The sequence below is a fragment of the Penicillium chrysogenum genome (assembly GCF_028827035.1).
Source record: "Penicillium chrysogenum strain IBT 35668 chromosome Unknown utg000001l_segment0_segment0, whole genome shotgun sequence".
NCBI classification, from domain to species: Eukaryota; Fungi; Ascomycota; class Eurotiomycetes; order Eurotiales; family Aspergillaceae; genus Penicillium; species Penicillium chrysogenum.
In genome coordinates, this window is record NW_026622749.1 from 4,848,763 (window position 1) to 5,769,639 (window position 920,877).

General features: G+C 49.3%; 364 protein-coding genes across 364 annotated transcripts; 158 read left to right on the forward strand and 206 right to left on the reverse strand.

Annotated features, from left to right (window-relative positions):
- Window positions 1-5,350: 5,350 nt before the first annotated feature.
- On the forward strand, window positions 5,351-7,270 carry N7489_001919 (putative serine/threonine protein kinase; the record flags this gene model as incomplete). Its single annotated transcript, XM_056707674.1, has 1 exon — window positions 5,351-7,270. One exon carries the CDS (start codon window positions 5,351-5,353, stop codon window positions 7,268-7,270), a length of 1,920 nt encoding a protein of 639 aa, XP_056571976.1.
- Window positions 7,271-8,193: 923 nt separating this feature from the next.
- On the forward strand, window positions 8,194-10,800 carry N7489_001920 (Sad1/UNC domain protein; the record flags this gene model as incomplete). Its single annotated transcript, XM_056707675.1, has 1 exon — window positions 8,194-10,800. One exon carries the CDS (start codon window positions 8,194-8,196, stop codon window positions 10,798-10,800), a length of 2,607 nt encoding a protein of 868 aa, XP_056571977.1.
- A 446-nt stretch (window positions 10,801-11,246) lies between these two features.
- N7489_001921 (Spo12 family protein) lies at window positions 11,247-11,677 on the forward strand (the record flags this gene model as incomplete). The annotated part of the gene is made up of 3 exons (XM_056707676.1): window positions 11,247-11,392; window positions 11,444-11,533; window positions 11,590-11,677. 3 exons carry the CDS (start codon window positions 11,247-11,249, stop codon window positions 11,675-11,677), a joined length of 324 nt encoding a protein of 107 aa, XP_056571978.1.
- A 911-nt stretch (window positions 11,678-12,588) lies between these two features.
- Window positions 12,589-14,170, forward strand: N7489_001922 (uncharacterized protein; the record flags this gene model as incomplete). The annotated part of the gene is made up of 4 exons (XM_056707677.1): window positions 12,589-12,663; window positions 12,742-12,987; window positions 13,085-13,297; window positions 13,364-14,170. The coding sequence occupies 4 exons, from the start codon at window positions 12,589-12,591 to the stop codon at window positions 14,168-14,170; spliced, it is 1,341 nt and encodes a 446-aa protein (XP_056571979.1).
- A 425-nt stretch (window positions 14,171-14,595) lies between these two features.
- N7489_001923 (ribosome biogenesis GTPase LSG1) lies at window positions 14,596-16,608 on the reverse strand (the record flags this gene model as incomplete). The annotated part of the gene is made up of 1 exon (XM_056707678.1): window positions 14,596-16,608. One exon carries the CDS (start codon window positions 16,606-16,608, stop codon window positions 14,596-14,598), a length of 2,013 nt encoding a protein of 670 aa, XP_056571980.1.
- A 575-nt stretch (window positions 16,609-17,183) lies between these two features.
- N7489_001924 (ribosome biogenesis protein LTV1) lies at window positions 17,184-18,742 on the forward strand (the record flags this gene model as incomplete). Its single annotated transcript, XM_056707679.1, has 2 exons — window positions 17,184-17,203; window positions 17,254-18,742. The coding sequence occupies 2 exons, from the start codon at window positions 17,184-17,186 to the stop codon at window positions 18,740-18,742; spliced, it is 1,509 nt and encodes a 502-aa protein (XP_056571981.1).
- A 163-nt stretch (window positions 18,743-18,905) lies between these two features.
- On the reverse strand, window positions 18,906-19,631 carry N7489_001925 (HAD family hydrolase; the record flags this gene model as incomplete). The annotated part of the gene is made up of 1 exon (XM_056707680.1): window positions 18,906-19,631. The coding sequence occupies one exon, from the start codon at window positions 19,629-19,631 to the stop codon at window positions 18,906-18,908; it is 726 nt and encodes a 241-aa protein (XP_056571982.1).
- A 201-nt stretch (window positions 19,632-19,832) lies between these two features.
- On the reverse strand, window positions 19,833-21,581 carry N7489_001926 (CDP-diacylglycerol--glycerol-3-phosphate 3-phosphatidyltransferase; the record flags this gene model as incomplete). The annotated part of the gene is made up of 3 exons (XM_056707681.1): window positions 19,833-20,835; window positions 20,885-21,237; window positions 21,294-21,581. The coding sequence occupies 3 exons, from the start codon at window positions 21,579-21,581 to the stop codon at window positions 19,833-19,835; spliced, it is 1,644 nt and encodes a 547-aa protein (XP_056571983.1).
- Window positions 21,582-21,682: 101 nt separating this feature from the next.
- N7489_001927 (complex I NDUFA12 subunit family protein) lies at window positions 21,683-22,491 on the forward strand (the record flags this gene model as incomplete). The annotated part of the gene is made up of 7 exons (XM_056707682.1): window positions 21,683-21,733; window positions 21,792-21,812; window positions 21,897-21,903; window positions 21,964-22,041; window positions 22,107-22,170; window positions 22,239-22,376; window positions 22,443-22,491. The coding sequence occupies 7 exons, from the start codon at window positions 21,683-21,685 to the stop codon at window positions 22,489-22,491; spliced, it is 408 nt and encodes a 135-aa protein (XP_056571984.1).
- A 304-nt stretch (window positions 22,492-22,795) lies between these two features.
- On the reverse strand, window positions 22,796-26,496 carry N7489_001928 (uncharacterized protein; the record flags this gene model as incomplete). The annotated part of the gene is made up of 5 exons (XM_056707683.1): window positions 22,796-25,153; window positions 25,209-25,825; window positions 25,885-26,211; window positions 26,265-26,388; window positions 26,491-26,496. 5 exons carry the CDS (start codon window positions 26,494-26,496, stop codon window positions 22,796-22,798), a joined length of 3,432 nt encoding a protein of 1,143 aa, XP_056571985.1.
- A 298-nt stretch (window positions 26,497-26,794) lies between these two features.
- Window positions 26,795-29,169, forward strand: N7489_001929 (RIX1/PELP1 family protein; the record flags this gene model as incomplete). The annotated part of the gene is made up of 2 exons (XM_056707684.1): window positions 26,795-27,127; window positions 27,187-29,169. The coding sequence occupies 2 exons, from the start codon at window positions 26,795-26,797 to the stop codon at window positions 29,167-29,169; spliced, it is 2,316 nt and encodes a 771-aa protein (XP_056571986.1).
- Window positions 29,170-29,282: 113 nt separating this feature from the next.
- N7489_001930 (wax synthase family protein) lies at window positions 29,283-30,869 on the reverse strand (the record flags this gene model as incomplete). Its single annotated transcript, XM_056707685.1, has 1 exon — window positions 29,283-30,869. One exon carries the CDS (start codon window positions 30,867-30,869, stop codon window positions 29,283-29,285), a length of 1,587 nt encoding a protein of 528 aa, XP_056571987.1.
- Window positions 30,870-31,527: 658 nt separating this feature from the next.
- Window positions 31,528-32,429, forward strand: N7489_001931 (SDR family NAD(P)-dependent oxidoreductase; the record flags this gene model as incomplete). Its single annotated transcript, XM_056707686.1, has 3 exons — window positions 31,528-31,583; window positions 31,650-32,080; window positions 32,158-32,429. The coding sequence occupies 3 exons, from the start codon at window positions 31,528-31,530 to the stop codon at window positions 32,427-32,429; spliced, it is 759 nt and encodes a 252-aa protein (XP_056571988.1).
- A 540-nt stretch (window positions 32,430-32,969) lies between these two features.
- Window positions 32,970-34,365, reverse strand: N7489_001932 (uncharacterized protein; the record flags this gene model as incomplete). Its single annotated transcript, XM_056707687.1, has 4 exons — window positions 32,970-33,214; window positions 33,274-33,862; window positions 33,930-34,055; window positions 34,120-34,365. 4 exons carry the CDS (start codon window positions 34,363-34,365, stop codon window positions 32,970-32,972), a joined length of 1,206 nt encoding a protein of 401 aa, XP_056571989.1.
- An 834-nt stretch (window positions 34,366-35,199) lies between these two features.
- On the forward strand, window positions 35,200-35,692 carry N7489_001933 (RidA family protein; the record flags this gene model as incomplete). The annotated part of the gene is made up of 3 exons (XM_056707688.1): window positions 35,200-35,251; window positions 35,328-35,401; window positions 35,468-35,692. 3 exons carry the CDS (start codon window positions 35,200-35,202, stop codon window positions 35,690-35,692), a joined length of 351 nt encoding a protein of 116 aa, XP_056571990.1.
- Window positions 35,693-36,208: 516 nt separating this feature from the next.
- On the reverse strand, window positions 36,209-37,009 carry N7489_001934 (HpcH/HpaI aldolase family protein; the record flags this gene model as incomplete). Its single annotated transcript, XM_056707689.1, has 1 exon — window positions 36,209-37,009. One exon carries the CDS (start codon window positions 37,007-37,009, stop codon window positions 36,209-36,211), a length of 801 nt encoding a protein of 266 aa, XP_056571991.1.
- Window positions 37,010-37,786: 777 nt separating this feature from the next.
- N7489_001935 (uncharacterized protein) lies at window positions 37,787-39,292 on the forward strand (the record flags this gene model as incomplete). The annotated part of the gene is made up of 1 exon (XM_056707690.1): window positions 37,787-39,292. The coding sequence occupies one exon, from the start codon at window positions 37,787-37,789 to the stop codon at window positions 39,290-39,292; it is 1,506 nt and encodes a 501-aa protein (XP_056571992.1).
- Window positions 39,293-39,495: 203 nt separating this feature from the next.
- Window positions 39,496-41,616, reverse strand: N7489_001936 (uncharacterized protein; the record flags this gene model as incomplete). Its single annotated transcript, XM_056707691.1, has 1 exon — window positions 39,496-41,616. One exon carries the CDS (start codon window positions 41,614-41,616, stop codon window positions 39,496-39,498), a length of 2,121 nt encoding a protein of 706 aa, XP_056571993.1.
- Window positions 41,617-42,257: 641 nt separating this feature from the next.
- N7489_001937 (DEAD/DEAH box helicase) lies at window positions 42,258-45,289 on the forward strand (the record flags this gene model as incomplete). Its single annotated transcript, XM_056707692.1, has 4 exons — window positions 42,258-42,585; window positions 42,660-42,847; window positions 42,902-44,262; window positions 44,320-45,289. The coding sequence occupies 4 exons, from the start codon at window positions 42,258-42,260 to the stop codon at window positions 45,287-45,289; spliced, it is 2,847 nt and encodes a 948-aa protein (XP_056571994.1).
- A 1,900-nt stretch (window positions 45,290-47,189) lies between these two features.
- N7489_001938 (uncharacterized protein) lies at window positions 47,190-47,381 on the reverse strand (the record flags this gene model as incomplete). The annotated part of the gene is made up of 1 exon (XM_056707693.1): window positions 47,190-47,381. One exon carries the CDS (start codon window positions 47,379-47,381, stop codon window positions 47,190-47,192), a length of 192 nt encoding a protein of 63 aa, XP_056571995.1.
- A 180-nt stretch (window positions 47,382-47,561) lies between these two features.
- On the forward strand, window positions 47,562-49,181 carry N7489_001939 (Zn(II)2Cys6 transcription factor domain-containing protein; the record flags this gene model as incomplete). The annotated part of the gene is made up of 3 exons (XM_056707694.1): window positions 47,562-47,629; window positions 47,679-47,684; window positions 47,753-49,181. 3 exons carry the CDS (start codon window positions 47,562-47,564, stop codon window positions 49,179-49,181), a joined length of 1,503 nt encoding a protein of 500 aa, XP_056571996.1.
- A 917-nt stretch (window positions 49,182-50,098) lies between these two features.
- Window positions 50,099-51,635, reverse strand: N7489_001940 (uncharacterized protein; the record flags this gene model as incomplete). Its single annotated transcript, XM_056707695.1, has 2 exons — window positions 50,099-51,346; window positions 51,399-51,635. 2 exons carry the CDS (start codon window positions 51,633-51,635, stop codon window positions 50,099-50,101), a joined length of 1,485 nt encoding a protein of 494 aa, XP_056571997.1.
- Window positions 51,636-53,099: 1,464 nt separating this feature from the next.
- On the reverse strand, window positions 53,100-57,181 carry N7489_001941 (putative SNF2 family helicase/ATPase; the record flags this gene model as incomplete). The annotated part of the gene is made up of 3 exons (XM_056707696.1): window positions 53,100-53,669; window positions 53,716-54,913; window positions 54,978-57,181. The coding sequence occupies 3 exons, from the start codon at window positions 57,179-57,181 to the stop codon at window positions 53,100-53,102; spliced, it is 3,972 nt and encodes a 1,323-aa protein (XP_056571998.1).
- Window positions 57,182-57,861: 680 nt separating this feature from the next.
- On the forward strand, window positions 57,862-59,462 carry N7489_001942 (glutathione synthase; the record flags this gene model as incomplete). The annotated part of the gene is made up of 2 exons (XM_056707697.1): window positions 57,862-58,163; window positions 58,220-59,462. The coding sequence occupies 2 exons, from the start codon at window positions 57,862-57,864 to the stop codon at window positions 59,460-59,462; spliced, it is 1,545 nt and encodes a 514-aa protein (XP_056571999.1).
- A 127-nt stretch (window positions 59,463-59,589) lies between these two features.
- N7489_001943 (uncharacterized protein) lies at window positions 59,590-60,787 on the reverse strand (the record flags this gene model as incomplete). The annotated part of the gene is made up of 2 exons (XM_056707698.1): window positions 59,590-60,122; window positions 60,166-60,787. 2 exons carry the CDS (start codon window positions 60,785-60,787, stop codon window positions 59,590-59,592), a joined length of 1,155 nt encoding a protein of 384 aa, XP_056572000.1.
- Window positions 60,788-61,163: 376 nt separating this feature from the next.
- N7489_001944 (uncharacterized protein) lies at window positions 61,164-62,539 on the reverse strand (the record flags this gene model as incomplete). The annotated part of the gene is made up of 3 exons (XM_056707699.1): window positions 61,164-61,250; window positions 61,327-61,400; window positions 61,459-62,539. 3 exons carry the CDS (start codon window positions 62,537-62,539, stop codon window positions 61,164-61,166), a joined length of 1,242 nt encoding a protein of 413 aa, XP_056572001.1.
- Window positions 62,540-63,346: 807 nt separating this feature from the next.
- On the forward strand, window positions 63,347-65,236 carry N7489_001945 (bestrophin family protein; the record flags this gene model as incomplete). Its single annotated transcript, XM_056707700.1, has 7 exons — window positions 63,347-63,601; window positions 63,702-63,849; window positions 63,911-63,995; window positions 64,060-64,185; window positions 64,245-64,594; window positions 64,646-64,819; window positions 64,884-65,236. 7 exons carry the CDS (start codon window positions 63,347-63,349, stop codon window positions 65,234-65,236), a joined length of 1,491 nt encoding a protein of 496 aa, XP_056572002.1.
- Window positions 65,237-65,864: 628 nt separating this feature from the next.
- Window positions 65,865-66,431, reverse strand: N7489_001946 (uncharacterized protein; the record flags this gene model as incomplete). Its single annotated transcript, XM_056707701.1, has 2 exons — window positions 65,865-66,204; window positions 66,286-66,431. The coding sequence occupies 2 exons, from the start codon at window positions 66,429-66,431 to the stop codon at window positions 65,865-65,867; spliced, it is 486 nt and encodes a 161-aa protein (XP_056572003.1).
- Window positions 66,432-66,597: 166 nt separating this feature from the next.
- N7489_001947 (DUF167 domain-containing protein) lies at window positions 66,598-67,061 on the reverse strand (the record flags this gene model as incomplete). Its single annotated transcript, XM_056707702.1, has 2 exons — window positions 66,598-66,762; window positions 66,846-67,061. The coding sequence occupies 2 exons, from the start codon at window positions 67,059-67,061 to the stop codon at window positions 66,598-66,600; spliced, it is 381 nt and encodes a 126-aa protein (XP_056572004.1).
- A 237-nt stretch (window positions 67,062-67,298) lies between these two features.
- N7489_001948 (sugar porter family MFS transporter) lies at window positions 67,299-69,625 on the reverse strand (the record flags this gene model as incomplete). The annotated part of the gene is made up of 8 exons (XM_056707703.1): window positions 67,299-67,967; window positions 67,994-68,112; window positions 68,167-68,622; window positions 68,693-68,886; window positions 68,947-69,126; window positions 69,226-69,429; window positions 69,507-69,530; window positions 69,591-69,625. 8 exons carry the CDS (start codon window positions 69,623-69,625, stop codon window positions 67,299-67,301), a joined length of 1,881 nt encoding a protein of 626 aa, XP_056572005.1.
- Window positions 69,626-72,897: 3,272 nt separating this feature from the next.
- Window positions 72,898-74,259, forward strand: N7489_001949 (uncharacterized protein; the record flags this gene model as incomplete). Its single annotated transcript, XM_056707704.1, has 3 exons — window positions 72,898-73,394; window positions 73,449-73,773; window positions 73,846-74,259. The coding sequence occupies 3 exons, from the start codon at window positions 72,898-72,900 to the stop codon at window positions 74,257-74,259; spliced, it is 1,236 nt and encodes a 411-aa protein (XP_056572006.1).
- A 1,439-nt stretch (window positions 74,260-75,698) lies between these two features.
- Window positions 75,699-77,357, forward strand: gatA (4-aminobutyrate transaminase gatA; the record flags this gene model as incomplete). Its single annotated transcript, XM_056707705.1, has 4 exons — window positions 75,699-75,949; window positions 75,999-76,034; window positions 76,086-77,248; window positions 77,311-77,357. The coding sequence occupies 4 exons, from the start codon at window positions 75,699-75,701 to the stop codon at window positions 77,355-77,357; spliced, it is 1,497 nt and encodes a 498-aa protein (XP_056572007.1).
- Window positions 77,358-77,869: 512 nt separating this feature from the next.
- On the reverse strand, window positions 77,870-78,481 carry spt4 (transcription elongation factor SPT4; the record flags this gene model as incomplete). The annotated part of the gene is made up of 4 exons (XM_056707706.1): window positions 77,870-77,903; window positions 77,974-78,026; window positions 78,147-78,344; window positions 78,404-78,481. 4 exons carry the CDS (start codon window positions 78,479-78,481, stop codon window positions 77,870-77,872), a joined length of 363 nt encoding a protein of 120 aa, XP_056572008.1.
- A 342-nt stretch (window positions 78,482-78,823) lies between these two features.
- ppt1 (protein serine/threonine phosphatase PPT1) lies at window positions 78,824-80,561 on the forward strand (the record flags this gene model as incomplete). The annotated part of the gene is made up of 5 exons (XM_056707707.1): window positions 78,824-78,973; window positions 79,076-79,156; window positions 79,249-79,684; window positions 79,734-80,464; window positions 80,526-80,561. 5 exons carry the CDS (start codon window positions 78,824-78,826, stop codon window positions 80,559-80,561), a joined length of 1,434 nt encoding a protein of 477 aa, XP_056572009.1.
- Window positions 80,562-80,772: 211 nt separating this feature from the next.
- Window positions 80,773-82,507, forward strand: N7489_001953 (damage-control phosphatase ARMT1 family protein; the record flags this gene model as incomplete). The annotated part of the gene is made up of 6 exons (XM_056707708.1): window positions 80,773-80,794; window positions 80,842-80,912; window positions 80,976-81,106; window positions 81,171-81,283; window positions 81,355-82,214; window positions 82,277-82,507. The coding sequence occupies 6 exons, from the start codon at window positions 80,773-80,775 to the stop codon at window positions 82,505-82,507; spliced, it is 1,428 nt and encodes a 475-aa protein (XP_056572010.1).
- Window positions 82,508-83,362: 855 nt separating this feature from the next.
- N7489_001954 (uncharacterized protein) lies at window positions 83,363-85,551 on the reverse strand (the record flags this gene model as incomplete). The annotated part of the gene is made up of 2 exons (XM_056707709.1): window positions 83,363-85,435; window positions 85,504-85,551. The coding sequence occupies 2 exons, from the start codon at window positions 85,549-85,551 to the stop codon at window positions 83,363-83,365; spliced, it is 2,121 nt and encodes a 706-aa protein (XP_056572011.1).
- A 983-nt stretch (window positions 85,552-86,534) lies between these two features.
- N7489_001955 (DUF4267 domain-containing protein) lies at window positions 86,535-86,930 on the forward strand (the record flags this gene model as incomplete). The annotated part of the gene is made up of 1 exon (XM_056707710.1): window positions 86,535-86,930. One exon carries the CDS (start codon window positions 86,535-86,537, stop codon window positions 86,928-86,930), a length of 396 nt encoding a protein of 131 aa, XP_056572012.1.
- A 519-nt stretch (window positions 86,931-87,449) lies between these two features.
- On the forward strand, window positions 87,450-92,521 carry cpcC (putative protein kinase (Gcn2); the record flags this gene model as incomplete). The annotated part of the gene is made up of 7 exons (XM_056707711.1): window positions 87,450-87,629; window positions 87,688-89,751; window positions 89,804-90,133; window positions 90,186-91,188; window positions 91,242-91,666; window positions 91,723-92,158; window positions 92,223-92,521. The coding sequence occupies 7 exons, from the start codon at window positions 87,450-87,452 to the stop codon at window positions 92,519-92,521; spliced, it is 4,737 nt and encodes a 1,578-aa protein (XP_056572013.1).
- Window positions 92,522-92,860: 339 nt separating this feature from the next.
- On the reverse strand, window positions 92,861-94,552 carry cwc2 (active spliceosome conformation promoter CWC2; the record flags this gene model as incomplete). Its single annotated transcript, XM_056707712.1, has 8 exons — window positions 92,861-93,325; window positions 93,389-93,425; window positions 93,482-93,607; window positions 93,657-93,724; window positions 93,798-93,826; window positions 93,888-93,913; window positions 94,013-94,090; window positions 94,173-94,552. 8 exons carry the CDS (start codon window positions 94,550-94,552, stop codon window positions 92,861-92,863), a joined length of 1,209 nt encoding a protein of 402 aa, XP_056572014.1.
- Window positions 94,553-94,772: 220 nt separating this feature from the next.
- N7489_001958 (uncharacterized protein) lies at window positions 94,773-96,403 on the forward strand (the record flags this gene model as incomplete). Its single annotated transcript, XM_056707713.1, has 10 exons — window positions 94,773-94,801; window positions 94,852-94,880; window positions 94,936-94,950; window positions 95,009-95,033; window positions 95,089-95,410; window positions 95,475-95,639; window positions 95,704-95,785; window positions 95,842-95,899; window positions 95,971-96,135; window positions 96,196-96,403. The coding sequence occupies 10 exons, from the start codon at window positions 94,773-94,775 to the stop codon at window positions 96,401-96,403; spliced, it is 1,098 nt and encodes a 365-aa protein (XP_056572015.1).
- Window positions 96,404-96,595: 192 nt separating this feature from the next.
- On the reverse strand, window positions 96,596-97,960 carry cpa1 (carbamoyl-phosphate synthase (glutamine-hydrolyzing) CPA1; the record flags this gene model as incomplete). The annotated part of the gene is made up of 1 exon (XM_056707714.1): window positions 96,596-97,960. The coding sequence occupies one exon, from the start codon at window positions 97,958-97,960 to the stop codon at window positions 96,596-96,598; it is 1,365 nt and encodes a 454-aa protein (XP_056572016.1).
- A 905-nt stretch (window positions 97,961-98,865) lies between these two features.
- Window positions 98,866-99,702, forward strand: N7489_001960 (nuclear transport factor 2 family protein; the record flags this gene model as incomplete). The annotated part of the gene is made up of 2 exons (XM_056707715.1): window positions 98,866-99,400; window positions 99,461-99,702. The coding sequence occupies 2 exons, from the start codon at window positions 98,866-98,868 to the stop codon at window positions 99,700-99,702; spliced, it is 777 nt and encodes a 258-aa protein (XP_056572017.1).
- A 162-nt stretch (window positions 99,703-99,864) lies between these two features.
- On the forward strand, window positions 99,865-101,760 carry N7489_001961 (putative C6 transcription factor; the record flags this gene model as incomplete). The annotated part of the gene is made up of 1 exon (XM_056707716.1): window positions 99,865-101,760. The coding sequence occupies one exon, from the start codon at window positions 99,865-99,867 to the stop codon at window positions 101,758-101,760; it is 1,896 nt and encodes a 631-aa protein (XP_056572018.1).
- Window positions 101,761-102,596: 836 nt separating this feature from the next.
- Window positions 102,597-103,821, forward strand: N7489_001962 (putative DnaJ domain protein Psi; the record flags this gene model as incomplete). Its single annotated transcript, XM_056707717.1, has 3 exons — window positions 102,597-102,744; window positions 102,802-103,460; window positions 103,525-103,821. The coding sequence occupies 3 exons, from the start codon at window positions 102,597-102,599 to the stop codon at window positions 103,819-103,821; spliced, it is 1,104 nt and encodes a 367-aa protein (XP_056572019.1).
- A 324-nt stretch (window positions 103,822-104,145) lies between these two features.
- Window positions 104,146-106,029, forward strand: N7489_001963 (uncharacterized protein; the record flags this gene model as incomplete). The annotated part of the gene is made up of 4 exons (XM_056707718.1): window positions 104,146-104,295; window positions 104,369-104,511; window positions 104,576-105,138; window positions 105,218-106,029. The coding sequence occupies 4 exons, from the start codon at window positions 104,146-104,148 to the stop codon at window positions 106,027-106,029; spliced, it is 1,668 nt and encodes a 555-aa protein (XP_056572020.1).
- A 789-nt stretch (window positions 106,030-106,818) lies between these two features.
- Window positions 106,819-107,082, reverse strand: N7489_001964 (uncharacterized protein; the record flags this gene model as incomplete). Its single annotated transcript, XM_056707719.1, has 1 exon — window positions 106,819-107,082. One exon carries the CDS (start codon window positions 107,080-107,082, stop codon window positions 106,819-106,821), a length of 264 nt encoding a protein of 87 aa, XP_056572021.1.
- A 3,828-nt stretch (window positions 107,083-110,910) lies between these two features.
- On the forward strand, window positions 110,911-112,069 carry N7489_001965 (alpha/beta hydrolase; the record flags this gene model as incomplete). The annotated part of the gene is made up of 2 exons (XM_056707720.1): window positions 110,911-111,320; window positions 111,385-112,069. 2 exons carry the CDS (start codon window positions 110,911-110,913, stop codon window positions 112,067-112,069), a joined length of 1,095 nt encoding a protein of 364 aa, XP_056572022.1.
- A 200-nt stretch (window positions 112,070-112,269) lies between these two features.
- Window positions 112,270-113,664, reverse strand: cp1 (putative carboxypeptidase S1; the record flags this gene model as incomplete). The annotated part of the gene is made up of 1 exon (XM_056707721.1): window positions 112,270-113,664. One exon carries the CDS (start codon window positions 113,662-113,664, stop codon window positions 112,270-112,272), a length of 1,395 nt encoding a protein of 464 aa, XP_056572023.1.
- Window positions 113,665-114,491: 827 nt separating this feature from the next.
- On the reverse strand, window positions 114,492-116,713 carry N7489_001967 (putative poly(ADP)-ribose polymerase PARP; the record flags this gene model as incomplete). Its single annotated transcript, XM_056707722.1, has 5 exons — window positions 114,492-115,001; window positions 115,271-116,013; window positions 116,091-116,357; window positions 116,420-116,533; window positions 116,623-116,713. 5 exons carry the CDS (start codon window positions 116,711-116,713, stop codon window positions 114,492-114,494), a joined length of 1,725 nt encoding a protein of 574 aa, XP_056572024.1.
- A 567-nt stretch (window positions 116,714-117,280) lies between these two features.
- On the reverse strand, window positions 117,281-117,885 carry N7489_001968 (YbhB/YbcL family Raf kinase inhibitor-like protein; the record flags this gene model as incomplete). Its single annotated transcript, XM_056707723.1, has 2 exons — window positions 117,281-117,684; window positions 117,765-117,885. The coding sequence occupies 2 exons, from the start codon at window positions 117,883-117,885 to the stop codon at window positions 117,281-117,283; spliced, it is 525 nt and encodes a 174-aa protein (XP_056572025.1).
- Window positions 117,886-118,268: 383 nt separating this feature from the next.
- N7489_001969 (uncharacterized protein) lies at window positions 118,269-118,794 on the reverse strand (the record flags this gene model as incomplete). The annotated part of the gene is made up of 3 exons (XM_056707724.1): window positions 118,269-118,394; window positions 118,457-118,567; window positions 118,663-118,794. 3 exons carry the CDS (start codon window positions 118,792-118,794, stop codon window positions 118,269-118,271), a joined length of 369 nt encoding a protein of 122 aa, XP_056572026.1.
- Window positions 118,795-119,376: 582 nt separating this feature from the next.
- On the reverse strand, window positions 119,377-120,071 carry N7489_001970 (BTB/POZ domain-containing protein; the record flags this gene model as incomplete). Its single annotated transcript, XM_056707725.1, has 2 exons — window positions 119,377-119,977; window positions 120,028-120,071. The coding sequence occupies 2 exons, from the start codon at window positions 120,069-120,071 to the stop codon at window positions 119,377-119,379; spliced, it is 645 nt and encodes a 214-aa protein (XP_056572027.1).
- A 1,381-nt stretch (window positions 120,072-121,452) lies between these two features.
- On the reverse strand, window positions 121,453-123,657 carry N7489_001971 (lipid-binding SYLF domain-containing protein; the record flags this gene model as incomplete). The annotated part of the gene is made up of 1 exon (XM_056707726.1): window positions 121,453-123,657. The coding sequence occupies one exon, from the start codon at window positions 123,655-123,657 to the stop codon at window positions 121,453-121,455; it is 2,205 nt and encodes a 734-aa protein (XP_056572028.1).
- Window positions 123,658-125,373: 1,716 nt separating this feature from the next.
- On the reverse strand, window positions 125,374-126,444 carry N7489_001972 (electron transfer flavoprotein subunit beta/FixA family protein; the record flags this gene model as incomplete). Its single annotated transcript, XM_056707727.1, has 3 exons — window positions 125,374-125,530; window positions 125,589-126,237; window positions 126,394-126,444. 3 exons carry the CDS (start codon window positions 126,442-126,444, stop codon window positions 125,448-125,450), a joined length of 783 nt encoding a protein of 260 aa, XP_056572029.1. The 3' UTR covers window positions 125,374-125,447.
- A 1,388-nt stretch (window positions 126,445-127,832) lies between these two features.
- Window positions 127,833-129,927, reverse strand: tah18 (NAPDH-dependent diflavin reductase; the record flags this gene model as incomplete). Its single annotated transcript, XM_056707728.1, has 4 exons — window positions 127,833-129,327; window positions 129,389-129,487; window positions 129,537-129,712; window positions 129,769-129,927. The coding sequence occupies 4 exons, from the start codon at window positions 129,925-129,927 to the stop codon at window positions 127,833-127,835; spliced, it is 1,929 nt and encodes a 642-aa protein (XP_056572030.1).
- A 512-nt stretch (window positions 129,928-130,439) lies between these two features.
- On the reverse strand, window positions 130,440-131,344 carry N7489_001974 (DNA-directed RNA polymerase III subunit C31; the record flags this gene model as incomplete). Its single annotated transcript, XM_056707729.1, has 3 exons — window positions 130,440-130,813; window positions 130,887-131,133; window positions 131,237-131,344. 3 exons carry the CDS (start codon window positions 131,342-131,344, stop codon window positions 130,440-130,442), a joined length of 729 nt encoding a protein of 242 aa, XP_056572031.1.
- A 300-nt stretch (window positions 131,345-131,644) lies between these two features.
- N7489_001975 (uncharacterized protein) lies at window positions 131,645-133,588 on the reverse strand (the record flags this gene model as incomplete). Its single annotated transcript, XM_056707730.1, has 1 exon — window positions 131,645-133,588. One exon carries the CDS (start codon window positions 133,586-133,588, stop codon window positions 131,645-131,647), a length of 1,944 nt encoding a protein of 647 aa, XP_056572032.1.
- Window positions 133,589-133,648: 60 nt separating this feature from the next.
- Window positions 133,649-135,154, forward strand: N7489_001976 (COP9 signalosome complex subunit 6; the record flags this gene model as incomplete). The annotated part of the gene is made up of 3 exons (XM_056707731.1): window positions 133,649-134,096; window positions 134,164-134,640; window positions 134,703-135,154. 3 exons carry the CDS (start codon window positions 133,649-133,651, stop codon window positions 135,152-135,154), a joined length of 1,377 nt encoding a protein of 458 aa, XP_056572033.1.
- A 554-nt stretch (window positions 135,155-135,708) lies between these two features.
- Window positions 135,709-137,561, reverse strand: N7489_001977 (OSTA/TMEM184 family protein; the record flags this gene model as incomplete). The annotated part of the gene is made up of 6 exons (XM_056707732.1): window positions 135,709-136,479; window positions 136,545-136,694; window positions 136,763-136,888; window positions 136,948-137,242; window positions 137,318-137,468; window positions 137,522-137,561. 6 exons carry the CDS (start codon window positions 137,559-137,561, stop codon window positions 135,709-135,711), a joined length of 1,533 nt encoding a protein of 510 aa, XP_056572034.1.
- Window positions 137,562-138,428: 867 nt separating this feature from the next.
- N7489_001978 (SAP domain protein) lies at window positions 138,429-140,222 on the reverse strand (the record flags this gene model as incomplete). Its single annotated transcript, XM_056707733.1, has 1 exon — window positions 138,429-140,222. One exon carries the CDS (start codon window positions 140,220-140,222, stop codon window positions 138,429-138,431), a length of 1,794 nt encoding a protein of 597 aa, XP_056572035.1.
- A 790-nt stretch (window positions 140,223-141,012) lies between these two features.
- aguA (alpha-glucuronidase) lies at window positions 141,013-143,520 on the reverse strand (the record flags this gene model as incomplete). The annotated part of the gene is made up of 1 exon (XM_056707734.1): window positions 141,013-143,520. One exon carries the CDS (start codon window positions 143,518-143,520, stop codon window positions 141,013-141,015), a length of 2,508 nt encoding a protein of 835 aa, XP_056572036.1.
- A 909-nt stretch (window positions 143,521-144,429) lies between these two features.
- On the reverse strand, window positions 144,430-144,986 carry N7489_001980 (60S ribosomal protein eL30; the record flags this gene model as incomplete). Its single annotated transcript, XM_056707735.1, has 3 exons — window positions 144,430-144,525; window positions 144,708-144,862; window positions 144,917-144,986. The coding sequence occupies 3 exons, from the start codon at window positions 144,984-144,986 to the stop codon at window positions 144,430-144,432; spliced, it is 321 nt and encodes a 106-aa protein (XP_056572037.1).
- A 300-nt stretch (window positions 144,987-145,286) lies between these two features.
- met2 (homoserine O-acetyltransferase) lies at window positions 145,287-146,838 on the forward strand (the record flags this gene model as incomplete). Its single annotated transcript, XM_056707736.1, has 2 exons — window positions 145,287-145,323; window positions 145,376-146,838. The coding sequence occupies 2 exons, from the start codon at window positions 145,287-145,289 to the stop codon at window positions 146,836-146,838; spliced, it is 1,500 nt and encodes a 499-aa protein (XP_056572038.1).
- A 124-nt stretch (window positions 146,839-146,962) lies between these two features.
- N7489_001982 (uncharacterized protein) lies at window positions 146,963-147,181 on the reverse strand (the record flags this gene model as incomplete). Its single annotated transcript, XM_056707737.1, has 1 exon — window positions 146,963-147,181. One exon carries the CDS (start codon window positions 147,179-147,181, stop codon window positions 146,963-146,965), a length of 219 nt encoding a protein of 72 aa, XP_056572039.1.
- Window positions 147,182-148,022: 841 nt separating this feature from the next.
- On the forward strand, window positions 148,023-149,474 carry N7489_001983 (uncharacterized protein; the record flags this gene model as incomplete). The annotated part of the gene is made up of 1 exon (XM_056707738.1): window positions 148,023-149,474. The coding sequence occupies one exon, from the start codon at window positions 148,023-148,025 to the stop codon at window positions 149,472-149,474; it is 1,452 nt and encodes a 483-aa protein (XP_056572040.1).
- A 525-nt stretch (window positions 149,475-149,999) lies between these two features.
- On the reverse strand, window positions 150,000-152,651 carry N7489_001984 (beta-glucosidase; the record flags this gene model as incomplete). Its single annotated transcript, XM_056707739.1, has 3 exons — window positions 150,000-151,845; window positions 151,920-152,526; window positions 152,582-152,651. 3 exons carry the CDS (start codon window positions 152,649-152,651, stop codon window positions 150,000-150,002), a joined length of 2,523 nt encoding a protein of 840 aa, XP_056572041.1.
- A 746-nt stretch (window positions 152,652-153,397) lies between these two features.
- Window positions 153,398-160,497, reverse strand: N7489_001985 (putative THO complex component (Rlr1); the record flags this gene model as incomplete). The annotated part of the gene is made up of 2 exons (XM_056707740.1): window positions 153,398-155,606; window positions 155,669-160,497. 2 exons carry the CDS (start codon window positions 160,495-160,497, stop codon window positions 153,398-153,400), a joined length of 7,038 nt encoding a protein of 2,345 aa, XP_056572042.1.
- A 644-nt stretch (window positions 160,498-161,141) lies between these two features.
- Window positions 161,142-162,285, reverse strand: N7489_001986 (putative nucleoside-diphosphate-sugar epimerase; the record flags this gene model as incomplete). The annotated part of the gene is made up of 3 exons (XM_056707741.1): window positions 161,142-161,941; window positions 161,999-162,204; window positions 162,266-162,285. The coding sequence occupies 3 exons, from the start codon at window positions 162,283-162,285 to the stop codon at window positions 161,142-161,144; spliced, it is 1,026 nt and encodes a 341-aa protein (XP_056572043.1).
- Window positions 162,286-162,693: 408 nt separating this feature from the next.
- On the forward strand, window positions 162,694-163,098 carry N7489_001987 (GFA family protein; the record flags this gene model as incomplete). Its single annotated transcript, XM_056707742.1, has 1 exon — window positions 162,694-163,098. The coding sequence occupies one exon, from the start codon at window positions 162,694-162,696 to the stop codon at window positions 163,096-163,098; it is 405 nt and encodes a 134-aa protein (XP_056572044.1).
- Window positions 163,099-163,366: 268 nt separating this feature from the next.
- Window positions 163,367-165,250, reverse strand: N7489_001988 (retromer subunit VPS17; the record flags this gene model as incomplete). Its single annotated transcript, XM_056707743.1, has 3 exons — window positions 163,367-164,235; window positions 164,301-164,754; window positions 164,825-165,250. 3 exons carry the CDS (start codon window positions 165,248-165,250, stop codon window positions 163,367-163,369), a joined length of 1,749 nt encoding a protein of 582 aa, XP_056572045.1.
- Window positions 165,251-165,689: 439 nt separating this feature from the next.
- N7489_001989 (mitochondrial elongation factor MEF2) lies at window positions 165,690-168,461 on the forward strand (the record flags this gene model as incomplete). The annotated part of the gene is made up of 1 exon (XM_056707744.1): window positions 165,690-168,461. One exon carries the CDS (start codon window positions 165,690-165,692, stop codon window positions 168,459-168,461), a length of 2,772 nt encoding a protein of 923 aa, XP_056572046.1.
- A 348-nt stretch (window positions 168,462-168,809) lies between these two features.
- Window positions 168,810-170,377, reverse strand: N7489_001990 (GTPase-activating protein GCS1; the record flags this gene model as incomplete). Its single annotated transcript, XM_056707745.1, has 4 exons — window positions 168,810-169,214; window positions 169,291-170,067; window positions 170,206-170,274; window positions 170,336-170,377. The coding sequence occupies 4 exons, from the start codon at window positions 170,375-170,377 to the stop codon at window positions 168,810-168,812; spliced, it is 1,293 nt and encodes a 430-aa protein (XP_056572047.1).
- A 705-nt stretch (window positions 170,378-171,082) lies between these two features.
- Window positions 171,083-172,406, reverse strand: N7489_001991 (uncharacterized protein; the record flags this gene model as incomplete). The annotated part of the gene is made up of 4 exons (XM_056707746.1): window positions 171,083-171,436; window positions 171,510-171,713; window positions 171,789-172,089; window positions 172,204-172,406. The coding sequence occupies 4 exons, from the start codon at window positions 172,404-172,406 to the stop codon at window positions 171,083-171,085; spliced, it is 1,062 nt and encodes a 353-aa protein (XP_056572048.1).
- A 1,809-nt stretch (window positions 172,407-174,215) lies between these two features.
- N7489_001992 (DUF2985 domain-containing protein) lies at window positions 174,216-176,319 on the forward strand (the record flags this gene model as incomplete). Its single annotated transcript, XM_056707747.1, has 5 exons — window positions 174,216-174,558; window positions 174,591-174,905; window positions 174,964-175,359; window positions 175,412-175,486; window positions 175,538-176,319. 5 exons carry the CDS (start codon window positions 174,216-174,218, stop codon window positions 176,317-176,319), a joined length of 1,911 nt encoding a protein of 636 aa, XP_056572049.1.
- Window positions 176,320-176,746: 427 nt separating this feature from the next.
- N7489_001993 (uncharacterized protein) lies at window positions 176,747-177,637 on the reverse strand (the record flags this gene model as incomplete). The annotated part of the gene is made up of 1 exon (XM_056707748.1): window positions 176,747-177,637. The coding sequence occupies one exon, from the start codon at window positions 177,635-177,637 to the stop codon at window positions 176,747-176,749; it is 891 nt and encodes a 296-aa protein (XP_056572050.1).
- A 2,032-nt stretch (window positions 177,638-179,669) lies between these two features.
- On the forward strand, window positions 179,670-180,163 carry N7489_001994 (hydrophobin family protein; the record flags this gene model as incomplete). Its single annotated transcript, XM_056707749.1, has 2 exons — window positions 179,670-179,964; window positions 180,018-180,163. The coding sequence occupies 2 exons, from the start codon at window positions 179,670-179,672 to the stop codon at window positions 180,161-180,163; spliced, it is 441 nt and encodes a 146-aa protein (XP_056572051.1).
- A 920-nt stretch (window positions 180,164-181,083) lies between these two features.
- N7489_001995 (uncharacterized protein) lies at window positions 181,084-182,710 on the forward strand (the record flags this gene model as incomplete). The annotated part of the gene is made up of 2 exons (XM_056707750.1): window positions 181,084-182,213; window positions 182,293-182,710. 2 exons carry the CDS (start codon window positions 181,084-181,086, stop codon window positions 182,708-182,710), a joined length of 1,548 nt encoding a protein of 515 aa, XP_056572052.1.
- Window positions 182,711-183,298: 588 nt separating this feature from the next.
- On the forward strand, window positions 183,299-185,031 carry N7489_001996 (MFS transporter; the record flags this gene model as incomplete). Its single annotated transcript, XM_056707751.1, has 6 exons — window positions 183,299-183,406; window positions 183,477-183,497; window positions 183,554-183,611; window positions 183,669-184,339; window positions 184,390-184,492; window positions 184,547-185,031. Coding segments are annotated over 6 exons (1,446 nt in total), but the record flags the coding sequence as incomplete, so codon positions are not given.
- Window positions 185,032-185,357: 326 nt separating this feature from the next.
- N7489_001997 (agmatine deiminase family protein) lies at window positions 185,358-186,566 on the forward strand (the record flags this gene model as incomplete). The annotated part of the gene is made up of 1 exon (XM_056707752.1): window positions 185,358-186,566. The coding sequence occupies one exon, from the start codon at window positions 185,358-185,360 to the stop codon at window positions 186,564-186,566; it is 1,209 nt and encodes a 402-aa protein (XP_056572054.1).
- A 1,232-nt stretch (window positions 186,567-187,798) lies between these two features.
- Window positions 187,799-189,273, forward strand: N7489_001998 (type III PLP-dependent enzyme; the record flags this gene model as incomplete). Its single annotated transcript, XM_056707753.1, has 4 exons — window positions 187,799-188,006; window positions 188,103-188,498; window positions 188,562-189,128; window positions 189,182-189,273. 4 exons carry the CDS (start codon window positions 187,799-187,801, stop codon window positions 189,271-189,273), a joined length of 1,263 nt encoding a protein of 420 aa, XP_056572055.1.
- A 573-nt stretch (window positions 189,274-189,846) lies between these two features.
- Window positions 189,847-191,412, reverse strand: N7489_001999 (putative clock controled protein (Ccg-8); the record flags this gene model as incomplete). The annotated part of the gene is made up of 2 exons (XM_056707754.1): window positions 189,847-191,063; window positions 191,172-191,412. The coding sequence occupies 2 exons, from the start codon at window positions 191,410-191,412 to the stop codon at window positions 189,847-189,849; spliced, it is 1,458 nt and encodes a 485-aa protein (XP_056572056.1).
- A 1,294-nt stretch (window positions 191,413-192,706) lies between these two features.
- N7489_002000 (RNA dependent RNA polymerase) lies at window positions 192,707-197,050 on the reverse strand (the record flags this gene model as incomplete). The annotated part of the gene is made up of 3 exons (XM_056707755.1): window positions 192,707-196,582; window positions 196,630-196,770; window positions 196,826-197,050. The coding sequence occupies 3 exons, from the start codon at window positions 197,048-197,050 to the stop codon at window positions 192,707-192,709; spliced, it is 4,242 nt and encodes a 1,413-aa protein (XP_056572057.1).
- A 663-nt stretch (window positions 197,051-197,713) lies between these two features.
- Window positions 197,714-199,590, reverse strand: N7489_002001 (putative amino acid permease; the record flags this gene model as incomplete). The annotated part of the gene is made up of 4 exons (XM_056707756.1): window positions 197,714-198,965; window positions 199,024-199,177; window positions 199,248-199,254; window positions 199,315-199,590. 4 exons carry the CDS (start codon window positions 199,588-199,590, stop codon window positions 197,714-197,716), a joined length of 1,689 nt encoding a protein of 562 aa, XP_056572058.1.
- Window positions 199,591-199,812: 222 nt separating this feature from the next.
- N7489_002002 (uncharacterized protein) lies at window positions 199,813-200,148 on the reverse strand (the record flags this gene model as incomplete). Its single annotated transcript, XM_056707757.1, has 1 exon — window positions 199,813-200,148. The coding sequence occupies one exon, from the start codon at window positions 200,146-200,148 to the stop codon at window positions 199,813-199,815; it is 336 nt and encodes a 111-aa protein (XP_056572059.1).
- Window positions 200,149-202,799: 2,651 nt separating this feature from the next.
- Window positions 202,800-203,084, forward strand: N7489_002003 (uncharacterized protein; the record flags this gene model as incomplete). The annotated part of the gene is made up of 1 exon (XM_056707758.1): window positions 202,800-203,084. One exon carries the CDS (start codon window positions 202,800-202,802, stop codon window positions 203,082-203,084), a length of 285 nt encoding a protein of 94 aa, XP_056572060.1.
- A 739-nt stretch (window positions 203,085-203,823) lies between these two features.
- Window positions 203,824-204,342, reverse strand: N7489_002004 (transposase; the record flags this gene model as incomplete). Its single annotated transcript, XM_056707759.1, has 1 exon — window positions 203,824-204,342. The coding sequence occupies one exon, from the start codon at window positions 204,340-204,342 to the stop codon at window positions 203,824-203,826; it is 519 nt and encodes a 172-aa protein (XP_056572061.1).
- A 9-nt stretch (window positions 204,343-204,351) lies between these two features.
- N7489_002005 (uncharacterized protein) lies at window positions 204,352-204,621 on the reverse strand (the record flags this gene model as incomplete). Its single annotated transcript, XM_056707760.1, has 1 exon — window positions 204,352-204,621. The coding sequence occupies one exon, from the start codon at window positions 204,619-204,621 to the stop codon at window positions 204,352-204,354; it is 270 nt and encodes an 89-aa protein (XP_056572062.1).
- Window positions 204,622-204,654: 33 nt separating this feature from the next.
- N7489_002006 (uncharacterized protein) lies at window positions 204,655-205,182 on the reverse strand (the record flags this gene model as incomplete). The annotated part of the gene is made up of 1 exon (XM_056707761.1): window positions 204,655-205,182. The coding sequence occupies one exon, from the start codon at window positions 205,180-205,182 to the stop codon at window positions 204,655-204,657; it is 528 nt and encodes a 175-aa protein (XP_056572063.1).
- A 1,046-nt stretch (window positions 205,183-206,228) lies between these two features.
- Window positions 206,229-206,829, reverse strand: N7489_002007 (uncharacterized protein; the record flags this gene model as incomplete). Its single annotated transcript, XM_056707762.1, has 2 exons — window positions 206,229-206,733; window positions 206,807-206,829. 2 exons carry the CDS (start codon window positions 206,827-206,829, stop codon window positions 206,229-206,231), a joined length of 528 nt encoding a protein of 175 aa, XP_056572064.1.
- Window positions 206,830-212,855: 6,026 nt separating this feature from the next.
- Window positions 212,856-213,752, reverse strand: N7489_002008 (uncharacterized protein; the record flags this gene model as incomplete). Its single annotated transcript, XM_056707763.1, has 3 exons — window positions 212,856-213,000; window positions 213,059-213,136; window positions 213,208-213,752. The coding sequence occupies 3 exons, from the start codon at window positions 213,750-213,752 to the stop codon at window positions 212,856-212,858; spliced, it is 768 nt and encodes a 255-aa protein (XP_056572065.1).
- A 1,325-nt stretch (window positions 213,753-215,077) lies between these two features.
- On the reverse strand, window positions 215,078-215,626 carry N7489_002009 (uncharacterized protein; the record flags this gene model as incomplete). Its single annotated transcript, XM_056707764.1, has 2 exons — window positions 215,078-215,413; window positions 215,588-215,626. 2 exons carry the CDS (start codon window positions 215,624-215,626, stop codon window positions 215,078-215,080), a joined length of 375 nt encoding a protein of 124 aa, XP_056572066.1.
- A 514-nt stretch (window positions 215,627-216,140) lies between these two features.
- Window positions 216,141-216,947, reverse strand: N7489_002010 (MSF1 domain protein; the record flags this gene model as incomplete). The annotated part of the gene is made up of 1 exon (XM_056707765.1): window positions 216,141-216,947. The coding sequence occupies one exon, from the start codon at window positions 216,945-216,947 to the stop codon at window positions 216,141-216,143; it is 807 nt and encodes a 268-aa protein (XP_056572067.1).
- A 733-nt stretch (window positions 216,948-217,680) lies between these two features.
- N7489_002011 (aromatic alcohol reductase) lies at window positions 217,681-218,953 on the reverse strand (the record flags this gene model as incomplete). Its single annotated transcript, XM_056707766.1, has 4 exons — window positions 217,681-218,058; window positions 218,133-218,459; window positions 218,520-218,804; window positions 218,870-218,953. 4 exons carry the CDS (start codon window positions 218,951-218,953, stop codon window positions 217,681-217,683), a joined length of 1,074 nt encoding a protein of 357 aa, XP_056572068.1.
- Window positions 218,954-221,159: 2,206 nt separating this feature from the next.
- Window positions 221,160-222,089, reverse strand: N7489_002012 (uncharacterized protein; the record flags this gene model as incomplete). The annotated part of the gene is made up of 1 exon (XM_056707767.1): window positions 221,160-222,089. One exon carries the CDS (start codon window positions 222,087-222,089, stop codon window positions 221,160-221,162), a length of 930 nt encoding a protein of 309 aa, XP_056572069.1.
- A 919-nt stretch (window positions 222,090-223,008) lies between these two features.
- Window positions 223,009-223,737, forward strand: N7489_002013 (uncharacterized protein; the record flags this gene model as incomplete). The annotated part of the gene is made up of 1 exon (XM_056707768.1): window positions 223,009-223,737. The coding sequence occupies one exon, from the start codon at window positions 223,009-223,011 to the stop codon at window positions 223,735-223,737; it is 729 nt and encodes a 242-aa protein (XP_056572070.1).
- Window positions 223,738-224,394: 657 nt separating this feature from the next.
- N7489_002014 (putative carbonyl reductase) lies at window positions 224,395-225,395 on the reverse strand (the record flags this gene model as incomplete). The annotated part of the gene is made up of 3 exons (XM_056707769.1): window positions 224,395-224,642; window positions 224,696-225,079; window positions 225,143-225,395. The coding sequence occupies 3 exons, from the start codon at window positions 225,393-225,395 to the stop codon at window positions 224,395-224,397; spliced, it is 885 nt and encodes a 294-aa protein (XP_056572071.1).
- A 1,592-nt stretch (window positions 225,396-226,987) lies between these two features.
- On the forward strand, window positions 226,988-229,651 carry N7489_002015 (uncharacterized protein; the record flags this gene model as incomplete). Its single annotated transcript, XM_056707770.1, has 1 exon — window positions 226,988-229,651. The coding sequence occupies one exon, from the start codon at window positions 226,988-226,990 to the stop codon at window positions 229,649-229,651; it is 2,664 nt and encodes an 887-aa protein (XP_056572072.1).
- Window positions 229,652-230,033: 382 nt separating this feature from the next.
- N7489_002016 (Voldacs domain-containing protein) lies at window positions 230,034-230,991 on the reverse strand (the record flags this gene model as incomplete). The annotated part of the gene is made up of 2 exons (XM_056707771.1): window positions 230,034-230,643; window positions 230,711-230,991. The coding sequence occupies 2 exons, from the start codon at window positions 230,989-230,991 to the stop codon at window positions 230,034-230,036; spliced, it is 891 nt and encodes a 296-aa protein (XP_056572073.1).
- An 821-nt stretch (window positions 230,992-231,812) lies between these two features.
- Window positions 231,813-232,405, reverse strand: N7489_002017 (uncharacterized protein; the record flags this gene model as incomplete). The annotated part of the gene is made up of 3 exons (XM_056707772.1): window positions 231,813-231,941; window positions 231,967-232,337; window positions 232,390-232,405. The coding sequence occupies 3 exons, from the start codon at window positions 232,403-232,405 to the stop codon at window positions 231,813-231,815; spliced, it is 516 nt and encodes a 171-aa protein (XP_056572074.1).
- Window positions 232,406-234,230: 1,825 nt separating this feature from the next.
- Window positions 234,231-236,049, reverse strand: N7489_002018 (Zn(II)2Cys6 transcription factor; the record flags this gene model as incomplete). Its single annotated transcript, XM_056707773.1, has 3 exons — window positions 234,231-234,344; window positions 234,405-235,205; window positions 235,264-236,049. The coding sequence occupies 3 exons, from the start codon at window positions 236,047-236,049 to the stop codon at window positions 234,231-234,233; spliced, it is 1,701 nt and encodes a 566-aa protein (XP_056572075.1).
- Window positions 236,050-236,492: 443 nt separating this feature from the next.
- Window positions 236,493-237,129, reverse strand: N7489_002019 (uncharacterized protein; the record flags this gene model as incomplete). The annotated part of the gene is made up of 3 exons (XM_056707774.1): window positions 236,493-236,513; window positions 236,574-236,760; window positions 236,867-237,129. The coding sequence occupies 3 exons, from the start codon at window positions 237,127-237,129 to the stop codon at window positions 236,493-236,495; spliced, it is 471 nt and encodes a 156-aa protein (XP_056572076.1).
- Window positions 237,130-237,285: 156 nt separating this feature from the next.
- N7489_002020 (SDR family oxidoreductase) lies at window positions 237,286-238,369 on the forward strand (the record flags this gene model as incomplete). The annotated part of the gene is made up of 4 exons (XM_056707775.1): window positions 237,286-237,487; window positions 237,545-237,792; window positions 237,843-238,046; window positions 238,103-238,369. 4 exons carry the CDS (start codon window positions 237,286-237,288, stop codon window positions 238,367-238,369), a joined length of 921 nt encoding a protein of 306 aa, XP_056572077.1.
- Window positions 238,370-239,592: 1,223 nt separating this feature from the next.
- N7489_002021 (uncharacterized protein) lies at window positions 239,593-239,922 on the forward strand (the record flags this gene model as incomplete). The annotated part of the gene is made up of 3 exons (XM_056707776.1): window positions 239,593-239,751; window positions 239,808-239,840; window positions 239,896-239,922. 3 exons carry the CDS (start codon window positions 239,593-239,595, stop codon window positions 239,920-239,922), a joined length of 219 nt encoding a protein of 72 aa, XP_056572078.1.
- A 477-nt stretch (window positions 239,923-240,399) lies between these two features.
- N7489_002022 (Dyp-type peroxidase) lies at window positions 240,400-242,228 on the reverse strand (the record flags this gene model as incomplete). Its single annotated transcript, XM_056707777.1, has 8 exons — window positions 240,400-240,644; window positions 240,698-241,066; window positions 241,130-241,239; window positions 241,290-241,400; window positions 241,458-241,550; window positions 241,601-241,866; window positions 241,920-242,142; window positions 242,191-242,228. The coding sequence occupies 8 exons, from the start codon at window positions 242,226-242,228 to the stop codon at window positions 240,400-240,402; spliced, it is 1,455 nt and encodes a 484-aa protein (XP_056572079.1).
- Window positions 242,229-243,628: 1,400 nt separating this feature from the next.
- N7489_002023 (putative galactose oxidase) lies at window positions 243,629-245,650 on the forward strand (the record flags this gene model as incomplete). Its single annotated transcript, XM_056707778.1, has 1 exon — window positions 243,629-245,650. The coding sequence occupies one exon, from the start codon at window positions 243,629-243,631 to the stop codon at window positions 245,648-245,650; it is 2,022 nt and encodes a 673-aa protein (XP_056572080.1).
- A 1,546-nt stretch (window positions 245,651-247,196) lies between these two features.
- On the forward strand, window positions 247,197-247,931 carry N7489_002024 (uncharacterized protein; the record flags this gene model as incomplete). Its single annotated transcript, XM_056707779.1, has 1 exon — window positions 247,197-247,931. The coding sequence occupies one exon, from the start codon at window positions 247,197-247,199 to the stop codon at window positions 247,929-247,931; it is 735 nt and encodes a 244-aa protein (XP_056572081.1).
- Window positions 247,932-248,293: 362 nt separating this feature from the next.
- N7489_002025 (uncharacterized protein) lies at window positions 248,294-249,446 on the reverse strand (the record flags this gene model as incomplete). Its single annotated transcript, XM_056707780.1, has 3 exons — window positions 248,294-249,076; window positions 249,132-249,286; window positions 249,335-249,446. 3 exons carry the CDS (start codon window positions 249,444-249,446, stop codon window positions 248,294-248,296), a joined length of 1,050 nt encoding a protein of 349 aa, XP_056572082.1.
- A 327-nt stretch (window positions 249,447-249,773) lies between these two features.
- Window positions 249,774-250,502, reverse strand: N7489_002026 (uncharacterized protein; the record flags this gene model as incomplete). Its single annotated transcript, XM_056707781.1, has 1 exon — window positions 249,774-250,502. One exon carries the CDS (start codon window positions 250,500-250,502, stop codon window positions 249,774-249,776), a length of 729 nt encoding a protein of 242 aa, XP_056572083.1.
- A 1,397-nt stretch (window positions 250,503-251,899) lies between these two features.
- On the reverse strand, window positions 251,900-253,659 carry N7489_002027 (DUF1996 domain-containing protein; the record flags this gene model as incomplete). The annotated part of the gene is made up of 3 exons (XM_056707782.1): window positions 251,900-253,214; window positions 253,267-253,423; window positions 253,485-253,659. The coding sequence occupies 3 exons, from the start codon at window positions 253,657-253,659 to the stop codon at window positions 251,900-251,902; spliced, it is 1,647 nt and encodes a 548-aa protein (XP_056572084.1).
- A 1,874-nt stretch (window positions 253,660-255,533) lies between these two features.
- N7489_002028 (uncharacterized protein) lies at window positions 255,534-257,670 on the reverse strand (the record flags this gene model as incomplete). The annotated part of the gene is made up of 3 exons (XM_056707783.1): window positions 255,534-256,887; window positions 256,959-257,094; window positions 257,193-257,670. 3 exons carry the CDS (start codon window positions 257,668-257,670, stop codon window positions 255,534-255,536), a joined length of 1,968 nt encoding a protein of 655 aa, XP_056572085.1.
- Window positions 257,671-258,031: 361 nt separating this feature from the next.
- N7489_002029 (serine/threonine-protein phosphatase 2B catalytic subunit) lies at window positions 258,032-259,967 on the reverse strand (the record flags this gene model as incomplete). The annotated part of the gene is made up of 5 exons (XM_056707784.1): window positions 258,032-258,083; window positions 258,146-259,065; window positions 259,128-259,385; window positions 259,443-259,774; window positions 259,850-259,967. The coding sequence occupies 5 exons, from the start codon at window positions 259,965-259,967 to the stop codon at window positions 258,032-258,034; spliced, it is 1,680 nt and encodes a 559-aa protein (XP_056572086.1).
- A 1,657-nt stretch (window positions 259,968-261,624) lies between these two features.
- Window positions 261,625-262,973, forward strand: N7489_002030 (serine hydrolase domain-containing protein; the record flags this gene model as incomplete). The annotated part of the gene is made up of 3 exons (XM_056707785.1): window positions 261,625-262,149; window positions 262,198-262,495; window positions 262,552-262,973. The coding sequence occupies 3 exons, from the start codon at window positions 261,625-261,627 to the stop codon at window positions 262,971-262,973; spliced, it is 1,245 nt and encodes a 414-aa protein (XP_056572087.1).
- A 164-nt stretch (window positions 262,974-263,137) lies between these two features.
- N7489_002031 (DUF1993 domain-containing protein) lies at window positions 263,138-263,650 on the reverse strand (the record flags this gene model as incomplete). Its single annotated transcript, XM_056707786.1, has 1 exon — window positions 263,138-263,650. One exon carries the CDS (start codon window positions 263,648-263,650, stop codon window positions 263,138-263,140), a length of 513 nt encoding a protein of 170 aa, XP_056572088.1.
- Window positions 263,651-265,574: 1,924 nt separating this feature from the next.
- N7489_002032 (uncharacterized protein) lies at window positions 265,575-266,162 on the forward strand (the record flags this gene model as incomplete). The annotated part of the gene is made up of 1 exon (XM_056707787.1): window positions 265,575-266,162. The coding sequence occupies one exon, from the start codon at window positions 265,575-265,577 to the stop codon at window positions 266,160-266,162; it is 588 nt and encodes a 195-aa protein (XP_056572089.1).
- Window positions 266,163-266,808: 646 nt separating this feature from the next.
- N7489_002033 (BCS1 and AAA domain-containing protein) lies at window positions 266,809-268,281 on the forward strand (the record flags this gene model as incomplete). Its single annotated transcript, XM_056707788.1, has 1 exon — window positions 266,809-268,281. One exon carries the CDS (start codon window positions 266,809-266,811, stop codon window positions 268,279-268,281), a length of 1,473 nt encoding a protein of 490 aa, XP_056572090.1.
- An 858-nt stretch (window positions 268,282-269,139) lies between these two features.
- N7489_002034 (uncharacterized protein) lies at window positions 269,140-270,741 on the reverse strand (the record flags this gene model as incomplete). The annotated part of the gene is made up of 3 exons (XM_056707789.1): window positions 269,140-270,295; window positions 270,346-270,449; window positions 270,511-270,741. The coding sequence occupies 3 exons, from the start codon at window positions 270,739-270,741 to the stop codon at window positions 269,140-269,142; spliced, it is 1,491 nt and encodes a 496-aa protein (XP_056572091.1).
- A 2,377-nt stretch (window positions 270,742-273,118) lies between these two features.
- On the reverse strand, window positions 273,119-275,266 carry N7489_002035 (uncharacterized protein; the record flags this gene model as incomplete). Its single annotated transcript, XM_056707790.1, has 3 exons — window positions 273,119-273,532; window positions 273,629-274,074; window positions 274,126-275,266. 3 exons carry the CDS (start codon window positions 275,264-275,266, stop codon window positions 273,119-273,121), a joined length of 2,001 nt encoding a protein of 666 aa, XP_056572092.1.
- Window positions 275,267-275,897: 631 nt separating this feature from the next.
- Window positions 275,898-277,010, forward strand: N7489_002036 (uncharacterized protein; the record flags this gene model as incomplete). The annotated part of the gene is made up of 4 exons (XM_056707791.1): window positions 275,898-276,228; window positions 276,281-276,610; window positions 276,668-276,777; window positions 276,837-277,010. The coding sequence occupies 4 exons, from the start codon at window positions 275,898-275,900 to the stop codon at window positions 277,008-277,010; spliced, it is 945 nt and encodes a 314-aa protein (XP_056572093.1).
- A 238-nt stretch (window positions 277,011-277,248) lies between these two features.
- N7489_002037 (DUF3716 domain-containing protein) lies at window positions 277,249-277,692 on the reverse strand (the record flags this gene model as incomplete). Its single annotated transcript, XM_056707792.1, has 1 exon — window positions 277,249-277,692. One exon carries the CDS (start codon window positions 277,690-277,692, stop codon window positions 277,249-277,251), a length of 444 nt encoding a protein of 147 aa, XP_056572094.1.
- Window positions 277,693-279,382: 1,690 nt separating this feature from the next.
- N7489_002038 (putative amino acid permease) lies at window positions 279,383-281,527 on the forward strand (the record flags this gene model as incomplete). Its single annotated transcript, XM_056707793.1, has 10 exons — window positions 279,383-279,496; window positions 279,547-279,567; window positions 279,632-279,680; window positions 279,737-280,003; window positions 280,057-280,091; window positions 280,148-280,268; window positions 280,319-280,615; window positions 280,722-280,843; window positions 280,900-281,302; window positions 281,352-281,527. 10 exons carry the CDS (start codon window positions 279,383-279,385, stop codon window positions 281,525-281,527), a joined length of 1,605 nt encoding a protein of 534 aa, XP_056572095.1.
- Window positions 281,528-282,153: 626 nt separating this feature from the next.
- Window positions 282,154-285,677, forward strand: N7489_002039 (putative nicotinamide nucleotide transhydrogenase; the record flags this gene model as incomplete). Its single annotated transcript, XM_056707794.1, has 6 exons — window positions 282,154-282,247; window positions 282,318-282,950; window positions 282,974-285,205; window positions 285,258-285,446; window positions 285,499-285,573; window positions 285,633-285,677. The coding sequence occupies 6 exons, from the start codon at window positions 282,154-282,156 to the stop codon at window positions 285,662-285,664; spliced, it is 3,255 nt and encodes a 1,084-aa protein (XP_056572096.1). The 3' UTR covers window positions 285,665-285,677.
- Window positions 285,678-286,852: 1,175 nt separating this feature from the next.
- On the reverse strand, window positions 286,853-288,310 carry N7489_002040 (uncharacterized protein; the record flags this gene model as incomplete). Its single annotated transcript, XM_056707795.1, has 1 exon — window positions 286,853-288,310. The coding sequence occupies one exon, from the start codon at window positions 288,308-288,310 to the stop codon at window positions 286,853-286,855; it is 1,458 nt and encodes a 485-aa protein (XP_056572097.1).
- Window positions 288,311-290,129: 1,819 nt separating this feature from the next.
- N7489_002041 (uncharacterized protein) lies at window positions 290,130-290,459 on the reverse strand (the record flags this gene model as incomplete). The annotated part of the gene is made up of 1 exon (XM_056707796.1): window positions 290,130-290,459. The coding sequence occupies one exon, from the start codon at window positions 290,457-290,459 to the stop codon at window positions 290,130-290,132; it is 330 nt and encodes a 109-aa protein (XP_056572098.1).
- A 786-nt stretch (window positions 290,460-291,245) lies between these two features.
- N7489_002042 (elongation of very long chain fatty acids protein) lies at window positions 291,246-292,371 on the reverse strand (the record flags this gene model as incomplete). Its single annotated transcript, XM_056707797.1, has 3 exons — window positions 291,246-291,568; window positions 291,624-291,906; window positions 291,961-292,371. 3 exons carry the CDS (start codon window positions 292,369-292,371, stop codon window positions 291,246-291,248), a joined length of 1,017 nt encoding a protein of 338 aa, XP_056572099.1.
- A 1,423-nt stretch (window positions 292,372-293,794) lies between these two features.
- Window positions 293,795-294,818, forward strand: N7489_002043 (cytochrome c oxidase subunit VI; the record flags this gene model as incomplete). The annotated part of the gene is made up of 4 exons (XM_056707798.1): window positions 293,795-294,138; window positions 294,288-294,333; window positions 294,472-294,589; window positions 294,669-294,818. The coding sequence occupies 4 exons, from the start codon at window positions 293,795-293,797 to the stop codon at window positions 294,785-294,787; spliced, it is 627 nt and encodes a 208-aa protein (XP_056572100.1). The 3' UTR covers window positions 294,788-294,818.
- A 737-nt stretch (window positions 294,819-295,555) lies between these two features.
- Window positions 295,556-296,928, reverse strand: N7489_002044 (glycosyltransferase family 15 protein; the record flags this gene model as incomplete). The annotated part of the gene is made up of 4 exons (XM_056707799.1): window positions 295,556-295,712; window positions 295,771-296,389; window positions 296,446-296,709; window positions 296,787-296,928. 4 exons carry the CDS (start codon window positions 296,926-296,928, stop codon window positions 295,556-295,558), a joined length of 1,182 nt encoding a protein of 393 aa, XP_056572101.1.
- Window positions 296,929-297,125: 197 nt separating this feature from the next.
- Window positions 297,126-299,751, forward strand: N7489_002045 (uncharacterized protein; the record flags this gene model as incomplete). Its single annotated transcript, XM_056707800.1, has 2 exons — window positions 297,126-297,203; window positions 297,265-299,751. 2 exons carry the CDS (start codon window positions 297,126-297,128, stop codon window positions 299,749-299,751), a joined length of 2,565 nt encoding a protein of 854 aa, XP_056572102.1.
- A 279-nt stretch (window positions 299,752-300,030) lies between these two features.
- N7489_002046 (tyrosine--tRNA ligase TYS1) lies at window positions 300,031-301,641 on the reverse strand (the record flags this gene model as incomplete). Its single annotated transcript, XM_056707801.1, has 8 exons — window positions 300,031-300,297; window positions 300,349-300,581; window positions 300,637-300,706; window positions 300,764-300,893; window positions 300,970-301,170; window positions 301,238-301,278; window positions 301,350-301,559; window positions 301,609-301,641. The coding sequence occupies 8 exons, from the start codon at window positions 301,639-301,641 to the stop codon at window positions 300,031-300,033; spliced, it is 1,185 nt and encodes a 394-aa protein (XP_056572103.1).
- A 411-nt stretch (window positions 301,642-302,052) lies between these two features.
- Window positions 302,053-306,135, reverse strand: N7489_002047 (phosphoribosylformylglycinamidine synthase; the record flags this gene model as incomplete). Its single annotated transcript, XM_056707802.1, has 1 exon — window positions 302,053-306,135. The coding sequence occupies one exon, from the start codon at window positions 306,133-306,135 to the stop codon at window positions 302,053-302,055; it is 4,083 nt and encodes a 1,360-aa protein (XP_056572104.1).
- A 2,685-nt stretch (window positions 306,136-308,820) lies between these two features.
- Window positions 308,821-310,633, forward strand: N7489_002048 (MFS transporter; the record flags this gene model as incomplete). Its single annotated transcript, XM_056707803.1, has 4 exons — window positions 308,821-309,274; window positions 309,328-309,931; window positions 309,986-310,317; window positions 310,377-310,633. The coding sequence occupies 4 exons, from the start codon at window positions 308,821-308,823 to the stop codon at window positions 310,631-310,633; spliced, it is 1,647 nt and encodes a 548-aa protein (XP_056572105.1).
- A 653-nt stretch (window positions 310,634-311,286) lies between these two features.
- N7489_002049 (TOM13-domain-containing protein) lies at window positions 311,287-311,746 on the forward strand (the record flags this gene model as incomplete). Its single annotated transcript, XM_056707804.1, has 2 exons — window positions 311,287-311,568; window positions 311,636-311,746. The coding sequence occupies 2 exons, from the start codon at window positions 311,287-311,289 to the stop codon at window positions 311,744-311,746; spliced, it is 393 nt and encodes a 130-aa protein (XP_056572106.1).
- Window positions 311,747-312,115: 369 nt separating this feature from the next.
- N7489_002050 (membrane insertase OXA1) lies at window positions 312,116-313,730 on the forward strand (the record flags this gene model as incomplete). Its single annotated transcript, XM_056707805.1, has 3 exons — window positions 312,116-312,202; window positions 312,261-312,998; window positions 313,053-313,730. The coding sequence occupies 3 exons, from the start codon at window positions 312,116-312,118 to the stop codon at window positions 313,728-313,730; spliced, it is 1,503 nt and encodes a 500-aa protein (XP_056572107.1).
- Window positions 313,731-314,061: 331 nt separating this feature from the next.
- On the reverse strand, window positions 314,062-318,037 carry N7489_002051 (uncharacterized protein; the record flags this gene model as incomplete). The annotated part of the gene is made up of 5 exons (XM_056707806.1): window positions 314,062-314,729; window positions 314,821-315,448; window positions 315,504-315,586; window positions 316,805-317,469; window positions 317,529-318,037. 5 exons carry the CDS (start codon window positions 318,035-318,037, stop codon window positions 314,062-314,064), a joined length of 2,553 nt encoding a protein of 850 aa, XP_056572108.1.
- Window positions 318,038-318,855: 818 nt separating this feature from the next.
- Window positions 318,856-320,349, reverse strand: N7489_002052 (adenosylmethionine decarboxylase SPE2; the record flags this gene model as incomplete). Its single annotated transcript, XM_056707807.1, has 1 exon — window positions 318,856-320,349. One exon carries the CDS (start codon window positions 320,347-320,349, stop codon window positions 318,856-318,858), a length of 1,494 nt encoding a protein of 497 aa, XP_056572109.1.
- Window positions 320,350-322,065: 1,716 nt separating this feature from the next.
- On the reverse strand, window positions 322,066-323,507 carry N7489_002053 (TATA-binding protein-associated factor TAF6; the record flags this gene model as incomplete). The annotated part of the gene is made up of 3 exons (XM_056707808.1): window positions 322,066-322,605; window positions 322,661-323,079; window positions 323,138-323,507. The coding sequence occupies 3 exons, from the start codon at window positions 323,505-323,507 to the stop codon at window positions 322,066-322,068; spliced, it is 1,329 nt and encodes a 442-aa protein (XP_056572110.1).
- A 75-nt stretch (window positions 323,508-323,582) lies between these two features.
- On the reverse strand, window positions 323,583-324,048 carry N7489_002054 (uncharacterized protein; the record flags this gene model as incomplete). Its single annotated transcript, XM_056707809.1, has 2 exons — window positions 323,583-323,699; window positions 323,959-324,048. 2 exons carry the CDS (start codon window positions 324,046-324,048, stop codon window positions 323,583-323,585), a joined length of 207 nt encoding a protein of 68 aa, XP_056572111.1.
- A 27-nt stretch (window positions 324,049-324,075) lies between these two features.
- sfh5 (CRAL/TRIO domain protein) lies at window positions 324,076-325,417 on the reverse strand (the record flags this gene model as incomplete). The annotated part of the gene is made up of 2 exons (XM_056707810.1): window positions 324,076-324,727; window positions 324,780-325,417. The coding sequence occupies 2 exons, from the start codon at window positions 325,415-325,417 to the stop codon at window positions 324,076-324,078; spliced, it is 1,290 nt and encodes a 429-aa protein (XP_056572112.1).
- A 959-nt stretch (window positions 325,418-326,376) lies between these two features.
- On the forward strand, window positions 326,377-327,481 carry N7489_002056 (aldo/keto reductase; the record flags this gene model as incomplete). The annotated part of the gene is made up of 4 exons (XM_056707811.1): window positions 326,377-326,528; window positions 326,575-326,839; window positions 326,891-327,218; window positions 327,279-327,481. The coding sequence occupies 4 exons, from the start codon at window positions 326,377-326,379 to the stop codon at window positions 327,479-327,481; spliced, it is 948 nt and encodes a 315-aa protein (XP_056572113.1).
- Window positions 327,482-328,327: 846 nt separating this feature from the next.
- On the reverse strand, window positions 328,328-330,004 carry N7489_002057 (uncharacterized protein; the record flags this gene model as incomplete). The annotated part of the gene is made up of 5 exons (XM_056707812.1): window positions 328,328-328,431; window positions 328,480-328,653; window positions 328,707-329,519; window positions 329,582-329,827; window positions 329,893-330,004. 5 exons carry the CDS (start codon window positions 330,002-330,004, stop codon window positions 328,328-328,330), a joined length of 1,449 nt encoding a protein of 482 aa, XP_056572114.1.
- Window positions 330,005-330,810: 806 nt separating this feature from the next.
- Window positions 330,811-331,846, reverse strand: N7489_002058 (PP1-complex regulatory subunit GLC8; the record flags this gene model as incomplete). Its single annotated transcript, XM_056707813.1, has 3 exons — window positions 330,811-330,919; window positions 330,978-331,698; window positions 331,780-331,846. The coding sequence occupies 3 exons, from the start codon at window positions 331,844-331,846 to the stop codon at window positions 330,811-330,813; spliced, it is 897 nt and encodes a 298-aa protein (XP_056572115.1).
- An 862-nt stretch (window positions 331,847-332,708) lies between these two features.
- On the reverse strand, window positions 332,709-337,340 carry N7489_002059 (uncharacterized protein; the record flags this gene model as incomplete). The annotated part of the gene is made up of 4 exons (XM_056707814.1): window positions 332,709-332,995; window positions 333,058-335,879; window positions 335,939-336,048; window positions 336,114-337,340. The coding sequence occupies 4 exons, from the start codon at window positions 337,338-337,340 to the stop codon at window positions 332,709-332,711; spliced, it is 4,446 nt and encodes a 1,481-aa protein (XP_056572116.1).
- A 1,125-nt stretch (window positions 337,341-338,465) lies between these two features.
- On the reverse strand, window positions 338,466-340,261 carry N7489_002060 (putative chromatin assembly factor 1 subunit A; the record flags this gene model as incomplete). The annotated part of the gene is made up of 3 exons (XM_056707815.1): window positions 338,466-338,565; window positions 338,622-339,748; window positions 339,806-340,261. 3 exons carry the CDS (start codon window positions 340,259-340,261, stop codon window positions 338,466-338,468), a joined length of 1,683 nt encoding a protein of 560 aa, XP_056572117.1.
- Window positions 340,262-341,494: 1,233 nt separating this feature from the next.
- On the reverse strand, window positions 341,495-342,580 carry N7489_002061 (uncharacterized protein; the record flags this gene model as incomplete). The annotated part of the gene is made up of 1 exon (XM_056707816.1): window positions 341,495-342,580. One exon carries the CDS (start codon window positions 342,578-342,580, stop codon window positions 341,495-341,497), a length of 1,086 nt encoding a protein of 361 aa, XP_056572118.1.
- A 2,868-nt stretch (window positions 342,581-345,448) lies between these two features.
- N7489_002062 (peroxisomal biogenesis factor 3) lies at window positions 345,449-347,329 on the reverse strand (the record flags this gene model as incomplete). The annotated part of the gene is made up of 5 exons (XM_056707817.1): window positions 345,449-345,644; window positions 345,679-345,929; window positions 345,955-346,649; window positions 346,701-347,053; window positions 347,172-347,329. The coding sequence occupies 5 exons, from the start codon at window positions 347,327-347,329 to the stop codon at window positions 345,449-345,451; spliced, it is 1,653 nt and encodes a 550-aa protein (XP_056572119.1).
- A 709-nt stretch (window positions 347,330-348,038) lies between these two features.
- On the forward strand, window positions 348,039-348,771 carry N7489_002063 (autophagy-related protein 101; the record flags this gene model as incomplete). The annotated part of the gene is made up of 3 exons (XM_056707818.1): window positions 348,039-348,126; window positions 348,185-348,535; window positions 348,584-348,771. 3 exons carry the CDS (start codon window positions 348,039-348,041, stop codon window positions 348,769-348,771), a joined length of 627 nt encoding a protein of 208 aa, XP_056572120.1.
- A 626-nt stretch (window positions 348,772-349,397) lies between these two features.
- On the forward strand, window positions 349,398-350,204 carry N7489_002064 (uncharacterized protein; the record flags this gene model as incomplete). The annotated part of the gene is made up of 1 exon (XM_056707819.1): window positions 349,398-350,204. The coding sequence occupies one exon, from the start codon at window positions 349,398-349,400 to the stop codon at window positions 350,202-350,204; it is 807 nt and encodes a 268-aa protein (XP_056572121.1).
- Window positions 350,205-351,047: 843 nt separating this feature from the next.
- yop1 (putative membrane biogenesis protein (Yop1)) lies at window positions 351,048-352,144 on the reverse strand. The gene is made up of 6 exons (XM_056707820.1): window positions 352,024-352,144; window positions 351,635-351,841; window positions 351,556-351,564; window positions 351,349-351,412; window positions 351,239-351,296; window positions 351,048-351,185 (listed from the first exon to the last, which is right to left on the reverse strand). The coding sequence occupies exons 1-6, from the start codon at window positions 352,075-352,077 to the stop codon at window positions 351,062-351,064; spliced, it is 516 nt and encodes a 171-aa protein (XP_056572122.1). The 5' UTR covers window positions 352,078-352,144; the 3' UTR covers window positions 351,048-351,061.
- Window positions 352,145-353,565: 1,421 nt separating this feature from the next.
- On the forward strand, window positions 353,566-354,656 carry N7489_002066 (uncharacterized protein; the record flags this gene model as incomplete). The annotated part of the gene is made up of 8 exons (XM_056707821.1): window positions 353,566-353,576; window positions 353,646-353,677; window positions 353,729-353,746; window positions 353,844-353,923; window positions 353,978-354,000; window positions 354,049-354,077; window positions 354,138-354,147; window positions 354,236-354,656. The coding sequence occupies 8 exons, from the start codon at window positions 353,566-353,568 to the stop codon at window positions 354,654-354,656; spliced, it is 624 nt and encodes a 207-aa protein (XP_056572123.1).
- A 721-nt stretch (window positions 354,657-355,377) lies between these two features.
- N7489_002067 (putative 3-methylcrotonyl-CoA carboxylase, beta subunit (MccB)) lies at window positions 355,378-357,179 on the reverse strand (the record flags this gene model as incomplete). Its single annotated transcript, XM_056707822.1, has 2 exons — window positions 355,378-355,672; window positions 355,729-357,179. The coding sequence occupies 2 exons, from the start codon at window positions 357,177-357,179 to the stop codon at window positions 355,378-355,380; spliced, it is 1,746 nt and encodes a 581-aa protein (XP_056572124.1).
- Window positions 357,180-357,686: 507 nt separating this feature from the next.
- N7489_002068 (uncharacterized protein) lies at window positions 357,687-359,271 on the forward strand (the record flags this gene model as incomplete). Its single annotated transcript, XM_056707823.1, has 6 exons — window positions 357,687-357,864; window positions 357,915-358,002; window positions 358,079-358,173; window positions 358,231-358,466; window positions 358,529-358,806; window positions 358,857-359,271. 6 exons carry the CDS (start codon window positions 357,687-357,689, stop codon window positions 359,269-359,271), a joined length of 1,290 nt encoding a protein of 429 aa, XP_056572125.1.
- A 138-nt stretch (window positions 359,272-359,409) lies between these two features.
- Window positions 359,410-360,472, reverse strand: N7489_002069 (uncharacterized protein; the record flags this gene model as incomplete). Its single annotated transcript, XM_056707824.1, is given in 3 exon segments — window positions 359,410-360,165; window positions 360,177-360,299; window positions 360,401-360,472. 3 exon segments carry the CDS (start codon window positions 360,470-360,472, stop codon window positions 359,410-359,412), a joined length of 951 nt encoding a protein of 316 aa, XP_056572126.1.
- A 2,849-nt stretch (window positions 360,473-363,321) lies between these two features.
- N7489_002070 (uncharacterized protein) lies at window positions 363,322-364,855 on the reverse strand (the record flags this gene model as incomplete). Its single annotated transcript, XM_056707825.1, has 4 exons — window positions 363,322-364,020; window positions 364,072-364,174; window positions 364,229-364,701; window positions 364,766-364,855. 4 exons carry the CDS (start codon window positions 364,853-364,855, stop codon window positions 363,322-363,324), a joined length of 1,365 nt encoding a protein of 454 aa, XP_056572127.1.
- A 1,262-nt stretch (window positions 364,856-366,117) lies between these two features.
- On the forward strand, window positions 366,118-368,372 carry N7489_002071 (acetyl/propionyl/methylcrotonyl-CoA carboxylase subunit alpha; the record flags this gene model as incomplete). Its single annotated transcript, XM_056707826.1, has 5 exons — window positions 366,118-366,269; window positions 366,324-366,522; window positions 366,591-366,688; window positions 366,744-367,716; window positions 367,767-368,372. The coding sequence occupies 5 exons, from the start codon at window positions 366,118-366,120 to the stop codon at window positions 368,370-368,372; spliced, it is 2,028 nt and encodes a 675-aa protein (XP_056572128.1).
- A 1,326-nt stretch (window positions 368,373-369,698) lies between these two features.
- Window positions 369,699-371,025, forward strand: N7489_002072 (uncharacterized protein; the record flags this gene model as incomplete). The annotated part of the gene is made up of 4 exons (XM_056707827.1): window positions 369,699-370,146; window positions 370,209-370,278; window positions 370,331-370,756; window positions 370,845-371,025. 4 exons carry the CDS (start codon window positions 369,699-369,701, stop codon window positions 371,023-371,025), a joined length of 1,125 nt encoding a protein of 374 aa, XP_056572129.1.
- A 1,105-nt stretch (window positions 371,026-372,130) lies between these two features.
- On the forward strand, window positions 372,131-373,059 carry N7489_002073 (uncharacterized protein; the record flags this gene model as incomplete). Its single annotated transcript, XM_056707828.1, has 3 exons — window positions 372,131-372,286; window positions 372,345-372,536; window positions 372,586-373,059. The coding sequence occupies 3 exons, from the start codon at window positions 372,131-372,133 to the stop codon at window positions 373,057-373,059; spliced, it is 822 nt and encodes a 273-aa protein (XP_056572130.1).
- A 1,522-nt stretch (window positions 373,060-374,581) lies between these two features.
- N7489_002074 (uncharacterized protein) lies at window positions 374,582-376,056 on the forward strand (the record flags this gene model as incomplete). The annotated part of the gene is made up of 2 exons (XM_056707829.1): window positions 374,582-374,690; window positions 374,744-376,056. 2 exons carry the CDS (start codon window positions 374,582-374,584, stop codon window positions 376,054-376,056), a joined length of 1,422 nt encoding a protein of 473 aa, XP_056572131.1.
- Window positions 376,057-376,667: 611 nt separating this feature from the next.
- N7489_002075 (MARVEL domain-containing protein) lies at window positions 376,668-377,405 on the reverse strand (the record flags this gene model as incomplete). The annotated part of the gene is made up of 1 exon (XM_056707830.1): window positions 376,668-377,405. One exon carries the CDS (start codon window positions 377,403-377,405, stop codon window positions 376,668-376,670), a length of 738 nt encoding a protein of 245 aa, XP_056572132.1.
- A 1,024-nt stretch (window positions 377,406-378,429) lies between these two features.
- Window positions 378,430-380,284, reverse strand: N7489_002076 (uncharacterized protein; the record flags this gene model as incomplete). The annotated part of the gene is made up of 4 exons (XM_056707831.1): window positions 378,430-378,965; window positions 379,016-379,321; window positions 379,376-380,146; window positions 380,221-380,284. 4 exons carry the CDS (start codon window positions 380,282-380,284, stop codon window positions 378,430-378,432), a joined length of 1,677 nt encoding a protein of 558 aa, XP_056572133.1.
- A 1,949-nt stretch (window positions 380,285-382,233) lies between these two features.
- On the forward strand, window positions 382,234-384,532 carry N7489_002077 (uncharacterized protein; the record flags this gene model as incomplete). The annotated part of the gene is made up of 4 exons (XM_056707832.1): window positions 382,234-382,814; window positions 383,049-383,456; window positions 383,511-383,770; window positions 383,826-384,532. The coding sequence occupies 4 exons, from the start codon at window positions 382,234-382,236 to the stop codon at window positions 384,530-384,532; spliced, it is 1,956 nt and encodes a 651-aa protein (XP_056572134.1).
- A 1,094-nt stretch (window positions 384,533-385,626) lies between these two features.
- N7489_002078 (MAPEG family protein) lies at window positions 385,627-386,301 on the reverse strand (the record flags this gene model as incomplete). Its single annotated transcript, XM_056707833.1, has 3 exons — window positions 385,627-386,130; window positions 386,177-386,225; window positions 386,288-386,301. 3 exons carry the CDS (start codon window positions 386,299-386,301, stop codon window positions 385,627-385,629), a joined length of 567 nt encoding a protein of 188 aa, XP_056572135.1.
- A 2,672-nt stretch (window positions 386,302-388,973) lies between these two features.
- Window positions 388,974-390,993, forward strand: hexA (putative Woronin body protein HexA; the record flags this gene model as incomplete). Its single annotated transcript, XM_056707834.1, is given in 4 exon segments — window positions 388,974-388,994; window positions 389,404-389,759; window positions 390,016-390,637; window positions 390,649-390,993. 4 exon segments carry the CDS (start codon window positions 388,974-388,976, stop codon window positions 390,991-390,993), a joined length of 1,344 nt encoding a protein of 447 aa, XP_056572136.1.
- A 644-nt stretch (window positions 390,994-391,637) lies between these two features.
- On the reverse strand, window positions 391,638-400,585 carry N7489_002080 (uncharacterized protein; the record flags this gene model as incomplete). Its single annotated transcript, XM_056707835.1, has 6 exons — window positions 391,638-394,919; window positions 394,974-398,554; window positions 398,608-399,031; window positions 399,079-399,191; window positions 399,245-399,368; window positions 399,416-400,585. The coding sequence occupies 6 exons, from the start codon at window positions 400,583-400,585 to the stop codon at window positions 391,638-391,640; spliced, it is 8,694 nt and encodes a 2,897-aa protein (XP_056572137.1).
- A 948-nt stretch (window positions 400,586-401,533) lies between these two features.
- On the forward strand, window positions 401,534-402,102 carry N7489_002081 (cell wall mannoprotein 1 family protein; the record flags this gene model as incomplete). The annotated part of the gene is made up of 2 exons (XM_056707836.1): window positions 401,534-401,857; window positions 401,914-402,102. 2 exons carry the CDS (start codon window positions 401,534-401,536, stop codon window positions 402,100-402,102), a joined length of 513 nt encoding a protein of 170 aa, XP_056572138.1.
- A 392-nt stretch (window positions 402,103-402,494) lies between these two features.
- Window positions 402,495-403,999, forward strand: N7489_002082 (uncharacterized protein; the record flags this gene model as incomplete). Its single annotated transcript, XM_056707837.1, has 2 exons — window positions 402,495-402,674; window positions 402,737-403,999. 2 exons carry the CDS (start codon window positions 402,495-402,497, stop codon window positions 403,997-403,999), a joined length of 1,443 nt encoding a protein of 480 aa, XP_056572139.1.
- A 148-nt stretch (window positions 404,000-404,147) lies between these two features.
- On the reverse strand, window positions 404,148-405,674 carry N7489_002083 (uncharacterized protein; the record flags this gene model as incomplete). The annotated part of the gene is made up of 5 exons (XM_056707838.1): window positions 404,148-404,335; window positions 404,423-404,588; window positions 404,658-404,956; window positions 405,014-405,342; window positions 405,388-405,674. The coding sequence occupies 5 exons, from the start codon at window positions 405,672-405,674 to the stop codon at window positions 404,148-404,150; spliced, it is 1,269 nt and encodes a 422-aa protein (XP_056572140.1).
- A 1,212-nt stretch (window positions 405,675-406,886) lies between these two features.
- N7489_002084 (Zn(II)2Cys6 transcription factor) lies at window positions 406,887-408,303 on the forward strand (the record flags this gene model as incomplete). Its single annotated transcript, XM_056707839.1, has 3 exons — window positions 406,887-406,947; window positions 407,004-407,458; window positions 407,524-408,303. 3 exons carry the CDS (start codon window positions 406,887-406,889, stop codon window positions 408,301-408,303), a joined length of 1,296 nt encoding a protein of 431 aa, XP_056572141.1.
- A 39-nt stretch (window positions 408,304-408,342) lies between these two features.
- Window positions 408,343-410,060, reverse strand: N7489_002085 (putative general amidase; the record flags this gene model as incomplete). Its single annotated transcript, XM_056707840.1, has 3 exons — window positions 408,343-408,458; window positions 408,509-408,593; window positions 408,645-410,060. 3 exons carry the CDS (start codon window positions 410,058-410,060, stop codon window positions 408,343-408,345), a joined length of 1,617 nt encoding a protein of 538 aa, XP_056572142.1.
- A 371-nt stretch (window positions 410,061-410,431) lies between these two features.
- N7489_002086 (M20 family metallopeptidase) lies at window positions 410,432-411,777 on the forward strand (the record flags this gene model as incomplete). Its single annotated transcript, XM_056707841.1, has 3 exons — window positions 410,432-410,521; window positions 410,571-410,956; window positions 411,018-411,777. The coding sequence occupies 3 exons, from the start codon at window positions 410,432-410,434 to the stop codon at window positions 411,775-411,777; spliced, it is 1,236 nt and encodes a 411-aa protein (XP_056572143.1).
- Window positions 411,778-412,061: 284 nt separating this feature from the next.
- N7489_002087 (uncharacterized protein) lies at window positions 412,062-413,602 on the forward strand (the record flags this gene model as incomplete). The annotated part of the gene is made up of 4 exons (XM_056707842.1): window positions 412,062-412,169; window positions 412,230-412,411; window positions 412,485-412,960; window positions 413,007-413,602. The coding sequence occupies 4 exons, from the start codon at window positions 412,062-412,064 to the stop codon at window positions 413,600-413,602; spliced, it is 1,362 nt and encodes a 453-aa protein (XP_056572144.1).
- A 1,785-nt stretch (window positions 413,603-415,387) lies between these two features.
- Window positions 415,388-416,923, forward strand: N7489_002088 (M28 family metallopeptidase; the record flags this gene model as incomplete). Its single annotated transcript, XM_056707843.1, has 2 exons — window positions 415,388-415,465; window positions 415,520-416,923. 2 exons carry the CDS (start codon window positions 415,388-415,390, stop codon window positions 416,921-416,923), a joined length of 1,482 nt encoding a protein of 493 aa, XP_056572145.1.
- Window positions 416,924-417,445: 522 nt separating this feature from the next.
- Window positions 417,446-418,660, reverse strand: N7489_002089 (alpha/beta fold hydrolase; the record flags this gene model as incomplete). The annotated part of the gene is made up of 1 exon (XM_056707844.1): window positions 417,446-418,660. The coding sequence occupies one exon, from the start codon at window positions 418,658-418,660 to the stop codon at window positions 417,446-417,448; it is 1,215 nt and encodes a 404-aa protein (XP_056572146.1).
- A 525-nt stretch (window positions 418,661-419,185) lies between these two features.
- On the forward strand, window positions 419,186-423,317 carry N7489_002090 (uncharacterized protein; the record flags this gene model as incomplete). Its single annotated transcript, XM_056707845.1, has 2 exons — window positions 419,186-419,230; window positions 419,373-423,317. The coding sequence occupies 2 exons, from the start codon at window positions 419,186-419,188 to the stop codon at window positions 423,315-423,317; spliced, it is 3,990 nt and encodes a 1,329-aa protein (XP_056572147.1).
- Window positions 423,318-424,246: 929 nt separating this feature from the next.
- On the reverse strand, window positions 424,247-424,921 carry N7489_002091 (uncharacterized protein; the record flags this gene model as incomplete). The annotated part of the gene is made up of 1 exon (XM_056707846.1): window positions 424,247-424,921. The coding sequence occupies one exon, from the start codon at window positions 424,919-424,921 to the stop codon at window positions 424,247-424,249; it is 675 nt and encodes a 224-aa protein (XP_056572148.1).
- A 1,298-nt stretch (window positions 424,922-426,219) lies between these two features.
- On the reverse strand, window positions 426,220-427,074 carry N7489_002092 (copper acquisition factor BIM1-like domain-containing protein; the record flags this gene model as incomplete). Its single annotated transcript, XM_056707847.1, has 3 exons — window positions 426,220-426,429; window positions 426,487-426,800; window positions 426,858-427,074. 3 exons carry the CDS (start codon window positions 427,072-427,074, stop codon window positions 426,220-426,222), a joined length of 741 nt encoding a protein of 246 aa, XP_056572149.1.
- A 742-nt stretch (window positions 427,075-427,816) lies between these two features.
- Window positions 427,817-428,843, forward strand: N7489_002093 (SRR1 family protein; the record flags this gene model as incomplete). The annotated part of the gene is made up of 2 exons (XM_056707848.1): window positions 427,817-428,336; window positions 428,488-428,843. The coding sequence occupies 2 exons, from the start codon at window positions 427,817-427,819 to the stop codon at window positions 428,841-428,843; spliced, it is 876 nt and encodes a 291-aa protein (XP_056572150.1).
- Window positions 428,844-429,594: 751 nt separating this feature from the next.
- On the reverse strand, window positions 429,595-431,501 carry bgt3 (uncharacterized protein; the record flags this gene model as incomplete). Its single annotated transcript, XM_056707849.1, has 2 exons — window positions 429,595-429,739; window positions 429,796-431,501. The coding sequence occupies 2 exons, from the start codon at window positions 431,499-431,501 to the stop codon at window positions 429,595-429,597; spliced, it is 1,851 nt and encodes a 616-aa protein (XP_056572151.1).
- An 834-nt stretch (window positions 431,502-432,335) lies between these two features.
- On the reverse strand, window positions 432,336-436,314 carry N7489_002095 (uncharacterized protein; the record flags this gene model as incomplete). The annotated part of the gene is made up of 4 exons (XM_056707850.1): window positions 432,336-432,511; window positions 432,674-433,360; window positions 433,816-435,283; window positions 436,255-436,314. 4 exons carry the CDS (start codon window positions 436,312-436,314, stop codon window positions 432,336-432,338), a joined length of 2,391 nt encoding a protein of 796 aa, XP_056572152.1.
- Window positions 436,315-444,718: 8,404 nt separating this feature from the next.
- On the reverse strand, window positions 444,719-446,924 carry N7489_002096 (uncharacterized protein; the record flags this gene model as incomplete). The annotated part of the gene is made up of 3 exons (XM_056707851.1): window positions 444,719-444,972; window positions 445,042-445,213; window positions 445,257-446,924. 3 exons carry the CDS (start codon window positions 446,922-446,924, stop codon window positions 444,719-444,721), a joined length of 2,094 nt encoding a protein of 697 aa, XP_056572153.1.
- A 1,843-nt stretch (window positions 446,925-448,767) lies between these two features.
- N7489_002097 (uncharacterized protein) lies at window positions 448,768-449,067 on the reverse strand (the record flags this gene model as incomplete). Its single annotated transcript, XM_056707852.1, has 1 exon — window positions 448,768-449,067. One exon carries the CDS (start codon window positions 449,065-449,067, stop codon window positions 448,768-448,770), a length of 300 nt encoding a protein of 99 aa, XP_056572154.1.
- A 1,356-nt stretch (window positions 449,068-450,423) lies between these two features.
- Window positions 450,424-451,967, reverse strand: N7489_002098 (DHHC family palmitoyltransferase; the record flags this gene model as incomplete). The annotated part of the gene is made up of 5 exons (XM_056707853.1): window positions 450,424-450,979; window positions 451,035-451,075; window positions 451,139-451,262; window positions 451,315-451,795; window positions 451,856-451,967. The coding sequence occupies 5 exons, from the start codon at window positions 451,965-451,967 to the stop codon at window positions 450,424-450,426; spliced, it is 1,314 nt and encodes a 437-aa protein (XP_056572155.1).
- A 1,437-nt stretch (window positions 451,968-453,404) lies between these two features.
- On the forward strand, window positions 453,405-453,851 carry N7489_002099 (uncharacterized protein; the record flags this gene model as incomplete). The annotated part of the gene is made up of 1 exon (XM_056707854.1): window positions 453,405-453,851. The coding sequence occupies one exon, from the start codon at window positions 453,405-453,407 to the stop codon at window positions 453,849-453,851; it is 447 nt and encodes a 148-aa protein (XP_056572156.1).
- A 2,473-nt stretch (window positions 453,852-456,324) lies between these two features.
- On the reverse strand, window positions 456,325-459,821 carry N7489_002100 (uncharacterized protein; the record flags this gene model as incomplete). Its single annotated transcript, XM_056707855.1, has 5 exons — window positions 456,325-456,542; window positions 456,728-456,968; window positions 457,028-457,719; window positions 457,830-459,185; window positions 459,248-459,821. The coding sequence occupies 5 exons, from the start codon at window positions 459,819-459,821 to the stop codon at window positions 456,325-456,327; spliced, it is 3,081 nt and encodes a 1,026-aa protein (XP_056572157.1).
- Window positions 459,822-460,466: 645 nt separating this feature from the next.
- Window positions 460,467-467,832, forward strand: N7489_002101 (type II myosin; the record flags this gene model as incomplete). The annotated part of the gene is made up of 4 exons (XM_056707856.1): window positions 460,467-460,898; window positions 460,949-461,092; window positions 461,153-467,332; window positions 467,392-467,832. The coding sequence occupies 4 exons, from the start codon at window positions 460,467-460,469 to the stop codon at window positions 467,830-467,832; spliced, it is 7,197 nt and encodes a 2,398-aa protein (XP_056572158.1).
- A 986-nt stretch (window positions 467,833-468,818) lies between these two features.
- Window positions 468,819-469,664, forward strand: N7489_002102 (pre-mRNA-splicing factor ISY1; the record flags this gene model as incomplete). The annotated part of the gene is made up of 2 exons (XM_056707857.1): window positions 468,819-468,821; window positions 468,915-469,664. The coding sequence occupies 2 exons, from the start codon at window positions 468,819-468,821 to the stop codon at window positions 469,662-469,664; spliced, it is 753 nt and encodes a 250-aa protein (XP_056572159.1).
- Window positions 469,665-469,833: 169 nt separating this feature from the next.
- Window positions 469,834-470,925, reverse strand: N7489_002103 (putative GTPase MTG1; the record flags this gene model as incomplete). Its single annotated transcript, XM_056707858.1, has 2 exons — window positions 469,834-470,589; window positions 470,662-470,925. 2 exons carry the CDS (start codon window positions 470,923-470,925, stop codon window positions 469,834-469,836), a joined length of 1,020 nt encoding a protein of 339 aa, XP_056572160.1.
- A 1,758-nt stretch (window positions 470,926-472,683) lies between these two features.
- N7489_002104 (acetate uptake transporter family protein) lies at window positions 472,684-473,686 on the reverse strand (the record flags this gene model as incomplete). The annotated part of the gene is made up of 3 exons (XM_056707859.1): window positions 472,684-472,998; window positions 473,078-473,240; window positions 473,325-473,686. 3 exons carry the CDS (start codon window positions 473,684-473,686, stop codon window positions 472,684-472,686), a joined length of 840 nt encoding a protein of 279 aa, XP_056572161.1.
- A 1,282-nt stretch (window positions 473,687-474,968) lies between these two features.
- N7489_002105 (phosphatidylinositol 3-kinase VPS34) lies at window positions 474,969-477,755 on the reverse strand (the record flags this gene model as incomplete). Its single annotated transcript, XM_056707860.1, has 2 exons — window positions 474,969-477,600; window positions 477,655-477,755. The coding sequence occupies 2 exons, from the start codon at window positions 477,753-477,755 to the stop codon at window positions 474,969-474,971; spliced, it is 2,733 nt and encodes a 910-aa protein (XP_056572162.1).
- A 246-nt stretch (window positions 477,756-478,001) lies between these two features.
- Window positions 478,002-479,540, forward strand: N7489_002106 (uncharacterized protein; the record flags this gene model as incomplete). The annotated part of the gene is made up of 3 exons (XM_056707861.1): window positions 478,002-478,401; window positions 478,463-479,308; window positions 479,359-479,540. The coding sequence occupies 3 exons, from the start codon at window positions 478,002-478,004 to the stop codon at window positions 479,538-479,540; spliced, it is 1,428 nt and encodes a 475-aa protein (XP_056572163.1).
- Window positions 479,541-479,752: 212 nt separating this feature from the next.
- Window positions 479,753-480,436, reverse strand: N7489_002107 (class I SAM-dependent methyltransferase; the record flags this gene model as incomplete). The annotated part of the gene is made up of 1 exon (XM_056707862.1): window positions 479,753-480,436. One exon carries the CDS (start codon window positions 480,434-480,436, stop codon window positions 479,753-479,755), a length of 684 nt encoding a protein of 227 aa, XP_056572164.1.
- Window positions 480,437-480,720: 284 nt separating this feature from the next.
- On the reverse strand, window positions 480,721-483,153 carry N7489_002108 (phosphoketolase family protein; the record flags this gene model as incomplete). Its single annotated transcript, XM_056707863.1, has 1 exon — window positions 480,721-483,153. One exon carries the CDS (start codon window positions 483,151-483,153, stop codon window positions 480,721-480,723), a length of 2,433 nt encoding a protein of 810 aa, XP_056572165.1.
- Window positions 483,154-484,015: 862 nt separating this feature from the next.
- Window positions 484,016-485,667, reverse strand: N7489_002109 (uncharacterized protein; the record flags this gene model as incomplete). The annotated part of the gene is made up of 5 exons (XM_056707864.1): window positions 484,016-484,579; window positions 484,650-484,724; window positions 484,786-485,074; window positions 485,139-485,249; window positions 485,327-485,667. The coding sequence occupies 5 exons, from the start codon at window positions 485,665-485,667 to the stop codon at window positions 484,016-484,018; spliced, it is 1,380 nt and encodes a 459-aa protein (XP_056572166.1).
- Window positions 485,668-486,918: 1,251 nt separating this feature from the next.
- N7489_002110 (uncharacterized protein) lies at window positions 486,919-489,159 on the reverse strand (the record flags this gene model as incomplete). The annotated part of the gene is made up of 1 exon (XM_056707865.1): window positions 486,919-489,159. The coding sequence occupies one exon, from the start codon at window positions 489,157-489,159 to the stop codon at window positions 486,919-486,921; it is 2,241 nt and encodes a 746-aa protein (XP_056572167.1).
- Window positions 489,160-490,220: 1,061 nt separating this feature from the next.
- Window positions 490,221-491,252, reverse strand: N7489_002111 (uncharacterized protein; the record flags this gene model as incomplete). The annotated part of the gene is made up of 2 exons (XM_056707866.1): window positions 490,221-490,958; window positions 491,028-491,252. 2 exons carry the CDS (start codon window positions 491,250-491,252, stop codon window positions 490,221-490,223), a joined length of 963 nt encoding a protein of 320 aa, XP_056572168.1.
- A 1,624-nt stretch (window positions 491,253-492,876) lies between these two features.
- N7489_002112 (polysaccharide lyase family 1 protein) lies at window positions 492,877-494,143 on the reverse strand (the record flags this gene model as incomplete). The annotated part of the gene is made up of 3 exons (XM_056707867.1): window positions 492,877-493,277; window positions 493,348-493,516; window positions 493,574-494,143. The coding sequence occupies 3 exons, from the start codon at window positions 494,141-494,143 to the stop codon at window positions 492,877-492,879; spliced, it is 1,140 nt and encodes a 379-aa protein (XP_056572169.1).
- A 2,574-nt stretch (window positions 494,144-496,717) lies between these two features.
- On the reverse strand, window positions 496,718-497,320 carry N7489_002113 (uncharacterized protein; the record flags this gene model as incomplete). The annotated part of the gene is made up of 1 exon (XM_056707868.1): window positions 496,718-497,320. The coding sequence occupies one exon, from the start codon at window positions 497,318-497,320 to the stop codon at window positions 496,718-496,720; it is 603 nt and encodes a 200-aa protein (XP_056572170.1).
- A 623-nt stretch (window positions 497,321-497,943) lies between these two features.
- pex20 lies at window positions 497,944-499,146 on the reverse strand (the record flags this gene model as incomplete). Its single annotated transcript, XM_056707869.1, has 3 exons — window positions 497,944-498,063; window positions 498,168-498,977; window positions 499,033-499,146. The coding sequence occupies 3 exons, from the start codon at window positions 499,144-499,146 to the stop codon at window positions 497,944-497,946; spliced, it is 1,044 nt and encodes a 347-aa protein (XP_056572171.1).
- A 324-nt stretch (window positions 499,147-499,470) lies between these two features.
- On the forward strand, window positions 499,471-500,752 carry sec13 (GTPase-activating protein SEC13; the record flags this gene model as incomplete). Its single annotated transcript, XM_056707870.1, has 6 exons — window positions 499,471-499,473; window positions 499,545-499,589; window positions 499,673-499,788; window positions 499,851-499,881; window positions 499,953-500,362; window positions 500,428-500,752. 6 exons carry the CDS (start codon window positions 499,471-499,473, stop codon window positions 500,750-500,752), a joined length of 930 nt encoding a protein of 309 aa, XP_056572172.1.
- Window positions 500,753-501,026: 274 nt separating this feature from the next.
- On the reverse strand, window positions 501,027-502,349 carry N7489_002116 (uncharacterized protein; the record flags this gene model as incomplete). The annotated part of the gene is made up of 4 exons (XM_056707871.1): window positions 501,027-501,428; window positions 501,485-501,576; window positions 501,640-501,940; window positions 502,002-502,349. The coding sequence occupies 4 exons, from the start codon at window positions 502,347-502,349 to the stop codon at window positions 501,027-501,029; spliced, it is 1,143 nt and encodes a 380-aa protein (XP_056572173.1).
- A 607-nt stretch (window positions 502,350-502,956) lies between these two features.
- On the reverse strand, window positions 502,957-504,806 carry N7489_002117 (putative MFS myo-inositol transporter; the record flags this gene model as incomplete). Its single annotated transcript, XM_056707872.1, has 4 exons — window positions 502,957-503,802; window positions 503,829-504,120; window positions 504,243-504,539; window positions 504,616-504,806. The coding sequence occupies 4 exons, from the start codon at window positions 504,804-504,806 to the stop codon at window positions 502,957-502,959; spliced, it is 1,626 nt and encodes a 541-aa protein (XP_056572174.1).
- A 417-nt stretch (window positions 504,807-505,223) lies between these two features.
- N7489_002118 (putative AAA family ATPase GCN20) lies at window positions 505,224-507,956 on the reverse strand (the record flags this gene model as incomplete). Its single annotated transcript, XM_056707873.1, has 8 exons — window positions 505,224-505,575; window positions 505,631-506,099; window positions 506,153-506,239; window positions 506,289-506,462; window positions 506,511-506,814; window positions 506,867-506,947; window positions 507,015-507,737; window positions 507,804-507,956. The coding sequence occupies 8 exons, from the start codon at window positions 507,954-507,956 to the stop codon at window positions 505,224-505,226; spliced, it is 2,343 nt and encodes a 780-aa protein (XP_056572175.1).
- A 3,482-nt stretch (window positions 507,957-511,438) lies between these two features.
- Window positions 511,439-514,618, forward strand: N7489_002119 (uncharacterized protein; the record flags this gene model as incomplete). Its single annotated transcript, XM_056707874.1, has 2 exons — window positions 511,439-511,456; window positions 511,559-514,618. The coding sequence occupies 2 exons, from the start codon at window positions 511,439-511,441 to the stop codon at window positions 514,616-514,618; spliced, it is 3,078 nt and encodes a 1,025-aa protein (XP_056572176.1).
- Window positions 514,619-517,214: 2,596 nt separating this feature from the next.
- On the forward strand, window positions 517,215-519,233 carry N7489_002120 (uncharacterized protein; the record flags this gene model as incomplete). The annotated part of the gene is made up of 1 exon (XM_056707875.1): window positions 517,215-519,233. One exon carries the CDS (start codon window positions 517,215-517,217, stop codon window positions 519,231-519,233), a length of 2,019 nt encoding a protein of 672 aa, XP_056572177.1.
- Window positions 519,234-520,852: 1,619 nt separating this feature from the next.
- N7489_002121 (uncharacterized protein) lies at window positions 520,853-522,118 on the forward strand (the record flags this gene model as incomplete). The annotated part of the gene is made up of 1 exon (XM_056707876.1): window positions 520,853-522,118. One exon carries the CDS (start codon window positions 520,853-520,855, stop codon window positions 522,116-522,118), a length of 1,266 nt encoding a protein of 421 aa, XP_056572178.1.
- A 788-nt stretch (window positions 522,119-522,906) lies between these two features.
- Window positions 522,907-527,093, forward strand: phoC (uncharacterized protein; the record flags this gene model as incomplete). The annotated part of the gene is made up of 9 exons (XM_056707877.1): window positions 522,907-522,955; window positions 523,471-523,591; window positions 523,663-523,747; window positions 523,807-523,932; window positions 523,994-524,044; window positions 524,108-525,372; window positions 525,428-526,593; window positions 526,649-526,818; window positions 526,881-527,093. 9 exons carry the CDS (start codon window positions 522,907-522,909, stop codon window positions 527,091-527,093), a joined length of 3,246 nt encoding a protein of 1,081 aa, XP_056572179.1.
- A 430-nt stretch (window positions 527,094-527,523) lies between these two features.
- Window positions 527,524-528,315, reverse strand: N7489_002123 (FAM210 family protein; the record flags this gene model as incomplete). The annotated part of the gene is made up of 2 exons (XM_056707878.1): window positions 527,524-527,675; window positions 527,742-528,315. The coding sequence occupies 2 exons, from the start codon at window positions 528,313-528,315 to the stop codon at window positions 527,524-527,526; spliced, it is 726 nt and encodes a 241-aa protein (XP_056572180.1).
- A 431-nt stretch (window positions 528,316-528,746) lies between these two features.
- On the forward strand, window positions 528,747-529,711 carry N7489_002124 (mitochondrial 54S ribosomal protein uL3m; the record flags this gene model as incomplete). Its single annotated transcript, XM_056707879.1, has 2 exons — window positions 528,747-529,530; window positions 529,605-529,711. 2 exons carry the CDS (start codon window positions 528,747-528,749, stop codon window positions 529,709-529,711), a joined length of 891 nt encoding a protein of 296 aa, XP_056572181.1.
- A 246-nt stretch (window positions 529,712-529,957) lies between these two features.
- Window positions 529,958-530,582, reverse strand: N7489_002125 (cytochrome c oxidase assembly factor 1 family protein; the record flags this gene model as incomplete). The annotated part of the gene is made up of 2 exons (XM_056707880.1): window positions 529,958-530,047; window positions 530,121-530,582. The coding sequence occupies 2 exons, from the start codon at window positions 530,580-530,582 to the stop codon at window positions 529,958-529,960; spliced, it is 552 nt and encodes a 183-aa protein (XP_056572182.1).
- A 169-nt stretch (window positions 530,583-530,751) lies between these two features.
- On the forward strand, window positions 530,752-531,413 carry N7489_002126 (uncharacterized protein; the record flags this gene model as incomplete). Its single annotated transcript, XM_056707881.1, has 3 exons — window positions 530,752-530,892; window positions 530,949-531,267; window positions 531,319-531,413. The coding sequence occupies 3 exons, from the start codon at window positions 530,752-530,754 to the stop codon at window positions 531,411-531,413; spliced, it is 555 nt and encodes a 184-aa protein (XP_056572183.1).
- Window positions 531,414-531,747: 334 nt separating this feature from the next.
- On the reverse strand, window positions 531,748-534,100 carry N7489_002127 (putative JmjC domain protein; the record flags this gene model as incomplete). Its single annotated transcript, XM_056707882.1, has 2 exons — window positions 531,748-533,759; window positions 533,833-534,100. 2 exons carry the CDS (start codon window positions 534,098-534,100, stop codon window positions 531,748-531,750), a joined length of 2,280 nt encoding a protein of 759 aa, XP_056572184.1.
- Window positions 534,101-534,918: 818 nt separating this feature from the next.
- On the forward strand, window positions 534,919-536,175 carry N7489_002128 (putative para-hydroxybenzoate-polyprenyltransferase Coq2; the record flags this gene model as incomplete). The annotated part of the gene is made up of 1 exon (XM_056707883.1): window positions 534,919-536,175. One exon carries the CDS (start codon window positions 534,919-534,921, stop codon window positions 536,173-536,175), a length of 1,257 nt encoding a protein of 418 aa, XP_056572185.1.
- Window positions 536,176-536,222: 47 nt separating this feature from the next.
- N7489_002129 (putative flavoprotein) lies at window positions 536,223-536,998 on the reverse strand (the record flags this gene model as incomplete). Its single annotated transcript, XM_056707884.1, has 2 exons — window positions 536,223-536,623; window positions 536,683-536,998. 2 exons carry the CDS (start codon window positions 536,996-536,998, stop codon window positions 536,223-536,225), a joined length of 717 nt encoding a protein of 238 aa, XP_056572186.1.
- Window positions 536,999-537,206: 208 nt separating this feature from the next.
- N7489_002130 (monothiol glutaredoxin GRX5) lies at window positions 537,207-537,903 on the forward strand (the record flags this gene model as incomplete). The annotated part of the gene is made up of 3 exons (XM_056707885.1): window positions 537,207-537,230; window positions 537,284-537,578; window positions 537,647-537,903. 3 exons carry the CDS (start codon window positions 537,207-537,209, stop codon window positions 537,799-537,801), a joined length of 474 nt encoding a protein of 157 aa, XP_056572187.1. The 3' UTR covers window positions 537,802-537,903.
- A 208-nt stretch (window positions 537,904-538,111) lies between these two features.
- N7489_002131 (ethanolamine-phosphate cytidylyltransferase) lies at window positions 538,112-539,628 on the reverse strand (the record flags this gene model as incomplete). The annotated part of the gene is made up of 4 exons (XM_056707886.1): window positions 538,112-538,435; window positions 538,490-539,264; window positions 539,324-539,441; window positions 539,502-539,628. The coding sequence occupies 4 exons, from the start codon at window positions 539,626-539,628 to the stop codon at window positions 538,112-538,114; spliced, it is 1,344 nt and encodes a 447-aa protein (XP_056572188.1).
- Window positions 539,629-539,988: 360 nt separating this feature from the next.
- N7489_002132 (uncharacterized protein) lies at window positions 539,989-541,006 on the forward strand (the record flags this gene model as incomplete). The annotated part of the gene is made up of 2 exons (XM_056707887.1): window positions 539,989-540,191; window positions 540,253-541,006. 2 exons carry the CDS (start codon window positions 539,989-539,991, stop codon window positions 541,004-541,006), a joined length of 957 nt encoding a protein of 318 aa, XP_056572189.1.
- Window positions 541,007-541,477: 471 nt separating this feature from the next.
- N7489_002133 (putative mitochondrial protein sorting (Msf1)) lies at window positions 541,478-542,113 on the reverse strand (the record flags this gene model as incomplete). The annotated part of the gene is made up of 2 exons (XM_056707888.1): window positions 541,478-541,897; window positions 541,961-542,113. 2 exons carry the CDS (start codon window positions 542,111-542,113, stop codon window positions 541,478-541,480), a joined length of 573 nt encoding a protein of 190 aa, XP_056572190.1.
- A 532-nt stretch (window positions 542,114-542,645) lies between these two features.
- N7489_002134 (thioredoxin peroxidase DOT5) lies at window positions 542,646-543,387 on the forward strand (the record flags this gene model as incomplete). The annotated part of the gene is made up of 2 exons (XM_056707889.1): window positions 542,646-542,928; window positions 543,038-543,387. 2 exons carry the CDS (start codon window positions 542,646-542,648, stop codon window positions 543,385-543,387), a joined length of 633 nt encoding a protein of 210 aa, XP_056572191.1.
- Window positions 543,388-543,633: 246 nt separating this feature from the next.
- N7489_002135 (oxidoreductase, short-chain dehydrogenase/reductase family) lies at window positions 543,634-544,721 on the reverse strand (the record flags this gene model as incomplete). Its single annotated transcript, XM_056707890.1, has 4 exons — window positions 543,634-543,821; window positions 543,869-544,113; window positions 544,175-544,613; window positions 544,661-544,721. 4 exons carry the CDS (start codon window positions 544,719-544,721, stop codon window positions 543,634-543,636), a joined length of 933 nt encoding a protein of 310 aa, XP_056572192.1.
- A 977-nt stretch (window positions 544,722-545,698) lies between these two features.
- Window positions 545,699-547,837, forward strand: N7489_002136 (rRNA-processing protein MPP10; the record flags this gene model as incomplete). The annotated part of the gene is made up of 1 exon (XM_056707891.1): window positions 545,699-547,837. The coding sequence occupies one exon, from the start codon at window positions 545,699-545,701 to the stop codon at window positions 547,835-547,837; it is 2,139 nt and encodes a 712-aa protein (XP_056572193.1).
- Window positions 547,838-547,922: 85 nt separating this feature from the next.
- On the reverse strand, window positions 547,923-548,737 carry N7489_002137 (uncharacterized protein; the record flags this gene model as incomplete). The annotated part of the gene is made up of 2 exons (XM_056707892.1): window positions 547,923-548,400; window positions 548,466-548,737. 2 exons carry the CDS (start codon window positions 548,735-548,737, stop codon window positions 547,923-547,925), a joined length of 750 nt encoding a protein of 249 aa, XP_056572194.1.
- Window positions 548,738-549,493: 756 nt separating this feature from the next.
- N7489_002138 (DUF1761 domain-containing protein) lies at window positions 549,494-550,065 on the reverse strand (the record flags this gene model as incomplete). Its single annotated transcript, XM_056707893.1, has 3 exons — window positions 549,494-549,628; window positions 549,687-549,991; window positions 550,050-550,065. The coding sequence occupies 3 exons, from the start codon at window positions 550,063-550,065 to the stop codon at window positions 549,494-549,496; spliced, it is 456 nt and encodes a 151-aa protein (XP_056572195.1).
- Window positions 550,066-550,987: 922 nt separating this feature from the next.
- N7489_002139 (uncharacterized protein) lies at window positions 550,988-551,710 on the reverse strand (the record flags this gene model as incomplete). The annotated part of the gene is made up of 3 exons (XM_056707894.1): window positions 550,988-551,012; window positions 551,066-551,574; window positions 551,651-551,710. 3 exons carry the CDS (start codon window positions 551,708-551,710, stop codon window positions 550,988-550,990), a joined length of 594 nt encoding a protein of 197 aa, XP_056572196.1.
- Window positions 551,711-553,080: 1,370 nt separating this feature from the next.
- On the reverse strand, window positions 553,081-555,053 carry N7489_002140 (dicarboxylic amino acid permease; the record flags this gene model as incomplete). The annotated part of the gene is made up of 6 exons (XM_056707895.1): window positions 553,081-553,520; window positions 553,589-554,077; window positions 554,137-554,525; window positions 554,582-554,742; window positions 554,798-554,804; window positions 554,860-555,053. 6 exons carry the CDS (start codon window positions 555,051-555,053, stop codon window positions 553,081-553,083), a joined length of 1,680 nt encoding a protein of 559 aa, XP_056572197.1.
- Window positions 555,054-558,745: 3,692 nt separating this feature from the next.
- Window positions 558,746-559,615, reverse strand: N7489_002141 (NuoB/complex I 20 kDa subunit family protein; the record flags this gene model as incomplete). The annotated part of the gene is made up of 4 exons (XM_056707896.1): window positions 558,746-558,840; window positions 558,899-559,254; window positions 559,321-559,519; window positions 559,573-559,615. 4 exons carry the CDS (start codon window positions 559,613-559,615, stop codon window positions 558,746-558,748), a joined length of 693 nt encoding a protein of 230 aa, XP_056572198.1.
- Window positions 559,616-560,256: 641 nt separating this feature from the next.
- N7489_002142 (uncharacterized protein) lies at window positions 560,257-560,911 on the forward strand (the record flags this gene model as incomplete). The annotated part of the gene is made up of 3 exons (XM_056707897.1): window positions 560,257-560,301; window positions 560,358-560,651; window positions 560,723-560,911. 3 exons carry the CDS (start codon window positions 560,257-560,259, stop codon window positions 560,909-560,911), a joined length of 528 nt encoding a protein of 175 aa, XP_056572199.1.
- Window positions 560,912-561,119: 208 nt separating this feature from the next.
- Window positions 561,120-562,163, reverse strand: N7489_002143 (ACP S-malonyltransferase; the record flags this gene model as incomplete). Its single annotated transcript, XM_056707898.1, has 1 exon — window positions 561,120-562,163. The coding sequence occupies one exon, from the start codon at window positions 562,161-562,163 to the stop codon at window positions 561,120-561,122; it is 1,044 nt and encodes a 347-aa protein (XP_056572200.1).
- Window positions 562,164-563,323: 1,160 nt separating this feature from the next.
- On the forward strand, window positions 563,324-567,473 carry N7489_002144 (putative nuclear pore complex subunit Nup133; the record flags this gene model as incomplete). Its single annotated transcript, XM_056707899.1, has 4 exons — window positions 563,324-563,468; window positions 563,572-563,612; window positions 563,685-563,754; window positions 563,824-567,473. The coding sequence occupies 4 exons, from the start codon at window positions 563,324-563,326 to the stop codon at window positions 567,471-567,473; spliced, it is 3,906 nt and encodes a 1,301-aa protein (XP_056572201.1).
- A 362-nt stretch (window positions 567,474-567,835) lies between these two features.
- N7489_002145 (uncharacterized protein) lies at window positions 567,836-568,506 on the reverse strand (the record flags this gene model as incomplete). The annotated part of the gene is made up of 3 exons (XM_056707900.1): window positions 567,836-568,085; window positions 568,145-568,295; window positions 568,407-568,506. The coding sequence occupies 3 exons, from the start codon at window positions 568,504-568,506 to the stop codon at window positions 567,836-567,838; spliced, it is 501 nt and encodes a 166-aa protein (XP_056572202.1).
- A 1,465-nt stretch (window positions 568,507-569,971) lies between these two features.
- rps1 (40S ribosomal protein eS1) lies at window positions 569,972-571,031 on the reverse strand (the record flags this gene model as incomplete). Its single annotated transcript, XM_056707901.1, has 5 exons — window positions 569,972-570,115; window positions 570,182-570,683; window positions 570,747-570,772; window positions 570,825-570,909; window positions 571,018-571,031. The coding sequence occupies 5 exons, from the start codon at window positions 571,029-571,031 to the stop codon at window positions 569,972-569,974; spliced, it is 771 nt and encodes a 256-aa protein (XP_056572203.1).
- Window positions 571,032-571,577: 546 nt separating this feature from the next.
- On the forward strand, window positions 571,578-572,326 carry N7489_002147 (transcription elongation factor 1 family protein; the record flags this gene model as incomplete). The annotated part of the gene is made up of 4 exons (XM_056707902.1): window positions 571,578-571,767; window positions 571,824-571,888; window positions 571,944-572,082; window positions 572,148-572,326. Coding segments are annotated over 4 exons (573 nt in total), but the record flags the coding sequence as incomplete, so codon positions are not given.
- A 306-nt stretch (window positions 572,327-572,632) lies between these two features.
- Window positions 572,633-573,577, reverse strand: N7489_002148 (uracil phosphoribosyltransferase; the record flags this gene model as incomplete). Its single annotated transcript, XM_056707903.1, has 4 exons — window positions 572,633-572,718; window positions 572,773-572,944; window positions 573,001-573,359; window positions 573,420-573,577. The coding sequence occupies 4 exons, from the start codon at window positions 573,575-573,577 to the stop codon at window positions 572,667-572,669; spliced, it is 741 nt and encodes a 246-aa protein (XP_056572205.1). The 3' UTR covers window positions 572,633-572,666.
- Window positions 573,578-574,205: 628 nt separating this feature from the next.
- N7489_002149 (WAPL family protein) lies at window positions 574,206-576,732 on the forward strand (the record flags this gene model as incomplete). The annotated part of the gene is made up of 2 exons (XM_056707904.1): window positions 574,206-576,392; window positions 576,454-576,732. The coding sequence occupies 2 exons, from the start codon at window positions 574,206-574,208 to the stop codon at window positions 576,730-576,732; spliced, it is 2,466 nt and encodes an 821-aa protein (XP_056572206.1).
- Window positions 576,733-577,354: 622 nt separating this feature from the next.
- On the forward strand, window positions 577,355-578,101 carry rhbA (Rheb family small GTPase rhbA; the record flags this gene model as incomplete). Its single annotated transcript, XM_056707905.1, has 4 exons — window positions 577,355-577,409; window positions 577,481-577,620; window positions 577,673-577,801; window positions 577,862-578,101. The coding sequence occupies 4 exons, from the start codon at window positions 577,355-577,357 to the stop codon at window positions 578,099-578,101; spliced, it is 564 nt and encodes a 187-aa protein (XP_056572207.1).
- A 610-nt stretch (window positions 578,102-578,711) lies between these two features.
- Window positions 578,712-580,447, forward strand: N7489_002151 (serine--tRNA ligase SES1; the record flags this gene model as incomplete). The annotated part of the gene is made up of 7 exons (XM_056707906.1): window positions 578,712-578,844; window positions 578,895-578,965; window positions 579,020-579,181; window positions 579,248-579,669; window positions 579,721-579,811; window positions 579,862-580,230; window positions 580,283-580,447. 7 exons carry the CDS (start codon window positions 578,712-578,714, stop codon window positions 580,445-580,447), a joined length of 1,413 nt encoding a protein of 470 aa, XP_056572208.1.
- A 2,502-nt stretch (window positions 580,448-582,949) lies between these two features.
- Window positions 582,950-583,684, reverse strand: N7489_002152 (uncharacterized protein; the record flags this gene model as incomplete). Its single annotated transcript, XM_056707907.1, has 2 exons — window positions 582,950-583,382; window positions 583,479-583,684. 2 exons carry the CDS (start codon window positions 583,682-583,684, stop codon window positions 582,950-582,952), a joined length of 639 nt encoding a protein of 212 aa, XP_056572209.1.
- A 2,789-nt stretch (window positions 583,685-586,473) lies between these two features.
- On the forward strand, window positions 586,474-588,207 carry N7489_002153 (D-3-phosphoglycerate dehydrogenase; the record flags this gene model as incomplete). Its single annotated transcript, XM_056707908.1, has 7 exons — window positions 586,474-586,754; window positions 586,822-587,129; window positions 587,189-587,778; window positions 587,832-587,874; window positions 587,927-587,985; window positions 588,044-588,125; window positions 588,179-588,207. 7 exons carry the CDS (start codon window positions 586,474-586,476, stop codon window positions 588,205-588,207), a joined length of 1,392 nt encoding a protein of 463 aa, XP_056572210.1.
- A 294-nt stretch (window positions 588,208-588,501) lies between these two features.
- Window positions 588,502-590,502, reverse strand: N7489_002154 (CDC2/CDK family serine/threonine-protein kinase; the record flags this gene model as incomplete). The annotated part of the gene is made up of 8 exons (XM_056707909.1): window positions 588,502-589,016; window positions 589,063-589,295; window positions 589,350-589,544; window positions 589,597-589,810; window positions 589,864-589,891; window positions 589,946-590,197; window positions 590,261-590,342; window positions 590,393-590,502. The coding sequence occupies 8 exons, from the start codon at window positions 590,500-590,502 to the stop codon at window positions 588,502-588,504; spliced, it is 1,629 nt and encodes a 542-aa protein (XP_056572211.1).
- A 273-nt stretch (window positions 590,503-590,775) lies between these two features.
- N7489_002155 (uncharacterized protein) lies at window positions 590,776-591,454 on the forward strand (the record flags this gene model as incomplete). Its single annotated transcript, XM_056707910.1, has 2 exons — window positions 590,776-591,266; window positions 591,325-591,454. The coding sequence occupies 2 exons, from the start codon at window positions 590,776-590,778 to the stop codon at window positions 591,452-591,454; spliced, it is 621 nt and encodes a 206-aa protein (XP_056572212.1).
- A 290-nt stretch (window positions 591,455-591,744) lies between these two features.
- N7489_002156 (uncharacterized protein) lies at window positions 591,745-596,739 on the reverse strand (the record flags this gene model as incomplete). Its single annotated transcript, XM_056707911.1, has 20 exons — window positions 591,745-592,031; window positions 592,092-592,240; window positions 592,293-592,443; window positions 592,496-592,541; window positions 592,593-592,949; window positions 593,016-593,147; window positions 593,199-593,281; window positions 593,337-593,669; window positions 593,735-593,888; window positions 593,937-594,243; window positions 594,296-594,403; window positions 594,459-594,604; window positions 594,668-595,017; window positions 595,064-595,195; window positions 595,252-595,318; window positions 595,372-595,506; window positions 595,554-595,895; window positions 595,948-596,490; window positions 596,549-596,588; window positions 596,648-596,739. The coding sequence occupies 20 exons, from the start codon at window positions 596,737-596,739 to the stop codon at window positions 591,745-591,747; spliced, it is 3,954 nt and encodes a 1,317-aa protein (XP_056572213.1).
- Window positions 596,740-597,935: 1,196 nt separating this feature from the next.
- nap1 (histone chaperone NAP1) lies at window positions 597,936-599,412 on the forward strand (the record flags this gene model as incomplete). Its single annotated transcript, XM_056707912.1, has 7 exons — window positions 597,936-597,982; window positions 598,063-598,142; window positions 598,205-598,290; window positions 598,368-598,911; window positions 598,970-598,986; window positions 599,043-599,309; window positions 599,362-599,412. The coding sequence occupies 7 exons, from the start codon at window positions 597,936-597,938 to the stop codon at window positions 599,410-599,412; spliced, it is 1,092 nt and encodes a 363-aa protein (XP_056572214.1).
- A 769-nt stretch (window positions 599,413-600,181) lies between these two features.
- On the forward strand, window positions 600,182-605,204 carry N7489_002158 (type V myosin; the record flags this gene model as incomplete). The annotated part of the gene is made up of 6 exons (XM_056707913.1): window positions 600,182-600,316; window positions 600,413-600,545; window positions 600,602-600,791; window positions 600,850-604,702; window positions 604,755-604,828; window positions 604,886-605,204. 6 exons carry the CDS (start codon window positions 600,182-600,184, stop codon window positions 605,202-605,204), a joined length of 4,704 nt encoding a protein of 1,567 aa, XP_056572215.1.
- Window positions 605,205-605,440: 236 nt separating this feature from the next.
- On the reverse strand, window positions 605,441-605,801 carry N7489_002159 (Aminoglycoside phosphotransferase; the record flags this gene model as incomplete). The annotated part of the gene is made up of 2 exons (XM_056707914.1): window positions 605,441-605,720; window positions 605,797-605,801. 2 exons carry the CDS (start codon window positions 605,799-605,801, stop codon window positions 605,441-605,443), a joined length of 285 nt encoding a protein of 94 aa, XP_056572216.1.
- A 406-nt stretch (window positions 605,802-606,207) lies between these two features.
- On the forward strand, window positions 606,208-607,037 carry N7489_002160 (non-canonical purine NTP pyrophosphatase; the record flags this gene model as incomplete). Its single annotated transcript, XM_056707915.1, has 6 exons — window positions 606,208-606,378; window positions 606,434-606,507; window positions 606,564-606,708; window positions 606,761-606,797; window positions 606,852-606,916; window positions 606,969-607,037. The coding sequence occupies 6 exons, from the start codon at window positions 606,208-606,210 to the stop codon at window positions 607,035-607,037; spliced, it is 561 nt and encodes a 186-aa protein (XP_056572217.1).
- Window positions 607,038-607,128: 91 nt separating this feature from the next.
- N7489_002161 (nucleoside triphosphates FAP7) lies at window positions 607,129-607,824 on the reverse strand (the record flags this gene model as incomplete). Its single annotated transcript, XM_056707916.1, has 3 exons — window positions 607,129-607,330; window positions 607,389-607,537; window positions 607,642-607,824. 3 exons carry the CDS (start codon window positions 607,822-607,824, stop codon window positions 607,129-607,131), a joined length of 534 nt encoding a protein of 177 aa, XP_056572218.1.
- Window positions 607,825-608,140: 316 nt separating this feature from the next.
- N7489_002162 (uncharacterized protein) lies at window positions 608,141-609,711 on the reverse strand (the record flags this gene model as incomplete). Its single annotated transcript, XM_056707917.1, has 5 exons — window positions 608,141-608,349; window positions 608,404-608,558; window positions 608,609-608,640; window positions 608,693-609,160; window positions 609,211-609,711. The coding sequence occupies 5 exons, from the start codon at window positions 609,709-609,711 to the stop codon at window positions 608,141-608,143; spliced, it is 1,365 nt and encodes a 454-aa protein (XP_056572219.1).
- A 321-nt stretch (window positions 609,712-610,032) lies between these two features.
- N7489_002163 (uncharacterized protein) lies at window positions 610,033-612,696 on the reverse strand (the record flags this gene model as incomplete). The annotated part of the gene is made up of 3 exons (XM_056707918.1): window positions 610,033-610,930; window positions 610,995-612,086; window positions 612,146-612,696. The coding sequence occupies 3 exons, from the start codon at window positions 612,694-612,696 to the stop codon at window positions 610,033-610,035; spliced, it is 2,541 nt and encodes an 846-aa protein (XP_056572220.1).
- Window positions 612,697-614,851: 2,155 nt separating this feature from the next.
- On the forward strand, window positions 614,852-616,632 carry N7489_002164 (aspartate kinase; the record flags this gene model as incomplete). The annotated part of the gene is made up of 4 exons (XM_056707919.1): window positions 614,852-614,979; window positions 615,031-615,111; window positions 615,187-616,436; window positions 616,535-616,632. The coding sequence occupies 4 exons, from the start codon at window positions 614,852-614,854 to the stop codon at window positions 616,630-616,632; spliced, it is 1,557 nt and encodes a 518-aa protein (XP_056572221.1).
- A 2,315-nt stretch (window positions 616,633-618,947) lies between these two features.
- Window positions 618,948-621,053, forward strand: N7489_002165 (forkhead box transcription factor; the record flags this gene model as incomplete). Its single annotated transcript, XM_056707920.1, has 1 exon — window positions 618,948-621,053. The coding sequence occupies one exon, from the start codon at window positions 618,948-618,950 to the stop codon at window positions 621,051-621,053; it is 2,106 nt and encodes a 701-aa protein (XP_056572222.1).
- A 624-nt stretch (window positions 621,054-621,677) lies between these two features.
- Window positions 621,678-622,277, reverse strand: N7489_002166 (BUD31 family protein; the record flags this gene model as incomplete). Its single annotated transcript, XM_056707921.1, has 3 exons — window positions 621,678-621,848; window positions 621,906-622,036; window positions 622,106-622,277. 3 exons carry the CDS (start codon window positions 622,275-622,277, stop codon window positions 621,705-621,707), a joined length of 447 nt encoding a protein of 148 aa, XP_056572223.1. The 3' UTR covers window positions 621,678-621,704.
- A 231-nt stretch (window positions 622,278-622,508) lies between these two features.
- N7489_002167 (Tim10/DDP family zinc finger protein) lies at window positions 622,509-622,976 on the forward strand (the record flags this gene model as incomplete). The annotated part of the gene is made up of 2 exons (XM_056707922.1): window positions 622,509-622,667; window positions 622,801-622,976. The coding sequence occupies exons 1-2, from the start codon at window positions 622,568-622,570 to the stop codon at window positions 622,974-622,976; spliced, it is 276 nt and encodes a 91-aa protein (XP_056572224.1). The 5' UTR covers window positions 622,509-622,567.
- A 759-nt stretch (window positions 622,977-623,735) lies between these two features.
- N7489_002168 (60S ribosomal protein uL23) lies at window positions 623,736-624,632 on the reverse strand (the record flags this gene model as incomplete). The annotated part of the gene is made up of 4 exons (XM_056707923.1): window positions 623,736-623,823; window positions 623,882-624,168; window positions 624,241-624,290; window positions 624,608-624,632. The coding sequence occupies 4 exons, from the start codon at window positions 624,630-624,632 to the stop codon at window positions 623,736-623,738; spliced, it is 450 nt and encodes a 149-aa protein (XP_056572225.1).
- A 365-nt stretch (window positions 624,633-624,997) lies between these two features.
- On the forward strand, window positions 624,998-625,849 carry N7489_002169 (25S rRNA (adenine2142-N1)-methyltransferase; the record flags this gene model as incomplete). Its single annotated transcript, XM_056707924.1, has 1 exon — window positions 624,998-625,849. One exon carries the CDS (start codon window positions 624,998-625,000, stop codon window positions 625,847-625,849), a length of 852 nt encoding a protein of 283 aa, XP_056572226.1.
- Window positions 625,850-625,907: 58 nt separating this feature from the next.
- N7489_002170 (putative transporter) lies at window positions 625,908-628,049 on the reverse strand (the record flags this gene model as incomplete). Its single annotated transcript, XM_056707925.1, has 6 exons — window positions 625,908-626,277; window positions 626,328-626,494; window positions 626,545-626,642; window positions 626,695-626,823; window positions 626,874-627,844; window positions 627,898-628,049. 6 exons carry the CDS (start codon window positions 628,047-628,049, stop codon window positions 625,908-625,910), a joined length of 1,887 nt encoding a protein of 628 aa, XP_056572227.1.
- Window positions 628,050-629,039: 990 nt separating this feature from the next.
- N7489_002171 (translation termination factor eRF1) lies at window positions 629,040-630,931 on the forward strand (the record flags this gene model as incomplete). The annotated part of the gene is made up of 6 exons (XM_056707926.1): window positions 629,040-629,160; window positions 629,215-629,264; window positions 629,323-629,694; window positions 629,749-630,505; window positions 630,579-630,728; window positions 630,786-630,931. 6 exons carry the CDS (start codon window positions 629,040-629,042, stop codon window positions 630,929-630,931), a joined length of 1,596 nt encoding a protein of 531 aa, XP_056572228.1.
- Window positions 630,932-631,283: 352 nt separating this feature from the next.
- Window positions 631,284-632,300, reverse strand: N7489_002172 (prephenate dehydratase PHA2; the record flags this gene model as incomplete). Its single annotated transcript, XM_056707927.1, has 2 exons — window positions 631,284-632,183; window positions 632,247-632,300. 2 exons carry the CDS (start codon window positions 632,298-632,300, stop codon window positions 631,284-631,286), a joined length of 954 nt encoding a protein of 317 aa, XP_056572229.1.
- A 261-nt stretch (window positions 632,301-632,561) lies between these two features.
- Window positions 632,562-633,688, forward strand: N7489_002173 (uncharacterized protein; the record flags this gene model as incomplete). The annotated part of the gene is made up of 2 exons (XM_056707928.1): window positions 632,562-633,246; window positions 633,312-633,688. The coding sequence occupies 2 exons, from the start codon at window positions 632,562-632,564 to the stop codon at window positions 633,686-633,688; spliced, it is 1,062 nt and encodes a 353-aa protein (XP_056572230.1).
- A 1,282-nt stretch (window positions 633,689-634,970) lies between these two features.
- N7489_002174 (uncharacterized protein) lies at window positions 634,971-635,390 on the forward strand (the record flags this gene model as incomplete). Its single annotated transcript, XM_056707929.1, has 1 exon — window positions 634,971-635,390. The coding sequence occupies one exon, from the start codon at window positions 634,971-634,973 to the stop codon at window positions 635,388-635,390; it is 420 nt and encodes a 139-aa protein (XP_056572231.1).
- Window positions 635,391-635,817: 427 nt separating this feature from the next.
- Window positions 635,818-637,479, forward strand: cbf5 (pseudouridine synthase CBF5; the record flags this gene model as incomplete). Its single annotated transcript, XM_056707930.1, has 6 exons — window positions 635,818-635,926; window positions 635,982-636,138; window positions 636,206-636,319; window positions 636,414-636,838; window positions 636,903-637,129; window positions 637,183-637,479. The coding sequence occupies 6 exons, from the start codon at window positions 635,818-635,820 to the stop codon at window positions 637,477-637,479; spliced, it is 1,329 nt and encodes a 442-aa protein (XP_056572232.1).
- Window positions 637,480-637,892: 413 nt separating this feature from the next.
- On the forward strand, window positions 637,893-639,420 carry N7489_002176 (FYV10 family protein; the record flags this gene model as incomplete). The annotated part of the gene is given in 5 exon segments (XM_056707931.1): window positions 637,893-638,087; window positions 638,146-638,577; window positions 638,592-638,684; window positions 638,742-638,936; window positions 638,989-639,420. The coding sequence occupies 5 exon segments, from the start codon at window positions 637,893-637,895 to the stop codon at window positions 639,418-639,420; spliced, it is 1,347 nt and encodes a 448-aa protein (XP_056572233.1).
- Window positions 639,421-639,510: 90 nt separating this feature from the next.
- On the reverse strand, window positions 639,511-640,957 carry N7489_002177 (25S rRNA (uracil2634-N3)-methyltransferase; the record flags this gene model as incomplete). The annotated part of the gene is made up of 2 exons (XM_056707932.1): window positions 639,511-640,481; window positions 640,732-640,957. The coding sequence occupies 2 exons, from the start codon at window positions 640,955-640,957 to the stop codon at window positions 639,511-639,513; spliced, it is 1,197 nt and encodes a 398-aa protein (XP_056572234.1).
- Window positions 640,958-641,732: 775 nt separating this feature from the next.
- N7489_002178 (uncharacterized protein) lies at window positions 641,733-642,523 on the reverse strand (the record flags this gene model as incomplete). Its single annotated transcript, XM_056707933.1, has 2 exons — window positions 641,733-641,942; window positions 641,999-642,523. The coding sequence occupies 2 exons, from the start codon at window positions 642,521-642,523 to the stop codon at window positions 641,733-641,735; spliced, it is 735 nt and encodes a 244-aa protein (XP_056572235.1).
- Window positions 642,524-643,231: 708 nt separating this feature from the next.
- gmtA (GDP-mannose transporter) lies at window positions 643,232-644,536 on the reverse strand (the record flags this gene model as incomplete). The annotated part of the gene is made up of 4 exons (XM_056707934.1): window positions 643,232-643,665; window positions 643,722-644,093; window positions 644,153-644,240; window positions 644,294-644,536. 4 exons carry the CDS (start codon window positions 644,534-644,536, stop codon window positions 643,232-643,234), a joined length of 1,137 nt encoding a protein of 378 aa, XP_056572236.1.
- An 800-nt stretch (window positions 644,537-645,336) lies between these two features.
- On the forward strand, window positions 645,337-646,029 carry N7489_002180 (uncharacterized protein; the record flags this gene model as incomplete). Its single annotated transcript, XM_056707935.1, has 1 exon — window positions 645,337-646,029. One exon carries the CDS (start codon window positions 645,337-645,339, stop codon window positions 646,027-646,029), a length of 693 nt encoding a protein of 230 aa, XP_056572237.1.
- Window positions 646,030-646,640: 611 nt separating this feature from the next.
- Window positions 646,641-648,188, reverse strand: N7489_002181 (SMI1/KNR4 family protein; the record flags this gene model as incomplete). Its single annotated transcript, XM_056707936.1, has 1 exon — window positions 646,641-648,188. One exon carries the CDS (start codon window positions 648,186-648,188, stop codon window positions 646,641-646,643), a length of 1,548 nt encoding a protein of 515 aa, XP_056572238.1.
- Window positions 648,189-650,435: 2,247 nt separating this feature from the next.
- On the reverse strand, window positions 650,436-650,994 carry N7489_002182 (uncharacterized protein; the record flags this gene model as incomplete). Its single annotated transcript, XM_056707937.1, has 2 exons — window positions 650,436-650,608; window positions 650,811-650,994. 2 exons carry the CDS (start codon window positions 650,992-650,994, stop codon window positions 650,436-650,438), a joined length of 357 nt encoding a protein of 118 aa, XP_056572239.1.
- A 1,154-nt stretch (window positions 650,995-652,148) lies between these two features.
- N7489_002183 (uncharacterized protein) lies at window positions 652,149-652,676 on the forward strand (the record flags this gene model as incomplete). The annotated part of the gene is made up of 1 exon (XM_056707938.1): window positions 652,149-652,676. One exon carries the CDS (start codon window positions 652,149-652,151, stop codon window positions 652,674-652,676), a length of 528 nt encoding a protein of 175 aa, XP_056572240.1.
- A 1,661-nt stretch (window positions 652,677-654,337) lies between these two features.
- On the reverse strand, window positions 654,338-655,735 carry N7489_002184 (uncharacterized protein; the record flags this gene model as incomplete). Its single annotated transcript, XM_056707939.1, has 1 exon — window positions 654,338-655,735. The coding sequence occupies one exon, from the start codon at window positions 655,733-655,735 to the stop codon at window positions 654,338-654,340; it is 1,398 nt and encodes a 465-aa protein (XP_056572241.1).
- A 773-nt stretch (window positions 655,736-656,508) lies between these two features.
- N7489_002185 (SCF ubiquitin ligase complex subunit HRT1) lies at window positions 656,509-657,043 on the forward strand (the record flags this gene model as incomplete). Its single annotated transcript, XM_056707940.1, has 4 exons — window positions 656,509-656,613; window positions 656,669-656,747; window positions 656,809-656,879; window positions 656,945-657,043. 4 exons carry the CDS (start codon window positions 656,509-656,511, stop codon window positions 657,041-657,043), a joined length of 354 nt encoding a protein of 117 aa, XP_056572242.1.
- A 280-nt stretch (window positions 657,044-657,323) lies between these two features.
- Window positions 657,324-657,769, reverse strand: N7489_002186 (signal peptidase complex subunit 1; the record flags this gene model as incomplete). Its single annotated transcript, XM_056707941.1, has 3 exons — window positions 657,324-657,521; window positions 657,583-657,642; window positions 657,722-657,769. The coding sequence occupies 3 exons, from the start codon at window positions 657,767-657,769 to the stop codon at window positions 657,324-657,326; spliced, it is 306 nt and encodes a 101-aa protein (XP_056572243.1).
- A 669-nt stretch (window positions 657,770-658,438) lies between these two features.
- On the reverse strand, window positions 658,439-659,667 carry N7489_002187 (homoserine kinase; the record flags this gene model as incomplete). The annotated part of the gene is made up of 3 exons (XM_056707942.1): window positions 658,439-658,783; window positions 658,839-659,137; window positions 659,250-659,667. The coding sequence occupies 3 exons, from the start codon at window positions 659,665-659,667 to the stop codon at window positions 658,439-658,441; spliced, it is 1,062 nt and encodes a 353-aa protein (XP_056572244.1).
- Window positions 659,668-661,092: 1,425 nt separating this feature from the next.
- N7489_002188 (magnesium transporter CorA family protein) lies at window positions 661,093-663,033 on the forward strand (the record flags this gene model as incomplete). Its single annotated transcript, XM_056707943.1, has 1 exon — window positions 661,093-663,033. The coding sequence occupies one exon, from the start codon at window positions 661,093-661,095 to the stop codon at window positions 663,031-663,033; it is 1,941 nt and encodes a 646-aa protein (XP_056572245.1).
- A 979-nt stretch (window positions 663,034-664,012) lies between these two features.
- Window positions 664,013-665,952, forward strand: N7489_002189 (MID1 family protein; the record flags this gene model as incomplete). Its single annotated transcript, XM_056707944.1, has 2 exons — window positions 664,013-665,234; window positions 665,288-665,952. 2 exons carry the CDS (start codon window positions 664,013-664,015, stop codon window positions 665,950-665,952), a joined length of 1,887 nt encoding a protein of 628 aa, XP_056572246.1.
- A 230-nt stretch (window positions 665,953-666,182) lies between these two features.
- Window positions 666,183-666,719, reverse strand: N7489_002190 (uncharacterized protein; the record flags this gene model as incomplete). Its single annotated transcript, XM_056707945.1, has 1 exon — window positions 666,183-666,719. The coding sequence occupies one exon, from the start codon at window positions 666,717-666,719 to the stop codon at window positions 666,183-666,185; it is 537 nt and encodes a 178-aa protein (XP_056572247.1).
- A 522-nt stretch (window positions 666,720-667,241) lies between these two features.
- Window positions 667,242-668,726, reverse strand: N7489_002191 (splicing factor ESS-2 family protein; the record flags this gene model as incomplete). The annotated part of the gene is made up of 1 exon (XM_056707946.1): window positions 667,242-668,726. One exon carries the CDS (start codon window positions 668,724-668,726, stop codon window positions 667,242-667,244), a length of 1,485 nt encoding a protein of 494 aa, XP_056572248.1.
- A 642-nt stretch (window positions 668,727-669,368) lies between these two features.
- Window positions 669,369-670,576, forward strand: N7489_002192 (uncharacterized protein; the record flags this gene model as incomplete). The annotated part of the gene is made up of 2 exons (XM_056707947.1): window positions 669,369-670,375; window positions 670,411-670,576. Coding segments are annotated over 2 exons (1,173 nt in total), but the record flags the coding sequence as incomplete, so codon positions are not given.
- A 914-nt stretch (window positions 670,577-671,490) lies between these two features.
- Window positions 671,491-673,798, reverse strand: N7489_002193 (uncharacterized protein; the record flags this gene model as incomplete). Its single annotated transcript, XM_056707948.1, has 3 exons — window positions 671,491-672,927; window positions 672,953-673,269; window positions 673,336-673,798. The coding sequence occupies 3 exons, from the start codon at window positions 673,796-673,798 to the stop codon at window positions 671,491-671,493; spliced, it is 2,217 nt and encodes a 738-aa protein (XP_056572250.1).
- Window positions 673,799-677,739: 3,941 nt separating this feature from the next.
- Window positions 677,740-678,111, reverse strand: N7489_002194 (uncharacterized protein; the record flags this gene model as incomplete). Its single annotated transcript, XM_056707949.1, has 1 exon — window positions 677,740-678,111. The coding sequence occupies one exon, from the start codon at window positions 678,109-678,111 to the stop codon at window positions 677,740-677,742; it is 372 nt and encodes a 123-aa protein (XP_056572251.1).
- An 890-nt stretch (window positions 678,112-679,001) lies between these two features.
- On the forward strand, window positions 679,002-679,775 carry N7489_002195 (uncharacterized protein; the record flags this gene model as incomplete). Its single annotated transcript, XM_056707950.1, has 1 exon — window positions 679,002-679,775. One exon carries the CDS (start codon window positions 679,002-679,004, stop codon window positions 679,773-679,775), a length of 774 nt encoding a protein of 257 aa, XP_056572252.1.
- A 1,319-nt stretch (window positions 679,776-681,094) lies between these two features.
- On the reverse strand, window positions 681,095-684,761 carry N7489_002196 (putative RNA polymerase II transcription elongation factor (Ctr9); the record flags this gene model as incomplete). The annotated part of the gene is made up of 2 exons (XM_056707951.1): window positions 681,095-683,833; window positions 683,907-684,761. 2 exons carry the CDS (start codon window positions 684,759-684,761, stop codon window positions 681,095-681,097), a joined length of 3,594 nt encoding a protein of 1,197 aa, XP_056572253.1.
- A 399-nt stretch (window positions 684,762-685,160) lies between these two features.
- N7489_002197 (lysophospholipid acyltransferase family protein) lies at window positions 685,161-686,475 on the reverse strand (the record flags this gene model as incomplete). Its single annotated transcript, XM_056707952.1, has 2 exons — window positions 685,161-685,548; window positions 685,616-686,475. The coding sequence occupies 2 exons, from the start codon at window positions 686,473-686,475 to the stop codon at window positions 685,161-685,163; spliced, it is 1,248 nt and encodes a 415-aa protein (XP_056572254.1).
- Window positions 686,476-687,079: 604 nt separating this feature from the next.
- On the forward strand, window positions 687,080-689,117 carry N7489_002198 (NADH kinase POS5; the record flags this gene model as incomplete). The annotated part of the gene is made up of 4 exons (XM_056707953.1): window positions 687,080-687,206; window positions 687,275-687,389; window positions 687,447-688,443; window positions 689,019-689,117. 4 exons carry the CDS (start codon window positions 687,080-687,082, stop codon window positions 689,115-689,117), a joined length of 1,338 nt encoding a protein of 445 aa, XP_056572255.1.
- Window positions 689,118-689,196: 79 nt separating this feature from the next.
- N7489_002199 (serine/threonine protein kinase CLA4) lies at window positions 689,197-691,775 on the forward strand (the record flags this gene model as incomplete). Its single annotated transcript, XM_056707954.1, has 3 exons — window positions 689,197-690,449; window positions 690,547-691,207; window positions 691,266-691,775. The coding sequence occupies 3 exons, from the start codon at window positions 689,197-689,199 to the stop codon at window positions 691,773-691,775; spliced, it is 2,424 nt and encodes an 807-aa protein (XP_056572256.1).
- Window positions 691,776-692,477: 702 nt separating this feature from the next.
- On the forward strand, window positions 692,478-692,891 carry N7489_002200 (uncharacterized protein; the record flags this gene model as incomplete). Its single annotated transcript, XM_056707955.1, has 1 exon — window positions 692,478-692,891. The coding sequence occupies one exon, from the start codon at window positions 692,478-692,480 to the stop codon at window positions 692,889-692,891; it is 414 nt and encodes a 137-aa protein (XP_056572257.1).
- A 530-nt stretch (window positions 692,892-693,421) lies between these two features.
- On the reverse strand, window positions 693,422-695,535 carry N7489_002201 (uncharacterized protein; the record flags this gene model as incomplete). The annotated part of the gene is made up of 2 exons (XM_056707956.1): window positions 693,422-695,329; window positions 695,413-695,535. The coding sequence occupies 2 exons, from the start codon at window positions 695,533-695,535 to the stop codon at window positions 693,422-693,424; spliced, it is 2,031 nt and encodes a 676-aa protein (XP_056572258.1).
- A 207-nt stretch (window positions 695,536-695,742) lies between these two features.
- N7489_002202 (glycine--tRNA ligase) lies at window positions 695,743-697,785 on the reverse strand (the record flags this gene model as incomplete). The annotated part of the gene is made up of 2 exons (XM_056707957.1): window positions 695,743-696,129; window positions 696,199-697,785. 2 exons carry the CDS (start codon window positions 697,783-697,785, stop codon window positions 695,743-695,745), a joined length of 1,974 nt encoding a protein of 657 aa, XP_056572259.1.
- A 378-nt stretch (window positions 697,786-698,163) lies between these two features.
- On the forward strand, window positions 698,164-699,459 carry N7489_002203 (rRNA-binding ribosome biosynthesis protein RPF1; the record flags this gene model as incomplete). Its single annotated transcript, XM_056707958.1, has 1 exon — window positions 698,164-699,459. One exon carries the CDS (start codon window positions 698,164-698,166, stop codon window positions 699,457-699,459), a length of 1,296 nt encoding a protein of 431 aa, XP_056572260.1.
- A 163-nt stretch (window positions 699,460-699,622) lies between these two features.
- Window positions 699,623-700,297, reverse strand: N7489_002204 (uncharacterized protein; the record flags this gene model as incomplete). Its single annotated transcript, XM_056707959.1, has 2 exons — window positions 699,623-700,165; window positions 700,283-700,297. The coding sequence occupies 2 exons, from the start codon at window positions 700,295-700,297 to the stop codon at window positions 699,623-699,625; spliced, it is 558 nt and encodes a 185-aa protein (XP_056572261.1).
- Window positions 700,298-700,380: 83 nt separating this feature from the next.
- On the forward strand, window positions 700,381-701,085 carry N7489_002205 (uncharacterized protein; the record flags this gene model as incomplete). Its single annotated transcript, XM_056707960.1, has 1 exon — window positions 700,381-701,085. The coding sequence occupies one exon, from the start codon at window positions 700,381-700,383 to the stop codon at window positions 701,083-701,085; it is 705 nt and encodes a 234-aa protein (XP_056572262.1).
- Window positions 701,086-701,448: 363 nt separating this feature from the next.
- On the reverse strand, window positions 701,449-702,647 carry N7489_002206 (amphiphysin-like protein RVS161; the record flags this gene model as incomplete). The annotated part of the gene is made up of 6 exons (XM_056707961.1): window positions 701,449-701,902; window positions 701,961-702,108; window positions 702,172-702,245; window positions 702,319-702,364; window positions 702,506-702,556; window positions 702,635-702,647. 6 exons carry the CDS (start codon window positions 702,645-702,647, stop codon window positions 701,449-701,451), a joined length of 786 nt encoding a protein of 261 aa, XP_056572263.1.
- A 2,200-nt stretch (window positions 702,648-704,847) lies between these two features.
- On the reverse strand, window positions 704,848-706,500 carry N7489_002207 (serine/threonine protein kinase SAT4; the record flags this gene model as incomplete). Its single annotated transcript, XM_056707962.1, has 1 exon — window positions 704,848-706,500. The coding sequence occupies one exon, from the start codon at window positions 706,498-706,500 to the stop codon at window positions 704,848-704,850; it is 1,653 nt and encodes a 550-aa protein (XP_056572264.1).
- A 4,898-nt stretch (window positions 706,501-711,398) lies between these two features.
- N7489_002208 (TRAPP subunit BET5) lies at window positions 711,399-712,162 on the reverse strand (the record flags this gene model as incomplete). The annotated part of the gene is made up of 5 exons (XM_056707963.1): window positions 711,399-711,416; window positions 711,482-711,570; window positions 711,637-711,782; window positions 711,864-712,062; window positions 712,126-712,162. The coding sequence occupies 5 exons, from the start codon at window positions 712,160-712,162 to the stop codon at window positions 711,399-711,401; spliced, it is 489 nt and encodes a 162-aa protein (XP_056572265.1).
- A 323-nt stretch (window positions 712,163-712,485) lies between these two features.
- On the forward strand, window positions 712,486-715,258 carry N7489_002209 (serine/threonine-protein kinase; the record flags this gene model as incomplete). Its single annotated transcript, XM_056707964.1, has 6 exons — window positions 712,486-712,589; window positions 712,672-712,741; window positions 712,798-712,947; window positions 713,025-713,819; window positions 713,870-714,007; window positions 714,059-715,258. 6 exons carry the CDS (start codon window positions 712,486-712,488, stop codon window positions 715,256-715,258), a joined length of 2,457 nt encoding a protein of 818 aa, XP_056572266.1.
- Window positions 715,259-716,991: 1,733 nt separating this feature from the next.
- Window positions 716,992-718,148, reverse strand: N7489_002210 (putative AT DNA binding protein; the record flags this gene model as incomplete). Its single annotated transcript, XM_056707965.1, has 3 exons — window positions 716,992-717,839; window positions 717,940-718,054; window positions 718,107-718,148. 3 exons carry the CDS (start codon window positions 718,146-718,148, stop codon window positions 716,992-716,994), a joined length of 1,005 nt encoding a protein of 334 aa, XP_056572267.1.
- A 2,248-nt stretch (window positions 718,149-720,396) lies between these two features.
- On the forward strand, window positions 720,397-723,300 carry set2 (SET and WW domain protein; the record flags this gene model as incomplete). The annotated part of the gene is made up of 4 exons (XM_056707966.1): window positions 720,397-720,793; window positions 720,913-722,525; window positions 722,582-722,662; window positions 722,737-723,300. 4 exons carry the CDS (start codon window positions 720,397-720,399, stop codon window positions 723,298-723,300), a joined length of 2,655 nt encoding a protein of 884 aa, XP_056572268.1.
- Window positions 723,301-723,953: 653 nt separating this feature from the next.
- Window positions 723,954-725,157, reverse strand: N7489_002212 (translation initiation factor 6; the record flags this gene model as incomplete). Its single annotated transcript, XM_056707967.1, has 5 exons — window positions 725,096-725,157; window positions 724,964-725,035; window positions 724,705-724,791; window positions 724,423-724,611; window positions 723,954-724,314 (listed from the first exon to the last, which is right to left on the reverse strand). Exons 1-5 carry the CDS (start codon window positions 725,128-725,130, stop codon window positions 723,954-723,956), a joined length of 744 nt encoding a protein of 247 aa, XP_056572269.1. The 5' UTR covers window positions 725,131-725,157.
- Window positions 725,158-727,513: 2,356 nt separating this feature from the next.
- N7489_002213 (uncharacterized protein) lies at window positions 727,514-729,954 on the reverse strand (the record flags this gene model as incomplete). The annotated part of the gene is made up of 5 exons (XM_056707968.1): window positions 727,514-727,655; window positions 727,706-728,301; window positions 728,356-728,460; window positions 728,513-729,816; window positions 729,867-729,954. The coding sequence occupies 5 exons, from the start codon at window positions 729,952-729,954 to the stop codon at window positions 727,514-727,516; spliced, it is 2,235 nt and encodes a 744-aa protein (XP_056572270.1).
- Window positions 729,955-731,881: 1,927 nt separating this feature from the next.
- Window positions 731,882-733,048, reverse strand: N7489_002214 (uncharacterized protein; the record flags this gene model as incomplete). The annotated part of the gene is made up of 1 exon (XM_056707969.1): window positions 731,882-733,048. One exon carries the CDS (start codon window positions 733,046-733,048, stop codon window positions 731,882-731,884), a length of 1,167 nt encoding a protein of 388 aa, XP_056572271.1.
- A 1,544-nt stretch (window positions 733,049-734,592) lies between these two features.
- Window positions 734,593-736,111, forward strand: N7489_002215 (putative UV excision repair protein (RadW); the record flags this gene model as incomplete). Its single annotated transcript, XM_056707970.1, has 7 exons — window positions 734,593-734,610; window positions 734,673-734,720; window positions 734,784-734,859; window positions 734,939-735,018; window positions 735,085-735,417; window positions 735,470-735,940; window positions 735,995-736,111. The coding sequence occupies 7 exons, from the start codon at window positions 734,593-734,595 to the stop codon at window positions 736,109-736,111; spliced, it is 1,143 nt and encodes a 380-aa protein (XP_056572272.1).
- A 1,002-nt stretch (window positions 736,112-737,113) lies between these two features.
- Window positions 737,114-738,981, reverse strand: smp3 (glycosylphosphatidylinositol-alpha 1,2 mannosyltransferase smp3; the record flags this gene model as incomplete). Its single annotated transcript, XM_056707971.1, has 4 exons — window positions 737,114-738,059; window positions 738,130-738,257; window positions 738,311-738,693; window positions 738,873-738,981. 4 exons carry the CDS (start codon window positions 738,979-738,981, stop codon window positions 737,114-737,116), a joined length of 1,566 nt encoding a protein of 521 aa, XP_056572273.1.
- A 1,011-nt stretch (window positions 738,982-739,992) lies between these two features.
- On the forward strand, window positions 739,993-740,697 carry skpA (SCF ubiquitin ligase subunit skpA; the record flags this gene model as incomplete). Its single annotated transcript, XM_056707972.1, has 5 exons — window positions 739,993-740,041; window positions 740,100-740,185; window positions 740,246-740,413; window positions 740,465-740,634; window positions 740,691-740,697. 5 exons carry the CDS (start codon window positions 739,993-739,995, stop codon window positions 740,695-740,697), a joined length of 480 nt encoding a protein of 159 aa, XP_056572274.1.
- A 2,047-nt stretch (window positions 740,698-742,744) lies between these two features.
- On the reverse strand, window positions 742,745-743,431 carry N7489_002218 (aminoglycoside phosphotransferase family protein; the record flags this gene model as incomplete). The annotated part of the gene is made up of 1 exon (XM_056707973.1): window positions 742,745-743,431. One exon carries the CDS (start codon window positions 743,429-743,431, stop codon window positions 742,745-742,747), a length of 687 nt encoding a protein of 228 aa, XP_056572275.1.
- A 3,071-nt stretch (window positions 743,432-746,502) lies between these two features.
- mdr1 (ABC multidrug transporter Mdr1) lies at window positions 746,503-750,504 on the forward strand (the record flags this gene model as incomplete). Its single annotated transcript, XM_056707974.1, has 1 exon — window positions 746,503-750,504. One exon carries the CDS (start codon window positions 746,503-746,505, stop codon window positions 750,502-750,504), a length of 4,002 nt encoding a protein of 1,333 aa, XP_056572276.1.
- Window positions 750,505-751,723: 1,219 nt separating this feature from the next.
- On the forward strand, window positions 751,724-753,375 carry N7489_002220 (Ytp1 family protein; the record flags this gene model as incomplete). Its single annotated transcript, XM_056707975.1, has 5 exons — window positions 751,724-751,837; window positions 751,888-751,965; window positions 752,036-752,866; window positions 752,932-753,061; window positions 753,125-753,375. The coding sequence occupies 5 exons, from the start codon at window positions 751,724-751,726 to the stop codon at window positions 753,373-753,375; spliced, it is 1,404 nt and encodes a 467-aa protein (XP_056572277.1).
- Window positions 753,376-753,711: 336 nt separating this feature from the next.
- On the reverse strand, window positions 753,712-755,037 carry N7489_002221 (E1 ubiquitin-activating protein AOS1; the record flags this gene model as incomplete). Its single annotated transcript, XM_056707976.1, has 4 exons — window positions 753,712-754,605; window positions 754,657-754,843; window positions 754,892-754,949; window positions 754,998-755,037. The coding sequence occupies 4 exons, from the start codon at window positions 755,035-755,037 to the stop codon at window positions 753,712-753,714; spliced, it is 1,179 nt and encodes a 392-aa protein (XP_056572278.1).
- Window positions 755,038-756,175: 1,138 nt separating this feature from the next.
- Window positions 756,176-757,626, forward strand: N7489_002222 (uncharacterized protein; the record flags this gene model as incomplete). The annotated part of the gene is made up of 3 exons (XM_056707977.1): window positions 756,176-756,181; window positions 756,237-757,027; window positions 757,089-757,626. 3 exons carry the CDS (start codon window positions 756,176-756,178, stop codon window positions 757,624-757,626), a joined length of 1,335 nt encoding a protein of 444 aa, XP_056572279.1.
- A 2,478-nt stretch (window positions 757,627-760,104) lies between these two features.
- Window positions 760,105-761,497, forward strand: ddiA (putative DNA damage-inducible v-SNARE binding protein Ddi1; the record flags this gene model as incomplete). Its single annotated transcript, XM_056707978.1, has 2 exons — window positions 760,105-760,714; window positions 760,791-761,497. 2 exons carry the CDS (start codon window positions 760,105-760,107, stop codon window positions 761,495-761,497), a joined length of 1,317 nt encoding a protein of 438 aa, XP_056572280.1.
- A 195-nt stretch (window positions 761,498-761,692) lies between these two features.
- On the reverse strand, window positions 761,693-762,632 carry N7489_002224 (EXPERA domain-containing protein; the record flags this gene model as incomplete). Its single annotated transcript, XM_056707979.1, has 4 exons — window positions 761,693-761,763; window positions 761,855-762,007; window positions 762,292-762,483; window positions 762,560-762,632. 4 exons carry the CDS (start codon window positions 762,630-762,632, stop codon window positions 761,693-761,695), a joined length of 489 nt encoding a protein of 162 aa, XP_056572281.1.
- A 1,224-nt stretch (window positions 762,633-763,856) lies between these two features.
- On the forward strand, window positions 763,857-765,052 carry N7489_002225 (TauD/TfdA dioxygenase family protein; the record flags this gene model as incomplete). Its single annotated transcript, XM_056707980.1, has 2 exons — window positions 763,857-764,853; window positions 764,919-765,052. 2 exons carry the CDS (start codon window positions 763,857-763,859, stop codon window positions 765,050-765,052), a joined length of 1,131 nt encoding a protein of 376 aa, XP_056572282.1.
- Window positions 765,053-765,379: 327 nt separating this feature from the next.
- Window positions 765,380-769,677, reverse strand: N7489_002226 (putative non-repetitive nucleoporin; the record flags this gene model as incomplete). Its single annotated transcript, XM_056707981.1, has 4 exons — window positions 765,380-765,991; window positions 766,048-766,826; window positions 766,892-769,351; window positions 769,401-769,677. 4 exons carry the CDS (start codon window positions 769,675-769,677, stop codon window positions 765,380-765,382), a joined length of 4,128 nt encoding a protein of 1,375 aa, XP_056572283.1.
- Window positions 769,678-769,989: 312 nt separating this feature from the next.
- N7489_002227 (uncharacterized protein) lies at window positions 769,990-770,581 on the forward strand (the record flags this gene model as incomplete). The annotated part of the gene is made up of 2 exons (XM_056707982.1): window positions 769,990-770,129; window positions 770,182-770,581. 2 exons carry the CDS (start codon window positions 769,990-769,992, stop codon window positions 770,579-770,581), a joined length of 540 nt encoding a protein of 179 aa, XP_056572284.1.
- Window positions 770,582-770,703: 122 nt separating this feature from the next.
- On the reverse strand, window positions 770,704-771,546 carry N7489_002228 (uncharacterized protein; the record flags this gene model as incomplete). The annotated part of the gene is made up of 4 exons (XM_056707983.1): window positions 770,704-770,991; window positions 771,039-771,217; window positions 771,270-771,384; window positions 771,445-771,546. 4 exons carry the CDS (start codon window positions 771,544-771,546, stop codon window positions 770,704-770,706), a joined length of 684 nt encoding a protein of 227 aa, XP_056572285.1.
- Window positions 771,547-771,853: 307 nt separating this feature from the next.
- N7489_002229 (5-formyltetrahydrofolate cyclo-ligase) lies at window positions 771,854-772,583 on the forward strand (the record flags this gene model as incomplete). The annotated part of the gene is made up of 3 exons (XM_056707984.1): window positions 771,854-771,941; window positions 771,991-772,416; window positions 772,468-772,583. 3 exons carry the CDS (start codon window positions 771,854-771,856, stop codon window positions 772,581-772,583), a joined length of 630 nt encoding a protein of 209 aa, XP_056572286.1.
- A 33-nt stretch (window positions 772,584-772,616) lies between these two features.
- N7489_002230 (small nuclear ribonucleoprotein E) lies at window positions 772,617-772,993 on the reverse strand (the record flags this gene model as incomplete). The annotated part of the gene is made up of 3 exons (XM_056707985.1): window positions 772,617-772,666; window positions 772,723-772,813; window positions 772,871-772,993. 3 exons carry the CDS (start codon window positions 772,991-772,993, stop codon window positions 772,617-772,619), a joined length of 264 nt encoding a protein of 87 aa, XP_056572287.1.
- A 146-nt stretch (window positions 772,994-773,139) lies between these two features.
- Window positions 773,140-776,408, forward strand: N7489_002231 (mRNA transport regulator MTR10; the record flags this gene model as incomplete). Its single annotated transcript, XM_056707986.1, has 6 exons — window positions 773,140-773,347; window positions 773,408-773,500; window positions 773,548-773,820; window positions 773,872-773,962; window positions 774,028-776,268; window positions 776,320-776,408. The coding sequence occupies exons 1-6, from the start codon at window positions 773,222-773,224 to the stop codon at window positions 776,406-776,408; spliced, it is 2,913 nt and encodes a 970-aa protein (XP_056572288.1). The 5' UTR covers window positions 773,140-773,221.
- Window positions 776,409-777,101: 693 nt separating this feature from the next.
- On the forward strand, window positions 777,102-779,429 carry N7489_002232 (putative C2H2 finger domain protein; the record flags this gene model as incomplete). Its single annotated transcript, XM_056707987.1, has 1 exon — window positions 777,102-779,429. The coding sequence occupies one exon, from the start codon at window positions 777,102-777,104 to the stop codon at window positions 779,427-779,429; it is 2,328 nt and encodes a 775-aa protein (XP_056572289.1).
- Window positions 779,430-779,683: 254 nt separating this feature from the next.
- Window positions 779,684-780,498, forward strand: N7489_002233 (uncharacterized protein; the record flags this gene model as incomplete). Its single annotated transcript, XM_056707988.1, has 5 exons — window positions 779,684-779,686; window positions 779,848-780,001; window positions 780,101-780,241; window positions 780,312-780,404; window positions 780,470-780,498. The coding sequence occupies 5 exons, from the start codon at window positions 779,684-779,686 to the stop codon at window positions 780,496-780,498; spliced, it is 420 nt and encodes a 139-aa protein (XP_056572290.1).
- A 209-nt stretch (window positions 780,499-780,707) lies between these two features.
- Window positions 780,708-781,238, reverse strand: N7489_002234 (uncharacterized protein; the record flags this gene model as incomplete). Its single annotated transcript, XM_056707989.1, has 1 exon — window positions 780,708-781,238. One exon carries the CDS (start codon window positions 781,236-781,238, stop codon window positions 780,708-780,710), a length of 531 nt encoding a protein of 176 aa, XP_056572291.1.
- A 568-nt stretch (window positions 781,239-781,806) lies between these two features.
- N7489_002235 (M3 family metallopeptidase) lies at window positions 781,807-784,024 on the reverse strand (the record flags this gene model as incomplete). Its single annotated transcript, XM_056707990.1, has 2 exons — window positions 781,807-781,999; window positions 782,070-784,024. 2 exons carry the CDS (start codon window positions 784,022-784,024, stop codon window positions 781,807-781,809), a joined length of 2,148 nt encoding a protein of 715 aa, XP_056572292.1.
- An 819-nt stretch (window positions 784,025-784,843) lies between these two features.
- N7489_002236 (stearoyl-CoA 9-desaturase sdeA) lies at window positions 784,844-786,269 on the reverse strand (the record flags this gene model as incomplete). Its single annotated transcript, XM_056707991.1, has 2 exons — window positions 784,844-785,973; window positions 786,032-786,269. 2 exons carry the CDS (start codon window positions 786,267-786,269, stop codon window positions 784,844-784,846), a joined length of 1,368 nt encoding a protein of 455 aa, XP_056572293.1.
- A 1,914-nt stretch (window positions 786,270-788,183) lies between these two features.
- N7489_002237 (nucleobase:cation symporter-2 family protein) lies at window positions 788,184-790,077 on the forward strand (the record flags this gene model as incomplete). Its single annotated transcript, XM_056707992.1, has 5 exons — window positions 788,184-788,275; window positions 788,327-788,493; window positions 788,543-788,722; window positions 788,784-788,832; window positions 788,892-790,077. The coding sequence occupies 5 exons, from the start codon at window positions 788,184-788,186 to the stop codon at window positions 790,075-790,077; spliced, it is 1,674 nt and encodes a 557-aa protein (XP_056572294.1).
- Window positions 790,078-790,245: 168 nt separating this feature from the next.
- On the reverse strand, window positions 790,246-792,367 carry N7489_002238 (MOSC domain protein; the record flags this gene model as incomplete). Its single annotated transcript, XM_056707993.1, has 2 exons — window positions 790,246-790,705; window positions 791,091-792,367. The coding sequence occupies 2 exons, from the start codon at window positions 792,365-792,367 to the stop codon at window positions 790,246-790,248; spliced, it is 1,737 nt and encodes a 578-aa protein (XP_056572295.1).
- Window positions 792,368-792,573: 206 nt separating this feature from the next.
- N7489_002239 (uncharacterized protein) lies at window positions 792,574-793,972 on the forward strand (the record flags this gene model as incomplete). The annotated part of the gene is made up of 5 exons (XM_056707994.1): window positions 792,574-792,637; window positions 792,694-792,886; window positions 792,939-792,988; window positions 793,042-793,595; window positions 793,649-793,972. 5 exons carry the CDS (start codon window positions 792,574-792,576, stop codon window positions 793,970-793,972), a joined length of 1,185 nt encoding a protein of 394 aa, XP_056572296.1.
- Window positions 793,973-794,697: 725 nt separating this feature from the next.
- N7489_002240 (uncharacterized protein) lies at window positions 794,698-795,678 on the forward strand (the record flags this gene model as incomplete). Its single annotated transcript, XM_056707995.1, has 1 exon — window positions 794,698-795,678. The coding sequence occupies one exon, from the start codon at window positions 794,698-794,700 to the stop codon at window positions 795,676-795,678; it is 981 nt and encodes a 326-aa protein (XP_056572297.1).
- A 336-nt stretch (window positions 795,679-796,014) lies between these two features.
- Window positions 796,015-797,097, reverse strand: pre8 (proteasome core particle subunit alpha 2; the record flags this gene model as incomplete). The annotated part of the gene is made up of 5 exons (XM_056707996.1): window positions 796,015-796,133; window positions 796,223-796,819; window positions 796,876-796,926; window positions 796,978-796,997; window positions 797,054-797,097. 5 exons carry the CDS (start codon window positions 797,095-797,097, stop codon window positions 796,015-796,017), a joined length of 831 nt encoding a protein of 276 aa, XP_056572298.1.
- An 18-nt stretch (window positions 797,098-797,115) lies between these two features.
- N7489_002242 (uncharacterized protein) lies at window positions 797,116-798,191 on the forward strand (the record flags this gene model as incomplete). Its single annotated transcript, XM_056707997.1, has 3 exons — window positions 797,116-797,361; window positions 797,677-798,000; window positions 798,051-798,191. Coding segments are annotated over 3 exons (711 nt in total), but the record flags the coding sequence as incomplete, so codon positions are not given.
- A 490-nt stretch (window positions 798,192-798,681) lies between these two features.
- On the forward strand, window positions 798,682-799,755 carry N7489_002243 (uncharacterized protein; the record flags this gene model as incomplete). The annotated part of the gene is made up of 2 exons (XM_056707998.1): window positions 798,682-799,313; window positions 799,380-799,755. The coding sequence occupies 2 exons, from the start codon at window positions 798,682-798,684 to the stop codon at window positions 799,753-799,755; spliced, it is 1,008 nt and encodes a 335-aa protein (XP_056572300.1).
- A 178-nt stretch (window positions 799,756-799,933) lies between these two features.
- N7489_002244 (amidohydrolase family protein) lies at window positions 799,934-801,018 on the reverse strand (the record flags this gene model as incomplete). The annotated part of the gene is made up of 2 exons (XM_056707999.1): window positions 799,934-800,648; window positions 800,717-801,018. The coding sequence occupies 2 exons, from the start codon at window positions 801,016-801,018 to the stop codon at window positions 799,934-799,936; spliced, it is 1,017 nt and encodes a 338-aa protein (XP_056572301.1).
- Window positions 801,019-801,302: 284 nt separating this feature from the next.
- Window positions 801,303-801,882, reverse strand: N7489_002245 (uncharacterized protein; the record flags this gene model as incomplete). Its single annotated transcript, XM_056708000.1, has 2 exons — window positions 801,303-801,461; window positions 801,535-801,882. The coding sequence occupies 2 exons, from the start codon at window positions 801,880-801,882 to the stop codon at window positions 801,303-801,305; spliced, it is 507 nt and encodes a 168-aa protein (XP_056572302.1).
- Window positions 801,883-802,148: 266 nt separating this feature from the next.
- On the reverse strand, window positions 802,149-803,922 carry N7489_002246 (cytochrome P450; the record flags this gene model as incomplete). Its single annotated transcript, XM_056708001.1, has 6 exons — window positions 802,149-802,747; window positions 802,805-802,853; window positions 802,912-803,202; window positions 803,266-803,354; window positions 803,407-803,491; window positions 803,545-803,922. The coding sequence occupies 6 exons, from the start codon at window positions 803,920-803,922 to the stop codon at window positions 802,149-802,151; spliced, it is 1,491 nt and encodes a 496-aa protein (XP_056572303.1).
- Window positions 803,923-805,592: 1,670 nt separating this feature from the next.
- Window positions 805,593-807,606, reverse strand: N7489_002247 (uncharacterized protein; the record flags this gene model as incomplete). The annotated part of the gene is made up of 4 exons (XM_056708002.1): window positions 805,593-806,255; window positions 806,314-806,364; window positions 806,422-807,176; window positions 807,231-807,606. The coding sequence occupies 4 exons, from the start codon at window positions 807,604-807,606 to the stop codon at window positions 805,593-805,595; spliced, it is 1,845 nt and encodes a 614-aa protein (XP_056572304.1).
- A 1,334-nt stretch (window positions 807,607-808,940) lies between these two features.
- Window positions 808,941-809,979, forward strand: N7489_002248 (uncharacterized protein; the record flags this gene model as incomplete). The annotated part of the gene is made up of 4 exons (XM_056708003.1): window positions 808,941-808,980; window positions 809,043-809,316; window positions 809,385-809,732; window positions 809,790-809,979. The coding sequence occupies 4 exons, from the start codon at window positions 808,941-808,943 to the stop codon at window positions 809,977-809,979; spliced, it is 852 nt and encodes a 283-aa protein (XP_056572305.1).
- A 1,098-nt stretch (window positions 809,980-811,077) lies between these two features.
- On the forward strand, window positions 811,078-812,931 carry N7489_002249 (bifunctional nucleoside/nucleotide kinase/histidine phosphatase family protein; the record flags this gene model as incomplete). Its single annotated transcript, XM_056708004.1, has 4 exons — window positions 811,078-811,125; window positions 811,500-811,572; window positions 811,624-812,210; window positions 812,266-812,931. 4 exons carry the CDS (start codon window positions 811,078-811,080, stop codon window positions 812,929-812,931), a joined length of 1,374 nt encoding a protein of 457 aa, XP_056572306.1.
- Window positions 812,932-813,355: 424 nt separating this feature from the next.
- N7489_002250 (putative vacuolar morphogenesis protein AvaB) lies at window positions 813,356-816,477 on the forward strand (the record flags this gene model as incomplete). The annotated part of the gene is made up of 5 exons (XM_056708005.1): window positions 813,356-814,853; window positions 814,901-815,716; window positions 815,767-815,875; window positions 815,927-816,361; window positions 816,420-816,477. The coding sequence occupies 5 exons, from the start codon at window positions 813,356-813,358 to the stop codon at window positions 816,475-816,477; spliced, it is 2,916 nt and encodes a 971-aa protein (XP_056572307.1).
- A 187-nt stretch (window positions 816,478-816,664) lies between these two features.
- On the reverse strand, window positions 816,665-816,940 carry N7489_002251 (uncharacterized protein; the record flags this gene model as incomplete). The annotated part of the gene is made up of 1 exon (XM_056708006.1): window positions 816,665-816,940. One exon carries the CDS (start codon window positions 816,938-816,940, stop codon window positions 816,665-816,667), a length of 276 nt encoding a protein of 91 aa, XP_056572308.1.
- Window positions 816,941-817,578: 638 nt separating this feature from the next.
- N7489_002252 (uncharacterized protein) lies at window positions 817,579-820,098 on the forward strand (the record flags this gene model as incomplete). The annotated part of the gene is made up of 1 exon (XM_056708007.1): window positions 817,579-820,098. The coding sequence occupies one exon, from the start codon at window positions 817,579-817,581 to the stop codon at window positions 820,096-820,098; it is 2,520 nt and encodes an 839-aa protein (XP_056572309.1).
- Window positions 820,099-820,527: 429 nt separating this feature from the next.
- N7489_002253 (uncharacterized protein) lies at window positions 820,528-823,215 on the reverse strand (the record flags this gene model as incomplete). Its single annotated transcript, XM_056708008.1, has 5 exons — window positions 820,528-820,716; window positions 820,821-822,529; window positions 822,645-822,758; window positions 822,817-822,964; window positions 823,030-823,215. 5 exons carry the CDS (start codon window positions 823,213-823,215, stop codon window positions 820,528-820,530), a joined length of 2,346 nt encoding a protein of 781 aa, XP_056572310.1.
- Window positions 823,216-824,298: 1,083 nt separating this feature from the next.
- N7489_002254 (ATP-binding protein) lies at window positions 824,299-827,168 on the forward strand (the record flags this gene model as incomplete). Its single annotated transcript, XM_056708009.1, has 3 exons — window positions 824,299-824,953; window positions 825,024-826,945; window positions 827,010-827,168. 3 exons carry the CDS (start codon window positions 824,299-824,301, stop codon window positions 827,166-827,168), a joined length of 2,736 nt encoding a protein of 911 aa, XP_056572311.1.
- A 373-nt stretch (window positions 827,169-827,541) lies between these two features.
- N7489_002255 (malate dehydrogenase) lies at window positions 827,542-828,732 on the reverse strand (the record flags this gene model as incomplete). The annotated part of the gene is made up of 4 exons (XM_056708010.1): window positions 827,542-828,135; window positions 828,195-828,439; window positions 828,496-828,613; window positions 828,667-828,732. 4 exons carry the CDS (start codon window positions 828,730-828,732, stop codon window positions 827,542-827,544), a joined length of 1,023 nt encoding a protein of 340 aa, XP_056572312.1.
- Window positions 828,733-829,586: 854 nt separating this feature from the next.
- On the reverse strand, window positions 829,587-830,473 carry N7489_002256 (golgi SNAP receptor complex member 2 family protein; the record flags this gene model as incomplete). Its single annotated transcript, XM_056708011.1, has 4 exons — window positions 829,587-830,030; window positions 830,086-830,267; window positions 830,324-830,423; window positions 830,471-830,473. 4 exons carry the CDS (start codon window positions 830,471-830,473, stop codon window positions 829,587-829,589), a joined length of 729 nt encoding a protein of 242 aa, XP_056572313.1.
- A 551-nt stretch (window positions 830,474-831,024) lies between these two features.
- On the reverse strand, window positions 831,025-831,683 carry N7489_002257 (uncharacterized protein; the record flags this gene model as incomplete). Its single annotated transcript, XM_056708012.1, has 4 exons — window positions 831,025-831,058; window positions 831,120-831,527; window positions 831,582-831,583; window positions 831,633-831,683. The coding sequence occupies 4 exons, from the start codon at window positions 831,681-831,683 to the stop codon at window positions 831,025-831,027; spliced, it is 495 nt and encodes a 164-aa protein (XP_056572314.1).
- A 574-nt stretch (window positions 831,684-832,257) lies between these two features.
- N7489_002258 (putative pyruvate dehydrogenase complex, dihydrolipoamide acetyltransferase component) lies at window positions 832,258-833,891 on the reverse strand (the record flags this gene model as incomplete). The annotated part of the gene is made up of 4 exons (XM_056708013.1): window positions 832,258-833,328; window positions 833,390-833,613; window positions 833,674-833,723; window positions 833,782-833,891. 4 exons carry the CDS (start codon window positions 833,889-833,891, stop codon window positions 832,258-832,260), a joined length of 1,455 nt encoding a protein of 484 aa, XP_056572315.1.
- Window positions 833,892-834,622: 731 nt separating this feature from the next.
- N7489_002259 (Arf family guanine nucleotide exchange factor SEC7) lies at window positions 834,623-840,549 on the forward strand (the record flags this gene model as incomplete). Its single annotated transcript, XM_056708014.1, has 5 exons — window positions 834,623-834,872; window positions 834,922-836,386; window positions 836,437-838,712; window positions 838,763-840,149; window positions 840,213-840,549. The coding sequence occupies 5 exons, from the start codon at window positions 834,623-834,625 to the stop codon at window positions 840,547-840,549; spliced, it is 5,715 nt and encodes a 1,904-aa protein (XP_056572316.1).
- A 162-nt stretch (window positions 840,550-840,711) lies between these two features.
- Window positions 840,712-841,550, reverse strand: N7489_002260 (bifunctional precorrin-2 dehydrogenase/sirohydrochlorin ferrochelatase MET8; the record flags this gene model as incomplete). Its single annotated transcript, XM_056708015.1, has 3 exons — window positions 840,712-840,841; window positions 840,904-841,385; window positions 841,458-841,550. 3 exons carry the CDS (start codon window positions 841,548-841,550, stop codon window positions 840,712-840,714), a joined length of 705 nt encoding a protein of 234 aa, XP_056572317.1.
- A 173-nt stretch (window positions 841,551-841,723) lies between these two features.
- N7489_002261 (ribose phosphate diphosphokinase subunit PRS1) lies at window positions 841,724-843,415 on the forward strand (the record flags this gene model as incomplete). Its single annotated transcript, XM_056708016.1, has 5 exons — window positions 841,724-841,982; window positions 842,040-842,049; window positions 842,106-842,226; window positions 842,281-843,332; window positions 843,385-843,415. 5 exons carry the CDS (start codon window positions 841,724-841,726, stop codon window positions 843,413-843,415), a joined length of 1,473 nt encoding a protein of 490 aa, XP_056572318.1.
- A 2,709-nt stretch (window positions 843,416-846,124) lies between these two features.
- Window positions 846,125-846,403, reverse strand: N7489_002262 (uncharacterized protein; the record flags this gene model as incomplete). The annotated part of the gene is made up of 1 exon (XM_056708017.1): window positions 846,125-846,403. One exon carries the CDS (start codon window positions 846,401-846,403, stop codon window positions 846,125-846,127), a length of 279 nt encoding a protein of 92 aa, XP_056572319.1.
- Window positions 846,404-847,482: 1,079 nt separating this feature from the next.
- pldA (uncharacterized protein) lies at window positions 847,483-850,417 on the reverse strand (the record flags this gene model as incomplete). The annotated part of the gene is made up of 8 exons (XM_056708018.1): window positions 847,483-847,497; window positions 847,550-848,098; window positions 848,177-848,637; window positions 848,698-848,958; window positions 849,005-849,626; window positions 849,686-849,838; window positions 849,895-850,295; window positions 850,357-850,417. 8 exons carry the CDS (start codon window positions 850,415-850,417, stop codon window positions 847,483-847,485), a joined length of 2,523 nt encoding a protein of 840 aa, XP_056572320.1.
- Window positions 850,418-851,726: 1,309 nt separating this feature from the next.
- Window positions 851,727-853,104, forward strand: N7489_002264 (RFX family transcription factor; the record flags this gene model as incomplete). The annotated part of the gene is made up of 4 exons (XM_056708019.1): window positions 851,727-851,742; window positions 851,821-852,523; window positions 852,578-852,895; window positions 852,948-853,104. The coding sequence occupies 4 exons, from the start codon at window positions 851,727-851,729 to the stop codon at window positions 853,102-853,104; spliced, it is 1,194 nt and encodes a 397-aa protein (XP_056572321.1).
- Window positions 853,105-853,133: 29 nt separating this feature from the next.
- N7489_002265 (transcription factor like protein) lies at window positions 853,134-854,504 on the forward strand (the record flags this gene model as incomplete). Its single annotated transcript, XM_056708020.1, has 1 exon — window positions 853,134-854,504. The coding sequence occupies one exon, from the start codon at window positions 853,134-853,136 to the stop codon at window positions 854,502-854,504; it is 1,371 nt and encodes a 456-aa protein (XP_056572322.1).
- Window positions 854,505-856,476: 1,972 nt separating this feature from the next.
- Window positions 856,477-859,263, reverse strand: N7489_002266 (sulfatase domain protein; the record flags this gene model as incomplete). Its single annotated transcript, XM_056708021.1, has 2 exons — window positions 856,477-858,808; window positions 858,944-859,263. 2 exons carry the CDS (start codon window positions 859,261-859,263, stop codon window positions 856,477-856,479), a joined length of 2,652 nt encoding a protein of 883 aa, XP_056572323.1.
- Window positions 859,264-859,817: 554 nt separating this feature from the next.
- N7489_002267 (uncharacterized protein) lies at window positions 859,818-861,017 on the forward strand (the record flags this gene model as incomplete). Its single annotated transcript, XM_056708022.1, has 1 exon — window positions 859,818-861,017. The coding sequence occupies one exon, from the start codon at window positions 859,818-859,820 to the stop codon at window positions 861,015-861,017; it is 1,200 nt and encodes a 399-aa protein (XP_056572324.1).
- A 1,778-nt stretch (window positions 861,018-862,795) lies between these two features.
- Window positions 862,796-864,471, forward strand: N7489_002268 (uncharacterized protein; the record flags this gene model as incomplete). Its single annotated transcript, XM_056708023.1, has 5 exons — window positions 862,796-863,308; window positions 863,357-863,735; window positions 863,792-863,980; window positions 864,153-864,214; window positions 864,280-864,471. 5 exons carry the CDS (start codon window positions 862,796-862,798, stop codon window positions 864,469-864,471), a joined length of 1,335 nt encoding a protein of 444 aa, XP_056572325.1.
- A 543-nt stretch (window positions 864,472-865,014) lies between these two features.
- On the reverse strand, window positions 865,015-865,605 carry N7489_002269 (uncharacterized protein; the record flags this gene model as incomplete). Its single annotated transcript, XM_056708024.1, has 1 exon — window positions 865,015-865,605. The coding sequence occupies one exon, from the start codon at window positions 865,603-865,605 to the stop codon at window positions 865,015-865,017; it is 591 nt and encodes a 196-aa protein (XP_056572326.1).
- Window positions 865,606-866,065: 460 nt separating this feature from the next.
- Window positions 866,066-867,845, forward strand: N7489_002270 (Zn(II)2Cys6 transcription factor domain-containing protein; the record flags this gene model as incomplete). The annotated part of the gene is made up of 4 exons (XM_056708025.1): window positions 866,066-866,227; window positions 866,282-866,800; window positions 866,880-867,014; window positions 867,096-867,845. 4 exons carry the CDS (start codon window positions 866,066-866,068, stop codon window positions 867,843-867,845), a joined length of 1,566 nt encoding a protein of 521 aa, XP_056572327.1.
- An 868-nt stretch (window positions 867,846-868,713) lies between these two features.
- Window positions 868,714-870,503, reverse strand: N7489_002271 (MDR family MFS transporter; the record flags this gene model as incomplete). Its single annotated transcript, XM_056708026.1, has 4 exons — window positions 868,714-869,373; window positions 869,423-869,849; window positions 869,900-870,279; window positions 870,342-870,503. 4 exons carry the CDS (start codon window positions 870,501-870,503, stop codon window positions 868,714-868,716), a joined length of 1,629 nt encoding a protein of 542 aa, XP_056572328.1.
- Window positions 870,504-873,654: 3,151 nt separating this feature from the next.
- N7489_002272 (uncharacterized protein) lies at window positions 873,655-875,567 on the forward strand (the record flags this gene model as incomplete). The annotated part of the gene is made up of 4 exons (XM_056708027.1): window positions 873,655-874,066; window positions 874,119-874,160; window positions 874,292-875,213; window positions 875,270-875,567. The coding sequence occupies 4 exons, from the start codon at window positions 873,655-873,657 to the stop codon at window positions 875,565-875,567; spliced, it is 1,674 nt and encodes a 557-aa protein (XP_056572329.1).
- Window positions 875,568-876,001: 434 nt separating this feature from the next.
- N7489_002273 (sugar porter family MFS transporter) lies at window positions 876,002-877,815 on the reverse strand (the record flags this gene model as incomplete). Its single annotated transcript, XM_056708028.1, has 6 exons — window positions 876,002-876,379; window positions 876,429-876,719; window positions 876,796-877,509; window positions 877,563-877,638; window positions 877,689-877,740; window positions 877,791-877,815. The coding sequence occupies 6 exons, from the start codon at window positions 877,813-877,815 to the stop codon at window positions 876,002-876,004; spliced, it is 1,536 nt and encodes a 511-aa protein (XP_056572330.1).
- Window positions 877,816-879,846: 2,031 nt separating this feature from the next.
- Window positions 879,847-882,100, reverse strand: N7489_002274 (uncharacterized protein; the record flags this gene model as incomplete). Its single annotated transcript, XM_056708029.1, has 4 exons — window positions 879,847-880,527; window positions 880,583-881,249; window positions 881,301-881,674; window positions 881,735-882,100. 4 exons carry the CDS (start codon window positions 882,098-882,100, stop codon window positions 879,847-879,849), a joined length of 2,088 nt encoding a protein of 695 aa, XP_056572331.1.
- A 726-nt stretch (window positions 882,101-882,826) lies between these two features.
- Window positions 882,827-884,382, reverse strand: N7489_002275 (MFS transporter; the record flags this gene model as incomplete). The annotated part of the gene is made up of 5 exons (XM_056708030.1): window positions 882,827-883,174; window positions 883,222-883,578; window positions 883,629-884,030; window positions 884,083-884,097; window positions 884,170-884,382. The coding sequence occupies 5 exons, from the start codon at window positions 884,380-884,382 to the stop codon at window positions 882,827-882,829; spliced, it is 1,335 nt and encodes a 444-aa protein (XP_056572332.1).
- Window positions 884,383-885,073: 691 nt separating this feature from the next.
- N7489_002276 (Concanavalin A-like lectin/glucanase subgroup) lies at window positions 885,074-887,958 on the forward strand (the record flags this gene model as incomplete). The annotated part of the gene is made up of 6 exons (XM_056708031.1): window positions 885,074-885,475; window positions 885,540-885,996; window positions 886,045-886,218; window positions 886,268-886,781; window positions 886,926-887,194; window positions 887,366-887,958. The coding sequence occupies 6 exons, from the start codon at window positions 885,074-885,076 to the stop codon at window positions 887,956-887,958; spliced, it is 2,409 nt and encodes an 802-aa protein (XP_056572333.1).
- A 448-nt stretch (window positions 887,959-888,406) lies between these two features.
- Window positions 888,407-889,546, reverse strand: N7489_002277 (uncharacterized protein; the record flags this gene model as incomplete). The annotated part of the gene is made up of 3 exons (XM_056708032.1): window positions 888,407-888,725; window positions 888,784-889,136; window positions 889,208-889,546. 3 exons carry the CDS (start codon window positions 889,544-889,546, stop codon window positions 888,407-888,409), a joined length of 1,011 nt encoding a protein of 336 aa, XP_056572334.1.
- Window positions 889,547-890,567: 1,021 nt separating this feature from the next.
- On the forward strand, window positions 890,568-895,320 carry N7489_002278 (uncharacterized protein; the record flags this gene model as incomplete). Its single annotated transcript, XM_056708033.1, has 6 exons — window positions 890,568-890,860; window positions 890,927-891,192; window positions 891,248-892,074; window positions 894,339-894,493; window positions 894,543-894,869; window positions 894,930-895,320. Coding segments are annotated over 6 exons (2,259 nt in total), but the record flags the coding sequence as incomplete, so codon positions are not given.
- A 609-nt stretch (window positions 895,321-895,929) lies between these two features.
- On the reverse strand, window positions 895,930-896,379 carry N7489_002279 (YjgH family protein; the record flags this gene model as incomplete). The annotated part of the gene is made up of 1 exon (XM_056708034.1): window positions 895,930-896,379. The coding sequence occupies one exon, from the start codon at window positions 896,377-896,379 to the stop codon at window positions 895,930-895,932; it is 450 nt and encodes a 149-aa protein (XP_056572336.1).
- Window positions 896,380-896,929: 550 nt separating this feature from the next.
- On the reverse strand, window positions 896,930-898,459 carry N7489_002280 (M81 family metallopeptidase; the record flags this gene model as incomplete). Its single annotated transcript, XM_056708035.1, has 1 exon — window positions 896,930-898,459. The coding sequence occupies one exon, from the start codon at window positions 898,457-898,459 to the stop codon at window positions 896,930-896,932; it is 1,530 nt and encodes a 509-aa protein (XP_056572337.1).
- Window positions 898,460-899,109: 650 nt separating this feature from the next.
- On the forward strand, window positions 899,110-899,712 carry N7489_002281 (copper homeostasis protein CutC; the record flags this gene model as incomplete). The annotated part of the gene is made up of 1 exon (XM_056708036.1): window positions 899,110-899,712. One exon carries the CDS (start codon window positions 899,110-899,112, stop codon window positions 899,710-899,712), a length of 603 nt encoding a protein of 200 aa, XP_056572338.1.
- Window positions 899,713-918,926: 19,214 nt separating this feature from the next.
- N7489_002282 (uncharacterized protein) lies at window positions 918,927-919,204 on the forward strand (the record flags this gene model as incomplete). Its single annotated transcript, XM_056708037.1, has 2 exons — window positions 918,927-919,103; window positions 919,154-919,204. The coding sequence occupies 2 exons, from the start codon at window positions 918,927-918,929 to the stop codon at window positions 919,202-919,204; spliced, it is 228 nt and encodes a 75-aa protein (XP_056572339.1).
- Between the last annotated feature and the right edge of the window lie 1,673 nt (window positions 919,205-920,877).

Sequence of the window (920,877 nt, forward strand, 5' to 3'; positions counted from 1 at the left end):
AAAGGCACTCGGTATATCCGTTTTCAATGTTAATTATTTACATAGTTATTCACTGCTGGACTAGACCCAACTCTAAGGGACATATTGTGAATTTGCCGATTCCTAACACGACCATTTTTCCCACTCACAGACTCGAAGTACTACGTATCGCCAAGTAAACACAGAGTCTAGATGCAAGCGGAGCTCAAATGAGTACCAACCGATTCGAAGTTCTCCATACGCTGTAAATAGAAGCAAGAAGTGACTCCCAAAGGTCCATTTGGCCATGCCTAGCGGGTCTCCACCCTATTACTCATTTTCCGTTTCAAATGGGTCTCTCTCAACGTCACTCAATTATGAGGACTTTCTTTTTTTTATTACAATCTGTATTTCTGAGTCATTAGAGTGTAACAATGATCCACCTTGAGCGAAAAGGGGCATGTCAGGGTCGAATGACGTTGACAGGTCCCGGTGGAATGTGGCATGGGATTAAGAGGCCGAGGACGGTGTTTTGTTTATGGCTGCCTTCAATGTTGTATACCTATCTGTTGCCATCTATAGTAAACAACATTGCTTGACCGGTATACCCGAAGTCATGATGGCTACGATGTTTTAATAGAATCTCCGAATATCACATATAAGGTAGAATAAAGTCGTAGGGTAAATGAACTACAACGGGGTTGCCGAAGGCAAATATGCTGCACATCGTAGTAGCCAATTCATCGACACGATTCCTCCCGCTGACAAGGCGACAAACTCGACCTGTAAGGCAAAAAGGGAGGGGAGACATGCCCGTGTTGACTCGGCAACGGGGACGAAGAACTCGACCTGTCGAGCATGAACATATGTTGTACTGACACAGCATGAAAGTCCCTACGCACGATGCGTTTGAAAAAAAAAGGCCTCAGGCAAGAAGGACCCTTGCATCGACCTTGAAAATTCCAATCTTTGTTTTCTTTTCCTGCAGCAGCGCGGAGTCACACACGGAGAAAAAGAGACCTACAGGAGGCTGGGATCGCCCTACAATGTACTCCGTACATCGCGCAATGCAAATGCATGTCGATGTCCTGGAGATGTATAGTACTCTGTACTCCGTACTCCGTAGTCGTACAGGCTATATGCAGTGTGCCAGTTCAACGTATCCTAGCCTCAAGTCACATTGAGCTCACACAGTCCGACTGAATGGATTTAGAATGTATAAAGCTTTGGCTCCAGTTCGCGTATATAGTGAAGGACAAAGAATGGCACGGCATAACTACAGTACATGTTTAGATAGTATAACATATTAGATTAATATACGAGGTTAGTCCAATTGAGGAAAGCCAGCTGAAACCAAAATCCGGGGAAGTGGCTCCTCAGTCTGCTAGGCTATCTCACCCCCTCTTTTGACTTGGCATGTCCATTCTCCCATTCTCATAGAATAGATGATAGACATGATCTCATTATCTGGACGGACGTACGTATGCTACTACGTATGTATACCAGTCCAATCCTATAACTGCCACACCAACTTCCATTATGGGACTTCTATAGCACTTGGACTATCATGACCCTTCAAATACCGTCTGACATGGATTCAAAATTCAGAACTCGTCCGGATATGATCATGGAATGACGATCGTGCGGGGTATGGCATGATAGTCTATGATAGTCCATGGTCTACGTATGATTCGGATTAAACCATGGATATCTTTGATCCATGGATGTTGAGAGATCTGGCTGTTATCGTCCCTATCGGAGGGTACTTCCTCCACTCACCCAGCAACGTCTTCGGGAGTATGCTCCGTCACTTGATAAGGCAACTCCTATCTCATATCTCATATCATATCAAAAATGCCGGATTCGGAAGATAACTCCCGGTATCATGTTTATCACTACATGTTACATTGTGTAGTCATGTGCGTACACTACACAGGCAAAACCGCGCAATCGTACCCCCGATATAAATTTAGAGAAGGGACACGTTTCAACGAACATCTAAGGGGGATAATAGGACGGTTGTATACAACAACACTTTATCGGGGTCCTTACATGCGGATCGCTTTCTTCTGATGCATGAGCAACATTAGATGACGAATGCTTTTTGGGAGGGTCTAATGTAGACTATACTATAGAGTAGGTTTTACATATACGCAGAATATCAGCATATCAACATATCGTGTACGGACGTTATCATTCATGTTATACGCTGTATTCGAGACTGCATGAAAGGGAACGGAAATGATAATCACAGAGCCAACGGCAATGGCTGGTGGCTGATGGAGGGGGAGATCAGGACCAGACATTGAGCCGTGCACATCGCCTTTCTGCAGATCTCACTGCAATACGGAGTACAACGTAGAGAGTACTATATTGCGTGCGATGTACAATATGCTAGGCACGACCCAGGGAACATTGTACCGAAAGGGGGTATGACCATATACAATGCACAGCCCAAGAATTCAATTGGGAGGGTTGCCATTTCCGACAGGAATGGGAATAGAATGGAATAGAATGGGGTGATGATAGACGTAAAATGGGTGTGGACGTCGCGTGATGCATAGGAGTTGCCGGACACCGAAGTCGTGCCACATATCCACATTAACTCTTTATCGTTTCAAGAACTCCGGGTACTATGTACTTTTGAGAATGCTTTGAATGGAAAAACTGTCTGTTACATTGAACGGAGTACCTATCAACATAAGACCTGCAAGGTTTGACCTTGCAGGTCGCAGGAGGCGGTCAAACCTGACCTAAGGCCAGACCTGGGCAGCGAGGGCGTTCCCCTTCACCGCTTGACAGGGCTGCGTGGGTGTCTGAAAGGTGGTTGGGACTGACAGTTAAAAACACGCTCCACTCGAAGTACAACATACAACATACGTGGCTTGTAGTTCTTGGGTTGAAATGGTTCTCCAACGTCCTTTTACTTGTACTGGAGACACATCAGTAACTGCGACCACTATATTGTACATATTCATGATGATCATATTCCTGATGATCGCTGATATACTCCGTAGAAGATAGTTGAATTTGCATCAAAACCCCGCATACCATGGATAATATCAAACGAATCTTGTCTCATAAATCCCGCGCGGCAAAAGATAACGTTAATAGTGCAGAAAGTGGTGCAACCGAGGATTATCAGAGAATCCGAACCCTTGGAAGCTAGTCCTGGTCCAAGATGGGTCCCGAAACGAGTCCCGCTGTGCATGAGTACCTGCGGAAGGGTACCCATATACTCCGTCCAGCGCATACAACACATAACCTTGGAAGAAAACATAACTGAACCGGCTGCAGTAGGTATCCGGGGTGAGCCAATCAGAAGAGATCACGCCATCCCACTCTTTCGCGTCATGCAGCCTGTAAATAGTGGCCAGATAATCTATTCTGATTGGCTCGTGGCCCCAGAATGGGCTGCGCAATTATACGCATTGGGAATAGCGCGCCACCTTGATCCGCCCTCGGCCGACGAAAACTCCCAAGGGAAAAGGGCTGCCCCTGCTGATGTCGACCGTCATTGTGACTGGCTTGTCTCTGATCCAGAACCTCGAAAGTTTGGGATGTTCGAAAGTCTGAAATCTGAAAGATCGGGCTAGGTAGATGAATAGGGTCCAAACTTGAGAATGAAACGGCAACCAACAATGGAATTTAACGTTATCCCGTTATCGTAGACAATGATTGCATTGAGCATTTGACAATAATCGAGATCACGTATGTTGTAGACGTTTGACGTCTTTGACCAAGGATAAGGAATGCCTGGAAGGTTCATGAAACTTGGAGAGACCGGTCGATTGGACCATCCGTCAATACAGGTATCCATTCCATACGTTACAAGTTTCCCCGGGAGACGGAAACGGGCCAAGGACCTTTGGGTGCCAGTCAAATGCAGTCAAATTTGGTGGGCAATGCAGATCACACGGATGAACCGCCCACGAGGGAAGACTTGTATTTTACTGTATCAAACGGTATGGCCAATCATTTTGCCTCTCCAATTCCCCTCACGCCTTTACAACACCTCTCCTCCCTGGCTCCTTCTCTCTGTCCCCTTATACCATCAACATCCATCTTCCCTCGTTCCCTTATCATCTTCTCTTTCGTCTCTCCTATATCCCACCTCCCCTTCCGCCTTTCCACCCTTCCGAATCCTCTCTCTGCGCGTCACTTATCCGTCACCTCTCTATCACTTCGAACGCTTCCCAAGGTTACCAGGATTGCCGTGTCTGCTTGTCATTATATCAAGACATCGCCAACCCTTGACGGCCTGTACTCTTCTATCGACAACTTCAAGCTTCGAAGGTCTGAACCCGATCTACCTTCAGCAGAAGAGTATTCCTCTCACCTCTCCGTCCGAAACCCCTTTCCCTCGGTCTTCCGGGTCCACCCTGAGCTCGGGTGACTCACTTCTATCGACTTGATAAAAGGAGTCCCAATCCCGGTCTGTCAGATTGCCATTGTGTGCTATCAATACCTCCCGCCTTCGTCACTTCAATCCACACGAAGGTGTTCCCTGTGTTGTGGGTAATTTTACGTTTCGTCGGTCGAGCCTTATCGTGAGAGTACTTCTGGAGTTTCATACCTCAGGGGCAACCTGGCATCGAGTATCTCTACTTTTCCAACTTGGATTAGAAGGGTGCTCTACCGGATCCCTCAATTCGCCCAGCCAATTTGTCCCAACAATACCATCTGGCCTCTCATGACTCATTAATCCCAATTATCTTCAACTTGAGTCACGGCCTTCGACCTTGAACCCGGTGTTCATAGGATCTTTTCCGTTTTTTTCTCCTATACATCTTTGACTTTTTCAAATTACGATATTACGCAGCGTTTTGTCTCAACACTCTTCGATTCATCCGGTATCAGGCCGACTTTCAAACACTTGTCCATCTCTTTTTTGACACATTCGTGTCGTCCACCTGGGACCCCTTCCCGTTAACCAACGAAAAACGACATACAAATGAGCACATAACGGTCTTTACCCATTTCCTTAGCGTCAACAACCCTCTCTGGGTTCATTCAACTACGCCATTGCGTCACCATTCTCTCCTCTTTTCATCTGTCCATCAACTTTCACCAGTACATTTTTTTATATGACAACCCGAGACGGTCCAGGACCACTTCCATCACAATCTCCTGACTACACTCGGCTCTTCTTTTCGCCCGTCTCTATTTACCTTGGGATCCCGCGCCTGATACTTTTCTTGTTCTTTAATCTTCATTAGCCTGGTTGCTTTTTGCTTATCACACTTCGACGCATTCTTGACCCGCGTGAGTGTTCTTTTGAGCGGCTCATAGACTTGTTTTCACTTCATCTCTTTGTTGGAGCATTACATCAGTCCGTTCCCCCATTTCATCTCATCTCTGCATTCGTCCCTTTTGGGTTCATCAGGCCAATATGTCGACCATGGAGTGCTCTAAGGAAGAATTCGTCGAAGGCCAACTTTTGGATGGTCGTTTTCGAACTGTGGCCCCTCTCAACCACGGGTCTTTTGGAATAGTATTTCTTGCCACAGATACCGAGACCGGCCAAGACGTTGCTATCAAACGTCTAATCAAGGCTTCAACGGGTTCGTCTGACGATCGCTTCGAAGAACTCGAGTGTCACCGCCGGTTTGGTTTTCATCCTAACCTGGTCAACCTGATTCATACGTTCGATACCGAGACTCACACATATCTTGTTTTGGAGTACTGTGCCAATGGAGATCTATACGAGGCGATCCGCCATAACCGTGGCCCACTGGAGACCGAGCACGTTCGGGATTTCATGTTGCAGCTGATTAGTGCCGTCGACTTCATGCATGCCAATGGCTTGTATCACCGTGACATCAAGCCGGAGAATATCTTCCTGACACAAGATGGCTCCATGAAGCTAGGCGACTTCGGTCTCGCTACGCAAGACTCGTGGTGTCACGAGGCTTGTGTTGGCAGCGACCGCTACATGGCCCCCGAGCAATATGATCCGACAACGACGGGATACTCTCCCGCCAAGGCCGACATATGGTCTGTGGGTATCTGCCTGTTGAACATTCTGTTTGCTCGTAATCCATTCGTCACCCCCACCGAGTCCGATGTACTCTTTGCGGATTACGTGCGCGATCGCCAGTCGCTCTTCGACATCTTCCCCAACATGTCTCAGGACACTTATGAGATTCTGACCCATGCCTTGACCATTGATCCTTCCAAGAGGTCTTTGTTGGATGTGCGTGATTGCATTCTCCGCGCGGTATCTTTCACTACCGACGACGAATCTCTCGATGAGTTTTGTACCGAAGACCGTGAGGTGGTTCCTGCTAGCGCTAACCGTGAACCACTTCGCACCCCGTCTCTTCAAAGCCCCCATGTCAACCAGGGAGATTCTTTCCCGTGGGCAAAGGCGCTCCAGTCGAGCCCTCCTCAGGCTATCCGACAACTGTCTGCCATTCCGGACAACGAGAGCTACAGCGAAGATCTGTTCCCGGCCTCCGAAGCCGCGGGAACCTCGTGGTTCTCGTCCCGCATGGAAACCCCATCAGTGGCTTCTGTTTTGGACTCTCAGCTCAGTGAATCCTTCGTCTTGCTCAACCTTCGCAAGCGTGAGGTGCCGTCTCTTCCTCGCTCTGATCCAGTTTCCATCACTGGATCACTGCCGTCTCATGCAACAAAGCCCCTGCCCTCTTTGTCGATGGTATTTGGAAACAAAAGTGCCGACAAGATCTCAAAGAGCTGGTGCGACATGTGGGACGAAGAGGAGTCTGAGAACGAGGATCTTGCCGTGGCCCAACGACGGGAGCAGAACTCTCGCAGCTGGAGCCAAGAGAGCCAGGGAGCTACCCTCCCAAGATTGCGCGAGCCGGACTCCGCTTCTGTCAACCAGCGCTCTCATGGCCCAGATGTCGATTCGAAGATGGAACCCAATATACTGGGGGATCTTTCTCTTGACGAAGACAGCGACTCGAGTACGTCGAGTAGCACGCCTCGCCCCTTGCGGAACTCTCCAGCAGAGCCATCCAGTGCTGATAAGTGGTCGAAGCTTGGTGACGTGCGACGCAAGTACAAACCCGAGGACGAACCGCGCAAGTACAAGCCTCGCAAGTCGCGTGAGGTGTTTGGTCCCAAGAGTGTTGCTGCGAACGCTCGGCGACACGATTGGGGTCGAGGTACTTCCGGATATCAGACCAAATCCAAGCCCACATCGCCTGTGGACGCTCGTCGCCGTCATTTGCTCGAACGGCAAGATTGGCGCAGCAATATCCCTAGAAGCCTCCATCCTCCTGATGAAGGAAGCATTGACGACGATCTCGATCTCGTCGGTGGGTGGCATGAAACTCACTTCTAGGGTTCTCGACATTCACTCGCACTTCACTCCACCCTCACCCTATTTCTCCCCTCATGTTGATGTCTGCTTGCATGTTTCGATTCAGTTGGGAAAAAAAAGTTCAAAATTACCCACGATAAATTAATGTTGCGCTTTCTTGTCTTGTGTCTCTTTGTTATCGGATTGAGTGTTTCGTCTGTTTCCGTCTGTCCTCAACGGGGCATTGCCACGTGCATTGCACCATCCTCTCTGGTCCAAACTGTTTCTTTTCTTCTTCCTGTACAATATCAGACCAAGGGTCCCGGACACTGGGCGGAGACGACGAATACGAAAAACCACAAAAAGGTTAGAAGGCTGGCTCGGCATGCGCTGGTGGATATTTGATTATGACGGGAAGCTTTCTTCGCACACGGACTACACGGTTGGCGTGGATTCTTCAGGGAAGAAAGTGGAATGAGTTGCGGTGAAGTCGATCCTGGTAGGATGACACGGTGGAATAACCGCGGCCGTTTTCTCTTGTGTTATACTGTAACTAGTTACGACAAGAGGGAAAATTGATCATTATCCGCACAGAATTTTTATCTATAGTAATTTATCGATTATACCTAGCCTGTACTCCGTAACTAGTTGTCTTTATATTGAATCATATACAATATACGGACTGTACTATTCCCGTGGTTAAAAGGCGGTCAGAGCTAACATGCCGAGATGCCACCGATCCTGCCATTTGTTCCATTTCTTTCTGGAGACCGCCATTTGTCGCTAAGCTCGGGTTTGCTTAATCGCAGTTTTCGCAAATATATGTTGTAGTGAAAACACGAGAAACTTCCCACGTCGACTGCTCTTACCCCCAGCCACGATGCGCATAGCACGCATATCGAATTCATAGCTTGAAGTCACTGAGGGAGCTATACAAGTACGACTATCTTCACCAACTCGACAGCATGTTGACCGCGGGCCGGTCATTGATTTCCAGGATATACCATGCCTCGATCCTTTTTGCTCTCTGCCACAACGCCCTCTCCAATGCGACCGCCCAGCCACCCCCGAACCGGGCGCAAAGCGCTCTCCCCACGAAACCGGTGACAACATGTCCAGCGAAGAGTACCTGGCAGACGGAGGCAGAGCTGTTCCACCTGCCGCCGTGTCTGGAGACGCGCTGGGGACCGGGTCGCGATATGTACATTACTTCGGCATCACCCGATTCAAGTGTGGCAGCCAACGATCCGGTCATCAATCCATCTGTTGTATCGAGCGGGACGTCAGAAGAGACTGTGAAAACGACCCCAGACCAGAACGCAGAACAAGACCAAGATACAGACTCACTATTGGACGGTGCTAGTTTCCTCTCATTTGAGGACTGGAAGAAGCAGAACCTGGCCAAAGTCGGACAATCAGCCGAGAATATTGGAGGGAACAGACGTGCTGCGGCAGCTGGAAAGGAAGACCGACGGCAGCCGACAGGAATTAATAATGCTTTGGATTCGCTGGGCGACGACTCCGAGATCGAGTTGGACTTCGGTGGGTTCGGCGCTGAGACGCCCGAGGCTAGTCCTACCGCTTGGGGCTCGCATATCCCGTCGCGTGAGGCCGGGCAGGCGGGGCACGTGGATGACAGAGGAACTGTGGATGTACATGCGCAGGGTGCATTCCACAGGGATGCGTCGCGCCGTAAGGATGCTGGCACTACTTGCAAGGAACGGTTCAACTATGCTTCCTTTGATTGCGCAGCCACGGTCCTGAAGACGAATCCTGAGTGCAAGGGTTCGTCTTCTGTGCTCATTGAGAACAAGGATAGCTATATGCTCAACGAGTGCCGCGCTCAGAACAAATTCCTTATCCTGGAACTGTGCGACGATATTCTGGTTGACACGGTTGTTCTTGCCAACTATGAGTTCTTCAGTTCTATCTTCCACACATTCCGAGTTAGTGTCTCGGATCGGTATCCCGCGAAACCGGACCAGTGGAAAGAACTCGGTGTCTATGAGGCACGCAACACTCGTGAGGTGCAAGCTTTCGCAGTAGAGAACTCGCTTATCTGGGCTCGTTACCTTCGAATTGAGTTCCTCACGCACTATGGACATGAGTTTTTCTGTCCTGTCAGCTTAATTCGAGTGCATGGTACCACCATGATGGAAGAGTACAAACATGACGAGAGCTCTGACCGCGTTGAGGTAGAGGAGTTGGAGGCTAGTGAAACCAATCGGCTTTCTGAAGACCTGGAAAATAAACCTGTCGAGGTGCCTGTCGAGAAATTCATTCCTGCGGTGGAACCTAGCCTTGCGGTGGGTGAAGTTTGTCCTAACCCTCTATTAGAGGCCGCGTCGCCTTTCGCGAAACACGGAGATGAAGACATATGCGGCATTAATGATGGGCCGCCTGTTATGACTCCGTCAACGTCAGCCACAACGGACCAGACCAAGCCGGCACCGAAACAGAACTCTACTGCTGTGGTTGGAGACAGTCCCTCCGCGACGAATGCTGGACCATCCGCACCCTCGAAAGCTGAAGATACTCGAAAGCAGGGGGAGCCTGCCAAAAATGTCGTAACCCCTCCAGATGCCTCAAGCGTATCATCGGAGCCTGCTCAGCAGAACGCCACATCTGAGGTCGCAGGGAAAGCCACTACCAATTCCAAAGAGGAGCAGAACAGCCCTCCTCCAGAGTCGACGAGACCTACAAACACTCAACCGCCATCTGCAAACCCCACGACCCAAGAATCTTTCTTCAAATCTGTCCACAAGCGGCTCCAGATGCTTGAGTCGAACTCAACCCTGTCTCTTCTCTATATTGAGGAACAGTCTCGCATCTTACGCGATGCATTTAACAAGGTTGAGAAGCGACAGTTAGCGAAGACATCTACATTCCTTGAAAACCTCAACGTAACTGTTCTCAACGAATTGAAAGAATTCCGGGAGCAGTACGATCACGTTTGGAAGTCTGTTGCTCTTGAATTCGAGCACCAGCGTATGCAGTACCACCAAGAAGTCCACTCACTCAGCGGCCAGCTCGGTGTCCTTGCAGATGAACTAGTTTTCCAAAAGAGAGTCACTGTGATCCAGAGCATCATGGTCCTTTGCTGCTTTGCCCTCGTCCTGTTCTCACGGGGGTCGGGAAGCAACTATATGGAGTTCCCTGCCGTCCAAAAAATGGTCGCTCGGTCCTACAGTCTGCGGTCTTCATCACCGATCTTTGCCTCTCCGTCGGGTAGCCCGGGGTTGACCCGCCCAACGTCGTCCTCGTACCATGAGAACAGTGGCCATCACAGAAATCTTTCTGACTCGTCGGACCAAGATAGCGCTGCTAGTCCGACCGCGGCCTATTCCCCGCCGACTCCTACGTCTTCTTCAACCGAACGAGATGCCGATGAGACGGACAAGGTGGAAGAACCTATCTCTCCGGAGTCTATGTCTGTGCCTACTCTGGCGACCCCACAACCCCGTTCTCAGAGTACGCCGCCTGTATTGAATGGCCGCCCCGTTGACCTGGATATGGCCTCATCGGCTGATGTCGACGTGGGTGCTGATAATCCACGGTCGCGTGAGCTGTGATCCTCCCTTTCTGGGCTATAATGACTTTAATACCTTTATGACTCTTGCATTCTCATCTTTATTTACTAGCGCTTTGCATCTGTACACTGTACTATGTACCCTATTGCGTGTATGTTTGGACGACGCGATGATTCCCGGTTTAATTTTGTACTTTTTGTTGTGAGTCTTGTTAGCTATTTGCTTTAGATCAAAATCATTAAAACTGTTATAGTTAAAACCCAATAACACCAAAGCCTTTAATACATGTACTCCGTGTGCGGTAGTAAGTAGTCAACAGTATCCAGAATATGTGGCGTCATACTCAGTTGCCCAGCCAACAATCGCGCATTTTTCCATAACAGCCCGTCAACGTTTTTCTTATCTTTGTTTTTTCTTCATTACTCTCAATCCTCTCTCCAATACTCAGAAATCATCTCTATCCCTTCAACTCTCTACACATTCACAATATGGACGTAACCACACAAGCTCAGCCTCTGGCCGACCGCTCAACCAACACCCACCTGTCTGCAGACAAGACCGACCTGAAGGGTTCCGACATTTCATCAATGGAGTACCACCGCCAGGTGCTGCAGGGCAAAGTAGTGAGCGAGGAGTGAGTCTTCCCAAGTATTATCCTCGGTGGGAACTTGACTTAACATAACAGACAACCAACCTCCTACGTCTCACCCTCAGACGATATCATGAGTCCCTGCACAAAGAAGTTGAGCGATATCAAGGGCAAGCGGTTTAAGAAGTATGTGATCTTCCAACTGTCTATCTACACTCTGGACCTAAGCTAATCTCCTGCAGTGCCGGCAAACCCCAGTCGCTGTTCGCTAAGCTCGGCAAGAAGAGCTACGAGCAATCTTCAGCCGAGCAGGCCCGGACCGAAAACTGAAAGGACTCCGGTCTTTTTGAGATGTTGAGATGTTGAGATGTTTCAGGGGTTTTTTTTCTATTCTTCTTCTTTTTATCTCCCTCTCGGACTTCGTTTCTATTGTCTTTCCTTCAATCTCTTTTACTCGGCGCCGGTCGCTGTGTCGGATGCATTGAGGAAAGGCAGATTTGAGATCTTTATGATCAGGTCTGGAGTTGGATTTCTTATGTTTTTCTTTGATGACCTGCAATGCCTTTGTTTTTTTGGTGTGTGTACGGGGTATGGGATGGATGGAACTGTAATTGGGATATCTCATGGAGCACATTGGAATCAATGCAACGTTTTCTTGATATTTTGATATTTTGATATTCTGGTATATCTATAGGTATGTACATTACCTAGGTATACGTAGTCTACAGTGTAATATGTAGTTCTATGCCTCGGTCCTTACTATATACAGACCTCGGGATACTGAACTGCCAATTTCGGACACTCGATGCTGAAGAAGTAGGGCTATCTGGATACGCTGGCTAAGAGCTGTCTAAGAGCTATCTTTCCTTTGGTATTGATTTTGCCCCTTTTCCTAAGGTTATTTCTGCTGAACTGCTAATGTTTCCTTTTTGTTAATATCTTGACGGTTATTAACTAGTTAGTGCCCGTGAGAACCGATATTGAGCAATTGAATAGCAATATTCTTAATCCCATACATTCTTATATTCTCATATTCTCTACACATCTATACAAGGTCTCGGAGATCTCGCCGTCGAAATATGGTGAGATACCAAATCTCCAAGTCGGTTAGTCGCTGAGCCGAGGCTCGACAAAACCCGTCGGCTTCTCCACCTTCTCCGCAATTCGATGGCCTGACTTCGTCTTCCCTTTATATTCGCTGCTTTCGGCTTCTATTTTGCTTCAATCACTCTTTTCCAAAAATGTCCGCCTCTTCCCGTATTCCACCCATTGCCCAGCCGTTCGTCAGCGAACACGCCAAGCGGACCCTTGACTTGGTAACTCATTCCCAACACCCTGCCCATTACAGCACAGGTGGGTTTGTTTTTTATTAATCAGCGCTAACGTGCCTCCAGGTCGAGGAATTCGTTGAAAAGGACTGCATCCCCGCCGACACCGTCTTCTCGGCCCAGCTCGGCGAAGGTGAGAAGCGATGGACCACCACCCCCGCCGTTTTGGAGGGCCTGAAGGAGAAGGCCAAGAAGCTCGGTCTGTGGAACATGTTCCTGCCCAAGAACCACTTCACTCAGGGCGCTGGATTCTCAAACCTGGAGTATGGATTGATGGCTGAATTGCTCGGCAAGAGCAAGGTTGCCTCGGAGGTGGGTTATCATATTCTTTGCCTGGCACATTGTTTCACTCGTCGGGAGACCCTACCAATTGATATCGATCGCTGACCAACTTTCCTTTCGTCACCAGGCTACCAACAATGCTGCCCCAGATACCGGTAACATGGAGGTGTTCGCCAAGTACGGCAATGACGCACAAAAGAAGCAGTGGCTTGCACCCCTGCTGGAGGGCAAAATCCGCTCTGCTTTCCTGATGACCGAGCCAGACGTCGCGTCCAGTGATGCGACCAATATTGAGCTTAACATCCGCCGGGAGGGCAATGAATACGTGCTGAATGGCTCGGTGCGTACCTCTCTAATCCCCAATCCGCAAACTAGTCCCAATCGACTCCTAACAACCCAACTATAGAAATGGTGGTCCTCCGGCGCGGGCGATCCCCGCTGTGCAATTTACCTAGTAATGGGCAAGACCGACCCCACCAACCCAGACACCTACAAGCAGCAATCCGTCATCCTCGTGCCCGCCGGACTCCCAGGCATCACAGTGCACCGCATGTTGACAGTATACGGGTATGATGACGCGCCCCACGGCCACGGCCACATCACATTCAAGGACGTGCGCGTCCCCGCATCAAACATGGTCCTCGGCGAAGGCCGCGGCTTCGAGATCATCCAGGGCCGTCTGGGTCCCGGTCGCATCCACCACGCCATGCGGGCGATTGGCGCCGCGGAGCGCGCGCTCGAGTGGCTGATTGCCCGCGTCAACGACGAGCGCAAGATGACCTTCGGCAAGCCTTTAGTCGCGCACGGCGTGATCCTCGAGTGGATTGCCAAGTCGCGCATTGAGGTTGATGCTGCGCGTTTGATTGTCTTGAACGCTGCTATCAAGATCGATCAGGGTGATGCTAAGAGCGCGCTCAAGGAAATTGCTCAGGCAAAGGTTCTTGTTCCCCAGACTGCGCTTACTATCATTGATCGGGCCGTGCAGGCTTATGGTGCTGCTGGTGTTTGTCAGGATACCCCGCTTGCGTACTTGTGGGCTGGTATTCGTACCCTGCGTATTGCGGATGGTCCTGATGAGGTACACTTGCAGCAGCTGGGTAAGAGGGAGAACAAGGCTCGCAAGGATGCCGTTACTGCTAAGTTGAACTGGCAGCGTGAGGAGGCTGATCGCTTGCTTGCTGCTTCCGGGTTCAAGCCTAAGAGCCATCTTTGAAATATAATGGAGATATAGTTTACGAATATAGTCTGCTGCTTGGTTCGGCTAAATAAGAATGCATGGACATTGCTCCCGTTTCTACTTGAGTTTTGACATTGAAGTCCATGTTGGAAGACGGTCTTACGGTAGCAGAGAAGTGACACGATACTCAAGTGAATGAATGACTGGTATAAATCGTTATTCAACTCGTAAAAACCTAACGCCAAAAGATGATTCCTGAACATGGACATGGACATGGACATAAAACATTCGATCCCGACATGACGTGAAAATCCCACAGGTAGGACCATTTATCAATTCATTCAACCCAAGCCCCATGAGCCCAGGAAGAGAGAGAGTGTGTGTGGTATGATCTCCCCCGACTCGCCTGCGAGCGCAAGCAACAATGCAACAAAGGAAATATAAAGAAAATAAATCACTTTTTAGTAGTCGTCATCCTCAGGGTTGTTGCGCTTGCCCTTGGCCAGGCGTTTGTTTGCCTTGAAGTGCTTCTTCGAGTTACCCTTCACCTCGGAGACATCCACGCCACGCTCAAGAGCAACCATCATACGCTCCTTGCGGCCTGTTGGCGCCTTGCGCATCTCCTGGCCCTGTTGGGTGTACCGAGACTGGAAGGGGAGGGTCAGACGACCAGCAGAAGGGCCGGTTTCTGAGCCGAAAAAGCCCGTATCAAGGTTGCGGGAGGTGCGACCGAGCTCCGGCTCGACGGACAGCTTGGCTAGGTCAGAGGGGTCCTCCAAGTCGACGTCGCCGGCGGACTCTGCAGTGGCCTCGTCTACTGCGGCATGCTTTCCATTTCCAACCTTGGCTTGTGTGAGCTGAAGTCGGCGTCTTTCGGGAAGATGGGCGAGATCGTATAGGTCGCTGTTGAACTCGACGGTATCATAAGGTGTTTCGTCCTCGCCAACGGGGGGAGGGTTGACCCAGAGAAGCTTTCCATTGACATAGTCCTTCAGAACGTATCGTGCAGCGCGGGACTCGTCGGGCTGACCAATACCCTGAGTAGAGAAACCGCGGGCGCGAGCGTACGCACGCAGAATCTCGCTGGCAGTGGGGACGCCAGTGCCACCCTCTTCAATGGGACGCATTCTGAGCTTCACACCGTACACCTGCTCAATGAAATGCTTGGGGATACGCTTGGCGACAATACCGGCGGGACCGGTGAATTCACGCTGCTGATCGATGGGCAGCACACCATTGACGACCAACTCGGCCTTAGTGGTGGCGAAGTTGGGGAACACGAGACCGGGACAATCGCACAGCATAATCTCTGGCGAGAGGTAGAGAGTCTGGAAATGTTTGGTCTTACCGGGGGTGGCAGAGACAGAGACCTTCTTCGCACCGAGAAGGGCGTTGATGGTACTGGACTTACCCACGTTGGGGTAACCGACCAGACCGATTGTGGTCTTCCGTTTGGGCTCGCTAGACTCATCTTGCGGTAGTGATTCTGGGGAGTTGGCCAGGAAAAGCTCTTCGAGTTCTTCAGTGTCCAGAATGTGTGTCCCAAGCGAGCGCTCAGGATCGGCAAGCTTAGCTCTTTCTTCCTCCACTGTATCGTCATCATCTTCATTGGCGTGCATGTTGATCTTACTCGCCGACTGGGCAAGTTCAGCATCGGAGTCATTTTCTTGCTCCTGCAAAGCGAGGGCTTCGTTCTTCTCTTTGGCGAGGTGGGCAGAGAAGAAACGGAAGTTGATATTGTTCTTCTCAAAATACTTCGCCCAGGCTTCTCTCTGCTTAAGACTTAACATATCCGCCTTGTTGACCAACAACAAGTTCTTCTTCCGAGGGTCAATCTCCTTGACGTAACTCTCCAGATCCTCCGAACGGAATTGCAACGGGTTGCGCGCGTCGACAATCTGCACGATAAGGTCGGACCGCTCAATGACACGCCACAGCTGACGCCAGACCTCCAGGTTGCGCTCGAATGGGGTCATCAGCAGATCGTGGTTCTCAATCAGCTCCGCCAGCCCTCGTCGCCAGTCCAACAGACTTTGTTTCTCCATCGTTTCTAGTTCATTTCGAGTTGTGGACTGGTCCCACTTGGGTCGTCGGGGAACAGTGAGGCGGTCCTTATTCTTCTGGTGCTTAATGAAAGCCTTCTTCTCTTCGGTGGGGGTGAGAAGGAAGGGGTTCTTCTGATCGGAGTGGATGATCTTGACGTTATTGATTTTTTCAGCGGTAAAGTCGGTTCCGGCCAGTTCGGCGGTACTCAGGAATTCGTCGAGCGCTGCCTGCTCAGTGATACTGCGCATCTTGACCCATGAGGCCTCCTTTGCCTCGTTGGTGACGTAGGTTTCACCATTGACACCTGTGCGCTGGATGGCATTGTTGTGAGAGACCTTCTTCTGAGAGGATGCTTTGCCCTTTCCGAACCGATCGTTCATGAGACTGGAACCGAGTCCCACGGATTTCTTGGATTTAGCCAAAACCATGGTGGCGATGACTTTAGATTCCCTAAAATTGAAAAGAGTTGTAGGAAGCAAAAAATCCAGCCGAAAGACACAACCCCCACCTGAAAAAGGGAATTTTGGATTATTCAGACGGATAAGATAACGCTGACTAAGCCCCCTCTATCGCCCAGAGCCTTTCAAGGCAAGTATATATAGCCATGGACTGTTTTGCAGGTTTTTAATCACTCTATTCATATTATTTTAGGTGTAAACTATATATATACGAAAAGTAAAGCATATGAGAATCATAACGAGGTCTATAACTAGGATTTATGGTCCAACGTGATAAAGTAGTACTATTGATGCGGGCCTCGTTGAAGCGCCGAGCCCAATGAATACCCAAGTCTCCAAGCGAAGCTGCACAATAAAATCAAAATTAAATGAAGCAGAGTGGAACTTGAAAAGAAAAGACGCCCATTAAACATCGTATACTCCGTACAATTCCAAGATTCTGAGGACCCCGGAGAACGAGGGGCGATAGATAAGCTACACGTGACCCTATCAATCCCACTTTTTCCCTTTTTTTCTGCGATACCAAAAAATTGACCAAATCAAAGATGCCGCCCAAACAGTGGATGTAAGTATCGCGCGAGAATGGTCAAGGCGCCCAAGCTGATATCTTCATAGTGACAAGAAGAACGCGAGCAAGTTCCAGCTCTTTCACCGGTCTCAAAATGACCCATTGATCCACGATACCAATGCGGACGACCGTTTCCTGTACCAGGTCGGAGGCCCCGCGCCCGCGCCCGCATCGTCTTCCGCATCGAACACCTCAAAGAAGACATTGCCAAATTTGTCTGATCTCCAGTCCGAATACGGTGACAGTGCTCGCAAAAATGAGGGCGAGGCTGCCAACTATGGCGTCTACTACGATGACACCAGCTACGATTACATGCAGCATCTTCGCGAGCTCGGAACCGGCAGCGGCGATGCGTACTTTGTCGAAGCCAAGACCGAGAAAGGCAAGGGCAGGGCCGGTCGAGGGATGAAGCTGGAAGATGCGCTGCGTCAGGTCTCGCTCGTGGATAAAGATACCTATGGCCAGGGCTCCTCCGTAGGCCCTAGCCTTTATGGCTCACAATATGGCGATGTGCGCTCAACTGCTTCATCTTTTGTCCGCAAGCCAACCTACCAGGACCAGCAGAATGTTCCAGATGCCATTGCTGGATTCAAGCCTGACATGGACCCCCGGCTGCGAGAGGCGCTGGAGGCGCTGGAGGACGAAGCCTTCGTAGAGGAGGGCGACGCTGACGGAATCTTCGGCGAATTAACAGCCGATGCCGAGGAAATAGACGAGGGCGACTGGGAGGATTCTCTGTTCGACCACGATGTCGAAGACGACGGGTGGGAGTCAGATGCTACGGAGAAAGCGCCCGTGCAGCCGGACAGCACTGACGCCCATCGCTCAATGGATGACGAACTACCGGAAGGGCCAGTGAAGCCACCAATGGAACCCGGAGAGTTGCCTGAACATGATAAGCCGGCTCCCGATATGGAGCCCACTGACCAGAGCTGGATGAACGAGTTCGCCAAGTTCAAGAAAGATGCCAAGGCTGGCAATGCTCCTGTGCCGGCTGCACCCACGATCGCCCCATCGCAGACGATGGCGTCAACCGTCTTCACTGCTGGCGGAACGCCAATTCGCCGCAAGAAGCGCAAGGGTGCTCTGACCAATCCGTCTGCGTACTCAATGACGTCGTCCGCTCTGGCTCGTACTGACGGCCACCGCCTCCTCGACGACCGATTTGACAAGATTGAGCAGCTCTACTCTCTTGACGAGGAGGACGAATACGATGACGACATGTCCACGATCAGTGGAATGACAGGTGCCACCGGCATGACGGGCATGTCCACCGCATCATCTCAGGCCCCCAGTCTGGTCGATGGTAACGGTGAAGCCGTGCACAGCCGCAGCGCCTTTAACAATGTAATGGACGACTTCCTCTCCAGCTGGGACCCCAATACCAGTGGACAGGCCAAGCGCCACGGTGCCAAGCATAAGCGTGGCAAGAATGGTAACGAGGCCATTGGCATCAGAATGCTCGACGAGGTGCGATCAGGTCTCGGCCCCGCTCGAATTCAAGGTGGGAAGGGCAAAGTCTCCGGAAGAGCTTAGATGAATATTTACACTGCATACGAGACGACGGGAATCCCAGTCATGACATGGCGTTTGGCTTTTATTATTTATTTTATTACGGCATTCCTGTGCGTTAGGGTTGATATCTCTTGATGGCTAGACCAAAAGTTGTGTTTATATCTCGATGCTCTATTGTGTATCCTTACTCTCTATGCACGAGTATCTTTCCTGCAACAGCCCACGAACCCACTCGTAATGTACTGACATCATGCAAGCAAGACTGCTGTTTTTCATCATAAAGAACAGCCAGGATCCCCTCCTCACGCGCAGCCTGAACATCGCGAATCCTATTGTCACCGAAGTATACAATATCTTCCGCCGCAATACCATATTTCTCCAACACAATACCAAACATCCCATCCACCTTAGACTTGCCCACCTCGTTCGTCGTCACAAGAACATCGACGTAAGACCGTAGCCCGAGTTCCTGAATCGTCCACTCCTGCGCATCCGCCGGGCCCTCAGTAATGACAATGACTTTCTTCCCCAGCCCCCGCAATGTCTGCAAAAGATGCAATGCACCCGCCTTGAGAGTCAAGTTTTTGCGTAGAGAGTCTTGATATACCTCTAACAGATGATCCAGCAGGGAGTCATCAATGAGCCTGTGCGTCTGGAGGAGACGCCCGAATCGTTCGCGTCGATACTCGCTTGAGGTCCTGCCATCTGTGAAGGCATTTGCGGTTGCATTGCGCAGGATGTCTTGGTATGTGCTCCTCAGGATATCCACGCTGGTCTTGCTGTTTGAGGCGTGGACTGTCTCGAAGACGCTGGCCGAGGCATTGGCCGAGGCTCGTCGGAATTCGTGGAGCGTGTCATCTAGATCGAAGCCAAACCAGTTTTTGGAGACGACAATTTCTGGGATAGACATGGAGGTATTTCAGGCCGTGGTCACTCTATGTGACTTTCGTGTAATCGAAATAGGAGTTGTCCACGGGTGCATTCATAGTGTATGACTCAGATGTTCTCGGACGGATGGTGTGATAGCCTCAGTCACATCAATCTATACCCCACTATATTACAGGTCCTCTATTATTTTCAAAGATATTTATACAAAAGACAAAGAAGTGGATCAGAAGGCGCCGCCAACCTTCTCTACAATCCACATGGAAAGTCTCACATTCCATCCGACTCGCCTTTCCGTTCGCATCAGGTCCTCCCTCGAGACAGGGCTGGCATCTTTCTGAAGCCGCTCCGTCTCTTCATTCAGCTTCTGCTTGAGATCAGGATCATTTGTGACGACCACCGCACCAGTCTCAAGGTCTAGGCTGTAGCTGCGCTTTGTGTAGTTGCTGCTACCGACGAAGGTGAGGCTGGGGTGTTCCTCGCGCGGCAGTGTAACCCACAGACCCTTGGCATGGTAGGTCCATCCGCCTGGCATGCCAACAGTGCCCTTGCGCCACTCCTTCAGTTGAACGGAGTCGGTGGCATGTGCATCGGCGACGCGATCAAGGAAGCGGGCAGAGAGATGTGTGTATGCGGCTGGTAGCATTCCCGAGATTCCAGAGGAGCCAAAGAATCCATTTGCCCAAGGCGAGGCCGTCAGAACGGTACCTTTTGTGGTGGTAGGAGTCCTTGAGGCGGTGGTTGTACTAGAAATTAGGAGGGAGGAAAAGACAGGGTGCATATTGAAGTAACCAGCTGTGAAGAGCCAGCGGGCACCGGCAAAGACTGATGAGCTTGACAGGAGATGGAGAATTGTCGTCACCGCAGGGTATTCGGTAGATGTGTCATCAGGTTGCATGAGAGAAGTAAATTGCGATACAGGGTATACATATGTTCGACTTGATGAGGAGGGAAGCGCAGGTTTGTTGTCAGAAGCCTGAATGAGCGGGCTCAGGAACGTCGAAGAATAGGCAATAAATTTTTGAGGCTCATCAAGAGGAGAAGGGGCCTTGTTTGTTGCAGGCCAGTCCAAAATATAGCTGGATTTGTTCTGAGGGTCTGGCAGCACCTGGAAGCTCAGGCTGCAGATTGCATGGTGGATCCCAGCGTAATATTCAGTGAGCGCCTTGGAATCAAACACATGGTATCGATCGAGGCGGCTGGTGAAGTATTCCTCGGATAGGTTTGCTCTGCAAATATATTAATATCTCACGTTTGTCCGGCCCGCAGATAACATACCCCGATAGAATGATCTCGTCGTCTATCCCGTACAACTTCATGTGTTGCAAGCCCCAGCCTTCGTTGATGCGGCGGGGAATCCACTTCTTTCTTAGACCTGTCAAATTGGGAGTATGAAACATCCGAATCTCGACTCGTTCAGGTCCGTACTCTTCAACCAACGAACATAGGAGTGATGCGCATGAAGCATTCGGTGTCTCCCGTGTGCCGCGCAGAGCATCGGTAAGAATAGAAACTTTGAGATCCGGATTTGCGCGGAGAGCCTCGCTCAAGGTGTTGATAAGATCATGTTCTGTCTTGCCGATGTACAGTGTAGAGAGGTAAATGCGCCGCCGGGCATTGCGGATTTTATTCTGCAGACCTGGGAGTTAGTTGCAAATTATTTTAAGACAAACATAACAGGACACACCTTCAGCGTAGAATAAAAATTGGCAGGAGAGTCAATGATATGAATCTGAGACGCAGGCACCTCGAATCGGGGAGCAATGCGGTCTAGCTCCGCGGTGATTCCTGCTAGAGGTGAAGGAGCGGGTGCTGCAGTAGTAGCGCCTGTACCGGTATGCGCAGAAAATTGGCGAGCGCACAGTCTCTGACGTGCGACTGGGCGACGTCCAGCGCAACGAAGCGTTTGCCCTCTAATGCGACCAAACATGTCTGAATATCCAAAGTCGAGGGTTTTCTGAATCGGGACATCCATGGTAGAGCGGAGTGCAAACAGTGCAAACACACCGCCCTCCTGCAACCTCAAATCGCCAATCTCTCGTATCCCATTCGCTCTAGCACAATATACCAGCAAAGATGTCGACTATTATGAGGACGCTGCGCAACCTTCGTCGGGTCGGCTTCAAGGTTCGTATAATTGCGACTTATGCTCTATAAAATCTCGGTTGCTAACATACTTGTACAGGATGCCGCCCACCAGATGCAGGTAGGTTACGGACGCCTCCGCCGGAACAGCAGGTCAATTGGATGGGCTCGAGACTAACCAGTGTCCCCGTTCGCTGTGGTATAGTACATCGGTACGTTGCCACTTCATCGATGTCTACCCAGCAGTTGACTAACAATACGCGCTCTTACAGGTGATACCAAGGCCGGAACTCTGATCGGAATCGACCGCTTCGGAAACAAATACTTCGAGAATCTGGAGGAATTGCCTCGTAAGAAGAGTCTTCTCATACTATAACATTGAAACATGGAGTTCTAACAGTACTTCCCCGATTAGTCCGAACACGATGGGTCGACTACAAGGAGGCCGAATACGACGCATCCCACATTGAGCCTGGCTGGTAAGCGCTTCTCTCGCTGCACTGGGTCACCAATGCACCTGCGATTATGTGAAACTAACCTAGTCAAGGCACGCCTGGATCTCCTACCTCGTTGACGGGCCCCCGCACGCCGACAAGGTCATGCAGTCCGGTTTGCGTCCCTGGGAGGAGTCTGACCACCGCCCCAACCCAACTCTGAGCCGCGCCGCATACAAGACTTACTCCACGTATGTGCTATGTCCCTGTGTGCGACATTTCCTGTCTTCTCCGTGTATCGACTAACATCACCCTAGCACCCGGCCCAAGATCGCTGCCTGGACTCCCACCGCTGCTCCGCGGTAGATTTATTTGCAGTAGCAGAATCAATCCACTTGTTTTGCCGTTCAACTGGTCCCGTTCTTCGATTTTCACCCATTGGCAACTCGTTCGTTGATTTGGGAAATGTATATAAAGACGTTTTGCGAGTAGTGCTCACTTTTTCTTTTTACGAAGAAAGTCCGTTTCTAAAATTGCGCCTCAATGAAATTTTAGTAATAGGTCCTCATGGTATAAACAAGGTATCTCGTCGACAAAAAGAAAATTCCCGTTCCTAGAGGCGGGGGCAAATGAAGTAGATACAAGAAGACACAGGATTTTTTTGCCTTTATTAAAGAACATAGACACCGGAGCCGACATTGGACCAGTGCCGGATTGGCCGCCGATCCTCCAGTTCGATGCACCACCAAAGCACTTCTTTCAGCTTTTCGACCTGCTCACCAGCCTCATATGCTCTCGACAACGCATACCATGCCTCGGAGTTGTCCCATGAGCTCCCGAGCTTTGTTAACGCGGAGAGAAGCCCATACGCGCGATCGCGGGCGGCGAGACGATGCAGTTGCTTAGGCTCGACATCATGTGCAGATAGAGGAGCCTCTTCCGGACCCGCATTCTCGGTCTCGCTTGATACCTTAAGATCGTCGGTCGAGATAGCCTTCGCGGACTTGGGATTAGGAGTCTCTGACAGCAATGATAGCCGTGAGACGTTAAGATCCACGTCGACGTTCGATGGCTCTGGGGCCAATTTCTGGTCCCAAATGTCCAAGAGAAGATTGGCCAGTCCAATAGTCGCCGTTGGGTGGTCCTGATAGCGCAGCAGCGCTTCCTCAAAGTGCCTGATGGCTTGATGGGGGCTCGATCGAGCCTGAGATAGGAGACCTTGTTCAGCGTATACATCAGCCCAGAGCTCCTCGGAGCTTTTTGAAGCACCCCAGCCGCGCTTGCTAAAAGACCGAGCCGAGGATTCATGCGATGCGACAAGTGCTTCCACTCGCGCAGCTTGTTTTGAAGCTTCTTCGCAAGCTTCGCGGGCATCGTCAAACAGAGCCGCTCGGCGATAAAGACCAGCGATAACGAGCCAGATTTTGATGAGAAGGCCTAAGGCGTGCTTCTGGGATTGAACTAGAGAAAACTTCGTGACGGCGCTTGTGGGGGAGTCGAAACGGTGAGAGGTTGGGAGCCGGATATCCTGCTTAGGTGGTTGTTCCTCGTGACCGGCAGGGGAAAGTACTTGTTTATAGTCCATGTTGTGTGCCATCACCGGCAGTGCTTGTTTGCCTTTGGTAGGTTGGATCGTGGACTCTGGTGTTGTGTTGCCAGAAAATGCAATGCCGACCATTTCTGCGGACGTTTCACCACCATTAGGAAGCGGGGGCTCTTCAACACGCGGCCTCTCGTTTTTATGAAAGCTTGAACTTCGCTTTTTCAATTTTTTGGAGTCTGCCCTCCCGATTGTTGGCGGTCTTCCCTGACGGCTGTGGGGATCTTCATCCGTGACTTGGATTGACGGGGCATCCGTCATATGACCATTGGGAATAGCTGGGGTGGGTGGAATGATGGCATCAGAACCATTACTACGATCTGGTAGCTGAGTCGTTCTGTTTCGGCCGAAAATGCTTCCACGGAAGCTCTTGGTAGTTCCGGCAGAGCTCTTTGGTGGTATTAGGTGATCTGCCTTGGCTTTAGTCTCCCCAGCCTCGAGGTCCAGGTCCTGGAAAAGAGTGCCAAAAAGACTCAATAACTGTGTGCTGTGGTTGACAGCAGCTTCGGGCCCTTCCAGAAGCTCGATAAACGCAAGCTGTGTAATGCGAGTTTGGACGATGCGCTCTTTTTCTCTACCTTGCAATCTTGTGACAAGCGGGCGCTGGTTGGGGTTTTGGGAATGCCTCGATGAACGCCGTTCGCGATGACCTTTCGAGAATAGTTCCCGGGGAAACTGCTCGAATGCAGCCTCACATGAACGCCCAGCGATCTCGAACTCTTGCTTCGCACTCAGCAGCAGCGCAAGTAGATGCCACAGAGATACCAAGTCACGCTCTTTGGAGAGATCATCTGAAACCGCAGTAGACGAGCTGCTTGGCGTCAGAGCTGACTTGACATAGTCAATTGCAGTGTCCAAATCTCTGTTCTCGGCCAAGACAAGGCCTAGAGTATAAAGTGAGGAATAGTTTGAGCTATTTCCCAATTCTGGAGCAAGACTCTTTTCGAGATAGTGAATCGCATCAGCTCTAATTTCATCGCGTGATTCGTTCACAGGGGTCCAGCTTGCCCAACAGGCAAGTCCAACACCGATGGCTCGGTAGGAGGAGGCCAGCACAGAGGGAGGGATGTTTGGCAAGTTAGTATAATTGCCATTGACCTGACCGTTTGTGGGGGGTGCATTGTTCTTCTCAATATACTCTCTTATCATTTCAGTCAGGTCTCGGGCTTTCTCTGCTTCTTCGAACGAGCCAAGACAGCCCAATAATGTGACTCCTTCAGAGAGCGTCTGCAGCAATATTTCATCCTTTTCTAACTCCCCGGACTCAGCAGATTTCTCTGCCCTTTCTTTGGCTGCAGTGACAATCTCGATGTAGGAATCGAGGGCCTTGACAGCAAGGTCGAAGTCTGCCAAGGCAGAATGGACGTGGAAGAGACGTCGGAGTATCAAATGAGAGTGATAGGTCTTTGCCGCTGCCCGGTACAGAATCTAGAACAACAAGTTTTAGTACATGCGATTTGATGACATCTGTTGTTGGACTCACCTCTAAAACATTACGACCAACCGCATTTTGGCCTCCTTCGCCAAGGTCTGAATCCTGCCACTCAGGCCCACACAAGACTTGCCAGTTACTGATCACCTGCTCCACCCATTCCTCGACCTGCGAGTTCTGCGAACTGGCCGTAGGAAACATGACTTCAGAGAGAAGATTGCGTTCGTAGATAGTCTCTACGCGGCGCAATTCACTGCAAAGTTGCGGGCGGTCCGGTCCATCATTGGGGCCTGTGTATGTAAGCCCGCTCTGTAGAACCGCTGTGAGAAACCTGTAATAAGCAGTCCATACTAATGCTCGGGGAGCCGGCCCGAAGGAATCCCCATTCGATGGGTTGTTAGCCGAGACCCCCTGCCTCACGGCAGGATGAGCCGCCCACAACCTGAACAATTGCAAGGCAATCTCCGCATGTCTAGGATTCGAATAGGGTGTATGTTTGGTTGCTTCGGCACTGGCCAAAAGGGCACCATTGCCCATAAGTGACTCGGACCAGTTCAGGAATTGCGGGGTGGTGATTGAAGCTAATTTGCCGCCGCTTAGCCACGGAATTAAAGATGCAAACGTCTCCAGCGCCTCATTGGTGTCCGCAGCGGTGGATTGTGCAGTTGCTGTTTTTGCTGTCAGATCTAAAACTGGCTACACCCGGAAGTAAACAAAGTAAACATACCCTTGATGTAGCATCCCTTCACTAAACAGACCTCGGTCCACGAAGTAGGTTGCTCGCCTCCACTGGCCAAGCTATCGAGTGTTGCCGCAAAATCCTTAGGAAGACGCGCTGCCGAAAGTCCAGGTTCATTCAAAGCCCAATGTACCCACCCCAGACAGACCTGCGCTTGCAATAACTCTTGTGGTGATCCGTCATTATTCTCGATTGTCATCAACAGGGCCGGAATCAGCTCGACAAGACTTGGCGAGGAAGAAGATGAGTCGCCGGAGGACTTTTGTTGAAGATAAGCAACCACACGCGATTCCGCTGTTGCGGTCTGTATTAGGCCTAGAGACAGTTCCGTTAGGCTGAGATCAATAGACTAGGGGCTGTTGGCGTACAAGTCTTTTGCGGTGCGTGTTTTGTGACTTTTCGGATCAATTCGGGGATTTCATCCCATTTGCCCTGACTCCGCGCCTGGTCCAAGGCCGCGATATAGGCCTGTCCCTTCTCGGCATTGCCTCCCTGGTTCGCACGTGTCAACATAAATACTGGGTGGTATCAATGACTTAGAAGAAAAAAAATATAGACTAGCAGACGTTGAACAAGACACAAGAGGATACTTACAGCCATGGTTCAGGAGAGTTGTGAATGATATAAAAGGGAGAAGATCAACCAAGCTTCGCCAACATCCCGAGGTCGCGAGTGTGAACATTGAGGCCTGACGATCGTCCAGGGGTGGAGAGCGATTACGTACGTGACGGTAATTTAACCTTGGAATACCGACAGCTGACGTTGGTCCGAGCTTTTTGATGGAAAAAAAAAGTTATCGATAAGACTTCAACCTTTTCAAAAGTCTGCACTCATTTTTCCTAGCAATTGGACTGGTTTTTCGAGTGAGCTCCTGTTATCCGGGCCTGTTCCAATCGCTATGTCCTCCACTACTTTGCGCGCCATCACGCATCGCCTGACAACCACTCCGGTCGAGCAATTACCCTCGATAGCTTCGTTCCTTGCGACTTCATTGACCGATTGCGCTGAGCTGCTCTCTACCCCTCAAACTCAGAAATCTGGAAAATCCGACTCCGATAATGCTGTTCAGATCCACAAACTGAAGACTAGACTGGCGAGTCTGTTGCAGGACCGCAGTGTTGAGGGAAGATGGACCGCCGTTATTTTAGTGAAAGCTACAGTCGAAGCCGGTCAATGGGAAATCTTGCGCGGCTATGAGCCTATTGTCCGCAGCTTGATCAGCATCCTCGCTGTATGGACTAATTTGGACCCCGTTATCTATGTTGGCACCATTGACTTATGCGTTTTTAGAAACCCGATCCAATCTCCACGAGAAAGATGTGTATTATCACACTAACTCGTATTTTCCACCTCACATACCAGTACCCAACACTTGTCCGTGAAATAACAACCCCGCAGCTTCCGGGATTCATTACTGCCGCCTTGAATTTGGTCTCTACCATCACGAAGACTTCCTCGGGCTCAATTAGAAAGCCGAAGCCCAACACTCCTTTCATGGAAATTGTCCTGCACGCCCTGTTGGAATTGATCCCAAGACATATTACCATCTTCCGTCCGTTTGGTGCCCAGCTTCGAACTCTTCTTGCCGAAGTAATTGGCTCTTCTTCGCCTGCGTATTTCCCGGGGAATGTGATCGAAGCAGCCGAGCAGCTGCTTGTCTCTCTCCACAAGTGCGCACCCAAGGATCAAGCGGGTTCCGGATGGAAAGATGATTGCAAGTCTACCATTTTGTCCATTCACCGAACCGTAGACCACGTTTTTCGAGCCGTTGTAGAGCAGTGGGAGTCTGTCGATGCGACTCTGATGCACACACGGCCAAACTATAGCCAAGAAATGGGTGATGGGAGCTCAGATGGTCTTGGACTTCCAGGCTGGAGCGGATTGCACTCGGGAGTCGATAGGTTGATTGCACTTTTGCAGATTCTTTCTGGTTTCATCTCGACGCCATCCGCAGCTGCAGTTGCCCTTCCCATTGGCTCTATCCTTGATCTAACCTCCCGACTTACTTCTGTCACTGTTCCGCCCAATGGCGCGGCGTCATCTCAATCTGGTATTCAATTCAACCAGGAAATCAGCCGTGACGAGCGAGAGGCACTTTGGATGGAGCTGCCTCGCATTCACATTGCATGCATGGGCTTGCTTTCCAACGTTGTCAGTACATTGGCAACCAGTGCAACCGCAGTAACCCAGACTATTCTAGAGCAGGCTGTGTGGACTTTCAAGGGCGAAAGGTTTAATAGAGACCTGCGTTCGGCAGTCTATGGTCTGCTTCGTTCTCTGGTGCCGGTGAACGGACCTGCGATAACGAAACAGAGCGTGCTGTCTCTGACGGACGTTCTACGCTCCTGCTGCAATGATATATTGCCGCCGGCTGGTGATTCCAGCTCCACGGCAAATTCGGGCTCTGACTCTAAATCAAAGTCAAAGGGCGGACAAGGGACAGCCAATGCGGACGCCTTTTTAAACCCTGATCTTCAGAAATCTCGCCAGACACAAGCGGCCTCTCCATTTTTGGACGTTCAGCAAAATGCATCTGGGCTTTTGCAGGCAGTGTTCGTTTCTATCCCCGCGGAGCTTGTTCCGCCCTCCATCAGGGCCGAAATGGACCGCTCAATTATTTTGACGTCTGACAAGGATGCGATGTTTGCTAGCGTACTAAACCCTGTTCCGGCAGTCAAGGGCCGTGGAGCTGGCTCGAGTATCATTCCATTCTTGACTAGGCCTTATGCTGATCAGGTGGAGGTGGAGGCTCTGGTTCGTCCTAGGATGCCTGTCCTGATGACTGCGCCCGAGCTTGACGCCTATGTCGATGAAGACGAAGAAGTAGAAGACGAGGACATGGCCGATGATTCATATAACGCCGCCCCAAAGACTGCCGAATTCCTGAAGCAACCTGTATCGGTGCCCCTGCAAGTCCCGAAGGCAGACCATTCGAAGGCTGCAATTCCGGTACCTACTTTCCACAAGCGAACCTTCACCGAGGAATCCACAGCCGAGGAGTCAACACCGCAGAAGCAGGATGTCCAAACTAAGAAGGCGCGATTCGACGAAATCATCCCAACCACCTCGAGCCAGCAGCCTTTCTCTCAGCCAGCCCCTGCAATTACCAAGACCGAGGCCCCAAAGCTTTCGACGCATGTGCCAACTACATCTACGACCGTGACCTCCCAGGCTCCACAGGAGGCTGTTGAGGATAGCGATGATGAATTGCCCACGTTGAATATCGAGTCTGACACTGATGAAGAGGATGACGATGTCACAATGGAAGGGTAGACGATGTAATTATAGGCCTTATAACAGCTTGAATCGATCATGTAATTTATTCCATGCACATGAAATGACTTCAAGGATCTTGAAACTAATCTAAAATTCTATATGTATCAATTCTATAACACCCGTATGCCGCTCCCCCAGTATGTACCATCACTCCAGTATCGGAACCAGGGCTCATTCCAGCACCACCAACCTTGGCCCTGTAGCCCAAATCCCAATGCGCGAAGTGGACTAATTGGAATAGGCTCCATCAACCATAGGCCACCCTTCGCAAAGTCATCCGCGATGAGGCCACCTGAAAACATCAACCAACAGAATACAAACATAAAGTTTGCTGTTCGTCTCAGCCATCTAGGAGTACGAGCAAAAGGCAACTTTGGCAGAACCGATGTCTTGAAAAACTGCTCTGCTATAATTGCAGCACCCTGCAAAGCGAAAAATAGGAATGGCCCAGAGATGGGGGATGTATCTTCAATCTGAGTGTGGCTTCCACAGGCATGCACAAAGCCGCTAAGACAGAAAGCCACCATCACGTAAGTGACACGACGGACTTGCAGATGGGAAGCCAAGCCGGCCGGAAGCACGGATAAGATCCAGCGTGCTGAAGCTACGAATCCGTACCGGAAAATTTGGTGCCACCAACGACCCCAGCAGCCCGCCAACCCTTCATCAAGGACCGGAGTGAAGAATGGGCCGAATGCATCGGAATACAGCCATGAAGCACCCAACGGTGCGGCGGTCAGGTTCTTAGCCCCGTTGGGGAATGCCAGAGATAGCCCCAGGAAGAATATCGGATTGAGTGATGTCACGAACTCAAGAGCAACGTACACGCTTATGGCACTGTATAAAAGATGACAGAGCTGGGCTACAGTAGGAGGCAATGTGATGCTTGTGAAGTAGAAAAATGGAAATGGTGACAGTGAATCAGCTGAAATGAAGCCCCGAAAGTAGGGATCTGGCATCAGGATCATGACTTTCAAGGCGTCCAACACAAGGTAAGATATGAAGAACTTGCGAAATGCAGCCTGCAGGCGGTGTTTGCCGCTAGGATATGTGGAGGGGTCATGTGCGTTGATTCTGCCCATGAATCCTGAATGCAATTGCTTGTGGATTGGTCGTGGAAGAGGACCCAGATGCGAAGCTCGCCAGTTCCATTCTGGCCCCCTCAGGTTGAATAGTAGCCCAGCGGACCACTCAAGACGATGCCAAAACTTTTCGGGATATGACCGCCAAACAAAAAGGTTGCTGTCCCGTTGTGTGCACGTTCGATCGTTCGGGTCGAGCGACTTTCTGACAGTACTAGTTTCAATCTCGGCGCCATTTTGAGACTTGATGTCCACGGGCTTCCGTTCAATGCGCTTGAAATCATGTTCAAGGTCTGTAAACACAAACAACGTGGCATTCCATACTAACCACCACGCTGTCATCAGGCCAAGCATATAGCCATTTCCTCCGATAACTGCCCGTCGGTTTTGTAAATTTTCAATTGCAATTGCAATGCAGAGGATGAAAAGGCCCTTTCGAACAAATTGTCCGCCCCTGCTGCGAGGAATGACCAGACCTATCAAAGGTAAAATGTTGATGATGACAACATGATATAGGAAAACTGGCTTAAAGATCCCCTGTTCTAGTAGGCTATCTAGTCGCCTCTCATAGTCCTTGGCTAGTTCCGTGTAGGAGCCATAGCGGGGATCGGCCATGTGGGACACAGGCCACTGTAATGCCTCGGTAGTACGAAAGTACCTGGGGATGCGCTAAAAATTCACCGACTGGGTATTTGAGTAAATAAACACTTTCCACAGACAAATACCCTTTAGTGGCCGTCGCGGATGGACTGAAGTTTATTGGATGTATGTTGGGCAGTATATAACATGAAAATATAGGTGACGTTCGTTAAGAAAAAGGAAATATATCATCACGTGCCTTAAAGTAATTACGTCTAATGCCTTAGGCCGCAATAAGTCCTATATTGTACACCCACCATACATACGACTTATCTCCTCAAAGAACTTGGAAAGTCGACGTGGATTAGGACCAATACTTTAGATAGATAACGAGGTTTCGAGGTTGGTTCTACATATATCTATTTTTAGGGCTCATAAAAGCGTTGGGAGGAGCTCCTTCATTGACAAACCCACTCTGCCCACCTGGGCATCTGGACTTTTCTTATTCCATGGAGTATACTCCGTACTACTCGTGGCAATAGACGGCCTGCAGCCTGACCAACAGGAAAGTTTTCGACGGCTGGTAACGCCGATAGGGTAATATTGGGGTCCCATGTTTGTTTAATATCTTCTTCAACGCCGTCTTTAATCTTCTTGCCGGGTCAGTATACTTGGGCTTCTTATATCCGTAAAAATGGCATTTAACGACATTCGAGGTAGATTAGCCGTGATCACCGGCGCATCGGGAGGGTAGGCATGATATTGGCCGTTTATACAAGGACATGAGGCTGATTTGCGTCAATTCTCTGGTTTTAGAATCGGAGCAGCTTGCGCACAGCAACTTGCACAACATGGAGTTCATCTCGCTTTGACATACTCGACCAATTTGACATCCTTGAACAAAATTGTCGCAGATATACACTCCAAGAATGCCACGCAGAAGCTTCGCATTTCAATCCACCAGGTTGATGTTGGGTCAAGCGATGAAATCGAGACTATGTTCCAACAAATTGATTTCGAGCATGGTCAACGGCCAGACATTCTTATATCAAATGCTGGATATGGCAAGCGAATTCCTGATTTGTCGAATATCTCGCTCGAGGAGTTTGATCACACTATGAACATCAACTTGCGCGCTGGATTCATTCTTGTCAAAGGCGTGGTAGAGCACATGAAGGCGCAGAAGTGGGGACGGATCATCTTCATGTCCTCCATCGCCGCTCATGGCGGAGGAATTAACGGTTGTCGTAAGTCAAGCCACTACCCTCCGTCAATTATCCTTGTATTTGTTGAAGGCAATTTCTGATTCAATCTTCCATTCTAGACTACGCAGCCTCCAAGGGTGGTCTTACGGGTATGATGAAGAACCTCTCAACCCGCCTAGCAGAGCACAACATTAGCGTCAACGACGTCGCCCCAGCTATGATCGGTGATACAGGCATGCTTTCCTCTGCTGCGGCATTCCCCGAAGTGGTAGAGGGTATCCCCTTAAAGCGGCTAGGAACTCCAGAAGAAACAGCTAACGTCGTTACTATGCTAGCGAAGACTGGGTACATGACGGGCCAGAGTCTTCTCCTAGCTGGAGGGTTGAAATAGTTTCTACAATTAAGGACAATGTATTTACACAACCTTGGACCTCAACAGCGGTGTTGATATCTTCTATGCCGGAAAAAAATAAAACTATTGTTTTACGCAGTTCTTTGGTGTTCACGAGATGCAGCGGTTGGAGATTTTGTTTCAGAAATACTACTTTCGAAGACTGGGACAAATCACAAGGTGAGATGAGGCACAGATGCCATGTCCCTATAGGGATGGGGGGGGAGAAGCCGTGATAGTAATTGGTTGGTCCATTTAAACTTCTAATATAAAAATACTGCAGTGGCTAGGGATGCTTAGTATTTTATGATGTGATTTGGTGATATTGAGTGACAGGAGTCCACCGTCGCTATACGTCTGGGTGGTCAGTTGCGCATTCAATACTACGTAAAATGTATGAATGTACCTAACGAGCTATCAAATTGAAACGCTACATATATCTGAATCTTGCGTACAATCTGTGCGCATAAATCATCCAGAAAGGCTAGGGGTAATTAAATCAAAGCAACAGAGCCTTCCAGTCATTACCTGCATCTTAGTTTAAACAGGCAGAACAACCTTGACGCCCATGTACTCGCGTTGGTGCATAATCTTGCCATCAATGATGACCTGGTCAGCACCGACTCTGTTGCGTTCTTGATCCGTAGGATCCGTAGCGGTAGCGATCTGTATTTCGCGCCATTGGCGGTTGGTAGGCACAAGCTTCCCTTGGGATGTGAGATTCTTGAACTCCTTGTAGACACCCTGTTCCTCAACGCAGCCCACTCTTTGAATAAGAGGAGAATCTACAAAAGATGACGTTAGCGTGGTCCTTGCCCATTTGCTTTGACCTCAATCTACTAACCTGTTGCAGGACCCATGCGCAAATCACCAACAGAACTGTTGAAGAGCACCAGCGAGAGACGCTCCTGCTGCAATTGATCGACAGGAGGCTTGTAAACACGGTGACGAGTAGCCTTAAAATGGCCGCCAGAAACAATCTCCAGGGTGTCACCGATGTTGATGACAAGCGCACCGGGTTTGTAGGGTACGTAGTACCACTTTTCATCCCGGCCCCAGATCTGGAGACACGAGATTGGGACGGAGAAGAGCAATGTTGTCAGACCAAAGTCGGTGTGACCGTGCATACGCAGGCCCTTGGATGCCTCTTCAGTCTTCTTCTGGACGGGACGGAAAAGTGCATGGCGGAAGTAGCCCTCGCCAGTTGGACAACCGTGTGACTGAACGTTGTTCCAGAGATAGTCGTCGGGTAACTCGAGGACGCGGGAGAACAGAGTCAGCAGGCGACGGTTGACGGACTTGGTCAGATAGTTGGCGAACTCTTCGATCTCATCCATAAAGGGGTGGAGGCATGTGGGCACACGGGTGATATCGTTCCAGTCCGGTCGGTACCAGTTGAACTGCTCAATACCGTCTTCGGGTCCACGCTCGCGCTAATCACAAAAATGAAGAGTAAGTACAGTGGCGGGTTTTCTCGATGCATGAAGGAGACTCGCTTACCTTGAATCCGTAAGGGTGTTTGTAGCCTGACCAAACACCCGTTTCAGGATCGAACAGAAGACGCTTCTTGTCCTCTTCGCTAATATTTTGGTATAGATACTGTGCAAGAGAGAATTGGCGGTGGAGCTATTGTAATGGATACGTTGTTAGCGACGTTGGTCTTCGAAGTTTCCCGAGAGCCAAGACTTACCTGTTCTAGGGAGACTCCGTAGTTTTCGAGGAAAAGAAATCCATCATCACGAATGGCAACTTTAACCTGCTGGACAAGTTTCTCGCCAACGGCAGGGTCGTCCGAGTCCATCAAAGAAAGATCAATGGAACTAAGCTCAGCAAAGTTCTCCTTTTGCTGGGTAACTGGCGGGGGCACCCATGTTGGGACAAAGGGTTTGCCAGGCAGGTCAGCCGCAGGAGGATTGAAGGGAGCTGAACGTGGCATGGTGATATGGTATATGTGCAAAGAATGTTCAATGTTGTGATAGATGCTGAAGACAATACATGGAAGATTGAATCTGATCGAGTTCTATATTTTTATACCAATCTGATGATGAGATATAAAACCTTATCTGTGTATCCGATATCCGGGGAGGTAAGTCTGGCATGCTTCATTCAGTTGGATTGAATGAGATGAGCGCAGGAGGGTTATCGACATCCGCCAGCAATTTTGGGCGTGATAATCGTCATGTTGGATGCTCCCTGTTGCATCTTCCCATTTCCCCCGATATTTCAGCTCATTGTTTGTTATCATAAACTGAAACTTGGGGGCTCCTCTGCCTTAGCGCATCCATAGTGTTTCCTAACTAGGTAAACCTTAAACATAGACTATAAGGTTGGCGCTAGACCCAGGTTGGGAAAGGATTTACACCCCATTGCCAAGGGTCAGAGGCGCAGACAAACCGTGATTGTGGCCACATGGATAATATTGATTACTAGGCGGGGATTTACGCACTGATAGATATTTCGAGGAACATGGCCGCAATTCTCTACCGAGCTAACGTGCTCCTCCCGTTTCTCACTCCTCCCACTCCTCCCGCCATACTGGAAGAGGGATATCGAATCAGCTAGTACCAGGAAAGACTGCTCCTCCGTACGATAATGAGAATTGCTCCTCTTCTTGATTGGCAAGATGCCTCGGATAGAAAGGAACGAGGGGTGGCTTGAGGAATTTAAACAAGCTTATTGCCTAGTACTTCTGCATAAATTCAAATTCCCTGAGACACTATTGAAACTGCACCACAAGGAGCTCCAATACCCTTCAAAAGTATTAACTAAGATGTCCCGTCAACTCATCTCGAGCGAGAAGTTCCCTACCAAGCCTCATAACTGTGAGTATCTGCACGCAAGACACCTTGCATTCTGTTGAGGGGTAAATATGAAAAATTACTAAACAATCCGATTTAGGCCCAGCTGTCAAAGTCCCTGGACTCGTCTTTTGTGCAGGCCAAACTGCCACGGGAGAGATTAAGCAGGCTACTGTAAGTTCAATTGCACAAGCAGTTATCGCCTAAGGCAATGGCTGACCCTTTGTTGCTTTTACATAGAGGATCGTTCTGCAGAACCTGAAGGAGGTCCTGGAGCTTTCCGGTTCTTCCCTTGAGCAAGTCGTCAAGTACAATGTCTACCTCGCTGACATGAAGGATTTCGCCGCTATGAACGAAGCCTACATCGATTTCCTCCCACAGCCCATGCCATCGCGCTCATGTCTTCAAGCGGTTGCCCCTGGAGATGGTACCGTCATTGAAATTGAGTGTATTGCGCAAGCATAAGTTATGATGTCATGGAAATGGCTAGAATATAGACGACAATCGAAACTATTTGTAAGATATCAAGCTTCCATATTAGGTACCTAGATCCGGGTAACCAATATACTATGTGATTGTGAAGTAGACCAAACTGGGATATAGTTAGTTACTATTTTAACCCAGCGCCAATATTCTATAGGAGTCAAATCCACCCCAAGTTATGTATTGTGTGCCCACCTAAGCTTCTGTTCATTAGATAAACCAGGTGAACAGATAGGGCGATGATTTTCTTGAGCAATGCGTATTGTCATGTTTCCCCTCCATTTCGGCCAGCTCGTCTAAAGTAAGAGAATCTGCTTTGGGGGGATGAAAAGGACTAGTGTCTCTTACTTTCCCATATCGAGCCAAGACATGGAGTTGGATCGGAGGTTCTCCGAAATTGAAGTTACATTTAATTGAGCACAAATGCATGGAATCCCTATTTGTCTATTTAAAATTTATATATGAATGTCTATCATAAGATACCACGCAATCGTCCTCTCATGAACGAGCAATATCAAACTCTGCCATGTACCAGTTTTGAATGGCCTTGGTGTCACCAGTAATGGCGACGGTATCATACCGCTCCCGAGCCTCTTTAGCCGCCGTACCATTGTTGACCATACGACCAGCCCACTTCCCATGTTTACGCGCAGCAGCAATAATCTTGTCAACAGCAGAAATAAATTCAGGCTCATCGCCGCGAGCAGGTGTGTATCCAAGCAGAGACTGGGAAAGATCGTTGGGGCCAATGAAGACAAGGTCCACGCCTGGCACAGCGCAGATAGCATCGACGTTCTCGACTCCGGCACGGGTCTCTATTTGAATCATGGTGATGATGGTCTCGTTGGCGGACTTCATATACTCGGGAGTTGTGAGGCCGTGGCCGATTGCGGGGAAAGCCGAGCCCTGGCCTCGCACACCCTGGGGAGGGAACTTGGAAGAAGCGACGATTTGTTCTGCCTCTTCAGCATTGTTGATCTGGGGAACCATAATACCATGGGCACCGGTATCGAGGGCCCGCTTGAGGATATCGTGGGCAGGGCCACGGATGCGGATGACCGGGGAGACGCCGAGGGCGGAGATGGCAGCGACAGAGTTATGCATGGCATCGTCACCAATGTGACCGTGCTCGCAGTCAATAATGATACCGTCGACACCGGTCAATGCAACGATTTGGGCCTGGCGGACGGAGGGGATGGCCATGAAGGTCATGAGCGGAAACTCGCCGGCCTTGATCTTGTTGAGAAGCCTCAATCGAGAGTTATCAATTGAGGTTGTGAGAGCGGTAGGGTAGGCCATTGTAATGGTAGAGGTATTAGAAAATAGACGCAATAATTTATAGTTGTTGGGGGCTTGAGAGTGAGACGGAGAGGACAGATGTCGATAAGAAGCCAGTTTAAATATTGTTATTGAATTACGTTTCATGAGACAGACCCCTCATTCTAGACTGAAGATGAATCAAGTTGAATAAAATGAGGAGCTTTAAGATGGTAAACATGAGCTCTTGCATGTAGTTAGGGCACGCTAGTGGGGTGGCTTATTGCCTAGATACAATTCGGATTAGCGGCCCTCCTGACATTTTCGGATATCGTAGGGGCCGATTCCCATAAATGTGGGATTTGTCTCCATGGCCGCTAAAACGACATCGGGCCCGAGAGTGGAGCCCACCTGCACCTCCCTCCCCAGAACTTCTTACCGACATGCGAGAGCTCCTCCCAAGCCTAGCTCAATGCACCCCAGATTTCAACCAAACTCTACATCCAGGCTAATTGATTACAATTGGACAGATAACTGTTGAGGCGCCCCTTCGTACGCCTATCTTGAGGGCTATCTACTCGTCTCTCTTATCAACTACGAATGACTGAATCTCGACCAATCTCGACCAATCAATGCCTCGAAATTCTTTGAAAAGGAGGTCAAAGGCAGCGACTGGGTTGAGTTATATAGGGGGAGCTCAAGTATTATCTAGGAAGCACAGCCTGCAACCTGCAACACTCCCTGTGCAACATACTCCATCGTATATACTTGGTGTGGTCTTCGCAATCAGCAGAAGCACTACCTCCACCCTGAGCCCCCATGTCCTCCCCTATGGATAAGAAAGTGTCTGTCCTGAAGGAAGACAATGTCTCGTCGACAGAAGGACAAGTCGATGCCTACAACCGCTTGCCAGAATCCCTTCGCACACTCAGCGACGATGACTTGAACAATCTCGACAAGAAGATCGTCCGCAAGGTTGACTTGTTCGTCCTTCCAACCATTGGCATCCTGTATATTCTCAACTACATCGATCGCCAAAATTTGGCAGCCGCTAAACTTCAGGGCATCATGGAAGACTTAAACATGTCGAATGAACAATTCGCCACGGCTATTTCCATTCTCTTTGTCGGCTATCTACCCTTCCAAATTCCCAGCAACCTCATCATTACAAAGGTCTCCCGACCAGGCATGTATATATGTGGTGCTGTGGTGCTCTGGGGCTGTATCTCGGCTTGTACAGCGGCGGTCACGACATATGGTCAACTCCTCGCTGTTCGAGCCATTCTCGGAGCTGCCGAAGCTGTTTTCTTCCCCGGAGCCATCTATTACCTCTCTGCCTGGTACACAAAGAGGGAGCTAGGGAAGCGTATTGCCGGGCTATATATCGCCCAGCAAGTCGGTAATGCTTTCGGCGGGCTTTTCGCCGCAGCTATCCTACAACTTGATGGGCATCACGGCATCCGCGGCTGGCAGTGGCTGTTTATCATTGAGGGCAGTGCCACTGTCGGAATTGGCATCATATGCGCCTGCATCATGCCAGAATTCCCCCACAACAGCCGCATCCTCTCCCAGCTTGAACGCGACTGCGCCGTGTGGCGTATCGAGTCTGAAGCTGGTGCTGCAGAGGGCACAGAGGACGAGAGCGCATTGAAAGGGTTTTCCAAAGCCCTTTCAGACCCAAAGCTCGTGTTGCTCATCCTTTGCAACATGCTATCCCAAACTCAGGGCTCCATCGCCAATTACTTTCCCACCCTCGTGGGTTCGCTCAACTTCTCCCGCACCCTCAGCTTGCTTCTCACGGCACCTCCCTATGTCCTTGCCGGTATCGTCTACTACGGTCTCATGTTCTACTCCGACCGAAAGAATACCGTCTACCCAATCATCCTCCTTTGTATCGCTATCTCGATCCCGATGTACATCATTCCCATTGCGAGTACAAACGTTGGTGCCCGCTACTTTTCCATGATGATTCTACCCTTCGCCTCCGTGGGTCCTCAGCTTCTCCTCTACAAGACCATCAACCTGCACCTTGCACGACCCATCTCGAAGCGAGCGGCCGCTTCGGCATTGGTTAACGCAATCGGTGGTACATCCAACATCTGGACCTCTTACCTATACTTCGGAGAGCCCCATTTCTATGCTGCATTTGGCACGCTTATGGGTGCTGCGATTCTCTTTGGATTCATCATTACTGTATACCGATGGCTCGTCCTGCGCGAGAACAGACGTCTGGACTCGGGCGACCCCTTGGAAATAGCCAAGGTGATCAAGGGTGGTGTCACAGAGGAAATGGTACAGCTCAACTGGCGCTACGAGATGTACTGACTACGTTGTTTTGTATTATATTACTCTTCTATTGCTGGGATCCATATGAGTTCGTGCCACATGAATGGTATATTCTAGCTTATGTAGTAAATGAATATAACAATGGAGCATAACTAGTTGAAAATGACTGGACCTCTCCAAACCTGCAAAATAAAATAACACAAGACACATATTCATGAATTTCTAAGAGGATAGGAAGTGGTTCATTTGTTTAACTCATCCAAGCATGACAAGATGAGTTTCCCAAGCTGCCATTTCTGCCTTCGCTGAAATACCTTTCTCGCCCACATCAGGGCTCCCTCCATATTAGCATCATGGACGCCCACTGTGTTCATTGCGCCAGGCACACCAACATGCATTAGCTGCCAGGCAATCAAAAAAGCTTTATACGCATACAAAGTAACCCATGGGGCTTCGAAGTCCAGTACGAGCGTCTCATTGAGATATCGTAGGAACCAGTTGACATGTGGCCGTATATCTTTTGCCGTGTTGATATCACACAGGAACTGCGACGGTTCTAGGTATGTTGAATGACTGAGAACGGCATCTATACTTCCTTCCACAATCCCGCCGGTATGAGATGGTGACCACATCTGCAGCTCGATCATGGCAGTCTCCCAAGTCGCAGCACATGAAGTCGCATGATTTGTTTGCGCTGTGTGGTGGTTGCTAGGGCAGATGAACGGGTTAAGTGCGATGAGGGATGCTCTTAATGCGCCGAATCGTTCCATACTGAGCATTCCCGTCATGGTAGACCATCCTGAGATTTCCCGGGCACTAGAGATCAGAAATTGTGCAATGTTAACTGCGCCGTATGGATCAAATGCTGGAAGGGATACGATGTCCTCATCAGAGGAGAGGAAGCGCCGAACAGCATCGGTGTATGTGACCGCGGGGCCGGTATTTCTTGCAACAAGTTGTCGATGGGCCCATTCGGCAGCAGAGGATGATGACCATTGGTCTTCTGGACAGGGCATATCATGCTTAATTTCAAGGTGTGAGATTGAGCGAGGAATGGAGAGGAATTGGTACCAGAGCGCGTCGATCTGATGCACTGCAAAAAGGGTCCGTTTGTGCGACTCAGCCTTGACAAATTCCCGCCATAATGACTCCAAATCTGCGGTCGCGCCAGATTCAACAGTCATCGGTTGTGTCATTCGGCCAGCGCGAGCCAGAGAGATCATGTGCGAATGCATCTTGAGACCGCATGCTGAATTATCGCCACAAAGGTACATCATGGCACATATTTGAAGGAGCAAGTATGATTGGACCAGAGTGGTGATCATTGTTGAAGCATCGGACATCTCTTCTTCAAAAGCAAGGAGAGCTCGAGCCTTATGAAAACAACGTATAGAAAAGCTTTGGCCTGAGCCTTCTTGGTCCCCACATTCTGGGTCCTCACCATATTGATAGGCTAGGCAAAGCATACTGAGCACCAAATGAGGAGCAGCTTGTGTTGCATCAAAAGTCGAAGGATGGAGAAAGGGGAGGAAGTGAGAGACTGAGGCGAAAAATATATTGCAGCCTCGTGAGATTTGTAAGGCAGTCGGGGCCCAATCGTCTTGGAGTTGGGGGATGTCATTTGGCGACAAACTATCCAAAATGGGATGACAGAAATTGTAGTCGGCTAGACTTGTATCAACCGGCTCGGCTTGTGGGGCGAGGATCGGATGTATTTGGTTGTCAAGGTGGCTGGTGTGCCTCAGAGAGGATGCCCCTAATAGGAAGTTCCGCTCTAGATCTGTAGCGTCCTGGACAATCTGATTGATGAGAACAGAATCGCTGGTTGTCAATTGCCGTTGTAACGAGTCCTTTGTCGGTTGTGTATCGGCTATCCCAGTCCTTGGCGTAGCAATATTTGGAATTTCCGGGGGATGGGCACGGTCAAACTGCTGCTGCTGTTGCAGCTGATACTGCACCACTGGGCGCCAGACCGCATCACTGCTGAAGCTCCTCTCATTTCCTGGACTTAAACGCAGGGTTCCGGGAGAAGGAAAACCACCAGGACTTCCTACAGGTGAGACTACTGACGGCGATGCAGAAGAATGCAGCCTATCTTGTCTGGGTGCTGTTTGGCGTCGTGTCCTCTTGGTACTTCGGTGCTGCTCGTGCTCTGGGTGTTTCCTCTTCATGTGACGATTGCGCAAGTCGGGACGGGAGAAGGTAGCGTGGCAAAAATCGCAGGGGAGCGACGCTTCGTCCTGAGAGCGGGAATGTAGCGTTGAATGTCGTTTGAGGTTCTCATGTCGAGTAAATCGACTCTGGCAGACGAGACATTGGAATGGCTGATAGGACGGCATCGCCCTGGCCTGCGGAACTGACATGATTTGTAACGAAAGACGTAGGGAAAGGTGACTGTCAATGCATCAGTGGGAACAACCTTCGGACGGATAAAATCCGGGGAACGGGCATACCCCACGCAAATCTCGGGATTGCTCCGCACAAGAGCTTATATCCAGACCGGCAACAAGTGTATGTATGAGATGGTATATTGCGAGGCCTTGGAATACCCATGAATATTTTTGATAAATCCTTGAGTTCCGTGATCAGCTCGTTATCGTGCTAGTTATATCGACACTAACCTTGGGAGGGTACCCCGTGGGGCTCTCGCCGTGTACTCCGCACTGAGCGTCCATTTAGCGGCCCGCGAGTTATCAGCTTATCTTCCGCGTGTCTTGTGCCACGTGACTAGCGGGCTTCTTATCGGTCACGTGTAGCCGTGGCTTGACGCGTCGGGCGCTAAGCCTAATTGGCGATTATATGGCGTAATGTGACAGCCCTGAAGTAACAATTTGTTATCTGTTCATTGTCGTCCTTTGCTACTGAAACTTGTAAATTGAGGTGATACTGTTGAGGAACAGCCTAGGGACCCAGGTACATTATCACTTCGCCATCAGTCCACAATACCCCTATCTGCATCATTGCCGAAGCTTGCACCAACTACGTTGGATGAAGCTGGAGAAACATGGCAGGAAAACGCAAGTCTGATGTCGCTTCCACCGGAGATGACTTGTACGCGCGGTCTGGGCCTGTGCCAAAATCCAGTCGCACAGATTCGACTTTGGACACCGAAAAGGCCAGGTCAGGCCAAAGATTCGGCGAGTCTGTCGACTACATTCCCCTGGACCAGGATACTAGCCCAGGCCAGAGATTTGGCGAGGCCGTCGACTTCATTCCACTGAATCAGTTGTCGCAAGTATTTGGCGCCGACGAAGAGGATGAAGAAGCGCTCAATGTGGTTCAAGGATCTCAGGAAGTGGATGAAACCTCTCTAACAAGCTCCATCCTCTATGGTATGCCCCCTTTTTAATAATGTCGGTTCGTACCGACGTATTCTCTAGAAATTATGCTAAATAAAACCAAATAGGTATTGTTTCTACAAATATCGTAGGTGTACGCTTTTACAGGGGCCGAGCTAACCCAGGAGAACGGGTCATCATTAATCGGGATGCCCATAATAAATATGATAGCAATGCTATTAGAGTTGATAATGTTATGGGCGCCCAAATCGGCCACATTCCGCGACAAATGGCAGCCAAGCTGGCGTCATACATCGTAAGATTCCCCGATCATATTGCTCCGAGACATTGCTGACGCTGGTTATCAAAGGACGCTCGCGATCTCATTATTGAAGGCACATTGACTGGCGTGATTGGCGCTTATGTGTGTCCGGTTGATTTGAAGCTGTTTGGTACGCGCGATCCTACCAAACGATCCAATCTGAAGCAACGAATGCAGAATGACAGGCTTCCTGTTCGCCAACTGAACGAGTTGGAACGTGAGGAGCGCAAGGCAGAGAAAGCAGCTGAGAAACAGCAGAAGGAGGCCGCAAAGAAAGCTCGCGCCATAGCTCTTGGCAAAGCTGCGTCACAATGGCAAGCCAACCAGAACTCAGAGTATGCGAACCTCTCGACCCCAACGGGACTTGGTGGCGAGCAAAATGAGAGCTTGGAGGAACTCCTGAGCCAGAGCTCCACCTTCAATCCCCGAGATATTGGCCAGGTTGTGGAAACGTTCGGACAGAAAGAGCCTGACATGGTCAATATGCCAATGGTCGATACTCCAGCGGGCCTTTCCACCCAGTTGCTTCCGTATCAGCGCCAAGGACTAGCTTGGATGATCAAGCAAGAATCGCCAAGCCTTCCTGAAAGGGGCTCCGGTGATATCGTGCAGTTGTGGAAACGGGAAAACAACGAATTCCTCAATGTCGCGACAAATTATGCCACGGCAGCGGAGCCAGCCCTTGCCAGCGGTGGCATTCTCGCCGATGACATGGGCTTGGGCAAGACAATCCAAGTCATCTCTTTGATTCTTGCAAATGCGAAGCCTCTCAATGCAGGCTCCTCTAAGACCACTTTGATCATTGCCCCTGTCGGTGTCATGAGCAACTGGAGAAATCAGATCCAGGACCATGCCCACAAGGAGACCGCCCCGAGTGTGTTGATCTATCACGGCTCTGGTAAGAAGGAAGCTGGGAACTTGGCCAAGTATGACGTTGTGATCACTAGCTATGGAGCCCTGGCCCTGGATTTCAATCCCAATGCCAATAAGGCGCCTGTTAAGGGCATCTTTTCGCTGCACTGGCGTCGTGTCGTACTCGACGAAGGCCATATCATCCGCAATCCCAGTTCCAAGGCTTCCCTCGCAGCTTGTGGTTTGCGTGCCGACTCCCGCTGGACTCTGACCGGAACCCCCATTATCAACACTCTGAAGGACTTGTATGCGCAAGTTCGTTTCCTGAAGCTTTCCGGCGGCTTGGAAGATCTGGGGATCTTCAACAGTGTCTTGATTCGACCCTTGACTTCAGGAGAGCCCGAGGCTCGACTCCTTCTTGAGGCTCTCATGGGGACCATCTGCTTGCGGCGTAGGAAGGATATGGGCTTCATCAATTTGAAGCTACCGGAGATGACATCTCGTGTCATTCGAATCAAGTTCAACGCCCATGAAAGGGAGAAGTACAGTGCTTTCCAGTATGTATCGATTGATCACCCACACAGTGGAAACACGTTTGCTAATAACAATCATAGGACTGAAGCCCAAGGTGCTCTTCTCGACTTCAAGGACAAAGATGGCAAGACCAAGTACTCTCACCTCCTCGAGGTTCTTCTCCGTCTTCGTCAAGTCTGCAATCACTGGGCGCTCTGCAAGAATCGCATTGACAAACTCATGGGCGTGCTGGAGGAACACAAGGTAGTACCTCTGACACCTGAGAACGTGCGTGCTCTCCAAGAGATGCTGCAGCTCCAGATAGAAAGCCAAGAAATGTGTGCCATCTGCCTCGACAACCTTGACCAACCCGTCATAACCGCCTGTGCCCACTCCTATTGCCGGGGCTGCATCGAGCAGGTTATCGAACGCCAGCACAAGTGTCCGCTCTGCCGCGCAGATATCAACGAAACAAGCACCCTTGTCTCCCCAGCTGTGGAATTGGGTGAAGACACCGACACCATTGAGGCTGACCCCAACAGTCCAAGCAGCAAGATCGAGACCCTGGTCAAGATCCTGACTGCTCAGGGCCAAGCACCAGGCACCAAGACCGTCGTTTTCAGCCAATGGACCTCATTTCTGGATCTCATTGAGCCACACCTTCAGCAGCGTGGGGTCAAGTTTGCCCGCGTAGATGGCAAGATGCAGTCTGTGAAACGCGACAACTCCATCAACTCATTCTCCAGCGACACTCAGTGTACCATTCTCCTTGCAAGCCTGAGCGTATGCAGTGTTGGTCTCAATCTTGTTGCAGCGAACCAGGTTATCCTGTGCGACAGCTGGTGGGCGCCTGCTATCGAGGATCAGGCTGTCGACCGGGTGTATCGGCTTGGGCAGAAGCGGGAGACGACGGTCTGGAGACTGGTTATGGAGGATAGTATCGAGGAGCGGGTGTTGGCGATTCAAGAGCGTAAGAGGAGGCTTATGCTTGCTGCTTTCCGGGAGACAGCGAAGAAGAAAGCTGAGGATAGAGGTACTCGTGTTGCCGATCTTGAGGCTCTTTTGCAATAGAGGTCCGGTGGGGTACTAGAGGTCAGATGGCGGCTGCATCTCTTTGATACCTAGTTAGTCGTTGACATAAGTGACAACAATGAAAGTCGAACAAGCAGGAGCCTTGAAGAAACAAAGTATCATTAGAAAGAAGTTCTTCAGGCAGCAAAGAGCTCCGTGGAAAGGCTCCAAACGTTGTTTTGAAGGAGAGCAGAGAGCAGAACCCCCAGAAAAAGTATAGTCTGTATCCGTAGAGGTGAAGTTATACGCCAAGGTTGTTTACAGAGTGCAAGTCAAACTACCAGTGCGGCTATAGAAGGAAGCATTTACAAAAGCATATTGAAGCGTAATATCAAGTTATATTTCAGTACTAGCTAAGAACTTGCTTGGTTTCACCATAAAGGCTACTTATCCTGAACACCGCGTAAAGGTGCAAGTCTTGTCCAGGTGTTGCACACAGGACCCGTGCAACTGGGTAGGATCAGGGGAGGGGGAAGGGAAAGGGGAGGGGAGGGGGAAGGTACCTAGGTAAGTAACAAAGACACAAATAGACAATAAAGAGAGAAGAGACGTACCTAAGTGACACTTCAGATCGATCTCCTGATATTAGTCAATGGAGAGCCTAGAAAAGTGCGGTGTGTTTCCGCCAGAGGTGAAGCCCAGGGCCTAATATAGTTACTCAGAGATTCCTAAGGGTTTCCCAAGAGCTCCGTTAGGTTCTTAGAGAAATCTTAGGTTTCCCTGAGAGGTTATAGTAGACACACGCTCCACGTACTTCGTGTCACACAGGCTTAACTAGACCCTAGCAAAGATCTATCAGTGCCCTCAGGGTATCCTTCACTGGACAACAGAAACGATATGTCGGAGATATGATTCTGGAGCTGAAGTGGACAGTCACCTGCCGAGAGACAGGGGGCGCCGGGGGGCGTGAGGACAGATGGAAGAGAGAAAAAAAAAGAAAAAGGAGGGATGGACGGTAGAAAAAAGAAAGGAGTGATGGCACTTCAGATCGATCTCCTGATATTGGTCAATGGAGAGCCTAGAAAAGTGCGGTGTGTTTCCGCCAGAGGTGAAGCCCAGGGCCTAATAGAGTTACTCAGAGATTCCTAAGGGTTTCCCAAGAGCTCCGTTAGGTTCTTAGAGAAATCTTAGGTTTCCATGAGAGGTTATAGTAGACACACGCTCCACGTACTTCGTATCACACAGCCTTAACTAGACCCTAGCAAAGATGCATCAGTGCCCTCAGGGTATCCTTCACTGGACAACAGAAACGATTCTGGAGCGGGAGGAGGCGGGGGTGGTAGGGGTGGAAGGGGAAAAAAAGAAGAGATGTGGAGGAGAAAGAAAGAAAGAAAGAAGAAGAGAAAATCTGGGGGGAGGGGGTATTTATACTTTTCCAGTGGCTGAAGGACAGGAAGGAACTGGGGGTGGGGGACGGGTCTTGACAAAAAGGGAAGGCACCACCCACGTACGTGATTAATTTCGATACGTACCTATGTAGGTACATAGGTACATAGGTAGGTAGGTAGACCAGATCAACTCAGTTACCTCATTGGATATGTCAAATTTGGAAACTTACTACTAATGGTAGTTAATACATGTACAAATGTTGTAGACGACTATGCCTATTTCCTAATAAGTCATTCAGTATGGCTCCCTGTCTCTCAAGTAGATCTCCGCTTTCTGAATCTTGTAAAGTAGCCAGTGATTTTCACCCATTCATTCCCTCCAGTGGGTAGAGGCTCTCCTATCGTGTTTGGCTCAGATCCAAACACGCTGTCTTCTCAATCATGTCTGCCACCTTTATATGAAACCAGGCTTTTGTGATACTAACAAATAATCTTGGAAAGTCGTATTAGAAGCTAAAGGAATGCCATTGGATATGCCACCCTGGTTTCAATTAAGCAGCACCCAGGAATTTCTATAGGGTCGCCAAGAGTTGCTTCCAACGAGCTCGTTCCTCGCGTCGCTGCGGCACATCCCGGGCCAATGAGAAGCGTGGCATCACCCCCAGAGCTAAGAATGCGGGGACTGAGGCTGGGTCGGACTCCTCGTCTCGAGATAGAATGCTCTGAAGATCACCGGAAAAGCAAATTATGGTCACTTGGACCATTTTGGAGTCAATCTTTAAAGGAACCATCCATAGATCACTGCAGGTGGGCAGTTTCGCCGTTCCTTAGTCAGCCTGCTGGCGCGCCCAGGTCTCGCCACACCGAGACGTTGCTCGCTGCGTTGATCACTCCCGACTTTCCCCTACCCGCACGAAACCCATCTGGACTCCGAGCAACTCGAAATGCCCACTGCTCGCTCAGCCGCCGTGAGACCTGGTCGCAAGGCCCGAAGCGGCTGCTTCACCTGCAAGTACGCTATCCTGAATTAATCCTTTTGGCCTACCACTGACAGTGTTTAGGTCCCGGTACGTGTAGTGCGTGTACACATCGAATCGAACAACAAGAGGTCCGCAAACTAACAATTTATTCTTAGGCACGTCAAGTGTGATGAACAGAAACCCTCCTGTCTGCGCTGCGTAGCCACTCAAAGGATCTGCGAGGGCTACCCGGCCCCAGTTAGCTGCAACCTGTCCCCTGATTGCCTGAGCGATGAAGAGCGCCGAGCCTTTTCGTATTTTCGCAGCCGAACTGCCCATCGGATTTTTGGCCATCGGGATGCCAGCAATTGGATTTCCATCCTTCTTCAGCTCGGCCATAGTGAAGCACCGGTCAAGCATGCCCTGACAGCGTTAGCTTCCTTCCATGAAAGTCAAGAACCAGTCGATGTCTGTGTCTCAATCCGCCGATCAGAAAAGCAGGCCCAGATCATGGCCCAGATGCTGGCTCTGAAACATTATACGGCCGCAATCAGATCTATTCAGACCGAGTCTCCCAACATGTCATCACGACCGGATATCACCATGACCCTCTGTCTCCTTTTCATCTGCTTCGAACAATTTCGAAGCGGTGATGCTGCATGTTTGCTCCATCTCACAGCCGGTTTAAGACTGCTCTATTGGTGGAGGTATCGCACCAACGCCTACAATAAACTGCAAGAGTATTCTCGCCCCACCGTTGACTTTATCAACAACCAAATAACACCGACATTCCAACGCTTACGGGTGCAATTCTCTATATGTATGGATTCTCGCCACACATTAATTAACCTTGGCGTTCCGTTATGTCTACCATCTCCCAAAATCCCTTCATTATATCCTTCCCTCGATTCCGCGCGGAACGATTTTGATCGAGAGATGAATTACGTCTTTTCCTACCTCGAGCGGGATCAGCAGACCTCAGATGGCCAATTACCATCGCAACCTCCTATCACCGTTTTACGTCAGTGGAAAGCAGCTTTAGACGCCTCCGACTTCTCGGCTGAGTCCCCGATCTTACGAGAATGCACACGAAAATTGCTAGATCTATACTTCTATACCTGTTCTATTATTGCCGAGACTTATAATTCGGAATTTGAGGGTATTTTCGATCATTATACCGACCGTTTCAAAAGCATTGTCGACCTCGCCGAGAGCGTGACCGAGATGTGGAAGAGAGAATCGCAGGCATTTAGCCTGCTTTTTAGCTTCGATCTTGGAATCACACCGCCAATGTTCCACGCGGCCTCTCGCTGCCGCCATCCCCTTATCCGTAGGAAGGCTGTTTCCTTGATGCTCCAGTCTCCATTCTACCACGGTGCTTGGCAGGACCGATATTCGGGGCTCTGTGCGCAGCGAATGATCGAGATCGAAGAGCAAAATGTCGGAATCATTGTAGATCACATCAATGTAACTGAGAACCAACGGATACGGAAGGTTTCCGCGGACCTTCAAGAGGAAGGATCCCAAATCATGATGCGATTCATTCGATGGCCGTTCGCGCCAGATTCTCCGGTATGCACCACTTTTGTGCCGTTGACATCTTGATGCCTGTCTGCCACCAGTGCAGGCCACCGTTGTGACAGCGGTTGCGTGGCGGATTATGAATAATAGGCGGGGGATGTATAGTGTGGAAAACAGGATTGGACATGCTCAAGACCGGATTATAACGATAGTATCAATATTGAATCAACATTGGATCGGAATTTACCATATTGTGCTAGGAACTTGATGCTAGGAACTTGGTCCATAGGTTTGTTCTTGATTCAAATTAGTCAAATAGCACGACAATGCTAGCTGTTGGTATGATCGGAGGTAAGATGAATGCTGTACTTCGGCGAATGTATCTTAATTGGCGTGAGACATCCTTGGCGATGATGGGATCGCATGATAACAGAAAGTGACCCACGTCCGTAGATCAGCGGTGAGCATGGGGCGCAATAGGAGGGCCCAATCCGGGAGGTCATGATAGGCTCGACATTATGCATTCCGCATCAACCAATCGCAGCCCTCGTTCACAGTTGAGTCCCGCCGGCTGGTGGAGTACGGGGATAATCCACCTATTCTTCTATTGGCTACATCAGTTTCATTGCGAACAGGCCAATAGAAGGAAGGTACTCCTCATTCCGGTGCCGCTAACCAAGGATATCACTTGAGACATTCTAAGATTGGAATCGGTGTCTGTGGAAAATACGATCATCCTCATACTTCGTGCATCTACGGAGTACACCTCATCGGGATAGGCGCCCTATACTTCTCCTAAGAAGTCTCTGCCTAAAAATGCACGGCGGACATCTGGAGTCTCTATGATATATGGAAAATCCCTCTAATTTTCAAATTTTGAGACTTAAGACAATTCGCACTTTTCTTTTCACACTATTTAGTAGACTATCAAGCTCTTCTTATGTCTATGTACTTTATAGATCACTATCCGAAAATCTAACACCATATTATTAGCGCTGTTGTCACATCCTATTTAGTTCCTCTTCGATCTTCGCCCAGGCCGAGGGCAGCAGGACTCCGGTCACCCAGTAGTTATCGTTGTTGTCCTTGCCCAGCACCACGAACACGTTCCTGGCTGTCGGACTTTGTCGCATCGATTGCGCGTGGTGAAACACCATGGTGCCGGGCGGGTTGCTTCTCGATTGGCCCGTTTCGCCAACACGCACAATTGCAGGGCTAAAGTCCACCACGTTGAAGAAATCCGCTCTTGTCCAATTGGTGAAGGGTATCAGTACGGCGTTAGACTCACCGCAGAGCAACGCCGGGTCGCTGCCGGCCTTGGATCCCCGTCGCAACTCGCGCAGGAAGGCCACCACCTGAGCCTCTCTTGATTGCTCCATTAAATGGCGACGGTTCTCCAGAGCGATGGGTCCTACAGGGCCCGTCGCGACCTCGGGGGACAAGAACGTGAAGGCTGCCACCGCCATGTTCTGAACGTAAACACCGGAGGCGTGAACCAAGGAGGAGAGCCGAAATCGTGCGTTTAGCGCGTGGAGTACCGTCACTGGCCGTGGTTGCGGCAGGGAGCATGCCACAGCGCGCGCTGCCCATGCCGTCAGCACGTCACCCTCGCTTATAAATGGCTTCACCTCTCCCATGTCCTGAACAGCCAAGTCGTCCTGTGCCTGGCGTCTCAACTCGTTCACCACCCTCCTAGGCAAGAAGATGGTGCGAGTCTCGACAACATGATTCCACAGCATATCCCACGCGAATCGAAGCGCGAACACGAGCATACCCCATCCCCTCAGCTGCTTCTCTCTCACCCGAAACTCCTCTAACTCATCGGGTTCATCTGCCGCTACACACACGGCGTCCTCTCGTGCTCCGAGCATGGGCGGCACTTCCGACTCCCGGCCAGCTAGCACAAGAGACCAGGCACGAAGGAGGGCCTGCTGACCCATGACATCCATAAGTGTGTGCGGCCATGAAAGACCCACGAGCGTCGCATCGTTGAATGAAGTTATGTGAAGCGACAGCTGGGGCGTGTCCTTGTAGATGAAGTCTTCGAGCGTCGCCGGCGCATCTTCCCGAGCCGCAAATACTCGATATTCCTGAGGCCCGGGGTGGATGGATGGCGCCTCGGTAGCTTTGGGAAGGGTCTTTGCCAGTGGATGGTCTTCGATGTTTACGGCTAGGACTTGGTGGGTGTAGTACACAGCAGGACGTTCCGCCGTGAAGGGCCGGGGGACATGGATCTCCAGCTCTCCATTCTACTAGCGGGTCAGCAGCTATTGATTCGTCGCCGATGAACAGCAAGCTAACCTTTAACCTCAGCCGACCGCCGAGTTTCCTCCAGTCTCCGATCTCCAGCAATTTGGACAGTGAAGCGTGCAGGCTGTCCACATTTAGCACATCGTTAAAACGCAGGGTCCATGTGACCACGATGTCCCGCAGCGTCTTGGTGTCATCTAGCATGTGAACGGGATAGACATCGTCAGTCCCAGCAAGTGGTGGTGGGCTTTCTGGTGGAAATGCTCTGAGGCGCCATAAGGCCGCCATTTTTTTGGCGTCGAGGGGCCTTCGCTGTTGATCCAAGTTCGATTCTCGCAACTACGACTTATGTTGCAGAGCTATTACAAGTCCAGATTGCATGTTTGCTACCCTTATATCACTATTCGTATCGTTGGTCTTTAGAGAAATAGGGGTTCGCGGTCTACTGTTCGGCTAAATGGCAAGACTACCCGTTCGCACCGGCACCGGGACAGATAACAAATGGGCAGCCAACTAGGCTTACGTAAGGTTCCACTCTTAGGAAAATAACTCAATTGATCACTGCCAGCTATGTTGTAGCTAGATTTGAGAGGGGAAGATGGGGGTATTTATGTTTTGGTTCATCTGCCTCTGCTTTCCGCCTCGAACTAGGATAAAAGAGTGAATCCTAGTCCGGCCCCTGACACTACCAACGCTAGGACATACGCGGGATAACGGGAACGGGCATATCATTGGTTGACCAAGTAGGCTTTTGCTTTATCCCCGTCTAGCAGGTTCTTAGCATGTTCTACGGCGTATTATTGCATGCTTTTATAAGGACATCGCTCTAAACCAATATAGTTCGGTGTTAGGAATTCAACGTTGGATAACTATCAGGCATCTGTTACAGAAATATACACAAAGCCATAAAGCTTCTTCAAATTCTCTCAAGACGGTATATATCGCATCTCACGATAATTTCTGACCACCGTCTGGACCCATTGGTGATGATGTTTTCTGTGAGGGGTGCGACTGTCATTGTTGACTGACGTCTTCTAGACGGAACTTGGAGATCTCAAGGGTGATATCGCTGGTGATCTGTATTGTGAAGGGAGTTGTATGTAGGTGACGAGTTTCCTAGGTGGAAGAGCAAATCATTCAGCACGAGGAAGCAAATATCTTCCGGCCTCATCCCCGGGCCTACCTAGGTACTAGGTAGATTCTCCCTCGCCCCCACTGTCAGAGTCACAGACATCCAAGGGGCTACGCAAGTTTTGGGCTCGTGTCGGTGACCTTAAGCATAAGATAACAGGGGGATAGGGAAGCGTGGTGTGGAAAGAGAAATATGTACATACATACACCTATGTAGTAACCCAAGCAACCGGCGAGGTATTTTCTCCATCCCATATCTCCGCATTTTCCAACAGGATAAACATTCTACCTTGGGCTATTGTCAATGATGTTCATGCGGGTTGCTTGCATATCCCATTATTTGCACGCACTGCACCCTTGTTGCCATCTCCGGGTCCCATATTGCAAGTTCGAGTTCGGGGCCTCGAGATACCCACATGTACATATTTTGTACATGTATGTGTAGTTAGGTACATTTACTACGTCTGCGTTTACTGCATACACTAGGAAAAGGGGGGATAAGAAAAATCTTACACATCATCGCTACATACATTTGGGTATCACTCGAACAAAATAGAAAAGAGAAAGAAGAAAAAAGCAAAGAAGGAAACGAGATGAGAAAAGGAGGCTCGACAGAAGAACTCACAGTTCCTTGGACTGTTCCTTGGAAGTAATACGAAGACCTCTCATTTTTTTGAGCCCATCCTCCACGGTCCTCCACTCTTCGGCCGTCAGGGTATCGTCGGGATCCCTTTCATGATCTACCTCCTTGACCGACAGTATGTACTGGGCGCACTTAGAGGATTTTATCCTCTCCAGTGTTCCCGGATCTTTAGCTAGCGCCTTGGGGCAAATTCCCCCTTGCTGGGCACTTTTCGACCACGGAACTAGGTACTTTTCTTCCGCCTTAGAACCCATGCGAGCAACGTGCTCATCATCAAGAAGGCGGCCGGCAAGCTGGCTCTTGAAAGTAGCCTTGCAAAAGATCTTCTCTTCGACAGTTCCAGCAGCGACCAACCGGTACACGAAAACTTTTTTCTTCTGACCAATGCGGTAGGCACGTCCGATTGCCTGCTCCTCCCATGTAGGGTTGAACTCGAAGTCAAAAATGACAACTCGGTTCGCGGTCTGGATGTTCAAGCCCACTCCACCCGCTTTGGTTGAAATCAGAAACACGTAGGTCGAGGGATCGTTGTTGAATCCCCGAACTAACTCGAGACGCTTAGTCGTAGGTATAGTGCCTTCAAGGAGAGCGTACTTTCTCTGAGTTTTTTTCCATAACTTGCGCCAGATAATTCAGTGTCGGAATACTGGACGAAAATACCAGGATCTTGTCCCCGACTGCGATAGCCTGGTTGATAATCTCATTGAGAATCATCACTCGGCTGGATAGGCTGGGATCCAGCGAGTCAGGAGCCTCCTTGAACGCATCATGCAGTTCAGGTAACATTGACTTTGTAATGTTCTTTTCGACAGGCACGTTAGACCCAAGGTTAGCACCGGGACCATCACTGCTGGGATCTTTTTGTTCGCCAGTTGAATTCTTGCTCTTCCGAGATTCCAGCTCTGCCTTGAAAATGGCGGGGTGATTACAGCAAAGCTTGAGAAGGGGCAGCCAAGACATAAGCCGCGGGGCGACACCTGCCTCCTTTCTTAGCGCCACACCTTGAACGAAGATGTTGTACAAAGATTTTTGAAGGCTTGTCAGCTCAAAGTAAACCGAGAACTCGTACTTTGGTGGCAAATCGACTCCCAGTACGGACATGTCCATTCGCTGTGCCTTGGACTCGGTGAGGCTAAGGAACATCGCCTGGCACAGGAGTGCCTTTCTTCTGTCCTCTCTTTTGCTTTCAATCTGCGAGCCATTTTCGATTGGCTCGATGAAATCTTCTTTGAACTTCTCAAAGCTTCCAAGCAACTGCGGGGCAACCCAATTAACCATCCAATAGTAATCCTCCAAACCATTGGATATCGGGGTGCCAGTGAGAGCAATCCGTTTCCGGGTGCGTAAGCGGGAGGCTGCCTCGGCAATCTGGCTTCCCTGGTTGCGCAAACCCTGGGCTTCGTCGACCACAACAAGAGTTGGGCTGTTCAACACCAAACTCTTGACACTTTCGTTGACCGATCGTTGTCCCTGGTCATTGTCCTTTCCCACATTGTCCTTGGTGAGCATGCGAAAGATGTTGTAGCTAAGGATCAGTATACCACCCTCGTCATTCCACCCGCGAATCTCTTCATTTCGGTCAAGAGTCGGTTCCTTTGCTGGAATTGAGCGAATCTTGCCGAGATTGTGGTTCGGGGGGGACCACATTGCGAACTGGTCACGCCAATTTTGGATCAGCGAGGCTGGGCACAGTATCAGAGTTTTAGACTGTCGCAATTCTTCGGGAATTTGACCATGAATTGCGGGATCCGGTGATTGCCCGGCGTTGGAAATTGTAACGAGAAGGGATATCCTATCCAGAAAGGGTTTAGCTAGGTCCTAGCGAATCAGTCAATATCACGATGATCATAACTCACACTTGCATGGTCTTGCCCAACCCCATAGTGTGGGATAGCAAACACCCTTGTCCACTTTTGTCCTCGACGATATTTCGGAACATGAACTGAATTCCAGAGAGCTGATGGGTTTGGACATATTGCGCGATGTGACGGTCCAGGTATATCCTGGGAATTCCGGAAGAGACGGGCTTCGAGGGATTTCCGGTATGGGCATGCCCGTCTGAGTTCATTCCGCCGGATCGGGGACGATATGGCAAATTCAACCATTTTCTGTACCCCCGAAGAAGCTCATTCAAACATTTGAAGAATGGGGCGAATTGGTTTTGCTCTTCATCTCTGACAGCCACGAGTGCAGCCTTGACGTCTTTTGCCTTTAAGGCGTCAATAGGGATGTGGATAACATTAACCCAGGACATAAACAAGGCGGTCATCAACATTGTACAATGACTCTCCTCAGGGTCCCATCCTTCCATCGCCGAAGAGTCTTCACACATGCTTTTTAGCGCATCTCGCGCATGTTCCCGATACACACAGGGCATGTACTTGGCCAGAAATACCGGAAGTTGGCGGAGACGATTCCTGTCCAGGTCCATGAGACCTTTCGCCAACAGGTGAATTCTGTTTCCACTCTCCTCAATAGTTGCCCACGTCATGGAATAGACGTCGTCAAAAACCAACACAGCCTCATCGGTTTCACCGTCGTCATCAATCGCCGGGTCCACGGAGTCATGTGTTTTGAGACACATCGGGTCGACAGGATATGTATTGGCCCCCATCTGAGCCTGTCCCTCACGCTCCTTCGAGGGTAGCGCAATGTCCGGGTTCAACGGCATGGTTTTCATCGCGGAAAATGGTGGTATTGGAGACTCTTGATCCAAGATATATTTCTCCAGACGGCGCCTCTTGGCCACTGGTGGCTCGTAATTTTCATCTTTGTAGAAAAGGTGACCAAGGTCCTCGTCTGAAGAGTAGTCATGGAACGGCCCGACTTGAGAAGCTTCGCGAGCACGTGGCTCCTCTTGGTCCTGTACAACCTGGTCCTCTTCGGGCTCAGAAATATCAGGACTCCGGACGAGACTGAGACCATCTTCCGATTGTTCCGGAGACTTGTGTTCCATTTCCCCGATACCGAGCGCGGACCCCGAATCGGAAGTGAGGGTTACTTCTCCGTCCACATTCACAGTGGGTCTCTCTGGTCGTGTGATGCGTGGTGGGCGAGCAAGTCTGGGAGGCGGGCTAATTTGCTCGAGAATGGAAAGCTTCCATTCATACAAGCAAATATCAGCCAGAGTGGGATCAAGGCACGCGCATGCTTTGACTAAAGAGGGGCGAGAAGAATGTCGTGCTTCACTAAGAGCTTTACGAAGGCTCTTAGTACGTTCCTCCAGGCGGGCCAGCTGGGTAGAAATCTCGTCCTTCAGACCCGGGAACTGTTTGCCCTCATTCCAAATGTGGAATGCTTTCGACTGCTCCTTTGGCAGACGAATTTCAAGGAACTGATTTTTCCGTTCGTCAACATAGTCGTCCACGATTTCATCAAAATCGGCCTCTTCAAGGTGCCCAGAAACATCTGGGGGAGTACCTTCGCGTGATTGCTCATCCTCTGCGAGTTCCTCGCGGGTTTCCGTGTCGTACTCCCCTTCGGAACCGGATCCTCCAAGGAGTGGGAGGCCCTCAGTATCGTCCGGTGGGTAGGTGCTCAGTAGACGCTCATAGAACCCATCATCGAAGACGGGCGCACGTGGTCCTTCTGGGGCGAGGGGCCCCGGGAGAGAAGGGGCGGACGGTCGTGCCGCGGTGGTCGTTCCTACCCGACGTCTCTTCTCCCCTGTTGGGGGCAGCGAAGAAGATACCGTGGGGTGGATGGGATGGTTCGAGGTTGAGTTGTTATCATTGACAAGTAGCCCCTGTTGGTCCAGTCGGTCCATTTGGTATTTTGGGGACCGTCGTTGTAGCCAATTGCAAGCCTCCAGAATGTACTGGCGCTGGGAGATGGGTTTGACACCCAGGTCCTCCTTGACATGACCATCGGTGATCTTCAGAAAACTCAGGCCTGAGACCAGATTCTCTCGGAGAGATGCCTCCAGCCTCACGAGATCTGGGCAAGCCAAATTGTTGGACCAGTCTCCGGGCTTGTCATGGCAGAGAAATTTGATGAGCTCGTCGACTGTCCAGTCTTTAGGGTCTTTGATTAAAGACATATTTTCTGGGGGGGGCTGCATTGGATTAGTGGGCGGTTCAGACGAGACAGTCACGCATTTATCTCGAGGACGTGACTGGACAAGGGTCAAGTGTGAGACGGGCATGTGACTTACCATGTCGAGACCCCCAGTGCAAGTCAATCGAGAAGTCAATTTAAACTCGAGTATGTAAAATAACCTGGGTTCAGAAGAAATGACAAAGAGTTGAAGTAACGATAGATGAAAGCGCAAGGTACGATGGTTAAAAGAAAGAAATAGTCTGGGTAGAAGGATAAGGAGAGAAGAGAAGAGAGAAGAGAGAAGAGAAGAAAGAAAAGAGGAGGGGAAAGAAGAAAAACAACACATCCACGTCCACGTCCACGTCCACGTCCACGTCCACGTCCACAACCCTCTTCCTTCCCACCTAGGCAATCCGTGTTATACGTGAAGCTCTTTTTTTGTGCCGGTATTTCAATAGGCGGTGAGCTATTTTAGGCTAGGTCAGGGCAATTAATCTCAAAATGGAAGGCGGAAGAACCGGGCGGTCTCACATTCACGTCTTATATTTCTGCCTCAGGTGTCAACAATTGCCCCGCCAATTACAAATCCCCAGAATTCCTTCGAAGCCCTGGAGCCTCGGTGAGGTCGGAATCTTTGAAAAGTCTACGCTTGCGCAACTTAGGTCATTGAGTGTGGTAAATCAGTTCTTGTTCACTAGAAATATGGCAGAATCAATTTATTCAAAATATCCGCCAGACCTGTCCCCAGCTCAACAAAGGTTTCTCGTCACAACTGTGAAAGACTGGGCTATTCAAAATGGTCTTGCTGTTCGACCATCCCCAGCAATTATTCCACCTGAGGCAGATTCAAATGGTGTGCTGGCCACAAATGCGCCAGTGACGTTGTTCCCCAGTCCGTTTCCCAGAACTTGCTTCGAGGAAGCGACTGCTCTCCAAAAGATCTACAATGAACTTTATGCTGCGATCACATGCAATGAAGAATGGTTAAGGGAGATTGTGGAAGGGTAAGGACCTATCCGCTCCAGCATGGTAAAAATTGCTAATTACTGGCCGTTGGCAGGCTCATTGAAGTTGATGACTTTGTCTCGAATCTGTGGAAGGTTCATCTGGATGTCCAAAAGGAGGGATATGTTCAAAACCTGTCATTGGGCCTCTTCCGGTCTGATTACATGGCCCATGTTCTGCCTACAGGTGTCGCGGCGCTAAAGCAGGTTGAATTCAACACGATCTCGTCATCATTTGGTGGTCTCTCAGATCTTGTGCGACAGATGCACACCGAGCTTCTTGCCTCGCCGCCGGGTTCCCCAATCAACTATCCACCCCATCCTCTGCTACAATCCGAGATTCCACCAGAGAACACCGCGGTGGAAACCCTCTCAGCAGGTTTGGCAGCAGCCCATGAGGCCTACGGGTTGTCCAAGTCCACCCCGGCTCTCCCTCTTTGTGTTCTCTTTGTAGTCCAGGAAACAGAACGGAACGTTTTTGATCAGCATGCACTCTCCGCACAGCTTAAGACAGTTCACAACATTCCAATCTTCCGTGTTGCCAGCGTCGACGTCTTGGATCATACCTCCATTCCCAGCTCAAACTCCTCGCGACCATTGTTCTACCACCCCCCTCACTCTCCCGACTCAACCTTCGAGGTAACAACGGTTTATCTCCGGGCTTACTATTCACCAGATGAGTACAAATCAAGCCGTGACTGGCTGGCCCGAACTCATCTGGAGCGCTCAGCAGCGATCAAGTGTCCCACCGTGCTCAATCAGCTGTCTGGCTGCAAGAAAGTCCAGCAGGTCCTAGCGGAGCCGACAGGACCAGATCATCTCTCAAGCTTCTTGAAGGGCATTGATACTGCGCTTGTTGAAAGGGTTCGAGGAACGTTCGCTCCGCAATATGACCTGTCGGTTAACAGTAAAGGCCGTGACCTAGCCCTCAATCCAGATACAGCCCTCAACCATGTGCTCAAACCACAGCGTGAAGGGGGTGGCAACAATGTCTACAAATCTGATATTCCAGACTTCTTGCGATCGATGCCCGAGGCTGATTGGAGAGGCTGGGTGCTTATGGAACTCATCAACCCTGCACCCAATGCCCAGAATGTTGCCTTGCGGAATGATGGCGAGGTCATCCGAGGGAATGTCATCTCTGAGCTTGGTGTCTACGGTACCATTCTTTGGGAAAATACTGGGAAGATTTTGCACAATGAACAAGGCGGGTATCTGTTGAGGACTAAAGGGAAAGAGGTGAATGAAGGTGGTGTAGCCGCAGGATTCTCCAGCTTGGACAGTGCTCTTTTGTTCTAGAGAATGCATCTGAAATTTCACAATATCCACTGTTCACTCATACTGCATACATGAGCTGAAGCCCCAAATTGGTAAAAGCTGCAGGACTCGGGAATTATTCCACCGTGTTATGATCGTATTTCTCGTACTACAGAGTAATATCCATGGGCCACAGAGCTGTTCTAGCGTTCTCAAGAAGACGCACAACTGCAGAGTGGCCTCTCAAACGGGCCCAGTCTAGCGGTATCGAATAATACCCATTCCTAGATGATTCATCATCCGCATGTAGAAAAGGAAAATAGCGAATGAACAGCCTTCGACCCACGTTGCCTCCGGCATCCAGGCAAGCTGGCACAATCTTCACAAACCCACAGGTGGCCGCCGAGTAGAGTAGCCAAAGCTGGTCATCCCCACTAGTAATTTTGCGTCGGACGTCGATCCTTTCCAACAGCAATTCCGCGGCCTTGACATGTCTTTTTTCTGCGGCAAGTCTTAGCGGCCATGGGATTCCGGGATCGGGATCGGCTCCACGGTTCAACAAGAGTTGTACCGTCTCGACGTTGCCGGCATCCGCTGCGTACACCAACGGGGTGTGGCCCCAGAGGTCTGGGTCGTTGACTGGACTTCCTGAGTCGACAAGGAAGCGCACGATTTCGAGATTACCGAATGAGTCATCAATTGCTAGTCTCAATAGCCCGGCATACTTCTATTTAACGTGCTATACCCATTTGGGACAGCCTCTCAGGAGAACTTGAAGGTCTCAAAGCCTTCAATGGTGTGTTAAAGTAGCCATAACCATTAGGTAAAAGCTTGAAAAAGTTGAAAAAGCGCTGCACAAATCCAGCATCATCAATCAAGACTTGCAGGACTTCCGCACGGTCTCTAACAAGTGCGGCTGTCCAGGGGGGCCAGTCTCGGATTGGATCAGACTCGGTGTAGTTCCAATCCGTTACGCCGGTCTGTTTTGTACCATTGTCATTCCAATCCCATCTTTTCATTGGTTGGGCTCCATGATTGAGGAGTAGCTCTACAGTATTCGCGTGACCAGCCAATGCTGCAAGGGTTATTGGCTCTGGTGATTTTCCTGCGCCGAAAGTAGATCCTTTCCAGGAGCCCTGCTCTAGGAATTCTCGAACGGTTGCTTCTCGACCGTGGTAGGCGCCCCAAGCAATAGCAGGATTGGGAGGGATATGGACGCTAAGGCGATAGAGATAAGGGTTGAGGAGAGCGTAAAGATTCCGATTCACTTGGGCCAGAGCGTTGATGTCTCTCCCGCACGAGTTGAGGCTCTTCAAAATGAGCCAGAAGGTCTCGAAGGGAAGATCGGTCAGAATTTGTGAAGACATGATGTCAAAGAAGCTGAAATCATCAACGAAAGAACGACCGGGGGGGTCGTCGAAAGAAAATGATATGAATTAAAAGCTAAAAGCTGACGAAACAAACGAGCCATATGGGACGGCAAGACGAAAACAGGTGGCAAGAGGATGAGGCGAGGGCACGAGGGACCAGCCAAGAGGAACTTTCAAGTCCTTGTGTGGAATATGGTATCTGAGAAGATCAGCTAGGCATCGCCGCTGATGGTTTTGCATACTAACCAAACTGGGCAGAAGAGAGACGAAACAGATCTCGAGGCAGCGAGACAAAATTTACGCAGAGGTCGGCCAAACTACCAAAAGGGTTTTTCTTTCACTGACCAGATTCCCCTACAGCAATTCAAGTATTCTACAGTTTCGGCCGGCTGGTTGTCTGGCAGGCTTCCAGACCAGATGGCCCATCGTAGATCTGTTTCTCTACCAGTCGAGTGTTTATCTAGATGAACATATTGATCAGTTCACTTGAAGTCCAAGGTACCAGGCTAAACAGCCGGGGCCACATGCAGACGTACATGTTGTTTCCCAAGTTCATCAATATTCTTCGCCCCAAGAAGTCGCATGCATGTTTTGGTCTCTTCAGTCAAAACTAAGTAAGATATGTCAGTAAGTCATTCGGCATAAACATTGAGTTTCGATGATCATACTTTGCAATGTTCTCTTTACGCCATCCACTCCACCGGCCCCCAAACCCCAGAGCGCAGCTCTTCCTATTCCAACGCCTCGTGCACCCAAACAGAGAGCCTTAACCACATCAGTTCCCCTCTTGATCCCGCCATCGACCCATACCTCAATCTTGTCGAAGACCTCGGGGCAGTATTTTCGAATTTCGAGCATAGTGTGGACAGCAGGAGGAGCCGTGTCGAGAGATCGACCACCGTGATTTGAAAGGATGATTCCTTTGACCTGGGGCGTATATTGTGTGGCAATATACGCATCTTCGTGTGTTTGGATTCCCTTAAGAACAATCGGAAGTTCGGTGTGCTTTGCCAACCACTTCAGGGTCTCTGCCCATGTAAGAGAAGGATCCATCCCCTTGAATACTGGGTCTTCAGTCTGGATGATTGGCCCCGTGTCATTGCTGTCACTCTGATATGGAGCCTCAGAACCGATGACGTTGCCGCTGCGCTCATCATCCTCTCTTTTCCCGGTCACGGGTGAATCCAACGTCAAAGTGATAAACTTGATCGCACTCAGTTTGTTGATTCGAGCCAGCATACGTTCGCTCTTGGTACGATCGTTCTGCACATATAGTTGCCAGCCAAATATTTGGCCTGGGGCGGCGCCCGCAACGATCTGTTCAGGCGCCATCGAGGCGCTGTTTGAAATGATCTGCAAGGCACCGAAGCTGCGACATGCTTCTGCAATTCCAGCTTCACCGGAGGGGTGCCCTAGCCGGGCCATAGCTGCTGGGGAAACATAAATTGGGATAGAGACGTGGTCATCAAGCAATTTCGTGTTTAAATCACATTCTGTGCAGTCGACAAAGACCTTTGGCCTCAATTGGATGGAGCGGAAGACCTCGGTGTTTTTGTACTTGCTGATCTTGTCGTCGGACGCCGAGTAATAATAGGCCCATGTCTTTTTGTTCACTATTCTAGTAGCAACATCTTCAATCTCATCTAAATTCAAAAATGCTTCGACTGACTTTTGTTCATCCATTTCCCTCTGACACCCGCAAAGTGGGAAAAAGTGAAAGACCGAGCCTCCGGGAAAACAGGGGTGCATACGAGCCGGATCCCTTTCCCTTGTTGGGATTAGTGTGAAGCTGTCAGCACCCAATTAGGAAATTGATATGCGACCTCGGGAAGTACTATAAAGCACGAAGGTCCTCCGTACTCCGGATAGAATATGAACTTGTGGACTTACGAGGTTTGCTGAACAATTAGGATCTGTAAACTCGCCACATGCGTGAGCTTAATTATACCCCTTCCCAGGTCATAGTCTAGAGAGAAAACTTACATTGGAGCACTTAGAACAACTAGTAGATGACGATCAATACCTCTGTTTCAAATTTCCTCTGTTTCAAATTTTATCCATTTTTAATTTATCTATTATTTTCGGACTCTTCTCTTTTCGTCCAACAGGTCTGCCTCAGCTAGGTTTATAAGGTTCTCCCTAGTACTCCGTACTCCATACTTCCAAGGTTGAATCTATAATCTGTAGCACTAACCCGAGCACAATCTCGATCCCGACGATTCGCCAGGAATTGCCCCGTGAAATCTGCATGGACCAATAGAAACACAGACTATTCCCAAGGTTCCCCTGGAGAGCTAAAATTAAACATGCGGACGTGTCCGTCGGCTCCAACAGTCTAGATCCCGTTGAAACGGCCCCTGTCAAGCGAACGCCGTTTCACTTTGACCTCCCCTGCTTTTTTTCCCTTTTTCCTTAATTTTGCTCTTCTTCTTTCCTATTCTACTTTCGCTTTTATCTTTCCTTTCTTCTAGAACCTATTGAGATCAGAACCGGCCCAGTTCCGGCTTCGTTCACCTTCCTTTTTTCCCTTTCATTTCTAATCTTCATTGTCTCACAATGACTGACGGCCACGGTGCCCCTCCATCTGATGCGCCGGCACCAGCAGCAGCATCAGACTCCACTGCTGCGCCAGTCCCTGCAGATTTACGCTCAAACGTCCATCACCACGCGGCAGCGACCCATGAGAAGGAGCAGGCCTCCTCCATTGGCCGCATGACTCCTCGACCAACCTTCTTGGAGAATCTGGCTACCTCTAGAGACTCGCAGTTCCAGTTTGATCGACGAGATTCGAGCGAATTGGACCGATACTTTGTAAGTCAATGGGATAAGATGGTCTATGTAGCAGACTACCAGAAGGACAGGAATATGGTATAGGATCATAGATTGGCAGGCTAACATAACATTGATTTAGCATGGCCCCCGGAACATGGAAAAGCACTCCAAGTGGCCCATCATGATGCGAATGCACGGCAGCGTCATGCCGAAAATGATCCTGCCGCTTTTGACTGTCGCTATTTGGTCGACTGCTATTACTGTCTTTTCGAAGAAGGTCCATTCCCGTGAGTAGTCCCAAGTGATGTATGGAAGAACTGTCTGTAGTTGCGTACTAACTCAAACAAGTCGGTATCAACAACATCCTGCTCACCGTGCTGGGTTTCGTGGTGGGTTTGGCTTTGTCATTCCGCAGCTCAACTGCATATGAGAGGTATACTATTGACTCACTTTTAGCATTTGACTCGAGTCATACACTAACCCGGCTTGCACTACAGATGGGCAGACGGGCGCAAATATTGGGCCCAGCTTATTCAGACATCTCGCAACCTCTCACGTACAATTTGGATCAATACCGCCGAGAGAGAAGGTGAAGAAGGAAGAGACGATGTCTTGAGGAAACTGTACGTGAGACCACTGCGGAGTGCATCTCGATATTGTGAATTCTAACAAACCCGTATAGCTCCGCGATTAACCTCATTTTGGCCTTCGCCGTCTCTCTTAAACACAAGCTTCGCTTCGAACCCGATATCGCATATGAAGATCTGGCTGGCCTGGCTGGGCACCTTGACACTTTTGCCCGTGATGCCCATGACCGCATGGTTGTCAATCCTCCACCTAAGTCTATCTGGAAGTCCGCAGGAGAGTACCTTGGTGTGTCCTTCGCCGAGTCAAACCCTAGGAAGTATGTTAAGCGGTCTAAGAAGCCTCTTGGGCATTTGCCCCTTGAGATCCTTAACCATCTGTCAGCGTATATCGATTCATGTGTAGCCAACGGTACTATGCTTTCAACACTGCACCAGGGACAAGCTAGTAAGACTTCCAACCCCTATTTTGAGATACTCCATCACTAACACAACAAAGTCACCATGATGGCCACGTTGAATGAGGTTTTGACCGGCACAGAACGTGTCCTGGACACCCCCTTGCCCACCGCATACAGCATTGCTATTGCTCAGATTTCATGGATCTACATCCTGGTACTTCCATTCCAGCTCTACGATGCTTTAAAATGGATTACTATCCCAGCATCAATTGGTAAGTACAACTGAATCATCCCACTTACACAAGTTTACAAGATCAATTCTAATGGACCCTAAAGTGGCTGCCTATATCATCCTTGGCCTGGCTACAATCGGCAGTGAAATTGAGAACCCCTTCGGCCACGATGTGAACGATCTTCCACTGGACACTTACTGCCGTCAGATCGCCGTGGAAATGGACATCATGACTGCCACTCCCCGACCAGACGTCGATGACTTCATGTCACGCGCTGAAAACCTCGTTCTATTCCCTCTTAGCCAGTTGGGATACCCTGACTGGCAACAGCGGAGCCTCGAGGATATTCGTGGCGCCCTTAGAACCAAGGCGGTTGTCGGCCCGTCATCTGCGGCGTCCGATACATCTACAATGGTGGAAAGCCTCCGCCCCAAGACCACTACATCATCAGTCTGATATTCCTTGCAATTTTATCATCAACAGCCAAGGGGGGATGCGAAAGGCAATCTTCTTCGCAGATGAGAGTGAAATGTGCATTCAAATAAACGGCATCAAATTGTTTGTGATAATTGACCAGCGTGTGAGTTATGGCGTTTTCAGCCGAGTCATGTTGACTCGCAAATCGAACCACAAAAAAAAGGAGTTCTTTCTTGTTTTGCAGTTGCGTACATATATTGATATTGGCTCCAAATCGATTCATTTCCTTCCTTATTGCACATGAACTTGCCAAAAGTGCTACATATCTTCAGCCGCTGATGTAGACTAATGTCATGGGTCTTATTCCATCCTAGGGGGCCTTGGATGACACAAGCTCAGTATCAAGCACTCGATTGCGGCCAGGCTCACCGTATCGGACGGAGGCAATCCAGTTCCATTTGGAGCTGGCATCGTTGTCGCATGTATCGTGGGGGTAAATGCAGCAGCGGTGCAGCTACACCTCTACCATGCCACTAGTCCCAAAGTCGCATGGGCTCTAACACAGTCAGATGTCAACCATTTGACAAAGAGTCAAAATATAGACTAGCCATAGTTCAAAATCATTTCCGTAGTACTCGCTTTGAAGCAGGAGTACAACCCACAAGCCCTAGGGGACGAACAAATCGGCCCCAGAGCCCGCAATCAGGGCGCCTAGGAAGTTTCCCTTGGCGCAAACCCTCCATGCAACATCCGCAGAGCCAGCAGAATTATTTCCGCCGCCAATCCATGAGCTCACTGCGCTCACGACGGCCGAGGCATCCTCGCGAGGAACTCGAAGCCACACAATATCGTGTTTCGTGGTTGCGGAAGGACCATTTTCGATCTTCAGGATGTCCATCGGGATGGCTGTTCCTGTCAAGCCGAGGAATTGCGACAATGCGGAGGAGAGGTAGGTTCGTGCGGAGAGGGGGTCGAGGGGCTGTGGTGCACTTCCTGGTTGAGGAACACTAATATTTCATGATTAGCTTGATTCCCGGCAGGGAGTTCAAACCTAGAGTCAAAATGAAGAAAGCCGATGGGTAGCTTACAGCTTGAGCTTGAGGTACGTCCAGGGTGGATTCCGCGACGTAAAATGGAGAGTCTTTGGCTTGGGCTCTGGCGCTTTGCGCTTCACAGTTTCCGTTGAAGGGACATTCGTGTCAATTTCCATGTCGCAGTGTGTACCCTGTGTCATACTGCTGGCTTTTCGGACTGTTCGGGTGGTCGGACGTTGTATGTTCGCTGGGAGCTCCGCCAAAAGAAAAAAACAGTGATGGGTCTTTGCGTCACGGGATCAAACAGTCGAGTTGTGTTAAAATATGGGCCAGCGGGAATTAACAATATCCAGTTCGAGGTCCTTGTTAGGAGTTTCGTATCTTGACAGCGGCCTTTAATTTCTGTGTCGCACGCTGCAAGTATGCTTGTTCGCCGTCGTCTCCGATCGCCAGGTCGGCAACACACAACGTCTTCTCTCGTGATTTCGCGCCACGAATAACTTCGACGCTTGATTTCGGAACTTTGAAGATCTAACAAATAGTCAATGGGAATTTGTGACCTTATTCCATAGACAAGACGGGAAGAAAGGAAACACATCAAGGGTAATTCCCACCTCTGCAAAGATATGCGACACTGCAATGTTAGCCGCCCCGTCGCGTGGAACAGCAGCCACGGAAATCTCGACATTATCAGCGCCCACGTTCATAATACCTGTACGGCGAGCAGAGGAGTTTGGCTTCACGTAACAAGGGATGTAGAGGTTGAACAATTTGCGAGAACACGGGGTTTTGCTTGCGACGAGGCGGAGGAAAGAATACGGGCAGGACATTTCTAGTTGCGACCAAGCCAATACTACGTAGAAGGGGGATGTGGAATAAAGATGAGAAAAATTGATTGAGAACTAAAAGCAATTGAATCGATAAAGTGGCCGAGGCAAGTCATACCCTAAATGGGCGAACCTCGCTGAAACCCACGGAAGGTAAAATCCCATATGCATACGGAGTACAAGAACGGGAAAATCAGGAATGATTTGATCTCAGATCATGACTTGCATCTTGAGCTGCGATCAAGCATATTCGGCGTGACGTTCATTCTCGTCGGCCTTCATATGCTTCTGTGGAACAGCAACGGTCTCGGGGGCTGCGGAATAAACCTCGGTGACCTGGTAAAGCTCGGGGCAGACCGCATCCTTGCGCATCAGGACATACTTTTTAATCCACCATGGTAGAACCTGGGTAAGTTGGTATTTGGCATGAGTTCGGGTCGGAACGCCAAACACATAGTCCAGTTCTTCAAGAGAGCGCTGCATGGTTTCTGGCATAAAGAAGAATATCAAAGCAAATGCAACGAGATTCAAGCCGGCATAGAATCCAAAGGCACCCTGCGGACTAAATGCTCGCAGCATCCATGGAAACGTCAGCGAGAGAACAGAAGCCCAGAAGTTATTGGTTGCAACTGCCCAGGCCATTCCAACTTCACGGTGAGACAACGGAAACACCTCGGCAGAGTAGGTGAAAGGAACAGGGCCCTCTCCAGGAGAATAGAAAGCGTCAAAGAGGTAGACGAAGAATGCAATCATTCCAATGTGCGCGTTGCTGCTTGTGGGAATCCAGAAACAGAACCCAGCTGCGAGGAGTGTCCAGCACATTTGTGGGAAGGTGAAAAGTAGCAATCCTCGTCTGCCAAATGTATCGATCGTCCAAACGGCGGGCCAGGCAAATGCGACAATCCTCGTCTGCCAAATGTATCGATCGTCCAAACGGCGGGCCAGGCAAATGCGAAATTGATAAGGCCGAACCCGAATGATGCAAGAAGTGCTTCGATGTTGGAAGCACCAGCAAGTTGGAAGATAGTTGAGGAGTAGAACGAGATGATATTGACTAGAAAGCGGATAGATTAGTCCAGTTCTTCCCCTGTGTCGAATTTTTACTTACTTCCACACATCTGCTGGGCGATCATCACAATGCCAGAGGCTTGGACGGCACGACGCAGACGGGGCACCGTGAACAATTCCACAAAACGAACGAACATGTTGTCGCTCTTGGAGAATCCGGACTCGGCAATCAACTGCTTCTCCATCTCCAGCTGGGCGTGAATCCGATACAAATCTCGAGCGGCCTGTAGAGGGCTATTTCGCAGTCTGAGAAGAGATGCAAAGGCTTTCTTGTGGTTTTTCTTGGTCATCAGCCACCGTGGAGACTCGGGGCAAAACCAAATACCAATGAGCAATGGCACAGCTGGAATAAATGCAGAGCCTAGCTGTAGTCGCCAAGCAATATCGCCAGTGTTGGCCACAATGAGGTTCGCGCACGTTCCGAGGAAGATACCAAAGGCCGTCCAAAGCTGCCATGACATAACCAGGCCGCCACGAATGTTAGTTGGTGCGTTTTCTATTGAATGTAGTTTAGTTTTAGTACGTTACTCATGGCTCCCTGGGATGTATAGATCAGAAGCACCTACCAGCTGAGTAAACAGGAACAGTAACTTCCTTGAGACCCATGCCAAGTCCGAGAAGAACCCGGCAGGCAACGAGCTGGCCCCAATTCTGAGTGAATCCGGAGCCCAGGGGAGCTAGGAGACTGAAGACCGCGGCCAGGAAAATTGTACCACGACGGCCGAGGATATGATTCAGGGGGTCAGAGAGCCAAGCAACACTGTAGAGTGACATAATACATTAGAAGATTGCTCGAATGTAGAACAAGTATATTACTCACAACAGACAGATCGTGATGTATGGGGACGCATTGATAAAACCAACGATCCACTGGTTACGCTTGCAGGTCTCCGGGTCAGGACATTGAGGGGAGTTATTCGGGATACCGAACTGGACGTCAAACGTCAGGTTAGCACCGTTTGAACCTATAAGAAGTATTAGTTGAGACAGGTCTGTACGCCTGTATGGAGTATGTTCCTGACCAGTCTGATCCCAGCCTTGAATAGCTGCCGAGATTGAGTTCAGAACGATGGTGTAGTACAATGCAAATGGGTGTTACCAGCGCCGAGTGTGCTCCGCGTAAAGGATACGGCGGTCGTCATCGTTGAGTTCGGAAAGGTCTTCAATTCCCGCTGGAGACTGAGCTACCAGAGCACCTTTCTTCAAGACCGGCAAGATACTCTCAAGATCATATTCGGTAGCATAAGCAGTCACATTCGCCATAAGCTGATCGTGGGGAATTCCGGCAAGGGGGTTTTTGATCCTATTCCATGTCAGTTTGGCCTGAAGTCAAAGACAAGAGTCACTTCAGCTAGCACAGATTCGTGCTACGTTACTTACTCCCCGGTGACATTCTTGGTCATTCTAGTTGATGGGTCAGTATCGTAGCTTCGGATAGAGTGTGGTCATTGTGAAGTTACATACCCCCCAACCGCGTCATTTCCAGTTGGATTAGGCATTTTAGTGCCTGACAGCTTTCTGTCAATGAGGAAAAGCGAAGCAGAGAGACTGGGGTCGATTCTTATTGCGTAATTCGATGAAATGCGATGAAGCTCTGAATCTGGCTCAAAGGGTGAGAAAGTGGAGAGAAAACTACGATGGATGAAGAGCAAACGGAAAGAGGTCAAGGACAATTCAGATGGCAGTCTAGATCAAACAGGGAAGTATTTGGGATTATGTATGCACCCATGTGCTTTTACCTACGCTACCTAGTAAAAGATTGGAGGGATTTGTCAGACAATCAAAAAGCCTCAACTTATTGGTAGCTACCTAGGTATATCGGCCCTTGTGTGAGCATGTAGGTGCTACATATATAAGAATCTGACAGTCGTCCCCAACGCCCAGCTCCTAACTACCACTGGCATACTCGGATTATTGTCTGAGATGGGTTTTATGCAGGCCGCTCTCGAAATAGCGCCACTGGGCAGAAGAACAAAGCTTAGCTGAAGACAGCTTTGAGTATGAAGCTTTCGGATGCGAGCCCAATCGATGGCTTTGGGTCGAAGGGTTTCAGTTTATACAGTCAGCAAAGAAACACAAAAGACTTCTGGAAGGTGAATACATTGCACCATTTAGAGAAGCATGGTATAAAAGCATTCCCGTAGGCAAGAGACCAAGCAATTTCAGGGATACCATGTGAGCCTTTTAGTGCGTGTCTTTTAAGCTAAAAGGTATACTGTTACAACCTTTGGGTGTTAACAGTATCGTCAAGGGTTCAGGGTCCTGCGGAGTACATGGTTGGCTAGGAAAATGCATGTTGCTCTTGACATGTATTTGTCCAATAATGGGCTGATCAGCATGCATATTCAGCCGCTTTTTAATACCTAGACAAATACAAGTCTATGCACCTTATCTCAAATGGCATACTAAAACAGCAGCGCGTTGTGCTACGCCATGAATTGGACCCAAGGCTGTGGTGAACTGTTCCACGGCAGTTACTACACTTGTTGCTCTAGACTTATACCAGGTACTGCCTGTCAATCCTTCTAAACTCTCGTTTGGTGTGCGCGTTTGGTTTCTGTCCAGGGGGCTTTTACTAGAGTCTATTATAGACAATCGAAGATATCAAGCGGCGGTGCAAAAAGCGATAAAATGTATACATCGTTGAGATAAAAGACATGTTTGGAGCATCCAATCGCTCTTTCTGCATCCCAGTCTTGCATATGAAATTTTCACCCTCGGTACATGGGTATAGATAGAGTAGATGCTCCGTCTTCGCACATACGTAGGTATTCAGCTGTCTGTTGTTTCTTACTTCTCGCTCTTTATCTATAACTGTTCATTTATCTCGGGGTTGATCTTTAAATTTAGAGATTGTCCGCCCTCCTCGTCTACAATGTTTCTTTATTCCTCGCACGGAGTGGGAGGGTGCTCGACTGACGAGAAATCACCTCACCTTCAAAAGGTATGATTATGTCAATATGGGAGCACCATCGAAAGCGCTCCAACTCCAACTGTAATATTATTTTCCTTGGTATCTAGCATGTATGCAAGTTGCTAAAATTGCTGTTCGCATTCACCAGGACTTTAACATGTACACTTAATAACCTGATATTGAGCCTTTCTATTTTCCTCCGATATTCCTGGAGACTCCTCGAATCGAGGTGTACAGTCTAAAAGACTCAGGATTACAAATTATCGATAAACTTTCAGGACTGCCTACCTAGGTAGAGCGAGTCCAATTGAGACACTACCTAGGTAATTATTGGAAAGTTCTATCAAAGTAACGGTCAATTAAGATTTGCTATCGCGAAAGCTTGTTACAGGACAAAGTTGAACTACCCAGGTGGGTAACTATATGAGCTCCAGGGCTAATCCACTCACTGCTCCAGGGCTCCAGAACTTTCGCTTGGCATTGACGGGCTTCATTTTTGAACACAATCAATGAGAGAAAAAATTTGAGACCAGAGCATGCCAGGTCTACAATTTGAAGTGCCATCAAATTAAAGCATTCCTAAAGACTTGCCTGGGGATAAGATATTTTAAGTATGCGTGAAATGGAATTCTGGAATTAACTATCTGTTAGCCTACGTAGACGTGTGCTCCACAAGCACTGAAGATCATGTCCAACTTTATACTCTCAGTTACCATTTTGGTCTCAATTTTTGGGTGGCGACCACATTATATAGGATGAAATTCCGGAGTCTCGATTTTGGGTACTCTAAAAAAGGCAAATAGCCGGGAAATTAGCGGAAGGCGATTTCTGCCGAGCACATTTTCCGCTCCTTTAGTGTCGGCCCATTGTTTTACATGTGCCAGGGATTATTTTATATTAAAATGCTCGTACTTATTTCGAGTCAGAGTTAGATGATATTGCAGTCATCCATGGATGGTGCGAAAGCCAAGTGGAGAACGGGAATCCAAACACTGAGCCCCGCACAGATGAACTACGGAGCTACGGAGTATATTGTATTTTGTACTCCGTATGTTGTATGTGCAAAGAGTAACTACATTTTCGTATACCTAAGTACTATTAATCCTTCGTTTTTTTCACTATAATTACTTATCACATCCATGAGTACAATTCTTGGAGTCAAATCAATTCAAAAGCCTCGGCTCACCTGGCCTCGGTAGGGTAAACGCGGGGTCAATGCTTTTTGACTTTCTTCTCAGTTTCATTTGATCCTGCCTGAAGCGAGCCGGAGAACTCTCGCATACAACATACCTAGGTACATACTTAACCTCTTAAAAGCCTCAGGTCCCAGATCCAAAGGCACCACGAGTGGGGCCGGAGATAGAACTATGGGGCTCTAAATGCCTATCATTGTCCATTCCACTCCGCAACCTTCGGCGGTTTTACCATTTTTGATATAAGCGGATTTTGTATTTAGGGCTCATCTTCATGACGAGGCCCTTCCAAGGTTCCTATATGGATCTGTTCTTGAGGCACTAAACTCTATCACGAATCATGTTGTGGTTTTCTCCGGAAAATTCCAATATTCCTCGATCAAGCCTACAGTTCGGTATTGGGAGAAGAATACGTCCCGGCAATTCCTATTATATCTGCCCCCCATGTCCCTAGTGGGGTGTATATTTTATTTCTCTTTCCTGATCTACGCAATACATACCCATATGAGTTTCCTCTCTTGACTCTCTTCATTTCTTGATCTTCGATTCGACTTTTCCGCTAGCTTGGATTATGGCGATGGTACCTGCCTAGGCAGTTACTTACTCTTTTTTTTTTGTACTTCGATACCCCCATATCATTTTTCTTCCTTGCGCAGATACGATTATGAAACTCCCCCCAGCAGCCATCGTGAACTCATGGCCAACCCCAAACTATATCGACCCTCCCACGCGCGGGCACGGCGTTCTCATCGTGAATATCGTCTGTTTCTCCTTGGCCCTCATAGTCGTCTCCCTCCGTCTGTACACCAGGCTCAGGGTCACATGCAGCGCCGGTATCGATGATGTCTTAATTGTCATCGGTCTGATCTTCGCTATCGCAATGGCGGTCGTCACCTCAATCGCTACGGAACATTGGGGCATGAACCGCCATGTCTGGGATATTGAATTGCTTCGACTCGTCACTGTCCAAAAGCTGAACCTCTGCTTCCAAATAATGTTCTCCTTGTCGTCTTGCTTCACCAAGATATCTCTGCTGTGGTTCTGTCGACGACTCATCGGGAAGGGCAGCTTTGTGCTATATAACTGGGCGTTTATTCTGTCCATGGTTTTTGTTGGGCTTTCTAGTTTTCTATTCACTATTATCAGCATCTTTCAGTGCTCGTGAGTGTGTCGTCTTGTGTCATAATGGTGGGCCGTTGCTAATGTTTCCTATAGGCCTGTCCGTGCGTACTGGCAAATCAACCCTACCGAGTCATACCACTGCATGAACGATGGCGCGATTGTTTTCTCCGCAAGTGTCATCAACATCTTCACCGATTTACTGGTCACAACTTTACCAATGCCATTGATCTGGAGTCTGAAACTCCCCGCTCGTCAACGACTCGCCGTTATCTCCATCTTCGCCCTCGGCGTGGTGGTTAACGTAGCCGGCTCTGTGCGAACCGTGTATGTATGGAAGAGTATGGTGACCGGCTATGACGCGACCTGGCTCGGATGGCCGGTGCTGGTGGCTGCCGCTGTGGAAATCAGCCTGGGACTGGTAAGAGGCCAACAGTCTCGCTCTTGGAGATATTAAATACTAATACTCGACAGATCTGCTCTTCCGCCCCAGCGCTCCGCCCCCCTCATTGCAGCCTTCCTTCCCCGACTCCTCAGCTCGACCCGCAACATCACCTCCTCCTACAACCAACGGACTCGCTCCCACAAGATCTGGTATTCAACCGGCCGCTCTCGGACATCCCGTCTCGTTGCCGATGATTTGCACCAGCCCAGTTATAACAGCGATCGGTTTGAAATTATGCGCACTGTCGAGATGGAAAGCTGGACTGAGTCACGACTCGCGAACCATGACAAGATGGGCCACGGTTACGATATCACGTCCGACAATCATAGCCGTCCTGTCACCCCCGAGGGCAGCATTGAGACAAAGAAGAGCATAGTTTATACCTCTCCAACGAGTGCTGACTCCTGTGCGTCTGGGCCGAGCGACACGCATTCTCCTTCAGATGATCGAAGGCTGCATTAACCGCACTGTTTTAGTACATACTTATTCTCTTCTTTTTTTATGTACGAACATTTATGTCACTTTATCCAGGATGCTTTTATTGTGCTTGAAGTAAACCCAAACAACGATACAGCTTGTACATCTAATCTTGAGACCGTCACTACATACTCAAATGACCACTTCTTTAACAGATGGACATAACTAAACCCAATAATTTCAATATGGGTTTGATGAAAACTGAAAATTTTAGAATTTATGAAATATCCTAAGACCAATTTCCCGGTCAGGTTTACGAAAGGGAAAAAAAAAGTTACATGTACTCAGCGAGGCGTCTTAACTGCCGGGCGCATGACGCAACAAGAGCAGTAACCCCGTCTGTGATACTCAAAAAAAAAAAAAAGGAAAATTGCACTCGATACACATGTATTTATAGGGAGACAAAAAGATCTGGACTCGCGGGGAATCGAACCCCGGACCACTCCCATGCTAAGGGAGTATTATACCACTAAACCACAAGCCCAGTTGATTGGTTGATTATGGGACATAGTGTACTAATAGCGAAAAATACTTTAGGCGAGTCGAGGTCAGGTCACGGACTATTCAGTCCAGACCAACATAAATAACATAGTTCTGATTATTAGTTGATCACATTATATTATGTTCTCTGTGTTGTCTTGATAAAATATGCGAAGGTAACTTTATATTGCGTAACTAGTGATTGGGATCGTCTATCGATATATATTAAATCCCACAGCAAGCTCTATTGCAGAACAAAACCTTTATAATCGATGGAGCCAAAATATTACCAAATAAAAAAATAATGTATTAAGTACTCCGTGTACATATACCTGCATTTATGGATGTACTACAAATTGCGGTGAAAACCCATTGACCTCTGGACCTCGACATAGTCAAAGACATCATACACAGGGGACTGTAGATAAGAAACGCCAAGACTCAAACTAGCTTATCGCAGATGGATCTACAACAAACGACCCTGACTTGCGCTTTTTGGTCATTTGCGCGTGACTCGACCCCAATTGAAATAAATACAATGACCGCGCCGGGACGTTCAAATGGAAACTCTTACCATATCAATTTGACCAAGAATCCACCAGCGTAGACTTTCTCAATTCGTCCAGATACCCCATCGGATGCTCGGCGTTTCGCTGTCGAGAACAGCCCCCGATTGGTCAATATCACCGACACAAAAGCTGCATACGCGGGGAGAAGCTATGGAGCTCCAGGATAAGACCGATAACATAGTCCAACTGCACTTGGTATAAAGCCGCCGCTGCGCCTGTCTGTGTTCCATTATATTTCATCTGTCCTACATCTGTTACTTTCTTCCGACTATATTGATCGACGAGGAATCCTTTCTCCTGCATCGGTTAGCTCATTAGACTGCTATTCCCTCCCCGCATCACTCATCCCGGCCCCCACTTCATATCAAAATCACAATGTCCTCGGTCTTCCGCGCCAGCACACGGCTGCGCTGCGCAGCTCGCCTCCCGGCAGTTCGCTCTCTCTCTACCACTGCGGGTCTCCGCGCAGCGGAGAAGCCTTACTTCCCCAATGAGCCCACCGCACCTTCTGTCTCGGGGACAATGCCCGGGCCTAAGAACCAGGCCGCCGCCGCCGAGCTCGACGAGGTCTTCGATGTTCGCAGCTTGAACATGTTGACTGACTTCCACCAGTCTGTTGGAAACTAGTATGGCAGACCCAACCCACCATCAAGTCTCAACTGACCGCGCCTCTAGCATCGCTGATCTTGATGGAAACAAGCTCCTTGATGTGTAAGTCACCAGCCTTGAGTCAATTGGAAACAGAGAAGCTGACCCCAGTAGGTATGCTCAGATCGCCTCCATTCCAGTTGGATACAACAACCCCCACCTCCAGAAGATTGCCGCCTCGTCCGAGATGGTATCCGCCCTGATTAACCGCCCGGCCCTGGGTAACTTCCCCTCCTCCGATTGGGCTCATGTTCTCAAGACTGGCGTTCTCCGTGCTGCCCCCAAGGGTCTGAACCAGGTTTTCACGGCCATGGCTGGCTCTGATGCCAACGAGACTGCCTACAAGGCGGCCTTCATGTACTACCGCCAGATGCAGCGCGGTGGGCCCGGAGCCGAGTTCACCGAGGAGGAGCTGCTCTCCACCATGAACAACCAGAGTCCCGGTTCGCCCCAGCTGTCCATTCTCTCCTTCAAGTCTGCTTTCCACGGCCGTCTCTTCGGCTCCCTGTCCACCACCCGCAGCAAGGCCATCCACAAGCTGGATATCCCCGCCTTTGACTGGCCCCAGGCCTCTTTCCCCCAGTTGAAGTACCCGCTGGAGGACCACGTCCAGGAAAACGCCGCCGAGGAGCAGCGCTGCTTGGCTGAGGTTGAGCGTCTCATCAAGGAGTTCCACAACCCCGTCGCTGCCGTGATGGTCGAGCCCATCCAGTCCGAGGGTGGTGACAACCACGCCTCGCCCGCCTTCTTCCAAGGTCTCCGTGACATCACCAAGCGCACTAACGTCCTCTTCATCGTCGACGAGGTGCAGACCGGTGTCGGTGCCACCGGTAAGTTCTGGGCTCACGATCACTGGAACCTGTCCTCTCCCCCAGACATGGTCACCTTCTCTAAGAAGGCCCAGACTGCCGGTTACTACTTCGGCAACCCCGCTCTTCGCCCCAACAAGCCCTACCGCCAGTTCAACACCTGGATGGGAGACCCAGCCCGTGCCCTGATCTTCCGCGGAATCTTCGAGGAAATCGAGCGTCTCGGCCTCGTTGAGAACACCCGCACCACCGGTGACTACCTTTATGGTGGTCTCGCCCGTCTCGCCGAGAAGTACCCCCAGCACTTCCAGAACCTCCGCGGTAAGAACCAAGGTACCTTCATCGCCTGGGACACACCCAAGCGTGACCAGTTCATCGCTAAGGCCAAATCCTTCGGTGTCAACATCGGTGGTAGCGGACCCTCTGCCATCCGTCTGCGCCCTATGCTGATCTTCCAGAAGCACCACGGTATGTTAACCTTCTCTCTCCCCATGCCCAAAAGCCATATACTAATGTATTTTCTCCTACAGCCGACATCCTCCTCGAGAGGATCGAGCAGATTGTCCAGAACCTCTAAACAAAATGCCGGCAATGACCTTCAAAAAGTGCCCGGGCGTTTTCAATTGGCTTAATGAGCGTTGTTTTCCTCTTTTATTCTCTTTTTTCTTTCTTCTGGAGGGTTCACCTTTCTCCCTCCGCTGCTACGACTTCATGTCACTACAGAAATGCCATATATATTCCTGGACATTGTGTCCACAATTGAGTTATCACTCACACCGAATCATCGGGGCCGGAGTAGGGACGCATACTCTGCAAGCCGTTTTTTATGAAGAAAGTGCAACTATAAACTCCTAAGAACTAATCCAAATCTGTTGTGTATGCCCCTGTGGTCCAATAAATATGAAGGTAGGTAATGCTTCCCATCCGAAACTCCGAACGACCAGCAAAATTGTCGAAACCACTCTCATATTGCATGTCTCAATTGAATCAATGGTGTGTGCGCGGTAGGGGTATCCAGAACCAAGATTGTATCGGCGAGGGTGGGTTCGTGTATTTCGTGTAGCGCTAAAGACTCAAGGTGTAGGTGCTTTATGCATCTTCCTCGCCAGTGCTTCCGTCTCGTCTGGAACGAACCGTTAGTATGGTAGCGGGGACATCTCGGAAATAGTGGAATGGATTCGAGTAACACGTACGGGACATATTTGATGCCGGAATCTTCCAGACTGTTGATAATGTACTCCGGAAGCTGTTAATGCAAAAGACACAATTAGCTATCCTGTGTTTCATCAGAGGAATAAGGGACCTAGGGAATTGAAAAAAAAGGGTCCCATATCTCCAGTAATAAGGCATCCAAGTGTGCACTTACTGTCCCTGTAACCTTGGTCGCATACGTGCCCGGCACATAGTTATCCAACCGTTGCCAACGAGCGACCCAGCTCGCAGCAGGATCCCGAACAGCAATCAAGCCCTCGAAGACCTGTGACGTGCATTCTTGAATAGCATCATTGTTTCCACGGAGTTGGAGAGTGCTCTCGCAATTTGGGCAGCCTTCACGCATGAATTTCTGGAATAATCGGAATCGTTAGAGGCGCCCGCGGAACGAAGACGGGAAGTAGCTCTTACATTGTGAATTTGGACGACGGAGCAGACCATACAGGCGCGCAGAGTGCGCTGCTGATTTGGAGGGGCGTAGAAAGACATTTGGAGGAAGTATGAGGATGTGAAGAGAGAAAGGAAGCTATGGATGGGAGTTAAGCGTCAAGTCTGGATGGATGCCAAGACCCGTTGCGATCGGGGAAAAAGAACATGGGAGAAGCAGGAACAAGACTCTCTTCCCTCTCCCTTTTTTTTTTCTCTGGGAATCACAACTTTGGTCTTTTTCTTTCTTCGCTCTTGGTCTATAGTGGATTTAGAGGAGTTTTATTCTTTTTATTTGACTGTGTCTCTGTCTTCCGGCTCGTATAATAGTCACGTTTTCCTCCGTGCCCTTGTTTCGCACCGATAATCGCTGTCTCGTGCCCCTCGCATTTTCTCTCCGCCTAAATGGCTACCGATCAGGAAGTGGCCACTGCGCTCAAAGTGCAGGGAAACCAGGCCTTTGCTCAGCACGACTGGCCCGTCGCAGTCGACTTTTATACCCAGGCTATTGCCAAATTTGACAAGGATCCATCCTTCTTCTGCAACAGGGCCCAGGTGTGTTCCCGACGATCATAAGTGGCACATTCCAAGAGTCGCGTGAATGTTTGCTAGGATCAGCATAGCTAACAGTCTTTTTTTTTTCGCTTGGTGTCACAGGCTCAAATTAAGCTTGAAGCGTTCGGCTTTGCTATTGCGGATGCCACCAAGGCAATTGAATTGGATCCCAACTATGTGAAGGTTAGTCGGTATTATTAGCCGGCAAGAGAGACAACTTGTGCCTGCAAATTGAGGATTAGTGGAGATGTGTGCTAAGTCCATATCCATCACAGGCCTACTGGAGACGTGCCCTCGCGAATACTGCCATTCTAAGCTACAAGGAGGCCTTGAAGGACTTTAAGGCTGTGGTTAGACGCGAACCGGCCAACCATAATGCCAAGCTGAAGGCTGCCGAGTGTGAGAAGCTCGTGCGCCGCAAAGATTTTGAGCGGGCCATCGAGATCTCGGACCCGCCTTCTGCTTTTGCGGATTTGGACATCGATGCTATCAATGTCGAGGACGGTTATGATGGTGTGCGCCTTGGCGAGGAAATGTCGCAGGAGTTCATCGATGATATGATTGAGCGCTTTAAGAACGGAAAGAAGATCCACCGCAAATATGTCTTCCAAATCATCAAGGCTGTTAAGGATCTTGTATACAACGAGCCTACCATGGTCGAAATCGGCGTGGAATCGGGAAAGAAGCTGACAGTCTGCGGTGATACGCACGGTACGTATTGTCTTTTGTTCGGTGAGTTGGGCAGTTGCTGACTGAACAGGCCAATACTTTGATTTGCTCGAGATTTTCCGACGAAACGGTGCCCCCTCCGAAACCCATGCTTACCTCTTCAACGGTGACTTCGTTGACCGTGGCTCCTGGTCCTGCGAAATCGCACTGCTGCTCTATGCATACAAGTGGTTGCGTCCCAACGGTCTTTTCCTTAACCGTGGAAACCACGAGACGGATGATATGAATAAGGTCTACGGCTTCGAAGGCGAGTGCAAGGCTAAATATAACGAGCGGGTCTTCAAGGTGTTCTCCGAGTCCTTCTCGGCTCTGCCCCTGGCCACCTTGATTGGCGACAAGTACCTTGTCCTGCACGGTGGTCTCTTCTCCGACGACAAGATCAAGTTAGATGATATCCGCAAGCTCAACCGCCACAACCAACGGCAGCCTGGCCAAGCGGGCCTGATGATGGAGATGCTCTGGACAGACCCGCAGACCGAGGCTGGCCGCGGCCCCAGCAAGCGTGGTGTCGGTCTCCAATTTGGCCCTGATGTCACTAAGCGCTTCTGTGAAAACAACGGCCTGGAGGCTATCATTCGCTCCCACGAGGTGCGGATGGGCGGTTACGAGGTTGAACACGATGGTCGTTGCATCACTGTCTTTTCTGCTCCCAAGTATTGCGATGCGACTGAAAATAAGGGTGCTTACATCAACATCGGCCCTGAACTCAAGCTTGCATATGAAGTATTCGAGGCAGTACCGCACCCCGATATCAAGCCGATGGTAAGATTACCTATGACCTTTAACCATCTACGTAATCAAGTTCCCTAGCTAACTGTCCCAGGCGTACGCGAATAACTCTATTCTTTCGGGGATGTGATGGCATATTTGATTTTCAAGCGCGGCGTTGCCCAAAATATCTACCTAGAATTGATGTTCCAATGTATTTATGTGCATGAATGATGTATTCCGAGTAGCTCTGACGTCGCGAACTATGTACTTCACACCGCTTTTGCCCCGCGTTCGTCCCCTCGATTCTGCCACTTTGACTTCTTTTTGCCCTCGGTCGAGATACATCTTGCAGAGTAGCCATGGAATTCGATCCTAAGACCCGTGAGTATTCTTGGTCGTCCTAAAATATAAAAGACTAACCTGGACAGCCCAATACCTCACCTCCGACAAGTCGAGCTTCGCCTCGGTCTCGGCCAAAGACCGCTGGCCTGTCATCATTGTGAGCTTGCGGCAGACAATCGATAGTCGGAGTATCAATTGCTGAATATTGTGACCATTCTAGACTGGCGCTATTGATGACCTTCACCGCACTGTATTAGGTGTCAATGATGATGAGAAGGCAAATGAAGGCAAGAGCATTATTGCCAACTTGGCCAAGTTGAAGTACGAGCTCCAGCATGACCGACAACTGACGTGAGTCCTTTCGCCGTCTATGCCAAAACCACAAGAGCCTTATCTAATATGAACTTGCGGCTAGTCCCCTGGATGATGATGGACACCCAGATATCGCCTCGTACAACGAGGAGCTGGAGAAGCGCGGAAACCCCCACTGGCACGATGTCGCCTGGCTTTATTCAGAGTGTTACCTCTGTAAGCTCAAGGTCCCCGTCCAACTGGAAATCGGACAAGCTACGACAGTACTAACCAGACGACTATCATAGACCGCCGCATGGAAGCCCTCTTCACATTGTCCAAGCATTGGAAGGGCTATGATGTATTTGCCCGCCAGAAGATGGATACATTCAAGTCGTCCCGTCCCGCCGTACTAGAACTCGCCGCGAGGTACCGTGAATTAGCGATGGAAGCGGAGTCGGGAAAAGCAAGGGAAAACAAGTCGCCGGAGGAAATCGAGCAGGCAGAGAAGCTTCTCTTCTCTGAGATGTGCGAGATCTGCTTGTGGGGTAATGCCACCGATCTGTCACTCCTAACCTCTCTCACCTACGAGGATATCCAGAAACTACAGGGCTCCGAGGCGCGCAAAGCATCGCAGAAGAACATCATTGTCAACGACCTCGATGCGGCTTTCGAGGCAATGCAAAGGGCCCGGAGAGAGAAGAAGGACGGTGAGCGCCGCGTGGATATCGTCCTAGACAACTCCGGATTTGAACTATTCGTTGACTTAATTCTCGCTGGATATTTGCTGTCCGCCGGGTTGGCGACCAGTGTCGTGCTTCACCCCAAGCGCATGCCGTGGTTCGTGTCAGATGTCACGCCGAAGGATTTCTCCGATCTCCTCAACAGCATGATCGACCCGCAGGCCTTTTACACAGCAGCAGATGACTCGGGCAAGACATTCCCCCCTCTTTCCGAGAAGGAGGTTTCCAACGTGCAATTCCTCTTTGAGCAGTGGAGCCAGTTCCACCAGGATGGTAAACTGATCCTGCGCCCGCACCCTTTCTGGACCACCCAGGGCGGTTACTGGCGCATGCCATCCGTGGCACCGGAGCTCTTCGAAGATTTGAAGGAGAGCGAGCTTGTTTTGTTCAAGGGCGACCTGAACTACCGGAAGTTGGTCAATGATGTAAGTCCGGGCTTCTTTGCTTTTCGTTCTTTTACTTTGGGTTTCTTGCTAACAATATCCAGGCCCAATGGGATCCCACCACTCTTTTCACAGAAGCTATCGGCCCGCTTGGCCCCAAGTCCGGGATCCGTGTTCTAGCCTTCCGTACTTGCAAGGCTGACCCCGTTGTCGGTCTTCCCGCTGGCGAGGATGAGAAGCTCCGCGCATTGCCCGGAGGCGGCGGCTCTGAGTCTCGTAAGTGGGCTTGGAGTGGGAAATGGGCCGTCGTCTCGCTTTCTGACGGCAAGGCCTGAGAGCGCACTAGGCACAACCGCCCGTGTTATACGGCAGACGTTGAAGTCCGTTGCACACTGGGTGAATATGCCAATATGGAACCTTTGTAGATGAACTAGGGTAGTAAAAGATCACAGCTGGAAGTAGACGAGTTAATACCTGATCTAGATCGTGAATAAAGGTGTGATATGATACAATATCTATGTGCCAATCTCTCTATGAGACAAGTGAAGAGCTTGCCATAAGAGATACCACTGCCCCAGTCATTGGTTGCTCGTGCTAGATGCAGGACCATGCGTGCTCGCCTATGACCCATTCCCTATTCTGTGACTGGCACACTTCCTTGCGTTGCGATAGGTTATTGACGTCGATATCTCCCGAAGGACGAAGGTTGGGTAGCTAAATACGTATGTATGTCATAGTGTGTCCGGATTTAGGATTATCGTAGTACATATAACTATAGATCTCTCTTCAACTTGAGTTGAGCAACCTTGGAGATAGAAATCGACTATATGATGTATAATAACACTGGGGAATTCCCCGTTCCTTACAAATACTTGACACATCAATTATATAGATTGTTCATAGGCCAAAGGATCGTCGCTGACACCCAGGGAATCAAGGTGGTCTGGTTTTATCAGGTACTGCATGGGGAGTTTGGAAACGAGCGGTGATCGAGAGACTAGAAGAGAGTTACTGATCGAGAAGAATTCAACAATTGTTTTTCGCTGAAAACGTAGATAGAAAGAACCTTGGAAGGTGATGAAAAAGGAATAACGCTTATCAACCTGAACACCATCCCATCATGCTTTAAAAGTCACTCCTTATTTGCAAATCAGAAAAACGCGAACCCAAACAATATGTGGCAAGAAACCTCAAGCATTCTCTTTTCCAAGTGCTTTGATTTTACGACTGTCCTTCTGCCTGAGTCGTGACTTGGCAGCGGCAATTCGTTCAGGGGAGAGAGCTTCACGCTGGATATCAGTCAACCCATACCGCTTGCCGACGCGTTCGCCCGCTGAAACGGTGTACCCTGAATACCGGCTGCGAGACGGTAGGCCTGACATTGAACCAAGGGTGGATTTGATGTGAGTTCGTTCACGTTGTGTCTGTCGGTTGCTGAGCCGAGTGTCATCGTCAGCGGGGATGATCAAATTCCGATGTGACCGCTGGCCTTCACCGAGTCTACGTCTTGAGAACGTGCGATTCAACGACTTCAGGGCTGAGATATCGGGAGGCGAGGAGGGAGGAATTTCATCCAACGCAGTCTTGTGGGATTCATGTCGCGGCTTCAGTAGAATTTCGTTCAGATAATGCGTGACCTCGTCGTCATCTGCAGCCATATGTCGGGCATTCGGCCTCGTACCAGGTGTACCCATTGTGGCACTGCGTAAAGCAGGCCGCGAATCGCGTACTTTCGAGCGTGGACTCGGGCTTGGGGGAAGGTCGATGTCTTCGCTGGCTTCTTCTTCAGGTTTCTCAGGATCCTGACTAGCAAAGTCAAACACCTGCACGCCTGTGTGGTCTTTGCGAGGACTGAGAAATTGCCGCTCTGTGGAAGGTAGTGCCGGGAAGCGTTCAGTAGAGCCAAGTCGCAGCTTTAGAAGGTCTATCTGTTTCTGCATGTGGCGGCGCTCTGCATCAGAACTATTTCTCAAATTCTCCTCCGAGGCACGGTGCTCTTGAGTGACCGTTTTGAGTTTTTCCCTGTATTCTTGGATCCGCTGCTCCAGTCTGGCCTCTCTCTGCTTCAGTCTTGTTTCTTTGTCCTTTCGCCGACCTTCATATCGGGACATTTCCTGCTTCACTCGGGCCAGCGTTTGTTTCAGAGTGTTGTTCTCTTTCTCGAGTGCTTGGGCTTTCTTTTCTGAGCTCTGCACGAGGTCCTGGAGGGAATTCAGTTCGGACTGTTGGTTTTTCATCTCCTCAATCTTGGCATTAGCTCGTTCCAATTCTTGCTGTGTTCTGCGAAGCTCGTCCGTTGGGGTGTTCGAAGGCAGCTCTTCCTTCTTTTGTGTGATATTTGCCGCATCGCTCACGACATCGTGTCGTTCCAAGGCGTTGCGCAGCGAGGTAACCTGCTGTTTGTATTGTAATGCAAGAGCGGTTTGTTTGGTCAAACCCTGAACCAAGTGCTCCTTATCGCCTGTCGACCCCTCCCCGACCATGGAAGAAGCAAGCCGTGACACCTGCCTTTCCATCTCGGCGACCTTTTCTTCTTCTTCCTTCAGCTTGTCGGCCAGCCGCATAGCTTCTGTATCCTTCTTGCGAGCGTAGGATTTGGCAATCGACCGGTACTGGATCAATTTCTTGATCTCTCGATTGGTTCTCACACGGTAATTGTCGAATTCGGTTTTCCAGTACTTGCCTGACTCTGAGTGGGGGTCCTCCAGATTGGTAGTAACGTCTTCATTGTCGAGGGTATCCTTCGACCCGGAGATTATGGCTGATTTCGCTTCTCCTGTGCTCTCATCAGACCCGGCCGGATCGGAGTTCTTGGACGCATTATCGCGTGCATTCATGAGTGTCTGGGTGAGTTTGCTCCTCGGCTTGCCACTTCCATCTGATGATCCGGACATCCACTGAGTACTGAGGGTCCCGGAAGGATTTGGTGGAGTCTTGGCTGGCTTACTGGCCGAGCCAGGGCGTTTCCCCTCATTGTCGATGACACTTTCGCCAAAAGATACGGTCTTACGACGCAACGCAGTTCCGGGTGTGACAAGTATGCTTTTCGTGGGGGATCCCGTTGGGTTGTAAGTCGCGTCGGCTGGTTTCGTGTCGGTCTTGATCTCTGTTGGCGCTAGGTTTATCGTGTCGCTTTTGCTTCGTTGGTGATCGGATTGATTTTGGGACGCGTTATTTTCATCTTCCTCTGCTCCTGGAGTACCAAACAGAGCGCTCTTGAAAGCACGAATCGCAAAGACATGACCTGGAGTCTCAGGGGGGTTCTAGCAGCTTGGAGTCATCTGTAGCAACACGTTAGAGGGATAGCTTCAAAGGTCAAAGTAATCAGCACACCTGTAGCCTGCGCGGTTTGCTCGTTCCCCTTGATCCAGTCCAGCATTTTGACTGCCAGGGTTGGAAGAGATCTCGAAATCCTTGTGACCAAGTTGAAAGTCCAATGTTTATGGTCCGGGCGGAAAAAGCAGAAGTGCCGATCACTTTATCGATAAGCTCGCGTTCCGCTTCACCTGGCTTTTGTTTACACTTGGCGCTTCCTTGGACGTTTTAAAATTGGGATATTGTTTCTTTTACTTTCTTTTCTGTTTCCTTTTTTTGGCAGGTTCGCTTGAAAAGTATTGGACTTGGTTGCCATAAGGCCTTGTTGATTTCCCCAGATCAGGTGTGTGTGTACGGAATACACACGTGCGTGTACGAAGGACTCTGGGGTTACGGTGTATAGCCGGCAGTGCGCCGTATCGTATCCTTGCCAGCAGAACATTTCATAAAATCAGCATTTGTATTTTATTGACTATATGTAGAAATTGATATTGTAGGAATTGAGATATTGTAGACAAGAACAGTGGGCCACTTATATGGTCGTAGTCTGGTGGCCTTCTTAGGTTTTTATAACTATATATTGTATCTTTTTAGTGGCCTGTTAGTTATATAGTACGTAGTCACCCGAGGTCCTTAGGTAGTCTTTTCAGATATCTACATATAGTTATATGGACTTTTCTATATATAACTTCTATAAAGATACGATATCCAAGTTGTACTCCGTAGGGACTGGAATAGGAAGCGGTGCGGAAGGCGGTCAAAGTTTAAACAGGGAATTACGATATGGCTACGGCCGTACTAGTACAATCAGCCCTGGAGCCTACAGCATTGCAGCCTACAATCCTTCGTGCTCGGGTTCTCACTCCTACTGACTCCTTACAAATATGCTTTTCTTCTAGTGTATAAGAACTCCCTAGATTCTTATCTTTCCCATGACTTCGAATTCTACACTGTTGTCCCTTACAAGCGCTTAAATCCCTGAAAATTTCAAGCCACTACAGATACTACGCAAAACATCAAACATAAAGACTGGCTTGGCACAGAGAGATGCCTCTTTCCCATTCGGTTGTTCTCCGCTTGGCTGCCACCGCCATTGCAACCACGTTTGTCGGATTCGGTATCAACGCTATCCTACGTCCAGACCATGCTCTCACTTTCTTCGAGTTCCAGCCACCTACCTCTGTACTGGACAAGCAGATGGTTGACAGTCTAATGGCAATCTACGGAGTCCGGGACATCTTCATGGGGGCGGCCATATATGCAGCTTCGTATTTCGGCACCCGCTCAACCCTAGGCTGGATCTTAATTGCCGCTAGCAGCGTTGCATTTGCAGATGGGTCTGTTTGTTGGACCCATGGCCAAGGACATTGGAATCACTGGGGATACGCACCAATGATTGCTGTGGCTGGCAGCTTGTTGCTCGGTGTCCTCGATCGTGTGTGACCGTCACAGCTGGAACAAAGCCAACACCACTACGGAGTAGAAATGATCGACTATTGCGGTGACAATGATTGCCACCCTTCTCGGTATATGCCAGCTCAGCACATCACCACCTCATGATATTTGGGTCCACTATTGGGCAGGGACAATGGTTCTTTGGCTTGACCATGATGATACACTCAATCTCCAGTCAATAGGCAAATGGGATATCTCGACCAACTTCGAAGTAAACAAAACACGCAAGAATCACGAAATACAATTAACTTCAAGTACAATATAAGCAGTAAATCTATAAATCCACAGTTAGACCAACGGGGACGTCATTTATACTGGGCATCCCCACTCTTTAAATGGAAGGGCGTATGATCTGACCGCCTGTTTATTCTCGCCTCAGAGGGGAAGGGAAAAAAAGACTGCCCAATTTCTTTCCACCTCCCATAACCCTTTCATCTTTTATCACCAGCCCCCATGTCGTACGACGCCCAGGGTCGCATGTAGGGCGAGCTTTCGCCACGCCCCGCGATGTCTCCCAAACAGAGGAAGAAACCCTCCCGCCAGAAAAACCAAACCTCCGATTCCTCCGTGACGTCCCCCATATTTACCACCAATTACCGAGAAATCCACCAGACAGAGGTGGAAGCTCTGCGTTCAATCTATGGCGATGACTTTGAAGAAGTAGAAAATAGGCGGTCGGCCTGGCAGGTGGGTGCACTCTTCGAGCCGTTCGAGCCCCTCATGGTCACTAACTCATACACTCTAGCAATCCTCCGACGTGACATTCAAGCTTCATTTGCGAGCCTCCTCAAATCCAGGCGTACTCCTCATTTTGCTGGTTGAACTGCCAGCTACATATCCTAAAACAATCCCCAACCTCTCACCGGGAAACCTCGATGGCTTTCGCGATGGCGCGCGTTCCCGAATACAAGACATTCTGCGTAACAAGCCAAAATCTCTGCTCGGGAGTGAGATGATATACGAGCTGGCGGTCTCCATTCAAGATGTTCTGGAGGATGTTGCTCAGGCACAGGCACAGGACAAAGACCTGCCCAGCCTCGAAGAGGAGCGTATGGAGCAAGAGGCGGCTGCTCTTCAACGCGCAGACCTTGAAAAACAAGAGGAACTTAGGAAACAAAAGGCTGCAGCTGCGGAGGAGGAACGCGCATTACAAGAAATGCTTGAAGACAAGATGCGGCAGCGGAACAAGGCCCGCATTTTGAGACGAAAGAGCCGAACTGGCGGCGCGGATTTGAGTTATGTCGATGACCTTGTGGAAAATACACCCGGTGCCATCTGCTTCGATCCTCCGTTGGCCGTCAATGACACCGATGAGCAGCCGCTGGTCTTCCGCGCCGTTCACGGCAAGACACTGCTGCAAAGCAAACAGTGCAAAAAGACCTTCACCGTCAGGCCTGTTGTGTCCGAGAACCGATGCCATGTGCCGCTGCTTGTTTTGAAGGAGCTTTGCCTCAGCGAGAATAATTCTGAGGGATTGACATTCCGTGAGCAGATGCGCACCAGTGAGGATAAGTTAGAGGGAATCAAGCGATTGCGACACCCCAGTCTTGTTGAATTCGTGGGGTTTAAAATCAATCGCCCAATTGGCCGCTTGGATCAACCCGATAATTCCTGGACCGTCCTCACGCTTTTTGAGTATGCAAATAAGGGTTCCCTCTCCGAGCTCCTGGATATCGTGGGCACCGTAGCTGTTGATATGCTTCGCGGCTGGATCATTCAGTTACTCGAGGCTCTGGAGTTCTACCACCGCAGCGGTTTTGTGCATGGGGACATTCATTGTGGTCGTGTCTTTTTGTTCAGGACTCCTTCTGGTGAAACTATCGTTAAGCTGCAGTCTAATGTCGAAGAAGCTTTGCCCGACGCTCCTTGTGCAAAGCCCTCTTTTGCGGCGTCAAAGTCGCCACTTTGGCTACCCCCAGAGCTGACACAGGACAGTTCTCCTCCCTCCATGAAGACCGACGTCTGGGATCTCGGAATTGTTCTGCTTCAGATGGGCTTTGGAAAGGATGTTCTCCTCAGGTACACCTCCGCCAATCAGTTGATGGTGTCTATGGGGCTCTCGCCGCCCCTGCAAGACTTGCTTTGTGAATTCTTCCGCCCAGATCCCAGAAAACGTCCGACTGCTTTCCAACTCCAGCCATCTGAATTCTTCCGGGTGGATGCGCCGTTAAAGATGCGAGAAAGAGCGTCGGGATCTATGTCTTTGCAGAGGCGGCCACGCCTCGACTCCTTTGGAGCCATGCCGGCTTTCTCGCGATATCACCAAGACTTTGACGAGGCAGGTCAGCTAGGCCGTGGTGGATTTGGACAGGTAGTCAAAGCCCGGAACAAGCTTGATGGTCGGTTATATGCAGTGAAGAAGATCTCCCAGACATCGGCCGCAGCGTTGAAAGACACGCTTTCCGAAACCATGTTGTTATCGCGGCTGAACCATTCCTATGTTGTCCGATACTACACTGCTTGGCTTGAAGAGGACTTCAATCACATTGAGGAAGAGGCTATGTCCTCCACCGAAGGTGACCCGTTTGCTAGCCAGGATCACCATGGATTCAGTACAGGAGGCCTTGATTTCATCAGCTCTAGTGGGTATCCGAAAATAGAGTTCGCCGCATCAGACAGCGATGATGAAAACGAAGGAACGTTATCCGACCCTGCTCACCCAGAGACTCCAGAGAGGAACGGAGTAAATGGTACTGGTCTTGATTCCGGAAGTGTGGAGGAAGCTGAGTTCAGCCGAGCGAGATCTGGCTCTAATGGCAGGCCCATTTTAACTACCCTCTACATCCAGATGGAGTACTGTGAGAAGCATGTAAGTGTTTTAGCATCGCCCTGCTCGTTGTTCTAGACTGACATTGCTCAAGACGTTGCGCGATCTCATAAGGGATGATTTGTGCGATGATACCGAACGTTCATGGCGTCTCTTCCGACAGATTCTCGATGGCTTGAGCCACATCCATAGCCACGGCATCATACACCGTGACTTGAAACCTGACAACATTTTCATTGACGTTGCAAATAATCCTCGCATTGGTGACTTCGGTCTTGCAACAAGTGGTCAATTCACTACTGCCGTTCGTTCGTCCGCAGCCGCCGACTTCGAAGGGGATTTTACTCGCAGTTTGGGTACAACCTACTATGTGGCGCCCGAGATGAAGTCAGTTGTCTCGGGGCACTACAATGAGAAGGTCGATGTGAGTAGTGGATATAGAATTGGTGCCACACATATATGCTCACGCACTCTAGATGTTTTCGCTCGGTGTTATTTTCTTCGAGATGTGCCATCCATTACCAACTGGCATGGAACGAGATCAAACTCTTCGAGAAATCCGAGAGAAGGACCACACTCTTCCGCCAACTTTCCAGCAATCTGATAAGTTGCTCCAAGGACAGATCATTGAATCCCTTCTGAGCCATACCCCGAGCGAACGCCCAACAGCCTCCGACCTTTTGTCCAGTGGAAAGATACCTCTTCAGGTCGAGGAAGAGACGTTCAGGCGGGCTATTGTACATCTGCTCTCGGATCCAAATTCACCCGACTACAAAAAGATTCTATCAGCCATCTTTTCCCAGTCGCCTAAGAAATTCGAAGATATTGCTTGGGACATAGACTCACATGCGGTACCCGCTGCCAACGAGCTGCTTGTCCAGGGCCTGGTCAAGAAGAAGCTAACCTCGATATTTCGAAGACATGGTGCTGTTGAGTCAACAAGGCAAATGCTATTCCCCCGATCCCAGCATTACAACAACGGGGCAGTACGTGTGCTGGATGCATCCGGCAATCTTCTGCAGCTGCCATATGATCTTACACTTCCAAACGCACGAGCAATTCCAAGACAAGACCATTCACTGGAGAAGACATTTGCATTCGGCACAGTATACAGAGATTCAGTCCATGGCAGCGAACCACGAACTCACCGCGAAGTTGACTTTGATATTGTGTCCCACAACACCCTGGATCTAGCCTTAAAAGAGGCAGAAGTGATCAAGGTTCTGGATGAAATCATCGAGGAATTCCCACCTTTGCGGTCTACTCCGATGTGCTTCCTTGTCAACCACTCCGATCTGCTCCAACTTATCATGGAATTCTGTCGCATCACGTCTACCCAGATTCCAAAGGCGAAGGAAGTTCTGAGTAAGCTGAATGTCGGAAAGTACACCATGCAAAAGATTCGAAGTGAACTTCGGGCCCCGGCAATTGGTGTCGCTTCAACTTCGTTGGATGACCTTGCCCGTTTCGATTTCAGAGGTACTCAAACTTACTTTCTCAGATCGGGGCCAATATGCTAATGAATGATACAGACTCGCTGAAAGAGACACAGCGCAGGCTGCAGAACATAATGGAAGGAACTGAATACGCAGAGCGAATTCCACCAATATTCGCTCGCTTGAACGTGCTCATGACCTATTTGCAGAGTTTCGGCGTGAAACGAAAAATCTATATCAACCCACTCAGCAGTGTTCATGACAAGTTCTACCGCGGTAGCATTCTGTTCCAGTGTATTTTTGATAGCAGACGACGCGATGTGTTTGCTGCAGGTGGCAGATATGATCAGTTGATTCAAGAATTCTCACCCAACGTCCTATCGAATCGACCACAAGCGCATGCTGTGGGTTTCAACCTCGGCTCCGATCGACTACGGTCATCGATGATCGATTACCTGAAGGCCAAGGCTCCGTCGAAAGATCCCGAGACAAGTGCGGATTTGTACTGGGCGACCCGTCGGGTAAGTAAACTCCCATTTCCCCTCGTTTGATGAGTTTTTGCTAATCTTCAACGAAGTGTGACGTACTTGTTGCCAGCTTTGACCCAACCGTCCTCCGCACAACAGGAGTAAAACTCATCGAAGAACTCTGGTCAAACAACATAAGTGCAGAGCTTGCAGTGGATGCCTCGTCCCTTGAAGAGCTTCTAGCGAAATACAAAGACTCCAATCACCGGTGCATTGTGATCGCCAAGCAAGACAGCAAGGAGCGTGGATTCAAAGTTCGGAACCTGATGCGCAAGGAAGAATTCGACATCCGCACCGCTGAACTTGTGATGTGGCTTCGATCAGAAGTACAGGCGCGTCATCGCGAGGGAACTGTTGACCCCCGCCAATCTCGTCAAATGAGCCAACAGGAGGCTCTCGGATTCCATGAGCGGGCAAATGATGTGCGCATCCTCATCCCCCAGCATAGAAGCAAGAAGACGAACCGAAGGAACATTGTTGAGTCAGGTATGTCCATGTTTGGAATCCATCCTCAATTTCAGTTTAATATACTAACTGAGGCGTTTTATAGCCCTACTTTCCTCTCGGGAAGTAGCCGAAAACGCCCGCAATGGCCCGGTCGCCGCCATCGACACCCGCGACGAAGTTCTCGATGCCATTCGAGGCACACGTCTGTCCGACACAGAGAGTTGGCGCAGCGTGATCCAGAACGCACCGCTGACAGAGCGAAAGTATCTCAGTCAAGTGCACGAGTTACTCATGGACTTGGCCGTGGAGAATCGCACAAGTGATAACACAGAAAGCTACACGAATGCTTTCATCTACAATTACCGTACAGGCTCCTGCGTGTACTATGACCTGGGACCCTAGCGAGAAATGAATTTACGACTGATTGATCTCATGGGGAGAAGAGTGACGAAGTGAAGTTAAGTTAAGCATAAGTCTCGGGTCAATGGGACTGATGGTGTTTGCATTTGTTTTATGGGTGGATGTATCTCATTTTGTTTGACACTTTCACTGCTGTCATTTAGCGAGCGCTCGGGATGGTACCATACATATATAGTGATGAATGACACCCAGAAATAATATTTACGGATATATTGTATGGAGAGAGAAATGAACATTTTGACAGAGGTATCGTTGCTGTTGTACATGAGAAAAAAATTCGGAATCATGATGGATTGAGGTGAGCACAGACTGCAACGTAAATCAGTCACTCTCATCGTCGCTGCCGTACGCGACTAAAGGTCCACCAGTAGCTTTGGGTGCCTGGGTCGTCACCCTTCCACCGGTAAGACCATGTAGAGCTGCAACAGCAGAGCTGGAGAAGATGCCATTACTCTGTGACTGCTGCTCCTGTGCCGGAACCGAAGCAGACTCGATCATCATCGGTTGTTCAGGTGCCTCGAGCTGAGCGGGCTGGCTCGCATCCTCCAATTGACGGGTTCTGGCATGCCACACATCATCTGGAACGTCATAACCCTGTAGTCCGAAAGTACCCTCGATCTTCTTCCGCTTCTTAGCCTCGGGGTCTCGGCCTTCAATCTCTGCTACAAAAGCTGCGGGAAGAGCCCGGCGCACGGCCTCGGCAGCTTGTTCTTCTAACCGGCGTGCCTCGCGCTTCTGCGCCATTGGGTTCGGGTCGACTGTTGCCCATCGTACGTTAAGAATTTCCTACTTGCTGTTAGTACCTTTGTATCATATATCGCATCTCGGAGGTTGAAATGTTGAACTCACCTCATGGTCCAAGCTCTGGTTTGCCATCGCAACTAGTCTTTTAGTCATGTATTAGTTCGGTACAAACATAGAGCCTGAGGTGGGGAATCTCACGCAAACTGCGCGTTACTTTCTGACGAGTAGGTCACAAAAGCCACGCCCCGTCCGGTAAGTACTCTTGTTCTTTCGATTTGACCCCATTCCGCAAAATGCCTTGAGCACACTTCCTCGATATCATCACTAGATATTGATCAGCAAGAGGATGAAGCAAAATTTTCGAGGAACTCACGTAACCGTGATTCGGCCAACGTATATCGTCCTATTTTGGCGCGTGAACGATCCTACTCCGGACATATCCTATTTGAAGTAGCATTAGCGATATGTTCATACCGAGAGCAACATCTCCGAATCACGAAGACACGATACGCACTTCCTTGTAATCACTGTGCTTGTCTCTCCCTATAGTCTGGAGTCAGTCGCCCGTTCTCAATTCATGAGCGAAGATTGAAAAGATACTAACCGAAGCAGTCCATGTTCGGATTGAACCTATAAATGACCTGATTAGCTTGGTTGTTTTGCATGCGATGACTCTAACAGTGGAAGAATCCTCGAGTCGTGTACGGCATAGGAATCAATCACACTAACATATCATGAATCGTCGGTAGACGATGAAGGTATTCACAGTCCTGACCTTTCACGCAAACACCCCGGGCAAAATGTATGCTAGGTAAGATGGAAAAAGGATTAGCAAATGTCTACTGCAATGCGCAACATGGCCATGAATTCCATGGGTATATTTTCTTACCAGAAAAATGAGCCTGGAATGCGATCAGCGCGAGTGTATCCTGAGTCACGCGCGATGTTGCAGCGACCAGGCGCAGGCTGGCTGAGGCCATATTTGTCGTCGTTGTCGCCGCTTTTGTTGTACCAAATATTATAATCGAGTCCGGGTTGCTGTGCAGGCTCCGCTTTGATGGTTGACGCGTCGACTTGTATCCTGGCAGGGCGTTTCTTCCTGCGAATAATCTTGGTCTTTTTGACCGGCTGGAGCTGCTGATCTCCTTGCAGAGTGTTATCCGAGGCGCCGGTTGTTGCCACAGTCATTTCTTCGGCGTTGGGGTCAAGGGTTTCAGGAGTGGTGTTGGAAATAGAAGCTGGTGGCTCAGCGACCGATGTATCTGTCATGGTGGTGTTTGTGTTGGAGAGGTGAAGTTGAAAGGTCAAGCTTGAGCTCTCAAAAAAAGGTTGACGTCCTGGACCGTTCAACTGAAGTGCTTACATAAGGCTTGGCAAGTGCGGCGGGCACATCGACGGGATTTGGTATTTCCCTCTCGAAGGCACAACGAAAGCACCAGAGAAAGAGATTTAGTGATTTCGCAGGCGACAAGCCTCAGCAACCGGCAAAATGGTGAACATAACGGAAAAGATCAAGGAGTATGTTTCTTGTTAATCGTTGAATCTGCCAATTTGCTGATCTTTTACAGGATCGAGGATGAGATGCGTCGAACGCAGAGTAAGTGTTCTTATCTTCAGACTTAAACATATATCACCCCGCTAATGACCCACAGAGAATAAGGCGACAGGTGAGATGTCATTTTGATCGAAGGGGAATTTGATCTAATTTTCAAATCTCGAAATCAGAATACCATTTGGGTTTATTGAAAGGGTATAGTCTTCCTCTCTTGACTTAGATTTCGAACATAAACTGACGACGTTTCCAGAAAGCTTGCCCGTCTAAGAGCCCAGCTTCTGGAGCCAGTAGGAGGTGCTGGCTCTGGCGGCGGCGCGGGATTTGATGTCAGCAAGAGCGGCGACGCACGAGTGGCTCTTGTTGGCTTTCCCTCCGTCGGAAAGTCTACATTCCTGTCTAAAATCACCAAAACCAAGAGTGAGGCTGCAGCCTACTCTTTCACCACGCTGACTGCTATTCCCGGAGTGCTGGAGTATGGTGGTGCTGAGATTCAAATCTTGGATTTGCCGGGTATTATCGAAGGTGCCTCCGAGGGCAAAGGCCGTGGTCGGCAGGTCATTTCGGCTGCAAAGGTCAGCGAGCTAACCTTTTTGCTGGGCAAGTGCGCCGAAACACTGACAAAATTTCTGCTTCTAGACGAGTGATTTGATCTTGATGGTCTTGGATGCCACAAAGCGTGCCGAACAGCGAGCCTTGCTCGAAGCTGAGCTGGATGCCGTGGGCATTCGCTTGAACAAGGAGCCACCGTATGTCATACCTTATCGGCAGCTTTGCGGGGACTCAAATACTAATACGGTCCCAGTAATATCTACTTGAAAATCAAGAAGGCCGGTGGCATGAAGATCTCCTTTGCAACCCCCCAAAGAACTTGGACGAAAAGATGGTTTACAACGTGCTCCGGGATTACAAAATTCTTAACTGCGAGGTGCTCGTGCGAGATGAGAATGGTATGTGGTGCTTTGATACAGCAATCAGGCCAAATTACTAATTTGCGACGTTCCAGCTACGATCGACGACTTTATCGATGTGATCATGAAAGATCACCGGAAGTACATCCGCTGGTAAGATTGACATTAACGATATCTGATACTAACTAATACATCCATGGACGCTAATATATCTCTTCCGCCAGCCTTTACGTCTACAACAAGGTCGACAGCATCGGCCTCGAATTCCTTGACGCCCTTGCCCGCGAGCCTTACACAGCCGTCATGAGTTGTGAACTTGATCTCGGCGTGCAAGACGTTGTCGAACGTATCTGGAAGGAATTGAGACTAATGCGGCTTTACACAAAACGGTATGATATATCCATGACTTTTAGTTTCACTGACATGCCTGACAGTTACCGTATTTATAGGAAGGGAGAGGATCCCAAGTTCGATGAGGCGCTCATCGTACGCCAGGACTCCACCATTGAGGATGTCTGTGACCAGATTCATCGTACAATCAAGGATACATTCAAGTATGCGATGGTGTGGGGAGCGAGCGCGAGGCATGTTCCGCAGCGGGTAGGATTGGCACATATGGTTGCCGACGAGGATGTGGTATCCATAGTGGCCAAGTAGAACATAGGGGGCGAGAGCGATGATGAAAATATTGACACGGCTACAACGAGCTTGAACACGAAAGTATGATTTTAATGCTGTTGATTTCATATACCATGTATGAACCTATGAACAAAATACAGAAAAGAATATTCACCTAACCAATTTAACTTTCGAAAACCAGAACTCCTACTGCAAGATACGTCGACATACTTAGGCAGCTCCGGCAATGGCACCAGCGGCAGCAGCGGCCACCACGTTCTGCTGGCCAATGGTAGGTTGAACACCCACACGCTCCTTGGCGAGCAGGTCAACCAGCAGAGGACTGGGACGGCTGTCACGCTGAGGGTAGAGGCCAGCCTGGTTGTTCTTGTACTTCAGCACAGAGTCCAGGTAGATATCGAAGAGGTAGGATGAGTCGAGAGGACCGCCCTTGGCCTCGGGGTGGAATTGGGTACTGAAGATGGGACGAGACTTGTGAATCATGCCTTCGTTGCTCTGGTCGTTCAGGTTGACAAAGTACGGCTTCCAGTCCGAGGGCAGAGTCGAGGCATCAACGGCATAACCGTGGTTCTGGCTGGTGATGTGGCAGCGACCAGTGCTAAGGTCAAGAGCGGGAATGTTGTGAGCCCGGTTTCCGTACTTCAGCTTGATGGTGCTGGCACCGGTAGCCAGAGCCAGGAGCTGATGGCCCAGGCAGATACCGAAAATGGGGACCTGGGAGGTCTCCATCAGACGCTTGAGGTGGTAGACGGTGTCCTGGCAGTGGGTTGGGTCACCGGGGCCGTTGGAGATGAAGACACCATCGAAGTGGTGGGCGACCTTGTGGATGGGGTAGTCGAAGGGAAGGACAGTGACGCTGGAACCACGGCCCACCAAGCTGCGGAGAATGTTCTCCTTCACACCACAGTCGATGACAGCAACGTGGGAGTGAGGATCAGCAGCAGCAACATGGAAAGGCTGCTTAGTGCTGACCTGGCGCACCAAGTGGATTTGCTCAGGGTCAGTGAAAGCCTCATCCTCGTTGGCATCATACTCCTCGCCGACAGTAATACGGGCCAGAGAAGAGCCTTGCTCACGCAGATAGGTGACAATAGCACGAGTATCGACACCAGAGATGGCAGGGACACCTTCACGGGCACACCACTCGCCCAGGCTCTGAACAGCGGTCCAGTGACTGTATTGCTCGGCGACATCGGCAACAACAACACCAGCTGCCTGGAGATTGGGGGACTCGAAGTACTTCAGGAGTCCATTGGTGTCCTTCTCAGCAGAAGGAACGCCGTAGTTGCCGATCAGAGGCTGGGTGAAAACCAGGATCTGACCACGGTACGAAGGATCGGTCAGGGACTCGGGGTACCCAACCAGGGAGGTAGTGAAGACAGCCTCGCCGGAGATGTTGGAGCGGGCACCGAAAGACTTGCCAGAGAACATTGGACCATCACGAATAGTGAAGGTGGCAGGCTCCATAGCGGCACGCTGACGCACAGTAGCCATAAAGCGAACCTGAACAGGTCGCTTCATGGAGGCGAAGGCAGAAGCCCGGGGAGGCATTGCCTTGAAGAGGTTGAAGATCATTTTTTATTTTATAAGTAACAATTGTAAATCAATAGAAAGCTTTGTGCTATTCAGTTGATGTTGGCTTTCCAAAGGTGGTCCGAGATATAGTCCTGGGAGGTGAAGATCGAGGGTGCCAAACACATAAGCGCGACTGAGCAGGTGGCAGTCAGAGTATGGTAGAGAGAAATGGGGGGGTTGGCAATTTAGCGCATGGAGATATTTTGTGTTGGGAGTCTGTAGAGAAATAATGGGGAAGAAAGCGGAAAAGAAGGGAAACAAGAGGTTTTTCATCCCCCGACTCGGTGGGCACGTGTTCTCACCGACTTTGCCGGTGTCGGCCAATCGGAGCGCGTCAAAATTCTGTTATCGCCTTAGGGGATCTGACTCATCCAATCGCCGGCTTCGGCGTGGACAATGATATAGGGCTATCACAAAGAATTATTCAACTGCTTATATATGGTTAGCCTTTTCAATGGGATCATCAAATTTACATAACTTCGAATTGTGATATACCTGCCTAGGTAGGTAGGTAATATTAATTAATCATTGAGGCAGCTTGGTCTGGATTCGGTCGGCTGTACAGTGGACGTGGACCGTACACCACACTATTATTGCCTCACCCTCTGTAACTTGCCCAAGCCATTGGCCACTAGGAGGTGCTCAATTATCGGGCTTCTATGTTGTATGCAGGAAACTCGCCGTTCAATTATAAAATTTCGGTACGTTCCATTGTGTCACACACGGGGTTCCTTTGGACTCAGGGTAACAACGTAGTGCTCAAGGGAAGCAACGGTGGCGACCAGGGGCAACATCACGGCACATTTTTGAAATGAAGGTAGCACCAGCTATAAGAACCAGTCTGAATATAGGGCAAAAGGGTCAATACAGGTAGCCTCTAGCCTTCTCAGAACAAGAACTCAACTATGATTTTGTCTCGGTATCTATCCTATGCCCTATTGGCATTCCTCCTGTCCGCGGCGACTGCTGGACGCTCCATTCTATCAACCTTTGGAGACATAACCCAAAGCCCACTTCTGAAGTCAGGATGTGATGATGGCACGGGACTTGTTGACCCAGATGGCAAATGCAATGGCACTGGACTTGTGGATGACCCAATGCCCCACGACCGAGAAGGGTTCAAGTTCGAGAACCCATCCACAGATTGCAAATATGCGTCTCAACCGCACATTTGGGACTCATTCAAACACCTTGAAAAAGACATGAGCAAGTTATTCACGTTGATCCACAAGAATGTCAGCTTCACCGTTGTTGGGCATCACCCAATCGCTGGCCGCTATCACGACCTAATGCACTTCTACGTCAATGCCCTGCGTCGAGTCAGCATGTTGTTTATTGACCACGCAGATCTGTTTGAAATCCACCCCCAGGGAATCTATGGCGGATGTAACGCGGAATGGTCGGTGGAGGAGATTCAGTTCAAAGGCGTGATGAATTCTGGTGAGCAAGGAGACCTCCCTACCTATCTTCAGCATTGCTGACTTCCCTGACCCACTACAGGCGACAAGTTCGACATCATCAATGTCTGGTTCACACGTTGGCATGACGGCCAGATGGTCGAGATCCGCACGTACATAGATGCACCGAAGATCATGGATGCGCTGCACAAAAACGAAATATGGTGGAATGGCACGACCCTCCGGGACAATCTACAGTATATGCCGGGGCCAGCAGGAATGCCAGATCTGAAGGAACTTGAGGGAATGATGGGATATCCGGACGGAAGCAAATACGAGGACTAAACTGAAATGTGAATGGCGGGGAGATGGGAAAAATTACTATGTGTACCTCGTACATCGATGTAGTTTCGTGTAGTTCAAATTGGAAAGGGGAAGATGTCTAATTTGCTTGGCACTGATTTAACCAATCCAACTCCCCGCAATGTTCCCCGTAGTTTTCCAAATATGTCCGAGCCAACGCCTCGCAAGCGCTCGCGTTTAGCCTGCACTTCGTGTCAGTCACGAAAGCGCAAATGCTCAGGAGGACAGCCTTGTAGCACATGCGCCCAAACTGGTTCGGAATGCCAATACAGTGCGCGCAAGAAACGCGCCAGATCCCATAGTCTGTACCGAGCGAGCCTGTCACTCAGTGAACGACCGACAGATGGCTGGTCCGATGCAGTTCCAAATACTATCAACGCTGCACCCAGCGCTACAATACAGGCCTCTCCTCGCCACGCAAGCAGTCCAGAGGGCGTTACCCATTCCCTACAGGCCAATTCTGGTGCCGCGTTTGTTCGCAAGCTTGGGCTCAAAATTGACCCAGCGCATGCACCAAGATTGCAATTGTTCGCCTGGAATGTCGGCGAGAGACGGATATCGCCAACGCTATCGTCGGCGCTTCCCTCGATGCCTGTCACGCCGATTCCGACGACTATCACCAAAGTCATCTCCCAGGAAGAGATGGGGCGGCTAACAGCTATTTACTTCGAGAAAGTCGATCCATGCTATGCATTTCTGGACCGTAAGATGATCTTTACTCGAATTGCAAAACGCTGGGGATCTTCTTCATCTCCAATTGATTCTGCGGAACAGCCCTATGATGCTGTACTATGCGGCGTGGCTGCCTTCGGGTATCTATTTTCGCGTCGCGAGATCATAGCAACGGAAGTCCGACTCATTGAGACCGCCCGCACTTTACTGGATAAGAGTGTCCTCGCGGCGGAAACGCCCTCGGTCGACATAGTGACAGGCTGGGTGTTGCGAGCTGCGTATCTACGCATGACGGCCTCACCACATACTGCATGGATGGCCAGCTGTACACTGATGCATCTCATCGAAGCTGCAGGATTACACCTTGAAACGTCAGATCCAGAAGCAGCAGGCCTGCTTCAAGCATCACCGCCTGAGACGCGCGGTTGCCAAGACGACGATATAGCACACCAGGGGATCAGCGACCCTGAAACCCGGCGAAAGCTCTTTGGGATGGCTCGTCACCTCAACACATGGATTTCCTTTGACCTCGGCCGCTCCCGCGTTGTCCTTCACGGCGCCACAGCCCTCTGCCCTACAAATAGACCCCAATCCCGCAATCCACCACAGCAAGCACCACGCGCAGACCTCTTTCATCTCCTCCCGCTCTCCGAAAACCTCGATCCAACAGGACCCTCACCACAAGATCTCCCAGAACTCGAAACAGCCCTCACCTCCGTTCTGGATATCCTCTACTCCGAACCGTCGCTAATATTAGTTCAATGCAACCTAATGCTGTGCATTTACCGCCGTCTCCGCGCTCTAAATCCACACGGCCCATTATCCTCTGACCTCCTTGACCGCGTCCTTGCACTGGCAGCCCGCGGGCTCTGTGCCGCTCGTGGAATGGTCGCCTCTACCTGCCCCTGGCACCAAGTTGCGAACGTCCCCTTTCAGGTCGTCTGCTCACTTCTAGCAATTGACAACCGGGCTGCCTTGGCGCTGCTCGCTGATGCGATGCGGACTCTGCGTGAAGTTCTGGCTGCCTACGATACACCTTCTATGCGTGAGGCATATTCTACGGCATACCTACTTATTGCGTTACATCAGCGGCGAAAGGAGGATGATACCCGTGCTCTTGCTGAGGTTCTGCGGGTCAATGCTGCTGCTGCGGCTCCACCGGACCAGAAAGATAGCCACACTGCAGCGACAGCGTTAGCCGAGCAGAGCCAAAGGCAGGAGCAGGCTGTGCCAGAGTCTCTGGTATCAGATGCGGAGTTCTCGTGGCTCGGTGACTTGATGATTGATATGCCCAGTCTGCAGAACTTTGATCTGGAGCAATTTTTAATGACGGATGTCCCATGGCCTTTACCTGAGATGGGGATTTGAGGTTCATGGGGTATCCTCGATCCTAGACCAATGCAAATTCCACTACTTCACTACAATTTCGATCGTTCTTGCCCTGCCTGGAGTACACAAAGCCGCTTCCTTCCTGATTTCAGGCCACGCCAAGCACTATAAACCCCCCCTCCCTCATTTTTCTCTATTTCGTCTTCATCTTCACCTTCTTTTTCATACCAGTATCTACTGTAAACTCGTGGAGGTATCCATGGTGATGGAGAGCGGGATAAGACGCAGTCATAGGTATCTCCGAATGCTATACCCCACACGGGAATATGGTGGAATTGAAGATCACATTCAAGTAGTCTACGACCTCAATGCCCAGTGCAAATACTGCGGAGCATAATTTATCAAAATAAGCCTCCAAATAGCATCTACTGTTCCCTGCTGTGTTTTAGTCGAATCGGTCGAGTTGCTATGTCGAAGCTTCTCGAAACTTCGATTGACCAAAATGTCACACGTCAAGACTTGATCCCTGACGTCACCCCCACCTCGAGACACCTCGGTCACTGACATTCAAGTACATTCAAGTCCTTTGCTGGCCTTTTGATACTTAACTCCTTCTCCAAAATCCCATGTTCTTGAATCTGTGCTTTTCAATATTCCTTTAGTTCTCATCCCCTCCATTGCGCTCGATCCGACTTCCCTTTCGAACCTTCTACATCATTCGTGAAGTACACCGCACCCTCTCTCGTTTCCCAAGCCGGATTATTTTCCCTTCATAAATCACCGTCGGTTCATAAACGTACTTCTCCGATTTGAGGCCCACGGTTTCTGAACTGCTTTTTCCTTTTTTTCCATAAAACCCAAATTTACCCCACACTATGGTTGCCGAGACCAAGCTCTATGACGCCTTGAGCGTCAAGCCGGATGCCACGCAAGATGAGATTAAGAAAGCATACCGCAAGGCAGCATTGAAGCACCACCCGGACAAGAACAAAGACAACCCTAAAGCTGCTGAGAGATTCAAAGGTATGGTACCCCGCATGCTCTCGGTTTACCACACATGACTAACATTTTTTTTAACAGATGTATCGCAAGCCTACGAGGTCCTGTCCGATCCCGAAAAGCGCAAGGTCTACGACCAGTTCGGCCTCGAATATCTGATGCGTGGCGGCCCTGCACCGCCCCCACCAGGCGGAGGCGGAGGCGGCGCAGCTGGCTTTGACGGCGGCATGCCCGGAGGATTCAACTTCGGAGGCATGCCCGGTGGAGGAACGCGGACGTTCCACTTCTCAACCGGTCCTGGCGGTGGCGGTGGGTTCAGTTTCAGCGATGCCAACGATACTTTCCGCAGCTTTGCCAAGGACAGCGGCGGAATGGGCGGCATGGGCGGCATGGATGACGAAGATTTTATCTCGATGCTCGCAGGAGGACTGGGTGGCGGCGGCAGCGGTTTCCGTAGCAGCCGTCCGGGTTACTCAAAACCGAAACGCGCACCTACACCCGAACCAACAATCATCGAGAAAGACCTGCCACTAACTTTGGAGGAAATCTACAGCGGTACTTCCAAAAAGGTCAAGACGAAAAGCAAGGCTTTTGACAGTATGGGTAAGCTCACTACGAAGGAGGTGACACTGGAAGCCAACATCAAGCCTGGGCTGCGTGCTGGCTCGAAGATCAAGTACAGAAATATTGGGGACCAGGAAGAAGGCGGACGACAGGATGTTCACCTGATTGTGAAAGAGGTATGAGAATGCTCCTGGCTGCAACAAATACACTTGAGGAATCATTACTAACAACCCATTACAGATTGATCATCCCAGATTCAAGCGCTCTGGCGACAATCTTATCACAACGGTTGATCTCAGCCTGAAGGAAGCATTGACGGGCTGGGAGCGCATTGTCCGCACCATCGACGGGAAGTCAATCCGCGTGTCTAAACCCGGTCCAACCCAGCCCGGCCATGAAGAGCGTTATCCCGGTCTAGGCATGGTGAGCTCCAAGAAACCCAGCGACCGCGGTGACCTAGTCATCCGTGCAAACGTCAGTTTCCCCACTAGCTTGACTAGCTCCCAAAAAGACATTCTCCGGGATGTGCTGCCTTAGAGGATTTGAATTAATAGCATATACCTGGCGTTTGGAGTGAAATGGGGCGGAATATTTAATGACAATGACACGAACACACTTTTATATGAGGTTTTTGATAAGGTCTTTCATTCGATACGCTACCTAGGTAGTCTTTAGTCTTTATACATGAATAACCACAATTTGCCCTGGACTGGTGAAGCGCGACCAAATAACGTAATCTACCCGTGGACATGTGTTGCAGTCTAACCCGATTAAGCGAATGCGGAGAAAGCAGTGACACCTTGGAGAAATCAAGCTTGGAATTCGTCACTTCTGTTTACCTTGGTCCGTTTACATAGAATCATGAAACAACGAATCACCTTCATCCAGCGCGTCGATGCCGGCTTCGACCCACAGCAAGCCGTACTAACCGCGTCATCCCTCTCCGTCCGCGGCCTGGACGCCGCGCGGGAGGATCGCATTACGGTCGGACTGGATGAGCTTCCAGAGGAGGTGAGAAGGGGTTGCCAATTGCAGAACCTATCGAGAACAGGGAAACGCTAACCTGTTCATTTGTTGTGTTTAGTTTCGTGCTGTGCTCGAGCAATCTCATGAGCTCCATCTCCGCTGGGCCTCCGAAAGGTCTTTTGATGCTGTCCCGCCATTCAGCAGCCGGGTTTCGCCTGGTCTGCATGTGCATTATACTCCACTCGAGTCGGAATCATCCTCGTGAGCTCATTCCGACATCCTGGGTTTGGGGAAAAGTGCGATTGACTGATTTGGTTATCGATAGGGAGGCGCTGTGCACGCTGCTCCGCACGGTAGTCGCGCCTACCAAAGACGCTCAATACAAGGATTGTTTGAAGCAGGAGGTATTTTATGATTATTCCATTCCATTCGAGGGTACTACCTGGATATGTTCTGCATGCGTTCGATCTGACCCGGAAACTGCTATACAGGATTCGTTCATTACACCCCCGCTTCGCTCGACACAATTCGCTTCGGCCTCCCTACAATATTACACATACCTTCCTTCCATCCAATCTCTGGTAAGGTATATACAGACGACTGTCTGTGGCCATAGTCGTGCAGATGGCCCCGAGTGCCACACCCGGGCCGATGCTCTCCTCTCAGCAGATTCGGTCGATATCGACTATGACAGCGTTTCGCGCGCCTTAACTGTGTCCGGGCTGTGGACTAGTCCACCGACGGGTGGCTGGACGGATCAGTTTCGGAAGCCAGCATCTGCTGCCGATCAAATCGAGTTCGGCCTCCTGGGTGCTGACGCAGGGCTTGAGCCAGAGGAGATCAAGATGGGCGGGCTGTTAGCGGTTGTTGGGCTTGACGAGAAGCTAAGTACGTGGCCTCTGCATTTCTTATATTGCTTGCCTTCTACCTCTAATTACCCGGAATGGCTCGACTAACTCTTGTACAGAACCAACCATGTTCTCATTCCCCTCCCGCCACCAATCTCTCCCTGAACCATCGACCTACGCCGTCTCATTCGCTTCCCCAACTGGTCTCCATCCAACAATGTCCATATCCACGCCCCGATCATCCCTCAAACGGCCCCCAGCTCCCAGTGACACAACCTGCGCTCTACACACATACCTCACCCTCCCTTCGACCATTTTCGGAGATCAATACCAGCTCGCAACAACAGATCCACTCTTTCTCGAGTCGCACAATCTTGTAGCCCTGCGTGCCTTAGCAGGCGAAATGGATCTGGAAGCCCCAGACTGGGTTGTTCAGCGCTGGGGCTCAAACTGGCTTCTCGAACTATCAACCCCCAGAGAAACTGAAGACGCGACCACCACACCAGACCCCTCAAATTGGACTGCCACTATTCCTCTGCACCTGCGGTACCTGCCGCCCTCTGAAACAGGCCACCGTACTGCCCATATCCCCTGGCCGGTCGTCTTCTGGGCCTGTACTGCCGAGGACGACACGAATATGGGTGTAAACCCCTTCGACCGCACAAATCTCGGTTGGGACAGTTTATTCCATCCGCGAACCTTATTCTACCAGCTTCAACCTGCAGGCGATCGTCTTGTTGAGGAGGTCGATGTGCCGGTTCTACGACTGGAGGGCGGGGATGGCTACTTCCAAGGTAAACATATTGAGCTTGGCACCTGTGTGTTTATCTCTCTTGGGTTCATGTGGGTGCTTTGGCGGCTTGCCTGTGTTGCTTGGTCGTCTGGCGTTGGAAATAAACGGACGAAGGGTGTGCATGATAAGAAAGAATAATTGGTTTATATGATACTGGATGCTTCATTCACTAGCGTTGACATTTCTCACTGTCCTTTTTACTCGTAGTTCCAGAATACTATCCTATCGGTTTCTTGGTGAGTGACCTTTAAACCTTCCAAGGTTGGAATATCCTTAGTAACATCCATGGATATCTAGGGCCACACCGATGATGTTTCAACTTGATTAATGAGAAATTCTGGAATGTAGTTCGCAGAATATACAAATAGAATGCCAGGTGATAGAAGGATAGCAATATTTGATTGAGATTCTGAAATGAGAGGTAATTGCATTTGATATCTGTGACTTTTACCAGAGGACCGAATGCAAGAGATATCACACTAGCTCCCAAGCTGTGGTTTCTAGATCTGCCATTCTCTCAAATGGTACCCTGTTGTTGAGAAGGGCCCCACAGTCAGCAAATGTAGATCCTGGAATGAGAATACTCATTTGCACAAATGGCGCTTCGTATAAGTCATGCCTAGCCCCGGGATGGTAGAAGTCTCACAGTCATGGTCTCATGATCTCATTTTCCTTTCCCAATGGCATGGTTGCTCGCCATTATTTGCAAGGAGACGGTGCGCATGGATACCTCAAAGCGCATCCCGGGTGTTGATACTGTCGGATGCAATGGTCGAGGTTGGGTTTGTCCATTTGTTTCTCGGGGTTTCGGGGGTCTTAGCGGAGGACTGGGTACCATTGAACAGGGCTTAACTGTGGCGTGGACCCGAATTAGCGAGTGTCGGTAGCCAAGCAATGAGTAGTACTGACTTGAACAGATTCACGCAGCTAACGTGCTGGCTCGTCCTCTCGTGGGTACAGATCTCCATCGTCGGTCCAGTGCTGATCATGAAGCCCCCATGTAGATTGAGATCCCCACATGAAGTCTAACTCAAAACACCACCGCAACCGGTCGAACAAGGGGCACTGCATCTCCGAAGTAATATTGTATGTCACCAACCGTCCGGTATTGCTCGAGCTCAGCCGGGGCTGTCGAGGAGTAGCAAATGGCGATGGTCTCGCGAGCCAGCCAAACAGGCGTGGGAATGCCATTTTGAGCGTTGTAATTTGTTAGCAGGAGGGAGGTATGTTGTCTATGATATCCAACGTTAGTAGGCTCCCACATGCATATGCTTGTCGATGTCTCATACTTCAGGAGTTGAACAGGGAGGGGACTGGTCGATAGGTTTGTGCACACTCACTGTAATGTAAGAGAGACCAGGTGTTTGTGGAGACCTGTGCCAGTTCGTCGTTGTAACGGGTGTTTGAGAAGACAACTGTTGACATAAAGCTGAGATCAGATTTGCAATTTCAGAATGTGCAGACACAATTGAGAGCATTTGTTTATCCTAGAGCAAGGTTGCTTACACAGTACATATTGTAGTAGGATACCAAGTTCTATTGCAGTTCTATATACTGGGACTTGCTTGGTTTCACCATAAAGGCTACTTATCCTGAACACCACGTAAAGGTGCAAGTCTTGTCCAGGTGTTGCACACAGGACCCGTGCAACTGGGTAGGGGAGGGGAGGGGGAGGGGGAGGGGGGGAGGGGAAGGTACCTAGGTAAGTAACAAACACACAAATAGACTATAAAGAGAGAAGAGACGTACCTAAGTGGCACTTCAGATCGATCTCCTGATATTGGTCAATGGAGAGCCTAGAAAAGTACGGTGTGTTTCCGCCAGAGGTGAAGCCCAGGGCCTGATATAGGTACTCAGAGATTCCTAAGGGTTTCCCAAGAGCTCCGTTAGGTTCTTAGAGAATCTTAGGTTTCCCTGAGAGGTTATAGTAGACACACGCTCCACGTACTTCGTGTCACACAGCCTTAACTAGACCCTAGCAAAGATGCATCAGTGCCCTCAGGGTATCCTTCACTGGACAACAGAAACGATATGTCGGAGATATGATTCTGGAGCTGAAGTGGACCGTCACCTGCCGAGGGACGCGGGGGGAGGGGGAGGAGTTGGAAGAGAAAAAAGAAGAATAAGAGAAAATCTGGGGGGGGAGGGGGTATTTATATTTTTTTTCCAGTGGCTGAAGGACAGGAAGGAACTGGGGTGGGGGACGACAAACAGGGAAGGCACCTGATGGGTGGGGGTCTCCTGCTTATAAGCCTCAGGATATCACAGCTTAGTATATCTCTGAACAGGAGTTTTAGCCCCAGCGCACATTCTAGATAGTTACATACAATATATCCTTCTGCTTCAAGTTTCAATCTCTGCCTCATGACTTAGGTAAGTGTTGTCTTATGCTTGACTCGCACTAAAAGATTGATTCTCCCATCTAATGAGAAGATATGCCAGTACTTGGAATATCCTGCCACCTCAGCTAAACAGCCCTTGCCTTGTTGAATCGAATACCCTTGCTGCCATCTCGCCGACATGGTCCGATTGACGAGGGAGTCCCATAATGATTTGACAGATTGTCACTCAGAGCTTCCTGCCGTCTCGCGCCTGCTTTGTGTGACTTTTCAGCAATGGACTGGGGGTGCGGGGTAGCTCATAGCTCAATACATTCACTGGAATTTGGATTGAGTACCCCCAGGCCACGCATGCATCCCTGAAGAGAGCTCCTGTTCGAATCGAATCGGGCCACTGGAACGACTCTGAATGCCTCATAAGACAACTTCAACCATTGTGGCCGTCGAACAGAATACGGCAAGAGAACCGTTTAACCTTCTCCTCTATGACTACCTAGGTATGCTCCCTATTCTGCTGGGCCTATGTATTCTGCTGGGATCAAAACCAACAGGATTATACTTGAAGACGACCAGGATAACATTGTGTTGCCATATTGTTTGGCGATGGACACCCTGCTAACATAACAAGTATCCAGACACAAAGGACCATGTCCGAGACTCAAGCCACCTTACGTCGAGACAACTAGGAGACGAAAACCTTCGAACTACCTGCACAGGGGCCCAGTTTTCAGAGTTGCCGTCCGTCGAATCGGGTGCCACAACGGCTCGGGCCGAACCCACATGACGCGAACCTGCATGCGATGCAACACCTATAGGGCTGTCGCATCTTGTGAAATCCCCCAGTCCGTCCATCCTGTTTGAAGTGTGAGACACATACTTATGTGTCATGACCGTCTCAAATTGGCCGAACCGTCACGCAACCGGCCGATCAGGTACATATGTATGTTTCGAGATCTGTGCCTTGGCGGGCGAAGAGCGTATTGAATACTGAACATGCGAGGACACAGTCACACAAGAGCTCAGTTACAGAAGAATGGATACCTGTTCTTTATGCACCTATGTGTACAAAGGTTTCCCTGGTGGGTGGAGCTTTCTTATCTGAGCTGGGGCCGCTTTTGCAGACCCGTTGACCCGCTAGATCAATAGGATAGGCAGTGACAGACATCCTCTCGAGGCCGGCGAAAATTATAGTACGTTTCTTTTAATGCATGTTCACGTTGCCAAATCCCATCCAGGAGTGAAATCAAACGGGTGTATGGCTAAGGCCTGCATCTGCGCGGCGAATTCGGATGTAAGGGATTTCTTGCACAGCGAAGAGAGTTGGGTATCCTGAGAGTTACGGGGCAATTTCAGGAGGACATTGTACCAATCTTCCTTGCAGTATAAACTATTATGAGATAACTCGTGTCGCTAATCCCTGTATACCTCATAGTCTCGTTTTCTGCTGGGGTCGAAGTCGCGCTTCATCCAAGCGAAACGTAGTCAACCGCCCTGGCTAGTTGGGACAAGGTAATGATACTCCTGGATGTGATCTGGCTCTTGAGCAGCCAGTTGGGCGACTACTTCAGTAACCGTCCTCATTACGGTGTGGTTTCTTCTGCTGGAAATTTTGGTGGAAGTGATAATGGGAAGGGGTGTTTTATATAGGGGATTGTTAACTTGACCTCCCAATGGATAAATCTCCCCGCCTGAAAATTTAGTCACCGCCTCCCTAACCGGGTAATCCACTACTTCAAATATCTTCCTACCGCCTTCCTCACCGCCTTTGAGCCAAACTACTCCCCCCAACACTATAGGACGACCGCAGATACCTGCAATTTGTACGCAAACGCATAGTAAAAACAAGTCATTTTAGTCTCATGTATGTTATAGGACTCGCTAGGCCAGCACCCAGGCCATCACCCAGCAACCGGTCTTCCCCGGATCCGTTAACCCAAGATCGTTCTATACACCGAGGTCCTTCGTTATAGGAGGACAGCCGAAGACGAGGACGAGGCCGGGGACGAGGATAGGGAGCTAATACAACTGTCACTGAGAGTGTTGGTGGTGATACCGCGACCGGAGGACGTGGATGGGGACGTGGAAGGGGCTAAAAACGCGTGCGTCGAGGTTGAAAAGGATAGATATCAATGTATCAAGTACACAAATGCTTAATTTGACAGAAATGTACGATTCCTTCTGATTAAATTGCATGTTTTTTTACCATGTAAACCAGAATTCCTATAGTGGTGGCAGAATACATGGCAGAAAACTCTGGTTTGGCAGAACATACGGCAGTATTATTGGAACTAAAACGGCGGTGACTGAATTTCAGGCAGGGAGGAGGGGCCTGGTTCAAGTTAACAATTCCTTTTATATAATACTACCAGACAATATATTTCCTTTAAAATGGTCTGCTACTATTCCATGAGATCGCTATCGAATATTGGTTTCATGATTTCATCATCCTTCCTGGGTGTCGAAGAATAGCTCTCAGGTCGGCGGCCGGCGGCCGGCGGCCGTGAAGTCAGCTTGGAAAGGCCCGAGTAAGTGCTGCGGCTGCCTGAGGGGATCCTCGTCACTAGCCTAAAGGTCACAATAGCGCTTGCGTAGCTCCTTTGCTGCCTGCATCCCTGACAGGGGTTGGGAGCCGAGAGAAAATTAGATAAATCGACCAATAGGCCCCAGAGCCTCGTGCTGAATGATTTTCTCTTCGTATTCACACTATTCATCTAGAAGACTCATCATCAATCTTAGAATTCCCTTCACAATGCCAATCACCAGCGATTTCACCCTTGACATCTCCAAGTTCCGCCCGGAGAACATCACGGAATCGACAAAGAAAGCCGCAGCTCTCGTAGAAAACATCTCCACCAATGGCCCCCGATGGTGGGAGGTAGGCATCGAAAAATATCGTGAGATGCGGGAGCTTGGTCAAACACCGCTACCCAAGCCCGTCTATCTCCCAGAAGCTCTCGACGGCACTGTTCCTTCGCGCGACGCTGGTCGTGAGATCCCCATCCGTATCTACAAGCCCGACAATGGCCAGCCCAGCAAAGGCATCTTCCTGCACTTCCATGGGGGTGGCTTCGTGCTCGCAACGCACAAACAGTGAGATTACCCCATCCACTGATTCCTCCCCTCCGACCTGCATAAATACTAACGTCTTCGGCAGCTCCGATAGCACCCTCCGAGAATATGCCAACAAGTGCCAGCTAACAGCTATCTCAGTCGGATACCGTCTGGCCCCGGAAAACCCCTACCCGGCTGCCGTGCACGATGCTATTGATGCCGCCGAGTACATGGTGGACCACGCGGTAGAGGAGTACGGCGCTCCCCTCCGCTTTCTCGGTGGAGAATCAGCAGGGGCCTGTCTCGCCACCCTGTCAGCCCTACAGCTAATACGGTCACGGCCATCTTACAAACTGTCGGGTATCGTTCTTCCTTACGGCTTATTTGATCTGACCCTCGGGCTTCCCACGGTGGCGGCTTCCACCAAACCCCTCATGATCAATTTGGCAATCTTAGAGCGGTTCAACGGCGCGTATGTGCCGGGAATGAGCACCGCCGAGCGCAAAATTCCTTCTGTGTCTCCACTATATGAGGACCTCAGGGCACTTGTTGCGGCCTCCGGAACATCGTTGCCCCCCGCTCTCTTCCTCTGCGGAACGGATGACCCGTTACTTGATGATACGATCTTGATGAGTTCCAAGTGGAGCATTGCCGGTGGCGAGGCTATCGTTAAAATATACCCTGGTGCCACTCATGGTTTTACTGTGTTCCCCGGTCTGCCTGTGGCTGATGAGGCAAATGCGGTGACCCTAGAGTTCTTGCAGGAGAAAATGAGTGACTCAGCGTGATCAACGACAATTATACATGTTCACGGAAGGGAGTGTATATAGTCAGACAAGTGCCAGGTAGCAATGAAGTAATGGGAGTCTTGGTCCTATTTGCGTCACTAACTAGTAGTTATCTAAATGTAATACAACCCCTCATTCCCTTGATGTCTCCTATGCTGGGCCCTGATCTGCATAGGAATTGCATAAGTCTACTTCAACATTCAACCCACAACAATATAATCACGAATAACAGCTGTGCCATTGACCACACTTGCAACCTGATCTTCAGTGCATGTCGACTCCAAAGCAAGAATATAGCAGACGGGATCTGGACTCTCCGGGACCTTGTTCTTAATATGCCAAGTAGATGGAGGTCCCTGTGTGGAATAAGAGGCATTACGAGCCGTATTTATCTTGCCTGTGGCCAGATCGCGATTGAAGAGCGCACGGTGGAAGATTTCGTATGCAGTCTGTGGCTGGTAGGCAGGGACTTCATGACCAGCGTCATAGACACGAGTGAAAGAAAAGTTGCCATGCTGCCGGACCTGGCCGCCAATGTACGAGGAGTTCGTGCGCAGAGGCGTGTATCCAGCAGACCGGAATCCAGAAGCACCAGCATGGTTAACGAGCAAGCTGGCGTCTTCGCCCCCGATCCAGTTGCAAGCATAGTCGCCGTCACCGTAGACGAGAGCAACCTTGATACCGGAGTCGAGCACGTACGCCAGGTCTTCAAGGTAGCCGTGCACGTCAGAACGCGGATAGTCTCCGACAGATTTGAAAGCGTTGTAAGCACCATTGCTTGATTCGGTGAAGTTGATCGGGACGCCCAGTGCGCCTTGTACCCAGTGCTGGTTCAGCCAACCTAAGTAGTAGGACGGTGGGAAAGGGTCTGGATTCCTGTGGGTGATGTCGTAGTAGCCGCGGTCTGAATACTCTATGTATGCACCTTCGACGTTATTGCTACAGACCTTGTCGGCGTTGTGGCACGCTTTGTTGACGGTTACATTGTTCCCGTACATTTGCGGATCTCCCTCTGCGGCCAGCGCGCGACAGTGCGTGATCAGGTCTTTGCATCCCCCAGGGCGACTCCATGCGTCCATGGCGAGATTATACACGGTCTTGTTAATGGCCTGGATGTCGTAGGTATTGTTGTATGCCATTACTGGATATGTCGGTTCCTGCACTAGGAGATCGATGCAGCCGTTGATGATGCCCAGTGTATCTAAGTGAATGTAGTGTGATTCTCCCGGGGTATCTATACTGCCATTCTTTATCTTTTCGTTTTGTTCCTGGAAGAAGGCAGTAAAAGACGGGCCGTAGCGACCGCCGTATGACTCGGTCCAGATGCTGACCCGCTCATCATGGGGCTTGTAATGTGGAAACTCGGTGAACCAGGTCTGGGCAAAGTGCCATAGTGACCGTGCGGAGTTCTGAGTACTATTAGCTACGGTCGATTTATCCTGGCTAGCTGTCGTGCCGACGTAGAAAGTGTTATTCTGTCTGGGGACACCGATCCACTCCGACAAGTCCCAGGCACCTTGAACTTGATCGAAGGTACCGTTAGTCGGGACATCATAACTGAAGCCGACCTGATTCGGCTGGTCAATATATAGCATATTGACATAGTTATTCCAGGACCAAGGATTGAGCTCCGTGGAATTAGAATCCTCGTTGACTATACAAGGGCCATTTTCCTGCATGAGGCCAATCATTGAGGAACTTCCTGGGCCTCCATTCATCCATATGGACAGAGGCGCATTTTTTGGGTTATGACGAGACTCAAAAAACCAGAAGAAAGTGTTGATTGGGTAGTCTTGATCAACATTCACATCGTCCAGAGAGCCTGGGGGTAGATGGACGTAACCCGAATACGATCTCACCCCTGGGGTTGTTTCACAGATCCCAGGCTGTACAATTTATCAGTATCGGAGTTTAAATAATTGACCATTTTACCTATAAATAGGAACTTCGGAGAGAATCGCACCTGTTTGTATGAAATCTTTACTCCCTTTTGATGCTGCGATTCAACTACCTTCAACCCATCTGGTACGGGCGGAAAATACTGCGCCGCAGCAGTTACTGCCAATGCGGTGGTCCACAAGTAAATCATGACCTGAACAAATTGTGGGCAACAAAAGAAAAACCCAAGAGAAGAGCTACAAGACCATGGATGTCCAAGGGTTGTAGATCCCAAGTGCAAGCGGGGTGCGGGGACCTCGGGGAGTGCCAAGACAAGACCACCTGATATTTAATGCCCTAGTTATCTTATGCCTATACAACATCATTCACATAACCATCTACTACGGGACGTAATGGAGAATATCGAATTGTATTGCACTAGCATAGGTTCAGATACGTTCAGAAAGGAAAAGTTCAACGTTCTGTAGTTCTCAATTTTCCCAAACCAAATCCCTCAAGCGTCTTCCCTAAAATCCTTGACATTTCAAACAACCTTGACATGGAACAAATACCGTTGACGAATCTGTGCTGGGTTCTTTACGACGTACTCACTGTGATAAAAGCCTGAGCCGGTACCTGTAGTCGTTCCGACGCGAACATCTGGCACCCGGAACCCCTTGAAATCTGCGTGGATGTATTCAGCATCACGCCATTTCGTATGGACAGTGCCACCAACATGGTGAACTGAAAGGGCCGAGGATTTGCCCAGCTCAACTTCACACAGCAAAATCAAGGCTTCCCCTTTCTGTTGGCAATATCCCGCAGACTTGGTGGATATGTCGGCAAAGTATACCCCAGAAACGAAGTTCTTCCCACCGATACTGACAATTCCATCGCCACGCAGTCCTTGACTCAATATCCCTGCAAAGTTGCTGGATGCTGAGCCATGCCACAGAAGTCGCCGGTCTCCAACACTAGCAAGGTTTTCCTTTTCCCACTGGGTAAAACGCTCTGCCTCGCCGGGACGTTCGAGACGGAACACGCCGATGACCCCCTAGGATGTGAAAGCGTTAGACTGGGTTTTTACTTCTACAATTTAGAGTCAGCTTGCCTTGAATTGATAATGGTGTTTGGAACTGGAAGATTTTTCCAAGTAGTCCCGGAGCATCTTGAACTCTGTCGACTTCTCGTTCACTGTCAACAAGGGATAAAGGTCAGATTGGTCTTTTTTCTCTTCCGCATAGCACTCAAAACCCAGAAAAGGGGGGAGAGAGAGAGGCACGAAGGATATGTACCTGGGGTCATCTTTGCCAGACCAAGTACTTGGGATATTTGGCTCATGGCCAACGAAGAAGACTGGGATTCTTTTTCCAGAATCTCGCTGGCATCGCGCAACTTGAGTAAGAGATCGAGGGATTCAAATTCCTGCCTGACGGTATCCTTTGTGTCTGAAAGAGTCAAATTTGTGAGAATCAGCCTTTCATAGATCGTGCACAACCTCTTTCTCGCCTTAGAACTATAGACAGGCGCCAGCTGAGGGTTGGTGAGATCCATCAGCTTGCCCAAAACCGCAATCCCAACCAGGAGCTTTTTCTTATCCACCTTGTTTTCAATCAAAACGCTGCGCCCGCGAGTGTGTAGCAGGCGGAGGTAGTTCGGCAAGTTTCCTGATGTGAATATAATCTTCAAAACATTTTCAACACTTGCGGGCAACGGGGTGGTCTTGCTGGTGAAGATCGGAGCCTCCCTGTGATGTGTTCCGAGGAAAATCCAGCCTTTAGCATTGGGAATAGCATGTCGGTCTTTCCAGGCTAGATGACTGTGTGACTTGAACTTCGCCCTGAAGGTACGCTTGGCCGAGTCCAAGGTTCCTGCCTTTCCAATTGAATTTGATTCCTCCGCTGATCCAAACTCGTACTGCAAGTCCCACGTGTGGAACGTCTGCGACTCGCCATGAACGAGAAGTTGGATGCGCGAAACTTCGACTGCTTTGTTCTGACCAGATCTGACCAATGTGGCGTCCCATGCCAATCCCGCGTCGTCCTGGTAAACGGAAAGCGTACCACCTAAGGAACAAAACGTCAGACACTCAAGCCTCCAAAAAAGAAGAAAAGAAAAAAGAAATACTACATATATCACTTACTCGGTACTGGGTATCTTTCGTCAACCAAAGCGATCATACTCTTGAGCTTGATCTGGTCTTCATCCTTCGTTTTCTTTGAAGAGTTGCCTTGGTCGTCCCCGAGCGAAGATTCTCGCGCACGCTTTTTGCCTTTGGGCTCAATGTCCGCATTCTTCTCTCGCTCGAGTATCTTTTCCTGGACGCTCTTCGGAATATCCTTTGCGATCTTCTGGAGTAACCAATCCATGTTCACAATTTGGCATCCTTCCAGTTTATCAGCCTGATCGACTGAAATGAAACCAACCTGTCAGTTGACGCCTATGTCAGATGCGAAACTCGATACCACTAACTCTTTTTCAGTTTCCTCTTGACATTTTCCTCGGTTGTCACCAGGTGAGTACAGTCGCCGATATTCATCGATGCGAACTTCGCACCACATTTTTCGACCATCCGCTTGATTTCTCCTAGGCAACAAGGTGTCATTCATCAAATGATATCTAGGATATGTCTCTCTATTCAATACGACTTTGCTATGACTTGAGTAGGAACATACCATGTTGATATCCAGGAATTGTACCACTTGCACCGATGACCAAACCCTTCAGATTATCGGCCAGTTTGTCTACCGGCTTTTTAGAAGCCATCCTTGCCGATGAGAGAAGATCCCCACTAATTCAAGCTCTATGAGGGCTCTATGGGGGAATCCAAAAGAGAACCAAAGACAAATTATCAACATTAAACCCAGAACATCATCGTGAGAGAACTGGGTCACCCTTTTAAACTATTGATGGTACTGTAACAATGACATTGTCAGACAAACAACAACCAACAAAGACATCATAAGACGCACCTTTCAAGCCCCAGGACTTCTCCTTTGAAGCCTAAGGCTGGGGGGTACAAGCTTACCCGAAAATATCTAGCAAATTCACAGTGGCTCGTTGAGAAGTCGAGAAGTCGAGAAGCCCTTTGTGCATCTATTACTGCCAAATACTAGAAGCAAGAGGAGATACATGTGGATGTTCCTTAATATTTACAGTATAGCATCTTACGTGGAGAAAGGAGAAATTGAGAGCTGTTGATTAATTTGATCAAAGCATAGCAACATCCATTAGCTGAAATTAGTGAGATCAGGTTGTCCCCATAAGAAACGCCATATCCTCCTCATTGAAACTCATCAAGCCGCAATTTCATTAGAACAGATAAAGATCCAGCTAGTTGCAGGTGAAATAGTTGAAAGCCAAGACAGGACCAAGCTTGACCTCCTCTGCCCAAGCATCAAGATCGTACCGCATGCGATTCGAGTTGCTAAGCTTCTTGCCACCAGCAGGTGCATGGGCCTTAAGATCAAAGTCCGCAGGCTGTTCGTACAGGAGAAAGATGTACCGATGGGGTGTGCTCATAGGAGGGGGAGCAGGGCCGATGTAATTGGCGATGAAGGGCGCATCGAACTCGAGCGCACCATCCCTGGTGACCTTGATGTCGGACTGTATCCAGTGGAGTATGGGGCTCAGAATGCCGAAGGAAGGGAAAGGTGCGTCAATGTCCAAGCTCACGACTAGATAGGTGCTGGAGGGGTTGGCACCGGGGAAGGAGAGCTTTGGAGGCTCTTGAGCTGCTGTGGTTTTTGTGAGTTCATGTTTCAATTGTCACACGGCTTTGGGGAGATGGAAGTGATGGGAATGAAACAGTCCGTACCTTTGCGGGGGAGCCATGTCCCTGGCTGCACGTTCTCATGGCTGCCAATGGTCAAGCCAAGGACCTTGGACTTGTCGTCGATGAGGGAGAGGCCCGCTTCGATGTGGCTATCCGAAGGCATTTTGGATGGAACCTTGATGCGATGAAAGAGAGATGAAATCTCCGACGTGTCCTTTGGACGTACCAATGGAATAAGGAGTCACCTGAGCAGTTGAGCAGGTCCTTCCCAAAATGAGCCTTGGAAGTTGCACAAGCTTTCGGACTTAACGCGGAGATAACTCTTTCCCTTTTGGGTATTCTTATATCGCTACCTACCTAGGTAGGTATATGAGGTATCTCCAATTCTGTTACAGCATCTATTCTTCCACTCATTCGGTGGGTCATAATACAAGTATCCTCTTTTCTTTTGGGCTCTTTTCCCTTGGAATTTGAAATTTAACATTGCATTCCGATGACCACTCCTCGATCACCTTCGTGACAGTAGCTTGCACACGGGCATTCCCCTCATCGGGGTATTAGATGCTCGCCTTTCGCAGCGACATGTAACCATCGGTCTGGGTCGAAGGTGTGCGGATCGGGGAAGATCTCGGGGTCCGTGAAAACGAAGTAATTGCTCTCACTGACAGGAGTCTACATTTGATCATGTCAACATAAATTCCGGGATTGGAGCTACTAGCAGTGGCTTCACATACTCCGGCAGGAATGGTGTGATTCTTGTAGACCAATGCTTCATTAGGTGCGACAAGAGCCGATCGACTCGCAATTCCGGTGGACACACGTAACGTTTCCCATACAACTGCGGACTATAAGAAGGAATCTGTCAGTTATTGTTAAGGCCATAGTAAGGCCAGAGATAGTCGCATCATCACGCCACCTGGGCATGGAAGAGAGGACTTACCAAATACGGCAATTGTTCAAGCTGCCTCCATGTTGGTCGAGACTCAGGAGTGGGCATCACTATCCACAGTCCTTCTCGCAGCTTGGTTTTGATTGGCTTATTCTTCAAGATGTGGAATGCCGCAATAACCATCGATCGGGCAGTTGGCCTTTTCGCGCCTGCGCTTCCTGGAGGCGTATATTTTATCGTAATAGCTTGAATCCTTCCAAGGTTGACATGGTTATAATTACTAACCAGGAGTCCTAAGTAAGCCAGATCTAACTAGCAATTACAACAAGATACTCGTAAGACAATATGCTAAATCAAGGACAACAAGAACTGAGACACAAGAAGGTAGCCTTACCTTGCAGGCTGGCTAGGAAAAGAGATAGTAAAAGTCACAACACATTGGTTCACAGTAAACTCGATTCTTAAGCCAAAGTTGTTCGGAACTTAGCCACACACAGTTATCAATGTGTGGCCCCGAATACCGTGACGCAAATAGCAGGCACTTGTGCACGAGTGCGTCAAAGCAATAGGCTACGAATTTCAAGGAATGAGAAGAATACAAGCATTGGATATTGGGAATCCCGTTGCCTCATCTGAGTCAAAGATAATTCATGAAGTTGGAAGTTGAATGAAATCAGAAAATCCGGCTGAGAATGATTAAATTTCCATACTTGAATAGCCATAGAGACCTGGAATCGGATCACAAGATCCTTGAGGCCCTCCGAGTCAATTCGCAGAGGGGTTCACATAATATTCAGATGCTTTAATCTTCTTTGTTTGGGCGGTTCGTTTCTTCATAAGACCTTCAACCACTGAATAGAGAAATTCCTTTGGAAGTTCTCTCGTCAGCCATCCGGCTTCCGCAGTATCCGTATACATGTCCACAAATAGCTTTCGAACTGTAGCAGACTCAGTCGTAATGGTGTAAGCATAACTGACCAAGGACGCACAGGGGTAATAACGATATTCATCGTGAGGATCAGGCGCAGAGCATTTCTCGACTATTGCATCGATAGCTGAATTCTGGAACTTGACGTCGAGCAACTTGTCCCCGAGCACATATGAGCTGACAAGGTCATAGTACTCCTTGTAATTATTGTTTCCTTCGTCGATCACTGGGATTTTGCCAAAATAAAGCCAGTGTGAATATAGCGCAAATGCCTGGGGGTCGTCTTCCGGGAGCTCAAGAGTTTGCTCCTTGGATTCTTTCCACGGTCCGGACATAGCCTTTTGAAAAAAAAGTGAAGATGTGCAGATGAGTGATTTGTGGATATGAAAAGGCGACTTTGAGGGCCCGACTGTGATTGTGACTGTCGGTCCTTGGATTCTGAGTTGAATTAGCAGCAGTAAACGAAGGTTTTCAGCCGCGATACTTACTTTGTGATGTCGCTTTTCTTGTTTCGCACAGAATTTCGAGCCATTTCTTTTTGTGCTTCGAATGACGCCCGAGAGAGTCCGAAGCCTCGGTTGGAGAGATCGTACTTGGTAGGACTGAAGTGAGGGAGTTCTCGAGGTTCTCTCAAACCGTGATATCATATGAAAGATGAAAGGTTTGCAAAGGTTAAGTAGTTGGAGGATTAAACATCGAGACATCGAGTTAGAACCTCTTGATGGGTTTGGAGGAGGGGGGGGAGATTGAGTGAGAAGATAATGGATGGAGAATGGACGGGGAGATGGATGGTGAAAAAGAGGAAGGGAAAAGTCGACAGTCTAAGAACTCAGTCACTTACCAATGGCCAAACAGCTTCACTGACGTATTACTACCTTGTCATTTTCTCTTATCGACTGTCCATTTTTTCCCCGTCTTTCATCGACTCAATTTAACATCTACATATTTCAGTGTCTTTGAAATACCTCCCACTTCTAGAAGACTTTTCTGTCATGACAGGAGCATTCCAGTAAAAAGCAGTATCAGCAATACGACGCAGCTATACAAAGGTGGTCTATGTGGTCTAGTCAAGCTGTTTCTAAGAGAAAGATGCTATGCTCCTCTAAATTGCCATAAGTTATCTGTCCCAATAATGAGGGGAGTCGGCAAAAGGAACTCAAGAATCCTTGAGTGCTTCTAAGAGCTATATATAGGACTACTTTAGTTTTCCCTTCCTCGGTGAGGAAGCATAACAGATTCGCAGGAAGTTATAGGTGCTTGACATGAGAGGTCTAATTCAGTTAGGGCTGTTTTCCAGTCCTCCGATAGCAAAACTACAATGACAGCAGTATGCCAAAATGTCAAACTAGAAAGGTTGGAGAGAAACGAACGTCTAAAGTTGCAGGCGACAAGGCACCAAGGCACCAGCATGTCGGACCCATGGGATAATGTTCAGACTACATATAACCATTTAATAGAACTGTACCAGATAATCGATGTAAAACAATTTAACCGACTAAAGTGGAAAATAAAATCCAAAGATAAATATACAAAAGAGTGTATTCCAAGTCCGGGAAACAGGATATAATGCAACTCGAGCGAAAGCTCTCCAAATGAAGGGCAAGGAACCCAAAGACCCATTCTCCGACCTGACCCAGGGGGAAAAAAACAAATACCACCACTCGCTAAAATGCAGACACGCTAAAATCAATGGCAGAAAACCAACAACATGAAACTCCTGGTTGGAGGTGAGGGACGGGGGATGGTAGAGGTATAGAAAGAGGAGACTGAGACTGGATGACCCAAGAGCCCCCAAATGGGTCAGATGTGTACATGACGTTGTGAGGTATCGTGGCAAGGTGTGCATCGAGAAAAAGATAAAATCGAGAAAGCCAAGGCAAGTGCAAAAAGGTTGTTAATCAAGATGTGTAAAATCACTCAGCCCTAGCATGGGGCAAGGTTGTATCGAGTTTAGTCCCACCAGGGGACTCGTCGTGTACTTCGCGGTCAGTTTGTGAATATGACTTTTCAGACTTCTGGCCTTCGGGTTGGTTGATCTCAGCTTCAAGCTTGGCTTCAATCTTGTCGAGGGTCTCTTCTACCTCCGGGGTATCCTCGATGTTGGGCGCGAGCTTGGGAACATCGGGAGTCTTTTGGAGTTGAGGAGATTGTTCAGGTTCGACTCCCTTCTCGCCTTCTCTGTCCGTTTCGCTCTCCTGCTCGGCGGTCTCGGTGCCAGTATGGTCTCCGAGGGTAATAACATTATCCTCAGTCTCCGACTCGCCGTTAGCAGAGTGGAACTCGTCCTTCTCAGCAGGGGCCTCCGACTTTGTGTCGACGAACTCCTCATCTTCGCTCGTAGTAGGAATATCAGGAGTGGTCTTGGCCACCTCCGGCGATGGAGGCGCCTTAGGGGATTTGTCCAAATGTTCGAGATTCTCCGCCTCAGTGACGTCTGTGGGTGAGGTGTTAGTGCTTGAATACGAGAGCGCCGTAGGCGATGACGAGGCACGGCTTGAGCCAGAGCCCGGGACGTGTCGTGGGTGCCGCGGGGGCAAGGTAGGTGGAGTGCGAGCCGGGATTGTGACCAGACGAGCCCGGGTGAAGCTCGGCGACGTACGCTTGGTGTCACCTTTTGTCGTCTGGTCTTCCACCTTCGTGGGCGAGGCCGGGACACTCTCCCTTGGTGTGACCGTGGCATTGCCAACCTCGTGGATCTCGAAGTGCTCGTCGTCATCCTCAAACTCGGGGTCGTCGTGTGTATCTTCGCAGGCGCTCGCTTTCGCTCTCCTATCCTCCGCCTCCTCGCCCTCCAATTGGCGGACCTTAACGTGTTCTTCATCACCGTGGATAGCAATCGTATCCCAGTGTGTGTCCTCATCTTCATCCCAGGTATCCATCGGTGGACGGCCAAGAGACGATCTCTTCGCGCTGTGAGAAGACGCACGGCTGACTGACGTAGGCTCAGTTAATGGGGTATCATCTGTCTGCGTGCCACGGTCGACACTGGCATAACTTCTGGAGCTCTGCACACTCGCACGCCAGCTATTGCGCGGCGAGCTATCCATGCTGCGCCGCGAGAAAGTGCTATAAACAGGACTGTCCAGGTTGGGCCGAAATTCAAATGTCTCGTAGCTTGGCCTCGCTTTCGTGCCGGCCTCACGGATGAAAAGCCCCTCCGCTTCCAGCGCCTTCACCCCGTACGGATCAGGATCGTCAGCAGCAGGCACGCCGAAGATGTGTTGCCCGTCTTCCGTCAGCTCCAGATCGCCAGGTGTTTCGCCCGATGGCGGGACGAAACTCTCGTCGACGTCAGAGTCGCCCTGTGCGGCCTTCAAGGTTTGCATGAGGGTTTCTAGCTCACGGGGTGGATGTCGGACTTTGCCGGAGAGAATCTCGTCGACGGATATCCTCTCGCCGTAGAAGCGCTCGTTCTCATCGGTTCGCTCAATGATGATCGTACCATCAATCGCAACGCCTGCGTATAGCCCTTTGCTCTTCATATATGTCCATATTGGTGCCTGGCGTTTGTGCACCTCGGATTCGAGGACACCACCCACACCTACAGGCCCTGCGGTTGCGCTGACCTCGCCGCCCAGCGTGCAGCGGAATTTCTTGAATGCGTCCAGCGCCTCGTATGTGTTTATGATGACCACGCAGTCGTAAATATCAACGCCAGCGAGGAAGCCTATTCCCGCCGTGTGTAACATGATACCAGATGGCGGGCTCCATTCGCCGGTCTCGGCGAGGCGACCGATCAGCACGCCACTACCGCCAGAGCCACTCATCCACAAACCTGTACGCATAGTAGTGAAGATGGCGATTCCCTTGGCATTTTTAAGGACTTGTGTTGGGATCTTTTGGATAACGCGCTGCTTGCCCTTGGGGCGATTGATCTTGCCATTCTCATCGGTGCCGGTTGAGGAATCGGGGGCATAGAAGCCATCTTTGCAGAAGCTGCGCAGGATGCGCGCGGCTTTATCGGCTTCCTTGTCGATTGTCATAGGCCAGAAGGCTTCGGCGCCCAACTTGTGCGATAGGCGGTTGACTGGGCCGCCGAGCTTGTCGACAGTGTCCCATGCTTTATCGAAGCCCTTTTTCGAAATGCTCTTGGTCTTCTCCCACCGGTTTGGGGCCATGGCGGATGGCTGTCAGATAGAAGAGACTATAATGCTATTATAGGGTAATTCAAGAAGTAGCAAAAAGTTGGATGCGCTCCGCGCCGCAAAAGGCTGAACAAGGGCGAGATCTATACACGGGGCAGTATCTGAAACACGACTTACGCCGCGAACATGAATCCCGGCAGATTCTTAATGTGATCGGGAATGTTTGCAGCTAGATCGAAGATTTGGGATCTGCGGTTGCAGCCCAGGAATGCGGGGAGGAATGTGTTTTGCGAACGTATGGAAAGTATACTCATAGGAATGTACCGGATTATAGACGAGGATAGGTAAAGATAAAAAGGATTTCCCGGAGACGGAAGAGTTTAAGAGGGCCTGGGCCAGAACAAAAACGTTATGCTCTTCCATGGTTCCAAGGTTCGAGGCAATGTCATCATCCATGGATCAGCTGGTTTTTTTTTTTTTTTTTTTTTTTTTTTTTTTTCTCTCTTCTTTTCCTTCTATTTTGTTATATACTGTAATGTATCGATGTATATGGAGTACTCTATACTATTATAGAAAATATTCTACTTATGATACTATTGCTTGTTACATTTGGAATACTATCTGAGATCTTGTACGTCTGACTCTCAGAAATGACCAGTCCAGATAATCACATACCTCACACCCCCACCTGGAAAAATTAAAAAGCCCTGGTCTCCAGGGCTAGAAGAGACCAGGGCTAGAACGCGTGTCAAGGCATTTGCTTAAACTTTTTTATCTATGTTGTACTCCGTATTCCATCCTAACAAATAAACACCCATATGAAACACATTGTTATTGTTGATCTGTTCCCTTTGACTTGGGTTGCATCTTCAAGCCCCAGTGGATCCCATAGATGACAGCTCAATCGAGGCTGAGCAGATCCACCACGCTATAGGCAATGTCCGCATTCATCGGCTCGGTTTTCCTTATAACTACTCCGTATCTGTACTAGAGCGATTCGATTTAAGATATCATTCAGCTGAAATCTTGCCAGCGCAAATCTAGTGTATCCCCAGAGTATAATAATGCGAGATCGTCTTTTGTGCTGATTTCATAACCCAAATACGCTAATGTACTTGGCCTGATAGGGAAACTCGAGAACTATGTGCTCTAGTCTTGCCTACTTGGTGTTTCGCAATGCTAGTTAATCCGTAAGAAAGTCCTTCAGGCTGTGAGGCTCTCGGAACATTTCATCACAGCCAATCGGGGAGAGTTGGGCTCCGTGGCTGATAATTGAAGTATATTATTGCCTCGGGCTGAAGTATATTATTGCCTCGGGCTAAGATGTATCTTGGGCGCTATAGAGTTCCGATTGGGTAGTTTTGCTAGGTTTCAATAAAGTGACCATCCAAGGTTGGGCCGAAAGAGCAATACATATATGTATAGCCATACCGATATGGGGTGGCTAGTACCTACCTAGACCGTAGACGAGATCTAGCCACTTAGCGCCGCTGTGGCGGATTATGACCCACGATGTTGCAGTAGTGTGGCCCCTTGGAAACTATGACTATAGATGCGTACAGAAAGCATGCCTACAACATAGTCGAGCACTATGCTAACCGATTGGAACTATTGGGCCTAGTACAAACTATCAATTATAAAGAATATTTTTTTTCATTTATATGAAGATCTAGTATCCAATACATGCACACATGCCTCGCCACGCAGCATAGCCATCAGAAACTGCGGGAGAAATGTGCAAGACGAATCCAAGTCTAGTGGGGTAAACATTTCAAAGGCAATGGTATAGAAACGCAGTGCAATCAAGAACAAGCTTAGCGCATTTACAACGCACCAAGCTCCTTAAGCTTGGAGACAAGGCCATCGACATCCTCGACCTTGCCACCACCCTTCCGTGGCGGGGGTTCTACAGAACATTAGCTCAATCCCACGAACAAAATAGCAGAACCACCAAAAACACATACCAGTAACCTTCAGAGTCTTCAGCCGCCGTGTATCTTCGACACCAAGATCGGCGAGAGTCTTCTTCTCAAGGGGCTTCTTCTTGGCCTTCATAATGTTGGGCAAGCTAGCGTACCGCGGCTCGTTCAACCGCAGATCCGTAGTGATAACCATAGGCAGCTTGGCGCGGAGAGTCTCAACACCACCATCGACCTCGTGGGTAATCTCAACAGTACCAGCATCATCCTTAATATCCACTTTGCTGGCCTGCGTAGCCTGGGGCCACCCAAGTAGACCAGCAAGCATCTGACCAGTCTGACCCTGGTCACCGTCAATGGCCTGCTTACCCAACAACACAAGGTTCACATTCTGCTCCTTAACGACGGCCTGCAGCATCTTGGCGATGGTGAGCGGCTCCGGGCCGCCGTCGCCCTTGTCCGGTACGTCAATGTGGAAGGCTCGGTCAGCGCCCATGGCCATGGCGGTGCGGAGGACATCGGGGCATTTCGGGCCACCAGCGGAAAGTGCGAGGATATCTTCGACCTTAATGGGGCCCTTGCGCTCGCGAAGGCGGACAGCCTCTTCGATTGAGAGCTCGTCAAAAGGGTTCAGCGAGTGCTTGACACCAGCGGTTTCGACACCGGTCTGGGTTTTGTTGATGCGGGGTTTGATCTATTTGGTTCAGATGGGGGTGTCAGTCATGATATTCTAATCCCACAGTGAGTGGCGGGCGGTTTCCATGACCCTCGTCGGTTGAGATCCAGCTCCGAGCGTCGGTCGCCCGGAGCTGCACTTGGAGGGGTCATGATGAATGGGTGCTTGACTTACCGCATAGTCAATCACGCGCTTGACGGGCACCAATATCCTTAGGCCGCTCATTCTGTGTAATCAATAGTCGAGCAACGGCCAATGAGTTGATGTAAGGAAGTTTAAAGGCTCGGAGGGAGAAAGCCTGCGGTGACGGAGAGCCAAGAAATCAAAAACGCCGACGCGGCCCGAGTTTAACCCTCGTCGCACCACTGACTCCTCATAACACAGTGCCCTTTTGCGGCCATCATAACAACAAGCGCTTGGGATCGGAGAAGGAGTGTCAATATGGTGTAAGTCTGCAGGTACCTTGGTATTCAGCATCGTTGTGATATTTGCGTTGCTAAATATTGATTTTTACTGAGTGCGGTTCGAAATCACCTAGCCTACCATTTTTGGCTCGCTCTTGTTATGTATACTACTGATTGACTATCTCTTTCTTCCATATACATCAACCATTCATGGTGCATTTCATTGTACACTTGCTCCCCTGGTAGACCGTGATAACCAATGTGGCTACCCCGGTCAAATAGGACAGCAAGGGTTTTACAGCACTAGAGCACCGAAGTAAGTTGTAGCATGTAGCGTACCTGACTAGAAATATATAACCATTTCTGTTCATAAGTCAATATCAAATTAAACAGGGGTTCAAGGCCACCACAGCAATTTAACTTTAGAACGACAAGGACAATGAAAGAGACACATGGGTAAGCCCAATGGGAAAGAACAAGACGGCAATTAGTTATGGGAGTATATAGTATGAGGTTGCTGATGGCCGCAATTCCTCATCGTACATACACCACCGAACCTGCCGAGGTTAACCATACAGCCTACATATATTGTGATAATGGATATTGTCTTTGCATTTGATTTGACTAGACTGAGAAGGAAACCCTGCTGTGATCTGTCGACTTAGTCATAAACTATATAGGTAACTGTTCAACAGCTTCGCTGCCCTCTCCATTATATAAATTATGCCCCAACAAGGCTACTTCCCCATGGCATAAAATGGATTGGGATGAGCTGAAAAGAAAAGTAAAAAACAAAAACAAAAATAAAAAGAGGGCTGCGACGCCCGCGAACGGAATTGATCATCAAGGTTCTGGTCAATCGTCTTGGACCACTCAACCAAAACGCGGTATTTTATTGTTGAATAGAGATGCATTAAATACCAAGTACTCGGGGTGAATGTCAAAAAAAAAGGGTAGAGCGCCGACGTCATCATGGCCTAGCTACCTACATAGTAACTAGGCAGGTTGTAGATAGATACATTTTTGAGACAATGATGTGCACCATATGATAGACTTAAACCCAAGGTGGCCATGCTAGTCTAAACCTTCAAATAGGATTGCGTCGTAGATGGCGACCTTCCTATGTACGTTTTCAAACTTTGCTGATATGTTCAGTACATGGAAAATATCCCATATTCAGCTGTGGTCAAAGCTAAGTATTCATACCGGTCACCAAGTTTCTTGTTTGTAGCGGCCAGTTTGCTCCATGCCAATGAGATAGCCCTCGGCCTGGGAACGGGTGAAAGGCTGCCCTGGTAAAGGAGCTCCTCCATGTTGGAAGGCTTCGATGAGAGCCTCGCGCACAGCTTGAGGCATGCGACCCGAAGAACCACAAATATAAACAGATCCCTGCATATCGTGCAACACCCGGAAGAAGAGAGGGAAGTTCTCGCGCACAGTATCTTGCACGTAGATTTTGCGTTGTTGATCACGCGAAAAAGCGGCAAGTACCTGTAGGGGGATGAGCTTGCTGAGCTCCGTCCACTCTTTCTCAAAGAAGAAGTCAGATTCTCGGTTTCGGCCGCCATACAGGAGAATAGTAGGCCCGATCGGCGGGTTGACGCCGGGGTTTTCCTCGCGGTAAGCCTTCACAAGTGCCGCTTTCTCCCAGAGCATGGAACGCAGGGGCGCAATTCCAGTGCCCGGTCCAATGAGCACGGTTGCTGCGGTCAGTTGCTGGACTGAAGATTTGAGACCGCCGGGCTGGAGCTGGACTCGGAGGGTGCTACCTGGCTGGAGGACGGATAGATATTTGGTACAGACCCCCTCGCGGATTCTCTTGATAACTGTTTGGTATTTGACAATGGCAATGAGCAGCTCGAATTGTGTATTACCATCAGCAGTCTGTTTGCGCTTTCCGCCGCTGGCAATGCTGAATTGACGGGCGCGCATGACCGGGAGAACAGATATCGCGTGTTGCCAGGGAATTTTGACAGTGTCGAACTCATGCAGGATCTCAAGTATACTACGTCGTGGGCGTGTCGTGTAATCCCATAGCTCGTCGAGATATTCGGGATTTGTGAATTCTAGTAACCGTTCTTTGTGCATTTCATCGTTGGTGTAGTGTGCGATTGCAGAAAAGAACGATCGGCGGGGTATCCCTTTGATATCGAGATAGTCTATGAGGAGGGCACGGAGGGTGAGGTTGGGATATGAGTCGAGGCCAAGAATTGGTGGTGGCGATGGAATATCTCCTGTTGAAACGAGACGGATTCGTCGATCTGCCTGGTCGTTCCAACCCATCAAGTCAATGAGTGTTTGAACATCATTCGAAGAGCTTTTCGGTGTGATGGCGATCATGTCTCCCGGAACGTAAGAGACAGAGTCTGGAATGGTCAAGGTAATATGGCGCACATCCTGCCAATGCTTTTTCGGAGTCACACGCCGATTTTCAGTCAACGTCGCACATAGAGCATGTGGGATGGGTCGGTAGTCATGGTCAAGATGGTGTAGCCCCGGATATTCATCCGTAGAAGGTTGATGTTTACTTGAGACGGCGACTTGGGGCATTGGGACAGAATCATCTCCCCCTACCAATTCCAACTTCCACTTTGGTGGGAGGCGCACATCGTCTGGGATCGGGTGCTGTCCAGCAGGAAGAGGATGTCTATCCAGTAAATGTTTTCGAAAATCCGTCATCCATGGTAGGAGGGTTCCCTCGAGTCTGTGTGTCATGCCATGTAAGTCGTGAACAGGTATCCAAGGTGAGGGGTCAGGAAACTTACCCTTCTGGATGTTGCTGGTCTGCTTCACCTGTGGGATAGATCTCATTTGCACCAAGTTGTAGTAGTCGTTTATAGAGCTTGCGTATCGCCCAATTGAATCTATCACAATCAGCCGTTGAAACCCACGACAGTAGAATAACTTTCATACTTAGGATACGAGCTATCCCCCAGCCCAAAACAAGTGAAGTCTATGCCTGTCAAAAAGGTAGCAGGTAGCTTCTTCAGCAAGAGCGACTTCCAAAAAGACCGCGCATTGACCGGCAAATCGCCTTGACCAGTGGTCGATGCCACAAATATGGTGAGTGTGTATGAAAAAAGAGATTCCTATCCATTGGTATTAGGCCTCTAGAGGGTCATTGTCATTACAGAAAAGTGCATACCGGCTTGCATTGATTCAACTCAGATACATGTGTCGCAAAACGGAGCCGCTCGGTCAAGGCGCCCAATTCCTCAGCCACTTCCTGCGCATTCCCCGTTTCTGAGCCATATAAAATGAGCACGGACCGTTCTAAGGGACGTGGACGTTGGCTGTCGCCCATTCTGTGCTCTGGTGTGGAAGTGTCTGAACAGTTCTTGCTGTGCCCCTCCGAAAATCGGCTGACGTCACCCAGAAACCAATCAATCTTATCCAACACCCACCGCCTTATATACCGCCTACCTGAGTTGACATTGTACGATGGATGCATTGTTCTGTGAAGAATAGGTGTTGAGGGAGATAATCTAATTCTGTGCTTATATTATGCTGAAAAAGTAGGTCTAAGAAGTGTGGATGAAACCTTGGATACGTGGCATGTGCTTTTCATACTTTCCATAGTTGAACAAGCATGTCAAAGGGACTAATGGAGGTGGTGCGTATATAGTTATGACGAGTGCGAGGTATCCTATGTTATTGGCCAATATCTACTCTGGGGCTGTTGGCTCAAAGCGAACTAAGTCCCTTGTATACTGCCTAATAGGCCTTAAGAGTTGGAAGTTACGAGCTGCTCGTCTCACTTGGAGTAAACATTGTAAGGTTAAATTGAAAGAATAAAGGGTATCGTCAATCTGCTTTTCAGAATTCATCGTCGCCGCCGCCGCCCCCACCGTCTTCATCACCAATATCATCTTCACCATCATCGAAGTACTGTTCGGCGTTGTAATCGCCGCCCATTTCGTCATCATCCTCAGAAAAGTCATCGTCCATGATCTCCTCTTCCTCCTCATCATCCCCCTCAAGCAATGCGGCTTCGTCTGCATCTGCGTCGCCTTCCTCTTCGTCTTCCCCAGCAGCCGTGCGTTTCACAGGCCCAGCTTCGTCTTCCTCGTCCTCAAAACCGCGCTTCACTCCGGCGACTGAAGCCTGGGCCTGGTAGCCATCCAGGGACGTGTCTGGTCGGAAGTTTGGCTGGAGGGTTTGCCATAGCTCGCGGGGGAAGAATTTCAGGACTGAACAGTCAAAGCATGCGAAGTCAGTAATCCACAGCGGTAGAAAAACCAACGCTAACAGGAAAGAGCTTACAATAAGATCGTCCGGTGATCTTGGGGAGGGTGCGCCGTTTCCTTTGATAACGGCCGGAATAAGTGGGCATGCCATGGAAAGCGTCGAAGTTGGCGCGTGCGGCGCTGCCTTTTTTGGCGCTGGAAGATGATGCATCAAGAACGGAGTAGAAGGGGCCCTCATGAAAGCTTTCGCGTAACTCCCGGTAGTAGTCTACCTGGGTTTGTTCTGCGGGGCTCAACTTCCGAGCAAAGGGGACAGTGTATTTCTGAGGATAGAGAGAGTTAGGCTCTGTGGATTTCGACATTATGAAGATTGGCGCATTGAAAGGGGACAGTTTCCTGGAGAGCCAGGCCAAGAAGCAAACATACAGGGTATAACGGTGTTGGAGCTGTGTCTGGCTCCCCGCCAGGGTCAGCGTCCCAAGTAAACTCGGTGCCCGGAGGCTTTTTGCCCTTTGGTGCCCCACGACGCGACATTGCAGTAATAAGACGTGAATTAATAAGGGTCAACGAATTTGGGGATCATTCTTCATGATATAACTGCGGACAGATGATAATGACTCCGGAAAATTACATTTCTTCACCGCCAACCCAAAACAGCACTAGGGCTGGCAGATTCCCTCAATGCTTCCCCGCGTGGACGCTAAGATAACAATGCGCAGATCTTTACCGGGTACTCCGTGCACAATAGACCATTGAACTTATTGTTTTCATTGAAAAAGAGACTACATAATACTCAATAAACTGCTTCATGTGCTTTTCCAATTTATTGTGACATCATAGTCCGGCAGTCACTACCTGGGTACCGCCAGATTGCACGGGTCCCCAGGGACCCTGGTTCACGCGCTGTTGTAACGTTTGCATAATGTCTTCGAACCCTTCCAGCTGGCCATCAGTTTCAGGCAACCGGCTGTGCAACGCGACGAGGACATCATGTTTCGCAGTGGCAACTTTCCAAACGACGCTCTGGGAATCACCTGCCCCACCCCCGACGAAGTCTGCGTAAGTGCGAGGCGGCTTGAAAAGATATGGAAGAAGGGTAGTCAGGGCAGGTGGGGTGAGAACTGCCCATGCTCCTGACGTGGGGAAAAATCCATTAGTGGCCGGAGACAGCTGACCCAGACCCTCTTCGGAGGGCAGCTGGAACCGTGACGGATTAACAGGTGCTGAAGGCGAAGGTTTCCAGTTCGCTGTCGTAATAGCCTTCATAAAATTGATGGCCGACAGGGCAACATCTTTCATCACTAGCACGTCGGCAGCCCCTACGACATTGTCCCAGAAAGTGGGGTTTTGGTTCACATAGAGGAAGTAGAGAATGCGCGCTGCAGCTGCTTCACGTTCCCAGTCAGTTGGAGTTGAGCCGGATGTGTTCAAATTCATTGAATCGGAAACCCCAGTTCGCTGAGGTCCGTGGAAAACATTTGCCAGAACATCTAGAGCTTCGCTGTTGGGAGGGTTTGTGGGAATTGCGAGAACCGGGTTGGCACCATGTTTTCCCGCTTCTACGAGAAGCACACGAGGCAGTGAAGCTAAAATAGCAAGGTGACCTGTGGGTACTTCACCATGTGCCCATTGCGCGCTAGGAATAGCGAGAGATCTGTTGATGCGGGAGATAATCCCATCAAGTAGGGTAGAGGGGTTCTGCAACAAGTGGTTGGGATACATTTCGGCGTACCGAGCCACATATGCCATCACTGGACCAGATAGGTAGAGAAGATCCACCGAGTCCAACCTGGACTCATCAAGGTAATAAGTCAGCACTTGGGAATGCAGTTTGTGTTCGACAAGGAAGTCGAGGGCAGGGGACGAGAAAGTGGAACTGGACTGCACAGAGCTTCGAGCGACGAGGCCCGGTCCATCGATCTCTAGCAGCTCGCGGAAGAAGTTGAGCAGCGTCATGTGCATCAAGACATCTGTCACTTGGACCATATGACAGGTTGCAAAATGCAGAAGACTACTGCTCTGGTATTTAGCCTCGATCTCCGGTACTTGGGCAGTTGAGATGATGTCCCATCGTAGTTTTCCGGCTTTTGCCAAGAGTGTCATTAGTCTGCCCTGTGCGAGCGTTCTTTCGCGTTTAGAAAGATCACCGGGGGCATCACTTTGGAGGCTACATAGCCCAAACAACAGACCGTAGACATCCTTATCGGTGAATACCCTCCTCCACAAGAGCCCCTGTCCTGCATGACTCTCGTCACCAGTGTGCTCATATTCACCGCTTTCCAGGTGATTAGCAACGTCGACCTCCAAAAGCGACCATAATGTGTCGAGTGCAGCCTGTGCAACTTCGCCCGAAGATGATGAAAGCCATAGCTCGACGAGAGAAGCCACCAAGTCTGAATCACCTGCAACTATGGCAGCTTCACTGTATTTTTGCCCAGCTTTAGCTAATAGGGAGAGAGCTAAAAGATTGATTGGTGGTGATGGGGCCTTGAAGCCAGCGACAAGATTGATCGGAGGATCGACAGATTGGAGATCGGTGAAGGTGAAGTAGGCGGTAGCTCTGATTCCAAGGGTTGTAATAGGTGTAGGGTCTTCTTGCAAGATGGGAAGGAGCGCGGAAATTTGCGACAGAATAGTGGTAGGAACAACACGATCGGTGGATTCGACTAGTTGCAACTTCAACTTGTCGATGAGAGGAATGTCCAAGGCGACGGAGGGGTTCTCCTGGACTTGAGCGAGGTGTGATCTCACTGCATCAAACGTCGAAGGGACTGACATTGTGATTTCTTGAAATATCTTCAGTTACAAGCGCCAGTCACACAGACTTAAAAAACTGAAATGGATGCCTTTGTGACAGGTGAAGCTGGCCCTTCGCGACGCCTCCGCCGCGGGGAAAGCTCATATCCGCCTCAGGCATCGACCCCAAACCAACCAAACATGACCGCATCAACCAAGCGTCTCTACTACTCCGTACCTCACCACAAGTTCCTCGCCATTCCAGGATTGCAACCTACAATTATGGAGCCTCCACAGTGTCTCGTTTCTCAGAAGTCATCCGATTCGGGTCTCCATATCCAGCTACACCCACTCGTTCTCCTCACTGTCTCTGATCAAATTACCCGTCACGCTGCCCGACAGCAGCATGGGCCGATAATTGGCGGCCTCCTAGGCCAGCAGAATGGACGGGAAATAACGCTTGAGCATGCCTTCGAGTGCCCGGTTACTTGCGGACTGAACGATGAGATTATTTTGCCGGCGGCATGGTTTGAGGAACGTCTTCAGCAGTGTACGCGGAACCCCTCACAAGATCAATTACATCTGCCCCTAGCGAGTAAAAACTGACCGTATAACAGTCAAAGATGTGCACAAAGAACCCGCTCTCGACCTTGTTGGATGGTGGTCAACCGCGCCATCGACCGGGCCGAATGACGCCCATCTCCCCCTCCACCGACAAATCCTCCAGGACTACAACGAATCCGCCGTCTTCCTCGCCTTCCATCCCTCACAGCTCCAAGATTCAAGTTCAAATGGCGGCAAGCTTCCCCTGACCGTGTACGAGAGTGTTCATGAAGGCGAGACCGCCCCCGATGCAGGCAAGGACATGCAGGTGGATGGCGAGGAGACGGTGTTGAATATCAAATTCAGGGAGCTGCCCTACTCGGTGGAAACCGGGGAATCAGAGATGATTGGTATCGATACTATTGTCCAGGCTTCGGGCACGGCTTCCTTGAATGCGACACAGGAGCCAACCAAGCGCGCACAGCAGACAGAACAGACAGAGTCAAATAAACAGGGCTCACAGGTTGAGCTCTCACAAGAGGAAGAGGAGTGTAAGTTTTCAAAGATTCCAACATAACTGCTGCTTGGATGTGATACTGACTGTTTCAAAAAGTAATCGCGAACCTCAGCACTCGTCTCAATGCCGTTCGCACCCTCGAATCCCGCGTCTCCCTCATCAAATCCTACCTCTCCAGTCTCTCAGAAGCGGATTTTAGCTCAGATCGATCAAAGGACAATACATCCGCCACCAAGCTGTCACATCCAATCCTCCGCAACGTCAACTCTCTCCTCTCGCACCTGTCCATCCTCTCTCCGTCAGAGCAGAGCACCTTCACCACCGAGGTACTCTCGCAAAGCAACGACGTACTATTAGTGTCGCTACTCGGTCAACTCGGCGACAACGTCAAGGCAATGCGCGAACTAGGCCGCAAATCTGCGGTTGTTCAGACAGCGCGTCAAGTAGCTTCCGCGCGCAAGGATCCCTCCATGCTTCAAAGGAGCTTCAATGAGGAGTTCTATGGCCAAGGTGGGCGTGGTGGTTCTGGCAGTGGGATGTATTCGTGATATTAGTCGCATGCAATTCTTGAGCGTTTCCACGCTCAGCCCATGAAAATACCCCCACAATTGGCAATATGCTGGATCTTGGGCCTAGGCTTCACTTGCTTTGCTTAGACAGTGTTCCTTTCCTGGCCCGTTTCAAGGCCGTTTAGACGAGATAACGAATTTTGATATGATTATTCTTCATTTCTCCTGTTTTACTTAGTGACAATAGAGGTCCCAGGTGATACTATACAAAAGTGCAAATCTACAGCGATGCAACGACGGGGATATGACAGATAAAGAAAAAGGGGAATGGGAATAAGAACACGTAAAGAATAAAGGACATAAAAAAAAACACGTCGCTATGCAAACAGGCGGGTATCCATACCTATCCAAACAACGGGACATAAAGAGAAATGTAAAAGCGCAAAATTTTCGAAGTGCTCGTGGGTAGCGTGAGGTAGAAATAGTAATATGTTTGCAGCTCAATCATAGTGGAAACATGCATGTCAAAGCAAGCCCTGTCAATATGAGAAGTCGAAGTCTACACCGAGTCATACTTGAATCATAGACATGGATCATGATTGACGGTTGCCAGGGTAGGGAGGAGGAGGATGGTAAGGATCGGGTATGGGCATAGGGACTTGCTCACGGAGAGGGCCGTCGGATGGATAAGGGTGGACCAGCGATTCCGAGTGCAAATTGTCATGACTATGAAGCGAGGAATCCTCATAGGGTGACGGGCTTCGCTCGTAAAATCTAGTTGACGGGTTTTGGACATGATCATCGAAGTCCGACGCATACGGCGAAGTGCCCGTGAGCGCGATCTCGGGGTTGGGTTGGGGGTGAGCTAGAAGCACATCGCCCTCTTCGTACGGCGTGTCGCCATAGCGGCCCGTTCGGCCTGCGGACATGGCCGTTCCAGCGCCATGGTAAGCCGTTCCGTGCTGGGTGAGCTCGCTGCCATCTTGGGGTGGCTGGAGACCGAGTGACTCGTCTTGCGGCTGATAACTGGGGTCCAGCATACGACTTTTGCGGCCGACGAACAGCCAGCGGGCACTTCGCCCAATGGCTTTGAAAAGGTCCAATGGGTTCATGGCATCAATCAAGGCCCTTATGCCGTACCGTCCACCTTGGTATACAGACTTTCCGTTACCGTAGAAATCGGTCACTTCACTTGGGTTGGCGAGGGTGTAAGACTTCCACGAGAAGGCCCAGAGATGAAGTATACCGAATATAGCCATCTCACAGTTGATCATCAACTCCGGGAGCCCAACTTTGAGATCGTTCATAGCCATTTTATCAGTTGCTGTGACAGCGCCGTTAGAGACTAGAAGGTTGATGAGTGTCTAAAAAGTGGAAACAAAAGTTAATAATCCACTTTATCGGATGATCCTAAACAAAAGAGACATACCGACTGCCAGAATGATAGGAAAATGACGAGCTTGATCGACAGGATCTTCAAAAATGGCTGATGTTGCTTGATGTCTTGGCTGGTCTGGTGGTAGAACTGGATCAGACAGTACATGGCGATGGTGACAGAGACCGATTCGATGACGATAGTCTATCAATAGGTTATTAGCGGATCGACGGGGGACGAAGTCAAAGACTTGATCACCACTTGAAACGTACCCAGATATGCGCAAACGCGGGACTCAGCGACTCCTCGCAATACATTCCAAAAGCCTGTGCGACAACTGCAACAATGGTCATAAGAACGCGCATGAGACAATATTGGAAAACCCCGACCCAGACAATCTGTACAATGATCAGTCCCGTAAAACTTCCTCAACATGCGCTCCAGTCCATCATCTTACATTGAACCATGTCAATCCACTGCGCGGGGTTCGCCAGATGCGCTCGCCACCACAACATTTTTGAAGCCAACTCAACGGCCAGAGCCATGGCTTTGGTTGAGTTCCTCGGAAGTAATCCTTCTGGCTGTGTAGATCCGGGGCGATATAGTGGCACATGAGGGAGAAGAAAGCGGAGATACAGAAGGCTTCGTAGCAGTCACCAAGGACCTTAAAGTAGACGGCGTCATGGTAGAAATATATGCTGAGCCATGCAACGAGGGAATAGACGGGGACCATGAATAGGATGCGGATAATACTGCGACGGAGATGAGGACCATGTCAGCAATACTGTTCATGCTTTAACCGCTACCGTGGAAAGAAGGAAACTCACTGTCGCTGTTCGATCGGCTTGCCGTAATGTGTGGCATGTAGAATAATGAGAGCAAAAGACACAACACATGCGATAATAGCGCAAGCGCCGCCCACCAGGAGCGCTAGAGCATGAAATGTAATCCCGCCATCCCAGAGTGCGACCTCGTCAACTATCTCCGGTCAGTCACTGCAAATCTATTCAAGGCGGGAGGGGCCAACACACTTGTTTCGGCCTCTGTGGTATTGCACACTGGCCAGCCCATGGTGGCTGCGTGATAAGGTGAAAATGGCAAAGAGTGCTGGAGGGCTGTTGACGGAGTGAACCTATTTTCTTTTTCTTCTCCCCTTTATCTTATCCGGATCGACAGGGGAAAGACGCCACCAAATATCAACAAAAGAGGAAATATTGAAGAAGCAACTCTTTCCATATGGAGTATGGAAAGTAAAGAATTGGCGTTCTCTTGGCTGATTATGCTACAACCTGTCAGGTCTCGAAAATCGGCTGATTTTCTTGGGGATCATCGGATGCCGAAAGGCTTAGTCTTTGATCTATTTTTATCTGCTTGGCTATTGGCTATTGGCTCTTGGCTCCTAACATACAACCTTGGAACATACAACATTGTATGTTATTGGATAACAGCATAACACTTCATATGTACCTAGGTTAGTCCTTATAGTTAGCTATTCATGTTAAAACTTTAGAGGCCGGCTAGGAGTCAAGCTCCAACTCCAAATATCTCAATAAAGCTCGTGGATTATGCGAATATCGGTTGGACAAAACTCACCGGTGCTGGAGGTGGTGGAGGTGCTATTACGCTTTTTCCGATCCGATGCCGAAGATCAAGTGGTTAACCACTAAAGAGCTGGAGCGGAAGTTCACTGTAGAAGGATTTAAGACATATGAAACTGTCCTAGGTGCCGACGGAGTTGGGGTGCTTTGGCCTGCTATATTTCGAAATGGCGATGGGGATATGATATCGCCCGGTGCGTAGGTTTGCAGAAGTGGCTAGTAGGAAGGCAGCTACTACATACATTTGATATTTTCCATAGCATTTTGCAGTCGCTAAAAGTCTATTGTACATGGCCAATAACAATGGCCCAACTGCAAGTTGCTTTCAACCTTCGAAAGTTCAAGAGCGCCATGAATCACCGCGCCGTCCCCCACGCCCCCGTCCACGAGGCCCGGGGCCAGAGCGAGGTCCAGGTCCGAATCGTTCTGGCCCGATGTCCACGAACTCATCGTCATCTTCGAAAGTAATTCGTCGCATCTCATCGCCACCGCGACGTGGGAATGTGCCCTTCCGAATGAGCTCATCAAATTGGTCCAGACGTTTGTCGGCAACGGGACGTGGAACGGGAAGGTAGTACAGCTTGGGTTTTGCAGTGGTAGATTCAAACAATTCATCCAGAGGTTTGAAGCCCTGTCCAGGTCGTGACGAAGGCGCAGGAGCCGCAGGAGCCGCGTTGGAGGGACGACGGTCAAACTGCTCCATATCGCGGCGAGGGCCCAAGGGGGGAGTGCGATTGAAACCTGATTCACGCCGCCCAGAGGGAGCGGAGCCCACCTCAGCGAGGGTAGCTATGGTTCCGTCATCAGATGTCTCATATCTCACCTCCCAACGGGCAGCAGCGCCAGCTCGGTCTCGGGATTCATCTTCTGTCTGAATCCATTCCTTGATCTTCTCCTCGGGGATAAAATCTGCTCGGAGATTCTTGCGGTTGCGCTCGTTGGGCCACACAGTCCCATGGACGGCAGAACGAACCCGTGAGGCTGCTGTGATACTATTGAAACTCACAAAACAGTGAGTCTTGATAGAATCGAGGTGGAAGTCAACGATGGCGTCGGAATCCGTGGTTCCGGGTGCACATGCGAGGCTGGCCAGGTGTTTGCGAAGAGCAGTCGGCTGGAGTGGGCGCATAAGGCCATCGATATAGAGGGCGGAAGTTGCAGGGTGCAACGCTGGGGGGGTGTCTGCATCCTGCATGGCAATGTCTCGTGGGGGAGAAGCAGGTTGGGAGGATGCACCAACAGGTGCAAATAGGTTGCGGAACCGGGCGTCTTGTTTGGTGGGGGTTTGGTGCGAGTCTGTTTGCGTCTCAACAGGTTGTTTGTCTGCGTGATCCTCCACTGTTTTTTGCTCTTCGGACTTTAACTTGCTGAGCCCCTCATCACGGGAAGCCGCCACCTCATCGTCTTTCAGCAACACGCGTGGGGTTGTTTCTTTTGCGCGAGCCTTCCTATTCGCAATCTCTTCTAGAGTAGGAGCCGGGCTCTGGCTGCGGCGTTTCCGTTTGCGTGTGTCCTCCAATGCCTCTTCCACCGGGAGAGGTGTCGATAACTCTGTGTCAACCTCGGAGGTCTGGGCAGCAGAGACCGATTTTTCTTGAGCCTTCACGGGCTCCTCTTTTTTCGCATCTTGGGCTGCTTCATCCATTTGCGGCTGGAAAGATGCAGCTGCAGACTTTTGTTCTTCAGGGGCAGTTGCCTCTGTTTGTGCCTCCTCCGCAGGCTTTGCGACATCTTCAACTTTTTGCGAATTCACATCGGCTGCCGAAACTGCTTCTCCCTGGGTCGAGTCATCTGCCTGCATTTGTCCATCATGAGCTGAGTCCGATATTGGGACGGGTGCTGTTGCCTCCTCCGTTTGTGAGATTGTTTCTTCCTTGGATTGTTCAAGCTGTTCATTCTCTGGTTGTTGGGGCTGCGGCTTTGGCTGCGAAGCAGCGTCTGGCGCAGATGGCTGTGATTCGGTGGATCCTTCAGCGGGAGCTGCAGCTTCGGTCGTTACCTGGTTTGTTTGTGAGTCAAGCTCAATCAATTTGTCAACGAACTGCTGCTTGAGGCGGAGGCCAGTCTGAGGGATGCCGCGCTTCTTGCACTCGGCCTTCAAATCAGCCACTTTCAACGATGAATAGTCACTCATGATGACAAACTCTCCACATCAAAGGTCGATATAAAAAGCGAAGTCGAATGTGACGAGATCGGTTGTTTATATCAGAAAGAAGGAAAACAATTGGTTGCAGCGCAGGGATTGGATCTGGGGACGCGATGGAAATGCGCGCCGATGATGTAGGACGCTAGCCACATCTGGACTAGCGTTACTCTTGTCTGAACAAATCGGCATGCAACCGGACACTACCTGCCTATGTAGGTGTCTCTTCAATCATTCAAGTGAATTATAGAAGAGTAAGATCTAATTGACAGAAGTCGAAGGGAATTTAAATAAGTTGTCTTGTCCAAGCACATAACTAACCATCTATAGCACTCCAACGGAGGCACAATCAGATGCGGCTGAAATAAACCAGCATTGCTACAACTTGTATTCAATGACAGTTCACTAATAGTCCGCAGCTGCAGCAATGTGATCAAGTTCACATGCATAGATAGTATAAGCAATATGCAGCAATACCATTGCTATCATCCAGAAAAAAAGGAGATTGATGCCAGACGGAAGGAGCTGTCTACAAGTGGGAGAATGGCCTTGACTCCAGTCTAAAGTCGGGACCGATGGAAAGTTTTCAGATGCTAGAATGAGATGTACATTATTTGCTTTGAGTAACTCACGATGTTACTTCTACCACCTTTATTACTGCCCTCTTCATTTATTTATTTTAGAAGATCGCTATACTAGTAAGCAGTCGGAGCCAAACACTGGCTTGGAGGCAGTCAACATAGATATATTCACAGTGATCTAGTCATTCAACAAGGCTGCTTTAATCCACAATCCCTGCTGGCAGCAGAGCCACGTAGTCTAATGGCGCCGGCTCATTGCCATTAGGCATACCGACAATCTTCAAAGTGTCACCCTTGTGAACTTTGACGCCCCGGAACTTGATACGAATCGCAGAATGCCCATCTAAATAGATGGAAGGCGTATGACTGAAGGTATCCTCACTATTGCCAATCCACTGGCCAATTTCCCGATTATTCAGATAGACCTTCCACTCCGACTGGCCACCGTATACATCGTAGTAATTCACGGCAAGGTCATAGGTTCCAGTGGGAAAGTTTATTTTGGTCGAAGCGGTGCCAGCTGTGCTGTTGGAAGTTGTAACAATTGCAACCGAGCCAGAGGCTGTCTCGAAGGGGCTGACGGTGTAAGTTTTGTAGCCCTCTAGCTTCATTTCTTCCGCCTCGATGCGCCATGGGTGATGGCCAACGCGCTTGGCCTGATCAGGGATTCCAGAAAGATTGTGATAAAAGGTATTGATCGCATCTCTCCATACAATTGAGTGACCGCTCTGGTAGTCTAGGAAATGGCGCACATGGTTGTATCGCTCAGTATCAATTTTGCCCTCAAGTGATTCCCACTGCGTGAGGAAGGTCTGTGCAGTTTCGGCACCGCTATAGTGTTCGTCATAGAAGTGCTGAATAACGGTCTTTCCCGAGTGCAGACGATGAGTGTATCCCACATGGTGGAACCATAGCAGAAGGTTGTCTGGTGTGGTAGCGATATTCTCATACATGGCAGCGAGTTCATCCGGATACTGGCCCGAAAATCCCGTGCCATTTGCCACCGTCCGGTCCATTCCAATGCTGTCTCGGTCTGCGCGGGTCCATTGGCCCCAGCCATTGTTGTCTTGAGATGCAGGGCTTGGGCCATAGTGAGTGTATATAATATCTGTCAATGTCTGGATGCCCAAGTTCCCGCTATATTGTTCGTAGGCGGGCCAAGATTCCATGGACATGCGAGTGATGGTGTCAAGGACCTTGCGGTCCAGCCCAAACGTCAGCTTGATCCAGTCTTGCAGAATGTCCTGGGCATCGTCTGCCGGGTTCCAAGCTAAGCGACCATAGGCATATAGGTTTGACATAGATAGGTGGCTACCAAGCCAGGTGGTGTTCGTGCCCACGTTGACAACAGCTGCTGATCCGCCTAGTTTGCGATTGAACCGTTTACCAGCCACGATATCGCGAACGAGCGATGGCTGATGGTCGACGCGGAGGTCAGTGTCTAAGATTGTCTTCCAGATGGGAGCAACATAGACCAAATGCGACTGTTGACCAAGGTATTCTTGCGTAACCTGCAGTTCAATGGCCATACTGGTGTTGAACAAATTCGCAAACAGCGGTGATGCTGGCTCACGGACTTGGAAATCAATAGGCCCATACTTGATTTGGATCACCACGTTGTCGTCGAATTCGCCATCTAGATCCTTGAAGAAATCCACAGCAGCATTTGCACGATCATCGGTCCAGATTGATTCGTTCAGCTTATTGTAGACGAACGCGCGATACATAACAATGCCACCGTAAGGCTGGACTTCTTTGGCGAACAAGTTTGCTGCATCCGCGAGGGTCCTGTTATACGTCTGGGGGCCTGGCTGTCCCTCCGAGTCAGCCTTGACGAGGTAGCCAGCCATGTCAGGCACTCGATCATAGACCTGGGCCGTAATTTTCGACCACCATTCGACGACAGATGCATCGAGGGGATCGAAAGTGCTGAGCCCTCCATAAGTCTGAGGGGATGCGAAATTGAGAGATAGGCCAACTTGTACACCGTATGGACGGAAGACATCAGCAATCCGAGCTACCCCATCGAGGTTTGTGGGACTCAAGAGGGTAGCATTCGCGTTGACATTATTGATGACGACAGCATTGATTCTGATCGATGCCAAAAGGCGGGCGTATTCAGCAACACGAGTTAGATCGTCGACGACTTGACCGTCCTTGAAGAAGATAGAGGGGCCGCCATAGCCGCGTTCAATTCTTCCATCCATGTCATCCCATTGATTCACCCAGCGAATAGGTGCAGAAGGATTGGTTGCATAGGCGACCTTGGAGTGGTTCCCCTGAGCAAGCATCGACAAGTATTCAAAGGTGCCATAGAGAGCACCCCTCTCGTTTTGCCCAAGGATCTGAACGTTTTTCCCCTTCGTGTCGAGCCAAAAGCCGTCTTCTTCCAGTTCAGGTACACCTTTCGCAGCACCGCAGATTTCCCGATATTGGTCAACTGTGCCAACAACAACAGAAGAAGATGCCTTGCACTTGTTGTGCTTCACTTGCACACGCTTTCCATAAACACCCTTGAGACCATTCTGCAGTTCCGTCCCCGCAACATACACCGGACTTGTCTCAGTCGTATTGAGGATGACGATACTCGAAGGGAGGTTGGAACGGCATTGACCTGAACAGGGTAATGATGCGTACCGCAGCCAGCCATTGAGGCCGTTCTCAGCGGCTACAAAGCCCAAAGAGGCAAAGAAGAGGAGCGCGCGCATTGTACCCAGAGTTTCCGGTCCGGGGGAGGCATATACCTAATCACTCACTGTAGATCAAGTCCCCCTTTATATGAACTCCCCGCGAACATCGGAAGGCTCGCCGGTAGCACATAGTTCGCGGAAAAACTTCAGGCTAAATGAGTGATCCGTCCAAGCCAAGAAATACAGGCTAATGTACTTGCAGCGCTTCCCCGCAAAGAGTGCGGAGTTGCGTGGGGGTTGACTCGGCACGGAGATCAAAGCTGATTTTCTTCATGCGTAATGTCGAGAAAGCCACCGAGAGGGAGAGTCTTAGCAAGAGCTAGCCCCAGTAGACTCGAGAAAAGCTCCGTGAGACCAGTAGACCCCCGGGTGCTAACAAACTGGGTTACCGAATCGGGAGGGAGGAAGATGGATCCATCCATGCGTCTACAGGTGAGAAGCCTTTCGAGATTATGTAGTCATAAGTATCATTAGGGCCTGTCGTGATTATAAATTTCAGGTGGGATTTCAGGTGTCTCCGAGCTCAGATTTACAATTTACAATTTATCCGGGCTTTGTCTTTATTGGTTTACCTGAGCTGCAAGCAATGTTATGATAGTACGGTCCTGCTGGTTACTGCCCAGGCGGGTGTAAAAGAGATTTAGATCAGCGCCACGAAACCCTATGTGGACTAGGTAAGACCTAGATTAGACACGGGTAGACTCATGATAATGAATTGCATTTTGGGTATTACATTTTAGGCTATTTCTATGAAATGGCTGAGTCCAAAGACGAGCGCACTTAGCAAAGTGGTCAAGGAACTTGGCACGCTTGCCCAGAATATGCCTAGTCCGAAAGATCCATAATTCATCATTATTCATGGGAGAAATTTTTGTTCAAGAATGGTTCAAGATTCTATTTTTTATGGCTCGCAACAGGGCGATACGCTTAAGCCTCACGGCTCAGGATGTCGGAGTCACCGGCATCGAGGATAGCCATGGCGGAGCAGCGGAAGAGCTTACCGCAAGCGGTACCGAGCTCAATCTATAGGGCGAGTTAGTCCAATTCGCTCTCCGGGACGCCTTGCGGTGATCCCTTCGCTGAGCAACTTCACTCTCCGAAGTGGTAGTTTTGACCACTTCTTCTCTGAGTAGTGTAGCTGACTCCGAGGTGCGGCAGCCAATTTTTCAGGCTGCCGACCCGAAGGAAGGGGGAATGAAACGTACGTTGTTGCCGTTGAAGTGGTGAACGGGGGTCTTGGCGAGCATGGCGTAGTACTCAAGCTCGGACTTGCGCAGAGGAGGGCAGTTGCCGGAGATGAGGACCAGCTTGGCCTTGCCAGAGCGGAGAGTCTTCATGGTGGACTTGGTACCCATGGTAACTGAGAGAAGTCAGCGAATTGCTCATTTGTGCGATCGAAAAATGACCTGCTTACCCTTGCCAGACTTCATCACAAGCGCAAGGCGCGAGGAGAGGGTGTCACCGGACTTCTTAGTCTTGACCATTTTGAATGTTTTGGGGGTTGGCTCGTAAGAAGTTTTGTCGGATGGTTGGCTACGGAAGAAGAAAAATTCGCACAGGTGAAAATAAGATCAAGTGTGGAGCGAGCCCTAACCACACGTGACTGAATACCACGTGACTGAATACCGCTTTCCGATGTTATTTTCTGCCACCGAGACCGGAAGCCAAGTTCTTCCAAGGCTGCGGGGGTTTTGACTCACTCCATTTTTATTACAAGTACACCCTGTTCTCCATTTCCATTCCTTCTTCTTTCCTTTATTTTGCATATTTCTGTCTTTTTCACAATGGCTGAAACTAGCAGTCCCCGTACTGCGCAATATCGTCAGTTTATCTCCCCCATTCTAACATAATGAACCGCTACTAAATCCCGTAGAGAGAGTCGATTCGCAACCTGAGAACCCTTATGCTCAGTTGATCGAGGACCAATCCATTGCGGTCATCCCTTCTTTCAAACTTGAATCCGGTGTCACCCTTTACAATGTCCCAGTCGCATACACCACGCGCGGAACACTCGCTCCCAATGGTGATAATGTATTGGTGATTTGTCACGCTCTTAGTGGCAGTGCCGATGTCGCTGACTGGTGGGGTCCTCTTCTTGGTGGTCCGGGTCAAGCATTCGATGTCTCTCGGTTCTACGTGGTCTGCCTCAACAGTTTGGGCAGCCCGTACGGAAGTGCAAGTGCTGTGACTTACAAGGATGGTAAGCCTGAAAACGGCTACTATGGACCTGAGTTCCCCTTAACGACTGTCCGTGATGATGTCAACATCCACAAACTCGTCCTGGATGACCTCGGTGTCAAGCAGATTGCTGCGGTGGTGGGAGGGTCCATGGGTGGAATGCTCACTTTGGAATACTCCTTTTTCGGCAAAGACTATGTGCGAGCTATTGTGCCCATTGCTACTTCAGCGCGCCATTCCGCGTGGTGCATCAGCTGGGGCGAGGCACAGCGGCAGAGCATCTATAGCGACCCGAAGTATGACGACGGCTACTATCCATTTAACGACCCGCCATCTACCGGGCTCGGTGCAGCTCGCATGTCAGCACTTCTCACTTACCGTAGCCGCAACTCGTTCGAGTCTCGGTTCGGTCGCAATGTACCTGATCCAACCAAGCCGCGTAACATCAACGGCACCGAGAAGCTCCCCACTCCCCCGAATGAGCACTGGGCCATCCACAACGACGGACACCGTGGTGGAGCAACTTCACGCTCAGAGAGCAGACAAGGCTCACCGGCTGCCGTGAACGAGGCCGAGGTCCAGTTCATGGACCCACAATTCTCCGGCACCAAAACATTTGCCCCAGAAGTCGACGCAAAGCCCAAGCTGACTGCATCCGGCCGTCCTCGTCCACCAACCTACTTCTCTGCCCAGTCATATCTCCGTTACCAGGGTGACAAGTTCGTCAAGCGATTTGATGCCAACTGCTACATCGCCATGACCCGCAAGCTCGATACGCACGACGTGTCCCGCCGCCGCGGCAATGCTAGCACCGACACCGAGGATACCGTCCTTGAGGCCCTCGGGCGCGTAGAGCAGCCAGCTCTAGTTCTGGGTATCGAGTCGGATGGTCTGTTTACATTCGCGGAGCAGCAAGAGATTGCGGCTGGCATCCCCAATTCTCGCCTCGAGCGCATTGATAGCCCCGAGGGCCATGACGCATTCTTGCTTCAATTTGAGCAGGTCAACCGCCACATTGTCGAGTTCTTCCACGAAGTCCTGCCCGATATCATGGCCAAGTCAGGTGCCGATGGTGCCGCTGCTGTGGCCAGTGTCACTAAGATGACAAAGAGCAGCACCTTCGGTGAGGCCGAGGTGGAGGATATCACCGCTTGGTAAAGCGTTGAAATCCGAAAAACAAAAAGTGTTGTCCGGCGCAGTTCTTTCTGCAGCCAATCCCATGCTCTAGTCTGGGTCCAGAATCCCTTGGAGGGGTTCGCGACCGGATAGATGTCATGGCGCATCAGGGGAAGTAGGTTGCCGTTCTTTTTTCCGTTTCGCCAGTCAGGGGGATGAGCATCCAACTGCCTCTCCCGTCTCTCACTTGGCCTTTGCCCTTGTCCGAGAAGACTGTCAAAGAAGCATCCAACTGCTCTCCATCAGACCCGCCCTCTGGGTCAATTTCTTCCGGGAGGATACTCCACCGGGGGGTGATGGGTCCGTTTTCGGTATTGATAGCCATTGGTTATCTTCGCGATAAGCACGTCGCATCATTTAAATACAAGTAAATAGAAAATAAGATCTGGATATATTCCTTTGCGAAACAATAATGAAGCTCGTAATGTGACAGATCCAGTTTATATTCGAATCGGATAGGTCCCCACGGCAACTGTGACAGAATAACTATCTTAAAAGAGATAAGTTAGCTGGAGCTGAATGGTCAGAAATAAGATTGGAGGTTTTAGGATAATTTATGAAACGTACTTGTATCCTACATAGGCTATGTACCTTAGGTATGTTAAATCAAGACTAGATAGTCCAAAAAAAGGTCAATTTGAGTCACACACTAGTATATGCTCTAACTACATATGTACTTGGGCGCTTAAGGCCTTTGGACTAGGGGATTGGGTAGTAATCTGGAAATTAATGCCATTGATGTCTTAGAAGGATATCCAATGTCCACTGTCTCCCAAGTGGACTTGATATGATCTAGCCCTATCTTTTTTTTATTTATTTATTTATTTACTTATGCAGAGCTCTAGTATCATCACTTTTTCTTTTGCTTGTTAAGCGCTGGCATTATTTGAAGACATTTTTTTCCTTCTTATCTCTTCTCATATAATGTGACTCTGGTGTACATTCCCCTTTCCTCCGCATACCAGACAGTTGTACCGACAACCGTTCCTGGTCCCTCTTCTAAACACATTGGGAAATTACCTTTGATCTGCAGTTGAGCTGTGGACTTCCCTCGGATTCGTGGCCATTTTCATTGTTTGCCTGCGCTCTTTCTTCCTCTCTCTTCTGATCTGTTTCATTGTCTGATTCCTTGAGACCATCGGAGCATAAACACAGCCATTTACGACATGGAGCGCAAGCTATCAGAAAAAGCAACTAAAATACGACGCCGTCTGACCTTCACCAGAAGCAGCTCCACGCGAGACCTGGAATCCACACTGGTATCGCCTATTGACGCCAGCCCATCAAGCAGTCGCCCTCGGTCAACGACGAATCCCGAGTCTCCCACGCACGACGAGCCAACGTGGGACAGCAGGGACCCCGACCTCGAAGGAGGTTACAGTTTCACGGACGAGCCAGGCTACTTCCGCCCTGCATCGCCGCTTATCGACCGCCAAGAAATCGAAGAAGACCTCGAAGCTGATATCAAGCATGCATGTGCTATGCTATCTCACAGCATTGACCGAGGAATTCCAACCGGATTGACCTACCAGAGTGCCGCACCAGTCCGAACAGATGGACAAAATCACGCTGGTCAGCCTAGTGGCGATGCAGCTCCTTCATCTTTAAATCAGCATGCCATTCTTCTGTCGGCGCCCAGACCAATCAAGCCCGAAACAGAAAGTACCACGAAACATGATTCCGGAGTCGGTACGAGCTTCCATTCTCCCAACCAGCCAGGTAGACCATACGACAACAGCGTATCGGGCACAGATACCTCGACACGGTTCTATAACAAGCAACCCTCCGCCTCACCACCGTGCAGAGTATCACCAGGACCCCGCTTGCGAAGCCAGAGCCTAGCAACAACAGTCGAAGACAACCAAATGGAGCGAGCCAACTCTTCAAGTCCGGCTCCATTCCCATACAGTCCTTCCCAATCCAACAGCGAGTGGATATCCAAGCCAACGACGCTCGACAGCCCAGTCAGCTCGCTCAATGAAAGCGAACAAAAGTTCGAAATCACCGAGTCCGAGCTCGAGACAGAGCCAGAGGCCAATGAACCTGAGACATCCTCTTCAGCCATACCACCACACAAAGCGCCATGCCTTGATGGGGCAGGCGGGGCCTGGCTTCGCGCTAGCAGAGAAATCCACCTCATCAACGCAGAAAACCCCACAATCGAATCCAAAACGACAAAGCCATTGACCCGCTTCTACAGTTCCTACAACCAAACGACAGGGTCATTCAACTCCTCTGAATGGCCGACGAATTTCCGGGAGGATCGGGAGCCGAGTGTTTACGGCAGGGTCTCACCAGCTTCACCACTAGGCGCTGGAAGGGCCACAGTGTCAAGGCCGCAAACAGGTAACCCGAGATTGGGCAGTGCTTCGACGAATGAGGAAGAATTGCCTGGCAGATACCCGTACCAATCATTTGGCGGGTCCAGCCGCGGGATGTCTTACTCGTCTTCTTGCTTGGGGGATAAGTCTAAGCACCAAGAGCGTGTTTACTCTGTTGTTATGCCCGGTTCGTCGCCTAAAAATAACCGGCGGAAGAAGGCTTCGCTTTTGTTGAGGAAGTTGGCCGGGTTGGGGGCGAGGAGGAAGGATAATGACAATGGGAATGAGATTTGCTGATAGGAGCAGGTTGTGGGCATCTGTGGGCGTTTGAATATGCATTACTGGAATTGGAGCAGTTATCTTTTGATTCCTTTACCTTGGCAGGCGTATTCATGTCTTTGATATAGATGTCTGTTCAGTTCTATGTATATACCCTCTTATCATATCTAGTGCTTGTATTGTTCTATTTGTGACCTCATATTAGCTAGTTTCATCCCAAAAGGCATCGTTTTCACCGAAGTTTCACGTGTATATATCCGCAGTCTGTATATATAGGTGTGTGGTTCCTTGGCATAGGATGTAAGACAAGACCACAATTTTTTCTTCATGGTTAAAATACCAGATCTACTTCATCAAATACTATCTTTATGAATTCACATGAATAAAATTGGAAATTGGATTCGGAATACCGAAACAATGTTGAATCAAAAATCCTCGTATAACCGGATGCCAAGCCAACCTACCCCATCCACAGATAAAAATAACATCAATCGTGAGACATGGTCCTATATAAAGAACACACATACAATACCAACCACGGCCCTACAGACCAAGCCAGAACCTCGTCTTGCCAACCTCAAACTCGCCATGCAGCTCCTCAGCCCCAGTACCAGTAACGAGAACCTGGTACGTCCCCTTCTCAGAGATCCACTGCTCCCGCTCCTCATCCCACCAGCTGGTAGCCAACTTCTTCTCAACAACCAACTGCACAGTCTTAGTCTCACCAGGCTGCAGGAAGACCTTCTGGAAAGCCTTAAGCTCGCGCACAGGACGGCCAACATCAGTCTTCGGGGGCACGATCCAGAGCTGCACGATCTCGGCGCCAGCCACAGAGCCCGTATTGGAGACAGTCACCGACGCAGTGACAGGCTCGCCAGACTCGGTGTACTTGGTTTGTTCAGGAACAGTGTCAATGCGTAGATCCGAGCGGGAGAAACTCGTGTACGACAGACCATGCCCGAAAGCGAAGCCCGGCGCAACATCGCTCTTCTCGAAGTACCGGTACCCAACGTAGATATCCTCGCCGTAGAGGACGCGGCCGCGCTCAGAACGGAAGTTCAGATAGGAGGGGTTATCCTGCAGGCGGCGGGGGAAGGTGATGGGTAGCTTGGCGGAGGGGTTCACGTCGCCGTAGAGGACGTCCGCGATACCACTGCCGCACTCGTTGCCACCGAACCAGGCTTGGACGAGGGCTTTGGCATTGTCGGCCCACGGCATTGTTACTGGTGTGCCGGACTGGATCACGACAACTGCGTTCGGGTTCACTTCCAGCACACGGCTGATCAGCTCGTCGCTGCCAGGGGGTAGGTCCATATGTTCGCGGTCGTGGCCTTCGGTCTCCCATTCCAGGGTGAGGCCGGCAAAGATGACGACTTGCTCGGCGGTTTTGGCTTGCTCGACTGCGTTGGCGATCAGTTCTTCTTGGCCCACTTGTCGGCTAGCGCCGAAACGGAAGCCGCCTGGACCGAAGGCGACAATTCCGCGTGTGTCTAGGTCTGAGGTTGGTGCGCTGCCGAACTGGAAGAGAACCTTGTATGTTTGGCCGGCCTTGAGCTCTTTGGTGCCGATCTCTTCGATGGTAGCTGTGCCGAAGAAGGCGGAGCCTTGCTTCTGGTTCTTGGTGTTGTCGACGACAACTTCGCCGTCGATGAGAAGTTGGCCTGTACCGACGACTGTCACGCCGAAGTTGTAGACCCCGCTCTCCTCGGGGGTGAATGTTCCCTCCATATCAACGTAGTAGGTCATAGACTTGACCTTAGGGTTGACGTAGTCCATCAGGAATCCGGAAGATTCGAGTAGATGCAACTCATCCACGGCCTGTCGGTCCTCGCCAGAGTTGGGGTGTTCATTATAGACCTTGAATGTAAAGCCAGGTTTGCCATCTGCAGTCTTCAGCAGTGGACCCAGAAGCGGTAGATCCTTGTGAGAATACACGCCCTGGCTGTACTTGACCTCTCCCTTGCTCTTGGCAGAGACACCGTCGAACGGAGTGACAGTGTAGTAAGGAGCCAGAGAGGCCGAACCACCGCCACAGTACGCAGCGATCTTAGCGTTGGGACCAATGACCAGCAGAGACCCATCTTTCTTAAGGGGAAGTATATCACCCTCATTCTTCATAAGCACAACAGACTCGGCAGCAGCGCGACGCATCAGAGCCTGGTCTTCTGGCCGGTTGAGGGCCTTCTCAGGTGCTCCTTCGGGGATTCCAAGTGGTTCAACCCAGTTCACCAGGTTGAGGATATTTCGCACTCGTTCATCGAGCTGGTATTGGGCCACCTTGTTTGAAGAGACGGCGTGCGCAAGAGCCTCGCCTCGCCAGCGGGTCTTACCGGGCATCTCAATGTCGAGACCGGCGACAATGGCATCGGAGGTACTGTAGGTACCAAACCTACAAATGAGAACCCAATGTAAGCCTCCAGATACACATAAAGTTAGCAAAATGAATCCATCACCGGTACTCACCAGTCACTCATAACAACACCCTCCCATCCCCACTCCTTGCGCAAGATATCATCAATAATAGCCTTGTTCTCACTAACATGTGTCCCATTAACCTTATTATAAGCGGTCATAATACACTGCGAGCGACATATCCGCATAGCCAACTGGAACGGCATCAGATAAATCTCACGCAGCGCTCGGTTAGTAAGAATACTGCTGACAGCCAATCGCTCATGCTCTTGGTCATTGCAGACAAAGTGCTTAAGCGTCGCAGCAACCCCTTTCTCCTGCATTGCCTTGCAGAAGTAGCCGGCTAGCGTACCGGAGAGCACACCATCCTCCGAAAAGGACTCGAAGCCGCGCCCGCCTAGCGGCGATCGCTGGGTGTTGATCGTTGGGCCTAGCACGACGTGTGTGCCTTTTGCGATCGCTTCTTCACCCATCAAGGCACCGACCTCCGACAGCAGCTCGGTATCCCAGGTTGCACCGAGCGCTGTTGCGCAGGGGAAGCATGCTGCTGGGATACCGTTGAAGAAGCGAGTGCCACGGACACCATTTGGGCCATCGGACATACGTAGTGCAGGGATGTTTAAGCGTGGGACTGATTCTGTATGCCAGAAGTCACGACCTAGTGGATGGGGTTAGTTTTGGATTGCATCTCTGGCAATGGAGATCGGATTTACCAGCTGTGAGGGCCACCTTCTCGCCGAGGGTGAGCTCCTCGATGGCTTTTTCAACATCAATTCGAGCCATGATGTGATGCAGTTCTCTTTTTGGGCGTATATTATCTGTGCTCCCTCTTGTTCAATTGCTTCGAGACAAGATGAAGCTGTTCTGTATTGAGCTTGAGCTTATTAATCTCACAAAAGCAGAGAAGGGATGCAATCTGTATCTGAAAGAAAATGGGAAGACCAGAATCAACCTTTTATACCCAGAGGAGAATCACAGGCTTTTTCCTTTTACCGATGTATGAAGTGTCAGATTGTGAAACGAACTCGTGTAGGCGGGGAAGCCGTGGAGTAATGTCCAATGACGGATGACCATATGAGATCAGGAGTTAGTTAAACAAATAATATTCCACGAAACTCCAAGATGTTCAATGGATAACCCACTCGCTATCTCAAAGGGCCACGGAGGTGGTTGCGAGACCGAAGTTTACCCGGCAGGGTAAAGGGCGGGGCAGAGGTGTCGGATGTCGGACCGACAGCCTGGAGAGCAACGGAGTACATATGGAGTACGGAGTAGGAAGGGCAATTATGGAAGATCCTTGAATATTGCATTTCTGTTACGTTCATTTAGAAAAGAAGAAATAGTACATATGAAGAAGTGAAGTGGTTTGTCCCCAAACACCAGGCAAAATGCAAAGACAAGATAGGAAACAAAGTAAAAAGTCCAGTGTAGGGGAAACTTGAGGTTTGGAGCAAAGAAAACATAAAAAAAAAAAAAAAAAAGCAAAAGTCCCATTCCTTTCAATAGGGTATCATGGTGAATGGTGAAAATCACGCTCCTCGACGAGGACGTTTGTTATCATTTCCCATTCTCATGCCGCGTCCACCGTCAGGGCCATCGTCAGGGCCCTGTCGACCACGCTTACGGTGCCCAGAGCCTCCAGAACCGCTGCCACCCTCGCGCTGGAGATCCCGGTCACGTCGGTCGCCACGGCGCTCGCGCTCGCGATCCCGATTGTCCGACCGGCTACCCCGGTCGCCAGAATTGAAACGACGCTCGTTTCCATCCGGCATCGGGGGAGGTGGAGGGGGAGGTGGTGGTGGCGGTGCATCCATGGAGGACGGGGGGCGCAAACGGCCTTCAGCCTCATGGGGCTCACTGCTACTAGGTGCTGGACCACTCATTTCCGACGGTCCATCCGGGCGATCACGTCGGTCTCGACGTCGCATCTCTTCGCGTGAGCTCTGAACCCGGCGCAGGGTCTCACGGGGTTCGCCAGCGCCCTTCTCGTCACGGCCTCCACCACTTCCTACATCGCTGCGGCGACTGCGTTCCCGGTCATTTCGACGGCCATCACGTCGATTGCGAGCGCTACTGCTACCATCACGGCGCTCAGCCTCCTTCTCGCGAGTAGGTTCCATTTCACGGCTGCGATTGCCAGTCGGCCCAGAGCGACCCGTGTCGGGAACGATATCATCAATCAGGTCACCACCTCGGCCACCGTTGGGACGGTTGCGGGGTAGGTCTTCTTGGGGTCCTGCGGGGCCCATGGGTGGTCGATTTGCTGGCTGAGGCGATGGTGCCTCCATGTTGCTTGATGGGCGATTGGCACCTCTGCCGCGAACAGGCGGAGGGTTCCCACCCCGGTCACCACCGCCACCACCAGACTGCTGGAGCATATTATTAAGGCCTGCGAAACGTTTATCGCCACGGCCACGTTCCCCGCCGAAGCCTTGTCCAGGCGGTCCAGACTGCCCAGACTGGGCAGAGGGTCCTCGAGGTGGTTGTTGTGGGCCTAATCCGCGAGGACCCGAGGGAGCAGCAGCGGGGGCTGCAGGTTCATTGACAAGATTCCGGAGGCGGTCCGGATGGACACCTGGGGCACTACTCGAGCCCACGGGTTGTGTTGGAACAGCGGGTTGCTCAGGTGCCCCACGCCCACTTTGTCGGGCAGGGCCAGTAGGTGTCTGGCGTTCCGGAGTGGGCAATGTAGCATTGCTCGAGCTGAGCATTGGAGGTGCCTGTCCAGGAATATTGCGTCCACCGCGTCTTCGAGGGCCTGCAGGAATCTCAGATGGAGGTTCCGGCTGCCGAAGTCGACCATGAGTCATATCAGGACCTGGTGCAGTGTCCCTGTGATCAGCTTGTCGATCCGTGCGAGGGGCCCGGGGAAGATCATCGATGCGGGAGGACGAAGGGAATCCGCCAGATCTGCGATCATCGGGCGGAGGGAATCGGTCGGGTCGGTTTGGCAGGTCAGCAGGTCTAGGTGGCGATAGAGGGCGTGGCGGATAGGGCCTCCGATCATCTTTCTCTGGTCTCTCTGGCCTTGATGGGTCTCCACGCCGAGGAATATCGACTGGTCGGTCAATGGGCTCAGGCAGGAGCTCTCCCCGCCCAGAGGGGTCGCGTCCATGGAACGAATCATTGGGTCCGGGTCCACGCATGCGGCCAGGCCTATCCATAGGCCAGCCATTCTCGCGAGTAGAACGAGCATCGCGAGGTGGTCCACGCGTGAGATCGTCAGGTGGAGGTCTTATGGGGAAGTCGCGATCACGATCGTTGAGATGCTCATTGAGACGTCCTCGAACATCGCCTAAAGAACCATCAAAGGAGCGGTTATGATCAGGACCACCATGACGACCGCGGGGTCCAAAGTCGGGATGTCTCTCTCGTCGATCATCCAATCCTTCAGGGCGCGGGGGGAGTCTTCCGTCGCTGTGTCGCGGCGGGGGACGAACGGGAGGATGAACTTGTTGACGAATATCAGGTCTTTTGGGAATATCAGGCTGGCGGGACGAAGTGGGGGCACGAGAAGTTGGTCGAGATCGCACACGGGGTTGTTCACCGGATGTAGCGTCTTGGCCGGTATCCCCAGTGACCACGGAAGGCGTGGTAGATCCGGCCTGAGAGGGTGTTCCGGTTGGCTTGGCTTCACCAACCTTCCCTGTACCCACATCGGTCATTTTCGCATCCTCGATTTCACCATCCTCGACTTCAGCCTTGCCAGACTGTTCCTGCTTGGAAATACTATCGGACCTGATGATGATGGAAAGATTAGTCACTCTGAGCACATCGAGGTGGTCAAGGTTGTCACTTACACTGAGGATCCAACGGGGTTAAACTCTGGGGCTGAGGCATTCAAGGGTGTGGCAGAACGTTGCGGGGTCCCGGGTTTTCCGACTGCGTCGGCAGATGTCTGAGAACCAGGCTGAGTTGCCACAAAATAGAAAGCCTGTGGCAGCATCCACTGCTTCTCACGCCGGTTGAGGTCACCGATCAAAGACGCGGCGGGAATTTTCACATCGTCTCGCTCATCGTTCTTGCTCAGGTGGTCAACGCAGTTCAAGATGTCGCGACCAATCCAGTTCACAGCAGGGAAATGCTTCACAACAGCCTTGAGCACACTAATTGCGTTTCGAATATGCATGTATTCGCCACTGTTGAGACAGCTCCTCAGCGCATTGGAAAATAAACGGTGCCATTTGTACAACAGACGGCGGAAGTCTTCGAATTCCAAGAACATCGCTGCCACACCTTCCCGATCGACATTTTTGGCGAAGCCAGGAAGGTCTCTCTTGGCACCGAATGCCTCTTTCTCGTAAACTGCCTTGTCGGCATGCCACCTAGTAAGATCACGCAAAAGCTCGTTCAAGAAACGGCCAAGATTGTCCGCCTCTTTGGATGTGCACAAGAAGATGAGAGCAGTGAGTCTCTGCTCGCGGAAAAGCTGATCGAGGAGACCAGCTGTCCGGAAGTTGGGGGTTCCAGAGCTGTGCAGGAACTTTAACATCTTGAAGGAGAAAAAGGCATCAAGAGGGGACAAGAGGAGCCTAGGAATGAAGCATTGCTCCAACAGAGCAACGTTGAGAGCGTCATGCTTGAGGCGCATGCCGGCGAACCACTTATCTTTCTCTTTCTGCAACCGAGAGCGCGTCTGCCCATATGCCTTCAGGTGATTCTTATTCTCATCCAGAATGCGTTCCTGTAGCTGAGTAACCTGGCGCTTCAGTTGCTCCTTTCGCGCCGTGCCCGCCATGCTAATATCAGATCGATCACTGTTGATAGAGACAACCCGCCGTTTGAGTCTATCAATTTCATCCTCGTAGGATTTCTGCGGGATATGAACATCATAAAGGGCAAGCTGCCAGAATGTTGCATAGAAGTGTGCGCCGACAGTCTCCCATGTTTCGGCAGGAAGAGCAGTTTTGACGTTGTCGATCAAATCTTGCATGACGGGGTTGGCTGCCAATGGTTCAGCATTGATCGCAGGAACGGGCATAGCATCGGGTCCTTCCATCGGAGTCGTAATTGCGGTTTCGTCCTTATCGACATCCATGGCACTGTCTGCCGGAGCGTCTTCGGACTTCGAAGGCGCTTCTTCGTCCTCGGCAGTGTCCATCTTGTCGCCGTTCGACTTCGGCGCAGAAGCTGAACGTTCTTTTTCTTGTCTTGATTCTTCGATGTCTGTGATTTTCCGGGCGATGCTGGGCCGCCGAATCCAGAAGGCGATTTCGGGCTGAATCCCAAACTCCGTGACGAGGGATGAGAAGTCTGGAACGAAGGAATCGAAATCGTCAACCGAGAGATTGCTGCGAAGCAGGTCAAGGTATTGGGTGAGAATGCGGTGGATCTCGTCAAAAATATTTCCGAGCAGTTTGAGCTCCGAAGAAGTTTCATTGTACACACAAGTCAGTCGTTCTTGGGCAATGGCAACCAACAGCTGACCGGCGAGTCTGGTGTGGGTCAATGAATGGACCAACCGTTTTGAGGTGGTCCTGGACTCATGACGCTTATCTAGTAGTTGCAAGATGGTCTGGGATTGGAGAACATCACCACCGGCCATGGCCTGGATTTGAGCGTCATTGAAGTCGTTGTCTGAGATGATGCCAGCCATTGACCTGATCAGTTGCTCTAGCACAATCAGATCGGTCGAGTTGTTGTGCCGCAGTTGCTCCACCACATACTGGAGGACTGGGGTAGGGTCCATCACAGAGTACCGTTTGTAAGTTCGACCGGCGAATGTGGAGAGGGCGTTCAACCATCGACTAGTCAATAGTCCACCTTCCTGGACTCGGCTTCTTCCTTTCTGGCCAAGGGAATTGATGAGAGACCAAGATAGGATGTCATAGCCAAGGTAAGTAAAATAGCGCGCGCATTCAACCACAACTTCGATAAGGTTTTCATACGACTCAATTTGGCTCATGGCGACATTAATGACGATTCCGGGATTGGCGTAAGCAATCTTGGCCAATGCACGGGCCATGGGTCGGATATTTGTCTTGCTGAGTCGTTTGAGGGTGTCCTTGGTCTCCGCCCTAGCCTGGTCGAAGGCCTCCTTGATGTCTGGCAGCCGGGACGTCTGTCCTGAGTACCACTCTGCGTACATGTTGTATCGCACATCTCGGGGGAAGAAGCTGATGAGATCAAAGACTTCATTGACCACACCAGGATTTGCTTTTGTTAGACTGACAGCGGGTAGGAGAAGACGCTTGCAAAGATCGCGCCAGCGTGTTCTGTTCTCCTCGGATCCGTCTTGGACCAAGCTTCCTTTGCCAATGCGTACAAGCTTCGCCAAAAGGCTCGCATCTTGTCCAATCTTGTGACCAGAAAGGTTGAGGAAAGACGAGCAAAGAGCAAAAACATCATCGACAGACTGACAAATGGGGATGTTATCGGCCCAGTCATCCCAGTAGAATCGATAGTCGGTGCCGTCGTTAGTGTCTTCCTTATCCAGTTGAGCCCATCGCAGAACTCGTCTCGCAGGTGGGGGTGTAAGTCCAACCTGCCCCTTCGCACTGGTTTGATCGGAGGTCACTATATATTGAGCTCCGGGGAAGTCACCGGTAGATGCCAATGGTCGGAACTGGGTATAGACCTTGTTCAAAGAGTGATGGAGTATGCGGTGGATGAACTCGGGAAGCTCGGGGTAAGCCTCCATCAACCAGGGGAACTTGCTGATGACGAAAAGGGATTCGGGAATGGCACCAATGGCGAGGAGACTCTTGAGGAGCAGTACTTTCTGGTCGGATGGGTCCGGTAACTCGTTTTCCGTTTTGGGTGTGCCCATGTCGGATTCTTGGTCTTTACCAGGGGTCGCCACTCGCGGCTCGTCGCGCAAGCGAGAAGGGGGAACTGTGTCGTCCGACAAAGCGCCGGCCATCATCAGAGCATTGATTCCGCCACCCGGTCGGCCAGCCTTCACTCTTTCAGCTTTCTCTGCCATTTTCTCAGTCTTCAAAATCTCCATGGTGTCGTCAGATCGCCAGAGGTGAGCGTAAAGGTCACGCAGAGAGATGAAGCCAACTTTGATGAGGAGGGCAGCAAGGTAAATGAGGTTATCGGGGAGAACATCGGCTTTGGTTCGAGCTGAAGAAGAATAGAATCGCAACTTGAAACCAAGCAACTGTGCTGCAACCCGATTGCCCTTTGGGGGTAGAGTGCCAGTCTCTTCAAGCCATGATCGTGTGGCGTCTTCTTCAAAGGATGAACCATTAGTTTCTGAAAGACTTCGTTGCCTTTCCTCCTCTGAGATCGGTTTTCGGCCGATCTCAAAGAAGGCTTGAAGTCCGATTTCCCTTACTCGATCCCAGAATTGGCTATCGCGCTCCTCATTCGCGCGCATGGTAGTGGACCGCTCCTCATCCGTTGTGACCCACCCAGTTGATCCAGGAAGTGCCCAATTCGGAATGCCGGAGTGGCAATGGCTTTGCGCTAGGTTGTGGAAGATGTCTTCCTTCGGCCACCAGGAGCTAACTCGCAGGAGCTTCACGAAGAAACGGTATTGCTTGACAAGAACTGCAGCAAACACATCCAGCGTGACGTCTAGCACACGGCCAACATCCATATCAAATGCGCCAATCATAGCCTTGACTCTTTCAAATGTATCCTCGACCACCTCGCTCGAGGGCGGTTCATTGTTGCTTGTGGTGAATAGCTCGGTGATCAGTTTTGAGTATCCCTCCGATTCTTCCCGGAGAAGATTGTAGTTCGACTGTCGGTAGAGGAGGTTGGTCTGCTTGCGAATTCCCATTCGCGCGAAGGTTTCGCGAACCAAGCCCAGAGCCTGCAACAACGGGGTCTCAAGTTGAAGACGCATCAAAGAAGGATCAATATCTGTCGCGAAGACAAGTGGTTTGAGAGCCGGGTTCGAGGTATCAGCATCAGTCACGATGGAAAGTGTATCGAGGAACAAGGATCGTGGATCGATTCCTTGAATCGTAGGCTTTCCAGTGTCGGCCTCCATATCCACATCCTGGGACGCAGATTCTTCTCCGATGATCTCTTTGACAGCATTTCCTGCATTTGATGGTTGTAGTCGACCATAGATGGCGGAGCGAATAAGCTCCTGGTAGACAGATGCAAGCCGAGCCAGATCCTGTTGCACGCGAGCCGCCTTCCCTTCTTCGACTACTTTTTGCTTGCCCGCTGAAGTCCATTCCTCAACAGCATTATCGGTCACAAATTCGTAATCATAAGGCGGGGGTGGGAGAGAGGGAGGGCGGGTGATAGTCTCCGAGCCAGCTCGAGACGGCGGGTTAGGTTGCGGCTGTGAAGCAGGGGTATTCGGCGCGGGGGAAGGGGTAGGTCGCGACGTGGTTGAGTCGCCATTGTACGACGCGGGTTCGGCAGGCTCTCTGGGCTGGTTTATTGCGGGAGGAGACATGGCGTTCGGTTCTCTATGCTGCGAATTCGAAAAATTCTGACCATCGTTGGATCCACGGCGGGAACCAGCCCGGCTGCGATGCGATTGTCGGCGAGATCTGTCACGCGTGTCGTTTTGCTCTCGGGGAGTGGGGGGATTGGTGTCCGGGGTTGGTAGGATGATGTGCCATGTTGAGGGTGCCAGGGCGATGGGGTGAAGGTCGCAGGTCATTGCTCCCTGACTCGCCGGACCACGAGCGATCAATGCGTTTCCGCTTGCCACCATGCCCGTACCCAGGCGCCATGATAGGTAGCCGGGTTAGACGCGAGGGGTTATGACGGTGGAACGAGGCGCTGAAAGGTTGCAACTCATGCAGTCGTTTCTGTAGGAGCCCGGAGGAATGTATGTCAGTGCTTGTAGCGAATTAAGCGGAGTAAAGGAAGAAGACAAATAACGCGCATAGCAAACTTACCAGCAAGGATCGTTCGTTGAAAGTAGGCGGCAAAGAAGTCAAAGGCGTGTAAGGTGAAGATAGAAGATGCTGATGGTCAAAGCTTGGTTGGACCCCAAGATGTCAATGGGTGCCTGAGGTGTCAATGATATATTCAGTTATTCACTCTCATTTACTACCTCAATCAATCACAACTTCTATTGTTCTTGCTATTGATTGGGAAGGGTGCTCACCATTGAAAAATTTTAATGGTGAGCAATAATATCTCAGATATCTCAAAGTTCTCCAAACACCGCTGGGCAATATGTATGCTTTGTATACATGATGCATTCCCGAATATAGAACAGACAAAACCAATGCTTCATTGCAATAGAACCTATTTATCCTCTAATTTGAAAGCAGCACAAAATAATGGGCTACTTAATAAATTTGTATCATATGGTCTTCTCACAAATTAACGGAAAAAAAAACTCGCCTTTCACAACAAGCCAAGAGCCTTAGCCTCACCCTCAACGATCTCAGGAATAAGATCAATCAACTTAGGCTTCCGGGGAGTCCAACCAAATAGCTTGTGTGCACGGATCGAGTTGCCACGAGAGTTCGAGCCCCAGGCATAGATTCCAACAGGAAGTACCTCAGTCGTCTGAGCGCCATCGAGAGACTCAACATCGGGAGAAGCAATAAGTTTCTTATCAAAAGCAGACTGTGCAACGGCACGCTCGATATCGCCCCATACAAAGGACCCATTTTCAGCGAGGTAGTAACCCTCATTATTCCAGGTAGCCTTGCCGCCTCCCACTGAGGCTGCCTCGCCCAGAGCCAGGTAGACATTACTCAGATCCTGGACGTGGACCTGGTGCCAGACGTTCTCGCCTTTTCCAACCAAAAAGCCCTGCTTGCGCTTCAGCACCGCAGCGCTGAGCAAGTAGGCTTGGATACTCTTCGTGTTACCAGGGCCACGGCCAGGACCGTAAATGGTAGGTGGGCATACGACTGCGACCTTCACACTGGCCGAGTTCTGCTGACCAGCTCCGATGATAATCTCATCCACGTTACGGTGGAAGGCGTCTGATGGAAGGTTGACCAGCTCACTGACGCCCTCCCAGTCGTTGTACTCCTTAGGTCGCTCAATGCCGTATGTGCCAGCACGCTGGTCCTCAACTGTCAAGATACCAGTGCCGGAGGTGTGGATCAGCCATAATGGACGCTCGGGAGTATGGTGCTGAGCGCCCTTGGCGATGGCCTTGGCTGCGGCAACATGATCGCAATCAGCGAAGTCTGGGTATATGTTGTTAGTAACGTGATAACTTGGTACATGGCGCGGAATAAGCATACGGAAGACGATGTCTGCGTTCTTGACTTCCTCTTCAATCAACTCGGACGAGTCTAAATCGCCGACCACAGTCCGAATCTGCGGGTATCTACTGATCACCTGTGTGGACTTTTCCTCGCTACGGACAAGGGCTGAAAACTGCCAGTCAGGATGAGCGCTGGCAATGGCAAACAGGCCGTCACCGCCGATGTAGCCAGTTACGCCAGTCCTGTAGAAATTTATCAGATGGAATACTCGGTTTACCAGGTGTGGACAACATGACGACTTACAAGAAAACCTTGGGAGTCATATTGGAACAACGGGAGGGGAAATATTGCCTAAACAGAGAAGTGAAGCAACGCAAGTGATGGAAGTTGAATGCTTTGAAATCAACAAGAAATTTAGCCCGATATTCAAGTGGGGATGAGGGGACTACCTAGGTATGTATGAATTTCCAACTTGTAGCCCAGATGTTGTACACTCCGGGCGGATTTTAAATCAGCCTGCATAGATAAATACATAATGCCCTACGTACGTATATAATGGAGGAAAATGTCCATCTTGACCATTTCCATGCCAATTTCCATGTCCGTTTCGTAGATGCTCAGGTGGATATAGATGCAGAGCTACCCCACATGATGTCAGGGCGGCTAATATCTTTACCTCTCACATCCCACAATTTCCAACTCTCTATACATTCCATTACTATCTATCGACAATGGCCTCCGGTAGCTGCGCTTGTCACTATATCAGTTACACGGCCTCTACTCCCCCAACCTGCCTGGTCAACTGCCACTGCACAACTTGCCGCAAACAAGCTGGCGCACCCTACCAAACCTGGGCATTCTTTGCAACTGACGATATCCGATGGCTTGTCAATCCCAGAGAACGGCAGTCAACCAACGTTTCGAAGCGTACCTTCTGTCCTAAATGCGGTTCGACTCTAAGTATGCTCCAGCATAGTGATCTGAAGAGGATCGCAATCGCCGCAGGAACACTCAATGAGGGGAAGACACAGATCCCGCCGCCAAGTCATCATATCTTTCTTAGTGAGAAGGCGTCTTGGTTTAAATTACCCGAGGGAGATGGTGCGAAGAGGTGGGATAACTGGGGGGGAATATGATAAGTTGTAGCATTGATGTGACTTGATAGCATTCGGGGGTTCTCATTTTGGTGCAGGAATAGATATCCACCACAGCGCTTTTGAAGTCATATAAAACAATTGCAACTATCAATTTGGAACCTTTGCATTGGCCAGAAAAGAGATACTGATTGTTCATAGGCTGAGATAACATAACAGGAGGACACGAAAAGGTTATAAGAGTAACAAAGGGGAATCACAGATTCGTGTCGGGGCTACATGTACAGACTTGTTGCATCCTAAAATCCGATCAGAAAGTGCTGGTGGCCAGTCGGCTTGCTGCATTTCGCGCATCAAGGCGGTCATCGTCTTCCTCAGCGATTGACCCGACCTGACTGGAAGCTCGGTTGCGTCCTTTACCAGAGCCCTGGCCATTCGCCTCATCATCGTCGTCAGGAAGTGAGGGGGCAGTAAAGCTGCCACTCATGCTACGTCCAACATTGTCATTGCGGCGAGGAACACCGCTCCACGAGTCACCCTTAGGACCCTGGCTCGAAACCATATTGGGCCGACGCGTCGCTGGATGAGACTCGCGACCCAGCCGGCTCAGACCACCAGAAGCGTCAATGGCACGGATGTCGGGTCGAACACTCTCCAAGGTGGCCAGAGTACGACGCTCGGCTTCGATCTGGCGGAGAGTGTACTCACGAAGGCTAAATAGAAGATCATGGGTGGTCCGGTCAAACCAGCGGCGCTTCTCCTGGAGAAGGTTTGATGTGACACGCTGGGTCCGCTTGGTCAAGTAATCTTCATGGTTCTGAGCCTCCTCGAGAGCGTTGATCGCTTCATCTACCTTATCGGGACGCACCGATGAGCTAACCTTCAAGCGGTCTGCCGCGGCACGTTTGCTCCGCGCACTTTGCTGGGCCTGGAGTAGATCACGCAGGAGGATATGGCGGTTGGTCAGGGTTTCCTTCACAATGAAGGCATCTGAAGAGTGATAACTCAACGGTTCACCGAGCGTGGTAGCTTCCGCAGTGGCCTGAACAGCGTGGTAATCGCCGACAGTTTGAACGATCTTGCCAAGTTTACGGTGAGCGGCACCCAGGCCGGGATGAGTCTCCTGTACGCTCATCTGACCGAGCTTGACGCCGAAATCAGCTTCAGCCAATCCAAGCCCTAAAACAGTCAGATCCAATCGGAACAATATGCGACGAAAACAGCTTGAATCTCCAATAACGTACCGCGACGGGCCTTAACAACTCGGTCGACCTTGTGGCTCGAATCCATTGATCCCAAGTAGAACATCTTCGCAGTTGGACGGGCAGCTTGCAATTCAGGTGTGTCATCCGGAGGCGGTGCGAACTGCTTCAACATTTTTCGTCGCACGCCTGTTGCAGGCTGCTTCATCCGCAGCACGGGGCTATACCCAAAGTCGCTCTCCACGAACAGCACAACCTCGTCGTCTTGGATGAGGACCTCATTGCTCAGCACAACATTGAGCCATCTCTGCATTGCCGATTTGATTCGTATTTCATCCTCCTCGGTGCCTGCACCGGCCGGCGTCACTGGCGATGGCACTGCAGGGACCAGAGCTTCCGGGTTGGCAGAGACTAGATGGTCTGCGAGCTTGACGAATTCGGAATGGGTCCGCCGCACATCGCGGTACTGGGTCGTGCGAAACTTGGGGATATTGGTCTGAGTTCAATGTAAAAGCAGGAATTAGCTACGGTATAGGCGCACAGGACTCCCCAAGGGTAGAACCTACGTGGATGTCGAATCGCAGGATAGGGTCTTTCTTCCCCGTCCTTTCCAAACCAGTGACTTTTCCTTGGATCCTATAGGTGGGGCCTGGAGGCCGCGAGTCTTGTCGTGCTCCGGTCTGATATTGTGCGGGGGTAGGAGATTGCTGCTGTTGGACGTTTGGAGACTGGTGCACACCGAACGGGAAATGCGCATCGGGATAGTCCGGGTCTCCTAATTGTGCGCTCTGCAGCTGTGCAGAGAGGTCTGGAGATTGGGGGTCTGCATTGCCGACACTGCCAACATCCGCCGATTGCTCCTGGCCGGGTAAAGGGGAGGACGGGATGTCATTGTTGGAAGTGGGGAAGGTTCCTCGCTCAGCACGCGGCGAGCCCCAGGGTGAGGTACCAGTGGGGTGATCCGGGTCGGTAGAGATGGCAGAGTAGTCCATCTTGGTTGAAGGTCGGTGTAAGGAGTATCTTCGCTGACAAGGGGGAGTGGCTGGTCATGGTAGGCGTCAGTATTAAACGGCTGAAGATCGGACCCCCACAGCAACGGCCAACCTTCATGGTAAGACCTACCTTGTGCAGCTTCAAAGCGAGAGAATAGCTAGGGTTATTTAAATTGACATAACAAAAACAGCAAAGAAACAGCAAGGGTATGAGCAAAAGGATCTGAGTAGTTGATGAGGCAGGTGTCGGAGTGAGCTACGTATGGAGGAATGCGTGCGCCAAGCCTCGCGATCCCCAGTCCGCTTTGCGGTCCGATTTTCTTTGCTCTAGAGCTTGTTCCTCCAACTGTATCAATAACAATAACATACAGCCCCAATGCCAATTTCAACATAATTTCTTATCCTTTTATTCCATATTACATGAGCGCGTCCCCTTGGAATGCTCGTGGCTCCGTTGTTGCGCTTTCCCCCCGGGGTGCGCTGTATGAGCTCCAATCTATATAAGACACCGAGCAATGCTACATGCAAAAATACATGCTCCTCCCTCAAAGGTCTTCGCTCCAATTATAGACAGCTCCAACGCTTTTCCACGACATCGGCATGCCAGGATGAAGCTTTGGACCGAACCCGGAACATCGGTATTATCGCCCACATCGATGCAGGCAAGACTACCACTACGGAGCGCATGTTATTCTACAGTGGCTTCACGCGGCGCATTGGTGATGTGGACGAAGGCTCAACAGTGACTGATTTCCTTCCCGCCGAGCGTGCACGTGGTATCACTATCCAGTCGGCCGCCATTACCTTCCATTGGCCTCCTGGAGAGGTAAATGCAGCGTCAGGCCCCCAGTCTGGCGCGCAGAATGAGCCAACTCCGCGCTCTGCTTACCCGCATACTATCAATTTGATTGATACACCTGGCCACGCAGACTTTACATTTGAAGTCATGCGGTCTCTGCGCATCCTGGACGGCGCCGTCTGCATATTGGATGGTGTTGCTGGCGTTGAAGCGCAGACGGAGAAGGTTTGGAACCAGGCAAGCACATATCGTATTCCCCGAGTCATTTACGTGAATAAGCTAGATCGTGACGGGGCTGCGTTTGGTAGAACGGTGCGAGAAGTCGCCTCTCGCTTGGGTGTCTATCCAGCAGTCTGCCAGATACCGTGGTTCCAAGGAGGCAACGGCCCTTTTATCGGGGTAGCAGATGCGATCCATCTCCAAGGACTACGATGGAAAGAAGGCGAGGATGGCCGCACTGTGAAAGTGGCCGACCACCATCAATTAGAGGCAGAGGAGCCGGCCCTGGCCGCAGAGCTGCGGCGGGCACGAATTGCCTTGATCGAGCTGCTTAGTGAGCATGACGAAGAAATCGTTGAGAAATTCTTTGAATGTGAAGAAGACCATCTCGCGGTCTCGTCAGCTGATATCATCGAGAGCTTGCGCCGGTGCGTGTTGGACCAGACGAGTCGGATTGTCCCTCTGTTTGCAGGTGCCAGTTTCCGGAACATGGGAGTCCAGCCATTGCTGGATTCTATCGTGAATCTTCTCCCCAGCCCACCCGAAGCTCCCGACGCAGAGGTGAGCATTGGCGGTGTCAAAGGAGGTCTGCGGGACCTGCTGTCAGGAGACTTAATTGTGGAGCAGAGCGAGAAGGCGTCCGCGCCCTCTAAAGGGAAACAACCAAAGAAAAAGAACTTGGCTTTGCAGACGAGCTCAAAGGATGCTATTAGCAAGCTCCAAAGCTGTGCACTAGCATTCAAAGTAGTCAACGACGCAAAGCGCGGAGTCCTAGTCTACGTGCGGGTCTATTCCGGCTCCTTAGATCGCAACAGCCTTCTCTTCAACACAAACCTCCACCTATCCGAACGTGCTCCACGTCTGCTGAAGATGTACGCCAACGATGCCGTGGAAGTGGATTCCATCCCTGCCGGGCATATCGGAGTCGTAGTCGGGCTCAAACACACCCGGACAGGCGATACACTCGTGTCCTATGCCGGCAACAAAGCAACTCCCCCGGAGCCACTTACAACTCTCCAACTCCGACCAATTGCCGTTCCACCACCGGTATTCTTCACCAGTGTTGAGCCGCACAGCCTAAGCGAAGAGAAGCGCATGAAAGAATCACTCGCACTCCTCCTCCGTGAAGACCCCAGCCTCCACGTCAATATAGACGAAGAGTCAGGCCAGACGCTTCTGAGCGGGATGGGCGAGCTGCACCTCGAAATTGCGCGTGACCGACTAATCAACGATCTCAAAGCCAAGGCCACAATGGGCCGCATCGAGATCGGTTACCGAGAATCCGCACTTGGCGCCTCCAACCCAATAACCAAGATCTTCGACAAGGAGATCGCCGGGCGGAAGGGTAAAGCAGGCTGCACGGCAGTCGCAGAGCCACTGGACGAAGACCTCGAGTCCCAAGAGGTAGACGAAGCCACGCTCCTGGTTGAAATGTACGACGGCAATCAGATCGTCGTCCGCGCCCCCGGTCTACAAATTGACCGTTCCTCCCGTGGCGAAGAAGAAACCAGTCCATTCCTCCCACCAGGCATGGACCTCGTTGCGTTCCGCACAGCACTGCACAACGGAGCCGTGGCAGCGCTTGCCCGCGGCCCTCAATTCACCTTCCCAATGCATAATACACGCGTCACACTAACTATCGACCCGGCCGCCGACCTCTTCGGCACCGAGACAACCACCTCGGCCCTCTCATCTGCCGCACGCCAAGCCACTGCCGCTGCGCTGCAGGACGTGCAGTTTGGCGCGGGGACAACAATGATGGAGCCAGTGATGAATGTGATTATCAGCATCGATGAGGCGAGTCTCGGCTCCGTCGTGCATGACATTTCTTCCTCCCGGGGTGGACATATCATCTCACTCGACGAAGAGGTACCGCTACCAGGTACGGACGCGTCGCCGACTTCTGCATCCGCACTTGAAGAGGAGGCGCCGCCCCCCATTGATCACAGTCGTGTTTATGCGCCACCCGACCCATTCGAGACGCCTTCTGTTGGAGCGGAGATCCCTGTTGCTGCGACTCGGCCGCGCACGATTACCGCAAAGGTGCCGCTTAAGGAGATGGTCGGATATCTCAAGCATTTGCGGAGTTTGACAGCCGGTCGGGGAACTTTTGTCATGAGTGTTGACCGGTTTGAGAAGATGTCTGGTCAGAGACAGAAGGCTGTGCTTGCGGAGCTAAGAGGCGGGTTTTGATTGCTGACTCTTTGGTGTCAAGTGAATAAACGTCGGATTCAGCTTGAGGATTTCTTGTATATCATCACGTCTCATAGTATCTCATCATTGTACCAATACACATGTATTCTTCTACTTTTCGGACACCTTCTATATCGCCGTGCCAACTGACACCAGGTCAAGCTAGTATAAGTATATGGACTATGCATCTGGCCTTCCCTTCACAGAAGAGGGAGATTCTAACAAGGTATATGCGTAGTGCAGATAAAAGGCAGGTAGACACAAAAGGGCAATACGGGACATAAAGTCATGGGACCTGAGTAGCGGTCCACAAAAAAACATAGAATATCGAGCAAAGTCGCTTATATACTACCAGTTGTCATCCCATTCATCCTTGCCCTTACCCGTCGTCGAAGCCGTCGTATTCTTACTCTCTCCTGTCTCGGCACCCGAAAAACCAGGTGTAGAGTTAGCCAGCGAGGAGGCAGTGGGTCCCTTGCGCATGGCAGCGGTTCCAACAACATCAGACCGTTGAGACCGTTGTGATGCGCTGCGGCGGTGGTTGGATGTCTCTTGGTCGCCCAATGACGAGAAGTCGTCCCAGAAGTCACGGCGCTCAGGCTCCACACGATTACGACGTCCGTCACCACGTCCATCTTCTCCTTCCACAAACTTATTGAACTGGTCTGCAGCGCCGCGGACCCCTGTCTGCAGGTTCTGGCCGAGTGTTGAGGCATGGACGCGGGCCTGGGCTGCGAATTCGGACTCGGCCAGCTGGAGATTCATGTCAGTAATTGCACCGAGAGAAACCACACGTTATAGAACTCTTCAAGCGAGGTCGTACACATACCTGCTTAGCCGTTGGCTGTAGATAAGCATCATTAACCTGTTTTGCGCTCTTACCAACCGTCGACGCGAACCACCCAAATCCTTTGCTGAGAGTGCCCATTGGGTCTTTCTGAAGATCTTCAAACGGCTGACCACCACCGCCACCACCCCAACCACCCAATCCCCCAAAGGGCGAAGAGCGACGCTCACTGGCAGAGGGCGCAGGCATACCACCCCCGAAACCAGTAAACTTTCCACCCTGTGACGGTGGCAGGTTGTCGGCACGACTGGCATTATCATTGCCCAGCTTCGCAAAGTAAGCCTCGTTCTGTTCCTTCTTGCTAGGCACACCACCCCGGTGGCTGTCACCGGAGCGAATGGATGACGCCGCAGGCGACCCGGCACGTCCGCCAGATATAGCACTCGCGCCAGCCCCAGCAGCACCGCCCAAGCTCAATGGAGTGCTCGAGCGCGAGGGATTATTCTTCTTCTCCTGACCCTGGACGTACTCGCGGCCGTCGACTTTGCACGATAACCGCTCTTTCCATTCCTCGCCCGACTCGCTTTCGTATCGTTCTTTGATGGTCGAGTCTTCGAATGTCCGGCCTTCTGAGACAGTAACTGGGTGTTCGTCGTAGAAGGACTTCCAAGGATCGTTGCCTCCCAGCTCCATGCGTTGGATCTCGGCGTGTTTGAAGGCGTCCATGGTGATGGAACGAACGAAGGAAATGTGCACGCCTAGCCCGCGATGTGTGCCGGCGCAGTTGAGGCAAATAAATGTTCCGAACTTCGGAGAGGCCTGGTTAATGTGCCCATGGCAGGCAAAGAGTTAGCAGGGTGTGTGGTTTGCGGGGTGAGGTTGTGGGTTGTTCGGGGTGATAATGCTTCTCGAAGACAATATCAGGGCGATGGGCGAGGGGAGATAGGTAACTCGTACCCATTGAGGCGAAGGGGCACCGCAATCGCAGCACTTGTCATTTCCATTCGTCTTGGAGATTTGGAGGAGCTGTGGCACATGCCTGTGTCAGTGACCATGTCGCGTTGCGGGATTTGATCAGCCAGCACACCTTTGTCCTCGTTTCCGGGTCGACTTCCCACATACGAGACATAGTGAGAGACTATACAAAGAAAAGGCGACCAGATGAGACGTTAGGGAACGCAATCCAAGGGAGTGCGCTAAGATGTTGTAGGATTTAGGTGACCCGAAGTCGAGTAATTTACCCCTTTTTCCTCGTTTCAATGAGTTGCGCGGGGATTGAAAGGTACTGAAGACACGAAGTTGATGCAATTCGCTCGATGGTAGAATAAAAATCAATTAAAGAGAAGTAAAACAATATAGATTCTATGTTTTGCCTCTGATCGGCAAGGATCGGACTTTCGCGTCATCCCCAATCGAATCGGGTACACCCACTTTGTATACACATGTCTATTGTATACATATGTAGGTGTGGACTACTCTTAAATCCAATATGCCGGGTGGCAGATCGTCATCATTTAGTAAATGTGTGCTAAGGTACAATACAGAAGGCGAAGTAAAAAAAAAAAAAAGAAAGTCGTTAAGGACGGAGAGCGCATCAGCTAAGATGGCTCTCCTGCATGGTCAACTGATCCATGTTGTCCGATAAAAAGTCATGAATCCAATCCCCAATTTCCCCCGCAATCGTTGAGTAGCTAAGATATTCACGGTGGTCTGTAGCTTACAGAGCACTATGATCATATCGATACGATCCTCCCTCGAGTCCTTCCCTTCTGTTTCTCAACTCCAGAGCCAATTAACAAGTACCTCATTCGGTCAAGTGGAAAGTGGCGGGCATTTAAGCCTGAGTAGTGACGGCAGGAGCAGCGTTCTCCTGAGCAGGAGCAGCAGGGGCAGGGGCAGAAGCAGGAGCAGTCTCCTCGGTCTCAGCCACAGCGTTGATATCTTCATCTTCCTTACCGGGGCTGTCAATGGCGACCTTCACAGCGATGACGCGACCATCAATGTCCTTGCCGTTCATCTCGCTGACGGCCTTGGCCTGGAGCTCCTCCGAAGCAAGGTTGACGAAGCCAAAGCCACGGGTCTTGCGGCGCTCGTTGCGAGCTTGCAACTTCTTAATCATGAAACGGGGGATCGGACGCAAGGCAACCTTGGCAGAGACAGGCTCGTAGGCAGCGAAGATCTCCTTGAGCTAAAGCGAGAAAAGGATGTCAGTCAATGTAACCCCAGGCGGAGAAAGGACGGAAGAAATAGATGTAACCCACCTTGTCCTCAGTCAAGTCGTACGGCAGGTTGGCAACCATGACCTTAGTCTTAGAGGGAATTCCATCCTCGGGAGGACCGCGCTGCTTCTGGGGGCGTGCGGCGCGGGCCTCACCGGCCTTGGAGGCAGTGTCCTTCTCATTTGTGGTGTCAGCAAGGGGGGTCTCGCTGACAGGGGCCTCGGTGGTTTCCTGGCCATCCTGGGCCTTTTGCAGGGTCAGCATCCATTTCAAAGTGTCGATGTGGGTTGACTCGAGGAGAGAAAGAGTTCGGGCACATACAGCACGGCTACGACCGGTACGGCCACCACGGCCGCGGGCACGGCCACGGCCACGGCCGCGACCACCAGCACGCTTGCGACCCTCGGCGCCACTGGCACCCTCACCGCCGCTGACGGCACCTTCCTTGGCCTCGGCGGGCTCGGGCTTGCGGGCAAGCTGCACGGACACCTTGCGCTGAAGGATCTCCTTGCCAGAGAGCGCCTCAATAGCGGCAGCAGCTTCAGCAGCAGTAGCAATATCCACAAATGCGTAGCCAACGGGACGGTTGGTGCGGGGGTTCACCGGGATCGAGGTGGTCTCGCTGAGAGATGAAATGAGTCAGAAATCGTCCAATAAATGATGGTTTCAAGCGTTTGAATGTTTGTACAAGGTGGGGTAAAACGGGTGTGGTCCCACAGACGCCAGAGTTACTCACATGGTGTAGGCCTTGAAGAACTCCTTGAGCTCCTCCTCAGTGGTCGCGTATGCGAGGTTCCCGATGTAAAGACGACGACCCTCATCTGCACTGGCAGCCGCGGCATCGGCAGCCTGGGTAGAAGGGGTAGCACCGTTGGTGTTGGGCTTATCGGTCAGAGTGGTCGCAGCCACGGAGTCAGCAAGTGCGTCGACGGCAGACATCTTGAAGGTTGAGATGTTGATGGATGAAAAAGTGTCGGGTTGTTTATTTGCCTAAAGCTGAAAGAGACTTGACGGGAGGTGGAGCGAGGGAAGGAGCAGGGTAGCTTCGTGCCCTAGATACCGATTGAAAGAGAAGATGGGATTGAAGTTTTTGATGCACTGGATCTTGAAGAGAGGGAGGAGGAGGATGGGAGAAGGAGATGGAAAGGGAAAGGAGAGGCGGTGTGGCACTAGCCCAGTGAGAGCTCGAAGTGACGGGACAGGTGCGATCGAGGTACTTTCCTTGATGCTCACCGCCTTGACCAGCCCCTAGCCAGCCCCCAACTAAACTAAAGCCCACCCCTAAATGGCCCCTAATCTTAGGCTCCGACCCCCCAAGATACTCCCCGAGCTCCTTCCTCAGCACCTTTTCCCCCGCCTTAGTTAGGAAAGTCTGACTCAGAACAGCTGGCCTGATGTCATTCTGGAGACCAATTGAACCAATTGGGAGCTGTTCCCAGCTCCCATTTTCCATATTATTCCACTCTCTACGGAGTATTCCACTACTTATTCCACTCTATCTATTCTTCACTGCACATCTGCATATCATCCAGATTCTGCATATATGCATATACCCGTGTGACTTGTCTTAGAAATAATCAGCGGATCTTCCATCTCATTTATCTCTTCGTATTCTCTAGGTTGTACGCCTTCATATTCATCTTGCATTGTGGAAAATAGTAGACATGGATATACAATTGTCTACTCCGTACCGGACTCCATCCTAACTTTCATATTCAACTAAGATTATCCAGTTATAACAGAATACAAGATCTTGGACCAGGCTACACAAGGTGAGACACAGTGACAATATCCACACACAATAGTTAACAGTTAACATAGTTGTCTAAGAAATTTCTGTTCAACGTGAGCTCAGATTTAGAAACAAACTCATTGCCCTGGGTTTATTTTCGTCAGTTCATTCCCTCGTCTATTCGGTTTGCGACAAAAACATTCGCTAGTCCAAGGTCAAAATCCTTCACGGACAGCTTTGGTCTAGTTTAGTAGCACAAAGATTCACTTTTCTGAACGTTGCAGAGTCAACTAAAAGATCCTTGCCTCGGTAGATACATATTGGTTTCATTCAACTTATTTATTTGACATATTAGTTCTCCTTGTCACCATGATATACTATTATTTAAATAATTCAATAACCCCAGAATGACCATGGAATGAATTAATCTAATTTCTTTTATGAACCCCACCCCGTTAATCATTATAGCCACATACGAAATACCTAACGTACAATGTAGATCTACAACATCGTACATGGGGTCTAATGACGTCCTAGCATCGCATAAGATCTCGACACCTTGATTATTAGGCGGACATCAAAGCTTGGCACAGCCGTAGTTTATTGTAGTAGTTTATTGGCTATAAGTCCGGACTTGCCACTGTGGGGAGTATATATACAATTGGGCCTCCTGACTTTCAACCTTGAAAAGAGACTTCTTCACAAAAAAAGGAGAGCAAAATAGAACCCTTGAAGTGCAGAACAACTCAATGAAGATCGACGGTTTAGCGTGATATTGACGGACTGCGAGCTCCACTGGCTCGTCACTGGCAAAAAACAAGATTCGGGAAGAGCTGAGTCAGCCTTGGATTTAAACACCCCAGAGATCCAGAACATCCAGGCCTGTTTTCCATGTGGACCAAACCGGGGGAGTTTGAGGGTCTTGGTTAACTTATATTTTCGTTTTGGTCTTGGAGGGCTACTTGTATTGTGCGCGATCTTGTCACTAACCTCCCGGAACTCGTCGCTCCAGCAATATGGATCGCATCGACCCGGTCGAGGACCCCAACGCCCCCAATGGGAACCCTCAGGGGACCCAACAACCCGCAGGGCAATCCCCAGAGTCCGGCCCCGTCAGGCCAACAGGTCCTACCCCGTTGCGCACTCGAGCCGACTCGCGTACGCGACGACCGAGTATTCGCCTGTCTCGCTTCCCATCTATCCCTTCGCTAGATAACGCCAATCAACCGGCGTCTCAACCAGAGAGTCAACCACCGTCCTTCGAGCCGCGGCCTATCCGATCCCCTCCCCTAATGAAGAGGACGAAGCATGGCTGGCAGGCCGGCGGCGCAGCAATTCGGAGCCAAATCAGAGACGATGGTCATCTCCTTCTGCTGATTCCCTATCGCGAGTGGCGACTCCCATGCGAATGATGCCTGTGACCGAGGAATCTTCACACCGAAGTCCAATACCACCCTCACCAGTAGCAATATTGCCAGGTCAAGAGACTCACTCCGATGGTGAGCAACTTGATCCGGAGCACGGCGAAATCCCTCCCGCAGCGCGACCGCCGGGCCGGCTTCGGCGAACTAGTCAGGCTGCGTTGAATCGTTTTTCTCGAAACCGTGCAAGTACAGTGACGGGAGCTGCACCAACTCTCGGCACACAGGAGGAGCAACGCCAGAATGAGTATGGATCTCACGTGGTCGACGTGCTGGACGTGATCGGTAAGCGCTGGTGTCAAGTGTGATACAGAAACCATAATCTTAACTTACCCGAATCTAGACCCCGAGGTATCTGCCCTTTCCACTCTCACCAATGTTCAAAACTCTCTCTTTGTGCCGAATTTGGGTGGGTTCATCAATCGCACGCCCACCTATACTATTACACGACCACAATACTCTTCAGATGAGGAACAGGGAATTACAACGGACGAGAGTGAACCGCCCGTTGGCGACAAGACTAAAGAGCGACCGACTTTAGAAGAACTCCGCACTTTCACGAGTATGTCCTCCGTGTTGCGTGGTCCCAAATATGCCGTTCTCCCAGAAGGGCAGGGACTTGAAGGATGGACAAGAGAAGACTATGCCGAACTAAATGACCATGTTCGACATATGCTTCACTCTCGGCGGTCCAAGTTCAAACGGTCCATGAAAGGATTTAGGCAATACGTACAGAAGCGTGAGTGATACTCCCCACCGCGACATTTTTGCTTAATACTGATTTTGCCTAGCCCTCGGCTTTCTTGTAACTCTATACGCGACTTTGATAACCCTGTTTGGTCTGGCCTGGGTTCTCTTCTTGATCGGTGAGATCGTTTGACGTAATTTTCTAGCCAGTATGCTAACAGTCACTTCAGGTTGGATCAATGTCGGTGGAAAACAAACGTATGTTATCAATGTCATAGATAACGTTTTGGTTGCCCTGTTCGCCATCATGGGTGATGGACTGGCTCCTTTCCGCGCTGTCGATACATATCATATGAGTTTCATTGCCCACTATACATTCTTGTCGTGGAAGGTTCGTCGGAAGCGAGCACTACCAGGCCTGAAAGACAAGAATGACCTTCCGTCGAAGCCGGAGAAAGCCGTCGACATTGAATTTGGTGACACGGCCAAGGAAGGCGAACACGAATTCTCTGTTCTCGATGCTCGCCAACAGTTGCGATTGATGCATCACCAAAACAAGTTCGCAAAGTCGCATACTTTCTATAAGCCGCACGAAACCATGACCCACCACGCCTTCCCCCTACGCTTGCTCATTGCTATTGTCGTCATCCTTGACTGTCATTCTTTGCTCCAAATGGCGCTTGGTGCCTGTACCTGGAGTATGGAGGACCCCCATAAGCGCCCATTCGCGCTGACGACGGTTATTCTTTGCTGCTCCATCACTTGTAACATCGCAGGTGGTGTGATGATCATGATTGGTGATCGGCGAACCCGAAAGAAGGATGTCGTCGAGCGGCTCTTCCGCCAACAGCTGACCGAAGAAGCCATGAAGAAGATGGAAAAGAAGAAGATCAAGGAGGAGCGCCGCAGTGCTCAGATTGAGCGGTCCAGTGCCCAAATTGAGCGGTCCAGTGCACAGATTGACCGCTCTAGTTCTCAAATCGACCGCGCAGTGCCGTACGGCGGCACCTGATCACAGCAATTTCCATGTTCCCACTTACGAACGTCATGACATGGGCATTAGGGACGTTGGTGCAGCTGCATCAAAGCCTTTCTTTAGTTTTGCCCCACGTGTACAGATCACTGGATGTTAATAATTATGGCTTTACATATGCTAGCGACGGAGTTTCGCTGGATCTCATATAGGGATGGCTTTCGCTTTTTATGGTCTTGTTCTCTGGCCTACGGCGGTGTTTCCATGGCCCCGTTGCTTTTGGCTGATATAATGCAGTGGCTGTGCCCAGGTGATATATGGTTGATCTTTGAATATACCAGATATTCTGATTACTTGATGTAAAATAAATGAAGCTTTTCAGCCATGTGTTCAATGGATATATGAATGATGTGACCCTCACACAGAATATGTATAAATTTCATAAAATTAAGAGAAGGCCAGAATCTCAGGTAGTGATAGTAACCTTCTCCCCAACCCATCTCCCCTCACCCTTAATAATCTCCTCAAAAATCCATTCACCAACTAAAGCCCGTGAAATCGTATATCCAATAGCAGGATTCCTCTCTGTTCCACTCCTCACTTTCCCCAGTCCCACCCCTTGACCCCCTTCGTCCCCCTCACAAACAGGAACCCGATGATCCCCCGTCAAAAGGCTAGGCCTCACAACAACAACCCCAGCAGCAAGCACCCCAGCATGTCCCAGCCCAACCTCCTTATCAAGCAATTTCTCCATCTGCAGCTTATCCGCATGCGGGATCGGCAAGAGTATAGAGTACATAGGCCTGAACAAGACCGGCACATCTTCATTACCAGGCGAATTCCCCGTCGTCGAGATTACAGTGACCCTTGGCGCAACATCACGATACGCCTCGAACGAGGCAAACCGCTCCGAAGCAATCTTGGCCAGCGCCGCCAGCAGCGCGCGCGTCGCCTGTTCTGTGATATGCGGGTTCGAGAGCTCAATGTGCGGTAGAGCAGGCATGCGCATCTGAATTGTTGCGCATTTTGATTCCTTGGTAAAGGACATTGTTGGTGTGCCGCCTAGACCGGAAATTATACTTGTCACAAGAGTGCAAGCCCCATTGGGTGTGCTGCTGGGACCGGAATTGGTGATGAGGGTTTTCGTGATGCTTTCTACATCTGTTGCGTCGCCTTCAATTATCTCCAGCTGACGAGAGAGGATCTCTTGTGTTATGCCAGGCTGTGAAAGAAGCAGCGTCGTGAGTTTTGATGGGGTGCGGGCCAGGGCTCTCGCGTTGTAGCCGTTGAGAAGCGTGTAGGTCAAGCAGGCGTTGGCACAGCCGCCGGTTGCTCCGAAAAAGGCAATGGTTGTCATTTCAGGGATTGGGTGTGCAGATCTCCGTGTTAAACTTGGAAGTTGTGGATTTTTAGATTTTAGCTTGTAGAATTGAGCCCTGAAGTTCGATTGTATTGCCTCGAGATAAATAACCCTAGGGATTCAAGGAGCCTTTATACTAGTGATCGGTATATACCAGTTTCCAATTGGAATCATATTGACGCTTGAATATCTGTCCGTCTCCGATTGGACCTAGATAAAAGTGAGGTTATAGTACGCACCTACAATGTTATAGGTAGGAAGAATGCGGCCGTGCAAACTAAGCCCGGGACAACTTGCGTACGCTAGTCCGGAAGTGGTTTAGTGGCGGGAGAACAACTCCCCGATGCGGACGACTCCTGCTCCATTGAACCTCGATTGTCAATGATCTGGATTGTTGGAAACATATGAACAGAAAGAAGCACTGCATTTTAATTCTTGGAGTAGAGTATATGCTATCTAAAGAGTGGAGTGTGGGTGGAATAATATCCGTGGTTTTGGCATCTTGTTCGAGATATATATCTACCCTGACATTAACTATAGCTCACCATAAATAAAGTAATCATTCCAACTACACAACTATTGTTTTGATCATCACCAAGTGTCATCAAATTGTACTTCCCGAGTTCATAACTGCAGAGACCCTAGAACACCAAGCGATATATGCTTCCGTGGACAAGATTCAGGTCAACTAACAACCAAGCTCTAGTTAGAACTAAACCTGTAGAAAAGAACTAGTTACAAAGTCTATTATTAACCTGGTCTGCTTTTCATGTAACTGTCGCATTCGACCCGGGCAGCAGTCCCAAATTTTCACATAATATAGGTACAAGCATCGACGCAGACACCAGACAAGAGTTCTTGGACAGGGAGTAGCCGTGGTTCAGCTATGATAAGGTACAATTTGAGCTACTCTCCACTACCAGCTCTTTACGGCATATAGTTCGGATCCTTCCAGATACCAGATAGAAGTTCATTAATCTCATCTGGAATCTCATCGCCCTGGGATTATCGGATCTGAAAACGTTCGATCTAGATTTGCATCGAGAAAGGAGAGTGTAGATCACCGGTTGCCCATCGTAACATTACAGGGTGGAAAATCTGAACTCAGCAGGATCGACGTGGGTCCGTCGATCTCGAATGCCCTGGGATTGAGACATAGGCGAACAGTGGATCCAAGTGTGGATAAGAGACTTAATGTAACAGGGTCTCTTAACTATAATGTGCGTACGAGGGCAAAGAGGCAATGATGTAGAGGGCGCCACAAAGACACGCTGCCCTAATCATGGTTGTAATGAGAGATGGGCATCGGACAATTTTTTGCCACCCGGACGCCCTAAACGCCTCAAAACGCCCTCAAGGTATGCTATTTAGCGATACAGTCATCAAATGATCACATTTTTGCGCAGGGACAGTTTTGAAACTGCAGGGAATTTGTCGGGAATGATGGTAGAGGCTGCCCTCGCCCTGACTTATAGAAGGACCCTGCATTCGGACATCTGGTTTACAACGTATGTGTATGGTTGAGCCTCGTTCAACTGGGGAACCATGTGAGGCTCGCACGGCTAGAAACTATGTAAGTCCAAATTTATATCCTAGAACTAGATCAGGGAACAGGGTATGTTGTAGTCTTGACAGATACCGTTGCGTTGACAGGGCGGAATGCAGGGACCATGCATCACCAGGAAGGGGGAACATCTCATTGATTGCAAAATTCCGGAATCAAGGGAGGGCCAATGATATTGCTAGGGAGGTAGAGATCATCGTGGCAAGTTCGGGACCAAACCCTTGCATAGGTACATTCCAGCAGCAAAAATGGGAGGGTTGTATTTGGCCTTTACCATGAACATGGATCACCTCGTGCCCAAACACTGTGACTTGAAGATAAAAGGCTCATCATCTCTATTCTCTTTTTATATATCATCCATCTCTCTACTTCTCTACCTCTCTCTGCCTTCTATCCTCCTAATCCTTCCAAACCCATTATACTTATACGTACAAGATTTTAATCTTTCAATACCCTATCTTCAAGATGCAGTTCACTCTCTCCGCCGCTGTCCTCGCCTTTGCTGGCCTTGCCGCTGCCGTCCCCGCTCAGCAGGCTGCTCCTCGCTTCTCCGTCCCTGACAGCCTGACCGTCGAGCAGGCCCAGTCCAAGTGTGGTGACCAGGCTCAGCTCTCTTGCTGCAACTCTGCCACCTACGCTGGTGACACCACCGATATCAACTCCGGCATTCTTTCTGGCGCTCTCTCCAACCTCATCGGTGCCGGCTCTGGTGCCAAGGGCCTTGGTATCTTCGACCAGTGCTCCAAGCTCGACGCCCAGAGTAAGTTCTCCCAACCAATATTTTGGCCGTATCCCTCACTAACTTTGCTCCAGTCCCTATCATTGGTATCGCTGCCCAGGACATCCTCAACCAGAAGTGCAAGCAGAACATCGCCTGCTGCGCCAACTCACCCTCCGAGGCCAACAACGACCTCGTCGGTGCCGGTCTTCCTTGCGTTGCCCTTGGCTCTATTCTCTAAGCGCGTCGTCCCGGAGCCAGTCAGCTTTGCACGATGGAAAAATTACAGGAGCTCTGTGGTGTACTTTGTTCCTGCACTTGTTATTTCGTTCGCAGTGTGATCCTTTTCAGAGAGTTATAATATCTCGCCTAATACATAAACTTTGGAATTCTCCTCATTAAGCTTGTTTCTACCGTGGCATGTTATTGTAGATACCAGCGCATATCCATCTTAGCGATCTCGGCCATAAATTTTACTGAGCGCAAAAGGACCTCGGGAGTATTTTCCAAGGTTGCGGAAGGGAACAAACACCTAAAGGAGCCACTACACCCTGTGTACGAAGAAAGCCGCTAGTTCTCTAATATAATATAAGGCTTTCTAGGGTGTGCCTTGGCTCCATAGAGGACTTTAATAGATAGAATGCCAGGTATTGTATTATAATGTAGTTCTTCAATACCGGAAGAGTGCAATATTGATTGAACGATCTTGGAACGATTAACGACTTGTATAGACCCCATACCAAATCTGGAGAAACGGACATGCCGTCTATCGCATGATAATTGCATATTGGGGAGTTATATTTGCGAAAGCAAGAGCCTTATGTAGTCTCATTAGTTGTTTTCTCCTCAAGGAGTGTCTCGTGTGGTCTGCAGGAGTCAGAATCCTATTGAAAGATCCCGTTACCTAGAAGGCTCGTTGGATATGTAATTTATATACATTATAAGGAAAAGTACTATAACTAGTACTAGTATAAGGGTGGATTTAGGAAGGCTTTAAGGTAATATGAACTCTTGGCGGGTGCCTGGCTTTTGATTCAATCATCACTCGATATAAAAGCAACCTTCGAACCATCTCCAGACTGTAGAATTAGCCTGCTATCCGACCTCTCTAAAATAAAAATAAAAATTTCAACGTACCTTGGAATTGCTGGGACCTCCGACATGCCTATCGAATGGACGGATGACTGGGAAGGCGAGACTCACCAAACACTCCCAAGATTGGTCAAGTCCTACATTGACAAAGAAGACTGCTCACACGCTGTTCGTGAAATCCTTCGTCTAACCGAACTTTTGATCCTGTCCAGCCACTTCACCGAGGCGTATTTGATTGCCTCGGCGGTGTTCACATTGGTAAAAGATTTTCAATTCACCGACAAGGGCGAATATCTTGCCTTGGAGATATGCACGCCTCCCACTCTAGAGGTGTTCTGGAGTGTGAACCAATCAACCTTCCCCCGACCCCAGAGGACACCTCCCTTCCATCGAAAAGACCCTGAAGCCTGGCTACCTAAGCAGCAATGGGGCAAATACCGGGAATGTACCCGTACGGGCGGGATGCTGGAACACGTTGGGCTCACCGAGCCAGAGAGCCCTTCTTCTATTTGGCGGGAGACAGATGACCCAGCCATGCTGGCGATGTGTGCACGACTGCTAGCAAAAACCACCGCGCCATGTACGTATCCATCCGACGACTTAGCACGGGAAGCACTTGAGGTGGCGCTGAAACTCTATGCAAAGCCGGATACACCGAGGGAAGAGTGCGGTTGGGGGCCCGACAAGCCAAAAAGACAGTCATATTTACTGTACCGGCGGCTGGCTGTCGAGCTCGCGATTCGCTTGGGTGAATTACAAACAGCGGCAGATATCCTTGGTCAAGGGCTCAGACAGGATTCATTTACTAACGGGGGTGACTTGAATGACTTTTTGATGGTGCCTGGTATCTACGGTGTCTTGCCTCTATTAGCCCGTGGTGGGAAGGAAAGCAATCCTTTCTTCATCCCCAAGGAGGATGCAGTGGTTATGGCGAGGGATATAACTGCTGCGCTGGTGCTACGGGCTGAGCATGGGAGACAGTGGGCGTTGCATCCATCTAAGGTTGGTTGGAGGGAGCTGTTGGATCGACTTGCTGAGGGGGCATGGAAAGCCCACCACAAAGAGTGTCAGGCCATGGGCATGAAGAGTGCCAAGGATATCTTGTATGAGCCTGCCACGGAGGAGGAAATCACGGCGGCGGAGGAGAAAGTCGGTGAATTGCCCGCTGATTTCAAGGAGATGGTTCGATTGGCGAACGGGTAAGTATTGCAGTCCCATCTCATGCCCCATAGGAAGGATGCATATGAAGGAAAGTCCATGACTGACTAGATCACTTAGATTCAAGGGCGGCTGGCACTTCTTCGCAGGTGGCATAGCGGGCGTTCAATCTATCACCACAGAGGGAGGCGGCTATTCAGACGTTGGCTATGAGCATTACTACGACGAGTTGGGAGACATCGATTATGAGATGATCCAACTCGAGCCGGGAAATGAATGCGATTCATTCGAACATTTCATTGTTCCCCCTAGGTATTGGAAGGAGGGTAGGATTCGGGCCGGAAAAGAAGAGGATGGCGAATATCAGTACTGGCATTGGGCATCTTGGTCAGGGAGTGGAATCCGTCACTGGGATTCGGTGCGGGACTTTGTTTGTAGCTGCGTGGAGGAGGTAGAGGAGATAATTGAGAAAGGCGAAGAAGAGGACTGGGAACCAAGCCCGTATGTGGATTATCCGGGGGAAGTTGATACAGCTTGAGGCGAGGCAGCCCGATTCACCGTTTTGGGGATGGGGTGTTTGCAGAATGTCTGGAGTTTGTGGTCGATGAGCTGATTCAGAAGATGATATTCCATAATTCAGGCAGCAACACCGAACATCAGGCCTTTCTACGTTTCACAGAATTCGTAGAGATTTCCGAATCTGTCCGACCTGGCCTTTGGAATGTTGCATTCAAGTTGATAATCGGATATTTCAACCAACTACTGTACTATTTCTATTTGTCTTAGAGACACGGCCATCCACTGCAACGATTTGCTTCAATATTTGAGATTGATAAATATAGGCATCCATAGTCGTCAAATCCATATGCTATGCAGCAACATCACCCACGCATCTAAACCAGTCAGAGATCAGCAGCGGTCCGAGGATCTCCCTTACAGCATCTACAGCTATCCCTCAACGAGGACCTTCACCGAATTGTGGTTAATGCAGACTAAATCTTGGACTGGATACAGAAGAAAACATTACGCAGAACCAGCCCATCCAACGTTTCGAGTTGGATCGTTCGCTTCAACTTCTATCTTCACACCGTCAAATATATCGCTACAGTGGTTGAATCGGCTCAGTGGACATGACTTGGTCGAAGCCATTCTTGAAGCTTCGCGACCAGCGGCCATGGCTGTTGCCGCTGAGGTCTTCACAATCCTTTATAGTGACAACGATCTCTCTGTCAATGTTCACGGTATTCACCCCGGTCTCCTGAGGTCTAGGAAAAGTAAATGACAGCTAATAAAATTCCATACAGGATCTCTTTCTCTATGCTATGGTACACATGTTCTGACTAAGACTTTTGATCCTTTCAAGGTTACCTGACTGCTGCAGATTGTGCCCGTCATGCCTCAGGCATTAGTCTCACGAGCTGGAGTAGCATTCGAAGATAGTACGAAAGATTTACGAAGATAGATACTCATCTACTAATAACCATCTCTTTTGATAGGAGAGTATTGGAACATCGTGCTCCTCATCTCCGAAGCCGTCTCGGCACTTACATGCTGTCCGATATTCGGATACATGCTGGACGTCTCTGGGACACGTCAGGGTCCATATCTATCTGGACTCGTGCTATTGTTTGCATCTATGCTCGTCTTAACAACATCACACTCAGTGACATGGTACATCATTGCCAGAGTCTTCCAGGGCGCAGCAACGGCCATGGTTTCGGTAGCTGGTCTTTCCATTGTGACAGACGCAGTAGATAGAGCAAGCCTTGGGCAAATGATTGGATATCTGGGCACCGCCATGACACTGGGATTTATGTCTGGCCCACTACTGGGCGGACTGCTTTACCAAATTGGAGGATTCTATGCCATTTTTGGTATGGCTTTTGGCATTGTTACTCTTGACTTCTTTCTTAGACTCGCTGTTGTCGAGAAGAGGATTGCTGAACGTTGGCTGTGTCTCACTGATGGCGAGCGCCCAAGTCAGGAGAATGGCTATATCCCCCAGCAGCCGCCATACGGAACTCTGGGGACTATACCCACTAGCAGTCATACTGCGGAAATTTCTAAGACTACTTTTGCGCTGGGAAAGCTTTTAAAGCAGCCGCGGATTCTTATTGGTCTCTCGGCAGTTACTGTTGGGGCTCTCGTGGTCTCGGCATTCGACGCGGTATGGAATTCAGTCTTTTATATTGGAGTCGCATTGACACTCCTACATAGACCCTCCCAGTCTTTGTGGAAAACACATTCCACTGGAATGTCCTAGGCGCAGGTTTGATATTCTTGCCAGGTGCTGCAGCGGCCATTTTTCAACCCTTTTTTGGTACGCTGACATGATTACCATACTTTGTTGCATGATCCTGACCTGCGTTTTTAGGATTCTTGTCTGACCGTCTTGGAGCGAGACTGATTACTTTCGCAAGCTTTGTCATTCTAGCCCCGAGCCTGATCTGCCTTCGTTTTGTCGAGGAGGACTCACCATCCCACATAGGTCTTCTTTGTGTGATGCTGGTTCTTGTTGGAATGTGCATCGACTTAAGCCAGCCGGCCTTGATAGTGGAGATACAGCGTGTGCTAGATGACATGGAAGCTGGAGACCCTGGAGTCTTTGGTGGTAGAGGTGCCGTGGCTCAAGCTTTCAGTTTAGAGAACATGGCACATTTTGGCGGGTTGGCATTAGGACCCATGCTAGGTGGATTTGTGGAGGTTCGATACGGTTGGAAAGCTATGACTCTTGCTCTAGGAGTTCTTTCTGCGGTAACTGCTATGCCTATGTTATGGCTCAGTGGTCCTATGGAGGAAGTCTCTTGGACTGAGTCTGCCGATGAAGAGATGGAACGTGAACCCCTGCTGACGGAGTAGTATTGCGTTAGGCTTATATGTAGCACAAATATGGCTTTTATTGCATTTGTTTTGAGATCAGTTTACTTTTCTTTCGCATCACGAAATATAATAAACGTTAAGTTGTCAGATGTACATGAAGCCGAACCCATGTCCCTCGGTGATTGAATGGGGAAATACCATTTTGTACCAAGAACGCAAGTTGACAATTGTGAGTAACGTTGAAGTAGTCATAGTTACACCAGGCGATGTACGAGAATGATGAGGACTGAGCAATTGAATTGCATCTTTAAGAAGGAGAGAAACTCCTTGACATGAGAAAGAGCGAGAATCTACGGACTATCGACATGAAGCTTTTTGAACGATTCAGCAAATTGCTATCGAACCTCTATACTACCACACGTACATGGTTCCAACCCTCCCATATCAGTGATGGAATCAAAGTACAAGGCAGTTACATCTTCCCGGCAGAGTCAGAGCCCCATGAAGCGACAATCATGGGATTACCATCTCGATGTTCTCTACCCCCCGATCAATATGATGCCATGTGCAATGAATTAGCTCAACTAGCGGCAGCGATCACTGAGTTCGAACCAGTTCGGCTGTACGTGAGGCCCGAAGAGATCCAATTGGCCGAGACTCTAGTCAAGACATTTGTGAAAGATGCATCAAAGATATCGATCATCCCATGTCCAATCAACCACTGCTGGGTACGAGACACAGGCCCCGTCTACGTGCGCGACATGACAGGCGCATTTCCGAATCGACGCTTCGCAATCAACTTCCGGTTCAATGAATGGGGTGGGAAGAGACCCGAAGACGACGGAATCTGCTGGGGTCAGCAATGGCCCTTGATGAACGAGAAAGCACTACAGGAAAACGCGGATTTTGCAAGGTGGGTAATCGAGCACGACCACGAGCCCAGCCCTGTTACGCAGGTCGAGACTCCGGTTCGCGCCGAGGGCGGCGGTCTCGTTACCGACGGCGAAGGAACCTTGCTTATCACGGAGAGTAGCATTGTATGCGATGTGCGCAACCCGGGAATGCCCAAGGGTGAGATCGAGATTGAATTGAAGCGGTTGCTCGGGATTGAGAAAGTGATCTGGTTCCCTGGACGGCGTAATGTCGACATTACCGACGTGCATATGGACGCTGAGGCGAGATTCGTACGCCCTGGTGTCATCGCTTACTCGAAACCCCATGCCATTGCCATTGACCTGTGGCAGGAACTGTCTACAGAGATCCGGGAGATTCTGGATCGTGAGACAGACGCTAAGGGTCGGCGCTTGCAGATCCACCCCATCGAAGAACCCGATCCACGCGGCTTGGTGAAATCAGATCACGATGAACTATCGGCGAGTTATGTGAATTTCTATTTTGTCAATGGAGGACTGATTATCCCCAAATTCGGTGACCGGGAAAGGGATCAAAAGGCTCTGGAAATGTTTCAGGCGTTGCTCCCTGAGCGGGTGATTCGGCAGGTGTATGCCAACGCCATTCCCCTTACTGGTGGGGTGCTTCACTGCGTCACTCAGCAGGTTCCTGCAATCAAGTGAAGAACCAATGAGTCAAGGACGTGGCATTGTGGAGGAGCACATTGGGTTTTCCAGTCAATTTCAAAATAAGATCGGTTTTCAAAGCTGTGTCAACCTGCAGAACCAATTCTTACTCAGACATCGCACAGCATATAAGCTATGGGACATGTATTTGAACCGGATATTCCATCTCCCGGTCATTCTGACTCTAACTAGTCCGTGAAACCAAAGACTTCGGGGGTCTGAGGAAGCTACCAGTGAGGATTCCAATGTTATGTACACCCTACGCCGGATGGAGAGCTGACTCCTCTAGACGTCAGAGGTCACAACTAGGTGGACCTCAGTCTGCATAAAAGAAGAAAATACATGAGTACATCCTAGAGAGCTTAAGGCCTCCGGAGTTCGACACTAAGTGTAACAGTATAATTGCCCGACAGAGCCGATAAATACAGTGAAAGATCGAGGACCGTAGCGGGATGATCTGGGGCATTGAAAACCACTCATCTCCAAAATAAAAGGCTTCAGGTGGACATTAGTTCAGCTGCGCCTCATTAGATGCATCACATCTGGAAGTGAAGTGGTTCCTGCATGTCGAAACCGGAATTGGGTTTCCATGACAAAAGTATTGATCTATACATCAGCCCATTATTATTTGATTGTCGTTCCAACATTGGGAAATATCAGTAGAAATTGTATTCTACGCTATTACCATATCTTGTCGCACTGTACATATCAAATTGTACTCTGATGTTACTCTACTGTATTGTACTTGCATTCAGCTCCAAGGTAGCTACCTAGGTATGTGCTCTTGAGCTGATCATATTCGATATATGGAGTACTTCATACCCAACAATCATGCAGAATTGCCTCGATCTAGTGATCTTCATCCTGCATATAAAATGTAAAGCTGGAAAACACATGTCAACTTGTTCAAATTGGCTTTCTCACGGGTTAACCTGGGGAAGTGAGGGCTTTATCCCGTGCGACTTATTGCTTATTCCTTTCCGTGAGATCCAACGTAATGCAGACTTTCAATTGCGTGCAAAACTTGTCCTTTAATGGTGTTTCTTCACCTGTTAGTCCATCCGAGCCTCTTCAATCCATCTGGTGTTCACCGAAGAACACTGTACATCACTCTAAGCCATTTATACACTCCAGGGCTTTGTATTATAGGCCTATCTTCTGTAATGCTGTTTCAGTTACAGAACTCTCCATTTGCCCCAGCTCTCCTCGATCGACTACTCTCCACAATCATGGCTCTCCTCCCTGCTCCGAGTGAAGCCGTAACCGGCAAAGTCATACATGGCGGATATCGAAACCTCCCACCAGATGAGCTAGTTGATCTCGCAATTGAGAGTCACATTGCCCGTATAGTCAAACGCTCTCTGGTTGGCGGCGATGAATCCTTCTTCATCGCCGATTTGGGCCAGATAATTCGACAGCATCGTCGCTGGACCCAGAGTATGCCCGGAATACGACCGTATTATGGTATAACACTTCCCTTCTATTACGTCTCCTGCTTTCGGAATAGAGAGAGTAACCCTTTTTATTTTGCAGCCGTCAAATGCAATCGTGACCCAACCTTCCTCAAAGTTCTTGCAGAGCTAGGGACGGGGTTTGACTGCGCCTCCATTGAAGAGATGCGCGCAGTGCTCAGCCTCGGCGTTGACCCAGCCCGGATTCTCTTCGCCAACCCATGCAAAGCACCCGCCGCCGTAGCCTTTGCACGCGAGGTAGGCGTCCTGCGAACGACTTTTGACAATATCGACGAATTGGATGCCATCAAGATACACATGCCAGAAGCTCAGCTGTTACTTCGGATCTATGCCAATGACGAGGGTGCGTTCATTTGTCTGGGCGAAAAGTTTGGTGCGCAGTTGGACACGACCGAGGAGCTACTTTCAAGAGCTTGGGAGCTTGGATTGAATATGATTGGTGTCAGCTTTCATGTCGGTAAGCATTTGCAGTACTTCGATGTTATACCTGGTCAGATTTATTGACCATTTGGAACTATAGGGACGGGTGCTACCAACCCAGCATCATTTTGCAAGGGCATCAAAGATGCACGTCTGGCATTTTCACAAGCTGAACGTCAAGGTTTCCATCCCAAGATTCTCGATATCGGAGGTGGCTTTCAAGACGATTGCTTTGAGTCCATGGCCCCCGTTATTCGGGACGCGATTCGATCGGAGTTCCCAGCTGGTGTCACAACGATAGCAGAACCAGGTCGGTTTTTTGCTCGTAGCGTGTATACTCTTGTATGTCGAGTGATTTCGCGTCGCCGTCAGCTTGGGAGTGCTGCCCTATCTGGTGTTCCAGACATGCTTTATCAAAACGATGGCATATACGGGAATTTCATGAATGTGATTATGGAGAAAGAGATTATGGTTCCTTATTTGGTCAAGAATAAGAAGGCCAGGGTTTTATTGCACAAACCAAAATCAGAGGATGCTTTGCAAGTAACAGATCATCGTTACTCGATCTGGGGACCTACATGTGACAGCACCGATTGTGTTGTGCGCGAGGTGACATTTGACTCCGAAGTCAAGGTTGGAGACTGGCTCAAATATAAAAACATGGGAGGTGAGTGTTGCCATTTTATACTTGGAGGTTCAACAGAACTGATCGTCTTCCAGCATATACAAGTACCACTGCTACTCAGTTTAATGGCTTCAGCAGCACCTATGACACGTTTTATATCAACAGTGAAACATTGCCTCACTATTAGCCATCTTGGTGTTTCCTTCACAGGGTATTTGTGGCCTTGGACCCATTAGTGTTGGGGTGGCTCAGTCTCTCGCTCAAAAAGCCCAGCGTGGATAAGCTGAAAATGGCATGATATATACGATGGCATATCAGCAGGCTTTTAGAACGGAAAGGCGAACATAGCCGTGGCCCATGAATGACAGCCTTCTTGAACATGTTGCCGACAATCGGAAAACACGTTAGCAGGATTTAGATCGCTTACACGATCTTCTGAAAATTCCAATTGTAAATTGATGAATAGCCTGCATTCATTCAGCTTGAGCGCGCAGCCTCTCGCATATATCTATACCGAAAACCATAGCATCCATGACTATAATAGTAGGATGACCGAGCCCCATCCCGAATGAAACAATAATCGCACGCTTAAAGAAACACCATAATTCCCGGGGGTTTTCAAGATAACAGAAAGGATATCAATCATGAGAAAAAGAAAGGAGGACCTCAGAGGACATAAGAGACTGCCGAAATAAGGGGCAAGAAGTGACAGAAAATTGAAAATATGTAAAGAAAGACGAGAGAAAGACCTTGGACGATGTCATACCTTCTCCATCCCGGACATCGGGACGTCGTCCTGAATCGCATTCTCTGGGAGGGACTTTTTGATATCCATACCATACGATTGGACATCCGAAGCAGAGTCGCCTTGCTTCTCTGGCATGTCGGAAGAAGCTCCGTTCTCGGGTCGCTTCCGGCCAAGCCGCTCGCACCAGTGCTCAGCACTGACCAACGTGTCATTGACAACGCCGCTGACTTGCGCCATCATGTCTAGACCCTCTTGGGCCAGCACCAAGATGCGATGAGCACTGATTGTGGCATCTGAGGAGGCAGCTGGAGAGTCTGGTGGCGGCTGTGAGGTGGATGCAACCTGGAAGCGGTGCGGCAGCGACGTCAGGTGTCGACGCACTAGATGGCGGGCATTCTCCGGCAGGGCGCCTCCTGCATATTTGGAAACCACATCAACTACTTGCTTCAAGGTCGATAGCACATCAGCCTTGACGGCTTGAATGCGCTGGATAAGCAACGAGGCATTATCTTCGCCACTGCCTCCTGCCTCGACATCCGACTGTGATCGTGATTTGTGGTTTTCCCACTCGTTGACAGCACCATGTAGTGCTACAATGGACTTGCCTAATCGACCGTTTGCCCATCGAAGCCAAGTCAAACAATATTGCAGACTACGCAGCGATTCCTCGCTCATGGCAACTCCAAGCCCAGAAGTCGAAATAACTAGTCGACTTTGCCACGTCGCCGAAGTACGTCTCTTTGGTTTCTCTTCATAGTGAGGAGATCTCATTTCATCGTACGGGGGCAGCGGCTCGGCCATGGAGAGATCGGACGAGCTCCGTGTGCGCGGTGGCTCAGCCGAACCGTCCGGTCCCTCGGCATTCATGGTTCTCGGCGACACATCTCCATCCATCTTTCGTCGCTTGGTGGAGTGTTTTGAGTCTTCGCTTGTAGAATCTCGTCGCTGCAGCGCCCAACGGAGACCGCTCTCGACGCCAGTCTTGCGGCCTACCGTACCGACGGTGTTCGCGACAGGTGATCCAATATTCCGCTCGATGAACTCAGCACCAGATTTGAATCGCGGCGAGTATGATTTCGACGTGGTGTAGGCAGAAACTGAGCCGTTGATGGCAGAGGAGATAAGTGGATGGGAAGAAGTTAACAGAGACAATAATGGCTCTGGCGGCGGTGGATCCGGTGAAGTTATGGGAAGGGATTGTCTCGCGGTTCGAGGAGATTGTCCAAAATCTGTTGTTGAGATTAGTTGAATGTCCGTCGCACAGCAATCCGGATCCAGCAAAAAACCGCAGTCGCGACACTCTTAGTGGGCTGGTTCGGGATATCAGAGCCACGTACCGGAGCGAAGCCCCTCCAGAGCTTGTGCGGCTTCGAGATCATCCATGGATAATACACTGGCAGCTCGACGAGATCGATCTTCTGCTTTATCGACATCCATCACGGATGGAGCATTATGATAAGGCGGAGCGGTAAGTGATGGGGCGAGGTTACTTGTAAGCGTGGGGAGCGAATTGGTCGTGAGACCTGTGGCGTCAATCTTTGCAGGTAGTTTTGGCCTAGCGGTTTTTGGGGGTTCCATGGCGGGTCAGTGATCGTCCATATAGAGAGAGAGAGAGCAATGAACCCAAAAGACGTCGGAGTTTCGCATCGAATCGTCTTTCACGTGAAAAAAGTGTCACTTAGCCACTAGTCCCAATCAGGAAGGAAGAAGGGAAGTGAGGTAATCACATTCTCACGGTACCTGCTCGGCCATACATTCCACTATGGTTGCCCAAGTACCTCTTCTCATCACATGTCAAACATCCAGTTGTCCCTCGCCCCAACAAACTCCTCTTGGAACTTCAATCTTACCCGAAAATGATGATTTGTCTCTGATTTGATACGAGTCTGGAATCACCGGCAATTGTGCCCTACAATGTAGCGAATGTGACTGTCGATAGGGCATTTCAATAGTCAATTCCTATTCCGCCCAAGTATGATGTACGCCCATTGCAACGCATAGTATTAGACGAAATAGTATGCGTTACAATCCTACGGAGAAGCCTGCATGCTCGGAAAGAGGCATTATGAACCCCTCCTAGGTCCATCATTTCCCTATGTTTCCATTAAATTCAATATGCATGTACCCCAACATGCGCTAAGATGTGCTCGATCGAGTACGAGAACGATTGTGATTACTCTTTATCCCTGACATATTTTCTCCACGAACCAGACGTTGCAATTCCGATTATGCATTGGTTTGGTTCGCTCGTCGGTTGCGCCTGTCTCTTTCTCTATTCGGTACATTGTACGCCTACAATGTGTTCCGGAAGACCTTGCTCCGTACTATCACATGTCTACATATGTACCTGAAAAAGTGATGTATTGATCTTTGGCCTTTTACCAGTACGAGATATACTTAAGAGCCCGCTTTCTCTTAAGGAAATCAATGTATTTTAATATGCACGCAGCCCAAATATAATCCTTTCAATTTATAGGCCGAAATTTTATATTTGTTGGGCCATATACCACCTATTTCGGCTCTTGAGCTCGGCATATGATGTGGGGGGCATTTTAGCAGTTGACATTTGGGGACTAGGATGAACTCTCTCTGCAGTATTTAAGCGTATTTAGGCAAAAGTCTGACGGTGCTGTTGTATGATTTGTTGAAAGTACTCTATCTTTAGTGACATGTGATTGGAGCGATCTACAACAATATCAACTCTAACATATGCATGCAACATGACAAGGTATCTACAGAGTATCTCATGCTATGTCCAACAGTCACAGGCAAGAAAGTATCGCTCAGAATCATAACGGGCAAATCAAATGCAGGGTCGTTGTCGTCATTCGTACCTCATTCAATGGACAATTGGTCCAATCCACCATCCCTTCTAAAAGGATAGCATGGCTTCAATGGCTTCTCCGTCTTCATACTCATCCGCAGCGTCGCTCTCATCCCCGGGCAATTCATTGGCTGCGAGATGTGACACCATTTTCTGATTCACTCTGTAGCAGGCAACGACCTCATTAGTGATAAGGCGGGATGGCGAGACGGACGCCTTGATCTCGCACAATGTCTCGCCAAAGGCGTGAAGGATAAACCGGGAGTTTGGACATCGACGGTAGGCGTACGAAGCTACTAACCGTCGCCACTCATTGCGGCTGTTTTGCCAGGTGTGGATGAGCGGATGTCTGCCCGCTTGGGGAGGAGCGAGTGCACCCGCATTCTCGGCGGCTTGACGTGATATGGCAGAGAATTCGTCACCGGTGGAAGCAGAGTGTCCTTGGTTCCACTGCTTGTATAGTTCGTCTATCGACCTTCGAACTTCACCGAGGGCATCTTTTAATTCTTGACTATGCGCATACTTGCTCTTCGATGCTTCATCGGCTTCCTTCCAGGGACGAAGGAGGTCATCATCGAGCCGATTTTGGATGTCGTTCTCGGGGAAGGCCTCGTTGAGACCCGACAGAATTCTGCAAAGCTCCGATTGTGCGACATTAAACTTAAGGTAATCGACGATGTTCGACGATTTCGACTTGCGCTCTGGATTTCGATACGCGGGAAGTGCACGTTGCTTAGGGCTAATGGTTTTGCGGTATTCTTTCCAAGCTTGCTCTGAAAGATGCACTCCACCTTTCCGGCCATCCACAAGATGACCCAAGAGACAGGCCAACTCTTTCGCTTTCGGGGAGTCAACTGACTCATCGTACGCCAGTTTCTCATGCTCGACGGTACATCGACCGAGGTTTGAAACGTTGAGGTTAAAATCGAATACGCTTTCCAAAAAGTCTTCCGTCGACTCCAGAGAGGCCATTGGGACGGAGTGTTTCGTCAGCCCATAATGCTCCGCAGAATATTCATCTGTGGGCATTGGGGAATTTTGGAATCTCTCAACAATCATTGGATCCCAGCAGATCCACGGCGTGTCACCGTCGTAATCTCCTCCGGATAACATACCAGCTAGAGGAAACTCCCCTGTGGTGGGAAAGACAATCACATCTTTCAAATGGCGTAGTTCACTCTTCCATACTGCTCTGCGCCGTTGAATATCAGACGGTAGATGGGCTGGGAGTCGGCCGACGAGAACATCTACCCCGTCGAGGAGGTTGTCTTCGAACTGGCCCTGTGGATCCCGCCAGTTATTCGAGAAGCCGAAGTGAACTTCGTCCGGTCCGAGAACTCCATATGGGTCGGCAATGCAGTACGCATAGGTTGAGAGAGGGACCTGGATTTTGAGTTCTTCGACATTCCGCTCAAGAAGCCAGGTCAAATATTGCCGGATCTTCATCCGGAGGGGAAAGAAATCGCGCGGGGCAAAGCCAGCCTCTGAGAAACGAATGATGGATTCAGCATCATTAGTCACCCACTGCTCTAATCGTCGGGCTTTGCCAGTTCCGTCCTCACCGGAGGGTCTGAGCTTCTGAAGCAGGGCTCGACAGACCACGGGGCTATTTGATCGAAGGACCTCAAGGAAGTCGTCATAAAGACTCTGCACACCATCACGCGTAAGCTTGGCAATGTACTCCTTCATGTTCCCTCCATATTCCAGAATTGCAAGAAGCTGGATATTAAGGTCAACAGGATGCAATTGCTTAGCCCAATTGACTACTTCGAACGTCAATTTCTCCTCGTCAACTGGGCCGACCCATTCCTGTGGATGAGGGTGTATTTTCAACTGCGAGTCCGAGATCTGAATCCAGACGTCATCGTCATTCATGGTAGTGATACTAGATTGGTGGCAATCAACCATCCAAAGACCCTTAGCACCTGCTATTCTGCCCTGGAAGCAACTAGGCGTGGCGGTTGTTATGCCCAGTTGATCACAAATTTGGTTTGCAAGAGTCCTCGACATCAAAGCACATCCGTCATTCATGACAGGCCGGGTTGGATCGTCCCTCAAGCGAAGTACTTGCGTTGGCTTCAATTTAACCGTTGCAAATGTCTTCGACAAGCCCAGAGAGATACGCTGGAAGAGCTTGCAATTGGTTTGATTCGCGTTCTCAGTCTTTGGCATATGCCATTCCAGCAAAGCATCTACACTCATCGGAGTATAGCTGTCACTCTGCTCTCGGGGAGGGGCCACCACTGGTGGTAACTGGTGCCCGTGATAAAAGTCGTCGCCATTAATGGCGAAGAGCTCGACCCGAAACCGAGGCTCACCCTTGGCTTTTCGCTTGGTCTTTACTTCTTCGACATAGAAAGCCCGCCACGTCCGCCCGAGGCAATGGTGATCATTCCGTGTGAGCCAGGAAGCAATACTCTCGCGAAGGACAGATGGGTAAGAAAGTTGTTTCTGATGGCTGGGGGGCCGATCCGCGGCTGGGATAGTAAGAGTCAGGAATCTATCTGATCCAAATCTTCGGTGAAATCGACAGGTCCGCTCTGGCTTGAGCGGGTTGAGTCTCAATTTGAAAATACCCGGCTCGGACTCGCCACACCAGTCCAAGTCTCCTGACAGTACTACCACCTCTGAGTGCTTATCTGATTTGAAATCACCAACAGCAGCATCCCAGGCCCGACGCGGCGATCTCTCTGGCAACGGGCAACCATAACGTTGACTAAGCTTGCTGACCCATGACCAGAAATCATCTTGAGTGCTGAAGTTAACACCGTCGCCAACAAGTATTTGTTTGAACGGGATTCCCCATGCACGTCCAATACGTTCCAGCTCATATCGAAACCGCAATGGAATTTTCGCCGGGAAGGACTCCCCCACCGAAAACGGACCGTAGGACAGGAGTTCATCAACAAACTCATGTTTGAGGGAATACTCCGTCTCAAACGGGTCGGCATTTACCGTCATAGAGATGGCAGCAGCGTCCACGCTCCGCTGCATCTCGTCGCTAGCCATGTACCCGACGACCGAGTCTGCATAGGTTGACTGGGTATCCATTGGCTCGGTCATGTCTGTCATGACCGAATCAAATGATTGCCCCATGCTAGAATCCCGAGACATAAAGATTGACGAAGTGACCGTCGTTGAGAAACTGGTATTGACTGACTGTGTCGTATTGTTGCGCTTCGATTCATCGGATGCTGCGCTAAGCTTTTCAAATAAAGTAGGCTTCTTGAACTCAATATCTTCCGGGGCAGCAGAAGGTTCTTTACCGGGGCTGTTGACAAACCCAAACGATCTAAGATCCATCTGTTTTAACGGTGACTGGGAGGGCGAATTGACTGATTTGAGCGTTTTGGATGGCGATCGGACAGATCCTGGGTCCTTCGCGAGTGATTGGGCACCCCTTGGAGTCTTCGCTGGCGACGAAGTGCTCGTCGACTTCCTCGTCGGAGGGGGAATGTTGTCTTGAGGCTTGGATGGCGGTTTAGGGACCACTTTCCTGGGGAGCGACTGGTGATACCCTTGGCCCTGTGCTGGTTGTCCCTTTGTTGGCGGAGGAAAGGTCGCCGAATACTTCGCCGGGGAATGGAAGTTCTCTTTGTTATTTACAGGCGACTGAACGGACACATTGTTCCTTCCGGGCGACGGGTGAACTTGGCATTTTGCGGGCGACGCAATTCCCATCGACGCCCGCGCAGGAGACTGAATTGCTCGATGATTGTTGACCGGCAAGTTCGCAGCCCCAGAATTCCTTCGAGGTCCTCGAAACGCAGCCTGCGCCATCTCGGGAAATTGTAAAGCTCCATCTCCATTTTCGCCTAAAGGGGACTGAGCTAGCACAGATCCCTTCACGGGGGAATTTGGTGCGGTGTGGAAGTTTTCGTCTTCATCTTCGTCATCAAACCTTTGTTTCTTTGGTGATAAGCCCTTGGCATCTCCAAAAGAATTAGCGGCTAACCTTTTTTTGTGTTTACAACACGGCCATTCGCCAGAAGATACTCCTCGTCTTCCATGAGCGCTAGTAGCTGCCTCATGCACATGTCCTTCTCAGGGCCGGAGAGTGAGAGCGGGGGGGGCCGGTTCCTCGCTCTGGTGTCGCTGGCTTGCCCGGCGACCTGCGTTGGTTTGATAGACATTGTTCTGGACGCCTAACGGCAGGTTCCCACGGACCCATTCCTCGAGATTGTCAATTAAGCTTCTCTTGTCAACCTTGTTATTGAAGAACAGCGGGCGGATATGCTTGTAGATATGACTTGGGAGGCTGGTATTTCTCTCTCTCACCGAAGGGGACTCAATTCCAGGGAGGGGGATCCCGAGGCCAAATTTGACGTTCACTCTTGTGATAAAAGTGCGGAAATCCTCTTTTTGGTGTTGTGAGGTAGTGAAATGATCCATGTTCACAAGAAATGTAGAGCACAGGAGCTCCCATTCAACCTTCCAGGAAAAGGAATTGGTTTCGTGGTGTTAGAGTGTTTGATGAAAAATAAAATGACAGGATTCGACTGCTTCTGAGGGTTCTTTGTTGGTCTCATGCGACGTGCATGGTGGGGGGGGCTAAATGAACAGCAGATGCATTGGGTTTCCTTATGCGCAGTCTTCTAAGAATGAAGAATTGAGGAGCTGAGAGGGATGCGGTTCTTAAATCAGCGAAAATGTCTTAACTTGACTCGTCAACCTTGCAGAAATTCAACCTACTCCGGAATACGGAGTAGGGTGGTTGCTGTGCAAGAGAAACTGTTTACCCGCGCCAACTTCGGGTAGCTGCTATTAGCGTCCCTCACTCCACCTGTCACCGTGACAACTGTACATGTTGTAAATGAGGATGGTGAACATTTTCAGGGACTACGATAGGTTTGTTCTCTGCAGAGAATAGTAACGTACCCGAAAATAAGTCTAATTATTACCTAAGGAGTGCAATGGAACCTTGGAAGTTGAACTTGCCCGCGAGTGCCCAAAGGTAGGTACAGAATGGACTTGGGAGAATAACTACTGTTGATAGGCATCTTGATCCCCAATGATGGAAACAGAGCGACCTATAGAATAATGGCTTCCACACGATCAGTTTCCTTCAGCTCTGTCCCTCTCCTCCCTGTCTAGCTCAATCTTATCTGTCCATAGATCAGCCTCCTTGGGGTCAACACGTTTACTGTGGACAGCGAGCTTGTAGCCAACCATCAAGCTGATGTAGACAGGAATGCTGATGTATGACGCAATGAAGGATTTCACGTCCAATGTTCGAACGCCAGAATCATCAAAGCTGAAAGAGTCAAAAACAATGGCGACAGAGATGAACAAGCAGAGAAGGAGAGCTAAGCACGTGCCAGGCAGACCGAAGCGAGCTCTAAAGGCAAGAGCTTTGTCGGGAATGCCTTGAGCCTTTCGCGCCCGCACAAAAGAAATATGGGTGACGAGAATGGAGATCCATGTGAGTAGACCGAGCATCGTGACCATATCTACGAAGTATCCGAACACAACAGTCGAATCTTGGCGGACGTTAAGATATGCCAATGTTGCAGTGGATGAGCACACAGCTAAAGCATAGATCGGGACGCCTCTCCGGGTAGTGCGTGACAGGAAGGCAGGAGCACGGTGCTTGACTGCGAGGTCGCACATTGCTTTGGTTGCTAGATATAGATCGTAGTCTGCGATCGACAGCACGAACAACAGTATGCATGCATTCAGCAAATCCGGTAGCACGGAGATGCCTGCCAAATACAGAGCTGCAACAAATGCCGATGCGGCAGCCTCGTGGGACGCATCGCTGGAAAATGCCACAGATACTGAGTCATGGGGGACAATCATCCCGAGAAGGGTGATTGCAAGCAGATGGAAAACCATGATTCGGTAAAATGTATTCTGGATAGCCCGTGAGGTAGCTTTTCGAACGTTGGGGAAGTGGGCCAAGCCAGACCGCTCGCTTCCGATGTATGCAAACGTGGCAGATGACATCGTGGAGCAGGTTATGTAGAACTTCTCCAGTAACCCGTGGTCGCGATGGTGTTGAGCGCCGAAAGCACCGGGGTGCGACCAGTATCGAAACCCTTTTGCCTCTTGATCCGGACCGCCTCCCAGAGCAATTACGGTGGACAGTATCATGAGTCCAAGCATGACGACAAGCTTGAATGAAGAGACGTAGAACTCGATTTTGCTCGGGAGGCGGTGGTTGACGAAGTTGAGAGCCACAATGATCGAAAGGAAAACCGTGATCCAGATACCAGGATTGACTCGCTCCGCACCCACCCAATAGGAGACTACCAGCGCTGCAGCTGTGAGCTGGTTCGGTGTGACAACAGCGTACTTCAGCCAGAATCTGCGGACACGGTCAGGAAACAAAGCAATTAGATGCAGATTCCGTGGTGGAGACTTACATCCAGCCCAAGCTGAATCCAAGTGCAGGATGACAAAATCGAACGGCTTGGTCTGCAACGGTATACGGTTTTGGTAGCCATGAACCCACTTCACCCAAGGCAGAGAGGACGAGGTAAACCGCAAATCCGACGATGGTATAGGAGATTATTATAGCTGCCGGCTATAACCGAAACCGATCAATATCTTCTCCGGTGAGGTTCTTGGAGAAAGTAGCATAACTTACGCCGCTCCTGTGTCGGAGTCAGCATCGATCCGCGTGGAAGAAACCCGCTTGGTATGAGGGACCTTACATGGACAATGCCCTTCCAGTACCAACCATCAACCCCGTTCCGATTGCCGATCCAATGGCTGCAGGCCTGTGTTAGTAGGTCCCCCGTACAAGGCAGAGGATACACACTGATGATGCTCACTTGACGGGGTGTCAATGAACCGTATATGTCGGTGAAGCCCAGGGCATGTTCACTTTGATGAGCTTCCGTGGTAGTTTGCGGAGCCGCCGGCTCAGTGCTGATGGGTCCTAGTTCGCAAGCAGAGGATCGCGATCCCGGTCGACGTCGCGGAAACATCTCCGTATTTTCCAACAAAACAGTAGGAATACCTTGGCAGTCGAGATTAGATATAGCAAATGAGTGAGGCACGAAACGTGAGTCGAAGATGGATTAGAGGTCGAGTACAAGGAAGGGCCCGGGGAACTTGGGATGATAGTGGTTAGGCAAGTGCTGAGTATGGGAAAGAGCGAGACACCAGTGTTTGGGAGGTCGGGATCACAGATGAGTGGGATATATTTTCTATATGCATGTTTTCTGTGCTCCGCAGATGGATTTCCGAACACCACGCTTCACGTATGCGTATCCTTCAAGCCCTTCTTCTTCACTAAGGGGGTCGTCGAAGTCGTCCTTGAACTCATCAAGCAGTCGATCCACAGCCTGGGCACGGACTTTCCCTTCGGAAATCGTCACTTCGGTCATAGCAGTGGGTAGAGTATATGCATCATTCTTGATATCGAAATCATTAACAAGGAAGTAGATCAAGTCTTTCAGAAACGGTAAAAAGCGACAGGCTCTTGTGTTCCTCTGGAAGTATTCCATGTAAGTCTGCACGGCTTCATCACTAGGAGTATCCATTATTTGCGTATTTGCACTGATGCTGTTGCAAGTTCACGGGTGTGGTGAATTGGCCCGATGAGGAGTAGAAGTAAATCCGTGCGTATCAGTTTTGAGAAAGACTGAGTGTTGAAGAAAAAAGATGCTCCGAGGTACCCTCGGTGTTGTGTTTCGAGGAAAGCGAGAGACGGGAAGGAAGGAAGAGAAGCTCTGCAGCACCAAGTTCATCTATCATTTCTGTCTAGCATTTTCATCTGTTTTTTTTTTTTTTTTTTTTTTTCCCGAGTTCCTGCAGCTCGGCTTTCTCTCTTCTAATGGTGTACGCAGGGATAGCGCCCAAGGGTTCAATCGAAAATAGATGCCTGGCCTTGGACTGGCAAAAGAATCATGATACCTTCGAGCTGAGCTTCCTGAGTCCACTCGTTTTATATTTGTCAGAGAGGTCCGCAGGGTGGGCCCTTAGGGCAGTGTCACATGCTTCCCTCTTGGGGCTTTTGCCCATCTCTCTCTTCCGCAGCTATCCATAGCTTCTTCTCTCTTCTTCTTCAATCTGGAGCATCGTCCCTCCGTAGGTCACCTCACAATGGTCCCAAATCACTACCATTACGGCATATCATCTGGCGGCAATGGCCCCCAAGGCCGCAAATAGCTAGGAAACTCGAAGTTGTCTGTCTACGGAATATAGTATCATACTTGGTGGTTCCATTTTTCTTAAGGCTAGTCACTACCAGCTTAGTTTTATTATCTTAGAGTACCTCTGGGGCAGAAGTGATATAGAATCGAACTTTCTCTAATATAGTGGGTTAACTGTATATCATTTTGTTTAGGACTCTATCTACTATGATTCCTCTAAATGAGCAAATAGCCTAGCTTACCACTTAACGCCCTAGAGGACCAGGTATACTTGATCCTTTCTACATAAGAACCTATAACTTCTTTCTATTACTATTTCGAGTGGGTAGGAAGGCATAGTATACCACGATATGATAGGCTTTGGGCTCTATCTACCATATCCGGAATACTGATGCCCTGTATTAATTTTCGAGCTACTTCAACTTCTATTAGGCCTAGTTCGTAAAGTTATAGGACGGAAGGAAGATATACGGCTAGGTTAGTCTAGTAGAAGTAGTATTCTATTATTAGGACCTGGTTTGCCATCATCTTCCCTTCGTATCAAGAACAGAGGTGAGTTAGTTAGTGGTCGTTGAACAAAAAAACGACACGTGGTTCCAGGGGGCCCCAGCTTAACGTTATTGGTATTACACTCTAACCAACTGAGTCATGGACCCCTTGCTGTAGGTGTCAAAATTCGAGCCACTATGATCCAAATCCTAGTTTCATCTCAGATAACCTACAACCCGCGGCCAATAGGACTTCTGAGCACGGCTTTTGCAGAGTCCACAGGCGTTTAAAGTCATAGGTAGCGACTGACCTTCCTGTAGACCTAAGGGTATATATAGGTTGCGGGCGATGTTAGCTGGGATTTCGTTGGGGTGGATGAGTCGACTGGAACCACGTGAACCACGTGTCGTTCTTTTGTTCAACGACCACTAATTCGCCTCTGTTCTTGGTCAAAGGGAGAGTCAAAATCAGTCTGCGGTGTAAGTGCATTGGTAGGTAACATGAAAAAGAAGAAAAAAAAAAGAAATCGTGGTTCCAGAGGGGGTCGAACCCTCGACTTTGGCGTTATTAGCACCACACTCTAACCAACTGAGTTATGGAACCATCTGTTGAAAGGTGTGGATATTTTCGCATTATATTTCAAAACAAATTCCTATGACTTCAAAAATCGATCTACAATTCGGGTTCCAGCTGGTGGGGACTAGAGAGGTTAGGAACTATATTATACCTCTCTTTTGTTGAAAATCCCAGTTAATTTCCATTAATACTGGTCATTTTCATCTTTACAACGCTAACCCTAATTCGTGGGGTTATCCTGCAGATCTCTGCTATGCAGGATTGGCATCCAGGCTCCTTCCAAAAGAAGCCTAGATCCATTAGCTGTATGCAGTTTGATCATGACATTGCTGTCTCCAGCATACAGGTCATTATCTGACTGCATCGATTTCAATTGAGACTGCCTTCAGTCATGTCTTTGGATATTCCTGCGTTGTTGTCACCGAGTCCATGTCGTTCACTCTCACCGACTCTTTCTGATCTGTCATGGTGGGAGTATACGAAAAAGAAGCATAAATAGATGCTTCTTTCCATGTATGAAGATGATTAGACAAAACAATCATTACTTTTCACAGTCTATTGGAATTTCCACATTCATAGTATTATTCATATATTATTTTTGATCTCACAATACATGCTGTACAGACTTTCATCTGTATAATCAATATATTTCAAGCATGACAAGACGTATTACTATTTACTGTTTTTATAACCTTTATCCTATGTTTTACTAAAGAAAATAGTATAAAGGAGGTCTATATTTTATCAATTCCAATTTAAAGAAAAGAAAACGATCAAAATATATATAGGGGATTGATACAGCCACCCCCCCTTGGATCGTAACACCCCCCCTGCCTAGGAAACCAGGCATTAATTTTACCGCCTTCCTGATCGGGTGCGACACCGAATTCTGCCATACTTTCTGCCAGTGCAGAGTTTTCTGCCATATAATTCTGCCACCACCATAGGAATTCCGGTTTACATAGTAAAAAAACATGCATTTTGATCAGGAAAAAACGTACATTTCTGTCGAATTAAGCTTTGTTTACACATACAGGTTAAATGAGCTTCTCAACCAGGTCCCCGCGCGCGCTGTCCCCGTCCTCGACCCCGTCCTCGACCCCGTCCTCGGCCTGCACTACCAGTTTCACCCTCCTCTGTCACAGTTGCTCCCCGTCCACGTCCACGTCCCCGTCCTCGTCCCCGTCCTCGTCCTCGTTCCTGCGCAAGCACGTGTTCGAATCCAGAGGGATCTCGCTGGGTGGATCGATCCTGTGTGAGGGGATCTGGTGACGATGGAATAACCTGAGTGATTTGCTGGGTAGTGATTTGCTGGGTAGTGATTTGCTGGGTAGTGCTTTGCTGGGTGGCTGACTGGGTGATGAAGTTTCTCGCTCCTCGTGGACGCCCTCGTCGTCGAACCTGGAGGGGATCTTGGAGTAGAAGGATAGGATTGATTGGTGGTGCAGACACACTGTACAAATGCCAATGCTGGTGGAATAACTCAGGGTCGAGGCTGTTATCCTCATCTTTATGCGCCTTGATGATATGAATGCATGGGAAGCCAGCCGTGTTCTTCGAATTGCAAGTGCATACTGGTGGAATTGGAGGTTTACCTTCCTGTCCTTCTGGAAGATATCTGTCGTGAACATCCTTAGTATGTTGAATAGCCTTGAAAGAGACTCGTCCAGGTAGTAGGCGGTATAGTTGTGAAACACTAGTTGGCCTTCGAATCTTGTTATTCTCGATCTCATTGACAATCTTAGCAAATTGAAGCTTAACAACTCGCTCGAAGCATTGTAGGATAATAAGAAGGTCATTGACTGACACTTATAGGTCCTGCTTGATTAGCCAGTGAGCTCCTTCTGTCCTAGAAGTCGCGACCTTATTGAGATGAAGGTATTGGGATGTATAGATATGGAGAAACCGCTTAGGGCAGTCATTAAGCCACTCCTTTTCAATGTAGTCAATTAATGGCTGGAAGATTGGATCGGCATACTTATCCTTGAAGTATTCCCACTACTGATTCATGACTTCGGGTGAAGTGGTATACACAATCCGGTTCCAGCGCTTAAGCATCTTCTTCCACCCTTCATCTACCTTCTGGGTAAGCTCCCTCTCTCGGTCCTTCTTTGTTTGATGCTGGGTGCTTGACGGCGTAGTGCTTGACGGCGTAGTGCTTGACGGGGTGGTTGATTCGATCCGGGATTTTGCGATCTGATCTCGAAGGATTGGACGTGCCTTTTTCAAAATATATATGTTGATATGCCAGATACAGATCATATTCTTTGTAGAAGGGAAGATAGTCTCAATGGCATTCATTAGTGCTTGTTCCTTATCGGTAAGGATCGTACGGGGAGGATCAAGGCCGAGCGATTCGTATACCTCAGCAAGACAGTTAAGAACGACTTCATAGCTATCATCCTTCTCATCTTTTATGAAGGCGAAGCCAAGATAGTAGGTTGATCCTGTGGCAGCAAATCCGACGATATCGAGCAATGGTAAACCGTACCGATTTGTCTTGTACGTACAATCCATGGAAATAACCTAAGGGTTTGTTTTGAGCATAGCAATGCTAGTCTTGTGTATACAAAACAAAGTGGTAATATGGTTCATGTTATCGACTTCGTATCGAAAGATCCAGTCACCGTCCTTAGGGAGTTCCATAAGTAATGCTTGGAGAGGCGTGCGGCCGGCGAGGAATTCCAAGTGAACCTTTCTCCGAAGATTGTAGATATCACGGGGGACAATGCAAGATCCTTCATCCTGGCGAACCCCAGTAACAATCTTACGGGTAGGAAGGCCTTGCTGAAACATTTCCTTTATCTCTTCCGACTTTTTAGAGACCTCTTAGCGACGTTGAAGTGAATGTGTTGATGCCGGCGAGGGTCCATGGTTATGCTCGAGATTCTTAATAGTGATATGCCAAAGGTTCGTCTCCTGATTCAGCCGAAGCGATACGGTAAAGGGACATTCAATTGCAAGCGTAGTGGTTTGTCGTTTACGCTCAGGATCACCATCTGGACGCCGATTTCGTTGCATACGGCCGCGGTCACAGTATAGGCGAACAGTCTTCCTAACACCTCGCTTTGTGGTTTTTGAGCGTAAGGTTGAGACCGCAAAGCCGTGCGGACGGGCGAGAAGGTTGATCGCATTGATTCCGTCCTCTGGTGTATCGTACTGTTGACTGAGTGGTGGGAGCGGCATTTGCGGGGTGCTTGGCAGCGCGGGAGGGGATTCGGGGACGATCTCGGTGCTTGGCAGTGTGGGTAGAGACTCGCTGATTGGTAGCGCCGGTGGGGACTCGGGGACGATCTCACAGTCCGAACCAGGGTCGGAATCCGACGAATCAAGGTATGCCAGGCCTAAAGAGGCCATTTTGGTTACTGAAATGACAAAAGCAGGATGGAAATGATGAAAAAAAAAGGATTAAAACTGATGATTTGGTGCAAATACAGATGAAAAAATGAGTTGGGAGAAGGCAGGTTAATGTGTGTAAACCAGAATTGCATTATCAGATTCATTGCTACTCGAGTCCTACAACATACATGGGACTAAAGTGACTTGTTTTTACTATATGTTTGTATACAAATTGCAGGTATCTGCTGTCGTCCAATAGTGTTAGGGGGCAGTTTGACACAAAGGCGGCCTAAAACCTTGAAGGCGGTGAGGAATGCGGTAGGAAGGTGTAAGTGTCGAGGTAAATGCGGTATCCAATTAGGAAGGCGGTAAAATTAATGCCTGGTTTCCTAGGCAGGGGGGGGGTGTTACGATCCAAGGGGGGGTGGCTGTATCAATCCCCTATATATATTCACATACACATAATACTGTACATACTATATTCTGTATGGAACTGTGATATAGCCCTCCTCTACACCGCCCCCATACCTTTAACTATATAACTAACTTGTGACGTGCCAGATCTACAAGCCAAAGCAAGAGAGTGCATCAATTCAAGATACTAAAGACAGGGAAGAAAGAAGGAAAGGAAGCAAGGGATCTGGCGAGCTCTCTTTATGAAAGCTTAATCAAACCGAGATCTAGTGCAAACGATGCAAACCCTGTCTCTTCTCGCTTAGCAAACAAATCGAAGAAAGCAAACTAATCTATCAGATCCAGATCGTAACATAACTAATCATAAATTTTTACCTGGAGTCAGGGTGACTTTTTTTTTTTTTTTTCTAAAGAAGGGAAAAAAAAGAGAAAAAGAGGAAAAAGGAATCGTGGTTCCAGAGGGGGTCGAACCCTCGACTTTGGCGTTATTAGCACCACACTCTAACCAACTGAGTTATGGAACCTTGTTGTGGTTGACGGCCAAATTTATGGCTCAATGGATCTATCCACAACGATTGCTCCTGATCATCCCAGGTACCAACAGGGCGGTAGGCTCGACCTCACTCTTCTCCACACCGCGGATCATCGGGCTAGTTCAAGTAGGTATGCAAAGAGCCGTGGAGAATTGACTCATCAACATCATCCATATCGAAGAGAGCGTCTTTATCTTCGCGACGGACGGCCATAGCGGCTTCCCACTCGGCTCGGCACTCCTTGACCTTCATTTGATAGCCAAGGTCAGCATCGTAGTGCTTGCCCTTGCCCATCCAGCGCCCCCAGATAGAAAGATGCTTGCGGTGGACAGCAGGGCCATGGTACTCATGCTCGCGACCTTGGCGAATATGCAACCAGCGACGCTGTTGTTCGCGTAGATCGAGACCGGTGGTGTCCGGCAGGAAAAGCTTAGTGAGCAGCATACCAGCCAAACCGAACCAAGGGACAATATAGTATTGTTGCTGGGTGGGATTGTATGATCCGACAACGGCGATGACTAGAGCACCGAGCTTTCCGGCAGCGGCAGCGAGGCCATGGGCAGTGCCACGGATTGGAGTGGGGAAAACCTCGGCAGCGATGAGGAAGGTGGTGCAGTTCGGGCTAAACTGGTTGAAAAAGGAATCGAGAAAGTATATCACTTGGAACGGAATGGATATGGGCAGATGACTCGTACTTTAAAAGAAAGGCGGGAATCATGAAGAGAATAAAACATATTTTAAAGCTAATAATCTACATCCCTTTTCGGCCGTAGAGCTTATTATCAACGAACTACGAAGCAGCCAGAGAAGCGGTAATACTCATCAAGTTCTAAAGCCCTGGAGCCAATCGGTTATAAGAGATGTAGAGTAAAGTCTGACGACTACGATAAACTTGCTCTGAAAGAGCTTGTTTCAGTAAAAGAAGACGTTATTAGTAAACCAATAACCGGCAGTGGCAACAAGACGAGAGGTGAAATACTTAAAGATCAACTTTAATAACTGAGTATCGTACCCGGTGATAGATACCTTTGTCTTCTCGGCATCAAGCTGCTTACTAGCAGCCGTGGCCTTAACATGGCAGGCACGGTAGTAGACGAGCCAGACGGTTCCGATAGCTGGAATGAAATAAGGAGACACGGTAGGTCCAGTTCGTGGTTGCGGTAGAGATATGAGGAGTCGTCAAGTCTAAGCCAGCCTTTCCTGGCGAGGATCCTAAGCCATATTCGAAAATAACCCATCACTTCGTTGTGACGCGAGAGAGTCAGCCTAGGTAGCCTGGGGCTGTGATTGCCACCCGGAATCAAGCAACTCGAGCAACGCCAAGCAAAACTTGGCCGACTTATAAGGAGAAAGCTCGGAAGCATCCCCCCAGGGCGCAACAGCTAACAGGCTATTGTTCCTTCGGCGCGAAGACTAATACGGGACTAGCGGTAAGTGAAAGTCTGGCGCACCACATAGGCGTCCCTTTTTCCCTTCCCACGGTGGAGCCCGGTCAGACACGAGCGTGTTGAAATCAGCGACTGGCTTCGAACGTATAATGGAACGTCCCGTCGGCCGATGGAATATATGCACAGTGCAACATTGGCATTCCAATTGGTCGATTTCTTACTTGCGTCGAGCCTCACTGTGAGGGGCGGAAATGCGGCCGAGATCCGAGCACCTTGAGCGCCCGTTAAGATCGGGAGATTGACCGCGCTTTGCTCGTGTCTCACTACCTCTCGCTTGTGCGTGCGCGCGGCTTGCTTCTTCCGGGGCCTGTATATCATTATCGCGTGGGTGCTATCTTGTGCAGTTCAAACAAAGCATTTTTCATCGTTGTGGACTCAATTTCCACTGTTCGCTCGAAAATACCGGTTTGGCATTCAACTTTTTCCTTCAATCAGTGATATACGCCTCGCGGCTTCTAAGGAAGCCTAAGTAAGCATCCCAGCTGACCTTGAGATCGGTAAAGGTATTTTCCAGAATCTGTTGATAGATACTATGATTGGTTGGGCAGAGCGATGTTCGAAGAGCTACAAACCACAGCTTTCGACATAGTTTTACCTGCCCGGATTTCTTGATTTGAAATGAACACATTGTACCATCAAGCCTACATTCCCTTGGCTTGGACGAAATGGTCAATCGCACTGGTGACTTAAGGTGATGGAGGTGAGTAGGGTGAGAACGAGACAAGCAAGTTTGCCTAGGTGGGATCCCGGGATACTGAGCAGTATCGAGCATCATATAAAGATTGGCATGTATTTCCTATCCGGTCATCAATCACTACTTAAATGTCGCGAGAGGACCTTTGCTTCAAAGGCAGGATACTGCATCGCTTGGGCCCCTTTATATTGTTACACTTGCTTCCAATTTTTGGTCAATTTAATTGGGAAAAGCGGCCCAGAGCGATGCTGCCGAGTTTCCAGCTGCATCTTTTGCACCTGAATGGGAAGCTCCAGCTGACTGGTAAGCACCAGGCGGAGCTTCCAGCTAAACAAAGAATTGTATGTTTTATGTTTTAGCTATGGAAGACATGTGACTAGATTATAGTTAACAATCGTTGTGGATAGATCCATTGAGCAATACATTTGGCCGTCGACCACAACCAGGTTCCATAACTCAGTTGGTTAGAGTGTGGTGCTAATAACGCCAAAGTCGAGGGTTCGACCCCCTCTGGAACCACGATTTCGATTATTTTTTTCCAAAATACAAAAAGCTATGACTTTAGGGAATTGGTAACTAGTTAGAGGGACACCTTTTGATACTAGGACACCCCATGATTTTTCAGTACCGCCTTCCTATTTTGGGTACCGCTTTAACCTCGACACCTGCATCTGCCTACCGCTGTGCTCACCGCCTTAAGAGGTTTTACACCGCCTTCATATCAAACTACCCCCTAACACTATAGGACGACAGCAGATACCTGCAATTTGTATGCAAACACATAGTAAAAACAAGTCACTTTTGTCAGCACCTATACCCACCTGGGCAGCACCATACCTAGCACCGAGTCCTAAGACGCGAATATAGACGTGGAAGGGGCCAAAAACACACGCGTCGAGGTTAAAAAGGATGAATATCAATGTATCGAGTATATAATATACATACCAATGCTTAATTCGGCAGAAATGTACGATTTTTTTCTGATCAAAATACGTGTCTTTTTACTATATAAACTTGAATTCCTATAGTGGTGGCAGAATTATGTGGTAGAAAACTCTGCACTGGCAGAATCCAGCGTTGGGCCCAATTAGGAAGGCGGTACTAAAAGATCAGGCAGGGGTGTCCCAGTAGTTATCCAAAGGGGATGTCGCTCTATCAATTCCCTAAAGTCATAGTTTTTGGTATTTGGAAAAAAATAATGGAAATCGTGGTTCCAGAGGGGGTCGAACCCTCGACTTTGGCGTTATTAGCACCACACTCTAACCAACTGAGTTATGGAACCATTTGTTGGTTTTGTCTGGCCATCAAGTGCAAAATATGAAATTACATTTATCGATGGTGAATAGTATCTTTAATGCTCATTTCTAGCCAAACTCCTTTTTCATGCTCAGTCGCTAGCTACACCAGCATGATCTTCATTATCTGAGGGAGACTAGACTACTCCAATAGCATTGATCTTGCTTCCCTTTGCCAAGCAAGATCTTTTCTGCCAATCAATATATACATCAGGGGCATTCACGGAAAAGTAACCTTTTCCTAGACAGGGCGCCTCGCGGAATACTCCCAATCGCTTGATCGTTTAGACTTCACAGTCGATTATAGAAGCGAGCTTAAGTTTAGACCAGGGCGTGGGTTTAGCAGAAGCCCATTCTCGGAACCCAACCATGAAGCTACAATTTGGAAAGTGCGTTCTTTCCAAATTGGGAAGGTACCCTTGTGGCAGACATGTGTAAATACCTAGATACCTAGGTGGTCTAGTTTCACCTTTTTCGTAAAGGATTTTTTTTTTTTTCAAACCACACAAAATGGGTACTCCTATGACCACAACGGACCTCCTCCTCGAACCTTTGCCGTCAGATGTGGAAGTGTTATGTCATCCAGGCTGATGCCTGCCCAGGTGGTTTCCTAGGTGTCAGGCCTCACTGTTTGCTAGCTATATTAGCTAGCTTCCATCTGTCAGAGAATCCATCTCTTCCTTTTTTTCTCCCTTTCCCCTTCTGGCTATGCTAGATCAGGTCATAAGCCCCCTCTCTTTCACAGAGCTTTCTCTGCTTAAAAACTATCGTTTTTTTCATCGTTTTCATCGCTTTTGCATAATTTTTATCATCGTTTTTACCATTTTCGCCACCAAAGGGCGCTGCAGTTCGCCTCATAAGTGGCTGTAGGTTCTGGCACCCGATTCGCTTCATAAGCGGTCACCAATAGCTTACTTAGCTAACTCGCCTTATAAGCGGTTAGCCGGCTCCATACAGCTCGCCTTATAAGCGGCTGTCTTATAGCTTAGCTAGTTCGCCTTATAAGCGGTTGGCCGGCTCTATACAGTTCGCCTTATAAGCGGCTGTCGTATTATCTCATTTTCAATATGACTCCTACCGTGGATGATGAATGGAGTACCCTTCTCGGTGAAGATGAAAACATCATCTAGACAAGCGGTCTCCCGGATCCCGGCTCGTTTACACTACACAAATTCTAGGATCCTCTCAAGAACAAAGGTGGCTTCGAAGTCTAGTATCTGAAAAGCTTCGACCTTCACCGTCTTATCGACCGTAAGATCCCCCGTCCACCGAAGACCGATCTCGCTATCGCGAGAAAATGGCAAAACACTTCGATCTGGATCACCGGATATCTCGTCACTAATATATCTTCCTCCTTCGTATAGTAGGTTAGGTCTTAGGGGGTGCGCGTGGAGCTTACGGATGAATTTATAGAGTAGGCTATTAAGCTCTTCCGAGGATATGGTATCTACGCTCTTAATAAGGCTTTCTAGAAACTTATTGAAATAAAGAAGCCCGATTTTAGCACTACTATAGAGTTCATTTAAACACTTTAATAGCGCTTTACACCGCGAATGAACTCGACCTAATTAGTACACTATACGTCGCTATAAATACCCTTTTTCGATAGCTTAACGGCGACGGCGACGGACATTTCTACCACTTTATCACTACCTATTATAAAAAGCTTAAAGGTTATAAGGACCCTTCCCGTACAATCACAGCTAAGGATTTTTACTAATACTACTTAGAGATTCTTTAATACGTAGAGCGGATTATAAATGACGGAATTGCATACAGCTCTAGCTTAGTGAATTTTAATAAGACTAAATTGCAAAACGTACCACTAAAAGGAATCACCGCCGAAGCTCACGTTGCTATCTAGAAAGCTCGTCCGATAACAGCTAACGGAGCATGCCAGTACTATATTTTTATAGGACACACACCAGCTAAATGCTACCAATTGAATCCCGAGGCTCGACCACCGGATCGGAAACCTCGACTAGGACTATGGTGCTACTAGTGGAAAGGATCCCGTTTCGAGGATTAGGGTGTAGTTGCACACGCAGGAGCAGGAGCAGGATCGACTCCCAGGGAATACGATTTCGGGGGGTGAGGTTCGGCCTGGGTGTGTTATGCCATCCAGGCTGATGCCCGGTTTCCTAGGTGTCAGGCCTCACTGTTTGCTAGCTATATAAGCTAGCTTCCATCTTTCAGAGAATCCATCTCTTCCTTCTTTTCTCCCTTTTCCCTTCTGGCTATGCCAGATCAGGAAGTGAAAACGGTCTGAAGGGCCGTTTTCAGGAACGAGTGGGTCAAACACTTGGAGCCATTTTTGATGCTAATGGCATCGATCTCCATTTTGGGGATTCTGGGTGTGCAACGGCCCCTCGAGCCACCCACAGACAAAGACCAGACATTACGACCTGAGCCTAAGAGTTCAACTATTTGAATTCGGAAGACAAGATGGCCTGCGCCACATAATTGGTAAGATCTGTAACCTACACAAGCCATAGACGTGTAGACATTTTGCAGGATGAGATGTTCCTATGCTGACTTGGGATATACAAATATAGGACAAGTGGCACGGTACATGGAAGTCTTTAATGTTCGGTATGGGTTCCTTAGCAACTACTGTCAGACTTTGTTTTTGCGGCAGGTTCAAGTTGGGGGAGTACGGGGTTTGGAGTATTCCCCGGTTATTTTTCACGGGGATCTATATGATGGCAATGGGCAAGTTACCTTGAGGCAGGCGTTCGTTCATATAGCAATGTTCTCGCTGGCAGACCCACGGCCTGCTGAAGGGGGTCTACGAAGTGCCTGGACAGTTCGAACCTAATTACTCGCCACGATCTTCCTATTTTTTAATTATACGAGTTCATGATCTCTAGTTCCACGAGTAGCTAATGGAAACCATCTCCGCTACCACCATAGCTGTACGCATGACCCTTGCGAGGATACTGGGCGTGGAATAAAAATACTATGGATGATGATTATTGCATTTACAATGGCTCAACAGCGTGTTCTATAGAGTCCGGCTGATGTGAAAGTCCTACACTGAAGTGAAATAGAAGGGAGACCTGATGTTGCCCTAGCCAAAAATATGTTGAGCGAAGGCCTGGCGTGGTTGTGTATTAGCAAGAGGCTATAGCGGGCTCCAGGGCTTTTATATTAGGTATGTTCGATACAGCAAAGGTTATAACTGGCTTTTTCTTCATAAGTCATAAGCATTTGAAAGAAAACGCCAAGAGGAGCGGTTTTGTTGTATTCAAACGTATCATTTTGCCTCGAGAGGACTAAATCCCCATGCACACAGATAGCCTCTCATCTAAAACTCCCAACTCGAAGTATCACCGTCCCATGTCGACCAGTTGAACTTCTCGGGTATTTTGACCAAACCGAACCAAGAAAACTGTTGTTCAGACCAGGGCATGGGTTTGGCAGAAGCCCATTCTCGGAACCCAACCATGAAGCTACGATCCATGTTAGTGGATGTAGCTTTGCGTGGGAATACGACCAAGGGAGTCATACAGAGTGTTGGATGTGGAATCCCAAACCAGGTTGCGGCCGCCAGCAAAAAGAGGCCGATACCCCAAGCGCTTAATCTTGCTAAGGGTGATCCACATTAGTACGTATACATGCTAGGTAGAGTAAAGGCACATAGCGGAGTATTGACTCACGAAATTGTCACTTTGAAGGCGTCGCGGACCCTCTTACGCTCATCTTGGTCGAGCTTCCAGAACGCTTCTGATCCCAGCTGGTCACCCAGCTGTGTACCGGGGACTTCCTCCCAGGCTAAGGAAACTATGAATCCGCCGGGGACAAGTCCCGACTCATCCTGTTGTTCTCTGCTCCATCCTAGGAGGCGAGGCGTGACGTCGGAGTTCCTGTCCGTCAGTTCTTTGTATGCTATTAGCTCTTCGGGGATCCAATTCGGTTTTGCCTGTTGGGCACGAATGTCCGGGTCATCAATTTCAGTCTCGAAATGCGGAATCTGCTTCCAAATACGGATGTATGCGGTCTGAGCTTTGTTGTGCCAGTTTTGGCAGCGATACTTGATGAGGGCATAGGAGACCTGGGAGACACTCTCTTCAAGCTCACTCTCCTCAAGTTGTGATGCTTTCTCGTTCACTTTATCGATGACTTTCCATTTAGAAGGGGCGGGGAGGTCAAACGAAATGGTGTAGAGTGGAGGCCCTCGAAACCATGAGCGATCAGAATCCATCCTGTCGGAGAAGGTTGAGATTAAGTGGGTAAGGTTCAAGGACAATTGAACAGGGAAAACATGTAAGAGTAGCAAAAGAGAAGAGATGATATATCTCAGGCGCCAATCTTGGAATAATGCTCCATTGACGCCTGAGGCATGCAAAACACACAAAAAAACAAAACAGTGCTGAGAGACAGACACGAGATGCTATTCCAGCCGAAGTCGAGAGGAAATCGCTGGTATTTACTGTCCTTCCCAAGTGACGAGCAGAACTTGACTTAATCTCGCTGATAGATTCACTAAGGATGGAGCAGCTACAGATCGATGTGACTGCTTCTTTTGGATTGGGGTGTTGGCGAAGGGGAGGATATCTGGGTTGAGAATCCTCAGAGACAAGATCCCAGGATGTCACATTAAGAAGACTTTCGAACCTCGAAAGTAAGGATTGTTCTTCCTTAGCACCGTCCCGGCCAAAGCCAGCCGAACCCTTCTTGAGCACTGAAGGGCTTGACTTCTGGGTGGAAGACTATCCGGATGATCAATAGGAGTATTTAAATGAAACGGGATATATATTGGAGTAAGAGGGCCTAAATCCTCTTTTAAGAGTAGGCCAAAGCGACTTGCTAGGTAAAGGAATTCATTCTTAAATACCCGTAGATCTAAGCCTTACTTTGGCCTCGCTCTAATTCCACTTTAGCTTTCTACCTAGGTACACACTGCTATATCTAATAGTAGACATCACATGGGAACTATATCAAATACATTCGTGAAGCCATCCTTTCTATCATCGTCAACTTGTCCCTACATATATGTAGAAGTTCAGCTTCTAAGAGAAAAACTAAAAGCAATACAAGTCTAGTACGTTGCCATAGACCGAAAGCTTTCAAGAATCGAGCTATTAGGCCCAACATTCAATATTGGACATCCTATCCCTCACTGCAAAACGAGTTCTCACTCTCAGGTATCAGAAAGTAATTAAAATCCCCTTCTCCTCCCCCAACTAGGGCTCGGAAATCCCGACACGAGCAGCAAGCACATCCCGAAACAACTCAATATTCTGAGTTAACTCAGCAGCCCTAGCCCTCTCATGTGCCAGACTAACGCACAGTCACTCCTGAACATTCATCAAGAGCCAAATCTCATCACCCTTCGCCTCATCCGGCTCACGCCAATCATTCTCGGCCTCCATAGGCCCGCGAAACGCGAAGTGCTTCGCCATGGCCGTAACGAAGAAACGCGCCGGGCTCTCCTCAAGGATTCACGCCGCGTGGTAGATAGTGGGCGTAGGGAAGTCCCCAGATAGAACGGATGGTTGGGAGGAGTTTTCCGTACAATGTGCGGTATTAGGCTTCTGGGAGGGGGGTTCGGATTTGGCAGGATGGGAATTGAGGAGCCGCATTTAGCCAGTCGACATCGGAGCTGATCTTTTCGAGCTCGGTCATTTCGACCCTGGCGGAAGCTGCGGCACCTTTGGATCTGTTGCTGCGGTTTAGGGCTTCGGTGGAGGGGCTGCGGTAGCTCTTGAGATGACCGTGCCGTAGAATGACGTTGCTGATGTGCTCCATTTTGGATTCGATTGTTTCGAGGCTGTCGCCGGGAACGGGGACAGTTATTATGACTGGGCCACGGCGGATTGCCACGGTGAAGTCCGGGGCGAAGTCCCGGCTTCGAATGGAAGGCTGGGGTGATGTAGTTCATGTTGAGTGAATGGAGAGACGATGACGAGCGTTCGACAGCGAAGGGCGGCGGTTCTTTTTTTTTTTTAAGTCCAGGAAAATGACTGTGGCCTGTATATCTAATATGGAAGGCACCGCTTAATTTCAGGAGTCAATCGCATTTCGAACATTTCACACTATCAGGCTCCTATTGTTCGAGGCGAGGAAGGTTTTCATCTGGGAACGATCCGCAGACCAGTGGCATCCTTTTCTCCGATTCCTATATCACGGCACCTGCTCTTGTGTGAGACGCAGCTTGACTGTGTCGACATAAAGGCATATTGTTGACTGCCAATTTAAGATACAAGACTCATGTAGCCTAGAACGACAACATGAACAGACAATTTAGAAGCTCATTCACCAAACAATAAGAATCAGAAAAAAAAAAAGGAAAAAAGGAAAAAAGTGATAGAGCTCCATGAGAAGAGATAAAAATAACAAGAATCATGCATATAGTACAATGAATGTCATCCTCCACATATGCCCAAGCACACATGCACACATCCCAGAGGCAAAGCCCCATGCAAAAATAGAAGATATACGCTATCCTCAAATATCAATAATCAGAAAAGAGGGAGGGAGAGGGTCAATATCCCAACGCCAAACCAAACTCCACGCTTGAAAACAGAATGCAATGAGACGGGCAATTGCAACAGCCCATAGATAAAAGAACAGGACGGAAAATCAAACATTATTTGCCGTCATTTTCAATGGAACGATCCTTGCTGTTGCCCTGGAGCCAGACACGCTTCCATGGACCATCGGGTCCGAATGCGGCCTCTCGATCCTGGCGCATGCCCTCCAGAACGCCAACAACACCACCACTGCGCAGACGCTCGAGGACGATGTTCATGCCCTCTTTGCTTTTCAGCACGGCCTCACGGGTGCGGCTGACACCGATGAGTTCAATGGTACGCTGGATACCAGCAGTGGACAGGGAAGAGAAGAATCCCTTGCGAGTGGCCTCTTCTTCGACATCGACATGGTCACCAGCCGTGTCTTGCTTCTTGCGTCCGAGGAGCTTGCCCTGGCCGAGCCTGGAGCGGAAAGTGACAGTAGTCTTGACAGTGGTCTGCTCAGAGACCTTGTCAACAGCCAAGCCATCCAGAACGAGACGGTCCTCCCCGGATGGCAATCGCTGGTAGTGTTGCTTCTCAACTACGCTGAGAATACCAGTCCACTCCATATTGCGCGACTCAGTCTCCATCCAGCCCTCTTTGGGGTCCACGATGGTCTTTTCAAGGATGTAGCTCTGGCCGGAATTGTCGGAGCCTCCCATACCCTTTGGTAGTAGCTTGAGGATTCCAGAGGGGATCTTTGACTTCTTCAAGTGGATCCGGATAGTGTGAAGACGCTGGGTGTTTGGATCGACGTATCGGTCGATGACATCGGTTGTGAGGACATGGCGAGAGTAGGGGTTAGGGTAGCGGAGGAAGTAGGCGAGAGAGACGGCGGGGAAGGAGTAGTCGTAGGTGAATTTGTTTTCGAAGAACTTCATGATAGCATTCGATTCATGGATTCATGAAAAAGCAAGAAGGGCAGGGTGTCGTCTGATCCAGCACTTTTTGCTCTGGAAGGCGGAGGTAGAAAGTGGGGACGGGTGATTATTGATCCGGGAATCGGATGCTCCAGATCACATGGAGGTCAGTCACGTGCACATAGAAATTGGCAAATGACTAGGCGGCAATAGCTCATGGTGATGTAAGCCTACCCCAGGCCCGCCTAAACTATGCTTATATAATACTCAGGGGGTGTGCTCAGTTTTACTCAGTGGGCAAAAAGCGGCATGGGGTGAGCACTAAAACGGAAAGGGAAAGCCAAGACTTGTCAGACATTATACTGTCTATATGCAGAAATCCCATCATGGGACAACTTTGGAATCGAAATTGAATGGCATAAACAAAAAAAAAATAGAAGCATTTCCCATGCCAGCTCCTAAGGATCGCCACCAAACCCGTCGAGGAGGCATCGGAAGTAGCCAGAGTCTATCAAAAGGCCAAAATCACAAACGCCCAAAACGTTGTCAACACCCCCTAAAAAAGCACCAGGCGGTTGCATACTGAGTTCCATGGCCCGTCAAATGGGGCCAGAGGGGGAGGAAAGAGATGTCATAAGTCTTTGTCAATATTCCCAGGCAGCAGTTCGGGATTGGCGTTTGTCGGGAACAGTCGCTTCCTGGGTGAGGCGGAGAGGTAACGCGATATACGTAAAAGGTGTTCCTATTCATCAGTTCATCGCGACATGAGCGAGTCGCTGGATTCCGTGCGGGGGAATATGCGGGTGTAGAGGGAATCGCTGGACTCGGTACGCGGGAAGTGTCGTTGGTGCTTCCTTGAGATCACACGATCGGTGTAAATACCCTTAGCCGAGCCACGGATAACCGACTCGAGATATTCGCGGAAATCCGTGGGTTGGAATTCGGGGTACAGGTCCTGTGTGGTGTGGTAGCCAAGATACTTGGCGTACTCGGGGTTGTTGTCGCCGCGGATTCCCCAAGACAGTTGATATTCAGCCAGATACCGTGGAATGAACTTGATTGGGTCGAATGGATAGGTTTCACTGGCTTGTCGGGCCGCCACGACTCTGCTGCAGATGGTTTCTTCGGGAACCTGTGCTCCGGAAAAAAGAAAAAATCGGTTAGCCACATTGACTCATTCCGGAGCCGGGAGTCTGTGCAACTTACGTAGTTTCGATCAATCTTCTCCTCACTGAGTTCCTCCATGAGCTCGTAGATCTTGTTTTGCGAGGAGACCAGGTTGTAGGCAAGGATCTTCTTGTTCAAAGTGCGGGGGTCGGAAATGATCATAGCCATGTAGCGACCGATGTCTCGCAGGTCGGTCAGTGCTGTGGGCATGTTGCCATCACCAATAATTTCATCGTTGCCGGATGTCATGGCGTAGTCGACACGGCCGGAGGGGAGGCGGGGGTAGGCGAGCTGGTACCACCAGCCGACATCAACGACGGTGTAGGGAAGCCACAGCTGGCGGATCTGGTTGTAGACGATTTCTTTCTGTACGTAATCAAAGCCTGGTTAGCAACTGTCTAAAGCATCGTGCCACATTCCTCATACCTCATCACGCAACCACATGATACCGCCCGGTGGGCAAACGGTGATGAAACCACAAGGAACGAATCGCTTCACACCGGTCTTTTTCGCTGCCTTGGCGAGAGGGATCTGGTCCTGTTGTTCGGCAGGACCGACGCAGCTGATAACCACATCAATGCCAGCCAACGCCTCGATGAGCTGCTCCTCTGGGGCCTTCAAGTCGCATTTCCGAATCTGGCATCCTCGATCCTGGAGGCGCGTGATAGCTGGCTTTTGGGCAGAGATTGGGCGAACAAGGGCGATGACCTCCTGTGTAGCGAAGAACGAGGCAATTAGTCTGGGGTCAATTGGTAGTTCGTGGAGGAAACTCTTACAAAGTTACCGGTATCCAACAGTCCGTTGGCGATGGAACCTCCGGTTTCACCCGCTGCTCCAACGAGCAAAACCTTGGTGGACATAATTTTATTCAGATTCAAAATGAAGATGGTAAGGTGATGGTTCAGATAAGAGGGTAAGATTTGATGGAGGGGAAAGATCAAAGGGAAGAAAGAAAGAGAGACAGGGATTGGGTAACAGGTTTAGGACCTGACGACGTTATAAATTCCCAAAGGCTCAACCCACTTTCTCATCCGCAGCAGTGGGTCAGTGGATGTTCGTTCCCCTCGTTTGAGGGGGAGTCTTTTTCCTTTTTTTCTTTCTTCCCCTTTTTTCGCCCTATGATATTATTACTCGTGACTATATATACATTATTAACATATATCATACTTCTATTCGAATAATTCTACGAATTTCAGTACATATTCTTACACCTTTTCTCCTTCACGGGCCGGTGATTCGGGGAAAACCCTAATAGGTCGGCGACGTTACGTCATATGTTACGGCTTCCCGGTCAAAGGAAATTCCATGGGATAATAATGATGTTTTGGGGGGTGGTTTAACAGATCTGGTATATATATTGTATTGAGTACATATGTATACATGAATTATTGTATACATAAATGGTACATTTGAAAATGTGTATATGTCTTTCTGATCAGGAGATCATTGACTCATCGGTCTAGTCCGAAAGTACCTCGGAAACCTCGTAGCTAGCAAGGGCCCCTTTATAGCCCCCTTGTTCGCCGTGCAGAATCTTGAATACCCACGTCACAAATCCCGATCTGCGTGGTCACAGCTCTGAAGTCAGGTTTCACGTCCCGTGGACAGGAGTGACGAAATGGCGAGGATTAGTCAGTGGGTTTCATTGGTGGCGCAGCGCCTCTTTTGGGAGGCCTTTGGGGCGCCAATCATGGAGGATTCATGGGGAATTCCAAGGGATCCTATATGGCGGATAGCACACGGGGCTAATTGCTTGTGACCACCCCAAGACCGAGCCTTGGAAGCCTTGGAAGTTGATCGCAAATGATAACCTTGTAATTAGCCAAGGAGAGGGAGGGGGGTCAGCCACAACCGGGAGATCTGTGCCTGGCGTATTTCCCCTCCTTTTCCCATGGTATCAAAAGTCCATAAAGTCCAATATTCAACTCTGCGACCCTTGGAACATATTAAACACATTATTCTCGTTGTTCGCCTGCATTTTAATATTTGGATTTGGTGGGGTAAGGTTGCTCGACTTTGGGGATTCTTCCTAAACAAGTAACTGTAGGGGATGATCTCGGGTCCTTCTGGTAATTTTCGCGGGGAATGCAGCATGGTGGGAGGGCCTAAGCATGATGATGTTCTGGGCCCCGAAACACCTTCTAACCAATGTCATCACGTCGAAGATTGATCGTCGTTATGAGCGGCTAGTTGAAAGAAATCGCGAAAATAGCGGAAGATCGGACAAAAGCTGGGCAAGGCAAACCAGGAGCATTCGAGAAAAATTCAATTGTCGAATCCCTTTTGACTTCCCGAGTAACATGCGCTGCAGACCAATAATGCCTCATAGCGGATGGACCCCAGCTTGGCTCGGGCTTTCATTGCAGCCGTTGCTAGTCCAGATTAGGGTACGGAGTACATACGCCTTGACTTCTTCGATGCGACAAGATTCCACTTCTGCACGTGAGCATGTTGGTTGTAGATTTGCTTGAAGATGTCGGCATACCTTCTGCGATAAGCCACTCTAACAAACTCATTCTGGAAAATATCTATTTTATGATTGCTTGGCGGTAATGGAACTCGCGATGATTTGATGCTGTTGGCCTAGAGTGTAAATAAGCAACATCATGCTTAGGAAGAACCTGATTATTTATAGCCAGCAATAAGTCTTCAACTTCTTCGTACGAATTTTTGAGATCTACACACCGATAGTATGAATGCCGAACGTCTTGGCGAAATCGACAAGGGCTAAGTATATCTTGGTTTTTTATATGGGTAATATGTGGGCATAAACAGGTCTCATCTCCATCTCTCATGACTCTCTACATTGTCTCTCCTTAACCTCATTTCTGTTTTACTTCACTCTTACTACATGCTCTCTCTCGTTCTGTACCGGCGCAGAAGAGCATTGTGGTGATAGTGATGAGCGAGAACACTTCTCGGTGTTTGATGACTGTTATACTCGGTGAGGTTGGGGGAAGTGGTGTCTGAGATTCGGGTATTTGATTAGCGTGGTTGTTCTCTTGAAAAACCAAGGCCCACTCAAATAAGTATACAGTAGGTAAGTAACATTCAATAAACCATCACTCATGTATCCATAGCATCCACGAAGGCTTCATAATGATCACCCCTTTGCGTTGCAATATCCATAATCTCCTTCTCTGTCAGACATGGTCCACATAGCTCATACTTGTAAGTCCTAACATGCTCGCCATTGAACAAAATTCTGGTTGTTCGTATTCTCTGCTTTCGTCTCTCGTCCTTGATCTCGGCCCACCGGGCCTGCACTTCCGCGAGGTGCTTCTCTCGCCCTCTTTCTCCCATCCGCCATGCTGCAATCTGGTGGCCGAGAGAATTGCTCGGCTCATGCACCCATCCCACACCCCAGTCTGCGAATTCTGTGAATGCGGTCTCATCTTCTACGGCGCTCTTCCATTGCCAGTGGGTCAGCGACCTAATATCATCCTTTGAGCGGCATAGATTGAGGATACTCCGGGGGGCGAGGTAGTGTTGGCGGATGTGGAAGTCCACTTGGTAGTGGGCGAAAAGCACGGTGGCTTCATCTATTGGCTTGCCTGACTCAGCCTCGGCCTTCTTGAGAATGGTATCGATTTTGTCGTAGTAACGCTGCTGTTGGGCGGGCGTAATATATTCCCAAAATGTCGTATTGTCATATTCGTGGGTTACTATGTCTGTGTCGGAAGGAGATATGTCATCATCCAGCGCGATTTTGCTGGCGAAGAAAGGTGGGTATTGCGACGTGATATATGAGCCTTTAGCAATGTCTGCATTCATCATATAGGGAATAATATGTAGGTCTCTGCATTGGGTGCATTCAAGGGCATCTTGTAGAGCTGCACTTTGTAGTGACTTTGGTCTCTCAGCAAATGGTCCACACAGTAGCTGTTCGGTGGTGAGGAACTGTACAATCTTTTCCTTGACAGCTTCTGTCCACTCCTTTTTTGTTGGAAGTCTGCACTTGCTAATGCGGGTCCTATCTCGCGTAGGGATTCCCATGGTGGATACTTGCGTGAGAGCACACACGGCACGGTTGAAGGAATAATTGGAATACGGTAGATGCAAGGTTTTGTGGTCTGATCGTGAGGTGAGGAAGATCTGAGGGGAGGATGATGCAGATTGGCATGCACTTATACAATGCATGAAAGGCCTTTGTGTCGATGTCGTGGACAAAGGAATAGAGAGAACAATAGATTCCATGATTCTAATTTAGATCCAGACAAACAAAAGATGCTTATTTCCCATTGATTCGAGTCAAAGAGAGCAGAGCGGGTAAACAATGAATCTTGGTGTTTCACTGCAAAATGAGATACTTGGATACATGTACCCTAAGTTCGAACGTGGGAGAGCTGTAGTATCAATCTAAATATAGGAAGCGTCAAGATGGCATCCCTAAATATCACCCCAATATAACACCTTCCAACGTTTTCAGTTCTGACGTGTGGGTGTGAAAGATCATATGGGAAGGTGCAATTAAGGGTGTGACCGGGCATCGTGAACGGACATCGTGACTGCGAGATCGTCGGGCCAAGGGATGCTTGTGAAAATTAGGAGGGTTTGCATGATAATTTACAATGTAACTTGGATTCTGTCTATATGTCGATGTCAGTGATCGAGTGTCAGGACTTGCTATCTTATTGTCCTTAAATTGATACCAGCTTATATAGGTGAGTAGACGTAAGGGAAATAGTCGACTCTCGCTGTTGAATGAGCCTAGATACCTCTTTTCTTTTGCCAGTTTGACAATTCTACCAACCTTTTGTTCATCAATTCACAGTAGTTGTTAAAAATATCGATTTGTGTTCCTTTTCAGCGTTGCTTCTTCTTCCTTTTCTCCTCCCCAAATCACACATGTATTCCTGTATCTCCAACATCGCTCCTTTACTCCCAGGAACCATTTGCGATCAACAAAGTCATCATGGCAGAAGCTTCTCTTGCATTTCCGGCAATTTGCCTGGCCCTTTCATTCCTCTTCGTTGTTGCCGTCTATAATGCTTCAATTATGCAGCATCTCCGTGCCTTCCATCGTCGTGCCATCCTCCCCGCGTACCAACAGATTGCTCACAAACTCTTCAGCCGTAATCCTGGCCGTCAAATCCCACCAAATCACATGTCCAGGGCAGGATACGAGCCAGTTAACCACGATACCAAAGACGAAGAAGAACAACATCCTCCGCCCCCCACGACTTCATCCATGTCACCACCTGACTACCATCGATACGCCGATAACCCTGCTCTCGACACGGTCAATATATTCCCAGAGAGTGACGATGAGATCCAAATCGATGGTCACGGCTTATCCACATCATATGCTGGAGGCCCATACCGTCCGCGACGCCGTCCCACCTTTGCGGAACTCGGCGAGTCCCCAACCAACAGCCAATCCCTAAGTCCTCCCGGATCCTCAGTCTCCTCCGACGAGTATGACTCTGACTGGTCCAACTCCGCTGTTGACGAGGCGGTCTTCGAGCCACGGAACCCAGTCGAGAATGTCCCCGTTTGGGAATTCGAAGTCGAGCGTCCTATTTATGGTATTGACCGCCAGGAACAAAGTGGACCGGTGGCTTGGTTGGATGAGGTTGTTGAGTGGACATCGCAGGGTGTTTTTGCCTTTGTTACTCCTGATATCCTTGAACAACGGGGGTGAGGAGTATATGAGGCTTTGGGGAATACAACATTCATGGGCTTGGCAGCATGCCCGAGCACCTGATGAGCTGAGCGATGATCGTACCCGTGGACTTTCCTATGTCATTATTCACTTGACTTGAAAGAAACGTCATTTCAATCTCCAAGTTCCACCCTAGTATACTCTCATGTTGCCGGTTACCTCGTGGGTTGTAGGTTCTTTGATTGAAGCAACTGATCGACTCGGTCACATCGGTCTATGAGCCCTGTCACGCGGGGGTAGATCGCATTCCAGGATGTCATTGGCGGGGCTTATCAACACTAAAGCGCCACGCAAGGGATCGTGCCATTTCTTCCTATGGTGTACAAGGATGGCATGGTTCCATAGCGTCATTGGCTCGGCAATCGCGCACAATCTGAAATTTGGCTGGTCGTGCCGGCGATGGGAAAATGCTTCCGTCGGGGTCTGGCATCGGTGTTTTAGACACCATTTTACCATGTGGGTGATTCTGGGCATGGGGAAACCTTGCAAATACAATATCTTATTCAGATTTGTCTATCTAAACTGTCTTTTATCGTTACGTTCGTCTACCGTAGCGTTTAGATTAAAACCGCTGACATCTCAAAACTTACGCTTCAAACCAAAGATCCCGCTTTTTTAGTTTGTATGAAAGAGAATCTAGGGGGCGCAGTAGCCACCGTCGACGATGAGATCAGCCCCAGTAGTGTAGGTGGAAGCATCGGAGGCGAGATAGAGATAGGCACCCTTCAGCTCATGGGCTTGGCCCTCACGACCCATGGGGATCTTGTCGCGCCAGATGTTCTTGGTATCCTCGGGCACGAAGTTGGAAATCTCAGTTGCGATGTAACCGGGGGATACGGTGTTGGCGCGAGCGTAGCGGACCCATTCGACAGAAAGGGACTTGCCTGGGAAGGTGTTAACAGTGCGATGGAGCCGATGGGTCTAAATTAAAACTTACACAGATGAATGACGGCAACTTTGGCTGCGTTATAGGCGGCCTGCATCTGGGGCAAGTTGACAATATGACCGCTCATCGAGGCCGTAGCGACGAAGCTACCGTATGTGAAGTTTGTGAGCTTGTTGCCGTTGGCATCGGTGCCCTCCTCCTTCTGGCGGCGCCAGTGTTCAGCAGCAGCCTTGGCACAGTAGAAGGTACCGTCGAGGTCAATAGCGACGACATCGCGGTAGTGGTCGAGGGGACCGTCGACCATGGGGCCCTGGGTCCAGGGAACACCGGCGTTAGCAATGAAGACGTCAAGGCGGCCATTGAATTCCTTGACGACGTCGTTTACGGCCTTCTCGACAGCCTTTGCATCGGTGACCTGAACTTGATATGCCTTGGCTGTGAAAGAAATCGTATTAGAATGACGTGGAACCAATCACAATGCGTGGATTCGTTACGCACCCTGAACACCATACTGTTCAGCGATCTCGGCGGCCCTTTTTATACACTTGGTGTTGCTATTGTACCACATGGCCACATTTGCACCAGCCTCGGCCAGACCCTGAGCAACGGCCAACCCGATACCGGCGCCAGCACCGGTAACAATTGCAGTCTTCCCCTTGAGGGAGAACATGCTCATGAGACTGGGGTGCTTAGGAGCAGTGGTGTTGTTGTGGACAAAGAGTCCATTCTCGGTAATTGGATGAGCTGCCATTGTAGAAAGAGGAGAGAAGGGAGGATAGAGAGAAAATACAAAAGTGAAAGAGAGAAGTAAGGGCAAGTCCGGGAGGTCACCTAAATATAGATGCTCATGAGGGGCAAATCTAGAAACCCCAAGGTGATAGACGGTGAGTGATGCGTTGGCGGGGAAATCGGACTAGACCATTGGCCTTCTCCCTTCCCTCCTATGTATACATACACCTCGGTAGGGAGCTCTCGCATTGTGTCTCGATGGCACTGGTTCATGTGGATAGTGGGTAATGGCACTATGCAGAAGCGTCAATTTGACAGGATGCAATGAGATACATCATAATTTGATATAATTAGATAGACCTGTAAACCTGTTTCCAAGGTCAGGTCTATCAGAAATTGGAAGAGAGGCTATTCTCACCTGGGGTCTTCAATGTTCCCACATGAGGCGGTGAAACCAAGACCTGGGGTAACGATCATCTTGGCCTGTTCAACGTGGAACTTGCACTCCACACTCTCCACTACAAATATACATAAGTACTGTTCTATCTTCAATGCGGATTTACCCTAGGATTGGAGGCTATAGGGAATAAAACATACCCCCAGAACAATACTTGGCCATTCTCCTGAAAATAGCGAAGGACGCCGAGGTCTCAGGATACTTGACCCCAAAATGACATCCATCCAGGTCCACGATCGCAGAAAGAACTGCAGATGCTTGAACTGGCTTTTTATGAGTTAAGACTGGAAATTGTAGACATTCAAAGTTCTGCTATCGGTAGGATCCAATTGTCTCGAAAGGCATGCGCCCAAGGGGTAATTATCCTGGCCAATGCATTATCACGGTACAATTCAATGCAAACTCCGAATTTATTAGGTATACTAATCTATATTCCGGCATTAACAAAGCCACTCAGTTAGAATCAAAATGGTTCGCTTATCCGGACATTAATAGGTTGGCCAAGCTTGTGCACTGATCTTATTGATCGCCGGAGTATCGTCAAAGGCGACCAGTGCGTTATCCCATGGTTGGACAGTTTCTTGGGGCAGTTAACCATCCATCTAAACATTAGAAATATGTCCAAAAAGGCACCCTAGATTCCACCGAACAAGGGTGCCAAATAAGACGTGGAAAGGGCACTCGAAAGATGGCGACAAGTTGGTGTCAAGTATAGACTGGATTCAGTTAGGGCACTCAACATCCAACCAACCTATACTGATTCGCAGATGTGTCAATGGCCTGCTCACACAATTATATTTGGTGGCGTTGTCATTGTTGAAACAAGATTGAAGGGGGTAGTGTGGCCGCCAGCATTCTTTGCACCGGGTGGTGATGAATGAGCATTCCTCGGCTGGAATCAATGTTCCCATAACAAATGGTGGCCCCCCCTTGATGGAATGCTAGCAACTCTTGTTGTTTCTTATTCCTGTGAGGTTTTGTTCCATGAGGATGAAGATCCAGCTCTGTGAAGCTTCACTGTTGCCGTTTTGATACAGCGATAATCCACAACATCGCATGTTCAAACCGAATCCGATACTCACGGATCGTCTCCGCCAATTGCGTTCTAAGCGTTCTAAGCCTCCGAGTCAGTTCATTGACACACCAGCGAGGTGATCATGCTGGCTCTGCCCGCCGTCATCGCCATAGCCGCTTGCGGCGCGGCCATCTTCATTGCCCTCTCGGTGGTCAGCATCATTGTCTGGGTCAGGTATCGCAAAGAGCGCCATACAATGAGGCTGATAGGCCTCACTCAGAGGCAGGGATGGAGCAGCGGGGGCTTGCGATCTGCCCCGATGGACACCTTGACTGAACTGAGCCGGGCAGAAGGGAGCATATTGAGGGCTCATGGGCAGCTTCCATATGGCAAACCATCAGAATGGGGCCAATTAACGTCGAGGGAAAGCTTGCATCGTCCGAAAAGAGACTCAGAGTCATCTTTTCCCTTCACTGAGAAGGCACGATCTCTCCGCAATTCCCTATCTCGATCTCGTTCGAAGCGCTTATCACGATCATCCCACAAACGTATGAGCTCATTGGCGACGTTGAGTGAATCGAATCATCTTCCTAGCCCGCCACCTAAAGAACCAATATCAATATCAAAACAAGACGTCCCACTTTCGGCTGTCGAGGGAGTTTTGGAATTATCAGCAGAACGAACTCCAACGCAAACACCAGATCCCAACGAAAATGATACTGGGTTCCATCTAGGTATGAAGCCTGTTTCACCTGGATGGCCTCTTCCAGCACGAGAGCGGTCAAGTGTATTTCCTGTTTCGAAAGATCGTAACTCGTCTGGGTTTGATTCAGCCGCAGAGTCTCCTACTCGTATTCGTGGGGGCAGTATCGCTAGCCAAACTGCCGGGGTAGCTCCTGGTCACCCGGTACCTCCTCCCCCGCCAACTGCATATCCCCCAGACCGACTTAGTTACGCTAGGAATGACTCTGTGATGAGACTTTCCTCCATGAGTCTGGATACTACCAATAGTTCAATTTTGGATGACGGTAGAAATGGTCCTAGGTCGGCTGACACTGATATGACCTCACCCGTCTTTCCTTCAGGCACGTTTGTGCCTTTCAGCGCTGCCGACGTTGGAGTCAAGGATGGTCGGAGGAGCTTCATTGCCACCAACACCTCCATCCCTCCTATGCATAACTTCCCTGTCCGCTCCTCCTCGACAACTGAAACTCGTCATAAATCTGCGCCCTTATCACCTCGACGAAGTTTGACGACACATCATTCGGGCCTCTCCAGTGATCGTCTTTCTGGTGCCCCACGTCGAACTGACTCCATGTCTTCATCTAATCCCCCTTCAAGACATGCCTCCCTGCGGTCTGGGACTCCAGTGGGACGTCTGGGATATCCAAATTCAGCACCCTCCTGGCGATCATCAGGCTCTCACATGCCCTCTGGACCACATGTCAATCAATTCCAAAGCTGTACGGACTACGAGAACGACGAAATTGTGAACGACCCATTCTACGTTGGCTCACCTGGGGGTGGGACTCTGTTCCAACCGGTCAGATCACCAGGCAACGCAGGCAAGACCGCTAAGCCACCAAGTCCGATGCAACGTACCAGTCTCTCCCTAAAGGGCAATCCTCCCTCTGCGCTCAAGGGTGGAAATCCTCAACGCAAGGGCCACCGACGGCAAAACTGTGTTCGTATTTCTATCCATCCACCCATGACGTTTGGGTCATCGACGTTTTCTCCTACCGTCGAAGAGGAACCAGAAGACTTCGACAAAATGGAGGAGCTGGATCTAAGTGAGTCCGCAATCAACAACCCACCAAAACCCTTGCCTTCGCTGCCGCCAACTCCACCGTCTCCTCTGTCCTCTTCAAGGCGCAGCAAGTACGGCAGTCGACATGGCAAGCCCGGACTAGGCTCTCTCGGGCCACTAGTCGAGGAGCCGCAGATCCAAATGTACGACGACGACAGTCCTTGCAAGAAGAAAAACCGTGCTCCATCTGGAATGGCTGGCAATAAGCTTCCATTCGAAGACTCTCGCGCTCTCCCTGAACTGTTCACATCCCTCCCTGTGTCTCACGGCAACCCTCTCACCCACACTCCCTCTCCCAAGAGATTACCACCTGCATGGGAACTGTCTGAAATTCCATTGCCGTCCCACGAGAACTCCCCTGCCATGGGTAGCCCACGACGCTCAGCGGTAAAGGGGCCTCGAAGCCAACCCGGCGCCATTCCAGCCCGCAGACAGACGACTTGCGCCCCCTTAACCTCCTCCCATCACACAGATAGTCCCTTGGCCTCGCCCAACCGCCTCCCTCTTGTCATGAGTATCACAGGGACAGAAGGCAGTGACTGGCGCAGATCCACAGACTCACTTCAACGCACTAAAACGGATGCTCCAAATCGCTCATCGCGGCGAGATCGTGTCTCAGTGTCCAGCATGGACAACGGGCTGGGTCCCATTGGCGGGTCTGCACTCTACGGCTCCCGCCGGTTCTCAATGTTCAAAGATCCCGTCACTATCTTCGAGGACCCCAACCAGACTACCTCCCCTTCTAAGACCTCCGTGCAGGCCCCGATTGGATCATTCCGCACGCCTGAGTCCTCCCCCGCCCGTGGCAAGAACAGTGTCCCTCGTTCCACGCCAGCCAATCAACAATTACCGCCTCATATGTCGAGCCACCATGCACCGCCGACTCCTACTTCTCCCCGTCGAGGGATGACTACTCCAACGGGCAAGGGGCTTGGACTTGGAATTGGAAGTGCCACGCCTGCTAGCCTTTATGACGGCGATGGGTTCCTACGGGAATAAGCTTAATTTTGCTTTCTTTTGTGAGCTTTGAAAGCGACAGTTTTCTTTTGATTCATTTTGATTCCTTTTTATCGTGCAGTATCCGATACTGATGTTGGCGAAAAGCTTCAGTGTCCTCTTCTTCTATCTGTCTTTATTTGTTTTATTACTTCTTTGCTTGTCGCCTGGTGGTCGGTTTTCTTTTCTCTTTTGTTTTCATATGTACGTTTTCTAAGGTTGATATTCATTAAAGAAATCCAGTCATTCTCTACTATGTTTCCTTGGACAATATCCTCAAGCAAAAAAAGCCCATTGGTAGTAAACTATGTAACCACCCAAGTATTTTGAACGCCAATCCTACACCGTGTATTTCATGTGTTCCTTCAAAACAGCCTGAACCAAATCAATCCGTCTTCCGCCACTTCGTCTCGTCCTCATCTCCATTCTCGTCGACGCCGTTCTCCCCCTCTCGAGCCCTAACAGTCCCAGCCCCAGGCCCAAGAGGGAAAGAAGGCGGTTCACCAGCAGCAATCCAGTTCCCATCCGCATCAAAAAACCGATCCATGTTGTCCGCAGTGATCCAGCCAGAGCTCCCATCAACAGGCGGGGGCAGATCACCGCTACCAAGCTGGAAGACTCCATCGTGCTCCTCAGCCGAAATGAACTTGGGTCCATCTTCCTCGTCATCGTCATCTCCCTGCTCAACAGGGTCAGGGTGCAAGTTGGAGCACGCCGAAACAGCGTTGTAAAGCTGCTGCGTAGGTGTCTCCGCCTCCTCCGCGGCCTCGGTGGACTCTTGTAGCATGGCGTCGGCGGGCAGCACCACAGTCATTGTAATGCATTCCTCTTCGTCGTCGGCAGAGGGCGCACGCGGCATCGCGACCTGCATGTAGAGACCCTGGACTTCGGCATCGGTGTCTGGGACGCGTAGCCGTTGGAGCGCGTGTAGTGAGATCGAGGGGTAGGGGATTGACACGCCTGTTGACGCGGTGCGGGAGAAGAGGAGGAATTTGCTGTTGAGTGAAGAATCAGTCAGTCGGTACCCTCGTTTCGGGATGTAAAGGGAATTGGTAGACTCACTCGGATGTTACCCAGATATCCACGTCTGAGATTGCGACCTCTTTCTCATCGCTGTCCTGCTGGTTTTGGCTTGCGGCGCTGTTGTTTGCACCGCCCTGGCCGTGCAGGGCACTCAGCGCTGGGGTGGCGAGTAGCTCGCGCTCAAGGATGACGATCTTACAGCGCTGGCTGTGGTGGTACAAGACTGGGGGTCCGGAGTAGAAGGAGCTTGGGGTGCGCGACTGGTGTTCGGCGAGCGGCACGAATGAGGAGGCTTCAGGGGAGCTGTTAATGGCCTCCATATCGTAGTGTATGTGTAATTGTAGAGAGAGAGAGAGAGAAGGAAGTTGAATGATATATGGAGTTGGGGAATGAAAAGAGCTTCCGGCGCGGGGTGGAGCTTTTCTGTGAGCTTGGGAGCCGCTCTATTATAATCCATTCTATAATTCTGGTACCCATACACTTTCTCCTAGGCTGTGAGAAATTTACCTGAACCTATTAGAAAAAAAAAAAAAAAAAATTCACACATCTCATACAATGTAGAAGCGACTGCCGTACTGAAGGGTCAGCTATATGCACCCTATAAGTTCTCACCTCCAGAGCACTGACGGTATATATTGCACCTTGGCCATGCGACCCTGCATTGGAGCAACATAACCTCCACACATCTGATGTAAAGGAGAAGTAATTTCAATAGGAAAGTCTACAGGTAAAACATAATAGTCATAATAGTGAAACGTTAAATTATCATCCGGTGTATCCCTGGGCTTTCTTTAGAACCTACTAAAACGAAAAACAATTGGATTTCTAGGGGCAAGATTAGTTATGGTTTGATATGACCTTGGAATGATAATCATTGAATTCGCTCAAGTGGTGATATCTTTAATAATCTTACTGCTGACAGTCAAAGTCCCACTGCCACCACGGCAGGTGAAAAGTGTCAGACTTGAACTGCTTTAAGGACTTAGAAGAGCCCAGCGCTGGTAAGGCAGCCTGAACCATATCCTTTAGAGACCTTATTTCGGACGGTTGATCCGGGGTGCCACGTCGAGAATTTGATTCCCAGGCACTCCTGTGATGTAAAGAGCAATGAGGGATTAATCCCTTTCAAGATCACCCTCCATCATTTCACGCCTAGGCCACCAAACGCTCTGTCCAACTCATCCCCATCATTCTGCGGTGTCATTGCCGGCAATTGGGAAGAGCTCTCGTCGGGGGCAGAGCTATCCAGAAGGCTTGGATGGGCATCGCCCTGTACGTCAGGGGGAGGCACTGACCCGGCTAGGCTGAAGGAGCTTTTCCTCTCGATCGAGCCAACCAGGAGCGACGCGTCTTTTTTCAGCCAGCTCGCGTTGCTTAATTGACTCTTGCCATTCGTTGATCGCTTGGTCCGCGTTGGCGCGAGTCTTATTTAAATGTTGTTCGAGGGAGTGGCACGTGGAGAGGATGTCGTCTGGGTGAGCTGCGTGCCCACCGCTTGGGGAGACAACATAACGGGCCTTGCCATCCGGGCTGCTTGTATCGACTGTCACTGAAGGAGGTAGAGATGAGGGGACAGATTTGTATGTGTAGGGTAATGTGACGGAGGTGGGGAGGTTGATGAAGGGTGAGACGGTCAGTGGGACCTGGGCGAGGAGAGGGTGTGGACCTAGAGTATTGTTAGCTATGTAGCCATATATAAGCATGATAGGAATACTGACGATAGGAGTCGTACATGGTTCAAACGTTGAGTTGTCGAAGATGAGGCTGAGTGCGGAGTAGCGGAGTAACGGATATGGCACATCACGGCCCCCGGAGCCGCAAAGCACAACACTACATGATCTACTACATAGTAATGATTGCCTCAAGAAAGGTATGCCAACCATGGACTTGTCTGTCGGAAAATGACCCCCCTAATTTGATCATTCTAAGATTCTAAGATCCCAACATCCTTCAATCTCCAATGTTACTGGCTTATATTACTCACATCCAGAAACTACCTGGGCGCCGAAGACTAGCGGATAAAATATCTCATCAGAGTCAATGCCCGGTTAAGATAGAAAAGGAAGTATTGGGGGGACAAGGGATTGACATTGTAGATATAGGCAGGAGACAGCAGCAACAAGAGACAACAATATGCGGTTTACATCCAGATCTCGTGAGGCTGGAATCCGTATGTGAGGCTAGAAGGCCAAGGTTGTTTACACAGAGTCAAACTACTAGCTACAGAAGCATATACAAAGACATCTTGAAGTAAAATACCCAGTTCTATTTCAGTTCTATATATCAGAGCTTGCTTGGTTTCACCGTAAAGGCTACTTATCCTGGACACCACGTAAAGGTGCAAGCCTTGTCCAGGTGTTGCACACAGGACCCGTGCAACTGGGTAGGATCAGGGGAGGGGGAAGGGAAAGGGGAGGGGAGGGGAGGGGAGGGAACCTAGGTAAGTAACAAACACACAAATAGACAATAAAGAGAGAAGAGACATACCTAAGTGGCACTTCAGATCGATCTCCTGATGATATTGCTCGATGGAGAACCTAGAGAGTACAGTCTGTTTCCGCAGAGGTAGAATCCCTGACACCAGTACTGGTACTTAGAGGATTCCCAAGGGTTTCCTAAGAGGTCCGTTAGGGTCTTAGAGAATCTCAGGTCTCCCTAAGTGGTCCTTTAAGGCACCCGGCCCACATGCTTCGTGCCATTCACAGCCTTAACTAGGCCGCAGCAAAGAGCCATCAGAGCCTCAGGCTAGAAACCGTCACTGGACAACAGAGGCCATATGTTGGAGATATGACTCTCTGGAGCTGAAGTGGACCGTCACCTGCCGAGGGACGCCGGAGGGGGGGGCGCGGGGGAGGGGGGAGGAGGAGTTGGAAGAGAAAAAAGAAGAAGAAGAGAAAATCTGGGGGGAGGGGGTATTTATAGTTTTCCAGTGGCTGAAGGACAGGAAGGAACTGGGGTGGGGGACGAGTTTGACAAAAAGGGAAGGCACCTGATCGAGGACGAGACAGCAGCATGAAGAGTGATGGCTCACTATCTGTTGCTCTAGATTCTCTCACTGATCTTATGTTCACCTTCAGGTGTCAACTTATGAGCTGCAACCTACAACCTAGGTGTACCATGAGACTCTCGTATCATATGCCTAAGAAGTTCTCACTGTAATCCATGTCATGGGTCATGGTGGTAGAAGAGGTTATGATTATGATGATGATGACGATGATGACGATATTATCATTTGCCTGGTCTATATACGTTGCTTTATATACACGTTGCGATGCACAATGGTTATCAGATCAGGTCCGTAGTCCATGATGAAGTTGAAGTTATGGGGTATCAAAGGAAAAACAAGGCAATATATGTATGACGATGATGTCGAGGGAGAACCAGCGCAGAGTAGAGGTTGGAGTATACTTCGGCGGTTCCTTGCGAACGTCTCGGGGAGTACTAGGTAGAGGGCCTCTCCTCCATAAGCAGGGTCGAGAATGTACAAAAACAGGTCATGCAGGAGTGCCGACAAAGGAGGCTAGGGAGTTTGGAGATATCGACTCTATCCAGCTTCACATCAGAGAAGAAGGATATTCGTCTGAACTTCCTCCAAGGTCTGGATCCAACCGCCAGGAAAAGAGCGTCGCTTGAACCAGACTCCTTCTAGGACCTCGAGCGCTTTGTCGACGTTCTGGATTGTGAGATATTAGCATTCGGACTGGTCTCTAGATGAAATTGAATTGCGACATACCCTGAAACCAAACCGCTTCAGCTCTTGCATGGTTTGGCGAACGTATTTCTGCTCACTCTCATTCCGAGTCTCCTGCCCGGCAATGAAAAGTGGCCATAGAAAAGCCAATTGGCCGATATCCTTTGGCAATTTGTAAGACAGAAGAAGAATCCGACTGACAAGCATGTCCATATACGTCCAATCGGTGATCCAGCCGACACGCCCAGCCCCAGCGACCTGAAGCAGGTGAACAAAGGTCGCCTTCTCGTATGCTTCAATGCAACCCGCATGTTCAAGAACGTCTGGATACGGATACTGAGCAAGGCTCTCGTCATCCAAATCGGCGAGCAGCTGTAGACAGGGCGGGGTCATGGCACGCCATACAACCAGCTGGTTGAATATGTCTTTATACATCGCGTCTGACTGGTCGATTGTCATCCACGTTTTCTTGTCATATGCAAATGTACTGATAGCTGCTTGCACTTCCATCAGACTTGACCATGCCTGCCGTAGCTCGAGCAGACGCGGGTTATCCGGGATCGTTGACAATAAGGTTGGTGTCCCGAGATTGTATTCCCATCCTCCGCCCATGGTCTTCCAGTAATTACCTTCTACCACGGTACCGCCGGGAGTTGCACATGCACCCGCCACATCGAGATAGGATAGTAGGGAGACGAGGAATGGACGGAGTGGGTGGTTCGTCTCGGCGACGCGTTGTGCTTCACGTGCCGAGTCTCCGGGTTGCGGGTAGAAGAGGATGTTGTAGATTTCGCGAGCTCCTTTGAGATGTACTGCCCAGTTGTGGTGTTGGGAATCCATCATCTGCAGAAATGTTAGTTAATTGACCACTGGCAAGTTCGCAGGAGGTGGAGAAACGAACCTCGAACAAGGAGAGCAATAGACACGTCGCGAAATCCGTTAGTCCAAGCTGCTGGCTGGGATCGGAGTATCGTGCACGGAACCCCTTCACCACCACACCGTATTTGCTCATTGCCTGCTGGAAATGCCTATTCCGCTGCGACCCCACCGATGTATTTGCGAGATGTAATGCGCCCAATGCCTGCATTGCATTGGCCATTGTCGGAGACGAACGGGCGAAATCCGGAAAATGTGTGCGGTAGGGATTGGCATTGTGCGGGGTGTTGTAGATGATCAGGAGAATTGATACCTGATCCGCAAAATGAGCGAGATAACGCTCCTCGGTACGCTGAATCGATTTCGCGATACTGGTGAAGGTCACAGGATCCTGGAAGCGGAACTTGGTCGCTGGTTGTGGTCGCGTTGCGGGGGCGATCATAGCCTGGCAAGTTTGCGGGCTGTCAGCATCTTCCCCTAAGGGAGAGGCCGTAGAAGCGTCGCTTGAATCTGGGCTAGATGTTGAGTTGTTGTTCTGCCTCCTCGGTGCCCTGGATAACTCTGGCGGTGAACTCATCGGTGTCTGGGAGGGTCCATAAACCTTGAAGGTCATCCGCCCTTGAGCGCCATCGCACTCGCGTCCAAGACGGACACAGTTATTACAGGCGGGAGACGCCTCGTCGCAGCGAACATGGCGGCGCCGACAGGTGGAACAGCCTGTAAATCCTCGGTGATGCCATCGGCGGATTCGTTTCGGGGGTCCTTGTGTATCCGTGTCTGACAACGGTGCGCCCTCGGTGCGTGTCTCCATCGGGCGCGAAACTCGGTAAAGTAATGGTCAGACATGGACACTTATGAAGATCAATCGGCCATGGTGGATGTGACAACCTATAAGGAGAATCCAAGATTGCCTCCGCAGGCTCTCTGGGTCTGTGAGGGGCGCTAACGGCAAAACGCATCAGCTCTGAGCCAATGGCTTGTCAACTTTTATATTAACCCATTTCGTCACTCAAAACTAAACACTTTTATATCCCTGCATATCGGTTTTCTAACGCTTGAAATCTCTTAGCTCGACTTTAGCGCCGAGGTTATCCATATAGGCTGAAGACAATGTCATTCTTCAAGTTGGCTGTTTCTTAATTAATGCCACACAATCAGGGGAAGACTCGAAGGATTCATCTCAGTAGCCTAAACCATTCCTTCTTGGGGAACTGAGCCCCCTACCTCGTGGGGGCCGTTTTTGTATGTGGACCATTACTGATTATACGCCTCAAACTTGAATGAAGATCAGTCTCAAATCTTCTATTAATAATAAGAGGATGCAAGTTCACTTACAATGCATTGTTCAAAAGGCACGCTGGAGTTTAGAATGGCCCCCATGGCCGCATGGGCAATCGTCACTGGCACCCCAATATGCACCGCCTGCTGCTCTGCCTGTTTGAGGACGGCCTCATTGCGCGAGGGGACGTTCACAGAAGCCCAGGAGGACTTGAAACGAGTCGCCTCGCGGACATATGCGGCTCTATATGAGTCAAGATGTTAATGTTAATGTAATAATTAACTAACCTTAGATCATAGGGTTCTAGATGATACGAAGCCAGAGAGGGCGCGGAGGCAGGAGTACAAACCGACGATTTAGAAGATCAAGTATTTGATCGTCGATGTCATCGAGCGCGGTGCGGATCTCGTCCAAAGAGTCACAGCACGTAGTTATCGTACCATTTAATGAGGAAAAATGGACACTCGGGGTGCCCCATGGCACAGGGCGGTGGTCCGCTGAAGGAGCTGAGCTCACATTGGAACCATAACAGGCATTGTTGACATTTGCATTGGCCGTTGAACTAATAACAGTGGACAGGGTTAGAAACCCAAAGAGAACCCGGGAAACCATGATAACAAGTTAGGACAAGGAGAAAGTACTAAAATTTCGAAGGAATAACTAATGCTAATGACAGCTAGATTTCCTTTTTTCTCCCCTTGATAGCCTACCTTAACGGGTTAGAATGATCATCATCAGACTAAGACTAATACGATATTTCCCCTCCAAATGTATACCTTCATACACCAATGCGGGGAAGTAAGCGGATTTCTCTCCGAGTTTCGTGCCGAAAACCCCTCTTCGGCTTTTTGGAATTACTTTAAAAGCAGTTGCCTTTCTATTACTTCTTGTCACTGTCAATTATCTTATACCTATCCTCCCAGGATGTCCCAAGGTTCAAGACTCCAAGGCAAAGTTGCCATCGTCACCGGTAAGACCGTTATTCTCCACCGTTCCCATTATAGACACTAATACCCACTCATTTTAGGAGGAGGCAATGGATTTGGCGCAGCTATCGCTCGACGATTCGGTGAAGAGGGTGCTAAAGTAATCGTTACCGATATCAACGTTGAGGGCGGCGAGAAAGTCGCCGCGCAGAATCCTTCCAACCTCATCTTTCAGCGCCAAGATGTCACCAAAGAATCGGACTGGAATATGGTGTTAGATCTGGCATTCTCCAAGTTCGGACGAATGGATGTGTTGGTGAACAATGCGGGCACTACCTATCGCAATAAGGTGAGGGTTTAACTTATTGCACGGTTGAAGCCTCGCTAATTTTCCTTCAGCCGACATCAGAGGTCACAGAGGAAGAGTGGGAACGTGTATTCAAGGTCAACGTGAAGAGCATTTATCTCGCCACAAAGGCCTTGATGCCGCGACTCATCGAGCAAGGCCAGGGTGGGTCTGTGATCAATATCTCCTCCACGGGAGCGACTCGACCACGGCCTGGGTTGGTTTGGTATAACGCCACTAAGGGGGCAGTCACTAACGTGAGTAAATGGTTGAACAGTGAATATGAATGATTAATCGCTAACAATCTATACAGGCCACGAAAGGTCTCGCCGCGGAGTACGGTCCCCACAATATCAGATTCAACACAGTCGCTCCTCTTCTTTCTGGTACTGGATTATTCTCAATGTTCACCGGTATGGAAGATACCCCCGAGAACCGAGAGAAGTTCATCGGAAATGTGCCACTGGGCCGCCTCACCGACGTGGATGATATCGCCAACATGTGCCTGTATCTGGCCAGTGATGAGGCTCGTTTTATCAACGGCACTGAGATGGTGGTGGATGGTGGAAAGTGTGTTTAATTGTTTGAGGGCCAAACAAGCAAACTCAATCTTTGTAATTGCAAACTCAACCTTTGTAATTAATATTTTGATGCCGATCTCTCCGCAGAAACATGTGGTAGAAGTAAAGCTAGTGGACGAAGGTCGAGGGTTGCGGAGGTTCGCGATGTATATATTGTTAGAGAGAGGAACCATTATGACAGTTGAACCCATCCTCGAACCCCCATATAACACCAATAAGAAACCGGTGAAAACCGCTATTGGGGCTGGATATCTGTGTACAAAAGTAGAATAATGTGGATTGCAAAAGCGCCAGATCCGATTATCGTTAGCAATCTCACTGGTCAAGCAGGGGATGAACCATCCAGATGAAACGTTGTAACCAAGGAAAAGTTGCACAGACACGAGCAAGGGACACTTACCGTGTTGGAATGTAGGTCTCATTGTGGATAGGTGATCATTTTACATGATATAGTAGTGTGAATCATACTAACGATCACGGCTAACCTGCTATGAAGGGAAGGCTATGGAGTAAGGCAGAACCTTGCACGATTCAAATTGATACATCATGGTAAAGCAGGGGTGTACCGCATAGTTGTATGGAATAGGTATCTTCGCATGCAGTAAGTACCCTCTAAACCCTGCCTTTTTGGCATGAAATGCTGAAAGAACAAGAAGCAAGGTAACTGTGTATGGTTGCACTAACAAGATATACCATGAATCGTGTATTTTGTATTTCTCCGGGCAGATTCTAAGCGGGATGTAAAAGAATATAATCTATTTTGTTCAGCTCTGGTCGTTAACCCGCCTCTCGAAGCTATTGTATCCAATTTCCATCATAAAACGATCAGCGAACATGAACGTAATGGCCAATCGACGTTAGCATTCTGCCATCTCCCTGCTTGTCTAAGCTACATTCTAAGAAGAAATATTGTGACCGCTCACATTGCACGGGTTTGATGCACCCGCATTGATACCGATCATTGGTTGGCTGATAGTAAAGACGGTGAAATATTTCAGCTCCTCATGTTAGGTGGTATGCACTTCATGCCTCCAGTCAATATGAAAAGGCACATGATGCAAACAATTCTGTTCTATATTCGAAGCTCCGGAATAGGACACATAGCTGAATGTATTACCGCGTATGATTTGTAACTTTCCCATATAAGAGAGACCTGCCTTCCTCGATCGCACGAAACTACAACCCTCTTGAGTCAATTCCACTCACTACCCAATACCTCAAAATGAAGCTTTCCTCCTTCTTCCTCGGAGCCCTAGCTTGCGCTGTTTCCGGCTCTTATGCTGACTCCCTCGGCCCTAATGCACCTTACTGCGCTCTCGGCGCCGCCTGTGAAAATACTCCGCAGGACTGCTCGGATCTGGGAGCAACTGGAACAGAGTTCGTACGTATTTCACTGCATATTGATGAGATTTGGAATATATCTGACATGACGGACAGACATCGACTCCTATTTACAATGATGCCGGCGAGGTGAGTCCAAATTTGCCTTTTTTGCTTAGAAGACCCAATTGCTCAGATGTATTAGGTTTGCTACCAATGCTGCAAGGGCTAGACGTTGTCGTTACCGGTGTCAGCTCGTTTTTTGAGCGCCACCTCTGGGTTAAGATAGCTGAAGAGAAAATAGAAACACTTTTTTCTTTTCTTTTCTTTTTTTCGTATCCGACAAGATCGTCTTGGGCTGTTCTTGTCTTGTAGCGTATATCCCATCTAGACAAGAAAGTGCTGGTTTCGTAAAATATCTATATGAAATGCATAAACAACGTAGTTGTAGATAGCTTTTTAAGTTTAAACGTAAACCAAGATCCGAGGATCGGTCCGGGACCGCTACTCGGGTCGGCTAAGCAAGGGGTTTTGGTGCACCTAGGTATGTGAACATGTTGCACCAGCATGCCCTTATACTTGACGATATTCTTTCCGATAATTTCATAAAAATTGAATTTGGAAAACTAAAAACAACTAAAAACCCGAAAATTGAGTGCATTCTGATAATCGGCCGGCTAAACCAGAACGATACAACCTTGTCCCTCTACTAGACACCAATAATATCCTTTATACCCGAAATAGAAGGAGCGAAGAAATACTCTCCACCCTCTGCAATGACACAGCGTTCGAGCTTCCACTTCTCCGTCACGCTGGGATCGTCGAACCTCGGCATGTTGATAAAATTCGACTCATCATCATTTTCGGCCCATTGACCGATGATAGGATCAAGCCCAGGCTCTGGCCCGCCGTTCCTGGTCTTCCCGGGAGGGAAAGATGTTTTGTTGGCCCATTCTAGAATATATGTTAGTCAATGCCTATGCCACATGAACCTTCTGGGAGCTTACCATTCTGCACCTGGCGGAATCCGTTGTGAAGGTTACTCTGATAGGACACGAATAGAAGGCCACGATCGTGCGTCGTCACCCCATTCCGTTTCTCTTCATTACTGGTAACCGGCCCAAACGAGATACCGCGACGGATCATGGCATGGGTGTCATCCAAGGTGCCGTCGGGGCGCATGAGTTCAGCTCGAGGACGCACTTTTCGGATGTGCGACGCAAATGGACATTTGTTTTGGTGCTGTATGTCCTGGAAATCGAAGTTGTTCGATGCCAAGAGCTTACGGTCTTCAGCGCTGAGTTGACCATCATCCTCGGGAAGAGCTTTGTCGGTGAGCACATCAGTTGGCGCTGGTTTCTCCTCAAGGGAGATACCTACAATCGACATGTGAGCCCAACCTCTGCACACTGTACTTTAGGAGTGAGAACCAAACTTACCGTTGGGCCATCTTCCCACTAGACGAGAGGACAAAGTGGAAATCACTCCCAATTTCAAGCCGCCTTCATTTGGTAGCTCCGCTTGTGGCCTAATGTTTTTTACCGCCCAACTAGACATTGCGATCAGTATCAATCCTTGCAATGCTTGCCTCTAACTTACTTGGTAAACTCGGGAACCAGCTGCTTCAGCCTGCGGAAGACCATGAAGCTACCATCCTTCGCCCAGTCGGGATGCGATTGAGTATCACCCTCTTCTCCGACGATGATGTAACTGTTGGTTAAACGTTAGTCTCCTATTTCTTTGAATAATCTACCTTCCAAATCTCACCCAGGATGAATGTTGCCAGGGGACAGCTTTTCGGTGTTCTCTGGATCTAATCCCTTGATCAGAGGCTGGGACACACCATCTTTCCATCCGAAGCTGAGACATTATTAGCAGCATCGACATTTATTAAACGGACGTCCACATACTGTTCAATGTCATATTTGTTCAGGACCGCGCCACTCTGAGTGAACAACCATCTCACGGTCTTAGAGAACCTAGGATTAATGCCGTCGGTCATCCAGTTGTTGACAGTGTCCTCTGAACTGGCGGCTAAGGTAAAAACTCCGTCAATCTGTCCCCGTGATCCCTTGAACTCACCCAGCCACTCAGCATCTCTGTCAAGTCCGTCGTGGACCATGTCATGATACATGCCACGTTTGAAGATAGAATCTCCAAGGTCTGTTTTTCCAAGCTAGAGAAATACCAATTAGCTGGTGAACAAGATCTACAACCAATGTAGCGTACTTTCTCGAGGCCAGCGGCAGAAAAGGAAATGTTTGTGCAAATCGTCTCGACCAATTGGCTCCAAAGCCCACACCACTTCGCCTCGTAGAGCCTGCCACGGAGGCGGTGCGCAGTTTCTGCGGTGGTGAGATGCTTCAAAAATACGCCAAGTTCATGTTTGAACTGCTCCACGTCGGTAATCTCAAAGAATAAGAATGTCTCATATTTCTTGGGCAGCCGGGGCCTGGAAGGCTGTCAGTTTAAGCATTCATTTAACTGAGGGTTTACACACCGAATATCACCCTGGATGTTTTTGATGTTTGGTGCCATTTGGAAAGGATAATTCTCGGTATTCCTTTACACAATAACTGAGAAGATGAGTTGAAATTGGGATCTCCTGGGAGTGTCTTTAGGCACCTTTATATCCCACTGTCTCGGTTGAACCCCACAATTTAATGGCAAAAATCGGTCAATATGCTACGTTGCAAAACACGGCTATCAATGTAGTACCATCAGATGGCCGGATGTGCTTATGCATTGCATTCGAACAGCATCTGAACACGGATTCGACAAGTGAATGACGGTGCGTATATGTCTCTGATATTATACGCCCAGACTCCCTATGCAACACACGTGGATATGCAGCAAGCACATCAAGCACAATTTATGCATCCTCCCTGATTGCATCGAGCATAATCGATGTTGCCCTAATGCCGAAACTGATTCATATTCCATGTGATAGACCAATCATAGCCACAATAATAGGGTCAGCGAAATTAGAAAGACGGGAAGTGGCATGCACCATTCTTATGTTCTCATTCTTAGGAAGAACGTGCACAGTACGTGAAAGCATAGGAACTTGATATTCTTGCTATTTAACAAGACAGCGCTGGAGGTCGTATGGACCATGGTTCAGTCTACAGGTAGTGACAAATTATATTCAAGCAATTTCAAAATTTGCACGAGTATCCACCCCCATGTTGCATAAATCTACATTATTCGGGCGGGATCTCATCGATGCCACGGTACCAGATCTATCATTTCTTTGTGCCGGTCTTTCCTCTCGCATTCCCTTGCATAATGCCTCTGCCGCTTTAGGAGGTCCGGGTCATTGGCAAGCATTAGGCGTACGACACTGGGGATGATGCTCCACTATACCTGGCCAGTTACATGACATGAGTAGGGCACAACTTCTGCAATGCTCCAAGGTTACAGTTATTACTTTCTTTTGGGGAGAGATCGGCGTCATTACAGATGCCTGCTCAATGGGGAATAGGCCATCGCCATACCTGCCTACGGAGTAGGTATATGTTGGTAATGCGTCTGACCCACCTCTGAGATCGGTAAATATCCATACAACGGACCGGCCCGTAGAGCGAACTTAATCAATTACCTAGGGCGAATACACCAACGTGCTTACGGGTAAGGCATTTTACTTCCACATTCCACATTCGTAGATAAAAAATTGGGCTGAGCTGAAACGCCTTCGGATCGTCAGAGAAATGAGAAATGTGCTGGAGGCAAGGGCGTGTGAACTGGGACGGACAAATTCCATGAGCAATCTCCCATTATCGAATGTTCTCCTTGCAGAAAGAATCCGATCAAGATTGTTATGATATACATTCAACTAAAACGGACCTTCGTAGTTGGCCTGTGGAGATATAATATTTAAGACTGCCTATGGTTAACCCTCTCTTGAGCCCGAAGTGGCAGAAACGATAACAAGCAAGATGCGCCTCATGTGGCTTACCGGATTATTGCTGCTGGGTCTGGCCCAGGCAGACAACGATAACTCAGTTATCTCGGATAAGCAAGTTACAAACCAAGATCACTCTGCCACCACGGATCCTTATGCTACAACCCAAGCACCACCCCGCGGAGAGAAGCTCAGCCGTCGCAGATGGTCTGTTACCTGCGACAGCAGCCAGCCAGGCAATGAGTGTGAAAAGCTCCTCGATGACGACCTCCAGTCGTTCTGGTTATCAGGAGCCGAGGGGAAAACCCATGAAGTCACCATCGATCTCAGTCGGGCTGAAAACGTTCATGCCATTTCCGTGGTGTCGCGCCAGGATGGCAAGACAGACGGCCAGATCGCCGCCCATCAGGTTTTCGTGAGCAGAGACAAGGATAACTGGGGCGAACCGGTTGCTTACGGGACATGGTATGAAGGCACAGGCGAGAAACTGGCCATCTTCGAGCCTAAGGAAGGTCAATACGTCCGCCTGGTGTCCCTCGGCAGCAATGTGGCTAGTATCTCGGAGCTGAACATCTATGATGGTGCCGACCCCAAAACCGTCCCCAACGGAGGTGTCTGGGGCCCTACCATTGACTTGCCTGTTGTGGCTGTCTCAGGCGCTGTCATCCCTGAAACAAACGAGGTCCTTGTCTGGTCGTCGTGGGCAAAAGACGACTACCTTCACTCTCGTGGGTACACCCTCACGGCCGTCTGGAATATGAACGACAACTCGGTCACCCAGCGCAAGGTCCAAGAGACACACCACGACATGTTCTGCTCTGGCATGTCTTACGACGGCAAGGGTGAATTGCTTGTCACTGGTGGCAACAACGATAAGTCTACTAGCATATTTGATCCAGCCTCCGGCAAGTGGACGGAAGGTAATACCATGATCATTACCCGCGGCTATCAAGCCTCCGCAACCATTGCCGATGGTCGCGTGTTTATCATCGGTGGCTCTTGGAATGGTGGTACGAATTACGACAAAGACGGCGAGATCTACGATCCTGATACCGAAAAATACAGCTTCCTAAAAAATGCTCTAGTGAGGCCCATGTGGACTGACGATCAGGACTCAGGTTATCGGCGCGATAGTCATGGCTGGCTCTTTGGATGGAAGAACGATACTGTGTTCCAGGGCGGACCCAGCAAGAATATGAATTGGTATTATACCCATGGAGATGGCGACCAGAAGCCTGCAGGGACACGCGCCGACGCCAACGATTCTATGTCTGGTAACGCGGTGATGTTCGACGCAGTGAATGGCAAAATCATCACCTTCGGCGGCTCGCCCTCTTACGAAAACTCGTACGCCACCACAGACGCCTATCTCATTGAGATCGACGAGCCAGGCTCTCAACCCAAGGTGACCGCAGCGAAGAATCCCAACGGAGAGGGCATGGCCTACGCCCGCACATTCCACACTTCAGTGGTTCTGCCCGATGGTGGTGTTTTCACTGCCGGTGGACAGTCATATGGCGTCCCATTCAACGACAGCAACGCACATTTGACCCCCGAGTTGTACGACCCTAAGACCAACCAGTTCAACGAACAGCAACCCAACAGTATTGTTCGCGTTTATCACAGCATTTCCCTCCTCCTTCCTGACGGCCGTGTCTTCAACGGTGGCAGTGGTCTGGGTGTCTCGGCCCCTACCAACCATTTCGATGCCCAGATTTACAGCCCCCACTATCTGTTCAATCAAGACGGCTCACTCGCTACCCGTCCCACCATCGACAGCGTGGCTAATAAGAACCTCCGTGCCGGCGACAAGCTCAGCATCAGCGCCAGTATCGATGTCAAAAATGCATCTCTGATCCGTTACGGTACGACCACCCATACTGTCAACACCGATCAGCGCCGCATTTCCTTGGATTCGTGGACCGCGAATGAAGGTTCATACGAGACTACTCTCCCTGGTGATAGTGGTATTCTTCTTCCGGGCCCTTGGATGCTGTTCATCTTGAACGACGACGGTGTCCCGAGCGTCTCTCAGACCATCCACATTCAGGTTTGAGGGCTTTTCAAATTGGTTGCAAGAATATTGCATAGCAGGGCCTTCACCATTCCAATGCATGGATGACTCTCTGATGAGTGATCGTGAAGTGATGCTTGGAGACTGGTTTTTTTTTTTTTTCTTTCATTCTTCTTGGCTTGTATTATCACAGTCTTCGGCGTGAACAGCCGTGCTTGACTCGAATTCCTTCAGTCAATTTTCGTGGGCATGTATCAAAATATCAAAATATCAAAATAGTTAGATAGTAACATGGCATGCTACGTGACATTTTGCACCTATCCCTGAATATAGCGTAGGATAGATACAACGTGCCCTAATATTTTCTCTTGAAAAAGAGATATCAACAAACGTACGTCATTACGTGGTATCACGATTTCCTCCGACAGAGATTTTACTTAATCTAAATAGTTAATCTATATGACACCAGATCGGGCTGATATAAAACTTCCGATCGGCATCGGCATTTTTGGCGTAAATGCCGGTGCGGCAGTCCCCGTGCGCCACTTCAATTTCTGACCGCCTGGCTTACCGCCGGTTTTTAGTTGTTTTCCGGTTACCAGTTCTGTATCAAATGTTGGATTCGCATGTACGAATCATGTAAAATTGGTGTGCTGATTGTATAGAATACTGAAACTGCACAATATATTGCCGGCAGAATACGAACTGCCGTGCGGGGATCGAATGACATGCCAAGGAAAGAGACGGGTCGGAAACGATTCGCTTATGTGACTAGCGCGAACTGAAACCAGTGCCCAGGTGATATTCAGGGACCTGCCATTTTGGACTACTCGCATGGAGATATGTATATACTACGTGGATATATCGTAGACACATAAACTTGGACATGCAGATCTGGACATTTGCCGTCTGTACCTGCATAACCTCGTCCGTATAGGGACACGGGCAGGGGCAGTACTTTGGACATCGCACATGGAATAGATATAGATCAGATAGATCTCAAGGTACCTTGGAAGTTTCAGGGATTCATCCCTGTGAACGATCAAGTCAGGCCCACTTATTCATCCCCGCAAAGTGGATTCGTCCACGGGTCCAAACAATCTTCCGAAATTGGAAGGAACCTTTCACCATATCCATGGATGTGTCCATGTGCCCATGGTACCGGAATTTACCTCTTTGGTGGGTACCATTCTGCTGCTGACGAGTCTTGATATTCGGCCTGCAAGCAGCATATAGACGTGAAATGCCCGATCTTGCGGATATGTTTAGTTATTGGCTCTGTATGGTTCATGGGGAAAAGGGGGGAGAATAATAGGCGCCTAACATATTAATTGCCACTCAAGTGCAATATAGACATACTACCATGTAGTACTTTGTACATCGGTATATAGTACCCCAGGAATGGGTGGCGTCGGAACAGTAAAGTAGTTTGCAGATCATCGTTTGAAATAAACACTTCAGCGTTTCGTCTTTATCAACTTCCAGAGTACAAGGTAGCACTCCATAATGGAATAAGTCTATATAAAGGGCCTTTCCCAACCCGACAGAGGATTTCATTCCACACAACCAATCTTCCCGAACCATCAAAATGAAGTTCTCTCAATCCCTCCTCTTCGCTCTCCCATTCCTCCAATCCGCCGCAGCCCAGGGTGGTGGCATGGTCGGCATCGGCTGGTCCGTCGAGAACGTCCCGGACGAGGGCTTGTCCGAGATTTTCTTCCCAATGGACATCTCCGGCGCTCCGCACGAGGGCGGCTTCTACTTCGCCCAGCAATTCAGCTTCGTCGACCAAGACGACGTGGGCTACACCGGTCTGCAGCCCCGTGAAAACGACCACGGTCTTCCCGTCATCCACGGCGTCTTCTCCAGCTTCCAAAAGGGCACCACCTCCGACGACCCCAACTGTTCCGACGGTGCTGACGGCGGTCCCGGCGTGAGCTGTGCTGTTGAGATCGTCAGCTCTTACGATCACCAGTACCAGCTGCACATCAAGAACACCGAGGGCACCAAATGGGTCGGCACTTTGGTTGATGTTGTCAAGGGAAACAGCACCCAGATCGGCTCTTACACGCTTCCTGCTGGGTCGAAGGGTATTCAGAGCTCCCAGATGGGCTTCGTCGAGTTGTACGGCTGGAACGATAACAAGAAGGAGCACGTGTGCTCCGATGTGCCCAAGCAGTCTGTTATTTTCGGCGCGCCTATCTCGAAGGGCTATGATGGATCCCTGAGTGAGCCTTATGAGTACGGTGACTGTGTTGGTGAATCCCAGTTCGAGACACACAGCCACTCTGATGGCAGCTATTCGGTCACTGTTGGGTGGTAAATGGAGGAACTCTTTCTGCTTCATCGGACATAAATTGAACTTGGACAAGCCTCAAAATCTCCATCTGTCAATTGATTCTCCATGGAGGACATCCATAATTTATTTCTCTTGTTGGATGAAACCACATAACGATGTCTTTATACCCTCAACTACATACAGAGTATGGGTGTACGGGATTAACTCAAACAACCTTTTTAGCAGCTTGAAAGAGATAATACTGGTCAAGTTCAATTCAGTGCGCACTTTTTTCCTATGTAGAATATCTAACTGTCTTATTTTAGAAAATATCTAGGTCTGACTATGAACGGTCCCTCAGAACTCAAGACCGCGAGCCTCAGAACAAACCCTTTATCATCTATTATCTAAAATCGCCTACTCTCAACGGCGGGCTTATTCCCAACAGCAACCTCAATCTTCTCAATAACCTCATCCGTCAACTTCTCCACCACCTCCAAAGCCCGAATATTATCAAGAACCTGCTGCGGTCTCGACGCACCGGTAATCATAGACGAGATATTCGGATTCTTCAAAATCCACGCAAGCGCCAACTGCGCCGTCGAAACCCCAAGCTCCTCAGCAACAGGCTTCAACGCCGCAACCTGGTCCAGCTGACGCTGCCACGTATCATCACCAACCGTCTTACGCAGACTCTTCACATAACCATCTTCGGACTCCGCCAACCGCGACCCAGCCGGAGGCGCAGCAGTATCATTATACTTGCCCGTCAAGACACCGCCCTTCAACGGCGAGAACACCGTCAGCCCGAGTCCGTGTGCCTCATACAGCCAGCGGTACTCCTTCTCCACGCGCTCGCGCACGAGGAGATTATACTGCGGCTGCTCGACGACCGGACCGACGAGGCCGAGTCTGTCGGCGATGCGCCAGGCGTCCGCAATCTCACTGGCTGACCACTCCGACGTGCCCCAGTAGAAGGCCTTGCCGTTGTCGATGAGGTAGTTGAAGCCGCGGACGATCTCTTCCATGGGCGTGTCGCGGTCTGGGCGGTGTGCGTATACCACGTCTACGTATGGCAGTGCTAGACGTTGTAGGGAGAGGTTCATGCCCTCGATGATGTGCTTGCGAGAGAGTCCGTTGTTGTTGAGTGGTTTGTCAGGGTTGGCGCTGTTGGCTTTGCCCCAGTAGATCTGAAAAGGGGTTAGTGGGGGGTAGAGGAACTGGATGGGCAATTGTGTTTCTTACTTTGGTGGAAATGACCAGGTCGTTTTGCTTCCAGCCGAATTTCTTGATCGCCTCTCCGAGCACAATCTCCGATTGTCCGCCTGAGTATACTTCGGCGGTATCGAAGAAGTTGACGCCGGCATCGTACGCAACCTTCATACATTCAAGGGCGGTTTCTGTTATCTGTTAGCTTTGATCAATTCTATTGATAGGGATGGTCGTACCATTCCCGACGTGGCCGCCATATGTGAGCCAGCTGCCCAGCGAGATAACCGAGACTTTCAGTCCGGTCCTACCGAGGAACCGGTACTGCATTTCAGGAAGAGCATCAGACATTGTGAACTGTGTAGAATCAAGATAAATCCAAGGAAGTGGGGAGTGAATTTCCAAGGGAGAAGACTTTATATATGTTTTGTAGGTAGACGGGCCGATGCGGGGTTAAGACACGGAATCCACCTCGTGTTTCCCCAATTGGGACCCCGAGAGGTTAGACCTTCCGTCTTTTAGGCTAATTACATCTGGAGCCCTAGGAATTGGTGACAATGACCTCAACAGTATGCTTCAATTAATGTTTACTACACATTACTTAGTTCTTTCAATTATCCCCCTTACTTTCAATAACATCAACGTTGCCCTCGTCAAACCTAATTGGAATACAGGTACTCATCGAGTTAGGTACTCACATCCAGTTGGATTAGCACCAGGCCAGTCGGGGTAGACTGGTGTCTGCGCCGGAGAGGCACATTGACAAAGATTGGCTTCCAGAGGTATATCCGAGCAAACGCCCACGGGCTTGGTGGCGCAGTACTCATTGATCGACACAGAGGTCGTCATACCCCGTGGACAGTAGCTGTACGGCATACAGAAGGTGTCATATTTCGACGAGCCTGGTAATAAGGTCATGCTGTACCATTGATTTGTGGCACAGGAGCAGGAGACACCTGCAAGAAGCGAGCACATCCAAAAGTTAGCCTCGACGCTCGAGTTTTTACCTCGTGGGGAAATGAATAAGAACGAAGACATATATAATGAATCATCAAACTCACCCCTGATCACAGTCGATTCTCCTCCCACCAACGTGCCCTGGTAGATGGTCGATGTCGAATACGGAATAGCCCCATTCGAGCACTTGGTGGTGATCCAGGGCTCGCTGAGAGGGAAACAGCTCGATTGCTCCATGCAATGATCTGGATGCCAAACCGACGGGAAGGATCCCTGTGGGCACTCGAGCGGAGGCTCCTGGCTGAAGCAGTACGAAATTGGGGTTCCCATTGTACAGTCTGTCGTGTAGACGGCAGTCTGTCCATCTGAGCACAAGAGCTCGGGGCCTTGGGTGATCACTGCCGGAGCTGCAGCCGTGGTGATCGAGCCGGTTTGTTGAGGAATAGCCATTGTGGCCGAGAGGAAGCACGCGAGAAAGAAATAGACTCGGAGGGGTCCCATTGTGATATTTTTCAAGTTAATCAAACAGGCATAGAAGAACTTGATATGAGAATTGCACTAGTGTGGTGTGTAGCAGCAGCTGTAATTGAGTAAGAAACAACTTCTCTTCGGAGCGTAGAGCTGGATCTTGTTTTATATTGTCGTAGATCCAGCAGGGTAGCCCGATCTGGGCTCTTGAGGTTCGAGGCTCACTCAGCTTGGCTGATCAAAACTACCACGGTAAAGTAACAGTGATAGATTTGCTGGCACGTCAGAGACAGTGAAGCTCAGCTCATACTACCTCGCCACTGCATGCAACCCTTTGATAGATAGCGTTCACTAGGTCGAGAACGCCTTTTCCAAATACCTCGGCCTAGCTAGGCATAATCTTATAAAAATAGCAGCGTACCCCTCGTCAACAAGGCAGGGGATCCTTATTCGGGAAGTCCATGACACAGAAAACGCTTTCGCAGTGACGGGGTCAGTGGTTACCGATGTCACTTCAGTGGCCAAGTATAACAAGGTCTTGAAATGGCACTGGAGCAGAGAATGGGTTTCCATGTTGCGCGATTTAAGTGTGCTACACGGACAAGTGGTCGGGGGGAGATAAACCGACGCAAGATACATAGTTGGTATCGTTGCGACGCTGACTTGACTTATCTTGGGCGAAGAGGCTGGATAGATGATTGCGAATATTCTCGTTCTTTGTCACCTTCTAGACCATCCGTTTTTGTTCTGTCTTGGAATTGGTGGTCTCGCCGCTCTTGTCGGGGCTCGTCATGTCCCATCTGTCCCACAAGGTTGTCGCACGGAATATGTACAGCATGGCTTTTGCCAACAGAGCTAAAGTAGGCTGGTCTTTGTTTTGTATGGAGATACTGAGACACCTGTTGGAAGGTTGAGTTGAAATGAAACATTGGAAAATGGTTAAAATGCGAAAGGTGGGAGCTCAACTGAGACCTACGTTGTACATTGCTGAGACCTGGAGATAACCAAAATGGTGGACAGGGATGGAATGCAGGCAACTCGCAAAGAAGCTTGCATGTTATACCTCGATTTATCTCGATTTACAGAGAGATTATTATCGACCAATGCGATTCAATTGTGTACCAGCCAGGACTATTTAAAACTTTATCACGAGAACGACAGTATGGTCAATGTACACCCTCCCCGACTGACTGGAGGATGTCCAATCAGAACAAAATAAATGTACATGAATCAAAAGGCTCCCAGGGTACAATCCAGCAAGTTCAAGATCCAACTTGATGTAGAAGCATAGGGTATATCCTCTCGGTCAAGGTGACGGAGAGGAGATGCGCTGCGTACTTTGCGCATGGGGTTCAAGGCACCCACAGAGGTTGTTAAACCTAGTTGTGCATGCGACCGTGACGGTGGTGAAGATGTCTACGGGCATGGCCAGCAGCCTGCACCGGTTCCACAGGTTCCGGGGCAGTGTCCTTCACATAGGAAACGGCCGTGGAGGTCTCCATAATGGTGCTGCGGGTAGTGGAGACAGTTCGCACGGCGCCAGAGCTAGTCGAGTAATTGTTACCCTTTCCATCACAAAGGACGACAACATCGCGTTCGAGATAGATGATCTCTTCGGTGAAAGGATCAACAACCGTAGATGTGACAGGAGTCGGGGTTGGCGAGGGTGTCGAAGTGGGGGTGGAAGTGGTAGTAGCTTGGGAAGTGCTGGTAGCCTGGGAAGTGCTAGTAGCCAGGGAAGTGCTAGTAGCCTGGGAAGTGCTAGTAGCCTGGGCAGTGCTCGTAGCCTCGGCAGTGCTAGTCGCACGAGCCAAGGTATTGGGATCAACCGAGATCTCAGGAATAGAAGGAATAGTAGGAATAGAGATACTGGAAACCAGGGTGTTGGGGTCGATCGAAATACCACCAAGGGAAATAGTGGGAAGCGAAATCCCATTGTCGGTGGTGGTGGGCTTCGGCTTCATCGAGGCAGGCTCAGGACCCCACTCGACAGGCATGCCGCCAGGCAATCCGCCGTGGTGCATTTCACAGTTCTCGTCCTTGATCTCGGATGGGATGGGGAACTGGCATTGACGCTGCTCATTTTCAGTCTGAATGTCGAAGACTTTGCACTCCTCAATAACACCGCTGTCACTGGTGCAGGTGTCAATGGCCTCCTGCAGCACATCCGTTTCCCAGGCCTGCATGAAATCACCGTGGTATCCGAATCCAGTGGGGTCACCGTTGGCCAGCGCGAAGTATCCGTCGTAGTCCTTGAATGCGTAGGTGTCCCAAATAGTCTCGTAGAAGAGCGATACCAGGCGAGTTTCGAAACCCTCGGGGCAAGTACCATCCATAACAAGCGACGGGTATGCGACGTGGGACTTGTGGTCAGGGGAGTCGGCATCCTTGCCATTCCAGCAGGACGGGAACATCAACTCGATACGGATTCCATCGGTACAATGCTCATCGAGGAAAGCCTTGTCGGGCAAGAAGTGGCGGTGGAGGGAGTCTTCAGCGGCAGTCTTGTAGTTCAGACAGTTGAAGCCAATGGCCTTCTGGCGCAGAGCAGCCTGCGAGGCCTGGTCACCACTCCACTCGGACTTGGGAGGGTCGGGAACTGGCCAGCTGAAGTTGCGCAGGAAGGGGTCACCCGCCAGCATGCGGAAGTCATCAGGGAAGGCCTTGATGTTCTCTCCATAGAGAAGATAGTAGCTAGCCGAGCGATGTTAGTAGAGCTCCACCACGAAAGCCAAATCAGACTTACGCAAGCATGCCTCCAACCTCATCAACTACCTGGGCACTGCCATTGGTGTGCATGAAGTACAAAGCGGGAGCCCAGTAAGCAGACTTGTCCTGGGTCACTGCGCACGAGGTGCAATCACCGCTGAGGAGCGAGCTCTGATCCGAGCTCATGCCAAAGCCTAACCACAGGTCAGCACATCCGTAGGTTACAATCGCAGCTTTGGGACAATGCGCGCTTACTTCCACCTCCATGGACCGCGTGAGCGTGACCTGAGATCTCACCCGGCTCCACAATGGGGTCCAGTCGGGCGAGACCAGATCTTCCACGGCAAGGAAGACGCCAAAAAGCATTCGTATAGCTTGGGAACAGCGCGAAGCAGGCCATAACAACGGCGGTTAGTTTAAGGTCCTGCATGTTGCGATGGTTGAGCCGCGTCCACGGGCTCGATTGGAAAAATAATATAAAGAATGAATGATCTCAGGGACACAATTGTAAATGACAGACTCGCCTACCGAATCAATCGGTTATAGCGTGGAGAAAGGAGTGCGAGAGATAAAGTGGACTAAGCAATATGTTAGGATGTAAAGTCAAGGCATTAAGCACAGCCCCATGCGGATTCAAGTATTCCATGCCAATCGTCATCTTATATCCCTTCCAGTACAAGGGTAGAGGAATGATCCCTTGCTTGGCTGGACACACCACTTCCGAGGGATCGAGAAAAGAAGGTAGCAAGGTATGCGACTTACCCGATCTGACGCGTTTCTCCTGACGTCAGTAAACAAAGATGATTTCTGGCGATTTGACAATGTCTGTTGCGATCCCTGATGCGCCCATTTTATCAGCCTCAACTCTATTCATTTCTTTCGATAAAACGCCCCCTAAAACCCTTAAAAACCCTTAAAAACTCTCAAAAAAGCACTTACTTGGATTCCAAGTATAGAAACGAGCGAAATAGTAAAAGAGCGACAAGAATAATGAGTGACTGACCCTGAGATAGGGCAAAAAGAGGAAGACGCAAGTAAGAGAGGGGAACAAAGGGAACAAAGGAGCGGACACGGGGATCAAGTACTTCAAAGAAAAGTTAGAAAACCGCCCAAGACCCTCAATAATGAGGCGCCAATCCCCCCTTAACGAGTTAGTGCTTGGAGAGGGGGCCTGAGTTTAATGAGCCGGCCAATCCCTTGATATATGGGATATTAGATATGGAGTATATACCTAGGTACTATTAGAATATACTCTTCCCCTGTCTATGTCCCTACTATGATACGATCGGATTTCCGGGAAACGGACCCTTTTTTTTAATATGGAAATATGGAATGTTAGAACACGAGGGAAAGGGGAAAAGAGAGGGGTCAGAATATTTTAATATCCTAATATTCTCCATCCCGTATATCCCGTGTGTTCCGACTGAAACGAACGGGCGCGTTCCTGGGCTAAATCACTAGCGTCTTGGAGAACCCCACGTTGAACAGGTGGATTGGCTGGAAGGGGAGATGAAACGACCCCGTAAAATTATACAAAATTATACAAAATTATATAAAATTATATAAAACTCTATAAATACCCCTATTTGGTCGGGAAATTTGACATTCAATAGTTCAATATAAAATTACATGTAATCATTCTCCATATACTCCGTACTCCATACGGATATATATGGTTAACTAGTTTAATGGTCAGACTACCCCAGACGATAACCGTTTGAGGTTTAAGGGAAATATCATTCCAATGCCATGTCCCGATCCTATAACCCGTAATGTCTCAGATCTCACACTGAAACGATGGACGAAACGAAGCTTTTTAGTATTAGTTACAGGCTCCGTAGTTCACCGGCACTTCGCTATTCGATATATATTCTAATAATAAAGTCCTCTACTCCGTAGTTACTTATGGACACATTTTATTATTAGATCTGCTGTGGGGATAGCAGTCTGGGAAATCCTACTAGGATTCCAGAATATATATCGAGTATGTTCCGGTTCCCACCTGGACATGAATGTTTGTTAGTGTCTGAGTAAGTAGACAAAAGATTTCCAAGGTTCCAAATTATCCTTTTGCGGGATACCTACTGAAAGCGTAGTAGAGTAGAAAGTGAAGATTCATTCAATGATTCTGATGGTCTTTCCTAATCGGGACCCTCGCATCGGAAAATCGGAAAGCGGCAGATGGCAACATTGGCGCTAATAACGAATATCATACAGATCAGAGTAGATTTCGAAGTTCTAGGGGTCTATCCTAAGAAGGCAATACATATACAGTACACTGTGTTCCATGTTGTACAACGCAGATTACACTTTCACCTCCTCGAATGCCTTTCTGGCTCTCGCAACGCACTCTCGTGCACGGGACTCAGATACATCCTCGACAACCTTACCGCCATCCCGCACAATACCGCGAAGAGCAGATTCAGTGTCCAGCAGCGATGTGCGTCCTTCCTCGCGGACCTCCTCCTCCCAGAAAGTACGGGCGACATCCCACCTCTTCTGCTGACGACGCAGAGAGTAAATCAACCCCACGGCGGCAAGGGTACATGACTCGTACACTCCGGCCGACGGAATAGCCACATACGTCAGAGCGGAGAGAGCAGAAGTCAGAGTCGTGGTGGACACGCTGAAAAGCACCAGACTCTGGGCGAGGGCTTGAAGGGATGGCACAGTGCTGGTGAGGAGCTTGGTACGAAGGTCGGGGATCTGCGTTGGCCAGGGAGGCATGACAGAATCCTTGGTGGAGTCAGGACTTGAAGATGAAGGCTCTTCCAACAGGCCGGCTTGCTGGTACTTGCCCACGGTCCAGATGACCTCCTGTTCCGCCCGGCGAAGGAATTTCTTTTCCAAGATCTCAGATGTAATCATGCTGACATCGTCGACGCGCCAGAAGAGTCTCCACCACGCAAGACCACGCCAGCGTGGGCTGGCCAGTCCTTCCTCGAGGGCACTGCGGAGCTCCGAGTGAGCACGCTCGGCCCAGCCAGTCACGGCCCGGTCCAAGTCGGACCGAACCTCTCCAGGGGTTAGGCCGACGGTTTGATCATGGAGCGCCTTGGCGTCTCTGATGATTACACTAGCGTCGGCTGCGTCGATAAGGGACTCCACTAGAGGGACCAATGCCGGATTCAACGCGTTTCCAGTGGATGCTTCCGTGGAAGTTGCAAGCCAATCAATGAGAGGTTGCACGCCACTGCCATTCCACCCACGTTCGTAGTCAGAGGCATTGTGGACGGATTCACGGAATTTATCCAGTGCTGTGCTGGCACGGTCAACATCTACTAGGGACACCCGCTCGTTTGTGGATTTTTGGTCTGCCACTGCAAGTTCAATGGCCCCACGCACTGAAGAGGCCTCGTTCTTCAGGTCTGACCGACCTATCATTGTGCTGTACGACAGCAGGCCATCCACTCCACGTCCGCATACGATCGTGCGGTGCACGGGATACCGAACAACATTATGCCGACCGGAGTGAGAGGTCTGAATGGTAACCGTGGGGACGAGGAAGGTGTCGGCGTGCAACGTAGGGGCGTGGTTGTCCGGCTCAGAGCCTAGGGTGCTGACTAGGATCTCTAAGTTGCCTTTCCTCAGGATAGGCGATGGCACTGATATCGTCGGTAGCAAGTCATTGGGGATAGATTGTGAGATTTCGCCATATCTGTAGAATACATCCTTCAAATCAGTTCTGGTCATGGAGGTTCAACACGCAGGTAGCAGACTCGTTCATACCTAATCAACAGTCCGCGGGAAGAATCGGCATCATATGAGTCGAGAATGTCTTCCCAGGTTTCTCGCGGTGACAATGGGTCGGCAAGTAGTAGTCGGACAAGTTTGCGTGCAGAGGCCGCATCATTCAATCCAAGAACTAGGGTCCAAATCGAGAAATCAGTGCCATTATTTCTTCGAAGGGCAAGATCCATTGCCGAAGAGAGGAATAGCCTGATCGTATAACCAGAAACTCACCAGCTACTCTAATAAGAGGCGTTTCAGACTCCAATCCCCGCAGTGCAAATTGCAGCCGACTCAGATTCACCTGTTCCAAGGCAGCATCCTTCACTCCCTCGAGGGCGGCATGCAGCTCCTTGAACCGCGGCGGCACGCTCTTCGCAGTGATAACAGAGGATGTGGTAAATGTCCGTGGAGCTGAGCTTGTGATGGTGTTTTGAGCTCTGGCGACCCGTCGAGATGTGTCGGCTTTCTCGATGCTGCGACTGGTGTTGGCGCGCGTGGACAAGGTTCGTCGCCAGATCGCGCACGAGGGGCAGTAAAATACAGCACTGCTATCCAGTGGACGCGACAGGCTCTTTGCAAGCGCGCTGCGCAATCTTGGAGCCATTGAGGCGCGGCGAAGCGAGGTTGTAGAGGGTGTAGTTATCGCGATGGCACTTTCGGTGGATGAACTTGGTTGAGCGGAAGTGAACGCGGGAACATGGCTTGGCATTCCATCACGGGCTTTATCGTCTTATTTTACATCTCAGACCATCAGATAAATTGGTTGAAATGAGATTGGCCATTATGTTAATATTTACAATCGAGTGAACCCCTCTCCCTACTATAATTTCAGATCTGGCTACAAAACGTGGGGAAAAAGCACACATGTTTAAATGAACTGTCCTATTTATCGCTAGAATTGTGAATTCACAGGTTAAATTGCCAGGCGAGGGGTAGGATCAAGCAGATAGATAGGGTATCGTATCGATCGTGTCGGGACAAAAGGCGTGTGCGCTGGAGGATAGGAAGAAGAAATGCATAGATCGTGTCATAATATCAACTCGGTCAAATCATAGTTTAATCAGACATCCTTAGGAGGATGGATCCCTCTGTCGAGAACGGGGGCGACCTGAGCCAGCAGACCTGGTGATTTCGATTAGTATGTGAAATGGGATGGTGGCAAACTCTCTCAAGCGAACACTTACATGCTGATCCGTCGAGCAACTGTGGCGAGTCCGGCATCGTTGGCAGCCTCATGTTCAGCCCGCTCCAGGGCGATACGACGACTCTCCTCGCTCTTTGCGATAACTTCTTCCTGGGTAGGAGGCATGTGCTCATTTTGGATATCAACCTTCCGGGCATCCTCGAAGTTGTGAATAGCCTGCTTGATACCTTCCGCACCCAGCATCAGGGTTCCAGCAGGAAGACGACCGCCAGCCGCCGTCTTCAGCTCAGTGACACTCTCGGACTGTTCGCGGAGAACCTGGAAGACACGAGAGAGGCGACCAATGGCAAGAATTTTGTTTTTGATGGCACGTCGCTTGAACTCGGTGGATTCAGGGTCCATCGACGGAGACGTGATTGAATCCTTATCCATGCTTTCACTAGCAGAGACGGGTGTGGGGGCCTCGTCCTCCAACTCTTCCTTCGAGCAGGTGTTGAGAATGGCGATGAGCATATCCGTAATTTTCTCACCAACAAATGGCAAAGACCAAGTGAAAACATCCATGAAGTTGGGAAGCCAATATGGGTGGGGGGTGCAGTTGAATTGGCGGATGTTCATCACATTGTTCTCATATTTGAGGACAGCCGCCTTGTTGTTGTAAACATCCAGGTAGTTGGGCGCGCTGAAAATAGTCATAACACTAGGGAAGCCGGTGGTTCGTGTCTTTCTGTACATGCGATATCCGGCATCCTGAGCCTCATGTGCTCTGATGACGGAGAGCAAATTGTTCTTCTCCAAAAACGCGCATGCCGCGGGATAAGAGAAAAAGTAGGAGCAACCGCGGACACTGTTATGAATAAAGAAATCGCCTGTCTTTTCTTGACCAAATTCCTCCAGAGGGTCGGCCCAAAGGATATCGCACATGAGCCCGTGTGTTGGAGGTTCGCGGAAACGATCAATCTATGTCTTGTAAGCTGTCTGCGAACACTATCATTCAAAATGTGCATAGGGAAGGTACATACAGCCTTGATATCCTCGAGGGTATGCAGCTCGGGGCTGAGACCACCGTGAATGCAGAGGAACTGTTTGTTCATAACCGCCGCCAGCGGCAGCGCACAGAAGGATTCCAGGCATGCCTCGTAGATCCGTTCACTATATTTGTGCTTACACTCCAACTTGAAGGTGAAGTAGTCTGTCAAGTGGCGACATTCGTGATTACCCCGCAGCAACCAAAGTGAATCGGGATACCAGATCTTCAATGCCCAGAGATAGAGGACGCACTGCAGAGACAAAGGGTTAGAGTAGTTCTATATTCGAGGGAACTCGGAATGACCCACCTCAATACTGAAATAACCACGGTCCACATAGTCGCCCAAAAAGAGATACCTCGTTTCTGAAGGGTCACCGCCAACCTCGAACAGCTTCATCAAATCGTAGTACTGGCCGTGAACATCGCCACACACTGTAATGGGCGCATCCATTTCGAGCAAATTTGGCTCAGCCTTCAAAACCTGCGTACCAGCGTGGATGATCCATAGTGCCTGTTCTTCTGAAAGACGACCTTCACGATAGAGGTGTTGCTTGAGGTACTGGAGATTGGGCTTGGAGGGATCCTCTGACGACCAAAACATATCATCCGGAGGATAGCTGAGAGCCGGCGCTTGGACCTCTAAGGTTACGAAAGGAAGTTAGCGATCCGGTTACCAGATCTTGCGAAAGCGATCGAGACCACTGCGGCATTTACCTTTGACCACCCTCTCCATTGTTGACACCTGCGTGTTGTCCTCCATCGTGTGTAATGTGAAATCGATCTCCGGGACCGGCTGTTTGTCGGTCACGGCGCGTGCTATAGCCCGATCCATTCTGGCAGAGACTGAAACGTAATTTGGTTTTTGAGTTCGGAGTAAGGGGGAGTGGGATGGAGAGAAGCGCGGAGTTGTGGCGGGGGTGAGGTGAACGCGGGATAGAGCTCCCACGACGAAGAAGAGTATAAGATTGATAGAACTCAGATCAAGTCGAAGTTTTGAAACCGAAAAAGGAGAACCGAGCCCAGAATGTAAAATGCTGGGGGTTGTGTGTTTTGGGGGGAAACGTGAAGTTGGGAAAAAGAGAAACAAATTGGATAAGCGGCTTCTGGGCCGTCCTTAGATTGGTGGGTCTCACACCAACCTTGATCGTAACTGTATCTGAGATTTTGACTGATTTTGATTTTTCTTTCTGGGGGAAGACAGTTATTGAGATCCGGGGATGACACGAGAGACCAGAATTACCAAGTTCAGCCTCATGTCAACGTGATTGACCCCGTGCCTAAGGCAACAACGGCTTTTACCCCACGCTATCAGATTCATTTCGATCCCAAATTTGGATTATTTCAACCTTTTCATCTAAACAGTGTGGGAATTTAATATTGCGAATAACTATTCAATTTTTGGCCTCGGCTTCGAGTTTTCATCTGAAGTTGCGATTAGCGTTTATTGCGCTTAGCCCCAATTTGCCTAGACCGCTGGTATATGCACGGCTGATGGTCTGCATGGGAAATTCTTCAAAGCTGCACCTATTGCTCTTTAATATTACCTGCTGTCTCGGTAAAATGGACTAATTCTACTACAATACTACAAAGCTCAAGATAAGCTTAAATGTGTAGAGTCTAGGCCCGAGGCACTGATTGGTTGTGATTACTGGTGACACTTAAAGGATAGAGAAACCTTGGAATATTCCCGACGGTCCAACTAATCTCAGTGTACAACAAGAGGCAGACTCAATGACTTGACCAGTGTCGCCTGCAACCTGACCAGGGTCTATTTGCTGGCTTGTCCTAGGGAGGGAATTCTAGTTGACATCACTAGCTCGAAAATGCTCTTCAGACATAAGCTTATACTTAGGTAAAAGTACAGAGGGACCTCTGAAATATTGGACCAAATATTGTAGTGCTATGTACTGCTTTTGGCCAATATGTAAGAGGTCCTAATAGATATCCATCGAAATTATGGCTTATCACGTGGAACTGACCTCTTGGTAACTCCTATGATCTACCAATAGTTGCTAGTGACCCTTACTGTTGTTAGTACAGGGTGATCTGATGGCTGAGCGAAACACCTTGCCCAGGTGTATGCATTCCTCCCGAGGTCGTATCATCACATCCTATGCTGCAACTGTGACTGGACCTCTTCGATAGCGGACCTCGGGACATCGGCAGCGAGCCGAGACATGAAACTTCCCTGTTCCGTACATTTGCGCAACTGTATGAGAAGGACTCTGGGGACCCTGCGATTGTTTGCCCTTAGATTACTCTAGTTTGAATACACGTCACCCTAAAAGTGGAGTATTCTTGGGTTGCGAGTCCCTACATGTAGGTAGGTAGGTAGGTAGGTACCTAGGTACAACATAGGCGCTACCGTTGACTTCCCCGCACACAATCCACTCTTTGAACCCTCTTTCTGTTTATTTTGGTAGGACCTTTTCCCAACACTTACACGACTCCCACAATCGCCTATTGACTGCTATACAGAAATCAAAAATATGTCTCTCAATGCGCAAGTCCATTCGCATATCTGTGATATTATAGACAAAGCCTGCGAAGACCAAAAGACCGGTATTCCCGGAACCACGGTCGTGGTCGTCGGTAAAGATGGCAATGAACTACTCGCCCATTCTGCGGGCAAGCGAGGCACGGGATCCAAAGACCCTATGACCTTGGACAACATCTTCTGGATTGCATCTTGCACTAAGATGCTGGTTGGTGTTGCTTGCATGCAACTGGTTGAGCAGGGTGTTCTCAAGCTGGATGACGCAGAGCAGACGGAGAGTCTTTGCCCTGAATTGAAGGGTCTCCAGGTTCTGCTGCCAGATGGTAGCTTCGAGGAGAAGAAGCATGGGATTACCCTGCGTATGCTGTTGACCCATACTGCCGGATTCGGGTATTCATTTTTCAACGAAAGATTGAGGCAGTGGTCGTACCCGGTGGGCATGGATGAGTTCTCTGGGCGGATTGAAGATATGAAGATACCTCTGCTATTCCAACCTGGTGAAGGTTGGGAATATGGTGTAAGTATGGTATATTCAGAGTCATGAGATGCATCGCTAATGTGGAAGGTTGGCATCGACTGGGCGGGAATCGCACTGGAACGTGCAGCGGGTCTGACCCTCAACGACTACCTGCAAAAGAACATCTTTCTGCCCCTTGGCATCAAGGACATGTCCATGATCCCAAGTCATGATATGCGCCAGAGGCTGGCGTACATGAATGCTCGAAGCCCCGACGGCACCCTGAGGCCCCGAGAGCATCTTCTTCGGGCGCCTCTGGTTGTTGACCCGGAGAACGAGGCTGAAGTCGCCAGAGTGTTTAACAGCGGCGGTGCGGGTGTATTTGCCAAGCCGCAGGAATATTGTAGTGAGTTGCGAGTAGCTAATACCGACAGGATTCCACATACTGACTTGTCTCCGCAGAGGCCCTTGCTGTGCTGTTAAATGATGGAACGTGCCCTAGAACGGGTAGCAAGTTGCTTCGCAAGGAAACCGTGGACGAAATGTTCTCTAACCAGATTCCACGGTTCCCCAACTACGGCCGTCAAAGCATTGCAGCTGCCAAACCGGACCTGACCAACCCCATTGCTGAGCAATACCCTGTCCCCGGGAACCCGCCACAGGGTTGGGGCCTCACTTTTATGTTGAGCAATGGCGGTGCGACTGGGCGGTCGACTAGCACAGGGCACTGGGCTGGCCTGCCGAATTTGTGGTGGTGGGCGGACAGGGAGAAGGGTGTTGCGGGCATGGTGTGTACACAGATTCTGCCATTTGCGGACGTCAAGGTGTTTGAGCTATGGGAAGCAGTTGAGGCTGAGATTTACAAAGCTCTCAGTGAGGCTTGATATGGAAGGTAGAGGATGACCTTATTCCAAGGTTGTTCCTTCCAGGATTGTTTCTCAGGCTCTGGCCTTGCCTTTATGAAAGTCCAGCGTACAGGGAAAGAAAGGTCTTTGTACATGCAACAAATTCTACAGTTCTGATTCAATCCCCTCTAAGGAGCGATACCTCAAGCGAGAAGGCGAGAAGAAAAACCGACATAATAATCACGCTTCCCTAGCGGAACCCCCTCCTTCCGAAGAATACCATAGGCAGTAGTAAGATGAAAATAAATGTTCGGCAAGGCGATGGTATGGGCATAGGTAGCACCACTGATTTCCGCTGCATGATCTGGGCCCATTTGAGTCAACTTCAGCTTATCAGGGTGCTGGTTGACGAGCTCCTCGTCGGCCTCTTTAAGGGCTTTTAGCACCTTCTCGATCCGCTCGTAGCATTCGGCGTATGTGGTGGGTTTGCCTTCAGTGATTACCGGCTCGCGACCGGTTAGTCGCGCGACGAGGTTTTCTGAGAATTGGGTTGCGAGGCGCACTTGGTCGGTCACTGGATACATGTCCTCACAGAGACGTGCGTCGAGCAGATCGGTGGCATTGGGGCGTTGCTCGGCTTGTTGAAGAAAGTGGGAGAGGGAGCCCAGGATGTGTTGAGCCACCACAATGGTTCCGTCGTAGAAGGTGTGGACCATGATGGAGTAAGAAGTTTGGTGTATGAGATCTTGAGAAGGGGAGAAATGAGGAGTTCAGACATGAGTGAGGCCAGTTTCAGTTTCACCCCGCGGAGGGGTCGGATCTAACGACCAGGTAAAATTTGGGGGCTGAAAATGCTGCCTCATTGATGTCCACGAAGTAGGTAGGATGCTGGTTATGTGACGAATTCTTTAAGTGTGTGAAGTGGTCTGAGGGGTCTGGTGCCATGTAGGTGGTTGGTAGTCCCAACGATTCTTGCCCCGACGATCAATATATCGATATCTGTTTCCGTTTGTCGTGGTATTTCGCGCGATGGCCCAGTGGGGCCATGTCGATGTCTACGGGCCGTCCCGCAAAAAGTTTTCGCAAAAAAGGAAGATTTAACGACGGCTGCATGATTCGAACATGCGCCCGCGAACGGAATTGATTTCTAGTCAATCGCCTTAGACCACTCGGCCAAACCGCCGTACTAATTGATGTTATGATCCGATGAATGATTCAGGAACAAGTCGGAAGCTAGTCGTACTTTGCGTACGTGAATACCTGCTAAGAAAGAAAAGTCTCAGTTAACCGTACATAACTAATAGGCATAGAGTGTCTCGCAATAGAATACAACAATTGACGTGAATGTGCCAGTGAATTCGATTTCGGAACATCTCTATAACAGGAAGCAGACTGCCAGTGGCTCACACCACAACGAACATCAACTGGCACCCGGCCTGAAGAGTCAGACATTGACACAGATACAAGCAAGTGCCGTGACAGGTCGCGTTAAAGAAAAAAAAAGTGCCCATTGCCGAGTGAATCCCAACACAGAAATATGAAGAACGATTGACCACCAATACAGTGGCAGTAGCATAATCCTCGTCATGACTGATTGAGAGTTGCGCCACTTATCTTCTCAATGGTGACTGATCTCCATCTTCCTTGCTTGTCTCTGCGGCTGGGTGTGGCAGTGCATGTAAAACTAAAACTGGCTTCTTGTTTCCAAGGATCGTCGACACGTCAGCTTGATGCCAACCGAGTCGTTGGGGAGAGATCGCCTTCATAGCGGCTTCTTTAGCCGCGAACCTAGTGAGTCTCCAAGAATCCAAGAAATGACATGGTTCGAGTGGATACAGCTAGCGATGGAAGGGTTCTCAGGATTAACCTAAGCATAGTTACGTGCAAGATGCACGATACCATATTCGTCTACTTTAGACACTTCTGAAAGATCCCTCGGCGTGCCAAAGCGGCAAGAGTAGTCGTGGGCAGCTTTTGGTCGCCGGTACTTGAAACCAGTCGCCGTGTGGCGCTTGGAATGAAGTTGCCTGGTCCGAGCAATTGCCTTGCTGTCAAAGACAAGTTTATTGACGAATTCGCTGTCTGACTCTCAGGCGGTGGTAGGCACCGATGTCAACGTCGTCAAGGGGTACTAAGCCTTATTGGGCAGTCTTGGTATCCTTAACTGGTGTATTCTATAATCGAATCAGACCGGAAGCGGAGATTGTTCGCTTTTATGGATATCGATTTATTCAGAGCAGCTAGCATAAACAGGCCACAATAGCTAGAACCGTAGTCATAGCCTGGATACTTCAGGCATCCTAATATGACAATACTAAGTAGACGTTCACCCCCTCTCCTCCCTTTCCTCTCTCTATCTCCCTCCTCTCTATCTCTCTTCCCTCTCCATCTCTCTTCTCTTCTATCATCGTTCATTCATCTTCCTTTCATCTCTCATCCACTCTCTTTGATACACAATACGAACTCACCTTTCTTTTACCAGTGTCATTCCTAGAGGTTACCTACATATGTAGGTACCTATCCTCTCTTTCATACTCGGAGCCTCTCCCGCACACTTTTCAAGGTTATTCTGATGCTCACAGTGGAACTCATACAGCCAATCACATACCCCTCCTTCAGGCATCGGATCAGCACTGAGCGATGGCGACCGACAACAGTACCAAACAGGAGTGTGACACCAAACCCTACTCTCAAATCACCAGCACTGGCCAACAAGCCAGCCTCCCAACCAAGTATCTCGACGCCAAAGACGTCGATTATGAAGTGGATAAGGCTGATACCAAAATCGACCTTCAAATTGCGGACACATGCCGCACACCAGAGACACAAGGGTCCAACCTACCCAAGTTGACCCAAGTCATGATTACGAAGGTGCCGCGTCGACTGAAGCACAACCCCAAGAACCCCGAGCAATGGGTTCTCCAAGTGAAAGTCGCACTGGCACAACTCCGACTAAAGCACCTAATCAACAGTAGTGTTCCCCGCCCAGCCAAAGGCCGGCACAACTACAACAGATGGGTGCAGTGGTCTTGTACTGTCGCCAACTGGCTATATCTCCAGGTTGACGAAAACATCCAGGAAAGGCTTCAGCAGCGCCGCAAGATATCTAGCAAAGCGGATGCCTTGTTCAACGGAATCATGAAGATGGTTCGACAAAGCGACAACGCTGTCAATTTAAGTGCCAAACAAAGTCAACAACCAGGACAGTCAAAAGAGATCGGACTTTGAGGCTGTCAGACGGTACATTGCGGCACATCAATCTCAGTATCACTTACTCGGTTCGAACCTACTCCCTATCTCTTCGTTGCGCTAGCAATATCGTACCTATCGGCTAGGTGGGTTATCAATCAAGACAAATGTCTTCGGATAGGCGGACTTCCATGGCATTTTTCAAACTGCTACCATTTGGTCACTGGACCGGCAGCTCCGAGGACACTATTATCCCCTTCCTGGGTGTACCCTCTTCCACCTGAGCAATTGGAACAAATGAACGGAGAGGAGATATCGGTTTGAAGAAAGCGACAACGGTTTGGTTGCAAAAGCAGGTGGAAGGGGCGAAAAATGATTATGTAATGTGCACCATGCCCAGGTGCCCAGGTGGAGCTTCTCATTCTTCTTCAACCCTTCCTCGTGTTTCTCGATTTACAATACTCAATGTGGAAAGATCTATCATACTCACCTCGTCTATGATCATGACGGTCTTCCCAGATCATGGCTGCGAGAAACTCCCAACACGCCGTTGGGTGTGTAGTGTAGGAATAGGTAGACGGTATACACAGAGCGGTCAAGGATACCACTGCTCCCCGTAGGGCGGTAAGTCCAATCGCATCTGCCAGGGGATATATGTAAGCTCCGTTCATTGCCCAGGTGCAGGATGTCCATGTTTCCCCGACACACAGTATCTGGTGTACTCTACACCCTTGTGGAATCCGCCCGGAACACGCTGAATGTGGATCCTGTTGTCTTTCTCAACTCTGGACTTGTTGTGGTCGGGCTCATCACTTCGCTCCGCTCCGCTGGGAATGTATTATACACCTACGCAGAAAAGACATGCTTGTCAACTGTACACGTGAGGGCGGAGGACCCCCTCTACGATGATATCGTTCGCTGGATGAACGATCATGCTTTCCAGCGTCGCAATTTTCTCTCAGTCTTGGCACAAACTACCAATCGCTCCGACAACGACAAAGCCTTAATACGTGCTCCGCTGGCGCATCCAAATTCCGACAGGCTGGTCAGCTATCGAGAGGTAGAGGACAACTCATTTTTGGAGCTCAAGCCTTTCCGTGGATCACGTCTTTTTCGGTTCAAGCGAACATGGATGCTTTTCAGCCACGCAGCGAGTAGCCCTGAAAGTGTTCCGCAGGTTGATACGAATCCCCCGTTGAAGTTGCAGTGCCTCAGTCTTTCACTCGCTCCAATCAAGAACTTTCTCGACGAAGTTCGTGCTTACAGTCGTAAGGTTTCTGTGTCTAGCATCACAGTCTATCGTACTAAGCCCAATTCCCGAGACCACATCCGTTGGAGCTCAGCCGCTTCGCGACCATCCAGAGACATCTCCACTGTTATCCTTGATAAGCAGAAGAAACAAACTATCTTGCGGGATATCAATGAGTACCTTCATCCGCATACGAGACAATGGTATGCCAACCACGGCATCCCGTACCGGCGTGGGTATCTGTTTTCCGGGCCTCCGGGAACAGGCAAGACGAGTCTTGCATCTGCAATTGCGGGTGTCTTCGGTCTGGACATATATGTGCTGAGCTTGCTGGATCCTACCATGACAGAATCGCAATTCAGCCGGATGTTCTCCGAGGTGCCTACGCGTTGTGTGGTGCTTTTGGAGGATGTCGATGCTGCAGGGTTGAGCAGAGGTGACTTGGGTTCGAGCGAAGATTTCAGTCAGCCAGGGTCAGCGACCGGAACATTAGCAAACACATCTGTATCTCTTTCTGGCCTGCTCAACGCAATTGACGGCGTTTCGTCCCAAGAGGGCCGCATCTTGATTATGACAACTAATTCACCGCAGCGGTTGGACCGCGCGCTGATTCGGCCGGGCCGTGTGGACATTCACATTCGATTCGAGCTTCCATCTCAAGAGGAATTGCGAGATCTCTTCTTGAGCTTATACAGCGATATGTCCCAAGACGCTGGATTCTCTCTAAAAGAACAGGAGACGGAGACGGCAAGGCTGAATGAACTGGCAGTGCAGTTTGCAGGGTGTCTACCGGAGAGGCAATATAGTCTTGCAGAAGTACAAGGCTTTCTTCTGCAGTATAAACGCCAGCCGGAGGAGGCTTGTGACAATGTCAAAAGCTGGGTCGAGGAGATGGAATATGAAAAATAGATGGTGTCGAAGAAATATGGCCCTTTTGGGAACATGCTCTTCCCTCTTTGTATCACAAGCATATGTATCATAGATAGACATTTTATTTAATTCACTCGATTCCCAAGTTTTTGCATGACGGACGGCACGGGGAACGTTACGGAGTCTGTAAGAGTCTGCATCCTTGGATCTATGCAGACCCGGCAGAGAGAGGGAGGTATCAGAATCAATAATAATAGATGATGATGATGATGATGATCTACCTAGTGCCATGAAGCTCACGATTATATGTCTTCATGGGACAAAGGAAACAAAAGCTCAAAGCCGGGAAAGATCTGCTACAAACTGCATACAAACCGTCACTACTGTCGAAGCTGGTAAAGTGAAATTGGATACGGTCCCATAAAATCAAAATCCAATGATATGATTACCATGACCATGCAAATGGAGGGTACTTGGGGTCCGTCCAATTGCGAGCAGGATACTAGCAGTACAGAGAGTCCTGTCCACAGGAAGGGGAGTGTCAGGCGTTCTGAATGATTTTGGAAAGAGAATTACTTCGATTGCTTCATTTGTTCTGTAGGTAAATAAGGACAACCCCTTGACTAGATCGGGGTATAAATTGATATCAAGGTATGACATCGCCCAGCACATTGTCTCGTCGAGTCGTCTTCTTCAAATACAACACACAATGCCGATCTTGCTAGATTTTTGTGAGTTTCCTTCTTTTGTTAAAAAAAAGGATGTGTTCTTCACAAATTCCCAGGTTAACCGAGAACTAAAAGATCGACATGGAGTATCGTCAGTTGGGGAAGAGAGCCAACCTTGGAAGCTTCCCATTTGATATATGGATACATGATTGATTCAACGGAAAATATTTCAATAGGCATAAAGAACATCGCTAGCACCAGGCAGAGCACCCCTGCTAATCTTTTTGTTTGTATTCTGCAGCCACCACCTCAACACCCAAGCACTTCCAATAGTTGCAATTCCAAAAGCCGTATTTGCCGACATTCCAATCAAGTAACGAGGCCCATCACTCTTCGGGTAGAGGTAGGCTGTGTAGATGTAAGATGCATTAGCCATAACGTTGATAAATCCAAGCGAAGCGGCCTTCTTCTCTGGCGTCTGTCCCAGTGTAGCAGACACCCAGCCCAAAATCACTGAGTTGACGGCGTATGCACCACTGGCAAAGAGGAAGCAAGCCACATATCTTGCACCTTTGTTGAGTGTCACGCAGGATATAATAAATCCTGCAACAGCGACACCCATGGAAAATGTTATGTGCCATGTCCGCTCATTGTATCGACCAGAGGTGATGCCAACGATGATACAGCAGATGCCGGAGAACACATATGGAGGACATGTCAAAACCAAGGTAACTGTGCTGCTGAACCCGAGACTTCCAACGACAGTCGGGAAAAAGTTGTTGAAGCCACACGCACTTAGATGCATGTTCTGCATAAAAGCCAAGAGGTACACGCGCGGGTCGGCCATGGCTTGCTTCAAACCATCGAGAGCACCCTTTGACTCCTCACTTCGGACTGTATCCCTCAGAATGCGGTCGTGGGCGAGCTGGCGCTCTTCCAGTGTCAGCCACCGTGTTGTGAGTGGGTGATCTGGCAGCATGAAAGTGCCGAGAGCGGCAACACCAAATGTAACCACGCCCTCAATGATGAAAAGCCACTGCCATCCTTTAATATTCATATGTTCGTCCAAGGTCGCGAAGGTTGCAGCTGCGATCAGGCCAGCAACAGCAGTGGCGACAATATTGCCAGTGTACAGGATGGAAATACGCAGAGCAATTTCCTTGCGTGTGTAGAAAACTGACAGTAGGAACAGCGCACCGGGATAAAATGGGGCTTCGGTGACTCCTAGAAAGAATCGGACAAGTAGAAGGCCAATATAATCTTTTGTTAAAGCTGTACAAGCCGAGACTATAGCCCATGTTGCCATGCATGCGCTCATGTACAGTGATGGTCGGAACTTCTTTGAAGACATGATCATGTTTGACGGGACTTGCATCAAGAGGTACCTGGTTTCCAAGTTAGACTAGGTCCCATTTCTTTTGCGCTATCAACATACCCGACGAACAGTATCGAGATACAAGTGTTGTATTGTGTTCCGACAAGACCAAGATCCTCTTCCAGGTTGTTGAGACGTGCGTTAGCGATAGCATTGCGATCAATCTTGGTTTTATTTGCATTAGTTTATGAGCTTGCAGTATGCGCAGGTAGGTAAAATGCTTACATAGTTCAGAAAATACATTGCCCACAGGATGGGCATTATTCTGAGGTCCAATTTGCGCACGAGTTTGATTTCCGCCGGGTCAATCTTGGCTGTAGCCCCGGAATAATCCCCTTGAGCTTTCTCATCTGTCACTTTGAGGGAGTCGACATCTTCAACATGAATATTGCGAGACTCTTTGTCTTCCAAGATGGGATTCGAAGGTGTTTTAATGGTCTTAGAAAAGATTGCCATGGCTCCGAGCTGGGACACCTCGAGCGAGGAAATGAGTAACAATAGCAAGAAATCAGGAGGAAATAACGGCAATACCCTCACTTGGCTTATAAGATAAACAACGAAGTCGGTGATATGCAACCATGATTCCACGATCTAAAGCCATTTATAGCCAATATTTCTCAGCTGAAGCGGATAAAGAAAGTCCGGTTCATCACTTTTATTGCCCCATGATAAGCTTCACAAGTGCCGAAAGCCATTGAAAAAAAAAAAAAAAATAACAGAAAGAAGAAGTATTGCCAAGCTACTAGGGACTCAAGCCCAACTAATCGGCATCATGTACTCCAGTCTCCGCTCACGAGCCCCAGATTTTCCCCGCATTTGACTGGGGTGTGTCCGGGGTAGCAAAAGCCGGAGATTATTGGATGGCCAAATAGCGGGCACATTTGAGAGCTGGTGCGAGATAGATGTGCCATGTCTTGGTGGGAATTAGTTCGGATCCTCCCGAGGTCTGTTTCGGATTCCTTGCGGACTATGTCAACGCCGAAGGAGACACCCGGACTTTTGGATGTCCGGCCTAGCGTAACAAAATGATCATTTCTTTCCAATATAGGTATAGGCTCCTCAAAAATATATTACTTGGGTCTACAACCTTTATTCAAAAGTTTCCATTATAAAAGCTGTTTCCTCTGCAAACATCCATGGATGTCTGTCCTGCTAAGTCACGTCTAATGGGTAACTACATACCTACATATGTAGTGGCCTCCGCAACGCTTTCATTGGGGCTGCCATTTTAGCAGCGTCGGCATAAGGATATATAGGGCCATGGTGCTTAACACAAACACGTCGCTCTTCAATTTCTTCTGTTGTTGTATGAACGTTGGTAGGAGTCTGTTTTGCCTCGCACACCAAAATGAAGAATAAAGGCATGCTCATGATTAAAATGATCCAGATATTGGATGGCAATAGATCTAAAGCTAGCTGGATTTCTCTCCACGAAGATTCTGGGGGGGTTCACTAACTATTAAGAGCAACCACTGCTAAAACAGACGTCCCGTCCTTTGTAGAAGCGGAGATCACATCCTCCGAGACTGCTGCTGTTCTGAACATCCCCAATCCCACAAAACGTCCGTTCACAGAATAGTATGTGCCTACACTGCAACTCTTGCGAATTTGGCGCCCTCCATCCCAGTACCACTCCAAGAACCGTAAGTTCAGCATTGGCTGCAGCATATATTGGGTCGTCAATAAATGGTTGTTTTTGTTATCCATGGAGTCTAGAATCCACTGCCATTTCTCGATGGAAAGATTTCTTCCTAGCAGATCTCGGCTCCGCGAGCGTCCCTGGAGGGTTTCAATATCTACTGCGTCGTACCTACGTACCATATTTCCTATGCCAGGTGGTACAAAGCTATGGTATGGTAAGGGTGATGTATTAGACTACCTAGTTGACTCTAAACTGGGGGCGATCATAATAGATAATTCAAAAAGGAAAGCGAAATACGTAAGAAGGAATAACAATAGGGCGATTAAGTTGAAGGTTCAGAAACCGGTCGCCGGATGAAATTCGTCCAAGAAGCTAAAGCCCGATGGAATCACAGTCTTCCTACACGGCTGAAAATACTCGACGATCTGATTCCTCGCGTTCTCTTCTGTGACGAGGGTAGGAGTTGGAGTCCCTTTGGCGGTGTTGATCATTGCTGCTGACAATTGTGGATGACCGTACTGATTCCGGGAGCAAAAAGCCAGCTTTAACAACCATGTCTTTCGATTTGCCGGCCATGCGATCGATAACAGAATAGCACAGAACTTCGAAGTTCTGAAAAACAATGGCCTTACTCGACTGGTCTGTTGGCCTTCCAAGGCAAAGCACGGACCCGGACCATCTAGTCGCAGAGGTAAATAGTTCGGTTGTTGTCTATAATAGGGACGCAGTTTGAGATCGAGCCGTCCGATCCCATAGGTATTCTGTACCTATGACTGTTGCGTCCAGAATAGCATTTGGATGTATAGTGCCCTGAAGGAGAAGCCACCTTCCGACGACGGTGTTCATCCGGACTGCGTACACGTTGGAGCCGGCGAGTGCAGCAGAGTAAGACGCCCATTCCGACACGACTGGATAGCCAGGTGGGCTAACAAGAGCAGGCAGGTTATTATCTGTGATCAGGCTAAGGTCATGGCTATAGCCAGCGGGGTAGGGAATGGTGGGACTAGGATTATCAAAGGTGTAGGAGATTGTGCCGATCTACATGAATAAGTCAGTGTCCTTCGCAGTGAGTAAAGAAAAAGTGAGGGACATACCCGCTTCTTCTCTATTGCTAACCACTCGTCACGGTAACACCAAGAAAGAAAAATTGAATAACCCCGCAAATTCAAGTAGACCAGGAGAGCTCGATACCTAGGTATCTCTGGCCTTGGTCATCTCCTTGATGTCATCGAGCAAAAAGTCCGCTCGAGTAAAGCTGATGATACCTTCCTTCTCAAAGCCCGCAAAAACCATCCCAATAATAACACTCTCAGTGCCCGTTGATGTTCTTCTTTTGTGGCTAACCATTGCCCCGGAATCCCCTCGCGCAGAGAAATGCTCTCCTTTAAGACCAATAATGGAATAATCAAGGGTGATGGCCGTGGTATCAACGCCCTCTTTCATTTTGGCTTCAATGTTGGCAACGGGAAGTCCATTGTAAACCCCAATACTATTCCCAGAGCAATATCCGTGCATGGAAACTTCATCTCCATGCATCTCTAGGCTTTGTAAAGTCGAACGCGGGGCGAAACTCTGGGGGATAACACGGGGACTTTGGTCGAAGAACTGGAAGGATAAAACAATAGTTAGCGGATAAAAGTCAAATGATGAAGGTGAAAGAGTAGAAGAGAGGGTAAGAATAATCTAATTACTGTTACATACCCTGTTGGATGGCTGGCGAGCAGGAATTAAGTGAACAAGGGCCCAGTCAAGATTGGTAGGATGATTTTTACCATCTTTCCTAAGGCCAAGGTCCTTCTGCTTGAAACCAGAGGCAGAAAAAACGTGTCCAAGCAGTCGATGGCCATTTTCGAAACGATCATGGAGGGTCTGAAGATCGGCTTTTTGCTTGTTGATATCGGACTTGAGGTTTTCATAGCCCCGGCGAGCGTCGCCACTGAGCATTTCGAGTGCATCATCACGTTCAAGTTGCTGGCACATCTGATACTTCTTCTGACCTTCAATTTCTTCAATTACCTCCTCCATCATCGATACTTGTTCTCCGTAAGCAAGTCGAGTTGGGTGATCGACGCCAAGCAGGCGGTAAATATCCGCGTTGGCGGTGGTTGAGGTTGGTAGGATACCATTTTTGTTCCAGTTCTCGATTACTTGGCGGTCATGTCAGTATCACCAGGGCTCGAATGTTAAAAGGTACTTACGCTTCTTATCCCCGTCAGAGAGACCAGCAAAGGGGGGCACCACCACATGCCAGCAAGTCAAAGCAAAGGTCCTCCACTCATCAGAGGATGGGTGTTTGAGACTCAGGAAGCATCCCAGAGTGTCACTACTGTCATGGTTTCGAGATGAAGCATTGGACTCGGTTGCCATGGTCCGGCTATCATTCGTCAGAAGTCCTTCGACAAGGCCAGTACTGATCCCTTTGCGGCCCGCCTGATACACCAGCCTATCCATAACAATTTCAACAGCTAGCATTTGGAGACGCCACTTCTTCAGAATAGAAACGACTTTCTCCCGGGTTTCGGTCCAGTCCTGGTTGCGATCGACCAGTATTAACAGGGTTGGTGAACAATTCAGGACCGTGGGGGCTCTGCCACGTCGGAAGCATCCAATGAATCGAATTGAAGTTAGGTCCAATCGAACTAAAAGTTCTTTCAGGAGAGGCTCCCATTCCCAGAACACTTTGTCTTTTTGGAGAACAGGATAAGTATTCACCGGCGTGAAAACCATGGGATCAACAATCTCCACCGAGCAAGAAGCAAGGTCATTGCTAATCAAGAGACCTCGTAGCTCTCTTGCGCACTGGAGCCAAGTGTCATCCACTGTCCCTCTCTTTGCGGGGACGTAAAGAGTCAGGCAGGGATGTGGTTCGGGATCAATAATAGACTGCCTGCCGAAGAAAGAAAACCTGACACCGACACCGTGTTGGTTGAGATGGTACTTGTCGATGATGTTGAGGATTTTCTGCCCAAGTTCCCATCCTTCATCCGTTTCGAGACACGTCAACCGGAATTTAACATGATTTCTGGGGACGACAACGTTCGCTGTAGGAATGGAACACAAATATGGCCCCCCGACGCGAAGATCCTCATTGTGTAGGTTGTCATGGGTCAGTGGGCCTTCATCGTCGCTACTTCCCCAAGAGCGACGCTTGCGTCCATCATCCCCAAGTTTACCGTCCTCATCATTGAAACCTTCACTTTGGCGCTTACTGTTATGCCTCTCGAGAGATTCTGTGTCCGGTAGATCTCCACGCATTCGGATGACCAGAGGAGATGCATATGAGAGCTCATGCTTAGAGCCACGTGAAGCAGATTGCGCGAGTGCAGGTACTGTCGCCATGATTTGATGGAAAATGTTGGTATTTGAAAACAGGCGGTTTGTGGGAGGAAGGTATGGGAAGGTGAAGGGGTGAAATGTGAGAAGTCCAAAAAGGTGAGAAATAAGAGTGAGGATTATGGGTGTCACGGGTAGGGCCGTTCCAGAATGGGATGCGGATGCGTTCCATACATAAGCCGTTCTAGTAGCCCTGGAGCCCTAGAGGATGATTTCGGATGCATCCTATCATGGAGATTCCAGGTTCGTCCTTGGTGAGCATAGTGTCTTGGGGAAATATTTAGCAATTCACAATGAAATACGGTGAATTGGTCTCAGCATGCGTATTTTCACCTAGCCAATCGTTAGGTATTCGGTTCGACTGTGTGTGTGAAGGAGAGAGAACTGGAAAGAAAACAAAGAGGAAAGGAACCTTAATACCGGAATAGTGATACCCGTCGTACCTAGGTAGGTACCTACCTAGGTACCCGTGGACCCTTGTCTATCACCCGCCCATAAGGCTGAAACCTTATTTTTTTCTGGAGAACTTTCGTTCTTCTTTCTTCCTATATCAATTGACCTCTCGTCCTACATCTTCCAATTCCATCACTCCTATCTTCTGCACCGCACTTAACATCGATACCAGCCATTTGCAACGATGAGCGGTAGTGCCGAGCGTATGGAGGGCGTGCTTAGTGCCGATAAGTCCACCGACGAAGCAATCATCGCCACAGAGATTTTCCCTAAGGAACGTCATAACCTCCTCCACCAGCTCCGATCGTCGGTCCGGAAGTTCCTCGATAAGGTGATCGACGAACGACAGCTGAAGACCGCAACTGATAAGGTCGAGGGCCGGATGAAACGCTACGATAGTGTCCCAGTCTCAGACCTAACCTTAAAGGAGGTTGAACGGTCTCTTCGGCTTGAATACGACGCCAATGACCTAGAGATAAAAAATGTTCAGCCGCTGCCCCTACCTCCCCACCTCGGTATGTGATATTAGATATAGAGTAGAAGGGGTATATAGCTAATCTATTATAGTTACCACACTAGATCTCATTGAACAGGCATTTGGTCGCTCGCGACCTACCGAGGCTAGTACTCGGTGGTTTATTGACTCCATCACCCTCCACGCGTACACGACAGCCATTTCGGATCTCACAAATGCCCGGCCATTGAATATTCAATACGAGAGGACCTATTCTTTCGGCCCGGTCACTCTCAATCATAAGCGGGTTATTCTCTCAGGAAGAATGGACTACAGTGTCTGGTATGGTGAGAGTGAGGCCTTATGCCTCAATGTCCTCATCGTTGAGGCTAAGGGCGGAGCGAAGTCCAAGGATCCAATCCCCCAACTCCTGGGATACATGGGTATGTATCTCGCTGTATGTGTCATACCTTTTTTCGGAAAGCTAATTGGTATCGAAGGGTGCATCCACCGGGGACGCAGGAATGACCAGAAGCGCAACTGCGGTGTGTACGGGATGGCGTACACTGGATCAGTTTGGCATTTCTTGAAAATCAGTCACGATTCGAAGGTAAGCTTATATTAGCCAAGAATATAACGTTAGTAACTCGGAATCCTAACATCTACTAGTGGTCAGAATTTGCTGTTGTCGGTCGTCAGACAGCTCTAGAGCAGCCTTTCGGGTTGCTAGTGTGGATGCTACAGAAGGCAGCTGCCATCTCCCCAGCCCGTTCAAAAGAGACCTCGGCAGAAACGTACGGTGGGATGGGGTCCGAAGAGATGGATATTGATCTCGCCCTTTGAGATGGGTCTATAATCCTCACCAAGCATCATGAATCGCTACCGACGATCATACACTCCCTCTGCCTCCGAAATCCCTACTTCTACGAAGCCCTGAAACCTCTCATCGATTAGAATACATAACTAGATAGTACCAATAGGGGAACATTGGCCCGCGAGGTCACTTGCTTGCCAAGAATCTTTTTGTTATGGTTTCCCCTACTCAATTGATATCTCTCTCATAGCTCCTCTTAACCAAATCTCAATATAATATTAATTGATGAGACAGCTCCTTTCGTATTATCACGCTATCAAGACTTGCCGTGGTGTCGGCTCGAAGGCGCGCAGCGGGCGCGGCCGAAGTTTGCATTCCAGTGGTGGCCACACCACCATAGACTCCAGCGTTGGGCACACTGACTGGCTGAGTCTGGCCGTGCTGGAGGGTCGTACACTTGGCGCCCTTTCCACCGTACATACAGTTGCCACAGCATTTGGGAAATCCTGGCTCATCAACCACCACACACAAAGCAAAGATTCCTCGCCCCGCCAAACAGTGGTCACAGCGTACGGATGCCTCACGTCCTACCATCTGAATGAAAAGGGCCTCAACATTCTGGATATTGGATCCCAAGTCCTCGTTCCAGCGCTCAGGCTGAAGGCCCATTGTTGATCGGACGACTGGCTCGCGTTTCTTATCCTGGCCCATCAGGAACTTCAAGAAAACCGATTTGACAAGTTCGCCCTCCTTCGCAACGGACCAAGGAAGACGTTCGATGTACTTCGACCAAGGTCCAGCCTCAGGGACTGGGTCGCCTATCTCTTGAGACTAGATGCTGCCAGGAGGATGAAGGAGGAAGAATGATATGATATGAATTTATAGAAAGGAGGCTGTATATATAGCCTCCGAGAATGACAAACACGACAAACCAGGCAAATGCTCAGTCTGCAAACGCTTACCCTGATTGGCTGGATTCGTCGATGGATTGGGTGTCAAATAATCTGGGCCTAGATGAGCTGGCCAAGTGAGGTGTAAAAGTAGAGAGAAGAGGAGAAATAGGAAGAAGCAAAAGAATATGGTGCAGATACCATTGAACTGGAAGTGTTCAGCTTCGTTGGGCAGCATACTTTTCTTCCTTCTCTCCCCCTCCTGGTACATCCTCTCGTGGCCTTTCAGCCTGCTTCTTGTTTTGTTCTTCTTCTCTCCCATTTCCAAGATTTTCCCTGATACATCTTTCACGTGGCCTTTACTTGTTGATTCTTCTATCCAAACAATCCCAACTGTTCAGTTCTTGTCTCCGCCCATTTTCTTATGAGCAAACCGAGCTTCTGGAACGGCTAGCCCTATCAAGGTACGCTTCGTTGGAGAATGAAACCTGATTTGTCAATTGCTCACCCTCCGGCGTGGGTCAGTCAACGATTTTTCAATCCCTGCCAATGAGATAGACTGGAAAAATCTGGTCCGGAGCGCGCATCTCCAATTACATACAATAAACACACTCCCCGAAGATGTCTGGGCTCTGGCTCTGAGCCATCCCATCAGCAATACCTTATGCTTCGCACATATTCAAAACTTCTAAGATAGGCCACCCTCTTGCAAACCTGACATCACAAATATGGTATTACAGATGAGATATTACAGATGAGATATTACAACGGGTACAGGCTACACTTAGTGTATCAGAAGAATGGGCTCGAAGGGTGATTGAAACGGAGCAATCCATGGACAACTTGAGAGAGGGTGCTTTTTTGTGGCCAGGGTCATTTGCTGTGCCACGGATGTTGCAAAAGCAAACTGTTACGGTCCGCGCTATACTCATATTCGTATGCGGCAGTTACCAAACAGAAGTTCCAGGACAACTGCCCAATCCCGGGCATACGTCTGGATGACTAACGGATCCGGGTGCTCGGACCCCTTCAACCTTATTATATAATAGGCGGTGTGTTAGGCGGTCAACCCTTTACTAGGGGTACTTTGCGCAACTGATTTGATACTGCCGGTATATCGGACGGACCCCCTCCGGACCTTCCAAGGTTGGGAAAAGTTAATAAACCTTCCAAGGTTATTAATCCAGTGGAATCTCCAGGGCTTTTTCTACGTTATACTTACCCGGACAATTCAATAGGTATATCAAGGAGAATTGGAGGACTCTTTGTATATATAGTAATATCGACTATATTTTATAAAAGGAGTCACAAATAATAATCGTCGTAAGCTATAGTTGCAATCAAATCCAACTGTGGGGTCCTAATCTTCCCGGTGGATCATTCTGGGCACGTTTTGACCGGGGGACTGATAACCTTAGAAAGTCTATCACTAAAATTTCTGATCTCTTCTCAACCTGATACAGAAGCTTGTCTTTCTTTTCCCTACAGTTGTATATACCTGTCATCCAGACATGGCCTCTCACGACCCTGTCGCTGGTTCTGCTGACCTCTTCACCAATCAAGGTGAGGGTGAAGGTGAAGCTAATCGGGCTGAGCTCAAGAATCAGGATGATGCCGCCTTGCTGGTAAGTGCTGCATCCAAGTCTATAAATCTCAAGCTAACGTAATCTTCTAGCGGACCTTGGGTTACAAGCCGGTAGGTCAACCCATATAGATTAAGATGATCTGTGGTCAGCAGCTGAGTCTGAGTCACAAAACAGGTTCTTCATCGGACATACAACTTGTTCGAGAATTTTGCGACCACATTCGGTACGCTTTCGCCTGTTCACCACTTGGTGCATGCATTCATACTGACTTTCGTCTAGCTGCTCTTTACTTTGTCGGTGGTGTTCGCGTTACTTTCAGCACTGGTATTGCCGCCGGTGGAAACCTGGCCTATTGGACTAGTTATGTAGTGACCATGGTGTTCACGTTCATTACTGCTGCTGTTATCGCTGAGGTTTGTTCGGCTTCTCCGTCCGCCGGGTCGATTTACTTGTGGGCCGCCGAAGCTGGTGGGCCTCGATTTGGCCGACTCCTTGGCTTTATTGTCGCCTGGTGGAGTACAACGGCTTGGACGACCTTCTGTGCAAGTATGTTGCGTATCTATTCCCCCAAGACTTGCATGATGGTAATTTGATCATAGGCAACACCCAGGCTGCAGTGAACTACATGCTTTCGGTAAGCTCTTTTTTTTCTTCATTCCCCCAAGAATTAGACTGATTTATCGCTTTTAGGAAATAACCGTATTCAACCTCGATTTCCCATCAGACGTAAGCAGTGTCAAATTCCGTGCAGTCCAGTGGATCTGCACTGAGGTCTTGCTTGCTCTGGCCGCCCTGTTGAACCTTTTGCCTCGTATGTACAAATGTGTAACTATTGATTGACTGCGTCTGACAGCATTTTAGCTCGATATTTCAGATATGTCTTCTGGTGGTCCGCTGCAGTCGTGATGCTCGACTTTGTCCTGAACCTTATCTGGCTGCCCATTGGCACTGCTCAAACCTGGGGATTCCGTACCACCCATGAGGCCTTTATGACCACATACAACGGTACCGGGGCTCCAGCTGGCTGGAACTGGTGTCTTTCTTATCTTGCTACCGCTGGCATTCTGATTGGATTCGACGCGTCGGGTCACGTTGCGGAAGAAACTAAGAATGCCTCTATCACTGCTGCTCGCGGTATCTTCTGGAGTACCGTCGCCAGTGGGTTCGGTGGTTTGGCTACGATTATTCTTTTCTTGTTCTGCGCGGTTTGTCTCGAGTCCCCATGGATACCACACTTCGAATTTCTGACCTAGTTTTTCTTTAGCCCGACGCCGACACACTTATGGGCTTCGGTTCCCCCAACCCTTCGTGCCTCTTTACGCCGTGGTTCTAGGCAAGGGCGGCCATATCTTCATGAATATCATTTGCATTTTCGCTCTATGGCTGGTAAGCTATCATCTGTTTGTGTGCGTGGATATTTCACAGCTGACTTTGCTTCTCAGAACACCGCAATTGCCATCATCGCTGCCTCTCGCCTTGTCTTTGCCGTTGCCCGTGATGGTGTACTCCCCTTTGCGGGTTGGGTTTCCCGTGTAAAGAACGGTCAGCCACGGAACGCAGTTATTGTTGTCTGGGCTGTCGCCGCTATAGTCACTTGCTCCATTCTTCCATCCTCCACGGCTTTCACTTCTCTCGTCTCGGCAGCTGGTGTTCCCAGTGCTGCGGCTTACGGTTTGATCTGTTTGGGTCGGCTGCTGTGCACTCCGAAACGGTTCCCGAAGCCGCAGTGGAGTCTCGGCCGCTGGAGTAAGCCGTTCCAGTTCATCGGTGTCTTCTGGAATGGCTGGGTTGTCGCTATCCTGTTCTCGCCCTACGCGTTCCCTGTCACCGCCGAGAACTTGAATTGTACGTTGTTCTTTCTCATATGTTTTTATCCCGCTAACTTCCTGGATAGATGCCCCCATTATCATGGCTGGAGTCACCATTCTGGCATTGATCTCCTACTTCGTGATGCCTGAGAGTGCCTGGCTTCCTCGTGATCGCATCACTCACTTCATTGACAGTAAGGGTGCTGTTGAGACTGTGGATGAAGTCAGCTCCGACCATGGTGAATCGAGCACTGGTCGATGATGGAGGAATGCGGAAGTGTAACTGGCTACCAGTTCCTAGTACCGGGCATATAGTGCCTTAAAGATTGCAGTAGATGGCTTTCGGGCTTTAGACCATATAATGTTTTATCTAAGTCTAGCTAATTCAACTTGCTATACTATCATTGTTCCTTGTTCCTGAGATGGGTACATGTGGAGAATCAAGGGCTTATCTTCTCCAACGGCCCCCCACGTTTTATGATTATGCGGGGGAGAAAGGCTACAGCTTATTAGTATAGATATAGGCTATAGAGATAATAACTCACACGCACTATAAATTACAAATATCCGGGCGTTTCATCGCAAGGTAGGAATCGTACATAGCCGCTTCCCCTCTTTACTTGGGCATTCTGCCGAGAATCGGTGCCTTGACTCAACTTGGACTTCCCCTCCTTTCTTTTCTTTCTTTCTGTCTTGTTGCCTTTCTGCTGTGGCTTTTGACACTTTCTAAAACCTTTGTTTTTCTAAAGCTCTTTAGCGTTGTTTCTATTTGCCTTTCAGTCCGGGCTGGATGCGGTACCCTAGTCCTGCTCCCCCTTCCTGGGCCCAATAGGCGTTAGACGAGACAAAAAGCCCCGGCATAACGTGCAGCCTGCAGGGTCACTCGCAATGAGCGTTCCAGCATCGCTGCGGCCAGCCCTGCGGCCGTGTTTTGGGGCGTCCATAGCTCGCGCGGGGAAATCTTTCCTTCCGGTGACGTCGGGTAAGCTTCTCCAAATCGCAGTGTCGGAAGCCAAAGTTGAGCTGTTTTCTGACCACTTTCGTCTAATTAGTCTCTCAAATTCGGCAAGCTACATCTTTCACGTCACAGAATAATCGCCCGTCCATTTGCCAGCCACGATGGCTCTCCATTTCCAAACGAACTGCTACAACCACACCTGAGTCACCTCCCTCCGAGCCGGTATCTACCACCCCTTATTCAGCCTTGACCGTGGGTGTCCCTCTGGAGATCTTTCCGGGTGAACGTCGTGTGGCAATTACCCCACAGAATGTCGCCCTTCTGTTGAAGAAGGGGGTCTCCCGTGTGCTTATCGAACGTGGTGCAGGCGAGCGCGCTCAGCTACTGGATCATGCCTACGAAAAGGCCGGCGCGACAATGGTCGACCGGGATACAGTCTGGTCCCAGAGTGAAATTGTACTGAAGGTCCGCAGCCCCCAGTCGGAGGGACCATTCAATGAAATCCAGGCTTTGCGCAAAGGCTCGACCGTTATCTCTTTCATCTACCCGCTCCAGAACAAGCCCCTCGTCGAGGCACTCGCGGCTCGTGGTGTGACATCCTTTGCAATGGATCGCATCCCGCGAATTTCTCGTGCGCAGACTTTCGATGCCCTTAGCTCCATGGCCAATATTGCAGGTTACAAGGCGGTTCTGGAGGCCTCCAATCACTTCGGTCGCTTCTTGACTGGTCAGGTTACTGCAGCTGGAAAGATTCCCCCAGTAAAGTCCTCGTTATTGGTGCTGGCGTAGCTGGTTTGAGCGCAATCGCGTCTGCCCGTCGCATGGGTGCTATTGTTCGTGGCTTTGATACCCGCCCTGCTGTGCGCGAGCAGGTCCAGTCTTTAGGCGCTGAGTTCGTCGAGGTTGATTTCCAGGAGGATGGTGCTGGTCAGGGCGGATACGCCAAAGAAATGTCCAAGGAATTTATCGAAGCTGAAATGAAACTGTTCATGGAGCAAGCTAAAGAGGTCGATATCATTATCACCACGGCCCTGATCCCAGGCAGGCCTGCACCGAAGCTCATTACTAAAGAAATGATTGCTGCAATGAAACCCGGCTCTGTTATTGTTGACCTTGCCGCTGAAGCAGGTGGAAATTGCGAAGCTACTGTTCCTGGGGAATTGAGCAGCTACAAGGACGTTACTATCATTGGCTACACGGATCTTCCTTCGCGTCTTCCTACCCAGTCTTCCACGCTATACTCGAACAATATCACCAAGTACCTTCTCTCCATGGCCCCCGAGGAGAAGTCTTTTGGGATCGACTTTAAAGACGAAGTTGTGCGCGGTTCCATCGTGACTCTAAATGGTGAAATAATCCCCCCTGCTGCTCCACCCGCTCCACCCCCAACCCCAAAGCCAGAGGCACAAGCTGTCACAGCGAAGGAGGAAGTTGCTTTGACGCCGTGGCAAAAGGCAACACGCGACGTGACAGCGGTCACAGGTGCAATGGGCACAACCTTGGCTCTAGGAAAGGCAGCCGGTCCAGTATTTATGGGCAACATGATGACCTTCGGACTTGCTGGCCTTGTCGGCTATCGTGCTGTTTGGGGCGTGGCACCTGCGCTCCACTCGCCGCTCATGAGCGTAACCAACGCCATCTCGGGCATGGTCGGCATTGGTGGACTATTCATCATGGGAGGAGGCTATGTGCCGACTACTATCCCAGAATACTTCGGCGCTGCCTCCGTGCTTCTGGCTTTTGTGAATATCTCTGGCGGCTTCGTTGTCACGAAGCGTATGCTAGATATGTTCAAGCGTCCAACCGACCCTCCCGAGTATCCATGGCTGTACGCTGTCCCCGCTGTGGTGTTTGGTGGTGGCTTCATTGCGGCCGCCAGCACTGGCATGTCCGGTCTGGTTCAAGCCGGATATCTCGTCAGCACAATTCTGTGCATGGGCTCAATCTCTAGTCTGGCATCGCAACAAACAGCCCGACGTGGCAATATTTTCGGTATCCTGGGAGTAATCTCCGGTATTCTGGCTTCACTGGCTGCGGTAGGCTTCTCTACTGAGACGCTGACGCAGTTCACTGCTGTTGCTGGAACAGGTGCCTTGATCGGAGGCCTGATCGGCCGTCGCATCACACCAACAGGTCTTCCCCAAACTGTCGCTGCTCTCCACTCGGTAGTGGGATTGGCTGCTGTTCTGACTAGTGCCGGAAGTGTAATGGCCGATATTGGTGATATCACAACTCTGCACCTGACGACAGCGTACATGGGTGTTCTGATTGGTGGTGTTACTTTTACCGGCTCGATCGTCGCTTTCCTGAAATTGGCAGGGCGCATGTCTTCCAAGCCGACGATTCTGCCCGGCCGACACGTTGTCAATTCAACACTATTGGGCGGTAATATGGCAACCATGGGAGCGTTCATTACAATGGCGCCAGGAAGCCCTGCAATCGCAGCCATCTGCCTAGGAACAAGCACCATCCTCAGTTTCCTGAAGGGATACACCACGACAGCAGCCATCGGCGGTGCCGACATGCCCGTCGTCATCACTGTATTGAACGCTTATTCTGGATTCGCCCTTGTGGCCGAAGGCCTGATGCTTGACAATCCACTTCTCACCAGTGTGGGATCCCTGATCGGTGTCAGCGGTTCCATTCTTTCATACATTATGTGCATCAACATGAACCGGTCGCTAACAAATGTCCTGTTCGGCGGAATCTCGAGTCCGGCTGCGCAAAACCAGAAGAAGATCGAGGGCGAGATCAAGCAAAGCAGCATCGATGACACCGTTGAAGCTCTATCCAGCGCTGAGAATGTCATCATTGTAGTTGGCTATGGTATGGCTGTTGCCAAGGCTCAGTATGCTCTTTCGGAGATTGTTCGCTTGCTGCGTGCCCGTGGTGTCAACGTTCGCTTCGCTATTCACCCGGTTGCTGGCCGAATGCCCGGTCAATGCAATGTGCTGCTTGCGGAGGCATCTGTGCCTTATGATAGTAAGACTTTTGTGGTTGAAATCTGTGAATTATTCGCTAACAATTGATGCAGTCGTCTTGGAGATGGAAGAGATCAACGAGGATTTCTCGGACACAGATGTCACCCTCGTCATCGGCGCCAATGATACCGTTAACCCAATTGCCATGGAGCCAGACTCCGCCATCTCCGGCATGCCTGTCCTTCATGCGTGGAAGAGTAAGGAGGTTATAGTTATGAAGCGGGGGATGTCCAGCGGATATGGTATGGTCCCTTCTCCGTCATTCCTGATAAATGAAACTAACATTCTTCACAGCGGATGTTCCAAACCCCATGTTCTTTATGCCCGGTACTCGAATGTTATTCGGCGATGCCAAGACCTCTTGCGATGGTAAGTGTCACTTGCGTGAATATCTACAAAAGAAGATGGTGCTAATTCATTTCGGACAGCCATCAAAGCTGCCCTGGAGGCACGGAAGTAGGCTTCGGCTAGAACTCATTATCCTTTTACGACTGCATGCTATTTTTTGACTTTTTCCTTGCTAATTGCGGAATCTCGTGCCCGAGTGGCTCTTTTATTGTTCTATTCCACGCTCTGCTGGATGAATTGCTATTTCGTCATCGGTCTACTTCCCAGTAGGTCGAGTTACTTAACGCACGTGCAACCCTTTTTCATTGAAAGATAAGACATTCTGAATCCTGTAAATGCCCAAGTTGGCATTGACATACATAGTGAAGATCTTCATAGTGGAGTACCCGGCCGAATCCCTAGCGGGCGAGTTGAAGTGGGTGCTGAACCGTCCTGTCTCGGATGATCGGGGCAGTGGGTCAAATACACACGGAATTTTCGCATGCCCCTCTATGTTATACGAAGTGGGAGTAGAGTATAGCGCATTCCCCACTCGAGGACGCCGTTCGCCCTTGTTTCTGGAGAAAGCAGCGAATTTACCTGCATCAGGTCAACTCAATTCCAGCCGATCCTCCAGGTTTACGCTGGTACTCGGGGGCTGGTACTCCTCGTGTACTCCTTGCTAAGGTCCTATGCACTGCCAAGGCATGTAATTTCCCTTGGAAAAGATATGATACCGCTTGCGTTTTACCGAAATGACGACAGTAGGGAAGTATGGAGTCTCCTTTTGTATGTTTACAGGGAGATTGATCACCATGCCTCCACATCCGGGGAGTATACAAGTTGAGGATACGTGGTCAATCAGATATAAGATACCTATGTACTAGACTACTTGAATGGAACACGATCAGGTTGTATGAATGCATGTAGACACTAATATCAGACTGGCAATAGATGACTCGATAGCTATTTAGCTATGTAACTCAGAACTAACCAGAACAAAAACCACCCAATAATGTTCCCAAATCAGATACCATGCGCCAACCATTAAAGTAGACATTAGCCATCCCAGAATTTGACTCGATTCAGCCCTTGACGAAGTCAAGGACCGTCATACATTAGCTGATCGAAACAGAGGTGAGAGGGAAAGAAGTAAAAACAAATAAACGCCATATACCAAACACCAGAATAAGAACCCAGAAACCAACATCCAAGAGATTCCCATAAAAACATTACTAGGTCAATATATGTTAAGTACCAGAAAGCAAAAGAAAAACAAGCAAAAAGCAAAAAGCAAAAAGCAAAAAGTGAAGAACCCATCTCAAGCCTTAGCATGCGACTTCTTCCCCAGCTTCAACCCCATAAATCCCCTCCCCGGCAGAACGCTATTATGTCGTGAATGGCGACGCTGGCTAGACTTCCGCACAACGTGGGAGTCAGCACTGGGCAGCGGGGTAGGCTGAGTAGCGACCGAAATCTGCGAAGCAGAGGCGTCGTTAACGCCGACCTCCGAGCGCAGACTACTCAGCGAATGCACGCTGGAGGAAGAGTGTTTCCTCGTCATGCGCCGCATCATAAGTGGCGAGCGGCTTGAGATCATATTCGATACACTGTACGTTGAGCCGCTGCGTTTCGAGGAGATATATGGTGGTGGCGAAGAGGTGGATGAGATTGAAGCCGGGCTACAGGCTCTGGTGAGCTGGGAGGGTGTGTCGTTGTAGCTGGGTTTGCTGTCCTCGGCTGAGAAGGGTGTTGAGGGGCGGGAGATGTAGGTGGGCATGCTGTTGCTGCTTGTGCTGCGCATTGAGGGGGGTCGACGGGTGCGCGGGTTTAGTGGTGGTGGCATTGCTTTGTCTTGGCCTGAGGTTCGGGGTCGTCGGTACTCTTGTGTTGGGACTGTGCGTGGTGGCGCTGGGAAATACAGGACTGAGGGGATTTCGGAGACTCGGTTGATGGTTGCGCTGGGTGCGAACTGTGTATCTTCTTCTAGGGTTTCGGTTGGGGTTGTGGTTGTGGTTGGAGCTGTCGTAGCTGTCTTAGGCGTCGGCTTCATGCTGGCCCTTTTCTCAGATACTCGCGGTGGCTTGGTTGCTGAGGCTGACGAGTGTGGCAATGTAAGTCGGCAGCTGTCAGTCCTGACCAGCATTGAGCGGGTGCGGCTGCTTTCGCGGGAGCGGGAATGGCTTGGACGAGATTTCGAGGTCTTGCGCCGTGTCCCCAGAGCGTCGATCAAAACCACCGTAGGACGAGTTCGGGGCTCCATGAAGGTCACTTCCTTTGCAACCTGAATGTTTGCCTCCTCTACCGAAAAGACCGATGAGGGTGAGGTAGAGCGAGACCTTGAGCTGGCCGGCTGCGGTGGTTTTGGCCAGACGTATATCGATGGCTGTAGGAAGGTGCTGGATGCCAGTTGTGGCGGAGAATCTGACGGTGGGAGCTCAAGAACCATCTGCTCCTCCGGATCAAACACATACGTATCTTCGTCAAAGGTGGCATTGCTGTTTCTCTTGATAGTAGCAGAAGAGACAGGCCTGGCCCGTTTGACTGTTGGCGGAGCCAGGGTATCTTCATCCCGGTCAGAATCAGGGTCCATGTGAGAGTGCTCGTCGGCACTGAGATCTGAATCAAAGATTCCGGTTTGTGAGCCCACGGGCGAGGAAAGTAGATCTTGGGCGCCTGTATCGGATTCAGACACAGCCTCCTCGTCTGACTCGTATCTATCTTGGAGGCTATGCCTGCTCAAGCGGTGTAGGCTCAGTGAGGAAGTAGGTTCGAACATGTTCCCGGCAGTGATATGGTTGTAATCGGTAATAGGGCAGAATAGGAAGAGCAGGCGTTCCAAAGAGTAGGCAGTTCTAAAGCAGAAAGGAAAATGCAAACCCCAAGGACTAAGAATACCAAGGTAAAAGGGAGAAGGAGACGTAATGCCAAATATCCCAAAGCTGCAAAGGAGATTCAAAAATCCAGGGCGACCAAAGGGCTCTTTTAAGTGGAGAGGGGGACCAAGGAGCTATATATTGTATGCAGATATCATAGGATATCATATATAGTACTCCGTATGAAGGAAGAAGAAAGGCATCCAGGGACTTTTGCCACCCTGTACACGTGTAGAATGAAAAATGGAAAGGTTCATTATAATTTCAATATAATCTTTTATTTTTGTTATATTTTTGAATATTTTTTCCCTTAGATTTGTACTAAATTTGTACAGCGCGTAAGAAGAAAAGAATTGTGATTGGTGTCTCACCCTTGCAGGACTAAATAGGGCCAGTTTCAGCAGGGGGAGAAAACGCGTTACACTGGATATCGTGGCAGGACGGCTGATTTCAAACTTTCAGAGATAAATAGATTAAAAGGATAAATATCTACTCCGTACATAGAAGAATAATCAGAATCTGATAGATCACCATGAGCTATCCTTGGTCAAGGTCCATGCGCCTAATCCTCCGTTATTCCTTGGACATTTATGCATATCAGGATCTCAGGGGGGCATGGGATTATGCAGGGCATAGGAAGAATTTTCATATCCAGGGAAGTCGTCCCAACAAACTAAGAAAAGAGCGGGATGTTGAGGGTCCATGTATGAGACATCTGTCCCTGAAAGCACTCCCCCATGTGGACCAAACTACTTAAGCTGAACAGTTTAGATTGGAATGAACGCGCCCACGGGAGAACAAGGAACGGGGAGTTCATGACCAACGAGTGATCGGATCAAATCACATCAGGCGTTTAACAGCTTTGCCAAGTCAATCAGTGGGGCCCAAGTGTATAACTCAAACACACTGAACTCCCTTAGCTTCAAACGGGTGAACGGGTTAACTGGGCAGGTGGATTCTCCTTGCTATGCCAGGAGGTGCTAAATCTTGCAGGTTGGAGGTATATTACCTACATACGTAGTACTACGTAGGGTATTCTTAGGTATTCTTAGGTATTCTTCAGGAATCAGGGGGTTATACATGAACACTGAAGGATCAGAACACGCTTAACATGGGAAAAATGAAAAACTCTCTTCTCCTGACTCTCCTTACATGAACATATCTCGGCGATTTTTCAATCTCACCTGTCATCCATATCTATCATCTGTCCATAATATTACTCCGTACGCTGCGTAATCCGTACAGAGTACCGAGTAGTGTGGAAGATACTAGTGCAGCCACCAGCAAGGACTCAATAATTTCCCACTCTTTTATGCATACACTTTCTGCACGTCAAGCTCTTGACACTTACTTCAATGAGTCGACCAACCAGTACTCCATATCCAGTGGGCTCTCTACGCTAGAAGGATCCGGCATAGCTCCGTATACACATCCAACCCGTTTCAAATCCGACCAGGGCCACACCGGCTCTTCATGGGCCGATCTTCACTATTAACGTCGGCCACTACTGCAGGCCCATGCGTTTCCTTTTTCTGTTCTTTTTCAAATTGGCGACCACGCTCCGGCTGCAAAGCCCGGCCCTGCATGTCCGTCCAGTCTCCGAATAAACCACGCGCATGACATCCAAGCAAGGCGCTTGTAACTTTCGAGAATAAACCATATCTCCTGCCTTTGACTTTATCTCTTGTCCTGGTCTATTGAGTTTTACCCAGCCCCATTATATCAATGGCTGGGCTGGTTATCGAGAGATGTGATGGCCACCGCCCTTTCGATCTGGGTGGCTGGATATAACCAGCCTTGCTGCTCGCCTTCTGAGTTCAGGTCCTTTTTGGGGAAGGGGACTTTCTCTCTGGAGGCTGAGGCTCTGTATGTTTCGTCACGCGACGCGTTGATCGCCTTGCTAACTGGGCACGTCCGGGGAATATCAGATACATCACTTTCGTGGCGTTGTGCCTCGTCGCACAGGCCATGATGACCATCTAAACTCCACCTGGCGGTTCCTGTTCCTGCGTTTCTGTTTCTGCCGTGGCAGTCCAGTATGATACTGCACATTGTGCTGCGGAGGTCAGCATATAAGCTTTATGTTGCCATATCAACAAGTTGGGTATTTGTTTGGCGTCAATGGTGTGGCGAAATGGATTGGTTTGGATGGATAGCCTCGAGATATGGTCTGGCCGAATTGTCTCTCGAGATACAGACTGGGTCCGCATGGGTGATGCATCTTGAATCCCGGTTGTGCTGAAGGTGCTGACAGCATAGGCAATCAATTTTAGAAAGCAAACATGCCTTGCTGACCAGATGCGAGCCATGGACATGGTATCTGACCTGCCGATCCGTCTCTCCCCCAAACACACTATTGCCTAAAGAACAGACATGATTATATTTATCTTGATATTATGAGCTAACGTCTATCAATGGATACTTTAATAACAATAAGGGCGAAAGGTACAATCCCATGGCCTGCCACCGAACGGGGGGTGATAACGACAAACATGAACAGAAGAAGAAAACGACATTATAAAATACAACCATGACGAGACCACTGGGATAGGGTAATCCAACAGCATTGCCCCTATAGGTTTTTCCGACAAAAGTTCCGGCGCACTCCAAGGCACATACCCCATGCTCGGGCAATGGACCTGGCATCATGAGGTGGTCATTCATTAAACAAATATAGGGACGCATCACCCGAGAGCAGCCACTCTGCCCTGCTGCTTTGTTTGGCCACAAGCACTGGATGAATTTCCAGTGCGATGGCTCATCCTAAGATGATTCAACAATCTTCTCCCAAATCACAAGCTGAAAGCATTCAGACGCGACTGTGCTTTGGTTGATTATCTAGGCCTTGCGGGAGCGTGTCACAGGGCCGTTGGAGCGGCCAGTGGACTTGGCGCTGCCGTTCTGGGTACCAGCCGGGGAAGGAATTTCGAAGTTCTTCATGTCGATCAATGATTTCTGGCCAGTGTTGCGGCGGGGACGACCGGTCTTGGCGGTCTTGTTGTAGGTGGCGATGTAGAAGGAGATGAACAGGACCAAGTAGGAGCTGATGATGCCGATACCAGCCAAGGCAGCGAATTCCTCGCCGGCACACTTGCCCATGTTAGGGAGCCACGGGAAGTAGGCAGAGGTGAAGTAGGTGTACGAGGCGAAGTAGATGAACCCTTGAAACTGTCAGTATACCATTCCTTGCATGTTTCTGGGGGCTGAATCACTTACCGACGTCAATGACGAACTGGAGGATCTGCAGCATGGTGATGTACTTCTTCCACCAAATGCGAACGCCACGGGCGCTCTGGAAGTAGTACCAGTACATCACGACATGGACCAGCAGGTTGATGGTGATGGGCACCCACTGCACAGCAGTCACACCGATAAGCTGAGTGTAGCAGAGGAGGGCGGTGGCACCGTGGTGGTAGGTGTGAAGGAAGGTCAATGGCTTCTTCTTGAGGACCAGGAAGACGGTGTCAATGAACTCGACGTATTTGTTGATGTAGTTGAGCTAATCAGGTTGTGAGTTTCCTTCTTCCGGCGGTTCAAGCGCTTCGCAACTTACGTAGTACAGAACGATCAGAGGGCGAGTCCAACCACCCTCCTGGTCACAGATAGTGTAGAAGACTCCGTGTCTCCAGAGGGTGGGGAGCAGCTGCTCAATGAACAAGACCAGCAGGATAGCGCTAACGGTGGTCAAAACGAAGTTGTGAATCATGAACAAGGCGTTAAGCTTGAACGCAGGCAACTTCTTCATGATCTCGCGACCACCGAAAATGACAACGTAGTAGGTGATAAGCATCATTGTAGTCTCCTTCAGGGTGGACAGAGGGGTGACACCTTCGGTGAAGCTAAACTCGCTGGCGGGATACCCCATGACCTTCTCGTAGGCCTGGTCGAAGAGGGGCCACAAGTGCACACCGAAGGGTCGATCGATGGTGGGGACCGAGACATGTTTGAGGATTTCGGACGCCATTGTGGCAGGATTAGGTTGTTCCTCTCAAACGAAGATGGGTTGAAGATAGAGATAGCAAAAGGCAACCTGTTCTTTTGACGGCAGTAATCTGCAGTTAACCGCCAAAACAAGAAAAGCCAAATGAAGGAAAGGAAAGGAATGAAAGGAAAGAAAACCAAAGAAATGAAAGTAGGAAAGGGGGTAAAAAGAAGAGAAGGAAAAGCTGGAGAAATAAGAGAACCATTACTTTTTGCGTCCGGCGCGTCCGTTGAGGGCCCAAAAGGGTTTAGCGTTTAAAAAAGGGGAAGATCAGGTTCCGATCGCATCTCCGGAGTACATGGAGTACTTTGTTCAATATATGAAACGTTGATTACGGAGTAAATAGATTAGATTGAGATTTTATTCATTCTTAATAATAATCCCAGACCATAAAATAACTATAGTTATGTAGTGTTGCTAAATACAATACTGTCCTTGGTGTGAAACTATCACATGCTAGCCTAGCCAAATTCTAATAGTGCAGTATCCATTACAAAGAAGAAATGAACTATATAAAATTGCCGAGGATTATCCAAATTCACTACGGATTATGTCCTATGCACATATCTTCGGAAATTGACGACCTCTGCTCTCGATGGCTAACTCATTAGGTGGATTCCAGTCCCCACCTCAACTATATCCATACCCGAAGCGTCGCGTTGAGGTTATATCGAGACATTTCCTATTATTGGGCTACAACTAAATATCATCGAAGTTTGTCATTGCAAGTAGCCTTGGCAGGTATATAGATGTCATTTATGTATACTAGGTTGCCCCAATCCCCGCAGCATAGGATATACATAGAGCATATCCACAGAGTAGACATGTGGATCATAATAAACAATATTTGATCTGTTGTCCATTTTTCTGTCAAGTGGGATTATATCCATGGATCTACTCTGTACCTAATTCAAAATCATTAAGATCTTAGATTGCGATGTCGCCACTACTCGTTCTCAACCTTACCGAGGTCTACCTAGGTAAGCTCGACAGTCAACACTCATGTATCTAACCACATTCTCCAGTTTCTGTCACCTTCTTGGTGTATGTAGTAACAGATTCATAACATCTTGATTAAATTGGGGCCAATTTCTCGAATAATCATCTAAGTCGGTTCTCTGCGTAGCCATTGGAGAGAAAATATATATTTGAACATCCAATTACCATGATAGTTTGGCTTCAGTGTTTCGGAAAAACCTCTCTAATGTTTAGCCTTATCATATAAAACGTATCAATATAGACATAAGGAATTCAAGAACAATGGGATATCGCATGAACCGACTGCACTCGACGGTCATGACCTTAAGACTCGGCCAATGACACGCATCTCGAAAGTGACAACCATCCAACCAATCAGCGGCCACCATTAGAGATCAAGACAACTTGGAACGGGGCCGATCGGATGATGACTCAGCACCCGTACAGCTGCCTCAGGCGTCAACACCACACCACCCGCAAAATCCTAGAGGCACTTCACACCTCCCCTTCCCGTCCCCATCCACACCTCTCCCCTCACCATTGCTCCTGTCCGGTCCACCGTGGTCCCCTTCTAAAAATGTCGTCCCTCTCCATCTTCCGCGTGGCGACCCGCGCCGTTCGCCCTACCGGCTTCTTTAGAGCTCCCCAATTGACCCGGTCCCGGATGCAGTCCCCAGTGACTCTGGCCGCCGCCCGCGCCCACAACTTCGGTACCACCGCCATTCGCCGCTCCGGCCACGAGGATGAGACATACGAAGAGTTCTCTGCCAGGTACGACACCCCAATCGCAAGCCATTGAGGCCGGAGGAGTCGGACAGAAGCGTCTTGCATCTCCATGTTAGACGCTTCCCGGAACGAACATCGGCAATCGTCTGGACATGATAGGGACGTCCCATACTGACTGTGTATCCCAATGGCAGATTCGAGAAGGAATTTGATGGTGTGCAGGACGTTTTCGAGCTCCAGGTATGACTATCTCGACTTCACCCGAGACATATTGATCGGCATGCGATACATGGCATCAGCCACACCCGTTACTCAACATGCGGCTCCTATATCCGCACCAATCCAACAATTGACTAATGCGTATTTCTTTGCAAACAGCGCAACCTGAACAACTGCTTCGCTTACGATCTCGTTCCCTCCGTCGAGGTCCTCACTGCCGCCCTCAAGGCCGCCCGCCGTGTTAACGACTTCCCCACCGCTGTTCGCGTCTTCGAGGGTACGCTTCCACAACATCCTATATTTGGGCACTAGTGTATTTCGTCGCTGAACCCAAGCTAACGTCATCTCGTTATTAGGTGTCAAGGCCAAGGTCGAGAACCCCGACCAGTACAAGCAATATCTCGAGTCTCTCGAGGGTCTGCGCGTCGAGCTGGGCGTCGCTCTCCGGGAGGAGCTCTACCCCCAGGAGGCGTAAATTTTCCACCATCCATTCTACTTTTACGTCAATTTTCTCTCAAACAAACAGTACCCCCCTCGCATGTTGTTTATCCAGCACTGTTTGACTGGCTGAGGACTGGGTCAGGTCGAAGAGAAAACTGTATACATACTTTAGAGATCTCTTGTGTTGTTAGTGCTGCTGTTGTCTGGAAAAAGGTCTTCTGTGCCTTACTTGGTTGGTGCTTAATCTATCCTGATTCCATCTTGTTCAGTCATCTTGCATTGTCGTATTACCAACCGCTCAAGCCAGTCCTCAGTCCTCGACCCTCAATTCTCAATCCTTAATTATCAATGTGCCAACACTTAGTTTACGGAACTTCCTCAAAATGGTAGAATAGCCAGACAGGTCTGAATCTCGGTTTTGTTCCTAAATAGCCAATATATCACAAAATGACCTGCGAAAGCAGGCCATGGGGCACCAGACAAACAAACAGAGCCTCCAACAATGACCATGCGCAACCGATATAAGTACAATGTAGATAGGCCTCCGTAGCTCTCTAGGAGACAGCAACATGGCCGAAAACGTATTTCGTGACAGGGAATTAAACCAAAAATAGGAAAGAAAAGGGAACACAAAATCATCAATACACACAGGTATGTGTCCGCTCAAACGCCGGGTACCAAGCCACTGATTTTCAGTAATATAGTCATAGGGGTATGCAAGGTGATGCAAGGAATCGAGTCATGAGGCACTGTCCAGAATGACAAGAGACGAGAGAACAGATCAAACGAGACACCATGATAACTAGTGCGTCCCAACATACTTGAAGTAAGTAGGTCGGCAATCCTCCTTGGCAAGGAAGTCTGCGCCTTGGAAGAACTGGCCAGCTTTGCAGCCGGAGCACTTCGGAGAATTGGGGCAGTTGAGATACGGGATGTGGTTGTACCCGATATCACGGAACCTAGTAAAGATACATGTGAGTGAGGGTTCTAAAATAAGAGAAAGACCATGTGACTTACCAGTGGACGTTGGCGGCATCGGCGAAAAGACCAATGCCAAGGGAGTGGACGGGAGCATCACCCCAGCGTTCGTAGAAGAACCCACCGGCGCGATCCAGGTGCTGGAAGTAGGCCTCGTACTTTTCGCCGCGGAAGAAGTCGAGATCGCCAATTTCGAAGTTGGACCAGAAGTGGCAGGTGGAGTATCCATTGGCGCCCTTGGTATGCTCCGGACGAGCCACGTCATCCGTAATCCACTCCCACATGTTGTTATCGCTGAGGTACGACGGGTTGGCGGCGAGGAATCGCTGAGTCTCGGGCCATAGGGAAGGGATACTCTGTGGTGCATCGTAGAGGTTGATGGTAAAGCCGTACGTCTTGTTGCCATCCTCCATGTATCGGAACACATCGTAGTCGACATCGCAGAAGAACTTGACATTGGGCTCGATGCGCCAGTAGTAGCGGTAGCCTGCAAGGGCTGGGTGTTTGTAGAACATGCCGCTATTCCAGCGACACATCTGGTGATAGGAGATCTTGGAGCTGTACTGGATGTCTTGTTCCTCCAACATCTTTGCGGACTCGTGGAAAAGGTCCATATTGATCCAATCTGGGACTTCCCAGTGTTCCTTTGGTACAAGTTCTGTATCTAAAGTTAGGTATGGTTCCCTCTCGTTCTAATCCGACTGGAATGCATACCATATTGGCACTTGGCTTTGGTCATTGCCTGAGTCTTCTGTTTGAACTCATCGGTGAAGGGCACATCGTTGAAGAAGATATAGGGATAGTTGAACTTTTTGTTCCATGTTCGCTCCAGGTCACTCATTGTCGAGAGCAGCTGACCCAGCTCCTCATTGCGGACGAGGGTAATAAGCGCAGCATTGGTGCGGGCCGATTGTTCGCTATCGGGGGAGTAATCATGTTCTTCGGCTCGCCATAAGTTTCCTACAGGTTCTCCGGTTGCTATAAAAGTAGTTAGTATGGCATTTAGGGTGCGATTGTTGTAATAGGAGGCGTGGCAAGAAACTGGGGTCACGCACGATCTACAAGAGGATCCTTTTTCATGCCATGGGCCAACTTGGACCCTTCTTCAGAGGAGCTTTGGTGTAATTGGAAGACAAGAAATAGACAAAGAAGAATGCATGCCGCACCCAGCATGCGAATCGGTCGCGCGATAGCCATGATGGTTGTGTTTGCTTAAAGGGGGAGATGGTCGGAGGGAGAAAGGCGCGCATAAGAGTGGCCATCTTACCTCATCGGGACTAGTGTCATCCAAGCAAAACATCACTCTTCACTTTACGTTTCTTCACTTCTTGACGTCTGGAGACATCTCGATGTGATTTAGATCTTGGATCTTGGATAAGAGCCTATGTCTGAAAATGGCTCTCGCGGCTGATCTAAGTACGCTCATCGATGCCTTGATCACTTCAGTTGCTAAGATATCACCGGACCACAAGGTAATATATTGGTTTTCCATTATTCTCGTCTCATCATGCATGGTGTCTAATATATACGTAGGGCTCTGCTCGTGTCCAGAGTCTGAAGCGTCGTGTACAAGGTGGTCTCCGAACTGGCTCTCATACGCGCACCGACCAGTTTGCAGTCGCCAAGCAACTCGAGGGACTACAGGAAAAGTTTCAGATCTTGAATAGAGATGAGCTTGCCGAAGCACTTCACCTTCGCCTTGCAGAGTTGGAGAGCAATCGAAACTCCTGGCTCCCAGAGATCCTGAGTCTCTTACTGCAACTCTCAGATCGCCCCGCTCTTTTGTCTACGGTCAAACCTCCGGAGGAACGGGCCAAGGCACCAGAAGCAAAAGAGACTCTTTCTTGGTCAGACCTTAGAGCAGATGGGACGGCATTCAGTGACGAAGAAATCTGGGAACAGGTAGACTTTGCTGGCGACTCATCAGATGACGACTTTTCATCCGTGGTCAGTGATGTATTTCTTCCAAAGCACAGGCCTCAGTCCGCCACAACGGTGGATGAAGAGTACATTATCCCAGATGACGCTTTTGTGCCAGCAGAGAATGGGGATCTTATTGCCTCTTTAGAAAAGGCTCAATTCTGGAGAGCCGAAAATCACTCTTCGGCAACCACCTCGCGACTTATCACAGAATCCCAACTTGCTAGAGAGACTATCTTTATGCTTCAGGGTCTTCCGACCTCCATTTACGTACGTCTGGACGATGATTTTGGGGTGGGTCGAAGATATGCACTCGAACATTCATCCAGCGAAGCCCTGGCATCTCTTTTACAGTGTTTCAGCGAGATAGGCGCCAAACTCAACGATGTACGGTCTTTCACTAAGCTCCCACAGACAATTCCATATATGCAAACATTTTGCCGGGGTTTAGAAGATCGTCTTCTTGAATTTGATAAAGTCTTATCTCAAGTTCAATGCAAATACCTTTCCGCGGGATCAACTATCAGTCTCATCCAGCTTCTTGTTGACGTCCGTCAACACTCTCACGAGCTAGTATTGCTCGCAGAAATGATTGCCAAGCTACGCAAAGACCCCACTGATCAACCAATGTGCTGTCTTGATTCGTTATACGATTTAATATGCATGCTGGAAGCCCTTGGCGACGAAAGTTCGTCTCAGCGCCTAGCAGAGCTATTCTTTATGTGTTTCAAGACATATGCAAGCTCGATCCGACACTGGATGGAAACAGGTCAGGTCGATGTTTCGGACAGCACTTTCTTCGTGCGAACCAATCGTGAGAACGGGGATCTACGAACTCTTTGGCATGACTGGTTTATACTTGATACGGGCCACAGGCAGCAGAGGATCCCTCAGTTTCTCGAGACCAGTGTCCAGAAAGTTTTCACGGCGGGAAAGAGCATGGTATTTCTGCGCCATCTAAATGCCCTACCGGACGTTGAGGCCATGAGATTCGAGGACCTCTATTCCTCTCCACAATTACTTCCTTTCCCCGCATTAGTAGAGTCTGCCTTTGAAAAGCTTGTGGACGTGGACCATTCACTCAGTTCTAGCCTTTTACGAACGGAGCTCGACCAACAATGCGGATTATGGAGCTCCCTTGACGCTCTTCATCATATCTATCTCGCCAAAGATATGAGCGCCATCAGCATTATTGACGCCAAACTCTTTGAGTTGATCGATCGGGGTCGGTCGTGGGACGACAGGTTCTTGCTCACTGAGATAACAAGGACGGCTTTCAGTTCAGTGTCCGTCATTGACACGTCAAGGGTGCTTGTGCGGCCAGATAGTACTCAGATGCGGGTCTCTCAGAATGGTCAGCGAACAGTAGGGATTCTCGATGCGGTAACGATCGATTATGGCCTCCCGTGGCCTATTGCAAACATAATCACCGAGGACGCAATACACACCTACCAACGGATCTCGACCTTCCTGATGCAAATCAGACGCGCTAAATATGCCATTGTGAAACAGCGTGTGCGCGACGCCCGCAATACCACACCTGACAACACATTGTTGCACGCTTTACATCACAACATGCTCTGGGTCCTTGATTTCATCTACGGCCATCTGACCTATCTCGTAATATCCACCGCAACCCGATCTCTACACAAAGATTTATCTGGCGCACAAGACGTTGATGCCATGATATCCGCCCACCAATCTTGCATGTCGTCTTTGGAAGCACAGTGCCTCCTCTCTAAAGATCTATCACATATCCATGACGCAATTATCAATTTCCTAGATTTGTGCGTTCATTTCGCAGATCTACAAGCCGCGCACTTGCTCGGCGACGAAGAACAACATATGGAGAACCCCCACACAAAGAAAGAGTCCGAAAACGAGTTCGACTCCGATGATGATGACGATAATGTGAACCATGAACACACACTCACGGTTTCATTTCATGACTCGACCTACAGCCAGCAGCTGGAAACGGTCAACAACCAGTTCAATCATCTAATAACTTTTGTAACAGATGGCTTGAAAAATTTAGCTCGTACAGATGGACTTCAAAGTTGGGATATTCTTGCCGACAGGCTCGAATGGAGACGGAATTAGCGCAGGCTTTGATACACGATACAAATACCCTTTAGTTCCAGCGGGCGTTGGCGTTACATAGCTCAAGAATTGAAGAATTGACGTAGCTTAACAATTGGGATAACTTAATAGCTTAGAACTGACACTAGGTAGTGGAAGATGCAATAATGGCTTTTTCGACTACATACATAAATTTCTGTCTCAAACTCAAACAGCCAACCAATCGTTTTTGGTCCGGGACTGTAAAGATCTATGGGATGTTAACCCCGTCGGATTGGAGCCTGATGTCTGATCGGCGCTCTATTCTTTTGCGCGAAAAGCCAGTTGCTCTGAAGGTTGGGCGGCCTCTTGCTCCGAAGGCTGGGCTGCTGTCTCTTCTTGCTTGGCGCCCGGGAAGCGAGAACCTCTGTCCTTAACCTTCTTTACCTTCTTGTGCACAACTGGAGGCGGGTAAGCCTTCAATGTAACCTCCTGCCATTCAGCGGAGGCTGCGTAGGCCGCCTGGATAGGGGCCATAAGGTCGACCATACCGGCCGAGACAGCAGGCTTAAGCAGTTGTGGAGTCAACTATAACATCGTTAGCCAATGATATAAGGGTTTCAAGATAGGTATACATACAATATCAGCTCTGTAAGCGTCGTGTAGCTGCTTCATATCAGTGAAGACCAGAGGCTCAGCGTCCTTACGCTCGACGCGGAATTCTCCATGGCCCTTGAGGACCGCTGCGGGCAATAGAATGTGTTCGACCAATGAAATAACACCGTTGTCTTCAACGACCTTAGGGATACACTCTGCCTTCCGAATCTTCTTTGAGATGGCCTCGGCAGGGTCGAGTAGGTCGATCTTACTATCTGATCGGGGGTTAGAATTCTAATAACTTTAATAAGAGAGGGGGGGTGTAGATACCTGGGTTATCACTAGAGCTCATCTTGCCGGAGGATAATGAGGCCATCATAGGGTTGAGAAGATGGGCGCGCTAGACGTAGGTAAGCTTCTGATCGCCGATAGTTAACATTGTAGGACGGGAACTTACAACACGGTATCCAAGTTTGGGGAGCCATTCTGTCGCAGCGGTAAAGAGCTTCCTCTGATCTACTCCTCCGAGTTGAGCATCACAATTCAAATGTTGTTCATCCAGAACCTGGAGAACTGGGTACAATAGTCTGGCGGACGGTTAGTATCTTACGCAACCCATATAGGCCGAGAGTGTATAGCCCCAGAGTGATCAGATATCCATACCCACTCAACGGAGCATTCATTGTCTGCTTTACCACTTCTGCCCCTGCCTTCTTGGCCTGACCTTCGGAGATCAGAGAAGACAATTTGTACACATCAAATACATACTCGGGACTCTTCTGGTACGAGCTGCCGAGCACGAAGGTGAGCTTTTCAGTAGGAACCCCGACGGCCTGGAGAATAGCGGTGATAACGTTTCGGTAACTGTTTATCTCAAGCGGTTTGGTTAGATCGGGATCTGGACGAGTCATTCGAAAAGGTATGCACTGACTAAATCGCGCGATTCTCCACAAGCTCGAGTGGCGCCTTTAACTGTTTACCTCAAGAGGGTTGGTTAGATCAGGACATAAACGAGTCAATTACTCCAGAAGGTATGCGCTTACGTTGTCGAGGAAGGCGTGGACATCAGCCAGGAGTATAACGACATCACAGTCTGCAAGTAGCAGCTGGGCAATCTTCAGCGCTGGCACAAAGTAGCCAATATGAGGGCGACCGGTCGTCGCTGTACCCCAGTAGATCCTAGGAGCGCGTCCTTCCTTCAGAATGTCCTGGATTATCTCTGGGTTTAGAAATTCTGCGAGGTTCGAGTTGATCTGTAACAAGTTAGTATTTGCGGTAAGAAGAGGTTGCGCGGGGTCTCACTAGATCGAATTTTGTTTGCGCCGCGGAATCCATGACGGGCTGAAAAGCAGGAGAAAGAGAGAAATAGAAAGAAAGAGCGTAAAAACCACGAAGTCAAAGCACAGGAGACCTGGAGAGTTGTCCAAAGGAGATCTCGGCAAAAAGCAAAAGGTGGGATGACTCAGATGCCCCTCTATCTCCGCTAATCTCCATTCCTTCCGAGTCTCGGAATCCTTCCGTTCTACTATCTATGTTTTGTGGATATGATTGCATTGGATCTATGTTGTATGTTCATATGGAAATATTATTGATCAATTTTGCTATATACTGATTTGAGAGGTCATTTTGGCATGTTCTTTCTTTTTAAACTCCAGTATGACAGAGAATATGGACAAGAACTCGGAACAAGTAAGAGAAAAAGAAAGGGTTTAAAGGAAAAGCTTCGTAAATAAGAACCAAAAATTTCTAACCAACCCAGCGTCTGGCGCTGTAGAAGACACGTCCCCAAGGGCCAATCTCGCCCCAGGACTCGGCATTCGGAGGCAACCAGCTGGCAATACCGTTCAAGACAGTACGCTCAGGGTGAGGCATGATGGCAAGGACACGACCGTCGGGGCTGCGTACACCGGCAATACCCTCGGGACTGCCGTTAGGGTTGAAGGGGTACTTCATGGTGGGCTTGAGAGTAGAATTGTCCACGAATCGGACGGGGGCAAGACCTTCGCGAACGAAGTCGGAAGCTGAGACGCCCTGGGAGTTGGCGAAGGAGGCACGACCCTCGCCGTGAGCAACGGCAATAGGGAGCGAAGTGCCGTCCATGCCGTGGAAAAAGACGCTGGGGCGGGATGGGTCGGGGTCGGAGATGCGGGCCATGCAGACACGGCCTTCGTACTGCTCACTGGCGTTGCGCTCGAAGCTGGGCCAGTAACCCGCACCAGGGATCAGCTCCTTGACACGGGACAGGAACTGGCAGCCGTTGCAGACACCCAGCGCAAAAGTATCCGGACGCTCGAAGAACTCCTGGAACTCCTTGCGGGTGTTCTCGTGCAGGAGAACGGACTTGGCCCAGCCCTGACCGGCACCCAAGACGTCACCGTACGAAAAGCCACCGCAGGCAGCGAGACCAGCGAAGGTGGAGAGAGACACACGACCGGAAATAATATCGGTCATGTGAACATCGACGGCAGAGAAACCAGCGGTGTTGAAGGCAAAGGCCATCTCAGCTTGACTGTTGACACCCTGCTCACGAAGGATGGCAACGCGGGGCTTGTTGGCGAAGGGAGAGTATTGGGAAAGGCTAGCCATCATGGGCAAGGCCTTGTCCTTCGGATCGAAGGTAGGGTTCCAAGAGAGACCGGGGTTGGCGTCGTCAAGGATGTTGGCATACTCCTGCTCCGCGCAGTCGGCATTGTCACGAATCTTCTGCATGTGGTAGGAAGTCTTGGCCCAGGTCTGCTGGAGGCTGGAACGGGTGTTGCGGTAGATCAAAGAGGCCTTGTGGTAGATAGCAAGATTCTGCTTGGGCTGTTCAGAGACACGTCCGATCCTGTGGATCAGACCTGGAGGAGGACCGCAAGTGGCGAAGCATGAGCGGAACTGGATCTCGTGCTCCTTACGGACCTGGAAGACAGCACCAAGCTCTTCGGTGAAGAGGGTTTCAATGACATCCTTGGTGTTGAAAGAGGCACAGATGCTATCGAGCATGATCTCGACACCGCAGCGACCGGCGAACATCATCTCAGCAAGAGTAGTCAGAAGACCACCATCGGAGCGATCGTGGTAAGCCAAAACAATTCCGGCTTCTTGAAGTTGCTGCGTAGCATCAAAGAAGTCTCGGAAGAGATCGACGTCGCGAACGTCAGGGCACTCGGAACCGACTTCATTGAAGACCTGAGCAAGAGCCGATCCACCAAGCGTCTTACGACCGAAGGAAAGGTCCACAAACATGAGGACAGTCTCACCAACTTCTTCGAAGCTACGAAGAGCCGGGGTCCAGGTTTTGGTGAAATCGCCAACCGGCGCGAAGGCAGAGATGACACAGGACATGGGAGCAGTAACCTCCTTGGCCTCATTCGAGGCCTCATCCTTCCACTTCATCTTCATGGACATAGAGTCCTTGCCGACGGGAATACTGATGCCAAGCTTAGGACACAAGTCCAGACCAACAGCCTCCACGGCTTCATAGATAGCAGCGCCCTCTCCAGGGTGGCTACCGGCAGACATCCAGTTGGCTGAGAGCTTCACTTGGCTGAGACGATCCACAAGATCGGAAGCAGCCAGGTTCATGAGCGACTCAGCAACAGCCATACGAGCAGATGAACCAGAGGAAATGAGAGCCAGAGTAGGCTTTTCACCCATGGCGAAGGCTTCACCGGTCTTCATACCTAGGGCCAAGGAGGTGGCAGTAACTGAAACATCCGACACGGGTGTCTGCCACTTGCCAACCATCTGGTCACGGGCTGTCAGGCCACCGACAGTGCGGTCGCCGATGGTGATCAAGAAAGACTTAGAGCCGACTGCAGGCAGAGACAGAACTCTGTTGACAGCCTCGCCGACAATCTCCGTCTTCGAGGTGAGAGAGGGAAGATACTTGGTGAGGCTAGAGTCCACGGCGGGCAGCTTCAGCTTGCGCGAATCGACAGTTCGGGTCATGCGGGGAGTCTTTCCGAACAGCACAGACAAAGGAAGGTCAATCGGGGCTGGGTACTCCTTGGACTCTCGATCAAGCAGAATGAGTCTTTTTTCCTCCTCTGACGAACCGCCGCCACGACCGACAACGGAGAAGCCACAACGCTCACGGTGAGCGATAGCAGTGAACTTGTTCATGCTCTCCTCGCCAACGGCCATGACATACCGCTCCTGGGCTTCACAGCACCAAATTTGCATGGGGCTCATGCTACGGTCTGCATTATCGATCTCACGAAGCTCGAACGTAGCTCCCAAGCCGGAGTCATGGATCAGTTCAGGAAGGGCGTTGGACAAGCCACCGGCACCGACATCGTGGATGAACTTGATGGGGTTGTTGTCTCCCATGGCCACGCAGGCGTTGATAACCTCCTGCGCTCTCCGTTGGACTTCGGCATTTCCTCTCTGAACACTGGCAAAGTCGAGCTCCGCGGATCCTTCACCAGAAGCGATACTGGAGGCAGCACCTCCTCCCAGACCAATAAGCATGGCCGGACCACCAAGAACGACAAGGAAAGCACCAGGCTTGACAACATCTGGGTGTTTGATAGCGTGTTGGGGGCGAACAGTTCCAACACCACCAGCGATCATGATGGGCTTGTGGTATCCTCGCACTTCCTTTTCGCCGTTGCCCACATCAATCTCGGTGAGCAGAGTGCGGAAGTATCCACCAATGCAGGGACGGCCGAACTCGTTGTTGAAAGCAGCGCTACCAATAGGTGCCTCCAACATGATATCCAAACTGCTGGCAATGTGGTTTGGCTTGCCGACCTCGAGCTCCCATGGCTGCCTCAACTCAGGAATCAAAAGGTCTGACACACAGTAGCCGGCGAGACCGGCCTTAGGGCGCGAGCCACGACCGACAGCACCCTCATCACGGATTTCTCCGCCGGATCCTGTAGCCGCACCAGGGTAAGGTGAAACGGCAGTGGGGTGGTTGTGGGTCTCAACCTTGGCCAGGAAGTGCACAACTTCCTTGGTGTGCATCCACTGTCCAGTTGTCGGATCGGGGGCCCAGAACGCGGCCTCGGGGCCCTCCAGAACGGCGGCATTGTCACTGTAAGCGCTGACGGTGTGCTCAGGATGCTTCTTGTGTGTGTTGCGAATCATGGCAAACAGACTGTTTGGCATGGGCTTGCCATCAATCACCCAGGAAGCATTGAACTGCTTGTGTCGGCAATGCTCCGAGTTGACCTGAGCGAACATGAAAAGCTCGACATCGGTAGGGTCACGGGCAATTGCGCCATTCGGACCATAGGCCTCAGCCAGATAATCGATCTCTGTATCATCAAGGGCCAAGCCGAGCTCCGTGTTTGCCTCCTGGAGGATTTCTTTGGGTGACTTAGTCCCGCCTTGGAGGGAGATGGTCTTGAGGGGCTGGGGAGCGTGCTCGGAGAACATAAGGCTTAGCTCGGGCTCATCCTTGCTAATGATCTGAGTCATCCGATCATGAAGCGTGTCCATGTATTCCGGCTTGTAGTCCTCGGCACTGTTACGGAGACACGAAATCTTCATACCCCGTTCGATCCGCTTGACGTACTTCTGCAGGCCACAGACGTGCGAAATGCCCGTTGCTTGGGAGCTCCATGGCGAGACAGTACCGGTTCGGGGGAAAATGTAAAAAGTATCGAATTGACCGTCGGTGGATTCGAAAGTAGGAGGGATGTCTGTGATGTCGCCGTACTGAAGCAATTGTTCGAGTACCGCACGCTGGGGCTCGTCCAAGGGCTGGGTGGCATGCACATAGTGAAGCCACTGGGCTCGAATGTCCTGGACACCGATGCTGGTAGCAATAGCATGCCCCCGGGAGCGGGAAAAGGCAACGGAACCTGGGATGGCCAGGTAAGTATCGGTAGGAGTCATCGTGAAGCAATTTGGGAATTCTCCCAATGAGTCAAGTATGACACAGGAGATAGGAATTGGTTCTCCTGGTATTTAAGGAGATTGAGTGGCTCGAGTGCCTCTCTCAAGTGGACTTGAGAAGATCGCTAGAAGAGACCGGCGATGACTCTATCGCCGCTTTTTTTTGTCAGAGAAATGAGTTTCCCCCGCCCTAAGCCTGATGCGGCTTATCATCCTGAATCACGTGCCGATAACGGATTTAGAGTTTGACACCAACAAATTCTTCAATTCTTTTCGTTTTCTTATACACTGATAGATCCATTGACGTATTTTTTTGAAGGAAACCGACGATATATAAAATGTAACATTGCTAGGCTCTTCCATCTGATTTGGCAGTATCGAAATGAGAGTGAAGGGATCGAATGGAGGACATTGTGGGGCACTGAGTCAACAACATCGGCCCAGAGAATCCCCTCAGTACAAGACAACATGAAACGAACGGAGATACCTTATTAGATCTCCACACTAGAGGCGGCCTGGGTTCGCTATGTCAACCTCCCTCGCACATTCTTCATTGTACTATGTCTAATAATCTGCTTCAGAGTTGTGGATTGCTCACAGAGAACTGTATAACACAAGACTCCATGTGCAATGCTTGACCTGAAGATACCCCAAGGTGTTTAATTTGTCCAAGTTGTCCCTGCCGAACTAGATGGCGGTAAAGCCCTCAGCCCCTAGCTTATGAACAACTCAGTGTCTTCCGCGTTAGAGGCCAGCATAATGGTGAGAGGGTGAATCTCATGCTTCTGGTATCCAACCAAGTCCTCAGCGAATGTCGAGGGGGAAGGGCCATATATTTATGAAAACTTTCGAGTTATGTATCTGAAATGTGCTAATATCTCAACTTGAAGAATTGATGAAAAAGTGACCCCCAAGTATAACTGACCGGAGATTGAAAGCTGCCTGTATGGCTGCAGGGCGAAAGGGCTTGCACGAGATGCCAGCGTAACCAATACCGATTCGGTGTCGTGCCGTTCTCTGCATCCCAGGCACTTGCATGATGACGATATCCGTGATTTTCAAACACAGCTAGGGCGTAGATCAGTCCGAAATGGATATGTCAAATGCAGTATATGGATTTTCTATGATTGCAAACGTGTTTTGTACGTGCTATACATACCGAACACTCTTCTAAAAGACACATTTTGTGAATAATAGCAATGGGACAATTGCACTAGATAACTACATTGGTAGTATGATGATATCTAACATTTGTAATCCATATGTTGTACTTCATACTAGTACAGAGTACAGGAGATCGCAAGAGACCAACAGAACATTTTATAGCCACAGGGTAAAACCTGCGTCAAGAGGTGAACATTCTCTAAGCAATACTCGAACATTCTAACGGAGCCGGGAAAGCCATAGTTCCACTAATTCTGGGGAAATAGGATTTGAATGCTGTATGTATCTTTGATAAGTATGGACAACATCTAGAAAAGATATCTAACCACATAGATGCATGTTAGATACGACCTACAACCGTTGGGAAGTGCTACCATTCGTGGACTGAGAAGCCCAGGTCTGATGCGATGAGTCTAGAACAATACGAAAAATGCTGTGGTGGCGGAGGTTTTGATTCCCAATATGGAAATCCACTTTAATTTCCAAATCTGGTAATATGTTCCGTTTTACTCCGTATACAGGGTTGCGGTGGAAGCAAAAAGATGATCTTGTTTAATATTTGGCCTTGACAGGCCCACCGTGTCACTGGAAGGAGACCTATATGTTGTATACATATTCATGTGACACTGTAAAACCCCCAGGCTGAGCTGATCTAAACAAGTTCAGCGTTGTTTCCGAGATCGTCTCTTCACTAGTAGATACGACTATTAGATACACACACATGTCTTCGATATCTTTTTATCTTCTAACTCTATATATTGCTATCTCCTTAATTGAACTTCTCACGATGCGCGGTGGTCACAGCCAGACCCGCTTTCGGATGATGCCAAGCTGGAACTCGGGAAAGTACCCTTGAAGAAGATAGGAACATTAAGTACACAAAAGGAGCATTGAAGTTCTCGGGCTACAAAGTGCTCAGCTGCTCAACTGCTCATTAACAATATTATTGATCGACATATGAGATAGTTAGCACACCCTCGAGTGTGAGGGGAGTAGCAGTCCTGGGGATCCATTTACCAATGTCTCAATGAGTAGAGTTACATACATGTACTGATTAATTTCTAGAGACTTGATAGCTAATGGAAAAATTTAGCAAGAGCTTTTTTGTTTCAATCTTTCCCAGAGGAAAATGAGGCATCTACCTAGGTACAACACAACAGAATCAAGCGATAAAGCCAAGGGGTTATCGTAGCATATTACCTGATAAGGCTAGCGCCACTATTCTCTATCAGGCAATCCATCTATATCAAAGGTTCCGCTGTAGGAAAGATGTATGAGCATCTTCATTCATGGACGGTTCCTGTTGCCTTCCTCGTTTTTTTTTTATTGACCCGCTCGTTGAAAACTCGGTGCCGAATTTTACTGAAGATGATCTATAAAAGAACGCTACCCCAGGGGTTCCAAAACAGTCATGTTGTATGACCACACGTTGCTACCCACTACAACACTTTGCACCTATAATTACGACACTTCATACTCTTGTCTGGGTGTAGCCCCATTACCAGTCTGATATATTTCAACATGGAGGATCCACGGTCAGACCAGGCCCACACAGATGCCACCACCCCAATGGAGGCTATCCGGACAACCTCCCTCGGGACTAACAACTATGGACCCGTACCTGATGATTACCTCGACCTACCAGTCCGCGAAGTCAATGATGGCGCCGATTTACGTGAATACATCACCGAGACGAGGACAGGTGAAATCATCAAGCCGATCAAGTCCAATGTTACTGGGAAGACCGGAGATTGGAAGATGGTGACTTTCACCATCGACGATCCCGAGAACCCCAAGAACTGGTCGAAGGCCTTTAAGTGGTACTGTACCATGGTGGTTGCATTCACCTGCTTTGTTGTCGCCTTTTGCAGTAGTGTCATTACAGCCGATGTTGAGGGACCCATCGAGGAATTCGGTATCGGCCGTGAAGCCAGCTTGGTTGTTATCACGGTTTTCGTTATTGGATTCGGTCTAGGTGCGTAATTCACCAAAGTGATATGATTTGTATAAGCTCTAACCCTATTTCAGGACCCATGGTCTTTGCTCCGATGTCAGAGATCGTCGGGCGTCGGCCTGTCTACGCTCTGACCCTTGCACTCGCTGTTATTTTCGTCATCCCGTGTGCCGTTTCAAAGAACATTGGAACTCTCATTGTCTGCCGTTTGATCGACGGAATCGCTTTCAGTGCCCCCATGACTCTGGTCGGTGGTACTCTGGCTGATTTGTGGAAGAGTGAAGAGCGTGGTGTTCCGATGGCAGCATTCAGCGCTGCTCCCTTCATTGGTCCGGCCATTGGCCCACTTGTTGGTGGCTACCTGGCTGACAATTGCGGTTGGCGCTGGCTATACTGGATCCAGCTTATTCTGGCCTTTGTCGCCTGGGTCATGATCACATTCACTGTCCCCGAGACTTTTGCGCCAATTTTGCTGAAGAAGCGAGCCCAGAAACTTCGCAAGGCTGAGGATGACCCTAAGTATACCACTGAAACCGAGCTCGATGCTCGTCCCATGGGCGAGAAGCTGCGCATTTTCCTCTTCCGCCCCTTCCAGCTTCTGTTCCTCGAGCCCATCGTCTTATTCATTTCTCTATACATGTCGGTCATCTATGGGTTGCTGTACATGTTCTTCGTTGCGTAAGTCGTCAACATCTCTTGTCAACACAGACTAGATACTAATGATACTTTTAGCTACCCAATTGTTTACATGGGCGGCAAAGGATGGAGCGCGTCTAATACCGGTCTCATGTTCATCCCTCTGGCCATTGGTGTGATCTTCAGCGCATGCTGTGCTCCTTTTGTCAACAATCACTACCTCAAGGTCTCTGTGGCATACGGTGGCAAGCCTCCAGCTGAAAAACGCCTGATTCCCATGATGTGGGCTTGCTGGTGCATCCCTTCTGGTCTTTTTGTCTTCGCCTGGACCTCCTACCCCGATCTTCACTGGATGGGACCAGCGATGGGAGGCTTCCTTATTGGAGTCGGCGTCATTCTGCTCTATAACTCTGCAAACAACTACCTTGGTATGTGCAAATCTCACGAAATCGTTCTTGATTTGTGTCACTGCTAACTATCTTTTCAGTTGATACCTACCAGCATCAAGCAGCATCTGCTCTCGCAGCCAAGACCTTCATCCGTTCTATCTGGGGTGCCTGCACCGTCCTGTTCACGGAGCAAATGTACGAACGGCTGGGTGACCAGTGGGCCAGCACACTTCTTGCATTTATCGGCTTGGCCTGTTGCGCCATTCCCTATGTGTTTTACTTCAAGGGAGAGTCCATTCGTCGTTTCTCGAAATTCGCCTTCAGTGACGATGAGGAGAAAGCTATCAAGGCATAAATTGTTGCCAAACTTGATTCCGGGGAATTTCTAGAAAGAGGAGGTAATTTTTTCAATTTTTTTTTATTTTTTCAGCTTGTGCAGCTTTGTGGAAACACTTGCTCTGGTATGACTGATGTGGAAAAGAACATGGATGACATTGGCACGGCGTCTTTTGATATCCATTGAATATATAATAGAACGAACTTTTACTATATTGATAGATTCTTAATAAGAAATTTGTTTACGCACATAATATCATGATTATATGTACTTTTTGAGTGGACCGAAATTGGTTTAAACTAGCAACCAGGACGGTTGGATGTGTTAGTGAACCCCTGACGTATGGAGCCTAAACAGCCATCAAACTCTCTGCTAGAAACTTCGCTGTCGCCAACACGAGCCCAGTTCACAGACATTGACGTCAAATAGATGTGAAGGTAAGTTGCGGTTCTGAAATTGGTTTCCGGTTATGTAGAGAGTAAACACTCGAGGCCGGGGATACAATCTGCTGACATAATCTAGATGATGTCCGGCGAGCTCATCAGGACCATCATATCAACTTTAGCCTCTAATACTTTGCCTTTTTCCCCCCAACACCAAGGATCAACACGAACACGGACACCCCTATTTAAAGATACAATACAACTACTCGGTCTTGTCCGATCCTAATAATGGCCTCCGACGCCGCCTCCGCCTCGCCCGCCGAGCTCTACGACTCCGCCATGACCGTCCCCTCCGACTCAGAAAACTACTCCGCGAACCATGAGATGTCCTCCTCGGCGCCATCAACTGAAAGCTCACTCATGATGCTATATAAGCCGCCAAGTGTCTGGGGTCTTCTGCGTGGAGCAGCTATCAACCTCTTCCTCCCCTTCGTCAATGGTCTCATGCTAGGCTTTGGAGAGCTGTTCGCACACGAGGCTGCTTTCCGACTTGGCTGGTCTAACACTAAGGTATGCGGAATGTTTTATGAGCTCACGTTGATCCTGGTGACTGATTAGCTGCTCTTCATTTATATAGATCTTCCCTAACCACCGCCGCTCACATGCAGTGGGCCCGGGTGTTGAAATGCGGGAGCTTCCTTCGGAGCGGAGACGCCCTGGACTGAGGGATACTGCTTCTCTGGAATAACTTAATCCATTCGAGAATGTCTGCATTTACGCGGGAGACAAAACCGAATCATATGTGATTTGGGATCGATACCTGGCTTACTGTGCACACCTGACTTGAGTGGTTGTACATAGACCTGTTGGCTCAGGGGGGCGTTTGGCGAATTAGGATTTACATTTTGCAACCAGCTTTTGTTACAACATTAGAATATCCGAGTCCATGAATTCTTATATTTCCACATTTCCATATCCGAGTCTCCGTGCCTGTCCCTGTCCCGTAGCCGTGGTCCGGGGATATTTACCGCCCGGGCAGAAAAAGTCGCGCCGAAAGGCAGGAGAACAACTCTTCCGTACTGGTTTATCACCCCATCTATAATTATCCCAAACCACGATGATGGGAATTGGCCTGAAAGGGTCCGGCGCAGCCGCTGCCCTTGCACGTCAGAGGATGACCGCCATGTCCCGCTCCTCTCGAACTGTCCGTTCTCCCGTTTACTCGGATTTGCAAAAACATCGAAATTAACTTGGCTTTGCAGATGTCCACCTTACGGTCACAAAGCCTGCGGTTCCCTAGCCAGCGGGGCCAATTGAAGTCAGGACTCTCCGGAAGTGCTCCCTGGCGCATGACACCAGCTGTTGTCGGCCCGGCCGCAGTCCGATTCAATTCCACCTCATCCGAGTCGACACTCCCCGAATTTGCTTTCGATGGCACACTGAAGAATGCAGTCAACATACACGATATTACTACGATTCCAGAGGGCATTGGATACCTTAAGCAGCTTGGGCTGGACTTCGGCTGGGGCTTCACGACGACGATGCAATGGCTTATCGAGCACACTCACGTTTGGACCGGTTTGCCATGGTGGGCTAGTATCGTGGCTGTCGGTCTTCTGACGCGTATGGCAATGCTGAGGCCCGTACTAAGCGCATCTGAGAACGCAGCAAGAATGACCGTTGCCAAACCCGAGGCTGAACCCCTCCGACACCAAATGGTCGCTGCTTCCACCGAAGGGAGATCGCAGGAAGCCCAGATGCTGAGGGCTCAGCTCCAGGAGATTAACAATAAGCACGGAATCAAGGCATGGAAGTCAATGATTCCCATGTTGCAAATTCCACTTGGTTTTGGATGCTTCCGAGTCGTGCGAGCAATGACTTCGTTGCCAGTGCCGGCCCTAACCACGGAAACAGCGGGATGGATCAAGGACCTGACTGTTGCTGATCCTACTTACATGTTGCCCATGATTGCCGCGGGCACATTATGTCTATCTCTGAGGGTAAGTCGGTCTCATGTGGTTCACTATAACTGCAATACTGACTAAAGTTAATAGAGAGGCGGTGAATCCGGCCAAATGCCCGTGATGCAAACCGAGGCAGGAAAGTACATCATCTATGGTTTCCCTGTCATGTCTTTTGCCTTCATGGCATTCATGCCGAGTGCCCTACAGCTCTACTTTGTGGCAAGCGGTCTTTTCGGTCTGGGTCAAACTTACTTGATTAACTCGGAGGCCTTCCGGAAGTGGATGCACTTGTCGATCGCTCGAAAGCCATCGAATGAGCCGAAGTACTCGGCAATCACCGAAAACACCGAAAGCAAGTCCCTTCGCAACCTGCTGGAACGGCTTGAGAAGGAAAAAGCCGCGCAAAAGAAAGCATCTAGCGAAGTCTCCGCGTCACCCGCACACACAGACGCGAACATCAGCTTCATTGACCGCCTCTACAATAAATTTGGGAAAGCCGGCTCCGGTCTCTCTGAATCAATCTCAAAAACCATGGGCACTGGAACGCCTGAGCAACGTCTTGCCCAGGAAAAGAAGAAGCGCGCAGCTGAATACGAACAGCAGCGAAAAGACGAGGATGAACTTATTCGGCAAGAGCGTAACGAAGCCCGCCGCCGGGAACACATGCAAACCCTGGAGAACGAAAGGGCCAAGGCAAGCAAGTCTTTGAAGAATAGCCAGAAGACCGCTCGCAAACCCAACGGGCCGCGTGGCTCTCGCCGTGCTTGATCGGCGTGTGTTTATACAAACTGTAAAATATGGCGCAGTGGCATTTGCATTTTCTTTTTGTGATTTGATAAATAGAATTTAGTTCAACCACAATCTCCCTTTGGCTATGTACACTTCTAGGATTGCAACCTGCATCACTCAATCTTGTTTTCACATTGGATAAAGATTCGAAGAGCCTGAAAGGGAAAAGCCAGAACATACTATGTACACCCATGGCCATGGACCAGCCACGTCAAGGAAATGCAAGTCCCCTAATCAGACAACCCCAAAGCCGATTTCAACCCAAACCCAGTCCACAGAAACATGCTGCCCGTTGGAGAAAACAAGAAGATCATGTCGTCTGCATAGGAACCGATTGCAAGGGCAATGGCGTCTTCTCGTCCTCAACAAAAACAGCCCTCTCCAGCTTCTGAGTCATCGAAGCACAGAATGTATCCACATACGCTGTCCATAACGCAGCAAGGAGATAGACAAGCCCGATCCAGACGGGAATACTAATAGCAACGACCCACGGCGGCCGGATAGGCAACCAGTCGTCGCGCTCGTCATCAGTCAATGGCTCAGGACCCTCCCACGGCTGACCGCTGATACCATATAGCATCCAGCAGAGCACAACACGCAACATGGTGCCGTGGACGAGGTAGACGGCGAAACTCTGCTTTCCGAGCCAGAGGAGGAGCCTGCTGGAGAGGAAGTCTTTCGTCGAAGGGGAGAAAAAGATCGCAAGGATGATCATGTCGATCCCAATTGCGGTGTAGCGTTTCCCGACGTTCACCTCTGGCGGGAATATATATTGACTTGCCTTGAACATCATGTTAGACCAACCGGCCCATTCGGGGTGTTCACCAGGGTATGAAGCAATGAGCAATCCGATAATAGTGAGCGGGATGGTGAGGAACTTCCGGCCTCGCGGGTGTTTTTCTATAAAGTCTTTGAGGGCTGTGTGGTAGGACAAGTCACTGAGGAGCATGCCGTAGATAGCTTGCATTTGGAATGTTTCTATAGAATCGGCGTTAGCAATGGGTCCCTTTATCCCCCGCAAGTACTTTATTGAATCTCGTATGTTGTTTCTTCCACGAGAAACGCTTACCTATATCCTTCGCTGCATTCTGATGGAAATACAACAGCAAGGCAATATAGGCCAAAACCCTATACCGAAACTTGACGAACATAGTCGCAAAAAGCACAAGATAAACCAACATAGACGACAAGAGCAGCGGCAGAAGCGCCCACTGGTGATCATCGTACGCCATATATCCCGTCGTCCAAGTCGACAAGAAATTCATCGGCAGACGAATAAGTTCTTTCCAAAAGGAATCTGCCAAATCCGGTGCTGCGTACCGACACCACCAGCAATCTGACCTATTGGCAACTATAAAACCACCGAATTGCGCGACAGTCCACGAAATGAATAGAGCAATTGTCGCGGGGAAGATCAGGCGTGGCGGTCGACGAAAGGCGCTCTTTGCTATTGTTTCGAATGCTCCTGTTGTATCACCTGCTCGCGACAGCTTGAGTGGTTTTAGCGCGCAGACATAGCCGGTTAGGAAAGCGAAGATGGTTACGCCCAGGCGGCCTTGCCAGGGGATGCGGAGGATGGGCCATTGGAGGATTCGTGGGCTGGCGTTTTCGTTATCGCGCGGTGAGAATAGAGCATAGTCCCAGGCTCGGGCGAGATGGGTTAGCACTACTAAAAATGAGGCGATTCCTCGAAGGCCCTAGACGTCCAACGTGTTAGGTTCGTATCATACGTTGTCTGGTTTCGAAACATACATCAATCCATTTGACACTCTTTTTGGGATCTCCTTTCACTGATGAATCCCCTGAGGACCAAGGCAAGGCTGTAGGTATTGTGTCTATTAAGCGAGTGTATAAATGAGACGGTTGGAGGTATTGCATTATAAATGATAGTCAAAGATGCAAATCTTTGAATGGGAACCAGGCTATGAACTAGAAAGGAAAACTGAGCATCGAATCCAGAAATGAAGTTATGACAAGAAGAACTATGAACAGTAGAGAAACCCAAAGGGACGTCCCCTTCGATCAAGAAAGAGGCTGCCAAGAAAGAAAGGAGTTGAGTCGACGCGGCCCTGCAAGTGCCAGCCCTGATAAGTTCAGATCCAATCGCATATTGCCTGCGAGGCAGGTGGACTATGGATTATGGGGATGGAAATACCACAGAATACCAATAAATGGAGAAAAACGCCACTCTCGGATAGCAACCCTTGCTGCATGCGCTGTGGCTTTCTGCAGGGTCGAATGATCTACCTCAATTCCTGTTTTTGGACGATTGGGAGTAGTCTATCTCTCTGCTTGGGGACAAAGAATCCTACTATTGCCATCTGGTCCATTTCTACTCCGTTACTCCGGATATTCCAAGGTTGTCCGACATTGAGAATAGCCCTAACGCCGAAATTGCGAAAGTACCAACCAAACCTCCTACGTCCATAGGCAGCAATATAGAAGTTTTGAAAAGCACCAAGTTCCTATAAATAGTGGCTAGGAAGAAATGGCTATGCTTGGCATATGTCCATTGCATTACGGAGAGCAGACTTGACTGATTGAAAAAAAAAAAAAAAAAGCGATTCGACATGATACCATAAGGGAGAGCCCATAGAAAGGAAATGGTATACACCCCTACATAGCCTTATAATACGAATCATGTTTCCTACATGGAGCACATGGAACCGTTTTAAATGACCAGGGCATTCTTCACCCCTGCCAAGATCGAGGGTCTCCTGGATAGATGTATCAACTTGATATCAGACCTAGTGGAATGTGTGGTTGTACACAGGCGTGTTCTAGGATTTAAAACTAGGGCTCCATCTACGGAGTACAAGGATAATAGTAAATGGAGGCCCAATGAAGGCATGTCAAGTCGGTTAGTAGTACATAGTATGTTGCGGAGCAGAATCATGATATCAAAGCCGAACAGGCCCAGTCTGCTGTCACAATTTCCCCGCAAAGACCAAATCGCCAATCCTAGTGTATTAGACATGAAAAGAAAGTAAAACACAGCTCGCCGATATGTAATGAAATACTATTAAGCTATTATCGGAAAAGCCTTCTCCCACCTGCACTTCCTGAGTTCCACGTGAACGAGCCACGAACTCCCAGGTTCTCCAGACTCAATCCCGAGTAACCGACTCCGCCACCTTCGCCATTACGCTTTGTCCGCCGTACCGCTTCACGTAAATGTGATGGTAGAAGCTGGCCACGGTGTGGGTTTGGTGGGGGACGGAACTCGCGCCTGGGACGGAGAGGAGTGGGGGTTGGGTGAGGAGAGGATGTTGTTGAGTTCGGATGAGTAGGGATAGAGGGTGTAGGTGTACTGTTGGAATCATGTGGTTCTTTCTTAACTCCGTTACTGAAAGAGGCTGACGCCGAACCGGGGACCGGTGTGCCAGCGGGAGTTGGCGTAGAGGGCTTCGAGTTTGCGGTCACGCCTGAGGCCTTCGCCTGGGCCGCGGCTTCGGCAGCGGCTTCTTCGGCTTCAAACGCATCGCGCGCAGCAAGGTCGTGCGCTTCGGCCCACTGGGCCTGGACTGTTCGAGCCATTTCGATCACCTCACCGGCGAAGACCTTGGTGAAGCCGTTGACGGTCGTTACGACGCTGGCTGGGACGGATTGTGAGAGGGCATGATTCACGATGCGGCGGAGTGTTTCTTTGCGCAGCTTTGCTCGCTTGAAAAGGTCGTATCGCTCCGATTGCATAGGGTTGAAAGCATCGACCAGGATCCTGTTCAAGACCCACGTTAGCTTCATCCAATATTACCAAAATGGCAGGAGAACACGTACGCTAGGTTCTTCTTCTCAGCCTCTGTATCCGTAGCTCCTTCTTGCTGCCCGAATAGCTCTGCCTCGTCCTCCTCGTCATAATCGTCCGCATCGTCAGCACCTCCACCGCCCCCTCCACCACCAGAAGGGCCACCTCTGACTGAACCCTCGTTATCGACTGATCCGAACCGTGTGGAATCTCCCCCTCTGGCGCTAAGAGCATCATCACGCTCCCGTTCCCGCTCTTTCTCAACTTTACTCTTGCGTCCTCGTTTCTTCCCCCGCGCAGCACCAGAGAATACTCCGTCTGCACTTGCTCCACCCAGACTCCCTGTAAAACTGCCTGTCACGCTCCCGGCTTCACTGGTACCAGCGAAACTGCGATCGCCAGCATCGACACCAGTCGGAAATGAAGTCTGGCGGAGTGGGTGCATGCGCTGTTTCTTACCGAGCGGCTGTGAGGCGGAGGAGGAGATGGAGGGTCGTTTGAGGGGGTTTGATGATGATTGGTATGGTGGTGGTGACGACATTTTGAGAAGCTGTAGCGGATAGACTGGAGTAGGGTGTATTGCGTGTGCAATTGATCGATAAACTTCTATCCGAAACAGCCAGCTGTGGGGTTTGTCAGTCTACTCGATAGAGTATGAGCGCAAGCTGAAGCTCTTTCGGGGGACGAGGATCCACGCTGCGCCGTTGCGCCGGGCGCGGAAGGTGGAAACCAAACTCGGATTGGAATGAATGAATTTTAGTTTCAAGGCTCCGAGCGATAGTAAGGTGGCTCTCAAAGGACCATAGACAGCGATGTAAATTTACGGCGGGGTTTTCAGTGAAAGTAGCGAGTTGTAACTGATTGGAATCAATTTGGACGAGACACGAGATAAGGACGCATCTCACCGCCTTCCGTCCTATGTCAACCATAGCCCTATTACACGTTTGGGAATCCTAGAATTTACTCTTTACACGGAAGAGCATAAATGCAGAAAATGACGATTGTGTGGTTCAAGATGCTTAAATTTACCCCGCGAATGAGTCTTCGAAGCCAGGTATGAGGTATGATCAAAGGAATGATAGAACGACGAAATTCCGAGAAGAACCGAAGCTCAATATACCCATGCTTCAAGATTTCTCGACTGAACCACTGTAACAAATGAGGAAAGAATGAGTCGCTCAGCTTAATGATGCGATGCTGTGCACTATGTAAGGAAACAAGATTGACACAAAAATGAACAAAACAGAGAGAACTGTGCAGAAATCGAATGTCAAATTAACAGAAACCGAAACGGATAGAAAGGTCGCAGTCGCGAAGGGAGAACAGTCCAACGGCAGATGGCTGAAGAACCAAATCACCTTAGAACCCCTTCTCTCCAATTCGCGGTGCCCCCCCTTTCCAGCCATTGCGTTCGTAGTAACGGAACACAAGATCATAACCGTTCAGGTCATGGACGATGCGGTCGACACGACGGTAGCCTTCGACGTGCTCCATCTTGTTGCTACGGCGGAGAGCTTGGCGCTGAGCGTGCGCCATATCATGCTGCCCATTCGCTTCGTCGAGCTCATCCAACGCGGGCTTAGTCTCGAACAAGGTGATGCTGAAACGACCAGGCTTGAAGATTTCAACGACCTGCTGGATGATGTCGGCGGTGGCCTTGCCATTCTGAGAGTGCGGCACGTTGGTCTCAAAGGATGCGTACGAACACTGAGGCTCCGGTGTGACATGCACAGTGAAGTAGTGGGCCGGAGCGTTGCCACCAGGAGCCGGCACAACGCCGTTGGCAGAGAAGCCACATGGAGTGAAGAGATACGCATCGATGCGAGCATCCGGGAACTTGCTCTTGGCGTACACGTCGGACAGGCCGCAAGACTCAGAGACGACAGTGCCCAGGGCATGGCCCTCGGTGGTTAGCTCCGGTGGCAGGATGTTACCCGTCTCCTCATCCATGTCGGAGCTGTTACTGAATACGTCGAGGTGATCAGTACCATCGTCCTTCTCCGAGTTGCGGTGACGCTTCTCTGCCACGGCAGTGGCGTTCTCGAGGTAGAATTGCTTCGCATTTTCCTCGTCAAGGTCGGTCATCAGAACCTCGAGGGTCTCATCGTGCTCATCACAATCAGCGGGAAGCTTGGCATCAGGGAAGCTGAGGACCTTAGTTTCGGTCTCGTGGAAGTCAACCTCCTCCTTGGGACTCGCCGGTGGGGTGAGGATGGTGCCCGGCTCGGTAAGGTAGAGATACCAATGTTCTCCATTCATCTTCCCGATCATGTAGGCGCTGCCATTGACGAACAACCTGTCCATAGAACGCACCTCATCGCGCCAGCTGCGGTGGGGGCCACGCTGACGGTCAGGGAACAAAAAGTTCTTGCGGCTGTAGAAGACTCGGTAGGGAGCCGCAGCAACCGTGATACCCCGGGATGGGGGAGCCGTGGCGCGTGGGAATCCTGCGAACAAGGCAGCAATTTCCAAGATGCGGGGAAGTCCCGAAAGCAAGGTGGTAGTTCCGCACGTCTTGAGAATCAACTTGTGCGGCCAGACAAACATGCTGGACTCCGACAGCAGGTAGGCGTCCATCTCATCGGAGGAGATAACGGAAAGCACCTGGCAGTTGACCAGGTCCAGCATATCCTTCCAAATCTCCCCGGGCACTTTCTTGAGGCCTTCGGGACCGGCGGCGCCTAGTTCTGCGGCAGACGGCGCAAACCATACCTCGAGAAGCTTCTCAGGACCTTCGAAAGCATTGGTCGAGTCGAGATCCTGAGTGGCCTCATAGTTGATTGTCAGAGATGGTGTCCCCGCGAACGAGGACGGCGAGGCGGTGTAGTTAGTTGGAATACCGACGTAAACCATGATGACAGATGTAGCTTGAGCTGTTGTACTTGTATGTGTTAAACGAAGCAGAAACAGTGACGTCGGACCGCCCTATGGACTTCGGTGAAGATAGGCTGTAGAAGCACTGTCTACTTACCCAGACGAACAAGGGGGCGATGCCCGTCTGAGAAGAGAAGGCCCTGAAACAAAAATTTAACTGGTCAGACCAGGCGGATATAATCTCCAGACAGACCGAAGGGCTGCTAAGGAGGGCGGAAGGCGAAGGACAAAAAGAAGATGCTAAGAGAAATGGTGACTAGCAGTCGGTACCCTCGTCCTGGAAGATACCGATACCGGTCAAAGTATCGGGTCTAGCAGACGAGAATTCTGCTTTTTTAAAAAAAGGATATTGGAAAAGTGGGAGCTGGTGACGACGGGAGTCGTGTTATCGAGGCCTAGAGCAGTATGGTGGTTAGAAACAGTATTATAAGAGAGGATAGACGCATTGAAATTCATCTGTGGTATCAGAGATCATGGCATTGACCCTGATACCTTGATCCAATGGCTTTGATTGCTTTTCGCAATCGGCGGTTTTACCAGGACAAAGGGAAAAGTCACACTTACTTCGCGGGCTTGGACAAGAATCGCAGAAGGTCAGATGGGCTCATGGAAGGCGAAAACAAGTTCGGCTTAGATCAACACGAGGTAGCGATGGGCCACAGTCGTGAACATCGGCGGGGTTTGTCTGTAGGACAGTCTCACCCAGAAGCCCAATGGGTGCCCGAGATCAGGATTACTCAGTGGCTAGAGAGAGCAAAGAATCTCTCGCTTCAAAGGATTTGCGAAGCACTTTTTTTTCTGGCCTTGGTGACCTCGAGTGGGAGGGGGAGTGCAAAATGTTTGCTGAAGGCCAGTTCGGTTGGTAATAAGTGATTTTCTCTGTGGGCCCGGCGATAGGGTGGGGCAAAACGGATCAAAATCTGTCTGACATCAGGGAACAGCAATGTGTTAGCTGAAAGTCTCAATTGCAGGAGATGTATTGGACCGTAATGTGATACATACTAGTTTGGTAAGCTGAAAGCTGCAGTAATATGCAGACCGTCACCGATGATTTCGACCTGTCAGAGAGGAAAATGAAAATCGGAAATGAGCACAAGCGGGGCGAGGCCCCGGCCCTCACACGAGCGGTGATTCCTGGCAGAATTAAACTTCGTTCCTGAAGTTGTTATGTAACACCTGAGTCAGCAGCGGGGAGGCCCAAGCGGGGAAATTTGACGATATACTCTGTACGTCTCTACATTTACAGTTGCAAATATGAATGCCGATACCAAGCCGCAGTCTATAGAGAAACGCGAGATTGACCACAGACGAGCATCGGAAAAATTTTGAGTCAACTGGGCCATTCAACCTTCGAAGAGAGCCCTCCAAGATTAGCTCAAGCGTACTGGCAACATTGGAAGCAAAAAGCGAAGCCATCCATTCCCTGAGCACCAGGTATGGAAAGAGACGCCAAGTTAGGTATCACAGAGGGAATCAATCCACTACATAAGACGGATATCCATGGGTGGAGTTACCATATGAAACACGATGATCACTGTCATGCAATTAAAAAACATATCCAGAGCCTGAATATGTCTACCTAGGTATCCATAACCCGAACCAACGCCCGAGATAACGCCATGTCGCATGAACAAATCGTCGCGACCTCATTTGCAAAAGCACCCGAGAGATATCATGCTGAAAACCCAACCTCATTCATGCCTCCAAAATGATATGCGCTAACTGCACCTCACCGGCCTCCACGATCCTTGCCGCAATGAGATCACCGACCTTGTCAACTAACCTGGAGCGGATATCGTCTGTGACAGTATGACCATTGGTCAAAAACGGTTGGCTACCACGCAAAGAGGCCAACACAGCCACAAGTGCATTCAGAACTCGCTCCGCAGCTGGTCGGCGGGCAGCATCGTCCAAGCCATCGCTGAGAAGCTTGGTGTATTCGGGCAGATTAGGAATGACGAGGACACGGATTACTTCAGAGCCGCCGACAGATTGAAGGCCAATCACGGCACCATAGTGAGCACCGAATGGCTTTGAAGGGTCGAGGAAGGTCTTGAGACAGGAGCGCACGAGCCGAGGCTTGAGCATGTGAGAGGAATGGGAGTATTTTTTGGCAATAAGGCTGAGGAGAGAGGCGGCCATATCGCGCAGAGCGAATGACTCCACGAGATCCGCAGTTCCACCAAGCTGTCGGCCGATGAGGCAGGTAAGAATTGATGGTACAAGAGAGGCGATCTGGTATGCGGTTAGCGTTTGAACATGTTCTCCAAAGATCACAGGGTCTGCTCACGTAAGGGTCCACATAAAGTGATTGGTTCTGGACCAATGCCTCGGCCATGTGCATCACCTGCGTAAGAACGAAAACATTCTTGAGACTATGGGTAACCTTCTCGGCAATGAATTGGACAAAGTATGGCACCAGTTGGTGCAGACCTGGGTCCTCGCGAAGGCTGGAATACCCGGAGGTGCGATAATCCTCGCTCGTTTCGTGCAAAAAGGCGCTGCAGACCTTTTCGAAGTAGAGCTGGAGTTCTCTTGAAAGCACATGCTTGACCAGTGGCTTGACAGCCACATCGCCCGTGCCACTAATTGCCGCCAGTGTCGAGTTGGCATTCGGACCTTTCGAGACCAGTTCGAGGTTGCGAGAATCGGCAGCGGTTGGGTTCTGAGGGATCGACGGCTGCACGCCTTCGACAGCCAACCAGTGGGCTAAAGTAGACGTTAGTGACTGAACAGCACCTCGAAGTAGGGAATGGTATCCACTCACCAGTGAAGGAGACTTCGCGGGGAACCTTTGGTAGAGGCGCATTTATCAGCTTCTCAAAATCGACCTCCTCATCTTCAACGTAGAACAGCGGTTGGCCAGGTCCTAGAGAGGCTTCGCCGAACTTCAGCGGACGGGTGGAGTCGTAGCCATACAATGGCTCCACGTCCAGGTTGCGCAAGGCCAGCGCGATGTCTTGAGTGGTAAGAACCGTGCGCTTACAGTGGCGCATACACTTCAATGCTTCCTCAAGAACCTGCGCAACTCGATATTCGACGTCCCGGGCGAGATTCTCAGTCACATCGTTATTGAGGTTGAGGATACCGACGGATTCGGCGACATCGCGGATGTTATCGGGGTTCCAGACCGACATGGTGAGAGGGCGCAATCTGCAATAGATGTGTTGAGGGAAAGATCGAGATAAATTCGGGTTTAGATAATAATGGTGCTATCGCGAAAAGTGAGGTGAAGGGCGAGGGACGAGGGGCCAGATGAGGTTTAGAAGGCTTGTCGCATCCTGAGGCCACCGCCAGCGGATCCACAGATTAGACAAAAGTAGCACTTTCTATTGAGTCAGTGCTGTGTATATAAGATGAACGAAACGCGGCAAACCTCAATGGATAGAATGGATAAAGTGAACAAACGCTGTCTGGAAGATGAAAGCTTGTCGATAAGAGCTGCGCGAATGGTTCTGCAGTCACCCGTACAAGCTAGCCTGCAGCCTACACTGAGATACTTTTGCTTCAAGACATCAAATCAATCTTCATTGTAATTCACAGACAGAAAATGATAAAATTAGATATGGCTAACCATAAGGTACTAACAATACAGTGCATCTTGATAAAGCACACCAATGACCTGAAACCAGGTACACAAGAGCGGGGAGTGTTATTCACTGCTCCTCCGGGTATCATAACAGACAGCACCAGCCAAGTATTGATCTACTGGGCTCCATCCTTGCCAGGTTCTTCCTTCAGAGACTCAGACTTGGGAACAACTTCTTTGGCAGGCTCCTTAGCAGGTTCCTCCTTAGATGCCTCCGCCTTGGGGGGCTCTTCCTTCGAAGGCGTCTCCTGCGTCTCCTCCTTGCTAGGCTCAGCAGCAATAGGCCCCTCGGCAGACTTGCCCTTGCCCTTGGTCTCCTGTTCCTTGTCATCAACCAGTGGGACGACCCTAGCATTGTCCTTCAGCTCCGGACCCTTGCCACCATAAGCTTTGGGAATTTTTTCGACAACCGAAGGAGAGAACTCCCGAGCTAGGTTGGCGCCGTTCGTGATCGGGTGGAACTTGCGGGTGGTGTTCCGGCTCAGTATAAGCTTCATGGCGGTGAACATCCAGCCCATGATAGCAGGAACGTTGACGAAGAACTTCTCCCTCAGCAGCTCTGGGTATGCCGTAGCGAACACATCGATGACCTTCTTTGTTGCGGCACGAACAGATGGGTCCATACGGAAGAACTTGACATTCAGGTAATCGTGGACTTGGATCATCTGATAGGGATCCTCGCCGTCGTACTCAATGACCTCGGTAGCATCCTTCATCTTCAGGTCCTGCACGGCGAGTTCCATGAGAGCGGCGCGCCACTGGACGAATCTGCATGCAGTTAGCATTGATTGCAATTGTACTCTTCATGCCGGGTTCTTACTCATCGGTGTCCGCGAATGTCGCACTAATATCCTTCACGGCCCCGTAGATATTCCAAGTAAACACCAAGGGCTGTCCATTCTCCTCATAGGTCGTCAGGTATCCCAAACCCTCGAATTTAGCCGCGCTGTGTTTCGCGGACTCTGCCAATGCCAGCGGGTTCACGTCCTTGCGCCATTGGAGTGCCTTGCTGAGCTGGGTCTCGGCGGCTTTGGCATTGCCTTCGTTTGCGCGCAGGAACTTGATCAGCACGTTGACAGTGGGGATATCGTCACTGTCCTTGAGTGGCACTCCCCACATCTCAGCGTGACCAACGTTTCCGAGAATGGTTGGCAGGCGGCTGAACAACTCGCCCAACGCCGGGTTCTTGCTCAGGTAGGCTGGCTTCTCAGCCTTGGGTTCTTCAGGCTTTGCCGCTTCGGACTCTGTAGTGGCAGTGGCGGCGGCAGTAGCATCATTTGCAGGCACTTGCTCCTTAACCGGGGCACTCGCAGGTTCATCTTTTGCTGCAGTCTGTTCGGTGTTTTCGACAATCGCGGGTGTTTCCACGGGCTTATCGACTGCTTCCACGGTTTGCTCACGTTTCTCGATCACGGGCGCACTAGACGCAGGCGCATTCTGATCAGCAGCATCCGCCATGGTGAGGTTGAGGGTGTTGTTGAGGTTCGAGGAAATAGGGGGTTTTGAATTCACAGGGGTCGCAGTTGCCTTGTCAATAATCGGGCCACTTATCAACCCCACCTGTCACCTGTCAGCCCTGCAATATATTATATTGTGTTTCATGATCGACATGTCACATCTATTTTTATTTTTCGTATCTCTCCTATATTTTTGTTCTTGGCCTTTTTAAGTATAATGACAATGTTGTACTTAGTTTGTGATGAACAAAAGCAAGCGCTCAGCTATAAGGAATTTTTGTACACAACTTTCGAGAAGGGAGTACTCTGTAGTGGGAATCGCTAACATCTGAAAAATTATTAGCTTTGAAAGAAGCTACTAAAGAAGCTATATATTTAGCAAATATAACTATCGGATTTTGAACATAGAGCTAAAATTAGGACATATAACAACCATATAGTATACATATGATCTTAGTTGATAATGATCTAGCTAACAGACAAACGTCCAATGGAAATGGATTGACTGGTCTAGTGTATTTACCAGTGATCTTGGAAATGGAAATGTCATGGCGTAAAACATCGTCATCAAAGAGCAGTTCGCTCTAGCACCAAATTTTACATGAAAAGAATATGTGCATAGGCCCTTCGCATATACATAGTTCGTGGTTGTTCATTAGGCTATTATATAGCATGAATACATATAATTGTAGCCTGCATTACGCTTGAGGGTGAAATCAGCTTATCCATTCATGGGATATTCATCTGGAGAGATGCAGGTCTGAGGTTGATGTCATCCGGATGTCATCATAACATCAACGTACAATGGAAATCTTGGAATCTTGGAATTCCAAATCTTGGTAGCTGGAGAACCAATCTATGGATATATCAAGATCTACATACCTAGGTATGTAGGTATAAAGCCAACAATTAACACTATCTTGGTCTTTACTTCATTTTTCTCTACCCTAAACTACCACAATGGTCTCTAACGCTCAGAAAACCTTCAAACTCTCCACTGGTGCGCAGATCCCTGCCATTGGCCTGGGAACCTGGCAAGACGAGTCTGCCCAAGAGGCAGCAGTCCTTGTAGCCCTCCAAGCAGGATATCGCCATATTGACACGGCAAGATGGTAAACTTTCTCGATCCGACGCACAAACCTAGGCTGACTCCCCTAGCTATGGCACTGAGGTTGCTGTCGGTAAAGCTATAAAGCAAAGCGGCATACCCAGGAACGAGATTTTTGTTACCAGCAAGCTGTGGAACAACAAGCACCATCCTGACGATGTTGGACCCGCACTGCAGGCCAGCTTGGATGATCTGGGCATGGAATACCTTGATCTATTCTTGATGCACTGGCCTGTTGCCTTCAAACGTGGAGATGATCCATTCCCATCTGACAAAGACGGGAATCTGATAACTGATGACATTGACTACCTCGATGTAAGTCCTGTTTGAAAACCAACGGCAAGATTTTCTACTAACTGATCAAAGACCTACAAGGCAATGGAAGGCCTTGTCAAATCCGGTAAAGCTAAAGCTATCGGGGTTTCCAACTTCTCCCAACGGGAAATCGAGCGTATCCTTGCGAATGCGACGATCAAACCAGCCGTTCACCAGATGGAGATGCATCCCTGGCTCCAGCAAAAGGAGTTCTTTAAATTCCACCGGATGCATGGCATTCATGTGACGCAGTATTCACCATTCGGCAACCAGAATGAAATCTATGGTTCCCGCGAGGACCATGGTCAGCTGGTAAATGATAAGACCTTGGTCGAGATCGGAAAGAAGTACGGAAAAACTTCGAACCAAGTCGCACTCGGTATGTGTTCCTTTCGACTGTCCGAGATGATATTCCAAGATCTCATTAACCTTTTTGTAGCCTGGGGTATTGCACACGGCCGTTCCGTCATCCCGAAATCAAAGTCGCCAGAGCGGATCACACAAAACTTCGATATCGCCTTTGAGCTTGAACCTGAAGATATCGAAAAGATTGATTCGATCGACAAGAAGCTCCGGTTCAATGATTCGAGCAAAGACTTTGGTTATGAACTCTTCACTGGCCTTGACGGGAAGCAAACGTGAGACAGATATTCATTGCAGTAATGTTAGGTGCAGCTCACATAGGGTGTAATGCTGGGAGCTTTGGTGAGGTTATATATTTAGAAGAAATTGCAAAGCTTATTAGTCTCACATCGTTATCCTATACAGTATCACTTCATGGATCACCTCTGGTAGGACTCAACAAGGACCAACGCAGTACTATCAGCTCATTCTAACATGGGATACTTTGGTTTCCTATATTAAAAAGACCAAGGGTTTGCTTAGACTTGTTTGATACTTTAGTTAGACTTGTAGATTCCAGAGATTTCACGCTGCCATTGCGCCAGCCGGGCCTGCGGAGATCGGAAGAGTTAGGCACTTTCTTTTAGTGGCGATATTTAGTGTCCATGAAGGGCCAAGGAATTTGAAATAACCTTACATTCTTGGTATTTCCGTAGACCTCTCATAAGAAGATCGACTTGGAAGATTATCATACTTGAACTAGATCCCCATGCAGATCATGATCCTGGTAAACGTACGGAGTACTCCGTCCACCGGTACAAAACGGAGCGCAATGCAGTCAGGTTCAGCCAAGCCACCTGCTCGGAAATGGACGCAGGCAGATGTGACCAAAACCTTCGACCTGCATATGCGAAAGCACATTGGCCAAACAGCGGGTCGAATTGACGAGGTGCAGGTGCCAGCAATGTACGGAGTACTTTGTAGGGAGTGCTCCTTAGCATCCAACCATTGCAAGTTGCTTCTGTTCGTATGTTTCTGGCTGTCTAGTCCTGTAAATTGGTTCCCTATACACGTTGAGCGCATTCTGTAAGCAAATTAAATTAATATTACTACTCTATATTTCGTATTCTCTCGGACATGTAGCAACTAGAGCTCATCCGTCCCGAAGTCACTATCACACTCTTCCTTTTTCCGACTGGTTGAACTGAGGTTAAAGGCAGCGTTAACGCTAGCCAGCAAAGAAATCACCACTAGGTATCGTTAGATCGGGAAGCCAGCCATTAGTATCAATAACTTACTGAGTACACACTGCAGCTCGAAGTACCCAAATCTTTCGACCATAAATCCAGCCAAGATGGGTCCGACCAGTAGACCAGACATCCAACTCATATTTGTGACTGCAACAGCACGAGAATACCCTCCGTAGTGACCGAATATGCCAGGATGCGATTCTTCCAACTCATCAACGGTTTCTATAAAGAAAACATCAGCATTCCAGTTCCCAGAAATGACACCCCGAGCTTACCGGTTGCTTCCATCGTGCCAACCCCCATAAGCAAGCACGTAAAACATCCAATCATAGTCGTACAGACTCCATAAATGATCTTCCCTCTAGATCCCAAAGTAGCCCACGGAAAACGCTCATCACCTGCGACTCCAAGAACGCATAGGAAAGGCGCAACAATGATGAATCCAATGGTAGTAGGAACCCTCGACCCGACACGGTCTTTTAACAACCCAACAAGAGGAGCCAAGACCATCCCAGGACCCTGAATTGACGCGAACAAAAGCCCAACAGGGAAAACGCCCCAACCAAAAGCGGACCGGACATGCATGGCAATCGTAGACTCGAAACTGGCGATAAACAGCGCAAAAACGAAATAGCAGACAATCCCCGCCGTAAAGCGAGGTTGGCGGAAAAGACAGACATAGAAGCGCCAACCGCCAATTTCCTCTGTAGTCGAAGCCCGATCTCCGTTGAGAAGTGGTTCTGCTTCCAACGACGGTCTATCTTCCTCGGCGCATAGAGATCCATTTCGACTGTGACAGGCGGTACGGCGCTTCTGCGGCTTTTCAATCATGAGCAGACGCATAATGATATCCACGACGAGAAACAGAGTCGCGCCACCCCATGCTGTCCAGTATCCTCCAATTCCAAAGAGAAACCCAGCAATGACAGGTCCCGAGCATGTCCCGGCTGCTGTTAGGGTCGAGCTCAAACCTGCTATCTTGCCCATGTGTTCTGATCCGATGTTCTCGGCCATTGTGGCCATGCCGACGATAAATAATGCGTTGCTGACGATGCATTGGAAGAAGCGACCGATTAAGAGCCAGGTTACTGGGAATGAATTAGGACAAATGGCTGGCAGTGCGACTCATAGTATAGAAATTGGACCTTACGGGATGTTGTGATTGATAGACATAATACGCTGATTAGCGTTAGTACCAGCAAGACCAGTAGTAGGACCTTCTTGGAGCTGGCTCGGTCGGATATATTCCCAACAAATGGGCTTGAGATGATAGATATCAATGCCCCTTCAACTAGAAATATGGAGGTCAATCGCTGGGTGAGGGATGTGTCTAGCCCTAGGCGGTTCTCGAAGATGTGAGGGAGCAGTGGGACCATGAAGGCGAAGAGCATTTCATCTAGAGAAAGCAATTGTAAGATAGGAACTCAATGTTCACTCTTCATTGTAATTCAATAAACGAACCTGTAAATAATGCCATGGACATGCTGCTGAGAATAAATGTATCGGACGAGCGCCAGCGATATCCCCATGTTGGCAATGAAACCTGATTCTTGGTATCCGGTAAAGGAAACATTTTAAGGCGTAGTTTAACAATTAAACGGCTGTTTTGGATCAGTAAAACAAAGCAGAAGAGAAAAAGGTTGGGATTGAGCCAAAAGATGCAAGCAAAATAAATTTGCCAGAAGTAGATGGGCTTGGGAAGGGGGTGGCCTATATTTGCCCCAAAACCAAGCAAATAATGAGACAAGAGCACTCCGTACGGCGTACGGCGTACGGAGTACACTGGCTGCAGATCTAGGTAATATTATGATTGCTTTTTCCCTCATCTGACCAATCTGAACCCTGTGTTCGACGTGCATTGATGTCCAGTGGCTCTAGCGAATAACAGCTGAATGCCGATCATGACCTGGGCCATTCTTAAAATACTGGCGTTGGTAGTATTATAACGATAGGATTGTCTCGTAACACAAGAAACATACAACATACTTATTTTCGCCTTTATATCCATGTAGGACAAGCCCGGGGACGATCTCCAGAGTTTACGAGCTTATTTAGACAAGATTCATGCTACCACGTTACGTATAAGGTCCGGTAATATAGATCATGTATTCATTCCGGCCACACGAGGATAGACTTCGGTCTGAAGCAAAGAGATCATTTGCTAAGTGGAAACCCAGAATAGGAAACGAAGAAGAATAAAAATCCCGGTAAAGAGGGATAGCACTGGGGGAATATACACAGAAGAAGAGAACGCACAATTAAAAAAAGAGGAGATACTAGAGCGAGGGTGACCTGAGATCAACTAGGGCCACCGTAGGGGCAAGAACTAGACCCGAAGACATCAGAGCACAGGAAAAGAACCAGGAAGTCAAACTATCTCTATAGTCCGTTGCTGCGGAACCGTTCAGGCATCGGAGGCATAGCGGGCGGGACACCAGGCTCCGATTCATCATTGTCTTCCATTTCCTCATCCAAATCCTCGGGATGGCTAGATATATAATGTTAGCTTAAAATCAAAGTATTAGGCTGGACCAAGATCAACATACGCAAGTAGCTCCTTGATATTCCTCATCTCATAGTGCTTTTTACGCTGCTGCTCGAAATGAGCATGCTTCGCGCGGGCCTCTTCAGTAGTCAAGAGGGGATCATGACCAGGCGCATCGGCACCATTTGTATCCTCCACACCGACATGAACATGTTTCTCACTCTTGTGCGAGTCCATGCTCATGCTACGGTCACGGAAGACACGAGGGTCGTTCATAGCAACGTCCTGCATGTGTTCCTCTGGTTCACCGAGCTCCAGGTCAGGGATTTCATCCTCGGACACGCCCTTCCGGTGTTGGGCGGGCTTGGTCGGCTTGTCCAGCTCGTCGACGACAATACCCTGCGCATCGAGTAGGGTTTGCTGTGCCTCCTCGAGCCGCATCTGCTCATCATCTTCGCTGGGGTCGTAGTGGGGAGCGTATGGAGTCTTGGGTTCGTCGATCTTCATCTTCGCTGTTTTCTCCTGCTCGGCCAGGTACAGGTTTGCTTCGTCCCACTTCAGACGAGGCTCGTTCTCGTCATGGGCGCTGACTGTCGACTGTCTGCGCGAGCTAGAGCCTCGACGGGCGGTGGATGAGGATCTTCGGCCTGCATTCTGCAGGGTGTTTTGGAGTGTGAGTTCCTTGGTCTCCTCAGGTTCGGGGATGGTGGGAACGGAGGGTGGGGAGACGGATGTCATCGGAGCGGTAGTGCCTTGGAAGGAGTTGGAGTTCTTGAGGATGCCTGTTTAGTTGCAAGAATGCGCTGGTCAGATCCCATCGTTGCTTTTGGTCGCCGTTTGGTGCTGACGTAGTCTGGACTCACCTTTTGGCCGATGATGCACATCATCGGAGCTGTGCGCCTTGGCCGGCATGTGCGGTGCGGTAGTCATGGTTGGATGGTAGCTAGGAAAGACTGTCGCCCGATTTGCAAGTAGACGATGTAATAAGAAGACTGATTTCCAAAGGTGGGGAAGGGAAATCAAAAGGATGTTTTATTTTGATTATATCACAGGCCTCCAAAGTTCAGCTGCAATCCAAAAGAGAGGCTGAGCACCGCCTGATATAGCGGGTAAAAACGGATAAATCGAATGAACCTGACTCAGATAGCTCAGTCACGAGTTGAAAAAGAAAAGAAAGAATATAAGGTCAAGTGGTGGGGTGCTCGATGACGTCGGCCCGATCATCTACCCGACCAGCTTAGCTAAACCTTTATCAGATGCCCTTGGACGTCATATTATCAGGTCCAGTAACTAACTAGAAGCTTCTATGCTACATGATATGAAAATAATTTGCACTGTCACGCTTTTGTTCTGACGCTTAAAGGGACAATACATGGAGCTCTAGTGTGGAGGGATACGAACATACTTGTAAATATGTAAAGGAAATATATCATTAAACTGAGATCAAAACAGCAAACCGCCCAGTCTTTCAATGTATTCAAGAACGCCAGTCATGTTCCAGAGCCAAGCCCAGACAGAAACCCGAGGCAAGAGTCCCAAAGTCCACGATAGTCCACGAATGCCTTAAAAAACACCCAACTAGATCGCCCGAACGGGGGGTATATGGATATATATGCAACATAATAATCACGATGTAGAGTTAAGAAAAGAAAAGAAAGTCGGAATGAAGGGGAAAAAAAGAAAAAAAGGAAAGAGAGGAAAGAAAGGGAAAAAGGATCGAGCCAGCGAGGAAAAGAATGATAAAAGAAAAAAGCACAGCAAGACCAGAAACCCAGACAGGCCAAAAAGTCAATCATGCAATGGAGTCAAACTCCTCACGCTCACGAAGCCGGTTCCGAGCAAGAGTATCGCCACCGCTGGCCGACAGCTGCATCCAGTGCAGCGCCAGACACATACTCTGCGGGTCCGATTTAGAGTCTTTGTCTCGTCGATACATCATCTCCGCCTTAAAGGTATCCCGCGGGAGGGTCAGAGGGAGAGTCACGCGTGGAAGAAGCTCTGGGTGAGTCAGATAAAGAATGGCAAGTTCGCGCTGGGCGACCGGGTTGCCCTCTTTAGCAGTGATGATCCACATTCCCGCTGCATCTTGGATAGCATGGCCAGGGCGGGATTGGAAGTCCGAGGCGAAGGGGGATGGCGACGGGAGAGTTCCTGGAAGACGATTCGGTCGGCGATCTCGACCATGCTGTGGCAGATCTCTTCTTTGAGGCTTAACGCGGCCAGACCGAATTGAAGGAATGCTGTCCCGCGATCCGTCTTGTTTAGCTGATCTCCTGGGACAAACGCTGAGATAAACTGCAAATCCCTGAAAAGGGTCTTCGGTTTCACATCTAGAATCAGATCACGCAAGGTTGCTACGATTTGTGCTTCCGACGGAGTGGAGTAGTCAGATCGTTGGGAACCACATGTCACTGACTCGGGAGGAGAAGAAGAAGGTAGCATCGGGTCCACCTGGGGTAGGTTGTTGGGGCGCACCTCTGAGAAACTGTGGCGAGTGGCCCGACGGAGTTGAGAACTGCTCCGCATCCTGTCACCTTCTCCCGGTGAATAACTGAGAGTTGTAGGGGAATTGGCATCTTGTGGCGAGATGAGGGATGCAACCACCAACGAACGCAAGTCCCGCAACGCGTTGAGCTTTACAAAGGGGTTTCCATGGCGTGAAAACACTTCGATCAGCCGGTGGAAGACTGCCTTGTATGAGAACGCCGAATGCTCTTCCGATTCCAAATCTGCTTGCGGCAGTTGTGACGAGGCCTCCACACGAGGGGCTTTGTGCTGGGATCCACGTAGGTTGCCTAGAGACCTGCTCCGGCGACCTTTCAATGAACCACGTTGCTGACCAAGATGCTTGGAGCGCTCTTCATAATCGGCGTAGAATTTCTGGACAGCAGCTCGTCGGCGCATTTCCACCTGAATGCGTTTCTGGTCCAGCGCATTGGTGAACCAAGCGTCAGTTTCACTACCGCAACTCCATACCGGAGAGCCCAAATCGCTCAGAAGCAGACTAGTCAGTGTCTGTCTCAAGCCATCCATGAACGCCGTCTTCCCGTGTGTTTTGCGTTCAACACGACGGGGCTGACGAGCAGCCGTCTCACTGAACATAGATGGTGGCCGCGAGTAGACACTCGATGCGCTTGTCGCATACATAGGGTGCCGCTGGGGTGCAGACCAGAATGAGCTGTGGGTGTCACCGGTCGATGTCGAAGCAGCGCGGCCAGGTGAACCTCCGAGAGAAGACATGTCAATTGAAGGAAAGTCACGCTGCGGTCTCGATTTATCGGACACTATACTTTGGATAGAGGGCTTGCGACCTAATGACGGTGTATCTTGATAAAGACGAGACATAGGATCGGGCATTGGCATATTGGCACCATAGAAGTGGGAAGCAGAATTTGTATCCTCGCTTGTTGTCGTTGAAGGTCGAGGAGTGCTAGGCATAGACATTCCTGGGAATGTGCGAGAACCGTAACCTTCAAACCTTGAGCGTTCCCCCTGGAAAAGCTCACTTGCCCATAACACCGGTGTCTCGGCCATTGTTTCACCCACTAGTTTATTGATGCTCATCCGGACCTCGTAACAGAATCGATGGATTCTTTCTTCTCCCTTGCAGAAATTGTCGATTCCGTTGTGCGACAACCATTTCTGAGTCAGCTCCACTTGCTCGTCAGACAGCTTATTCGGCCCACCCTGGCTACTGGGTGCCTTCATCATGTTCATAACTTGCACTTCGGGTTTCTGGAACAAGGAGCCACCCAAAGACCTTCCTCCGTAGCGGGACCGCTGTTCTTCGGGGAACTGACTGAAGAGTCGGGCTGAGTAGATCATCGTTTTTAAAGCCATAGCCACATGTTTGGCTTCCTCATATCTGATGGAGTTCTTGACGTCGTTCATGTACCACATCTTGTCTCGAATCTTGCAAAAGGTAGCCGTCAGGTCTTTGACTTGAGTTTGGAGTCGGCGGAGACTGTGATCGAGAGACACAAAGTCACTCTCGCAACGCTCAATGACAGCTCGTGATTGAATCAGAGAACGACTGTAGTTCTCATGCATCGGGCCCAATATCCATGAATCGTCCGTGATCCTCGATGAGCTAGGCGTCCCTCGTTGCCCGAGCTGCTGTGACGCATTCCACCAGTAGTGCGCACCGACAAAATCGGAGTCATGATGGCAGCATAACATCGCTTCGTTGAACCGCTGCTTCAATGACATGGCGACTGGCTGCACGGTATTCTGTGAAAGGAACCCATAGTCGCCCGCGTCTTCAATGCGGTTCTCATTGACAAGTCGAATGATCGCTGTCTGCAATGCTTCATGATTTTCCTCCAGTCCTAGCGTCGTGGAGTGCGCATCATCGTCACTTTCAATTATCGGGGCTTTGGAAGTTTCATATCTGCTATCAGGAAGGAGGCTCCAAGTTAAGGCATGGCCGTCTGGTGCAACTGAGAAGATGGTCCAATGCTCGTCTGAGGGGTGCTCTAAGCTCAACCGCTCATTGGGATGGTCTAAATCAGTTAGCTCGAATCGAATGCGAGCGGCCTTTTCAGACAGGCTATTTTCCGGCGCTAAAATAGAACGAGTCTCCACTGAGAATATGGAGCCATTATGTGACATAGGCTTTGGACTTGTGTCGTGCTTGAAACGAGGGAATCCAGAATCCGTAAGTGAGTCTGGCCGGAGGTTGACAGAGGGTGGCGGACTGGACGGCCAAGAATGAACTCCTGCAGAGGCTGGTGAGGAATGCAAAGAAGAGGGAGTCTGGTGGAAGAGAGTGTCTAGGAGTGTGAGAACGTCCAAAGCAGACATCATCAGGAAAGTTGAAGACTTTCGTCGATGAGGAAGTGGTGCGTGTAAAGAGGGAATAGAAGGGTCACCCGCTACCTCCGGCGGCATGGTGTCATGGAACCGAGAGAGCATGCTTTCGACACGGCCCTTGATTATCGGACGAGGTATTGAGAAATGATGCCTTCAACATATCAGCCACAGTGCCAAAAGCTGCAAAGAGTTCAAGCTAGGATGACGTACATTGAACGCAAAATAGCAAAGACTTGAGCGTAGGCACGGTGCCCAACCTGGTTCAACAATTTCTCGCGAGCATCTTTTCTGATATGGAAGTCTAGGAGAAGACCGTGGGTCTGTCGCAGCAATAGCAGATTGGAGTCAGCTTCGCAAGTTCACCAAGGGCCAGAGGCTCATATACCTCAGGATAAGTCAATGCGCGATAGAGGAACTTTGAAAAGAACCACTGGAGAAACAAAAACTCCAAGAAACGACTGCGCGTCTCGGGATTATCCAGCTTCCGCAAAACGGCCTTTGCAAACTGTAGCACGGCGTGAGGAAAGCCGCCGTCTGGATCATCAAGTACACGGAATAAGTCATCAACGGCAGAAGCAAAGAATTCCTCCGCAACATCCGTTCGCAGGGGGTCCAGGGAATCCATGGCAAAATCCAGCCCGGGTGGTGTGGCTATAGGCTCTAGGAGAAAAGCACCGGTTTGTAAAATGTCCATTAGGTAGAGTTCAAATTTGGGGCGGGCTTTCCAAGTGCTGCCGGTGGTCCAAGAAGAAAGGATCTGGCCGATAAGAGGATAGTATCTACTACTTCCGTTGGAGATTAGTTGAGCGCAGACGGACGACCACACTTCCATACGCAAGCGGGCTTCAGGCGTCTCTGGATCCAATGGAGCGGCAAAAACGTTAAAAAGAAGTATAGATAGTGGATCAGTCCTCTCAAAGGCATATGCGTGGTCCTTGAATGCAGCGGACTGAGTCTGGCTCCTGTTTAAGAAAGTCTGGGCCCGAGCCCGGGAGGTAGAAGGGAACGCGGGATCATTGGTATCCAAAACCGTGGCGGGAGAGGTAAAAGCAGCCAACTGGGACGAGGACAGGCTTTGTAACCGGTCAACCAAAAACTGGGGATCAGAGCGGACCAGCCGCAAAATCTCCAAGAAGTCCGTCCGGGACTGGGGGCTCAGCTGATGAAGAAAATCCGGGAAACGGCCAATGTCAGTTCCCAAGGATGGCTCCCCGTCCACGGAGTCAGTCTGGCCATCGCTGGGAGCAGGTGACGAGCATGATTCCTGAAGGTCTTGTAGTGTATGGTAGAGAGCAACAAAACTGGCCTTGTCATCATGGCGGAGAGCTTCAACGAGACCTCGCTGTGCAGTCAGCCCGACACGAACCATACGTGCAGAGACGCCAATGGACACCTTGGTGGCACGCAGGCGCTTCTCCAGTCGCTTCCTTTGGGCCTGCTTGCGCTGGTTCTGATGATAACGAGTGGCAAAATCCTCGAAGGAAATCTGGGGCGCATCTTCCACTGGTACAGGCCCGTTGTGTCCAGTGGAAAGAGCGGCCTCTACCATGGGACTGGCACGGCCCGAGCCCAACTCACCTGACCCCACGTTCGAAGATTCAAGTGCGCGCATGGCTGGCGATTCCGGAGGTGAAGGAGGCAAAGGCACAGATGCGGGATCTTGCGCCCGATGCGACAAGTCAGACGAGTCACATGGTGTATTAACCTTGGGGAAAGCAGGTATTTGCTCGGCTGGAGCTGGTCAGATTGGGCTGCAAATAAATCATAAGGGGATATAAACGATAGGAGCATCCCTCTTTTCTCAACATCCCCATAGAAGGGAGAATAGCGCAAAAAATAAATATTATGACGTACTGGTTGTAGTATGCAAAGAGGACGAAGAATGATCCTCTTGGTGTTCTACCATCTTGCGATTAGCGACAGACAGTCGCAAACCCCCCTAGCCGACGAATCCCTATCGCATTCTGAAACGAAAACTAAGTTCTTAGAGTGACGATGCACTCGATCGGCTGAACAGTGGGCTTCCAGGGTGAATGTGTGGGAAGAAAAAGGCGGGGGAAGAGAAGGGAAATAGGAAAAGGTCAAGGAGGGGAGATTTAAAAGAGTCCAAGTAAATGAAACCCGGAGTATAAAACAAATATAACAAGAAAATGATCAGAATAGCAAGACTCGAAACGGACAGTTGCAGACTACAAAAGTGCTAAAAGCCAAGTAGAAAAGACTTGTAAGAAATATGGCTAATAGCGAAAAGGACCAGGTACCGAGTACAACGAAGACGATGCGTTGGCAGTGCATGGAATGAGGTGTCCATGCGCCCCTCATGCGCCCCTCAGATTTTATAGACGTGTTCTCTCTCTTACGTATGAATATGTTATAGAGCATTTTTATACTAATTTTACACATATGTACAACATAATAATATATGGATCTGACATATTAAAAATCGCCACTTTGGTCTAAAATCCAAATTATCAAAGTTGTCAGAGTAGTCAGGGCGGCAATATGCTCATATGCAAGGATGTTATGGCTATACATCGTCCTACAACACGCGCGCACAACCGGCATTTATTTCATGCAGCTAGCCCGGGATACCCCGACTTTTAAATAAATGAAGGGGAAAGAAAAGCAAATATGCTTGATCACGATTAAGTGAATCGTTCATGATGGCATTACAAATGCTTAAGACACCCACAAACTCCGTTCATAGATACTCGTGTAGGGAAAATCCATCATGATATCACCGGCAAACCCATTTCTTGTCAACTTCTTTTTGTCCGACACGAGCAGCAACCTGGTCAAGGGTGGCTTTGAGTGTATCCTTGGACACCTTGGGGAATCTAGATATATCCGGATTAGCATATATGTTCTAACAGCAGACACCGTGGGAACCAACCGTTTCTTCAAGATCTCGACCAACCCAATCTTACTGAGATCACTGCCTTCAACCGCTTCCTTAAAATCAGCGAGCTGATCTGGCGGGAATGGCCGTTTCGCTTTCGATGTAGGAGGTAAAGCACTGCCCGTCACCGGTGCTCCAGGGACTGCAGGAACAAGGAAGCCGTCTATGGCTGTCGTGGGTCGCGCTTTCGCAGGTACTTGATCCACGGGCTTGGGCTTAGGTTTCTCCCAGTATGCAGTCGAGAACGGGTCAATGGGGAACTTGACTGCATCAGATATAGTCTCCATCCGATAGGCCTCCATTTCAGGGTCGACTCCATTGCCAGCCCACTTAATTCCGGTAGAGACAGGCTCTAAATCACCAACAATGAGACGACGTTTGCCCCCGGCAAGGACATCATCCTCGTCATCCAGGAAACCTTCGAGATCATCTTCGCCCTCATCACTGCCTTCATCTTCTTCTTCAGAGTCCAGCTCTTCACCTTCCTCGGGTTCCTCCCATTCTGCCTCGGAATCATAATCATAATCGGTATCCGGCAGCCCTCGGTGATAGGGATTCCGCGCAAGTCTTCTCGTGGATAACTCGGACACATGGCGGGTATAAGTTCCCTGATAGGGAGGGCGGATGTCCTCGCCAAACTTGAGAGATTTCATCGGGACCTTGCGTAGAAGCTCTTGTGGTCTTAGAGTCGGCATTACGCTCTGGTTTTGAGTAGATTGGGTTGAATCGTCAGATATTTGTAGTTGCAGCAATATGTCCTTGACTGAGATTGGTTGACGCCCACGACGGAAGGGGATTATCTGGAAGACTTCTGATGGACGGAATGGACGTGTCTGGAACGGGGTCTCGTTGCGTAGGCAGGTATCGATGGTTTCTCGTACGTGCTTGAGCGCATCGGAGTCACGCTCAAACCGATGGGGAGGTGCCACGCTTGTATGAGACTGCAAAAAGAATGCGGGAAATTCTCGCTCATAATCTGACTGCACGCCATGAGTTTCGCAAGTGGACTCGCCGGTGGTAGATGCCTTCTTCGGCGAGGGAGCGGTGATTGTCTGTCCTGATGACGAGGAAGCCGGAGGTACAGGCGGTTTCGCGAAGAAGGAGTTTAATTTCATTTGGGACTGTTCGGTTAGTATATGGGACATCTTCCTGTTAGGACGATTGTGGATGCCACTTACACGGATCTTCTTCTCCTTCTCCTCGTCCCTTTTACGCTTCTCTTCTTCCCTGGCAGCCTTTTCGTCTTCCTTGGCTTTCTTCTTTTCATCACGCTGCTTCCGTTCCTCCTCACGTTGGGCTTCTTTCTTACGTCTTTCTTCTTCCCTGTGCCGTTTCTCTTCATCACGTTCAGCGTCGCGCTTCTTTTTATCCTCTGCCTTGATGCGTCTCTCTTCTTCTCTCTTGGCTTTCTCCTCTTCTTTCTTCGCCTTCTCTTCCTCCCTTTTCGCTTTCTCCTCGGCCTTCTGGCGCTCTTTGGCTTCCTTTTCTTTTTGCTTGGAATCTGTGCCAGCAGAGACTACCTTGCGCTTCTTAGGGGCCGGGGCATCAGGATCACGATTAGAAGTGGCATTGGCGCCTGGAGATGTTGATGCCCCATCATCATTTTCCTTTTGCTTGCGCGGTGTCCTTCTCATCACGATCTCAACCGAGGGGGAGGGGGAAAATTATTTTTGGTTTCAACTGGAGGAGAGGTAGTGTCGTCAGGTTGGGAGGGGAGAGATGGATCGCGATTTTCTTGGTTTTCGCCGGCGAACTCAGTCAACGGTCGCTTCCCATTTGGTGAGGGCAGGTGGGAATCATCAATCTCGTGAATTGAGCGTTTTCGGGCACCCGATGAAGGTGATGCGGGCAATGACGGAGCTGACTGCATCGGCGATAGAGTTGTGTTGGGTACCATTGACCCAGAGTGATTGTAAAGAGTCGATCAAGAACCCGAACTCTGAGGGGTGAATGTGGACGAGGGAAGGGGCGATGGGGACAGGCTGTCGTGTGATAGATCGCAACTTCACTTCATAGGTGGTTTAAGTCGTGAAAACCAAGGAAAGCGCGACTTGGAGAGGGAAACGATAGACGTCACTCTAATTGGCCGATTTGTCTTCAATCACGGAGTATTGACCTCGTTGTTTAATGGGTGTACGGAGTAGAGTAGTAACAGTTGGGCCAACACTGGGACGCGTTAATCGTTTCGCGCTCGCGACCGATAAGCACGTGTGCGCTTATGTAATCACTATATGACCCCCGGGAGGTCCATTTCGACTCCCAGTATCAATATGGTATGAGCGTACTTTGATATTTACTCAAGTCCTATTGTTACTGTCATAATCCAATTACCTAGCACTATATGCAACAGCAATGGAGCTGCAAAGAAACCCATGGACCACTCCACGGAAGCTATCCTAAATGCGAGATGAATTGAGATAATCTTTGGGTTGAAATTAGGTACTACCTCTAAATTAAGACAAGCTAGGCCATATAACAAACGCCAGGATGGCCCCATATGCAGCCGCAGAAGGACGAAGGCAACACAGAGAGCCAGTCTATATAGACCAGCAATGCCATCGAGGATATACAGCAAGAAAGAAGGATGCCTGGAGAAAAACAGGGATGCAGCGCTTTAAATAGAACGGAGTAAATCAGACAGCAAACGTGCAAAGATATAGACAAGGCCAAAGGACGCATTGGTCTAAACCATCAAGATTGGCCGAATGGGGCCAGGTGTGGAGTTGCAACGAGATAGGTATTATGTGCAATTGACGAGGCGTTAAGAGAAATCACGTAGAAATCATGAAAGATAGAAGGTGGCGGGATATGAGAAAGAAGATGGAAGGATAACAAGAGTTGATAGACCCTGCATGGGAACAAGGGCCTCAGTCGCTGTCTGAATCGGGATTTGCGACGAAAAGTCGCACATTGGTCATGGTAGTAGTTCGCTCGTCTACACTGCCGCGTCGTCGCAACTCAGCTGCCCTTTGGGCTTTCTCGGCTGCTGTAGTGGCGGCATTCGGAGCCTGCATGTCACCAACAAAGTCGTCTTGCTCTTGCTCGCTGCTGTGTGTTGTCGCGGCATCATCTTTGTGGAGTGATGGCAGTCCGCTCTTTTTCTCTTCATGTATCTCCGCGGGTGTATTTTCCGACACTTCTGGGAGATCGGTCTTCTCATTCGGAGGTGTGCTGTTACTGCCCATCGTTCCCTGTGGCCTCGAGTATCCACTTGGGTAGCGGTGGGCACTTCCCAGAGAGCTGCGGCCGCTGCCGGTCCGTCTGTGAATTGCACCACCGTCACTGCTGATGGTGTCATCATCCCCATCGCCGACTTCGTTCGCACTGAGTCGCACGGGGACCTTGGCGCCCACTAGGTTTGAGGGCGAGAATTCCATAGCTCCCTTAGGACCGTGCTTGATCTTGCCACTAGCCAAGGTTCCTGCCCGGCCAGACCCTGCGCCATGAACTTCAAGGTATGCTCTTTTCTTGTCCCGTAGGGCTTGTTCTCGCATTCTGGCGTCTTCAGGTTGTGCCCGATCACACCACACGGTAGCTTTCTGCCGCCGCATGAGAGCCACATATCCAAGCTGAGAGTTGGCAGAGCGAGACGAAGCAGTTCGCCGGATGTCAGAAACACCTTGCCCCGCATGTACTGCAGGGTGGTGGCCGGTAGACGAGGTCGAGGTAGTGGTGCTAGACATGCGTCGAGAGGGTTGATGAGGAAGTGTCATTTGGGGAATGGGAGGTGGAGGAGGAGCGCCGTGGTAGTGCTGAGAGCCACCTGAGTAGGGCAGCACGCTGGAGGATGTCGTCCGAGTCCGGCTGTGCGTGGTCTGTGGGCTCGCTAGATGGGGCGCAAGTTGGGGCCGTGGAGAATCGTAGGACTGATATCCACCATACCCGTGCTGGGCACCAGAGAGGGGCTTCCGGGCAGGAGGCCCTTGATGGAGGGGCATTCGAAAGTCTGTCATGCTGGGCGGACTGGTACAGCAGCCTTAAAAATTCCCACGTGCGGCAGTTATAGGAGAGTTCGGTTTGCTCGCGTGCTGAGTGTTATTTCAGGATATGGGATCCTGGCCCGTCTTGGTGACTTGGAAGGCGGCGTTTCCGATGCGCGCGGCTGACGGATAGGGAGATAATGCGGCCTCAGCGCCCACTGCAGTATGCAGCCGCCACAGTCCCTTTTGGGAGGTCTCAAGCGGAAGGTTCAGAGTGGAGGCCTTAAATATGCAGCGACAGCACGGAGTTGTAGACGTGCAATGGGCTGATCCACGGGCTGATCCTCGGGGTAATTTTGAGGCGAGGGTGACGAGGTAGCAGCGCACACACGAAGTCCCGCGACTCAATCGGTCGGTGATCCGGTGACCGTTGTGAAAGCGAGAGGTTACAAAAAGGACACAACAGTACTGCCCAATAAATGTCGAATGTGGAGGAATGGTCGGGATGGGCAGGTCTTAAGGGGACGGCAGATCGGGGGAACTTGAGGACTTTGACCGGCCGTTCCTTGGTAGAGCAAGGTGATTGGAGAATACGGAACACGGCGGAGGAAGTACTTTCCCACATAATTTGGCAGGTGGAGTACTTTGCTCAGCCACACCTGAGGCTAGGTGAAACTTACGGTATAGGGGTTACATTTCAAGGTTGAGATCACAATGTTTCAAATTGTTGTCTCTCTCCAGCTCTCCATGTCAAGATGTCATCATTATTTATCTCCCATAGGTCTTTCCTGTGGATCGATGCTACATTGACATGCCAGCCCTACAAATTCGCCTCCCGCTGAGCACGTGAATGCTTGAAAGCGAATATTAACGAAATCTTTGGTTATTGTCAATGAGGATAACGGCTCTGTTGCGGAAATGTTTAATAGGATGGCACAAGTCGTGGATCTACAGACTCCTCCAGCCGACGTATACCACACAGCAGGGGGCTACAGCCATCAAATGGCTCCACCATCCAGCCGCCCGTAACCACAACGCACCAAAGTACGCTATGGACAATGCCAGTCCACAGTGCCCGCGTCTTATCCCATGCTTCGGTGTCTGAGACAGGTAGATCGCTGTCTCCATTACTCCGTATATGCGAGCCATTTCCCACGGTGTATACCTAGGTAGCTTTCGGGTTAGGCGAGGAGTCGGAAATCATAGCATGGCAGCTAGCGTCGGAGACCCTAAGCGACTTCAAGTTGGTGGTAATCTTTTGCTACTCGTGCGGCGACAAGTGCATAATATTGGTCCACATTGGTCGAACTAGACGCCTAGTGGCAATTACTTCCATGCTTTCTACTCCTATCACTTCCACGTCTACCTGGGATACGTCAGTACTGACCTATATGAAGATGGACCTGGCTCGACTCCTGTACATGTCATCCCCAGTAGAGACAATTGGATTCTGGCCAGCGTTCTAGAACACCTAGTATCTGCGACCAGACCTGGCCCTCGATGGTGAGGGAATATCGAAGTTCAAGACCTCTTTGATAGGCAGAAAGACCATCTTAGTGGGGACAGCCGCGTGTGTCATATTGCTCAAATGCTCACCTAGGTACCTGGGCATTCAATTGCATGTAAGCTACGTACCGCTGAATATAAGGGCAATTATCTTTTATTATTTGAAGTGCTAGCTTCCATATGCATGTTTCCAAACCTCTGTGATTAAAGTATGTATCACCATATAATAGGGACCGGGACCGATGATAGTGGGTTGATCGATGGCCCTTGGGGGCTTCATTGACCTGTGCGCAATGCGGGGTATACTTCGTATACCTCCTCGAATGAAGACATAGGAAGCGAATTTCTATCATATACAGGGAATGTAGTAATACTCCCATCCACAGTACATATGTACTCATTGGTTCCAATTCTTCTAGAGTTGTATCACTGCATAATTGGACTGACCCTTCGAAGAAAGGGCATAAGCATAAAGCGATTCTATAACCCCTTCGGTTAAATACGGCGCAAATCCGCCCTTGAAAGCGCTACGTCAACATATTCTAGTAATTCTCGTAAAACAGCAAATGCCACAGTTCAATACGATAAATTTCAACACGGAAACTGCGCCACAGGAGTGGGTTGTATTAGCTCATTGGTGGAGCTCAGGAAAGCGCTGCAATGGGAAAAAAAATTATAGTCGTGACGTCAAGATGTTTCAGCGTACCCAAGTTTGTACAAAGAGACAAAGGAAAAAGTGCCTGTGCCTGATGATAACATTGACATTCAGAAAGAGGCACAACGTTAAGAAGCCCAAGACGGAAATTGTCCCAGTGGAGAAAATAAACAAGTTGCGACATAGTTAGGCACTAGTATGAACTATTTTTTTAGACAAGTCTAACATCTGCATATCCGGAGACTTGACAGCACATAAAACATATGTATCTTTGCTTTCCAAGGGTTTTATTTGCGGATGTGTGTATAATAAGGCTCCATAATCTCTCCGTAATCTCACACCAAGCCCTATGATCCTTATATGTGTCTCAGCGCCACTCTCCCCAAGTATCAGGCCCCCGCCGCTCCACCCACGCTAGTCTACTTTAGTCTTGGAGTATAAAATTGTACAATTGTGCAGCCCTCGCGAACAATACCGAATTTATGCCTGATTCGTCGTAGAGAAAGTATGCACCGCTGTGTTATGCTAATAGTAATATACGAGGGACGGTTAGGAATAAATAATTGAGTTGGCATATATCATTAGCATAGCTCCCAGTTGCCGAGGTCAATTCTATCGCAAAGATAATGTATGCGGTGAACATAGAAACCGGATTCAGGGCGATGTGCGAAAAAAAGAAAAGTGGTGTAAGGTTATAGAGAGTCACACAAATTGCAAGCAAGGAAGATTTCTTCATTGCATTACTGTGTTGGCTGCTTTTCTTCAGTTGAGGAGGCGTTCCCATCATCCGTGGCCTTGCCCCAAGCCTCTTCAAAGGCAGAGTCCGCCAAAGCCTCAGGCCCAGGCGCACTGAAGGCTGATTCCTCGGGCACAGCACTAGGAACAGCACTATGTGATTGTGGTTCGATGATTTCCTCCTCCTCCTCCTCCTCCTCCCTTTAAGTCAGCGTCAGCTTCCTTCTCAACTAACACTTGGGAGAACGACGATGAAGGAGCTTCAGTATCGGCCAGATCCGTCTCCCTACTTGGCACCGCTTTGTTATTGGCACCAAGAAGCTCGAGGTCAAAGTTCGAACTATAGACCACGGCAGAGAAGGCTTCAAGTTCACGGACGTTCTGGTCCATGGCGACCAGATACTCATTTGGTGGGTGGGCGCCATTACCGACCACGTGTGCCTGTCGAGTCATGACAGCCAGGAGGTTGGCAAGCTTCGTCTTGCGCTCGGAGTTGGCAGCCAGGGGGCACAACAGTGGCAACTGAATCAAAGGACTGCAGGGGAGCCTCCGGGTTGGAGGTAGGCGCCTTGAAGGCGTCAGCGGCGCATCTTTGGTCAATAAGGGTTGAGAATCCCTCGTTGTTAAGAAGTGTGAGCACGAGGGAGAAAGAGGGAGAGTCGATCAAATCCGCTGTCTCATCCAGGAGGTGTCGAAGCTTCGATGCTGTCTGGGAAGAGGACGGGTCAGCTACGCCCTCCACGCCCGATTCCTGTAAGACGTGTTCTTCTTCCTCCGCAGGGGGTAGCAAGCATGAAAGCCATTTTTGAGATCGTCGCTCGTCCTCGGTGCTGCCTTCCACCTTCTTTCGGATTTGCAAGGTCAACTCAGAGAGTTTGGCCAAACTGATATCCTCACGTGGATTCAAAGGTCCAAAAACTTCCTCTACGGCGACTTGCACTCTTCCCATCAGGTCCTTCCACCCGCGGTGAAGCAGCCACCAACTGAAGGCGAGGTAACGTCGGTTGGTCTCGAAGTCATCGCCCAAGGTTTGAGTGAGTTCATCATCGTGATCTTCAAGTCTGATCGTCGAGGCATTGGCAGGTGGTGTAGCAAGTGAGATCACGCTGGACAGATAGTTCCGACGACCGAGCAGGTTGAGTTGAATATGAGTGAAGATGGTGAGTAAGGAGAGAGTGTAGATCATAGTAAAAGACCGAGTGACAGCTAGAAAACGTTAGCCTCTGACACATAGACACTGTCAAAATGAAGACTCACAGGTAATCTTCACTTCATTCCACAGCTGCGTCTTGTTCCGTTTGGGCCGAGGTTGTCCGTCCGAGTTCACAGAAGAGTCGCCGACCTGGCTTGCGTGCACATATCCCTCGCTCTGGAAACTGGAGAGGCTTCTTCGATCATCGTCCGGCAGACTCGGGGGTACCGAGCTCAGATCTGACCCAGTCGCCTCCCCTGCATTGAGCCGAGCCAACCTCTCCGCTCGCTTCTGCTGCAGCTCCTTGGTCAACTCCTCAACCGGGAGGGCATCGATGATATTCTCGGCCGCAGTCGGCAACAAGGCGAGGACTGTATATGTGCAATCGGTTTGGTTTTGTTCGAATCGTCGGCGTAGGCTATTGCCATGTGTTAGTGATTCCGGTTCGGGGTATTCTGGTCGGGGTTGCACGCGTTACAAGCTCGCGTGCTTGCTAGTGGAGAGATAAGAGTCATCAAGAAAAAAGGGCAACTGACTTTTCGCGAGCAATCCGATCGCTACTCATGCGCTCGCGTGCCTCGGAGATCTTGGACAGCACATATTGTCCGGCTAAGTAGCCAGCTCCTATCACCCCAGCCCCGATTGCAAGACCTTTGCGATTGCGCTGGAACCAGCGCCTCGTCGCACCGATCATATTTGTGTTTGGTGCTTCTCTCAGAAGAAGTTAAAATGGCAGTCAATTTCAAATCATGATAATTAGATCCAGGAGATGGATGGGTCCAGTACGGAGTAGATGGGGAAGAAAGGCTTCGGGCGCTGATCGCCAGTTTCAGGCCTCGGCTAGAGCTCACCGTCATGCAATGTGAGCGAACCGAGCCTGTAACCAAAGCACCATACAGGATTTAAGTACCTACAACATACAGCATCCTACATGCTATTGACACCTTGCTACATGTATTTTCCCATGCCCATAAGTCATCGAACAATTACCGTGTCCCACTAGAGCTTTCTCCCCCGGATTTGGCATGGTCATCCCGCAGCAACCCGCTAATCCCCTTGTGTCTTTTGTCCCCTGTTCTCTTCTCATTGCTCTTTATACTCTCCTCGTACTCCGTATATTCCGTACTTCTTATAAATGCTCTCTAATGTTCTCTTTCAAACTGTTTTCATCCCAGTTCGATGATAAGCGATAAGCTTCAGTCGGCTACGCCCGATACAGGCCCGCCCCCCTTGCCATATCAGCCAGCCTTGGAGTCATCCACTCCACCTTACATCTATCCAGTTCCATGCAATAACTTGATTACTGACTGCCCTCTCCATTCGGTATCTACGATACTACTTCCCCCTTTACCAACAACAACCGTTCGAGACTGCACCCAACCGACCTGGTTGTGAGCTGCGTCATGGCGGGGATGGAGCCCCGCAAAACCCCTCCGGAGTACTTCCTGGAGATCTTCGCCGATACCACCCATGTGCGAGATGTACTAAAGGGTTAGTGGTGAGCCGGAGACATTAAAAGCATGTACTTCGTACTAATAATTCGTGCCAGGTGTCCTGAACCTCATCTTCTTCCACCGTTACTTCCCTTCTATCCGGCCGGTCACCTTTGACGTGCTCGACTTCACACTCCCCGCTATAAATGATGCAGATCTAGAGACGCTGATTGAATCGCGCGTATCATCTCTGGTGCGGCAGCACCTGTCCTCCGCAGCGGGGCAGGATGGCCAAATTGTCGGTGGCGGCGGGGGCGTGCGAGGACGGATCGCAGTCGAGTTCTACGAGAAGAAACGGCGTCGCTCGGGCCACTGGTTTGGCGGACTGACGGGGAAAGGCGACGAAGAGGTGTGCTGGGAGATTTGGACACTTGATGTGACGATCGCGACACCGCGCACTGAGTCCGGTATGTATAATCTGCGGGTCCTTTTATCCAGGGCTAATTCCGTTACAGAACGAGCTAAGGTGCGCAAGGCAATGGGAAATATGTTGCAAAAGGCAGCTTTGAAAATCTTGAGCGTTGTCAACCGGGATAAAGACCATATCCCGCCCATCACCACTAGCGATTCCAACCCGTTCCCCTATCGGATTGTCGTTAACCCTCGCGCTGATGGCTGGGGAAATCGCATGGGGCTCTACTGAGCTATGCGGTTTGACTAAGGACTTGGACGATACACCTCGGAATCGTCCAGTCTGATACGTTCCCACTCCGATTATTGTTCAACCAACCGGACACGTTGCTTTTATTTCCTTCAGTGGAACATGGCCTCGGGCGATCGATCCCGGTACGACTTACGAGATTTTTACATATTATAAAAAAGGGCTATTACTATAAGTCTAAGAAACCCTTGTGTGCTGTGCTTGGACTTTCAAGCGATGGCCGTACGGAGTTAAGGGCTTAGGTGTTTGTTTATTTCTCGGATTCTTGAGAGGGTTGGGCTGTTCCTTTTTGCATTGCGGCGTAAGTACATATGGATCTCTCTTTTAAAACTCAACTACGAATATCGATACAAATATCATGTCCCGGGCCATCTGTTGAGCCCTAATGAGGCAGCATAGAGCAGACGTGTGATCTCGGCATACAATGTCTCTTCAACCAGACCATCATGGTATTTATTCTGGAGTAGTACCTTCTAAAGTACATTCTGTTGGAGCTGCACCCTGCATGAAAGCCTGCATGTTGTAAGCAAAATGATATCTCTCGGCCAATAAATCTTTCATCTAATCTCCAACACCCAATATTTAGCCGCAAATACAACTGCCCCTCCATGCAGTGTGCCACCAACCCAATGCAAACCCAAAGAGACATCACATTGCTCCAAGCAGAAGCCGACAATGACGACGAGAGTTATTTCCGACTCCTGATCAACGGGTCAGTCAGGTATATCACCATTGTCCAAGGCATCTGGAGCACAGATGATATGTGCTTCGGCCCATCTCTAGCCACGATTCTCCCCGATCTTCCTACAGGAAATTGGAACGATGGGCTAGTTGTCAAACATCCAGAGACCGGCAAGCCATACTTTGCGCGCGCCACTCGAACCTCGTTTCCTGGCGTTGAGAATACATGGCATAACACCTTTGTTGATTACATGGATCTCGGAGAGAGCAGGAGACTTCGATCGGGCGTTTACGAAGTCAAATGTCCCCAATTTGAGGAACTCGTCGTCGTCAAATTTGCTCGCTTTGACTGGGAAATTCGATACATGGAGGGCGATACTGCTGCATACCGGTTGATTGAGGGTTATGACATTGGTCCCCGTTTCCTGGGACATCTCACTGAAGATGGTCGGGTCATTGGTTTCGTGATGGAGCGTATTGCCAATGCACGGCATGCTGGGCCTCAGGATCTTGATATTTGCCAGCAGACTCTCGCTCGTTTACATGCTTTGGGGATTAGACATGGTGATGTGAATCGGTTCAACTTCCTAATTCGTGGTGGGAAAGCTATTTTGTTTGATTTTGACACGGCCCGCAAGTGTGATGATCCTAAGTTGCTTGCTGAAGAGCTCCGCAACTTACAAGAAGCCCTGGAATCTTCGTCGGACAAGGGTGGCGGAGGGTATCTTTGCTAGTACTAGTTAGCTCTCACTCTCGTATACAGCGTACGATGCAGATGGCTTTGAGACTGTGTATTTCGGAAGAGATTCTTAGACTAGACATCAATATTAGCTGACTGTGTCGTTGCACTTTTCTTGCTCATATCAAGTAAGCACAGCATGCTAAAACGATAGAGGCCAAGGTGATTGTGACTGATAATCGCAAGGGGAGGATTGAAACGGCGTCTTTACTGACTGCGCATCTCAGGGCTGCTAGCCCGTTCGTTGTCGACTTCTCTGTTATTGAGCAGGACGTTATTCAGTCTTCATCCTAGATACGAATCCGGTCTGGGGATGGTGACCACGTTGTCATTCATGGTGAGGTATGCGGCTTGTTCAAGTTTTACAGCAGCTCCTTCGGAAGCGAATAAGAGCTTGGACGATACACCTCGGGTTCGTCAAATGGCTTGACCCAAGTCATGTAGCTTCTGTGGGGACGCAGCTCGATGGCGCATAGGCAACCCCCGAAGATACATGTAGATGACGTAGATCTCGAACATCTGAAAATAACTGCATCCACATTCGCAATGTACGAACTAAACGACTAATCCCCTTGAGTATGACAAAATGGCAAGAACCAAAAATAAAACATTCTCATTCGGATATCCAACCCCGGACCCGTCGCAACATTTCTCGGGTCCTCTCTATTTCATGTTCCAGCTATCGCACTGCTCCTATTTAATCACGGCAACGAAGCTTTGAGCCAACTACTTCACTTCGTGCTTAGGGCCCCGCTTGGCACAGAGAATCGGATCCGCGACCCGCGCGCAAGCAGGTTTCGCGGAGCTTATATTGTCGATGCGATTCTCAGTTAAAAGGTGAAACTACACCCTTTAGGTGGAGTGGGGCTTGCTCGCAGCCTCGGCCTGGGCGCGGAGGTTGGAGGAGGTACCGTTGGAGGAGAAGAAACGGCCAACCACGGGCTGGAGGAAGGAGTGGAAGACAACTTGGGCACCGCTGCGAAAGAAGTCAACTACCGGTCTCAACTCGGTCATAAGATAGTAACATACCTGGTCTGGGGAAGAGCCATCCACATGATCAGGACGAACTTGAAGATGTAGTAGAAGGCTGCGATCAGTTAGCAAAATAGTAGGAAAATTAGCGTCTTGTGGGCACATACGGAACCAGTAAGCAGCACTGATGGCGCTCTCAATGACAGTCAGGAAAGCGAAGACAACCCAGTACTATCAGGTCATATGTTAGAATTACTGATCGCGTGCGAGCGGGAAAGATGTCACGTGGATGGTGTATGATAATCCCCAACCGGCGGTGATTTCATACATCCGCATGATTGCGACAACAAGCTAATAGAATCATATGAACATACCGTGAGCCACTATGAGTGAAGAAAGACAAAGTTAGCAATTTGTGCTTGGAAAGGAAAAAATTTACCAAAAAAATCTTACCTGAGTATCATCGTGAGTGCTTGAGGTGAAAAGCGCCTGAAGGGAGTAGTAACCGGGGATCAGGAAACCGGCAAAGTTGACGAGGAACTCGCCAGCAATGTTAAAGAAGACAAGGAAGAAGTAGATTCCGACAAGGCCGAGGATGACATAGACCTTGGGGACATTGGTCTGACGCTCAAGGTTGGCAAGGACAGGGTACTTGGAGAGCTACAAAAATGCCGGATGTCAGCTCGAAATCATAGCAATAGATAGCACAGTAAAGTAGCTATCAGATAATGGGATTGTAGTCGCTCCTGCTGTGGTCACTGGCACTGAGGAACACTGCAGGCACAAGGCGAGGGCTAGACCTGAGGCGCCAGCGAAACACACAACAATGGCTGGAAACGTACCTCCTTGTCAAGCTGAGAAATGGAGTGCTGGGCACGCTCCTGGAAAGAGGCCATTTTTGCTTATGAAGGGTATTTGTGGGAAAACAAGTCAAAGAGCTAATAGGATGACAATGGAGCGAGGGATGGTGAGAATGCAACCGGTCAAGCTGGCGGCAAGAAGACAGAGGCTAGCCTGTGTGTATCACGTGATATGCATGACGTATCCGTCGCTGCCATGTGAAGCTGCATCTGGTAATTTCTTATTGGTTTTTATTGGTTCAAGTATATGAGAGTATATCAGTAGCGTATATGTATCAGAAGATCAAGCCCTGAAGATCATGCAGATATATGGTCGCTTACATCTCTAAAAATACTGTCTACCGGAGTGCCCGTTAACTGAGGGGCTAAGGCAAACATATTGATGGCCTTAAAATGTAGCGAGGTTTAAGCTTCAGAAGTGCTAGGGTTAATGTACTAATGTATCGATGTCTTAATGTACCTTGAAACAGATCTCAAATGGAATCGAGTTGAATGTATCAGAAGCCAGTTCGCTTTCCTCTCCACAAATCCCCCGAGATAGTCATACATCCCACACATGACGTACGCGGCTTTTGCCCGAAGTCATCGAGGGCCGTTTGCTCTATGTTGTACTCCATATAGATAAATACATATCTACCTACGGAGTAGCCCGATTGCCTCCCATTTCGAATATATTTTCTTCCCTTACATCATGAAACCGGGGAGAGTTCCTTTGTGGGCCTCCCCCTGCAGCAGTTGGTCTGTTCGAGCCGATATGATGCATCCTTCTCCTTCTCCCGAGGTCCCCGCCTATAAACATTGACCAATTGTGGAACACGGCATTAATCCCACACTCTTTGTCTGGTACATGAGGTTTCTATCTGAATTAAAATAAAAAAAACAGATAGATGCTGAGCCTCTTGAAACACAAGTGACCTGTGCTTCACCCCCCGTGGTAGTCACGTGATCAGTATTTACAGCGATGGCAATTGAAGCCGGCAAAGAAAAGATTAAAAACCCCAGAAAAGACCAAAAAGAAAAAGGATTCAAACATTGCCGAGAGGACAGAATACACTTACAGTTAGTGCCTGACCGCCAGAGACGATCTCGGCATATGATGTGATTGGGTCGCAGGGCTAAACAGAGAGAGGCAATTAGCCTAACTCCCCGTTATCAGACTTTCTCCCCCTAAAAAAGGCCCCCCATGCAGCAACGTCTAAATATCTACGCATCACTTTATCTGTGTTGATACTCCTCAGTGGATACTGGAATCCTTCGAATCCCTCGAATCTCCATATCCCGTGCTCGAAAAGGCGGGCCATGTAACCGCACCCGCGTACCGCCCTTCTAAGCTCTTCCGTCCCCGAGGGAGCTACACAATACAATTGAAAGCATTCAACGTGGTTTATGCGTCAATTTATCACAGCCAACTGTTCTACGATTTGAGGTCGTCATCTACACCACGTGGGATCCACCTTTGATCCTCGAGAGCTATTTCCATTTCCATTCCGAATCGCTACAGTACATCGATACACACTTTTCTCAATGCGGCCACAGTGAGTCCATGGATACTTCTCCAATACCCCACAGATACAATTCTAATTGTTTGTTTGCGCCCTACTTAGACGCGAATACCACATTGTTGTCTTGGGTGCTGGTAGGAACATTTCCTCCTGAGATATTTCCATAGGTCACAGGCTGACCACAGGCATTCCCATGCGACGCGGTAATAGGAGGTGTTGGAAAAAGTTGCCTGACAGGTTTGTTCCACGTCTTCCCAGCTCTGCCCTGAGTCTCCAAGCTGATCAACAATTATCTTCCAGCCCAATTCGTTCAAAATGTTTGGATCGAGAGCTACGACCCCACGATCGAGGATTCATACCGGAAACAGATCGAGGTAGACGTAAGTTGTCTACAATGCGCTGGAAATTGCTCGGCCGTTAACCGATCTTGATAGGGTCGACAATGTATACTAGAGATGTGAGTAACTCGGTGGTTCGGATGTGGCATGATGCTAAATTTTCGAAGTCTTGACACCGCAGGAACAGAACAATTCAGTAAGTCTCCCCCAAATCAGCACATCTACCCATGAGAGATCAAAGTTAACAATCCACAAGCGGCCATGAGGTAAATCTAGCCATCCATCCATCCACCCACGATCGATTCCGCAGACCGACCAGAGAAAAGCACACCGTACTAACAGCACTCTCTCCAGAGAGCTCTACATGAAACAAGGTCAAGGCTTCCTCCTCGTCTTCTCCATCACCAGCACGTCCTCCTTAAACGAACTCTCCGAGCTCCGCGAACAAATCATCCGAATCAAAGACGACGAAAACGTCCCAATCGTGATCGTGGGCAACAAATCTGACTTGGAGGAAGACCGCGCCGTACCACGTGCTCGCGCCTTCGGTCTATCCCAGAAATGGGGTAACGCCCCATACTACGAGACCTCTGCCCGCCGCCGCGCAAACGTCAACGAAGTCTTCGTCGATCTGTGTCGCCAGATCATCCGCAAAGACTCCGAGGGCTCAAGGACCAGCAGCGATCCCAACCGCAAGCGCGAGGGCCCGAACCGCCATGACCGCAAGAGAGACAATCGCCGGCCGAGACGCCGCGGGCCGTGTGTCATACTTTGATTCAACAGTTCGAGGGACCCCTCTGTGACTGAGGGCCCTTGTCTTGTTTCATTTTCATGCGATACGACCCTCTGCAACCTATGCCTTACCCGACGCTGCTATGCATCTTGACATGTCATGTATGACTGATGTTCTTTCTATATGTTGCCGATATTTCTGTGCCTCTCTCATAGAACCATGCTTCGCTGCTACAGATTTGTATCTTTTCTTTTCTTTAGGCTGTACACAATTGGTGTCATCCTCTTTTTTTCTTTTCATATTTGACATATTTGAGGTTTGGTTGATCTGGACTCTAAAAAGGTTACTTACACGAGATGGATAAAAAAGTGCTTTCTTTTCTTTTTATCCTGTTACTATCATCGTTGGGTTTGATGTGGCTAGTGCTAGATCATTTGTTGGGCATGTGGTTGACCACTTCGCCATCAACACAGAAAGGCATGGAACTATAGTACAGGATATGATGTGCGACCCGGCCATTTCCATCTATGAGCTCCTCGAGCCGGCCGTACAGTTCTAAAGGTCCACTAGACTAAAGAACGATAGTCTGCAGAGGGCTGTAGTCCATGTGATGCGAGGTGACTATTCACCGGATATTCCTGTTTGACTATTCGAAATGTCACATAAAGTCAATGACACGTGAACATATATCTTGCATCCTATGCTTTTTTTCAAATGTGATCGTACATAAGAAAGTTTGCATACCTCGATCCAACCCGGCGCTCTACATCCGGAACACGCCAAACCTGGTTTGCACATCCGGCTCAGCCTTGCCACTGAGCGCAGCTGCCAGACCCAACCCTAGCATTTTCCTCGTCTGAGATGGCGGGATGATACCATCATCCCACAAACGAGCCGACGAAAACGTCGCTTCGGATTCACGGTCAATGCGATCTTTCAAAGCCGGATCAGCCGATCGTCCGACAGCCTCCATAACGGCAGAGAGTTGCTCAGAGCCCATGACACCGATCTTCGCATTAGGCCACATGAAGAGAAGACGAGGCGAGTAGGCACGACCACTAAAGCAATACCAGTTAAAGAGGAGAAGTAGAGACAGCCTAAGGGAGAAACTTACCACATCCCGTAGTTACCAGCACCAGCACTGGACCCAAATACAACAGTGAACTTGGGGACATCCGCGCACGCAACAGCAGTGACAAGCTTAGCACCGTTCTTCGCGATACCGCCCTTCTCGGCATCAGCGCCGACCATGAAGCCTGAGATATTCTGCAAGAAGACAAGAGGGATCCGCCGTTGAGCACAGAGCTCAATGAAGTGTGCTCCCTTGAGCGAGGACTCGGAGAACAAGATTCCATTGTTAGCGACGATGCCGACGCGATGGCCGTGGATGCGGGCAAAGCCCGTTACCAGGGTCGAGCCATAGTCACGCTTAAACTCGGCGAATTCACTCCCATCGACAATCCGCGCGATGACCTCGTGGACAGGGATCTGGCGGCGTAGATTCGTGCCAACGATCCCGTTTAGCTCATTAGGGTCGTACAGCGGTTCTTTCACGACAAGCGAATCTCCATTGCCGTTCTCCAGCTGGAGCGGAGTTGTCGTGGTAGGGTAATTGAGATTCGCGACGGAGCGGCGAGCAAGGACAATAGCATGTGCATCATCAACAGCCAGGTAGTCCGTTACACCGGAGATGCTCGAATGCAGCTGACCGCCACCCAGGTCCTCGGCGGAGACCTCCTCGCCCGTCGCGGCCTTGACGAGAGGCGGGCCTGCCAGGAAGATGGTACCCTGGTTCTCAACGATGATGGTCTCGTCGCTCATAGCAGGCACGTATGCGCCACCCGCTGTGCAGGGGCCCATGACAACGGAGAGTTGTGGGATGCCCAGGGAGCTCATGCGGGCTTGGTTGAAGAAGATCCGGCCGAAGTGATCGCGGTCTGGGAACACATCTGCCTGGTGAGGCAGGTTTGCGCCACCGGAATCAACCAGGTAGATACAGGGGAGGCGGTTCTCTTGCGCAATCGCCTGTGCGCGGAGGTGCTTCTTCACTGTGATGGGGTAGTAGGTGCCGCCCTTGACGGTGCTGTCGTTGGCAACGATCATGCAGTTGACACCCTCGACCATTCCAATGCCCGTAATGATACCGCCTGCTGGGACGTCCTCGCCTTCGTAGACACCGTGCCCTGCGAGCGCTGATAGCTCCAGGAAGGAGGTGCCTGGATCGACTAGGGCGGAGATCCGATCCCTTGGAAGCATTTTACCGCGGGCGATGTGCTTCTCGCGTGCTTTGTCGTTTCCTCCGCGTGCAATCTTTGTGTGTAGGCCGTTCATCCGGTCCAGGAGCTCCTGCATTTGTTCGCTGTTTTCGCGGTACTCCTGTGAGGAGGTATCCACTGCTGTGGGAAGTACGGAGAGGGCTGAGGCATGGTGAGGATGTGTGTAACTTGCTACTGTTCTATAAGCTGGTCGCGTAATATTTGTTGGCTGGCGGAAAGAATTGAGACATTTGCGTGGACCGAGCCGTGAGCCCCAGCTCCGAAGGACGAGCGGGGACGGGGCACGCATTGCGGGGAATATGGGGAACTGTAGCTGGTTCTGAAAGCGGAATGCCAGAGGCTCAAGTCAAAATGGAGAGGGGTTTTATAAGTACGTTCTGAGGTTCACGAAGTATTTAAACTCATACGAGCAGTGGCAGAAGGGAAGCGAGACACAAAGCTGGGGTTTCTCCAAATGCGGAGATGCGACGATTGCCGCATGTACCCGAGGGCCATCATCATCCCACCGAGAGTGCCAGAAAGGACCAAAAGACGTGGACAATTGTTGAGGCAGAGAGAGGATAGAATAGACAGATCAATTAGCTTTGTGGTTATATTATACTATTGGCCAGATATCCAAAGAAAGCGTGAAGACTTGCGTGTTCCAACGTGGGAATCTCGTACATACGTAGTGCAACAAGCCCTGGATTGCGCGCCGAGGACTACCGCTCCCCACTGAGCGCGTACTTAAAAGGTCCACTTCCCCAGAGACAATTCCCCCGGAGTTTGCATTTTACATCGATTCTCCTATATAACCATGGCTTCCTTAACCCTCCCTTCTCTCCTTCGCACATCAACGCGAGCGGTGCGGCTAAACCGCATCCCCGCACTCACCCCATGTTTCCGCTCCATCTCAACAAAACACCCCAAGGGCTTCATACCTCCATCCGAGGATGATCTTCTAGAGCTGCGAGAGCGCGTGCAAGATTTCACAAGTACGCTACCCATGCTCTTGCCCAAGCCGTCATTTCTAACCTTGCTGTAGGGCGAGAGATCCCAGCCGATGTTGCTGCGCGAACAGATGAACAGAACGAGTTCCCAGCAGAAATGTGGAGGAAGATGGGTGATGCTGGGTATGGGTTCTGAAACGGTTTACTCTCTTCTTCAAGAAGGGAGTGTGTTATGCAGCGCATGCTAACAAGGACGAAGGTTTCTCGGTGTGACAGCCAACGAGGAGTACGGTGGCTTGGGTATGGGCTACCAAGCACATTGCGTGGTGATGGAAGAGATCAGCCGAGCATCCGGTATGTCCCCTAGTATATGGCAGTCTGAAAATCGATCTAACGATTCTGGATAAAAAGGAAGCATCGGACTCTCTTACGCCGCCCACTCCCAGCTCTGCGTGAACCAGCTCTCCCTTAATGGCTCGACAGAACAAAAGGAGCGCATTCTTCCCGGTCTCCTATCCGGCGAGAAGGTCGGTGCTCTTGCAATGTCGGAGCACTCAGCTGGCTCCGATGTAGTCAGCATGAAGACCACGGCGAAGGAAGTTGATGGAGGCTGGCTCTTGAACGGAACCAAGATGTGGATTACCAACGTAAGTTGTTTCGGTATAGATGAGATGGACGTTCCGAACTCGTCGCTCACACTTTATTACAGGGCCCCGATGCCGATTACATTGTCGTGTACGCCAAGACAGAGCCTGAATTAGGCTCGAAAGGTATCACGGCGTTCCTGGTTGAGAAGGACTTCAAGGGCTTCTCGTGCGCACGTAAGCTAGACAAGCTGGGTATGCGTGGCTCTAACACAGGCGAGCTCATCTTCGAGGATGTCTTCGTTCCCCGGGAGAACCTCCTGGGCGAAGTCAACCGCGGTGTTCGCGTATTGATGGAGGGTCTGGACTTGGAGCGACTAGTCCTGAGTGCAGGACCACTAGGGTGAGACATCCCGCACCACAGCTCACGTCTCTCATTCTAACACTCTCTAGAATCATGCAAGCCGCACTTGACCTGGTCCTTCCTTACACGCACGTGCGCAAGCAATTCGGTGCACCGATCGCCCACAACCAGCTGGTCCAAGGCAAGCTTGCGGACATGTACACTAAGCTAGCTGCCTCGCGTGCATACACCTACGCCACGGCACGGCAGGTAGACAACGCCGCCGTGGAACCTGGCGAGTTGACCGTCCGCACTCAGGACTGTGCGGGTGCGATCCTCTACGCCGCTGAACGTGCGACTGAATGCACGCTTGACGCCATCCAGCTCATGGGGGGCAGTGGATATATCAATGAGATCCCTGCTGGGCGTCTTCTGCGGGACGCGAAGCTGTATGAGATTGGTGCCGGTACAAGCGAGATCCGCAGGATGGTTATTGGGCGCGCATTCAACAAGGAGTATGCTTAAGCATGAGTATTATACAATGGTAAACAAAATTATTTCATTTGGAATGATGCCATCTCTTTGGAGAGTATATGCAAATTTATTTTAGTCGCTGTACATGTCATAAATGGCCCTATATCCCACATTACCAACACAACAGTTCTACTTCTTCTGTCTAGCCGATCTGCGCACCGGCGGTGCCGCACCACGCTTCGTAGCCCCATTACCATGCTTTGTAGCCCCATTACCATGCTTTGTAGCCCCATCACCACGCTTTGTACCCCCGTCACCACCGCCTTTCCGCAAAGCAACCCTCTTCGGACGGGGCGCCTCCGTGTCCTCGTCTGTGTCATCTTTCTGAGCAACAACCTTCCGTTTGCTCCCTCTCTTCAATGGAATCACGACCTTCGGTGGCGAGGACAGTTTGAGAGAACGGACAGGGTCCAGGTCTGGGTCTGGAGTTGTATTTGAAGCATCCCCAGTATCCCCAGCATCAACACCTGAAGTATTCGGCGAGTTAACATCAGACATATCGTCCGAGCTATCAGTCTGGTCATCGGCACCGTCACCAGCGAACATTTCATCGTCAGCCAGAGACGGATCGACGGGCTTGGATTCAACGACTTGTCGCTTTTTCAGCCGTGACTTATCCAACGCCGGCTGGGCAGATTTGAAGACTTCCCGCCAGTTCTCTAGAAGCGCGACTTTCTCGCCCGTGTCCGGCTGGTACAAAATGGCGACGTCCTGGTCCCGGTCCAGCGCCGGTGTTTTCCACACCACGCCCTGAAAGGAGGCGATATCAGGCACTAGGGGGATTTCGTCGGCGGAATTTTGGCCGTGTGGCTTTTTGGACGAGACGATGTCTTCGTTCGTCGTGGTGCTGTCGCTGCGATCTCGGTTCTTTTCTTTCTCTCTGCGCTTTGGTCGACAGTGGCGTCATCATCGTGGTAATCGTCTGAATAATAGTCCCAGTCGCTGAAATAGTCTTCAACATCGATCCCCGGGTCTTCATATAGGGCGGCTTCGTAGTGTGAGGAGGCGGCGAGATCGTCCTGGACAAGCAAAGTTTTGGTTAGTGTCTGAATTGATGCTCTTTTCTCGTGCAGACGGTGGCACAAGTAGATCTAGGCATCGCCTTGGGAATTCAACTTACGACCATATCTGGGCCTAAATCCTCGTACATGTAGTCATCCTCGAATTCATAGTACTCATCGTCGTCGGACATGTTGGAGTGGATACCAAAAAAAAAAAGTTGAAAGAGATCGAGTGGTGAGGTTTCGAGGAGACGTGTTTGTTAAATGAATGACAAGATTTGAACGAAAGTAAATCGAGTATAGGGATGTATAGCGCAAAAACCACAAGGATGCCCAGTTGACATGACAGAGTGAAGATCGGACTGATCGCGCATTCAAGAAGATGGCAATCCTGCTAACATAAGCCTTGGCATTTCCTCACCTGCAGATCTACCTAGATAGGTACGTCGCATCTACCGTATGGGCTCATCTTTCTTGTCCTCTGTCTTCGAGTCTTTTAGTTCGGACAAAAGAATGAAGAAGACCAGGAAGGGGTACTATTCATTGAATACCGGGGTATAACTATTCGATAGACTGCTATCAAAGAAAGAAGAGTACATGACTGAGAAACAAGGCATCCCTGCGACTTTCCATGAGTTCGATAGAGACAAGGACTTTATGCTTCTGTCTTATTGTTTTATGTTTATTTTCTTTAGGCTTTCCCTGCGTGAGATGGCTGTCAGTTCTTGTGGTCCGCATATATTTTTTTTTGGCGCCCTCCGTTCTATATACAGCAGCGGCCAACAAATATATCAACAGCGCACGTAATACTTAGGATCCGGACATATATCACAGGCGCTCAGGTCATACTTAGGTGCGTATGTTCAAATATGCTGGCTCATTCCATGAATTGGAATTACTATGCCCTTTGCGGTATACATTCCTTCATCACGGACCCTATTCATTACGCAGAATACACGTCGATTACTTGAATAAGTGTCGGACATCATAGAGCCCTTCGTCATGTCGAGTTATATATACCAGCCCTGTCCCGCTCCCCTCCTCTTTTTTTCTTTCCTCCTACAACCATCCCACACGATGTACTACAGCGGCCCCCCCACTATTCGTCCCAACTGGGACTCCCACCTGTGGAAGAAGATTGATTTCAACAAACCCGCCAACGTCTTCTGGAAGAAACTACCTGTTCGCTTCGAATTTTGAAAACCTTATCACCTCATCACCTCATCGCTTGGGTAGGGGTGAGGGGCCCTAGCCTTTACTCAAGTTCTGAGCATACGCAATTTCCAATATCTGGGTTTGACGTGACAAGTGAAGACTGCGGCGCCTGCGGTCTTCGCTCGTGGCAGATAACTTGGACTCTCATGGCGTTTGGGGAGAAACCCAGGGCCCCGGGTCTCTTCTCAGATACCGAACATCCGCATTCCTGATACCGCTGGTGTCCTGAATGAAGACTACGGCGCCTGTGGTCTTTGTTTGGGACTGGTAGCTGGTGACCTGATACCTACCTCCATGTTTCGAGACTTCAATGTGTGAAGGAAAACAACCGCACCCGAAGTGGACGTCGTGTGGGATTGGTCCATTCTATGTCTCTGGATGCCTCTCTCATCCCATCCAGCCCGGCAGCTTTTCCCACAGGGTTTTCTGCCCGCTGGACTTTGTTGAACATCTCTCGGGGAACATCCCCCGTTCAACTGGGAGCTTTTCCCACGTGGTTTTCTCCCAGTTGGACATTCACCACGGTGTCATTGATACCACAATGCTCCTACTACAACACACGAGCATTCGAGGCACTCTTTCCGGCTGGAAGCTTTTTCCCCCGGGGTTTTCTCCTGCCCGGTTTTAACGAGGCCTCAATTCCACGACAACTCAAGACAATCTCTCAAAGACATTGACGGCCCGGCACTGCCGTCCTGGAACGGGAACCCCTTTCGGAGGAAAATCGAATCGATCCAACATGAAGGAAAATTGGACATGGCAACCCGTGCCACCAGACGAGACCTGAAAAGAAAACAAGATAACTCAACTGCTCATCGCACGCGCCGAAGAAGAAAACAGGCACGGGTTGCCATGCCACCTGCCCATTGAACGGGCCTTGGAGGAGGAAATGGGCCTGGGTTGCCATGCCCACCATTGCCCGTCGAACGGGCCCCAAAGAAGAAAACATATGGCAGCCCATGCCACCACTGGGCTCAAAAGGACCCTAGCTGAGGACATGGGCAGGGGCTGCCATACTACTACTGCCCGTTCGGCGGGCCACGAAGACGAGAATGGGCATGGCAACCCGTGCCACCACTGGGAATTGAACGGACCTACTTTGCTGGAGGAAATAGGGAAATGGGCAGGGGTTGCCAGGCCCACTGCCCGCCGAACGGGCCCAGAAGAAGAGGAACATGTATGCAGCCCATGCCACCACTGGGAATCAAACGAGGAGGACATGGACAGGGGCTGCCATACCACTACTGCCCGTTCGGCGGGCCACGAAGAAGAGAATGGGCATGGCAACCCATGCCTCCAACATTCAAAAACGCCAAACATCAAAAACATCAAAAACATCAAAAACCGTTCAAAAAACATGAAAAACCAACAAAAATCCATTTATAAAAAAAAAAGAAAATGAACAATGGAGGAAATTCAAGGGGAAGCAAAGGGACATTGGATTCAATCCATGTACGAGGTACTCTTTCCAGCTGGTTGTATTTATCCCACAGGGTTTTCCTCCAGCTGGTTTTAACGAGGCCTCGAATTTACGTTGAAGGAGAGATGGACATTGCTACTTTTTGTATTGAATGATCTTCATGTACTGTTGCTGGACAGTCTGAGGGAGGGCATGGCACCTCTCTTTCGGGCTGTTCGGTGACAAAATCCTTATATAGTTGTTGCTGGATGGTTCGGGGAGGGCATGGCACCTCTTTCTGGATTGTCTGGTGACCCAACAAAATCAAATTTATTATAATTACTTGGATCCTTCGTGTAGTTGTAAATATCGCACCGTACCAACAGTGTAGAAAGATCATCGTAAATTGACTCAATTATTTTCCAGTCAAGTGGTGCGGTAAAGTTCCCAGATACCTGAGCATCCCAAATAATCCAAGAAGGCCTCATTAAGTCCTTGTCGCAGAAGTTCATCCCCCATGTAATACCTTTTTGTCTTCTCCCAGACGGCAGTTCCGAGAGCACTGTGAAGAGGCTTCCCCAACCGAATTGTTTCAATGGATCTCAGAAGGTCCATCCAATAGATACTCTCCGGCTGCCAACGTCGTTCCTCATCTGCGGCCGACGCGAGTCTCTCAAATCCCGGTAGTGATTGAACAGTCTCCCAAACCCTAGGTGCGTCATAGTATGCCGGCCTGCCATACTTTCTCAAAACTTGCTGAGTATACTCAGGGTCAACCATCTGTCGAGAGGTTCGTCGTAAATAATCGATCTGTTGGTCTACAAGCTTTTGGATATTCTTCCTCGCTTGGACAGGGTCTTCTTCTTTCTCCATCAGGTCGAGGTGATGGGTAAGTTCATCTCTCAATTTGCGCAAGCGGTATTGTGTCCATTCGGGATAGAGAGAGTTTGTATCCGCATAAGGTCGGACGTTGGTAATATAGCTGGAGTCATAGACGTTGGGCATTTTCGAACGGTACGAAGTGATAGTTGATATCCGCTCCTTCACACCTTTCGCTCGGGCAGCCAGGTGACAGACTTCGCCGCCTTGGAGCATGACGGCATAACCAATCTGGGGCCCTTCAATCTTCACAGGGTTAGTGAGAATATTTCAGTCTCAGATTAGATTCCTGCGCACCTTCTGTACCTCCCCGTCTCCCTGCTTGATATATGTCTCGCCTCCGATCATACCGTCCGTATCGCTCAGCATCAATACACAAACGTAAGGATATGAGTCGTAGCTTTGCTCCAATCAGTACAGTCTGCTACAAGCAAGATGGCTAGGATGAACTTACTGCCACGGAATGATAGCAGTATCATCTTTCAAAGGGTCGTAGCTTCGTTCCTCGTCACTCAACTTGACTTTTTCTACCACCGGCTCAACTTTGAGGTTACTAGCCATGTGTGCGATAGTAGTGCCTTCAACCTGTATATTGGTGTGTCCTATCTCCGTTGGCATCACCACCTCCAGAGGTACACCGACTGCTTCGGACACAATCTTCATTGTCTCTGGGTGCGTCCAAAAGTCATTGATGAACTTGGACTGTTTCACAGCGTCACGGAGAATCAATGTCCCTGGGAATGGCGAACTGGCACATTTGTTTATAACATCTTCTTGGAATAAAGCCCTTCGGTAGGCTTTGACTCCCTCGGCTGACAATAGTGGGAATGGCACTGTTGCGGCAATGGGCGAGGCAGCTGGACTCTGTCTTAGAAGCAACTCTTGCATTGTAAATTTCTTTGAAGGCGGGGTGTAGTTGAGGTGCACCTGTTGGGTGAAACTTTAGTGGCAAAGCTTTGGCTAAGCGTCGAAATTGTCTAGATTCACATACTTTTGGATCGAATGCATCTTCCTTCATGGGTTTTTGGGAAGAGTCCCAGATATATTGCTTTAGCAGGCTGAAAGAATTCCTCATGGCCATAATGTGTTGACGAAATAGCCAAATCCTAACAAGGTAATTGTTGTTGGTTCTCAAATTAGAAAACAGATGTTATGGCATAGGAGCAAGAAAGATATAATCGCAGCTCAAGCACCTTCTTTAATACTCGGTGCGACAAAAGCAGGTATAGTTACAAAGTACTCGGCTTGGATTGGCTCACTTAGACAGTGCGCTACAGCACAGATAAGAAATTCCTATCCAGGAAGTCCTGTCCGGGGCATATCGCCGGCATTACATCAATATTATAGGATCGCATGTCCACGTTTGGATGCTCGCTGTTCTATTAAGATTCAAGCTGGCAATAGACGTTGCCCTCGTGAGATATGTATGACTTTACAATTATCCCATAACCCTACAGGACCAGAACATCCCCCACTACTATTCACTACTATTGAGATAGATCTATCGTTCTTTTTACCTCCCGAAATCCAATTAGGGGCTGTTGCCATCGTCGGCTTGTTTTACCTTATCAAAGATCTTGGCTTAATAATTTGGAAGCCTGAGACTTGATATCACGGCAGCAGAGGTGGAATTTCACTAAACCATCCCAGTGTGTGTTCGTACCACACAGCGTTCTGTGTTTCCATTTTCATCCCTTGTACTATCAGCTTGGCTCACTTGCTTACCTTCAGGTTTACCAGGAACTGTGTGACGCGACGACATCCGTTGGCCGGTGCGCTGGCTTATCACTTGGCCTTGTTCGCGGGACTCCCAGTTGTAATGTTGTTGAGACTGCGATAAGGCAGAGGAGGTAGCTAGGTAGAGGTATGGTGTTACACATTTTCGGATATACCCAGCATATAAATCCATAGACGGGCTGTTAAAGGAATAGGCAGGTGTATATGTCCCAAGTAATCCACCCGGAATCCAAAACCTTCCAGTTTTTCCATGCGTTTTCAACAGGAATGAGGCATCACCCATGATAGCTCTTTCAGGTGGTACCCATATCCCTTGTATTTTGCACACTTGGCTAGCCGTGCAGAAATTTCAGCAGATATCTACGTACTAGTGCTGTGGAATGCCTCGTGACCACACACTTCCCAAAGCGGCTGATTATGTCATACCCTCGGCTTTCCCCGCAATCTCGCTTTGCGTCGGCTCAACAGGAGCTTCTCCAAATACCTTGAGATTTTCCCGTTCTTCTACTTTATCCCTTCAAATTACCTCGATTATGCTTACATTGTGATTCAAATTACCCTTTGTGAAAACCTCTTTGCACCTGAAAGGGCTGATCTCCCACCGTCATGACCCTCTCATCCCTTCTCCGCATTACGCCCCGCCTAGCCCCAAATGCGGCCCGCAGAACATCGCGAGCTGTATCATCGACCACCAACACATCAAATACGACCAAGCCGTTGGATTCAATTCTTATAGCCAATCGAGGAGAAATCGCTTTGTATGTTGGCCACTGAGTTAAGTGGAATTGGTGTTGCTAACTTCGACTTACTAGACGAGTTGGACGCACTGCCGCCGAACGTGGGATCCGCGTAACAACACTCTACACCGACCCGGACAGCCGAGCTCAACATGCCTTGAGCTCCCCCTTCGCTTTTAACTTAGGGTCTGTGTCAGCATACCTCGACGGTGATAGAATTATTGAGATTGCAAAGAAAGAAGGGTGTCAAGCGATACACCCTGGTTACGGCTTTGTAAGTTGTCCGTGCATAGTTTAATGCTGAATTCTAGGTACAATACTAACTTAGAGCCTGGTACACAGTTGAGTGAGAACTCTGCATTTGCGCAAAAATGTACCGAGGCCGGGCTGGTCTTCATTGGTCCGCCGTATAAGGCCATTGAGGATATGGGTGACAAGAGGTACGTTCATTGTGCTATTTGAATCCTCACTGTACTTACGAAATTACCCTACTAGTCGTTCCAAAGAGATTATGACAGCTGCCGGTGTACCATGTGTCCCAGGTTATCACGGAAAAAACCAAGACCCTACCTTCCTCGAGGAGCAGGCGGATCGTATCACATACCCGGTGCTTATCAAAGCTGTCAAAGGAGGTGGTGGAAAGGGCATGCGTATTGCCAGTTCCAAGGCGGTGTTCCAAGCTCAGCTTGAGTCGGCCAAGTCAGAGGCCATGAGCTCGTTTGGAGATGACAATGTGCTGGTGGAGAAGTATATCACCACACCGCGACACATCGAAGTGCAGGTATTTGCAGACAAGCATGGTAACTCCGTTGCTCTAGGAGAGCGAGACTGCAGTATTCAACGGAGGCACCAGAAAGTTCTAGAGGAATCCCCTGCGCCTCATCTCCCCGATGCAACCAGAAAGGACCTCTGGGCAAAGGCCCGGGCAGCTGCAGAGGCTGTCGGCTACGAAGGTGCCGGTACAGTGGAGTTCATTTTTGATAATGACTCCGGGGACTTCTACTTTATGGAGATGAACACCCGTCTGCAGGTTGAGCATCCCGTGACTGAAATGGTCACAGGACAGGATCTTGTCCACTGGCAGATTCTGGTGGCTGAAGGAGTCAAGCTTCCCCTTACGCAAGAAGAAGTGGAAGAGCGTATTGCCCGGAGTGGCCATGGCATCGAAGCCAGAATTTACGCCGAAAACCCAGAGCAGGGATTTATCCCTGACTCAGGACGACTACTCCATGTTCGAACGCCAGCTACATCGGACGACATCCGCATTGACGCTGGATTTGTGCAAGGAGACGATGTCTCAGCCCACTATGATCCCATGATCGCCAAGCTTATCGTGCGCGGCGCGGATCGCGAGGAGGCTCTCCGCAAGCTGGCTGCTGCTTTGGAAGAGTATGAAGTCGCAGGACCCGTGACCAACATCGAGTTCCTAAAGACCATCTGCAAGAGCCCGGATTTCATTGCTGGTGAGGTCGAGACTGGCTACATAGAGAAGCACCGTGAAGAGCTCTTCCCCCGAAGATTATCGAGGAAGAGGTGCTGGCGCAGGTCGCATTGGCCTGTCTACATCGCGACGCCGTCTCAGGGGCGCGATCCTCAGCAGGTGTTGCAGGCTCAACGGTCGGGTTTACGCCTAGTTATCAAGAGCGACAGTTGTCATTTACCGAGGTCACCGTCCCAGGGTCTAGCGACGGCACTACGTTCAATGTGCGAGTGCAACAGACTGGAGATGACACATTCAATGTGGAAGTCGGCGGACGAATCTTTGAGCAGGTGGTGAGCCGCATGGATCAGACATCACATATTGTTACATCCTTTTTCGCGCACACCCGACTAGATACAACAGTCATTCGAGACGAGGACACTCTGATCGCATTCCAGCGTGGGACTCAGTACCGGCTTACGGTGCCCCGGGCTAGGTGGATGGAGAAGGCGTTGGGACTGAAGGATGTGACCAACAGCGTTCTGGCCCCGATGCCGTGTAAAGTGCTGCGGGTGGAGGTGCAGGCGGGAGACGTGGTGGAGAAGGATCAGCCGTTGGTCGTCATCGAGAGTATGAAGATGGAGACGGTGATTCGCAGTCCACAACGGGGAACCATTGCGCGGGTCGTGCATAAAAGGGAGTAAGTCATGCGCCTTTCCCCCTGAGTAGAAATTCCCGTGACATCTTTTCTGTTTCAACTGAATCTTTGTTTTGTTTTTGTTTTTCTTTTTTTCCCTTCCTGTGACCCTGTTATCTGCCTGGGCCGTTTTTCGTTTCCTCCTTGGAAGTTATACTTGGGAGAAAAAAAAAAAAAAAGACCCTACAATGAACGATTCAAGAACAACTGACTAACATTTGCCTTGCAGGATCAATGCAAAAGCGGAACACCGCTGGTGGAATTCGCCGAGTCCGAATAGAGTGGTACAGAGTACTTTTCAGCTGTTATTAAGACGTCCTGATTCCAGGTTATATATCCTGATGTCTATACTACCTAGGTATTGCGGATGGCTTCCATACTCACTACACAAATGTGGAGTTAACTATCAATTTCGATCTCGCCTTGCAACTATACATGATTAATGACTGTCGATCCCGTGGAAGGAAAGTTAGATAGGGACAATGTCGTATTAAAGTCGGTATTATATGAAATGAATGGTAAAATAGCAGCTTAATAGCAAATACGGAATACCTCAATAAGGATTGCCTGACTTGTCCACACAAAACTGGGTCCAACGGGGATCCCCACACAAAGGCGGTCCACTATTTACCGTTTACCCCATATTCCCATATTCAGGCATTTATGTTGTATGTATAGAGATGTCCCCTGTACAGTACCATGTATGGGCTCTATTTATTCACCGAGTATCCCGTCCAGAGTAACTACTCGGTGGCAAATTGCAAACTGCATGACACAAATATGACAGAGGTAAATCCGAGCTCCCCCATTGGCCTATGTGGCCGCGTTGCCCGTGCAGAAAGTGACTGGTTTGGCAAATAATAGGCAATTCCAAGGACCAAGCTCTAAAATATGGAGATATTGGAAAACATATGAAAGAGTATTAGCGTACGGGGTATGGTGTACTCCGTACTTTAATAAACAAACGCTCTAATGTGATACCGCGAAAGTGGTAACCGCCGATCGATCTGACATCACGGTCTCGCCCTTTGGCTTTTTATATTTTCAACTGATTCAAATAAATAACAAATCACCTTAAGAACAAAATAGGCAGTCCATAGCCCCACGTCAGCTATCCATTGGCTTGTTTTCACCGCAATTGTCGCATTCCCCAGCCCTTGACCTGAAAAATAATGAGGTCCGATGACCTGCTTTGTTTGCTATCCCCTAGCTAGGTCCTTTCCTCCTACACTCATATCTTCCCTGATATTACCCCGTACATACATTATACATCGCGTTTCGCTCAACCGTATACCTCCCCAGCTCCAGGGCATTTAAAGCTGTGACCTTCAAAATGTTCAAGCCTACAGTCGCACACACTGCCATCAAGGCCCTGAACACCGCCCGCCCTGCAGTTGCAGTTGCAGTTGCTCGCCCAGCTACACGCTTTACCCGCCCTCTCTCATACACTGCCTCACTCGGAAAGAAAAAGAGCGATGACCCCACAAAGGACCCCATCCTGTCTGCTACGACCGCAGCTCCTGAGGGTGCTTCTGGTGAGAAGGAGGGCCAATTTGCTCGTACTGATGAAAGTGTCCAAATCGAATACCCTCCCGACAGCGAGATGCCAACTCAGCCCGTGGCCCAGGGGCGCGGCGGCATGCATTTCAAGCGTACACTGGCCCAATTTTCACTTGAGAAGAAAGTCAGCATGGTGACCGGTGGTGCTCGGGGCTTGGGCCTGGTCATGGGCCAAGGCCTAGTCGCTTCCGGCTCAGATTTGGCTATCATTGATCTTAACAGTATGTTCTACAACCACCATTAATAACCGGAGCAAACGCAGTTGTCCTAACATCTACCCCAGAGGACGAAGCGGAGTCCGCGGCTGCCTCGTTGATCGAGCAGTTCCGCAAAGAGAACCCTGGTCTGGAAGAGTACGTCAATTGCTATATTATTTGAGCTTATCGCAGTGCTAATTCCAAACAGAATGCCCAATGTCACCGCCCATTACGCGGACGTCGCTAATCCCGACTCCGTGAATGCCGCCATGGCCGAAGTCCTGGCCAAGCACGGCCAGGTCGATAACCTGGTCACCTCGGCGGGCTTCACAGAGAACTTCGAGGCCATAAACTACCCCTTCGATCGCATGCAGAAGCTGTGGGGCGTCAATGTGGATGGCACATACCTCTTCGCTATCAATGTCGCCAAGCACCTGATCGAGCGCAAGGCGCCCGGTAGCATAGTCATGATCGGCTCCATGTCCGGCTCCATCGTTAATGTTCCCCAGCCCCAGGCTCCTTACAACGCCGCGAAGGCTGCCGTGCGCCACCTTGCTGCTTCACTCGCTGTGGAGTGGGCCGGGCATGGTATCCGTGTTAACTGCATTAGCCCCGGCTATATGCTTACTGCTTTGTGAGTACCCCCAACCAGGATAACGACATCCATTTGGGTGAGTAAATCTCTCGAAGAAATCGTTGCTAATTTTGCCTTCGTCATTCAGAACTCGCAAGATCCTCGACGAGAACCCCCAGCTTCGCGACCAGTGGACCTCTCTCATCCCCGTCGGCAAGATGGGTACACCGGAAGACCTGATGGGTGCCGTGACCTTCCTGCTCAGCGATGCCTCCAAGTACATTACTGGAGCAGATCTCCGCGTTGACGGCGGTTATACCGTAACCTAAGCATGTTGTCTGCGCGATATTTAATGTCGCTTTGCGATACCCTTATTGCATGGTACTAGCCTTTTGTTCCTTTGCGGATGTGAATCCGATATAGACCGGTCAGATTTTACGGCACGCATCTTGCGTTTTGCATTTTTTGAAGCCACAGAATTACCGAGGGATACATGTACTTCGGTTAAAAAGCACATTGGACTTTGCTTTCTTTCAAAAATACCACTGTATGGCTTGAATCATCATGCAGTGTGGGAGCCCATAATAATACATAGCTCCCCACAAAAAAGAGCTATGAACACGACGGCTGGTCTAGACCTCTGTGTCCTACCCAGGAAAAGGAAATCTGAAACGTCCACGCCCTGTCTAGCTAATTAGATACCTCGGCACCTCCTTGCGGAATGTAAGATCCAACAATTAATAGACCTAATCTGACTCGTCTACATTCCGGGATGCACCTCGGATGACCTGGAACTGGGATTCCGGCGGGACAGGTTCCGATCTCCCCGTTACGATCGTGCAAAGTACTTGGTGCGGGTATCAGGAATTGGTGGATTGTTTGCTAGTATGAACATACAAGACAACTCATAAAAGATCCGTCTTGAGCCAAATAGATCAGATGATTAGAACACTAACTATGTGGTCAGTGATAAGCTACTGACTATTTGTATAAGTTACTTCGAAAATGGCTGGCTACGACTGTTATTATCGGTACCTAGCCTAAATACCCGAATTAGAAATGAGTACCAACCTTGGTTTTGTCCATATGGATCCATGGGTACAATCTTTAAGCCGCGAACCTTAAAAGGTATCAAGATTGCGAGACTTGCCGTTATTGTCATTATTGTCCCACTAGATACATTGAGGAGTCCTTTAGCCACTCTGCCAGCTCTCCAGCCTTTGAAGGATTGGCCTAGTTAGTTATATTGTTTCATCTGTTCAACGTCCATAAGCAGAAAACAAGCCGACGACTAACTAACTAACTAGTTATGTATTTCTAAATGAGGCTCTTGGTATTGTTGATGCCTGAAACTTTGGGTGTCAGTACAGGTGATGTGGAAGGCGGGGAATTTCCCTATGCAATAATCAGTCTTCCTTACCATCTATCATCAGGATGTTGGCGAAAGATTGCCTTCCCCTTATCGATTTGACTAGAACGCAAACCTCTTCTACTATCTCTAGTGCACAAGCAGCTTTACGCCAATTTGGCGCTTTTCGCGTTGTGGCCCCTCAACTCACTCGAGGTCTTTCACAGAGTGTTTTCCAAAATGTAAGGGCCCTTCTTTCTATACAGCCAGCTTTGACCTGCTTCTAACTTCTGGCTGTAGGCTCGTGAATTCTTTAATCTACCAATCGAAGTGAAAGAGAAAACAAATGGTTACTCGGGCTTCGACACGGAACTCATTCGTGGGAAAACACCCATTCCTAAAGAAACTATTTGCTATAAAAAGAGCGTGGAGAACTATCACTCTCGTTCTCTTCCTTCAGGACTTCAATATTCCGTGGAAGAGTTACAGCATGTAAGTTGTATCTTGACGTTGTGATCCAGAGCTAATTCTTCCCTCTAAGGAGTGGGCCAATATGCGAAGTCCGCTATTCGATACATTGTCTACTATACTAGACTCGACAGAACCCCTGATAGGCACACCATCTCTCGACTATGAGCCTCTAGGTGTCAACTTTTATGACTCTGATAGACTGGGTTCCGATAGAGTCTTTTTCAGTCCGGCTCATATGGACAGTAGCATAGTGACAATTTTGATCCGGGCCACAGAAGAACGCGATGGGTTGGAAATCGCCGATCTTAGCACAACGGATAAGCTTGATAGCGAGAGTATAGGACTAACTGCCTCCTTCATTTCTGTCCCAGCAATGCCTGATGAAGTTATCGTGATGGCAGGATCTCGGTTGCAGCGGCTTCTAGGCAAAAGCAAAGTGCGTGCATGTGTGCACAGAGTTCGCAGCCCTACACAGACAAGCAATAGGTGTATCGCGAACGAGAGACTGAGTCTTGCAATTTTCTGTGGATCTTCTATGAAATAAATTGACAGATCTCCGTCTTTGATACTCTGTTCCCTACTCACGGTGATAGGGGGTGTCTCTTGTGGTGGACAGATAGTTGCTCCTCGACTGTGCGAGTAAATATTCGGAACATGCAGCTCCAGGGCTGTACGTATAGATAGCTCTAGCGACTAGAAATGTTCAAGGCTTGTTTGAGGCAAATGGTCTGCAGATCGAACCACCATTGAATGAACTAATCATTGACACCAAAATTGAACAAGAACGATGGTCTTCCGCTTTTGGGAGTCTCTCTACTAGTTCGCTTCGTCTACTCCCCTGTAAGCTCAATATCTGACGAGCCAACTAGGAGTTGAAGATTTCCAAGACTACCGTTTTTACTATGGATTTTCTAGATCGTTTGCAGTGGATTTCGGAGAAGTACACCAGGCCCAATCACAACCTCCCCGGGATTTCTCCGCATACCACATACTTGAGAGATGCTCCCTTATTGGATGTACCGAATCCAGGATGTGAATGTCACCTCGGCAAAGCTCCTTGATTTGCTGCGAAGGGTCTTCCAAGGTTCTTTTCCTAGGTCGTACTTAGGGTTATCTGTGTCATATTTAGCAAGTCGGCCGCCGATAGGGCTGTGTCTGCTACATCCCTGCTTGCAAAAAGGACGCGCAATTCGGAATGTAACGATGAGGAGGCTTCTTTCAGTCTTTCCTTTTTATGTTTTAGTCTTAGTTGTAGCGTTCTAGTCTTACTTGCAGTTGTGAAGTAGTAGTCGCTTCTTTTTCCTATATCATATCTTCACGTCTATAAGAACGGTGAAGCCTAAACCCGGCCCGTGCCGGTGACCCGGAAGACGAAGTTCGGGAATTAAGAGATTTAGGAAGATTTAGAGGAGATTTGGGGAGATTTAAGGGATTTAGGCAGATCTAGACGGACAGATTAAGGGAGATTTAAGGAAGATCTATTCAGTCCGATTTGGAATCGAAGGGGCTCCCCCACCTTGACCGCTACAGGCAAGGGCGAACCCTGGGGTACCACATTCCTCAAATTCTTTGTCCCCAAACTTCTTTACTTTTTACTTTTTTTCCCTTTGTGGAGTGCGGAGTGCATGAAGCGTTTACAGTCATGATCTTCATACCTAAAAGCCAGTTGAGCATGTCTGAAAGCTCCAACTGACGTACTTCAGCTTCAAGTCGACCTTGAATATCTTGGAGCCTCAAAGTTTCGACTCGCCATACAAAGTAGTACGACACCTTGGGAATAGGGAACATTGAAAACTTCTATCTTCGAAAATCAGTCAAACTGGCTTTTCTTTTCTTCTTTTGGCTTCTTTCTTCTTTTTCTCTTGCCGGCGTTCGGTTTGTGCTGAACACAAAGGATGATATCGAGCCTTGACTTTACATCAGCACGACTGGTCCAGCCGCCATTCAACAGTATCACTTGATTCGTCCCCTCGATTGCCAACTCTCACGTCAGTTGTCTCGGATTACTCTCCCTGCAATCAACATCTCAGTTATCCCAAGCTCGACTGCCAGAACAAACATACAATATGGAGCCAAAGCTCCCCCAAGGTCTGGTGGCCATGTCAAGTGTGTCTATTAGCGAGATCATGGAGCAGAGTACATTAAGTAATGGTGCTTACAAGAACCTTTGGCAAGGTAACGTAACACCCCTACTCCTATCTCTAGACAGGCTGACTGACTACAAACAGCCTACTCGACCTCGCACCAGGCTAGTAAAGACGAGACCGAACGTCGCTTAGAACATCTCTTCTGGAGGATTTGGGGCGCTAAACAACTCTCCAACCGCATGAATACCCATACGCTAGACCGTCTTATCCTACGCATCAAGGCATCGGCAGTATTAGTCGGACAAAGGGTGGCCGTCCCATCATTGCCTGGGACTGCTGGGATTGGCGACAAAGAGGAAAAGGTAAACACAAGTTTGTTCTATATCGCACCATATCAACCCCATATTGACGGTTCATGCAAGCTCATCAATAATAATCAACCAGGCTGCGCTGCCGTAGCCTGTCCTCCTCACCCAATATTGAAAAACCCGCAACCTTCACAGGTTGAAGCACAGAAAGTAACTCGGTTGCTTCTTGACACTCCCATCGGCACAAAAATAACACTCGACCCTTCCAACTCTCCCACCGCAGACATGGCTGCTGAGCCCGCCCCCAATCCAGGTACCGTTGGCCATCAACGTCGCAAGAAGACTTCGATGAATTCCGAGTCTACTCTCGTACCCGAGAAGGCGGGCAACCAGGGTTCCAGGAAGGCATCCGCATCTACCGAGTCTACCGCCACACCGGAGAACGTGGGCCAGCAAGGTCCCAAGAAGGCCTACCTTAGTGCGGCACGCACCGGACGAGGCCCGCGCCGCCGTCCAGTCTTTAATCGCCGCAAGTCCTCGCAGACGTCCATCCCGAAAACTGTACCCCCAAGTCGCCGGCGCTCTGAGCCCACCACCAAGGCCGATGGAGCCGACACCCTCTACGAAGACAGCTATGTTGAGCTGGGTCTATTGCAGCACCTCAGCTTCCGTGATGAGGAGGACCAAATCGCGCGTGATCTGGGACGTGAAATTGCGCCTGAGCCGAAGCCCGTCAAGCCATCTGTTCCACTATTCGACGACGAATTCCTCGACGAGCCTTCCGCCATTGAGGCTGCGAAAGCAGTACCAAAGACGTCTCCTGTTCCGTTCCCCCGTGCCTCTTCCCTCCGGCACCCGATGTTAAGCCCTGAGGACTTTTGCAAGATTACCCCGTCGTTTGGGGTTATGGAGAGCCACCTCGACATGCCTGGTGGGCCGCAGCTGGCTTCTCCTGATGATTTGGAGGGCGACTGGACTGATATCGATGCTCTGGATTCGACACTTCCTGTGTTGCAGCCTTTCAAGAAGTTGGTCTCGCACCATGAGAATGTTGACCAAGGCCTCCCGGCTGTACAACCGACTGTTGCACCTGTTGTGGAGGAGGCTTCGTTGCTATCATCTATGATGAAGAGAGTGAGATTGTGATATCTTACTGGAACACAGAGTCTTGACCTGGAGGTTCCATAACTCGGGGAAGACACATCTGTTTCAGCGATGACTTTGCCAGCTCTCAACATACTGTACATTACCATGCCTCAGAGCATGCTGATCTGAAGATCTCGGAAATAGTGGATGCTTGAAGGGAGCAGACGAGCTCCACAGCAGATCCAGATTGCTATGGAAGAAAGGAGGTGGCATTCGCTTACTGTATCGAAATTGATTGCCTGTGACTCCAATACCGAAAACATTAACATGCATGATATCCAAGTGCTTCTTAGGGGTTATCCTGTGTATTCCAATTCAGCATTTGCGCAGTAAACGACGTCAGCATCTACAGATGTGTCTAAATTCAAGCCGGAGTCACGGAACTATGTCTCGAAAGTAAGATTGATGCGTTGTATTGAAATAACGCCATCATGAAAAGAGGCAAACCCACTATACACCATGACTCCCGAGCCCAAGCACCAGATACAAAAGAACAAACCGAATACAAATGCGATCACCCCCTTTTCCATCCGATGCCATCAAGGCATCTATTCATCCCAGATACACAGTAATCCCACTATCAAAGCGAGCATGCACCTCCTCAAAACCGCCTAAATCTGCCCACCCTTCTCAGCATCAAACCCACTAGCAACAGCCGACCTGCGACTCTTCAACCAACGCACCAAAACCCAAGAAGCAGACATAACCCAGAACGCCAAGTTAACAACATCAACGTAAACAGCATGACGCATACGATTAATCTTCGACGCATCACCCAACGCCGAAATAGCATCATCCGTCTTCTCCCCCTTCTCCACAGGATGAACACCAATATACATCTTCCCAAAGATGCCAAACAGCGTCAACCACAGCACGGTAACAACAAACTCCCACACAAACTGCGACAGCAGCAGCTGTCCAGCACTAGTCTTAGCCTTACGCATGACGAACGGCAAAATGAGGTGGACGGCTGCGGTGACGGTCGCCAGGAACGCGGTGACGAGCGCATACACCCATTTCGAGTGCCAGGTGTGTTTCTCTGCGTGGTCGTGGTGCACGTCTTTGCCGTACAGGCCGATGACGGTTAGGCCGAAGACGAATTGGAGGAAGCGGAGGCCGGAGAAGAACATGGAGGTTAGTTTGGTCCTTTGGTTTTCTCCGGGCGGGTCGAAGTGCATGGTTGTGCCGGGTGTTGCGCCTGCTGGATACCCGCTCATTGGGTGTTGCTCGGCGTAGGTTGGGGGGTAGACGCCGTTTTGGGTTTGGTATTTTTGGGCGTCTTTTTTGGCTTTGTGCTTTTTGGCTTGGGACCAGCCCAGTTTGAGGAGTGGGACGGCGAGGAAAGACATTTTGTTTCTTTTGATTTGGTGATGTGGTGATGGAATAGTTGGTAGTTGGAAGGTGCAGATGAAAGCAAAGGGAAATGCTTAGGATATGGCGCACAGCGCAGAGATTATGAGATATGAGAAGTAGAGGAATATGGATTCGAATGAGACCAGTCTTCGAAGATTCGGCAGACTAGATGCCAAATAAGAATGAAGCTATTGTATTGTATAGCTGGATAGGAGGACAAAGAGGAGTCCCGTATTCAAAAGGTATAATAGAAATAGAACAAAAGAAAGAAGAGTGAGAATAGAACGAAAGTGCCTGATTCCATCAATAGCATAGCCGGGGCTTTGATCTTTATAGACCAGCCCTATGCTCGTTTCCTGCACATTCGTCAGAACGTGAAAACAAAGCCCAATGTTGCTATTTTCTAACATCTGCAGTCCAACGTGAAACGCTTATCCTTTGAGCGCGCGGTACTGGGGGTTCTCCACTGTGTATCCTTGTCTTTCATCCAAAGACAGTCCGGTGGGGATGAGAAGATGAAACGGGTAGATCAAAATAGAATGCCGAGCACCCCCTGGAATCAAAAGTTAACACAAAGCTAGCAAGCTTGGTCTTGTAGAGCTTAGAACCCAGGTATCTTAGTGGGAGGAGGTCAAGTGGTTCAGTTCGCGCGCGCCAATTCGGGTTTGAGATGGTTTCAAGTGCAGTTGCTCGAGGTCCAATCAAAATACGATCTATTTTTGGGATGGATTTACTGCAGAACATACAAATCAGGTTAAGATAATTAAGATAGTCTAAAAAGATACATGTTACAAGGACATTGGATCATTTCACGTCTGATTCAGTACATATCATGGACATTACAATTACAAAGAATAACGGACTCCAACAAAGGAACTTTGAGTTGCTCGCCATAACATCTCCTTGAGAGGGGATTTCCTTCCAAGAACACCCCTCAACACCCCGAACACCCTGTCAACCCCAGAAAAATAAAACAAATGCAATGATGAAATGCGATGTTATGGGAACGCGGTAGATCGATTACGCCGGTCGACTTGCTCCGGAATCCGCTGCACCCTTAATGCCTTGAACAGACGCTGCAATCTTTGGATGGTTTCCATTGGGCAGTGGAGGCTTGAGTTCTGCGGGGGACGCAGGGGCGGAGGGTGGGATCGGCGAATTTTCATCATCATCGTACTCATGTCCTTGGTATTCATCATCCGGAAGACCTGACCCACCGGAGGAGTGATCAGCGGAAGCACGGTCGTATCCCTGCTGATAAGGCTGTGAGCCATTCTTCGATGCGTTCTTCGTAGCCTTCTTGGTCTTGCGACCCTTCATCTTGGCCTTCTCCAAAAGGCGCTTCTTCTCCGCCAGTCGCTTGCGCTCTTTGCGGTCTTTCATTTCATACTGTCGGATCAGGGCTTCGGGCGGATGTCCGAAGATGCTCTCGTATTCACAGAATTCACAAATCCAGATGTCCTCGGAACTCGGGGGTGGTGGAAGTTCGTGTATTGTTGTTGGATCTTGCGTTGACGTGCAGACAGCGCGTATGTGCTGCTTGGAGATCGTTTCTTCTTGAGGCCCACGGGAATTGACTCCGGACCTTGAGCGGGTGCTTGCATACTGGGTGGGGCCTGGTGGTTCACGGGGCTCGTCTGGGTCCCTTGTGCGGAGGAGTCCCTCTGCGTTTGGTTTGCCAGTCCGAGTGGTGAAGTGGGGGATCGATAAGGGATTGAATAATTTCGCTGCATCGCCATGCCCTTGGACGAGTCGGACTCACATGTGAAGGTGAATTGGGTCTTCGTCGGAGTAGTATTTTCTTTCTCTTTCTCCAACAGGCTGACGTTGCTGGGACCTCGAGGTGGGGACGAGTGTGTTGCGGCATTGGCAATGGCGGTGGAGATAATTCCCTGGTCAGAAGCAGAGTCACCTGGGGCAGAAGTTAGAACAAACAGTGCACTAGAAGTGGAGGGGAGATGCATACCAGAAGGGCCAGGGGATGACATCAACCCGTCCCGCCGACTGGGCGTCCGGGCATTCAACCATCCATGCTGGGCATTGGGCGATAACGGGTTCCTGCTGCTGCTACGGACAGTAGGACGTCCCATTCGACCTCTTCCTGAACCAGATATCCCACTTCCTAGAGGTGATGCAGGGTTTCCACTCCCATAATATGTGCCAGTGGCATCAGTCGGGGTGGGAACGCGTACGGGGGTGGAGTTGACCAGCCCCATACTGGCGAACTCCGGAGACAACGCAGAATGGTGTCCTCCTAAGTTCCCAGGTGTAGGTATCTTTCGCTTTTTCTTGTTGTTCGTATTCTCAAACGCGTCGTAACCGTCCCCGGTTGAAGATTTTGTCTGTGGTGTGTCGTGAGGGAAGCTATGTAGATTTCCAGACGCGGGAGGTGACAGAGAAGATCTCCGAAGAACACCACTCCTCCGAACAACCATCGGACCGCCTTCATCACCGCTCTCCAAGTCTACTGACGTCTCAAATTCATGGTTATCAGCCTCCGGTGACAATTCAGTCTCCACGGTCTGCTGCACATAAACCTTGGACTCATTCACCGCTTCTTCAGAATCCGCAGAGACGCCATAGAATATTTGAGACGCCGGCGGTGTAGGAGGATAGAATAGATTGTCGGCAGCATCAGAAGAAAGGCGTGAACGGAGGGTCCGTCGAGGCAGAGGACGGATCAGCCGATCAGGGTAAATGGTAGAGGGTGTATCAGGGGACGAATTGAATACCCCGTCTACATAGCATCGTCAGTATTCCGTCAACTATTTCATCTTTATCCTGAATTGGGGAATCCCCGATCATCCGGACCAGATGTCCCTGAGCAGGCATACTCAATGTAGCTGTCATCATGCAAGATATCCACGCTCGCCATCAACCGCCGACGATGCTATGAGGATAATATTCCAGCCCTTTGGCTCTGTCCTTTTATTCCCCCGCCACCGTATTTGCTTTTGAAGGTGCCAATAAACCAAAAGTCGGGGGTGGTGTCGAGTATCGAATTGGGGGGTAAGGTCTTCAATGTCTGTAGTCCGCGGTCATGAGCTTTTCTTCCTTTCAACAACGACTCCCGAGAAGTGCATAGGCGGTGAGGTCAACACGTAAATGGGACTCGATCCAATCTATCCAATCCCCGCGTTCCTCGCGCTGTCCACAATCCCGGAGACACGAATATCAACCTACCCACAGAAATAGTGCTATTACTCAGCACTTTGTAGATTCAAGATAGGATAGGAACCAAGGTAGGAAATGCAGTAAACTGGAATCCAGACTCTGTGCTAGAGACAAGGCAAATGAACAGCTGGAATAACTACTTAAGAGGGGTTCGGAATATGAAGAGAAAGAGACAAGTCACGGGAATTTAGAAAGCACGCTAATCTACTTTTGGTAATCGTACCCAATGACTTCGGGGAGAAATGGCATTACCTATTTACGTACGGGTATATGATTCTGAAGACCTACAATGCAGACCAGGGACCTGGGATGCACATGCTTGGTGTTATATGTGGAGGTACCACCATTTGCTATCATCAAGCTACATAACACCATCGCACTGACAGGTTCTTCGCTTGGGAGAAAAGAAAATTCCAGCTCTCCGATCATCTCCCAGATAGGTACTCCCGGTACCTGCATTCATAGGGAATTTGACATCTAAGAGCTGGTGGGAGGGATCGATTTAGTGCTGACCGTGACTTGCTGATCATACCACGGACGATAGCCCTAACTCGCGCAACGAACCTCGACCACGCGTAATCGGACCTGTTGGAACCCCTCCGGAAGGCTTTGCCCACTGCCTCATTTCGCCTCTCCAACCACCCATCCACCCTGGAGCTTGTTCGGAAGAATAATCACATCATCTATATGCTGGGAAGAGTCGATGCCATAGACTTCAACACACAACTAGACGAATGTTGTCTTGCCGACGCTGAAAACGGGCTCGGCTCGGAATCAAAGGGACATTTCATACGAAGGATGGTACAGACATACAGAACTTCAGGCGATAGGAATCATAGGATCGGTCATTCTTATTGTTCCTATACTACAGCATAGGAAGATCTAGAGTCAAGTTTTGCGACTTAAGCCTCCCAAGACCATTGGCCCGTGTTGAACCCTTCCTGGTCTCTCTACGTTATTCCCACTGGGACACATTGCATCGGCTTTTTTTAAATGAGAACTTCGCCAGCCCTATACAGTAATGCATGTCATGCTTGTACCCTGGCCAGCTCCATTTCGCTTGGAAGCTCTTTCATTGTTTTATCGTGTTGTGATAGTGGAAAAAATACAACCCTCAATTAGTGGGCCACAAAGCCATTGTACACTGTAAATATCTGATTGAAAGAATAGCAAAAAAAAAAGAAGAACACATATAAAACCGAGCATTAAATTCCTCCATAGGCAAGGAGGAGAAAAAAGTGAAACACGAAGGGCATGAGTAGTGAAAGATTCGCGCGTCGAAAGGCGTCGAGAGCGGGGAAGCCGGCGATTGGATCTTTTGGAGTCCCGTTCCGGCGCTTTTCTCCTTCTCTTCTTCCTCCCCGCCATTACAAGGAATCAGTTCTCGGACTATGTAGTCATCGGGCTCTTCATCGAGCCTTGTGACGCCTCTATACAGATCTGTGATTTCCAATTGTCCTGCTCCTTTTCACTTGACTGCACCCTCCAAGAGCTCTCAATCGCGCGCGAGAGCTCCCTCGCAAACGGCTTTTTTTTCGAGTTACTGCTGGAACCACACCAGCCAACGTCTCGAAAACCTGTTGATTTTTCATAATCTTGTCTTGAGAACTCTCTTTTATACTCTCCTAAACTCCTCAGCCCTCTCCCACCATGACTCCTCGTCGTTCCTCTCGGGCTCGTACCTCTCAGCCCTCTCCTGCCCTCCCACAACACACCAACTCTTCCTCCAGCTCCTTAAATTCTCTTACTCGAGAGAGAAGCACTCGATCAAATCACAAAAATAATTCCCCTCACGAATCGACCGGTCACCGCTCTCAGTCCCTCGATGATGCTGAAGGTGGCTCGAAGGACCTTCCACATACGCGGCAGCGCCAGCGCGCTCACGACGACGACGATGATCCACCCCGTGAAGAAGACGAGGATGACATAGATGATGAGGAAGAGGAAGTGACTCGATGTCTCTGCGGTCAGCAAGACTATCCGGGCTTGCCTGCTTCTCGTCGCGAGGCCCTCGGTCGCGGCACTATCAAGCTGGAGTCGGGACAAGTCCCCACGGATCCATCTGATCCTCTGTCAGAGGAGATTGGGAGCATGTTCATCCAGTGTGACTTGTGTAAAGTCTGGCAACACGGTGGTTGTGTCGGAATCATGGACGAGGCGACGAGTCCTGACGAATATTTCTGCGAGGAGTGCCGGAAGGATTTGCACCAGATCAAAGACGAACCTGATGGGTGAGTGAGACACCGTTATTCATTGATTTACTCGGCTCTACATATTCCTGCATTTGCTGTCTATATTTCGGCTGTTGTGCTTTGCTCTTGCTGCTTGGAGGGGCTGTTTTTTTTTTTTTTTTTTTCAGACGCAGCTTCGCGCACTATTAAACCGCCGAGGAGCTATAAGATCCAAATGACCACTCGATCTTACTAAATTGATCACCTTGAAGAAGCATACTGACAATCCGGCAGACAACGCTCCTCTACCTACCTTCCTGTTGCACCTGAACCAGTTCCGCCGCCACCACCACCACCTCCTCCTCCTCCAGCCCCAGCTACGGCTCCGGCGGTGCCCGAGGTACCTGAGGTGCCAGCAGTGCCAGTTGGACCTGTCAGCTCCACGGTGGCCCCGTCCCCCGGCCCGTCTTCTCGTGCCTCCTCGAGAGATATATCACGGCGTTCCAAGGATCCCAAGTCCCGGGCCAGCGAGAGTGCCGCGGCGCACGCCAAGCGGCGATCAACAATGAACAGCCGGGATGCTGCTTACGATGAAGAAGAATTGATCAGACGCGCAATTGAGGAAAGCAAGGCCGAGACCAAGAGCAATGCGGATGAGGCAGACACGCATCTAGGCAAGCGAAGTCGAAGTCACAGTGTGACGTGCGTACTCCCGAACAGCATTGACTCGAATAAGGTAGCTAACCAGTTACCCAGGAGCAGAGAACGCACGAAACGTCCGCGAACTGCTTCACCGTCACCTAGCGCCATCTCGAGGCATAGCAATATCGCATCTCATCCGCCCTCTGATGATGAGACTAAACCAAAACCACCGGTAAACGGGACTCGCAGGCAAAGAACTGCGTCTCGAGGCCAGCTGGAGAAGGAGCCAGCGACCGAGCCCGATGAGGGCGAGACGGAGGCTCCGGAAGCGGCCAATCGTCGGAAAGAACGATCAAGCAGGCGCAAAGGAGATGGTAAGTAACATAGCCGCAGTGCACAATTGTCCATTGTCTTACACGGCTATAACAGAATCCGAGCACGAAATCGGTTCCCCAACCAAGACGGCACCACCAGAGCGCGAACCGTCCCAAGCGAGCCCTAACACGCCGACTCCCCAAGAGCCCACGCCTGTTCGACCGTCCACTCGCAAGTCCGGTCGACCTCCCGCTCGTCGTGGTCGTGTTGGGCGAAACCAATATACGAAAGACCGGGACACCAATGGGAATGGAGATTCCGGATATATGGCGAACTCGCCGCGTCGCGGCCAGTCCCACGACATCGGCGGAGACTCCCCTCGAGTTGGCTACGGAGGTGCCAACGGAGCACACATCAATGGCGGGGAGTCAGGACGGCCAAGCAAGCCACGCCACATGCACCCACAGCGAACAACGATGAACGAGATGAAGCGCCGAGTAGCAGCCATCCTGGAGTTCATCTCGCGCATGCAAGTGGAGATGGCCGTTGCCAGCGAGAATTCCTCCACGCCTACGGGCAACGGCGACCGGGCCCAGGGCCTGCTTTTGAAGAGCATGGTTGATCAGATCGACAGTGCCATGCCATCCACACGCAGTGACGGCGGCGAGTCTGGCCCTGCAACCACAGACGGCGGCTACGGCGAGTCGTCGACGAACCATGAAAAAAATTTCAAGGATCTCAGCAGCGTCGAGATGATGGACGTGCTCACTCGCCATCTTCTCAAGTGGCAGCAGGAGTACGGCAAGTTTGGAGAACGGTAGTCTCCGCGACTACCACACTGCAGGGTTCACTCTTTCGCTCTATCCCATCTTTTGAGCTTATCCGCTGCTTCGCATCACGATACCCATCTTAATTTGCTTTTCTCGTCCTATCGATGTACACTAGACCTCATCTCAGTTGCTTTTTCTTTCTTCTATTTTGTCTTCTCCTTGTCATTCCATATTGGTCCGGCGTCATGATCATACTGGGAACAATGATGGTATGGACCTATTGGCGCCTCATCGTTTTGCTTGGTTCCAAAGTTTCATTGCCCGTCTTTTTCTATCTGTTTATTTGTGATCCATGCTTTGCTATGACTAATTATGTCTTGCTGCCTGGCTTTTACTTGTGTCTTTCGTTATTCTGGTGCCCGGGTTTCATTTTTGGTGTTGGGGGAAAAGTCAGGGCCTATATATGCCTGTTTGTCTTGTAAGACGTTTTCTTCTTTTTCTAGTGAGAATAGTATCGCTACTCTCTTGTCCACTACAGATATTCGACGTGCTAGGAACGGAAGGGTGTTCTCGCCCAGCATGGAGTATTTTATACATAGATAACTTGTCTATAGATGACACTGTTTCATAGCTGAACAGCCGAAGACTCAATGTATTTAAAAGGCCATGGCTCTCCCGAGGTCACTCGTGGGCAGCTTGCTTGACCCTGCTAAAGGTTCTGCCGAATAACCCTTGAATATATTCTTTCTTGGTACGTTACAAGGCTGCATCAAGCGTGAGCCCGAATCGCCGACTATATTTAGAGTCAGAATGCATGGTTACCTTTCCACTGCCTTGCATATTACATACAATAGGCTCGGAATTGGGTATCAATTATGTATTTCAAGACCGTATTTCGTTCGTAATTGATGATATACCGAGTCTAGACTTTCGAAAACTATTTCTTTTCCAATCATGTGGGTAGATTTGATTGCAGGCTTAGTATTTATCTTTCACCTCTCATAGGGACTAGTATGGATAGGACATCTCGAGTTGAGCTCCAACAGCTTGTCAACCTGAGACCAGCTATAATCATAGAGAAATTAAGTTGATGATCCAGTATACCTGATTCAGACGTTCCTCCTGTATTCTAGTAGTCAGATCCTTCAAGATTTCGCCAGCAGCCACAAAACCTTGACCATAGCAGAAACAGACAGCAAATGTGCAAATGACCTTATCGGCGCGAAACCGACGACATATGAAGGGTAGAAAGCGAAGACTTTCAACAACACATGAAGACCCAAGAGATTCAATATCTGCTGATCACCAGGAGCCAGTACTTGAGCGAGACATGCCCCAGCCGCAAACAATGGGAAAATCTCAACCAGCGAATGATGGGCCGACATCAGACGCAGTGGAAGACCCTCCATATTCCCGCGGTGCTTCCGAGGATGATCGTTATCGAGACCATTTGGTCTGGACATGGCTTGTCCGGCAACGGACAAAGAGCCGCTGCCGGCAAAAGTCCAGAATGCATATAGGACTGTGAGCGCGGGGATTGCACGACCAGATGCTACGTCGCTGCCAACCGTGTAGTCGATAACTGTCTCAATGAGCTTCTGGACTGTGCTTTCGGGCTTTGTAATCGCGGCTGCTACAGGTGCGAATGCCTTTCTTGTTAGTGTGTAACTATATCCAAGTATGAGGCGTACTCACTACGTATGCCGGTCCAGTCGCGGCAAGGAAGATACCGGATGGGTTGTTTCTTGATGCCAGGGTCTGTGTTAGTATATGTATCTTTAGGTGACAAGGAATATAAGGACTTACATGCCGTTGGACATGATGTCTCGAAGGATGATATAGAACTCGTGGTAATGGTGGATGAATGAATTGGAAGATGCATGAATGTCGTTAACGGCGGATGTGGCTGAATTTTATACAGCGCCCAGGATCTGTTGTGAATGGCAGATAGAAGATCGTCCGTCGGTTGTTCTCCAGCCGAGGAACTGTAGCATGATTGATGCGGGGTCCATGTCAAGCCGGAAGCTCGAGTCCTCAATTACGACCACAAGATGACCGAAGCTGTTACTATACGTGCTATAGAAGGGGGATATTCGGATACTGTCGTAGCAAAGAGTGTTGCCTGAGATACTGTAGTATACTCATCAGATATATATTCCAAGGTTCAGTAGGGCAATATCATCCGGACATATGCATACGGCCTGCTTCATGAAAAGCGCAAAGGGTATACCTCGAGAATTTTAGAGTTACGCCACATAAATAAATCTGATAAGTCAATGCCGCCTACTCCCATGGAGATTCAAGGTACAAGATCCCGGAGCCATTCCGGTGAACCGGAAACATCCCAGGGATTTGAAGCTATCCACACTGCGACTTCTCAAAGACCATAGTTTTGGTTGAGGAAGCAGATTGATGTTCGCCCTGTTAATCCGACAATATCTCAATGGATGGTTAATACCAAAAAGAAGTACCTATATCGTTGTTGTATCTTGGTATCACAAGTAGAGACCAATAGCCAGAAGCTCAACGTAAGAACTTTCTAACATCGGGACTTCCATTGTCGCACTGCGCACGATAGAAAATACCTCAGAGCAAAGTCATGTACAAGTCCATGCGTCGAGCGCAACATACCAGATACTTCTATCTTTTGGTACGGCTTATCGTTCCTAGAACCTGCAAAGCAACCCATGACATCGACTCGTTATATGGCTACTGAATGAAGAACTATGTTGGAGCCTTCTTGCATTTATACGCTTCTCTCATTTGTAGTAGTGCAACATCGGCTTCTCGTTACACTCGGGTTATTAGGTCCCCCGGAGAACGAAAATATAGCCGCTCATCTCTTTTTGGGGAGTAATCTCTCAACATTCTTTCTCATGGAATGACGAAAGCCTCTACGGCCATGCTTCAAGGGCTGAGACGAGATTATAGCATATATGGAGATAGTGGGTTATTCGCGTGTCTAAGAACCAAGCACTCGCGTCTGGCCGCTGGCACCTTCGATCAATTCGCGTTTCAGTGCTTTTCACAGGGCTATATCATCGTATGTTAGTAGCCTGGCCTCTTTGTGCCAAACTGAAGCATTGAATACATAGCTAAATGGGCCACAACTTCTTAGAAACACTGTTTTTGTTGCAGAAGCAGATAATTCGTATCATCGACCCAACAATACGGAGTACCTTGGTCGATGATACATCGCCGTGGGCAGGAGACACGAAAGGCAACTGGCTATACATAGCAGCGTTTCACGATCGATTGCAACTTTGTTACTCAAAGATTATTTTGCTTTCAAGATAACATTATTATACAAGTACGGGGACTACCTACCTAGGTAGGTAACCGTGGACTCCACGGCTCCAGTACTGATTTCCTAGAGCTCGCTGCCAACTAAACTATCCAATCGTAAAATAATCCCACTTTGTATGTAAATGCAGAGCTCAGTTGACCCCGGGAAGAGGTATGTTGATCCTATACTCCATACTCGCTACCCCGTACTCCGGAGGGATCTGAGAGAACCACAATAACACAAGTGGAAGAACGGTGGAGCCGCGGTACAGCCAAACCTTCAGGGCGTGGAACAATTGGGAAAAATAAATATGTCGTACGAAATTGCTAGGCCCTGCTGTTGAAAAAAAGTACTGTATTGTCCGCAGGAATCTTTGATTACCGTTCTTGGGCTCCCAGCTGAAAATCCAAGGGATTTATCGATGTACTCCGGACGGAGTACGGAGTACTTTGTATGGAACTCCTCCACTTGGATTGGAGACGATTGTCCCAGCCCCATAGGGTTGTACCATGGTACGGAGTACCCCGTGTACCTCGGAAAAGGGGCAGATACATTATCAAGATCCTCCATTGGACGATCCAATGATGTACGGAGTAACTCAAGTCAAAACACGCGTCTGGTAATCACGCTCTTCGGGCTCATCATGAAGGAGTCAAGAGTACGGAGTACACCGTACTCCGTACGATAATTACCGTTACTTGAAACACATTTCCCAGCCTCTTTGGCGGTAAGACGGTCTAGACATGAGCTGCATGCGTTGGCTGGCGCCTCACAGTGGTTGGGCCGGGGCTGGGGACCCAAATGAGGGTCTAATGATCTCGATGAATCACTTTCCAGTGGAGAAAGTGCATTGGGCGGTATTGGTATTGGTATTAATGTGCCGTACCCTGTAACGTGTTGTGTTGTGAATAGAGTCAGATATGGGCCAATGGCTGTCTAGCCAACGCCGAGCGGCAGAATCAAGGCAACAGGACACTTCATAAGCCGAGGGAATTACAGTGAACGTGTCTCCGCAACCCCAATGCAATTGTGCCGATGTGATGGAGCCAAACAAGATCGGCGCCAAGGGGATCCAGATGTCCGATTCGACCCGGAGGTTGCCATGGCGATGGGGTTTGTGGCGCGGTGACAATACGCGCAGGCTGGCCAGCCCCCCATGTGAAAGGGCCCCGATGTGTACGGAGTATTGCAGCTGGGTATCCATCAATGGAGACACAGTCCTGGACAGTTTGGAGTGATTGACTAAAAGTAAGAAAGAGAATTCAATTAGAGACATTGCACAATTCTAATAGGACAATTCAAATACCGTAGAGAGACAGTAAGGAGAAGAAGGTAGCCTCGGTGATCAGCGGAGAACCCAAACCGGCAAGGCGGCGTAAACAAATGGACTGGCATAAATAATCGTCATGCTCGCCAACAGCGCTGGTCTCTTTCTTCTTCTTCTTCCATTCCTACGATCTAACATTCTTCATCTTAAGCTTATCTTTTCCCCTCCATTCCAATCTCAGGATAAAAAGATCTTCTCTTTTCTCCCCCCCAACTTCCGAGAAAGACTTCCCTTTCAAGTCTTTTCTTGTTTAGTCTTTCGAGTTGTTTAACGACAGTTCGAAAGGCATTCGAGAAAAGACGCTAAAAGTCCGTCAATCTGGACTTTGACGCCCGTGTTCCCATCCCCTTCAGTGTCTTCCCGTCGTCGTACCGGAGTGACGCTGTCTCTGAAACTACTCAGACGAGAGTAGAGGGAGAAGTCAATTTCGATCGTACTTCGCGCGTCGAACGGGAAGATACTCGAGGTTCTGCTCCCCTTCCCGCTCCTGTTCAAGGAAAGCAAGAAGTCGAGTTCCGCATTCAAGAAGAGCGTCCGCGCATTCAAGAAGAGCACCCCCAGTACACGCAGCAACCGCAGCAACCGCAGCAGTACTCGCAGTCGTCATATCAGCACTCCCAGCCTTCGCACAACTACGCCCCTGAAGTTGAGCTTACTCGTGAACGGTATGTAACTGTTTTTCCGTATTTTTGTGGGTTTTTTTTTGTTTTGGCCCAACCTCCAGAGATCCACCGAAAGTGGAGACCTGCAGCTGAACTATCATTATTTGTTGTGAGATCTCCTATCTCGGTTTAGAGTGATTACGGATTTAGTCGGGGACTAAAATTACGTGTCATCAAAACCTGATCCACTTCAATTAGCGGTGACTGGCTTGTTTTGTTTATATGTTTACGGTACCCGTGTGGGCTGACCCTTTTCCAGCTACCCCAGTTACCAACAACCTTCCGTTGACTACGAGGACCGTACTCAAGTCTACGATAAAGTCGTCGAGAACCAACTCGACCTTACTGAGAGAGACTACCGTCAACGTACCTCTCCTTCCTACGACCTCGACGTCTCTTACGACCGTCGTTATCGTCAACCCGTAGACTCCGCCTACGGTTACCAATCCCAGTCCGTCGACGTCTCGTACGACCGGGCCTACCAGTCTCAGACCGACTCTTACAAGGAAGACGACGTCTACCTTCGTGAAGTTCAGCCCCGTGCTCGTTACTCCACCCCGACCCAAGTAAACGTCCCTCAGTCCACTACCCGTGACACCGCCCCCACTCGCAAAATGGGTTACTACGACGACGAAGGCCAGTACCACTCCTTCCGCCGCGGCGTTGAGCGCGCTGCCGACCGTGTCCTGCACCCCTTCTCCCACTCCGAGCATGAGGAGTCCCACGCCGGTGAGGTCGCTGCTCCCCGTGAGAACGTCCGCATCGTCGAGCCCCGCAACCGCGGCTCCGCTGGCGAGACCGTCCCCATCCCCTGCCACTTCATCCGCGTCGGCGACATCCTGATCCTTCAGGGCCGCCCTTGCCAGGTGATCCGCATCTCGGTCTCCCCCAGACCGGCCAGCACCGTTACCTCGGTGTCGACCTCTTCACCCGCAAGCTGCAGGAGGAGTCCAGCTTCGTCGCCAATCCCTCTCCCTCCGTGGTTGTCCAGACCATGCTCGGCCCCGTCTTCAAGACCTACCGCATCCTGGACCTCCGTGATGACAACCGTCTCGTCGCCATGACCGAGTCCGGCGATGTCAAGCAGGGTCTCCCCGTCATCACCCAGGGCCACCTCTTCAAGCGCATCAGCGATGCCTTCGCTGACGGCCGTGGTTCCGTCCGTGCCCTCGTCATCAACGACGGTGGCCGCGAGCTCGTCGTCGACTACAAGGTCATCCACGGCTCCCGTCTGTAAATTTTTTTTTCTGGGTTTCTCCTAGAGGGGGTCTGGATACGTTTGTCCCTCATCCATGGTGTGATGAATAGTTATTAGTTTTCTTTTTCCTTTGATTGTGTGATTTAATTTTCCTTTGTATGATGATCTCATGTATGCAACTCCTTTTGTGTATTGGTAAAAACGTCAATGAAATTATCTGTACTCAATTGGTCTTGCCTCCTTTTTTAACTAGCCCATAATACAAAAATCAGGGTCGTGTTCAAACACCTGCTCCGCTTGTTTACTTTTCGAGCTCATATTGAACTCAGACATAAACCCATCTTGCATATGTATTATTGGCTTGCCGAGCAACAACTTTTTCTTGTCTTCTGTCTTTGATATTCCTTTGACTTGAAGATATATACCTTGGTATGTTGTATGTTGTTACTGTCCTTCTCTTTCACCGTCGAAATATGGTTGCCACAGATCCCTGGATATATATCTTACAACCATGGTAGTAAGTAGGCCTTGAGTTAGGTACTTCCAGACTCAACTTCCCATTCGCTGACCTGTGTCACTGCAGAAACATTAGATCGATAAATATTGACCGAAAATTCTATTGTACATGAGTACTTGTACTTGCTATTTTCTACGACAGAGTGCATCCTCACAGTATTATATCCTCAGACAGTGCCATTCGTATCCACAGCGATACCCTCCCAGTGGCCGAAATATGTCCGGAGCAGCTTCGACATAGGCTTGACATTCAGAATGCCAGGCGAGTCCACCAATGCGCGGCGCAGATTTGCAGTTTCATACGTGGCCATTCCGACCGTGGTATCCCACCAGATGAGGCTATCCGCCAGTCGTTCCTGGAGCATTGGAGTGGCCACTTTCATGCCCTGCTTGCCTCGTTCCCTGAATAGCTGCAGCCACTCTGCTGAAGAGACTGCTCGGAGGGGAGTGGAGCAGCAGGCGCTTAGGATTTCGAATGTATGCGCCATTGTGACGGTTTCCGCTTGATCTGGGAGAACGACATTGAAGGCCTGGCCGTGATTGGCTGGAGACTGCGATATGTGCACGATTGCTGCGCATACGTAGTCGACTGGGACGATGTGGTTGCGCTGCTCGGGTGGGGTCGGGAAAGCGCCGAGTTGGATGCAGTTGGTCATGAGGCGGCTGAGCAGGTCTTCGGGTTTATCGACACCTGTGCCGCTGTGGCCCGTGACGATTCCTGGCCGGTAAATGGAGATAGGGAAGCCATTGGCAATCGCGTTCCACATGATGCTTTCTGCGACGAGCTTGCTTCTGGTATATCCAACGTGCAGCTCGAAGAACTTGCGATCCAGCACGGCCCTTTCGTTCTCTGGGATAGTAACACCAGAGAAATGTGCGGAGGTGCCGCACGCGGAGATACTAGACCAGTAATTCAAAGCCTTGAGGCGGCCGGCATTGACAAATTCCAACACATTGAGGAGTCCAGTGATATTGACTTCACGATGAGCAGAGTAGGGAAGGGTGTAGTTGACGTAGGCTGCAAGGTGGAAGACAACACTCGTCGTCTGTGCGTGGTGGTCAAAGTCTTCCTTGGACATTCCTAAGTTCGGATAGCTGATATTGCCAGGGACCACAGTCACTTTGCCCAGCCCATCCAGGGGTAGACGGTATCGGGCCAATGTCTTTTCGATTCGCCGCTTGCCCGACTCGGGGTCTGTAGTTCGGACCAGACAAGTGACGCTGTGCACGTGCGGGAGAGCCAGAAGATCCATGAGGAAAAAGGCGCCTAGAAAGCCTGTTGCACCCGTCATGAAGATTCTTCCCTCGGATTCAGAACACCAGTCCGGGATAGGTCCAGGAAGAGGTCGCAAGTCGCTGCCCAGCTTCATGTCCTCCAAGCAATTTGCCAAATCGTCCGGTTCAGCCGATGATGGCAGGGCATCTAGGCTGAGACCGTCTTCTGCATCCAAGTGTTTCTTGCGTAATGTCTTGATTGCAACGGCGGCAAGGCCTTCAACAGTGCCAGCGTTTGATATCTCGACCAGAGAAATATCGATCGCCGCGTTCCGGCGGAACCAAGTGCGTATTTCAATACCCATCAAGGAATCTATGGCAATATTCGCGAGTTCTTCCTTGCTCATGTCCTCCTCAAAGGCAAGATGAGCAGCGACGACCTTACCCAGCTCGACGGTGATTTTGTCAAGAGTGGACTGCTCATCCAGAAGTTTCGGATTGAGCTGAATCTCGTCCAGAAGCGAGCGCAATTCGTGAGATCGAGGGACGGTTGTTGCTTTGACGCTTACAGTAGCATTCCGCCAACGGCTGAAACGACCTTCCGGCACCAAAGGGTCCGTAGCCGACTCGACTGTTCCCATTCCCATAATGATTTGCGATGAAGGGTGAGGGAATTGAGACAAGATGGAGATTTCCAACGCTTGAAGTAGATGCTTTTCTTCAAGTATCTGGCCATCCATGGTAGTGACGACTTTCAAGGTCTGCGGGCTTTGCTCCGCTGCGTAGCCAATGTCTCCCATGAACCCAATATCAAGTACACTCGCTGGCAGCTGTTTGGAGTGACGATATTTCACAAAGGAGTCGAGGAAAGTGTTGGCTGCAGCATAGTTGGCCTGGCCGCCAAATCCCATGATACCCGTGATCGAACTGAAAAGAACGAAGAAGTCGAGTGCTGTGCTTTGAAGCTCATAATGGAGATTCCATGTCCCTTGCACCTTGGGCATCAGGACCGCTGTCCACTCCTCAAATGTCATTTGAGAAAACATCTGGTCCTTGAGCACCATGGACATTTGGAGAACGCCTGAGATAGGATATTTCGCTGTGGAAATAGCCCGCTGGACATCTCTATTGTTGGCGACATCACCAGTCACCACCGTCGCACTGACTATATTGTGGCTTTCCAAGTCATCAATGAAGGCCTGTGCATCAGGGGACTCAGCCCCGGACCGAGACAGAAAGATGAAATGGCGAGCGCCCTTTTCCACCATCCAGGTACTGATGGCTCGACCTAGACCTCCGAGCCCACCGATCAAAAGGTATGAGGCGTCCGACCTGAAGACGGGAGTGGTGTCGTGTATCTTGGTTATTGGCAGACTTTCCGGATCGTCTGGCATTCGAACGACAATCTTTCCCATATGCTGGCCCGACTGCATATGGCGGAAAGCTTTGACAATATCACAAGCGTCGAAAACCGTTACGGGTCTGATGGGCGTCAATTTCCCCTGCTTGAAATACTCCCCGAACTGGTTAACCAGGCCGCGAAGTACGATTGGAGACGCAAACGCCAGCATTCTGAGATCCACACTGCAGAAGGAACGGTGGTTGAGGAAGACGTCCATGTCCAGTTTACCGTGGCCCAGAAAGTCGCGCTTTCCGATTTCGACCATCTTGCCAAACCTGGCAACGCATTTCCACGAGGCATGGAGCAGTTCGCCGGACAGAGAGTTCAACACCAAGTCAACCCCGCGTCCATTTGTTTCCGTGAGGATGCCTTGTAGGAATGACGTGCTTCTGGAATCAAAGATACGCTCTGCTGGGATTTTCATCACATCAGTGAGATGGCGAACCTTCTCACTCGTCCCGACCGTGGTATACATCTTTGCTCCGATCATTCGACAGACCTGGATTGCAGCCAGACCAACACCTCCACACGCGGAATGGATAAGCACAGATTGATCTTTTTGCAGGTTTCCAACCGTGATCAGACAATATATAGCCGTTGCGAAGACAACCGAGTTTCCCGCGGCATCTTCAAGAGACATTCCCTCAGGGACAGTGTGACAAAGACGGGCTGGCACAACTATTCGAGTGCTGAAGAGACCATCATAGAGGACAGCAACTTTATCACCGACTCTGACATGCTCCACAGAGCAACCAATCCGGCGGACAATCCCGCTGCCTTCGAATCCCAACTGGACAGTATCTCCCAGGAATCCCATGGTGATCATCATGTCCTGTGTGGGTTAGTAAGTGACCATGTTATCCATGGATAATAGAGGGACACTCACCCGGAAATTCAGCCCAGCATATTTCATATCCACTTCAACTTCAACTTCTTTCAACTCAGACGGTGAGATTGGCGACCTGGACATGGACCACCGTAATGAATCAAAAATTCCGTTGAATTTGATATCCAATGACCGTGGTGCCGATGAGTGTGGCACTTTAGCCAGTTGCTGATCCAACGAAGACCATTGATTCCTGGACAAAAGGATCTCCCCATCCTGGAGGGCATACTCATAATCCGAATCCAGCCAGGGCCGATTCGATTGAATCCTCAGAGTGTTCAAAACCTTGAGCACAGAGGCCACGGCAATGGCATCAAACCGGTCAATTTCCACAGTGGCAAACTTGTGGCCCAGTTCTGATCGGAGAGTCCGTGCCATTCCCAATGCCAATGCAAAACGAGGATCTTCACAGGTGACTTGAACGCTCTTTGTAATCCAAAGGATATGGCCGCCGGCTAGTTTGGATACGTAGCTTTGAAACAAGCCAAATTGATCGGCTGACAGGTGCTCGAAGAACGGCCCTTCCAGGTCAATAAGAGAAATCACATCAGACCCAGACGGAGGTGTCTCCTGCAATGTGTACCACATAACTGTGTAGCCTGCAAGGGAAAGTGCTCTCTCCAGCTGACGGCCCCATTCCGGGATATGTGAGAGATAGAGCAGTCCGATCTGCCCTCCTTTTCTATCCATATCGGCGGTTTTGGCCCCCGAAAGGAGCACTGCTGTCTGGCTCAATGGTCTGTCATTGGCGTATCGCACGGCGTCAACACCGCTGAAGTTGGCCTTGACCAACTCCTCATGCCATCTATCAACGGACAATGCCGGGCTGTCTCTGCGACCGTCATTCTCTCCGAGCCACCATCCCGGTAAGACTCCCATTAGGAAATTGATCAAGGGGACATGTCCACTGAGCTCCTGCATGAGTAGCCGACCACCCGGAGCCAGAAGCTTGCGGACGTTCTGCAGTGTGCTGGATATTTGGGGTGTCGCATGGAGCACATTACCAGCCAGGATCAGGTCATAGCTCTCCGGGACGTAGCCCTGCGATTCTGGATCGCGGGTGACATCAAGGGTTGCGTATTCAATCGCATCGTACTCCTGAAATTGCTCTTTTGCATCTGCTATAAAGCCCGCCGATATGTCCGTGAACGTGTACCGTGAGTAAAGCCGGCCACTCTCTGGGCTGAGCACCTTGAGGGCAATGGATGTCAATGCACCCGTTCCAGCGCCAATCTCGAGGATGCGAAGCGTTGGTGTGGAGTTACCCAGCAGTGTGAGAAAGTCTCCGCAAGGTGAAATCGCAGCCATGCCGGTAAAGAAATGTTTCATCCCATCATCCTGCATGAGAAGCTCGAGAGGATTAATGCGACCCTCCAGCACGTCGTGAAGCGCATAGCAGAGTCTCTCAGCGAGTTGGTGAGTGAATATGAGTGGGGGATCCAATTCACGAATTTCCTTACGCAATGCATCGGCATAGGGTCCGTGAAGGCCGAGTACTGTAACATCTTCTTCCCTCATCTCCGGAACCAGGTCAGACGACTTTTCCTGGATTTTCTGATACTGACCTCTAATCCAGGAGTGGTATCTTTTGAGATGATCGGAAGTCGGTGTCGACTGCCTTGTGAGACGATATGCTTCTGCCAGATATGCAGCCGTTGCCCTGGCCACCGTATGACCGTTGAAAATCGGTTCATGGGGCGGGAGCTGTTCTTCAAAGGGGATATAGTCAATATGGCGTATCCAGTGGACATTCGATGCCAGCAGCGTATTTGAGTCATCTGCTTCTGGATCGTGAATACTGAAGAAAACCCCCTTTTCCAGGCGAAGGGAAACACGATTGTCTGAAAAGAGCGTTGACATGACTTCCATGGTACCCCCGATAGTCTCGCAAGAAACATTTAGGTTCAGTGGTCCACGGCCTTCGCTGACGTATAGAGACTCAATCGCAGTCGGGATACACATACGTGTCATTCGCCGCGTGATGCCCTGTGTTGCAGCTGCAATAAACAGTTGCAAGCACTCGTCAATAGCGGTAGGATGAAGGGCATAGTACCTGCTCTGCGACGGTTCACTGCTATGCAACACCGCGGAAGCAAGTTGAGTCGTCGGGCTTGCTGTGATCTGTTCTAGGCCCCTGAAATGGGGGCCATAGTCCAACCCGCGCTTTTTCAGCTCACGATACCACTTGTCCGAGTCAACTTGTCGAGAATAGGTCTGTCTGGAGGGAACGCCATGTTCCTGGTCAGCCCCTCCGCGAGCCTGGCCCACAACATGCTTTTTCCATTTTCCGTTTTGACAGGTTGAAATGGTAAAGTCAAACCATACAGAGTCGACTTGATCTGTGAGCTTCGCAGGTCGCAGACTCGTCATGATCTCTACAGTGCCGTCTAGAACCAGTGCATTCCGGATGAAGACGTTCCTTAGAGAGTAGTCTGTCGATCCAGTTACTTGCCGCACAGCTTCACCTGCCATGGCCACATAGCCAGCACCAGGAAAGACGATATCAGTGCCCAATCTGTGGTCCATCAACCAGAGGACATTTTCCAGTTTCAGAATGTTTCGCCACAATGGTTCCAGATGATTGGACTCTAATGTCCGAGAGCCCAGTAGCTCGTGATGAGGATGTTGGCGATGCCTCCAGTCATGAACGATACGTGGCTCATCCCAATATACCTCGCTGTGCTGCCACGAATAAGAGGGGAGCTCTGTCACGACCTTGCCTTGTGGAATGAGGGAATGAAGGCTAATGGATGCACCGTGTATGTAGAGATTCCCAGCTGTGGCCAGAAGACTTCCCCATACTTCTTTCCCTCTTATTATGGTGGGTACATATCGGTGATCTTTATTGGCCTTTGCGATTGACTGCCGAATAGGGCCGGATAGCGCTGAATGGGGTCCAATCTCCAGGAAGAGCTTTGACTGGTCGTCGTCTTTGAGGATTCTTTCGATTGCCGTATTGAACAAGACGGGTGATTGTAAGTTTCTGCGCCAGTAACCCGGACTTAGAGTGGATGGATCTGATACGATTGTGCCAGAAACAGTGGAGTACATTGGGACCATGGATGGTTGGTGCGAGAAATGAGGAGAGAGCATCTTCTCGTATGCATCCCCAGCTTCAACCATGTGGTGCGAGTGATACGCCACATTGACGGCTAACTTTCGGCAAAACGTGTCCTGGTCGGCGGCGTGGATATCATCCAAAACCTCCGCGAGGACATCACTGTCGCCTGAAAGCGTGATGTTATCCGGGCTGTTATCGCAGCCGATAACGACACCCGGCTTCAGGAACCGTCGTGCCTTTTCAGACCCAAGGCCAACAGCTGCCATACCACCCGGACGATCAGACAGATTCTTCATTGCCTGACCGCGAGAATAGGCAATGAGAATGGCCACCTCGGCAGATAATGCACCCGACGCATAGGCGGCTGCAATCTCTCCGCTGGAATGGCCTACTACTGCATCAGGTGTGATTCCCCAAGTCCGAAGAAGGTTAACAAGAGCGATCTGAACCGCGGCGCAGAGGGGCTGTGCGAATTCTGCTTCAGCCACTCGACTCACATCGTCAGATTTCAAAAGCTCGTCTGCATTCATAACATTATTAGATTTGGTGTTCTGATATAGGGTGCAAACGTACCTTCAATAGACCACAGCGGCTTGCTGCCTAGCCTTTGCAGGACTCGATCCGTCATCTGGATATCTTCCCGGAAGGCTTGGACGTTTTCGATCAATTCCCTGCCCATTCCAGGCCACTGAGCACCTTGGCCGGTAAATACGAAAATGATGGGGGCCTTGACGGACGTGGACGTTGCAAAGGGCGAGACTTTCCCATCGGCTTCAGTCAATGCAAATGCCCGATGGTTCATGTGCTCTCGCCTCAAACCCAAGGTGTATGAAACATCAGTCAATAATGGCTTCGTCTCAAGATACGTTCGTAGTCTCTCGATCTGATGGCCCAATGAATCTTTTGATTTTGCAGAGACAAGCAGAAGTTGCGGGGCGTCATATACACCTGTGGACATGTCATTCTGCTGCAGAGAAGAAGCGGAATCAAGAATAACCTGGCAATGTTAGCCAATATACTTCAGTTAAGGAGATAGGCAGGTACATGAGCATTCGTTCCGCCAATTCCAAATGAATTGATGCTTATTCTTTCCTTGCGGTCTGTTGGCCACGGAGTAGGCACCACGGCCACCTTTAACTTTGCCTGTTCGAACGGGACTGACTATTGATTAGTACTATGTTGATTGATGAGCTGGCTGAACTGCACATACTGTTGGGATTCGGATTGTGGAAGTGAACATTGGGTGGAATCGTGTGGTTCTCCAGCGCCAACGCACTTGCAATCACACTTGTGATTCCAGATGCACCTTCAGAGTGCCCAAAATTGGGTTTGATCTTTATCTCATCAGTATACAGTCACAAACGTCAATAACAGCACATACCGCTCCGATGTGAATGCCTTTATCCCCAAAGATCTTAGCCACCACAGACGCCTCTGCCAAATCTCCCACAGTTGTCCCTGTGCCATGACACTCAAATAAAGCAGTGGACGACACCTCCAGTCCGGCTTTCTTATACGCCCTTCTGATCAACCTCTCTTGCGCCGCTGATCCTGGGGTAAAGATGCTAGGGGTCTTCCCGTCGCAGTTGACTGCACTAGAGCGAATAACGGCCCTGACTGGGTCACCGTCCCGGAGTGCCTTATCCAAAGGCTTGATGAAGATGGCATTCACAGCCTCTCCTCTTCCATAGCCATCAGCTGCCGCATCAAACGTCCTGCAGACACCGCTCTTTGAAATCACCATATTATCCGACATTGATGTGCTCATTGTCGGTGTAAAGATGAGGTTAGTGCCAGCTACCAAGGCAGAAGAGCATTCGCCAGAGTAGAGAGCCTGACATGCCTCATGCAGTCCCACGAGGGACGACGAACAGGCTGTCTGTATAGTCACACTGGGACCTCCAAGATCATATTCATACGACACCCGGTTAGACAGTGCATACGGGCCAGCTCCAATAACGCGATACCGGTCATGATCCTGGGGGTCCCGTATCTTCAAGTCCAGCCAATCCTCCCCGAAAACACCAACATAGCATCCGATGTTCTTTCCCCTCCATCCCGTTTGCCCCCCGTTCTCCATACACTCCCAGGTAACCTCGAGTAGCATTCGTTGTTGCGGATCCAGCCTCGCAGCTTCAATCTTACTGATCCCGAAAAATTCAGTGTCAAACTGCCTGATATCATCTTCGAGGAAGTATCCATGCTGGGTCCGAATTGAACCCGGTCTGGACTCTTCATAAAAAGCGTCAATGTTGTACCGGGTCTCTGGAACCTTGCACAAGCCATCGCGTTTGCTGATCAGAAAGTCCCAGAATTCCTTTTCGCAGCTCACGCCTCCGGGCAGTCGCATGGCCATTCCGACAATCGCAATTGCGAAGGGGACGGGGGTCTCTTCGATATCGGTGTCATCTTGATGCGGGTGGATTCCCTCATCAGTGCCGAGCCTTGTCGCAGGATTTACCAATTTCTCGGCTGATGTTTCGTTCAGAGGCACGCCGTGGGTGGTGGCGTCATTGATAAATTCACCCATAACGGTTGGCTGATGGTTCATGCACAAGGGAAATAAGGAGAGATGAAGAGGCAGGACCAGCAATTTGTGTCCAGTGAAAGTACAGGGCATATACCCAGTCTTCTTAATATACGATGAGCTGTTCTTCCGTAGGACAACATACAAAGTGACTGCATCAACCCCGAAAGCTCGAGGCTTTCCCCACACGCTATTGGTAATCCAGCCTTCAACCCTCACTGTCGGCTAAAAAGACGCATTGAGTCTCGAGATGTGATGATATCACTCGAAAGGGAAACCCCATGTCAATTAGCGTGTGATAATGCATGCAGAGGATCATTACATACTACCTACAGTATGTGGTCGGCATGCAAAATAATCACTGTGCAGCTAAGATACGCCACTATTTTTCCTGCCTAATAGCTGAGCACATCTTTGAATATCTCCAGGCGTGCTTCATCCACACATCCAGTTCACTTGAGTAAAAGCGAAGATCCTGCTGATGTATAAAGGCATTTTATAGACCGAAACAACAGCCCGCTATCAACCGTATAGTAGAATAGACTGGGTATATGGCCGTCAATTTGCGTGGTCGAAGACAGGAAACTAGGCAACTTTAACCGATCGCTGTGGGATACAGCGGTATTTTTTAATGGTTATATGCAGGTCTCACTGTTTGCCTCGCAGGAACTGCGCGGGGTAGTGCGTATTTACAGTGGACTTCTTTGACTGCCAGCAGTTGACTCGTATATTCCAAGGCTGAAAGGATGCATTTGGGAACGAGATCGACGTGTCAACGGTTCGGATGGTCCCGTGAGCCCAACAAGGTTCAAATTATGCAGAAGGTGGTTGGCCATCACACGAACTATTGATATGCACGATCTTGCTTTTTTGTGCCCTTGTGGGAGGTGATCTATTCTGTACCCTTATAAGGGCACACGGTAACAGATCGCACTCGAAAACACAGAATTGAGATCCAACCCATTCTCTACAATGCTGATCAAACAGGTTCTGGCATCGGGTCTTCTGGCCCCTATTGCTTTGGCTACGAATATAGATACTGTTTTCACTGGTTTTGACAATCTTCACAAACGGATCAACTCCGCCCATGCCTGTCTCAAAGCCTTCAATGGCGGGGTCACACAGAGTTTGTACTGCGGTTTCGAGTTTTACAACCTCTTGACGACTACTAGCTCTGCGAGAAGAAACCTGGCAGATTTGGATTATGTCCCCGCGGACCAGGTCCAGACTTACTTGAACTACTACCATGATATTCGTTTGTCTGTTTCCGATACTTTGAGTACCGGAGCGTCAAAGGTATGGGAGTGTCAAGTTATTTCTGATTAGGATACTGTATGCTTACTATAATCAAGGTCGATGCTATGGACTCAGCGGGTCTGAAGATGTTTGCGGGAGTCATTATCCGGAACTTCGCCAGCGAAAGGACTATTTTCGATACCTTAACGAAACTAAAAATCCCGCTATCGAATCACTCGGAACTCGCTGGCCCTGTCGAGGGTCTTGGGGATGAGTTTGAAAAGACTCTTGCAGTCTTTGCTTGAACTCGCCGGCTGGATATGAGGGCAGATATTTGGCAGTAAACGTTGCGTGTGTTGTGAAACAAACACATAGTATTTAGCCTTATCATATTCATCAGTAGCTACGGTTGAGTAGACTTAGCTATATCTGAGTTTTATTAAACTATAGTCTTGGGCTTCCAAGACGTTTGATGTCGTTGTCTAGTAGTAAAACTGGTGGGCCGCGTGTAGCGCAGCACCAAAAGTCTAGAATATAATAAAAGCAAAGTGCCCCTAATTATCACACCGTAAGCTCACTGTCATCGTGCAATTAAAGGAAAAATGGATCTGAAGAGCCTGACACGAGTATATGTGGGATTACAATCCCCTCCCAACCCTCCTCCCCTCTTGCATCCCAGCCACGTCGATAGGGGAAAATGGCTCCACAAGTAATCCCTCTACACTCTAAGGACGATACGTGGATGAATCGAGGCATCGCCCTCGAATTCACCCTGTGTTTTGACCATGTCCTGGATCCAGAGCATCTCCGTTGGTCCCTGCATCGCTTGATGGAAATCGGGGACTGGAAGAAGCTGGGTGCTCGCTTACGTCTGAATGTACGTACTACATCGCAATTCCTTTGACTCTCTTCCTAGCGCTGATTGGGATGTTTGTATAGTCTACTGGCAAACTTGAATACCATATCCCCGAGAAATACAACGTAAAATGCCCTGGATTCACGTTCTCCACCGCCATGCATGATTCAAGTCTCGATGACCTGTCTTATTCAAAACTGCCACGCGCGACAAAATCCCCGACTGTGTTCCCTTTTACGACGGCAGATCTCGACAACCTCCTTTTCACACCCGATTCACCGAAACGGCTTGAAGACTGGATATGCGCAGATCGTCCACAGCTTGATATCCGCCTCGTAACCTTCCAAGATGCCACCCTGTTGAAGCTGGCATGGCTGCATACCTTTATGGATGCCTCTGGGCGCGCAAGCCTGCTCAACGCGTGGACCGCCGTTCTTCGCGGCTGCGAGGATGAAGTCCCGGCATTCTGTGGATTTTTGCAAGACCCCTTAGCAGATTTGGATGCGCAGCCTCTAATGGAGTGGTTCGTGCGGTCACGGTGGATGTTAGTGATTTTGCAATGGATTGGGCCACTGTTGCTCGTGATTCGGTGGATGTGGGAAATGATACCATACCCCAAGCACGAATTCCGAATGGTGTGTATTCCCGGGTCGGTCGTGACGCAGATGCGAGAGTCGGCCATGCAGGAGTTATCCGTGGGCGATGACGGCACCGGCAAAACACCGTTTGTGAGTGAAAGCGATGTCCTCGTGGCATGGTGGGCGCAGTGCATTATCCGATCCATCCGACCGTCACTGCAAACTCCCATTACGATCCTGAACATTTTCAACATTCGGCCTGTGTTTCCGAAACATTTCCCCGGGGGTACTGCCTATATCGGAAATGCATGGCTGACTGCACATACGATCCTTTCTTCTGCCCAGATGCTCGAGCGGCCTGTTAGTTATCTGGCTTCCAAGCTGCGGCACTCTCTTCTAGAGCAGCGCTCCAAAGACCATATTATGGCTTACGCAGCCGCTCAGAAAAAAGGCATGGACAAGGCTGGAGGTACACTTGCGTCGGCGATGGGTCTATCGAACATGTTAATTCACTGCTCGAACTGGCAACAGGCGAGGTTTTTCAACGTTGACTTCTCGTCTGCGGTCGTAGGCCCAGTTGATGAAAAGGCCCGGTCAGTTGGGAAACCGTCATTGATCGTACCAAACACGATGTACCGATGGCCCATGCTAATCAATACGGGTTCGGTAATTGGGAAGGATGCGGATGGGAACTGGTGGTTGACGTGGCACCTGAAAAGGGAGACGTGGAGAAACATTGAGAAGCAACTGGCTGAAATATCAATATAACCACAATGAGGTAATCACTGTATTTTCTCCCGAAGGCAACTGGAATAACCTTATATATCTGTGCCACATTCTTCCATGCAAGTGCCTTTTTCTTTAGCGTCGCTAGTCAACGACGTTCACATATTCGCGGCGGTAGAGAACATCGGAGTTAAGAGCAAGTTAATTTACCCGTTAGCCAAGGGTCTTGCAGGAGCTCTTTGGCAGTTGCTCTCTCCTCGGGTATCCAGGTCAGTGCTCTTCGAATGAATCGAAGAAAGCCTGTGTTATCCTCCAAGCGGGTCTCCAGAGCTTCGATTGTCCGGTCGCATGGTATGGGTGCAAGGCCCAGCCATTTCCCTGTAGCAATGGTTAATATCGAGAGCAAGAAGCAGAAGCCTACTGCGGTCGTTTCTCCTTATTTACTCTATTGCAGGAGTAACATACCTTGCTCGTCCCAAAAATCGGCTTTCCTTTCTGGATTCCTGGCTAGGAACTCAGGGGGCGGCGGCCCCAGCGCGGCGATGAGTTGGGCCAGGTGAGCAGCGTCATAAAGATCGCCATCCTCATCACGGGCTGTAAACAGCTTTTTTGACTCCAGAAGGTCCCAAGCCTGCATCCATATTAGCCTGGGGCAAATAGGGCTAGATTTATGAATATTAACGATCATGTGATGACATACTGTAAGGCCAACGCTCCAAATATCGACAGGATAGCTCCATCCCACATAATGCAGTGTTTCCGGAGCGCGATATTCCAGAGGCATTATATCGCCACCGTGTGGTCCTGGTCCGATCCTGGCCTCGCCGAAATCCGATAGAAGCATGGGGCCTTCCTTAGGTCGCATCAGACGCGAGAGATAAATAAGCCGCGTTGGAGAGACCAGCTTGCGAGGCACCGGAGATGAGAATTCCCTTTCTTCGAAAGGTTTCAGCAGGTCGTTGTCATAGACGCCAAGGAGTAGGTTTCCAGGGTGCACATCTGTAGCGCGTCAGCAGGCAAACGGGACAAGAAATGGGTTGGATAGAAGCGCAGTACCAGTATGTACAACTTCTCCATGGGTATGAAGGAAATCCAATGCTTCAAGAAGCTCAATAATAGTACCCCTGACGAAGTCTTCATCGAATCCACCCCGTCGAAAGACCAACCTCATGTCACGCAAGCTCATTTGCGCAGGTTCGAAAACTAGAACAACATGTTTTCCTTGCGGACCAGTCATTTCAAAGGAATCCAACAATCTTCGTATATTACCTCGTCCTCGGTGTGAACTTTCTGCCATACGGCAAGCGATGTGATGATAAAAGGGAAGTTCACGGTGAACCAATGATGTATGGACATACAACTTCAGCGTAACATACTGATGATCTCTGCACACGTTAGCTGAGGGCCAAACTTAATATACAGACACTCACTTCAGATCCCTAGTCAGCCAACTAGTCGACGAAGTACCGAATCCGAGCTTTGCCATTATTTGATAGCGATTTTGAAAAACCTCTCCTAGCCGAGCTGGATAGAATCGGCCAACCTGATAATCAGGCAATTCCTCCTCTTCGACTGGTTGATCGACCTCGATGGTTCTGAAACCTGTGGTAGGGGGCGTTCGAGGCTTTTCTGGGGGACTTGCCACCGTTCTTTTACCACCAGACCTTGTTGCAAATGACTTCAAGGAAGATGTGACTGCAGTCCATAGGGGAGGCATTCTGAATTTCTGAAACAAGGCGGCGTGGATACACAACCCGTGGCGCCTCGAGTTTGACCGTAAGCCAATTGTAAGAGTAGATGTTTGACTAAAGAAAGATGCCATCGTCGGAAGGCATTGTCTAAGTGACTAGGCTGTGCATGACCAGATTTAAAGTGGTGTTGTCAAACGCGTCGCGAATCCGCAATGCGGACTTGCGTCATCCCTGATTTACCCGCGCGCCTCGCTGGCGGCTGGTATTAATATGCTATACTCTGTGCGCGAAAGATCGTGCTACCCCAGCTTCCCATATGGTTAAAAAGGGAGTAGAAAAGGAGGTATACCGGCGGAGGAATTTCCAGGGACAACCTATAGTTTCCAAAAGCTATTCCTTATATAAATAACGTCGGAATACCTAGAAATCAGGCTTAGGATAAAAGGCTTTGAATTCATCTTATTCATCGGTATCGGCATTAACTAATGTATACCACCGTTTTTCTATAGTGTCCTATAGTGTATTAACTTCCTCCTGGAACCTTTTATCCCACTTGGAAGGTTCTAGGAGGAAGTTAATACACTATAGGACACTATAGAAAAAAAGGTAACGATCGATCGTTCACAGGGGGGGAGCATTCCCCAGGCAGGTAGGCTAGCAGATAGGATAGTAGGCTGGCTGGTAGATAGGATAGTAGGGTAGGTAGGCTAGTAGGCTCTAGGATAGTCTCGGTGGAAGGCATGGCGGTTAAAATATTGTTGAAAGTGATAAAAACCGGTTGTAAAAGTGCTGACTATGAGAAACCAGCATACAAATTGACGTTCCAAGGTTGACATACAGAGTTTTTATTTGTGTGGGGATTCGGCTAACCCCAGCAAACTAGCCCTATACAAATCATGTGATTTACGGGTAGCTTCATAAGATCAGATTAAAGCCGGGGGAGGGTCAGGCCGATCACAGAATGTTGTACTAGGTAGTTATAGATGATTTCCAAGGTTTATCAGAACCTTCCAAGGTTGGAAGTAGGACAGCCAATCCACGGTAATTGCGCGGTGGGTCACCCCCGCATTTGAGGAGTCCCCGTTCGGCCAATGCCAACGCTAAGATAGACAGGTGCAATGCTTATCACGAGACCTATGGGCTTTTTAAGTCAGGTATCGGTAGGTGACCTCAGGAGCTACTAGGTTACCTTACTATGAAAGGACCATATACACTACTAGACCCCCTCCATTTGCACCATGTCAACCTCAACCTGGAAGTCCAAAGCCCGAGTGCGCACCCGCACCGGCTGCTTTGAATGTCAGCACTAAATACAACCCGTGGACGCTTGGAGTGACTTAACTGACTTAAAATAGGTCGCAAACGCCGCAAGAAATGCGATGAGCAAAGACCAACGTGCCTAAGATGCGTCAGCCTTGGCTCTACCTGCACTTGGCCCACAACTACCACCCAGCTCATGGACGGCCGGAGGCGTGAAAGACGTCAATGGAATCCTAAGTGCCCAGGTTTATCAAATGACGATAAGGCCTTGTATACACATTTTGCGACAACCGTCATGCCGCGGCTTGTGCGACCGAATTGTCCATCTGTGTACAGTGATCAATCGCACATACTCCGACTAGCCCAGGAATTCTCTCCGCTGATGGCCATTATGATAGCCATTGCAGCTCTTGACCTCGGTGATGATGTACTCGCAATGCAGCACTACCTAGACTCACTGCGCAGTCTGCAAGATTGCATAATAGATGCCCCCGGAACCGGGAACGAAGACGGCTTATTGGCAACTACGATATGCCTATGTGTGTTCGAAGTAAGATCCTTTCTTTCTTATTTACATCATAATTTGTGCGTCCACCAGGGCTAATACAAATCAAGAATGCCCGGTCAGATGTACCCCCAAATATCGGTCTACATGCGAAGGCTGCTGGCGAGCTCCTTTGGCGACGACGCCCAGAAGAGACCATCGAATCTCCTTCCCAGCCAGCGGTGATATTTCAACGCACTTGTGTGGAGTCGTTTCTGTACCATAGTACGCTTACGATGCTGTTTACCCCCTCTCTGGATGCGACAGCGGGCAACATACCTCTGTATTTGGCCTTTGCAGTCAATGATGGACAGAATGTTGCACAACCTATCTTGGATGAACCTTATCAGTTCTTCATCATGATTGCAAATGTGACCCGCATCGCTCGGTTAGCCCGCGAACTAAACCAAGAAGAACGCCAGATGTGGACACGCCTTCAGAGTGACATGCTGCAATATGAGCGCCAGGATGATACCAGTAATCCCATGAGGAGGCTCTACTCACGAGCTGTCCGAATCTTGCTGCTTAAGAAAGATCATATGCGAACAACGTCAGAAAGAATATCCGAAATTAATTCCCTCTTGCGCGAAGGACTGAACATCTTGGAGCCGATAGACATTCCAAACTGCCTACTCAGTTATGCTCTATGGCCTGTGGCCGTGCTCGGTGCTGTTGCGGTGAATGCATATGAACAGCACATTATAAACAGCAAGGTTACCCCATCGGCTCGCTTGAGACGCGGGCAGGCAGTACGATTGCAAGAGCGACTGATGAATGTTTGGGCCTCGCCACGGGAACCCGAAGACATACTGCCGCTACAACAATTACAGTTATTGATGGAACCATCCTGAAACGACAGAGTATCATTTGCTACCTAATGGACCTAAATATCACTTGGCCAAAACTTCCTCCACAATCAGCGCATGCTGGATCAGCGTCTCGTCTCTCTGGCGACGACCGATAAGCTGCACGTGGCAGGGTGCATTTTCGACCTCTTTGGGAAGATCTGAGCTCAGTCAGCATATGTGATTGGGATGTATCCGGGATAAGCCTTACAAGGAGGATAATAGTTCACGTCGCGCACGAACTCGGCATCAGCGGTCTCCTGGGAGGAGCCATAGGGAATGACACATGCGGGATACTGGTCTTTGGGTTAGTGTAAATATTCACAAATGATACAAGGAAAACATACATCAACCACATTAGCAAGAACTGTGTATACTGGGACACCATAGGTGTCATGAGGGACTGCTGTGGTCTGATATCCCGGTCCGATAATCACATCCAGGTGGTTGTCGAGGAACACGCGGCGCATTTTAGCCGCGATCTCTGATTTAGAGGCGTTCAAGTCAAAGAATTCCCGCAAATTCGGTTCTTCTCCTTTTCCTTCCATGTCGAACGTAAATTGCAGAGACGGGATCGGGGGCTCGCCAGATTTCCGGATATGCTGCAAAGCTGTTTGGTCCGGGTCAATACGAAAGAAGCGGAATGCCAGGTCCGCAGCAGCTCCCACGAAGTCAATTTGTTTAGATAGATCCACAATTGGATGACCAGCATTTCTTAGCTTCTCGATGGCCATTGCGAGAGTGCGCTGCATATTTGGGTGCAATGGAGTTTGGGGATCTTCCGGCAAGACCCCGATTGTGAGCTGCGTGGGTGCTTTCACGGGCTGCATCCAGGGGAATCCTAGAGCCATGTCGTCCATATCATCGGAAGGTGCATCGAAGACCACTCGGAGAAGCATGTCTGCGTCGCGAACAGAATGGCACAGTGGCCCTGCGCATGGAGCAATCCCGGCCATCCCTGGTCTACCTGCGCTCGTCTGTCCGGCATAGGGCACGCGGCCGATACTAGGCTTGAAGCCCACGGTACCGCAGCAGAGTGCTGGAATGCGAATCGATCCAGCAATATCAGTGCCAATTCCTAGGATGGATCCACGCATCGCCACCAAAGCTCCTTCGCCTCCACTGCTGCCACCAGCCGTGAGGGTACTTCGGTGTGGGTTCCGCACACGTCCAAAGACATTGTTGTGGGAGTCCGCCGTCATCATTGTCTGGGGCACGTTGGTCTTCACGTACAGCACTGCCCCTGCTTCCAGAAGGATATCTACCAAGACAGAGTTCTGGGTGACAGGCTCACGATCCAAGAAAGAGGCAAATCCAAGAGAGGTCGGTACACCCTTGATGTTGAAGGTTTCCTTCATACTAATCGGAATACCGTGAAGTGGTCCAACAGGTTTTCCAGTAGACTTGATATGTGCGTCCAGCTCTTGCGCTCTAACAAGAGCCTCAGAGAACATAGTCTCCGTCAAGCATGAAGTCAACTGCTGCGCAATGGCAGCACGCTTGCAAAAGGCGGTGGTCACCTCAACGGCGCTGAGCTCTTGAGCAGCGAGCTTGACTCGTAGCGAGGTTGCATCAGGCAGCTCAGTAATGGCGAGCTCTTCTTTGCTAAGGATGCCACACTTCGAGGGAACATCGAGGATATCCAGCTCATTATTGTCGACTTGCTGGAGAATCTCTGTTGCAAGTCGCCATTCAGTGGGAATCTTAGCGTCTGCCTCGGCTTGTTTGGCAGCACACTTGTCTTGCCAAGTAAGATTGGTCATATTGTCCAGCTTTCCGAAGATGACTTGGGGTAAATGGGCGATGAACGATGTGGAGGCGATCGATTGCAAACGGTCGAAAGTGACAAATAGGAGAGCGGGGAAGCAAAAGCAGGAATCTGATATTCAGATCGAGATTGCGGACATCCGTCACATTTATACCCCGTACTCCCGAGGTCCGGTGCGGAGTGTGGGGGATAAGCCAATCAAATACTTTTGCGCCGACAAGGTAGCCCTGGAGGGTTCATCCGGCACACGGCAGATGCATCGGGCTGCGGCTATGTTTTATTTTTGTTGAAGTCGCATAAAAGAGCAATAATCACCATGAGCGATTAACTATTCGAAGCCTTCAAATCCAAGGACAAGAATTGACCATGGCTACACCATCCAAGAGCGCAGTCCAAACGGCCATCGACCAATATATTGATAGTTTAGCAAAGCCATTACGCATGCTAAATCAGAAGGTAAGTTCCCGGCTCTACGTAATATATTCTTTCTCACAATGAATCATAGATCCACGAAAATCCAGAACTGGCGCACGAGGAACACATTGCCCACGACGCCATCTGCGACTTCCTCCAATCCCAGGATATCCAGACAACGCGCCACGCCTATGGCCTCAGCACCGCTTTTGAGGCCAAAGCTGGCAATGGAGATGGTCGCTGTGTGAACTTCAACGCCGAGTATGATGCACTCCCCGGAATTGGCCATGCATGCGGTCACAACCTCATTGCAATTTCCAGCATTACCGGCTTTCTAGCCTTAGCATTTGCCATTCGCCAATTTGGTATTCCTGGCCATGTCCAGCTCCTGGGGACCCCGGCCGAAGAAGACGGCGGCGGAAAAATTGATCTGATTCGCTCTGGGGCGTACGAGAAAGCCGATGTGTCATTGATGATGTATGATAGTCCCGTCGTGTCGACACCAAAAAGCAAGTTATAAGCCGACTAACTGGCGCAGTCATCCATTCTCCGAGGAAGAATTCAGTAAAGACGTTCTTGGTATCGCCGGTCGCTCGTCAATTGCCTGCTACGACATCACAGCAGTCTATCGCGGCGTCAGCGCTCATGCTTCTGCCAGTCCATGGGAAGGAGTCAATGCCCTTGATGCCCTAGTCATGGCCTACAACAGCATCTCCATGCTACGCCAGCAGATGAAGCCTGATGAACGAGTTCATGGCGCAATTCTCGAGGCGCCCACCGTTACCAACGCAATTCCCGAGCTCACGCGCACCAAATATTCGATCCGCAGTCCGACAGTGAAAGGCGCAAGGGCATTGGGAGACCGCGTACGGAAGTGCCTGGAGTCAGGTGCTCTTTCCAGCGGGTGTACAGTAGAGCTGGAGGAAAATCAACTGTTTGCCGATTTGGTTGTGAACCCTCCCTTATGTGAAAGCTTCCAGGAATGTATGCGCGAGCAAGGAGAACGCATATTGGCCTACGATGAGATACAGATTCCAGGGTCCACTGATCAGGGGAATGTGTCGCAGCTTATTCCGGCCCTGCATGGCATCATTGGGATCCCGGTAAGTGATGGGGCTAAGAACCATACGCGGCAGTTCACTGCGGCAGCCGGCACGAGCGTTGCACACCAGAGAATGGTCACTGCTGGAAAGGCCATGGCGGTAACCGGGTGGAAGCTGCTGGTGAATGAGGAGTTCTATGGCAATGTACGCAATGCTTTTACCGAAGCGAGCGGCCGGACCGGGACTCGTTCGTAGGCCTTCCCCGGTTTGTCTCCACAATCTCCGCGACCATGGGTAAGTGGGGCACGTTGATAGCCAATCAGGGGTAATTGCGCTGCGGGACGAACAACCTTGGAAAACTTTCCCCAGATCTTGGTATCATTTGAGTTCATAGGTACATAGCAGGCATCCGTGAATGTATCACCAATGTATGTATCTATGTTGGTACTGACGGATGGGAATAAACACAAAAGACATTATAAATACCATGATATCTCTCCCTGTCCGATACTTTTCATCCTAACAGTTTGCCTACAATCATGACATCCGTTGACCCCAAGACAAAACCATCATGTCCCCCAGAGGAACCGAAGCGAGAGATTTCTCTAGGGAGCATCACCAACGTCACCCCTGAGGAGTCTCGCCGAGTACGAAGAAAAGTTGATTTCATCATTCTACCAATACTTGGATTCTGTTACTTTCTCCAGTTCCTGGACAAACAAACACTGAGCTATGCCAGCTTGTTGGGAATGATTGAAGACACGCACCTAGAGGGCACACAATTCTCATGGACAGCCTCGGTGTTTTACTTTGGATATATTTTCTGGTCGTACCCAGCAATGTACCTGTTGGTGCGTTTGCCAATTGGAAAGTACTTAAGTGCCACAGTGTACGTATTGCCTCGCTTCTGAGCTTCTGTGAATCCAGACAGAGGAACCATACTAACAATTCACATTCTATAGACTCCTCTGGGCCGCTGTCCTGATGTGCCATGCAGCCTGCCACAACTTCACAGGCCTGGTCATCACCCGATTCTTTCTCGGTGCCCTCGAAGCATCCATTGCCCCAGGATTCTCCCTTATAACTGGCATGTGGTACACACGACGCCAGCAGCCTCTCCGGTACGGGCTGTGGTTTGCCGGTGGTTCCATAGCCTCCTTGTTCGGAGGTTTGCTTTCCTACGGTATCGGACACCTTGACAGTGGCCTAACTGCGTGGCAATATTTGTTCCTTATTTTCGGCGCCGTGACTGCTCTATGCGGGATTATAATGCTTGCCTTTCTCCCGGACACACCGTCCAAAACCTTCTGGTTGACCCCCGAGGAGCGATCTACCGCAATAAACAACGTCACGGCTGATGACCAGGCCGGCACAAAGGGCTCCTACAAGATGTCGCAGGTAGTGGAAGCCCTGAGAGACCCGGTGACCTGGTTCCTAAGTCTGTATACCTTCTGCGTGAACATCGCCAACGGGGGGGCTGACAGCCTTTGGGTCGCTTGTTGTGCAAGGATTCGGATACGAAGGTCTTCAAGCCCTCTTGATCCAAATGCCCACTGGCGGTGCCCAGCTATGCTTCGTGATCATAAGTGCCGTGCTGTGTTCGTCAATTCCCAACATCCGCACGCTGACTATGATGGGACTTACGCTCACCAGCCTGCTGGGAATGGTGCTCATGTACGCTCTGGAGGATAGCAATCAAGCTGGCCGCATGGCAGGTTTCTGTCTCAGCCTGGCTTTCTCGGCCAATATGCCGATTGCCATGTCTTTGGTCACTAGTAATGTGCGCGGGTTCACCAAGCGGGCAGTGGTCAATGCAAGTCTTTTGGTGATGTATTGCGTGGGAAATATCGTTGGTCCACAATTCTTCAGTGTGACTGAGGCACCGAGGTATAGGAAGGGTATTACGGCTAGTCTGATTGGGTTTGGGCTGGGATTTTTCTGGGTGGTGTGTCTAAGACTGTATTTACAGTGGCAGAATAAGAAACGAGCCAGTGAAGTGGCATTGGATGTGCCACAAGAAGTGCTGCTTCTGGAGGATCGGACTGATTGGGAGACTCCAGGGTCTCAGTATGTTCTATAGGGAGACTGGAGGATACTGGCTTTTGTAGAGTTGCATGGTGATAGTCAACTCTGTGTACAATTTTATTGTATATTCAGTCCATTCCCATCTAGCTAGGCCGTCGATTCTTGACCTGCGTATCCAGCGATGTCGGCATATACGAACGCGAAATGGCCTTAATTTCTTGGGCTTACGGCAATGTACGCTACGTCTTTGTCGAAGTGAAAGTGGTGCGACTGAACTTGCAACTGTTATCGTAAGCAACCGGTTGTCATCAAGAATCGGGCTGGGACCGGGCCGGTGGCCATGCCAATCAGTGCTAATTGCGCTCGCGCCGCAGAGTCAGGAGACGCGATAACACCTAGAGCCAAGAAGCCACATGAATTATCTTTGTGTGGGATAGAGAAGGATTCAGTTATTGGGCAAACCTATGTCTAACGGGTCTCAAATACGGTAGTCCATAAGCCTCTTGAACCCCAGCCTCTATCTCTGGAATTGGCATTTCATGGGCAAATTCGGGATATATTTTCGCTCTACAACCTGTTCCGCTTCGGATATTCGATCAACCAGTCCTACACATACCTGATATTGATATGTCAAAAGGGGCCCGTTTGAGGCATCAATTTCATAGGTCATCAGATTCTAGAATTACATGCTGAGCCCCCCCCCCAACCCAACAGCCTTTGTACTCTGTACTGGGAATTGCCCTCCCTTCCTGAATTCTACCCTACAACTCCATGACTTACACCAGCCTACCCGGGCTCCCGTCCGAGTCATGAGGATCGATCGCATTATACCTGTCTAATACCGACATAAAATCATACCGTCTGGTCAATTCAACAATGCAGCGCTTCTCCGCATCGACCGGGTTTTCTTATCCGCAAACTCACTCAACATAGAAATCTTTCATGGCATTGCATCCCACGCCCGTCGAAGATGGTACAGTTTACCATAGTCGGGAGATGATATCCGTTCGCTCTATTGAGCTCACATGCTAGCGTTCCTGATCGCCTGGAAACCACCATGGTCCGCTGGGTCATATACGGAAAATGATACGCGAGAGAACGCTCTGGGGGAACCGAGATATCGCTGCAAGGCCGAAGATTAGCATTGGGTTGCCACTTATGTATAGCGAGATCGGACGGGGCCAGTGGATTGAAAAGGAGGTGCATGATTTCGTCTACGGTGAAGGGCCAACTCCGTTCTTTGATAATTGTCGTTGTGATACTCCGTATGGAGTTAGAATTCTGAAGGATGTATCTGAGCCTGATTTTGAACGCCCGAATGTGAATTGGGACGATATGATTGAAATGGGCATTACCAAAGAGGATGATTTTAATGCTCCACAGCAATACTAACCTCTAATAAGCAGTCGGCTAAGTTAGCCATCGACCTTCGGTATCTGGTCATGATATCCAAATAGACGGATTAATGCAAATCCGTTACGAATACGGACTAAACAATTAGTCTTAAGGTTTATAGTGCTGGACAATGAGCGCAACCCCCCGCAATAATGTTATCTATCCCTAGTACCTTCCCGCCTCCAATGCCTTGGCACTGTAACCTCAGCCGTGATGTTATCAAGTGCCGTCGGGGTTCCGCCTGCAGAACAATAGCCGGCCCTATGAAATTGCTTCCCCCTCTGCCAAGTGCAGCAAGCCAGGCTCTTGGCTTACCCCTCGGGCCCCTGCCAATCACGCACCATTGCACTCTATCGTCGCGTGATGGTCACAAACAATATGAAGAACAGGTATAAAAACACCGTCCCTACCCCGGGATGGGTATCGATCCACGCATTACTTAACAATGAAGTGGTCTTTGTTCATAACCCACCTGTCTGTGGCCTTTGCTGAAGCTGGTCGGAGGAAGCCCCTTGTTTCACCGGTATGTATGCATGATGTATCCCCACCATCGTTATCAAGTAGTCTAACTTATTAGGATGAATTCCCCTCTGCCATTCGGTTGAAGGACCTCCTGAAGGGGACCCAACAGCTTGAGGATTTCGCTTATGCGTATCCCGAGCGTAACCGTGTCTTTGGCAGTGCAGCACACAATGATACTGTTGACTACATTTATCGCGAGTTGAAGAAGACTGGCTACTATCATGTGTGGAAACAGCCACAAGTGCACACATGGACTACTGCAAAGACCTCCCTGACGTTCGATGGCGAGTCCATCGAGGCGACTGCCATGACATACAGTCCCAGTGCTGATGTTACTGCGGAGATGGCAGTGGTCTCGAACCTCGGATGCAGTGCATCAGACTATCCGAGTGGGGTGGCTGGTGGAATTGCCCTAGTCCAGCGTGGAGAATGTAGTTTCGGAGAAAAGTCGGTTCTGGCTGCTGCGGCCAAGGCGTCTGCGGTGATCATCTATAACAACGAGGCAGGGCCTGTTAGTGGAACGCTGGGTGGAGTAACCAATGAACTCGGCCCTTATGCCGCCATTGCTGGAATCTCCGATGTCGATGGCAAGACTCTACTCGATGCGGCAGCGAAGGGCGCCGTCACTCTGTCTGTTTCGATAGACAGCAGAGTCGAGAATCGCACCACGTTCAACGTGATTGCCGAGACAAAGGGTGGTGATCACAATAACGTCGTCTCACTAGGAGGTCACACCGACTCAGTCGATGCCGGTCCCGGTATCAACGATGATGGCTCTGGTGTCATCAGCAACCTCGTGGTCGCAAAAGCGTTGACGCGATTCTCTGTCAAAAATGCCGTGAGGTTCTTCTTCTGGACGGCGGAGGAGTTCGGCCTGTTGGGTAGCGAGTACTACACCTCGCACCTGGATGCTGATGAGCTAGCGAAGATCAGGCTGTACCTCAACTTCGATATGATTGCCTCACCCAATTACGCACTCATGATCTATGATGGCGACGGAGATGCCTTCAATCAGACTGGACCAGCGGGTTCCGCTGAGATCGAGGCTTTGTTTGAAGACTATTACAAATCCAAGAAGCTACCGTATATCCCAACCGCATTCGATGGCCGCTCCGACTATGATGGTTTCATCTCTCGTGGGATTCCCGCCGGTGGCATTTTCACTGGTGCTGAAGGCGCCAAGACCGAAGAAGAGGCGAAACTGTTCGGAGGCGAAGCAGGCGTAGCCTACGACGTGAATTATCATGCTGCCGGGGATGACTTCAAAAATCTCAACCACGAGGCATTCCTGATTAATTCAAAGGCTACTGCTTTCGCTGTTGCAAAATACGCCAATAGCCTTGCTTCGATCCCCCGACACAGTGCAACACCCACCAAGCGGGTGGTCAAGAAAAGAGCACCTCGGTCGCATGCGCACACTAAGAACACTGGATGTTTCCATTCTCTGGTCGAGATTTAATAGGTGAACACACCTATTACTGAATATGTACCTAGGTGGCTAGGTGGTCACCAATGTTGTTATATAAGTATTCAATTCTGTCTGTCTCTTCACTGATTACAATTGTCGTTAACGACGAGTACCTCATATACTCTGTCAAATATGGCATTCGGCGTTGTGATTTCAGTTCGCACGAGTAGAGATACGTAGTAGGCACACAAATAGTACATATTTTGAGGATGTATTTGTATAGTATCGAAAGTATAGGTATGATCCTATAGGAAACGCCTAGCGCGGGAGACTAGACATGGTAATGTAGTATGGACCTCGGGACACAAAATGGCTCCCCAGTGCTATTCCTGAGGAGTCAACGCTCCTCTTATGCAAATCTAATATGTCCAGTTTTTTCAAATCATATTTCCTGTCATCCTAACTCTCATCATAATGTTCTTATATCTCCCCATAACCTTCTTTCTCAGTTCCCAATGGCTATCTACAAAGCACGTAGCGGTCCAATAGTGTATATGTATAGATTATAAGAACCTAGTCGCGCAGACCTCCGATTAGATCCAAAATCGCTCGTGCCACCTCTTCCGGACTTTCCTGGGGTGTCCAATGCCCAACCCCATCCACAAGCCGAAAGACACGCAGGTCAGCGCACGAAACCCCGTTCTTCATCTTCTCGATAGCACCAGGCTCCTGATAATTACCCCAGTCTAGCTTGCCCGAGACAAAAGCACAAGGCGGCTCGAGCTTCTTCCCAGCAAAGACGTCAAGATCCTTTGTGTACCGTCCTCCAGCAGCGGTCCGAACACGATACCAATTCAGCCCACCCTGGAAGCCCGTGCGACCATACTCACCCGCATAAACAGCGAGCTCCTCATCCGGCAACCACGAGTGCGAGGCCAGACCGTCGGACGGCTCATGCGCCATATCGCGCGCCACCGTTGCAGACATCGTCTCATTCAACGGCATGATATAATACCCAGGTAACTCAATCAGGTCAGCCGCAGACCACTTCCCCAGCGGATGTGGCCGATTCCCCGGCCACGAACCACTCTTTAGATGGAAGTATCCCCTCAAGAAGCGATGCATCTCGTCAGGCCCCAGGTCCGACATTTCAGGCCCAGCCTGCTTAGTCGAATAATACCACTTATAATGCTTACGGCCGAGCTCCGCAAGCGCGTCATGAATCCCCGCAGCAGCCGACCCCTCGGCACCACCCGCCCCACCTGCGACCACCGTATCAGACCCAGACCCAGCCGTGGCATCCGCATTCGCCGTGTTGAACGGTAAATCCGGGGCACCATTAAACGGATGGCTCATGAGCACAACGCTCTGAAAGAAATCTGGCCGCATTAGGGCGCACATGGCTGCCGATACAGCGCCGCAGTCGTGGCCGGCGACGCAGCGCACGGAGCGGTAGCCTAGCGCGTGCACGAGGAGCACAATATCACGCACTAGACCTGACAACGAGAATGTTGTCAGGTCGACGTCCTCATAGCTGCGTGTGTCCCAGCCTGTGGTGCGGCCAAAGCCGCGCTGGTCTGGGGCTACGGCGTAGAAGCCTGCTGCTGCTAGTTTGGGGAGCACACGACGCCATGAGTAGGCAATTTCTGGGAAACCATGGAGGAGGACGATTAGTGGTTTATTGTTGTGTGGGGTTTGACCGGCTTCTAGGATGTGGATATTTAGATCGTTGGTTTGGATGTTGCGGCTTGTTATGCCTTCAGGGAGGGGTAGAGGTAGAAGGGCCATTGTTGGGATTGGAAGCTGGATGGGATCTATGGGATATGTAGGAAAGGTATGAAGTACTTAAATAACATAACATACCAAGCAACCTTAGTTATGCCTGTAAACCCCATAATACGCTAAAAAGGGCAGGTCCACAAAGGCGGTAAAGTGTGTACCTGACCCATCAAAGTCATGACGCAAGTTCCTCTCCATCTCGGATCTGCCTGGATCTGGACTTTTTATCTTTTTTTCTTTTCCTTTCTTCCCTTCCAGCTCTCGTTACCTGGCGTTGCCTTCCTATCTCCTTGTTCTTCACCGGTTCTAACTTGGTCGATCACTCCCGAGTTGCTCCCCTTCAACCTCTCTGTTTCCCTGTTTCCCAGTTTCCCAGATTCCACTTCTTCCTATAGCTACCCATCGCAACGCCATCTGGAGATCCACATTCACTTCATCCACCTTAATTCGGGATCCCGGCGCTGCACCAAGCAGTGTCCGGCCATCCGATAATTGACCTGCTCCAGTCCCCCAAAGGCCCCAAGACTCGGAACAATGGTTTTCGGTCGTCGCAAGAGAAGTGCCTCTGTCCATCACCAGGTGAGTTCCACGGGTCGAATATCGAGAATAGCAGAGTTCCCTATCTGCAAATGGGTCCCGTTGCAGCATTTGATGCATCCCGACGGGTACCTGCAACCTATGCATGAAAATGAAACTGACAGCTCTCCTTCCTTCCCACTAGCCACTTTCCAGTCCCGCCGCGCAATCCGCCCAGTCCGCCGCCAGCCATGCGTTCCTGAAATCACAACCCTCCACAACCAGCTTGTCCTCCGCGGCGGCAGCAGCAGCACTCCGCAACTGCACACCCACGCCGACCCCCATTGAAAATGTCCAGACCAAACGCATGGTCCAGCGGCGCAGCTCGACCCAGTCGCAGGTCAATCCCGTTGGCGGACGCCGTTCGGCCAGCGTGAGTGGGACGCTACGCCGCTCCAGTAGCAATGGTTCGATGAGCGCACGTACCTTTCGCGATCAGTCCCCCCATCGCCCAGCTACTAGCTCCGGGCCCCTCGGGCCCGCAGCTCCACCCGTGGATGTACCTCCATTACCTGCTCTCCCGACGCAGTTTTCGTCGCGGAAACTGCCAAATCGACGTGCAATGAGTGTGGAGCCATCGATGCGTTCGCCTCCATCCTCTCCGCCGCGCTCTGGGATGAGGGGCGTCGATCGGGAACATGGGCGAGGATCTCCGATTCAGCTAGCTACGCATCAACGTGTAACTGGTCTCGGGACCGTTCCAGAATTGGAACGCTCGGCGAGCCGGAATTCGGTCAATTTTTCGTATCCCATGGGATCGCGACCTACCTCGCCGATTGCGATATCTGGGAATAATCCGATGAGCCTCCACAATGCTATTCAAGAATCAATTGCTGAGGTATCTGACAAATTCCCTAAAGGGAAGCCTAGGGCACAGCCATCTGGCAGTCTAGAGGAAAGCCCGGTTGCCAACAAATCCGGTGGCACCGCGGGTGCTGCAGCCCAAGTGGTTAGCATACCAAAGGACGGCCCAGTTGCCAATGGTCGGACTGGGAAGGTGCGAAACTCGCTTATAGAGACCGATCCTCTAGACCAGTATACCAGTAACGCAGTACCTATTGTGGCCAGCGTCGAAAGTGAACACCGATCCTCCCGAGCTCTTCCTGAGCGGTGGCCATCCACCGTTCGAGAAGAAGAAGAGCCCGAAGATGACAACACGAATGTCGAAAATATTCCTACACGGCAAGGCAGAGATCGGATGACGAGTGCATCGCCAACTGCTGATCACGTAGAGGCAACGCCAGTGCCCTCGTCACCCTCGTCGGAACTGCAAATAGGGCAGCAGCCGCACCGTCAGTCAAGTAGTCCGGGTCGAACTGCACGGTTCTCCAGGTTGCTCTCTGTAGCTGGAGCTGGTGATCAAGTGCACCAGCCTCCGCCCAGATCAGTATCTCCCGTGAAATCGGCATTGAAACACCCACGAGGAACCTCCTTGTCGCCTGATGGGAGGGTTGGGGCAACCGCTCGAGTCCTACCACCGAGCGAGCTATCCGATGGTACCTCAGTGGCGTCTGATGAAGGATCCCGTGTTGACACCAGGAAGAAGCCTGTCAAGGTCAGCTTCGATGATGAGGCTGAGGTTGTCAATGCAGCAGCCAGCCCTCCTACCTCGCCGGAAAAATATACGCCTGATTCTCCACCCGGCGGTAAAGCCCAGCCCCGTATGAGTTGGCTTGGTGTTGGCAAGAAGAAGTCACCCGCGGATTTTGCAAGTGACGATGACTGGGATGTAGTCATCAAGCCCCGACAAGTTCTTCCATCTTTCGGTAGCATTCGGGGCAGCCGAGGCGGTGCCCTTCAAAGGTCGCCAATTCCAGATTTCAGTGACAATGAGTCCACCTCTTCATCTGCATCTGATGTAGCGCCAAGACCTGATATGTCGCTTTCAAATGAATACTTCCAACCACGCGGTTTGAGCACTCTGGAGCAGTTGTCTGTCAACGGCACTTTGCCTACTTCGCATTCGGATACCAGCCCTGAGACTAAGCAAGAGGGCAGAGTCACAGACGACATTACTGAGAAACACCCGTATTCTAGCGTGGGCTCAAAATTATCTGTGCCTGCTATTGCTGTTGAGCCTGCTACGCCCCCAGCAGACGGAACCAAGCAAAGTTTCGACATGAAGAGATCTAGCATGGACCAGTATAGGATTCCGGGTGGGTTCCCGCCCTCCAGCTCAGACCGCAGTCTCCGTTCGACTGCAAAGAATACTAGCACCCAGGCTGTGGCGAGCGCTGTTCCAAAACTGGACGACGTGGATACCGAGGAGGAGTCTGGTGATAGCGTCTACAGCGATGCAGCAGAAGACATGGACGGTGATGGCTTTGGATCCATCAACGCCATTGTTGATAGCCGGTCAGCTCCGAGGTCGGCACCGACTGAGGAGAATGCGAGCGAATCTCGGGACGCAACACCGAGGCCCGTAGGTCGAGCCGCCATCGTGGATAGTCAGTCACAAGATGTGACAACTCAGCCACTTGAGGAGGAGCGCTCCGTGACACCGACTCCAGGCTCCCTCAACCGTCTGGTAGAGGAACCCCCTGTCTCTTCGGCTGGCCATGTAATTGGTTCTGCATACCCGCTAGTGCCAATCCAGATGCAAAGCCGTATCACGACTGCTCAAAATGGCACCGTCCAAGCACAGCCCACCACGCGAGCTCGGCCTATGTCGGTGGATGTGAATTCCATGTCACGTATGCAAGATCCGCGGTGGTCGAGCAACGGTACTTCTCCGCGAGGTGGCAAGGCCAAACCGCGTCCACTGTCTCTGGGTCCGACATTGCACAATCTAGGAGGACAGACAGGTATCCCTGGCACTCTCCGCCGGAACATGTCGAATGGAAGTGATTCCTCAAGCAGTTTCAAACGCTCTTCTCCGCGCGGAGATCACCACTCTATGCGACGGACAATGAGAGCCGGTACTGCTAGTGCCAACGTTCGAGTCCAATCTCCAACGGAACACAACGAGTCTCCCCTTGAACATCGTCCTCTTTCATCTGGCTCCTCGAATGGCACCATGCGCAAGACTCTCCGAGGACCTACTGGAGGTGAGCGATATTCGTTCTTCTCGACTAACAAGAAGGCCCCGCCAAGAGCGAAGTTCACCAAGTCGCCCCCTAAGTCTGTGCGCACGACCCGGTTCGCAAATTCAGATGGCGAGGATGAAGCCCGGCCACAGGTCTTCACCAGTCGATTCGCAGATTCCAGCGATGAAGATGAGCCTGGAAACAATAAGCTACGTCCTGTCCGTGGTATCCCCCGCCCACAAGGTGCCGACGACGGTGACTCGACAGAGTTGGACGATAGTTCAGAAGAAAGCGCCCGGCAACAGGCGCAGCCAGTGCTTGCATCCCAGCCAGTGACCTCTTCATCGAAGAACGCAACGAATATGTCTGGAATGGCAGCTGTGGCCAAACAACGTGGCATGTCGCAAAGAGACTTGGAGGAGTTCATAATGGCTCCTCCCCGTGGCCGGAAGCCGGGACTTCTCGCCCGACTTGGCATCAAGAAATCCAAGAACCCGGATCATAGACTTCGCGAAGCTGAAAGCCCCTCGCGGAGAGACATACCCCTAGAGCGGTCGCGCCTGGAACTCGATCCGTTACGCGGCGACGGTATGGTTAATGGAAACCACGGCATCACAACAACCATAGTGTCTGCCGGGAATCCCGAGCCAAGTCGTCCGTCCAAGTTGGTGAAGAGAAACTCTAAACGCCAGTCGACAGGACCAGACCCTTGGCCCCTTCGCCCCAATTCCGAGGAAGAAGAGTCTCTCCAGCCAGTCGCGGAACAGCCATACAGCGCCCCTTCATCTGCTCTACAAACGCAGAATTCCGCACCGCCAGCAGATGGTGCAGGCGCGACACACAACGGAAGCATTGTTGTCAACGGGAATGGCGCTCACAGAGCGTCTCCAATTGCGAAGGGGACCGAGGCACCCCGCGACGGACCAGATCCGAATAATGACAGTACCTCCGAAGTCACGAACCCTGATGACCATGGGCCTTCGGCACGCGACGTCGTGATCGCTGGCTCGGGACGAAAGAAACGATTTCCTCTTCTTCGGAAGGCATTCGGTCTGCACGTTTGATCATATGTTGCAGGTCTGAAATGGCTTCTTTTACCTTTTGAGTCGGACAATTGAACAGATACCCATGTTTCACGTTCATTTCAAACGCTTTTCAATTCCGTTCTTCTCTGTTTCCCCTTTGCTATAAGGAAGACTTGTGGCCCACGATGGCTGCTGTTGTCTTTGCTTCAAAACTCGATTCCATCTTCGACAATATCTAATCTCTAATGACTGATATACGCCCTTTGGTTTGCTTCTTCTGGCTCACCCTTTCCTTTCTTTTTTCTACTTTGGCTGTGGCTTGTATTCCACTTTCCTCGCTCTCCTTGGGAAAAATTTGCCTAAAACTGGGCATTATACTCTCGCTCCTACTCTTTCTCTTCTTTCCTTCTATTTCTTTTTGATCTTCCGGTGTGGCCCATTGGAGTTGTTCGCTTCCATGATACCCTCGTTTTCCCTTCCCACCCTGTATTATTGTCGTTCTTTTATATCTCAGCACCAGTCCCTTACTATTACCCGGTGAGTTCCAAAATGAGATGGTGTGTCCTTCTGGCTGTTTTCAGACTTTTTTAATATAGATTTGGTCATGAAAGAACACAATATGATCTAATACTTCTGTTATATTTTGCAAGTCAGGTCAGTAAGCGCTTGAAATGACAAGCATGTCGTGCTGGTCCTGTTAGAAATTACATGATTTCCCCTACTCGGCGACATATTATGGGGATGCAGGTTGGCATTCTGGTTCTAAATACTAAAAAATCAACTACCTTATAGATTTAGTTTCATTCGTGGTCTTGTTGTGTTTTCGTATGCCAATTCTGAATTCCCGTAATAATTAACGATGATCTTTGCATTTGCCATGCAGTATGAGAAGGGCGCACAGGTAGAATATCGCTGGCAACCATTCATAAGGATATCCCCACTCTCCCTGTATCAAAAGATCTTCATCATCACGAGACGCCGAACATTCCCGGTGGTTCATACTGGCCTCGTAATAACGCATCTCGAATAGCACGTTGATGCTTTCTGAACTGGATAGTTCCCGTCTGCATTCCTGCCAACACATCAAAGTGGAACTGGCGGTGTTCATATTTCATCTGTTCGGCGAATGATCGCTGTTTTACGGCGGGTGCATATTCGTAAAGGTAGGAAATTTGGCAGGCCAAATGAAGAAGCAACATAGAATCATCACTAGGACAGTCCAGCCAGCTCTCAATCAGTGCATCAAGGAACCCGGGTAGCGGTGGGAATGCCACATCCTCGTGTGAGTCTGTTGTCCCCGACGCATCGTCAGGTGATTCCATCAGAGGGAACTTCCACTCTTGAGCAGGGAGAAGGACGGTTATTGTCTTGCTGGTTGGAGAGATGAGCCGCTTTTGTGGGAGTTCCACTCTCGCATTGCCGATTTGATGTGGCCCTTGTGAATCAAGAACCCATCCAGCCTCGACAAGTAATTCTGCTGCCTTGTCAAGATCCGACACAAGGAGGTAGAGATCGAATTTCCATGTAGGAACACCATAGTGGTGAAGAGTATCTTCGAACCAGATAGCGTAGGGGACTTTGTGGTCAGATAACACTTGACAAGGTTTATATCTTGGCTTCGTGTCGGAGTTGTGATGGGGCATGGCGCACGTGGAATCCACAACGGTGACGTGCAAGTATTGATTTAAGGGAGAAAGTCGTTGGACTAGGTGTCTGATGTTGTTGTTGTATGCTAGGCAGTAGCTTATATATAAATGGCTATCAAGGATATTTTGCTAAGGGACATCAAAAGGATATCCCAAGGACACCACACCACATAAGCCCAACTCCACGCGACTAACTGTCAATGTTCCCAGCACTCCTGTCACTAAGACAGCGACTTAGTACCAGTGTAAGTAAGAGAGCGCTAATGCACTACGCACATCTACCGTGAGACAAAGTGTGGAAGACACAATGCTGAGCGAGATACCATCAAGTGTAAGTAGCAGCTACATGTAGAAATAGCCTTCCGCTCGGAGGTAATTGCACATAACTTACAGACCATTAGATGTGCTTGATGGGTCAGTCCTTTGCTATTTGTTTACACAGTTCAATAGGTCTCTCTTTGTTATTGTAGTCTGTATAAATGATGATAAGGATCCCCCGGTTCCTGCCAACGTCGACTCGTTCGTGCTATTTTGGATCAATTCCGACGACGCGAAACAGTCAGTAAATACCCACTTAGGTGGCCGCTTGGCCTAATGGTTAGGGCACCCGACTCCTAATCGGGAGATTGTGAGTTCGAATCTCACAGTGGTCGCTCTTTTTCTTTTTTGCTCCTTGTGATTGGTTACCGCTAGTGGTGAATCCTGGATGACAGAGCGGTGAAGTTATAGAATATTGAGGAAGAGGAATATCGTCAGGCAACAATCATGTACAGGACCGCAGGTGCCATGGCGGTCATCTTTCATACCTCGAGACGAGTCAATAAGAAATACCGTCGTCTGAGTCAATATCAGGAGTGGTGAGGCCAGATCGGGTCGTTCCCGCATCTAAGGAACTGTTACCGTGCAAGAACCAACTAATACAGACTTTGGAATCGGGATACTGTCTTATGACTGACTATAGACACATCCATCCTTCGGTCAAATGGTGTTTCGGCTGCCTGAGGAGCACGAGGGTAGAACAAGTGCATACTGAAGTTGGAATCTACTCCAAAAGATCGTCAAGGAATTGGACAGGTATATTCGTTTAATGGAACTATAGAAATGAATCCTAAACACCAGTCAACGCCAGAATGACCAAAAGGTCAATTATATAGTCCATTTCAGAAAGACATAAGACATGCAGTATCATCAGGACTGATTTTGAGGCGTCATAGACTAATAAAAACCAGGGGTATGGCGCAAAGGAAAGACAAAAGCAAGGCGCGCGGAAATGCAATCAAGACAACCCAAAATATCTACATGTACACGCCAAAGGCGACAGCCAACAACAGCGGCACGACAGCTGCAGCCGACAATTTCGGAGGCTGTAGCATCGCCGCGCCCGAACCAATGGACGCGGTGGTGTACATGTACTCGAAGCCGATATCCGACGAATTGAAGCAATTGTCGCGAGTCACCGTCTCCACGGACGGATCGCCATCTTCTGCGAACTCAATGTCCACACACTAGAGATGAGTTAGTACATCGATCACCGGGTCGGAAATAAGGGGGCTGGGACATACATTGTATAGCGCCGCGCCGTGCTTGGCGGTCTCGACCAGCTGAATCGTGGCGTAGTCACCTGGACTGACGGAGATATTGGCCGGTAGGGGAACCTGGGGCAGACACACGGTACCAGGGTAAGGGTTGTTGGTCGGGCCGACGATCTGGAAGGGCGGGACGACCGGGTGGCTCATGTTAAGAGGAACCTCGCCGAGGCCGAGATTGACGTAGATCAGGGCAGTGGAGTGGCCAGGGAACCAGCCCGGCTGGAAGGCGACAGCACCACCGCTGATGGGCCACTTGGTTCGGTTGGTCGACCTGGGCATACCACCACCTTGGAAATCCGAGTCAGTCATTGATAACTAGCGACGAGTATACGGGTTTGGCTTACAGGGATAAATCCATTCCATGCCGTATGGAAAGATGTATGAGCCATTTTTCACATCGTAGGAAACACCAAGACCATTAGACTGCTGAACAGTGCCGTTGAGGTGGAGATTGTTTCCTCGATAGCCAGGGTAAGTAATAACGGTGTGAGCTTGCGCCAGGCCCAAGCATAGCAAGAGTAGGACAGAAGCCCACCGCGATATGGATTGCGTGAAGCTCATGGTGAGATATGACAGCGACGGTGACAAGTTGCAAGAGCTGCGCAGGAATCCTGTCACTGAGCAAGACTCAGACTGAAATTCTCCGATCGCAGGATAAACGAAGCAGAAGGGAGATGGAGGGCAACAGTAATGGGAACTTGGACACCAAAATCATAGAAACTCCAAGACCAAGAGCAAGCCATGATTTTCGAGGGCTAAATGGTCTTTTTGAGGGGTACTGGCCTTCACTAGGGCGGACGAGTTAGAACCCTGGAAGGCAGATGTGACCGAGACTGCATGATGAGACAGCTGTGACTGGCTCCTAGTCGTGATGAAGAGCAGGGGTAGCCTGGGATCATCACAGCCCGCTGCAAGTGCCATCACCTAAAGGGTGATACTGCATGATGATTTGCTGAGCGACCAGCGGTGGAAGCGCCGAGGGGGCACGCTAACGTTCGGGGGAACAACTTGAGCGCTTACAGAGTGTCCGAGTGTGCTCAGAGGGTAAGTTCTAAATTGTTGGACTTTGTTTCCTGCAAAGCATTTCACTCTTTTCACCCGAACATGTAACATATTCTCTATCTCACCCTAACCTTGCCTTGCCCTAACCTCATTGCTCCAGCCTCCTTAGTCAGCCCATTGGAGTCCCGCCAAGCATTTCCCCCGCATCTCCAAAAAAAAAAAAGGCTTCAAGCCAATCCATATACATTATCCGAATACATCAATAATCCACTATATTCATATAATTATACATATATAAAATATGCCCCACACATCCCGTACCTCCCGCCCAAAACGACAAACCCAAAAGCGAACCCAAGTGACCGACGACGATGGCTGGACTCATGTCGCGAGCGGCGGCAACGTGCGGCGCGTAATGCGCACACGTCCGCGAGGCACAACTGCAATCAAGGAATCGGAGTCCGGGATATTCTCTGACCAGCCCGAAGATCCCACCCTGACCCCCGCAGAGGCACCGGGTCGACTCACGCTGTCTGAGCTGCAGGCACAGTTCCAAACCCATCGTGAGAGGTGGGAGGGTTCGGAGAGCTGGACTAGGCTGACGGGCGTTTTGGATGAACGGTTAAAGAGGGCACAAGAACAAGCTTCTTCTTCTGGTGCTGATCCTACTTCTTCCGCCTTGGCCCGCTGCCCCGTTGACGCCATTGTCTGCATTGGGCTTGGGAGCCCGAGTGGGTTCTTGCGCGATGGATGGGTTGATCGGCGGTCTGTGTCGCTTTATCAGCTTGCTGCGCTGGCTAGTATTAAGGATCAAGTTGCTTGTTCGTTTCCCATCTTTTTGGATTTGGATTTGGTGCCATTTTTGCATACATTCTTTTTGGATATATCTTGGATTCACTTCCGATCGTCTTCTTTACTTCGACTATTGCGTACCCGATTATATTTCACGCTAACCACATACTCGGGTTACAGGCACGACTTCCTCCGATCTCAAAGTCTACGCTCAAGACCCTGTCTTCAACACATTAGATGAATCCCTCCTCGCAGCCCTGAATATAACAGTCATCAAACACCCAGAGGCCTTTTCTCACATCACCGCGAACACGATGCTCTTCTGTCCCGGTGCAGAACGCAAACACCTCGAATTACTGCTGCCATCGAACCCGTGGCTGTTGTTCGGTGGCCCGCTTGAGCATGCAGACTCTGGTGGTGTACTGCAAGGTTATGTGGACGGGGCTGGGTCATATTCTTTGCCGGTGTTTGAAGCGCTCGAGCATGCTTTTTGGAACATGAGACTCTATTGGGTTGAGGAGGTGGGCAGGGAGTGATATCTATATAGATCGTTTTGGCATTTTGGTTTATTAGAGATGCATGGGGTTATAGACTATAGGTATGCATGGGATGGCGTTAGTTCTTCAGATCGAGTCCAAATATCATGATATTTTCTGTATACACCGATGTTCCTTCCAAGCTTGAAGTACACGTACCTTCCCTGTGTCGCAGCTTCCCTGTTTGTCAAAACTCGTCAAGGTATTCCTAGGCAATGTAAAATTGATGCATTGACTCATTATGTACATAAAGGCTGAGGATAGCTGTATATAGGATAGCTACGGAAAGCAAAACACAAGCACAAATGATCCCAGTGAATATTCCATGAAGACAAATTTCCGCGAAAACAGGCATTGAAGACCCTCCTCATCAACGGAACGGAAAATAAGAGGAAGAAACAGACCCAAGGAAGATATGCACAGTAAAATCATGCAGGGCTCGAAAACAAGCAACACTGTAAGGACTGCACGAAGAAAACAGGACAGGAAAGATGACGAACCACCAGACAGAGAACCCCCGAGATGGTGAAATCGAGATGGAAGAGGCGTAGATCCGGGGAAAGATATGAGGACGAAAGGTGAGGACTTCGGGGGTTCCTTTGTGATGAATTGATGGTATTGAATGGTATCGGAAACACGAACGCCAGTGCAGAAGAGAAAGCAACAAGACTAAGAACACGATACCTATGCAGATAAAAGAAAATTTCATGATCATGATTCCATAAGAGAGCCACGGCTGGATCTGGTAGCATTACGAGGCCGTCTTGCCGCCGCAGTCTGGGATCTTGAGACCCTTCTTCAGCTTTCGTGCCGAGTCCATCAGACCCCATTTATCCTCCCATTCCTTGCCAGGCGTGTTGAACTGGATTTTCCATGGTTCGTCAAAGGCCTCGAACCTGTAGAGTGTTAGTGATCTGAGTAAACCGGTTAATGAACAGTAGACAAAACATACCAGAAATAATCAGTTCCGTTCTCGAGCGCCGGACAGATCCAGTCAGCCATGAAAGTGTTCATGTTCTCGACACTGGCGACGGAACCAGGCGTGTCCTCGTCACAGACCTTGCTGTCACCGCAGTCCTTGCCGCCGCCACTGGGCCATCCGACCTCTGAGATGATCTGCTTCTTGTTCGTTCCCTTGGTTAAAGGGACGTCGTGGTTCTGCCAGAAATCCCATGTCCACCCGACAGCAATATCGACGCTGACACCGGCGAAGAAGGGGTGGACGTTGGACATGACAACATCCACTTCATCTACTAACTGCGCATTCCAGTTATCACCGAGGTCGGAGGTCGCAATCGACAGATCGAGGTTGCGCTTCTTGACCTCTTTCGTGACGTCTTTGATGTACGAGATCAAGGTCGTCTGAGCAGATTGCTTGCTAGAGCCGGCGCGGTAGAGGGCTTCGTTGCCGACAATGATACCTTTATAGATGGATGTGTCCTTGGTGTCATCGAGGATCTTGTAGAGCTGCTTGATCTGCCGTTCGGTAGAGGTGGTGTTGGAGTCAATCCACACGCCAAGCCAAAGCTTGATATCCTTCAGCTCGAGACGATCGATGGCATGGAGAACCATTTCAGTCTGATTGCAGTCCGTGCCGTAAAGTCGAACCGTGTTGGTCAACTGCGACAGCACAGCCATATCACGGGTGACATTGTTCTGCGACGGGGGCCACTTCAAACAGTCCGGGTACTGCACGCCCCACGGCGTGTAGTCCATTCCAGGGAAGACCTTGTGGAGATCCTTGTTACCCATCAAGGCCTTGATCTCCGAGGAATCCTTGTTGAGGTCGCCATTAGTCTCCGCATCACCGGAAGCAGTTTCGGCACTGGCAATCTTCGACTTGTTCTGGTGATGTCTGTTCCCAATCGTACCACCCACCGCACCACCGATGATGGCACCCAGAATCACGAACCCAAGAACAAGACCGACAATCCAGCCCATCTTCTTGCGCCCGTCCACTCCATTACTCGCCGATCTCCCCGATGACCCCTCGCCACTCTCCAAACCACCGGGAACGGAGTTGTACGCAACATCAGCATTCTTCTCGCGACCAAAGAAGCCCGTCAGAAGCCCACCAGCAGCGGCACCACCGGTCGCGCCAGCCGCAGCAGGCGCAGCCCGATTGCGCGGGGGACCAAAGTCCTCATCCCCGTCATCTGCGATGTCCTCGGGGTTAATATTTGACATCTCGCCATTACTATACGCAGTCGAGTGGCGCTGGTAAGGCCCATCAGTGAGACCAGAGTACGGCGCGGGGTATTGGTATGTGCTGTGTGCGGGATCGCTCAGGTGCGACGAGGATTGACTGGGAGTCTGCATTGGGGGCGAGGCGATCGCACCACCCCTCGCCATATTCAATGCGTGGGAGTGTTCGGGACGAAATGAGTCGCCGCTGGTGTAGCCTGGGGAGGGCACGTAGGGTGTGTCGGAGCCGGTTGTGTTAAAGTCGCGCTCGGCGGGGCCGGTGTATCCGTCGTTTACGCCGTGGGATGCTTCGATCCCGCTTTGGCGATTGTGTGTATTGGCGATTCCTAGGGCGATTCCACTGATTCCGCCGCCCGGTGAACTGGGACCGAGATTGTCCATGCCTGGTGTGATGGTGTTGTGTTCGCGGGATCCGTGTGAATAGCGATGGACTGGAGGAGGTGGAATGTCCATGTCTATGCTATGGAAGGATTTGAGGTGTCCGTCGACCGGACTTTGAATAATAAGAACTTTTGGAGGTTGGAAGGGTTGGACCCGCGAACGGGGAAAAATGCAGGGAAGGTGCCAAGGCAGAGAATTAGATTGAATGCAGGAATTGACGGAATTCGCTGAGACAAAAGGGAACTCGGATTCTTTTAGAAAAGACAAGAGTCGATCAAAGAGTCAAGAGTCAAAGAGTCAAAGAGCCGAGTAGAACATAAGAGGATAAATAAGGCGTGGCCGGGACAACGGGAGATGGGTAAATCACTCAGCCAAAATCACCATCCATCGTATCTTATATTTTACAATTAATTGTACTATTTCTATTACTGTGTACTCAAGTAACAAGTATACACAATCTCAACATTCCAGGGTCTTTTCCAGGGTCTTTTCCAGGGTCCCATGTGGACCGCAGTGGATTCGTGTCCCTTGCGTTGCTATTTTTATCTGTCAATCTGTCAATCTGTCAATGTCAATGTCAATGTCAATGTCAACTGTCAACATGGCGAGTCAATTTCAACTGTCAATTTCATCAACTCCAATTCCTCTATATAAACACATTCATATATCTCATTCCAGCGTTAAATAAAAAGTCGTGGTATCATCTGAGGCCTATCCTCGATCATATCAATCGTATCCCCCCTTTGTTTCTGTTTTTGGAAATTTTCGTGTTTTCTTCCGCAAACCGTCAACGCCCTGGCATACCTCGACCGAAAACGATATCTCCCAAAAAAAAAATAACAGAACACAACACAACACAACAGAGCTAAGAAAAGTAAATATCAAAACAAAAAGAAAATTAACCTTTCAACCTTCAACCTCCTCCGCACTCCGCTGCGCAGCACTCTCACCAGATTCCAATCGACGCCCACGCTCCAGGAACCGTCGCTTACCACGACGAGTATCGAAATGATCCGGGATATCTCCCGTCTCCTGGCCCGCAGCGAGCATACTGCTTCGCATTTTATCGCGGTAAGCATCCACTATTCGCAAACGGTTAGCGGGGGTCTCTGATATGTCTCAGCCGCAGCCTGATCGTTCCATGGGCACGTGTCGAACGTGATGTGTTCGGGTGAGACAAAAGGAAGTCAAAAAAGGGTAGTACACGAAAACAAGGGGGAAAAAAATAAAACAAAAAAGCTTACACGATCGCTGCAAAAATAACATCCGTCCCGCAAACACACGGCTCTGACTCCAGCTCATACGGTACCCGAGATCATTAAGCATCAACTCCTTACGGTGTTTTCTGCGCGAGATCTTCGGCACCGCGATTTCAGTCTCGCCGTCAAGCGACGGCGCAGGCACTGTCGTGCGGCCGATTGTCGACGCTTCGGGATCGTCAGCTTGCTCGGCGTCATCGCGGAAGAACCGCTTGGCCGGGACGACACGGTTCTCGTCGCGCATCTGGATGGGGAAGTAGGTGCGCGGATAGACTGCGTTGGACTCGCGGTAGGAGTCCGGGATCTCGTCCATATTAACCTTGTCGAGAACGACCTTGACGCGGACGCGGCAGCCGCGCTGTGGGTCGTCGACTAGGATGAATTTGCGGCGTTTGCCGTCTGGGAGATGGCTGAAGAGGTCGTCGTTTGTTGGACCTTTCTCGTCGATGTCGTGGTCGGTTGAGTCCATGTGCGCGGAGGTTGCGATTGTATGGCGGTTTAGTGAGGTCAGGCTGTTGCCGCGGAGGAGCGGGGGCATGGAAGGGCCGCTGGCGCTGCCGCCTGGGTTTAGGGTCGTTGGGGCGTCATGGAAGATGTGGGCGGGCCGTAGATCAGGAATCGAGGGCTGTGGAAGGCGTGTGTCCATGCTTCGATGGCCCGGGTAGTCTGTGCCTATGGGGAAGGGGACAAGAATTAGCCTACGCTGTACAATTGCATGTTTGACATGTCGGGGAAAGGTTGAGTTCCAAGGAAAGAAGAGCCAAAGCACAAGAATCGCAGTGTGAAATGATAAAAAGGCGACGAAGCAGTGAAGTTGAACAGGGTATGAAATAAAGCAGATAAGAAGAACACAGACGGCGGACCAGGTAGGGATACAAGAGAGAGAAGAGTACACGTCTCATACAACCGTCGACACATCTTCATACACACATACAAAAACACACAAATCGGACCAGACAAGACATGAAACTCCCACATACACACATACACACGAGACATAGATCCGATCCAACAAAATTTAAAGCCCCAAGAAGAAAATACATGAGTGATCCCGCCGCTCTTTGGAAGGAAAAGGAAAAAGAAAGAAAAACATCGAACAAGGCACAATCACATGTGGTGAAACATACCGCTAACTTCCTCATCAGGACTACCATCAGGTTGGTGGTGATGATGCATCTGCGGCGGGCCCATAGACATGGGACCCAAATTCGGGCGGGGAACAGGAGCTGGCATAGCACTCATGCCCGGACCAGGAGGACCAGGCGGAGCAGGTGGGCCGACAGGGCTTTGCTGCGCCATATGAGCAGACTGAGCAGGGACCGACTGTCTTCGGTTAATCTTAGCCATACGGCGGACACGTCTGCTGCGCAATCTCGGGTCCTGATTGCTGTTACGCCAGCTGTCGACAGCACGCTGGATCAATCCACGCTTGCCCCTCAGAGCAGGATTCAGTTCTGCCAGTGCCCAGCCGACGGCATTGCATTCTGTTTCGTAGACCAGTCGGTTCCCGCGATACTGGTCCTTACTGCAACAGGCGCGCGGGTACACGCAGTTCTCGGTCTTGAATTCTTGCGTGAGCGTGTCCACGATGACGGATTCCACGTCACACCGGATGGTGTATTCCATTTTCACCCGGTCTCGGGAATATTCGAAGGCGATCCACTGCACGCCATTGCTGTCTTGTCGCACGACTAGCGGGGTCGTAGCTGGGATGGGGCCTGGTGCCGCGCTGGAGGTGGTGCAGCCTAGCGGTGGGCTTGCGTGGGGATTGCTGGCAGACATTGAGTGGCTGTTTGTTGCCGTGAGAGGGGGGTTCAGCATTGTTTGCTGTGAAGTGGTGGGGTTCTGGGAGGAATCGAGTTTCATGATGGGGCTGCTAGACATGCCGGACGTAGGGAGGTGGGGGGATTGATGTGGTGGCGCCTGAGATGGGGCTTTCTGAGGGGGCATCATTAACGGCTGTGTTGTTAGAGGATGCTGCTGGGGAGACTGGTGGGTCCCATATGGCGACGGCTGGACTGGGTTCATGGGCGAGTATGGAGGATAGCCGAACATCTGCGGTGGCATCTGTGGCGATTGCGAGTACATGTTGCGGCCATGTTGTTCATGTGGTTGAGAAGCTACCGAGGCTGGTGAGCTTGATTGCGGGGTGTGGTAAATAGACGGATAAGGCCTCTGCATTTGAGCAGTAGATGCCATGAGGTCAGGTGGCCCTAATCCTTGAGTATTAGTTAATGTCTTCGATATGCCTAATGAAGTGGAGTGGCCACGAGCGTCATCAAGGTCAAACACCAGTGCGCCACTTCTCAACTCTGACGATTTCCCGCCAACTGCTAAGAAACAAGAAGTAAGCTTACCACTAGAAGGGTAATGCGCCGACACCGGGTTCGATGTATAGGGAGAATGGGTGGTGTAGTAAGACGACTCCTGGGGTGGCGGTCCGTAGGGATTGTGATGGTGTAGGACTCCGTTTCCTAGTTGGTGAGGTGGAGGGGGGTATGTGGTAGGAGGAAGAGACAGAGAGGGCTGAACAGGTGAGGCAGGGCCTTGCTTCTGTGGTTGTGCTGTGTTTGATAGAGGTTGTAATGTCTGAGTCTGTTGGGAACCGAGACGTCCAGAGTTGTGGCGAAGCTGTAGCAGAAATACACATCAGTTACTGGGACTTCGATAGCCAGCCCCGAAAGGTTGAAAGATACGATAAGCAAGATTCGAGCCAGAAAATGCACGGTGCTACAAGCTGAGAAGAACGTGGACGTAGGAAAGAAAGGTAGTTGTGAACACAGCTAGAAGTGCCCAGAGTGACATCAGCGTATGACCCCTCCGGTCTAGCGTGGGAATTTGAATCTTGCAGGTATGCAGAATCTCATCATCATAGAGGGGAGGGGTTGGATTGGCCCACAGATCCATGGAAACCCTCGAACAGGGATGGCCTTAGGTGAGTAACGAATGGGCTAGGGTATAGCCGGGATAGTCCGTCCAGGACCAAAGAATAGCATGGATCTGTGTAGCGTTGGTGTGTCCTTGATATGGCGAGTGGGGGGTTTTCTTTTTTGCCGGAGGGACAAAGCACTCCTAAGCCGTTACACAGACTGTAGGCATAGATTGATTTTCGTTGCTCCTCTCAGTTGAAACCATTTCCTTTGGTCGATGTGAGGCTCTAGTCGGAGCAGAGCTTTGGTGGGTCCGGAGGAGATACAAATGGGACAGGGCTCCATAAATCATGGCCAGCAGACGCCAAAACTACCAATGTCGGCATCCTGAATTGGCGGCTGTCTTCTGGTCGAGGTATTGACAATGCTGCTCACCCTGCACAAGCTCCAGAATGACGATAGAGAAGCAAGTCGAAAGAAGAGAAATCCAATGTCGTGACAGATATCCAAGAGTTGGCCAGAAAAAAAAAAAAAAAAGCAACCCCACTGGGCATAGAGCTGCCCGACACATAGAGAAATGACCAAGAAAGATAGGAATGATATTGAAGTAGGAAACATCTCACAAAATCTATAGGGCAGACAGGAATTCGAAGGAAAAAAAGACAAGGTACCGCGCAATATGGAAATGATACTCACGGGATCATCAACGGAGTTTTCCTTGTACTTCGCTGAAGGGCCAACGTCGGGCTGTACCATGCCGGTCATGAACGACCTCTCTCACGGCCCAGGACAGAATCTTGCAAGGACTTGGGAAGAGTACAAGATTGAGAAAGAAAGAACTGGGATGGGGTTCTTTTTGGGGGGAGTGGGTAAAAATAAAAATAAAAAATAAAAAATAAAAAATGAAAGGTAAGGTAAGGTCAACCACGAGGATCTGAACTGAGGCTAAACAGAAAGCTGCGCGACACACTAAGTGACTGGGGTTCAGGGGGACCGTGTCAATGTGAAGGCAAGTGGAGGGTCCAGGGTCGTTTATCTAGCTGCACTCTCCATTCTTATTTTATTCCTGACCTCGAGCCTCTGAGAGCTAGAATAAAATGGTCTTAAAAAGCGAGAGAGAGAATATCAAAATAAAAATAATAAAAAGAAAAGAGAGAAAGAAAAAAGAAAAGAAAAGAGAAAAGAAAAAGAAAAAAAGGAAAAGAAAGAGAAAAATAAATAAAAAGAAGAAAATGCCCAATATGGAAAAGAATTTAAATAAAAAAGAAGCCTTCCAGGAGCAACAGGTATCAGGATCTAAAGTGTAATGATGCAGGAGATTGCCTCGAGTCCGGTAAACATCCGATTAAAATTAAATGTGTCATAGTCTAAGATGAAAGAAAAGAAACAGATGATGTGCAGACAAAGAGAGTGGGGAAAGGATGTGCTGCATCTTTCCAATCTATACCTTAGGGCAAGGGGATTTACAACGGTTTGGACTTCTCGGATCCGGTGGAGCGATCGTGATACGTTGTTCGTAATTCATTTTTATATACGGAGTAGAAAGTGTAATATAATTTATAACTCTGGGAGGATTTTCAGGGATTGTGATTGCGCAGTTCAATGCCAATGCCCCATAGAGTGTAAACTAATATAAAAGGAAAAGAGGGAAAACATTCATCCCTACGGAGTTCCAATAGCGTAAATACGTAGGAATTTGTCCCTCTATGTACTTTTACATGTTTACATTGTACATACAGAGTACCTATACCTACATAGGTATGTACTCAACATCCATACCGTTTGCTCGTGATGTTAAGATCGAATAACATCCAACGACCCACAAAGTCTAGAATATTACTTGACCCATGAAGATTAGCGTGTGGACCTCGGGATGGACTCGAGGCTAAAAAAGCGAGCTAGTTGACGTTGTCCTCGGATCGTGCAGAGGCCAGTTTCAGGTACGGCTTGGGCTGAGAAATTCGCGTCGGAGTATATCGAAGGAGATCGGCGGAATTATACTTGAAAAGAGTAAATGAATGAGAAAAAGAGGAAGGAAATAAATTGCCTTCTTTAGAAGACGCGTACGACATAGTAAATCTAGTAAGTTACACCGATCTCTCAGCTTCTTTCCACGGCCCAATTGTCTAAAGAGAAAACTCGGCTTTCCAACTAAATAAACTCGAAACAGCCTAACGGCGCCCATCGCCATTTTCTCTCTCTGCGTTCGTGGGACCCGTGTAACCCTGTCGATCTTATGAACTAGTACTCCGTGTGGAGGATTATAGACCATGCTTGACAGAAGATTACAGACAGTCTCTGATATACGCATTTATATCTCAGAACACTCATCCCTCTCTTAGACGCTAACGCTCGAAAGAGTATCCGTGATAATAGCCAATGGAGTTGAGATTCACCCCAAGGATGCGGGCCATCCGGGTTCGCTCTATCCCAGAACTATTCTAGCGGCATCTTAGTCAATCTTGGCATTTATTTTTTAATTCCGCTCGGGTTCGAGAAAAAGATAAAGGAAAGAGAAAGGAAAGCGAAAGAAAAAAGGAATGAGAGATGCAAGCCCCAATCTTCCCCCTCCAATTTTCTCCGGGCTCCTGACACCGATGCATGACACTCGAATCCTTTCAAGCATTTTTGTTGGCCCCTGTGCTTCATGTGAAATGGCCGGAACGCTAAATTGGCGCCTAGGCACCCGTTTTCGATGCTCATAAAAGTACGGAGTACTAGTGGCTCTCAAGTGGATTTCATTAATTGTTATACCCTTGTCTCTCCCCTTCTTTGTCGGGGGTGGAGACATCCCGGCACGAGTGGACTAAGACTTATGGGCTATCCTCGGCGGTTATTGGACTATCCTCGGGGGCAATAACGGCAACCGTCCACAATGATGAGTTTGATATCGAAGATTTGAGTTTCTCTTTTCACTTTGGTTCTCGTATGGCCAAGGGACGGGTAACCGGCTGCGGCTCTCGCCTACTGTATCCACGGAAGTCTAAGGGATAGGGAGTACGGAGTACTCCGTACAAGATACGTTTATAATTATTATAGTTTCAGGAAAGGGAAAATATAGTATCGATTGTTGCGCAGTGACTTTGCATGAAGGTGAAATTATGGGCGTACAGCAATCCAACTTCGGAGGTTTAGACCATGCACAATTTAGAAATCAAAAAGTAAAAAGAATTAAAAAGTAAAACTGTCTATACCCTTTCGAGAGTGCTTCCAGAATCAGGCTAGTCTCATCCATTCAGCTACACAATAAAGACACGGAAAAGGCATTGGAAACGCACCAATGAAGTTCTGCCCAATGGATCGTCAAATATGGGGGAGATTCCACAGTGTTCGAGGCACAATCAGGAACTCAGAGACTCAGCCCTGAAGGTTTGGAGCTAAAATCAGCACGGTTGCATGGCCCCCTTTTTTTCTTTCTTTTTCTCTCATTTCTTAGGGTTAAGAGAAACAGTGCCATTTCCATGGAGGCCTGTCATTGGCATCTCTGATCGATGATCCCGCGGTCTTCCGTTAAGCCGTACCCGTAGTCCCACAGTAATTTTGGAGTCAAGCTTGATCAGAGAGCAATTTAGGGAAGGAAATTGTGAGTGACCCACATGGTCCATGCGGACAACTCCGGAATATGGCAGAGTTATTTACAACATAGATATGTCAAAACACCTGTTAATTTTTATTTTTTTCTACCATTTCTCGAATATCTCAATCCCAACCAAAGCTGAGACGAAGCCAAAAAAAAAATGTCCACCTGACAATTGTTACACACAGTATCACTGATCAAAGTGGCTGGGGCTGACCGGGGACGCAATCGGGGACGAACCAGAGGGCAAACCCCTGGGCGGATCAACCGACAATCCTGGCCCCCTTTATGCTCTAAATTGTGCCACTACCGCCCCGGATCGACTACGGACCTGGAATGGTCCAGAGCATTATCGCATCGATCCAGTCTTTGACATCGTGAAGCTCCCTATTTGCCGACAAGGCTAAAACTTCGCTAAAGGATGAACTAAATTTCTTTTCTTGGACTCGGTCTCGGTCTCTCTCTTCTTGATCCATGGAAGCGTACAGAGTACGTCATGCTCGGACAGGCAAAGACCAATGACCCCAGGTGGCCTGTGCGAGAGTGCGCGCGAGAGAGAGAGCAACACCGTTTGGATATGAGATTTTCATTATGCGGGAGACCTACACCCTAAACCCGATCAAGCAAGAGAAAGCTGGGTTTGCAATCACCTTGTCATCAAGTGGCTTAGGCTAGCCAGTAGAATGGCCTCGAGCTACTGCGCTGGCTGTGGATAGAAAGTACATATCAAGATAGTTCAAACGCGCCATCTAGCGCCAACACCCAAGCGAGTGATGAGTGACTACTCCTTACTCGAAGTAGATAACAAGCAACACTCCGTTCTGAGGATGTTGTGTTCACCCGGGGGCTTGAAACCCCGGAATAGAATTATCCGGGACGAGTCCTCCGTGATCTTTTAGTCAATCGCTCGATTCTTTGTTTCTGATCGACAGAAGAATGATGCAAAACCAACCTTGGAAGTTTGATAAAAGCAGACTCCCGACGTCCACGTTGGCCTAGTGTAACCCTTGCTTCCTGCAGCTACAGAAATGCAGGCGAGCTGTCTTTCTCCCTTCACCTCCAGAACTAGCTCGAATTTCTGCGAGAAATTTTCCTGTGCGAAGCCACTCCGAACTTCGGGGAGATGCATGCTCACCGGAGCTCGGCAAGATGTCGACACCGGTACGTCCGTAAGTCCGATTACTCAATATCGACGCTCGGCCCCGAATATCCGAATATGGAAACAGACACCAATGGACACGGGGCAATTGAGGGGCTGTAAGCCACAATCTAGTAGATCGCGGGTCGGGCTATCGTACAAGGGAAGGTCGAGTTGAAGTCTTGATAGCCTTAGCCGCTTGGCAGACGCCCATGGTTACGTTGGCTGCGTCCATGGGACCCTGCCCAGATGCCGAGGTGAATTGGATATATTGGTTTTCTTCATTTAGCCACAATCCATTGAAACGAAATAAATATTTTTGCCAGTATTCGGGAATTCAACCCCAAATTAAAGTTGACACACCCCGGTCTTTCGTCCATGCGGATATTGACCACCCTGTTTAGTCTGCTTAGTCTGCAATGATCTGCCCCAGGGCTGTCAACGGCCTCAAATCCTTGAAGACTCCCGTCAGCTTATAATTAATGCTTATATCATTATGACTCCTTCCAAACTTTACAGGTCCATACGCTAATCAATTAGAAAAAGAATATGAATAAATAAATAAATAAAATAAAATAAATAAAATAAATGAGTAAAACATTCTCCGCATTCCGGATCGCCCTAAGACGGATATGGACCCCCCTTCGGACCAAACGGGATGGCGCCGAGAAGAGGAAATGATAACCCCCCAAAAAGAACGCACAAATCGAATATGTTGCATTGACTCTCCCAGACCCGGTTCCATTTACTTCCTACATTGTATATTGTACATGTACTTATTATCTCGAACATCCATACTCCATAAACGCGATATACCACCTGGGCAGGTGGATGGATCGTTTGACGGCCCCACCATCCGGATCCGAACAGAGCTTCGAACGTGCGATGAGGTATTTTCTATTATTTTTAGCCGAGCCTCGATGTCTCTAGCTTTGTGCAGCCAAGGTCCGGCACAAATTGAAGATTACCACACCGGTCTACTCCGTACTCCGGCCCCAGCCGCCAAAAGCCGTAAGAAGTCGGGGAAAGATCATAACCCGGGGGCCGACTGATATTATCTGGTATGTTGTACAGAGATTGTATCATTTGTACCCAATGGAAAAGGCAACCAGGAAAGGGTGGTAAATGGTAAAGACATGCAGATTTCATGATTCTAGTTGCAACGGCGATATGTGGCCATAATTAATATACGAGTTTCAGCTCTTCCACGCGCTCTTTCATACACCGAACGTTCCCTCGAATCCTTTCGAAATGTTTCTAGTCTGAACCATAAGCAAAAGCCAAAATACAAAGTTAGTCCTCACCGCAAACTGAAACTTTGTGAGCCATCCCATGTGGAAGAATGTTGAAACCTGCATGTACGCGGTAGCGCGTCGCGTGGCCGGAGCGAATTGTTTCAGATCTTCCTGTGTTATCTTGAGGCTGGGAGGTGCGTGGGACAAAGACAATGTAAAATAATAATAATGATTTCTTTCATTACTCTGTATTTATGAAAAATACACACAGTTTCGAGGCTGATCACTGCAAAGATGGGCACTTGCCTTACACACACCGATCTTATGGGAACCAAACCGCATAAACTGAGTTGTCTGCATACTGCACCGTTTAATCGAGAATCATAGCTATCCCATGTCTACGTCAGAGCCCCCGGGAATAATAACACCGAATACGAAACTTGTACCTTCCCTCCCATATCCTATAATAAGCCCTGATATAGGTGATAAGCACTGAATCACTGGCTCCGGAGTACAGAGCAGATCGTAACTAATTCGTCGCTCCCGGCCCCATTAACAACCTTATGACACAATCGGGGCAAGCGAGCGCATTGTGTTTGCTTTTTTTTTTGGCTTTTGCCCGACGATCTTGGACAGGTTCGGGATGGTTGCACCCAGTCAACCAATCTTGATTTCTGTACTCCATAGGAGGCGTAAATGCAATATCAAAATTTGTTGAGCCAAAGAAAAGGTTCGGCTGATATCATAATCATTTCGGAGATACTCCATATGGACTATGGAGCCACGGAGTCTCCAGAAAGACCTAGGATAGGAAATTATAAATCACATTGTGACGTGGGAAGATCGTATCAAGGATCAGCATGTTCCCTTAGGTTTCATCTCCACAACGGAGGTAAGCACTGTATATGGACAATTTATAGAATCGAGATCGGATTGGACAATTCCCTGCCCTTTGATGTACCAATATAGTAATCCCAATAGAAAGATCCATCCCGACAGCCAAGCACGCGGACCCAGACGCCCTGGCCCGGAAACAAGCTCTCTCTCCACCTTCCTTGTTCTGATTCATATGGAGATCGTCTTTCTAGATTCCAAGATAGCTTTTAGCTTATGATGTTGTCGACTATCATACGCTGTTATACTCCGTTCTATATACTGCGTTATCCCGTTGGAGTCCTGTTCTGCCCTTCGCCACACCCATGACTCGCGCGTAGATTGCTATCTTGTTTCCTCGCCATCCATTAGCAAACGGTTGACCCACAGGTTCTGGATCCTCAAATCGGATGTGATTTCATGACTGCATCCACAGAAACCGCAAATCGGACGTCGTATAATCTACTCTATATGGAATACAGCAGGCAGCATAACAGTGGTGCTCTACAACACACTATGTTGTATGTACAATGGCTCTTGGTCGTCGGTTCTTGTTTACATGAGGCACATTAAATGCCGCATACAACATACGTATATTCCATAATTAGTCCTAGTCCCGGCGACTTTCGACTCCGATGTGATGAGAATGTCTCCGACTTGAACAAATCTCCTCTTGTCACTCTACTATAGCTGTTTGGGTAGGTGCTCCCAATATCCGTTGACGCTATATGGAATAACAAGTGTGTAAACACTTAACCAACACTGGTACTTCTACGGAGTACTAATACGAGTGGTGCAAGGCGTACGTACTCCGCACACATTGGTACAACATAGTTACGCCCAATTCCCATCCCAGCCTATATTCTACTATTACTATTCACCCGGGCAAAATGTAAGGTACTAACAAGGGGGCCTCAAACATCGAACAAGAGAGGGGTAGCTTTTATTCTTCTACCTATAATCCCAAGGCAACGTGTACACAAGGTATCAAGCTGGGAGTATTACTCGGGATACTCCGTACGCGGTATTCGTGTCCATAAGAACTTGCCATAGAAATCTGTAGATATACAATTCTATCCCTCGTAGTTTCTAATTACCAAATCCCCACTTTATCACCAAAAGAGCTTCGGTGAAATCCGACAAGGATGCAACATAGGAAGTCCCTAATTGTTTGCCAGGCGTATGTCTAGAACCTGCAGCCACAATGCAACTACGATAATCTCAGTGTCCCCCCTATTCTATTTCTGCTTTTTTAATTATCTCTTTCCCTAGTAGGCCTAGTAGTTTGTTTTCTTTTTCGGGGAGGGGTTTGAAAATGATTGGGATTTAGGCGCTGTTGGATAATCCCCGTTGGGATGGCACAGACACTACGGGGTACTCGATACTCTGAAAACGAAGCGGGAAAGGAAAAAAAAAGAAAAAAAGAAAACATTGAATCCTGTCACAATTGCATTTGGGTGATTCTCTTATTTGCTTTTTGCTTGACAGTCACCCCTCCTGCGCTTTTAGGAAGGGCGCTTGATTTGTATTTCCCTAGCGTTCTTGTGCTCTCCAGAGGTGCAGACGCACATACCAACGCAACGAAAGAAGTGAACATGTAGAAATGCGAGTTTCCTATCTCTCGGGGCTCTTTCCATGGGGATAATGTACTGGCATTGACTCCATCTGCAGATTCCATTGTATCCACAGATCCAGGAATAGGTAACACAAGCTGAGCAGCGCATGCGTGGAGCAAAAAATGGATCGCAGCAATCCATCCAATGAGCCGCACCACTCCGAGGTAACCTCGTGTTGGTTGTGTCTAGTCCAAAATGGATTACTGTGGATGCGGGCGCGGGTGGCCTAGCAACTGATCATCGTTGGGTTCCGCAATTAGAGACGCCGGGGCCTGATAGGCTCGGAAAGAATCCAGCGGCGCAGTGCGCTGCATGCGCAGGCGTTGTTGATCTTGGGCATCCTCTCAAACAATATGGCAGGTGTATACGGAGTGCATCCAACGCAGTCATAGATTGGTATGGAGGCGGTGTAATTTGAGATAAACCGGAGGAAAAGACACGACTCGAGACTGAGATTGGTTTTTACGGAGGACCTTGAGAGGCGCGTAAATTGGATGGATGCTTGCTTTTTCGCCTGCAGGGGCTGGTCGCATGGTCTTCGTCCCCAGAAGGATAGGTGCATTAGTTACATTTGTTAGAGCCAACATGTGAATCGACATGTGAACCGACGGTTTCCTTCGCCCCTATGCACTGCGCAAACGCCATTGTGGTTTCAACGGGCTCGATGCTAGTTGCAGGCCCTGCGAGGCATATCGAAATATTGAGCCATTGAAGGATTATCCTATACCGGCGCAGCAGATGGATTGCTCATTCTGGACCTTTCAGCCTCATGCATTGAGTTAGTCGAGGCGCGTGGGCGAGACGGCAAGGTCATCTTCTCTGCGGTTGGTGCAGGGGCGGCTTCGAGCTCCTTCCAGGGCTCTTCCTCGGGCTCGTCCTCGTCGTCGCTGGAAGACTCCTCGCCCCGGCGTCCGTGGCGTTGGGTCTCATCTCTGGACTTGCGCCTCTCGCGCAGCTGTTCCTTGTGTCGGGTATCTATGTGATTCAATCGTGAGTATTCTACTTCAAATGTGGTTCCTGGATATACGAAGCAGCATGACTTACCTCTAATCTCCTGTGTCTTCACAGCATACTGCTGAATCTCCTCCTTGCTCAAAACCCTTAAGACAATCACATAATCCGATCGCTCCTCGAACCGTTCATTGCCCGCTTCCAATGCCTCCGGATTCACGAGTCGCCGGTCGATCTTCGTCCAGCGAGCTCCCGGTGGGATTCCCTGCTTATGGGCGTCTTTGAGGGGGAGCGACCCCCTCCCTCACCGGATTGGGTTCCTCCGGGAATGCCTCACGCGGAGGCTTGAGGATCCCTTTAGGGGGACCCTCGGGCTCCTTTGGAGCAGGGGGATCGACAGCAATAAGTCTTCTGGGGTCGTCTTTGGCCATGTCAAGCGGTGGCGATCGTCGCGGCTCAATGGCATGGCCATCTTCCAGATTGCGGTGGGAGCGAGAAGCACGGTATCCACGCGAGTGGTCTCGGTCTCGCCTGTGGTGCGAGCGGTCCCGACTGCGATCGCGGTCACTTTCGGTGCCTGTGCTGCTGTGTCTGCGGCGTGCGGGCTCACGCCTATAGTTTCGCAAGTCTTCGTCTGACGTGTCGGCATAGTCGCTGTGTGTCCGGTGCCGCCGTGATCGACCGTGGCGACGAGCGTCGGCGGGATCCAGGTAGGTCTTGGCTCTTTCATCGCCTGGAACAGCTTCTACCAGCTCTCGCGATGGGGGCTGAACGGCATCATGCTCATGATCGCGGTGTGGGCGTCTGTGCTTCCGTCGCGACGGACGGAGGTTTTCGTAGTCTGACATGTCGGAGTATCGGCCTCCCAAGGCCGCTGTTCCAAGTCCCACAGTAGCGAGAGCGCCCGTGTCATGTGGTTCAGCATGGTGGTCTTCTGGGTAGTGGTATTCCCGATCATTCGCATGGCGCGCTCTGTGGGCACGGCGACGGCGGCGCTCATCGTGCCGAGAGGGGTATTCGCCGTCAGAGTCGTGAGGCACGGCAACCAGGGCTTGATTGTGGAATCCATCTTTCGATCTGTGCGGATCCCGATGGTCATCCTTGCCATGCGTTGAGCTTCGCGGCCGTTCACGCCCGATCTTGTCAAGGCCCCACGATGTCGGGGGTGGGCCATATTGACGGTCTTTCCGCGCTGTCCACTGAGGGTTTTCTTCCGCTCCAGTGATACTGAGCGGCCGATCGAGTGAGTATCTCGGTCCGCGACGGCGCGGCTTGACAGGGTAGTCCCGGTCGAATTGCTCACGGGCGTTGGTGTATGAATAGGCATCAAAGTTATCGATGTCGTCGCCTTTCCTCAGCCCGTCGTACACTGGATAGCGTGCTGTATGAGGCGGCGGATGGACACGGTGTTGATGCGGACTGTGATCATTCCTGTGTCTAGCATCATTCCGTGAGTCGATATGGCCTGTGTCGCTCGCATAGTCTGTGCTGTAGATTCGGCGATGCGCGGGATGCCGAGGAGAAGCAGGGGCCATATGATGGCCGGCGTCTATGTGCAGGGGGCTCGGGGTACGGCGGTGAATTGAGTGGTGCACGGGCGACAGATGTTGACGGGATGTGGAAGGTACTGATAGACGCACTGGTGTCCCGTACTCCGCAGCTGTCGATGTGTTGCTTCTGTGTCTGGTGCGGGGCTGGACGCTGTATTCGGTGCGCTTTTTGGCGGATGCAGTCGGATCACGGACTCGATGGGACGATGTTTGGTGGGCTTCGAGTTTTGATGGTCGCCCTGAGCGGTACCCATAAGCACTGGCGTATCCAGTATCAGATGGGTAGTCGGCGTAATCGTAGCGCCTGAGCGCATCATAAGGGTCGTAGGAGGAGCTTAGTTCTACCATGCCGGTTGACGCTCTCATGGGATCAATCATGGAGTGTCGGCCTCGGCTTGGAGACAAATTTCGGTAATGACTCGACATTTTGGGTAAGACGGGTGCGGATGATGGTAAGCCTGACCGGTTGAAATCAGGTATGACAGCTATCCTCCGGTCGGCTTCGAGAGATTGAGTATTTAACGATCCGAGTCGGGTTATGTAGAAATGCCCAACCAGGTCGGTTGGCTCGGAGGCGAAGATTAGAGAGTCGAGAAAATCGGATCCGAATTTGACACGAAGCCTGGAGCCCAATAGTTGCCCAACTCAACAATGAAGGGGAATCAGAAGTGTGTTGAAACGAAACGTGTGGACAATGACGCAAAAGTGGGTTGAGGGTTGGACCAAAAGGTTAGTAAGAAATGCCAAGGAATTTCCAGGGCTGAGTTATTCAAAGTCTTGGGAAGGTTAGAAGGAAGTAGTTGACAGGGAAGGATAAGAGATGAAAGAGAACACAAATAGATGTAAAATAATAATAAATAATAAATAATAAGATAGAAATATAGATATAATTCCATGGATCTAGAAGGTGTGAACCTTTGGAACTCAACCTGTCAACCGTGGATACCATGCGTTGTTCCCGCTCTTTAACTATGAAACTCCCTTGCTTCATATGCAAAACACACCCCCGGACAGGCGGTCAAGACACTCTCTTTCATTTTTGTTTCGCCCGGGCTTTGCCCGGGGTTGTGAATGTGGGTTTGTGAGTTTGAGGATCCACAGATGTTTCGTGATATCACTTGAGCCGCATTGTACAAAGGGGAAAAGGGTAAGTTATTCTTGGTGAAATCTAGAGGGGGAAACGTAGGTATATATCCCCAGGATTCTTGCTTTTTTATACCTAACATTTTCTCCCAACTTAATTAATATACGAAATAGAGGCTGTGCAATTAGATGAATTGGCTCGATCTACCCGTGGAATGAGGTCATAGATGGAATCTAGGATCTGCTGAAACAACTCTAAGTTTGCCTCTGGTTTCATTAAACATTCCTTTTTTTAGAAATTTTGCTTATCTTTCTCGTCTTCAAGAGAGTAAAAATACCACGGGCTATTATTAACATATCTAAGTTCATGGTATCCACCTGGGCAATTGGACTGTCCTGACAAAGTTCCAATGAATCTTCCGAGGCCACTCAAATACAGGTTCTTTCCAATCGGCTGGGCCGGATGTAAGACGCAGATCGAGGCCTATAAGGGTACACGATTGTGTCTAGGTACTTTGATACTCCGCAGCTCGCAAATATAATCTTATAGAAGGTTCCCCTCACGAAGTACGAACACCTTCTCACCCCTAGCCACTACCTTGCCCGCACAAAGGTTATACACAGGCCGTGCCACGCCTATAGGTGCATTTATTGCCAGGAACAGCGAGCACTACATGGATATTGTCTTGGCATATCCACAATAATCAAAGAACCAAAGCTATTGACCAGGGCGAACAAAGTCTAGGGAGCAGGGTGAATCTCCCACTCCCTCGCACCCGGGAAAGGCATGGAGCCAGACGTTTCAGCCGAGGCGCAGACTCCGCACGAGAAACACGTGAAACGAATATTCGGGTTTCTACAACTAAACGCCCAACAACCCAGCTATTTCAGTACAGGATATGACCCCACCCAGTCACCCAGTAATAGAAGCCTTACCTTTCCCTTCAATATAAATGGCCCACCTCATGTGGAAGACAGGCGAAGCGCCTAAAACCCCAACGTGACCCGTTCCTCTGCCGAAGACGGTATGTGCCCAGTCACTAACGCCAGCCCTAATAACCAAAGCTTCTAGATCTCTGGTATACCCGGGTCCTGCCGCAAATACCGTCATCCGGTGCCCAGGTCATGGGCTGCTAGGCGCAATTCTGGCTGAGCACGACCCGGGTCGCGGGTGAATATGTCGGTATCAAATAGACGGGCGTGCCGCCACGCTGTTTCTCTCGCTCTGGCTGGTTGGTTTCGCTTCCGCTTCACCGCTGCTTAAGCACTGCCGGCTACTGTTTTCTGCGTCTCTTTGCCCGCCGGGTATTCTGTTCCCTGTGCTTGTGATTTTGACTCTGTGGTCATGGCTCTTTGATGGGTTGAGTCGCGCCTTTTCACCTTGGGTTCCAAACTGGGCTTCTATGCCTGGGCTTTTGGTGCTGTAATAGGAGCCCTGGTTATGGGCGTCTGTGTCGATACTGGGATATAAAAGATTGTTGGCCATGGCTGGTTCGGCGGCCTTCTCACACTGCTTCATACAATCAGACTTCGAATTGGCTTGGTATAACTCTATCTATAGTTCAAAACCCTCACGCAACTCGTTCAAAAGCTTTAAGATATTCCAGATCAACACCTCAGAGATTAAAATATCTTCTCCAATTGTCTGTTCATCCGTTCGACACCTGAAGTCACTATGTCTGCTTACGCCATATCCAACAACTTCCCGAATACCCAGACCGACAGCGAAGGGCAAAGTTCAACCCATCCCTTGCACGGCTGGCATTTGGCCCAGCCTAACCATCCCTGTGATGCCGACGTCATGAGCAGCCCGCTGATATATCGTGCACAACCAATTCTGGCTCCGTATCTGGATACCATATCCGTGCTCACGCCCGACTACCTTTCTACCGGCGCTCCAAGACTGGTGCCACAATGGTGGAGGTGCTGTGGGTGCAGCAACTTGGTCAATCCGAGTCTAGCATCGGAGAAGTGCCCGATTTGCTCGCATTCTGAGTGCGGGAATTGTAGCACAGAGACCGTTCCCTAGACTTGGATGGATTGTGCGGGAGCTTGTTACGTTTGGGGTGTTTGGGTTACTTATTTTCTTATTTCTTTTTTTCCTTTTATGTTTTTCGTATCTCTTGTTTCTTGTCTCTTTTGTTTGTTCTCGTGAGACATTGAGGGTGTTGGACGATATACTATAGACGACTGCCTCTTGCTGAGCCTGGATAACGTTCGGACACGGTGTCGATAATACGCGCGAGTCCGCCTGTCCAAACGGAAGCCACGTGGGTCGGAGAAAGTTATATAAAAGGTATAGATATGTAGTTATTTGTTCAGAATCAAGAAATCCCCTAGGATCCCCTAGGATATATATCCCATCTGACACGTACGTAAAGGGTGCCATATCATACTTAAGAGACTTCATAGGTGCTCTCTCATTCCAAGCTAGCCGTAATTCTATTCCCGAAGGCGATGGATGGTTAATGGTCTCTCGAAACGTGGTTGGACGTTATTGAATATTGGAGCCAGTAAAGCCAAGATAAACGCCCTGAACATGTGGAATGCGCCGGAAGAACATAATTTTTCCCAACCTCTTCCTTGATCTACATATGTAGTTATCTGCTATCCAAGTTCCTAGATCAATGGTCAATGAAATACCGACCTCGGGAGGCCCGTACGTAATAGCGACGACATTCAGCCCTACGTTGCCCGGCGAGGGGGCTTCAGCTTATCGGAGCATAAACCAACCTACTACAGCCACCTGGGCAGGCTAGGCCAATAGTGTATATTGTGGAGACATATTGCATTAACTATGGACGTATCCAAAACATGCCCAAAGCACACCAAGCGCCCCGAACTATTGCTCGCTAGGAGATTTTTCCCGGTGGCTTTGCCCCGAATGTGGGGACCTCGGAACAGCAGCCCCGTTCTCGGGCGACGAGGCCAGTCCAGCCTCCTGCCGCAAGCGGGTCACAACGGGTCCCAGGGCATAATGGCTCTCCATGCTACTGTGGTCAGCACATGGGCTATGTTTGATCGGCAGCAGCCAATCGAAGACAGTGTATCCCATGACCTGCTGGAGATTTTTCAATGGGCTGCCCAGGTCGAAGGGATTCTCGCCCGGCAGAGTGTGGAGGATGGCGAAGACATGGCGTTCGCCTGGGGAGGGGTTTGTTGTTTGCGGCTGGGTTGGAGAGGATGGCGGTTGTATTGGGTAGGACACCATGCGGTATGTTGGCGCCCAGGGGGACTCGGCTGCCCAGAGTCGATCGAGGAGGTATTCTGGAACGCGGATAGCCAGGGTCCAGACGTGGGTGCGCCGGTTGAGGTTTTCGATTGTTGTAATGTTGAAGATGCCCATTTGAACCGAGCTCAGGGTCATTCCGGCGGCGAAGAAGGCAAAAAGGCCGCTCCTGGTGGTTTTCGTCAGACTTAATGAATTTCCTAGTATCCTGTGGGTGCACTTACAGTCCAATGCAGACACACCAATGGGGGTTTACTCCTCCGGTCTGGTTGTAAGGTCAGTAACAAGCATATCGGTGAGTTGACACAGCGGCTGGTGGAAGGCTTACCTGGCGTCGGATCTCCGCTGTAAAATAAGCAGACACTATGAGTGCAAAGGTACAGAATATGCAAGTATAAGCAACGAATTGAATGAAGAATTTGAACGATGTCTCCGACACCACGCCTCCAACCCTGCATTCTGTCAGCTGGATACTGGGCCTGCGGTAGAGTGTTACCATCATACCAAGGACAAAAGTGGTCCATTTTGCGCACACAACGACCCAACTCGCGGCAGTGGTGCGCCCTATCTGTCTTGTACTGACAGCACGTAGTGCACCAATGTGGCCGGCCATCCTCCTGGCAGACGAAAACATCTCTTGTGTAAAAGCTCTCCAGCCCAAAATCTGACTGAAATGCGGTGCCTACAGCAGTGGAGTTCGAGCCTCTCTCCACATCCGCGTCTGCCTGGTTTGTCTTCTCCGGATCGGGTTTGCGCGTGCGTTTCTTCCCACGATGGCGCTTCGATTGCTTTGCGTTCTCGTCATCTGCCACTTTTTGTTCACCGAGGGGAAGGTATCCGGGATTCCACAGGACTTGATAATAAAGTTGCAAATATGAAACGACCATGGGGATTAAGAGAACGTAATAGATCGCGATGATCGCGGCGCCGGCGCCGACTCGGGGGCCTCGGTTATAGGAGGGTAACGGATGAATTAGATAGTCGACTTGGTTTCACTCTGTTAGTTTCTTGGTCAAGACCCTCGGCAAGTTTCGGGAAAACTCACTGCATAATGGTTTCGTGACCGCATAGGAAGCGTATATCACAACGCCGAGTAACACAGGCGGAATGAGCCTGGATACCACGACGTTGGCGCGCTTCTGCGCGGAAGACGCCATATATACCGAGTCAATACGGCGATATCAAATGCATGAATGTAATAGGTAATGAGGTAACCTTGGAATGAATACCCGTGGACCCATGCACGGATCGAGTAGTAGCCTGGAGGGAAGTCGTTGGATCAAACAGTGCAAACCTGACATAATCGGAGCTAGGCGCCCGTGGTCCCTGGGGTTCGTTCGTCCGGGTCCCATGGATCGGGGAATCGGGAGAACCTTGAAACTCCCTGGGAATATTCCAAGCTCTTTTCTCCAACCTCAGCTACTATGTTGACACGGGAAATGTCGGGCCTACCATTACTAATTCTATATTTCTCAGCTGCGACCGTCAGATAGGGCCGAATGAGAAATGTCAGATCACCTCATAGTCTAATCTTCTTTTAGATCTTGACGGTGCTACGGTCTGTATTCGATAGAACTCGATATAGTATCTGGAAAAGGCACATGGCATGGAATTTGCGCGGGTCCCCGGGTGAGAATTTAAATTAGAAATCAGCCTTCGTGTTTCACAGCATCTCGTAATCTGTAAATTGTAAGTAGCACCCAAAAAAAGTCCAAACCAACAATGATGAAACGGGATTTTTGATTTTTTGTTCATATTCAGGTGTCAGAAATCAACAACTGGGTGACTTAGGCAACACTGCGAAGGGCGCGGAACACCTGACTCGATGACTCTTCATTTTGCTTTACGAAGCAGCCGGTGCCTGGAAAACCAGGAAAGAGTGGAGTATATCGCACGTCGTAGAAGCCAATTGAGCGAGTTCATTTACCAAGGCATCAATGTCATGAGGAATTCGAGTTTATGACGCTGAAATGTAGACCGTTAGTTCGGGGCACCCGAGTCACCAGAACCCGTTGAGCGCCCATACATTCTCCCGGGTAAGCCAGCCCATTCGAGACGGTGTGAGCATTTGCTTAGCCCTGGAATAGTGGGCCCGTTTTGAGTCAAAACACCACCTGGGCAGGTCTTTAGAGATGATTCATAGATTCCTCACATTCTAGGCGCAACTGTGGTGCCCTGGGGCAATCACAGAGCCCCGGACTACACTAAGCCACTCCCTTGGGCAACCCATCACGCCGGATGATGTGCAACTAAGGTCAACTTTCACCCATCGCCCCAATGACTGCCCGGGTAACTAATTTGGCCTTAACCCGATGTGGATCTCTCGCAAGGCAGCCTGGGCTGTTGACTGTTCGAGGAACGCTGCCTTGCGGTTCTGGTTTCTGCTTCTATTACATCTTATTCTAATTTCTTCACGGTATATAGTATCCATAAATCCTGCTTTAAATCTAATTCCATTCTCAAACTCAATCAGCACATCCAAGTATCAGTCCGGACTCTTTCCCGTTCTACAACAATAAAGAACTCGACTCTGCTTTCCAGATTCTTCCATCCTGTCTCTGATATCAATCCAATCTATCCAACCCATAACATCAATGACTTCTTTGTGGTACTGCTGCGGCTGCAACTTTGGCCCTCACAACTCGTCTCTCTACGACGCCTGCATCCAGTGTGGAAAACTCCGTTGCGCTCGCTGCGTTGACGAGAAGATCTCCGACAACATGAGCATCCACTCCCACTCTCACAGCTCCAACCCAGTCTCTGCATACCCAACTGCCATCGCCACGCACACACCTCGCACTCCAACCTTGACGACCGCAGCCACGTCCATCGTCGTACCAGAGCTCCCCGGTCTACGGCCTCTACCACGGGTCGACTGCACAGGCATATCGCCAGCCTCGCTACCTGGAACCAGGCACAATATGGCGACCTACATGTACATCTGCTGTGCATGCGGAGATGGGCCTAAGATCTACAATCATCAGCCCCAGTGCGTGATGTGCAGCCACACGGCCTGCTCCAGCTGCAATTATGTGAAGTGAGACTTTTTGAAACGCCTTCTCGCGGGCCGAGACAAGGTACTACGAGTACAATGGTAAGTGACTCCGATGCTCACTCAGCATTTCGGTGGTTCTTGAAGCTGACGGCTCGGCATAGTGATTCCGAACTCTGTTGCTTTTTCTTTTTGGATGATTTTCATTTTGTTTCTGGAATGTTTTTTTTTTGTTATGCAAAGCGGGTCATGGGTCATGAGCACATGCATATATCCTGGTGTAATGCTTTTCATTTTCATTTTTTGTTAGACTAGAATTTTGTATACTTGCGGTTTCCTGATTTGGTTTAGCGCAAGACCGGGGCTGGATTCCCCGGGTCTGCCTTGTTTCATTTCCAATCCGATTCTCATTTTGATATCAACTCTCTTTTTTTGGCTTAGTATAGCATCAATGTGACTATTATCGAATACTCTTTCTATTTTAAACGCCAAGCAGTAGAGTCATGATCTTCACGACGTGCAGCAAACCCCCGGTCCTGAGCCTCACGGGCACGGCCTTGAATTATCATGGTTGGTTGGAATAATTTGCGGCTCGGCCAAAAATGGACCCCGCTATATGCTGAGTGATGTATGCAGGCCAAGATGAACTAGTCTGTGTCCTGTTCTTGTTACCGCTCCTTGAGCCTGCTATCTGCAGCAACAGCCCTATGGCCCATACTGAAAGAAGCGGTCTTGGTACTCGGATGCTAACACACGCGAGGTCTATTAACCTTCGTTCTCCGCTTCTTTGACCTTTTTGCCCTTCCTTTTTACTTTTCTTACTCTGTAGTTCTTTACTTGTTTACGGGCTTATTTCTTTGCTCTGACATAGGCTCAGCCCCCCTATGGCATGATCTATGATGTTATCCCCATTTCCTCCATACCCTCCCTACTATGTCATTGTAGCCCCCACCTACTTTTATTGACGTTGAGGCTGTGCTGGACTGTGCGCCCCGGAACGGGTCTTGGCTTTTTCCCTCTATGCCCAAGTGGGCTTGTTGTCCCACCCGGGGACTCTTGCATGTTGTATACAACATATGTTGTGCTGTAAATTCGCGTGGACTTACAATATCCACAACTCATCCCGCCTACTAGCATTTTTCTTGATTTCCTTCCGTTTATGTTTGCCCGGTCGCTGACTTCGCTCACGGGCGTTGGGCACCATACCTTGGCATCTATATAGACGGACGAACTCCGTACACAATATCAATACAAAACGAGGAACAGAACCGAAAGCGAGGAAGCCCCGGGCCAATCAGCAAGAATCTGTTGAATCCAAGACATCCGGTCCGCTGGTCTGCCTTGCCCTGACTCAACTCGTATAGTTCTGTTGCGGAATAGGAAAAATGTCATGGTTACATTGTTTTTAGCAGTTACAATATTGAATATCATTAAGCTCACTGTATACACTCTATCGTCTTCAAATGTTTACTATTATTATCTCTGATTATCTAGTCACACCATCCCTGGCCCCCAATCTCCCCGACCGGATTCTGCACGCTATACTTAGCATCCACCGGCAGATCTTTTTTCTAGTTCTTACTGTGTATGTAGGGATAGTCCTTCCCCTGTTCTGGGTCTAGATTTGCCTTTTAGATTTGACTTCTTTTCATGCATTTCTCAGCTCAGATGGTGCGCGGCTGAAAATATATATCTGACATATATGGGTTGATGCGGGGTATCTGGCTAAGCTCTTTGCAGGAGGATAATATTATTTTATTTTCTGGCTCTATTCTTTTCGTTATGCATGAATGAGTCAATAATTTTAGCATGTCTTGTCTTTTAGATAGACAAGGATTATTTCGGATGGACTGACTCAGAGCTCATGCATAAACCTCCAGGGATTGGAATTGTGAGGTGATTGGTGCTTCTATTACTACCAAAGATACAAAATACAAAAAGACCAATTGGATAGGAAAAAAATACATATTGACTGATTGCTATGAATATGTTCTGCGAAAACCCGCCGAGATTCTAATGGTACAACCGCACCCTTCAGTTTGCAGATTAGCAGTAGCCAGAGCTCGGGGCTGAAACTGCCGAAACTGCCAAAGTTACGAGCAGCTGAGATGCAGACCCCCCACCCTTTTGTCGGGTCACTGGGCAGTGAAAGGCCCAGAACGTAGATTCAACAGAAAAGAAAAGAGGAAAGAAAAAAAAGGTGGCGCCAAGGAGCACGAGGCCCCCAATCGCGCAGATCAAATGCAATTGGAATGCAGGGAAGAAAACGCCGATCGGCTAATGATGCAGAAAAAAAGCCAGATCATGAACGCGAGAGCGTTGAAAAGAGGCAGTGGCATGGGATATTGTATTGAAAGGTGGCATCATGGCCATGGTGAAGATTGTCCGAGTCCATGTGGTGTGATGATGGTTTTTCCCCCGCCATCGAAAGAAACTTCGATGGTGGTGTTCACAAGACTGATGGAAGACAGCTCACCTGGATAGGACTCTGAAAGGGTCCAATGAATGTGGGTGGGAGAATGTTACAGGGACAAGACACGCGACGGGTCTTGGAGGAAGCGCCTACGGTATGCGGCTATCTCGGAGGCCACAGTGTTGAAATCTTTCACCTTGTCACGCCGTAAGTCGTTGATAATCTCTTTCAGACCAGCGACATATTTGTGTTTCTCTTCTTCGGTTTGACCCTCTTGGGCAGCGCCCATCTGGACGAGAATATTGTCGTCTGTCAAGGTTAACGGCTCTGTGGTCAGCATTCGAACAGGGTAAAAAGGAGATGGCAAATGGGTCGGAAGGAAAAGAAGCAGAAGCAGAAATTAAGGCAGTAGAGCAATAAACAGAAAGTAAAGACAGACTAGATAGTGCAATACGCCGGTGGGGGAGCTCGAGGACGAGGTGGAGTGTTGCAAGTTGTTCATGTCGACGCACCGCTTAGAGTCATGTCACGAAGATGCTGAAACTCGCAGGACCGGTCATTGCAGACACCCCCGGCCAACTCATATGGACACATGTATTTCATGGAATCAATATCATGACTGTAAGTTAGCGAGCGGTAGCCACTCGGAACGTCTTCGGTATAACGCGGGTGGTAGCGATAAGCCTTAAAGGTCCGCAGTGGGCTGGTGTACGGAGTGAATCTTTGCTCCGAAATGGGGGGCGATGCTTCAGTCTAGATAGGCGTTAGTAAAGGGTCACCAGAAACTCCTCTTAGAAGGGTTGTGTTCGTACGCCAGGAGCGCCAATCTGCAAATCCGACCGAGATAATGGTTCTGACACCTGAGACCTGCTGGTTAGTTCTCCATCAGCTTGAGTCAAGTCACACGATGGTGCCGAGACTGCTGTGTTTTCTACGAGACCGGAAAGAGGTGGGCTGAATGGAGGAGGGCTGTAACTCGAGCCTTCGGACTGTGCTTCAGCATCAGCATCAGGCTCTGGGGGCTCATAACCGTCGGACTCCGCAGACGCTTCACGCTGAGACTGTTCGCTAAGGTGACGTTGAGAAACGTATTCGTCGGCAGAAGTTGTACTAGGGTGTGTGATGGCAGAGGGCGAGCTCCGAGACGCAGATCGCTCTGAAGAGTCAATCTCCATAGATTCCGAGAATGAGGGCACAGGAGCAGTGTCGAGATCGGCTTGCGCTGGCGAGATAGCAGGTTCGTCCTCGCTCTCGCTGGACGAATCGGAACCGTCGCTGCTGCTGTCATCAGATTCTTGCATAGCTGACCCAGCAGAATCGGACTCGAATGAAGCCGATGTCTGTGCGGTGCTATCAATTACACCGTTTGCCACTTCGTCCGCATGAGCCTCTTCAAGCGATCCTCGGGTGGCAGCGCCTTCTGCTAGTGCGTCTAGCTGGGCAGCAGGGGTAACTGGCACGGTCGTATCAGGGTCGGCCGTCGTCGGCTTAGACTTGGAAAAATCTGGGTAATGGTTAGTTCGAACCAACAGTTTCGTCCCGAACATATTTCGAGAATGCTCATCGCACCAAGAAAAAGAGAGATATAGGAAAGGAAGATTGAAAAATTTTTACCTTCTTCAGAAGTAGCTGGGACCACACTCGATGGTCCACCGGATGATGATGTCCCAGAGTCATCCAGGGTTCGAGGTGACTGGGTTCGGCTGGCAGCGAGCTTCGATTTCCGTCGCAGCTCCAGTTCCGCAATCTTGCGGCGCATAGCTTGAATCTCCAGATCTTTAAGGCGAATGTCTCCTTGGTCGTTGAGACTAGAAGGCGCTTGTGGTGTAGCTGTTGAAGCCCGGGTGACAGGAGGATTAGATTGGATAATAGGCTTGACAACAGTCGAGGTCACTATCGGAGCTTGTTCCTGTTCTGGGCTCGAAGCCAAATCCATGTTGTCGTCCTCATCATCGCCATAGAGCGATTCGTCATCGCTGATTGCGATGATGAGTTTATCAGCAGGGTCGAACCGAGTCGCAGCTGGGTTAAAATGCTTCTTCGGAGGTGCAACTGGCTCGTCGAAATCGGAAGCCCGAGGCCGCTTGCGTTGGGTTGCCCGAGGCATCGCTGTTGAGTCAACATCGGTCACTTGTGCCGACTCAGAGGAAGGAGTTTCATGTGGCTCCTGCTTCAATCTAGTCATGAGAAGTCCCGGAAGCCCAGCAGGGCGACGATATTCAGGCACAGGAGGTCGAAGAGGGAGCGGGTGTTGAATAGCTGGCGCTGAAGGTTCTGACTGGGCCGATTTCTGGGTCTTCAGTAAAGTCTGCCTTTTGAGTTCTTCAATCCGTTGCCTTGCCAACTCCGTCTGGGCTTTGCTTTTCTCCTTCACGGCAGTTTCCTTTTGAACCGGACGTGTTTCATCGACTGATATCGTAGGTTGGGATTTCGCACTGCCAGTTGGTGAAGCCTCTTTGGATGTCGCCTTCGCAGCTTTTTCAGCTAGCATCCGGGCGATAAGTTCTTTTCGCTCTAAAGGCTTGCCAGCATTGGAAGGAGGGGCGGCGGACGGGGCAGAAGGTGGAGGCACTGGCAAATCGGCCTTTGTGACGCTGTGACTCTCCTTCGCTACCTGGGGCACCTCAGTTGGCTTGTTAGATCCTAATCCCTTGGCAGTAACTGCTGCAGCTGTCGCGGAGACCTTCTCAGGAACTGGTGGTCCTTGCACAGATGATGTGGTGACCTTGATTCCGACTTCTTCATAAAGGCGTCTCAAGATTATTGGGTTGATACCCTCTCCGACCAGCTCATCGTAGCGAATATTGTGGGGCGCCAAGCTAAGCAAAGCGCCTTGGGCTTGAATTCGTAGCTGCGCTGCTGATATCTGAGGTGGAGGGGCTGGAACAGTTGCAGGTGGGTCTTGCTGAGGCTGCATCGCATGGTGGACCATGCTTTCATCTGCCGAGACTGACAAAGGAGGGTTGTATGCTGCATGTAATTAGTCAAACAGAATCAAACACGGGGAGACATGGGGGTAATACGTGACCCACTACTCCTAGCAGACTGTGCGCTAGAAGATATGGTTTCCCCCTCTTCCAGGTCCAAATACTGGCGCGTAGCCTTACGCGTTGTCGGCTGTAGTGCCCTTTCATCCGATTCCTCACTAACTTCGCCTTCCTCACGATGATTATCTGGCTGAACTGGCGTATCTTTCAGATGTGCAGCTGGTGTGGATCGTTGGTTTGAGACATGTCTGTCTAAACCATGATATGGCACTGGGGGATCTGAGGACCCTGTTGGCATCGGGGGATAGCTCATCGGAGCAAACGGCATTGGAGGGAGAGGAGGTGGAAATTGTGACGCGTCGAAGTGGTTGAAGAAGGGGAACTGAGGCGGAATGAATGCTGAGTTTCCAGGACCGTTTGAACCTGGGATTCGCGAATTCGCATTCACGCTTGCCACGTTATAGTCGAAGGTCGGCCCAGGATTTGTCGGCGCTGGTTGGTGCATTTGAGAATAGTTTGAATTGATTGGAAAGTTCGGGGGAATCATCGAGGGGTATGCAGGAGGCCATTGCCGTGCATAGTGTGGATGGCCACCGTACGAGGGAGGTTGGTCAGACATGATGACGTCGTATGCAGGGGTGAAAGAGATGTATTCTCCACGGTGCTTAAAAGCGAAAGGCTGGAGTTGAAGAGAGGTTGCGATTCAAAGACCAGATCTCATGATGCCTTGGAGGATTAAGTAGGCTGGCAGGTACCGGTAGGTCTTCGGGAGAAGGATACGCAGAACTTGAATTTAGGAATCACAGAAGCGTGAGAATGATCTGATGGCGATCTAAAAGCAAGAAAGGGCTACGCGACTGCAAATGCCAGCTTGTAGAACAGAAAAGAGATGGATAGAGGTGTTGAACTCGACGAGAATCGAGATACGCGGGTCGTCTCCAAGGTCTAAGCGCCTTCATTGACAAAAATGATCGAGTATCTCACGTGATATATGCACGGGCCACCTGTGATCGGCGGGCGCCCGAGGAACGCAGAGTAAACAAACATCATGGAGATTGGGGTTCGTCACTTCGAACATCTTGCCTTTTCTTCCAACTTTTCGCCAACTTCACACTTGACTTGACTGTATTCTACTTGATTTCTTCTGTGTTGCTTGTCCTATTACACTCAACTACACTACACTTACAATTAGGATTGCGGAAATACCCTTGGCTATGATAACGACTGCTGCACTCAAATAATGTCCCATTGAGCTACGATCACCATGCTTCCCTCCCAGTTGAATGGCTCGCCAAAGCGTGCCAGTATATTTGCACGCCCATCGTCTTCACAAGGAACACATTCACCACAGGGGAGGCCCAAATCGGCCATCATCACACCGTCCCATGGGCTAGAGTCAGCGAGAGGTCATCTGCGCAACACATCCGTGTCACAGTTGTCGCCAACATTATCACTAAGCGGAAACCGGGAGCGATCGAATTCTGCAAAGAACAGTCCCTCCGGAACATTTGCGCCAAGCTTTATCAAATCCGAGGAACTACGACGGGGAGCGGATCAAATCCGCGGACTCGAAGGAGAAAATGACTTTTCAGGGAACAAATATGTGTGGTTACGAGACCCTCAAAAGGCCTTCATCCGGGGACTGGTTCTGGAGGAATCTGAAGGGCGGCTGTTGGTGCAGACAGACGATGGGGATGTATGAATGTAACCCCATTAAGAAAATATAGTGTGCTGACACTGGAATAGCAACGAGAACTAGATGCAGATCAAGTCGACAAAGTCAATCCTGCCAAGTTTGACAAGGCAGATGATATGGCAGAACTCACCCACCTGAACGAGGCGTCTGTGGTGCATAACCTGCACACCAGATATCAGTCAGACCTAATTTATGTTCGTCATACCCGAAAACATGCGCTAATCGCTATTGTGACCGAATTACTGACTGTATAGACTTATTCTGGACTTTTCCTGGTAACAATCAACCCGTACTGTCCCCTACCAATCTACACCAATGAGTACATCAAAATGTACAAGGGTCGGGGGAGAGAGGAAACCAGACCTCATATTTTCGCCATGGCAGATGAGGCCTTCCGGAATCTTGTTGAGGAGGGTCAAAATCAAAGCATCCTTGTAACTGGAGAGTCTGGTGCGGGCAAGACAGAAAATACGAAGAAGGTTATCCAGTACCTTGCTGCTGTCGCCACTTCCGATACGCCTTATGGCCGATCTGGAGCGAAGCAACTCACCGGCCTTTCGCAGCAGATCCTACGAGCCAACCCGATCCTCGAAGCCTTTGGTAACGCCCAAACGGTGCGAAACCACAACTCTTCCCGGTTCGGAAAGTTTATTCGCATCGAATTCTCTCGCTCAGGCCAAATTTCTGGAGCTTGGATTGATTGGTATCTGCTCGAGAAATCAAGAGTCGTCAAGCCTAACCCCAACGAGAGAAACTATCACGTTTTCTACCAGCTTCTTCAAGGCGCTGACCGCAAAACACGCGAGAAGCTTCTTCTATCGGACCTTCAGATCGAGGACTTTGCTTATACTAGAGATGGAAATGACTCCATCGTGGGCGTCTCTGACCAGGAAGAATGGAACTCGTTAATTGAAGCCTTCCATGTGATGGATTTCGACGAGGAGGATCAGCTATGTATCCTGCGGACTGTCGCTGCTGTCCTGCACCTGGGAAATGTGGGTGTCGGCAAAGCTAGTGTGCGCGCAGACCAAGCAGCTTTGGCACCTGAGGGATACTCTAGCGTGGAAAAAGCTTGCCACCTTCTTGGTATTGAAGCCGAAGATTTTGTCAAGGGTCTTTTACATCCACGCGTCAAGGCCGGCCGAGAATGGGTGGAGAAGGTCCAAACGCCAGAACAAGTCCGTATGGGCCTAGATGCCTTGTCCAAGGGTATCTATGAGCGCGGATTCGGAAATCTCGTCGATCGAATTAACGGCCAGCTTGGTCGGTCGATGGCCAGCGACGACAACTATTTCATTGGAGTCCTTGATATTGCTGGATTTGAGATTTTCGACAACAACGGTTTCGAGCAACTCTGCATCAACTACACGAACGAGAAACTTCAGCAATTCTTCAATCACCATATGTTTGTTCTTGAACAAGAAGAATATGCGAGGGAGCAGATTGAGTGGCAGTTCATCGACTTCGGGAAGGACCTGCAGCCAACTATTGACCTCATCGAGTTGACCAACCCCATTGGTATCTTCTCGTGTCTTGATGAGGATTGTGTGATGCCCAAGGCCACGGACAAATCATTCACGGAAAAGCTCCATGGCCTTTGGGACCGCAAGACTCCAAAGTACCGTGCGTCTCGTCTCAACCAGGGCTTTATTCTCACCCATTACGCCGCGGAAGTTGAGTACAACACAAGCGATTGGCTTGAGAAAAACAAGGACCCGCTCAACGACAACATTACACGCCTGTTGGCTGCCTCGAAAGCACCTCATGTAGCTCATCTGTTCTCGGACTGTGCGGATCCAGAGGAGGATGGTGGTGGCAACCACCCCAGAAGCCGTGTCAAGAAGGGCTTGTTCCGCACGGCTGCCCAAAGGCACAAGGAACAGCTATCTAATTTGATGGCTGAGCTCCACTCGACGCACCCTCATTTCGTCCGTTGTATCCTGCCTAATCATAAGAAGCGGCCAAAGATGCTGCACGCTCCATTGGTTTTGGATCAGCTGCGATGCAACGGTGTCCTGGAAGGCATTAGAATTGCTCGTACTGGATTTCCGAACCGCTTGCCATTCACGGAGTTCCGACAGCGTTATGAGGTTCTTTGCCAGAATATGCCGAAGGGTTACCTGGAGGGACAGAGTATCGCTCGCACTATGCTGGAAAAGCTCGGTATGGACCGTGGCTGGTACCGGGTTGGGCGCACCAAGGTTTTCTTCAGAGCAGGTGTTCTGGCCGATCTAGAAGAGCAACGTGACCAGCTCATCCGAACTATCATGACCAAGTTCCAGTCTGTGGCGCGAGGATTTGTCCAGCGTCGAATTTCTAACAAGCGACTCTACCGCGCAGAGGCAACCAGGATCATCCAGCAGAACTTCCACGCCTACCTAGAGTTGAAGGGGAGCCCGTGGTGGCGCATGTTCTCAAGAATGAAGCCCTTACTGGGGGACACAAGGAATGCTAAGGAAGTCAAAAAGCGTGATGAACAGATCCAACAACTCGAAGCCAAGATGAAACAGGATCTTGCCGACCGCAACAAACTGGACGAAGAAAGACGTCGGACGGAGATCGAGATTCAGAAGATACAACATACTTTGGAAAGTGAGCGTGCACTTGCCTTGGACAAGGAGGAGATTTTCAAGCGACTGCAAGACAGAGAGGGGGAGCTCGCTGACAAGCTTGCCGGTGCAATCGCAGACCAAGAAGGCCTTGAAGAGCAGCTGGATGAATTGGTCGATGCGAAGAGGAAAATCGACGACCAATTGCAACTCCGGATCACCCAGCTGGAACAGGCCGGTTTGATCATTCAGCAACTCGAGTCAGAAAAGAACAGTCTGCAATCTCAAGTTCAGGAACTTGACAGCAAGCTTTCTGAAACCGAGGCCCAGTTCTCTGGAAAGAATAGCCAAATTCAAGAATTGGGTCAAGAGATCAAGATGCTTCAAAGCCACGTCAGCTTGAAAGATCGTAAACTTCAAGATCTGGAGGCCAAATTGTTGAAAACCGACCAAGATCTTGATATCAAACTCGCAAACACTTCTAAGGAGCTCGACAAATCCAAGAAACAAATCCGAGACCTCTCCGAAGAGAACAGGTCAATTCGTCATGAGATTTCCGAACTCTCAAGTACTTCCACAGGCTACGAAGATCTCCTCCGTCGAAAGGAGAGCGAGATCGCTGTTCTTCGAAATGATGTTCAGAAGCACGAGGAAGAAAAGAGAAGCGTTGAGTCCGAGAAGAATTCACTTGCGGCACGCCACGACAACATGCAATCAAGACTCCGTGAGGTACAAGCGGAGAGAGATGCCATGCGCTCCGAACAGACTCAACTCCAACGGGAAGCCGCGAACCTCAAGAATCTGCTCGAGAATAAGAGATCCGAGGACGCGGAGGCCGGAGAGAGCAGAAAGTTGCTAGAGGAACAGGTTAATGACCTCAAGAGCCAGCTGTTTCAGGCTCAAGCCGACCTTAGTCGAGAGCGCCAGTCACGAGATGACGTGCAAATGCTGTCCGAACACAATCTTGCGCAGTTGACTCAGAAATATGAGACACTGAACGACTCTAAGATTACTATCGAGAAAGAGATGTACATCCAGCAAGATAGCCTGCGTCGTGCCACGGAGGCGCGACTTGCGGCGGAAACCACAAGGAAAGAACTGCAAAGCGAATTGATCAAGCTCCGTGAGAGGTTCACCGACGCCGAAACTGCTCGCATGAATGCCGAGGCTGAGATCGAACGCAAGATCATGAGTCAGGCCGAGGAGCGCATGACAAGTTCACGCAAGGACCTTGAGGAAAAGGCTCGCCGGCTTGAAGAGGTTGAAACAGAACGATCACACCTCTCAGCGCGGATCCAAGAGCTCACACACTCGATCTCTGAATCAGACAACTTCCGTCTGCGCCATGACCAACACAAGGAGCGCCTTGAACGAGAGCTCGTGACTCTCAGGGGCAGGTTAACGGCGTCCGAAAACGACAACAGGTCCCTTCTGACCAAGATTCAGCAAAAGAACCTTGACATCGCCCGATCAAACTCGAAGGCCAGTGATAGCAATCGACTCCGTTTGACCAATCTTCAGAAGGAGAAGGCCAGGCTCGACGAGGAGACCAAGAAATTGAGCCGTCAAGTGGAAGACTCCCAGGTCATGATCACCTCCTTGGAGAAGCAGAAAGAGAAGTTGTCATTGAGCTTGGAGGATTTGAATCATGAGGTCAATCGCGAACACAAGACCAGTCGTAATGCTGAAAAAGCCGCTTCAACAGCGAACTTGCAACTAGCAGAGGCCAATCGGAAGCTCGAAACCGAACGCCAACTTCGCAACCAGGCTCAGGCCAACACTCGTCAGACCCAGGGTGCTCTTGATAGAGCGAACAAGGAGATCGAGGACTTGCACCGCCAATTGATCCTATTGCACAAGGTCTTCGAGCCCGAGGCAACTGAACCCGCTCAATCCTGGGAGGCTGTCCAGCCACACCTCTCCAAGCAAGTTGACCTGGCTCAAGTCCTTGAAACTGTTCAGAACAAGCTCGGGGTCACCGAGGAGAAATACGCGAGAGCTGAGAGCCAGCTTGCTGAAATGCGCCGACGCCATGCGGATGAAATGAAGGAGCTCGACGCCAAATATTCATCCTCCAAGCGCGCTTTGCTTGAGGAGATTGACCAAAACGAAGTGACAAATAACCGTACTCCGGCTCATCTCAGAAAAAACTCCGACAATGCTGTTAAGAGATACTCTAACCCAACTACGCCCAATCGACGCTACAATGTCTTCGAAGCACCAAATGACTCCGCGCGGTCCGACCGAACAGTGGATACACAGGGCTACCAAAGGCGCATGGATACAGCCGCCGAGCTGGAAGAACTTCAGAATAAGCTCCAGATAACCGAGATGCAGAACAAGCACCTTCAGAGCCAGCTTGGACGCTCTACTCCCGCTGCGGATATTTGGCAGGATGACAGTCCTTCAATTCGTCGCATGCAGCTTCTCGAGCGCGAGAATGGCCGTCTTCACGACCAACTCGACGATTCTTCCAAGAAGGTTTCGTCCTTGGAGCGTAGCATCCGCTCCGGAGAATTATCCCTCCGCGACGTGCAAGCTAAATCACACGAAGAACTATACGACCTTATCAACTCCCAAGAGCAATCTAGGCGCTCACTCCTCAAGGTTCACAATGAAACTTTGAGTGAGTTTGGTGATGCCAAGGCTCACTTCGAAAAGTTGAAGCGCGCCAGAGCCACGTTAGAGGTTGAACTTCGTGATGCCCGGTCTGAGGCGCAAGAGCTGCAAGTTGGCAGAGAACAAGATGCAGTTAGCCGTAACCAGCTTCTTCAAGAATTTTCGGATCTCCAGATTCGCCTAGATGCCGAGTCGTCGAGGTCGGCTGATCTGGAATCAAGCCTCATGTTGTACAAGAGCCGCTCTGATGAGTACTTCAACAAGCTCGAGCAGGCCGAAATTGCAGTTATGAAGGCTTCACGCGCTGAGCAATTCGCCAAGTCCCAAGGCCAAGAAGCCGAAGAAACCTGTGCTCAGATTATGTCCGAGCGCAAGGAGATGGATGCGCTTGTTGAGGACTTGCAGCGACAGGCGCAGTCCCTCGAGGCTCGGATGGAGGACCAGGCTGCAGAGCTTCAAGGTGCCTTGCAGGCTAAGCAACGTCTCCAGAATGAACTCGAAGATTACCGCAACCAGCGCGCGATTGACCTGGAGGATAAGGAGACTTCGATGGAACAAACTCGACAAAAGTACCAAAGAGAATTCTCTACCCTCAACAATGAACTCGAGATGGAACGCGAGCGTGTCCTCAACGGGCGTGGAGAGACTGCGCGTCTACGTGAAGAATTGGAAGACCTTCGCAGCAAATGGGACAACGAAGTCCTTAATAGTTCGACATGGGCTAAGGAGAAATCGCGCATGGATGTCGTTTTGCAGGATGTGACCAACTCGCGTGACGAAGCTGTCAACGCACACAACGAGGCTCAGAGTAAGGTTGTTTCACTGCTGTCCCAGGTGCGCACCCTTCGAACCGCCGTTGAGGATGTTCAGGCAGAGCGTGATCTGCTTCTGAAGGACAAGAAGATGCTAGAAGGCCGACTGGCCGAAGCTGGTGAACGACTTGAGGACCTTGCTAAGGGTGAGAGTCCATCTATGCGAAACGCTGCCAGTATGGACCGAGAGCTTCTTGAGCTCAAGTCCAGAATTGCGCAGCAGGAAGATGTCTCTGCCGCTGCTGTTGGTAAGATGCGCCGCGCAGACGCCCTAGCAACTGAAATGCAGAAGGAGGTCACTGCTGAGCGGGAGGCCAATGCCCAACTCTTCAAGGACAAGGCGGCACTTGAGAAGCAGCTGAAGGAGGCACAACTCCGGTGTGTCGATCTTGAAACCAAGAGCTACTCCTCCGGTAGCCAAGATGTTCGCTTCTTGCATAAACGAATCAAGGAGGTAAGTTAAAATGGCTATACGCCCTACTTTTGTCACTTCATACTAACCTGGCCGATTAGCTTGAAACCCACCTGGAAGAACAGGAGAACAAGCACAGCTCTGAGCAGCGCTCTCTTCGTAATGTTGACCGCACTGTCAAGGACCTCCAAGCCCAGATTGACAGGCGGGATAAGATGAACGCCCAGTTGAATGACGATGTCAACAGAGCTCGGGACAAGATTGAGCGGCTCCTTCGCAACATTGAAGAACTCCAGCATAACGACTCGGACGCCCAGCTGCTGGCCCGCCGCGCCGAGCGAGATCTCCGCGAGGAGCGTGAGAAAGCATTGCGACTGGAGCGCGAGCTCGAGGGCTGGAAGGCGCTGCGCGTTGAGCGAGGCAGTACTATTGGGCGTGGTCCCGTAGCTTTCAGCGATGCTGGGAGCCGTCGCGGGAGTGCTGCTTATGGATCTAATGACATTCCCCAACGGCAACCCAGCAACACCAAGGGCTTTTTGTGAATAGGGCTTAAGCTATGTTTGGCAGGCTAATCCTGCTTGGAGTTGTAACATTAATTATGGATGGATGTTCTGTGTTAATGAGGTTTATTTGCATTTGGGAAAGGGATGTTCCAGTCTTTTTTTTTTCAGCTGGCCTTGGGCTTGTTCATATTGTTTGGAAGGCTAAGCTTTTATCCCTTGGTCTCTGTTTTCGGCGTTCATCCATGTCTCCGTTTTGTGTTCATGAGTAAATATGCTCCACGGGTGGACTAGGCTATCTACAATGATGAGAATGTAACAATTCATCAACCCTTCCATTTCATTTGTCTTCATTCTTCATCCTTCGACAACTTCCGGATTGCCTGACTATTATAAGGTAGGAAATCTTCGTGAGAGACAGCCCTACATAATCAACATAGTCTTCTTTATTCCCTTTCGCATTCTCGAGCCCAGAATCATCACCGTTAGAGCGCTACTTTGCCTCTAGAATGTGGAGCCGATGTAGGCACACTTTGTTAGCAAACTCTTGTTTCTCTATCGACTGCAATGCCGGTGACATTGACCATGTTCTTTAGATGAGATATTTCTTGACCATGCAGTACACTCGATATTATATTGATGTTTGTCACGTTGACATATACGTTCCAAGGTTGACATACAACATGGAGAAGGGAGAGGAGGCACATGGGTATGACGTACCCTGATGGCTGCGCATAAGACCATAGTACTGTTGATGGGTTATAGAAACTTTATCATTTTTTGAGCTGGATTTAAACAAATTACATATCCCAAAATAGCAACAAACCAGACACACAAGGCTGTTGCATGGTTGATCGATATTGATGATATGCGGAAAAAAGGCACGTGATATCCGCGCGGCAAGCGGCAATTAGCGCGCAACCTCACTTCAAGCTGTCAAAGCTCATGATTTCTTCTCCGGATTTCTTCCCAGCCAACGCCCACGATACCCGAAGAAGTCGGGTTGCTGACTTGGTCAATTCTTCACAATGGTGAGTTTCACCTGTCTCAGCTCGATCCACGAGGAAATCCCCATATCCGAGTCGAGTCACATTTTGCTAACCCAAGCCCCCGCTATGTAACAGGCACGCAACAGTGAAAAAGCGCAGTCGATGCTGTTCCGCTTCCGAGCGCAGCAAGCAGCCGACCTCGGAATCATTGATATTTCACGCACACGACGCCCCAAGGCGATCACATCCGTCGACAGTGTGCCAGTATGCGAGCGCTGGCGCGGACAAGTCGTTAAAGAAATTTCGCGCAAAGTATCACGCATCCACGTGCAAAGCCTGAGCGACTACCAAATCCGCGATCTCAACGATGAGATCAACAAGCTCATGCGCGAGAAATGGGCGTGGGAAATGCAAATCCGCAACCTGGGCGGACCGAACTACATGCGTGGATCGAACCGGCTTTACGATGACGAAGGGCGTGAGATCCCTGGTGGAGGGAGAGGCTATAAATATTACGGCCGTGCCAGGGAGTTACCGGGTGTCAAAGAAATGATCGAGGCTGCAATTACTCGCGCGAAGGGACCGGCGGAGGAAGAGGCTGTTTCTGGTCGTGGTGGAGATATTGCGACGAGGAAGGTTGATGCCAACTACTTCGGCTATGGTCTTGACGAGGAAGATGGCACGTTATTGGCGTATGAGAAGCAGAAGGAGAAGGAGTCTATTGAACACCTGCGCCATCAAGGAGAGGATGATGCTGAAGATGGTTGGCAATCTCTACCTGGTGATGCGGGCGACGGGGTGGAATGGAGACTTCCGACCATGGAAGAGGTCCAGGAAGAGCTTGTCGACAGGCGGCGCCGCCGTCTTCTGGACAAGATCTCTTGATCTAGACACTGCGTCCAATATTCCTTGCTTTCATTCATGTCCTTTGCTTGGGTTGGGCGTTACGGGTGCTTCTGCAAAATCTTCACATTTCAAGCATCATCCTCTGTTCGTAATGACATCATTATTATTTCCAAAATATCAACCAATATCCCCTTATATGTACAGTATGTTATAGATCGCTAGTTGCATGCGGTTTGTTCTTTCGAGTTGTCCTCTCCACTCTCAAGGCCTGCGTCATGCTCATGCGTGGTGTTTGCGTGGGATCCTCCCGTCGTTGTTCCTCTACTTTTAGGTCGTCCACCAAAAATCGCCCCAGCTCGCCTTGCCTCCACCTTTGTATAAACAGCAGCGCGGCCCCATCCATCATTGGCACTCCGCCCTTTGCGAGAAGGCCAGCTTGGCGCGCAAAACTTTCAATTAGCGGAGCCACATCATTCGTCGGTTCCGACCAGCGTTTATATACCGTCGGATCATTCAGGTTTATGTGATATAACAAGTAGTCCGCGAGGGTGATCGGTGAAATGACATTGTCCTTGACACAGCCACAGAGCGCCAGCTTCAGCATATTCTCCGCGTCTGGGACATACGGCATGAATACTCCCGGCGTGTCCAGAACGTAGACATGTGACCCGTTCTCGCGGTCAATAATTTTCACTTGCGTGGCTACCTTGCGCGTGATACCAGGCTGCTGTCCGGTCTTCAAAGCCTTTGCTTTGCCCGTGCCTGAGTTGCGCAGGTTGTTGATCAGTGTTGACTTGCCAACGTTAGGCATTCCGACAACTAACACTCGACAGCCTACTAACTTATCGGGAGCTTCAGCGTCGTTTCGAAGGTGTCTGATGATCTGGCTGACATCCTGGCGGGAGGATGAGCTGGTGAAGAACACGGCGCTCTTTGGATCGAAACTTTGCAATTTGCGTTCTGTCTGCGGCTGTGTTAGCTGATATCCAACAACAGCTTATTACCTGATTCCACGACAGACAAAAAGAATACTTACTGCTTTCTGGGCAGATGACTGGGGAATGCTTCCCAGATCTCTCTTGGTGTAGACGACCAGTCGTCGGATCTTGCCCAAAGCCTCTTCGAACATGGGGTTGATCGAAGTCACGGGAGCTCGGTAGTCACGACACTCGACAACGTAGTCGATAGTTGAGAGCATGCTCTTCATCTTGGTCAGACCAGCCCTGTGGTGTCCTAAGAAATAGGATCTCGGAATGGCCCCATAATGGGGGAATGCATTGCGCGGAACAAACTGGGCCATTGCAGCGCGTTGAAGGGAGAGTGTTGTTCAATCAGGTGAAATGCGTTTCATCTTAATCGGAGCAGTTGACAATCGGCCTCGACGGGCTGAATGATCGAAGAAATAAAATAGCTGGTCCGCGGAAGGCAACAAGAAAAAGCCCGTCAAAATGCCCAGGGCGGAAGGGCGGGCGGTGAGCACCAGACCAACGTGAATCATCCATGGACATTCTAAATGTACATTACTCACGATGGGCTTGGAATCTATAAACCAGAATGAATAAGCTTAAGCCTTCGTAAGCCTAATTCTCTGGTTTGCCGCCTGCATATGACGCCATGAGGCAGGCTATGCCGCAATAGTGTTCATCTCTTAGGGCTTCTATGAGCCCTGAGTTACATCCATTTTAGTTCGAACTTTATATTTTCTTCTTCCACGATCACAGCTTTCGTGTCTAATTCGCATATGATTTAAAGATAAAACCTAAGCTTGGAGGTTTTGTGAATCCTGCTGTAACAATTTGGGGCAAGTCTGATGTTCTCCGAGGCTGGCACTTTTGGCAGCCGAGCGCGCGTTCTTTCTACGATGTACGGTTCTGAAAATAGAGATTCAGACAACAGAAATAGTAGGCAGCCTTCATGAAAGTTTCGATGTTTCAGGCTCGAATTGCTTCGGTTTCGTGGACAGCACGCGCTGTCGAGTCGTACTCGGGAAGCAACACTGCAAACTCGATTTTCTGGAGGGAAAAGCATCGGCTATAAACGTATCCACTCGAGACGTAATATTGTCGAAACTGGGTTAGATGATGCCCGTTGGGGCGGATGTCAGAGAATGACTGGTTCCCCACGACTGGCCGCCATCTCTGGCAAAAACACGCGCAAGAGACGAGGTAATTTCCAGCTAAAAATGAAAATACCTGTACCAATGCTTCCTGGAAGGGACACCACGTTGTAAGATAGAAGCAAGATTGAGGTAAGAGCAAGTGAAAGTAATTGAAAGAAGAGGGAGAGAAGGGTGACGGAAAACGAAATCGTTGAGCAATTTTCCAAAGTCAGGGATCAACGGCTGACTACTGGGGAGGATCAAGAAGAGAAATCAGTTGCATTCAATCTAGGAAAGACCTGGAAAGCAAACAAGCAAGCAAGCAAAAGGCTCAGTCTGCCTAACACTAAGGCATCCATCTAGGATGGCATGGCCGCCACCATATGCCGCAACATACTTTGATGTACGCTCAGTTTATACTATGTACTATAACTATGGTACTTTCTCTCATGGATCTTTGACGATATCTGCCATGGATAATATCTTAGCTTTGATAATGAGGATGGCTATTCAAACATCTGTCCAAATAAAGCTATTCGCACAATTACTATAATAGATAACGCCGTTAATATTAGTCCCACTATTAACCTATATTGTAGGTATCAAGCATCGTTGGCCTGTGGGCGCCATCGACTAGAGTCGAAATAAGCATGGGAGTCTTCCAGGGATCCAAATTTGGGTAAACCTTATTTCATTGAGTTTTGATAATGAAAGGTCTCGCCAACTATAAGTAAGGCCCAGAGCTCTTGACTAGATGGACCGTGCCAAGCCTAAAACTTGGTACTTAGTACTTTTAGAATACAATCTTCTTATGTAGAACAATATAATCAAGTGCAGTCAAGATTCGAAAAAAAGCTTCACTTTGTATTTTGTCGCAAATCTATCAACGACGGGCAAACGGGCAAACGGACAAATCGTACGAGAAAACACATATTAACTTTTGCCGTTCTTAGTCTAAGATCATACTTCTTTAGCTTTAGCCCGATGAAGAGCAGCCGGAGACCAAGGGAAATGCCCAAGGGGAACCGTGAAGAACCCATTGCTGTGATTACAGATGCCAGCGAAGGCATTATACCAAGCCGAAAACGCAGCCAAAAGGCCAAAGACACCGCCTGCCTTCTGAACTGCAACAATAATCTCACCATGAGAGCTGCATTGAATGTGCGAGATGCCGAGTAAGAGGTAGTTCATGTCCAGGAAAAAGAACAGAGAGAACATCGCAAGGCTAGATCTCAGCGTGCACACGAGCATCAGTGTAGTGAAAATGAACCAGGCCTACATACCATGCTATTAGTAGATACCCCCCACCATGTGGTAGATTTGCTCGTGCCTGGATTTGATGGGAGTGGCTTACCAGCATGAACAGGCCCATCAATGTCTCATTCCGACATACTGAGTCTGCTATATTCTTTGTAGCATCGGCAGTATCGAAAGTCGAGATAAGAGAAAAAGTAATCCAATAGGCACCGTAGGAACAGAAGGATGTCGCTCCAAAAGTATTTCCAATAGCCATTTCCCTGCTCTTATTAGCTCTGGGTAATACACAAAATGAAGTAGCGGGATTTGGGATCTATATATAGGGTTGAGTTGATAGAACATACCACATGCCCGCCAACACCTGCGCTATGCCGCCATAATTCAAGGCAAGAGAAACACTGACACCAGCTGCCTGTATATCTCCCACATTGAGGTTGATGCAATTCGAAAGGAATGATGTGAGTGCAAATGCACATAGGCCTAGGGGAGCAGGATTGGCGATTTTCCGGATTTCAACAGGAGAAGACTGGAGCTCCTGTCTGGACGGTAGGCATGGCTCCGGGGTGCTTGGTTGGAGCAGAGAGTAGTCCTGACTGTACTGAGAGACTGCCGGGGAGCCAGGCTTGTCCTGTCTCCTCGGCTCGACGGGATGGTTTGATGCAGCTTCGGTCTTTCGGACCTCGGTGACGTTAATAATGTGCTCCATTAATAGTGTTATGATATGACAGAACCTGATTTTTCGTTGGTGGGAAGCCGGTTGGCCAAAGGCTAGAAATTGTAGGGGCAGTGGATGGTGAATGGCCAATGCAGATGGGAAGTATGTATATATAGTCTGGGCGTGGGTGATACATACCTTTCGAAAAAGTATTCGGCCCACTACCTTTAGAGCCCAAGCAAGCTAGTCCCTCTTCCTCGCCACATGCAGCGTGTTGAAAATCTCAACTTCGGGAAATATATACGGGGAAGTCCGCGAATGCCGTCACATGAGCTTTTTTTGGCGGGCTTCCGAGCCAGTCAGTGAAAGGATTTCCCGGCAATGGCCTATGCACAACACAGATCTTCGACTATACCGAGGGGTCGGATAATTAGAACCGAATAGAAGCCAGCTTACGCTCGGGTAGTCCCGCGAGAAGAAACTCAATCGTGTTGTCTACATTGGTGTGGGTGTTGGGCTCGTCTATGGGATGTTAAAGGTCTGTTTCCCGAAGGGAGCATTTTGCACGTTACTATTCGACTTGTCACCTGGTTCACTGCATTTCTGCTACTGTCGACTCTCTCGGGAAAAAAGACGGGGAGTAGTTATTACTCGCTAAAGGTACCTATGCCCGTTGTTGATGCCGGGATGGTCACTCGGAAGACGTCCAATGCATTCCGAGTCGACCTTGACACGGCCTTTCAAGCCAATAAGGAACGGTTGGAGTTCCCTCGTCTATATTATCCTGCTACCGACATGTCCAAAGTCCCAAATTGGCGGTGTTACGAATTGCTGCAGGAATGTACTTCCACCGGGATGCGGCGATTCCCGTACAACGTGATTTTTGTGACTAAAATACTTCCCCTTCGGGACCAGACTTACCAGCAAGGGAATGTGCAGGCTACAGGACTGGCAGTGCCATTCAGGATTGAAGAACATGCTGGAGAATTCTGATTGTTAGACATCACCCTGTTTGGTTTGGTCTGGCTAGATCTATATCATGCAGCAAGGTGGGCCCTCATGTGCGCATCGTACTGAATTTCTAACAAATCATTGCTACCCAGACAAAATAATCTAGGTTGGGTATCCTGGCTTTTTATAAACCCATCACATTACGCCGCAGTTCGTGAAAACAGAAGCAAATGCCCATTACCGTAACTTCGTTCCCAAAACGCCTCAGTTCCTGCGGTCTGGAACGGAAAAAAGGACAAAATGCATGCAACACCAGCACGGGAGTGCCTTGAGAGTCTCGAGTACGCTTCCAAAGGAGCACTAAAACTTCAAAGTAACAGAGTTATGCCCGCCAGCCCTGCACGAAATCGTGCAAGCGGTCAATCACAACACCGAAGATGGCATTGACGCTGTCTGCGATAAGTTGCTCAAAGTGACGGATGGCTTCTTCCTCGGTCATTTCAAGATGGAAGCGCTCCTTCACTTTCAGGACGGCTTTATCAGGCTCGACTCGAATATCAGGGATATTGGCATCGACCATCAAACTGAAGAGGTTCAGAATCAGATTAGCGGATTTGCGCAGCGTGGTGTAAGCAGTGTAGCAGTACTGCTTGAATTGCAGATAGTGGGGCGAAGTTGTGCCGCCCATGCCTTCAACCATTTCCTTGCAAAGTTTCATCATGGGTGCAAAAGGTTTTGGATCACGACCGAGGATGAAGCCAAAGTCGGCGTGGAAGAAGTGGCCATCTGGCGCTAGAAGTAGATTTTCAAGGTGTCGGTCGCCAACGCCGAGGAGGTATGTGATGACGCAGTATCCTGCACATGATTTTATGTATGTATCCATTGTTTCTTTTCGAACGCCGAGAGGTTCATTGTCGTCTGGGTTGTTGGCCTGTAGATAGGCGAGGATCGATTTGTACTTAGCAGACGCCGCGGAGAGAGAAATCGAGGGGATGAACTGCACAGCGCCGGCTGTTGCGCTGGTGGCAAGAATTCGATAAGGAGTCAGTTTTAGGTCAAGGTTCTCCTTCTGCAGAAGGCGATCCATCAAGATGATGATTTGGATGACCAATTGGTCCTGGCGAAGATCATCACCGACTTTGAACAGCATCGGATAACGGCGGCCTTCAGAAGTCTTGAATGTGATAAGCAAAGGGGAAAGAGTGGACTTGAAGACATTGGATTCCTCGGGGTATAATCCAACGACTGAAACATCGGGATTCAAAGGTAAGGGCAGCGGCGGATCTATGTTGATCAGGTCGTTATCAGGGTCACGGAGGTATTTCTTCAGCATGTCGATCTTGCCGACCCTATTTTCGCGGGCGAAGCGTACATCCTTGGCTATTTTAGAGAGCACGGCCACCATTTCACCTTGATGCAACAGTGTCTTTCTATGCTCAGGATGAATCTTCTCCAGTTCAAGCATGAAGTAGTATTCAACCCGCGCAAATAGCCGACGCTGAATTGCATCAGCGTCATCGAATTCGACCATGAGATACCAGTGTAGGTAGTTGCCCAGTTTGAAGTTATTAGCCGCACGCGAAATCAAGAAATGTGCAAGTGAGGACTCCTGCGGAGCCGCATCAGGTTGGTTATCCGGAGTTGCGTCATATTTTAGAGCTTGCACCAATTGAAGAAGATAAAGAAGCAACTCCTCGTCGTCCGCCTTTCGTAGTGTTTCCACAGCATACGAACGGACCGCTGGATTATCGAAGGTAGGACCCAGAATCTCCAGAGCGTCATCGACGTCAATCTCAGTCCATTTAGGGAACATTTCAACAGCTTGCCGCGATTCTCCGACATCACGCCAGTTGACTGATTTGACAAATTTTGTCAATGCCTTCTTCTCCCGTGCAAGGTGATACCTGAAGCGCCAGACGAGATCCTTCTCTTCAGCAGTGAGGTCTTGCGTCGGTTCGTAGGAAATAATCATGTTGAGATCATCTCTGATCTTTGGGTTGGGCTTCAGGTCACGATCCATGATGCCGGTACGATGGCTTCGGATCAACCGCCGGTGCTTATCTTCACACGGGTTTCCGATTTGGCCAACTTCCGGATCGTAAATCTGAATGATATTATGGGGGTCGGCATGTGAGATTCCAGGTCCATATTGTACCTCCGGGACTGGCTTGAGAGTACCATTGGGGTGGGGAGGTGCATTTTGGGACCAAGAGGAAATGGGTGGAGGAGGATACTCGTGATCAGCCCACACAATAGGATGATCAAAGCGTGGAAATTCAACGTAAAGGTCGAAATACTCATCTTCGATGTTCTCTTCGTCAGAGCTATCATCTTGATCTTTGAAGTGTTTCGGATCTTTTTGCAGGGCTGCATCAAGCTCAAGGGCACGCTTTTGAGCTGCTTCATCCGCGTTCGTCTTCAGTTTCTCCAACTCCCGAAAGAGCAATTGATCCATCCAGTCAACACGTGGGATTTCGCCCATCTCGTGCTTCTTGATTAAGATTTCGACCCGTTCCAGTTCCGCCTCTTCAGGTGACTGCTGTGAAGGATCGCGGGTATTCGGTTTACGACGCTTAGGTGGTAAAACAGATGGAGTGGAAGTTGCGGCGGAGCCGTCTGCATCCTTGTGTAAATAAACCTTGCACTTTTGTCTGCCCATCTTCAATTTTCCGTCTTCGTCAAACAAAGTGATTGTAGTCCCACCGAATGGGATATGTGTGATCTTGTCAGCAGCGAGTGGAGACATATCAACAATGGTAATTGCCAGTTGAGCATTACGCTCGGCATCCTTGATGGACATGGGCATCTCCAGCCATTCATTCCATACTCGAGTGGTTTTGAATGCCTTGTATTTGGTCTTCATGGGCACGCCCAATGGCTTCGACTCCGACCATAGCTGAACGGTCACATAAAGATCGGAGGTAGGGTCTTGGACGGAGGCGATATGGCGTAGCTCGGCGTTCTCATCAAGAACCGTGTAAGGGATCGGCTTCTGTTTCCCCTCTAACGAGCCACTGCCGATAAGTCAACGTGAGAAGAAACTCAATTATCAGAAACGGAGAACGTACATCTTGATGTGTATAGGTATGTCCACTTGAGTGGTCACGGCAAAGGTGAAGGCTTCCATCTCTGCTCCCCGTTTAGAGAGAGCAACAGGTCGCTGCGTCATGGCCGATAAGCAACCGGCGCGGGGTGTCACGTGCAAGGTCTACGCGACGCGACAAGGGTGTTCGCGATCATTGAATGTAGCCGCACATCTTTTTTTTAGGGAACAGCGTGTTTCTCGAGGTATACTCTTTGTCTAAATTTGGCTACTGTGTCTCGTCGCACATGCTTAGTTGTCTCCTTTTTTCTTTGTTGAATTTTCTTTGTTACAACTAATATCTCATCTCGCACTAACAAGTGCTGGTCGAGTATGGCACCTCTCATTCACACACACCTGGACGAAGCAAACACCCCAGGCTCCCGCCCAGCATCATCAACATCCTCACCCGACACATTTATTTCTGATAAAGAAAATCGTCGCCAAAGTACCAATAAGAGAACTACCGCTGCGATGCCCCCGCCTGCACATGGTAAACGACGGCGGCTAGCCGACCGCCCTTCGAATGTCCAGTCTACCCAATCCACGCAATCTGCTCGATCTGCTCAATCTGTTCGATCTGCCCAGTCTGCCCGATCTGCCCAGTCGCAAGCATCGCAAGCATCGTCTCAACGAACCAGCAGTGACACACGATACTATGACCCTGATCAGGATCCAGAAGAACGGAGAAGTGTCCGGAGAGGACTTAGAGACCTGGGCAGGGAACTGAATGGTAAGTTACCTTTGTATGGGCTTGAGACTTGAGTGATGGTTCTCTAAGAGGTTTCACACAGACACACGAGGCGAGCTCATGCAACCTGGAAATAATGGCATCCTCAACATTGTCGAACAAGCAAATCAATTCTACGCCAAAGTGAAGCAGACCGCAGACGCCACGCTCGATTCGCGCATCCTGGTTAACACTGCCGATTTAACCCACAAAAAAGCCACCCAGCTCGCTCTCGGTGACACCTCTGCCGGTATCGATGTAGATGAGTTTGTCTCCAAGTGTGTATCATTCATGCGCCGCGGACCAAACAATGCGACCGCTTCAACAAATGGGACACAGGGACGCAGAGGACGTCTCGGTCGAAGCCAAAGAGATCCCGATGCTAGTGATGAAGACGAAGACGATGGCGATGCGATGAACTGGGACACGCTTGGTCGATCTGCCTGCTTTCCTAGCAATGCTCGCCCGGCTGTGTCTGGATGGCTGCTGGGGCCGTTGTCAGTACAGAAGCGTACGCGGCAATTGACACAGCGAAGAGTACAAGAGCAGATTGATCCCGAGCGAGCCGTGGCGCCCCGAGAAATGGTACAGCAGGATCTTGCCGGACAGGACAGCACAAATTTGACCCAGATCTGTTCCGAGATAAACAAGCTGCTCGCGGAAACCCAGGAGGCTGGTGAATATGATGCTACGAAAGAGCTTGAAAGCCGAGCAGATCTTACACCAGAGAAGGTGCAAGAAATCATGGCTAAGCACAAAGTGGCGGACAACGGCGGAATCCCCTTGTTTCGCTTCTGTATCAATCCGAAATCTTTCGGGCAAAGCGTGGAAAACTTGTTCTACGTGAGTTTCCTTGTGCGAGACGGCACAGTGGGTGTATCAACAGATAGTCGGGATTTGCCGACCCTGCGTGAGTATCTTTCAACATAACAGGTTGATAAAACACTAATAATTGAACAGATGCGGCCGCGCCATTCGCCCCCAGTGAAGCCCAGAAAAAGGGCGTACAAAAGCACCAGGCGGTCTTTAGCCTGGACTATGAAACGTGGTACGAACTTATCGAGGTGTTCAAGATTGAAGAGTCTATCATCCCGCACCGCAAAGAGGAAGAGCAAGTGACTAGCACAAGTTGGTATGCCTGAGTTTCTTCCGAAGACACGATTCCGCGAGTGTGTGCTTTGCAAGATACCCCTTGACATTTTTGGCTTGCATTACTAGGTCAATTTAATAATTTAGCTGTTTGCTGCGAATATGCTAGGCGAATTCTACACATATGATCCAGAGTAGACATCTTAACGGAGGATTGACAAGGGAAACGCCGGTTTATAATGATCCTAATATATCTTCATATTGCTCATTTCCTGGCGACGATCCAATGAAACGCGACACTCTGCGACACTCCATTTTCTTCTTCACAATCCACGGCAACCTCATCAATCTCCATTTCAAAGCCAATATCTGTGAGGAGTCTTCTCGTTTCAGTTCTACCCCAGCCACTCCAATGCATTGCCCCCTTTGTGCCACCCAACCAAGATTTATCAGAAGCGTTCGCAAATCCAGTATCGGGGAAATTTGCGAGAAGCCGTCCCCCAGGTTTCAGCCAATCGTAGATGCGATGAAGGATCGTAGTTTGTTCATTGCGTGGCAGATGAAAAATGGAATACATAGCCATCACAGCATCGAAGTGCCCCTGGCTGAATTCTAATCCCATCATATCCCCTGGTATCAGGTTCACGGATTCAGGAAGTCGCTCTTTCGCCATGGCGATCTGAGTGTCGGATATGTCATTGGCAGTGACGTTGATGTCCTCACGCGATGCCAATAGTTGAGTACAGGGCACTCCCGCGCCGCATCCTAGCTCAAGGATGTTGATCTCGCGGTTTTTCATAGCAGAATCAAAGGATCGAAGCATAATATCGAGATAGGAAAGGCGTCTTTCATAAGAAGGTTGTGTCCAGTTCAGGTAGACTTCGGCAATCTCATCATAGGCTTTCTTTATGTCGTCCTTGATTTGATGGTTGTCGATGGCCTCAGACATTATGACGGAGATGTTGTCGGTAGTGTACTGAATGGTGAAACCTCGTGAGAAAGCGAAACTATTAATTAGCAATGACTCATTTGGTAGTTTCGGCTTCGGGAAATGTGACGAGTTGTTTTTATAGTAACTCGATGAGGTTTAGTGTAGTTACGAGACCGGGGTAATTGGGATCTTCTCTTCTGATTCGAGGCCAATTTTGCATAAAACCTTGGAATATACATTTATTAAGTGCTATGGGTAACTTTGGCCTGTATTAACATGAATACCTCCAACAAGAACATCCCCTACTCTTTCGGGAAAGGCCATTTCCAGTTGCGAATATGTTCGGGATCGACCCCATTATCGAAAGCCTCCGATTTGGCCGCAAGCTGCTCGTTGTACAGCTTCTCTCTCACACCAGCTGCCGAGTTCCCAAGAGTCTGAATCAAATCAATGGCAGCCATAGCGAGACTGTATCGATCGGTATCATTGCGCATAGCCAGTTCAAACGGCGTGTCAATGTTGCCCTTCTCTTTGTACCCTCTCACGTGCAGGTTATGTTGACCAGGTCGCTTGTACGTGAGTCGGTGAATGAGCCAGGGGTAGGAGTGGAAGTTGAATATGATGGGCTTGTCGACGGTGAAAATGGACTTCCATCTCTTATCGGACATACCGTGAGGATGGTGAATGGCGGAAATCAGTCGGAACAGATCCACCACATTAACAAAACGGACTTTGAGCTGTGGGAGATATTCACGTAGTAGTGCGGTCGCGGCTAAAGCTTCGTGGGTTGAAACATCACCGCATGATGCCATCACGATATCCGGCTCTGCGCCTTGGTCGTTACTCGCCCAGTCCCAGATTCCGAGACCCTTGGTGCAGTGCGCGACGGCTGCATCCATGTCCAGGAACTGGATGTGCTCTTGTTTATCGGCGACGATCACATTCACGTAGTTGACACTGCGGAGACAGTGGTCCATCACGGAGAGGAGAGTGTTGCCATCGGGCGGGAGATAGATGCGAACCACCTCGGGGCTCTTGTTAGCCACCACATCGAGGAATCCGGGGTCCTGGTGGGTGAAGCCATTGTGGTCTTGTCTCCAAACCGTGGCGGTGATCAAAATATTAAGAGACGAGACCCGGGCTCTCCACTCTACTTCAAGGCACTTCTCGATCCACTTGCAATGCTGGTTGACCATGGAATCAATGACGTGGATGAAAGGCTCATAGCTGTTGAGCAGCCCGTGCCGCCCAGAAAGAATGTAGCCTTCCAGCCACCCTTCACAAGTATGTTCACTGAGGATCTCCATCACGCGGCCATCGGGAGACAAATTTCCTCCATCTTTATCTTCTTCAAAGTAATCCCCCATCCAGACTTTCTTGCCTGCTTTGTACACCTCGGAAAGCTTGTTAGATTCAGTCTCATCGGGGCCAAAGAGTCGGAAGTTGTTCATGTTCTGAGCGACTACATCACGAAGGAATTTCGCCATGTTGGCCATGCCTCCCTTGATTGTCAGTCCAGCATCAATATCCTTGAACCCGTACTCTCTGAAATCGGGAATATGGAGCGGCCGGCGCAGGAGGCCTCCATTGCCAACAGGGTTGGCACTTATCCTCGAGTTGCCCGTGGGCGCGAGTTCCTTTAGTTCCTGAATCAATGTACCATTCTCGTCGAAGAGCTCTTCTGGTTTGTAGGCCCTCATCCATGTCTCCAACACCTTAAGATGAGCGGGGTTGGTGCGGACATCAGTGATAGGAATTTGATGCGCGCGCCAAAATCCCTCGAGAAGATGGCCATCAACCTCCCGTGGAGCCGACCATCCCTTGGGTGTGCGCAGAACGATCATTGGCCAGCGAGGTCGGAACGGGGTCTTTGTCTCTCGAGCTTTCTTCTGGTGCTCCCTGATCTCTGTGACACATTGCTCGAGCGTAATCGCCATGGCTTGATGCATGCTGTCCAAGTCACTTCCCTCCACAAAGTATGGTTTCCATCCATAGCCAACGAGCAAAGAGGTAAGTTCGTCGTGGCTGATCCGTGCAAGTACCGTGGGGTTGTTGATCTTGTATCCGTTGAGATGGAGAACGGGCAGGACTGCTCCATCATTGATCGGGTTCAGGAACTTCGTGCTGTGCCAGCTGGTTGCAAGTGGGCCGGTCTCGGATTCGCCGTCCCCAACCATGGTCAAAGTAATGAGATTGGGGTTGTCAAAGACCGTGCCAAAGGCATGTGACAGTGAATATCCCAGCTCACCTCCCTCGTGGATGCTGCCAGGTGTCTCGGGCGTCGCGTGGCTTCCAATCCCACCAGGAAAAGAGAATTGTTTGAAGAACTTCGTCATGCCCTCCGTATCCTCGCCTTTATCTGGGTAGACTTCCGAGTAGACACCCTCAAGGTAAGATTGTGAGATGATTCCTGGGGCGCCGTGACCGGGGCCTGAAACGAAAAGAACATCGAGGTTGTACTTCTTGATGAGACGGTTCATGTGCATCCAGGTGAAAGATTGCCCGGCGTCGGAGCCCCAATGACCCAAGAGTCGAGCTTTGAGATGCTCTAGCTTAAGAGGCTCTTTGAGGAGTGGGTTGTCCCGGAGATAAAGCATACCCAAACATAGGTACATGCTGGCACGAAACCAGGCATTCATCTTACGGATTGTCTCGGCGTCGAGAGGCTTCCCTTCCACTGTCGAACGAGCCTCTCCATAGGCAGAGATGCTCTTTTCACCTACCTTTGATGCCATGATGTGTACCCCTGCTGGAATGGAGATATTGCAATATGCAGGGGAATCAATCCCTCGGCGTGGTCTGAGGATCCGACAAGGATAGAAAAGGTTGTACACTGGAGTTGTAGATGCTATGAGATAATAAAGTTCACGATGAAGAAAGGAAATGCTTTCAAGTGACAGTAGAGATTTGAGATTTTTGGTTAATTATACTGACAGACTTATTGTCTGATAAGTCAATGACGTGTGATTTTGTTTGCTATCTGCGAATGGATGCATTAGGCATGAATCATGACCTACCTAGGTAGGTACTTATGCGCATGTGTAAATTATCATAGTTCATATAACATGATTTTCCACCAGCCCTGTCAATAAGTTACGTAGTTATGCTGTAAGTAAGCGGAGCAAATGGAGTAGAATGTAAGTGTCATTGAGTTGATGCCTGGACTGTCCACGGCTATATATATATGACCGGATAAACCCGGAACATTGTCCCTCCGGTCGGATAACTCCATTTTACCTCTTTAGTTTGACTTGGTGCATCTCATTTCCAATATCTCTCCTCCAAAGTCGATAAAGACGGTATGAAATGATATGTTCAATAGGAATAGGTCTCCCATGGCATCTATTGCTACGTACTCGAGTAATCAACTATGCTATGCTCACGATATCAGATCAACAGCCTGTATTTCGCAAGTTTGGACACATTGAATGTACTATGTATGTGTATGTCAAACTCGACAGTCGAAAACAAACCAAAGATGCAAACACCGCAATACAGGAGTTCAAAGGGAAAGAAAGACGGTCGAAGCAAGAAAGCAACCTAACAGGGGCAAAAGTGAAGATATATAAGGAAAGGCAGAACACGTCTTTCGGCAAGTTAGATCAAACTATGCCCTGATGCGAAATTTGGATCAAGATGAGAAAACTCTCCAACCGGACGAAGCGCTGCAGTTCGGAAGGGCGCGGTCAATTGTGCCGGGGTCGCAGTAGGAAGAGTCCTCTCGCCCTGTGGTGGTATCCCAGGGTTATAGTTGAACACATAAAGACGCATGGACTGGTCAGGACAAGTTCCAGTGTAAAACCTGTGTCGCAACCATGACCCACTCAAACGGTCAGCGCCGGCCCTCGTTGCATGACCACTTCGGATAGAAACCGGTATCGGCTCCCAGTTGGACATGAAGCCCCGTTCGTCCACACTCCACATGTTGACTTCTAATTCTCTATATAACGCGGGGACCCGCCTGTCATCTGAGGTATAGTGGAGACCTACACCCAGACATCGGGGCAAGGGGTGGTTCGTGTTATCCTGAAGAATGTTGATGTCGTCTTCAAATATGCTCATATGCGTAGATCCGGTGTCATCCATGAACGGGAATTCGAAGCTCGGTAATTTTGTTCCTGCAGGTGGCTGATCCTGCGGGATCCGAAGGCTAAGCCTCACCTGAAGAAGATTGTTAGAAATAGGGCCCAACAAAAGTGGCCAATACGGCAATCGAGAGGGAAATAGCTACCATTGTGGCATTGATACGTGGATCCGGTTGGCATACTACCGAAGATTTGCTCAAGCCAGGTGCAGGCCCGAGAATCTGGATACTTGGTTTTAGTATGTTTATTGATGCAATTCAAGGGGCTTTTGACAAGACTTACACCTTCGACCCAAAACCCTTCATGTCCCTGGCATTTGTCATGAATGCTGCGGTATTCCTCCCAGTGGAAAGGCCTTGGCAGACAGAGCTGAACTCCAGCATGCCAGTAGGTGACAAATTCCGGATGCCAATCTAATTCACCTGATCGATATTGTGCAATAATGGATTTTACCGTATCGGCCATCTTGTACTTGTCGTTTTCCGCCATGATCCAATCCAACGTAAATTTGAGATCATCTAGGCGTTGTACAACGGGCCAACTTAAACCGGGCTCTGTAGCCTTCAGTGCACTGGAGCGAGGGAAGCAAATTAGTCTCTCTACTTAGAAAAATTTGGAGTTATAATCTCACTCACTCGCGCTCCGCCTGCTTTGCCCTCAATTCTGTCAGTTTATGCCGATAGACATGGGGCATGATATTCTCCGTGATCCGTTCAAGACACCTTTGGATCTGAGATTCAAAGTCACTGCATAAGAAAGGTCAACTCCCAAGTCCAGAGATGAACAGTGGCGCCGGTATTAATTAGCCAGAGGTAGAACCTACTCGGGCATCAGATCAGGCTCCTCTGGGTTCCAGCCTTGAGGTGCATCTTCCCGCTCTCTGATAACGCCTTTTACTTTTGGCCATTTCTGTTTCTTGGGCATTTGTGGCCTAATATTCCTAAGATTCTTCCTTCGTTTCGAATAGTCAGTGTTGAGATCGGCTGCAAGACGTTTCTCGTCCAGCTTCTGCGGGATTTCTTCTTTTGTCGTCTTCTTCTTTTTTGGAGGGGTTGCCCCTGCATCTTCACTCTCGCTATTTGCCTTGCGTTTTCCATCCGACTTCTTGGGCGCACCTTTACCGTTAGGTTTTGCGGCGCGAGGGAAAAAAGGCCTTGGAGGCATCTTGCGACAGAGGAGATAGTCACGACCAAGGTGGTACTTTCTCTATGTAACTAGCAAATCAAATAATGAGCATGTATCAATGATATATACGAAGGAGAAAATCTCGAAGGTATTTGTATTCTAAGCTTTTTGTACATGCCGCACCCATCGCACCGGATGGAAGCCTCGATTATGCGATGTCAAAGAAAGCTTGAAGGCCGTAGACAAGATGGAACAAAGATGGCAGAGCATGTTCTTGGATGAAGGTCGAATCTCCTTTTCATGCTGTTCATTCAACATAGCTTTTGAAACGCCTCATTCGGCGGGTTCTTGCAAAGGCGTACTCTCAGTGGATCTGACTTCGAGTATTCCCCCAATAAGCTTTTGACTTATTCCTTTGATCTTTGACACGGATTTGTGCTGCTTGTTGGGGCTCAGTCTGAGAAATCCTCCTCCGCTGTACCTGATCTAGACGGGCTCTAATGCGGCTGGCTTTGTCAAGCAAAGATTTGTGGATTCAACCTCAAAGGTACAGAGTCTTGGGTCATGTTGAAGTCATGAAAGACACCAGCTAACTCCATCTGCCCAGATCCCTGTACCCTTTGAAGTGAGAGCCCAAAATAGATTGTGGCGCGGTAGTATACATGTCTGGGGGCGAGAAAGCGTGGAACTTTGAGAGCTGCGGAAAACAAAGAAGACCTGACTCTCGCTATGTCTATTTTTACACATTTCCCTGTCTTTACCCATGTCCGGCAAATACTCAAATACTATCTACTCCTCCTTATTATTTAGTCTTTATCGTGGAGCTGGTAGATTCCTGAACCTCGGTCGCGCCTATAGCGACCAGGTATGCAGTAACAAATTACTGAAGGTATTTGACGGGGACCAACTGTATGATAATATCCACTCGGGAACAATATAAACCTCATATTCCGTGATAAAGATGCAAATACCGCACCCATAGCAGGAGATTTGTCCAGAATAAAGTTTGTCCAAGCTGCTATGCTGGTTGGTCATAAAATAACTCCTATCAAGTATTGAAGGACCAGACGCTTTATGGGATGGAAAATCCCCGGTGAAGGATGAAGGGGATAATTGTTGCCTTCACTACTAACTAATTTACATAGGTACCTACTAAAATGTCTAGTTAATGAATCAGCTAGTCGTGAAATAGCATTGGAAGCTGTCGAGAATGTTTGGAGCTATATAAACAGTATTATTAGCATTAAATCACATCATTAGAAATGACCGAGAGTCCCTTCTAATCATATATCAAGTGTAAGTTCGGCAGTTAATATTCCGCTGCATCCGTTGGAATTCGTGAGAATTCAATGGCTCATCGTCCCCTTGGAAGCACTCGTACCGACGGCCTTCTCGCAACTTGCTGCCTTCGCCGAACCCCAACCTCCCAATCTTAATAACCTCGTCGCCCGGGTATGTTGCCACATCCCGAACAACACCAGACATCTCGTCCAGCTCATCGACTTTATCACTCTTGCGTCCAATGAGCAAAGGAAAGACCTTATCACCAGCAAAGGCGCCAAAGCGCAGCATCACGAAGGAATCCAATCGTTCGGTCCATCGATGGGAAAGACCTGCGTAGAGTGACAAAGCCAACAGCGGTAGCAAGTAAAGCGCCATCAAGACGGTGACTACGATAATTCCCGCGGGAGAAATTGACGGAAGATTCATATCGGCGCCTAAATCATGGGCGATAGACCATTTGCCCCTTTGACTGGAAAGGAATTCCTGATTGGCAAGGAAAGCAGCTGATGTGAAGGCCTTCGGAATTGACTTCGCGTCTCTTTGGAATAGACTAATCCATTGCGCAATCTGTGACCCAACAGGGTACAAGTCGCCATCTATATCTCTCCCAACAGATACGCACTCCAGAGGGGAGGGCCCCAACAGATTGGTGAGTGGGGCGTCCGCAACGCAGGCGTATCTCAAGTTTGACGACACCTCGTCTGTAACCTTGTCGTCTGCTTCAAGGGCTGCGGCGGTTGCAATGAATGTGTCGACAAAAGAGCCAGGGCCGAAGCTTGCCAGAGCGGCCGATAACAACGGTCCTTTGCGGTCTGTTGAGAAGGGATCAAGCGATGCGGCTTTGAGAGTGCCTTCCACTGTGACCCCATCACGGCGGTAATAGCTTCCCGAATAGAAAGTGTTGAGTTGGGATAAACAGTGCTGGTCACAAAGTTCCACTGGATCTTGGTCCAGTAAGGGACCGGGTACACCCTTGTTCATATAGTTGGGTAATTCAAAGAAGCCGGCAGTGGTGTTGACAGTGACCTGGAAAAGATATTGAGAATTTCCTGAGCGGTACCCTTCTTGTGTCATGTTGAGATAGAGGACCTCAGAGAAATCCTGTCGGTTACGTGCCATCTGCCAAGGAGATTTCGTCATATTTGCTGGCATGCATGCAGTGACACCCCAAGAATAACTTGCAGTAGAAAAAGCGCGCGGTGAGTAAGAAGATGAATAGTCGGCATAAAATGCCCCTGGGCGTGAACTGCAGTCCACCGGGAAATCAGATGCTCTGATGGTCTCGTATGTAGCTGTAGAGTTCACACGTGGAGCAAATTGACGAATCAATCCTGTATTAAAACCACTCGGGACCTGGGAGTAGTACGTCTGAGAAGACAGATCGTTGAGAGTCAAGAATTGGACTCCACTGTTGTTACTCCACAGGTTAGGTTGGTAGATATTGCCATTCGCTTTGTACAAGGCATTGCGGACTCCCAACACGTCCTTGCCGGTATTGTACGATGAATACAAAGAACGAGCCGGGCTGAAGTCATAGATACTGGCACTCTGTTGGGTCAAAGTCCGGACTTTGACAGACTGTGAACTGAGAAAGACCGACTGGATGGGAAATATGATGAGACCAAACACCCAGATGAAGATTGCGGTGGCCAGTAGAGTGCTACCGTATTGCCTCCATTTCCCGTACATCAGTGCTGGATACAAAGAAAAGTCCATCCACCTGCGGTCAGCCAACGTTGTGACTTGGCGTAGCCGAAGGCCCATAGGATCCTTTTGATTCTGCGCATAGATTACAGCGGCACTAGCACACACTGTGGAAATCCAGGGAAGAGTAACAACTTGAATAAAGGTCTGAATAGTCCGCATAGAGCGATAGATCTTTCTCTCTTGATCGAAATCTGATTCGTAGTAATAGTTGGAACGTGAGGTCTCAAACGAGTACGCCCAGGTCTTGTCTTTCAAGGGGCGGATTGACAGTATAACAGTCATGGCCCAGGCATAGAGGACGAGGCCCACGTAAATGATCGTGAATACAGATACCCAGGCCGATCGATGAAGCAAAGTACTGTGCCCTCGTCCTAGAATTTGTCCCGTTGAGCGCGCCTCGCTATATGATGGAAGCTCCTCATCATGTAGCGGGGGAGACTCGGACGAGGAATCGTGTCTAGTGTATTCAGGTGCGTCTTGGCGATTGTCCGAGCTTCTCGGAAGTTGCCGTAGATGGACCGCACCATCTGCTGTCTCCATCTTGAGATTGTTTTGCCCCACGCGGAGATTCGGGGAAGAAAAGGGGAAATCAAAGAAAAGAGATGTGGAATATTTCATAGCTTTATGTTTTACTTTTTATTCCCCGGACAGGGCTGAGCATGGCCCCCTAAAACGAGCGCCCTGAGCGCCCCATGCGATTCCATTCTTAGCTCAGTTTCAACTTGGCAACTGTCAATGTGGCGGTTAGAGAGCGCGCTATTGGCCAGTGTCAGCTTCCCCAACCATTTCGTAATTCTGAAGAGTGTCTTGCCTTTTGTACTGGGCGTTCGGCCATTATAGGTTGGAGCCTAAAGGAAATGACCAAAGTGAAAGCCAAGGTGTGCCCAGAAGAGGAAGTAGGCGATATCGGGCAGGAGCGCCGAACCTCCTGTTAGGGGTGTAGGGTGTCCATGTGTACCTATAGGTACCTAGGTAGGTATTTGATTTGGCTTATTCCACTTATTTCATCTACTGTATCTATTTACGCATTATCCAAATCACCTTTACAGCATACTAAGTCAATCATTCAATCTTGCTTCAGGTAGCTCGAAGATTTAGACTTAAGTTTACGCTCAACCTTACTTTAATCTTAACCCTCTCTCACCTAATAAGTTCTCATGAAGAACATTCATACACATTCTAGACTTAGCAATTTAACAGTTCCTTGAATATAATGTATCATTTCGTCGAAGGGCCGGATGCCGGAAACCAGCACTTTTGCAAGGTAAAAGCTACAAATATTCCTTCTTGACATCCTACCCTCACCCCTGCGCTGTCATCTCGTACATTAAGAGTCGAAAACAGCTTGCTACTTGGGTACACACATGCATTGTTTCTCGGCTCGTGCCCGAAACCGCCTGGATCGGGATTTGGCCAAGGCAAGAATGGCCTTCTTCTATTTCCAGAACCATCTTGCATCACACCTCTACATCTCTGCGGCCTCGGTGCCCTCCACTTCCAGGCCTATCCTTTAACCTAGCAGTCGTCCCTCTGCAGTCCCACCTGTCTCGGATTTACCAGAACTATACCAGTAATGGTTTGGAATTCCGAAGTGAAGCAATCTATGTCATCAAGTCGTTCCAAGTATCGGCAGCCTCCTGTCCACTCAGAGAGGCAACAGCGCTCTCAGCCGCATAGCACTGGTCAATCGTAGCCTGAGGAGCATTGCACGGGCTACGCAAACGGTTGCATATCAGGTCAGCCGGAGAATCGATAGTAGGCGACGAGCCGAAGGGGAAGTCATCCTGATTATTGGTGGTATACGAGTACTCGGTGCGACCATCAAGACCATACAACCAGTTTATCGTCGGGTCCGAACAGCTTCCATAGTCAAGACCGTCGGAGGTGCCGGTGTTGGAGCAGTCGTCCGCAGTCACTGTGGTAGTGACCTGGAGTGTCTGGGTGTCTGTCGAAGTCACGGTAGAGGTCACGACCTGGTTGTTGGTAACAGTGCTTGTTTCGGTATGAGTGATGGTATCGGTGACTGTCTCGTACTCGGTCACGCCGGGCTCAGTGACGGTCGAGGTGCCGACAAATTCGGTGGTAGTTGAGACTGGGCCTGGCGTTGTGACAGTGGTCGTCACGGTGGGACCGTCCTCCGTCAAAGTGGTGATGTCGGTGGTCGTGGCGGTGCACGAACTAATCGTGGAGATCACAGTTTCCGTCTCGGTGGTTGTTGATGCGGAACGGCCGTCGTCGCCGGTGGTTACAGTTGCTGTGCAGGCACTGATCGTTTCGGTGACAGTGGCTGAACCGTTGCCATCGCCGTCACGGTCACGGTCGCAGTCGGGGTAGCCGGGCTAAAGAGACTATCGTTAGCTAATTGGCTCCTCGCATCAAGCCCAGTGGTCAACTAACCAATCAGTCACAGTGACAGTCGACCCGACATTGTTGCCGTTGGCATTGTGGCCACAGTGGCTGTTATCAAACCCTCCTGGACCTATGCCCGCGCTGTCTCCATGGCCGGGAGATCCCCAGAACCCATCCTGGCTCCACTCGCCGGGATTACCAGAGCCACCGGGGGCAGGAGCTGCAAGGGTAGGGAGCACCTGCAGCAGGACGGCCGAAAGAGCGGCGGGTCTTGCGTAATACATGGTTGAACTAAATATTATAGAATTAGATTGATTAAAACAGTTCAGGAAAAAAGAATAAATGAAAAACCAATGGGACTATGTCGCTCGAGCCCCTATAGAAACAGACGGTTGAAAGAGTGTGATATCGATGATTTGGAAAACAATGGCGAAGATGCGCAGTTATATACATTAGCAAGTATGCTAAATTACATCACTGGCAGGAGCCATTTGCCAATTCGGCACTTTGAAAACAAAAACACTCAGAGGTATGTTCGTCGGTTGACTGAATCCTAGAGTTTCAAGAATGTCAATTCCTATGGCTCGAACTGGGAACATGCAGCTGGATACTTTTATCCGGATGAAGTATCCATGGTCTTTGCGGCCAATAGCCACAGGACTTGTACTAGAAGGCCGAGGTGACGGTATTGTCAGGTTGTTCTCAAGCTTTGATAGCCCAGCTGTCTGTCTGTTGAACTTGATATAATTGTTTTGGCGTACTCACTGCCTTCCCCGTACCCTTGGATTGAGGAAAACTATCTTCTCCCATGGATATTACATGGGGCCGTCTATCCTGTAGACCTACTCCTGAGTATATGAAGACATAGTCCTAGTCAGGTCCAAGATATTTCTTGATGTTACATGATTCGAGAGCAGGAAGATCAAAGAATCTCGCGTAAGTATGGCATGGATCCACGCCAAAAGAGCCCCAATTGGCATTACTAAGGTTAGGAATGCGATGTATCATTGCTAGAACGTCGGCTCCCTATCTTTCCCTTTGTATTGTGATATACTTTGTGTCAATGTGCTTATATGTATATCACTTATGTCCAGTACGGTCTATACCATGAGATGGAAAAGACCCCTGAGTTGAAGCTCTATAATTGAATATGATAGCTATGGGTTGGAAAGGTGGTTCATGGGTAAGGCGGCTGGGCCACATTCCAGAACTGCCAAATTGCTCATTCTTCGGAGAGAGAGCTATGGTTCTGTCAATGTAGATCTGGCTTAAGTACTCTATGGTGGCTTTGAATAGTGTCTAAGGTCAGTGAGGTCTTCCTGTATGGATGTTGCTTACCCCACGCTTCTTCACGAAATTCAGAAAAAGAAGTGCTTTGAGCCGTGCAAAATGTCATGTCCATGGTTTTCTCTACAATTCAGCAGTAGCATGTTTTTATTTATCATTCAAGAGGTAGATTTGGATTTGATATCCTATTCCGTAAATTTCGTACACAGCACAGTCCTTGGGTATAGAAGCTTTAGCTTCACTGTTGAGGGAACTAGCAGGAAAGAAGTCACCAGCAAAGCATTCACCTCAACAAAAGTCAAACTCGACCGAAGAAGACCATGTGGCGCCGAGCTTCTTCGACGAATTTGCCAATGAATTCGACGCAATTGTTCCTGCTTTTCAGAATCCGCAGTTATATAGTGAGAGAAGTTGTTCATAAGATGGAAATAGAACGTTCAAAAGAAGAAAAGAATTGGTTGACAGGGTCAGTTCTAAAGGGGCATTCGTTCCCAGAACTACATAGTAAAGTAATAGTCTCTCCTTTCTTCTTTTCTTAGTCCGATATATACAGGATCATATTAACCTCTCCTGCTTCCCTCTTCTCTAAGAATTAACCGCCCTTTTTCAGCATTAGGCATTCTAAAGTGTGTTTCCAGCATTGGTTGGGACGCTTGCCTGGGCCGCCGAAGCTGCACTTGCAGTTGCAATGTTGAGGCCGGCGAAATTAGAGAAGAACTTAGTATCGGCGTTCGTAAACTGATCCCCATTGTTTGTTTGGATATTAGTCACGCAATCCCTCTTAAGGTAGCCGGCGCATTCTTTGTTGGCAGTAGCACTCGGCGAGCTAAAGAGTTGACCGACGAAATCTCCAACGATTTGGGTGACATTGTTGAAGACACAACCTTCGAAGAGACCTTGGCCGTCGTCGGTGCCCTCAATGGCGTGGCCGCTGTTGTCCTCCCACACGCTGTTGACGGCATGGAAGAGCGTCTTACCGCTCAGTGCAGGGCTGCGGCCGGATGTGCGGTACACGTAGTTGTCTAACGGACGGTTAGTATCTTCGAATTGCCTACATATTTATATCAAGCAAGTATGATTTGAGGCACTTACTTGCAAATGTGATCTGGTCGTCGGCTCCGACAAGCTCCAATCCCCAGTAGTTTTGTCCGTCGCACGAAGTAGAGAAGTTAGTTGCGCCATTCATGAAGCTGTTGGAGATAGTGACATGAGCGTTGGCTTCGTGGCCAAAGACATAGTGTACACGGCCAGTGTATTGAGTCTAGTTACAATACAGTCAGAATTCAGTAAAGGAGTTGTCATGGAGAGTTTGACTAACCGTAACATGGTCAATCCAGACCTTCGAAGTGCCAGAGAGTGTGATAGCGTCACCACCCCAGACAAGTTGTGGGTTGAGGTTGGTGATCATGATGTTCTGTACAATGATGTTGGAGGCACGGACTATTCTCAGCCCTTTGCCGAGGAGTACACCCTTGTTTCCGACCCCGATAATCGTCTTGTCTGATTGAACGGTAATTCCTGTGGTTCCAGCAGTATCCCACTCGTACGGCTCGGACGGTTTACCGTCGCATCCTTTTCCGATATCTATCGTGGACTGGCAACCATCCTCAAAGGAACCATATGCCTTGCAGATGTTTCCCTTGGTTGTCCCTTCCGTTCCGATGAAATCGAATGTCTTGTCGATGATGATGACCTGAGGATCATCAGAACCCAGAAGTTCGATTAGATGTTTGACATCGGTTGGATAAACTGGCGTCGCATCACCACCTCCCGTAACTCCGTATGCAAATCCTGGGGGCGAGCCAGTAACCGAAACCGCATCGGCTCGCTTGGCTGGGCTGCTTGCAACTGCCACAGCGGCGAATAGTAAACCGAGGCTGAACTTCATATTGGATTCAGAAGCCTGCAGTTGCGGCAATGACTGTGAAGATGGCTGGCGAAAATGGTTCTGCTAGATAGGGAAAATAATCCAATTCTACTAGGATAATTGGGACTTCTTATGCCTCTTGCCAAGCTGTGGCCTTTTGTCGAGACATTATCGAAGTTGTCTCACATGTGTCGATGGGAAATGTCTATGTGAAACCGATCCTTCAATTGTTTTTATGTGGGGCTGTCAATGAACTTCCATACAGCTACGGAGTAAAATCTACTTCCGTAGTAATTAAGTAACATATCTATGTTGTACTCCGTATTCATAATTTTATTTAATAGAGCAGGATGCTTTATTAAATTTAGCCTATTCTGGTGTCCTAAGGGCACGAACGTCTCCAGGGTTCCTCGTCTGCATAGATTAATTGCTTGTCCCACAGGGGAAATTTGGGAAATTTCGGAGATTTAGGAAGCTTCTTCCACGGAATACTCCGTTTTCCGCACGGAGTAGTGGTCACTATAGGAGTGATCTGCAGGGGTAAGAGAGGTAAGAGACGATATATATCTGCTCAGGCCGGTCTACTGTAGCGGATAAAATATTTAAGTGGAGCAAAGGTGGAAAGAGAGTGATTAATACGGTTATATCGGCTACAACATATGAATGAGAACTACGGAGTACGGGTATCAACGCCTGTCAACTGGCTACATATGTAGGGTACAATCCTTTGTCTCGGATTAGGCTGGTAGACACATCGTCTCTTACCTAGTACAGAGTGCCAACACAATACTTCGGAAAGATGAAACCACTGCCGATTTACATTTTCCGGAAATTTTCCTAGTTTGTGTACTCCGTATTCCATGCGGAGTACATACTAGATACTTGGTTGAATTAAAACTAAGTATGTAGATCAAGATGTCAGTTCGCTTATTTGAAACACCAGGATACGCGGAGTTTAGGACATAGCGCATGCTATCCGATCATAACGTAAGAGATCTGCAGCGCTCCGTGATTCGTTCCTGATGATGACAGTACTTTCATGGAATGGAGATCAGTGAGAGTCAATGGCATACCAGGATTAGGAGGTTAGTCGTGATGGTGATGTTGTTTGTCATAGGTAATGATTAAAGAAGTTGTAATACACGGTCTTGTGCCTTGATTCCATTATGCTACATACTTATCTGTTCGAGTTTAAAGTAAAATGATGGGACAAGCATTCGATTGAAATCCAGGCACCACTTCGTATCACCATGTCTTATATGAGTTCTTGATGTAGCTGGACATGCTGACCAAGACATATCTATTCATTCAATAACCCCTAGGTTGCGTATTAAAGCCGAGCTTGAACTGGGCCACCAAGCTATTCAATTGGGACCTTATTTAGTATGTAGTTCAGATCACGACATTGATAAAAGAAATGAATCTAATTTGCAGCTTAATTTCCAAGCTATTCAAGATCGACACTTCCTAACTTTCCCCATAGCAAGGTGGATTTCCACTCTGAACGCTAAATATTAATAATAGTGATATTGTAATCATGTCAATAAGTCAATGCGATCCACCATATCACATGCATCTATATGGATACGTTGTCCATATTCCGTATTCAGCTTCGAATTGCTCTTTTTATTGAGAGAGCTCGCTGGGAAGAGCTTCAGTGATACACTGGAGTTTCTACACCGCTAGTCTCTGAGTCTTCGAAAGACCGGAGAATCTGATCGACCTAAGTAGAGAGCCAATCCACGCAACGTTTACACCCGTGGACCAGAAAGTCGACTTATGCGATTGTTATACAGCCTAAGTCAGTGTTGTTCATCTCATTTCACAAAACCATGGTTTATGAAGGGCAAAATACAGTCTGCTGAAGATGGCATCCTCCGTGGCCCATATTTTAGTCCATATTGTAGCTGGAGATCCCCGAGCAAGCAAAGAATAGAAGATGGATCAACATATATAATCAGAGCTATTGGTAATTATTAAAGAATGAAACTTGTACTTGTAGGTGTTGAAATTGTCACAATATCCAAGATCCTTATGCGTAGCATTCGTGATCGGGGAGGATTTGGATTCTCCAACCGGAACAGGGTATAATGTAACACATTGACCTTATTTCTACTCCCGTAGGCCTTTAGGACGAGCGAGGAACATCGAAATGCATGGTCGACCTACAATATAATTTAGGAGTCAAAGATGCTTGAGAATCAGGAGCTAATGAAACTACTAGTTACAGATATGGCTGATTCAGAAGTGCTGGCCCCAAGTGCCAAGTTTCTCTGGTTCAAAGGTACATTCGTCGCTTTCATATTGTAAAGTAAGAAGCATTAATCATGATAAATGAAAAGATACAGAACAGCCACCTAATGTACAGAGGATTCATAAGACCAGGGTATCAACCCACAGCAAGCAAACTGAAAGGAAAAAGTGATAACAATCTAAGAGAATCGGAAGCAAAAAGTAATAGCATTCTGAGAGGATTGAAAGCAAAAATAGGGGGGACATCCAGCTTCTCACGGAACAACTCATAGGCCCTCTCTAAAATGAACGAGAACGCTGAGCCGAAGGGGCATCCACAGGCTCCTGCATTAACCAAGCCAGTCAGTGTTTAAACTTCTTGAAGATCTTTTTGCGGAGTAGAGCACGAACCGAGCTGGCGCGCCGCTTGCGACCGTTGCTTTCTCTAACTCCGGCGTCAGCAGTCTCATTCTGAGACTTGTTGATCTCTCCTCCAACACAAATGCTGTTATTTCGGCCATTTACCCGAATACCCGCGAGAGCGCGGATATTGACAGGCCGGGGGTAACCCATATCATCGTGGAGAGCATTTGCGCGGTTCAGCGCAGCGATGATGACAGCAGCGATGGAACTCAGGCGAGGGGCCTCCTGGTGAGTTGGATCAGTGGGAGAATCCATTCCAGGAGACGACACCATGATGGTGTTTTCATCACCAGTTACGGTGATTGAGTGGTCGATGTAAATATTGATGGGGGAAGCCCATGGGTCGTCCATGTCGTTCTGGTCGACGCTCATGACAGTGGTGCCGCTGGGTCTGGTAACAGACAATGTGTATGGGGGTGGAGCTGTGCCCGGAGTGGAAGTAGAAGTAGGTGTAGAGGTAGATATAGAAGAAGTATTGCGACTTGCCCGGACTTCGGCGAGCTTATGCAGTTGGTGTCGCAAAGAGTCTGATGGAGGCATCATTGTGAATGAGGTTATGGTTATTTTCTTTTAATGGCGTTTGTAGTGATATGACCAGAGTGAAGAAGAGAAGTGCAACGGGCTGCCGGGGTATTTAAGGTCCAGCGTTTGTTCATTTCGTTTGAACGGGCACAAACAATAGGAAAGAAACAATCAATAGACAATCAATAGACAGCCAATCAGAGACCGTTATGGGCCATTGACTTGCCTAATTGGGATCCTTGAATGGACTTCTATTGTTCTCAATAGAGATCACGTGATTGCTATTGTTCATGGGGTATCAATAGAAAAAGAAAACTATGTACCAGGTACCTAAACCGCAGTAGGTACAGCCGTAATCAACAAGGTACCTCTACATTCAGTGCCACAGTTTCGCTAGTGTAGAAAATGCGCCTCCAATTCTCTTCCCAAAAAGCAAATCGGAACACTGCGCCGGTCCACAAGCCCCTGACCGTGGAGCAGTCCTTCATAGAGCGCGTTTGTGTCACCATACGCAAACGAACTGGATGCCAGATGATCGGATGTCCCTTCTTCGGTCGGTCGGAAATCTCTGCTGATGCCTACACCATCTGGGAAGTGGGCATGTCTGGTCAGGTTATTGGCTGGTCTTTCATGGGCGCAGGGCATCAGACCCTAGCGGTAGGGTTGCTTGGCTCCTTACTGCTAGACGGGATATCGGAACCAGGGAGGTCTGGGTGTGGTTGGCCCGGGTAGTATCGCCCACCTGGGTGAAGAGATTGCGCCGTCTGCAAATAGTTATTAGCGAGGACAACAGCCCTTATAGATTGCCCGAGTTATACCGGTGTTTCTGTCGCGTCCGACATCCAAACCGTTACGGGTTGGTACTGACTTCGCGGAAATCATCTCCTTCAACTTCCACCTCGCGATCCCGAATCCGGCGCATCAAAGCCAGAAAATTGCTTTGTTGGAATTTTTCGCTCTGTTCATTGCGCACGCTGTCGAGCAGTTGCCCTGCTGTCCGTGCAAGTTCATCTGCATCTCGACTCTGTGTTTCTGGGTTCTGCTTATCACTCTGGGGAATAAGATCCGATCCGAGACGAATCTGCTCTTGGGTTGCCGGCTCAGAAATGTCGACTTTGTTGGTCTCCTGCAAGTGCTCCTGGTTATCTTGCTGAGCCATATCGACTCCTTGCAACTCCATATCTGCCCGGGCCTGATCAAAGGCAGCCTCAAAAGCGGATTCGTCAAACTGCTGCGTGTGTTGTTGCTCGGTCTGCATACCCTGCAAGGGCTGCATCTGATTCATGGAGGAGCCATACATCTGGTAGCTTGGCGTAAAAGATGGTTGATAGGCACCATGCATTTGCGGGGATTGCTGGGCAAGGGACATAGGCCCTTGTTGTTGAGCCATGAATTCAGCGTGCCAACCCCCACGTGCCGCTGCCGGTGCAATATTTGGTCTTTGTAGTTGCGATACAGGGTGTGAGGGCCCCGAGATCTGTAAGTTCTGGAAGTCCGATGCCCAACTTGCGTTGCTCGCACCGTGTGCAGCTGGGTGGTGTACCGCGGCATGTTGTGATGGTGCTCCAAAATGGGCGGGATGTTGCAAGTTGGGCAACGCAGGGCCGGCGAGATTGCCTTCGAATGCGGCGAACTCCGGGTCGAGTATTCCTTCTTGGGAGTTCTGAGAGCGGAAACCCTACAGTATACATTTAGCATTAACGGAATGATTTAAATTCAGAAGCGCTACCAACCTGGACAGGCGATTGACGCGAAGTCAACCGGTCTTGCTGAAGGGTCCGATCAACAGATGTATGCTTCTGGAAGTTCTGAAGGGCATTTGACGGCCCGCACAGCGCATCACCCATAATGACGTGCTTAGATCGACCAAAACCGAGCGAGAAGTGTAGTGGTGCAATTTTCGTCTTGTAATCAGCTGCTAGCACAAATTACAGCAATAATAGAAATGAAAGATGTAGAACTTCAGAAGAGACTCCGGCCACGCCACGCCTGCCGTGGGGTTGCCGACGGCCGAGGCTCATCACGTGCATAGATACAGGTAACGTGACTGGGCCCAACCACACGATAAGATACGAGAAGGGCCAGGTTGTTTGGCTGAAAGGGAGAGAGCTACTCCGACTCCCCACGCTTCCACAGCTGTCAATTTTATTGTTTGCTTTATTTAATCCACCATGGTAATTGTTTTTCGACTACATGGATTTGAGCTTGTTTCACAATCCCATCGCTAACAGCTTCAACCCTTCAGGCGACCCCTCAGGTTATCTCGAATTCCGGGCACGAGGAGATGATTGTATGTGCTAAGATACGAACCTGCAATGGCGGTCTATATGATTACGCAATGTACGCGAGCTAACTGAGCTATGTTTAATATAGCACGATGCTGGCTTGGACTATTACGGCCGCCGGTTGGCCACATGTTCATCTGACAAAACGATAAAGATCTTTGAGATTGAAGGAGAATCACACCGGCTAGTCGAGACGCTGAAGGGGTAAGCTGGTCTTCTTTGTGTGTGCATCTGGATATTTGGTCGCTGACATAGTCATTTGATAGCCACGAGGGCGCTGTGTGGTGTGTCGCATGGGTGAGTGATACCCCAAAACATCAGCCATGGTAGCGCGCAATCCGACTGACCATGCGATTCTCTCGACCTAGGCCCACCCGAAATTCGGGACAATTCTAGCCTCATCTTCCTACGACGGCAAGGTTCTGATCTGGCGGGAACAACCCCAGAATGCGACCTCGCCCTCCGGTGGTAGCACATGGACCAAGGTCTTCGATTTCTCCCTTCACACGGCCTCCGTGAACATGGTCTCCTGGGCTCCCCATGAGAGCGGATGTCTTCTTGCCTGCGCTTCTTCCGACGGCCACATTAGCGTGCTCGAGTTCCGTGACAACAACTGGACCCACCAGACCTTCCATGCCCACGGAATGGGCGTCAACTCTATCAGCTGGGCCCCCGCGGCCTTTGCTGGTAGCCTCATTAGCTCTAACCCTGGACCCGGCCAACAGCGTCGGTTTGTTACCGGTGGCAGCGACAACCTGGTCAAGATCTGGGAGTATAAGTATGTCCATTGATAAAATATGCCGAACATACAGCTATGACGTGAACTGACTAAATGCCCTTTAGCGCGGAGTCCAAATCTTACAACCTCACTCAAACCCTCGAGGGACACTCCGACTGGGTCCGCGATGTGGCCTGGTCCCCGAGCATCCTCTCCAAGTCCTACATCGCCTCCGCCGCGCAAGACAAGACCGTTCGCATCTGGACCTCTGATGCTTCCAACCCGGGCCAGTGGTCCAGCCAAACACTGGAGTTTGACACTGTTCTGTGGCGTGTTAGCTGGAGTCTCAGCGGCAACATTCTTGCCGTCAGCGGAGGTGATAACAAGGTCAGTTTGTGGAAGGAGAACCTCAAGGGGGAGTGGGAGAAGGTGAAGGATATCGAAGAGTAGTGGTTGTTTCAATTTCGATGTGTCATTTATTCCCTTCCTCAACGCATAATATTCCTTCTAACCAAAAGCTATATTGCTTGTTACCATAAATACTGTTCCACTAAGCCGAGAATCCTATGTCAACTTCCAGCGCTTTGGGCGAGCTTGATCTATTTCATTCCCTATCTCGTCCACCGCCCAGCTCCCAGAAAATTGGAGACGAAACTAAAGCAAATAAAGACAGAAAAAGAAAAGAAAAGCAAACGAAAAGTGTAGAAGACATTGGACGTGGCCCTCACACGTCCCAAAAGATGAATGGCCCTCTGGCATCTGGCTCCTTCATGTCCACCCACCGTCCCAGCATCATGCGCCCGCCGGGTACTATGACAGCCTCATAGCCATGAATCCAGCCCTCGCCATCCATCACGGCGGAGAAAGGCTGCTCCTCTTCATCATCATCCTCATCCGCTTCGACGACGGTAAAACAGATCCGTGTCCATCCCTCGAAGCCACCATATGGGACAGCAATCTCTTCGGTGAACCCGAACACAGGGTTTCCTACCTCATGGGTGGCATCATAGGATCTCTGTTTGCCATCAAAATATACCCGCTCAGTATCGACCCCAGCAGCGGGAGGGATGATCTTGCTGCATTGCGCGGGCCAGAACTGTCCGGAGGAGGGTTGGAGGTCAAGAGTCTCACCATTTGTTAGCGTGGTGGAATAGCCTTCCAAACCACTCGCCTTCTACTTACCATTATGTCGATTCCGTCACCGTGTGTCTCAAGATCAGCGCATGTCTGGCGCTGGTTGGCCTTTTGCAGGTCTGACAGCGGATGTATGCACGCTGATCGAACACTAATGTCAGCTTGAGGTCATGGTTAGGTTTCCTTTCTACTGATGGACTTACAGTAGTATCCAAGCCACGATGGGCTTAGTCTGGATGCCTCGGTCGGAATATCCTTTCGCGCCTTAGGCGTCATATCCGCAGGCAGCTCAGAGAAGGATTCTTGGAAGGTAAGCTCGGAAGTGTTCAGCAAGTGACGTTGCCAGAAATTGCGCAAGTCCAGCAGCTTAGCGAGATCAAGGTTATCGTGGTCGATGAATGCCTTGCCCACCTCGTCTGCATATGAGTAGACTTGTTTGATATCGTAGTCAGTTCGACGACAGGGTTCGGTGATGGTTGGATCGAGAGCAAACGAACTTAGGCACTGTGTATAGGAAAGATCAGTGAATACGTCTCCAGTAGATCATTCGACGAAACGCGCGTACAAGCTGGAGGGCATAAAAGAGCGGCGAGCAATTTCGTCCTTTTCTAAACTCGCTCAGGAAATCTACCCCTTTGAGGGTCTCATGTATACGTTGCAGGGTCTTTGAGGTCGCTCCAGGACCGACGGGTAGCTTCAGAGACTCCTCAAGCATAGTCTGCATGACTTCCATCCAGAGGTATTGACGGGCGTCTTCCTCCCCTTTGAATTGGATCGGAGATCTTAGTACAATGGCGCGGATCTGGTATTCATATTTCAACTCCCCAGAGCGTCTTCCCGGGGCAATGTCGTAGTGTTTGCCAAAGCGATCTCGCCAGATGCCCGACTCTGAACTGAAGACCTTTTCCCACATCTCTTTGCAAGACTGGGAGAGATGAAGAATGTCACGATCGTTAGGGAGACAGCATGCAATATCCTGGAGAATCTTTTGATCTCATATCAATGGCTGCAAACTACATTGCAGATGTATAGACATATACTTGCCTCGGTTGGAAGCTCAAGCAGCCAGCTTCGAGTACTTTGCATGGCAGTTGGAGCGAACTGTAGGAGGTCGTTATGCGACATATCTGTGCTTGTGGTATAGTATTCAGTATGCCATTGCGCAGTCTGAAGAGTGTTCTAAAGCGTGGGACTCACTGCATGTGCCACGGAATATGTGAGGGAGCGAATGTAAGGGCGAAGAGCGAATTAAACGCGATAAAAGTTCGATGTGCATATTCGCGTGTCCTTGAAGTGAATGATTTCTCAATATGCGATACCATCATCAGTCTCAATTAATAGGGCTAATGTTTGTTTTCTTGGCCATATTGGAACATATGTTACTTTGTGATTGACCTTACTTGTGACAAAAGAACAAACACGGACATAAAGAGATGAAGAACGGTGTGGATGAACCTCTTCACCGGACCAAATGGAGCACATGCCCCCGATGTTGATACATGTAGGTTCTCTTTCACATGCTATATATGTCGGGAGAGATGACGTCTCTGTAGGCTTTCAGTCACTCCCCAACCATCTGCCAGCAGACCCTTAACCTCCTCGAGGCTGAGCCCACTCATTTCAGGGTAAATTGCCCATACAGCAATCCACCCAACCACACAGACAAATGCATAGAGAGCAAAAGTCCATGAGGGTGAGATCCATTCCATCATAGGTAGGAAAGTAAGACCGATGATAAAGTTTGATCCCCAGTTGGTTGCAGTGGCGAGTCCTGACCCCAGGGAACGTACATTCAGAGGGAAAAGTTCAGACTGCTGCCAGGGGACATTGCCGAGTCCAAGGGCATATGCCGCAGTATAGACAGTAAGACAGAACAGAATTGCAAGGGGCACAACAGAACTAATACTATCGTGGTTGTCTTGATGGCCAGTTGGAGGTTGCGAGTTCCATTTGTCGTCCACTGACGAAAACGAGAAAGCGCAGACGACCAGAGCAACAACCATGACAGGGATTGAATACAGGAGAATGCGCCGGCGACCGATCTTGTCAATCAGCACAAATGCAAGCAGCGTGAAGACAAAGTTCGTCATAGCCACCGAAAGGGATGTCAGTGTCGGCGAGGAGAACGAAAGGGAGGAGAAGATGGTTGCAGAAAAATACATCAGGCTGTTGAAGCCGCAGAGCTGCTGGACCGCCTGGAGCATCATCGCTATGATCAATGCTCTTCTATTTCCACCGTGCAACAACTGCTGACCCCGTTGGATGGTATCATGTAACCACTGCGGCTTTGTGCCACGAGACTTGGTTAGACCCATGTCCGAAACCTCTTGGAGTCCCATCTCCGATGCCTCTTGGGCAATTTCCCCCTTATATTGCGTAAAACACGATCCACCACCTTGTCATGTCCAGGGCAATCCTGATAGATCTTAATCAGCACTGTCTTCGCCTGGGCATCGAATCCAGCCTGGACCAGCCATCGAGGCGTCTCGGGTAGCAGAGCAAGGATTGCAAGCTGGAAGAAAGCCGGAAATGCTCCAATTCCCACAATCCATCGCCAGCCTCCAGTTGTACTAGAAAACAGCCACCCGACTATGTATGCCACCACCTGGCCACCGGTGATGAACAGACTGAGAATCGTGACAAGTCTTCCTCTTGCATGTGAAGGAGCCAGCTCGGAGATGTACCTAGAGAGATTACTCAGCATGTTAGCAATCATCAGTCCTTCCACAGTCATATTTTTGTCATGGCTCAAGATACTCAGTCCCGCCTGACATAACAACACGACCACATGACACAGCCAACCTACAATGGGGTCACCGCACTCGCGCTACCAACAGCAAGACCAACAATACTGCGCCCAAGGATCATACCCCAAACCTGGCTTGTAAACGCCTGTACCAAAGCTCCAAGTGCGAACAACAGATCTGCACCAAGTATGACCTTCCGACGGCCAAACTTGTCCGCCAGAACCCCGGTAAACGGGCTCGCAATCAACGCAAATAGGCTGGTACAGGATGTTATGAGGCTTTTATCGAGTGTCGTTAATGTCCGGCCCGAAAGATCTGACCCGATGGTCACCAAGGTAGACGAAATAACACCTGTGCTACAAGTTCCGACGATGGTTAGTGAATGGGAGGATCAATGGAGCAATATGGCGTGCTTGGTAGGAGCTAGCTTACTCATATCCAAATAGTAGACCACTTATCCCAGCGGAGAAGGTCAACGCCCATATGAACCAGCCTCCTGAGTATTCCAGCTCAGAGGCCAAGCTCTCATCATGCTCATTGTCATCATGATCTGAAGAGGGGCGGGATGAGGCGAGCAAAGGGGCGTGAGGACCTGACTGGTCTTGCTCATCTGCACCTGACATATCTTCGGACTCTTTCAGCTCTAGCCCTGAGGTATTATCTGAAATTTATCTCCTGGGCATCTGAGACAGTAAAGTGATGTCCGGGGTTGATCGCGATAAGCCGATAAGGAGACCCACTCAAAGCCCGAAGCGGAACTCGGATTCCGCACGCCGATGCGGTGGTCCAGTACGTTGTAGGCAATGATGGAGGGTGAGAAGAAGAAAGAGATAGGGCTGGAAGATTATGACCTTGGTGGAAATATCTCTTTGTAGTTATACGAACTGGAGTTGAATGAAGGCCTAACCTTTCAGGTAGAGCGAAAACAAAAATACGTGTGTATGTAGGCTGCAAGAAATAACAATAATGGTCATAATGTAGATTCATGCGGGATATTCATAGCTTTTGCGGCATTAATCTGTACATGTAGCCCTCCTACCCTAGTGTTTAGCCACAACACCGGCAGCATCAGCCTGTGCGGCGATCTTCTTCTTGTAGGCGTTGACGGTGCCGTCGAACTTGTGAACCGTACCGCCGTCACAAACCCAGAGACTGGTGCAGACATTCTGCAACATGGTCACATCGTGGGAAACCATCACCACACCACCCTCGAACACCCGGAGTGCATCCGACAGGGCATCCATACCCTCGATATCCAAGTGATTGGAGGGTTCGTCAAGAACAAGGATATGAGGATTGGTCAAGGACAAGCAAGCGAATGCAACACGAGATTTCTGACCTCCAGACAGCAGTTCCATACGTTGGAGACCGGTTGTACCAGTGATACCAAACCTATAAGATGAGAATTAGTCAATGCAGTAGATGCAGGTGGTTTGGATAAACCTACGCTCCCAGGTGTCGTCGGTACTCTTCGTCGGTTTTACCGGGGTATGTCTTGGTCATGAAGCCGACTGCACTGGTAGTCATGTCCAGAGCATCGACGTGATGTTGGGCAAAGAACCCAATGCGCAGTCTCGAGTTTGTGGAGATGAGACCGCTTGTTGGCTCAAGCTGGTTGGTGAGTAGTTTCAGAACTGTGGTCTTACCAGCACCGTTAGGTCCGACAATTCCAATACGCGAATCAAGTTGAACGTCCAGATCGACATCCCTGAGAAGGGGCTTGTCCTTGGTGTAGCCGAAGCAAACATCGGACATCTGGACAATGGGTGGTGAAAGCTTCTCGACTCCAGGGAACGCGAAGTGCACGGTGTACTCGGCCTCTGGAGCTTCAAGGACCGGCATGCGCTCAAGCTTCTTGATTCTTGACTGTGCCTCAGAGGACTTCGCGGCGTTGTATCGGAACTTATCAATAAATGCTGATGATGATCGTTAACACAGTCCCTATGACAAGGTGGAAGGGGTGGCAAACCTTGCAAGTGTGCTCTCTCGCCCATTTGCTTCTCGTATTCACGCTTAGCAGTCTTCCGGCGCTCCTCTTTGGTTGCATAAAAGGATTCTACAAATTGTTAGAGCTATTCGTAGTCGTGGGGTTTCGTGTAACTTACCGAAGTTAGCACCTCTGTAGTAATCCAACCTCTCGGAGTGCTGGTGGATAATATCCGTAGCGACTTCGTTCAAAAATGCACGATCGTGAGAAACCACAAGGACTGTGCTAGGGTAACCTTGAAGGTAGTTGGAAAGGAAAGTAATTGACGGAACATCCAACATGTTAGACGGTTCTGTGAGATGTCAGTAGGGTGTGGAATAAAGAGACCAGTGCTCCATACCGTCAAGCAAAAGCAAATCTGGCTCGCAGAATAGAGCTCGTGCGAGAGACAAACGCATTCTCCAACCTCCGGAGAAGGTCTTGGTGGCGTACTGCTGGCGCTCTTGGGAGAAACCAAGACCAGCCAAGATACTGGCCGCACGGGATTCGGCCTTGTCAGACTCCATTTCTGAAAGCTTCCCATAAATATCGCTCAATGTGATATCCAGACCCTCTCGTTGCTCGTCGAGTCTAGCGGCATCCTTCGAAGTATCCGCCAATGAGGATCTTTCTTCTTCGATGGCCGCCAGTTGTTCTGAAATTTTCTAAATGGACGTTAGTGAATATGCTGCTGTGATATCCTATGACTTGACTAACCGCTTGCTCTGAGAGAAGATGTTTCCGCCACACATCGGCATCCAACACTGCTTGTAAAGCTGGTGTATCGTCACCGGTAATCTATGGTAAAAAAAAAAGAAGAGAAGTCAGTAAGAGAAAAAGAAACCGAGCTTGAATTTGAACATACCTCTTGCTCAACGTGAAGAATAGAAACGTGGGTCGGGATCGGGATTTCTCTGCGACTGAGAGCACGCAAAAGTGTAGATTTACCGATACCGTTCTGACCAACGAGACCGTAACGACGACCATAAGCGAGTGTGAAGGCAGCATCTGTCAGAATGCGCAGGCCACTGATCGAGATATCGATGTTATCCAACTTAATGTCCTTACTCTTGGCCTGAGAGTCGGAGCCCATTTGAAGAGGGTTGACAGCCATGAAGAACTCTTCGTAGGACATAGCCTCATCAGGCTGGTTGAGCAGACGGGAAGCTTCGTAGGTGACATTCTTCATGGACTTCTTATCCTGCTTGGCGCGGATCTTGCGCTCGGCCTTCTCAAGCTTCTTCTTGTCCACCTTGGACTCCATCTTTCTAGCATTGGCGGATTCCAAGTCGACTGTGTTTCCAGTCAGACCCAGTGTAGAAGACATGTTCCGCTGCGCGCCGACATTGATGGTCTGTTCAAGTTTCTTGGCCTTGAAGGGCATTTGCCTCCGCTCTGGGTCGCCATCGGAGGAGCTCAGCGTGGTGATGAACCTCGTAACTAAGTTGCCAATCGCTTCGTAGTTTTGCGGGGAGAAATCTCCCGAAGCGGAGACTAGGAGCTCGGTCACAGATTCGGCGGCCTCTGTCAAGGGGGACTCGGCACAGGCGTCGTCGACATAGAGGTTTGCGGCGTGGGTCAGGTAACCCTGTTCAAATAGTCAGCTTCAATGGACTCACAATCCTCCGCCGCGCATATGTGGGGAGATACGTACCACTGAGTATTCGGTAATGATGTGGTCGAGACCAGGGATCTGGGACTGCAGTTCAGACTCCATCTTGCCAGGCTCAAGAGAACGTGCGCCACACCGAGGTTCAGGAAGCTCCGACGTCAAGAATTTGTGGAGTTCTGGAATTGATGTCCCCATCGTGAATAGTGGCGGATTTTTGGGTGTGTGTTATCGATAAGGTCACGTGACACGCGAGTTTGTCATTTTCTAGACAACTTGAGGTAGAAACCAAGGTTCCAAGGTTGGAAGCTTCAATGTTACAAAATTCTGCGACAGACATTGAATATTAACTAATGTAAACTTTGGTCCTGCACTGTGGGGAATGCCAAAATGAACGAGAGATAGCTAGATGATTATTCTTTCCCATATATTTGCGGCTACTACATCACAGTATAGTTAGTCAAGTGATTTCTGCAACTTCAACACCGAACTATATGACCATAGTTTTGCTTTAAAAGTAATTAACTCCAAATTGTTAAGTAAAAGCGGTATCGAAGGAAGTTGACTGGCTGTGTATTGCTAGTCTCTGCATGAAGTTGAAGGCAAGGCATCCATCTACACTAGCGAGCAGGTGTACATAGCATTGATACTATTTCTTTTTTGATACAGTTTTTGGTATCAAATTCCTCTAGCATTAAGATATTTTCATAAGGTACAGTGTGAGCGATTGGTACTATGTGAGGACATCCACTCACCTACGGTGACCTACCTATGAATCTCCTCCATATGGCACACGCCAAGAACATTAAGGATGCAATGCTTGAATGATCCCTGAGGGGTCTTTCCAAATACTGGAAATTTAAATCGGAGCCATTGCGAAAGAGAGGTTGCTGAGGTGAATTAACCTCACTTCAGCAGGTTCCCGGCCGACTCGTTGATTGAACGCAGATGGTCAAATTCTGAATCACATTGGCGTTTGTGATAGACTTGCGGGAAACAAGCATCAGATCACCCGAATGTCACACAACCCCAATGGGAAACCCTTGAGCAGATAAAGTACGGAGTAGACGTAGCATAATGATCGACCTCAGCTCCTGCCGTCTCCCCGGTCATGGGTTGATAAGCAATACGAGGCTTTGCGATAAGAATAAGCAAGACCCAGATTTGACTGTCTGGTCTAGAGATGTTTCGGCTACTCCGTGCAGATAATAGCGATAGACATGGACGGTGACGTGAAAGATGTGGCCTGACTATGATATTCTGCATCAACAACTGGACTCTGACTAAATTACCTAGATTAGATCCATGGATGGTCTTTGTAGACTGCAGGTGTTTCATAGGCAGTTTCATAGGCAGTTTCATGTTGGGAGAAGTTGCATTTGACCAGTAAAATGAAACTCGAAAAGCACAAAGGTAGTGGTTAATCGTGAACTGCTAGATGAAGTTATACCAGCTTGGTTGCTGGAAGAAGTTCAAAAAGTACATGTGTAATTTCCGCACTTCACGCACAAGTCAGAAAATGCAAAGCACGGGCTTACTGGGCAAATCTGCCGAAATTCGAAAGGTCGACAGTTCAGCTCCAGAGTCAAGGTTGAATCGTACTTTTTTTTTTTTTTATGTGATTCCTTTTCATGGATAGTCAAGAAACCTTTCGAAACCTTTCAAGGTCATCCAACAGTGCAGGGAATACATATCTTGTTCCGGTCTGCAGGTCACTGCAGCCAACGATATAATGGGTGATGGCAGAGAAGAAACACAAAAGTATTGGTTCATAGTTATAGTTACATACTTCGTAGGTATGTACAGTTCACACGGGACACATAAGACGACCAAGGAACTGTACCGAACGGAGTACTCCGTATATTGTACTCCATCGAAGTTCCATATATTGACCTTCCAAACTGAATGATTGGATATGCCGATCGCTATAACTTCGGGTCTTATGTAGGGATCGGCCTAGACTGACTTTTTAGGGAAAAAAAAAAGAAAGAAAGAAAGAAAGAAAAAGAAAACCTCAAATTAAAAATTTTCAAGAGCTTGAAACACGAGGTGCTTCTTCCCCCACTCTTTGATACGCTATCGACGGTTAACTAACTGCCAGCAAAAGCAGGAAGCAGGAATTCGGAGTGATGAACTGTGGTTCACGACCCACGAGGGTTCCTTTTTCATTTGCAAAGTGGAAAAGACTGGGAAATAGCGGAACAGAGTGGAGTGTTATATGACGATGTCAACAAGAAACAATAGCTCCGGGTACTACATCGGGTTAATTTGCGCATCGAACAGGTCAAATCTCATCTCTTTTGAAGTCATCACGTTCTTCAATATAACACTTTTTGCAAGGTACAGGATACTTGCTGGAGCCCTGACATTGAGCCTCGCAGTGCTTCTTTTTTCGAGTCAATTCTTTATCGGATGATATTCCATTCTAGAAGAGTCAAGTTAGTTGAAAGTAGATCTGGAAAAAATTAAAATTAAAAAAAAAAGAAGAAGAAGAAGAAGAAAAAGAAGAAGAAGAAGAAGAAGAAGAAGAAGAAGAAGAAGACCCAACTTTGTATCCATACTATGTGCGGAGTACAGAATGACAGCTTAACTGCTTCCACCGTGGATATCATGGATATCATGGATATCCCAATGAAACCGAGGCATCTGTTCAGATGTTAATATCGCTGAACTATGGTTCACCATAGGAGTACACCTGGCCGTTCATAGGATACACCAGTGGACACCGATCGGCCATTTCACGATCTTACTAACGATCCTAGTCTAGGGGCCGAAGACGCGATCTCAGCCAGCCAAAACCAGATATGTGGGGAATTCTGGATCGCATGGCTTTGGAGCCCTTTGTACTAGCTTCTTTCCCTGTTCTTTACAATATCCGGCCACTCAGAAACGGACTTCTCCGGTTTGAAAAGTTCTGGACTATGACGCCAATGCAAATGTGAGCCGCAAGGGATATCTGCCAACTTGGCGCCAAATCCTCTTCTCGGCTGCATTCTGCATTTGCAATAACACCTGCAGGATCGTGCACAAGAGCTAGTACCGTTTCGTGCTGCCCCGTCGTAGAAGTGCAAATCGGGGTATTTCTCTCGGGACAGTGCAAGCCTATGAATGTTAGTGTTTTGTTTTGGTCAAGGCATGATCTTGCTAGCTTTTTCCCTCCAATTTTGAACCTTGAAATGAATGCCAACTTCCAAGTACATCGATGTACTCCATAATTGACATAATATCGAATAAATCCAAAAAGGATCCAACGAGGGGGAGTTATTGGAGGTGCTCCTAGCGTGCGCACGGCGGGAGCTGATAATCCCCGTGTGTTGTTGTTTGATTTCCCCGGGTCACATCCACTTCATCTGGTGCTCTCCTTCACTCGGCCTCCCAGGGGGTAGAGGCATCTTAGTTTTCTCGGAGGCTTTGCTCGGCGTTTCCCATTCATTCTTTTTTTCTCCTTTCCTTTCCTTTCCTTTTGTCGCTTTGTCTCGAACGTCAATCGTGGCCTAGGTGAGGCAGCGCAGTCCCTCTCCCTCACATCCGACCGCGCAGTCCCCACCTCCATCTATCCCATTCGCATTTTGCTCGATACTCTTCCGTGTTTTGCATCCATCTGGAATGTCATTCACGGAGCTTGTCCACCTGGAGCTGATCGTCGGGGTGCTTGACATCCTTCGCGGCGTCCTCTGAACATGGATCACATATCAACTGTAAGTCTTCCAAGTCAACGCAGAATTGGAAAACGAGACCCGGAAGCGCTTGCACAACGGCGGCCGGGTCGCTTCGGAACCTTCACTGACTGGCGCTTCTAGCTCTGTGCATTAAGCACCGTCGGAATAGCTCCTACCGGCCTCGCGCTCGGTCGCGCAGAACGGACTCAAAGGCCTAGCCTCTTTCGACGGAAGACTCACGCTCAAGGTATTCCCGAGCCGCTCTCTGTCAACACTGAACCGACCGCGGATGTTGCCCGGCCGAAGACCGCCATTCCATCTCGAAGTCCGGCCGCCGAGTGGCTTGCCGCAAAGGAAGAGGAAAGCTCTCAGGGAAGCCAAGGATCAGATCTGTCGAAAGCGCCCTTGTCTTTCAGCGGTGCGCGACGGCGCCGTCGGGGTCAGACACTCACAAATCCACCTCTGCGAATTCCGGAACATGAGTCGACAGACTCGTCAGTCGGAACACATACCCGGCGGCCATCCACCGGTTGGCTGCGACGGCTGTCGATGGCCTCCTTCCCAGCTGAAACCCCGACCGCAAGTAGCCCAGCAACGCCCTCGTTCAATGGGTCTACAAGTCCACTCATTTCTCACTCGCCGCGTCAGCGAAGACCTGCCAACAAATTGGTGAAGCGACCGACTTCGCAGCATACAACCACGTATGCTCTCACCCTGAACCCCATTTGTGGACCATCGCCGGCTGCGCTGCGCAGGCCTGCCACTAGTCACCAGAGGTCGGAGTCGATGATCCTCCAGACCCCTTTAACAACCGATTTCGATACGTATTTTCCGAAGGCTCCTGTCGAAGGTCCAACGATCGAGGAATTCGAGCTCGATAAACAGAAGCGTTGGACGCCGTTCTTTGTTCCCAAGGGCGGCAAATTAGCAGAGAGACTTTCGCGCAGATTCTCGACCTCCACTGCACCAAAGGTTCAGAGCGTACGCCAGATTGTGTCTGACCAGGGCGCTCTTCCTGCGTTGGTTATGGCTAATGTGATCTCACCCACGACTGCTGCACCCCGGGACGACAGATCAGTGCCTCATACTCCAATTGAATTCCACAATCCGTTCCAAACGGCCCCCTCTGAGTTCGGTCCCAAGCAGCCAGTCGCCCCGGAACAGCCAGCAGAAAGATCTGGCCATAGGCAGTCATACTCGGTCAACGATGTTGAGCCGAAAATCGAGCCGAAAATTGTCATGGCAAACACAGTTACCGCACACGGGACACCGATTATGGGACTCGTTCGCGGCGGCTCTCTGAAGCGAGTGAAAGGGAGGACCTTCTCAGTCCCTCCTTCGGAACTCTCCCAGGAAGAAAATAATGTCACTATTCCGAGTTCCCCGGAGCCCGAACCGCGGCGCAACATTACTGATCCTAGCGTGTTCCGCGCCCCTTATCCCATTTCGCAACCTGGTTGGGCTGATTCGGCTTTGGAAAGACGGTCTCAAGTTGGTCCCCGATCGGTATCGCAGGACTATAACGTTGGCTTGGGATCTCGAGCCGGTTCACGTCAAATGACCTCGGATGCAGTCGCCCTGTCGGCCTGGCAGCAAGCATCTCGTCCTGGTGGTCAAACTTATGGTTCTCTTCGCCGTCGTCCCAAGGGATTTTCGATCTCAGGTTCCGATCCGGCTTCAACCCTCATTGGCTCCGATGCCACGCGAGTGTTTACATCGAGCGATGGCTATGAGACGGACATGATGTCGGACTATTGGGACTCTGTCCGCACACGTGAGACCAATCGCAGTGGAGCGAAGGGGCTGCGAATTGAGACGATGTTTGACAAAGCAGGTACGAGCTTGGCGAATGAAGAAGCCACGACCTTGGAGTCTCTCCTCCCGCGGGGTTCCTTCGCCGCCCGGTCTCTGGACAAGGATCCCCAATTGTTCACTGATCCGCTTCTGTCGGCCCCTCCTTTGGTTCAAACATCCATGGGTGAGAATCCGTCTATTCCTGACGATGATGCTCTCAGCATGATTGGAGCGCTTCCGAGCGATGACCGTGATTGTTTTCCATCTTCTTTGACCCGTTCATTGGCGAAATATGCTGAGGAGCCCGAGTTGCGTGTTGGTGCAGATAATGATATGCCTGGATCGTTTATGGGCGAGTTGGATTCGGATATCAACAAAAAGACAAACATCTTTGACTGGTCTGAACAAACGCACCCTAACCGTGAAACTTCGGACTCCGGGACACGTCCCAGGACCATGCAGGGGAAGCACGAGGGCGTTATTGATAGAAACAGTCGGGCTGTTTGCCGGAAAGCACCATCCACCGTCCATCTTAGGAGCCAGAGTGTTCCAGTCGCTAGTGAGCTTCCCATCAACGAGTCGCGTCAAACTTCCGGCAAGTTTGGTACTTGGGGCTTGGGCAGTAAGGGTGTCAGTGAAGATTGGGATAGTGATTTTGACTTTGACGAGTCGGAGGACACACCTGTCGCCGAAAACAAACCGCTTGTTGAACCTGATATCAATCGCCAGAGCATGACTGTTCCCAAGGCAATTCTAGAGCGTCAAGCAAGTCTTCGTGGTCAGTTTGGGCAGGTTCAAGAACTGACGCTGCTGGTGGAGGAATTGAAACGCCTTCGGCATCAAGCAAACGTCCTAGGGGTTGTCAACGGACCATCCAGTGAACTGTGGGCAGAAGCGGAGCAGATCGTGAACCTTGCTACCATTGATGATGAAGAGGAGCGTCGCTCGCCGCCAGGATCTCCACAGTCTCTCACTTTCAGTTTTGATGAATCTGACGATGACGGCCTTAATGCGTCGTCAAAGCGAAACAGCGATGTTTTATGGGACGTACCCCGTGGTGAAAATTCCGAACCCACGTTGCCCCTCGCTCAGCTTGCAAGGGACTCCCCAAAGTCCAAATCCGTACTTGATATCCTCCAGCCTCGCCAACAGGAGCCCTCTTCAGCTTTTAATGGGTTAGAATTGGCATCACGTGCAAAGAAGCTTCCGTTTGATACTTCCTCTCTGAAAAATTTGGTGGTTCGTGCGGGTGTGGTGACGCGTGCGTTGAAGGAAGTTATTCGCAAAGCAGACGGGGTAGCAACCAGCCCGCAGGATTTCCAAGACCCGCCATTCCGACGCATTTTCGACAAACCATCTCACGATGATATTGCCAGCTTTGAGGCAGCGCTGGCTGACATGTCCTAATCAACTTTTCATTTCTTTTCGTCCACCACATCGCAATACTCACTCCCTCTCATTATCTTCTATCCGCCAACCACAACCCATGAGATGAGCCCCAAAACACCTGAAGATCATTTGCATGACCATCTTCTTCATGCTTCCTAATGTTTACTCCCTGCACGATCTCGGAGGATTCCGTCTATTTCTTTCCAGTGCGATCTGACGCAAAACGCCATTACCTTTTTTTCTTTTCCATTCTCGTGTACAACTCTACCCCCATGTACATTGCCAACAATACGGTTTTTCCTTTCCCTTTCATGTGTGCATCCCACACATACGAGTGCCCATGGGGCCCATGACCTTCCATTTTCTCTGCTGCCGTCTTCCCATTCCTTTCATCCATGTTTCATATTTGCGCAGCTCATATTTCCTAATTGCGCTGTACTAATCACGGAGGATTCCTTCGAAAGGGGACGATCTGTTCTCTGATGATGTTTTCAAATGAAGACCCCATACCAGGCAAAATGAAAAGCAATGAACCCCAGATGTGATGATTAACCCGGGGACAAGCCCTGAAGGGCAATTCTATGAACTTGCCATCCTGTGTCTAAGTCTAATACAGAAATGAACCCAACCAGTAATCTTCATATTATCCAGACTAAACGGAAAATGATCTTAGCGTTCCTGAACGGAATAAACAATAGTACACAAGCAAACACTACTAGTATTGTTCGGGGTTTCGGAAAGCGCCACGACGCAAATATATTATGATCTCAGAGGATATTGAGGAATTCCGTCACGCCTCGGGCAAGTTCCCGGGGGCTATTGATTTTATAATGTGCCCAGTAGCTTTCAAATGTGGTTCAGGGAATCTATACTGTGTCTAGTACAGTCGAGATTCGCTTCCCATGATAGTCGAACTCTCCACGACCCATCTTCAATCTTTGCGATATATATCGGCATCCAATACATGAGGAACCAGGTCTGTCCTCTATGGTTATATTGGTTGGTTTTAGAGGTGAATGATTGATCTGAGTCCGAAGGTTTGATCGAGGAATCCTCGTCTACCTAACTGTTGGGACCGATATATATGTTGAGAAAGCGTGGATATCATCTCGAGAATTCACCCTAAGAAAGCAGCCGCCCCCATCTCTCCGTACTAGATAAATCAAGGTATCTAACGAGTTCCAACCGGTGTTCACTCTTGATTGATATACTCCGTACATATATCTGATGTGTTCCATAGAGACGTTTTGTGGCTATGCAAGTCTTTCGTAGCGCGTCACCAAGCCAAGACAAGACATTTTATAGCACATCTTCCACGAGTATCTGGATAGCCTACACTTAGCCCGGCGTAAATCTGTTTATTCGTAATGAATGCTGTTATAGATTATGACTTATGGGTACATATGTGTGTAGAGGTTTCCCTTGAGAGAAGTTGAGCTAACAAGACATGTTAAGAGTAGATGGAATCGAATGGCAAATGAAGAAGTGAACTCGGTGCAGCGACGGAGGAGATAATTCCTAACAACAGTATATAGAAGCTGGAAGGTACTCGTATACGGAGTACATATGTACGATAAGGGTAAGACGTAGTATCGTTAATCCGAGTATTCCGAGTATTATCCGGGGCTGGAAATGAGGGGGGCTACACCGGCGTCTCATCTTGAAGCAGAAATTACAGCCTCAAAATCAGCTTGTATTGAATCAATTGACTATTGATCTCTTTATATATAAAGTACGGTGTAGTACTCCATATAGGTTTATTATTCCCTTTTGCTACAGATTAAGCATTAGCCAATGTGAAGAGCCAGGGCTTGGCATTGGCTTGGAGCATATACAAGTAGGAAGAAAAGGAAAAAGAAATGAAAAACAAGAAAAGCCCCCTTGTGCCCTTACATGGAAGATACAGAAAACAGTGAACGTTCGTAATAAACAAGATACCTAGGTACAGCCACTTTTGGTGTCCACCTGGGCAACTTCCCAACTCAGGGGCAGCCGTTCAGCGATTGGCTGAGAAGGCGGGTTCCTGACGCTAGTACATGGTCCCATATCTTGGAGGTGTCTTACCCTCGCCTTGCTTGCTGCATTTGGTCTTACATTAGGAGTAGTGGATATTACATGGTTAAAAGATCAGGGGAATAAACAGACAAAAACAATAACAATAACAATAACAGTCCATAATTACAATATGGATTTAGGGTATTTAGGGTTGTTCTAAATTAAGACTCAGGGGAAGATGCGGAGATAGACCTGTACTTACATAGGTACAGAGTACAATACCAAAGTCTCTGTATAATATTGGCGCTAGTCCACTATTCTAGAACTCACTTCTCCTTCTCCTCTTTTCTTCTCTCTCTCTCTTTATCCAACTCATATTCATTCTCTTTTGGCTGCTGGCCGCCACTCTTTTTGGGGACCTAGTCCTATACACTCCTTTACATTGCTACACCTCTTACGCTCTTTTTATTTCAGATATTCGTGATTTTTTTTTCAATTGTGTGAAATTTAAATGACGAGCATCAATCTCGAGCGGCGATCGCCTTTTTAAACGTGTCGACCGGTCTTCACGTTCCAGACAGAAGTCGGGTTTATTCGCATAGACCAGACTACATCGACTATGCCTCATGCTCACCATGCCGGCTTGGTGATGCGAAACCACGTTCGTCGGGATGTCATCCCTCCACATCGATTGCCATTTTTGGTCCCCAGTACCTCCTCTATAGCCACCGAGCTTCCCTCACTCGTGGCAAGAGCCGAAGCATCTACCACGGTCACGGGTGAAAAGCCCACCAGCAATCTGACAACAACGGTCTTGCCTGTCGTCCTAGGTGCAGGTGTTCCCATTCTGTGTGCTATTGTCGTCCTCATCGTGCTTCACCGGAGACATGTGAAGAAGCTTCTGCGGGAAGATGCAATGGATAAACATAAATCTCTCGATTTTGGAATGGATACAGTGGGGCCTGCAACCAGGAGGAAAGGTCCTGGAATGCCCCCGATGTCGGAACCAACCCATACCAAAGGCCTGTCTCTTGATGTGGGCCCTTATCTGATGCCCCCGGGCCTGAAAAATTCCCCGGAGTCTCTGCGCTCCATGTCAATAGATGATGACAAGTACCGCCCGGCCACTGCCTCCATTCGGTCATACCCCAGGGGTTCCCGATTCGAAGGTGCCGATGACGGCAATTCAGGTCTTCTCCAGAATGCGCAGAGGATGTCTCGTTCATCCCCGCCGCTGTACTCCTCCCCTATCGAATCGCATGGACGCAGTCTGGACCAGCACAATGACTACCTTGGGGAAGTTCCCGGAGTCACGCATCCACCTGCTGCACAGCAACCTGGCATGGCTATTGGAAGTCCCAACGCCAATCGGATTCCTTCGCCAGAGCCCCTGCCCCATCTGGATTCCTCGTTGGGCCTAAATTTCGGACTAGATAATACACACGGCAACACATATAACAACCAGCATGAAGAGCGCCTCAACTTCCCGCTGCCTGAGCCTTCGCAATCACGAGACTTGGACCATAACCAGGCTCCTGCGTCGCAGCTTCCTCGTATTTCCCTGCCGGACAGTGTTGTTACCAGTAGTGATTACGGCGATGACCGCAAGTCACAATACACTCTCCCTACGGTCAACATCCATGGCACGGAAGATGTCCAGCAACATAATGCCCTCAGCCACGATAACAAGAATCCGGAACTCCCGGAGGAACCTCAAAATCTGGATGCGGCATATGATAACCGTCGTGATACCCGCCGGATGACTCTCGGATTGCGCCCGTTGCCCCCAGAGGACCCCGCCGACAACCCAGAACAGCGTGCCAATCGGATTCGCTCCTTCTACAAGGAGTACTTCGATGAGAGCAAGAACGGCCAGGAGCCCACATACTACGAGGACTTCGGGCCCGAGTTCTATGAGGGTGGTGGTAATGCTGGTTTCATCTACGACCCAATTACTGGCGACTATTATGATGCCACTCATGGTGTTGCTCCATTCGCCGAGCCGATGACCCGTCGCGCGATGACACCGCCGCCTCGCGCACCTCCGCGCTTCCAGGGAGCCGCTCGCCATATGGCTACCAACTCTGCTGGCTATAATGGTATGCCCGGGCCACGCGCCTTCTCATCTGCCTCTGGCCGTATGCCTGGTCCACGCGGTCCCAAGAAACCGATTCCACCGCCTTCACCGCTGCAAATCCTGCCTACTCCTCACATGTTGACGGACGACTCCCTCATGACTGCCATGGACTTTGCCCCGGCCAATGGATTCAAGGACCGCCGTGCGGGCCGCCCTGAGACACCCACGGGTGGCGTACGCCCCTATATCCCTGGTGTGCGAGCCCACACGCCACTGGCCTCTGCCTTTGACGAGCTCGCCGTGATGCCCAGCCCTCACGCCTTGCGCAAGTCCGGCACGTTCACCAACCTGGACTTTGTGCCCCCGCCCCGTTTCAAGAACGAGGGTGCCGGTAGTGATGCGGGAAGTATTCGCAGTGCTCGGACTGTCGTGTCTGCTCACCACCAGAATAATATCCGCATGGGCAACTACCGTGTCAGTCGTCTGCCGGCCGAGGCGGTCGGCACTAAGGACGACATGATGGCCACTCTACGTCCGAAGTGGGATATGAACAACACATAAGGAAGCGGGCTTGTCCTTTCCAATGTCACGACTTTGTTGTTTTGGTACCTTGTATAAGGACACGTGATGATTTGATTTTTGTTGTTTCTCATCTGCGTTCCCCGGTGCTTGAGCTTTTGGGGGGTGATGGCCATCGTCCCTTTTTATATTCATTACTCTGTTCTCTTTTTTTTTTGGTCTGGAATCTGCTATCAATGGCGTAAATAGATGATGGTTGGATTTGTCTCCCGTGATCGCTTTGAAATTTCATTTCTTCTGCCCGGTCTCTGGGCTGCATATATTCGGATCTTGTTAGAGGTTTGCTGGCTTGTTTTCTTATAAAACAGTACTCCGTAGTTCTAGAATATCCAAATCCTCTAATGGTTGGAGCGTAGTACACATCTGCTCCATAGATTTGTACTCCGTACTGTATGGGAAATTGGGAGTTGGTTAAGCGGAAATCGGGCCGAGCGCTAACCAAACAGTCAGGGGCAAGGCGAGAGCTAATATGCCAATGGGCTAGACGCAGGAAACAAGATTATCCATGCCGATCGTATTTTTTTAATTAAAGTAAACATGCACCGTACAGTATTGTTAACAAAACCGTTGAAGTGGGGAATCAGAATCAGAATCAGAATCAGAGATGTGGCAACTGAGTACACTCTGCATCATTGACTTTTAAATACGAAGGTATGTTGTAGTAAGTGGAATCGTATAAGAGAATCTTCCAAAGTTGGAAGTCTCCATTGGATAACCTTGGAATCAGCCTCGGCGCTTCCTTACTCCAAGGCTAACACCCACGGGTACTCTCAGCTCGGTTCTCTCTATATTTTTTTTTCTCGGTACCGGATAATAAACACATAAGTAACAGTAAATATTGGCATTGAACATGGGTTATTCTAGGGAATATATTTTCAAATTCTTAGAATCTTAGAGAGATTCTTAGAGAGATATGTAGGTAGAGTATTAGGGAGCATCAGAGAGTATTAGAGTGTCCTACCCTTAGCCACAGGGGTTTGCATGGCCGGATCAAGGGATTACCAGAAACAGCATCATGTTGTTGCAATGCAACTGCAACTCAAGCGTAGTATGAAATTAGAGGATGTGCTTTTTACCGTCAATTATCAGCAATGCTTAAATCAAAGTGCATCTGTATCTATTAATACAACTAGGAATGCGGATACGCCGCAATCGTAAGAAATCTCCACTTCCCACTTCAATCTCACTCTTCCACACAACTTCTCTCCTCTCATGGCTGCTAGATTCGGCCCCGAGAGATTGTGAGTATCTTGTATTTGTTCTTTTCTCTTTTCTATCCTTCTTCATTTTCCTTCTTCTTTTCTTCCGATTCCGATCGGTTCCTGAGATATCGCCAATTTTCCCCTGAGACTCCGACCATAACGTCTCTCCTTACGCGTCCAAATCGCAGTCTCTCGTTAAATAAGTCTATCGACTCGGATTCGAAATTGTGAACCCCCGGTCTCATTCAGCCCGAAATCATTTCCGCACCCGGAAGCATCCCTAATCTCTCAAAACTCGCCGAACGGCCCGGCTCAGGATCACATCGATCCTACCAACAGCCTGCAATCTCAACGGACATCACTTATTCTTGACCGACATTGACCAATATTGCTATTGAGATGGCCTCCCCATCCAAAGCCGCTGGCGCCGCCGCTGCCGCTGCAGCTATCGCTTCTAGCGCTGCGGAAACTGTTGTACAGACTTCGGGGTCTCCTGAGACCAGCAGTGAAACATCTGCCGCCCAACCCTCCACCTCTTCTACCGAAACGACCTCTTCGTCTGCGCCTGCTCCCACCACCTCTAGTTCAACTGAGCCAACTACCACCAGTTCCACCACGAGCAGTACTAGTAGCACGCCCACGACCGAGCCTACCACGTCGACCCCCGAGCCTACGTCTACTTCGCCCACTTCCACTTCCACTTCGTCTACTTCTTCTTCCACCTCTTCTACCTCTTCCACCTCTTCTACTACAACCGCACCATCCACCACCTCAAGTGAGGAGAAGACAACATTTACATCGACAGAGGGAACTACCGTAGTTGTTGTCACGTCCACCCAAATAGCGTCTAACACCGGTGCCACGTCTACCACCTCTTCCAGTGCAACTGATTCAGCCGCGCTCGCAACCTCCGGCACAGCAGCAGGATCCGGCGGTCTTTCTCCTAGCGGCACAATTGCCGTTGCAGTTGTTGTTCCGGTTGTCTCAGTGGCATTGATCATCTTGGCGCTGCTCTTCTTCTGGCGTAAGCGCAAGGCCAACAAGGCGGCCGAGGAGGAGCGTCGCAAAGAAGTGGAGGAGTACGGATTCAACCCGAACAACGACCCAACCCTTCCCGGTATCGGAGGCGTCGTGGTTCCCAAGGATGACGAATCCTCCGGCTACCGCGGCTGGGGAACCACCTCTGCTGGGCGCAAGGCGTCCACCAACCTCTCCAGTGGAATGGGTGGCCTGGCCATGTCGGAAGGAAGCAGCCCCGGTTATCACCACGCCGCAACACCCAGCGAAGGCACCGTTCAATATTCTGATGGCGCCCGCCCCGACTCTGGCGAGATTGTTGAACCCATTGGCGTGCTGGGTGCCGCCCCAGTGGCTGCGAACAACCGCAACGGCGATATTCACCGTGGCCCCTCCAATGCATCCTCCGCTTACTCCGCAGCTAACCGTTCCGACGCATCAGAGGAAAGTCACATGTCCGCTGTCCACCCCTCAGCTGGCTACTACGGTGAGAACCCGTACTACGGCGACATCAACACACACGGCGCATACGGCGGAGATGACTATCAGCCTGTGATCCGTGATGTCCAGGCGCGCCGCAATACCCGCATCGAGAACCCCGGTGTTTATCCACGACAGGGGAATGCCGGTATCGCGCAGAACTTCTGATGGCCCGACTGATTCAGATTTTCTCCAATAATCTCTGATCTCCAAAAGCTCGGCATTTCCTTTTATGTTTTTTTGTTGTTTTTTCCTACCTTGCACAATACCATACGCTCTTTCTATCTCGACCACCGCCGACTTCATTCGTTCTTTTCGGGTCTCTCATGTTCCAATTCCCGGCGCGATGGACCTTCACTTCATGTCTCTATTGTCCTCTACACCTTTATTTTCTTTTTCTGTCTTCTCTCTCTCCCCTTAATCGGCCTGTCGGGCTTTGATTTGGTTTGGTCATCTCTGTTTGATATATCCCGCGCATCTGGTCTCAGCTGCATAGCTTGTTTTCGCCTTTTTTTTTCACACCTCGTTTATGTCTGTGTCCATTGTTTTTTTATTTTTTATTGTTCATGTCTACATGGAACTGTGAGGAACTCCATCTTGTACATTTCCTGCTGAGTGTGGAGTTTTCCATGCGACTGAACATAGTCGAGATTTGCAATGATACCTCGGGTGTCTTGGATTTACTCCTAGTTCCCTTGTTGAAGTCTTGTATCCGGTATACTGAAATGAAAGGTTTATATTTGAATGATTTATATACGTCGTATACTTATGTTGTATATGGATGTACTCCGTATGTAGATATAGTTCGGAGAATGTCGGCAGAATCATGTATGATATCTTGGAAAGGAAGCTCAGAACAATATACTTTTACTAACATGTACTAAAACATACTAAGATAGACTAAGATAGACTAAATATGTAGAAATACTCCGATTTAATCTATTAAAAGTAAAATTATGGCCGATAATAGCAGTTCTCGGTACATTTCCGTTGCAGTGGCTACCAGTAAGTTAACAACGTGCGTCCGCTGTTGGCGGTGATTGGCGATGGATGATTCACACAGCTCTCCACTCCCCGGCTTAATTGCACCTCACAGCTTTTCCCTTCTCTGTTAGTTTTCGAACTATACAGAACTGAACCACATTGGATTCGTACCTGGTCCCCCTGTACTCCGTACTCCGTTCTCCCACATGTGTCTCTCGAGTCTTTGCCCCGCTATCTCTATCTCTATCGCTCTATCACCGCTTCAACCTCTCCAGGGCTAAACTTCTGCTCTTAGCGTCTTAACCCTTGATTTGATATATGGGGACTCAGCGTCACACATTTTATTTACTTGTGTCACTCCGTCTCTTACTTGTCCCACTATTATCCTTCCCCACTGTGATAGCGCATTAACCGCCCCCTCTTGCCCCCCCGAAGCCTTAGCTTTGGTTCCGTCCCAAACGTGTCCTTGTCATCCCACCCTGTCTCTTACTTTTTTCTTCCCCCCCATTGATACCCTTGCGCCCTACCTCGCACAGTCCTCGGCTTCCATTATCCTAGCTTTCAGCTCCGTTTTGCTGAACTTGCGCTACTGACGCAATATCGGTCTTCAGAGCTCGGGAGAGCTAAAGCTCTCTCCGAGATTGTGCAAACATGTACGTATGCCCTTCCGTTTCTGTTACCGGGTGATTCATTTCTTGAGCTGCTACTGATATGCCCTGACTTGCTAGGAAATTCGGCAAACAGATCCAGCGCAGGCAGCTAGATCTTCCTGAATATGCCGCCAGCTTTGTTAACTACAAGGCACTGAAGAAGGTTCGTTTAACGTCCTGCCCGCTTGCGAGGGAATATGGGCATGGCTAACTCCTTTTCAGCTGATCAAGCAACTCAGTGCCACCCCGACTATCCCGGCACAGAGAACAGCCGAGGAAATTGCGAGAGCTAATGCGGACCCCCAGGGCGCCTTGCGCGCAAACAAGGAGGTGTTCTTCTTCCGTTTGGTAGGTTGTCGGAATAATTTCATGCATATCGGAAGATGGATGTACTTACCATGATGTATAGGAACGAGAGATTGAGAAAGTCAACACTTTCTACCTCCAGAAAGAATCAGAGGTATGGCCAATTTAACCAGTGCACAGTCATGACCATATCCGGAAACTTATCATATCGTTTTAGTTTTCTCTGCGCCTAAGGACGTTGGTCGACAAGAAACGGGTAACTCAATCCCGAGCCACCTCAAATTCCAAAGCACCATCGAATTTTGCTGCTATGTTCGAAGGCTTCCAACAATTCGATGGTGACCTGAACAAATTGCAGCAATTCGTTGAGATCAATGAGACTGCCATGTCTAAAATCCTCAAGAAATGGGATAAAACATCCAAGTCTCGTATGAAAGAGCTGTATCTGCATCGGGCAGTCGAAGTGCAACCATGCTTCAACCGTGAAGTTCTTCGAGACCTTGCGGACAGAGCTACCACCGCGCGACTGGAATTAGAGGCCTGGGCCGAGGGTGAGAACATTCAATATGACGCCTCACGTCCATTAGACCGTACCGCAACCTTGGGGTCGGAAGAGGATGAACTGGACAGCCAGATCTTGCAGTCAGCCTCCACCGGTAACCTGCAAACCCTACGTGAATGGCTGGCCAGGTTGCAGCAGTTGCCGGACGCCCGTGAACGTGCCACCCGTACATTCCTGACCGCCATCAACGGGTTCTCGGATGAAGTGCTCGGTCTGCTATTGGAGAGCAAACTGGTTGACATACACGCCGAGGACGACATCAACGAACGAAACTGCCTCCACGAAGCCGCCATTTCGGGCCGATTATTTGTCTTCCACGCGGGTCTACAGGCAGGTGTTGATTTCGCCCGCGCCGATGTCTATGGTCGAATGCCCCTCCACTACGCGTGCATGCACGGCCGCGTGGATATGGTGCGACATCTGCTCGCAGCCGGCCCTCATACCGTCGATATCATGGACCATGACAACTTTACACCTCTAATTCACAGCATCGTAAAGGGCCAGCTGGCGTGCGCCGAGCAGGTTCTGTGTAGTAATGCCCGCGTCGATCCAGAGCCCGAGTCGCCTCCTATGAAGGGAATGGACCACCGGCCCTTGAAGGGGCCCGATCATATTCCTTTGAATCTCGCCTGTCAACACGGCTCTCTCCCCATCGCGAGGATGCTTCTTGAGCGAAATGCGAAGTTACTGCCTGATGCAGAGGGTCTATATCCCCAGCATATGGTTGCACGCGCCTCACAATCACCAGAGCTACTATTACTGCTGAAGGAGCACGGTGCTGATCTCGACCAGAAGGACAAGCTATACCAGTGGACTCCACTGTTCCATGCCGCTAGCGAGGGCTGCGTTCCCTGCCTACGCACTCTTCTCGAGTGCGGGGTTGATGCCCAGGTCCCAGATGAAAAGGGCCTCTCGTCTATGTACTATGCTGCCTGGGAAGGGCATCTGGAGTGCATGCTCCTTCTCTGGGCACAGCCCTCCGGCAAAAAAGCCTACACTGGGACCGCTTGACATTCTCAATGGCGTGCGGATGCAAGAACCCGGCCCGATGGACGACATGTCTGTAGTTACGAGCGTCTCTGAATTGGAAATGGCTGATGGCATCCCGGACCTTGAATTGCCTCCTCCCATTATCCCTCTCCGCCGCTATGGTCACAACTTCCTCGACAAGAAAGTATTTGTGCAGCTTCTATTCGATCAAGGAAATGTCGGGTCTATTGCCTTTGACCAGGCAGGCCGCCATCCTGCTGCTCGCATGACCATCTCTTCCAAGCTGTCAGATCTCATTCCCCGTACTGTCATGCTACCCATTCAGGAAGAGACGCGCACAATATCGTTCCACGTGGATAATTTGGACACCTTTGCTGTGGACTTTGAGATCTTCCCTACCTTTGGTTCAAAGGTGATTGCAAAGAGTGTGGCCCTGCCAGACATCTTCCGCGCCGAGTCGTCCAGCACTGGCTCAGGCTGCCTGCCTCTATTCGACCCCCGACTTCGTACAATCGGCCAGCTGCGCTTCAACTTCCAAGTGATCAAGCCATACCATGGTGATCCTCTGGAGATTACACACTTTGCTACATACTGGAAGGCCACTAGTGCCCTTGACTCAGACCACAATGGACTGGTGACTGGTTCCAGCTTGTCGGGAGATTATGTTCAGCTCTTTGTACAACTGACCCAGGACCGCGTCGCAGTCCTTTACCCGCAATTTATGATCAACCACCACGGAGTCGACATCCCAGTGTCTCATTTGACATATGCCCAGTTCCAGGCCATTGGCGCAGACTGCGGTGCCAACCATACCGAGATCCTCAAGTTCTTGGAAACAGAAGCGACGAATGACATGCCGCAGACTCATCGACTCCTAGCGGCGTCGTTCTTGTCGTTACGTGATGTCTTGCAACAACTCCCTATTGACTTGAATGTCAATATCTCCCTCCTCTACCCGTCGCCTACGGAGGAGAAGAAACTCCACATGACTTCTTTGGCGGATGTTAATAGCTTTGCCGATGTTATCCTGACCGACGTCTTCGATCATGCCCGTGTGGCCCGCGACAAGAACCCAGAGTTCATGCGTTCCGTGGTGTTCACCTCCTACAACCCGAACATTTGTAGTGCTCTCAACTGGAAGCAACCAAACTGTGAGTCTCCTTGAAATACAGACCAACTCATACGTGATACTGACTCTATGACTAGACCCTGTTCTTCTTTGCAACGATCTTGGTCAAATTCGGGACCTGGCTGGGAACGTCGACTCGATGCCCCATGTCAATAGCAGTGGCCGGGCCTCAATGTCGATTAAGGAGTCTGCTCGCATTGCCCAGAGCAACAACTTTATGGGCTTGATCTGCAGATCTAGCCTTTTGGTATGTTTGGTCCAGCGCTGTCTCTCTTTCTCTTTCTAGTCTGCCTGCTAACCACTGTGTAGAATGTCGTTCCCGCGCTCGTCGAAACCATCAAGGAGCTCGGCCTTGTGCTTGTAGCCGACACCTCTGATGAGGTCAGTCAGCCGGATCGACTCGAGGAGCTACCCACTGATACCATGGGCGTTGCCGAATGGGCATACCGCATGCCTGACGGTGTCAACGGCGTTATGAGAGCCAACGGCATTCTGAGATTTAACGATATGATCGATATGTGATCCGATTCACCCTTGCTTTCCTTTGGAAGCACCCCCACCCTTTACATACTTCGCAATTTAATTTCCACAACGAAGATTACGAGCTTTAGTAGCCTTTGCCACGCCATATCTGCTTTATTTTCTTGTTCTCTATTTTGCTCTTGGCTAGTTATTTCAAACACCAGAGATAGTCACTAGCGTCCGACGTTCTCTTTATTCTTCTTTTCGTCCTTTGTTCATTTCCTATCTCACCTTGGGCGCTAGAGATAGAGCTGGGCTTCTCTTGGTTTGGCTGTTGTCGATTACATGTAGATCGTCCGGAGGTGCTTGAGAGGACAATGTCAAAAGGAATAAAGATTTCCGTATTAGAGAGCTGAATGGCTAATAATGTACAATGGTCCAAATCCCAAGTGTCCTGTATCTCCCGCTATGCTATATAATCACATCACCTTCATGTACTCTTGGGCTTTCTCTTCCCAATATCCCAACCCCATCCACGCAGCGTCTTCACGACCTTTGGCGTCACAGCCGCCGTCAACGGTACTCGAATAAACACAAAGCTCTTGTGGATGGCATAAGCGAAAACCAATTGTGTCCAGATACCTGCCAAAAAGAAACCATCGATAAGCACCTCGACCTTCCGACACGAACAAAACAAAAAAAACTTACTAGCTTCTTCCTGATTCCGTTCCTCAGCCTGAGCAAGTTGCCCCTGCCCATCCTCCGCCTCAGAACTCTTAGTCTGCGGCCACACAGACTTGAGCTTATCCTTGACGAATCCAACAACGACATGCTCATAATATCCAATGCGCTCAACACCAAGCAACCGCACAGCCGCAAAACAGAATGGGAAATCCAGCGCCGACAGTCCAAGATACACTCCCAGCGCAGCCCATCCATACTCCCGCGAGAGCTTCTTCAGCCGCTGCGACAGCGACGCCTTCTCCGAAGCTCCGGCTCCAGCTCCAGCCCCAGATCCCTTACCACCACCGCCAGCCGACCCGGAATTGAACCGGCGCTGCTTGGGGTGGAACGAGCTCGGTCCCGGACGGGTGCGCGTCGGCAAGCGCGCTGTGGTAAGGCTTCGTCGTGTTGCTTGCCCTGCGGACGGGAATATTATGCTGCGGTGTGCGAGGGATGGACGGGCCGAGGGGTGGAGGTATGAGGTTAAGCTTGGGGTTGATTTGAGGATCTCGCTCGGCCGCGAGATCCATTGTTTGAGGAGGGTTGGGCGGAGGGACATGGTGCGTTGCTTTGTCGTCCCCTGGTGTTCTGGATTGAGGGGGTGTGATTCAGTGAGCGAATTGGTGTTGAATCTGGATAGGACATGGAATGCTGTGCTTTTTTTTTGGTTTCTCTCGGCGTTTTCGGCTTCCGGTCCGATCGGGCTGCGGCTGTGTCTGCCGGAGTTAGGGATTAATACGGGATGTGTTGGTATTGGCGTAGAACGGGATGTTGTATACAGTAGATGAGCGTTTGTATGATGTCTATCGCTTTTTGCTATTATTTGTACGAGATCCCCAGTGTCTAGCTATGGTCCGACAAAATGCGTGGCAGCTCTGACTTTGTATACTTCGGGGCGTGCATATGCGCTGACTAAGCCCAACACCAAAACTTTCCCGAGTTCTCAGCCACGACGAGCACCCCAATCCCCCTCCCAATATCAAGCCCACCATGTCGCCGCGCTTAGGAGGGCTACTTCAGCTCTCACCCGTATGGGGTGCCCCATTGATCACGCCCCGGATCCCCGTGCGCTCATTCGGAATCCGATCTCTCAACCCGCCCAAACCCAGTCGTTTCAATATCGGACCCGGGCTGCCAGTCCTCGAATCGACGTCGACGGCGGCGCTCCGCCGCAAAGCCAATTCCCTCCCGCTCCGCACTGGAGCTATTGGTATCAAGAAGGGCATGACTGCTATCTACGATCCTGAGTCTGGAAAGCGCATCCCCTGCACTGTTCTCCAGCTGGATCGTGTTGAGGTTATTTCCCACAAGACCCGCGAGAGACATGGTTACTATGCTGTGCAGGTCGGTGCTGGCTGGAAACACCCGAGCAACGTGACCAAGTCGATGCTTGGACATTTCTCGGTTAATGGGATCTCGCCTAAGCGCCATATCTTTGAGTTCCGCGTTAAGGACGAGGCGGGCCTCATCCCTGTTGGTCAGAGCATTGAGGCGGGTTGGTTCCAGGAGGGCCAGTTTGTTGATGCTCGCTCCAACACTAAGGGTAAGGGTTTTGCTGGTGTCATGAAGAGACACGGCTTCGGCGGTCAGGATCGCAGTCACGGTGTTAGTTTGACGCATCGTTCGATGGGTTCTTCTGGTCCTGGTCAGGGTGGTGGTTCCCGTGTTTACCCCGGAAAGAAGATGGCCGGAAACATGGGCAATACTCAGAACACTGTTCAGAACTTGAAGATTCTCAAGGTGGATTCCGAGAATGGTATTGTGGTTGTCAGCGGTATGTGATTCGATCTGGAGCTGCTTTGAGCCTTTCCCGAATTCTCTTTTGCTAATATATCTCCTTTGCTTCAGGTGCTGTCAGTGGTCCCAAGGGCTGTGTTGTGAGAATCCAGGATGCGATCAAGAAGCCATGGCCGGAAGTGCCACAGGCAGAGGCGACGGAACCTGCCACTGCTTAATCGGAGGTTTTTCTTTTCTTAGTTCTGACCATGTACTATTACACCATACGCGCGATATTGTTTGACTTGAGCGGCGTTTGTATATGATACAAAAAATGATATCCTTCTTCCTTTTTTCTCTTAGCCATTGAGAAAAAGAAAAACAATGGCCTCGCCGAATTGATAAAGCAACAAATGATCCCATAAAGAAGAATGTTCCTGAACGCCCGAGCCAATGCACTGCTGTATCTGTACACTCTCCAATATTCAGTTCTTCCGGAAGGGATCGCTATCATTGTCGAGCAATTGAACCACCGTTCCATCCTCGGTCTCCAGACTCCATTCCTCGGTGCGGAACTAAAAGAAGAGAAGAAACCAAGTCAGCAACCAACACAGAACACGCCACAAACCAAATAGACCAAAAACTCACATAGCTCATACGATCCGGCCGAATGCTTCGGAACTTCATCTTGCCCTGAGACTTCGTCCCCTTAACCCAGAACGAGATATCAATCCGCCCATGCAATTGGTTCATCTCGCCACTGATCCAAGGAATCTGCTGCGCGAAGTAGATCTCATCGCCCAGGATCTCGCGAGCCCGCGGCGACGTCCGCAGCGCATACAGCGTGCTGTTCACAATGCTCGACGACGACTTCTGGTAATTGAAAATTCCAAGCATGCCTGCTCCCGTCGCGATAATGAAGATCGGGAGTGTGTAAAGCCACTTTCGGCCAGGGTTTGGGTTCGGTAGCTCGCGGTCCGCTCGTCGTTCCAGTAGTGGTCCTGTGTTCGGACCTGGGGCAGCTATCATTGTGCGTCGGTTGGCTATGTTGGGTCGGGCGGATTGCCGGGCGAGCGCGGCGCGCCGCGTGAACGCTCGAGAGAAGACCATTGCTGTGCTTTTGGGGGTTATTTTCGGTGTTTGTCGGGTTGGTTGGGGTTTGGGGGGTTGCGGAAGAAAAGAGTGTCAAACAAGACAAACAGATTTGACCTTTCGACGTCACTGCACGACCACCGGCTGAGAATACAACGCTTTTGTTTTGGGTTTAAACCTTCGAGAAATGGCTGCGGTGAGATTGCGCAAGGCGTTTCGGTACCCCGAGGAATCGGAGGGCGAACGAGAAGAGTTGGACGAAGAGCAACAGGAACGGGTCATCGAGCAGTTGCAGAGCCAGAATGATGCTCGCAACGCCCAGTACAGTGTACATATCTTTTTCCTTCTTTCATGATCAAGAACGAATGCTAAATATCTCCCCAGATGATCTTTACTGCACTTCCAGTGCTGGCTGCTACAGTATTTGTGCCTTCGGTGCTGTCGGCCTCCAGTCAGGCTGAACGATTGTTCTCGCTCCTCAGTCTTGCCTCGTTGCTGACAACGGCCTATATCATGAAATGTTTTCCTCTCCATCCAGATCGTAAAGGCAAGAAGCCTATGACCTTCCACACTGAACGTATTGCTCGGCTTCATGCCGCTCTGGTACCTGGAACCAGTGCAGTTTGCTTGTTGCTTGCTGTGGTCTACCTTTCTACAGAGCCATCTTATGCGGTCCATCCAGTTCTATACTTGATTCCTGGCGGTAAGTTTCCTTCTTTCTCGGCTATAAGGTATCGAGTCTGACCATGTACAGCAATGCTCGCAGTAATTCTACTTGCTCAAAAGGTCATGCTCTCTGTTGACCTTGCATCCCTCAAGGATCTACAGTACGAGTACAAAGGTGCCTAGCCAATAGTACTTCACGAATTCAACTTGATCTCAACTTGAATACATATATGTTCATTATTAAAGTACAGCCAGATCTTTTGTTAAACCATGGTGTCGCACAAGAGATTAAACTCTTTGGGGAATCACAAATCATACATCCGATTTCCTTAATCAAACACCCTTTCCCAAATATTCAATGCTCGCTGTGGTTCGTAGAATACGCATATCCCACGAGAAACTTTCAATTATTTTCCGCGTCTCTCTTAACAACTTGTTGCACAAGTGATCTCTGTCACATGCTCAAATGAAGCAAAGTTAATGAGTCGTTTCAAGTGCCGAGGCTCGCAACAGAGCCCTAGGTCATTAACGAGGGATCAACGGGGATCCCCCCGTCGTTATCGTCGAAGCCAAGTGGGTTCTCATCATTCCCGTTCCCATTCTGTGGCGGGTCGAAGGGGCTGGTCTCGAAGCTGAACCCCTGATCTTCAAGGGTCTTCTGCCGCTCCAATTCAGCTTCCTCGGCTTCCTTTTGGCGTTTCTGTATACGTCCGTGGACATCATCGCCAAACTTCTTCAGCCACCACAGATTTGATTTCCGGAAATCAACCAGGGTCTCGATGCTGCGGGGATCGGCAACCTTACTGGTATCATGGCCCAGAATGGTACAGTTAGGCTCATATGGTTTCATTGAAGGGTCACGCTGGCAGGCACCACAACTGCATTCTTTACGACACTTTGGACAGAGCCAGTGATGTTTTTCCATCGCCTCCTGTGGGGAGATTTCAAAGGCGCGGAACAAACTGCCGTAACAGTAGCGCTGGTCACAGTTCGAGCATGGAGCGAGTTTCCAGTTGACTTCAAAATGAAGACAAACGTGACAGCGGCGGACATCATCAGATTTCGCCATAAGTGACTGCCGCATTTTGCGGCGCTTTTTTGACCGGCTGTTTCCTTCAGACTCACTACCAGCATCTTCGTTGGTATTGTCTACCACGGGCTTGGGCTTCTTTGGGTCGTTCCAGGGGCGGCGTACCAGTTGTTCCTGGCAAATCTCGGCCACAGACTTTTTGCCTACCTGTCCTCTAGCGACAATGAAGGTGGGAAACTGAACCTTCAAATCCTTGTTGTTCTCATCGGAGGAAATGATCAGCCGTCGCCATGTTTCGTATCGTTCTGTTAACAGCTTCCACGGAAACTGTTCCATCCAATTGAGATGGGAAATGCAGGCACAGCTTCTACCCATGACATAGCAATCCATGCATACATCGTATGGATCCTCCTCGCCCCCAAGGGTATTTGCGCAGCCAGGACAGGTAAGAAACCTGTTAAAGATGTTGCACCGGCAAAATGAGCAGGTGACGTTGCTTTGGAACTCATGATATTCGACGTTCTTCTCTGGGTTCTTCTGAGAGAATGATTCAGACAGCAAAATGCCCTTGTACAGGTTAAAAAGACGTTTGAAATCGTCCCACAGTTGAACCACCACAGGATGGTCGACCTTTTTTGCTTGCCGCAACAATTTTGAATACCGCTCAAGAGCAAAGTAAACAATGGCTTTGTTCTTATATTGTTCATCACGGCAGACCATTCGCGCATGCGGCAAAGCTTCACGCAGAGCCAGCTCGAGCGTGTCCACAGTAGTGCGGTTCCAGGCAACTTTCGTCGTCCGAGTGCCGCGGTTCCAAACCTGGTGTGCAGCAAGAGGGGGTACAAGAATAAGGTCGCCGGGCCTCTGTTCAACCACCCAGGTCTTGAATGGTGCAATCTCCCATGCATGCAAGGGGGCAAAGAAATCCTCGATGTCAATATCATGCCCAAGGACAGACATCCAGTATTCGGAAACAACCCGTCGATCTTTGGTCTCTGTCATGAGCCAAATTGAAGAACCAGGTACCGTTGGCTTGCCGTTTTCTACAGACCCATCGGACGCCTCGACCATTATGTTGTGACCGAGACTAGCACACATCTCTTGGTGTGCTGGTGTGTACGTACCCTCATGGCCGATGTAGCACATCAGGTTCTCCGCGCGCATGCTTGGGGGAAGACTGCTCATCAAATCACCCGACGGCGCGATGGGGTCGCCTTGGGTGGACTTGGGAATTTCAGACAGATTTGTCTTTCCCGACGCAGGGCCTTCGAAGGCTTTGGGTGCTTCGTTTAGATAGAAAAGGAACGGTGGTAACAGGTTCTCTAGATAAGCATGCCACTCGGGTGGACAGTCGATGTCCTTAAGGTAGAGCCGTTGGAGGTCCTTGTGTGTGTAGTTGTGGACCGTCACTTGCCGAGTGAGAAGTGACAGATTGTCCAGGTAGTGACCCATACTGAAATTGAAGGTCTTTTTTTTTACTAGATCTCTAACTTCCTCCACTATTAAGAGAGGTTGCAGTTAGTATTGACCAACGAAGGATGAGATAGAAACCATTCAAGAGCGCGAACTCACCTTTCTTCGCGTATTTTGCTCGGAGCCATTTCTCCGAAAAAATACGTTTGTCAAGACGTTGATGAAATCCTCTGATTACCAAGGGTCTTCCGCTCAGGACAACCTGGTACAGGACAAGCTTCTCGAAATCCTCAAGAGGGAAATCCTCAATTGCGTCACAGGTGATATCCATCGCAAACTCGAAATTCGGAGTAGACTCGACAACCCGATGGATGTCCAGAAGAGGCGAGAGTGGCTCAAAAGCCAGCCGGGTTCTATGTGCTGGCATGGCGACCGTAGGGCCCCAGAGGGGAGCAAGGTATTGATGCTTAGTTTATGTTTGTAATCGGCGCAAAGGTCGTAGGAGCGAATTCCATGGTTTGAGGGGGGAATGTTGGTGGTCAGGGCCAAAGTCAAAGGTTGTGCAGACTCAGGATCTAACTAGCTGGGTGAATTGTGCTGTTCTTTGCTGTTTCTGTGGTGTGGGTGGGACAATGGTTGGGACAAGATATTTGGGTGGAGTGGGAAGGAGCGGAGGAGTGGGCAGGTGCACAATAGATAGTACAGAAGCGTAGAAGATGTCAATCCAAGGTTGGGACCAGGAGAGATAAGATCAGATAGAGTGATTTGAAAGAAAGGGATGTTGTAGATTCCCTTCACTTCGGATCTTCAACTTCTGGGGGAACGCGGGATGCCGCGTTTTTTGGCCTCAGGCAGAAATATACACGTGAACCTTGGAATTGACATTTGATTTCACCATTTTGCCTACAACAACATAGACATTAGGGAACTTCGAGTACATTGCATGGCTTTTCTTCTTTTTTTTTTTTTCATTAGATTGTAAATTTAGATAAAATTCAGTTCAATATATACTTGGTAGTCTCAGTATGTCGTGACAGCTCGACTTCATAGATCTGATGCCCGAAATAGGCTTAGGGGGAGGAACCAATCCGCTTTTTCCTGCATGACGATGTAATTTCCGACATCTACAACATACAGATCTTCAGATGGCCAGACCTTCAAGGCTTCTGACAGGATCATGAATATTGCCAATTGTCAATCGCCCTAATTGACCCACGTTCGGTTTCTAGATCTCCTGCCCTCGTCATGCTTTCCACTAGCTCCCGTCTCCTCCGCGCTCGACTATCCCCATACAGGCAAAAGGTCAACCTCACTGGTCTATACAATGGGCGCCTTCCCACATTCGCTCACAATGCCTATTCCCCGACGCAATTGAAATACCCCCGATTTCTCGCCAGTGGCTCATCCATTGCCTTGCGAACAACACAAGTCCAAGTCCGACACAGCTCACAGTTGCAATCGCCCGCAACACAACCAACCGAGACGGATAGTGCGGAGAAGAACCCAGCCACGCACTATATCCCGCCAAAAACCGGCTTGATTGCGTCTCTGCCGAGTTCATGGATACCGTATGCGGAATTGGTGCGGCTGGACAAGCCCACGGGCACATACTACCTATTCTTCCCAACTCTCTTCTCCACCCTCCTCGCTGCGCCAATTGCTGGTGCCGCACCGCTCCATGTCCTGGGAACATCAGCATTGTTCTTTTCCGGTGCGCTGATCATGCGCGGTGCAGGCTGCGCGATCAATGACTTGTGGGATCGAAACCTGGACCCTCACGTCGAACGCACCAAGTTTCGACCCATCGCCCGAGGTGCACTGTCGCCGAAAAATGCAATACTTTTTACAGGCTCACAGTTGGTAGCTGGGTTGGGTGTGCTTCTTTCGTTCCCTACCCAGTGCCTTTGGTATGGGATTCCTAGCTTGCCTATCGTGGTGGCATACCCCCTTGCTAAGCGCGTGACCAATTACCCGCAAGCTGTGCTTGGGCTTGCCTTTTCATGGGGAGCGATTATGGGATTCCCAGCGTTGGGGGTGGACCTGCTTGCCAATCATGATGCCTTGATGGCTGCAGGTGCCCTTTATTCCAGTTGTATTGCTTGGACAGTTCTGTACGATATGATCTATGCACATATGGACATTAAAGACGATGTTAAGGCCGGGATCAAGTCAATCGCCCTCCGCCATGAGCACAACACCAAGGCTGTCCTGAGTGGTTTGGCGGTGACTCAGGTCTCCCTCCTCGCCGCTGCAGGAGTTGCTGCCGGTTGCGGACCTGTATTCTTCGTTGGCAGCTGCGGCAGTGCCGTTTTGTCGCTTGGTCTCATGATTTGGAAGGTTCAGTTGAAGAATGTTCGGAACTGCTGGTGGTGGTTCAGGAACGGATGTCTGCTGACCGGTGGGGGGATCTCCTTGGGCTTGTTCGCCGAGTACGCGACGCAGTACCTTGGTCTGTACAATACGACGGAGCCGGAGCGCGTGGTGGCCGAGTCAACGCAATAACCATGTAACAATATAAATAGGCGTTTAAGCCTTGGTTCTCTTTTTCCTCACGACTGCTGTGCCAATCCCGCCACGTAGTGTTGGACGACAGTGACGATATCTCTCCAGTCCATCATACTCCCAGCACTCCCAGCACCGACATCTCCATAAGCCGAGTTCTTCTCTATGGGAGGAAGCACAGTCAACCAGCCTTCTGGGTTTGATTCACTCCATCCCCACTGATCGCGTAGAACTGTAAGCTGTTTCTCGGTCACTGGATGCCTGTACGTACAGGGGTCCATATCCAACGCTGCAAAGATCATAGGTTTCTGGGTCTTGAAGCCCATATCCACTACTCCAGTCGTATCCCAGGCCCTGATGACCGATAGAAGCAGGTTGTCGGCGATCCCGTTAGCCGTTTTCGCCATGGTATTTGCAGACATTGGGGCAACCAGTAGAATATGCGCCCCTATTATGATGTCAGTTGGTTCACTGTATTATGTACCATGTATCTAAATAGTCACTGACACTTGCGCAGTTCAATATGCAGGACTGGTCCTCCGCGAGTCCATGATGGGGACCATTCATCTTGGTCCCGGTAGATAGCGTCCACACCATCTATTTGAAGCAGAGTGCCGAGAACCGGCTGCTCCAAGCTCTGTCCAGCGAGGAACTTCTCCGCAGGCTCGCTGACTAGGATGCGGACTGATATGTTTTTATTACGACATAGTGCCTCTGCAATGTTGCGCAGGTTAATGGTAGCGGCTGCAAGTAGCACATGGGTCTTGTTGTCATTTGTATACTGCTCCGCAATAAACGGCGTAGGCGATACTTGAGAATCCATTGCCTGTATCTTTATTGTCAGGGAAGCAGAGAAAAGACAGTGAACAAGAAAAGAAGACGACTGGTCCATAGAGCCCTAGAGAGCTTTAGATATGTGGGGATCGACGTGACCCGCGGACCAACCGCTGATTAAATAATACTAAACCTTTCCCCGAGGCAACTTTAACGTTGAACGTCTTCTCTTGTAAACTACCATCATTTTCAAAATCATGTTTTCCAGAGTAGTTGCATCGGTATGAAATCTTTCTAATTCTCCGCAAGATCCCAGCTCACATGAATTCCGTAGGCTTTCCGCCCGGTCTCGAGGCCAACCTTTTTGCGCCCCGTCCGCTCGGCCATCCAATTCCCCTCCGGGCCTTCCATTCCCTCTGTCCTCCACGCACGCCTTCTGTCCAATGAGACCCGGACGGCGATCGATAAGGCGGTCTCTTCCGCCCCCGTCGTTCTGTTTATGAAGGGCACACCCGAGACTCCGCAGTGTGGTTTCTCTCGCGCCACCATTCAAATCCTGGGCCTGCAGGGTGTTGATCCTAAGAAGTTTGTTGCTTTCAACGTGTTGGAGGATGCGGAGCTGCGCTCAGGTATGTTAGGGTTACCTTGAGTGGAAATTCCTGGCAGGTTTGGATTGCTAATCATGCTGTGTTTACAGGTGTTAAGGAATACTCTGAGTGGCCCACTATTCCCCAACTATACCTCGAGAAGGAGTTCATCGGTGGTTGTGATATTCTGATGTCCATGCATCAAAATGGTGAGCTTGCGAAACTTCTGGAGACCAAGGGTGTCCTGGTTGCGGCGGATGAATAAATAGCAGCCGAGCCTGAGTGGAAGATGTCAGCCTATCAATTTGATAGATGGCTATCTCTGTAAAATTATTTGTCTCTAATGTATTCTGGTCCTAATATCCTGCTGGTCAGATAGTTGTCTTGTTGATTCGACAAATGAAGGTGATCTCCAATCTATCTGCTCTAGTAGACCACATTGTCACAAGCCGCCATGTAAACGAACGAGGTAGGCGTTTGTTCAAGAGGAAGCCCCAGTTGATGAGGTCTAGCATCATATGTACAGTTGATCTTCACTACATGGTTAGTATTGCTCACAAAAAGCGACAGCCAGCCTACTGAGCTGCTTGAGCTGCCTCTTGTGACTTCACCAGATCCTCAGCAATGGCCTTGTCCAGCTTTGCGCGTTGCCTGGCTTCATAAGCTTCACGGCTCTTCAGGATCCGACCAACAATTTCGCCAGCGTTCACATGTTGGAAGGCATGCTGCTCGGCTTCCCGGAAGATTCCCATCTTCTTGGGAGCAGTGTATGGATCATATGTCAGGGGGATGAAGGTCGTGGGTCCATGGTAGACAGCATCGGGAGTGCCCCACGGGATTGCCTTCAGATATGGTTCGCTGGGGGTAAATGGTGCAGAGAATATGACAGCATTGATGTACTTTGGCAAAAGTTAGCAAATTGGACGTATGAACGCAAATCAAGGAAAACCTACGCGGCATTGAAGAACACAGAGACCACGTTCAAAAATGTTCATGATTGGGTAGTTCAAGCCTTTCCAATGGTTGATAACATCATCATCATGGATACCTGCGACAATATAGGACGGTCCATAGTCCTCTCCGTGGTCCTTCAACCTCTTTGCAACTTGATCCGGCTCATACCAGCCACGTTGCCGGCCCTCGGACTCCTCGAGCTCCGTAACTTTGCGCAGGAACGCAATGTGACCGGAGGAAAAGAGGTCGAACCCTCCGTCAACATAAACAACCCTCTGCCCGGGTTTGGGTCCCTTTCCGTCGACCAACGTCTCAAACAGGCCAGCCTCCTCGACGACGTGGTCCATCTTCGCGGTGCCTGAACCTGTCCATGTCCACACCTGAGGCCCAGGTTGGAGACCACTCTCGTCCGTCGCGTAATCCTTGATTCTCCGCAAGAGGTCTTTAGCAGAAGCCTGGCGCTCTTCGGGGCTTCCATATCCTTCCAATCCAGCGAGTGTACCCTTCACGGATTTGACAAAGTGGTTCCTAGTGCACAACAGCATGCGGCCAACGAGATCGGTTGTCGAGATCCCGGGAGTACGTTTAACGACACGGAATCGTCCAGCGGCTTTTACGAAGCGGTAACAGTCGTTTCCATCACTGTCAGAAGTAATATCATCTCCGTGGACAACGTATTTGCACCCGTAGTGGGATACCCAGGGTAGGTAGGTCACATAGGGGGCATGGGGAACACTCTGAGTTGCCCATCGACACGCGTCAACGGCTGCGACACTAATAACAGCAACATTAGGACCAGAACTCAACAACAAGATCAGTGTGATCAAACCAACCGTTCTTCCAGTGACATCACTGTTGGACCCTTGTTCTCGAGAATAGCTTCATCGGAGTGTATTCCCACGTAAAGGGCCTTTCCTAGCTGGCGGGCTTGGAGCATAGCACCGGCATGACCTGCAGAGCAATACATCAATTAGCTCACAGCAATTGAATAGGTGTTAAGTGCAAGCCTACCGTGGTGGCTGAAGTCAAAGCATCCGTCGACCCAAAGTCGGTCCTCCGAGATTGGTACATCCTCCTGAGGATCAACAGGCCATTTCCCAGGCAAAGGAACCTGCTCCTCGATGGGTGTTGAGTCCATTTTCACAATAGTACTCCGTAACAAGCTTAGGATTGTTCCGAAGTTTTGTATAGACCTGAATTGTACAGGAGGGGGAGGGGATGTGATCGGCGGTAAATTACATAGGAGGTACGGTTACAGTAATCTTCCGCATCACTGTCCAGCTTGCGGGGAACTTCATGTTTCTCCGGATCTCCTGAATCTCAATAATATTTGATCATATAACTATTGACGTCTTACCTACGGAGTACATACTCACCTGGGCACATACCAGTTTATTCGGCTTCTTGCTCTCCCGTCTTTTCTGACACCTCCACCTTATCCTGCTATCGTCCCTTGTCCACTTATATCCCTGTCGCATCATTTTACCCACCAACGCCAATGATCCCCTCTACATTTGCCCCGGGCATCACGCGGCGGGACACAGCCAAGTCTTCTGGTGGACATGAAGGGGCGTATGGCATCCCACCTCCAGTCATCAGCGGAGGAGGGCTTCTCGGCCCGCAAAGTGCAGGCGCAATATACCAACACATCCATGAAATGGCTGCGAAACGGATATCGACTCTCGACTATTTGAGAAAGGCGTGAGTGAATCGCGGTCCAGCCAGACCTGAGCACTACTAATTCATACCGTGTTATGTATAGTCACGAAGGACGAGTTTATTGGTTTAATACTGTGCATTTCTCCCGCGCCGACATCGCTCGTCTGCCATACTTTGAAGCCCGGAAACTTTCTCGCCGCGCAATCAATTATTTGCTTCTAGGCTTGTCATTGCCCACAATACTCGATGTCAATTCCACGCCATTCGAGTATGTACGTGCCCTGAATGCTTTACTGATGGAATTTGAAGCGTTCCAGCAAGTGCATCCACCAGATGGCAGCTCCTCGTCAACCCTTGCAAGGGCACGTATACCCCAAATGTTCAAGCGGGCGGCGCATGCAGGTACCAAGACCCGGCGCGCCAGCTCTGCAAACGAGATCGGACTCCCAATGCAGTCCAGTGACCCATCAGACTTAAAGAGCACGGCAGGGAATCTCGGGTCGGCTTCTTCTGCTTCAGTCACCTCCTTCCCACTCACGGAGTCTTCCGATCTTCACCCTGGCGAGGAATATACCTATCTTCTCACGCCATCGCTGCCATTCGAGCCGGACTTCTTTGAGACATTCGCAACTCTGTGTGATGTCTTGATTGACACTTATAGCCGGCTCGCCGCTCTAGTATCATCTCCATCTGTCTGTACAGTGGCCCTGGGCGAGACGTTTTCCAAAGCAGATGCCAGATTACGAAAGATCATGGTGGCCGGCGCAGTGCGTGAGTTCGAAGACGCGAGCCGAAATAGTGTCAAGAGTGAAGTTGCTGGGGTCAGTCGGGTGGTGCTTGGCGGTTTATTGGGATAGCAGCAAGGTTTCGCTGCTATATATTGGGTCAGGTGTTCTCTGTTTGACAGAACATATGGTTGGGCTTTTTATGAGATATGAATCTATCGAGGTGAATGTTGTACGATAATAGAATTTCAGATCTAGATTTGAAAGCTTCTGATGATACATCTGTGCCGCCATCTTGACGGGGCGCCACAATACACAAAGCAGGATATAAAAGGACAATTCGCTCAAAATAACTTGGTTCAGAACTTTTTTGACCATGCGGCTTCGTGCGGCAAAGGTGGTATCCATGAGCAGATTGAAAGAGCTGAGAATCGAAAGAAAAAGACAGGTTAAGAAAAAGAACCCCACTTGGCGCCACATGCTCGAATATGCAAAACAGACGCCGGAATATGCAGTCGCTTGATTTGAATGCTGAGAGGAGAGAAAACATGAGATATGATGGTTGGAACAGGCCGCGAGAAGTATGTCGAAGGTATGGGACGCTCATGATTGGAGGCGTTGCTTTTCAAGCTCGCGTTGTTCGCCGAAGACACGACGGCTCATTTCGAGGACGGTTTCGAATCCTTCGCGGCCAATCTTGGCATTTTCACGGAAACGATCCACGCTTGCTTCTTCAACTTTGTTCTTAATTTTTTGCCATCCACCACAGAGAGCGGTGATTTTTGCTTCTTGGCTAAATTCGGTCGTGGTGGCCGGGCTAAGGGAGGATTGCCGGTAGATAACAGTCTCGCGGACGCTGAGGACGTTCGACCATGTCAGGTTGGTGGAGCACATGGTCACCTTCTTTGCGACCGGATCGACGTAAGAGATTTCGTAGACGTGAGAGGTATTCGTCCCACCGAGAAGCGAGAGAACCCATTGTGGTACAGACTGGTTGCACGTGATAAGACGCTCGGTTCGCAACTAGAGGCAAAAGTCAGTACAAAGATTTCAGGGGAATTTTGAGTGCGACGTTGAATGACTCACGATTCCAGTGCTTGGGTCGACGGTTCGAGAAAGCGTGTCTACACCCACAACGTGTGTAGACTTATCATTCCAAGGACAGTACTTGCGCCAGTTCGCGGTTGATACTTCGTCCCACGAGTAGTCGAACGTGCATCCGGAAGAAAAGACCTTCATAGTGGCGAGTCGCAGTTCACCTCAACGATATCGTTGGGTCGTTGGGTCGCGTGATCTTGGGATTGGGCGTTTGGATGAAGGACGGATAGCCTCGACAAGCGCTGTGGTGGATAAGACTGGATAAAACGGTAGTATTGAAGAACCCGAGAAAGAAAAAGTAAGACTGATTCAAGCCGAGAGTGAGAGGTGGGACGTTGCAGAAGGTGATTTAAGTCTAAGTCTAGAAAGGAATCTGGAGGCAAATATGAGCAAGGCAGATAGGAAAAAATGGAGAAGAGTGGATTTTAACGATCTACCGTCTGAGGGGAAAATCCTTTCTTTTTTTTCCCTCCGGGTCAGGGCCAGGGCGCGTTCGGAGCGCCACACGCCACAGGTCGGGTTTTCCCGGTACTCGCTTATCTAATCAATAGCGCAGCTCTGGAGCTACACCGGGCAGATATGCAGCTGATATGTTCCAGAACGTCCACTTGACTCTATTCAATACACATTCCTCCATCCGGGTCTTCTATATTTTCTCCTTTTTCTTCACGTCATGGTCGAACTCAGGAAACGCAAGGCACCAGCCCCGCTACTCGTCGCAGAGAAGAAGACCAAACAAGCTCTCAAGCCCAAACAAGACGCAGATGCTACCGATAATGATACTGAGAAAAGACCCGCGCAGAAGGTCCCTGAGGTGGATGATACAATCGACATAGAAACCTTCGGTGGCGAGTTTGAGACCAATGAGGGTGAAAAAACAACTTTGAAGAAGCTCCTCGAGGAGAGCAAGTCGGGCGTGGTTTTCTTTACTTACCCCAAAGCCTCAACACCTGGCTGTAAGTTCCTCTGTCATGCCCAGTGCTTCTCTTGAGAAAACCTGGCTGTGTTTTTGGAATACTCTGCAATCATCCTACTCCAACAGATAGCTTACGCCGCTTCATCCAGGTACCAAGCAAGCTTGCTTGTTCCGTGACAACTACACCCACCTGACTTCTACTGGCCTTTCTATCTACGGTCTTTCTGGTGACTCGCCAAAGGCCAACACTACATTCAAGACAAGACAGAACCTACCTTACCCTCTCATGTGTGACCCCAAGGCCACCCTTATTGCAGCTATTGGGTTCAAGAAATCTCCTAAGGGTACAACGCGAGGTATATTTGCCGTGGATAAGAAGGGCAAGGTCTTACTTCGCGCGGCTGGTGGCCCAGACGCGACTGTGGACGCTGTCCAGAAGATTGTTGCCAATGCGCCTAGTGTGGAAGATACCAAGGAGGAAGGTGATGAAACAGCGTGATTCGACTCGACCTCGGGGGAGTGTGTGTGGTGGTTTACAGTCACAATCACAACAAGCGACACTAAGATACCATATATTGCATGCATCACACCATCTATGGTGGCTTATTTGTCTCGGGTCTACGTGCTTGGCGTAAATTATTAGGGACATGATTCAGGGACTGTCAGGTCGTTTCGAGTGCTGTTTATTCCAACCTATACAATTTGGAACACCGGTACAGCAAAATTGATTCTTTGCAGCTTCCCCTTATCCATTGACCATCATACCGCCGTTAGGATGCAGACACTGTCCGGAAATATAGCTGCTGTCCTGGCTTGCGAGGAAAACGAAACATGTTGCGACCTCGCTAGGCTGACCAGGTCGACCAATCGGCACTGCGTGGAATTGTTCCATGGCCTCGGTTTGCATTGTTGCAGGAATCAGAGGTGTCCAGACTGGTCTTATTAGCATTCGACTTGGGATAGATATGTGGGGAACTTACTTGGACCCGGACAAACACAATTGACACGAATGCCTTTCTTTATCTGCTGGTTTGACAAGCCGCGAGTATATGCGACAATTGCTCCTTTGGTCGAGGTGTAATCCAGGAGATCGCCTCGGCCAATATAAGGATTGACGGATGCGCAATTGATGATGGTAGATCCCTCCTTCATATGCGGAAGAACATACTTGGAAAGATAAAAGAAGGAGTGAATGTTGGTATTAAAAGTCTTCTCCCACTGGGATCTTTTTGAGTGCATTAGTAGGATGCATTGGCTGGCAAAGGGCGACATATAGGGCAACTCACTCCTCGAGCTCACTGATATCGCTCAGCATGTCTTGGAACGCCGCGTTGTTCACGAGAATGTCGATGCCACCCATCTTTTCCAGGGCCGTATTGATGACCTTGCGGCAATTCTCCTTCTGGCGGAGGTCGATAGCCAGAGTATGGCACTGCTGCCCATGTTCTTCAACTCTCTTCTTCGTCGTTTGCGCATCCGATTCCTCTTCCGGCAGGTAAACGATGACACTTGATGCACCCTCCATTGCAAACAGAATTGCAATTGCCCGACCAATTCCGGAATCACCACCGGTGATAATCGCTTTCTTTCCTTCGAGCTTCCCGGCGGCTTTGTAGGTCTGGTAACCGTAGTCCTCGGTGGGAATATGAGTGGACACAGGCTTAGGATCTCCCAAGTCGGACTGCAGACCCGGCTTTTTCAAGTGTTGAACAGGAATCTTGTGGCCTTCATCAAGTCAGAAATCAAGGTTTGACAAAAGGACGCTTACTCACCTGGCGCAAATTGGGATTTAGATCCACTGGCCTCTCGCTCGATAGACTGGGTAACAGGCATATTGGCAGGTTCAGGGCGTGAATGGGGACAAGAGTGTTGGATGGATCACTTGTGTAGTTGTGGAAATATGGTACAAATCCCCATGTAGACAACCATCCATTTAAGTAAGACAAGTGACATATGGCCACCAAAAGCCAAAGCTGGCCATCAATGTCACTATGATGATCTGCTTACATTCCATTGCTTCAAAGCTTTGCCTATATTGAGGCGATGTACAACCTAGAAGTTATGAGCCACCCAGAACATCCCAGTTCTAGACCTTACCTGTGGCGTTGGACTAATCGATTCACGTTGGAGTATAAGGATCCTTCATTGTTGTAGCCACAAGTTGCCCGTTCTAGGCACGACTTGTATGTCCTCCAATCGGAGGTGTCTGATGTCTAAATGACAGTTCTTTCTTATATGTAGATATCCATATCAATCCATATCTGGATGTCTCTGTGCCACGTTTGCCGTCGAGGTTATCAATATGTGTATGACAGATGTTTGGCGTCATTCGCCAGCTGCATAGGTAGTTGGTGGCGCTGGGCTTCACCAAGTCAGCTCAAAAATACAATAGTCCCAAACTGCCTTATGCAATTCCTCTAGAAGGCACGTGGTATGTTTCTTCTTTATGCTTGTTAGAGTAGAGCAAAGAAAGAGAATGGGGCATTGACCAAGTACATACACGTCTACAAAAATCCTTGGGCCCAGTATATAAATCGTCTCCAACGGTTTTAGCTCAAATCTTTTCAAGGCTATTTTTTATGAAATATGAAGTGATCAGTTAACAGGAATCCATAATAAATTAGTATAGAGAGTAGTAGCAAGTGTTGCAGTTGTCCAATGTCGCCGTCGAGCTATACTGGCGATCCTTATCTTATCAACCAGCAATATGATTGGCTCTCCAACGTCCGCCCGGCGATAATTTTTTCTACTGCGCTTTCCGCTTCTCGAGACTCTTCGGTATTGCAACAAGTTACCTGGTCCTTTTCACAATGGCGAAAGGGCAGTCCAAATCCAAGACTGTATCGGCTAGTACCGCCCAAGCATCCGAACAGATGCCTCTCTCGTTCGCTCTGTCCTCGCCATGGAGTTTCCTCCGTCCCACGAACGATTTACATACCAACGTCGTGGATTCTGCGAAGCACATCCTGGACTCCCTCGCTGGTTCCGTCGTGGACGCCCAGACCGCTCGCCGGCAACTCAATAAAAAGCGCAAAAGGTCAGACCTCGAATCGGATTCAGTCACCCAGCTCCAATTGAAGAACCTCTACGTGGACGGTTTCACCTCGAATCAAATATGGGAGCAAGCAACACGGATTCTCCAATCGACTGGCGATGAGATTGAGCGCGACATCACTTTGATTACCCAACATGGCGGCTACATGGAGTCAGCCGACTCCGAGCAGCTCGAGGATATCTCTGACCCCGAGGGTGCGCAAAGTGACAGCGACAGCCAGGAGAGCATGCTTGAAGATCTCTCCGAGGGTTCAGGCGCTGAAGATGATCTCGACGAAGGGTCTGACGAAGAGGTTGATATGGGATCTGACGACGACATGGAAGACATTGAAGACATGGACGAGGATAATTCGTCAGTTGGTTCCGCCGAAGAAGAACCCGAAGTATTCGTGGAGGATAAATTTGGATTGAACGACGGATTCTTCTCGATTGACGACTTCAACAAGCAGTCCGAGGCTTTGGAGAGACAGGATGCTGCAGGGGGACCCGAGCAGGAAGACAGCGACGAGGAGGATCTCGACTGGCATTCCAACCCGTTGATCGCTGGGAATGCTGCGACCATTCACGATGACGATAAATCCAAGAATTCACGTCCAACAGAAAAGGAAGACGAAAGCATGGATGATAGTGAGGAGGAAGGGCCGACTTTCGGTAATGCCGATCTCAACGGTGACTCCGACTCTGACGATGAAGACGCCGCGGACATGGAAGACGGTGAAGCCGCTGCCTGGGTAAACACCAGCGATATCAAATACGCCGATTTCTTCGCTCCTCCACCCCGCAAAGTCTCCAACAAGAAACACCGCGCCCTCCCGAAAACCCAACCTGATGCACCGGCAATCGATGAGAGCGATGTCAAACGCGCTATGGATGACGTTCGACGGGACTTGTTTGATGATATGGATGCGGACTCCGCCGAAGAAGAGGATGAGAATCTTGACGGATCTACAGATCCTACTGCCCAACGCTCAACACATGAGAAGCAGAGGGCACGGATCGCAGATGAAATTCGTCGTCTAGAGGCGGCCAACGTGGCCAAGAAAGAATGGATGTATACTGGTGAGGCCAGAGCTGTCGAGCGACCCGTCAATTCTCTCATCGAAGAAGACCTTGAATTTGAGCGAATTGGAAAGCCTGTTCCTGTCAACACAAATGAGACCACCGAGGACATCGAAGAACTGGTCAAGCGCCGAATCCTCGCCATGGAGTTCGACGAAGTCATCCGCCGTCGGCCAGGCGCTGAGGGCCAGCAAGCCGGAAGAAAACCCCGCTTCGAGCTGGATGATACCAAGCCGCAACAAGGTCTTGCCGAGATGTATGAAACCGAACATCTTCGCGCTAATGATCCCAACTTCGTGGATACTAAGGACCGCAAGTTGATGCGGGAACATGCCGAGATCACCAGTCTTTGGAACGAGCTCAGCTCTCAACTGGATACGCTATGCAACTGGCACTACAAGCCCAAGGTGGCCCAAGCCAGCATCAACGTCGTTACCGATGCGCCAACAATCATGATGGAGGAGGCACGCCCAACGGCTGGCGGCGCTGCCGGTGGCCCTGTTGGACTTGCACCGCAGGAGATCTACGCGCCCGGTGATGATGGCCGAGTCAAGGGAGAGGTGGTCCTCAAGACTGGCGCGTCGATCTCCAAGGAGGAGATGAGCCGTGAGCAGAAGGCCAAGAACAGACGCCAGAATAAGCAAACTCAGAAGAAGGCCGATGCTGCCAAACCTACTCAGCAAAAGCCTGGCAAGGCAGCCGAGAAGCAGCAGATGATTTCAGATCTGAAGAAGGGAGGAGTCAAGGTCATTGATAAGGAGGGCCGTATGACGAATATCGACGGCGGCTCTGTCCAAGAGGGTGCCAAAAACAGAGGAGACAATCTGAAATTGTGAGGAATGGATTAAAGGGGCCAGTATGTACTATTCAGGAGTCATATTTCATCTACATAAAATCTATTTTCTAGCATTGCACATATCATCATCTTGTCTCACTTTTCTGGTCAAGACGTTTGGCACGTATCGTGTAGATAAATATGCTCTCTCTGTTATACCCTTCAGCACCAGGGTCGTCACGAACTAGCTCCATTTCGAAAGCCTTTTTCGCCATCTTCATGAACCGCATGTCGGCACGTCTGCGACGCTTGTAACAGAAGTAACAGACCGAGTTGGGTCCCAGGAGGTCCTGGAGCGTGGTGATCAAGAGAGGGAAAGCCGGCTCGAAATAGACGCAGTCAGCAGCGATGATGACATCTGGTTTCGAAGGAATCTGCTTTGGGATCGGTTCTCCCCAGTTTAGTATCGCAGCAGTCGCATTCGGGCCGAGATTGTTTAGTTGGATGTTGGACTTCATTAGGGAAAACATAGGTTCTTGGTCTGTGATATAAATCGGCTGTTCGAGATGACACCCGCGTGCCACGGCGAGTCCAACAAGTCCACCTCCAGCGCCAAGTTCCACGCTATTGAAGATTGGATTAGGACGAAACGAGAAGAAATGGAAATGCCCCGGTGGAGCAGCACCCACATTGTTTTATCGGATAGATCGGCGGCGTGACGACTGAGGAGGTATTTGGCCAAGGCCATCCCTGCTGGCCATAATTGGCCACCGCATCCATCTTTGAGGTCTTCTTTTAGTAGCAATGGTTCTTTCAGGAGTCCGTCGAAGGAGATGTCCGTGGTCGTCGCGGCCTTGAGTTCGCGCGGAGGAGCCAGGGATTCGCTGATCTTGAGTCCATCTGGACTTGAGGGTGGGCTCAATTCTGGGCCCGGAGGAGTCGTCATTGGAGTTTCTATCATTGTGGGAAATTTGTGGATTATTGACTGTTGACTGTGGATTGTAGTCCGGAGGAATTTTTCAGTGGGGGATCTGTACCCCCGTAGCTTATCGCAATTAGACCTAGAAGGACCACCTGATTGGTTGGGTGGCGATTTGCCTATTAATATGGATCAAGTGCAAAAGTCGGACCAAAAGAATTGAATTGTAGAGATTTGGTGCTTATTTGTGCAAGTCTATAGTCTATATCTGAGCTCGATCATGTACATTGTATATGCACCGGACCCAGCCAAGACAAGCTTGGGCCCGTGCGAATGTAGATCTATATCGATACTGTCCCTACCGACCTAGTAGGACATCGAGGACTGTGTAGGTGACTTCTAGGTATAATAATTGTTTATATCCAAATATGGCCACAACAACAAGGTACCATTAAGCTTGCGTGGAGACCCTCCGACTGGGACTTGGCGATCCATGTGGGTTCATTTTACCTAATTGCTCGTTAACCTTTGAAATATGGATCTACATCTACCTACCCGAGGACAGGACACTCAATACATTGCATGCTTTGATATCAAAACGTGGCTAGGTCCATACATAACTAACGCTGCGTGCTGCGTGCAGTAGAAAGGAAAATTGGGACACGTCGATGTCATATTCGTGTGTACATTTACATCCATTAACTAGTTAAGTTCCAGCTTGAGGAGTACATCTGGTCACAGCCAGAAGTTCTTGGTTGATATTCTTGCTTGACCTGTCATCTCACATTCTCATATCATTTAGTCGAATGGGTGAGTGCGTGTTCCCCACCAGGTGAGGAACAAGCTGAGTCCAACAGTCTCGAACACTCTCGAGACCGCACCGACAGCGATAGTGTCGAGGGGTCGCTTCTCGGAGAAGACCTGGCTCACAATCTGTATATATTTGTTAGAGAAATTTCTTGGGAACTGGAGAGTAGGATTGAGAACGTACGCCTGGAGCTGAGCTTGCGAAGAAAATAAGTGTACCCAGGTACGCAGCACCCTTGTAACTCAGTGTGCCGGTGGCATTGATCAGTGCAGCCACACCGTAGGTCTGCACGGCACTTCCAGCGAGGGAGCTTCCCCAGGCTGCGGCTGCGCCAGCAGCCTCCTTAGACTTGATGAATTCCTCTTTCGAGTTGGCGGCTTGAGCGCGGTGGTAAGTGTCACCGAAGACGGGGGCTAGGATGCCAAGGGAGGCAGTGTGGGTGAAGATTGTACCCAGCGCAATGGCGGAGGGCTTCACGGGGGGGAGGTCTATGTGATAGAGGTTGTTAGTTTCCTGGCAATCTGAAGGTGAGGAGATTCTACTCACAGTGCAGGGTAGTCATTTTGAGGTTATTATGAGTGGTGAATGTAGAGAGAAAAGCGAAGCAGAAGAGTCAAAGTACTTTAAGTACTGTGAGGTCGTTTCTGTAACCAGGGTTTGGAGGTGACGTCGTCATGATTCAGCGCAACTGTAGGATGCGGAGGGCCATGACGTCAACGCGCATACGGGGTTGGCATGAAAATCAAGGGATATACTCGGCAATGCTGGATATGTTGTATATGTTGGATTGTGGATTATAAGCTCATATTACCTACATTGTGGGTAAATTAATCGATTCATCACACTGTACGCGAAACCTTTGACGTCCTTGCGAAGTATTCAGATCCACCATAGATCACCAACTCGCCATCTTCATATGTAGATTAAATCCCACCTCAATTGATTTTGTAGAAATCTCAGTGTTGCATTTGGAAGTAGCCTAATTGTCTAGAAAATTCTGTCAATGCCGAGCTCATGTATGATTTGTGCTCCCCTTGAGGTACCATTTGTATCCATGCCATATCCGGACACGCATGTAGATCAAGCGCGATTGGCAACGCTGGCAACACATGAAAACATACAGCACGGTATATACCAAAGACGGCCATAAATGACTTATTTCAGTGACATATTTCCATTTCGGTTCTGCATATAACCCCCTAGGCTTGGTTGTGTTATCTGGGGTCTCTTATGCCGGGCGGGGGATAAGAAGCTGGGTCAAATGCAGGTCCAATTACGGTGTAGTACTCTTTTCTACCACCTAGCGGTCTTGCGCAGGTTTTGTATGTATGAACGACATTCCACCAGTGCCCATTGCCAATAAAACAAAAAGTGGGCACCTCGGGTATTTGTTTATAGCTACTACCTGTGGAGCTTACAATTGCCCCTCGAAAGTCATGAAAACAAAATGAAAATGTATTTCCTTGCAGAATGTGCTGGTCTAATCAAACAAAAGTGCGGCAGGTATATCTGTGCAAAATGGTTAGCCTGGAGCGATAGAACGGAGAACAGAAGATACATACTTCTCGGGGTAGCCGTTCTCTGTACCAAGCTGGTACTTAGACTGTGAAGGCTTCGGGGCAGCGTTGATGTTGCAAGGGTTGGGGGGCAATCCATTGGCACCCAACACACCCTGGACGCTCTTCTTATCTTGCTCGAAGAGAGCCGCTAGGCCGCGTTCCTCGCCCTGCTCCTTAACAGCAACCAATTGCTGCTCTCCAGCCTGTCCGATCTTGAGAACGTCGTCTTTGGGAGCCGCCTGGCTTCCGACTGTGAGCAGACCAACTGCGTCGGCCTGGCGCACAGTGCTCAGCTGAGGGTAGCTCCTCCGAACGTCCCGCTTCCAGTAAGGGTTGTCGGCAATATCTCCTGCGGGGAGAGTGACTGGGTCATCGTAGGCAAGAGGGGGCACAGATCCCGGGGTGGGAAGACGGTATTGAGCGTTCAAGGGGACACCCGTGGAGCGTTCGGGGGCGATAGCGAGAAGGCGACGGATGCGCTCCCAGACGCCGGTGGACTGGACTGAGTATTTCTAAAGCGCAAAGAGGATCAGCACCCAGCGCAGGGCAACGGAGGTTGGCCTCCTCGATCCTTTCAACATGACATACCTGGTTGATAGAGATGGCATTGGATGCCGACTTGGCGGCATTCACGATACCGCGAGCCATGGTGAGAAGACTCTGACCTATGATTTGATATCAGCCCATTGACACACCAAGAGCACGAGGCTGTAAAGGCCAGAATTAGCTCGCCGCCCCAGAGTCATTTGACTTACTGCGTGAAATCCCTGAAATCCGTCAAGAGTCCGTAGCAAGCCTTTGGACTGAGCCGGTGCGTGAAGGTAAGTCCGGAGGTGCGATCACCGGTACGGATTATCTTGTTGCCGACCTCTGGAGCCACCACACAAATTCTTGTATTAGTAATTTTACTGGGAGTCCTCAGCTTTCAATGCTTAAAGAGCAGTCTCACTAGATAAGTTTATATGCAAATACCAAAATTATTATTATTATTATAGAGAGCATACATGTATGGGTGGAAGTGCGAGATGTGTACTGACGGAGCGTGAACTGTTGACACCTCAGGCGCCAATCTACAACAAGTGTGGTCTATAGATCGAGGTAACTGTCACCTTCAGAAGTGTACCTAGATACGTATGTATATTTGGGGAATGACCCTTACGGAGAAACCTTCAGATATTGCGAGTGAGGTACAGTCCGAACTATACATACAACGTATGGACATGGTCCTAACTATGAGCAGCAAAGACGAAGTGGATACAAGTCCACATACACCTGCTTTCAGGCTGTGCCAGATGGCTGTTCCTTTCTGTTTTAGTGCTCACCCTTTGCCTTTTGATCACTGGGTACAACTGAGCACATTTACTTTTACATAATTTTTAGGGTCAACCCGGGGCCCCGCGGGGCCGTGGATGTCCGGGCGGTTACCGTTCGTTCTAGATGCGGTTTGGTAGCTGCCCAGGTGGCTATATAGAGGATAGTGAAAAGTTTCGAGGATTTATGGTGGGTAGCGTTAATTTAAACTTGACCTATAAGGTGATTCTACATAATTACAAGTTACCGCATGCTTTCCATAGACTAGCTGGGCATAAGTGATTCATAGAGACAGCGAAGGGATCCTACTAGGAAATTAGATATATCCAGCAGCTTGTCAATAAGACTTAGCGGCTTCATTGCCACGGGAGTGTGTACGCTAGTATGTACTATGTACATATTTAGGGTTCCCGATATACAAATGTACTAAGAAAGCAACAGAAGTCGGAACCTTAAATTAACCGCGAAGTCCCGAAACCGAAGTCTTTCTGAACTTTCCAGTGTTGGCCAATATTTGGTGTCGATGATCTTTCTTGAACAAGGCGAGACATTTCAAGCAAGTGATACAGAAATAGAAGGGATAACAAAATGTAGACAATCATTGGGCGATTAATATTACCCATGAACATTTCATTGGTCCTTGAAGAACACTTAAAACTTCTATCGAAACATCTCTCGTGAAAGGTTATCTATCTAAATATATATGATCAGAAGAGCCACGCGAGACTCTTCCTGTAAACCTTGTTCCAGCCAGACAAGTTTTGGTCCTGAATGGCCACCATAGCCACATATTCCGCCTCTTCGCGGTCAATTTCGGCCTTGCCGGTCCAGATATCCGCATTATGGGGCTTGATAATCTCGGTCTTGTTCCAGATCTTCCACCCAGCGAATGCGGCAACATAGAGGGGGATTCCGATGTATGAAGTGATAAAAGTCTTGTAGTCAAAGTTGCCGTATGTTTCCGGGTCATGGATAAACACGCCGAAGCTGCGAGTGAAGAGCACCAAAACACAGAAGAAGAGCGCAATGCAGGAACCGATGATTCCCAGGGGGGCTTTGTAGGCCAGTGTTGCCTGGTCGACTCCCTGTGCACGTCGCGCACGAATGAAGAAGATGTGGGTAATCAAGAGGGAGACCCATGTCAACACTGTGATAGAAGGTCAGAATACTGGACAGAGATTTCGAGAGGCGGGGGTTGGAGAAAAGGGAACATACATCCGAAGATTGACACCATGTCGGTGAAGTATCCGAATACTTCCTTGGAGGTACTGGACACACTCATAAAGGCGAGCAAGCAGAAAGAAGCTGACAGTGCCAGAGAATAGATTGGGACACCAGCTCTGTTAGTGCGAGCAAAGATTTTAGGAGCCTTCTTCTCACGGGCAAGACCGTACAGAGTTCGAGTCGCAATGTATAGATCAGAGTTGGCGGCAGAAAACACAAACACCAGGATACAGCCGTTGATGATGTGAGGAAGAGCGGCGACTTGCCCCATTGCCACCACAAAAGGTGATGCGGCAGCAGAGCTCTCGGCCTCGGTTGCGAAAGCCAGTTCCTTGGAGTCGTAGGGGACGAGCATACCGAGGAAGAGTACACTGAGAATATAGAACACGATTATTCGCCAGAAGGTGAGCTTGATAGCTTTGGGGATGGTCTTCCGGGGGTTCTGGGCTTCTCCGACTGTCACACCAATAAGTTCGGTACCTGGTGAAAAGATTATTAGAAGGTGAAAAAAGGCAATTTTGATCACAGAATGTCCATACCGAGGAATGCAAAGGTGGCTTGCACCATGGTCGACCAGAAAGCAAGGAATTTGCCAAGGGCACCATCAGTATATTTAGTGGCGAAGGCGCCGGGCTTATTCCAGTATCGGAAGCCTCTCCTGTCGTGGTCTGGACCACCGCCGAGTGCGAAGATCAAAGAGCACAGGATGAGTCCGAGAATGACAATCACCTTGAAAGATGAGAGCCAAAACTCCAATTCACCGAAGATCTTCACGCCGAAGTAGTTTATCACGATGATAGCCACCATGAAGATGGCAATCCAAACACCTGGATTGACATTCTCTGCTGACGTTCTCGGCCAATAGGTAATGACTAGAGCAGCGGCCGTGAGTTGTGTAGGTGGTAGAATGATATATTTGAGGTAGTAGCTAGGGGACGATTAGATTTTCCAATGTGTAGTTATTAGCTTGGGAATTGTACTCACCACCATCCGAGGGTAAATCCGAGAGCAGGGTCACAGAAACGGCCAGCGTAACCAGTGAAACCGGAGGACAATGGTAGCCAAGCAGCCATTTCACCCAGTCCACACATGACAGTCCAAACGACGAAACCCATAAAGCAGTAGGCAATAAACAAAGATCCAGGCTAATTGAGAAATGGTTAGTCAACGGCAAAGATGAATTGGACGAATATAACGTACTCCGGCTCTAGAGATTTCAGTCAGTAGGGTTACACATAAGAGATTATCAGAACGAGACTCACGTCAAGGCGCTACCAGTACCAACGACCAATCCAGTACCAATGGCACCACCAATGGCAATCATAGAAATGTGACGAGCCTTGAGCTCTCTGTGGAGTTGAACTGGCTCATCCTGCTCACTTTCCTTGAAATCTCCCAAGTTGTCAACGTAGCCGGGCTGCGCCTCGAGAGCGTTAATCTCGTCGGGGTGACCCATTTCGCTATAGGCCCGAGAATCAGAGATGAAAAGAATTGATCGGACCCTCAGCTGTGGGGGGGGTCAAGGGGATTAAATGGTCTCAACGCACATACTTTTTAAGCGAATTCCGGGGTCAAATTCTACTATCTATCCCCTCTTTCGCCTCCTTCTCCTGGTGGAGACATATCCTGGAGAGGCTTAGTGACTAAGGTTGGGAGATACAACCATCCATACTAGGATAGTGTGGGGTATGTCAGGTTCACCGATCCAGGTATTTCACTCACGTAAAATTTTCGGTGAGAGTGGAGGCGAAAAACCTTAGAAGAGTTCAAGCGGATATACTTCGGGGCCCTTCGGGGCCTTCAGAGTATTCTTATTGGTGTTATACTTACTCCAAGTCATTCCCCCGCAATATGCCCAGCTATTTCCCCACAGATTCGAATGTATGACAGTAAGAAAAACAGTCCCCCATTGCTGGATGTTTTGGTATAACATTAATGTTGTTGGGCTCTCCTGCAAAACCCTATACAAATCTTGGAAGGGCTATATAGCCTATTCTCCCAATATATGGTCCGGTGAATGTGCCAAGCGTACCAACACCGGATAGTGGTATCGGCGTTCTTGGCACCCTTGGCGCGGTTACACTCGGGACACTCAGGGCTCCGGACGAGATATCCCGTTAGACGGGACACAAATATTATTGAAAGACGTCGCGCACGGCCTCGGGATTCCGCTTAACGTCTCGGAACTATGGAGAGGAAAATAGATGTCCTTGTGGAAAATTCCAGTGTAGAGTTCTAGCCAAGGCCGCGAATGAGCCGATCCGTCCGTGCATTATCTCCACGAGGCATCCGGAGTAACCTGTACGGAGTATTCCGTACTGATAAGGCCGGTTGAGTTTTTCTTGGCTTTTTTTTTTTCCCCCTGCACCCAAAGGTTGGCTTCCAAAGCGAAAACGGAAAATATTTGCGCTCAGAGAGTTCTCAAAAAGTCTGTGACCTTTTGAGCCGTGCACAATACATACGTTGTATTGGCAATTCCCGCTCAAATATACTATGGAGACTCTTAGCCGCCTCTCTGGGACTGTGGATCTTATACGAATTAAAACCCCAGACTCCAAATCCACCTTCTCGGGGCTTATGCCCAGCCAAGACCTCCTTATCATAGTCACGGGAGCTTGGTGATATCTATTACCAATACTTGTGGAGAAGGTTTACCGAAGCCTATCTAAAAAGACGCTAACCTCACTTCCCGTCTTCGGTTCCAAATTATATTATCATGTCCACGGGTACCTAGGTAATTACCTAGGTAGATCGCTCTATAAGATTAGTAATATGCGTTTTATCATCTTCCAATGTTCTAGATAGGTAGGCAAATACCCACATGGAAGATAAGCCTGTGGGACATGATAGCGAGACCACTGATAAAGGAATATTGACCATGTGGACCGATATATAGACATTGGTATTGTTTAGTAGGGTGGTTAGTATCATAATTAAGCTTTTCATTTCAAGCAGCTAGCTTTTAAACGTAAAGCTATTTCTAGTCTATTATCAAGTTTCTTAGGGCTAGGGCTATTACTTCCTAATTTGGGGCGTACTATCTCAGACACTTTTAAGAATCTCGATAGGTTAGATAATTCTGTTTCAGTTCGAGACCGGGGCACCTACTTCTGAGTCATTTTACAGTGTCATATTCAAAGTGTTGTAAAGATACACTAGTTTGTCAATGTTAGTCAGAGTAGAAGCCTGTTAACTATATATATAGGTAAGAATGCGACGGTGATATATCTCGCTCTCACTACCTCTTCTTTTCCGTCCATTTCCCCATCCATCCTTTCTCTTTGTCAGTGCATGCAAGTAAGACTCTAGCCACACCCAGCTGATGAAAAGCAGTCATGTGCCATTGCGGCATCGGAGAGTTTGGTTCATGATCGTTCGAGCACTCAATGGAACGTTGAGTGCATCGATTTCTGCAAAATCGCCCCAGCTGCCGCGGACGTGTACAATTATAATATGGATGCATCAACCTACGGCGGCTTAGCAAGTACGAAGTTGACTTAGATCTCCTGTGCTACCCAACGAAAGCAAATGTATCTTCAAGTGGCGTCCCTGGAAAGATGTGTGGATTGGGATAGCTCCACAGAACCATGGTGTTCTTCCGTGGTGGACTGTCCTGCAACCATCAAGACTGCCCATAGAGGGTTCCCGGTAAACAGAGGAGATGGGTCACATTATGGAACCAGCCGTTGAAACCCGTGAAGATTTCCTGTCCAAGAACCCAACATGGGCACTAGACTGTGTTCCTAATGGAACTCAGCTCGATCTTGGAGATACTATGTCCATAAAGCGTTACCTAGACATTCTTGACGCTATTGCTGACCAAGGGCCATATGCTTTCTATACCAAACCTGTTGCAGAGAGTACAATCAATACCATTCAGGCTGCAAGACGACTTGAGAAACAGTTCAGTGGCTATCCGGAATACCACAAATTGACTACTATAGCTTCCAGGTCACCAGCACAACGGCCCCATTTAGTGAAATCTCCTCTAGGAGTGTTCAAATGATATTAAACACTTACGGAAACTTCCTCGTCCCCCGTGCACCTTAGCATCCACACAATGGATAAAGCAATTCGATTTGGCATTGGAGATGGCATACGTCTGAATTGCAGTTAATAGTGGGCCAATCTGGGCGATCCTTCCTTGGTTGAAGGGATGAGCCCATACCAAAAAAGGGCATGTTGAGGCAGCCCACTATAGACGCAATTCGTGGGGATATCTCAGATCCCCACACTCTAAGCGTGTCTGCATATGGTCCGGAAGGGATTGAAAGACTTGATATGTAAGCTCACTTATTCCTCAGATGGATTCAGGCTGCTGACAGGTGAAGTCCCCGAACATCCCACATAGCCGCAGCTGGTAACCGAGAATTGGCTATGTCCATCACCATTACAATCAACTTGCTCTTTGGAAGCCAGTTGACAATTCCAGTAACAAGGATAATTGTTACAACCTGCCCCTGGACTGGCGAGTTACACACTAGGCCAAAAGACCACTATATCTGAGCGTAACGCTCAGATATTCCAGGCTCCGATATATATAGTGCGTGTCGTGACAATAATATTGAATAACGGGATCAATGGAAGCCCTTTAACCAATGCTCCCTACTTTATACAATGTTGACCCTCATATTCTAGACTTCTCCATCCCCGGCTCTTCCAACGCCTTGGAGATATTCCCGCGCCATCCAATTACATCCGACCTGGGAAGCGGCCACTGTCATGACCCACTCGGATTGGAGGCTATTCTTTATCATGGGAGCAGCAGGAGGAAGCCGGATCGTGACAACTGCTATCCAGAACACCATCCATGCGGTCGATGAAGGAATTTCTGCGGCGAAGGCTCAAATTGTGACCGCCGCCTAAAACCCGCTCTGTACACAGAGCGACACACGTAAGTTTATTAAAGCCAGTATATGAGACATTTATTTGAATTCTTTTGAATGGATATTCTGACAGGCAAAAAAGGGAACAGACCAATCAGAGTGAGAGTAAAAACAAAATATCAGACCCTGAAGCTTGATATTGATATACAAAGTAAAAAGACACATAAAAACTCCACGGCGGTCAGGTTGAGTCACTTAAGTTTACCATGCACTATGACTGAAGACGCAAGAAAATAGTCCACCATATCATTGGTTTTAGAGACTAACGGCGGTACCACATGCGTGTGATTCTGGTGTGTCTCATCTTCTTCTGCAGCTGGAAGATACCGTACATCAGTGCCTCAGAAGTGGGTGGGCCTTTGGTTTTATTAGTCAATTGCAACAGCGCAAGCGCGAGGGAGGAGGAAATGCTTACATCCAGGCACGTAGATATCGACCGGCACAACCCGGTCACAGCCCCGCACGACCGAGTAACTGTAGTGGTAGTAGCCACCACCGTTGGCACAACTGCCCATACTGATAACCCACCGGGGGTCGGGCATTTGATCATAAACCTGACGCAGAGCAGGGGCCATCTTGTTCGTCAATGTACCGGCCACAATCATAACATCGGACTGACGCGGAGAAGCACGGAAAATGATTCCAAGACGATCCTGGTCGTAACGGGGGGTAGAAAGGTGCATCATCTCCACGGCGCAGCATGCAAGACCGAAAGTCATGGGCCACAAAGAGCTTTGACGAGCCCAATTGGCAATCTGATCGAGAGTGGTCCTGAGTAATGTAAGGTCAGTGGGAGTTCGAGGCGCATAAGATTAAACCCGTTGAGAGTAAACGAACAAGGCATATTGCATAGCACCCTCCTTCTTCTCCTGACTAGGCAAAGGCACCTCTCGGCGAGCCTTGCCCGACGCGGTCAATTGCTGGGCGCTCGCTGATGGTTGACGCTCGAGCGCTGTCGCTGATTTGATTGACGAGGTCGAGAGGGCCGCCAAGGGTTGGGCACGCGGGAGAGAGGCAACGAAACGGGGTCGCGCAGCTGATTTTTGGTTAGTGAATTGACATTGTCGATGGGACGAAGAAGATCCCTACCGGACAGAGCGCCAGAGATGGCGGGCTTCGCCATCGGAAACATTTTGAGAAAAGTCTCTTCGGTGGAGAGTAACTAGAATGAAAGGTCGTGATCGGGAGGATAAAGAGACAAGGTGATTGCAGCCTCGGCCAGTGACGACAGGTAATATAGAATTACAAGAGGGCACAGGTGGCGGGCTCCGGGTAACTGCAAGACAAGGAGAACCCCAAAAAGGTTCCGATTCCAGAGTGGAAGAAGATGATGTATACCGACCGTTTGGGAGGGATGATGTAAGCTATTACCTCCAAGATCATTGGCTCAGTGGCTGTATTTTTCAGTCATGGAAACCGGTATGGTAAAGGCGGTGAGATGCTCGTAAATCGAATTGCCTGTGTGGTCATTGGCTCTCAGTTACATAGTGAGCTCCTTTTGCTGCCTTCATGCCTGAACGCGTCTCCCCATTGCCGCGGGGGATTGGGACAACCACTCCGCTACTGTCTACACTTTTGCAAAGTACCTGTCCCTTGAAAGGGTTACTCAACTCCAGGGCATTGTGGGCACGACATGCAGAGATAATACACTACCCAGACTAGAACTTCCACCTGATCACAGTGTCCAGACAAGGGAATCAGTCCTAAACTCCAAAGAGCCGAAGTGGTCGCGCCCAGTCCGCATACATTGCTACCTCAAGAGCTATTACGGAAATGGCGGGTCCCAGAATTGCCTGCATTGGCATGATTGGGAAAGCAGTACGCATCCCTACCATCTTGTCTCTCTGGAACTGTCCGTGCTAACTCGGTTGCAGGATAACCCTCTTCACATTTCCCTGTTTCCCCCGTATTCAGATTCCACTATCGAATTTTCCTTCTTACTGAACTCCTGCCTCGACATTTTCGACATCCGGTGCAAACAAACATCCATTGATCAGGATCTAGGCCTCTTACATGCAATTGACGAACGACTTGCAGCCTATGGATGGTTGACGACCACGGGAGTAAAACTGTTGATAATTGTGGATTTATTCGGCCAGGAAGAGGCCAGCGCTGGAAAGCAAGCAGGCGCTGCGATCAATGGCTTGAGAGATTCTGATGTGAAGCCTGTGTGTTTTCCCTCTATATCTCGCGAATGCTTTTCCACCGAAAGTACCCATCCCCTAATTATTTCATACAGGCATTCCGCGCATTACAGAGTGCATATATTCAGCTTTTGCAGAATCCATTCTATTCCCCCGATGACCACGTACCCATTCCCGGGAATACAGCGTCTTCTTTGTCCGCTTGCCAGCCAATCTCTAACAAAAAGTTCATTGCGGATGTTAAACGTATCGGGGATTCGTGGGCTCCAGGTTCTTCTCTGTAGAGAGAGTACCAACCTGATACATATAAAACCCAGGTCAACCAGTTTCCCCAGCTTACATTCTTATTAGACAGCAACAATCTCACCGAACATTCGGATAATAGCCATATTATTTCTTCAGTTACTAAGCTACTTTGGATACCTATTTCGTATGCAGCATAAGTCATGAGCTGAATAGAATAGAACAGACAGCAAGAAGATGATCATGTGGTCATCCTGCTAATTCGGGCTGGGTGTCTCCAGTTTCGGCTTCAGTCTGCTCCAAGGCAACCATGATCTCTGACATTTCACGTGGGTCGCAAACAGCCCATACACCACCACCTTTGGTGTTGACTCTTCCGACCTCTTTGCCAACCAAATTCCTGCCGACCTTTCCTGGCCCGATTCCGATCCACCGCCTCACGCCTCGTTCCTGATGAAGATAGCGAATGCTGTCCCACCATCTCACTGTCTCAATACACTGTCTTGAGAGGAGATCCCTGATGTCTTCCTTGGACTGGAAAGGTAAGGCAGAAACATTCGATATGCATGGGATTGATGCCGGGAATGTGATGTTGATGTTCTCGACGGCATCTCTCATATAATCCGCAGCTAGCGCCATAGCAGGGCTATGAAACGGGCTGTCACTTTTCAGTCTGACAGCCCGCGGGTCGTGACCTCCAAATTGACGCATTTGGACCAGAAGGATTTTGATTCGGTCAAGACTACCGCTTAGCACGATTTGATTTTTCGAGTTGATGTTTGCGACCACCACTTGTTGGATTAATGGGACACGATTATCCCTGTCGATTTCAATACCCGGTGATTCGGGGCCAACAAAATCCTGGACCGTTCGAAGCAAACCTTCCAGGTGCTCCGGTTCACAGAGAAGTGCAACCATGCCATATGTTTCCCCAGATTGCTCGCTCAACTGGCGTGTACACCGGGCCATCATTTCAGCGCGACCACGAACTAATTTCAAAGCGTCCCCGAATTCAAGATAGCCCCCGGCAACCAATGCGGAGAACTCCCCGAGGCTATGCCCAAGCGTAACATCAACTCGAGATTTAGTGTTGAATCCGAACTCCTGCTCCAGGATACGAAGTATCAGAACTGAGATTGCCATAACTGCGGGCTGTGAATTTTCCGTTTTGTTGAGCTTGGAGTTGGGGCCATCGGATATAATGCTGGATAGTTTGAACCCGAGGGTGCTGTCCATCTCGTCCAAAACCTTAGCCGCTGTGTTGGGAAAGCTTTCAATCCAGCTGTTGGCCATGCCAACCCTTTGGACTCCATGTCCTATCGTGTGTATTAGCGGTCATTTGAGGTCCAGAGGTAAAAGAGGGGGGGAGAGGTGATACAAACCTGGGAAAAAGAGGGCTGTGTGCAGGTCTCGTCTGGAGGGCAGGAGATTAGGATTTGTCGGCCTTGAACGTGTAGCCAAAACTTGCAGCGTGACATGCACAATGGACCTTTGTCGGAGGTGACCTCTGGGGTGTAAGCGTGAGAGCATCTTCTCTATAGTTGCAGCCCTAAGCAACCCTTGGGGGCCTTGATCTTGACCGTATCAACACAACATATGAGCATTGTGGCTATCCGTGTCGTGAGGGTGAGATACGTTATCCCATGGAGTGAATGTTGTTCTTCAGTCCATGCTAGTGTTTATTAAGGGAGTAGTGACCTCCCTGGGGCCGTGTGGGGTTGGATGTGGGATTCACGTGAGCTCCAATTTTCGGGGTAATCGGGTACAAAAAGACTTCCCCGTCAATTGTTATGTACACCTACATATGTACATATGTAGACTAGAACCCCATATTTAGAGCGTAAACAGTCATTATATGCCATACCATTCTGTTCGTATTCTGAGAGCAATCAACAATATACATGTGCTCACCTACATACTTTAATCTCACGCAATACAGCTGAATACATATGTACTATTGTATGTATCCTATTGGTATTTGCTTTATACCAATGATTAGCCAAGTATTGCAGAGCCCCGCATTTCAATGAGTAGAATAGGGTCAAATCATATATTCCGGAGTCAACTTAATTGTTATTTGCCTTTGAGATACAAATCTAGAATACTCTCTATGTACATTGTACACAGTGGAATGTAGTATAATATATGCACATGTGGTGTATACAGTACATGTAACTTACACATTCATGTTCCTGTACAATATGGTTATTTTCTCACCGCCTTCGGACAAACATCCTCGATTGTTATTGACCAACCCTATCGCTGCTATCACTGTGCTCCAATTCGAACCCATCTTCTTGGGAGAGCTCTCTCCTCTCTTTCCTTTTCTCATTCTCTCCTCTCCGACCTTGCGTCAACCTTGAAGAGTGAATCCGACCCCCAAGGGTCAACAATTTTCGAAGCTTTCGTCGGCTAGCGTGTGTTCGCGACTACAGGTTGCGTACATACTGAAAATGTTCGTCCCTAAAGCCGGTGGTCGCAATACTCGTCGACGCCAGCGAACGAGCTCAGATGACTCTGTCAAACCACCAAAGGCCAAGAGACAACGCTCTGTCCTGCGACGCCCAGATGAATCCCCTTCCGATACCAACCTGGGACGTGAGCTCGCAAAATTAGCAACACCCACTACGCCAAACGGCGATATTGCCCCCTACGGATCAAATGAGCGAGTTGCATCTATCGACCCGTGTTGTGAAACAAGGCGATGTGTCTGGAAACAATAACGAGGGGACAGTCGTTCTGGTGGGTTACTTCATATCTTTGCGCGTTCCTTCAGACTCTCAAGTCCAAACTGCTAACTTGCTGGGTTCAAAGTCAAGCACCGATTTTTACACAGTGGATCAGCTGCCGTCCTTGCCAGATCAAATTCGCGGCTTACAATCAGGTATCTCAAATTCTATAGCTTTTTCTCACCTTGGTTTGCGATTTGTTGACACTCACCCTCTGAACGCAGAACCCCTCAAGTGCTTTTTCGGACCTGGTCATGACCACGCATTAGCTTTGACCCGCTCGCATGCCATCGTGTGGCCATATTCCGCGCCCGCCTCATCCCCGTCTCCGTCGGAGACGTTCACGGTATCGATTCCGGAGTCTTGCAGAGATCCCAAGGGTGCCGTCCCGCTCGGAGTTCTATTATCCACGGCCACAGGTGACCACCCCGGTCTCTTGGTGATTATCCCTTCTACAGGAAAAGTCGTTTACTGGGAGACTGTGTCCAGTGCCGCGTCACTGGGTTTATCCAGACAAAAGCAGAATGGCATCCAAGGATCCACCCCTGGCATGCTTTCCGGCGAGTATGCCACGGATATACTCAATGGGGAGCCTTCGGGCATCATCGTTACGTTCTCGTCCGGACGAGTAGCACACATCACCCTGCGGGACCCCCAAGGAAAACCTTCCGTGCTCGTTAATTTCCTCAGAAGCACCGCAGGGACTGGAGGCGGTGGAATTTTCGGGGGTCTCAAGAATGTCTTTGCAGGCGGGTCATGGAGAAAGGAGGTCACTGCTGTTCGGGCCGGTGGTTCTCACCAACGCGGCCAGCGAGATGTCATTATTGCAACTTCGACCGGATTGGTTGAGATATGGGACACGCATTGGAACCACGGAAACACGCTCAAAAAACGATATGACCTCAAGGAAGAAATCCTGGCGGCCCTCCCCGAATATCACGCGCAACCGACAAACGATACGGAGCTCAAAGTCGCGGACTTTGCGTTCTCTACCCTGCAGTCTTCCGACGATGCTGTGCAACTTTCCGATGGGTCCTGGCGCCTCTTTCTGGTTGTCAGATCGCCACAATGGTTAGAAACAAGGGCGCTATTCGTGGCTCAAGTTCATCTGTCTGGCAATGAATCTCGTGTTATGTCAACGCATGCCGTGGATCTTCGCCATATTCCTGCTTCTCAGCTCGAAACTTCGAAACCCAAGATATTTGTGCCGAAGCCAGAAGAAACGGCTTTCATCCTTATTGGCCAGTCTCTTGTTATCCTGTCGTTGACAAGTGTCGAAGAGAGTCCATCCTCACAACTGCTTCTCGATTCCAACAAGTTGCCTCTGCCTTTCCAAGATACGATTCACTTGCGCTCTGGTACAGACCACGAAATCCTGGGGTCCATGTCAGAGGACCAATCGAACGATTCGCCTTGCGCAGCGTGTGTGCTTATGCTTCGTAATTTCGGTGTAATTCGTGTGACGGTACTCCCTCGTCCTGGCATCGAACAAGATGTCGACGAGCCTCAAGTCACAGCAAAGCACAAGCTTGAACAGGCGGTTTTCTTTGGGACCATGGCAAAGAATCCGTTGAACTTATCCAGCGAAGGAGACTTGAACTTCCCTCCATCAGAAATGGAGCAAGCATCTTTGGAAATCTGCAGGGAGCTACTCCAGTCAGAGACTCGCTTCATTCCCACCACTGCTATTTCACTAGAACAAAATCTCCGCTTGAGAGCAAAGGCACTGGACGATCTTGCCTCGTTACTATCACGTCAAGGCAATCCTTTGAGTCGACCGGCAAGGTGGGAGTTGCTGTGGGCTGCGGAGAAAATTGCAGCACAAAGAGCTATGTGGAAGGTTCAAGAGGCCTGTAAGATCAAAAATGGAGAAGAGGGGCCTTTCCTCAGTCATGTCATTGCGTCCATGCATGATAAATTCAAGACTCCAATCAACCCCCAACAGGGAGAGACCGATCCGGTGCGTCAATGGTTCCTGAGAGACTCTTACCGCATGGAGCATATCATCCCATGGATCAAGAACGCAATCAAGCTCGGTCGAAGCAACACTTCCAACCCTGCCCGTACATTGTCAGAAAAGATTCTGGCGGCCAGTGAGCTGTTTCTGGCGGTAACTGAAACTGCTTTCCGGTATCGTGATGAGCACGTTGCGCTTTATGGTCTTCGTGGAGACTTCCTGGAGGATGGTGTGCTTTCCGATGGGTACGAGGATCTTCCCGAGTTCTGGACATCGAGAGGTGTTGGTTACTCTGAAGCAGGGCATTTACTCGACTTGGAACTGGATAGTTGCCGGTCATGGAAAACACCCGCATCGGCTGCAGATGCCCCCGACACGCATGTTTTGAATCAAGTTGCGAAAAACAGCTATCGACACCTTCGCGTAATCGGTCAGATGCATCTCGAGCGGACTCGATGGCTTTCTGCGCAAGGAGATCCCAAACTAATGGATGAGAGTGTCTCGATTGAGCAGGCCCATGTCGAAGACCGCAAATGGCAACTCTTCAAGCTGGCTGGTATCGACCATCTTGCCGATGCTGTCGAGTTAGCAGAAAGCTTCCGAGACATGGGAGCGTTGGTCGAGTTGATCATCGAGCTTCAAGACCAAAAGGCAACTCAACACCCGCAACCCCCGAGTGATGTTTCCACAAATCAAACTGATATCGATGCCGACCAATTGATCGCCAAGTATTTCGACAAGTTTGGTGACATATGGGCGGATGCATACTTCTCCCGGCAAATCGCGATGGGTTACCCAGGCACGCTGTTTACGATGCGAAAATACCAATCTGCCGTCACTCGATTCCTTCGAAGCAACCCCGCATATTCTCGCCTAAGCTGGATTAACGATGTCATCGGTGAAGACGACTATGACACTGCCGCAACCTCATTAGAAGACCTAGCGATTGGCAGTGAGAAAGACTTGTGGAGCCACCGTGTAGAGATCTCGCTAGCCAAGCTAGGCAAACTAGCGACGAAGGAGCGAATGGATTCTCCCGTTGTGGCTTCTACCTTGCAAGAGGATGTGAAGCGTCTTGATGACTATGTTGAGGTCGATGGGATCCAAGACATCCTCTATTCCCACATCCAGCCTATCCTGCAGGGCGCCATTGACCGAAAGGCAGAACTCGAGCTAGTTCTCGATCAGTATGGAGAACATATCTTCGAAGATCGGCCATCGCTTCATGAAATCTTGAGCGACGCTCTCTTTACCTTGATCGAAAGGCAGGTTGTCGGTGCCGATGGCCTGATTGATATCTTGACGTTGATGGGCCCTGCTCAGCTCGCAGATGATACCGAGGGCGAGCTTGTGCGAAGCGAGTTCCATCTTGCGTTGCAGGTTCTTGACTATGGACGCTATGGCCAGCGAGACCCGTCCTATCTCACGGCTTTACGGAGATTGATCTGGCGACGGTGCTTGATCAAAGATGATTGGGTGGCTCGAGGAAAAGCTGCTGAGGGACCCAACGGCAATGCATCCAACTTGGTCGCTGACACCACGCTCTACCGATCACTAACTGCATGCTTGGAAGGTGACTTTGTTCCCAACATAAACACTTGGACTATTGAGCTAACCAGCGTACCATGTCTAGAACCTCGAAATGCTGGTCTGCACTCTCTTTACACACCTCTCTCACCCGCGGAGGCTCTGATGACCGATTCCGATTCCGACATTCTCGTGTCACGGTTCCGCCCTGAGCAAAAATCTCGTGTGGCGTCCGATCTTCAGACCGAAAATGATATTTTGCGCCAGTGCATTGAGGTTGGGAAGCTTGATTTCTGGTTCCAAAACCTCCGGGAAACCGCTGAGGTCCACATATCACCCCCGAATAGACCGCCTATGATTGACGGTGAAGTTGGTGGAGCAAATGATTGAATTTTCTCTACAATTGACGTGGGTTGCGGATGAAATGGCGGCGTTTTCAATACTGTTTCTCGATTATCCAGTGACCAATGGGTCATAATATGTTGTATGTATGAAATCTCAGGAGATATTTCTATTATCCAGGCCTTCAGTAAACCCCAAGCTACGTTGTGCTTGATCAGAGAACCTGTTCTTGCGATGTGAAATATGAAATGCGTTGATTTAGCTTGTTTCCTCATACTCTCATACAATAAATATTGGTTCCCCGGGTCACCGAGTCATGGCCCCCGTTTGTTGTCATGTTCATCTTCCGACTTACTTGACATCCAGTGATTGGAGGAAGATCAAGTCGCCACAGCGGTAGCCGAGACTCCCTAATACTTTCTTCCATCATGATCAGCCTGACTACCGTTGCTACTGGCACTCTCGACCTTGGTCACGGTATTATCATTTCCGGCAGTCATGTCTGCGCCATCAAAGGCCTCTTCCTCGAACACAGGCTCGGGTTCAAAAGCCTCAAACTTGGTGTTGAAGTCGGCCAGGCCCTGGGTGCTACTGTTGGACCGACGCCTAGCATTGGCGAACGAATAGTCAGTGTCCTGCATTTCCTCGCCGGACCGACCCCTATAGCAATTCAAGTATTAATCAGATGAACACACATGATTCTGATGTGCACTGATTACCAATTGCCTTTGCCACCCCCGTCCTTCTTTGTCTTGCGAGGATCAGCGTCAGTTGGACCGGATTTCGCAAAGTAGCGTGGTATATTTTCACGGGTACCCATCATGCCCTCGGCCTGGTGTTCACGGTCGTTGGATTTGTGCGAGCGAGTCACTAAGAGTTGGATTTCATGTTAATAGGATGGCCATTGGTGGATTGAGATGGCAAGTGTATACAGCTTGATGCCAAGGAATAGAAGTATATAGACATGGGATGAATGCTTACTTGGTGTCAATGTGGATGTTTGATGTGATGGAAGATGATGAATTGTGTCCCAGAAGAGATGAAAAGAGGAAAAACAAAACGAGACAGGAGAAGGTATCATGCAATCCAAGGGGGTAAGACTCGTGACCTCATACCTAGAGAGAGTGCGGGGGTTTGGCCTAATGGGGGCTCCACCAACCTTATTTCCTTTTATAGCATTACCTACATATGTACCTAGGTAGGTATAGATATAAAACATCTACCTAGGTAGTATTTAATGAAAAGAGAAGAGGCAGGTGTTTCTTTCTTTACTTTCATTTGCCAATTGTTAATACTCAAGGCCGAGGAATTGCCTCGAGGGATTGTGACACCACTATGAGAGTATCTAGCATGTCAATTCGACAGAGTACGAAAGAATTCATAACTAAGTCCAGTAATGAACAGTTGTTTGTGTAGCCTACTAGAACCTACTTGCGTCTGCAGCCGTTAGAATCTAAAGGTTATATATTTTGTACGGATGACGCTTTATTATGCGTGATAGTATTATAAGTAAAGCTTCTCCAGCACTGTATGCTATTTTGAATATATTAGAGTTATATCTTTGTCTTTCCCCAGTACCATACGAAATCCGTGGGCGATGGAGGGATTCAACATTCGGAAGATGGATGCCGAAGCTTGAGAGATATCCTCAAATACGTAGTGCATGACATGCTCAACTTATACTTGACACGCAAAACACAACTATCACTGCTGCACAAGTAGTTGCCCCCAGCAACAATTATTAGGTATGAAAGACTGGCAGTAACTATTTCAGGACTTGTGTCTAATTGCCCCAGAATGACCTCAATTAGCACCTCCGGGGACTAAGTCCCTTCGAGCCTAGCGGAGAATTTCACGGCTGAGAAGTGAGAGAGCGGAGCAAGCTAGGAGGCACTCATCCTATCAAACCTATTTACATGCAATGAATGTGGTCTAAGGCCACCAATGAATAGCTTCAAACCTACATCCACTTTAATGCATTTCCCCCTTATTCTTCGGGCTTAAGACCTTGAATAGTTAGTTAATCCTCTAGGGATAGATGGAAGTGCTGTTGTATGTAACGTATATATCTGTCATAACTTTGGGACATAGCACATAGAACTACAACGGCGATCTTTCCTTTACTTGAAAGAGCAAAATCAGACTGATGAAAGGGCTAGAACTGACCCGTCGTCGCTCTCCACATTTGGCACTAGACACACGGAAGATGAACCGAGTAACTGTATTATGGGGGGCGAATGAGGTAGATGGACGAAGCTGGTAATAGCGGCATCTAGTTGGACCAAGCATCACGCCCTCGAACAAGCAGGTGTGGGACTATATGTACATCTTCACCTTGCACCTCACTACACGGTAGCAGACTGGAGAGAATTGAACATGAATGAACTACTACCCTTGAATTTTTGGGATCATGTCTAGACTGGCAACGCGTAGCCAAACGCCAGTTCAAATCTGTCATACACGTTTGAACTTTTTTCTTTTCCTATGACCAGAAGACAATTTGCCCCGGCTGACCAGTACGTGACACCACTTCATTGACATAACCTTTAAACACTCTCGAGGACGGTCTCCTTGAACTCCCGCTCAACCTTCTGTCCCTTGTCATCAGTCGCGGACTCTCCGTGCAGAGCGAGGAGAGCACCGAGGTCGAACTTGGGCGACTTGAGGAGCTTAACCTTGCGAATGTGGACCTGTAGACATGTGTTAGAAAATCCGAATATATATCCAAGTCTCCAGTCTTAGGGTGAAAAACGAACATTCTGCAGGGGGTAGATGCCCTGGGTGGACTTCTCGATCTCACGTCCAATAACCTCGGGGATGAGCTTGTGGGTGAGCTGAGACAGGGTGCAGGTGGAAGCCTCGCGCTGGATGATCTCGGTCATCTTCTTGCGGATGGCACGGATCTGAGACGAGCGGGCGTAGGTGGTCTTCTTGATCTGGTTGGGGCGTCTCTTGGTGAAGGCAATGGCGAACAGGCGGAGGAGGTAGTCATCAGTGGTCTTCACGGTGATGTTGGCCTCAATCAGGGACTGCCACTTGCGGACAAGGGAACGGAGCTTGTCGGTGGTGAAGTCGAGACCGTGGAAGTTGGTCAGGCAGTTCTTGCCCTGGATCTCGTCGACGCGGAGCTTGACCTTGCGGAAGGCGTGGTCCTCATCGTTCTGGAGGTCGGCGAGGGAGACCTCGAAGATACGGCCCTTGAGGGAGTCGTTGGCGTTCTTCAGACCGCTGGTGCGGTTGACCAGAGTCTTGCCGACACTGATAATTCCGTTAGCCAATCCAACTCAAATTCGCCATATTCGATTCGGGTGGTGTGCATACTCGCGGGTCTGGAAGGTGGAGGGAGCCTGTCGAGACGATTAGCATTGCACATGGGACAATGAAACGAATAGAACATACCTTCACAGAGTACTCGTCCTTGCGAGTGAAGGGGTCGACTGTGCGCTTCTTGATACCCTTCTTACCCTTAGATAGGCGCTTGTTCCTGAACGATGAGGATTAGCCGTGTGTTCGTGAATTCAATGGAAGTCGTAGATGCGCAATTAATTCGATAAATTGAAAGCAGAAAAAGGATGAAGAATAGGGCGCTTACTTTCCAACAGCCATGATTGCGAGTTATCTGTGTGTTGTTGGAAGACAGACAAAGGTATCGCACCGCGCGCTCAGAGGGTTTCGACACTCGACTGGGAGGGTTGAAAACCCACAGAAAACTCGGCTAAGCGAGCGCGGGCCCTAGCTGATTATGTCATTCACTGTGGTCATGTGATCGAACATTAAAAAAAGGCCCACCAGGGCGGGCGGTCGGATCATTACCTCATCGGCTTATGTCATTACCATACAGTCCAGTGGACTCTAGGGCTGTCGGGCTACTCCGTACTGTTTTGTGTTGTATTAAATAGAATGTGGTACGGAGTACATATCAGAGTAGATATCTGGTCGTTACAATAGGGCCCACGCAATTAGCGCTAAAGCTGTTCCTTTTAAAAGTTGTACACTGCACATATGTACCTTTGTATGCTAATGTATCAGATTAGTTTCGCAGGATTTGCCAAAATTAATACCCTTTCCCCGTTAATCCGCAATATTTCAGGTAGTCCAGCATAGACCTTTCCATATAACACACTCTACGAAGTAGTGTATTGTACAATGTAGATCGCTTTGAATCGCCGCCAACTGACATCATATGTCGGAAACTGGATGATTATTGTTCCGATCCCAATTAAGCAAGTCGCCTTGGCATCCATGCCGCGGCCTACGAGTCAACACTCCTCGTTGCTTTACCTTTCATCTCATTCATCCCTTCTTTATTCCAAATCCTGTGCCGCAGGTCAACTAAAGCATGGTATGTGCTATCGCTTCCCCCTACCCGACCGTCCCGACCACCCCGACCATGGTTAGATGCTGATTTATTTCTACAGGGCAAGCGCAAGAAGTCGAGCTCGAAGCCCCAAGGGCCCCGAAAGGTAAATGAATAACAAGTCGCCAAGCTTTGCACTCAACACTGACTGTGAAACATAGAGGGAGCCTCTTGCTACCACATTCTCCTGTCTCTTTTGCAACCATGAGAACTCTGTGGTCGTCAAGTTAGACAAGAAGCTCGGCCTAGGCGACCTATCGTGCAAAGTTTGTGGCCAAAAGTTCCAAACTGGTATCAATTGTGAGATGATAATCACCCCAAGGCGTCAGTCCTAACTGCTCTAACTAACTCAATTCTCCTCAAAGATCTCTCTGCCCCCGTGGATGTATACTCGGATTGGGTAGATGCATGTGACGCAGTCGCAAAGGACACTGCCAACCAGTATGACGCACCGAACCCAAGTCAGTTAGGACAAAGAGGGATCAGCAAGCAGGCTATTCCAGAAGAGACTGGGCAGGACGATGGCTATGATGATGACTACTGATCATGGGATGACGGCGAATGGCGCATTAAGGCACGATATCAAAAACAATTGAGTTGTGAGATTCTTGTATGTACATGGTATTTGATATTCTCGTTGCGCATGCTTATCATATATCCTAAACCCCAAGAACCTTGGGAGTGTCTCACCCATCTAGACCTTTACCCCACTACCGGCCATCAAGCCAACTCTGAAGAGGTGACTTGTATGGGAAGTGGAAGTGCCTTATGGCATCTGGAACAGATCAAGCAATGGATGGATAATGGAATACTGAATTACTCAGATTTTCCAGGTGACCTTTAAAACCACTGATGCTCCTTTCAACGTGGTAAGAAACAGCGCCTTACATAGAGTAATATCTGTCGCCGAAATCTCCCAGGCCGGGGATAATATACCTATCAATCAGTCAGCATGGCAATCACAACATCCAAAGAGTGCGATATTCTCACTTCTTCTCATCCAATCCTTGATCAATGAAAGAGGTCACGACCCGGAGTTTAGGGAATCTCTCCGCAAACTCAGCAACACCAGACGGGCTGGCAATAAGGTTGAGGAAGAGGATCCTGTGTTCAGGAACACCTCTCTCGATCAGTGTCTCCACTGCCAGAGTTGCAGAACCACCTGAAAAAAAAAATCAGCTTGGTTGTCGGACGCATTGTAGAACAAGTTCAACTCACCAGTTGCAAACATGGGGTCGAGGAGAAGGACCCATCGATCAGCAATGTCACTAGGAAGCTTATCGTAAAACAGTTTGGGCATACAGCTCTCCTCGTCCCGCTGGATGAGAATTTTTCCAATGCGAACAGATCGGCAGCAGTCGCGCAATCCTTGTTCCATGGCCTCGCCTGCGCGCATGATAGACACACCGCAGATCTTTCCTTCAAATTTGACACCAAGGTAGGACCGTCCAACGGGGGTAGTGATTGACTGCTCAACAACGGGGAGGTGGTTCAGGCCTTCCTCCACCAGCAACCGAATGATGCGGTTGGAATAGAAGATGAAATCAGCACGGCTGGTTCTCTTGTCTCTGATCATCCTATTTGTGGTACAAAATATGAGTCTAGGGTGACCTTCCATGCAGAGAATGGGTCCTCACGTCAAGAGAGCAATCAACTGGGGTGTTTGAGGTAGCACGTGGACATTGTCGTAGGAAACTTCCTTTGAAACTGTCGCAGTGGGCTTCTCGCCATCAGGCCGATACAGAGGACCAACGCCCTGCGCAGGAGAGGGACCGCTCTCTGGTTTGCTAGCCATGATTTAGCTGCGCCCAAAGATGCTGTGTGTGGGTCGTAGGACTAGAGAAAGAGAGAAAAAGAGATGTTAGAATATGGAAGCGCCGGAAGTTCACCCAGCAGAGTAGTTCGAAGTACCTTTGAAGGGCAAGAGTCCAGAGAGGGGTATATAAGGACAGTAAGGGACCTTTGGATGTCTCAAAGCCAAAAGCGGGGAAACATGTAGGGTTTTCCTCTTATCTTTTTTCTATATCTGGAAGCTATACCGCAGTGGGTGATTCTGCCCCATCTCACCCCCCTCCGCCTCTTTATCACTTGCATCATCTCCCCGACCATACCTCGGATGCTGTCAATTGAATTAATTACTTCATTACATCTTCTCAAAGGAAACCTGGTAATTTACACCTCTGACTGCCAATCACCTAAGGGTCTCTTCGTTGATGACTGCGCCACACCCCTTTGAGCCTGTGTAAGCTCCATTGAACGCCGCAAGGACATGGCTTCGTCTCAAGAAACGACCACGTTTTACTCAATCCATTAATCCAATTGCTCTTCAGCATACCTTTCTTGCCGTTTGGGAACCGGATTTCTCAGTCGGATTCATCAAACAACACGCGCGCATCTGGTTTTGCCTGCTTTGCGAACCGAAGATGGACAACTCACACCCTCGGAATCGACGACTCGTAACCTATGGCTCTGCTGCTAAAAGCCAACCTCCGTCGAATACAGAAAAGCCTGTGCGCTCATCTGCCACTAGAACAACTTCTAAAGAAATACCTTTGCCAAGCTCGTCACGTCCCTCACGACCAGTCTACACCAGGTTACAGCGCGACAAGAATGGAGATAAACAACTATCTGGACCGGCGGAAACAACTACAGCTCGAGGAGTTACACAACCAAAACCCATCACGGAGGCTAATGTGTATGACTTTCCCTCTTCAGACGATGAACAGATGTCCATGATCCAGAGAAAGCGAAGGCGATATAGCCCTAATGGAAACAAGGCAGTTCCTGCGACTAAGCGATCAGCGAAGCCAAGCGAGACAGGGAATGGAGTCCACCACGTGTCACCGCCAATGGGGAAGAGGGGTTCCGATGGCCGGAGACCATTGGCCAAAAAGCTAGAAGCCGATGAGCGAACAAGCTCCGTGGCGTCGACATCATATTCAAGGCCTGGGAGGTCTGTGCGGAACCAGACGAAGGTGCCTACTGTCGAGAACGAAATGGGGGTTTCAACCGCGGAGGGCCTCGGGGATGGAGAGTCCATACGAAAGAGCTCGCCGGACATCAACCAGGGCTATGCCACGAAAGCGAACGTCACCCCCGGTCGAAGGAGACTGATTGACTCGCTCGGGATCACGCAAAGCCCAGTTGAAACATCTCCGGCGGTTGAAACACCACTGGAGAGTCCCGCTGATAGCCAGCCACCCCCGGATCCAACCACTCCTGATCGAGCATCGCCAAGTCCGGCTGTGAATGAGTGTCCTGCCGAAAGTCACATTCAAGACTCTCCTGCCTCAGTACCATCTCATTTACGAGGTTCCCGTGTCACCTATGCACGCCAGCGTTCTTTTTTGGATGACTTGATTATGTCAGAGGACCTTTCGACGCACAATGCTTCCTCGGGCCTGAGACACCGCTCTCAATCTGTCCAACGTCAGTTGAATTATGAGGCTACTTCCAGCGCTCGTTTAATTGTGCCAAATGAGGATACCAACGAGGATGGCTCTGTCCGAAGTATTCATGAACTCAGACAAGCTGGAGGAAACGCTCGTTACCGAGGTGCTGTCGAATCTATCTTTGAGGACATCGAAGATTCGCAAAACTCGTTGACGGGTCGATGCAATGCCTTCCTCCAGCTGTGTGGTAAGCTTCTGGATACTGGACTCAAACGGCGGTTTGTCGAATGCAATTTTGACAAAAGACTCGTGGATTGTCTATCTATGGACCTTCAGGTGGTTCCTACCATCTTGGCTTTCTGTGCCTACGCACTGGGATCATCGGATGGACATATGTCCTATGTTCTTGCAACTTCCGCGTGGCCTAAGCTTCAAGAGGCATCACCCGCTTTACTGGGCATGCACGATGATATACCAGTGGCCGCAAGAGCTCAAGCCAGCGGCCTTTCTCGACCCTTGCAAAAGACAATTCAGAACACTATTCCACAGATAGCTGCTATGCTGTTTCCTGATACTGCATTGTCCAAACTGTCCCCATGCATCCTGGCGTTGTATTGCCTGAGGTCAACGATGTCCACAACACAAACCAAAGGCGAGAATCCTAGCCTCTCCAAGTCTCTTCTGAAACCGTTGGTTCAAGCGCTCGTGTTAGAAGGCCAACGTTGTGCTTCGTTGGGGAAAATACACCCGGAGAGCTCTGAGATTCTTTGCATGGGCTTTTCAATATTGGAATCTTCTACTGCATTGGCTGAGTCGTTTACGAAAGATCATTGGGATATCCTTGACCCGCTCTCTGAGCTTCACAGCCTTCTCTGTCTAGAGTCAGGCACTGCGGGCCAAATACAGCTCCTCTACATTCGACTTATCTTGAATGTCACCAACAGCAACCCCTCCCTCTGCGATAGATTCGCAACCCCAGAGATGGTTGGCGGACTGGTCCGCATTGTCTCCGCAAAATTCGGTGATTTGACCGAAGATGCGCTTGGACAAGCAAATAGTTCTCTGGACAGCGTGATATTGGCGCTCGGTGCACTTATCAATCTGACTGAACAGAGTGAAGCATCAAGATCGATTTTTCTTCACTCTGCTGATTCCTCAAAGCTTTTCCTTGATCAGCTCTTGCATTTATTCATGACTCGTGTTGATTCCATCTCCACGGTGAGATTTTGTCTTTTTGGTTTCCCTTTTGCCGACGTATTAGACTAATGTATCTGCTTAGGCTCATTCGGTCTTGGAAGTACACCACAATGTTGCTGTGGGATATTTGGCTGTCCTTTTACTAACACTCAGTTTGGATCCTGCGACTCGGTCCAAAATCAAGAGCTCACTCGCTCCCAACGGATTAACAACGGTGATATCTACCGTTGATGAATTCTTGCAATACCATCAGAAGATTGAACAAGAAATCTCCACTTCTCCAACCCAGGGACAACCAGCGAGTGGGTTTCTGTCCAGATTACAAGAACTTATCACTCGGATTCGACTGGCAGAGCAATAATGGGCGTCCCGTGCTATACATGTGTCGCTTGACAGCATATCAGTGCGCGCTTTGTCTTTCCTACCGGCTTTTTTTAGACTCGATGACATGAATTTCTTGGTCTGTTGGCAGCTTTTGATACCCCTTTGCCTCGTCAATCTTCATTGAACCATTTACGCTAGAATGTTCTTTCACATTCATATCCACATGGATAGATGTCCACCAGTGATCAAGGTCGTCATAGAATAATGACCTCAGGTCAAACCAAACCTCAATTTTCAAAAAGTGAGACTTATTAATTTCTGTAACATACAGCACTTTATGAAAAATTAACAAATCGATAATCATAGAACATAGAACGTACACAATGTTGTAGGCAATTATTTCTAGGACGCTCAGCCCTGGAGTTGGAGAAGCCGCCGTTTGCATTGTTTGCATGTTACAAGGAGTTGGAGCTCCGCATGCTTCGAGGGATTTGCCACCCCCCGACGACCTTGTTTCTGAACAGGTGCCATTTTGTCTCTGAATATTACCTCGTTGATCCAGTTCCATCAATCAAAAGACACCGTCTACCCGGCTATATCATCATTATTATCTATCATTCACATTGGTGGTTTAGCTGAATCTTACCGCACTACACAAGATGCCTTCCGCGCCTAAGCAGAGAAAGATCGCAATCGTTGGCAGTCGGTCCGTGGGTAAGAAAGAGCCCCTTGTTTTTAATCCAAACCGTTATAATTGCGAAGATCTAAGACTTATCTTTTAACAGGCAAATCATCTCTCACGGTTCGCTTCGTCGAGCACCACTTCGTGGAAAGCTATTACCCTACAATTGAGAACACATTCAGTCGGATTATCAAGCACAATGGGCAGGACTATGCAACCGAGATCGTCGACACTGCGGGACAGGTACGTGATCTCTGTGCGAGATTACCGCTTGGTTGCTGAGACCATTCTACAGGACGAATATAGTATCTTGAACTCCAAACATTTCATTGGAATTCATGGATATATCATTGTCTATTCAGTGACATCGCGCCAGTCATTTGACATGGTGCGGGTGATTCGTGACAAGATCCTGAACCACCTCGTCAGTTACCGCCCTTCCCATAACTAGTACTCACAATTCAGCATCTAATCTTTCCTGTAGGGAGCGGATGATGTACCTCTTGTTATAGTAGGAAACAAGAGTGATCTCAAGCCCGATCACCGCCAAGTCACCCTCGATGATGGACGGCAATTAGCGGAGGAGCTCAACTGCGCTTTCACTGAGGCTAGTGCCTTCCTTGATTTCAATGTTTCGAAGGCCTTTGATCTCATGATAGGAGAGGTTGAGAAGTCTCAAAATCCCTCACAACCAACTGGGAACAACAAGTGTGCCTTGATGTAATACGGGAGCCTTCTTCTGGAATGCGTGTGTTTCTCTCCCGGGGATGGTAAGCGAAGCCATCTCTGGGTCTCATGGATCTCTTTAGTTGGAGCTGACAAGACACACCTTGCTCTTTCGATGTCCACTCAATTCAGATCCACGGATGTCTTGTTTGCTAACTCGATTATTGACTTAGAGATCATCGACGCCAATTAGATAACACCCACTTGATGGCTTCTTCTGGAGACCGTCATCTTTTTGGCTCTATTTCTATTGTGTCTTTCTGGTGGAACCATTGGGTTTATTGCATGAATAATGAGTTTTAGGGTCGAATTCGGGAACATGGATCGGTACCATGCATAGAGTAATGAATCTCAATTTAAACAGGCTTCTATAAGTATACAATGTATTGAATCAGATTGATCTATGTTGTATAGAAATATCCGTGGCCATAACTTAGCCTATTTGGAAGTAAACCCGGGAGCCGCCTTATCGATTAAGTAATGCAACCCCTCGTGGCCCAAGTGCGTGTATCCACGCACTTTGATTTTCCTCGTTTTTACCCCTCCACAATTTGAGTCACCCCTCTACCTCTTGGATTCCCCAGAACCTCTGAACTCCAATCGCCAATATGCTGGACCTTGCAGACTTTGTCACCGAGCGCGGTGGTGATATCAAGAAGATCAAGGAAAGCCAGCAGAAGCGATTTGCTCCGGAGGAGGCCGTTGATGAAGTTGTCGCGCTTTATGAAGAGGCACGACGCGGTATGGATCCTTTTCTTATCAGGTTGGCGAGGTCTTACTGACAGGCATAGCCCGGTACGATGTCACACAGATGGGTTCTCAGATCAATGGAGTCCAGAAGGCAATTGGTATGAAGAAGAAGGTAGGCATTTCCAGGCCAATCTACTTGCATGGAGAGATGCTTATCCATTCTCAGAACAAGGAAGACGCAACCGAGTTGCTCGCACAAAAGGCAGAGCTCGAGACAAAGAAGAAGCAGCTGGAGGAAGCTGCTGTCGCCAAGGAGGTTCAACGCGACCGGAAGATTCGCACGATTGGAAACTACGTCCACGAATCTGTGCCCGTGAGCAACGATGAGGTATGGGTCTTTTAAGCCTGGAAATCGAATGCGCCGTGAGACTAACAGGTGGATTTCTGGCTGCAGGCAGACAACAAGCTGATCAAGACATGGACCCCCGAGGGCGCCGAAATGCAGAAGCCAGGCTGCCTCTCCCACCACGAAGTGCTGACTCGTCTCGATGGATATGACCCAGAGCGTGGTGTCAAGATTGTTGGCCACCGTGGATACTGCTTGACTGGCTACGGTCTTTTCCTCAACTTGGCTCTGATCAACTATGGTCTGGAGTTCCTCTTCAACAAGGGCTACACACCTAACCAGCCCCCTCAGTTCATGCTCAAGGATCTCATGGCGAAGACTGCGCAGCTCGAGCAATTTGACGAGGAGTTGTATAAGGTTACTGAGAGCGAGGATAAGTCGACCGACAAGTACCTCATTGCTACCTCCGAGCAACCATTGTCTGCCTTGCACGATAGCGAGTGGCTCCAGGATAAGGACCTTCCCATCAAGTAAGGCTCTCTTGCCCAGGACTGAATAGTTTTTGTTAACAAAAGAAATAGATATGCCGGTTACAGCACATGCTACCGCAAGGAGGCTGGATCTCACGGAAAAGATGCCTGGGGTATCTTCCGTGTCCACCAATTCGAAAAGGTTAGTATAGATCCAAGAGCCCTTGATTTCCATGTCCTAACCCCAAGCAGATTGAGCAGTTCGTTCTTACAAAGCCTGAGGATTCATGGCAAGCCTTTGAGGACATGATGAACACTTCAGAAGAATTCTACCAGTCCCTAAAACTCCCTTACAACATTGTCGCCATTGTCTCCGGCGCCTTGAACAACGCGGCATCCAAGAAGTACGACTTGGAGGCCTGGTTCCCCTTCCAGCAGGAGTACAAGGAGCTCGTCTCTTGCTCCAACTGTACCGACTACCAAGCCCGAGCTCTGGAGATCCGGTACGGCGCGAAGAAGGCCACTGATCTGAAGAAGACTTACGTCCATGCACTGAACTCCACTCTGTGCGCGACGGAGCGTACTCTCTGTTGTGTGCTTGAGAACTACCAGAAAGAAGATGTAAGTGTCAAAGGTTCATGGTAATTCGAACAATAGCTAACTACTATTTTAGGGTATCGAGGTCCCAGAGGTCCTGCGGAAGTACATCCCCGGTGCTCCTGAGTTCCTCCCTTACACCAAGGAGCTCCCTAAGGATACCACATCCAGCAAGGCCAAGGCGAAGGCCAACAAGGGCACTGATGATGCCGCCAAAAAGATGCAAGGTCTTCAGGTTTAAGGAGATATCCCAATATGTACCTTGAGATACAAAGTACAAATTACGATGGTTTAGTTCATGACTTATGGACGCATACATGCACACAAGAATAGCCGGCTTCTGTCCTTGACGACGTAGGACTAGTAATCTGATCTATTTGGCTCAAGATATATTAGGATCCCCTCATTTAAGACGACATCCCGATGTCTTCTTTGTATGCCCATTTTGGATTATTGCCCCACTTTAGCTACTCTGTAGGAGTATACCTGGTTGATATGTAGAACGACATCAAAGACATCTTAAAAATATCGATCGGACATCGGTGGGAAGGGAAACCCAATACAGCTGAGAGGATTCCTGCTATCCCATGGATTCCTGGGAGAATTTGGATCTGCCAGATCAAGATCCGACAATGCCAGTCCCATATTCCTTGCCGAGTTGCTTTATGAATCAATGCAACCAGTGTAGGAAGAGCCTGTCTCTTAATAGCAAGCTGACTAACAAGCATAGGTTCCAAGGTCAGGGTGCAAGCTAAGTAATAGTAATAAGGTCTTCTATACGATCTCCGCTGCCCTTGGATAAGCATTGCGCTATTTTGACATTAAATCTGCATTTCTAAATGCTGGTATCAAGGAATCAATCCTTGTTAAACTCCCCGAAAACCAAGCTGCCTGCGGAGCAAAGCAAATCGCTAAATAGACTGCTAAGCTTCACTAAACTTCCGTTCAAAAGGAAGACCAGATTGGTCTTCTGATGAAATCTGTGTACGACCTAGAACAGGCTTCTCGACAGTGGTATATTCTTCTCCACGACTCATTGATAGCTATGGGTTTCCAGTAAATCCATCCAGATCACTCAGTATTTGTCAAAATAAATAGTCGGCCGCTTATACGGCCGTAGTCTTTTTAGTGGTCTTTTTAGTGGTCTTTTTTAGCAGTCTCTTTAGGAATAGTTAACTATACCTTAGTGTTAGATCACGTGCCTACCTAACTTTATTAGGAGTTTTAAGTCTGGTAGAACCGGCAGAATCTAGAGGGCGGTATATCTAGGTATAAAGGTTTAGCCTAATACTTCGGAGGCCCACCTATTTAGACTATACCTTACTTATTAAACTTATTAAGAGTCTGCTAACTATAGTAATTTAGGTATACTTAATTTTCCGCAATCAGGCATTTGACCTTTGGCCATTATGCCCCTTCGCACACACACTATATCATCTACACCCTTCGCTACCTAGGTATCTACATATTACTATAGAAGAATAAGGACCGAATATATGTGGGTAAGGTTCGCAAGTAAAGAATTTCTGTTATTCCTCTAGCCCGACAGCTGTTATTTAACTTTCTTTCTTAAAAAAAAAGAAAGAAAGAAAGAACAGCAGGAAGAACTTGGCTCCTAGATGTATCATACAACGTTAGCTTTATGTTTACCATTCAGTGCATATGGAGACTTACAAGGGTGGAGAAGAGGGATCACAGGCTCAGGTCCCCTTTTGACCCGAGCCAGAAGGGAGGTATCGGGGGCCGCAGTCACTCGACCCATCAACGGGGCAGTGACGGGCTCAGCCACTACCTGTTCGGTGGCGGAAGATGAAGAGCAAGCTGAGATATTGGATCGACCATGGCTTCTAGCGTTTATGGTCAGCAACTTTAAAACCGATTATAGCAGTGTATATATGTAACATATGCTTTGCAGGTCCTTTCGAGACTCCATGTATTCTCGTCAGCTTTCTCAGATAGACGGGAACCGTGCCTCAACCTATAATCTTGCTCTTCACTCTGTAGCTTGATCCCCGTGGGATAATGGCTCGGCAGTGGGTAGAGGTAGATAAAAGCAAAGCGAGAGAAAGAGTGCGCAAAGACAAAACGCACTCACTGTCGAGAAATAGTGTCAGCAAAAAAACCGTATCAATTGTTTCTATGCTTACCGTGACCCTTCGAAAACACCTGTTTGCTTCTATTGAAAGCGTTGCCAGCGTAGAATCGACAGGAATTTGCGGAAAGGGCCAGAAAGGAGAGTGATTTGAGCTTGCGTTGGCTTCACCGGAGGGCTAATGGTCAACAGCACCACGTAGAGGTCCAAGCTCGTAGCTGTTGGATCCTCCAGGACAGTAATCGTCCTGGAAGACCCCGGCCAAGAGAAGGCCGGAAGTAACTCGTCATTTATCAAGAACAGGCGAAGCCACCCGCAAGGCCAGCCGTCCTATAAGAATAGACAAACCAACAGAAGCAATCCCAAGCCGTAGGCCATTCTCTTAAGAATAGATCGAGCAAAAGCCAATCATTCCTTCAAGAACAGGCCGGGTTTGTCAATTCATCAGGAATAGGCCAAGCCGAAGCCAGCCGTTCTATAAGAATAGACAAAGCAGAAGCAATCCTAAGCCGTAGGCCGTTCTCTCAAGAATAGATCAAGCAAAAGCCAATCATTCCTTCAAGAACAGGCCAAGCCGAGGCCAGCCGTTCCTGTAAGAAATGACGAAGCTCGTTCCTCGACAAGGGTAGACTAACAGTCAGATACCCTTTGTCAATTAGAACGAGAGTTGCGAACTTTGGAAAATTGCTGACCAGCCTCCAAAGTCTCACTCCTTTTGTGACGGCGGCGCAGGGAGCGTCCCCAGCTTACCAACCGGGAGAGCTTGGATTGGGTCTTCAGGGAATTGGGTCGGGACTGAGCAGAAGAAGCAGCAGAATGAGGACTAGGAGTCTGGGGTGAGTGCAAACTGCCAACTTCATTGGCGGAAAACTCGAAATTCCTCCAGTCACCTACCTGCTCCTCAGCCGCCATAGCTCGTCGCTGAAACTCTTCCGCTAGTTCATTTGCCCGTCTCACTTGCATTGCAAATTCCTCAGCGCGCGAGTTGGCTTCCCTGGCGGAGAGCTCTGCGATCCTAACCCGTTGCTCAAGCTCCAGGATTCGGCTTCTTGCGGTGGGGCATTCACTGCACTTGGCATCCTTCCTACAGTGGAGATTAGTATTTGTCTAGTGTAAAAAGGCCTCAATAGCATCCTCACGGCTACTCTCAATGTAGGGGAAGGAGAATAATGAATCTTACTCTGCTTGTGACTCTCTCTTCTTGAGGGCATTGGCCACGAGAAGGACGACAATCCGGCCTAAAAGATAGATCCCGTAGATGCACGAGAATAGCAAAGGGGTCTTCTTTGCATCCTGAGCCTCCGTAACCCACGAACTGAGCTTCGTAGGGTCTTGGAGGGAACCAGTGGCATGGGTGGTGGACGCTGAACTGGTAGCAGCAGACATTTTGAAGTCGAAATGTCAAAGTGGAGAAAGCAAAGAGAGAAAAGCAAAGAGAAGAAAAGAGAAGAGGAAGAAAAGAGAAGAGGAAGAAAAAAGAAGAAGAAGAGGAGAAGAGGAGAATTTAAATAGGAGACTGACCGGTGCCTTCCCTTTTAGCAAGTAAACAAAGCCAAGGTTCCTTCCAGGTGAGGACAATATCCATAACATACATATCCATGTACAATGGTCACTAGACAGGTTCTCAATAACCAGTGAGAGGTAATCAAGAAGTAATCACCTCAATCCTTACTTCGAGCTCAATAGACTATAACAGATAGAAATATGAATACCTGAATACATTCTTGTTAAGATCTACAATGGAGACAAGATCATAAACAAAAAGAGGCCGTTCGACGAGACCGTCTGCTTTTCAGACCGTTCTCACGCCGACCGCCTAGACCGTTCGTCCATCCAGACTCTCCCTGACCGTTCGAGACCTTGCTTTTCGACCGTCACCATGTCGACCCCTTACGATTTCGATCGCCAAAAGGAATCCGATATCTCCAAGGTCGTCCCCAAGCTAAAGGGTGAATCCAATTTCGCCCAATGGCAACACAGACTGTACATGGCCCTGAGAGGAAACAACAAGACTTACGTCGACCTCATTCAAGGCACTGTAAACAAACCCACTCCCCCGGACCTCTATGACGAATCTGTTGAGACTGTGCGAGAACTTGCTCAGCATAGAGCTACCAGTGCTGTCTTTGCTTCAGGTTCTAGTGATCCAATTGCTCCTGTCTCTGACGTTGTGGTCCGAGAGCTTGTTAAGGAACAAAAGCAGAAGAACAAGGAGCTACTTAGGGAATATCAGGTCCTCGTTGACAAATGGGACCTGATTAACATTCACTGCTGCAATCAGATTTTTAGCACCCTTGACACTATCCCTGCTTCCTATGTGCAAAATGTGGAGAATCCACGAGATGCATACAAACGTCTTCGCGCTGAATATGGTTCCTCATCCTGGCAGGGTAATTTCAAGCGTTTCGAGGTTCTCATCAATCTTCAATACAAGAACAACAACAGCAATCCCCAGGAGTTTGTTCGCAAGTTCAAAGAAGCTCTCTTTGAGATTCACCAACGAACTTCCTCCGTCGTGCCGGCGGATATGGTTCTCAACTTCTTCGTTAAGGCTGTGCAGGGTAACCCCCGATGCCAGGCCTTTATCCAAAACCTGGATCCCGATTTGAAAGACCCCAATTTCATGGGTGTCTATCATGACTTTACTATGATAGAAGGTTCAAACCGCATTGCAAATCCCATCTCGGCAAATGCAACGTCATCAAGAAGGGATTCAACAGCTTCCAATTCAGCAAAGGACTTAGCAGCTTCCAATTCGGATTCCAATTCGGGTTCCAATCCCAATTCTCCTAGGAAGGATAGCAAAAAGTCCTGGAATGATAAATCTACAAACGACAATTCACCTTCTTCGGCTTTAATCCATTCCGCATGTTGTATGAGTGCCCGCAAGAGATAATCGAACATTAAAATCGCCCCGAAGGTTTCCGAGGGTATTTGAAGACCCCCGCCATACTCAAAGAGTCGCCTGTCCTCCCGTTGGTAACCAGGAACGGGCTTGAAGTTTCCGAAGGAATCGAATATTTGTAACGGATCTAATCCCAGCAACGAGATTTCCATTGAGCCATAGTCCTCCATGTTCTAGTCACGTTAGTATCATTTTCACGTAAATAAGGACACAATTTGTGAATGGCGGCGGTGATAGATGGGAATACTCACGAGAAGTGGGATTTGAGTGTTGCAGAGTAGTTGCAGAGTAGTTGTGGGTTGTAGCGGAAGTTGGATTGTAAGCTGGTGATCTGGAGGTCAGTCAGAATAACCTTCCTAGGCCTCCAGAAAGGTTCTTGAGTGTGCGCCTAACCTTAATATGTTGGAAGTGAAATAGGAACGTGCAGAATAGAGTACCTACATATGTATATAAAGTCGGTACATAGTAGATATTAGAGTCACGTTAACAGCACTAGTCTTTTTTTGGTGGGAAACCTTCCAAGTTCCAAGGTCGGGCATTCCGAATAGTACATGGATAGATACACCCGGTGACAGGAATAGCATATTGCTTTTATTGAGGTTACTCGGCTCGTCTTTACATTCCAAGGTTCTTATGTTTGAGCAAGTCAGAAATTTGGAGAAGGTTAGAAGCAACGGCAGCCCTGGGCCCCGGAGGAGCATGTTTATTATGTAATGGCCAATAAAGCGATACCGAAATATGCAAGGTCAGGATTAAGGAGATATACAATTTATCTATAACTATTAACTACATTTATAGCAACAGTTGTACATATAGTACTAGATGTAGCACGCAATACTACCTAGGTGAACCCATAATTTGCCTAAAGCAGATAAGCTCATCCGATAAACATGTGATCTGCGTGTGATTGGTCAGATCTTGGATTTTCTTTTTTTCTAAAAAAAAAAAAGAAAAAGAAAAAAGAAAATCTTTGCCCCGCGGTGCCCCTCCATAGAATACATAGAATACAAAGAATACATGTAGAGTACTATATTTCAACTATCTATTTATAATAATAAAAATCAATTAGCAAGAGCGAAATGTGCATACTATGTAGGATATATGCATAGTTGCAAATGTAAATCCCCGAAACCAGAGTCCGATTCCGGAGACCTTGGGGGCTTACTTAATTTCTATTAAGAGTCATCCATGTGGACCACCTGGGCATTCATCCACATCTTCCCTGATTGTTTCTTCTCAATCTGCTTCAGTCCTCTATACACGTTCAATCATGTCAAACGCAAGAGATATCCGTCCTCGTCAGGACGATGCCTCCCTCCTCGCTACCTCCCCCAGCGCCTCCTTCAATTCCCCATCCAGCCACAGCTCTGCTTTCAACCGTACGGTTCCAGTGAACGCTAAGCCCCTCAAGCCATTCGCTACAGAAGATATCAAGGTCCTGCTCCTGGAGAATGTCAACCAGACCGGCCGCGAAATACTTTCCCAGCAAGGCTACCAGGTGGAATTCCTGAAGTCTTCCCTCCCAGAAGATCAGCTCATTGAGAAGATTCGGTGGGTCCCAATCTAATTCCCTCTCGGTGACTCACGGAGCTCATGAATTGACCGTGCTGTATTGCAGGGATGTCCACGTCATTGGTATTCGCTCTAAGACGAAGCTCACCGCACGAGTCCTGAAGGAAGCGAAGAACCTTATCGTCATCGGTTGCTTCTGTATCGGTACCAACCAGGTCGACCTCCAATATGCCGCCGACCAGGGTATTGCCGTCTTCAACTCCCCCTTCAGCAACTCTCGCAGTGTTGCCGAGTTGGTCATTGGTGAAATGGTCATGCTTGCCCGTCAATTGGGCGACCGCTCCAGCGAGATGCACGCTGGTACCTGGAACAAGGTGAGCAACGGTTGCTGGGAGATTCGTGGAAAGACACTCGGTACGTGATGTCCTTCCAATCATGCTGTTGTTTCTGGGGTTGTTTCGCTGACTTCTCAGGTATCATTGGATATGGCCATATCGGTGCCCAGCTGTCCGTACTGGCTGAGGCAATGGGAATGTCCGTCATCTACTACGACGTGCTCAACATAATGTCACTGGGTACTGCTCGCCAGGTGGAAGCCTTGGATGATCTCTTGGCCGAAGCTGATTTCATTACCTGCCACGTTCCCGAACTCCCCGAGACCAAGGGCATGATTGGACAGAAGCAGTTCGAGAAGATGAAGAAGGGAAGCTACCTGATCAACGCCAGCCGAGGAACCGTTGTAGACATCCCCGCACTTATCGATGCCATGCGCAGCGGTAAGGTTGCTGGTGCCGCTCTGGATGTGTACCCCAATGAGCCCGCCGGAAACGGTGACTACTTCAACAACGATCTGAACAGCTGGGGAGCTGATCTGCGCTCGCTCAAGAACCTCATCCTGACCCCCCATATCGGAGGAAGTACCGAGGAGGCTCAGAAGGCCATTGGTGTCGAAGTTGCCCAGGCTCTGGTCCGCTATGCTAACGAGGGTTCAACCCTGGGTGCTGTCAACTTGCCCGAGGTTGTCCTCCGTTCTTTGACAATGGATGAGCCTGACCACGCTCGTGTAAGTTGCCTCGTGCAGTCATCCGGCTTTGCAACGATACTGATTTTGCCTAGGTGATCTACATCCACAAGAACATTCCTGGAGTGTTGCGTAAAGGTAGAGTATATTTGACTCAAATCAGGCGATCTCTTAACTGACAATGCCACAGTCAACGAGATTATTGGTGACCACAACGTCGACAAGCAGATGACCGATAGCAGAGGCGACGTATGTTTATCCGTGCCTTTCACGCAAAAGAGAAGACAGCAGAAACTAACTATTATAGGTTGCCTATCTGATGGCTGATATCAGCAACGTGGACGCTGCCACTATCAAGGAATTGTATACCAGTCTCGAGAGCCTTCCTTGTAAGATCATATCCTTTCTCTCTCGCATGAACCTACGACTAACACCTTTCCAGCTCGCATCATGACCCGCGTGTTGTACTAAACAACCGATTCGAAAAACAAGCTAGCCTTCGGGCTATGATGCTTTAATCAACTTAAGATAGATGGGTCCTCACAGGGCTCAATCTCAATTGCAATGGGACACTCTCAACGAGGTCCTAGGATGTTACAAGATTGCAATTGCCAACTCACGAGTATATCGAGTTGGATACGACTGATGTAAGAGCGGTTGAGTGTATATTTTGTGAATACCATGCACCATTTACTAGAGAAAAGCTATGACATGAATGTTTCGTTTTCGTTTTCATTTCCATTTCCATTTTTAATCTGCCATATATCATCCACACGGATTGGCTAAGTAAAATGCATTAAGTGAGAACTCGCTGGACTTCATGACCCTACCCTCGACTGCCGTCTCTGTAGCCGGGACTGCGGCTCCTTCTTCTTGGTGGAGGATCCCGACGGTAATCACGCCGACTAGTCGAGCGCCAATCGGCATTTGAATGCGAGCCATGCTCGCCAGAGTCTCGCGACCGATCGTTGCCGCGGTCACTGCCGCGGTCATTGCTGCTGTAATTTGGAACATAAGAGTCCAGGTTCCCTGATCTGCCTCCTGGGCGACCTTGTCCGAATTGACCTCGGCGATCATCTCTGTTGTCAGGTCTGTTGGATTGCGATCCATCCCATGGCGGGTTGTGTGGTGCGGGAGGACGCGGGGGTAATCCGGTATCTCTTTGTGTAGGTGGGAAAGGCGCGCGGCGTTGCGGATGGCCGTGAGCTGCATGATGTCCATGGCTTCCATGCATTCCTTGTGCATTGGGTCGGCCTCCACGGGCGGCGCCGGGGACGCGGCTATGTCGGGAGTCTGGTCCGCGAGAACCAGAGCTTGGCCAAGCACCATTGCTTGTGTCGGAGGCGGCTGGAGGCACTGGGGGCATTGGCACCCGCTGGCTGCGGAACTTCTTTCGGTCGAGTTCGTGGGAATCGGCGAATTGGGGGATTTCGCCGGGTCGTGCTGGGAGGGGGTGGGTGGTGAAGTATGGGTGCTTCAATGCATCCATGGCGTTGATGCGTTTCCTCCAGTCTAGTCGGAGGAACTGGCCTAATAGTGAAATAGCTACCGGGTTTAGGCTGTTGCATGGTTAGTTAGGGGCCAAGTCTTCTGGGGGAAAACAAGTAACATACTCCTTGAAGAAGTTATGGAGGTTCCCGCGTTTGATTCCGAAGTTTTTCACGCCCTCGCAACCCGGGAGTTGACTCCATCCGGGCATATTCTCTTCATTGGGAGTGCCCACAAGGTTGAATATCAATTCTGCTTGGTTAAGATCGCTGTTTCCAGCGAGGATAGGCTTGCCCTTAAACATCTCGCCAAATACACAGCTACAGGGTATTAGAAGATGATAAACCTGGCTAGCAGGAGTGGAAAACTCACCCAACTCCCCACAAGTCAATAGCTGTTGTGTATTTCCGTAGCTGCAGCAACAACTCTGGGGGACGGTACCACCTCGTGACAACAAGTGCAGTGTATTCTCTTTTGGATTCTCCTCCTCCTTTTCCGGGTTGTGGAGGGGCATCATCGTAAGGCCGAGCAAGACCAAAATCAGCAATTTGGAGAATTCCTCCATTGCTAATTAGAAGGTTCGCGGCTTTTCATTTTGTTAGCTCAGGGCTATGGTATATCAGTACTCTCAACACCTACCTTTCATATCACGATGTAGGATGCGGTTCTGCGAAGCTGTTAGACAAATATTGCAGGAATGGGTGTTCCAAGACAATCTTACTGCATGCATGAATTTGAGCCCTTCGAGGAGCTGCATCAAGTAGCATTTAATCTGCGGTTCGGTGAATGTAACTGCCGGGTTCTCCAGGAGTCCTGACAAGTCATGTTCCATGTATGGAAAGACCATGTACATGCTCGGTTTTTTCCGTCCTTCGCCTTTGCCTCGCTCAATTGACATCTCCTTGAGCTGCAAAATGTTTGGGTGGGAGAGCGCCTTCATGAGTTTGATCTCTCGGATGGCGGTAATGGGGAACTAGCACCAACAGCAAAGGTCAGTTTATGGCAAACGAAAAAGACAAAGGGCCAGTGGACTTACGCCTTCTTTCTCGTGGTGCATTAGGATCTTTTTTAAGGCGACAATTTTGGCGTCCTTCTTGGACCTTGCTTTGTAGACCTCGCTATCAACCAGTCAGCCGGGTTCTCTCGGTGCCAGCGCCGCCAGACTCACCCGAATGTTCCTTCCCCAAGCTTATCGAGAAATTCATAGTCACGGATGTTCGAACAGCCAAAGAAACGGGCCTGGCCATTCTCATCCTTTTCCAGGGATTTGATCGCCATATTGACTCGTCGCTTGGACTGGTCGCTCACGCCGGAGAAAAAATGCTGATCGTGCTAGCTGGTGATTATTTCAAAATTAATTATCGGCCGCAGTCAAGATGTTCGGTATGTTTTGGTTCGGTGTTGCGTCAAAGGTACACGGAGGATGGTTCGAGAAGTCTTCGAAGACAGACGGCGGTAAGAAAGCGTCAATGCGAATTAACAGGAGCCTTCTCGGAGAGAAACAAGCACGTGAAATGTGTTAAAAGCCGAGTCCATATCATAGTAGAAAGCATGTGCGACGATTTCGCATTGTTCAAAGGCCTCGCGTACGGAGGTCGGTCATACAATAGGCTCAATATAAACCTGAATAGGAACCAGCCCAATCAAGGCACGAGTAGAATAGGAGTCAGGCAACACTCCAATAATGATATAAATGAGTGTTCTGCCGATAGTACTGCTGAACAATCCTACCGCTGCGCTGTGGAAGTCGAGTGCCGTCACGGGTCACGTGTCTTCGACCTCTCCGTCCCCGTTGAACCGCAGAACCCTCCGTCTTCAGATCCGATTCGAGATTGGCGTTCTGTTAACCAACAACAGCCATTTTCAGTACACAGTACGTCTTGCATGCACCTTTATCCGCTTATACGATTTCTGTGGAAACTAATTGCTCTCCAACCTACACAGTCATGGCGGGCAATTCCTCCCACCCTATCCACATCCACCCGGTCCGACCGCTCTACCGCTTCACTGCGACTGCATTGGGCGCTAGCATGTGGTTCTTCGTAAGGATTGCCTCCTTTTGATATGGAGAATTTGTACTAACAGGATTCTTCTGAGTAGCTCATGTACCGGGCCAAGAAGGATGGTCCCGCTCTGTTGGGCTGGAAGCACCCTTGGGACCACTGATCGAATTACAATCGTCAATTTCATTTTTCCTGCGCAACCGCTTCTTCCCTCACGGCAGCGGTGATGGTTAGGCCACATTGTGTACTATGTACTTGGAGTGGGAAGAGAGGAGCAGAGAGCCGGGTGTTGCCGAGTGCATGTCAAAAGCTACAAGTGCCAGATTCACGATAGCCATTTACCAGCCGAATTGTATCATACCCTTTCTTTTCAATTTTCTGAAATGGTAACTCTGTGGCCCTATTGGCCGAGGCGGAGCCTCTATAGACAAATGACCAGGTCATATATCCAAAGACCGACAATCTACAGTCTATGTCTATTTGATAACGTACAATGTGGGTGCTTTAAAAGCGTATTTCATAGGCGCAATGCCTCCAACAGCACTTTGTACATCTTGCGCTTTTTGCGGTAGTTTGGCTGCAAGCGGGCACGAGCGTGTCCAAGCATCTGTGCCACACGTGGGAATATGTTCTTCTCTGCTGTCCAGGACAGAACGAAGATACCGAATGCTAGCGCGAGTAGCCAGCATCTGAAAACATCAGACATATAAGTCAGTTGCATCACCTCCGATACCCAGTTGGATGGTCTAAAGAGCATATAGCCAGAGATCAGGGTGTTGACGATGATCGTAAACAAATACGGCCCTAAATCGTGACCGTCAATATCTTGATGAGCAAGAAAATGAAGTGAATGGTGATACTTACCATTCTGGGTCATTGGTTTCCGGAATGGTGGACCGGCGCTCAGAACAATACTGATGAAGATGTACTGGAAACAGGAAAACAAGAACAAAGCCGTATTCTCCGAGTTGACGATGTTGCTCTTTTCCAGGTCCAGTTGTGGCGGCAAGAACCTGCATCGTTTGTTAGAATAATTTTGATGGGTATATTGTGATGGTTACTGACCACGGCTGTAATTGAACAGTCCGGAAGACTGCGAGCTGTGACAGCACAACTAACAATATCTGCCCGAGCAAAGGTGTCAATACCTTACGCGACACAAGATCAGCAGTTGGCCGTTTCCGAGACAGCGTGGGAGCAGGATCAGCCCAACCCACTAGAAGAAAGTTAGCTCAGAGACTCAAATCTAGTAGAAATGAACCACTCACTGAAGACTGCAATGGGCATAATGAGCACAAGGTCGATAAAAAGGAACTTAAACCCATTAGCGATCCTTCAACTATTTTGGTAATATAGCCCACTTACCTGGAAATCACCAAGATTTGACCCCGACGTGTACAGGAAGCTAACCGAGGAGAACTGAATGGCGGAATAAAGACTCATGAACTTGAAACAGGAGAAGCTTGTCACCAGAGCAGCTCGACCCTCCTTAATCACCGTCGGAACACAGGAGATTTCGAACAGGCGACTGGTAAAGGGCGCGGCAACGGACGCCTCGGCGTCCGACAATGAGATACCAACATCTGCAGCCTTCAGAGCGCCACAATCATTGGCACCGTCGCCGCAAAAGCCACAGCAATAATCGATAGATTGAAGCTTCTCAACCAGTTCGTGCTTCTCGTCTGGGGACATACGAGCAAACACTTTGCCGCATACAAGCACCTAGACAGCACACATTAGTTCGAGGCATAATAGAAGGTGGAAAGAGTCAGCACAACAGCCACTTACCTTTTTGAGTACATCTTCATTCCCGAAGTCAACCAACCACCTAAAGGCATCACCCGTGACAGCGACAGAGTATTCACGCTCGGTGAGAACGTTTCCTGGAATTGACAGGTCGACCTCCGCGTCGTTCATAGGCTGCAATTGCATTAGCTGCTAGTAACTGGATGTAAGGAAAAGATATTTTACCAAGAGTGTTCTGGGATCCAACTGGAGGTCGGGATTGTCCACACATTCCCATATGAGAGAAATCTTGGATGAAATACCAGGTTCTGCGTATCGTTAATACTGAATTACGACTACAGCTTGGATGTGGTAAAAACAAACCTTCAATAAAGTGCGGAATGAAACATAGTTCATCACGTCCAAGCATGTTGCATTCACGAGCAACGCTGATGGCAGTCAAGATGTTATCACCGGTGCACATTACATTGCGGATGCCCGCCTCGTTCAACTCAGAAATCACACCGGCAGTACTGGGTTTCAACTTGTTCTCGAATATAATGAAGCCCAGGAATTCCAGGTCGGATTCGGCGTCCGTCCGCGTCATTTTTTGGGCTTTCATCCAGCTCAGCTTTCGTTCGTATTTGGAAGCGCAGGCAATCACACGGTATCCTTTGTGTGTGTAGTAGTTCAGGAGGTCCTCATAGTCCGAAGGAACTGCAAAAGAAAGTATATCAGCAACACAGGCTTACGTAGATAGAAGGGGGAGGGGGAGCACTGACGTGTTCCAGGAATACATATGTCCTTGATGCTTTCCGGGGCACCCTTGACAAAGAAACTTGCTCCATTGTCACCAAACTTCCTGACGATGACACTTGCGCGGCGAAGATTGGAGACAAATTCGAAACTCCGCAGCACCCCAAGCTCGAGAGAGTCCTGAATATTGTCAGAAATGAAGCCGTGGCCTGAATAAAATCAACTCACATTTACATCCTGTCCGTCACCGATATGTCGTTGAGGGGGCTTTGCAACTGACGGCGCTATGGTGTCGTATTTGGGGTTTGTCTGGTCGGAAACATGATTCCCTCCCTCCTCAAACCTCCAGTTGGTGAATTGGAACATCTTCACATCGAGAGGATCTCCCAACAGCTCATCATCCACTACCCTGAGGGAATGGCATGTAGCCATGGCGTACATGATGTTCCTTTGCTTTTCGATATCGCATTCGGAGTCGGCATTTTGGGAAGGGCAAAGAAACCCGTCAGACGTCTCAGAGAGCAACTCTGAAAACCTAGAGTCTTCTTCAGCGCCAGCTCAAGGACCGTACTCGGAAACAGACAAACCTTTTGCCACGGGTCACTATACGGGCTCCTAGCACATCCAGCCCATCTTCTGTGAGGGTTCCAGTTTTATCGAAACAAACAATGTCCAGCTTTCCTCCCACATTGACCCTGGTCTCATGTATTAGTGTTGAAGTTAAAACATCATTCAGCTTCCGCGACTCACTTCTGTGGGCTGATACAGAATATGTTCTGCTTTTTCAGCCTTGAAAGCGCAAAATTGGTTCCGATGGTAAGTGTGGCTGGGAGAGCTGGCGGTACAACAATCGTGATCAGATCGAGGGCTCGGATTATGATCAGATGCCAAGCAAGCTGTGTTTCGTTGTATTAGTGGCCAAATAACCTTGGGAAAATGGTCTCCGAGCATTGACTTACACCCAATCGAACAAAGTTAATGAATGAAGCAACAAATCCGAGAAGGGCGACAATCGCCATCACGGCGATGTAGCGGAATGAGTCTCGATAGAATTTGAATCCAGAAGGCTTTGGGAAAAGCATCGATCGAACTAGAGCCCCCTTGGTCGTCAAAAAGCCGGTCCTCATAACGACTGCCAATGCTACTGCTTCATCTTCGTCAACATTTTGGGGTCGTCTAGCCCGGATTACTTTCGTTCCGCTGAAAAGGAAGTGCTTAGCAACCTGGGGGTGGATAGAAGGGGTACTGAGGTCGAGGTATTTGAGGGCGTCATCAGTGAGTGGTGTCTTAGACACGGGAACGGATTCACCTATTCGAGTTAGATGCATATATAAATATTGAAGTCTTGTACGAACCGGTGAGCATGCTCTCATTCACAATGCTGTCCCCTGACAACAAGATACAGTCACACGGGACCTGGTGAAGGGATGGGTCGGAGAATTCATACACATCACCAGGAACCAGCTCTTGTGAGGAGACAGACCGCCCTGCAGATACGATCAGTTTACATCAATCAATAAGATGACATATCGAGCGAACTTACAGAACCCATTTCTTAAAACACGAACATCACACTCGAAGAGAGATATCTCCCTGAGCCGACTCATTGTCTATAGCAGCGTTAGTTTTCTGGAGATTGGTTCAACTTTAGGATTAAACGCACTGATTTTGTCTCTAGCACAGTCGTTGCTATGCTGAAAAATGATATAAGAAAGATACAGACGGCGTAGTAGTAATACTCATCCATGGACCACAGAACGAGACTGGCAATTTGGAAGATATAGAAAGGATGAAAGGCCTATACAATGTCAGATATATTGATGAAATAACCAGAAGGAAACTGACCTCGTCGACGAGAAGCTGAGGAATTGTCTTTTGCTCAATTTCGATGGCGTTGCTTCCAAATATCTGTTCCCTGCTGTCTCGTTCGTCGGCATCCAATCCACTTCGCATAACCTTGGCATTAGTCCACGAGGGATCTTTCCAGCCATTTATCAAAGAAAATTTGTCCTCGATTGGATGATAGAAGAATTTCAGATATCGATAGTCAATGAAGCGTAGAGAGTCGATATTCGGGTCATTATCCTCATCGTAGCCGTGACTTGGCGAGTCAGCGAAGACCGTGGAAAGCGGACGTCCATAGATTTGGCTGTCAACTCCGTGGATGGTGAATTGGTTCCATTGGTCCTATTATGGGGTCAGACGGTTATTGTATGGGATGGGAAGTTCACAATTTCACCTCGATAGCCACCCACTGGCATTTCCCTATCGGGGTTGCCTTCCCAATCAACTTTACCCGCCATCGTGGCAGCCATCGGAAGAGGAGCCAGGCAAATCCACCGGTCAAGATGCAAAGGGCAATATAGACAGCAAACCCTCCCGAACTCGTGGAAAAGCCAGCAAAGACAGCTGTCAGATCCTCCGACGCAATATAGACTTTTTGATTCAACCGACTGCCGGATCGCCGGTCTCGGCCATACGAGCTGGCGGACAGGTAGCGAGAAAGAAGTGGATGTTCAACCGAGTCGCGCGAGGTAGACATCCGCTTAGACACAAAGGATCCCCTAGCTGACTCAAGATCTGGGTCCCTGATCCCATGTAGAGATGCTTCATCAACCTCGTCTTCCTCATCCACTACATCCTCATCTTCGTTCGACCATTCTGCGAAGTCTTCCTCGTCCTGAAAGTATGTAAAGCTCACCGTAGAGCCTGCTCGATCACGGCGGTGCGCAAACGAGACGACGCTAGAAGGAATGCTCTCCGATATCGGGCCATCGAAGACCTAGTGCGAGTCAGCTCCTGCGCCGAAGACTGCACATAAGAATAGAGATTTGACATACCTCATTACGGGCCATCTCCACATCCGACACGACGCTCATACTAAAGAAGAATCAGCAGCGATCCAAGGGTAGAGGCAAATAGTAAGGGAGCATAGCAACCTGCTTCTCATGGAATCGCGTCGCAGTCTATTTCGAGGCATAGATAGGTCCACGGGACCAGTCCCCGAGGGAGACTGCGGACGGCTTCCCATGTTTAAGAGAGAGGTCAGCGCAGCCAATTCCCCAGCAGCCTGTCTGAGTGTCGTATTATGGGGTTTTAGTATGGTCGTATTTCACCGACACAGGACCGAAGGAGAGCATATATCGCGGAGCGCAAGTTCCCACACAAAAGCAGGGTGTGTGATCTGGAGCTTATCGGAGTCCCACAGCGGAGAGCGACTTATCTCCATGTGATTTCCTGATAAAGCTTTGGATTACATAATTATATGTATCCCGAGGCGGACCAAACTTGGAAATCCCCCGACCCCATGCAGGAAATCCATATAGAGTTGTACTCCGTACACGATATAAATGACTTTTACTATATGCTATGTATATATATTGGCGGGGTTCGATAACAATCTAGAAGACTGGATGTGTCTTGGCATCATATCTTTGAACTTTAACAGGCATCTTATTGGCCACTAAATCATCGACGGGGTTTTGATCTGAGATACGGGAAGATCTACATCCACTCCAGGCCCCAAAGACTCTCAATTCCTTAGTTCCTGCAATTATCCAAGTGACTAGTTGGGATTACTACTTGCATCCTTGTAAACAAAGGACTTTTTACATCATCCTAGCTTAACCCCGGGCCTTGAACGTCATCAAATGTCATGCAGTTTGGACACAACATGCCCGTCCACGGGTGTAAAATACCTGTTTCTATAAATATATATCTCCTTCTATCCATGGAGGGGCGAATCTATTTTTTTCTATTTTCTCACCAAGGAGTTCGAAGAAAGTTGCTTAGGTCAAAAGAAGGTGCCGTCAACAACCACGGCCATAGAAATAATTCTCTTCATAGCATTGGAATTGGAGAGAGGGGTAATGGTTCAGGGCGCCACCGGGAGCGATCATATCGAAATTCCAGGAAGCAAGATATCTCGATATCTTGATATCAGGACATCAAGACATTATAGAAGAAACAGAGAATAGGTAAAATATAAATATAAATCGAAGGTATGAAGGTCCGACAAATCAAAGTATCAAAAGGTATTGTTGGGAGAATTTGCAGCCTTTGCATGCTCTCAACCACAACCCGCCAAGCCCCTCGACCACAGGGCGCTAAGGATCCCACCATCTTCCAGACTCTCTCCCCCCAAAACTAGACGGGTTATCAAATTCTTCCTTCTTCTCTCTCCTCACCTCATTCTCTCCCAACCCCTTTTCATTCCCCCCATTCATCATGTCTGAGCCCATCAGAAACAAGAAGGCGGACTTCCCGGTCGCACCGTAAGGATTTCCCAGTTTTATTTTTTCCACCCTTATCAAAAAAAAAAAAAAAAAAAAAATTATATACTGACTTGCAGAAGAACCCCGCAAAACACACCGGCCAACAATGCTCCCATCTCGTCTCACGCTCAGCAGCCTGGTGTATCCAGCATCGAGGAGGGTAAGTCATTTCGTTTCTTTTCTTCACCGGCATCTCTTTGACCGTGTTTTCTCTTTTCCTAGAATCCCTTGACAAAGCCGCCGCTGCCTCGCTCTTCGCCCGCAACCCTGCTCTGGTCTCCATGATCCAAGGCAAGTTGGGTCAACTCGTCGGTCGCTCGTCAGGCTACATCGAATCTCTCCCCCCTCCGTCCGCCGCCGTGTCGCTGGTCTGAAGGGTATTCAGAAGGAGCACTCCAAGCTCGAGGCTCAGTTCCAAGAGGAGGTTCTGGAACTTGAGAAGAAGTACTTCGGCAAGTTCACGCCCCTGTACCAGCGTCGTTCTACTATCATCAACGGCGGTGTCGAGCCGACCGAGGCCGAGGTTGAGGCCGGAAAGGAGGATGAGGAGAGTGATGAGGAGGAGACCAAGGAGGAACCCAAGAAGGAGGAGGCTGAGACCGCGAACGGCATTCCCGAGTTCTGGCTTTCTGCCATGAAGAACCAGATCTCGCTTGCTGAGATGATCACCGAGCGCGATGAGGAGGCTCTCAAGCACCTCACCGACATTCGCATGGAGTACCTTGACCGACCCGGATTCCGCCTCATTTTTGAGTTCTCTGAGAACGAGTTCTTCACCAACAAAACTATTTCCAAGACATACTTCTACAAGGATGAGAGTGGATACGGTGGCGATTTCATTTACGACCACGCTGATGGATCCCAAATTGACTGGAAGGAGGACAAAGACCTGACCCTCCGTCTGGAGAGCAAGAAGCAGCGCAACAAGAGTATGTGCACTCGAATATTGGGTTGCTAAGTTGAAACTGACAGTTTACCCTCCCTTAGACACCAAGCAGACCCGCGTTGTTAAGATTAGTGTGCCTACCGAGTCCTTCTTCAACTTCTTCTCCCCCCGCAGCCACCCTCCGAGGATGACGAGTCAGTCGCCAGCGACATTGAAGAGCGTCTGGAGCTTGATTACCAGCTCGGCGAGGATATTAAGGAGAAGCTTATTCCCCGTGCCATCGACTGGTTCACCGGCGAAGCTCTCCAGTTTGAGGAGCTCGGTGAGGATTTCGATGGTGACGAGCTCGAGGATGATGATGATGATGAGGAGGAGGACGATGAGGACGAGGAGGATCTTGGGTCGGACCGTGATGTGGACGAGGAGGACACAGATGAAGAGGTAGGACATACAACACTCACCGATTTAGATCAACCTGCTAACTTTGTTCCAGGATGGTACTTCCAAGCCCAAGAAGGAGGCCGCCGAGTGCAAGCAAAACTAAAACGAAAAAAGTTGCCGGTGGTGAATGCCCAACATGAGATTATTCGTACTCTCTGATATTTTGCTTTGCTTTCTGCCTTTTTGTGCCCCCCCTGCGTTGACCTCTCTATCTTCTAATACTCAATCAATACTTGACATAATCGGTGTGTAATTCTCGCGTCCAATGCCCGTAAAGACTTGCCCATAAGTGAGACACTTGAATTGTCTTATAAAGTGTGGGTGGTCTACAGGTATGTGACTTTGTTTGTATACTTGATATTCAAATCAGGAAGCAATACCAGAGACAACCTTGGAATTTTACATGTGTTAAATATGTCTCAGGTCAACGAGACATTGTTTTCTTGATAAAGAATAAATAAATAAATCCTAACTAATAGAATAAATCCAAGTAGTAAATAGTACAATGTAAATAGTAAACATAGTACCTAGGCAAGGTACAATGCAGACAAAGTAGGATGGCGGTGACAGGCTGTGGGGTGTGGCGTCCCCCCAGTATATTCCCCTAAGCTCCTTCAGGGGCTCTCGCTAAATGACCAGCTGTTAGTCTCAAGGGTTTTCTTTCCACCTCCATCTATTTCTTATCTTCAATCTTTTTATTCTATTCTTTCGAAATATGAGATGAGGGGTTGAGAAGTCCCCCTTGTCTTTGGACTATCTGAATCGCCTTTTCCCTTCGATGCCCTACCTCCGAAAACACCCATCATCCCCGGAGCTTCTGCAAATATCCCGCTTTTATTGCATCAAGAACGATTAACGACCTACATTCCATTATGGCGCACATTTATGAGGTCGGCACAAGGGCCTGGCAGCCTGACCCGACAGAAGGATGGCTGGCATCCGAAGTGAAGGAGAAGCTGGAGGATGGAGAGAAAGTGCAGCTAATTTTCGAGTTGGAAAATGGAGAGGTAACTGCCTTGGAACGGATGCTGGACGCCCAGTCCTGTCTCTTTAAGCCTTAATTTTCTGGGGTTGACCGACTGACACTGTTTTGATCGGAGCAGACAAAAACCGTGGAGACTACGCAGTCCGAGCTGCAGGTCGATAACAACCCTAAATTACCTCCGCTCATGAACCCTGCTATGCTTGAAGCAAGCGAAGATTTGACGAATTTGTCTCACCTGAACGAGCCTGCTGGTTTGTCTTGCTCCTACTTTTTTAGTGCCGCCCTCCCAGCTGACGGCCCTTTGAAGTCCTCCAGGCTATAAAACTCCGCTACGCTCAGAAGGAGATATATACCTACAGTGGTATCGTCTTGATCGCAACCAACCCTTTCGCCCGAGTCGATTCGCTGTACGTGCCGCAGATGGTGCAGGTTTATGCTGGGAAACAACGTGCCTCGCAGGCGCCTCACCTGTTCGCAATTGCGGAGGAAGCTTTTGCGTAAGATTCGTCCACATTTTGCTTCTTTGGAGTCGGTTTCGCTCACACTTCTTTACAGTGACATGCTTCGCGATGGAAAGAATCAGACGATTGTGGTCTCCGGTGAATCTGGAGCCGGTAAGACCGTGAGTGCCAAATATATCATGCGCTACTTTGCGACTCGCGAGTCTTCCGATCAGCCTGGAAAATACACCACTAGCCGCGCAGAGGCGATCAGTGAAACCGAGGAGCAGATCCTAGCTACCAACCCGGTCATGGAAGCGTTCGGTAACGCCAAAACCACTCGCAACGACAACTCCTCCCGTTTCGGCAAGTATATCGAGATTATGTTCGATGACCGAACGAATATCATCGGAGCTAAGATCAGGACGTATCTTCTTGAGCGGTCGAGACTGGTCTTCCAGCCTCTCAAGGAGCGCAATTACCACATCTTCTACCAGCTGGTAGCTGGTGCTTCCGACGCGGAGAAACAGGAGCTGGGTCTCTTGGCTACTGAAGACTTTGAGTATCTGAACCAGGGTGGCACTCCAGTGATCGACGGTGTCGATGACAAGGCTGAATTTGAGGCAACCAGGAAGTCGCTGGCTGTGATTGGTGTGCCGAAAGAAGACCAGACAGGCATCTTCCGTGTTCTCGCCGCTTTGCTTCACCTCGGTAATGTCAAGATTACGGCTACTCGCACGGATTCGTCAGTCTCGTCGACCGAGCCTTCACTTCTCCGCGCGTGTGAGATGCTTGGAATCGATGCTGCCGAGTTTGCAAAATGGATCGTGAAGAAGCAACTTATCACGCGTGGCGAGAAAATCACCTCCAATCTCACACAGCAACAGGCTTTGGTTGTCCGAGACTCCGTCTCCAAGTTCATCTATTCAAGTCTATTTGACTGGCTAGTGGACAAGATCAATCGCCGCCTCGCTACCGATGAAGTGCTTGAGCAGTTCAAATGCTTTATTGGTGTTCTTGATATTTATGGGTTCGAACATTTCGCCAAGAACTCCTTCGAACAATTCTGCATCAATTATGCCAACGAGAAGTTGCAACAGGAATTCAACCAGCATGTGTTCAAGCTTGAACAGGAAGAATATGTCCGGGAAGAGATCGACTGGACATTCATTGACTTTTCGGATAATCAACCTTGTATCGATCTTATCGAAGCGAAGCTCGGCGTCCTGGCCCTTTTGGATGAAGAGTCTCGACTTCCTATGGGTTCGGACGAGCAGTTTGTCACCAAGCTTCACCATCACTTTGCGGCTGACAAGCAGAAGTTCTACAAGAAACCCCGCTTTGGGAAGTCTGCATTCACCGTCTGTCACTATGCAGTTGATGTTACTTATGAATCTGATGGATTTATCGAAAAGAACCGTGACACTGTGCCAGACGAGCATCTGGAAGTGTTGCGCAATTCCTCCAATCCTTTCATCAAGGAGATTCTAGACACTGCCGCGGCCGTTCGCGAGAAGGACTCTGCTTCTATGTCGTCTAAGCCAGTTGCAGCAGCTCCAGGGCGTCGGATTGGCGTTGCAGTCAATCGGAAACCCACGCTTGGAGGAATCTTCAAGTCTTCACTGATTGAATTGATGCACACCATCAACAACACTGAAGTTCATTACATCCGTTGCATCAAACCCAATGAGGCAAAGGAGGCCTGGAAATTCGAAGGTCCCATGGTTCTCAGTCAGCTGAGAGCTTGTGGTGTCCTGGAAACTGTCCGAATCAGTACTGCTGGCTACCCAACCCGATGGACTTATGAGGAATTTGCCATTCGGTACTACATGCTGTGCCATTCTTCGCAATGGACCTCGGAGATTCGGGATATGTGCCATGCAATCCTTCGAAAGGCCCTCGGGGATGAAAAGCAAGATAAGTATCAGCTTGGTCTTACTAAGATCTTCTTCCGAGCTGGTATGCTCGCATTCCTGGAGAATCTCCGAACGTCTAGGTTGAATGAATGCGCCATCATGATCCAGAAGAACTTGCGTGCCAAGTACTACCGCCGCCGCTACCTCGATGCTCGCGACTCAATTCTCACCACTCAGGCCTTCATTCGCGGTTTCTTGGCACGCCAGCATGCCCATGAGATTCGCCGCACCAAGGCTGCTACTACGATCCAGCGGGTCTGGCGTGGCCAGAAGGAGAAGAAGCGGTACACTCAAATCCGCAAAAACTTCATTCTGTTCGAGTCTGTTGCGAAGGGATTCCTATGCCGACGCAACATCATGGACTCTATCAATGGAAATGCGGCCAAGGTCATTCAACGTGCTTTCCGCTCCTGGCGTCAACTCCGGGCCTGGAGACAGTATCGTCGCAAAGTTATCACTATCCAAAACCTCTGGAGAGGAAAAGAGGCCAGAAATGCTTATAAGAGACTCCGTGAGGATGCCCGTGATCTCAAGCAGATTTCTTACAAGTTGGAGAATAAGGTGGTTGAGTTGACCCAATACTTGCAAACTCTCAAGCTTGAGAATAAGACCTTGGTCTCACAGCTGGACAACTACGATACCCAATTGAAGTCATGGAGAACCCGACACAATGCCTTGGAGGCTCGCACGAAGGAACTCCAGGTTGAAGCAAACCAGGCTGGTATCACCGCAGCCCGGTTAGAGGCGATTGAAGAGGAGATGAGTAAGCTTCAGCAAGGCCACACTGAAGCTCAGGCTACCATCAAGCGCCTCCAAGAAGAGGAGCGAATCTCCCGTGAGGCTCTCCAGACCGCCAACGAGGAGTTGGAGCGTCTCAAGCTCTTGGATGCCGACCATGAGAAAGACAAGTCTGCTCTCCGGCAGCGGATTTCCGATCTCGAGGAGCAGCTCGAGGTTGCCAAGAGATCCGTGCCTTTGAACGGTATGAATGGTGATGGTCTACCCAACGGCGGTGCAGTCCAGACCCCTACCCCGGGCTTGATCAACTTGGTATCTTCAAAGAAACCCAAGCCCAAGAGACGCAGTGCCGGTGCTGAAAGGATCGAGACGGATCGTTTCAGTGGTGCATACAACCCTCGGCCTGTTTCAATGGCGGTCACGCCCGGATCTATGGCTACCCGTCAAAGTGCGGCCATCTCTCCTGGTCTCGAGTCGGTCGAGGTGGAGCTCGAGAACTTGCTTTCTGAAGAGGAGGACTTGAATGAGGAAGTCGCCATGGGTCTTATCCGCAACTTGAAGATTCCGCTCCCAACTTCGACACCACCTCCAACTGAGAAGGAAGTCCTGTTCCCAGCATACCTGATTAACCTTGTTACGTCGGAGATGTGGAACAACGGATTTGTTAAGGAGTCGGAGCGATTCTTGGCCAATGTTATGCAGTCCATCCAGCAAGAAGTCATGCAGCATGATGGGGACGACGCGATCAATCCCGGTGCCTTCTGGTTATCCAACGTGCACGAGATGCTATCCTTTGTCTTCCTGGCCGAGGATTGGTATGAAGCACAAAAGACCGAGAACTACGAGTATGACCGCCTGTTGGAAATTGTCAAGCACGACCTCGAGAGCTTGGAATTCAACATCTATCACACTTGGATGAAGGTGCTGAAGAAGAAGTTGTACAAGATGATCGTTCCAGCCATCATCGAGTCTCAATCACTTCCCGGCTTTGTCACCAGTGAAACGAATCGCTTCCTTGGAAAGCTTCTGCCCTCCAACAACAACCCCGCTTACAGCATGGACAACCTCCTCAGTCTATTGAACGGTGTTTACAAGGCAATGAAGGCCTTCTACCTTGAGGACGCCATCATCCTCCAGACCGTCACGGAGCTCTTGCGCTTGGTTGGTGTCACTGCTTTCAACGATCTCCTCATGCGGCGTAACTTCCTGTCGTGGAAGCGTGGCCTGCAAATCAACTACAACATCACTCGTATTGAGGAGTGGTGCAAGAGTCATGATATGCCAGAGGGGACGTTGAAGCTAGAGCATTTGATGGTAAGGTTCCTTGTCTGATATTCGTTTGGTCATTATACTAACACCTACACAGCAAGCGACCAAGCTTCTGCAGTTGAAGAAGGCTACTCTGAATGATATTGAGATCATTCAGGATATTTGCTGGATGTAAGTAAACCCTGGAAGTGTCTTCTCCGACGAATTCGCCTAACTAATTTTGTGCAGGCTGTCTCCGAACCAAATTCAGAAACTGCTGAATCAGTACCTGGTGGCGGATTACGAACAGCCCATCAACGGCGAGATCATGAAGGCCGTCGCTTCTCGCGTCACCGAGAAGAGCGATGTGCTCCTCCTGGCTCCAGTAGACATGGAGGACAGTGGCCCGTATGAGATCGCCGAGCCGCGTGTTATCACTGCTCTGGAGACCTATACCCCATCTTGGCTACAAACACCGCGGTTGAAACGACTTGCTGAGATTGTGTCCGCGCAAGCGATGGCACAGCAAGAGAAGCTCGACTGGGATAACGGGGTGGTTGAGGAATAGATCTGTACTGTTGTATATTAGACTTTGGGATTTCCTGTGAGCTACGGATTACGACTTGCCTGGATTATCCACGGCCTCTGCGATACAGTGATGCGCATGATTTTCATTTGTTTCAATTGCATATGACGTCTTGGCTTATAGACCAGAAGAGATTGCTCAGGGAATTGCTGTAAATGACTTTTTCTCTCCTAACGTAAACGACCAAGCCGGATACACAAATAAAATGTCCAAAGTGTTTACCTGGTCTCATCGTGAGTAGGCTCACTATCCATACGCTCTTTCAGGCTGTTCTCGACTTTCGCTTTTTCTTGACTCTCGAATTGCTCGTGAAATGTCAGTGTGTACTCATCTGGCTCCCACGATAGAGCCTTGGTGTCCATCTCCATCAACTTTCGAGCGACTATCAATTCCATCTCCTCCTTTTCCTCCTCATCCAATAGGCCCAATCTCTCTTTCCATGTCTCGACTCCCTCGGGATCCTTCGTAGGTCCAAAAAACCGCGGGTCAACGTTGATCCTTTTGTGAGTATATCAATTTCAGTACCAAAGCCTCTTTCATGAGTGATGATGAAGGCCCCGATCGGTCTTAAGACGTCATGTTGAAGAAATTGAAGGAGCCAGTTGTCGAATATTTCTTCGGCTTGCTCCCAGACTAGGTCATCAGGGGTCATTTGCATCCATGGATGTTTTCTGTGTAGTCAAAAGTTCAGTGGGGGAGTCACTCGAATAGTCCAGGATTGTGTGGAAAGAGACCATTTCAGGGGCTTCACATGATATTTGAGAGAACCTGGGAGACACTTGACAAGTCATTTCCAAGAACTAGATCCATAATATATCTGGAATGTTTAAGAATGCTTTTCATGTTGAACTGGTATGAATCCCAGCACCTGGGGTCGATATATGCGGTCAGCGGTAGCGCAGTGGGGCAGACTCTTAATCTTCAACTTCGCATCTAATACTGACTCATACCAACATCTGAACCCATCTCTATCTACACAGCCAAAATGACTCTCACCAAGCTCAACTTCATCACCGGCAACAAAAACAAGCTCCTCGAGGTGCGGGCTATCCTCGGCAAGGTCATTGAAGTGGACAACCAGGAGGTTGATGTCCCAGAGATCCAAGGCACAATCGAAGAGATCGCCAAAGAGAAGGCCAGACGTGCCGCCGAAGCGGTAATTTCTCCCTAGACCTTTCATGCTAAAATTCTATATACTTACTAGGGAATAGATCAATGGACCTGCCTTGACCGAAGACACTGCGCTTGAGTTCCATGCGCTCAAGGGTCTCCCTGGGCCATACATGTATGTCTTTGTTATGTTCGTCTGATTTTGTGATAATCGTGCTGATAATTGTCAAGCAAATCGTTCATGGAGAAACTGGGCCACGAGGGCTTGAACAAGATGCTCGATGGCTTTGAGGACAGAACTGCCGAAGCTGTGTGTACCTTTGCCTTTTGCCGGGGTCCCGGTGAAGAGCCCATTGTTTTCCAGGGGAGAACAGAGGTGAGGCAAATACAGCCATTTCAATCTATATGAATCTAACTTTGATGTATAGGGTGCTATTGTGCGGCCCAGAGGCTCAGGAAACTTTGGTAAGTGAACATCCAAATGAGTTTTGCAGAGAATCGAAGTCTGATATATGGCAGGCTGGGATGCTATCTTCGAATATGATGGCAAACAAACATATGCCGAGATGGACAAAGAGGAAAAGGTAAGGACGATCCTGTTTCCCGCCAAAAGGCCATGTACTAAGACCTCAACAGAACAAGATCTCGCACCGGTACAAGGCGCTGGTGAAGTTGCAGCAGTGGCTAGCCGAAGGCCAACAGTAAATCGCCATGGGTATATAACTCGGCCCTTAAAAGACCATAGAAGAACGAGAAACGAAGATTCAAAAATTGTAATATGGCCCGACGAATTCCCTCAATCAGCATTCTCCGCCTGCGATTGCTTCCACGAATCGACCCATTGCGCGATCCGCTGGCAGTTCGAGTCCACATCCGAATCCTGCTCGCTGTTCAATTCTACCACGATCTCTTCGTCGAATGCTTCCCGCGCTTCGTCTGCTAGGACGCCGAATATTTCTGCATCAACGTTCTCTTCTAGCTTTTTCTCGTGGTAGCCCCTTGAAATAAATATGTTAGTTGATGGCGTAAATAGGTTTGCGAGCTCGATTGTCATACCGTGAGGAAAGTCGGTCGTATAGAACATCTGTAGTGGGGCAGCGGAGGACGACGACGAGATCGATCCAAGACTTGGGGAAGAGATCGCAGGCGTGCCAGTCGATTAAATAGCCACCATTAGGAATTTCGTCTTCGAGGGCATCGAGGAGCTATGCCGCGCATGGATTAGCATGTGAATTTTGAAGTCTTGAGCCAATGGTGGAAAGAGTAGTGATCCAGGTGGAAAGAAGACCATTGTGGGAAATATTCTCACCTTATCCTCATCGACCACCCAGGTCTTCAATTCCTCGTCATATTCATCGAAGCACCCACGGTCCTTTGCGACCTGGTTAATGGACAGGTGCTTCAGGCCGATCTCTTGCGCGAGTTGCTCGCAGTGGACGGTCTTTCCCACGCCGGGAGTGCCGGTGATGATCACATTTGGAGAAGTGCGCATATTTTCTTTCAAGAATAGAGATCTTAACGTGGAATTGTAGATTGTAGATTGAAAATGGTTTCCCCAGACGAGATAAATTCTATCGGACTAATTTTCGTCCCGGCTATCTTATCGTGGAGGGGTAAGTTACCGCATTTAGAATGTATAAAAGACATTTATAGTAATAGTAACTTGTTAATTTTTGACCTAATTATGATACAAAGGATACACAGTGTTAATTGAATCGAATCCACTCTATGTGGCATCTTGTTTCGGGCTGGTTATGCATAGCCTAATACTCATTAGCATTAAAACAATCGAAAAATAGAACTATCACTCACTTGAGAAGCTCGAATATCTTGTACTTTTGCAGATAAGGCGTTCCTCTGCGATATGCTTTGAGAAGACGAGTGGGGTCTGAGGGCTTGACAAATGCCCCGATGAGACGCTCCATTGCAGGAGAAGTCTTGAACATGGGATCGAATACCAGCAGATTTGCGCTGCCGTTGTCTCGTATTTCAAAGCCGACAATTGTCATGGAATGACCTGATTCAAAGTTAACGAAGATATATAGATGCTAAAAGACTTGGGCGGCTGTACCTTGGTGCTGGAAGTATATCGGAGGGAGATCAGTCTGGATGACCTTCGTCTCGTCTTCTGGTGGGCACGCTGACCGGAAATAGTCGGCGACATCAATGTAAAGAGCATCGCAGGCGCGTACATCGCTTCTCTCTGAAATGCTCCTGGCTTCACATCTGGAGATCGGGGTTAGTGGAATCAAACCGAAACAGGCCAGATAACTCACGGAATTCCTAGGCTCATGAAAAGTGCTTGTGCCTGAGTACTCGTTAATACATAGAATATAATAGACACCAATAGATAGACTTACTTCAGGCGTTCCAATAAACTTGCGTGTATCTTTGATACCACCTGTCTCAACTCTTCCAGAGCTATTGAACCCCATATCCCAGGCCGACTCAATCATATCCTGCAACTCAAGGATAGTCGGCCCCTCCTTTGGGAAATGTTCATGGCCAAAGCTACCCGACTTTTTCAGCCAAGAAACCATCATTTGAATATTGCGATAGCCGCAAAACCCGCCTTCCCGGCGCATCTTGCAGATATGGCGGACTTTGGGGCTACAGAGGAATGCCCGTTGGACAGAATTGTCCTGCTCACACAGCCGAGCAAGAACAGGAATCAAGTGGTCGGTCTCATTTTCTACTGTCTTGCGTCGTGTTAATTTGCCATCTGATGTGATCTGAGTTTGCTTTGATATGTTGCCACCCTTTTCCAGCATCTTCTTTAGCCATGATGGCATTTTCTTCTCGTGGGCATGAGGGCCCAATTCCGAGCGCTGCAAACCTGTTAGTATTTATCTTTAAAATGCAGGTATGAGACAAATACCCCTAATCTCTTTATGCCATCGGCATTAATTGTCCTTGGGGGACTGTGAGGCCGTGGTGGTTTGGCAGTGTTTGCTCGTGTGGAGTCTCGTTGCATCCCACGCTTGCCTCCTTTGTAGGATTCGAGCATGTCAAGGGGATCTTCATCATCAAAGGTCTCATCATATTCATGGCCATGTGCATCTGGGGTTGACCGTGCCGATGTGGCCCCGATATCATCCAGCGCCATGTCTTCCGCAACATGCAGATCCAGATGACTCGAGAGCTCGGCAATTTCTATTGTCTCACCACATCCGTGTGGGCAGTCCACATATTTGTCTGCGCCATCCTCGTCCACTGGCAGTGGAGCCGGGTTTTGGGCTGTGAACTCTTGCGGGGTTTCCTCCAGGAAACCAGTTACTCCAGTTTCTGGATGGCAGAATTCAATGTGTTGGGACACAAAACCAGCATCAGAGTCTGTAAAGGGACAAAAGGGGCATGAGGCGGTGTTGTTGTCGGTCATTATGGAGTTTTCATCTAGTGCTGACGCTGCCTGCGAAAGGAACCAAAGGTGTATGTATATGTACAGAATGCAGAAAGGAAAAGAAGAAAGAAAGCTGAAGTTGACCAACCGAAAGTGGATGTAGAGACAGAAGTATAGAATGGATTTAATTTGATGCCTAAACGAGCAGAACAAGAGTGTTCCCCGAGACCCACCACGGAGTGGCCAATTTATACATCTGCCCAAAGCAAAATACTCTCTTGTCTCTATATACTCATGTGACGCGTTTAATTATTACATTATCCAAAAACTCGTATTGCCGTAATTGCATCACTCTCTACTCTAGAGATAGAGATGTGATGTGCTCGGCTCACTAACATCCTCCGAAGTAAATGTGCAATGCAAGAAACCGACTGCCCTGGAATCATTTCTATCCAGCTCCCTAGCCAAAGGTAGCCTTTGCTCATCACTTCCGACACTTGACCGAGCGTCACACTCAATATCCGTCGTTATTGTGTTCGAAAAGCCGCTATGCGATAACACGCTGCCTGGAACTTCGCCCCACTGTACTGGTTTCAGTGCATGGTCAACCGCTGTAGTCATCGGATGACACGCAGCGCTGATTGCCGCACTACACTGACCGGCCAGCGGCATATGTGATCTGAAGCGACGCAATCCCATAAGTACAGCGACGACGGGCAGCAAGCCACCGACGATTATTCCGAAAATGATGGCAACGGGAGAATACCCACAAGTAACGAGGACTTCCGGGTATCTCTCTTGGGGTACTCCATGCCGGTCGAATGGGATCACCTGGACGAAGAAAAAACTCTGGGATACGAGCCAATGGAGAACAGCGGAGACTATCAGCAACGGGATACTGTAGCGGTATGGAAGGGTGAGGTAGTATGTTGAACGCTGGGCACCGCGGGGCCAGGATACACGGAGAGGCTTTCGCTTTGTAGCGTAATTGTCGTACTCGACGGCGCCGAGCATGCAGGTTAGCAGGCCGTTGTAGAAGAAGTAAGCCAGCGAGACCAGTATCTGAGGTATGTTGGCCATAAGAATCATTGAAAATATCCCAGTTGAGGTAGCGGAAATGCTCAAGCCCGCTAGAGTGGTCCCTGAGCTTGCCTCTCCCAGCCCGGAGTCCCATATGCTCTTTGATTTGGAGGCTTTGTTGTAATTGAGAATCCCCAGACGAAGAACAATGACGGATGGGACTAGCATGCACACGAATCTAATTGGAATCAGTTAACTGCTCGCTGAGGTCGTCATTGTCACGAGGAGGGGTGATATCATACAGGAGAACCGTATATACCCAGCGTGATACACTCGCAGCTTGAAACCATCGTTTCCTTGAAGGTAAACGAAGCGGACTCTCTTGTTTGGTTTCCAGAAGATCTAAAGATTTGCGTTCACGGCCCTTGTACTTCCGCCAACCTTGTGTTCTTTTCTTGACTAGAGACCCCGAAAGTAGGCAGACTCCCTCGGTGGCTGGGTCCGGTTTGGCAAGGAAAGACGCAATCGCGTCTCCGGTGGTGAGGAAAATATCTTTTCTGTTCTCGCGTGCCGCTAGCAGCGCACAGATGAGCTTGACTAGATTGCAGCCAATTACAACCAGGCAAATCAGTGGACTGAAGAATAGCTGGCAAGTCTCCTCAACCGGCAGCGTCATGCAGTGGTCGATTGAATACGATCGCGCAGTCCTTTTACCGTAGTCTCTCGGGTACGTGCAATCAGGTTCACCATTGCGTACTGTCACACTACCAGGGAATGAGTTGTTAACCCAGCCGGAAGAATTACCTAGCGCAGCTTGCAACTCCTTCAGGGTATGGTGTTTATCCAGAATATCATCAAGATGATTGTAGTCCTCGGTATCGGGAACGCCGTAATGTCCAACATCCAACCACCCTCCGCTCTCATAAATCCCGCCTGGGATAGGCACCGACAAATGTATGGTGGGACGCGACCACGTCAATGCGTCGACCGACCAGTCCTGGGTGTCTTCTTCGGCTATACTCTTGGTGCAGGGATATTCTTCGTCACACAGCCAACTGAATTGAGAAAACCCACCCTCAAAGCTGTGTCTATTTCCTGTCCCTACCAAGGCTACAGACTCGTTTTGAGGCATCGGGTCCTTGGTCACCAGAACAACCGTTCCGTACCCAGATGCATAGTCCTGAGCAAAGATATCAATACATTCTTGCTTGGAAAGTGTGTTGAACCTCCCATCACGGATCGCAGCGTTGAATGATGGCAAGTCCATTCCGACGTTTTCTGTGAAGCATTGCTCAAATTCCGTGGAGTTGCCGTGTTCCTGAATAAGCTTATCCTGTGCTGCAACGATTGAGTATTCTGTTGGACCAATCGAGAAGTATACGGCTGAATTGTAACTAGAAAAGCTCATATCAGCCGGAGTGCATTGAGATCTAGTCAGTGTTAAACCACAAACATCAAATGGATAGGCAATGAGGTGATCAGCAGGATCGATCCGAGAAGGCGTCGCCTGCCCGTTTGATAGCGAAGAAGATCCATTATATTCGGGACGCCGATCCGAACCCATGTCTTTTGACTGTGGGCTTCATCTACCTGCTCTCGCGAAGGAGCTGCAAGACACTGCATACAGTAGTTGCTTGCCCCTAGGAGGGCAGTGCTGAGAATGTTGATCAGGAGGTGCAAGCCCGTGGTCCAATATTTGGAAGTCGAGCACTTTCCCATATAGAGGGAAGCGAAGTCGAACATCTGCCCACTGTTCCCTGAATACGCCAGGCCAGCAGCGACGACAGTGAGGATGACGTTCAAGGCGAGGACTCCGCCAATGATCCATGAGCAGATCACTACACCCTTTATCCATTTGCGAACAGGGTCGGAATGGACCGTTAGTTGTTGCACCTCCGGCTCTTTCGCATAATTTGGAAACCACGACCATGACCTAAAAATCGATAGGGATCGCGACTTCCTTGTTGTTTCTTCGGCATCGTGCTCTTGCCTCTTGTGGAACATTTTGGCGTCAAGCGATGTCAAGGATCAGGAAAAAGACAACCCTCTTCCGTCAACAGAGAGGTGTCAACTCTTTGAAAGTGAAATCCAGGAAAATCAGACAGGGCACTCCGGCCCTGTTATTTCATAGAATGCCAAGCAGCAGCATCTTGGCAGTGACAATCATCTTCCCGATGTAGCAATAAGGAAGGGCTGTGCTGCCACCATTACACTAAGTATATTATTATACTTCGTGGGGGCTGAAACGATGCTTATATTCTTGCCAAGAGACACTGCCTACTTGCCTACTCCGTAGTTATGTTGTACTGCATACATAAACACATGGTACTCGGTACATCTACACTGATTATGTAGCGTATCCCACAGATCGACATCCATACAGGCACTGGTACTTTTAGGTTAGTCTCCACCGTTTAAAGCGGGTATGGTGTGGCCCAGGATAGTCATGTTCGCAAGGAACATCTATGTGCCCTTCAGGACTACCAGAACAGCCCGTGTTTACTCGGATATTTTGACAACATTTAGAAAGCCCATGATGCTATTTTGTTATAAAGCTGAAAAGCTGAATTTGTTTTGTAAAGTGTTGTTTAGATATTTATCTCTAGTTTATAGTCAACACCTGGGCAGCGCGGTCCCTACACCACACTCACCTGCTTTCGAACGCTTGCAACCTCAGGGACGGCGCCGATTATTCGAGGGTAAACTTCCAAGGCTGGCACACTAACTCTTGGCAGAGGACCGAAAAGAAAACCCATTGTCTACCATGCTGGGAGATACAGGACGGACATTGAGGAAGATTAACATATTAACGTACAGATAGCTATTGCTGCTATTTTCTGTGGCTACGATAATGTCTGCAGGAGGATGAACATTGAGCCCACTTTTTGTGTCTGCCTTCCTGCCAAAAGAGCCGCAAATCATTTCTATCTTGCCGATTTGGAGAAACGCGCAGCAGAGATGGGGATAGATCTCGCATCCACAGGTGGAACGCAGCCGTATCCCTCGGATCCGGACGAGACCCAAGTATCGTATCTTTGCAACTCCCGAGGTCGACCTGTAGCCCACCGAGACTGTTATGTGGTCTCCATGTGGTCTCCAATGATGGATGATCCGCCTCGTCAAAAAGACAACTGAAACCCAAGACATTCTACCATCTCATTGGGACTACTAGTACTAAAAAGTCAATTATGGTACTAACTAACCCGTCATCTTTCTTGTCGCCGCTGGTAAATCACTAAATCTCCTTCAAAATGAAAAAGAATTCAACACTTGCAACTATTATGCGTCAGACTCCAGGGCTATCCCAGGCACTCACTAAGAGACACACACGGGTGCTTATTTCATATATAACATTATACCCCCACGTACGGAGTACTCCGTACATCTACACGGATTAGCGCTCGCTCGTATTTTGCCGATCCTCTACAATGTACTCCGTACGATGTTCGATGTAGTTCAGTCCCCACTATTGCAAGCGGGTCGAGATCGGCTCGACGGGCCAGCGCTTGGTTTACCCGCTGTAGGAAGAGAATTCAACCTACTTTGAGACGCCCAAAACAGCCTACATATTTACGTCGACTATAATTTAGCATTGCATTTTCAATACAGGACGCACCAATTGGCCCTATTTTGCTTAGCCCAAGGCGGAAAACCTTCCAAGGTTGGAAGCTGCATTTGCTTACTAGTCAATCATCCACAGCTCGTAAATGGAATGAATGGAGCTACTGTCGTTGATACTCTTCCAACGGACTTGATACAATGTCTTTAAAGCACAGTAGTTTCCTGGTGCTATAGAAAGCCAAATGAATCAATGTTGGGAATCAATGTTGGGATGCAATGCAGATGTAATAGGACGACCTGGGCTGCGGTTTATACTCCGGAAGAACATTAATCCCGATAAGGTCCAATGAGGGGCATTTCATATGAAAATGGCGTGATTGGTGGGGCCTCCGACATCGTTGGTTCCTGGGCGGAACAGGCAGGCGGTCTCCATTTGCATAACTCTATTGCCAATTGAGTCACAAAAAAAAAAAAATATGCAGCCCGAAGCGGCCCCAATGGTCTCCGCTTTCGCCGGTTTCCCCTCCAAAACCACTTCTCACCTGGGCACTCCCTTGCATTACATTGTACACTGTCTTTACTTATCTTGGCTTGGACCATGACTACCACGATTCTTGATTCAAATTTGCCAGTGACCGCGCAGGCCCACAGCAGCTGGGTCGTGCAGAAATTCGGCGGCACTAGTGTGGGCAAGTTCGCGCGGAATATCATTGAGCAGGTGGTCGAGTATGACGCATTTCCTCGATTTCGACTTGACGGAGACTGACACTCTCACAGACCTAGCCTTGTAAACAACAGAGTTGCCGTCGTATGTTCTGCGAGGAGCAGTTCTACAAAAGCTGAAGGCACCACCAACCGGTGAGTCATCACGATACCCTTCAGCAATACCACGATTGGGATGTCGATATACTAATACCAATTGCTTTGGTACAGGCTGTTGCGGGCAGCAAGGGACGCTGAAAGTCCTCGTTCACGGCAATATCTGACATTGGTGGAAGCTGTTCGGTTGGAGCATGTCCAAGTCGCCCAGGAAGAATTGAAGTCGGTCGAAATAAGAGATCAAGTGATTGCAGACATCACCGGAGAATGCGAACGAGTACTCAAGTTCCTTGAGGCCGCTCAGACCCTGGGGGAGATTAGTGCGCGCTGTGTGGATAAGGTGATGAGTACCGGCGAGAAGCTGAGCTGTCGGCTCATGGCCGCCCTACTACAAGACCGCGGGGTTGATTCGCAGTATGTGGATCTTGCAGAAATCATCGATTTCCCCATCGGTCCCCATGGCTTGGATCAGGACTTTTATAATACCCTGGCAGCAGCTTTCGGCAGCAAAGTCGAAGCCTGCGGACATCGAGTACCTGTGATGACTGGGTACTTTGGTACCATTCCAGGTGGTCTGCTCGATCAGATTGGTCGTGGATATACCGACCTCTGCGCCGCCCTTGTCGCAGTCGGAACTCGCGCGCAGGAGCTGCAGGTGTGGAAGGAGGTGGATGGTATCTTTACCGCGGACCCGCGTAAAGTGCCAACGGCTCATCTGCTCCCGGCCATCACCCCCGCTGAAGCCGCTGAATTGACTTTCTATGGATCTGAAGTCATTCATCCGTTCACCATGGAGCAAGTTATTCGCGCAAGGATCCCGATTCGCATTAAGAACGTCATGAACCCAAAGAACGAAGGCACTATTATCTTTCCTGACTCTGTGGCCGAACTGGAGAGAACCACACCAGGACATGACCCACGCCTGTTCCGGACCCGGAGCCCCAGTCTTGCGAATACACCGAAACGTCCGACCGCAGTCACCATCAAGCATAATATCCTGGTGATCAACGTGCATTCCAACAAGCGGTCGCTCTCCCATGGTTTCTTCGCCGGCATTTTCTCAGTATTGGACAAGTGGCGTCTATCCATTGATTTGATCTCGACCAGTGAGGTCCACGTGTCCTTGGCACTTCACTCGGAGATGCCCCTTTTGAATGGAAACGGACGGGATGAGTATCAGGTCATTGACGATGATCTCCAGGGAGCATTGAATGACCTGAAGAGATACGGAACTGTGGACATTATCCCTGAGATGGCCATTCTTAGTTTGGTGGGCAAGCAGATGAAGAATATGATCGGTGTCGCAGGGCGTATGTTCACCACTCTCGGGGAGAACAGCGTGAATATCGAAATGATCTCGCAAGGTGAGTAAATAATTGCAGATCCCCACTCCCCACGCCCCCCTCGCTCTACCTTTTGTACCCTTGACTGGGGCTAATTGGATCTTTCTTCCCCCTCGCAGGTGCAAGTGAAATCAATATCTCCTGCGTTATTGAAGAACGAGACGCCGACCGTGCCCTGAATATCATCCATACGAGCATGTTCACCTTCTTGGACTAAACGTCCCTCATTTGCATCGAGCAAAAAGTCATTGTTGTTTAAGATATCCCTTGGGTTTTATTTGTGATAGAAAAAAGTTATGCATCCACCCGAAGTCGAAGCCTGTCAAGACAGGGGGTAACTTTTGTTGGGAGAACCGAGCATATGCTTTCTTTTTTTGTGCATGGGCTTGGCGTTGTCTTCCATTTTTCCACTTCGTTTTATTTTCGGTCTAGAATAGAAGTTATGAAACGGAAACGTTTGTTTCACGAGTTTCATGATGAATAATTCCTCTACGCGTTCTGACATTTCTGACATCCAAACCACACCTACATCTTGTATATCAGATTTCTTCTTCTCAGTGCGGTTCCAATCTGGTACCTTTATACTCCGTTTATCTATCCTCTTGACCTGATGGTGACCACCAATGGCTGTAACCTGTCGTTACTAGTTATAGCATTGCCTTTGGCGGGATACACCTAACTTCTCTTTCTGCCTTCGCTTGAGATTCGGAGGGCCGCTAAATCCAGTGTTACTGTCGGGTTATCTGCGAACTCCTGTGGCAGTGGCCCAGCTCCTCAGCTTAGATCCGCTTCCTTACTACTATCCTCTTCTCTCCTGGTAGTGACTTCTGGGTATTTATGGCAGAGTGTATAATGCTTGTTTAGTTAAGTGAGAGGCATTACATTGCTGAATTTTCCAAAGGATTGAGAATGGACGAGTGTTACCATATTCGCAGGAAAGATCTACGACTCTGAGCGCCCTTATAAAAATGACCAGAAAGGGAAGTCTCGGCAGAGGGGATATGGTACGTCCAACGATCTAGGTACGGAGTACGGAGTAAGTGCATGAATCTGTTACATGGGGTCTCTGATGTACAAGCAAGGGTACGGAGTGTAGGGAAAGACACTAGGGATCTCCCCTAGATTCAAATAGATCCCCCTTCTAGTTCCAAATCATTGCTCTGTGCTCCTACTCTATAGTCTACTCCATCTTCTGTACGGGGTTCTGATTATTAGGTTCCGGCACCTGCAGGAAAGTGTGCGGGACATATGTTGTACGATGCAGGCTTGGAAGATCGATTGGCCCTGGAGGCACCCGAGAGCAATTGGCCACTAGTCAAGGGCGTTCGGAGATCCTCCATGACAGCAGAGAAACAAGGGGGTGAAAAGCAGCGACCGTTTCAGAGTTACATCGACATGTCCACATACCGGGATAACCGGGCCAATTGGCCAATGCTGGGATTGAAGAATAGTATCTGGCATTGTCTCGGTCTAGATTGGGTGGTGTCATACTTGCAGGACTATATTGTACGATATACTCTTTAGAAACAGCTTGTGTATTGTATCCTAAGACCTAATGATAGGTACATATGTATTCCTATATACTTTCCAATATCCAGGCCATATATAGTTACAATATAATGGTCAATAATCGAAATAATGGCCTGACATACATACTCCGTTCATCCTCAGTGGATCAGATCGGCGCTAGAAAATGTGAGCAAGGGAGGGGACCCCCTTTCGTAAGATATGAATTGATCATACCAATAATACCACCCCGATATGCCCCACCTTCTATAATAAAACGCGTGACGCGTCTATAAAATGACCATACGTTACATGTTTTTATCGCACTATCTCACTCCATCTTCGATCTCCCTCCCTCTCCTCCCCCCCCGCCTTTCTTCTGCTCTGAGAAAAGTTGAACATTTCTAGAATTCTATAATAATGATTTAGTATCTTCCAAGGGTACATACAGGAGAATTGAGAAGAGGGAAAAAAAAAATTTGGGCTTGATATCTCTCTCCCTTTGTCACAGAGCCCCAGTCTCTTCCAAGGTTTACTCCCCTACCAAAGAGTCTTCTGCCTATCTTTTCTTGTACTTCTCTGTATTCTTCTCTTTTCAATCTTCTCAGTCTTCTCAGTCTTCTCGACTCTCTATCCTCTATCCCCTATCTATCCTCAGCTCCAGCAGTCCGTACCATATTTGGTTATTTTCATTCTCAAATCCCACATCTCATCCACATCTGTTATCTGTGCGGCCTGATTCGCGCCCAGCTCGGAAGCGTCACGCCTAGCGCCTTGTGGCCCAACTTGTCTTAAGCTGCATGACGGCCTGAGGTTGTTGGCTTTCTCCATCTACGGAGTACTATTGGCTCAATTGAAATTCTCTGCACAGTCTCATCACACCTAGACACGGCTCGCTTCGTTGTCGCAAACTCGGCCGGAGGCCTTGTTTTCAACAGTCGCGCTCTCCCCCAAGTCTGTTTACGCGTCATATGGTCCCCTCTGGTGACTGGTGATATTGCCACTTGGTGCCCTATCGTTTAGGTTATGGGATCGACGCGTTCTACGGGCGCACACTATTCCTCAGTGTTAGCCCCATCAGCCCAGGAGATCATCAGATCGCAGCCCCGTCTACAACCCTCACCGCTACCACTCCAGCCCATTCAGAACCCGTCGTCCCATCCGTCCTCGGGCCCGCACAGGCCATCACCGACAAAAGGACTTCACCCCCAGGGCTCGCATCCGCGCCACGGAAAACTCGGTTTCGTCCCCATATCTGCTCCTACTCCTCCCATGTTTACCACCGACTCCCCAGCCAAGAAAGCGCCATTCCCCCTCTATTCTACAACCTCTATGCCACACTCTGCTCTCTTCACCACATTCTCCAGCATCAATACCGAGTCATCAAAAGAAAACCACCTTCCCGAAGAGCCATCCAATGACAGTTTCGCGGACTTCCCAGAGCCGTCTTATGAATCCAAGCTTCCGATGAAGCGCACACTCATGGAGGCTGCGCCGCTGAAAGAGCGCTCTAATAAGAAACAAAAGCGTGACGACGCGCCGGTCGCCTACCTGCCCGAACCGCACGATATGCCGCCAGTGGAGGATGATGGCACCAAGCCTCCGTACAGCTATGCTACCTTGATCGGAATGTCAATTTTGCGCGCGACCAACCGGCGCTTGACGCTAGCCCAAATTTACAAGTGGATCTCCGACACATTCTCATACTACAAAAATAGCGATCCGGGTTGGCAGAATAGCATCCGACACAATCTCAGTCTCAACAAGGCATTCATTAAGCAAGAGCGACCCAAGGATGACCCTGGCAAGGGCAACTACTGGGCCATTGAACCCGGTATGGAGGCACAATTCCTCAAAGACAAGCAAGTGCGCCGCGCCACCATGTCCAGCCTCCCTCTTCCTGCAGCACCTCAGAGAGATCTTATTCCTCAGTCGCAAACCGCAAGTACCACGACCTGGATGGTACCACCGCCACCTGTTTATAACGCGCCATCTCATCACGCACCTACCCCTAGGCCGGCCCCAAATGACTTGTCTTCGGATGCTACATTACCTGCGTCTGATCCTGCTCTTCAAGATGATGCCGATGAAGTTGTTCCGGTACCTGCGCCACGCGCAGCGCCCCGTTCTTCCCCGCCAGCGATTCGGTCGTCTCCTCCAATCGCTCCTCCCCGATTCGCCCGCCAGGGTACCCCTCCAACCCCCACGCAGTCCAACCCTACCCCCGCGCCTCGCCCGCGCAAGCGCAAGTCGATTACTATGAATGACAGTGGTTATTTCTCCTCCTTGGAGTCATCAGCTCTCAGACCTAACAAGGCTGGGCATATCTTGACATCTGATTTGGATATCGAGCCCCCGCGCATCAAGCGCGGCCGTGCCGAAGAAGAGATTGCGCGCATGCGCAGCTCATCTCACGACATTAGCCCTGGCCAGCCAGCAGCTCGCAAAAACCCCAACCCACCTATTGGTTCATCGCCTCTCCGCAGTCAGTATGTGAGCATGCAGCCGCCTCCGTTGACACCTATCATCAAGTTCAAGAAGCCTGCCAGGCCACCGCCATCTGTGTCTCCAAATACCAATTTGCGAAACCATCGCCGAAAGATCCAGCAAATGGTCAACTCGCCTATCAAACACTTAGGCCTTTCTGAGGATGCTCTTCCTTGGAGCCCGGCTTTCAATCTCCAGGACGAGGCCTACACCCCTAATGACCATTTCCATACCTCCTTTGATGTTTTCGCGGATCCTGGATCGGCACAGATATCCTACGGATCTCCCGAGAAGCGCTCAGTCAAACGCCCGCGAAACGACGGTAGCAACACTGTACTTTCGGACATTACTTCGGTGAACATCAATACCCGACTGGGCGTGCCCTCGTTGTCCCGTTCCAAGTCCGCAATCTTCCCCGAGTCCCCGTCTAAGCTCCCAGACACGAGCCGCTTTGGAGATGCTGGCCAGGAAGATTTCTTCTCGTTCCATCTTTTCGATGAGGGCAATGACAGCTCAGGTGAAGTCGATGGTGTTGATCTCTTGCAAGGCTTCCAAAAGATTGGAGGCGTGAGCAAGGATGACACCCTGAAGCCCAGGGCGCTTCATCGACCACAAATGGGCCGAACCAATACGACCTTGTTTTAAGGTGCTTTCACTCCATGATTTGTTTTTTTTCGCTTTTTTGTTTTTAGGTCGTGGTCTCTGGGAGACCCGCCTTGTTCGATTTGCTTTTTATTGTCTCCCTACTATCCCCTTATTATCCTCCTACTTTTGTCGCCCCGCAACCTCTGTTTCTTGAGTTTTGGATTGTATCCTGGAGTTGGTTCTCGGCGATGTTTCCAGGGTCTTGCGGTGTTTTTCTTTGGGAATTTTGGGCTGCGCTGATGGAGCCGGTTCTGACATTTCCTCCACTGAGCCCGGGATGGCCTGGTTACGACATTAATGACGATGCTAAGATGTACATGCAAGCGATGGTTTTATGATTTGGATATCGGGGTTGGGGCTATCTTTATGGGAAACTACTGGAACACACATTGGCGGCGTTACTTGATATAATGTATGTAGTTAGCAATTGAAAGTCATTATTTGTCTGTTTATCAAACTGTTCCATGAGCCATTCAAGCTTTGAAGGGTATCTGATTGACCCGATGAATGGATCCAATAGAGTAATAAAAGAAGAAACAGAAACAGAAATGCATAGTACCGAAACGCCCTATCCAATGGATGTGTGGTTAATCCACTATCTCCCCGGCCAAAATGGAATCCTTTAGCCACCGACCAACCTCAGCCTCTATTTTAGTCGCTGCTTCCACAGCCGTTGCAGCCACAGCTGACACACTGAATCGTCTGGTCCTCCTTGAGCTGCGCCTTGGGCACTCGGCAGATACACGTGGAATTGAAATTCGTCTCTTTCGTTTGGACACAGCGCAGACAACACAGCTAGGAAAATTAGTTAGTCCACCTTCTGAATGAAAGTCCTCGCAAGGGCAAACTAACCTTCTCGTAGCCCTGCTTCTTCCACTTGGCAATCAAGTTGGCATCGGCATACTTGTTCTTGAGCAGGAAATCATATAACTCCTTTGAGATCGCTTCTTTCTCGTAGTAAAGGTCGTAGATGTATCGTGAGCCTGTTAATAAGAGGGGCAATAATCAGTATAACCGTATTTCTTGATGTCCTAGAGACGGGCAACTCGTACGTTGATGGCTGATCTGGAATATCGGCCAGAGAACTTCATATTTCTTCTTTCCTTCATGCGATGCGTTTTCCGCATCCTTCATTTTGTTGCTGAATTCCAGCAAGGTATCTTCAATATCGTCGAAGCCGGCGGGAGGCGGTTTGCGATTGCGGGAAGTGCGAATTGGAGGCATAACTGGCGATATGCTACAGGCGAGGATAATGAAATAAATGCGATGCGATATTTAAAGCAATCGTGTTCGACCAGACTTTGTTTCAGCAGGGTGTTCTTTATGTTAAAGAAACGAAGGAAGCAAGTTGCTATCGATAGGGAAAACTGCGCGTCATTTTTGTGCCGCTTCCCACCGCCTTTGATTTTGAATTGCGGACATATCCTCCAGCTACCGTCCATCGCCCTGCTGCTATCTTATTCTCCATATTCCATTTCACCTCAATTGCTACTCGCATCTCCTATACCGCCATTATGGAACAACAGCTCGATCTCACCAAGCTCTCCGAGAGCGATAAGAAGGAGCTCAACCAGGTCCTGACCAACGAGGCTCAGAAATCCAACATTCAGCAGAGTAAGTGTCCATCTTTCTATCCTGGCATATTACGAATCTATACTTCATGGTTTATATTACCTTGATTTTGGTCTTAACACTTGATATCTTTAACCCCTACAATCAGTCCATAGCTAACATCTATCCCTTCCAGCTGTCCACCACCTGAACGAAGTGTGCTGGGAGAAGTGCATCACCAGCAAGATCACCTCCGGTACTCTTGATAAGTCCGAGGAGGCATGTGCACAGAACTGTGTTGACCGGTGGATGGATACCAGTCTGTCCATCCTGTCGAAGCTGGACAGCATGCGCGGTGGCCCCGGTCACTAAACGATTGTCTGTCTTGTGTTCTCGGTTTCTGCCATTGCTGTTTCTGATCGTTGTCTGTATGGATGCATGTCTATGGATATCAATCACTGTCCATAAAGACTGATTGGGTTGGAGCACGTCATGCCCTAACTTTGCTCCTTGGATGGCGGTTGGACGGTTTATTCGGGGTTTATGGATGGATAGACGGAGTGTGGAACCCTCACTTGTATACTAGAGTGTCAATTTATGAACCATGTTGTCTTGTATAATATATGTTGTTTAGTCGTGGGGATGTTGTAGAGCAAGTATATCGTCTCCTTATGCTGCAATGCTACCATCCCCTGGGTTATAGGAAGGGCGATGGGAACATCCAGCGAAGGCCGTGTTATGTTATAGGACGTGTAAACTGGGTATGAATAGCAAACAATATGGGAGCTTGGTTAACTGCAAATGTTCGGCCAAGTATAGCATAGAAAGCAGGTGCATAATATTGGCAAGGTTGGCTCTTGTCTCAATGCACTGAGACCATTCGGCCACTTACATCGTGTCTATCAAATAGAATAGAGAAACCTACAAAATTACAGCGCACTACTACTGGTCTGGAACATGTCTTAGCCATTACAGGACCGACAAGTCCGGCGATTCTTTTGGAATCGTGCATTTCACTTTCACAAGTTATGTTCTTTTTGATCATTCAGCCCGGCTGGTATTTTAGCATCACCGCAGTGTAAAACAAAGTTCGCCAAAACCCTAAGAAATCCCTTTTCGAGCATTCCCCGCTTAGACAATGGCCAACTTGGTGGCGGCAATGTCAAGAGCATCGACATCGGGGGTGAGACGGGCGAAGGCCTTCTTGGTTCCATCAGGGCTAAAGAGTATATGTTAGCTTTCAATCCACTTACATAAACCAAAAGAGTAGAACATACCGGATCAGAGTGTTGATCTTGACGGTGTCAACATCGTACAGCTTCTTAAGAGCCTGCTTGATCTGGCGCTTGTTGGACTTGACGTTGACGATGAAGACGAGGGTGTTGTTCTCCTCGATCTTCTTCATGGCGCTCTCAGTGTTCAGGGGGTACAGAACAATCTTGTTGAAGTCCAGAGCGGGGCCGTGGTTGACGGACACACGGGGGTACTTGGGGGACCGCGACAGCTGGAGGGTCTTGGGGCGGTGGAAGGTGGACGAGGTGCGGACCTTGCGGGACTTGTGAAGCTGTTGCCACAACCGCGTTAGCGATAGGCTCCAAAAGGGTTTCTTTGGTCTGCTTCATCTTTTGCTACGTACCGAAGCGCCCTTGGCAACCGCCTTGGCGGCGGCGTTGGCCTTGTTCTTGCCTGTAGAGAATACTTCGTTAGCCTAGTGAACAAGAGGAAAAAAAAAAAATCCAAAAAAAAGTTCGTCCGTAGATTGCCATTGTGAATTTGCCGGTGTGGACGTGGTAGGTCGAGGATTCTGAAGTCGAGCCGCATAATTGATATCGGTAGACACATGGCGACTCAGCTGCGAGATGTCCTGGTGTCCTGGCTCTTTTCGAGCTGATCTCCAAATATCGAAATTTTTGATTCCAAATATCTTCCACGACCACACGGCGAATTCACAATTGGCAAGGCGGCGATCGCAATAGGAAGAGCGCATGTGTATTTGAACATACCGGTCTTGTTGTCGGTGGGGGCCATGGCTGTCGTCGGTCGCTGTCGATGATGGATTGTCGCAGTGTCAAAAGTCGAACGGATTTGGAGTGGTCTTCGCTTAGCGAAAACCCTAGTGCTGTGTGTGGGTCAGGTGACCTGCGGTCCGCAGGGTCTGGTATCTTTGGTATTTATCAGTACAAGGCCTTACAGTATTGTCACTTTTTTATCCAATCAGAATTAACATCGTATTTGGCTCTCTTCTCATTTTCTTGGACAGCTTTTCTTTGCATGCCAGTGACCTCCTCTCTTCTTTGTATATTCGGCCCACGGGGAGATCCGAAGAGATAACGTACACTTAATATCTGGATTTGTTGTTCCAATTTTTCAATTTTCTTCGTGATCATTAAGACATGGCTCCCCAAAAACGATCCAAGAGGCCGATGTTGTTGTCGCATAGTCGACCACGCATCGTCAAGTCCAAGGACGCTGCTCTTTCAGCCAAGGCTACCCGCACTCTGATTCGAACCCATCATCGACTGCTCAAAGTCCGGGCTCAAGCTTTGGCCGCCGGGGACGAAGCCCGAGTCAGCAGTATCGATGCTCAAATCGAGGCCAATGGTGGTCTCGAAAGCTATCAGATCGCCAGTAAGCTAGGTCAGTCGATGGACCGCGGTGGGGACTCCAGCAAAGTCCTCATCGACTGGATCAAGCCGCAACTGAAGCAATGGAACAAGGCGATTCCAAAGCTCCGGGTCCTTGAGGTTGGAGCTTTGAGCACCAAAAACGCCTGCTCTACGCACCCGGCATTGGATGTCACCCGGATCGATTTGAATTCCCAAGAGCCAGGGATCCTCAAGCAAGATTTCATGGAACGACCTTTGCCCTCTAGTGATGATGAACGTTTCAACATAATCAGTCTGTCATTGGTACTCAACTATGTTCCCGATGCTACGGGACGGGGTGAAATGCTCAAGCATTGTGTCAAATTCTTGACGTCGAAATGCCCTATTGAACTTGTCCCCAGTCTTTTTATGGTATTGCCTATCGCGTGCGTGGACAACTCGCGCTACCTCAACGAGGAAAGACTGGGGGAGATCTTGACTTGCCTGGGCTTCCGTCTAGCACAAAGCAAGCGGACTTCGAAGCTGGTTTTTCATCTCTGGGAACACACCGGGACCTACGCGCCTAAGGCTTTTAAGAAGGAAGAGTTGAGGTCTGGCAAAACAAGAAACAATTTCGCCGTCATCCTCAACAAGAAGTGATTATCTGCGAGCAAAACAAAATGCTATTATACTCCATATACAGTGCTGCAGGCCGAGCCTAGTTTGCAGAGAGCATGTCTTGTGGCAAGAAGGCCCAGACAGTCCCCACGGCTGCCAATATCGAGGAGACGATGAGCAGAACCCAATCAAGGATGTACTCACCTCGGCCGATTTCCTTTCCAAAGATCTTGAGATAAAAAGCAAGAGGGAAGATGATACAGATGGTGAAGCACAAGAACGATCCCAAGAAAGCCATGATACGGTCGAAAGCCGGGAAGACGATCGCCAAAATAACAATCGTGGCCACTACAAAAACCCGGACCATTGCGCGTGAGACTTTTTGTAGTGTCTTCGAGCCGTTTTCGGCAGGCACATGGCCGCCTCCGAGTCCGCAAAGAACTTCAAATGTGGCCACAAGAGGCCGAGCACTATGTTCATGTCAGCAGTGTCCGAGGACTAATGAAGGCATTGGACTCACTTCAATGGCACTTTCGTGAGGGGGATGATCGAGATGAAGACTACAATACAGACGGATAGGGACTGCGGGTAGTCGGTGATGGTGAGGATGTTTGCAGTGACTTCGTCGCGGATGATATCGCCAAACATGAGCCAACCAATGATCGCCATTGAGCAGTCCAAAGCAAACTGTCAAGTTATTAGAATCGAACTGTATCCTAGTCACTTGACGTTCTTACTGTGAAAATATAGGTCACCCAAAGGCTCTTCCCGTATTTCTGAGGGTGCCTCATATCTCTGTAGATGTTAGGGAAGACACCATGGCCACCCCATGGTGCTTTTCAACAGGTTAGCCTTCTGATCACAATTCCTTTTGGTTGTGAACTTACACATGATAAGACCAAAACTCAGAGGGACAGTAGCCCAGTTTTCAGGGAAGAGGAATGTATTAGCCGGCTGCCGCAAGGAGCCCGGTGCATCTGGCTTGATAAAGCCATCGATGCAAATGAGTACCACGACTTTCGAGCATCAGTTCCATTTATCAATCCCAGCCCAGAAGAAGACTTACTTGATGTGCACGAAATTATGCCCAATATGCTGGTGATACTCAGGAATCGTCGCGGCAGGAAGTTGAGCGGAAGTAGTACAACTCCACAGACGATCTTCCATTGGAGGATGCTCAATCCTGGTACAAGGGCATATAAACTGTCTGCAAAGAGCACAACCAGCGCAACGCATGCTCCTAAAAGTTCCAAGCAGAAGAGAAAACTGGTTATCAAACGGGCATGCTGCCCGAAACTGATGTAAGCCAGATCAGCGTAGGTGACAACGCTCCGGTCGACATCCAGACATTTAGCCAGTATTTTGGCTGTGTAGGAAGTGGCAACCGCTGAGAAGATAAGGAATACCAAACCCAAACCCCACCCGGCATGTTTCATCGCCAATGGAAGACTCAACAGACCAATACCAATTAACACATTAACCGAGTTGAAGATAGTCTGCGGAAGGGTGGATTGCCCAACGACGATATCCTCCTCAGTCCCATCTTCATGTTGGACATGCTTGATAAGCAATGGGCCCCGATCCGAATCTCCAGACCCATCCACATGCACCTGGGGATGGTGCTCTCGGTGGAATTGAATCGCATGTCTCCGCGTTGACTCGCTCACCCGTGAGGAGATAGTGCCATACGAGTTCGCAAAGCTTCTATCAAATGACGAAGAAAGTAGCCCAGTACTAGGGAGCGCTCTCTTGGAGGACTCCGGCGCTCGTGTTTCCCCATCATCCTGGTCAGAGTCCGAGTCCCCCCGAAGCAGAGGCCGTTCCACATCCGAGTGTCGGCCCCAGGAGGGGGAGCTTCTTGACCCATATTCCTGGCCAGTAGCAATGGCAAGTTCATCATCCGAGTGCGCAGAGACAAACGACGACCGCCGTGGGAGGATCTCCGGGAAGGCCGCAGCTCTCTGCCAAGACCGCGCGAAGTTGTCTATACTGTTGGGACCTCCTGCTTGGCGGACTCGAATTGAGTACGACGACGACCTGTGCAGACTAGTTAGCTAACGGTCTGGTTGTGAACAACAGAAGTCATATACCTCTGTCTACCGCCGATCCCCGACTCGGCCGTCGGACTCCCACTATTCAGATGGCCATAATCGTAGGAGCTTGGTGCCGCAGCCGGTATTCTCAGTGAGCCATAGACCGGTTCGTTGTCGAGATCTTCGTCTGTTCTTTCGGCTCTTGACATATTTTCCCGTCACCAACACAATGGTAGTAGCAGTGACCCTGGAGATATATGAGGATTCCAAGTTTGGGGTTCCTGAGGTGAAGGGCAGTAACGGAAGTCAAGAGTAGGGAAAGGGAAAAAGGTCTCCCCTCACTTATCACATGGAGATAGCTCCCAGCGAAAGATAAGAAGCGAAAACAACTTGCGATATTGAAAAGAGCTTAGCGTCGAAAGAGCTTCCGCTAGTTGTGGGGTGCGGATCACAGAGATTTGATAAGCTAGAGATTTTTCCAAGGTTATGTGACTAATTGAATGGGCACTTGGAATTGATAGACTTGATATATATAGTTGTGGATAATATTTCTTCTTCTATGCTTTCTATATAGTAATGCATTTTAGTACGCCTGTGGACCTACATGTACCCCGTACATAGATGTCACTTTCTCAATGAGGACCTAACATGTTTTTATGACAATCTAATACGTAAGAGAGATGCATTGGACATATTTTTGCATACTATGCCAATTCTAGAATTGATATCCATGGATACTCACCTATTACCACGCTTAACATGGAGTATGTAGTAACCTTGGAAATAGCAGACCTGCAGAAAAAAAAGAGAACGTACCTGTACCTGGCCACCCGGCTGTTGGACCATAACCCGGCAAGTACCAGATACGTCACGGGTAGCCCTGGCTTACCTCAGCGTGCCAGCCGACCCCTCGAACAAACTTGTATGTCCAACCCCACGAGGAAATTTGCTGTCGCTTTTAAACGTCATATTCAGTAAAGGTATGTACTCTCCACTGTTGAATCTATGAGTACAAAAGAAAAAGAAATACCAGTGTTCACTTTCAGCCTTTTTTTTCGCGCCTACTAACTGATCATAGGTGTAAAAAGGCAAGCCTAAATCTTTGTTCGCCGACTTCCGCCCCCCATTACTGACCGAATCTTCAGGCGTCCGCAGGGCCTCCGATAACTTTCCCCCTGATCAACTGTCGCCTCGCCAAGATGAGCGCCCCTCCGCCGAACGAAGCTGAGAAGAATATCGAGATCTGGAAGGTCAAGAAGCTGATCAAGCGTCTTGAATCCGCTCGTGGAAATGGAACCTCTATGATTTCGCTCATTATCCGTACGCTGTCACTGCCCCCCGCCACTTACTGTCGCCACTAACATGTTAATTTAGCCCCCAAGGATCAGATTAGCAGAGCAGCCAAGATGTTGGCTGAAGAGTATGTACGTAAAAAATCCCCCTCGATCTGTCTGCGCCGGACGCCGCCTAATCGCACAATAGGGTACCGCCTCCAACATTAAGTCTCGAGTGAACCGACTTTCCGTGCTGTCGGCCATTACCTCTACTCAGCAGCGTCTGAAGCTCTACAACAAGGTCCCTCCCAATGGACTGGTCGTGTACTGTGGTGAAATTATCACCTCTGAAGGAAAGGAGCGCAAGATTAACATCGACTTCGAACCGTTCAAGCCCATCAATACCTCCCTCTACCTTTGTGACAACAAGTTCCACACTGAAGCATTGAGTGAGCTTCTCGAGGCTGATCAGAAGTTCGGTTTCATTGTCATGGATGGTAATGGTACTTTGTTCGGTACTCTCAGTGGCAACACTCGTGAGATCCTTCAGCGTCTGACCGTTGATCTGCCCAAGAAGCACGTGAGTGTCCCGAGTGATTGAGTACGATATTCATGCATACTGATTTTCATACAGGGCCGTGGTGGTCAATCCGCTCTGCGTTTCTCGCGTCTCCGTGAGGAAAAGCGTCACAACTACGTGCGCAAGATCGCTGAACTGGCTGTTCAGAACTACATCACCAACGACAAGCCCAACGTCGCCGGCCTGGTGTTGGCTGGTTCCGCCGATTTCAAGAACGATCTTAACCAGTCTGACCTGTTCGACGGTCGCCTGCAATCCAAGGTTATCAAGGTTGTCGATGTTTCCTACGGTGGCGAGAACGGTTTCAACCAGGCCATTGAATTGGCTGGCGAGACCCTGAGCAACGTCAAGTTCGTTCAGGAGAAGAAGCTTATTGGCCAGTACTTCCAGGAGATCAGCCAAGACACCGGCAGAGTCTGCTACGGTATTGAAGATACCCTCAAGGCAATGGAGCTTGGTGCTGCTGAAATCTTGATCGTCCACGAGAACTTGGAGATCACTCGCTGGGTCATGAAGAACGCGGCAGGCAATCAGGTTATTGTCCACACGAACAAGGTTCAGGAATCCCAGAAGGACCTCTTCCAGGACAAGGAGACCGGGTTGGATATGGAGGTTGTCGAATCGGGATCTTTCCTCGAATGGCTTGCCGAGGCCTACAAGGACTTCGGTGCCAACCTGGAGTTCGTGTCTGACCGATCTGGCGAAGGAAACCAGTTCGTCAAGGGTTTCGGTGGTATCGGTGCTATTCTCCGGTACAAGGTCAACTTCGAACAGCTTGCTGATCTCAGCGATGATGACGAGTTCTACGACGGTATGTTTTCTTCCCGTTTCTCGTGTTATGTTGATACTAACTTCTGCAGATTGACGGTATTGCCCCCTCGCAGAGAGCGAGGATGAACGGCCAGAAGCTCCCGCGGCGAGTCTTTTGACGGCTCGCCCCGTGGATCATGCAAGCGGCTCCCGCGATGGAACCAAGGCATCCGTAAAGGATAACCAGAAAAGGCCTGGTCCACGCTCATTGAAGCTGCTCAGAGGTGAGACATCCAGCTAGCCTTATCACTTGGGGACTAGCTCTAATGTTTTGAGTACAGTGTCGTCCAAGCTCCAAGGTACGCACACTGAGGTCACCTCAGTGTCTGAGATGAAGATGAGGTTTAAATTGCAATTTGAAAGGTTGGGTGCAGTAATCTGCAACGTTTGGTCATCCACCGCTGCTTGCACTGCTTACTCTATGTAAGCCGGACGGCGTTGGATTGTTTTATTTCTCAGCCGATTCTGTCGTTTCATCTCTGAATGGCATTTTCTGGTACTTCGCTCATTATTTGCTTGTTATTGAAAAGAAAAAAAGCACCCGAAAGGGTTGATATAGATGGTGCTATTTATTGTTTATTAAGTTTCCTGTTTCACCTTGCAGTGTACACTTTGTCCATATCGTCGACAGTGCGTACATTTTTATTTCATTTATTCGTATAGTAAAATTGAGATATCTTCAGCATATGACATGACGCTTTCAGCGCGTTTGCAAAATCATCAATGCGTTGCTCTAAATCGAAAATACCAAGGCGAGTCTCCAATTAGAACCAGTCAAGTCAAGCATTGCTTGCACTTAGCTGATCTTTCCAGGTCCCCAGGTCCCTACATGTCTCAGTGACTTGACGCAAATCATTGAGAGCCTTGTGGACTGCCTCTTTGTTCTCATCCGAGGGTGTCCTTCCACACTCAACGAAAAAGATATACTGCCAAGGCTTCTTTAGACTCGGCCTTGTGTTAATGCTCGTAAGATTCAAGCCATGAGCCTTGAAGATCAACAGCGCATTTGCCAATGCACCGGGAGATGAATGATCAATCGTGAAAGAAATCAAAGTCTTGTGCGTAGTTTCAAGGGCAAGCTCGCCTTCCAATGTAGGCGGGTTCGGCTGCTCGAATTTGAACTCCGAAGTTCGCTCATCAAGCACATTCCTGAAGATCAGGAAGCGGGTAGTATTGTCTGCTCGGTCCTCGATATTTTCCACAAGCACATCTGTCCCGTGTTGTTCTGCCGCGAAGCGATTGGCAATGGCAGCGCCCCGTTCCGTTGTCTCCTTAGAGACGATCTCCGCTGCCTTGGATGTGGACGTGACATCCTGTCTCTCGATTCCCTTCAAGTATTTGGTCAAGAAAGCTTCGCACTGGCCCCATGCCTGCGGGTGTGTGTATAGCTTGGTTATAGAGCCGTCATATTCTGCCCAACCACCGGGGTATGTGCCCTTGCGCACCATTAAAAAATGGTGCACTGTCAAGTAATATTCCCCGCACACTTTCACGTCTTTATATGAACCATCCCGGTCCGCCAAAAGGTCTAATGTCTGCATCACAGAGCCATTGGTCGAGTTCTCGCACGGAATCACGGCGTAGTCAACTTCTTTCTTTTGGAGCGCGGCGAAGGCATCTGGGAATGAGACTTGAGGTTGTAGATCGGCGGATAATTTGCAAAAGGACTCTGCAGCAGCCTAGAACAGGGGTCAATCGCCAAACTAAGTTGCATTCGCAAGGATGTGGGGTAAAGTTTGTACCTGATGCGAAAAGGACCCCAGCGGCCCTAAGAAGGCAACTTTGAAGGGAGCCATCTTGATTGAAGTATGGGATGATCTTTTCCCTGTCAATCGGGCTGAGCCTATTTGAATCAGATCAAATCTTCGGGCTTGCCATCTCATCGACAGGCGACATCGGGTCTCCGAGCGGTGTGGGTTGAATCCCGATGCTGTGGCAGTTCCGACATAGGCAAGGAGCGACAGACAAACAAATCAAACGCGGGATGAGTCTATTGCTTCAACCTTGGGAAGTCAACTTGCGATTTTAATCGTCCAATTCAGTTTGCGTCTTTGCTCATGAAGACAAATCCACTCCGACCCCTGATCTCTTTGCGAGGCGGGCGTCATGCATGTCGGACTTACTCCTCGCTCTCTGAGCGCTTGCATTATGAACTGACCACAAGGAAGCTCCCGTTGACTTACGACTATCTACACCCCCAACCTTCGCATCTTCTGAACCTAACTCTCCGTGATCTTCTTCCACAATCCAAAAATTCCTCTGATTATGCGACTCTACCGACATTGCAGAACCCTTCCCCGCTCCCCGTCGGTCATCACTTAATCTACTTCCCCCCGCAGGTGACCTTGTCTCAACTACTTCCGGACTGCACAGATACGTTACACACGCCCGGCGAACCATTTAATCGGCGGCTTTGGGCAGGTGGGAATCTAAGATTCCCAGTGCGCAGTCCGCCTCTGGATGGCAGTCGCGCAGTTTGCATAGAATCCATCCGCAACGTGACAGTGAAGGGCCGCGAAGGGGACGAGAAAGTGATCGTCACCATCGAGCGACGCATTGGCAATGTTGCTGAGCAAGAAACAGCCGAGGAGACTTGGGAACGGATATGGAAAGAGAACGAAGACAATTCGGGAGAATCTTCAGTAATTGAGAACCGGGACCTCATTTTCATGCGCCTAAAAACCAGCGCTCAAATCGAGGCCGATAAAGCGCAGTTCGGAAAGCCTGGTAGGACTGTGAAACGTGAGAATATACTCCCAGTCATTGAATATGATGTCCAATTTGCTAATGATTCTGGCGCAATGAAGCTCCCTCTGGTGCAACGTTCCGCCATGCCCTAATACCTACTAAAGCGCTGCTATTCCGATTCTCGGCGTTGACTTTCAATGCACATTCCATCCACCTTGACAAGAGCTACACTCAGAACCAGGAGGGATACCCAAATCTTTTAGTGCATGGTCCATTGACACTGACGCTGCTGCTTAGCGTGCTCCAGCAACAGCTGAGTAGATTGAATCTCTGCATCAGTGACATTGAATATAAGAATATAGCACCTCTTTTTGTTGAACAGGAGCTGGTTATCTGTGGCAAGCCTAAGAATGACACCGGGGCTTGGGATGTGTGGATTGAGGGTCCAGATGGAGGATTAGCCGTTCGGGGTACTGCACGGACGAGGTTGGAATGATATACCCTATTATATCTGTACATTTACATGCGACATGACATTTGAATAACATCTCACCTGAGTGATTATACTTGACAAATAATAATAATAACAGCTAGGGGACGGGGGAAGCTGTCGAAGCATATAGAACAATCCGGCCATACAATATAGTACGTAAGCAACGGACATCGGAGAAACTCCCCCGAAGCCAGATTTGCACACCTTTTTTTTCCACCTGTCCTTCTCTTTCTTTCTTCAACCACACAGTAATTGGATATTTTGTGAGCGGTTGTAATGTTCCAAGCCGTGATCAATTAACCATCTTACTTAATTACATCTTGTTCTTTTCAAGATGGATGTCTTCTGGGCGGCTCCCCGGTCACTAGGTATGCAGGTCCTATTTGCCGATCTCAAGCTCTGGTTACTGACTTGTCATTCAGGACCCTCACAGCCTTGACTCTGGTTCAATCCGCTTTGATGTATGGCGGCTTATTGGGCTTCTATTGGGCACCATTCTTGCCGAGCTTGATATTCTCATGGCGCCCGCAGATCTATCGGCTGGTCACCCCATTTCTACTAACTGGACCGAAACTAGGGTTCTTCTTTGATCTTTATATCAGTACGATGCCTCAGTGTCACATTGGCCTGGTCTGATCAGAGTGCTAATGTACCGATAGTGTACCACTATGGCAGTGCTGCAGAAAAAAGCATGGCCCCTGGAGAGTTCCTCATTTATCTCCTATTTGTAGCTTTCAGCATCATGGTAAGTGACTCAGTAGAGTCTGTTTCTTTCTTTCTTTCTTTCTTTCTTTCTTTCTTTCTTTCTTTCTTTCTTTCTTTCTTTCTTTCTTTCTTTCTATCTTTCTATCTTTCATCTACGTTCGCGTCCATATCCAAATCCCTCGCTATAACTGCCCGACCAGCTTCGAAATCTAGCTGAATCGGTTCCTGAAGGCGAGGGAAAGCACCCTGCATCTGTGCAACACCATCATAATTCGCAAAATACGGGTGTTGTGCAGGTGTGGGCATGGTGGGATTTCTTTCGAGCTCACTGGTGTGATTTCATATCGCGTCAGTATCGGAGGTGCCCTACATTTCTATATACATCATCTATTCTTTTCCAATACCATCTACATCCTATTTTACTCGCCGTCCTGGTAGTCCAATACATCTCTTCCAATTTTGCTAACTTTCCCAAGCTCACTGCAGGTGGTTATCTGGGAGCGGCTATCCTTCTGTCACGTAAGCTTGCCGTACTTGGCTCAATCCTCACACAGACACTGACTTGGAATCAGCTTTAACCATGGCTTTCGTCTACACGTTCTCCCAGACGAACCGAGGAACCAAGACAAGATTCTGGTTCATCGATATCCCTGTCGTATTTCTGCCATATGCAATGCTTCTTGTCACCATGGTGTCGAACGGATGGGATGCCGCGCTGGTAGAAAGCACGGGGATCCTGGCCGCCCATACCTATGATTTCCTCACACGCATCTACCCGACTTTTGGCGGTGGGAGAAACTTCATCACTGTCCCAGGCTTCCTGGAGAGGTACTTTACCGAACATGACCCCAACAGCGGATACCGAGGATATGGAACCGCAAGCCGCGCACCAAGGCCGGCTGGGCAACCCTCGTCAGCGTCAGCGTCAGGATCAACCTGGGGCAGCTGGACCTCTTCGAGTTCTTGGAATGGCAGAGGCGCTGGCCGGAGACTCGGTTAAATGGAGAGCCATACATGCTCTGCGCACATCGCCACCCTGCATGGGAAATACTCTGCATGTGACAGGCGTTTCGGCATTCATTGTGCCCATATGGCACATGGACTTGTGATAGTGATAATGGACAAGAACATGGTTTTGGGCATTATTTGTCCACAAATACAGATTTGTGGACTCCAGTAGTTAATTATCTTTGAGCATGTTTTATCATGCCAGCTAGCTTGTTTCCCAAATAATCTATATTGTTAGCAAAACGTCCTCTTCGTTAAGTCCTTGGAATCGGAGGCGTAAAAAGTCGAGAACTCCAAATCACGTGGTAACTTCTCCAGGCGCTAAACCCCTTTTGGCACTGGAGCTGCCGCACTCGCAAAATTTCCTTCGACAAATTTTCGGGGTTTTCACCGCGCATCCTTCAACGACAACCAACAAAATGGCAGTCGTCAAGACCTCGGAGATGGACTACGCCATCAAGCCTGAAGCGTCCGTTCCTTCCGTTGATACATCGGATTGGCCGCTTCTGCTTAAGAACTATGAGAAGCGTATGCTTGTCCTTAAAACTCCAGTTTGACCAGCCGACATTGACTTTTTTTGTAGTGCTCGTTCGGACCGGTCACTTCACCCCTATCCCTGCTGGCTCCTCTCCTCTGAGCCGTGACCTGAAGTCCTACATCAGCTCCGGTGTCATCAACCTTGACAAGCCGTCCAACCCTTCCAGTCATGAAGTCGTGGCTTGGATGAAGCGGATCCTTAGGTAAATCAAAATCCACCGGATCCTCTCCATGGTTTTGCAAACTTGCTGACCATTTTACTCTCTATAGATCCGAGAAGACTGGTCACAGTGGTACCCTTGATCCCAAGGTCACCGGTTGTTTGATCGTCTGCATTGACCGTGCCACCCGCCTGGTCAAGTCCCAGCAGGGTGCCGGTAAGGAGTATGTCTGTGTGATCCGTCTCCACGACAAGATCCCCGGTGGCGAGGCCCAATTCGTTCGCGCTCTGGAGACCTTGACCGGTGCGCTCTTTCAGCGCCCCCCCTCTTATCTCTGCCGTCAAGCGCCAGCTCCGTATTCGTACCATCCACGAGAGCAAGAACTACGAGTTCGACAACGAGCGCCACCTCGGTGTCTTCTGGGTCAGCTGTGAGGCTGGTACCTACATCCGTACCCTCTGTGTCCACCTGGGTCTTCTCCTCGGTGTCGGCGCCCACATGCAGGAACTTCGCCGTGTTCGTTCTGGAGCCATGGGCGAGGGCGAGGGTATGGTTACTCTGCACGATGTTATGGACGCCCAATGGGTCTACGACAACAACCGCGACGAGTCCTACCTCCGCAAGGTCATCAGCCCTCTGGAGTCTCTGCTCACCGGCTACAAGCGTATCGTCGTCAAGGACAGCGCTGTCAACGCCGTCTGCTACGGTGCCAAGCTCATGATTCCTGGTCTTCTCCGCTACGGTATGTGACCTCCGTTCCCCGAGTCTTCTTCCGATCAGTACTAATTTTTTTTTTTTTTTTTCAGAGGCCGGTATTGAGTGCCACGAGGAAGTTGTCCTCATGACCACCAAGGGTGAGGCTATCGCCATTGGTATCGCTCAGATGTCAACTGTCGAGCTCACTACCTGTGACCACGGCGTTGTTGCCAAGGTCAAGCGTTGCATCATGGAGCGTGACCTCTACCCCCGCCGCTGGGGCTTGGGACCCACTGCCCTTGAGAAGAAGAAGATGAAGACTGCAGGAACTCTCGATGTAAGTGGCTGAACTGCCTTCGCTTTCATACGACATACTGACTTTGATCTCAGAAATACGGTCGCCCCAACGACGCCACCCCCGCTCAGTGGAAGAGCGAGTACAAGGACTTTAACCTTCCTATTACCGGAACCGCCGCTGTTGCTCCCTCCGCCGAGACTAAGACCGAGACCGAGGCCCCTAAGGTTGAATCCCCCGAGCCCGTGAAGGAGGAGGTCGAAGACAAGAAGCGCAAGCGCGACGGCGAGACGGCCGAGGAGAAGGCCGAGCGCAAGAAGAAGAAGAAGGAGAAGAAGGAGAAGAAGGAGCGCCGGAAGTCCAAGCAGGATGATAGCGATGACAGCGACTAGATGCACTCCAGGAAGGCCGTCAGGTCCCTTTCCTGTACCATATTTTGCTATTTCCGGAGTCTTGGGTCAAAAGGGAAATTTGTTCTATTCCAGAGTTTCATATTGAAGGCTGCCTATCTGTTGAATCTACCATTCTTATAAATCTGAGTAACGTTAGTAAGTGAATCATGTACATGTACCGATTGCTTGCTTTATTCGTGATACTTTGGGTACCTTGGCTAGGATATATATATATAAGGTATATCTCAATTGAGTTGCATTGATTTTTAGCAACTTTACAATGTGATAGTCTCTGGCGCGATAACCTTCTTCTCTTAGCATCTTGTTCAATACACCTTCCAATGGAATTCTGTCAATGAGAATATCCAAAAGACTGTAGAATCGTGTGGTATAACCGCAAATGGAGGCGGTCAATGCTTGTCCTCGATGTGGATCTCGTGACTGGACATTCTCTCCGCATTTCCCTCCCCTCCACTTCATGCCTGGACTGTGATCCTCGACTATTACCCTTCGGACTCGGATCCAAGATCAAAACAGACGTAGGCACCATCAACATGGCGGCAGAGCTGACATCCACCAAGCTCAACCCGGAGAGCCACATCATCCTGGTAACCATTACTCCGCACTTCCATGACGAAGCGGGACCTAATCGACGTACTTACACAGGACCAACCACTCCTTCGACTACCACATGAACTAGCCCGCAGAAATTTTAAAACCGTACAACGAGCTGTCGAGCGAGAGAAAGAATATATCATCCCCGCAATCAAAGAGACCGCCGCCGCCTCACTCTCCAACACCCAAACCCCCGACCAGACCCTCGCTGCACTCGACGCAATGATATCCAGAATGCAAGGGCTCAAAAGAAAAATGGAAAGTCTGCAGGAGGAAGAGAAGAAAATCCACAACCAATCTCGAAAGCGCATTCAACACTTGGAGACCTTGCATAAGATCCCGAGCCTAGCCGATGTCAAGTACGACCAGTGGTCAAGGGTACGGCTGGACCGCTTACTGGTTGACCATATGCTGCGCTCGGGTTACTCTGAAAGCGCGAAGCAGCTGGCTCAGGATAGGGGGTGGAGGAACTCGTGGATCTCGGTGTATTCACGCAGTGTCAACGAGTTGTCGATAGCTTACGGCGCGGGGAAACCAAGGAGGCGTTGCAGTGGTGCGGAGAGAATAAAGCTGCACTGAAGAAGAGCCAGGTAAGTTTGAATTGGTTCTGTTGCCTTGGAGCTTTCAGCTAACCCAATGCTCTGAAGCATAATCTCGAATTTGAACTCCGGCTACAGCAATACATCGAGATGGTCAGGACACAAGACAAGTCTAAGAAGATTGAGGCAATAATCCACGCGAAGAAATACCTCATACCGAACCATCAATCTCAGAATTCCGAGATTATGCGGGCCGCCGGATTACTGGTTTTCACACAGGACACAAGAGCCGAGCCTTACAAAGTAAGACAAACATCCATACTTGATTGGTGGCGTTTTTGCTGATGCAGTACAGTCTCTCTTTGCGTTGGACCGCTGGAGGGTTCTTGCGCAACTTTTCATCCAGACTCACCATGAACTGCTTTCATTGCCGTCACAGCCATTATTACATATTGCACTTTCCGCAGGACTTTCAGCTCTTAAAACACCTCTGTGCCATTCAGCCTATACATCGTCCAGCTCAAACTCACAGTCAACGTCGACATCTGTGTGTCCTATCTGCTCAACAGAACTGAATGAGCTTGCACGCAAAATGCCATACGCCCACCACTCAAAGAGCTATGTGGAAAGTGACCCAATAGTTCTACCAAACGGCCGAGTCTACGGGAAGCAAAGGCTGATGGAGATCAGCCGGAAGATGGGATCAGTGGGATCAGGCAAGGTCAAAGACCCAACAACAGGAGAGGTTTTCCATGAGAGCGAGATGAAGAAAGTGTACATTATGTGAACTTGGCCAGGTATTTACCGGGAATGAAAACGAGCTACAACTCAATATATACTGTTCGTTATGAAATGATACTATTATACATATTTCACCCTACTCGCTATCACTGGAATCATCATCCCTGCTTCTTTTCTTCCCTCCTTTCTTGGCCGGCTCCTTCTGCTTCACTTCGAAGACATACATCCGAGCCTCCCGATCCTCTCCCCTCCATCCTCCACGTTCCCCATCCTTCCCTTCGATATGACCCGCAGTTCGTGCATGCGAATACCCCTCATAAGAAGTCCAAGGGAACCGGAAACTAGTCACAACAACCAGCCCTGCATGCCTCGCCAAATCCTTAATGTTCCAAAGGGTATACGGCTCCCCCTCGAACAGAGTCACAAGAATCTGACCAGGCCCAGTCCGGAAGCCCTTCCCGGTAGTATCATCATCTTTCCCCAGCTCCTCACCCTCTCCTCCTTCCTCATCCTCGTCCTCATCCTCCTCATCACTCTCCTCCCCATCCGCATACACCCACTCATCATCCTCAGCATCCATAAGCGGCGGCGGCTTCGAAACAAGCGGAACACAAGCTTTGAAGAACGCAACTAGCAACTCCTGATTCGCACGAACCTGTCGGTTCACGTCCGTAGAGAGCCCGCCCACGTGCGGGAAATTGAAGCAGATCACATCCCACGGCCCGCCGGGCTGGTACGGTGGTCCTGCCGGCTCATTTTGCTGGTACCAGGCTGGTCTTTTGCGTTCACGACGTGCAAATCCTGTGCGGATTTCCTTACCACCGCCTGTTGGAGCGCCGAGCTTGCGCGCGTCCACAGAGAAGACGACCTTGGGGGTTTGCTGGCTGGGGTTGGTTGAGTCCTGGTCTTCGGATTTACTCTCTTCTGGCTGCTTTTCTGTCTCGTCGCTTGCTGGTTTGGGCTTTGCTGATGCGCTCAGAATATCTGAGACGTTCTGAGGAGCTTGTGGGTACTTGTCGTACAGTGCTTCCTTGGAATCGTAGCATGTGGCGCATAGGTTGCGGCACTTGTATTGCTTTGCTAGAGAACGGCCGAATGAAAAGTCACCTGGTGGCTGTTAGAATGTGCTTTCCAGATATAATAGATAAATCGAGATTTATGCATGTTGCATGTTCTTGTTTTATACAGGGATACATGTTTGGTTTCAAACTTGTATATCCAAATGGAAACACAGCTCTGGCATGAACGCCACGAGAAAAGATATACATCCATGGGTAGAACTTATTTGCAACGAAATTCTTTCATAGAGTGAAGAACGCAGAGCAATTATGCCAATTAAAACAGAAGGAGAGCTCACCTTCACCAATCAGCAGAATTCGATCCTTCCTCAAAAATGGTACAATAGGTCTCTGATTTGCTTGCATAGAAGTTTTCTTAGGTACATTGGCATTGGAGTTGCCCTGCTTTTGCCCATTGCCATGCTGCTGTCCCTTGGCTGGGTATGAAGATGGGCCAGCTGGCTTGCTTGGTCCGCGAGGGCGCGGCGGAGGGGCGTTTTTGACTTTCTTGTTATTGCGAGGCATGGCTGAAGGAGTGCGAAGAGAAGCGATTTGCCCTTCAAAAAGAGAGTTGTATGAAATTGTATGTAACGAATACGGAGCCACCGCTAGTGTCTGCGGAAGATGATGCGGCAGAAAATCGGCCCGGATAATCAGATATCCGAAGTATACAACGTCTTCAACTGCGCTGCAATCTTCCCTATCTCTCTTTAGCCTACTCTTCTATTTTAAACTCTCCCTCACTTCTGGAATTTGGATTAAATTTGGATTTGAACTATTCTCTGAAAAACTATTGAAGTTGCAACTCTGCCACGGGAAAAGAAAACCCCAAGGTTCATGCCTTAACTAGGCCGCAATTGACGCTCCAGACAAAGGGGAAGAAAAGAAAAAGCAACGACGAGCAAAGCGTTCCAGAAGAAAAACAATATGCCTCTACCTTTTGAATAACCAAGTAAAAAAGGAGAGAGCCAAACGAACGTGGTGGATATGAGCCAGGAAACCAACAACAACACAGCACCGGGGAGTATCAGCTCCTGCCCTGTTCACAGCCAGTCTAAGAGTGAATCACTTCAAATCCAGACGGGTGGGTAAAATCCTTCAAGCCTTCAATACATGCTGAGCCTAGGTCCAGAAGATGTAAGGTGTCTGGCAATGTGGAGAAAGAAAAGGTAAGAATATCATGCCCAGTCCAAGAAGGTGTATCCAGAATGGCCAACCCAGCTTCAGCGCCATGCCACCACTAGAAAATGAATCCAGGATATCTAAGCGTGTGAGCGCAGGTCGAATTCTAAGAGACCGACTAACGAGGGAGCATGCAGTTAGCCAAATGCCGCAGAACAACATTAGGTTTGTCGTTGGTAGTCATGTCTCGTTCAAAGATCCTCTTGGTCGCAATCGAATACTCGAAAAGATCAACATTATTTTTCCAGCGCTGAACCTCGCCATCGGCTCTACCAGTGCGAGCCCACTGAATGAGGTCAATGAGATTGACATAGAGGTTTCGAATAGCCTATGACACCACATCGTTAGCACAAAGCAATCAAGCATAAGTCGGCAAGGACAGACCATATAACCATCGGCGCAAGTCCCAGGAAGCGAAGCAATCCCGACAGTACGACAAAGCTTTTGCCAGGAGTCAAGCTCCAAGACATCGCCGAACCAGATGGTCACTTCTGAAGCTAGCGCATCCTGGTATCTGATCCAAGCTGCACGATACTCCGGGGTTTGGTCATCCCAGCCATAGAACATATGCAGTTGCTCCCAAGATTTATGCGGCGGGAGCTGGACGTGGAATGGAAAGTTGGGCCAGGAGCGGAAGAAGGTATTAAGAGGGGAGTTGATCATCCTCCTGTGCAAGTTGGACTCGCGGTGGACTCTGAGAAGATTTCCGGACTTGAAGATCTGACCACATGGTTTGCATTCAAAGGCATGATGGCGTGCTTCGGCGGCGTGGGCGATGAGGTCAGCCTCGCTGGTGAAATATTTGGAGCATGAGCCACATTTGTGGGCATGGCAGGGAGAGAACAGGAGATGATAGTCGAGGCTAGCTTGGTCGTTGTATCTGCGGTTGCAGGGGGTACAGGTGAACATGTTGATGTGGTAGGCAGATGGTTAAATGTTTGAGATACTCGGCGTTGGATTGTTTACTTTTACGCATTTTGGGAAATGGGATGTATGACATCCTCGACGGGAGACGGATTAGAATGAAACAGATGGAAGAGACGAGGCGAAGTAAAAGATGAGGCCGAAGTGACACTGAATGGGCACCAACCTCCCGAGGTCGTGACATCGAAACCACTTGATGAAAAGCTTCCAGACACACAGGTGCTCGGCAACTTCGAGGTACACGACGGGAAATATAAAACAGTCAACCGGAAGAATAAGTCATATTAGTTATCGAAAGACACGTTCTATTAGAAAAAGAAACAGATCGCGGCATAGCTATATACATCGAACAAGACAGGCAAGGATAGATGCTATGACCGCATATCAAAACAAAGGGAGAATTACTAAATCATATTGTAAACCAAAAGCAGGGGGTCAGGAGAAACCGCAAAAACGAATCGGTTTCCCGTAAGTGTAAGGCGAGGGGAGGTGAAAATAACGGAAAAGAGAAAGGAATCAAACACCAACACCGACCAAAGTGATCGCAGGATTTTCCCCATCAGACCAGATAAGACCCTTGAATTCGGCTGCAATGAAACGTGAATCATAATGTCACATGCGAAGGAGCACCGTGGACGCGGTTGACTTTTGTATATGCACTGACCAGTCAGATGCATACTGCCATTCCAAGCCTTAAGAGCGCAGCGAGTCTCTCATGCTCTGGCTGCTGGCACTGACTGGCGTGGGGAGAACACCGGTTCTGGGCTTGGAGTTCTGCTTGATTTTGGCAACGGCGTAGACAATACCGCTGACGAAGCCGATAGCGATGGCAGAAACACTGGGGAAGGTGACTGGCGCATCGAAGAAGATGAGACCAGACAGGGCGATGGGCAGCTTGTTGAGTGCGCCGACCATAGAGTATGTGGTGGAGGAGGTAGTGCGGACACACCATGCGGATGTGTAAGAGATGAAGACAGAGGAAGCACCGGATAGAACCATAGCAAAGAAGATACCGTCACGGTTGGCCTCGGGGAAGTTGCGGGCAAGGTTGGCGGATGACCAGTCCTCGACCAGCAGGGTGAGAACGATCAAGACGGGGATGGAAAGGAGGTTGTTGTAGAACATGGCTGGAGAGAAGATCATGTTAGCAAACATTCGAAACAAGGCTGGAAGAGGCACATACTGTCGAAATCTTTGAAGTTGGTCAGCTTGATGCGCTTGCGCATGCCCAGAACATAGGATGAGGTGCACAGGCAGTTGATCAACATCCAGACGTATCCGGCGTTCAGGGTGGAGACCTTGCTGGAGGTGTCACCGGTGCTCTCAACGGCATGCTTGATATCAGCCCAGGCGGCAATGAGTGAGCTGAAAACCATCAGACCGAAGGAGAAGAGAGTAAGGTTAGTGACTGAGCCACCGAACCAGAGAACCTCTCCATAGGCAATTAGGATAATGGTCAAGTTCTTGAAGATGGTGTAAACCGGGATTGAGAGGAACTGAAGAGCCTTGGAACCAGTGTAGATCATGCCGATCAGTAGGAGCGTAATCGGGAACCCTGATATGGAATTTTGTCAGCAGCCACGTCTATCAGCTTTTAATAATCGGAGCCCATACACTTTCTGGCCTCATCGGTGTTGAAATCACGGAAGGTGATAAGACCCATGGACTTGCATGTTTGAATTGCAGCAATGCAGACCAAAGACTGTTGGTATTAGCAATTCGCCTTGGATCAAGACTGCAGAATCCACCACATACCTGAACACAGAGCAAGAGGAAGTTCAGGTTGAAGTCCAAGCCCGACAGAACATACTTGTTCATCACGGTCATCATAATTGACGAACCACAGTATGCCAAAACGGGGAAAGCGGGGTTGTTGGACATGGTGGAACTGGCGCGGGGTGAGGGAGTCGGCGGCGGCGCAGCCTCAAACTCCTTATTCCCTTGGTCGACCTTGTTCATATCGACGGTGTAGTCGTCGGATTTCTTGTCTTCGGCCATGTTGAGGGGGTTGGTCGCAGATAGGGGGTGTTATCGGCTGTTTGTTAAAAGGGGAAGGAGCGGAAACGACAGATAGCACCCAGGATATGTCCGGGGGAGTCGAAGAACAAAAGAAGTTGTTCGAGAAGATGACCAAAGAAAAAAGGTCAAAGGAGATTTGACAACAACAGATTTCGCGGCCGGAAACAGGCACGTCGTTACCTAAGCAAGGCGGTTAGGGGGTGCTGACTCAGGATTTTATTTATAGAGTGAAACATCCATGGATATCTAGGTAGTTATACTATGTTGTATTGCAGTACGGAGTACAGGATAAGGGGTATAGTAGTCAATTGATACTGCGGATTAGGACTTCCAAACACTCAATGATATACAGTATACATAGTTGGCAGTCATACGTTTGTACTTATATGTAGTGTGGCTAGTTATGTGCTTGGCATAACTATGCTATGAGGCTAAAGAATATGCGCAAAATTGTTCTACTAATTAAAAGAACAAGAAATAAGGAAATACACAACTCAATCTAATTGCCCACTATAGAAACCCCCAAAACAAATTTCTAAAGCTGTTCACGCGTAGACTACTCTGTACCGAGCCCATATACCAGTGGAGCTCCCGACCTTCCAACCTCAACCCTCCTAACCACACACTCTTCTGAGAATCCCAATCAACAACTTCACATTAGGAGATCGGGCTCAAAAAGCAAAACCAAACAGAACAGCCGTGCCAAAACCCACCGAAGGAAGCAAAAAAAATCCCAACCCTAAAACCACAATCCAATCCACCCCGCACATCCCCTCAAAATGCCCGATTCAGACGACGATGCCCTCTTCGCCGCCCTCGAAAACGAAGATGACACTCACTACCGCGACCAACGCATCCACCAACTCAATGCCGAGCTGGCAGCCACGAAAAACAACCACTCCGCACGGGCAACCAGCGGTAACACAGGCCTCATCCAAAACGAAGTCTACCCGACTCTCTCGACAGACCAGTCCGTGTTGGACTTCACAACACGCACAAGCAGGTGTCTGGTTCACTTTGCGCACCCGGATTTTTTACGGTGCGCGGTTATGGATATGAAGCTTGGCGAGCTGGCGAATGCACACTATGAGGTTTCGTTTGCGCGGGTAGATGTGCGTAACACGCCATTTATTGCGCAGAAACTTGGGATTAAGGTTTTGCCTTGTGTTATTGGGTTTAAGGATGGGGTTGGAGTTGACCGGGTTGTTGGGTTTGAAGGGCTCGAAGCGAGGGGCTTTGATGGGGTTGAAGGGTTTGATGTGAAGGTTCTGGAGAAGAGATTGGTCTTTAAGGGGATTCTTTTGGCCGTGAAGATTGGGGCTGGGGATGACGATGATGTTAGAGAGGAGGAGGAGAGTGATGATGGTGCTGGTGGGAGAGGATTTGGGAGGAAGAAGGGGAGGCGTGGGATTCGGGGCTCTAATCCCAATGTGAGGAACCGTGGTGACGATGACGATGACGATTGGGATTAAGAGTCTTGTTTCTTCAAGGTTATACCCCCGGGGAAAGGGTATTGGGGTGTTTATTCATGGTTTCTGTATATTAACGGATTGATGACCTATATTGATGTTCATAGTTGGATGTTTAGTAGCATACCCATGCCACATATCCATATACTGAGGCTTATACAACGTGTGTTGAAGCAGCAACCTTGAAAACCTCGACTAGGACCATGCGTATGCCCTGGGAACAAGTCTTGGGCAACTTGAGAAGATTGAAGAACCAAAGTAAATGGGATTGTAGCCAGACACGCAAGAACAAGGCAGACTGTCATCATAGAATTACAGGCAAAAAATATCAAAACCGTAGACACAGAGCCATCTCGACGGCAAAGGAAAGCCAAAACGAAAAGGAAAAAGCGCAGAAGCAGAGCGAAACAGCACCCTAGAGTTACAACAAATGCCGTGGAACCGAGGCTAGAAGAAGAACAGGGGGGAATTCTATACATAGAAGCAGAAGTAGAAACAGAAGCAGAAACAGAACGTTGTCGCACATCCATAAGTTCCACATTGACGCCGAATGCCATTGAAAACTGAGACACGAGAGAAAAAGGGACTGCCGGGTCTCAAAAGCAAGGCTCACTTTAAATAGCCACGTTCTTCATTTCGCCAAGGACCTCCGACTCAATGGCGGTTGAGGACTCTACGGAGTCGGTTTTCTCACTTTTCTCGGCCTTGTCGGATTCCTTGAGTTCATTGGGCTTGGAGAACCCTTCGTTCTCCTTATTGGAGATTTGCGGGGTTACAACCTCCATAAGATCTTCAGTCTGAGGCTCCTTGCCATTTTCCTTGGCGTCTTCGGAGATTGTAGGACCTGCAGTGACTACAGGACTTGTCTCCTCAGTCACGCGTGCAAGAGGGCTGGACACGCCGAATGGCGTCTTGGGACTTTGGGCATTTCCACCCTTGGAGAAACGGTGCGGCGAACGGCCGCGTTCTTCAGCGCGCGTAGGGCTGCCGTAGGGAGACTCGCGACTGCTGGACCGGTTGCCTGCAGCATTCACACCCAGACCATTAGGTACAGGGCCCTTCCGGCGAGGTACGCGGCGGCCATATTTTTGATCAGCCCTCCAGCGCAGGATCTCCAGGTATGGGGGCTCCACATTTTGGGCCTTGAATTGCTTCAGCTTCAGCTCATTTGTCTCCTCGTCGACAATGACGTGGCCGCTGCACAGATCGTCGGCAAGAGTCGCCAGGAACCCAGCCCACGAGCGGGCAACCACGTATTTACAGTCGTAATCCCGGCCGAAAATAATCACCTGGCCCCATTTTCCAGCGGGACCGGGTGCCAGATCAATGGCCAGGTTGTTGCCGCCCCAATCACGGGCGAGGGGAATCCAAGCGGGATGTGCGTAGGATTTCTGGACTGCACCAGGGGGCTGGGAGTCCTGACGGTCGAGCAGGTCTGATTGCCACATTGTGGAGGCCTGCTGAGACGGGCCGGCCGCGGAGGAGCTGGCTGCAGAGCTGGATGCGGGTGGGTTTTGCATCATAGTTGCGTTGCTGAGATATTCATCGTTGACTTTTTTCCAGTTCCGCCATTCCTGAACGATCTCTTCGCAGTCGAGCAGCATGGCGCTGAAGATGACACCGGTGGGCAGGCCACCACGCTCTTGGCCGTCATGGACCATTAAAGATTCCCGCACCTCTAATGGCAGACTGCAGTCCAGTTCGTGCTCCAATTCGTTAATATCGTTCTGGGTACATCCTTCACCGAGCTGGTCATGGAGCTCCTCGTAATTGTGTTCTAACCAGCGTTCGATCTTCCTCCAGGAGTGAGCGACCGGCGGCGGCGGCGGCGCTCCATCGTGGAAACTTTGCATCTGGATTTCCGGTGCACCCTCGCCTTGGTCGTTCGATCGTCTTTTCTGGGATGCGACCGACCTCATCCCTGGCGAGTAGGGCTGGGTAGGAGAGCCCAAGCCATCGGGCGAGCCATTCCACTCGGACGCTTGTGCACTTGCAGATCCTTTTGTGGGCTCGTCATCGTATGGGTTGGAGAGGTCTGGACGAGACTCGATTGCGCTGGTCGCGACAGATGTGAGGGGCTCATGGCGACTTTGACTGAGAGGGACGTGTCGCCCGGTACGGTAGGGGGAGTCGTGAGAGGCATGACGGTCATAGGAGGTCATGGTATGCCAAAAAGAACGCCATGTCGAAGTCAACCTGCATCACGTCAGTGGACATGAACATTCCAACATTGTCAAGACATCCAGAGGTGGACTAACATATTCGCCATGGTGTTACAGTAGAGGGAAAAACGGGCGCAGGGGGGTTAAAACCGAGATTCAGGTCGCGAGAGCGGTCATTGGAGACAGGAAAAACGTGTCCCGACGCGGGGATAATCAATAGAGAATTCAGAATTCAGATAGAAAAGGGAGAAAGAAGGTACTGAAAAAGTGAAGATGTGAAGTTGTGGTAGGGGCAACCTTGGAAGTCAGAATCCAGAATTAGGTAAGGAAGGAGAAAAGGTGGAGGGGGGAGGGTTTGTCGTAGGCTTTTCTTTTTTTTTCTTCTTCTTTTTTGGAGACACAAGAGTTTTAAAAAGGCTTGGACTAATATATATGATCTTCTTTCACAATATAAAAGCTAACAGGACATTTGCTTCGATTGTTTTGATATGACTCTATTTCATCAACCCCCTGTCCGCATCCAGCGAGGTCTCGACGTGTGGTATGTAGATCCCTTTGATTATGATGTCGACAACCCATCATAAGCTTTTGAATGCGATTGGGTATCTTGCCAAGTAATACGTGTGTATGTTTTACTGTACAAAGTACTGCATCCAGTCTCCAATACATGTCTCCCGATCTAGATACAATTACACGTGTGCAACGTGTATCTGAATGCCATTGTCCGAACCCTTGCGGCAAAAGCAATTCAAATTAAGCTTCAACAGGAATCAGATCTGTGAAATATAAGACAACATATGTGTGGGTAGGGTACGGAGGACTTAAGCAAAAGAAGTATACGGAATACAGACCTAGGAATACACAATAGGAGATTCTGAAGTGGCGAGTGCGGCTTCCCTTTACTCCGTACTCCGTACTTCGTACTTCCCCTAAGGACTTAAGAACCTCCAACATACGGCCGAGGGTGAAATTGATATAAAATTAGCTCCTGAGTGGATCTCGGGAAATGACTGTGGCTGGCGAATAGGAGTCATTAGGGTTTACAAGAGGGGATGAGTCCACGTTCCAACAAATAGAAGCTATATATGTACAATATACTTCGTAGGGCATTTGATATACTAAGCGCGCGAATCAAACTACTCAGCGATTCTACAATGTAGATCCTTATCATTGAAAAACTCTTGATCTGTAAGCCTAGAATATATATTGTACATAGGAAAAACCCTGGACATTAGGATCAGCATTGGGCTCTCATAGGCTAGACTCCACCTTGGAATTAGAAAACCTGCCAATTTTGATTCGTTTCACCGGGCTAGTTCAGCTCTTGGCGAGACCTAGGTCTTGGCATTCAGGTACATCTGTATGTTGTATGTTGTACTATGGTTGTTGCGATAGGATCGCACCTTCATTACAGATGTCTATGTATAATACGACCTAGAAATGGTAACATGCCAATAATACCTACATGTAGGTATTGCAGCCTACATAATCTACGAGACCGAGTCTCATATTACATCTTTCGATCCGGTTCAGTCTTTAAGATGACGCTAAGCCCTGTATAGATTAGCGTATTCTGGGAGAGGATTCGAGAAGAATCGAAGAGTGACTTCGGTCCACCCTATAGTTGCATTCGCGGAATGGAGAAGTAGTCCGTACTATAGGTAGGTTCACGATAACCACAACACCTTGCCTTGTCAATCCACGCCTTGCAGGTCATACCCTTCGCGCCCTCATACTAGAAGTCTTTGCTAGGCTTGTCTAAATCACGTTCGCCCATCGCACGTCTCGCCTTAGCAGCCGTACCAACTTTTGAATCATCCGTAAGCGCACCTGCGCTGGGAATACAGCTAAAGATGATAAATACCACGGAAGAAGGATTATCAACAACAAAATAAATATCTATAGCGACGGGAGTGACTTTAACAGCTAAGGCCATAAACCGCCTGATGCTGGTAAGCCTGTTAGTTGCGCTAATGGCTTCACCGCTAATGGGGACGAGGAAGAGGAATGCTGAGAAAGATGATCGCATCCTGAATGATAGCATGTGCTATCATCTCCTCCTTATTCACTGCCCCTTGTGTCAACGCCTTGTATGTGCGCGGAGAACTCTATCTATTTTTGGAGTAGTAGCTCTAGTACTAGCCTTACTATCAGGATTGCCGATAGGAGAGCACTTTAAGAATTAAGTTTGCGATGCTGGGTCTCTTCCTGCCGGCTAAGCCTAAGAGATGGCCTGTCGAATCCACTTCACGAAGCCTTCTGCCCTAACCACCATTTAGCGAAGAAAGGGTGGTGGTAGATTCCACGAACAACACATGGCCGGCGGATGTTGCCTGACCACGCTGCCATCAGGATCAATATGTCCTTATAAACAGTGGGTAGATCAGTGGACAGTGGTTCGCACAATAACCGGACAGTTGCTGGATCAACCGGCCGTTAATGTGCCTTCAGCATTGAGGCACCAGTCCTCAGTAATATCAATCCTAGGGCACGACACAAGAAGATAGAGGCTATCCCCCGCCGGTAGGGTTTGATCAAGCATAGACCGCACACATATGTCACTGTTTAAATGGGTTCCAGAACTTAGGGTTGAGTGTAGACAGCGGTTATAGTCATCCATACAGGCCCACCTGGTCGGGTTAATGATAATGCTCTCGTAAATTGCTTGGCCGCAAGTCCGATTGTCGCGCGCTTCCGCAATACCCACATCTGGTAGCAGACCTAGCTCCAGGTACAGTAATGTATAGCCTCCTGTAGCACATGCACGCCCGACTTGGTACCGCAATAGTTCGTTCCCAGGATACATATTGTTCTACTAGGTCACAGCGAGTCCGTTCGGCTGGGATATCTGGGTGCCAAAAACAGTTAGGGAAATCGTCCAGTGATTTCATGTTTGGAAATCGATTGCTCATAATCGTCCGCGCATCCAAAGCGCGCGTGAATTTAGGAAGACAGTGCAGCTAAGTGCAGCACCAGGCATAGCCGAGCCAGTTGATTAGTCGGATTATCAGGAACTCTTCTGCCTTCGATGGCTGCTAGCTTCCGTTCAGAATCATCCAACCCATATGTTCGGGACGTGAGGGTGGATGTCATGCTGAGGACTAATAGAACCGAGAGATAGCGAGACCAAGGCTACATTCTCTGTCTTAGCGTCCATTGGGTCACTTCTTAGGGTTGCCACCTGGACATCCATGAGATTGAGCAACTATCATGATGTCTCGACTTCGTATGAGGCTCGAGTTTAGCGTTAGTAGACTAGTACAGATGAAGTGCCCGGTACAGCCCCACCCTTGGCACATCCCCGTTTCAACTGATGAGTCCCAGGGGGACCGATTGCCTAGTCAGTCCAGCGGCCCGGGGTCACATGGCACATATTAAGATCATCGTCAACCATGGAAGAATCCCTCGAGCCTAGAATATACCTTAGCTTTTGCTATGGTCTAGCGATAGAATGCTGTACTACTTTCAATATCATATTCTCTTCCCTTCCGCTACCAGTATAACGGTTTAATAACGTTTGGCCCCCTCCGCCCCCATTTACACATTACCCGAAATGCTTAGCGTACGAGTGTGGCTTGTCCACATCCGTCTGGCGGGCTTGTTAGGGAAATTTGCGAATGATATCAAGCTGCCTAGTGTAGCTGAGGACGCAGGTATTGTCCTACATTAGTTGTTTCTCCGAGGCTGACAATGATTGAATCCCGTATGTAAACACTATCACCTAACTCGGTAGCCTTGTGTCCGGTGAAGTCTACTCGTCTCAATCGGGTATGTATCTACATCGAAGAACTTTCGTATATGATGGGGCCAAAATTACAAAACTAGTAATGAACAGCCCTTCTCGGCTGTGCATTAGTGTCAAGGCAGGTGGAGAATAGTAGAACTAAATAAACGTATTTCGCGGCTCTTTTCTTCCTGTCCATATTCTACATGGTCTTGTCTTTCATTTAGCACATCGCAATGAACCTCAATGGGCTTTCCTGGCCTACGAAGCACCTTCACGCGAGCACTAGGGACGGATCGACATGGGGCTATGTCATTTACCGCACCACATATACTCCCCATTCCAACGCCGCATTCCTCCGGATTATCGACCTCCTCAACTCCTACATGAAACAGGGGCTATACCCTGAATGCGTCTCCTCAGAAAACAATACCTCAATGGATACAGACCTCACTACATATCACGAAATCTGGGCCCAGCACCGTCCAATCGTCATGAACCATCCGAGATTTGACGGAGCTTCGATAGACTCAATTCGCGCACATTTCCGATGCTGGGTTGGTCAACAGGAGGATCAAGGCTATTGTACTCAGTATCGCATGTGTATGGTGATCGACGAAGAGTCTTTACAGACGTTACTGGATGCTCCGCCGCCCCAAGAGAGCGCGGATGAAAAGATCATTGATCCAATGCGACATGTGAAGGTGGTAACACTACTTCCGGATAGCGATGATGATGAGTTTGACAGTTTTTTGGGTGGATAGAGAGCTTTCTACACGGTTGAAGATGGAAGCTATAATGGCGAGGGATTTTTGATGTACATATACAGGATGCATCCTTCCAAGGTTCATCACCCCGAGGATTACGTATATACGGCCCGACACCCAATGATGCATGCGGATGAACGAGCTCTTTACTGGTCGTTTTTCTCTTTTGCATCAGTTTAACCGGTGAGCAAGGCATTGCTGCTTCTATGGTTACTTTCAACATCTTGAGCTCCTGTGTTCTCTCTTCGAAGGGTGCCCTTGACACTAATGTGTTGCCCCAACTTCCCGTCCTGTTGAGACTATTCCACGTCTCACATCGTTTACTGGCTATATCGGGCTGGCACCCCTTTTCTCCTCTCTTTTTTCCACTTGGCAACGCAACCCCCTGGGTTCGTCTCTCTTCATCTCCCCGGGTATCTGTGACTGCTCCCACGAGTCTTCTTATGTGGATGTCATGCCCAGATCTTGGAACTAACGGCACCTCCGCTATTCTCATCACCGCTATGCCTGTTGGATAATCATTTCTAGTGGAGACATATGACGGGCAAGCCCAGAACAACGGAAGGAGATGTAATATAGCCCGGTGAGACAAGTTCGGTTTACATATAGTATCTTTGGTGTAGCAGTCCTACCCAACTGTCTGAAATTGAAAAAGTACTTGACGAGAACCACATGTACAACTGATGAACGATACTTCTTCAACTCGACTTTCAGACTTAGCTTCATGTTCATTTCCATTATTAATTATACCGCTCGTGATAGTATATTGACTGTCAAATCACGTAGCGCAATGGAGACTTCCAAGGTTATCCGTAACTTAGCGTCATCTACTATGTACGACTACTACTCTCCATAAACGGAACCAAAATCCGACCAGTGATGATTATCTGATTGCGCAACGGGCACAAAAGCACACCGACGTTGACTAGTCAGATATTTAGACAAATTCAATCCTCATGAAACGAGTGATGAGGATACACAAAGGTATGAAGTGCCAGATCAGCCCCATGTCAGTCTTGGAAGGCTGACCGAAGCTGACCGCTACTTCGACCAAACAAAACAGATAGTAAAGCTGACAGCAGCAGGGAGGCCCAAAACAAGAAAGCAACGATCCAAAAATCAACAAAAAGTAAAAAGTTTACATAAACATAAAACAGCAACATCATGCATTTGTTCGCATCCCTCCATGCATGCCCCAAGCCAAAACCAGGCGCGCCACCGGGAAAAACCACGACGCCGAACGATGGAGAAAAGGTATGAAACTATCACCTCATCAATTTACCAAGCAGCCAGTGCCGTGCATTATCATCATGGTAAACGTTGCCGCAAGAGACGTATGGAAAGAAACAATGAGCACCCCGTCACGGGAAAGTCAGACTAAAATAACCAGCCGAGGGTCCCGAGACCAGTCGAGAATGCCCGTATGAACGAAATGCAAGAAGGAAACAGAGCAAAATCAGACTAGATTGAAAGAGATAATAAAAACAAAAGTGAGGGAAGAAAAAAAAAAAAAAAGAAAGAAAGACAGAACGAAAGAAAGACACAAAGAAAGAAAGGAAGAAACGACGGGCCATTCAACAAAAAATGAAAGTTAGCAAAAAAGAGAGGACAGACAATACCAAAGAGAGGAAATTGTCACGGGAAAGAAGAATATGTATTTATGCAGAGCTCTGAGTAACCGGGGGCCCCGAGGCATCAAGCTTCAAAACCCGACGAATGTCATTCTCGATTTGCGCCGTGTCCACCACCCGAGAAGGAGATGGCGAGTTGACCGGCATTTGGAATGAAGCCGGGGCATAGTCTGGCTGAGGTGAAGCATAGCCAGACTGCTGCTGCTGCTGCGACGTGGCCATGTACGGATTGCCATACGGCGCCGGGGAACCTCCGTTTGAGGTGCTGTTGGAGACGGGGCCACGATACGGAGGCATCGAAGGGGGCGGGACCATGTCAACCTCACGGCGCAAGGGTGAGTGAGAGTGGGTGGGGTATTGATAGTGAGAGCGTGGATTGTTCGGAGGAATCTGCTGCTGCTGCAGCCGGGGAGACGAGAATGAGCCATGAGACGGGGTCAACTGAGGGCCAGATGAGGTCCGCATAGGAGTGGCATAGGGCGGCACATTGGAAGGACGGGGCCCAAAGGGCCCAGCGTATTCATGCGAAGCATAAGCCGAGGAAGGCGGTTTCTGTGGGGGTGGATTGAGCAACAGTTGCTTCAACTCCTCGGTCTTGGTTCGTCGCTCCTCCTCAGTCATATCAGACGACTGGGGGGTACTCGAGGGTCGTAGCGCATTCATACGGTCTTGATAAGAAGGAGCGAAAGAAGGACCAATGTTTGAGTTGCGGTTGTAGTCAGAGTTTCCCATTTCAAACGTAAACATGCCATCAGTGTTGGGCCGCACGACCCTGGGTTCGGTCTGGGGAGACTGAAGGACCTTATTCACCTCAGGGCTGCTCGTAGACTTTTGATCTCTGGCTTGCACAGCAGCCTTGAAAAGGAAGTCAAGAGGGGAAGGCTTGTGTTCTTCGCCCTTGGATTGATTGTTGCGGTTGCGAGGTTTGGACGGAGTCATCTCTAACTCAGGGTCCACGTCCGCATCATCACTATCGGTCTCTATGGGTGGGACCAGATTGGCATCAGGAGCCGACTTAGAGAAAAAACTGGGAATGGGTAAAGCAGATGGTGCAGGCGATGCGTGGAACGTCGGTCCCGCATAGGCTGCGCTCGGCTTTGTCTGAGGAGAGGTGACAGGGGGGCGGGAGGGGGTGTGTCGGGGACCGCTGTTGTACCCGTTGCTGTGGTATCCAGAGTGCGGGGCAGGTGAAGCCTTGTTGTCTCGGGACTTCTTGCCTGAACGCATGGGCTTCTTCTTCGAAGAGTTGAAGGTGTTTGAAGGATCCACCTGGAGGACTCCGGGACTCATGTTACGGGGCGGGGATGATGGAGGAGTAGAGAGGAGCGCCGGTTTCTGGGCGTGAGGGGTCGTATTCTTCTTCTGAGGACGGCGGTTGTTGCGCGATCCCTTAGGGGTCGGAGGATGAGGAGATTGGGTCGACATTTCGACGGTTGGCTTGAAAAATAGGCAGCCTGAAGAGAGAGGTAAAGAGAAAAAGCAACGCTATGACGAAGCAGTAAAAGGCAGAAGATGCGGAGATTGCAGCAAAATGAGTCAGATCACTGCTCAGCAGGTGTCGACAATATTAGATATGGCAACGCCGGGGAAGCAGGAAAAGTGACGTGTATCAAACTGAGGGAATGAAAGAGTCGCAAGTTGAGTCAAGCAGATGTCGCTCAAAGGCAGAGATAGACAGTCTATTGAAAGAACTTGTCTATGAAACGGAGAGCGTGACAAAAGTCAAAAAAGAAGATCAACTGTAGACATCTCTAAAAGAGGAAAAAAGAAGAGAAGGTAAGGAAGATTGAATCATTGTTGTTGGTTTGTAGGGAAAGACCATCGAACGCAGACAAACGAGGGGACCGGGGACCGGGGTCTCATCTCGATGACTAAGGACGCCACCTGCTTCGCGATATCAAGAACAAACCAAGTCAAACAGAACTATCAACTGCTGGACAGGGTCGCATTGTCGCTTTTTGTGCATTGAGTACCTTTGGAGATATCTCTTGTTTTAACCCCCTCAGAAAAGGTATCTCGTCCATTCTATCTCGACTCCCTACACTACAATCACCGCCTTCCATCACCGCCCAAACCTGGGCATCGGAGCCTCACTTACGTCAGTCACAGTTCTGATCCCCCCCACCTCAGCTAGCTTCTGTCGTCCGGCGCCAAGAATTTCGAACTGAGACCATCCAAATTTCGACGAGAACCTCAATATGACAGACGTGGAGATGAAGGAAGCCGCTACTGGCTCCTCCAAGGGCAAGGCCGTCGCCAAGGGCTCCGATAATGCGGACAAGAAGAAGTTCGAGGTCAAGAAGGTACACGAAACCTACTGCTCGCAGCGACTCATGATACTGACTTGTTATCGTTAAGTGGAACGCTGTTGCCCTGTGGGCTTGGGATATTGTCGTCGACAACTGTGCCATTTGCCGAAACCACATTATGGACTTGTGTACGCTGAAACTCCCATCCAAAGCTCTCTTATCTTATAAGCTGACCGACCAATTTAACAGGCATCGAATGCCAGGCCAACCAAGGGTCATCAACAACGGAAGAGTGCACTGTTGCCTGGGGTATCTGCAACGTGAGGACCCCCGCGTCGACCCCGTCCGACCGTTTGAATATAAGCTAATTACTTCATTTCTATAGCACGCATTCCACTTCCACTGTATATCGAGATGGCTGAAGACCCGCCAAGTCTGCCCGCTAGACAACCGAGACTGGGAGTTCCAGAAGTACGGCCGGTAAAGAGGGGCACGGGGGGGTTTCAAAGACACTACACGATACAAATTCACGATTTCTGGCTGATGCCACATGTTCAATGGCTATAACTTGATACTTTTTCTTTTTCTTTTTTTCGAAGACGGGTCTGGATCTTTACGACGGCTTAGGGATTCGCAGGGCGTTCGAACGGTTGATGTCTCAAGCCAGCTCCATAGTTTCCCATTCTCATATTTCGTAGCAGACAAGAAAGCGCTGCCCAAATTCTTCGAATGATTAATACGCTTGACAGTTTCTCAACAATAGCTTATTGCACCTTCACCCCATCCACAGTTATACCCGGAGCTGCATTTGCGCTTGTTGAGCCCAGCCACTTCTCTGGGTTGCGGTTATATACCGGCCAGGGCGGGACAACGACGAAAGCTGTAAACAATGTGCCCGCCAAACCGGTCCATAACGTAAGGTGGATGTCCTGGTAGATATATCCGATGACGAAGCTGGCGGCCTAGAACAGATACAATAATTGTTAGCTCTGGTAATACAAGACTCATATTCGTGCAACATACCCCAGAGATAACCAGCAAGACTGTTGAAAGTAGCTCTGCTAGACGTTGGCCGTGGAAGTCCTGTTATCGAGATCTTGTTAGCTTGGATCGTCCAGACGCGCGGAGCAATGACAATGAATGGAGGCGGGGCTGGGCGTACAATTTGGCCCTCAATGACATCCTGAATAGGCGCGAGTAATTCATCCATTTTTGAAGCAAGTTAATCAGATTCGAGGTCAATACGCCAGGTTCGAGGATCCCTTGATCGATGCCCGGGGCGGCTTATCGCAATGGTGTCATTTGCCTTCTGCCACGTCGGACCGCCTTGTTCTCTACATTATACACTCACGACACTCCGCCAAAGCACGTACAAGTACTGAATAGAAGGTTGCAACATACGTGTAATTTTGATCCCAAATGGGATGTCTCTGAGAAAGTTGACTCGTTATTAGAACCTTGATGGTTACGTGGTTGATCATGATTTCATTCGATGTCATCTGTCATCTATCTATAGAGCCGAAAAACAAACGAGTTAGAACACTGCTGACGGGAAGCTAGCCTCGAAAATCTCGGCCTTTAATCGCGTACCAGTGTACAAAACCCTGCAAATCTAAACGTAGCCCGAACCCAACTTGCCGTGTTGGAAGGCTCACATGCACCCTGCAATGCGAGGAGCAAGGAGCGGTGAGAACGAGATCTTGCACGACCCATGTGGTGGCGGTTGGGGAAGAAATCTTCCTTCCCATATCCAGCCGGATACGGGCTCTCCTCAGGTCCAAATGCTCCAATGCTGCCGACGGTGCTTGTATGTCAAGCACGGCGAAGCGCTGACTTGCAGGTAGCGGTCGTGTTATGACGATACGAAAGGCACCGACTTCTAGTTATAGGCGACAGTTGCGCCATCATGAGCGGGCTCCAGCAGCTTCCACTGGCACGAGATACCGTTGGAAGCGAACTGTGCGATGATGCGGTCAGCAATCTCGGTGAAGCGCTCCGTGGCCAGTGCCAGGATGGTAGGTCCGGCACCGGAGAGACAGATTCCTAGCAGACCGGGTTGAGTGGCAGGGGTCATGAATTGGAGGATCTCAGTCAAGCCTGGGATCAACGTCTTGCGATACGGCTGGTGCACCTTATCCTGCATGGCGAGGAAGATCATATCAGGATCCGGAGGGGAACTTCCCAAGGCCGCCGGGAGGAGTGCAGCGCGCTGGAGATTGAAGACCTAGCGGAAATTAGTCTGAGATCAGATAGTTTATCAATTCTGAACATTCACATACCACGTCCTCTCTCGAGTAGCTCTGCGGGAGAACATTACGGGCGTTGGCAGTAGGCACCACAAAGTCAGGGATAATGGCAATGGCCTTGATCTCTGGAGCCCAGTTGAACTTCCTGTAATGACCAATGGCCATGGGTGGCTCGGGAGGTCTGATGCCGGTGTCCACACCACCTGCGGGAGCGGGCAGGACTTCACTGAGGGGGATCTCTTTGCGTGCCACGTCCTCAGGCTTAAGCTCATTCAGATAGGTGCCCACGAACCCACCGAAGAGGGAAGCAGCCACGTTATCGGGGTGCCGCTCTGTTCTGACGTTAGTAAGATGTACGACATACGAATCATGGATTTTTTTTTTTTTTTTTTTCCTTTCCCCGAAGACTCAGATGAGGGGCACATAAAAACATATCCAACCTACCAATCATCAAACAATAATCGAGTAACCGTTCCTTGCTCAGACCCAGCTTACCAACCTCATTGCCCAGCATGACACCGGCGACCACGGCGGTACCAGAAGAGCCCAGACCCCGGCCTAACGGGATGGGGTTGACGATATGCACCTTGGTCTCGACGGGGAAGGCCCGCTGGTCATGGCATCTGAGGACATACAGGGCTACACGGGTGATCAGATTGACTTCTGGGTCAAGACTGATCTGCTCAACACTCTTGCTTTGGTCCTCATAGGTGATGGCGCAGTTGAAGGGTTCCTGGGATGAGGGTTTGGCCTCGATTGTGACGTGGAGATCCAGGTGGAGGGACAATGCCAAGCCGATCACATCAAACCCAGGGCCAATGTTGGCAGAGGAACAAGGGATCTTGATCACAAAGGAAGACATGATAGTATATGTTCCAAGGGTCAGGGTCCAAACACACACAAAATATACAAAGATGGTCTGATAGTCCGGTATATGACTCTGAATGTCTTGGCACAAAAAAATTGGCCGACGTCGGAAAGTTTGAGTGGAGACTTTTCCCGAGTTCTTTGGAGATTTGGATTGGATTTGATTTGTTAACATGTCAGATTGCCAGATCCGATCGCATACATTAGATTGTTGTATATGTTGTATACATATTGTCGGTGTGTTTCTTGACTCCATACTTCGTCTTACATTAAACATCCATGCGAAACATGAGAGAAAAAAGGGGGTGTTTATTACCAAGATAACTTCTAAAGTAATATTACTGTGTCATAGATGTTGTAACCTGGAAATGCCAAAATGCCAAGGGCGACAAAAGATGCAAAGGCTAATATGTGCATGGATTGTAGTCTACATATCTATATGTTGTATAGAGGGGGCAGCCCATAGAGGGGAAATGTAAGAAGTCAAAGCCGCGGAGTACTCCGTATGTTGTAGTAGATAACATTCGACACAAAATGCCTCAAAGCATTACTATATCAAGGAAAAAAGGTAGCCTAGTCAAGTCTAGTCAAGAATAGGTTATACTCCGTTCTCTTATAGACCTTTTTAGTCCTTTTATCTGCTGAAACGGTGGGGTGTTGTACCCGCTTGCAAAATTTTCACTGAGCTTTGTCTCCCGTTTTCTCATATTAATTCGAAGAACCCCCACTGTTTTCTTATTTTCTCCTTTTAATCCAGCCCCTGAGGTTCTTTTATATTGAATATCCAGTCCCGAACTCTTTTGATATCCCGTGGGTGACTCAGTGGGCGGAACCACCTCGGCATCATTGACTTTCGATCTTTGCCACTTCGTTTACAGCTTTTTCTTTTTTTCCCTTTTCCACTCCCGCCTTTCCCACTAAATTTCACTACATCTTTTTTTTTTTTTTTACTTGAACTAGAAATTCAATTGATATCGAAAGAGGACTCGAACTTGAACGTTAACGTTCAACTTTCCGCCTTTCGCGCCTCTCGTCTAACAGCAACCCTGGAGCTACCAAGCTCCTCATCCTCCCACTTCTTCAAGTTGGCGGGACTTCGCTACTCCAAGGCCTCTCTCCTCCACCCTCTTGCAGGCCCCAAGTTCCGGGTCTTCGGCGGGGGCGACACCAGACCCCCTAACTGGGTTTCAGGAACATCATTATTGTGGCCGCCAGACGTTAGTCGGTAACGCCAGACCCTCGTGAAGGGTCTGGCTTATGGATGGAGGGCCGTCACCCTTGAACGAACCTCTTACCGGCTTTCGTCTGCTCCGGCCGTCGTGCTATCATAGAGCAAATATCACTAAACCAAACTCGCAAAAATCCGCCAATCTGGCGCCCTAATCGCTTTCGTTGAATCCTCATATACGGAGAGCTCACCATGTCCGAGTCTCCTAGATCCGAGAGGTACATGTACCTGACCAGGTACAGTACCCCGGTCCCCGAACTGGACGATCACCGCCTCCAGATGCAGACGCCTCCACGCATTGAGGTACCGGTCGAGCGTTCTTACAACCCGCACGATACCACTCAAGGTCCTGAAATTCTCGATCGTCCAGATTTGCTCAGTGCACAAGATGCCCGAAGAGACGGTCCGATTCCCCGAGACTTCGAAAAAGTCGACGACAATCGTTCGTTGAATGAGCTGAATGGTCTCGGTCGACGGTTCTCAGTCGACCATAACGCAACCTACCAGACTCCTCGTCGCATCAGCATTGTGAACCCGGATCTCGCCAACGCTTCTGCTGCCTCGTCCGTGTCCGCTCGATCTTCCTCTCCTCCCAATTCAGTTGAGGCTTTTGCCGACCCGCGTCGCCGTGAGCGCGCCAATACCCTGGATAGCCATGCGCCTCCCGACCTAGAAGCTATTCTGCAGCGCACCGTTTCGGGTGGTACCCACAACCGGCGTCCGACTTTCAGCAATGCCAGTGCCATTCACCCCCAGTTGGGTGATGTGCCATTCGACACGGCAGAAGAGGCCTGCTTCGAGGAGCCAGGCCGTATTCCCGTCATCGATTACGAGGAACTCGAGGAGTTTGTGGCTCTGAATCCGAGCATTAAAGTCGCCGATGCCGATCGCCGCAAGTACAGCATGAGCTCACAGAGCAAGAGGCCGCGCATATTTTACGACCTCCGCCCTGGCGCCGAAAGCCCTGAGATAGGTGCAATTAAAAAGAATGGCTCGTCTGATACACTGAGTGAAGATGAAAAGAAGAACGCCGCGGTGACAGACGAAAAGGAGCGGTTTAAAACACGCCAGAATGTCAACCAACGCTCTCGCTTTGGGTTCTTTTCATCCGAATCTCAAAGCACAGTGCATGCTGCTGATTTGGGCGATCTAGTGCTCCCTGGCGAAACCTTCCGGGATCTTTTCGAGCTTGGACCTGAGGGAGGTGTGTGGTGGTTGGATGTGGCTAACCCCACCGATGAGGAATTGGGAGCTATCTCCCGGGCTTTCTCTATTCACCCGCTGACAACGGAGGATATTCAAACCCAGGAAGCCCGCGAGAAGGTTGAACTATTCAAACAGTACTACTTTGTCTGTTTCCGGACCTTTTTCCAAACGGACAAAACAAGTGAGGAATTTCTTGAGCCTGTTAATTTCTACATGGTTGTCTTCCGAGACGGTGTTCTCACTTTCTCCTTTGAGGACAACCCCCACGCAGCCAATGTTCGGAAACGTATTGGAAAGCTGCGAGACTATGTGGCTCTCAGTAGTGACTGGATCTGTTACGCGATGATCGACGACATCGTGGACAGCTTCGGCCCCGTCATTCGAGATGTGGAATTGGAGTCCGAGGCGATCGAAGACCACGTGTTCATCGCCCGAGTTGACGATTTCGAATCGTTCCTCCCTCGCATTGGAGGCCTGCGCAAGAAGGTCATGAGCTTGATGCGCCTGCTAGGCGGCAAGGCCGACGTCATTCGTGGATTCTCGAAGCGCTGTAACGAGCAGTACTCGGTTACTCCCCGTGGTGATATTGGTCTTTACCTGGGTGATATCCAGGATCACGTCGTGACCATGATGTCGAACTTGGCGCATTTCGAAAAGATGCTCAGCCGGTCTCATACCAATTACTTGGCTCAGCTGAATGTCACCAACTTGGTGTTGGGAAACCACGTCAACAAGGTTCTCAGCAAGGTTACCCTGATTGCTACGATCCTGGTCCCCATGAATTTGATCACTGGTCTGTTCGGTATGAACGTAGAAGTTCCCGGCCAGCACACAGATGGATTGAATTGGTGGTTCGGCATTCTTGGAGTGATAGCAGGCATTGTTGTTGTGAGTTTCGGTTTAGCCCGCTGGCAGAAGCTGGTTTGATTGTTTTTGTTTTGTTTTCTTGTTTTCTGCTAATTATGTTCTATTTTCCCTTGACTTGACTGTTTTTCCTTTGCATTTGCATGTTCCTTGACTATGATTGCCTTCAATTTTTCCTTTCATTTTCAAGCTACAATACCTTCTGTTAGAATATAATTTCCGTATTCTTAAAAAAGTTCTGGACATAATCTTATTGGAATGTGTGAGTTCACTGCCCATCTCAAACGTAGAAAGGTGGCCTTTTTCCAAGCCTCTTTCAATGGACTGGAGGACCTGAATGGCTTTATACCAAACCACCGCTCGTTGTACATACTTGACTCCATGGGCTGACTGCACAGCCACCCTTTATCATGCGGCTGAGTTGCCCTGTTGTTTGGATGTCTTTGATGGCTTGCAATGGTAGGGGGCGGTAGTTGAGTATGTCCAACGTACGTACTCGATCTTAGGGAAAGTGAGGCTCTGAGGGCCGAGGTTATGTACAGTCATGGTCGGCGCACTGAGGAAATGCATTTAAGCACCTTGCAGGGGGTCTGAGCTGTCTGATCAATATTCCTTTGTTCATTTACATTCTCAGCTGCGTGTCCCTGGCGACCTGATTGGATAGTCCTCAACGCAATTTACTCAAGAGAAAGGGACCCTGGCTCTGAGTCCCATCATAAAAGCTACGGCTAAGATAGGAAGCTGTAACTGGCAAGGGAAATATGGTACATATACGGAGTAGATACATCCATGGATGTTAGTTAGGTGTAGCCCTACGTGCCCCGAATCAGGCAGCAAGGCAGTCGGATTGATAAGACGGGCATTTTCCACGATAACCAGCCTCGTCCAAACAACTCTCACGTCGACTACATGCAGCCGCTGATTTTGCCTCCAGGAAGAGGTTTACAGCTGGTGTATACCACCGCTTGCCTGTGATAAGGTTGCTCGCCGACTCCAATTCTGCCTATTGGCTGTGTAGCGACACCCTCCCCGCCGTCCTTCCATGCGACGCCACTACAACGCGCTGCAGTGCTATATTACTGCAACGATTAGCGCGATCTTCCTTCTTTTCGCACTCACCTGCGACTCCGTCGCCTATGCCTATTCCGATGCCCCCAATGGCCCAGATACAGAGAGCACTTTAAACCTCCGAGGGGTGGTTACCAGCGACGGGGCCGGACTCCCATTTGCGCTGGACTCGTTCAATGGGCTGGAACTTCGCGAAAGTGTCGAGGAAGATGGCGAGTCAAATGGGCTGGAGCTCGTTCGCAGAAACCCTAATGCCGCGAAAGCGTTGGGCAACAATCAGTTCGAGGCGCCGGACCTCGAGATCGGCGCTGTCCACTGGTTCTACCTGCCCAAGACCGTGGTGAACGGCAAGCACGATCCGAAAGGCGCGGGACTTCCTGCATATATGAATGCTACGGAAGGAGATAATGATGCCAATGACTCGACATCTGAGCTACGGAAACGAGACGAGGACTTCTCAAAGCGAGCGTTGACGACAGTCTACTTGTCGCTCACGACCTGCAAAAAACCACATACCAACAAAACCGACTCACAAGGTGGGTTCCCGCAGTTGCAAGTGTATGTGTCGAATTCAGAGAAACTGCAACAGCCGGGCCCGGGCAAAGACGACTCGCAGCAAGATATACACACTGCCGTTGGCGGGTATGTGGGCATCACAATAGACACGGACAGCGATGTTTTCATCGGCGTCGCAGCGCCCAATTCAACCGACTACACCGGAAGTTACACGTACCAGATCGCGGCGTCTATCGATGACTTTTTCCACAATATCGTGGACAATGACCCGAATCTATTCTTCGTCGATGCAGACGTGTCAGCCGCGCTGCTAGTGACGAACAACCTGACCCAGTCCGCGGAAAACTCCCCAAATTACCAGCAATGGATGAATATTGTGCCTCCGTATACTATGTTCGCCCACAACATCAACGATACAGCACTGCAGGGCTTGGAGAAATCGTTCTGCGCCCTCGATACACTTTCGCAGGTGGGCCGAATCAGCAATTCAACCGAGGTTGGCATGACCAATCGCGGACTTGGGAATAAGCCTAAAGAACAGTTCTACGTTACTGGACTGAACCGGAGTTCATCGTACAGCGGTCTTCTTGCAATGGTGGGCAATTCGACCGCGTCCGGGAATGGCATCGTCGGCGGCGGCGGCAAGGTATGGCAACCGATGAATTTCACGACCAAAGCAGGTGAGCAAGCCCAGGAAACCGCAAAAAGAAAGATCCCATCTAACCATCCTCAGATGACAACTGCGCCGTGTTATTCAACCTAACCTTCTGCTCGGAAGTCGCATACGCAGTCCCCTCAAACCCAAAAATAAGCGTCGACAAGCTCCGCACAATCTACGACGACCATGCTGCCGCCTTCTATCAGAACTTCACCTATTCCCTCCAACAAGTCCAATGCAAAACAAACGAGGAATCGATGTTCTCCCTCGCTGTCAACTGCAGCGACTGCGAAAGATCCTACAAACAATGGCTCTGCAGCGTCACAATCCCCCGCTGCGCGGACTACAGTAGCAACGCCACATACCTGGCCGTCCGTAACGCAGGCCAGCCCTTTATCAATGGCTCTTCTCTACCGGATGACAGTCCGCATCGCCAATCTGTGGCGTCGAATACATCCCGCAACTCTATCATCGATGAGAAGATCAAGCCGGGTCCCTATAAGGAGGTCCTGCCCTGTCAGGATATCTGTCATACCCTGGTTAAGGATTGTCCGTCTGCACTTGGTTTCGGGTGTCCTGAGGGCGCGTGGATGAATGCTTCCTATGGCTATCGGAATTTAGATGGGATTATCACTTGCTCTTATCTCGGGGCTGTGTACTATTTGAGTCTTGGGACGAGGCTGGGTGCTTGGGATTGGGTGTTTAGTCTGGTGGTTATGGGAGTTATGTATTTGCTGTAGATAGGTACATATTGACTGTTGGAGTCCACCATTTATTTTCTTCCTTGCCCCTATCTCCTCTAGTTAGCAGAAACTCGACCTAGTTCCCATATACACTTGAATATTGCGCTTGGATTCGGATACAATAGAGCATACTGTACACATCTGACCAGCAAATCACCATTCCAGATCTTTCCTTTTCGCCAGTTTCTCTTCTTTCTTTTCACTCTTTTTCGCGTCTGTCGAAACTCCTACCCCATCTTCAACCCCCGATCCCCCCATCTCTCCCTCCAAATCCCAATCTCTTGCTTCCACAAATCCCTAACACAAGGATCACACGAACTCCCACAACAATCACCCAGTCCCGGTGGCGGTGGTGGGTCATCATATCCTCGCTCTCCTGCGCGGAGGAGTTGCTTTGTGCGAGTTTTTGTGAGACGAGTTTTGTAGAGGGTTTTGAAGAGGGGTGTTTCTTCGGGTGTGTAGTATGGCTCTGGGGTTGATTGTGTTGAGGCTGAGGTTGGAGTTTCGATTGATATTTTACTTGGACTTTTGGTCTTCTCTTTCTCTTTCTCTTTGTCATTGTCATTGTTTGGGGATGTTGTGGTGGTTGACTCTGGAGACGTGCTTGAGAAAGAGAACGGGGAGAGGAGACTTGAGAGTAGGTTTGCTGGGGAGTATATTGAAGATCTGGATGTGTCTTTCTCTTTCTCTTCTTCTTCTGCTGCTGGTGTCTTTATTGGCGTTGCCAATGAAGCAGTTTCGCTCTCTGGTGTCTCAATGCTCATTTTGATATACCAGACAAAAAATCAACACAAGCAAATGGAATTATATAGAGATTAATCAGGTCTCAAGATGGAATCTGTTACCTCGTTAGTACCGTTTGAGAAATTTGTATAGTGCAAACCCACAAGTTCCAGACCAAATCTAAGGTTTCCGAGCATCCAATTGCGCAAAGATGTATAATATTTATGGGCTTGTAGTGAAGAAGAAGAAGAGCCGAAGAAGTACCGGGGATCGGGTAAGAACTGTTTTCGTGCGGTTCCTGTTCGTTCCGATGTCTTCAATATCAAGGACTTAGTCTATATTGTTTGAACTGACATTCTTACCTACGTATACTAATGTCCATACTATGCAAAATTTGCCTAAAAAAGTAACAGTGTGTCCAGTACCGGCATCTGTGATTGTTTCCTGGGATAAATGATATGCAAAGAAATCAAACGCCATTCCAGGGTTAGAGTCTATCAACTCCGTGGTATCATGCAGCTAAAAAATAGAAAGGAAAAAAAAAGTCAAGTCATGAATTACCATCACTTTCGCTTCGGCGTGGGCGTCCAAGCATTCCCCAGTCCAGACTTCCGCTCTCTAGGCCTCGGCGTCCCAACCTGCTGCAACAGCTTCTGCGCTGCAGGTGTAAGCATCTTTCCCTGATGCCCTCCAGCATAGACAGAGCCCCTACTAGAGCCAGCTCCAGGTGTAGAAGCAGAACCAAAGTCAAGCCGAGGACTACTAGCAAATCGCGGCGTCAACGAGACAGGTGTCTTCGTAACGCGGGCGGCCTTTTCAGCACGCTTGTTCCGCGCCACTCGATCGACCATGCGGTGATGCAGGGCTTCGCGCTTGCGAGTCTCGCCAAGTTGGAAGGGATTTGGCTTTTCAGAGGTCGGCCCGAGAAGGCGCCAGTCAGCTTCCATGTCGTCGTCGGTCTTAGAGCTGGAGCCATATGTGAATTCAGGCTCGGGCTCGTCTTCGTCGACGAAGGCGTATCCGTTCACCCTCGGGGTTTCGCTTCCTGCGAAGGCGGATGCGGCTTCGGACTCGCTGAGATGCGGTCGGCCAGCGATGGCGTCTTGGATGGCGGATAGTGAGGGTGAAGGGGGCACGGCGTTGGCGGCGTCCGCTGCTGCTGCCGCATGTGGGTCTAACAGCCTTGTATTTTGGTAGAGAGTTCGCTTGGGGCCTGCTCGGGATGTAATTTCTGCTTTCTGCGCGAGTGTCTCGTGGGTATCCTCCACCGAGGAGGGAAGGAACATTAGGGTGTTGTCTGGACGGCTTTTCCACGAGTTTGGTTTTGCGGGACGAGAATCCAGGTCTGTTTTTATAGCGGACTGGACATGCTCGTCTCGTTTGATAAGGCCCATTTCCGGCTTTCCGCCTTGAGCTGTGATGCGCTTGATTTCTTGTTGATGGTGCGCAATTTGTCGGGCCGAGGGGACTTTGTTTCCGCTCCAAAGCCAGGGATATTTCTCTCGTCGCTTTTCGTTCTGCTTGTCGAGGACTTTGTTGAAGGACTCGTTGTCTTCACTGGTATACTTTGCTTGGAAGGCGACCAGTCCCATGTTGGACACATCGGGAATATTCCGGTCTTGTGTTTCAGTTGCTGATGTGGAAGTAGATATGACGGACATGGGGGTATCGCCTCCCCAGCCATGTGGAGTATCACCAGCCCGTCCGGCCGGGAAATGCTGGGGTGTGCTCGGGACAGACGCATAGTCTGATTTCCGTCTCGCATTAGACCCGGGAGTGGGCGTTCGCATGACATCCGCCAACTTCTTCTTTGAACTTGCGATCCATGATTTATCTTTTGATTCAAGGGCTTCTAGATACTCTTGCTTGATCTGTGTTTCGAGTAACCCCGGAAAGAAGTCGCGGGCAATAATGTGGGACAAAGTGTTGGTGTAGACGTCTTCGTCGAGAACAGTCGCGGGGCGTTTGATTCGCTTCGGGGGTGGTGGGGGAGGCATAAGCTGGCCAGCAGATTGCTTAACTAGCTCCTGTGAAGAAGAAGACGCCATGCTTGTAGATCAAAGGGTTGGGGAGAGAGTAAGAAAAGAGAGACAAGTTGGTGAGTTGGTGGCGATAAGATAGCGGGTCATATGATAGCGGTCTAACCGCTTTAGGCAGATATACTTCAGACGCCATTGACATATTGTATTGCATAGATCATGTTACAAAGCTAGATAGGGTCTTTTTTTAAGCCTTACAATTACGTAGATATGATGGGCCATTTTCTTCCTTTCAAACTGTATATAAAATCACGTCTCCCATTCGATATGTCGGAACTCGACCATCTGTCCACGTCAGAAAGATGTATGAAACATAGATTCTCATTCATATGTACCTAGGTACCTACCTAGGTAGATCTAGCCTTGGATATATCCATGGAAACCTCCCAGATACATACACATAGGCACATACTGATAGAGTTCCAAGGTGGTCTTCATATTCGTGTTAAGCCTCTTTGGGACTACACACTCATCATCTTTACTCATACCGTGAGTTATCAACTCCTTGCTACATCAGAAATGTCTTCTGCCGTTTTACATCCTCTAATCTGCTAATATTTTTTAATTCATCTGACTTTTACTATCATTACCTATATAGGTATACTACGCACGATGTTGGTTTCGATGAAAAGAAAACCCCCTAGTATTAGGCAAGCTCCCAAGGCCATTCCTATTAAATCTTCTTCCTGGGTCGGTGATATACACCAATACCTTAAATCCACCTTTGTTACCTATCCTATCCTGAAAGCTCTAGGACTGGATCTACTAGACGCCTTTCCTGTTGAGCTAGTGCTATCGATAGCAGATTTCCTTCCACTTGAGGATATCTATTGCTTCTCTCTTTGCAACAGTCGATTGCTCGCAATATTCCGGAGCTGGAAAAAGCGGGAATACCTGGAACGAAAGGCCCGGCTGTCTTTCTTACATCGGCTCGAACGTGATCACCCACGATACTTAACTTGCGATGACTGCTTAGTTCTTCATGATTTAGGCAGTATATCAGAGCCCTTGGAGTTATCATACTCGACGGAGACCTACCCGCCTCGCATTGACTGCCCTGCGCTTAGGCCTGGCTATAGTACATGTGGTCGTTCATGGATAAATCTCCATAACGACTCCAGTGTACAACACACTTATGCATTACACTTTTCTCATCTTCAACTCGCTATGAGACGATTCTATAGCGATTCTCAATACGGCATTAGCACAGATGCGCTATCCTTCACCGAAGTGACAAATGAATTTGTGGAAGGAGACAGGGTCCTCAAACCGACTACTCTATTCTCCGTCGAGGCACAGATATGCCCCAAGGCACCGAGTTTGTATTTGCGAATTCAGGATGTCGTGTCAATGAAAGACATGCGGCTACTAGGCGACGACAAATACTATGAGGAAGTGGAGAAAGAATATTTTGCAGCCCTCCCGATTTGCAAACACCAACAGAAAACGATGGGGATGCAGTCTATTCCTCGAGACGTATTGACTCACGAGTGTTCGAACTGCAGCGATTGCAACACCGACTGGGAGATTGAATTGTTTGAAAACCGACCAAGTGGTCATGTCACAATGGTGATGACCAGATACATCGATCTTGGCCCCGGTCTCAGCTTAGATGATCCCCGATGGGGGTTCACGCATGGACGGAGTGGGAAGAGTCGGTTTGCAAACTGGACTCGAAATACATGATTTCGAGTCCTCGACATACATTCGAGGCCCTTACCGATACCTCGCTCGAAGATTTGACTTCTTGCAATCTCTCTTACCTCGAAAATGAGAGGTATCAAACTGTGATGGTACCAGGCCCCCGCAGCTGGTCTCATTCATGGGTTCTGTGGAATGGGGCAGCTGTGCATTCGTGAATTTTGGTTGGTATATATGTATGGCCTTGGTTTTGGCGATGAGGCAGATAACACAGAAGGACATGTCATATTTGCTGCTCGAGGACGTTTTGTATCAAGTGACTTTCGTATCATTTTTATCTCACAAGCAAGATGTGCCTACTAGCCTATCATCTACATTTCTAATATCTTTTAAACCCACATTCTTAAGATGTCTTCTTTCATCCATGGACGTTTTCCATCTTAGCTGAGCGAAACCAACAGCGCTGGAGACACAAAGTTGCAGGTGCAACTAAATTTCCTTGTGCTGAGGGCAATATTCTCTACTCCGTAACAGATTTTTGATTCAAGGTACATAGTCTACTGATCCTGTAGAACAAAGGCCTATAACAGTAGACAGGGGATCGTAAACGACACATGTTCTTCATCTCTACACCCTATGCTTTCAAAGTCACGCCAATGAATGGTATTGGAGCAGATCAGCTCCTCTATAAGAATCAAAGTCTATAACAAGGCAAAAGAAAACCAGAGACTAGCGAATGACCCAAAACGAATTCCAAATTTCCTCCAGAAAATCCTTTTCCTTTTCCTCTTTTTCTCTTTTCCCAAATCGCCCTTCCAAGACACCAGGCCAGTAAAAATCGCTATCGCTGAGAAATGCATCGAGGTGAAAGATTGACAACAGCTGAAACACGCATAACAGAAACGTAACAAGGAAACAAGATATGGCTCACAGGCAAAGACAAGACAAGTTAAACATAAAACAGACACAAGGAGAATACAGGTCGTGGACTCGTTGAGAGATGGTTGAGGGAGGTCTATCGGATGACAAAGCGAGAGATGTGAGATAGTTAGGTATGCAAGGGGGGAAAAAGAAAAAAAAAAAGAGAGACAATCAACACAGAATAGGGGCTTGATGAGAACGATAGTGACACTCAATGAGCGGTTGTGGGGAAGAGAGAGTAAGATGGTGAGCGAGCCTTCTTCCGGTTCGGGTTTCTGACAGGGACAGGAGGCAAAGGAGCCTCGAATTTTGTGGGCTGGGACTCGACCTCCGAAATGGATTTGGCGCGGTCATGAACCGACACGGTGAGATCCGGGCCCTCGAGGCTCGTGCTGCTGCCACTTTGGCGGAAGTGCGCCTCGGCGAGACTCTTGGTTTGGCGGTGGTGGGAGGATGACGCAGGGCGTGTGAGTGCCTCGACGGCTGTCATGCGGTCTGTCGGCATGAGCTCGCGGCTACTGGACAAGCTGTGGACAAGCTCTGGGACGCTGTTCGTTGTCGAGACGGAGGAGCGGTGCTTGCGCACGATGGAGGCTGCGCGAGAGAGCATCAGGCTCTCCTGCGAGTTGCATTTGCTTATCGGGGAGAAGCTGCTGCGTGGCGAGATGGGGCCCATCATACCCTGCGCGAAGGGGAAGTGGCGGTCTGATTCGCCATCAGTCGTCATGTACTCCTCGTACAATGGTTCGTGGGAGATTTGTTTGCCCATTGACGGGAGGATCGAGGAACTGACGGGATGGAAGTAGTCTGCGCCCCGCGCGATAAAATCCTGCTCATAGTCTGTGGTTGAGGGGGTAGGGGCTAATTGGGAGGGCATCGACTGCGCTGGGCTAGGGTCCAGGTCTGGGGTCGCGAGGGCGGAGGTGCTCAGTGGGCTCGGCTGGAGCTGTCGGGTCTTTGGGGCGAGCCAGGGGCCATCGCTGCAGGCTACACCGATTTGAGGGCGTGCTTCGTCCAGGGATGTGCGAGACCAATCGAAGTTGGAAGTGGACTCGGCTGCGTGCTCATAGCAGTAGTCGATATCTGCGTCCCACGAGTCATACAGTTCATCCTCGTATGAGAATTGGTGCAGGCTGGCGATCGGCTCGGGAGGTGTGACCTCCACCTGGGCGCGAGGAGTGTCCTTGTCGTGAGGAGGTTGAGGGAGAGTCGGCGAGCCCATCGCCTCAGAGAACTTCCTAGAAAGCTCCTCGGCCACATAGATCGACATTGGAGCTTTGCGCTCGCTGGTGCTGGGTGACTGCGCATTGGCTGGAGGTTGGCTGGCCTGAGAAGTTGTGCGAGAATGGGGGCATCCCATGCTGGACTCGGGGCTTTCCCAATACCGGGTTCCTTCCTCTTCCTCGGGGACATCTTCCAAATCATAGTGGCTGCTCATGGACGAGGTCCTGGCGCTGTTGTCCGCAGGCTCGGGGCTGAAAAACCGGGTTGGCTGCACCGATTGAAGGTCTGGGTACGTCATCGCAGTGGACAAGCCCAGGATCTCGTCAATGGCACGGGGCGCCGGTTCATCAGTCTCAGGCGGGGGGGGTCTCCGGCACAGCAGGAGGTGGGGGAGTGGTGGGGCAGGATCGGGGATATCTGGAGACTGGCCGCGAGAAGTTCTCGTTGACGCGAGACTCTCTGCGTGCGTGGTGTGCGGGGTACTGGCGTGTTTTGGGGGAAGCCGGTGGGCTTATACTGGGCACATCCACCGTGGTGGCAGTTCCAAGCGAGCCCAAGTCATCACTGGAGAAATTACGGAAATGAATGTCCTCAGCGCGGATACCTTTAAGATCGGTCTGGGGCCGTTGAGATGCTCGGATGGCCGAGAACTCGGTGACGAGGTCATTCTCGCGTGTTTGATCCAAAGATTGGAACTGCGAGGGGTTGGTATGAGTCAAATGATGGAAGTCAAAAGGATCCGAGATGATGCTTTTCAAACGCTCGCCTGTATCAATTGTCGAGGGTCAATTGAGTCCACAATTTCAGCTGTCAGTAGCTGGCTGGCACTTACTGTGATCGGCATGGCGGGCGCGACGGCCAAACATCTCTCTCTCAGGCCGTGCCTTCTCACGATCGGCCTCATCTTCCTCGTCCAGCGTGGCGACGATGTTGATCTTGCTACCCTGTCGACGCAGGATGCGGCTTCCCCGCGCCAAAAAGGACCGGGACGGCTTGTCCTGCTTATCGGAGCGGAGTCCCAATGACGAACCGGCTCGCTCGTCAGAGGCGATTGAACTATCTGTCGATGTCATAGAAGAACCCGGTGACCGGCGTGAAGATGTCGAGGTAGTGGTATTGCTTCTTGAACGACCGCTAAAAACGGACAGACGCTTAGGGCTATGAGCGTGGGCAGTGGACCTGGAGCGGATATGTGCGGCATGTTCTGGGTGCTCGTTGGACGAGTTCGTGGACGGACGGTCACTGCCGTCGTCGTTGTCCCAGGGTTTAGCCATTGGGGGTGGAAAGGTCGACATGGTGGGAAGTGAATGAAAGAAACTACACCATGATAAGATGAAATCTGGAGATCTCCGCCGCCTACAACAAAAAGGAGCGAAAGTGGAAAGGAACGGTTCTCGAGTGGAACAGAAAGAGGTCGTGCCGATTATAATAAATTAATAGAATACTCCATGACGGGGGCAATACATGACACGGAGCGGTGGTGGAGCCGCGTTCAGGGGTATTTATGGTATTTACTTTTCTTTTTCTTTTTTCCATTATTAGTATATGATGTTATAGCCATCTCCTATATCTGTGTTATTTCTGCTAGATCTATTTGGTCCTCTCTCTTTGTTTAAATTAGAGCGGTTATACCATGCACTCTGCCGGCTTGATTGGTTTTTTCCTATTGATCATATTGATCATATTGATCATATCCCACACACACAAACAAACCAAAAAATGAGAACCAAAGAAATAAAGCAAATACATTATACACACGGGATAGTAACCAAGGTACGTACCTCAAACATCCCCATGTAAAAGAAATTCGGGAATTCCCAGTGTCACGGAGCCGATACCTAACTGCCTTAGTGGCATATGTATCGAGCCAGGGGGTTGGTCCTGAACGTGCTGGAGACCCACATGTGGGGAAAGGAAAACAAGCTATTCCTGGTTGAGAAAGTATCAGCCTTCCGATACGCCCCGTTTTGAATATTTATTTATTTATTTATTGCATTTTTCCTTACCCAAGGTTCTAAGGTTCCAAGGTTCGCCGTTAGCTTTGACCCGTGGGCACGGGAGAGAGGGGGAGCTGGGCACACGATATACAATATACGCATATACGCGATCTGGCTTATAAATTTTGTTCCTACCTACAATACTCCATATGCATGTTATTGTATGAGTCAATTCCATTGGCCAAGATATTCATTTGAATATCCAATGACAATATTGAAACAGTTCCATATTGTACACTAAATTCCTTACTCCATACATACCAAGGTAGCAACGTTAGGAGTCCAGGCTTGAGTGGAGAGAGACAAGCCCTTATCATGATAAGTCGGGGCGCACACTGGAACCTTGGATGTGTTTTCCCTTTCCTTGCAACGTAGTATACATACATATGGTACATATTATCTCTGTTTCTGATTTATTAGATTCTTTGTGTCCGAAAAATATTCCCTTTCCTCCTAGAATGCCTTGCGTGAGGTCTGAAACCTGACAGAAACGCCTCTTCCCTTCCCCGCGTATAGCGGAGCCTCGGTTCAACGGTTTTCATCAAGAGATCCGGCCCTAAAATTGATTCTAGTTTGAGAACATAGGGCTTGTGAAACAGAGCCCAGTCACAGATCGCAATCTACTTTCGGTATTCGGCAGTGGGGTCCAAACTTGAAGTCCATAATAACATTGTATTACAGAGGCAATTTTAGAATGGTATTATAGCCTAGGTATACATGTGCTCCGGCATTTCTCCAGTTCCTCCAGTTCGACCTAAACATCCCTGTAAAAAGAAGGTGGACAGGCAAGGATCTCCATGCAAGTTTGTTCCTGTGATCCTACGTATCTGTAGGGGCTGTTCGCTTAGTCCAAGCCTCGGGGACTGCCGGCCTCCTATCTCATGCGAATTGAGCGCGAACCCTTCTTGTTAATTAGAGAAAAAGCAAATCATATTAGACTACATGCAAACTTCACACTGCGTCGGGGATGCAAGATGAAGCTGAAGAATGTGAGCATCCGGGAGTCACCGCATCCTTACATTTTACCTGTCGGAGAGTTGCATTGTCTCAGGGCGGGGTATATCCATTGTGCCTGGTTATGTGCATATTATCACCCTGGAAGTGGTACTAAATAGAATTGATTTTGGTACTCCGTATATGGATGCAATTCTTGCTTGTTATTGTTGCACATAATTACCTTTTACCGTTGTGGTGACTCGTCACACACATATTCTAATATTCACTTGCGTAGTTCTATAGTCAACAACCAGCTTCCTATCTGGTGTGGAAGTGGACCTAAGCCTGCAGCTAGCACGATTCGAAACAAGGGAGAAGCCCGAGGGGAAAAAGCAAAAAAAAGGTCTCATTCTATTTCCGAGTGCAATATACCGCTAGTTGTAGTGTGTATTGTAGTGTAAAGTGGACTCCTGATGATCTCGTAGTCTAGAACACGTACGGAGTGCTGTTCCTACATTGTATGTATCGTACCTGCGTGGGCTTGATATTCTTAATTCCTTATGTAACTGTCTATGTTCCAAGGTTGTACTCCGTACGGAGTACTCTGTCCACTACTTTCGTACTATTATCCCTTTTCAGGAGGTTCAACCAAGAAGCACGTGCCCCACCTCCGGCCGTTCGCGTTTCGCGTCCATGATGATCATCATCGAGCACTGTGCTCCGTACGGAGTACGAGTACGTGTCTATATCATAGGCCCAAGCGGTCCTCGGTGTTCTTCCTCAGCTGAGATCTGTGTGAGGAATATGCGCCGAGATTGGAGTGTGATCTCTACTTTGCTTTTTCTGTTACATTTTTGAAACGAAGAGATCAAATACACCAGGAGTCTGTCATAGTATAATAGTATAATGGAAATCCAATTTTAAGATGAATCAAGGCCTCAAAAAGTAGACAATGTGGGTAAATAGTATGTTGGATAGTACAACGACATACTTTATAGGTATGTTGTATAGTAAAGACAGGGAGTACTACGATGTCGAGTAGCGCGACATAAGGTTTGAAGGGACACATTCTAGAAGAGGAGGGAATTGGAGGGTTCGGCAAAATAATAATTCCAAGGTTCTTCTCCATCTTCATTCACATGGTTCGCCTATCACGAACACGTTCCTCTTCATGCTTCCCGAGGATCGACAGATCTAATTCCCCTGAAACAAGAAGCTGGTCCCCGACGCCGGTAGTTATGTTACGGGCGACTCCGTACTCCGTACCTTCAAAGTCAATTGCAACTGTATCCCGTCCGCTGGACGGTGACCGTAAATTGTAGTTTAGTGTCGCGTAACGCGCTATCCTCTTAGCCTGGGCAACGATCCAACGGTCGCCTATCTGGGTAAAGTACATATGTATGCGCCCGTTGGAACCATCCTGTGGAGAATGGATCAGTCTAATATTGGAGCTAGTAGTTGGTTAACAAATTTAGGTAGCTAGTTATAGGGGCGATTGATATCCGCCATGTTACTGAGGCTGAATCCTTCAACCCATATTTCAGTCCATTACTCCCTAGATATAGGGGGCGTATCAATATTAAATGCTACCATGTGCGACGACGCAGGTTACGATCCTAATGTAACCTGAGATGGACGTTAATTCAAGTGCATAATAAGGCGTGGCAGGGATTAGCTGTTGATGGTACTACATACAGGGGGCTCCTTTCATTCTGAAGGCATATTTGTGATACATGGGACTTCCTAGTTTGGGCTCTTCGGAATGAACCAAATAACAGACAAACAAATGGCAGACTATTGGAAATAGTCAATTCTCGTTCTTCCTTTGTGTACTACCCTCTACTGTATATAGCATATTCAAAGTATTGAAAATGTGGGAGTATTGAATTATTGAAGCCTACATTTTTGGGTTTCAAGCATTAAAGCTCATTAAGACTAGAGCGATATCAAGGCAAATCCATAACCAGTTCTTTGTCTTTCGAGTCCAAAATTTAGCTGTCCAGCAAATCCTAAGTTGCACGTAAGCTTTGCTTCTCTGGAGACAAAGTGTGGAATGCCACAATTATATCATAAGACCAAGATAGCTCGTTCGAGACTGTGGTATCTGATTCCTTGTTATCAACTAGATCCTCGGAGCTTGACTATTCAGTTGGCCTCCTCGTTGAGAATGATAGCCACCTCTGTAGGTAAGTCGTTGTTACTTCACTTGGCGACTCCAGTTTCTACGCCGCCGACATTGACGATCACATCAGAGCCGGAGTCATCCCCACCGGACCGCCGCCGTCACCATCGCTGCACCACTCTTAGACATCCACAGCCGCATCGGCGCTAACGTCGGCATCGGCATCGACATCGGCATCAATGCCATCTCCACCATCACGCTTGACATCGGCGCTCACATCACCGCTAAGCTCGGCGTCGGCATCAATGTCATTTCCACCATCACGCTTAACATCGGCGCTCACATCACCGCTAAGCTCGGCGTCGGCATCAATGCCATCCCCACCATCACGCTTAACGTTGACACTCGCATCACCGCTAACGTTGGCATCGGCAGCGGCATCAACGCCATCTCCGACATCACGATTGGCGACACTAACATCACCCTGGTTGGGGACGGGGACAGCGAGTGCCGTGGCCGCCAAAAGGACGGGAGCGATGAGAGCGTAACGCATTTTGATATTGGTTCAAGCTGGAGTCGTTGTTAGACAACTGACTGCTGAGCTAGGTTCCAGAACGGTATAGGTCTATACTCACTGGATAAGAGAAGAGGGTGCGCTTGAATTGGACTGTCCTTAACTGGTGGGTATAGGACAAGAAAAGAAATTGGCTGGTGACATCCCTAGGGAGATGACTAGGTTATTTAAGTACATACTGTGCTCTCGTGCCTGATCTCTAGATAGATGTTTGCAGCATGGTAGTTGACGTGCTCTACGAACTTAAGCGTCGGCTTGGATTATGTTCTACTTGGCTGGGCAGTATAGAAATAGACCTTGATCTATGACATATGCGTAATTCCCATGAAGTGGGGCTTACGGATTGGTAGTGGAGAGAATGGAGATCGCAAAGGTCTTAGTAACATGTCGATGTCAACAGTAACTGGCCTCGTTTTCCGCATAGAGGCATACTGTGATCGAGGTAGACAATAGGGTTGGAGAGAAATGATACGTTGATTGTAGTTTGTTGACGATCCTTAACTTTTTAGGCGGTGAACCATAGAATGCTGCCTGCGGTTGACATCAGCGGTGAACTAGATGCTACGTACTTGGGATCTCTCTATATTTAGGGTTTACTTTGCTTTTGCTTTTCTCGAAAAGAATGAGGGTTTAGTAGAAATTGAGCCATAGGAGATATTTCTTTTAAAGCTTATGAGCTCTAAACCCCTGTGTCGCGGCCACTGCTACAACACCGCCACAGTCCACACTACCCCTCCAACGATTAGCCAGCCTAGTTCAAGCTCCTGTGTAACATCACGGTGTCTTGTTTGCTAAAAAGCATACGCATCAGGTATGACCTAGCCACATTTACACTATGTTATTATCTAATTAATTCAGATATATGGACTATGGAGATTTGCGAGAAGGCCGAAGCGTTTGTGGATCAAGATGACGATATTGTCTTTGACCACACAAGGCTGATTTTGCGACGAGACAATGAATACTTCTATGCTAGAACCAACTGGCGTATTCTAGATCTTCATCCCTCCGCGGCTGACATCAGTCAGCTAGAGCTCAACAAAATTCCCATGGAAAACGTCTGGCCGCCAATGGAGCCCCGTTTCACTCCCGCTCCTGATTCTTTACCTCCGAACTGCTATGTTAAGCAGCCGAGTCTTCTCTATTATAGCGATACTCCTGCTTCCTTAGAGCCTGCCCGTCAGGTACTAGCCGAGGTAGAAGCGTGCGAAGTTCTTCAAAAACACCCACACCCTAATATTGCTCAGTACTTTGGTTGTGTTACCATGGATGGCAAGATAACCGGGCTCTGTTTTCATAAATATCCTATCACCCTGTCGCAGAAGCTAAAGGAGGCAACTCCTTTCGACAAAGCTTTTTGCCTTGAAGGCATTGAGAGTGGCGTCCGACATATGCATTCTTTGGGCCTTATACATAATGATCTTAATCCGAGGAACATTATGATGGATGGTGAGAGACCTGTGATTATTGACTTCGACTCATGCAAGAGAGAAGGGGATGAACTCGGCCTCAAGGCGGGAACTAGCGGCTGGGCAATGGAGGGCATAATCTATGCAAAGCCGGAGAACGACTACTTTGGCCTCTCAAAGATACGAGAAATCATGATGGGAGGGGAGGATGGGAAACCGGAGGAGCAGTCATAACCTTGGAAGTATTAAAACGTGACATTATCGAATACATAGGCACTAAACCACTTGCAGTCTCTGGAACCAGAGTCATACATCTTGAGGGCCACCAATACCGGGTGTTGGTGAAGGGCGGTGCCACGGTTATGTGGAAACCGAAGACGGGTCCCACCGGCTGCGGCGTTGGTATCCATTTCACATGGTCGATATACAACATAGTGGCTCTGAAATGGTATGTTAGGGTCTCCTCTGGTTATGTTGTACGTGTTACTTCTGTTACTTTCCTAGGATCATGAACCTTGACCAGGGTAAGTAATTCGGTGTGCAGCCTGGGATTGTACGGGGCACGGAGTACGAAATTGTCAATTCCAAGGTGAGATCTACTTCACCCTCCACCGATCATCAGAGTAGATATCCAAAGTTAGTACGGAGTCTATTGTACTCCGTTCTTCCGTAAAGAGTACAGAAACCTTACCCAGACGCACAGATTAAAAGCTCCTACCAAAAACATGCCCTATTACACGAGATAATAGGTAGCCCCCGCAACCCAACGCTGACGCAGCATAAGACACAGCCCCCCCCCAACAATCCTCCGGGAGTGCATACGGAGTACACCTACTACCAGATCCAGTTACATGGGGCAGTTTAATTCACTAGCCAAGCAGCTAGACGAATATGGAGTAGCTCCTCGATGCTCCGTAGGGTGGCAGGGGTCTATCCCACCAGTGACCACACGTTTAAATCCAACATTTCTGGGGCCTGCGCAAGCCATGTCTGAGCCATTTACTAGGTAAGGATTATCTCCAGCGGAGTTCCGTTTACAACCTAGGGAGATCAGCCCTGAGCAGATTCGTTCTGCTCCGTCCGGAATATGGACTTACATTTCTATAGATTAATTCAATGCAAGTGCGCTGCGCTTGGGCCTGGCGTTGTTCCTTTTTAATTTATTTCTTCCGCTTGTCTTCCTTTTGGAGTTAGTTGCGCAGTAAATTAGGGGTCTCCTTCCTTACTGAGGCTTCCAAGATCTGTAAACGCCGGTATTTGGCCGCTCCTTGTGGCGTTTACATATCAGCTTTACCTTAGTGGCTACATACGAAGTGCTTGGTATGGTATTTTTATTTTATTTCAATGGTCTCGTTCAAACAATGCACAGGGGTTCTTTTTGATTTCATTGAAGACTGATAACGATCGAGGCTAATAAGTACATATGGCTTGAAGTACAAGGGGGAAATTGTATCAATTGCAGTAGATGGCCCCTTACCAGACGCCTGGATGAGAAAAACGGAAAATAGAACTTTGAATAGTAACAGAAAAAAGTAGTTGTAATGTGGCATAATTCACTCCTGCATCTCCGTGTCCTCGGTAGTCTTCGAAGGCTCCTCGCCGAACAGGTCGTCATCTTTGTCATCTTCATGGACAGACTTCTCGGCTTGCACTTCTTGCTGCACTTCCTCATCCTCGTCCTCATCCTCGTCCTCATCAGCAATACGACGAGAAGCCTTGCCACGACGGCGCGGGGCAGCTTCTTCGGCCGGCTCCTCGTCGTCGCCAAACATATCATCCTTGTCTTCGCCAGCAGACCTAGCAGCCTCTTCGTCGTCAGAGTCGACAACCATCTCACTGCTCTTGTACTTGCCAGGCTTCTCGGGCTTGTCGACTTGAGCCTTCCCACCTGATCGGCGTCCCAAGCGGCGCCGCTTTTTGGGCGCCTCGCCCTCGCTCTCGGCCGCGCTGTGCGCAGCTTCGCCTTCACCTTCATCCGCAATGAAATCATCCCCGCCCTTCTTCTTGCGCTTGCTGGCAGGCTTCTTCTTGCGCTTGACCCGGTCACCGGTCTCAGAGTCATGGGTTAATTCGGCCTCTTCGCGAGCGCGCTCCTCTTCAGCGCGCTGTAAGGCGTGCCGTTGCACCTCTTCGACCATCTGAGCGCGTTCCTCGGCGATGCGCTTCTTGCGCTCCATCTCGACCTCTTGGGCCTTGCGCAGTTCCTCTTCCCGGACCCGCGCGGCTGCTTCCCGAGCTTCACGGGCTTGCTGAAGCTTCGCGGCGTTCTTCTCTTCGTACTCCTTCTGGCTCTGCATGGCTCGGTCAAGCTGCTTACTGATTGTGCGACCCATGTTGGCTCGTTGCTCCAGTGCAGCGCTGGGGTAGGGTGGGTTCTTCTCCTTGGAGAGACGCTCGAAGGTTTCGATGGCTTCCTTGAGACCCTCCGCTGCCTCTTGGACATCTTGGAGTGTCTTCTGGGTGGGCTGTAGACCGTATGCGAGCGAGGCGATTTGGTTCTGCACGAAAGCAACGTTGAACTGCAGGTGGAGTTGATCCGGAGCAATGTCGCGCGCGCGCGTGGCGTAGTCCAGTGCCGTCTTCATTGCGGCCAAATTTGCCTCCTGCTTGCCCCGCAGCCACCATACACGACCAAGACAAGCTAAGATTTGCACATCGCGTTGGCGATCCTTTGACAAGGCAGTCTCGTAGTGTTCGATTGACCGTGAGAACTGGCGAAGCTCAGCGAAGACATGTCCCAAGTTGAGGTAGACGCTGGGGTCCTTGATCGTATCCCGAATCTTGGACAAAATTTGCACAGCAGAGCTGTGGTCTTTCTTGTCATCGACCAAGGCGATGGCAATACCCTGAGCCGCATATGCGTTCTTGGGGTCCAGCTGGAGAGCCTTGTCAAAGAACTCCACAGCACGCTGATAGATCTTGCGACGTTTTTCTTTTTCTTGGTCTGTGTCACGACGCATGTCACGGGCGGCGAGAAGATGCACATTGCCCATTCCAGTCAACGCGTAGCGATCGTGCTTGTCATAGTATTGCAACGTGTGCTTGAAATGACGTTGCTCGCTATCTTCAGCAAGGTTGGCGACTCGTTTCTTCGCCTTGCTAAGGTACCATCCGTAGAGCGACCGAACTTCCAGATTTGTGCTTTCCGCTTCGTAAAGCTTGCCAATCTTCTTAGGGCCCTCGTCGGTAGGGCTCTGGCGAAGGGCAATATATGTCAGACGTGCATTAGCTTCCGTGTAGTCAGAATGACGCTCCAGAAGACCTTCGTAGACCTTCTTGGCTTCGTCCCACATGTCGGCTGCCTCGTAAGTCCGTCCAAGGTTGTAGCTGATTGTGGTGACGAGGGCATCGGTATCAGTGCCATCCTCTTTTTCTTTGGATTGCACACAGGCATTGAGGGCAGACTGGAACAACCCACGAGCCAGTGCGATCTTGTCGTTCTGGTATAGGAAGCAGCCCATATTGTTGAGGAGCTGCGGCGGGAGACTCTCCCTAAGAGCAGCGTTCATTTTCTCTTGATCTTCAATATCAGGTCGAGCATCCTCAGGGATTTCAGCAATCTGGATCTGTTCCAGTTGGGTCAGGCACTGCATGCTCTTATCTGGAGCCGTGCCCTCGTAGAGGCGGGAAAGATAAACAAGAACCGATTCGTCGGGAGAGATATTTTGCTTCTCATCCTTCCACATAGAGCGCACCGACTCAAGCAGTGTGATGGCTCGCTTTGTCTCAGTCGACTTGTCTTCCTTGCTGCCCGACTTCTGAGCAGCAAAGACTTCTTCCGCATGGATAGCAGCAAGGAGGGTCATCGCCTCCGGGTTTTTCGACTGTTGAACAATCTTCTCTAGTCGGAACTTGGCACCATCAAAGTCCTTGTTCGTGATCTGCATTTGCACAGCGCCGAATTTGGCGGGAAGATAGCCTTTGTCAACCCCACCACGAGCTTGATCCGAACGGTTGTAGAACTCCGCAGCACGGGCATTGTCGCCTTCATAGTGCGATTTGCGACCGAGAAGGTACCAGCCGTCACTGGCAATAGACATAACATCCGTGTGCTCGATGGCTTTGCGTGCCAATGTCTCGACGGTGGGATATTGTTTGCGGAGAAGGAAATAGCTGGCGAACATGGAGCAGGTCATCGGGTATTCCTTGTCCAGTTTGAATGCCTTTTGGGTGTATTGAGTCATTGCTAATTTGTACATTGACCCGAACATAGGGTCGGTGGTGGCTCGGCGAGAGCTGTCGTGGAGGTAGTAAACTGCGAGCAGAACGTTGGCAACCTTGGACTCGGGATTCTGCATAGCGACGGAGGTTAGTTATCTTGTTATTTAAGAAACCTCTTTGCGAGTAATTTTTTCCTTAACATACCAGAGACAGTGATCTCTCCCAAGCTACCTTGGCTTGATCCTTGAAGCCCAGCTGCCACAAGCAGCATCCTAGACCAATACGAGGATCAGGGTCTGTGAGATTAGGCATCTTGATCAGAGCCTTTTGGTATCCTTCAAGTGCATCTGCGTATCTTCCGAGCATGTAATGCGCGCGGGCTCGTCCCAGAATAGCCATGATGTTCCGGCCACCAAAGGCTTTGGATGACTCGTCGAAACATTTCAGAGCCTGCCGCAGCGACTCGACTCTTTCCGAGGTATCAACCGCACCTGGACGAACGGCACGGGGCGGGTATAGGGATGCACGGAGGAGACACAAGACGCCACGCGCCAGAAAGAGAGGAGGATAAGCCGGGTTGAGTCGGGAAGCCTCGTTCAACGTCGACGTCGCAAGTTGGAGGTAGTGATCTTTGGTCTTGGCCTCCGAGTACAGTTCCCCTTCAGGTGCGACTCGAGGAGCATGCCGGCTCTTTAGCAGCAGCATCCAGCAGATCCAGCCCAGCAGACCGAGTTTCTCCTTTGTCGCCCCGTGCGCGACGGAAGCCAGACCCTTAGTCAATATATCGATGGCATGGTCGATCTGCTTTCGCTTCGCGTAGGCAAGCGCAATGATCACCCAGAAATTCTTGGCCGCTTTTTCATTTTCCAAGAGGGTGCAAAGCTCAGTCGGGTCATCGGGGAGCTCGAGCAAGCTGACTTCGACTTCGCTGTCGAAGCTGGAGGCGGGAATGTCGATAGCATCGGGGATGTCGGAAAAGCGCAGGTTATTCAATGGGCTAGCTGGAGGTACAGCATCACCGTTCAGGCCATTAGTTTGGCCATTCTCAAGAGGCGCCATGGTGTGTCCGGGCACGGGAGGGATGAGGCCACTTTGCGAGTAGGTATGGGATTGTGGGAGCCTCAACTCATGATCAAGCGAGGTTGTCCATCAAAGAAATTTCAGGATTAGGACCGGTGAGGTTAGCGACCTCAAATTTGGAGAAAACGCGAAAAAGTGACTCTCGGAGACTAAGAGCGCGGCGATGAGAAGGTGAGAATTGGACGATTACAGTGGCTGGGCTGCACCGCCACAGAGCGCCACACTGCATACAACGAACAATAAGTGCATTCAAGTGCATTCATTCAACTCTGGATCTAACGAATGACCACTTTCAATGATTTCCAAACAATATAGAGCAACTAAATGAAATCACGTTTACTAGATTGAATAATTGAATATCTACGGTATCCACACCAGTCACTGCATCCAGCTTGTTACAAATTTGCAGAGCACAGCAACACTGACCAGCACCACAAAGATAAGACCAAGCTCACTCCAGTGATGTAGGCTACCATAGGACTCGACATATCCAGCCAAAGCAGCAGCCTGTTGGCCATCTACTGCATGATCAGCCTTGATCGACCCGGCCAACTCGGTTGGGAAGCGGCCCGTTTCGAAGTACTGATCCATAAGTTGATCCTTCTCGGCCCAGCGTGCTGTCATCCATTCCTCAAACTCCTTCTGGTCATCAAGAGGAATCTTTGAAACCTGAAAGCGTCTCCAATGCATGTTGACTGAGGTCGGCGGTCGTCCTTGCAAGTATGTGGAGCGAAGAGTGAAGTATTTATCGGGATAGCTTCCCTTTCTATAGCCAAACTCGTGAGTATAGTTCTAGTAGCAGGAAAAAGGTATAGACGTGAAAAAAAACATACGGTGGTCCTTCATAGGCCATGGTGCAGTCATACACCCAGTCTACGGTTCCCCGCAACTGCTGAAGACAGAAGAACAGACCCGTAGACCGCGGAAGAATCACGTGCTTGAATGAAGGCAGTCCTTGTTTCTCACCCCAAATGTCGCTGCGTCGCTTGGTATTGATGGACAGGTTTGTCCCTTCGGGGAAGATTAGCAGCCACATAGGATCGTACTGCGGGCGAGCTGAGTTGGAGCCGGTGTAGGCAGTCTTCAGCTTATCCAAACGATGTTGCAGCCTTGGCTTGTCGGACATCCACTTGCGAGCCATGAAGATAAAACCGTAGAACATCATGCCCGTGCCGACAATCGGGATGTACTTAAGCGACTCTTTCAAGATGATGAAGATGCGGCCATGCATCTGGTTGGTGTATGCAACCCACCAGAGGTAAACCCAGTCAGTGTATACCTGGTGGTTTGAGATCATGACGAGACGCTCCGGGAACCTCGTCTCCAGCAATCCATCTTTGGATAGATGGATTTGCCCACGCACGCTAGCATCACCACTGACCCGGAAGAGCGTTGGGGAGCTCCATTGGGTGACAGAACCGAGAACCAACCCAAAACATTGTTTTGTATATGCCATATATGAATAGTAGTAATATCTGTTGATCAGATACAGCGGGCAACCGATTAGTTGCGTCACACAGATCGCCATAATACAGCAATCCGCCCACGTTATCAGCAGAAGCGAGCGAAGTATCTGCATGGGAATGCCGTGCTTGAGACGGGGCTCGGAAGGTGGTTTGGTCGAGAGCTTCTGGAGCTCCCCGGCATCCTTAGTGGTCGGTGGCTTGCGCTGTCGAACCTCGGTAGGCTCCATGGTGGAAATTTGGAGGTCCGAAGATCCCTATTCTTTAGAGGTTGAGAACTGAGGTAGAAAGTCAAGTGTTAGACTCGAAGCTGATGCTTCTACAGCTGTACAGAGCCTACACACAGAAATGGTCTGGTCGGATGCGGAGATATTGATGATCGATGTTGGGCTCAACGCAACAAAAGCTAGACACAAGTTAGAAGATGAAGTAATTTGCCATGTCCTAGGGAAAGGCTATAATAATAATAATAGAGATTGTGGGATCAAAATGGAATAAGTATTGGAGAGCTGGGTCAGTTGGAGTTGGAGAATTGGAGGGGGGAAATCAGGCGGATCGTGTGGATCCAAAATGACGGTCACAGCCTCATAACGTCACCCAACTTTCTTATTATTTACTTGACTCTCTTTTCTTTGTGATTCATCCTTCCTCTGAGATCCCGGGGCTATAAAACCAACTCTTGTGTCAGCTTATTACACCCCAGGGCTCCAGTTCCAACCTTGGGCTGAAATATGGCGCGTTGATGTGAGCAACCCAAATCGAATCCTCTTGACTGCAGTCCTTTTAGCTGATACACATGACTAGGGTCGATAGGCCTGCGATCCTCCTTACAACATGCTCCGCGCCATCCTCCGCAGGAGTCCCCGCCTCGCCTTGCGCCAGCATTTTTCCACGTCTCGACCACGTCACGAGATCAAAGACATCGGCTCTTTGTCCCAGCGCTTAATACCAAAATACCAAGGTGTGGCTTGGAGCTGTCCCGTTGGGCCAATCTGATTTGTTTGTTCGAAGACTAATGGATTCTGTCAGAATCCTGCGACGGAGAGCTCCTGTGTCTTCAGTGGCCAGCACCGCCGCGAAATATTTTCCTGGTGCGCAAAGACTGCGCCCCGGCGGTTACCGATTCCCTGATTGAATTCGTCAAGTAAGATTGAAGACATGCTCATGGGAAGCGACTCGGCACAAGGCTAACATCTACGAGTCATGTTTCCTCTACATACCCATCTATCGCGGTGATTCTTGAGTCCAAGACTGCCGCCGAAGTACATTCTTCGCTCTCTTTTCCTGTCTACTCGGTTTCCCTTGACGAGAAAACGACGGCGCTTCACGATAAAGTCGACCTCACGGTGACCCTGGGCGGCGATGGTACGATTCTACATGCAGCGTCGGTCTTCGCGACCTGCTCAAACGTTCCGCCCGTTCTCTCATTCAGCATGGGTACATTGGGTTTCTTGAGTGAGTGGAAATTCTCAGAGTTCAAGCGGGCTTTCCGAGAAGTCTACATGTCTGGAGCCGGGGCAGGGGATCGGACCCATGTGTTGGAAGGTGTCCCCGGGACGGGACTCACAGAACAGGAAAGTGAGATGGGTCCGACCGGGTGGTCATCCGTCCGGGGCAAATCTATGGGCTCTACGCGCGGGGCCCGCATTCTGATGCGCAACCGGTTGAAAGTAGGACTGTTTGCCGCTGACGGAACCGAAACGACACCTATCCGGACCAAGACCGACCAGGGCCAGGGAGTATACGTGATGAACGAGCTCCTCATCCACCGTGGCAAGGAACCGCACTTGGCTGTGGTAGATGTGTTTGTGGGTGGGCGGTTCCTGACTGAGGCTGTGGCAGATGGAATCATAATTTCCACGCCCACGGGAAGTACAGCCTACAGCCTGAGCAGCGGGGGTAGCATTGTGCATCCACTAGTCCCATCCATCCTCTTAACGCCGATTTGCGCGCGTAGCCTCAGCTTCCGGCCATTGGTTCTTCCTTCCAGCACCCCCATCACACTGCGGCTGAGCGAAAAGAACCGAGGGCGCGAACTAGAAGTCAGTCTGGATGGTGTTCATTTAGGTCAAGGGATGGCAGTTGGTATGGAGGTCCGAGTCTGGAATGAGGAGATGCGTCATGGGAAGAATGAGTGGCAGGGTGGTGTACCCAGTGTGATGCGAAGAAGTGTGGGGTGCGAAGCCCATGAGGGATGGGTAGGTGGATTGAATGGATTGTTGAAGTTCAACCATCCATTTGGAGAGTTATAACGTATAATATATAATATAGTTTTTTTCTTTTTGAATATAATTAAGAATGAGAACAATCAAAGAATCAAAGAATCAAAGAACATTGAATCGAAGAATATCAAAATGTAGAAACTGGGAGACCGTGGATCCAATCCGCCCCCCTATGGGCTATTCTGATTGGCAGAGGCTTGTTTTCTGTAGATGAACTTCCCAAGTACTTCGGGCTCTATCTCAGGGGACATCTCCTCCCCCCTTTCTCTTCTTCCCTGCCACTTTTCTCGGTGATTCTTCTTCTTTTTTTATTATTTTATTCCGATACTGCGTTGTTTATTTTCGAGCATCCTCGCAGTGCGAGGACCGCTCCTGATTTCTAACAAAGGTACCCCATTCTACCCCTCCTTCGGTCTTCTCAATACTACTCTACTCTCCCCTTGTCTCGGGAAGCTAGTATGTTAGAGTGAATACCATGACAAAGAGAACATTGGGAATCGTTCTTTTGACTATCGTCTCCTCAAATGCAATTGCTAATTCTCGTTTAGTAGCGCGAGCCGGTCTGGAAGACCTCAGGAGTTCTCGGCGCATTCGTTTACCAACCCCCCTCCGCACCCCCTGCGCGACCTGTGAAATCCCTTGAACAATGACTTCGTATGGAAAGTACGTAACCGCACCATCATCATCTTTCTCCGAACCCGGTGACATTTATTCACGCTCCATAGCAACATGTACTCGTCGGAGCAGTTCATGAATCCGGGGCCAGCCCCCCGGCCCCCTACCGATCGACCCCCCAAGTTGACTCTACCAACCAACAACACAGCCACCTCCTTCGGTCAAATGAGCTTGGACTCTCCGAGTACACCAGCTCCGTCGACGGCAAATCTTTCGCTTTTCCCGAACACCAGTAGTCCATCGCTGGCTATGACTCGGAGTAATACCGGCCAAAATGGGATCTCAATCATCAAAGAAGGCACCGTCCGCTGCAAAGAGGACAAATTCTTGGCAACCTGGAATACACGTTACTTGATCCTACGTGAATATAAGCTTGAATTTTTAAAGAGTGATTCTGGCAAGGTAGTGATTACGTTCCCTTTGTCCTCGGTCACCGCTGTCGCCCGCTCCGAGGATTCCAAAATGGCCTTCGAGGTCACACGCTTGGCCAATCCGAAGGATGCAAACTCCAAAGCCTCACTTCTTGCCCGCGATCTACCTACCAAGACCATCACTTGCGAAGTCAAATCCGATGATGAAATCTACGAGTGGATCGACAAGATCTACGAGCGCTGCCCTGGAATGGGCGGCGTCAGCAACCCGACAAACTTTAGTCACCGTGTTCACGTCGGTTTTGACCCAAATACCGGCGCCTTTGTAGGTTTGCCTCCCGAGTGGGAGAAGCTTCTGACATCCTCCGCTATCACGAAGGAAGACTACAAGAACAACCCCCAGGCTGTCATTGAGGTTCTTGAATTCTACTCGGATATCAAGATGCGCGAGCAGAACCCGCAATACTATGCTGGAATCAACTCCCCATCCAACGGTCAACCCAAGGCATACGGTAGTAGTGTCGGTAGCTCCATCGCACCCCCGCGTCCTCCACCACCAGGACCTATGCAGCGCCTTGATAGCAGTCAGTCGAAATCTGACGGTTCTATGCGCTCTGCATCATCCTCAGTCGGACAGTCGGACCGTGCGGCAGACCACCAACAGCAAGTTGAACGGATGAAGGAAATGGCCGACCAAGAGCGTCGCCGTGTGGAAGAGGAACGTCGCAACAAGGAGGAGCAAGATGCTTATAATGCTTCCATCCCGAAGAGCCGTCCTAATATGGCTCAACAAGAGCTTGGTGGATATGGCGGCGACGAGGCATCACAGAATAGCCGCTATCAACCAAGCCGCCCCGCTCCTCAGGCTCCAGGATCTGCTGCACGCCAGCAAGACCCCCGGCAGCTCACAGCACAGCGTCCCGCACCAGCGCCACCGTCGCAGAGTCCCTACGGCCAAAACGCGCCCCGAGCACCGGGTGCTCCTCGCACTGATGACCGCCAAGGCTCCCCAAGCTCTCGCTACCCCCCCCAGTGACCCTCGGGCCCCAGGATCGGCCAGCCGTCATCAGCAAAACGGTTCCAAGGGACAGGCCGGACCCCCTCCGACACGCCTGCCGGCTCCCGTTCAAGCTGTGAAGCCATTGAACATTGCCAACAAGCAAAACGGGAACAAGCAGAACGTCCCCGATGGTGTTCGCCAGGCCGAAGCTGCTCTTACCAAGAAGGCAGATCAGCCACGTCAGAAGGAGGTGCGCATGTCGGCCATGTCAGAGAACGAGGTCATGGAGCGACTGAGATCTGTCGTATCCAAAGACAACCCGAACGAGTCTTACAGCAAGCAGCGCAAGATTGGTCAGGGTGCATCTGGATCCGTGTATGTGGCGCGCGTTAAGGAAAGTGCACCTTCCAGTGTTGCCCACGAGCTTTACCGGACGTATGGCCCGCGCTGCCAGGTGGCCATTAAGCAGATGGACCTGCGCAGTCAGCCCCGCAAGGAGTTGATCGTCAACGAAATTATTGTCATGAAGGACAGCCAGCACCCGAATATTGTCAATTTCCTCGACTCGTTCTTGCAGGAATCAAGCAATGAACTCTGGGTTGTCATGGAGTTCATGGAGGGTGGCGCGTTGACTGACGTGATTGATAATAACCAAGTAATTACTGAAGGTCAGATCGCGACAATTTGTGCTGAGGTATGTTCTTTTTTCATCCAATGTTGTTTTCATCCAATTACTAACGTTTTACCCCAAGACTTGCAAGGGTCTGGCCCATCTGCACAACCAGAGCATCATTCACCGTGATATTAAGAGTGACAATGTCCTCCTCGACCGTGTCGGCCACGTCAAGATCACCGATTTCGGCTTCTGCGCCAAGCTGACCGAAACCAAGAACAAGCGCGCCACCATGGTCGGCACCCCTTACTGGATGGCACCCGAGGTGGTCAAGCAGAAGGAGTACGGCCCGAAGGTCGACTGCTGGTCGCTGGGCATCATGGCCATCGAAATGATCGAGTCAGAGCCCCCTTACCTGAACGAAGAGCCCCTGAAGGCCCTCTACCTTATTGCCACCAACGGAACCCCCCGTCTCAAGAAGCCCGAGAAGCTCAGCAAGGAGCTTAAGTCTTTCCTGAGCGTCTGCCTCTGCGTCAACGTTCAGAGCCGCGCTTCCGCGGATGAGCTCCTCGCCCACGAATTCCTGCAGACTGGATGCAGCCTGGCTAGTCTGGCTGAGCTGCTCCGCTGGAAGAAGGCCACTGGCTAGTAAATACCTGAGGTTTCCGTTCTGCTCTTTATTTACCGCAACTTTGAGCAACATCTGGGTCCTATTTACGCATCTTCGTTTAGATGTCCATGTCTCACTTGCATTCTCACAGAAGCCGCTCTCTTCACGTGTGCGCTTCATTCCCCGTCTCCTTGATTGCACCCTTGAAGATATCATTGCTGCTCTGTTCTTTTTACTTACCATACACGACCCTGGGCGTGGATAATCTGGCGTTTCATCTGTCTTTTTTCTTTTTTCCCCTTTCCAACTTTTCTTCGACGCCTGCACAAAACAATACCATGTTTCCCCCCATGACGTTCACGATTTGCAACTTGCACTGTATTATGTGCCCTTGCACAAAAGCGAAGAATAGTTTAAAATCCAATGTGACTTTGACTCAATTTCTTCAAAACCAATACTTTTACGTTATAATAGCCCTGGAGGTGTATGTAACCTTGGGCTCTTTGCCGTATTTGGCTACGCAGTCCAAAAAGATCAAATACATGTCTTCATATAACCTTCTAAGGTCGATTTCATGAATTGTTGTCCTACATGACTCGAATTCATGAACAGAACAGTTACTTACATGCCCTATTCGCAAGATAATGTCTGGCTGCTGCCAAAGAATATGGCAGATGGGCCTCCTTGGACGAAATATTGCATGGCAGACCAAGGCCATCGTCTGACTGGCGCAACCGGGTCATGCTATTCATGGACGCCCTAAAACTCGAGCTTGTTGACCGTGCCCATCCAAACGGTGGAGAGAGCATTCCCGACCTTATGCCAGGCTATCTACATCGGGAATTGATGAAGGCGTACACGGCGTTCTGCTCACATTGTTACAGGAATACCCGGAAGCCCTACTCCTTTGTTACTACTGGACTTTGGGGCTGCGGCGCCTTTGGGGGAAATAGACAGGTTAAGGCGATAATCCAGTGGTACGCTGCATCCCTAGCAAATGTGCTAGAGCTTCGATATGTCCTAGGTGGGGAAGAGCAGAAAGTATTTAGAGATGTCTTTGACGTGCTTGTCCGTCTGGGTACAGACCTCCAGAATGGGAAAGCCGCTGTTCCCAAGCCAGATGAGATTTTCGAATATGTTTTACAAAGCCTGTAGGGAGTATTGGCTCTATGCTCTGACGGAGATTACCGGGTCACCTTGTTTCCCACCTCATTTCCTTTGTAACCTGGGAGCTTCACAATGTCTAGAATGCGAATAGAATGGAAATATACCTAGGTAGACATTACCTCGCAAGACTCCTAATCGTCTGCTTCCAAAATCCTTCAATCTTTCTCTTTCTGTCTAATTGAGTCATAATTAGTTACGACATCCCATTTTGGGCCTAGATAGTGATGAATTGAGGATCTATATAGGGGATTGTGCTATCGAATAGTAGAAGAGAGCTTTATATGTATACGTACTTTCTAACAGAAACAATATGCCACTTAAGGGTATAAAGTAAGATACCTTTTCGATGTCTTTGATTCTTCTGTCGGTAGCAAGACAACATGGAATAGAATCTAACATATCATTAACAAGCGTAAAACTAGTATCTAGCAATTCATAGTACATAAAGAACAAAAGAGATCCAAACCCTCAGCCTCTTCCCTTCCCCAATCCCAATCCAAGATATAAAAAAAAGGAAATCAAGGCAACTCATCCCTCACAGCCCTCCCCAATCCCCCACAAGCCTCACCGAACAAAACCCCAAGAAGAACACTCTCCCCTTCAGAAGCCGTCCAGCGACCCGCATCCGCAAGCCTCTGTTTCCAAACACTCTGCTCAGACGCAGAAAGATCCTTCCAAGCTTGCAGCTTCTCCTCCTCAGACTGCTCGGCCTCGCCCGACGCAGACACAGCAGTCTCGACAATCACGCTCTGTTCGGCATTTTGCCCTGCACCGCACCGTACAATGACAGAGAGGGACTGCGGCGCGACAGTTTCCAGATCAGCTGGTGCAGCGCCGGCACGGTGTACGCGGTCCAGGATTTCGCGGAGGGATTCGATCTGCGACTCCGTGGGGACAATTGTCGCCACGGGGGTATCGGTATCACCCCCGCTTCCACGAGGCGCAAGCAGGGTATCGAAGTACGTCAGCTTATCCCGTGGAGGGATAACGTATTCCCGTGCGATAGCTCCGCGGATACTCTCTGGGAGCCACTCTGTGGCGCCGAGGACAGGCGGGGTTCCGCCGCGGATCTCGGCGAAGGCGAGCATCGCCACGCAGATTGCGGATATGGAGAAGAGAAGGATGATGATGCTGTAGATTAGTTCCCAAATTTCGGCGGGGCCCGGGGTGACGAGGACGTAGCGTGGGGTGCGGGAGGAGGTTGGGAAGGGAGACAGTGGGAACGTGTGCACGACGACTGTGTTGCCCATACTGACGGAGGCGAGCTTGATATTCTGCGGGCCGACGTCTGGGGTTACGGGGTGCGGGGGCGCGATGAAGGTGGAGAAGGTGAGTTTTGTCATTGAGAAGGGGTGCACGTCGCGGAGAGTTGTGTAGGGGCGGAAGTTGCTGTAGCCGCGGTTTGGTCCGTATTCTAGGGTGAATAGAGGGATGGAGTTGTCGCTGCCACTGGCTGCGATGACAGTCTGTTGTTGGCCTTGCGGGTTCGTCCCGAGTTGGCAGATGTCGAGGCCTAGGCCGATCTTCACGGTTCGAGGAAGCTTGCGACGTTGTAGAATTTTGGACTTGCTTGATTTGGCGCTGGGGAGTTGAAGAAGCACGAGCTCGCTACCACCGCGGTTTGGGGCATTCTGGAGGAGGAGCAGGGTTCGGGGCGAGAGGAACCGCAGCGCGCGGAACTTGGGCCGTGCTGTGCGGGCTCCGCTGGCGGGAAGAGGAATATTATAAACGGAGCGGACGTCGGGGGAGCTATTGGAGGAGCTAGAGCACGAGATCTCGCCAACCATGACGTCTGTGCCGTTCGTATAGGCCACAAGGAACCGGCCGTGTCCATCGTCGGTCTTCTCCAAGTCACGTTCGAGGCTGACAAAGTCCATATCCTCGGCCTCTTCGTTGCTGCTTAATTGGATGCGGCCAACTATATCCTTCTCGCTGGGAGTCTCCGTGGCGCGGAAGAACACAATCTCACCGGATTGTGCGAGACCCGTCGCAACAGCTCCAATCCGTGTGTGTTTCTCGGTGCCATCCTTCCCTTTCGGCCACGGCGAGAGCCTCGTCACTCGCTGATAAGTATCTGAAGAGCCTGGCCCGTTCTTCGTTCGGAAGAGTGATGCTTGTGATAGAGCTATGGCCCTTCCAGGAATAACCTCTTCCTCAGACTTGGTGTCCTTTTTTGCCTTCTCGTCCTGCTTGCGGTCTTCGGTGGTCTTCCGCGGCGCCTCAAACCGGAATGCGCGAAGATGTTGATTGTTATTCTTTTTCTGTTGCTCCACAGAGCTATTGATACCAGCCAGAGCAACAAGCGAGCCCCCCTCGTCGCCAGCCAGCGGGGCCGCAGCCAGCGAAGTTACTGAGTCTTCATCGCGCGATAGGTTCAATTCAACGGCCTCAGTAATCTTGTCGCGACGCGACGTGTCAAGCAGAGACTGTACGGAAAGCAACTATTAGCATTTGCACGTCGAGGAGGCGACTTTCTCGAAATGGTGGGACTTGCGATCTTGTTTCCAACTCCGCTACGCCCCTCGCCGCCTCCACCGCCGACTAGGAGCCGACCGTTGTTGCGCGGGTCAAAGTCAGCAGCAAAGAGCGGACACGAAAGTGTCAATTTGGCGGAGTGTACTGTGGGCGCCATAGTTGTTAACAAAGGAGAATGAAAAGAGGACAGATCGATGACGGAGGTGCCCCGGATTCTTGGCGCGGTGTCCGGATCGGGGCGAGTTAGCGTGAAGGAAAACTATATTGTATAGATCTAAAAAGGTGGAACTCTCTATTTGATGTTGGTAGAAAACATAACCAAAAAAAGTAAATAAATAGTATTTTATGATGCACTCTAGCCATTCTAAGCCTCGATTTCCTGGGAAGTGAACTCGGGCAGGCGCTTGCGGATATCCTCCCATGTCTCGTCGCCCTCAACAAGCGACTTGACAGCCTGTAGAATCTCGTCCTCGCTGGCACGGACCTGCTTAGTGGTATCGCGATCGCGCAGGGTGAAGGTGTTGTCCTGAACGGACTGGAAATCCACAGTGACACCGAAAGGTGTGCCCAGCTCGTCGTTGCGGGAGTAACGCTTACCGATACTGGCGGAAGAGTCATCGACACGGTTGGAGACACCGGCCTTGCGCAGCTTCGAGGTCAGACGCTGGGTCAGAGGCTTGAAGGAGGCGTGGGTGGAGAGGGGAACCAGCAGGACCTTTGTGGGGGCAATGGCGGGAGGGAAAGAAAGGACCTATAGCGATCGTCAGTGCTAACATTCACGGCGAAAAAAAGCAAGAAATATACAAAAGGGAAGACTTACACCACGGGTCTCGTCACCGGCGCGGTACCAGTAGGAGTGCTCAATGACACTGTACAGGATACGTCCAATACCGAAGGACGGTTCAATAACGTTGGGGGTGTACTCGCGGACATTTTCAACACGAGTGCGCTTCTCAATCTTGATCAAGTCCTTCTCGATCTCAACCTTGCCAGACCCAACACCCTCAACATCGACCTCAATCTTGCCGTCCTTCTCAAGGTCAAGAGACAGCTTCTCGCGCAGGTCCTGGGACAGAGCCTCAATAGCTGCCTCGACGGACTTGGCGTCCTTCTTGAAACGGGGACCGAACTTCTTCTTCTCGAGATCAATCTGGTACTCCTCGATACGGAGAGGCTCAGCACGGGTCTGGCGCACGACGAGAGGAGCACCGGTCTTGTCCTTGTGGACAGTCAGGTCGTAAGCGGAGCGGTCAGCACAGCCGACACACTCGATCCAGCCATAGCTGGTCTGCAACTCGGCATCCCAGCAATCAGTGGCGTAGTGAGCCATCTCATTGGCCATATGCTGGCGGAAGCGCAGCTTGGCAGGGTCAACACCCAGCTTCAACAGGAAGGACTGAATGCGGGCCAAGAAATAGCCCAGAGTCTCGTTGTCGACCAGTCCGGTCTCAACGGCCTTGCCGACAGTCATCTTGGTCAGATTTGTGCTTCCGGACAGCTGCACGTTCCGGTCGAGCAAGGACAGCTCAGTATCCTTGACCTCGTCAAAGCGAGAGTGCTTCTTGCCACCCTCCGGGTCGACGTAGTGCTCAATCTCGGCCATGAGGAACTCACGCACACGCAGGAGACCCGCACGCGGGGAAATCTCGTTACGGAATGACTTGCCAATGGAGGCAGAGGCGAACGGCATCGACTGCTGGTTGAACTCCAGGAGCTTAGCGAAGTTCAGGAACTGACCCTGGGCGGTCTCGGGACGCAGGTAGCCGGGCATGTTGGAGCTAGGGCCAATAGAGGTCTGGAACATGAGGTTGAATGAGACGGGAGGCAGCACCTCGCCGCCGGTGACGGGGTTGCGGATGTCATGCTTCTTGATGAGTTGCTCCAGCTCGGGGCCACCGTAGTTGTCAATTTGTGCGAGGGTCTCCTCGTACTCCTTGACCAGCGCATCATCCAGCTTCTTAGCCTCGGTGCTCTTGGCCTTTCTCTTCTTCTTGGCCTCCTTCTCCTCGTCCACCTCAATTTTCTCACCGCGCGCCTGCTTGTCTCCCTTGAGGCGGGCCTCGAGCACCTCCTCAACCAAGTGGTCGGCACGGAAGATCTCGCCAGTCTTGGGGTCCTTGCACATCCAGTCGGCGAACTTGTCCACGTGCCCGCTGGTCTTGAGAATTTCGTGGGGGGTCAACATGGTAGTGTCGACCTCGAGCATGTCCTCCTCGAGCACGAAGTGCTTGCGCCACAGGTCGGTCATGTTGGCGATCAGGGCGGTTCCAGGTGGGCCATAGTCATACAGACCAGACACACCACCATAGATTTCGAAGGAGGGGGTGTAGAACATGCGGCGACGGAGCATGGAGTCCAGTACCGTGCGGTCGACGGCCTGGCCGGTCTTGGTGTTGACGGTGGCCATCTTGACGTTTCGTTTCAAGGTCTTCGGGGGAGGGGTGTAAGTCCTGAACTGAGTCCGAAAGAAAGACGGAGGGGAAAGAAAAGAGCGGGGGGGAAATCGCAGGCGCGGCAATTGAGTCATCCACTACGCAGCCCCTCAGGCACCACCGAGAGGACAAAAGACAAAGGTATAGTACGAGAGAGAAGGACCAATTGGGCTGGTCTTTTTCTTTTTCTTTTTATTTATTTTCCTATCTGAAAAGGAGGTCTCCAAGTCACAAGATCGAATCGCAGATTGTCGCTCCGGGGAAACGATTGTCCGAAATAATTTATTTCTCGGCGATCTTTACATTTTCCAGTGACCTTCAACAGCAGCACTCTACCCTCTCAGCGTTCAGAAATGGGTGTGCCTGGCCGATCTGGACCGCCTCCGGGCGTCATGGGCGATATTAAAACTGGCAACAAGCTGCGCCGGAAGATGAACCATGTCAAGCGCAAGAGAGCCAAAGATGCCGCGCGCCGAGAGGAGCGCTACGCTTTCAAGAAAGAAGAAGCCAAGAACCCCAAATTGAAGGAAGAACGACTCCGCCGCAACATTCCTCTGACCCTCGAGCGGAAACGTGTTTGGAACGAAGCCGACAATGACACCGAAGAAACTGGTCTGGGATTGAGCGTTGACGTTGAGCGCATCAAGCGTGCTAAGAAGGAAGAAGAAGACGAGCTCAATCGGCCATTGGAAGAGGGCGAGGATGACAGCGAGGCTCCAGAATCAGACAACGAGTCAGTTGACAGTATGCTCGAATCGGACAACAGTGAAGACGAAGATGAGGATGAGGAAAAGAACGAAGACCAAGATGCCAGCCGCGGCCGGAAGAAGACCTCTCTCCGAACCGCGACAGAGCGAGCCACAAGTCCTACCCAGTCCACACGCAGCACAAACCTCAGCCTCGCTCCTGAAGCATTGGCCGCCAAATTCCCTACACTCTTCACCGAGGGACCCCCACCCACCCCGAAGATCCTCATCACCACCGGCCTCAACTCTACCCTTCACGTCCAAGCTGAAACCCTGACCGATGTGTTCCCGAACAGCGTGTATATCCGGCGCAATGCGCACCGGTACTCGCACAAATTCTCAATCCGCGAGATTTCCAAATTCGCCTCAAATCGTAATTTCACGGCGGTCGTCGTGTTGAATGAGGACCAGAAGCGGCCCTCTGGGCTAACGATAGTGCATTTGCCAGTTGGCCCGACTTTCCACTTCAGCATCAGCAATTGGATCGATGGGAAGCGGCTTCCTGGACACGGCCGGGCCACCGACCACTGGCCCGAGCTGATCCTCAATAACTTCCGTACTCCTCTCGGTCTTTTGACTGCCCATTTGTTCCGCACACTCTTCCCGCCTCAGCCGGAATTCGAGGGCCGACAAGTCGTCACTTTGCACAACCAACGTGATTACATTTTCGTCCGTCGTCACCGCTACGTCTTCCGTGAGAAGCGCGAGACCGAAAAGGCTGTTGTTGGTGCTGATGGCAAGGAAATGGCCGGTGCCGAGGGTATTCGTACCGGTCTTCAGGAACTAGGACCTCGCTTCACCTTGAAGCTGCGTCGTGTTGATAAGGGTATCCAGCGTGCCAGTGGTCAGGAGTGGGAATGGAAGGGTGGAATGGAGAAGACGAGAACCCTGTTCCAACTGTAAATATCTTTTTTTATGTTGCTATTCTCGGTTTTGCATGGGGTTCAAGGGGAGTTATATCCAAAAGCTTGTCTGGTTTCATTGCAATGGACAAAATTCACGTATTTTACAAACCTCCATGGACATTTATACTCTATTCATTCTTCTGACCAACCAGCTTCCTGATCTACCAAGTGGTACTCTTCGAGCGCTCGATAGCTGCCCTGGTCGCTTCATCAATATCCTCCTTTGGCAAGCCAAGCAAGCCATTCTGTGTGCCCTTGGATTCAAAATTACCCGCGCCATCCTCGAAGAAGATTCGCGTATCCAACATCTTAACAAACCCAATGCGGTCACCCTGATTCATCTCCTTCACCCCATTCTCATACCTCTCCTTAGCTGATTCCTTTGTAATAGTCCAGTCCTTCTCTGTGGTCCCGGTAACCCGGAAAGCAGACTCCAACATATCCTTTTGGCTAACAGTGAAAGAATCAGCATACACAACCTGGTTCTTCAAGTTCTCGAGGCAAGCCCCGTTGCCCCCTTCAGCCTTGATTGGCATGCTGAGAAGACCAGCAACAGTCCGGCCAACCTGAGGCCAGGTCGAGGTCGAAATCTTGGCCTCACCTTCGTCGAATAATGTCACAGTACGCTTGGCAAAGTCTATGTCGAACGCCGATGGAATGGCCAGACTCCATTCATACCAGAAGGAGCTCTTTGCCGAGATCAGCTATGGTTTTGCGAGTCGGTCCTGTACGCATTGATCTAGTTATTAGGTTGTATAGATACGGAGATAAGCAAGTCCTTATCTCCGATATCAGCAAAGTCACGAGGCGATCTCCCGTACCTGAGCCAATGACATTAAGAGAAAAAAAGAATACAACATACAATAGCCAATATCCCTTGGAATATACACCAAACCTGAGTCCTCTCCTCCCTACAAATATGGAGATCCTCCCCCGCCGCCTACTATTCATAGCCTCAATAGGCAATCCAGCCCCCTACTACAATACCCGACACAGCGCCGGCCACCTCCTCCTCGACGCCTTAAAACCACTCCTCGAAACTACCCTCCCAAACACAGGCCTCTACCACGAAACATGGCAAAGTCCAACGCAGATGAACATAACCGGTCCGAAACTCGTGCGCCGACTAGAACAATGGGCAACCGAACGAGCCAGCCGTCTTGAACGGATCGCCAACGTTGCCGCAACTCGTGCCTCTACCTCGTCTTCATCTTCACAACCCCCAAACCTCCCCGCACAAACCACATACCCAACAACCCTCATCATCCTCCACGACGAACTCTCCATCGCCCAAGGAAAGGTCCGCGTCGTACGCGGCGGGCCTGAATCGTTGAGTTTGCGCGGCCATCGCGGTCTCATTAGTATCTGTGATACACTGCGCAAGAAGGGGTTGTATCCCCGCTCGTCTGGCGCGAGTAAGGGCGTTACTGGGCCGTTGGCGGATCTCTCGATCTTGCGCGTCGGTCTTGGTATTGGTCGGCCGTCGTCACATGAGACGGCTGCTGTTTCCGACTATGTGCTGAAGACTGTTACTGATAAGGAGCTTAAGGCTTATCATGCGGCGGCGGCGCCGGTGGTGGAGACTATTCGGGACGAGCTTTTTAGACCTGCCGGGAAGGTCTGATGTTGATCGTTGGTGATGTGTATACATATATGTACTTGGTGCGGATTTTGTTGGAGTACAATACCATTTATACCCCTGTTCCCCCAGCATGGTTTTTGCTTATATGCGATGGTTTTCACATTCGCAGACGAAGGCACGGAATTAAAAGAAGTGATGAAGAGCAATGTCAAAGTCAGCTCGTGGATGTATTAAACATATACACAGAAAACGCCTGGCGGAAGGCACATGAAAACAGGAAATAGCTGCCGATATCTATCGAGCAAGACAAAAAGGAAAGAAAAGCACGAGTCTGTTGTACAGACCCCAGCGCAGCAAAGAAACATCCGTTATTATGCTAATAGAGTAGTCGATTAAAAGAATAGCTCAAACGGTTCCAGCTATGCTCAAATCGCGGATCTCCTGCAACACCTCCTCAACCCGGTTATCCAGATCACCCTTGGCATACTGGTCGCGAGTCTCGGCATCGAGATACTGCTGCACCTGTGCCATTCGTGAGTACGCCTCGGCACAGAAGCGCAGCTGGATCTTGACGAGAGCTTCGAAGCTGGGGTCGAGGTAAGGCACACGTAGGTCGATAAGCTGGGGGAGTTCGTTGAAGAGCTGCTCATTCAGCTGCTCGTAGGCCTGCTTGGCCATCTCGGCTTCGCGCTCGGTCCGTGGCAGCTTGGTCACGTCCTTGTCGGGCTTCTCGGCTAGCTTCTTGACCTTGGCGCGCATGGCGTCGTAGTCTAGCAGCTTGTGGTTGCGTTTCTTGATGCATTCGTTCACGTCGGGGAAGTAGGCGCAGAATCGGGAGATGGGGTCGAGAACGGTAGTACTTTGGCTTCTGTCAGCACCACTCATGTCTACTCGTCAGTAAAACAAGGATCTCCTACCGGTATGGCCCATCCAGAGCTTTGATGGTCTCGGCATCAAGATCCTCAACGGCCTGCTTGTAGCTCCGGCTCACACCATCCTTTGTGCCCGCGTCGCCGTAGAAAGCATCAATGGTCTCCGCAATGCGCATTTGGGAGGCCGTCATGGCTGGGAAAAGTCAGCCAACTGAACAACCAGATTCAACAATCCGCAAAGCAAAAGGCCACCCACCTCGTAGTGAATCCAGATATCCCTTCGATTCCTTTTGCAAGCGAGTTGCCGCGGTCTCCATAGTCCGGTAACGACTATAGTGGGCAACGTCAGTTCCGGTCCCGGTATAACCATCCAGAGACAGCAAAGCAACAAGGACAATCATACCGTTCCTCAATCTCATAATCGCGATCATTCGTTCTCTCGACATGGCCTTTACAATTACCGAATCAGCGTGTCATCCACACGTTATGGGGCGGCAAGTAAATCGTAGGGCGTAGCGGGTAGCTCAATCCGGGATCATGGTCGATCACCTCTCTCGATTCATTGCGGGGTAGAACTCGATCAAACTCACCCGTCTTCATCATCACCTGCGTCGTCGCACGGTTGACATTTTTCTTGAACCCTATCCATCCATGCGGTTAGATTCACTCAGACTGGCACCGGTTTATGAGTCCGAGGGTTTTGGTGTGATGAGGCGTACCTGCCCAAGACATGGTGGCGGTGTGGCTCGGAGGATCCGGAGATGGAGATCGGCCTTGAGTTGGTGTAGGTTACAGGCTGTAAGTAGGTACAGAGCAGAAAACCGAGTTGTGATTGCAGTTGACTGCAGCGGAGCAGGATCTCTGTTAAGCTGTGTAAGTGAAGGTCGCGAACCCAATGCCAAGGACAGCCGACTCTGCCTTACGGTTTTGTGTGGCTGTGCATGCCCAGGTGCCCCCGGGGCCAGTGCTTATGCTTATGTCATATGTTTTTCCGGATGCGGATACGTCATGTTTGGTAGGGCTGGAGTTCACAAATCACCCACATCAAACGTTGCATTACTCAGGCTGTCTGTTCGAGGTTTTTTTTTTTTTTTTTTTTTTTTTTTTTTTCTTTTTTTCTTCTTCCTGCAAAACATACAGGGACCTGGTAATACTAGGTAAATCATGCCAAGGTATATTTTGAAATGTTGTTCATAGGTATTGTGGTTGTGACATTCCTCAAACCAGGTGTATATAGCCACTTAACGGTAGTAGAGTACGGAGTACGGAGCAATCCAGAGCGATAACCCCATTTTAACATAGTTGCCCCTTACCCCTTGAACACCGGCATATATACTCCGTATGTAGGGCTGGGTCTTGCATCCGCCGCAATACGCCTGCATGGCATGTGCATATTGAGGTATTCCTGTTATCCACTCCGCCTAGGTTGTAATGTTGATGCCTAAGTAATTGAGTCATGTGCAGTCCTTGGCAGATAATTGTATGATAGTGCCAAGTGTGAATAAATGCAAACTTGAGACTACTCGAGCTTTACTCCGTAGTCGGGGTCCCTTTTCGGGTTGGTTGGATTGGTGATGGAAGTTGCAGAGTTCGGATCCACGTCATTAGCTGCATATGTTCGGTATTACCGAGTTTCGTACACAGAGTACAGATCTAAGGTATGTGTAGTAAATATAGTAATTAAAGATAGAAGATGCATATGCGAATAATGCGAATAATGTGAATAACAAGACTGCCCTAATCTGGGATATGACACATTCGATTGCATCAGACCGCTGGGGCTTCTTGCTTTTTACTTGCCTTGCTAGCGTATGGAGGTGCATGGATGATTATGGTTAATCAGAAAATACCTCCAGGTTGAATGATATCACTGGTCCTGAGGTGTTGGAAATATATCGGAACTAATTTACTACTGCACCGTGCTGATCGTCTCGGTGACACTTGTAGACCTTGCATTAGGTTGAAGGCGCCGATCTTCCAGTTGATGTCATAGTATTTGGGGGCTGTAGACTGTGAACTTGGAAGTTGAGCAGAGGGTGCCTTGTAGTTGTAAGAGGGGAAAAGAGACCTTAGGATCAACCTGGTATGCTCGGATAATCGACGTGCGCCTTGCTACGTGGAAGCAAGTCGTTGTAACAGAAAATCAAAATGCCCTAAGCCATATATACAAAAAGCATCGGTAGTATGTACTAGAATTCGACGTCGAACCGAGGGGTAAGGCCAAAGCAAGAAAAAAAAAGGTTCAGACAGCCTCCAGTGAAGGACATCCAACTTCAGCATCGATTCCTGTTCCTGTTCTTATTTTGCGGGCAGGAGAGCCTCTGCCTACCATCGTATTGATCAGGAAACAGAACCCGGGACCAACCCAAGGGAGGATGTCCATATTCGCCCGCTAAAGCTGGGCTCGTCATAGTGGTACAAGGGAAGAAAAAGTTCAAACGGGATATTTCCCACCAACGCCGTAAAAACTTCAAGGTATCTGCCGAAAACTCGTAACGCGAAAAAAGACCGGACGAGATAAAACTCCGAAGGACTGTAAAAGAAAACCGGATCAAAAGAAAAGGGTCATGATTCTTCGTTGCATTGACGTTGAAGACATGAAGATCCAGGCATAAAGACAAGCTAAAAGATGGATGTAATAGAGCACAGGCTGAAGAGGCTGGAGGGATACACTGTGAATGCGCCGGAGCCAACAAACAGGATAGAACGAAATTAAAAGGCCAAAAAAAAAAAAAAGAAAAAAACCTTCGTAAAGGGCCTCCTTCTAGTTTGGGAGCATTCAAAGGATAAAAATCAGTAAGCCTCTCCTTGAATGGGTCTATGATAAATAACCACCCTGTGATGCAAATGGAAAAGGATAGTTTCAGCCACATCAAAACCCTAAGGAGCAGACCTGTGACCTCGTAACCTGACAGTTTTCGTGTTGAGACGATCAGAACCCTTCCTCGCCAGCCTTACACAGCTTGATCTGGCGAACCCATTCGGATTTGAGAACCTGTGAGGCATTGATGCGGCGAGAAGGATTGGGATCAAGGATGGAGTAGATCACGTTGCGACAACGAGCCTGAGAAGTCATAAGTCTTTGCCCTGCAGCCGCAGGAGGGGGATTAGCTGTTCTTACCCGATGTAACGTCTCAATGGGAGCGTATCCATCCTCATGTTTGCGACCATCTAGGTAGCGCTGGTAAAATTCATCTTCGTCCTTGCGCGCCACGCGCCAAAGATGCCGCCCGGTGCGCATGGCCATGTAGATCACTCCAGTCGCCCAGAGATCAACCGCTCGGGGGTCAAATTCCCTCTCCACGTATTCCTCCGGGGCGATATAGGGTGCGGAACCGCAGAGTCCGGCGGTCATATGGGCCTCCTTCTCCCACGCCATACGGAAGCATTCACCGTTACCAAAATCGGTGATCTTGAGTGCACCATGAGTCGTCAAGAGCAAATTCTCGGGCTTAAGGTCGCGGTGTGCGACACCCATTTCGTGCATATACTCGACACCCCGCATCAACTGCTTGAAAAAGCAGTCGGCTTCGGCGACTTCTAACTTGCCGGCAGCAAGGACCAGGGTGTACAGATCGCCACCAGCACAATATTCCATGACTTCACAGTAATCTCCCTTGGCATCTTGCAAGAGGTCCAAAGTGTGAATGACGTTCGGGTGACGAAGTGACGATGAGATACAAAATTCAGAAGTCAGTCGTTTTTGATACTTCTTGGTCGTTTCTTGAGGCCGGCGGCGGAACTCCTTGACAGCATACAGCTGTTCACATTTGGAATCTTGAGGGTCGACCTTGTGCGAGATGCGCACGATACCGAAAGCACCGCGACCCACAATCTCCTGACACTTGCCGTACTTGTCAACCAGAGAAGCAGTGGCATTCGGGCCACCCTTCTTATCAGCAGCCAGCTTATCACGCTCCGTCTTGAACTGATCAATCCAAGTCGACATCAGCGATAGCTGTTGCTCATCCACCTGGTCGTCCTTTTTCCGGCCACCCATCATGTCCCGCAATAGATCGGTGAGCTTCTCTTGCCGTCTAGCACTTCTGAGGTTATGTGAGTGGTTGCCGAGAGCTTCCGTCAGTACTTCGAATCGCTTGTGGACGGAAGCTCCATCTTTCTTTTTATCATCCATCTTCTTCTTGTCGTACTTCTCCACGGGTTCGCTCTTGAGTGATGGGTTTCGTGATGGTGTTCGAGAATTTTCTCCTCTTGAGGGAGGTCTAGAAGGTGGTCTAGAGGCGGGTCGAGATGATGGCTTCGAGGTCCTGCCGTTGAGCGGCTGGATACTCTCCAAGCTACTGTCGGATAGGTCACGAGGAACTTCGTTGTTCTCTCTGGGTGGTGTGTTTTTTCCCGTGCTGGAGAACATGCGTGTGAGGCGCGCGGCCATAGTAGATCTAGTCGGTTTGGCGGCGGGAGATGCCGGGGGAGGAAGGGCCTCCCCGTTTGCGTGGGCAGCCAGATTCATGCCCGCAAGGGCTCGTGTTACCGAAGCATCTCCATCACGAGGATCATGTGAGTGTTGTGAAGCTGCGGCGGAAGAGACTGCGGAAGGCACAGGTGAAGGGGAAGGTGGAGTCATGTGCGGTGGATCGACAGATGAAGATTGGAAGAATGAGGGGTGGGACACAAAATTCTCCGTCCCCAAATTGGAAGACAAGCCTCTACAGCTTGCACGAAGCCGTGGCGAATCGAAACAGTCTTAATGGTAAGGATAAAGAGAAGTGAGAGGAGGCGAGGAAAAAAAAAGTAGGTGGCCTAATATTGATGGCCTGAGGCAACAAGGGCAAAAGGTGACGACACAAAGAGATATGAAAATATTGAAAGTACCGCACACCAAAACGATGCCCTCTGGCAAGGAGGGGAGCCCCTGGGGGTATATAGAGAAGCGATAGAAGAGAGGAAAATAAAATAAAAAGAAAGAGAAGCAAGTGGGAAATAAGTGGGATAAATTTGGCGATGCTAGAGACCTTGAAATACCACCGGGAGGAAATCCTTTTTGGTGTATGGTAATATATTACATAGTTAAACCCATTAAAAAATTATAAAATTCATAAGAAAAAAGGAAAAAAAAAAAAGGGAATAACTCCATATCGAGAGGGAAAAATGTGGGCACTGCAACGGTACAGGTTACCCTCGAAGATTATTAATGCTCGCAAATGCTCCAGGGCTTACCACCTGGGCAAGGACCAGGGCTTCCAGGGCGTGATTTTGGTCTTGACCTATAGGGCTACATACTGCATACGGCGACTCCGGCGTTGTGATACCTGAGATGTCTACTCTGTAGATACATCTAGATATGTTTGTACTATTGTAGGATATATTTTGTACGCATTCCATAAAAAGTGGTGCATGAATATTTTCATACAAAATAGACCAGATGGAAAGGAGTCCCGAGGTCCGTTCCGAGGCTTTAATAATACTATTTTTTGGTGAGAGATTTAATGGTAATGAAACAATGAAGTAATCCAGAGTAATTAATATAATAAGTAATGAAGGTACGGGGTTTTTTCCTCTGGAACCCTACGAACTAGTAGAACTGGGTCTCTCCCGAGTTGAAGAGCAATACATGTATTATCTTATCTTAGTATTAATGACGTTGATTGACGTCTTTGGATATTATAAGTATGCTACATATACTATGCCCATCGCTAATTGTACACGGACATCACTAAAATATCAGAATATCAGAATATTAGAATATTAGAAAATACGGAGGGGAAAGTAGCTTTGATAGTGGCCGCCACCACATCAAAGGAGTGAGGCTGTGCAGTCTGCACAACGAAGCCCAGCTGTGATTCGATCAGGCCCCGCACCAAGCCGACGCGCTGGGTGCACTGTGTGGCGGTTGTAGTCTGTCCCGAGGTGGACTACCTTGGTATGTATGAAGTTGAGGGGTACTCCGTACTTCTCCAAAGCTATTAGGATCCATTCATCCGGTCTAATTGGGGGGGAGTCCTGTTGATCTATTAGCCGGAGCATATAATGTGAATATTTTGGACGTGCTTTATTACTCGATAGAGTAGGTGGGAGAATCATCATTTTTGAGCATAGTTGTAGCATAGTTATAGTACCCAGGGTCAGACCACTCTTACTGTATAATGCACCAATATAAACACAGTACTCCGTATGTCATCCGAGCTATGAAACCCTGCTAAATCAAATAGAGGTACCCAGGTGAATCCCAGTTTCTCAAAGGGACACTGTCCTCGTAAATCCTAAATCCCCCTTCAACCAATTGTCGGATCCCTCCGTTTATACCCGTGCTCACTCGCTACTACCAACGTCCACCTGGTCAACTTGATCATCCCGAAACCAGAAACCCCCCGTTTATCGACGTAAGTTCCTGTGATCGCTAGACGATCGCTGCTACGTAATAATAGTCGGTCAATCATGCACATCTCTCTATCGGGGTCGTGGAAACCGCGTGGGGTCTCTGTGCGATGGAGTCCCCGCAGCGATGTACAACGTACATTGGTCTAATACGTTATAGGGGAATAAAATAGAGACCAACACTAGTTTTCCGCTATCTAGGTAGCGTCACTCGGACAGATGACGGCATTTGAGATAGACGTGGTGGTGCAGGTTGACTAATATTGTCTTATGCAATTGAAAAGGATTGGATAAGAATATATCGCTCTTTCTTGGCCCTATCACCTCTGCATGGGAATACGTCCAGTCTTATTACTTGAGAATGTGGAATGCGAAATGTTCACCGTCTATTCAAATCCTGGCGTGTCTGTGGGCAGTAGGATTCCTATACGGAGTGCTAGTACGAGCCTCGCGCTGAACCTGGGCTTTGTTTCGGAGCTAGTACAGAGTAGTACCTAGCGGGATACTCAATGTTATTCCTAGATTCAATGCTCATTTTACCCCGGATTACTGTTGATTTCCGAATAAGCCCGGTTCCAAGGTTAGTACTGACCTCGGCACAGGAGACCATAAGAATAATAGAATAAGACATTTGCTGCAGAGAAACAATAAAGCTGGGAATAACAATTCAATCTGACAGGTAACGCAAAATGGAAAAAAAAAAAAAACAAAAAAACCAAAAAAAACAAACAAAACAGCAAGTCCACTTTCTCACACAAGCTTCCGTATCCAGCACTAATAACTACGAGGGATTTTCACGCGCCAATCATAGCCCTAAGAGGAACCCATCTTAATTTCCCACACTATGCACTACGGAGTATGCATGTACGCATGTAAGTAGATGTACGGAGTACAATATACAATATACAAATGTACCAAGCCTTCGATATCAATGCTATATGCACCTATCCCGAGGCATGTACTTCTACAAAATACAGCTATTCAACACCTCTCTTCCCCCAAAATTCCAATTCCTACCTCACATTTGCACGTACTCTACAAGTAGGTAAATATAAACTTGAGAGGTTAATGACTATCTTTAGGTATGGCTATTCCATGTTGGTCTCTTTATTAGGGATCATTTTGGAAAGTATTTTCCTGGTTAAAGGTCGGTCCCTGCATATACCCAGGACAAAGGGCAAGACGAACCAGATGGTTCCAATAAATCATAAGGTTGAAAGCACATTGTAGGTTAGACATGCATCTAGCGTCTTATAAATCGTTCTTTCAGATTGAAATTCGCTCTCAAGTACAGTACTTTGCCCTATGGACCCTAGAGTCCACTTTTGATAGGCAGCAATATAACAGAAACTATGAGGGTCAGCTATTTCCAAGGTCGGAAACGAAGTCTAACCAGGCCTCCGCCGTGACTCCGTGCTTTACCTCAATGCAGAAGCCATATAATCCGCTATCCAATCTCCTGAGTTACCATTACGCACATTTATAATACAATCGGAGGCCTCATGCAGCATGGAAAGTCCAGTTCCTCTCCCGAAGGATTCAGGGTACGCTGATTCACTGCTGTTCTGCATGCGTATACGACCTCTCGGGCGCGGTTGATCCCAAGTTGACCACATCGTGGCATACTTGCTGACAAGTCTTTGGGTAAGCGACGATCTTGGAGATCAGATCTATTCAATAAAAAAGCCCATGGCCATGGGGTAAGGGGTCCAGAGAGTTCACGGGAGCTCTGCGTCAGTTCACATGTTTACTTTAATGCAAAAACAACCACAAAGCCACCCAATACCGGCTGCAACCCAAATTCCGATTCAAGCCGGTGCATGCTAGACCGCCAGTTCGCGGTTGCAGGAAGAGACACACAGCCGTAAAGTTATAGGATTGGTCGCTTTGCATTGCGACACCTATCTGACGTTGCTGAACCTTGGAATGGCCCGAGCTTGAGATAAGCTGCGGCATCAAATTGTTTCATTCTTTGTGTGTGTATGCATGTGCCGGGTATGCACTAGTAACTCCTCCGTACATATCCCATGTACATATGCACTATAGAGTAAAAAAGCCCGAATCGGAGGGACGGAGCTTGTCTTTCGTTAGCATCTGTTATCCCGCTGTGGAGGTACGTTGTGCTAAACCTGTATATGTGGACGTCTGTGCTTCAGCCAAGTCATGCATGATGCAGGATGTGGACGATCTGACCTGAAGCTGAGAGCTGTCTGTGGGTATCTTGTTTTTTCCACCGTTGCAATATGCATTGAGCTTTGCTTTTTCTTGATGGGGCAGATAGAAAAAGCAATTGCAAAATCAAGTTATTGTCGTATTATTCTCGAGTCTACGCCTATCGGCTTGTCGAGTGCCTCCGTATAGAAGTAGACGCACGAGCCATGCTTGGCCGGTTGGAAAGCTGGTTCTTGGCGGTGCTGCTTGGCTATAGCTGTTTGGAATAAGGGTATGATTAGCGTTCTAGACCCGGATCTAGTATAGGGTTTGTTTTTTTCATGGCGTTGTTGGTGGTTGCGGCATTTTTTGACCTATACAACATACCCCAGGTTTACTATAAACAGGCATACTAAGGCCGGAAACTTGATATTGCACCTATAGTGAGACAATCGGCATGGAGATTGCGTTATACCAGCAATAATGGATTCTTCCGACTCTTCCCGAACACCAGTAAAAAATAGCTCTGTTCAGCGTTCCTGGTCGATAGCGCCTAATATGAAGAAGCTGAGCTATTTGCGGGCCGGCCCCCCGGGCACTCCGCACCGTAATTTCCCCGGCATTCAGCGTACTAGCGGCGCTAGGGATGCCACGTGGGAAGGAAATCGGTCTCATTGAATGGCAGCCTCACATGAAAAGGCGGTATGGATAACCTTGTCGTGCTTGGCTTCGGTGCTGTGCCCCGGTAATCTATTTCTCTCGCCAAAATGTGCCGTCGCATGCAGGTGCCCGTAGAACAGTGTGCTTGACAACGGGCGAGTCCGCTGCGGTGTGCGCTCGATTGCAGCTATGCCGCTCTTGCGCCTTCGAGATACCCGATTTGTATATGATAGCGTCAATAGGTCCGAGCGGTGAGATCCTGTTGTTTTTCCCTTCCTTACGTGGACTTGCTCGCGCGAACTGACCTCCAGGTTCCTAGGGATGGCCAGTTCGATATCATGACAGGACACGAGTCTGCTACCAGATCAGAACGCCAAGTCAACAACCAAGGCAGAATGCCAGAACTATAATGCACGTACCACAAACTGCTCCAACGATTCCTCGAATAGCTCGTTGTTCACGCCCACACCGCCGGGATGCTCGGTCGGAGAAAGGGGGTTCTTAACCACTAAACAGACCGAACCGAGTTAGCACTGCCCGAGCCCGCCAAGCCAGATCAATAAACAACACGAACCGTATTCCACAAACAGATTGATATAGATCTGTTGCAGCGCGATACGCATGCTAGGACTCTTGAGGTCCGTCAGCATGACGAACTTGGTATTCGTTGGCGTCTCATAGTAGTGAAGCTTATACTGGCTGGTGGTGAATGACACGAAGCTGGTTGGGTTAGCATCGGCTTTGCCCGTACATTCCAGGCCCAGCAAGCAGGTCCTGTCTGGCCTTCAGGGGCAGCCTTACTTGTCATCTTCGCCTCCTAGCTTGCGCACCATATTCCGCAGCGAGAAGACAGTGCCGAATACCAGCTTCGAATCGTCGTCTGTCGATCGCACTGTCTGGCCGAGACCGGTCGGTGCTGCGCCGGAGACAGTATCAGACCGCGACTTCCCCACGGTGGAGGTCGGACGCGGAAGCCACCGACGCTTGTATATGCATTCCGCTAGATGACAGTTAGTATGAAGATGATTTATATAACAGAAGAGTTTTTTTTTTTTTCTTTTACCGTGCCGATCAAAGATGTAGAACGAGTAGACGACCATAGTTGTATGTGACCTGAAACAAGTTGTTGTTGATGTTCAGGGGAGTTCCGAGGCCGACGGGCGGTGAAATTAGTTCCGGTATCGATAACAAAAGGCCCATATCAGAAAAGGAGCTGCCTGGAATTTCTTCGGGGTTTCCGATTCGACTGGATTTTCTTAAATTTCACATAGGGCTTAGTATCCTTTATTCTATCCGCTTGTGTCCAATCCTTGCCAAAGGGGGCCTCGTAAGGCTGACAACCCGCACGTTGTCGAATTCCCCGCTCGAACTTCCTCATTACCCCACACATCTCCTACCAACACTTGGTGATCAGTGTATTTCAATGGATCGGAATGTGGCAACCCCTATGTCGGATATCTCCGCAGAGCCATCTACCTCCTCACTGGAGGGTATGAACGATGCGCGGCCCCAGGCGAGCAGATTTCCGTGAGTCTCACTATGAAACACTTGCAAGAGATTGATTTTTCCTGAAGATGATGTACCATACTGACAGCCAATCTCCACCTAGATCTACTGCATCCCATGACAGTTATGCGAGGCATCGACGACGAAACCCAAGATCAAGGCGTCCGGTGAAGGTCAGTCTCTCAATGCCGTTATGACAGCTTCGGAGAACTGATGTACCGCGGACTAGGAAACACTGAACGCCCGCTCCTCCTATTATACGAGCCAAGATGACGGTACCGCGGAACATCGCATCAACCAATATATAATCAAGCAGGAGATCGGACGTGGATCGTTTGGGGCTGTTCATCTGGCTGCAGATCAGTATGGCAATGAATATGTATGAGCACGAACCTGCGAGAAATGAGCCTGGGAAATGAACATGCTAACTATCACATAAACTATTTGTGGATTTAGGCAGTCAAAGAATTCTCCAAGTCTAGACTAAGGAAACGTGCGCAGTCGCATATGTTGCGAAGACCGCGAGGCCCGATTCGGGGAGGAACGGATTTCAACTCGCCATTACATCGGCATCCTTCCGGTGACGATACTGAGACAGCAAAGAATCCTTTATATCTGATCAAGGAGGAAATTGCAATCATGAAGAAACTGAACCATAACAATCTGGTGTCATTGATCGAGGTCTTGGATGATCCAACGGAGGACTCGTTGTACATGGTGATGGAAATGTGCAAGAAGGGTGTTGTCATGAAGGTCGGGCTGGAAGAGAAAGCAGATCCGTATGATGACGAGCAATGTCGATGTTGGTTCCGTGATCTGATCTTGGGAATCGAGTACCTGCATTCACAGGGTATTGTCCATCGAGATATAAAGCCGGACAACTGCTTGGTGACCAACGACGACATTCTGAAAGTTGTCGACTTTGGTGTATCGGAAATGTTTGAAAAAGATTCAAACATGTTCACTGGTAAGTCAGCTGGGTCACCAGCATTTCTCCCGCCAGAGCTGTGCGTGGCCAAACATGGCGATGTATCCGGAAGGGCGACAGATATCTGGTCCATGGGAGTAACTCTATACTGTCTCCGATATGGAAGGCTGCCCTTTGAGAAGCAGAGCATCTTCGAGCTGTACGATAGTATCAGGGGAGATACCCCGGTGTACGAAGATGAGTCAGATGAAGTATTCAAAGATCTGATAGGACGGATCCTCGAGAAAGATCCAGAGAAACGAATCGACATGTTTGCTTTACGGGTGAGTCGATCGCAATGACAGTGATCGCCAATGCTAATCAGATACAACAGGAACACCCCTGGGTAACGAAGAATGGGACGGATCCTTTACTGTCATTTGAGGAGAACACATCGCAAATCATTGAGCCACCGACAGAGGAGGAGATGAACTCGGCCATTACAAGAAAAATGGGACATCTCGTGACCGTGGTATGTTACCATTCCTCATTCTGATAGGACATTCATTAACAAAGCCCGCAGATGAAAGCCGTTCAAAGATTCAAGCGACTAACGGATCCCATGAAACCACAATCTCCGATTCAAAGTACATTCGGTAGCATTCTGGGCGGAGACCACGATGCCTTCCTTGTCGAGCCACCAATGGAAATGGACCCAGACGAACCCTTCCCAACAGTCGGAGCGGCTCTACAGACACACGACTCCAATGGCTCAGACGTGCGTAAGAACTTCCCCCGGCGCCCTTTCGCCGGATTCCGAGAAAATGCCGGGGGTATCGGGTCTACCGATTCAGCCAGCTTTTCATCCCAGCCGGAGCACAGCCCGAGCAACAGCAAATTACCCAGCGGCGTAATCGAGCCCGAACGAAGAGACTCCGGCTCCATCCGCAGCTGGGGGTCCACAGCTCAACCGGATGTCGGCCACGAAGCTCAACCCCACTCCCAGTCGGCATCACCCCATATCCCCCTTTCGCGAGCGAGCTCAAGTAGAACTAAGCGCAGCATGGAGGGGACGAGGGGGCATGCCCGTGATCCGCTGGAGGAGGAGTTTCCCTACCTCTTCATTGGACCATCTACCTACAACGGCTCCTCACAGCAGGACACTGTTCCCGGTGACGAGCCGGCGTCCATCTTGCAAGAGCCGGGACATTCAATGGATCCATCTGACCAGATGGAGGACGAGGAGCCCGTACAGTTCGTTAGTGAATCACCCGGCGCTGCGGATTTCAATATCTACGAGACGGCGTACAGGAAGGAACTAGACCGCATCAAGAACAACCTGAAAGACCGCGATACCGGCCGGAAGGTGTACCTGACCCGCTTCGTTGAGGAAAACAGCGCCGAAGTGCTGAAACTATCCAAAGAGAAGGAGTTGGATCTTCAAATGGGGGATGACTTCACTCCTTCCCCTCTGTCGAGAACACCATCAGGCTTCGGCACTGCGGTCAGTGCTCTGCGTTCGCAGATTCTGCAGAAAAGGCAGGCTGAGGAGCCAGAGGAACAGGGTAGTGATGCAAGGGAAGATAAAGATTATTCACAGAACCGTGAGCCTCATCCTCATCCTCCGAAACGCTTGTCGGTTCCATCCCAGTCTATACCCGAGCCTGAATCCTCTTCTCTAGAGGCGACGGGGGTGTCGTCTACGGAGGGGAATGGTGATTCCAAAGCACAGCTGCGGCGAATTCTTGATCGAGTTCGTGGAAAGTCTGATGGCGCAGAGTGATAGGCTAGGCGGAAGGTGTTGTTTGGATAGGATTGTGTGAACATTAGGTTCTTTGTGTAGAGATAGCATTTCTTTCAAGGTAGCATATTTTATTCAAGGCGTCGAAGGAGACAGCTGTTTTCACTGTATAATTTTGACCTATACATACACTGCGGACATGTCGAATGTAGTAAATCTCTGAGAGTACCTCGGCATGTGTCTTATTGGCACGTATACGAACATGTGGAAACAACCCGGACATTGCAGCTTTGATGCTTGCGTCGTTATCATCCCAAGATTCCAATGTCGGGAAAGTATCAAAATACATAAAAACAAAAAGTCAACTCCCGTAGGCGATCCGGCAACTTGAGATCAATCGGATCCAAGGTGGCAGCGCGTGTCGCCAACGACAACCGCTAGGCCAAATGCCCGCCCATCCACTCATACACTTGGCAGTTCTATGTCCCATACGAAGTGGGGTAAATTATTGAATACTGCCTGAGTCTGAGAGTTGATAGTCAAGTATTTCTGCACTTTTCCGGTGCATGAGCACTAGTAGTAAATCAGTATCTATTTGTAGGCGCATACGGGTTACAAACTATGTAGGTATATCAGTAAAGATCCCACTTGAAAGTGCGCTTATATTAGCAAAAGCCATGCCCGGGATACATAGAAATAAGGATGAAGAACAATGCCTCAAGCGATAGTGTAAGATTGAATACTCTCAATTCATTATTAACTAGGGCGAAGAAGGTAGAACATTATCCTGTAAGGGAAGCCGAGATAGAAGAGAATGAACAGTAAAGTCAAAAGCAAACTGTCAGAACAGGAACCAAAGTGTCATCAAATGTCAGAAGTGTAGTAGAATAAAATACAAGGTAAACAGGCCTTAGACAAGAAAATCGAAAGGCTCAAAGAACCGCCATCGCCATGTATTAGCAATAGACATAATGCATCGTCGTCGTCATCAAATGCATAGCACGCTAGACATTGGGCTGGGCTGAAGAGAGAAAGAGAAAGAGAAAACGGAAAGATAGAAAGCGTAAAATCAAGACAGAGAATAGAAGAACGATGCGAGACATGGAGGGCATCAATTGGCGTAGACGTCTTGTCTTGTCTCGTCTTTTGCCATGGTGCTTGGAGTAGGCTTCACAATATGAGATTGTGTTCGCTAGGAGACGAGGGGGAAGCAGGAGCAGAAGGAAAGCAGTTGAAGGACTCGCTTGCTTGATTTGGGGGGCGCAATGGCGTGAAGATTCAATCATAGGAAAATCAAATATCAAGAATATGAAAGCCGTTATCTTCATCGAACGTGGGGGAACTCGTGGACGCATCAATGGATTTATGAAGGTCACTGTCACAAAGAGAGAAAGGAAAGGAAAGCATTTCCCATCCCATAGCATATCTGACCTTCGGTATACAGTACCTAGGTTGACAGACACGGGCATGAAATGAGAGAGAGTTAAGCATGCATGGGGATGTTGGATTGTCGAAGAGGGAAAGTCGGAGGTGTGAAAGGGGGTCGCTTGAAGAGCTTGGAGAAAAACCGCGCACAATAAACACAACACGGGAACGCTGTCTATTGTTCATCAATGGCTTGATCATTCATTCATGGCGCTTGGGCCTCAAAAAAAAAAAAAGAAAAACAAAGAAAAACAAAGGCTGAAATCGAAAGTCGAAAGTACAATCCAGACTTGGGATCAAAATGAAAATGAAAATGACGATGTAGAAAAAGAAATATCAAAATCAAATGGTCATCGGGGAGCTTGCTCGGCTGGTGTCGTGCTCATTCGTCCTTCCGAGTACGGTCCTGGCTGGTCGGATCGACTAGTGACCGAGTCGCGCCGACCACTGTCTGGCGGGGAGAACCGATCTGCTGAGAAGCTGTAAGGCCGCTCGACTGGGTTGCTGAGTCTAGGGAATGCGTCTGGGGGCCCTAGTTGCAAGGCGTGTGGTGAAGGGAGGGGATGGCCCATCTCTGTTGGCCGGGGTAGTTCACGCATGTTGGTGCCCATGCCGCGGGCTGGCATATCGCGGCGCTCATCGTTTGACGCGGGGCCAGGGCCTGGTGGAATTGCCGAGCGCATGGCTGAAGTGTCGTAGAGCATTGGGACTGGGCCCGGTTTGGGTCCATGGAATGCTTGGGGTGCCGGCGGAAATGGTGTAGACGATGGGCCTGCCGCGGGGCTGGTTGGTGAAGGAGGGACTTTAAGTCTGCCAGACCCTGACCGTCGAGGGGCTGGGTAGGTTTCACCGCGGGCCTCGGCTAGAAGCTTGCGTCGCTCGGTCTCTGCTTTGCTTGGGCGTCCTCGTTTACGGGGTGGCTCGCCGGGGCCGGTATCTAGTCTTGGGGAGAGCTGGGCGGATGCTCCGCTTTCGCTGCTGTAGGAGGCGGTGCTCGCTGGTGGCCTTGGCTGAATTGCACGAGGGATTGGTTTGTCGGAAGGATACAATGGCCGCTTGCGCATAGTGCTAGGGTCCATTGGGGCTGGCGGGCCGGTGATATCGGATCGCGGTGGAAACGGTGCCACTGGATGTGGAGGGTGCACAGGCTGCTGAACCATATTGAGATAGGCCGTTTTGCACGAGCTGAGTGAACGACCTGGACCGGGGTGTTAGCGCCAAGTTGATATTGATCTGCAAAGCTTTTCTCTTTCTCATTCCCTTTTTTCCTTCTTTGGCCGGCAATTGGACGATAATACCTTGTGGAAGGGGAATATGCTCCCAGCTTGGAGTAATTCCGTATTCTTTAATCATGCGCACTAGATAGCTGGAAGGAAATCCAGCTTTCTTGAGGATCTCGGTGAGTAGAGTGTACTGGCTGGTCAGCATCGGATTCACTTCACGTCCAGTTAAAGAATCTCCATACCTTGTCCTCCTCGGTCCATGGCCTATCAGATGGATTCGACATATCCAGACCATGGAAGCGGATTATAGCCGGCTTCCCTTTCCCTCTGAAAAGAAAAGAAATATAACCGCGAAAGAAAGCAAAAAAAAAACCAAAAACAAAGAAAGCCTCCCAGATTATGATCCCGGAAAAGGGACAGCGAACGGCAATCGTCAGGGTCGTGATACAACAATTCAGATCAATTGATCCCTCATTTATGCCTGAGAGGGAAAAGCGAAGAGAGTGAGAGAGAAAGAATTAAAAAAAAAATCAATCAATCAAAAGACACGCGCCAGCAGGGAACGAGAGGAGGTCTCTTATGTCCCCATATCCTCCCACGCGGAGACGAAACAAAAGGGATGACAGAGGAAAACGAATGATTTGACAATTAGAGGCTTTGTAGCCAAAGAAAATGAAAAAAGGGCAGTTGAATCAAACTCCATTCAAAGTCCCCAATTAATTTTTTTGGGGATTTTTTTTCCAGGAAGATTTCTGGCCAAACGGACTTGAGCAGCCGGGATCGCGCAGGAGACCAGCGTTCGGGAGGAAAGCTGCAGGGACGAATGCTGGAGAGTATTACAGTACTAGAAGAATATGGTAAAGTACCAAGCATACCAAAATCGAGAGAAAAATGGGCGTTTCAGCCGGGAAGTTTCATATGTTTTCCAGAAGAGTTTCGAAGGGCAAAATTACCACTAAGAAAGACCGGGAAGCGGGGAGACTGGGAATTCTGATTCCTCCGAAAGTACAATCGAGGGGTTGAATTGAGTGGGGGCTGCATGGTATCGAACGGATGGGGACTTTGGACTTTTTTTTTGGCATATGGTATGGTCTTCAAGGGTATCTAGGTAATGCCCAGGATACGGGATGTATAAGATAGGCTTAGATTCAGCCGAATTGCATCGTTGGTTCGGGAAACGGTTGGCCCTGGCAGTTCCAGAACCAAGGGACAGTTGAAGCGTTTATTTCTTGTTTTTATTTTTGGCATTTTTTAGTGCATGACTGTGGTTTGTCCTTTTTCCGGTAAACAGTGGGATGGAGCCCACAGTGGATTTTGATAGGTGGTAACACTGGCCCGGGATGTTGGTACGTCCGGTGAGAATGATTTTGTTTGAAGCTAGCCTCAGGGGCGGTTAGAGTGGGCGATCGTACAGGAAAAGTAAAAGGCGCGTCTGTCATGCAGGTGGTTCTGATGAAAATGGGTCAGGACGATTGGCAGAGATGAGCCGAGTGGAGAGGGGGTGGACTCCGCCGAGGTACAGCCGTGAGGTTTTGTAAAATACGAGTTTGATCAGGGGCATGTGTGAGGAGGAGAGAGAAGAGAAAGAAGATGTGAAGTGAAAAGAAGAGCAGTGAAGAAGTAAAGTACGGGGATGACAGAGAAGGATAGCCTGAGGCACATATACCAGGAAGGTATACTCCGTACCTTTTGATATATCATATTATATTCGATATATCCGTATTGTAGATGTATATTATACGTATTATATTATTCAAGTTCTTTATTATTTTATTTTATTATACTGTAAAATATAATTTCTCTACTCCGTACTCCGTACATATGTACCTACGTACCTCTTTAACATGTTGACGCACAGACTCCTCCACGTTGACAACACATGCAGACGCGCTTTTTCCTGCTCTCTCCTCCAATCGATTTTGGGGGGAACTTTCACTTGGATACGGTACACATGCATTCTTGCCTTTCCCCTTTCTAGGTCTTTCGGTCTTTCGGTTTTCAGGTTTTCGGTCGCGTTCAATTATATCACTTCGCCTATGCTGGCTGCCTTGGATGATAACCCTGTCACAGTTCCCGTCACAGCTCCCGTCTAAGGAAATCATCAACACATAAAATGTTAAACACATATATTGGGATCGAGGAAAGACTATTGTCACTCTCCCACGCTATTACTTTGTCAGAGATCTCCATACCTATTCGAGGTATTCTTATGAGCCTCTTGAAGTGGAAGTGAAACAACGTCCAACCTCACTCTATACCACTACCAGGTGAACCCGAGGTGAATCAGGTCAGGTCTATACAAGAATGAGACTAGACTCAAGGCGGTGAGAGAGACGCGAAAATGACAATAGCTTCGATTTCAGTCAAATTAGGAGATTTTTATCAATGAGATTGTTCCCTTTACCGCTCTGGAAACCCCCTTGATTCCCGAGGGCATATCTTGGCAGAATCATCCAACTTCGTATTCTGCTCTATTTTCATTCTCTTCCTCTCTCTTTCTTTCCATATCTCCCACCCGTAGTCCGTGTCGTCATGTCTGCCCATGACTACGCGGACTCTGAAGAGCCTGCCAAAATGGAGCGGGACTCTCCGGTAAACGGCAATCATTTGAAAAACGGCGACTCGCGTACCTCCTCTCGATCTCCTCTTCCTCCGAAAAAGGAGTCCTCCCCCAACTCCGATGCACCCGACCCAATGAAGGAAAATATCGGCGAGATCGTCCTTAAGCAGGAACCGGGCCAACCGCCCAAGCTGTCACGCAGCTCGTCGCAGAAGGTCGCGTCGCGACCTCCGCCGCTGTACACGCACCTGCCGGATAGCACCCAGGATGCGCTCGCCACCTTTGAACAGATCCCCGGCTGTATCTACGCCAACAAATACATGGGATACACCGAACATGCCATGGAATGTGATTGCGCTGAAGAGTGGGGTAAGTTTGGATTTCGAGTAGCCTCGGTGTCTTCTTGCCCGATTCCCAAGAGGACATTCTCCTACTTTGGCATTTTCGGCATGGAACGTCCGCGAGCATATCGCTGACCCGCTCTGTAGACCCGAAGATTGGTCGAAATATCGCATGTGGTGAGGATTCAGACTGTATCAACCGCGCGACCAAGATCGAGTGTGCGGGCGAATGCGGCTGTGGTCCCGACTGTCAAAACCAGCGGTTTCAAAAAAGACAGTTTGCCCCGGTGTCCGTTATCAAAACAGAAAAAAAGGGATTCGGATTGCGCGCGGAAAAGAATCTCGACCCGGGCGAATTGATTTACGAATATGTTGGTGAGGTCGTGGGAGAGCAGCAATTCCGAAAGCGCATGAGACAGTATGATGAGGAGGGCATCAAGCACTTCTACTTTATGTCCTTGAACAAGGGCGAGTTTGTCGATGCGACCAAGCGAGGCAACCTGGGACGATTCTGCAATCACTCGTGCAATCCCAACTGCTATGTTGACAAATGGGTCGTGGGCGAGAAGCTACGTATGGGAATTTTCGCTGAACGCGCTGTTCAGGCCGGCGAGGAGCTGGTTTTCAACTACAATGTTGACCGATACGGTGCCGACCCCCAGCCCTGCTATTGTGGGGAGCCCATGTGCACAGGATTCATCGGCGGACGCACTCAGACAGAGCGTGCGACCAAGCTATCGAATGCAACTATCGAGGCTCTCGGTATTGATGAGGCCGATGGCTGGGATACTGTGGTGGCGAAGCGCCCCAAGAAGAAGAAGATGGAAGAGGACGACGAGGAGTATGTGGACAGCGTGCAGCCCAAGTCGCTGGATGAGGATGGTGTGACCAAGGTCATGGCGGCTCTTGTGCAGTGCCAGGAGAAGTGGATCGCGGTCAAACTGCTAGGTCGTATCCAGCGCTGTGACGATGAACGCGTTCGCAATCGCGTGGTCAGGATGCACGGATACCAGATCCTGAACTCCCAGCTCGCTCAATGGAAGGAAGACCAGAACGTGGTTTTGCAGATCCTGAACATCCTCGACGGCTTCCCGCGACTCACCCGGAACAAGATCCAGGACTCCAAGATTGAGACGAATATTCGGCCGTTGACGACCTGTAATGATGAGCGTGTCGCGAAGAAAGCAGTCGCCCTTCTTGAGAGCTGGGCTGGTCTGGAAGTCGCATACCGAATCCCGCGCATGAAACGCGGCAAGGACGCGAAGCAGGCAATCAACCAGTTCGAGCGCCGCGAAACTGGACAGGAGCAGCGCCAGCGATCTCTTACCCGCTCTCCATCTCCTGTGTACGATGCTCCTCGTGGGCCGGCGCAGCAACGAAGAGACCGAGGTCCTCAGCGGTCCAGACAACCCAACCGCCGTGGTCCCCGGCCCTTGCCTGAGGGATGGTATACCGCGGAGGCGGAGGGCCGCGTTTACTACTACTCCGCATCAGGCAAAACAACATGGGAACGACCAACTTTGCCTGCTACTCCTGCTACTCCTGCGCCGGGTCAACCCGCCAAAAACCAACAAAATCTGGCATTGCAGAGTATCATTGACGGGATCATGAACACCCAGGAAGACACACCTTCCGAGAACCGAACTGCTACACCCGTGACTCCTCAGCCTTCCGCCGATCAGCCGGAAAGAAGACACAAAGATGGAGAGAAATGGAGGAAGCTTCCATTGGAGAAACAGAAGAGAATATACGAGAACACGGTGAGTATTCACGCACAGCACGGAATATAACAGGACCTAGGACTAACACGGCACAGCTTTTCCCGCTTATCAAGCCCGTGGTGGATCAGTACAAACACAAGATCCCTGACCATCATTTGAAACGATTTGCTAAGGAGGTAAAGATTACTGACCCTCACTTTCGATTCCACTTCTGATGAAATGTAACTATGCTAACATTCCCCATTAATAGACTGCGAAGAAGCTCGTTGAAAGCGACTACAAGAATAATCGCGTCAAAGATCCCACCGCGAAGATCTCCACGAAGCACCAGCAAACCGTCAAAAATTACTGCAAGACCTTCTTCCACAAGGCCGCAGCCAAATACGTGGATCGCGAGAAACTCGAGGCCGAGAAGTCGCAGGACGCTACTCCGAACCCCGGAAGCGAAGTTCACAGCACGGGTGACGATGAAGCCGTTGCAGGTGCATCTGCGAGTTCTCCCTTGGAAGACGATGACGCTGCATCGCTCAAACGCAAGCGGAACGGAACGCTGAACGTTGACGGTGCTGAAGATGGAGCCTCCTCTCCGTCTAAGCGACAGAAATCTACACCTCCACCGCCTCCTCCTCCGCCCCCTCCAGCGGATCTTCCTCAAGATGATGCCGACGGTGATACCAGCATGGGAAACACTGGGAATGACTCTTCACATCCGAAGGACGACTCCGGCGCTGGAGTCAACGTCAACATGGAGATAGAAGCGGAGAATAACCCACAAACGGAGCGACCTCAAATCAGTGTGGAGGGACAAGTCTAAGCAACTTCTGCGGTTCTTGTCTTATTTTGTGCTTGTCTATGAATACCCAAAAGCGAGTAAAAAAGCGAGAGGATTGGAAGAAAATGGAGAGATTGAAACGGATATCTCAACGGTCTGCATTGCTTTTGCTTCTAACGTGTTCTTTTTATGCCATTTTTATCTTTTTTTGCTTTCTATTGCTTTCTATGCCTGTCGACAATACCCCCGAGCCCAAGTGCCACTTATCATAGTTTGCATCAATTCAGCCTGTCTTGCGCTGTAAGCCTTCATGCGTTTTAGCTTTTTAGAAGATATATAGCATACGGACGAGTGTCTACAGCTATATAAGAAGACTAAGACCATTTCGATGGATATTCTCAAGTGTCAACATCTATATCTCGATTAATTTTAAATCTTTGATACTACACATTCCATCCATCATGCATAATTCATTCGAGTATATGCAAGCATAAGCATTACAGACTCCCAAAGAAAGACCCATCAGACCGAACAGAGCAGAGAAGACAGAGCCGAACAGGCCACAAAAAAAAAAAAAAAAAAAAAAAAAAGGAATACCAGTACTTTCAATCAAAAAATCATTCCAGCGTGAAAATAAGAACAGGACCATGTACCGTAAAGAGCCCACCAGAAAGTGCAATCTAAAGACAACAAATCTAGTAGAAACTCTCCACAATACTATCCTTATTGACAGCAGCACCGCCGGCACCACCGGGCGCCATCTCACCAAGTCTGAACACAGACTCGACAACGCTCAGCTCGGTGGCCGTGGTGTCCAGTCCGGTGATGGCGAGCCAGTCGTTGACGACCATGCCGGCGCCGACGACTGGAGAGCCGCGGTTCACACTGCCTGCCACGAGGGGAACTTGCAAGAGCGAGGAGAGCTCGTCCTGGTCGCGGATTGAGGTCTTGGGGTGCACGATTCCACCTTGGTTCGAGAGGGCCATGTACGAGCCTGTGAGGACATTGTCGGCTACTGTTTGACGGAAAACTTCTACACCGAGGACGTCGGCGATGCTGGGTGAAAAGAGATATGTCAGTTTTGGAAGAAAAAAAAGGCATCGAAGAAAGTTTGGGTGGAATGGAATGGTGAAATTAGGTTCCGGACGCAAAATTGCTACTCACATCTCCTCGGTCTCACGCTCCAGATCAGGGTGCACGATTGCAACATGGTCGTTGCAGCAAATAACATTGCCGAGCGCGGAGAGGCGCTCTTCTATGCGTTGGATTTTGACTTCGGCCGGAAGCGTGTTACGCAAATGTTGCAATTCTTGGTCTGTGGTGGTTGTGGGGACGAGAAGACCTTTGCGGTTACTGAGGGCACGATATTAGCATTTGCGTTTTTCTTGCTAGATGTTCCTTCCTGGCAGAAAGGCTGTTCGTTTGAACTGGCTATGTCCGACTCACCCGACGATTAGACGACCGACAATGCGGGTTCCGGCGATGGTTGCGTGGCAGATGGGGATGACATCTTGGAGTTCAGATTCGAAGACACTGTATTTGACTGTTAGTTGGGGTACTTCGTAGGTTGTATTGGGTTGGAGGTTAGAGAGTGGGATTTGGAATGGCACGGCATTGGCGGTGGTATGCCTTACCACCCACCATGCCTATCATTGCCAGCCCCAGATCTCAACCCTATACCCTCCTGAATGTTCGAAAAACACACCTGTAGAAGTTCTCCGAAGCACCAACCGCAACGATAGCGTAGGCATTTGTCAGGCAAGAGAAAACACCGACCCTAAATGGAAACCGTCAGCCCGTGTCCCAAACATTCTTAACGGTCTTCAGAGTATCTTACTCGTTAGAGTTCTCGAATTGCGCGCGAACAGCCATAATGGTTAGGGTATCAGAAGAAGTTGCAGAGAGCAGAGTGGGAAAAATCGTGCGGTGTGGAGCGGGGTAGCGAAAAGCGCGGAGCTAGCAGATGCAGGAGCAACAGAGACAGAAACTGTGCTCGAAAGAATTTAAAAAATCGAGAATGGAGTCTAGGATTTGCAGAATGAAGCCGAGAGATAAATAAATTGGCAGAGACGTGCGATCCAACTGAAAAAAGACCAAAAGCTCGGGCCAATCAGAGTGTCGCCTGAACTTGCCCCGCCGGAGCCGCAGAGGCGAGGTTGGTGGGCTAATAGAATGTACTGGTACTTTCTCTACTATGGTGTACAGTATGGTAAACTAAGTACTGCTACCTCATTTCTACTGACTCATTCTGTCTCATCCTGACGATGATTCATTCGACTACATTCATTCTACGGAGTATACTTCATTTTATGTTATTCATGATTATATTCTTTATTCCACATATCAGTCATAGTCATGCACAGCCACAACAACGGACCTTGGCTAGAACATCCATGGCTGATGCTCCAGCATGTCAACCCTAGTCATCCCTACATACACACCTCTATACTTCCCTTCCCCAAATGGATATACAATGCTCCCTTTCCACCTAACTTCAAATTCACTTCCTTGTCTTCCTTCTCCTGGAACTTATATTGGATTTACCATCTTACCCAGCTGAGAATTCCATCTGTTCGGGGCAACTTCACGTGTAAGCATGAAAAGCTAGGAAGGGGAAAGATGTCTTCATTATGACTAGCTAAGGAGAGACTATAGGTGGGCAACTTATCACATAACATGACAGGGTGGTGACACCGACGACCGAAGCGTCGTCCTCGACGCGCGAATTTCTCACGGTATCTATTGTAGCAAGGACAAACGCCCACATGGCGTCTTTGTCGCCATTTGTGGTGTACTGGATAAGCCCCCTCTATGACCTCCACAGGTTCCTTTTTGTTCTTCTCTAGACGCTGGTGCAATTCCTCAACATCAGTGATAATGGGTAGACTTAGAGTGGAAGACCCAGAAGATCGCCTCGATGATCCTCCGAAGAAAGGAAGACTTACATTTCGTCTTAGGGGTGACAGGTGGATATAGCTGCTGACGTTGTAGATTCTATGCCAGCTAGCAGCTTCGTAAATTAACTAGAGCGGTAAAGCACATCAGCCATAACAGTATAGGAGTAAGTATCCGCAAAAATACCACGTTCTACAGGATTGGCCCAGGTTCACATCCTCTTTTCCATAACGCATTTTGAAAGGCTGATAGAACGCTGCAGTATCGCCTTGGGTTGTGAATGACACGATACCCTATCTTGCAATTGACGAATGAACTGTAACCTAGTGTTTAAGTTAGTATACCACGGCAAAGAGTGGGTTCTAAGGAATTGCAACTCACATATTAAATCTCTACAGCCCATATAGCGGCTGTGATGTGGAGATAGTGTCACATAAGGAGTCTCTCGAGTCACTCTGACTTGAGAGAGAATTTTAGCAAAAAGGGTCGTGCTTGTTGCCCGGACGATTGTAATCTAAATTTACTGGCTTCAATGACTGTAGTCGAAGATGACCACCTTCGGGGAGCCAGTTTAGTGCTGCATTTAGTGTGTTTGTGGGAGAGATGAGAGAGGTCTTGGACATACTTGGGCAGACTGTAGTGCCGCTCTGTCAAATAGCGCGTTAAATGTCATGCGAAGGGGACCGATGACCTTCACCTTGCTATCTAGAGTCTTGGTTATCCACGCACTTTGATTACAGTTCTCTTGTGGTTGCTCATTGGTTAGGGTACAGGATTCTCTCGGTGCACCGTTGTATGGTTACCGGCCTTCATCGCCATCCTCGAGGCACCTGGTCCGCTGGTGTTGGCGTCGACGAAGGCGACGCCGGAAGCCCTCAAGATCGTTCGGCAGCCTCGAAGCTAGACGGGCAAATTCATTAACGGCTTTTCTCAGCGGCTGTTGAGATTCAAGAGCCTAGTCGACCGGGTAGGGAAATGATACTGGTAGGGAGGAGGTGGAATATGACGGGGGTTGTGACAGGATGAAATATGGCTGATAAAGGCGCCTTCTCTTATTAGGGCTTCCCTCACTTGGATATTTCTTAAGTCTCGTCTGAATATCTCTTACTCCTCATTTGCTGTTCACGTTCACTGTATTTGAATCTAATTTGATACGATGTTCATATGTATGTCTCGCGACTTACCACTTTCTTCATCTTACATCCACTTTATTATAGAAATCAGAAATATTTATTCATTCTGATGCCCTCCCCCCTATCCCCACTCAGGGGGAGGGCATCGCAACTAAACATACAAAAAAATAGAATTGGTATCAACTGCGGGGAACGCTACACAAACATCTTGGTACAAGCCGGCGGGTCTAGTACCCGCGCGGCGGGGGCGGGGGCGGGGGGTGCGATCCGGGCGGCGGCGGCGGGAAGTACAGGGAGGGCGCGTGGCCCTGGGGCATGTAGCCCGGCAGGGGCAGGCGCGCGAAGTTCGAGCCCGGGGGGTGGGGGCAGCTGCGGCGGCCCGTTCATTGCAAACGGGTCCGGCAGGCCCATCCCCAAACCCAGCTGCTGACGGGCGGGGAGAAGGCGCCGCGGCTGCTGGGTTGGGGTGGGCCGTGGGAGGATGAAGGACCGCGGGTCTGTTGGCCCGTGGCCGTGGAGGGAGGAGGGAGGAGGGCCCGGGTGGGCGTGGGTGGGCTGGGGGGAGGAGGGCACGGTGGTGGGTGCCGGGGTCGGTGCGCATCATTGGAAGGTGTTGGGGCACGGGCTCGGTCAGAGCTGCGTCTGCCAGAATGGAAAGTGCCCGTGGGTGCACGGGGAAATCAGCGGCGCCATCGTAGCCCACGACTTTTCCACTCGCCTCTTGCTCGTGGATGTAGGTGGCTGCATGAAGCATGCTGCCGAAGGCATCCTTGGCGTAGGTTCGCAGAGCATCTTCGTCGGTAATTTCTGCTGGTGCAATCTCCTCGTTCAGGCGGCCCAGCCGTACTCTCTGGACGAATTCCTCCCATCCCTCCTCCGCTGCCATATAGTCAACTGCCCCCTCCGGGTCTCGAACTGCACTGGCTGTAAATCCACGCTCTTCCTGTCTTACCGCCGTTTCGCCGTCCCGGAAAAGGAATTGCTTCACGGATTGTTCTGAATCCGATGTATCATACTGGAGCCTGATTAGCTGCGTGTTCGATTTTGGGCAGTCTTCGAGAGTACGTACTTCGGTGTGTTCATCGTCCTCGGCCACCCTGCGGCCCTGGATCAGGGCCATCATCTTGCCCATAAGCATCTTAAGCATATCATCTTGGAGGTCCTCCATGCGCCGCTGTTTTCACAAGTCAGAATCCTTCAGTGATAAGACAAAGAACCAAACTTACCCTTGCAGTCTCTTTTGCAATGAGAACCTTGGCCTCATATACCCGACTCTCCTTATCAGCGGTCGCATTGTACTCGGCGTTCAGTTTCTCAATTGCCTTGCGTTCGTACTCATCCAGATCCCGCTGGACTTGTTCGAATTCAGGACATTCTTTGTGTGCATTTTTCTCGCGAGCAAGCTTGTGCATGGTTTGATCGGCCATGACACTCAGCGCAATACTCTGGGCCTGGCCAACCTTCTTAAAAAGCGCAGACAGTTCCTCCTGGCGAGTTTTTGTTGGCATTGATTCTGGAGTAGGCTCGGGGGTGGGACCACGCCAATTTTCGGCGACGTCCCAGATCTCGTCTTCGATTTTCTTGCCGCGTTTGATAATGGTGGCCTTAGCACGGCCACGTCCTCGACCACCTCGAGGCTTGGTAACAGCTGTAGGTCGAATTGGACCGACGAATCCACCGCGGCCTCCGCGACCACGGCCCCGGCCACGTCCTCGACCCCGGCCGCCGCGGGCTCCTCGACCTCCACGGCCTCCTCCTCGAATGGTTGAGTCGTAAGCAGGGGGGTCAAATTCTTCTAAAGGGATAGGAATGTCCTCAGGAGACGTTTCAGGCTCATCAGTTCGGGCCTTTTTGCTTATAGTGTCCTCGGAATCAACATCCGGGGTTCCGTTTTGCAATTCGAGTGACTTCCGCTTGCGCGAAATTCGAGGTGAAGACACTGCACTGAATGACGCTTCGTCAATCTGTGAGATCTTGGGACTTTGACCAGCGGGAGTGTCCTCGGTCTTTTCTTTAGCTCCAGGCGACACGGGGGCTGAAGCAACCGTGCGAGGTTCAGGGGATTGAGAGACTTTTTCGAAAGGAGGTTCGGACTTGAATTCCTCATTATACTGGTGATATTCCATGTCATCATCTGGCTGGTTGTTTTGATTGTCAACGACCTTGGTTGGCGAGACGTCTTCTTCGAAGGCGCCATCTCCATCCGGCTTCAGCCTGGCTGACTGCCGGGTGGTCCGCGAGGACTCAGGAACAGTCCGAGGATGTCGAGGACGCCGAGTGCGAGGGGTCTCTGGGTTTTGTGAGACCGCACTGGTTCCATTTTCATTTTCCCCATCGGGGGCATCATCGGAATCAGCAGGTTGAATTAGTTGGAATGATGAAAATTTTAATTTGAGGATGTGCGAGCCAACTTCTGGTTCGCTTGATTCATTAGAAGGAAGATGGCCAGGAAGACTGGCACGGCCACGGCCGCGAGCACGTCCTCGGCCTCGACCTCTTCCACGAGTAGTAGTGGGAATTGGAATGGGATCTATACATGTCAGGGATTGGACCGATGGCGTAAAGCTGTATGAGCCCTACCTTGTACGGTGCGCCCAGAACGCGTAGAAATACTAGGAGTCCTGACAGCAGGCTGCGCAGCCGCGCGGTTTTTCCTTCTTCCCACCATCGCTGTTGGTCTGGGGAAAATCAGTTTTGAACGGGGAAAATTGATCCAGTAGCAAGGGGGGAGGAAATCAGGGAGATGGGAAATTGAAGCATAGATCAGATGTAGGATACATCAAAGGTAGAATAGAATTTCAAGAACAATACAGTTCAAAGGGGGAAATGGTAGTAGAAAAAGGGAAAAAAAGTACAAGTCGCGTTGCCAAATGCAGAATGCAGAAAGGAAACGTCACTGGGAGCAGTGGGAAAAAAGGCTTGGCAAAGCGCGAAGTAGAAGAGAATAACACGCGAAGATCAGAAGATCAGAAGATCAAAAGATGCAAAGATGCAACGATCCCAAAGATCCCAAAGATCCAAAGAACCTCAAGGCCAAGATCAAGGGGACAGGGTTTTTTTTGGGTGTCAAAACAAGATAGGAAAAACAAGGTGTAGATTGGAAGGGGAGGAAATGGAAAACCCCCCTCAAGACTTATGAAATAACTTACCAAAGCGATGGATATGGGGAAAAAAGATGCGAAGTAAAAGGGAAAAAGCAGAGATCTACTGCAGGATTTGACCGGGTGGATGGGGAAAACGGGGCCAAGTAAAAAAAAAACGGGGGGAGAGAGAACAAGAACGGTAGAAAACAGGACGAAGGAGTAGAAGTTTAAAAAGGAAACCTTGGAAGAATATGGGGAAATGAGTAAAAGGTCGAAATTAGAAAAAGAAGTCGGGGAAAGTTAAGAGAGAAGATGAGAAGAGAAGGGAAAAAAGAGTCGAGAAAGTAGAAAAAAAGTAGAAAAGAAAGGGAAAAGGTCAAAACAAGTTGATTATGGGAGATGCTGAACCTTGGATCTTTCGTATATAACACTATTCTATATACTATATACTATATACACCTATATTGTTCATTCAATTCAATTCTATTAAATTACATTCTTATTCTTTGGTCTATTGATCGATGCCTATATACCCATGTCTATGTCGATTGAGATCGACTTCCCCGTGACTCGGCTGAGGCTCGGGAGCCACAATAGCATAGAACACCTTTACATTATACATTCAAACGTTGAATAGACTATACATTCCATTCATTCTATCACTTCTGCCTGGGAAACAATAGAGTATAGCCTACCTAGATACAAACATCATGTACGTGTGTATCTCCGATCCCAGCCACTTCCGGCACTCAACTGCCGGAGTATTTAGCCTACGTGAATAGGAGTCTACGTGTCTATATAGTACGTTGGTATTGTCTATCTTTCGGGCTTTATTATCTTCCATATACATGTCCATATTCTATCAATTGATATAATAATCTATCTTCTATTCTATATCCCTTTCCCCTACAGAAAATATATACGGACCCACTTGAGTCTAGGAGTCGGTGACAGCAACGCTTGCGGTTATCTTGCAATGTACTCTATACGGGGTACTCTCAGTGCTATTGGCTCTAATAAATATTATTATTATGAAGATTCCCAGTTGGAAGATACCAGTATTTTAAATATCCCGGAGGGAATGTGTCTCTTCCTCCAAGGTGCTCTAGTCCACGTCATCCCTAGCTAGGACAATAGTATAACTATAATGCATTTTTCGCCACACTCCAGGGCTGTCTAGTGTAATTAACATGGCAAAGCAAATCAGGAGTAAAAAATAAACACTTCCATGAATACCCAGTCCACGGACACAATTGGAAAATGTAAATGATAATTGAAGCCACATTGCTACTCAACTACCCCAATATATATACTTCCACCCGTTCAGTATGTGCAAAAACAAATTCAGTTCAAAAGATCCAATTATACCACCACCCATCCATCCCCTATGTACACAAATATGTCCAAATATCCAGTCATCATATACAGAAACATAAAAGGCAAAAGAGAGATATATATATAAAAAAAGAAAACATTGCAAGTCATGCGGATCACGATATTGAGGTAGATCAATCATTTTTCATAAGGGGATTCGTTCAAGTCATATCTCTTCACAGATTGTGAATGCGCAAAACCAAGAGTTGGATTCGGTCTTGGGCGGATGGTCTCCTCTGACTCCGACCCAGGCAATGGGGAAGGCGCACGCATGGCCTGGTCGCGGAGGGAGCGAGCAGATCTCATGCGCGTGATCGTCCCCGCCGTGATGGTCTGTCCTGCGCTCGGTGAGGCTTTAACCATCGTCCCCGGGGAGAAGGTTGGGGATGGACAGGGGCTTGTTGAGCGGAAGAGAGGGTGGATGTTGTTCTCGCTGAATGGGTTATACTCCCATGTGGAGTTGTTCGAGCTGGACTGTGTTGGGGAGTCGATGCGGATTGTTGATGCTGTTGGCGAGGGCATTGATGGATGTACTCGACTGTCTAAGGGGAGTGCAGTTGGGGGATTGCGGCGTAGGCTGGGCATGCTACGGATGCTGTGTGTGCCTCGGAGGAGGGGGCGAGTGTCCCGGTCTGGGAGTGTGTCTGGCATTCTGTCCCGTGTCGGGGATGGACTTGGTGAAGTGTGTGTTGAGGAGCTGTTGTCGATGCTGGCGTTCTTTTCTTCCTTTGTGCTTGTGGGACAGAGTGTTGTGTCTGAGTAGCGGCTGGACCGTCGAGGGTATTTGCGGAGTGAGGATCTTTTGGGTTCGAATAGCTCGGACAAGTCGCATACTCGAGGGGGCGATGGGAGGAAGTTAGGGCTTTGTGGGATATCCTTGAGCTCTTGGGAGTGAACCTCTTGTGAGTAGGCACGCGGCCATTGAGGGTTGGATTTCTCCTGGGCTAGTGTCATCGCGAGGAATCCACAGTATAGACCTTGTGCGAACACTGATAGTGCCCAGAACACAGAGCGAACCACAAAGACCGAGGCTTGAGGACTCCTTGCCATTGCTCCAGCAGATGCTGCAGCCGCAATGAGTAGATATCCGCCACCGAAACATATCCATAGTCGGCGGCCCGTTTGGATATTTTGACGGTGCAGCAGACCAAGGGCAATCAAAGCCATGCAGCTTACTGCACTTAGGATAGTCGAGGCCACATCGGGCGATGCTTTTGAGGTTGCATAGCAGATACCACTAAGAATGGTGACAATGAATGTTGCGAGCAAGGAGGCTGCTGCCAGTGAGTAAGATAGGTGAGGCATGATAATGTAAAAAAAAGAGAAAGACTAGGCAAAAGAATGGCCTGGAACTATATCAAAAGAGAGTAAGAGAGTGTCGATATGTCAAATGGTGGCAGACTGCCAATCCAAGACGTTTACCAATGCACACAATGAGTGTAAGAAATCTGCGGACTTCATGGGAGGGAAGATGTTTGTATTTATGAGTTTGTTATGCGTATAGGCAGAGGGTTCACACAACACGGGACGGGGCGATGCGGATCTCAAGCGTGGCTCAAAGTATATCGGGGAAGCAGTCAGTCTCAACCTGTCACTTTCTTTTTCTTTTCCCAGAAGAGATCGGTCTGATCCGTCATTCCAGTATGATGGTTAGACTTTGTCGATAAGAATTGGCTTGACATCAATTGGATCGATTGGCTGAGGTAGAGAGATGCCGGTGGAGTATGCATAATGTGTGTGAATATTTGAAATTGCCGTATTTCGCGCCTAATTCTGGGGTAGAGGCCCTGCCCAGACCGTCCTGCATAGTAGAAATCCGATAGTTTGGTTAATCCCACTAACAATGGCACTATTTAATCTGATCCATCAGTATTTGCGAACAGGCCGATCATCTCTCGATCTCAATAGTGCGGGCCGGATGTGATGTATCTCTCTCCCTTGCGAGAGGAAATCTCCGCGTTCCCATAGATCTCGGTTGAATCAGACTAAGCTAAGTATAGTGACTCTAGACAAATTCAAAATTGTACTTTGTTAGATTTTATAGATCCATATTCCGTACTCCGTAGTTACAGAGGCACAGACTGAATACTATGACCTGTCCTGCAGGAAGTATACAGGTTGGATTGTCTACCTGTGTTTCGGTTAATTTCTTTTCCGGAAGAGGTCTGGCGCATTCAATCGAGTATTTGTCAAATGAAATTAATAGATTTTCGTGTGTCTTGTGGATTTTTCTATGTATCGTTTTCCATGTGGGTACATATGTACAATATGTGCAATGTACAATGTCCGTGCTACTTGCTCGAGAGGCAATAGTGGCGCAATACTGTGTTATATAGGAGTCCAAAGAGCCGAGTATTCATGCTAGAAAAGCCTTCAATGTCATTGGGACTAAGTTGGGGTACAGATCTGCATCTCCAACCTATTGACTCTCGATGTCAGCCTGGGATGTTGTCATCGAGGCGGCCAACAGGCAACCAGCTTGGAATCAAATGGGGTAGACCAGAATTATTCTATGTGCATATGTGCACCACATGGAGAGTAAGAGAGCTGTGCACGAGAAGAACAATAATAGCCTGTTAATATCATCAGATTTGGAAAAGGTGTCCTAAAAAGTTGTCCTGATCAAAAGCTGAGTAGTGGAAGTAAATCCGAAGGCGGTCACCGCACTCGTTTGCTATCATCGTCACTCTGAATGCTCCCCTCCTACTTTCTTTTCCTTCTCTTCGACTTTTCTTCGACTTCATCGCTGAGAGGATCCTTTGCAATAACTACTCCCCCTTTCTCCTATAGCAATTCGACATCTTTTCTCCTTGCCCTTTTTCTCCCTGGTTTTACCCCAAAGCGGCAAAATGAAGCTCACTTTCAAGGTACGAAAACCTGCTCTTGGGGTCCCCATTGCCACAGACTGCTGACAAGTTGTCGATCACAGGACCTGAAGCAGGAGAAGTTTGTCATCGATGTCGAACCTTCTGAGACTGTACGTTCGTTCCCTTTCGCTACAACTAGCCAGCGTCATCGAGTGCGGGGCTCATCTTTTTAGGTTCGCGAGGTCAAGGTCAAAATCGCCCAAGAGAAAGGCGAATATGAGGCTGAGCGCATGAAGGTCATCTACTCTGGTTCGTGTTTTCTCCCTTGATAGACGAATTCTCCATCAACGGTGCCGTGGCTAACCCTCGCTTTTTTTTCTCATTGTAGGAAAGATCCTTCAGGATGATAAGACGGTCGAATCTTACAACATCCAAGAGAAAGATTTCCTAGTGTGTTTGCCTTCAAAGGTATGAGACAAGCCTTGTCTATGACTTCTATGATGACAGAGCCAAAACTGATGGATTGATGTTCAGCAACCCAAGGCCGCCGCGTCCACTGCTTCCTCGCAAGTTCCCTCGACCCCGGCTGCCCGAGCTCCTGTGTCAACACCCGCTGCTCCCCCAGCTCCTCATGCTGCCGCTGCTCCTCCCCCTTCTGTCGCTCCGGCGACCCCATCCCCGGCCGGTGCAGCTCCGGCTCCATCGAGCGGTCCCGCCTTCGGAGATCCTTCCGCTCTCACCATGGGCCCTGCCGCTGAGGGAGCAGTTGTCCAGATGGAGGCAATGGGATTCGCACGCACTGATATCGACCGTGCCATGCGCGCCGCATTCTACAACCCTGACCGTGCAATCGAATACCTTCTGACCGTAAGATTTTATTAGAAACCACACATTGAGTTTTTGCTAATGATTACGACAGGGTATTCCCGATAACATCCAGGAACAGCAACAGCAACAACAACAAGCCTCAGAGACAGCCCCTACCGGCGCCGCTCCTGCTGCTCCTGCTGCCCCTTCCGGTGGCGATGAGCCTCACCTCAACCTCTTCGAAGCTGCCGCTCAGGCCGGTGGTGAAGGTGGCCGACCTCGCGGTGCTGCTGGTGCCGGTGCCGGCGCCGCTGGTGGTGAAGCCCTTGGCAGCCTGGAGTTCCTCCGCAGCAACCCCCATTTCCAACAGCTTCGTCAGCTTGTTCAACAGCAGCCTCATATGCTCGAGCCTATCCTGCAACAGGTTGCCGCTGGGAATCCTCAGATTGCGTCTATCATCGGACAAAACTCCGATCAATTTTTGCAGCTTCTGGGTGAGGAACTCGAGGACGAGGAGGGTGCTTTGCCACCTGGCGCCCAGGCCATTTCGGTTACGGAAGAAGAGCGCGATGCCATTGAGCGTGTATGTTGAAATTTCCCCTATATCTCATGGTTTTTATGACTAACCTACAACCAGCTATGCCGCCTGGGCTTCCCCCGCGACTCCGTCATCCAGGCCTACTTCGCCTGCGACAAGAACGAGGAGCTCGCCGCCAACTTCCTCTTCGACCAGCCGGACGAGGATGAGCAGTAAAGAATTATACGTTCTCGCTCGACTTCCTTTCTTCCTCCCCTACTTCCCTTCCTCTTAACGTTATGTTCTATGATGAATACCAAGCATGCTGCTGTTTGAATTGATTCCCATCTCTCCTCACGCCGGATTCCTTCCCATGAATACGACTCAGTGCTCAGCTTGGCGTCTCTGAGTTTGTACTTGGCTTCTTCGCATCCCGCTGTTCCCTCTCCCCAAAACGCCTGTTATGTATCTACCTTTTTAGGGCAAAATGGGACCTGTTCGCTGCATATAGTGTATGTGAGTAATTGTGTAGTATTGTTCGGATAAGTGGCGATCTTCGATCTGGTCATCTGCCATGTGATTTTCATTGGTCATGCGTATTTTATATGCAGGTAGACAGATGTGCAGATGACCGGATGCCATCGCGTATATCCGCATGATTGGAGAAGTTTATATTCTAGGACTTGGAGCCGCGATGACCGCCCAAATCGTCAAAAATATATATCTTCACACAGCATTTACTATGTGCCCCGACCTAGGTCGACTTGATGTCCACAGGTGTATATATAGCCCTTATCGCCCCCTTATCAGGTTGTCTTTTTGAATGGCCTTCTAATGTTCTTCTGTCTTTTCTCCGTATGATAGGTCCATGCATCGTAGCTATTCGAACTGGGCAGTGGTGCCCCTGACTACAACCCAGCTGACCAGCCTAGACGGGAATAAAAAAGCCAATGTATTAATAGATTGAACATAGTACTACTTACAGGTAGAGGTAAGTACAAGTAGACTAGAGCCCCAAAGATATCAACTCGATTCACGCCCACCGCCAATGCAAAAGGTATCTTATGGAACCAGTAGCCCTAACATGCACCGAAAATATCCAGAGAAAAGAAAAAAAAAGGGGATTGCAGTCCAAATCTCAATGAGAATATAGTTCCCAAATACTGGATGTGAACAAAATACAATGCCCCATCCATGAATAGAATACATCCATGAACAAGCAGAAACAGAAAAAGAAGACTAATTGCAAGATCTCCGCACAGACCAAACACCCAGCCCGCGACGCCCAACGACCCGTTTCAGAGTCGGCAGGATCCCGTCTTCGCCGAAGTCCATGTCATCGAGGTTAAGGTGTTTGCGGTACGACCAAAGTGGATGAAGTTGCAAGTTCTGGTCTCGGCTCTGACGCGCGGACACAGCGTATGGATCGAGGAACGCAGCCGATGTAGGCGCGACCAGGAATACAGGCGATGGAGTAGAGCAGGCAGGTACAACTTTCTCCAGCTGCAGCATCATCTCCGCACCGGACATCCCCATGAGATCCAGAGTCTGGATCTCTGTGGTCTGGTTGTCCCCGCCGAGAAGCCACAGCGGCGGTGAGTATGTCTTCCACCAGAAAACTGTCGCGGAAGGTATGTGATGTGTTGTGCTAGACGAGACGATGTCCCGCATTGCTAACTGCGTGGGGACCACGCCGCCTTGGTGGTACACGCCCATGAGGAAGCCCATGGCTGCGTTGAAGATGACCCATACGGTGAGGAGGAGACGGGAGCGGCGCATGGGGACGCAGCTGAGGAGAAGGGGTACGGCCGGGAGGAGGAAGCGTGGTTCTTGGTGGGGGAAGAGGGAGAGGAGCATGGTTGCGGAGAGCGCGGAGAGGGCCCGCACATTGCGCATCCAGTATGGCACCAGTGGCCAGCTGAAGAGGGAGACTAGCATGGTTATGTACACTGGACCGAGGAGCTGGAGGAGGTTTGCGGTGAAGTGTTGATGGCGGGGGTGGAGGCCGTGCTGGGCTAGGTTGGACGTGTCGGTATTGTAGAGGAGGTTGTTGAGGGGAGTTATTATGGGATCGCGGAGGGTGCTGAGGAGGGAGGCTGTCGGCCGGTAGAAGGTTGTGTCTGTGTAGACTGCGATGAAGGAAAAGAGGAGACCGAAGAGGAGGAATGCTGCGAGGGAGAGTGGTCTGGTAGGAACGCGGGGTTAGTACATGCGTATGAGTGAGTTGGAGGCGAAGTGTATGTAGATTGACGCACTTGCGCTGGAACTGAGGCAGCAATTGCAGACCCGGGAATAGAAGGAAAGCCGGGAAGGTGATGCGGTTGAACACGCCCACCACGGCGATGAAGGCGAGCACGGCGTGGGAGAAGAAGGACGAGTGTCGCTGGGAGTTAAGTCAGCGTGAATAGTGTATTTCGAAGCTTTATCTCTTCGCACCTTATTCTCGACAATGCGCCGAATCAGAACCAGCCCCCAGGCAACCAACAGGGTCTCGAGGCTGTTGGAGAATGTGTGCGTCTGATATGTCCAGGTGACATAGGACGAGGCCACCAGCACCACTATTGCGCGCCGATGACGCGGGGAAGGCACTAGCTCATAGATCGCCCAGTCCTCCAGCACAAAACTCAATAGGAACATTCCACCGCGCAGCGCATAGTAGACCAAGTGGGGTGGGGGACTGCCCGACCCGATTTCAGTATAGAACCATTTCAAGAGGCTCATTGGAAGCTCGTAGGTCGCCCATAATGGGAATATGCTGCGGATGGGATGCTCAACGGTAAACTCCCATGGTAGCTTTGAAGGAAATGAGAATATGCGACCTGCATTTTGGTGATCTGGTCAATATTATTTTCCCCCTTCGTATAGGGGAGTCGCGGGACAGCCGGATCGCGCTTTTTTTTCCTTGCTTTGGGAAAAATCGCAACAAAGATTTCCACGCGTTTGTGTAGTCGCGGCATGATCACGATTTGTCAGGCGATCATTGGATTGTTGAACACACCTGCAAAGAGCTCTGGGCCTTGGAAATTCTCATCGGGATGTAGATAGCTTGGTGACAGTGCGAAGTACACGCGAATCACTAATAACAGTAGATATGTTCGACGCCACATGGTTGTAGAAAAAGGAACATTATTAGAAATAAAGAATGAAAGTAAAGAAATAGAATGAAATGATCGAAGGGAGAGGGGATGGGAAGAAAAGTAAACTAAAACGCGTATTGGACGATGATATCACTGGCCTCGCGTTAAGCGGTAAATTGAGAAATTCAGTAAATCGAAGAGGAATTCAGATCTATGTTATACTCTATAGTATTTCCGGTAGAATCTATACAATATAGAATCTAGTCCCTACATATGTACATATTGATGTATACATCAAAATATATCAAAATACTTGTTAATGTGATTGATATGCCTAAATTTCGTATAGATCTCCTATACTCCATACCCTAAGATACCATAGTTGATAGATCGACAATCTTTCAAAGAATATACCAGAACATCCAATTATCCAATTTTCCCAAAATAGCCTAGTTACAATTCTGCAGTTTCTTCAAGTCCAATTTCTTGTTTTAGCCATTGCTAGAACTTACATAGTTGTATGTAATCGGCCGCCGTTGCTTCTGGCTCAGTACGGAGTTAAGCCAGGGCAGGGCTGCTTGCAAGATAGTACCCTAGGTTCCCAAACTGTTGGTCCTCAAGTTAGTAGATTGCTAGTATGTTACTGGTCGGATTCTCGTTTTTTTGAATTGAAAGAATGAGTCAACAACAAATGTCCACGGGTATCATCTATCTAGGTAGGCAACTGTACTCCGGGTAAGACCTAGTTAAGGCGTGGGGGCTGACTTTGCCTTGTTGGGAGATACCCGCGACCGCCTTTGGTAACTCAGAGTCTCTTCAACATCACCACCCGCCATCTACTCATTACATCCTCGTCATTTTCAACCTTCGTCTCTCTTCAGATATACCAACTCTGAAGACGGTTTTAGATTCATAAGAGATATACACATCCCTCCACCTACGTGTGAGTAACGTCCCCGCCGTTGGACCACCCCGCACTTATTCGAAACTAGCAGAGCTAACATCACCTGAACGTTAGATTCCATCTTCAACATCAATACCATGAGCTCCATCACCCTCACCAGCTCCGATGGAGTCGATATCTCTGTCGGTAAGGATAACTTCCACACAGCAGGCTGTCGTGAGTGGCACTGACAGATTCTGAATAGAGCGCACCACTGCTGAGCGCTCCGTCCTGATCAAGAACATGCTCGAGGATCTTGGTGATTCTGGAGAGGCTATCCCCATCCCCAACGTGAGTTTCGCACCGAAATAGTTGGCATCCAGGACGAAACGCTTACACCTCTTTGTTCAGGTTAACGAGGCCGTCCTCAAGAAGGTCATCGAGTGGTGCGAACACCACAAGAACGACCCCCCCAGCGCCAGCGATGACGACGACAACCGTCGCAAGACCACCGATATCGACGAGTGGGACCAGAAATTCATGCAGGTGGACCAGGAGATGCTTTTCGAGATCATCCTCGTACGTTTCGTTCTAGACTCGCTTTTCGACACATATACTGACTGCTCCCAGGCTGCCAACTACTTGGATATCAAGGCCCTCCTTGACGTCGGCTGCAAGACCGTCGCTAACATGATCAAGGGCAAGTCCCCGGAGGAGATCCGCAAGACCTTCAACATCCAGAATGATTTCACTCCCGAGGAGGAGGACCAGATCCGCCGCGAGAACGAGTGGGCTGAGGAGTAAGTTGCTCCAACAGTATCCGTGGATCGAACCTATGCTGACATTTCTGCTTTAGTCGCTAAATGATGATTTTTTGTCTGTCTCTTTTTTTTCTTAAAAACAGAAAATGATATCCTCCCGGCTGTTTACGACAATGTGCAGCGTAGCCCTTCCTGTCTAGTAGGGTGATTATCTTTTGGGGCGTTTATTCTTGCTATTTTCCTTCCGAGGTTATTCGATTCGATTTGGAAAAAGATCGCTAGCCTTGCAATGACATCTATTACAGAAACCTTTTGAATCCAGTAGTAGATAGTTAGCGGGGTCATAAAACCGTCATATTTTTACTATGACGACAGGCGCCAAGTGGTAAAAATAGCCCAACTACATAGTTAGTTACTATGTAGCATATAAACGCAGATTCAAGGCTGTACGGAGTACTACAAAGTGTAATACGAACAGTAGCACCACAAATCATGAACATACAGCATGGGAATTCTCATGCAACGCCCGGATCAAATCTACGGCCATCAAGACCATCCCAAAAAGTAGGCAAAAGGATATTCAATTCGATTCAATCAGATTTTGTATCAAAAAAGAAAATCCCCCGCCATGCCAGTCCTACAAGCCCGCCCCCAGCAAGAAGACGATCAGCCCTCAACAGCAACAAACCCTTTTGCAAACGTAATCCGGGCCTGCCATCCATATCGATAATAAGGGCGTGTTGGAAATCCATCATATCTCCACTCGGAACCGTGGAGGAAATAATGACGACCCATTGGAAGATTAAGAAAAAAAAAAGATAGGCACGACCCAACGCAAGACCCGGATCAAGATTTGATAATTGAATTTTTTGGTTTGCAATTGCACTCAAGAGTAGTTCCACATCCACTAGCGCTCTCAAGTTCATGGCCAAGGCATGTTGTTCGAAATTCGGTTGTGGGCGTCACATCATGAAGAGGGTTTCGAAATCATCAAAAACCCTTGAACCACCCCGCACAGACACACTTCGGTTGCCATATGACATCGCGAGCTGAATTGGGACTTTTGAGAATGGCCGGGCGGAGGGTGCGAATACTGAGGGTCCGCTTAGACCTTCAGGGTCGACTTACGCCAGTGGCGGCGCTTGGCGTTGTATCTGTTTCAGCAGTGTATCAGCCATATATTCGATTCAATGTAATTCCCTCATCTCTTTTTCTCCATTGTTGGTTCGTGCGGTCGGCGGGTGGATGGTTATGTGCGTTTCCCTTTCCTCTCTCGCGTTTCCGTATCACTCTTCCCACAAATGGCGAATTCGGATATAAAGATGGATTTTGGATCTCGAAAACAAAGGTGCGATTTACCTGATGGTGTTGTTGGTGCGCAGACGGATCCACTGGGGGATGGGGCGGTTCTGACGCTGAGCTTTGGCAAGCTTTTGCTTGGTGCGGAAGGTCTTGTGGCTCTGTGTGGAAAATGACGGGTTAAGATTTTGTTTCTCGATTTTTCAGAGGTCTGACTGGAGAGGGAGACGGCGACGATGGCGAATGTATTTTTCGAGAATGGCGGGAACAGGGGTCTAACATACCGGCATCTTGAAGGGTTGATCGCGACGGCGAGCTTGTTGGATGGACGGATGAAGTTATCGACCTTCGAGTGTGGATGGTTTGTGTGCGGCAGGGCTTGGCTTCGCTTCGGTTGGGTCAGGTGATGTGGAATTTATGCCTAAGGTTGTAAGGTGTTGAGGCAGAAACAATTTCCGCAAAGTGGGTCAACTTCTACGAGTGTTCCGTATACGCTCACACTGCCCAGGTGCCATTATGCAAGTAATACGTTACAATATACAGTCTGGTATACGATATACGTCCATGGATATACCCTGTTCCCTTTTTTAGAATAGTGCTTACCTTTGATGGCTATCAGGATCGTTGGAAACAGTCGAGCTACAATGCAATTTGCGTCCTGCAATGTCCTGTTTTGTACTGCCGCATAAGCAAGCTAGCCCTGGAGGCTTTGATTCGGAACCTCGTAAGCCGTGAATAACCTGCCCTAGCCGTGAACAAATACCATAAAGTCCCTTATCACCAACAAAAGCTCAGAACTGGAGCAGTACAACCATCATAGCATAGAGACACGGATTCATGTAAGATCCCATTAGGCCAATGCCGCAGTAGTCAACCCATACCCAATGGAATCAAGTTGTCGTTCTTCCTCAGGGAAGCGTGGGATAAGAGACAAGACAGCTTCATTAAAGCCAGTAAAGAACTGCTGAGCCAATAACGCAGCACTTTCAAAGGCAGGGGGATATGCACCGGCAAACGCCCAGTCAACCAACCATACCTCCCCATTCTGGTCTAAGATCAAGTTTCGAGGACTTATGTCCTGATGGGTGAGAACAAAGGTGGTAAATTGAAATGGTGGGATATCTTTGGGACATTGTTTCACATGCTTACAGATATCAAGCTTGTGGTTGAACCAACCTTGAAATCCGGCACTGTCCTTAAACGGACCGGCGCTATAATCTGTGAAGAATCGGCCCCGAAATGGCCCGCCACCAGGAGGACCGGGCTGCAAGATTACAACAGATTGCATTTCTTTGATCATTTCCGCGATCTGTATAGCGATTTGTCTTTGGTTGTTGGATGTTAGGTCGGCCCAACACTTATCGAGAGGTTGGCCTGGGATAAAATCCATCACGATATATCCCTTCGTACCAAAGTATTGCGTGTCGTCTTCGACTTGAAATGAACGGTGGACTCGTGGAGCTCGAATGCCGGTTCTGGAGGCGACGAGATTGAGTGTCTTTGCTTCGCAAGGCAGGACGGTGCCGCCGCCTTTCATCACCAGATCTCGTGAGAGGTACAACTCTTATGGAGCCAAACTCGTGGAGAACAGGGGCAGACTCAAGAAGGGTTGCCAGGGTCTTGTCTGTGACGGAGTCAAGATCCTTTCCATCTAGCGGGAAGTCTCCCTCTAGATCCCTGCTGTGGGGCTGTAAATCAAGAATATCAGTATATGGTACTTAACCCAGGAAGCGTCACAAACATCCGAAAGTGGACGAATCCAGGCCATTGGATCTATTTCATAGACGGAGGGGTTGCTGAGCGGCAATGATTGTTGAATCTCCATGGTGGTTACTTGGGAAACCTGATTTATTTAGAAAATGAATTTAGTACGGTGGTCACCGGGAAATAGGAAAATGGAAGCATGGGTTTGCTTGAGGACTGAGGCATGAATGAGCCAATCAACGCGATGCTCGCTTGACGCGCGAATGGCCTTGGGCACCTTGTCACATCCTTGGAAAATCGTTGAGATCACAACTTCTACCTGCATGTGTCCGTGCCATCGGGCATGCCTCAACCAATTGCTTCTCATTGCATCCCAACCTTAAGGGCCCCAACTTTATTACTACACTTAAAGCCAGTCAATAGTACCCAACATTTATCCAATTGGCTCAAATCATGTCAGCATCAGTTCCTATTCGGAATTCTGTTACCCAAACTTATTCCACTTGGCGCCTTGGCTGCACAATCGCGTGTAATCGAAATGCGGAACCGGACGACACATGTGTAGCTGCCAGGAAAGATGGAGAAGATTGGTATATTCTTCGGCATGCAACATCCGAGTAAGCAACCACCCGATGCCACGCCTGCAAATTCGCACGGGGTCCGTTTGATCCATAAAGTAGGTACCCTATCAGTAGTAGAGGCTATTAGAAACAATGCCATCTACAGAGTCCACCGCTAGAGTTCCGATACCACTTCGGAGAGTGAAACCATCAAGTTCGTTCAAGAAACGCTTCCTAAGTGCCTGTGCCTAAAGTAATCTATTCCTAGGTCGACGGAAATCGTTCATTCTTGGTGTTGAAAAGAGTTCCGGGTATAACACTGAGAGATGCGTAGGGAACTATGTCCGCTACCGAGCAAGATCCTATCCTGGATGATATTGTTTCTATATGCGATATACTCGCATCTATTATTTCTAACCGACTCCAGAATGTATATGGAGGCCCGGAATTGGAACCTTACCTTGCTCACTCGGAACGAGATTTGTTAGAGCCGTTAACTATGTCTGAGAGTAGGGGATATTTCTTGCGGGAAGACCTTCATCCAAACCCAGAGATTGAAGAGAGGTTCCATCTCTACCATTCAATGTGCAGAGTGGTTCATGGAGTGGTGGAGGTGAAAAGCTAGATAGTGAATCAAGCCGGTGACATTTTGTGTAGATTCGGCGATAGATCTGTCTCTTCCTCTCCTTGGACAAAATCCACGACTATATCTGGTCACCTTCTTCTTTCCAAGGCTGGGTTTCAAGGCCAGTTGCTATCCAATTCATCGCGTATACCAACTCTCAGCAGTAATATTGCTACATAGCCGCGGACAAAATTACCGGGCAGCTACTAGCTACCTAGCGATAATATAGCGTGGTAGTGATGGTCTATGTACCAAAAGAGATGTAGCCCTAGAGTGTGAGATAGTCGATTTCGAGGCGTCCCAAGTGGGTGTTTCTATTTTCCTTTTCTTGGCTCTTGGCTCTTTCCTTTTTTGGTAGTCATAGGGCTGAAGGAATTCGGGGAGACGAATGGTCTTGTCATGCCCTACTAGACTTTTATCGCAGCAGCGATCCACAGTTTGAGGATCTTCGACTTGGCTGGGAAGCTTGATTTTGGGCGAAGAGAGATATGGTCATTCGTAGTATCTATAGGCGACGTTATTTTAGTTTGAGCTCATATTTCCCTCTATGGTATATGGTTGCATCATAAACGTGGCGAACTGGGAGGTCTAGTACGACATGGAGGAAAAAGGTACAGATTTGACAATTCCAAAATAATCCCTGAATTTGAACGTATGTTGGTTCTGACCACAAATTTACACATGGCATAGCTCTACCCGACGTCAGACAGAAGAGGTTTACGTTGCACCTCCACCCTTAATAAGGACCAAGGAAGGTGCTGTGTTATCTCAGGCCTCCCGAGGTCAGCACCTTGGAAGTAATCAACTTGTACGAAATAGGCAAAAGGAGGCAAAAGGGAGTCAAAGCGTCCAATGTCGGACATCGGACATGAAACTACCCGACGCATAAAAAAAGTGGAATCGGTCCAGATCTTCTGTCTTAGCGGATCAAATTTCGGACGAAATCCTCCGTAATATACCTAATATAGGTACCTACCTTAGGTAGGTATGTGGATTCAAATGATATGACTCAGGATATCCGTATTCGTTCTCGTGTTTCGCGTCATGATGATGTGTTTCGTGTTGTCCGTGTTATACTCTCTGCGTTAAGGTCACAGTACGTACGAAGTGCCACATGCATGCATGTTTCAATCATACTGGACCTGCGTCAAGCATTAAGTAAAGAAGCAAATCCTCCGTGCTAACTATGTTGTAGTGTTCCCTAGAAAGGGGGCGCGTTCGAGGGATGCCCTTGCACGAGGAATGTGGAGGTACATCATAAGGAATGTCCAGCCTCTGTATAAACAGATTAGCAATCTGTACGTACAGGGAACATACACCCGTTGGAATAGAGAGATAAGACCAAGTTAGGATCTAGGCAGCACTCAGTGATATAGTAAATATCGTAAACGGCGTAAACGGCGTAAATACGTCGATTAGAAATTGCAAATTGCATAAAGACATGTCGGAGTTCGGACTACCCGACCCGCCCAAAAAAAATAAGCCCCTCCGAAGTACCTAAAGTAAGTATAATCCAAGACATTTAGATCTCACTCCTTCCTTCACCCCTTTCGTTAATCTTTACTCTTCTTAATCTAATACTCTCATATCCCTTAATCTCTCTAATATCTCTTCTTTCTGCTAGCGCCTTGATTCATCCCTTCACGTCTCGCCTCTTCAGATCAAATCCTCATCTTCAAGTTCTTCATGGAGTAGAGATTCAAACCCAAAAGCTTCAACATGCAACAGCCCCAGGAGGGCGTGACGGCCGTTGAGAAGGTGGCCGACGGTCCTCAGCTTAACGAGAAGCCCGTCGACAAACGTGATTCCGATTCCGCTTCCACATCAACAGCAAAGGAACACGAAAGCAAGACTCCAGTCGCGTCAGACGAAGATGCGCTCTATGCTCACTTGCCTGAGCATGAAAAGGACATCTTGAAACAACAGCTGGATGCGCCTCCTGTCAACATCTCTTACTTCGGTCTCTATCGATATGCCTCCCGCATAGACATACTCATCATTGTCATCAGCACACTCTGCGCCATCGCCGCCGGTGCTGCCTTGCCTCTCTTCACTATTCTCTTCGGCTCCTTGGCCACGGCTTTCCAAAAGATTATGCTCCGCACTATCCCCTACGATGAATTCTACGATCAATTGACCACCAACGTGTTGTACTTCGTCTATCTCGGCATCGGAGAATTCGTCACCGTCTACGTCAGCACCGTCGGTTTCATCTACACCGGAGAGCATGTCACCCAGAAGATTCGAGAGCACTACCTCGAAGCCATCCTACGTCAGAACATCGCCTACTTCGACAAGCTTGGTGCAGGTGAAGTGACTACCCGCATCACGGCTGACACCAACCTTATTCAGGATGGTGTCTCCGAAAAGGTCGGTTTAACCCTTACTGCCGTCGCTACCTTCGTGACTGCTTTCATCGTTGCATACATCAAGTATGCCCCCTTGGCTGGCATATGTACTTCGACTATGGTCGCGCTGGTCCTCATCATGGGCGGAGGCTCCCAACTGATCATCAAGTTTGGCAAGCTTTCCCTGGAAAGTGCCGGTGCCGGTGGAACTGTGGCGGAGGAAGTCATCAGCTCGATCCGCAATGCGACCGCATTCGGTACTCAAGACAAGCTCGCAAAGCAGTACGAGTCTCACTTGCTTCGCGCAGAGCGCTGGGGCATGCGCCTCCAAATGAGTCTTGCCGTGATGGTCGGTATCATGTTTGGACTCATGTTCATGAACTACGGCCTCGGATTCTGGATGGGATCTCAATTCCTGGTGGATGGTAAGGTTGATGTCGGACAAGTTTTGACCATCTTGATGGCTATTCTTATCGGTTCTTTCTCCCTGGGCAATGTCAGCCCGAACGCGTCAGCATTTACCAATGCTGTGGCGGCCGCTACCAAAATCTTTGCGACTATCGACCGGGACTCCCCGCTGGACCATACTTCGGACGAAGGCATCATCCTTGACCACGTCGAGGGTCATATCGAGTTCCGCAATGTGAAACACATTTACCCCTCCCGTCCGGAAGTTACTGTCATGAATGACGTTTCCCTCGGCATTCCTGCTGGGAACACCACCGCATTGGTCGGACCCTCAGGTTCTGGCAAGAGCACCGTCGTCGGTCTTGTCGAGCGGTTCTATCTCCCAGTCGGTGGTCAAGTATTCTTGGACGGCCACGACGTCCAGACTCTCAACTTGCGATGGCTACGACAGCAGATCTCCCTGGTCAGCCAGGAACCTGTTCTGTTTGGCACAACCATCTATCAAAATATTCGCCACGGTCTGATTGGAACACGCTTCGAACATGAGTCCGAGGAAAAGATCAAGGAGCTTATTGAGAATGCCGCCAAGATGGCCAACGCTCACGAATTCATTACTGCTCTTCCGGAAGGCTATGAGACAAACGTCGGCCAGCGTGGATTCTTGCTGTCTGGCGGCCAGAAGCAACGTATTGCCATCGCTCGTGCTATGGTCAGCGACCCCAAGATTTTACTTCTGGACGAAGCCACTTCAGCCCTGGATACGAAGTCCGAGGGTGTTGTTCAGGCAGCACTTGATCGCGCTGCTGAAGGCCGCACCACCATCGTCATCGCCCATCGTCTGTCTACTATCAAGTCTGCTCATAACATTGTCGTCTTCGTTCAAGGATCCATCGTTGAGCAGGGCACTCACTCCCAGCTGACTGAACACGACGGTCCTTACTTCAAGCTTGTCGAGGCCCAGCGCATCAATGAGGAGAAGGATGCAGATGCTTTGGACGCGGATGAGGATGAGGATGGCCTCGAGGAGATGACCAAGTCTCACATCGCACGTGTCAAGTCAATTGCCAGTGGCTCCACCTGTGTGAAGGACGAGGCCGAAACATTCCAGGACGCCATGCATCGCCAGGAGTCTCGCAAGTCCGTTTCCAGCGTTATTCTATCACAGAAGACTGCTGAAGGCGGCAGAAAGCACTCGCTCTTGACTCTGATTAAGTTTATCGGCTCGTTCAACAAGGAAGAGCGGTGGTTCATGGCCATCGGTCTTTGCTTCTCGATTCTTGCCGGTTGTGGTCAACCAACTCAAGCTTTCTTGTATGCCAAAGCTATCAGCGCTCTTTCCTTGCCCAAAACCCAATATGACAAGCTGAGATCGGATGCCAACTTCTGGTCACTGATGTTCTTTATCGTCGGTATTGTTCAGATCATCACCTTCTCAGTCCACGGTATCGCCTTCGCGTTCAGCTCTGAGAGATTGATTCGCAAGGCTCGCGGCAATGCCTTCCGTGTCATGCTCCGACAGGATATCAACTTCTTCGATCGTGAGGAGAATAGCACTGGCGCTTTGACTTCTTTCCTTTCAACTGAAACCAAGCACCTGGCCGGTATCAGTGGTCAAACTCTTGGAACAATTCTCATGACTTCAACAACACTCATTGCTTCAATTGTGATCGCGCTTGCTTTCGGATGGAAGCTTGCTCTCGTTTGCATGTCCGTCATCCCGATTCTTCTCGGCTGCGGCTTCTACCGTTTCTACATGCTTGCCGCGTTCCAGGCACGTTCCAAGGCCGCTTACGAGGGATCAGCCAGCTACGCCTGCGAGGCTACATCTGCCATTCGCACTGTGGCTTCGCTTACTCGTGAGACCGACGTTTGGTCATTCTACCATGGTCAACTCGAGCGTCAGGGCCGCACAAGCCTGATCTCGGTATTCAAATCATCGCTCTTGTATGCTGCCTCCCAGGCCTTGGTCTTCTTTTGTGTCGCCCTTGGCTTTTGGTATGGTGGAACCCTGCTCGGTCATCATGAATACGACGTGTTCCGCTTCTTCGTCTGCTTCAGTGAAATCTTGTTCGGTGCTCAGTCCGCTGGCACAGTGTTCTCCTTCTCCCCCGACATGGGCAAGGCCAAGAACGCCGCCGCCGAGTTCCTTAGGTTGTTCGAGCGTCGGCCTACAATTGACACATGGTCCGAAGAGGGCGAGAATTTGGACCACTGCGAAGGAACCATTGAGTTCAAGGACGTGCACTTCCGCTACCCCACCCGTCCCGAGCAGCCTGTGCTCCGCGGTCTGAACCTCACTGTCAAGCCTGGCCAGTACATTGCCCTGGTCGGACCTAGTGGATGCGGCAAGAGTACGACCATTGCCCTCCTCGAACGTTTCTACGATGCTCTTTCCGGAGGTGTCTACATAGATGACAAGAATATCGCCGACCTCAATGTTAATTCCTACCGCAGTCACCTGGCGCTGGTCAGCCAGGAGCCCACCCTCTACCAGGGTACCATTAAGGAGAACATCCTGCTCGGTAGCCCTAACCAAGATCCAACCGAGGAGGAGCTTGTCCAGGTCTGCAAGGACGCCAACATCTACGACTTCATCATGTCGCTCCCCGAAGGCTTTAACACCGTCGTCGGAAGCAAGGGAGGCATGTTGTCCGGTGGCCAAAAGCAGCGTGTCGCCATCGCCCGCGCCCTCCTGCGCAATCCTAAGGTCCTACTTCTGGATGAAGCTACCTCGGCTCTCGACTCCGAATCCGAGAAGGTCGTCCAAGCTGCTCTGGATGCTGCTGCTCGCGGTCGTACTACCATCGCTGTGGCTCACCGTCTCAGTACCATTCAAAAGGCCGATATCATCTATGTCTTCGACCAAGGCAAGATTGTCGAGAGCGGTACTCACACTGAGCTCTTGCGCAACAAGGGTCGCTACTTCGAGCTGGTCAACCTCCAGTCCCTTGGCAGGGCCGGCTAAATCTTTTGATTTATTTTCATATCCATGTATCATACCCCCATTTTCTTTCTTGATTCTATCTCACATTCCCTGCCATTTCCCCCATCTGTTGCGTCTCTTTCAATTTCTCCCACCAGGGTATTCTTGTGATAGATTATTTTTCAGCAGCAAAGACGCGGAAAGTCAGGGTACATTGTCTCCCCTCGATAAAGATAAAAAATTAAAAAACATCCACTAGGGATGTAGGATTAGATGAATGAATACAATGAAATCTCAATTCAACACCACCCGGTTTCGCTCCAAACTCCATCCGTTCAGTTGGATCCCTTCAAACCATTTCAAGTCCTTTCAATCAGTAGACCTCTTGCCGTGTAGCCCTTCAATCCTCCTCCGAAAACCCAAACTCCCTCACCACCTCGACCTGCCTCACCCCCTGGCATCAGCAATAAGCTCCATCAATCCCTGCCCAACATCCCTGATGTCATTGTACTCATGCAAGAGCTGGGTATAGCGTACGCATGTGGTATTGTAATCGTCCCTGGGATAACCAATGGTTAGAGATGTAAGATGCAATGTTTCGATGTTTATGTAGACTGCATGCAATTGGGGGAGCTGAAGGGTTTTTACTTGAGTTGGGCGGTCACTGAAGCTAAGTCGGCTTCGAGCCTCGCATATTTAGCTTCTAGACTTGCAATCGAAGCGCGGAGGTTGTCCTACGTGGGTGTTAGTGCTTAACGTGATGAACACGGGTAGTGGCAGGGTGGGGGATACTACAGACGTACCATTCGTTCCTGGTCTCGGAAGGACCTGGTTTCTTTGGCTTGATCCATGTAGGTGTGCAATTAGCGGCATATGCATATGTATTGTGGTACGTGGGATGCAAGAGAGGAAGAAGTTATCCATGTACTTACCCAAGTAGGTAGGTACTTCGTACCCCAGAATTATATACTCCTGACCAATCACAGCCACGCTGAATAATCCACTCCAAGCCCCGGGGCCAAGGTTTCTGCTTGCGCGTCCTTGATTTTGCTGTGATGTTATTCTTTAAAAGTTGTTTAATAAGTAAATGATAAAATAGCTACCTATATCACTTGGCTATTCGAGAATACAGCCCTGGAGATCAAAAAGACGGTTCTTTGACTCCACGCGTCGTCCCGCCTAATCGGATGCCCCGGATTGGGTTTACCTGTTGTCCGCATTTGTTCTCTTCTCCCTTGCAACTCCCTACCTCAACCACACCATGGCATATCTTCGCCAGTTTTTATGGACTTTGTCTGTATTAGTGGCCTCGGCTCTCGCCCATGGCGGCCACGAGGCTGTTCCTGAGGGCGAATCTATCTCCCAGGATCCTATCGTATGTGGTACTACGCTATTTCCCTCGCACAAAGCTAACAATGATTCCAGGACTCAACACTATGGACTCATATGATTCTCATGGGGTTAGCTTTTGGCATAATCTTCCCAACGGGAATGGTTCTTGGGGTATGTACCGCTTCACTTGCCTCTCCGTTTCTTCCCTGCCGTCGCATCCATCTCTAACAAAGCAATTCAGATAATCCGCTCCCGCTGGCATGTCCCCGTCCAAGTCGTCGGCACCGTCATCGCCGTGTTAGCCTACTTCCTCGGCCACGCCCACAAAGGCCGCCAATTCGATAAGAACGTGCACGCCTCTGTCGCAAACTGGCTGATGCTATTGCTGGTCGCGCAAGTCGTCCTCGGGTTCTATCTCAAGCTGCATCTTGAGAAGGCGGGCCAGGCTCGCATCCGGTGGATCTTCGTGTTGGCCCATGGCATCGTCGGCAAGGTCATGCCCGTCCTCAGCTGGGCGCAGATGCTATTCGGCGGCATTGCCTCGCTCGGCTTCTGTCGCGATGATCACCTCGGTCAATGTCTGGCCCATTTCATCATGGGCTCCGCCTTCATCGGGTACGGTATCTGTTTGACCATTCTCTTGCTTGTCGGCCAGTATTGGTTGCGCCGTACCGGTCGTAGTCAGGAGTTCTTCGATTCGCTTATCATCGCCGCTTGGGGCTGTGTTAATACTTTCACCGAGCACCGCTGGGGTTCCCCCTGGGCTCACAATGACCTCCAGCATACCACTATGGGAATTATTTGGTGGTGCGCTGGTCTGCTGGGTATGTGGCTCAGCCGTACCCGCAGCGGCCGCCCTAAGCGTAACCTCATTCCGGCCATTGTCATCTTGATTACCGGTTATGCCATGTCCGCCCACCCCCAGTCGCTGATGATCAGTACTATGATCCACTCCATCTTCGGGTATACCCTGATGGCGGCGGGCCTGACGCGCATCATTGAGATCTCGTTCGTGCTAAAGGATAAGCCTGCTCTCTCCGAGCCGAACAGCTTCCAATACCTGACTCCCTTCGTATGTCTCTCCTCCAGTCGATGTGGTATATGTAGGATGATACTGACCTAGTTTCTCTTTTGCAGTTGCTCTACGCCTCCGGTTTCCTCTTCATGGGTGCCACCGAGGAGCAGATGCTCCTGCTGCACAACGCAGGTGTCACTCACGTGTCCTACGTCTTGATCCTCTACAGCATTGCCTTCATTGTCTTCCTCTGTAAGTTGATTCCCTACCCACCACTTATCTTTTCTGGAACACCCACTCATTCTTCTCTTCCAGTCGTCAACATCCTTCTCCACATCTACGCTGTCCACGCCTGGCCCAACTCCGAGTCCACCAACCAGGATGGCCCCATGTACTCCACTCTCAACGGGAACGCGAATGGTCGTGCGCGTTCAAACTCGCAGCAGATCCAAGATGCCGAGGCATTCGAGCTCCATGGCTTGATTTCTGATGATGAGGAGGGTCCTTCTATGGGACCGCGGAAGAATAGCGATGAGGAACTTGGAAAAGAAGAGACCCGTCACTGAGGCCTTGCGTTAATTTATTGATTCCCTTGGTAGGTATATCGTGCATTTTGTGATCTTTTGTTAGACGGCGTCTGGGTTAGGTTGGGTTGGGTTCGAATAGCATTGCAGGTTCTACTACATGGCCTTGAGAATGGATAGCTAATATTTTACCTGAACAAAATTGTACATAGTTTCCAATTTCATGCAATTATCAAGTGCCAATGGTTGCTCGTGTTCTATCGTACATAATAAGACCGAGATCTAAGCCCCGGGTTATTGGAATCCGTAAGAAAAAAGGAGATTCGTAATGCTAAGCCCATCTCAGTCACTGTCCGCCTTCGTCTATTCTAATTGCCCTCACGAATCCCCAGCAACAGGAACTGTAACTGGGTTCCTGACCGGCGGCACAGCAGCCATCTCCGCACCATCATCAGGGAAGAAAGGATGGAGTGAATAAATCGGGCCAACGCTCTTCTCCCCATCAAACAGCAACATATTCTGTAGCGGCTGCTCCCTCGCCGAAAGAACGTTAATAACATCCTGCGCCAGCGCACCGCCCAAAAACGCCGCAACGGGACTCAACTCGCTACCCAGGTTTTGCAGGAACGTCCGTAGGAACACAGAATCCAATGTGAGTGGCTCCAGCTTCAGTTCCTGGTGTCGGTCGCGGGATAGCTTCGTGAATAGTTCCAGGTCTTCGTGGGTGAAGGTCGGGCGGTGGCCGCGTAGTTTTTCGAATTCCCACAGTGCGCGCAGGCAGCTAAGTAGCGGGGTTACTTGCTTGCGACGCCGTGGGAGTCGAGTGTATTCTTCCGGCAGTGGAGAGGTGTTTGCGAGGATGAGCGGTGAGTATACCTCGCGCTTGGTGACTAGCTCGATGATCTTGCTTTCTTCCTTGTTGGCCTCGTTTTGTTCTTTCTTGGTGGTTATGTCGATGATGCTGCGGGTGGGTGTTTCTTGGGTTGCAGGGGGCATATTGGATTTGTTGCGCTCGATCACGAAGTCGTGGCTGATTAGGTCGGCGAAAACGTAGCCGTAGAGGCCGTGTAGACCAGCGGCATAGAAGGGCCTGTTGGCTAATCGGCAGGCGGCATTCACAGTGGTGTTGGTTAGAAAGTCGAGCTCTGTGGCGATCGTGATGTCGAATTGCGCGAAGAAGTCGGGTTGTTTAGTTTTGACATCGGAAGTGTCGATGTTGAGCTTAACCCGAGGGTTCATTTTGTGGATTTGCGGTCCTGCGACTTGCGCGCGCTGCGGCTGTTAGTGCATGGCGGTAGATGTTCTGCCCTGATTATAGCTCACATTCTTCCCAATCACATCCTTCTCACTTTGTGCTTCAGCAATGAAGAACTGCGCTCCCAGGTCCTCGTCTGTGACGTCCTGGTGGTCGATTATGGTGAGTGACCCGATGCCCGCCAGGACGAGGTTCTTGGCCACTTCATTCGCGAGAGCTTTCACAGTGATGAGGAGGATATTTGCAGATCGGATTCTAGCTGTGGTTAGGATATGTAGCGTTTTAGTAAGCTGGGTTGCTCACTTTTCTTGTGCGTGCACTCCCCACAAGCGGATCTGTCGGTCATACAGGGCGATTTCATCTGGCAAAGTCAGTAAGGGTTGGGTCAGATTCTAGTGGTTGACCATACCAGCACTGATTGACTGTGCATTATCTTGTTGCTCCGCCATAATGCCGATCAAGTGGTTGAGATGAGAGTACAATCTTTCCCAGGTGCGCGGTGGGCAATGCGAAGCCCTTGGAGTTATATTTTGGGGGATTCAATGTCGAGTGAAAAGTAATTAGTGACTTAGTGGCTTAATGGGGTGTGCAATGGAAGTGGAAGTTTCGAAGTTGTAGAAGGAGGTTCAGAAGTCCAAGAAGTTGAATGGGTTTCGATGTCAGGTGACCAGGGAGCTACTGTGTGGGGCTGTGGGGACAAAGAAGTATACAACTTTATGATCAGGATATCTGATCTGATTTATACGTTCATTTAGGATAGAATGCCAGTTAGATAGGGAATATGGACAAATTAGCAGAAGATGTTCAATATATTCTAAGTATAGCAAGTTTGAGTGTATGTGATTCTATGGTGCTATGATTCTAGGTCACTAGCAATGCTATAACTAGTTAGGTGCTGCTAACTATAAAGGCTACAGATGAAGTCGATATGTAGAATTTACCCAACGCCACCTAGTAGCAAATATAAATCTCTCTGGATAAGTTCTAGCCTCTTCTAACAGATTATTTACTACAATACTATATATACAGCATTTCTTGCAGAAATTTCCCTTCCTCGCATTGCCTATATAGGCTTTCGAGCTATACGTTAGGCGGAAGGTGCTATCTTGTCTATCAGATGAGGTTCGGCATTATTTATTCATTTAAAAGGATATTGATACACAGATGCCACTTTCGTGGGTCTTGGTCCTTTCTTATAGAAATCTATGAGCTCAAAGAGCTATGTGGCTATGTGACACAGTTAGTTATTAACCCAGGCCTGATAAAGGAGTTTATATGAGGAACGAAGTGCAGAATGAAAACGACGAGCTGAATGAAATATATAAAAGAAGTTGTAGCCCGTTGGGCCAACTTTCCAACCTCAACCTTCCCCTTCCACTAGCGATGATCTAATCGACCATCACGTGTTATCAATCTTGGACAACTCACAAGGTTGCCAACTCTTCTCCAGGATTCATCCTTTTGCTTCTTTAATCTTCCTGGGTTTATTTATTTCTGTCGGGTGTGTGCCCAGACGGTATCGCCAACCCCCTATCCCCTGACCCGACATAGCTAACTCCACCTCTCAAGCGGTACCCACGAGCCTGAATGATGGTAATGTCTCTCATGGCTCCTATGCGTCTGGCTGATGTCTTACACTTCCCTTTAGTCTGGGAATTACGATTATCCTCGTGCTTCTTCCTCTTCATCCCGTCGCATATCCCGTACTATCAGGCCTGACGAACGCCCTGAGATTCTCCGTCTCCAGCATCTCCGCAATTTCGTATCGGAACGAAATCGCTCCGGTGCCCACAACGCCTACAACGCCACCCTTGCTTTGGAAACATTAAACCGAGAAGTGGCTGAGCATTCTCTGGACCGAGCTCGCGATCGCACCAACTTTGAGCAAGCCCGGGCCGACATCGATCGCCAGATCCAACAACTGCACTCCGAGACAGCTGGCCCCGCAGAGCGAATTCGGAGCATTTGGCTCGACCAGATTCGCTCAGAACGGGCTCGCACATCGCTCTCCCCAGAGTCACATTCCCTTCGCCATCGTTTGCCCTGGCAAACGCTTAGACCACCAAGCCCAGACGGATCTTTATCCAGGTCGCCGCCCCTAATGCCACCATCCGGCCAGTCGGGCCGTGATGGCCAAGGACGGATGAAGCGTCGCAAGCTGGACACTGATGATAACCGTGAGGAATTCCGAGGCTTCAATTATGGTCAATACGGACAAGTGGTACCGGGAATGCTGCAAATGGAAATCGCTAGCTGCGACGGGGGAAGCTACGATCCGGACAGCGGGTGTTCGCGCCCAGAGAATGTTTTGGACAACAATACAAGTGTCTACTCTACCAAAGAGGCCCGTTGCAACTTGGTCCTCTGTCATCGGGGCGAGGCCCCGTTCTGCTTGAAGAAGATCGTTATCAAAGCCCCTCAATGCGGGTTCGATGCTCCGTATGTCCACCAGCGTGTCTGTACATTGGACTGATGGCTAATTCTGGCTAACTTGAACCAGAATACAAGAAGGTATGGTATTTGTCGCGATGACCTCTGATGAACTGCTTGCCCGCACCGCTCAGTACCAAATTCAATACTCCAGCGGCCGATACCGCCGTCGAGGCCGCCGCAGTGGCATGCAACCATCCCAGGAATACCTCACTGGCTTCCGACCGCCACTCCAAAATCTCGAACGCACAGTCCTCATGAGCCCACATTCAGCCGCCGTTCCGCAGACCGCAGAAGACCCGCAAGCGCAGTTCCACATCACCACCGAGTACGACGAGAATAACGAAGATTCAGACGATGACGAAGACTGGCGCTCTGCATTGCTCGAGAGAACCCAGGCCGAGCAGACGGAAGATCCTTTATCGGATACCGACGAAAGTCCAAGCGATGAGGAAGACCCTTCAAGCAGACATCAGCGTCGCCGACAAATTGAATCAGAACGACTGAGTACTCTCAGCCGCGTCAGCGAGCAGAGACTGCGCCATGGCCCGAGTCTCGTGCATCCAAACCCCCAGCGGAGCCTGCTCACCCAGCTGCCGAAGTTCTAAAGCCACATGCGCGTTTCTTTATCGAGCGAGAGAAGAGCATGGTTACCATCAAATTTGATCCGCCGCCGTATGTATCTTTGGAATTGGATGTGGATAACTGAGTACTGACGTTTCAAGATCTGGTCGGTTCATTCTCATTAAGCTGTGGAGCCCGCGAGCCCACGGAAATATTGATATCGAAAGCATTATTGCACATGGGTATGCAGGCCCGCGCTTCTTCCCAAGTATCGCTGCTCGCTAGTGGTGGAAATAAGGAGTTTTCAGGCGTCTTTCGGACCAGAAGTATAGAAGCTTTTCGTTTTCTTTTTGTCTATAGTATTTCGGCCGCAGCTTTCTTACTAGCGAGCACTAGTAAGACGACGTTATGAATGATTATGATATAACTTTCCAGATTATTGTCCATTTCCCTGACGAGTAGACCACACTAACTATGTAGTATGTGGGATCGTAAGGTATCTAGTAACGTCCAAGGCATGGCAGGTGGTATCTCTAATGCTTCCTTAGGAACACTCTCAAAGTATCTTGAATCGACCCATCTTCTCTTCGCAGCCGTTTCCAGCACAACAGGTGGTAGCGTGCTAATAATTTGAACGATACCTACAACGCACTGTTACATCCATGGATGCTACCCCCGTCCTCGACATTCGCTATTCCCAATCTGGGCACCTACATAGGCAATCTCTCCGGCATGACTACAGCCATGACCTACTCTCTCTACATCCAGCACAGTGGCGACGACAGGGAACGTGAACCTATAAACCCCCATGGCCTAGACCACATCATTGCACGCCGACATCTCGCCCTATAAACGGCAAGTTCAATTTGAAGCAAGGCCCGGTGGCAGCGAGATGACGTTGGTCCAAGTTATATCGCATACCATGTGGCTCAATGTGTGTTGAGTCTCACCATATGGTCTGTCTCGACCGGGCTAGCTTCATATTGACGAAATGATCGACGCCAAGGTGGTAAGTGGGGACGGGGGTCCCTGGTGACCCCTCGGCTATGCGCATTGATAGCTTGCAGCTCGATATAAGTCAAATTGCATCCGTATATTGGAAGGATAATTCAAGTCCATGTTCTCCGCCATGAATCCGGGGAAACCCGGATAAGCACGTAGAAACCCTGCAGGATCTGCTCGGCGTGTTTGGACACGAAGTCAAACAGACGGGGGTTCACCGGCGCCCTCGGGATAGCCAGCATCTTAGGGGCGAAATCTGCGCATCAGTGCAACAACGTAAGTGGGATATCACCGCAGCGAGATACGCGCTGGATTTCAACACGAAGGCTGGCCAGATGAAGCCGAGCCGTGTCTCTTCGTTCTTCTTGTTCGGCGCGGTTAGCTGTTATAAAGATAAAATAAAATAAAATGCGAGTACGGAGATTAAAGGTCGACCTATAAGAATCGGTTCTCGGAAACCGCCCTAACAAACCCTAAGAAACCCCGAAACGGCGCCATGTCTGATCCACGGGACGTTGGGGTTGATGGAGCCAATCTGAAACATTAGCACTAATGCACGGCTCTAGAAACGGTCATCTCGAAAACGGTTACCTATGTTAAATGGGAACTTCGCCAACCGGTTGGTCCTCAATCCATTTGAACGCCTGACTATCGCCTCAAACCCGTTATACGTGTTTATATCCGTTGCAACGTTTATACCGGACAAATGCATGCAGCTACTTAAAGCTATGCTTGGCAGTCTCAAAGCATGGCTAAAGTTCCCTGCATGTGGCGAGTAGCGCGGGGGTGAATGATTCATCAGAACTGCGATATCTTCGAATAGGTTGGGGTCTAGTTTGGGACTGGTCGTGTAGGACAACGGACACGAACCGACGTACTTGTGAAATAGCTAGTCCAGCCTCGGGGCTCTCGGACAGTCCTGCGGACTAGGTAGCCCCGCTGTAGTAGTTTGACAAAGTACGGAAGCCATTGACGCTGGCAACCAACACCGGGAGACTGTGGGATATCGGACATGACCGTACAGAGTAGAGTCAAGAAAATGGGGCAAATCCAAGGCGAAACTTCTATATCCAACAACTTTCCGAGGCTGATGACGCGGATAGGACCTGGTCAGCCATTAGCCTGTTTGGGGGGCCATGGGGCAATGAGTGGAGGAGCTAAACGGCTCAGCGCGGGGCTCATTGCGCATATGCAATACGTAGGTGGGAGAAGATCATGGATGTACGAGACCACGTTAGCTGCAGCACTAGAGTCGGAATAAAAGTCTATGCCATTTCTGATTTGAGGAAAAGAAAGAAATAGAGTGGATGTAAGGGAGAACCCTGGAGAGAGAAAAAGAGAGAGAGCTTCTTAAAGAGTCAGGTGTCCCCTTCCCGCTTTATTAATCTTTCCTCTCTCTCCCGGTCTCTTTCTACTTCTCGGCTTCTCCCATCTTTTTCTTTTTTTTTTCCTCTACTCTTTCTCCTCTCTCTTCTATAGTTTACCTCATCACCTTCCTAGCACACATCCTTGCCGATACCATGCGTATCACCGTCAGCGTCATCCGCCCTGAGCAGGCGGACTCCGACATCATCAACCTAGAAGTGGGCGGTGATATGTCAATCGAGCTCCTCAAAGCTATTGTCGAAAGCGAAACTAGCATCCCACCCGAAGCCCAACAGCTTGTCTATAACAACCAGCTCCTCCAAAACCCCTCCCAAACCCTAGACCAAGCCGGCATCACCGAGGGCGACATGCTCGGTGTGCACGTCACCCTCCGAGCTCCCCAACCAGCCCCTCGCCCCGCCGCTTCCAGCTCCGTCGCGCCCAGACAGAACGCTCAACCCCGCCCCGGCATGCCGGACCCCGAAACTATTCGTCTACATATCCTGGGTGATCCCCGCGTGCGCGAGGCTGTCCGCAGGCAGAACCCAGAGCTGTCTGAAGCCGCGGATAATGCTCAGCGCTTCCGTGAGGTCCTGCTTAGGCAGCAGCAGGGTGAGGCGCAGCGGGAGGCGGAAAAGGAAGCCCGCATTGCGATGCTCAATGCCGATCCTTTTAACCACGATAACCAGAAGGAAATCGAGGAGATTATTCGCCAGAATGCTGTTACGGAAAATCTACACAATGCCATGGAGCATCATCCTGAGTGTATGCTCTATGTCTTTTGAACTGCCTGCTAGGCTGCTGGAGTGAGGATGAAAGCTAACCAAATCTGTTTCTCTAGCCTTCGGTCGCGTGACAATGCTCTACATCCCCGTGGAAGTAAACGGCCACCGTCTAAACGCCTTCGTCGACTCCGGCGCTCAGGTGACTATCATGTCGCCCGAGTGTGCAACATCGTGTAACATAATGCGCCTGGTAGACCGTCGCTACGGCGGCATCGCCAAGGGCGTCGGGACCGCCCCGATCCTGGGCCGGGTTCACTCTGCCCAGATCAAGATCGGCGAGATGTTCCTGCCCTGCTCCTTCACCGTCATGGAAGGGAAGCAGATCGACCTGCTCCTCGGTTTGGACATGCTTCGCCGACACCAGGCCTGCATCGATCTCCAGCGTGGTGCGCTTGTCATTCAGGACCAGGCCGTCCCCTTCCTCGGTGAGAGTGATATCCCCAAGCACTTTACTGAAGAGTTCGAGGCGGAACCTACGGTCAAGGGTGCCGATGGTGCCGAAGTGGGTGCCCGCACCGGCGCGGTCACGCATAAAGCGGAGAACAATCCTAATGCCAATGCCACCCCCAATATTGCATCCGCCTCCGGGTCCGGCTCGTCAGGGTCACAGCCAAGGATCAATATCCGACCTGCGCCTACTTCGCGGTGGCCGCAGGACTCCATCGCCAGGATCACGGAGCTGGGATTCTCGCGCGAGGAAGCCGTCCGGGCTCTGGATATGGCACATGGAGACCTGGAGGGGGCGATCGGGTTTTTGATTTGATCTACGGATGGATTCCGCTTTCTGCATTTACATTCAAGGGCGTTTTGGTCGGGATGGGAACTTGGATTAGCGAGACTTGATCAAAACACGTAATGATGTGTACGATTATAACGCTGGCTTCATTGTAATAGATTGTGTTTATTTTCCTACAGGTACTTGTATAAGTACCGTGAGTCCACGAGGGGTATATGTTGTTTATTCGCGCTTAGTTTTCGGCATTAGTTTGTCGCGTAGACGGAATACCATGTCTAGAGCCATGAACCCGCCTATAATATGTCAGTAACAGGTTTGCATCACCTGGGCAGCCCTGGAAGGCCAATTGCGACATTCTGTCGGACAACCTTGGATTGTACATACCTAACGCCATATACGGAGCATACAGCGTGGTAAGCTGCTGCTTCTCTGCGACCGAACGGTCGGTCCAACTCCACACAACCACCAGAGACGTCAGCGTGGTGATGAAGGCTTGAATACCGAAGACGAGGAGATGCACAGGGACGAGGGGGTGGTCTAGATGAATTGGAAATTGTGTTAGTTGCTTATTGCGTCTTTTTCATTTTTTCATTGTGATGCCATTCCCCTGTTCGGGGAAGATAAGGATATGTAGTCAGATTTCCAGATATTGCATTTGATATAGATATGTAATGGATATAATGGATATAAGACGTGATGTAGATGTAGGTGGTTGGGGGTTGGACTGGACTGGATAGACAAGGATACAAGGATATACATAGTATATACATAGTACCATGTACGATGTACGAGCATAAGCTTGAGGGAAAGGAGTAAAGTACCTTTAAGCAGACCCCGAGCCGCCCATATCGAGACTGGGAGGTGGTACAGCAGCTCCATCCAGATGAAGACGGTGAACCATGTTGGGGGGTCTTCGAAGAATTTGTCGCGGTAGGTTGTTATGTAGAATTCGCGCAGCTGGTGGGAGAGATTTGTTTGGAGGAAGGATGGTAGGAGAGGGACTGTGTCAATTACTGTATGGTGTTTGTAGGGTGTTAGTATGTGCAGATGTGAGGTTAATGTGGGAGATCTGCAGATAGAGAATCATACGGAGAATGATCGGGACATGGGTGACGAAAAAGAGGAGATAGGCCAAGTCCCGTTTACGAGTGCAGATGGACATGGTTGGGATGTGCTGGGTCATATGCAAAGCGAAGTCAAGGGGTAAGACAAGGAGTGTGTGAATGTGTACGGAGTAGATGTGTACGGAGATACTCCGTAGATGTTTTGGGATGTTCTTGTTTAGGGGTAGAGAATATCAGGTGACCCAGGAACAACATACTCCGTAGTTATAGCTACTACATATAGTTGTATAATTGCTTTTTTGGAGATGTTAGTGTATATCTTAATATTTTTAGACTTAGCCGAGGTTACTACAATGTAGTCCGTATATACATCCAACTTTGACTTGATCTCACCGCTGCTTCTCAATTTTAAGGTGGCCTGACGGAACTCCCTCGGGGAGAGGATGAATCCGAGGGAATTATCAGATATCCATGGGATATCCACATAGATTACCTATTAGACAAAGGACCTTGGATGCCAAATCTCCTAAAAATTACATCACCGGGATAAGGTAGTCATGCATGGATGCATTTGATACAGGGAACTTCCTAGAGAACCCGGTTTGATAGGTCAAAGAGGCAGACTACAGACAGACTACCGGGATGTAGACCGCAAGATCGGGATGCCCTAATTAGCTCAGGACAGGGTGTTCTTCTTTTCCTTTTTTCTTTTGCCCTTCTTTTCCTTCCTTTTTGCCTAATTGCCTCTCTTTTTTTTATTTTTCTCCATGGAGCTTCCTAAATAGTTCTACTTAAGCCGAATCCCATGCCGAATCATAATCTCATGCATAGATCACGGCAGATAATGCAATTGCCATTCAGCCTGCAGTATGCCTTATCTTCGAAGTATTCCCATTACATATGTATATAGCGGTGTACGTAGTACCCTCTTGGAAGCTTTTCGAAAGAAAAAAAGTGGGCGAACGGTCGTGGCACGGGGATTTGCAGTGGGAACGGTAGTGGATGGGATTGACATGGGTTAACGGGGGGATTTTAGTTATTTTAGTTATTTCAGTTCTTTTTTGGTTATTTTAACTTGAATAGGAATATTATTTCTTTTCATTATTATCTTATTATCTCTGACCGCTGTTCGTATCTCACCACTCGGAGATGAAGGGAATTGACTAGTGTTTTAGTTTGATGCGACTATATAGGAGAGAGTATAACTATATATATATATAAAGGAACCATCCCACTTTCTCTTCCCCCTTATCCATCTTATCCATCTATTATATACTCCACTCATACAATCTATACATCTATACAATATACATCTATACACAATGCCTTCCTCAGCCCCCCGTCGTCCAAAGCAGCCAAAAAAGCAAGAACCAATCAGCTACGACATCAACATCCCCTACGTCGATGTAGACAAGCAATCCAAAATCTCAACCAAGTACCCCCAATACCTCCCCTCTTGGGACCCAATTTGGTTCGAACCCCTCCAACCCTTCGAATATGAAGACCCAGCCCTGCGCGTCCGCAACAAATCAAAACCAAACCTGTTGCCCCCAACCGCAAAAGTCTCCCACATCCAGCCAAGCCTAGGAACAATCGTCGAGAACGTCCAGCTCTCAGACCTCTCCGCCGCAGGAAGAGATGAACTCGCCCTCCTCATCTCAGAGCGCAAGGTCGTCGCCTTCCCAGACCAGGACCTCATCGACGCAGGCCCAGACGCCCAGGAATCTTTCATGCGTCACTTCGGTAAACCAAACTACCAGCCCGTCTCAGGCTCAATGACAGATCATCCCGCTTTCCATATCATCCACCGCGACGGAAACAGAGATGAAATCGCCCGTTTCCTGCAGCAGCGTACCACAACCACCCTCTGGCACCAGGATGTCAGTTACGAGATCCAGCCTCCCGGCTATGTCATGCTCGGGCTCCTGCAGGGCCCTGAGGTCGGCGGTGATACCGTATTCGCTGCTACGGACTTGGCCTATAAGCGGCTCTCGCCGGCTGTCACGGCTTTCTTGGATGGATTGAAGGTTACGCATTCGTCGGCTAAGATGATTGCCCATGCCCGCATGACCGGTGGCTTGGTTAGGAAGGATCCCGTTGATACGGTTCATCCGCTTATCCGCGTGCATCCCGTTACCGGGGAGAAGTGTATGTTCTTGAATGGGGAGTTTATTACGAGGATTGATGGTCTCAAAGATTCTGAGACTAAGTGGGTGTTGGATTTCCTCATGAATCATCTGGTTACCGGTCATGATTTCCAGGTCCGTGTGCGCTGGCAACCCAGGACAATTGTGATGTTTGATAATCGGTCGACTATTCGTGAGTTTTTTTTTCTTTCTTCTTTTTCTGGACTTGGAATTGAGGACCTTGCTAATAAAACTTAGACTCTGCCATTGTTGATTACTTGGATGATGATTACGGTGCTAAGGCTCGTCACATCTTCCGCTTGATTGCTCTGGGTGAGAAGCCCATTCCCGTGTATGAGGAAGAGGATGAGGAGGATGAAGAGTTCGAATAGACTGCCATAATGTGATAGAATGGGGTTATGCCGGTGTCTCGGTTTTATAGATTCTAATGAATTTTAATTTAATTTGTTCTTTTGGAAGATCGAAATATTGACTATGTATTCATTTTGCGTGATCAGGGCTATATTCCCTGTATCTTAGAGACCCATTTGACTGTGAATTCGTTTTCATTACCACCCCACGCCTAGAGTTACAAACAAAATCCCAGAACGCACCCGATCCCTTAAAAAAGATCATATGTCAAAGTAAATCTCAGTCACCGCCACGCAGATCTGCAATGCTACATGGCCCACATCGCCTCCTCAGCAGCAAACGCCACATTACCGTAGAATGTCATCGATCCGTGACCGCAAGTCATGGGCGATCTCCAATTGCTCCCCACTAATGACACCGCTCTGTTGGAGGAGCAGCAGCATCTCAGACACACGCTCGGCAACGATATCCGAGCCGAAAACAATGCCGCCCAGGCGCACGGTCTCATGGAACCATCCATTCAGCAGGTACAGCAGGTCGTGTGCAATCACTCGGCGGTTTGATCCGTGGAAGGGCGCCTCGTCGGTGTAGTACATCGTCTCCAGCACAGCGTACAGGGATTCGTGCGCCACGCCAAGATCTAAGAACAGATCCACCACCCAGGTCGCCGGGCCGACGTTACGCTGGAACTCCAATGCATACCGCTCCAGCATGGGGACGAGCTCTCGGATGGGGAAAATGGTCTCGGACATCCGCAGGCGACTGCCGAGGCTGCGGACTTTGTCGATCACCGCTTCGTAAGGTTGCGGTGAGCCGCGTTGAACGGTGGCATCATGGACTCCCTGGATCAGGTGCTGCCAAGTTGACTTGACGTCGGCCGCATTGCGGTGGTCGGCTTGGTAGAATATTTGGAGACAGATGTCATGGTAACTGGCGGAGTCGGCGTATTTGTTGAATAGCTAGAACACGTTAGTATCTTTCTTCAATCTGATTTGCTGGGGAAGTTAGGACTTACTGTACTAATATCCAGCACTGGTCCGTCGACCTCACGCAGTATCTCGGGTTTCCGCTCGGGAAGAATTCGCTCGTCATCCTTGAGTCTTTGGAGTAGATCATCCTGAATATTGGCCACGTCAATGAGATTCGAAATCTCTTGCAGCAGTCGCTGCCTTGATTGACGCCCGACGTCCGGTGTGAAAATCGAAGCGTTGGCACGGGCTTGACCAAGGTACTCAATACGACGACTCAATGGCAACACGAAAGCACTATTGGCCAGGTGGAACTGAACCTGTGCAGTCTCGAAGAATCGCTGGGACTGGGCGTAGAACCGCCAAAGTAGATCGGCATGGCCCAGATCATCGTTCGACTTGCGCTGAAGGTAGGTGACCACAAATGGCGATTGCGTCTGCAGCAACCGATCGTTCCAGCCCTGCTCAAGGTACCAGTCGTACAAACTCGTCAGGAACACTTCATCGGTGGAATCGGAGATCACGCCATAGGCCTCGTTCTGGCGTTTGGCAATAGTGGTCAACTGGCCATCAATGAGACCGGGATCAGATGCAGCCAATTTGTCAACCGCAAGCACGACTTTGAAGATTAGATCATAGCACTGCTTGCGGAAATAGAAGTACTCCCTGCGGGGGTCCTGGGTAGTTGTGAGCGTGAGCTGGCGCTGGGATCCATAGGGAATAAGGGGGATAAGCACCTGTTCGGGACGCTGATCCATAATCCAGGAATAGGCAAGGTTTGACTTGTCGGACCGAGCAGCAACGTTGAGGGCAAGCTGAATAGCACCTAGAGAAAGAATAAAAAGAAACCAATTAGTACGAGACAGCAAAGACAGCGCTCACACAGCATACCTGCAAAGAACTGGTTGGCAATGAAATTGTCCACAGCAGAAACCAGATAATCCATAGGTAGGCATTCTGCCACCTGCTGGAAGAGATGTAGACTCTCGTTGAGTAAGTTGCGGCCCAGTTCAGTATTGGCACCGGCCTCGGTCGCGCGCTTCAGCATCTCTTGCGCCTTGAAAATCACCACATCCTCTGTACTGCAGAAACTGCCACATCGTCGTCGAAGTGCATCGGCCACGGTCTCGACGTTGGAACCCTTGGCAATGTTGCGGTTAACAATGCCCTTCACAAGTTCCTTGGCAATTTCATGTCCCTTGCTGGAGCTAAACAGTTCCTCAAAGGTGAGGCTGAGGAACTTTGCTTTCGATTCAGCTGGCAAAGTCGCCACAATCTCATCAACCCGCTCATCGAATAGAACGAGTATGAATGAGATACCCTCAATCGTGTGCGACACCAACTGAACGAGTGAGTGTAATGCGCGGTGCTCGGCTTGCAGCGCCACTTCTTCTTGCTTGCTGTTTACCCGGGCAAGCGCGTCGGGACCGTTGAGCCCATCGATAAAGGTCTTGTTCACCTTGAAGAACTCTGCCAGCGAGGAGAGGTCATGCTGGACAGCCTGCAGCTTACTGGAACTCACGGACGCGGAAACGGACTGTGCGCCGTTAGGTCCATTGCCCACCTTGGCAATTTTCTCCTTCCAGATAGATCTCAACAGACGGGCTATGTATAGTGCGATACCCGTGTGGCGAGGAGAGGGCTGCACTGCGTCAAGAGCGGAGGTCGAGCCATCCGCAATAGCATTTTCATTCAAATGGGCTCGACCACCTTGGGTAATGAAGGCCTGGCGTGCTGCAGCAAGGACGTCCGGATCGGTAATTCGGGTCAGTCTTTGGTCAGGGGAAATCTCCATACCCTGGCCACAAGCCACGGCTAAAGCAGTTGCCAGCATCTCGCTCCGTCCATATGTTCTAAGGAAATTTTGGATCTCGCCGGTAAGTCCCTCATGGGGGTTGCCGCTGCTGCGGAGCAAAGCCGCGAAGATATCCACGAGACGGCGCCGACGAATGATATGAACACCACCGTTAGTCAAGATCGCAATCTCAGCAGCTGGGTGGTCGAATTGAACGGCTAGTTCATTGGTCACCGGCGAAGGTGCTGAAACCAGGCCAATATCCTCTGCCTTGCCTCCCAGGTCCAGGATGATAGCCGACTCAGCGGCTTTACCACTGACCGAACTTTCCTGGTACTGAGCGACCCGACCAGAGTCGGGGGTTGAGATGAAAAGGGTATCAATCTTTTGCTGTGCATCCTTAGTAGTGAAACAGAAGAAATAGCCTGGGGAATATCGCTCGGCAAGACGAGTGGGTGAAAGTGTGGTAATCTGACCAGCAGAAGGAGAAACCGCGCCAAGAGGTGAAGCAAGTGAGATGGAAGGTGCCACCCCGCTCACACCGGGGGAGGTATCGACGGGCGGTGTCTTGACATGCAGTGCCTGCATGCTTGTGGGAGGGCTAGTGTTGGTCGAGGCAGGCGCCCAACTGTTTGAACCAGTGGCGCTGAGATATATGCGATATCCGGTTGCTGTCGTTGCAACTAGATGATACCGCGACGCTTCTGTGGCTGGCACCGGACTGATTGACACAATCTTGATTCCGGGGTTGAGGGTTTCGTTTGAGGTGATGATGTGTCCGATGTTAGAATAGATATCTAGAGCGCGTTTGGTGATTGCGAGTGTCAAAGTGTTTTCAGGTCCCATATGGAACACACGAATTGTAGACGAGGAGGAGAGTGTGTAGAGCAAGTTCCGGCTGTCGTCAAGTGCCATCTGCACTACATGCTCGGCGGCACTTTGTGCAAGGTTTGTCAGGCTCATCGAAGGCCTGAAAGCCGATAGACGGGAGCTGGTATGGTTGACTCTCCCACAGCGGCCCTGGAACCACCTTTCCTCCTGTTGGTAAGTGACCTCGTGTACATCAGTGTCAGACGATCCTCCAAAGAAAATGCGTCCGGTGGATGGTGATGCTGCAAAAACATTTATATCCAAGCCACGGACTGCCACCGACATCCCCGTGTGATACAGAGAAACTTGTCGACCTCCACTCGGCGTGTTTTCATAGCCCATTCCCAGCAGAATGATGTCCGCAGTCGTCGCGATGACCAACAAATGAGTGATCGCAGGCAAGAAAACTCCCGAGCGCGGTTTGGTCAGCTTTACAGCATTGATGCTGTTAGGCTGTTCCTCGAATCCCACCAATTGCGGGTTGGGATGTGTGAAATCCCAAATGTACAATGCATTATCAATCGCGACCCACGCGTGGTTTAACTCGGCGAACAGACCCATGCTGGTCGAAACTTGTGCGCGGTTGTATTGGTCGAAAATCTGATCGGGGATATCGTACATTTTGACTTTCTGGAATGGTGCCCATGATTGAGATACGGGGATGTTGTACTCAGACGAGGAGCCCTCTGTTTTTGGTCAGTCTCGCTCCAGACAGTCTCAATTGAGGAATCTCACGGGATAGATAGCTATCAAGGTCTGGATAACGCGATTCGCTTTGCAAGCTGCTATTGATCGTTCGCGCCCCGCGTTCCTCGGTGCTCACTGTTTGATTTTTGGTCTTCGAGGCTGCTGGAGGGAGCTTTGGCATGGGCGTCTGGGGTTGCGTCTGCAATGGCGACTTGGAAGGGAGAGGCCGTGCTGTAGCTGGTGCCGGGGTCTGAAAGTAAGCTCCAGGAAGGGGTTTCTGCGGCGTCGCCGGAGGGAGATTTGTTGGAAGAGTCGGATACGACATGGCGGCGGTTTTGAGGGAGAAAGGGAGGATCTCCCGCTAGAAAGCACAAAGAAGCTGCAGTGTAGGTCGGACGAGAAAAAGAAAGTAAAAGATATCTGGGGGAATGACGATGAGAGAAGGTCTTGGGAGGAGATTGGATTATTCAAGGTCTTTGCGAAAAGAGAGAGTCAACACCTGGGAGCGCACAGACCAATTGGGAACTTCCGCTTTTACGGTATGGTTGACTATTGTTGATTGTCCCCCCATTCCCATTGATCCTCAATTGAGCTTGTTTCTTATTGTCTAAACTTGTCATTGAATCTGTCAATCAAAATGTTTCAATCTATTCGTTTTTCTTCACGCCTACCAGCTCGTCTGGTACGGTGGAATTCCACCGGTCCGGCCCTGCCACCCTTGATGGCTACTTTGCGGACTGATCTGAAAACTGCTATGAGAGCCAAAGACACCACAAGGTAGAGAAGCTTTTCCACTTATGTTTTGGAGGTTCAGCGCGCTTATTATCAGACTGAATGTACTTCGTGCTCTGATCTCTGAGACCAACAACGCCGCCAAAACCGCCTCGCCAATTCAAACAGACATTCAGCTCTTGTCGCTAATCCGGAAACGCCTGAACGCCTCTAAAGATGCAGCAAAGGAGTTTGCTGCCGCTGAACGTCCAGATCTGAAGGAGAAAGAAGATGCACAGGTTGTGGTATTGGAGGAATATGCTAGTCAGGTCAAGACCCTCCCCATTGCCGAGATCAAAGAAGTGGTCATCAACGAGATCGCTGCTATGATCAATGCCAATACGAAGCCCAACCAAGGAACCGTTCTCAAAGCTCTGTTTGCTCCAGGAGGTCCTCTCGATGGCAAGCCAGTGGACCGGAAAGAAGTTGCTACTGAGGTGAAGAACGCGCTCTCTTGAGCTTACATTTACCAGATTGTATATTAGTGTCACAATAGCCTCAGTCAAGGGCATCCAGATCACACTTATAATTAACAGAAAGAACGAATACCAAACTCCTCTCCAACGCCAGCCTGAATTGTTCATGAGCAGAAGAAAGCTACTCCTCCAAGAGATGTCATCAGAACACCCAACCACCACCATCGGTCTGGATTGACCAGCTGTTCTCTCGCGACCAGGTGGAATCCCGATTCTTTTGAGGACAGTTCCCGCTTTTGCTTATGCCCCGTTGGCATGGGGTTCAAGGTCGTGGTAGGGAGCATCTTTGGTGGCTGGTAGGCGAGGAACATGGGATGGACGAGTGAGCCATCAAACTTGGTCAGATCGAGGCGTTTAATGCGATTAAACTTGTCAATATACACGGAAAATTCCTGTGTGTTGTCAGAATGAGTCGGAGAAAAAAATGAAAGAGATGTACCTTGAACTCCTCGGTAGTGTTATATCGTGTGTACTGGCCTGACTGTTGCCGGCAGGGGTCGGACAGTAGCTGACGGCCATCGACAGCAATTGGAGTCAGTATCAGGGTTCCGTTGCCGAACACAGTATAAGAGCCATGTTGCCACTGCATAATCCCTCCCGGGCATGATGGGTCGACCGCTATTCGATATTAATACAGAGTCGGAATCTTATATATCCATTGGGAACTGACGATTTGAGATTGCGCGATAGTATGCAGATTCATAATTCCCGTCATCATCAAATGAGTATGAAATGCCCGTTAAATTGGGCTCGAGGAGTTTGTCGTTGAGCGGATCGTAGAATCCCTATAGGAGTTAGTCTCGAGTCATTCGTATACCACCTACATAGGTAGTAGTTCCACATACTGGACCAGTAAGAACATCACGAGATTTGGTAGTCCATGTTCCCACCAAATCATTCGCGTTCGCCAAAGCGGCTGTGACCAAAAGACCCCAAATCAAAAACATCTTCGTTGACAAAGAGAAAATTGACAGAAAGGGAGTATTTGAAGGGCGCCCTTTATTGGGGTGGAGACAAACATACCTAAGTGGTTCAGCAAGGCCCTGGAATGGGGAAGGGTTTGGCTGAATAGGCTATCAAGCACATCAGTTTACAATTAGACATAAACTGGTAGTGTATATTGTAGTGGTTCACAGTGGTTTTCGAAATAATGCCTTTTTCTTTTTTCCCCGTCTTTTTTTTTTGGAACAATAACTTACGGCGTGAACTTCCCCGCGGATGGGCGTATTTATCATCTACAACTATCTTAACAACATGGCGTTTCAGGCTGCAAAGCGCGACCTCCGCAAGAGGATGCGCTCAACTCTGCAGGGTCTGTCTGCAACCTCAATAAGTCAACAATGTCAGATCGAATGATGGTCTTTGGGTTGTCCATAACTAACCTGTCGCAGCCAGCGCGGCAACAAGCACTTTCTTGTCACTTCCCGAGTACCAAACCGCCAAAAGCATCGCCGTATACCTGTCAATGCCAAGCGGGGAACTCTCAACGACTGGAATCGTAAAGGATGCTCTACAGCGTGGGAAGAACGTCTACATCCCTTATATTCACACCCAGGATAAGACATCCATCATGGACATGTTCGCGCTCGGGTCTGTATCCGAGTTCGAGTCATTACAGCGAGACAAATGGGGAATCCCATCTCTCTTATCTACGCAAATCGAAGGTCGACCGAACGGATTGGCACAGGGCTTGGATCTTATTGTCATGCCGGGCATGGCCTTTGACCACGGGTTCCGACGACTTGGTCATGGCAAAGGGTATTATGATCATTTTCTAACGCGATACTCAACATCGACCCGCAAAATGCCATTCCTCGGTATGTAGTCCCAGAAACAATCCATTTATCCCCGACTGAACTCCATGGTAGTTGCCCTTTCCCTCCAAGAACAGTTGCTCGCTGAGGATATTCCTGTGGTGGAGCACGATTGGTTGGTTGATGCCATCGTGGTTGGCGATGGTCAATTCTTGAATCGCAGGGCATAGCGCAAATAGAAACAGAAAAGGAATAGCGAAAATTCAAACGGCCTGGATCAGAGAGACATTATCTCCCTTGAGGAGGATCTGGCCTATTGCGCATTAGTTAGCTGTGTTCTCGTGTGACTCCATTTCAATTTCAACTTACCTAGTGGCCTGCGCTTCTCTTCCTCTGTCTTGGTGGCCAGGCGCACTTCGACGGCGTCGTCAATGACCAGGTTCATGAATTCATCAAAGCCCTAGTACAGGTTAGCTCAAATGACAACCAAAACGGGATGCCGTAAAGAAACACATACTCGGATCTTCCCCTCTATCCGGAAAGCGAGCTGCTCATATAGCCAGATGGAAACAGTGCTGCGTTTCTGCAGGAGACTGAAAATGAAGTGGATTGGAGCCAACAATGTCTTGCGGCCTGCCATGATGTGCGGTTATGTCGAAAGTGGTAGCTGTCACACGGGAGACGAGGCGAAGAAAGCTCTGGCGGGCCTGGCAGTCGTCCCGTGATTTGATTACGGTAATACGGTTATCTCGTCACGGCCACCCCATCCCACCTTCAACTGCTCCCCCTCTTCGAACCCGTTTCCGCAGTCAGATGCTGATACATTTTTGATACATTGCTGAGCCTTGATTAATCCATTTAGTTCAACATGGCCAGCAAGGAAGCCGGGCAGGCATTCGCCCCGGTCCTGGCGGCCGTCGCGACAATGCAAGGAAATGTGTCTCGGACTGAGAAGACTCAGGCACATGAATTCCTTGAGAAGTTCCAGAAATCGGTACGCTTCTTTCGCTTCGTATTAACTTGTCCTCTTCGCTGATCTTCTATGCATCTTTAGATTGAGGCCTGGACAACGACCCATGCTCTATTACAGTCACCCGATGTGCCCGTCGAAGCCAAACTATTCGCCGCGACTACACTGAAAGGAAAAGTAAGGGTACTTCTACTTAATCGTCTTCACCGATTCTAATTGCGCAGATTATATTCGATCTCGATCAACTCCCTCCGGACTCAGTTTTGGCCCTTCGAGATTCGGTTCTAAACCTATTGGTTGCATTTGCGCCGGGCCCGCGCCCTATTCAGACCCAGCTATGCGTGTGCTTGGCCAGTCTGGCGATTCAGATGGTCACATGGAAGGACGTCCTAGCGACTGTCGGAGCAGCTCTAGGAGGCAGCGCGGGGGATTGCGTTCTGGAGTTCCTAAAGATCTTGCCCGAGGAGGTCACTGAGGGTCGCAAAATCAATCTCAGCGTATGTTTCTGCGATGGTGCTTACGAAAACTGAAGCTGACATTTGCAAAAGGAAGACGAATTGGTCGACAGAACCAAAGAGCTGCTAGAAGACAATGCAGAGCAGGTCATGCAGCTGATGATCCAATATGCCCAATCGTCACGTACGTATCCAACAACCACGTCCCATTCTCTTTGCGAATTAGGATCCAGAACTGACTATAAACAGCTGCTGCCGCAACAAACCCCCGTCTTCTCGACTGCATTACTTCGTGGCTACGTGAAATCCCCGCCGCCAAGGTCGTTGAGTCACCTCTCATGGACGTCATCTTCAAAGCCTTGGACAACGATGCGTCTTTTGACGCCGGTGTTGACTGCGTTTGCACGCTTTACCGCGACACAAAGGACGTGGACGAGTCGTTGCCCGTCATTCAAGCCCTTTATCCGCGATTGATGGCACTTCGCCCAAAAATTGCCGAAACTGCCGAGGCCGAAGATTTGGAGGCTTTCAAGGGTATCACAAGAATGTTTGCGGAGGCAGGTGAAGCATGGGTTGTCCTTGTTGCCCGCCTGCCGGGTGAGTTCCAGGGACTCGTGGAGGCGCTTCTCGAATGTTGCGCACGGGACTGGGAGCGCGACGCAGTGTCTCTGACTTTCATTTTCTGGTACGAACTGAAGCAATATATTACTCTCGACCGGTACACCGATGCTCGAGTCGCGTTCCAGCCCGTCTTTGCCCAGTTGGTGGACATCATGGTGAAACACCTCGAGTTCCCTACTCCGGAAGAGGGCGAGGGGGAGGATCTGTTTTCTGGAGACCGCGAGCAGGAGGAAAAATTCCGCCAATTCCGCCATGCAATGGGCGATGTCCTTAAGGACTGCTGTGCTGTTGTGGGCGTGAATGATTGTCTTGCTAAAATCTACCAACTGATCCAGGAGTGGGTTGCCAAGTATGCATCGCAGGCAAGCAACGAGCATGTTCCCCATTGGCAGGAACTGGAGGCCCCTCTGTTCGGCCTCCGCGCGATGGGCCGTATGGTCGATCCCGAAGAAAGCACCATTCTTGGGCAATTGATTCCTCTGATCGTTCAGATTCCTGATCAGGAGAAAGTGCGGTTCCAGGCGATCATGGCGTTGGCACGCTACACTGAATGGACAGCCCTCCATCCCGAAACATTGGAGGCTCAGCTCAACTATGTGATTTCCGGTTTCCACCATTCCTCCCAAGAAGTTGTGCAGGCTTCTGCTCTTGCCTTCAAGTTCTTGGGAACCGACTGCCAGAAGTTGCTTGGTGGTCATATCGCGCAGCTCCATACCTTCTTCGAATCGGTTCTTGACAAGCTCAAGCCCACCAGCCAGGAGGAAGTTACTGAAGGTGTTGCCGCAGTGGTTTCGGTGCAGCCCCATGAGAAGATCTATGATTCATACAAGATGTTCTGCGACCCGATCATGGCCCGAATTATGAACCTTGCCAATAATGCGCAGACTGAAGAGGACCAGCGAGCCGTGGCTGACCATCTACAGCTGATCACTATTTTTGTGCAAGTGGTGACTCCGATTCTTGCACCGGGAGAAGAAAACCCTGCCGTCAAATACTGCGGTGAGGTTCTACCCATTATGACCACGATTGTCATGAACTTCACGTCTTCTACGCCTATTCTCGAGCGAGTGTGCCGATGCTGGCGATACATGATCATCTCTTACCGCACTGGCATGATCCCTCTTTTGCCGACTCTGGCCCAGAGTATCGCGAACGGATTCCAGGCCTCGCGCGAGGGTTGCTTCCTTTGGGCCACGGACGCGGTGGTGCGCGAATTCTCCGATGGTGCCGAGTACGTCGACCAGGCCACCAGTGATGCCGTTTTCCAGTTCTATGAGCAGCAGGCCATTGCTTTCCTACGGATCTTGAACGACCTCCCCCCACAAAATCTGCCAGACGTGATTGAAGACTTCTTCCGTCTCTCCTCTAACGCCGTTCGATACTACCCCAAGAAGTATATCACTTCGTCCCTTGCCGTCCCCATCTTCTCCGCCGCCCTCAGTGCTCTCACTCTTCAACAACTTGACCCTCTAATCGCTACGCTGCATTATTACCGTGATTTGTTCAGCTTTGCATTCGACAAGCCTATGGTCTCCCAATTCACCAGCCCCGAAGGCCAGCCTTACGTTACCCCTCCTGAGGTTCGCGAGGCCGTTAAGACGTTGATTATCTCGCAAGGCCAGCCTTTGGCGCAGCGTGTGTTGACGGGCATGATGTTCACTTTCCCAGGCGACTGCTTCCCTGACGCGTCGGGAGTTCTGATGACGATGTTCGAACTACTCCCCCAGGAAACTGGGGCATGGCTGCAGACCACCCTCCAGATGCTGCCGAGTGGCACTATGAAGCACGGCGAAGCCGAGCGACTGCTGAAGAATGTCTCTGACAAAGTCCAGTCAGGAGAGACCCGCAAAATCCGTGTTCTCCTCCAAGGTCAGTCAAGTCCCCGTCCTATTCTTTATTGTCTCATCTAACCCCACCTAGACTTTACCAACTCGTATCGCCGCCGCAATGTAGCGCCACGCGACGGCCTTGGCCGTCTGGAGGCCGCCCGATTCCGTTTCAGTGGATGAGAATGTTGCTGTAAATTCTTCGGTGCTGATCAGCACTAAAAAAAAGAAACCCACGGAAGCATTTGCACAAAATCTGGCGTCAGTTCTTTGCTATTGACGTGCCAAGTGGTACGATACACGATGGGATGGCATGAACTCGGTGTGATGATTAATGACCTGCTTGTACGCCGGCCTGACCAGAACCTTTCTGGCTTTGACATTACTGCCAGGTGTTGTACGAGCTCGACCTGTATCTAGGTATTCAATAGTCGCAACTCATTTCTGTGAGATGCGTTGGCGCACTCTCTGTGCGTGTGGTCATTTGATTACGAGTAATGAATCTATTGAGCATCAATATCCCATTGGCATATGGTTCTGGTACATGTAGGGATACTATGTTTTACTATCCTGTATAGTAGAATAGGTCAACTCTAGGTATATAGACATTATACGAATAATTAACTCTTGTGAGGAATACTATATACTATACAGCATATGTTCATACCTATACAGCACAGTTTCTCACCAATAAAGTCATCTCCGCCAATAACCTTGGAACCCCACCGAGATCTCCGCACTTCCCCCGGACAACCCTCTCCAAGTCCCCTTTGCGCTTCATTCCTCGACTCATTCCTGTTCCCTATTGGGCCCTTCCTGTCCAGACATTCTTCTCCAACTCCACCTTCTAGTGATCATCGTACCATGGCATGAAAAATGGAGATCGACGGTCAACCCTCCAAAAGACGGCGACGCAGTCGCAAAGTTCAGTCAGATCGCAAGTTTGAATGCACATTTGAAGGCTGTGGGAAGAGCTATTCTCGGGCCGAACACCTGAGTCGTCATGCGCTCAACCATACCCCGAAACAAATCTACCGCTGCGACTTTCCCAACTGCTACCGATCCTTCGTGCGACAGGACCTCTGCACGCGCCATCGTGAACGTCACACCACCAGCGGTTCCCAGCTCCAGAAACGAGATCATTTCACGGAAAATGGCACGAAACATTCCCCGCCTTCTTCGCCTGCTATCACCGCACCGGAATACTTTGTTGGCTCGGAGGAGCCCAAACCTCCGGTGACCACATACCCCCTCACCACCGGAGTGGATAGCAATGAGATACAAGTGGACCAATTCTCAGATTTCCCAGCGGTACTGGACCAGCCTGATAATCTGATCGATCTCGACTCCATGTCCTACCCGATTTTTGGCGGCGAAACCTATAACCGATCGCCATTCGCCATGGCAGACGATTTTGCAGCGTGGTTATTCAGCGAGCCAGTCGCGCCGTTGGGCTATGGAATGGTACCACTTGTTCAGAATCAGTTCTACATGAACGAGCCTGCATATAGCAACCACAATTTTTGTTCCGTGATTCCACAGCACCCGATGAGCGTAACGAGTATTTTGGACTCGGGAGCACCACCGGCTGTCATCTCGGAAGCGAAGCGCCAGGAGCTGCTGCACTTGATGTCCACGCGGTTCAATGAATCGGCGTATGCGGCAGGTGCTAAACGCAAAGATGCGTTGATGGACGGGGATTTAAATGACGACCGACATGCCTTGAGCTTGCGCATGATGCAGACGTACATTGGGTCCTATTGGTACCACTTCCATGCACAACTTCCAATATTGCATCAGCCGACATTTAGCGCTGATCGTATCCCGAATCTATTACTACTAGCGATTATGGCGATTGGAGCGGCAACACTGGATAAGATCCATGGGCAGTCTGCCACCGAAGCAGCGGCTGAATTGGCTAGTTTCATCGCCTGGCATTTACGTTGGGAAATCTTCATGGATGCGGATTTTCGGCCGCCAGCTAAGCTTTGGGTGTTCCAATCTTTATTACTGCTTGAAGTCTACGAGAAGCTCTTTTCTACACGCGCATTACATGAACGCGCTCATATCCATCACGACACAACACTCACGCTTATGCGCCGAGGTAGTTCGCTCATCGGTAGTTCTTCATTTGCTACCCCGGAAAGCAAAGAAGAAGACGAGTCATGGTCAACCTGGATCAAAACCGAAGCGACTCGGCGCGTGGCATTCGCCGCCTTTGTGTTGGACTCAACACATGCTACTATGTTCGGTCACTCGGCCAAAATGGTGGCCCACGAACTCCGGCTGCCATTGCCGTGTGACGAAGCGCTGTGGGCTGCAACAAGCGCCGCCGAGGTCGCTCGCGTGCAATCCAGTCTGCAGTCGCACGGTGTGCGGCCAATTATGTTCCTCGACGGCCTCAAGCGCACACTCAATGGCCAGCCCGTCCGGACCAATGCGTTTGGGCGAATTATTATCATGTCAGGCTTGCTGAGCGTCTGCTGGCATCTGAACCAGCGAGACCTGCAAATTAGCTCGCTCGGTGTGGGCCAGACTCTCGGCGGACGGGACAAGTGGCGGACAGCACTTCTCCGGGCATTTGATAACTGGCGCCGCGATTTCGACGAGGCCCTGGGGCCGTCGACCACATCCGAGTCGCGCAACGTGTTGCATGGGCTGGCCCATATGGGGTCCCATGTCGATATAGCCGATTTGCAGATCTTCGCAGGTGCGGGCCGGTTAATGGGCCGGTCTATCACGGCGCGTGACTACTCCGCCGCACGAGAAAAGACTGAGAAATGGGCGACCAAGGCTTCGGCGCGGGATGCCACGTTCTACGCGCTCAAGTTCCTATCTACGTGTTTCTTGGATTCGGCCACCCAGCCCGGGGAGTATGCTGCGCGTGATGACTACTTGCTAAACCGGCCGTGGGTTATGTACTTCGCAGCGCTGGTGGTATGGACCTATGGATTTGCGTTGGATGGACCCTTGCGTCCTCCCCCTATTCTCCTCACTGTGGCCGACCGAGAGCGCGACATGCAAGGGTTTTTGCATCGTGTGGGTGAAATCCAGGAACCCAACGAATTGGAGGCTATGAGCGGACGCAATGGATGTCTCGGTCTGCTTATGATTCTCCGAGACTCCTTTGCCAAACCGCGGTGGGAGTTGTTGGGAGAGGCGGCGCGGCTGCTGGACAGCTGCATTGCAAAGCTGCAGTCGTAGCATGTATGATGATGTGTTTATATATACCAAATATCTATGTTTCTATTATTTTATTTTCTAACAGTGAAACATGCAAGTATGCAAGTACAGATGCACTAACTATCTAATTATACAACCCCCCCCTAAATACGCCTCGTAGCGTTGCCCTAACAACCACCGCCGATCCCACATCAAGTTCCCCCCCGACTTTCACCTCCTAATCTGCATTTTTGTTTCCAATCTCCAATCTCCAATCTCTAAACTATCCAACCAAAATGGTAAGTCCCAGATTCCTCATTGTTGATGGACTTCCTATTCAAGCGGTCCAACCGCCACCCCTTTCCGCCTATGTAACCACGGAATTGCCCCCCGATCTCCCCCCTCATCTACAACTGTGTCATCAAAACACTGCTCTTCCATCATGGCTAATAACGACCAGGCCTCTACAAACTACAAGGAAGCGTTCTCGCTCTTCGATCGCCGTGGCACTGGCCGTGTCGCTGGTGACCTCCTCGGTGACTTGCTCCGCGCTTGCGGTCAGAACCCTACGCTGGCCGAGATCAGTGACTTGGAGAAGTCTGTCGGTGGTGACTGTATGTTTTGATTCCGCTTGATTGTTGGTAGACGCGACAGCGTCTGACCATCGATAAAAATAGAATCCCTGGCTAATTCGTTCCCTCTTATCTGTCTAGTTGACTTCGACTCCTTCCTGAAAGTCCTCAACCGCCCCGGTGGATTCCGTGAGCCCGGCGAGCCGGAGGAGTACTGTCGTGGATTCCAGGTCTTTGATAAGGATATGACTGGGTTTATTGGTGTCGGACAGCTGCGCTACAGTATGTTATGTCCCAGTCAATATGGATGAATGCGGTTGGAAAGGATATGGCTAATATTCGGCACTTGCAGTTCTCACGAATCTTGGCGAGAAGATGTCTGACGATGAAGTCGATGAGCTGCTCAAGGCTGTTGACACTAGCTCCGGCGAGATTAACTACACGGGTATGTCTGCCGCGGGAGCCCAGAATGGGCTATACGTTCATTGCATCTGCTAACTCTCTCTCCAGATCTTGTCCGTACTATCCTCGCCAACTGATACCCCGATATGATTAATGTTCGATATGGAAATGGCTTTGGCTTGAGGGATTGAAATTCGGCGCGTTGGAACCTTCATCTTGTATGTTTTTATTCTCAAATACACTGTATTATTCTGCTCCGGGGGTATCGCCTTCTGTAAAAAATGTAGACATATATCTGTACATCCGTACCTGCGTAGATTGTCCATAACATAGTCCACACTCAAATTTAAACAGCCCACTCTCTCCACTCCCGCTCCCCAACCCCCTCACCCCCCAACTTCTCCGTCTCCACAACAGCCCCAGGAAGAAGATAAACAGCCGGCGGCCGCTCCTCGTCTTCCTCTCCATCTCGCACCGCTCCGCGATCTCCAACAGTCCAATGCACCCGGTCCAAATAATACCCCACAACAACTTTGCACCGCCCACACCTCAAAAGGATTCTCTTCTCAATCCCGTCTTCGCGCCGGATCATCGTCGCCCGCCGGTCCGGGATCGTAGTGGCCAGAAGGAGCGTCGTATGGCTAGAGGCGTGTCTTGCTTTGCGCGACGGGGTTTCTGTTGCCCTAGCTTCTTCTTCGAAATCGGCTTCCACTTCCCCGTCTGTTGAGCTCTTGTGCTCGAGTGGCAGAATCAGCGCTTTGTCTTTGCTTTCGCCGCCGCGTCGTGGGAGTGTGTTTATGTTGCGTGTTGTTGCTAGTAGGAGGTGGTTGCAGAAGCGGCAGTGTTGGGTTTGGATTGGGAGGCGTTGGTCTGTCATTTTGTGGGTCGGCGGTGTTGTGCCGTGATTGACTATTGCTTGGAGCTTTGGGCTGATAGGAGCGGAGGGGCTCGAGCTGGTATTGCACAGGCAGATCAAGCGCAATGTCGGTGATGCGAGTTGAGAGCTGTCTCGGTCAGTCTTTTGCGCCGGGTTTGAGTGTGAATTATCTTTCTGCTTTCTGCTGGACGTTGCTCAGTAGGTACGTACCAGTAATTAGACGAATGTATTTAATCCGAGACTTTGTGCTGTCTTGTAGGTAAAAGTTCCTAAATGAGGCAAGAAAAAAGAGAGCTGTTGAGTTGCGGAGAGGTGCAGAATGGCAAGGCGGTGTGCTTATCAGTATATCAACTGTCCTCGAAAGCTAATAGCTTCTCAGGTCTCTAAGATTGTTAGCTACATACATAACTACAACATAGTTAGATAGTTCAGGCTAGAGGAGGTATTAGTATGCTGCCCGGCATTCCTAATCACGCAATATGCATTCCTATAGCTCTGATATAATTTAATAAAGATATAGTTTAAAGCCGTTCATAAGCTCCGATAGCTGTAAATGCTGCGCACCACTTTACGCCAGTCCAAGGTCCTTATAGAATGCATCAGTCTGAGGCTCACGGCCCAGGAATTCAGTCAGAGTCTTCATCTCATCCTGGCTACCGCCCTTCTCAAGAACCTGGTAGCGGTACCGACGGCCAGCAGCCTTGTTCATGGGATCACCCTTGAAGACAGTGTAGAACATGTCGGTGGAGTAAACTTGGGAGCTGCAGAGCAAAATCATGAGTATTCGAACAACATTGAAACCAACCAGACAAAATCAAGTTATGAACTTACCTCAGGTATCCGTAGTATCCAGCGTCGTAACCTCCGATCAAATGTCCGAAGGTCGCCTCGCCGTGGCCCCACTCGCTGCCAGCACCCTGAACTTCCGGTCCGTCCAACTGGGTAATCTCCTGGCGGAGACGGTTGTATGTCGCAGACAGAGGAAGAGCCTCAATGTCGGCGTGGGTCTTGGGCTCGTGCACAGTCATGTCGAAGATGCCGAAGTGCAGCTGGCGCAGGTTGAACAGGGAGTCGTTGACGTGCTTGGTACGGATCAGGTTCTCGATCACATCGTCGGGGATGCGCTCTGACGGCTGGCTGGTGGCGGTCTTGCCCTCCTGGGCCTCCTGCCATGTAGCAAGGTACTCTGGGGAGAGGGTTGAGTAGTGTCGGCTCAGAGAGCGCAGCTGGGAGGGTTCCCAGCACCAGTTCTCCAGCATTTGGCTGGGTGCCTCGACAAAGTCGCGCACTGTGCTGGTACCGTGGAAGCGGGAGTAAATGGTTCGGGACACCAGGTCGTGGATACCGTGGCCTAGTTCGTGGAAGAGGGTCACGACCTCGTCATGCTTCAGCAGACTAGGCTTCTTGGGTTGGGGCTTGGTGAAATTGCACACTAACGCGGTGGCAGGGAATCGGCGGTTACCATCCTTATCAACGAAGCCTGGCTGCAGGTTGAAGTTGGCTGCATGGCCATACTTGCCCTCACGAGGGAAGAGGTCTAGGTACAGGTATCCAACGAACCCACTGCCTTCGCCTTCATCGTTCCAGACACTGAATACTTGAACGTCATCGTGCCAGACAATGTCATTGCCCTTGCCAGTCGGGGCAATGGCTGCCCGGTCCTCGCCAATGATCTCAACGAACTCCAGACCGAACAGCTCCTCGAAGATCTTCAGCATACCATCAATGGTAGTCTGCAGGGGGAACCACTCAGCAATCAGCTGCTGATCCAGCGAGTAGTCCTTCTCGAGCATGAGACGGTCATAGAACCGGTGGTCCCACAGGTAGTAGCGGCCATCGGCCTTGGGGTCCGTGGCGTTCTTAAGTTCCAACAACTTCTGTATCTCCTTCTTACCGCCATCGGTCAGTCTGTCCCGAAGATCACCCAAAAACTTGTTAACGGTCTCTGGGGTCTTGGCCATCTTGTCCTCAATGCGGAAAGCAGCGTGGTTGGGATAGCCGATCAGACGGGCTGCCTCATCACGGAGTATAATAGATTCCCGGAACAGTGGCACGTTCTGGTTGCACTTGTTCTCATTGGCAATCATGACTTGTCGGCGGGTCTCGGGGTCGCTGGCGTATTTCATAGTGGGGAAGAGGTCGGGGTACTTGAACGACAGCCATAGCTTGCCGGCGTTCTCGCCCTCGCCCTTCTTCAGACCATCTAGAACGTCCTTGGGCACACCAGCTAACTGCTCGGGGGTAAACCAAATGCCGCCATTCTCCTCGTTCAGGTTCTTCTGGAATTCAATGCTCAGCTGGCTCAGCCGCTTCTTGATCTCCTTGAAGCGGAGTCGCTGGGGGCCAGCGGGCAGGCCAAGTCCATTGCGGACGAAGTCCTTGTGTTCCTTCTCTAACAGACGGCGTGACTCCGGATCGAGAGACTCGTTGCGGCGTAGTACAGCATCGACCAGACCAAATACATCCTCACGCATGACCGCCTCAATAAAGAACTCATCCATCAGCTCTTCAGCCTTGGAAGAGGCGTCCCGTAGCTTTGAGTCGGTTGATACGGCCTGGTAAAAGCCCAGGATGTGTGACTCAAGTCCCATCTGGTTATCATCTTGGGCGAGGGGACGAACGACATTGGCAAAGGTTGCGTCGCCGGGCTTGATTTCCGCCACCACCTTGTCTTGAATGGCACGCGAGTTCTTGATCAAGCGCTCGGCATCAGCTACGACTGACTGCGGGGTTGCAGTGAAGATAGGCGGGGCCTGGGGTGGCGCCCGGAGGTGAGCGGGGGCCATGCTGGAGGTCGTCAACAATCGTTTTGGTACGTTGGTACGTAAGTGGCCCAGCGCGGATGACAGGCGGGCGGGGAGACGGAGGAAGGGCGCCACGATGAGGATGGCTAAGAGAGCAATGAGGAGATGTAGACGAGCGGTGAAAGCAATGACGGGCGAGATATGATGCGGTGTGGAGGCGAAGGGACAGGAGATATGCAGATTGTCAGGTGATCTGAAGCTGATGATTGCGGGGACAGATATCTACAACATACCTAGGTACACTTTCTTGGCATCTGGTTCTGCAACATCCTTTAGGTATTGTAGTATTATATATAATTACCGAGATCCTATAGCTATGTAGTTGAAACAGGTTGTTTGCATACCTAGGTTATGTAGATGACCTATAGGGTTTCCAATAGCTGGCCAATAGGCATGGGAACCGTATTTTGCCATCTCCTACTATGTCTACACTCAGATTAAAGGGTTGGAATATTTAGGTTCCAAGACAATGTAGACAAGTCGATCAGATCTATAATTATGTCCGGAGTACTTCCAAGGTCAGTACGAAGGATTGACATGTGAAGGAGACTAAGCGCCCCGCACTTTGCATTTTCTTCAGCTCTCCTGAAAACCTGCCCCTACCTCCAGTCTACAATCGACTATAAAGATGCAAAGCCCCAAAGAAGTATATTCAAATAAGGATGAAAATTCGTTTCTAATTCATGATTATCTATGATGTGCGTCACAGGTCGCTTTTGATGGAACAAGAAAAAAGATGGAAAGAAAACGCCAACACCGACCAACCCACAAATGCAAGAAAAACATGTCGTCAAGTTCAGTTTAAGCTGCATCTGCAGTTGGGATCGGCTCAGGCATCTTAGTGACCTGCTGGCCGGCCCGGATAATCCGCTGGCCTGTCTCATCACGCACATACTCGGAGTTCTCCTTCTGAGCGCGCTTCCAGATCTCAACCTCACCACCGCCGCGGATGACTCCAACACGCATGGTGGAAAGCAAGTTGTGGGCACCGTTGGAGTGGTAGTAAACACCACCGTTGAACATGGCCGTGGCGTCCTTGCCAAGGCCGGACTTGATCATAGCCTTGCCACCGGGGTGGTCCTTGATGAAATCGGTCACGTCGTGAACAACACCGGCAATGGAGATCAGACCACGGCCGTTCTTGGCCTGCTCAACATAGTCATCCCACTCCATAACGGGAAGCTGGTCCAGGGGAGTACCCCAGTCGAGCTTGGCGCGCTTCTGGTCGATCTTCTTCTGCAGCTGCTGGACGCGGCCCTTCTCGATCTCGTTGGAGCGGAACTGCTTCAAGTCGTAGGCCAGGCCGAGCTGCTTGCAGGTCCAGATGGTCCACTTGGTGGGGTCGTACTGGTGCCACTCAATGGCATTGCGGTAGTCCGAGGGGAACTCGTGGTGGAAGTTGTGGTAGCCCTCGCCGAGAGTGACTAGGGCGGTGATGATATGGTCACGGGGAGAGTTGCGGTCGTCGAAGGGCTGGTCACCGAGCCAGTGGGCCAGCGAGTTAACGCAGAAGGTAGCCTGTTGCACGAAGAAGATACGCAGAATACCGGCGTACACGAATCCGCCGTACCAGTCACCCCAGCCGAGACCAGCGACGAGCATAGGGACGATGAGACCCATGGTGATCACGACCTTGATGTAGTTGCGGTGCTGCCAGACAACAACGGGATCTTCGTTCAGATCGGTGATATCAGTACGACCAATCCGTTTGGGGTTCTGCTTCATGACCATCCATCCTAGGTGCGAGTACAGCAAACCCTTACGCACGGAGTAAGGGTCCTTGTCGGTGTCGGTGTAACGGTGGTGCGCACGGTGATCACGAGCCCACCAGCGGATGGAGCCCTCGACAGCACCACCGCCGACCAGAGCGAGCCAGATACGCATAGGCAAAGTGGCGGAATAGGAGCAGTGAGCCCAGAGACGATGGTATCCTGAAAATGGAGTTAGCTCTGATTCTCCGGTGTTCTCATTCAATTCTGAACTACTTACCAGCTGTGATTCCCAGTCCAGTGAAGAAGTAGTAGATCACTGCCCAAATGGCGGTCTTCAGCTGCAGAGGCACGAAGAAAGCCTGGATACATCCGGAGATGGGAACGCCGATGATGAAGGTGACGTTGAGCCAGTTGACATGCTTGTACCAGTTCTGGCGAGTCATCTGGGTATCGGCAATGTGCACCTTCTTGGTGTCAGCCGCCCGAGGGCGTGTAGCATCCGGCTTGGACGACATGATGGGTATGTAGAAGGTTGGAAATTCAATCCAGGAGGACCAAAGGGTTTTTTATACTTGGGCCCACTTGGGACCAACGTTGGGGAGCCGGGGCACTGATCGCCAACGTATATGGGGAAAATAGGGCTAAAAGACGAATCAAATGAAAACAGAGATTGAGCGTCACAAGATCCCGAGGTGAAAAAGAAAGCCGAAGAAGAGGAGAATTGCCTTATAAGCAAGCGCTGAGAGAGATTTGCGCTGCCCTTTGCTCGGGAGTGGCGTGCCTCATCGCTTTCTGGCGAATGTTGGGTCCGGCCAGCCCCAACGCTTTGGTGCCTCAGGCCGCCAAGCCAATAATTGGCCAATCAGAGGTAGATGACAAACCTTTTATGTCAGCATTTTATCCCAGCAGCCATTTAGGGCTGTCCAAGTTCCACGAACGGGAGGTTAAGTCCGGGATTTCTAGGAATTATTCTATTCGGCCCAATCATGTTTCAAAGGCAACACCACGCATCGAAGGAGTGGTCAACCTGAGTGTTTCTTACTGGCTACTCCGGTTATTAGCATCCAACCTTGGAAGTCTCGGCCTCCTTCTCCGAATGGCCGAGAGAACCTCCATACAAATGAAGTCATCGCCTGCGTGTGTGGCACGCTGTATAACGGATTATGTGGGACAAGTACTTGTGCGGATGCGAATTGACCGAATTTTCCATCCTGCAAGAGAATAGTCATGTCACGCATGTCCACTCAACCATTCTCGATACCTGGCAGCTCATGATTCAACATCGCATCTGCAAGAAGTGGCAAAATATGAAATCATGGTGAGAAGTGGATCCAGAGTGAGGTTACAAGACCAACAACGAGAAATAATCCTGTATTGGGAAAGACATGAAAGTTATATCATGCCCAGGTGGACATCTGCTGAGCTCGATGTTGCCGAATTCGGCCAGTGGGGATATACTTTTCTGGAACCATGCGGGATCTCCGAGCCTCCAAATAAAGTATACCTACCTAGGTATGTACCTAGGTACGTTACCTACATGTGTATGTAGGTAGTACCCAACCGTTACCTTCGGGGCTCCATGTAGGTATGACCACGGAAACAAATTAATCACCGCAATAATCACAACGGCTAATCTATAATGACGATGCCCACGAAGTCCCAAATTCATAACTGTCCTGATAAGAACGACCACGAACCTGACATGAGGTCTGAGGTCGCGGAGTCTTCCACCTCGCATATGTACTGTTCACGGCACCCTCCGACTATCAGATCTTAGATAAAACCCCAAGATAGCAGAGAACGTTCGATCGTTTCCGAGCTGTGGAGAGCAAATCTACAAGCTTATCGTGATACATGTAATTTGTACCGAGGAGACTGCCGGTATACTCCCTCGCCAATGAGATGTCCTACATTAGCTCCGTCATCCATGTATATACACAACTCTGACAATCTTTAAAACATATAATATGGGGGGAAATCGGGGAACTCTAAACATAACGCCATTCGACTTTGATGTATCCTTATCTTTCTCCACTTGGATGGGTCGATCCTCTGAGCTCCATAATTGGCTGCACCTCTACCCGATGTAGATAAGAGGATCTAACTTGATCTAGACAAACTAGTTATGCGATGCTCTTGCTAATCGTCCATCTGCTCTCTCTGATTGCCTGGGTATTTGTCCGATAACAGAACTTGGCAGATTATTATTACTTTCTTATATTGATTGTATGGAGAGGTCCCGGGGATACTGTTGTTTTAGTCATCTCCCCGAGTTTTACCTCGAATTTTAGAGTTGCCGATATTCGGGGTGCTTTTTTATTTTTTATTTTTTATTTTTAATGCCTTTATTCCTTGAAATCTTTTAAATATAGACCCTCTGCCCTTGTACGATAGTTCAGTGTACATATTCATTATATTGGACATTCAATATGGACGGTCCAGATCAGATCGGTCCCGATCATACGCCCAAGCGAACAATTAGCGACAAAGTCCGATACGCCGTTAGAACTTTCACTACACGGTATGGCTTCAAATAATGCATTATGGAGGGGCCTTGACTCACAATCAACAGGGAGGGCCTACTAGGAGACTACGACTATGGATATCTCTTTATCCCACGACTGCCCTTCACCAAGCGAGCTCGCAAATCCGCCCCGTTTTTCGGCCTCGATGATCGCGTGCCAGTCGTTCTCGCATTGATTCTGGGGTTACAACATGCACTTGCAATGCTGGCTGGTGGTGAGTGCTAGAGATACCTGCAGAATATACAAAAGTCTAAGAGCATCAGTGATTTCACCACCCATCTTGCTCGGCGGTTCAGGCGGTGCCAACTTTGGCGATGACCTCTACCAGTACTTGGTTTCGACTTCGTTGATTGTGTCGGGCCTGTTGAGTGTTGTTCAAATGTTCCGGTTCCATATCAAGGGAACAAAATACTATATTGGAACTGGACTACTATCAGTCGTTGGTAAGAGCTTCCCCTCCATTCATCAGAAACCCCCGCTTCTGATACTAATTGGCTCGAACAGGTACATCGTTCTCAACGATCACAGTCGCTCAAGGCGCATTCTCCCAAATGTATAAATCGGGCTACTGCCCAACCCTCGAAGATGGAACTAAGCTCCCTTGTCCAAAAGGCTACGGCGCCCTCCTTGGCACCTCATGTCTCTGCTCCCTCCTCGAAATCGGCATGTCCTTCATGAGCAGCAAGATCCTCGCCCGCGTCTTCCCCCACTCGTCACCGGCCCGACGGTTCTCCTGATCGGCGCCTCGCTCATCAAGTCCGCCATGCAGGACTGGGCCGGTGGCGCGTCGTGCGGTGCTGACCCTTCTGCCCGCGCAATGTGCCCCAGCGCCAACGCTCCGCACCCTCTACCCTGGGGAAGCCCTGAGTTCATTGGACTGGGATTCCTGGTATTCGTGACGATCATTGTTTGCGAGCGCTGGGGTCCTCCTATTCTGAAGAGTTGCTCCGTTATTGTTGGCCTCTTGGTTGGCTCAATCGTCGCTGCCGCGTGCAACTACTTCGATTCTTCCGGTATCGCCGCTGCCCCGGTGGCTTCCTTCGCTTGGGTCCACACCTTCCCGCTATCGGTGTACCCACCGCTCATCCTGCCCTTGCTCGCACTGTATATCGTTATCATGATGGAGTCTATTGGGGACATCACGGCGACGTGTGACGTCTCCCGGCTCCAAGTGGAGGGTGATACCTTCGATTCCCGCATCCAAGGCGGCGTCTTGGGTAACGGGATCACATGTCTCTTGGCCGGCTTGATGACTATTAGCCCTATGTCTGTCTTCGCGCAGAACAACGGTGTGATTGCGCTGACGAAATGCGCTAACCGCACCGCCGGCTACTGCTGCTGCTTCTTCCTGGTTATCATGGGCATTTTCTCCAAGTTCGCCGCTGCGCTGGTTGCAATCCCTAGCTCTGTCCTTGGTGGTATGACCGCTTTCCTCTTCAGCTCGGTGGCAGTCAGTGGTCTGCGCATTATTGGGTCTGTTCCTCCCACCCGTCGCAACCGGTTCATCCTCACGGCAAGTTTCTCGATTGGAATGGGTGTTACACTGCTGCCGGAATGGTTCAGCTACTTCTTCACCTACAAGGGTGACAACCATGCCCTTGAGGGTCTGATCAATGCTGTCGATCTGGTCATGGAGAACGGATTCGCTATCTCTGCGATTCTCGGCATCTTCCTTAACCTCTTTATTCCCGACGAGCCTGATGATGTCCCTGCCATCTTTGAGTCGACCAACTCTGATGATGCCCCTGTACAGACCGATATTCCTGAGCAGTCGTCGACAACTACTAAGATTGCTTGATCTTGGAGGCCTTGTATAGTTCTATCCTATATGGAGTTTGTGGGGGCCGGCTTCCCCCTTTTTAGCGTTTTTAATACCTATACTGCAATTTTATGTTGATATTTCCTTATGATATTTCCTGCACTCTCTGAAAATGAGGTCTAGTAGAACCTGGAGACTATTGCTATTTCAAGATGAAACACGCGACTTGACGACCGGACGAGGCTGCTGATTAGCGCTAGCCGTTGCGCTATGCTCATTCCCAAACTCAAAGCAATCCTTCTCCAACTCCCCGATATCACAGTGCACGAACCCTTCGTCAACGAGTATACGCAAGATCGTGAGTATCCACACGCGACAAGTAATCCCCGGAATCGAGTTAAGAGAACCATCGTAACTCCTCATAATCTCATCCACACGCTCGTGCGCCGATGGAGGAATCGTTGCGATCTGAATCACCACACATAGGAAATTCTCCGTGAATATCCCCGTTGTAGCCTCGTGCCCGGCAATCCACCCGCCGCCGATGCCTCGTGCATGGTACTTGGTTCCCCCAGGTGTGGAGCTGGTGCCTTTGTGGAGGTAGAAGGCCCAGTGGAAGTCGTTTGGGAGGGGTGGGTCGGAGCGGATATAGAGGCTGATGTGGAGGCTGCCTGGGGGAGTCCCGCCAAGGTCTCAGCTTGTTTCTTTTTGATGTCTGCGGACTTTTGTCTTGCTTCGGTACGAGAGATGGGCTCGGACATTTTGATGGTGGATAGAGGAAAAGAGAGTTAATAGAATAAATGGAGGGGGTCAACTGCCAAGGATTGACAACAAAGCTGGTGGTCACGATGAGTAGAAACAACTAACTAGAGAGAAAATATAATATGGAGCTAGAGTGTCCGATTTAAGAAGTATTGGTGCTGGAACTTCCCCGGGTTCTGTCTGAAGATTGTATAATAATATCTCTTTCAATCAATTGGTCTAAAATGCAACCTGACAGCATACCATACAGAACTAAGCACACACTACTATTGTCGAACTTGTCTACACACCCCTCGACTTTCTCCCCAGGAGCCAACATCTTAATATACTGGTGCTCCCCGGTCTCAAGCACCTCAACAGAATCCCCAACTCTCAGTACAAACTTCTCCTTTGCAGGAACAAGCTGCATCCCCAGACACGCATTAGTTCGATCCCCATCATCAATCCTGCGATACGATTTCAACGTCCGATCTGGCTCAGCCTTATGTCTATCCCCAGAAAGAGGATCAACATTAGGCAGTCGGCACCGGACAGTCCGACAAGAAGCGTGGATCTCCGTGCCACCAATAGCAAGCCGCTTCCAGTGATCTTCCTCAAAAGCAGACGGGCCTTGGACGATGACGTTCGCGCGGAAGCGGCGGATACTCAGTCGTGGGATTGCATAGGCGCAGCGTGCTGCTACGTCCCGGTGACTGGAGATGCTGAGCAGATGAATTGGATACGCGTCTGCAAAGGCTGTGTTTGGCTGGAAGCCTAGGTCTTCTTTGCGCGGTGCGTTACGGAAGATCTGCCGCGAGTGGGGTGCACTGGCGCGGAGGAGAGTCAGGGTGTTCTTTGATGTGTCGGACCCTAAATATGCGTGTAGTGATGCTGGGAGCAGTCTACCGTAGTCATGGGCTAGAACTTTGTCTTTCCATATCTTGACTGGGACCAGTGGGAACTTGGAGTCCGCGGGTGGAAGCAGCGGGACTTGGAAGGTCTGCTGGCTTTTGAGGAATTTGAGTGCCATGCCGACCTTGATGGGTAGACTGCTCCATCCTGCTGGCAGCATCCGTGGATACGATATCAGCATCACACCCTGCGACTTGATTTCTGGCAGGTCTGCGTCATAATCCGGGGCAGACGGGTCGGGAACCCAGATCTCGGGATGGATCAAGGCTAGGCGATTGAAGCCTGCATTACGCAGGGTGCGAATATTCCATTCATCGTTGTTGTACTCTGCGAAGACGAATTGTCTATCAAACTCAAGCCCGGTTGGTACGACGTTCGACACTTGCAGCTCAACCGCACCACAGGATTTGAGCGGGTAACTGAATAGTGCTTTTACCCGCCAGGATGGGCGGCCATGATCGTCTTGATCGCTTGGTACACCCTGACTGTACTTTGGGTCAAACTCATCGTCCAGGTTGCTTTGGCCTGGCGGAAGTCCCAGGCGGCGACATCCTTTGGGATTGTTTGATGTTTTGAGTGTAGTCAACGTTTTCAGAACAAGGAAAAGCACAGACAGCAAGAATATGATGATCAAATTCGGGAGAATACCCCCGTGGGAAATGTCGACATTGGACATTGGGGGAGTATGCAGGGCTCGAGAGATCGAGAGGGAAAAAAATTCCCCTCGGATATCCGAACCGCCAACATCTCACTGCCCTGCTTATGATGGCATTTTTAATGTCATTTTTAGAGGAATACAGCGTTGAAACTTGAATTTATTTTCCTATTTATCTACTAAATTGGCATTGTATTGACTTTGCTGCCAGTCCTCCTGATGCGCCCATGAGCATCAACATGGACCTTCTCGGTCTCGACGGTCTTGAAGGGTTTGACGACGGAGATACGCGTAAGTAAATTACCCAAGGGCGTTAGAAAAGTCATAAATATTAAACTACTCTTCAGCACCCGTGGTCTCGATCTCAGCATCGCAGTCCCTCAACGCGTCGGCCGCCACCCGCCACCCAATCGCGACGGGCCTGGCGCGTCTGGACGAGGTTCTGAATGACCTCCCAGACCAGCCCGATCAAGGCGGCATCTTGCGTGGACATGTTACAGAAATATTTGGACCTCCAGGAGCGGGGAAGACCTCGCTGGCGTGAGTGCACCCCCTATTCACACCGCCAGAGTGCGATCTGACCCATTTACAGGATGAATATTGCCTGTAATGCACTACGCGACGGCAAAGTAGTCTGGATTGGTATGTTCCTGCCAGTTCCCCGAGTCAGCTGCTCTTCTGCTTACACCCGTTAGACACGGGATGTCCCTTGCCCACTCCCCGGCTCGAGGAGATGTCTATCAACCTCGATGACTTTATCTATTTCCGGGCGCATACGCTGGCCCATCTTATAGCCCTGCTTGCACGTCCACCAAAAGGGTTTCCACCGTCGGAAACAAGCCTTATTGTTGTCGACTCGGTGTCGAATTTATTCTCAGCTTACTTCCCCAGCGCCCAAGAACTCAAGGACCAGCTTGCCGAGGGCAAAATCACAGATAAAGCACACCTGCAATGGCTGATCAATCGCAGATGGAACGTTGCTAGTGAGCTAGGCACGCATCTGGCCAGACTCGCCGCGAGGAATATCGCTGTGGTGGCTATTAACCAATCCCACACGAAGGTCAAGGGTCAGTCTCACGCGGTTCTGCAGCCGCTCTTGTCGGGTGGTGCGTGGGAGGCCAGCGTGCAGACTCGCATTGCGGTCTACCGTGACCTGCCGGATGAACGATTAGCGGAGGTCGAGAAGCGCGCGGGTAAGCCCCTGCCCGAGCAAGCCGGGGAGCTGCTCGTTGCCTTTCGCATTGAACCGGTATGTTGATGTCTCCGGTATGTTGCATGCGATTGTGCTTATAATTTGCCTAGGATGGTCTTTATGAAATGGAGAGAAAGGATTCCGTGCCCTCCGAGTCTCTGACTCCCTTACCAAAGTCTCCCGACTTTGAGTACTATGATCCTCCTACCCCGACTCCTTCGCCCATATCCTCCGTTCTGTCTTCTGCACCACCTTCTCCAAAATTGGAGTCTCCAAAACCACCATCACCTAAGCCGATGTCACCAGAAAAGCCTGTGCAGATTCCAAATAAGAAACGGAAGGTGGAGGAGGTAGCTGACAGCCAGGACGAAGACTCCGAGGAAGAAGATGTCCCATGGACAAATGAGATAACCCTGAATACGAATCAATCATGAAATTATATATTATTTAGAACAACTATCTGTTTGTTAGAATCTTAAGACGATAGTAGAGAATACTATGTCTTTTTTACATCTCTTTGTTGGGTATTCCGAGGTCTCTTTCCAGATCTATTTTTGGATATTTGTTTACAGACCATGTCTGGTTTTCCCCCATATGCAATCATGGAGATCATCAGATCACCAGATCATCCACTGAGTATTCAAATTCTTCAAATCCTTTGCAATTTCTACCGTCTAGCCCATTCAATTAATATCGGGCTTGGCCGCCGACTCCGATGCCGGACTGTTGAAAGGGAATGAATGTGTTTCCCTCGGCCCCCAGGGTTACCCCAGACTTTTCACCCCCCTGGGGTGAACCTGCACCCTAATTACCCTATGAACGTCCTTGAATACCCAAGTCTTGTCAGTCTTGTATCGTTTGTTTCTCTTTCACTCAGACGAGCCCAAATTTTGATCTCCTGCATGGAGCATTGACACTTTCTGGCCTCAACCCTGTACGACCCAGTCCATATCCCACACAGCATTCCTTCTTTTCAACTTTTCGCTTTTTCGACTTTCCCTTCTTTTCTTTCCTAAAAATTCTTTCATTTCCCCCTGTGCCATAAGAATATGTGGACATACCAAACAGGGTGAACCAGACTCCCTCCTCGAGTCCGGTCGCTCATGCCAAAGCTCTCCCAAAGCTCTCCCAAAGCTACGAATGAGTCTGTTCTACAACCATGTCCAACGTTCCCCAGGACCTGCTGGATGGGATATCAGGTGCCCTCGCAAAAGAGGGTAATACGCTACAGATGATACTTATCGCTTTCATCGGATTATCATGTTACAACGTTGCTGAGCTAGTTGTACTCGTCCCTGCCACCTTCCGCCGGTGGCGCGGACTCTATTTCTGGTCCCTGCTTATCTCGGGAGTGCTCGGTGTCGTACCATACTCAATAGGCTTCCTGATGAAGTTCTTTACGCAAACTGACTCCGTGCTGTCGGTCACTGTCCTGACTATCGGTTGGTGGACCATGGTCACTGGCCAATCCGTGGTGTTGTATTCACGACTCCACCTTGTGCTACGAGATGAGCGCATGCTGCGCCATGTGCTGAAGCTCATCATCGCAAATGTCTTGCTCCTGCATGTGCCCACAACGATCCTCACTTACGGCGCGAACATAGTCCACAGCGGCGAGGTCGCCTGGGTGAATGGGTACAATATCATGGAGAAGATCCAGCTGACCGGGTTCACGTTTCAAGAGAGTCTGCTGTCAACGTTATATGTGATTGAGACCGTCAAGCTACTGCGTCTCGGGGCGGATGTCTCTTCGCGCCCGGATGCACGGAGCATCATGTACCAGCTGATCGGGATAAACTGCGCGATCATAGCGATGGATCTGCTGCTTTTGAGTCTCGAATATGCCGACTTTTACGCCGTGCAAATCACTCTGAAGGGATTTGTTTACTCGCTCAAACTCAAGCTTGAATTTGCTGTGCTTGGTCGTCTAGTAGACCTCATTCAGGGGTCCAGACATCCTGTTTCCCTCGCTATTGCCGATACGTTGCCTCTTTGCTCGATGCAGAGGCCGCCTGAGACGCCGGATCGCAGTGAGGATGCGCCTTATGAGCAGGCCGAGCCGAAGGACTTTTTGGTTCCGCCGGGCGGAGGCCGAGTTGTCCAGAGGAGGATGTTCATGGAGTCTGGGAGGGCGGCTTAATTAGCAATATGACGGTGTACAATATAATAATAATGATATCGAAACAAGCTTGGAATTGGATACTTCGGGTGTGGGAGTCCTACAGCATAGGCCGTATAAGCGGACGAATGTAATGAATGGAAATAAATTCGAAAGCAAGGATGGCTCGGACCATCTCCTGGCGCTTGGGAACGTCCTCGCTTTGCCATCAAAGTACGGAGTATGGCCGTGACATGAAGTAGACCATTAGGTAGGTAGCCGTCTGTGGGTGGCCATGCGATTTGTAGAAAAATGTCAATTACCACCAGACAAAAAGGAAACGTTTCATTCGAGTCTACATAAATTATGTGTTCTCGTTCATAGGTTGGTCAGGTAGTCCTCGATCTGTTCCTTGGTCAACTTGCGGAACCGTGGTCCCTGAGCACCCTCCACTCCCTCATAGCCCAACAGGTGGTCCGCTGGGGGGCCAACAATGCCTGAAACGATGTTAGTCAATATCCATCAGACCCTCGGATACCCAAGCAGCCAGAATGGGAGGAAAGGAGGCAGAACCCGCAAAACTTACCGATTTCTATTGTGTCACCATTCATCTCGCCCTCAATCGTCTCCTTGAGTGTCAATAGCGCGATATGGATGGCGTCTTCCAATTCCAGCCCTTCAGTGTACCGTTTCTCGAGGAACGTCTTGGCACTTGTTGCGTGTTTGCCGATGGCTGTCGCCTTCCATGGGTAGTAGCTGCCACTGGGGTCGACTTGGTACAGACTGGGTCCACCCTTCTGGATACCGCCAGTCTTGCTGGAGATCTTCTCCTCGGGGTCATCTTTCTTAGCCTCTTCCGACTCGGGCTCAACGCCCTCGTCCCAGCCTGCAACCAACAGACTGACACCGTACGGCCGCACACCACCGGACTGCGTAGCTTCTTGCACTACTCGAGCGACGTCTTGAACCAATATACGAGTAGGTGGGTATTCGTTGTAGATGCGCTTGTAGCCTGTGTGCGAGACTTTGCGGGCCTTGTCGACCAGCACCCGGTAGTCGGGGCCCATGCCGGCATAGACCATACCGATATCCGGCGTGATCAGTGAGATCTTGGATAGGGAGGGAGGGTCAATGAGAGGCGAGGAGGACTTCTTCTCAGTCGCGAGCACAATGCCGTTCGTAGCTATCACGGGGGCGGTCAGCTTGGCCCTATGTGGGAGAACTTGGGCATTTGCGTACCTTTGATACCAAGGGCAGTCACACCCTGGTTGACCGCGTTCAAGGCATATTCTATATTTGATCAGTAATCGATGCCTAAGCTCACAAACGATGGTCCCATACCAATTTGCACCAGCTTTCCGCTGTAATGGAGCTGAGTTAGCAACGTTGTCAATTCTACAGGACGAGTCATCCTTACCTGGGTGAGAATGTAGTCAAGGAGAATGAGTATCGGTCCGCCATGGTTCACTGTCGACAGGAAGAGAAGAGGAGGGGATGGAAAGATCGAAAGAAGGGGAGCTGTGTTGTAGGCAGAGATGGGTGACGTTTGGCGCGGTAGAGCTCACTAAAGGCGGTGACCAGATTGGGATTAGCCGTGGGGTTTGGGACACCTTCGGCTTTTCTGCTTTTCTTCTTCTCGTCGTTCTCTTCTTTTTCAACCCCTCAAAAAAAGAAACAGTAATTCTCCCTCGGCCTTCTGTTGTCAAGGTTCGAGTAAATCTCGATGTGAGACCCAATGGCAGACACACAGCATTACCCTCCACGGGTCTGTCGCATCTGCCTAGAAAGCGTGCTGCCCACTTTTCAACCCTCAGAATTCCTCCAGAAGCCTCGTGTGGTTTATGAATCTTCCGATCCAGAATGTGGCCGTTTATTGAGCCCTTGCCAATGCAAAGGCTCCTCGCGTTATGTCCACGAGGGCTGCCTGCAGTCATGGCGCCATGCCGATCCCAAATATGGGACGAGAAACTTCTGGCAATGTCCCACCTGCGGCTTCCAGTATCGCCTGGAGCGCCTGACTTGGGCTCGGTGGATTAGTAGCGCTACTACCCAGCTAATTCTCACACTCGGCATTCTTTTTTAACCGTATTCCTGCTTGGATTCATTGCTGACCCCATCATTGATTTTTACTTGGGCCCCGTGGATGTTTACGCCGAATTGGTCGAGGAAGATGTCTCCTGGCTGGGGCACTTCCTTAAAGGGCTTGCGTCTTTGGGCCTGTTGTCGTTCCTCAAGGCCATATTTGCACTATCGCCTTTCCCTTGGAACCTTCGGTCTGTTGCATCAGGACGCAATTCCGGCCGTAACCGGGCCGCCCAGTTGAACTGGTTAGTGGTCATGGTTGGCATCGGTACTTTCCTTTGGGTATGTGTGGTCATATTTGACTATGTCTGACTTGGGCTAACCGCAGAAAGGCTGTCTACAAAGGTGTTCGGTCATGGAGTAGACGAACGCTAGAAAAGGCCGGTGAACGAGTCATGGATGTCCCACTACCAGATGACGAGAGTGATACGGACGTCCCAATACCGGACGACGCTGGAATGAAGGAAGAATAGTTCCCAGCAATGAACTCGCACTACTTAAGTTGCCGTCCTCCTCTGCCCCATGAGACGTCGATTAGTCAATGTGCGAAGAACAATTACTGCCTTCAATAACTCTTGATTGTCTGCCTGAGAAGTAGATGGTTGGCTCGAGGACGTCTTGTTCTCAAGTCTTTCGCTACTTCAACAATCAGGCGGCGTTCTTGGGGAAGGCAGTCCACCACTCAATTGTAAAGGAGCGTTCTGACCGTCGAGTCTGACTTATTAGCGCTTTTGGATTGAGCAGCGGTAAATTCCTGTATAGTCATATTGTGATATCTCCTATTCAGTCTTATTATCTTATTGTCACATTGTCCATTGTTGATTGTCACGCGCGTGCCGTATTCGATAACTTCAATGCATTATTATGGCAGCAGTCTGTCTCATCCTAACAACACCGCGTTCTCCCCCTCTCTTCTTCCCTCGTCTTTCTCTCATGTAACTTAACTTCCACCTCATCTTCGCGATGGATGATCTTCCACCAGGTTCTCGTCTCGCGCATGTCCGCTCTGAACTCGCAATGGACTCTGAATCAGAGGAATCCGAATCTGCTACTCCTACCAACGCAGATACTGCCAAAACCGAGACTGAGCCATTCCCTGAATATGACGAGTCCGAGTGTGAAATGCTTGCATCTTCCATCGCAGCCGACAAACGCCGCGAGGAAGCATGGATCCACGCTCTCGGCAAAGCCACCCAACGAGAGAACCGCATGCTCCATGTCGACCCTAACATCATCCCATATTTCCAAAGTGACCCGTCTCACCGCAGCCAGGTGGTCCTCGAACAGCTGCGAGACCTTCTCGCCGACCCGCAAATGCGTCCTAAGATCCGCGATCAATTCATTACCATGATCAACGCCACTCTTCAATTCAACCTCGTGATCTTCCACCAAAGCTCGGAGTTTCTTGCTCCCAAAGAAATCGAAGATGCAGAACTTCACCTTGAGTCCGTTCTCAATCTCGTGGAATGGATGGAAGAGGATCTCAGAGACCAGCTGGAGACTGCCGAACAGGTTTCTTATGCCATCGAGGGTGCCTCGTTGCAGCCTACTTCGGCCTATGAGCGCCTTTGTAAAATGGCTTCTCTTTTCGCCAAGTAAGTGCCAATACGCTTGTTTCTTATCCACTTTCTGCTCCAACGTCTCTAATACTCTACGTACAGCGCCATGAAAAAGCCTCGTTACCTTGAACGGCGACTGCTTTCTTTGTACATGGATATGTACGAGGAATGGGTCCACACTCCTTTCCTTCTTCTGCGCAACCGACAACTTGTGAACGAGCAAGACCCTAGCCCAGAACGCACCAAGCTTTCGCGTCGTGTCATCATGATCTGGGACCTGATGAACAGCTGCATCGAAAGCTACGGTACCTTGACCTGGTTCACTCTTGAGATCAAACATCAGTACTTTGCCCCGGTGATGGGTTATCTTTGTGACTCACCAGAAATCTGGCAGTACTGCTGGGACCAATACCAGGCACTGGAGAAGGATCGGGCTCAGGCAAGCGAGAAGGATTTGTCTCAATGTGCCACCATCTGAATGGCGGAAGATGCACTGCACCGTGGCATCACATGGAATATCTTCTCAATCTCTACGATCTTTATGACCTGTCTTTACTGTTTCAAATACCCGAGATGCTATCTTACAAGCAACTGAACAAACGCATAGCGAAATCCAATTTGAGAATTCTATTCCAACCTATCTCGCCCTCATAACCTCAAGCCGTACTATCCTTATAAGCCCCAAGCTTAAACAACTTCTTCGCATTCTCCCTTCCAATCTTCAACCGATCGGTATTCGACATCTCCGCCGAATCAAACCAGTCACACGCATCTGCAAATGTCTCAAACGGATAATCGATCGAGAACAAAATCCGATCAGCCCCAACCTCCGCCATACAAAAGTTCAGCGTAGTAGTCGAGAAATGTCCCGACGTAGTAATCCACAAGTTCTCCGCAAAGTACTCCCGAATCGTCCGCTTACACGTCTCCGCAAGTCCAAGCATCTTCTTCCGGTCTTCAAACCAGTGGTTAATCCGCCACATATCAAACGGAATATGCTCCCCCAGATGGCCCAGGATAACCTGTAGCTTCGGGTTCCGATCGAATACCCCGTTCGTCACCATGCCAAGAACATGTAGACTGACTCCCTGCGCAAATGACAGCGGGGGCCCAATCAGCCATTTCCGATCTGCCCAGAGCTTATCGTAGATCGTGCCTGTCGGGTTGCGTGGGTGCAGGTACAGCGGTACATCCAGCTCTGTGCATGTAGCCCAGAATACGTCCCATTTATCGTTATCGTAGAAGATCATGTCGTCGCCGTCGGCGCCGGCGCGCTGTGTGTCGTTCACTAGTGCTCCTAGGAACCCGTGCTGTGTCACGCAGCGACGCAGCTCGGCCGCTGCTTCTTGTGGGTCGTGCATGGAGAGCGTCCTGGGTGGGTTAGCTGATTGTGTACTATGTCGACCACGGAGGTATTGATTTTGTGAGCTGCAACTTACGCAAATGCCGCAAACCGATCGGGGTGCGCTTTCACTTTCTCCGCGATGTAATCGTTGATCTCAACGGCGAGCGCTTGCGCATCCTTTGCGTCCCAGATGTCCTGTACACCGGGTGCTGTGTAGCTGAGGATCTGGAGACCGACGCCGTGGCGTTCGGCGAAGTCGAGTCGGATTGGTCCGACATCGTTGATCTCTGCTGTGTGCTTCTCAGTGTCGGTTGCGAACATGCCAGCCCACCATTTTGTCTTTTCGCGGAATCGGGGGAGCGCAAAGGCTTCTTCGAGGGCGATTTTGCCGAGCATTTTGGTTTAGTAAGGGGGAAGAAGGCTTGAGGATGGAGACAATGTGTATGATTCCCAGCTGCTTTATAGTATATGCGGGGACCCCGCACTTCGGAAGCGTTCAGACCTTCTATGCTACTACGTTGAATTATGAGCGCTGTCCATCGGAATACCCGTCGGATGCCAAAGTACAATTATGTATGCAAAGGGAAGCATCCGACGGCGAGCCGCCGTCGGGGCGGATGCGGGGAGCGGTTGGCATCGGCAGAGATGGACATATTGTTTTCTATTCGAGGTCACCTATACTACGTCCCAGGTCTGGTCACAGATCGCAGTCCAATTTCATGAGTAGGGGGATCACGTCTAGATTGAACGATCTCAATCGCTTCTTTATCGACTAGCCCTTTGGCAACCAGATGGCGGACATATTCCATAGTCCATTCTTGGCACCGCTTGTTGGTGGTCTAGAAAATTCGATTGTGTGAGCTTAATCCAGATCTTATAACCTTCGTCTAGAGTGTATGCCGTGTTACCCACATCGTTGACAGGTGCCATGAAGTTCTGGTTGATCCCCGGAGTCGGAACTTGTGTCGCCGCTAGTTCGATCTTCCCTCGGGGGGTGGAGTCGATAGATGGAGCCGCATCTGGGGAATCAACGACGTCGGACGAGTGAACCTGGCCGATCGGAAAGGTCTGGTCATGAGGTTCGAGACTGGGATTGTAATCTCGCTTGAACTCCAGGACATAGCCTGCCATCGGTGCGCCAACTGCGTGGATTTTGGTCCCTCGGTCGGGATTGGTAGCTGATGGGACAAATATTGAGAAGTGGGCTCTTTGGAAAGATATATTGCGAGCGGAGATAAGATAGATTGTTCTTGTGGCCATTGTAGGTTACCATGTATTGTACTTTGTAGAGAGAAGATGGATGTGAGATGGTCGAGATCAACATCAGGCACGAGTCATGTGGCTGGCCACTCCAGGTACCCAACGCTTAACATATATTATACTCGGTTTGTGCACTTAGATATTAATTAATGAAGACGTAGATCTAAAAAAAGTAATTGGTTTGTTTGGACGGCTGCTAATCAATACGGCAGCGTCGCATAACGGCATAACTTGTAAGTCCCGGCTGGCTGTAGCAGCATGGAAGACTACTTCTCAACGAACTTGATTCCGCATCGCTCCTTTGGGCGACAAGTCGCAGAATCATTCCAATCAGGAAGGGGAAGACGGTTGATCTTTTTGCCCTGCCCATCAACCATCGTAATATCAAACCGCATCAGAGCATAAACAACCATCAGTTTCATGCTCAACGTAGCAAGTCGCTGGCCTTTGCAAGCATGCTTTCCCCCGCCCCAGCCGATAAACGGCGTTTCCTTATCAATTCCCCGAGATGGATCCCAGCGAGTTGCGTCCGGGTAGTAATTTGGGTTGAGTGCTGTGTCCGAAAATGGGTACACAACGAGAGACCCCGAGGGGATAACGTATGGCCCGATTGTAACATCTGGGCCGATGTTCTTCCGCACTGCTGTGTATGGCTGTGAGGTGCGCAGTGTTTCACGTATGCAGAGATCGAGATTGGGTGTTTGAGATTCCCAGGCTGTGAGTGGGATCTCTGAGAGGGCTTGGATGAGAGCATCCCCGGAGAGAGAGGGTGATGATGTGTGAGTAGATATGAAGGTCTTGACCTCCTCTTGAACATTCGAGGACCAGACTGGGTCCGAGGTAATTTGCATGATCAACCATGTCACTAAAGGGAATAACCGTCAGTGTTATTGTATCTAGTGTTGCTGAATATCAAATATACCGATTGTTCCGGTGGCACGAGCTCCAGCCAGTGAGAGCCCTAGCATGCACTTTGAAAAGAGTCAGATCCCTGAACAAGGTGAATAGACATGTGGCAAGAATGCATACCCCAAAGATTTGAATTGTACCATCTCCCTCGTCAATCATCTGCTGTAGCATGTCATCCCTCTTGATTCCGCTCCTCTTTCTGGCATTAATGGCCGCTTGAACAATTCTGTAAATCTGAACAGAAGCGAAGAACTTGTGAAACAAGGCCGGGCCAGGTAACCAAGGGAGCCAAGTTGAGTATGGGTTGGTGATCGAGTCGACAGTGTCGACAAGTGACTTGAGACGAGCTGAAAGCACTGGGTCATTGGCGATATCAAAGGAAGCAATGCGCATGACCAACTGGAAAGCGACCTAAAGGTAAAACAAGATGTCTCAGTTTTTCACCTAGTAAAGATAGATCTCAGATCCACACACCTCGTGAAGGGAAGAGCAGGGGTCGAGAATACGCTCGCGACCCCATGCATTCATTTTCTGCTGGGATTCCAACAGAATCAATGGAATCACTGGATGTATATCAGTCAATCTTCTACCTCGCGGAGAACGGCATCGACTGACATTTCTGGAGATTGTCAGGTCGTTGAATCGAAGCCATTCGTCTGACTACACCACCGACTTGGTGGGGGTCAAATTTAGCAGCGCCCTGAATGCGAGAATTTAGCTATTACCGATCTCAGAATCAATGAGGGGTCTTACGCTGCCCATCATAATTGAGAATGTGTCATACAGACACAGACGCTTCTCCTTGAAGAAGAGCTGTCGACCTTCGTCTCCGGATAGAACGATGGCGTTATGCCGGAACAGACTGGTCTGGTAGATGGAAGACGAGGTAGCCTTGAAGCCATCTTTGATGAAATCAAACCTCTTCTCAAAGAACAACTGGGTAACCTTCCAGCTAGGCAAACGCAAGCGTGGAGGAGAGTCTTTTTGGGGCGGAGATGCCACGGGCACGTATAGTACTTTGTAGAGCAAGGCCAAGAGTAGAAGGATCACTGAGGTTAGACTACCCACATCTCGAAGAGTAGGGAAGCCGTTGCATGAAGCAAGTGCCAGAGTCAAAGTGCTCTGAAGCATCGTGAAGGAGTGTCAGAAAGAAGATGTAGAGCTGTAAACTGAAGAAGATCAGAGAGGTCTTTATATCCCGAAAGGATAGGCCCCGAAGCGGGGATTCACAAACATATCCTCCTGCCGAAAGTGAAATGAATTCAATTACACCGAGCCAATGGCCAATTCTCCATTGTTCCTTCCAGAAAATGTCCTTTGCCCGCTTTGCCCTGACATGCCCTGACATGCCCTGAGATGCCCGGGTTTCAGCCAGATCGTGTCGACTGCGCCATCATTCACACCTTCCCTGACTCACAGAACTCAGGACCTAACCTATCCTGTAAGGCTTACTCTGTTGGAAATACCGAGATAGCTGCGTCTTGAAGCCGCTGTTGGCTGTTGTCTCGGATCTTGTCAGCATTAGCGTGACGCATACCAGATTAGAGTGGACCACTTAGGGCCGTTGATGCCAGATCAGGCTTATACTCTCTCATTTTTTTATTTTTGAATGTCATTGTGATTTATTGGAACTTGCTCGGAGTTCCAAGTTGAGCAATGTTCTGATGCCTACATTGGGGGCGAGGCCTCTTTAGGTTAGGTCAGGCTACCAAGGCTGTTAAGAGACCTACTAAATGCGATCTCACTCCCGAGGGCTGAGACAGTATGGGCAATTCTTGAACCAATTAAGCAGTGAGAATATACGGATGAGTACTGATTTCTCAATTATAGAAATGGTGATTACAAGGCTGAATTTGAATAGTTGAGACGTGATGGAATGCTTGGTCTTTGCCTTAGCCGTCCAGGGCAGATATGCGAACCTGAATACTCTTTTTATTTTGTACAAAGACCATGCATAATTCCTGACTATTTCCAAACCAGGGCTTTTCTATGGTGATTCTAGATCCTGCAAATGCCAAAGGTGTTGGGGGCCAATAAACGTCCGATGTAAATATCATTGTATTTTGCTGCATGCAACTACAATAGAACAGGGTCTGACACGAACCCCTGTGACTCTCTTGTCGATCCATAATATCTGACTCATCCTTTATGGCTTGAGGCTCGTATAGGATCGACCTAGGGTCTCCGGGCCTTTTCTTCTCAATCGACAGTCCTCATAGGCTGGAACTAGGGTCAGATTCGCTTAAATTCGGGTTGCGTTTGCCAATTATTTTCTGTGGCTGATGACAATGACATTATGCGAGGTTACCTGGGTGAAGGACCAACAAGGACTTTGATGATCTCTTCCGATTGGCTATATTATTAGCTTGCATGCAAGCGCAGCCATCATCTGCTCGCTTAGCGCTGTTGGGTGCGCCACCATGCACTCGGGGTCCAGCTGATTGGTTTCTTTGATCAAGGACAGATGTAAGATTATCCATATGCTAATCCTTCATGGAAAAGCCGTGAGCTAGAATAACCGGCGTCCAATAGGAGAATAAGAGGAAGGTAACTCCATATCCGTGTATGAGGATTGCCGAAAATCACCATTTGTCCGCTACTTGCATACAAACTGCATTAAAAGCCATCTAGATTGGAGGAATTGCAATTCGAGCGAATCCTTCAGTGAGAGGGTTACATTGGGATAGGCTGATTCATTAAAAATAGTTCTATACCTAGGTAGTAAAACAGACAGAACGATCTCAGGGCATCTCTTAACCCCATCGCTTCAAATATAGAGCATTTAATCCATACCCATCCCACTAAGCATTAAATCCCACATCCTGAGCCTTGACCAATTCCTCCCTCTCATAAAGAGCTTCCGGTCTAATATCCCTCCTCAACAAGTACCGTTTAAAGAAATACCCAATTTGCCTCAACCCATACCGCGCATGGAGCCTTGTCGGCACAGAAAAGACCTGATCCAACTCCTCAAGCGTCTTCCCCTTTGTCTCAGGCATAAACAAGAGTATCATCCACCATCCAACAAAGCACCAGCTTGCATGCCAAGCAAATGCTCCCTGCGTTGTAAATGCAGCACGCAGAGACGGCCACGTCACGCCCAGAAGGAAATTACAGAACCACATCGTTGCCGTGCCTAGCGCCATTCCATATGATCGGACGTATAGCGGGTACACTTCGGCTGTGTATGTAAATGGCACTGGTCCCTCGCCCGGTGAGTAGACCACGCCGAAAAGATATGTTCCCAAAGCGATGCAGGCGAGACGTGCATGGTGGCTGCTCTCTGGGATCCAGAAGCTGAACCCTGTGAATAGCATTGCCATGGACATGAGTGGGAAGGTGAGTAATAGGAGATTGCGTTGGCCGAATGTGTCGATTGTGTAAATTGCCGGGATTGATAGGAGCCAGTTGATTAGGCCCCAGCCTAGTGAGGCAGCTAGAGCAGCCGGCGGAGAAAAGTTGGCCTAGAGCTTCTGTTAATGATCCGGTGGAGAAAAAGTAGGATCGATAGCTCGGACTGACCTCGAGAAATATCTCGGAAGAATAGTATGATATGACATTCACGCCACAGAACTGCCCAAGTTAGCTCTCTCTTCAATTACTTGGACTATCTTGCTGAAAAACACTCACCTGCTGCATAAACATCACAATTTGAGACGCCAACATCGCCCGCCGATTTCGCGGGACTTTAATCAGTTCCAGCAGCTTGTTACGCCCAAGCTTGATGCTATTCTCAGCCTCCAGCAGGGTATGCATGTAGTACAAGTCACGAGCTGCCTGGATCTTATGGTTTCGCAGCGTACAGATAGACCTGTATGCACGGTAATACTGCTTCTGGCGTATGTACCAATGCGGTGACTCGGGACAAGCAAAGACAAAACAGCAAACGACTAGAGCCGGGAACATCGCCGAGGCCATCATACAGCGCCAATTCAGGCCGACGATGGTACTCGACTCCACATTGTAGAATATGAGGTCCGATGCATAGCCGACCATAATCCCGAATGCGGTCCACACATGCCACTGCATAACCAATGCGCCACGGATAGACGGCGGTGCTGTTTCGGCTGCGTATATTGGCACAGTGGCTGATTTGGGACCAATCCCGAAGCCTAGCATGAATCGTGCAACAAACATCGCCCACCACGTCGAGACAAATCCTTGCCAGAGACAGGTTATCGCAGACAAGCAGCATGCTATGAAAATGGTGCCGCGGCGCCCGAACCAATGGTTGAATGGGACTGTCAGCCAGGAGCTGATGAAGGCGCAACAGAGGTATGGTGCTGAGTTCACTAGACCGACAAGCCAGGCACTCCGAGAGGATCCATCGCCGATACCGAATTGGTGTTTGTAGAATATTTGGGCTCCGTTGACAACCGTTTGGTCTGCTATTGTTAGCAAGGGTATTCTTTGAGGTTTGGGAATGAACTGCTACTTACCCATTCCCTGAACTGTGGCGGATAAAGAGCACAACGTAATAACAACATGCATCTTCCACGGCTGTGACCAGCGATGCGTAGCCTCCCGGCGCAATACTGCCTTCTCCTTGTTTGTTAGACCAGCGACATTGTCATACCGTTCCGGAGACTGTGCCAGCACAGCACCAAGCTCGAAAGCACGGATATCGGACTCGTCGCCCATCTCGTGAAGTTCAGCAAATGTGCGCCCCTGATTCCGTAGTTCAGTATGGCTGAACCCGGCCAGCGGGTTAGAGAGTTTGGCATTGAGATTGCGCCGTGCATGCTCGGCAGTCCCGAATGGTTGTTGCGGCACGACTTTCTCGGACAGCGTGTCAATTTTCTCCCTTTCTGTCATCTCTATATTTTATGTTTTTCAAAAGCTCTATGGAGGAAAAAGATTGAGACGATGTTTGGGTCTTAGGGTTGGGAAGGACTGGGTTCCCGAGACAAAGAAACTCGAAGGCAAAACACATGACTTTGGTCTCTTTCCTCCAGGGTATGGAGTACATTAATGTTATATATACAGGAACATTCAGGTGGGTCTATCAATAAACCTGTCAAAGAACGGGGCATGGGGTTGGAGAGGGTTGAACTAGTAGATGGGTATTCTTGGGCAGTGATTGGCAGGGCCGGGGTTTATTGCAGACAAAGGATCGTGATATGCTGTTTGCCCCATTTCGGGCTGTGCCTGCACGGCTTATTGTCAATAAAGTCAGTGGAATAAAGTTATGAATCAGTTAAGAAATGAATCATAAACTTGATGGAGATAGTGGGCACTACTACAACACTGTAGTCCGAATCAGCGATTCCATCCAAGGCACGATCTACTCCGTCAGTACTCCCTTGCAACGACCAAAATCTCGTAAGACCGATGACTGGAAGATATGTACATCTTAACTCTTGTCTGAACTTTTAAGTGTTGAAAGAGACGAATATACTACGAACTACATATGTAAACAGAACAATGGAAGAATATGTGTATTACCAATGTATCAATTGGATTCTTAGCCCAGGAACTAGTTCTATATTGTTGAGACGAGCATGCGACAATCTGTGAAAACCCGTAAAGGTCTGTGAATCATATTAGCAATGATCGCGACATAGACTTGAGAGAAACGAAGTCAAGAAGCTCTATCAGATAACTTTATATAACAATTTTTATCAACAATATAGTTCAGAACAGGTCTGTATGAAAAGTTCACTCATCATAAGAGAGGCAAAGAGGGAAAAAAGAAGAAAAATCTTGTTCAAACTCACGATTTGAAATTTCAGCTGTCCCAATGAAATAGTTCATCATCATATGAATTGAATCATAATCGGGGACAGCTTGGCATCTCAGAGATGTACTAGAAGCTTGGCATGAACAAAGCTTCCTGGGCTTGACATGTACAACCACAGGTTCAACGCTAATTTCAAAGAAAGCAAGCCATTGAAACCCTTGGACTGTCAAAAAATATAGAAAAATAGAAAAGTTATTTGATAAAGAGGAAACAAAATGAAGGAGGAAAATTTAAGAGCGCTTAAATAGTAAGTGGAGTGCCAGTTTTGCACTGTTTGCACTCTCAGAAAAAAAAAGTGGAAGATGCAATTTACCCAAGTCAACTCTTCGGATTTTTTGAAATTATTTTAGTATAACTGTTTGGCCCGAGTGTCTTTAAGCTTGTACTGAAATACTCTCTGAAAAAATTTATGGATGATGCAGAGAGCCCCAGACTGGAGGAGCAACAGAGTAAGATCGTCCTGAAAAAGTACCCCAAAGAGTCTCGACTAATCGATATCTACAAAATACAGCTCCTACCAAGTCTCCCTTTACAAATGTCCGCACTGACGGCCGAGCCTTCAACTCTCCCAATTGGCGCATGAAGGCTGAAAGCCCAGCAACACCATCGCGTACCAATGCCAGCCCAAGCGCGAACCCCAATACCTCTCGTGCAGCCTTCAGTCGGCCTGGAGCGCACGTGCCCCAAGCGATTAACGATGGCCGCCGCCTATACGTTGGCAACATGCCATACACGGCGAAGATGGAGGATGTGGAGGCGCTGTTCATAGCGGCCGAGTTCCCTATGTATGCCTGCACTACTTGAACCTAACGGCCGTTGAATCGTCGCCAACTGAAAAACCCCCTCCAAATAGCGAGCGCATAGATATTGCCATTGATCCTTTCACCGGCCGGAACCCTTCTTACTGCTTCGTCGACTTGCAGAACAAGGAGCATGCCGAGCGCGCCATGACTGAGCTCGATGGCCGCGATATGTTGGGTCGCCCGGTCAAGATCAAGCCCGGTGTGGCCAAGTCTCAGGAGCGCATTCAGAATCCGCCTGAGCCGTTCCGCATCGATTGCTGGCGTCAGCAAGAGAGACCGAGCTTTGCCAAGGTCAACAGTGACTCTAGCAGCCGCGTATACGTTGGTGGACTGCCGCGATTGACCGACCACGGGGCTGTGCAGACCAACATAGAGATGTTCTTCAAGGGATTCAAGGTGTAAGTTTAGATGGCTTGGAATTTGTGTGATCAAATACTGATACCCTATGTTTGCAGTGAACATGTCAGCAAGCTCTTCACCCCTCACCCCGCTAAGCGGTTCGAACCCGGCGAGCACTACTATCTGTTCGTCGACGTGGGTTCTCCCGAGCAAGCCCTGAAAGCCATGGATACACTGAATGGTCGGGAAGGACCATGGGGTGGTCCGCTACGTGTACAGTTTGCTCGTGGTACCAAGGATACCTGATCTAAGTACCGAGGCTTGTCTAATTAAAAAATAAGTATTATTAATGATAGGACGTGTCGCATTGCATGAGCTATGATACCTGAATAGACTACAGAATTACATGCATAATATATCTCTTTAGTGTTTATTTTGTTACGAGATTAGTCAAGGTAGGACTTTGAGGGGGTTGAATATCTTGGCTTGAGACAATATCAAAGCTATTATATATCGGATAAAACTATGACACATGATCCATGGATAGCCGGGTCATAAGACGAGGTCTATAATTTGCTCCGCACACCCGAAGATGATGCCATCATAAGGAGATATTCATCTGTGAGGCTAGTCAGAATACTGCCCATGTCGAGTTGAAGCATAACTATGCACTATATATGTATATAGCCATATCTGCACTAGCTCAATGAAGAACGCCGGTGTGTTTACCTCGGGAAGAGGTGTATATTCCATTTCCAGCCTTTCCAAGCCAAGTCAATTTGCTCATAAATAGAACTTTTTATGTTTAGTTAATTCTCCCTGGGTTGCCTACATGTAGTAGGCCCGGGTATAAGCGCCCGTATAAAATAGCTGTATACCGAGATCATCCTTGAAGGTTAGTATATGGGTAGTATGTATGAAAAACGGATATAGTATTTTATCTGTCTTTAGCGTTTACAATTTAGGTTAGAGGTAGCAATATGTCAGTAAATGCCCGAACAGGATCTTATAGATATACATGTGTAATATAGTAAAGGGGGCAGATCATGCCTACTCCGTATGTCTGTTGTAGTGTTCAATAGATAGATGAAAGTGGATTGATTCACGATGGAGATGACGTTAGTGGGGAATCCAGACTCACCGCATTATGCGCCTCCCTGAATTCTGTTTCTTCTGTTTCTTTCTCTATTTCTTCTGGTCTTTTTTTTTGGTCTTTTTTGAATTTCTTTTCTTTTTGTGAATTCATATAATCCATTCCTGCTCATATTCTCAATATCTTCTTGACCAAACCCCCATGTTGGGTTAAGTTCTGCTTTTTGGTCCTCCGGCTTCGGGTCGGAATTGCCCCTAATCTTCCCGAGATTCTCGTATTTTGCCCTTCTTCATATAACATCAACCTCAAAAATGGCTTCAAAAAGTGTCCGAAGCCAGCATAAGGCATTTGTTGCAAGTGTGAGTGGAATTCCCCCGTTGTTATGTTTTGATATCCACAGTATTGTTGCGTTGTTACTCTGCCGAGGCTTTGCATTGCATGTATGTGCCCAGGTGGGTTAGGTTGATTTGGGATGATTGATCTTTATGTTGGAAGTATGAAATGCCTTTAAAATGGCGTTGCCTGGGCATTGAAATGCAAGAAAGTAGAACAGACTGCAAGAGCACTTTCACACGCGCGATTCTACAAGTTTGGGTCTACTATACCTTCAATCTTGTCTACCTTCTGTTTCTTCTCTTTCTCGCCCCTTCGCGATCCGACACTCCTGCAATCTCCATTTTCTTTTTTTATCTTTCAACAAATAAAAATGCCAATCGCTAACTTTGGTACGCAGTCCGACGACTCAAAGATATGTGTTGTCATGGTGGGCCTACCGGCCCGAGGCAAGAGTCTCATCGCCGGCAAAGGTAAGTGAACCAGCCATCCCTAAGTCAACATGTGAGACTGACTTGTCAAAGCCATGCGCTATCTGGGTTGGGTGGGTATTCCTGCACGTGTCTTTAACGTTGGCAGTTACCGCCGCTTCAGCACTCCACAGCCACAGGCGGGATTCTTTGATCCTCACAATGAAGAAGGCGAGCGTATGCGCCGAGCTGCTGCAGAGGCTGCCATGTCTGACATGCTCCAGTGGTTTAATACCGGGAAGGGTGTTGTGGCCATCTTGGATGCCACCAATTCCACAAAGGACCGCCGCAGGTGGATCTATGAGAAATGCACCGAAGCCGGTATCGAGGCTCTCTTTGTTGAGTCGATTTGTGATGATGAAGATCTCATCATGACCAACATCAAGGAAGTCAAGACGACATCCCCGGACTACAAAGGCCAAGATCCGGAAGTGGCTGCGCTTGATTTCCGCAACCGCATTCGCAACTATGAAAAGGTGTACGAGACCATCGATGATGACGAGAAGAGCTACACTTACGTCAAGCTTATCAACGTGGGATCGACGGTCATCATCAACCAGATCAAAGATTATCTGTCCAGTCGCCTAGTCTATTATATCCAGAATATTCACATCAAGCCCCGTTCAATCTGGCTATCAAGAGTAAGTCGCATATCAAAATCCCGGGATCATTTTGAAGGGGGGCTGACGAAAATAGCACGGTGAATCCGAGTTCAACCTGACCGGGCGAATTGGAGGCGACTCCAACATCTCCGAGCGCGGCGAGGCATATGCCCGCGCACTCCCCGAGCTAATGCGCAAGTCCGGTATCCCCGACAACACCAAGATTGTGATCTGGACCTCAACCTTGCGCCGCACTATCCAGAGTGCCCGCCACCTTAAGGCAGAAACTGGCTACGAGACGCTGGAGTGGAAAGCCCTGGATGAGCTGGACTCGGGCGTCTGCGACGGTTTGACCTACGAGCAAATTGCTGAAAAGTACCCAGAGGACTTTGCTGCCCGTGATGAAGACAAGTACAACTATCGCTACCGCGGTGGCGAGTCCTACCGCGACGTCGTCATCCGCCTTGAGCCCATCATCATGGAGCTGGAGCGCAGTGAGAATGTTATCATTGTCACCCACCAAGCTGTCCTCCGCTGCATCTACGCTTACTTTATGAATGTACCTCAGGAGCAGAGTCCCTGGATGGAGGTGCCTTTGCATACTCTTATCAAACTCACGCCCCGCGCTTACGGTACCGAAGAGCAACGCTTCAAGGCTGATATCCCCGCTGTATCGACCTGGCGTGGGAAGGGGACATCGGCGAAGCATCAGGAGTTCCCTGCCGAGGGAAAGAAAGAGGACACGGAAACCAAGAATTAGGGATGTGTTGATCTGCATCGGCGTGGCGTCACCTGGATGTGGAATTCGGACTGCATGAGATATTCAGATACCAAAAACATGGCTTTTCTTCGATTATGCGTTACATACTTTATTAAATCTATTCTTCAAGTCATCTTCCTCTCTGGTTTATGGTAATACTCATATCTTTTTGGAAAGTTGAAGGTCATTTCGACTGAAATGACATTGTTGCACACTTCCAAAACACTTTGTGACAGACATCCTTTCCCTCATTTACAGCCCGTTTCAAACAAACGCCAACCATCAGCTATCTCTCTACCCCAAGCAGAGAAAAATCGTATGAATAACCGACAAGAGAAGTCATTGTGCCTAGTTAGCTAGTTGCCATCAGGTCCAGCACCGGCCAGATACATGCTGACTCAGAACTGATTCAGCCCCGGACGTCATGCGGAGAGCTCCAGCAGCAGCGCCCCTCGAACCTCGAGCGGAAGGAATTGAAGACAGCACGCCCATGTTGTCAGCATTTACCGCGCGGCCGCTCGTGGAGCTCAAGCCGCGCGACAAGTCCCGCATCGACTCGGTCTTAGCCTACGGTGACCGTCTCCTCGCTGGTCTAAACAATGGCAACCTCCGCATCTACCGCGTCACCGACGACGGCAAGACCGAGCTCCTCCGCGAACTGGAGAAATTCTCCCGATACAAGATCGAACAGCTTGCCTTGATTAAGGAGGCTAACGTACTGGTGTCCCTTTCCGGTGGTTATGTCTCCCTCCACGATGCGCAATCATATGAGCTTGTTGAGCAGCTTGCTCAAACGAAAGGCGCTTCTGTCTTTGCCATCACGTCGAATGTTGTCAATGATGTCGATACGAATGTGCCCGCTATTGTCTCCCGCTTGGCAGTCGCCGTCAAGCGGAAGATTCTTATGTGGGCGTGGCGCGACATGGAGCTGGAACGGGATACGGCTGAGCTGAGCTTGGTTAGTGGGGTCAAGACTCTCACCTGGGTTGCGGCTACACGGCTAGTGGTTGGCCTGAACTCGAGCTTTGTCATGGTCAATATTGAGAGTGGGCAGTTCACGGACCTGGCTGGACCGGGCAGCATTGAGGAATCGGGCCGGTTCACGGGCGTTGGCGCGGCGAGCATGAGCTATATCGGTATGGGAGGCATGGTGCCGCGGCCGCTTGTGACGAGACTACGTGAAGGGGAGATTCTTTTGGCTAAGGACGTCAACACGAATTTCATCGATGTGGACGGCCAGCCTCTTGGCCGGAAGCAGGTGCCTTGGAGCCATGCGCCGGTGGAGCTTGGATACTCGTACCCGTTTTTGTTGGCTCTGCACGACTCATCAAAGGGCGTGTTGGAAGTACGGAACCCGGAGACCTTGTCGCTACTGCAGTCTGTTCCGTTGCCGTCGGCTAGTATCTTGCACATTCCGCAGCCGAATATCAGCCTCGCCCATGCCGGGAAAGGGTTCCTTGTGGCAAGTGACCGCACCATCTGGCGCATGGAAGCTCTGAGCTACGATACCCAGATTGATGCTTTGGTTGAGGGTGGTTATCTAGATGAGGCTATCAGCTTACTCGGCGTGCTGGAGGATGCTCTTTTACGGGATAAGCCTGGTCGACTGCGTGCAACAAGACTTGAAAAAGCGCAGAGCTTGTTCGCCTTGAACAAATACCGGGAGTCTCTAGATCTTTTTACTGAGGTGTCTGCACCTCCCGAGAGTGTCATTCGCCTCTACCCTCGCTTGATTGCGGGCGATCTCTCTACGGTCCCGGAGCCTGAAGTTGCGAACGGAAAGGCGAACGGATCCCAGAGCGACGGGTCATCCGACGATGTTGCTGCTGGACAGGCATCCACACACGCAGCCTCTATTATATCTTCTGTGCGGAAGCCTGATGAAGGAAGCGAGGCTAGCAGTATCCGTGGAGACGACAAAGGTACGGCTTGCTCTCATTGGTTTTGAATCCATGCTAACTAATTATAGGTCTTCGAATTGCTGTCCGCGAGCTACAAGGATACCTGGCAGATGTTCGCCGACGCTTCCAGCGCTTCCTCAACCCCGACGGATCTCTCAAAGCTCCTGTGCCAGTCGAAGCCACAGATGAGGCAAGTGACTCGGTCCTTAAGCTGCTGGATTTCCCATCTCCCGATGAGTTTGCCACACAAATTTGCGCCAAGGCACGGTTGGTCGACACCACTTTGTTCCGTGCACACATGTTCGCGACGCCATCATTAGCTGGATCCCTCTTCCGCATTGCCAACTTCTGCGACCCAGAAGTAGTCATGGAGAGACTCGAGGAGACTGGTAGATATAACGACCTAATTGATTTTCTATACGGCAAGAAATTGCATCGCCAAGCACTTGAATTGCTCCAGCGCTTTGGCCAGACAGATAACGGTCCTCTGAGCGGTCCGACACGCACAGTCGCCTATCTTCAAAATCTACCGCCAGATCAAATTGATCTGGTTCTCGAGTTTGGAGAATGGCCGCTTCGTGCCAATCACGAGTTGGGAATGGAGATATTCCAGACCGACACCGAAAATGCTGAGACGTTGCCCCGTCCACGAGTCCTCGGGTTCCTTGAAGGAATAGACAGTACACTGGCCATTCAATACCTCGAGCATGTCATTCATGAATGGAACGACATGACGCCGGACATACACCAGCGGCTGCTCATCCTATATTTAGATCAACTTACATCCAACGAGCAAGGGGAATGGAAGGAAAAGTTCTTAACAATGTTGAAAGAGAGCGAGCAATACTCCCCAGCGAAGATGTTAGATCGGCTCGATCGAGAGGGTACGTTGCGCGCTACTCCTGTGAAACCAGCTATCACTGACAAAACCCAGATCCCAACTACTACGAAGCCCGAGCTATCCTATTTAGCAAGATGGGCCAGCACCGACAGGCGCTCGAGATCTACGTCTTCAAACTTGCGGACCACGAGAAAGCAGAAGAGTGAGTGATATATCATTTTCCCCAAAAGGAGCAATTGCTAACACCAGAAAGATACTGCAACCAGGTCCACCTCGCCGAAAAGGCCGAAGAAGAGAACTCCATCTACCTCACCCTCCTTTCCCTCTATCTCTCCCCGCCCCACGGCTATGAGCCCCAAAACGACCCCGCGATTGACCTGCTAGCCAAGCATGGCTCACGCCTCCCAGCTGATGCCGCATTGAAACTCATCCCGGACAAACAGGCTGTGCAGAAACTTGAATTTTATTTCAAAGGCCGCATGCGTGCCGCAAACTCGGTTTTCAATGAAGCGCGCATTGTGGCAAACCTGCGCAAGGCACGGGATATGCAGATCCAAGCCCACCTGGCTCTTGGCGAGGGTATTCGTGGTGGAGGCACGCGGGCCCGCCACGTCACTGTCACTGAGGAGCGAATTTGTGGCGTCTGCCATAAGCGTTTGGGTGGGAGTGTGATCAATGTTTTCCCCGAGTAAGTCGTTTCCGGTTTTTTGTCTTTTTCGGTTTGCTCATCGCTGACTTGTTTCCAGTGATACCGTGGTTCACTTGGGGTGTGTCAATCGAAAACCCAGTGTTCGAGCTGGGTAGTATCCTTGCTCTCCTGCATCTGCATTCGCGGGGTCGTTCTTGTTCTTGTTCATGTCCTTGGTTTTTCTTTTCTTCTTTTTTTGTTTCGGCTCAATCTTCTCTTTTCATTTGGTTTGTTTGTGTCGACTGAGGCTATCCCAGCGACTTTGATACCCATAGCATCTGCCCATTTCAAGATACATCATGGTCATGCGATCATGTCCTCAACCACCTCCTCTCCGTAATTCTCCTCCTCCTTAGCTTCCTGTGCCGAGAGCTGGCCCTGAACCTTCTTGTCCTCTTCCATGCGCTCCGTAAGGAAGACGTTGATCTGGTCCTGCAGTTTGGGTACGAGGGACTGCAGCGCTGATAGGTGGGCTTGCTTAGCCGCTAGTGTGCCGGTTGTGGTTGATATCACATGTTCAAAGGTTTCAGTCGCTTGAGGGGCGGTGTAGACTGCGCTCAGGCTCGTGTTGGAGGCCATTTTGCAATTCGCCGGGGAAGGGGAAATTGTTAGGGGAAATTGTTTAGGGGTATTATTAGTCCTGGAGGGGAAGATGGCAGAGAATAATGTCCCCAGCTACGCTACCGCCTTTTTTTACCGCCTTTCCGCTGATCTAAGCCCACATCTCCTCCACCAGGGCTGGAGGACAGTCCAGGTACGGCTGGATACCGAGATTATATATTATTACTTGATGGTACTTTGATGATCACACGGTAGCATTTCTGAGCCTGATCTTTTCTTAGGTTCTAGTAGGGCCGTAGTACCTAGTCTATATGCGGCCTGGATATAATACTAGTATGAAACCTTGGGAGTCATGGTAATGTGGAAAAAGGAACATTGAAATCTATCAGATAGACGAATTCAGGTGCGTAGGACACCATGAAGCAGTGAAATGGTCTACAAATATAGGTCTTAAAGCTATAAACCCCGTTAAGTCCAGATCATATCAAAGCTTAGCCAAGTCTCCGCATCTTTCGTCGATCTGAGATTCTGCCAGTTAGAGGAGAGGAAGGGATCGGCGAGTGCCCAGATGTGGCTTTTGTAACGTTGTAAACAAAAAAAACCCGCTGAAATATAAACTGGCCTAAAAGAGATAGAAAGAGCATGGATTATTCGTTATGAATCCTACCTTCCGATCCCCCAACTCCCCTGGGCGTCAAGCGCCTGCCCCTCGTTACCCCCGACCTCCATCTGATGACGAAGAGGAAGACGACTCCGATGAAGACGAATTGGTTCGCCCCGGATCCTCCGGTAGTGACGCCTCTTCTAATGTGACCACCGTTTCCGCCGCTCCTGTCACTCCGATCAATACTCAACAGCCCGGGGGCTACTTCCCTCCACAACCACGCTCGGCGACTTCGCCTCATCACCCTATGCCGAACCCATCAGGCCGAAGGCCGTCCGGCCGGGGCCCCTCTGTCGAGTTACCCCGGCACCGATCACGGCATCACTCGCAGGGCTTCTTTGAGCCTTCCCTGCCGACCGCTTCCTCCGACCAGGTCCCTACCGTGTCAGCATCCCGTATCGCCGCCCAGGCAGCAATGCAGCAGACAAAAAAGCAACAAAATGCTGTAACCCCGGTAGAGGATGGTTCTCGTCCCAGGCGCAGTGGAAGCAGTTCACCTCCTTTGATGCCCGCCCCATTGCGTGTCAACCAACCGTCTCCCCAACAGCCTCCGCCGTCAGGGAACGTGGCCACGACAGCTGCGAATGTGGTCTTCCCGCGAGCCGGTGCTGCACCGGCAGAACAACAGCCCGAGAAACAGAAGAAGAAGAAACTCTTCTCAAAGCCAAAGCACATCGGGATCAGCAGTCATAAAGATCTGGGCAAAGACCGTGGCCTTCCATCCCCGAGCAAGATCAGTGGGTTATCCCGCATGGTTAGCGGCTCGACTACAAACTTGGCCGACCTGTCCTCGAACAACTCGTCGATGTACAATTTATCCAATGCCTCCGTGAGCACCGTTGTCCCTGCAGATCGCCCGCCAATTCAAGAGAAGGAAAAGGAAAAGGAAAAGGACAAAGACAAGCACAAGCATCATTTCCTGTCAAGGCAGAAACTGAAGTTAAAAGACCGTGTCGAAGACCACTTCAACCTCCCTCTCTCATCGGCTTCGAGTAATTCTCGCCCGGCAGACCCCAATGCCCCACAGTCTTTATACTCCTTTACGCCTGCGTCTCCGGCTCCTGGGGCGACGTTTGGCAAGTCGGTCAGTGGGTTGGATCTCCTGCATGGCGGTCGAGCACTGCGTGAGAAGAAAAAGGAGGAGAAGGCGCTTGCTGAGTCGGAGCAGATGGAATGGCTGGCCAATAATGCTGGGGGGCCAACGACACCCGGTGGCTTCCCAGGTCCGTCCTCAGTCGGTAGTTCGGGGACACTCCCCGAGTCTATGCTCCGGGAGACCTTGCAAGGGTTTGGGTTGAATAATATGACCCCAGAGGATGCGTGGGACTTCCTCAAGGCGAAGCTGCTGGTCATCTTCGATGGTGAAGATGTGCGCATCGCCATCGAAGATCTCAACAAGCTCGTGCTTGTTCATTTGCAGCGTTGTGTTCTTAAGAGGGCTCCTACTTCTATTGTAGTGGACTTGCAAGAACTCCTAGAGACTGGATTTGCGACCTTGAATCACAGTTCGCTGATTGGACTCCCAGATGAAAAGCTGGTCCCGCATCTGGTTCAAGTGTGGCTGCTGGTGTTTGGCACGATTCTGCCCTTTATCCAGGCTGTGTTTCTCCCCTTGGATCTCGAGTTCAAGGGCTGTGGATCCTTGATGACTAGCCGAGAAGCCGGTGAGTTCTGGGGTGCACTGCCTGTTGGTGGGACACTCGATGTGCGAAGTCTAGTCTTGATCGCCTTCCGTGATTGCATGATTCTGAATCGCTACGATGCCCTCAAAGCAACCTTCTCCCGGCTCAGCCTCGACTCCATCAACTCCGGGTTCCCAACACTCAGCGTCACGGCCAAGAGTACCGGCACTGGAGGCCGTCCTGGCACTGCAGCCTCGCTTGATGCCGGCTTCGGTAGCTACACCTCACAGTCATCCACACTTCTCAGCACCGTCACCGACAGTTACTCCTCCGACGGCATTAGTGCCCTGGCCAACCACCCACGTCCAACAAGTAGTGACTCTCGCAGTCGCGCTACCTCGAACACATCCTCCAACGCAGATCCTCTCTTTTTCCAGTCTATCACATCGCCACCAACCTCCAACAAACGGCCCACCGTCATCCACCGCGGCAACACCTCCGCTGACTCCTCCCACGTCATCACAGAGACCGTCGGCCGCATGCTACAATGCATCAGCGTCCTGGCCAGCGTGCAAACAGACGACGCTTCCCAGGAGCGGATCGAGATTCTTAGCAAAGCTCTCAAACACAACTGGCTCGGCCGCGGCCGCACCGGTCGTGATCGTCGTGGCTTCGTCGGGGCCAAGATCCGGCCTGTGATGGTCGGCGGACCTCCTGTTATCGATGATGGAGATTCCCTCACTACGGCTGGCATCAGCATCGGTGCTAGTACCAGTACTGGGGGCTCCCGGGGCCGAGGTGACTCGTCCTCGTCGGAATGGAGTTCGAATGTTCCTGGGCCTGGTATGAGTATGCGTAGTGGTGGCAGACGAGAACTGAGTGTTCTCTAGCTTCGTGTGTTTTCTTCTAGCTACTCGTTATGATTGTATGACGGCGGGTCGGACTTTGGCAATAAAGGGGCGTTTGTACTTTTTAAAGGAATTGATATCCTATCTCGGCCATTGAGCAATTTTCACCTATGCCACTCTACTCTGCAAGGAATTGTATAAATCTTACAATTTTTTTTTATTTGATTTGTAGATAAAGTAACTTTTTTTTGGCCGTTTTGGATTTTCCCCTTTTTTTTTTTGTCCTTGACTTAAATGTGAAGTCAAATCCAACAGTAAATCTGACAGTCAACTGTCGCATATGGCACCCAGGGCCCGGCCAACTAGCCACTGGGTAAAATCCTCGATATGCATATGCATATCCACCAGAAATGAATGGTGTCTCACCTCACCATCCATCCAAAAAATCTCAGAGACCCAAGGGTAAGCGGCTTACTTTCGAGCCCTGCCCTTACCCTTCAAGTCGATCTTGCCAGCCTCCTCGAGGACATCGTATCGACCCTGGCATGCAGCGCCAGAAACATCCCAGCCAAGCTGAATCGAAATGTCCTCGGCAATCTGCGCGAAGCTCTCGTCATCCGGCTTCGAATTGAACTGGCTAAAGGCATCTAGAAGGGCCTCCTATTCAACTGTCAGTAACCGGAATAAAACAAACTTTCCATCCCCAAATCAAACACCAAAGGGCATCTAGATTGAGGTGATCAAAGGGGCAGACAAATACATACGTCGAAACCGGGCCAAGGACCAATTCTATCCTTGATCCGTCCCCATCTCTTGCTCAGCGCTCGCCATGTCATCTCATCGTCCAAGTCACTTCGATTCTGGTTCCATGCCGCAGTGATGTCAAACCACGACATCGATTCCGTCTCCTTCATCTGTGACATCATCTTGTCTGCCGTAGGTGCTGTCTCCCATGAGTCTGGGGTTGCGTTGCCCTGGGGGTTCTTCTTCGTGTTGGTGCTGGGGCGTGGCATGACATCGGAACTGCGCAGACGGCGCGGGGAGACGGTGACGGTGGCGCGCGGCTCTGGAGTAGCTGTCTCAGTCTTGGTGCTGGCTTTGGAACGGCGGCGGGATGATGATGCGGTAGGAGCAGGTGTCACGGACTGGTCCTTGGAACGGCGGCGGTTCGAGGCTGACATAGCCGGAGGAGTCGTGCTCTTGGCCTTGGATGAGGCGCTGCGGGACGGCATCGAGACTGAGGTCTTGACAGAAAGTGTGCTCGAGAGATCTGGGCTTGGGCTCTTTGTCTTCGGTGAACTGTGTCGGGCACGCTTTGGGACTGAGCCTAGGTCTGTTTCCTCCACTGACTGCAAGGTTCCAGAGATGGTTGGAGCCTGGGCGTGTTGGTCAGACTCAAGTGCACCAGGTTGAGATGGACTTGACAGGTCGCGGCCGATAGCGGCCCAAAATTCAGGCTGTAGGAAATCCATCCCAGCAGTGGCAGCTTCCATCTCAGCAAAGATACGGTCCATGTCATCGATCGTAGTGTAATGCGGCTCTTCTGTCTGAGAATAGGGATGCGTTGAAATATCGGTATGGCGGTCCAGATCATCAATTGCAGTGTGATGAGGCTCTTCTGTCTGAGAATACAGATGCGTTGAAGTATCCGTACGGCGGTTTAGGTCATTGATGGTAGTGTAATACGGATCTTCTGTCTGAGAATACAGATGCGTTGCAATATCCGTATGCGGGTCAGCCATTTCACGCAGGACCTCTTGCTCAGACGCCAGGATGCGTGCGTACTCCTCGGGAGTGTAGACACCCATGGGGTCAATGGCCCAGTTGCTTTGGTCGAAAGTCTCCTCGGGGTACATGAATGTGGAGGGGAGGACATTTGGGTCTTCAAAGGACGGGTTTCCTGGCATTACCGCTGAATCAAGTGGCTGCCGGTGTGAAACCATATTCGGATCCATGGAAGGATCCGTGGAGGGACCCATCGAAGAGTCGCTAGAAGGGTGCGGGGGTGTAGAAGGGACAAAGTCCAGCGTGGGAGATAGGTGACCAGCGTCCCGGGACGGAGCTTCCTCAGAGCTCGAACGGGAATTGGGGGACATACTGGTAGCAGGGAGCTCCGAGGTAGGATTGACACTAATCAATGTCTCGTCGTAGTCAGAAGAAGATTCCTGTGATGTGCTGAGAGCAGTGGGCTTGGGAGAATCCATATTGGAATCAACAGGCGTTTCTTCAGCAGAGTTTAGCAGGTTAGACTCGAGATAAGATGACGGATTTCGGGGATCAGATGGAGCAGTCGAGTGGATGGAGTCCTGGCTGGAATGAGAAGGAATGGGAGTCACGTCCTTGGTGCCCTTTGCACTCGTCGGGTCTGAAACAGTGTCGGAGTCTTCAGTGATCTCGCGAGATCTCTTCCTGACAACGATCCTTACTCTAGGAGTAGAAGTGGGAGTTGCCTCGTTAGGGCGTCCCTCTGCACCTGCATTCGTAGAAAGTCTGGGTTAATGCTCTGACAGTAGAAGTAATAGAGTTAGTGGGTTCTCACGAGATTTTTTGGTGATGACAATTCTTGTTCTAGGAGTGATGGGAGTCACGTCCTTTGGGTGTTGCTTTTTTGACGACTCTGAAACAGTGTCCGAGTCGGGGGTGGGCTCGCGAGGTCCCTTTCTCATAACAACCCTTGATGTGACTCGCATCCTTGCGACCCTCTGTATTGGAATTTGTGTTAGTGATCTGAGGATCGAGAGTGGGGATGAAAGCACCAACGGGAATCGTAAGACACAGTGTGACTAGTTGCAGGTAGGTAGTGCTCAGAATTCTCTTCAACTGGAGCAAACTGAATTCGTGTGGATCTAACAGGAGCAGGTCTGCGGTCTGACTCGTTCCCAGTGGCTAGCTGAGGAGGGAAACGAATCTTGATGAAAGGCACGTTAGCGGTTAACACTGAGGATAGACAAAACACTGAGGATGTGAACTTACCGGCGTGGGTGCCTTAACCTCAATACTATCCTGTGCTGGCAACGTCTGCTTGTTGACTGGGGTAGGGCTTTGACTTGGATGAAATGAAGCATCGGAATCATGGACGGACGGCGTTGCACTCGTTTCTCTCTCCAATCCCACGACAAGGGCTGGAAAAAGATCTCTGATAGTTCGATCAGAAGCCATATTGTGCAATTACAAGGGAGGCGACGAGGATAGAATTATTTGTTCACAAACGATTGCTATATACGTGTAGGCGACATCATCATACATGTGATACGAGGTAATCAAGGCGATCTAACGAGGTAAGCGATGTACCTCACAAGTACTATAGTATGTAGATACCTACATGCAAGCAAACGTTCAGATAGGAAGAACCATCTTGGAAGTCCATCTTGGAAGGTCATTCTATAGGACTGGATCAATATACATACTCTTTATGCTCTTCCTACCTAGTTAGGCCTAGTTAGGCTACTTGGTGATTAAGGTAGTGTACCACCTGGGTAGTCCATATATGTATCAATATTATATAGTTAACCCATGTATAGAATATAACAAGACAACCTTGATAACTACCTATCTTAAGACTAACTACCCGTGGTACCAGGCATTCAGGCATCAATCCCCCCCTATACCGCTGCGTAAGGCGTGGACATGTCCATCCAATCAAAGAACAGATATAACTTGAATCCTTAATATTTTCATACAATGTACCTACCTACATATGTATCAACCTATCTAGGTATATCCATTAATGTGCACATAGTTCATTCAAGGCGCTTAATAGGCCACGATTGGCCAGGAATTAGGGCTACCAAATTACAAAAAAAGGAAAAGAAAAGAAAAAGAAAAAGAAATAGATATTGGGCAGGTTAATAATGTCTGTACACCGTATATTCATATAAATCCTATAATAAGTACAATAAGTACGATAATACCAGCACATCACATTTCGTGGGGGCAACTGATTGGCTTCAGGGCTGCAGCCTGCGCAGCTCGCAGCTGCGCATCGTGTTTGATGGCCTTCGCCTTTCACATAAAATGCGTCTCACCCACAGCGCCATTCTCTTTCTTCTTTACATTTTTGTCTCTTCTCTGTTCTCTTTTGTCTTTGGTTTTTTTCTATTTAATCCTGTTTTCCCTCTTTAATCTTTAAAATCTCCTCAACTCTCCATCTCCAACTTCCCCGGCTTACGGCTTACAGCTTACAGCTTGCCGCTTGCCGCTTGCCGCTTGCCGCTTTCAGCTCCCCAGCTTCCTACCTCAGCTATGGATCACACTTCTACCCCGACCGAGGCCAAAGATGAAGTCGTTCCATCAGAGAATCTGAACGGCTCTGCTCAGCCTGCAGAGGTTAAAGACGTCAGAGAAGTCAAAGACGCTGCTACTGCCCCCGCACCCGAGACTACCCCTGCCTCTGCCCCCAAACTGTGCAAAAAGCACAAAAAGAAGAACAAGAAAAAGGACGAGAGTGATAGCTCCTCAGATTCTTCTTCTTCTTCTTCTTCTGACAGCGATGCCGACTCTGAGGATGCATCCGATTCCACAGAGAGCGACTCCGATACCGAGAAGCGCAAGCGGCATCGCCTACGAAAGGCGCGTGCGAGGCGTGCACTCAGGGATAAGAAGCGCCGTAAGAAGAGGAAGCAGCGCTCGCGCAAGGCTGAGACATCGGATTCGGAATCTGACTCAGAGGAAGAGTCAGATTCGGTGTCTTCTACTGACTCCGATGACGACATAGATGACAAGGCGTTGCGGAAACTAGTCACCAAGCTCAAGCTTAGCAAAAAGAGAGCCAAGAAGCTGCGTGAACTGGCTGCTGATGATTTAGCCGCCAGTGATTCGTTGGGCGAAACTCGCCGCGAGAAGCGGTCTAAGAAGAAGAAGCCCGCTTCCAAGGTGGCCTATAAGCGTGTAGATCAATGTGAGTTTCTTTTCTGTTCACCCCCAATGTCCCAATGCCTTTAGTTTATTTCTGCTGACTCGGTATATAGTATGGGATACCACCATCCACAAGTACAAGCTCACTGAAACTGTGGATGACCCTGATGCCGACGAATGGGACCAGTATATCTTCAACATCCGTCGCAAGTTCAACTGGGAGAACAAGTACCTCGAGACTGTCGTCGATATCAAGAGCAAACCCCTCCGCGACGCCCTCTCCAAGATCATGGATGGTGTCAAGGGCGTCAGTCTCGTGCAGGAGCCCGCCGTCGTGGACCCCAACATGCTGTTCCTATATCTGGAGGAAACAAGGCAATACATGAAGGACCTGAAAAAGCAGTCGCGCAGCGAGAAGAAGAGGAAAGTCAGAAAGGCTGCTGCTGTCAAAGCTGCCCATCTGAAAGTTCTCATCAAATACCTTGACACCGACTACGCCGACATCAAGAAGACTCTCTATCCGTTGCTCGAGGCCAACACTATCACGTTCGATCTGCTGTGGGCCCTGTACAAGCCCAACACCATCGCTTACACTCCGACCTACGGCAGCACAGATGAACCACGTGCTTTCAAAATCGAGTACGCCATCAAAGAGTCCTCCTTCATGAAGGGTCAGTGGTACAGTGTCGATGGCCGCTACCTCGAGTACGACGGCAAGGACTACGGCTTCGGCACCATGTCTGCTGAAGTCGATTCCTTTAAGGGCGCTCGCAAAATCACCAGTCTCGCCTGCTACCCGCTGAAGTACCACCGCGATGCCGAGGCTCTGCGTGCCCGTCTCGTCGAACGCGGCAAGCGCTTCGTCGCTCTCCGTGGTATGAACTACCGCTTCCACAAAGGTATGGCCTTCTACAAGAAAAAGCGCTCGCTCATCATCAAGGTCAATATCAATGGCCGTGTCATGATCGACCCGGCTATCCACCGTCGCATCAACCCTAACTATCCCATCTCCACTGTCCGTCCCAAGGATCCGGATCTCATAGATCCCGAAGATCTTGGGATCAGCGGCGACGAAGGTGAGGATAGCGACGGCTGCTGCTGTGGTGGGTCAGACTCGGACTCTGAGCATGGCGGCGCCTCTGATACCCCACGGACGATGTACAAGGTCGTTGAGGATACGGAGGGATGTCCTCGCGTCGTGGAGGTCGAAGTCGACGAGAACGGTGCCGAGATCCACAAGGAGAAGATGGACCGCATCGAAGGTGCCGCTTCTGGTTCCAAGGACCGCGAGTTTACTGAGGAGGAGCTCCTCATTGCCTCGCCTGTCGTTCTGGGCTTTGCCTTCAGCGAGAAGCTCTGGCTCGAGTTCACTATCTCCGGTATCAGCGATATCGAGTGGGATAAGGAAGCCTTTGGTTCGCTTGTCCTCCCGTCGAACCAAAAGTCCATCGTCAAGGCTCTCGTCGAGTCACATACCTTCCACGCCGCGCAGAACATTGACGATGTCATCCAGGGTAAGGGTAAGGGTCTTGTTGCTGTGCTGCACGGTCCGCCCGGTACAGGTAAGACCCTGACGGCAGAGGGCATCGCCGAGCTACTCCGTCGCCCGCTATATATGGTTAGCGCCGGTGAACTGGGTACTGACTCGCGGACCCTTGAGGCGGAGCTGAACAAAATCCTGGATATCGCGCACTCCTGGGGCGCAGTGCTCCTCCTCGATGAGGCAGATGTTTTCCTTGAGAAGCGGACTATCCACGATATCCACCGCAATGCCCTTGTCAGCATCTTCCTCCGTCTGCTGGAATACTTCCAGGGCATTCTGTTCTTGACTACCAACCGTGTTGAGACCTTCGACGATGCCTTCCAGTCGCGTATCCATGTCGCTTTACGCTACGGCGATCTTACTTCCAAGGCGAAGAGGAGTATTTGGAAGATGTTCTTGGAGCGCGTGCGCGCTATTGAGGGTGTGAATATCGCTTCTTTCTCGGAGGAGGATTATGATATGCTTTCCCGGCACACGTTGAATGGGCGACAGGTATGTTTACTGGGTTTTATCTTCTCCGCTTTATACTCTGATCTACAAACTAATCTACCCTTAGATCAAAAACTCCGTCCGCACCGCACAAGCCCTGGCTGTCAACGAGAAAGCGCCCCTCTCTATGGACCATATCAAGCGTGTGCTAGAGGTGGCCGAGACATTCGATCAAGACCTGCGCGGCGGAACAGGATACCTGGACGCCATGCGAAGCTATACTTGATTTATTGTTGATCTATTCTTGATTATTTCCGATCTTGGGGAATTTGGTGCCTACTTTGGATATCGGTGCAGATCTGGGTATTCAGCTCGCTATTTGCTTTTGCTTTTCATGTTTGCTTGCTGTTTTCGGTTGATTTCAGATTATTTAGTTGCAACGTCTTTTCCTTTTTGCATTGCGGACATGGAGCGAATGAGTTTAGGTAGTTCAATACAGCATATGGGTTGAAAATGGGTATAGTTATAGGCCAGCGTAGTATAGACCGATTTATGGATTACAATGGAATATCGATCTAATGAAGAACATTGTCATACACTTTCATTATTACAATAAACAAAAGTCACGACGAGGTATGGATAGTTGTACATGGAACTTTTCAAGGGTTGGCCTTGACGAAGTCAACACCCTTCTGGATGTTCTTCTTGAGGTCAGTCAGACAGGCATCGAGGAGACCCTGCTCGTACTCGTTGACCTCGCCGACGGAGTTGATCTTCTCAACACCGTTGGGGCCGAGCTCGACGCGGGAAGCGAAGAAGTCGATGCCCTGGTCCTTGTACAGAGGGGAGTCGACGAAGGTGGGCTCGATGACACCCTTCTCGCCCTGGGCGGCGCGGAGGAGAGACTCGGCGAAGCGGGCACCGGCCATGGCCATGGAGAGGGTGGCGGAACCGGCACCGTCCTTGGCCTTGACAACCTCGTCACCACCGAACTGGATGCGGTTGACAAGGGCATCGCGGGCCTGGCCGGCGATGGAGGAGTGGTTGGACTGGGAAAGCAGGGGGACGATGGTCACACCGGAGTGGCCACCAACGACGGGGACAGCCTCGCCGGCGGGGTTGGTGTTCTGGACCTGGGAGATGAAGCGCGAGGCACGGACGACGTCAAGGGTGGTGACACCAAACAGACGCTTGGGGTCGTAGACGTTGCGGGCCTTGTAGACCTCGGCAACGATGGGGACGGTGGAGTTGACCTTTAATGACAAATAGTTAGTAGGAAACCCTAATTGTGAGGTGATCAATGGTAACTTACGGGGTTGGCAATGACCAGGACGTGGGCCTTGGGGGCGGCCTCAGCGGCGGCCTTGGCAAGGTCGCGGACGATGGAGGCGTTGGTGTTGAAGAGGTCATCACGGGTCATACCGGGCTTGCGGGGAACACCAGCGGGGATGAGGATGATCTCGGAGCCCTCGAGGCAGTCACGGAGACCGGAAGCATCGGGGTTGTAGCCGGTAACGGTGCTGTTGGTGTTGATGTGGCTCAGGTCAGCAGCGACACCTAAACAAAGTCAGTAATTGCGCGTGTTGAATGAGTTGGAACATCATTATTCATACCGGGTCCACCGCGGATATCGTAGAGAGCGAGCTCGGAAACACGGGGGTTGAGCTTCAGCAGCAGGGAGAGAGGCTGGCCAATACCACCGGCGGCACCGAGAACGGAGACCTTGGAGGCCTGCGCGAGAAGTTAGCTTCAATTGGGGGAGGGAAGAAGGAATAGACACTGACATTGATAGCGGAGGCCGAGAAGGCACGCTTCTGGAAGAGGTTGACAGTGCGACGAGCGGCGAACATGATGATGCTTGGAGAGATGAGTAAAGGAAGAAGAAGTTGGAAGGGGAAGGAGGAGATTCCGGTGAAAGAGATTGGCTGGGGGCTCCACACCACCTGGGCAGTTTCCGAGCTCCCGATGCTCGGCTGAGGTCTTTTGCTTCTTTTGCTTCGATTGCTTCGATTAATTTGGGCTGTTTTGAAGGGAATTGTCTAGTTATTACTTTGTTCGTTGTTAGTTGAATGAAGTAGCAATCTCTTTAGGAGCTCAATAATATCTCATATTCTAAAATGGTTACAGCCCATTCTCGGAGCAAAGGATACACTTCTGCATGTGGCAGATTTATTCTCATGTGCCCAAAGTACTGAGAACTATTTTCAACTGAGATATTTACGTTAGCACTTGAAATATATTCAGGAGGTCTTGACGGAAACCACCATGCCTTGGAGAAAGCACCGACTTATATGCAATTGAAGGTGTGACTTGTGTATACTATCCCGAAGTCATAGGCAAGTTCCAATTTCACCCAAGGCCTGTGTTGTACGTTGTACCAATTTAACTAGTAAATACCTTGCGACCAAGGATAAATTCTACTCGACCTTGGAATCTTGCAGTACATTTTCATATTTCAAAGAATAATAGCTGTAGCTGATGATCGACTATAGTTGCATCTAGCACATATGAGCATATATATATACATTTACAACAACCAGACACTTCCAGCCAAACATAGACATTTTATTGGCAATAAGGACATCTCAATTTCAAAGACCAAACGCCGGCGCTGATGAACCCAATACAAGATACAAGAACTACGCCCTACCCAAGTAAACCCCGTATACCCACCCCGAGGCCAAGAAAACATAGTCATTTAATCCTACCGCAAGAAGTGCAGCACTGCCCAGCAGAACAAGAAGAAAATCACTACCCCACCCCAGAATATCCACTTATCCTGACGCGCCCGTCGCTCCACCATCCGAATGGTATCCCCGCTGACACCAAGTGTGTTCGCAACGCTGTATAGTCGACGCTGCGTCCCTTTAAGTACCTCACGCTGCTGCCCGAGGTCAGCGAGAACCGCTCTTCCTCGGTCCAGGAAATCATCGAGTTGGTTGTGTGTGTTGGAGAAGAACGACTGCTCGCGCAGCGCATTGGTTTCGCGGTTGTAGTCTGCTGGACTGGCGCCAAAACCGAGGCCTGAGGATGAGGGCGCAAAGGCTGAAGTGCTCTGTGGAAGGGAGGACTGCGCATAAGGGTTCTCTGGTGTTGCGGTGTGGTGTGGGCGACGACCTAGGAGTTCATTATGGTTGGTAACCGATTGCTGGTATTGGATCAGTATTGGAAGTACACTGCGAGAAAAACTGCTGGGAACATACTGCATCCTCGCGTTCTTTGCGAAGTCGATCGAATTGTGTCCGGTAGTCCATGAGCTCATTTCGGAAGTTCTTGACACGGTCGAATGCCTTTTGTTGTTTCTCGGGAATCAGTTCCTTCTTGGAGAGCGCTGAGTAGTCATCAACGGTGCGGGAAAGCGATGCTAAGGAGGCTGCAAGCTGGCCTACGAGCTTGAAGTCAATATATTGGGTTCGCAAAGAGTCGGTGGTAGGAGCGCACCTTGTAACGCAGGTGAGGAGGTGGTTGGTGATTGTGAAAAGGTGTCCAGATCACGGCGGATGGACGACGATTGCTTTAAAGCAGAGTTAAATAGCGAATTCTGTTCATGTCAGCTGTGTACGCCTATCGCGGGGAACTGTAATATACCATGTTGTCAATGCCTGGTATAGATTGGAATCCTGGATTGTTTTGACACCCGATGAGTCGGGAAAAGGGAGCAGTACCTAGGTGTCTAGGACTGTTAACAGGACGAGTAAGAGATGATAGCCTGAGTCTCTCGAGCTAGTGACTTTCTTTCCACAAACATCAAGGTCGTCATCTGATCCAACCGGAGGCCAGATGGTCTTGTTTGGGCCCATTCTGACGTAGTTCACCGCCTTCAGGTACAATGCACTCTATACAACGTACATCTGCACAAGCCCTTGGGATATTTTTAGATTCTGCGAGGTACCTCAAGTTCGAATACCTACAAGTGATAGCTCCCAACAACCTACATTGGACATAATCTACCATATATGTTACGATTGCTAAAACTTCGAAGGAAAATGATATCGTCGTTAAGGTACTGGTACAGTCAATCCGATCCGACTCCATTCTCGCCAAATGAACAAAATGCAAAACCACGGAAGAGCTGGGATGGTATATCAAGACACAAAGCAATCATTCAACACCAAAACAAAAAGATACGAAGCACCGCACATCTATTTGGGAGGGAACTTGTTCTGCAAGAACCACCTAGACCATGGATTAGCATCATTACCAAACTCACCAGTCCAAAAGTATATGCAGTACTTACTTGCTGACAAAGTAGTCCACAGCACCAAAGATTCCGACAGCACCGGCAGAGAGTCCGACCAGCTCCCAGGAGAGGTTGCCCCGCGCGTGTTGCTTGTAGGCACCAAAGCCGAGGCCTGCGCCGACGACGGTTGCGATAGCGGCATTGGCGATAAAGACAGGGTTGCTGGTGTTTCCACAGATGCCACTGCTCTTCGCCTTTTGGCTCCTTGCCTTCTTCTTTTCCTCGTCCTCACGCTTCTCCTTCTCCTCGGCTTCGCGGTCTATCCGCTCCGCCTGGGTGGTGGTTTGGACATCGTGCTTCAGGAAGTCGGATTCCACAGTCTGAACATGAGGGCCATCAACGTCGATCAACGAGGCTGTGCTCTCGGATTCATCGCGGTAGATTCCGCCCACAGGGGGAGCGCGGCTGGAGGATGTGTTAGCGGTGTGCAAGGGATACGCGATAGTATAGACAACTCACGCCTGTTATTTGTTAGCACCGTAATGTGAATATACGAGTTTGAATACTTACATCCTCGGGGGACTGCTTAGGGCCCTTTGCAGCTGCGTCGGCGTAAGACATGTTTGTGCGTGATGGTATTAGAACGTAATCTGGGGAAATCCTGGTGAGCAATGAGCACGTAAACAAGAACGAAAAGAAACATAAGACTTACTAGAAACGTGATGTGGGAAGGAAAGAGTTTGAGGGGAATAGGAAGGATTTATACCAAGGAAGCTGGGGGGTGTGACATCACGTCATTGACCTGGGCCCACTACCAAGATTCCTTGGGGTTAATTTTCCGATGTTGATCTCATAGCTGTATATATACCTAGATAGCATATGGCCCCGAAAATATCGTAAGAGACTGTTCCATTAGTTAGGTCAAATAATAAGACAGTTAGGACATTTCATGGTAATTGCCTAGGTAAAATGGTCTTGACCTGACCTCGGGAGCCCTCAGCCACCTAGGTTAGTTATCAGGTGCTCGAACCAAAACACAAAAATGATGCAGAAGAAGTCGAGAAAAATTCCATTGAAAGGATTTAAAGCTGCTAAAGAGATCAAAAACAAATGGGACCTATGTAATGGTCTAATGGGGGAGGCAAAGTGTTTTAATACAGATTACAGATAAGTCAGAACAAGAGAGCTTCGCTGTTTACAGCAGAAGCTCCAGAGGGTTCTCGACGACCTTCTTCAGCTCCTTAATCCATTCACCACCAACGGCGCCATCAACCACCTTGTGGTCGAAGCTACCAGTGACGATGATCTGGTCGTCCCACTCGGTAACGGTGCCCTCCTCGGTCTCGACGGGGATAGCAACCTTACGGGTGGTGCCAACAGCCAGGATACCGGCCTGCGGGGGGTTGATGACAGCGGTGAAGCGCTCGACAGCGGCGTTCATACCCATGTTGGAGATGGTGAAAGTGCCGCCCTGGTACTCCTCGGGCTTAAGCTTGTTCTCGCGCGCACGCTTGCCAAGGTCCTTGACCTGCTTGGAGATGCTGGAGAGTCCGAGACCCTGAACGTTCTTGACAACGGGGGTGATCAAACCAGTGGGGGTAGACACAGCGACGCTGATGTCAGCGGTCTTGTGCTGACGGATCACGGCCTGGCCGTTCTCCTCGCGCCAGCTGGAGTTAACCTGGGGGACCTTCAGAAGGGCAACAGCGCATGCCTTGACCAAGAAGTCGTTGACGGAAAGCTTGTACTGACCGTCAGCGGAAGCGTTGAGGGCCTGGCGGAGCTTCATGAGCTTGGTAACCGAGAGAGTGGTGGAGACGAAGTAGTGAGGGTTCTCGGTCATGGACTGCTTCAGGCGGTTGGCAATGGTCTTGCGCATCGAGCTGACGGGGATTTCCTCGAAGGTAGCCTCGCCGGAAACAGCGGTGGTGGCGGGCTTGGCCTTCTCAACATCCTCCTTGGTGATGACACCACCACGGCCGGTACCCTTAAGCCCCTTGATGGACACACCCTTCTCAAGGGCCAAGACCTTAGCGGCGGGGCTGATAGAGGGCTCACGGTCAAGACTGGGCTGGAGCTTCTCGCCTGACGTCTCGGGCTCCTGCGCGGCGGGTGCCTCTTCGGCTGGGGCCGGGGTCGAAGGCTCAGCGCTCTTAGGCTCCTCCTTCTGCTCAGTGGGGGCAGGCTTGTCACCACCAGCATCAGCCAGGGTGAAGGACTCGAAGGCGGATACATCGGAACCCTCCTCAACAAGGACGGCAATGGGCTATAAGGGAGGTTAGATTGGTGAATCAGTTCCCCACGGAGAAAACCGGGAAATTTCTTACCGAGCCAACAGAGACATCCTTCTCGCCGCTCTCCTTCAGAACCTTGGCCAGGACACCCTCATCCTGGAACTCGAAATCCATCTGAGCCTTGTCGGTTTCGATCTCCACCAGGACATCACCGGGCTGGAGGGCATCTCCGGCCTTCTTCTGCCACACGCCGATGTTTCCGGCGGTCATGGTCGGCGAAAGTGCCGGCATGCTAATAAGTGTGTGGGGAGGGAAGGCTGATGAGCAGACATGTTAGAATTGGTGTGTGAGAGAACGGGGTAAGCCAATTGTCATACACTTGGAGGCATAGAAGCGGGAAAGGGCAGAGAGCGCAGGCACTTGGGTCCTGGTAGAAACATCATTAGTATCAATTCCCAACCACAATTGATATCGGAGGAACATACTGAATCACCTCCTGGAGCTTGGAGGAGACCTGGGGCCGGCGCATAGCGGCGGCACCTCTAGACATGAACATGGCACTCGGGGTGCGCATCCGAATAGCTGACGCAACCATGGTGCCTGAGACTTGTTGCGATTATAAAAAGAAAGGAATGAAGGCCCTTAACGCTGAGATGAGAAAATAAAGAGAGCCCGGCACAGAGAAAACGTGAAGGGCTAAGAATGGATAAGGTTGGGGTGGAAGGAGATGCCTCTAAATCACGAACTTTTCTGTTGAGCTACCTGTGGCTCCCGGTGAGAGGAGCGGCAGCGGCCTCTTCCGATATAGTCACGTGCTGTAACTTACACTTTCAAGCTCCAGCCATGTATTTTTGGTTTTTTACCGGGCCAATGCCCTTCTCACCGCCTTTAGTTACACTTAAAAAGGATATTGATAAGCATTTGAAAGCAGCTGAAAAGAAGGACATACCCACTAAAAGGCAACTTTTTCTATTATTACTATCATGGCTTGGAATATTCTCAGATATGCTATTGTAAAGGGTACATAATATGCGTACATATGTATAAGATGGATACATACATGCGTTGTTGTATGTATGTTTACAGAACCAAACTATGAGCATTCTGCCCGGCAAAAGGGGGCGGTGAGAACCTTGGAATCTCCAACTCCAGCTGGAACCCGCGGGTCAATAATATTAGCTGAGGTAAGCATGCATTAGTCCCGATTCGGAGAAGACACGCAGCCCCCGTCCTTACATGTCATCGCGATTGTTTCGAGCTTCCCCACGTTTGCTCGTTCAATGTTTTTGATCTAATTAGATCACTCCGCCCGGAGTCTCCTTGACCATGGCGGACACTGAACTCGGCTCTGAGCCGACCCAATCCATTGAAATGCCTAAGAAACCCGTCGAGACCCCCGACATATCTCCTACAGTACCAAACTCCGACGAGCCAGCCCTGCCCGAGCAGACAGAACCACAAGAACCGGTCCAGAAGGGCGACGAGGAAGTACCCAAGGGCCAGGATGACGAAGAAAAACCAGAGGTGCCGCCCAAAGACGAGCCTGAACAGACTGAGCAAGAACCCCAAACAGACGGTCCGCCTACGATTCAGGAACCCCCCCCAGGATGACAACGATGCGACAGAAAGCCGGTTGCGATCCGATTCGCGGTCAACAACGGCTACATTTATGACACAGCGATCTAGCCCGGTTAGCTCGACAGTCTTCATTGTGACGGCTCTGGACAATATCGCTGCCTCGCGGGACGCCCGGAGGGACAAAAAGCTGGAGGATGCCACACAGGTGGCCCTGGCCAATATCAGACAACCCGACGGGCAAGCAATTGATCCCGAGCTTATCTTCCGTCCTCTGCATTTGGCAAGCAAAGCCCTCAGCATTCCTCTGCAGGTAACTGCATTGGATTGCATTGGAAAGCTGATCACATACTCCTATTTCGCATTCCCATCTGCCGAGACAGAGAACAGTGCCACCCGTGAACAACCTCCACTCATCGAGCGTGCCATCGATGCGATCTGCGACTGCTTCGAGAACGAAGCCACGGCGGTTGAAATCCAACAGCAGATCATCAAATCGCTGTTGGCAGCGGTCCTGAATGATAAGATCGTGGTACATGGAGCTGGTCTCCTGAAAGCTGTCCGCCAAATTTACAACATCTTTATCTACTCCAAATCCAGTCAGAACCAACAGATCGCTCAGGGGTCGCTCACACAAATGGTCAGCACGGTCTTTGATCGAGTGCGGACACGGATGGATCTCAAAGAGCTCCGAGTGCGAGAGCTGGAAAAGCCATCCTCGACCCTCGATGCATCGGCGAGCGACGTGGGCCAGACTTCGGAGACGGCTTCCATGCCTGTGGCTGATCAGCCCGTTACCAAAGAGCCCACTACGGAGAAGCTCACATTACAGAGTTTTGAGTCCCCTAAGGAGGTTACCGGTGTCAACGATAATGCGCCGACTACAGTCACGCGCGCTAAGCGGTCAGCGACGAGGTCGATGTCGGGCATTCCTGAGGAAAAAGATGATGATAGCTCGGCCGAGGACGATGTGGACGAGATTTATGTTAAGGATGCCTTCCTGGTTTTCCGTGCGCTCTGCAAATTGAGTCATAAAGTCCTGACTCATGAGCAGCAGCAAGACGTCAAGTCCCAAAACATGAGGTCTAAGCTACTTTCGTTGCACTTGATTCACTATCTCATCAACAACCACACCGCAACCTTTATATCCCCTCTGGCAGCAATCAAGAACAGCTCATCCAGCGCGGATGGAATGAATCTCCTTCTAGCCGTACGACCTCATTTGTGCCTAAGTCTGAGTCGCAATGGTTCTAGCGCCGTGCCTCATATCTTCAAAGTTTGCTGTGAAATTTTCTGGCTGATGCTGAAGGACATGAGAGTTATGATGAAAAAGGAACTCGAGGTGTTCTTGAAAGAAATTTATCTGGCCATCCTCGAGAAACGCGGGGCTCCTGCGTTCCAGAAGCAGTACTTCATGGAGATTCTAGAGAGGCTAGGTGGTGATCCACGGGCTCTAGTTGAAATCTATCTCAACTACGACTGTGACAGAACCGCGTTGGAGAATATATTCCAAAAGTATGTGTTACCGAATCCTGGTCTTCTTTGACATGAATTAACCTTCTTAGTATCATCGAGCAATTGTCCCGGTACTCGAGTGTGCCGGTTGTAACAACACCTTCTCAGCAACATCAGTACCAAGAGCAGCACACTAAAATGTCAGCTATTGGTTCTGAATGGCACCACCGAGGAACTCTTCCCCCTTCGTTGACAAGTGCGCACATTGTTCCTACTCCGCCGCCCTCAATGCCTCACATCCCGTCAGAGTACGGGTTGAAACAGCAGGCTCTGGAGTGCCTTGTGGAGATACTGCGCTCACTGGACAACTGGGCCACCCATCGCATTGATGAACAACCCGAGGCAGCTATGCCCTCCAAATCTATGGATAACTCCCGTGAGTCCTTGGATACAAGCGTTCTTGTGTCACCGCATCCCGAGACCCTCGAGGGTGGGACGGGCCGGTCCACGCCTATGCCGGAAGACGACCCGAACCAGATTGAAAAAGTCAAGCAACGAAAAATTGCCCTCACAAATGCCATCCAACAATTCAATTTCAAACCCAAGCGCGGCATAAAGGCCCTTCTGAAAGAAGGCTTCATCCAATCCGAGTCCCCTGAAGACATTGCCAGCTTCATGCTTCGCACAGACCGCATTGACAAGGCCGTGCTGGGAGAGTATCTTGGCGAGGGAGACCCAGAAAACATCGCCATCATGCATGCTTTCGTCGATCTGATGGAATTTACCAAGCGTCGCTTTGTTGAATCCCTGCGCTCATTTTTGCAGCATTTCCGCCTCCCTGGTGAAGCACAAAAGATCGATCGTTTCATGCTGAAGTTTGCTGAAAGGTATACAACTCAAAATCCTAATGCCTTCGCCAACGCCGACACCGCATATGTGCTTGCGTACTCGGTGATTCTACTTAACACCGATCAGCACAGTTCAAAAATGAAGGGGCGCCGTATGACGAAGGAGGACTTCATCAAGAACAACCGCGGAATCAATGACAACCAAGACCTGCCAACCGATTATCTTGGGGCCATTTATGAGGATATTGGAAGCAACGAAATCGTCCTATACACCGAGCAGGAACATGCTGCCAACCTCAACCCTCAACCCGCCGCTCCCACTGGCCTTGCCACCAGAGCTGGACAGGTATTTGCTACGGTTGGACGAGACATCCAGGGTGAGAAATACGCACAGGCTTCTGAGGAAATGGCGAACAAGACAGAACAGCTCTATCGCTCCCTCATTCGAGCCCAACGCAAAACGGCAGTTAAAGATGCGCTTTCGCACTTCATTCCCGCAACATCAGAGCGCCATGTCGGGTCGATGTTCAACGTCACATGGATGTCTTTCCTATCTGGTCTGTCTGCGCCAATGCAGGACACCTCGAATCTGGAAACTATCCGGCTCTGCATGGAGGGACTCAAGTTGTCCATCCGGATCAGTTGTGCCTTCGACCTAGAGACTCCTCGTGTAGCATTTGTCACTGCTTTGGCGAAGTTCACTAATCTCGGAAACGTGAGGGAAATGATGGCCAAGAATGTCGAGGCCCTGAAAGCCTTGCTAGATGTTGCCTTCACCGAGGGAAACCATCTCCAGGGCTCGTGGAGGGATGTCTTGACATGTGTCAGTCAACTTGATCGCCTCCAACTCTTGAGTGATGGCGTCGATGAGGGATCGCTGCCCGATGTTTCGAGGGCACCCTCATCGGCAGATACTTCCCGCAGGTCTATGCAAAGTACGCGACGCGCTCGCCCTCGTTCTGTGAATGGGCCAACTGCTTTCCGTCCGGAAATTGCAATGGAGAGTCGTTCGGCAGATATGATTCGTGGCGTGGACCGCATCTTCACTAACACTGCCAATCTTTCGCATGGGGCCATTATCGATTTCGTTAGGGCCTTGAGCGAGGTCAGCTGGCAAGAAATTCAATCTTCCGGTCACACCGATTCGCCCCGGACCTACAGTTTGCAGAAGCTCGTCGAGATCAGTTACTACAACATGACTCGTGTCAGGATTGAGTGGTCTAAGATTTGGGATGTTTTGGGTCAGCACTTCAACCAAGTTGGCTGCCACTCTAATACCATGGTTGTCTTCTTCGCCTTGGATTCGCTCAGGCAACTTTCGATGCGCTTCATGGAGATTGAGGAGTTGCCTGGTTTCAAATTCCAAAAGGACTTCCTTAAGCCTTTCGAACATGTGATGGCAAACAGCACCACTGCTGCTGTCAAGGACATGATTCTGCGGTGTCTGATCCAGATGATTCAGGCCCGTGGCGACAACATCCGTTCGGGATGGAAGACCATGTTTGGTGTCTTCACAGTCGCAGCACGGGAACCTTATGGTAAGGCTCGCTGCTCAAATTAGTCCGGCTCTCGCTAACACATTAAATAGAGGGAATCGTAAACATGGCTTTTGACCATGTCACCCAAGTCTACAACACCAGATTTGGCGTAGTGATCACCCAAGGTGCCTTTGCAGATCTCATTGTATGTCTGACTGAATTCTCAAAGAACTCCAAGTTCCAAAAGAAATCGCTGCAGGCAATTGAGACCCTCAGATCCACCGTCACCAAAATGCTACGGACTCCAGAATGTCCCTTGTCACACCGTGGTGCCTCGGCGGCCACCTTCCAGGACAACGGAACCAATCTTGCCAAGCAACTTACCCGTCAATCACAAGAAGAGCAGTTCTGGTACCCGATTCTCATCGCATTCCAGGATGTACTTATGACGGGAGATGATCTCGAGGTCCGCTCACGAGCACTCACATACCTCTTCGATACGCTAATCCGACACGGTGGCGATTTCCCCAGGGACTTTTGGGATGTCCTCTGGAGACAACTCCTCTACCCGATCTTCGTGGTCCTGCAGTCTAAGTCTGAAATGTCCAAGGTTCCGAACCACGAGGACCTTTCAGTTTGGCTGTCCACGACAATGATCCAGGCGCTACGGAACATGATCACCTTGTTCACGCACTATTTCGATGCCTTGGAGTATATGCTGAGCCGCTTCTTGGAACTGCTGACATTGTGTATTTGTCAAGAAAATGACACAATTGCACGAATTGGCAGCAACTGCCTACAACAGCTGATTCTGCAGAATGTTGCAAAGTTCAAGCAGGAGCACTGGTCTCAGATTGTTGGGGCATTCGTGGAGCTCTTCAGCAAAACGACTGCTTATGAGCTTTTCACAGCCGCTGTATCCATGTCTAAGCCAGCAGAGGCAGTTAACGGGGACCTCACGCAGTCTCCAGATGCTGCTGTAGCAACAAGTGATTTGCCTGATGCGTTGCAACCTAACGGTTCCCAAAGTACATCTTCTATCCATGACGGTGGAGATCCTCCTGTCCAAAGTGAAGCCCGCGCCGAATTAGAAGACTATCGCCCCCAGTCAGACCAGCAGCAACCTGCGGCTGTTACTGCAGCTCGGCGTCGCTACTTCAACCGCATTATCACGAACTGCGTTCTGCAGCTGCTCATGATTGAAACCGTCCACGAACTTTTCTCGAACGAAAATGTCTATGCACAGATTCCCAGTGGGGAGCTCCTCCGACTCATGGGACTGCTGAAAAAGAGTTACCAGTTTGCGAAAAAGTTTAACGAGGATAAGGACTTGCGGATGCAACTCTGGCGCCAGGGATTCATGAAGCAACCTCCTAATTTATTGAAGCAGGAGAGCGGCAGTGCCTCCACCTACGTGCATATTCTCTTCCGGATGTATCACGACGAGCGAGAGGAAAGACAGAGCAGTCGCGCAGAAACCGAGGCTGCACTCATTCCGTAAGTTGATTCTCCCTGCTTTTCTTTCTCTCTCCCCTTTCTGTTCATTGCTAATTCCACTAGACTTTGTGCGGACATTATTCGCAGTTTCGTCCGCCTTGAAGAGGACACCCAGCACCGCAACATCGTCGCTTGGCGTCCGGTGGTGGTCGATGTCATCGATGGATATACCAATTTCCCGCAAGATGACTTCAATAATCATATTGAGACTTTCTACCCGCTCGGAGTTGAGCTTTTGAGCCGTGATCTCAACCCGGAGATTCGCGTTGCCCTCCAGTCTCTACTGCGCCGTATCGGCGAGGTCCGACTGGGCATTGCTCCGCCCAATCCCCTGGACGTCCCCATCAGCCCGCGGAGCTCCGTCTCCCAAAAGGCCCCGCGCCGCGATAGCCAGGTCTGACCTACTGCATGAATTTTCGGATATCCACGCCACGGGCTTGATTTTCGGCGTTTTATAACCCGACTCTTCGGGGTCTTGTGTTGTCACACGAGCATTTTGTTCTACTTTTAGAGATGCATAGCTGCTGTATTGATAAGATAAAATATTTCTTGGTTTGTTTTCTTATTTATTCCGTACTTCCTCTAAAGTTGGGATCTTACCCGACTCGTAAAAGGATAATACGCTGTCCATGTCCTCTTCGGTCATTTGTACAAGTTCATCGAGGCTCCATGTTTCGCAGACACCAGACATCCTGTGGTTATTAGCGCACTTATCACCTTATCACTGGATAGGAACGGGTATGTTACAACTCACCATTTCATTCTCTTGGGGCCTTGGTCAGGATTCGGCGCAACCTCCCGGAGCTTCTTCCGTAGCTTTCCCACATTCTCAATCGCTGCCCCCATGTTCGTTGGCAAAGTCTCCGCGATCTTCTTGCGCACAATGCTAGCTAGCTTGGGCCCGTTGCCATTTGTGCTGACCATGACCTGCAATGGCCCATCGCGGTGAACACTCCCAAAATAGAAGTCACATTCAGGTGGGACATCAGCGATGTTGGCAATAATCCGTCTCTCCTTGCAGAGTTTCCAGACTTGTGTTGAAGCCTCCGGGTCGTCGATGGCACAGAGCACCATGTCCACATTATCGAGGTCGGATGGCTCAAAGTTTCGATCAATGTGGGTGACTTGCTTTTCTGTCACTCTGAAATTGACTTCTTCATTTAGTCCAGAGGCTGGACAAACCACAGTGACCCGGGCATCGGCATTGAGAGCGTGGAGGATGCGTCCTGCAGCGACCTAGCGGAGATATATAGATCAGCCTAAGTCTTAGAAAGCGATATATAGCTCTTATCAATGTTGACCACGTACCTCTCCACCACCTACGACTAGCACATGCTTGTCTCTAATTTGCCAAGCGATTATCAACGAACCTCCACCTTGTACTTCTGGGAACTTTGACATGGTGGGATGTGGGAATGATACAACTTTCCCTGTTTATCGGCCCCCGCGATAAAGCAATCCACTACGGTAGACGACACACACCCTCCGCGTAGTATTCCCGAGCTTTTCCTTTCCAAACTTTTTTTCTTTTCTTTTCTTCTCTTCCTTCCACGTCACTGCCTTTTTTTTAAATCATGCGGGGCGTCCAGATATTCTCGGGGAATTCCCACCCCGGCCTCGCAGATACTATCTGCGAGCGTTTAGGCACTGTGCCTGCTAAAGCTAACCTAGGAAAATTTGCCAATGGCGAGACCAGTGTCAACATCGGTACCTCAGTCCGAAACCAGGATGTTTACATCATTCAAAGTGGCAGCGAGAAGATTAACGATAGTGTTATGGAGCTCCTGATCATGATCTCGGCATGCAAAGGTGGTTCAGCGAAGTCCATCACAGGTATGTTGTCGATGACTTCAGGTGCAAAAGTTTTACCCCACTAACTCGTTTCTGTAGCGGTCATGCCGTATGCTGCCCGTCCTGTTTGACTCGAATCACAGACAATGCTGACTCTCAAATGAGATATTTCCCATACTCGCGCCAATCTAAGAAGAAGAGTCATCGTGGTGCCATTACGGCCCGCATGCTCGCCAATCTCCTCACGATCGCCGGCGTGGACCATGTGATCACTATGGACCTGCACGTATGTTTCTATGCGATGTTGAGTTTTGTAATATGGATATTGATGGGCTCCTAGGCATCCCAGATGCAAGGATTCTTCGGAAAGCCGGTCGACAACCTCTTTGCCGAACCGTTCATTGCCCGGTGGATCCGGATGAATGTTCCCGGATGGAAAGACGCCGTGGTGGTTAGCAAGAACGCTGGCGGAACTAAACGAGTCACGTCGCTGGCTGATACTTTGAAACTCAACTTCGGTATCGTGACGACTGATCGTCGGCGCCCGAAGGTCCCTGTGGCCACTATGACTGATAGCACAGTCTTCTTTGATGCTGTGGATGAAGATCCCATCCCGACCGAGGATGCACAGCCTTTTGAGCTTCGTATGCAAGGTTATAACAGAACAACCGCAACACCACCCATTCCGGAAGAGCAGGAGCCAATCACTCCCCCTCCTGCACGGTATCTTCTGCGCCCGGAAACCCCGCCTGCGGCTCGCCGCCCATCGGAGCTGGAAGCAGCCTACGAGTACACGGACGTGCGTGTGCGGGATGTGATCACCGGTCGCCTGGTCCAAGGTCAATTGGTGGATGATGATTATCGTGCCAACGAAGATTCACAGTCTGGCGGTACCACACCGGGAGCTGGCAGCAGCAGCCATGACAACACCGAGACTATTCCCGATGCTATGGTTAACTCCATAGTCTCCAACGCCTCGTCGCAGCCTGATCATGCGCTCGGAGGCTCATTTGACGCAGTTGAGTCCGATGACGAAGCCAGCGTCTGTGCGGGCCAGGTCGACGAGAGGACCATCACGCTGGTGGGTGAGGTGCGCGACCGATCTGTCTTCCTTGTCGATGATATGATTGACAAGAGCGGATCGTGGATCGCCGCTGCTGAGACCGTTGTCAAGCGTGGTGGGGCCAGCAAGGTTTACTGTATTGCCACCCATGGATTGTTCGGCGAGAACTCCTTGGATCAGATGGAAGCTTGTCCCTCCATCGACCACATTGTCGTGACCAACACTTTCCCGATCTCACCGTCGATGTTGCGGAGATCTAAAAAGTTGATTGTCATTGACGTATCGAGTCTATTGGCAGAGAGCATGCGGAGGCACCATTATGGCGAAAGGTTTGTTTTCACCGACCCTGGTGTCGTGTGACCATCCACTAACAACGGGCAGCGTGTCGGCTCTCTTCCACCTTAACGACTGATGAAGGCATATGGCTATGACGAGGAAAAATAACGAAACCAAGCAAAGAGAAGACCTAGATACTTCCTCTAGGGTGTTGTTTCTTGCGTACTGATGTGCAGGTTCCCCTGGACCGTTGATGACATGATACCTAATTTTTCTATCAAAATGAAGGACCCGTTCTGGACCTTTCCCCCTTGCCCCGTCCTTCCTGTCCCTACCGTCCCCAGCCTCGTAAAGTGATCATATCACGACCCCCTCAAACCAGCGATGCAGTCCACTCTGGGTTCTGCAGGAGCATCTCGTTTTCCACAAGGTGTTCTTAACGGAGCGTTGGCAGATTAAATCGGATCTTGTTTTCTTACTTCATGCTATGTTCTCTTTGGAGTTCTATAACATGGAGAAGTCATCCCTTTCTCGGTTCTTCGGAATGATTGACCTCGCGGTCGTGGAAGTGGTGCAAGAGGTGATCTCGAACATAATGTAATTTGATAGCAAACAATCTACATTCACTACATTCTGAATTTGCAACTTTCTCTTTCTTTTTTTGGACATTTGACCTCCCATCCCTGTCCGATCATACAGGCAGACTTCCCGGTAGAGTGTAGACATGCCGAGGATTTCCTTTCCAACGATTGTTCCCGATTTTCTTGTCATGTTGACTTCATTTCCTGTCACACCGACGCGGTTAGCCGTGAATGATTCTGGAAGCCGGTTTGTGATTCGATGGTCTGGTGATCACCGAGCCCAGAGGGTGTCCACTACGGCAGAGGTATGGGACATACACGCTTCCAATGTGGGAGTGTCGGTGTGCACGTTTCCATTGATCGACGAGAGAGTCCGACAGAGCAAAGTTCCCACATTTCAAGTGCTCTAGGCCCCTTGGCATGATCAGTTGGTTACAGGGTGTGTCCAAGTATAGTATCTTCTCGTCTTTTGAGCCGATCTCGAACGGCTATGGCTGGCCCAATTTGCAATCTTCAGTGTGACAGGTGGACCTAAGATCAAGCATTCTTTACAAACCCATCGGAGGTGCGGTCTTTCTCCGGTGAATCCCTGTCCGTGTTATAGTTGAGTAGGTTGAGTATATACCCCTTTTAAGTTGACAGTTGCAGCGAGGACTCGACCCTAGAAACCTACCGTTGTGTCACCCCAATTGGCTTCCTCTCGGCCCTTTTGGTACTCTGTACTCATTTCATACTTCTTTGTACTCTTGTACAATGAGAAAAAGAACTGGAACTGCCTCATCCAGTCGCTGGAGAAGATCTTGGCTAGACTATGGTAGAATTTCCTAAACATGTGGATTCACGGATGTGACAGAGATCATAATGCTCAAGAGACGAGGACAATTCCATTTTCTTTTCTTTTTCTTTTTCTTTTTTCTTTTTCCCATGGCTTTGCGGCTATTCGATAAGCAATTGGGCCATGCAAGCGCCGGTACTGCAATGCCGGTATATGTCAAACGAATTTGTCACTTGATGTGAGCAGCTGAGAGGTAAATAGTTGACTTGGCTGGAATGATTTTGAAACTGAAACTGAAATAGTGCAAATGACAAGAGGAGTTATGTGGATCTCCCTTCGGTCTACGCGTCTCCGCGAAGTTGATGTATCAAAAGTCGATAATCGGAATTTCAGGGGGATTCCTTTTAAGAGGAGTAAAGCGAGTAAAAGTGGTTATAACAAAATACATATAATAGGATATAACAGGATATAATAGGTATATCATGCTCCATTCCGTGAACTATAGAAATGATGTTAATATACCCTAATGTATACTTATACTAGAATATGCACTGGATCGGAACCGGATTGCTGGGATGCAAAGGTCCGATCGAAGGAGAGAAAAAAGTAGAAAAAGCAAAATAGGAAAATAGAAATAGAAAAGATAGAGAGAAAAAAAAGTACTATACTTTACTAGACTCCACAATTGGCATAGAAAGCTCCGATCTCAGTTTAATCCAGCTCGTCGGGACGGGGCATGTCTCGGCTGGCTATATTCATCTCCACTTTTCAGTTATAGTCGGGTTTATATGGTTTGTAGGGATTCTTATAGGGTTTATACGATGATACCAGTCATTTCTGTCATATTTTAGAGATTACTGGGTTTCCCAGACTTCCAATTAGGTTCGTTCCCCTTTATTCTTTGATTTTTGATCCCAAGAACCCAACACTAAAAGAAATAATAGTCTAATTATTCATTCGGATCCCTTCCGGACCCCCCCAGCTTTCTCGGTATTAGCCTTTGCATAGAGAATCTCCTGGTCCTCCCAATCATGTCCCCCCGATCTCTGCCATCTCGATGATCAAAGCCTCCATTGTCCCTCTTTGTTGGGATCTACCTAGCTTCGCATAAGTTCCTATTCCAGATACGGTTTTGGGGCATCTACATATATCAATTTGGATTTTCCCTACCGAGTATATACTACGTAAACATACCTCTCTCTCAGCTGTCTTCACCTAGTCTTTTTCGTTTTTTTTTTTTTTCCCTCTTTTTTTTTCTGGAGGAACTCAATTGATCGGTTACATGCGTCGGCTCTGTGCCTATTTTCTTGAATTGCGGACTGACCACTGGTCCCATCTGAGATCTACTCACCGTCGTCTCTAGAAAGAAGTATATAACGATTGATTTGTCCTCTGGAGTCTCATCTTCTTCATCTTGTTCGTCTTCCCAATTGACTTCTACTCCGAACTCTCTTAAACCCCTTCCTTCCGATCTATCCCATTGATTTCCTCAATCCAAGTACTTGGGACCTTTCTCCGCTTTTTCAGTGATCGACGCCTTCCCAGTCCCTTGGGTCTTTTTAGTGAGTTCGCCAGGGAGCTTTGAACAAATGAACCCGAACCCTAACCTAACTATAGCCGCTTCAGATATATCAACATGGCCAACCAATGTTCCGGTCACGTCTTTGCCATTGTCCAGGCTACCAATGGCAACATTCTGACCTGGCGCTGCTCCGACTGCAACTCTGGACCCTTTGTGGCTATCTGGCGCTGCAAGATCTGTGGTCATTGTCGCTGCAATACTTGCCACACCAATAAGGGATAAATGAATTACGGTAAGATTGTTGTGTACTATTATTTTCTATTCTATATTTTTTGTGCACTTTCTTGTATACTTTCTCTCCATGCAAAGGGCTAACTTCCTCATACAGACATTTGCATTTGCTTTCTTAGCATTTCCAGCACTGATCTACTGCTCTGCATGAACCCTGTGCAAGGGTACTTCCCCCTTGGAGCTGGATTACCCGCTCACTTCGTGGCCTTCGTTTGGCGTGTGTTTGTGCATTTGATGTGTTCCAAAAGTTCCCAAAAGTTTCTGATGCACTTGCATCTCGCATCTGGAGGAGTTATAGACCGTTTCCCCCCCTCTTTCCCATTCCTCTTATTCTTTGTTTTATTATGGATATGTATTCTACATTCTGGATCTGGATTTCCCTTAGGGAAAATGTGACATTATTCTATGGATTTTATATTTCATGCTACAACTATATACTCCATGGGCCCTCTAGCACCTTGACCGTGTTAAGCCACTTACTGTACTATGTAGGAGCTGAACCTTATCTGCATGTAGTCCTATTTCAGTGCTATATGCAGGGTTCTCTCGGTCTCGGTCCCAGCTCCCAGCTCCTTGGACAAAAAGCAATAAAATAACTTGAAAGTACTAAAGTACTAAACTAAAAGTATCAAATTACCAAAGTACCTGATATTTGCCAAGAAATAGGCTAGCCCATTCCGTTTCTGGGGAATCTTTTTCCGACTATTCCAGTTGAATAATGCGATGTATCTCTTTTGGCGGAAGTGCGGTTCAGTGAACCCGAAAGCAAAGATACCGAAAATCCCAATAAATATCACAAAACATCCTAAAATAAGAATAAATAAAAGTAAATAGAGTCAAAATAGACAGAGCGTTCCCAGGAGGCTGGGACAACTTCTCCACTACGGGCCTTTGGGGAGATTGGGCAAAAGTACTCTTTACTCTTTTAGGGCTTCGACCACATTATTGGGATTATTGGGATTATTGGAATTAATTCGCATTTATTTCTGGAAAATAAAACATTGAATGCAAATAGAGATTTACCTTCACTCCATCTAGGTGTAGATACTCTATCGAATAATTAGCAACGTAAATAATAAGAAAAAAATCAATCAATCTCACCTCGGTAATCTGATTCACAGCCAACCCAGGCTCCGCCATTTCAGCGTCCCGCAGGAAATCCAAGGGCAACCAAACAAGGTGACCCTTGATGAGATCCAGCTTCTCTCGCACATCCTTGGCCGGCATATACGGATCGAACAGATGTCCTTCCTTACGCGTGCCCCGCGGCCGGAAATTGTCATAGTCCTCAAAGGTTTTGATATGATCGTCAGGGTCCGCCCGGAACAACATCCGATACGTCTCGGTGTTCCCGGTCGCTTGCGACGTCCAGGTGTTCCAGACCCCATCGCTGAGCGGATCCATCACGAATTCGTTCTCTGGCCCTTCATCGATCTTGTTGAGAGACACATCCGGCGGCTGCGCGTTCGGGTCACCCGAGGCGTCGTAGTCTTGCGCCCGTAGTAGACCCAGGTGTTCGCGCCATAGCTGCCGCCGGAGCGTTGCGGCCAGTCGGGATGCCCGGTACGGCTGTCCGTTCATTTGGCTGTCGATTAGGTCTTGATCTTCCATTACGATGGCCAGTTCGCTGTCGTGTGACCCAAGCTGGGACTGTGGGAAACATTGGATATTAGCTGATGATACAGACCAGAAAATAGGAATGAATGAATGCGTTTGGGGGTGACTTACCCGATCATTGATGTTGGCACTGCCGCAAATGATTGTGCGATCGTCGACAATACACACTTTGCCGTGCACGTACAGCTCCTCCTGGACGAAGTTCGCCTTTTCGGCCTCTGCGTCGCCCTCCCAGCTCTCCTCGGACACCTTACCCCCGTTCAACATGGTGCAATGCGCTACGGAATCCTTGCTGTTGAAACCATCACCGGCCTTTCTCTGATCGACCTTCTCTTGGAATTTCTGGAGCTTGCGCAGAGTTTCTTCCTTCGCACTTTGGTCGGCGGCGTAGTCCTTCTCGTTATCATCGCCATCTTTTCCTACCGCTGGGTGCACACTTTCACTCATGATGGTCTCGGCGATACCGCGCTGAATATCCTGGTATGTGACATCGGCTTGCTTCTCGAGGTCCTCGAGAACGGGCGTTTTGTTGATTCGATCATAAGCCCGTAGGGCGAACACGAACACGTGTTCTGAATGAGCTCGTTAGACATGCAACTGAAACCAAAGCAGGACCAAGGAAAAAAGCTTACCCCTTGGGTCAATACCCTCTTTCTCGATCTGTCCAAAGATCGAGTGCTCGCCGCGACAGATCGACTTGTACTGGTAGTCCATGATCGCCCGAGTACCCAATGCAGCATTGTCGCGCAGATCGCCAGCGAATCCAGGAATCGCGGGGATGACAATAATCACCCGGAACTTGCGGCCTTCCTTGCCTGCGCGCACGCAAGCGTCGACGATCGCTCGGCCGATCGTGTTGAAAATTGGACGCTGTTGGTCGCCAGTGGCAGTAACTATGAAGGTTAGCGAAGTACACTGGCGAGAAAGAGAGGGACATACTGAAGAACTGGTTCTCGATATACACATAGTGTTGGGCATTGCGGATAGTCTCGCAGTACGCGTTCTGGATACTATGCTCGTTCAGAATACCGCTGCTCCAGTCGTCACTGCTGCGCACGATCTGAGCACGCACAGTGCCCACATTACCACGAGGCTTTGACGATAGGGGTGTCAGCGGGTGTTGGACATAGTCTCCGCAAGGGTACTTGGGTCGCTGCACGGCGATGATATCTTCTTCTTCGCCTGTGCGGCCCTCCATTAGCAGCCAATCAACGTCGTGGCTGCGCTTGTATTTGTCGCGCTTGATGAAGTTCCAGCGCAGAACAAAGTGTTCGGCAATGTCATACACACAGTCGCCCTGCAAGCCCATAGCGACGTCGTGCCAGGGCATGCGGCCGAAGTCGATTTTGCTGACTTCATTGCTCTGCCAGTCCTCTACGCTCTGGAAGTCCATGATCCGGTTGTTGTTGAAGTCTTGTCCCGGGAAAATGTCATCCCGCAGACCCCTTGGGTGGACATCGGCCAGTGGGTGCTGGTTTGCATCCCATCGTCCGAAACAAAGATCAATACCTCCGATGAAGCCCACATTGTAATCAATGACGATGAATTTCTCGTGGTGAGCCTTGGTTATTGTTAATTATGTGTCCCGACCAAATCCATGCATAGATCTCATGCACGTACCCAGTAGAGAGTCATATCAGCTGCGTTCTCGAAGATATTGTGGTCGGGGTGGCGCATAACTCGGATATTGCCGTAGCCGGGAGTTCCCTCGGGGCAGAGATTCCGCAAGGCATGCTTAGTGTGCGCGGAATTACAAGTCAGGGCTTGGTTGACCTACATGTGGGTTAGTGTAGTCCTTTTTATTCCGGATACAAAAGGAGAATGCCAACCTCCTTGTAGACAATGATATAAATCTTGACACCCGCTTCCGCGCGCCGCTTCAAGACCTGGTCCAATCGCCATTGCTGGTTCTCGACAGGAGGACGGCGCAAGAAGAGTTCTGGAGAGAGCCACCAGTCGGCGATGTAGATTGTCTCGGTGGCTTTCTCCAGAGCCTCGGAGACTGCCCACATGTAGTCCTTACCATCGACATACCACTTGACGCGATTACCGTCGTGGACGGGTGCAAAAGACTTGAAGCGGTGTGAGTCTGCGATCTCGGAGCGCTTGCGGTCTGTCTCCTGTTCGTGCTCCTCGTCGTGACGGTGGTTCGGGTTTATGATATTAAAGAACTTGCCAACTTTGGCCTTTAGATGTGTAGCTTCGGCTTTGACATCGTGGATATGGGCGTCTTAAGGAAATCAGGTCGGTTTTTTTTCTTTTGATGAAATTGGGGATGTCAATCTACTGACCTTTAAATGACTCCTCCAGATGATCAATTCCTTGTTCAAACTTCTCCCTGAATTTGTGCATGATTGGGGGCGGGGTCTTTGGTGGGCAGAGTTGGAGAGAATGGGTGGGAAGGGGAGGGGGAGGGGGGAGATCTGGAGATAATATTAATTTCCTAAATTAGTGACATCACAGCCCTACTGGATTGGAAGTCCATATGATTCGTCTCTTTCGCCAAGGAAGAGATTCGAATGCCGATCGGAATCCTCCGATGTACCTGGGTACCTGTGTATGTACTATTATTGTATGATTTTGTTCCGATTTGGATTGTGCCGCGTGGAGCTTTGTAGTCTTTCCGTGGTTCAGATCATCGAACCACTCGCTTTTTTTCTTGGCAAAGTGTAAAAAGCGCATTAATTATGTAAAGGGATTAAGAAAATAGTAGAATCCGTGGATATCAAATAGCAGAGATCTGTGGAGATCGTATAGAATGTTTATCGTGGAGATATATAGTACCCTAGCAGCATTCACAACAAAGAAAATGATGAACTCTAGCATTTCTAAAGACATATTATACACGGAAAAGTTGTTTTGTAGGTGCTTTTCACTACATCTACTATCCTACTATTCTACTACGTGAATGAAAAGTATATAAAAAGACAATCCAGTATCACCCAAGTCAACTACATTGTATTTACATCTACTTCATATATACCAGTCTTGGTCGTGTGGGAACTCATAAGGTAATTGAAACCTGAAAGGTACCATAGTTGATCTGCGCCCACTTTGAGGTCATTTAATCGACATATGAATGATATAAGAACAAGCATTCTATGGATGAAGGTATTTGTTTTGGTCTTCCGGGCTCTATACAAATGTAGTTCGTAAGTCATTGTTGATGTAGGTCACGTGAGAAGAACCACCTTGGAGCTCAATTTCAAATATAGGCACATTTAACACTTAACACTATAATTTATGTATAACATTGAGTATATCTGTGATAGAATACCTTATTTTAAAACCCCTAAGCTACTAAAGCGTGAATCATTCCTCAGCTCATTGTTAAGGACCTTCCAAGGTTGTTGTTTGGCAGGAATGCTGACCGCCACCACGTGACTAGATGGGAAAAACAACGTTGTCAGAGGAACGGGCCCTTTTCTGTTTATCCTCCCTCGACTCACACAACGCGGCTAGCCTTTCAGAGCCCAAGGCTCACGACAAGTCGTTTTTGGTTAATGTTCTTGCATCGTTTTGGATACCACATTTTTTTGGTCGGGTGTGCCTGCCTAATTTTGGATTTGAATGGTCTTGTAAACGTTGCGAAACGAGACACACTGGCCATCGCCCTGGTTACCGGCTCCTCCACTTACTAACTCAAACGAAGCAGAGCAAGATGCCACCAGAACTAGGTAAGTGCAATGCAGGACTTTTTAAAAAAACGCCTCTTCTGCAGGTTATTTGGTTCCTGGTGCTAACGTGCTTGTAAGCCCGAGCTCACTCGCAGGGTAGTGTTGTGTCCCAGACAACACAGATTGCCCCTCAAAGCCGGCCAGGTACCGCAGACCCGGTGCGAGCACGCTCTGAGGCCCTCTCAAGGGCTAGCCGTCGTCCTCGGTCTAGAGGATCAACAGCAAGCATCCACTCGAGTACCACTCAGCAAACCCAAGACCAGCACCTCGACGGGTTCCCACAGTTTATGCCATCGCAGGTCGGAACGGGACAGCATATGTTCAACAACCCAGAGGACATGCTGATGCGGTTTGGCCATCAGCTTTCGCACCATAACGGTGCACCGCTGGATCAATCGATGCAAGACACCCACGCTGGGATGTCCAGAACCGAAGACTTTCCAAACCACCCCATGCAGGGCCACCCACTTTCCCACCACCCTATACAGCCCGAAATTGCAAGCGGCTTGTCTGGTGTATCCGTTCCACAATATCAGCCAATGTATGATAGTGGTGTGGAGAACCACCTTCCGGACCATATCGTTGAGGATCAAGAAGTTTCGGAGCCAGGGACTAAAAAGAAAAGAGGGGCTAGCTCGACGGTGGCTAATGACAACGAGTTGCGAAAGCTGCTTCGCCAGTACGAGGGGTGGAGTCTCAAGCAGATGGCGGCTGAAGTTATGAAGAATGAGGGTGGTGGGGGCAAGGCTGAGAAAGTGAAGCAGGTCTTCGCGATGATCTGGTAAGGCACATTGCCACAAATGCCCTGCAACAATTTGTCTAACCGTCTGCATAGGTTGAGAGAAAATTGCCGGAAGAGCAGTGGCTCAGTACGCCGTGACCGGGTCTATTGCTGCTATGCTGAGAATTGTGGAACGGAGCGTGTCTCAGTACTGAACCCTGCATCATTCGGAAAGTTGGTCCGGATCATCTTCCCAAACGTACAGACTCGGCGTCTTGGAGTCCGAGGCGAGTCCAAGTACCATTACGTTGACTTGTCCGTCATTGAGGAAAAGCAACAAAAGCTTGCGCCCCTCAACCCACAAATTGCTCATCATTCAAATGGCCCTGCTTCAATGCCCTCGAGGGCTGCCAGTGCGATGCGCTCAAGAAGGTGAGATATAGCTGACTTCAATCTTCATTTGCTCTCACTAACAAATGACTAGTGCTAGCGTACAGCAACCGACGGCTGACACTGCCGTGTTCCCATCTCCCACAACATCCTTCCCCCTCGATTCCCGAACAATGCCTCGCCTGCCGACTGCAATTGCCAAGGCCACACCCCATCTGGCCCAGAGGCAACGATCACTCGCGAAAATGTAGCCCAGCAGGCTGGGAAAATGATACACCAAATGCTTCAGTTCCCGACGGATGAGAACCCTCTCGTTGATAACGATACCCTACAACTTCCCGATATCCGTGCCTACTTACCTTCAAACACCGACTTGAAAGTTGCAGCAGCTCTTGCTGCGCTATATCGCTCCCATTGCATTTCGGTCATCGACAGCTTCCGATATTGCAAGGAAAGAAATCTTATGAAATATTTTTCTGCTTTCCATGGGACACTGACTGTTCCTGTTCAAAAGTTGTTGACACATCCCAACCTTGCTCCGTGGATCAAGGAATGCGATTGGATGATGTACCAGAAGATGATTGCGTTTGTGGCGCCCCTAACAACTCAGGTGGTCCCCAAGCCAGTCCTAGACGCCTTTAACTCTATCTCACAAAGGCTCTGCGGTCACATCGCCGAGACTTTCAAGACCCAACCGACCCATGTCTCGATAGCACGTTTGATTCCCGCGCATATCTTTTGCAACCTCCTCAAGCATATGCTTGATGTGAACCAGGCTGCCAATGCCGCTGCCGCCTGGCTTTGCCACCCGGATAACCGAAACCAAATGTGGACCGACTTTAAGACTATGGTCAACCCTAGAGATATGATGACCAAGGCCAATATTCCCACGTGTGCAGAGCTAGCGACGGAGCAAATTCTCAAGCATGACATTCGTGCGCTCTTGACCCCATTGAGTGATGCCGACCCCTCCGCAAGCTTGCTTTTCTTCACGCAACCTGATACTCCGGATTCTGTTGAGGCGCACAAGTTCCCAGTGGAAAGTGCTCCCGGAGACGAGTATAACTTCCCGGACAAATGGGTTCAGTTTATCCTCAACATTCCCGCTGCCTTTGCCAACCACCGCACGCAGTGTGTCATTGAAAAGGTTGATGCCTTGTGGGATAGCGTGTTACACCGGCTTACCCTGGCTGGAGCACCGAGCTTTAGTGCGTGGTGGATGACCAAGGTTTTCTTCCACGAGATGATGGTCTGGCAAGCAGAGAAGGGTGGGTTCATGCGCAATACTCCTGGATCATTGCAAAGTGCGACGTTCGGTCCCGAATCGCTCGGTCACTTTCAGATGAAGCAAGCGTCCGTTCCCGAAACATCCCCTTTTGATGCATCAAACGATTCCCAAGCCAAATCCAACCCGAGTCCCCCTGTGGCTCACAATGGCCACCAGAGCCACCCTCCCAGTCAGCATCCAGAATTCAAACATCCTCCCACCGAGAAACGGCTCTCTCTTCAAGATCCGGGCTTCCAAGGGCACAACAATGACGACAGCGCAATTGATCTTGAAGATGATACTATGTTGCTGGCAGTTGGTAAATATGGTGATATGATGGTCTCCGATCCCGCAGATGCCGAAGGTGATGTCGTCGTCATCTAGTCTGATTTTTGATTTCTGTTCATGAGTTGGAGTTGGATATCCCTTGTTTCTGCAGGACTCTCTGTTGGTTATGGATGGCGTTCCCACGATTTTCCTTTGTTCTTTTTTCTTTTTCATCTCCTTTGTTTGCATGAAGCGATGAGACATGAGCAATGAGGCTCTCGAGTCTACCTTGCAACCCGGCACGCCGGGTGCTTTCTTTGGTCAAACCTACAGCATTTAATCGGCGTGGCGGACATCAGTACTGACTTGGTTCTTGCTTGTCCTTTCCCTGTTCGTTTACTTTCGGGCCTCACATCGGGTCCCTCTGTACATATTACTTGTGGACGTACTTGGTCATTGGCGCAATACTAATGTGCATGAATAACTGTCACTCACATTCCCATGACTTTTAACTCGACCGTATCCCCTCTCATGGTTTCTCAGCCCATATTTTCATAACTTGGCACTTCCCTGTTGCTGGACATAAGCTAGACAACATCTCTTTCTAGTCCCTCGGTATATACATAAGTGCCTAAGGCAAAATTACCCAAAAAGGCAAGATTCCGCGTGTGGAACTTAAAAATACTTTGGGGGGCTCTTTCCTCTTACCACACCTTCTATACAAGTCACGTTAAAGGAAAGTGCTATTTCTGATCGGAGATGCGATGACCACTAGGCAGGTATACAATTCAATCACTCTGGAGTTGCAAGCACACGAATATGTACTGGGGTCGTGCATTTTACGCATTCCGTTCTGTATGGCTTATAAACCCCCCCCCACAAGAAAAAGAAAAAGAAAAACCAGAATAATAGATAGGTAGGGACCTTTGATAGAACTAAGCGCTCAATAACGCCAAAGCCGGAAAATAAAGACACCTGAGATCAGGAAGACAAAACTTTGCAGCTTCGCAATACGTCATGAGTTCACTAGGTAGCAGTGCAGTCGATGCAAGCTTCTACTCCTTTTCCCTCTCTTCTTCCGGTGCAATTCCCAGACACTTACTTGGCTCTAACCACGTCAACTTCAGATTCATTGCTGCACTCCATCGGAGAATGTATAATTGAAGCAGATCCTGATTCACATGCATGTATCTCCTGGAGGGGGAAATTGTTCGTTTTACAGTGTGGTACTGATCATTGATTAAATCAGAGTTTATGGGAAATATATCCGCAAATAGAGTAAGCGTAGTATATACCTAGGTACTACCCTACCATTCGCTGCTACATACATTAAGAGATTACTTGACTGCGATGAATCATCATGTTCCACCTACCTACATATGACGATACCTTTTCTGGCCTATTCTCATTTGGTTAATGTTCCTCCTGATCTCATTCCCTGTTCAACTGCTTTTATCCATGGATACCTAGGTAGTGTAGCTGTACCTAGGGCTCCCGAGACTGTATAATCATTAAAGTTAGTAGAACCTTCCAAGGTTGAAATCTTATCTCATGAACTCCTTCCTTTCCGTGGTTACACATGCAGCCACTAGTCTAGATAGGGCTAGTTCAGATTACTTAGATATTGACATCTACGCGGTTTTAGACAATATTATCGAATGTGAGAGACCCAAGGGTGATATTTGCAATAATATAACAAGAAAATGACATCCAGGTATGATCAAGTACAGCGGTAGATAGGATGGATATATGAACAAGTACATGAAGAAGAATCGCTTCTACTCCGGACGACATGCCAGACATGTCAGGTCGGGGGTTCACGTCCTGAGACACACGGTGTCTCGTTCTCGAGATTGACATCGGACCAAACGATCCGCGCAAGGCTTCACGATGAATCCAGCAAAGCTCTGCTCAGGTCGCCCCGACCCCCATGCTCGGGACCACCGATGCTGGCGGATCCCGTCATGGCGGCATTGTCGCCAACCCAGAGTGCCCATCCCAAGCAAAGACTTGGTAGATGAGGCATGCAAGTATTAAGATAGATGAAATGTAAATAAAGATGCGTGCCCAAGTCGGTTCACGGGAATGCTTAGGTCTTGTCTTCCTTGACCTCTTCCTTGGCCTCTTCCGTGGCCTTTGGGGAGAATCTCCATCGATCCCAGTTCTCCGTTACCCACCAGTTGGTGACATAGGCTGCGTTGTAGAGCCAGTTGAGAATTTCTTCATCGTCATACTCCTTATTGACCGCGGCCGCTAGATCGGCAAGGCTGAAGCGCTCGATGGGGTTCAGCTCGTTCGGGTCCTTGGAGACATCGGAGAAACGCCATTCCACGTCGTTGACTAGCGGGATCACCAGGCGGAACTCAGGCCGGGCGGCCGACCGAACAGATAGCCATGAACCACCAGTGTTCATGACTGTGAAATGCCAGGATTCGCGTCCGTCCTGCTGGACGACCTGCGGTCGGATCAGGGATTGACCTTCGTACAGCGAGCGAATATCGCGGGCGGCAGTTGTGCTGTCCTTGCTGAGGGATGCCGACTCGATCAACAAGTCGATGATGGTGGGGACGATCTGGGTACTGATGACTGGAGTGTCGATCTGGACGGGAGGGAGTTGAGGGTGTGCAATCACGATGGGGACCTTGAAGCTGCCGATGTGGGGGTTGTCATAGGGGGTGATACCGCCGTCGTTGGGGAGGGACAGGCCGTGATCTCCCGCCATGACGAACAAGGTCTCATTGGCAACTCCCTTCTCCTCCAGGATATCGATGAGATCCGAGAGCCAATCATCCACATAGCCAACCGAGTTCAGGTATCGGTTCATGTCGTTGTTGGCACCGGATTTTGAGCCCATCAGGTCTTCATAGGCGTCATTCGGAACACCCCACGGATGGTGAGTGGTACTCGTGAGGTGGGAGAGGAAGAGACGCTGGTGGTCACGTTCCGCATCATCAATGGCATCACGGATGTACTCGCGGAGCTCAGATTCCGGATAGCCATAATAGTTCACTTCGGGACTTGTGACAGGATAATGTTTGGCCTCGGGCTTGATGATTGTCTCCTTGGTCTGTTTGTCACGGAATCCCAATTGGGGAGTCAATTTGTCCTGGTTGTCGTACATTTCGGTGACAGACATCATGAAGGTCGAATGCCACGGCCACTTGGTGAAGTCGTCGGTATCGTTGGTGATATCTGATTGCTGGCTGAGCATGTCGAAGACATGGGGCAGACATGGCTGGTAAATATGGTGGTCGAATTCGCGGTTGAAATCGGCGACCAGTGGGGTCACACCACAGAAACTTCCCGTCAAACTCTTGAGAGTATATGTGGCGGAAGTGATGGCATTCTTGGCGCTGATGCCACCATAGGCTTTGCGGCCGTTGAAACGGGCATCGTCGTGCTCAAACCCATTGGGGAAGTTGGTCAGATACTCGGCAGTCCGGGTGAGATTTGCAAGGCGGTCTACAACCTCTGGGGGGATCGTCTTGTCCTTCCACGTTTCCGCGATGCGCTTGTACATGAAACTGTCCTTTTGCAAGGGGAAGATATCGGCACGTGCACTCTCGAGTTTCAAGAAAACGACATGCTTGATCTTGACATCACCGCTAGCCAATGCGTTATGAATCTCCTCCAGCACCGGCTTGTTGAGGTTCGAGATATGCAATGGGTCCTCATGCGGGTTGTAGTGAAGGGCCAAGGGGTCGGACTGGTCCCAGTCGTCGAAACCGGCGATGGGTTCCTTTGACATCCAGCTCCAACGCGGTGCAGGGCCCAGGGCAGTGACCCCATCCAAGTACTCGAAAAGTCCCGGCGTGCCAGTGGTGACGACGGGGGAGTGACGCTCCGCGCCCTCGATGACCGTGGTCAAGGGTAAGGTGGTGGACATGTACATATACACCTGGTCCCACGGTCGCATAAATCGGAGGAAGAGGAAGAGACTGAACAATCCGAGGATGAGCGCCCGTTGGGGCACACCGTCGGTGACCCGCTTGGACTCCGGGAGGCGGTTGGGTAGTTGCGCTCCGGTATTCAACAGATGATCCCCTTCTTCATTATCACTATCATTGTCCTCCATGTCGATTTGTTCGTAGATTCGAGGGTCGGGAAGGTCTGGGGATTTGGATGGCCAGAAGCGTCGCACCAGGGGCTCCACGTGCGGTCGCACACGAGCAAACAGCCATCGAACGGGCCAGGCCCAGACGTGCAGGATACCTCCAGTAATTGCATGAATGGAATGGGCGGCGAACAATGAGAGAGTTAGAAGGATGCCCTCGACAATCAAGAACCCGGTCAAACCAGTGAGCAGGGTATGAATGGCAGCGGCATCACCGTTGAAGGACTTGGCTTGGCGCCAGTGGATCTCGGCACCGGTGAAAACGTAGAAGGAGGTATTGGCGGCAGCCATAAAGGAGACAAGGAGACTGTAGCATATTGATAAATTAGTTTCAAAATCAATTATATTCAGATCAATATAAATCCAATTGAATAAAAAGAAAAAAGGATACAAAAAAGGGCAAAAAGTTGGAAGTTGAAAAAGGGGGCACGTGGACACTTACCTAGAGGGGATCACCAGGATTGCCAGTAGGGCGGCACCCGGTCGCCACGCGACCTTCTGGGCGAGGATGCGAAACAGCAATAGAATCATCACATCTTGGAAAAAGAAGGTAAGACCCCATAGAAATAGACGGGGAAGAGGTAGAGAATATATATGAGCGTAAAGATGAAGTATTTTGGCGCTGAATAACGAAAGAAAGGCGAGGGTGAAAAAATAACGACGGGAAAAGTCCCAGATGGCATCCAGGGTCTCACCAGGAGAGAGACGAACACGCCGGATGCCGTGGCTTAAATAAGCATGAACAGCGTGAACGACTTTCATGGTATATATATATATAAAAAAAGGAAAAGAATGAAATGGGAGGATATATATATACTTTTACACCCCCGACATTTAAAAGGAAGAAGGGAAAAAGAAAGAAAAGGGAAGTCGAGAAGAAGATCAAGAAGGGACAAAAAGGGTTCCAAGGAAGTTTCCAAGTGGGATTTTGTGGGGACGATGACTGGGTAACTCCGTAGGGCCCCTACTAACCCGTGTCGTTTCAATGTCTTATATCCCTACGGAGTTGATATTTTTAGTTCTAGTTTCTTACCTAGGTAGTTTGATTGGATTATATCTCCTATTTACTCCATACTAACCAGTTCAAACTAATCAAACGTGAATAATTCTTATTTAGGATAGGTATCCAGGACTAAATGGCCCCCAAGGCCCCCCTCTTTAAGCCCCGAAAAGCCCCCAAATCAGCCAAAAAGCCAAGAAACGCCCCGCTTGACGGACGAAAAAAAAAAGAAAAATTAAAAATTAAAAATAAAATAAAAATAAAATCAGTTCTCTTCCTCTTCCCCCCTCTAGCTCTCTCTAGACATGTGTCCATCATGTTAGGGAGCTTATTCGGTTGGGTCTCGCTCCTTTTCGAGCCACTGGCCTTTCAAGTTCCTCTAATCGAACCTCAACCCAGACTCAAGTCAGAAAATGGTATAGCTATTCCCGTCCAGGGCCCCTGGCAAGATATCATCACCGGTCATTATGCCGTCCCTCCCGTATTGAAAATTCATGACCGGAACAGTGTGGTCAAATGGAGTTGGCAGCGAGAAGATGTCACTCAACCTCTGCCTCCTCTGATTCGGAGTGGTTTATATAGCGGTTACAACGATGCGACCGATATGAAGTGGATGCGAGGCGGTAGAAGCGTGGCTGCCGTCTACAGTGCTCTCGTCGTCGTTATCAACCACACTCCCGATCAACCCTCCACCGATAAGAAAATCACCTTCGCCATCAACAGAGCCAATGATGTCCTACACAATGCCCATACTATCGAACCTTTACCCGGTGATCGACTCGCCGTCGGAACTACCGGACAGCGACCCTGGGATGGCATTTTGGTCTACAACATGAGCGAGGCTCTCCCCCTCATGGACGAACCTCCCGTCTTGCAAAAGATCGAAGGTCTCCGGGCCATCCACGCCTTGATCTGGGATGAACAGGGTCAGATGTTGTGGGCAACCGGCACCGATGCTGCTGCCGATGGTTCCGATCCCGTTCCGGCCTACGGTGTCATACAGGGGTACCCCTTTGATGCGGAGACGGGCCTGCTCAGCATCGATGAAGCCTATCGATTCAAATTCCCCGAGTATTTCGATATCGACGCCGAATGGGGGCATGGTTATAGCTGGTGGGCCGGTCCCCATGATCTCGTCCCCGTCCCTAACGAACGGGTCTTACTCGTCTCCAACGATATCGGTCTCCACGCCTTCGATATCAATGAAATGAATTTCACCGCCGAATACGACGAAGTCGTGGAGAAATATATGCCCGGTTTCGAGGTCACCACCAACGATCGGCACGGGATCAACCGCCAGGGAGAATACGTGGAGTTGCCGCAGTCGGACCTCAAGGGCTTCAGTCTCGCCCCCGATGGAAGCTTCCTATACACCCAGTCTCTATGGCGACTATTCCGTGGGAACTATACCAGTCTTGTGGTCGACGGTGTGCGTCACCAGATCATGAAAGGGAATGAAATCTATCGGTCGCGATGGTTCGGAGACATCGATGGCTGGCCCAAACCAAAGACATAGAGTTTTGTTTTGTTTTCTTTTTTGGAAGTTTTGATTGTACAGCGCGCCCTGATGGGCTCCAATATACCCAAATCTTGAGATATAATCAACCAAGCTATGTCACAGCCTCGTCTTGTGCCTTGATTTCTCATGCTAAACGCGCGTTTTTTATTCGCTAGAATAGAGTTTTCTGACGGGAGAGGCGTCTGGTTACTTTTTCTTTGTGCCATATGTAAATACCATATGTAAATACCATATGTACTACCTACATGTATGTACAATATAGGTAGACATCCCGAATCTGTCCATTTCAGGAAAGTTCTCTCTCAAAACACGCTATTCCGTATTTGCCATGGCCCCAACTGGCCCGAGTCAGTGTGACGCAAGCAAAATCTCCACACTGACATCCTGACAGAATACGGAGTAGTAGGCTGATTTGTTGTCAATTCGCAATAGGCTGTCGATATGCCCTGCCTGCTTGGCGACATTCTGTGCGGTCTGTGCTCAATTTTGTAGCCTCAGCCTTGGAAGCCCTTCCCCAGATAAGCACGGTAAAACACTGAAATTCAATATGTGGCCTCTTATTTTCAAATGAGGACCTTTTCTCTATGAAGTTTCAAAGTTTCTTTGCAATACTGCTTAATTAGGCTTAATAGCTCTGTTCCTGCTCCGAACTGGCTCTAGCCACGACGTATGTGTATTCGTACATCGTATTCGCTCGTATTCGCTTTCCCTGATTGGTTGAACCTATTGTGTATTTTCATAATTTTCCCTTTTCTGTTATTCTGATAATTCTCAGTTATACATATGCATAACTATTCACTGCCATCCATGGATATTACTACGACATTAGCTGGAGGTAATGAGAAGCAACTTTTATCTAAACATTGTATAACTAGATGGTAGACACGGTTAATATATTTAGATTTGATAGAGATGATCTACGATGAAATGTATTTACCTCTGGAAAATGGGATAGTTGCATGCTATCTAGCGAGGCTAGCTAATGTGTGCAGGAGCAAGGGGAGTCAGGTGACCAGATCACGTGATCTATAACAAGATTATTTGGCCCATGGACTACCTACCTAGGTAGGTATGGTTCCAAGTTCTTTGTTGCTTACCAGGGGTGGAATATATGATCATCCTGAGTACTGCATTCACAAAGAGAGACCCGGAGACAGGATGGAATTATCATGTACAATTCAGGGACAAAGTGAAAAACGCTGGTTTCATGCATTATCACTAGCTCCAGTATCACCCCGTATCTCATGTGCCTAGCCCTCTCTATATACCTAGGTAGGTTCCTAGTCCCACACTAGGGTACTAGCATTCCTGCCTATATCGTATATCGTATGAGACTTCCGGTGAAGTGGTGCAGTTCCCTTTCGAAGTGAACTGCATATTCAGAGTTGCTAGGGTGTTGTTTCGACCTAGTGCAATAATGCGGAGCGTCCAGGGATGTCTGATGTTTAAGAGTTGATGTCTGCCTGATCGTAGGCTGGCGGAAATGAAAAATACCTGAATTGTTGTATGATTTCTTTAGGGCTTAGCTCCTTAGGCTATCTTAACAGGTACAACAACCTGCGACAACATATAAGTAAAAAGCAAACAAAGACACTGAAAAAGACAGCAGACCCAGGGTACCTCCGAGCCAGACTTGCTTCACCGCTGGATATCCCATCCGAGACTACATACGGTAAATTGGCAGGAGCTGGTGAATAAGATCTTCCCCCAATCCCTTCTTTTTCTTTTCTTCTTCTCCTTCATCGTCCCATACTACGTATCATCACCAACCTACCATGGCTTCTTCTTCGGCTCCATCATTGGCTAACCTGGCGTTCGATGAAATTTGTCGTCAGCTGGAGGTATTCGTTGCTGGGAAAAAAGCGTCTGCGTCGTTTGTTTGTGGAGGCCTCGTCCCTATTGATGCGCACACCGCAGCTAGTTCCATACCATCCAAAACGACCGTGTCTCCGCCAGTGAGGATCTGCTGGCGAACAGATGCTGACAATATCCTGCGAGAGTTGACTCTACCTCTTGACTCACAGGCCGACTCCAAAGCTGAATCTGGTTTGCGTCAATTGGTAGTAGACTGCGAACCTGCTAGCTTTGGCAAGGGACAGCAAGATGTTCTTGATCCCAAATACCGAAAAGCTGGAAAGCTCGAGCCTCGAAGTTTTCTCACCAGCTTCCACCCATCAGACCTTGGGATCCTTCAAAACGTGGAGCAAATTCTCCTTCCAAACTTCAACACAGACTTGGAAAACCGTCTACCCTTCCGAAAAATGCATGCTGAGTTATACAAACTGAATGTATGATAGCCCAACCCTTCTTCTGCAACAAGTATTAATGCACCGCAGGTTTACTCGGGACCATCCGGTCTTTTCCGGAAGCATGTTGACACACCGCGGTCCGAGACCCAGATCGGCTCACTCGTCGTTTGCCTACCCTCTCATTTCAAAGGGGGCAACTTGGTCGTTCAACATGAGGGAAAACGTGTCGAGTTTGACTGGAGTCACCAGAGTGCGTCTGCGATCCAATGGGCAGCATTTTACAGTGACTGCGAGCATGAGATCAAAACAATCACAGAAGGAGAGCGCATCACCTTGACGTACAACCTCTATGTAACAGAGCCAGTGGGGGGATCAATTCCGCCAAGCTTGATTGTTGACCCAAAGAGCATGTCATTGTATAGCTTTTTGGAAGAACTTCTCGTGGAGCCTGGCTTCATGACAGACGGTGTGTTTGCAATATGTAGTTATTTTAACCCAGAGCACCAAGCTAACTGTCTCAAGGTGGCGCTTTGGGGTTCTTTTGCTCTCACGCTTATCCTCACGCATCCGATGAGGCTCCAATGCTACTTCCGAGAGCACTCAAGGGGTCTGATCTTGTGCTTTACTCTGTTTTCAAGTCTCTTGGAATACAAATTGATGTCCTTCCCGTGGCTTTTGATGATCATTATGATCAATGCAAGGAAAAACATGGTGAGCAATCCTATCCAACATGAAATACTCGGAGTTTTCTCTCGAGATTCACATACACCCTGGGACTATTGATCGCCACTGGGATAGCTCCTGCTTCCCCGCTAACTGAATGACCCAAAAGCATTGTTGCAGCTGAAAATGGTCGTAACCTGAGTCTGCTAACAAGTTCCAGTGCTCGTCGGAGACCAGCTACATCCGTACTTTGCGACTGACGAGATTGAAGAGGATGAGAGTGTAAGTGCAGAATATGAAATGATCAGCTGGAGGATCAAGTTGCTAATGCAGCGCGTTTACTATAGATGACCGAGCTGTGTTTTCCGGGCGAGTATAGGCCGGAAATCACATGGATCGGCTCTCCAACACACAGCCAGGAGGCCGTTTCCTATATAGCTTATGGAAACCAACCTTCACTAGGGGCAGTGTACTCTTATGCAGCGCTGGTAGCCAATATCCCACCATTCCTGGAGCGAAAAGGGCTTGTTTTGGCGTGAGCTTTGTCAGGCATTTGGTGTTCTGAAACGATTCGTGGTTGCTTTCTTTTACATTGGGCATCCCCAGCTTGGCTTCTGCTTTTATTGGCTGATGTGCTGTATCATCTCGTCGCTCTAGAGCTGTACTTTGCGAGATGAGAATGTGGTTTATGGTTATAGCTTATGAAATGACACAAAATTCCAGAGGTCGCTACTTTGCCAGCCGCATGCATACACTGATATGCATTCATAGGAAGTGTCTGGCACATCACGAATATTCATGTCGCAAATCACTAAGTTAATTCAGGTTGCTACTAGCACTCAATATGGTGTTCTTCTGTTTTCCTCTGTGTTTTCTTGTTAACGCAACGTAACCCAGATACGGTACTATGGACTCAAGATAGGCAACGCTCTTCTATAAATATTACCCGCAGCTAGAATCCAACGGCACTGTAACACGCAACACATGGTGTTTATTGGGAGCATTGATTATCAGTACTGAAGCCAGCGCATCGTCCATTAAAACCGTCTCACAGTCGAGGGCCCACGCACGGGTGATTCCCACTAAGCCCCTACCACAGAGCTCAGAATCTCCCCTGTCGCCTCTGTCACCGACTTGCTCATGGCCCTGGCAGTCCATCCTGATAGCAACACTATCTCAGAGAAAGAACTGTCATGAGAGACGAGAATCTCCAAGAGCTTCTCACCCGATTTCCCTGGTCGTAGCTTGGCTAGCTTTCTACCAGTAGCATCCTGCAACTGCATGTCCCTCCCTGTGAACATATCGGGTCTCCACTTCAATTGACCCACGGCGGGTGACTCGAGGGCGTAATTGCCCGAGAGTTGGTTCAAACGCATAATTATTGGTTGGCCGTAAAAGGTCAGATGTATCTTGGAAGATAGGGTTGGAAGTCGAGCGTCGCCGACGATGTCCCATGGACCCTCGCCCCAGCCCCGGAGTAATAAGACGTTCGGAGGGCTATCCTTGGATATGATTGAGTACATAGGCGGTGCCTCGATTGGATAGCCTGAAGGGTGAACCAGAATCTTTGCTGAGTCCCATGGCGCTGGTCGCAGTGAGAATGAGACACAGGACTGTCGATTTGAAGACCCGTTATTGATGGTGAAAGAAGAAAAGAACGCCGTACGGTTCATTTTTGCAAGGAGCACTGATACACGTGGACAGCACTTCTTCTGAGATCGGAGTCGAAGCGTAAGTAGATCAGTCCGAGAGTGTGGAAGAGTAGCTATAGATTTTTTGTACAGTCAGTTTTCGATTGTTTTATACCCCTTGGGGTGCTTTCTGAAGTTGTCTTGGTCGCCAGACTACAGATCATCTATGGCTATCTTCTACTTCCCAATCGGGCATGATGGTGCGCCGCATTACGGGACGTGGACTGTGCTCAGTAGAGACTCTGCATATTATGATTGGCTCATTTATACGAGACTCAGCGCTTGCCAAGCAGTCCCCATGTACTCCGTACTCCGTCCGGAGTAATCGTGCAGGGGTACATACTTGTGTGCTTTTTGTCTTCGGGGGCTTAGCTGGGCTGTGACAGCGAACCGATGACGTCACATTAATATATCTCGTCGCGCTATCCATCCCCTTTTGAGGATGACTCTACCCAGCATACACATCTCATATTATATTTTCCCACTGTGTATCAGGGCAAAACAAACAAATGCAATATTATCTAGTGACGCACATCTGACTTTACACATGCCTGGGGTTCCATCTAGTCGGGGCTGCGATGCATGTCGCAAGGTGAAGAAGAAGGTTTGGTCCTCCCCTAAAGGCTAACTTGCTGTATCTGATTAACTGAAAAATTAGTGTGATCAACTCAAACCGACATGTTCACGATGCGCGCGTCTGAAAATGACGTGTGTAGGAGGAGGGCAACAACGGTACATGTTCAAGAATCAATCGGTCAAAGCGATGCAAACACAAAGCGGAGCAGAAAGTCAATCACAGCTTCAGCGGTCCTTTCCATCTACTGGCAATAGGGCCGTGTGGATTGGGGAACCGACACGGGTGCCTAGTACTGACACGAGTAGAATGGCAGCAGCCTTCGTAGCAGCATTCCAGGTGACTGATATCCGATATGCTATGGCCTACTATGGACCTTTCCTGCGGGATATTCCACGGCGATTGGGCAACAGCACCGTCCTAGATTCAGCCGTGAGAGCCTTATCAACCGCTTATCCATTACTTCACGCGGGATCTTACCCACCGAAAGCACTCGTTCTCTATGGACAATCGCTGCGGGCACTGAGAGAATGCTTGAACGATCCAGTTGAGGCCCGAAGTCCCAACACATTATGCGCTGTCTATTTGATTACCATCTGCCAGGTAAAGTGCCATTTTACCCCAAACCACTGTTTAACCCCAAAAAGCAATATCCATGAAATAGCAGCTGAGTTGTCATAAGAGCTGGCTAGGAAAACATGACGATTCGCTCACTAGTCACAGCGAAGCTATCGCTCATCTCCTCAGGGCGGCCGCGCTACACGAGTGGAAGAGCACATTCGAGATGGAGCTGGTCATTACACTCTGTGTGCCTATAGTATGTCTGCATTCCGATTACTCCTAACAACAAATTCAGTTGATGCCATGGGAAATTACTTACAAGAAATGACCTGAATAGATACTCGAAGGCATCATCAATCCCCGTATCAAGATGGATTCGGAATTCTGGCAACTGGTCTCATCCTTCAGACGTCGTCTATCTGCTTCACGGGACAACAACCAGCCACAATCAACCACCGAGCTGCAACATTTAGCCATGTTTCCTAAGTTTGTCCAGAACCCCGAGCCACACCTTGCCGAAATTGCAAAGACATACATGCAACTGAGACTCGATGCACAACGAGTAAAACAACATCTTGATCAATGTGCAGAAAGTGTTCTTGTATCTTTCTCATCCTCTGAAGTTGCGAGACATTGCCGTATTCAAGCAGCTTATGCCATGCTCTCTACTCTGGCTGTGTTATTGAACAGCCTTCTTCGAGTTTTCGATCCCTGGAACGCTTCCTTGGTGAGTGAAGCTGTCTTTCTCTGTGATGAGATTGCAACCCAAGCCGAACTGGCATCCTGCTACCGGCCGGTTGGGGCAGGGTATATTCCTCTATGCTTAGTTGTTGCTTGGGCAGCATCAGATAATCTAGTTCAGCTGGCAAGGATAGAAGCGATCCTTTCTGAATACCAGTCTGATTTTGCGGAAGTGCCATGGATGAGCCGTGCTATCTGGTTAGCCTCTACCTTGGATAGCCACCGTACACGAGTCATGTCTGGGAAGCAGTCCCCAGAATCCTCTTTGGAAGCTGATTCAGGAGGCAGTCATGGTGCTGGTACCAAAAAGGCTTCAGTGCGCCCGGAGTCTTGCTGTATCCTCTAGGCTCGAAGGAACGAAAAAGGCCAAAAGAACTTGCAGTAAGGTCCAAGTACTGCGATTTTTCCGAGACTTTTATCAAGTCTTGATTACCTCAAGGGGATCCTTCTTGGTGTCATACTGATTGCTTGGCCTCTATGTGTAGATACAATTGGCAACGCAACGGATATCTCTATGTTCGGCAATTCATCCAACGAGACTGACCGTGCACGGGGAAGAAGATTACGTTCCCCGTAGGCTTCTCAAGTACGCCCCCTCGCCCACTGATGTCCCCAAGGTCCACCCAACAAAAGATTTCTTCACAAAGATACCCCTCGGATCAGGGATGACCGAAATCCAAAAGTCTTTATGGGCCATTCCATCACCTCGCCGAGAAGACTTACCTCAATCACTTGTGGTATTGGCCACGGAATGTATGAAAGTAACAGGAATCCCCAAATGCCCTTCCTAATGGCCGAAGATGAGTTGTCGGTCATGGCAATCGGATAACACCCGACGAAGGTGTACACGCTGCTGGTGTATTGATGGATGTTGATGGCCAGTGGGTAATACGGAGAGAGCTGTCCCAGTCGTTTGAAGATGACAGTTCAGGGGGCGAAGTTGAACATTGAACTGGAAACTAGAGCTGAGATTAGACTATTGAATTTTTTACTTCCATTGGATCATGATTTCCGTATTTCCGTATCCCCATACACCTCAACTGGCTATACTAGGTCTGAGATTGAGATCACGTGTAGAATTCACATATTATGTGCTAACTATTCACTTTCCACAATCTGAATGTCCTTATTTACAAGCATCCCGACAGAAGATGCCATCGGACCACCCAAAACAACATAGAATACCAATCAATCAGAAAAGACGTCAACTCCCGCTATTGACTGGATCGAGATGCGCCGTCATATTTCTGCCGTCTTTTCATAGACTTCCATTGAACAAGTCCAGCACCAATAAAAGACAGTAGTGCGGCAGCAACAGACACGTAGAATGTCTGGACAACGGCAATGTTATAGGCGTGTAGAACGGAGGGAAGCATATATTTCGGCACCAGGTGTGACAGATTTGAGGCCCCGGCTTTTGTTAATGCGTTTGGGCTGATATTGGGAGCATAGGTCGTTATGCTTGCCACAAGCCGATTCTGAAAAACGGTTTGGGCAATTGAAATAAACATTGCGCCACTGAGGCTCTGTGCAAATGTGATGATGGCAATTCCGACCGGTATGTCATGTAATGGCAGTACAGTCTGAAGTGCGTTGATGCATTGCTGAAAGCCAAGTCCAGCTCCAATTCCAAGAATGACTTGGTATCCAATCCATTGCGGACGTCCGCTGTCCACTTTGAAAGTTGTACACAGTCCGGAGCCAATTGTGAGAAATGCGCTTCCAACGAACATAAGTGGCGTATAGTATCCGACAATATTAACCATAAGTCCTCCTAAAGCAGAGAAGACAATCATAGCCACTACCATCGGAAGATTGTTGATTCCAGATTCTGATGCAGAATCTTCCTTAACTGCTTGAAACCAGATAGGAAGCTTGAAACTTGTTAGCGATGAATGTGACAGGATTGTATTTGGCACCCACATAGTATCCAAAGACAAAAAATGAACCACCTAGGAATGTAGCGTGAATCACTGCCCCAAGCACATTTCGATCCTTGAGTAGACGAGGCGGTACTGTAGCATCGTCCTGCTTCCAGACCTGGATAAGACACCATGCGAATCCGAATACGCCAAACAAAACAAATAGGGCAATTATTCGAGCATTGTTCCAGCTATACTTGGTGCCGCCCCATTGCAGGCACAATAGAAGGGAGACAATCGCCGGAATGAATGCAAGGATACCAAGAGGATCCATTCGCTTGAGCTGCCCAAGACGGCTTATTTTGGGTTTTGGTGATGTGGAATCCTTGAAGAAGAGTAAGATCACCAGGCCAGTGAGGACGCCAAAAGGGAGATTTATCCAAAAGCACCATCTCCAAGTGGCATGATCAGTTAAGAGTCCCCCCAGCCTATGGTAAAATTAGCTGACATTCTATGTGATCGAAACAGTGAGACTTACAATGGTCCTGTGATTGTCGCAATTCCACTAGTGCTACCGATGATCCCAAAATAGAGGGCACGTCGGTGAAGGGGCACACTGTTGGCGAGGATGAGTAGAGCACCCGGCGACAATCCTCCAGATCCGACGCCAGCAATTGCTCGCCCGAAAACCAAACCCTTGGATGTTGGCGTCACTGCACATATTAGAGATCCAAGTTCAAACAAGCCGAGAGCAATCATATACGTCCACTTTGTCGAATAATACGTGTATATCTTGCCAAATGGTAGGGTGACAGCACATGTGGTTAGAAGATAGGCGCTCGCATACCACGATATGTCGCTTAGTGAGTTAAATTCTTCGGTGATTTTGGGAACGGCGGTTGAGAGGATTGTGTTGTCCTGGTAAGTTCCAAGGTTGTCCACATTAGCTTATGAAATAGTAACAATAACTTGAAGCTTACCAAGGCGATACAAAAAGATTGAAAGCAAAGTCCTATCAAAATCGGAGCAAGCTTCGAACTCGGTGGATAGACTTGCTTTTCTTCATCATCATCACTCTCTCCAGTTTCTTTCAGTGGGATGTCATCTCGATTTGTGTAGGCTTGATCCTCGAAATCTCTCATGCTTGAACAGCCTGCCGTTAAACAGCAAGTTAAGTTCTCCAGTTATTATTGAAACTCTGAGGACTCATCAAAAGTACCTTTGGTCGGACCATCCGCGCTGAAGTGTGAGGGATGTTTGAAACAGGAAGGTAGAAACCACATTCAGTCCAAGTGTGGATGTACAGTACTTTTTCTTGTAGGACATCTCTGTACCTACATTACTACAGCCGGATGTAACCCGATAAAGCAAGGGGTTTATATCTTGATTGATGTTCGGAGCTTTTTACTTTCCCTTGGTCACATTCTTTTGGTGGTGATTGGTATGCAGTACGTCCTTCTCCTGAAATGGTTGCTAGCCCTAAGCAGCATTTCTATCTTCGCCCAAAGAATATTACTTATGATCTGAAAACAACGATTCTATAGTTGAGTAACTACTCTATGAATAAGGCTGTATCATTCGGCGTCGTTAGTTACTCAAGGTCGATCACTCCCGACGTGATGGATCTGGAGACCCTGCATTCCAGTGAGACTGTAACACCAGTAAAAACAGAGCATATGATGGCTAGATACCTAGTAATAAAAAGCTTCCCAACCTACCCAAGATTCTGCTTTCCAACGACTGAAGGTGCTGGGATTCAGTCCTTGTACTCCGTAAATGATAGTTCATCCCAAGTCTATGAACAACTCTGTTTTTCTATTGATGAGAAGACGATACTAATACTGTCACTAGCTTTGCTAAACCTATCGGTCAAATTCAATGTGCCACTGTATAACCAACAGACTCGCACAAAGGCTTGTGAGCGTTCTGTCATCAAAATAGAATGGCGACTGGTCCACCTCACAACTACCCTTGTCAATCCACACTTGTATACTTGGGATCCAGAACTGGGGGACTGATTAGTAGTTCTAGACTTGAAAGATACTGGTAATCTGATTTCGAAAGACATAAGGTTTTCCTGATGATACACACGGGACTCGGCAATAACAACCACCTCAAGCCTCATTTCAAAGGGATAGAGAGAAGGGGGCATCTGAGCAACATCCAGCAGATCTTTTAGGAATCCTGATCCACCACGTAAGTAGAGTGAAGATTATTCCGAGGAATGCACGTGAGCTGATCTCCAACTTTAATCTTCTATGGCCTCTATCCTAAGAATAGTACCTATGCCGATTTATATTGTTTCCCGGCCTGTTTGCTATGAGAGCATCGATGCTCACAGAAACGAGGATTGAGTTAGTAGTTTGGAAATTTTCCTCTCGTACTTTCCCTTTTCCCTTCTTTTTTCTTTTCGCGAGTTTCATAGGCCTTTATATGCGACGATAAGGATAGAAGACGCAGTAACGAGCTTTATGATGGTGGAAGTCGAAGTGTCTGTGGTGCAGAGTAAGTGCAGTAACCGGGACCCGATGGGTTGTATGTGGTTTGAGAACCAAGACTTAACTTTGCCACGACTGGTTGATTGTTGATGTGAAGTATCATGGTTGATTGTCGCTGAGGATTGTAGACTAGAGGGCATAAATTTGCACCGAGACCTAACGGTGTACCACGAGGAGCCACAAGCTGTGGGAGACTTGAGACTTGGCGCTATGTATTTTGTGGGAGGATACCTTGCGATGATTGAACAGCTTGGCAATGAGCTCTGGGGCTCATACCCTGTTGAGAATGGCAGTGAAACTGGATGGAGAGTAGCAATGTGGGCTAGTCGAGAGTAATGGTGGATGGAAAACCCATCGAAGCTATGTGAGCGCTATCTAGAGGGGCCGCGCCTGCGATAAAACATGTACATACGGAGTAAATGCTGAACAACTCGGATCTCTATCGCTGGAACGTGCCCGCAATCAAATGAGACAGAATAGATCTAACCCATGTTCGGGGCACTGGACCAGTCATGACACCGGCCTCGGAACACGATGCCGGTGCTCTACCGTAATCTCCAAGCTCATGTAAATGCGAAATACGGAAAGACGCGGGGGCTGGAGTGCCCTGTGCCCTGGAAGGCAATCGTCGGCCGCGATCTGCACGTGTCTTATGAGTCCGTGAGCCAAGCCAGGTGATTTAGGTGCCGGACGCAAGGGCATCATTCTAGAAAATCATAATTGGGAGGGAATATGTCGATGTACTCCATATGCAGCAGTGCTGTATATATTGTAGAAGTGGGTTGCAGCCGGAACTGCCTGACTAGGCAAGTTGCATTGCTCTCCAGATTTCGGCCCCGTACTTTTCAGGAAGCACGGAGTAGTGGAGAGAGCAAAATAGAGACGCGCAACATGCTAAACCGCCTACAGTGGGGGCCTCGTGGCCAGGCTTTTTTTTTTCCTTTCCTTTTTTCCTTTTCCCCCACCCCTTTCATCCTCTAACATTGACATGGAGTGAAAAACGCATCTGGAAAGATAATATAAAGCAACCAGGGCACATGGTGCACATGCGGAAATGTTCCGAGGTAGAAGATTTGATATGGAACAAGAGGCTGAAAGGGATTTCTAGGCGCCAAGCTATACGGAGTAGAAATTGGACTGTTCACTATATATATTGTATTTCGCCTTGGCGATAGTACAATCTTATATTCCCTGGTGTACAGTGCCCAGTACCATAAAGGATGGAAAGACACATGAGACTCATAACCAATACCCTCTCATCTGAACACTCCCCAGGTGATCCGACGCCCGAGGCTGATCAGAGGGGCCTGTTAAGCAAATAACAAGCTATTATTGGCACTCAGTGGCGTATATTGGCATTGACATTTCCCAGTTTCCGCTCGCAAGTTGAAACCTGACAGGCGGAAAGGTGATCGGCGGGCTCTGATCCTGCACAAGCCCCAACACCCGCTAACTGAGTCTGGAGAAGCCGAAGGGTTACTCCGAAGATTTTATATTTGCCCGGGTGAGATGGGTATTGATTGGCTTATCTGGCGTGGGCTAGGATGGGTTGCTTTGGGAAAATGGTGGGCCATAAGCATTAATTACTCCCCAAATCACATTATGTGTCTGTTTTTGGTGTACATCGTATGTTGCGGAGGGCAGGAAATTCTAAAGATCCCCCTGGAGGCTTTTTAAAACCGACCGAGTTCCCCCCGTTGATCATTCCTTTTGGTTTTATATTCTTCATTTTGCATTGTTTTTTGGCTGCTTCGATCTATATATTGGCACATTCGAACTATATAGACACTCCATTATGCAGACCAGGCGGTTCTTGGGCCTTAATGGCACTAAGGTTCAGGTCGCTATCGGCTTTCTGGCTGGCATGGACTTCCTGTTGTTCGGTTATGATCAAGGTGTGACTGGCGGTTTGTTGACACTCGACTCTTTCGTCAAGTACTTCCCAGAAATCAATACTCTAGATTCATATACCGAGCACTGGAGCCCATCAGCAAAGAGTAACCAGTCAACCCGACAAGGTATCACAGTCGCAGCGTACAACCTGGGATGTTTCGCAGGCTCGATCCCCACTATCTGGATCGGTAATATCTTGGGTCGTCGCAAGGCTATTTTCCTCGGTTCTTTTATTATGTGTATCGGTGCCATTCTCCAGTGCACATCATACGGACTTGCTCAGCTCGTCATCGGTCGGTTGATCACTGGGTTCGGTTAGTATGGGCGAAACACACTAGGGGAGCATTACACTCACATGCACTGTAGGGAACGGAATCAACACCTCCACAGTCCCTACTTGGCAGTCAGGTAAGCCCATAATTAAGCCAACCCCCGCCTCACCGTTCCGATTGATTTCCCACCGCTATATGTCGACGATTGCGAGTGATGGATTGCTGGGACTGGTACAGGCACAGTGAAAGTAGTCTAACATCAAGTAGAATGCTGCAAGTCTCATCGACGGGGTCAGATGGTCATGATTGAGGGGGCCATGATCACCTGCGGTATAACCATCAGTTACTGGATTAATTTTGGATTGATGTTCGCAGACCCCAACGAAGTCGCTTGGAGATTCCCGCTGGCCTTCCAAATCTTCTTCGCCGCGATTATTCTGGCCTTCGTAATGTTTCTTCCAGAGTCACCCCGCTGGCTTATTCTGAAGGGTCGGGAGGAGGAAGCAAAGGAGGTCCTGGCATGCTTGATGGGTGACGAGACCGACGAGTTGTTCATCGACACTGAATTCACCGCCATCAAGGCCACTGTTCTCGAAATGGCAACGGGATCATTCCGGGATATGTTCACTATGGGCGAGGACCGTCATTTCCACCGCACTATGTTGGCTTATGTCAACCAGATGTTCCAGCAAATCTCTGGCATCAACTTGATCACCTACTATATTCCCACTCTTCTGGAGCAACAGGTCGGACTGGATGCCACAATCTCACGTCTTATCTCTGCATGTAACGGCACAGAATATTTCATCGCCTCCTGGATAGCCGTGTTCACCGTTGAAAGGTTTGGTCGTCGAACACTCATGCTCTTCGGTGCTGTCGGAATGTCGATCTCAATGGTGGTGCTTGCTATCTCCGACAGCATTTCTTCAAGTCACAAGAAGACCCCTATAGGTGTGAAAGCAGGTGTGGCGCAGACAGTGTTTTTGTTTGTGTTTAACACCTTTTTTGCCATCGGTTGGCTTGGGATGACTTGGCTGTATCCAGCCGAGATTGTCCCCCTGAAGATTCGTGCGCCGGCCAACGCATTGTCCACTTCTTCCAATTGGATTTGGAACTTCATGGTTGTCATGATTACCCCCGTTGCTTTTGAAAACATTGGATACAAGACCTATATTATTTTTGCTGTGATGTAAGTCATTTTTGTGTCCCCCTTGGCAACCATGTTTCGTCACTGACTGGGCTTAGCAATGCTGCCATCGTGCCTGTGGTCTATTTCTTCTTCCCCGAGACCACTATGCGTTCACTGGAAGAGATGGACCGTATATTCCGCAAAACTACTAGCGTCTTCAATGTGGTATCGCTCGCTAACACCGAGCCCCACATGTATGGTCCTAATGGTGAACTCCTGCGTACTCTGGATGATGTCGAGGATGATGCTGTCCGTCGCGCCAGCTTCCTGAACAAGGAGAGTAAGGCTCAACAGCAGAGCCACACTCAACATGCAGAAAAGTACAGTGACGAACCCACTAGCGAGGAGAGATAGCCTCGGTCTGTTTGCGCTTTGGCAGAGGTCAGCCTCCAGGAGTTATGCTAGGTTACTTGTTAAAGGACGTAGCTATCTCGCAATCTACCCGGATGCTCCTTATAAGGATGTTATTCTATTCTTCTATCATCTTCAAATGACTTTGCACATATTATTTGCCAATGTTCTAGCCCTATTGAATTATATCACCTTGTACAACATTTGCTTTGTGCGATCTTGAGATATGTTCTCAAGTATGACATCCCCTGTTGTATGACACCCACCGTGATAGATCAACCAGGGTGCGACATACGTAGCATCAATATTTGTCCATTGGATGTACTATTTATAGTGCAAGCTAGGTTTCCCAAATGTTGTCTGGGTTCATTCATTCATGATATGATATATTTGTGGCGGCTTATGTGTTACTATGTTGTTTAGGGAGCTATCATCATTCAAACCACCTCCTCATGTGTTGCACCACCAGTCTCCGTCTTCGCACCAAGCTCCTTGCGGCGCTCAATCTCTTCTCCGAATATGTCTCCGATCTCGTGAGTGCGCCATGGCTTCACATCCGTCTCGAAGACGAGATCGATCTCTTCGAGAGACCGGCCCACAGTCTCAGGATACATGAAGAACACGTGGAACGTCATGACAGTGCAGAATACACCGAAGATAATGTAGGTCTTCCACTGAATGTTGTGGAAGGCTGGTGCGACGAAGTAAGCCAGAGCAAAATTGAAAATCCAGTTGGTGGCGGCCGACAAGCCGACGCCCTTCGCTCGGAACTTGAGCGGGAAAACCTCGGCGGCGTAAATCCATGCAGTCGGAGCCTATGATGGTTAGATGCAGAATATATATATAGAATGGAATGCAGCGTACCCAAGTCAGGCCGTAGATGCCGGTGAAGATGTATGAAAAGGCGATGACTGTCATTCCTGCACTGCCCTTGATCTCCCACGTCAAGTTGGCATTGCCATTGACATCTGGAACTGGTTTCCCCTTGCTGGCCATAACAGCGGCGATGATATAGTGCACAACCATGCAGGTGACGGATCCGATAAGAAGTAGGTTTCTTCGCCCAACGCGATCGATGAAGGGAAGCATGCAGCCTGTAGTCACCAAGAAAATGACATATTGAATCGCAGAGGACCACAGCGTTGTGTTCCCAGTCTGTGGTTGACGGTCAGCAAAGCCGCTCGAGTCCCCTTTTTCTTTTCTTTTCTTTTCCCTTCTGGAAGAAACTTACCATGCCAGCCATTTCGAAAATGTAAACCACATAATACATGGCAACATTACCGCCCAGAAGTTGCTGCCACATTTGAACACTCATTCCACACATCGTGCGCTTCCAAACGCGAGGTCCAAACAATGCCAGGAATGAGACATCCCGAGATTCATGCGCCACACGTACGGCCTCTTGGACCTCTTCGAATTCCACTTGTACAACAGGGTCATGGCGATCACCATTGGCGTGAATGATTGCCAATGTGTCCAATGCTTCTTCCCAACGCTCTTGCGAGGCGAGCCAGCGAGGAGATTCAGGGAAGAAGAACAGAGCGATGAACAGGATGAGACCTGGCACGGCCTGCACACCCCAGCAAATCCGGAAGGCAGCCGGTCCAGATACGCCAACCACGCAGCCATATGCGATCAAGTACATGATCAAGATACCCCACTCGATTGCCCATTGTTGAATACCCACAATGCGACCACGGATGCGAGCAGGCGCCAGTTCTGACAAGTAGACGCATGTTTGCGAGGAGGTCACACCAACTGCAAGTCCACTAACAACACGGCCGGCGACCAAGTGGGTCACGTTTTGCGCGCTGCATTGAACCACGGCACCCACGATCCAAACGAGAGAAGCAATCATTAAGGCATAGCGACGACCAAGAATATCCGCTAACCAACCGGCTGCAATTGAACCGGCGAAGGAACCGGCGGACATCGATGCTGTAATCTATGGAAATGTCAGCATGTGAATCAAAAATGGAAGAGAATTTGATCACGTACTCCACCTTGGAGGTTGGAGTCTGGTGAGCCGAAGTAATCCGTATATGTATCAACGCCAATCCAGGCGCTCATCGAGCTATGGATCATATTAGTCTCCGGTCATATTTGGGAAGATGTGAAATGCACCTGACATCGAAGCCGAAAAGAGCGCCTCCAATAGTACCGAAGGCGGCAAGAACTGTTGAACCTTAGCATCACGAACGCACTCATAGGAAGGTCACAACATACCGTAAATGTTCGTTATAGTATACATGATTGTGGTTGGACCATTGAAGGTTGTAGAAGCCTTGGGCTTGCGGGAAGGCGTTTTATAAGTGAATTAGTGGCGAAACGATAGGTCAATGCACGATTCGGCATGTTGGCACTCGGGCTACGCGATGTTGCATATGGTACGATTCCGGGGCCCGGGGTTGACCCTGGAACGGGAAAGATCAACGGGGGATGAATTGCGGAGGAGCGAGGAGAAACCCGGGGGCACCAAAAGTCGGGGGGTGGACACGGCGTCATCGGCGGGCCTTGGCGGGCCTTTGGTTCAGCGATGAACCAGTCGGGGCATTCGACGATGCCCCCTTTCATCCCTATTAACCGAGATGTTATTTATCCGCCGGATTATCGCCGCTTTTGGATGGCTCTCACCCAAGTTTTCCACGGATAATTGGAAAAAGTCGTTTCAAGACGGCTTGCTTTTTGCCTATTATCATTATCCCTTCTACCCACTGCTATCCCCCACCGTTCCGCGAGTTCGGCCCGTTTCTCGCAAATCGGAATACCGACGTCATGAAGAGGTTTCGCGACCGATAGAGATGAGGTCCTACCTGTTCCAGGGAAGCTCTGAGATATTCGTAAAACTGTACGTGACCGCTGGACCTGTCCACGGGTGTCACTGTGTGATAGAAGAGGAGAAAGAGAAAGGAGTGGAGAACAGCTCGGAGTACGTGCAGATGGAATTCGAATCAATGTCCTCCGCTGTTTGCTCAAGGCCTTTTCTATTTGACGGCCTTTTGTATGTCAATACCCGTGGGATGGTGCCCTGAAGCAATCAAATCATAACATTAAGAGCTTATTGGCTTGTACTCTAACTAATCAAAAAAGTTTGAGCTCATTCTGTGTAGCAGCCATGCGTGCGGAGGGTCGGGTAAATTCCATATATTATATATTCATAGGGCTGCATCGGATTATTACCTTTTCGATGGTCTACACGGGTTAATCCTTGGCTATTTTCCTTTCTCGTCTCTTTTATTTTGGGTTCCCATTTGCCTCCATCTGCCTTGAAGTTATCATTTCTTTATATGGGTGATCATTCGGTTTCTCATTGGCGACTACGATCAGACCGGTATTGACTGAGCTGTATATTTCACCGGTCACTCTATCTATCCAACAGATTGACTCTGGAGGTCTCCTGTTACAATATCTCAAGCCATCGACAAATCAGTGTTCAACGCTCAGAGACCACGTTGACACCAACCCCTAATTCCCTAATTTTAGTCCTCTCGAGAAGGACAAGTCACAGATGGTATTCAATTCAGGGTCTAGAATTGAGAGGCTAATCGTAAGCTCGCAACGTGGAAACGGCTTATACGAATTGGCTTTCTGTATGAAGTTCTGACACAATCACTGGTCTGATGGACATGATGTGACCTACCTATCTGTGCTTTATACATAAGAACTCAACATTACTGTCCACGTCCACCATCCAAATCCCACTACGACGACTACTGGCACAGTATCTTTTGAATCTGTGTCCGACATGGCTTTATCCGCTATGATTGGCATGCGGAAGCACGCGCTACGTCTAGATCGCGTCTCGATGGATAGACGGACAGGCTGACTCGCCTTATAATGACACCCACGATAAATTTTTCGCTCGCTTATGACCGTTGCCGGCCGACCTCATTCCACCAAGGTTGTGGAAGGAGGTAATCCGCACATGTGGGATGTCGGGTCACAGAGTTCATCGACTTTGAGTAATTGGGATGCAAAGCTCAGCAACAGGCTCTTCAGCATGCATGCCCGACCTGGGCCATTCGGGTCGCAACCTGTCTCCTCATAATACATTCACTATCTAGCTGAACGGCAAAAGCAAAGCTTGCCAGAAAACATGTAGCTTTATTAAAAAAAAAAAAGAAAAGAAAAGAAATAAAGTAAAGTAAACACGTCTAGAACACAGTCATTGGCCATTCTATGAGATTTAGGTATATAGCTGATCTCTCTATGGTCTATACTTCAAACCAAAAAGGCATAAAAATTACATCAGAAGAACGCGAACATGACATATCCCAAAATTTTACAGCTTGCTCTTGGCTGGCTCATTCTTGAGCAATGCCGAATTCCAAGGGTAAGGGTCAAACACCAATTCGTTAACAGGGTTCTCCTCGCTCGCGCGGCGGAACAAATCTTCGTACACCTTGCCGTCATAGCGACCCAGGCTGCTGTCTAGCTGCCAGTCTGGAATCGCCCAGGCATCGACCAATCGGACAGCGTGCGGGCGGATGTCGTCAAGTAGTTTCAATACGGCAGTAGTGCGAGTAAGGGTGATTTGTCGCACAGTCACCGCACCGGAGGAGAAGAATTCGGCGGCTTCGCGCTCCAGAGTATGCAGCGAGAAGAGTCGGAATAATTGATGCATGAGGCCCTTGGTCTCTGGATCCAAGGCCCCCGAGAGTTCGGGAGAGGAAACCGCCTCGTAGAAATTCTTCACCATCAGGTATTGAGAGTGAGCCGTGGACAAGCGCCAGAAGTCAACCAAAAGGCTGTTCCAGGAGCGCTGCTCAGCATCCCGATGTTTCAGAGCTTCGAAAGTAAGATGGGCCGTGCGCCATCCAAAGGCAGCCACGATGTCCTTGTCTTCATCGAGCACATCGAATGAAGCGCCCTTATCTCGTCGGTCGAGGTATGCCTGAAGGATCTGGCTAGTGTCGTTACGAGCCGGCTTGCCAGCCAGGACGGCACGGGCAGATTTCAGAAGCTGTTGATACTGTCAGTCTCGAATGAATAGGACGGAAGGAAGAACTGTGACGTACATAACGTGCAACCTGCTGGGTCAACATATAGTTATCACCTTCCCAGGTCAATGTGGGCAGATAGTCCGCATAGGCCGGTCCAATGCCGCTGTAGCTACTGTATCCATGACCACCGCATGCGCGGCGGCAGATCTCTAAACCCTCACCCGCAGTGGTACTGGCCAGAGCCTTCAGACCACACGAGGTAGCATGCAGATCCGCCAGGAGGTTTGCGCCGGCGCGGAGCTGCTCGGGTCCAGCGCCCCGCGACTCCTGGTCGGGTGAACTGGCTGCCTTCATGCGGCTTTGGTTCTCCTCATAAAGACGCATCATGCCGCGACCAGTGAAGTGAAGGGCGTACATAGATGCCAAAAGTGGGAGCAAGCGCACCTGGACCATCTTATAGTTCAGTACTTGGGTCTCACCCGCGTGTGGATCGGCATCGCGGTCCTGGAACTGCCTCCGAACTGCACAGTAACGGGTCGCAATAGTCACACCGCGAGCCAGAACACCGCCGGCGTCCAGGACAATATTGGCCCGCACCCAGGTCATAGTACCAAATACAAGAGATGGCATAGCAGGCTTCGCATATTGGTTCGTCTCTTTGTCGACCTGGCAGAAGCGGGCCAGCATGTTGACATGGGGAATCTTGACGTTGTTGAACAGCAGGAAACCATTATCCATTGTGCTAAAGTAGTCATTAGTTCCGGCGCTAGCAAAATAGTGAGGATCGACTCACTTGTAGCCAAACTTGGGGCCAATATCGCCCACATATACATTATCCAATGGCTGATGAGTCTCAAGATCACGGACCTGCACGACGAATGGGTGAGGACCGTAGTTCTTGCCATCGATAAACAGCTGAGCCATAACAACGGCGTGATTGGCCGTGCGACCGAGAGATCCAATCCACCACTTCGAGGCAGTCAATGTTGGCGAGTTGATGGTGAATGTCTTATCGTTGGAGTTCCAGGTGGCGGTGGTTTCCAAACCGCGCACGTTCGATCCGTGGCCCAATTCTGTTTGCGCATAGCAACCGATAATCTCGTATTTTTCTGCACGTTCAAGGAACAGTTTATGCTGCTCGGGAGTGCCCTGTTCTCGGAGAGTCACCTAGATAATGATCAAAGTGGTTAGCTAGACAGTTGAATTCTTGACATGGATCCAACTTACAAGGAACATGCTGGCGTGCAAACCGTACGGAGTAGGTTCACCGATCAAGTCATTGGCCGCATGAAGCTCTTGCATCGACCATTTGTGCTCTTCCGCAAGCTGCTGGAGGCGCTTGGCCTTGGCCAGCGATCGCTGGAGCCGCTCGACACGGCCCAAACTATGATTTTGAGACTTATCGAATACTTTTTCGGGCTGCAAAAGAGCTAAGAGGGATGCTCGTCGCTCCAAAGTTTCCTTTGTGTGTAGCAATTCGGATAATCTTTCGACGTCGACATTCGATTGAGCACGCTCCTGGTGGAGGAGTTCAGATCCTTGCGGACCTGACGGCTTCAGGGCTTTAACCCAATCAGGAGGAGGTGATGGCATTGTCGGAAAAAGGGGGGGATATGGTTAGAGGCAAGAGAGATAATGGGGAAAGATGGGGTTATGAACCCCAGAAATGAGGAGGGAGGTTCCGAAGGTTGGAAGGGCCGAGGGTCTCAATTAGGAAAGAGCCTCGGCTTAAAAGAGCTGACCAATCAGGAAAGCGCGATGGTTCCGGGGAATTCGGAACTTCCATTCCCCGACCTCGGGACCTTTGCCCATCGCTTTTGACTTATGGAAGGCCACAACCTTGGAAGTTTAGACACAATTATTAACTACCGATGGTTGATTCCGCAGGTGTCGCACGCCCATATTCTACAGATACTCATTCTGATATGAGGAAACGGGGAGAAAACACATAATTCTGATGGCTTTCACAGTTTAACCTGTCCCGAGATCAGCCCGATTATCGGATCTTGGAATGATGAGATCATCGGCGTTAATACTCTACGGTGTACGGAGTACTCAGTATGGTTTCTGAGAAATGACCTCGGTTTGAATATGTTTTGCCCTGAGGCTGACACTTGACTATGCTAATTTGAAAATCATACCCTGTTCATGTGGTCGATTGTGTGTTGGGACAAAAAAGGAAAAAAGAATGAGTCGCTCACGTGAAACGGAGCACAACATTGCATACGGGATCAGCGAAACGCCCGAGATAAATAATCGGATCTGATAACAAAAATGCTCCCGAAATATTCTCACATGTCAACATGTGAGAACTCTTATCTATTCATTGTGTCTGACCTTGGACACCCGCGGCAATCCCAGCCATGTAAGGAGAATCGCACCGGATAGGGCAACGATAAATGGCTGCAGTACTTGCACCCCCTTGGCTTGTGCAAGTACACCGACCGCAAATGGGAGAATTGCGGCTCCGCTACCTCCAAAGGCAGCGACAAACCCTATCGAGGTGACATGCAGATGCCGAGGAAGAAGCTTGGTAACCATCACAACTACCCCGGGGAAAAGGGGGCCGAGAAAGAAGCCTTGCAAAGACACTGCCACGGCCGACACATAGAACTCGGGCACAAGCCATAGAACCAAAGCAAACGCCATGGAGCAAACTATGTAGACCTGCTGAAAATTAGTTTCGTTCTATTGCGAGACAACGTGGTGCTCACCGAAATTGCGACTTTCTCGCCGACCCGGGGCGTCACAAACCCCAAAATTACCCGTCCAACCGTGATACCCAACCAGAACCCAGTGGCCGTCATACCGCTGGCAAAAGCACCGCCTTGTCGGACTCGAATCATAAAAGTAACGATCCATCCTCCCAACGCGACCTCTACTCCAACGTACCCCAGCAAGAACAATGCGCAGAGCCAGGTTACCCGGGCAGCTGGGCGCTTGAACAGTGCATTTCTCAAACCGCCTTTTTTGTTATCCGCTGATGATACGTTGGATGCGCGGAAATCAGCGGCGGTTGATTTCCAGAAGCATGCGCCAGAGACCACCAATTCGATGGCCGCACATCCGGTCTGACTTATTAAATCGCGGTCGAGCGTTTTTCGAGGAACTCAGCACTTACCATGACATAATAAAAGTAATACCACGGCAGACCACCCTTGGCAATCATTGACGTTGCGACCAACGGACTAATGACTGCACCGGCTCCGTAGATCCCATGCAACACTCCCAACAACTCATTTGCGTTGGCCATGTTACCAAGCCATGCATTCCATGCAGCATCCTCTAGGCCATTTCCTAACCCTGCAAAGATGAATGCGACCACTAGTACCGGATACGGTGGATGAATACAGTTGATAACATAGGCAATGAGATGGCACGCTGGCCCGATTATTGCCACACCACGTTGACCTAGAGTATAGTGGATCCGGTGATTGAGAAAAGCTGCGACTGTATAGCCTACGAGAGGTGACAAGAAAACGAGAGACACAATGGTGTACGATAGATGGTAGTATGATTCCAGCTGTACGATGGATCAGACAGATTCTCGTCAACTGTAGAGGAACCCAACTTACATATGGAATTAGAGCCTGAAAAACAGTTAGCAAACATCTCGCAACATTGGAATCAAACCGTGCTCCTTTTGAGTAATATCAACTTACACCATAGGCTGCGTCATTCGCACCCATGACCAGGAATGACCAGAAGGTCGCAAAGGTCCGAAGAATATTGATGCGAGGCTGATTCCATTTCTCCAACAAGGGAAAGCTTTCAGGGCCCAAACGTGAATCTGTATCTGACTGGCCATGAGGCAAAGTCTCCAGAGCGATAAAACTCGTATCGCGCGAACTTTGAATCTCACAGGTAGTTGCCATAGCGTGTGATTCAGTGTGCGAGGTTTGTTGTGAGCAATTCTCGCAAATATAATGGCTTCCTTCTTCCTTGGTGCGGTGTGCAGCCCGCATTTGCCGGATTCGGATGAGGGGATGCGACGCACCTAACTACCCCACATTCCTTCGGCAGAACTTCGGAAGATGATAGTTGACCCTGAACAGGTTATAAGACGCAGTTCTCAGTTTGTTTTGCTCAGGCAATTCTTATACTTGTTATGTATGCGCTACGAGATCATGCACCTATATCGTTTTGGTAGATGAGCTGGATCAATGACTCGTTGTGAAGGGCTGAGTACCCACATGTCAAAAGCACTTCCTGATCGGAGCTCTGAGAATTGGATTTTCGATCGATATCACGTTTGTAGTCACTTAAGACCATAGTGATTACCTGGTATTACACTTGCCTCAATACCTTCTAGGAATTGGATTCTACATCTCCCCGAAGAACAAAGTATTCGATAGTTGAACCATCCTTTGGGTCCGATATATCTCATATTTCACTACGGAGTACCGAGACTTCATTTGGAAGATCTTCCCCTCTGCATTACGAACTTGCGCCACGTCTTGGATTATACGGGTGTTGTTTTCCCACCAATCAAATCAGAATTTATTCACTTACATATAAGCCAACCCCATGGTGCGGGTGCGGTCAATCCAGCATATTCTAACAGCAATGAGTTACGTTAATCCCATTATCCCGGGATTTAATCCCGACCCATCGATTGTTCGTGTCGATAGAGACTTTTTCTTGGTCACATCCTCCTTTGAATACTTCCCTGGCGTTCCCATCTACCATAGCCAGGATTTGATTCAGTGGAAATTGATAGGCCATGCATTGACACGGCCCAGTCAGCTTCAAATTCACACCCCAGAACCCGGAGGAGGAGTGTGGGCAACCACAATTCGATATCACGGAGGTGCTTACTATGTCATCGCTGCGAGCTTTCAGCGTTACCGTCCTCAACAGGATGACCGAGTTTGGCCACAGGGATTTTATGTCAAAACAACCGATATCTGGAATGACAAGACATGGTCTGATCCAGTCTATTTTGATCAAGTGGGATTTGACCAAGATGTGAGTTTCAGCCCAAGATATCACCACCTGCATGAATGATGAGAGTGGCACTTGATGACGACAGCTTTTTTGGGATGACGATGGAACCGTATATTTATCGTCCACCTATAGAAAGATTCAGCCAACTACTGGTGCCAAGCTGAAAGACTTTGCGATTCATATATGTACTGTTGACTTGGCAACCGGGCATTCTACGTCCGTACCTAAATTGATCCGGGAATCTTCTTCTGGTGTTGCCGAGGGGTCGCATATTTTCAAACGCGGCCGTTATTGGTATTTGTTCACAGCGGAAGGTGGCACTGAAAGTGGACATTGCGAATGGGTGAACCGTAGTGAAGTTAGTCCATTGGGACCGTGGGAACTCGGGCCAAATAACCCTCTCTGGCGCAATGGCGTTGACGACGAAGTACAAAACACTGGGCATGCCGATCTGGTTGAGGACACCAAAGGGCAATGGTGGGCGGTAGTTCTAGGTGTTCGTCCTTCAAGACGGGGAGATACGTGGGAAGACTCAGTGCTAGGTACGCTGTCTCGAAGTACTTGCGGCCTAATCATACTAACCTTCCTAGGCCGAGAGACCTTTCTAGTCCCCTTAGAATGGAAAGATGATTGGCCTGTGATCAACGGAGGACAGAAAATCAGTCTCAACTCCCATGGACCTGGTCTTTACGAATTCCATACTCCAGTCTCCTGGAGAGATGAATTTTCGGACTCGCAAATGCAGGTTGGATGGTATCGAAAAAGTACGCATCGAAGAGCGAACCTGCCTGCGCCCATCTGACCAGGAAATAGACACGCCCTTTGTAACTGACTACTCACTTACCGAGCGCCCCAATTACCTTCGTCTCCATGGCGGACCTTATAACCTGTCAGTGCCAGCCAGTCCAACCATGTTCCTTCGCAAGCAAACCCACCACTTCTGCAGGTGGGAGACAAGGCTCTCCTTTGAGCCGACGGCAGCCGAAACAGAGGCTGGCACTGTGGTATGGTTAAATTATTTTACGTATAGCAGCATCGGTATCCGGAAAGATGGCAAGGGCCGTTTCATCCGTTTTCGACCGTCAAAGGGCGACACCGTGGAGCGTAGATTGGATACAAAAACTGCTGTCACTCTCACAGTTGACTGTGGCACCGAGTATCGATTTGGATATCGAGAAGACACACATTCCGATGTCCACTGGATTGGGTCAGTTTCTAACAATGCTGCTACGGCAGCACCTCCGGTTGGGGCCAACTTTACTGGCATGATGCTGGGTCTATATGCGTTTGGAGAGCGCCAGCGATGTCTGGCTCCAGCTGATTTTGCGTACGCAGAGTTTAGATAAGCCAAAGATTTTCCTCTGGTTGTGTTGTTAGCTATGTATATTAGGAAACTTGGGAAGATTTGAAATCCTTAGAACGTTGATATATCTTCCAGCATCTGACTACTGTGACCATACCCAGTGGACAGAACGTCATCTCTTAACTCCGTGGACAATCTCCGATCGCCAAGAAATCCCAACTGGGATGGGCTCCATCTTCACATCTTCGAAACTGTTGCCTCCCCTTACGCAAAGTTCAACACACTAGTGCTAATAATCAGAATGACCGAAAACTTGAAAATTGACCATCTAACCCCTATATCCGATGATGCTGAGCAAGTGACGGACGACTGGTCTGGATTGAGTGACCCGACTGAACGTCGTCGGCGACAGAACCGCATAAACCAGAGGGCTTACCGTACGTCACGTTTCACTGTTGTCTGTTGAGCAGGAACTGATCTTTGCCAGGAAAGCGTAAGCGAATGTCATCCAACAAAGACGTCCACCCCAAGAGCCTAGTACCACGCCCTCGTTCGACCTCTACCGTCCAATCACAAAATCGTTCTTCCCAAGACAACTCGGAAGTCAGCTTCTGTCGCAATCCAGAACTTTTACAAGATATTCTGGGGAGGTTTGCCAAGTCAGCGTATGACAGTTACGCACGGGGGGGACCCGACCGCCGATCATCTTATGACATTGACGAAGGTTAACGTGTTTCGAGCATTCGCTCAGAACCTGCGACTAATCGGCTGGTCGGAGTTCTGGATGGATGACGACGCCATTTCACTGTTCAACACAGTTCTGCCACCAAGGCCACCTCGCCAGGACGATAATAGCCTCATTCCAGCCAACCTGCAGCCAACTCGAATTCAGAAATCGATACGTCATCACCCATGGCTGGACTTCTTTCCTTTCCCCAAGATGCGTGATAATCTCATCGAAGCCGGGGATGACTGGGATGACGAGCAGCTCTGTCACGATATCATGGGTTTCTGGGGTGAATCAACGATGGATGCAGGGATGCTAGTTTGGGGAGAGCCCTGGGACGTGCAGAACTGGGAGGTGACCGAGTCATTTTTGAAAAAGTGGCAATGGGTTGTTCGAGGGTGCCCCGAATTGATGGACGCAACAAATAGTTGGCGTGCCCGTCGAGGGGAGAGACTAATATTCCGCTATATCTGAATCAAACATAACTAAACCCCGGAATCAACTTTAGCGATTTATCGAGCGGCCTAAGAACATTTCAAGTAGACAACTGAACGAAAGCCTCATTAATTATCGACATGGAAGGCGTCAAGTCGGTTAGTGAGATTGGAATGACAACGGGGAGACTAAGCCGCATGAGAGTGCAGGTCAGGTAAGCCACAAATATGCGGATAGGTTCCCGTCTGTTCATCTCATATTAATCCACGTTGGGCCAATACACTCATATTTCACTGGGATAGCTGCCCGGTTCTACCTATGTACTGACAGTTAATCACTGTGTCCTTCCCCGGGTGATTAGCACTTGAAGAGCCTGTATTATTATATGATGCTCAAATTCACGTTATTCTAGTTGAAATACCGTGGCAAGACTCGTGATACAGGATAACCATGACTATCTAGGTACGTATATATGCATCGCGTAACCTCACGCCTTCAAATCAAGTTTCTCCTTTCTGCCCCATAGTTCCAGCCATTCTTTAACCGAGGCACCTGATTTATGCAGCTCATTCGTGCATATGCTCCGCACATAGTCACCTCGAATTACCCTCATGGCATTACGGATATTGCGAGGCGACGGATATTCTAGAGCCCCCGTCACCAAATGGCCGTCGGGTGCATCTAATGCTAGCACGATGGGGTATGTCATCTCGCGATTGTGCAAGTCTTCAGCCGCAGAGCCCTTCAGCTTTGCATACTCCGAAGAATAAACATTCTTGCAATCGTTCTGGAGCTGCGAATGCCAGCTATATAATCGTCAAACCTGAATCATAACATGGATTTCTGGGGAAGAGTCCGGCTTACGCGACTGTGGTCAACGTTTCATCCATAGAATCATTCTCTAGGACAATGTGACCTAGTAAACGGAATAAGGAACCGGTCTTGAGAGAGGCCATTCTTCGATATGCTGCAACCCTCTCTGTGGTAGCGATAGGGAAGGCGCTGAGTCCATCCCTTCGCCAAACGAGGGATATATCTTGACCTTCAAGGATATCCTGGAGATCCTGCATTAACCATGGCGCCAGGTTGGGGAAGTCCTTGGTGGTTTTGTTGAGGATCTGGGTGACTCTGTAATAAGCGCGGTTTCCTGTTTCTGATGGGCCGTATATGCTGTGAGCAGCGGGTCGTCCTTTGCGATAGTCGCTTCCGTCGGAAATCTAGAAACTGGTAATCAGATGGTCTGTCCCGCACCCATGTCACAAAAGCAGAGGAGATCTTGGGCACTCACGTCGTCAACCAGCATTAAGCAAAGGTGTATAGCATCCATAATCTCCAGCACCATGTGGTACTTAGCAGGGTCATCATTATGAAGGGTTGGGGATAGCTTGTGGACAAAAGCTTTCCAATGATGCTTGCCGTAGATTTCTCGCAGATAATCATAAGGGCATTCATGGCTAGTGATTCTCTCGGGACTTTTTCGTCCGATCAGGTGGGTCTTTTTGTCCCACCATCGAGGGATGTGAATATGGTCAACAATCAGATAAAGGAAGCTGCTCACAGCAACCATACCAAAGATAGGGCTAGCCCCCCTAAGAAAAAAGCCGAACACACTTCCAAAGAGGCTCATGATGTAAGAGACGGATATGAATCAATTTTCAATAATGGAAGGAGCAGGGTATAGGAAAGAATAATCAGCATTCAAACGTCAATACTTTGAGGAATTCACTTGATGATATTAGTGTGCCACTCAATTATCAATTGACAGACCTTGTGTATAGAAAGCAACAGGTGAAGTGCTAGGTTCATGGTTGGCACCGCGGCCTCTGTGCTTACTCTGGTAATAGCTCATTCACGCATTCCAGATATAGTGATATATCTTGGTTAATGACTGGCCTTAGAAGTTTCTGCAGGTCCGTTTGAAACGGACCGAGTGGAAGCGACGAATTCCTGTTTCCGAGGCTCCGAAAAGGTCGCATATAGAACTGTGTTGACTTTCCCCTCTAGCAGTGCACATGCAGGAGTTACATCATTTTCCTTGCATACTGCAGGTGAACATGCATACCTACATTATGCAATATTACGGTGAAGTCCGCTTCTAATAGTGCATTACAGATATTGGAATTTTGTCTAGAGTAAGGCATATACAGGTTGGTATGTCGGGATGGTCCACACGTCTTTCAAGGAAGGGACCTATGGAAAGCTTAGTTACCATGCCTCTCTGCTGTAAAACTAATGCGAGATCGTCTATAGTCTGATTTATCCCTTCCAAAATTGTCTTTTCGCCAATAGCTCTTATGGGCTAGGCAACAAGTTTGGTACGACACGGATGGAAAAGTGCAAATGAGATGGAGTAAATTTTCTTTTCGTTTGAACCTCTCAGAACGTTATAGCACTATCCTCTAGGGCTGTAGATAACGGATATAGTAGATAATCTCTCAGTAAGTACGTAGGCCGTTCAATATATATATGTAGGCCGTTTCTAAATGCCACTTGCTACTGGCTAGTATTTTAGATATTTCAAACACAGCCTGATTTGTATACATGGGCGGGAGCCCAGGTAAATAGAAATTTATTGGTCTCATACTTCATATATACTGAAGACTGTGGTATTCATCTTAGCAGGCTCCCTCTTAATCTAACTAACCAAGATGAGTAAGTCAGAGTTCCAGGTCATCATTGTAGGAGGATCAATCGGAGGCTTGACTCTGGCACATTGCCTACAACGTGCCGGGATTGACCATATTGTCCTCGAAAAAGCGAGCAATCCAGCACCCCAGATTGGAGCATCCGTTGGCATTGCACCAAACGGAGCCCGTGTTCTCGATCAACTTCAACTGTACGATCTAGTCGAGGAACAGATTGAGCCTCTAAACACAGCAACTATCCACTACCCGGACGGTTACAGCTTCGAAACCAAGTTTACCAAGGTAATACATGAGAGGTCAGTCGTACTTTATCCCATTCTTCCGGCGAAAGGATCGCTGATGGCTCTGATGGTACCGCACAGGTTCGGTTACCCAATCGCATTCCTGGACCGACAGAAGCTGCTTGAAATCCTCTATCAGGGATACCCAGACCATAGCAAAATTTTCCTGGGAGAAAGAGTGATAAAGGTTGAGAAGTCCGGTGATGCAGCTATAGTGAGCACGGCTAAGGGCTCTGTCTACCGAGGCCACCTCGTCGTCGGCGCAGATGGTGTTCACAGCAAAGTTCGACAGGAAATCTGGAACGCCGCTGAGAAGACCACCTCGAGAGTGGCAATCGAGAGATCCAGTAAGTGGAAATGAGAAACATTCTTTGGTTCGAATGTGGACTGAACACTACGCAGGTCTCAAGGCAGAGTTTCGCTGTCTCTTCGGCATCTCCTCCGCCATCAAGGCGTTGATTATAGGAGACCAAGTGAACGCTTTCTTTGATGGCTTCACCATCATTACGATCCATGGAAAGGGAGGGCGCGTATACTGGTTCGTCATACAGAAGTTGGATAAGGAATACACTTATCCACACTGCCCTCGCTACACGGCAGGCGACATCGAAACTGCGGCAGAGGAACTGAGAAGTATAGTATTCTACAAAGATATCAATTTTGGGCAATTATGGGAGAACCGGGAAACAGTCTCCATGACCGTCTTGGAGGAACATACCTTTGACATCTGGCATCATGACCGGCTAGTTCTTCTGGGCGACAGTGTTCACAAGATGACTCCCAATATTGGACAAGGAGCCAACATGGCAATCGAGGACGCTGCATCGCTGGCAAATCTACTTCAACGCTTACGGAAGGGCTTGGGCATTTGGCCTCCCACGGACGGACAGGTGAGGATCCTTTTGGAACAATATCGCAGTATTCGCTATGGCCGCGTCAACACAGTCTACAAAAGCTCCCGCATTCTGGCCCGATTACATGCCAGAGATGACCTACTAAAGACTCTCATTGGCCGATACTATGTGCCATATGCAGGTGACTTGCCGGCGTATGTCGGATCAAAATCTATTGCCGATGGGGTGATGTGTGATTTTCTTCCTCCGCCAAAGCGCAGTGGAGATGGATGGGAGAGATATCGGACCAAAGACTCAAATTCCGGGTGGGTGCTTCAAGGAATCTTTTGTGTCCTCGTCTTTGCTATCCTGTTCACGTATATAGACTGGGAATGGGTTGGCCTGTAGTAGGGCTTGATGGAAACGCCTGGAGAATGTTACTGGTTACATTACTTGATTTCCCTGTTGCCATTACGACCTTGGAATATCCTACGCAATTGCACGGACCCGCCAATTTAGTATAGAAATGATAGGATCGATTGTCTATTTATCAATAATATTACATTGTGCCCTCTCAACAGAAGATATCCGTGGGCTTACTTGACTGCACAGCGTGCGGCCGCATAGATATACGACCTGTTCGAAGCATTTGGAAACGTGAAGACAAATCAAAGGAAATGAAAAGTTAACTAGAATACCAATTCTGATCTCATTCTCACTATCCCTCATTGCGGACCTCACATTTCCTCTCGTTCTAGGGTCTCAAGAGTGCTGCAGAATCGTGGAGTGTGTGGGTTAGGAAAATGGCTGGTATTCCAAGGACTGATGTATAGCTATGTGTGCGGGTGACGCGATGGTGTAGGTCCCGGATTTATGTTCAGTATGGCACGTTTGATTCGCTCTATGTTCGATTCCATAATGGTAGCACAGACATAAATGACAGGCCATTGCTCTTTCCATTCGATCCGGGCATCTTCGCCTTGTGGATGCCGCTTGGCTATGCAGCCTCACTTAGTTCGCCGTTGAGCCCTCCAAGACCAGTCGCTTTATCATAATTTGACAGCACCATTACACCATTATATACCAAGTATGCATCGCTTTTGGGGGTTTCTATTGGGCCAACCATAATCCTCGCGACCCTCTCAGCTAAGATCACACGCGATTTTGCCTTGTCACGATCCACTGTGGCTAGCTGCGGTTGATGCTCTTCGGTGTGCTAGGCACAATCCAAATCAATCTTGCGCCAATATTGCCTCCTGCGTGCATCTTCGCTCGGGTTCATGGAGGGAACAGCAGGTCAAGTCTATCGAGACGGTATGCCTCTGATCCCTGAGATGGCGCGATGAAGAATTCGCTTCTTTTCTTTGCAGGATATTCGGCTGACTGCATGTGTCATAAATCTTGCTAGGGGTGTGCAGTGCACGCGATACGGGAGGCCTACACTTGGTGGCTGATGGGGGTCGTGTTCTAAGAGTTGGGACGGAGATTATGAAACTGGCTGCATTATATTGCGTGGAGTTCCCAGGCTATCCAATTTGTGCAGGAAGGCTCGTGATCCATTTTAGGGACATTTGTATGATCATTGCCAGAACGAAGTTAAACGACATTCTACTTGATTTGCTTGAAGCTCTACAATCCCATACGCAACCAGTGACTACCACTGTATCGATTTAGGGGCCTAGTAAGTAGGTCAGTAATTCAACGGTATGAAGGACAGCATTTATCAAAGCTTTAAGACGATTCTTATCATTGTGTTGCCCCTTGTACCTTGACGTAGTCACCCCGTTCACTCCTGCGTTGGCTAATCAATAATGTATGCGGTTAGCGAGGTGGCAAACATGTAACGTAGCTCCAGTGCTAGTGATCCCGGGATAGTGGAGACTGATATCATGCGAAGATGGAAGCTGACATGTATATTCCACGCCCATTCGAGCAGTGTTCCCACAAGGCATTGTACGTCCAGGTCGGTCCGCTTCGCTGAAAATGGGTTTGGTGTTGTGATTGGTCCTTGGAGACCACTTATTTCTGCAAGATCAAAGTGCAAACCCAATAGATATTGAGTATTAACCCAGTCATGTCATAATTGATTGCCGCGATAGTGATTTGTGACTGCAGATCCACGTGGTTCTTTCTCGAGAGTTTGCATTTATCGCATAGCCATATCTATACCCTCCTCTTTTACTCCATTTGGTATACGCCTCCAGCCATGCACCTGCATATCGCACGAAGCCCCAGAGTGATTGTATAGGTTCCCCGACCTTCCGCGGGGGTTTCAGCGATGCATGGCGTGAGTGGGTGGCCTTTTGTAATATGAAAGGGTTGATCTCCCAACAAAAACGGTGCAGTTTTGCTTAGAGCAAGATATCGAAGGGAAATATGCTCGGCCTAACAGCAGCAAAAGTATTCGCTTTTATTTCTCAGTACATTCCCCGGATAACGATTTTTACCAATAATAAACCGGCGGCTTCCACATATTACTATAGGAGAAAGGATCTCAAAGGGTTCCAAATACTTCAAGCTCACACAAATCATACCCAACAAAACTTCACATTAAGTGATGGAACCGACAGTGGAGATTGCCAGATCGCTGAACCGTACGAGAAGGTGTGAGGATCCCGCGCTTGTGTAATTGCACTATCCTAATATTTTCCAAACTTTAGATTGTCAGCGCTCCGCTAGAATACCTGCTATGTATTCCAGGGAAAGATATCCGGGGGAAATTGATATCAGCTTTCAACGAATGGCTCCATCTGCCAGATGATAAATTGGCCATTGTGAAAGAAGTGATTGATCGGCTACATACAGCATCGCTACTGTGAGTCACAATAAGCTTGATCTAGAAGCCGTACTGATACTTGATGAAGGATAGACGACATTCAGGACGCGTCCCGTCTCCGCCGGGGACATCCTGTGGCCCATGATGTCTTCGGCGTCGCCCAAACCATCAATGCAGCCAACTACGCATATTTCCTACAACAGAAAAGGCTTAACGAAATCAATGACCCACGCGCATTTCATATTTTCACTCAAGCGTTGCTGGATCTGCATATAGGCCAAGGGATGGATCTCTATTGGCGCGATGCGCTGGTGTGTCCCACAGAAGCGGAATACACCCGCATGGTAATGTACAAAACCGGCGGATTGTTTCGACTTGCAGTGGAGTTGATGCAAATCCAAAGTACCACGACTACGTATGATGATCTCGCACTTACCGTCTCGAAACGTTTAGCTAACTTGATGACTTGATATAGGGACCTTTCCCGACTAGTGGGACTATTGGGTATCATCTTCCAGATCCGGGATGATTATATGAACCTACAGAGCGGGATTTATGCAGAGAAAAAAGGATTGATGGAGGACTTGACAGAGGGAAAGTTCTCCTATCCTGTAATTCATAGCATCCGTGCGGATCCAGACAATACGCAACTCATCAATATCCTCAAACAACGCAGTGAAGACAGAGCAGTCAAAGTCCGCGCTGTGCAGTATATGGAGTCAACGGGGAGTTTTCAGTACTGCCGGGAAGTATTGAGCGGGTTGATGGAGCAGGCACGAGACCATGTTGATGAGCTGGAGACACTCTTGGGTCCCAACCAGGGAATTCATCGTATTCTTGATTTACTTCAGGTTGACCCACCAAATGTGAATCCGAGGCCATGACATGACCGAAGCTATAAGGGCTAAGCGTCACTCTGTGTCAGAAAAGGTCTTGACTGGAGCAATGATGGAAGATCGGTACGGATTGCCACATGAGTGAGCACCGCTAGGAGCATTGCCGTTCCTCGTCCACCCCCTCTATATGGATGGCCCTTATGGTTATTGATTCGGGTTCAAATACACCCAGATGTACATACGTGGTTACCTACTTATTTGTGATTTCTTTATCATGTTGCGTTATAATCCAGCCGGATACCAGCTACTATAACGAGCAGATCATACTAACATGCGCGGGGTCCCAGCCCAACCTATAGGGTTATAGTATTAGTTCACCTTAGTTCCTATCGTCCAACACATAAATACGAGCTTGTTTCCATGTATGGAGAGATTAGACGATCTATTACTTTCTGCAGTATACAATTCCGAAGAACCTATAGTAATTTTCCCCGTACTATCTTGCAAGAATTCTTATGCCACACATGTATATATCTCTGCGTCTGTATATATTGGATGCCTGAGGCCACCACAGGTGACAAGACTAGATAGCTATATCTCTCTCTCTTCCTTTCTGTCTTCTGAACCTTCGAGAGAGTTCTAGATATATTCCACAACAGCATCTACTTCAATCTCAACAAGCATCTCCTTATTTATAAAGCCGCCATTAACAACAATCATTGTCGCAGCAGCTCCTATCATTCCACTTCCACCACGATTATGCTTGCCCAATATCTCACTAAACCCTTGTCCCACAGCTTCACAATCTTCATGGCGACTGACAAACATCTTAACGCGGACTATCTCTTCCGCACCTTTACCACCAAGACCTTGGATAGCTCGAATACTCTCCTCTAGAGCAACACGGGTCTGCTGTCTCGCATCTTCCGGGTGAAGAACTTGCGGCGCATTAGTGGGAGAATAGGGATCAACCGAGGTAGTCCCGGAGACGAAGATCTGATTTCCATGGCGAACGGCCCGGTAGTAACCAATCTTTTCTTCGTATGGTGATGAGGTGGCGAAGCAGGTTTTCGCTGGCCCGGAACCCATAGTAGCGAAACTAGAAGAATGCTCAGCTATAATGTCAGGAAAGCAAGCAAGTGCGACAATAGGGATGACACTACCGGAATAGAGGGGCCTTGGAGGAAGGATAGAAGATTGTTTTCTTTTCAAATGGCAAGTTCTTCTTTTCTTCGCAGGGCCGAAGATCAATAAATACGACCTCGGGAGTTAGGTATGAACCGAATGAGTCACCATTATGTGGCGTTTCAGACTAGTGATCAACGGCATATTGTTATCGATAATCGAGTAATTGAGTTCAGCTAATTCCTTCTACACAAGTCGTATCCCTGAGTTAGGGAGTGCAATACCATACGCGGGGCTCATTATAGGGCCTTATGTGGCTTTAACTAAAAGAAGGGTAATAAATGGCACTACTATGAAGGGTGTGAAAGCTATGACCCCTACGCTGGAAGACTGCTAGTGCTTAGCTTAAGGAACCAAGGGAAATAGAAATATACACCAGGGAAGGAGCTCTAGACACTCCAGTGACCTAAACCACTGGCCGTGGAGCCTGAACAACCATGTAGTATTCAAGGCTTCATCCCTGCGGCGCTCCCAAGTCCTCGTTTGAGGATGGAATCAGCCGTGGGGTGAGGTCCGGGGCCTTATAGAACGTTTTGTCAAAGGGCCACATTGGACGGAGGATGCGATGATGCCCAAGACGCTGTAGATCTTGATCAACACCGCCAGGAGTCAAAGCAATCATCCAGTCCGCTGCCATATTGAACAGCTCTGGCTCAAGATAGCCAATCTTGACTATGACGATGTCTGTAACTCGGGGGCTAAGGTCAAGACCAACGAAATCACTCTCATGGTGATATGGCTTTCGGAATTTGGTTAATATGGTAAACACACTTCCAACCTGTAAAACAGCTTCAATTTCGGCATCGGGATCTCCATATCTAATGGAATGAATTCGTCCCGTCATGGTAACGGGCCCAGCGTGGAGATTGTCCACCTGTGCCCCGGCGGTGACTGTCACAGTAGTGCCCACACCAGCCTTGGTTATAACGTCAATTGCCTGAGGACCTGGAATACTCGCATAAATCACAGATCGAGTGGTCTCTTTCGCGAACTCCGCTCGCTTGAGCAATTCATTTAATCCGAAGGTCACGTCGCCTGATCCGCCAGCGGTAGGATTATCGCCCGAATCAGAGATGAAGAAGGGCCTATTCGAAGATGCCAGCGCATTATCAATGCATTCAGAGAAAGAGCCGGTGGGGGCAGCAAAATGGAAGTCCTTATGAACACGCCAGAACAAAGACGCAAGTCGCTTCGCTCCTGTAGTGACAGCACTTTTGTCCCATCCAGTAACCATTACTACGGCATGATTTCTTGGCTCATCGGCCCATGCATAGCCAACCCATATGGCTGCATCAAGGACATTTTCCATTGCTTCAATTTCGGGAACGAGCGAATACAGGCTTTTCGCTGGTTCGTCGCGAGTCGAAGTCTGCTCTCCCGGCAGCAAGATAGGAATTGGGACCCATGCTTTCAGCGGTCTCCTACGCCCAGTGTCGGTTCGCGATGTCAAAACGTCGATCAGGTTGCGACACGCCCGCTCTTTGGTTTCCAAGGCATCCTCGTGAGGTGCCATACGATAACAAGTGATCAGATCAGTCTGGTGCGCCAGCTCTCTTGACACATTCCCATGCAAATCCATGGACGCCGAGACCAAAACATCTGGGCCGATCACACTTCGAATCCGCCGAAGAAGCTCTGCTTCCACATCTTCCATACCATCGACGCACATTGCGCCATGGATATCGTACCATAATCCGTCGATGGGGTTTGAAGCGACGATTGCAGCCAACCGCTCTAGGATTTCTCTGGAAAGTTGTTCGAAATCAGCTCGTACCACGATTCCCCCTGGAAGAGCATGACCTATAAGTGCCCCCTTCCAATCTGCGACATCTGCTAGAGGAGTGCCGTTATGCAGAAAAGCGTACTTCTCGATGATCTCCGGGCCACGGCGCGGGTGAAACGCCCGACCGAGGGTTCGAGCGGGGGAAAAGGTCGAGGTCTCACAAGCAAGTCCAGCGATTGCGATAACTGGTCGTTGGGACATTATCGTGAGGAAAAAGGAAGTGTAAGAGGTGCAAGAGTGAGGAATGTGAGGAATGTGAGGAATGTGAGAAATGTAAGGAAAGGCTAAGTAATAACCTTGGAAGGATTGTTTGCTTCCTTGTAAGACAATAGCGTCGCATCGCTTCCCCCAGTCCGGTGACACATTGCTGCGCTTGTGCAATATTAGTGTATGTCGGAGATTTCAGAATATATATGTATATTAACCTGAAATCATATTTTATTTAGCATCGGTTCTTAACGTCTTCAATCAGGTGACCGGGAGTCGCACAAAAGCTTTCCCCACGCTTATTCTCAAACCACCTGAGCAGCCAATACAAGCCATGAGTCAAACTGCTATTACCCAAATACCAATCCTAGAGATTGCATGTTTCAATCAAGAATCGGCAATGGTTGCTGCGAGGGCAGGAGCGGACCGCATCGAGTGAGTATTGTATCCAAAACTGGTACTGCCCCGTGGCAACATGCATTTGTAGGGAACCAATGCGTGAAGTTTTTCAGTTGAAAAATATATATTCGTTCCCTCACTGATCGTTCTCAAGGTTATGCAAAGACTACAATCTCGGTGGGCTATCGGCCAACATAGAGATTCTCCAAGAATTGAAATCACAGCTCACAATACCGATTTATACAATGGTTCGGCCACACGCGGAAGGCTTCTGTTACGGAGAACCTGACTTTGAATCGATGAAACGAACGCTCAATTCTCTCAAGTCCTGTGGGGCTGACGGTTTCGTCTTCGGGATTCTGAATCGATCCCCACAAATGTCCTGTGATCCGAATTTGCCATGGGTCGATGTATCCCGGAATAAGCAGCTCGTTCAACTAGCTGGCGGGCGGCCCTGCACATTCCATCGCGCTTTTGATCTCATTCCCGAATCTCACTGGGAGAACGCATTGGCCGATATCATGGAGTGCGGGTTTGCATCAATTTTAACCAATGGTGGTCCTTCTGGAACAAAAGCAACCGAATGCATGGAAAAGCTGCAAACCTTAGTACGTTACAAAACGCAACTCCAACGGGAACAAAATATTCGAGGCAACAGAGTTCCGGAAATCATTGTTGGAGGTGGTGTGAGGGCATCAAACATAGGCTTGCTCCGGAGCATCACCGGTGCCTCAGCCTTTCATTCTGCTGCTCTCCTGGCCTCGGAAGGGGTGACCTCCGCAAATGAGGTATCTGACATGAAAGGTGGGATAGCGCAGGCATGGGAGGCAGATAAAAAGGCGCAATAACACTTCCACGTATTTTTGTCTTCATAGCCTGAAAGACAAACACCAAGTGGAAAGGTCAGAAATATATACCGAGTCCATGTCTTTCTGCATTTCTCAGTTGATCTATGAAAGGTTACATGATAAAGAGAGAAAGAGTGTAGAAGCAGCGGCTTACATTCAAATATGGTAGGGCAAGCTTAAAGCACATTCATTGCATATATCTAGCCTCTGTAGGCATTTCCCTAATACCCGCATTTGGCTTCCAATCAAAGATATCATAACTATCTTATTTGCTTTTGCATTGTGCAAGTTGACCAACACAACTCTGTTCGTGATCAACTAACCCCAAGTCTGGTGCCAATCACGCATAAAGGTAGAGCAATGGTTAATAGTATGTCTTTAGCGGCAACCAAACAAACACAGTTCTTTCTAGGCAAGACGGTAATGAACACCAACAGCAAGTAGCAGCGAGATGTAGATCAGAGACGGAACCTAAATTGACTAACTGCGGGGTTAGATTCCAGGGAAGACTGGTTGCATGCCTTTCCTTTAGGAAGCCCAAAATATGGACCACTTTCATAAACCTGTACGGAGTACGTAGATAGATGCTTGATGAAAGCTTTTCTTCTCTTTTCTCTTTTCTTTTCCCCTTTTCCGCTTTTCCTACGCCAAGATGTTGGGGAAATGGAGACGATCCAGACGCCGAAAGCTTAATCTAAGACAACCTCCGAGATATTATGACGAGAGAAGGAAGGTGCTCTTTTATTCAACCTATAGATGACTCGATACTACTACTTCAGCTATGTGGATGATGTAGGACTGGATATCCTTCCATTCTTGGCCTAATATGTTATATCCCCAGAAGCGGTGTCTGTACTCCTGAGTCCTTGGTTTGGTAAACGCATGGCGAAGACAGGTAAAACATCGAAGGTAAAAAGAAAAAAAAAAAAAGAAAAAAAAAAAAAAAAAAAAAAAAAAAGAAACGACCCCACCGCGGGACAAACGTGTTACCCCAGACTACGAAGCGGTATAAGGGTCAGGGTTCAAAACCCCTTTTACTAGGGGGCCTTGATGCCTGGATGCCTTATATAGCACCGCCCTCTACACCGCTCCATATAGTGTATTGTAAATCATTCATGAAGCTTTTCATCCCATGTAAATGCATATATCTCCAGTTTTGGGGTGGTTTACCCTCTCCAGCATGAAAATGAAGCCTTTTCCTCCCATGTAAATGCATGCATCACCAGTTTTGGGGTGGTTTACCCTCTCCAGCATGAAAATGAAGCCTTTTTCTCCCATACAAATGCATGCATCACCAGTTTTGGGGAGGTTTACCCTCTCTAGTATGAAAATGAAGCCTTTTTCTCCCATGTAAATGCATATATCACCAGTTTTGGGGTGGTTTACCCTCTCTAGTATGAAAATGAAGCCTTTTTCTCCCATGTAAATGCATATATCACCAGTTTTGGGGTGGTTTACCCTCTCCAGTATGAAAATGAAGCCTTTTTCTCCTATACAAATGCATATATCTCCAGTTTTGGGGTGGTTTACCCTCTCCAGTATGAAAATGAAGCCTTTTCCTCCTATACAAATGCATATATCACCAGTTTTGGGGAGGTTTACCCTCCCCTAGTATGAAAATGAAGCCTTTTTCTCCCATGTTTACCCTATCTAGCATAAAAATGAAGCCTTTTTTTCCTATACAAATTCATGTATCTCCCATTTTTGGGGAGGTTTACCCTCTCTAGCATGAAAATGAAGCCTTTTTCTCCTATACAAATTCATACATCTCTAGTTTTTAGGTGGTTCAATTCTGGCCCGGAATTACTAGGGCCGATAGTCGAGATTAAAACTTGCTAGCTGTTATCCTACAAACCCCTCCTAGACCTCTCTACCTAATTATTTCCACTCTATACCACTACTATACCGCGCCCTCGTATTGATCTTAAGCCCTATAAAGAAGAGATACTCGATCTTATCACTTATAATACCTTATATACCGCTATTCGCGCTATCCTTAAAGAACGGCACGATATTATTATCAGCCGTAGTACCCTAAAGAGATGTCTTAGTAATTAGTAACCGCCTATACGCTATGATCTAACTCCTAGGGTAGAGATCTAGGACCGAGTTGAAGCGCTTCTACCCTAGTATAATACCAAAGAAATCCTTCGAATTCTCGCCGTAGAGGGTAGACCTTCTTTAGAGATAACCCTTAAAAGGATCCGGGCCGATCTTAATATTAAGCTTCGACTCTCTCCTATATAGCGATAGGAACAGTTCGACGATCTTTAAGCTATTCTTATCTATAAGAATATCATTAGCGAAATTGAGGATTATAGCTACCGTACTCTATACCGCTATCTTCGTTCTATAGGGCTATTTTATACTAAGTGAGCATTCTATTTATTAACACTTCTTCTATAAATCTATCTAATAGTCTTTTAGCGAGTTTTATTATACTTACTAACCTCCTTTTAATTAGAGCCTAAATTAAGATTACCTAACGTCTCCTCTATCCCGAAGTAGTAAAAAGTAGGCTCCCCGGCGCACGGCGCGAAAGGACTAACTATATTTCTCCGGGTCCTAACGATATATAGTATATTAATAGTTATATAAAGCTAGAACCTTTTAGGATCGAGATTTATACTACAATTAACGGATACTCTCGGTATATTATCTAGGTATACGTTAGTATAAGCGCTCACACTATAGTTAGTGTTCTTAGTCAAGGTCTTAAAGCATTTAAAAAGAAAGGATACTAACTAAGGTTAGTGAAGTATTCCTAATTTAGGTTATTAAGCTAATACTAATTAACCTTTTTACCTAGGAAATTTAGGGCTAACCGAGGTTCGGAAACTAGGCTTCTTACTAATAGCCACTATAAGCTTTAGCGTATAACTAATCCCTCTATCACACTAAAAGACTACTAGATTTATAGAAGAAGTGTTAATAACTAGCGTATTAAGGTATAGTAGGGGATACTATCGAGGGTAACTACTAGACTCTTCTATATAAGTGAATTATAGCTCTATAACTATTTAATTTAATACTAATTTTGAAAGCGCTTTTTCCGCCGGTTATAATACGAAGACCGGTTTATATAAGATAGTATTCCTAATTAGGTTTCTCTTCTTATAGTATATATATAAGTGATTCGATAATAGGTAAAATCATACACTACGTATTAGAATACCCACCCTATCCAGATTTATACTCGCCGAACCTATCTTATCCTAGGGAAGCTAGTAATAAATTTTTACTTACTAAAAGTGGAGAACTTAAAGTGTATACTCGATAACAATCTAGTATTAGAGTAGGCCTGGCTTTTATAGAGACTTTAAGAAGACGTATAAGAATAGGATCCTAAGTAATACCTACCGCCGCCTATATACGCTTAGTGCTAGTAGTAGCTAATTGAAATTAGATAATAGCTAGTGGGGATCCTATTTAACCCTAAGAATCCGGATATATAGTTCACTAGTGACGCTAAGTCTCTATTCGAAGCGGTGTATACGGAGCTATAGGTTCGAGCGTGCTAGTATTAGGCTTCGGGCTAAGAACCAATCCTCGACGTTTATATAAAGCTAATAGGTGTAGCTAATTAGGATCCGTATAGGGAGTATATAGATTAGGATATCGCTATAGAATACGGAGATATAGATAAAGGGTATAAGGATTAGGAGTATAAAGCCTAAGAGTATATCTCGGAAAGCTAGATAAATTTATTAATATATACTAGTATTAAAAATCGGGCTAGTAAATAATTTAATGTTTCGGGATTTATACTATATCTCGGTAAATAAGAGATATTATTAAATTAAATGCTATAAGGTCTATAATTAATTTATTTAACTTAATTAAAGTATCTAGGTCTAAGTCTGTGATCCCAGAAGCCCATTTCCTTATATAAACATGTCTTATGGCTTAGTGGCCGGATCCATATGGATCCGTTTCTGCGCTTATGTACACTATCGTTACCGTATTCCGCAGTACTTAGTCGTTGGCAAAGCCAACTCAATACAAACCATGCGATCCTTTCCGAATCTTATCTGGTAGTATGTCGGTATAAGCCACCTTCTACGGTTGGCCTAGGGAGGCACGAGACGGCACCGTAGACGTCCCCTAAAGACGGAACGGTGCTAACACCCTCTCGTCCTATCCCGACAACGATCCTACGGACCTAGGATGCTAGGTAGGAAAGCTCACGAACCCCCATTTTTACCCTCTTTTCCCTCTCTCCTTTCCCCCCGGCTCTCTCGGTATAACAGAGACCGAGAACGGAGGAAAAACGGAGAGATACGGAGATAAGGTCTCCCCTCCGAAACACAGAGCGGGTCTATTAACAAAAATCACGCAATTACAAAGTAATATAGATTCATAACAGACCCGCCCGGCCGGACGACACCCTTTCCCCCTAATAAAATATAGGGGGTATATCACTCCGAGGAGAACTCCCGGATCCGTAAGCGTCCGGCCGGAAGAAAACGTTAATCTACGAGGAAATAGATATCTCACTACCTAGTAAGATCCGTATCTAGGCGCCGTTAAAAGAAAAAAACGGCCTCCTAACCTAATAAGAGGAACACGGAATTACTATTTTCCTACTTACTCTAAGAAAAGAAACCCCCTATCGTCTCCGCTAGGGAATAATTATATCCGCGTAACCCGCCTAAGGAAACACCGAGGCCGAATTTATAGCTAACCTCCTAGTAGAGGTCTATACGGCCCTTAACCTCTTAGAAGTAGAAGAACGGAATATCTTCTTATATATATATTCCACTATTAACCCCTAATAGGTCAATCCCTTAGTCGAACGGGCTACGCGTAGGGCTTAGGCCCTTTAAGCGGAGCGATCCGAAACCGAGCGGCTCACGGCCGCCCTTAATATAGTAGTAGACCCGTCCTATAGGTTAGATCTCCCTCCCGGGGAGAACCGCCGCTACTAAACCCTACTAAGAAACCTCTCTCGTCTATAGCTATAGCCTTCTAAGCTATAGATAAAGACACCTATAAAAGGTTCCTTAACGACTTATAGGCAATCGCTAATTACGACGGCGCTATCCTTAATAACACCGCCTATAAGTGGACCCGCGACTATAATCGGTACTTCTCGGAGCTAGTAAAGCTTACCGGTCACGATTCCCCTAATAAGGTAAAGATACTATATACCTCGGGAAAACTTATAAAGGTCGCTCGGTAACGCCTAGAATAACGCGAGCGATAATATAACCTACTTAGCACCGACAATTTCCCGACGTAGACTTTATTTAAGGAATAGCTTAAATAGGAGTTCGCGGAATACCTATCTATAGAAAAACTCTATAAGCGTTATAAAACTCTTAAGTAGAGAAACTAATCCGTATAAGAGTATACCGCGAACCTCTAATAGGTCGTGTCCGACCTTAATTAGGATATCCTAGACCTTATACTAATCTAGCGATTCGTCACTAGTACGAAAGCTACGTACCGTGCTAAATAGGCCGAAGAACGGGACTAGCCTAAGACAATTAAAGATATTATCTTCCGTTTCGCCTAATACGAATAGGGGCGAGCTATCGCTCGGAGATATAAAGGGTTATTAGTAAGACACTTAGACGCTATAGATATTAATACTACCGTTAACTCTATTAAATCTCGCCCCGCAAGAGGTCCCCTAGCGTTTAAAGAAACTCGTGAGTGTTATAATTACGGAAAACGGGGATATCTAGCCCGCGCTTACCGGAAACTAAAGACGGAGGAGATAAAATAAAAGTAAAAGGCTACCTCCGGGCGTCCCTACCGCTAGTCGAAAAACTAGTGCGGCCGTACGATATAGAAGCCCTCGTCGGCCGCCTTATATAGGCTCCTAAGCTACCGCTATTTAACGCGGATAACATTCTTAACCCTTATTATATTATAAACTCTTATACACTAGCCTAAACGGAGCCTCCTCCGTACCCTCGATAAAAGCGGAGGAAAGAATCCCCCCGTCTATCCGCTTCCCTAAACGTCCTTAATAACTCTCTAACGTTTTATCGGGGAAAGATCTATATAGGAGACGCCGACCTAATATCTATTCGTATACTCCTTAATAGCGGAGTAAGTGATATATTCGTCTCTCTATAGGTCCTCGGGAAGTTAGATAGATAGATCCGGGTACAAAAACCTAAGACCCTATTACTAGTTACTATTGTAAACGGCGAGCGGCTAGAAACGGGTAGTTACACTATCCTCCTAGTTAAAATCGGTAGTTAGATAGGACGGATTAAGGCCTAGATTCTCCCGACCGATTACGATATAATCCTCGGCCGAGATTTCCTCTAGACCGAGAACCTATATATCGATTAGCGTATATCCGTTATAACCTTAACGGATTATAATCACTATATATACGCTATCCACCCTATAAATAACTCTCGCGTAGTTATAAGAGGAAGCGTATACCTTAACTTAATATCGGCTAAATAAACACGCCGACTCCTCCGGAAATCGAAGAGCGAAGCCTACCTCTTTATAGTCCGCCCGACTAATCGCGGATATAAAAGTGAAGAACCGGGGCTACCTAAAAGTAACGACCCCGGGATTTAATAGATCCTTACGAAATATAAGGATCTCTTCCGAGCGGAACTACTAGTAGCACTTCCCCCGGAACGTAACGTAGCGTATAAGATCGATATAGGAGTATATACTCCCGTTAATATTAATATATATAGACTCTCCGCCGAGAAGCTCGACGAATAAGCTAAATAAGTCGAAGATCTTATTAAGAAAGGCTTAATCCGCGAGTCTAATAGCGTATAGGGATTCCCGGTGGTATTCGCCTATAAACTATATAGGAAATAGCGAATATAGATTAATTATAGGACCTTAAATAATATAACGGCTAAAAACGGATACCCCCTCCTATAAATCTAAGAGCTTTTAGATATCGTAGGAAATGCACGGATCCCCTCTAAGATCGACCTAATAGCCGGATATTAGTAGATCCGTATAGGGGAGGGTTCTATCGAAAAAACCGTATTTAACACTATTTAGGGGAAATATAAATAGCTCGCTATACTATTCGGACTATATAATACACCTACCACCTTCTAATCTATCGTAAATAACACGCTACGACCCCTTCTTAGCCGTAACGTAGTGGTATATCTCGACGATATCCTTATCTTCTTAGCCACACTCGAGGAGCACCGGAAATATATCGAGGAAGTCCTTACGCTCCTAAAGAAATAGTAGCTTTATATATCACTAACTAAATACACGTTTGTAACTCGTGAATTAGAATTCTATAGCTATATCGTCGGAAACGGGACGATACGACCCCTCCCGGCTAAAATTAAGGCTATATAAGTATAGCCGCGACCCTAAACCGTCTATAATATCCGCTAATTTCTCGGTTTAGCCACTTATTACCGCCGATTTATTCACGACTTTTTAAAGGTATACGTACCACTCTATAAGCTCTTAAAAGAAAGTGATAGTACACTTCGCAAATAACGTTTCCGCCCTATTACCTAGACGGAGGCCTATAAGAGCGCCTTTCGGAAAGTGAAAGACCTCCTCGCCTCCGCCCCGGTCCTTAAATAGCTAGATCGGGACCGACTATACGTTATCGAGACGGATACCTCCGAATAGGCCCTTAGTATAGTCCTTATATAGGAGGACGACGATAGGAAACTCTACCTAGTGGTATACGATAGCCGTAAACTATATAGCGTAGAGCTAAATTATCCCGTATACGAGAAAGAGTTACTAGCTATTAAGGAAGCTATCCGTATATAGGATAGATATATCGATAGGGACCGGTTTAAGACTATTATTATTATAGATAACGTATCCCTATAATACCTAAACACTATAAGAGAATATAGTAAGCGCCTCGCCTAGTGGATCGCGGAATTCTAGTAGTATCGGCTATCTATTCGATACCGGAAGGGCTCTAAGAACGTTATAGCGGACGCTATTAGCCGACGCCTAGACTTAGTAGGAACCACCCGAGCTAATATAAGCCTCGAAAGGCCTATTAGTGATAGATACCTTACGCTTATAATAATAGTGTATAGTATCCTAGAAGAAGAATAGCTTACGGCTATAATCTAGTTCCTATAAGATAGCACAGAACCGGAAGATCTAGCTCTTAGGAGAGCTATAAAGAAATATACCGACCGCCTTAGTTTCTAAACCACTAAGATATTCTCTCGAGCCCCCGCGGAAGATAACTAATAACTTATCTTCATATATAAAGATAGAGTTATCTCCCTATACCTAGATCCTCTATTCCGCGCCGAGCTCCTCTAGAAGACTTATCACGAGTTCGGCTATCTTAGGTTCCCGGGCCTTAATAGTATAATCCGCCCCCGGGGTTAGTAGCTATCGATCCGAGCCGATATAAAAGAGTCTATAAGGAATTACCCGAACTACTAAGTCTTATAAGGTTCCCGTAAAGGCCTTAAATAAGAGGTAGTATAATATATAGTGATAAGCGGTATCCGCCTATTCGAACGATAGGGTATCGACCTTATCGGCCTACTTCTAGCTACACTAAATAGAAATTGATAGATTATTATAGTAATCGACTATATAACTAGCTAGCCGGTCGCCCGGGCGGTCCCTAATATAACCGAAGAAACCCTTATAGAATTCTTATTCCGCGATTTATATACGCACTATAGCGTATTTAACGAACTACTCTTAGATAATAGCGTAAACCTCTTATCTAGAGCCGTGAAACACTTCGTAAGTCTACTAAGAGCCTATTATAGGACGATAACCCCCTACCACCCCCGCACTAACGGTAAGGTAGAGAACTTTAACGGTCTTATTAGCCGTATACTCACGAAATACCTTATAGGTAAGCCTACGAGACTCTAGGATAAATACCTTATAAAAGCGCTATTCGCCGCCTATATTTAGGAACACGCTATTATAAGAAAGAGTCCCTACTTCCTAGTCTATAGTATACACCCCCGTATCGTCGCTAATAGAGGTGAATAACCTAACGCCTAGGAAGGAACTAACCGAGACGGATAAATCTAATAACTTATAGATACCCGCTCTAAGGTAAATAAGCTCTTACTTATCTATACTATCCGGAAATAAAAGGTCCGGGACTCTATAGTTACTAAAACTAGCTTTAAGATCGACAATTAGGTCCTAGTGAGGAATAAAGCAAAATAGAAGTTCGAGAGCACGTGGTTCGGGCTATATAAGGTTATATAAGCCTATCTATTAGGGACTTACGCCCTCGCCGAACTAAACGGACGTATTCTCCAGAACCTTATTAATAGTACGAGACTAATAGACGTAAACGTCGGCGATAATCCTAGCCTATAGGTATCGCCGGCCGGCCGGTCGGCTCTATAATAAGCCGGCTAAAAGATCGGCCGCCCGGAAGAACTCCATAAGATCCTTAATAAAGTAGAACCCCCTCCGCTAACTTACGTAGATCTCTCTATATTTATAAGAGAGGAATAGTAGGAATTTAGGCGCTTAGGAGCCCGCACGGAATTCCTAGGGGAGGAAGTTATAGCTAAATATATTATTATAAAGACACGAGTAGCCGCGCGTAAGGGATAAAAGAAAACTATCGATAAGGCACTAGAGTAGGGCCCGCTAGGTACTAACGAGTAGGACTTGGAAGTAAACGACTATAAATCTAAGGATTTTGAATAAGATAAATCCGATAGGTATAAATCGGCTAAGGACGCTTATTATAAGCCTAAATAAGGCTCGAGCCGAACCTCACACCCCTTTATAGTTATTATTCCACCCCTATCTAAGGAAATCTAAGAGCTTACGGCTATAAGAAGCTAAGTATTAGAAGATTAATTGTATTTCTAGTGATAACACCGAAGGAGTCGCCTATAGAGGACTAGACTCGAAGAAAAACGAATCGCGTTACCGTATAAACGGAGGTATAAGGCCTCAAAACGCACGCTCGAACGTATAAATAGAGGTATAAGATCTTAACGAGAACTAATATAAGTAGAAAGAGGGCAAAAGGCCCGAAAACTAACTATAAAGATCCGTTCACCTTATCCTTAACGGTTTAGAATATCACCGGAGTCCGAACTACCGTCCTCGGACCTATCACCTTCCGCCTTAGTAATATCACCCTCCTTTAGCTAACCCTTCTTAAGCCCTAGATCCTATATAGCGGTATAATTATACCGGACGCGCTCACGCACTTCCTAGAGACGTTCGTAAACGTTATAGAACTATAGCTTATCCTCCGCACGGTAGATATTAGGCTAGTCTAAGGGAGTCGCGTATATCACACTATCGAAAGCTAGACCGGAGCGGGGCGTGGCGTATATAGCATTAGGAGGATTAGGTGTATCCTTAGTGCGCTTTTTCTTCTAACCACCCTTATCCTTACCGCTAGGGGCGTTACTAGCTATACGTTTCTTTATAGACTTAGAGGGAGTGGTAATAGCACTACCGGCTTTAGCTAGACTAGCGGAAGCCGGGATAGCTTTACCCTTACCCTTATCCTTAGCGGGAGGTATAGTAATAGGATCAATAGGAGCCTTACTAGGACTAATAGCTCGTCCCTTCTCCTTACTAGCCTTCTTCTTACCCGCACGAGGAGGTCTATCGGTATAAACGAGTATATTCGGGGCCTTAAGTAAGATACTATTAGGCTAGAAGCGGCGAACGAGATTATACACCTAGAATAGAGTCTTATAGTTATTATCGGGATTATTAGTAAGGTCGCCGATCGGGCCTAGAAGACGTTAGAAAAGAAGTAAAGATAAAACTATCCGAAAAGGTACTTACGAAGGGTATATTTATTAGCCGCACTAGACTATTAATAGTAAGTATATAATAATAACCACTAGAAACCTAACCTAGCGAGGAAAACGATCTAGTAGGAGGAAAACGGACCGTTACCTTTCTTATAAGACGCGTAAGCTTCACCTAGAGGGGCTTTATAGCTAATTATTTAGCCTAGGGCTATACACACGTTTATAACCGAGGACACTATATAGTCCTTAGTAGCGCGCTAATCAACTCTAGTACGCTTAGGGTCTATATAGTACTATAATTAGTCCTATAAACTCTTCGAGAGAAGTATAAAGAGAGGTATCCTAGTAGCGTCCACTCCTTTACCTAGAACGAAGTAGTTAGCCCTAAACGGGTATAGTTAGAGTAGGGAAAACTTACTAGCGTCGGTTTAGGCCTACAAACGAATAGTAGCGGCCGGGATAGGAAGTAGAATATATAACTAACTCCTATCGCCGCTATAGTTAGTAATAACCGGAGTAGTAACCACACCTCTAGCACCTCCACCTATACCCGCGGGTCCGGCTATAACCACACCCACTCCTACGCCACTGTTATCACCTCCTACACTACCGTTACCGCTAGCCGCACCGCTATCACCACCGGCTACACTACTATTACTATCACTATCACTATCACCGTCACTATCACTATCGCCGCCCGTGCCTCCGAGAGCTTTAGGAGAGCTTAAAGGAGGGGGGAAACTTATCGAAAACGCCTAATTGCTTCCGGGCGGCTATCTAACTAGCTTAACGGAAGTCGTCGCCTCGGTGTCCTTCCTCTAGGAGGTTCACGAGAACGAGGCTCACCTCACTAATATCGACCTTACCGGACCTAGTTACCTTAGTGTTCCCTAGGGTTATATATAACTCTCTCGCCCACCGCTCGATACGCGCGGCCTTAGTTAGCTCTATATCCTAGGGTCCCGGCTCCGCGTCGTAGTACTTACGAAAAATAAGTGATACACGCCTAGGCTTAGTATCTACGGGCTTAATAGAATCCCGCGCGGTAGTAGTGAAACTCCTAGTAGTCCCCGAGGACTCGCTAGGGCGCTCACGAGGACTTCGACGAAGTATCTTCGATATAAAAGCGTTTATACGGTCAAAAATCGATAAAAATTAATAAGAAAAGGGGATAAAAAGGGGTGAAAGTAGAGTGGTAAAGAAAGGAAGAGAGTAGAAGTGAAGCTATATAGGAAATACTACACTATCTCAAAGTGGGAGGGTCCTCTTATTTATAAAGTCGGAAGTGAGAGTCCTTTAGGCAATCCACGGACACTAATAGGTAGAGTCTATACCTTAAAAGCGCCCTCCTTTATCTAAACGCCTCTTAGATCTCCCTTTAATAACCGCTAATAAGCTAATTTTACACCCTCGCCACCTATTTTAGGCCCCTATTAGAGACCCCGAGTCTTATAAAGGCCTAAAGACCTTTATTAATACTATTCTTAGAGACTTACTAAGATATTTCCTTTATTTATACCCCTACACACCTATACTATCTTTAACGGATCTGATTTTGTACGCACGCTTATTAATAATATCTTTCTAGGATCTTAGGGGAGTTTTCGAACCCACTCACGTGACCTTCGGGAAACGGAGGACCTTTTTCCTATTCGGTGGGGGAGGATGTGATCCTAGAAGCCCATTTCCTTATATAAATATGTCTTATGGCTTAGTGGCCGGATCTATATAGATCCGTTTCTACGCTTATATACACTATCGTTACCGTATTCCGTAGTACTTAGTCGTTGGCAAAGCCAACTCAATACAAACCATGCGATCCTTTCCGAATCTCAAGTCTATACGTATACTAGCCTTCTCTATATCTTCCTTTCACTTCCTACCTATTAAGATACCTTTATTAGTTGCTATATAGGAAGCTATAGAGCTTATTTTACGGGAGATATACTCTATAAGTCCTACCCGATCTTTATTAGTAGCTATAATATAGGCTATACCTATAACGCCGGTAATACCTTCGCTAGTAATACCTTCGTTAGCAATATCTTCGTTAGCAATACCTTCTCTAGCAATACCTTCTCTAGCAATACCTTCTCTAGTGTGACCTGCCGGTTCTTCATAGGAAAAGAGTGCATTTGAATTCAGAATACTAAGTACAAGGGGGAAAGAGAAAAAGGGGAAAGGATCGACACTATAAGATCCTTTTGTGCGTCGAGACCTCTAGTCGGGGACTTTAGGCAGAAATCTCTGTCGACCCTCGTCCCGGACTCTAGTCTGTTATATACCTAGAAATAAATATTATCACGTGACCGTAAGAACCTCCAGATCGTTATATAACCCCCGGCTAAAACTATATTTAGCCTCTAAATACTAGCTTATCGTTATTAGGATATTTATCGAGGATAATATCTCTTTTTAAAGTATCAATCTAGTCTTATAAACGCATTAGGGGACCTAGTTTAGAAGGATATTAATTATAGAACTCTTAAATCTTTTACGGTATATACTTAAAGTTCCTAGCGGGATACTATTATAGATTAAGATTATATCCTAACTATTACACTCGATACTATAGTTTCCGGTAATACGTTCTTATATCTAGTAATTTATTAACTTCCTATTTATCTTCTTTATTAATCTTAATTAGCGGGGGGGGATTAATATATTATCCCGTTAAGGGCTTAGTAGTCGCTACTCTTTATAGCTTACTAGTATAGAAAACTAGGTATATTTAGATCGAATCCGGTAGATTAAGTTTATAAGAATTACCGATCTTATTAATAATCTTATACGGACCACTTATTAAGTAGGCGAGTTTCCGACCTAGCTAGGTAAGCTACTAGTCTTTCGTTATTATAAAAATATAGTCGCTAATACCGAAATCTTCCTCTCTCCGATATCGATTCGCCTACCGGATCTATAACTACTATAACTTCGTAATCTATTCCTTTATCTAAGTCTAGATCTCTTATAGATTTAAAAGTATCTATATAGCGTCCTACTTATTTAGTGTTATAGTTTCCTAATCTTTCTAGTCGAAAGATATAGCCGGTTTATATCCTCTCTCGATAAAGAATAGGGACTTCTTTATAGTATCTTAGGGAAGGATAGAAGTTATAAAATCTACTATAGGTAGTATTTCTAACTAATTATCCTAGTTCTACTTAACGTAGGGTCGTAATCTCTAGGCTATATACTAATTCGCGATCTTACTCTAACTATCGGTCTAGGGATAGTATATAGTTAATAACTTCCTCTTAATTCTAAGGATTCGATAGAACTTAGTCTAGAACTCGGAAATAAACTATCCTCTATAGTTAGAGACGATAGTCTTTAGGATACTAGTGGTTTATATCACGTTATCGATAAATAACCGAGCTATCTACTTTATATTCGTATCTTTATAGTAAGGAATAGAAATTAGTCTCTTACTAAAGCGGTTAACTACTATAAAGATAGTGTCGTATCTATATTAGTCCCTCGGGAATAAGCGGAAATCTATAGAAATATATTATTAAGGCCTTTCTAGGATAGGGAGGGGGTATAGTAGTCTAGGAACTCGATCCCTCTATACTTTAGTTCGTTTATAGACTAAGTAGTTATCTATATATCGTTTAATATCTACTTTCTATCTAGGCTAATAGTATCTTATAGAAATAAGCTTCTTTAGCTTTTCTATACTAGGATATAAAGTTATCGGTTATTAGTACACCTTATCGAGCAATCTAGTATATAGATTATCTTTATCCGGAACTTCTAGGCGTTCTTTATAGAGGAGGAGTCTATCTTAGAGGGTCTATTTCGGGTTATTTCCTTCTACTATAATCCGATAGAATTCGTCGAGCTCCGAACTCTCACGGTTTACCTATTTTACCCTATTAATAACTTCTTACACGTCCTCTAGTTAGATTAGGTTTAGATCTAGTAGATAAACGCCCTTCTCTAAATAGTCCGCTAGTAAGAGCGTTAACTACCTACTATTATCGATATAAGGTAACTCCTTTCTTAATAATACGTCTACGACGATATTTTTCTTCCCTAGTCGGTATTTAATTAAGAAATAGAATTATAAGAGGAACTCGCTCTACCTCGCTTATCGTTAGTTTATTTAACAGGTAGTTATAAAATATTCTAGAGATTAATAGTCCGTAAGAATCTCGAAACGATCTTATCGTACGAGACCTTCGAGCTTTAGTCTCTATTCCTATAATATATAGATAATAGTAAGGAGTTCCTTATCCCGCACTTTATAGTTTAACTCTATAGCTTATATAGTTTTTAAATAGAAAGCTACTAGATACTAGAAATCGTTATCTTTATAGTACTAAGATAATACTACTCCTAATATACTATCTAAAGTATTAGTTTCCACTCTTATTTTTCGTACTAGGTCGTAATAATAGAGTATCGATACGGTGACTAGCTTCTTCTTTAGGAGCGTAAAGGCTACTTTATAATAGGTAGACTATTCGTATAGGACGCCCTATCGAGTTAGATAATATAGAGGCTTCGAAATTAAACTATATCCCTAGATAAATTATCGATAGAAGTTATAGAATCCGAGGAAGGATTATACGCCTTTTACTATCGATAGGGTCTTCTATAACTAGATCACCCGGATCTTCTTAGGATTAACCGCGATACTATCTATACTTACGATAAACCTAAGGAACTTAGTCTTTATAATAGTAAATTTACACTTTAAGAGAGTAACTTATAAACTAGCCTTCTATAGTCGGGAGAGCACTTCTCTTACCTATCTATAATATTCTTTAAGGGTCTTACTATAGATAAGGATATTATCTATAAAGGTAACTATATATTTATCTATATATTCTTATAAGATATTATTTATAAACCGCTAAAACGTAGCCGGTCCGTTCGTTAACCTAAATAGTGTTACCTTATACTTAAAGGATCCGTACTATATCCTAAAGGTCGTTAAGTCCTCCGCTCCTAGGGTTAAACGAATCCGGTAGAAACCCTATCTAATATTAAGCTTAGTAAAGTACTTCGCTTTACTAGTTCGTTAAAGCACTTCGTCGATTAGAGGAAGTAGGTAATAGTCCTTTTTAGTAATTATATTTAGCTTTCGGAAGTTAATATAGAAGCGGAGTCTACTACTAGGCTTCTTTACTATTAGGATTAGGGATATATAAGGGGACGCGCTTAGTATAATAAAGCCTTTATCTAGATTCTTAATAATATACTATTTCGCCGCCTTTAGCTCGTTAAGAGATAGCTTATAAAGAGGATAGTAATCTAGTTACGCTTTAGCTTTAAGAATAATATCGTGATCTATACCGGGTCTATATAGGGGTAATTTATCTAACTTCTTCTTCGAGAACACTTCGGCTAGATCGTGATACTCTAGCGGTAATATCTTCTTAATCTCTCGGAGTTTAAGGTCCTCTTTAATAGAAGACTTTATAGTAAGAATTCGATCTATCTTACTAAGTAAGGTAGTAAAGATCTCGATTCCTCCTATAGGGTTTCTCTTCTTCCGTGCTTCCTATCTATCGAATCTAACTCTTCTAATTATACTAATATTAATTACGGGAAGGGGAGGCTTATCTTCTTTTTTATAGGAGAGCGGAATATTTAGTATCTCGTCCTTAATATTCTATACTATCTTTCTCTACTTTTATATCTACTAGTATCTATACTAACGCTTATAAGCGTAAGGATAGATATCTTTTTCGACTTCTACTTCTACACTTCTATAGTTATCTTAGTTAGCTTAAAGAGACGATCTCTCCAGTCTATATCCTTCTAGTAGATATCGTCCTATAGAGATCTCTATAGGATAGTCTTCGGGGTTAGGATAGAGATCTTACTCGCCACTTTATCGAAGAGAGTTCTTTTATCTAACTAAATTATCCGGTATTATCGGTAATCGAGAAGGATATCGTATTCGGTAAACCACATTCGCCTAAGGATAATATCGTATCTTCCTAAGTCTATAATTAGTATAGGGATCTATCGTTAAATCCTTCTATCGATATAAATTATAAGGAAAGCTATATACTATATTAATTCTACTAGTTTACCGTTAAAACCTTATACCGGGTATTTATAGCCTAGTCTTTCTACCCTAAGTCCGAAACGCTTACCTAATATTATAACTATTAACGAATTAATAAAAACGTAACTATCTACTCTAGTGTTACCGAGTGCTAAAATAGAAAATAAGCGTTTATTATATATTAGCTATATATTAAAAACTAAGCTATCTCTAGGACCGCTAATTAACTTCTATAAATCTAGCGAGAATAGTGATACCTTCCGTCTATCTAGGAGGGAGACTTCGCTTAGATAGGAACTTTTCCCGAATCGGTATCTACTTTAAGCTCTATAATCTCGTCTATATAGGGAGGGTTTATAGTAGGAGTAGTCGTCGCGATAGCGAGGATCGGTTTCTTCTTCGGATAATTATAGATTATATATCTATATTCCTTATAGTTAAAGTATCGTCCTTCTCTTATTAAAGTCTCTCTTTCGGAGGTAGATAGACTTAGAGTGTACTCGCGCTTTATATAGGGAGCGCTTAACTAGTTTATAGCGGATATACCTCCGGTATCGATAGCGGGGATCGTAGATCGGGTACGTAAAGAGGTCTTTACTTCCTACTAAAGACTAATCTTATACGCTATACTCTAATAGCTCTATATAAATATATCGAACGAGATAGTATCTTAATTAACTACCTATATAACCTAACTCTAAAGTAGGTATAGGAGTTTCGAATATAGATCACGCTTACGGTTTTCGGTAATAACGATAGCTTCTTTAGCGAGCTATATAAACTCTATAAGGAAATTAGTAAAGCTATCCTTCGGTTTTATCTTAAGTTTATAGTATACGGTATAAGCTTCTATATATCGGTTTAGGTTCGCGAAAATAGTCTTTAGGTAAAGGATAATATCCTTAGCGTCTACATATAGGAGACTAGTATCGGAGCTTATCCGGGGAGTAATATATAGCTAAGCTTTACCTTTATAACGGCTCTAGATATAGAGCTTACAATAAATAGGTAAAGGGTAATAGTTAGTATTTACTTCGAGCTTCTAGCGAATTATAGTTTCCTAAGTCTTAAATCGGACTTCCTTTCTATCGTTTAGTATAGGTGTATTAGGTATTTTAGTGGACTTCCGAACGGTAGCGGCCTCTATAATCGGTACGCCGGTACTATTTTAATTCTAGCTTTAGAGATTTAGGAGACGGAAGGTAAGTTTACTACGCTTACGGATAGCGATATCTCGATAGGCGATAGCCTTATCTCGCTCGATACGGAGTGCTTCTATAGTATTATTAGGTTTAGTTCTCTCTACTCTTAGTATAATAATCTTATCTTCGAGTTTCTAGACTAGATTTCGTAGTCTCTAGTGATCACGAGTAAGCTTAATAAATCTTTCACTTCTTAGTGTCTAGCGTAGCTATACGCTAATCGGTTCTTCTTCTTTATTACGTTCACTAGTATTAACTAGTCTCTATAGATTAGGGGTTAGGGTATACGGGTTATAAGTAGCGATAGTTTCTTACTTAGTCTCTTTATTAGGTATAGGGATAGGGTATCTATCCCGATTCGTGGGTAGGTTTCGTCTCGGTCCGACTATCTTAATTAGTCGGGGGTTCTCGGTTCGGGTTCGGGATTAACATAGGTTAAGGTCTTAGCTATACGGTGCTAAGGAACGAAAGTGGGGATATAATAGGGCCGAAACCAATTAAATTGATAGTTTATATAGCCGTACTATTATAAAGAAATTAAGAGAGGTACTTAGTATTATATGACCTACCGGTTCTTTATAGGAAAAGAGTGCATTTGAATTTAGAATACTAAGTATAAGGGGGAAAGAGAAAAAGGGGAAAGGATCGATACTATAAGATCCTTTTGTGCGTCGAGACCTCTAGTCGGGGACTTTAGGCAGAAATCTCTATCGACCCTCGTCCCGGACTCTAGTCTGTCACATGCCTGGAAACAAACATCATCACGTGACCGCAAGAACCTCCAGATCGTCACATCTAGTAATACCTTCGCTAGTAATACTAGCCTAGTATATAGGCACTCGGTTCTCTAACCTCGCTAATAATCTAGTGAGTAAAAACCGTCTAGCTTATATAAAGAAGCATAGGGAGATAGAGGCTACTCGGAAAGCCGCTAAAGAGGCGGTAAAGGAGGTCACTATAATAGTGATTTTCTATATCTAAGAGGGACTAGGCGAGACAAATATTATTCCCGACGGTATATTTACTAGACTAATAGTATTCTAAAGCTAATAATAACTTCTACTAATAGCTTCAATTTCGATTAAGCTTCGAGCTAAATAAGTTATCTTAAATATCGATAGCTTCGTGAGAGATTTTTTTGTTGTAGGACTACCGAGTATCGTCGATTTCCGCCCGGAGTGGACGGATAAGTTCTATCTTACTAAGGATATATAGTATATAAAGGGTAAATATAGTCCTCGATAGATATCGGGGGTGGATGATACTTTTGACGGTACTATGAAGGAGCTTATTGATAAGCTTCCTAGTCGGAAGGCGAAGCTCCATATAGTTATGAAGCGGTATAAAGATACGTTTTCGTTCGAGGCTGATCTATGGGAAGATGAGGCTCCTTTCCATATCACTACACCAAGTCCAGCACCTACTAAAGTGGCTACTTTAGTAGGTGTAGAGCCGGTGAGGTCAGAGCCGGTAAGGTCAGAGCCGGTGAGGCGGAAGCGGGCTAGATCTCCGGTTACCACACCACCTCGGCGGAGCCAGCGGAGACGGAGGGTTAGATAGATAAATGTGTGGATTTGTAACTAGGAATTGTTGAGGCTACGAAGGAGAGGAAAGATGGAGATGAAGAGAGGTGATAGATGAATCTATGGGAAAAAGCTGGTATATAAACCAGCTGTATGACTAAGATAGCAAAGAGCTCAGTCTGCACACAGACAAACGTATACCCTGCATGGACTGCATGCCAAACAGATACCCTACGTGCAGTGCATGTCAACACACCCTCCCAGACTGAGCATCATGAAGAAGAGCTCATATATAGAGGGGCCATAGAAACATCAGATAAATGAGTGTTAGGATCATCTTCGAAAGCATTAATATCAAAAACATCAGTATGAAAAACATCATATGTCAATCTGGTTTGCATAGTAAAATCAATAAAAATAGATCACTTTTTGTAAGGAAAAACAAAGGAAAAAGGCAGTATCTAGAGCTTCAATCTGTATACTTTTCTTACTTACTAACAAGCAACTTACGAAGTCTTTCGAAGTCGACTTTTGGCAATACTTTTGTTAATACATCTGCCGGATTATCCTTGCTATCGATAAGCTAGATATCGATCTGCTTCGTGTTTAAAGCATACTTCATAAATTAGTATTTAATATCCAGCTATTTAGTCCCTTTATTATATGAATCCTTTTTAAGAATAGCGACGGTATTGTCGCTATCCGTATAAATACGGATTGGATTTGGCTTCGTATTATCCAATAAACGTAGCTAGAGAAGGATCTTTTTTAAATAAAAGGCTTCCCGCACTACTCTATTAAGAGCTATATACTCGGCGACAGTGCTCCCTATCGTAACAATATCTTATTTCCGTGAGCTCTAAGAAATTAGTGCTCTAGTAAAGTAAAAGATATATACTTCGGTCGATTTCCTATCTTTATAGTCGTTAAACGAAGAGTCGATATAACCAATTAGGGTTAAATTAGATTTTATAAGTTATATCCTATAGTTTAGTGCGCCTTTCAGATAGCGTAGTAGCTAGGAAAGTGTATCAAGGTCTTACTTCCTAGGATTTACAGTTCTTCTCTACAGTCTATTTATAGTAAAAGCGATATCGGGCCTTATACGTATACCTAACCAGGCAACCTTACTAACATCCTCTCTAAAAGCTTCTTTTTCGGAGGAAGAAACTATCTCCGAGGAAAAGACTATATTAGTCTCTATTATAGAGAAAGGTGGTTAATATAATAACTTTATAGGTAGGTATATCGATAAAACCTTACCTAGACTTACTATCTATAGCAAATCTTCTAAGTATATAGCTTAGTCGATAAAAATAGTTAATAAAGAAGAAACTCTATTAGGGAGTGAAGAAGCTTTATTAATAGTTCTTATCAAACTGCTTCCTAGAAATCTTACTAGTTCACCTATCACCTTAATCTTAAAGGTGATATTATCTTTAAACTATTATATCTACTACTTATCTAAAGCAGCGCTTAATATATCGTTAATATAGAGTAAAAGCTAGAGATCTCTCTCTCTATATATAAAAATATATCTTTTATCCGGAAGCTCTTTAAAACCTAGTCTTTTTAGCTCTTCCTTCAGCGTTTCGTACTATAGATTTGCTAATTATCTAAGTCCGTACAATGCTTACTTTAGCATATAGACTTTACTAGATCCTAATTGGTCTATCCGGAAATCGGAGTTTTAATAGTATCCGGTT

What these genes read in the sequence shown, in the direction of transcription:
- yop1 (XM_056707820.1), bottom strand. Translation starts at nt 352,077, where the DNA reads ATGGCCTCTTTCCAGGAGCGTGCCCAGCACTCCATTTCTCAGCTTGAC. An exon ending in TTTCTCAGCTTGACAAGGAG is followed by an intron (nt 351,842 to 352,023) that starts GTACGTTTCCAG and finishes GCATTTTTGTAG; the next exon opens with CTCTCCAAGTACCCTGTCCT. An exon ending in ATGGCTCTTCCCCAGACCAG is followed by an intron (nt 351,186 to 351,238) that starts GTATGTTACTAT and finishes CTTCTTTCGCAG; the next exon opens with CGGTGCCCAAGTTGTCTTCC.